General features: G+C 46.1%; 1 protein-coding gene and 1 non-coding gene across 2 annotated transcripts; both read right to left on the bottom strand.

Moving 5' to 3' along the window:
• Nucleotides 1-58,276: 58,276 nt before the first annotated feature.
• Nucleotides 58,277-58,468, bottom strand: LOC145335795 (U2 spliceosomal RNA). Its single transcript, XR_013885303.1, has one exon. It is a non-coding gene; the product is annotated as a U2 spliceosomal RNA (small nuclear RNA).
• Nucleotides 58,469-312,274: 253,806 nt separating this feature from the next.
• Nucleotides 312,275-883,213, bottom strand: epha8 (eph receptor A8). The gene is made up of 17 exons (XM_080181519.1): nt 883,138-883,213; nt 873,349-873,413; nt 740,777-741,440; nt 504,089-504,244; nt 480,863-481,198; nt 474,915-475,039; nt 454,750-454,912; nt 452,107-452,203; nt 445,029-445,096; nt 429,751-429,876; nt 429,271-429,456; nt 421,676-421,737; nt 416,084-416,293; nt 366,933-367,082; nt 343,286-343,476; nt 333,186-333,341; nt 312,275-312,389 (listed from the first exon to the last, which is right to left on the bottom strand). The coding sequence occupies exons 1-17, from the start codon at nt 883,211-883,213 to the stop codon at nt 312,275-312,277; spliced, it is 2,946 nt and encodes a 981-aa protein (XP_080037645.1).
• Between the last annotated feature and the right edge of the window lie 270,220 nt (nt 883,214-1,153,433).

The raw sequence follows: 1,153,433 nt of genomic DNA, 5'->3' as shown, positions 1-1,153,433 counted from the left end.
TACATGTATAATTACATCCCCCTGGGTCCCTTGGCCCTTCAACATTCCCTCTACCCTCTCCAACACATCCTGTACCCCAGCTCCAGGGAGGCAGACCACCATCCTGGAGTCCCACTTTTACCCACAGAACCACCTATCAATTCCTCTAACCGTCCCATCCCCCACCACTATCTCACATCCAGCCCCCTTCCTTCCCTCTAGGGCATTTTCCTCTTCCCCTCATGCCCTTTCCACCTCAGTTGGCACCTTACCCCTGCTATCTTGAGATACTATCCCTGGGGTAGCCTTTGGAACATTACTCCTCTTCTCTTTCCCCTTCCTAACTGTAACCCACCCATCCATCCCCCCTCCTTGGCTCTGGGATCCCCTCTTGAATCTGGTTCCTATTCATTAGTGCCTCATCTTCCCTAATTAAAATGAAATCCTCCAGCCTCAACTCCAGTTGCCTAACCCAGGCCCTCAAACACTGCAACTCCAGACATTTGGTGCAGATGTGGACTCTCTGGAGATGCTGTGTCTCCAGGAACTCCCACATATTGCACCTTACACATCTCCCCATGGACCCTGCCATTTATTTGGCTAGCCTCAGACCTATGGACACACTTTGAAAAATTTCCCAAGCCCCAAGCCCCAAGCCCCAAGCCCCAAGCCCCAAGCCCCAAGCCCCAAGCCCCAAGCCCCAAGCCCCAAGCCCCAAGCCCCAAGCCCCAAGCCCCAAGCCATACTCACTCAACACCCACCTCACTCCACTGCCCACTCCCAACTGTCTACTGTGGCCTTGGTTTTATACTCCCTCACTCCCTTCCCAACAGCCCTTGTGCCTAAGACCCTCTACGGAAAGCACAAAAGGAAAAAAAAAACCCACAACCCAGCAATGCAATTTAAAAAAGAAACACAGTACGCTCGCAGTTTAGACTCACCAGCCACCAATACACTGCTCCAGAGAACAATGAGTTGTTGCATTGTTAGCTGGAGTGTAGAGAAAGATCAGCTTAATGTGAAGTAGGTATATTCAAAAGTCTGATGGCAGCAGGGAGGAAGCTGTTCTTGAGTCAGTCGGTACGTGACCTCAGATTATTATATCTTTTTCCCGACAGGAGAAGGTGGAAGAGAGAATGTCCGGGGATGCGTGGGGTCCTTTGTTTTGGTGGCTGCTTTCCTGAGGCAGCGGGAAGTGTCGACAGAATCAATGGATGGGAGGCTGGTTTACGTGATGGGCTGGGCTTCATTCATAACCCTTTGTAGTGTCCTGTGGTCTTGGGCAGAGCAGGAGCCCATACCAAACTGTGATACAACCAGAAAGGATGCTTCCTATGGTGTAGCTGTAGAGATTGGTGAGAGTCATAGCAGACATGCCAAATTTCCTTAGTCTTGTGAGAAAGTAGAGGTATTGGTGACTTTCTTAACTATAGTGTCGGCATGGGGGGACCAGGACAGGTTGTTGGTGATCTGGACACCCAAAAACTTGAAGCTCTCGACCATTTCTACTTCATACTTTGTCCTTATAGCTCTTCAGTTTTGGCATCCTTATTTTAAAAAGGAAATAACTATGTTATTAGCAGTTCAGTTTATTTCTTATTTGTATCACAAGTTGGTTTATATTAACACTGCAATGAAGTTACTATGAAAATTTTCTTGTCGCCACACTCCTGTGCCTGTTTGGGTACACTGAGGAAGAATTTAGCATGGTCTATGCACCTGACCAGCACATCTTTGGACTGTGGGAGGAAGCTGGAGCACCTGAGGGAAACCCACGCAGACACGAGGAGAACATGCAAACTCCACACAGACAGTGACCCAGGCCAGGAATCGAACACTGGCACTACGAGGCTGCAGTGCTAACTAGTGTGCTGCCCCGCCATTCAGAGAATATTGACTTGACTGATTCCAGGGATGAAGGGGTTCTCCTGTGCAGAAGGGGTTGAGCGGTTTGGGCCTGGATCCAGTGGAGTTCAGAAGAACGAGAGGTGATCTTATTGAAATGTGCAAGGTCCTGAGGGGAATTTGACAGGATGGATGTTGAATGGGTGTTTCCCCTTGTGGCAGAGATTAGAACTACCAGAAAACATTTGCTGCCCACCACCCCCCACTTCCCCCCCTTAGATTGCAATGTAGAAAAACTTTCTTTCTCAGAATACTTATCACCTTTGGAATTCTCTGACCAAGAGATCAGTAGATACTGGGTCGTTGAACATTTATTAGGTTGAATTCTAACAAGGGAGGCAAAAGATATAGGGGGGTAGACAGGAACAATGAGTTCAGGCCACAATTAGATCAGTCAGGTTTGAGGGACGAAATGGCCTACTCTTGCTCCCAATTTTTATGATCATGTTTTTGAGATGTATTTCCTAAAGCTCCAAGCTCTTCCAGCTCATTTGCCCCCTATTTCCATCTCAATCTTGCCTCCATCGCAACCACATCCCATCTGTTCCTGAAGACGTTGTCTGTGCTGCCTACTCTATCACGCCCCCATTCTCTTACACTGCATCCTCTGAGACTTCTCCAGCCAGTGTCTCAACTCACACCCGTTTCCCTATCACCCCGGTGCTTACCCACCTACAGGAGTTCCCAATCCAGCGGTGCCTCGATTTTAAAATTCTTATTCTTGCTTTTCAATCCCTCCATGGCTTTGCCCATCCTTAACTCTGGAATCTCCTCTGGCGCCGCAAGATCTCCTCCATAGAACCATAGAAAATTACAGCTCGGAAACAGGCCTTTTGGCCCTTCTTGTCTGTGCCAAACCATTTTTTTGCCTAGTCCCACTGACCTGCACCGGGACCCTATCCCTCCACACCCCTCTCATCCATGAACCCATCCAAGTTTTTCTTAACTGTTAAAAGTGACCCCGCATTTATCCGGCAGCTCATTCCACACTCCCACCACTCTCTGTGTGAAGAATCCCCCCCTAATATTCCCTTTAAACTTTTCCCCTTTCACCCTTAACCCATGCCCTCTGGTTTTTTTTTCTCCCCTAGCCTCAGTGGAAAAAGCCTGCTTGCATTCACTCTATCTATACCCATCAAAATCTTATACACCTCTATCAAATCTCCCCTCATTCTCCAGGGAATAAAGTCCTAACCTATTCAATCTCTCTCTGTAACTCAGCTTCTCAAGTCCCGACAACATCCTTGTGAACCTTCTCTGCACTCTTTCTTATTTACATCCTCCCCTTAACTAGGTGACCAAAACTGTACACAATACTCTAAATTTGGCCCCACCAATGCCTCATATAACCTTACCATAACACCCCAACTTTTATACTCGATACTCCGATTTATAAAGGCCAATGTACCAAAAGCACTCTTTATGATCCTATCCACCTGTGACGTCAATTTTAGGGAATTTTCCCTCATTGAGAATCCCCAATTTTAATTGCTGCATCATTGATGGCTGTGCCTTAGCTGTCTGGGCTCTGCTATTCTCTCTCTTAATCTCTCCAACTCTCTACCTCTCTTTTAAAACGCTTCTTAAAACTTCCTTGTATGAACCCAGGCTTAGTTCATCGGTCCTAATATCTCCTTATACCATTTGGTGTAAAAGTCTTTCTGGTGATGTGCTTAGGACGTTTTACTTTGTCACAACGGCACTATACGAATAGGAGTTGTTGTTGTAAACTTGTTGGGCTGTAATTCCACCCTCCTGCCAGTGGTGACACTGTAGCACCATAGTTTTGGATCTCTCAGCCTTTCCCCTTCTGAAGTCAACTGTACATCTTAAAATGATTGTTAAATTCCTACAAATTTCTTGAAAATATAAAAGTATAGAAAGAATGTGTGACTTTAAAATGGAGAGTGAATAGCACCCATACCATTCAGGCATCTTCGAATCGCTTGCACTCAAACACTATACATTGGAGAGGAACCACATTCTTATTTATTCACTTGCAGGATGTAGATGTCACTGGCTAGGACAACATTTATTCCCCATCTCTAAATGCTCTTGAGAAGGTGTGTGTCAATTGTTTCTTGAGCCACTGAAATTCCCGAGGTGTAGGTACACCCATAGTGCTATCAGGGATTCAAGTTTAAATGTTTCTTTATTATCATCACAAGTAGGCTTGCATTAATACTACAATGACATTACTGTGAGAATCCCCTAGTCGCCACACTCTAGTGCCTGTTTAGGTGCACTGAGGGAGAATTTATAAGAACATAAGAAATAGGAGCAGGAGTAGGCCATCTAGCCCTGCAAGCCTGCCCCGCCATTCAATAAGATCATGGCTGATCTGAAGTGGATCAGTTCCACTTTCCCGCTTTCTCCCCGTAACCCTTAATTCCCCTGTCTATCAGAAACCTATCTACCCGTGACTTAAATATATTTAGCGAGGCAGCCTCCACCACTTCAACGGGCAGAGAATTCCAGAGATTCACCACCCTTTGAGTGAAGAAGTTCCTCCTCAACTCCGATCTAATCTGCCCCCCCTTATCTTGAGGCTGTGCCCTCTAGTCCTGCTATCCTTTCTAAGCGGGAAGAATCTCTCTACCTCTACCCTATCCATCCCCTTCATTATCTTATACGTCTCTATAAGATTCCCCCTCATCATTCTAAACTCCAACACGTACAGACCCAGTCTATTTAGTCTCTCTTCATAGTCCAACCCCCTCATCTCCGGTATCAGCCTAATGAACTTTCTCTGCACTCCCTCCAAGGCCAATATATCCTTGCGCAAGTGCGGCGACCAAAACTGCACACAGTACTCCAGCTGCGGCCTCACCGGTGCCCTGTACAGTTGCAGCAAGACCTCCCTGCTTTTATATTCTATCCCCCTCGCTATAAAGGCCAGCATCCCATTCGCCTTCTTGATCACCTGCTGCACCTGCAGATTGGGTTTTTGCGACTCATGCACAAGGACCCCCAGGTCCCTCTGCACCGTAGCATGCTGCAGCTTTTCACCCTTTAAATAATAATCCCTCCTACTATTATTCCTGCCAAAGTGGATAACCTCACACTCGCTAACGTTATACTTCGTCTGCCAGGTTTGATTATTGACATTTGATTATTGACTTGAAATATTAACTCTTTCTCGCTACACAGATACTGCCTGACCTGCTGAGTGCTTCCAACAGCTTGAGCCAGCCTGGTGGTAATTTTCTTCAGAGGACGTGTTCCTGTAGACGATGTGTTCCTTTAGGGAAAAGGCAATGATTCATTAATTGTGATGGTGCGCAGAACAGATTTCCAGTGGCCTGGGATATATAATCTAATTAATGCGGCAGTTTCAGAGCTAGACTGGAGCCCCCTGCAATATCATTCTTTGCCAACTCATCTTAATTCAGAAAAAAAAAAATCAGAGTGAATACTTTAACTCACTCTCTGTCGCATAGATCAAACCCAGAGATTTAGCACCACGAGTGTCATGACAAGCTCTTAAAATTCCAAAACCAAAGTGTTAATAAAAGCTGGCAGTAATAAATTCTACTTCAAAATTACAAAGTCCGAACCTTTTACAGTATATGATTGTCAGTTTCATGTGCATTGCGAAGCTCAGCACATTCCCAGTACATTGCATATGACCTGATGTTAGAGGAATCTTGCTCCTGCTCGGGAGACCACTGTCTGGTGGGATAGTGTACGATGCTGTGAACTTTTGCACTCCAGAATCCAGCTCATTTTAATTTGAATCCAGCTCATTTTAATTTGAGAAATTAAACGTGGGCCTGAACAAAAGCTGACATGTTGAAAATTAAATTTTTGGAGGAGACCATGGTGATATTATCGCTAGGCTAGTAATCCAGAGACCCAGGGTAATCCTCTGGGGACCCAGGTTGAAATCCCACTATGGCAACTGGTGACATTTGAGTTCAATCTGGAATTAAAAGTCTAGTGATGACTGTAAAACCATTGCCGATTGTCATAAAAATCCATCTGATTCACTAGGAAAGGAAATCTGCCGTCCTTACCAGGTCTGGCCTACATTTAACTCCAGCAGTATGGTTGACTCTTAAATGCCCTCTGAAATGGCCTAGCAAACCACTTTGTTCCAGCGCAATTTGATTATTCATTTGTGGAATATGGCTGGGCCAGCATTTATTGCCCATCCCTAGCTGCCCTTGAGAAGGTGATGGTGATCTGCGTTCCTGAATTGCAGGAGTCCACATGGTGTGGGTTGACCCACAATGCCGCTAGGGAGGGATTTCCAGGATTTTGACCCAGCGACTGCGACGGTAGTGGCTTGGAGGGGAACTTGCAAGTGGTGGTCTTCCCATGTATCTGCTGCCCTTGTCCTTCTAGATGGAAGTGGTCATGGCTTTGGAAGGTGCTGTCTAAGGACCTTTGGTGAATTGCTGCAGTGCATCTTGTAGATGGTACACACTGCTGAGTGCCGGTGGTGGAGGGAGTGGATGTGGTGCCAATCAAGCGGGTTGCTTTGCCCTGGATGGTATCAAGCTACTTGGGTGCCATTGGGGATGTAGCCACCCAGGCAAGTCACACTCCTGACTTGTGCCTTGTAGATGGTGGACAGTCTTTGGGGAGTGGGGAGGTGAGTTACTCGCCGCAGTATTCCTAGCTTCTGACCTGCTCTGGTATAGATGGGCACTGACGTTGGCCCAGCCAGCGATGCCCACATCCCATGGAACAAATGAAGAAAGAAGGCAGTAGGATTATTCCCCAGGTTTTAGTATTGAGCTGAGGATTCACACACCTTAAAAAAATAATGTCATCAGATTTCTATCTGCTCCCGTACATCGCAGTTATGTTGGAATATCGACAACTGCGGATTCAGATGGAGATATGAGAGTTTCACACCAGTGCCATGGTGTTGGTTGTTGCTCAGTGGGTAACTCTTTGAGGCAAGATGTTGTAGGTTCAAGTCCCACGCCAGCGAATTTGAGCTCCCAATTCCTATTGCATGACTAAGGAAGAGTTGCCTACTTTAAAATGAGATATTAGGATAAGACTTGCTGCTGCCTCGGGAAAACAGCCAGCATAATCAAGGATCCCACGTACCCCAGGTATACTCTCATCCACGTTGCTCTACTGGGAAAAAGATACAAAGTCTGAGGTCACACACCAACTGACTCAAGAACAGCTTCTTCCCTGTTGACTTTTGAATGAACTTACCTCGCATTAAGTTGATTTACACCCTAGTAATGACTGTAACACTACGTTCTGCACTCTCTCGTTTCCTTCTCCATGAATGGTATGCTTTGTCTGTAGCGCGCAAGAAACAATACTTTCCACAATCCTAATATGGGTTAGGTGCATTGGCCATGCTAAATTGCCCCTTAGTGTCCCAGGATGTGTAGGTTAGAGGGATTAGCGGAGTAAATGTGTGAGTTTGTAGGGATAGGACCTGGCATGGGATTATTGTCAGTGCGGACCTGATGGGCCAAATGGCCACCTCCTGCACTGTAGGGTTTCTGTGATTTCTATGGGACAATTATAAAGCAAATCAAATCAAATCAAATAAACCAGTTCTCCACTTTGAGGTCATGCTATTCGAAAAAGACCCAATATTTGCTCTTTGAGTAACATGTGTGGAGCCATAGGAGATGGGTGAGATCCTAAATGAATATTTCTCGTCAGTATTTATCGTGGAAAAAGCTATGGAACTTGGGGAAATAAATAGCGATGCCTTGAAAAGCATCAACATTACAGAAGAGGAAGTGCTGGAGATCTTAAAATGTATAAGGGTAGATAAATCCCTGGGATCTGATCAAGTGTATCCCAGGACATTGTGAGAAGCTAATGAAGAAATTACAAGGCCCCTAAGCGGAGATATTTGTCAGCCATGGGTGAGGTGCCAGAAGACTGGAGAAAGGCAAATATTGTGTTGGGTAAGTTGTTGGAGAGGATTCTGAGAGACAGGGTCTACATGCATTTGGAAAGGCAAGGACTCATTAGGGGTAGTCAGCATGGTTTTGTGTGTGGGAAATCATGTCTTACAAATTTGATAGAATTTTTTGAAGGGGAATGTGTTGAACAGAGAGACCTTGGGTTTCAGGCACATAGTAGACTGAGTGATGGAGAAGATGTTTAACACACTTGCCTTCATTAGTCAGAGCACTGAGTACAGGAGTTGGGACATTATGGTACAATTGTACAAGACATTGGTAAGGCCTCATCTGGAGTACAATTCTGGTCATCTTGTTATAGGAAGGATGTTATTAAACTGGGAAGGGTGCAAGAAAGATTTACAAGGATGATACCAGGACTGGAAGGTTTACATTATAGGGAGAGGCTGGATAGGCTGAGATTTGTTTTCCTAGAACGTCAGAGGATGAGGGGTGACCTTATCACGGTTTATAAAATCATCAGAGGCTTCGATAAGGTGAATAGCCAAGGCTTTTTTTCCCACTAGAGGGGAATCCAAAACTAGACAGCATCGGTTTAAGGTGAGAGAGGAAAGATTTAAAAGGAACTTGAGGGGCAACTTTTCACACAGAGGGTGGTGCGTGTATGGAATTAGCTATCAGAGGAGGTGGTTGAAGAGGGTACAATTACAACATTTAAAAGACATTTGGATGGGTACATGGATGGGAAATCTTTGGAGGGATGGGGCCCAAAGGCTGACAAATGGGCTAGTTCAGATTAGGAAACCTGGACGAGATGGGCCAAAGGGCCTATTTCTGTGCTGTCCATCTCTATGATCTACAACTCAAGGCTGACACACCAGTGCAGTACTGAAGGAGTGCTCACTGTTGGAAGTTCTGTCTTTATGAATAGTGAAACTGAGGAGCTGGGTGAATGTGAAAGATCTTATGGCATGATTCTAAAAAAGAGAAGGGGAGTTATCCCCGGTTTCCTGGCCTTGACTCTTCCTTCAATCAACATTTCAAGAAAGATTCCCTGACCATAGTCACATTCCCATTGTGGGAGCTTGCTGTGCACCAGATTTTCCTACAGTGATTACGCTTCAAAAAAGTACCTCATCGCCTGTAAAGCGCTTTGACACATGCAACGATTGTGAAAAGCACAAATGCGTGTCTTTTTGAAAATTAGATTTGATTTGATCTATTAATGTCACATGTATTAGCATATAGCAAAAGTATTGCTTCTTGCGCACTATGCAGACAAAGCATACCGTTCATAGAGAAGGAAAGGAGAGAGTGCAGAATGCAGTGTTACAGTCGTAGCTCGGGTGTAGGGAAAGATCAACTCAATGTGAGGTAGATCCATTCAAAAAATTGACCTGAAACGTGAACTGTTTTGTTTTATTCCTCTCCGTAGATGCCATTGAGAGGTTCCAACATTTTCTGTTTTTAATGCAGTAGTTTACAATATTATTGCCCAAAGAATGTCAGTTGCCTGAGTTTTCTGGGACTGCCTATTTTTCTCCCAGCTGGTGTCGGAACTATTTCTCTAACGTTGCTAAGAAAGGAGGCATGTCGAAGCTTTTTGCCTTGCACTTATCAGGTCACATAGTAAAATAGCAATGCAAAGGGAAGGCAAAAATCTATACTGTATGAGAAGAAAGTACTGATTTGTTGGCAAGTAGATTCTGATTGGTAGAGGTGTTGTTATGAAGAAAGCACCAGTTGATTAACAGTTAACTGCTGAGCATTGTTTGAAATTTGAACCCCATAGTTTCAAATTTCAGGACATAAAACTTCAACATGTATTCTTTTCATCAATCTTTACAAGTAACCCACTACTTCTGTAATTGTGGCTGGAATTGCCATTGAATTATTAAAATTTACATTAAAATCCTTACTATTTTGAACAATCTTCATTGAAGCATTCCAAACAGTGAATCAAATCCTTGGAAAATAAATAAGTTGTGTTTTCCACTCTATCTGTGTAAACAAATGTTATGGAAAAAAAGGATTTATGTTGAAATTGTGAATGGAAACATGTGTTTGCTTCAGGGTGAATTATTTTCCAACGTAAACATTTAAATTAATAGTTTTATGTGAAACCTTAGTCCAAACTTTTCTTAATTTCCCCCAATCATTTTCCAAAAATACACAAACTGTTCAACATCACAGTAACTTGCACTTCCTCAGCGTCTCTACCAAAATCAAATGTCCAAAGGTATTTCTAGAGGCTGAGGAAAATATCCGACTCCGACTGAGAGAGATTTTAGAAGGGGCAGCGAGGCCGCCGCTGAGATCCGGGTCTCATCGGACACGGTGCTGAGCCCCCGCCTCCCCCACATGCTCGCAGAGACCTCCCAACCCGAGAAACAAAATGGCCGCCGTGAAAGGACACCCCCCCCCCCCCCCCCCCCCCGGTGAGCAGCATGGAGTCATCCAATGGTCGGCACTTATCTCCTCACTAACCCTCACTGTTGGAGCGCCCCGAGTTGGACTTTGATAGAGTTTCAGGCTGATCCGGCAGTGCATTGAGATGCACGCACAAGTATTGGAATTGACGACTTCCCATTTTGGGCAGGTTCCCGATGGCGACAATTTTTTGACCTTGGTAAAGCGCGAAAACGGGCGCAGATCGCGCTAATTGCCTCACGCCCGATTTTACCACTTTGTTGTGCCTGAAAACGGTAAAATACCGTCCTTTGGATCCAAAGATGTGTAGGTTAGGGGGATTAGCAGGGCCGAGGTGGGATTCTCTGTCGGAGAGTCAGTGCAAACTCAATGGGTCGAATAGCCTCCTTCTTCATAAAGAACAAAGAACAACCCAGCACAGGAAACAGGCCCTTCGGCCCAACGAGCCCGCGCCGCCATCTTAATAAAGTATTTTCCTACACCTACCTTGCCCCGTGTGTATGCTAATGGTACCCCTATTGTAACCCCTATTCATGGTAAGAATTCTATGATTCTAAGAGATCAAAGTTTTGTTCACAACTGTTGCAAAGGGTTTTGTAAAGAACAGGGGTATTTAGATCCTATCACAGTACGTGGATGGGTAGGATATGAGTGCATTAATCTACTTAATGTTTAACTGGGAGAGTTAATTACCAATTCAAGACTTGTCTTCAGCCAAACAAACTCAGTACGGAGAGAGTGGTGGGGAAAAGAGAGGTGTGGGAGAGATCGGGTCTTGTTTTATTCCTTATGTAGGGAATCTGAGCCCTTGTCTATCTGTTGGCTTGTCAGTGCAATGGAGGAAGCGGAAGGTGACAGAAACCTGGAATAAAATGGCAGGGTGGCGTCCAGGGATGTTCACAACAGTCTTGTGTTTGGAAAGGTAAAGCCTCAGCTTCCTTAAGGGGTCCAGACGCCAGGCTCCTCTGGGCTCCAGGGAAAAAGGAAAGACAAATTTTCACACTTGCTGCCCTGATCTGAGGACCGACTGATGTTCAGGCCTCAGAAAGATGTGGGGGTTAGGTTGATTGACCATGCTAAGAAATTGCCCCTTAGTGTCCAGGGATGTGTAGGTTAGAGGGATTAGTGGGTATAATATGTAGGGATATGGGGGTAGGGCCTGGGGTGGGATTGTGACTCGATGGGCCAAAGGGCCTCTTTCTGCACTGTAGAGCTCTATGATATAACCTCCCCATTCAGGTCTAGGGTAAAGAGAAAGTGACTTTGTCCTTCAATTAATAAAGGCTTCAGAATAAATCAAGTCAAGAAAATCCCAACCTGGATAATGACCAAATAAGCAACAAAGGACAACACAGCACAGGAAACAGGCCCTTTGGACCAACAAGCCCGCGCTGCCCATTTTAACACTCAGTGAGTGCCTCATTCCAATCCTTCTTCGACTTTTGTAGACCATAGAAACCTACAGTGCAGAAAGATGCCCTTCGGCCCATCGAGTCTGCACCAAACACCATCCCACCCCAGGCCCTACCCCCATATTATACCCACTAATCCTCCTAACCTACGCATCCCTGGACACTAAGGGGCAATTTCTTAGCAGGGCCAATCAACCTAACCCGCACATCTTTGGACTGTGGGAGGAAACCGGAGCACCCGGAGGAAACCCACGCAGACACGAGGAGAATGTGCAAACTCCACACAGATCAACAAACTCAGATCAATGAATAGAAATACAGTGGTTAAAAGCAAAACACTGCAGACGCTGTGAAACAGAAAATGCTGGCAAATCTCAGCAGGTCGGACAGCATTGTGGAGAGAGAGAGAGAGAGAGAATTGAGCCAACATTTCGAGTCAGAGTTGAAGACAAGAAAGATTGGACAAGGGTTATACTGTGAGGGTGGGGCTGGGGGGTGCGGATTGAGGGGGGGGGGGTTGCAATTGATTGGAATGGCACAGACAGAAAGACAAAGGGTATAAACGATGATGGTAAAAGAATGGTGCTAAGAGTGTCCATTAAGAGATTGGAATGTGTAAATGGCAGGACTGCCACTGAGGCTGGGGGAGAAAAAAACCAGAGGGCGTGGGTTAAGGGTGAAAGGAGAAAAGATTAAAGGGAATATTAGGGGGGTAATTCTTCACGCAGAGAGTGTGTGGAATGAGCTGCCAGATAAATGCGGGGTCACTTTTAACATTTATGGAAATCTCGGAGGGGTTCATGGATGAGAGGGGGGTGTGGAGGGATAGGGTCCAAGTGCAGATCAGTGGGACTAGGCAAAAAAATGGATCGGCACAGGGGCCAAAAAGCCTGTTTCTGAGCTGTAATTTTCTACAGTTCTAAAGGCGTAGAGTGTCAGAATGTGGCAGTTGGCCTGTGGGGAAAAGGGGGGGCTGCAAACAAGATGGAAAGCGAGATTTAAACAATGGAAAAATAAGAATAAAAGAGAGAAGCGGAAATCCTGTCAGAGAGAAGAGTGGTAAAGAGTAAAGAACAATACAGCATAGGAACAGGCCCTTCGGCCCTCCAACACTGCACCAATCATGTGTTCCCAACTACACCACCCACTTGTATCTATTCCCACTTTTTCAGGGCGGGCATCGTTGGAAGAGAAATGGCAGTGAGCCGTCTTGATGAGCTATCTTAGCATCTTACTCACAGCATTTCCTGCTGAGATTTTCCAGCATTTTGCTTTTGTTTCGGATTCCAGCACCCTCTTGCTTTTTCATTCTTAGTTTTTGGAGGGGTTTGGACCCCGGGTCTCCAGATCGTGTCTTGAGTTTTTGGTCCAGTGACTATCACACTGTGCCACTGCCTCCTTTGGAGGGAGAATGGGAGGAAATTTTTCCAGACCCGTTTTTCCTAATTGGCCTGGTTTGCAATCCGGCTTTTTGCCTCTGCTGGGAGATAGCGTGGCATAAGGACTGTCCAAAGCAAGTTGAAGGGTTTTTTTTCCTCCCTGTCTGACATTTCCATATATTCAATGGTTAACCTGAAGTGATGTGAGATAAAGGCCAGAATTCTCTGACCTCATCCGTGGCTGGGATTCTCCAGACCTGCTGCAGTGTTTTGGCTAAGTGCCAAATACTCCACTGTCGCTGGCAGTGGTGATACAAGATTGGAGAATTCCACCCAAAGTGTAATACACTTTATAAACACAGGCATTCATATTTATTTCATTTTCAAGGCCATGTTTAGAAATTTTATAAAATATTGTATGGATGGCGCAGTGGTTAGCATTGCTGCCCCACAGCGCCAATGATCCAGGTTCTATTCCCAGCCTCGGGTCACCGTCTGTGTGGAGTTTGCACATTCTCTCCATATCTACGTGGGTTTCTTCCGGGTGCTCCTGTTTCCTCCCACACTGGAAAGATGTGCGGGTTAGGTGGATTGGCCAGGCTAAATTTGGTCCGCCTTGTTGTCCAACAAGGGGCATACACGCGGTGCGAGGGCTGCTCTTGGATGTTGTTTCAAGAGTTGCCTAGTGCTTCACGTCGTTAGTGTACGCTGAAACTGGACCAGATACTGGGCAACATGACAGCTCAGTGACTATCACTGTTTGCTGTGCAGATACATGGATTTGGGTCGGTGTCTGTGGGAGTTTGCACATTCTCCCTGCGATTGCGTGGGCTTCCTCCGATTTCCACCCACACCCCAAAAATGTGCTCTTAGGCTGATTGGTGTTAACAAATTGTCCCTAAATTAGTCTCCCCTCAATCTTCCCCAATAGGTGTAGACAAAGGTCATGGGTAGAGGAGGGGACTCATCATGTTAAAATGGCGGCGCGGGCTCGTTGGGCCGAAGGGCCTGTTTCCTGTTCTTTGTTTTAAATTGACCCTTAGTGTCAGGGGGACTAGCTAGGGTAAATGCTTGGTGTTATGGGGATAGGACCTGGGTAGGATTGTGGTCAGTGCAGACTCGATGGCCTCCTCCTGCACTGTAGGGATTCTATGATTTTTCTTGTGTAATGCAAATGGAGACAAGTGCCATTCATTTTAATTTAGCGCTCATGGGTTAACGTCTTTTTAAAGGCTGCCACTATATCATCTAGATACTTGTATAGTCTATTTAATGTCAGATCAATTATATATGACAATAAACCACGTGCGACTGGTTGTAGTTGTAGGTTTTGCTGCATTTTAATGGGAATATTTACGGGAAATGAAATGTACTCTTACAACTACTGCTGTAGTATAATCTTTAATAGTATTGTTAAAGTATTGTACTCTCAGGGATGTTAATTCCCTGCTGGAGGAGGCTGACATGGTGTCAGTAAAAAGCCTCCTTCAGTTGAACAGATACAGACTGGAAAAACCAGAGAGAACCATCACTTTCTGAGGGTAGGAAGATGTGAAAGGGAAACTGAACATTGACAGTGTGCACTGGATGAAAACTGACAATTATTTTTCGGCTGGCAGCGTACATCTCACTTATGAGCTCTGTAGATGCCTGCTCCACACACGGCAGCGCAGAAACAAGGCATTCACGAGCGGGGAACATTAGATGAGGATGAAAGATGTTTTTCTCTTTTAACCCACAGGTGATTCGGTCCGCCTTGTTGTCCAACGAGGGGCATACACGCGGTGGGTCGTACGAGGGCTGGTCTGGGATGTTTTGAGAGTAGCCTAGTGCTTCACGTCGTTAGTGTCCGCTTAAACTGGACCAACTGACGGGCAACGCGACAGCTCAGTGACTATCACTGTTTGCTGTGCAGATACATGGATTTAGGCCGGTGTCTGTGGGAGTTTGCGCATTCTCCCCGTGCTGGCGTGGGTTTTCTCCGGGTGCTCCGGTTTCCTCCCACACCCCAAAGATGTGCTCTTAGGCTGATTGGTGTAACAAATTGTCCCTCAATTAGTCTCCCCTCAATCTGGTTTCCAATGTGGAGTGCCATAAGCGTAGACAAGGGTCATGGGTGGAAGAGGGTGCTGTGTTGTTCTTTGTTTGTCTAGAATATCAAACTAATTTAGTTCCTTTCTTCATGAGTGTTTGTCAATGCTTCACAATGTCCAACTGTGTCAGCTTTCTCATGGTCTGCACACTGTACAGCAGTACAAAGAACAAAGAACAAAATCCGCCTGGGAAACAGGCCCTTTGGCCCAACGAGCCCACACCACCATCTCAACACCACCAGTCCACCTCTCCACCCACGGCCCCTGTCTAATGTTTTATGGCCATCCAGATTGAGGGAAACTGATTTAGGGACAATTTATTCCTGCCAATCAGCCTAACAGCACACCTTTGGGGTGTGGGAGGAAACCGGAGCACCCGGAGAAAACCCACGCAAGCACGGGGAGAATGCGCAAACTCCCACAGACACTGGCCCAAATCCATGTATCTGCACAGCAAACAGTGATAGTCACTGAGCTGTCGTCTTGCCCAGTATCTTGTCCAGTTTAGGCACACACTAACGACATGAAGCACTAGGCCAATCTCGAACAACCAAGAGCAGCCCCAGTACGACCCATCACGTGTATGCCCCTCGTTGGACACAAGGTGAAGCTCCATCTTCAAAAAGAAAGAGATTTGTGTTGTATTCTGCCTTAGAAAGACATGCCAACACTGCCCAGTCTCTGCCACAATTAGTTCTCAAAATCATTCCCATATTTATGGGCCAGACGAATAATCCAGAAACTCAGCTAATGTTCTGGGGATCTGAGATTGAATCTTGCCGTGGCAAATGGTGGAATTTGAATTCAACAAAAAATAACCTGGAATTAAGAATCTACTGATGACCATGACCAGCTGAGTACCAACACCCCATCCTGGTCCCCCAGTGCTGACACGAGTTAAGAAAGACAACCAACATCTCTAGTTTCTCAGAAGATGAAGGAAATTTGCCATGTCAGCTACGACTCTCACCAACTTTTACAGATGCATCATAGAAAGTATTCTTTCTGGTTGTATCACAGCTTGGTATGGGCTCCTGCTCTGCCCAAGACTGCAAGAAAGTACAAAAAGTTGTGAATGTAGCCCAATCCATCACGCAAACCAGCCTCCCATCCATTGACTCTGTCTATACCCCCCACTGCCTCAGCAAAGCTGCCAGCATAATCAAGGACGCCACATGCCCCAGACATTCTCTCTTCTGTCTTCTTCTGCCGTGAAAAAGATACAAAAGTCTGACGTCACGTACCAACTGACTCAAGAACAGCCTTCTCCCCATTGTCATCAGACTTTTGAATGCACCCTACCTTGCATTAAGTTGATCTTTCTCTACATCCTAGCTACAACTGTAACAGTCCATTCTGTGCTTTCTTGTTTCCTTCTCTATGAACGGTAAGCTTTGTTTGTGTAGCATGCAAGAAACAATACTTTTCACTGTGTACAAATACATGTGACGATAATAAACCAAATCAAATGAAATCAAATCAAATCACTGTTGATGTTTGGAAAACCCACATCTGGTTCCTTTCGGGAAGGAAATCTGCTGTCCTTACCCTGTCTGGCCTATATGTGACTCCAGAGCCTCAGCAATGTAGTTGATTCTTAACTGCTCTCTGGCAACTAGGGATGGGCAATAAATGCTGGCCAGCCAGCGACGCCCATGTCCAATGAATGAATAAAAAAAAACAATACCTGCTGATCCAGAATGTTGTTGAATATTTTACCACTGATTTCTGCAGTATAATTAGTTTGCTTGCTGGGGTCTGTAATATATACAACCTGTCCTGTTAATGAATACAAACAATTTTAGATTGAAATTCTTTCCTCAAGCCAATGATAAAATAACTCGGAGTGAACTTTAAAGAAAGACATTCTCTGCTTTATCTGTAACGGAGGATGCACGTCGCTGTGATTTTTCCCCAAAGGTAGGTGGCACTGTGTTACCTGAAGATGTTCCTGAGCTGTTTGTGTTTATTCTCATTCCCGTTTCCAAGATGAACCCTTGTGCGCACTGACCGGTTTATTTTATCTTTGTTAAGCATACTCTGTGTGTACGTCTGACCCTCTCCACTGACAGGAGGAACATTGAAAGGTCCGTTTAGAAAGACCTATTTGGTACGGAGCTTGTATTGGAGAATGTATTGACGTGGGGGTGACATGGTGGCACAGTGGTTAGCACTGCTGCCTCACAGTGCCAGGCACCTGGGTGCGATTCCAGGCTCGGGTCACTGGCCAAACTCCCCTTGTCTGCATGGAAACACCCTGTGTTTTCTCTGGGTGTTTCAGTTTCCTCCCACTGTCCAAACACGTGCTGGTTAGGGTGCATTGGCCACGCTAAATTCTCCCAACAGGCGCTGGAGTGTGGCGACTAGGGAATTTTCACAGTAACTTCATTGCAGTGTTAATGTAAGCCTACTTGTGACCAATAAGTAAAAAACTTAAAAGTTGAAACCATACTTCCAGCGTGCCTTAACCCATTCTCAAAAGTCAGAGCTTCTGCCCATTTTAAGTTGCAGCCTGTGGTCATTTTTTTTATTCGTGGGACATGTGTGTCACTGGCTGGCCAGCATTTATTGCCCGTCCCTAGTTGCCCTTGAGGTGGTGGTGGTGAGCTGCCCAATTGATCAAGATCCCACTGCGATCCGAGATACCCTTCCCCACTGCCTGCTATGCCACCAATCTTGGTGTCATCTGCAAACTTACTAACCATGTCTCCTATATTCTCATCCAAATCATTAATATAACAGCAAGCCCAGCACTGATCCCTGAGACCCACCGCTGGTCACAGGCCTCCGGTTTGAAGAACCAGTCGATACCAGACCATTTCAGAGGGCAGTTGAGAGTCAACCACATCGCTGTGGCTCTGGAGACACATGTAGGCCAGACCAGGTATGGATGGCAGATTTCCTTCCCTAGGGGGCATTAGTAATAGTGACCCAGATGGGTTATATTTTTAACAATATTTCATGGCCATCAGTAGCTTCTTAATTGCACTTTTTTAAAATTAAATTCAAATTCCACCACCTGCACCTGGTGTGATCCAGACCCGGGTCCCCAGGATAATAGCTGAGTTTCTGGATTAATAGCCTAGCGATAATACCTTAGGCCATCTCCTCCCCTGGTGAAGTCATTTGCTCTGCAGCTATCTGCGTCGCTCGCTGCCTGAGAAAAGTGGGACTGGTGAGACAAAGTTCCACTGTTTTAAAGGTTTTAAAATAATTGCTGCAAAAATGTACTGAAATTTGGAAAGCCGATAGCTAGCTCCAGCAAACGGCAGTCAGACATTGTGAAACTGATGTAACTATGCTCACATTTAGCTCTCAATGCAGCCGTCACTCTATTAGCAAGGCAGCAATTGAGAAAGTAAACAGGGTTATGTTAGTGTGGACTGAGGACAGTGCAGTTGACATTGTCTACACGGACTTTAGCAAGGCCTTTGACAAGGTATCGCATGGTAGGTTGCTAATCAAGGTCAAATCTCAGAGGATCCAGGGCGAGGTAGCCAACTGAATACAAATTTGGCTTGATAACAGAGAGTGGTTGTCGTGAGTTGTTTTTCAAATTGGAGGCCTGTGACCAGCGATCGGTACTGGGTCCGCTGTTACTTCTCATTTATATTAATGAGAATTTAGGAGGCATGATTAGACTATTTGCAGATGGCACCAAGATTGGTGGCATAGTGGACAACGATGAAGGTTATCTAGGATTGCAATGGGATCTTGATCAATTGGGCTAGTGGGCTGACGAATGACAGATAGAAACTAGAAACAGGAATAGGCCATTTGGCCCTTCGAGCCTGCACCACTATTCATTTTGATCATGGGTGGTCGTCAAATTCAATATCCTGATCCCTCTTCACCACCCCCTCGCTGCCCGGAGTCGGGGATAGCCAGTAGGTCAGATTTTTGATTACACTGAAAATCCAGAACCCACATCCACCCCGTCTGTACCTTTGTCAGTTCCAATGAGATCACCTCTCATTCTTCAAAATGCTAGAGAATGGTTAGTAAGTTTGCAGATGATATCAAGATTGGTGGCATAATGAAGAAGGTTATCTAGGATTGCAATGGGGTTTTGCTCAGTTGAGCCAGTGAGCTGATGATAGTAGGTGGAGTTTAGTGGGAGGCACGGTAGCACAGTGGGTTAGCACTGCTACTTCACAGCTCCAGGGTCCCTGCTTCGATTCCCGGCTTGGGTCACTGTCTGTGTGGAGTTTGCACATTCTCCTCGTGTCTGCGTGGGTTTCCTCCGGGTGCTCCGGTTTCCTCCTACAGTCCAAAGATGTGCAGGTTAGGTTGATTGGCCATGCTAAATTGCCCCTTAGTGTCCAAGGATGCATAGGTTAGAGGGATTAGTGGGTGGGATATGGAGGTAGGGCCTGGGTGGGATTGTGTTCGGTGCAGACTTGATGGGCCGAAGGGCATCTTTCTGCACTGTAGGGTTCTATGATTTATAAATATGATGTGATGCATTTTGGTTGATTGAACCAGGGCAGGACTTACTCTGTTAATGGTAGGGTGTTGGGGAGAGTTACAGAACAAAGAGATCTAGGGGTAGAGGTTCATAGCACCTTGAAAGTGGAGTCACAGAGTGGTGAAGAAAGCATTCGACGTGCTTTGTTTCATTGGTCAGAACATTGAATACAGGAGTTGGGACGTCTTGTTGAAGTTGTACAAGACATTGGTAAGGCCACACTTGGAATACTGTGTGTACAGTTCTGATCACCCTATTATAGAAAGGATATTATTAAACTAGAAAGAGCGCAGAAAAGATTTACTAAAATGCTACCGGGGTTTGATGGTTTGAGTCATAAGAGGCTGGATACACTGGGAGTTTTTTCCCTGGAGCGTAGGAGACCTAGGGGTGATCTTATAGAGGTCTATAAAATAACGAGGGATACAGATCAGCTAGATGGTCAATATCTTTTCCCAAAGGCAGGAGAATCTAAAGGGTTTAAGGTGAGAGGAGAGAGATACTAAAGGGTCCAGAATTTTTGACACCAAGGATGGTGAGTTTCTGGAACAAGCAGCCAGAGATAGTAGTAGGGGTGGGTACAATTTTGGTTTTGTAAAAAGCAGTAAGACAGTTACATGGGTAAGATGGGTATAGAGGGATATGGGCCAAACGCAGGTATTTGAAACTAGCTTAATGGTAAAAACTGGGCAGCAGGGACAAGTTGGGCTGTAGGGTCTGTTTCCATGCTGTAAACCTCTATGACTCAGTGACTGGTTGTGTTATCAAAAAGAGTTGAAATCAATTCCCTTAGAAATCAGACATGTTTAGGGTTGCCAACCCTCTGGGATTGGCCTGGAATCTCCAGGAACTGAAGCTCCGTCTCCAGGATACTGCTGTGCGCGACCCTGGAGACAAATCATTGGGACATTGAAAAAGATGGCTTCTAAGAACATAACATAAGAACATAAGAAATAGGAGCAGGAGTAGGGCCATCTAGCCCTTCGAGCCTGCCCCGCCATTCAATAAGATCATGGCTGATCTGAAGTGGATCAGTTCCACTTTCCTGCTCTCTCCCCATAACCCTTAATTCCCTTGTCTATCAAAAAGCTATCTACCCGTGACTTAAATATATTTAGCGAGGTAGCCTCCACCACTTCAATGGGCAGAGAATTCCAGAGATTCACCACCCTTTGAGTGAAGAAGTTCCCCCTCAACTCTGATCTAAACTGCCCCCCCCTTATCTTGAGGCTGTGCCCTCTAGTCCTGCTATCCTTTCTAAGCGGGAAGAATCTCTCTACCTCTACCCTATCCATCCCCTTCATTATCTTATACGTCTCTATAAGATCCCCCCTCATCCTTCTAAACTCTAACGAGTACAGACCCAGTCTATTTAGTCTCTTTTCATAGTCCAACCCCCTCATCTCCGGTATCAGCCTAGTGAACCTCCTCTGCACTCCCTCCAAGGCCAAAATATCCTTGCGCAAGTGCGGCGACCAAAACTACACACAGTACTCCAGCTGCGGCCTCACCAGTGCCCTGTACAGTTGCAGCAAGACCTCCCTACTTTTATATTCTATCCCCTTCGCTATAAAGGCCAGCATCCCATTCGCCTTCTTGATCTTGATCTTGTTTTAATTTTCCTTGAATGTTCCTCTTTAGTGGAAATTGCAATATTGAAAACACAGGGAAAGAATCTGTTTTATAGAATGATAGAATCCCCACAGTGCAGTGTAGAGAGGCCATTTGGCCCATCGAGTCAGTACCAACTCTTGGACAGAACAAGTTGCAAAACTGTGGCCACACAGCCAGGAAAGGATACCAGTCACTCATTTCTCTGTCTCCCACCCTCAGCTACCAGTTCAGATACTGACACGGCATATATATCAGAGGATATCTATTATATATAGCTCAGATACTGACATAAGAATACATTAGAAGCTAACAACAAAGTGGTAGAGTTTGCATGTTGTGAGACGTCAGACACAAGGATCTGTAGCCAGGGCAATATAAATGTTGGTGCCAGTTCATTAGAGAGTGAGGCTGTGCAGAAACCCAGCTGGAAAATTCTCCCTCCAGCAATCCAGTGTGGTGGACAGAACAAAGCAGCTGGATACACACACTGAAATTCCTGGAAAGGTTACAGTCACAGCCAGGGAGGATTCAACATTAATCTGGCAGACAACTTTGTGCCAACCCTGAAGCCCATCCTTTCCCGTGTCTCCGTTAGCAGACCTGCCAGTGATGCAATTGCCGTTTGCCTCGTTTCAGCCTCCATCAGGCTTCAAGCCGTCAAAAGTCTGGCAAACTGCAGTGAAAGTCCTTGTTAGGTTTAGCCATCACAGCTGCAGATACCAGTGCGTAAAGCAGGGTACCATGGTGGTCCAGTCATCTGCCCTCCAATAAACGTTCAGGATTGGTGGGACACCATCCCATGGGAACGGCAGTGGTTCCATGTGGATCAAACCTGTTGTCCCTGCTCGGGGACATTCACCCTCCATTACTACGCCACCAAGTGCCCACGCTGTTGCCTCTGTCGGTTAGTTGGTGCGAACTGCTGCCTTTGTCTGAAGCTGGACCCTCTCGGGCCAGAGCTGCCTGAGAACCAAGAACAACACAGCACAGGAAACAGGCCCTCCGGCCCAACAAGCCCGCGCTGCCCATTTTACCACTCAGTGAGTGCCCCATTCCAATCCTTCTTCTACCTATGACTTTTGTCTACGCCTCTTGGACTCCACAATAAAGGGATGCAAATTTATTATACATGGCATATATATCAGAGGATATCTATTATATACAGCTCAGATACTGACATAAGAATACATTAGAAGATAACAACAAAGTGGTAGGGTTTGCAGGTTGTGAGACGTCAGACACAAGGATCTGTAGCCAGGGCAATATAAATGTTGGTGCCAGTTCACTAGAGGCAAATTCGCACGGGGAGAATGTGCAAACTCCCACAGACACCAACCCAAGTCGGAGATCCGACCCAGGTCCCCGTAAGTGTACAGCAAACAGTGATAGACACTGAGCTGTCGTGTTGCCCGTCAGTCGGTCCAGTTTAAGCGTACACTAACGACGTGAAGCACTAGGTAGGTTATCCTGCAAGGCTGTGCGCAATGTACCCCCCGCACTGTGAAAACCAGTAGTCTTGCTGCAGCTTCCCTGCAGCCATGGGGATATCAACATGTTAGAGATGAGGACGTGCATATAGAAGACGGGGAATGTACAGTCAGAATGTTATACGGAATATTGGATGGTTTGATTTGGAAATTTGGGACACTGGAATACCTGTATATTTGGAGGGTTTTACATCAGCCTCATGGCCAAGAGGGTACCACATTGGTGAGAACCAGATGGACGGTAAGACTGACTGCTCTGGAATGGGGAATATGAGGTTGTGCTCACTGGCACTGAACTCCAGTGAGTTAATCATGGATAGCTGGGCCAGGAAGAGGATGTGTTAGTTGCTGCCTCCTTTAATCATTCCAGCTTCCCTTCCTCTTCCCCGGGGATTATAGGTTTACAGGAGGCTTGCTGTTCATGATGGGAGTGCAATTAAAGTAGTTAAAATCTCAATTGCTGATGATTTTCTGTTGGGAAGGCAAGTCTCCAGTATGGCAGGTGATCTGGGTGTAGCAGGAGCCCAGCAATACGTCAGGTAGCAAGAAGGCAAAAGGTGGGATTTTCTGGTCACACTCACCCCAAGGCCAGACGTTCCAGCCCCGGGGTCAACAGATCTTTGCGCGATCTGTCACATTACCTGTCCTGCCCGCTACGATTCCCACGGTGGGACTGGAAAATTCTGCCCACTGTTTCATCTTGCAGATTCACGTGTAAAGAAAGATGGCGATGAATGAATCTACAAAGAACGAAGAACCAAGAACAAAGAACAACACAGCACAGGAAACAGGCCCCTCGGCCCTACAATCCCGCGCCGCCCATTTTAACACTCAGTGAGTGCCTCATTCCAATCCTCCTTCTACCTACGACCTTTGTCTATGCCTCTTGGACTCCACAATAAAGGGGGTGCAAATTTAGAGAATTATATGTGCGCCAGATTGAGGGAGGTCTAATTTAGGGACAATTTGTCAACACCGATCAGCCTAAAAGCACATCTTTGGGGTGTGGGAGGAAACCGGAGCACCCGGAGAAAACCCACGCAAGCACGGGGAGAATGTGCAAACTCCCACAGACACCGACCCAAGTCGGAGATCCGACCCGGGTCCCTGTAGCTGCACAGCAAACAGTGATAGTCACTGAGCTGTCGTCTTGCCCAGTATCTGGTCCAGTTTAGGCACACGCTAACGACGTGAAGCACTAGGCCAATCTCGAACATTCAAGAGCAGCCCCAGTACGACCCATCGCGCGTATGCCCCTCCTTGGCCAACAAGGCAGACCGAATCACCTGTGGATGTAAAGAAAAAGAGACATCAATAAACATACACAGCTTATACAGACATTCACAGAAGATCCCCAGAAGCTCAGGTCTTTTCCCTGGCAGATAGATCACCCAGATGCCCCCGATCGCCATGTGTGTAGGGTTTGTGCATTCAGGCAAGTGCCTCCATCTTGTGCCCACCCCCCCCCCAACCCCCTGCTCTCCTGGTGTGTCTACCATCCTTCCCTTTCCCACTGGGGCTGACAGCTCAGTCTCCCTCTGGCCTCCGCAGAGAGCTACCCACTTTTCCCATTTGGACGAATTGTGCGTAAGGTGAAGCCAGCAGGAACTGCACCAACAAGCGTGGAGTCAGGAACTGGGACTGACCCTGAGGTCAGGTCCCGGGGAAAATCCAACCTCTAATGTAGAGGATGTGTAGAGTATAGGGCTAACGGTAGGACTCTGAATAGTGTGGATGAACAGAGGGATCTAGGTGTATGTGTACATAGATCCCTGAAAGTTGGGAATCAAGTAGATAGGGTTGTTAGGAAGGCATACGGTGTCTTGGCATTTATTGGTAGGGGGATTGAATTTAGGAGCCGCAGCGTCATGTTGCAACTGTACAAAACTCTGGTGCGGCCGCACATGGAGTATTGTGTGCAGTTCTGCTCCCCACATTATAGGAAGGATGTGGAGGCTTTGGAGAGGGTGCAGAGGAGGTTTACCAGGATGTTGCCTGGTATGGAGGGGAGGTCCTATGAGGAGAGACTGAGGGATTTGAGGTTGTTTTCGTTAGAAAGAAGGCGGCTATTGAAACATATAAGATGATTAGAGGCTTAGATAGGGTGAACAGTGATAGCCTTTTTCCTCGGATGGAGAAAGCTAGCACGAGGGGGCATGGCTTTAAATTAAGGGGTGGTAGTTATAGGACGGATGTCAGAGGTAGGTTCTTTACCCAGAGGGTGGTGAGGGATTGGAATGCCCTGCCTGCTGCAGTTGTAAATGCGCCTAGTTTGGGGGCATTTAAGAGATCCGTGGATAGGTTTATGGATGGTAAGGGTTTGGTTTAGGTTAGAGGGTCATTGCTTTTTAACTGGTCAGCGCAACATCGTGGGCCGAAGGGCCTGTTCTGCGCTGTAATGTTCTATGTTCTAAGAAGAGCCAATTTCTTATCAGAGGAGAGGGAATGAAAGAGTCTTCAAGCTTGTAGTTCTGTTATGACGGGGAATGGATGCATTCCAAGCAGAATTTACATTTTGCTACTGCAAATGCTTCACTCATCGCTTAAGGTCAAAAACTCCTTAAAAAATCTCTGCTTTCTGGAGTAATTTATTTCAGTCCCAGACACAGATAGAGGCTGAGCCCCGAGAGTCAGATAAGTCACATCTGTGGATGTGTCATTCCCTTGTATAAATTAATATAAAAAAAACACCCATGCACATGCAGTGTTCACAACACTTACATCTATTTATCTCTTTAATCTTCTGGGTTTCCATAGAAACTAATGAGAACAAACACTCGTGAAGTGGAACAGATTACGCACAAATCAAAAGAAGTGTAAATTCTGGAATTAACCCGTAGGTTTACCGGCGTTGGAAAATGGGAAGTGGTGGGAAAATAATTATGAAATTAAAATCTCTATCGGTGTTCCAGTGGGGCAAGACGTAACTTTTATTAACGTCATGTAAATCGCTGACAATGTGAACCATCGGGAAGTGGACATTGGGGTTCTGATTATTGCGTGGCATTTTGAAATTGTTTTGTGACGAGGATTCGTGGGTGATTTGCAAAACATTCTCGAGACGATCGAAGGTCGAGGGATAATGATCTTTAAAATTTGCGATGACATTTGACCCAGAAGCAGTACTATAAGGAGAATTTGTCATTTCTGTCAAATGCCTGTGGGATCTGTAATTAGAATTGAAGCATAGGATCCTGACAGTGCAGATGGAGGCCATTTGGCCCATCAAGTTTGCGCCGACTCTCTGACAGAGCATCTTACCCAGGTCAACCCTCTCAATACTGTTACCCTGAACATTTACCATGGCTAATCCAGCTAACCTACGCACCTTTGGACACTAAGGGGCAATTTAGCATGGCCAATCCACCTAACCTGCACATCTTTGGGCTGTGGGAGGAAACACCTGAAGGAAATCGATGCAGACACGGGGAGAATGTGCAAACTCCACACAGTGACCTGAGGCCGGATTTGTACCCAGGTCTCCGGCACTATGAGTCAGCAGTGCTAACCACTGTACCGCCTCATTGTTTTAACGAACGCTTGGAAGTGATTTTTACAAGAGTTGTGCAAGAATCAGTTGTGATTTTTCTTGAATGATAAGAAATACTGGCCCCTGTGATCTGGCAGCTATTGACCTGCAAGCACTATCTACAGGAAGGGAGTTTAGGTACAGAAGTTATGTTGGTGGAGACAAAAAAAGTTATGCAGCAGGGGGCACATAAGAGGCAGACAAAGACCCAAAGATTCTACAACAGGGGACACAGAAAATTGTCAAAGGGGAGTTGCATTCATAAAGGATAGCTAGAGGCAGAGGGCGATCAGCACACACACACTCACACACACTCGCATGCACATACATATATACAAACACACACAAACAAACATATACAAACACACACACATATACAAACACACAAACGCACATACACACACAAACACACATACAAACACACACGCACTTATACAAACGCACACACACACATACAAACACACATGCACTTATACAAACACACACAGATATACAAACACACACAGACACAAACACACATACACGCAAACACAAACACACACACACATACACGCAAACACAAACACACACACAGGCAAACACAAACACACACACACATACACGCAAACACAAACACACACAAACACAAACACACACACAGGCAAACACAAACACACACACACATACACGCAAACACAAACACACACAAACACAAACACACACACAGGCAAACACAAACACACACACACATACACGCAAACACAAACACACACACAGGCAAACACAAACACACACACACATACACGCAAACACAAACACACACAAACACAAACACACACACAGGCAAACACAAACACACACACACATACACGCAAACACAAACACACACAAACACAAACACACACACAGGCAAACACAAACACACACACACATACACGCAAACACAAACACACACATATACAAACACACACACAGGCAAACACACACATACACACAGACACAAAAACATACAAAACAGACACACAAACACACACATAAACACACACACACACAAACATACAGACACACAAATAACACACATACAGACACATAGCCCATAGCGTGTACATGCACACACAAAAAGAACTCAGACAGAAGAACTCAGAATTTATTTGAGGAAAAGTCAGAAAAGTTCTCTACGACAAAGTCAGTTTTCTATTTGGCAGCAAGAAGGAAAGTAGAATTCCAGGGGAAAGGATGTGCAATCAAGTTAAATGATTCCTAAAAGTGATATGAATAACTCGGGTCTGTGAAGGAGATCAGTTTTTGCCTCACAGAATCTGATTGTAAACCAGTAAAGGAACTCTGGAAAGTTCCACCATCAGGACTGATGCCACCCAAGCGAGAGAGGGTTCATAGACATGCAGCTTGTTGGCGTGAACCATAACTGGGGACATTGGAGGGAATACAACCACTGTTGGACACAACTCGAGTCCAAATGACTGGGTGGGGAAATGAGTGACCCCCACTCCAGGTGGTGTACAATTTGTGCAGAATGCAACGTGTGTGCCTGTCAGTGAGATGCATCTTTGTTCTTAGTAATTATTTAACATTCGATTCACCTTTTTATTTGAATTATCACTTGCTGGTTTAATTTGCTTTTGTTCTGATTGGTTTAAGATAAAAGTTATGAAAAGTGAAATCTCGGATTTAATTTCCTAGCCTGAGGGGGTTGGAGGGAGGGGGACACTCATTAAATTTTATTATTTTACTTTATGGTTCCCCCACAGGATTCATAAATTATAAAGTATTACATGTTACCAATACAAAGATTATTAACATTATTATGCTTGTATGTTACCACTTTGACACAGGGTCACCTGGACTCGAAACACCAGCTCTTTTCTCTCTCCACTGCCAGACCTGCTGAGATTTTCCACTGTTTTCTCTTGTGGTTTCAGATTCCAGCATCCGCAGTCATTTGCTTTTATTGTTCTGTTTGTAGATTGTCTTGTTAAGTTAAGGTGTAAGGAATGAAGGGGATCATGTGACATCTTACTGGGCAAAAAGGTGCAAGATGTTCAGATCTATAGACATTTTCAAGCGTAGTGGTGCTGACTGGGTAAACCATTACTCACCGAGTCTCACAGGGAGCTATTAGGATTGTCAGGTATTAAAATAACTATACTTTAAACTGTCTGTGTAACTCCAAGGTAGAATGGAGTCGGGGTTTAGACGATAGCTCATCAGCATTTCTGCCTGAATACATGGCCCATGTGATTTGCATTGCCAAATCAATGGGCTTTAGAAAAGGAAGAGTTCATAGCAATACATTGTGGTGTCAGTTTCACGGATTCTAAGATATCCCTGAAACTCACAGACATGACTTCATGAGAACATAAGAAATAGGAGCAGGAGTAGGCCATCTAGCCCTTCGAGCCTGCCCCGCCATTCAATAAGATCATGGCTGACCTGTCGTGGCTCAGTTCCACATTCCCGCCCTCTCCCCATAACCCTTAATCCCCTCGCTTATCAAAAACCTATCAACCCGCATCTTAAATATATTTAGCGAGGTAGCCTCCACCACTTCAACGGGCAGAGAATTCCAGAGATTCGCCACCCTTTGAGTGAAGAAGTTCCTCCTCAACTCCGTTCTAAACCGCCCCCCTTTATCTTGAGGCTGTGCCCCCGAGTCCTACTGTCCTTTCTGAGCGGGAAGAGCCTCTCCACCTCTATCTTGTCCATCCCATTCATCATCTTATACGTCTCAATGAGATCTCCCCTCATTCTTCTAAACTCTAACGAGTACAAGCCTAGTTTATTCAGCCTCTCCTCATAGCTCAACCCCCTCAACTCCGGAATCAGCCTAGTAAACCTCCTCTGCACTCCCTCCAAGGCCAAAATATCCTTGCGTAAGTGCGGCAACCAAAACTGCACACAGTACTCCAGCTGCGGCCTCACCAATGCCCTATACAGCTGCAGCAAGACCTCCCTACTTTTATATTCAATCCCCCTCGCTATGAAGGCCAGCATCCCATTCGCCTTCCTGACCACCTGCTGCACCTGCAAGCTGGGTTTTTGTGACTCATGCACAAGGACCCCGAGGTCCCTCTGCACCGTAGCATGCTGCAGCTTATTGCCTTTTAAATAATAATCCCTCCTACTATTATTTCTACCAAAGTGGATAACCTCACATTTGCTAACGTTATACTCCATCTGCCACGTCCTCGCGCACTTACTCAGCCTATCCAGATCTCTCTGCAGACTTTCCGCGCCCTCCACGCAATTTGCTTTTCCACCCATCTTCGTCATCTAAGAGACAGCACACAGGAGGTAGAGACAGCTAGTCCTGTAGCTAAAGCAGAGAAAACACTGACTCTATCATTTACTGTGCAGAGCACGGTAGGAGTTGTCCTCATTTTGAAGAAACCAAATTCATGAGTTAAAGGAGGTTGGAAGATTTGCCTAGCTTGAGCTCAAGAGAATGAATCTCCAGTGTAACTTGCACAGTGAACGTCCGTTCAGGGATTAGAAGTTACCGAGCTGAGAAAGGAAAGAGGAAACACATCCATAAGAACTGAGGGTAGTTTTGGAGTGGGTCCCAGGGAAAGAAATATTGACTTAAGTGATGGTGTAAAGTATTTAACAATAGCAGGGGATTTTTCCGAAAGAGAAAATGCTGGAAAATCTCAGCAGGTCTGGCAGCATCTGTAAGGAGAGAAAAGAGTTGATGTTTCGATGACCCTTTGTCAAAGCTAAAAGGCAGAGAAAATGGGAGATACTCATGCTATAGGGTGAGGGAATGAAAGATGAGTCATAGCCACAAAAAGAAGGGGAAAGGCTGCTAATGGCAGCCCATAGAGAAAATAAAATGTGTGAATGACCAAACGGCAGAGAAGCTGAAATCAGAGGGTAAACTGTGACAGATAAAGATGTGGGTGGGAAGGGGTTTTTCATTGTTCTAAAAGTGAGACAGGAAGTTCCTTTCTGTGGTTTAGAGTATAAACGACAACAATAGTGTTCAGTCAATGTTTCTTTTAGTTTGTTTGCTACAGTAAAAGTCTTGAGACTTAAATTTTGTCACGTGATCCTTTTAGTTGGTCACTGGAATACAAATGCTTTCCTTAATGGGCGGCACGGTAGCACAGTGGTTAGCACCGCTGCTTCATAGCTCCAGGGACCTGGGTTCGATTCCCGGCTCGGGTCACCATCTGTGTGGAGTTTGCACATTCTCCTTGTGTCTGCGTGGGTTTCCTCCCACAGTCCAAAGATGTGCAGGTTAGATTGATTGGCCATGCTAAAATTGCCCCTTAGTGTCCTGGGATGTGTAGGTTAGAGGGATTAGCGGGTAAATGTGTAGGGATATGGGGGTAGGGCTGGGATTGTGGTCGGTGCAGACTCGATGGGCCTCTTTCTGTACTGTAGGGTTCTATGATCTATTAAAAGTGGCAGTCTTTCTGAGGATTCTAACAGTGAGTACCCCAGATGGTGATCTTCAATCTATAAAAATCAATAGTGAGGAAATCATGCACTAAGAGTGAGCAGTTTCTGTCTGAGTGTGCAGATATTCGCCAATGCAATTCTCATCCATGTGCACCTTCAAATTGTGTTTTGTATTGCCAGTATTTCTAAATCAAGAGAACCAGAAATTAGAACCCTCTTATCATCAGTGCCTTACTCAGGTTTATTTCTTCATTTCTCGCCTGGTTTTATTTTAAATCATCCTTTGCGAGGAATGTCCTCTCGGTGCTCAGAGTGTATCACCCAGCCTTCGGGAAGTCACGCTGACAATGACGTGGTTCATTCTCTAAATTACCTTCTCTTTCCTGCGGGGAAGAACTTGGCCAGACTGTACAGTCTGCAGGTGGGAATTCTGAGCATGAAACATTTCCAATGTCTCAATGGGGAGGTTATGCTGGAGTGTCAAAGCATTCATCTTCATAATAATGCAAATACATATATATATATATTCTTAACGGTACAAGGTTAAAATAAAGATTGCTGTGCAGCTAGCAAGCTATAAGTGCAACTGGACATTTCTCACTGCGTTTTATGTAGCAGTTACTTGGGGTTACTGGCATTGAATGGAGGGCACAGTGCAAATAGATTATTAAAACACACATTGGTACGGTTACAGTGGCATTGGGGTTTATAAAACCACAAGAGTCGCCACAGGCTGACTCAACCACTGCTGTGGTGGAAGTTAGACTGAGACTTGAGGCAATTTAAAAGCAGCGCTTACTTTGTACAGAAACTATGTTCTGAGTGATTTAGTCATTATCGGAGCTGATTCATAAGAACATAAGAAATAGGAGCAGGAGTAGGCCATCTAGCCCCTCGAGCCTGCCCCGCCATTCAATAAGATCATGGCTGATCTGTCGTGTCTCAGTTCCACATTCCCGCCCTCTCCCCATAACCCTTAATCCCCTCGCTTACCAAAAACCCATCAACCCGCGTCTTAAAAATATTTAGCGAGGCAGCCTCCACCACTTCAACGGGCAGAGAATTCCAGAGATTCACCACCCTTTGAGTGAAGAAGTTCCTCCTCAACTCTGTTCTAAACCGCACCCCACTTTATCTTGAGGCTGTGCCCCCTAGTCCTACTGTCCTTTCTGAGCGGGAAGAGCCTCTCCACCTCTATCCTATCCATCCCATTCATCATCTTATATGTCTCAATGAGATCTCCCCTCATTCTTCTAAACTCTAACGAGTACAAGCCTAGTTTATTCAGCCTCTCCTCATAGCTCAACCCCCTCAACTCCGGCATCAGCCTAGTAAACCTCCTCTGCACTCCCTCCAAGGCCAATATATCCTTGCATAAGTGCGGCGACCAAAACTGCACACAGTACTCCAGCTGTGGCCTCACCAATGCCCTATACAGCTGCAGCAAGACCTCCCTACTTTTATATTCAATCCCCCTCGCTGTGAAGGCCAGCATCCCATTCGCCTTCCTGACCACCTGCTGCACCTGCAGGCTGGGTTTTTGCGACTCATGCACAAGGACCCCGAGGTCCCTCTGCACCGTCGCCTGCTGCAGTTTTTCTCCACGTAAGTAATAATCCTTCCTACCATTATTCCTACCAAAGTGGACCACCTCACACTTGCCAACATTAAATTCCATTTGCCAGTTCCTGGCCCATTCGCCTATCTAGATCCTTCTGCAGACTCTCCACACCCTTCGCAGTACAATTGAGAAATGAGCTTTGTTTTATGGAATTTCTCAGCCTGGCAATGTGGTCATCATGACTGGCATCATCCAGCCCCACTCGCTGCCATGCACATTGGCTTCTGCCGCTGTACGTCCAGGGAGCTCAATTTCTATTCGGAACGCAGGCCCAAGCAATGGCACTCTGACCAATGGCATCCCCCAAGATACAATTTTACCATCAGCCATTACTCATAGCATCTCCCGTCTCCACTTGGTGGCACGGTAGCACAGTGGGTTAGCACTTCACAGCTCCAAGGACCTGGGCTCGATTCCTGGCTCGGCTCACTGTCTGTGTGGAGCTTGCACATTCTCCCCGTGTCTGCGTGGGTTTCCTCCGGGTGCTCCGGTTTCCTCCCACAGTCCAAAGATGTGCGGGTTAGGTTGATTGGCCGTGCTAAGAAATTGCCCCTGAGTGTCCAGGGATGCGTAGGTTAGAGGGATTAGTGGGTAGAATATATAGGGTGGGTCCTGGGTGGGATTGTGGTTGGTGCAGACTCGATGGGCCAAATGGCCTCTTTCTACACCGCGGATAGCTTTGGAGTGGGTCCTAGAGAGAGAAATGTCTACTTCAGTGATGGTGTAAAGTATTTAACAAGAGTAGGGGATATTTCCAAAAGAGAAAATGCTGGAAAATCTCAGCAGGTCTGGCAGCATCTGTAAGGCGAGAAAGGAGTTGATGTTTCGAGTCCAGATGGCTCTTAGTCAAAGCTAAAGGCTCTGTAGGGTTTCTATGATGATCTAAAGCCCAGAGTGGAACTTATGGCCACAGGTCATTAACTGTCCTGGGGGGTGACTAACCTGGGGGACAGGGGGGGTCAAGTCTCTGAGAGCTGCAAGCCAATCAGATGGAAGGCGGCTTTTCCCTCCTCGCGAGGAGCGAGGGCCACTGGTGGAAATCCAGGCAATTCCCAAGGATGGAATGGGATTGGAAGGTAAATTGGGGTTGCCAGTCTGAGAGGCCCCAGTGAGGAGGCTGGGAAACCAGATTCTGGGGGAGCTAACAAAAATCAGGAGCTTCCATTGGGCACAGAGTTCGGGAACAGGAGGGACTCCCCCCACCCTCCCCGAGTCTTCAAAAATATTTCACCTGGTGCCCTTGCTGAATGGCATGGACATCTCTCCACCTGGTAAAATGCCAATCAAGGCAGCTAACCAATGGGCACTGTATTGCTGAGTGGCACCCAATTTTATTGGTCTCCCACCTGGGGGTCGGGGGATGGGCATAGAGTTCCACCCATGGGGTGGGATTTTCCAACCATTCTCGCGGGTGGTATTTTCCAGTCCTGCTGACGGTGATAGCACCGCAACCACCACCAGGTTCCACGTCAGCAGTGGGTGTGAACAACGAGAAACTCTATTGGCAGCAGCGGGCACCAAAAGATCCCATCGCCAGCCAATGGTGGGCCAACTCTGCCATCACAAAACTCTCAATTGGGGTGGGGATGCAGTGGGGGGATGGGGTTGGTAGAGGGCGGGGGGGGGGGGAATGGATTCACACCTATAGAATCATTAGGGGCTAGTAGGAGGCCAATTCTACACACTGAATCAATTAGGCCAGCACGGTAGCACAGTGGGTTAGCACTGATGCTTCACAGCTCCAGGGCCCTGGGTTCGATTCCCGGCTCGGGTCACTGTCTGTGTGGAGTTTGCACATTCTCCTCGTGTCTGCGTGGGTTTCCTCCGGGTACTCCGGTTTCCCCCCACAGTCCAAAGGTGTGCGGGTTAGGTTGATTGGCCAGGCTAAGAAATTGCCCCTTAGTGTCCAGGGATGTGTAGGTTAGAGGGATTAGTGGGTAAATGTGTAGGGATATGGGGGTAGGGCCTGGGTGGGATTGTGGTCGATGCGGACTTGATGGGCCGAAGGGCCTCTTTCTGCACTGTAGGATTCTATGAATCATAGAAAAAACTACAGCACAAACAGGCCCTTCGGCCCACACGTTGCGCCGATGATATCCCTACCTACTAGGCTTACCTATAACCCTCAATCCTATTAAGTCCCACGTACTCATCCAGAAGTCTCTGAAAAGACCCCAACGAATTTGCCTCCACCACCACTGCCGATTCCACTCACCCACCACCCTCCGAGTGAAAAACCTACCCCTGACATCTCCTCTGTACCTACCCCCCAGCACCTTAAACCTGTGTCCACTTGTGGCAGCCATTTCAGCCTTGGGAAAAAAACCTCTGAGAATCCATTCAATTCACTCTACACCGAATCAATCAGCCCCATTGTCTATCTCGATTTCCCTAGAACGACAATCTTATATCCCTCAAGTATCCATCCAATTTCCTTTTGAAGTCATTCATAGGCTCTGTCGCCATCACCCTGGTCAGTAGTGAGTTCCAGGTCATTGTGCCTTGCTTGCAAAATTGTTCCTCACATCCATCTCGGGGTCCTTGTGCATGAGTCGCAAAAACCCAGTCTGCAGGTGCAGCAGGTGATCAAGAAGGCGAATGGGATGCTGGCCTTCATAAGCGAGGGGGATTGAATATAAAAGCAGGGAGGTCTTGCTGCAACTGTACAGGGCACTGGTGAGGCCGCAGCTGGAGTACTGTGTGCAGTTTTGGTCGCCGCACTTGCGCAAGGATATATTGGCCTTGGAGGGAGTGCAGAGGAGGTTCACTAGGCTGATACTGGAGATGAGAGGGTTGGACTATGAAGAGAAGCTAAATAGACTGGGTCTGTACTAGTTGGAGTTTAGAAGGATGAGGGGGGATCTTATAGAGATGTATAAGATAATGAAGGGGATGGATAGGGTAGAGGTAGAGAGATTCTTCCCACTTAGAAAGGACAGCAGGACTAGAGGGCACAGCCTCAAGATAAGGGGGGGGACAGTTTAGAACGGAGTTGAGGGGGAACTTCTTCACTCAAAGGGTGGTGAATCTCTAAAATTCTCTGCCTGTTGAAGTGGTGGAGGCTGCCTCGCTAAATATATTTAAGTCACGGGTAGATAGGTTTCTGATAGACAGGGGAATTAAGGGAGAAAGCGGGAAAGTGGAACTGATCCACTTCAGATCAGCCATGATCTTATTGAATGGCGGGGCAGGCTCGAAGGGCTCGATGGCCGACTCCTGCTCCTATTTCTTATGTTCTTATCTGCATCTCTTGCCCAAAGCCTTAAATCTGTGTCCCCTTGTCCTTGAGCCATCAGCTGATGGAAACAATAAATTGTTTGAAAATCTGATGGCAGGCAGTGGGGAGGGGGAGTGTTGTTGAGGGGGAGGGTGTTCGGAAAATTGGTTTCCATTAGCAGGTGAAGCAAAATCTGCAGCAACTTTTAATAAATAGTTTAAAACAAATGTCTGGACGGGTATTAGGAGAGGGAGTGGGATTGATGGGAGAGAGCACAGGGTAATGGGCTGGAGGAGGAGAGAGGGGCTATTGAGGCTGGTTGTGTATGAATAAATACCACATTAGATGCGATATTTACAGCAATCTCAGTACCGCCCACGCTCACAGTTTATTTTGAGCTGGAACTTTGCCCTGGTGATGTATAAGATTGCAGGAGGTTGTGAGTAACGAGCGGGTAAGATACTTTCAATAGCGAAAGATCGCATGGAAAAAATGAGTTCCCTGCAATTTCAGCCAATTATTCTCTGTCACTGCTAAAATAACCACATTATATTGAAACTGTGTGCGATGCCTGGCTGGAACCCAGTGGTTATATTTGAGAGGGAGTTACATACCTATCGCACTGGAGGTTGCCAACGCAAAGACCCCTCAGTCGAACTGAGGGAGAAAGGAAGAGTTTGGGAAAGTGGAGGTAATTTGTGTCAAACTCAGTAACTCGGTTGCAGTCTGGTGAGAGATGTGCGTGTATCTTTGTGAGTATATGTGTAATGTCAATACCCCTGGCCACACACCCTGCCTGTGTAATCATGAACAGAACCTGCTCATCTCTCATAATAACCTGTAATGATTCTATAGGCAGAGATCCACCTGTGACCCTGGCACTGTGAAGCAGCAATGCTAACCACTGCGCCACCGTGCCACTCCAGCATAGGTGAGGGTTAGGTTGTTCAATTTGGACAGAGCCCTGTTTTTCTGTTGCTTTTGACGCAAGATGGCAGACCAAACCTGGAGTCCTCTTTCTCTTCTGACATTAAACAGTGACTGAAGATACAACCCAAAAGCTGCATCAAGTTTATTTACAAGTGGGCTTGTATTAACATTGTAAAGAAGTTACTGTGAAAATCCCCCAGTCGCCACACTCTGGCACCTGTTCGGGTACACCGAGGGAGAATTTAGCACGGCCAACGCACCTAACCAGCACGTCTTTCAGACTGTGGGAGGAAACCGGAGCATCCGGAGGAAACCCATGCAGACACGGGGAGAATGTGCAAACTCTGAACAGACAGTGACCCGAGCCGGGAATCGAACCTGGGTCCCTGGTGCTGTTAGGAAGCAGTGCTAATCACTCTGTCACCTTGCTCTTCACCTCATTAGCTATTTCAGAACCCATTGAACTGGAGGATTGGGGAAAGTACACCGCAACTGATAAAGTGGGCGAAATAAAAATCAGAAACACCATGGAGGGATAGGGAGAAGTTGTTTCAATTAAATTGGCATTGTTTCACAGTGGTTAGCACTGCTGCCTTACAGCACAGGGAGCCAGGTTCGATTCCCGGCTTAGTCACTGTGTGTGCAGAGTTTGCACACTCTCCCCGTGTTTGCGTGGGTTTCCTCTGGGTGCTCCGGTTTCCTCCAACAGTCCAAAAGACATATTAGTCGAGTGTATTGGCCGTGCTAAACTCTCCCTCGGTGTACCCAGACAGGTGCTGGAGCGTGGCGGCTGGGGGATTTTCACAGTAACTTCATCTGAGCCTGATTTTGACACTGAAAAATAAATTTAGACTTTTTAAACTCCTGGGTATAATACACAGCAGGGCCAGACGGCATGGAAGTAACAGTTTGGGACAGTATTCTCGGTGGTGGTGGGGGGGAGGGAGGGAGTGCTCCTGTCCTGCTTGCTATGGGACTCGTAGTGGTGGGGGGGGGGGTGGGAGCAGTGTACCATGCAAAGGTGCATTGACCTCGGGGGGGGTAAGCTACAGTTTTGGAGCAAGAGGCAAGTGGTATTGTGGAGTCAGGCGTGATTAATACAATGCAAAAAGAGTGATGTGTTCGTGAAGAGATGTGTCTGGAGGAGCTGTCCAGCATGGATGAGGAGAGAAAGATGGAGGATCTAATCAAGAGGAGTGGAATGCCATAGTTTGGGAATGTGGGGGAGGCCCCAGGCAGTGCCCCACATCTCACCCACCCCCTGGCACAACTTCCTGCCTAACGGCACCCGGTGTCTGAGAAAACAGCAGCACTGGTAGATAAGTTTCTGATAGACAGGGGGATTCAGGGGAGAATTATGGGGAGAAAGCGGGAAAGTGGAACTGATCCAGTGCAGATCAGCCATGATCTTATTGAATGGCGGGGCAGTTCTCGAAGGGCTAGATGGCCTACTCCTGCTGCTATTTCCAGCACTCTGTAGCTAGGCAATCACCCCAGGCTGAAGCATTGTCCCAGTATCATGGGTATTGCGAACCCTTTGTGCGGGAGAACAGTATCCACGACTACCCGGATCGAGAGCCTAGTGCGTATTAGTTACGCTGACAGTAACAACTTACTTTGCTCTCAAAAGATCAGTGCCTCAGGACCTAGGAGTGACACATGAGACACAGCAGAGCCAATGGGGACAAACTTCTCAGTTACATGCTGCTTGTACTTTTAGTTTGGAACATTAAAAGACTCATAAAGAATGAGTTAATATAATCCATCAAAGCAGCCGTGGTGGCTTGTGTGTTTTTTGCCTTGCCAATTTTAAGGTTCCAGATGTAATCGTTTCCATCAATTAAATCTCTAAGATAGCCCCTAGGTGTTGAATCTAATTGCAGTTTTTCCTTTAATTTTGATGTAGCTTGTATATTGGTGAGAGTCTTTTCCACGGTGATAATGGACAGCGCGGGTTATAAATTTATAAACACACCTGTGGATATATTCCAGTGTCCCAAAGACAGATTGTTCGTTGATGCTTTACTGCGGAGGAAAATATCCATTCAGATCCCGAGCCTTTGATGTGATTAAATTCACAGAGCTCTGGTTGCATAGCGGGCAACCCCCCCCCCCCACACTCCACCACCACCCCAGATCAAAACCAGTCGCAAATAACCACACTTCCAGCGGGAGCTCGCAAAATACAATCTGACTCATTACTGACTGAGCTGAAAATAAAAGAAAACTTGGCTGGATAATGAAAACGGCTGCAAATCCTATGGAAACGGAAAGGCAGACTGTCCGGTCCTGCTATCGACCACCACAGGTTCAATGTTCAGGTCTGTCTATTACGCTCGATGGCAATGCCATCGTATGGCACACTCCTCAACACTTGCTAGAGTGCATGCTCTGAACCAAATCGATTTGGGCGCTGTGTTTCGGAGAAATTGAAAAGGATGTCGCTTACTTCAAGATGGAAAATTCTGAATGTCAGCCCAAAATTCTCCCCCAAAAAATGGAGTGCCCAATGGGTAGGAAAATGAGAGCATATAGGAAATAGGAGCAGGAGTAGGCCATCTAGCCCTTCGAGCCTGCCCCGCCATTCAATAAGATCATGGCTGATCTGAAGTGGATCAGTTCCACTTTCCCACTTTCTCCTCATAACAAAGAACAACACAGCCTGGGAAACAGGCCCTTCGGCCCAACGAGCCCGCGCCACCATCTTAACATTATGAGTCCCCTCTCCACCCATGACCCTTATCTATGCTTATGGCCATCCACATTGAGGGAGGACTAATTTAGGGACAATTTGTTACACCAATCAGCCTAAGAGCACGTTTTTTGGGGTGTGGGAGGAAACCGGAGCACCCGGAGAAAACCCACGCAAGCACAGGGAGAATGCGCAAACTCCCACAGACACCGGCCCAAATCCATGTGTCTGCACAGCAATAGTCACTGAGCTGTCGTCTTGCCCAGCATCTGGTCCAGTTTAAGCGCACATTAACGATGTGACCCTTAATTCCCCTGTCTATCAGAAATCTATCTACCCGTGACTTAAATATATTTAGCGAGGTAGCCTCCACCACTTCAACAGGCAGAGATTCACCACCCTTTGAGTGAAGAAGTTCCTCCTCAACTCCGATCTAAACTGCACCCCCCCCACCCCCGATTTTGAGGCTGTGCCCTCTAGTTCTGGTTTCCTTTCTAAGCGGAAAGAATCTCTTTACCTCTAATTCTGCCTGTTTTCTGGGCGTGCTTACCAGAATGAATCTCTAACACTCTGAGCATTGCAGAGTATCTCAGCGTGATTCACTCTAAAGAGTAGAGGGTGGCGCCTATCCCCACAGCATAGCACTGAGGGGGCCACTGCGCATGTGCTGATCTGTCAGCTCAGAGAACAGCGCATGCACACTGCGCACCCCCCCCCATCATTGCTGCCCTCCAATCGCTGGCCAGCCCAGCAATGCACCAGACTCCTCTATCCCCCCAGTTGTTGGCCTGCTGGACCTCCCTGGGCCAGACCCGATGTCCCACCCACCGCACCGTGTCCCACCCACCCACCAGACAACCCCAACCCTACCCAGATGACCAGGCACCGATAAGGTCCCACTTCCAGTATCCTCCCCCACTGACACTGACACTGCCCCTCCCCCATCATACTGCCCAGTGCCCGGTGAGCTGTGCCAGATTGGCTAAGTTTTTCATGCAGTGGACCAGGAGAATCAAACATTGACCGATTAGGAGGATTCTGACGAGTGTTCACGTCACGCTTGTGTCTCCCAGGCCCAGATTTTGGGCACTGTCTTTGCGGCATTGGAAATCAGCTAGCATTTAAATAGAATTTTACATATTATTTAAATGCTACAAGCGGGCATGGGGCTGAATTCTCCAGGCCCACTTAGCCTCTCCTATCCTGCCAGGAGTATTTCACTTCAACGGGGTTCAAGCTAACTCCCCACTTTCAGGGGACTAACAGGGTGACAGGCTCTTCCTGGAGTGAAGGAGGGGCAATTGGGACACCCTAGGAGGTTGAGTGGTGGGTGGGTGGTGCCCTCTGGGCATGGGCACCATGGCAGTGCCAGCCGGGCACCATGACAGTGCCAGCCTGGCACTGTCCAAGAGTCAATGCTCAGGGGGCACCTTGGCACTGTCCATCAGGCATGGGGCAGTGCCAAGGAGGTAGGGCTTAGTGGGAGTGGGTCCAGGGTACGATCGCTGGGTAGGGGTCCTGCTGGCACTCTGCATGGGGACAGGAAGGAGACCAGCGATCGGGGTGGGCTGGGGTGTGGGCAGCTGGGAGGGGGGTGGAGTGGGTCTGCCCGGGGGAAGGGCAGAGTCTGGATCTCAGGACGGTGTCTGCTGGGGGAGTCGGGGTATTGTCACTGCTGGGGGCGGGGGGGCCTAAAAATCGGGACGGGCTGGGACAGCCAGGGAGGGGGGTGAGGTGGCTGGTCAGGGGACCACGATCGGGCCATGGGGTGGGGTTGGTGAAGCAGCACTGGGGTCCCGGGCTGGCCAGCAAAGAGACAAGCTGATAGTCTGGGGCCACTGCGCGTGTGCAGAGACCTGCTGGGTTCAGCTTCTCGGGTGGGAATAGGGCCTACCTACTGATTCCTAATAATATTGACATTGGTGGCCAGTACAGAGCGCAGAGTGTGAGAGATTCCAGTGTGAACTCCTGTTAGAAAAAACAGCATGAATTACTCCAGTTTTCCCACAAATTTGACACTTAGAGAATCTGGTGTAGTGGTGCGATGACAATAATCTCTCCTTCAACGTCAACAAAACAGAAGACATAGTTTTGTCAATTGGAATGAAGTGGAAATGTTCAAGAGCTTCAAGTTTCTAAGTGTCCAAATCAACAGCTTGTCTTGGTTCCTCCTTGCCGATGTGTTACTTAAGAAAGGCCACCAACGCTTCCACTTTCTCAGGAAGCTAAGGAAATTTGGCACATCAGCTACAGCTCTCACCAATTTCTACAAACGTACCACAGAAAGCATTCTTCCTGGTTGTATCACAGCTTGGTTTGGCTCCTACTCTGTCCAAGACCGCAAGGAACTACAAAGGATCATGAATGATGCCAAGTCCATCACACAAACCAGCCTCCCATCCATTGACTCTGTCTACACTCCCCACTGCCTTGGAAAAGCAGCCGGCGTAATCAAGGACCCCACACACCCCGGACATTCTGTCTTCCACTTTCTTTTGTCAGGAAAAAGGTACAAAGATCTGAGGACATGTCCCAACCAGCTCAAGAACAGCTTCTTCCCTGCTGCCATTAGACTTTTGAATGGACCTACCTTGTATTAAGTTGATCTTTCTCTCCACCCTTGCTATGACAGTAACACTACATTCTGCACTCTCTCCCTTCCTTCTCTGTGAACAGTATGCTTTATCTGTATAGTGCACAAGAAACAACACTTTTCACCGTATAGAACATAAGAACATAAGAACATAAGAAATTGGAGCAGGAGTAGGCCATCTAGCCCTTCGAGCCTGCCCCGCCATTCAATAAGATCATGGCTGATCTGTCGTGGCTCAGTTCCACTTTCCCGCCCTCTCCCCATAACCCTTAATCCCCTCACTTATCAAAAACCTATCAACCCGCGTCTTAAAAATATTTAGCGAGGCAGCTTCCACCACTTCAACGGGCAGAGAATTCCAGAGATTCACCACCCTTTGAGTGAAGAAGTTCCTCCTCAACTCCGTTCTAAACCGACCCCCCCTTTATCTTGAGGCTGTGCCCCCTAGTCCTACTGTCCTTTCTGAGCGGGAAGAGCCTCTCCACCTCTATCCTATCCATCCCATTCATCATCTTATATGTCTCAATGAGATCTCCCCTCATTCTTCTAAACTCTAACAAGTACAAGCCTAGTTTATTCAGCCTCTCCTCATAGCTCAACCCCCTCAACTCCGGGATCAGCCTAGTAAACCTCCTCTGCACTCCCTCCAAGGCCATAATATCCTTGTGTAAGTGCGGCGACCAAAACTGCACACAGTACTCCAGCTGCGGCCTCACCAATGCCCTATACAGCCACAGCAAGACCTCCCTACTTTTATATTCAATCCCCCTCGCTATGAAGGCCAGCATCCCATTCGCCTTCCTGACCACCTGCTGCACCTGCAAGCTGGGTTTTTGCGACTCATGCACAAGGACCCCGAGGTCCCTCTGCACCGTCGCCTGCTGCAGTTTTTTGCCACCTACCAAAGTGGACCACCTCGCACTTGCCAACATTAAATTCCAATTGCCAGTTCCTAGTCCATTCGCCCAGCCTATCTAGATCCTTCTGCAGACTCTCCACACCCTCCGCACAATTTGCCGTTCCACCAATCTTGGTGTCATCAGCAAATTTCGACACCCTACACTCGGTTCCCTCCTCCAGATCATCTATATAAATGGTAAATAGCTGAGGCCCCAGCACCGACCCCTGGGGCACTCCACTAGTCACCATCCGCCAATCCGAATAGCACCCATTGACCCCCACTCTCTGCCTCCTATTTGACAACCAATCCTCTATCCACGCTAACACCCTACCCCCAACTCCATGTCCCCTTACCCTCATATGACAATAATAAGTCAAATCAAAAAGATTCAGGACAGATGCGGGCGTGAGGCAGAACTCCCACAAGGTATCGAGTGTGAGATTGAGGCTATTTTAACTCCCAAGCATTGTTTAAACATTTCAATACCATCTCCTGTCAGAACCAGCAGGGTGTTGCGAGGGTCAGCTGGTGGCAGTTGGCAAGAGTTTGTCAGGGTCCAAAACATGCGGAAGAACGGTGCCCTGTATTACTGCGGCACTGGGAATGGGATTCGACAGCTGATGCCAGTGTTCAGAGAGGGGGGTGGGGGGGGGGAGGTGGTGGTGGGAGGTGAGGTAAGACTGGGGAGGGTCAGGATCTCCTTGTGGATGTTGCAGAGAGGGAGAACGATATCCCCTCCTGACCGATGAGGACGTCACAGCAAAGTCAGTGGACAAAATCTAACATGGCCGCCGGTTGGTCAGTCTGTGCCTCGGGCTGGGGCCTAGTTGTTGGGATTTAGCCCATCAATTTATGTCTCCTGCCTGATCTTAACCCTGAACACTCCTTCCTCCCCCCACACCATCACCCCACACACACACACACACACCATCCTCTCCCCTTACCCATCTCCCTACCCCATAGACACACACTGCCCTCGCTGGGCGAGTGGACAATTCAAATCGAGGTCAACGCGATTCAGAGCCAACAAGGGGAAGAGTCCAGACTATTTAGTAACACATCATAAACAGGAACAAATGAATCAGTGGCAGTAAAGGGACATTTTGCAAACTGTGACCATAACCTGATCGTTTATAACATTAGCTTCAAGGGTTAAGTGCACACACACCAGGCAAACTGACTTCAAAAGGAATGAGGCAGAAACTAAACACGTTAAACGGGGTTGAGATGAACCGAGGAACAAGCAGTGGGAGGAATTCAAAACCTAAACTGCAACACAAAACCAACACAGCCCTTTGAAGAGAAAAAAATCCACTCATATCCTCAATTTATACAATGGTCAAAGCAGGATTTAACACAGGGCATAAATCCAAAAGGAAATGGTTTATACAAATATCAGGAAAAGTGATAACTGAGAGGATCGGAGATTTGTAGAAAATAGCTAAAGGATTAAAGAAAAGGCAGGAGAAAAGTCTAACAATGAATATAAAAGGCTAACAATAAAGGCTAGACGGTGGTCTGTTGGGTGGCATTCCTGCTTCTGGATCAGGAGTTCTCGGTTCAAGACCCACGATGTGGAGATGCCGGCGTTGGACAGGGATAAACACAGTAAGAAGTCTCACAACACCAGGTTAAAGTCCAACAGGTATATTCGGCAGCTCAAGCTTTTACAGCACTGCTCCTTCAGGAAGGCGAATGGGATGCTGGCCCTCATAGCGAGGGGGATTGAATATAAAAGTAGGGAGGTCTTGCTGCAGCTGTATAGGGCACTGGTGAGGCCGCAGCTGGAGTACTGTGTGCAGTTTTGGTCGCCGTACTTACGCAAGGATATTTTGGCCTTAGAGGGAGTGCAGAGGAGGTTTACTAGGCTGATACCGGAGTTGAGGGGGTTGAGCTATGAGGAGAGGCTGAATAAACTAGGCTTGTACTCGTTAGAGTTTAGAAGAATGAGGGGAGATCTCATTGAGACGTATAAAATGATGAATGGGATGGATAGGATAGAGGTGGAGAGACTCTTCCCGCTCAGAAAGGACAGTAGGACTAGGGGGCACAGCCTCAAGATAAAGGGGGGACGGTTTAGAACGGAGTTGAGGAGGAACTTCTTCACTCAAAGGGTGGTGCATCTCTGGAATTCTCTGCCCGTTGAAGTGGTGGAGGCTACCTCGCTAAATATATTTAAGACGCGGGTTGATGGGTTTTTGATAAGAGAGGGGATTAAGGGTTATGGGGAGAGGGCAGGAATGTGGAACTGAGACACGACAGATCAGCCATGATCTTATTGAATGGTGGGGCAGACTCGAAGGGCTAGATGGCCTACTCCTGCTCCTATTTCTTATGTTCTTATGTTCATCAGGTGAGTGAGGACTTGTGTTCACAAACAGGGCATGTACAGACACAATTTACAAGATAATGGTTGAATGTGTGTCTTTACAGGTAATCAAGTCTTAAAAGGTACAGACAATGTGAGTGGAGAGAGGGTTAAGCACAGGTTAAAGAGATGTGTATTGTCTCCAGACAGGACAGTTAGTGAGATTTTGCAAACCCAGGCAAGTCATGGGGGATATGAATAGTGTGACATGAACCCAAGATCCCGGTTGAGGCTGTCTTCATGTGTGCGGAACTTGGCTATCAGTCTCTGCTCAGTGACTCTGCGCTGTCGTGTGTCGTGAAGGCCGCCTTGGAGAATGCTTACCCGAAGGTCAGAGGCTGAATGCCCGTGACCACTGAAGCGTTCGCCAACAGGAAGGGAACAGTCTTGCCTGGTGATTGTCGAGTGATGTTCATCATCTGTTGTCGTAGCGTCTGCACGGTCTCCCCAATGTACCATGCTTCGGGACATCCTTTCCTGCAGCATATTAGGTAGACAACGTTGGCCGAGTTGCAAGAGTATTTACCGTGTACCTGGTGGATGGTATTCTCATGTGTGATGATGGCATCTGTGTCGATGATCCAGCATGTCTTACAGAGGTTGCTGTGGCAGGGTTGTGTGGTATTGTGGTCACTGTTCTCCTGAAGGCTGGGTAGTTTGCTGCGAACAATGGTCTGTTTGAGGTTGTGCGATATGACAATGGCCCCTCCTTTGTCTGCTGGTTTGATGACAATGTTCCAGTTGGTCTCGAGAGCGTGGATGGCGTTGCGTTGTGCCTGGGTGATGCTCGGGGCTGTCTTGCGAGTGCAGCTGATGAATCTGGCATTGACGCACTTCCTGACGGCTTGGGCAGACATGTCAAGTCGAGGGCAGCGGCCTTCCGGAAGAGTCCAATTTGACCCTTTCCTCTTTGGTTGTTGTGCCGCTGATCTCTCAGTCGGCTGTTCCGGTTCATTGGCTGTCTCATTGTGTTTGCTGTGGGCCTCGTGGGGTTTGTGGAAGAACTCCCGCAGCCTCATTCACCTGCTGAATTCCTCTGTGTCCGCTGCCAGACTGATGGGGTACATTTTGGTGGCGGAGCAGAAATTCTGGGCTGAGAACTTCCAATTTTAAGAACGTAAGAACATAAGAAATAGGAGCAGGAGTAGGCCATCCAGCCCTTCGAGCCTGCCCCGCCATTCAATAAGATCATGGCTGATCTGTCGTGGCTCAGTTCCACTTTCCCGCCCTCTCCCCATAACCCTTAATCCCCTCTCTTATCAAAAACCCATCAACCCGCTTCTTAAAAATATTTAGCGAGGCAGCCTCCACCACTTCAACGGGCAGAGAATTCCAGAGATTCACCACCCTTTGAGTGAAGAAGTTCCTCCTCAACTCCGTTCTAAACAGCCTCCCCTTTATCTTGAGGCTGTGCTCCCTAGTCCTACTGTCTTTTTTGAGCGGGAAGAGTCTCTCCACCTCTATCCTATCCATCCCATTCATCATCTTATACGTCTCAATGAAATCTCCCCTCATTCTTCTAAACTCTAACGAGTACAAGCCTAGTTTATTCAGCCTCTCCTCATAGCTCAATCCCCTCAACTCCGGTATCAGCCTAGTAAACCTCCTCTGCACTCCCTCCAGGGCCAAAATATCCTTGCGCAGGTGCAGCGCCCAAAACTGCACACAGTACTCCAGCTGCAGCCTCACCAATGCCCTATACAGCCACAGCAAGACCTCCCTACTTTTATATTCAATCCCCCTCGCTATGAAGGCCAGCATCCCATTCGCCTTCCTGACCACCTGCTGCACCTGAAAGCTGGGTTTTTGCGACTCATGCACAAGGACCCCGAGGTCCCTCTGCACCGTCGCCTGCTGCAGTTTTTTGCCACGTAAGTAATAGTCCTTCCTACCATTCTTCCCACCAAAGTGGACCACCTCACACTTGCCAACATTAAATTCCATTTGCCATTTCCTGGCCCATTCACCCAGCCTATCTAGATCCTTCTGCAGACTCTCCACACTCTCCGCACAATTTGCCTTTCCCCCAATCTTGGTGTCATCAGCAAATTTCGACACCCTGCACTGTTTTTGTCTGGTTGAAGAATGTAGTCCGACAATGGACTCCCCTGTGGTGGTACTGTTTTCTACTGTGGTACCGGGGGGAGGCTTGGTTGCTGCTGGTGGTGATGCCAAGTTCAAGACCCACCCCAGGACTTGATGGCGAAAGAAAGTGCTTCATAACATGGTCAGACAGATTGAATATCAACCTGAAAATCCTTCCAAATGCATCACTGGCCATTGGTAAGAGCAGGAGAGATTCCTGGTCAGTCACACTTGACATGATGATATGGAGATGCCAGCGTTGGACTGGGATGAGCGCAGTAAGAAGCTTCACAACGACAAATTAAAGTCCAACAGGTTTATTTTGGAATCACGAGCTTTTGGAATACTATTCCTTCAACTCCTTCACACTCACCTGATGAAGCTCGTGATTCCAAATAAACCTTTTGGACTTTAACCTGGTGTTGTGAGGCTTCTTACTACACGATATGGAGTAGCGCTCCTTAAGCGATGAGTCTCTGGTGACAGACTAGTGACCTGTTCCAGGGATAAAAAAAAATAATATTGCCACTATCCAAGATGACCATAAAGATCTAAGGTCAGCGGTCAGCTCTCCCTGTCAAAGGTGGTGATTTTAACCTGAGGATCCCCGCACCCCAAGCAAGGTTGAGAAGGTGAGACCTTCATGAATAACCTCAGCCATTACTGGAATTGAACTATATTGTTGGTATCACTCTGTAATACTAAGCAACCATCCAGCCAACTGACACCCCTCAGGGATAACAGATGGAATTCTGCCTTAGTGCACCATTAGGCATGGGAAGAGACTGGAGTAATGGCTCACAGTAAAAGTTTTTATTAAAATATTATATAAGACAGTGTACGAAGGAGGTATGATCCCATTAAAAGTAGGCAGTGGATAATATTGTTACAGGCAATGAGGTTATGGTAGATTTGTAAGTTGTGCATATTTATTGATGTCTTTTCTTTCAATCCACAGGAGATTCAGCCCGCCTTGTTGTCCAACAAGGGGCATACACGCAGTGGGTCGTGCGAGGGCTGCTCTTGGATATTGTTTCGAGAGATGCCTAGTGCTTCACGTCGTTAGTGTACGCTTAAACTGGACCAACTGACGGGCAACACGACAGCTCAGTGACTATCACTGTTTGCTGTGCAGACACATGGATTTGGGTCGGCGTCTGTGGGAGTTTGCACATTCTCCCCGTGCTTGCGTGGGTTTTCTCCGGGTGCTCCGGTTTCCTCCCACACCCCAAAGATGTGCTGTTAGGCTGATTGGTGTAACAAATTGTCCCTAAATTAGTCTTCCCTCAATCTTCCCCAATATAAGAACATAAGAAATAGGAGCAGGAGTAGGCCATTTAGCCCAGGCGTAGACAAGGGTCATGGGTAGAGGAGGGCACTCACAATGTTAAAATGGCGGCGCGGGCTCGTTGGGCCGAAGGGCCTGTTTCCCGTGCTGTGTTGTTCTTTATTTATTACAAGATAGGCTTCGGGGATAACTTAACCCCAGAAAGAGGTGGATGTAGGCCAAGTGGAGGTAAAAATGTTAAATCCCTCAAACCTGCCCCAATCCGTCTTGAACCCACCAACCTCTAGTTTAAATGGGAGCAGGAGGAGGGGCTAAGGTTAATCCATTCGCAGACATCTGCACCTTTTCATTTTAACTAATGTTAGCCAGTGTTAAGTCCAGTTTGTGAAAGAAGATAAAAAATGCTGGATTCATAAGGAAGCATAGAGAATATGCCCCTTTCTCCATCAATGGGGACAAAGTTGAAATGGTTGAAAACTTCAGGTTTTTAGGTGACCACATCACCAATAACCTGTCCTGGTCTCCCCCTCATGCCGACACTATAGTTAAGAAAGCCCACCAATGCCTCGACTTTCTCAGGAGGCTAAGGAAATTTGGCATGTCCGCTACGACTCGCACCAACTTTTACAGATGTACCATAGAAAGCATTCTTTCTGGCTGTATCTCGGTATGGCTCCTGTTCTACCCAAGACTGCAAATAAATACAAAGGGTCATGAACAAAGTCAGCTCATCACGTAAACCAACCTCCTATCCATTGACTTTTACATTTCCTGCTGCCTTGGAAAGGCAGCCAGCATAATTAAGGACCCCATGCATTCTCTCTTCTACCTTCTTCCATTGGGAAAAAGATACAAAAGTCTGAGGGCATATACCAACCAACTCAAGAACAGCTTCTTCCCTGCTGCTGTCAGACTTTTGAATGGACCTACCTTGTATTAAGTTGATTTTTCTCTACAGCTTAGCTATGACACTACATTCTGCACCGTCTCCTTTCCTTCTCTATAAATGAGATGCTTTGTCTGTACAGCGTGCAAGAAACAATACATTTCACTGTATATTAAAACGTATGAAAATAATACATCAAATCAGTGGAAATTGCAATACAGCACTGCTTGTGAGCCAGAGAAGAAACATTTACCAAGGGCCCAAAAAATAAATCTGTAAATACTCATCCGCTGACTCCCTACTCTCTCTGTGATGCACCCCTAATCAGTGATACCCACCTCCCTCCTGTCCCCTAGATCACCAATATCTCCATCTATATGCCTTGTAATCATCTACATTGCCAACCACGCTTAACCCCGCAATTACCAACCTCATTCTCACTAACTTTACCTCCTGGTGACCCGTCGCCTGCTGCTCCATCTGTCAGGTGGTCAAATGTAGCAGTCACTCTGGCTCCTTTGCATCCATTTTCACAGTAGAAGAATAACATATGAACATTTGAACTAGGACCTCGACTCTGTGATCATGGCTGATCTCATAGAATCATCGAACCCTACAGTGCAGAAAGAGGCCCTTCGGCCCATCGAGTCTGCACCGAACACAATCCCACCCAAGCCCCACCTTCAAATCCCTACATATTATACCCACTAATCCCATCTTGGTCTCAACTACACTTCTCTGCCCATCCACCAGAGCCCTTCAAACCCAAACTAATTAACAATCTGTCCACCTCCTCTTTAAATTTACTCAAAGTCCTGACATCTCTTGGGATCGTGAACTCCACAGATTCATAACCCTTTGAGTGAAATAATTTCTCCTCATCCCTTTTAAATCCGCCACGCCTCATCCTAAATCAATGACCTCTCGTTCTAGATTGCCCCTCCTGGGGACATATTATAAGTGAAAAAAAAGAGAAAATAATGGGACTTAAGATTAATCTGTGGACTGATTGCTATCATCCTGAGATGATTGCTCTCATCTTAGGATGAGCCATGATCTTATTGAATGGCGGGGCAGGCTTGAAGGGCTAGATAGCCTACTCCTGCTCCTATTTCTTATGTAAGAACATAAGAACATAAGAAATAGGAGCAGGAGTAGGCCATCTAGCCCTTCGAGCCTGCCCCGCCATTCAATAAATCATGGCTGATCTGTCGTGGCTCAGTTCCACATTCCCGCCCTCTCCCCATAACCCTTAATCCCCTCGCTTATCAAAAACCCATCAACCCGCGTCTTAAAAATATTTAGCGAGGCAGCCTCCACCACTTCAATGGGCAGAGAATTCCAGAGATTCACCACCCTTTGAGTGAAGAAGTTCCTCCTCAACTCCGTTCTAAACCGCCCCCCCTTTATCCTGAGGCTATGCCCCCTAGTCCTACTGACCTTTCTGAGCGGGAAGAGCCTCTCCACCTCTATCCTATCCATCCCATTCATCATCTTATACGTCTCAATGAGATCTCCCTCATTCTTCTAAACTCTAACGAGTACAAGCCTAGTTTATTCAGCCTCTCCTCATAGCTCAACCCCCTCAACTCCGGTATCAGCCTAGTAAACCTCCTCTGCACTCCCTCCAAGGCCACAATATCCTTGCGTAAGATATTTTAAAAAGTAGATGAGGAAATTACTGAAACATTAGCACCGAGTAAAATATTCTTGATCCGAGGATTGGTCAATAGATTGAAAATTTGATTATGTTACTATTTTGTTCAGAGAGCTGGCAGAGGAAAATGCAGAGTATTAAGGGTATTAAGAGTACTAACGGTAGATCATATTAAGAGTATATCATGGCTGTCAACTTTTGGGGTTCTCAGATTAAGGACTGCCTGTGCATGTTGTCTTTATGGACTTGCAAAAAATAACAATAAGGGCCCAGACAACAGGGTGTCTGGTGTATTGGCTTCCTTGAGTAACTCACAGCTCGGACAGACAGTGGAGAGGCAACATCTTGACTACCACGAGGTGGGTTCCCATCGAAGGCAGCACTGCAGAGTCCCCGCAGTGTGGGGAGCTATGTTAACACCTGCCGAGCTCCCTTGATTGGGCCAAATATGGTTCTTGTCACTGTCAGTGGAGCACAGGATGTAACCTCAGCAGTCAGCCACAGAGCCTGTCCAGCAGGTGGCAGCGTAACCAGAATGATTTCAGTAGGGTTAGGAATCGACCTCGCAAGCAACCCCTCGGGGGTTGTTCAGTGGCCGGGGAGGGAATGTGCTCAACACGGGTCCCAAGCCAGCACTGACCCCTGACCAACACAAGCACAACGCCCCCCCCAACCTCTCTCAATCCCTCACACTTACGCAGTCTCTGCAGTGCTGCCTTCAATGAGAACTCACCTTGTGGTAGTCAAGAGGTTCTCCGTCTATCCGAGCTGCGAGTCATTTGAGGAAGCCAATAAACCAGATGCCCTCTTGTCAGAGTCCTTATTGTTATTTTTTTTTGGAAGTCCATATAGACAACATGCACAGGCAGCTGTATAGGGCATTGGTGAGGCCGCAGCTGGAGTACTGTGCGCAGTTTTGGGCGCCGCACCTGCGCAAGGATATTTTGGCCTTGGAGGGAGTGCAGAGGAGGTTTACTAGGCTGATACCGGAGTTGAGGGGGTTGAGCTATGAGGAGAGGCTGAATAAACTGGGCTTGTACTCGTTAGGGTTTAGAAGAATGAGGGGAGATCTCATTGAGACGTATAAGATGATGAATGGGATGGATAGGATAGAGGTGGAGAGACTCTTCCCGCTCAGGAAGGATAGTAGGACTAGGGGGCACAGCCTCAAGATAAAGGGGGGGCGGTTTAGAACGGAGTTGAGGAGGAACTAATGGCTTTAAATTAAGGGGGGGTAGTTATAGGATGGATGTCAGGGGCAGCTTCTTTACCCAGAGGGTGGTGAGGGACTGGAATGCCCTGCCTGCTGCAGTTGTAAATGCGCCTAGTTTGGGGGCGTTTAAGAGATTGGTGGATAGGTTTATGGACGAAAAGGGATTGGTTTAGATTAGTGGGTCAATGTTTTTTTTTAAAAAATAAGACTGGTCGGCGCAACATTGTGGGCCGAAGGGCCTGTTCCGCGCTGTAATGTTCTATGTTCTATGTTCTATGTTCTTCTTCACTCAAAGGGTGGTGAATCTCTGGAATTCTCTGCCCGTTGAAGTGGTGGAGGCTGCCTCGCTGAATGTATTTAAGACGCGGGTTGATGGGTTTTTGATAAGAGAGGGGATTAAGGGTTATGGGGAGAGGGCGGGAATGTGGAACTGAGCCACGACAGATCAGCCATGATCTTACTGAATGGCGGGGCAGGCTCGAAGGGCTAGATGGCCTACTCCTGCTCCTATTTCTTATGTTCTTATGTTCTTAATCTGAGAACCCCAAAAGTTGACAGCCATGATAATACTCTTAATATGATCTACCTTTAGTACTCTTAATACCCTTAACACTCTGCATTTTCCTCTCCCTCTGAACAAAATAGTAACATAATCAAATTTCCAATCTATTGGCCAATCCTCGGAGCAAGAATATTTTACGAGATGCTAATATTTCTGTAACTTCCTCATCTACTTTCTAAAATATTTTTGAGGATGGGAGCAATCAGTCCACAGATTTATCTTAAGTCCCATTATTTTCTCTGTTTTTTTTTTAAACTTATAATATGTCCCACCCCACACCAATGTAGTGGCTGAGATTCCTCCCCACTTCACCCCAGGGGTTGATACCCATCTCCTTGCTCTCCTTCACTACTGCTGTGCTTGAACCATATTATATAAAGGAGTAATACGTGAGGGTGGAGTATCACTATTGCTCTACACAAGTGCGTTGGAGTGACTTCTTGCCAGAGAAAAGTGGGAAACATCCGGGAGGGGGGAAATGGCCATGCTGAACTCCCTAATGATATTGAAACCCAGTCACGTACATACTGATAAGCTTCATTCCCATTTTGGCTGTGAAGTGCTTCACGCTGGTACCAAGGGGAGATAGAAAACCGTTTGGCACCGTGCGCTACTTTGCCAGCTCGCTGCCCAGCTGAGGCCGCGAGGTGCTAAGATCGCGTCCCTTATCCCTCAGTCAGACAGCCGCTGCAGGTTCAGGTTTGCTAAATCAGCTGCTCAGGTCGTGAAGCAGCGAGTACAGCTCTGTGGGTGATCTAATACTGATGATGTGGGTATGCCGGCGTTGGACTGGCGTAAACACAGTAAAAAGTCTGACAACACCAGGTTTTAGTCCAACCTATTTATTTGATAATATTCTCACTAGCTTTCGAGGGGACAGCCTCTTCGTCAGGTGAATGGAGAGTTCTCCATTCACCTGACGAAGAGGCTGTCCCCTCGAAAGCTAGTGAGAATATTATCAAATAAATAGGTTGGACTAAAACCTGGTGTTGTCAGACTTTTTACGGTGATCTAATACGACAGCAAAGGCTTTGAGATGAACTTCATCAATTCTCAGCCAAAGGCTCAAATTGCCTTAAATTAAGAAAAGATCAATAAGCTGTGAATTGGATTATCTGATGTGGGCTGAATTTGCAGAGCTCTGGACAAACATTTGTTTCCAATTCTGTATGTGCAAGACAGCGCAAAGAGAGCAATTATTAAATGGGTATAAATATGATGGGGGGAAACGTGATCCCAAAAGTAGAGTGAGACTTTCCATCACATTTCTCCCCTGAGGGAGTTAAATTCGAAGGGTTAACTCCGTCCCTCTCTCCGCAGACCTGCCGCGTCTACCTGGCATTTTCCGTTTTTAGTTCAGGTTTCCAGAATTTGCAGTATTTTGTTGCTATGACCAGCAGACTGACAGTTTGGTGGTCTGCACCAGTGGGGGTGCAGGTTACCATCTCTCAGCCTGAGATCTCGAACCAGTGTTGCTGTTTTCTCAGACAGCGGGTGCCGTTAGGCAGGAAGTTGTGCCAGGGGTGGGTGAGGTGTGGGGCACTGCCTGGGGCCTCCCCCACATTCCCAAACTATGGCATTCCACTCCTCTTGATTAGATCCTCCATCTTTCTCTCCTCATCCATGCTGGACAGCTCCTCCAGACACATCTCTTCACGAACACATCACTCTTTTTGCATTGTATTAATCGCGCCTGACTCCACAATACCACTTGCCTCTTCCTCTTTCCTCCATATCCATCGTGTCTCTAGACTTAATTAAAGTTATAAGAACATAAGAAATAGGAGCAGGAGTAGGCCATCTAGCCCCTCGAGCCTGCCCCGCCATTCAATAAGATCATGGCTGATCTGAAGTGGATCAGTTCCACTTTCCCGCTTTCTCCCCTTAATTCCCCTGTCTATCAGAAACCTATCTACCCGTGACTTAAATATATTCAGCGAGGCAGCCTCCACCACTTCAACGGGCAGAGAATTCCAGAGATTCACCACCCTTTGAGTGAAGAAGTTCCTCCTCAACTCCGTTCTAAATCGCCCCCCCCTTTATCTTGAGGCTGTGCCCTCTAGTCCTGCGACCCTTTCGAAGCGGGAAGAATCTCTCCACCTCTACCCTATCACCAGTTCTGATGAAGGATCCTTGGCCTCGGATGTTCCTCTGCTTCTCTCTCCACGGATACTGTCTGACCCAGTTGAGTCTTTCCAGCATTCTCTGTTTCTCCGTTGGATTTTCCGAATTTGGCATTCGTTGCTGCCCCTTCCCTCCCTCCCACAACCTGACTGCCGACACTCCATCCAACAGGCCTGACCTGACACCCAATTCTCCATCCCCACCCCCAGGCCTGACGTCCTTCCTCGCCCTCATTCACCCCCAAACATGACCCCAACTTACAACCGCCCCCCCCCAATCTCACCCACTCACTATATACAAAGAACATTAGATCTCAGGAATCAGCCCTTGGCTCACCAAGCTTGTGTCGATGTCTGGAGCCTTTCGAAACTGAAGACCATTTGCCTCTATGTGGTCCATATCCCTCTATTCCCTGACCAACACATTTCCCTTTTCCCTGCCTTGTCAAAAACTTCATCTAATTTAGTCCCATAAAAAAAAAGGATCATGTTTCATTTACCTGCAAGTGCTGGCCTCGACTGTAGAACACAGAACATAGAACATTACAGCGCAGAACAGGCCCTTCGGCCCACGATGTTGCGCCGACCAGTTAAAAAACAATGACCCACTAACCTAAACCAATCCCTTTTCGTCCATAAACCTATCCACGGATCTCTTAAACGCCCCCAAACTAGGTGCATTTACAACTGCAGCAGGCAGGGCATTCCAATCCCTCACCACCCTCTGGGTAAAGAACCTACCCCTGACATCAGTCCTATAACTACCCCCCCTTAATTTAAAGCCATGCCCCCTCGTGCTAGATTTCTCCATCCGAGGAAAAAGGCTATTACTATCCACCCTATCTAAACCTCTAATCATCTTATATGTTTCAATAGGATCCCCTCTTAGCCACCTTCTTTCCAGCGAAAACAACCCCAAATCCCTCAGTCTCTCCTCATAGGACCTCCCCTCCATACCAGGCAACATCCTGGTAAACCTCCTCTGCACCCTCTCCAAAGCCTCCACATCCTTCCTGTAATGTGGGGACCACAACTGCACACAGTACTCCAAGTGCGGCCACACCAGAGTTGTGTACAGTTGCAACATGACGCTGCGACTCCTAAACTCAATCCCCCTACCAATAAACGCCAAGGCACTGTATGCCTTCTTAACAACCTTATCTACTTGATTCCCAACTTTCAGGGATTTATGTACACATACACCTAGATCCCTCTGTTCATCCACACTATTCAAAGTCCTCCCGTTAGCCCTATACTCAACACATCTGTTACTTCTACCGAAATGAATTGCCTCACACTTCTCTGCATTAAACTCCATCCGCCACCTCGCGGCCCAGCTCTGCAACCTGTCTAAGTCTCCCTGCAAACTATGACACCCTTCCTCACAATCTACCACACCTCCGACTTTGGTGCCATCAGCAAATTTACTAATCCACCCAACTATACCCTCATCCAGATCATTAATAAAAATTACAAACAGGAGGAGAATGTAGGAGAACGTTGCCCTACACAGATCTCACCCAGCCCAAGTCAGACGTTTAGTTTATTTATGAGTGTCATAACTAGAACGTAGAACCCTACAATGCAGAAAGAGGCCCTTCGGCCCATCGAGTCTGCACCGACCACAATCCCACCCAGGCCCTACCCCCATATCCCTACATATTTACTCGCTAATCCCTCTAACCTACACATCCCAGGACACTAAGGGGCAATTTTAGCATGGCCAATCGATCTAAATAGGGTTGCATTAACAGCGCAATGAAGTTACTATGAAAATCCTCGAATCGCCGCACTCTGGCACCTGTTCGGGTCCGCTGAGTGAGAATTTAGTACGGCCAATTCACCGAACCAGCACGTCTTTCAGACTGTGGGAGGAAACCCACGCAGACATGGGGAGAACATGCAGATTCCACACAGACTGTGACCCCGATCCCTGAGACAGCAGTACCACTGTGCCACAGCGTTGTCCTAAGTATTCTCTACAGGACAAAAAGAACAAGAAACAGCGGATGAACTGTTTCATGTCCAGAATGGAGGTAATCCAAGGTTGAACTAACACCAGGATTGGCACGGGCCCAAAATCTAAAGATAAACAGGCACAATTTAACAGTCAGTTAACTCAGATATTTACAATAAACATCCTTTCACCCAACGGTGCAAGAGTACGGAATAACTGAGAAAACAAAACACAACTTTAGAAACAAAGTTCACCCTTTGAAATTCCAAATAATGTCTTTTTTTCAAAAATATTGGAATCTCTTCCCACAGAGAGAGTCTCAATTAATTTAACCCTCGCAAGACAGTCTCGCCATCAGAAGAACAAGTCTGGTGAACCTTTGTTAGAGTAAACAGTGGCAGGCTTTTTCCTAGATTGGAGACAACTATCACAAGGGGTCACAAGCTTAGGGTGAGGGGGGAGAGAGGTATAATTTGGATATTAGAGGGAGGTTTTTCACACAGAGGGTTGTGGGGGTATGGAATGCACTGCCAAGTAAGGTGGTGGAGGCAGGCACGCTGGGTTTACTTAGATAGGCACATGAGCGAAACAGGGATGGAGGGTTATAGGAGACTGTTTTAAATAAGGGTCAGAGCCTCAGGACGTTCCTGGAAATCTAATGCTACATGTGTTGATGTTTTCCTCTTTTACTCCGCAGGTGCATCGGTCCACCTTGTTGTCTAACGAGGGGCATGCACACGGTGGGTCGTGTGTGGGCTACTCTTGGATGTTTCGAGAGTGGCCTAGTACTTCATGTTGTTAGTGTACGCTTAAAACTGGATCAGCAGATGGGCACCATGACAGCTCAGTGACTATCACTGATTGCTGTGCAGACACATGGATTTGGGCCGGTGTCTGTGGGAGTTTGCGCATTCTCCCCGTGCTTGCGTGGGTTTCCTCCGGGTGCTCCGGTTTCCTCCCACACCCCAAAGATGTACTCTTAGGCTGATTGGTGTAACAAATTGTCACTAAATTATCCCTTAATCTGGTTTCCAATGGGGGTACCATAAGCATAGACATGGGTCAAGGGTGGAGGAGGAAAAACACATTGTTAAGATGGCGGTGCGGGCTCGTTGGGCCGAAGGGCCTGTTTCCCGTGCTGTGTTGTTCTTTGTTCTCTGTTGTCAATGGCAATAATATCCTTTCTGAGGTAAGGGGACCAGAACAATTCTCCAGGTGTGGTCTAACCAAGCTGCGATACGACTGAAGCAAGACCTGAACACTCCTGTCACCAGGTTCCTTTGTACATCGACATTTTCTAATTTCTTTACCATTTGGGAACTACTCTGTCCATTTGTTCCTTTTACCAAAGTGGATAACCGCACATTTTTTTTCTCCACATTATATCCCATCTGCCATGTTCTTGCCCACTCATTAGGTCTGTCTAAATCCTCCTATCGCCGCTGTATATCCTCCTCACAGCACACATTCCCACCTAGCCTTGTATCATCTGTGGATTGGAAAGTTATTTTTTTGGATATATACTTTATTCCAATTCAATCCAATCAAATCCAATTCAGAGTCCCAGCGAGTTGAGACATTCCCAATCCAAGTTGACAAGACAGGGTTCTCATCTCTGATCCTGGGCTTGATCTACATGATCCAAGCTGATTGGAGTAGGTATAGCTCCTCCTGCAAGGCTTGATCTCATTTGCATCTTAGCCAAAAGGCTGAGATGGCGCTTTAAAAAATTGATTCAAAAGAAGCTGAAATGTAACCTAGTGTCTTCAACCGAGCACAGCATGTCGATACTACATTTGATCTGAGCCAAAAGGCCAAGAAACAAAGCATGGCAACGTCCACAATCATCAGGGGAAACTAAAGTCCCACTTTTCCTTGAATACCCTGTCCAATAGCCAGGTCTAAAACAGTGCACTTTCTGCGCCAATTTCTATAGCCTGCAGGGAAGGCAGATCACCTTAGGCCTGAAGGGGGGTCTTCCAACGCCGCTAAAAGCAATGATGCTTTTCACGGCTCACCGGGGAACCTGCTGGTCGATAGCGGGCCACCTTCACCATTGGAAAATTCACTCTGGGGTTGGGGGAAGGGGACTGGAAAATCCCAGCCACGAGGTTAACAAATCTCTCAAGTCTATCTTTAGAATCACCCTCGGGCGAATAGGATACAGATGTGCAGTCAATAAAATTTGATCTTTGATCTTTGCAACTGTACAGGGCACTGGTGAGGCCGCAGCTGGAGTACTGTGTGCAGTTTTGGTCGCTGCACTTGCGCAAGGATATTTTGGCCTTGGAGGGAGTGCAGAGGAGGTTCACTAGGCTGATACCGGAGATGAGGGGGTTAGCCTATGAAGAGAGATTGAATAGACTGGGTCTGTACTCATTGGAGTTTAGAAGGATGAGGGGGGATCTTATAGAGACGTATAAGATAATGAAGGGGATGGATAGGATAGAGATAGAGAGATTCTTCCCACTTAGAAAGGATAGCAGGATTAGAGGGCACAGCCTCAAGATAAGGGGGGGGGCAGTTTAGATCAGAGTTGAGGAGGAACTTCTTCACTCAAAGGGTGGTGAATCTCTGGAATTCTCTGCCCGTTGAAGTGGTGGAGGCTACCTCGCTAAATATATTTAAGTCACGGGTAGATAGGTTTCTGATAGACAGGGGAATTAAGGGTTATGGGGAGAAAGCGGGAAAGTGGAACTGATCCACTTCAGATCAGCCATGATCTTATTGAATGGCGGGGCAGGCTCGAAGGGCTAGATGGCCTACTCCTGCTCCTATTTCTTATGTTCTTATGATCTTTCTTTATCTATCCAAGGGCGACATAACTATTTATTTTACTGGTAAATAACTAGTTCAGCACTAAGCACCCCTCATCTGAACATGAGCATTATCTGGTGGAATATAGATTGGTGCAAGATAGTCATTTAGCAGCTCTTACAGAACCAGACAATCAGGTTGTATCTTCTCTGCTGCTTGCAGCTACTTCTAAAGAGATCAGGTGTCATGACATGAATCTTTCTAAACATCCTTTAATAGCCTTTCACAGTCATTGATACATAAGAACTAGAAACAGGAGTTGGCCGTTCGGCTCCTCGATCTTGCTCAGCCATTCAATAAAATCGTGGCTAATCTCGATCGTCTCCTAGTTCCTGGCAATGGCTGAAATATGTTTGCTATTGACTGCCACAATTACACACTGTTGTTGTCCAAAGACTTCTTTCTTAAAAAGTTTAATTATTAGTATCACAAGTAGGCTGACATTAACACCGTCATGAAGTTACTGTGAAAATCTCCGAGTCACCGCACTTCTGTTTGGCTACACTGAGGGTGTATTTAGCACGGCCAGTGCACCCAGCTGGCACATCTTTCGAACTGTGGGAGGAAACCCACGCAGACACGGGGAGAATGTGCAAATTCCACAGACGGTGACCCAAGCCAGGAATCGAACCCAGGTCCCTGGCACTGTGAGGCAGCAGTGCTAACCACTGTGTCACCCTCTTATTTTGTTAAAGACTTCACATTCTTTGGGAACATCTTTGAACTTTCCTAATCTAAACATTTTCTGTTTTGACTTTTTCAGCACAAACAATTCTCCGGAACACAACCTGACAGTAAAAACCTCTCATTAACATTCCAATGAACTGACTCCCATTAACTCATTGATTCAGTCTTAGTCTGGTGGAAATGTTCACATGAATCAGATGTTCTAAACACTGAAATGGTAGCACAGTGGGTTAGCACTGTTGCCTCACAGCTCCAGGGTCCTGGGTTCGATTCCCGGCTGGGGTCACTGTCTGCGTAGAGTTTGCACATTCTCCCCGTGTCTGCGTGGGTTTCCTCCGGGCGCTCCGGTTTCCTCCCACAGTCCAAAGATGAGCAGGTTAGGTTGAGTGGGCATGCTAAATCGCCCCTTAGTGTCCAGGGTAGTGGAGATTAGTGGGTATAATATGTAGGGATATGGGGGTAGGGCCTGGGTGGGATTGTGTTCGGTGCAGACTCGATGGGCCGAAGGGCCTCTTTCTGCACTGTAGGGTTCTATGATTTCTATGAAAGAAATGTGAACTCAAGAAACAGAGATTCCAATCTCAATGGTGATCATTCTCTCCACTTGTACAACTCCCTCTTAAATGACATTTGGGGGCAAATTTTCCCGTTCCACTGGAATTGTAATGGGCAAGGGGTGGTCCATTGAGCTCAGGTGAGCCTTCCTGATTTTGGTACGGGCATAACTGGAAAAACCCACCTTTAGTGCATATCTGGCATCAAAGTGGTGGCACAGTGGGTTAGCACTGCTGCCTCACAGCACCAAGGACTTAGGTTCAATTCCCGGCTTGGGTCACTGTCTGTGCAGAGTCTGCACATTCTCGTCGTGAGTTCCCTCCGGATGCTCCGGTTTCCTCCCACAGTCGGAAAGACGAGCTGGTTAGGCGAATTGGCCATGCTAAATTCTCCCTCGGTGTACCTGAACAGGTGCCCGAGTTTGACAACTAGGGGATTTTCACAGTAACTTCACTGCAGTGTTAATGTAAGCCTACTTGTGACTAATAAATAAACTTTAAGGTAGTTAAATAGAATGATCAAATATCAATTATCTTTGCATCATCCCATTTCTAGAATACTTTAAACAGACGTATTTCAAAAACTGTGTGTAACTAGTAACAAAATAGAACTTGCTGATCACAACTGAGAAAAATCAGGCTCTGAACCCAATCACAGCACTAAGAACCACCACTTCAATACCCAGGGGAGAGAACATACTGCTGGTGTCAATTCTAACTTTTCAATTCTGCCATCACAAACATAGAAATGTAGAAAATAGGAGCAGGAGTAGGCCATTTGGCCCTTCGAGCCTGCCCCACCATTCATTCCCATCATGGCAGAGACACACAGATCAAATCCTCACTTTAAAATAAGGGGATTAGCGGAGACAGTCTTAGAAAGGCTCTCGACAGATAGCCAAGCTTGTGAAATCCCTGAACCAAGGATTACGACAGAAACAAGTTAGGATTCTACTCCACTGGAACGGCCAACATCTCCGGAAGCTGACAATGAAGGAACTGCAGAAGATAAAATATCTGATATCCGTGAAGAACAGAGGATGTCAAAAACCTGGAATGTTGTATCTTACAAAACCAAAATCGACATCCAACAAAAGGACTTGTGTTAACTGTACATATGTCAATAATAATACTTAATAACGTAACTGATGTTCATAGTGGATACTCATTAATGTTTAAAGTTTGTTGTCATCTTACTCAAGTAAAGGTGGGAGGATGTTATATATTATAAATCATAGAATTCTACAGTGCAGAAAGAGGCCCTTCGGCCCATCGAGTCTGCACCGAACACAATCCCACCCAGGCCCTGACCCCCATATCCCTACATATTATACCCACTAATCCTCTAACCTGCACATCTCAGGACACTAAGGGGCAATTTCTTAGCACGGCCAATCAACCTAACCCGTACATCGTTGGACTGTGGGAGGAAACCGGAGTACCCGGAGGAAACCCACGCAGACACGAGGAGAATGTGCAAACTCCACACAGCAAACTCCATAAAGCAATGTATCTCTCTACGTTCAGTCACATGATGTGTTGTGGCATCACTGGAGGCATTCAGGGGTATTTAATTTCTTCTATCTTGGAGCTCAATCAGGTAACAGCCTGTAAATGAAGCTGTGTTGGTTTGTTTCAGTAACTCACAACGTGGGAGCTCAGAAATCCTTTTTCCTCGATGACAAATCAGTCAGAAACAACTGCACTTACACAACACACGGAGGAGTGTTTCTGGACTGCATCCATGAGTATGACGCACAGCAGACGTATACTCACAGGGAAACAGTGTCAATCTTCTTATTTCCTAGTCAGAAGGTTATGGGTCTCTACAGGTTTGACCCAATAATCCAGATTGAATGTAGAACATAGATAAACTACAGCACAAACAGGCCCTTCGGCCCACAAGTTGTGCTGATCATATCCCTCCCTACTAGGCCTATCTATAACCCTCAATTCTATTAAGTCCCATGTACTCATCCAGAAGTCTCTGAAAAGACCCTATCAAATTTGCCTCCACCACCACCGACGGCAGCCGATTCCACTCACTCACCACCCTCTGAGTGAAAAACTTACCCCTGACATCTCCTCTGTACCTGCTCCCCAGCACCTTAAACCTGTGTCCTCTCGTAGCGACCGTTTCAGCCCTGGGAAATAGCCTCCGAGAATCCACCCTATCTATTCCTCTCAACATTTTATAAACCTCTATCAGGTCACCTCTCAACCTTCGTCTCTCCAGGGAGAAAAGACCAAGCTCCCTCAACCTACCCTCATAAGGCATGCCTCCCAATCCAGGCAACATCCTTATAAATCTCCTCTGCACCCTCTCAATAGCTTCTACATCCTTCTTGTAATGAGGTGACCAGAACTGGGCACAGTACTCCAAGTGGGGTCTGACGAGGGTCTTATAAATCTGCAGCATTGACTTGTCATCAGGGTGCCACACTGTCAGATGGTAAATATTTGATGGTAAATATTCATCATGGAGTTCGGTTTCGAGTGGTGTGCCTCAGAGATCTGTTTTGGGGCCACTGCTGTTTGTAATTTTTATTAATGATCTGGATGAGGGTATAGTTGGGTGGATTAGTAAGTTTGCTGATGACACCAAAGTCGGAGGTGTGGTAGATAGTGATGAAGGGTGTCATAGTTTGCAGGAAGACTTAGACAGGTTGCAGAGCTGGGCCGAGAGGTGGCGGATGGAGTTTAATGCGGAGAAGTGTGAGGTAATTCACTTTGGTAGGAATAACAGATGTGTCGAGTATAGGGCTAACGGGAGGACTTTGAATAGTGGGGATGAACAGAGGGATCTAGGTGTATGTGTACATAGATCCCTGAAAGTTGGGAGTCAAGTAGATAAGGTTGTTAAGAAGGCATACGGTGTCTTGGCGTTTATTGGTAGGGGGATTGAATTTAGGAGTCTCAGCGTCATGTTGCAACTGTACACAACTCTGGTGCGGCCGCACTTGGAGTACTGTGTGCAGTTCTGGTCTCCATGTTACAGGAAGGATGTGGAGGCTTTGGAGAGGGTGCAGAGGAGGTTTACCAGGATGTTGCCTGGTATGGAGGGGAGGTCCTATGAGGAGAGGCTGAGGGATTTGGGGTTGTTTCCGCTGGAAAGAAGGAGGCTAAGAGGGGATCTTATTGAAACATATAAGATGATTAGAGGTTTAGATAGGGTGGATAGTAATAGCCTTTTTCCTCTGATGGAGAAATCTAGCACGAGGGGGCATGGCTTTAAATTAAGGGGTGGTAGTTATAGGACGGATGTCAGGGGTAGGTTCTTTACCCAGAGGGTGGTGAGGGATTGGAATGCCCTGCCTGCTGCAGTTGTAAATGCGCCTAGTTTGGGGGCGTTTAAGAGATCCGTGGATAGGTTTATGGACGAAAAGGAATTGGTTTAGGTTAGTGGGTCATTGTTTTGTAACTGGTCGGCGCAACATCGTGGGCCGAAGGGCCTGTTCTGCGCTGTAATGTTCTATGTTCTATGTTCTAGAGGTGCTATTGTTTCGACCAGATGTTAAGCCCAGGCAGCAATGGACCTCTCTAGTGAGTGTAAAAGATCCCATATAGTAACTGTTCTCTCTTTAAGTCTGAGGTACCTTTGAGGAAAATCAGGTGAATGCGGTGGGGCATGGCTCATTCCTTCTCAATTAATTTAAACACAATTTCAGTGATTTAAGAAAAATTACACAGTGTTATCCTACTGAGATTCACTCGTAATGGCTGTTCTCTAGTTTTACATTAGTTCATGCATTAAAGCCATGGGTAATATTGATTTCAATACCAGCTTGCATTTCTGCTGGTGCTATCAGCCACTCCATACAGGATAATCCAGATATTGGGACTGGCAAGTCTTTACATGATGGGAATAGTATTGTAATTGAATTTAAAATCTGCAGCACTCGCAGATGTGTTTTAAATCCCACTCTCTGTATATCATTTATGCCTTTGTATTACAGCACTTGATTTTAACCCTAACTGCATTTCACTGCCGAAATTGCCAAATTAGTTCTGTAACAAGAAATTTCAGCTTCTGGCAGCAAACATACAGTCATCGAAGGGGAGGTGATGGAAGGAGGCCAGTGTGGCATCCTTACTGATCAATTATCTCTGCAGGATCAGGCAGTTACAAGCTGTGTTAACTTTTACTTTGCTTTTTCTTAATCAGTCTCATCGACAGTTACGCAACTGATCTGTCCTGTATGTGCCAATTTTATAACTTCTTTGCTTTCCTGGCTACCCTTGTCCAATATCATTTCAGCCAGTAACTGAACTTTAATCAGGAGATGCCTGTTTTCTGAGTTCCCATTCAGCTTGCCATGCACCTTGAGAACTGTAGCTCTGTGAAACAATGAAGACATTCATAGAACGTAGAACACTACAGCACAAACAGGCCCTTCGGCCCACAAGTTGAGCCGATCATATCTCTACCTACCAGACCTATCTATAACCCTCAATCCCATTAAATCCCATGTACTCATCCAGAAGTCTCTAGCGAGTTCGCCTCTACCACCACCGATGGCAGCCTCACTCACCACCCTTTGAGTGAAAAACTCTCCATTCACCTGACAAAGGGGCTAACCCGAAAGCTAGTGAATTTACTATCAAATAAAATCGGTTGGACTGAAACCTGGTGTTAGAACATAGAACATAGAACATAGAACATTACAGCGCGGAACAGGCCCTTCGGCCCATAATGTTGCGCCGACCAGTCTTATTTTTAAAAAAAAACATTGACCCACTAATCTAAACCAATCCCTTTTCGTCCATAAACCTATCCACCAATCTCTTAAACGCCCCCAAACTAGGCGCATTTACAACTGCAGCAGGCAGGGCATTCCAGTCCCTCACCACCCTCTGGGTAAAGAACCTGCCCCTGACATCCGTCCTATAACTACCCCCCCTTAATTTAAAGCCATGCCCCCTCGTGCTAGATTTCTCCATCCGAGGAAACAGGCTATCACCATCCACCCTATCTAAACCTCTAATCATCTTATATGTTTCTATAAGATCCCCTCTTAGCCGCCTTCTTTCCAGTGAAAACAACCCCAAATCCCTCAGTCTCTCCTCATAGGACCTCCCCTGCATACCAGGCAACATCCTGGTAAACCTCCTCTGCACCCTCTCCAAAGCCTCCACATCCTTCCTGTAATGTGGGGACCAGAACTGCACACAGTACTCCAAGTGCGGCCGCACCAGAGTTGTGTACATTTGCAACATGACGCTGCGACTCCTAAATTCAATCCCCCTACCAATAAACGCCAAGACACCGTACGCCTTCTTAACAACCTTATCTACTTGATTCCCAACTTTCAGGGATCTATGTACACATACACCTAGATCCCTCTGCTATCCCACTCTATTCAAAGTCCTCCCGTTAGCCCTATACTCAACACATCTGTTATTCCTACCGAAATGGATTACCTCACACTTCTCCGCATTAAACTCCATCCGCCACCTCGCGGCCCAGCTCTGCAACCTGTCCAAGTCACCCTGCAAACTTCGACACCCTTCCTCACAATCTACCACACCTCCGACTTTGGTGTCATCAGCAAACTTACTAATCCACCCAACTATACCCTCATCCAGATCATTAATAAAGATTACAAACAGCAGTGGCCCCAAAACAGATCCCTGAGGCACACCACTCGTAACCGAACTCCATGATGAATAATTACCATCAACCACCACCCTCTGTCTCCTATCTGCTAACCAATTCCTGATCCAAGTACCTAAATTACCACCAATCCCATACATCTGCATTTTCTGCAGAAGCATACCATGGTGAACCTTATCAAACGCCTTACTAAAATCCATATATACCACATCTACTGCCTTACCCCTATCCACCTCTTTGGTCACCTTCTCAAAGAACTCAATACGGTTAGTAAGGCACGACCTTCCCGCTACAAAACCATGCTGACTATCTCTAATCAATTCATTACTCTCCAAATAACTATAAATCCTATCCCTAATAATTCTTTCTAAAACCTTGCCACAGAAGTAAGACTCACTGGTCTATAATTCCCAGGGAAGTCTCTGCTCCCCTTCTTAAATAATGGGACAACATTCGCTGTCCTCCAATCTTCCGGTACTATACCAGAGACCAACGACGACCTGAAGATCAGAGCCAGTGGCTCTGCAATCACCTCTCTTGCCTCCCATAGAATCCTAGGGTAAATCCCGTCTGGACCAGGGGACTTATCTATTTTCAACCCATCTAGAATATCCAACACATCCTCTGTATCAACTACAATACTTTCTATTTTACACCCCTTCACCCCAGTGACCTCCTCAGCTACATTCATATCGTCCTGCGTGAACACCGAAGAGAAATAATGGTTCAATGCCTCTCCAATCTCTTCCGGTTCCACACACAACTTCCCCCTACTGTCTGTAACTGGCCCTAATGTTGCCCTAACCAACCTTCTGTTCTTGACATACCTATAGAACGCCTTAGGATTCTCCTTAATCCTATCAGCCAAAGTCATCTCATGCCCTCTTCTAGCCCTTCTTAACTCCCTCTTCAACTCCCTCCTAGCCAATCTAAAGCTTTCTACTGCACTACCCGAGCCCTCAAGCCTCATCCGAACATAAGCCTCCTTCTTCTTCCTAACCAACAAATCAACTTTTTTTGTGCACCACGGTTCCCTAACCCTACCAATTCCTCCTTGCCTGACAGGGACATACCTATCACAGACCCACAGTAGCTGCTCCTTGAAAAAACTCCACATTTCAGACGTTCCTAGTCCCTGTAATCTCCTAGTCCAACCAATGCTTCCTAATTCTCTCCTAATGGCCTCATAATTACCCTTCCCCCAGCTAAAACTACTGACCCGAGGTTCATGCCTATCCCTTTCCATCACTAAGGTGAACGTAACCGAATTGTGGTCACTATCACCAAAAAGCACACCAACTTCCAAGTCTAGCACCTGGTCTGGCTCATTTCCCAGCACCAAGTCCAATATAGCCTCACCTCTAGTTGGCCTATCTACATATTGAGTCAAAAAACCTTCCTGCACACTTTGAACAAAAACTGACCCCTCTAACGAGCTAGAGCTATAGCAATTCCAATCAATGTTAGTAAAGTTAAAATCCCCCATAACAATTACCCTATTACTTTCACTCCTAACCAGGATCGTCTCTGCAATCCTTTCCTCAACCTCTCTAGAACTTTTTGGAGGTCTATAAAAGACTCCCAACAGGGTGACCTCTCCTCTCCTATTTCTAATTTCTGCCCATACTACCTCAACAGACAAGTCCTCATTAAACTTCCTCTCTGACACTGTGATATAGTCCTTGACCAATAATGCTACTCCACCCCCACTTCTACCTCCTTCTCTACTCCGACTAAAGCACTTGTACCCTGGCACCTGCAACATCCATTCCTGACCCTGCTCTATCCACGTCTCTGAAATGGCCACAACATCAAAGTCCCAGGTACTGGTCCACGCTGCAAGTTCATCCACTTTATTGCGGATACTCCTCGCGTTAAAGTATAAACATTTCAAACCTCGCTCCGCCCCACCCCCACAATGCCGTGCAATGCCGATTACAAGGTTACAATGGTGTTGTCAGACTTTTTACTGAAAAACTTACCCCGGACATCTCCTCTGTACTCGCTCCCCAGCACCTTAAACCTGTGTCCTCTTGTAGCGACCATTTCAGCCCTGGGAAATAGCCTCCGAGAATCCACCCTATCTATACCTCTCGACATTTTATCAACATTATTCCATCCAAACCCGCGACTGAGTTTGATTGAAGAACTGATGCTGAGATATGTAATCAATTGCCCAGTTTGGATGGTACAGTAATGAGAAGTTTCCATGTAGGTGAGATACCTGGAGCAACCAGCCATCACCCACTCCATACACTCATGGTGACTCTCCATAAAATCAGACCATGTGGAGAGGCATCCAAGCTCTGTCCTGGACCTTTGAAAGAATGATCCATTGAGTCTCGATACTCTGCTTGTTCCTGAAATCTTGTAATATATTTGTCGCCTTCCAATTCTCTTGGGAGTTGCTATTAAATCAGTTCTGACTGCCTTTTTAGCCTTCCAGATCACAACAACTCACAGGGTAAAAATATTTGGGTGGCTCTGTGGCACGGTGCCTCAAAGCGCCAGGGACCCGAGTTCGATCCTGGCCTTGGGTCACTGTCTGTGTGGAGTGTGCACATCCTCCCCGTGTCTGCGTGGGTTTGCTTTGCTTTCCTCCAAAGATGCGCAGGATAGGTGGATTGGTTATGCTAAAAAAAATTGCCCCTTGGTGTCAGGAGAGCAGGGTAACATAAGAACATAAGAACATAAGAAATAGGAGCAGGAGTAGGCCATCTGGCCCTTCGAGCCTGCCCCACCATTCAATAAGATCATGGCTGATCTGAAGTGGATCAGTTCCACTTTCCCGCCCTCTCCCCATAACCCTTAATCCCCTCTCTTATCAAAAACCCATCAACCCGCTTCTTAAAAATATTTAGCGAGGCAGCCTCCACCACTTCAACGGGCAGAGAATTCCAGAGATTCACCACCCTTTGAGTGAAGAAGTTCCTCCGCAACTCCGTTCTAAACCTCCCCCCCTTTATCTTGAGGCTGTGCCCCCTAGTCCTACTGTCTTTTTTGAGCAGGAAGAGTCTCTCCACCTCTATCCTATCCATCCCATTCATCATCTTATACGTCTCAATGAGATCTCCCCTCATTCTTCTAAACTCTAACGAGTACAAGCCTAGTTTATTCAGCCTCTCCTCATAGCTCAACCCCCTCAACTCCGGTATCAGCCTAGTAAACCTCCTCTGCACTCCCTCCAAGGCCAAAATATCCTTGCGCAGGTGCGGCGCCCAAAACTGCACTGTATGTCGGATTACAAGGTTAGGCTCTAGGAGGGGGGATTGTTGTGGGTGCAGGTCTAATGGGCTGTAGATCTCGCCTGTGGTTTTTATGTAGGTTACACTGCTTCCCAAGCACTCAATAGTTTCTCTGTATTTACCCATTCAAAATAGTTCACTTTTATTAACTGTCCCCCTAATATTCTCCATTCAAAAGAAAACAAAACCACTTTCTTCACATAATTGAAAATCGCTCATCGCGATTTTGTTGCTGAGAACAAATTATCTGCTGAAACGCATTTGTTCTTTAATTAATTTAAATTAGTCAGGGCAATGCCTCTCTCTGCAGGGAGGGGAATAACGCACAAACTGGGCTTTTCATTAATGAGGTCTTAGAAGTGCACAAAACTATCTTTAGCTCCTGTAAACACGGCTCTGTAGCAGCGGCGAGTTGGACAGCTTGCAGAGAAGTGGCTTTGAAAAAGAAAACTGCAGTCAGGAGATTACCTTGACAGGAGACAAAGCCAGGCTCAGACAGCGAACTGCCCCATGCTGCACGCTGGGGTCCAGGGTTGGGATTTTACCAGCTTGCCCCGACCATCGATGGACAAACGAGCTGGTGAAATCGTGGCACGAAATGAAGACATTTACCAAAAATGATTAACATCTACTATAACTCAAATCAGAATCAATCTATAAGTTCACAGGCAAATCACAGCTGGTTCAAAGTATAACTCCTGCAGTGATGTCCTGGAGCTGAGATGATTGACCTCCAACCATCACAACCTTCTTAGAACCATAGAAAATTACAGCTCCGAAACAGGCCTTTTGGCCCTTCTTGTCTGTGCCAAACCATTTTTTGCCTAGTCCCACTGACCTGCACTTGGACCATATCCCTCCACACCCCTCTCATCCATGAACCTGTCCAAATTTTTCTTAAAAGTGACCCCGCATTTATCCGGCAGCTCATTCCACACTCCCACCACTCTCTGCGTGAAGAATCCCCCCCAATATTCCCTTTAAACTTTCCTCCTTTCACCCTTAACCCATGCCCTCTGGTTTTTTTCTCCCCTAGCCTCAGTGGAAAAAGCCTGCTTGCATTCACTCTATCTATACCCATCAAAATCTTATACACCTCTATCAAATCTCCCCTCAGGGAATAAAGTCCTAACCTATTCAACCTCTCTCTGTAACTCAGCTTCTCAAGTCCCGGCAACATCCTTGTGAACCTTCTCTGCACTCTTTCAACCTTATTTACATCCTTCCTGTAACTAGGTGACCAAAACTGTACACAATACTCTAAATTCAGCCTCACCAATGCCTTATATAACCTTACCATAACACCCCAACTTTTATACTCGATACTCCGATTCATAAAGGCCAATGTGCACTCTTTACAACCCTATCCACCTGTGATGCCACTTTTAGGGAATTCTGTACTTGTATTCCCAGGTCCCTCTGTTCAACTGCATTCTTCAGAGTCCTACCATATAACCTGTACGTTCTACTTTGGTTTGTCTTCCTCACACTTCTTCCTTTGTTCTTGATATGACTCCAACCAGTGGACAGTTTCCCCTGGTTCCCATTGACACCAGTGTTTCTTGGGCTCCTCATTATCACACTTGGTCAGAGGCTGCCTTACTATCAAGGCCTGTCACTCTCACCTCACCTCTGGCTGGAATTCGGGATGGGATTTAGTGGCCTGGTCCTCTGCAAGCTCCAATCCCATAATGGCTGCTAAATCTTTCCTAGGGGGTCTTAATGAGATGTGCGCCTGTGAGATCTCAGTTTGGGATCTTCCTTCTCCCACCGGCAATATAATCATAAGAACATAAGAAATAGGAGCAGGAGTAGGCCATCTAGCCCTTCGAGCCTGCCCCGCCATTCAATAAGATCATGGCTGATCTGAAGTGGATCAGTTCCACTTTCCCGCCCTCTCCCCATAACCCTTAATTCCCCTGTCTATCAAAAACCTATCAACCCGCGTCTTAAATATACTTAGCAAGGTAGCCTCCACCACTTCAACGGGCAGAGAATTCCAGAGATTCACCACCCTTTGAGTGAAGAAGTTCTTCCTCAACTCCGTTCTAAACTGCACCCCCCCTCCTTATCTTGAGGCTGTGCCCTCTAGTCCTACTGTCCTTTCTGATTGGGAAGAATCTCTCTACCTCTACCCTATCCATCCCCTTCATTATCTTATACGTCTCTATAAGATCCCCCCTCATCCTTCTAAACTCCAATGAGTACAGACCCAGTCTATTTAATCTTTCTTCATAGTCCAACCCCCTCATCTCCGGTATCAGCCTAGTGAACCTCCTCTGCACTCCCTCCAAGGCCAAACTATCCTTGCGCAAGTGCGGCAACCAAAACTGCACACAGTACTCCAGCTGCGGCCTCACCAATGCCCTGTACAGTTGCAGCAAGACCTCCCTGCTTTTATATTCTATCCCCCTCGCTATAAAGGCCAGCATCCCATTCACCTTCCTGATCACCTGTAGGCTGTGTTTTTGCGACTCATGCACAAGGACCCCCAGGTCCCTCTGCACCGTAGCATGCTGCAGCTTTTTGCCCTTTAAATAGTAATCCCTCCTACTATTATTCCTGCCAAAGTGGATAACCTCACACTTGCTAACATTGTACTCTATCTGCTAGGTCCTCGCCCACTCGCTCAGCCTATCCAGATCCCTCTGCAGACATTCCACACCCTCCGCGCAATTTGCTTTTCCACTTATCTTCGTGTCATCAGCAAATTTCAACACCCTACACTCAGCCCCCTCCTCCAAATCATCTATATAAATGGTAAATAGCTGAGGCCCCAGCACCGACCCCGGGGCACTCCACTAGTCACCAACCGCCAATCCGAATAGCACCCATTAACCCCCACTCTCTGCCTCCTATTAGACAACCAATCCCCTATCCACGTTAACACCTTATCCCCAGCCCCATAACCTTCTGAAGCAACCTTTTGTGCGGCACCTTATCAAACGCCTTCTGAAAAAATCGAGAAACACCACATCCACCGGTTCCCCTCTATCCACCGCGCTAGACACATCCTCATAGAAATCCAATAAATTCGTCAGACACGACTTCCCCTTAACGAATCCGTGCTGTGTCTGCTCTATCAAACAATTCTCCTCAAGATGCCTCGCTATTTTCTCCTTGATTACGGATTCAAGCATTTTTCCTACAACAGACGTTAAACTAACCGGCCTATAATTCCCTGCCTTTTGCCTGCTACCCTTTTTAAACAGCGGCGTAACATTAGCCGTTTTCCAATCTTCCTGCACTTCCCCGGAATCCAGTGAGGTTCATGCGCTGGCTTGAATACATAAATTTAAATAGAGTTAAATGACTAAGTGCCCGAACACATGGGATGCCCCTGCTGGAAAGGGATGGAGGTGTTTCCAGGATGTCAATAATCTCATATCCTCTGGAGATCTTTCCTCCACAGCCCCCAACCTCAGTCTCGCAATCCCGGACAGGCCATTTCTACCTTCTTCCTAAAGTCCACAATCAGGATTGTCCGGGTAGGTCCATCGTGTGAGCCTGCTCCCACCCCATTGGGCTCATTTCCTCCCATCTTGACTCCATTCTCTCTCCTCTTGTCCAGTCCCTTCCCACCTACATCCCCGATGCCTAGCATGGCGATCTCAGACAACCCTGCGTCCACATCATCGTTCCTGTCTGGCAGCTGTGAAAATGCTCAAATGGCCAGGTACGGAATGAGTTGCGAGGGGGAGTAGTTGAGGCAGGTTCAATAGTAACATTTAAAAAGCATTTGGATGGGAAAGGATTAGAGGGATATGAGCCAATTGGGACTAGCTGGGAGGGCATGTACCTGTTGGGCTGAAGGGCCTGTTCCTGTGCTATATTGCTCTCTGGCACTGTGACTCTACACAAAATGTGAAGATACTATCCCAAACCAGAACACTTTTTTTTTATAAACCAATAGATAATTCCCAAACCTAATAAACTTCACAATTGTAACAATTTAACCTACTCAATATCATTTTCTTTGTTCCTTTCAGCATTTATTCCCTTACCCTGTGGTTCCTTGCCCGTCCTCCAATGTATCATGTGACTAACACTCGGCCTTTGACCTGGAGGAGGTTCCTGTTCATGTCTTGTCCTGATCTTGGTCTTCTGCTTCATTGCTCTACAATGGTCCAATATCAGCCATTCCATCATCTCTTCCACTCCACTGACAGTTACTTACTCACGTCGCAAATAAAAGAACAAGAACTTAGAACGCTGCAAATCCAAAAACACAGAAAATCTTGGGAATCTGTAAAAAAGGACACACAGATGTCAGGAATAACCTTTGTAAGGTTCCTTTGTGTCTCACTGAGATCTGGAATCTTGTACAATTGAACATGAAATCATTTATTGGTAACGTACAACTGTATACATATCCAAGGTACGGTCTTATGTGAGTGCCATCTCCATGCTGCCACCTTAAAACCATGGGAAAAGAATCTCTACAGTGTAGAGAGAGGTCATTTGGCCCACTGAGTCTGAACCAACTCTCTGAAAGAGCATCCCGCCCAGGCCCTCCCCTCTGTCCTATCCCCACAAACCCATTCATTTGCCATGGCTAATCCACCTAATCCTACACATATTTGAACACGAAGGGGTAATTTAGCATAGCCAATCCACCTAATCTGCACATCTTTGGACCACGAGGGGAACACCCAGAGGAAACCCACACAGGAACAAGGAATACATGCAAAATCTACAATTATGGAATGGGACCCAGGATCTCTGGTGCGGTGAGGCAGCAGAGATAACCACTGTGCCACCATAATACCCTTCCAGACTCTACACACAGCATGTGAGTCTACGTCATACCATAGCCAGTACTGTTTCTGCAGCCCCACATTAACCCCTCGCTCTGCACAGCACCCTTATCCTGCACCTCCTTCCAAGTCCTTGCCCAAATATACTTTCAGTACAATCTTTGCTCTACTTGCTACTCTTTCTCCCCCACTTTATAAATTCAGATGGTCAGGAGGCTTGGCATTTCTCCTGGATCTCATTCTGTCACATTCGGAGGGATTGTAGTCTTAGATGGTTTGGATTGACCTTGTCGGTTTGGTGCTGAGAGTGTAGTACTCTATCTTTCTGCTACTTGCTTGCCTCCCTCTTAACATTTTTTTGTGCTCTTCAATTTGCACTTTTCTTCATTGACACCCCATCTGATTTTGTTTGGACACCATGGACCCTATTTTCCCATTTTAATTCTAAGTGCTGGGCGCACTTAAAACTGGGAGTGTTTCAGATCCAATTGTTAGGCTCATTCTCAGGCTCCTCCCATACGCACTCTGCCTGAAAAAATATCAGCGATTCCGAATCACACTTCAATTTCACTGTTAGCCAGGCTGGTCTCCAGGAAACTCTTAACTTGTTTCAATTCTGCAACTGTGCTGCTCATAGATTAATTCTCCGCATACAGCCTGGGAAGTCTCACAGCCTTTCCTTTCAATGCCTTATTTTTCTCCAGTTCAGCTGGTTCTTCAATCTTCAGGTTCTCTTTGTATCTCTTGGCTTTCTCCTGGAATATGGAACACTGTTGAGTCTTGTCTGCTAATTTAAGTTGGTTCACAGTGGTATTAAAATCATTTTGTATCTTTTTGTAATTTTCCAGGGGCATAATTTTCGACCTAAGGAATCCTTGAAGGATGCAAAAGTCATTCAAAATGGTTCCCTTTGTTTTGCAAAGCTCAATTACTTCATCTTTTGAAGAGTCTCCTTAAACTCCTTCTGCTGTTCTTCCATTCTGCTATTCAAAGCAGTCTTCATTTCTTCATGCTGCTGAAGGATTACCTGCTTCATTGACATTTGATCTTGAAGGACAACCTGCTATTCTTTTGATTGTATATTTTCTTGTTTATCTATTGCCAACACACACAATGCACTTCAGTGCATTGCTTTGTCACTATGAATAGTTCCAATGCAGCTTTTTCTGAAGTAGTATTCAACTTATTTTTTTAAGTCTTCATGTCCTTCAAGGGGTATGTATCAGTTTCTCAACAGATCTGTCAAGGCTTTTTTGAGTACATTCCCTGCCTGCTGTTGTGCCTGGCTGTAATTATGGTTGAGTTTCTTCAACTCAGATTTCATACAAACATTTTCCAGTGGAAGAGTTTCATTTCCTTGAACATTTTGTTCCTTCTGTGTTCCCTCTGATAGCTTTCTTTCACTTACAGCCAGCTGCTCACTCTGTATGTCCACCTGCTGTTAGCTTGGATACACTGGTGGCTGTTTCAGAAAGCTCTAATTTCAAGCCTTTTCGTTGCTTCTCAACCTTTGCCGATCTAACCCGCACATATTTGAACGATGGGAGAAAACCAGAGTATCAGGAGGAAACCCATGCAGAGACGGGGAGAATGTGCAGACTTCACACAGACAGTGACCCAAGGCTGGAATCGAACCTGGGTCCCTGGCACTGTGAGGCAGTGGTGCTAATCATTACACTGCCATGCCCCTGTTAGTCCAGCTCAACCTCATGTTGGCTGTGGGCCTGTTGCTGGGATTTCCTCATAACCGCACTCAGGATGGCAAGATCCTGATAGCTGATGATTTCAAAAAGAAATTTCATATTTTCTTTAATTGAATTTTGTCGATCCTTCTTGTAATTCCATTATGTCTTTTCATTCTGTCTTCAATCAGCTTCCTTTCATCTGCGCAGTGGGTTATTCTTTTCAGCTTTTTGTCCTTTATGGAGCATTGCTCAGCATTTTGATCTAACTCTGATCCCTTAACTCTGCATTTAATCAGATCTGGCAATTGACCTCCAGATGACCTGATGGAGTCCTTCTCCCTCCTTGTGTGTAATGGAACATTTGTCAGGCGATTTCCAACTGTGTCTTCAATTTGATTTATTTTGCTGTTTGTGATTTTTATAAATGACCTGGATGAACAAGTGGAGGGATGGGTTGGTAAGTTTGCTGGCGACACGAAGGTTGAAGATGTTGTGGATAGTCTGGAGGGATGTCAGAAGTTGCAGCGAGACGTAGATAGGATGCAAGACTGGGCAGAGAAGTGGCAGATGGACTGCAACTCAGATTGGTGTGTGGTGGTTCATTTTGGCAGGTCAAATTGGATGACGGAATATAATATTAAGGGTAAGACTCTTAGCAGTGTGGAAGATCAGAAGGATCTTGGGATCTGGGTCCATAGGACTCTCAAATCGGCCTCGCAGGGGGAGGACGTGGTCAAGAAGGCGTATGGTGTACTGGCCTTCATTAATCAAGGGATTGAGTTTAGGAGTCGGGAGATAATGCTGCAACTTTATAAGACCCTTGTCAGACCCCACTTGGAGTACTGTGCGCAGTTCTGGTCACCTTATTACAGGAAGGATGTGGAAGCTATTGAGAGGGTGCAGAGGAGATTTACAAGGATGTTGCCTGGATTGGGTGACATGCCTTATGAGGATACGTTGAGAGAGCTCGGTCTTTTCTCCCTGGAGAGACAACGGATGAGAGGTGACCTGATAGATGTGTATAAGATGTTGAGAGGTATAGATCGGGTGGATTCTCAGAGGCTATTTCCCAGGGCTGAAATGACTGCCACAAGTTTAAGGTGCTGGGGAGCAGGTACAGAGGAGATGTCAGGGGTAAGTTTTTCACTCAGAGGGTGGTGAGTGAGTGGAATCAGCTGCCGTTGGTGGTGGTGGAGGCAGATTTGATAGGGTCTTTTGGATGAGTACGTGGGAATTAGTAGGATTGAGGGTTATAGATAAGCCTAGTAGATAGAGATATGTTCGGCACAACATGTGGGCCGAAGGGCCTGTTTGTGCTGTAGTTTTTCTATGATTCTATGCTCTTATTATTGTCGATATGTATTGGGATACAGTGAAAAGTATTGTTTCTTGCATGCTATGCAGGCAAAGCATACCATTCATAGAGAATGACAGAATGTAGTGTTACAGTCATAGCTAGGGTGTAGAGAAAGATCAACTTAGTGTGAGGCAAGTCCATTCAAAAATTTGATGGCAGCAAGAAACAAGCTATTTTTTGAGTCCGTTGGTATGTCTGCTCAGACTTTTGTATCTTTTTCGTGATGGAAGAAGGTGGAAGAGAGTATGTCTGGGGTGCATACGGTCCTTGATTATGCTGGCTGCCTTTCCAAGGCAGCGGGAAGTGTAGACAGCGTCAATGCATGGGAGGCTGGTTTGCGTGATGCAGTGGGCTTGATTCACGACCCTTTGTAGTTCCTTGTAGTCTTGGACAGAGCAGGAGCTGTACCAAGCTGTGATACAACCAGAAAGAATACTTTCTATGGTGTAAGTGTAGAGGCTGGAGAGAGTTATCACAGACATGCCAAATTTCCTTAACCTCCTGAGAAAGTTGGTGGGTTTTCTTAACTGCAGTATTGGTATGGAAGGACCAGGATGGGTTGTTGGTGATCTGGACACCTAAAAACTTGAAGCTCTCAACCAATTCTACTTTGTACCCATTGATGTAGACTGGGGCATGTTCTCCAATAGGCTTCCTGAAGTTGGTGACTATCTCTTTCATTTTGTTGACGTTGAGTGAGAGGTTATTGCTGCCAGTGTCTGTGGGAGTTTGCGCATTCTCCCCGTGCTTGCGTGGGTTTTCTCCGGGTGCTCCGGTTTCCTCCCACACCCCAAAGATGTGCTATTAGGCTGATTGGAGATAATAAATTGTCCCTAAATTAGTTTTCCCTCAATGTGGATGGCCATAAGCAGAGATAAGGGTCATGGGTGGAGGGGGGGACTGGTAATGTTGAAATGGCGGCGTGGGCTCGTTGGGCCGAAGGGCCTGTTTCCCGGGCTGTTTTTGTTCTTTGACCCTGGCACTGAGGCAGTGTGCTAACCACTGTGCCACCACCAAGCTGTACTAATACCAGATTATGTCAGTGTACTGAAGTACACAAACCAAAGGGTTTAGTGCAGAAGAAAGAAGAGATTGAGAAGCAACTAAAAGGCTTGAAAATAGAGCTTTCTGAAATGGCCAACAAGATATCCAAACTGTAACAGCAGGTGGACGTACAAAGTGAGGAGCTGGCTGAGAGTAAAGGAGAAGTATCAGAGGAAACACAGAAGGAACAAAATGTTCAAAAACAAAATTAAACCTTTCCACTGGAAAATGTTTGTTTGAAATCTGATTTGAAGGAACACAACCAGAATTACAGCCAGGCACAACAGCAGGCAGGAAATGTACTCAAAGACAGGCTCCGCACAGACAGTGACCCAAGGCTGGAACTGAGGCTGGGCCCCCAGCACTGTGAGGTAACAGTGCCAACCACTGTGCCACTGTGTTGCCCCGGGATCCTGGAACTCACTCCCTAACAGAACATGGACTGCAGTGATGGCACCTTAAGGATAATTAGAGATGGGCAATGAATAATGACAGCATTGTGGCACAGTGCTCAGCACTGCTGCCTCACAGTATAGAGAGCTGAGTTCAATCCTAACCTTGGGCGACTGACTGTGTTGAGTTTGCACAGTCTCCTCGGGTCTGCATGGGTTTCCTCCGGGTGCTCCAGTTTCCTCCCACAGTCCAAAGACATGCATTGGCTATGCTAAATTCTCCTTCAGAGTACCCAAACAGGCACTGAAGTGTGATGACTGGGGAATTTTCACAGTAACTGCATTGCAGCGTTAATGTAAACCTACTTGTAACACTAGAATGAAGAACAAAGAAAATTACAGCACAGGAACAGGCCCTTCAGCTCGCCAAGCTAACAGATAAACTTAAGAACATAAGAACATAAGAAATAGGAGCAGGAGTAGGCCATCTGGCCCCTCGAGCCTGCACCGCCATTCAATAAGATCATGGCTGATCTGTCGTGGCTCAGTTCCACATTCCCGCCCTCTCCCCATAACCCTTAATCCCCTCTCTTATCAAAAACCTATCAACCCGCATCTTAAAAATATTTAGCGAGGTAGCCTCCACCACTTCAACGGGCAGAGAATTCCAGAGATTCACCACCCTTTGAGTGAAGAAGTTCCTCCTCAACTCCGTTCCAAACCGCCTCCCCTTTATCTTGAGGCTGTGCCCCCTAGTCCTGCTGTCCTTTCTGAGTGGGAAGAGCCTCTCCACTTCTATCCTATCCATCCCATTCATCATCTTATACGTCTCAATGAGATCTCCCCTCATTCTTCTAAACTCTAACAAGTACAAGCCTAGTTTATTCAGCCTCTCCTCATAGCTCAACCCCCTCAACTCCGGTATCAGCCTAGTAAACCTCCTCTGCACTCCCTCCAAGGCCAAAATATCCTTGCGTAAGTACGGCGCCCAAAACTGCACACAGTACTCCAGCTGCGGCCTCACCAATGCCCTATACAGCTGCAGCAAGACCTCCCTACTTTTATATTCAATCCCCCTCGCGATGAAGGCCAGCATCCCATTCGCCTTCCTGACCACCTGCTGCACCTGCAAGCTGGGTTTTTGTGACTCATGCACAAGGACCCCGAGGTCCCTCTGCACCGTCGCCTGCTGCAGTTTTTCGCCACGTAAGTAATAATCCTTCCTAACATTATTCCTACCAAAGTGGACCACCTCACACTTGCCAACATTAAATTCCATTTGCCAGTTCCTGGCCCATTCGCCCAGCCTATCTAGATCCTTCTGCAGACTCTCCACACCCTCCGCACAATTTGCCTTTCCACCAATCTTGGTGTCATCAGCAAATTTTGACACCATACACTCGGTTCCCTCCTCCAGATCATCTATATAAATGGTAAAAAGCTGAGGCCCCAGCACCGACCCCTGAGGCACTCCACTAGTCACCAACCGCCAATCCGAAAAGCACCCATTGACCCACACTCTCTGCCTCCTATTTGACAACCAATCCTCTATCCACGCTAACACCCTACCCCCAACTCCATGTCCCCTGACCTTCTGCAATAACCTCTTGTGAGGTACTTTGTCAAACGCCTTCCGAAAATCAAGAAAGACCACATCCACCGGTTCTCCTCTATCCACCGCCCTAGACACATCCTCAGAGAACTCAAGTAAATTTGTCAGACACGACTTCCCCTTAACGAAACCGTGCTGCGTCTGCTCTATCAAGCAATTCCTCTCACGATGCCTCGCTATTTCCTCCTTGATGACGGATTCTAACCTTTTACCTACAACAGACGTTAAACTAACCGGCCTATAATTCCCCGCCTTTTGCCTGGCACCCTTCTTAAACAACGGCGTAACATTAGCCACTTTCCAATCTTCCGGCACTTCCCCGGAATCCAGCGACGTCTGGAAAATAACCACCAAGGCATCCACTATCACCTCCGCCATTTCTTTCAGAACCCTCGGATGCATTCCATCCGGTCCTGGGGACTTGTCCACAAGTTAAGCTGGTGATGCCCACATCTCATGAATAAATAAAAATATCTTAAGATGAAAACCAACGTGTTTGGCTGATTCTTTCCAGAGTTTATTATTTCAATATCTTTTACTGTCATAAAATAGCAAGCATGTGTTAATTTGTTAAAGTCTGTATAACAGTTGAGTCCATTGCAGATTAACACCAATAACTATTTTATGATAAGCATACGATTATAAACTGGGATTAAATTTGTGCAGTAATCTAGAGACCAATACAATATCTCAAATTGATTTCAAAATCCAGATTTGTTCATTTTTAGAATGTGCCGTGCATTAATTTTAACTGAGTCCAATAAAAAAAACTTACATAGACAATTTGGTTAGCTGCTGCGTTAGTGTGGTGTGGCACTGGAATAGTTCTGTTTCAGCACTTGCGTACTAAGCTATTCCCTTGCTTCAACAATCTCCATCCGAACCAGCTTGACTTGAACCGACAATACCTTGTGAATCTGGAATCTGGAATCTGGAATCTGGAATCTGGAATCTGGAATCTGGAATCTGGAATCTGGAATCTGGAATCTGGAATCACCTCCATTCTGTGGTTTCTGGTTTTGAGTCATCCAACTGTGTTAGAATGTAACCAGTGACAAGTTTATATTGGATGTAATGTGGCCAATGGGAACAAGATGTAAGAGTCAGCTGACCCAGTAAAACATGGAACCAATCATAGAGTGATGTAATAGTCAGCTGATCAGCTGATTCACTATAAATAAGGAACTATGTAGCTTGTGAAGCGCTTGCCCAGGGCAAGGCCCCGAGTTTGGTGTAACAATGTTTCTTTATTAAACCCTTTCTTTGATTTATAAATTGGAATAAGTTTTGTTGTTGTTTCATTAGTTGCATTTTGAAGCATTCTTCTGAAGAAACAAACTGTACCTGTATCATATTCAAACGAATAAAGACTTAGGAATTGGAAGTAAACCACACAGGTTCTCGAGGCCATTCAATATGATCATGACTACTTTGACTTAACTCCAGCTTCCCACCTGCTCCTCACGTCCCTGAGATCAAAATCTGTCTATCCCAACTTTAAATACGGAGAATCCATTTCTAAAGTTTCACAACGGCTGGAATTTTCCCATCCTGCTCCCCGTAAGACCATAAGATATAGGAGCAGAATTAGGCCACTCGGCCCATCGAGTCTGCTCTGCCATTCAATCATGGCTGATTTTTTTCTCATTCCCATTCTCCTGCCCATTCCCCATAACCTCTGATCCCCTTATTAATCAAGAACCTATCTATCTCTGTCTTAAAGACACTCAGTGACCTGGCCTCCACAGCCTTCTGAGGAAAAAGTTCCACAGATAGACCATTCTCTGGCTGAAGAAATTCTTCCTGATCTCTGTTTTAAATGATCGTCCCTTTAGCTTGGGGTTGTGCCCCTCTGGTTCTAGTTTTTCCTACTAGTTTCCATCCTCTGCACATCCATTTTATGCAGGCCTCGCAGTATCCTGTAAGTTTCAATAAAATCCCCCTCCAACCTTCTATAACTCCAACAAGTACAGAGTCCTCAACCGTTCCACATATGACAAGCTCTACATTCCAGGGATCATTCTTGTGAATCTCTCCTGGATCCTTTCCAAGGCCAGCACATCCTTCCTTAGGTATGTGTCCAAAGCTGTTTACAATACTCCAAGTGGGGTCTGACGAGAGCCTCAGAAGTACATCCCCGTTCATATACTCCACGCAGTTAAGAGTCATACAATTTTGTAGTTGTGTTTTTGTTATTGGTTGAAGTTACTGCTGATTTTTTCCGATTATGGTTCGACTGTACTCTTAAACAAACATTGTTTGATCAAAGCTTCTGCGAGGGTCACTTGAATCAAAGCTGGAGTGAAAAAAATCATACACTCACCCCTGCCAAATTCAAAGTGCAGAACTTATTACCCAGGCTGACTTCATAAAATTCCTTGGGGATTCTGACCTGGGTCACAGCAACATGGAAACTAATTAATAAACAAAGGGCAAAGCTCATAGGATGGAGCCTTCAGGAGGAAATGTGTTAACAATTACAAACTTAAGACATTTAAACAATTAAGCCAATTCTTTGAATGGATGTGAAGATTGAGAATCCAAAGTGAATAACCTCACAGCAATTTTGCCACGTTGTCTGCTTAAGCCCTTTCCAGAGACCTCCTTGTTAATTTCTCCCCTACAATAAGTATCTCTTTGGCTATAAAACAACTTGCATGTGTAAATTGATGGATCCCGTGTTGCCAGCACCAAGTTTAAAGTAAGTACAAGGCTGGCATAGGGCGACACATTCTCCAACAGTGCTCCCCTTACAGCAGTGATGGGCAGTCTAGGCTAGTGAGTGGTCACGTTGAGTGGCCCATCTCCATCTCAGTAGGAGATTGAAATTGGGCTTGTTTACTAACCGTGATCCTCGAATACGATTAAGTACATTTAACACATGCCAAATATTTCATAACAAGTTATAGAAAATACTTCATCATTCACCTACTGATAAGAACATAAGAACTAGGAGCAGGAGTCGGCCATCTAGCCCTTCGAGCCTGCCCCGCCATTCAATAAGATCATGGCTGATCTGTCGTGTCTCAGTTCCACATTCCCGCCCTCTCCCCATAACCCTTAATCCCCTCGCCTATCAAAAACCTATCAACCCGCGTCTTAAATATATTTGGTGAGGCAGCCTCCACCACTTCAACGGGCAGAGAATTCCAGAGATTCACCACCCTTTGAGTGAAGAAGTTCCTCCTCATAGAACATTACATAGAACATTACAGCGCAGAACAGGCCCTTCGGCCCACGATGTTGCGCCGACCAGCTTTTAAAAAAAACAACACTAACCCACTAATCTAAACCAATCCCATTTCGTCCATAAACCTATCCACAGATCTCTTAAACGCCCCCAAACTAGGCGCATTTACAACTGCAGCAGGCAGGGCATTCCAGTCCCTCACCACCTCTGGGTAAAGAACCTACCCCTGACATCAGTCCTATAACTACCCCCCCTCAATTTAAAGCCGTGCCCCCTCGTGCTAGCTTTCTCCATCCTAGGAAAAAGGCTATCACTATCCACCCTGTCTAAACCTCTAATCATCTTATATGTTTCAATAAGGTCCCCTCTTAGCCGTCTTCTTTCCAGCGAAAACAACCCCAAATCTCTCAGTCTCTCCTCATAGGACCTCCCCTCCATACCAGGCAACATCCTGGTAAACCTCCTCTGCACCCTCTCCAAAGCCTCCACATCCTTCCTATAATGTGGGGACCAGAACTGCACACAATACTCCAAGTGCGGCCGCACCAGAGTTTTGTACAGTTGCAACATGACGCTGCGACTCCTAAATTCAATCCCCCTACCAATAAACGCCAAGACACCGTACGCCTTCTTAACAACCCTATCTACTTGATTCCCAACTTTCAGGGATCTATGTACGCATACACCTAGATCCCTCTGCTCCTCCACACTATTCAAAGTCCTCCCGTTAGCCCTATACTCAACATATCTGTTATTCCTACCAAAATGAATTACCTCACACTTCTCCACATTAAACTCCAAACTCCGTTCTAAACTGCGCGCACCCCCCCCCTATCTTGAGGCTGTGCCCCTGAGTCCTACTGTCCTTTCTGAGCGGGAAGAGCCTCTCCACCTCTATCCTATCCATCCCATTCATCATCTTATACGTTTCAATGAGATCTCCCCTCATTCTTCTGAACTCTAACGAGCACAAGTCCAGTTTATTCAGCCTCTCCTCATAGTTCAACCCCCTCAACTCCGGTATCAGCCTAGTAAATCTCCTCTGCACTCCCTCCAAGGCCAAAATATCCTTGCGCAAGTGCGACAACCAAAACCAGCTGCGGCCTCACCAATGCCCTATACAGCTGCAGCAAGACCTCCCTGCTTTTATATTCAATCCCCCTCCCTATGATTTAATTTAGTTAAAAACATTAAATTATTGATAGAACAGTCATCAACTTCAAGTCATAAAAACAAAAGAAATATTTGATGATTGATTGGGTGCATGGCTCTCACAGTCAATATTGTGTAAAATCAGCACACACCTCACTTCACTTGTCCTTGCTATACACACGAATCATATCCATTACACATGCTTGCCTTCATCAGTTGGGGCATGGAGTTTAAAAATCGGCAAGTCATGCTGCAGCTTTATAGAACGTTAGTTAGGCAGCACTTGGAATATAGTGTTCAATTCTGGGAGCCACACTACCAGAAGGATGTGGAGGCTTTGGAGAGGGTACAGAAAAAGATTTCCCAGGATGTTATGGGGAGGGCATTAGCTACGAGGAGAGTTCGGAGAAACTTGGTTTGTTCTCACTGGAATGATGGAGGTTGAGGGGTGACCTGATAGAAGTCTACAAGGTTATGATGGAATATGGACAGAGTGGATAGTCAGAATTTTCTTTGTTCCTTGTTCTTTAGTAGGAAAAAAAGATGGAACCCAGCAGAATGCGGCACCTCTGTGCATGGGAAGCATTAGACAAAATGTCTTGTAGGTCATACTCAGAATGCTTATGGACTGCGTCCTTCCCCCCACCCACCCCATCCCAGGCTTCAGGTTACCTGCCACTGCCTTGGTGCATCTCACCCTGGGAACAGAATTCATCCTCGTTGCTCTCAATCACACTACTGCCTGGGACTTTGAGGAGGCAGTGACCTAGTGGCATTGTCACTGGACTATTAATCCAGATAATGATCCTGGCATCCGGATTCGAATTTTGAATTTGAATTCAGGGTTGGGAATCTCCGATCTCGTTCACCTTGCACCGTTGTTGGCAAGGAAGGAGATTTTGGTGCTCAGGCAAAACTCCATTCACTGCAGCGAGACTGGAGAATCCCAGCCATGGGCGAGGTTCAGAGAATCCCAGCCCTGGAATTAAATATCTAAAACCTTATCTGGCCTACACATGACAATAATGTTATTTTCTGTCAAATGACTTCTGAAATGGCCTAACAAGCTACTCGTTGAAGGACAATTAGTGCATCTATATCCAATGATTAGTAAAAGATAGATTTGTATTTAAATGGATTGATTCAGGAGTATATTTTATTTTATTTATTTGTGGGACATGGGCATCGCTGGCTGGGCCAGCATTTATCACAGTAATCACAGAACCCTACAGTGCAGAAAGAGGCCCTTCGGCCCATCGAGTCTGCACCGAACACAATCCCACCCAGGCCCTACCCCCATATCCCTATACATTTACCCACTAATCCCTCTAACCTACGCATCCCAGGACACTAAGGGGCAATTTCTTAACACGGCCAATCAACCAAACCCGTACATCTTTGGACTGTGGGAGGAAACTGGAGCACCCGGAGGAAACCCACGCAGACACGAGGAGAATGTGCAAACTCCACACAGACAGTGACCTGAGCTGGGAATCGAACCCAGGTCCCTGGAACTATGAAGCAGCAGTGCTAACCCACTGTGCTACCGTGCCACCCCAATTTATTGCCCATCCCTCGTTGCCCGAGGGCAGTTGAGAACCAACCACATTGGTGAAGCTCTGGAGTCACAAGTAGGCCAGACCGGGTAAGGATGGCAGATTTCCTTCCCTAAAGGTCATTAGTGAACCAGATAGGTTTTTCCGACAACCGGCAATGGCTTCATGGTCATCAGTAGATTCTTAATCCCAAAATGTTTTCAAAATTTGAATTCAAATTCCACCATCTGCTGTGGCGGGATTCGAACCCAGATCTCCAGAGCATTTCTGGATTAATAGCCCAGCAATAACATCACTTGGCCATCACCTCAGATGTTAAAAATCTTGAGTTCAATGAGCTACTTGTTACAGAAATAATTCCTGCCAACTTCCTTTCTGTTGCAGGATTTGCAAAATGTAAATGTTCTATTTAATTTCTAGAGAAATCCGAAGGAATGGGGAAGGTGTGATCCATACCTCGCTTTGTATTAACTCCATTCATTCCACTCACTGCCTTGTGACTAACTCTTGCTTTGTGAGAGACTGGCACCTAGCAGCTGGAGTGCAGAGTGTAAACGCCCGGGTCCCGGGGATTAACTCAACACTGAAGGAATAGCAGTGGAAGGATTTCAGCAGTCGCTTATTTTGACACGGATTCTGACCCACTTGGACTTAACTTGCAGAAGTGGATTTAAAGCTTTCAGTCAAAGATTTCAGAGGATGAAAGGATCCAAACTCTGAATATTTTTCTTCAACTATGGTTCAGGAGCCAATGTCATATCTTCAGCTTCATAAGTGATTTGAGGGGAATTTCAGGGGTTGAGGGTTATGGGGAGAGGGCGGGAATGTGGAACTGAGCCACGACAGATCAGCCACGATCTTATTGAATGGCGGGGCAGGCTCGAAGGGCTAGTTGGCCTACTCCTGCTCCTATTTCTTATTATGTTCTTATTATTATTAAAATAAAGAGGACACACGCAATGGTGCCTGTCTGCTCTTCCCATATTTGAGGAGACAATTTGGAAAAGTGTCCAGTGATACAGGATGAATGAGAGATAAGGAGAGAGTTACGGCGACGTGCGGGAACAGTTGCTATCAACATTGGAAGGAATAGGGGTCATCCCCTGAAGAACCTGACTTCCTCTTGTCAAAAACTGGGACTCATCTCCGCTGGAATAGTATTAAGTATCATTGGTAGTTACTAGGCAAGTTAATGTGTGGCTACCTAGAAACTGCTTTACCAAAGAGCAAAATAAAAGAATTTGAACGACAACTTAGAAGATATGAGTCTTACTCGGTGTGTCGTCTTTCCAGTGCCAGGTAAAGGACATCATGGAGAGGGTACAGAATACTCTGGGGGAGGGGGGAGGGGAGATTGTTTTTATTCATTCAAGGGATGTAGGCTTCGCTGACTAGGCCAGCATTTATTGACCATCCTTAATTGCCCTTGAGATTGTCGTGGTGAACTGCCTTCTTGACCTGCTGCCATTCTTGAGGTATCATAGCTCATTGAACCCTACAGTGCAGAAAGAAGCCCTTTGGCCCATTGAGTCTGCACCGACCACAATCCCACCCAGGCCCTACCCCCAAATCCCTACATATTATACCCACTAATCCCTCTAACCTACGCATCCCTGGACACTAAGGGGCAATTTCTTAGCATGGCCAATCAACCTAACCCGCACATCTTTGGACTGTGGGAGGAAACCGGAGCACCCGGTGGAAACCCACGCAGACATGAGGAGAATGTGCAAACTCCACACAGACAGTGACCCGAGCCGGGAATCGAACCCAGGAGCTGTGAAGCAGCAGTGCTAACCACTGTGCTACCGTGCCGCCCATATGTTGACTTTTAAATGTCCGTTTCAGTGGACATTTAAGAGTCAACCACATTTCTGAGCATCTGGAGTTACACGTAGGTCAGACCACATAGAAAAGGCAGATTTCCTTCCCTAAGGAGCGTAAATGAACCCAGATATAATTTCTACGATAATCGATCATAGTTTCAAGAGACATTAAGCAATTGAATTTATATTTGAATTTGAACTCAAGTCCCCAGGATATGAACCTGATTCTCTGGATCGCTAGTTGCTGGACCATTATGCCATTGTTTTTCTGTAGAACACATCTGCATAATAATAAATATTAGTCATATCACGCAACATCCATTGATAAATGTTTTGAATGATAATTTGCCCAAGACATTTATTTTATAAGCTTTCGCAGTTAGAATTGGGCGTAGTGGGTACAAATAGACAGTATCAATGGGATAGGGTGATAGAATCCCTACAGTGCAGAAGGAGGCCATTCAGTCCATCAAACCTGCACCATCCATCCAAGCCCTATCCGCCTAACCCCACGAATTTACCCTGCTAATCCCCATGATTAAAGGTTAGAGCATAGAACACTACAGCAAAACAGGCCCTTCAGCCCACAAGTTGCGCCGATCATATCCCTATCTACCAGGCTTATCTATAACCCTCAATCCCATTAAATCCAATCTACTCATCTAGAAGTCTCTTAAAAGACCCCAGCGAGCTTGCCTCTGCTAGCACTGACGGCAGCCGATTCCACTCACTCACCACCCTCTGAGTGAAAAACTTACCCTGAGTTACTTACCCTAAGTTGGCTATTTCTGATAAAACCATAGAATCCCTGGAGTGCATATTTAGTCCAGCAAATCTGCACCAATTCTCAGCATCTAACCCAAGCCCACACCCTCCACCCTGTACCATGGTCAATCAACCTCGCCTGCACATCTTTGGGACATTTAGAGGCAATTTCTCATGACCAATACACCTAACCTGCATATCTTTGGAGTGTGAGAGGAAACCGGAGCACCCGCAAGTAACCCACGCAGGCATGGAGAGAATGTGCACACCATCAGCTGAGGCAGGAATCAAACCCGGGTCCCTGGCGCAGTGAGGCAGCAGTGCTAACCACTGTGCCACCGTGATGCTGGTAAATTCTGACCACTTTGGTGAGCCTGACAGCCAGGCTGACTTTGGTCTTTATTGGAGGTGGTGAATGTATTGTACTCTCTGGGAATTCGACTGAAACCGGCCTTCTGCCAGTTTTGGCTCAGATGGCTGAACTCTCACCCCTGAATCAGAACATCAGAGCTGCAACTCCCACTCCAGAGGATTTGACATCCAATCCAGCCTGCCTCAGTACAGTGTGGCAGGAATAAAAAGTAAAGTTTATTTATTAGTCACAAGTAAGGCTGACATTAACCCTTCCTTCCAAACGCATTGTTAATGAATGAGCCCACTGACTTCCCTCACTGGTGATCAACAATTACTATAACGTGTTATTTAACACAAACAGTATTTCACAGAGCTGGGGAGATCTCCTAGACGCCCATGCCAATATTAATCTCTCGACTACTAAGACAGAGTGTCTGATCATTATCTTGCTGGTGTTTGTGGAACCTGACTACATTTTGGCACAGTTAGCACTGCTGCCTCACAGAACCAGGGACCTTTGTTCGATTCCCGGCTCGGGTCACTGTCGGTGTGGAGCTTGCACATTCTCCCCGTGTCTGCGTGGGTTTCCTCCGGGTGCTCCGGTTTCCTCCCACTGGGGAGGAAACTTCTGGGGATTCCACGAATGTCTGTCTAAGTTGTTCATGTTTATTGATGCCTTTTCTTTTACTTCACAGGAGACTCGGTCAGCCTTGTTGTCCAACGAGGGACATACACGCGGTGGGTCGTACGAGGGCTGCTTTTGGATGTTGCTTCGAGAGTTCCCTAGTGCTTCACGTCGTTAGTGTACGCTTAAACTGGACCAACTGACGGGCAACATGACAGCTCAGTGACTATCACTGTTTGCTGTGCAGATACATGGATTTGGGCCGGTGTCTGTGGGAGTTTGCGCATTCTCCCCGTGCTTGCGTGGATTTTCTCCGGGTGCTCCAGTTTCCTCCCACACCTCAAAGATGTGCTCTTAGGCTGATTGGTGTAACAAATTGTCCCTAAATTAGTCTTCCCTCAATCTTCCCCAATAGGCGTAGACAAAGGTCATGGGTAGAGGAGGGCACTCACAATGTTAAAATGGCGGCGCGGGCTCGTTGGGCCGAAGGGCCTGTTTCCCGTGCTGTGTTGTTCTTTGTTCTTTGTTCACAGTCCAAAAGTTTGGGCTGAAAGCCAAATTTTCTGTTCTTGCTGGCGACGGACCCGCCATGGATGGGACTGGAGAATCTCGCCCAGTAAAACTAACGTCATCTCTGCAGAGCTCCGAGATATAAAATATACAGCTGCACATATGCTTCAAGAGTCTTTGACTTAATGTAAAGTGCTTTGGGGTGATATGAAGCTCGGAATGTCAAGGGCAAATGATTTCAGTTCCAACCTACTTGGGTTGAAAACCAGGTAGAGAGGTGAAAAGCTTGTGCTCTTACGCCTTACTCCAGAGTTTGCCTCAGATTGGGCTCTGGCCTGGAGTGAATGAAGCCAAATGTTGAGGCAGTGAAGAAACGGCTGAGATAGTAGCGAGAGGGTCAATCCTGGATGAACATAGAACATAGAACACCACAGCACAAACAGGCCCTTCGGCCCACAAGTTGCGCCGATCACATCTATACCTACCAAGCCATAGAACTATCTGTAACTCCCAATCCCATTCGATCCCATATACTCATCCAGAAGTCTTTTAAAAGACCCCAGCGAGTTCGCCTCTACCACCACCGACGGCAGCCTCACTCACCACCCTCTGAGTGAAAAACTTACCCCTAACATCTCCTCTGTACCTGCCCCCCAGCACCTTAAACCTGTGTCCTCTCGTAGCGACCATTTCAGCCCTGGGAAATAGCCTCCGAGAATCCACCCTATCTATTCCTCTCAACATTTTATAAACCTCTATCAGGTCGCCTCTCAACCTTCGTCTCTCCAGGGAGAAGAGACCGAGCTCCCTCAACCTATCCTCATAAGGCATGCCTCCCAATCCAGGCAACATCCTTGGAAATCTCCTCTGCACCCTCCACATCCTTCCTGTAGTGAGGCGACCAGAATTGGACGGTTAATTAAAAAAAAATATCAATTGGAACCACAGAGAGATTGTATGTTATCGGCTAAGGCCGTGTTACAGGGTCCGGTCACAGTCAAGTTATTAAAGGAAAGAGATGAAACAAAAAGAACAAAATGAAGCCAATGTAATTAACTCCAGGCCACAGTAACACTCGCCGACCTCCTCTTGCTTTCATATTGTTATTAAAATCCCAGATGCTGCTGACTCCCTTTTCGATTTTATGAGTCCAAGCCTAACTTCAGAAGAAAACAAGTAGATCCTCTGTGGGGCTTCAATATGTGATCTTGTGCAGATCATTTGCCCCTTCCCCTTGGGTTGTCGCATCCACAATTGCGAAGCCAGAGCCAGTCACAAACCCGCACCCCCAGCATTCCCGCTCTCCCCGCTCCACCTTATCCCATTAGCGAATGCAAATACCTCACTCAAAGAGGAGTGATCACCACCTACCAAGCCTGAATCCCTGTACCAGCTCCTGTGAATAAAGGGACAGAGAGTCATCTTTGGTATACAGCCTTTCCCTCACCTTCTCAGATCCAAGGAAAACACTCACATCTGCTACTTTCTGCTGCTATATTTGATTTCACTCCGTTAAGGATTAGCGTGTGTGTGTGGGTGATTGCACAAACTACAGCTCAAGATTAGCTCATTTATTGACTTCCGCAAGGCTTCAGAGCGACCGTGTCCCCGAGTTAACCCTTGTCCCCAAAATACACAGCTGTAAATCAGGTTACTCCAGCAATGGAAGGTATCGTTCCAAATGGGAAGGTGGATTTTCCTGGCCCACCCACTACGGGAATCGTAGCCAGCGGGACACGGACTACACAAAGCTCTGTTGACTTTGGGCAGGATTTTCCAGTCTTGGGGGCGAGCGTGGCCAGAAAATCCAGCCCAGAGATGGGGTTTTCCAGACCAAATCAGATTTGATGCAGATGTCTCACTGATGGCTCTGATATTTGATTTAATTTGATTTATTATTATGACATGTATTTGTATACAGGGAAAAGTCTTATTTCTTGTGTGCTATACTGTACATAGAGAAGGAAAGGAGAGGGTGCAGAATGTAGTATTACAGTCATAGCTAGGGTGTAGAGAAAGATCAACTCAATGTGAGTTGGTCCATTCAAAAGTCTGACAGCAGCAGGGAAGAAGCTGTTCTTGAATCGGTTGGTACGTGTCCTCAAACTTTTGTATCTTTTCCCCGATGGAAGAACATAGAACACTACAGCACAAACAGGCCCTTCAGCCCACAAGCTGCGCCGATCATATCCCTACCTACCAGGCCTATCTATAACCCCCAATCCCATTAAATCCCATGTATTCATCCAGAAGTCTCTTAGAAGAACCCAACGAGTTTGCCTCCACCACCACCGATGGCAGCCGATTCCACTCACTCACCACCCTCTGAGTGAAACACCCACCACCCTCTGAGTAAAGAAGGTAGAAGAGAGAATGACCAGGGTACGTGGGTTCCTTGATTATGCTGCTACTTTTCTAAGGCAGCGGGGAATGTAGAGTCAAATAATGGGAGGCTGGTTTGCCTGATGAGTTGATAGGTTGGAAGTGAAATAATTTCCCCTAGTTTGTGACTTTCCGAGCCTTGTGTCACCCAGAGCCCCAAAGTGTTTGGATGGGGTTTTCCAGTCCCGCCTGTGGTGGGAATTGTCACAGGCGGGATGGAAAATTTGACAGACCAGCCAAAGATCCGTTGGCTTCAAGTGTTGCCTGGTCTCGAGGATGTTGGCTCTGAGGAGAGGTTGAATAGACTAGGATTGTTTTCACTTGAAAGATGGAAGCTGAGGGGAGACCTGATAGAAGTCTACAAAATTTACAAGGATGTTGCCTGGACTGGGAGGCATGCCTTATGAGGATAGGTTGAGGGAGCTGGGACTCTTCTCCCTGGAGAGACGAAGGTTGAGAGGTGACCTGATAGAGGTTTATAAAATGTTGAGAGGAATAGATAGGGTGGATTCTCAGAGGCTATTTCCCAGGGCTGAAATGGTCGCTACGAGAGGACACAGGTTTAAGGTGCGAGGAGGCAAGTACAGAAGTGATGTTAGGGGTAAGTTTTTCACTCAGAGGGTGGTGAGTGAGGCTGCCGTCAGCGGTGGCGGAGGCAAACTCGCTGGGGTCTTTCAAAAGACTTCTGGATGAGTATATGGAATTTAGTGGGATTGGGGGTTATAGATAGATCTATAGATTGGTAGGTATTGATGTGATCAGTGCAACTCGTGGGCCGAAGGGCCTGTTTGTACTGTAGTGTTCTATGTTCTGTGTTCTAAAATTATGAGAGGCACGGACAGGATGGATAGTCAGAGGCTTTTTTCCAGGGTGAAAGTGTCAATTTCAAGGGGGCACAGGCTTAATGTGAGAGGGGGAAAGTTGAAGGGAGATGTGTGGGGGAGGTTTTTCACACTGAGGGTGGACAGTGCCTGGAACACACTGCCTGAGGAGATGGTGGAAGCAGACATATTAACAACATTTAAGAGGCATCCAGTTGGGTACATGAATAGAGAGGGAATAGAGGGGTACAGATCGGGTAAGGGCATAAGGTTTTCTCTTTAGTTTAGTTAGGACATCAGGATTGGCACAAACTGTGCTGTACTTCTCTTTGTTCTTTGAATGGGCTTCAATTTAGCTGGCAAGCTTATTATGTGGCACGTAACAATCTCTTGCAGATACCTCAGCTCAACTGCATCGCCATTAACCCCCCTCTGCCACTTTATCAAAAATCAAGTTACTTAAAAATTATTTCATAGAATTCCGACAGGGCAGAGAAGGCCGTTCGGCCTATCGAGTCTGTACCGAGCCTCTGACAGAATACCTTACCAAGGCCCTCTCCCCCATCCGTTGGTTAGGCCACATTTGGAGTACTGCGTCCAGTTCTGGTCGTCACACTACCAGAAGGACGTGGAGGCTTTGGAGAGAGTGCAGAGGAGGTTTACCAGGATGTTGCCCTGGTATGGAGGGTCTTAGCTATGAGGAGAGATTGGGTAAACTGGGGTTGTTCTCCCTGGAAAGACGGAGAATGAGGGGAGACCGAATAGAGGTGTATAAAATTACGAAGGGTATAGATAGGGTGAACAGTGGGAAGCTTTTTCCCAGGTCGGAGGTGAAGATCACGAGGGGTCACAGGCTCAAGGTGAGGGGGACGAGGTATAACTCAGATATCAGAGGGACGTATTTTACACAGAGGGTGGTGGGGGCCTGGAATGCGCTGCCAAGCAGGGTGGTGGAGGGGGACACGCTGGGATCGTTTAAGACTTATCTGGATAGTTACATGAGCAGACTGGGAATGGAGGGATACAAACGAACGGTCTAGTTGGACCAATGAGCAGTGCAGGCTTGGAGGGCCGAAGGGCCTGTTTCCTGTGCTGTACTGTTCTTTGTTCTTTGTATCCAATCCCCATAACCCCACTCATTTACCACAGCCAATCCACCTAACCTACCCATCCTGGGACACTAAAGGGGCAATTTCGCATGACCAATCCATCTAACCTGCACATCTTTGGAGTGTGGGAGGAAACTGGAGCACCCAAAGGAAACCCATGCAGATACAGGGAGAATGTGCAGTCTCCACACACAGAGAGTGAGTCGAGGCTGGAATTGAACCCAGGTCCCTGGCGCTGTGAGGTAGCAGTGCTAACAATTGTCTCACTGTACCGTCCTTAATAAATGTTCATTGTTTAATAAACCGACACATTTCTTGTGAGTTGTTAACTTTGTTCCAGATTACTGTTCGTGAAAGTTCATTCCCACAGCAGTATGGGTAACTATTTATTGTCTACTGTTGTGACCCAGTAAGCCTCTCCATTCCTACCAGGATAGCTAAAGGTGGATAATAAATGCAGACTTCTGCAGCAATGCCCCCAATCTCAGAATGGATAAGCAAAATAGCCTTATCAATGAGAAGACAGCTCCTTCTCCATAGAAATATTTCCATGCTGCTTTTCCCTTTTCCAGCTGAGATTATTCCAGCGGCATGGTAGCACAGTGGTTAGCGCTGCTGTTTCACAGCTCTAGGGTCCTGGGTTCGATTCCTGGCTTCGGGTCACTGTCTGTGTGGAGTTTGCACATTCTCCTCGTGTCTGCGTGGGTTTCCTCTGGGTGCTCTGGTTTCCTCCCACAGTCCAAAGATGTGCAGGTCAGGTTGATTGGTCATGCTAAGAAATTGCCCCTTAGCATCCAGGGATGTGTAGGTTAGAGGGATTAGTGGGTATAATATGTAGGGATATGGGGGTAGGATGGTGTTTGGTGCAGACTCGATGGGCCGAAGGGTCTCTTTCTGCACAGTAGGGGTTTCTATGATTATGTGTCTCTGGTGTGAGGATTGGTGGACAGGAACAAGTTAGAGATCCTGAGCTGGGACACTAAAGGGCAATTTAGAATGGCCAATCCACGTAACCCGCACGTCTTTGGAGTGTGGGAGGGAACTGGAGCACCTGGAAGAAACCCACGCAGACACGGGGAGAATGCGCAGACTCCACGGGGAGAGTGATTCGAGGCTGGAATTGAACCCAGGTCCCTGGCGCTGTGAGGCAGCAGTCCTGAGCTCCGGCTAATATCACATAAAATCGGTGTGATTTGGGGGTCAGTGATAGTTCAGTTGTGTAGACGGGAAAAAGTTGACCCACTAGACTTTCCGGAGGTGAATAAAACCCAGGCTAAATCAATCTCCTCTCCGAAAACCGGACGGTCTTCATTATCCCGAACAATCCGTCAGGAAGAAACAACAACGCAAGATTGTTCATCTGAGTAAAATTAGGCAGTCAGAGATGAGAGGGGTTCACCGGGTGAGGGAAGGGGCTGGGTATTAGATTACAATAACACATTGAGAGCACAGAGCATGTTGATGAATGAAGGATTTGTCAGATTAGAGCACCCCGAGTAATCTCAGGCTGAGACTAATCGAAGGAAACAGTGACTCAAACAAGGCACTAGGCCACTGGAGAAAATGGTGAGGAAGTGCAAAGAGGATAATTACTCCGATAGCCCAGAACGTAAGGCACTGAAATGACCAACAGACCCGCCCAAAGGGACTGTTTGAAAAAGATTCAATTTCTAGTCAATTGTCTGAACTTTGTTCTTCAAATTAGACAGTGATAGAGGTGGTGGGAGACACCCAGAATGGCAGGAAATGGTATAGGGTCTCTGGCACCGTTGTACCAGAACATGATTTCATCAAGGATCAACGGTGGGTTGACTGGGGACCCCCTCACTATTGGCGATCAAACAAACAAAGAACAGTACAGTACAGGAAACAGGCCCTTCGGCGCTCCAAGCCTGCACCGCTCATTGGTCCAACTAGACCGTTCGTTTGTATCCCTCCTTTCCCAGTTTGCTCATGTGACTATCCGGGTAAGTCTTAAACAATCCCAGCGTGTCCCCCTCCACCACCTTACTTGGCAGCACATTCCAGGCCCCCACCACCCTCTGTGTAAAATACGTCCCTCTGATATCGGAGTTAAACCTTGTCCCTCTCACCTTGAGCCCGTGACCCCTCGTGATCGTCACCTCCAACCTGGCAAAAAGCTTCCCACTGTTCACCCTATCTATACCCTTCATAATTCTGTACACGTCTATTAGGTCTCCTTTCATTCCTCGTCTTTCCAGGGAGAACAACCTCAGTTTACCCAATCTCTCCTCATAGCTACGACCCTCCATACTAGGCAACATCCTGGTAAACCTCCTCTGCACTCTCTCCAAAGCCTCCACGTCCTTCTGGTAGTGTGGCGACCAGAACTGGACGCAGTACTCCAAATGTGGCCTAACCAACGTTCATCAGCTGTAACATCAGACGCCAATTTTTATACTCTATACCCCATCCTATAAAGGCAAGAATGTCATATGCCTTCTTCACCACCTTCTCCACCTGTGCTGCCACCTTCAAGGATCTGTGGACTTGCACCCCCAGGTCCCTCTGTGTGTCTATACTCTTGATGGTTCTGCCATTTATTGTATAACTCCCCCTTACATTAGTTCTACCAAAACGCATCACTTCCCATTTATCTGGATTAAATTCCATCTGCCAATTAAATGCCAATTAAAATCTTCGAGGAGGCAATTGATGGCAATTTTATTGCTATCTCAAAGTTATAGAGTGGTTAGCGCTGCTACTTCATAGTGCCAAGGGCCCGAGTTCGATTCCAAACTCAGGTGGAGTTTGCACGTTCTCCCCGTCTCTGCATGGGTTTCCTCTGGGTGCTCTGGTTTCCTCCCACAGCCCAAAGATGTGCAGGTTAGATGGATTGGCCATGTTGAACTTTTTCTTAATGTCTCAAGATAGGTAGGTTAGGTGGATGAGCAGGATAAAGACATGGGGTTACAGGGGTAGGGTCTGGATAAGATGCTCTGTCAGGGAGGCAGTGCAGATCGATGGGCTGAATGGCCTCCTTCTGTAAGCATTCTATAATTCCATATGAGCAACATGGTAATCAGTGCCTCGGCTGCATTTAAACAGTGGCAACAGGGCATCGGCGACTGGTGTCGCAGCACTGGGCAAACATTCTCTGAGGCCTTTTCAGAAGGAACTGGGCAACCATTTGTCTTGATTTGATGCCCCCTTTGAGCAGTTAGTCCTCCTGGCAGGAGGATCTTGAAAGGAGCCTCAGATTGGGTTAAGATAGGGCAATGGTTCTGCAACCACAGTAAGCATGGAAGGGTGACTGTGTCCAGGTAGGATTGGCATTGTGCCTTCCGAAGGAGCTCCCTCCGGCAAGGAAGGGAACCTGTGAGAAGAGGGAGAAGGAAAAAAATGATAACACCTGCTGGGGCATCAAACATGTAGCCACAGAAATGTCGGACATTGAAGGAATCCATAGAACCCTACAGTGCAGAAAGAGGCCCTTCGGCCCATCGAGTCTGCACCGAACACAATCCCACCCAGGCCCTACCCCCATATCCCTACATATTTTACCCACTAATCCCTCTAACCTACACATCCCTGGACACTAAGGGGCAATTTCTTAGCATGACCAATCAACCTAACCCGCACATCTTTGGACTGTGGGAGGAAACTGGAGTGTCCGGAGGAAACCCACGCAGGCACGGGGAGAATATGCAATCTCCGTGCAGACACGAGGAGAATGTGCAAACTCCACACAGACAGTGACCCGAGCCAGGAATCGAACTCAGGATCCTGGAGTTGCGAAGCAGCAGTGCCGCCCAAAAGATGTCCGGTCCTGTCAAAGCCTACTGCCACTTCCCAAACACGCGCTGCCCCAGCGGGTGTTATCATTTTCTCCCTCTCTCACGGGTTGTCTTCCTTGCTGGAGGGAGTTCCTCCTGAAGGCACAATGCCCAACCTACCTGGGCACTGTCACTCCAAGCTGGTCCTCTCTACTGTAGTTGCAGAACCATCACCCAATCTGAGGCTCCTTTCAAAGACCCTCCTGCCAGGAAGGCTAACTGCTCAAGAGGGTATCAAATCAAGACAAACGGTTGTAGATCATAGAATCATAGAACCCTACAATGCAGAAAGAGGCCATTCGGCCCATCGAGTCTGCACTGAACACAATCCCACCCAGGCCCTACCCCCATATCTCTGCATATTTACCCCCTAATCCCTCTGACCTCCGCAATCCTAGACACTAAGGGGCAATTTTTAGCATGACCAATCAACCTGTCTTGCTCCTTCTGTGCTACGGATCAGACTTTTGAATGGACCTACCTCATATTAAGTTCCTCTTTCTCTACACCCTATCTATGACTGTAACATATATTTTGCACTCTCTCATTGCCATAGAAACCATAGAAATCCTACAGTACAAAAAAAGCCATTTGGCCCATCGAGTCTGCAGAAGGATTTAGCAATTGGCAACCCCCGGAATTACATATTTCAATGGTACAAAGTTTATTTTTCATTCTTCCGGGTGAAAGATTTATGCCACAAAGGTTCCTGGTGGGACTCATAATGACTGAACTGTAACAGAGTGGTTTGGAATGGGTGCAGTTGAACCAAATTATTGGGAGCTAACCACACTCGCTCCCACGGCATTCATCGGAAACAACATCAAAGTCGACAATTTGCCATCATTTAAGGGGAAAATGTCTTTAAAACTAATAAACTTTGAGAGCTGCGTTTCCAAAAGAATGAAGGCTCCCTCAAGACTTAACTTCAATTTCCTTAAGTACTTACCTTGGCCCTTATTCTCAACTGGGGAAGGAAATGATTCCTTTAACCTCACTGCACTGTGTGAGACCATTTCCTGCTAGTAATTTAATCATTTAAAAGTATTTACCATGGGAGAAACACGATGATGTGGAAATGACTTTTCAGATCTAATAGAATTCTTGGCGGATATAACAGGATTTTGGTGATTAATGTGTAAATTGAATCAACGTTTTGAGGGCAGATTTCTGTTGCTGATTATTTCGCCAGCTGGCTCTGTGCCAGACTAGTTTTGGCTGAGGTGTGTTTTTGTTGCCACAATATTGATTTTTCAATGTTCATTGCTTTTGGAATTTCGGAGACAGAGGAACAAAAGACAGCATGTCTCCTGTTTGCGAACACTTTGACCATTGTCTGTGGTCATACTGTGTGCGGTTCTGGTCGCCTCACTACAGGAAGGATGTGGAAGCTATTGAGAGGGTGCAGAGGAGATTTACAAGGATGTTGCCTGGATTGGGAGGCATGCTTTATGAAGATAGGTGGAGGGAGCTCGGTCTCTTTTCCCTGGAGAGGCGAAGGTTGAGAGGTGACCTGATAGAGGTTTATAAAACGTTGAGAGGAATAGATAGGGTGGATTCTCAGAGGCTATTTCCCAGGGCTGAAATGGTCGCTACGAGAGGACACAGGTTTAAGGTGAGGGGGGGCAAGTACAGAGGAGATGTTAGGGGTAAGTTTTTCACACAGAGGGTGGTGGGTGAGGCTGCCATCGGGGGTGGTAGAGGTGAACTCGCTGGGGTCTTTTAAGAGACTTCTGGATGAGTACATGGGAGTTAATGGGATTGAGGGTTATAGATAGGCCTGGTAGGTAGGGATATGATCGGCGCAACTTGTGGGCTGAAGGGCCTGTATATTCTATGTTCTAACACCTGTGCTGGAGGAGAAAAAGGAAGAAGAGCTGATCAGGGAAGATATGAAATATGTCGGAATTATGTGCCGTTAACACCACCTATATAATACACAGAGCACAGTACTCCTATCTCCACTGACTATAGCTTACAGTGGCTGCACTACTCTGCAGATTGACCCTCTACATGCCACTGCGTCAGATAAGATCATTATCATTTGAATTTTACACCTCAGGCTCATTCCAGATGGCCCCTGGATCATTAATTGTCACAAGTGTTCTACCAAAAGTTCATCGACCTGAAGCGTGATGCCAGATTCTCCGAACTCCCAGGATTAGTAAGTTTGCTGATGACACCAAAGTCGGAGGTGTGGTAGATTGTGAGGAAGGGTGTCGAAGTTTGCAGGGTGACTTGGACAGGTTGCAGAGCTGGGCCGCGAGGTGGCGGATGGAGTTTAATGCGGAGAAATGTGAGGTAATCCATTTTGGTAGGAATAACAGATGTGTTGAGTATAGGGCTAACGGGAGGACTTTGAATAGAGTGGAGGAGCAGAGGGATCTAGGTGTATGTGTACATAGATCCCTGAAAGTTGGGAGTCAAGTAGATAAGGTTGTTAAGAAGGCGTACGGTGTCTTGGCGTTTATTGGTAGGGGGATTGAATTTAGGAGTCGCAGCGTCATGTTGCAACTGTACACAACTCTGGTGCGGCCGCACTTGGAGTACTGTGTGCAGTTCTGGTCCCCACATTACAGGAAGGATGTGGAGGCTTTGGAGAGGGTGCAGAGGAGGTTTACCAGGATGTTGCCTGGTATGCAGGGGAGGTCCTATGAGGAGAGACTGAGGGATTTGGGGTTGTTTTCACTGGAAAGAAGGCGGCTAAGAGGGGATCTTATAGAAACATATAAGATGATTAGAGGTTTAGATAGGGTGGATGGTGATAGCCTTTTTCCTCAGATGGAGAAAGCTAGCACGAGGGGGCATGGCTTTAAATTAAGGGGGGGTAGTTATAGGACGGATGTCAGGGGCAGGTTCTTTACCCAGAGGGTGGTGAGGGACTGGAATGCCCTGCCTGCTGCAGTTGTAAATGCACCTAGTTTGGGGGCGTTTAAGAGATTGGTGGATAGGTTTATGGACGAAAAGGGATTGGTTTAGATTAGTGGGTCAATGTTTTTTTTTTAAAAATAAGACTGGTCGGCGCAACATTGTGGGCCGAAGGGCCTGTTCCGTGCTGTAATGTTCTATGTTCTATGTTCTATGTGTGTTCCCTGCTGGCGAGAGGCGACACATTGTTTGCTATCGGTGGGATCCCCTGGTCGCGTCGCTCTCAATGGAAATTCCACTGACCTCGCCTCACGTCGGCAGGGAACCCGTGGACGGGGGTGCACTGCCGGCGGGACTGGAAAATCCCACCGGCGTGAACGGCTGGAGAATGCCGGCCGTTAACGTTGGTTCCGAATGTTGCCTGAGTATTCCCAGCATTTCCAGTTTGGTTTCAGATTTTAAGGATGCGCAGGACTTCATTTTTGTCACAGATGTATAATTTGCTCGAGAAAGCCATTTTCCCCATGGACAACTAACAGCGAAACAACAGATTGCAGCAATTTGAATGATTGGCAACAAGGTGTAATAAGGCACAGATTGCACCCACGTGACCTCCCGAGATCCTTTCATGGACTGCGCCAACAGGAGACGGTCACACTCGCTCTGCGTCTCGCTTCTTTTGTGAGCCGCAGTCTCAGATCTCGCGAATGAATTCCTCCTGCTTTGTGGCAAGCTCCCAATTAAGGTGCCCCACAATACTTGTGAGAGCGATTTCGCGAGCTTTATCTGTTACCACAGCAACAGCAACTCAAAATACTTGTTGCTCCAGATATTGGAACAGTTGATGTCAAAGAATCTAAGAGCTAATCGCACTGTCGCATGGAATACACCAGCTTTCGTGCCACTGAATTTGACAAGAAAGAAAAATCTTTGCCTGAAACCTAGGGAATCGTAGAAGATAAGAGCGGGGCGAGGCCATTTGGCCCTTCGAGGCTGTTCCGACATTCATTGCGATCATAGCTGATCGTCCAACTCAATGACCTAATCTTGCTTTTTCCCCAACGCTTTTGATCCTGTTTGCCCCAAGTGCTATATCCAGACGCCCCTTAATTATATTCAGTGTTCTGGCATCAGCTACTTCCTGTGGGAATGACTTCCACAGGCTCACTGGGTGAAGAAATGTCTCACCTCCGTCCTAAGTGGTCTACCCTGAATCCTCAGACTCTGACCCCCTGGTTCTGGACTCCTCCCCACCATCAGGGACATCCTCCCTGCATCTACCCTGACTAGGCCTGTTAGAATTTTATAAGTCTCTGTGAGATCCCCCCCTCGTTCATTTGAACTCCAGTGAAAACAATCCTAACCTAGTCAATCATACATCAGTCGCACCATCCCCGGAATCAGCCTGGTAAACCTTTGCTGCACTCCCTCAAGCGCAAGAACATCCTTCCCCAGAAACGGAGACCAAAACTACACACAATACTCCAGGTGTGGCCTCACCAAGGCCCCTGTATAATTGCAACAACACATCCTTTCTCCTGTACTCGGAACCTCTCGCAATGAAGGCCAACATACCATTTGCCTTCTTTATCGCCTGCTGCACCTGCATGCTTACCTTCAGTGACTGGAGCACAAGGACACCCAGATCCCTCTGCACACTCCCCTCTCCCAGTTTACAGCCATTCAGGTAGAAATCTGCCCTCTTGTTTTTGCTTCCAAAGTGAATAACCTCACTTTTAACAATTGCTGAGTTTGTCCATCACCAAACTTTGGGTTTCATCAAGAGAAAAAAATGTTATGTTTTGGAAGAAGGCTGTGCTGAGATTGATCTGATCTGATTTATTATTGTCACATGTATTAGTATACAGTGAAAAGTATTGTTTCTTGCACGCTACACAGACAAAACATGCCATTCATAGAGAAAGAAAGGAGAGAGTGCAGAATGTAGTGTTACAGTCGTAGCGAGGGTGTAGAGAAAGATCAACTTAGTGCAAGGTAAGTCCATTCAAAAGTCTGAGAGCAACAGGGAAGAAGCTGTTCTTGAGCCGGTTGGTACGTGTCCTCAGACTTTTGTATTGTTTTCCTGACAGAAGAAGCAGGAAGAGAAAATGCCCAGGATATGTGGGGTCCACAATTATACTGGCTGCTTTGCCAAGACAGTGGGAAGTGTAGACAGAGTCAATGGATGGGAGGCTGGTTTGAGTGATGGATTGGGCTACATTCATCATCTTTTGTCGTTTCTTGAGGTCTTGGGCAGAGCAGGAGCCCATACCAAACTGGTACAACCAGAAAGAATGCTTTCAATGGGGCATCTGTAAAAGTTGGTGAAATTCATGGCTGACATTCCAAATTTCCTTAGTCTTCTGAGAAAGTAGAGGCGTCGTTGGGCTTTCTTAACTTTCGTGTCGGCAGGGAAGACCAGGATAGATCGTAACGTTCATTACATTTTGAGACTGAGCTGCAATTTTGGGTACGAAACAAGACCAACATTTTCAGTATTGTCTTCCCCACAATCCTTAAGATAGTGAAATTGGAATTTTTGGATGGTTCAGTTGTGGAGACAATTTGAGGTTAAAACCTCACCTGATAAAGGGGCAACACTCTGAAAGCTCGTGCTACCAAATAAACCTGATGGATTTAACCTGGTGTTGTGAGACGACTTACTGTGTCATTTTGATCATTGGTGATCATTGAGTCCAATATTCAGATTCCCCTCCTTCCCCCTATATCCATTAATCCCTTCAGTCCCTAGAACTTTCTCTAATTTCTTCTTGAAATCAGACAACGTTTTGATCTCCGCTGCATTCTTTGCTAGTATATTCCATACATTCATCAATTTGGGTGAAGAAATTTCTCCTCATCTCAAACTATGACTGCTAGTTTTGGACTCCCCCACCATTGGGAACATTCTTTGTGAATCTACTCTGCCCAACTCGATCTGGAATCAATGCTTCTTCAGCTTTCTGATTAGCCGAAAACACTTCGAATAATCTCATCAATATCAAATAACACGGATTTGACTGATTAATATTCAATTTGCCACTTGAAACTTTCTGTCTCTCGATCCCTCATGTCAATGAGAGCCAGGCAACAGACAACAGAGATGATGGGCAGGATTCTCCTGCCACGCTCGCCCCAAAACCGGAAGATCTGAACTCACGCGAAAGGATAATTTTTATTGTGACGGCAATCTTTGTCCTTTCTTTCCCTCATCACTATTTTATTGTGTGAATGGAGCGGAGGGGCTCTGTTGCGATACTCCCTCTCTGTGCGTTTTGATAAACTGACCCTCTCCTTTTACCCTATCTTGACTTTGCTGTGGGTTTATCAGCAGAGGAAGGGGTCACTCCAGCACGGAGGGGTTGGGGAAGATACACCACCACTAATTAGAAATGGGAAAATCATTAATCCTGTGAAATCTTTCTGTTTATGGGCAAGTGCTGACCGGGGAAATCAAGGCTGTTTTAAATTAAACCTCCTCCTGTCCTATATATAACTATATATCACATGTTCTTTTATATATACCGTGGACGGCATGGTAGCACAGTGGTTAGCACTGCTGCTTCACAGCTCCAGGGTCCTGGGTTCGATTCCCGGCTCGGGGTCACTGTCTGTGTGGAGTTTGCACATTCTCCTCGTGTCTGCATGGGTTTCCTCCGGGTGCTCCGGTTTCCTCCCACAGTCCAAAGATGTGCGGGTTAGGTTGATTGGCCATGCTAAGTGTCCAGGGGTGCACAGGTTTGAGGGATTAGTGGGTTTAATATGTAGGGATATGGGGGTAGGGGCTGGGTGGGATTGTGTTTGGTGCAGACTCGATGGGCTGAAGGGCCTCTTTCTGCACTGTAGGGTTTCTATGATGATTTCTATGATATATCTGTGTGTGTATTTGCCAGAAGAGTGCCACCAAAGAAAATGTTATTTGAGAATAGATTAAGCTGTGAAGAGAAGGAGTGTTAAGTTATTGATTTAAAGATGTGAGCCAGAGTTCTCTGGCCATTCATGCCGGCAGGATTCTCCAGTCCTGCCGGCAGTACACCCTTGCCTGTGGGTTGCCCACCAGAATGGGGTGACACCAATGGGAATTCTATTGACAGCGGCGAGACTGGAGAACCCCGCCGCTAGCAAACAACATGCCACCTCCTACTGGCGGGAAACACGCAGCTGGAAGGCCGGAGAATCTTGCCCCAAGTGTAAACAATACATACCTGCCTTCTTGGTACTCGCAAATAGTGTGTGTCAACATTGCTGACATTGGGAATTGTGTGGGATTCAAGGAATAAAACGTAGGAAGGAAGGATTCACTTGCAGGAGGTGTCAGCCTCAGCTGAATGGCCACAGTCCTATCTCTGACTGGGAATATCGTGGCCACAGTGATATACTCTCCCCCACAATGTCCCACACCCACCCAGACCAACCCTAACCCAGGTCGGTTCACAGCGGGAGGGGTGCGTCAAATTGCACAGAAGGGGTTCTGCCCAAGTTCCCACCCATGCCCAACATCAGAGTGATTTCACACTGGGGAAGACAGGTTTTTGAACTGAAAGCTACCCTTCCCCTGGTTGAAGCCCTCACATAGACAATCTACAGTCCAAAGTTGTGTGGGTTAGGTTGATTGGCCATGCTAAGAAATTGCCCTTTCGAGTCCTGAGATGTGTAGGTTAGAGGGATTAGTGGGTAAGCATGTAGGGATATGGGGGGTAGGGCTTGGGTGGGATTGTGGTCAGTGCTGAGTTGATGGGCCAAATGGCCTCTTTCTGCACTGTAGAGTTTCTATGAACCTACGGCCACATTGGGGCTCTTTCCAGACCTGCCCCAATTTTTAGGCTGATGGGTAGAGGACAATTCGAAGGGATGTGGGGAAACACAGAAATGAAGGAAGGTGGATTTTGGGGGTTGGGGGAGGAGATGGGGGGAAGGATTTGGGGGTGCAGTATGGAATTAGGGGCACTCCATCAAAAATCCCTTCCTGACTTAATTCCTGGCACCCTCCTCTTAAGAACCGGTGACCTCTCTCCATTCCCGGCCTATCGAGACTGCGATCGGCTCTCTCGTGACCTTCCCGCCCTGGGACCCCGAAAGCTGACCCATCCTCTGGGTGCCTGGAGTTAAGCTGTGGCAGCTCCATGCAGTCCCTCTTCTGGCCACTGCAGCGCTGTTGATGGAGGGAACCCCTCCCAACTGCGAGTCCTGCCTTATGCTAATGATTGCTGGATAGAAACTAACATGGCAGCGGGGCTCTTGGAGTTGGTGGGGATGTCCTCCACGGCCCTTAAGCCTTTCATTTCTCGTAGACTGTTACAGTAAAAGAAAAGCCACTGGCCCATTAACTTTGTGTTGGTTTTTTGGAAGGAGTGTCCAGCTGTCCCCATTCCCTTTCTCACCATGAAGAAAACATTTTTGAGTGTAGAGTCTAGATCCAAAGTCGATGACTAGTTCTAACTAGCACTGATTTCCATTTGCTGTTGTTTGCCCACTCAATTCTTCTGCATGTCTCATTGTCACTTCTGCCTCCTGTTTGCACCATTCCTAACTTGGTGTTATCAGTAAGCCTGGGCATAAAACTCTCAGTACCTTCACTTCAATTATTTATATATAGTGAGAAAACTGAGATCTCATTAGCAATCATCTTAGTAAGGGTAGTAAGGGTGCAGAATGCCCTGCCTGCAGCAGTTGTGGACTCGCCAACTTTAAGGGCGTTCAAATGGTCAGTGGATAGGCATATGGATAACATTGGAATGGTTTAGGTTAGAACATAAGAAATAGGAGCAGGAGTAGGCCATCTAGCCCTTCAAGCCTGCCCCGCCATTCAATAAGATCATGGCTGATCTGTTGTGGCTCAGTTCCACTTTCCTGCCCTCTCCCCATAACCCTTAATCCCCTCTCTTATCAAGAACCCATCAACCCGCTTCTTAAAAATATTTAGCGAGGCAGCCTCCACCACTTCAACGGGCAGAGAATTCCAGAGATTCACCACCCTTTGAGTGAAGAAGTTCCTCCTCAACTCCGTTCTAAACTGCCCCCCCTTTATCTTGAGGCTGTGCCCCCTAGTCCTACTGTCTTTTTTGAGCGGGAAGAGTCTCTCCACCTCTATCCTATCCATCCCATTCATCATCTTATACGTCTCAATGAGATCTCCCCTCATTCTTCTAAACTCTAACGAGTACAAGCCTAGTTTATTCAGCCTCTCCTCATAGCTCAATCCCCTCAACTCCGGTATCAGCCTAGTAAACCTCCTCTGCACTCCCTCCAGGGCCAAAATATCCTTGCGCAGATGCGGCGCCCAAAACTGCACACAGTACTCCAGCTGCGGCCTCACCAATGCCCTATACAGCTGCAGCAATACCTCCCTACTTTTATATTCAATCCCCCTCGCGATGAAGGCCAGCATCCCATTCGCCTTCCTGACCACCTGCTGCACCTGCAAGCTGGGTTTTTGCGACTCATGCACAAGGACCCCGAGGTCCCTCTGCACCGTCGCCTGCTGCAGTTTTTCGCCACGTAAGTAATAGTCCTTCCTACCATTCTTCCTACCAAAGTGGACCACCTCACACTTGCCAACATTAAATTCCATTTGCCATTTCCTGGCCCATTCGCCCAGCCTATCTAGATCCTTAGATTGGTTCCACTGGTCGGCGCAACATCGAGGGCCGAAGGGCCTGTACTACGCTGTAATGTTCTATGTTCATCTTGGCAACCACAGAATACTCTTTTTATCTCTACTCTGTGGAGGCAATCTTACCAAAAATATTTTCAGTGCCAAATGAGTGTGAAAACAAGAGAGAATCATGCCCATTTTTGGGGGGCCAGCTCTCAGACAATATCTTAAGGCACTCAGAAAGAAAAATAGCCCCAAATGTGATGCTCACCTGTAGGGGGGATATATGGAGCCAATTCATGCCAGAAAGCCAGCTGATGTCTCCTTGGGGCGCTATTGCACATGCTCCCCCAACTCCCAGTGTACTGTGTACAAACGCGACAAGCCGATAAGATTAGCCCCTTTGTCTCTGATCTTCCAACTAATCATCCACCTTCATTACAAGATTATTTCTGATTCTGTGCGCATTAACTTAAACTAAAGATCCCTCAACCTCAGATGGGTTCTGAAAGCCTGTATGGACACACTCCCCCGTCCGGTATGTGAGGGAATATGCACAGAGAAATTAAACTGCTGACTACAAGGAAAAGAAAAGGTAAATTGGAATGTACTGAGCCTTCTAATAAAACTCGAGGACATTGTTTGCTGGGTTTTCTACACAAACAAATTCAATAAATGCGCAAATTGAACCTGAACAGTAAGTTCTCAGTTAACAGAGAGAAAAAAACTGGAGAGACTTCATTACATTCAAAGGTCTTACGTGTAAAAGCAATTCACTGGCTGGATATTAAAAGCCGAAAATCTGATTTATATATAGGTCAAAGGGTGAGGAGAAAAATGGTCACCATTAAAGATGTGAGAGATACTCTGAAGATTTGCAGTATTGTAATTTGAGAGACCGGCACTCGGCTAACCAATTTGAAATTTGAAACCTGCCCCAGCCACTGCGAGTCTGTTCCAGCGGGAAAACAAAGTGACATTACGGTACAGCTTCGAATGTTTACAAGGCAAAGAGAAGGAATAAGTGCCTGGCTTTTGGAAGGGAGGTGGAGGCAATGTGGGTGCGGAGTACAACAAGATCATGTCTTGATGCGCAAGTTACTCCTGGAATCTAGAAATGTAGGCAAGTGCAATATATATTTATAGAAATATATAGAATTTATATAATTTATATAATTTATTCAATTTATAGAAATATGAATTTAAATCTTTAAAGAGAAATCCTGAATAATAATACTGTGCGAATAATAATACAACTTGCTAATGTGTCAGAAGAAACGGCATGAGTATAGACCAGTAACTGGAAAATAAAATATCAAATGGAGATATTTGACTCCTTTGTTCAACAAGTTAGATAATCAAATCTGTTTTTTTTCAATCAAATGACCAGGTTGTCGTACAATAGCCGGAACTCTCCAGCTGGTCACGCCACCGGGATTCTCCAGCCCCGCCGGCAGTGCACCCCCACCTGCAGATTTCCTCCCAGTGTGGGGTGATGCAGGGGCAGAGAATCCCGCCACTAGCAAACAATCCGCTACCTCCTGCCAGCAGGAAACTCATGGCAGGGAGGGCCAGATAATCTCGCCCAATATCAGCAGGACTAAGAGTACCTTTCAGTTCTGCCACTACCCTCTCACTGATGGGCAGGCAATGGTGAAGTGTCAATGGGTGTGGTGATTACAGTCGCAGCAGAAAAGGAGCTTGTTTGGAGCACGGGGCTTGTTCAACTCCCCTGTATAATGGTTAGGCTTTGAATTTGGGTTTGAGTAACCTAGGTTTGAACATTGTATGAAGGAGTTAACGGGGGAGTGATACAAAGAACAAAGAACAACACAGCACGGGAAACAGGCCCTTCGGCCCAACGAGCCCGTGCCGCCATTTTAACATTATGAGTGCCCTCCTCTACCCATGACCTTTGTCTGCACCTATTGGGGAAGATTGAGGGAAGACTAATTTAGGGACAGTTTGTTACACCAATCAGCCTAAGCGCACGTTTTTGGGGTGTGGGAGGAAACCGGGGCACCCGGAGAAAACCCACGCAATCACGGGGAGAATGTGCAAACTCCCACAGACACTGACCCAAATCCATGTGTCTGCACAGCAAACAGCGATAGTCACTGAGCTGTCGTGTTGCCCGTCAGATGGTCTAGTTTAAGCGTACACTAACGACGTGAAGCACTAGGCAACTCTCAAAGCAACATCCAAGAGCAGCCCTTGCACGACCCACCGCGTGTATGCCCCTCGTTGGACAACCTTTAAGGGCAACACAGCAAGAGAGGGTCACCTGGCTTGAGGGTCCAATTGGGACAAGACTGGGTAATCACCCCAGGGGATAGAGTTCTCTCTTGAACAGACGACATCTAGAAGGTCTGTAGAAGACTTTTAGAGACTGGAACAGCTGGCGGGTTGCTCCAACATGGCCATTGAGTCTGCACAGCTCTGTGCAGTTTTTCCTTATTAATAAATACCCTCTGTGTCCCTAATGAAATCTGTAGCATCATTACACTGGGTTAGTAGCTGAAAAGCCCATATTATTGCTGTGGGGACAGCAATAAAAAAAACCCACCATCAATGCTGGTGCAATGTAAATTCAATGAATAAAACCATCCGGAGTTGAGGGGGTTGAGCTATGAGGAGAGGTTGAATAAACTAGGCTTGTACTCGTTAGAGTTTAGAAGAATGAGGGGAGATCTCATTGAGACGTATAAGATGATGAATGGGATGGATAGGATAGAGGTGGAGAGGCTCTTCCCGCTCAGAAAGGACAGTAGGACTAGGGGGCACAGCCTCAAGATAAAGGGGGGGCAGTTTAGAACGGAGTTGAGGAGGAACTTCTTCACTCAAAGGGTGGTGAATCTCTGGAATTCTCTGCCCGTTGAAGTGGTAGAGGCTGCCTCGCTAAATATATTTAAGACGTGGGTTGATGGGTTTTTGATAAGCGAGGGGATTAAAGGGTATGGGGAGAGGGCGGGAATGTGGAACTGAGCCACGACAGATCAGCCATGATCTTATTGAATGGCAGGGCAGGCTCGAAGGGCTAGATGGCCTACTCCTGCTCCTATTTCTTATGTTCTTATTATCATTGATTGTTGTAAAAACCCACCTGACTCACTAATGTCCCACTAGGGAAGGAAATTTGCTGTCCTTACCTGATCTGGTCTACATGTGACTCCAGAGTGGCCGACTCTTAAATGTCTCTGAAAATATCTCGCAAGCCACTCTAGGACAATTAGGGGTAGTCAATAAACGCTGGCCTTGCCAGCAATGCCCATGAAAGAATAAAAAGAAGGTGTCTGAAAAAGAATGTAGACAGGAATATAGAGCGGACAAAAATATTCAATGGCTGGCCTCAAACATCTCAGTGGAAAAGATTTCACAAGAAGAGGTACGAGAAATTGTGCTTCACCTCGCTCCCAAATTCAGAGTGGAATACAGACTTAACCCTGGCTCAATGGTGATGAATTCCAACCCAGGGGATCTGCTGAAACAGTTGGTGTGGAGTGTGATGGGCGCAAGGCTATTGTGAACCATCAGAGTGTCACCAGTGGACGTTACAGCATAATACTGGGAGTCTTTATCACTGGTTGTCACTGTGCCATTTTCCAATCATGGAAGGTGCTACACTGCTGGAGAACACCATGAGCATCCGTTCATGTTTTGCTAAGAGCTCACACAGATTATTCAGTTTGGAAGCAAACATTACAGACACGTAGATGTAGTTTACTCCTGATCCTGTGCGAGTGAGAGAGCCAGAATTCATCTCTGGACCCACATATTTGGGGAGAAAACCAACCAATGTTCCCACTCCTGCACATCTGTGTTAAAGACTGCCAAACAAACTGTTTTTTATTCAATCATGGAAAGTGGGTGTCGCCGGCTGGGCCAGAATTTATTGCCCATCCCTAACTGCCCTCCATATCAGGCAGCATTTTTAAGAGTCAACTACATCACAGTGGTTCTGTAGCCACATCTAGGCCAGACCGGGTAAGGATGGCAGATTTCCTTCCCTAAATGACATTAGTGAACCAGATGGGTTTTTACAATTGACAACAGTTTCATGGTGGGATTTGAAGTTGGCTCTCCAGATCTTGCCCAGGGTCTCTGGATTACCAGTCCAGTGACAATATCACTGCACCACCGCTTCCCCTAGAATGTTTCACCATGCGAATGTATAAACCGAATGTTGATATGAATTTCACGATTCATCGAGCGTACACAGTGCACAAAGCGTTACAACTCTGATTGGAAAAGCTTGGAATGATCTGGAATGTCATGCAATTGTTGTCATTAGCTGAATACAAGAGTCAGAGCAGTTGTGCAAAGTACATTTTCAATGTCGCTACCATTTAATTTCATAAAATTCGACTCCAACCCCAACCACAGCACAGTCTCTGGCACTGCCAAACCATCCTCCTTTATCAACTGTGATTTACTCAATATTCCTAATCTTATTGACCATATTCATATGGTGACTGCTGCCTCTATTTTGGATTGACACATCCTTTCTAATAAAGCCGGATTTACTGAGCAGATTCTCTATCTCATTCCTGTACTCCGTTAGGGAGATCCAATCCATGATGGTGGTGCCATCAGCAAACTTGAACCTTGAGTTGGAGGGGAATTTGGCCACACAGCTGTATAAGGAGTATAGTAGGAGAGTGAGAGCACAGCCTTGTGGGGCAGTGGTGTAGAGGATGATTGTGGAGGAGGTGCTGTTGCCTATTCTTACTGTTTGCGGTCTGTGGGTTAGAAAATCTAGGATCCGGTCACAGAGTGAGAAGCCAAAGTCCAGCAATGGAGATCGGAGATGAGTTAATGGTGTTAAAGGCTGAGCTGTAGTCAACAAATAGGAATCTGACATAAGTGCCTTTGTTATCTAGCTGTACATTTTTATATTTCTAGCTGGCTTTCTTTCACAGTCTAATTTCATCCCTCTTATTTTCATATAGAACATAGACATAGAACACTACAGCACAAACAGGCCCTTCGGCCCACGAGTTGCGCCGATCACATCAACACCTACCAATCCATAGAACTATCTATAACCCCCAATCCCACTAAATCCCATATACTCATCCAGAAGTCTTTTAAAAGACCCCAGCGAGTTCGCCTCCACCACCACTGACGGCAGCCGATTCTATTCACTCACCACCCTCTGAGTGAAAAACTTACCCCTAACATCACTTCTGTACTTGCCTCCCCGCACCTTCAATCTGTGTCCTCTCGTAGCGACCCATTTCAACCCGGGGAAATAGCCTCTGAGAATCCACCCTATCTATTCCTCTCAACATTTTATAAACCTCTATCAGGTCACCTCTCAACCTTCGTCTCTCCAGGGAGAAGAGTCCCAGCTCCCTCAACCTAACTTCATAAGGCATGCCTCCCAATCCAGGCAACATCCTTGTAAACCTCCTCTGCACCCTTTCAATAGCTTCTACGTCCTTCCTATAGTGAGGCGACCAGAACTGCGCACAGTACTCCAAGTGAGGCCTGACAAGGGTCTTATAAAGGGTCCCATATGATGATCCTTTGCTGTTCTTTTACATTCTGTTCAACCCTTTGACTTGCCACTTTTCTTCACAGAATTGTACACTTTTTCATTCTGTGATACCATGTCTAACTCCCTGAGATAGACAAAGTTGGTGCATCTGTCCACTAGAGTCGTTTTCCCACACCAGAATGTATCCTTATGAAATATCTCTTTAAATGTTATCTGTAATTAGGCATAATTCACTGTCCCTGAGGGGAGTCGTGAACCAAGAGGGGCTCCAATCAAAAGGAAGGCACCGTTTTCTGCTCCTGAAATTAAATTGTTCTTTCGGTTTTAATGGTTTGATCCTGTGTTGTAAGTTAGATATGTTTTTACTGCAGTAATTGATTACAGAGCTCTGTCCTGAAAAAAGTAAGCTGATCCTGACATTGATTAGCATTGTATAAGTGTTACGAGAGTCATGAGTGAAGGAATGAGATTTTCCATCAATTTTAAATATTTGGACATTTTAATCACTTCAGATCTGACATTTAAGTAGATTGTGTGTCTGCTTTGCACAAGATTTGCTTTCCTCATTGGCAAAAGTGCTGCAATGCATTTGAAACTGAAAAGAAACCATTGCTCAGGAACTGTAGTATAATAATGCAAAGTGATTTCCTTGTTTAGACTCTTTTTCGAAATGCCAATAAAATGTATCAGCTTTCACTTGATAAAATATAACAATTCCTGGATTGCTTTCACTATCAGAACATCTGGACCCAGATTTTTGCAGAGTCAGGATGATTCTGGAGACCTTGAAAATGGGCGTGATCACATTGCTGAACACATTAAGAAGTCTCACAACACCAGGTTAAAGTCCAACAGGTTTATTTGGTAGCAAACAGTACTAGCTTTCGGAGCGCTGCTCCTTCATCAGGTGAGTCACTCACCTGACGAGACCTGAAATAAACTTGTTGGACTTTAACCTGACTGCGTTTACCCCAGTCCAACGCTGGCATCTCCACATCATGACTCACATTGCTCAAGCCAGGCTTCCATTTCCAACAGATGCCATATTTGTTTGCAAGGAATGGGGCAAGGTAAGAACCACACGTGCTAAAAATCCAAAATCAGCAAGGCCATTTGATTTTACTGTTGAGTAAAATTAGAAAGAATTTCTGTTGGCCTAAAAGCCTTAATGTGCGATAGGTACACAACTATGTTATAGAGGATGTGTAAATAATTGTGCAAGGCAGACATACAATCAATTTAAATGTCATGATTTGAAGTGATTAATATGCCCAAATCTTTAAAAATGATGGAAAAGTCTCATTCCTTCATTCATTAAGAGTAAAACAAAACAAACCTGCTGCAGATGAGTGTTCATTGACAAGACATCTGGTGTAACTTATCAAAAGAACATCTTTTTATTGGGATTTCAATAGAATTCATTCTTTAGATTTCCCAAGTTATTCATTATAGATGAACCCATGAGGAATGCTTGGCTGAGTTTCAGAACCACAACCACTTACCTCAGCAGGGATCAGTGCCAGTTTGAAAAAGATATTAAATGATTATCATCCCTGATATGGTAATTAAACATATTTGATTGGGTGTTTTGAATGAGGTTTTTGATTAGGAGGTGTATTTGAGTAAGAACGCTATTAAATTGTTAGAAGACTTTTCCACCTCCATTTCAAATACAGGGCTCCTGAGGTTTGCTCTTTGCGGATACTGTATGAGTAACTATGGAGGATACATAGGGGTGCTCGGAGGGAGTAGGGGAAATATGAGGCAGCGTGGAGAGGAATAAGAGTGGGTTTATTGAGGTGAGGTGAGGAGGCATGGGATTATGAGTGGATATTGCAAGGGAATGTGGAAGGATTGGGGTGGAGTGAGAGGGATGAGTGTTTGAAGGTCTAACATGTATCATTAAAAGTGAGCCACTGACCAGTAAATGAGGCGGACATTCTAGCCAACTGGCCTCATCATCTGTCCACCTCCGTTGACACCTCAAGTCTACCTCTGGAGGGATCGGACCTGACTCCATCACTCCCCCTACACCCTGCAATGAAAATATGACAACAGGGACCCTTTTCAATGAGACAGATTGGGAAGTTTCCTGACCTGACCTCTCCACCTCCTCTTTAAAGCTCCTTCCCTTTGCATTCCTACAATTATCGATAGTTAATCGGTGCTTTAGCAATAAAGCCTTGTGTTCTGAAGCCTTATTGAGTTGCCCTCAATTTATTACAATCAACAATAATGCTGAGCACTTCATACATTCATTATATCGAATTGTTCATGTTGTGGGTTATTCGTACTAGAACGTATGTTGCATAGTTCAACAATATCGGGCAGCACGATGGCACAATGATTGGCACTGCTGCCTCACAGCACCAAGGACCTGGGTTTAATTCCCGGCTTGGGTCACTGTCTCTGCGGAGTTTGCACATTCTCCCTGTGTCTGTGTGGGTTTCCTCCGGGTGCTCCGGTTTCCCCCCACAGTCCGAAAGATAGAACATAGCACACAAACATAGCACAAACAGACCCTTCGGCCCACAAGTTGCGCCGATCACATCCATACCTAATGTGTGGGTTAGGTTCACTGGCCATGCTAAGTTCTCCCCCACAGGTGCCGGAGTGTGGCGGCTAGGGGATTTTCACAGTAACTTCATTGCAGTGTTAATGTAAGCCTACTTGTGACACTATAAATAAACTCTCAGCACAATGTCCTGACCATACACAGTAACCAGGAATATGGGAGAGATTATTGCACCACCAACAGGACTCAGGACCCGAAGATTGTGGATCTGATGAAATGCCCAATATAATTGCCCTCTAACACAGTACAAAGGATCAAGGGGATTGGTGCACGCAAGTTTCGACTCTTCAATCGCACTCAAATCTCCCGCTGCCCAGTGGATAATTTTAAGCTGCAGCAATACTTAACTCCTCGGGGAGTTTGGGTTGTAGAGGGGAGGCCACGGAGTTAATACAACGATATCGCTTATTCTAAAGTTATGCAACAATCAAGAATATGTAACGTGCTAACTGGGGGAAGGAACAAGCTGCTGGATGGGAGAGGCTGCTTTGCAAAGATGCTGTGTTAATGAAATCTCAGTGCACCTGCACCTGAGCTGAACCTTTCCAGTAATATCAGCTTTCCCAGCAGCCAAGCCTTTGAAAGTAGCTGTCGCTAGTGAATTAATGCAAGACCTCAAGTGCCCCTCCGAGTTCAATGAGAGAGGAATGAAAGCGAATCCAATCCCTTAGCAGGAGTTGGAAGCATTTCCCACCTTTGATGTGAAAATCTTCAGGAAATCCCTGATGTAATCACGCGGAAGAGCAGCTTTTATTTTTTTGGAAAGAAACGCAGTTACACATCTGTGTCATGGCATGGAGATATGCTGATATTTGTTTATTGCCACAAGGTTTACATCAAATGAAAACGTATGGTGCTCAAAATATGTACAAGCCAGCAACAATATTTACCTACTGGAACCTTATTCTCCAAAGCCCTTCATTTTTCTGTATTTGTGAATAGGCTTAAGGCTTTGTCCGCTGTTCTGTACTTACAAGCTGGAAGGAAAATGTTAATTGCTAGCTGTATGACTCAACATAAGATAATGAAGGGGATGGATAGGGTAGAGGTAGAGAGATTCTTCCCGCTTAGAAAGGATAGCAGGGCTAGAGGGCACAGCCTCAAGATAAGGGGGGTGCAGTTTAGATCAGAGTTGAGGAGAAACTTCTTCACTCAAAGGGTGGTGAATCTCTGGAATTCTCTGCCCGTTGAAGTGGTGGAGGCTGCCTCGCTGAATATACTTAAGTCACGGGTAGATAGGTTTCTGATAGACAGGGGAATTAAGGGGAGAAAGCGGGAAAGTGGAACTGATCCACTTCAGATCAGCCATGATCTTATTGAGTGGCGGGGCAGGCTCGAAGGGCTAGATGGCCTAATCCTGCTCCTATTTCTTATGTTCTTTACATCATCTAATTATTTAATTCTCCATCGTGCAGTGAGGGAGTGTGGCCCGGATAATCAGAATGCAAAGTTATCCATCTGACCATCGGTGTCTCAAAATGGAGGAAGCCATGTTAATCATGCGTAGACAGTAACAGTCCTACCACTGCAGGAAAGGATGTCCTGAGACATGGTATATTGGGGAGACCATGCTACGAAAATGGATGAATGAACACCGCTCGACAATCATCAGGAAGAGTGTTCTCTTCCTGTTGGGGAACAGTTCAGCGGTCACGGGCACTCGGCCTCTGATCTTCAGGTAAGCGTTCTCCAAGGCGGTCTTCTCGACACACGACAGTGCAGAGTCGCTGAGCAGAAACTGATAGCCAGGTTCCGCACATATGAGGACGGCCTCAACCAGGATCTTGGGTTTATGTTGCACTATCTGTAACCCCCGTGACTTGCCTCTGCTTGCTCACTAACTGTCCTGTTTGGAGATAATACACATCTCTTTAACCTGCGCGTAACACTCTCTCCACTCACATTGTCTGTACCTTTAAGACTTGATTGCCTGTAAAGACTCGCATTCCAACCATTATTTTGTAAATTGAGTTTGTGTCTTTATATGCCCTGTTTGTGAACACAACTCCCACTCACCTGATGAAGGAGCAGCGCTCCGAAAGCTAGTGGCTTGTGCTACCAAATAAACCTGTTGGACTTTAACCTGGTGTTGTGAGACTTTTTACAACCTTTAAATCTGTCAGCTTAAAACTTGAATCAAGTTGAATGTCATGGTGGTACAGTGGTTAGCACTGCTGCCTCACAGCGCCAGGGAGTCGGGTTCGCTTCCCGCTCAGGTCACTGTCTATGTGCAGTTCGCACATTCTCCCCATGTCTGCGTGGGTTTCCTCCAGGTGTTCCAGTTTCCTCCCACAGTCTGAAAGTCGTGCTGGTTAGGTGCATTGGCTATGCTAAGTTCTTCTTCAGTGTGCCGAGTAGGCACCAGAGTGTGACGACGAGGGAATTTTCACAGTAACTTCATTGCAGTGTTAATATAAGTGTCTTCAATCTGGACCACAATGTCTTTACCTTTAACAACCAGTTTTTCATCCAGACACACAGAACAGCCATGGGTACCAAATTCGCACACCAATATGCCAACAGCTACTTGCACAGGTTCAAACACAGTAGCACAGTGGTCAGCACTGATGCTTCACAATGCCAAGGACCCAGGTTCAATTCCCAGCTTGGGTCACTGCCTGTGTGGAGTTTACACATTCTCCCTGTGTCTGTGTGGCTTTCCTCCTGGTGCTTTGGTTTCCTCCCACATTCTGAAAGACATGCTGAGCAGGTGCCGGACTGTGGCGACTAGGGGAAGTTCACAGTAACTTCATTGCTGAGTTAATGTAAGCCTTACTTGTGACTAATAAATAAACTTTACTTTGGAAGACCTCTTCACCACACAGGACCTCCAACCAATGCTACACATTGGCTGTGAGAATGGATTTTTCTTTGATATTTTTGGGGGAATATTGTGTTATTCTGTATGGAAGGGTTTAAAGTTTTCTTATTAAGTTTATTTAGTAATGTCACAAATAGGCTTCCATTAACACAGCAATGAAGTTACTGTGAAAATCCCCCAGTTGCCACACTCTGGCGTCTGTGCAGGTACACTGAGGGAGAATACAGGGTGTGTGTGTGTGTGTGTGTGTGTGTGTGTGTGTGTGTGTGTGTGTGTGTGTGTGTAGGTAAATGATTTTATTAAGTTGGGGAAAGTTATTTCTGTGTCTAGTTTCTACATTTTTATGCTTCAGTGTAATTAAGAGTATTTATTCTGGAAGAGTTGAGGGAGAAGGAGGGCTGATGGACATCTTTCTGTGCTGTAAAACTCTATGACTCTATGAATCGAGATGCTAAATGTATGCATTTGTTATGAAACTATGGTCAAGTGTTTTGTATTTTGTAAGTAGGTAAAGTGCAGCAATTTGCATTAGGAGATAGAAGGGACCTGGTTTTTCAGCTGTTAACTTGCAAAGAGGAGTAAAAGCCTGTTCTAGCCTGCGAAGTTTAATATGTAAACAAGAAAAGGTTACTCAATTTTATCTGATCCCAGAGCATCACAGAAGACAAGGAAGATTTTTATACCACGGAAAAGCTGAATTCACAGAAATGTTGGGGACAATGGGTTCGAAGATAAAAGGGAAAGAAGGTTATGTGAGGAGGGATGCTGAGTGTTGGCTTTGTGAGGAAGGTGAACTGGAAATAATTCCGAGCTGGCTGACGGTGACAACGTTCAGTCAACTGGAAAACTCTTGATGGGAAAAAGAAACTGTCCTGTTCTCATGCTCCTGGATTTCCACAGCAGAGTGGAAGTAAGTTTGAGAGCTCACACAGTATAGCTTTATTAGAGCAGCAGAATCTTTGCCATGGATAATATTACTGGATCATTATTGTTAAACATCTATAACAGGAGTGTTACCTGGAAAGTATTTACGTATAGATCTGGCCAAGTTGGGAGTCTTTTGGAAAGAATTTGGCAAGACTATGTTTAACTGTGTAACTCTAATCACATTTGCTTAAGTTTTCTTTTCTTCATAGAGTCATAGAGGTTTACAGCATGGAACCAGACCCTTCAGTCCCATTTGTCCATGCTGTCCTTATATTAACCCCCAGGCGAGTCCCAATTGCCCACATTTAGCCCATATCTCACTATAGCCATTTTACCATGTAACTGTCGAAATGCTTTTTTAAAAGACAGAATTGTTCCTGCCTCTCTGACTACCTTAGCACTTACCCCCTCTGTATGAAAACATTGATCCTCTGGACTCTTTTGTATCTCTCCTCTCTCACCTTAAACCTATGCCCTCAAGTTTTAGATTCTCTACCCTTGGGAAAAGATGTTGACTATCTAGTTGATCTATGCCGCTCTTTATTTTATAGACCTCTATAAGATCACCCCTAAGCCTCCTACGCACTAGAAAAAAAAACCAATCTATCCAGCCTCTCCTTATAACTTAAACCATCAAGTCCTGGTAGCATCCTAGTAAATCTTTTCTGCACTCTTACTAGTTTAATAATTCCTGTGAATAAATATTATTATTTAAATCCCAAAAGTGTTATTTCATTGAATCCCTACAGTGCAGAAGGGGGCCATTCAGCCCATCGAGTCAGTACTGACCTGCTGAAAGAATCTCTTACTCAGGTCCTCTAGTCTACACTATCCCAGCAAATCTATATGTTCACCATTGTAGACCCATTTGATCGACACATATTGGGACACTAAGGAGCAATTTAGCATGGCCAATCCACTTAACCTGCACATCTTTGGACTGTAGGAGAAAAACAGAGCACCCGGAGGAAACCCAGACACGGGGAGAGCATACAAACTCCACACAGACTGTCATCGGAGCCTGGAATCGAACTCAGGTCCCCGGTGCTGTGAGGCAGCAGTGCTAACCACTGTGCCACCGTGCTGCCCCCTACTTGACTTAGAATTATAGAATCTCAGCCAGATGGCCCAGCCTTGTCTGTGTGGAGTTTGCACATTCTCCCCGTGTCTCCGTGAGTTCCCTCCGGACGCTCCAATTTCCTCCAAAGATGTGCAGGTTAGGTGGGTTGGTCATGCTAAATTGGTGTCCAACGATGTGTACGTTTGGAGGATTAGTAGAGTAAATGAATGGGGCAGGAGGTGGGCCTGGGTGAGATGCTTTGTTGGGGAATCAGTACAGACTCGATGGGCCGAATTGCCTCTTTTTGCAGTATAGGGATTCTATGACTTCTTGCTGCTCAGATCAGTTTGCTTTCTTTTTGTTTTCAAAAATGGAATAGTCTCAATGAATAGTTTTCCTCCCTTGGGATACTTAGAAATGGACCTTTGCTGTGTCATACAGTGCGGGGGAGAAGGGGCCTGGGTGTATATGTGTAGAAGCCATTGAGGGCCCCTCCTACTCTGACTGGATCCTTATGCAGAGAGCAGCGGGACCCCCCACCCCCATGACCACCCTTAGGCTCTGCCCCCAATAGGCCCTGCCCCCCCGACAATGCCCCATGCCCGATGGGGAGTGCAAAGGTGCCCTCTGGGCATGGGCACTTTGCCCCTTGGGCAGTGCCAGGGGCACAGGCTGGCAATGCCAGGATGCCCATGCCCAGGGGGCACCACCCCTCCACCACCTGACCCGGGGCGGGGCCTCGATTGCTCCCCCCTTCGCCCCAGCAGGGTGTTAGTTCCCCAAAAGTTCCCCAAAAAGTTCCACTAGTTCCCCAAAAGTGGAGAGCTGGTGTATTCTGCGCTAGAGTGAAATTCTCCTGGCAGGGTGAGAGATCTCAGAGGCCCAGAGAGTTCAGTCCCGTGCCTGCTAATAGCGCTTAAATAGTATGTAAAATATTGTATGTTAAATGCGATTTAGATGCTAGCCCTGCTTCCCGGCGATGTGCAGGCAGAAATCCAGGCCTGGGGGACACAAGTGCAGTGCAAACACTCACAGGAATCCCACCTCGCGGCCAACACACAATTCTCCCAGGATGGGAGAATCACCCATTTTATTTCAAACCATGTGGAATTTTGAATCACTAGTTTTTAGCATAGCGAGAATGTCATTACGTACGAGTTTAATTATTTAATTCAACCCTATTAAAAGCATGAAGTACAGAAGTGGCACAGTGGTTCGTACTGCTGCCTCACAGCGCCAGGGATCGGAGTTCAATCCTGGCCTCGGGTTCACTGTCTGTGCGGAGTTTGCACATTCTCCCCGTGTCTGCGTGGGTTTCCTCTGGGTTTCCTCCCACAGCCCAAAGATATGAGGGTTAGGTTGATTGGTCATGCTAAATTGCCCCTTGGTGTCAGAGAGAGTAGCAGGGTAAATAATTGGGGTTAGCAGGATGGGACCTGGGTGCTGGTTCGATGGGCCAAATAGCCTCTTTCTGTACTGTAGGGATTCTATGGGAAGACGTTACTTACTTCTGAGTGTGGGATGGTATATGGAGGGATCACTGTTTCTCTTAAATTATATTTGTGTGAGGGTATATATAAGTAATGGACTTCAAGAGATTATAGACAGAATGGGTGAATGAGATTTGATGCAGAGACGTGTGAAGTGATCCAATTTGGTCAGAAGAATGAGGAGAGGTGACATAAGAACATAAGAACATAAGAAATAGGAGCGGGAGTAGGCCATCTAGCCCTTCGAGCCTGCCCCGCCATTCAATAAGGTCATGGCTGATCTGTCGCTGCTTTGTTCCACATTCCCGCCCTCTCCCCATAACCCTTAATCCCCTCTCTTATCAAAAACCCATCAACCCACGTCTTAAATATATTTAACGAGGCAGCCTCCACCACTTCAACGGGCAGAGAATTCCAGAGATTCACCACCCTTTGAGTGAAGAAGTTCCTCCTCAACTCCGTTCTTAACCGCCCCCCCCTTTATCTTGAGGCTGTGCCCCCTAGTCCCACTGTCCTTTCTGAGCAGGAAGAGTCTCTCCACCTCTATCCTATCCATCCCATTCATCATCTTATATGTCTCAATGAGATCTCCCCTCATTCTTCTAAACTCTAACGAGTACAAGCCTAGTTTATTCAGCCTCTCCTCGTAGCTCAACCCCCTCAACTCTGGAATCAGCCTAGTAAACCTCCTCTGCACTCTCTCCAAGGCCAAAATATTCTTGCGTAAGTGCGGCGACCAAAACTGCACACAGTACTCCAGCTGCGGCCTCACCAATGCCCTATACAGCTGCAGCAAGACCTAAATAGAGGATACAATTCTAATGGAAACGCAGATGCAGAGGGATCTGGGTGACAATGTGCATAAATATTGAAGGTGGCAGGGCAGGTAATGAGAGCAGTTAATAAACGATACTGAATCCTGTGTTTTATACTTTGAGGCAGAGAGTACAAAAATGCAGAAATAATGATTCCAGCCTCAACAGGAAGGATGTGAACAATGAACAAAGAAAAATACAGGCCCTCCAGCCCTCCAAGCCTGTGAATAATAGAATTATGAAATCCCTGAAGTACAGAAAGAGGCCATTGCATCTACATCGCTCACAATCCCACCCAGGCCTTATCCAGTGTAGATACATTCAAGGAATTTGCTAAACACAAGAGGAAGAAAGAAGGTGAAGGTTCCCCTGACAGTGTGATCACGAGGTCTGTGTGGAATATAAACATCAGCATAGATGGAGTGGGCCATAGTCTACAGATATGGGATATGAGGAGAAATTTCTTCACACAGAAAGAGGTGAACCTGTGGAAGTCTATACCACAGAAAGCCAAACCAATATGGGCATGACCTCATCAACTTGCCATGTTGACTGAGCAACTTAGCGAGCCATTGAGGTACGGCCAGAGGCAAGAAATTGAGTTTACACTCAGTTTCTCACCTCTCCAAAACATGACACTGTTTTGCTTGTGAAATCAGCTTGGCACTCAGGATTTGATTTTGATTTGATTTATTATTGTCACATGTATTAACATACAATGAAAAGTATTGTTTCTTGCAGCGCTATACAGACAAAACATACCATTCATTGAGAAGGAAAGGAGAGAGTGCAGAATGTAGTGTTACAGTCATAGTGAGAGTGCAGAGAAAGATCAACTTAATACAAGGGGAGTCCATTCAAAAGTCTGACAGCAGCAGGGAAGAAGCTGTTGGTACGTGACCTCAGACTTTTGTATCTTTTTTCCTGAAGGATGAAGGAGGGAGACAGAACGTTTGGGGTGCGTGGGATCCTGGCAGTGGGAAGTTTAGACAGAGTCAGTGAGTGGGAGGCTGGTTTGCGTGATGGATTGGACTGTATTCATGCCCTTTTGTAGTTCCTTGTGGTCTTGGGCAGAGCAGGAGCCCATACCAAGCTGTGATACAACCAGAAAGAATGCTTTCTATGGCGCGTCAGTAAGAGTTGGAGAGAGTTGTAGCTGATGTGCCAAATTTCCTTAGTCTTCTGAGAAAGTAGAGGCGTTGGTGGGGTTTCTTAACTATAGTGTCAGCTTGGGGGGGACCAGGACAGGTTGTTGGTGATCTGGACACCGAAAAACTTTCTACTTCATCCCCATTGATGTAGACAGGGTCATGTTCTCCTTTACACCTCCTGAATTCAATAACAATCTCCTTTGTTTTGTTGACATTGAGGGAGAGATTATTGTTGCCGCACCAGGCGCAAGACTGATTTCAATATTAACGGCATCATTTAAATGTCATTACTGAGTCCCAGACACTGGGCTCTCTTGTACTTATCTGCTCACAGAGCGAGGCCCTCGCCAGCAAGGTCTCCCTCGGTGGAGACCGGAGGTGATGGCCTCACTGGTGGGATCAGAGATCACTGCAGCCACCGGGTGGTTGGCGGCAGGGGCTGGGCAGTTCCCACCAGGGGCAGTGCCAAGGGGGCTAGGCCTGAGGGGGGAGGTGGCCTCTGAGAGGGGTGGGGCCTGAGCAGGTGGGGTCTGAGGGTGTTGGGGAGCTGGGGGGGTGGGGGGGGGGGGGGACAGGTAAGAGTTCCACAGTGTTGGGGGGTGGGGGTGGGAGAGGGAGGGGTGATACTCTCCACATGAGTGGCAATCAGGAGGGGTTGGGGGGGGAACTCTGCAAAGGGGGGTGATCAGGAAGGGTGAGGGGGAACTCTGAAAACTGGGGGAAGAGGTGTGTCCTGATGAGGAAGAGGGGGGCGTTGGGATATTGGCACAGGGTGCAATTGGTGGGGGAGAAGCAGGATATCCCTCACAGGGACATCGGGATACCAGGACAATGACGTCTCAAGAGCCTAGCAGCCGACTGGCAAGATTACAGTCCCCCCCTGCCTGACCCCACCGCTGGCCAATTGCACCCTGGCTCTTTTTTGGTACTAAAAGTCATAAGACTGTGACTCGCAGCTTACACAAAAAACAAACACAATTCTCTCTTGTTTTCTCGCTTGTTCAGCACTTAGAGTTTCTATCACAAAATTCCACCCTAAGTTAGATAGTAGTCTTGGGCAAAGGAGGTCAAGGGATATAGGGGGAAGACAGGATCAGGATATTGAGTTGGATGATTAGCCATGATCACGATGAACGATGGAGCAGGCTCGAAGGCCCGAATGGCCTTCTACTGCTCCAACTTTCTGTGTACGTTTTTGAGAGGTTGGATTTGTTGGGTTCAATTCAAATGCTGTTGAGGAACCGCCTGAGATTTTACTGACCACTGAAGTCAATGGAGAGGTGCGTTGGGTGCAAAACGATTGGGCGGCACGGCAGCACAGTGGGTTAGCACTGCTGCTTCACACCTCCAGGGTCCTGGGTTCGATTCCCGGCTCGGGTCACTGTCTGTGTGGAGTTTGCACATTCTCCTCGTGTCTGCGTGGGTTTGCTCCGGTTTCCTCCCACAGGCCCAAAATGTGTGCGTTAGGTTGATTAGCATGGGATTTAATGGGATTGAGGGTTATAGCTAGGCCTAGTAGGTAGGGATATGATCGGCGCAACTTTTGGGCCGAAGGGCTTGTTTGTGCTGTAGTGTTCTATGACTAGCCATGGCAAATTGCCCCTTAGTATCCTGAGTTGTGTAGGTTAGAGGGATTAGCGGGTAAAATATGTAGGGATATGGAGGTAGGGCTTGGATGGGATTGTGGTCAGTGCAGACTCGATGGGCCGAATGGTCTCTTTCTGCACTGTAGGGTTTCTATGATAAACAGAACCTTCCAAATGCTGGTTATTGACTAGAATTATTGAATAGTTGATGTATGGGAGAGATCACCTCATGTCTTTTCCGAGTGGGGATCATAAATGAGTGGGACTGAGACTTAGAGCAGCAGCAGAGCCTGTTGAGAAAGGGTTAAAAACGCTCTCTCTATCGACCAGTTTACAAATGTTCCAGCGCATCAGGTTAATGTTCAAGAGGCAGAACAATCCCACTGGCACTGCTTACCAGCTGGAGAAGTGCACTCATTCTCTCTCTGCCGTTGTCAATTTACTGCAGATTGACTGCCAGATATTGCATGTCAAGTGCTCCCTTGGGCCTCGCTATCATCCTGGCCCATTATCGGACCATTTCCCTCCAGGTCAATTTGTTCGACGTGAGCCCACAAAAGCCAGCTATAATGTTAACAGTTTCCTCCCTGTCAAGCCTCAGGATTGGCCGACCTGTAGAACGCGCTCCAGAAACACATTTGAGAAGTGAAGGACGCTTTAGATTGTTAAAGAGATAGCAATCTTCTTTTCAGCGTTGCGCACGCTGACGGCTACCAAGAACGAGACCAATGTTTTTTTTTCAGTAAAATATGAAACAATATTCTCACCCACATTTACCAGTGAAGAGTAAAGGGCACTCATTCAATCCAGAATGCCTCCCCTGACGAACGCAGCATAAACCAACGCCCCAGTTCACAGGGCAGAGAGAAATTGGAACTGCAAACTGAAAAGCATTAGGAGTGTGAACTTAACATTGCTCTCAAGCAGTGCAAACACACGCAGGCTCAGTTGTGGGTTCGAGGGAAATTTTATTGACCTTGGAGCAAAACTGCAGTGCCCATTCACCAGAATGATACTGAGACTTAAAGCCTGATGTCAGCTTACAGCGATTTGATTTGTAAATTTAGACGTTTGGGGGGTGGTGTGATGAGCCAAGCTGTTTGAAATGAAAGATCAGTGCTATTGTGTATGTGGGGGCATTTTAAGAGGGCGTGTCGTGTGATCTATAGGGTGTGGGGTGAACTGGTTGGGATGGGCAGTCAACTGAATAAGGACTTGTGGACCCTGATGTCTGGCTGTGGAGTAGTTCTTGAGGAGACACCTCAGTACAAAAAGATTTAACAGATACAGTTAAACCATTCTCAAACGATCTACTCTATGGCTGCCTCACAGACCACTTCAACCATTCACGTTCTATTAACGCACTAAAATTTATAGCATTTATTAACGGGGGGGGGGGGGGTTCAGCGTTTATTAACAGGGGGTTTGAGTTTAAGAGCCGTGAGGTTATGCTGCAACTATATTGGACCTTGGTGAGAACACATTGTGTGCAGTTCTGCTCACCTCATTATGAGAAGGATGTCGAAGTATTGGAGAGAGTGCAGAGGAGATTTACCAGGATGCTGCCTGGTTTGGAGGGTAGGTCTTATGAGGAAAGGTTGAGGGAGCTGGGGCTTTTCTCTTTAGAGTGGAGGAGGATGAGAGGCGACTTAATAGAGGTTTATAAGATGATGAGGGAATTGGACATGCAGAGACTATATCTTCGGGTGGTTGTTACTAGGGGGCATAACTTTGAGGTACATGCTGGAGATATAGGAGGGATGTCCAACATAGGTTCTTTACTAAGAGAGTAGTTGGGGTGTGGAATAGACTGCCTGCTGTGATAGTGGAGTCGGTCACTTCAGGAACTTTCAAGCGGTTATTGGATAGACACATGGAGCACACCAGAATGATAGGGAGTGGGATAGACTGATCTTGGGTTTGGACATAGCTCGGCACAACATCGAGGGCTGAAGGGCCTGTACTGTGCTGTACTGTTCTATAAATTTTCTATGTAAAATGCTTCTCACTGAGATCTCTGACTGGCTGCTACACTTTCTCTGATAGAGTGCAGGAAGTGTGTAGAGAAATCTGCCAGCATAGACCAAGGCCCAGTATTACAGCAGAGTTCCCCGGCACACATCATCAAGGTGCCAGGTATCTGTGCTGTTTCTCCCTGACATGGTCCTTGTACAGTTTGATTCGCTCAGAATGGGGCCACCAGGCACGCCCTCCATTTTAAATACACAAAGAACAACCCAATGTTCACATCAACGGAGTTGAGAGTTGCTTCGAGAGTAGCCTAGTGCTTCACGTCGTTAGTGTACACTTAAACTGAACCAACTGACGGGCAACACGACAGCTCAGTGACTATCACTGTTTGCTGTGCAGATACAGGGACCCGGGTCGGATCTCCGGCTTGGGTCGGTGTCTGTGGGAGTTTGCACATTCTCCCTGTGCTTGCGTGGGTTTTCTCCGGGTGCTCCGGTTTCCTCCCACACCCCAAAAATGTGCTTTTTAGGCTGATTGGTGTCAATAAATTGTCCCTGAATTGGATCTCCCTTAATCTGGCGCATGTATAATTCTCTAAATTTGCACCCCCCCTTAATTGTGGAGTTCCATTAGAGGTAGACAAAAGCGTCATCGATCGATGAAAGACTTGAATAAGGCACTCACTGAGTGTTAAAATAGAACATAGAACATTCCAGCGCAGTACAGGCCCTTCGGCCCTCGATGTTGCGCCGACCAGTGGAACCAATCTAATGACCCTCTAACCTAAACTATTCCAATGTTATCCATATGCCTATCCACTGACCATTTGAACGCCCTTAAAGTTGGCGAGTCCACAACTGCTGCAGGCAGGGCATTCCACGCCCTTACTACCCTCTGAGTAAAGAACCTACCTCTGACATCCGTCCTATAATTACCACCCCTCAATTTAAAGCTATGTCCCCTCGTGTTAGCCATCACCATCTGAGGTAAAAGGCTCTCACTGTCCACTCTCTGATCATCCTGTATGCCTCAAATGGGCGGCGCGGGCTTGTAGGGCCGGAGGGCCTGTTTCCTGTGCTGTTCTTTGTTCTTTGAGTCAAAGACATTCTGCTAGTGATGGTAGATTCATCAATGGCTGCTTCTGGGTTGTCGATGTTGTACGAGGGGTAAGGGATTCCTTTAGAGAAGGCTGACTTTAAGAGGCTCTGTTCATGCTGTTGGTGGCCTTTGCGAAAGTGTGGGTAGGTGTGCGTGTGGCTAATACGTGAATCACAGGGCGCGGTGTTCAGCGTAGCAGCTGACTCCTGTACTTAGCTCAAAGACCCCACTGCCAGATAAATTGGGAACAAAATAATATCTTCACACCTATCTTCCCCATCTCTCTCTTTGTCTTTATCCGTTCCTCTCTGCCTCATTTTCTCGTTCTTTTGTTGCTCTTTCTTGCGCACCAGATCACAGATCTGGCTCAGTCCGAGTCTCCTCTAGCACTCTGCCATGCTGGTGAATGGTCCATCCATTGCCCGGGGTGGTTTGTGGTGTGAGTCAACTCACCATATTTCATAGAATCATAGAACCCTAGAGCAGAAAGAGGCCCTTCGGCCCATCGAGTCTGCACCAAACACAATCCCACCCAGGCCCTACCCCCATATCCCTACATATTATACCCACTAATCCCTCTAACCTACGCATCCCTGGACACTAAGGGGCAATTTCTTAGCATGGCCAATCAACCCAACCCGCACATCTTTGGACTGTGGGAGGCAACTGGAGTACCCGGCGGAAACCCACGCTGACACGAGGAGAATGTGCAAACTCCACACAGACAGATTTCCCTCTCTGATGTCCTTGCACAGTTTGCTCTACCGTCGCAATGTGTTAATGATCACACTGCATCCATGCAATGGGACCGAGAGTGTACACTATTATGTTAGAGGCTGCTTTTAAATGCAAATCTTGCTCCGTCTTCAACTGTTTTGCGCTGGACTCTCTTCTCATTTGAAACCTACCCTGTAAAAGTCTATGCAAATAGGCTTAACACGTAACTCATGCTTTTCTGCGATTCATGCTTGTGAATATGTAGCAATAATTCTAAAATGGCATCCGATGCACGTTTAGATTTTGCATATTGCATTAATTGGAAGGATCATCTGTCACCAGTCTGGATATAACAATCCACAATTGTTAATTTCCAAGCAGATAAACCCACACAGACACGAGGAGAATGTGCAAACTCCACACAGACAGTGACCCGAGCCGGGAATCGAACCCAGGTCCCTGGAGCTGTGAAGTAGCAGTGCTAACCCACTGTGCTACCGTGCCGCCCACACTTTCCTCCCACACTTCAAAAATGTTCGGGTTAGGTTGATTGGCCATTCAAAAGTTGCCCCTTAGTGTCAGGGGTATTAGCAGGGTAAATACAGGGATAGGGCGTGGGTGGGATTGTTGTCAGTACAGGCTCGATGGGCCGAATGGTCTCCGAAAGAGGTCCTTCAGCCCATCGAGTCTGTACCAAACACAATCCCACCCAGGCCCTACCCCCATATCCCTACGTATTATACCCACTAATCCCTCTAACCTACACATCCCTGGACACTAAGGGGCAATTTCTTAGCATGGCCAATCAACCTAACCCGCACATCTTTGGACTGTGGGAGGAAACCGGAGCACCCGGAGGAAACCCACGCAGACACGAGGAGAATGTGCAAACTCCACACAGACAGTGACCCGAGCCGGGAATCGAACCCAGGACCCTGGAGCTGGGAAGCAGCAGTGCTAACCCACTGTGCTACCGTGCTGCCCCTAATCATAGAACCCTACAGTGCAGGCGGAGACCATTCGGCCCATCGAGCCTGTACTGACAACAATCCCACCCATGCCCTATCCCTGTATTTACTCTGCTAATACCCCTGACACTAAGGGGCAACTTTTGAATGGCCAATCAACCTAACCCGAACATTTTTGAAGTGTGGGAGGAAAGTGTGGGTGGCGCGGTAGCACAGTGGGTTAGCACTGCTACTTCACAGCTCCAGGGACCTGGGTTCGATTCCCGGCTCGGGTCACTGTCTGTGTGGAGTTTGCACATTCTCCCTGTGTCTGCGTGGGTTTCCTCTGGGTGCTCCAGTTTCCTCCCACAGTCCAAAGATGTGCGGGTTAGGTTGATTGGCCATGCTAAAATTGCCCCTTAGTGTCCTGAGATGCTTAGGTTAGAGGGATTAGTGGGTAAAATAGGTAGGGATATGGGGATAGGACCTGGGTGGGATTGTGGTCGATGGGCCGAATGGCCTCTTTCTGTACTGTAGGATTTCTATGAAACCGGAGCATCGAAAGGAAACCCATGCAGAAATGGGGAGAGCATGCACACTTGCCCCACCCATCAATGGGCAGAGTGAGCTGGTAAAACCACCCAAGAGCCGAGAAATCATGCTCGATTTCATACCTCTCATGATTGTATGAGAGGTGGATTTCCAGCGCGGCCAGCGAGAGAGTGTATAATTTATTTAAGTATATTTAAATTTGAATTTCCACGTGTTTATTGAGCCCGGCGCTCGAACCTCGGAGGCTCTCTCCAGTAAGGAAAACACCTGCTCCCCATGAAGGGGGCACCGTCTCGTTGGCCTCACTGGGGGAACTGGGGGCTATCGAGCCTCTCCTGGAGAGGCCGAGGGCAAGGGGGCACCTGGGCAATGCTCAGTGGGCACCTTGGCACTGCTCACCCGCAATGCATGGGCTGAAGCCTGTTGGACAGGGCCTGTGGGGGGTAGGGCCAATGGGGACACAGCATGGAGGCGGTCCCAACTGGGTGGTGGGGGTGGTAGGGGCCCCGCTGCGCACTGTGTAACGGGATTGGATTGGGGGTTGGGGGCTGAGGTGCCAATGTATTGTGGGGCTCATGATCAGCCACGGGTCCCCACGATTGCAATGGTAATGGGAAGCTAGTTGGGACTGCCTGCAGCAGCAGGAGCCTGACAGCTCTCTCTCTCTCTGTCTGTCAGACCCCAGTAGTTGCTATTGAGCATTTGCAGAATGAGGGGTCTGCACATGCGCAGTAGCTCTCTCTATAGGCTAGCTGGCAAATTAAGTAAGAAGTCTCGCAACACCAGGTTAAAGTATAACCTAGTGTTGTGAGACTTCTTACTGTGTTTGCCCCAGTCTAACGCTGGCATCTCCACATTGTGGCGAATTACGTGGCCCACTGCCTGCATCAGCTAGAAACAGTCTAGACCATTTTATCAATGATGAAGTGCATAAGATTGGTTGTGAAAAACTGGCCAAAAAATGGATCAGAAACTCTCCCATTTTCATACCAGGCACCCACGCAGTCACCCAAGGCCAGAATCGAACCTGCGTCCCTGGTATTGTGAGGCAGCAGTGCTAACCACTGTGCCACCCATATATACAAACTACTTTCGCAACACTTTCAACTCTAGGATCCACCCTGGCTGACAAAGCCTGTGCTCTGCAGCGAGATCCCCATGCTCATCCCTCATTGGGCGACTGGGTCACATGATCCTCCCAGTATAGGCCCCTTAAAAGGGCCAGCCACTACACCTATTCCAGTCAAAAAGAATGGAGAGAGAAGGCTGGAGCACATTTATACTTGACAACACGACAGCTCAGTGACTATCACTGTTTGCTGCGCATGGATTTGGGCCGGTGTCTGTGGGAGTTTGCACATTCTCCCCGTGATTGCGTGGGTTTTCTCCGGGTGCTCCGGTTTCCTCCCACACCCCAAAATACGTGCTCTTAGGCTGATTGGTGTAACAAATTGTCCCTGAATTAGCCTTCCCTCAATCTTCCCCAATAGGCGTAGACAAAGGTCATGGGTAGGGGAGGGGACTCATAATGTTAAAATGGCGGCGCGGGCTCGTTGGGCCGAAGGGCCTGTTTCCCGTGCTGTGTTGTTCTTTGTACACCATACTCCAGAAATCAGTAGCTTAGACAAGGGAAGTAGTTTTTAAAGATTTTACGTTCCAGAATCCGCAACAGAAAACAAGGTGCACCAAACATTTTCTTACAGCAGAACAACACAATGTCTGCAGTCGCGTCAAATGCAGATGATATAATTGTCACCGAGCCAATGAGACAGCTAGCAATCTCAGTATTGGAGGAACTGGCTGTCACTAAGTGAATAAACAGATGCCGTTCCTTCTGAGAGCCTTACGGAGATTAATATTCATCAGCATTCTTCGACTGACGTAACTCCCTCCTACACAATCCTAATTATATTGATAAAGCTCTCGAATACATACATTAAACTTGTTCCACATATGTGAAGAGGAGGTATTTCTCCCCTATTAGTGAGTTATTTGGCCTTTACTGTCTTGGAATTAATTTGATTTTCCAGTGCTCGAAGCATTCTCTACTGCAAATCACGAGTTTAGTCCCTCTCGTTCATCAGTGCTGAATCGCTAATTGTCAGGATTGTGTCTCTGTGTAACCAGCAGGAGATGCTTAAGCCACCCTAGCCAGCATCTTGACATCGATTTCCGAGGTTAAACGGGCTAAATATTGAGCGAGAGCCTCTCTGATAAAGAACAAAGAACAAAAACAGCCCAGGAAACAGGCCCTTCGGCCCAACGAGCCCACGCCGCCATCTTAGCACCACCAGTCCCCCCCCTCCACCCATGATCCTTGTCTATGCTTATGGCACTCCACATTGAGGGGAGATTAATTTAGGGACAATTTGTTACGCCAATCAGCCCAACAGCACATCTTTGGGGTGTGGGAGGAAACCGGAGCACCCGGAGAAAACCCACGCAAGCACGGGGAGAATGCGCAAACTCCCACAGACACCAAATCCATGTATCTGCACAGCAATCAGTGATAGTCACTGAGCTGTCGTGTTGCCCAGTATCTGGTCCAGTTTAAGCGTACACTAATGACGTGAAACACTAGGCTACTCTCGAAACATCCAAGAGCAGCCCTCATACGACCCATCGCATGTATACCCCTCGTTGGACAACAAGGCGGACCGAATCACCTGTGGATTAAAAGAGGAAAACAGCAGTATTATCCACATCCTTATACACACATCCAAGGGAATGTTTAGGATGTGGCGTCCAGGTCAGGATTAATAAAGAGAAAGCCGGAATGCAGGTTAGGAAGGTGTGACCACTGAGTGGGAGCAATGTTACCCTGACATTTTCAGCTTTTGTACGACCAACGTGACTCTCTCGGAGGTCACACGTGTTAGCCGCTGCTAAATGTTTGGACCCCCTGGGTTGAGTATAGTTTATGTTGTGGAGCTGGGCTGGGGTGGGGCACAGTCTCACCACACCAGCTTAGAGTCCACTCCACTCACCTGATGAAGGAGCAGCACTCCGAAACCTCGTGATACTAAATAAACCTGCTCAATTTTAACCCAAGCTTGTAAGACTTCTTACTGAGTATAACTTAGCCTTCTCTGAGGGGAATTTATGATGAAGTGCCTGGGAATAAGAACATAAGAACATAAGAAATAGGAGCAGGAGTAGGCCATCCAGCCCTTCGAGCCTGCCCCGCCATTCAATAAGATCATGGCTGATCTGTCGCTGCTCAGTTCCACTTTCCCGCCCTCTCCCCATAACCCTTAATCCCCTCTCCTATCAAAAACCCATCAACCCGCGTCTTAAAAATATTTAGCGAGGCAGCCTCCACCACTTCAACGGGCAGAGAATTCCAGAGATTCACCTATGTTTGACTGTTTATTTGAGCATATCTTTCTCTCCCTGTTCCTGTTTGAATTTGCGGGTGGAACTTAATGCTTAAGACAGGTTGCCCATCCACCATCTGCTGTCCCACCGCACCCCTCCACCCAATTCAGTGCCATTCGGGCATTTACCTGGTTGATAACAGGGTCCTCATCACCTTCAGGTGGAACATCCAACCTCCGGTGGCACCTGGCTAATCCGAGGAAGCTGTGACCACTGCCAGGGTTGAGTAGGCCCAGGCTACACAGATCAGGTTAAGGTGGGAGAGGAATGCCAGTCAGGCAGGCAATGGTGAGGAGGAAAAGCGGTGTTAGTATTTAAAATGGGGATCTTCATCCGTAGATGGCTCAAGCTTTCACGGGATATGGACATTCCCAGCAAGGCTATAGTTTGTTGTCCATCCCTAATTGCCCTCAAACTGAGTGACATTGTAACTGTCAACCATGTTGCTGTGGATCTGGAGTCACACATAGGCCAGACCAGGTAAGCCTGATTTAATTTTCTGAAGATGTGACTAAACACATTGATGAAGAAAGAGCAGTAGATGTAGTTTATATGGACTTCAGCAAGGCATTTGAAAAGGTGCCCCATGTAAGGCTTATTGAGAAAATGAGGGGGCATGGGATCCAAGGGGACAGTGCTTTGTGGATCCAGAACTGGCTTGCCCACAGAAGGCAAAGAGTGGTTATAGATGGGTCACATTCTGAATGGAGGCCGGTCACCACTGGAGTTCCCCAGGGATCTGTTCTGGGGCCCTTATTCTTTGTGATTTTATAAATGATCTGGATGAGGAAGTGGAGGGATGGGTTGGTAAGTTTGCTGATAACACAAAGGTTGGAGGTGTTGTGGATAGTCTGGAGGGATGTCAGAAGTTGCAGCGAGACATTGATAGGATGCAAGACTGGGCGGAGAAGTGGCAGATGGACTTCAACCCAGGTAAGTGTGAAGTGGTTCATTTTGGCAGGTCAAATAGGATGGCAGAATATAATATTAATGGTAGGACTCTTGGCAGTGTGGAAGATCAGAAGGATCTTGGGGTCTGAGTTCATAGGACACTCAAAGCAGCTTAGCAGGTTGAAGCTGTGGTTAAGAAGGTGTATGGTGTACTGGCCTTCATTAATCGAGGGATTGAGTTTAGGAGTCGGGAGGTAATGCTGCAACTTTATAAAACCCTTGTCAGACCCCACTTGGAGTACTGTGCTCAGTTCTGGTCGCCTCATTACAGGAAGGATGTGGAAGCTATTGAGAGGGTGCAGAGGAGATTTACAAGGATGTTGCCTGGATTGGGAGGCATGCCTTATGAAGATAGGTTGAGGGAGCTCGGTCTCTTCTCCCTGGAGAGACGAAGATTGAGAGGTGACCTGACAGAGGTTTATAAAATGTTGAGAGGTATTGATCGAGTGGATTCTCGGAGGCTATTTCCCAGGGCTGAAATGGTTGCCACAAGAGGACACAGGTTTAAGGTGCTGGGGTGTAGGTACAGAGGAGATGTCAGGGGTAAGTTTTTCACTCAGAGGGTGGTGGGTGAGTGGAATCGGCTGCCGTCAGTGTTGGTGGAGGCGGATTCGATAGGGTCTTTTAAGAGACTTTTAGATAAGTACTCTCTATCTTAGAGAGTTATAGGTAAGCCTAGTAATCGCTAAGGTAGGGACATGTTCGGCGCAACTTTGTGGGCCAAAGGGCCTATATTGTGCTGTAGTTTTTCTATGTCTCTAAGGACAGGAGATTTCCTTCCCGAATGGACATTAGAGAACCAATGGGTTTTTATGACAATGGTTTCATTGACTTTTCAGAGAATCATAGAATCCCTTCAGTGCAGAAGGCGGTCATCCAGCCCATTGAGTCTGCACCAAACACAATCCCACCCAGGCCCTATTCCTGTAACCCCATATATTTACCCTACTCGTCCTCCTGACACTCGGGTCAATTTAGCATAACCAATCTACCTAACCTGTACGTCTTTGGACTGCGGGAGGAAACCGGAGCACCCGGAGGAAACCCAAGCAAACGTGGGGAGAATGTGCAAACTCCACACAAACAGTGACCCGAGGCCAGAATTGAACCCGGGTCCCTGGCGCTGTGGGGCAACAGTGCTAACCACTGTGACACCGTGCTGCCCCAATCTGGAATCCAAATTCCAGATTTTTATTGAATTCAAATTTCACCATCTGCCGGATTTGAACCTGGGTCCCCGGAACATTACCCTGGCTCTCTGGATTAGTAGACCAATGACATTACCACCTTGCCATTGGGCAAGGACTGTTTAAGTGGGAGGAACACCCCAACTAGGGTGCAGACATACCCATCAGGGTTTACCCAATGTGTTGTCCCCTTGGCATGGCCCACTTGTTGTTGGTTGGTTACCAGGTGTAATGGGAAAAGGCCCTTCAGTCACCCTTAAGCAACTATTTACTCATCTTGAGATGAAAGCAGATGACTGTGGATAAAACAAAAGCGGAAAATGCTGGAAAATCTCAGCAGGTCTGACAGTATCTGTGGAGAGAGAATAGAGCCAATGTTCCAAGTCTGGATGACCCTTCTTTAGAGAACTTGCAAGCTGGCCTCGGGCCTTTTGACCCTGGATTAAATGGGAGGTGAGGGAGAGTCAGGAATGTGATAGAGTCTCAACCCCTTACATTCCCATCCAATTAAACAGTCCCCTCCCCTGCACTTCTCAGTCAGTCTCCAGGAGAGAATCAGATTCTATACTCTGTTTCAGTCCTAAAAAAAAGCAAAGATAATTCCTTTATGATTATTGTTTCTCAAATTTGGGTGGGTTCTCCTCCAGTTCTACGTTTTGCCTTTGAACTGGCTGACTGTTTGATTAATTATTCAGATCCAGACCCTACACTTACTCCCACCACCGCAGTTACTGCTATCCTGTTTTACACTGCTGCGTACTTCCTGTGTTCTGGCACCTCTCCAGGATCGGAGAACTCCAGCAGAAATGAGACAAGTAGCACAATTGACAGCGCAATATGTAATAAATTGACCAGTTAGCTTCATTCAGGAAGGTCTCAGTCAGAACGGCACAGCCTGAAATGTTACAGAATTGAAATCATTTCATTCAAAGCACCGAAATTCCAGGGATTCAGTGAATATTCTCTGACATCAGGGCACGTCTGGGCTTGGTCTTGAACTTGTTTTTACACGCAGCTAAATTGATTGAATTGCTTTGAGGGGTAACAGTGAGGAGTTTACACATTCTCCCCATGTCTGCATGGGTTTCCTCTGGGTGCTCCGGTTTCCTCTGAAAGACGTGCTGGTTCGATGCATTGGCTGTGCTAAATTCTCCTTCAGTGTACCCGAGCAGGCGCTGGATTGTGGCGACTAGGGGATTTTCACAGTAACTTCATTGCAGTATTAATGTAAGCCTACTTATGACGCTAATGTAAGCCTACTTGTGGGGCGGCACGGTAGCACAGTGGGTTAGCACTGCTGCTTCACAGCTCCAGGGTCCTGGGTTCGATTCCCAGCTCGGGTCACTGTCTGTGTGGAGTTTGCACATTCTCCTCGTGTCTGCGTGGGTTTCCTCCGGGTGCTCCGGTTTCCTCCCACAGTCCAAAGATGTGCGGGTTAGGTTGATTGGCCATGCTAAGAAATTGCCCCTTAATGTCCAGGGATGTGTAGGTTAGAGGGATTAGTGGGTATAATATGTAGGGATATCGGGGGTTTGGCCTTGGTTGGAATGAGTTCGGTGCAGACTCGATGGGCTGAAGGGCCTCTTTCTGCACTGTAGGGTTCTATGGTTCTAAATGAATATTCTAAAGTGTCCCAGTGACCTTGAGAGCCACTGGTATTGGGTGTCCACTGGAGGATACTTCCGGAACAATCATCGGGCAAACGGTCAAGACAGCTTCTGTGAAAGCCGGATTCTCCTGTGCCACCGGACCTCGGTCCTGTCAAGGCAGTTGGATCGCTGCCTGTACTCCCCGGTAGCTGGGCGGTGGGGTGTTCTGAGGCCCTGAGCACCCTGTGCCTGCACCTCTCCCCGAGGGTAACGCCTGCTGGCCCCTTCTCCCTCTGTCCCGTGTCCCCCTCCTCTTCCTCCTCAGAGGTACCCTTTGCTGAGTAGACCTAGACTCAACTGCAGAGATACAAGTGGGACTGACCCTTGTGTGTGGAGGGCTCCAGAGAATCTCGGATGTCAGCAATGTGCTAAAAAGCTCAAGGCAGGATGCACAAACCTCAAAAGAAAGCAGTGAAAATGTTCACAGCGTTCCAAACCAAACTCTCGGTAACTCTTACCTACACAGCCAGCCTATCTCCCTGCTCCTTTTATCCTGACCTTGAATAACAAAACAGCAAAACTAATTAGTCTGCGTGCCTGTGTTGCCAATGCAGCAAACGAAAAATCACACGGGTAATGTAATATTCTGGCCAATCACACTTTCAACCTTCCAAATAAGCTTCTTCATTGAGAGAATGCGCCTGATTCACCAACTGAAATATTGGTAATGCACTGTGATGCAGATTGGTGATTTTACACACCTCCTGTGTCAAATTCTGCCCTGAGCATTCCAATGAAGATGGGTTTCATGAGTTCCCTACAGGCCCCAAACATTGGATGAAGGTGTACAATATCAAGGGTAGGAGTCTTAGCAGTGTTGAAGAGCAGAAGGCTCTTGGGGTCCGGGTCCATAGGACTCTTAAATCGGCCTCGCAGGTGGAGGATGTGGTCAAGAAGGCGTATGGTGTACTGGCCTTCGTTAATCGAGGGATTGAGTTTAGGAGTCGGGAGGTAATGCTGCAACTTTATAAAACCCTTGTCAGACCCCACTTGGAGTACTGTGCGCAGTTCTGGTCGCCTCACTACAGGAAGGATGTGGAAGCTATTGAGAGGGTGCAGAGGAGATTTACAAGGATGTTGCCTGGATTGGGAGGCATGTCTTATGAGGATAGGTTGAGGGAGCTGGGACTCTCCTCCCTGGAGAGACGAAGGTTGAGAGGCGACCTGATAGAAGTTTATAAAATGTTGATCGGGTGGATTCTCGGAGGCTATTTCCCAGGGGTGAAATGGTCGCTACGAGAGGACACAGATTTAAGGTGCTGGGGAGCAGGTACAGAGGAGATGTTAGGGGTAAGTTTTTCACTCAGAGGGTGGTGAGTGAGGCTGCTGTCGGTGGTGGTGGAGGCGAACTCGCTGGGGTCTTTTAATAGACTTCTGGATGAGTATATGGGATTTAATGGGATTGTGAGTTCCAGATAGTTCTACGGCCTGGTAGGTATGGATATGATCGGCGCAACTTGTGGGCCGAAGGGCCTGTTTGTGCTGTAGTGTTCTACGTTCTATTACTCAGTGGACTGACTGCCCACACCCGAAATATCATCTGTCACAATCCTTCCAGGAGTTGATGCTGGGGTCGATTCTCCCGCCTCCCCCACCCTCACTAACTTTCTAGCGCGGTGTGGTGGGAGAATCTCACACCCGGCCATTCCCGGGATTCGTGCGTGCGTTCCCACTGTACGCGCCCAATTTCCGGTGCTGTCCAATTTGCGCGGGAAACCGGCGGGAACATTTTTAAGTGCTTTACATCTTATTTGAATGTGATTGGCGGACCTGGGACTGAATTCTCCAGGCCCGCTCGCCTCTCCCACTCTCCCAGGAATATTCCACTCCAGCGGGGTTCAGGCGAGCTCCTCACTTTCGGGGAACGAGTGGCCTGACCCTGCTGCAGTGAATTGGGGGGGGGTGGGGGCTGGCTATTGGGAGTCCCCTGGGATCGGCTGGTGGGGGGGGGGGGGGTGATGTCCTCTGGGCATGGGCACCCTGACTGTGCCAGTCTGTGCCCCCCCAGCGCTGCCCAAGGGGCAAAGTGCCTACACCCGGGGAGCACCTTGGCACTGCCAAGGGGTGGGGCCTGTAAGGGTCTGGTGGGGGTGGTGCTTAGGGGGCAATCATTGGGGGTACGGGGGTCCCACAGCATGGGTGCCTTCCTAACCTCCATGTGGGTGGAGGGGGGCAGGGGGGGAAGCCAGCGATTGGGGTAGGGAGGGGGTCTGGACTGCTGGAGGTGGTGGTGGGGGGGGGGGGGGGATCTTTCTTCGGGGGGGGGGGGGGGGGAAGCTGGAGTTTGGGGCGGGCTGGGGGTGCCTGCTGGGGGGGTGGTCTGCCGGGAAGGATGGGGAGGAGTGGGGGCTGGAGGTCAGGGCTGTCCAGGACAGGAGGGGGGGGGTGGGGGGTTCGAGACTAGCCTGGGAATGATCCGGGGGGGGAGGGGCATGATCGGGCAATGGTTGGGGGTTGTGGGGGGGAGGGCAGCAGCACTGCGGGATCCCTTGGCTAGTCAGCAATCGAAAGGGCCAGTAAACGGGGAGGCTGAGAGTTCGGAGCCATTACGCAAGCGCAGTGGCTTGGAACAGTCAGAGTCCATATAAATAGGCCTTGCCCCCTAATGATACCCCCGGTGGTGGCTTCTGCATTACACAGAGTGTGGGAGATTCTCGTCTGAACTCCCACTAAAAAAAAAACCAGCGTGATTTACTCCACGGAATTCGACACTTAGAATTTTTTTGGGAGAATTCCACCCGCAGTGTTACTTGGACAGGTTCCAGCAGGTTAGTAATTACGTTTGTACTTGAATCCATTTCAGAGAAGGGGGATCCAGAGCCCGGTGTGGAATAAACAGGAACTTTACAGCCGCAAGTCTTTTTCTAGATCAGCCTGTCACCTCCACTTCAAATATCGAATTCTTCTATCCTGCCTCCTCATTCTTTCGCACGATCTTACGTGAATGTTCTCTAGTTTTTTTTTTAAAGTTCACTTTCCTCTTGTCACAAATAGGCTTACGTTAACTCTGCAATGAAGTTACTGTGAAAATCCCCTAGTTGTTACACTGTTTGGGTACACTAAGGGGCAATTTAGCATGGCCAATGCACCAAAACCATTGGTACCATGGGCGACACGGTAGCAACGGTGGGTTAGTACTGCTGCTTCACAGCTCCAGGGTCCTGGGTTCGATTCCCGGCTCGGGTCACTGTCTGTGTGGAGTTTGCACATTCTCATCATGTCTGTGTGGGTTTGCTCCGGGTACTCCGGTTTCCCCCCACAGTCTAAAGATGTGCGGGTTGGGTTGATTGGCCATGCTAAGAAATTGCCCCTTAGTGTCCAGGTTAGAGGGATTAGTGGGTAAATATGTTGGGATATGGGGGTAGGGCCTGGGTGGGATTGTGTTCGGTGCAGACTCGATGGGCTGAAGGGCCTCTTTCTGCACTGTAGAGTTCTATGATTCTATAAAACCAGCATGTCTTTCGAACTGTGGGAGGAAACCCATGCAGACACAGGGAGAACATGCAGGTTTCACACAGACAGTAATCCAAGCCAGGTATCGAACCTCCCTGCACTGTGAGTCAGCAGTGCTAACCACTGTGCCACCGTGAAGCCCTTGCACTGGTTGCTCATTTTCCTACTCCAATGAGCAGAAAGAGCTTTCCTTGTAATTTATTTTATTTGGAACATTTACAAGCATGATTCCAAAGCAAACATATTTAAAAAAAACTAACAAGTTGATCTGCAAAACATTGACAATTTAGAACAAAACTCACAACTGGAAAAGTGTGTTGAATAAGTCAACACTCCTTCAAGGCCCTAGAATCAATTCAATTTGTTTTCCAGATATTAGATCTCACAATCTTTATTACATTCAAGATCAAATTTCCCTTTCTCTGTGAGATTTTCCTTTTCATTCTTAGGTGATAAAAAAGACTTGCATTTATATGGCACCTTTCCTGACCACGGGGATGTCCCAAAACATTTTATAGACATTGACGCATGTTGGAGACAAATGGGAATGACAAAACTTGGTCCCAACAGTGATTTATCTATCGTCTTTAACATATTGCTGAAAAGAGAGACAGCATGCTGAAGTTTTTCACTTTACACTCATCAGGACAAACACAAGAATGCCAAAAATGTCAAACAACTGCTACAATTTGTCCAGTGGGAGAAAAGGGTGATGATTGATTGGCTGGGGCATTGCCGTGGAGAAAATAATGGGGAACAACAGCCTCTCCCAAGTTCCTGGCTGTGACCAAGTGTTAATGTTCACAACGATTACTGAAGCACGTATCCAGCAGTAACCCAAGGCCACCAAGTCCTGGTTGTGGTATATAGAACAAAGAACAAAGACAAGTACAGCGCAGGAACAGGGCTGCCAAGCCTGCACCAACCATGATGCCCGAACTAAACAAAAAAAACCTCCTGCCCTCACCCCATATCCCTCTATTCTCTCTCTATTCATGTACCCATCCAGATTCCTCTTAACTGTTGCCAATGTGCCTGCTTCCACCACCTTCTCTGGCAGCGCATTCCAGGCACCCACCACTCTCTGCGTGAAAAACTTCCCCTGCTCATCTCTGCTTAAACTTTCTCCTTTTCATTTTGAACCTGTGCCCCCTTATACTTACGTGGGTTATTACTTACGTGGAGAAAAACTGCAGCAGGCGACGGTGCAGAGGGACCTCGGGGTCCTTGTGCATGAGTCGCAAAAACCCAGCTTGCAGGTGCAGCAGGTGGTCAGGAAGGCGAATGGGATGCTGGCCTTCATAGTGAGGGGGATTGAATATAAAAGTAGGGAGGTCTTGCTGCGGCTGTATAGGGCATTGGTGAGGCCGCAGCTGGAGTACTGTGTGCAGTTTTGGGCGCCGCACTTACGCAAGGATATTTTAGCCTTGGAGAGAGTGCAGAGGAGGTTTACTAGGCTGATTCCGAAGTTGAGGGGGTTGAGCTATGAGGAGAGGCTGAATAGATTAGGCTTGTACTCGTTAGAGTTTAGAAGAATGAGGGGAGATCTCATTGAGACGTATAAGATGATGAATGGGATGGATAGGATAGAGGTGGGGAGACTCTTCCCGCTCAGAAAGGACAGTAGGACTAGGGGGCACAGCCTCAAGATAAAGGGGGAACGGTTTAGAACGGAGTTGAGGAGGAACTTCTTCACTCAAAGGGTGGTGAATCTCTGGAATTCTCTGCCTGTTGAAGTGGTGGAGGCTGCCTCGCTAAATATTTTTAAGACGCGGCTTGATGGGTTTTTGATAAGAGAGGGGATTAAGGGTTATGGGGAGAGGGCGGGAATGTGGAACTGAGACACGACAGATCAGCCATGATCTTATTGAATGGTGGGGCAGGCTCGAAGGGCTAGATGGCCTACTCCTGCTCCTATTTCTTATGTTCTTATGTTCTAAATAAAACTTCCACCCCTGGGAAAAAGCCTCTGCCTATCCATCCTGTCTATGCCTCTCATAATTTTGTAGATCTTTATCAGGTCTCCCCTCAACCTCCATCTTTACTGTGAGTCAGCAGTGCTAACCACTGCGCCACCTACTCTATGAACAGTATGCTTTGTCTGTATGGCGTGTAGAAACAATACTTTTCACTGAATACCAATACATGTGACAATAATAAATCAAATCAAATCCGTGCCACCTGTAGAATATACCTTGCTTGTAGTGCAACTTTTATACAAATCCTGGTCTCTCTCATGATAGTAGTCACGATACGATACAAACAAAGAACTCCTTCTGCATCAAGCTTTGATTGAAGGCCGTGTATTAAGCAGTGAGGCACTTTGGAAAGATGCAACTTAATCCGGGATAGTTAGCATGGTTTTGTGAGGGGTAAATCTTGCTTCACAAACTTGATTGAATTCTTTGAGGAGGTAACTTAGTGTGTAGACGAAGGTAGAGCAGTTGATGTTGTATACATGGATTTTAATAAGGCGTTTGATAAGGTTCCCCATGGTAGGCTCATGAGGAAAGTAAGGAGGTGTGGGATAGAAGGAAATTTGGCTGATTAGATAAATAATGGGCTGTCTCTGAGGAGACAGAGGGTGGTGGTGGAAGGAAAATTTTCAGACTGGAGGCCAGTTACCAGTGGGATCAGTGCTGGGTCCTCTGCTATTTGTGATTTTTATCAATGACTTGGAAGAGGGGGTTGAAAGGTTAGTTAGTAAATTTGCTGATGACACCAAGATTGGTGGAGTAGTGGATGAGGTGGAGGGCTCTTGCAGGCTGCAAAGAGACATTGATAGGATGCAGAGCTGGGCCGAGAAGTGGCAGATGGAGTTTAACCCTGATAAGCGCGAGGTGATTCATTTTGGTAGGACAAATTTGAATGCAGATTACAGGCAGGGTTCAGAGGAATGTGGAGGAACAGAGAGATCTTGGGGTTCATATCCACAGATATCTGAAGATTGTCACTCAAGTGGATAGAGCCGTGAAGAAGGCTTATCGTGTGTTAGCATTTATTAACAGGGGGTTTGAGTTTAAGAGCCGTGAGGTTATGCTGCAACTATACCAGATGTTGGTGAGACCACATTTGGAATATTGTGTGCAGTTCTGGTCACCTCACTATAAGAAGGATGTGGAAGCATTGGAGAGAGTGCAGAGGAGATTTACCAGGATGCTGCCTGGTTTGGAGGGTAGGTCTTATGAGGAAAGGTTGAGGGAGCTGGGGCTTTTCTCTTTGGAGTGGAGGAGGATGAGAGGTGACTTAATAGAAGTTTATAAGATGATGAGGGGGATAGATAGAGTGGACGTTCAGAGACTGTTTCCTTGGGAGATGTAGCTGTTACTAGGGGGCATAACTATAAGGTTCATGGTGGGAGATATAGGAGGGATGTCCGAGGTAGATTCTTCACTCAGAGAATGGTTGGGGTGTGGAATGCGCTGCCTGCTGTGATAGTGGAGTCGGAGACATTAGGAACTTTCAAGCGGTTATTGGATAGGCACATGGAGCACACCAGAATGATAGGGAGTGGGATAGCTTGATCTTGGGTTTGGACATAGCTCAGCACAACATTGAGGGCCGAAGGGTCTGTACTGTGCTGTACTGTTCTATGAGATTTGAACTCAGGAACTCTCTTTTACTAGACAGGCACTTGAACCAACTAAGCCAAGTTGCCGACTAACATCAAACGCCATTTCACTGCAACAGTCATCAAGCAGCTTTTTTCCCAGCAAAACAAGAGAACAATAATTACCACAGAGACATCCAGATGCTGCATTGCAATATTGATGCACTTAGGGGCAACGAATAAATCTGTTGAGCAAGAAATGAAAGAATGTCATATTTTGGAGACAAATTATGCCCAAGACACCATTGCCTATCTTGAAGACGACATTAGTAACTTGAAGAATTAGTCGCTTGCAAGGATACCAGAAGCTGACTGTAAAGATAGCTCCAGATATTGAGCTTTGAAAGGTTCTGGAAGAAAGATAGATGATACCAAAAACTCTCCCAGTCAGGAGTCAGACTGGATTGCCCTCTGTCACGCAGAGAGCATCCACAGAAGCTACTGAGTTGCAGATAGGATCAATCTGAGACAGAAACGTACAAACCCTGCGTATGGCACCAACTGGGGGGGCTCAGGAGGATGCGGGGCAAGGTTAGCTCAGTCGACTGGATAGCAGGTGTGTGGTTCAGAATGAGTACCAATCGCGTGGGTTCGATTCCTGTTCCAGCTGAGACAGACTTGGGGCTTGCCTGCACACACTGCTCCTGAGAGTGGAAGGTGATACAAACCACCATTGCCATAAAATGTCTCAGATGAATTATCAGCAGGCAATAAGCCAGGGACTCATGAATGACAGTAGTTGTATATTAAATGTATTTAGTTGCATGCAGGTGAGGGCCATTAACTACAATTTCACGCGAGCTCCGATAAATAAGCTCGGACCAAAACTGTAGCTGTGGAGTTAGGAGGTAGGTACTTGAAATGTGACACTCTGGCAATAAATATGTAAAGATAAGTTCTGCTTTGTGGATTAAAACTGCAGCAGAGCACTGCTCTCTGGAAGGCCATGTACCAAATCAACCGGCACGCAGCTGAACTGTACAATGAGTATTATCTCCTGTAAACTTGTATCAAAGCCCACATTCCGGTGAGCTGTGCTTGTAAACATTTCGCCACCATGACTTATCAGTCTCCAAAAAAGCATAACCATTAGCTCACATATCCCAATCCTGGCCGACTAGACCAAACAAACACAATCCTGTCTCAAATCCAAGTCACATCGGACCATCGCCAAAGCCATTTAGCAATCTTTCCTCAGCTTTTAGGATCAACAAGTGTATTCCCTGGAAGAACGGTGACATAGCAGCTGGATAGCAGTGCCATGGTGGCACAATGGCTGGTACCACAGCCTCACTGCGCCAGGGACCCGGGTTCAATTCTGGCCTTGGGTGACTGAATGTGTGGAGTCTGCGTATTCTCCCCGTGTCTGCGTGGGTTTGCTCTGTTTTCCCCCCACAATCCAAAGATGTGCGAGTCAGCTGGACTGGCCATGCTAAATTGCCCCTAATATTACGGGATTAGCAGGATAAATATGTGGAGTTACTGGGATAGGGCCTGGAGGGGATTGTGGCCAGCACAGTCTCGATGGGCCAAATGGCCTCCTCCTGCACTGTACCAATTCTATGGTTATTACACAGAACCTGACAGTGCAGAAAGAGGCCCTTCGGCCCATCGAGTCTGCACCGAACACAATCCCACCCAGGCCCTACCCCCATATCCCTACATATTATACCCACTAATCCCTCTAACCTACACATCCCTGGACACTAAGGGGCAATTTCTTAGCATGGCCAATCAACCTAACCCGCACATCTTTGGACTGTGGGAGGAAACCGGAGCACCCAGAGGAAACCCACGCAGACACGAGGAGGATGTGCAAACCCCACACGGACAGTGACCCGAGCCGGGAATCGAACCCAGGTCCCTGGAGCTGTGAAGCAGCCGTGCTAATCACTGTGCCACCCATTGAATCAATGAATGGCGGATGACCATCAACCATCTGGGAGTTGGTCGGGATAGACACTGCCACCCTCTCCATCAATGGAAGATTACTACATTATCCAGTGTGTTACTGCCGAATTTCTAATCAGACTCAGGAACGCATCATTGAACATCACCCTTAGGTGAGATTGGCAGGCAGGCTCCACTCTCTTACACTGGAAACCTTTGCCTGGATATCTTGACTGGGATTTTGACATTTGATTTATCTTTTTCTCTGACCAGATGGAGGAAGATGAGGTTGCTGCCTCCCTCCTGCTGTGGGCCAGCCTGTGCTACAGGAAGAGTAGCAACGGGTTCACTTCTCAAGCCTGTTATAGGGTTGTGAAAATGCATGAAGCAACTTAGCACAATCAGTGTGCTGGGAGGAGGCAGTCTGAGCAAGAGAGAGAAATTGTCAGAGGAGAGCCGGTGTTCAAAGAACCTCACCGTGTAAAAACAGAATGTCTGGGCCAGCTTTGAGGGCAGGAATAGAACATAGAACATAGAACACTACAGCACAAACAGGCCCTTTGGCCCACGAGTTGCGCCGATCACATCAACACCTACCAATCTATAGACCTATCTATAACCCCCAATCCCATTAAACCCCATATACTCATCCAGAAGTCTTTTAAAAGACCCCAGCGAGTTCGCCTCTGCCACCACTGATGGCAGCCGATTCCATTCACTCACCACCCTCTGAGTGAAAAACTTACCCCTAACATCACTTCTGTACTTGCCTCCCCGCACCTTAAATCTGTGTCCTCTCGTAGCGACCATTTCAACCCGGGGAAATAGCCTCTGAGAATCCACCCTATCTAGTCCTCTCAAAATTTTATAAACCTCTATCAGGTCACCTCTCAACCTTCGTCTCTCCAGGGAGAAGAGTCCCAGCTCACTCAACCTAACTTCATAAGTCATGCCTCCCAATCCAGGCAACATCCTTGTAAATCTCCTCTGTACCCTTTCAATAGCTTCTACGTCCTTCCTATAGTGAGGCGACCAGAACTGCGCACAGTACTCCAAATGAAGCCTGACAAGGGTCTTATAAAGTTGCAGCATTACCTCCCGACTCCTAAACTCAATCCCTCGACCAATGAAGGCCAGTACACCATACGCCTTCTTGACCACATCCTCCACCTGCGAGGCCGATTTAAGAGTCCTGTGGACCCGGACCCCAAGATCCTTCTGCTCTTCAACACTACTAACACTCCTGCCCTTGATAGTGTACTTGTTCATCCCGTTGGTTCTGCCAAAATGGACCACTACACATTTATCCGCGTTGAAGTCCATCTGCCACTTCTCCACCCAGTCCTGCATCCTATTTATGTCCTTCTGCAACTTTTGACATCCTTCCAGACCATCCACAACACCACCACCATAGACGTGGGAATGTGAGTAATCAGTGTAATGAGTTGTCCCATTGTGGAGAAGTGTGGAAAGACGGGGACAGAAGGATGTGTACTGTACAGATTTGCTACCACAACTAGCCTCAACATCGAAGGGACAATTCTCCGATCAGACCTCTCAAAACTAATCTCAAAGCTGACTGTCCTAGGAATCTCCCAAAGTGCTCAGACAAAAGGATAGAAGAGAGCGCTGGTGCGATCATGGACAAGGAGAACACAGAGCTGGAGACAGAGGATGTCCCAGATCACTCAAGGGCAAAATTAACTTGGGCCAACCTTTCATGCCATGGGGATCTTCCTGCCGATGGCATGCCCCACCACGGGTTTCAGAGTGACAAGGGGTGCGTGCTGACGCTGGTGGGACCAGGAGAATCCACTGCTGGCCAATGACGGGCCGCCTTCACTAACCACGAAACATGTGGTGGGTTTTGCATTAAGTCCCGCCCTTGGTTTGAGTTAAGAAACGTTCAAGGTGCCATTACCCATCCGGGTACATTTCTAGAGGGCAGCAACTCACGGGAAAGATTTAGAAGAGTAAGTTTGCAAGAAAGCTATGAGCTATGAGGAGAGGTTGAATAAACTAGGCTTGTACTCATCAGAGTTTAGAAGAATGAGGGGAGATCTCACTGAGACGTATAAGATGATGAATGGGATGGATAGGATAGAGGTGGAAAGACTCTTCCCGCTCAAAAAAGACAATAGGACTAGGGGGCACAGCCTCAAGATAAAAGGGGGGGCGGTTTAGAACGGAGTTGAGGAGGAACTTCTTCACTCAAAGGGTGGTGAATCTCTGGAATTCTCTGCCCGTTGAAGTGGTGGAGGCTGCCTCGCTAAACGCGGGTTGATGGGTTTTTGATAAGAGAGGGGATTAAGGGTTATGGGGAGAGGGCAGGAAAGTGGAACTGAGACACGACAGATCAGCCATGATCTTATTGAATGGCGGGGCAGGCTCAAAGGGCTAGATGGCCTACTCCTGCTCCTATTTCTTATGTTCTTAAAGGTGCCAGAACCATTGGCCCTCCCTCACAGATTGTTTTCCAACCTGGAAGCAGTGCGCTATTGGCCATCAGTGACATCTTCCTATCCCGCCAACACCCACTGCAAATGTTGTACCCTCATCCAAAATAGGGTGGTTTAATCTTGGCATGGGGAAGTCTTTAGACTTTAGATAATCTGCAACAAATTAATTGATAGTGGACTCAAAGGCTCCTTTTATTGGCATAACCACTCTATGAAGTGATTTGATCTAGATGATGGAGACCTTGCCCACTTGTTGAGAGTACCTCCTTTTGTGAAGGCCTGTTGCATTAAGTGCCAACCCTTAAAGTGCCTTTAAGGGCATTCCAATGGTCATAGGCATATGGATAACATTGGAATAGTTTAGGTTAGAGGGTCGTTAGATTCGTTCCACTGGTCGGCGCAACATCGAGGGCCGAAGGGCCTGTACTGTGCTGTAATGTTCTATGTTCTAACCCGGGCAGCAATGGATCTAATCAGAGCCAGGAGTCCCACCTACGGGAAGATGGCAGCCAACAAGAGGCTGGAAGATGTTCACTAGCAGCACCACCAGGAAGGCAATGCGTTAACCCAAGGCATAGCATAACCAAGGCAGCCAGGCCACAGGCAAATGATGGCGGGAAGAGATCGCTGGTTTGGGAGGGGAGGGGGGCACAGGTTGTAGGTTGGCAACAAGGGCAGGGGGTTGTTGTTCAGTCTTGGAATGAAAGATCACCCTTGCCACCCCCACCATCCCTCTGGAGGTCCACAACAAAACCCCAGCAGAACTTCTTATCCAGGTTCCCTGGATGCCAACAGCATGTTAGCAACTGTGGCCTCACAGTGCCAGGGACCCAGGCTCCATTCCGGCCTTGGGTGACTGGGTGGAGTTGATACATTCTCCCCATGTCTGCGTGGGTTTCCTCTGGGAGCTCTGGTTTTCTCCCACGGTCCAAAGATGTGCGGGTGAGGTGCATTTGCTATGCTAAATTGCCCTGCTAGTGTCCTGGGATGTGTAGGTTAGGGGGATTAGTGGGGTAAATATGTGGGGTTACAGGGATAGGGCTTCGGTGGGATTGTTAGTACAGACTTGATGAGCCAAATGGCCTCCAACTGCATTATAGGGAGTCTATGTTTCTATGACAAATGTCCCAATCCCTACTAGTGGATATACCAGTATTGGCTGAATAAGGCCTGAACTGGGCCTGAATTTCCCACTGACCAGTCTCAATTAGTCCCCACCTTCCTGCCACAGGTTTAATTGGGGCAGAAACTCTCCTGTCCAAATATATCCCCCATGCTGCCAAAATCACCTTGGGGGAGGATATTAAACTCTGCCTTTTGGATCAGAGTTCCGATGACTTTAACGGTGAGTAAAACACTCCACGCATTCGGAAAGGAAACCGAGGCAGAGGATCTTTCAGCCGCTTCTTAACTTCCTAAAGAACGATCGGTAAATTGTTCCGGTAAACATTCCAGTTGAATGTCTCTTCATGAAGCTGCCATTGATGATACATCGTGCGGAACAGTCATAACTCTGGGCTTCATTAACTATTCCGAAACCGTGCTAACGTGCTGAATGTCAAACTTCCGTCTTCAATTCCTGCTTCCTGTGCCGTGTAAACTCTACACATTGGCTGCAGTCCCCTCAGGGTGTGGCTAAAACCCCCTCACCGTGCGGTCAAATTCATGTTAAATCGGCAAACAGAGCGAACGAGATACCACGGAACATTCCACCCCAGGAGAGAGATGTTTACGTCATTTCATCCAATTATCCAGAGGCGGGGGTAGAAATTTACCTTGCCGGGTCACACTCCCCCACTCCCTGGTGACTACAGGGTCACCCGTTGACTGTGACGGGACTGGAAAGCCCTGTCGACAAGAGGGGCTGGAAAACTCTCGCCCCCCCCTGTGACAAATGGGCAGTCATGATGTGGAGATGCCGGCGTTGGACTGGGGTAAACACATTGAGAAGTCTGACAAAACCTGGTGTTGTCAGGCTTCTTACAAACGGGCACAGCTCAGTGGGGGCGGCATGGTGGCACAGTGGTTGGCAGGGCTGCCTCACAGTGCAGGGACCCAGGGTTCAATTCCCAGCTTGGGTGACTGTCCATGTGGACTTTGCACATCCTCCCCGTGTCTGTGTGGGTTTCCTCTGGATGTTCCGGTTTCCTCCCACAGTCCAAAAACCGTGCTGGTTGGGAGCATTGGCCGTGCTAAATTCTCCCTCAATGTATCTGAACAGGGGCCGGAGTGTGGTGACTAGAGGATTTTCACGGTAACTTCATTGCTGTGTTAATGTAAGCCGACTTGTGACAAATAAATAAGATGAGCCAAACAAACAAACTAAAAACACTCATTTGGGCAGTACGGTAGCACAGTGGGTTAGCACTGCTGCTTCGCAGCTCCAGGGTCCTGGGTTCGATCCCGGGCTCGGGTCACTGTCTGTGTGGAGTTTGCACATTCTCCTTGTGTCTGCGTGGGTTTCCTCCGGGTGCTCCGGTTTCCTCCCACAGTCCAAAGATGTGCGGGTTAGGTTGATTGGCCGTGCTAAGAAATTGCCCCTTAGTATCTAGGGATGCGTAGGTTAGAGGGATTAGTGGGTATAATATGGGGGATATGGGGTAGGATTGTGTTCGGTGCAGACTTGATGGGCCAAATGGCCTCTTTCTGCACTGTAGTGTTCTATGTTTCTATTTATGTTATTCAAGAAGGAAGGTTACAGACCCCAGAGCATAAATGCTGGGCTGAATTTGGAGTAGAGGGAGTGCTGAACATTTGGAGATCTGTCCTCAGAATGAGATGTTGAAACAAGGCCCAGAATCAGAGAGTTATTACAGAGTGCATTCAGTCCATTGTGTCTGACACCTATGTTCCCCCTCAGGTGGATGCAAAAGATTTCATCGCACAACTCAAAAAGAGAGTGGGGAGAAGGGTCGCTATTCTTGATGCAAAAATAAAAAGATTGCAGGCTCTGGAAATCTGAAATGGAAACAGAAAGTTCTGGAAATACTCAGAAGATAAAGAACAAAGGACAGTACAGCACAGGAAACAGGCCCTTCGGCCCTCCAAGCCTGCGTCGCTCATTGGTCCAACTAGACCGTTCGTTTGTTTCCCTCCATTCCCAGCCTGCTCATGTGACTATCCAGGTAAGTCTTAAATGATGCCAGCATGTCCGCCTCCACCACCCTACTTGGCAGTGCAAAGAGCCCCACGACCAACTCTGATGGAGAAAGCAGTTAAGTGGCAATCTGCCATGGGGGGGGGTCCATACATGTGGGGTGTTGGGTGTGTGAGGGCAGAGCTGGAAGGGTTGTCAGTGGAACTTAACGCACCAAATTTAAAGGCTTGTATACGGGGGCATGCTGGGTAGGAGTTAGTAGGCCCATGAGCCCCGGGTGTCAACCTCGTCACGGCCATGACATATCATGAGAGACCAAAAACAGGATAATAACATTAATGGAGTGGCTATTCAGGGGTTGGAAGAGTAAATGAAACCTTGGAAAGATGCAGCCTGAGTAAGAATGGCACCTATTAGCTCGGTCTCTCCCTGAAGCAGAAAGCAATTGCACCCTCAAACATTCCTGAGGTTCATGCTCATCAAACTCGTTGGCCAACAAGTCTTAACAATGTCAGCTCCCTGGACAGGAGCAAAAACTTACGGTTCGAGGATAAACACTTGGGTGTTTGGAATCAAGAGAGACTCTGTGCACCTCAGATGAGGATCCATTAGGCCTCAGCACAGGCCTGTTCAGTAGGTCCTGCCCATGAGGGATGGGCCACCATTGAATCCTCAGTGATGTAAAGATTAAGGGAGAAGTCAATCAGAAGGGAACCCAGACGCGACTCTGAAGGGGTGAGGGCATTGACCAAAGCTCAAATCATACAATCATAGAACCCTACAGTGCAGAAAGAGGCCCTTCGGCCCATCGAGTCTGCACCAACCACAATCCCACCCAGGTCCTCCCCCTATATATTATACCCACTAATCCCTCTAACCTACGCATCTCAGGACACTAAGGGGCAATTTCTTAGCATGGCCAATCAATCTGACCCGTACATCTTTGAACTGTGGGAGGAAACCGGAGCACCCGGAGGAAACACATGCAGACATGAGGAGAATGTGCAAACTCCACACAGACGGTGACCTGAGCCAGGAATCGAACCCAGGTCCCTGGAGCTGTGAAGCAGCAGTGCTAACCCACTGTGCTACCGTGCCGCACACAGCTAGTCAAGTGATGAAGGTGGGAGGGCACCAGACATGTGAGTGAGCAGTTGCCATTGGATAAGGTTCCAGGACCATTGAGCAAGGGGAGGCTATAAATAGGCAGCTGGGACAACAACGGGACTCTTTGTCTCCCTCATCGCTCACAGCTTACTGATAAAAATTGTCCTGGAGCCAGTGGAGCTGGCAATTCTACCATTGGAGGAGCACAGACGCCAACATCAATGATCTTTGTACCCTAGGAACACCCAGTGCCAGGAAACCCAGAGGCCACAGGGCAGGTTCAAGAGCTGGAGGCAGCAGCAGCTGATGGGGGGAGCTGGAAGGTGAAGATGGAGCTTGAGGATTTACAGGATCCAGGTGTATGGAACCTGTCGGATCGTATGTGCTGCAGGAGACAGTGCAGTCACTGTGCCACATAATGTCCAACCTAGCACCATGTAGACACATCCTCCCTTTGGTCATGAGGTCTCTGCAGGCCTCAACTTCTGAGCAATGGGTTTGTTCCAGGGTTCTATGGGTGATCTGTGTGGCATCTCATAGTCATCCACCCATAACTCTGTGGCCTGGGCCTTGGTTCCTCCCTCGGTAACTGGATCCTGAACTTCCTAACTCACAGACCACAACGCCTCCTCCACGATCACCCTCAACACCGGTGCCCCGCAAGGCTGTGTTCTCAGTCCCTGACTATACTCCTTATACACCTATGACTGTGTGGCCAAATTCCCCTCCTATTCAATTATCAAGTTTGCTGACGACACCACCATAGTGGGTCAGATCTCAAACATTGAAGAGACAGAGTACAGGAATGAGATGGAGAATCTGGTCAATTGGTGCGTTAACAACAATCTGTACCGCAACGTTAACAAAACAAAGGAGATTGTCATCAGGAAGTGTAGAGAACGTGCCCCTATCTACACCAACAGGGGTGAAGTAGAAAACATTGAAAGCTTTGAGCTTTTAAGTGTCCAGATCACCTGTCCTGGTCCCCCCGTGCCAACACTATAATTACGAAAGCCCACCAACGCCATTACTTCTTCAGAGATTTGGCATGTCAACTATAACTCTCACTAACTTTCACAGGTGTACCATAGAAAGCATTCTTTCTGGTTGTATCACAGCTGGGTATGGGCTCCTGCTCTGCCCAAGACCACAAGAAACTAAAAAAAAAGTTCATGAATGTAGATCCATAAATTCATAGAATTATACAGCGCAGAAGGAGGTCATTCAGCCCATCGAGTCTATACTGACCACAATCCCACCCAGGCCCTATCCCCACAACCACATGCATTTACCCTAGCTTATCCCTCTGATACGAAGGAGCAATGGCATATACACATAACCTGCACATCTTTGGATTGTGAAAGAAAACCAGAGCACCCGGGGAAAACCCTCGCAGACATGGGGAGAATGTGCGAGCTCCACACAGATGGTGGCCCAAGCAGGGAATTGAATCCGGGTCCCTGGTGCTGTGAGGCAGCAGTGCTAACCACTGTGCTACCGTGCTGCCCAATGTAGCCCAATCCAGCACCCAAACAAGTCTCCCACCCATTGACTTAGTCTACACTTCCCGCTGCCTTTGCAAAGTGGCCAGCATAATTAAGGACCCCACAACCCCGGATATTCTGTCTTCCATCTTCTTCTGTCGGAAAGGAAATATAAAAGTCTGAGGTCATATACCAACCAACTCAAGAACAGCTTCTTCCCTGTTGCTGTCAGACTTTTGAATGGACTTACCTTGTATTAAGTTGATCTTTCTCTACATCCTAGTTATGACCGTAACACTACATTCTGGACTCTCTTGTTTCCTTCTCTATGAACGGTATGTTTTGTCTGTATAGCATGCAGGAAACTACTTTTCACTGTATACTAATATGTGTGACAATAATAAAAATCAAGTCAAATAACTGCATCAGTGAGGCCAAGATGCACAACGACATCAGAATTCATCTATTTTGATTTGGACCAGGCCCAACAGGATGAGAGAGCTGCGGGATTCAGCACCATCGCTGGTCTGTCACAGGCGCAAGGGGCAATCAACTGCACCCATGTGGCTCTATGTGCCCAGTGGCATCAGGGAGCTCTGTTCATCCACAGGAAGGTGTTCCTCTCCCTTCATGTCTAGCTAGTGTGTGAGCACCAGATGAGATTCATGCACGTGGGTGCACATTTCCCAGGGAGCGTGCATGACAGCTACATCCTGGGGCATTAGTAGGTCTCCGTAATACTCGAGGGTCACCCCAGGCTGCAGGGATGACTCAAGGGGATCCCACTGAGGTCTTGGGTGATGATGCCAGTGCAGAGGCCTGCAACGCCCAATCCAACAACGCTCACAGTGCCATCTGGTCTGCGGTTGGGTGGTGCATGGGGGTCTTTACGGTGGTCACTGCCTCGACTGGCGGGTCCTCACATTACGGTCCCAGGGGTTAGGGTTAGGGTTGGCCCAGTTTAAGCGTACACTAACGACGTGAAGCACTGGGCAACTCTCAAAGCAACGTCCAAGAGCAGCCCTCGCAAGACCCATCGCGTGTATACCCCTTGTTGGCCAAGCGGCAAGACCTCCACTGAATCAGCCTCAGCACCTCTTGAACGGCTAAAACACTTGTCCTCTGACTGGGCTGCAGTTCTGGGATTTTGGGCTACTAACTCTGAATAGATGGTAGCCAGTGAAGTGGCCTCCCACCACTCAGTCTTCACATTCAGTGTAGTCTTGGTGGGGGTTGATGTTGGCTCCCACTTTCTGACGGACAACCAGGTAAGCAGAACAGTTACTCAAATATCGCATTTCCTCTTCAAACTTTGCAAACTCTAACCAGCTGCAGTTTGTGGCACAGAAATCCATATTTTAATCATTCTTTTGCGTAAAGGCTATTTTCCTAATCTCCCCTCCACTAACTCTGGGCTATTTTAAACGTAGATCGTCTCATTACCACTTCGCTGAACAACAGAAACGATCTATCACTATTTAGCCTGTCACAACTGCTCATGCATAAAAATAAACACAGTTTCAAAAAGTTTGCAGATAATTTCTTTCCGATCATTAACCTTGTCCTAGTGTCCTCCCTGATGTTGACAGTTTTACTTTTTACACAGCTTTAACATTTCGAAAATGAGCTCAAAGCCTGCTCATCGCGTCAGACACTGACCTGCGTGATGTTTATCAGGGAATCTGGGCTGAAATTCTGGGATGGTTCTATTTCTGAATTTTTAACAAGCCAATTTGTCTCCTGGCCAATGTCACCATTGTACTATTCTTTGATTCGCGGTGCCAAGTGTATTTTAGGTTTCGTTTGGAGTAAGCTTTAACCGTCTATGTTCTGCACCCACGTTACACATTAACGTACCAGGAGTAAAGTCTCTTCACCTGCGCGTGCAGCTGAGTTCAGTATAACTCAGGCGAACACTTCACACAGCCCTCTGTCTACTTCTTGTAGGCTAAGATATAGTGCCCTCCTCTAAAATGGGTTTGGAGATGGGAGGATCAACAATGGGTACAGAAAATGCTGGAAAATCTCAGTGGGTCTGACAGCATCTGCGGAGAGAGAGAATAGAGCCAATGTTTTGGGGTGACCCTTCAATTATTGCCCGCTTAAATGCAGAATCTTGCCTCTGCTGGCATTCAATTGACAACAGGCAGAGCCATCGCCAAACGGGGAATCCAAAACGGAAAACCCTGTCATGTTTGTTTGCTGGCTTCCATGAGGGGAGTCTGGGGGGGGGGAGGGAAGGGTGACTCTCATTGTGCGACCCCCTTGCCTCACTGACACTAAGTACAGCGGACCTTCCCCAAAGGAGGTGACACGGGGGTCTCACTGGCTCTGCAGCCAGTGGGTGAGACCTTTACCGTGTGGATGGAGTTCTATCTGTTGAGTTGTGCAATCTCTACGTCGTGGGTTTTACACGCCATGAAAAGACTTGGTTTGCACGTGTCAATTCAATCTAACACACAACAGGTTTTATTAAGGAGCTGCTCTCCGCTCTGCACAGAAGACAAAACTGAAAGTAAAACATGTGGCAACACCCTAATGACATTGCCAGCCAATCATGTGATTAGCTCTTAAAGCAACCTGCAACACTTTTAAACATATGGATCTATCTATTGACTGTCGGTAGAGGAATCAGTTAGCAAGTTGCTAGAGGGAGCATGATTCAGGAGGTCCAAATTTCACCGATATAACCTGTGGGCTGGAGGACCTCCTGGAAGGTTCCCTCGAAGGTTGAGTGTATGATGTCAAAGAAACATTGGTAGCTTGCCATCAGCATTTCCTCTAGTTAGAGAGTCTGTGAAACATTTCCACAGTCTGAGGACACCATTGGCAGGAACCCTGTGTGATGCCACCAGGTTCAGCTCAATGTGGAGACTCTGCGTAATGATTATCGTGAGACAGTTCTCAAGTGCTAATCTATAGCTCCAGTACACTGGGGCCTAACTAACTTCATTACTGTGCAGTGGGCCGTTCCCACACTGAATTGTAGCCAAGTTGACAGAGTGCCCATTATCAGGGGAATGACAGGAGGTGGCAAGGATAGTGGCAGCAGGGCTTTCAAATGTCCTTCATATCCACAACGTAAGTTGATATATCTGTTTCTAAACATGCAGACCCAAACAACCTCAACCTCATTCAGCGTGATATTGGCACTCATAGAACTAACAAAGAACAAACAACACAGCACAGGAAACAGTCCCTTCGGCCCAATGAGCCCACGCCACCATTTCAACATTGTGAGTTCCCTCTTCCACCTATGACCCTTGTCTACGCCTATGGCACTCCACATTGGAAGCCAGATTGAGGGGAGACTAATTTAGGGACAATTTGTTACACTGATCAGCCTAAGAGCGCATCTTTGGGGTGTGGGAGAAAACCCACGCAGGCACGGGGAGAATGCGTAAGCTCCCACAGACACCGGCCCAAATCCATGTATCTGCACAGCAAACAGCGATAGTCACTGAGCTGTCGTGTTGCCCATCAGCTGGTCCAGTTTAAGTGTACGCTAACGATTGTTCTCTAATGTGGTACAGAGATGGGAGAGTTAGAGAAAAAAAGATTCCTTCATTGAGCACCCAAAGGCAAATACTGTGCCAATATACACCATATATTTTAAAGGATCATTAATAATATTTAGCTTAGCTAATGCTGGACTCTATCCTTGGATGCCACGATGGCAGGCACTGCTGCCTCACAGCACCAGGGGACCCGGGTTCGATTCCCGGCTTGGGTCACTGTCTGTGTCGAGTCTGCACATTCTCCCCGTGTCTGCGTGGTGCTCTGGTTTCCTCCCATATGCTAAAGATCTGTGGGTCAGGTTATCCATGCTAAATGGCCCTTAGTGTAATTACCAGCTAGGGTAATTACATGAGGTTATGGAGATAGGGCCTGGTGAGATTGTTGTTGGTGGGAGCCTGATGGACTGAATGGCCTCCTTTGTAGGGTTTCTATGAGTTCCCGAGATGATTGGATGCGAAGCTGTCCTGAGAGATATGAGTATGGTCTGTTCATGGTCACAAAGTGGGAAGTCTCACAACACCAGGTTAAAGTCCAACAGGCTGTGCCCACCCCAGTCCAACGCCAGCATCTCCTCCTCATGGCCACACAGACAGGATGTGTGGCCAGGGATGGTGACATTACCCATAAATTCACAAAGACACACACACACACACACACACATACCAGACTGCAACTGAGTTCCTGGGTGTAACACATATCCACTTCCCCCACCTCTTCCTTTCTCCCTCAGTTTGATTAAGGAGTCTTTGAGTTTGCACATTCTCCCCGTGTCTGCGTGGGCTTCCTCTGGGTGCTCCAGTTTCCTCCTACAGTCTGAAAGACGTACCGGTTCGGTGCATTGACTATGCTTAATCCTCCCTCAGTGTACCCGAACAGGCACTGTGGCAACTAGGGGATTTTCACAGTAATTTCATTGCAGTGTTAATGTAAGCCTATTTGTGACGCTAATAAATAAATTTAAACCATTCCTCATAAGTCAATCCATCTATTCCTAGTTTTGGTCTCGTAAATCTTCTCTAGATTGCTTCTAACACACTTACATCCTTCTTTAAAAATGAAATAAATACTGTACACAATACTCCAGATGTGGGCTCACCAGTGCCCCATACAACTGCAAATCAACATATGAACTTCCTCAACTCTACAAAGTGAAACAAACTACAGCTTTAACAAGCTGTCTGGAAGCGGTCCAAGAACTTTCTAAAATTTCCTCTGATTATTGTGCTCAGGCAGAATTAAAGCAAACAAAGTGACAGCAAATTTCATTGCTGTAGCAGTGCTGGACATGAGGAACTGCCAAACTCTCCTTGTATGATCTTGCATGCTGTGTTGAAGAGCAGAAGGATCTTGGGGTCCGGGTCCATAGGACTCTTAAATCGACCTCGCAGGTGGAGGATGTGGTCAAGAAGGCGTATGGTGTACTGGCCTTCATTAATCGAGGGATTGAGTTTAGGAGTCAGGAGGTAATGCTGCAACTTTATAAGACCCTTGTCAGACCCCACTTGGAGTACTGTGCGCAGTTCTGGTCACCTCACTACAGCAAGGATGTGGAAGCTATTGAGAGGGTGCAGAGGAGATTTCCAAGGATGTTGCCTGGATTGGGAGGCACGCCTTATGAAGATAGGTTGAGGGAGCTCGGTCTCTTCTCCCTGGAGAGACGAAGGTTGAGAGGCGACCTGATAGAGGTTTATAAAATGTTGAGAGGAATAGATAGAGTGGATTCTCGGAGGCTATTTCCCAGGGCTGAAATGGTCGCGACGAGAGGACACAGGTTTAAGGTGCTGGGGAGCAGGTACAGAGGAGATGTCAGGGGTAAGTTTTTCACTCAGAGGGTGGTGAGTGAGGCTGCCGTCGGTGGTGGTAGAGGCAAACTCGCTGGGGTCTTTTAAAAGACTTCTGGATGAGTACATGGGATCTAATGGGATTGGGAGTTCTATGGCTTGGTAGGTATAGATGTGATCGACACAACTTGTGGGCCGAAGGGCCTGTTTGTGCTGTAGTGTTCTATGTTCTATCTAGTGCATTCCCCCTGGAAAAAGGACTATGGCATCCTCAGCATGTATAGGAAGGCAGAGAATGGACACTACATCCTGACGTGACATTATCAACCCAGCTGGTATAACACCAAAAAACCAAATCTGGAACGTGTGTGTCAGGCAAAGGGAGTTCATTCATTATTCAACACACAGCGAGTGTGAAGCTTCAAGATGGATGCCCACAATGAGTTTCTTTTTCCACGAGTGTTGCCTCCTCACAGAGAAGGGAGGAGTTGCAACAAGGACGTCGATAGAGATCTGGTGTCTCTGTGCCTGTATCCTGGCACGGAGATGGAGCAGAGGCTGAAGAGAGTGGGCAGGATCTGCCGCAACCTCTGCCAACTTCATAGATCGTAGAATCCTACAGTGCAAGAAGGAGGCCATTTGGCCCATCACGTTTGCACAGACCACAATCCCACCCAGGCCCTATCCCCATAACCCCATGAGTTTACCTTAGCTAGTCTTCCTGACACTAAGGGGCAATTTAGCATGGCCAATCCACCTCATCAGATTCTGGGAGGAAACTGGAGCGCCAGGAAGAAACCCATGCAGACATGGGGAGAACATGCAAACTCAAAAACCCTTCTGGAGCTCACTACAGAAGCACTGCTGTCCCATGGAGTGACCCAGGGGCACACAGGAACCCCAAAGGAAGAGAAGAGGCTCGCGCCCAGGCTGGGGTTTCCAGTCAGGAGACTGTGGCTGTGGCTAGACCTTCTGAGCAACACGACCAATGAGTAGAATTGCAAAACCCATCTCGTCAATCTGAATGGCAGCTGGAGGGATAGGGGGTGGAATTTGGGGAAGCGGTGGCAGATAGAGAGGTTAAAGAACTCTCCTCCACAGATCCCTAGCACCACACACTCCCCAGGCCCACCCACAGGCCACCAGCAACACATACTCCCCATATCTCACGTCTCACAGATCCCAGAATGGCAACACAGCCCTCCCCACCATTCCCCCTTCACTTACACACACTCACACACACACACACCCCCAAAACCCATGCAGGAGTGGACACAGACAGTGCCGTTTGTAAAATCCTGAGGCTGCAGCGCTGCTACTTCAGAGGGTTTCCAGCCCATCCCCCACCTGCAACAGTGCTTGTTGCTGCCAGCACGAGGACCCAGAGTCAGCGCTAAGACTTGGGCTCAGCGCTCTGAGCCGGGTCTGTGCTGAGAGTCTGAGGTCAGACCCCAGGAACAACAACAGCCCCCCCAGCTCTCCCCCCCCAAAACACACATTCGCATTCCCCCTCCTCTCCCTCCCCCCCTACAACCGCCCCGACCCCAAATGCAACACGGTTGCCACAAAACAACCCGCTCCGAGCAGCACGGAACAGTTTGAAAGCGGGGATTTACCTCCTCACTCACCCTCACTGATCGAGGGCCTGAATGTGACTTTTATACACGAGGGGTTTTTTGCTCAGCAGTTGCAGTGAACGAGGTGGTTAAGACGGGTGAGCTGGAACGATTGGGAGTGAAGCTCACTAATTATACTGTGATGGATGCAAAATAATGCAAAATAACATTTTGCCCATTATGGGGGGGGTTCCCAATTATGCTAATGTGTTTTTTGACTCGGTAAAATGAGAATAGGTGTGAAAGCAGGCGACATCCCCACTATACACATCACACCTGATTTTATAACCCTTTCCCGCCAAAACCAGTGCGACAAAGTCATAAAATTCTGCCAAATGAAATGACCTTGAAGTTGAAGTCTATTTTTATGCCATCGAACAACCTTTGCTTGTCCTTATACAATATATTGTTAAATCCTGAAGCAGCAGTTCTTGTTTAACCCAGTTTATAATCTTTGCAGTCTTTGTTTCTGTACTACAAGCTTTATTAATAGCACAGTACATCTTATGTCAGATGTCTATCCTATTCTTTGGCCTTGTTGTTTCTATATATAGGGAAAAGATTACGTTGCTGGCCTCTCACACTCTCTGTTTCACTTTATTTTATTCATGTCGCTGGGGAAACAGCTTGGGTCCAATGTTGAGGTTGACATTCATTGGTTTCAGTTGAAGAAGTGTGAATGGTTGTATGATCACCCAAAATCCATGCCTGAGCAATGGTCTGATTTAGATGACCACAGTCAGAGTTTGAACTGTTCCTCACGTCCCACGTGTGGACCATGTAGCCACATTTTTTCCGATCTTGAGTTGCGGAGGATCGTCCAGACTTTCCGTGGATGTTGACAGTTGGGATCTCAGAGCTTGGGTCAGTTGTTGGGTTATTGTTGGTGATATTTGCAGAGTGCCAGGAGGGTGTGCCATTGGGAAGTGCTCCATCAAGTCTGTACACTGTGTTTCAATCGGGGCTATGGGGTTTCGGAGGAGCGCGTGGGATTTCTTTGAGTTTCGGCATCAATGGGGGTGTTTTGTCAGTCTCTTTGAAGAGGATACTTTCTCTGTGGAGATCAGGGGATTCAGTGTATTCTCGGACAGGAAGTATCAGGCTGTCTTGGTCCCAATATCCCAAAAATAATCTTCATGGCTTCATGGAGCTGGATTTCTGCCAGGTTTGGGTGGCAGTTCCTGTGTCACTGCAGCAATCTGCTGTTGGATAGACCAGGATGAATGAAACAGGGTGTAATGTGTTAACTCTGCTGCCCTAGATGGTACCCGTTAGCTTCCATATGAGCTTCTTCACCTTGTCCCCACCTTTTCCAGCTCCAACATCACCTCTCTCTTCAGCTACCATGCCCTAAGAGGATTTTGGTCAGCAAGGGCTTACGTGTCCATTGTAATGCTACAGTGCATTGCTACATGTCCATTGTAATGCTACAGTGCATTGCTACATGTCCATTGTAATGCTACAGTGCTTTGCCATGCCCTCCTCTGGGTTCTGTCAGACTAGGAGGCTCTCCCACCCTCACTGCCTGCTGCAAACGTATCGGGAGGATTTCTAAGTTGACCATCGATCTGTTTGGCCACATTATGAACTTCATCAAGTGCTGGAATGGGAACTGAATGCAGAGTGTCTGGCTCAGATACAGGGAAACTACCCACTGCAATACACAATCTCCTCAGCTGAATCACTGAAAATGCTAAAAGCAAGTAAGACTGGGTTGGATTGACTTTTTAAATTAGCTTGTTACTTTAGAACATAGAACACTACAGTACAAACAGGCCCTTCGGCCCACAAGTTGCACTGGTCACATCTATACCTACCAAGCCATACAACTATCTGTAACTCCCAATCCCATTAGATCCCAAATACTCATCCAGAAGTCTCTTAAAAGACCCCAGCGAGTTCGCCTCTACCACCACCGACGGCAGCCTCACTCACCACCCTCTGAATGAAAAACTTACCCCCAACATCTCCTCTGTACTTGCTTCCCAGCACCTTAAACCTGTGTCCCCTCGTAGCGACCATTTCAGCCCTGGGAAATAGCCTCCGAGAATCCACCCTGTCTATTCCTCTCAACATTTTATAAACCTCTATCAGGTCGCCTCTCAACCTTCGTCTCTCCAGGGAGAAGAGACCGAGCTCCCCCAACCTATCTTCCCTTCCTGGCATTCTCTTCTGTCCTCAAACGAGCGAGCACTCAAAGTAAATTAATTTTTTCTCTAACTTGGATTACTTTAAGGTTAAAGCTTATTTGGAATCACGAGCTTTCAGTGCACTGCTCCTTCATCAGGTGAATGGTGTTGTGAGATTTCTTACTGTGTCACCCCAGTCCAACGTTGGTATGCCCATATCTTGGAGTACTTTGGGATTCACTGTTGATCACTATTACATTTACATTAGTGCATAAAACTAGTCTATATTTTGTTTGATGAATAGTACGTATCAGGGTGCAGAAAATATCTAAAAACGTTGTACAGAATATTACAGTTTACCAGATTATGAAGAAACTCCTTGACTTATAAAAAGGATTCTCCAACTCTCCACCATGGAATTCATGCCCAAAGTCTTGCAGCAAAATCTGCTCTGCTCAGTCTCCCTCAAATGTTGACCAGGCTGCCTTGGAGTGCCGATATGACCTCTTCAGACAGAAGGCACTGAAATCCCTTCAGTCAATCTCGCAAACATCCCTTCCTGATGTTCCTGACTCTGCCTCTTGGGCTCCAGCAACTACACGCTGGCCAAGTCCAGAGGCACGTCACTTGACCGGGGTTCATTGGAATCCCGGCCTCCAGGAGTCCTCCGAGCCCTGCCTCTGCCTGCTGGGGAAAAGTGAGGGGCTCACCAGGTAGTGACTCCTGAGCCTCTCTCGTATGAAGCCCCTCCGCCCTGTACTCCGTGTCTCTGGGCTTGTGGAGGATGTGGGTGGAAACTGCGACATCTCTTCAAGGTGCAAATTGCTGAGTGCTGCTCTCCGGGCTGTTCTCTTCAGCGGGTGGTTCTGGCTGTCCCCTTGCTATGCCTGCAAAGAAAGGAAGAGGTGGCGCAGTGGTTAGCACTGCTGCCTCACAGCGCCAGGGATCCAGGTTTGATTCCCAGCTTGGGTCACTGTCTGTGCAGAGTCTGCGCTTTCTCCCCATGGCTTTGTGGGTTTCCCACAATCCGATAGATGTGCAAGTTGGGTGCATTGGCCATGTACATTCTCCCTCAGTGTACCCAAACGGGCAGAGTGTGGCGACCAGGGGATTTTCACAGTAACTTCATTGCAGTGTTAATGTAAGCTTACTTGTCACACTCATTAATAGACTTGAAACTTAAGAAGGCGTGACTCCCCACCCAAAGGTAAAGGATCTGGACTCTTGCTTCCATTGTGAATGTAGCCCAGTCCATCACGCAAACCAGCCTCCCATCCATTGACTCTGTCTACACTTCCTGCTGCCTTGGCAAAGCAGCCAGTATAATTAAGGTCCCCACACGCCCCAGACATTCTCTCTTCCACCTTCTTCCATCAGGAAAAAGATACAAAAGCCTGAGGTCATGTACCTACTGACTCAAGAACGACTTCTTCCCTGCTGCCATCAGACTTTTGAATGGACCTACCTCGCATTAAGTTGATCTTTCCCTACACGCCAGCTATGGCTGTAACACTACATTCTGCATTCTCTTGTTTCCTTCTCTATGTACGGTATGCTTTGTGTGTATAGCACGCACACGAAACAATACTTTTCACTGTATGTTAATACGTGTGACAATAATAAATCAATTCAAATTAGCACAAGTCGGTCTGAATACTTTGGTACAGCCTTCCAAGTAGCCACTCTCTGCGTTGGACTTGGAACAGGTGCTGGGGACATATGTACATGGATCTCCACAATAACTGAAGCACTTAGCCTGGAGGTGGGCCAATCGGATTTCATCTGTTTCCAAAGCAGCGTGAAACCTGAGAAAAATGTTTTCCTGCCTAAGTGACTAAAGATACCGAGGGAAATCCTGCCACTAGTACTGATCGGCAACATTTTCCCATCCGACCTGACATCTTGCCAAAACATCGGAAAATACCGCCCAATCTGTCCTTTCAATGGTGTTTGAGATTCCACCAGGATGAGAATGGAACTCTTTTGGTCATATGATATCTTTCAGAATGTGGTCAACCTTCAGAGTCATGTGACCTGCAGCAGCCATCTTTTGGTTTTGCGTAAGTCCATTTAAAAAAAGAACAAAGAAACATGGGATTCGTATGGATTTAATGGGATTGAGTGTTATCGATAGGGCTGGTCGGTAGGGATATGATTGGTGCAACTTGTGGGCCGAAGGGCCTGTTTGTGCTGTAGTGTTCTATGTTCGATGTTTTGGTGTGCAGTTTTTGATTTATTTTCATGTCTTAATGATATGGCACAAAGACTAATTTTTCCCTAGTCTTCATTTGTTCCATTCCAAATGTTAGGAAAATTATACCGCCAAATGCAAATTTCCCAACATTACAGCGTTAGTTATGAAAATGTAGCTGAAACTAATAATTTTGATTTTTACATCCTTGCCATGAACCCTAAGTAAACTGTATTTCGTAGACATGCTCCCGCCCAACACTGGGAGCACGCAGAGAGATAGAGGGTGAGATGTTCTCCAGGCATCTCCTACCCTATCCTTTAGGATGGTACTTCCAATTTCATTTCAATTCCTTTGACAGGTACCTGTGTCTTTATCTCTACCTGGATTTTCATTCATTAGCTGCTTCACAATGGAACATACGCCAGTGCCTCAGTGATTAAACAGGGTTCTTCAATCTCCTGAACAACATTAAACATTTGTGTCACCCTGACTCATAACATAACACAACATAACATAAGAAATAGGAGCAGGAGTAGGCCATCTGGCCCTTCGAGCCTGCCCCGCCATTCAATAAGATCATGGCTGATCTGTCGTGTCTCAGTTCCACATTCCTGCCCTCTCCCCATAACCCTTAATCCCCTCTCTTATCAAAAACCCATCAACCCGCGTCTTAAAAATATTTAGCGAGGCAGCCTCCACCACTTCAACGGGCAGAGAATTCCAGAGATTCACCACCCTTTGAGTGAAGAAGTTCCTCCTCAACTCCGTTCTAAACCGCCCCCCCTTTATCTTGAGGCTGTGCCCCCTAGTCCTACTGTCCTTTCTGAGCGGGAAGAGTCTCTCCACCTCTATCCTATCCATCCCATTCATCATCTTATACGTCTCAATGAGATCCCCCCTCATTCTTCTAAACTCTAACGAGTACAAGCCTAGTGTATTCAGCCTCTCCTCATAGCTCAACCCCCTCAACTCCGGTATCAACCTAGTAAACCTCCTCTGCACTCCCTCCAAGGCCAAAATATCCTTGCGTAAGTACGGCGCCCAAAACTGCACACAGTACTCCAGCTGCGGCCTCACCAATGCCCTATACAGCTGCAGCAAGACCTCCCTACTTTTATATTCAATCCCCCTCGCTATGAAGGCCAGCATCATCCGTTGCCTCACCTTACACAAACACAATGGAATTCCAGTCTCAAGCTGTAAGCTGCAGCTAATTCAAACCATCCTTGGGCAGTTACTAACCTTATCAACAGATCCTGGATACCCCCCAACCACTTGATTAGGCTCTGATATCAACCCCCAACCACCCGATTACCACCCTGATCTAACATCAATGTCCCCCCACCACCCCACTAATCTACACCACCCAAGAACTTCTCCAAGTCCAATATCCTACCCCAATTTATATATGCACTCACCCATGAACCCAATTACTCCCCAACATCTCACCCATGCATACCCCCCCACCCTACGCACATACCACATCACATAGAAACATAGAAAAACTACAGCACAATACAGGCCCTTCGGCCCACAAAGTTGTCCCTTAGAGATTACTAGGCTTACCTATAACCCTCTATCTTACTAAGTTCCATGTACTTATCTAAAAGTCTCTTAAAAGACCCTATCGAATCTGTTGTCAGCGGCCCATTCCACGTACCCACCGCTCTCAGTGAAAAACCTACCCCTGACATCTCCTCTGTACCTACACCCCAGCACCTTAAACCTGTGTCCTCTTGTGGCAACCGTTTCAGCCCTGGGAAAAAGCCTCTGAGTATCCACTCGATCAATACCTCTCAACATCTTATACGCCTCTATCAGGTCATCCCTCATCCTTTGTCTCTCCAGGGAGAAAAGATCGAGCTCTCTCAACCTATCCTCATAAGGCATGCCACCCAATCCAGGCAACATCCTTGTAAATCTCCTCTGCACCCTCTCAGTAGCTTCCACATCCTTCTTGTAATGAGGTGACCAGAACTGCGCACAAGTGGGGTCTGCCACTCTATCCACTTACCCCGTCACCCACCTGCCACCCTACCCTGTTACCCACTCACCCACTCATCGCCTTATCCACATACTCATTCCCCCATTCATTCTCATTCATGGAGGACATTTAAACAAATAGCAGTTGGTGATGTAAAGGGGGCGCACGTTCTGCTTTTCCCTGATTCCCCTCTGATCCGATGGATCTCCCTGAGGGACGCTGCGTTCTGAGTTCTTGGGAAAGGTGGATTTGGAAGAGCTGGCAAGTGCTAAGGCGAGGGAAAGGTACAGAGATTCTTCGATTTCAGAAACAAGTGGTGCTCAGGCCCAATGGTTTTAGATTATACACTAATCTTCTTGTCACGGTAACTCCTCGCTTGAACATTCTGTCTCAGATGATAACAAGTAAAATGATAAGTTATTGGAACAAAAATAGGCCATTTGGCCCATTGTGTCTGCTGTACCATTTGATCATGGCTGATACGCTTTTTAATCCCATGCCCCTGCCTTTCTCCAGTAACCTTTGATCCCTTTGCTAACCAAGAACCTATCAATCTCTGCTTTACTTACACCCAATGACCTGGCCTCCACAGCCTTCTGTGGAATGAATTCCACAGATTCACCACCCTCTGGCTGAGGGGATTCCTCCTTATCTCGGTTCAAATGGGTCAGCCCTTTACTCCGAGGCCATGCCCTCAGATTCTAGACTCTCTTACTGATGGAAACATCTTCCCAATTTTCACTCCACCTTTCGGTGTTCTGTAAGTTTCAATGAGATCTCCCCTCATCCGTCTAAACTTCAGTGAGTACCGGCACAGAACCCTCAAATACTCCTCATACGTCAAGCCTTTCATTCGCGGGATCATTCTCATGAGCTTCCTCTGGACCCTCTCCAAGGGCAGCACACCCTTCCTTAGATACAGACCCAAAATTGCTCACAATATTTGACCTGTGGTTTCACAGCAGAGCAGACTCGATGGGCTGAGTGGCCTAATTCTGCTCCCGTGTCTTATGGTCTTGTAAAGGCTCAGAAATACATCCCTGCATTTGTATTCTAGCCCTCTCGAAATGAATGCTAATATTGCATTTGCCTTCCTAACTACCAAGTCAACTGTAAGTTAGCCTTAAGAGAATCCTGAACTAAGACTCCCAAGCCCCTTTGTGCTTCCGGTTTGCTGAGTTCTCTCCCCACTTGGAAAATAATCTACACCTCTATTCTTCCTACCAAAGTGCATAACCCCACACTTTCCCATGTTGTATTCAATCTGCCACTTTCTTGTTGATTCTCCTAATCTAAGTTTATATAAAATCTAATTTAACCGTAGAAGGGAGAACTGGAAACTTTACCTGCGACGCTATTTTCATTCCAAAGTTAATTTGGTTCCAAAGGGATACAGCGCAGTAAAATTCATTCAGATAATAAGATGACTTAAACCCAGAGGCACAATGGAGGGTGATTTGATACCTACCGTTCTGAACTCTGCAGTTGAACTATCTACAAGGGAATCATCCACAAAGGCTGTCAAGCTTACGAAGAAAGGTGTATTGCTGAAGCACATCTTAAGTGCGAGCTGCGCAAGTCCAGAGCCACCAGCGCAACAACTACAGTGTCTACACAAGTCTGTCCAATATGTGCCAGGGCATTCCTTGCCCGAATTGGCCCTGATCAGTCATCTCCAGACACACCGAAACCAGCCTCAAAATGACTAATGGTGTCGAGGTCCTCATCGATGACGATGGACAAACAACTAACTAATCTAAGTACTTCTGCAGCTTCCTTGCCTCCTCAATACTACTATCTTTGTGTCATCTGCAAACTTGGCCACAATGCCCCCAGTTCCTTCCTCTAGATCATTGATGTAGGAAATGAAAATTTGTGGTCCCTGTGGAACTTCACTAGTCACTGGCTGTCATCCTGAAAAGGACCCCTTTATCCCCGTTCTCTACCTTCTGCCAGTCACTGGAAGAAGTCTGACAACACCAGGTTTAAGTCCAACCGATTTATTTGATAGTAAACTCACAAGCTTTCGGGCTTCGTCCCTTCGTCAGGTGAATGGAGAGTTCTCCATTCACCTTGCCAGTCAGCCAATCCTCCACCAATGCCAGTACCTAGTATTAAGATCATAATGTCCATGATTGTAGGAATCAGATTGTGAACTTTTTTCTCTGATTTCTTTAAGTATAGGCATATGAAGCACAGGACTATACTCTGACAACATGGGATTTTATCATAGAAAACCCTACAAGTGCCAAAAGAGGCCCTTTGGCCCATCGAGTCTGCACCAAATACAATCCCACCCAGGCCCCACCCCCATATCCCTACATATTTTACCCTTAATCCCTCTAACCTACACATCTCAGGACACTAAGGGGCAATTTTTTTTAGCATGGCCAATCAACCTAACCTGCACATCTTTGGACTCTGGGAGTACCTGGAGGAAACCCATGCAGACACGAGGAGAATGTGCAAACTCCACACAGACAGTGACCCGAGCCAGGAATCGAACCCAGGTCCCTGGAGCTGTGAAGCAGCAGTGCTAACCACTGTGCTACCATGCCACCCGCCAGCAGCCTCCTGTGCAACATCTTGTCAAAGGCCTTCTGGAAATCCAAGTAGATAACATCCACTGGCTGTCCTTTGTCTAACCTCCTCATTATTTCCTCAGAGAATTCTAACAGAGGCATGACCTCCCCTTGATGAAACTATGCTGACTTCACCCTGTTTTCGTGCACTTTCAAGTATTCCGAAATATCATCCTTAATAACAGATTCTAAAATCTTACCAAAGACTGAGGTCAGGGTAACCAGCTGTAATTTCCTGACACCATTAAAGCTTCCACTATCTCTTCAGTCATTTACTCCAGAAAGCTGGGATGTAGTCCATCTGGTCCAGGTGATTTACCCACCTTCAGATCTTTCACCTTCTCCTTAGTAGTAGCGGCCACACTCACCTCTGCCGCCGGGTCGAGAATGGGTGATGTTCAAAGCCTTTGAAAGCCCAATTTGTAACCGTGCGATGACATCCCTGCAGATAATTTCTGACGCTCTGAATACGGATGAATCTGTTGCTACGCCATCTTCAACCATGCGCTCGCTGGTAAATTGGGATTCCCTGTGGATAAGAAGGGAAAATCAAAAAACACATTGGATCTTTTCTGGAGAATCGAAGAAGTTAATTAGTGGAATCATGATTTAATTATGTCATCATGGGGATTTGCTCACTCAGATTCAGAAGCTTTAACTTTAAGAATGCCAAACATATAACTTTACATTCAATATTAGGAGTGATATTGTTTGGTGAATTAATTTTAGCTGTCAACAGAAAGAATTCATTTCTTTACAAGTCAATAAAAACGCATCCAATCACCTCTCCTTCAAATGAAAATAACACAACTCTATTTTGTTTTTATTTCAAAGTCTTTGTGAAGTGAAACCCTTCATGAGAATTAATTCTTCGATTAGTTGCTATAGTCCAATTGCAAGATGTCTCCAGATTGTTGCCCTGGAGATAACAATTCCTATTTCAAATCATTAAACATTTATGGAATTGCGAGCAGCCAAAGTTGATGCGATAGGCTCAAGATTGTGTCTTGCTACATCATCATTCACAATATCTGCTGTGCCTCTTGGGCCTGGACATTTTCTAAACAAGAGGCAACACTAAGCAACCAACTGTTATGGACTTGCTGTGGAAATCCTCTAGTCGCCACACTCCGGCGTCTGTTGGGTACACTGACGGAGAATTTTGCATGGCCAATGTACCTAACCAGCACGTCTTTCAGACTGTGGAAGGAAACCGGAGCACCTGGAGGAAACCCACGCAGACATGGGGAGAATGTGCAAACTTTGCATAAACAATAACCCAAGCTGGGAAATGAATCTGGATCGCCGGCACTGTGAGGCTGTGCTAACCACTGTGCCACCAAAGAGAAAAGAACTTTTCAAGAGGGCTTTTATAGCCTTCATCTGCAATGTATAAGCAACATTTCAGTGAATATTTGACTGAGCGTAGGTGCAGGAGAGTGGAACTTAATGATTAGTCGAGTAGTGACAATGCAGTTCATGTCAAAAAGCTTAATGTCCCAAATGTTTCATCATTTTATGGGCGGCACGGTAGCACAGTGGGTTAGCACTGCTGCTTCACAACTCCAGGGTCCTGGGTTCGATTCCCAGCTCGGGTCACTGCCTGTGTGGAGACTGCACATTCTCCTCGTGTCTGCGTGGGTTTCCTCCGGGTACTCCGGTTTCCTCCCACAGTCCAAAGATGTGCGGGTTAGGTTGATTGGCCATGCTAAGAAATTGCCCCTTAGAGTCCTGGGATGTGTAGATTAGAGGGATTAGAGGGTATAATATGTAGGGATATGGGGGCAGGGCCTGGGTGGGATTGTGTTCGGTGCAGACTCGATGGGCTGAAGGGCCTCTTTCTGCACTGTCGGGCTCTATGATCTATGATTGGGAGTCTCCCACCTCCTGTTCTATGGAGTGCTGCAGTGTTCCCAGGATTGGGACACAATTGGTGACTAGTGAAGTGCCCCAGGGGTCGGTGCTGGGGCCTCAGCTATTTACCATTTATATAGATGATCTGGAGGAGGGAACCGAGTGTATGGTGTCGAAATTTGCTGATGACACCAAGATTGGTGGAACGGTAAATTGTGCGGAGGGTGTGGAGAGTCTGCAGAAGGATCTAGATAGGCTGGGCGAATGGGCCAGGAACAGGCAAATGGAATTTAATGTTGGCGAGTGCGAGGTGGTCCACTTTGGTAGGAATAATGGTAGGAAGGATTATTACTTACATGGCGAAAAACTGCAGCAGGCAACGGTGCAGAGGGACCTCGGGGTCCTTGTGCATGAGTCGCAAAAACCCAGCCTGCAGGTGCAGCAGGTGGTCAGGAAGGCGAATGGGATGCTGGCCTTCATAGCGAGGGGGATTGAATATAAAAGTAGGGAGGTCTTGCTGCAGCTGTATAGGGCATTGGTGAGGTCGCAGCTGGAGTACTGTGTGCAGTTTTGGTCGCCGCACTTACGCAAGGATATTTTGGCCTTGCAGGGAGTGCAGAGGAGGTCTACTAGGCTGATACCGGAGTTGAGGGGGTTGAGCTATGAGGAGAGGCTGAATAAATTAGGCTTGTACTCGTTAGAGTTTAGAAGAATGAGGGGAGATCTCATTGAGACGTATAAGATGTTGAATGGGATGGATAGGATAGAGGTGGAGAGACTCTTCCCGCTCAGAAAGGACAGTAGGACTAGAGGGCACAGCCTCAAGATAAAGGGGGGGGCGGTTTAGAACAGAGTTGAGGAGGAACTTCTTCACTCAAAGGGTGGTGAATCTCTGGAATTCTCTGCCCGTTGAAGTGGTGGAGGCTGCCTCGCTAAATATTTTTAAGACGCGGGTTGATGGGTTTTTGATAAGCGAGGGGATTAAGGGTTATGGGGAGAGGGCGGTAATGTGGAACTGAGACACGACAGATCAGCCATGATCTTATTGAATGGTGGGGCAGGCTCGAAGGGCTGGATGGCCTACTCCTGCTCCTATTTCTTATGTTCTTATGTAATCTTGTCCCCTTAATATTGCTGCCTCAAAGCACTTGTGCAGGTAGCATCCCAGCGGTTGCCAGGTTGTCCTTCTCCCCTAAGGAACTTTTCTGAACTGTGACAGTATGTCAGCTCCAAGGGGCATGGTGGACCTGCTGAGAAACTGGGTCCAAACTGAAAGATCCTCCTTTTTCATTCTTTCCCTCTCCCCACCTCTGTGGTTGCTTTAAAGCCTGTTACCACTGCCAGAGGGCACTTCCAAAGGGAGATACGACTCTCATCAACTTTTACAGATGCACCATAGAAAACATTCTTTCTGGTTGTATCACAGCTTGGTATGGGCTCCTGCTCTGCCCAAGACTGCAAGGAACTACAAAAGGTTTTGACTGTAGCCCAATCCATCACGCAAGTCAGCCTCCCATCCATTGACTCTGTCTACACTTATCGCTGCCTCAGCGAAGCAGCCAGTATGATTAAGGACCCCACGCACCCCGGACATTCCCTCTTCCATCTTCTTCCGTCGGGAAAAAGATACAAAAATCTGAGGTCACATACCAGCCGACTCAAGAACAGTTTCTTCCCTGCTGCCGTCAGACTTTTGAATGGTCCTGCCTTGAATTAAGCTGATCTTTCTCTACACCCTAGCTATGACTGTAACAGTACATTTTCCCTCTCTCCTTTCCTTATTTATGAATGGTATGCTTTGTCAATATAGCACGCAAGAAACAATACTTTTCACTGTATGTTAATGCATGTGACAATAATAAATCAAACCAAATCAAACGTTTGGTGCAAGAGTGTTGGAGAATCTGGAGAGAAAGCTCGGCAGTGCAGCTGGAGAGCTACATACTAATTTCCTCCCTCTCTGAGTGCAAAATTCCACCAGGACTTTTTAAATAGTGATCCGATTCTAGAGTCTGCCACAAGAGGAAACATCATCTCCACATCCAACCTGTCAATAACCCCTCAGGATCCTGTGTGTGTGAATCAAGTTGCCTCTTACTCTCACTGCCCAAAAAACTCCATTATAAATTCAGAATAGCAAGCAGCTTTAATTATGTTTCAATCTAATGTCTCTGCAAAACACAATAAAAAGTAATATTGCGCTGATAAGATTGTAAAAATCTTGGGTGAGAATTTCCGGCCTCCAGCCAGCGGGAAGTGGTGCACTGTCTGCTACGGGCGAGGTTCTCCAGTCCCACCGCTGTCAATGGGAGTCCCACTGACGTCACCCCATGCCGGCGGGAAACCCATGGGTGGGGTCACGCAGCTGGCGGGACTGAAGAATCCCGCCAGTGTGAACAGCTGGAGAATTCCGGCCCTTATTTCTTTAAGGGGAGGGAAGGACAGTTCCACACTCCGTGAGAAAGTGCCATTGGAAGTAATACCTCCAATTATTTAAAAGCATCAAAGAAATCGATATTTAGCAGATTTTGACCTCACCCAGGTTAAGTATTATCATAGTATTTGTGATTTAAGGAGCAAAAGTACCAAGGCAAATTGAATTTCTTCATCAACACAAGAAAATAATAAGCATTGCCTCCCAGCATCTACCCTGTAAAGATTACTGAAAATTTTATACATTTCAATGAGATCGCCTTTCATTCTCCTGGTCCACAATTTCCTGCTCCTTTCTGCCTCCTTTTTAAACGAGCTACAATTCTTACTGTGGAAACAATAAGCAAAATATGGGCAACACAGAATTCTACAGTGTTAGTCTAGGATTAGGATACATGTGAGACTTAACTATATTAATTGGAGGTACAAATTAAACGGGAATTTCTCCATTAACTAAACCACAATGAATACTATTGAATGTAACCAGATAAAGAGCAGGGCAAAACAGACTCGAGGGGTTGAATAGCCTAATCTTGCTCCTAATTCTTGTGTCCAAGTGTCTTTATATGCTACAGTACTCGTAATATGCTCCCCGCACATGATATCCAGAACTTAAATGATGCATTGAAAATAATTTGCATGATACACTTAAGGATTAATAGATACATGCGAATGACCTCACTCACTGGGATCCTGTTCAAGTAAAAACAAATGCCAAAACATATCAAAGAGTAAAGAACAAAGAAAACTACAGCACAGAGACAGGCCCTATGGCCCTCTAATGCTGCCAGGCTGCAGGGGGAGGGTCTGGTGAAATGTGCGGTGACAATAATCACTTCCTCAATGTCAACAATACAAAGGAGATTGTCAACGACTTCAGGGAGCATAATGGAAGACATGCCACTCTTTACATCAAAGGGGATAAAGTGGAAGCTTCAAGGTTTTAGGTGTCCAGATCATCAACAACCTGTCCTGGTCCATCCACGCCAACACTATAGTTCTATAGAGCCACTATATGGCTCTATAGAGCCACTATATGGCTCACCAACGCCTCTACTTTCTCAGAAGACTAAGGAAATTTGGCATGTCAGCTACAACTCTCACCAACTTTTACAGATGCACCATAGAAAGCATTCTTTTTTGTTGTATCACAGCTTGATATAGCTCTGCTCTGTCCAAGACCGCAAGAAACTACAAAGGGCCATGAACGAAGCCCAGTCCATCACTCAAACCAGCCTCACACCCATTGACACTGTCTACACTTCCCTCAACTTCGGAAAAGCACTCCACACACGCCAGACATACTTTCTTCCACCTTCTCCTATCAAAAAAAAGATACAAAAATCTGAGGACACGTACCAACCAACTCAAGGACAGTTTCCTTCCTGACTTTTGAATGGACCTGCCTCACATTGTGAACTTTCTCTACACCCTAACTATGACTGTAACACCGTATTCTGCATTCTCTCCTTCTCTACGAATGGTATTCTTTGTCTGTATAGCGTGCAAGAAACAACACTTTTCACTGTATACTAATATATGTGAAAATAATAATTCAAATCAAATCGATTCCAGGTTTGGGTCACTGCCTATGCGGAGTCTGTATGTTCTCCTTGTGTCTGCGTGAGTTTCCTCCGGATGCTCCAGATTCCTCCCACAGTGCAAAAGACATGCTGATTAAGTGCACTGGCCATGCTAAATTCTCCCTCACTATACCCGAACAGGCGCTGGAGTGTGGCGACTAGGAGATTTTCACAGTAACTTCATTGCAGTGTTAATGTAAGGCTACTCATGTCGAATAAATAATCTTTAAAAGTTTAATGGTTTTTGCACAGCATGCATTGTTTGTCTTTACCTAAGTGGTTAAATGTATCTGAATTACACTCCATTGTTCCGAACCTCAATGTCTATACAGAGGATCTGAGAGCTCTTAGCTGCTTTGACATTGCCAGCAGCTCTCTTGGTTCACAGACACGATGGGGCAAAGGGCTATGGAACACTAGGACACTGTGGTCAGAATTCTCCAGCTGTTCCCACCTCACCATTGCTGCCAGCAGTGTTGGAGAATTTGGCATTCAGGCAATTTCCATACACTGCAGCAGGACTGGAGAATCCCACTGGTGTGCAAGATCGGAGAATCTCGCCCTATGACACTAAAAGTTGGGAACCTCATTTCTATGAATTAATATCTCATTAAAGGGCTTCCCTGTCGACTAGTCCTCCCACTTTAGGACCACCCCCTTCATGTGCGTGATGTCCTTATCCCTTGTCAGACCCCACTTGGAGTTCTGTGCACAGTTCTGGTCGCCTCACTACAGGAAGGATGTGGAAGCTATTGAGAGGGTGCAGAGGAGATTTACGAGGATGTTGCCTGGATTGGGAGGCATGCCTTATGAAGATAGGTTGAGGGAGCTGGGTCTCTTCTCCCTGGAGAGACGGAGGTTGAGAGGCGACCTGATAGAGGTTTATAAAATGTTGAGAGGTATTGGTCGGGTGGATTCTTGGAGGCTATTTCCCAGAGCTGAAATGGTCGCTACGAGAGGACACAGGTTTAAGGTGCTGGGGAGCAGGTACAGAGGAGATGTTAGGGGTAAGTTTTTCACTCAGAGGGTGGTGAGTGAGGCTGCCGTCGGTGGTGGTGGAGGCGAACTCGCTGGGGTCTTTTAAAAGACTTCTGGATGAGTATATGGGGTTTAATGAGATTGGGAGTTATAGATAGTTCTATGGCCTGGTAGGTAGGGATATGATCGGCGCAACTTGTGGGCTGAAGGGCCTGTTTGTGCTGTAGTGTTCTATGTTACGTCGGCGGGATTTACAACTGCTTTTGCAAAACATGAAGCGGGTGAAGAGAACCTCCTCCCCCATGGGTGTTCAGGTAAAAATAGCTGGGGGGAAGGGGGAAGGGGGGGTGGAGGGGAGACATGACCAGGCATATCGTATCGCTCTAGGGAGCACCATGGCAGGGTGGGGGAGGGTTTCCCTTATCTATGGGAGGTGGGGGATACTGTTGCGACAGTGCATGTTGGAGGGTTTTCCCTTAACCAAGGGGGAGGGATCGATTAGGACACAAACCCCCAGTCTGATGGCGTGCAACATGCCGTGAGGGCTAGATGGCCTACTCCTGCTCCTAATTCTTATGTTTTTATGTAAATGTTGAGAGAAAATTCGGTAGTGCAATTGTCGAGCCAGTTTCCCTGCCTCCCCCAGCACTCTGTGCAAATGCCCGGCATCTACAGATAGGTGCATGAAGGGTTAATTATTGCATCTTATTTCATACAACTTGCTTCTGTGATCTATATTTAATTAGAGATATTTGCCTTTCCACTTGTAACAGGGGCACATTGACTTCTCACTGATGAAGAGTGGGAGAGTCCTGTGGAGACAGCAGATTTCATTTATCTCCCTCTGACTCACACCGAGATTCAGGAACATTTCTCGCGGAGTCAGCATCATCTTATGGAATGTGGTGGAATAAGAATAGACTTTTAATATTAACGGCAAATTGGAAGGGATAAAATCTAAGAAGAACCATCCGTCCCTGTTGTGTCGGGATTATTTTAAAACACAAAAAGGCTGAGGAAAATAAGAAGTAGATCATAGAACCCTACAGGGCAGAAAGAGGCCCTTCGGCCCATCGAGTCTGTACCGAACACAATCCCACCCAGGCCCCACCCCCATATCATGCCCACTAATCCCTCTAACCTGGGCACTAAGGGGCAATTTCTTAGCACGGCCAATCAACCTAACCCGCACATCTTTGGACTATGGGAGGAAACCGGAGCACCCGGAGGAAACCCACGCAGACACGAGGAGAATGTGCACACTCCACACAGGCAGTGACCCGAGCCGGGAATCGAACTTGGGACCCTGGAGCAGCAGTGCTAACCCACTGTGCTACCCTGCCGCCTACTGAAGCTGCGTTCCACACAGCCGTAGAATGGACTCTGACGTTGCCCCAGTGGGTGAGTCGGGGAACTTACCGGCACAACGGATCGCAACGGTTAACCGGTGCCCAGTCCCGCTGGAGTGGGACCCTGCTGGGTTGGGCCACAGCGCCTGCTGTTGATGCCCAGCAAGTGATCCGCTGCTGCTTGCCAGCTCCAAGATGGCGAGACGTTGGGCAAGGCAGGAGGCTAACCCAACAGGAAGCTAGATTCAAGGGTGTGGGGATTGGGGGGAGGGGGAGATGGGTTGGGGGGGGCAGGGCGGGGGAGGGAGGAGGGGAGTCTGTAGGCACTGGTGAAGTGGGGGTGTGGTGGGGCATGTGCTGCCAGAGGCCTGTGTTATCCTTGTGGACACAGTAAGAAGTCTCACAACACCAGGTTAAAGTCCAACCAGTTTATTTGACAGTAAACCCACCTGATGAAGGAACACCATTTCCGAAAGCTTGTGGGTTCGCTATCAAATAAACCTGTTGGGCTTTAACCTGGTGTTGTGAGACTTCCTACTGTGTTTACCCCAGTCCAACACCGACATCTCCACCTCTTATCCTTGTGGAGCCAGTCACCTCGGGGCTCCACCAAAATAATTCCAAACACCTCCATGCTGCTTAGTCTAGCATTCGCAAGGTGAAAATTGGCAGTACACTTGGCACACATTGCTCCCAGCCAGCATCGGAAACTGTGACTGTCATCTCGTACATCACGAGACACATTTTCTGGTTAAGACGTTGAACTGAGTTCCAATTTGCCCTCTCAGGAGGCGGTTAAGGAGCTCGTACTCAGTGATTGAAATATTCTGCCCCAGTCAGAATTGATCCCACAACCCAAGGCAACTTAAGAGAGGTTTATACGACGATGAGGGGGATAGATAGAGTGGGCGTGCAGAGACTCGTGTGGATGTAGCTGTTACTCGGGGGCATAACTATAAGGTTCATGGTGGGAGATATAGGTAGATTCTTTACTCAGAGAGTGGTTGGGGTTGGAATAGACTGCCTGCTGTGATAGTGGAGTCGGACACTTCAGGAACTTTCAAGCGGCTATTGGATAGGCACATGGAGCACACCAGAATGATAGGGAGTGGGATAGCTTGATCTTGGGTTCGGATATAGCTCAGCACAACATCGAGGGCTGAAGGGCCTGTATTGTGCTGTACTGTTCTATGTTCAATATCACTAAAACAGATTATCTGTTCTAGATTGCTATTTATGGGAGCTTGCTGTGCAGGAAGCTGCCACCACAATTCCTACTTTACAATAGTGGTGACACTTTAGAAGTATTTCACTGCTACAAAGCTCAGTCAGAAGTCTCCCAACACCAGGTTAAAGTCCTACAGGTCTATTTCGAATCATGAGCTGCTTCTTCATCAGGTGAGTCACTGTGTTGGAAAGCGCACTGGGAAATCCCGAGCTCAAGAAAGGTTAGATTAGATTCTCCGGCCTCGCCCGCAGCTGGAATTCTCCAGTCCCGCTGCAGTGAACAGAGATTTGGTTGAGCGCCAAATTCTCCAGTTTCACTTTGGCATTGGCATTGGCATTGGCATTGGCAGGGTGCGAACAGCTGGAAAATTCCGGTTATTCTAGAATCATAGAACTCTACAGTGCAGAAAGAGGCCCCTCGGCCCATCGAGTCTGCACCGAACACAATCCCACCCAGGCCCTACCCCCATATCCTGACATATTATACCCACTAATCCCTCTAACCTACACATCCCTGGACACTAAGGGGCAATTTAGCATGGCCAATCAACCTAACCCGCACATCTTTGGACTGTGGGGGGGAAACCGGAGTATCCGGAGGAAACCCACGCAGACACGAGGAGAATGTGCAAACTCCACACAGACAGTGACCTGAGCCGGGAATCGAACCCAGGACTCTGGAGCTGTGAAGCAGCAGTGCTAACCCACTGTGCTACTGTGCCGCCCCTAATCAGAGTAAATCCTCTTCTTCTTCACTTTCTATCCTCATGTTCAAATTGGCCATCAATGAAACAGGCAGGTGCTCTGGACAGCCAGAGTAAGGACCCTTGCAAAATGGGGCCAGAATTCTGATGGAACATGACAGGGAGCTGTTTACAGGCTGTGTCGCGGACCTGGTGACGGCTGGCAACTGGAACAAAAAAACAAACAGTAAAGAAGATTACAGCATTGGAACAGGCCTTTTGGTCCTCCAGGCCTATACTGAACATGCTGAACTAAAACCCCCTACCCGTCCCGGGACCAAAATGGTTTCAAGAAGTAGATACATTTCTAATAAAGAAAGAAAGGAGAGATACAGGGAACAGGTGGGGAGGTGGATTAGAGACCAGGGAGAGATCAGCCATGATCTAACTGAATGGCAGAGCAGATTCAGAACTTGCCTACGTCTGCTCCTAATTCCTATGTTACTATGACAGTCAAGTCTGGATTTTCCCTCCATGTTTGGGTGTGCAGCTCAGTGGCTGGCACTGCTGCCTCACAGCGCCAGGGATCTGTGTTCGATTCCAGGCTCGGGACGCTGTCTGTGCAGAGTCTGCACATTCTCCCCGTCTCTGCGTGGGTTCCTTTCGGGTGCGTTGATTTCTTTCCACAGTCCAAAGATGTGCAGGTTAGGTGGGTTAGCCATGCTAAATTGACCCTTAGTGCCCAAAGTTGTGCCGGTTATGGTCGGGCAGAGGGGGTGAACGTGGGCAAGATGTTCTTTTGGAGAGTTGGTGCAGGCCTGATGGGCCAAATGGCCTCCTCCTGCACTGTAGGGATTCTATGATAATGGATGATTGTGGAATCAGTCGTGCAGCACTCATCCAGCAGTGGAAACCCCCTGACTTACGTCAACGGACAGAGCGAAATAGCAAGCACTAACTTTTGTTTGACTCTCCAGATATGCGTTTCTAAAGGGAGGACAGTATTGATAGGTCCATTACACAGGTGCCATGTTCAGGGGTTGGACTTACAATTTCCAGCCACTTCCACCATGACGGAGAGACTCGGCATTGTGGTGGAGAGTTTGGGCCATGGTGGCGCACGGCAACAAGCTAACAGTCTCCTCATGAGGAGCATGGAAAGAGTAGGTCAGTCACGAGGTTCGAGGTGAGGGACAGGAGGTTTCAGGGAGATGTTAGGGGTAAGTTTTTCACTCAGAGGGTGGTGAGTGAGGCTGCCGTCGGTGGTGGTAGAGGCAAACTCGCTGGGGTCTTTTAAAAGACTTCTGGATGAGTATATGGGGTTTAGTGGGATTGGGAGTTACAGATAGTTCTATGGCCTGGTAGATATGGATATGATTGGCGCAACTTGTGGGCCGAAGGGCCTGTTTGTGCTGTAGTGTTCTATGTTTAAAACTTTTTGACCCTAAGGGGGCCTGGAATGTCCTGCCTGGGAGTGTGGTAGAGACGGGTTGCCTCACATCCTTTACATAGAACCTGGATGAGCACTTGGCATATCAAACATTTGGGGCTATGGGCAAGGTGTTGGGAATTGGGATTAGGTGGGAAATCAGGAGTTTCTCACATGCTAGCACAGACTCGATGGGCCGAAGGCCCTCTTCTGCACTATATGATTCTAACTGAAATAGAATGAATAAAGCGAGTGATGATGTGACACAAGAAGACTCTGTGATGGGGGGACGCTGAGCATTAGACAATTTCACCTTCCATCTGCCTGCCCAATGTGATGTCTGGCATCGTTGCTCAGTGGTCCGTGACTAGCCCCTGTTGCACAGATATTCACCTATCTGTCTCTCCGCTTTCACTCTCTCTGACTCTCAGTGTGAATCTCATTCTTCCTGACCATCTCTACATTTGATTTCTCCTTCACAGAATGAGCAACGCAAGCCGTAAATAGATATCTCCGGATTTCACACAGTGAAGGTTTTTAACCAACGGCCAAAAGAGAAAACGCTGGAAAATCTCAGCAGGTCTGGCGTCATCTGTAACAAGAGAAAAGGACTGACGTTTTGAGTCCAGGTCACTCTTTGTCAAAGCTATAAGACATAGAAAATGGAAGATATTCCTGCTGCAGGGGAAAGGAATGAACGATGACTTGTAGCCATAGAAACAAGGAGAAAGGCTGCTAATGGCAGCTCATAGAGAGAATAAGAGGGGTGAATGATCAAATGGCAGAGGAGCTGAAATCAGAGGGTGACAGACGAATACATGGAGGGAGAGGGAGGATGGGTGGGAGAGAGGAAAAAGTTTGAAAAAGGGGTAAGGGGAAGCAAAGGGAGAAAAAAGGTAAGGAAAGGAGAGATAAATCAATGCTTTGAAATACAATTTTTTAACTTTTAAACCCTACAGTGCAGAAAGAGGCCCTTCGGCCCATCGAGTCTGCACCAACCACAATCCCACCCAGGCCCTACCCCCATATCCCTACATATTTACCCACTAATCCCTCTAACCTACGCATCCCTGGACACTAACGGGCAAATTTAGCATGGCCAATCAACCTAACCCGCACATCTTTGGACTCTGGGAGGAAACCGGAGCACCCGGAGGAAACCCACGCAGACACGAGGAGAATGTGCAAACTCCACACAGACAGTGACCCGAGCCGGGAATCGAATCCAGGTCCCTGGAGCTGTGAAGCAGCAGCGCTAACAACCGCTTTTAGTTTTTAAAGAGTTTAGTTTGAAACAATTGATGAGGAAACAGTCGAATCCGAATCCCGGTGCGATGGTGCCGAGGATCCCGGGATTGTTGTACCGACAGAAGGATATTCTGCTGAGACAGAGCGAAGGATGTGTCAACCAGCCCGGCCTGGGGAAGCTACAAGGCTGGAAGAACTGAACACTGTGTTGAGTGGGGCAAAATGAAGAACAAACAGAGCCTGAACATGGTCAAAATCTGCCATAGAAACCATAGAAAATTACAGCTCAGAAACAGGCCTTTTGGCCCTTCTTGTCTGTGCTGAACCATTTGTAGCCTAGTCCCACTGACCTGCACTTGGACCATATCCCTCCACACCCCATGAACCCGTCCAAGTTTTTCTTAAATGTTAAAAGTGACCCCGCATTTATCCGGCAGCTCATTCCACACTCCCACCACTCTCTGGGTGAAGAACCTCCCCCTAATATTCCCTTTAAACTTTCCTCCTTTCACCCTTAACCCATGCCCTCTGGTTTTTTTTCTCCCCTAGCCTCAGTGGAAAAAGCCTGCTTGCATTCACTCTATCTAGACCCATCAAAATCTTATACACCTCTATCAAATCTCCCCTCATTCTCCAGGGAATAAAGTCCTAACCTATTCAATCTCTCTCTGTAACTCAGCTTCTCAAGTCCCAGCAACATCCTTGTGAACCTTCTCTGCCCTCTTTCAACCTTATTTACATCCTTCCTGTAACTAGGTGACCAAATCTGTACACAATACTCTAAATTCAGCCTCGCCAATGCCTTATACAACCTTGTAAAAAGTCTGACAACACCAGGTTTTAGTCCAGCCGATTTATTTGATAGTAAACTCACAAGCTTTCGAGTTTACTATCAAATAAATCGGTTGGACTAAAACCTGGTGTTGTCAGACTTTTTACTGTGTTTACCCCAGTCCAACATAGAACATAGAACATAGAACATTACAGCGCAGAACAGGCCCTTCGGCCCACGATGTTGCGCCGACCAGCTTTTAAAAAAAAAACAACACTAACCCACTAATCTAAACCAATCCCATTTCGTCCATAAACCTATCCACAGAACCTATCCAACGCCGGCACATCCACATCATTATACAACCTTACCACAACACTCTGTGATGGTAAGCAGCAGATTTTGGAGGATAAGCCTATAAAACAGGGGGCAGTGCCGGGGTGGGCCCTGAGGGAGGCTCACGTGCTGGGATTCATTGATTTGTGTTGGTTAGGGGTGGGCGGACACTGCGAGCGATGAGGATGCCAGTGATGGTCAGGAGGAAAGGAGGTTGATGCTGAGGAAGGTCTTGCGAAGGGGAGAGAATGCTCAGATGGTTGGGTGGAAGGTGGCTGATTCCAGGATGTTCGAGAGGTGTGTGGAAGACCACAAATACATCCATGGTGGACGGGGGACGGTGGAGATTATTTCATCCCAATGATCGGGTAATCCCATTGGAGCCAGTTCTCGGCTCTAAGAGTCTCTGGGGGGAGTTTTCCTGTCCCGCCCACCACAGGAATCGTAGTGGACAGGGGGTAGACCATGCAATGGCTCCATTGACCTTGGGTGGGATTTTCCAGTTTTGGTGTGAACGCAGCCAAACCTTTTTTTTTTGCAGTTAAAGGGACAGGATCTGAATGGAAAACCAGCCAGCAGAGCTGCAGAGTTCCACACCAATTTTCTCCTCAGAACTATTAAACTCTTGCAAAATTCCTCCAGAGGTTTTTCATGTCCATTCTGTTAAGGTGTAACCTAGGCAGAACCCCGAAATGCTTCATATATCTCACAGGATGTTAGCAAACCTACAAAGGACTGTGAGTGGCTAAGAGTGTGTGTGTATCATTTTTATGGTATTATTTACAATGGTTCGGCAAATCCGTCATTAAACAGACGCATAAACCAGATAGGAACTCAGAAGCGTAAGGTGCATTGCGAAACGAGAACTCATTTGTTCAACATAATCTGAATTAAATTGTGAGATTTATCTTTGAGAAGAGTCCTCAGCATATGACATTGCTCTCTGATGTCTTCTGTGGGTGCTATTCTGGTTGGCGGTTGGTGACTGGTGGAGTGCCGCAGGGATCGGTGCTGGGGCCTCAAGTGTTTACCATTCACATAGACGATCTGGAGGAGGGGGCTGAGTGTAGGGTGACGAAATTTGCTGATGACATGAAGATGAGTGGAAAAGCAAATTGCATGGAGGGTGTGGAAAGTCTGCAGAGGGATCTGGATAGGCTGAGCGAGTGGACGAGGACCTGGCAGGTGGAGTATAATGTTAGCAAATGTGAGGTTATCCACTTTGGTAGAAATAATAGTAGGAGGGATTATTATTTGAAAGGTGAAAAGCTGCAGCATGCTACGGTGCAGAGGGACCTGGGGGTCCTTGTGCACGAATCGCAAAAACCCAGTCTGCAGGTGCAGTAGGTGATCAAGAAGGTGAATGGGATGTTGGCCTTTATAGCGAGGGGGATTGAATATAAAAGTAAGGAGGTCTTGCTGCAACTGTACAGGGCACTGGTGAGGCCGCAGCTGGAGTACTGTGAGCAGTTTTGGTCCCCGCACTTGCGCAAGGATATATTGGCCTTGGAGGGAGTGCAGAGAAGGTTCACCAGGCTGATACCGGAGATGAGGGGGTGAGCCTATGAGGAGAGATTGAATAGACTGGGTCTGTACTCGTTAGAGTTTAGAAGGATGAGGGGGAATCTGATAGAGATGTGTAAGATAATGAAGGGGATGGATAGGGTAGAGGTAGAGAGATTCTTCCCGCTCAGAAAGGACAGCAGGACTGGAGGGCACAGCCTCAAGATAAGGGGGGGCAGTTTAGATCAGAGTTGAGGGGGAACTTCTTCACTCAAAGGGTGGTGAATCTCTGGAATTCTCTGCCTGTTGAAGTGGTGGAGGCTACCTCGCTAAACATATTTAAGATGCGGGTAGATAGGTTTCTGATAGACAGGGGAATTAAGGGGAGAAAGCGGGAAAGTGGAACTGATCCACTTCAGATCAGCCATGATCTCATTGAATGGCGGGGCAGGCTCGAAGGGCTAGATGGCCGACTCCTGCTCCTATTTCTTATGTTCAATGATTGGCAACACAGTAGCATGGCATGGTGGCACAGTGGTTAGCACTGCTGCTTCACAGCTCCAGGGACTTGGGTTCGATTCCCGGCTCGGGTCACTGTCTGCGTGGAGATTGCACATTCTCCTCATGTCTGTGTGGGTTTCCTCTGGATGCTCCGGTTTCCTCCCACAGTCCAAAGATGTGCGGGTTGGGTTGATTGGCCATGCTAAAATTGCCCCTTAGTGTCCTGAGATGCTTCGATTAGTGGGTAAAACGTGGGGCTTGGGTGAGATTGTGGTCAGTGTTGACTCGATGGGCCGAATGGCCTCTTTCCACACTGTCAGATTTCTATGAATTCATAAAGTTTTGTTTAATGACTTATTTCCTGTTTCCTTTCACATCTTTGCTCGCTCTCTCCGCTCCCCCCCAAAAAAACCTTTCCCAAAGGCAGAGTGCAGATTTCTCCTCGTTTTCTGCCTTGTTTCGTGACTGAACCCTTCACCTTACACAGGGGCCCGGCGATCGTCCCTCATTAAAGAAACATCACCGATAATCAAATTACAATCAGAGCTGGCGACACAAATCGCTGGAGACACGCATCCATTTTTAATTCCACTGAGGGAGCTCTGGAGTCAGCGGGGGGGGCATGGGGGGTGGGCTGCCGCTCTTGCGCAAATATTGGAATGTCTAAACAACCCGTGGCGTCCAGAATGTGGCAGGCAGGGGCTGGGGTCCTGCCAAATGCCAATCTTTTAAACAGAGGCAATCATGAACACACACACACACACAGCCACATTACAGCACTGCTACCCTACCAATCAGCGCTGGGCACGGCATATTGTCACAGCGGCTCGTCACTGCCATTTACTGTGTGATTCAAAGTGACATTTTCATCTTCTGTTGGCCTTTGCAAGCAGCGTATAAAACAGCAGCTCCCGTCCGAACGCGTGTGAAGGGAAGTGGCAGGTTGGGGAACCTCCATGCTCCATTAACCTGCATTCGTTCACAGCCAGTGTGGTTACAGCAGCAAGAGTAAGTCTTTCTATCACTCCGGACTGCTGTGTAATACGTCCCCCCTCCCTCCGAAGGGATTTTTCCAAAAAAACTGAAGAGAAAATTTGCTCAAACACCAGACCCGATGTAAGAGAAATATGAACGTCCCAGAATCTCTTCCCAAAAAAAAGTCCCTGAATTTTAAACTTTCCACACCAGGCCTAACTGATTCCTAATCCACGGGCTTGGAGGGCCAAAGAGCTTGCTCCTACGATGCACTTTTCTTTATTCTTTGTCCTTTCCATCTGTGAGTGGAATAAGGTCATTTTTAGAAAAATTGTAGGGAGTGAGAAAGCATTTGGAATGATTTGTGCTATCGTAGATCCTTTACAATGCAGAAGGAGGCTATTCGGCCCATTGAGTCTGCACAGATTCACTGACAGAGCATTTTATCCAGTCCCCCACCCTATCTCCTTTGCGTTTACACCACTAATTCTCCTAATCTACACATCCGCCACCCTGTAAGGTGTTAACGTCGATAACACTGTAACTATTCTAAAATTGATAATCCGGGAGGTTGACTTATACCCCTAACTACATCTTAAGATACAATCATTGTGATATTATAGGGGTTGATGGTTGTAAAATGATCACTAATGGATAAGCGGCAAAATGACTCATCTTCAACTCTCCCTCTCTTAGACATTTGTAGTGGCTTTACTTGTGTTCCTTCAAGGGATGTGGGAGTCACTATTAGCCACCCCTAATTGCCCTTGAGAAGATGGTGATGAGCTCCTCCTTGAACCGTTGCAGTTCCCGAGGTGTAGGTACACCCACAGCGCTTGTTAGGGAGAGAGTTCCAGGTTCTTGGCTCAATAACAGAGAAGGAATGACGATATATTTCCAAGTCAGGATGGTGAGTGACTTGGAGGGGGACCTCCAGGTGGGGTGATGTAGCGGTACACAGTTGGAAGGCTGGATCACATGCCTATGATGTAGTCACCATTCTCCATCTCTTTTCCGGGGTGCTGGAGGCTTCTCCTCCTTTCCTTGTTTCCTACCTGCATCTCCCACCTCCCCCCAGCCACTGTTTGACACTGGTAGAGGGAGTAAATGTCTGTACATTGGGTGTTGGTCAAGCTGGTTGCTTTGTCCTGGGTGGTATTGAGCTTATTGTGTTGGAGCTGCACCCATCCAGGCAGGCGGGGAGCATTCCATCACATCCCGGACTTGTGCCTTATTGTTTTTGGACAGACTTTAGGGAATCAGGAAGTAAGTTACTCGCGACAGAATTCCGAGTATTTGACCTGCCCGTTTATTATTAAGGCTAGTCCAGGAGGGTTTCCGGTCATTAGTAACCCCTAGGATGTGGATATTGGAAAATTCTATGATAACGCCATTGAATGTCAAGGGGCGATGGTTAGGTTGCCTCTTATTGGTGATGGTCATTGCCTGGCACTTGTGTGGCATGAATATTATCTGCTACATTTCAGTCCAAACCTGCGTATTGTCCAGATTGAAACCATAGAAACCCTACAGTGCAAAAAGAGGCCATTTGGCCCATCAAGTCTGCACCGACAACAATCCCACCCAACCCTATCCCCGTACTTAGCCACTAATCCCTCTAACCTACGCACCCTAAGGGGCAATTTAGCTTGGCCAACCTACCTAACCCACAAATCTTTGGACAGTGGGAGGAAATTGGAGCACCCAGAGGAAACCCATGCAGACACGGGGAGAATGTGCAAACTCCGCACAGACAGTGACCCAAGCTGGGAATCGAACCCAGATCCCTGGAGCTGTGAAGAAACAGTGTTAACCACTGTGCTACCGTGCCGCCCCAAATAAAATGTATTTATTAGTCACAAGTCAGCCTACATTAACAGTGCAATGAAGTTATTGTGAAAATCCCCTAGTTGTTAGACTCCGACATCTGTTCAAACACACCGAGGGAGAATTTAAGAACATAAGAAATAGGAGCAGGAGTAGGCCATCCAGCCCTTCGAGCCTGCCCTGCCATTCAATAAGATCATGGCTGATCTGTCGTGTCTCAGTTCCACATTCCCGCCCTCTCCCCATAACCCTTAATCCCCTCGCTTATCAAAAACCCATCAACCCGCGTCTTAAATATATTGAGCGAAGCAGCCTCCACAACCTCAATGGGCAGAGAATTCCAGAGATTCACCACCCTTTGAGTGAAGAAGTTCCTCCTCAACTCTGTTCTAAACTGCCCCCCCTTTATCTTGAGGCTGTGCCCCCTAGTCCTACTGTCCTTTCTGAGCGGGAAGAGCCTCTCCACCTCTATCCTATTCATCCCATTCATCATCTTATACGTCTCAATGAGATCTCCCCTCATTCTTCTAAACTCTAATGAGTACAAGCCTAGTTTATTCAGCCTCTCCTCATAGCTCAACCCCCTCAACTCCAGTATCAGCCTAGTAAACCTCCACTGCACTCCCTCCAAGGCCAAAATATCCTTGTGTAAGTGTGGCGCCCAAAACTGCACATAGTACTCCAGCTACGGCCTCACCAATGCCCTATACAGCTGCAGCAAGACCTCCCTACTTTTATATTCAATCCCCCTCGCTATGAAGGCCAGCATCCCATTCGCCTTCCTGACCACCTGCTGCACCTGCAAGCTGGGTTTTTGTGACTCATGCACAAGGACCCCCAGGTCCCTCTGCACCGTCGCCTGCTGCAGTTTTTCGCCCCGTAAGTAATAGTCCTTTAGCATGGCCAATCCATCTAACCAGCATGTCTTTGGACAGTGGGAGGAAACCAACGGAGACACAGGGAGAAAGTGCAAACGCCACACAGACAGTGACCCAAAGCAGGGACCAGACCCGGGACCCTGGTGCTTTGAGGCAGCAGGGCGAACCACTGTGGATAGGGGATCTTGTCACATTTGAACATGGACTGTCTCAGCTTCTGAGGAGCTGTGAATGACACTGAACATTGTACTATCGTCAGCAAATACCCCCAGTTCTGACTTCATGTCAGAAGGAAGGTCATTGATGAAGCAGCTGAAGATGGTTGAGTGTCGGGCACTACCCTGAGGAACTCCTGCAGAGATGGTCTGAAGTTGACATGATTGACATCCAACTTCCACCACCATCTTCCTTTATGCCAGGTATGACTCCAGCCAGTGGAGAGTTTTCTCCTTGATTCTTATAGAGGCATAGAGACAGACAGCGCAAGAAAGATCCTTCAGCACATCAAGTCTGTATTAATAATAAGTACCACCAAAGGCACACTAATTCCATTTTCCTGCACTTGTCCCATATCAAAGAACCCTACAGTGCAGAAAGAGGCCCTTCGGTCCATCGAGTCTGCACCGAACACAATCCCACCCAGGCCCTACCCCCATATTCCAACATATTATACCCACTAATCCCTCTAACCTACGCATCCCTGGACACTAAGGGGCAATTTCTTAGCATGGCCAATCAACCTAACCCACACATCTTTAAACTAAGGGAGGAAACCAGAATACCTGGAGGAAACCCACGCAGACATGAGGAGAATGTGCAAACTGTACCCAAAGGAGGGTCATCGCAGTGGCAGGGATCACTCCCCATGGGAAACCCTACTCCCTGCTTTCCACAGTGGCCCTCTCTCTATCCCCCTCATTGGAGCCTTCCTGATTTCCATCATGGTTACTTCTCGCACTGGGCTTCCTGCAGTCACAGACAGTAACCCGAGCTGGGAATCGAACCCAGGACCCTGGAGCTGTGAAGCAGCAGTGCTAACCCACTGTGCTAACGTGCCACCCAGTATCTTTGATTGAGCCTAATTTTGCTTGGGCTCCTTGGTGCCATACTCAGTCAACCACTGCCTTGATGTCAAGGGCAGTCACCATCACTTTCACCTCTTTTGCCCATGTTTGAATCAAGGCAGCACGGAGATCAGGAGCTGAGCGGCCAAACTGAGAGTCAGAGAGTAGGCAATTGGGAGCTGCATTGCTGACAACACTTTCCACCACAACAATACCTTGGACCAAGACTAGTAAGTGATAAAGGAGAGAGGTGATGGACAACTGGTTGGACATCTGTTCAAAGAATAAGCTGAGAGTCCTCACACTGTCCTGGTGGGTGATAGAGGCGTGGAGAGACTGGATGCTCATGGAGAGAAACAGTGGGTTAGGGCCAGGAAATTGGAAATCATTAATACGGCGGAGTACACCATAGCAGTCATCGGAGAGTCTAAACAAGGGGAGAAAAATCTAGAGAGAAGGGTGAAAGGAGGACAATTTATGTCTTATCTGTTACCCAGCGCTCTGAGTTGAAGCGAAACTTACTCAAGTAATAACCTTTCCAGTGTCTCCTGCAGCTGAAAACTTTTACAATTCCTTCCCAATGAACCCACTTTGAGTGATAGTTACCTGTCACAGTGACAGGCTGGAGGATTATCCAGCATCCCATCAATATTCACCTGCTCTGTGTTAAAATAGAAGTCTTAATGTGATTGCCTCCAGCTTTTGCACTTTTGCCATTTCTTATCATTGCAATGACACTGCAAAATACCGATCATAATTGAGAAACTCTTTCGTGGGAGGTTTCAGTGAGAGTTTCTTGTATAACAATGAGTTGGTAAAAGGATATCTGCTGCTACGATGAATGAGGAAAGACTGCAGTTGAGTAAGACAACTCAACATGGATTTGGGCCGGTGTCTGTGGGAGTTTGCGCATTCTCCCCGTGCTTGCGTGGGTTTTCTCCGGGTGCTCTGGTTTCCTCCCACAACCCAAAGATGTGCTGTTAGGCTGATTGGCAGGAATAAATTGTCCCTAAATCAGTTTTCCCTCAATCTGGATGGCCATAAAACATTAGATAGGGGTCATACGAACATAAGAACATAAGAAATAGGAGCAGGAGTAGGCCATCTAGCCCCTTGAGCCTGCCCCGCCATTCAATAAGATCATGGCTGATCTGTCGTGGCTCAGTTCCACATTCCCGCCCTCTCCCCATAACCCTTAATCCCCTCGCTTATAAAAAACCCATCAACCCGCGTCTTAAAAATATTTAGCGAGGCAGCCTCCACCACTTCAACGGGCAGAGAATTCCAGAGGTTCACCACCCTTTGAGTGAAGAAGTTCCTCCTCAACTCCGTTCTAAACCGCCCCCCCCCTTTATCTTGAGGCTGTGCCCCCTAGTCTTACTGTCCTTTCTGAGCGGGAAGAGCCTCTCCACCTCTATCCTATCCATCCCATTCATCATCTTATACATCTCAATGAGATCTCCCCTCATTCTTCTAAACTCTAACGAGTACAAGCCTAGTTTATGTCATGGGTAGAGAGGTGGTGTTGAGATGGCAGTGTGGGCTCGTTGGGCCAAAGGGCCTGTTTCCCAGGCTGATTTTGTTCTTTGTTGTTTTGTTGACAAGCACGGGAAACTGAGAGTTACTGACCTGGATTTATACATTAGAATTAATATTATGAGTGGTGAGGAGACTGGGGAAGTCTTACATTAGCCGGAGTTCTTAAGACATTTTTCGGCTGAACAGACTCTTGACCCCACTGTGTGGTCAAGTTGACCTTTCTCTGAGCCATTCCACCCACAAACAAATCGAATCTACTCCAAGACCAATGTCAAGTGACATTGTGGGTTCAGCAGCTCCTACTGGACTATCAACACTGAATTGCCCTGTAGCTGGTTGGCAGAGATGGTGACAAGTCTCTCAAAGCCACTTCTGGGAGCCCCAGTGGAATTCAATCCTTATCAGGTACGTGGCTTCCTGTTGCCAGTATCTCCGGATCCTTTAGGGTGAGGAGTCCACCTCCCGGAGCTGCCAGTCAAGAGTTTAGCAGGAGTGGTGGCCACTGCAGGAAGCCCAGTGCAAGAAGTAACCATGGCGGCAATCAGGGGGATAGAGAGAGGGTCACTGTGGAAAGTAGGGTTTCCCGTGGGAGTGGCCCTTGACACTGCGATGACCCTGCTTTGGGTACAGGCCAATGCAATCCCACACAAAGACCACAGCTCTTACTGGGTGGGCTGCCCACATGGTGTGAGCCTTCCCCACACCCCTCCGCTGCCAGGGCGAGACCTGTAACCCAACAGGTTAGGAGAGTGGGCTAAGAAGTGGCAAATGGAATACCATGTGGAAAAGTGGGAGCTTATGTACTTTGGAAGGGGGAATGGAGGCAGAGGCTACTTTCTGAGTGGGAAAATGCTTAGGAAATCAGAAACACAAAGGGATTTGGGAGTCATTGTTGAAGATACTCTTAAGGTTAATGTGTAGATTCAGTTAGCAATGTTAGCATTCGTGTCACGAGGGCAGGGATGTACTTCTGAGGCTGTATAAGGCTCTGGGCAGACCCCATTTGGAGCATTGTGAGCAGTTTTGGGTCCCATATCTAAGGAAGAATGTGCCGGCCTTGGAAAGGATCCAGAGGAGGTTCATAAGAATGATCCTTGGAATGAAGAGCTTGTCGTATGAGGAACGGTTGAGGACTCTGGGTCTGTACTCATTGGAGTTGAGAAGGATGAGGGGGAACTTTATTGAAACTTACAGGATACTGCGAGGCCTGGATGGAGTGGATGTGGAGAGGATGTTTCCACTAGTAGGAAAAACTCGAACCAGAGGGGACAACCTCAGTCTAAAGGGATCCTTTAAAACAGAGATGAGGAGGAATTTCTTCAGCCAGAGAATAGTGAATCTTTGCCACAGAAGGTTGCGGAGGCCGGGTCACTGAGTGTCTTTAAGACGGAGATAGATAGGTTCTTGATTAATAAGGGGATCAGGGGTTATGGGGAAAAGGCAGGAGAATGGGAATGAGAAAAATATCAGCCATGATTGAATGGCAGAGCAGACTCGATGGGCCGAGTGGCCTAATTCTGCTCCTATGTCTTATGGCCTGATTGCCCTCAGGGTGGGAAAAGCAACAACCCCCTTCCTTACCCCTAGCTTAATAATGGGAGGGGAAGCTGGCAAGGTAATGGGCCTTCCATTCCATAACGTCCCACCCAATTAAATAAGCCCCTCCAATCCATACCCAGGGTGACAGGGGATTTAAATTCCTTCCAAGGAGCTGAAAGGAGAATTTGAATGTTAATTTTGGGCCATTGCTTCTTCAGGCCAGCAATCGGCAGAGGATCGCCACTCTGTACTGACACATCTGTCTTAACCTTCCTGACGCAGGCTGGCTGAGATTCATGCCATGCAGGGCACCCCCGGCTCACAAAATGATTGGCTACAATTCCCCAAAACTGGAAAAAATTCCCGAGGGAAAAAAAAATGTTGGTGTCACGCTGGTGGGACAGGCCTCAAAACCCTCCCACCTGCCCCCACCCCCCCAACACAACACACACACCTTCCCCATCCATCCATGGACACAGGGGACAACTCCGCACACATGGGGAATGCCCCCACCCCATCATGCACATGGTGAACACTCACCCTCACGGACACAGGGAACACCCCCTTCCTCCAGCATCTACTTCTCATGGACCTCTGCAGAGGAAGCTCCCCCCACCCCCGCTGTCCTAGGGTGACTGTATGGAGTTTGTACATTCTCCCCGTGTCTGCATGGGTTTCCTCCAGGTGCTCCGGTTTCCTCCCACAGTCCAAAGATGTGCTGATAAGTTGGATTAGCCTTGGGACGTTACCTCTTAGTGTCCAAAGATGTGTAGGTTAGGTGGATTGATCGTGCTAAATTGCCCCTCGGTGTCCAAAGATGTGTAGGTTAGATGTATTGGCCATGGTAAATATGCAGGGTTATGGGGATAGGATAGAGGGTAGGGATGGAGTGGGGTCCTCTTTCAGAGAGTTAGTGCAGACCCGATGGGCGCTCCTTCTGCACTGTAGGGACTTTATGGGTTCTAATGGGCTTAGGGTGAGAGGGGAGCGAGGTATAATTCAGATGTTAGAGGGAGGTTTTTCACACAGAGGGTTGTGGGGGCCTGGAATGCACTGCCAAGTAGGGTGGTGGAGGCAGGCACACTGGAGTTGTTTAAGGGATACTTAGATAGGCACATGAGCGGACTAGAGATGGAGGGATATAGGAGACTTTTCTAAATAAAGATCAAGAGCCTCAGGATGTTCCTGGGAATCAATTGATTCCTACGGACCCTCCAGCATATTTCACGGCTCACTTGTCTTACTTCTGATCTTCTGGGGATTCTGTAAATATCTAAGTTTTGCATGTTTATTAATGTCTTTTCTTTTACTTCACAGGTGGTTCGGTCCACCTTGTTGGCCAACGAGGGGCATACACGCGGTGGGTCGTGCGAGGGCTGCTCTTAGGTGTTGCTTCGAGAGTTGCCTAGCGCTTCACGTCGTTAGTGTACGCTTAAACTGGACCAACTGATGGGCAACACGACAGCTCAGTGACTATCACTGTTTGCTGTGCAGATACATGGATTTGGGCCAGGGAGTTTGCACATTCTCCCCGTGCTTGCGTGGGTTTTCTCCGGGTGTTCCGGTTTCCTCCCACACCCCAAAGATGTGCTCTTAGGCTGATTGGTGTAACAAATTGTTCCTAAATTAGTCTCCCCTCAATATTCCCCAATAGGCGTAGGCAAAGGTCATGGGTAGAGGAGGGGACTCAATGTTAAAATGGCGGCACGGGCTCGTTGGGCCGAAGGGCCTGTTTCCCGTGCTGTGTTGTTCTTTGTTCTAATCATCTGCTGCCATTTTCAGATAAGACTAATGCCTCTGCAAACTGGACAGGAAGTAGGAAAGAAAGAATCTCTATAATGGTAACTTGACATATTTCACACGCAGAAGGTGGTTCACCAGGTTGATACCAAAGATGAGGGGGTTAGCTTATGAGGAGAGATTGAGTAGATTGGGCCTGTACTCGTTGGAGTTTAGAAGGCTGAGGGGTGATCTTATGGAGAATATAAGATAATGAAGGGGCTAGATAGGGTAGAGGTAGGGAGATTCTTCCCCGCTTAGAAAGGAAACAAGAACTAGAGGACACAGCCTCAAAATAAAGGGAGGTCAGTTTAGAACGGAGTTGAGGAGGAACTTCTTCTCCCAGAGGGTAGTGAATCTCTGGAATCCTCTGCCCATTGAAGCAGTGGAGGCTACCTTGTAGAATATGTTTAAGTCACGGGTAGATAGATTTCTGATCAATAAGGGAATTAAGGGTTATGGGGAGAAAGTGGAACTGATCCACTTCAGATCAGCCATGATCTTATTGAATGGCGGGGCAGGCTCGAAGGGCTAGATGGCCTACTCCTGCTCCTATTTCTTATGTTCTTATAGGCCAGAGGAAAGTTGGCGAACCCTGGTGCGCTAACACAGTTGGTTCGATTGGCTTGCTCGATGTTTCTGAGCCTGCGCCATGTGACAGAGAGCAACGGGTGCACAAACAGAGAGCAACAGCTTAGGGCATCATCAGTGTCTGTCCTGCAGAGAGCAAGCACACCGGAGAGTCTGCAGATAAGCATGAAAATGGGCTGGTGAAGAACACTTACAGAATGCACTGCTCTCTGTTAACCAAGTCATTTCGAGACACAGTGCCTTGGCCTATTACTCACTGACATCCCCTCATGTGGCAAATTCCTAGCCTCAATGCTCTCGGATCCGAGGCTAGACCTGAAAAGGGCACGGTATTCCTGTCACTGATGAAGATTGATGTCGCCTGTCAGTGGTTACAATTTACTGACAATTTATTTATTTATTCTACTGCTGTGCTGGGACTAGGAGGGTCACCACTCTCTCCTCTCTGTCAGCCGGGAAATCATTTTAATGGACAACTTCTACAATGAAATATGACTCTGCCCAAGTGACCGCCCTCTTAAATCAACACTCTATTGTACATCTTAAGTAGCCTGTGGACAAATCCATAAAGTAACCACACTCTCATAGGTCTGCTATATGTGTTTACAGATAGTTTCGTGTTCTGTCAATAGAATAGCGAGGCCCGAGCCGTCATTCTTGGCCTTTCTAAGATCTTCTATCATTCAGTCGTGGAAGGAGCTGACTCCAAGGTTATTGAATTCTGCGTGTCTCCCAGCGATTAGTACCTCACCACATTCTCTCTATTTCATTTGATCATTTCAGATCTTGCTCCCAACAGAACAATATTGTTCTTAAATCTGAAACCTTAGACTTAACGTGAAATATTAATTAAGGTTGTCACATGCTATAACAAAACTAACCAGGTGCGGAAACTTACACGAAAAAAATTGAAAGAAAATATATAAGGCCCTTGTCAGACCCCACTTGGAGTACTGTGCGCAGTTCTGGTTGCCTCACTACAGGAAGGATGTGGAAGCTATTGAGAGGGTGCAGAGGAAATTTACAAGGATGTTGCCTGGATTGGGAGAACATAAGAACAAAAGAACATAAGGAATAGGATTCTTATTAGGATAGAACATAAGAAATAGGATTCTTAGGGAGGCATGCCTTATGAGGATAGGTTGGGCGAGCTCGGTCTCTTCTCCCTGGAGAGACGAAGGTTGAGAGGCGACCTGATAGAGGTTTATAAAATGTTGAGAGGAATAGATAGGGTGGATTCTCAGAGGCTATTTCCCAGGGCTGAAATGGTCGCTACGAGAGGACACAGGTTTAAGGTGCTGGGAAGCAAGTACAGAGGAGATGTTAGGGGAAAGTTTTTCACTCAGAGGGTGGTGAGTGAGGCTGCCGTCGGTGGTGGTAGAGGCGAACTCGCTGGGGTCTTTTAAAAGACTTCTGGATGAGTACATGGGATTTAATGGGATTGGGAGTTACAGATAGTTCGATGGCTTGGTAGGTATGGATGTGATCGGCGCAACTTGTGGGCCGAAGGGCCTGTTTGTGCTGTAGTGTTCTATGTTAAAAGTTGAAGGTTTGGAATGAGTGCCAAAAAGTTTTACCAGGATGTTACCTGGTATTAGCTACGAGGAGAGATTGAATAAACTAGGATTGTTCTCTCTGGGAAGACAGAGACCGAGGGGCGACCTGATAGAATTTTATAAAACTATGAGGGGTATCGATAGGGTGAACAGTTGGAAGCTTTTTCCCAGGGCAGAAATGACAATTGCAAGGGGCATAAGTTCAAGAGAAGGTGGGGGAAAGGTTCGGTAGAGATGCACAGGGGAAGTTTTTTTTAGTAAGAAGTCTCACAACACCAGGTTCGAGTCCAACCAGTTTATTTGATAGTAAACCCACAAGCTTTTGGAAACGGTGTTCCCTCGTCAGGTGTGTAGAGGTTCCGATCAGAGAAGGGGATATAAAGACACGCACAGTTTACAGAATACTGATTAGAATGTGAGTCTTTACAGCTAACCTGCTATTCGAGTCTGCTTTCTTGCATCTTTGTAATGACACACAACAGCGCAGAGTCGCTAAGCAGAGACTGATAGCCAAGTTCCGCACACATGAGGACGGCCTCAACCAGGATCTTGGGTTCATGTCACACTATCTGTAACCCCCGTGACTTACCTGGGCTTGTAAAATCTCACTTACTGTCCTGTCTGGAGACAATACACATCTCTTTAACCTGTACTTAATGCTATTTCCACTCACACTGTCTACATCTCTAAGACTTGAATAGCAGGTTAGCTATAAAGACTTGCATTCTAATCAGTATTCTGTAAACTGTGTATGACTTTATACACCCTTCTCTGATCAGAACCTTCCACACACCTGACAAAGGGACACCGTTTCCAAAAGCTTGTGGTTTTACTGTCAAATAAACCTGTTGGACTCTAACCTGGTGTTGTGAGACTTCTCGCTGTATTTACCCCAGTCCAACACCGGCATCTCCACATCAAGTTTTTTCTACACAGAGGGCGATGGGGGTCTGGAATGCATTGCCAAGTGAGGCGATTGAGACAAGTTGGCGACATTTAAGACTTATCTGCATTGATACATGAACAGATGGGGAGCAGAGGGATACGAGCAGATGGTCTAGATAGAACAACGTGATTGGTGCAAGCTTGGAGGGCCAAAAGGCCTGTTCCTGTTCTTTGTTCTCAAAAGAAGATTGAGCAGAATCTTGTTGAGGTATTGGAGATCATACCCACTGGCTGGAGAGGGAGTAAACAGGCCCCCTCTTCCCCTTCTCAGTAAGATCTGCCAATCGAATCAATCAGGCTGTGGCAAGCCCCCCCCCAGTGGGCCTTCCTCTGGAATCAAGATCCTGAGCAAGAAAGTCTCGCCTCTTTTATTTATTCATTCATGGGACATGGGCATGGCTGGCCAGCACTTATTACCCATTCATGGTTGCGCTTGTTCAGAGGGAGATCACTGGGGTCAGTAAGGATTTCCTTCCCTAAAAGTGAACCAGATAGGTTTTTCCAACAATTAACAATGGTTTCATGACCATCAGTAGATTCTTAATTCCAGATATTTTTTATTGAAATCAAGTTCCACCAACTGTGGCGGGATTCGAACCCAGGTCCCCAGAACATGATGAATGAATGGTCTAGCGATAATACCACTTGGCTGTCGTGCCTGTATAGGCCGTGTATGTTTACTAATGTCTTTTTTACATCCACAGGCGATCCGGTCCACCTTGTTGGCCAACAAGGGGTATACATGCGGTGGGTCGGGCGAGGGCTGCTCTTGGATGTTGTTTCGAGAGTTGCTTAGTACTTCACGTCATTAGTGTGCGCTTAAACTGGACCAACTGACGGGCAACACGACAGCTCAGTGACTATCACTGTTTGCTGTGCAGATACATGGACCTGGGTCGGATCTCCGACTTGGGTCGGTGTCTGTGGGAGTTTGCGCATTCTCCCCGTGCTTGCGTGGGTTTTCTCCGGGTGCTCCGGTTTCCTCCCACACCCCAAAAACGTGCCTTGAGGATGATTGGTGTCAACAAATTGTCCCTAAATTAGACCTCCCTTAATCTGGCGCACATATAATTCTCTAAATTTGCACCCCTTTATTGTGGAGTCCCAGAGGCATAGACAAAAGTCGGAGATAGAAGGAGGATTGGAATGAGGCACTCACTGAGTGTTAAAACGGGCGGCGCGGGCTTGTAGGGCCAAAGGGCCTGTTTCCTGTGCTGTGTTGTTCTTTGTCCTTTGTGTCCCCAATTACCTCCCCTAGTGAGAGCTACGGACGAGTGCCACTGAGGAGTCCATGGCTGCTGCCTGAAGAACAGCCGTCTCTGATTTCCACGAGGGTCGCAGACTACAGGTACGGAATGTGGTACGGGTGGGGATCATGGGAGTAGGGAGCACGGGGGTCGGAAACCAGAGCAGGGGATTGACTCTTGACGACACTCACACCTTCCGCCTCCCTTCTTCCCGATATCCAGCCCCTCAGTCAGGCACTGATCACCTTTGATCAAGGGAAACCACCAACCACCGCCAGTTGACAATTTGAGACAGTCCGCTTGGTGTATGGATTTACCTGTCACGTGTACCGGATGGTGACAGACCCTACTGCAGCTGCGTTCATCCCAGCAGTGGCAGGACAAGACCCTTAGGCCAACCTTGGCCAGGAAAATTGGCCATGGGTCTTCCAAACCAGAACCTACGTCTGGTGAAGACTGGAAGGCAGGAAGGTGGAGGGGTTCCAGGACAACGCAAACCACCCCCCCCCCAACCAAATTCCACTCCCTTCTAGCCTCCAGGCTCACTAGCCAACAGAGCAGAAGATTTGGGCCAAATAGTTTCATCATTTTACGCAACAAAATCACAACTAAAAGATACCAATGTTTGCATTACATTTTGCATACTATTGTTGACCTCAGCCTAGTTGAAGGGATAAATATCTCCTTTCCGGTATTCGCACAATAAAACTGATTATTTCTCGCTTCCACTCTGTGACCAAAGCAAGAATTCTCTCTGCAATAAGGGGCATGTGAAAGATTGGGGAAGAGGCCACAGAATAACAAGAAAGTGCGCTGGGCTTCAATGCAAATACCTCCAGCAGCCTTTTGTACACTCCTACAAATTGGCCTGTGTTTGTGCCAATCTGGAATATCATTAAAAATCCCAGAGCATTGTAAATAATTTGAGATTTAGTCTAACTATCCTTTTCACTCTGTGCTGTGGAGTGGAATGTGGCCTGTGATTAGAACTGTGTTGTGATGCTTTGTAACGTTAGGATGTTGCAGTAGGTAACTGGGACCTCCCTCTGTGATGTGCGTATGACGTATCAGTGCTTTTGATTCCATTTTGATCCGAGTGTCCACTTCCTGCAGCTCATCGGCTTGGGACAGCTTCAGGAGAATGGGAGGAATTTTACCAACACGTCTGCCCAAGATTCGTACAATCCCACCTGAGGCCAACAGAGAAAACTATTCTCCGAGCCTCACCCACCCCCAGAATCGGGGTAGGTGTGCAGGTAGAACTCTGGCCAATGTGTCTAGGAAACACTAAGTTTATTTATTAGTGTCACAAGTATCATAGAATCATAGAACCCTACAGTACAGAAAGAGGCCCTTCGGCCCATCGAGTCTGCACTGAACACAATCCCACCCAGGCCCGACCCCCATATCCCTACATATTTTACCCACTAATCCCTCTAATTTACACATCTCAGGACACAAAGGGGCAATTTTTTTATCAACCTAACCCGCACATCTTTGGACTGTGGGAGGAAACCGGAGCACCCGGAAGAAACCCACGCAGACACGAGGAGAATGTGCAAACCAAAAAAGTAGGTTTATGTTAACACTGCATTGAAGTTACTGTGGAAGTTCCCCAGTCACCACACTCCGGCGTCTGTTCAAGTACACTGAGGGGGAATTTAGCACGACTAATTGACCTAGCCAGCACATCTTACAGACTGTGGGAGGCAACCGGAGAACCCGGAGGAAACCCATGCAGAAACAGGGGGGGCATGTAGACTCCACACGGACAGTGATTTGAGCTGGGAATCGAACCCGGGTCCCTGGCGCTGTGAGGCAGCAGTGCTAGCCACTGTGCCAGGTATCTGTGGTAATTATAAAACAGAACTAATTCGGAACTATAGAAGCTAACAAGTTTATGTCAATCTGGAAAATCACTGAAAATACCAGAGCATTGTAAACAGTTTGAGATTGACTGTAACTATCCTTTTCCCTCTGTGCTGTGGAATTGAATAAATCTGAGTAACTCCCCGAGAGGCACACTGGGGCCAGCGTCAAACAACAACTTTGAACACATGTTAATCAACTGGAGCAAAAATAAAAAATGTTGCAAACTCTCAGCAGTTCTGACAGCATCTTGCAACCCGATATCAGCCATGCTCGGAACTCATGGTGGCACAGAGGTTAGCACTGCTGCTTCACAGCACCAGGGACCCAGGTTCAATTCCAGCCTCGAATGACTGTTTTTGTGGAATCTGCACGTTCTCTCCGTGTCTGCTTGGGTTTCCTCCGAGCGCTCAGGTTTCCTCCCTCCCTCCAAAGATGATTAGATTTATTGGATTGTCCATGCTAAATTGCTCCTTAGTGTCCAAAGATGTGCAGGCTAGGTGGATTGGCCATGCTAAATGCATAAGGTTATGAGTATAGTGCGGAGGGGGCGAGCCTGGGTAACATTCTCTTTCAGTCAAAGCAGATTGATGGGCCAAATGGTCTCTTTCTGCACTGTAGGAGCTCTATGATCTATGGTAGCTGCTGTGGAGAGAGAACAGAGCTAATGTTTCGGATCTGAATGATTCCACGTCAGATCGATTGGATATTGGCAGGTGGAAATTTGTTTTGAATGCTGGAAAAATGCTCTTCATTGGATAAATCGACCTTTTGAAATGCAATTGGATTGCGTTCCTCTGGCGTCCAGTGCATTGTTATTCAGGTATAAATATTTTAAGACAATGCAACAGTATCTGGAAGATACAATGATTTGAAGGGCTTCACTGTTGCCTGTGGGTCTTATCTTAAACTGAAATGAAGTAGTGCAGAGGGAGACAAAGGTGATATTACCAAGCAACTTGCCAGAAATAAGGACTTTGAGATGGGATCAATGTTTTACCTCTAAGTGGGAGCCAGGAGGAGGGTGATCAGGTTGAGGGACAATCGGAAGATGCGAGTTCAGGAGAGAGTCCATTGAGTGATTGGGAGAGCAATCAGGAAAGATGGAACTTGGGAGGAGGGAATTTGGGAAAAAAAAGGGCATGATAAGGAGGAGAGGTGGTCAGGCGGAGGGGAAAATTGGAAAGGGGGTAATCAGGAGTGGGGGTGACTAGGTAAATTTGTCTGTGGTGATTTAATGTATTTCTGGAGGGTCTCTCACATGACTTGCTGGCATCTTCCAGCCATGACTCGGCCAACACATCCATCTTTATGATGCATTGTCTTCCTACACCAAATGGCTTGGATGAGTTGATTGGGAGGGCGATTTGATTGGATGGGTTGATTGGGAGGGCGATTTGATTGGATGGGTTGATTGGGAGGGCAATTTGATTGGATGGGTTGATTGGGAGGGCAATTTGATTGGATGGGTTGATTGGGAGGGCAATTTGATTGGATGGGTTGATTGGGAGGGCAATTTGATGGGATGGGTTGATTGGGAGGGCAATTTGATTGGATGGGTTGATTGGGAGGGCAATTTGATTGGATGGGTTGATTGGGAGGGCAATTTGATTGGATGGGTTGATTGGGAGGACAATTTGATTGGATGGGTTGATTGGGAGGGCAATTTGATGGGATGGGTTGATTGGGAGGGCGATTTGATTGGATGGGTTGATTGGGAGGGCAATTTGATGGGATGGGTTGATTGGGAGGGCAATTTGATTGGATGGGTTGATTGGGAGGGCAATTTGATTGGATGGGTTGATTGGGAGGGCAATTTGATTGGATGGGTTGATTGGGAGGACAATTTGATTGGATGGGTTGATTGGGAGGGCAATTTGATGGGATGGGTTGATTGGGAGGGCGATTTGATTGGATGGGTTGATTGGGAGGGCAATTTGATGGGATGGGTTGATTGGGAGGGCAATTTGATTGGATGGGTTGATTGGGAGGGCAATTTGATTGGATGGGTTGATTGGGAGGGCAATTTGATTGGATGGGTTGATTGGGAGGGCAATTTGATTGGATGGGTTGATTGGGAGGGCAATTTGATTGGATGGGTTGATTGGGAGGACAATTTGATTGGATGGGTTGATTGGGAGGACAATTTGATTGGATGGGTTGATTGGGAGGACAATTTGATTGGTGGGGATTGACTGGGAGGACAATTTGATTGGATGGATTGATTGGGAAAAGAAAAGCATCTGGAGAAGGGAGCGACTGGGAAGATTGAGCCAACGAGGAAATGGACAATGCCAGAAATAAGGATCAGGATCTGGAGGGAGTATGGGCGGTGATTGAGGAGGGTGTGACACTTGGTGGAAAGCCGTGGATGACACTGGCCCACATGGTGTCAGCAAGGCCATTAAAGACTGTGCAGGCTCCACAGTTGGATAAGTGTAGTAGCGAGGGGTGGGTGTCTGGCAGGTCTATGATCATGAATCACAGAAAATCGATATGCAGGTGCAGCATGCAATAAAAAAGCCAACTGGAATGTTTATTGCAAAAGGACTGGAGTATAAAAGTAAAGAAGTCTTGTTGCAATTGTATAGGGTGAGACTACATCTGGAGTATGTTCAGTTTTGGTCTCTTTATTTGAGGAAAGATGTGGTGGCATTGGAGGCAGTTCAGAGAAGGTTCACCAGATTGATTCTGGGTGTGAAAGGCTTGATGTACGAGGAGAGATTTGGGCTTGTACTCGCTGGAGTTTAGAAGTATGACAGGGGGTCTGATTGAGTTTATAAAATCCTACATGGGATCGATAAGAGTAAACGTAGAGAACATAGAACATTACAGCACAGTACAGGCCCTTTGGCCCTCGATGTTGCGCCGACCAGTGGAACCAATCTAATGACCCTCTAACCGATATTATCCATTAGATAATTACACAGAGCCAATGTTTCCTCTCATGGGGAAATCTAGAACAAGAGGTCCCAGGTATAAAGTTGAGAGATGGTAAATTTTAAAGAGTGAGGTCAGGAGGAACTCGCGGAGGTTGATGAATTTGTGGAACTCGCTGCCCCATAGTGCGGTGGAGTCTGAATTATTAAATGGTCACAAGAAGGAGATAGACATATTTCTAATAAAAAAAGAGAAAGATGGCTCTGGGGAACATGTGGTTTTGAGACCAGGGAGAGATCAGCCATGATCTGACTGAATGGTGGAGCAGAGTCAAAGGGCTGAACTTGCCAACTTCTGCTCCTAATTCCTACGAGGATCATGTAATCGGATCACGCAATGATTTTGATTTGATTTATTACTGTCACATGTATTAACATACAGTGAAAAGCATGCGCGATATACAATGGGGTGGGAGGGTGTGAATTCCAGAGCTGAGTATGAGCGAGTACCAACAGAAGCAAACCTGGAGCTGAATGGAGAAGCTGCGTAATGAAACACTCTGTACATAGTTTAAGTTGGTTATTAACCTGGTGCTTGCCAATCATTACAACTACCATAGTAAGAAAATGACACAGTTGTGTCCCATTTTGTTTGTGGTCTACAATAGTCATAAGAACATAAGAAATAGGAGTAGGAGTAGGCCATCTAGCCCTTCGAGCCTGCCCCGCCATTCAATAAGATCATGGCTGATCTGAAGTGGATCAGTTCCACTTTCCCACTTTCTCCCCATAACCCTTAATTCCCTTGTCTATCAAAAACCTATCTACCCGTGACTTAAATATATTTAGCGAGGTAGCCTCCACCACTTCAACGGGCAGAGAATTCCAGAGATTCACCACCCTTTGAGTGAAGTAGTTCCTCCTCTACTCCAATCTAAACTGCCGCCCCCCCCTTATCTTGAGGCTGTGCCCTCTCGTCCTGCTATCCTTTCTAAGCGGGAAGAATCTCTCTACCTCTACCCTATCCACCCCCTTCATTATCTTATACGTCTCTATAAGATCCCCCCCCCTCATCCTTCTAAACTCCAACAAGTACAGACCTAGCCTATTCAGTCTCTCTTCATAGTCCAACCCCCTCATCTCTGGTATCAGCCTAGTGAACCTCCTCTGCAGTCCCTCCAAGGCCAATATATCCTTGCGCAAGTGCGGCGACCAAAACTGCACACAGTACTCCAGCTGCGGCCTCACCAGTGCCCTGTACAGTTGCAGCAAGACATCTCTGCTTTTATATTCTATCCTCCTCGCTATAAATGCCAGCATTCCATTCACCTTCGTAAAGTTCCTTTAAGCACCGCCTGGTCAGCTGTTTATAGACCCAGTTTCACTGAATGCAGTTTTAGCGCTTCAGCGTCTCAAACATTTAGACCCAGGACAGTCCTTAGACTCTCAGAGGTTTGATTAAACACCTTCCTCTGCTCATCATACAGAATCTCTGAAGCCTTCAGCTAAATGAGGAGCAACATTAACTGAGCAGGGGAAGGAGTTGCGAGTATTAATAAATCACACTATAACTCAAATGATCTGCTGTCAATTTCAGGTCAATTTCATTAATTTGAAATCAACCAAGCAGTTATTTAGAGCACCATCAAACTCTCAGCCTCAGCATTGGCTGAATAGATTTCGTAGTCCAATCTTACATTCCAAAGAAAGAAAAATGATGGGGATGAAATAACAATAAGAATCTACTCAAAGGTTAATAAATCCAACCTGGCTTTGAGCACATGACAGAGAAAAATGCAAAACAACCAGTCTTTCTACAAATTTCTGATGTTGCACATTACAATTCAAGGAATGGAAAAATTATAATTTGGAAGATTGCGACCAAATTCTTATTTTCTTTCTTATAATATCAAGCAATTCTTTCACTCTATTCCCCCGAATTATCAATTCGTAATTAACAGTTATGTAAGTGATTGTAAAATTAATTTAATCCATAGGCCAATATTCACATTATCGCAAATAAAGAGCGTATCATATGAAAAACAAAGAAAATTACAGCACAGGGACAGAGCCTTCGGCTCTTCAAGCCTGAACCAACTGAACTAAAGCCTCCCTACATTCTGCATCCTTTTCCCCTGTGCACCATATGTTTTGTCTGTACAGCACTCAAGGAAAAATTATTTTCACTGTATCTGAAAGAAATGGCAGAGGTGATAGTGGATGCATTGGTGGTTATTTTCCAGACGTCGCTGGATTCCGGGGAAGTGCCGGAGGATTGGAAAATGGCTAATGTTACGCCGTTGTTTAAGAAGGGTGCCAGGCAAAAGGCAGGGAATTATAGGCCGGTTAGTTTAACGTCTGTGGTAGGTAAAATGTTAGAATCCGTCATTAAGGAGGAAATTGCGAGGCATCTTGAAGGGAATTGCTTGATAGAGCAGACGCAACACGGTTTCATGAAAGGGAAGTCATGTCTGACAAATTTACTGGAGTTCTATGAGGATGTGTCTAGGGCGGTGGATAGAGGAGAGCCGGTGGATGTGGTCTTTCTGGATTTTCAGAAGGCGTTTGACAAAGTACCTCACAAGAGGTTATTGCAGAAGGTCGAGGGACATGGAGTTGGGGGTAGGGTGTTAGCGTGGATAGAGGATTGGTTGTCAAATAGGAGACAGAGAGTGGGGGTCAACGGGTGCTATTCGGATTGGCGGATGGTGACTAGTGGAGTGCCCCAGGGGTCAGTGCTGGGGCCTCAGCTTTTTACCATTTATATGGACCTCGGGGTCCTTGTGCATGAGTCGCAAAAACCCAGCTTGCAGGTGCAGCAGGTGGTCAGGAAGGCAAATGGGATGCTGGCCTTCATAGCGAGGGGGATTGAATATAAAAGTAGGGAGGTCTTGCTGCAGCTGTATAGGGCATTGGTGAGGCCGCAGCTGGAGTACTGTGTGCAGTTTTGGGTGCCGTACTTACGCAAGGATATTTTGGCCTTGGAGGGAGTGCAGAGGAGGTTTACTAGGCTGATACCGGAGTTGAGGGGGTTGAGCTATGAGGAGAGGCTGAATAAACTAGGCTTGTACTCGTTAGAGTTTAGAAGAATGAGGGGAGATCTCATTGAGACGTATAAGATGATGAATGGGATGGATAGGATAGAGGTGGAGAGACTCTTCCCGCTCAAAAAAGACAGTAGGACTAGGGGGCACAGCCTCAAGATAAAGGGGGGGCGTTTTAGAACGGAGTTGAGGAGGAACTTCTTCACTCAAAGGGTGGTGAATCTCTGGAATTCTCTGCCCGTTGAAGTGGGGGAGGCTGCCTCGCTAAATATTTTTAAGACGCGGGTTGATGGGTTTTTGATAAGCGAGGGGATTAAGGGTTATGGGGAGAGGGCGGGAAAGTGGAACTGAGCCACGACAGATCAGCCATGATCTTATTGAATGGCGGGGCAGGCTCGAAGGGCCAGATGGCCTACTCCTTCTCCTATTTCTTATGTTCTTATGTTCTTATCCCAATACAGGTCGGGTGGATTCTCAAGAGGCTATTTCCCAGGGCTGAAATGGTCGCTACGAGAGGACACAGGCTTAAGGTGCTGGGGCGCAGGTACAGAGGAGATGTTAGGGGTAAGTTTTTCACTCAGAGGGTGGTGGGTGCATAGAATTGGCTGCCATCGGTGGCAGTGGAGGCAAATTCAATCGGGTCTTTTAAGAGACTTCTGGATGAGTACATGGGACTTAATAGGATTGAGGGTTATAGGTAAGCCTAGTAGGTAGGGATATGATCGACACAACTTGTGGGCTGAAGGGCCTGTTTGTGATGTGGTTTTTCTATGTTCTATGTGACTGTAATAAATCAAATATTAATGCATAATAAACTAGTTAATTTATCACCAATAATTCCAGATGTATTTCATTGACTAAAAATAATTGCAAAATTCTTACTCCTTGCCAAATATTAAAAGTTGATACATCCATTGATGTGATATCACCAGAGCATGATTTTTAAAGAACTTGGATCTTCACATTGACGGATTTACAGGTGGAACCTGGAATCTGGGATAGCGGAGAGAATTGTTAATGTTATTCACTTTTCATTGCTGTCCAATAGATTTTCTTCCAAGCTTGCACTTTTTTTAAAAACATCAAGTTAAACATTTCCTCTTCTGCTTTCCCCTTCCCAGCACACTGGAGGTGTGCAGTTTCACACAGCTCCCAATGGCCAGCCTCTCCCATGGCAGGAGATGCTTAACTGCCTAAGCGTGTCCCAACTGGGGAGACAAATGATTTCACCTTCCCACCCTTCTCCTTCCTACTCTCCTCCCACCTTTGCAAATTTCCGGAGAGTAGGAACAGAGGTGGGACGTTCCCATTTTCCTTATCATCTGTTTCCTTCCCAATTCAGAGGTCTGGACTATGGCCAAAGATGTGGGTATGCCGGCGTTGGACTGGTGTAAACACAGTAAAAAGTCTGACAACACCAGGTTTTAGTCCAACCTATTTATTTGATAGTAAACTCACAAGCTTTCGGGGTTAGCCCCTTTGTCAGGTGAATGGAGAGTTCTGGCCTCAGACAGAGCATATAAAGCACAGACAGTTTAGAGATTACTGATTAGAATGCGAATCCTTACACCTAACCTGCTGTTCAAGACCTGAGGTCAGATAAGCTCTGAGGAAAGAGTGGGAGGAACCTGAGACTGCAATGTGAAACAGTCAGGTTAAATACGGAGTGCTATTCGGAGCAAAACCACTGCTAAAGGAGGCAGGAAAACAGACGAGAAAGGTTCAGTTCAAGACTTCACACATGGCGATTTGCACTTGTATTACATAAGAACATAAAAAATAGGAGCAGAAGTAGGCCATCTAGCCCTTCGAGCCTGCCCCGCCATTCAATAAGATCATGGCTGATCTGTCGTGGCTCAGTTCCACATTCCCACCCTCTCCCCATAAACCTTAATCCCCTCTCTTATCAAAAACCCATCAACCCGCATCTTAAAAATATTTAGCGAGGTAGCCTCCACCACTTCAACGGGCAGAGAATTCCAGAGATTCACCACCCTTTGAGTGAAGAAGTTCCCCCTCAACTCCGTTCTAAACCGCCCCCCCTTTATCTTGAGGCTGTGCCCCCTAGTCCTATTATCCTTTCTGAGCGGGAAGAGTGTCTCCACCTCTATCCTATCCAACCCATTCATCATCTTATACGTCTCAATGAGATCTCCCCTCATTCTTCTAAACTCTAACGAGTACAAGCCTAGTTTATTCAGCCTCTCCTCATAGCTCAACCCCCTCAACTCCGGCATCAGCCTAGTAAACCTCCTCTGCACTCCCTCCAAGGCCAAAATATCCTTGCGTAAGTACGGCGCCCAAAACTGCACACAGTATATCCTTGCGTAAGTACGGCACCCAAAACTAATGGGAAACTGACGTGACTGGAACCAGTACCCATTCTCCACTTTGCGTGTTTGTTTTATTCATTTAAAAGATGTGGGCATCGCTGGCACACTCAGCATTTACTACCCATCCTTAATTACCCTTGAGAAGGTGGTGGCGAGCTCCCTTCGTGAACCGCTGCCGTCCCTGAAGTGTAGGTACACCCACAGTGCTGTTAGGGATGGAATTCCAGGACCTTGACCCAGTGGCAGTGAAGGAACCGTGATGTATTTCCAAGCCAGGATGGCGAGTGACTTGGAGGAGATTATCCGGGTGGGGGTGTTCCCAGGTATCTGCTGCCCTTGTCCTTCTAGATGGTAGAGGTTGTGGGTTTGGGAAGTGCTGCCTAAGGAATGTTGGTGCGTTCTTGACTTGCAACAATAATGAGACGGAGGCTAAAGCAGGAAGTGATCTATTAGTAGCCATTTGTTGCCTGGGGAATATTCGCCACAAAGAACGATCAATGCTGGAATGCTCCTCCAAGTGGAAAAGCAAACGACAAGGTTATAAGACCATGAGAAATAGGAAGAGGAGGAGCCCATTCAGCCCCTCGAGCCTGCTCCACCATCCAGTAAGGTTATGGCTGATACAACATTCCTCATGTCCACTTTCCTTCCCTTTCCCTGTAACCTGGGATTCCCTCACTGATCAAAACTCTACCTCACCATTAAATATACACAAGGACTCTGTCCCTACAGCTCTCTGTGGCAAGGAGTTCCAAAAACTCTCAATCCTCAGAGAAGAAATTTCTCCTTATCTCAGTCTTTAACTGGTGTCCCTTTATTCTGAGACTCTGCTCTTTGATCCTGGGCTCTTCCATGTGGGGAAACATTCTCGCAGCATTTACCCTGTCAAACTCTCAATAATCTCTTATACTTCAATGAAATCACCTCTCATTCTCCTAAATTTCACTGACCTGAGTCCCAACCTGTTTAACCTTTCTGCATTAGACCTGTGGAATCATTTCAGATACAGGTCAATGCCATTTTGATATCAGGATGAGTTACATGGGCTGAATGGCCTGCTCATTTGACCTTTTTGATGTCGTTACTGTGAACAATTTAGCATTATTACCACCTAAAGTTGGCACCCAGGTTGATAAGATTGTTAAGAAGGCGTACGGTGTGTTAGCTTTTATTGGTAGAGGGTTTGAATTTCAGAGCCGTGAGGTCACGTTGCAACTGTACAAAACTCTGGTGCGGCCGCACTTGGAGTATTGCGTACAGTTCTGGTCGCCGCATTATGAGAAAGATGTGGAGGCATTGGAAAGGGTGCAGAGGAGGTTTACCAGGATGTTGCCTGGTATGGTGTGAAGGTCTTATGAGGAAAGGCTGAGGGACTTGAGGTTATTTTTGTTAAAGAGAAGAAGGTTACGAGGTGACCTAATTGAGGCATACAAGATGATTAGAGGATTGGATAGGGTGGACAGTGAGAGCCTTTTTCCTCGGATGGTGATGGCTAACATGAGGGGACATAGCTTTAAATTGAGGGGTGGTAATTATAGGACGGATGTCAGAGGTAGGTTCTTTACTCAGAGGGTAGTAAGGGCGTGGAATGCCCTGCCTGCAGCAGTTGTGGACTCGCCAACTTTAAGGGCGTTCAAACGGTCAGTGGATAGGCATATGGATAACATTGGAATAGTTTAGATTAGAGGGTCATTAGATTGGTTCCACTGGTCGGCGCAACATCGAGGGCTGAAGAGCCTGTACTGCGCTGTAATGTTCTATGTTCTAAAATATCCCTCATTTTTTTTGCTTTGACTAAGTTCCAGTTAAATAAACACTTGCCTCCCTAGTCTTTCGAGATCACAGCTTTATTTCCATCAACCACACATTTTTTTCAAGCCCTTAAGTTTAATCAGGATTCAGTTTCTTTTCTTTACTGCAGCTCCTTCCAGTGTCCTGACAATACAAGACTTCGCATCTGAGCTTTGCATATTCTATGTTTTGGCAGAAGTGGCATCTTTGACACTGGCTGATAGCGAAGTGAGGCCAAATCCCTCAGCAGTCTCCCTGGAGATGGGGTGAAAGAGCACTTGCCAGAAGCTGATGCAAGACGTCTAACACCTCTCAAATTTTCACCAAGAATTACACTTACGCCATTCTCTACAATTGGCAGAAATCTACCTGAAAAATCGGTTTGTCCTTTTCAATTCTTCACTAATTTTTTTTTTAAAAGCAGTGTTTTTAACCTTGAGGCGTCAGAGAGAAGGATACGTCCCATCAGAAAGAGAGATGTGCGCTATTAGAGAACAAGACAGGTGCCATCAGAAATAGAACAAGTCAGATCAGACAGAAGGTCAAGTGACTTCAGAAAAAGGAGGAGAAGAAAGTGTCACCAAGAAGAAGAACTAGGATCGGTGAAAGAGATAAATGGGTTGTGAAGCTAAAACAGTCTGAAAAATACACAAGGCGATGCATTAAATCAGATTCATTTCCAATCCGGCAACAAGAATCTGAGAGTCAGGATTACAATTGGCCATTAGAAATTAGTAAACTGGAGTTCTCGATCGATGGTTTGTTCTAAATTTGGATTTGTTAAATAGTGAAGCACTGGATCGTATAAAGCATTAACTCAGGTCAGTGTTGGCAGGAACAGCAGAATATTGTTGCTCATGGTTTAGTTTTAATCATTCGTGGGACATGGGCATCGCTGGCTGCCCATCCCTGGTTGCCCTTGATTGATACAACTGAGTGGCTTGCTGAGCCCTTTAAGAGGGCATAGAAACATAGAAGATAGGAGCAGGAGGTGGCCATTTGGCCCTTCGAGCCTGCTCCGCCATTCGTCAAGATCATGGCTGATCGTCCAACTCAATAGCCTCATCCTGCTTTCTCCCCATAACCTTTGATTCCATTTGCCCCAAGTGCTATATCTAGCAACTGAGAATAAACTCAATGTTTTGACATCAGCTACTTCCTGCGGTAATGAATTCCACAGGCTCACCACTCTTTGGGTGAAGAAATGTCTCCTCATCTCCGTCCTAAATGGTCTACCCCTGAACCCTCAGACTGTGAGCCCTGGTTCTGGACTTCCCTCCAGCATCAGGAACATCCTCCCTGCATCTACCCTAACTAGTCCTGTTAGAATTTTGTAAGTCTCTATGAAATCACTCTTCATTTGTCTGAATTCCAACAAAAACAATCCTAACCTGGTCAATCTCTCCTCATACATCAGTCCTGCCATCCCTGGAATCAACTTGGTAAACCTTCACTGCACTCCCTCGAGGGCAAGAACATCCTTCCTCAGAAAAGGAAACCAAAACTGCACACAATACTCTAGGTGTGGCCTCACCAAGGCCCCTGTATAATTGCAACAACACATCCCTTGTCCTGTACTCGAAACCTCTCGCAATGAAGACTCATGCCAATTGCTTTCTTTACCACCTGCTGCACCTGCATGCTTACCTTCAGTAACTGGAGCACATAGAACATAGAACATCGAACATTACAGCGCAGAACAGGCCCTTCGGCCCACGATGTAACTGGAGCACAAGGACAGTTGAGAGTCAGCCACATTGCTTGGCTCTGGAGTCACATGTAGGCCAGACTAGATAGATTTCCTTCCCTATAGGGGAGACATTAGTGAACCAGATGCGTTTTTCCAACAATCGATAGTGGTTACATGACCATCAGTAGATTCTTAATTCCAGATTTTGTTTATTGAATTCCAATTCCATCATCTGCCGTGGTGGGATTCGAACCCAGGTCCCCAGAACATTGACCGAGTTTCTGAATGAAGAGTCTAGAGAAGGCGAATGGGATGTTGGCCTTTATAGCGAGGGGGATTGAATATAAAAGTAGGGAGGTCTTGCTGCGGCTGTATAGGGCACTGGTGAGGCCGCAGCTGGAGTACTGTGTGCAGTTTTGGTCACCGCACTTGCGCAAGGATATTTTGGCCTTGGAGGGAGTGCAGAGGAGGTTTACTAGGCTGATACCGGAGATGAGGGGGTTAGACTATGAAGAGAGACTAAATAGACTGGGTCTGTACTCGTTGGAGTTTAGAAGGCTGAGGGGGGATCTTATAGAGACGTATAAGATAATGAAGGGGATGGATAGGGTAGAGGTAGAGAGATTCTTCCCACTTAGAAAGGATAGCAGAACTAGAGGGCACAGCCTCAAGACAAGGGGGGGTGCAGTTTAGATCAGAGTTGAGGAGGAACTTCTTCACTCAAAGGGTGGTGAACCTCTAGAATTCTCTGCCCGTTGAAGTGGTGGAGGCTGCCTCGCTAAATATATTTAAGTCACGGGTAGATAGGTTTCTGATAGACAGGGGATTAAGGGTTATGGGGAGAAAGCGGGAAAGTGGAACTGATCCACTTCAGATCAGCCATGATCTTATTGAATGGCGGGGCAGGCTCGAAGGGCTAGATGGCCGACTCCTGATCCTATTTCTTATGTTCTTACAATATCACTTGGCCATCATCTCCCCAGTATTTGGGTCAGAACATCAACCAATCTGAGACTCACTCACAGACGTCCCCTCTTCATCTCTCTTTCTGCTAACGTTGGCCGGAACTCCCCGGCTGTTCACGACCCACTGCTGCCGCCAGAGTGAACAGGGATTTTGGCACCCGGCCAAATTCCCATTCACTGCAGCGGGACTGGAAAATCCCAGCCGCAGGCGGGGCTGGAGAATTTGGCTCTGTGTGTTACTTGTGAGTGGAATAATGGTTGATGCTGTGAAGAAACTAAAGTCACACCTGGGGCAGAGAGAGACCCCTCTCTCCTGCCCGCCCGCGGGATCATGTGGACAGCTTGCCGTGTTTTCTCAGCGTGTCCCTTGCAACAGAGGCCGGTTTGGGGGAGGCGGAGGGCGTGGGGTGGGGGGGGGGGAGGCTAAAATTCCATTCTTGAAATGCTTTGGAATATGAACATACGCCTCGGAAACTGATGTGGAGATGCCGGCGTTGGACTGGGGTAAGCACAGTAACAGGTCTCAGTGAAACACCAGGGGTTATCTTACTCCTTGTGCCAATATCGTCATGTTAAATAAAATGGCATAGTAGCTGGGCAGAGGAGTGTACATTGACAAATTTCAATCAATGCTAATTGTTTAAACGCAGTATCAAAAGGCTTGCACTTATATAGCGCCTTTCACCACCTCGAGACTTTACTACAGAAGAAGGTTCATCTTTAAAAATGTGTCACTCTTGCAATGTCAAAAACACGGCAACCAAACTGTGCACAGCAAGCTCCCATGAATGTGACCTCTGTGCTTGAGGGATCAGTATTGGGTAGGGCAACGAGGATACTGCCCCTCCTCACCAAACAGTGCTGTGCTCACCAGACCAGGCACAGTTCAACGTCTCAATGAAAAATGACGGCGCACTGAACTGTGCAGAATTCTAGCAGCAATGCATCAGAATATCAGCTTGGATTCTTGCGTTCAGGTCCTGGGGTGGAGCTTGAACCCACGACGTTCTGACTCAGAATTAACAGTGGTACCTCTACCAACCCCCGCCCTCCTCTTCCCCACCTCCTCCGAACTACAACTGACACAAGAGACTTGGATTCAAACTACACTGAAGTCAGGCACTTTAAATGTGTTCCCAATTGAGGAGAAATTCTGTTTTATCTCCCCCCTCTTTGAGCCGTTTGTGCTGTTTCGTCGAGATGATGTAATGTCAGTTCTTACTGAACCTGTTGAATGTATTTCTGCCGAGCACCAATTAGTTGCCGTAAAGTTGAAGACATCTCGCAATCTGGTAGATGTAAATAAATCCTCCTCACATCCACCACTGGATTAATAAAACATAAATCTCGCCAAAGTCTCTTAATTAATTTGCCTGTCAGTAATTGTGGCTTTGCACTCTGCACATCTGTTGTGGGGAAGTATGTTTAAGCCTCTCAGTGGACCTTCACAGTGCCTTAACTACTAAACACACACTCACTAAATAACAATGGAGTGATTCATTAAGAGCTAATTGTACGAGGAACTTTCCAAACTGCTAACTCAGCTGCTTTTAACTTTACCCAATTAAAAAAGCACGTTCAGATTAATGTAAGCTTCAAAATTGAATCATACAGTCACTGGAACACTATAGGAAACCATTTGCCCCATTAATTCCATGCTTTCTCACTGCAGAGCAATGCAACTAACATCATTACCCTGCTCTCTCCTGCAAGCGCGTTTTGCTTAAGTCCCTATCTGATTTCTGTTTGAAGTCAGTGATTATGTCCACTTCCACAACCCCCAGAGACATTCAGCTTCTTATCACTTGCTGTACAAGAACGTTCTTCCTCTCATGTCCCCCTGCATTTACATTCGAACATACGAAATAGGAACAGACGGCCATTCTCGCCCTCAAACCTGCTCCGCCGTTCAGTAAGATCTTGCCTGATTTGTTTTTGTTTCACATTCTAAGCCTTTGATTCCCTTATCCAACAAGAATCTACTTACCTCCACCTTACAAATGTCCAATGACCCTACCACCACCTTCCGAGATGGAGAGTTCCAATGTCTCTGAGAGAAGAAACATCTCCTCATCTCTGTCCTATCAGAGTGCTCTTTCTTGACCAAAACTTAAACTCGTGTCCGTTAGCCTTTTAATCATCAGTCTACCCAAAGGGCAGATTATCTGTTCATTTCTTCATGCTTTGTGGCCCTCCACTTTCCTCTTCACTTGCTCTTAATAGCCTCCCATTTTCATGTACAATGAGTATGATCTTGGAAGGAATTTCAAGACGCGATTTCTTGGTGCTTTCTTCAGATGTGCTGAAGGAGACGCAAGTCTTCTTCCCGAAGCACCTTCCTCCATCTTAAGTAGTTATGTGTGTCCAGCCTATCACCATCGAAAATCCGTTGCTTTTGTTGTTGGTTTGGACTCAGGACCCTTACCTGGCCTGTGGGGGAGGGGGGCCTTGTTTAAGGATAGGGATGTCCCCCGTAAGGTCACAAATGATCTTGCTACACTGTTAGCCCTTGGACTAACGGGAACAGCTTTTCCTCATCTACTTCATCCAAATCTCTCTTGTGCACAGATAGCTGGTTGGAAAAGAAACCTATTGATATAATTTTTAAAATGTGAAAGATGAACTTTGTATAATTTTTGTGATGGTGAATGCATGCTTTTGTGTTTTCTGTCTGGAACATGTGCCTTCATCTCACCCCTAACACTACTCTGTCACTAAATTCATCCCACCTTCATCATCCCACCCCTAATCTCACAGACCCTAGCCTCACCCTGCCCCTCATATCTCCCTGCCTCTTGCTATGCGCTCCCTCCTCTGCCCAGCCTCTATCTTTACCAGCATCTCTCCACCCCTCTCCTATCCTCAGCCCCAATCCTTCCCAATGCCTGTCCTCCCCTCCTCTCCCCGTCCCTCTTCAGTTTTCAGTTTCCTTGATCCTCCTTTGCCTTTTGTCCATCTCCTCCCCCTATCACTCTCAAGCAAACCCTCCCTATCTCATTCCCATCCACTCTCCTCGCCTCATCCCTGTCCCTTTCCTCCCCCAAGGCCTCTCCTCTTTCTGCCCCTCTCCTCCTGCTTCCGTCTATCTTGGTCAAGGAGGTTAGTTGTAAAGAGTTGTCCTAGTTGGAGAGCTTTGAGCAGGGAATTCCAGAGCTTAGGATCCATGGAAAAGAGGAAACAGCTGCCAAAGAAGGATTGACTATCACTGTTTGCTGTGCAGATACAGGGATCCGGGTCGGATCTCCAACTTGGGTCGGTGTCTGTGGGAGTTTGCACATTCTCCCCATGTCTGCGTGGGTTTTCTCCGGGTGCTCCGGTTTCCTCCCACACCCCAAAAACGTGCTTTTAGGCTGATTGGCGTTAACAAATTGTCCCTAAATTAGACCTCCCTTAATCTGGCGCACAGATAATTCTCTAAATTTGCACCCCTTTATTGTGGAGTCCATGAAATGTAGACAAAAGTCATAGGTAGAAGGAGGTTTGGAATGAGGCACTCACTGAGTGTTAAAATGGGCTTGTGGGGCCGAGGGGCCTGTTTCCTGTGCTGTTTTGTTCTTTGTCCTTTTGTTTAAGAACATACAAGAGGCCAGAATGAGAGCAGCAAGGGTGTCTCAGCTGAATGGACATTTAAAAAGGCGTTAAACAGAGGTGGTCAAGAGTTGGCAGGAAGGTGATGAGGGGCGGCTGGTGGAATTGGAGACTTCACATCAGAAGCATACATGGTGCTGATGTAATGATGCTGCAACTTCAGAGAATCTCTACAGTGCAGAAATAGGTCAAACCATTGAGTCTGCACTGACTCTCTGAAAGAGCATCTTCCTCAGGTCCAACTCCCCGCCCTATCCCTGTAACATGGCCAACCCACTCAACTTGCACATCTTTGCAGTGTGGGAGCAAACTGGTGTACCCGGAGTAAACCCACGCAGGCACGGGGAGAATGTGCAAACTCCACACAGACAGTGACCCAAGGCTGGTATCAAACCCGGGTCTCTGCGCTGAGAGCCAGCGGTGCTCACCACCCCCATGCCAAAGAAGATAGAGAGATCTCGAAGGAAGAGACTTTCCAACCTCATGTCAAGGTCCAAATGTATAAATATTAGCCTTAAATACAGAGTAATTGTTTGAGAAACTAGAGCGTTGAGTAGTTTACTGTGGGAGAATAGGCAATCCTCAAAAATACTGTCTAGATCTTCACCGCACAACAAAACATGGCGACACTGAGTAAAACCATCAGCAGACGTTAAAAAGAAGATACAGGGCAGGCAAGAAAAGAGATCCAAGAAGCAAGGAGAGGAAAAAATTAAAATTCACCAAGGCGTTGGGAGTTTTTTTTATTCATTCGTGGGACATGGGTGCCGCTGGCCAGCCAGAATTTATTGCGCATCCCTAATTGCAATTGAGGCTCTGGAATCACATGTCAACCAGACCAGGTAAGGGTAGCAGATTTCCTTCCCTAAAGGACATTAGTGAATCAGGTGGGTTTTTCTGACAATGAACAATGGTTTCATGGTAACCAGCAGATTCTTAACTCCAGATATATTTTATTGAATTCAAATTCCACCATCTGCCGCGGTGGGATTCGAACCCGGGTCCCCAGAACATGAGCTGAGTTTCTGGGTCAATAGTCTAGCAGTAATACCATTCGGCCATCACCTCCCCAATGGCATGGGAGTTACAGATGTAAACACAAGAGGACGCAGGTTTAAGGTGCTGGGGTGTAGGTGCAGAGGAGATGTCAGGGGTAGGTTTTTCACTCAGAGAGTGGTGGGTGAGTGGAATGGGCTGTCGCCAATGGTGGTGGAGGCAGATTCAATAGGGTCTTTTAAGAAACTTTTAGACAAGTACATGGAACTTAATAAGATAGAGGGTTATAGGTAAGTCTAGCAATCTCTAAGGTAGGGACATGTTCGGCACAACTTCGTGGGCCAAAGGGCCTGTATTGTGCTGTAGTTTTTTCTACGTTTAGTCCAAAGATCATCGAAACCCTACAGTACAGAAAGAGGCCATTAGGCCCATCGAGTCTGCACTGACTGCAATCCCACCCAGGCCCTAACCCCGTATCCCCACATATTTACCCACTAATCCCTCTAACCTAGGTATGGATATGATCGGCGCAACTTGTGGGCCGAAGGGCCTGTATGTGCTGTAATGTTCTATGTTCTATCTCAGGGGCAATTTTTTTTTTGCAAGGCCAATCGACCTAACCCGCACATCTTTGGACTGTGGGAGGAAACCGGAGCGCCCGGAGGAAACCCACGCAGACACGAGGAGAATGTGCAAACGCCACATAGACAGTGACACAAGCCGGGAATCGAACTCAGGACCCTGGAGCTGTGAAGCAGCAGTGCTAACCCGCTGTGCTACCGTGCCGCTGATATGCAAGTTAGGTGGATTGGCCATGCTAAATTGCCCCTAAGTGTCAGGGGGCTAGCAGGATAAATGTGTGGGGTTATGGGGAGTGGGATTGTGATCGGCGTTGACTCAATGGGCTGAATGGCCTCCTTCTGCACTATAGGATGCTATGGATTCTATGAAACTGAGACACAAGCAAAGATCAAAGAACAGTACAGCACAAGAACAGGCCCTTCAGCCCTCGAAGCCTGCACCAAACACATTATTCTACCTAGGCTAACCACTTGTATTCCTCTATTCCTCATCTGTTCATGTGTCTGTACAGGTGAATCTTAAATGTCACCTCACTTGGCAGTGCATTCCAGCCCCCCACCACCCTCTGTGTAAAAACCTTACCCCGCACATCTCTACTGAACATTTCCCCATTTAGCTTGGACTTGTGCCCCCTTGTAACGATCTTATTATAACGTAATTTGCCAAATTTTATACTCAATGCCCCATCCGATGAAGGCAAACATGCTATATTTGATTTGATTTCACATTGTCACGTGTATTAGTATACATTGAAAAGTATTGTTTCCTGTATGCTGTACTGACAAAGCATACCATTCATAGAGAAAAAAGGAGAGAGTGCAGAATGTAGTGTTATAATCATAGCTAGGGTGCAGAGAAAGATCTACTTAATGCAAGATAGGTCCATTCAAAAGTCTGATGGTAGCAGGGAAGAAGCTGTTCTTGAGTTGGTTGGTACGTGACCTCAGAGTTTTGTACCTTTTCCCCAATGGAAGAAGGTGAAAGAAAGTATGCCTGAGGTGCATGCGTCCTCCATTATGCTGGCTGCTTTGCCAAGGCAGTGGGAAGTGTAGACAGAGTCAATAGATGGGAGGCTGGCTTGCGTGATGGATTGCACCAGCTTCTTACAGTCTTAGGCAGAGCAAGAGCTCATACTATGGTTAGTTGCACTGACCTGAATTGGCATCAGTCTATGGTGACGAGGGGAATTTCACAGGAACTTCATCTCAGTGTTAATGTAAGCCTTACTTGTGACTAATAAATTAACTTTAACCAAGCTGTGATACAACCAGAAAGAATGCTTTCTATGATGCATCTGTAAAGGTTGGTGAGAGTCATAGCGGACATGCCAAATTTCCTTAGCTTTCTGAGAAAGTAGAGGCATTGGTGGGCTTTCTGAACTATAAATGTTTTCTTCAGCGCCTTTTTTTACCTGTACTGCCATTTTTAACGGTGATCTAAAGTATAAATCGTAGTTTTCTGTTGTCTTGTCTCAGCTGTGAAAGACCCGACTAGAAACTAATAATAGTCATAGAATCATAGAATACAGTGCAGAAGGAGGCCATTTGGCCCATTGAGTCTGCACCAACCACAAAACCACCCATGCCCCACTGCCATTGCCCCACACATTTACCCTGCCAATGCCTTTGACACTAGAGTCAATTTAACACAGCAAATCAACCTACCCCGTATATCTTTGGACTGTGGGAAGAATGATGTGGAGATGCCGGCGTTGGACTGGGGTAAACACAGTAAGAAGTCTGACAACACCAGGTTTAAGTCCAACCGATTTATTTGATAGTAAACTCACAAGCTTTCGAGGTTAAACTCTTCAGCAGGTGAATGGAGAGTTCTGGCCTCAGACAGAGCGTATAAAGCACAGACAGTTTACAAATTACTGATTAGAATGCAAATCTTTACACCTAACCTGCTGTTCAAGTCTTAAAGTGGCCGACAATGTGAGTGGAAGGAGCACTGATCACAGGTTAAAGAGATGTGTATTGTCTCCAGACAGTACAGTGAGTGAGGTTTTGCAAACCCAGGCAAGTCACGGGGGTTACAGATAGTGCGACATGAACCCATTTGTAACCCCCGTGACTTGCCTGGGTTTGCAAAACCTCACTCACCGTACTGTCTGGAGACAATACACATCTCTTTAACCTGTGATCAGTGCTCCTTCCACTCACATTGTCGGCCACTTTAAGACTTGAATAGCAGGTCGGTGTAAAGATTTGCATTCTAATCAGTAATCTGGAAAATGTTTGTGCTTTATATGCTCTGTCTGAGGCCAGAACTCTCCATTCACCTGACGAAGGGGCTAACCCGAAAGCTTGTGAGTTTACTATCAAATTAATCGGTTGGACTTAAACCTGGTGTTGTCAGACTTCTTACTGTGGGGAGAAACCAGAGCACCCGGAGGAAACCCATGCAGATATGAGGAGAACATGCAAACTCCACACAGACAGGCCCAAGGCCAGTATTGAACTTGGGTCCCTGGTGCTGTGAGGCAGCGGTGCTAACCACCGTGCCACCCCTGACACTGCCACTCTGCTGTCATGGAGCTTGGCAGCTCCCTGCCAGCCTCCCGCATGACAGGCAGGGATATTAACCTCTACACTAACGAGGAAGTTGCTAACTGTGGATTTAGCATTCGGGTTCCTGCTTATCTTTACCTTAATGGGAAAATACATGCCAACTGCCATTTTGAAACGTCTCCAGGGTAGGAATAAAGTGCACAAGTAAGAAGGGTGTTCAAAGTGTCAGAACTATGGAAAAAGAGGTCATTGCAAAACTCTTTGTTGATTAAAGTTCTGACAAGGAGGACATTTTAAACCAGAGGCACATTCACACAGTGGAGGAACCAAAAGCAAAAGGAGCTGACTTGGCTGGGGAGGTAACTGATACTGAACATAAGTATTGGAGCATTAAACTCAAAGAGGATAGACACTCGACAAGAGTTTAAAACTAAACGCAGGGTCAGGGGATTCGGTTTTAACAGATGAGGTCAAATGGCTCAGACAGAATACATTGTAACCCTCATCTGTCAAGTTATAAGGTCCTGGTGGGACAACCTTAAAGTTGAAAGTTGAAATCTAAAGAGCGAGAAATCCTTGAATCCCATTCCAATTGAAGAGTGCCCCTTACAAAGCAGTGAGGAGGCCTAGAACTGACATTAATCTAGAAAGTGGATGCCCCCTGTTCTAGATTCCCTGACCAATGGAAACAATCTCTCAGCCTCACCCTATCAGACTCCTTCCGAATTTTCTAAGTTTCAGCAAGATTGCCTCTCATCGTCTTAAATTCCAGAGAATTAAAACCCAATTTACTCAACCTCTCATCATAGGATTTGGGTCGTACTGGGGCTGCTCTTGGTTGTTCGAGATTGGCCTGGTGCTTCATGTCGTTAGTGTGTGCCTAAACTGGACCAGATACTGGGCCAGACGACAGCTCAGTGACTGTCGCTGATTGCTGTGCAGACACATGGATTTGGGCCGGTGTCTGTGGGAGTTTGCGCATTCTCCCCGTGCTTGCGTGGGTTTTCTCCGGGTGCTCCGGTTTCCTCCCACACCCCAAAGATGTGCTGTTAGGCTGATTGGTGTAACAAATTGTCCCTAAATTAGTTTCCCTCAATGTGGATGGCCATGGGACAGTGGATGGGGGGGGGACTGGTGGCGTTGGGATGGCGGCGCGGGCTCGTTGGGCCCAAGGGCCTGTTTCCCGGGCTGTTTTTGTTCTTTGTATGATATTCATCCCAGGGACCAATCCAGTGAACCGTCACTTACAGCCTCCAATGCAACTATATCCTTTCCTTATCGTGGAGATTAAGGGCAGTATTTTCCTGTTTTTTAATGTTCAAGTGCTTTCAGCACCCCTCACCCCCATGCACTCTGCTTGTAAAATTTTGAGCAAGCCAGTCGCTCACTGCAGAAGCCCGGGGGCAGGGTTTAATGCACCTGAAAGCCCGCAGAGGGAGGTAGTGCGCATGTGCAGGCCCCTGATGCTGCGCATGCGCATTAGCAATAGCAGACCAAGACAGATTTGTCAGGCCCCTGCTGCTACAGGCAACCTGAAGCAGCTCCCCCACCCTGCAATCGCAGGGGCCTGCAGCCATAGATACAGCCCCCGTCTACACCCCCCTCCCCCCGCCATCCAGGCTGATTTCAGACCCCTTGCCTCCCCCACTGATCATGGACCCAACACCCTCCCGGTACCAATTGTGGATCCTCTGCCTTCCCCCCACTGATTGCTGCAGCGTGGCAGCAGGCTCTCTTCCTCATTAGCCTCTCCCACTGACCCTTCCCCCATTAGCCCTGCCCCTGGCATTACCTAGTGGGCATTGCCCAGATACCCGACTGGCATTGTCCAGGTGCCAGACAGGCACTGCCCAAAGAGCACCCACCCCCTTGACCTCAGCCTCCCCGGAGACCTCAATGGTCTTTGGTTCCAATGGCGAGGGCAAGGCAACTGCTGTTTGTCCATGGGGAGCATGTCTCTTCCTCGCCAGTGAAATCCTTTCCCAGTGAGGTCTCGAGGATTGAGCACCGGGCTCGCTAGTGACATGTAAATGCTTCTTCAAATAAACGTCAATGAACGAATCGGCCCCTCGCCCATTTCTGGCAACAAGCTGACCGTGCTGGAAATCCGACACTCGTAAAATGGTAACAGTTGCAAAAACTGGTGCCAATCGCTCTAATTGCTTTACACCCCACTTTACAACTGCGTCGCACCCGAAAACCGATGCGTTGCAATGGTAAAGTCCTGGCTTGCAGTATTCCAGGTGGGGTCTCATCAAACCCCAACAACATTGTAAGAGAATTTCTTTATTTTTGTACTCCAATCCTGCTGCAATAAAGACCTAGACGCCATTTGCCTTCCTAATTGCTTGATGCACCTCTAAGACCGTAAGAGATGCAGAAACAGAAGTAGGCCATTTGGCCCATCAAGTCTGTTCCAATTTTAATGAGATCATGGCTGATTTGATATAATTCTCAACTCCACTTTCCCACCTATCCCCATAACCCTTACTACATGTTAACTTACTAAGTTCCCTGTACAAACACAGCCAAGTCCTTCTGAACATCAACAGGTTACTGATTACTGGAGACAATACACATCTCTTTAACCTGGGCTTAATGCTCTTTCCACTCACGTTGTTGGCCTCTTTTAGACTTGAATAGCAGGTTAGTTGTAAAGATTCACATTCTAATCAGTAATCTGTAAACTGTCTGTGCTGTTATCTGCTCTGTCTGAGGCCAGAACTCTCCACTCACCTGACGAAGGGGCAAACCTCGAAAGCTTGTGAGTTTACTATCAAATAAATCGGTTGGACTGAAACCTGGTGTTGTCAGACTTCTTACTGTCCTTGAAAGCAGCGGTGAGCTAAATAAGTATTGTTCACGAAGCCTGTTGTTACTCTGCCAGCCAGAAGAAGCTATCAACGGATATGTATCCCCCCTCCCCCATTAAACAGGAGTGAATTATAGAAACCCTACAGCACAGAAAGAGGCCATTCAGCCCATTGAGTCTGCACTGACCACAATCCCACCCAGTCCCTACCCTCATATCTCTACATATTTTACCCACTAATCCCTCTAACCTACGCATCTCAGGACACTAAGGAACAATTTCTTAGCAAGGCCAATCAACCTAACCCGCACATCTCTGGACTGTGGGAGGAAACCGGAGCACCCGGAGGAAACCCACACAGACACGAGGAGAATGTGCAAACTCCACACAGACAGTGACCCGAGCCGGGAATCGAACCCAGGACCCTGGAGCTGTGAAGCAGCATTGCTAACCCACTGTGCTACCATGTCTGCCATTACTTCCATGCTGCCCAGAAGGAAAGACCAGTTCAGACTTGTCTTCTTATTTCCCTCTGAGAGAAGAAATCCCTCCTCATCTCAGCCTCAAATTGGCACTCCTTTATTCTGAGACTCTGCCCTCTGGTTCTAGACCCTCCCATGAAGGGAAACATCCTCTCAGCGTTGACCCTGTCAAGCCACTTAAGAATCTTTTATGAGATCACCTCTCATTCTTCTAAACTCCAATGAGTCCCAACTTTTCCTCGTATGACAATCCCACCATGCGGGGATCATCCTGGTGAACCTTCGCTGATCTACTTCCCGTGAAATAATATCTTCCCTTAGATATGGAAACCAGAAGTGCCCACAATGCTCCAAATGGACACAATGGACACAGATTTAAGGTGCTGGGGAGGCAAGTACAGAAGTGATGTTAGGGGTAAGTTTTTCACTCAGAGGGTGGTGAGTGAATGGAATCGGCTGCCGTCAGTGGTGGTGGAGGCGAACTCGCTGGGGTCTTTTAAAAGACTTCTGGATGAGTATATGGGATTTAATGGGATTGGGGGTTATAGATAGGTCTATGGATTGGTAGGTGTTGATGTGATCGGCGCAACTCATGGGCCGAAGGGCCTGTTTGTGCTGTAGTGTTCTATGTTGTCTCACCAGTACCTTATACCTTTGGAGTTCTCAATGTTAGAGGGCTGTGGAGGTCAGTGACTGAGTATAGCAAGATATGGATCTATAGACTTCTAGCCAGTAAAGACATCAAGCGATATGAAGATAGTACAGGAAAATAGCATTGATCTAAAGATAATCCATAATGTAGCTGAATCGTATAGTAGGATTGAATAGCATAACAGGATTGAGAGGCTTCCGATGTGCAATTTTCCTATGATAAGGTGCAACATCAAACATGACCACACAAAAGAGCTTGTGGTGCAGGGGGTAACATATTTGTGTGGATAGAGGATTGGTTACCGAACAGGAAGCAGAGATAAGTTAATTCTTTTTGAGTTGGCGAGCTGTAACAAGTGGAGTGCCACACGGATCAATGCTGGGGTGTCAGATATTTACAATTTCTATCAATAACTTGGATGAAAGGGCTAAACGTACAGTAGTTAAATTTGCTGATGACATAACTTGGCGCAACTTGTGGGCCGAAGGGCCTGTTTGTGCTGTAGTGTTCTATAACGATTGGTCGGAAAGTAAGTGGAGGGAAGAAATGAAAAGTTGAAGGAAGGATTCAGATGGGTTACGTGAGTGGGCCAAGATTAGTCAGATGAAGTATTGTATGGGAAAATGTGAACGGGTCCACTTTTGTAGGACAAATATAAAAACAGCACATTATTAAATGAAGAGAGGTACAGAGGGATCTGGGCGTCCTGGTGCATGAATCACAAAACGTTGGAGTGCAGGAACAGCAAATGATTAGGAAGGCAAATGGAATGTTGGTGTTTATAGCAAGGGGATCGGAGTATAAAAGCAGGGCAGTATTTCTATAGCTGCACAGAGACCACACCAGGTGTACAGTGGGCAGTTTTGCTCTTGTACTTAAGAAAGGCCACACTATAAAATTCCTGTTATTCTGCCCTCTACCAACTGGAATTCTCTACTAACTGGAATTCTGGGTCAGTTTTCCGATTGGACTTGTCAAACTCACCAGGAATAACCATTGGCAGCCTATCCTCGCTCCGACCTGAGTCTCCCACTCCTCATCAGCACATCTCCCCATGACATCGTTCACTCAATTCTCACACTCCTTAGACGTCAAAACTCACGTGATCATTCTCGAGCTTACTTATTGGCTGAGAATCCAGAACTCACCTTATATCTTAGCTAACCAGTGTACTAGATAAACTGGGCCCTCACTTTCCCACCATGTGCCAGATAACAGAGATTTACCTGTAACTGCAATCGAACATGGAGGTGCTGTGGGGATCTGAGGGGTTACGAGTTAGGATGGAGTTTGCAAGGTGGATTTCAGGGTGCATGGTATGCTGTGGTGAAGAATCATTGTGTTCATCTAAAGTCAAAGTTTATTGTATTAGTGTCACAAATAGGCTTACATTAACACTGCAGTGAAGTTACTGTGAAAATCCCTAGTTGCCACACTCCGGTGCCTGTTTGGGTACACTGAGGGAGAATTTAGCATGGCCAATGCACCCTAATCAAAACGTCTTTTGGAAGAAACCAGAGCACTTGGAGGAAACCCACGCAGACATGGGGAGAATGTGCTAACTACGCACAGATAGTGACCCAAGCTGGGAATCAAACCTGGGTCCCTGGCGCTGTGAGGCAGCAGTGCTAACTACTGCACCACAAAGCATCTCACTGGCTCACCTCCACGTGTACACTGCTCACGAATCCATCGCAGCTCGAGAACGTACGGTGGATATTATCCCTATCGGAAAAGACTAACTGGGCAAACTTGCACACGGATTGGTTGGGTGCTGCAACTGTACAGGGCACTGGTGAGGCCGCAGCTGGAGTACTGTGTGCAGTTTTGGTCGCCGCACTTACGCAAGGATATTTTGGCCTTGGGGGGAGTGCAGAGGAGGTTCACTAGGCTGATACCGGAGATGAGGGGGTTGGACTATGAAGAGAGACTAAATAGACTGGGTCTGTACTCGTTGGAGTTTAGAAGGATGAGGGGGGATCTTATAGAGACGTATAAGATAATGAAGGGGATGGATAGGGTAGAGGTAGAGAGATTCTTCCCACTCAGAAAGGACAGCAGGACTAGAGGGCACAGCCACAAGATAAGGGGGGGGGGGCAGTTTAGATCGGAGTTGAGGAGGAACTTCTTCACTCAAAGGGTGGTGAATCTCTGGAATTCTCTGCCCGTTGAAGTGGTGGAGGCTACCTCGCTAAATATATTTAAGTCACAGGTAGGTAGGTTTCTGATAGACAAGGGGATTAAGGGTTATGGGGAGAGAGCGGGAAAGTGGAACTGATCCACTTCAGATCAGCCATGATCTTATTGAATGGCGGGGCAGGCTCGAAGGGCTAGATGGCCTACACCTGCTCCTATTTCTTACGTTCTTTTGTTTCGGAGGCAATGCCAGTGTGTAACTCGGGTTTTCCTGAGCGCACACAGAGGAAATCCCAACCCATGCTTCGCATTCATGAAAATAAATAATGCTGCAAATTTGCTGGGCCTCTGGCGCAAATCTTTGTCTCTTCTTTGGACACAGGTGAGGTCCCAGAAGACTGGAGGGTAGCAAATGTGGTACCGCTGTTCAAAAAAGGTAGCAGGGATAACCCTGGAAATTATAGGCCGGTGAGTTTGACATCGGTGGTAGGGAAATTAACGGAAAAAGTACTTAGGGGTAGGATGTATGAGCATTTGGAGCGTTGCGGTCTGATTGGGGATACGCAACATGGCTTTGTTAGAGGGAGGTCTTGCCTTACGAATCTGGTGGAATTCTTTGAGGAGGTGACAAAAACGGTTGACGATGGGAGAGCCGTTGATGTCATCTATATGGATTTCAGTAAGGCGTTTGACAAAGTCCCTCATGGTAGGCTGGTAGAAAAGGTTAAGGCGCATGGGATACGAGGTCAGGTAGCTAGGTGGATTGAGAACTGGCTGGGTAATAGAAGACAGAGGGTAGTAGTGGAGGGGACTTTGTCCGGCTGGAGGCCAGTGACCAGTGGTGTGCCGCAGGGCTCAGTACTGGGACCTCTCCTCTTTGTAGTATACATAAATGACTTGGAAGAGAGCGTAGGTGGTGTGATCAGCAAGTTTGCTGATGACACCAAGATGGCAGGGTTGGCAGGTACCGAAGTGGATTGTGAGGTGATACAACAGGATATAGATAGGTTGGTGCAGTGGGCAGATAGGTGGCAGATGGAATTTAATCCTGACAAATGCGAGGTGATGCATTTTGGAAGGAATAATGTAGAGAGGAGCTATGTGATTAAAGGTAGACAAATTAGGAGTATAGAAACACAGAGGGACCTGGGAGTGCAGGTTCACAAATCCATAAAGGTTGCAACACAAGTGGAGAATGTTGTCAGGAAGGCTTATGGAATGCTAGCCTTTATAGGAAGGGGGATAGAGTTTAAAAGCTGCCGTCTAATGCTTCAGTTGTATAGAACGTTGGTTAGACCGCATTTGGAGTACTGCGTCCAGTTCTGGTCACCTTACTACCGGAAGGACGTGGAGGCTCTGGAAAGGGTGCAGAGGAGGTTTACCAGGATGTTGCCTGGCATGGAGGGGCTGGGTTACGAGGAAAGGTTGGAGAAACTGGGACTGTTCTCCTTGGAAAGACGGAGATTGAGGCGGGACATGATAGAGGTATATAAGATGCTGAAGGGAATAGACAGAGTCAATAGTGAGAGACTGCTCCCTAGATTGGTAACAAATACAAGAGGACATGATTTAAGGGTGAGGGGGGAGAGGTATAATTTGGATATGAGAGGAAGGTTCTTTACGCAGAGAGTTGTGGGGGTATGGAACGCGCTACCGAGTAGGGTGGTGGAGGCGGGAACGTTGGACTCGTTTAAGGTTCAGTTAGATAGGCACATGAGTGAAACAAGGATGGAGGGTTATGGTAGGGGAATTAAATAAGGGTTAGAACCTCGGGAGACACCGGAAAGGCAGGCTTGTGATTAACGTTTTTGTCTTTTATTCCGCAGGTGGAGGTCCACCTTGTTGTCAAACGAGGGGCATGCACACGGTGGGTCGTGCATGGGCTACTCTTGGAGGTTCCAGGAGTGGCCTAGTACTTTGTGTCGGTGTGTGTGCTTGATCCTGGACCGGTAGACGGGCGCCGCAACAGCTCAGTGACTAGCACTGCTAGCTGTGCAGATACATGGATTTGGGCCTGTGTCTGTGGGAGTTTGTGCATTCTCCCTGTGGTTGCGTGGGTTTCCTCCGGACGCTCCGGTTTCCTCCCACACCCCAAAGATGTGCTCTTAGGCTGATTGGTGTACCAAATTGACACTATTCTCCCCTGAATCTGGCTAAGTCAGGGATTCTATTCGTAGACACGCAGGGCAGGGTAGGTGTAGGGTGATGCGGCGGTGTGGGCTTGTTGGGCCGAAGGGCCTGTTTCCCGTGCTGGGTTGTTCTTTGAAATAAAAATAGAAAATGCTGGAAATTCTCGGCAGGTCTGACAGCATCTGCGGAGAGAGAGAGAGGGGCAGAGGGAGAGGGGCAGAGGGCTGGATTCTCCCACCTTGCTCGCAGCTGGGATTCTCCCATTCTGCTGCAGTGAACAGAGAACTGGCTGAGCGCAAAATTTGCAATCCACAGTGACAGGGTGTGAACTCCTGGAGAATTCTGGTCAGAGTTAAGCAGGGTTCAATTCCCCAATGGGGAGAACGTATCAGTTCCTCAAACTATCATTAACGTGCCTGGTCCACATTGACACTGGGCACTTTAGTCAGTGGATTCCAGCCAGATCACAGAGCATCTACTCACTAATAGAACATAGAACACTACAGCACAAACAGGCCCTTCGGCCCACAAGTTGCACCGATCATATCCATACCTATTAAGCCATAGGCCTATCTATAATCCCCAATCCCATTAGATCCCATATACTCATCCAGAAGTCTTTTAAAAGACCCCAGAGAGTTCGCCTCCACCACCACTGACGGCAGCTGATTCCACTCACTCACCACCCTCTGAGTGAAAAACTTACCCCTGACATCTCCTCTGTACCTGCTCCCCAGCACCTTAAACCTGTGTCCTCTCGTAGCGACCATTTCAGCCCTGGGAAATAGCCTCTGAGAATCCACTCTATCTATTCCTCTCAACGTCTTATAAAATACCATGTTGAGAGGAATAGGTAAGTTTGTTATCATCAGGAATGTAACGAGATTATGCGCAAGAATATTCGGTCCGCCTTGTCCAACAAGGGGCATACACGCGATGGGTCGTATGAGGGCTGCTCTTGGTTGTTTCGAGGGTTGCCTAGTGCTTCACGTCATTAGTGTACGCTTAAACTGGACCAGATGCTGGGCAACACGGCAGCTCAGCGACTATCACTGTTTGCTGTGCAGATACATGGATTTGGTGTCTGTGGGAGTTTGCGCATTCTCCCCGTGCTTGTGTGGGTTTTCTCCGGGTGCTCCGGTTTCCTCCCACACCCCAAAGATGTGCTGTTAGGCTGATTGGTGTAACAAATTGTCCCTAAATTAGTCTTCCCTCAATGTGGAATGCCATAAGCATAGATAAGGGTCACGGGTGGAGGGGGGACTGGTAATGTCAAAATGGCGGCGTGGGCTCGTTGGGCCAAAGGGCCTGTTTCCCGGGCTGTGTTGTTCTTTGTTATGTAAGGATATGGGGGTAGGACCTGGGTGGGATTGCGGCCGGTGCAGACTTGATGGGCCAAAGGGCCTCTTTCTACACTGCAGGGTTCTATAATTCTATGATTCATTCGAACTCACTCTGTGCTTGCTACCTGAGTTGGTGCACGGGTGAACAGCCAAAGCGATCTGCTTTTGTACGCCTGGCCCCAGTAACTCGCATTGTACTCGGCGCTCACACTCTGCCGGTTCCTCCAGCCTTTGACTAACAGTAATAACTGGGAGAAACGACCGCAATCAGGGAATGTTCACCATTAATTGTTGCTTGGTCAGCAGTGATGAGGAAAGTAATGCCAGGTTTGCTCATTAAAATTCATGAGAGAGATTTCTTCCCAAGTGTGAGCTCAGGAGTGTGGTCAGATGTTAACGCCTCCACAATTAATAGCAACTCACAAAATTATTATCTCTTAATTGCTCCTATTTCTTACATTCTTATGCTCTTAATGCATAATTAGCATGTGCAGCACAGAACAAATTACAACCTGGAGGGAATAACCTGCTTTCCTGGTGTTTCAATAATTTGCCTCATATTACCATCGAGTCTGATGCCCTGTGTAAGCTCAGGCAAGGCATATATCTGCAGAGGGTGAAGATGAGCCATGCGCTTGATCCCAGTTCCATTCCTAAGCCCACTCTCAATTGAATTCAACATTAACCAAACAAGCTCTTGCAGACTAATGCCTTTGCAAGGTTGATTTACTTTATGCAGCAAGTTATTTGTTAAAGTGAGATTGTTTACTTTCACAGAATCATAGAAACGCTACAGTGCAGAAAAAGGCCCTTCAGCCCATCGAGTCTGTACCGAACACAATCCCACCCAGGCCCTACCCCCCATATCCCGACATATTATACCCACTAATCCCTCTAACCTACACATCCCAGGGCACTAGGGGGCAATTTCTTAGCATGGCCAATCAACCTAACCCGCACATCTTTGGACTGTGGGAGGAAACCGGAGCACCCGGAGGAAACCCATGCAGACACGAGGAGAATGTGCAAACTCCACACAGTCGGTGACCTGAGCCGGGAATCGAACCCAGGACCCTGGAGGTGTATTCAGGCAAATTTAACATGGGTTAGAATGTTTCTTAATTCATTTTACAGGAAGTGGGTGTCGCTGGCGAGGCCAGCATTTATTGCCCATCCCTATTTGCCCTTCAGAAGAAGGTGGTGAGCTACCTTCTTGAACACTGCAGCCCATGAGGTCTAGGTACCCCCACAGTGCTGTTAGGGAGGGAATTCCAGGATTTTGACCTAGCGACAATGAAGGAATGGTGATATATTTCCAAGTCATGATGATGAGTGTCATGGAGGGGTGGTGGTCCCAGCTTCTGCTGCTTTTGTCCTTCTAGATGGTAGTGGTGGGTTTGGAAGGTGGTGCCTTTGTGAGTTCCTGCAGTGCATCTTGTCGATGGGACTCAAGGCTGCTACTGTGCGTTAGTGTGGAGGGATAGAACATAGAACGTTACAGCGCAGAACAGGCCCTTCGGCCCACGATGTTGCGCCGACCAGTTACAAAACAATGACCCACTAACCTAAACCAATCCCTTTTCGTCCATAAACCTATCCACGGATCTCTTAAACGCCCCCAAACTAGGCGCATTTACAACTGCAGCAGGCAGGGCATTCCAATCCCTCACCACCCTCTGGGTAAAGAACCTACCCCTGACATCCGTCCGATAACTACCCCCCCTTAATTTAAAGCCATGCCCCCTCGTGCTAGCTTTCTCCATCCGAGGAAAAAGGCTATCACTGTCCACCCTATCTAAACCTCTCATCATCTTATATGTTTCAATAAGATCCCCTCTTAGCCGCCTTCTTTCCAGCGAAAACAACCCCAAATCCCTCAGCCTCTCCTCATAGGACCTCCCCTCCATACCAGGCAACATCCTGGTAAACCTCCTCTGCACCCTCTCCAAAGCCTTCACATCCTTCCTGTAATGTGGGGACCAGAACTGCACACAGTACTCCAAGTGCGGCCGCACCAGAGTCGTGTACAGTTGCAACATAACGCTGCGACTCCTAAATTCAATCCCCCTACCAATAAACGCCAATTGAATGTGAATGTGAAATTGGATTGAATGTGAAATGGGCCAATCAAGTGGGCTGCTTTGTTCTAGATGGTGTCAAGCTTCTTGAGCATTGTTGGAGCTGCACCCATCCAGGCAAATGGTGGGGTATTCCACCACACTCCTAACTTGTGCCTTGTAACTGGTGGATGACATTGGGGAGTCAGGAGGTGAGTTACTCTATGCAGAATTCCTAGCCTTTGACCTGTTCTGGTAGCCACAGTATGGCGAGTCCAGTTCAGTTTCTGGTCAACGGTAGCCCAGGATGCCAATAGTGAAGAATTCAGTGATAATAGTGTCATTAAATGTCAAGAGGTGATGGTTAAGATTCTCTCTTGCTGGTGATGGTCAATGCCTGGAAAATGTGTGGCATGAATGTTAGTTGGCACCTGCCATCCCAAGCCTGGGTATTGCCCAGGTCTTGCTGCATTTGGATATGGACTGCTTCAGTACCTGAATAGAACAAAGTACAAAGAACAACACAGCACGGGAAACAGGCCCTTCGGCCCAACGAGCCTGTGCCGCCGTTTTAATATTGTGAGTTCCCTCCTCTACCCATGACCTTTGTCTACGCCTATTGGGGAAGATTGAGGGAAGACTAATTTAGGGACAATTTGTTACACCAATCAGCCTAAGAGCATGTTTTTTGGAGTGTGGGAGGGAAGCCGGAGCACCCGGAGAAAACCCACGCAAGCACGGGGAGAATGTGCAAACTCCCACAGACACCGACCCAAATCCATGCACAGCAAACAGTGATAGTCACTGAGCTGTCGTGTTCAATCATCGTGAAAGGTACTGAACATTGTGCTATCAGTGAGGATCCCCATTTCTGACCTTATAATGGAGGGAAGGTCATTGATGAAGCAGCTGAAGATGGTTGGGCCTCGAACATTTTGCCAGATTCAGTTTGAAAACTTCCTAGCTTGATTTGCTCTTGGGTGTTTGGAATGCTTGGTTGCAGAATGCAAAAATCTCAGAGGTTGCAGATTAACCTCTTCCTTAAAAGTGCATGCGTTTCCTCCGGGTACTCCAAAAACAGTGGATTGGCCATGCTAAATTGCCCCTTATTGTCGGGGGTTAGCAGGGTAGGTAAGTAGGTGGGGTAATGGGGATAGAGCTTGGGTGGGACTGTTGTTGGTGCAGGCTTGATGGGTCAAATGGCCTCCTTCCTAGAAGGTTCACTAGGCTGATACCGGAGATGAGGGGGTTAGCCTGTAAGGAGAGATTGAATAGACTGGGTCTGTACTCGTTGGAGTTTAGAAGGCTGAGGGGGGATCTTATGGAGACATATAAGATAATGAAGGGGATGGATAGGGTAGAGGTAGAGAGATTCTTCCCGCTTAGAAAGGATAGTAGTACTAGAGGGCACAGCCTCAAGATAAGGGGGGGGCAGCTTAGATTGGAGTTGAGGAGGAACTTCCTCACTCAAAGGGTGGTGACTCTCTGGAATTCTCTACCCATTGAAGTGGTGGAGGCTGCCTCGCTGAATATATTTAAGTCACAGGTAGATAGGTTTCTGGTAGACAGGGGAATTAAGGGTTATGGGGAGAGAGCGGCAAAGTGGAACTGATCCACTTCACATCAGCCATGATCTTATTGAATGGCGGGGCAGGCTCGAAGGGCTAGATGGCCTACTCCTGCTCCTATTTCTTATGTTCTTCCGCAGGTAATGAAATATACTTCAAGTAATTCTTTCAGTGTTCCGTCAACAAGTTTCCTAATGACTTGTTATTTCAAAAGGGAACCAGATGAACACTGAAGTGGAGAAACTTGTTGGGTCAATGGGGAGAGAGCAGAGAGCTGGTTTAATTAGGTATTTCTATCAAAGGCAAAGCAGAATGTGTGGAATGAGCTGTGTGGTAAGATTCTATGATTGTGGCCTAGTTTTTGTAGTATTTTGGAATACACAAATGTACCATAGACTCTTTTGTTAAATAGGATAACTGTGCACAGTGACATACTGTCCCTGCTCTGTGGATAGATAAACCACCTACCTCTCGTTGGGCCGAAGGGCCTGTTTCCCGTGCTGTGTTGTTCTTTGTTCTCTGAATATCCTGTTCTCCTATCTTCTGATAAACATCTTGAGAGGGTGCAGGCATCAATGAAAAACAACCAAAATTAACAGCTGTCCAAAATGCCCCTGGAAAGCAGGCAAGTCAAACCCTCCTCATAGCGATTACAACTGAAAATTTGAAGAAAATATTGTTGGTTTCACAATGCATCAGAATCATGGACAAATGGGGCTGATTTAATGGTGATGAGGGGGATTTCACCCAAATAGGCCCCATTAAGGCACTTAACTGGACAACAGCAGACATTCTTCAGGATCAAGGACCCCCCTCCAGGGCATAGGACCTGCCCACTGAGAGCTCTTGACCAATCAGAGACCGGCAGTGTTATTGGACGTCAGTGCCACCTGTGGCTGCTGCTGGTATAACACCCAACTGAGGCCAAGTATTGTCATTGAATTCCATATCACAGGGCAGTGATAGCAGGAGAGCAGGGCTAGGGGAGTTGGTCTGATGGGGTTTGAAGGGGAGTGCTCAGCAAAGGCAGGGGATTTGCTCTCAGCGTCACCATTGTGACCAACTCCCCCCCCCCCTCCACCCCATTCCAGATGCTGAGCGATCAGTCAGACACTGAGTGCCTTGGGCACTAACAGGCAAACACACACAATTCTGCTTGTAGTGCTCCCTGCCTGACAAGTCCGCATAAATCTGAGGCCATAATCGCACAATCAAGGACCCCACACACACCCCAGGCGTAATCTCTTCCATCTTCTTCCATCAGGAAAAAGAGGTCATGTACCAATCGATTCAAGAACAGCTCCTTCCCTGCTGCCATCAGGCTTTTGAATGGACCGACCTTATATTAAGTTGATCTTTCTCTATACCCTAATTATGACCTTAAAACTACCTTTTGCACCACTCCTTTCCTTCTCCTCTAAGAACATAACATAAGAACATCAGAAATAGGAGCAGGAGTAGGCCATCTAGCCCCTCGAGCCTGCCCCGCCATTCAATAAGATCATGGCTGATCTGTCATGGCTCAGTTCCACATTCCCGCCCTCTCCCCATAACCCTTAATCCCCTCGCTATCAAAAACCCATCAACCCGCGTCTTAAAAATATTTAGCGAGGCAGCCTCCACCACTTCAACGGGCAGAGAATTCCAGAGATTCACCACCCTTTGAGTGAAGAAGTTCCTCCTCAACTCCGTTCTAAACCGCCCCCCCTTTATCTTGAGGCTGTGCCCCCTCGTCCTACTGTCCTTTCTGAGCGGGAAGAGTCTCTCCACTTCTATCCTATCCATCCCATTCATCATCTTATACGTCTCAATAAGATCTCCCCTCATTCTTCTAAACTCTAACGAGTACAAGCCTAGTTTATTCAGCCTCTCCTCATAGCTCAACCCCCTCAACTCCGGCATCAGCCTAGTAAACCTCCTCTGCACTCCCTCCAAGGCCAAAATATCCTTGCGTAAGTGCGGCGACCAAAACTGCACACAGTACTCCAGCTGCGGCCTCACCAATGCCCTATACAGCTGCATCAAGACCTCCCTACTTTTATATTCAATCCCCCTCGCTATGAAGGCCAGCATCCCATTCGCCTTCCTGACCACCTGCTGCACCTGCAAGCTGGGTTTTTGCGACTCGTGCACAAGGACCCCGAGGTCCCTCTGCACCGTCGCCTGCTGCAGTTTTTCGCCACGTAAGTAATAATCCTTCCTACCATAATTCCTACCAGAGTGGACCACCTCACACTTGCCAACATTAAATTCCATTTGCCAGTTCCTGGCCCATTCGCCCAGCCTATCTAGATCCTTCTGCAGACTCTCCACACCCTCCGCACAATTTGCCGTTCCACCAATCTTGATGTCATCAGCAAATTTTGACACCATACACTCGGTTCCCTCCTCCAGATCATCTATATAAATGGTAAATAGCTGAGGCCCCAGCACCGACCCCTGGGGCACTCCACTAGTCACCAACCGCCAATCCGAATAGCACCCATTGACCCCCATTCTCTGCCTCCTATTTGACAGCCAACCCTCTATCCACGCTAACACCCTACCCCCAACTCCATGCCCCCTGACCTTCTGTAATAACCTCTTGTGAGGCACCTTGTCAAACGCCTTCTGAAAATCAAGAAAGACCACATCCACCGGCTCTCCTCTATCCACCGCCCTAGACACATCCTCATAGAACTACAGAAACATTTGACCATTTACTAGATTGGAGAAGGGTTCTTGAGCATTGGGTGAAATCCATTTAGAACCATAGAACCATGGAAAATTACAGCTCAGAAACAGGCCTTTTGGCCCTTCTTGTCTGTGCTGAACCATTTTTTGCCACTGACCTACAGGACCATTTCTCACACAACTGGGATCATGCTTGCATAGGCAATGAGTACAGGCACACAGTGCCAAATACACTTTGCCCCATCAATAATGTTTGTGATTAATGCCACATATTAGTCAATTAAAACTGATGAATATGATTTCCTGTAATACATGCACTACCATGAACATTACCCCTGGATGAGATCGCTCAGACTCCCTTCGTTAAGAGCTGGGTTCACCCTGTCTATTTCTGTTAACCGAGGAGACTTACTTTACCTTTTTCCTTTTTTAGATCACAGAGATTAAATTAGTGCAGTGGAAAGTAGAATTCACACCAAATGCCCTGAATCGAAAATTAAAGTCTGTGATATTGACAGAACAAAACAGAAAACAAACATCATTCATTGCAATTGTTTCATTTATTGACAAGTGTGTATTTATTGAAAATTTTAAATATATCACAATTGCCACATGATAATACATGAGTGATGTGAGTTGTTTTCGGTGGCCTTTGCAGATTCAGAGCCCGTAACAATCTGACCACACAGCATCTTCCAGCATTCCTGTCTCAAACAGATCGCCATCAACATTTGGAATTGACCACCAATCACTGGTCAGGTGTACATTTGATGTAATTTATTTTGTCACATGTATTGGTATGCAGTGAAAAGCAGCGAATGGGATGCTGGCCTTCATAGCGAGGGGGATTGAATATAGAAGTAGGGAGGTCTTGCTGCAGCTGTATAGGGCACTGGTGAGGCCGCAGCTGGAGTACTGTGTGCAGTTTTGGGCGCCGCACCTGCGCAAAGATATTTTGGCCTTGGAGGGAGTGCAGAGGAGGTTTACTAGGCTGATACCGGAGTTGAGGGGGTTGAGCTATGAGGAGAGGCTGAATAAACTAGGCTTGTACTCGTTAGAGTTTAGAAGAATGAGGGGAGATCTCATTGAGACGTATAAGATGATGAATGGGATGGATAGGATAGAGGTGGAGAGACACTTCCCGCTCAAAAAAGACAGTAGGACTAGGGGGCACAGCCTCAAGATAAAAGGGGGGCGGTTTAGAACGGAGTTGAGGAGGAACTTCTTCACTCAAAGGGTGGTGAATCTCTGGAATTCTCTGCCCGTTGAAGTGGTGGAGGCTGCCTCGCTAAATATTTTTAAGACGCGGGTTGATGGGTTCTTGATAAGAGAGGGGATTAAGGGTTATGGGGAGAGGGCGGGAAAGTGGAACTGAGCAGCGACAGATCAGCCATGATCTTATTGAATGGCGGGGCAGGCTCGAAGGGCTAGATGGCCTACTCCTGCTCCTATTTCTTATGTTCTTATGTTCTTATTGTTTTTTGCATGTTATACACAGAACATAGAACAGTACTGCACAGTACAGGCCCTTCAGCTCTCCATGTTGTGCCCAGCTATGTCCAAACCCAAGATCAAGCTATCCCACTCCCTGTCATTCTGGTGTGCTCCATGTGCCTATCCAATAACCGCTTGAAAGTTCCTAAATTGTCTGATGGGGGTAGGGCCTGGATGGGATTCTGGCCGGTGCAGACTCGATGGGCCTGTTTCTTCACTGTAGGGTTCTATGTTCTATGTTCTAATGACACCACCATCACAGCAGGCAGTGCATTTCACACCCCAACCACTCCGTAAGTAAAGAATCTACCTCAGACATCCCTCCTATATCTCCCGCCATGAACCTTATAGTTATGCCCCCTAGTAACAGCTACATCCAGCCGAGGAAATAGTCTCTGCACATCCACTCTATCTATCCCCCGCATCATCTTATAAACCTCTGTTAAGTCACCTCTCATCCTCCTCCACTCTAAAGAGAAAAGCCCCAGCTCCCTCAACCTTTCCTCATAAGACCCACCCTCCAAACCAGGCAGCATCCTGGTAAATCTCCTCTGCACTCTCTCCAATGCTTCCACATCCTTCTTATAGTGAGGTGACCAGAACTGAACACAATATTCCAAATGTGGTCTCACCAACGTCCAGTATAGTTGCAGCATGACCCCACGGCTCTTAAACTCAAACCCCCTGTTAATAAATGCTAACTCACTGTAAGCCTTCTTCACGGCTCTATCCACTTGAGTGGCAACCTTCAGAGATCTGTGGATATGAACCCCAAGATCTCTCTGTTCCTCCACATTCCTCAGAACCCTGACGTTGACCCTGTAATCCGCATTCACATTCGTCCTACCAAAATGAATACTGTTCATAGTAAGAAGCCTCAAAACATCAGGTTAAAGTCCAACAGCTTTATTTTAAAAGACGAGTTTTCAGAGCGCTGCTCCTTCATCAGGTGAGTGCAACTCTCCGAAAGCTCGTGATTCCAAATAAATATACTGGACTTTAACCTGGTGTTGTAAGACTTCTTACTGTCCCCACCCTAGTCCAACGCTGACATCTCCACATCATATTGTTCTTAGAGAGCATAGGGGAGAAGGGAAGGAGAGGGTACAGAATATAGTGTTACAGTGATAGCGAGGGCGTAGAGAAAGGTCAACTTAATGTAAGATATGTCCATTCAAAAGTATAATGGCAGAAGAGAAGGACCCATTCTTGAGTCAGTTGGGACGTGACCTCTTTTTCCCAATGGAAGGAGGTGGAAGAGAGTATGGGAAGTGTAGACAGTGTCAATGGATGGGTTGTATTTTGGAATGCATTCAATGACAGTGACATCCACATGGGCAAGCCTGGGAGGCAGGTTAAAAATCTACCCCTAAATGTCAGTGGGAACAGTGGTGAGTGTGCAGCTGTCTGGGACAATTGATCAAATCAACGGAATTAAAACTCAGAAGGGGGGTAAAATAAACTATTGAGGGGGAGGATTTTCCACTCCCCTTTTCCAAAATGGTGACGGGGATGGAGAATGTCATGGGAATCTCAAAACAGCTTTTAAAAGTTGGGTGTCCCATTTGGATAACCAGGGAAATTGTGGGTCTAATCAAAAAGGGGAAAAGAGGCATGCATAAGGTTCAGGCAGCTAAAAAACAGATGAAGCAACGGAGGAACACAGAGAGAGTAGAAAATAACTCAAACAGGGAGTTAGAAGGGCAAAAAGAGGTCATGAAATGTCCTTAGTAGACAAGATTAAAGAGAATCCCAAGGCGTTTTATACACACGTTAGGAAGAAGAGGGTTGTCAGAGTTGATATATATAAATGATTTGGAAGAAGATGTAGCTGGTGTGATTAGTAAATTTGTGGGCGACACAAAGATTGCTGGAGTTACGGAAAGTGATGAACATTGTCAGAGAATACAGCAGGATATAGATAGGCTGGAAAATTGGACAGAGAAATGGCAGATGGAACTTAATCCAGATAAATGCAAAGTGATGCATTTTGGTAGAACTAATGCAGTAATGCAGATCTATACAGTAAATGGCAGAACCATCAGGAGTATAGACACACAGAGGGATCTGGGTGTGCGAGGTGGCAGATCCTTAAAGGTGGCAGCACAGGTGGAAAAGGTGGTGAAGAAGGCATATGGCATGCTTGCCTTTATTGGACGGGGCACAGAGTATAAAAATTGGCATGTGATGTTGCAGTTATATAGAACATTGGTTAGGCCACATCTGGAATAGTGAGTCCAGTTCTGGTCGCCACACTACCGGGAGGATGTGGAGGCTTTGGAGAGAGTGCAGAAAAGATTTACCAGGATGTCTGCCTGGTATGGAGGGTATTAGCTATGAGGGTGAGATTGAGTAAACCAGGGTTGTTCTCTCTGGAAAGATGGAGATTGAGGATCGACCTAATAGAAATTTATAAAATTATGAAGGGCATAGATAGGGTGAACAGTTGGAAGCTTTTTCCCAGGTCAGAAATGACAAACACAAGGGGTCACAAGTTGAAGGTAAGGGGGGCAATGTTCAATATGGATATGCGGGGGGACGTACTTTACACAGAGGGTGGTGGGGGCCTGGAGTGCACTACTAAGCAAGGTGGTTGAGGCAGACACACTAGGATCATTTAAGACTTACCTAGATAGCCACATGAACAGACTGGGAATAGAGGGATATAAATGGATGGTCCAGTTAGGAACACATGATTGGTGCAGATCTGGAGGGCCTGTTCCTGTGCTGTATTGTTCTTTGTATCTATTTTTATATCATTATCAGGACATTACATTTGTCCGTATGCAAAGCATGAGAGGTCCCCAGTGGCTTGCACCTGGCGAGCAGAACCCGTTGGAGGTAGACAGATGAATACAGCCCCCAACGGGGAGAAGGTCATGCCCAAGAAGTATCCTGGCACCACCCAAGTACTACCCAGCAGTGCCAGGAGGCTGGGCTGTGGGGCTGTTGCAGAGGCAGGTTGTTGTGTGGGGAGGATTCTATTTCCATGGGTGGTGAGGCACAATGATGGGGGAATTCCATGGATGATGAGGTGGGAATATGGGAGGATTTAGTTGCGGAGAGGGGGGAGGGATGGGAGTTCCATGGTGGTGGGAGAATTAAATAGGGATGTGAGTTTTAATTTTTCTTCATTTACGTTGATTGTTTAAAAACCTAAGTTGTGGTTGGAGTGGACTCTGTCAGAGGACTCCCCCTTTCATTTTGTTGGCAAAGGGGTTTAAAAATACAGTAGGAATCCATAGACTCTCTACAGTGCAGAAGAAGGCCATTCGGCCCATCAAGCCTGCACCAACCACAATCCCATCCTGGCCCTATCCTTGTATCCCCATGTATTTACCCTAGCTAGTCCCCCCTGATACTAAGGGACAGTCTTAGCATGGCCAATTCACCTAACCCGCACTTCTTTTGACTGTGGGAGGAATCCGGAGGAAACCCACACAGATACAGGGAGAATGTGCAAACTCCACACACACAGTCACCCGAGCTGGGAATCGAACCCAGGTCCTCGGCGCTGTGAGGCAGCAGTGCTAACCACTGTAGCACGAGGCCTGGCAGATCAGTAGGCTGTCCTCTGCTTTACCCGTCCAAGATGGCACTTTGCTGAAAATTGGCAAAATCCCACCCAACGGCTATCACCCACGTTATACTGTCACACCAACGCACAACTACCCCAGGTAAGTCCACATAATGGAAATAAGCAATGCATTGGCTATCACATATTTAAAAATCCACATAAAATCTAATATTTTGAGAATGAGATTGAATTTTACGTGCAAATATCAGCTTATCGCGATTGCATCTCCTATCAGTCAATGGTTGTGTGTGACCTTTATTGAAGAAATACCTTAGTGTTGAGTTTCTGTGACCCTAACCCACTCTCCACTCAGCATTTCAGTCCATTTGCAAACCCGTTCATTGCGCTGAATCAAAGCATTCTGTGGAATAAAATGTCAACAGATGCTTAGCCGTTTGAAGAAACTAATAAATCGCTTCTAGAAGGACGCTAGTTTGAACTCTGGCTGCCAGTGACATCTATAAGTACAGCTTGCAAAGGCATGTTGAACTATTGTCAATTAGAAGAGATTGAAATATACTTTAAAAAGTGCTACCTGTAGCCTCTGGGTAGAATTGAGTGTTTTTGATGGAGATCACTTTGGCTGAGGTTGAAGAACTGGGGAGCCCGCATTGCCTCCATTCTGGAGACCCGCCAGCATTAGGTACACATGAAGTTGCGGCCAGTCGGAGGTCACCAGCTACCCACTGGCTGTTGGTGCATTTAGGAATAAATCCCCCCCGCTGATTAAACATCCCCTCACCTTCCAATATGCCACTTGCAAGGGGCATCAAATTCCAACCTCCGAGTTGGCATCTTGTGGGTTCAAGTCCCACTCTGAGTACCTGAATGAATAATCCAGGCCGATAGCCCAGTCCGATGCTATGCTGATACTATACTGTCAGTGGCTCCACCTCTCAGACCAAGTGAAGACTTCATCTGCCCTTCAAACGAAGGTAAAAGATCCCGCAACATTTTTAAAAAGAACAGGGGATTCCCCCCAGTGGCTTTGCCAACCTTTCTCCCTCAGTGGACACCACTGAAAACAGTTGGAGAATCATAGAAACCCAACAATATAGAAGGCGGCCATTTGGCCCATTGGGTCTGCACTGACTACAATCCCAGCTAGGCCCTATCCCCATAAACCCATGTATTTACCCTAGCTAGTCCCCTGACACTAAGGGGCAATTTAGCATGGCCAATCCACCTAACCCACACATCTTTGGACTGTGGGAGGAAACTGGAGCACCCGGAGGAAACCCACGCAGACACGGGGAGAACATACAAATTTTGCACAGACAGTGACTCAAGCCAGGAATCGAACCTGGGTCCCTGGTGCTGTGATGCAGCAGTGCTAACCACTATGCCATCGTGCTGCCATTTATCACCTGACATTTTGCGGACTCTTACTGTGCACAATTTAAGGGCGGCACAGTAGCACTGCTGCGTCACAGCTCCAGGGTCCTGGGTTCGATTCCCGGCTCGGGTCACTGTCTGTGTGGAGTTTGCACATTCTCCTTGTGTCTGCGTGGGTTTCCTCCGGGTGCTCTGGTTTCCTCCCACAGTCCAAAGATGTGTGGGTTAGGTGGATTGGCCATGCTAAATTGCCCCTTAGTGTCCAGGGATGTGTAGGTTAGAGGGATTAGTGGGTATAATATGTAGGGATATGGGGGTAGGGCCTGGGTGGGATTGTGGTTGGCGCAGACTCGATGGGCTGAAGGGCCTTTTTCTGCATTCCCATTAGTACTTCATTGATTGTTAAGTGATTGCGGCCATCCTGAGTTTGAAAAATAGGGAGCTATCTAAAGATAACAAAGAACAAAGAACAACACAGCACAGGAAATAGGCCCTTCGGCCCAACAAGCCCGCGCTGCCCATTTTAACACTCAGTGAGTGCCTCATTCCAATCCTCCTTCTACCCACGACCTTTGTCTACGCCTCTTGGACTCCACAATAAAGGGGTGCAAATTTAGAGAATTATGTGTGCGCCAGATTGAGGGAGCTCTAATTTAGGGACAATTTGTTGACACCAATCCGCCTAAAAGCACATTTTTGGGGGTGTGGGAGGAAACCGGAGCACCCGGAGAAAACCCATGCAGACACGGGGAGAATGTGCAAACTCCCACAGACGCCGACCCAAGTCGGAGATCCGACCCGGATCCCTGTATCTGCACAGCAAACAGTGATAGTCACTGAGCTGTCGTGTTGCCCGTCAGTTGGTCCAGTTTAAGCGTACACTCACGACGTGAAGCACTAGGCAACTCTCGAAACAACGTCCAAGAGCAGCCCTCGCACGACCCACCGCGTGTATACCCCTCGTTGGACAACAAGACGGACCGAATCACCTGTGGATGTAAAAAATAAGTACTATCTTTGTCGGTTCAAATTATGGTCACAATTTGGTTTAAGTTAGATCTTGGTAAATTTGAGGTCAATGGAAGATTTTGGCAGCTGCTTGCCAAACTGTTAGATTTGACAAACAGCCAGGAAGAAAGTGCTACATCAATGTGATACGCTGGGCCCCCCACTACAAGATGGAATATGTTCAGCATTGTATATTTTCAGGTCAAGTTTCAGTTCACCTCAGTCCAGGGAGGAAGTTGCTAATAAAATCGCTCACAATGGCATCAGGGATCTTGCATCCTGTAATATAAATAACCATGTCTTAAGACGTTTGATGCTGTTAGCAGATGCAAAATTCATGACATCCTCAGAAGAGCTCCGAGATCTGGAGGGGAAGCGATCAAGAACGTCTTCAGAAGATCAAAAGGAAATAAATGATTAGCAGGAGCAAAAGTCGGAGATTGTTACTGTCAGAAGTGAGCGGGCAGGGATAATAAAAACACAGCAACTCGCTCCCAGAGCAGGGGAGAAATATCTCAACTGCTTGCTCTCTGGACCTAAGCGCAGAGGGCAGGAGAGATTTGACAGACAGCTCCTCAGAGTGAAAAGCCGTGAATCAGTTCCGTACCAACAATGCCTGATGACTGTGTGATCTACATGGGAATAGACGGAGCTGTATGTGTGAGAGGGAGGACACAGGAGTGAGGAAGTGACTGGGAAGGGAGGGAAAGACTGGAAGAGAGAGAGAGAGAAAAAGAGGGAAAGGAAAAGAGAGAGACACAGACAGAGGGAGACAGAGAGAGGCAGACAGAATGAGAGAGAGAGACAGAGACAGACAGACAGACAGATAGAGCACAAGAGAGAGAGACAGAGAAAGAGACAGAGAGAGAGAGAGAGACAGAGAGTACGAGAGAGAGAGAGAAAGAGAGAGAGTGAGAGACAGAGAAAGAGAGAGACACAGAGAGAGAGAGACAGCGAGAGACAGACAGACAGAGAGAGAACGAGAGAGAGACAGAGAAAGAGAGAGAGAGACAGACAGACAGAGAAAGAGAGAGACAGAGAGAGAGACAAAGAGAGACAGACAGGCAGAGAGAGAGCGAGAGAAAGACAGAGAAAGACAGAGGCAGACAGAGAGAAAATGAGAGAGAGAGAGACAGAGAGAGAACTCAAGAGAGAAAGAGAAAGAGAGACAGAGAGAGACAGACAGACAGAGAGAGAACGAGAAAGAGACAGAGAAAGAGAGAGAGAGAGACAGAGACAGTGCAGTAGTTTGCTTTGCTGAATTCTGGGATTCAAGCGAGGTCAGTAAGTTTATTAAATCAATGAATGTGGTAAACATTCCTGGGATGGCAGGTTTGTCATATGAGGAGAGACTAAGCTGGTTAGGATTAGATTCACTGGAGTTTAGAAGAGTGAGAGGGGATCTCATAGAAACTTATAAAATTCTAACAGGGTAGATTCAGAAAGAATGTTCCCGATGGTGGGGGATTCCAGAACTAGGGGCATTGCTTGAGTATAAGGGGTAAAGCTTTTAGGACTGAGACGAGGAGAAATTTCTTCACCCAGAGGGTGGTGAATGTGTGAAAATCATTAACACAGAAAGTAGCTGGGGCCAAAACGTTGTGTGATTTCAAGAAGAAATTGGATATAGTTATTGGCGATCAAGGGGGGGGAAGAGGGGGTCAGGATATTGAATTTGATTATCAGGCATGATCAGAGTAAGTGATGGAACAGACTCGAAGGGCTGAGTGGCCTACTCCTTCTAGTTTCTACGTATCTATGTTTCCATGGAGCAGTAAGGCAGGTGTTACTCTCTGACGCTGCAGTGGTGGAACTGATGTTTTCGCACTGGCATGTCGAAATCTGGCTGTGATGTTTGACACTCACATCAAAGAGTTCCTCAGTATGACACTGCCGCAGTTTCCACAATTAGACAGCGCTGTCAAATGGACGAGCAAATACCCTCAAAATGCTGGGAGTTTTAGACGGGTGGTAGAGACAGGGGGAGGGGGAAGGTCTATTTTTACTGTTGCTCTGTTCAGAGAATGATTAAAATCGTCAAGAAAAGGGTTAGAATATCACAAAATGCAAACAATTATAAACTGCGTGTGTTCTGTTGATTTCAGGAGGCCATTAGATTAAAGTTCCAGTGTCGCTGTTGTGTCAGCAATCTACACAGCGTAAATTATTTCGAAATTAGTCGCACTGAAAGAGCGTGACAACTTCAAACACAGATATATTCCGAAATAAAACTCTTCGAGAATCTGAAGAACCGAAGGATTCAAATATTGAACTTTTGAAAGGCTGAGTTAGCTGTACTTTAACAGACTCAGCGTAATCATACTCACACAACCCTGCAAAACGGGAGGAGGCCATGTGGCCCATCATTCCCCATGCTAGATATGGGACAATCAAACCAGCACTGCAAATGCATACACAGAATCACCTGCCATCAGACTTCTGAATGGACCTACATTGCACTGTTGATCTTTCTCTACACCCTAGCTATGACTGTAACACTACATTCTGCACTCTCGTCTTCTCCCCTATATAGAACATAGCACAGTACAGGCCCTTCGGCCCTCAATGTTGTGCCGAGCTATGTCCAATCCCAAGATCAAGCTATCCCACTCCCTATCATTCTGGAGTGCTCCATGTGCCTATCCAATAACCGCTTGAAAGTTCCTAAAGTGTCCGACTCCACTATCACAGCAGGCAGTGCATTCCACACCCCAACCACTCTCTGAGTGAAGAGTCTACCTCGGACATCCCTCCTATATCTCCCACCATGAACCTTATAATTATGCCCCCTAGTAACAGCTACATCACCTGAGGAAATAGTCTCTACACAGCAACTCTATCCATCCTCCTCATCTTATAAACCTCTATTAAGTTGCCTCTCATCCTCCTCCACTCCAAAGAGAAAAGCCCCAGCTCCCTCAACCTTTCCTCATAAGACCCACCCTCCAAACCAGGCAGCATCCTGGTAAATCTCCTCTGCACTCTCTCCAATGCTTCCACATCTTTCTATATACCCTATGAACAGTATGCTTTGTCTGATAGCGCGCAAGAAACAATACTTTTCACTCTATAATCATACATGTGACAATAATAAATCAAATCAAAATGACCCTTTATATATTTACATCACGTTGGAGCTTGTTATAAAATGAACTCTTGTCAAATATCAGGGTCTATTTAATATAGAACATAGAACATAGAACATAGAACATTAGAGCGCAGAACAGGCCCTTCGGCCCACAATGTTGCGCCGACCAATTAAAAAGCAATGACCCTCTAACCTAAACCAATCCCTTTTCATCCATAAACCTATCCACGGATCTCTTAAACGCCCCCAAACTAGGCGCATTTACAACTGCAGCTGGCAGGGCATTCCAATCCCTCACCACCCTCTGGGTAAAGAACCTACCCCTGACATCCGTCCTATAACTACCTCCCCTTAATTTAAAGCCATGCCCCCTCGTGCTAGCTTTCTCCATCCGAGGAAAAAGGCTATCACTGTCCACCCTATCTAAACCTCTAATCATCTTATATGTTTCAATCAGATCCCCTCTTAGCCGCCTTCTTTCTAGCGAAAACAACCCCAAATCCCTCAGTCTCTCCTCATGGAGGACCTCCCCTCCATACCAGGCAACATCCTGGTAAACCTCCTCTGCACCCTCTCCAAAGCCTCCACATCCTTCCTGTAATGTGGGGACCAGAACTGCACACAGTACTCCCCAAGTGCGGCCGCACCAGAGTTGTGTACAGTTGCAACATGACGCTGCGACTCCTAAATTCAATCCCCCTACCAATAAACGCCAAGACACTGTATGCCTTCTTAACAACCTTATCTACTTGATTCCCAACTTTCAGGGATCTATGTACACATACACCTAGATCCCTCTGTTCATCCACACTATTCAAAGCCCTCCCGTTAGCCCTATACTCAACACATCTGTTATTCCTACCAAAGTGAATTACCTCACACTTCTCCGCGGTAGTGATATGTTTATCCTTTCTTCAAAATATACTTTCCAACTGTTAAGATAGTTAAAAGAAACTTTTAAAAATGCTATTAATAAACAATAGACTTAATTGTTTTTAAAAATTCTTCCTCAGGATGTTGGCATCGCTGGCTGGCTAGCATTTATTGCCCATTTTAGTTGCCCTTGAAGAGCTGCCTTCTTGAACCACTGCAGTCAACATGTTATAAGGAGGGGGCTTGATGTTTGTGGCTATCTATTATTTTGCTGTGTATCTCGTAGTTGTTCGATTCAGTACTAATTACAGCAGGGTCCCAGAGAGCCAAGGCTGAGTCAGAGCTGAGGGACTCAAAAGGCTTCTCGAGGGTCTGTAGCCCATTGCTGAGAGGTTGCAATGCTTGCGAGAGACGTAGCAGGACAGCGCTGAGACACAGCGGGCTATGGCAGCAGCCCATGAGAACGTGGCCCAGAGAGGTGGCCAATTCAGAGGGTTTAACCACCACGGGTAGAACTCAGGTGGTCCTCCAGGATTGGCAGGACTAGGTGACGCTGGAACTGAAACACCACCATCCCATGAAGTGACCCAGAAACCCTTGAGGTGCCGGGTCCTGCAGCAAATTATTGTCTCCTTTTGGAGCAAGAACCATCGTGTGGAACTGCCGGGGTCTCCGCTCCCTCCTTCTCCTTCCCCCCCTTCTGGGTGAATGGCAGCCACATCCTGCCTCCAGTGGCCGCCTCCCTCTACTCCTGCGAGTGTTAAGTCCTGGGCCTCCTCTGCTCACAATTCATCCTCCTGCTCCTCTTCCTCAGCTTCAGCAGCAACCAAAAGATCAATTGGTTGCATCGCAAAACATAAGAACATAAGAAATAGGAGCAGGAGTTGGCCATCTAGCCCTTCGAGCCTGCCCCGCCATTCAATAAGATCATGGCTGATCTGAAGTGGATCAGTTCCACTTTCCCGCTTTCTCCCTTAATTCCCCTGTCTATCAGAAACCTATCTACCCGTGACTTAAATATATTGAGCGAGGCAGCCTCCACCACTTCAACGGGCAGAGAATTCCAGAGATTCACCACCTTTTGAGTGAAGAAGTTCCTCCTCAACTCTGATCTAAACTGTCCCCCCCCCACCCCTTACCTTGAGGCTGTGTCCTCTAGTCCTGCTATCCTTTCTGAGCGGGAAGAATCTCTCTACCTGTACCCTATCCATCCCTTTCATTACCTTATACGTCTCTTATCTTATATTATACCTCATATTATCTTATAAGCCTCTCATAATTTTGTAGACTTCTATTAGGCCTCCCCTCAGCCTCCATCTTTCCAGTGGAAACAATCCTAGTTTATTCAACCTCTTCTCATAGTCAATGCCCTCAAGACCAGGAAACATCCTGGGGAATGTTCTTTGAACTGTCTCCTAGGCTTCCATATCCATCTGGTAATGTGGTGACCAGACCTGCAGACAGTACTCCAAATGCGGTCTAACCAAGCTTTTATGTAGCTGCAACATGATTTCCCAGCTATTTCCCAATGACCTACCCAATGAAGTAAAGCATGTTATATGCCTCCTTCATCACCTTGGCTACCTGTGCTGCCACTTGTAGGGAACTGTGGACCTACACACCCAGATCCCTCTGTATACTGTGAGTTCTATCATTTGCAGTCTAATTCACAGCCTCCAAAACACATCTTTTGTTCAGATTGAAGTCCAATGGCCATTTCTGTGCCTCTAATCTATCCATATAAAATCAAATTATTGTGGATGCTGGAATGCAAAACCAAAAGACCGAACCATTTTCCAGCATTTTCTCTTTTGGCCTCCAATCTGTTGTATCCTTTGACAATCCCCGGCACTATCTGAAACTCCACTAATCTTCAGGTCATCTGCAAACTTATTAATCAGACCCACATCTTCCTCCAGATCATTTATATATACTACAGACAGCAGCGATCCCAGTACTGATCCCTGCGGAACACCTTGAGCTACAGATCGCCATTCCGAGAAAGACCTTTCCATGTTTTATCTGACAATTTTACAATCCCATCATTCTGATAGTGTACCAAGTCACACTTTACAGTCACATTCCTCCCTAGACCAGCCTCGTATCGGTCCCAGATCAGAACAAAGAACAAAAACAGCCTGGGAAACAGGCCCTTCGGCCCAACGAGCCCACGCCGCCATCTCAACACCACCAGTCCCCCTCTCCTCCCACGACCCCTGTCTAATGTTTTATGGCCATCCAGCTTGAGGGAATCTGATTTAGGGACAATTTATTCCTGCCAATCAGCCTAACAGCACATCTTTGGGGTGTGGGAGGAAACCGGAGCACCCGGAGAAAACCCACGCAGGCACGGGGAGAATGTGCAAACTCCCACAGACACCGGCCCAAATCCATGTGTCTGCACAGCAATCAGTGATAGTCACTGAGCTGTCGTCTTGCCCAGTATCTGGTCCAGTTTAGGCACACACTAACGACATGAAGCACTAGGCCAATCTCATACAACCAAGAGCAGCCCCAGTACGACCCATCGCGTGTATGCCCCTCGTTGGACACGAGGTGGACCAACTTGAAACCTGTGAATGAAAAGAGGGAGAGAGAACCATGACCATGTTTTGCCTGAAGCTTTCATTCCAGACTATCAAATTCAACTCCTGACATATCACAAGGTGGAAGAGTCATCCCAAACTTCATTCTTTGGATAATGTTTGAAAGAAAAGACAATGCTTTGAAAAGGCAGGGTTAATTTCACCTGAGTCTCTGTTGCCTCCAGCTAAAGCCCCGAGCCTTATCACCCCATTAGCTTTTACACTACACCTCGCTGTTTTCAAAAGTGTCACAGCCATGGAGATGGTATGAGGAGGTGGAGAGATTTTCTTTTCTTCAAACCTACACACACACACGTACAACCCTGATCAAAAACAATTAGAAGTTACTTGATGTGTCCATGAGATAAAGGTGGGAGGTTCAACAACCTCCACTGATCGGATGAGGCACATCACAGGAGTGTATATCAAACAAAATTTAACACCAAACTATTCGGACAGATGACAAAATGTTTGGTTAAAGAGGTGGTTTATAATTAGCACGTGAAGGAAGAAAGAGTGTTTGTGAAACAGAGAAGGGAATTTCAGGGTTTTACCCCTCTGCAGCTGGGAAACACAGCTGCTCGTGGTTGGACAAAGGAAATTGGGATGTAAGAAATCAGGATTAGAGGATTCTAGAATGTTCTCTCTGAACTGTTCTCTGTGACTATTCCCTGACAGCAAGTATCAATGTGGGACTGGAGACTAGCACTGGTGGCACGGTAGCACAGTGGGTTAGCACTGCTGCTTCACAGCTCTAGGGTCCTGAGTTTGATTCCCGGCTCGGGTCACTGTCTGTGCTGAGTTTGCGCATTCTCCTCGTGTCTGTGTGGGTTTCCTCCGGGTACGCCGGTTTCCTCCCACAGTCCAAAGATGTGCGGGTTAGGTTGATTAGCCATATTAAGAAATTGCCCCTTAATGTCCAGGGGTGCGTAGGTTAGAGGGATTAGTGGGTATAATATGTAGGGATATGGGGGTAGGGCCTGGGTGGGATTGTGTTTGGTGCAGACTCGATGGGCTGAAGGGCCTCTTTCTACGCTGTAGGGTTCTATGATCTAAGCACCATTTCATGGTATGATGTACGGAGTCACATGGTAATAAACTGCTTATCTATCTCACTCTGTCTCTCTCTGGAGCAATATCTCACCTTTCTCGCTCTGAGACAGTATTCCAAAGGAAATTCTATCTCTGCCCCTTTCTGTCTTTGTCAACCTCTCTCTCTCCTTCTCTCCCTTTCCCTCTCTCTCTCTCTCTTGCTGTGGTTTGTGAAGCTGGCGAAAATTTAGCAGCAAACAAAAATAAACAAGCGTAAGAATCCACCAGAAGGAATTCAGTCTTTAGTCGGATCAGGTGTATCTATTCCCAATCCTACTGATTTTGACCTCAAAACCGAACTTATCAGTACAAACTGATCAGAGGGTTAGTTCAGAAGCAGAATATTGTGCGTGTTAGAATTCCGAAATAAAGACATCAAATACTGGAAATACTCAGCAGAAAAGGGAGAAACAGATTGATGACCTTTTGTTGGGATTTAGTCACAAGAAGCACTTAATAAAGATTTCATACTGCTGATCTTGGAGAGAAAGGGTTTTGATGGTGTTAAAAGGGTGGTGTGAAGTGGCTGTGATGTCGTGCAGCAGGGTATTTAGTGAGCAAGCAATCAAACACCAACTCCATTGTCCCCTATTTAACATCAATTTGATGCAGCGCTCAGGGGCACTGAGATTTATTTTCACACTGACAGTGGCACCAATGCGAAATAAACAGCTCTTAGTAACACCAGCACCAAAACTGTTCAAACATAAAACTTAATCCCAGTTCACTTCTGCCGGGGAATGATGCAGACCACTCATGATTGTAAAGGTCCTCAACACTGTCTACACTTCCTGCTGCCTCGGCAAAGCAGCCAACATCATCAAGAACCCCATGCACCCAGGACGCTCTCTCTTCCACCTTTTTTCCGTCAGGGAAAAGATACAAAAGTCTGAGATCATGTGCCAACTGACTCAAGAACAGCTTCTTCCCTGCTAGCATCAAGCTTTTGAGTGGTCCTACCTTATATTAAGCTGATCTTTTGCTACACCCGACTGTGACTGTAACACTACATTCTGCACTCTCTCCTTTCATTCTCCCCATGAATGGGATGTTTTGTCTGAGGTGAAACATCTCGTGGTCGCCCGAACCAAATTCAAGAGGCAAAAAGCACTTTGGAGTTTCTGACTTGAACCATAAGAACATAAGAAATAGGAGCAGGAGTAGGCCACCTAGCCCTTCGAGCCTGCCCCGCCATTCAATAAGATCATGGCTGATCTGAAGTGGATCAGTTCCACTTTCCCGCTTTCTCCCCATAACCCTTAATTCCCCTGTCTATCAGAAACCTATCTACTCGTGACTTAAATATATTCAGCGAGGTAGCCTCCACCACTTCAACGGGCAGAGAATTCCAGAGATTCACCACCCTTTGAGTGAAGAAGTTCCTCCTCAACTCTGATCTAAACAGCCCCCCCTTATTTTGAGGCTGTGCCCTCTAGTCCTGTTGTCCTTTCTAAGTGGGAAGAATCTCTCTACCTCTACCCTATCCATCCCTTTCATTATCTTATATGTCTCTATAAGATCCCCCCTCAGCCTTCTAAACTCCAACTAGCACAGACCCAGTCTATTCAATCTTTCTTCATAGGCTAACCCCCTCATCTCCAGTATCAGCCTGGTGAACCATAACAATTATCAAGTTGTGTCTCCTGAACGTGGCTACCTTGTCCAATAAACGTACATGATGTGACACTGATGTATGGAGGAGCTATATAATGCTAAGTGAGGGTGAGTGGTCGGGTTTATAGCTGATGTCCGTATATACTGGACCACTTGGGCCAATAGATATTTTTGAAATGTCAAGGAGTATGCATCGCTTCTTTGTGGGTGTCATGAGACATATTTCCTGGATATATATTGCAATTGGGCTTAGTGTCCACTTAGCTGTCAAGCAGTCTGAAGCATTTTGCCTCTCCTGTCCTATGTGTGGTTTCAAATATTACTGAGAGACAATCTATCCATCTCATAAAGCTCAAATTACTAAGGGAACAGGAGCGAGGACTCATCAATATCATCGGCAGGCTCGATGGATCTGAAAGTATGGCATTATGATGGAATACACACACAGCTCCGGACACTGAGTTCATCCAGAAAAGCAATTTCATTGCCTATGAAATGATGTATATTAAAGTGGAAATTCAAAATGACACAAGGCTAGAGCAAAGAAAGATGGAAAGCTTGTTAGAGCTGAGCTGTATTTGTAGGAACCAAATGTACTGGACGTATTTGGAATTTATTCTGCTGGAGTTGTATGAAGTATGATAGTAGACGAAGAAATAATTGAATAAATGAAGGATTGGACTGGTTCTGGCTGTCCATGGAAGCGTTAGCAAATGTTCTGCGTAACGGATAATAAGCAACAGTAAGCGAAGATTTGATCACTTTCCTGGTGTCAACACTTAATTCTTTTGGCAAACGGTGTCCCAATCAGAGATTCAGTACTACATGTTAATCTGCAAACTTAAAGAAGAAAACATCCATTTCGATTTGATTTATTGTTGTCACGTGCATTGGGACACAATGAAAAATATTGTTCATTGTGCACTACACAGGCAAAACATCCTATCCATAGAATATATGGGGAGAATGAAAGGAGGGAGTGCGGAATGTAGTGTTACAGTCAGAGTTTGGGTGTAGCGAAAGATCAGCTTGATATGAGGTAGGACCATCCAAAGCCTGGTGCTAGCAGGGAAGAAGTTGTTCTTGAGTCGGTTGGCACATAATTTCTGATCGATAAGGGGATTAAGGGTTATGGGGAGCAGGCGGGTAAGTGGAACTGATCCACTTCAGCTCAGCCATGATCTTATTGAATGGCGGGGCAGGCTCGAAGGGCTAGATGACCTACTTCTGCTCCTATTTCTTATGTTCTTATGATCTCAGACTTTTGTATCTTTTCCCCGATAGAAAAAGGTGGAAGAGGGAGTGTCCGAGGTGCTTGGGGTTCTTGATTCTGCTGGCTGCTTTGCCAAGGCAGCAGGAAGTATAGGCAGAGTCAATCTCAAGATATCCTGAAGCACTTTAAGAGCATTATTGAGATGCTGCTACATAGGGAATGCATCAGCCAGTTTGTGCAAAGCAAGATCTTCACAAACTGTACAAAATAATCAATTTTATTGATATTGAGGGAGGGATGAACATTGGGCAGAGTCACAGGGAGGCTTCCCCTCCTCTTCTTCCACTAGATATGGAATATTTTACCTGAAAGAGTGAGAAGCCAGCGTACTGTGCCACAATACTGAAGCATCATGATCATGAATGGCCTCTTTCTGCACTGTAGAGTTCTATGGTTCTATGAAATATTGCGAAAGCTAGCTGTATAATCCACATACCAAGAGACTAACATTGTCAAGAGGAAATATTTGAGAAAGAGAAAGATTCCTTTGATTCGATGTCTGAATGTGTGCATCCTTGGACTCAGGCTATCAAAGAGAGACACGTAAATAATCTTTCCTGGCAGGCCATCTCACAAGGGTATTCATGGAATGCGCTCTCAGCATTGCTGTGAGGCCTTTGAAACACTGACACTGTCAGCTCCTGAATCACATCCACAAAATGTTTCCCGTACTTAACTTTATTTGATTCAGGACAACACAAAGCTTGGATGGTTAGTCCCAGAGTGGAATGAGGTCTCATCTCTGATGGCAGCAAGACATATGAAGTATTGCAACAATGTGTGCTGGATGGCTAAGCAGTAGAATTAGGAAGTGAGGGAGCTTAACGTAATTCTTGGCTGAATGGTTCTGACCGAACCAGTTTATTGAGTGGGATAATTCGCCCAGTACTTGATTTGACGGAATTTGTGGACTTCCAGCAGAGATGAAAAAGGTTCTCTCGTTATCGTCCTTTCCTGGTGTGAATGTCCCCACTGTCACGAAAGGTTGAATAGGTTAGGACTTTATTCCCTGGAGCGTAGAAGAATGAGGGGAGATTTGATAGAGGTGTATAAGATTTTGATGGGTATAGATAGAGTGAATGCAAGCAGGCTTTTTCCACTGAGGCTAGGGGAGAAAAAAAACCAGAGGGCATGGGCTAAGGGTGAAAGGAGAAAAGTTTAAAGGGAATATTAGGGGGGGATTCTTCACGCAGAGAGTGGTGGGAGTGTGGAATGAGCTGCCGGATAAATGCGGGCTCACTTTTAACATTTAAGAAAAGCTTGGATAGGGTAGAGGTAGAGAGATTCTTCCTGCTTAGAAAGGATAGCAGGACTAGAGGGCACAGCCTCAAGATAAGGGGGGTTGCAGTTTAGAACGGAGTTGAGGAGGAACTTCTTGACTCAAAGGGTGTTGAATCTCTGGAATTCTCTGCCCGTTGAAGTGGTGGAGGCTGCCTCGCTGAATATATTTAAGTCACGGGTAGATAGGTTTCTGATAGACAGGGGGATTAAGGGTTATGGGGAGAAGGCGGGACAGTGGAACTGATCCACTTCAGATCAGCCATGATCTTATCGAATGGCGGGGCAGGCTCGAAGGGCTAGATGGCCTACTCCTGCTCCTATTTCTTATGTTCTTACGTACATGGGTGAGAGGGGTGTGGAGGGATATGGTCCAGGTGCAGGTCAGTGGGACTAGGCAGAAAAATGGTTTGGCACAGACAAGCAGGGCCTAAAGGCCTGTTTCTGTGCTATAATGTTCTATAGTTCTACATCATCAACAGGAGCCACAGAAGGTTTTTCTTCTCATAGATGTTCCACCAAAAGATTTTAATCAGAGAGCTCACTGTTTATAGGGTTTCACTCAATTCCTTTATATTGTCAATTATCTTTTTGTCAGTGTTATTCGGAGGAGTGTCTGTGGTCATTCCACATTGATCCCTCAAGCTTCTGGCAGAAGACAATGACACCTCGTGGCAATGTTTCCTCTCACCCACTCTTTGGAATAAGGACCAGGCACGCGGTTATAATCTTTGTTCGGTCAGCTGAGGGGAGCTGTGTTTTAGTCCTTGCAAAGCTAATACCGAACTGTAGATCTGGCGTTAATGTTAATGCCAGTCTCCGGAGCTGGGACCGCACTGGTTCGCAGACTCAACCAGTCCCGAGGAATTGAAAACCGTTCAGCTGGAGAGTAATTAATAGCTCGGATGTTCAAACTGTGAAGGAAACAGCTGTAAGACATCTGGGATCAACAGTGCACTTTACGAAACTGGCAAGGCTTCCTGGTATTTTACTCATTGAGACTGACTCTCCTGTCACCTCCAAACGGACTCACTGTCTGGTTTGAGCAGTTACGTAGCAGCGAAATACAGACAATGGGATCTACAGGAGGCCAGCAGTCCGCACACAGACAGGCATGGTGAAGGATACTGGGGCTGCTTTACTCTCAGACACAACTATGTGAAGAGAGGTTGAAAATATTCCTGTTGAGAAGGCCATTGTACACAGTGTGAGAGGAAGATCAGTCAGGCCCCCTCCTTTGTGGAATGCCATAAGAACATAAGAAATAGGAGCAGGAGTAGGCCATCTCGCCCTTCGAGCCTGCCCCGCCATTCAATAAGATCATGGCTGATCTGTCGTGGCTCAGTTCCACTTTCCCGCCCTCTCCCCATAACCCTTAATCCCCTCGCTTATCAAAAACCCATCAACCCGCGTCTTAAAAATATTTAGCGAGGCAGCCTCCACCACTTCAACGGGCAGAGAATTCCAGAGATTCGCCACCCTTTGAGTGAAGAAGTTCCTCCTCAACTCCGTTCTAAACCGCCCCCCCCTTTATCTTGAGGCTGTGCCCCCTAGTCCTACTGTCCTTTCTGAGTGGGAAGAGCCTCTCCACCTCTATCCTATCCATCCCATTCATCATCTTATACGTCTCAATGAGATCTCCCTCATTCTTCTAAACTCCAACGAGTACAAGCCTAGTTTATTCAGCCTCTCCTCATAGCCCAACCCCCTCAACTCCGGTATCAGCCTAGTAAACCTCCTCTGCACTCCCTCCAAGGCCAAAATATCCTTGCGTAAGTGCGGCGACCAAAACTGCACACAGTACTCCAGCTGCAGCCTCACCAGTGCCCTATACAGCTGCAGCAAAGCATAGATAAGGTGGAGGGTGGGGACTGGTAATGTTAAAACGGCAGCACGGGCTCGTTGGGCCAAAGGGCCTGTTTCCCGGGCTGTTTTTGTTCTTTACATTCAGCAGAAAAATGCTGGAAAACCTCAGCAGGTCTGACAGCATCTGTGGAGAGAGAACAGATGTGGAGATGCCGGCGTTGGACTGGGGTAAACACAGTAAGAAGTCTCACAACAGCAGGTTAAAGTCCAACAGGTTTATTTGGTAGTAAACTAGCTTTCAGAGCGGTGCTCCTTTATCAAGTGTTTGCGATCAGAATTCTCCACTCTCCTGATGAAGGAACAGTCCTCCGAAAGCTAGTGGTGTTTACTACCAGATAAACCTGTTGGACTTTAACCTGCTGTTGTGAGACTTCTTACTGAGAGAGAACAGAGCCAACATTTCGAGTCTAGGTGACCCTTCGGATGAAGGGGCATCTAGGTGAAACTACGTTTGTGAATAGAACTACCACTCACCTGATGAGAAGGGCAGCGAGCGCTCCAAAAGCTAGTGGCTTTTGCTACCAAATAAACCTGTTGGACTTTAACCTGGTGTTGGGAGACTTCTTACAGTCATGTGTCTGCTCATGTCGCCAGTGCGTTCCCCTGAACTCTATCGCGATCGTCCTCATGGTTTATTACGGGCAGGATTTACACAGTGTGTGTTACAGCACAGGGGGTGGCTCACTGTTGGCCGGCAGTGGGATTCTCTGATCCCACCTCTGCCAACGGGGTTTCCCATTGTATACAACGCCTCTCCCCGCAACAATCCCGCCCGCCATCAGGAAACCTGTGGTTACCGACAGGACCGGAGAATCCTGCTGCCGAGGACAGCCGGATAATTCCGGTTTACATTTCCAGGTTTCAAGTCTTCTGTAAACTTTGAAATGACGCCCCCTATCCTGAATGAATGTTTATTCAAAAGGACAGTGGTCCTAATTCCGATTGCTAAGGGACACCATTTTATACTTCCCTCCAGTCTGAGCAACGGTTAGCCATCGCGCTCTGCTCGCCCGGCACATGGCAGGGGATTCTACAGCACAGCCAATCATCCATTGACTTTCGGCGGGACTGGGTGATCCCAGCAGTGGGTGGGACTGGAAAACCCCACCCTCCATCTCTTAGCTAATTTTATATTCATGTTGCCAGCATAGGTTGGCTACAGACCAGCTCACACAAGCTGGTTTCCAATGTGGAGTACCATAAGCGCAGACAAGGGTCATGGGTAGAAGAGGGGACTCACACAATGTTAAAATGGCGGCGTGGGCTCGTTGGGCCGAAGGGCCTGTTTCCCGTGCTGTGTTGTTCTTTGTTCTTACAACTGGTATTGAATACTAAAACAAAACTTTAATTTTTTTTGGCACAGTGGCATGGTGGCTAGCACTGCTGCCTCACCACGCCAGAGACCCGGGTTCGATTCCAGCCTCGGGTCACTGTCAGTGTGAAGTTTGCACGTTCTCCACATGTCTGCCTGGGTTTCCTCTGGGTGCTTCAATTCCCACCCACGCTCCAAAGGTTGGGTGGATTGGCCACGCTAAATTGCCCTTTAGTGCCCAAAGATGAGCAGATTAGTTGAATTGGCCATGCTAAATTGCCCCTTAGTGCGCAAAGAACCGAGTGCAGGGTGTCGAAATTTGCTGATGACACCAAGATTGGGGGAAAGGCAAATTGTGCGGAGGGTGTGGAGAGTCTGCAGAAGGATCTAGATAGGCTGGGCGAATGGGCCAGGAAATGGCAAATGGAATTTAATGTTGGCAAGTGTGAGGTGGTCCACTTTGGTAGGAATAATGGTAGGAAGGATTATTACTTACGGGGCGAAAAACTGCAGCATGCGACGGTGCAGAGGGACCTCGGGGTCCTTGTGCATGAGTCGCAAAAACCCAGCTTGCAGGTGCAGCAGGTGGTCAGGAAGGCGAATGGGATGCTGGCCTTCATAGCGAGGGGGATTGAATATAAAAGTAGGGAGGTCTTGCTGCGGCTGTATAGGGCATTGGTGAGGCCGCAGCTGGAGTACTGTGTGCAATTTTGGGCGCCGCACTTACGCAAGGATATTTTGGCCCTGGAGGGAGTGCAGAGGAGGTTTACTAGGCTGATACCGGAGTTGAGGGGATTGAGCTATGAGGAGAGGCTGAATAAACTAGGCTTGTACTCGTTAGAGTTTAGAAGAATGAGGGGAGATCTCATTGAGACGTATAAGATGATGAATGGGATGGATAGGATAGAGGTGGAGAGACTCTTCCCGCTCAAAAAAGACAGTAGGACTAGGGGGCACAGCCTCAAGATAAAGGGGGGGTGGTTTAGAACGGAGTTGAGGAGGAACTTCTTCACTCAAAGGGTGGTGAATCTCTGGAATTCTCTGCCCGTTGAAGTGGTGGAGGCTGCCTCGCTAAATATTTTTAAGAAGCGGGTTGATGGGTTCTTGATAAGCGAGGGGATTAAGGGTTATGGGGAGAGGGTGGGAAAGTGGAACTGAGCCACGACAGATCAGCCATGATCTTATTGAATGGCGGGGCAGGCTCGAAGGGCTAGATGGCCTACTCCTGCTCCTATTTCTTATGTTCTTATGTTCTTAAGATATGCAGATTTGGGGGCTTAGCAGGCATGGGATGAACAAGGGGTGGGGAGAGGTGGTGGAATGGGTAAAATAATCTTTTGGAGAGTTGATGCAGAGTTGATATCAACTGCCTCCTTCTGCACTGTAGGAATTCTATGATTATTCAGTTGAAATTATAACCTTGTGGTATGTTACAGAAGTATAACTCCTTCAATGCCTCACTAACACTAAACACCAGCAGTTCCTCACACCTTCAAACCATAATATCTCAGAACAGAGATAAATATTTTAATAGGTAGGAATATCTTATTGAATATATGTGGGAAGGATTGTGGATGCAGGAGGCCTACAGTTTAATACAACAGAGAATTGGTTAAATGACTCAGGTGAGGAAGTGGGAGGATATCAGAAGGTGAGAGAAAGTTGTGTTCAGTAGCCCACAGTGTGCATTGTGCAGCGGTGCCTAATGATATCTCAGTGTGGACTCAGAGTGCATCTGTTCATTCCACCCGTAATAACCCTCCAAAGTTTAACTTGACACGACAGCTCAGTGACTATCACTGTTTGCTGTGCAGATACATGGATTTGGGCCAGTGTCTGTGGAAGTTTGCACATTCTCCCCGTGCTTGCGTGGGTTTTCTCCGGGTGCTCCGGTTTCCTCCCACACCCCAAAAAAACATGCTGTTAGGCTGATTGGTGTTAACAAATTGTCCGTAAATTAGTCTTCCCTCAATCTTCCCCAATAGGCGTAGACAAAGGTCATGGATAGAGGAGGGCACTCACAATGTTAAAATGGCGGCGCGGGCTCGTTGGGCCGAAGGGCCTGTTTCCCGTGCTGTGTTGTTCTTTGTTCTAACTCCACAGACTGAAAGCTCCCCACACACGAAGAGAAAGACAGGAATTGAGGCAGTTTGGAATTCCAATCTCACCTCCAGTGAGAGACGATTCAAGTTAAGATTTTGAATTAAGTAAGCCCTTAACTGGCAAAGTTCTCTGTCCAATCAGGGACAGTGGGCAGGCCCTTGAAGCAATCAGATGGCCAATCAGAAGGCACCAACTGGACAATCCCAATTGGTCTCCTTAACTGACCTTTCACAAGGCTCTTAGTGAATCTAAAGAGTGGGATTTTATGGCTGTGTTCATCCCAAGAGTGGAAAATCCCGCTGGAGGTCAAAGGATCTTCTTATGGTCTGTCCCCTGCCTGCTATCATTCCCTTTGGAAAAAGTCTGGCTGCCTCAAAGGTGTGGGCAGCCTTCCCAGGCCCTGACTTGCATTGGGGATGGTACATCACGATCCCTGGAGCTGTGAGGCAGCAGTGTTAATACTCAGGGCATGCCAGCCTCTGCTCCTAGTGTGGCCAAAAGTGCATTGTTTCAAAATTCTTCTTGATATTGAGGGAGAGGCGCTAATCCTTCTGGCTCTTGGGGGTTTACACTCCAAGGGCAGTCTTTGTCTAGATTATTGAATAATAAGAGTCTTATCTGAAACCTCTGAGAGTGCAACACTCTCTCAGGACTGCAGACGGAAGGTGGCACACAATGAGAGCACAAAAACAGTATTGGCATGTGGGGGTTGGACTCATAACCTTCTCATCCAGAGTTTGGACTGATATCAATGAGATAGACACACATCTTTTTCTTTGACAAATTAGAAGACACAGGAGGAGCTCACTCCACCTATCACTCTTGTATCAGCAGATAAGTCTATCCGGTCTAATCCCGCTTCCTGCTTTTGCTCTGTACGTAATGGCATTTTCAGTGAAATTTCAAGTAGTTTTTAAATGTGCAAAGAGTTTCTGTTTCTGCCGTTCTGTCAGATCGTGATTTTTCAGCCAGAATTCTCCTACCCCACGTGCTCTGTCACTGCTGCCACTGAGAAGAGAAAATTTGGCGCTCAACCAAATCTCCATTCACAGCAGCGGGACTGGAGAATCCCAGCCATGTGCGGGGTCGGGGAATCCCAGCCACAGGTGGGGTCGGGGAATCCCAGCTACGGGCGAGGTCGGGGAATCCCAGCCACGGGCGAGGTCGGGGAATCCCAGCCACAGGTGGGGTCGGGGAATCCCAGCCACAGGCGGGGTCGGGGAATCCCAGCTACGGGCGAGGTCGGGGAATCCCAGCCATGGGAAAGGTCGGGGAATCCCAGCCATGGGAAAGGTCGGGGAATCCCAGCCATGGGAAAGGTCGGGGAATCCCAGCCACAGGTGAGGTTGGGGAATCCCAGCCATGGGAAAGGTCGGGGAATCCCAGCCACAGGCGAGGTCGGGGAATCCCAGCCATGGGCAAGGTCGGGGAATCCCAGCCACGGGAAAGGTCGGGGAATCCCAGCCGTGGGCGGGGTCGGGGAATCCCAGCCACAGGCGGGGTCGGGGAATCCCAGCCGCGGGAAAGGTCGGGGAATCCCAGCCACGGGAAAGGTCGGGGAATCCCAGCCACGGGCGAGGTCGGGGAATCCCAGCCATGGGAAAGGTCGGGGAATCCCAGCCATGGGAAAGGTCGGGGAATCCCAGCCACAGGCGGGGTCGGGGAATCCCAGCCGCGGGAAAGGTCGGGGAATCCCAGCCGCGGGAAAGGTCGGGGAATCCCAGCCGCGGGAAAGGTCGGGGAATCCCAGCCGTGGGAAAGGTCGGGGAATCCCAGCCATGGGAAAGGTCGGTGGATCCCAGCCATGGGAGAGGTGGGTGGATCCCAGCCATGGGAGAGGTCGGTGGATCCCAGCCATGGGAGAGGTCGGTGGATCCCAGCCGTGGGAAAGGTCGGGGAATCCCAGCCATGGGAGAGGTGGGTGGATCCCAGCCATGGGAGAGGTCGGTGGATCCCAGCCATGGGTGAGGTCGGTGGATCCCAGCCATGGGAGAGGTCGGGGAATCCCAGCCATGGGAGAGGTGGGTGGATCCCAGCCATGGGAGAGGTCGGTGGATCCCAGCCATGGGAGAGGTGGGTGGATCCCAGCCATGGGTGAGGTCGGTGGATCCCAGCCATGGGAGAGGTCAGCGAATTCCAGCTTTCAGATCCCCACTACCCTCTGCATGAAAAATATTCTCCCCACTCACCTTTCTATCAATTCCTTTAAATCTCTGCCTCCAGGTTACTGAACTCTGCTAATGGAAACAAGTCCTTCCTATCCACTCTATCCGAGTCCCTCACTTTATCATTTTACACATACCAATTAAATCTCCCTTCAGCTTTCTCTGTTCTAAGGAAAACAAGCCCAGCTTATATCCAATCTTTCTTGGCAACATCCTTGTAAATCTGCACTGTACCCGATCAAATGTAATCACATCCTTCCTGGAGTGCACTAGCCAGAACTTGTACGCAGTACTCCAGCTGTGGGTGAAGTAATACTGTGTGCAGTTTAGTATAACTTTGCTGTACTCGGACTCTGTCTTTACAAACAGAGGAAAGTATTCCATCTGTCTCTTAACCAGCTGTCTCACACCATGGAATCCAAGGCCCTCTTGGACAATCCTCTGCATCCTATCATTTATTGTGCATTTTCCTGCCTTGTTAGCCTCTGCGGAGATCCTCTCCACTTGGAGCCAGCAGTTTGTGGTGTCGAAGGTAGCCTTTCTCATTCATTACCGTTCATCATTCCCGATTGATCTGTCTTTGTCACTTTTCTGCCCTGCTGACCCTTCTTTTGATATCTTCCTGAAGCCTACAGCTTTCCTCTTCATTGTCTATCAAACAACTGACTTTTGTACCAAATTTGTGTTCATCACATATCACATTACTTAGAATCATTGAATCCTGATAGTGCAGAAAGAGGCCATTCAGCCCATCAATTCTGCACCAATTTTCCGACAGAGCATCCCACCCAGGCCCTATCCGCATAACCCATGTATTTACCCCACCAGTCCCCTAACCTACACATTGAGACAACAAGGGGCAATTTAGCAAAGCCAATCTGCATATCTTTGTACTTACGGCAGGATAATGTCCAATATTAATGTCCAACATGGGCAGCAGGATGGCACAATGGTTAGCACCACTGCCTCACAGCTCCAGGGACCTGGGTTCGATTCCCGGCTCGGGTCACTGTCTGTGTGGAGTTTGCACATTCTCCTCGTGTCGGCATGGGTTTCCTCCGGGTACTCCGGTTTCCTCCCACAGTCCAAAGATGTGCGGGTTAGGTTGATTGGCCATGCTGAGAAATTGTCCCTTAGTGTCCAGGGATGTGTAGGTTAGAGGGATTAGTGGGTATAATATGTAGGGATATGGAGGCAGGGGGAGCAGGCTAGATGTGTGGAGTTATGGGAATAGGGCCTGGATGGGATTGTGGTCAGTGCACACTCGATGGGCCGAACGACCACCTTCTGCGCTGTAGGGTTCTATACTTCAGAATCCCTGTAGAGTAGTTTTGCCTTCTCTCGATCTTCCTTTCCAGGTTCCACCATTTGCAGCTCTTGAAGAGATTAATCTCCAAATTCCTTAAGTAAATTAATTTTATCGTATTGGATATATTAACGGGCGGAGATCTCCAGTCCATAGAGAAAATACATATCAACGGACTGAAAGAAAGATTTTGTCCCATCAATCTTTTATTCATAAACTTAAACAACTCCATTCTGAAACAAAATGTGAATATGAAGCTTGCAGTCGCTGATTTTTTTGAAAGAGCTGACCTTTGGTTATCGTTTTTGTGTGACTAAATTAAAGACATTTTAATGAAGATCATTTTTCTTAATACCTCAGGCAAAATTCTTCAATCGCAGTGTCTGATTGGCACTCTCACTTAATAGAGATGTACTAGGTAGCTTCGTTAGGTATTTTAATTAACTGGTCTGCTTGGCCAAGATTTGTACGTCCTTTTCATTATTTATTATCTAATTGCTTCCTGTGCCGAGCTTTCTCATCCCCCAAAAAAACATTCAATTTTAACTGGTCACAAGAGGCTCATTAGAGGCAGCAGCTTTTTATTTCTGTATGTGAGTTCAGTAGGTCTCCTGTTGCCTTGTTCCACTTTCGAAGGCGGTTTGTTCACACTCTGGCTCTGAATAGGGAGCGGCCATCTTACTGAGAGGGAAGGACAGTAACTATCCATTCTGATCGTTAAACTGCAAATGTTGCCTCAGAGTAGGACCATCAGACTTGTCATCATTGATAACTTTATTGCCTGCCCTCTAACCACGCAAGCCATCACTCTGGGTGGATCAATTTGCAGCTTTCCGTGTAGTTAAACACACACGGAGACTGTGTCCGTGTATTTAAACACACACAGACTGTATTCTTGTGTTTAAACACACACACACTGTATTCTTGTGTTTAAACACACACACACTGTATTCTTGTGTTTAAACACACACGCAGACTGTGTCCGTGTATTTAAACACGCACAGACTGTATTCTTGTGTTTAAACACGCACAGACTGTATTCTTGTGTTTAAACACACACACACTGTATTCTTGTGTTTAAACACACACGCAGACTGTGTCCGTGTATTTAAACACACACAGACTGTATTCTTGTGTTTAAACACGCACAGACTGTATTCTTGTGTTTAAACACGCACAGACTGTATTCTTGTGTTTAAACACGCACAGACTGTATTCTTGTGTTTAAACACACACACAGATTGTCCATGTATTAAAATAAGCACATAATGTCCATGTATTAAAACACACACAGACTGTATTCTTGTGTTTAAACACACACATCCACAGATGCTGGAGATCTGAGCTGTTTAAGTTTATGAATAAAAGATTGATGGGACAAAATCTTTCTTTTAGTACATTGATATGTTAAATACATGGACACAGGCTGTGCATGAATTTAAACACACACAGACTGTGTCTGTGTATTAAAACATACACAGACTGTCCATGAATTTAAACACACACAGTGTCTGTGTATTAAAACATACACAGACTGCCCATGTATTTAAACACACTCAGACTATGTCTGTGTATTAAAACATACACAAATTGTCCATGCGTTTAAATACGCAGAGACTGTGTCCATGTATTAAAACATACACAGACTGTCCGTATACTTAAATGCACAGACTGTGTCCATGTATTTAAACACACAGACTGTGTCCATGTATTTAAACACACAGACTGTGTCCATGTATTTAAACACACAGACTGTGTCCATGTATTTAAACACACAGACTGTGTCCATGTATTTAAACACACAGACTGTGTCCATGTATTTAAACACACAGAGTGTGTCCATGTATTAAAATGCAGGCACAGACTGCTTGTGTATTAAAACATGCAGAGACTGTCCGTGTATTAAAACACACACGGACTCTGTCCAAATTTCTAACTTGCCATCTATCTTTGTGTTTTTGCTTTCCGCACTAACGCCAGTCATTGCAGCTGCTCCAGGTACGAAGGACGTGTAAACAGATGTATTTATATCTGTATAAAAGCAAAGTACTGCAGACATGGAGATCTGAAATAAAACAGAAAATGCTGGATAATCTCAGCAGGATCAGGCAGTATCTGTGGAGAGAGAAACCTCTGTGGTTCTATTAAACTCCACCCGTCAGCCTAATTCGCTAGTGGGACCATTGTGAAAAGCTGTTTTTAGACCATTGCTACATTCCAGGGAGAGTAACCTTGTGGCCCTGGGGTTATAGTCATGTTACAAATGCGTAGAAACAGCAGGCCTGGACTTCCTTCCGTTCATTCTGACAACTGTGGATGTGGGTCAATACTTGACACTGGTAGATGAGATGTTATTGATAGACTCATAGAATCATAGAACCCTACAGTGCAGAAAGAGGCCCTTCGGCCCATCGAGTCACAATCCCACCCCAGGCCCTACCCCCATATCCCTACATATTATACCCACTAATCCCTCTAACCTACACATCCCTGGACACTAAGGGACAATTTCTTAGCACGGCCAATCAACCTAACCCGCACATCTTTGGACTGTGGGGGGAAACTGGAGCACCCAGAGGAAACCCACGCAGACACGAGGACAACATGCAAACTGCACACAGACAGTGACCCGAGCCGGGAATCGAACCCAGGATAGTGGGAGAACCATGTGACTGGAATTCACTGTATTATTATGAAGTGCTTTGAAAGGTTAGTCATGGCACGCATTAACTCATAAGAACATAAGAACATAAGAAATGGGAGCAGGAGTAGGCCATCTAGCCCTTCGAGCCTGCCCCGCCATTCAATAAGATCATGGCTGATCTGTCGTGGCTCAGTTCCACATTCCTGCCCTCTCCCCATAACCCTTAATCCCCTCTCTTATCAAAAACCCATCAACCCGCTTCTTAAAAATATTTAGCGAGGTAGCCTCCACCACTTCAACGGGCAGAGAATTCCAGAGATTCACCACCCTTTGAGTGAAGAAGTTCCTCCTCAACTCCGTTCTAAACCTCCCCCCCTTTTATCTTGAGGCTGTGCCCCCTAGTCCTACTGTCTTTTTTGAGCGGGTCGACCAGACTCCAGTCGACCAGATTGCCTGGATCCACTATGGTTCACCTATCACCACAACAGGTCCACAGCAGACTCCATCTTCCTGGTCTTGGATCACCTAGAATAGAAAGACACTTATGTCAGACTCCTATTTATTGACTATAGCCCAGTATTCAACACTATTATTCCCACAAAACTCATCTCCAAACGTTGTGGCCTGCTCCTCCCTCTTCAACTGGATCCTAAACTTCCTAACTCACAGACCACAATCAGTAAGGATAGACAACACCTCCTCCACGATCATCCTCAACACCGGTGCCCCACAAGACTGTGTTCTCAGCCCCGTACTGTACTCCTTGTACATCAACGACTGTGTGGCCAAATTCCCCTCAAACTCGATTTTCAAGTTTGTTGCTGATACCACCGTAGAGGGTCGGACCTCAAACAATGATGCGACAGAGTACAGAACAGAGACAATCTGGTGAATTAGTGCGGCAGCGATAATCTCTCCCTCAATGTTAATAAAACGGGGGAGATAGTCATTGATTCCAGGAAGCAGAGTGAGCGCGTGGCAATGTCTACATCAATGATGATGAAGTGGAAATGGTCAAGAACTTCAAGTTTCTAGTGGGGGAATTTTATGACCTCATCGCAAAAACGCAGTAACTGCAAATTACCGTTTCACCCATTTTTGGACAGGGTCCCGATTGTGTCGATTTTTTTTGGTAAGATGAGAATGGGCACAGAAACAGATGCCATTCCTGCAGCCTCCCAGCAACACACACTCCCCAGTTCCACCCCCAGCTCCCCAGAATGGCAACAGAAGCCCCCTCGTTCAATGTACCTACCCCTGACCATCAACCACACACACACACACACACACACACACACACACACACACACACACACACACACACAAGCAGTAGTGGGAACAGACAGTGCTGTTTGACAACACCTGAGGCTGTAGCACGACCACTTCAAACAGACTCCAGCCCATTCCCCAACCACGGACATTGCTTGCTGCTGCGAGGACTAGGACCCAGAGTCAGCGCTAAAACACGAGGTCAGCACTCAGAGCCAGGAGGGGAGTGGATGGTAATTGGGGTGTGTTTATTGCTGAGGGTCTGTGTGGAGTAGGGGGAGTGTGTGTCGCTGGGAGTCTGTGGGGGGTAGGGGGAGTGTGTGTTGCTGGGGGTCAGTGTGGAGTAGGGGGGAGTGTGTGTCGCTGGGGGTCTGTGTGGAGTAGGGGGAGTGTGTGTCGCTGGGGGTCTGTGTGGAGTAGGGGGAGTGTGTGTCGCTGGGGGTCTGTGTGGAGTAGGGGGAGTGTGTGTCGCTGGGGGTCAGTGTGGAGTAGGGGGAGTGTGTGTCGCTGGGGGTCTGTGTGGAGTAGGGGGAGTGTGTGTCGCTGGGGGTCTGTGTGGAGTAGGGGGAGTGTGTGTTGCTGGGGGTCTGTGTGGAGTAGGGGGGAGTGTGTGTCGCTGGGTGTCTGTGAGAGGGTAGGGGGAGTGTGTGTCGCTGGGGGTCAGTGGGGGGGTAGGGGGAGTGTGTGTTGCTGGGTGTCTGTGAGAGGGCAGGGGGAGTGTGTGTCGCTGGGGGTCAGTGGGGGACAGGGGGAGTGTGTGTTGCTGGGAGTCTGTGGGGGACAGGGGGAGTGTGTGTTGCTGGGAGTCTGTGGGGGACAGGGGGAGTGTGTGTCGCTGGGAGTCTGTGGGGGACAGGGGGAGTGTGTGTCGCTGGGAGTCTGTGGGGGACAGGGGGAGTGTGTGTCGCTGGGAGTCTGTGGGGGACAGGGGGAGTGTGTGTCGCTGGGAGTCTGTGGGGGACAGGGGGAGTGTGTGTTGCTGGGAGTCTGTGGGGGACAGGGGGAGTGTGTGTTGCTGGGAGTCTGTGGGGGACAGGGGGAGTGTGTGTCGCTGGGAGTCTGTGGGGGACAGGGGGAGTGTGTGTCGCTGGGAGTCTGTGGGGGACAGGGGGAGTGTGTGTCGCTGGGAGTCTGTGGGGGACAGGGGGAGTGTGTGTTGCTGGGAGTCTGTGGGGGACAGGGGGAGTGTGTGTTGCTGGGAGTCTGTGGGGGACAGGGGGAGTGTGTGTCGCTGGGAGTCTGTGGGGGACAGGGGGAGTGTGTGTTGCTGGGAGTCTGTGGGGGACAGGGGGAGTGTGTGTTGCTGGGAGTCTGTGGGGGACAGGGGGAGTGTGTGTCGCTGGGAGTCTGTGGGGGACAGGGGGAGTGTGTGTTGCTGGGAGTCTGTGGGGGACAGGGGGAGTGTGTGTTGCTGGGGGTCTGTGGGGGGGGTAGGGGGAGTGTGTTTTGTTGGGGGTCTGTCGGGGGTACGGGGAGTGTGTGTTGCTGGGGGTCTGTGGGGGACAGGGGGAGTGTGTGTTGCTGGGGGTCTGTGGGGGGGGTAGGGGGAGTGTGTTTTGTTGGGGGTCTGTCGGGGGTACGGGGAGTGTGTGTTGCTGGGGGTCTGTGGGGGGGTGATAATTGAGGTGTGCTTATTGCTGTGTGTGTGTGTGTGTGTGTGTGTGTGTGTGTGGGGTGTGTGTGTGTGTGTGTGTGTGTGTGTGGGGTGTGTGTGGGGTGGGGGTATGGAGAGACCATCCAGGATAAGGAAGATGTGGAGGCTGAACACCGGGACTTCGCCGGGGAGGAGCCCCCCCCGGAGGAGGACAATGAAGATGACAAACACCACCCGGGCACTGGAGCGCTGGCAGCAAGGATCAGGTTTGCGAGGGTGGCGAGGGAGACCCTGATCACCGCGTGCTTTGGAAACTAGGAGCCTGATTGCCACACGTGAGTCCGAACCACCCCCCACCCCACCCCCTCATCCCCCACCCCTGCGCACTCCTACAATCTCCCGCAGTATTGTAACTCTCTTGTTGTAGACCACATTTTTTTACATATCTCTCTCCTGTTACCCCCGCCACACACTCCCTCCTACACACAACACCCTCCCCACACACACACACAGACAAAACCCCCACCCGGACAATCCCCAACCCTACACCCCCGAAACACATGCACGCAACGCCCACTCCCCACATGCACACAAAAACCCCTCACATACACACACAGATATACCCCCCTCAAAACAACCCTCCCCCACTCATACACCGCACAACACCCCCACACAAAACCTCCACCCCACAAACAACTCCCACACACACACACACACCCCACAAACAACTCCCACACACACACACACACCCCACAAACAACTCCCACACACAAACACACCCACACAAAACATCCACCCGATGAACAACTCCCACACACACATACACACCGCACAACACCCCACAATACTCGCGATCCTCCCCCCACCCACATCCACAAACACACACACACACACACACACACAAATACCCACACAAAACCTCCACCCCACAAACAACACACACACACACACACAAAACCTCCACCCCACAAACAACACACACACACACAAATACCCACACAAAACCTCCACCCCACAAACAACACACACACACACACAAAACCTCCACCCCACAAACAACTCCCACACACACAACACACCGCACAACACCTCACAATACTCACAATGCTGTAGTGTTCTATGTTCTATGTTAACCCTCCCCCCTCCATACACACACACACACCGCACACAACTCCCACACACATAAAACCCAACCCCACACACAATCCCCACCAACACAAAGAAACTCAAAGCTCCCCACTCCACATATACACAAACCCCCCCCCCCACACACACACAGCCCCCACTGCTGCCCTTCCTCAGGAGATTTCTGCAGTGATTAGTGCTGTCATCACCCTCTGCCTAACACTGTTTTCTTGCTTGTTCTGTCAAATTTCCCAGCTCCTGTCCCACAGTTGTTTGCTCCTTGCTTGGATACAATTCCACACTTACAGGAACTCCCCCCCCCACCAAAGCGGATTGGGCATTCTTCGGGGGGGTCGCAGCCGAGAAGGCAGTAGTCAGCAGGCTAGTTGACCCTGAAGGTATCACACCAAGTCTGATCCTGTGCAGAAGGGGTCACTGAATCCAGGACAATTCCCCATCCCTAACCGAAGAGTACTTTAGAGCTGTAAAAAAAAACCACAGCTTAGATTAGCTTAGATCAGTTTATTTACTACACCCAAAGATTGAAACTGGTCAGACTGTGATCCATTTGTTAAAGTTAAAAGTTTATTTATTAATGTCACAAGTAGGCTTACATTAACACTGCAATTAAGTTACTGTGAAAATCCCCTAGTCGCCGCACTCTGGCGCCTGTTCTGGTACACTGAGGAAGAATTTAGCATGGCCAATGCATCTAACCGGCATGTCTTTCCGACTGTGGGAGGAAACCGGAGCACCGGGAGGAAACCGGAGCACCAGGAGGAAACCCACAGAGACACAGGGAAAATGTACAAACTTTGTCTAAGTTAATCACTGTTTTCACCATCAGGGAGTGTGGAAGGGATCCTGTTTCAGAATTAACACATTGCCTTTCGCAGCTTGTCTATCAGTTTGTTAACATTAACGGCATCTTGTGAAAAAAAACAAAAACAGAAAATGCTGGAAAATCTCAACAGGTCTGGTAGCATCTGTGAGGATAGAATAGAGCCAATGTTTCGAGTCTGGATGACCCTTCGGCAGAGGGGTTTATGAAAAAGATATCAAGACATAACAAGGGTGACATAGTGGTTTGCACTGTTCCTTCACAGCGCCAGGGACCCGGGTTCAAATCATGCCTTGAGTGACTGCCTGTGAGGAATTTGCACATTCTCCCCATGTCTGCATGGGTTTCCTCCGGGTTTTCTGGTTTCCTTCCACAGTCCGAAAGATGTGCAGATTAAGTTGTTGTCCATCCTCAATTGCCTATTAGTGTCAGGGTGATTAGTAAGGTACATACATGGGTTTCCAGGGAGTAGGTCTCGGTGGGACTGTTGTCGGTGCAGGCTCAGTGGGCCGAATGGCCTCTTCTTCTAGGGATATATGATTCTCTGAAAATACATCTAACTAAAGTAAAATGCACAATTATATTCTGAGGAGAAAGATAAGGAAGATAGAAAGAATATGTATTTATATACCATCTTTCACTTCCATAATTCCCAAAATTCATTACAGTCAATGAAGTATTTTTGAATAGTAGAATAAAATATATTTATTAGTCATAGAGGTTTACAGCATGGAACCATTTTGTCCTTTAAAAAGCAGTAAGACAGTAAGAGACCCATCTTACCCATGTAGCTATCTAAATGTTTTTTAAAGGATAAAATTGTACCTGCCTCTGCTACCACCTCTGGCAGCTTGTTCCAGACACTCACCCTCTGTGTGAAATAATTGCCCCTCTCAACACTTTTGTATTTCTCCCCTCTCACCTTAAACCTATACCCACTAGTTTTAGACTCCCCTACCTTTGGGAAAAGATATTGACTATCTAGCTGATCTGTGCACCTCGTTATTTTACCGACCTCTATAAGATCACCCCTCAGCCTCCTACACTCCAAGGAAAAGAGTCCCAGACTATCCAGCCTTTCTTTGTAACTCAATCCATCAAATCCCGGTAGTATCCTAGTAAATCTTTTTTGCACTCTTTCTAGTTTGATAATAGTCTTTCTATAACAGGATAATGAGAGCTGTACACAGTATTCCGAGTGTGGCCTTACCAATGTCTCGTACAACTTCAACAAGACGTCCCAACTCCTGTATTCAATGTTCTGACCAATGAAACCAAGCATGCCGAATGCCTTTTTCATCACTCTTTCCACTTGTGACTCCATTTCCAAGTAGCTATGAACCTGTACCCCTAGCTTTCTTTGTTCTGAACTCTCCCCTACCATTAACTGAGAAAGTCCTGCCCTGGTTCAATCAACCAAAATGCATCATCTCGCATTCGTCTAAATTAAACTCCATCTGCCATTTGTCAGCCCACTGGCCCAGTTGAACCAAGACTCCATTGCAATTGGAGATAACTTTCTTCACTGTCCACTATGCCACCAATCTTGGTGTCATCTGCAAACTTACTAACCATGCCCTGTATATTCTCATCCAAATTATTAATATAAATGACAAATAACATTTGGGGGAGATCAAGAATCAAGGTCACCCTGAGGTCAAATCAGAAAATTTGGAATTCTCTCCCCCAATAGGTTTTGGATATTCAAGTCAATTGGAGTTAACTCCAAGATAACTTTCTTCACTGCCCACCCTGCCACCAATCTTGGTGTCATCTGCAAACTTACTAACCATGCCTCCTATATTCTCAAACAAATCATTAATATAAATGACAAATAACAGTGGACCCAGCATTGTTTCACAAGTAGCCTTACATTAACACTGCAATGAAGTTACTGTGAAAATCCCCCAGTCACTGCACCCTATCTCCTATTCGGGTACACTGAGGGAGAATTTATCATGGCCAATACACCTAACCAGCGGTTGGACTGTGGAAGGAAACTGGAGCACCCGGTGGAAACCCATGCAGACATGAAGAGAACGTGCAAATTCCATACAGACAGTGACCCAAGCCGGGAATTGAATCCAGGTCGATGGCACTGTGAGGCAGCAGTGCTAACCACTCTGCCACTGCGGCGTCCAAGTATTTCTGAAGAGTAGACACAGCTGTAATGTAAGAAATACGACTAACTCTGCAACACTGAAGAGTTAACAAATCTTTTAAGAATAGAATCAGTATTTAATTGATATTTTAATGACTGAATCTGGAAGCTGGTTGTCTTTAAGTCTATTGGAGAGCATTGTGGAGGAAGGGTAGGCAGAATGTTGGATTATTGGTCCACGATTTAACAAAAGGCACACATTACCCATGAGAATCTCATCCTGTTCTGACATGATGTTAAATTAAGAGATCGTCTCACTGTAACTCCTTCTCCAATGGAAGAGTTAAAGGTCCCAGTCATCATTGGAAGGAGATTGTAATCTTTAAACCTCCTTCACTCTTTGTTTGCTGCAGAGTTGGCATTTATGAACAGCTATGCAGCTACCCCTAGTTATTGATGCTGTATATGTGCTTTCTAAGGGAGCCCTTAAGAAGGTGCTGTGTTCAACAGAGAGAGTTAAACTGTTAAGGTGTGCTCTTAGTTAATGTGCCTGTTCCCAATCTGAAAGCGATTTTTCCCTCTGTTCAATTATGAAACCACTCAAAGAGATATACCTCACCTCAATCTTGTCTGAGTGTGTATGAGGTAGTAGGAAATTATTGGTTTTGGTAAATTAAATTGAATTCTGGCTTTGGGTGACTGCGTGGCATTTGCACATTCTCCCCGTGTCTGCGTGGGTTTCCTCCGGGTGCTCCAGCTTCCTCCCACAGTCCAAAGATGTGTGGGTTAGGTTGATTGGCTTTGGTAAATTGCTCCTTTGTGTCAGGGGGATTAGCGTTGTAAATGTGTGGTTATGGGGATGAGACCTGGATGGAATTGTTATCAGTGCAGACGTGGTGGGCCAAATGGTCTCCTTCTGCACTGTAGATTCTATGATTCTATGAAAGCAAGATCTGACACTCTCTAGCTTGAGCAATTAATAGAACTTTATTTTTTAAACTGATGGCAAACTTATTAAAACAATGAACAAACTCAGTAAAATCCCAATGGAATGTTATTCGGATACTACAAGATTCATTCAGGAATAGCAAAATATATTATTACAGAATTTAATCACTCTCAAATAAAATGATTTTTATTCAATGATGTTTGCAATTGGAACACTTTCTGGGTTGGTATCCCTCTCTATTCTGAGGGTGGCTTTATGAAGACATACATGAAACTGCAGGACTTACATGAGACCTCACTATCATCCAAGAAGCGACAAGCATTCTCTGACAGTTATCCCCCCTTCTCCGGGTTTGTATACTTCACAGTATTCCTGCAATCTGAGTGGCTTCAGCCAGTCAATATTCTCACATTTGAACTCCATTGGTTCTGTGTCTCTGTGGGCTTGTTTTAAACTCATTGGTCCAATTCAAAAGCCTGTTTTGATTAGATTGGAAGACTGAACTTTGATACAATGCTGCAAAAACCTGCTTCTGCAAACTACTCTTTGCAATTTAAAATCCACGCTTTTTAAAGAGGCAATGCTACACATGATTTCTTCTTTTTTTTTGGTTTTAGCATTTCTTTTCACTTTTGTCAAACACCACTTTTTTATTCTGACATGCGCATATTTCACAACAACCAATTTTTCAGTATTGACTGCAAAGTGAACTATCGAAGTTGGCAGGTTTTGCAAGAGTATTGACTGTCCTGCTCAGCCTTTCAGGCAATTTCCTGCCACTGGCTAACAGACCGAACATTTCCTCAATAATCCCTCCCGTAGATAGACTGAGAGCAACAGTGCTGCCATGTGTGCCCTCTGACCCATGCTCTCCACTCGTGCTACACGAGACTGGAATTGCTGCAGTAAAGTAAAATCAATGGAGAAACTCAAACGGGAACAGACAGCAGTGAACGCTGTTACCTCAGAAGTTGCAAAAGCAATTGCAAGCACATTAATCAGCAATTCTGGTGCAGCTAATTAACAGAGGGAAAAGAAAAACAAGGCATCCTTTCAAGGAGAGTTCAACGTAAAAATAATCCTCTGATTTGAGACAAACTCCACATAAATCTGTGTGAGATGAACACCATGGGGTAATTTTAGGATATGTGGGCCTGGGTCAGGTTTTATGCATTATAAAACTTTCTCCCTGACCCCATCCTGCTTGAATCCACCAATTTGTCATAGAATCACCACAGTGTAGAAGGAGGCCATTTAGAACATAGAACATTCCAGCACAGTACAGGCCCTTCGGCCCTCGATGTTGCGCCGACCAGTGGAACCAATCTAATGACCCTCTAACCTAAACTATTCCAATGTTATCCATATGCCTATCCACTGACCATTCGAATGCCCTTAAAGTTGGCGAGTCCACAACTGCTGCAGGCAGGGCATTCCACACCCTTACTACCCTCTGAATAAAGAACCTACCTCTGACATCCGTCCTATAATTACCACCCCTTAATTTAAAGCTATGTTAAGCCATCACCATCCGAGGAAAAAGGTCTCACTGTCCACCCTATCTAACCCTAATTTGACCCATAATATTGGCACCAACCACAATCCCACCCAGGCTCTACTCCCATAAACCCAATATATTTACCTTGCTAACCCCCGGACAGTGGGATTATTTTAGCACAGCCAATCAACATAACCACACGCCTTTGGACTGTGGGAGGAAACCAGAGCACCCAGAGGAAATCCACACCAAAACAGGCAAACTCCACACAGACAGTGACCCGAGGCTGGAATCGAACCTGTGTCCCTGGCACTGTGAGGCAGTTGTGCTAACCACTGTGTCACTGTGCTGCCCCATTGTGTTCTAATGTAGGTTGGTCTTGGGGTCTCAGAAGGCAGGACAGTCAGAAACAGCTTCCAGTGAAGTTTTCGTTTTGATTTTTTTTTTCAACACTTTTAGGTCTTGTTTCCAGCCCTCCAATATCCCTCGTAATCTCAAATTCTTCCCCAATCTGTTCCAAACTGTTCCCATTGATCAACAACCAGCGGGTACGGATTTAAGATGATTGGCAAAAGCAAAAAATGGAGATGTAGGGGAAAATGTTTTTCGCCAGTGAATTATTGGATCTGGAATGCACTGCCTGTGAGTGTGATGGAGACAGATTCAATCATAGCTTCCAAGAGCAAATTGAATAATTAACTGAAAAGAAAAAAGATTGTAGAGCTACTGGGAAAGGAGTGTGAGAAGATGAGTTGTTCTGCAGAGAGCCGACACGGACATGATGGGCCAAATGGTCTCCTTCTGGGCTGTAAGCATTCTGTGCTGGGCCTCCTTTGATCTCTTCCCGTCTCCCAATCTTCCCTGCAATCTCTCCCTCCTTAACTCAAGCTCCCCCCTCCCCCTGGAGAATTTACCCTCATCCCATTATTACCTCGTAATCAAAGAACAAAGACAGCCCAGGAAACAGGCCCTTCGGCCCAACGAGCCCACGCCGCCATTTTAACATTACCAGTCCCCCCCCTCCACCCATGACCCTTATCTATTGTTTTATGGCAATCCACATTGAGGGAAACTAATTTAGGGACAATTTATTACCTCCAATCAGCCTAATAGCACATCTTTGGGGTGTGGGAGGAAACCGGAGCACCCGGAAAAAACCCACGCAAGCACGGGGAGAATGCGCAAACTCCCACAGACACCGGCCCAAATCCATGTATCTGCACAGCAATCAGTGATAGTCACTGAGCTGTCGTCTTGCCCAGTATCTGGTCCAGTTTAAGCACACACTAACGATATGAAGCACTAGGTTACTCTCGAATATCCAAGTGCAGCCCAAGTATGACCCATCGCGTGTATGCCCCTCGTTGGACAACAAGGTGGACCAACTTAAAACCTATGAATTAAAAGAGAAAAACATTAGTATCATACCACATCCTTTTACCTTACCAGGGACGTCCCAATGCTAATGAACCTTATTTAAAACAATCTCCTATATCCCTTCATCTCCAACCCACTCATGTGCCTGTGGATATGGTACGATAATAATGTTTTTTCTCTTTTCATTCACAGGTTTTAAGTCGGTCCACCTCGTGTCCAACGAGGGGCATACACGCGATGGGTCGTACTGGGGCTGCTCTTGGTTGTTCGAGATTGGCCTAGTGCTTCATGTCGTTAGTGTGTGCCTAAACTGGACCAGATACTGGGCAAGACGACAGCTCAGTGACTATCACTGATTGCTGTGCAGACACATGGATTTGGGCTGGTGTCTGTGGGAGTTTGCACATTCTCCCCGTGCTGTGTGGGTTTTCTCCGGGTGCTCCGGTTTCCTCCTACACCCCAAAGATGTGCTGTTAGGCTGATTGGCAGGAATAAATTGTCCCTAAATCAGATTCCCTCAATCTGGATGGCCATAAAACATTAGACAGGGGTCGTGGGTGGAGAGGGGGACTGGTGGTGTTGAGATGGCGGCGCGGGCTCGTTGGGCCGAAGGGCCTGTTTCCTGGGCTGTTTTTGTTCTTTGTTCTTTGTTCCCTTCCCTTCCCCGACCTCCATCTCAATTTCTCCCCTCCCCCAACATCTGCACTCACCTCTGAGTATAATCTATCCTATTTGTGATTTCAGTAAACGAGAACTAAGTATTAGTTTTGTGTATGTCGTATCAGTAATCACAGACACACAGCAATTTGCATGTAAACTTTAACTTGTATTTTTAACTGTTAGTTTGTAAGTTGCTTTGATGGGAATCAGCGTGCGTCTGAGTGTTTTGTTTTAATTTCTTTGGTTACAGAACTTGCAAAGTAAATATATACATTTTCCACTGAAGTTGACAGACAGTATCCTCACCGTGGCCAGCCAGAGATGTATTTTAGATAACACTACAAGTTCATAGCCCAAAACTACGTTCTTCAGCGAATGAAGAATCTGGGACTCGGCAAAAAGTCAGTCGGAGTTCACTGCCTGATGTCATCTCTAGAATCTACAGGTCCAATGACAGCAGTCTGCACTTACATTAATATTAGGAAAAATTAACAAAATGATTATCTCCACATCATCCCTTCAACAACTGGCTCACAATGTGCAGTTACCTTGTATAGTTTCAGGAAGAATTGTCAGACAAGGTTCAGGTGAATCTGAGGTCCATTTTGTAAATTAAAAGATTAAATAATTGGTTAGCTGAAAAATTATCATGGTGCCATATCGCGCTGTTGATACAAGTAAAGCAAAATTCTAATTCATAACATTTCCACAATCGTTATTATAAAAAATAGTGTAAAATAAGGAAATAATTCACAATAATGAACATGCTAATACGCAAATAATGTCTGTATACATGCTGGTCTCCTTAATTTGCAGAATTAAAAAAATGAAAGGTTCACTGCAGTCTCATTTTGCATTAAGGATCATAATTGTCAGGTCACAATCATTAAATCCTCAATCATTTAAATGCTATTAATGAGTTTTATAAAGTTAGAAACTGGACTTGTCTTGTATTCATTCTGGCCAGGATTCTTTGACCTCGTCCACGGCTGGGATTTTCCAGTCCCGCTGCTGTGAATGGAAATTTGGCTGAGCTCCAAATTCTCCATTCTCGCTGGGAGCGACATACGACACTGGAAAATTCTGGCCTCTATGTCTTTCTGTGGAAAGTTTCCCCTTAATTCCACCGCAGATCCATTTTCATGCGGTTGAGGCAATTAAATGGAAATTATATTAAACTAAATGGAAACTGCCTCTGGGCTATAATCTGAATTAATCCTGATTACTTAGGAGATAACAAATGAACAAATGATTCCGCCAGGGCCACTCGGTTTCTGATCTCATTACAGTCTTGGTCCAAGTGTGGACAAAATAGCTGAACCTGAGGTGAGCTGACAGTGACTGCCCTGAACCAGCATTTGACCAAATCTGGCATCAAACAGCCTTAGCAGATCTGGAGTCAATGGGAATCAAGGGAAAATTGGCTGGAGTCATATCCTGGCTCAAACATAGATGGTCGTGGCTATGATAAAACAATATCTCAGTTACAAGGCATCACTGCAGGGGTTCCTCAGGTCCTAGGCCCAACCATCTTCAGTTGCTTCATCCATGACCGTTCCTCCAACGCAGCATGGTAGCACAGTGGTTAGCACTGCTGCTTCACAGCTCCAGGGTCCTGGGTTCCATTCTCGGCTCGGGTCACTGTCTGTGTGGACTTTGCACATTCTCCTCGTGTCTGCATGGGTTTCCTCCGGGTACTCCGGTTTCCTCCCACAGTCCAAAGATGTGCAGGTTAGGTTGATTGGCCATGCTAAGAAATTGCCCCTTAGTGTCCAGGGATGTGTAGGTTAAAGGGACTAGTAGGTATAATTGCCCCTTAGTGTCGAGGGATTAGTGGGTATAATATGTAGGGATACGGGGGTAGGGCCTGGGTGGGATTGTGTTCGGTGCAGACTCGATGGGTCGAAGGGCCTCTTTCTGCACTGTAGGGTTCTACGATTCTAAGATAAGCAGGGATGTTCGCTGATGCGTGCAGCATTTACAACTCTTCAAATACCCCACAGATACTCTTTAGTCCTTGTCCAAATGTAGCAAGACCTGGACAACATTCAGTCTTGGGCCGATAAGAGGCAAATAACATTCATGCCACACAAGTTCCAGGCAAACACCATCTCCTACAACAGAGAATCTAACCATTGGTTCAATGGCAGAGAAATGAAGTGGGAGGGGTTGTAGCAGGATTCATGACAGGCATCCAGCCAATCGCAACTTTCTCAGGCAATATTTTTATGGCATAACGGCGTGATAAACAGTGCGAGGCTGATTACCATATTTAAATCACCATTTCAATGTAATTAGCAAGCCCGGGATGGTATCATCCGTGCTTGCTGATATTCTGCCTCCCGACCCGCCTCTGCCAGGAGGGGTTCCCACCAGTAGGGATTAAAGCTGGTTCCCATCAATGGGGACCCAGGCATAATGACATTGCCAGTGGGGGCATGGCCATTGAGGCTTCCCTCAGGAGTTTGGGGGCACCTTGCACAGCCCACCAGGCACCCTGGCACTGCCCATAGGCAATATCAAGTGGGCACTGCCTTCTGGAGGGGGTGGGCCAATCAGTGGTGATGGGAGGGGATCCACTGCCCACTCTACGTTTGGGATCAGTGAGTTTGGGAGGAGGGTGACTGAGCTGATCGTGGGGAGGAGGGTTTGAGTTTTGGCCCAGGCAGCAGTGCCAATTGAGATTAGCTGGGGTGGGAGGGTCTGGGCTGGCCCATGGAGGCTTGGCAATTGAGGCTGGTGAGAGGGAGGGGTGGGGTGTTGGGTAAGACATTGGGAGGCTGGGGAGGATGGGGGGGTGAGGATCGGGACTTGCCATTGTGGGGGCGGGGGCAGAGGGTGGGCAAGGTGGTTGGTGATTGGGAGGGCATTGGTGTTGGCCATCATGAGGGGGGTTGGACAGGCCAACAATTGAGCAGGGGGGTGCGTGGGGACTGGCCACGGGGAAAGGTGGGGGTGGAGAGTAGGGGAAGCTGGCAATCTGCCAGAATGGGCAAGCTCGAGACCCTCATATGGACCTGTTGTTGGGGTCCCATTGCCTGCTGGAAACTCTAGCCCAAAGTGACAACATTTGAGCAAATATATGTTGACCAGAGAGTGCCAGATTTGTAAAGGGTCATTCTTGTCTAAAGAGACCAGTTGCATTTTTTGAGCAAGTAATGAAAATAATAAATAAATACATAAAATAATTTTATTAATTTTATGGACTTCCAGGAGGCTTTCAATTAGATTTCACCTAAACGTCTTAACACAACGGAGAGAGTATGGTTTAGGAGGCAAACAAAGGTAATTGTTTAGGAGTTAGAGACACGGTTTTGGGATAATATATACTTACTGACCTTATCAGGTGTTTGACTATTGGATTCCCCAGATAGCTTAACTCGAGCCCTATCTGTTCAGTATTTTTATAACTGATTCTGTTAAAGGGATAGAAAATCCTATATTTGAATTTGCTGATTGGACTAAATTAGATTGCTCAGTAGATAGTGTAGAAGGGAGCAGAAATTTGCAATGGAATGCAAATACATTTGATGAGTAGCCAGAACTGTGACAGGTAGTGTTTAATAAGAGGAAATGTGGTCCAGAGTTCTCCGATGTTGTTACGCCTTGCTGCCAGCGAGAATGGAAAACTTGGCACTCAGCCAAATCTCCATTCACAGCAGCAAGACAGGGAATCCCAGCCACGGGTGACATTGGAGAATCCCAGCCACAGGTGACATTGGAGAATCCCAGCCACAGGTGACATTGGAGAATCCCAGCCACGGGTGACATTGGAGAATCCCAGCCACGGGTGACATTGGAGAATCCCAGCCACAGGTGACATTAGAGAATCCCAGCCACGGGTGACATTAGAGAATCCCAGCCACGGGTGACATTAGAGAATCCCAGCCACAGGCAGGGGCAGAGAATCTCAACTGCAGGCAAAGTCGGAGAATCCCAGCCTCGGGTGAGGTTAGAGACTCCCAACCATGGCTGAGGTTGGAGAATCTCAGCTGCGAGGGAAGTTCAGAGAATCCCAGCCTCAGGCAAAGTCGGAGAATCCCAGCCTCAGATGAGGTTAGACACTCCCAACCATGGCTGAGGTTGGAGAATCACAGCTACGGGACGAGGTTGGAAAATCCCAGATCAGAGTGTTTTCCATATGGTGTAGACTAATGAGTTAAGGGTTATGTTAATGAGACCCTGATGATATTAATGGTGTAAGTGTGACATCAGGAGTCAGATGATGAAGAGGTTCCATGAGCCTCAGTGCAGAATTGTCTGGGTTCTTAAAATGATGAAGTTATTCTGAGACCTTTGTATATCGTCCATCATGAATAGTTTCAGGAGAAGCTACATACCAACTGTCTTAAATCTATTATAGAATAAGCAAAGCTCCATGAAGGAATGATAAGACAATAAGATAGGATAACAGGGCTAACACAAATCAGTAAGATGCTGGGAGGAGCAGAGATTTTGGGATCCACGTATGGAAATCTCTAACAGTTAGTAGACATCACCAAACTATTTAAATGGAATGTTGGCCTTTACTCGAGGGGGGGCCGGAACCCAAAGTGTGGAAAAGCTGAGAGCTGATTCAGAGTGATGTCGGAAAGTATTTCTTCACAAAAAGAATAGTGCAAACATCTTCCGTTACAATCTGTGGAGGGCTGGGACCAGCTGAAAGTGTCTAACTGAAACGTTTGTTAGATTCGATTATGAAGGAATATCGGGTTAAAGTGTGTAAGTAGAATTAAAATACAGATCACCCATAACCCAATTGAATCTCAGAATGGGTTTAAGAGTCCGAATGACTTAATCCTGTTCCTATGTTCCTTCCTTCCCCACAAATGAAATCCTCATTTGTCCACAATGCAATTTATTTAAGATTCCTATTCTCACCTAGATAGCTTTCTGTGGTCTCAAACCCTTCCTATCTGAATGATCGCAGAACACAGGTTCACAATCTCTGACACCTTCCTACATCCATTGCTCCCACTATCAGCAAACTCCTTCAGTGATTACCCCTCCACCAACACCCCCCCCCCAATCCCCCCACACCCCATAGCCTCCTCGATTTCATAAGCTCCCTTGACGCTGTTCCCCTTTATATACACTTCCACTGTCACCGGGGCCTCTCCTTTCCTTTCCACCTCCTGCTTTTTGTCAATCGCTGCTCTGTGTCCATGAAGATTGTGAAGAGTTGGAAATAACCTGAAGCGCTCCTGAGATTTTATAGAAAGAAAAATCGAACCGGAGACAAATAAGCGAGAATAGAAGCTTCTGATGTTTATCCGTAAAATGAGGACCTGACCTTTGACTTTATTATAAAAATAATGGACTTTTGTTTGGTTCCTTCGCCTGCCTTCCGGAGGCTATTGACTTCCTCCAGGTGTACAGTTCCTTGGATGCCTGTGGAGCCATTGTTCATGAATAGATCCTGAATGTCAGAGAGTTATCCTTCCATATGGTACATCATAGTCAACTGTCCTGATACAACACACACACACACACACACACACACACACACACACACACACACACACACACACACACACACACACACACATATGCACACACACACACTCGTAAGAACATAAGAACATAAGAAATAGGAGCAGGAGTCGGCCATCTAGCCCTTCGAGCCTGCCCCGCCATTCAATAAGATCATGGCTGATCTGAAGTGGCTCAGTTCCACTTTCCCGCTTTCTCCCCATAACCCTTAATTCCCCTGTCTATCAGAAACCTATCTACCCGTGTCTTAAATATATTTAGCAAGGTAGCCTCCACCACTTCAACAGGCAGAGAATTCCAGAGATTCACCACCCTTTGAGTGAAGAAGTTCCTCCTCATGCACATATACACACACACATACACACACACACTCACGTAGACACACACACACACACACATACACACATGCACACACACACACGCACACACATGCACACACACTCACACACACAAATACTCACACACACCCACACTCACACAAACGCATACACACATTCGCACACACACACACGCACACACACACACACACAAACGCATACACACACACACACACACACGTACATGCACACTCACACACATGCAGGCAGCTCTTCTCCTTTCTCACCTTGGAGATTGAAGCTTTTGAAACGTTACTTATCCTATCACTCAGGTCATCTAAAGTCCTGGAGAGTGAACTGGGACCATCCTGAAATGTACAGATTTCCTATTCACCAAAGCTAATGAGATAAAGACGCTACACGTAAATGATTAATTTAATGTGGTCCATGTTTTTGTATTAACAGCATTGATCTGTGAAGTCACAGATTGCCAGTATTTTAGATACATCTACAGAAATCCATTCAAGATGCCAAAAGGTAGTATCGGACCAAGCTAGAGTCCCAGGCTAGCCACACGGACTCCCACTGACTATGGCAAGGTCTGCAAGACAGAATGGGGTACAAGATGAAGGAGTGTAAAAGCACCAGCGCCAATGCACCCCTCCCTGATGAGCTCAATGCATTCCACACTCGATTTGAGCAAGAGATCAGCGAGACCAGCCTTCTACCCTGGCAGCCCCAGACAAACTTATATCTGGGGTCACCATTGCCGATGTCAGAGTAGCTTCTCAGACGTCAACCCACGGAAAGTGAATGGCCCGGATGGGGGACCCGGACAAGCACTCAGATCCTGCATGGATCAGCTGGCGGGGGTACTTACAGTTTCAATCTGTCCTTAGAACAATCTGAGGTCCCCAACTGCTTCAAGGAGACAATCATCATCCCAGTACCTAAAAAAAATCTAAGCAGTGACTATCGTCTGTAGCTCCGACATCCATCATTATGAAGTGCTTTGAAAGGTTAGGCATGGCACGAATCAATTCCAGTCTCCCAGACTGCCTGGATCCACTGCAGTTCACCTAACACTACAACAGATCCATAGCAAACGCCATCTCCTTGGCCCTGCACTCAACCCTGGGACACCGAGATAACAAAGACACCAAGTCAAACTCCTATTGATTGTCAATGTTAAAATGGCGGCGTGGGCTCGTTGGGCCGAAGGGCCTGTTTCCCGTGCTGTGTTGTTCTTTGTTCTTTAAAACTCATCTCCAAACTCCGTGGTCTGGGCCTCGGCACCTCCCTCTGCGACTGGGTCCTGAACTTCCTAACTCGCAATCAGTAAGGATAGGCAGTAACACCTCCTCCATGATCATCCTCAACACCAGTGCCCCACACAGCTGTGTCCTCACCCCTCCTTATACACCTATGACTGTGTGGCCAAATTCCCCTACAACTCAATTCAGTTTGCTGACGGCACCACCGTAGTGGGTCGGACCTCAAACAATGATGAGACAGAGTACAGGAATGAGATAGAGAATCTGGTGAACTGGTGCGGCAACAATAATCTCTCCCTCAATGTCAGCAAAACAAAAGAGATTGTCATTGACTTCAGGAAGTGTAGTGGAGAACATGCCCCTGTCTACATCAACAAATGGCATGTAAAAGCACTTCTGGAATTGATTCATGCCATGGCTAACCTTTAGAAGCACTTTATAATGATCAATGTCAGACCCACTGGACAATAGTCATTAAGGCACGCTGCCTGGTTTTCCTTTGGTTCTGGGTAGCTAAGGGGAAGGGTTGGCGAGGGAAAGGATTGGCAGGAGAGACGGTCAGCAGGAGAGAGGGCCAGCAAGAGGGAGGGCCGATGACATGGAGGGTCAGTAGGAGGGAGGTTCATTTGGAGGGAGGGTCTGCAGGAGAGACGATTGACGACATGGAGGGTCAGTAGGAGGAGGGTCAGTCAGAGGGAGGGTCAGCAGGAGGAAGGGTTGATGACATGGAGGGTCAGTAGGAGGGAGGGTCAGTAGGAGGGAGGGTCAGTTGGAGGGAGGGTCGATGACATGGAGGGCCAGTAGGAGGGAGGGTCAGTCGGAGGGAGGGTCAGTCGGAGGGAGGGTCAGTCGGAGGGAGGGTCGATGACATGGAAGGTCAGCAGGAGGGAGGGTCGATGACGTGGAGGGTCAGTAGGAGGGAGGGTCAGTCGGAGGGAGGGTCGATGACATGGAGGGTCAGTAGGAGGGAGGGTCAGTCGGAGGGAGGGTCAATGACATGGAGGGTCAGTAGGAGGGAGGGTCAGTTGGAGGGAGGGTCAGTCGGACTGAGGGTTGGCAGGAGGGAGGGTCAGTCAGAGTGAGGGTCAGCAGGAGGGAGGGTCAGCAGGAGGGAGGGTCGATGACATGGAGGGTCAGTGGGAGGGAGGGTCAGTCGGAGTGAGGGTCAGCAGGAGGGAGGGTCTTTGACATGGAGGGTCAGTCAGAGGGAGGGTCAGCAGAAGGGAAGCTCACTGAGAGGGAGGGTCAGTAGGAGTGAGGGTCAGCAGGAGGGAGGGTCAGCAGGAGGGAGGGTCGATGACATGGAGGGTCAGTGGGAGGGAGGGTCAGTCGGAGTGAGGCTCAGCAGGAGGGAGGGTCGATGACATGGAGGGTCAGTGGGAGGGAGGGTCAGTCAGAGGGAGGGTCAGCAGAAGGGAAGCTCACTGAGAGGGAGGGTCAGTAGGAGTGAAGGTTGGCGACCAAGAGGCTTGGGGGAGAGGAGAGGTGGTGAACTGGAAATAAATAGGAAGAGTCAACATTTTTTAACATTGACAAATTTAATCCAACTTAAAAGCTACTTTATTTTCGAATTTAGGAATTTTGCACAGTAATGTACTTCAAATGACAGCGTGTAATGTTTTCATGTTTTTTTTTGATGAGGAAGATGCCACAGAATCTAACTGCAGCTTTTATGTTGGTTATAATTGAAATATCTGGTTCAGTGAATGTTATTTCATTTAAAATTAAACTTTTCAGGAACGCTAAGTGAGGGATTCTTGTAAAAATTAATTGCTGCTTCACTTGGAAGGAGTATTTGTGCCGTGGGGAGAGAAGGAGTAAAGTGTTACTGCTCCTGCAGTTACATGGGAAGGTGCCACGGGGACATTTGGGATGACTGAGGAATGGACCTGGATGTGGTGGAGGGAATGGTCCCTGCGGAATGTTGACAGGGAGGGGGGAAAGGGGAAGCTAAATTCCAGCAAACATAGCAGCCCAACATAATCTTACCTTCCTCCAGCTCTCAAAGAGTTTGAAATGTTGGCATCATATCTGTTGTTGGTAAGTTGTGGGAGTCTATAATTAAGAAGAGTGCGACTGTTGAATGAAAAGTTGGCATCTCATTAGAGAGTTGCCATTTGTAAAGAGTAGGTCAGAATTGATAAATGGAACTTGTTTTTTTTTTACAAAGAGCAGCAGGGAATATCTTTGGATGCAGTTTGTATGGATTGGCAGAAAGATTCCAGCCCTCATTAGAAACTGGTAGCTCATGGAATTGGAGGCAAATTGTTCATCTAGTTTGGGAACAGGCTAAACTACATGAGACAGAGAGTGTTGGGCAGGATGTAATTAGTGTGTCTCATCTATTCACCTTATTCATTAGTGTCCCAGACGATGGGATAGAAAGCCACATATCCAAATTTGCCGATGACATTCAGATATGTAAGGGGTGTAGGTATGTAACATTGCAAAGTGATATTGATGTATTAAGTGAATGGGATAAACAATAGCACGTAATATAGGCAAATGTATGCTCATCCACTTTAGCTTAAAAAATGATAGAACAAGTCGATTTCTAAATAGCAAAAAGCACAAAATAGTGAGGGCGCCAAGAATTCTGTGAATGGTCACACAGTCATTGACCTGAAACACTGAGCTAGATTTCCACCCTCGAGGCAGGTTGGTCAAGTTGAGAAATTTCCTAGCTTGGTGCACCAGCCTGGGTAAAAATATCCCAGTGACGCGATTTTCACCAAATATGGGGGCGAGCGTGAGTGAGTGTGTGAGAGTGTGTCTGTATGTGTGTGAGTGTGAATATGTGTGTGAGTGTGTGTGAGTGTGTGAATGTTTGGGTATGTGTGTGTATATATGTGTGTGAGTGTGAATGTGTGTGTGAGTATGTGTGTGTGTGTAAATGTTGGGTATGTGTGTGAGTGTGAATGTGTGTGTGAGTATGTGTGTGTGAGTGTGTGAATGTTTGGGTATGTGTGTGTGTGAGTGTGTATGAGTATGTGTGTGTGCGAGTGTGTGAATGTTTGGGTGTGAGTGTGTATGAGTATGTGTGTGTGCGAGCGTGTGAATGTTTGGGCATGTGTGTGTATGTGTGTGTGTGAGTGTGTGTGAGTACGTGTGTGTGAGTATGTGTGTGTGAGTGTGTGAATGTTTGGGTATGTGTGTATGTGAGTGTGTGTGCGTGCGAGTGTGTGAATGTTTGGGTATGTGTGTGTATGTGTGTGTGTGAGTGTGTGTGAGTATGTGTGTGTGAGTATGTGAATGTTTGGGTATGTGTGTGTGTGAGTATGTGTGTGTGTGTGAGTGTGTGAATGTTTGGGAATGTGTGTGTGTATGTGTGTGTGAGTATGTGTGTGTGTGAGTGTGTGAATGTTTGGGTATGTGTGTGTGTGAGTGTGTGTGAGTATGTGTGTGCGTGCAAGTGTGTGAATGTTTGGATATGTGTGTGTATGTGTGTGTGTGAGTGTGTGTGTGAGTGTGTGTGAGTATGTGTGTGTGAGTATGTGAATGTTTGGGTATGTGTGTGTGTGAGTGTGTGTGTGTATGTGTGTGTGAGTGTGTGAATGTTTGGGTATGTGTGTGTGTGAGTATGTGTGTGTGTGAGTGTGTGAATGTTTGGGTTTGTGTGTGTATGTATGTGTGTGCGTGTGTGTGAGTATGTGTGTGTGTGAATGTTTGGGTATGTGTGTGTATGTATGTGTGTGAGTGTGAATGTGTGTGTGAGTCTGTGTGTGTGTGTGAATGTTTGGGTATGTGTGTGAGTGCGAATGTGTGTGTGTGTGTGTGAGTGTGTGAATGTTTGGGTATGTGTGTGTATGTATGTGTGTGAGTGTGAATGTGTGTGTGTGTGTGTGTGTGTGTGAATGTTTGGGTATGTGTGTGTATGTATGTGTGTGAGTGTGAATGTGTGTGTGAGTATGTGTGTGTGTGTGGATGTTTGGGTATGTGTGTGAGTGCGAATGTGTGTGTGGGTGTGTGAGTGTGTGAATGTTTGGGTATGTGTGTGTATGTATGTGTGTGAGTGTGAATGTGTGTGTGTGTGTGTGCATGTAAGGGTGAGTGTGTGTGTAGGGGTGTGCTGCAGGGGCAGATTGAGTCTGGTTGAAAGGCCCACCTCCATTCCCTTGTCCCAGCTCTAGTCCTTGTCCATCACACATTCTCACCCACACCCGTCCATGCCAACACATGTCCACTTACCACTCCAGTGGTCTCTCATTCCTTCATGCTAATCCTATCCTGCACTCTTCCGCATGGCCTTATAACCCAAATGTCAAATTAGTGCCAACTCTCACCGATCACCCCTTACGCTCTCCACGTCAACTCACACAGTATCTACCACGGGCAGACCTCAGGATCCATGCTGAAATAAAACAAAATAACATTCTAGTAACTGTTACGGAGCTTTCCTCTCTTATAGGAAATTGTTGTATTTGAATGCACTCTCCTTAAGGAGCATCGTAAGACTAGTTAAACAGGGCATGTGTGTGCTCTGACAGAGTTTATGTTTCAAATTCTGAATGAAAATACGAGTGATTAATCCCTGCCAGAGTGTCTGAGGCAAGTGTTTCCTCTATCTGGCTACAATACATATTCCTGCAGAAAAAGAGAACCCCCCAAACACACACACACACACACACACACACACACACACACGCAAACACAAACGCACACACAAACAAACACAAACATACACACACAAACACAAACACACACACTCACATGGACACACACAAACACAAACACACACACTCACAAACACAAACACACAAACACAAACACACACACTCACATGGACACACACAAACACAAACACACACATACAAACACAAACACACACACAAACACTCACACACACAAACACAAACACACACATACAAACACAAACACACACACAAACACAAGCACAAACACACACACATACACACGCACTCTCTTTCTCACACACATACATTCTGCAAGTGTGCACATGCATACGCACGCACACACACAAACACACACACGCACAATGGATGAAAATTTGCTTTCTAAGTTTAGAAGCTACATGAGAACCTCATTCTCAGCATGGTGAACTGATCTCACTAACAGGGATGGTCTGGTATGTGTGGTTATTTTCTATGTTTTGAGGAATGTTTTGAAATAGTTTGAAATTCATTGCAAACGTTATTCTGTCCATTCAAAATAAACTATTTTGGTCTCCATCCCAGTAGGTGTCCATCACTCTGCCTGCTGGAAATCAGGGACAGATTACAGATCAAAGTCACACAGTGAGGGGTTTGGTACACAATCCCTGGTCAGGAATCACTGTACAGCGGGTAATATCCTCTGATTGGATTCAAGCTATCCCAGTCCCCATCCCCTCAACCTACCATCAGAGAGTCCGCTTTCCGAAGAGGTTCCTTCCTCAGTCAGGTATCGGAACCACTTTGCTGGGTCCATTCCCTCTGGTTAGCTCCTGTTCTAGAGTGATTCCTGTCTGTCTGGGAATCAAGGCTGTCACGTCAGACTCACATCCATTTTGGGAATATGGCAAAGGCACACCTTGATGGAGTTAAATTCCACAGCCTGTGGGGACACCTATCCAATCCCTCCCCTTCTCCCCATATAGACAACTATATCCGGCAGGGTCAGGACATAAAACTCCAGGGCAGGAGCTGGCCACAGGGAGTGCATCTGCTCATGGGCTCGTCAGGCTGAAGCAGTTTATTGAGCAGGGGATGTCTTTGGATGGGAGCCTCTCCGATGGTACGGAGGTGGATTGGATTCAATACCAGAGAAGTGGACCTGGGGGGGGAGAAGGGTGGGGGGGGGGGGGGGCGGGTAGGGGTGTGGGGGAAGTGGTTTTGTAGGGAGGAGGTATTCCTGTAGAAGAAATCACCAAGGATGAAGAGTCATTTATTGGAAAGATCGAGGGAAGAAAGGAGGGAGAGTCTCGATGTTTAGAAACAGTTACGTAGAGGAAGTGAACCCGGGAGTTTTATGAAGGGGACAGTGAGTCCAGAGGGCAGATAGCGAACGTGGAGACAGCTGCCCTGCCAGCAGAGACATGCAATAGGGTCAATGTAACATGGCCAATTAATCTAACCTGCACATCTTAGAGTGGCATGGTGGCAGAATAGTTAGCACTGCTGCCTCACAGCACCAGTGTGTGTAAAGAGATGTGTATTGTCTCCAGACAGCACAGTGAGTGAGGTTTTGCAAACCCAGGCAAGTCACGGGGGTTACAGATAGTGCGACATGAACCCAAGATCCCGGTTGAGACCGTCCTCATGTGTGCGGAACTTGGCTATCAGTCTCTGCTCAGCGACTCTGCGCATCTCTTCAACCTGTGATCGGCGCTCCTTCCACTCACATTGTCGGCCACTTTAAGACTTGAATAGCAAGTTAGGTGTAAAAGATTCGCATTCTAATCAGTAATCTGTAAACTGTCTGTGCTGTTATATGCTCTGTCTGTGAACTCTCCATTCACCTGACGAAGGGACAAACCCCGAAAGCTTGTGAGTTTCCTATTAAATAAACCTGTTGGACTTTAACCTGGTGTTTGTCAGACTTCTGACGTGGGCATCTCCACATCATGAATTTGCATCGAAACAGGGTCAGGTACAAAGAAGACTGAATTTGTTCTGATTTTGTGTGGATTGTACCAAAATAAGGAAAAACTGGAGATTTATTTTCCTTTTCCTTAGATAAATAAGTGGGGAAAAGGGAAAAGCACAGTTGTCTTAAAACAGGTCTTCATCCACTTTCGATCCTACTGGAATTTCCAAGGGTGTTTCTGATGGGAAATAGTAGGCCTGAAGCCGGGTTAGGATTTCAGTGACGCTGGAGAGGGGGTTCCTCAGTTTTTGTGCCTACGCGGATTGTCAGCTGCATTGCAAAGCTGTCTGAAGAAACAGGGCCTGTCCTGGAACCTCACTCACAAGGGGGTCTGTGCCAGCCTTAGGGAAATGGCAAAGACTTTCTTTAGAAAATTCCTGCCATGCCCCAACTGACAGTTGAGCTTTATGGGCAACATGGTGGCACAGTGGTTAGCACTGCTGCCTCACAGCCCAGATTCAATACCAGCCTCGGGTCACTGTCTGTTTACACCTTCTCCCCGTGTGTTTTTCAATCGTGGGCCATGGGCGTCGCTGCCTAGACCAGAATTTATTGCCTTATTAAGCTGTCCTTGAGAAAGTGGAGGTGTGTTGTCTTCTTGAAACACTGCAGTCCATGTGGGTTTCCCCCGAGACTCCAAAGATGTGTAGGTTAGGTTAATTGACCATGTTAAATTGTCCCTTCGTGTCAGGGGGATTAGCAGGGTAAATATGTGGGGTTATGGGGATAGGGGTTGAGTGGGATTGCTGTCAGTGCAGATTCACTGGGCTGAATGGACTAGGGGGCACAGCCTCAAGATAAAGGGGGGGGGGCGGTTTAGAATGGAGTTGAGGAGGAACTTCTTCACTCAAAGGGTGGTGAATCTCTGGAATTCTCTGCCCGTTGAAGTGGTGGAGGCTACCTCGCTCAATATTTTTAAGACGCGGGTTGATGGGTTTTTGATAAGCGAGGGGATTAAGGGTTATGGGGAGAGGGCGGGAATGTGGAACTGAACCACGACAGATCAGCCATGATCTTATTGAATGGCGGGGCAGGCTCGAAGGGCTAGATGGCCTACTCCTGCTCCTATTTCTTATGTTCTTATGAATGGCCTCCTTCTGCACTGCAGGGATTCTGTGGACCTATTACTTCTGGCTATTGGTCATTCAGACTTAATTTTTATTTATTAGTATTATAAATAAGCTTGCATTAACACTGCAATGAAATTACTGTGAAAATCTCCCCGCCACATTCCGAGGGAGATTTTAGCATGGCCAGTGTACCTAATCAGCACATCTTTCAGGCTACGGGAGGAAACTGGAGCACCCGGAGGAAACCCACGCAGACACGGGGAGAACATGCAGCCTCCGCATAGACAGTGGCCGTAGCTCGATCCAGTGGGACAGGACTTTCTCACCTTCTATTATCGGCTGGGTCAGCACAGATTAACAACAGAAAGAGGGGCAGGCAGACCGGATAAGAGGTTTCAATGACCAACCCACTTCCTGTAAGCAAATCGGCCATCTGTATCTCACTCCACCTCCTATCAAACTGAAAGTGGGTGAATTCAAGTTGAGTTCCTGTTTCAGGTTTTTAACTTCCTACCACATTCATAAAAGCAACCACCTACAGGGGCAAAATTGATCATTTATTCCAGTTCTAAACATAACATCTCAGAAAGGACGTGAAGGATATTGCCAAGATGCAGAATAAATTTTGTAGATTTATATTGGTGGCATAGTGATTAGCACAGCTGCCTCACAGCGCCTGGGACCCAGGCTCAATCCCAGCCTTGGCTGACTGTCTGTGTGGAGGTTGCATGTTCTCCCCATGTCTGCGAGGGTTTCCCTCTGGGTGCTCCAGTTTCCTTCCACAGCCCAAAAGTGTACAGGTTAGGTGGATTAGCCATGCTAAACTGTCCATTCGTGTCGAAAAATGGACAGGTTAGAGAGATTAGAACATAGAACACTACAGCACAAACAGGCCCTTTGGCCCACAAGTTGCGCTGATCATATCCCTACCTACCAGATCTATCTATAACCCTCAATCCCATTAAATCCCATTAGTATGGTTAACAGAATGGGGCAGTGGGTGGGCCTGGGTAAGGTGCTCTGTTGGAGACTTGATGAGCCGAATGGCCTCCTTTTGCACTGTTGGGACTCTTATGATTCACTAAAAAAGCCAGCACAGGCTCAATTGGTCAAATGGTCATTTGTGCGCTATCATTGTACAATCCAGTGAAATTAGCTTATTTCTTTCAAGGAGGTAAAAATATACCAGCTAAATAAATACAAGTGTTTACTTTTTGAGAGAGAGTAGATTGCACTGCATAACAACGAGCTGGAGTACATCAACGTAAGACATTTTCAGAATGAAATCAAGATAGCGTGATGTCTCTAGGTCACGACTAATTTCTCAGTCTCAGTTCTGTGAGCTTGAAAGGAACAAATGTTCACTTTAAACATGATCGAGCAGTAAAAATGAGATCGAACCCATCTCCAGAATAATGCCACATTTATTCAGAACTGAAAGTAAATAAATAAAAGCCAAAGAAAAGCAGCAAATTAATAGTTAAAATGCAAGTGTAAATACACCTCTTGTACATACCAACATAGAAAACACAAAGAAATCTTTGGTTTGAAATGTGACAGTTATTTACAGTAAATAATCCTAATTCTTAGCATTTACATTGGTATTTTTCATAAATAAAGTAGAAAAATAGATCAATGCAAGAAGTGATTACATAGTTTAAAGATTTAGGAAAAAAAGGCAGAGATTTTTTTTTAAAAGTTTTTTTTGTCCATCTGAACAAAATTTAAAAATAATAACACATCATATCTGCTTACACATCTTCCATGGGAAGAGATCAAAGGTTTGAGTATCATTTCATATTACAATAGAATTGACTAGGTTGTATCTCCATTCACATCAGACACAAGAATCTCGCCATTTGTCACCTTTATTGCTTTGATTTGAACTCCCGGCAACCCTCCAGCAAGTAGAGGCATTATTAAACAGGGCTGGAATAATCTGTCATCTTCCTGAATGCTTCTGACCTCCGCACTGGTAAACAGGTAACTCTATGTGTGAGTTTTACATCCAGAACGTACTTGTTCACTGTGTGCGTAGTAAGAGAACTCTTGACACCAGATAGCAACGTTTAAACATCCCTACAGAACCTAGTCATCTGGCTTCAGGCATTTGAGACAGAGTTCAAAATCATTCAAAGTCAACTGATGTAAAGTACCTACATTTTTAAAATTGTCAGTATGCGCACATACAAAGAATGTTCTTTTTTCAGCCGAGACATTGGACTGCAGCCAATGAATGCCATAAGTCTAGAGGTCAGAATGGACACATCATGACTAATATCTGCTGACCCTTAGATTGACTTCATTCCTGCAGTTTAAAGTAACACGAGATAATGTTGTCTCAAAGTACGCAAGGTTTAACTAAATGCTAGTTGAATAAAAAGTGCCATTGCTAACATTTTTAACCAAGTGTCTGTGTTTCATTATTACGGCTATTGATAGATAAATGTTGATATTTTCATCAATTAGTTAGGTATAAATGGAATATTACAAATACAAGGACCAGGAGTGTGGCTTGCATCTATCAGTGCTCCAGTGACACATGGACCACAATGGGAGATGGATATTGGTCTGGTTTGAGATCATTCTTACAGAAAATTAATTCCTCTGTTATTTCCCTGTTTTGAGATACATGTTGACCTCATAATCTCCAGTCTTGTCCGAGAACTATGTACTGTTTGGATTGAATTACACTGGAACATTTAATGTTCCAGTATATATACAGGTGTATTGCTGGACCGCTAGAATGACAGCCAGGATTAGACAATGGGGAAGTTACATAGACTCCAGCAGTTACTTTTACAGGGTAGAGCTTTAAGAGTCAACTTCAGCAGGAAAGATTTTCGCAGACGCTTTGTCAATTGGCAGCTTTACAGTTTGGGTGGGTGTGGAAGGTGGGTTGAGAAGACAATGCCTACCTTTGCCCTCTCTCATTGGGCTGTGAACTATCCAGGACTCACAGGTCACTGTCACATCACAGTACCTACTGTAATGTGACTTTGCAATATTGGAAATGATCTGATAGTTTTTTAAAGTTTATTTAGCGTCTCAAGTAGGCTTATATTAACACTGCAATGGAGTTGCTGTGAAAATCCCCTAGTTGCTACACTCCGGCACCTGTTTAGGTACACTGAGGGAGAATTTAGCATGACCAATGCACCTAACCCACGTGTCTTTCGGACTATGGAGGAAACCGAAACACCCGGAGGAAACCCATGCAAACATGGGGAGAATGTGCAGACTCCGCACAGACCGTGACCCGAGCTGGGAATCGAACCTGGTCCTTGGCGCCGTGAGGCAGCAAGTGTAACCACTGTGCCACCATACCACCACTGTGCCACCGTGCCGTCACAGTTAATCATTTTTATTTCTGACTCGCCAATTAAATTCACAGCTCAACTTCCTCTCCCCAGTCTGAAAGCTATTGCAGTTTGGGAATAACCCGGAAAAAGTTTTATATTTGTAAAAAAAAAATACACACTCAGCTTTCCAGCAACTCCACAGGGAGCACAGCCAACAAAGGCACTGACCAGTTACTAAAACCTCCAGGGACTGGGACCAGCGGGTTTCAATTGTAAGCAGGAGTCAGTCACAGGTAAAAGAAAAATCCTGTGGCTGCTGGAATGGGAAACAAAAATAGAGTACGCTGAGAAATCTCAGCAGGTTTGACGGCATCTGTGGAGAGAGAATGGAGCTGACGTTTGGACTCTGGATGACCCTTCGTCAGAGCACGGAGAAAGAACGTCCAGATTTGAAACGTTAGTTCTATTCTCTCTCCACAGATGCTGTCAGACCTGCTGAGGTTTTCCAGCATTTTCTGCTTCTGAATCAGCCACAGCCTCATTAGTATGCAACCTCCGTATCAAAATACAATTCTATATAACATTCCAATTTAGCTGTAATGAAATAAAGTAAGGATAGCTGAGCTAAAACTGCAACACTCTGCTTCAAACCGGACCTCTGGTTCCGCTGAATGATACTATTTGCTTTTAAAGAGAATCTCAACTCCGTATTAAAACCACCACCACCTGAGGAAGGAGCAGTGCTCCGAAAGCTCGTGATTCCAAATAAATCTGTTTGACTTTAACCTGATGTCGTGAGACTTCTTACTGTGCCACTATCATACTGATCACACGAGATAATGTTGCTCTGTGTCTCCTTTTCATTTTCAGATCAGTGCCTATTGCCCATAGGACAGCAGTGGTAGGATTTATAGATTCATTCTGAGGCACAATACAGGCAGTCTACAAAAGTCACTGTAATCCTTAATCCACACTGAGCTCTTGGTAGAGGCTGACAATGCCTCATTAGCACCACATCCCATTAAATTCCGAGGGAGAACAGTTACTCCCTGAAGCCATCAATCACCTCCTGGCGAGAAAACATGATTAGTTCGTTCAAACATCTTGCCAGTGAGAACCGTTGAGTCTGTCTTGATCCTCTTCTTAAGAGGTGGAAAAATATTTTAACTTCAAAAATGTTTGTACCCTGTAGAGAGATTCTGAATGGGCAAATCCCCTCTAATCTACCAGAATAGCATTAACATTCTGGTGCTCTGTTCCCAGAAACATCAGCTACAGCATCTCAACATCTGTAATGTCATACCGGAGACGACAATGTGGCAACAACTTTAACTGCAGTAAATCGTTCAACGCGAGTTAGAAAGATGTAAATGGAATTATCCCTGTGAGTCGTGTCTGTACATGCTGTTCACAAAGATATTCTTTATATTAGTTCAATTATTGCTCATTCCTTATTAATACTCTATACATTTCGAAAAATATGTAAATCATAATCCACTCGGAAAGCTTCACTAGAGCAACAAAAAAGGTGATTAGTGCTACTTAGTAATGAGAATAAGATACTGTCGAGCTGCACTGTAAGGTAAACTTGTAACTAGATCAAAGATTTTGGTGTCCTCGGGACTTCACAACTAATGAACTATTTTGGAAGTACTGTTTTGTCAATGTAAAAACTTATTGGGTTGAATGTAAAACTGTCACTCACTGTACTAACACAGCAAGGCAAATTTCACCCTCAGTTTGCATGCAACAAAGATTCACAAACAGCAGTGCGCTCAGTCAATAGTTAAGTATATTTTAGTGAGTTTGGCTGAGGGATGAATGTTGGCCAGGACACCAGGGAGGATGCACCTGTTCATCTTTAAAGTCAATCTGGATGGGCCGGGCTTAACATCTCTGACAAAAGACAGCACCTCTGACAAGTAGCCCTCCTTAAGGACTATATTGTGGATCTACATTTTGTGCCCAATCCCTGAAGTTGACACTGAACTGATATTATTGCTTATTTTTAAATTGGAATGATTTTTATTTGAAATCTAATGGATGTTTATTTGAATCAAGCTGCCCAAAAGTGCAATGACTTTTTAGTCAAGTAACAAGTCAGGTTAAAGTCCAAACAATCACCTCTTAGTGAAAAAAACCAGGTTAAAATCCTACAGGTTTGTTTGGAATCACGAGTTTTCGGAGTGTGGATCCTTCATCAAGTGAGTCATTTTTTTGTCAACTTGGGTCTTGTTTTTGGAATTGGAATTTGGAACAAGGACATGGATTGGGGCTTATCCTGTCCACTCTGCACACTGGCTTTGTAACTTTAAGAAAGGAATAATCTTTAAAGAAGAAAAATACTCAGATCCAAGTTCTTAATTTTAACTTAACCATTTAATGTCCTGAAATGAACAGGAGGCCACAGTGTCTCAAGAAAGAATGATGGAGCTTCCTCTCCTTAGCTACACACTGGGGTTAAATGACTTTTGGTGATGGTTGAAAGCTGAAGGGTGTGACCCAATACTTGTTACACACTGATATTCTCTCCCATTGACTTCCATCAGGTAGTTTGTTAGTATAGCAGCGCTGCTAAAAATGACCCCCACTGTCTTTTAAATATACAGATGTGATTCAGCAAACAGGTGGAAGGTCCACAATATACCAGGAGGGAAATTGGTCTTAGCGACAGCTCAAAAGGCATGCCTTATGAGGATGGGTTGAGGGAGCTAGGTCTTTTCTCCCTGGAGAGACAAAGGTTGAGAGGTGACCTGATAGAGGTTTATAAGATGTTGAGAGGAATAGATAGGGTGGATTCTCAGAGGCTATTTCCCAGGGTTGGAATGGTCGCTACGAGAGGACACAGGTTTAAGGTGCTGGGGAGCAGGTACAGAGGAGATGTCAGGGGTAAGTTTTTCACTCAGAGGGTGGTGAGTGAGGCTGCCGTCGGTGGTGGTGGAGGTGAACTTGCTGGGGTCTTTTAAGAGACTTCTGGATGCGTACATGGGATTTAATGGGATTGGGGGTTATAGATAGGCCTGGTAGGTAGGGATATGATCGGCGCAACTTGTGGGCCGAAGGGCCTGTTTGTGTTCTACGTTCTATGTAAAACAAGCGAGAGTGAACTGATCAATATCATACACCCGGCCTGATTTATCAACAGATAGATCATTGGCATTTTGAGATGTCACCAAATAACCAACTTGACCCCTGTTAACTAATTTGTTCCCAAGTACCTCAATATCTGACCAAGGGTCATCTGGACTCAAAACATTCTCTCCCCACAGACGCTGTCAGACCTGCTGAGATTTTCTGTTATCTGAATATTCGCTGCTTTTGTTCGGATTTTTTGGCACTCGCTGTATTGCTCTTTGCATTTATTTGTTCAATGGATCATCTTACTGCATATTGGTTGAGGAGATAAAACTACTTTGCCAACTTTTATCACAGTTCACGGTTGTGCCTCAAAGCTTCTGGGACGTGTGGGTCGGAGTCACACTGACTGTGAAGCGACAGTGATGGGAAAACAGGATAGCTTCACAACTTTGTTCACTGTTGCTTGCAGATGGCAGAACAAACCATGATCAAAGAATGGTTAGCTTTAGGCCACACTGATCAAAGGGCAAAAGGATCATATTATGTACTAGAGAAATTCTTCACCATTTTCCCATTTCCTGTATCAACTAACACCGGGATTAGTGTTCTGGTAGTCCGTAAATCTGACTTGAACTTATCGGGGTAGCAGAAAGTGGGCGATAGTGGATAAAAATCTGTGGAAAAGAATGTTGAGTGGGGGTGTAACAGGCAGTTAATCTGTCAATGCTTATTTTCAGTTCGAACTGCCTGAGGTGCAAAGCTTTTATTTCACAACATCCTCGCTATATTTTTTTGATATGCTGTACGTGATAAATTGTGAGAAATGAATATTAATTAAATCATGCAAATTGTAGAATGTGTGATGTTTCTGCTGACACTATTTTCCTTATTGTTAAAACACAGTCTGCGTTTATCTCTTTGGAAGTGATCGAAAAAGCGGTTGTACCAAACACTGTCATTCACTGTTTTTTACACATGCAAATCTAGGTTAAATCAGAAACAACCTCTACCTGTATAGAGTCAAAGGATTGCAAGTCAATAATCCAGGTCTCAGGCAACATCTTAAACTGAGGAAGTATCATGTTGACAGATACCATCACATCGGTGAGGTGGTGCCGCAGAACTTAAGTTAGATGGAAGGTGTTGGGATGTGCTGGGGAGTGGAGCATTTTACACCACAGGCAACCCCAGGCGAGTATCAATAAATCGCTATTGAGTTATGGTGTGATTTAGATAGTGTGAAGTTCTCTTCATACATTCACAGTGGTTAGCACTGCTGCCTCACAGCACTAGGGTTTGGTACTGGCTCCGAGTGACTGTGTGGAGTTTGCATGTTCTCTCTGTGTCTTTCCTCTGAGTGCTCCAGTTTCCTCCCACACTCCAAAGATGCATGGGTTAGGCACAGTAAGGAGTCTCACAACACCAGGTAAAAGTCCAAGCAGTTTATTTGATAGTAAACCCACAAGCTTTTGGGATTTGCCCCTTCGTCAGGTGAAAGCTTGTGGGTTTACTATCAAATAAACTGGTTGGACTTTAACCCGGTGTTGTGAGACTCCTTACTGTGTTTACCCCAGTCCAACGCCGGCATCTCCACATTAGGTGGATTGGCTATGCTAAACTTTTTTCATTCATTTGTGGAATGTGGGCATTGCTAGCTGGTCAGTATTTATTGCCCATCCCTAGTTGCCCTCGATCAGAGGGCAGTTGAGAGTCAAACACAATGCTGTGGCTCTGGAGTCACCTGTAGTCCAGACCAGGTAAGGTCTGGACCATCAGGAGATTCTTAATTTCAGATATTGTATTCGGAATCAACCACCTACCATGGTGGGATTCGAACCTGGGTCCCCAGATCATGAGCTGAGTTTCTGGATTAATAGTCTGTCCCTTAGTGTTAGGGGGATTAGCAGGGTAAATAAGTGGAGTTATAGGGATAGGGGCTAGGCGCGAGCCTTGCTGGTATAGGCTCGATGGGCTGAATAGCCTCCTCTAGGGGTTCTATGATTCTATACATTGGCCAAACATTCAAGATGTTCCTGATTGTTATTAGGCTATTGGACTTCTGTTCTGTAAAATGGGTGACATGAACTCAGCAGTAATGAAACAGATAGAATCATAGAACCCTACAGTGCAGAAAGAGGCCCTTCGGCCCATCGAGTCTGCACCGAACACAATCCCACCCAGGCCCTACCCCCATATCCCTACATATTATACCCGCTAATCCCTCTAACCTACGCATCCCTGGACACTAAGGGGCAATTTCTTAGCATGGCCAATCAACCCAACCCGCACATCTTTGGACTGTGGGAGGAAACCGGAGCACCCGGAGGAAACCCACGCAGACATGAGGAGATTGTGCAAACTCCACACAGACAGTGACCCCGAGCCGGGAATCGAACCCAGGTCTCTGGAGCTGTGAAGCAGCAGTGCTAACCACTGTGGTGCCATGCCACCCAATAATAATGCTGGATAAAGTCAGCAGGTTTGGCAGTGTGTGTGGAGAGAGAAACAGTGTTAATTTTTTGAGTGATGGGGTAAAGAAGGATTTTCTGTTTGTCAGTGACTAGGGGATCAAAATATCAGGATATTCGGTAAGAGAGTTAGGAGTGAGATGATGAGAAACTTCATTACTCAGAGAGTTGTTGGGATTTGGAAATGCGCTGCCCAGGAGAGAGGTGGAGGCAGATTCCACTGCTTAGATTTTGACACTGTGTGAAAGTTAAAAAATGGGAAATAGCGGATGAAACAGCCTATTTTCTGTCATTTCCACAGACATCAGTGGAGAGAGAAAATAAGCTGCTGATTTGATCTGTCCTACACTCCAACCTATCATCGATAGACAGATTTTTGAAATATAACAGTTTTTAACCAGACACAGGGAGAACGTGCAAACTCCACACAGACAGTTGCCCAAGGCTGGAATTGAACCCGGATCCCTGGTGTAATGAGGCAGCAGCACTCACAACTGTGCCACCGTGCCGCCCTACAGAGCAAGCCACTTCAAGGACAATCAGGAATGGGCAACAAATGAAAGAATGAAGAGAAAGTAAATTGTAATGATTGTGCAACTGCGATTGAATGAAACCGATCTACAGATTCACATCGTTATAGCACCAAACGAGGAAATGCTGGAAAATCTCAGCAGGTCTGGCAGCATCTGTAAGGAGAGAAAAGAGCTGACATTTCGAGTCCAGATGACCCTTTGTCAAAGCTAAGAGGCACAGAAAGATCATCATCATGAGCAGTGAACTCTCCATTCACCTGAAGAAGAGGTTAACCTCGAAAGCTTGTGAGTTTACTATCAAATGAATCAGTTGGACTTAAACCTGGTGTTGTCAGACTTTTTACTGCATTACCCCAATCCAACGCCAGCGTCTCCACTTCATGCTTACAGATGCTGCCAGACCTGCTGAGATTTTCCAGCTATTTCTCTTTTGGTTTCAAATTCCAGCATCCGCAGTAATTTGCTTTTATTCAACTATAGCATCTGAGTTGATGTATTAAATTGGGACACAGCGGAGTTGAATATGAATGCTTGGACACGCTTATCCCTGCTGATGACATCTATATGGCAATGGCCTTGACTTAACCCCCTATGGAAAGGTTTCCCATTCTGCGGCCTCACTGGATGAGACTGATGATTTTTGGATCAATTAATTAGCTCCTGCTAATTTCGGTGAGGTATAAATTGAGATTGTGTTTTGAGCCAACTGTGGCCACTTGCTGAGGCTGATGATCTTTATGCTTGGGGGAATCTGTGACTTATTACAGCGGATTTGTACAATAACAATCTGCAGCCAGTTACCAACCATTCCTGCGTCCTGTATATATTAAGCAAAATTCAATTTGGCCTCCAATTACATGCCTCAAACAGGCACTTTCACCATTTAGCACAGAGCAGTAATGAGGACAAGATATTGACTAAAATCATAACCTGCTAAAGGTTGTTAACGTAATCGTTCTTAGAAAAATAACAGTGATAGAAAGCCATAGAAAGTGTGCATTGAAAGGGGGATTGAATATAAAAGTAGGGAGGTCTTGCTGCAGCTGTATAGGGCACTGGTGAGGCCGCAGCTGGAGTACTGCGTGCAGTTTTGGTTGCCGCACTTACGCAAGGATATTTTGGCCTTGGAGGGAGTGCAGAGGAGGTTTACTAGGCTGATACTGGAGTTGAGGGGGTTGAACTATGAGGAGAGGCTGAATAAACTAGGCTTGTACTCGTTAGAGTTTAGAAGAATGAGGGGAGGTCTCATTGAGACATATAAGATGTTGAATGGGATGGATAGGATAGAGGTGGAGAGACTCTTCTCGCTCAGAAAGGACAGTAGGACTAGAGGGCACAGCCTCAAGATAAAGGGGGGGGCAGTTTAGAACAGAGTTGAGGAGGAACTTCTTCACTCAAAGGGTGGTGAATCTCTGGAATTCTCTGCCCGTTGAAGTGGTGGAGGCTGCCTCGCTAAATATTTTTAAGACGTGGGTTGATGGGTTTTTGATAGGCAAGGGGATTAAGGGTTATGGGGAGAGGGCGGGAATGTGGAACTGAGCCACGACAGATCAGCCATGATCTTATTGAATGGCGGGGCAGGCTCAAGGGGCTAGATGGCCTACTCCTGCTCCTATTTCTTATGTTCTTATGTGCAGAGGAGATTTACAAGGATGTTGCCTGGATTGGAGAGCGTGCCTTATGAGGATAGGTTGAGGGAGCTTGGTCTCTTCTCCCTGGAGAGACGAAGGATGGGGGAACAACCTGATAGAGGTGTATAAGATGTTGAGAGGTATAGATCGAGTGGATTCTTGGAGGCTATTTCCCAGGGCTGAAATGGTTGCCACAAGAGGACACAGGTTTAAGGTGCTGGGGAGCAGGTACAGAGGAGATGTCAGGGGTAGGTTTTTCACTCAGAGAGTGGTGGGTGTCTGGAATGGGTTGCCATCAACAGTGGTGGAGGCGGATTCAATAGGGTCTTTCAAGAGATTTTTAGACAAGTACATGGAACTTAGTAAGATAGAGGGTTATAGGTAAGCCTAGTAATCTCTAAGGTAGGGACATGTTCGGCGCAACTTTGTGGGCCGAAGGGCCTGTGTTGTGCTATAGTTTTTCTATGTTTCTATCGTCAAACAACTATGAGTGACCCTGCTGGTCAGAATAATTCAGCAATATTCCTGCCATAAATTCAAAATCATGCATCAAAACTAAAAGGTCACTTAAACTTTAATTAACTCGGTAACATTTCTGTAGGATCCAAACTGCAGATGCAGGTAGTATTTGAAGCCTCTCTTTAGACATGATGACGCCTATTAAAAAAAGACAAAATCCTGTTTCTCCTTCCCCAAAATCAGAAAGTAACAGGCCTGTAATGAAATGACCAGCACATGAACACTAACATTTCAATCTTGGTTATGTTTGTGAAGTTACTATCCCAGTTAAAACCATAAGACATAGGAGTAGCATTAGGCCATTCAGCCCATTGAATGGCACAGCAGACTCAATCACAGCGGATATTTATCTCATCCCCATTCTCCTGCCTTCTCCCTGTAACCCCCCGATCCCCTTATTGATCAAGAACCTGTCTATCTCTGTCTTAAAGACACTCAATGATCTGGCCTCCACTACCCTCTGTGGCAATGAGTTCCACAGATTCACCACCCTCTGGCGAAAGAAATTCCCCCTCATCTCTGTTTTAAAGGTGCATCCCTTCACTCTGAGCTTGTGCCCTTGAATTTCAATCTCTCCCACTAGTGGAAACATCCCTTCCATGTCCAGTCTATCTCGACCTCTCAGTATCCCGTAAGTTTCATTTAGATCCCCCCTCATCCTTCTAAACTCCATAGAGTTAACACTCTTCTTAGGCGGTGAGGTTTCCAGTCAGGAAAGTCTGGAGAGAAGTCCACTAGAGGCATCACCCAGTAACCAACAGATGGCAAAAACCTGTGCCATTCAAGAGTTTAGTGCAACAAGGGAAAGGATGAATGGCCTTTTGAGTTAGGAGGCTTTCGGTTCATTGAGCGATGAGATTTGTTAATTCAATTAGATCACAATTGATCTGTACCTCAATTCCATTCACCTCTCTTTGCTCCCTATCCCTTCATCCACTCATTAACACCTCGGTGTCAATTCAGTCAGCATCCACAACCCTCGAGGGACACAGTTTCCAATCTTCAGATCTACAGGAACAGTAGGATATAAGTTCAGCCTATTTGTCACAAGTTGGCTTACATTAACACAGCAATGAAGTAACTGTGAAAATATTCCTAATAGAGGAATTATTATTAGGATTAGGGATGGACAATAAATGCTGGCCTTCAAAACAATGTTCCATAAGATTCAGGAACAGATAGGCCATTCGGCCCATTAAGCCTACTGTACTATTCAATAAGATCATGACTGATCTGATGTGATAATCCTCAAATCCACTTTCCCGCCTTATCTCCCTAAGCCTTGGTTCCCTTACTCATTAAAAATCTCTCTATCTCAGCCTTGAACATACTCAGTGACCCAGCCTCTACAGCCCTCTGTGGGGAAGAGTTCCACAGATTCACTCCCCTCTGAGAGAAGAAATTTCTCCTCATCTGTATTAAATGGCTGAGCCCTTACTCTGAGGTCGTGGCCTTTGGTGTTGGACTCTCCCATAAGAGGGGACAACCTCTCAACATCTCCCCTGTCAAGCCCCCCTGAGAATCTGGTATTTCTCAGTAAGGTTGTCTCTCGTTCTCCAAAACTCCAGTACGTATACACCCAATCCACTCAACCTCCCCTCAAGAGAAAATCTCTCCATATCCAGGATTAAACTAATGAACATTCTCTGGACTGCCTCCAATGCCAGTATATCCTTCCTTAGATAAGGGAACCAAAACTGTTAACGGTATTCTAGATGCTCACATCCCTTGACCAAATAAGTAAAAAAAATAAAAATAACAACTCTACAATATGTCCACATAGCCTTGGACTCCACCACAGGTCCACACAGCCTGGAACTCCACCACAGATCCACAGAGCCTGGGACTCCACCACAGGCCCACAGAGCCTGGAACTCCACCACAAGCCCACAGTGCCTGGAACTCCACCACAGGCCCACAGTGCCTGGAACTCCACCACAGGCCCACAGTGCCTGGAACTCCACCACAGGCCCACAGTGCCTGGAACTCCACCACAGGCCCACAGTGCCTGGAACTCCACCACAGGCCCACAGTGCCTGGAACTCCACCACAGGCCCACAGTGCCTGGAACTCCCTCACAGATCCACAGAGCCTGGAACTCCACCACAGGCCCACAGAGCCTGGAACTCCACCACAGGCCCACAGAGCCTGGGACTCCCTCACAGGCCCACAGAGGCTGGAAGTCCCTCACAGGCCCACAGAACTTGTAACTCCCTCACAGGCTCACAGAACTTGGAATTCCATCACAGGCCCACAGAGCCTGGAACTCCACCACAGGCCCACAGAACCTGGAACTCCATCACAGGCCCACAGAGCCTGAAACTCCATCACAGGCCCACAGAGCCTGGAACTCCACCACAGGCCCGGAACTCCACCACAGGCCCACAGAACCTGGAACTCTCTCAGAGACCCACAGAGCCTAGAACTCCCTCACAGGCCTACAGAGCCTGGAACTCCACCACAGATCCACAGAACCTGGAAACTCCAGCATGGTCATCCTGAGTGTGAAACATCTGAAAATAATACCAGCAGATGGTGATAGGAAAGTCTATGGGAGCAAACACTCCAGACTAATGTCAGTCATGTAACGCAGAGGTTCTGTATATGAAAACACCGAGAAAAATGAGGTCTGGAGTAATTGTTAAGTTCTTATCGTTTTTCAATTTACTCACTTGGCAAAATGAAAGAGAAGATAGATGAAAAAGAGCAGCGAGGCACGAAAATAATAATCACCAATTAGTTGCTGACCTAATAACACCCTGACTATCACACTGAAGCCAAGATGTTAATGGACAGTTCCATTTCTTTTAGCAAGCATTCCTACCAAGTTGCATACTGTCCATATAATGTATGTATTAGCTGCTAGCATTATACCTCATATTCTACAAATGCATTAGCTTAGTGGCTGTACCTGATGAGCTGTTAAATAATGCAGGGCTCTAATATGACAGTATAAGGAATACAGTCGGAATAAACACGGGGATTAGAAATGCAATGACACCTGTCTCCATCGGTGGTACAAAAAGTATCAATGGTTTTCACATTTCACTAATGCTACTTTATAATAGTAAATGTTAAAATTTCCATTCAAACTGTTTTAGGGTGGTACTTATAAAGAATTTGATACAAACACTGCAACTTACAGTATGAACAACCTCAGAGTACAGCTTACTGTCAGCAGCCCTGAACCGCAAGCTTCACTCCACAATTGGTGACTCCAATGGATATAAAGGTCCACGGTTTAGCATTTAACTCATTTTAGGAGTCAAAAACACATAAATTACAAATCTACAATCTCTTTCTCTCAGAAGCCGATATTAACCCTGTTTTTCGCAGGAGCGCAGTCTGGATGAATGCACATCTGACTCAAAACGGAGAGGCACTGCATCAAATAGCCATGCCTCCCCCAGCAGGCGGACACTGCACATCATGCTTAGGTTTAGCATTCTGAAGGTGAGATTTCCTTTCGACTCACAATGCCAATGTTCATCTCTGCAAAATTGGATTCAAAGAATCGAAGGATATATAGAATGATACTTTGCCGAGATGTCTCTCTGGCACACTTGTCACTGAATGTACAAGGGGCAATTTTTTGACAGGACATCAGTGCTGTGTCGGTCTGTATTGCATTCGCACACAATTTACATCGACTTGTTGGCTTGGGATCAGGTTTAATCTTGGTAAGATCAGGATAATTACTCTGTTGGGGCACTGCCAGCCTCCACATAGCTCCGTTCAGCATTGGTACCAGTTACACTCAGAAATTCGACACTAGTTGGCAGCAAGGTCCAGACGTCATTTGGGGTAACAACGGGGACATTTGCTCTGGCCGATTGATTTGTTTGGACCCACGGAATGAACTCTCTCATCATTAACACCATGGGAAACATGAGCAGGAGTAAAGCAATGTGGCGCATTGAGCCTGCTCCACCAACCAACTGATTGTAGCCTCAACTCAGCCCAATAACTTCATGTCTTCTAACCTTAGGAGTTGAGAAGAGTGCAATTATTTGTCTTACCAAGGCAGTAAATAGAGCAGGGAAGGTATACATTGTGGAAATTGAATACGATTTACTGGTAGATACACAGCCTGATGCATTTCCTTGGTTTCAGCAGACGGAACGTGTCAAACCATTCCCAAGTCAGAAGTGCAAATCTTTGAAGCCCAGGCAAAAGAATAATCAGTAAAGTGTCTGCGCCCTCCAAATATCAGTTCCGCTAAGAATAAACGATTAAATATTTTGTTTTGTAAATTTTGTACATTTATAAACTGTCCGCAGAGCTCCCAACGTCGTAGAGATTCTGATCTAAATCCTTCCGGGGGTGACTGTGTCGAACTCTGCTTCCAATGACTGCGCGGCAGAGACTCAATCCTGTGGCTCCTGGAAGTCTCAACTCTGCCAGTCTACCATTCTCTTCTCTAAAGAGGGTCGTAAATTCCCTTATTGAAGTCCGTGTACGACACTGGATGAGATACTCTGCAAGTCCCTCATGCCGTGTTCTCAGTTTGGGGAACTGAGGAGTCAAATATATGGAGCATCAACACATTCTGAGCGCAGTTCAGCCTTCCGGAGAAACTAGCCTACCTGAAGGTTATCCACTATAAAACGGTAGGTAAAGGTCGAAAGATTTTCCAAGGAGTTCTGTCGGGAGAGAAGCAGTACCCATTCTCTTTGCATTTGTAAATCTTCTGTGGTTCATATTAAAGGCAAAACTGTAAAAATCTGATGTTTGGCCATTTTGCTTTCTGTAATGCCTTATTGCACGCCAGCCTCTCGGTAACGTAAGTCCTGTCTCGCTGGCTATACGTGGATACCTGGGCCATTAGAACATATTAGCTGTTCCCTCATGATCTGGATGCTGCTGAGGATTTTCTTCTGATGTCCCATCAAGGTTATTCCCAGCCTTCGGACATCCCTGTGATTGAACGGCAAAGACAGGAAGGGAAAAGACAAGGAAGAGTTTATACCCATGACAATGAACACAGAACATTACAGCGCAGTACAGGCCCTTCGGCCCTCGATGTTGCGCCGACCAGTGGAACCAATCTAATGACCCTCTAACCTAAACTATTCCAATGTTATCCATATGCCTATCCACTGACCATTTGAACGCCCTTAAAGTTGGCGAGTCCACAACTGCTGCAGGCAGGGCATTCCACGCCCTTACTACCCTCTGAGTAAAGAACCTACCTCTGACATCCGTCCTATAATTACCACCCCTCAATTTAAAGCTATGTCCCCTCGTGTTAGCCATCACCATCCGAGGAAAAAGGCTCTCACTGTCCACCCTATCTAACCGTCTGATCATCTTGTATGCCTCAATTAGGTCACCTCGTAACCTTCTTCTCTCTAATGAAAATAACCTCAAGTCCCTCAGCCTTTCCTCATAAGACCTTCCCACCATACCAGGCAACATCCTGGTAAACCTCTGAGACCAGAGGTCACAGTTCTACACAGGTTAATTCATTTGCCCCTGTTTGATATTCTTTCTTAATGCCAAATGGGAATTGGGCGAAAATCAGAACAAGAAATAGACGGGCATTGTTTCAGTACTGACATTCATTGTATTGAATGTAACAAATCGTGGCATGGTAGCACAGTGGTTAGCACTGCTGCTTCACAGCCCCAGGGACCTGGGTTCGATTCCCGGCTCAGGTCACCGTCTGTGTGGAGTTTGCACATTCTCCTCGTGTCTGCGTGGGTTTCCTCCGGGTGCTCTGGTTTCCTCCCACACTCCGAAGATGTGCGGGTTAGGTCGATTGGCCATAGTAAATTGACCATAGGTTAGAGGATTAGTGAGTAAAATATGTACGGTTATGAGGGTAGGGTCTGGGTGGGATTGCGGTTAGTGCAGACACGATGGGCTGAATGGCCTCTTTCTGTACTGTAGGGTTTCTATGATCTGAGTGCTAACTGATCTTTGTGTAGGAAACATTTTCTAAACTGCTCAGTATCAGCCTATCCAATTTTTTTTATTCGTTCATTGGACGTGGGCATTGTTAGGTGGACCAGCAGTTGTTTCCTCTCCCTCACTGCTCTGAATTGCTCACTCGGCTGTTTCAGAAGGCATTTAAGAGTCAACCACATTGCTGTAGTCACACATGTAGGCCAGACTGGGTAAGGATGGCAGATTTCCTTCCCTAAAGGAGATTAGATGGGGTTCTTTTTACAACGATCGACAATCGTTTCATGATCACCATTCAACTTTTAATTCCAGATTTTTATTCAATTCAAATTTCACTGTTTCACCGTCAAACCTAAGTCCCCAGAGCTGTACCCTGGTTCTTCTGGGTTACTAGTCCAGTGACAAAGAGTTGCCTCCCCTCTGCAGAAGGAAAGCTGAGCTTAAACCATGCAACCAAGGTTCCCATTCAGAGGTGGGGTGAGGCTGAAGGAGGGATCCGTAGCCGTTCAGTTATTCAGTGAGGGACCTCACAGCACCAGGGATCCGGGTTCAATTCCAACTCCGGATGACTGTGTGGAGCCTGCACATTCTCCCCGTGTTGCCTGGGTTTCCTCCAGGTACTCCAGTTCCCCCCCCCACTGTCCAAAGATGTGAAAGTTAGGATGATTGGCCGTGGTAAATGCGTGGGGTTACGTGGATAGAGTTCAGAGAGGGGAAGGTCTGAGTGGGATGCTGTTTCAGAGTCAGTGCGTCAGGGATTCTAACAGGTCAGAGGGTGGGAAAACATTTCTGAAATCATAGAAACCCTACAGTACAGGGAGAGGCCATTCAGCCCACTGAGTCTGCACTGACCACAATCCCTCCCAGGCCCTACCCCCATATCCCTACATATTTACCCACTAATCCCTCTAACCTACGCACCTCATGGTACTAAGAGCAATATTTTAGCATGGCCAATCAACCTAACCTGCACATCTTTGGACAGTGGGAGGAAACCGGAGTACCCGGAGGAAACCCACGCAGACACAAGGAGAATGTGCAAACTCCACAACAGACAGTGACCCGAGCCGGGAATCGAACCCAGGTCCATTTCTGAGTGATGGATTTCAGTAATTGTAACGCAACGTGAGAGGAAGTTCAGTCGCAGGCACCTGCACACTGGATTTATCAACCAAACCCGATCACTGATACAGTAAACCAGACAGTAATATGCAAGGGAACACACTGAGACACCCACTGATGAGCAGGGAGGGCAGAAAGCTGGGGGCAGTCCTCTCAGTTTCCCTGTTGGCAACATTTGGGGAGTTCAAGAGGGAGAAAAGATTGGAAAATATCTTAAAATGAAGATTCTCAAAAACAACTACAAAAAGCTTGAGTATTCAAATGTGTGATAGAACATAGAACATAGAACATTACAGCGCAGAACAGGCCCTTCGGCCCACGATGTTGTGCCGACCAGTTACAAAACAATGACCCACTAACCTAAACCAATCCCTTTTCATCCATAAACCTATCCACGGATCTCTTAAACGCCCCCAAACTAGGCGCATCTACAACTGCAGCAGGCAGGGCATTCCAATCCCTCACCACCCTCTGGGTAAAGAACCTACCCCTGACATCCGTCCTATAACTACCACCCCTTAATTTAAAGCCATGCCCCCTCATGCTAGATTTCTCCATCAGAGGAAAAAGGCTATTACTATCCACCCTATCTAAACCTCTAATCATCTTATATGTTTCAATAAGATCACCTCTTAGCCGCCTTCTTTCCAGCAAAAACAACCCCAAATCCCTCAGCCTCTCCTCATAGGACCTTCCCTCCATACCAGGCAACATCCTGGTAAACCTCCTCTGCACCCTCTCCAAAGCCTCCACATCCTTCCTGTAATGTGGGGACCAGAACTGCACACAGTACTCCAAGTGCGGCCGCACCAGAGTTGTGTACAGTTGCAACATGACGCTGCGACTCCTAAATTCAATCCCCCTACCAATAAACGCCAAGACACCGTATGCCTTCTTAACAACCTTATCTACTTGACTCCCAACTTTCAGGGATCTATGTACACATACACCTAGATCCCTCTGCTCATCCACACTATTCAAAGTCCTCCCGTTAGCCCTATACTCGACACATCTGTTATTCCTACCAAAGTGAATTACCTCACACTTCTCCGCATTAGTCAGAGCTCAAGATTGAAGTCAAGTATTCAAAGTTCCAAAACAAGCACAAATCTATTTTTGGTATGTGAGTATCATGTGATGTTTGAATTGTAGATCACCAGTCTGATTCCTCACGAAATGAGGAGGCCTTGAGCTGAAGGTTTGCATAGGGGCAGTGAATGAATAGATCAGAGAGTACAACTTGTATTTCGAATGGACTTGCCCAATGCTTTTTTTTCCATTCTATCGTGGAACATGGGTGTTGCTGGCTGGCCAGCATTTATTGATGTGGAGATGCCGGCGTTGGACTGGGGTAAACACAGTAAGAAGTCTGACAACACCAGGTTAAAGTCCAACAAGTTTATTTGATAGTAAACTCACGAGCTTTTGGGGTTTGTCCCTTCGTCGGGTGAGTGGTCTCAGACAGAGAATATAACAGCACGCACAGTTTACAGGTTATAGTTTACAGTATTCTGTAGACTGTCTGTGCTGTCATATGCTCTGTCTGAGACCAGAACTCTCCACTCACTTGACGAATGGGGCAAACCCCGAAAGCTTGTGGGTTTACTATCAAATAAACTGGTTGGACTTTAACCCAGTGTTGTGAGACTTATTACAGTATTTATTGCCCATCCCGAGTTGTCCTTGGAGGACAGTTGAGAGTCAACCACATTGCTGTGGATCTGGAGTCACTTGTCAGACAGATAAGGATGGCAGATTTCCTGCTCTAAGGGGCATTAGTGAACCAGATGGGCTTTTCTTCCCACATTGACAATGGTTTCACGATCATTAGTAGATTCTTAATTTCAGATATTTTCATTGAATTCAAATTCCATCATTTGCCATAGTGGGATTCGAACCGTGGACCCCAGAACATTAGTTGAGTTTCTGGATTAATAGTCTAGAGGTAATTCAACTCGACCATTGCCTCCCTTTAACAACATTGCTAATTTTAAAAGGACATTAATGAATAAACTCTGTACAAAACTCTGGTGTGGCCGCACTTGGAGTACTGTGTGCAGTTCTGGTCCCCACATTATAGGAAGGATGTGGAGGCTTTGGAGAGGGTGCAGAGGAGGTTTACCAGGATGTTGCCTGGTATGGAGGGGAGGTCCTATGAGGAGAGACTGAGGGATTTGAGGTTGTTTTCGTTAGAAAGAAGGCGGCTACGAGGGGACCTTATTGAAACATATAAGATGATTAGTGGTTTAGATAGGGTGGACAATGATAGCCTTTTTCCTCGGATGGAGAAAGCTAGCACGAGGGGGCATGGCTTTAAATTAAGGGGTGGTAGTTATAGGACGGATGTCAGAGGTAGGTTCTTTACCCAGAGGGTGGTGAGGGATTGGAATGCCCTGCCTGCTGCAGTTGTAAATGCGCCTAGTTTGGGGGCGTTTAAGAGATCCGTGGATAGGTTTATGGATGGTAAGGGTTTGGTTTAGGTTAGTGGGTCATTGTTTTGTAACTGGTCGGCGCAACATCGTGGGCCGAAGGGCCTGTTCTGCGCTGTAATGTTCTATGTTCTAAACCAGACCAGGAATATTGATGGGAAATGTCAGTCTTTGACTGGTCTACATGTTCCACCATTTGCAAAACCCTATGAAGGTTACCACGTTGCAATGAACCTGTCAGAGCCTTGCAAACAGATAGCATACCCCTCCCTCCTAGCTCCCCCCTCTCTGTCCAAGGAGTAATGGGTGGCACGGTAGCACAGTGGTTAGCGCTGCTGCCTTACAGGGACCTGGGTCCAATTCCCAGCTTGGGTCACTGGCGTTTCCACGTTCTCTCCGTGGGTTTCCTCCGGGTGCTCCCCCCGTCCAAAGAGGTGGATTGGCCATGCTAAATTGCCCCTTAGCGCCAGGGGGACCTTATGTACATAGAAACCCTACAGTGCAGAAACAGGCCCTTTGGCCCATCGAGTCTGCACCAACCACAATCCCACCCAGGCCCTACCCCCCTATATCCCTACACACTTACCCACTAATCCCTCTAACCTTGGGGTCAATCCATCTCATGGAGGGAGATTAGAGGGGTAAATAGGTGGGATTGTTGCCTTGGGCAGGCTCATTGGGCCAAGTGGCCTCCTTCTCCAAACTGCGGGCCACATCCGGATCGGAGCTTGGGGACCGCCGTTCTATAGGGCTTCTATGATTCTGGGAAGCAGGTTTTAAGCCTTAGGGAGAATGAGTGAAAGAGAGAACTGCTTTGTTTTTCTAATGGAACAATCCTTCCAGCTGGGAGAATCTTCACATGCACATTGATATGTGAAAACGCACTGCTCGTGTGAGAAAATGATTATCGTCAGATGTATTTTGCCTAATTAACAATAGCTGGCTGAAACAAAATGTGAGGGTTTTTGCTGCAAATTAGTTTTGGTTGAAGGATGGCATAACTAAACAACCACAACCTCACAAGCAAAAAAAAATCTCAATCGCTCCAACAATCTATACTGTTTACACAGATAAAGCAGACTACTGATTGATGTCAATTGGACAGATGGGAGGAATCTCTTTTCTTTTCCCCTCTGTGAAGGATTGATCAAAGTGAGATGGGTCTCAGCAATTTCAATCCCATTCCCCAAGGATCCAGACTCACAACATCCCGCTAGCAGCCATTTAGCACTAATTGAGTGATCTCGATCGGAGCTGCCATGAGGTTTGACAGGGCAGGGGACACGGGGAGGAACAGTGACGATCGCTGAGTCAAGGTTATGGGTGAAACAAGTGCCTGGAGATTAACACAGTTTGATTCTTTTGCAGAAAACAAAGCGAAAAGGCTTGCGTTCTCTCACCCGATAAAAGGGTTTTATCTTCAAAGTTCATTCATGTAAGAAAAAAAACACTTTCAATTGAGTCACAAAACAGCATTTAGTTTTTGCTCACTTTACCAGTCCTGTGTTTCAGAAGTTGTCATTGAATCCTACAGTAATCTGCACCGAGTCTCTAACAGAGAATCTTACTCAGACCCTATCCCGTAACCCCACATATTTGCCCCATTAATCCTCCTAATCTACACATCTTGGGATACTAGGGACAATTTAATATGGCCAATCCACCACACCTACACAGCTTTGGACAATTTAGCATTGCCAATCTCCCGAACCTACATATCTTTCGACATTAACTTAGCATGGCCAATGCACCTAACCTCCACATCTTTGGACACTAATGGGCAATTTAGCATTGCCAATCTCCCTAACCTACACATCTTTGGACACTAATGGACAATTTAGCATTGCCAATCTCCCTAACCTACATATCTTTGGACACTAATGGGCAATCTAGCATTGCCAATCTCCCTAACCTACATATCTTTTGACACTAAGGAACAACTTAGCATGGCCAATGCACCTAACCTCCACATCTTTGGACACTAATGGGCAATTTACATAAGAACATAAGAACATAAGAAATAGGAGCAGGAGTAGGCCAACTAGCCCTTCGAGCCTGCCCCGCCATTCAATAAGATCATGGCTGATCTGTCGTGGCTCAGTTCCACATTCCCGCCCTCTCCCCATAACCCTTAATCCCCTCTCTTATCAAAAACCCATCAACCCGCGTCTTAAAAATATTTAGCACTGCCAATCTCCCTAACCTACACATCTTTGGACACTAATGGGCAATCTAGCATTGCCAATCTCCCTAACCTACACATCTTTGGACACTAATGGGCAATCTAGCATTGCCAATCTCCCTAACCTACATACCTTTTGACACTAAGGAACAATTTAGCATGGCCAGTGCACCTAACCTACACATCTTTGGACACTAAGGGGCAATTTAGCATGGCAGATCCCCCTAACCTATACTCTCCTTTGGAGTGTGGGAGAAAACCCATGCAAACAGAGGGAGAATGTGCAAACTCCACACAGGTAGGTGCCCAATTTAATCCAGGTCCTTGGCACTGAGAGGCGACAGTGCTAGCCACTGTGCCACCCATTACATTGTGTTCTTGTGTGAGTCAGTGAAATGGTTACAGCACTCTGACTGCCTAAACTGTGTTTGAAAACACCAGTTGTAAGCTGTAAGCAGTCTGCTAACTGAGTCCTGAGGCTCCAGCCTCCCTGCTGTGCTGGGGAGACACACGAAAGCCGATTCCAGCTTTTGAAATCTGTACTCAGAACAAAGCAAATGTGTTTTTTTAATATAGTAAATATTTGATGAGGAAGTAAAGAAGCCAGATAAAGAAATCAAGTTATACTAGCAATGAAAGTACCATTAGGTTCAGATGTCCAGCTACATCAGAGCGTGGGCACAGTGTGCATTAACCTTTCCAGCTGAACAGGTTGCTGTGATAGATTTAGCAACAATAAGTCGGCAGCCAACTCCTTGCTGATCCTCAAAGGTTCAGTTCCAAATGAGGAAGAGTTTTTTTCTGCTGAATTTTAACCTTACACATGATGCTGGACCTAAACGAGTGTTTCCAACATTTCAAGCAGTTTCCTTCATTGCTGTTTTAACAGGACTATTCTTTAATAATCCATTCGCTGTGTGCATAACACAACAACCCAGGGCTTAAAACATATAACAGAATCCCTACAGCGCAGAAAGAGGCCATTTGGCCCAGAAAGTCTGCATCAACTGTCCAAAAAAGCATCCCACACAGGCTCTCCCCTCCACTCTATCCCCCTAACCCCACACACTTACGGTGGCTAATCTACCCAACCCTCATCTTTGGGCACCGAGGGGCAATTTAGCATGACCAATCCACCTAACCTACACATCTTTGGACACTAAGGGGCAATTTAGCATGGGCAATCCACCTAACCTACACATCTTTGGACACTAAGGGGCAATTTAGCATGGCTAATCCACCTAACCTACACATCTTTGGACACTAAGGGGCAATTTAGCATGGCCAATCCACCTAACCTACACAGCTTTGGACACTAAGGGGCAATTTAGCAAGGCCAATCCACCTAACCTACACAGCTTTGGACACTAAGGGGCAATTTAGCATGGCCAATCCACCTAACCTACACATCTTTGGACACTAAGGGGCAATTTAGCATGGCCAATCCACCTAACTGACACATCTTTGGACACTAAGGGGCAATTTAGCATGGCCAATCCACCTAACTGACACATCTTTGGACACTAAGGGGCAATTTAGCATGGGCAATCCACCTAACCTACACATCTTTGGGCACCGAGGGGCAATTTAGCATGGCCAATCCACTTAACCTACACATCTTTGAACACTAAGGGGCAATTTAGCATGGCCAATCCACCTAACCTACACATCTTCGGACACTAAGGGGCAATTTAGCACGGCCAATCCACCCTAACCTACACATCTTTGGACACTAAGGGGCAATTTAGCATGGCCAATCCACCTAACTGACACATCTTTGGACACTAAGGGGCAATTTAGCATGGCCAATCCACCTAACTGACACATCTTTGGACACTAAGGGGCAATTTAGCATGGCCAATCCACCTAACCTTCACATCTTTGGGCACCGAGGGGCAATTTAGCATGGCCAATCCACTTAACCTACACATCTTTGAACACTAAGGGGCAATTTAGCATGGCCAATCCACCTAACCTACACATCTTTGGACACTAAGGGGCAATTTAGCATGGCCAATCCACCCTAACCAACACATCTTTGGACACTAAGGGGCAATTTAGCACGGCCAATCCACCTAACCTACACATCTTTGGACACTAAGGGGCAATTTAGCACGGCCAATCCACCTAACCAATACAGCTTTGGACACTAAGGGGCAAATTCTCGTGGCCAATTCGCCTAATCTATACATCTACAAACTGTGGGAGGAAACAGGAGCACCCGGAGGAAACTCACGCACAGACTGTGTGAGAAGGATGTGCAAACTGCACACAGACATTCAGCCAAGGCCAGGATTGAACCTGAGTTCTTGGCGCTGTGAGGCAGCAGCGTTGACCACCGTGCCGCCCTTGTATAATGTGATGCTGGGAGGCCATCCTATTGAAAACTCCGTGCTTAAACAAATACATCCAAAACTGGTCCATCTGTTCAGGAGGTATTGGCGTGGCCCCATGAGAGAGTGAGCCATATGCACCAGGACTGTTCCAGCTTGCTTTATTGTTGTATTCAAATGAAGCCAGTCTGGAGCAGAGACGCTGAGTAGTGCTTCAATAGAGGAAGGGAAGACTGCTCTGAACCCTGTTTCTGATTGCTAACCACATTGAGCATGCACGTGTGGAGGAACCTACGATCAGAATCAGCCTTTTGCAGTCAAATAGCCTTTCAGCTGCCTGAGCTCATAGATGACTGACAGAGGTCGAAAGAAGGGGAGTGCGTGACCTTTGATGTGTGTTCAAAGTGGGGGGGGGCGAGAGCGTTATAAGAATACTCTTAGTCCCATCTGATTCTGGAGAGGCTCAGGAGGAAGAGTCGCACAAGGGACAAGCTGCAGTCAACTGTTTCTTCAAGAAGGAAAATGGCCTCAGACTTTGTCACGGTTCACTTGCTAGCTACAAGCCAAGGTCACCTCAACATTCTCCCTCCGTGTGCCCTGCTGTTTAAGACGTGATTTTTGTAATTGTGATCAGGTGCCCCTTTAAGAGGCGGGTCCTCAGGAGGGCCACATGCCACATTCTTCCCGCTTAGAAAGGATAGCAGGACTAGAGGGCACAGCCTCAAAATAAGGGGGGGTGCAGTTTAGATCAGAGTTGAGGAGGAACTTCTTCACTCAAAGGGTGGTGAATCTCTGGAATTCTCTGCCCGTTGAAGTGGTGGAGGCTGCCTCGCTAAATATATTTAAGTCACAGGTAGATAGGTTTCTGATAGACAAGGGAATTAAGGGTTTTGGGGAGAAAGCGGGACAGTGGAACTGATCCACTTCAGATCAGCCATGATCTTATTGAATGGCGGGGCAGGGTCAAAGGGCTAGATGGCCTACTCCTGCTCCTATTTCTTATGTTCTTGTGTTCTTACATTGGACCAATTGCTGTGAGCACACAGTTTGTGTTGGGGAGCGTGGGCTTTCTGGCAGTTGGAGCCTGGGATTTGTAGCATTTGGAAGCGTTTTTACCTCTGTCTGTATGTAGCTACCTGCCTTGTTGGTCATCAGTTCCTCACAATTATTGCTGAAATCACTTTCACATTTCTCTCTGACATTAGTTGGTTGCAAACGATCATAGAACTGTGACAGCACAGAAAGAGGCCATTCAAAGCGCTATATTTGCACCAATACACCAAGATCCATTCCCTGCCTTTTACCCCATTGTTGTTGAAGGATAGTGTCAAATTAAAAGATTAAATAAATACATTAATGATCAAATGTTGGTGCACATTTCAACATATTCCATTACACTCTCATTCTGAAATGATAATGGCAATTGCCTATGTAAACATGTCACACTGTAATGACATGTTCCTACCAGCGGTGGCAATGTGTCTTCATTTTGTGTCAGCCAGCCCTGTACCACAGTAAAACTCGAAGTCAAGCTGTATGGGGATGCTTTGGCCAGGAGACATAAGCATGCTCTCTGCTGGGCACCATGGCCTCAATGCACCTCTGGAGCTAGGATTTCTGACAACCTCAGCTCCACACCAGAAATCAGTGCGGAGGAGATTTGAATATTAAAATACAAACTTAAATCTTATTCGTAACCCCAGGATGGAGGTCTCCAGGCCTGCTAGCCTCTTCCCTGCCACCAGGGATGGTTCACTCCAGCAGGGTATATAACAGCTCCCCACTAATGGGGAGCTGGCAGCCTGACCCTGCTGGAGTGAAAGGAGGCCATGGAGACCCCACAGGAGGTCGGGGGTAAGGGGAGGATTGTCCCCTGGGCATAGCCAGCCTGGCAATGCCAGACTGGCCCCCTGGCTCTTTCCAAGGAGCATGTTGGCCGGCACTGCCCACCAGGCAATGGGCAATGCCATGGGGGGGCAGGATTAGAGGGGGTTGTGGCCTATTGGGGACGGCCTGTGGGTTGAGCTGGTGTTGTGGGGGGAGGGGGCGTGGTGCCACTGCCACCCTACATATGGATACGTGGCAGAGAGAGGGAAGGGGATCTGGAGTGCAGGAGGAGGTGGGGTCAGGGCAGCCAGTGGGGTGTAGCTGGGGAGATCGAAGCAGGCCAGAGGTGAGGGGTGGTGGGAGGCAAGGAACGGTACATTGAACGTAATAACTAGGAGCAGGAGTAGGCCATTTGGCCCCTCGAGCCTGTTCCAATTCAATAAGATCTTTTCATGGACTCAGCTCCAGTGCAGGGGGTGGGGGGGGGGGTGGAAATTCAGCCAGTACTGCAGAGCTACTTCTCATGGGCACCGACAGATTGGCACATACGCAATGGTCCACTCAGCACTGTGCTGTCAGCCTGTCCAGCGGGAATAGGCCCCGGGCCCCCAGATTTTCGTCATGATTAACACTCAGACACTCTGAAGTGCACAGAGTGTGGGAAATTCATTTTGAAAATCCCACTTCAAAAAAAAAACAAGATTTAGTCCTGTTGTTATGCAATTACGGCACGTAGAACTTTTTTGGGGGGAGAATCCTGGCCTATTTTTCTGCTTCTTGGGTTGCTGCAGGTGTTTAAAGCACATTTACATAAAAATAGGGACTGAATATAATTGCGAAACAGACGCTTTACACACTATGTCAATTAATCCCCACTCTCTAATCCCATGTCACAGAAGAGAGATTTAAATCATCGATATTAAAAAGGAACTGTTAGATCTACTTCCTGATCAAGAAAACATCAACAATTAATTTGGTCGCTTGAAAATTGTAACAGAAATAGTGGCAATAAGACTTTTTTTGATTATTGGATTGATTACATGGTCGATCATTTCCATTACTTGTAGTTTCTTAATGAAAATTTAAGAGCCTCATTATATTTTGCGCACCAGTAAACATGTCGCATTTTTATGAAAATCAAATTATTAATGATGCATTAATTATTGTCACTCATCACATGACAACCAAAGAGTTTGGTTTTCTTAATTAGTTGGCATTTGTGCGACGTCCAATTCTTTGCTAGCTCTCTGTAGGAAGTGACTCCATTGTTTTGGAACAGTGAGTAAACTAGCACAGATCTAAAACTGCTGCTCTACTTCAGGCAGGGCTGCTGACTGAGCTCCCAAACATTCACACTTAATGTGTGTAGAATAGAGACGTATAAGATAATGAAGGGGATGGATAGGGTAGAGGTAGAGAGATTCTTCCCGCTTAGAAAGGATAGCAGGACTAGAGGGCACAGCCTCAAGATAAGGGGGGGGGGCGCAGTTTAGATCAGAGTTGAGGGGGAACTTCTTCACTCAAAGGGTGGTGAATCTCTGGAATTCTCTGCCCGTTGAAGTGGTGGAGGCTGCCTCGCTAAATATATTTAAGTCACGGGTAGATAGGTTTCTGGTAGACAGGGGATTAAGGGTTATGGGGAGAAAGCGGGAAAGTGGAACTGATCCACTTCAGATCAGCCATGATCTTGTTGAATGGTGGGGCAGGCTCGAAGGGCTAGGTGGCCTACTCCTGCTCCTATTTCTTATGTTCTTATGAATGGTGCAGCACAGTGGTTAGCGCTGCTGCCTCACAGCGCCAGCAAACCAGGTTCAATTCCCGGCCTCAGATCATTGTCTGTGTGGAGTTTGCACATTCTCCCCATCTCTGCGTGGGTTACCTCCAGATGCTCCGGTTTCCTAGTTCAAAGATGAGTGGGTTAGGTTGATTGGCCATGCTAAATTGACCCGAGTGTCAGGGTATTAGCAGGGTAAATATGTGGGGTTACGGGGATAGGGCTTGGGGGGATTGTGGTCAGTGCAGACTCGATGGGCCGAGTGGCCTCCTTCTGCACTGCAGGGATTCTAGGATTGAGACATTGGGGTGGGATTTTCCTCCCTTCTGTGATGCGCTCTACGGAGACGGGAGGTGGTCTGTGGCCTGCTGGCAGGGGGATCTTATGATTCTGCTGTTGTCAGCTGAGTTTGTATTTTTTAAAGTTTTTTTATTATTGTCACATGAAGGCTTACATTAACATTACAAAGTGTGAAAATCCTCTCATCGCCACACTCCGGCGCCTGTTCGGGTACACTGAGGGGCAATTTAGTATGGCCAATGTTTAAACAGCACATTGTTCAAACTGTGGGAGGAAACTGGAGCACCTGGAGGAAGCCTACAGAGACACAGGGGGAGGAGATGCAGGCTCCGCACAGACATTACCCAAGCCAGGAATCGGACCACTGTACCGCCCATGGCAGAGATGCACCATCGACCTTCCTGCTGACATTAGATTTTAATTGGTTCTTTATAAATCAGGTAATACGTGTCCTCAGCCCATTCATTCCCAGGTTGACAGGAGTGGAATCTGAGCTACATTTTGGAAGCTAAGTGTTTTCTTTCAGAGAGTAGCAAGCTAGACTTAATATTTATACAAACCTGTACTAATCAGGAGACAGACTAATTTTAGGGGGCAGAATTTTTTTGAAGTGTCTAATTAATATTTAGTTTTTAATCTAATAACCAATAGAGGGAGAGGGATGTCAATTGATCGAGTTGTGTGCTCCTCCTGTGTGATGTGGGGGACACATCAACTGTCCCTGAGGACTATATCCAGTTGCAGATGCTCACCGAACACATGGATTGGAAGAGCAGCAGCTGGAAGGGGAGGTCGTGCCTCACAAACCTTATCGAGTATTTTGAAAAGGTGACCAAAGAGGTGGATAAGGGTAAGGCAGTTGACGTGGTGTATATGGATCTTAGCAAAGCGTTTGATAAGGTTCCCCATGGTAGGCTACTGCAGAAAATGCAGATGCATGGGATTGAGGGTGATTTAGCAGTTTGGATCAGGAATTGGCAAGCTGATAGAGGGTGGCGGTTGATGGGAAATATTCAACCTGGAGTTCAGTTACAAGTGGTGTACCTCAAGGATCTGTTCTGGGGCCACTGCTGTTTGTCATTTTTATAAGTGACCTAGATGAGGGTGTAGAAGGATGGGTTAGTAAATTTGCTGACGACACCAAAGTGGGAGGAGTCGTAGACAGTGAAGATGGATGTTACAGTTTGCAGAGGGCCAGCAGAGCTGGGCCGAGGGGTGGCAAATGGAGTTTAATATGGAGAAGTGTAAGGTGATTCACTTTGGTAAGAATAACAGGAGTACAGGATATAGGGCTAATGGAAGGACTCTTAGTAGTGTCGACAAGCAGAGAGATCTTGGGGTACATGTGCATAGCTCCCTGAAAGTTGGCACCAGGTTGATAAGGTTGTTAAGAAGGCTTACGGTGTGTTAGCTTTTATTGGTAGGGGCGCTGCAAAGCATAGCAAAGCATAAGTGGTTGGGGTTTCAATAGTCAGAAACACAGACAGGCACTTCTACGCTCACAGAAGGGACGCCAGGATGGTAATTTGCCTCTCTGGTACCAGGGTCCTGGATGTCTCTGAGTGGGCACAAAGCATCATGAAATGGGAGGGAAATCAGACAGATGTCATTGCCCACACTGGCACAAATGGCATAGATAGAAAGAGTAACGAGGTCCTGCAATGGTAATTTAGGGAGTTACACAGAAGATTGACAAGCAGGACATCTAGGCGAGTAATCTCAGGATTACTCACCATGCCACATGTTTGTGAGGTTAAGAAGTGGGAGATAAGGGTGGCACAGTGGTTAGCACTGCTGCCTCACAGAATCAGTTCGATTCCCGGCTTGGGTCACTGTCTGTGTGGAGTTTGCACATTCTACCCATGTCTGTGTGGGTTTCCTCCGGGTACTCCGGTTTCCTCCCACAATCTGAAAGATGTGCTGGTTAGGTGCATTGATCTTACCAGGCACTAGGTAACTTCATAGTAATTTCACAGTAACTTCATAGAATCATAGAACCCTACAGTGCAGAAAAAGGCCCTTCGGCCCATCGAGTCTGCACCGAACACAATCCCACCCAGGTCCTACCCCCATATCCCGACATATTATACCCACTAATCCCTCTAACCTACACATCCCTGGACACTAAGGGGCAATTTCTTAGCACGGCCAATCAACCTAACCCGCACATCTTTGGACTGTGCAGTGTTAATGTGAGCCTTGCTTGAGACTAATAAATAAACTTTAAAAACTTTATCGTGCAGCTGAATATGTGGCTAAGGAACAGGTGTAGAGGGGAGGGTTTCAGATTTGTGGATCACTGGGAAGTCTTCCAGGGAAGGGGCCTGTACAAGAAGGTACACCTGAACTGGAGGGGCACCAATATCCTGGCTGGGAGGTTTGCTAGTATGGTTCAGGTGGGTTTAAACTAATGTGGCAGAGGGGTTGGGAATCAGAACAGTAGGTCAGCATGGGTAGAGACTGGGAATGAGCATGGGACCAAGGCCAGGCTAGCTAAGGGGAAGAGCAGGCCAAGAGAGGTCAAACTCAGTGGGTCTGGAGGTCTGGAATACATCTACTTCAATGCAAGGAGTATAACAGGTAAGGCAGATAAACTTAGAGCCTTGATTAAAGTGCAGGAGTTGGTTGTGGTAAGGGAGGCTTAATTAAAAAATGGACAGGACTTATGAGGAAAGGCTGAGGGACTTGAGGTTATTTTCATTGGAGAGAAGAACATAGAACATTACAGCGCAGAACAGGCCCTTCGGCCCACGATGTTGCGCCGACCAGTTAAAAAACAATGACCCTCTAACCTAAACCAATCCCTTTTCATCCATAAACCTATCCACGGATCTCTTAAACGCCCCCAAACTAGGCGCATTTACAACTGCAGCAGGCAGGGCATTCCAATCCCTCACCACCCTTTGGGTAAAGAACCTACCCCTGACATCCGTCCTATAACTACCCCCCCTTAATTTAAAGCCATGCCCCCTCGTGCTAGCTTTCTCCACCCAAGGAAAAAGGCTATCACTGTCCACCCTATCTAAACCTCTAATCATCTTATATGTCTCAATAAGGTTACGAGGTGACCTGATTGAGGCATACAAGATGATCAGAGGGTTAGATAGGGTGGACAGTTGAGAGCCTTTTTCCTCGGATGGTGATGGCTAACACAAGGGGACATAGCTTTAAATTAAGGGGTGGTAATTATAGGACGGATGTCAGAGGTAGGTTCTTTACTCAGAGGGTAGTAAGGGCGTGGAATGCCCTGCCTGCTGCAGTTGTGGACTCGCCAACTTTAAGGGCGTTCAAATGGTCAGTGGATAGGCATATGGATAACACTGGAATAGTTTAGGTTAGAGGGTCATTAGATTGGTTCCACTGGTCGGTGCAACATCGAGGGCCGAAGGGCCTGTACTGCGCTGTAATGTTCTATGTTCTAGGACCAGCAACTAAATATACCGGGATATAAATATACCGAGACAGAGGGGAAGGTAAAAGTGGTGGGGCGGGGGTGGTTTACAATACTGGTAAGGGAACATATTGCAGTTGTACAGAGGGAGGACACCTTGGTAGAACCATGTAATGAAACACTGTGGGTAGAGCTTAGAAACAGGGTGGGGGGTAACCACTGTAATGGGGGTGTACTACAGGCCTCCCAACAGCCCATGGGAAGTTGGAGAATGGATATGTAAGCAGATTCTGGACAGGTGGAGAAATAATAGGATTGTTGAAGTGAGAGACTTTAATTTTCCTCATATTGACTGGAAATCCCTTAGGGCTAGGGGTCCAGATGGTGAAGAATTTTTTAAGTGTGTCCAGGAAGGTTTTTTGGAACAATAAGTGGATAATCCAACTCAAGAGGGGGCTACGCTGGATCTGGTACTGGGGAGTGAGCCCAGCCAGGTCATCAAAATTGCAGAGGGGGAACATGTGGAGAATAGTGATCACAATTCCATAAGCTTTCGGATACTCATGTAAAATAACAAGTGTTGTCCTAGGGTTAAGGCGCTAAACTGGGGGAAGGCTAACTACAATCGGATTAGGCAGGATTTGGACGCTGTTGTTTGGGAGAGGCTGCTTGAGAGTAAATCCACATCTGACATGCAGGAGTCTTTTAAGGAGCAGTTGATCGGAGTGCAGGACAGACATGCGCCTGTAAAAAGGAAGGACAGGAAAGGCAGGATTCGGCAACCGTGAATAACCAGGGAAATTGCGAGTCTAGTCAAAAAGAAAAAGAATGTATATACATGATGTCCAGACAATTAAAAACAGATGAAGCACTTGAAGAATGCAGGGAAAGTAGAAAATAACTCAAACAGGGAGTTAGGAGGGCATAAAATGTTGAGAGGAATAGATAGGGTGGATTCTCGGAGGCTATTTCCCAGGGCTGAAATGGTCGCTACGAGAGGACACAGGTTTCAGGTGTTAGGAAGCAAGTATAGAGGAGATGTCAGGGGTAAGTTTTTCAGTAAAAAGTCTGACAACACCAGGTTTCAGTCCAGCCGATTTTATTTGATAGTAAATTCACTAGCTTTCGGGTTAGCCTCTTCGTCAGGTGAATGGAGAGTTTTTCACTCAGAGGGTGGTGAGTGAGGCTGCCGTCGGTGGTGGTGGAGGCGAACTCGCTGGGGTCTTTTAAAAGACTTCTGGATGAGTATATGGAATTTAATGGGATTGGGAATTATAGATAGTTCTATGGCTTGGTAGGTATAGATGTGATCGGTGCAACTTGTGGGCTGAAGGGCCTGTTTGTGCTGTAGTGTTCTATGTTCTGTGTAAAAAGGATCACAAAATATCCTTGTCAGGCAGGATTAAGGGGAATCTCAAGGCATTTTGTACAAATATTAGGAACAAGTGGGCAGTTAGAGAGAGTTGGTCAGCTTGTAAGTGCATACAGTTTTAGTTTAGGCAGGCATCATGATCAGCACAGGCTAAGAGGGCCATGGGGCCTGTTCTTTTGTTCGTTGAGAGAGAAGTTAATAAATAATTTAGTGTTCCAGGTATTTTAATAGGGGTCATTGAGTCCAAAAACAATTCAACATGTATAAAACACTAGTTAGACCTCAGCTGGAATATTGTGTACAATTCTGAGCACCACATTTTAGGAAAGATGTGAAAGCGTTTGAGAGAGTGCAGAAGAGGTTTACAAGAATGGGTCCAGGAATGAGAAGCTAAAGTTACGAGAATAGATCTATGATCTATGAGATTGGAGAGGTTGGGACTGTTCGCCTCAGAGAGAGGAAGGCTGAGGGGAGATTTGATAGAGATGTTCAAAATCATGAGGGGCTTAGACAGAATAGATATAAAACTGATTCCATAAGCAGAAAGATTGAGATTGAGAGGGCGCAGACTTCAGGTCATTGGTAAAAAAAGCAAAAGCTGATATGAGAACAAATTCTTTTGCACAGTGAGTGGTTAGGGTTTGGCACTACATGGCCTTTGTGGTAGGTTCAATCAACATAATCATGAGGGATTGGATGATTATTTAGAAAGAAACAATGTGCAGAGTTATAGGGAGAAGACAGAAAAATTGCACTGGTTAACGTGCTCATTTGGAGAGACAGACTGAACAGATTGGCCAAATAGTGCTGTAACAGTTCTGAGATTAAATATCAATACATTTAAATTCTTTCAAGTACTCAATCCCTTATGAAAATAAACATAAATGGCCCCATATCAAAGACTTGGGGCATGATCTTACGTGCTGTTTATGCCATGCTCCTGCTACGGCTAAGGTGGAGAATTTGGCACCTGTGTGGAGTTTGCACATTCTCCCCGTATCTGCGTGGGTTTCCTCCAGATACTTCAGTTTCCTCCCACGATCCAAAGATGTGCGGGTTAGGTTGACTGGCCATGCTAAATTAACCCTAGTGTGGGGGGATTAAGGAGGATAGATATGTGGGGTTATGGGAATAGGGCCTGGGTGGGATTGTGGTCAGTGCAGACTCGATGGGCCAAATGGCCTCCTTTTGCACTGTAGGGATCCTATGATTCTCTGACTCTAAATCTCCATTCCCTGTGACAGGATAAGAAAATCCCACCGAAATGAATGGCTATAGCATCCCAGCCTTTATAACCATTTGGAGTTGTACATATGACTATTAATTTACTGACCCACACTGTGATAATGATAGGTTGTAGAATCAGTCATGCATTACTAATTCTACAATGATAACACTCAGGTGCAATGCAAGCATACAGCAAATAAGATTGGAAACAACCGCAGCAGGATGTTATTTTGTTCAACATTTTAAAGAGCTTTGGAATTTAAATAATTAGACAACTTGGCAGTTCTACTGCATCTATTCAGTTTTTATGTGAAATGACACATTCATGTCTACTCCTAACAGTCCCAAAGATCACCTTTCCTCTTCCAAAGGACCTCTCAAATAGGATGCCTCACTTCTCCAAATATTTCTGACAGCTTTATACCTTTCCCTTAAATATCTTAAAACCCACATGGATTCTCCATTGTCATCCATGGTGGGATCCATTGCCAGCAAGAATGGAAAACTTGGCAATCCGGCCAAAACTTCATTCACTTTCAGCAGCGTTGGAAAATCCCACCCATGAACGAGAACAGAACATTTCAGCAACATACCAGTTCCAAGAATTGCATCTGTTTCAGGTGAACTGCACTGTTACGTGCTGCATCCATGAAGCACAGACATGCAAACTACATCCTGCTCCCCCCTATTCCCCCAGACCCCAATCCTTGCCCCCGTTGCTCCCAACCAAAATGATGGGTGCCAGGTTCGGGGGGGGGGGGGGTGGGACTTCTAGCTAAGATGTAAAGCCCCTCTGTCTTTGCAAAACTCTGGGCCTAGAACTGCAAAATGTTTTCGAACTGAGGAAAGGCTGAGGGACTTGAGGTTAGAGAGAAGTAGGTTACGAGGTGACCTAATTGAGGCATACAAGATGATCAGAGGGTTAGATAGGGTGGACAGTGAGAGCCTTTTTCCTCAAATGGTGTCGGCTAACATGAGGGGACATAGCTTTAAATTAAGGGGTGGTAATTATAGGACGGATGTCAGAGGTAGGTTCTTTACTCAGAGGGTAGTAAGGGCGTGGAATGCCCTGCCTGCAGCAGTTGTGGACTTGCCAACTTTAAGGGCGTTCAAATGGTCAGTGGATAGGCATATGGATAACATTGGAATAGTTTAGGTTAGAGGGTCATTAGATTGGTTCCACTGGTCGACACAACATCGAGGGCCGAAGGGCCTGTACTGCGCTGTAATGTTCTATGTTCTAACTGTAGTCTCGCTAAGAATAGATATACAAGAAGTTGTATTACGGACAAATGGCTAAAAACAGGCACAGACTGTAACATGATTGATTCTGTTCTATTGTGGGGGAGGCATTGGTGTAGCAGTATTGTCACTGGACTTGTAATCAGGGTAATGACCTGGATTCAAACCCCACCATGGCAAATCTGATTTTCAGTAAGAATCTGGAATTAAAAGTCAACTGATGACCATAAAACCGTTGTCGACTCTCTGACTCACTAATGTCCTTTAGGGGAGGAAATCTGTTGTCCTTACCCGGTCTAGCTAACATGGGACTCCAGAGCAATGTGGTTGAGTGTTAACTGCCCCCAAAAGGGGCATGGACGAATAAAATAAAAAATTCTATTTGGAAAGTCTAGTTTGATGCAACCAAGAAATTTAATGTTTTTTTTCCAAATCGAAGAACTAGTTAAACGAAACTTAAAACCCAACCCCGGGTGGTGATTTATTGGGCGTGGGAGAAATGGAAGTTAAATAAAGTTTAATTACAATATATTTGACTGCTACGCGGGCATTTAAATCCATCATATTAATTCACCGTATTAATCATCCACATTTTCTCCGTACTTACTCCATGTTCATCCTCATTACCAGACTCAGTGATAAATAGCCCGCAGCTGCAAAGTTGTCCTTATAACGTCCCATTTTAATGACATCCAGCCATTCGTCTACAGAGGCAAAGGAGGTGTAGCTGGGAATGTTTCTGTTTAGGAGAGGGCTGTTCAGTCTGCAAAACAAAGAGTGCGTGGCAACGTGAAAATAATACTGAGAGGCCTCATCATTCACCCGACAATGCTCGGTGCTAAAGTTATAACATTGATGTATCTTCCTGGAAGGCGGCACTGGTGACACATCCATGCCTTGAAGTCTTAATTATTAACTTTTAATTCCTGTATTAGTCACCCTAGAGCTTCCACGTTCAGCTTTCTAGGGAAGGGTGTTACATTCTTCACATTTTCAGCTAATCCCATTTAAAAGGCGCCATGGAAATGAAAGCGCCCCAGTCAATCTGGAGACGTTACAAATGAAGCCACGGAACTCAATTTTTTGGCCTGGCGCAATGTTGAAGCAATTGCAGAATTGCTGCCTCCGTGCAAATGGAAACCCGCTGTCAAAGGAACTCAACTCCTCAAGCTTGTTTTCTCACTCAGTTAGCTGTTCCATACTCTAGAACTCCCTACCTGCCTTTCCCATATCCCCTAATATCCGTAATTAACCATCTACCCTCATGTCCTTTCATTCCTGGAAAACAGGGTTATCTCTCCTCGGAACTGCTTACTTTATAGTTACTGGATTGGCTGACAGGACAATCTGTGTTGCTTCTGATGTGGGAGATTTCACTTGCGTTTGGTGCTGTGGTGGGATATTTTTTAAATAGCTGAAATAAAATATCCTCTCTCGCACAGAGATGTCACGCATGGCCAATTACATTAGTGCACATTTACTGTCACAAAGCAAGATTAATAACTCTTAGTATGGTGACAGATCCTGTATGTCATGTTTTGTAATGTTGATACGTGGCTCTGTAATCTGTCACTACCGTTTTCTCGAGGAGCACTCATTTTGATTTGTGCATGAGTAAATAAATCTGCAATTTCCCCAGCTAATCAAACATTTACTGAACTGTTTAAAAAGCGCTTTATAAAGACAACAAAAGAGACTGTCAAAAGACAGCTGCTGCGAGTCACCTGATATATGATGTTGCCTGTTTGAACGAGAGGGCACAGCCTCAAAATAAGGGAGGGGGCAGTTTAGATCAGAGTTGAGGAGGAAATTCTCTCAGGGGGTAGTGAATCTCTGGAATTCTCTGCCCATTGAAGTGGTGGACGCTCCCGCAATAGAACCATAGAACCCTACAGTGCAGAAACAGGTCCTTTGGCCCATCGAGTCTGCACCGACCACAATCCCACCCAGGACCTATCCCCATATCCCTACACATTTACCCATTAATCCCTCTAACCTACACGTCCCAGGACACTAAGGGGCAACTTTAGCACGGCCAATCAACCTAACCCGCACATCTTTGGACTGTGGGAGGAAACCGGAGCACCCGGAGGAAACCCACACAGACAGTTTACAGATTACTGATTAGAATGTGAGTCTTTACAACCAACCTGCTATCCAAGTCTTAAAGATGCAGACAATGCGAGGGGAAAGAGCATTAGGCATCGGTTAAAGAGATGTGTATTGTCTCCAGTTAGTACAGTAAGTGAGGTTTTGCAAACCCTCATTGAATATGTCGATAGATTTCTGATCGATAAGGGAATTAAGGGTTATGGGGAGCAGGCGGGTAAGTGGAACTGATCCACTTCAGATCAGCCATGATCTTATTGAATGGCGGGGCAGGCTCGAAGGGCTAGGTGGCCTACTCCTGCTCCTATTTCTTATGTTTGGTCAGCTTCTGGAAAGTTGCGGTGCGGAATTACAATTCAAACATTGCAACTTGTACCGAGACAGGGCAAACTGCTTTAAAAAGCACTGCCACCTTCCAGGGTGAAGGGGAACAAATGTTCAGAGCTATCGAAACCCATCACTGTCTGAGGAAGGAATGTTAAAATGAAAAGTGCTGGATATTGAAGCGATGGCTGCCACTGACAAGCCCACCCTAAACCCCTTAGAAATAGACAACGGGTGAGCCTTAACAGGCCAGATTACAGTAACTGCAGAGAGGTGAGTGACGCAAAGAATGTCAAGAGAGTTTTCAGCAAAGGAATCAATTTGAAATGATGACCGCTCTCCCTTTCTCTCTCTGAGAAAAAGTATATGCCATCTAGTTCAAGAAATCAGCTATCAGAAAACAGCAGTAATAACTGTAATGTCATCTACATCAATTAAATTAAACATAATAAATGAGGACATCAGCGATCCTGTTAGAATGAATGGAATATGTTGTACTGGAGCGTACCTGAGTGACTACTTCAACTCCAATCCTATTAGAGTGTATTTTACTTCACAAAACTGACAACTGATTGGTGACCCGCTGGTTAGCACCGCTGCCGCACAGTGCCAGGGACTTGGGTTCAATTCTAGCCTTCGGTGACTGCATGGAGTTTGCATGTTCTCCCCATAGGTTTCCCCTCACAGTCCCAAGATGTGCAGGTTAGGTTCATTGGTGGTGCTCAGTTGACCTTTTAGTGTGAGGTGGATTAGCAGGGTAAGTATGTGGGGGTTACAGGGATAGAGCCTGGGTGGGGTTGTTGCCAGTGCAGACTCGATGATCCAAATTGCCTCCTTCTGCACTGGTGGGATTCAACGTGGCCGCACTGAGGAAACCCAGCTCAATAAAGTTGACAGCAAAGTTTATCAATCTACACTTCCAGGGCAAGAGAAGGACACTTAACTGGATAACCATCTAACTGTTTTTTATTGGACTAGAACTTGCCTTATTTCTTATACCTGTATGTGAGATGTAACATTTGTATTATTCTTTCTTGCATCTAGTGATTAATAAATTTGCACTTTCTTTAACTTAAGAAAACTCTGTTTGATTGGCTCCTTATTGCTTATAGTTTCGATACATTTGGATTTGGAAAAGGTACATCCTCGTGAAAAAGAAATGTAAATCCTTGTTGTGACCAACTGCAGTGGATAAACAGAGGGGACCCTTCCCACCCAGGCTGGGACTGTTTATTAAAGGACTGCTGCGCTTATAGAACACAAAGCCTCAGGTTTGGCTCCTATTTTGGTCAAAGTGAGTTGACCTCAGCACATCCCGTACTTGTATTGAAGGAGATGCTGAAGGTGGCTGGATCCTGCCCTGATGAGCTGCAGTGATGAAGTTCTGGGGCTGCAATAATACACCACCAACGACCCCCCCATTTGGGAACATAGGAATTAGGAGTGGAAGTAGGTAACTCAGCCTGTCGTGAAGGCCGCCTTGGTGAACCCTGACCCGACGGTCAGAGGCTGAGTGCCTGTGACCGCAAGGTAGCCTTCACGACACACGACAGCGCAGAGTCGCTGAGCAGAGACTGATAGCCAAGTTCCACACACATGAGGACGGCCTCAACCGGGATCTTGGGTTCATGTCACACTATCTGCAACCCCCGTGACTTGCCTGGGTTTGCAAAACTGTACTGTTTGGAGACAATACACATCTCTTTAACCTATGCCTAATGCTCTTTCCACTCACATTATCTGCATCTTTAAGACTTGAATAGCAGGTTAGTTGTAAAGACTCACATTCTAATCAGTAATCTGTAAACTGTGTGTGCTGTTATATGCTCTGTCTGAGGCCAGAACTCTCCATTCACCTGACGAAGGGGCAAACCCCGAAACTGGTTGAACTTTAACCTGGTATTGTGAGACTTCTTACGACATTAACGTGACCCAGATAGATTTTTAAAACAAACAATGATAGTTTCTTGGTCACCATCATCAAGAGTAGGGACAAAATTCTCTAAGCTTCTGCAAGTGAATGGAGATTTGACTGAGCGCCTAATTTCCCTGTTCTCACTGGCAATGGAAGCAGGGCTTATAAGACAGGAGAGTACGGGCTGAGATTTATATTCTAGATTTACAAATTAAATTCAAATGCCACCAGCTGATTTAAACCCATGTCCCCACAATTTTAGGACCTTGGGGTTATTAGTCCAATGGCATAAACAATATGTCACCATCTTGCCAATTATACAACCTTTTTCCTTATTGCGGTCACTATGAAGTAGTCCTTTCTTGTATGATATTGGACTATTCAATGTTTCTTTAAACCAGCTACTATATGAAATGCAGGCCACTAGCAAGGCCAGTGATGCTGTGGGATTGATTGTTGAATGTAGAAACTTTCTGGTGGTTTGCCTTCCTCACTGAATGCCGTGGGCGGCACGGTAGCACAGTGGTTAGCACTGCTGCTCCACAGCTCCAGGGTCCTGGGTTCGATTCCCGGCTCGGGTCACTGTCTGTGTGGAGTTTGCACATTCTCCTCGTGTCTGCGTGGGTTTCCTCCGGGTGCTCCAGGTTTCCTCCCACAGTCCAAAGATGTGCGGGTTAGGTTGATTGGCCATGCTAAGAAATTGCCCCTTAGTGTCCAGGGATGCGTAGGTTAGAGGGATTAGTGGGTATAATATGTAGGGATATGGGGGTTGGGTCTGGGTGGGATTGTGTTCGGTGCAGACTCGATGGGCCGAAGGGCCTCTTTCTGCACAGTAGGGTTCTATGAATAGGAAAATCAGGTTGTGGTGATGTCCAAGCAGAAATTTCCAAGCGTTATTGTATTTGAGAATGGTCTAACATAACAGGCTGGATTCTCAGACCTTGCCCATGGCTGGGATTGAACAGTCCCACTGCAGTGAATGGAGATTTGATTGTGTGCCAAACTCTCCGTTCGCGATGGTTTTGGTGGCGGGGAGCCTGTTCAACCTCAAAACCCTTCACAGCTTCACTATAACCTTTACCCGATCTTCTCCTAACTCTTGCCTAATACGCTCATTTCCTGCTGTTCACCAGTGGTCATGAATGCATTCAATCACCTTAAAGGACGGCACGGTGCTTAGCATTGCTGCCTCGCAGCGCCAGGGACCTGGGTTCGATTCCGGGCTTGGGTGACTGTCCATGTGGAGTTTGCACATTCTCCCCGTGTCTGCGTGGGTTTCCTCCGGGTGCTCCGATTTCCTCCCACAGTACAAAGATGTGCGGGTTAGGTGGGTTGGCCATGCTAAATGGCCCCTTAGTGTCAGGGGGAATAGCAAGGTAAACAGGTGGGAATCTGGGAATAGGTGGGATTGTGGTCGGTGCAAACTCGATAGACTGAATGGCGTCCTTCTGCACTATAGGGATAGTATGATTCTAAGAATTGAGCTCAACTCTCATACAGAGCAGAGGGAATCCCAGCTATAAAACAATATAAAGATACTCTCACCCTACCTCTCCTATTGAGAGAATGTTTTTTCATGAAATGGAAGCTGTATCCTCAGGTAAGTAAATGCTTACAATGCTCTAACCTCGAATGATATTTGGTGAGAGTGGAGATTTTCTCTGTTGCCTCCAGGTGAGGTAATGACATTACCTGTTTCTTATATTGAATGTCCCCCCTCTTCCCGGCTGAGATGGCAAATGTGAAATGCAAAAACAAAATATTAACACATTTCAGGATATCTCACTCTATCAAATACAACAGTGTGTAAAAATTGTCTGTATTCGCCCTCTCTCCATCAATGCTAAACCCTCGTCTATTTATAGCTGATGGAAGAAGAAGCGATTCCACAGGACAGAGAGCATGGATCATTCAGGAGAAAAAGCCTCTCTGATGCTTTCTGCTCAGTTACTCCTTGTTAATGTTTGATGCAAGTCAGCTTAGGATGAGCAGGGGACATTAATGATATCACTGTCATTACAAGTCAGGATTGTTCTGGTGGTTTTTTTTAGCGCAGGAAGGATTCAGTAGCAAAAGGACAGTGTTTTAACGCAGTGTGCGGTGGTTTAAATGCAAGAGAGCTCAGCATTGAAGGAGCTTCCCGAAAGACTGTTAGAAAGGATATAGTGGCTTGGAGGGAGTACAGAGAAGGTTCAGCAGGCTGATACCGGAGATGAGGGGGTTGGACTATGAAGAGAGATTGGATAGACTGGGTCTGTACTCGTTACTGAGTTTAGAAGGCTGAGGGGGTATGTTATAGAGACGTATAAGATAATGAAGGGGATGGATAGGGTAGAGGTAGAGAGATTCTTCCCGCTTAGAAAGGATAGCAGGACTAGAGAGCACAGCCTCAAAATAAGGGGGGGCGCAGTTTAGATTGGAGTTGAGGAGGAACTTCTTCACTCAAAGGGTGGTGAACCTCTGGAATTCTCTGCCCGTTGAAGCGGTGGAGGCTACCTCACTAAATATATTTAAGTCACGGGTAGACAGGTTTCTGACAGACAGGGGAATTAAGGGTTATGGGGAGAAAGCGGGAAAGTGGAACTGATCCACTTCAGATCAGCCATGATCTTATTGAATGGTGAGGCAGGCTCGAAGGGCTAGATGGCCTACTCCTGCTCCTATTTCTTATGTTTTTATGAAGTAATGGCTTAGTAGGATAGAGGGGCTGAATGGCTTATCCCTGTCCCGGTGTTCCAAACCAAGACTGACCATAACTCTTCATTGTAACTATGATAGGTCGACACTGGCCTTGATAAGCATTTCATATAGTAGCTGGTTTAAAGGAACAGACCAACACCACACAAGAAAGAATGACTTCATATTGATCACAATAAGGAAAAAGGTTGCATAACTGGCAAGATGGTGACATATTGTTAATGCCATTGGACTAATAATCCCAAGGTCCTCAAACGTTCGATTAAGCTGGTGGAATTTGAATTCAATTCATAAATCTAGAATATAAACCTCAGCTAGTCCTCGCCAGTCTCGTAAGCCCTGCCTCCAATGCCAGTGAGAATGGGGAATGCGGCGCTCAGCCAAATCTCCATTCGTTTGCAGCAGGACTGGAAAATCCCAGTCGTGGCCAAGTACGAAAATTCTAACCCTAGTCTCAGCGGTGGTAACCATGGAACCGGTGAAAATGATAATAATTTGTATTTGTATCAAAAGTCTTTAAAACAATCGAAGGGGCACACACAAAGTATGAGTGTGTGGCCCACAGCTCTGATGGGGCCATGATAATAAGCAGAGATTTGTTCTATGTATGTAAATAAATGAACACAGTGGATTCGTAACAACTCCACACCTCAACCTTGATTGAAGATGGGCGTTCTTTGCAACTGCACCAGCTAACGGATCGCGACATTAGATTTTCTGCAGCATGCACTGCAGTTAATCACTGTTTCCCATCCTTTTACCATTATCGTGCTAGCCTAAAATATTGCCGCACATATAGACATAATATAATGAAGAGTTCTCGAGCCTTGCCAGCCTTTACCATGACCGCGGTAAGTGAGGGCATGGTCTGTGCTGTTATACGCAACTTTAACTGAATCGGTGTCTTTCAATAATTCATAACAAATAGGATAATAGTGCAAAGAGCAAAAAAAACCATTAAAATTAATGGGTTGGATCGTGACAACATGCGCTAATGTGAAATGGAGAAAGAAGCCAACAGTTATGACTGTAACACTACATTCTGCACTCTCTCCTTTCCTTCTCTATGAACGGTATGCTTTGTCTGTACAGTATGCAAGAAACAATACTTTTCACTGTATACTAATGCACGTCAAGAAAGGATGTCCCAAAGCATGGTACACTGGGGAGACCGTGTAGACGCTACGAAAACGGATGAATGAACATTGCTCGAAAATCACCAGGCAAGATTGTTCCCTTTCAGTTGGCGAACACTTCAGTGGGCAACAAGCTACCCAGCCTTCAGGAGAACAGTGACCACAACACCACACAACCTTGCCACAGCAACCTCTGCAAGACATGCCGGATCATCGAAATGAATACCATCATCACACGTGAGAATACCATCCACCAGGTACACGGTAAATACTCTTGCAACTTGGCCAACATTGTCTACCTGATACGTTGCAAGAAAGGATGTCCCGAAGCATGGTACATTGGGGAGACCATGCAGACGCTACGACAACGGATGAATGAACATCGCTCGACAATCACCAGGCAAGACTGTTCCCTTCCTGTTGGCGAACACTTCAGCAGTCACGGACATTTGGTCTCCTATCTTCAGGTAAGCGTTCTCCAAGGCGGCCTTCACGACACACAACAGCGCAGAATCGCTGAGCAGAGACTGATAACCAAGCGAATGTTGTCCCATTGTTTAAGAAGGGGAACAGAGACTTCCCTGGGAATTATAGACCGGTGAGTCTCACTTCTGTTGTGGGCAAGGTTTTAGAAAAAATTATTAGGGATAGGATTTATAGTTATTTGGAGAGTAATGAATTGATTGGAGATAGTCAGCATGGTTTTGTAGCGGGAAGGTCGTGCCTTACTAACCTTATTGAGTTTTTTGAGAAAGTGACCAAAGAGGTGGATGGGGGTAAGGCAGTGGACGTGGTGTATATGGATTTTAGTAAGGCGTTTGATAAGGTTCACCATGGTAGGCTTCTGCAGAAAATGCAGATGTATGGGATTGGGGGTGATCTAGGGAATTGGATCAGGAATTGGCTAGCGGATAGGAGACAGAGGGTGGTGGTTGATGGTAAATATTCATCATGGAGTTCGGTTACGAGTGGTGTGCCTCAGGGATCTGTTTTGGGGCCACTGCTGTTTGTAATTTTTATTAATGATCTGGATGAGGGTATAGTTGGGTGGATTACTAAATTTGCTGATGACACCAAAGTCGGAGGTGTGATAGATAATGAGAAGGGTGTCATAGTTTGCAGGAAGACTTAGACAGGTTGCAGAGCTGGGCCGAGAGGTGGCGGATGGAGTTTAATGCGGAGAAGTGTGAGGTAATTCACTTTGGTAGGAATAACAGATGTGTCGAGTATAGGGCTAACGGGAGGACTTTGAATAGTGTGGATGAGCAGAGGGATCTAGGTGTATGTGTACATAGATCCCTGAAAGTTGGGAATCAAGTAGATAAGGTTGTTAAGAAGGCATACGGTGTCTTGGCGTTTATTGGTAGGGGGATTGAATTTAGGAGTCGCAGCGTTATGTTGCAACTGTACACAACTCTGGTGCGGCCGCACTTGGGGAGTACTGTGTGCAGTTCTGGTCCCCACATTACAGGAAGGATGTGGAGGCTTTGGAGAGGGTGCAGAGGAGGTTTACCAGGATGTTGCCTGGTATGGAGGAAAGGTCCTATGAGGAGAGGCTGAGGGATTTGGGGTTGTTTTCGCTGGAAAGAAGGCGGCTAAGAGGGGATCTTATTGAAACATATAAGATGATTAGAGGTTTAGATAGGGTGGATAGTGATAGCCTTTTTCCTCTGATGGAGAAATCTAGCACGAGGGGGCATGGCTTTAAATTAAGGGGGGGTAGTTATAGGGTGGATGTCAGGGGTAGGTTCTTTACCCAGAGGGTGGTGAGGGATTGGAATGCCCTGCCTGCTGCAGTTGTAAATGCGCCTAGTTTGGGGGCGTTTAAGAGATCCGTGGATAGGTTTATGGACGAAAAGGGATTGGTTTAGGTTAGTGGGTCATTGTTTTGTAACTGGTCGGCGCAACATCGTGGGCCGAAGGGCCTGTTCTGCGCTGTAATGTTCTATGTTCTATGTTCTAAGTTCCGCACACATGAGGACGGCCTCAACCGGGATCTTGGGTTCATGTCGCACTATCTGTAACCCCCATGACTTGCCTGAGTTTGCAAAACCTCACTAACAGTCCTGTCTGGAGACAATACATCTCTTTAACCTATGCTAATGCTATCTCCACTCACATTGTCTGCATCTTTAAGACTTGAATAGCAGGTTAGTTGTAAAAACTCGCATTCTAATCAGTATTCTGTAAACTGTGTGTGTCTTTATATGCCCTTCTCTGATCAGAACCTTTCACACACCTGAAAAAGGAACACCATTTCCGAAAGCTTGTGGGTTTACTATCAAATAAACTGTTTGGACTCTAACTTGGTGTTGAGAGACTTCTTACTGTACTAATGCACGTGACAATGATAAATCAAATCAAGGCTCATTTTACGCTGCTCCTGACTGAACTCGATGGAAATAGAAATGGCAAGTGAGGTAAAGCTGGCAGGTGGCACTCCGTCACTCCAAACTAGCATCTCCAGCAAAATCTTTAGGAAGGCTTCTCTCCTGGAGAACGACACAGTGGTGCATGAATTCTCACCTGCTTGTACTGTCAAGGATCTTGAGGGCAGTGGGGTTCCGAATGAGCTTGTCCAATACGCTGACAATCTGGAAAAACTTGGGCCTCTCATTGCGGTCTTTCTGCCAACAGTCCAACATGAGCTGGTGTAGAGCTGCTGGGCAGCCCATGGGAGCTGGGAGACGATAACCTTCCTCTACGGATTTAATCACCTGCAACATAAAATACCAACGTTACCAATCTTCAAAACAGGAGGGGAGATACCTCATGCTGTACTATATTAATTCCATACAGTAGACCCACATTACACAAGGAGAAGAAACTCAAGAGATTTACTAAATTCAAGAGGAATTAGAATTAGACCTCCAACGTTTAATAATCCTTCATGTACAGTCTGTCACCTTACCTAGCCATAAGAACATATGAAATAGGAGCAGGAGGAGGCCATCTAGCCTGCCCCGCCATTCAATAAGATCATGGCTGATCTAAAGTGGATCACTTCCACTTTCCCACTTTCTCCCCATAACCCTTAATTCCCCTGTCTATCAGAAACCTATCTACCCGTGACTTAGATATATTTAGCGAGGCAGCCTCCACCACTTCAACGGGCAGAGAATTCCAGAGATTCACCACCCTTTGAGTGAAGAAGTTCCTCCTCAACTCTGATCTAAACTGCAACCCCCCTTATCTTGAGGCTGTGCCCTCGAGTCCTTCTATCCTTTCTAAGCGGGAAGAATCTCTCTACCTCTACCCTATCCATCCCCTTCATTATCTTATATGTCTCTGTAAGATCCCCCCCCATCCTTCTAAACTCCAACAAGTACAGACCCAGTCTATTTAGTCTCTCTTCATAGTCCAACCCCCTCATCTCCAGTATCAGCCGAGTGAACCTCTTCTGCACTCCCTCCAAGGCCAATATACCCTTCCGCAAGTACGGCGACCAAAACTGCACCCAGTACTCCAGCTGCGTCCAGTTTTGTATATGATTCAAATCTGTATTACACTCTTACACCTCGATATTTACTGGGACAGGGCTTGCAAGTGGCAGGAAGGAGTTCTGGAAATACCGGAGATTTTTGATTACAAGGAGTGTTAGGTGTTTTAACGTGGGTTTCCACCCAAAAATAGCCTGATGGACAAGTGCGATAGCAGGGGCAACAGCCAATGAAGCTGGTACTTCTGGGGTACGGAAAGAAAAGGATTTGGATTTGGCTCCTTGAACCTGCTCCATCATTCATTCCGATGAAGGCTCTTCTTCTTCAGCTCTACCATCTGATATTATTCCCTTGTCCTTTAATTCTCTCCGAATCCAAAAGCATTTCAATCTCAGTCTCGGATAGACTCAATGAATGAACATTCACAATCCTCTGGAGTAGAGAATTCCAAAGATTCCTCACTCTCAGATAGAAGGGATTCCTCCTCATTTCAGTTCCAATTGGCCACCCTTTCTTCTGAGATTATGACCTCCCCAATTTCATACAATCCCTACAGTGCAGAAGGAGGCCATTGAATCCACACTGACTCTTTGATAGAGTATCTTACTCAGGCCCTTTCCCCCACTCCATCTTCGTAATCCCACCAAGGCTAATCCCTCTAACTTGGGAACTAAGGGGCAATTTAGCATGGCCAATCCACCTAACCTGAACACCTTTGGAGTGTGGGAGGAAACTGGAACGCCCGGAGGAAACCCAGATGGGCATGGGGAGAACACGCGGATTCTGTCAATCACCCAAGGCCAGAATTGAACCCGGGTCCCGGGGTGGTGTGGGGCAGCAGTGCTAACCACTGATCTAAACTTTCCTGAGAGAGGAAATATCCCCCCCACATCTACCCTAACAGGTCCCTTTACAATGTTATATGCTTCAATTAGATTGCCATTCATTTGTCTAATCTCTGGGGAATACAGGCCTCAACCTTTCCTCAGAGGACAATCTCCTCATCACAAGATCAGCCTAGTGAACCTTTGGGGCTCTCTCTCCTAAGCAAGTGTCACCTTCATTAGATAACCCAAGCAAAACTGTACACAGCATCCCAGGTATTGTCCAACGAAAGCCATCCTCGTCATTTGTACTCAATTTCTTTGCAGTAAATTCTCTCCTGATTGCTTGCTGTACCTGGATATTTAGAACATAGAACATTCCAGCGCAGTACAGGCCCTTCGGCCCTCGATGTTGCGCCGACCAGTGGAACCAATCTAATGACCCTCTAACCTAAACTATTCCAATGTTATCCATATGCCTATCCACTGACCATTTGAATGCCCTTAAAGTTGGCGAGTCCACAACTGCTGCAGGCAGGGCATTCCATGCCCTTACTACCCTCTGAGTAAAGAACCTACCTCTGACATCCGTCCTATAATTACCACCCCTTAATTTAAAGCTATGTCCCCTCGTGTTAGCCATCACCATCCGAGGTAAAAGACTCTCACTGTCCACCCTATCTAACCCTCTGATCATCTTGTATGCCTCAATCAGGTCACCTGGTCACCTTCTCAAATAGGAGGCAGAGAGTGGGGGTCAATGGGTGCTATTCGGATTGGCGGTTGGTGACTAGTGGGGTGCCCCAGGGGTCGGTGCTGGGGCCTCAGCTATTTACCATTTATATAGATGATCTGGAGGAGGGAACCGAGTGCAGGGTGTCGAAATTTGCTGATGACACCAAGATTGGGGGAAAGGCAAATTGTGCGGAGGGTGTGGAGAGTCTGCAGAAGGATCTAGATAGGCTGGGCGAATGGGCCAGGAAATGGCAAATGGAATTTAATGTTGGCAAGTGTGAGGTGGTCCACTTTGGTAGGAAGAATGGTAGGAAGGACTATTACTTACGTGGCGAAAAACTGCAGCAGGCGACGGTGCAGAGGGACCTCGGGGTCCTTGTGCATGAGTCGCAAAAACCCAGCTTGCAGGTGCAGCAGGTGGTCAGGAAGGCGAATGGATGCTGGCCTTCATAGCGAGGGGGATTGAATATAAAAGTAGGGAGGTCTTGCTGCAGCTGTATAGGGCATTGGTGAGGCCGCAGCTGGAGTACTGTGTGCAGTTTTGGGCGCCACACCTGCGCAAGGATATTTTGGCCCTGGAGGGAGTGCAGAGGAGGTTTACTAGGCTGATACCGGAGTTGAGGGGATTGAGCTATGAGGAGAGGCTGAATAAACTAGGCTTGTACTCGTTAGAGTTTAGAAGAATGAGGGGAGATCTCATTGAGACGTATAAGATGATGAATGGGATGGATAGGATAGAGGTGGAGAGACTCTTCCCGCTCAAAAAAGACAGTAGGACTAGGGGGCACAGCCTCAAGATAAAGGGGAGGCGGTTTAGAACGGAGTTGAGGAGGAACTTCTTCACTCAAAGGGTGGTGAATCTCTGGAATTCTCTGCCCGTTGAAGTGGTGGAGGCTGCCTCGCTAAATATTTTTAAGAAGCGGGTTGATGGGTTCTTGATAAGAGAGGGGATTAAGGGTTATGGGGAGAGGGCGGGAAAGTGGAACTGAGCCACAACAGATCAGCCATGATCTTATTGAATGGCGGGGCAGGCTCGAAGGGCTAGATGGCCTACTCCTGCTCCTATTTCTTATGTTCTTATGTTCTTCTTCTTTCCAATGAAAATAACCTCAAGTCCCTCGGCCTTTCCTCATAAGACCTTCCCACCATACCAGGCAACATCCTGGTAAACCTCCTCTGCACCCTTTCCAATGCCTCCACATCTTTCTTATAATGCGGCGACCAGAACTGTACGCGATACTCCAAGTGCGGCCGCACCAGAGTTTTGTACAGTTGCAACATGACTTCACAGCTCCGAAATTCAATCCCTCTACCAATAAAAGCTAACACACCGTACGCCTTCTTAACAACCTTATCAACCTGGGTGCCAACTTTCAGGGAGCTATGCACATGTACACCGAGATCTCTTTGCTCGTCAACACTTCTAAGAGTCCTTCCATTAGCCCTATATTCTGTACTCCTGTTCCTCTTACCAAAGTGAATCACCTCACACTTTTCTGTATTAAACTCCATCTGCCACCTCTCGGCCCAGCTCTGCAGCTTATCTATGTCCCTCTGCAAACTGTAACATCCATCCTCACTGTCTACAACTCCTCCGACTTTGGTGTCGTCAGCAAATTTACTAACCCATCCTTCTACACCCTCATCTAGGTCATTTAGCTACATCCAGACTCCTGAGAACACCAATCCCGGCCACTCACCATTTCAAAAACATTCTGCTTTTCTACTGATATTTCCAAATTGGATAACATCGCACGTCAGATTGTGGGGTGGGGGTGAGATCGGATGACGGGTAAATACAGAGTATTTTAACGTGTGGGATGGTGATTGTAGGATTACCCTCCCTCTCCCTCTGTGTAGGGTTGCGAGGTCCGGAGTGGATTTGATTCTGACAGAGGGAGTGAGCAGGAACGTTCCCAATCAATCAGGAGTACCTGATGATTGGAGGTGAATGGGGCCTAATCCAGAGGGAAGCAGATTAGCCGAGAATATCTGGGGTAAAGCACTCCTTCTTGTTTTTTTAATTCATGGGACATGGGTGTCAATGGATGAGCCAGCATTTATTCCCCATCTCTAGTTGCCCTTGAACCGGATGGCTTGCTAGGCCATTTTAGACGGCAGCTGAGAGTCAACCACATTACTGTGTCTCAGGAGCCACATGTGGGCCAGACCAGGTAAAGATGGCAGATTTCCTTCCCTAAAGGACATTAGTGAACCAGATGGGCTTTTCTGACAATCAACAATAGTTTCATGGTCATCAGGGGATTCTGAATTCCAGATGTTTTCCTTATTGAATTCATCTGCCTTGGCGGGATTCGAACCCGAATCCCCAGAATACTGGCTAAATTTCTGGATTAATAGTCTCGTGACAATACCACTCAGCCATCGTCTCATCCTATGTGTTTAGCAATGTTGAGAAAACAATTACCTCTTCCAGAAACAGTCCTTGCCCCTCTTTGTCAGGTTTCCTGAGGCCTGGGAGACTGGGCTTCATATTTAAAATGGAGATTAAATTATGTAAATGAGTAACCTCCGTCCTGCATTGAAACTGGAAATGGATGGGGCTGGACTCAAGTTTAAGCTTTTTAAGATGTTTACATTCCACTGTCAGATCCCAGTGGTGGGAAGAAGATTTTTCCTTGGGTATTAATTGCCCAATTAAGGGCTTCAATTGGCCCATTGGTGGATTGGTGGGGTGTGGGGTGGATTGGTGGGGTGTGGGGGGGTGGATTGGTGGGGTGTGGGGGGGTGGATTGGTGGGGTGTGGGGGGGGTGGATTGGTGGGGTGTGGGGGGTGGATTGGTGGGGTGTGGGGGGGTGGATTGGTGGGGTGTGGGGGGGTGGATTGGTGGGGTGTGGGGGGTGGATTGGTGGGGTGTGGGGGGGTGGATTGGTGGGGTGTGGGGGGGTGGATTGGTGGGGTGTGGGGGGTGGATTGGTGGGGTGTGGGGGGGGGTGGATTGGTGGGGTGTGGGGGGTGGATTGGTGGGGTGTGGGGGGGGTGGATTGGTGGGGTGTGGGGGGGTGGATTGGTGGGGTGTGGGGGGTGGATTGGTGGGGTTTGGGGGGGGTGGATTGGTGGGGTTTGGGGGGCGGATTGGTGGGGTGTGGGGGGTGGATTGGTGGAGTGGGGGGGGTGGATTGGTGGGGTGTGGGGGGGTGGATTGGTGGGGTGTGGGGGGGTGGATTGGTGGGGTGTGGGGGGGTGGATTGGTGGGGTGTGGGGGGGTGGATTGGTGGGGTGTGGGGGGGTGGATTGGTGGGGTGTGGGGGGTGGTTGTGGGGGTGGGGGGTGGCTGTGGGAGGGGGGGTAGATCACCCAATGCCACCAGCAGTGCTGATACAACTGTGATGGAGTCAGATGGATAGAATCATAGAATCCTACATTTGGCCCATCAGGTTTGCACTGACTCTCCAACAGAGCATCTTACTCAGGCTCTATCCCCCTAACCCCATACATTTTCCCCACCTACCTTTCCTTAACCTACACACCTTTGTAAGTTTATTTTTTTTTTAAGTTTATTTTGTTACTGTCACGAGTAGGCTTATATTAACACTGCGACAAAGTTACTGTATAAGTCTGCTAGTCACCACAGTCCGGGTACACGGAGGGAGAATTTAGCATGGTCAATGCATCTAACCAGCATGCCTTTTGGACTGTGGGAGGAAGCCGGAGCACCCCGGAGGAAACTCACGTAGATACGGGGAGAATGTGCACCCCTTTATTGTGGAGTCCAGGGGATGTGGACAAAAGTCGTAGGTAGAAGTAGTATTGGAATGAGGCACTCACTGAGTGTTAAAATGGGCAGCGCGGGCTTGTAGGGACTGTTTCCTGTGCTGTGTTGTTCTTTGTTCCGCACAGTCACCCAAGACCGGAACTGAACCCGGGTCCCCAGCACTGTGAGACAGCAGTGCTAACCACTGTGCCACCATGCCGTAGGTGGCTGGATTTTATATGACCCCCTCCTCCCCTGCAGTGGGGGAGCGTAGAATCCAGCTTAATATCTTCTGACGTGACCGAGCAAGCCAACACGAGGATCATACCGGTGCCACCCACTTCCTCACAAACAGATCCCAAGCCTTAGCTCAGTGGTCGCACCCTTCAGACAAGAGTTTGCAGATGGTGGGTTTCAGAATGCCCCAGAAACCTGGGCAGATAATAATCCAGGCTGTTGCTTTGTTGCCCGATGGCAAAAGGCTCTACCCAAGGTGCCATCTCTCAGTCAATGCCAGAATCATAGAACCCTACAGTGCAGAAAGAGGCCCTTCAGCCCATCAAGTCTGCACCGAACACAATCCCACCCAGTCCCTGACCCCCCATATCCCTACATATTATACCCACTAATCCCTCTAACCTATGCATCCCTGGACACTAAGGGGCAATTTCTTAGCACGGCCAATCAACCTAACCCGCACATCTTTGGACTGTGAGAGGGAACTGGAGTACCCGGAGGAAACCCACGCAGACACGGGGAGAATGTGTAAACTCCACACAGACAGTGACCCGAGCCGGGGATCGAACCCAGGACCCTGGAGCTGCGGAAGCAGCAGTGCTAACCCACTGTGCTACCGTGCCGCCCATAAACCATGCCACTGAACTGGTCATTTATCTGACTGGTGTGTGTGGGATCTTGCTGTGTGGCATTAGCAGTCACACCTCCCTGTACGAAAACAACAATTCGAAAATACTTAATTGGGATAAGTAGGTGACGCACCGTAGTATGTTAATTGTTTAAATTCCCACCTTCTCAAATAAATCTCGAAGAAAGCGTATAAATATTGTCGAATGGGATAAAAATCTGGAAAAGAGTACACAGATTGCTAAAGGAGATAAGCTACACTTCAAATGGCACTAATCATTTGCTTGGTTGATGGGTTTTCTGATAAGATATTTCTGTCATCCATTAACAGAGGGGATACTGGCTATTGGAGCAGGGGACTGACAGTAATGATTCAATCTGACAGCGAGAGAGGGTATATTTTCTAATCAGTGAAATACAGACAGAACTCTGTGTTCCAATAAATTACTTTCTGAAGTGCAGTTACTGTGATCTTGTAGTCAAACGTAGCAACCAACTTGGATGCACAAGCTAGATAAATGACGAGTTCGCTTGTTTCTCTCTGGTGGTATTAGTCGACGTGTCAATGTTGAGGCCATAAGAACATAAGAAATAGGAGCAGGAGTAGGCCATCTCGCCCTTCGAGCCTGCCCCGCCATTCAATAAGATCATGGCTGATCTGAAGTGGATCAGTTCCACTTTCCCGCTTTCTCCCCATAACCCTTAATTCCCCTGTCTATCAGAAACCTATCTACCCGTGACTTAAATATATTTAGCGAGGTAGCCTCCACCACTTCAATGGGCAGAGAATTCCAGAGATTCACCCCCCTTTGAGTGAAGAAGTTCCTCCTCAACTCCGTTCTAAACTGCCCCCCCACTTACCTTGAGACTGTGCCCTCTAGTCCTGTTGTCCTTTCTAGGCGGGAAGAATCTCTCTATCTCTACCCTATCCATCCCCTTCATTATCTTATATGTTTCTATAAGATCCCCCCTCACCCTTCTAAACTCCGAGTACAAACCCAGTCTATTCAGCCTCTCTTCATAGTCCAACCCCCTCAACTCCGATATCAGCCTGGTGAACCTCCTCTGCACTCCCTCCAAGGCCAAAATATCCTTGCGCAAGTGCGGCGACCAAAACTGCACACAGTACTCCAGCTGCGGCCTCACCAGTGCCCTGTACAGTTGCAGCAAGACCTCCCTGCTTTTATATTGGGGTACTGGGAGGCCTCCCACGTTGTTTCTCCAGTAATGGGTAGTGCACCATTCCCTTAGATACTGCAATGGCAATGCAAGTATTCAGGGCCTGGAGCTGGAGTTGAACCCTTGGCTATCTAATTCAGGGGCAAGTGTGATGCCTATCTGTGATTTATGTATGGTCGGGGTTTGATGTCCCTTTAAGAGTGTGGGTCACGTCATCCCCTGAGAGGGGTTTAGCTCCTCCCAGTGCAGAACTGTTAAGCAGTTTAGGATTTGACTGTGGGACAGTGCAAACAAAGAATGAAGATCATAGAGCACTACAGTGCAGAAAGAGGCCCTTCAGCCCATCGAGTCTGCACTGACCACAATCCCACCCAGGCCCTACCCCCACATCCCTACATATTTTACCTGCTAATCCCTCTAATCTAAGCATCCTAAGGGGCAATTTTAGCATGGCCAATCAACCTAACCCGCACATCTTTGGACTGTGGGAGAAAACCAGAGCACCCGGAGGAAACCCACACAGACACAAGGAGAATGTGCAAACTCCACACAGACAGTGACCCGAGCCGGGAATCGAACCCAGGACCCTGGAGCTGTGAAGCAGCAGCGCTAACCACTGTGCTACCGCGCTACCCAAGAGTTCCCAATGTTTAGTTCATGAGGCCTACTTCATGTTTCTTCTTGCATTTTACTTTGTTCAATACATATCTAACACTATTGCTCTTAACACAAACATATCAAATGCAATGTATGGTAATCTAAAGAGTTAAAGAATAACAGCATTCCAGGAGAGCTCTTATACATGTGTTACCTGCTGAGCAATACTGTCCCAACTGTTATATCTTGTGTTAATGTGCCTGACATACTGTGTTGACGCATGCCAAACATTTACTTGCTCAGCAGTGTGTTAATCAGTATGGTAAGCGACATACAATATCATAACTAACGAGCAGAGGCACACTGATTAACTGGTGTAACAGTGGACTTCATGTCAGATCCTAGTTCAGCCCATCAGCTTGCTGTTAATTGTATTAATGTTAGATCGGGCGGGGGGTCACTTAGATAGAACATAGAACACTACAGCACAAACAGGCCCTTCGGCCCACAAGTTGCGCTGATCATATCCTTACCTGCCAGGCCTATCTATAACTCTCAATCCCATGCACTCATCCAGAAGTCTCTTAAAAGACCCCAGCGAGTTTGCCTCTACCACCACCGACGGCAGCCGATTCCACTCACTCACCACCCTCTGAGTGAAAAACTTACCCCCGACATCTCCTCTGTACCTGCTCCCCAGCACCTTAAACCTGTGTCCTCTCATCTGCTCATCTTCAGTTCGGATGGAAGACACGTCTGACCCATTTCTCCACATTCTCTACCATGGGCAAGCAAACAGGTCCCAGAGCCACTGCAGCCGGAACAGGGATTGAACCCTGAGCTGTTGACACCAATCTGACTCCAGAGGAGTCATAGAAACTCAACAGTGCAGGAGGTGGCCATTGAATCTGCACTGACTCTCTGAGAGAGTATCTTAACCAGGCTCTATCCCTGTGCCCCCACACATTTAGAGTGGCCAGTCCACCTAATCTGCACATCTTTGGTCTGTGGGAGGAAACTGGAGTACCCGGAGGAAACCCACACAGACACCAAGAAAAAAGTGCAAACTCCAGACACCAAGGCAGGAATCGAACCCGGGTCCCCGGCGTTGTAAGGCAGCAGTGCTAACCACTGTGCCACCTTGCTGTAGGTATGTATATGTTGTCACAGTGATGGTAGAGATTCCAGTGTTATTTCTGTCACTGCCATTGATTTATAAGCTGACACACAACCTGCTTGAATGCATTATGAATGTACCTTGGTCATCAGATCCTGGAGTGAGATTTGTACCCAGAACTTTGTGGCTCAGAGGGATGGATGCTACCCACTGCGCCACAGGACCACCATCATTTAGATATCTACACGGTTTCCAGATAAATACAGTCATCCTACCTGTTCAAACAGTCCTGGGGTGAAGCAGACTGCACTAATTGTGGAAGTATATTTTTAGATCTCTATAGGAAGCAGTCCAAGGATTTTCACAACCATTTTTACTGCTTTTATTAAGTTTCTTCCCTGTTGGCACCTCATTAGTTCGGAGATTTTGTGTTTTAATACTGCCATTTGTTTGGTCGGTTCTGATGACTATGCAGTGGCTTTCGCAATGGGAAGCCCCCAGCAGCACTTCCATTATTTTAGAGAGACAAGAAAGGCAGGAAACAATTGCAGCCAGAAATAGTATCACTTGGGGACAGCACAGTGGCACACAGTGGTTAGCTCTGCTGCCTCACAAAACCAGGGAGCTGAGCTTGATTCTTGGCTTGGGTCACTGTCTGTGTGGAGTCTGCACATTCTCCCCGTGCCTGCATGGGTTTCCTCTGGGTGCTCCAGTTTCTTCTGACAATCTAAAAGGTTGTCTCTCTCTCTCTCTACTCAGCAGGTGCGTCGGTCTGCTTTGTTGTCCAACATACACACGGTGGGTCGTGCGTGGGCTGCTCTTGGATGTTTCGAGAGTAGCCTAGCACTTTGCGTACGCTTAAAACTGGACCAGCAGATGGGCACCACGACAGCTCAGTGACTATCACTGTTTGCTGGGCAGATACATGGATTTGGGCCGGTGTCTGTGGGAGTTTGCGCATTCTCCCCGTGCTTGCGTGGGTTTTCTCCGGGTGCTCTGGTTTCCTCCCACACCCCAAAGATGTGCTCTTAGGCTGATTGGTGTAACAAATTGTCCCAAAATTATTCTCCCCTGAATCTGGTTTCCAATGGGGGTACCGTAAGCATAGACGCGGGTCAAGGGTAGAGGAGGAAAAACACATAGTTAAGATGGTGGCGCGGGCTCGTTGGGCCTGTTTCCCGTGCTGTGTTGTTCTTTGTTCTTTGTGTGCGCTGATTAGGTACATTGGCCATGCTAAATTCTCCCTCAGTGCACCAGAACAAGTGCTAGAGTGTGGCGATAGGGGATTTTCACAGTAACTTCATTGCAGTGTTAATGTAAGCCTATTTGTGACACTAATAAATAAGGTTGACTGCATGGACTGCGCAGAACAGATTCCAGGTTAGGGTAAAGCTGGATTGCAGAACCACAGTGTCTGCTGTATGAATAGATGCAGCTAGCATGCCACACAGCTAGAGTGGCCAGTGGCTGTAACACTGTGTTATCTCCTCCCAGGAATGGTGCAGTGTGATTCGATGGAGAGAGAATGTCCTGGAATGGTTCAGTCAATAGCACTCTCGTCAATATGACCTCTTGAAGCAGCCAAACAGACGGCTTAGTCTTTCCACACTCCGTCACTTGGTCACAGATTCAATTTCTCACACTTGCCCAGTCACTGGGATTTTCTCAGGCACTTTAGTTCAAAATGCCTTTTCCAGAATAAAAACCAAAATGGTCATCCTTTGTAATTTTACCGACATTTCTGTCCCCCCCGTCTCTCCCCTGCCCCCTTACAGAATGATGTAATAGTCAGCTGACTCACTGTAAATAAGGAATGATGTAGAACTGTGAGGAGCTTGGAGTGGCCCAGGGCGAGGCCCCAAGTTTGGAGTAATGATGTTTCTTTACTAAACCCTTTCTTTGATGTATAAGTTGGAGTAAGTTTTGTTGTATTTTCATTAGCTGCATTTTGAAGAATTCCTTCTGAAGAAACACGGTGAACATTGAATTTCTACCTTCCTTGAACCAATCTTTTATGTTCAAAAGGATTTGGGCGAGCCGGTCCATATTTACCTTGCATTGGGCTGTCGTTGTGTTCAGTGAGGCTGTTGACCCACCCAAAGTGCTGACTACTCTCTTCCGTAAGGCAGCAACAGCAGACTCCAAAATGGTTGCTGTCTCCTTTCACTGCTTCTGCTCTGCAGGCAGTTCCCACCTCCTGCTGATACTCAATGTCTCTTATTGAGTGTCAAGATCACCTCTGGCTCTCAGAAGACTGAGGAAATTTGGCATGTCAGCTATGACTCTCGCCAACTTTTACAGATGCACCATAGAAAGCATTCTTTCTGGTTGTATCACAACTCCTGCTCTGCCCAAGACTGCGAGAAACTACAAAGGGTCGTGAATGAAGCCCATCCCATCACGCAAACCAGCCTCCCATCCATTGACTCTGTCCCTACTTCCCATGGCCTCAGAAAAACAGCCAGCATAATTACGGACCCCACGCACCCCGGACATTCTCTCTTCCACCTTCTCCTGTCGGGAAAAAGGTACAAAAGTCTGGGGTCACGTACCAATCGACTCATAACAGCTCCTTCCTTGCTGTTATAAGACTTTTGAATGGACCTACATCGCATTAAGAACATAAGAACATAAGAAATAGGAGCAGGAGTAGGCCATCTAGCCCTTCGAGCCTGCCCCGCCATTCAGTAAGATCATGGGTGATCTGAAGTGGATCAGTTCCACATTCCCGCTTTCTCCCCATAACCCTTAATCCCCTTGCCTATCAAAAACCTATCCACCCGTGACTTAAATATATTTAGCGAGGTAGCCTCCACCACTTCAACGGGCAGAGAATTCCAGAGATTCACCACCCTTTGAGTGAAGAAGTTCCTCCTCAACTCCGTTCTAAACTGCCCCCCACCCCTTATCTTGAGGATCTTTCTCTAGCTATGACTGTACACTCAAATCTGCACTCTCTCCTTTCCTTTTCTATGAATGGTATGCGTTGTCTGTAGCGCATGCAGAAACAATAATTTTCACTGTATATGCATGTGACAATAATAAATCAAATCAATGGGGCATTTTCATTCTAAAACGGCATTGTACGAGGGAGGCAGATACAACGCAGGGTTGGGATATGAAAATTATCCGGGTACTGTACACACTACCTTGGATTAAAAATGAAGCTATAGATACCTGTTATTAGACCAGATTTCAATCTTAAAGGGTACAGATTTAAAACTGCTGATGTGATTTAACTGGCTTGAATATTGATTAGTCTCCTTGTTATTTATTATGCCTTCAACAGCGCCAGAGTTTTAACTCGGATTTTGTGAGTGATTGTGTTACCGATGCGCTGCCTTAGAATAAGACATTCCTAGCTGATCTACTTCATCGCCGTGGTAACTTGATTTCGCAGCCTGAAGTAAAGACAGATCCATTTTTATCTGCACCTTAAATCGAACCATTCTATAACTTTGGAACCATCTGAAATAGAACAGAAAGCTAATTTTAGCTCCTTTTCAGAGCGCGATGAGGAATATCAACGTTCTTTGCATTCATCACCTCCCGCTTTGCGACCGTCGCTGTATAGTGTCAGCAGGAAATCAGTTCTGCAGACTTTTTTCTGTGGCTGTGTGCTGCAAATTATTTAGTTTAGTCTCGGAGGTTCTCAGCATCCAGAGGTGATTTTCTCAGCGTGTGAGACCATCTTGTACAATGATAAATATTTGGCATTCAGCTCTCTGCTTCGATGTCTAATGCGAGGTATCAATCACTCCAAGCTTCACCCAACTGCACTCTGACTGTCTGAAGCTGATAATGTGTCAAGCATCTCACACTGTGCCAGAGGAGAGATTCCCCTGAGAGAGAGAGAGGGCCCTGTCTACCATTGACTGTAGACTGGGTTAACCCATCCCATCAAATTCCAGTGGTGGTTGGGGGGGTTAGCTGGTAGGGATAGAACAGTGGCTCAATGTTTAGCATTGTTGTCTCACAGCATCGGGGAGCTGGGTTCAATACCTGCCTTGGGTCACTGTCTGTGTGGAGTTTGCACATCCTCCCCATATCTGCGTGGGTTTTCTTCGGGTGCTCCGGTTTCTTCTAACAGTCGAAAGACATTTTGGTTAGGTGTGTTGGCCACGCTAAATTCTCTCTCAGTGTACCCGAACAAGCACCAGAGTGTGGCGATAGGGGATTTTCATACTAACTTCATTGCAGTGTTAATGTAACTCTACTTGTGACACTAATAAATAAGTGGATAACTGGGAGAAAGGTGGCGTGTCTTTCAGTAGATTTGACCCACCACAGAGTCATAGAATCCCTACAGTGCAGAAGGCCATTCGGCCTATCGAGCCTGAACAATCCCATTCAGACCCCATTCCCTTAACCCCTCTTATGTACCCAGCTAATCCCCCCTAACACCAAGGGGCAACCTCGGGGCCAATCCACCCAACCCGCACATTTTTGGAGTGTGGGAGGAAACCGGAACACCCGGAGGAAACCCACGCAGACATGGGGAGAACATGCAAACCCCACTCAGTCCCCTAAGGCAGCAAATCGAACCTGGGTCCCTGGTGCTGAGAGGCAGCAGCATTAACCACTGTGCTGCCATTAGCCATACCAATAGAAATCTCTACATACATAACGTATATATTATATATAGAGCAGGAGGATTTGTTATACTCCCAGTCATTTGCAGCTGCGATGAAGTGTCTTATTTTTCACAACTTGAAGCTGATTGTAAACCATCAACTACAAGCAAGAAGACAGGGGAATATACTGACAAGCCAGCACTTAGAGGATAACAGTGCTGGTCTTGCAACCCTGATAGTCATAAACACTCAATTAATTTGCAAATATTGGAGTTGAGTGACACATTTCACAGTACCTAGTCTTGGATTACTTTTTAAACACTTTCTTGAAGTTTTAGTCTCCGTTGTAGTTACGGCCAAATTCAGTTTCACAGTGTCAGCGAAAGGTTAATAAGTATCATACCACTGACTGTATTGTGTGATCCTGCACTGACTCCAACATTCTCAAAGAGCAGATTAGCAGGAATACATTAAACACTGCATAATGCAGCTTTCTGGGTCTGTTAAAAAGCTTGCACGGAACAATCTGAACCAGAATGAATCCATTATCAGCTGGACACAAGTCCATTACTGCCAGGAAAATAGATAATAGAAGTAAATTATAATCCAATAATTCAATGACAATTAGCACTGTTTCAACAGTGTTCCTCAGAGAGACGCAGGACTGAGGAGCTGAGGAATTGCAATGTCACGCTTCGAGGTTGTTCAAGGGCTATATTACTTTGTAAAGTCAGTGCAGAGCATCTGACGTGATCCCAGCATCAGCAGGGATCAGTCACCAGAAATCGGGTGCGTGTCGGGAGTGAGGTACCACCACTGACCCAGGTCAGCCAGGGTCTTTCCTTCCTTGCGATTCTGCTGTGATCAGAGAGAGGATCCCTACGGCGCAGAAAGAAGCCATTCGGCCCATTGAGCCTACACCGGCAACAATCCCACCCAGGCCATCTTCCCGTAACCCCACATATTTACTGTGCTAATCCTCCTGACACTAAGGGGCAATTTAGCACGGCCAGTCAACCTGACCTGCACGTCTTTGGACTGTGGGAGGAAACAGCAGTGTCGAGGAGCAGAGGGACCTCAGGACTCTTAAATCGGCCTTGCAGGGGGAGGACGTGGTCAAGAAGGCATATGGTGTACTGGCCTTCATTAATCGAGGGATTGAGTTTAGGAGTCAGGAGGTAATGCTGCAACTTTATAAGACCCTTGTCAGACCCCACTTGTGTGCAGTTCTGGTCGCCTCACTACAGGAAGGATGTGGAAGCTATTGAGAGGGTGCAGAGGAGGTTTACAAGGATGTTGCCTGGATTGGGAGGCATGCCTTATGAGGATAGGTTGAGGGACCTGGGACTCTTCTCTCTGGAGAGACGAAGGTTGAGAGGCAACCTGATAGAGGTTTATAAAATGTTTGAGAGGAATAGATAGGGTGGATTCTCGGAGTCTATTTCCCAGGGCTGAAATGGTCGCTACGAGAGGACACAGGTTTAAGGTGCTGGGGAGCAAGTACAGAGGAGATGTCAGGGGTAAGTTTTTCACTCAGAGGGTGGTGGGTGAGTGGAATCGGCTGCCGTCAGTAGTGGTAGAGGCAAACTTGTTGGGGTCTTTTAAGAGACTTCTGGATGAGTATATGGGATTTAATGAGATTGCGGGTTATAGATAGGCCTGGTAGGTATGGATATGATCAGCCGAAGGGCCTGTTTGTGCTGTAGTGTTCTATGTTCTATATTCTATGTTCTCTATGTTCTATGAAACTGGAGCACTCGAAGGAAACCCACGCAAACACAGGGAGAAGGTGAAAACTTCATGCAATCACCCAATGCTGGAATTGAACCCATGTCCCTGTGCCTCCAATCATTTACACTTCTTCAAGAATCATCTAGGCTTGTCTCATTTGCCTTTAATATGTGAGGATAATGGAGATGAAGTAGAATGATCGTGTGGAATAATGGAGCAGGCTCATGGATCTGCTGGTCCACTCCTATTCTTATCTTTTGCCTTCTTATCATTGGTTTGGCTGCTCAGTCACTGTTGCCTCCACCTGAACTCAGATAGAACATAGAACATAGAACACTACAGCACAAACAGGCCCTTCGGCCCACGAGTTGCGCCGATCACATCAACACCTATCTATAACCCCCAATCCCATAAAACCCCATATACGCATCCAGAAGTCTTTTAAAAGACCCCAGCGAGTTCGCCTCCACCACCACTGACGGCAGCCGATTCCACTCACTCACCACCCTCTGAGTGAAAAACTTACCCCTAACATCACTTCTGTACTTTCCTCCCCGCACCTTAAATCTGTGTCCTATCTTCCCTATTTCTTATTTTCAGATCTTCCCTATTTCTTATTTTCAGCCATACCTTTCACCAACTCCATCTTGAATAACTTTTCATTTCAAACAGCTTCTAGTTCAAATGAGAGGTCATTGGCACCTCTTTCCACAGCTGCTGTCCGACTGTTGACGTTCCTAACATTTACTTTCTCTTTTCTCCTCTATTTGTTTGTTATGCAACTGTACAGGGCATTGGTGAGGCCGCAGCTGGAGTATTGTGTGCAGTTTTGGTCCCCGTATTTGCGCAAGGATATACTGGCCTTGGAGGGAGTGCAGAGGAGGTTCACTAGGCTGATACCGGGGATGAGGGGGTTAGCCTATGAGGAGAGATTGAATAGACTGGGTCTGTACTCGTTGGAGTTTAGAAGGCTGAGGGGGGATCTTATAGAGACTCACAAGATAATGAAGGGGATGGATAGGGTGGAGGTAGAGAGATTCTTCCCGCTTAGAAAGGAAAACAGAACTAAAGGGCACAGCCTTAGAGTAAGGGTGGGGCGGGCAGTTTAGAACAGAGTTGAGGAGGAACTTCTTCACTCAAAGGGTGGTGAATCTCTGGAATTCTCTGCCCGTTGAAGTGGTGGAGGCTACCTCGCTAAATATATTTAAGTCACGGGTAGATAGATTTCTGATAGACAAGGGAATTAAGGGGAGAAAGCGGGAAAGTGGAACTGATCCACTTCAGATCAGCCATGATCTTATTGAATGGCGGGGCAGGCTCGAAGGGCTAGATGGCCTACTCCTGCTCCTATTTCTTATGTTCTTATAAATTGACATTGAGGTGGACAGGGGCCTGAGAACACATCGCGTTGCAAAAAAAGCTGAACAAATAAAAAATAAAACCCTTAAAACTTAAAATTAAATGGTTTTAGTTTGCTTCATGCCAATCTGCCTCAGTAGAGAGAAGTATGAGACTGAGCAACATAGGTTCAAATGGGCAGAGGTTATCTCTCTCCATCTCCTCTGTGTCCAATATCATTCATCCTCTCTTTGAGCTAATGAGGGAAAAATGTCATCCAACCCTCCTGTTCCTGAACAATTTAGGGCGGCACAGTGGCACAGTGGTCAACTGTGCTGCTTCACAGCTCCAGAGACCCGGGTTCGATTCCCAGCCTGGAATACTGACTGCGTGGAGTTTACACATTGTCCCCGTGTCTGCGTGGGTTTCCTCCGGGTGCTCCGGTTTCCTTCCACAGTCCGAAGATATGCGAGTTAGATTGATTGGCCACGCTAAGTTGCCCCTCAATATCATGGGATTAGCCGGGTTAGGGTTGGGGGGATAGGGCCTGGGTGGGATTGCAGTTGGTGCAGATACGATGGGCTGAATGGCCTCTTCCTGCACTGTAGGGATTGTATTTCTTTTCTATGTCTAATTTCTAATGATTCCAATTATAAAATATCTATCCCTATTGTATGAAATCACAGCAACTACTTATTTTTATGTAGCGCCTTTGAAGTTATTGAAATTCCACAAAGTACTTCCCGCAATCTCATCAAATCAAATTTGATATGAGGTCGCGTAAGCTACATTTGGGCAGGAGACTAAAGGCTTGGTCAAAGATGCAAGTTCCAAGGAGCACCTTGAGGAAAAAGTCATCGAGAGTTTTCGGGAAGGAATTCTCGGATACGTGGACGCAACAGTTGAAAGCATATGTGCAAGGCTGCGGGAAGTAAAATCAGGGATGCTCGGGAGAGCCGAAAGGGTCGGGATTTTGGAGCGTTGTAGAGCTGGAAGAGGTGACACAGATTGGGAAAGGGGGGAGGCCTTTGAGAGATTGGAAAATAATATCGTGCCCCCTCAGGTGAAAAGCTTGCCAAGTTTAATGAGATTGAGGGTTTAATGAGATTGAGGGTTTAATGAGATTGAGGGTTATAGATAGGTCTGTAGGTTGGTAGGTGTTGATGTGATCGGCACAACTCGTGGGCCGAAGGGCCTGTTTGTGCTGTAGTGTTCTATGTTCTATGTTCTATGTACTCAGCAGCCGGGATCTTATCATCGTTCACACCGGCGGGATTTTCCCATTCCGCTGCAGAGGACGGAAATTTGGCCGGGCGCCAAATTCTCCTACCTCGCTGCGGGGGGAGTGTGCGTGAGCGACCATGTCTTTTTTTTATGTTTGTCTGGACGTCAGTCTCGGGTTGGGTATTTACTGAGGTCAACCATCTTCTGACGTGCCACTTAACTGGAGCACCGGAGCAGTGCCCACTTTAGAATAGAATAGAATCCCTACATTGCAGAAGGAGGCCATTCAGCCCATTGAGTCTGCACCAACCACAACCCCACCCAGGCCCTCTGTCCATAGTTGTCCATGGCGTGGAAATGATAAAGGATTCTTTTGAGCTGTTGCAATTGATGAGAAAGGACAGCAGGACTAGAGGGCACAACCTCAAGATAAGGGGGGGGGTGCAGTTTAGATCAGAGTCGAGGAGGAACTTCTTCACTCAAAGGGTGGTGAATCTCTGGAATTCTCTGCCCGTTGAAGTGGTGGAGGCTGCCTCGCTGAATATATTTAAGACACGGGTAGATAGGTTTCTGATCGACAGGGGAATTAAGGGGAGAAAGCGGGAAAGTGGAACTGATCCATTTCAGATCAGCCATGATCTTATTGAATGGCGGGGCAGGCTCGAAGGGCTAGATGGCCTACTCCTGCTCCTATTTCTTATGGTCTTACAGACACAGTGCCGTGAGGTAAGCATTCCCAGGACACTGATCAGACAGTGATATAGTTCCCAACTGGATAGTGTGTGTTATGGCACTGGTATCATTCCCATTTCATCTTGTGCCCTTGACCTTCTGAGTGGTGGGGAGGGTTACAGTTTTAGGATGTGTTGTTGAAGCAGCCTCACTGCCGGGTTCTTGCAGTGTAGCTTGTGGATCTTCCTCGTGCCTGCCACTGTGTATCTCTGGTGAAGAGAGTGAATGTTTGTGGATGGGGTGCCAATGAAGTGGGCTGCTTTGGCTGTGCAGTGTTGAGCTTCTTGTGTGTTGGAACTGCATTCATCCAGGGAAGCTTCGAGTATTCCATTACTTGGCACTGTGGTTTGCATTGCTGCTTCATTATGCTCGGGACCCCCAAGTTTAACTCTGGCTTTGTGTGACTGTTTCTGTTGAGTTTACATGTTCTCCCCATGTCTGTGTGGGTTTCCTTTGGATGCTCCAGTTTCTTCCGACAATCCAAAGATGTCTAGGTTAGGGTAATCAGCGGGTTAAATGTGTGTGGTTACTGAGACAGGGCAGGGATGGGGCCTGGGTAGGATACCCTGCCGGAGAGTCAGTGCAGGCTCGATGGGTCAAATGGCCTCCTTCTGCACTGTAGGAATTCAATGATTACACTCCTGACTTGGAGACAGTGGACAGACCACGTGGTGGGTCGTATGAGGGCTGCTCTTGGATGTTTTGAGAGTAGCCTAGTGCTTCATGTCGTTAGTGTACGCTTAAACTGGACCAAATGCTGGGCAACACGACAGCTCAGTGACTATCACTGTTTGCTGTGCAGATACATGGATTTGGGTCGGTGTCTGTGGGAGTTTGCACATTCTCCCCGTGCTTGCGTGGGTTTTCTCCGGGTGCTCCGGTTTCCTCCCACACCCCAAAGATGTGCTGTTAGGCTGATTGGTGTAACAAATTGTCCCTAAATTAGTCTCCCCTCAATCTGATTTCCAATGTGGAGTGCCATAAGCATAGACAAGGGTCATGAGTGGGGAGGGGACTCACAGTGTTAAAATGGCGGCACGGGCTCGTTGGGCCGAAGGGCCTGTTTCCCGGGCTGTGTTGTTCTTTGTTCAAAATCCTCAGCATCTGACCGACTCTGGTAGCCACAGTATTTATATGGCGAATCCAGTTCAGTTTCTGGTCAATGGTAACCCCCAGGATGGTGACACTGGGGGGTTCAGTGATGGTAATGCCATTGAATGTTGGGGGTAATGGGTAGATTCTCTGTTATTGAAGATGACCATTTCCTGACACTCGTGTGGTGTGAATGTTACTTGCCAGTTGTCAGTCGAAGCCTAGATATTATCCATGTCTTGTTGCATTCGGACAAACACTACTTCAGCATCTGAGGAGTCATGAATGATACAGAACATTGTGTAATCATCAGCGAACATCCCCACTTCTAACCTTGTGACAGAAGGATAGTTATTGATGAAGCAGCTGAAGATGGTTGGGCCAAGGACACTACCCTGAGGGGCTCCCGCAGTGCTGTCCTACAGCTGAGATGGTGGCCCTTCCAAAAATCATATCCATCTTCTTTAACATTGACTGTGTCTCTAACCACAAGAGTGCTATGTTAGTCCTTTGGCTGGCTAATCTGCTGTAAAGACCTCTCCCAATTTTAGAACTTCTTCCCAGATTTTAATGAGAAGAACTTTGCAGGGTTGAATGAATAGAGTGTCCCTCTATCATGCCCCAATATGATGCCGAGGGGCGGGATTTACCAGCTGCTCTTATCCCAAAACTGGAAAATCCCTGAGGTCAACAGATCCGCCCCTCGCCTACTACCATTCCCATGGTGGGTGGGAGGGGAAAATTGCCCCCTTGCTCACTAGCTCACCTGGTTTATACCTTTATTGTCACGGTTGCATGCAGACGGTGGGCTGCTTAGAGGGTAGAAGCATAGAACAGTACAGCATAGTACAGGCCCTTCAGCCCTCAATGTTGTGCCGAGCTATGTCCAATCCCAAGATCAAGCTATCCCACTCCTTATAATTCTGGTGTTCTCCATGTGCCTATCCAATAACCGCTTGGAACTTCCTAAAGTGTCCGACTCCACTATCACAGCAGGCAGTCTATTCCACACCCCAACTACTCTCTGAATAAAGACATTGGACATCCCACCTATATCTCCTACCATGAACCTTATAGTTATGCCCCCCAGTAACAGCTACATCCACCCGAGGAAACAGTCTCTGCACATCCACTCTATCAATCCCTCTCATCATCTTATAGGATAGTTAAGACGAAACTCGTTTACTGGAGTCACATGTAGAGTGGACTAGGTCAGAACAGGCATCACTTAACCAGCTGGATTTTTGCAACAACTTGACAGCTTATTGAATGTGTTATTGAAACCAGCCGGTTGTACCAGATTTATTTTGTATTTTTTTTTTAAATCACTTAAAATTCACAGAAGAAAGTGGCGGATTTGTAAAGTTGGAAGGGGTTGTGATATTATCCAGCGCCTGGTTGGCACAGCGCCGACCGTTAATCCGTGACCTCCCTTTGGAACGCTGTTAGGAAGCTGCCTGTTGAGTGGATCTCATCAACGGGGAGACAAAGCAGGAAGCAGCTGATCAGGCACAGCCGCAGCTGCTGTCACTGGATCCATGGCAGCGATCCCTGGGCTCTCCTAATGGCTTAGAACAAAGAGCAACACAGCACAGGAACAGGCCCTTCGGCCTTCCAAACCTGCACCGATCATGATGCAGGTCTAAACTAAAACCGTTTGCACTTAGAGTTCAAATCCTTCCATTCCCATCCTGTTCATGTATTCGTCTAGTTGCCCTTTAAATGCTGCCATTGTATCTACTCTCACCACCTCCCTGGGCAGCGCGTTCCAGACATTCATCACCCTCTGTGTAAAAAAACTTGCCTCGCACATCCCCTCTAAACTTTTCCCCACGCACCTTAAACCCATGTCCCCTAGTACTTGACTTTTCCACCCTAGGAAAGAGCATCTGACTATCCACTCTGTCCGTGCCTCTCATAATCTTGTAAACCTCTATTAGGTCATCCCTCAACCTCCATCGTTCCAGTGAGAACAAACCGAGTTGACCCCTCATTGTGAATATCCTCCAGACCAGGCAACATCCTGGTAAACCTCTTCTGTACCCTCTCCAAAGCAACCACATCCTTCTGGTAGTGTGGTGACCAGAATTGAACACTATATTCTTAATGAGGTCTAACTAGGGTTCTGTACTGCAGCATGATCTGCCAATTTTTATACTCAATGCCCTGACCGATGAAAGTAAGCTTGCCACACGCTTTCTTGACTACCTTATCACCTCATTGTCACTTTCAGTGATCGGTGGACACATACACCCAGATTCCTGTACCTGTCAATATTCCTAAGGGTTCTTTCATTTACTGTATAATTCCAACTTGCATTGGACCTTCCAAAATGCATTATTCTGCACACTTGTCCAGATTAAACTCCATTTGTCATTTTTGTGCCCAAGTCTCCAACCGATCTATACCTTGCTGTATCCTCTGACAATCCTCTTCACCATCCGTAAATCCACCCATTTCTGTGTCATCTGCAAACTTACTAATCAGACCAGCGGCATTTATATATACTACAAACAACAAAGGTCCCAGAACTGATCCCTCTGTGTGTGTGTGTGTGTGTGTGTGTGTGTGTACGCGCGCGCATCTGTGTCAGTGTGTGTGTGTGTGTGTGTGTGTACGCGCGCGCATCTGTGTCAGTGCGTGTGTGTGTGTGTGTGCGGGTTTATCTGTGTGACTGTGCACACATGTCTGAAGTTTCTGTGTATGAGTGTCCACCTTGCGTGCCTGTGCGAATGAATGCACAAGAATGTCAGTGTGAATACGCATGTATATGTCTGTATATATGTTTAAATTTGTCATTAAATTTCAGGGGCTGAATATTTCAGTGACAGTTACATCAACGTGAGAGATACATCACCAATTTCACTGATGATGCCACTTATGGCTGGGAGCTTGTTAGTTTATGACACACTCTAACAGTTATGTAATGCTGAATTAGACGCTCTTGTTATGTAGTTGTACACGCCATCCCTAAGCTCAACACGCGTATGAAACAGAGCTTGGTACTTACATCACGGTTTGTCATATTCCAGTATGGTCTCTCTCCGTACGACGTCACTTCCCACATGACAACCCCATAACTCCAGACATCGCTGGCTGAAGAGAACTTGCGATAAGCGATGGCTTCCGGAGCTGTCCAGCGGATCGGGATCTTTCCTCCCTAGGCATAAAATTTAACCCTTAGATAAAGGTTTCGGAGACGCAAAGCATTGGAAATAATTAAACATCAAACATTTGATTAATACCTGGAGAGGTATTTGCACTGGGGAAAGAGCATGAGATTATAGAATCCTTGTATATGCTCTAAGCCGGGGTGAGATCAGAGGCGAACTGGCAAGGAGGATACAAAACTGGCTCGGTCAAAGAAGACAGAGGGTAGCAGTGGAAAGGTGTGTTTCTGTGACAAGTGGTGCTCCTCAGGGATCAGTGCTGGGACCTTTGCTGCTTGTAATATATAGAAATAATTTGGAGGAAAATGTAACTGGATTGATTAGTAACTTTGCGGATCACACAAAGGTTGGTGGATTTGTGGATAGTGATGAGGACCATCCGAGGATACAGCAGGATATAGATCAGTTGGAGACTTGGGCGGAGAGATGGCAGATGGAATTTAACCCGGACAAATGTGAGGTAATGCATTTTGGAAGGTCTAATACAGACAGGAAATATACAGTAAATGGCAGAACCTTTAAGAGTATTGATAGGCAGAGGGATCTGGATGTGCAGGTACACAGGTCACTGAAAGTGACAATGCAGGTGGAGAAGGTAGTCAAGAAAGCATATGGCATGCTTGCCTTCATCGGCCAGGGCACTGAGTTTAAAAATCGGCAAGTCACGTTGCAGTTTTATAGAACTTTATTTAGGCCGCGCTTGGAATATAGTGTTCAATTCTGGTCGCCACACTACCAGAAGGATGTGGAGGCTTTGGGGAGGGTACAGAAAAGATCTACTGGGATGTTGCCTGGTATGGAGGGCTTTAGCTATGAGGAGAGGTTGGAGAAACTTTGTTTGTTCTCACTGGAAGAACCGAGGTTGAGGGGCGAACTGAAAAGGAGTCTACAAGGTTATGAGAGGTGTGGACAGAGTGGGTAGTCAAAAGCTTTTTCCCAGTGTGGTAGAGGACACAGGTTTAAGGTGCTAGGGGCAAGTTTTAAAGGAGGTGTACAAGGCAGATTTTTTACACAGAAGGTGGTGGGTGTCTGGAACTCGTTGCTGGGGGAGGTAGTGGAAGCGGATACAGTAGTGGCTTTTAAGGGGCGTCTTGACAAATAAATGAATAGGACGGGAATAGAGGGATATGGTCCCCAGAAGGGTAGAGGTTTTAGTTCAGTCGGGCAGCATATTCGGTGCAGGCTTGGAGGGCAGAAGGGCCTGTTCCTGTGTTGTAATTTTCTTTATTCTTACAGCATAGAAGGAGGCCATTTGACCCATCGAGTCTGCAACAATTCTCCAACAGAGCAGTTAACTTACCTGGTAACCCCATGTATTTACCCCTCTAATCCCCCTAACCTACACATCCTGGGACACTAAGGGGCAATTTAGCATGGGCAATCCACCAAACTTACAGATCTTTAGACTGTGGGAGGAAACCGGAGCACCCGGAGGAAACCCACGCAGACACGAGGAGAATGTGCAAACTCCACTCACCTAAGGCTGGAATTGAACCTTGGGTGTGAGGCAGCAGTGCTAACCACTGTGCCACCATGCTGTCTAGAGTAGAATTAATTGGATAGCTCTTTCAAAGAGCCAGCACAAACTCGATGGAGCAAGTGGCCTTGCCTGTGCTGTATGATCGAAGACTCTGTGAATATTATCCGGAATACCATGGAATAGGAATTCACACAAAGTCTACACTTACAGGTGCAGTGGATTAGCCTTTACACCCAGCTCCCAGACTGAGATTTCCTGCTACCCTCGTGCCAGCATTCCTGATTCCCACCAAGTTCCAGAGGACGGAACATTTTCAGTAGAATTCTTGCCTATCTCAGGGAGACCCAGCTGCAGGAGAGATCTATACTGCAGGGTTTAGACAGTCTGATAACACCAGGTTAAAGTCCAACCAGATTATTTGATAGTAAACCCACAAACTTTCGGGGTTTGCCCCTTGGTCAGGTGAGTCTTGTGGGTTTACTATCGAATAAACTGGTTGGGCTTTAACCTGGTGTCGTGAGACTTCTTACTGTGTTTACCCCAATCCAACGCCAGCATCTCCACATCATGACTACCATCGACACCGCAAACTGCCGGATCCAAGTGGAGAGGGTCTCCAAGAAGATCGCGCATATTGACGCAGTGTTTAGACACAGGGAACTCAGTGTAATTCGGATCATTGCTTCCAAGGCTGGTAAACGATAAACTGACAACACGGACTGCCAGTCTGTCAAAACTATAACCATCTCATGATCAGTCACATCCCCTGGGAGACAGATTTCACTGTTAAATCGAGCAATGGAGTACGTTTCTTTATCTCGGAGGCCTGTCTTGTGCTGTACTGTTCCTTGTTCTTCTCAGTGGTGGCCAACTCCAAGGTAAAGGGCAAAGTTGCCATAGTCCCCGATGATACAAGCTGCTCTTCCCCTCAAGGGGATTGGTGGTGATTTCACCTGAGGGTCACGACACCTCAGGCGAGGTGGGGGGGGGGGGGCTTCATGGATAACCTCAGCCAGTATAGGAATTGAACCCGCGCTGTTGATGTTGCTCTGCATCCAGAACTAGCCGCCCAAGCAACTGAGTGAAACTGACCCCAAATTCTATCACTCCCACAGTTACAATTAACTCAGGGCAGATCAGGGGGCCTGGAGCTTTCTGGTCTGTATTGACTACGTGGAGTCCATACAGGAGGACAGAACACAAAACGTTAGAGATGATGCCAAGACTTTGTAACACATTTGTCAGACCCGACATAGAATATTCTATTCCATTCTGAGAAAGACAGTACAATAGAAAGGAAGAGCATTTATATAGCACCTTTCATAACCTCAGTTCATCTCATAATGCATCAGGGCCAACTGGGCACTTCAGAAGTGTAAGATAAAGTCGCCAATGACCATTGGGTTTCTCCTCTCTTAGAACATCGAACCCTACAGTGCAGAAAGAGACCCTTCGGCCCATCGAGTCTGCACCGAACATAATCCCACCCAGGCCCTACCCCCATATCCCGACATATTTACCCACTAATCCCTCTAACCTACACATCCCAGGACACGAAGGGGCAATTTTAGCATGGCCAATCAACCTAGCCCACACACCCAAAGATGTGCGGGTTAGGTTGATTGGCCAGGCTAAGAAATTGCCACTTAGTGTCTGGGATGCGTAGGTTAGAGGGATTAGTGGGTATAATATGTAGGGATATGGGGGTAGGGCCTGGGTGGGATTGTGTTCGGTGCAGACTCGATGGGCCGAAGGGCCTCTTTCTGCACTGTAGGGTTCTATGATTCTATGATCTTTGGACTGTGGGAGGAAACTGGAGGAAACCCACGCAGACACGAGGAGAATGTGCCGACTCCACACAGACAGTCACCCGAGCTGGGAATCGAACCCAGGACCCTGGAGCCGTCAAGCAGCAGTGCTAACCCACTGTGCTACCGTGCTGAGGGACCTCAGCTGGTACGGGAATTGAATCCGAGGTTGATGTTGGCATCACTCTGCATCGCTAACCAGCTGTCCAGCATACTGAGCGAAACTGACCCCAAGTGTTGAAGTTAGGCTTGAACCCACAACCTGCTGCCTCGGTGCTGCCCAGTAAGTCGCAGCTAACACCTCAAAAGTAGTAGCAGAAACGTGGACACTGTTACATTCAAGATACAGCAGGGATGGGTGTAGTGAGAGAACTGGGGATGAAGATGAATGAGCGCGTCTTTTAATTACCATTTCTTTGATGTTTTCACACAATTGAGATGAAACGAAAGATGGATATCTTCCATTTGGTAATGTTTCCAAAAGCATAAATGGAAGTGTGAAAGAGTATTACATTCACAGCAAAATCAGCGGAGAGGAACAAACAGATTGAGAACACTTGTAAAGAGGTTATCGTTCACTGGGAGTCATCTTAATAAATCATTTTAAAGAAGGTGGGGAGCTTACAATACTGCGTCTCCGAGAAGAGAAATGACACAAATAAAATTCCTTAAATTCCATTGCCTCAGACTTCATCACTAAAGCTCTCATCTGCTTCTTATATGGAGCTCACACACTCTTGGCAATAAATCTAGTAGATGCTGAGATTTATTGAGCAAATCCCGAGGGATTGTTTCCCACTAATTTTTAGTCACATGTAGGATTTACTTGAGGAGTGAGGAATTTTGTGTGGCTTTTATCAAACCTGCAATCACAGAACAACTTCCATGTGTTACGAGGAAGGAAAAAATAACTTTCCATTTTTTTCTTTTTAGCTGCTGGTTGAAAAACAGTGAAATCCTCTGCAGGCAATGGAAATTGCCCAGACAGTTGCAATATCCAACTTGTAACCCACCAAGTGAAATGGGGGAAAAAAAGGCACTCAACCCACTGGACAGTGTGAAAGATCCCACATTCTTTATACACTGAAACTTCTCAAATGTTTCTGGGAGACATCAAAATGCAATTATCCTATCTAAAACAATGACTGCAGAAGGTGTGGACTAACAGAATTACTCTGGAATTACGAATCGCAAAAACCCAGTCTGCAAGTGCAGCAGGTGATCAAGAAGGCGAATGGGATGCTGGCCTTTATAGCAAGGGGGCTAGAATATAAAAGCAGGGAGGTTTTGCTGCAACTGTACAGGGCACTGGTGAGGCCGCAGCTGGAGTACTGTGTGCAGTTTTGGTTGCCGCACTTGCGGAAGGATATATTGGCCTTGGAGGGAATGCAGAGGAGGTTCACTAGGCTGATACCAGAGATGAGGGGGTTAGCCTATGAGGAGAGACTGAATAGACTGGGTCTGTACTCGTTGGAGTTTAGAAGGCTGAGGGGGGATCTTATAGAGACTTACAAGATAATGAAGGAGATGGATAGGGTAGAGGTAGAGAGATTCTTCCCGCTTAGAAAGCATAGCAGAACTAGAGGGCACAACCTCAAAATAATTGGGGGGGACAGTTTAGAACGGAGTTGAGGAGGAACTTCTTCACTCAAAGGGTGGTGAATCTCTGGAATTCTCCACCCATTGAAGTAGTGGAGGCTACCTCGCTAAATATATTTAAATCACGGGTAGATAGGTTTTTGACAGACAGGGGAATTAAGGGTTATGGGGAGAGAGCGGGAAAGTGGAACTGATCCACTTCAGATCAGCCATGATCTTATTGAATGGCGGGGCAGGCTCAAAGGGCTAGATGGCCCTACTCCTGCTCCTATTTCTTATGTTCTTATGGAATACACAGACACTTACTCAACCTGCACAACGGAGTGGAAAATATTCCACTCCAAAGCAATGCTGTACTGTAACAGACTGCTGAAGGCGCCTGCCCTCTTTATCTGTCTCTCAGAAGTATTATGTGCGGATTTTTATTTATTTGTGGGACGTAGGCATCGCTGGCTGGGCCAGCATTTATTGCCCATCCCTAGTTGCCCAAGGGCAGTTGAGAGTCAACCACATTGCTGTGGCTTTGGAGTCACACGCAATCCAGACCAGTTAAGAACGGCCGATTTCCTTTCCTAAAAGATATTAGTGAACCAGTTCGGTTTTTGACTTCGTGGTCAACAGTAAATTCCAGATTTTTTTTATATATTGAATTCAAATTCCACCATCTGCTGTGGTGGGATTCGAACCCTGGTCCCCAGCTGAGTTCCTGGATTAACAGCCTAGCGATAATACCACTGGACCCCACCTTAATATAGCCACGCCAAGCAGGGAAATCTATTGCAAACTGAGTTCTTTTGGGAATAAAATTTGGAAATTGACGCCCAAGGGAGACAATGAAAGGAAATGCGATGTGGAGTCTCTGCGGTGATCAGTCATGGGACAGTTCTGTCCGCTCCTTTGTTTCAGCCACACCACAAGTATAAAAATCCTTCGGCCTATTGTTTTACTCTGCCGTCAGCATTAGTGTGCTGCGGGCCCACGGAAAGTGCATGGATGACGGTTTTGATTGACCACATGTTTGTAAACCCAGGAAACAGTTTCAATAAACTGATCTTGTTCTTTGTTTAACCTCAGAAAACCTGTCCGTCTAATTCCTTATGAGCTGCGGGTGGGACTTTTGCAGCAATGGCAAAGCACATCCTCTCTAAATCCACACAAAGAAAACCCTGTTACAGTCAGACCTGGGGAGGGAGAATAGCAGAGCCATTCTGCTCCTCCCATGCTTGTAACACACGTCTTAAACTAAATTCATTCAGCGAATCCATTTCTTAAAGTGTCACAATTGTTGCTTTATAATTAACTAATTTCCCAATAACAGAGGCCCACACAGCAATGAGATTAATTACTTTTTAATGAGTTTTTGTGATGTTGGTTTAAAGTGGTCAGGGCACCAGGAGAACCCACTTCTCTCATGCAATCTTGAGAAGGCAGACAAGAGCTGAATTCAACATCTCAGGCACTGCTGCCTCACAGCGCCAGGGACCCGGGTTCGATTCCCAGCTTGGGTCAACTGTCTGGGTGGAGTCTCCCAGTGTCTGCGTGGGTTTCCTCCGGGTGCTCCGGTTTCCTCCCACAGATGTGGAGATGCCAGCGTTGGACTGGGGCAAAACAGAAGGAAATCCCACCACACCAGTTTAAAGTCCAAACAGGTTTATTTGTAGCCTAGTTGAGTTCTTCGATAATGTGACTGAACACATTGACGAAGGAAGTGCCGTGGACGTGGTGTACGTGGACTTCAGCAAGGCGTTTGATAAGGTCCCCCATGCAAGACTTCTTGAGAAGGTGAGAGGGCATGGGATCCAAGGGCCTTTGGCCTTGTGGATCCAGAACTGGCTTGCCTGCAGAAGGCAGAGAATGGTTGTGGATGGGTCTTTTTCTGAATGGAGGTCAGTCACCAGTGGAGTGCCCCAGGGATCTGTTCTGGGACCCTTGCTGTTTGTCATTTTCATAAATGACCTGGATGAGGAAGTGGAGGGATGGGTAAGTAAGTTCGCTGATGACACGAAGGTCGGTGGTGTTGTGGATGGTCTGGAAGGATGTCAGAAGTTGTAGCAGGACATAGATAGGATGCAGGACTGGGCGGAGAAGTGGCAGATGGACTTCAACGCGGATAAATGCGTAGTCGTCCATTTTGGCAGAACCAACGGGATGAACGAGTACACTATCAAGGGCAGGAGTCTTAGTAGTGTTGAAGAGCAGAAGGATCTTGGGGTCCGGGTCCACAGGACTCTTAAATCGGCCTCGCAGGTGGAAGAGGTGGTCAAGAAGGCGTATGGTGTACTGGCCTTCATTAATCAAGGGATTGAGTTTAGGAGTCGGGAGGTAATGCTGCAACTTTATAAGACCCTTGTCAGGCCTCACTTGGAGTACTGTGCGCAGTTCTGGTCGCCTCACTATAGGAAAGATGTAGAAGCTATTGAAAGGGTACAGAGGAGATTTACAAGGATGTTGCCTGGACTGGGAGGCATGCCTTATGAAGATAGGTTGAGGGAGCTGGGTCTCTTTTCCCTGGAGAGACGAAGGTTGAGAGGCGACCTGATAGAGGTTTATAAAATGTTGAGAGGAATAGATAGGGTGGATTCTCAGAGGCTATTTCCCCGGGTTGAAATGGTCGCTACGAGAGGACACAGATTTAAGGTGCGGGGAGGAAAGTACAGAAGTGATGTTAGGGGTAAGTTTTTCACTCAGAGGGTGGTGAGTGAATGGAATCGGCTGCCGTCAGTGGTGGTGGAGGCGAACTCGCTGGGGTCTTTTAAAAGACTTCTGGATGAGTATATGGGGTTTAATGGGATTGGGGGTTATAGATAGGTCTATAGATTGGTAGGTGTTGATGTGATCGGCGCAACTCGTGGGCCGAAGGGCCTGTTTGTGCTGTAGTGTTCTATGTTCTAAAAGCCGCAAGCTTTCGGGACAGCCTGTCCCTTCGTCAGGTGGCTGAGAGTTCTCCAAGTCTTTAAACTGGTGTTGTGGGTATTCTTTCTGTTTTGTTCCTCCCACAGTCCAAGAGACATGCGGTTAGGGTGCATTGGCTGTGCTAAATTCTCCCTCAGTGTACCTGAACAGGCGCCAAAAAAATGTTGAATGGCATGGTGCGAGACTTTGGAGACGATGAAGAATGGAGTGAGATCCTTAACACATCCAGATGATTTTCCCAATAACCTCACAGAAAACACTCCATGGCATTGACAGAATCAATGGAAACTAATGGACATTCACATAAATGGCTCAGCTCATTGAGATAAGCACTTTGCAGCCACATAGGTTCAGCACTGTAAAACGTTCGATTACTGAGAGGGAAACATTGGAGCTTAGGTGGACTTACTCAAAATGCTGAATTGAAAGCAAAGGACACAAAGTGCTCATCTCGATCAACTGAGCAATTTGGTGAAATGTCGTTGTTTTAAGCATTTCGAGCAAATGCACAATCGTTTCACGCGTTTCACTCCATGCCTTTCAAGACTTGTTTAGGCAAGCAAGGTTATATTGGCGCCAAGTGCCTATCCCGTTGAGTTGACCATTTTGATTGAATCCATATTAGTTGAAGATGCTTAACTCATCGAGAGGAGAGCTTTACCAACAACTTGGCAGAAAACTCTCGATTACATTGACAGAATGATTGGAAACTACTGGAGATTTTCGAAAACCGCTCATCTCATCGAGATAAGCACTTTGACGCAATGTCAGTTCAGCAGCAAAAAACGTTCAATTTCTACGAGACACACCTTGGAAGCAAGTGTGACTTTCTTCAAAATGCTTAACTCAATGCGATCGACACTTGGCCACAACATCACCTTGCTTGGCAAACAAACGGTGAATGGCACGGAGAGAGATTTTGGAGATGGTGGAGAATTCAGTGAATACGCTTAACACATCCAGGGGATGATTTTACCAATAACCTAGCAGAAAGATAGTGAAACAACTAGAGGGTTTTCACAGTAACTTGACTGCAGTGTTAATGTAAGCTTGTGACACTAATAAATAAAGTTTAAATCTACTTTAAACTTACTGCACTCAAGTCTCAGCCTTGATTATACGCTCAAGTTCAGGAATTGAACTTAGAACCTTTACATTCTGGAAAAAGAGCACTATTACTGAGCTAAGAGTGCCATCTAACAAAGATTTTCTTTGGATGTTCAACTCTACAGCAAATGAGTACAGGACACGGTGATAAAATATCCCGAGAAGGAATACGGAAGGATGGTCATAAATTTTGAGCAAGCACTGTTTGCATTAAAAGACTTTGACAAATCTTCCTCTCTGGAGAATCTGGTGCTGATTTCAGCACACTGATGTTGGTTATACTGGAGACACAACACAGAAACAGACTGTTCGGTTCAACCAGCCCATCTTGTCACTAACCCCACATAGCAGGAAAAAAAAGCCAACTAGAAACTAGAAACAGGAGTAAGCCCTCCGAGCCTGCTCCGTCATTCATTATGATCATGGCTGATTATCAAATTCAATATCCCAATCCCCCCCTTTCCCCCAATACCCTCATCATCCTTCCCACAACCTCCTCCTCTCCAATCTAACCCTAAAGGTTGACGTGTAGCCTCACTCAGTAACCTGGATGTGGATTTCATAACCTCATAAATCTCGGTGTTAAGCATGTTTTTCTAGCCTGATGTACTAAACTGCTTCAATTTAATCTCACTTCCCAACTCTCGACCCCTTCAGTCTACCCCACAGAAATTTGGTCCATAGCGTCTGCCTTATTCTAAGAAAGGTACCTGTTGAGGTGATTGCTGCCTTTCTCCTTATTACTGGGTCTTTGTTAACAGAATAATGGTTTCTGTGACATTTCATTTCACTTTTTTAACAAAAGGAATCCATGCCTGAGGGAATTAAGGCAAGTTTTAAAAGCAAATTGCATCATCCGAAATCCAGTTCTTTCTTACAAGTTGAACACTTTTGATTTAACCTAGACTGGGACTTGAAGTGTGCACATTTGGAAATCACTCCAAGACCAGTTTCAGATGACCCACATCTGCTCCACCTCAGGTCTGGCTGACCTTATTTTATTTCCATCCTCCAACATCCTGCTGTTAAGTTTCAAGTGTTTTTACAGCTTCTTTACACACGACTAGGCTTCAATCATAATTTATTCAATTTCCAAAAGCCCTCAGTGTGAAAACAGATATTTTAACTGCTCCTTTACACTATCCGGAATGACACTTAAACTTATTAATGATTTACTGACCATCAGGGAATAATCTTTCCTGAATTTTCTGCTCAAACCTTTCACTGCCGGAACACACTAAATACAACTCTAATTTTTAAATTTCTTGTCATAAAATCTCCCCTCATTTGTGGGTTTCTTCCTAGTTATGGATTCCCCGAGGCTCTAATATAATTTCTACACTACTACAAACTGCGCACAGTACTTCAACTATGGCCCAATCCAAATCCTCTATAGATGTCACAGTACTTCTTATCTCGCTGTCTATTTGTCCACATGGAGCTACATTTGCCACCTACCTCCCATGCCCTATCCTTATCCCAGGCTGATAAGGTTGTTAAGAAGGCGTACGGTGTGTTCGCTTTTATTGGTAGAGGGATTGAATTTCGGAGCCGTGAGGTCATGTTACAACTGTACAAAACTCTGGTGCGGCCGCACTTGGAGTATCGCGTACAGTTCCGGTCACCGCATTATAAGAAAGATGTGGAGGCATTGGAAAGGGTGCAGAGGAGGTTTACCAGGATGTTGCCTGGTATGGTGGGAAGGTCTTATGAGGAAAGGCTGAGGGACTTGAGGTTATTTTCATTAGAGAGAAGGAGGTTACAAGGTGACCTAATTGAGGCATACAATATGATCAGAGGGTTAGATAGGGTGGACAGTGAGAGCCTTTTTCCTCGGATGGTGATGGCTAACATGAGGGGACATAGCTTTAAATTAAGGGGTGGTAATTATAGCACGGATGTCAGAGGTAGGTGCTTTACTCAGAGGGGAGTAAGGGCGTGGAATGCCCTGCCTGCAGCAGTTGTGGACTCGCCAACTTTAAGGGCGTTCAAATGGTCAGTGGATAGGCATATGGATAACATTGGAATAGTTTAGGTTAGAGGGTCATTAGATTGGTTCCACTGGTCAGTGCAACATCGAGGGCCGAAGGGCCTGTACTGCGCTGGAATGTTCTATGTTCTATTTCTGTTTCCCTACATTCATCCTCACTTCGTTGCTGTGCCAATTCTGTAGCTTTCTTTGAAGGAATGGATATTATTTTCTTTGTTTCTGTGGACAATGCATTTACATTTGCAAATTTGAAACAAAAATAGGATGAAATGTAAAAGTATCTGCTACCTCACTATTAACCATTTTATTTTAATGCATAAAGTCTTCACCCAGCACAAGAAGTCAAGGCCCAGTATAGTCTTGTGTCAACAATTTTTAACAATGAACTTTCACAAAGATTCAGGCACAGATCGAATGAATGATATTGGTATAAGATTACAAAATTCTCACACTAACTTTACTGAAACACCCCCCCAAAATGGCACAAATGTGAATAGCACTCTGAAAGCTAATGAAAAGGTAAACAACATAATGCAGGACTTACAAATGTAAAATAATGTCATCTCTTTTAATCCACTTGCATCACCATTTTCTAAATATCCCACAGAAGCTAAATCCTCCTACTCAGAGAATCCGTACAGTGTAGAAGAGGCTATCATGTCTGTACTGACTCTCTGACAGAGTATCTTACCCAGCCCCTCTCCCCACTCTATTTCTCTGTGCTTCCACACATTTACCATGGCTAATCCCCGTAACCTACATATCTTGTGGCACTAAGGGGCAATTTAAGCATGGTCAATTGACTTAACCTGCACATCTTTGGAGTGTGGGAGGAAACCCATGCAGACATGGGAAGAACGTACAGACTCCACACAGTTGCCCAAGGCAGGAATTGAATGTGGGTCCCTGGCACTGTGCCATCATGCCACCCTTATTCACATGACAGCTGGCCAATCTTTAACTTATGAGATCAAAGGTTTATGCATCCATTTGCCTGATGATATTCACAAAGTCACATTGTCCACACAGTCCCCACCCTTGCCCTTCTCTTTACTTTAACCTGTAGAAGAAGAAATTGGTCTCTTTTATCCATGTATCCTGTCTTTAACTAAACAGCAGAGAACTGGCACTTACCCTCCTGCTGTTCATTTTAACTCAACCGGGAGAACAACTGATGATCAAGTCCCCCAGCTTTACTCACAAGCTTTGCCAAGAGGCTGATCCCCCTTGTCTCTGTTCACAACTGAAGTGCTAGTCAGATCGAAGTCTCATGGCACCAGGTTAAAGTCCAACCAGTTTATTTGATAGTAAACCCACAAGCTTTCGGAAACGGTGTTCCTTTACTATCAAATAAACCTGTTGGACTTTAACCTGGTGTTGTGAGACTTCTTACTGTGTTTACCCCAGTCCAACGCCGGTATCTCTACATTGTGCTAGTCAGATACCCAGGGGAAAAGAAACACATTGGCCAACCTCCTGGCTATACATTGAGAAACAAAGGGAGGTGTGACTCCTTGTACCCTTCCATTCCCCTTGGCAATCAGGAATTGGTCAGTCCCTACATGACCAGTGATCCAAGCTGGTGCTCATGGGCAGAGTCCCTATGAACTGATTCAAACTGTCCCTTTTATTTCGACTGTTACAAAATTCCCAAAGATCTCCAGTATTCCACATTGGATAAACGTTACTCAGGTGCTTTCCTTCACATTGTTTCAAGGCTCCTCACTCACTTGCCCATACTGATGGCCACGGGACCAGAAGGTGCCTCGACTGAGGTTCATCAACGTTTTGATAAGAGCCATGGGCCGGAATTTTACTGGCAAGCCCGCCCCAATTCCGGGGCCAGCTGAGGTTCGGAGAAAGGCATTCTCCATTGGCTTTGGGTGGGATTGTGTGAACCTCAGATGGACATTTCCGCCCATAGAGTCATAGAGGTTTACAACATGGAAACAGGCCCTTCGGCCCAATTTGTCCATGCTGCCCCTTTTTTAACCACTAAGCTCGTCCCAGTTGCCCGCCTATGCATCGGTATTTGCGCCACTGGAATGGTTCTGATGAGAACAGGTCCCACACCCAACTTCTGACAATTACATGCCTTTCGTCATTTTTTTCCCTATATCCCACCTAAGGAATGCGACAGATGTGACATCCCATATTAATTCCTACTTACAAAAATTTCCTTTACTGTTTTGCACCCCTTGTGTTCCTATAAAGATGAAGCTTACAAATTCAACAGTGGTCAATTTACCAAAAGATATCTCTCACTTACATCCTCAGAACACAAAGGGACAACTGTAGTCACAGTGGGAAGCTGGGAACTGACTAGGTACATTGCTGTTTCAATCCATATGTACAATTTAGACCAGGAAACACCGAGACCGTGTTTTAACGTTGTACATCCTGTGCAGATTTTTAATATAAAGCCCAGTGTCTATACTGTTAATGAAAACTGCCAGTATAAACTTGTCCGCAGTCTCTGAAATAGCATCTTTACAACTTTGGATGATTCAGCAAATGGAGATTCGCAATGACAATAAAACCAAGAGACAGGAATAATGGAGAACACGTCAGGCGCTGCAGTTATTATTAAATCTAACAACACAATTTTATTAAGAACTAAGAACGAAGTAATGTCAGATGCAATAATGTGAGATTGTGGGGTTTTTGTTGCGAATTTCCTTTGCAATGGCTGTTCAATTATAGCTCACACACCGAAAACTGCCCACATCCAACTGATAACGTCATCAGAGAGAGGTCACGCCTAGCAAATTTGAATGAATTGATTGAGATGGTGACTAGGTGCGTAGACGAGGGTAGGGCAGTCGATGTGGTTTATATGGATTTTAGCAAAGCCTTTGACAACGTCCCACGTGGGAGACTTGTAAAGAGAGTAAATTCATGGGAAATGGAGGGCGGTAACTACAACACTGCAGCGTTGCGGTGACACTTTGACAGATATTAGCCTCTAATTTGCGTATATAAATGGACATTCCAATGTGGACCCTGGGTGCTACTTTCCCACCTGTACAGCACCCATATGACTTGAAATTAACTTGTCCTTCCTGTCTGCCACATTGGAGGCAAAGTTCCCCTCCCAAAAGATGGGTACAATGCCACAGAATTCCTCAGTCTCCAGTCAATCAGTTTTTGGAAAGGAAGATGAAAAGAGACAATGGAGGAAAGTCCGGAAAGTTAGATTAGGGCAAACTACTCAAAATGAAGAACAATATCTTGCACAAGGTGTGAGGGGATGAATAACAAAGAAAACTACAGCAAAGGAACGGGCCCTTCGGCCCTCCAAGCTTGTGCTGATGATGATGCCCTGACTAAACTACAAAAACAATCCTCCTGCCCTTACTCGGTCCGTATCTCTCTATTCCCTCCCTATCCACGTACCCATCCAAATGCTTCTTAAATGTAGCTAACGTGCCTGCTTCCGCCACCTCCTCTGGCAGCAGGTTCCAAACACGCACCACTTTGCGTGAAACATTTCCCCCGCACATTTCACTTAAACGTTCCCCTCTCACCTTGAACCGGTGCCTCTTGTAATTGACACTTCCACCCTTGGACAATGCCTCTGACTATCTATCCTGTCTGTGCCTCTCATAATCTGGTCGGCCTCTATCAGGTCTCCCCTCAGCCTCCATCTTCCCAATGAAAACAATTCTAGTTTATTCAACCTCATAGCCAACGCTCTCGAGACCAGGCAACATCCTGAGGAATATATTTTGCCTCGCTGAATATATTTAAGTCACAGTTTTCTGATAGACAGGGGAATTAAGGGTTCTGGGGAGAAAGCGGGAAAGTGGAACTGATCCACTTCAGATCAGCCATGATCTTATTGAATGGCGGGGCAGGCTCGAAGGGCTAGATGGCCTACTCCTGCTCCTATTTCTTATGTTCTAACCAAGGTTTTATAAAGCTGCAACATGATTTCCCACCTCTTGTATTCAATGCCCAAGCTGATGAAGGCAAGCATTCCATACTCTTTCTTAACAACCTTGGCCATCAGTGTTGCCAGTTTAAGGGAAGTGTGGACCAGCAGGCTCTGTATGTTAATATTCCTAAGGGTTTTGCCACTTAGGGTATAATTCACACCTAATCTTGATTCTCCAAAATGCGTTACCTCACATTTATCTGGATTAAATGCCATCTGCCATTTCTGTGCCCAAGTCTTTAATCGATCTATATCCTGTTGTATCCTCTGACAATCACCAGCATTATCAACTCCACCAACCTTCGTATTGTCGACAAATTTAAGAATCATAGAATCCAATAGTGCAGGAGGAGGTCATTTGGCCCATCGAGTCTGCACCAACCACGATCCCATGCAGGCTCTATCCCCATAACCCCATGCATTTACCCTAGCTAGTCCATCTGACACTAAGGGGCAATTCAGCAAGGCCAATCCACCTAACCCGCACATCTTTGGATTGTAGGAGGAAACCAATGCATCAAGAGGAAACCCACGAGACATGAGGAGAATGCACAAACGCCACTCAGACAGTGACCCAGGCTGGGAATTGAACCCGGGTCCCTGGTGCTGTGAGGCAGCAGTGCCACCGTAGTTGCTATCAGAATGGTTGCTCCTGTGCTGTGATTCTACCGCTATTTTAGCTAAGCTAAAAAGGATAAACCAAAGTAGAACGTACAGGCTAAATGGTAGAACTCTGAAGAGTGCAGATGAACAGAGGGATCTGGGAATACAGGTACAGAATTTCCTAAAAGTGACGTCACAGGTGGATAGGGTCGTAAAGTGTGCTTTTGATGCATTGGCCTTTATAAATCGGAGTATCGAGTATAAAAGTTGGAGTGTTATGGTAAGGTTATATAAGGCATTGGTGAGGCTGAATTTAGAGTATTGTGTACAGTTTTGGTCACCTAGTTAAAGGAAGGATGTAAATAAGGTTGAAAGAGTGCAGAGAAGGTTCACAAGGATGTTGCCGGGACTTGAGAAGCTGAGTTGCAGAGAGAGATTGAATAGGTTAGGACTTTATTCCCTGGAGCGTAGAAGAATGAGGGGAGATTTGATAGAGGTGTATAAGATTTTGATGGGTATAGATAGAGTGAATGCAAGCAGGCTTTTTCCACTGAGGCTAGGGGAGAAAAAAAACCAGAGGGCATGGGTTAAAGGAGAAAAGTTTAAAGGGAATATTAGGGGGGGCTTCTTCATGCAGAGAGTGGAGAGCGTGTGAAATGAGCTGCCGGATAAAGTGGTAAATGCGGGATCACTTTTAACATTTAAGAAAAACTTGGACGGGTTCATGGATGAGGGGGGTGTGGAGGGATATGGTTCAAGTGCAGGTCAGTGGGACTTGGCAAAAAATGGTTCAGCACAGACAAGAAGGGCCAAAAGGCCTGTTTCTGAGCTGTAATTTTCTATGGTTCTAAGCTCGTGGATTGAGCCAATTGCTCAGGACAGATTTTACCCAGGAAAGCCACACTGAGCAGCTCCAATGTGTAGGCAGTAGCTGAAGAAGGTGCATAGAGCAATGTACCAGAGATGGTGGTATAGTGGCATTGTTGCTGAAGTAGTAATCTAGAGACCGACGGTAATGTTCTGTGGACCCAGGTTCATATCCCACCACGGCAGATGGTGAGACATGAATTCAATAAAGACTTGGAATTAAAAGTGTAATGATGACCACAAAACCATTGTCATAAAAAACCCATCTGGTTCACTAATGCCCTTTAGGGAAGGAAATCTGCCGTCCTTACCAGGTCTGGCCTACATGTGAATCCAGAGCAATGCGGTTGACTCTTAAATGCCCTCAGTGATGGGAAATAAATGCTCGCTTACATCCCATGAACAAATAGAGAAAAAAAAATCTTCGATTCTTCCAGAGACCAAACCAATCAGGGTGGGTTGCCAATAATATTGCGAGACGGAGAACCGTCTCCACAGCACAGCCCAGTTGGTCAGGTGTTTTGTAAGGCGATAGATCAGCAATCCTGAGAACTGCTTTGTCAGCGATAGAAGCACTTACTTTATCAGGCCCAAAGAGCAAAACAAAATCTGTGAAAATATACGTGGAGAAATCAATGGCAATTTCACCCAGACAGCAGGCAACCCGTATGAGTGATTTTTTTTTTAATGGCAGCTAGCTTAGTAATGTTTTTCAAAGGTTCCTTTGTTTCAATTTGAATTTACAAATTCTACTCCCTGGTGGTTTTGTCTGCGCTTTTCTAAATGTTCCTGACTGAAAAACTCCCACTTTGTCACCATGAAAACTTGCTGCTCTTTGTCCCTGGAGGATTGAACGCAAACATTAAATTCCACTTCATTACTCCCATTTACATGGGCAATTTGAGCGTGTGCAAATCAATTTGTATTAATGGAGAGTGTTGGCCGTATTAACAGTTTCGAGAACTGTCTGAAAGGTAGATTCAAAGCCGATTTCCTTCCGCAGCCGTAACACATTCAGAATGAAAGATTCTTTTATAAGCTTTCTCACATTTATATATCAGACAATAAATGTTACAAACTGGGAGGAATGAAATGTACAGAATCAAAGGAGCACTGGGAATTCCAGACCCAGGGAAGTGAATTCCTTTGTATTTGCCATTTATGGTGCTGTGCTGTGACTGTAGATTTCTGGTGACGCTGCCCCTGAACCAAAAACTCTGGGTTCAAGTCCCGCTCCAGGACTTTCTGCCCAAGGAAGGGGTGTTCATAACACTGGAGGCGATGGCCTCATGGTATTATCGCTAGACGGTTAATCCAGAAACTCAGCTGGGGACCCAGGTTCGAATCCCGCCACGGCACCTGGTGGAATTTGAATTCAACACAAAATATCTGGAATTAAGAATCTACAGATGGCCATGAAACCATTGTCGATTTTCGGAAAAAAACATCTAGTTCACTAATGTCCTTTAGGGAAGGAAATCTGCTGTCTTTGCCTGGTCTGGCCTAAATGTAACTCCAGAGCTACAGCAATGTGGTTCAGTCTCAAGCGCCCCAGGCAACTAGGCAATAAATGCTAGCCAGCCAGCGATGCCCAGGTCCCACGAATCAATAAAAAAAAGATTATCAATGTGTAAATCCTTCCAAACTCACCAATGACAGGTGGTAAGAGTGGGAGAGATTGCTGTTCAGCGATGTGATGGATAGATCATTGGGAGCCCTGTCATGACTGTCTAGAGCTCCAGATACAACACGCATGGAAAAGAGCACGTTACCACAGCAACTCGGACACCCTAGGGGGGGTGCTGGTTGGTCTTGTGATCCTCTATGGCAATCTTACAGACACAGAACCAAGGAGATAGAGAAGAAAGAGATTGGTTGTTGTTATGGTGGCTTTGCCTTGTTTAACTACACAGTGTTTGAACACACTGAGACTGGGAGCAAGATTAGCTGCACTGATAAGACAGATTCAGAAAAGGCATCAGCTTTGTGTGCGCAAGGTTTAAATCCTGTCTGCGAGGGTCTCAGTCTATCGCTGCAAAACTCTGTACAATAAATCCCATCACGCAGCTGCATCCAAGCTGCTAACGGCCATCAGTAAATTGATGTACGTGAGACCAACGCTTTCCTCTGCCGCCGTTTCCACTGTCAGTGTCATGTACGCAGTCTTGTTCATCGTGTTGGACTTGCTAAAGAAGCCCTTGTGGTAATCTATCTAATTCACCACTGATGGAAGCTGGTATCTTGGACAGTGTGGTACCAAATGGTGTCGTTCCGTGACAGCAAGGGTAGCGACAGCAGCAAAAAACAGAGAGGCTGAGGGGGGAGGTTTCTGTCGGGGGCAAGGCAGCAGATTGATACAGCAAGTAACTCATTCAAGAACTGCTCTTTCACTGCTTTGGAAATCAGTGTTTGATTGAATTATAGCTTTTAGTCCTGCCATGCACCCCCACCTCCCCCCCCAGTACTCTCGATATGTACACGCTATCTCTTGGGGTGGCACGGTAGCACAGTGGGTTAGCACTGCCACTTCACAGCTCCAGGGACCTGGGTTCGATTCCCGGCTCGGGTCACTGTCTGTGTAGACTTTGCACATTCTCCTCGTGTCTGCGTGGGTTTCCTCCGGGTGCTCCGGTTTCCTCCCACAGTCCAAAGATGTGCGGGTTAGGTTGATTGGCCATGCTAAGAAATTGCCCCTTAGTGTCCAGGGATGTGTAGGTTAGAGGGGATTAGTGGGTATAATATGTCGGGATATGGGGGTAGGGCCTGGGTGGGATTGTGGTCGGCACAGACTCGATGGGCTGAAGGGCCTCTTCCTGCATTGTAGGGTTCTATGTTCTATCTCTTCCAAAACGCAATATCACACAGGAACACAAGAAATAGAAGCAGAGTCGGCTGCCAGGCCCTTCAAACTATTCAATACAATCATGGCTAATCTATGCTGGCCACAGCTCCTTCTCTGTGCCATGTTCTCATAGCCCCCTATTCCTCGATCGATCAAATATTTCTCCATCTCCATTTTAAATACTTCTAATGATCCAGCCTCCAGCACCCTTTGGGGCAGAGAATTCCAGAGATTCTCCACCCTCTGCTCCTTCTACACACCTCAGTTTTAAATAACCAGCCCTTTATCTTGTAGCTATGTCCCTTTGTTCGAGGCCCTCCCACTAGAAATCATAGAAACCCTCCAGTGAAGAAAGAGGCCCTTCAGCCCATCGAGTCTGCACCGAACACAATCCCACCCAGGCCCTACCCCCAAATCCCTACATATTATACCCACTAATCCCTCTAACCTACATATCCCAGGACACTAAGGGGCAATTTCCTAGCATGGCCAATCAACCTAACCCGCACATCTTTGGACTGTGGGAGGAAACCGGAGTACCCAGAGGAAACCCACACAGACACGAGGAGAATGTGCAAACAGTGACCCGAGCCGGGAATCGAACCCAGGTCCCTGGAGCTGTGAATCAGCAGTGCTAACCACTGTGCTACTGTGCCGCCCACTGGTGAAAACATCTCACTGTCTACCCTGCCATTCCCCCTCAGGATTTTGTATGTTTGAATAAGCTCACGTCCCACTCTCCTAAACTCCAAGGATTACAGACCCAGACTATTTGGTCTCTCTTGATAGAGCAATCCTCTCGTCCCAGGAATTAGCCTTGTGACTCTCCTTTGGGTGTCTCCAATGTTACTACATCCTTTTTAAGCTCAGGGGACCAAATCTTTGATGCATACATTCTGGTGATGTCAGCCATGGCCCAGTCTATGGTGAGTTCCACTTCTCAGTCAGGAATGTCTATCTTTAAAACCACCTTCAGAGACTTGTGGGCCACATCTTGCTGACATTCAACGTATTACTGAAGGAGTGCTGCACTGTTGGAGGAGCTGTGTTTCAGATGAGTTGTGAAAACGAGGCCCTCTCTGCCTTATCAGGCAGATGTAAAAGATCCAGTGGCCCTTTTCAAGGAGCAAGGGAGTTCTCCCGTGTGTCTTAGCTACTATTTAACCCTCGACAGATACCCTCAAAAAAAAAGAGACCATCAGAAAAATGATCACGTTGCTGTTTGTGAGAGCTTGTTCTGTGTGAACTGGCTGCTGTATTTCATCATGTGACTTCAGTGCATTACGACAAGTATTTTACTGAAATTTCTTTGGAACATTCCAAGGACACGGAAAGCACTATATAAATGCATCTTCTGTCTTTCCTCTTTGTGAACACTGCAGTAGCCTCCCCCTAACCCAGTATTGGAGATCAGAGTAATGGAGTTCAACACAACATCCCCAATAAGCATGTCTTCACTGAATTTATTGCCCGTTTTCCAAATGCCAACTGTGAATTTCAGCAAGAAATCTTTGGTTCTCCTTGTATAATTTTTACAATGAAGAAGCCCGGTTGAGTGAAATTCCAAACTATTGAATGGCGGGGCTGGCTCGAAGGGCTAGATGGCCTACTCCTGCTCCTATTTCTTATGTAAGTAGGAGTCTAACACTTACATACAAATCATATGACTACTTCAGTGGGTCGACATGACAGTCTGTGCCCTCTGAGATACCCACTCTCAAACTGGCACCAATTCTTGCCCCCTCCAAAACAGTTGGATGGGTCACTCAGGAACAGATAGCTAGACCATTAACAGAAACTGCTCATAGTCTAATTGAGCTGGACTGGCCTTATAAATACTGTGGCTAGCACAGCAGGTCAAAGATAAGGAAGCCTGTGGTGAATAATGTACCTCTGGACCCCCTCAAACTCTGTCCACCATCTCCAAGACTCAAGTTGTGGAATACTCCCCACTTGCCTGAGTGGGTGCAGCTCCAATGACATTCAAGAAGCTCAACGCCATCCAGGGCAAAGCAGCCTGCTTGATTGGCACCCCATCCACAAACATTCTCTCCCTCCACCACCAATGTTCAGGGGCAGCAGTGTGCACAGCAGCAGTCCACCAAGGTCACTGTGTAGCATTTCCCAAACCCATGAACACTGGAAGTCTGCAAAGGGATATAGATCGTAGAATCATAGAACCCTACAGTGCAAAAGGAGGCCCTTTGGCCCATCAAGTCTGCACCAAACACAATCCCACCCAGGCCCTACCCCCATATTATACCCACTAATCCCTCTAACCTACGCATCCCAGGACACTAAGGGGCAATTTTAGCATGGCCAATCAACCTAACCCGTACATCTTTGGACTGTGGGAGGAAACTGGAGCACCCGGAGGAAACCCACGCAGACACGAGGAGAATGTGCACAGACAGTGACCTGAGCTGGGAATTGAATCCAGGACCCCGGAGCTGTGAAGCAGCAGTGCTAACCATTGTGCTACCGTGCTGCCCTTCAATTTTATATTGAGTTCAAATTCCATCAGGATAGTCTGAGTGAGTGCGCAAGGGTCTGGCAGATGGAGTACAATGTTGGTAAATGTGAGATCATCCATTTTGGTAGGAATAATTGCAAAAAGGACTATTATTTAAATTGTGAGAAAGGTGCAGTAGGTAATTAAGAAGGCAAATGGAATATTGTCCTTCATTGCTAGAGGGATGGAGTTTAAAAACAGCGAGGTTATGTTGCAGCTGTATAAGGTGCTGGGTGAGGCCATACCTGGAGCTACTATGTTTGGTTTTGGTCTCCTTACTTGAGAAAGGATATACTGGCACTGGAGGGGGTGCAGAGGAGATTCACTAGGGTGATTCCGGAGTTGAGAGGGCTGGCTTAAGAGGAGTGACTGAGTAGATTGGGGACTACACTCATTGGAATTCAGGAGAATGAGGGGAGACCTTATAGAAACATATAAGATTACGGAGGGAATGGATAAGATAGAAGCAGGGAAGTTGTTTCCACTGGTAGGTGAAACGATAACTAGGGGGCATGGCCTCAAAATAAGGTGGGGGGGGAGGTTTCAGATTTAGGACTGAGTTGAGGAAGAACTTCTTCACACAAAGGGTTGTGAATCTGTGGAATTCCCTGCCCAGTGAAACAGTTGAGGCTCCCTCATTGAATGTTTTTAAGGTAAGGATAGATAAATTTTTGAACAGTAAAGGAATTAAGGGTTATGGTGAGCGGGCAGGTAAGCAGAGCTGAGTCCAAGAGCAAAATAACAAACAAAGAACAGTACAGCACAGGAAACAGGCCCTTCAGCCCTCCAAGCCTGTGCCGCTCATTGGTCCAACTAGACCATTCGTTTGTATCCCTCCATTCCCAGTCTGCTCATGTGACTATCCAGGTAAGTCTTAAACGATCCCAGCATGTCTGCCTCCCACCCTCACCACCCTCTGTGTAAAAACATCCCTCTGATATCGGAGTTAAACCTCGCCCCTCTCACCTTGAGCCTGTGACCCCTCGTGATCGTCACCTCTGACCTGGGAAAAAGCTTCCCACTGTTCACCCTATCTATACCCTTCATAATTTTATACACCTCTATTAGGTCTCCCCTCATTCGCCGTCTTTCCAGGGAGAACAACCCCAGTTTACCCAATCTCTCCTCATAGCTAAGACCCTCCATACCAGGCAACATCCTGGTAGACCTCCTCTTCACTCTCTCCAAAGCCTCCACGTCCTTCTGGTAGTGTGACGACCAGAACTGGACGCAGTACTCCAAATGTGGCCTAACCAGTGTTCTATACAGCTGCAACATCAGACTCCAGTTTTTATATTCTATACCCCGCCCTATAAAGGCAAGCCTGCCATATGCCTTCTTCAACAAATACAACTTTGACCGCAACCACTTAAATAAAGGTTCAACCATGATCTTGTTGAGTGGCGGAGCAGGCTCGAGGGGCCAGATGGCCTACTCCTGCTCCTGGTTCTTATGTAACAAGAGGACTGAGTGCTTGTCTTCCAAACACAGAAACTGAGTCTACTTGTGAGACAAATAAATAAATTGAAAATAGAATAAAAGGTCTAATTATATATCGGGTAACCCAGAAAGAGGTGTATGCTTCTAAACCTATGCAGAACTTGTCTATAAAATCATTCAACACCGGTTTTTAAAAATTAGAAAAAGGTTTCTGAAGTATGAAAATTCTGAACGGGATTAACTCAGTCTAAATTGCGAAGATATACGGTCTCAGCAGTTAAGCAGGAATCCCAGAGGTGGTAATAATAGACTGCAGTCAGCTTTGCAGGAGCAAAATAAATGCAACTTTGACTGCAGCCACTTAAATAAAAACATTTCTGTATTTATTCAGTTTGCTTTCCAATAATTATTAAATTGAAAACCAGTTCTGGTAATAATAGTGCTACAACGGTGCACGTCATGTACTCCAATATGAACGTCAGCCTGACAATAGTGCCCTTGTCTCCATCAGTATTATTAATTTCCAGCTGCTGTATCGATTCCTACACGTGCAATTTGGAAATTTACAGGCAAATTAAATAATCTTTTCTGGTGCCTCGTTCTGCACACTCTCAGGAACAGTTCCTGTGAGCCTACCTCAGCTGCAGTCAGTGCCTGGGTTAGGCGGCATGTCTGCACATTCTCCCCATGACTGCGTGGGCTTCCTCCGGGTGCTCCGGCTCCCTCCCACAGTCTGAAAGACTTGCTGTTTAGGTGGATGCTAAATTCTCATTCGGCGTACCTGAACAGATGCCGGAGTGTGGCGACTCGGGGATTTTTACAGTAACTTCATTGCAGTGTTAATGCAAGCCTACTCATGATTAATAAATAAACATTAAACTAAACACTTTACCCAACACATCTATGCCCAGAGTATCATATCTGACCTGGAGGAGCTCTGCTGTCTCTGTAGGAGCGATATGTCTGGACCAATTTGACATGTTGCAGCTTCATTGAAAGCAAACGGGGAACAGGCTACATGAACCGATGCGTGAGCTAGACTGTAGCTGGGTGCAATGATGCATTGTCCTGTTATTTAAACAGATGAGTGTCCAGCAAGAGGGACTGATTATTCACTGCCTAGGTTACTGTCATCCCAAATGTGATCCCAAATCTTGAGTTGCAGATCTAGTTGTAAATATTAACGTTGAGGTCACTGACCAAAGTGTGGCATTCTATCATGTACGTTTATCCTGTAGAGACCTCTCTTCTGGAATAGAAGATCATAGAATATCCTACAGTTCAGAATGAGGCCATTCAGCCCATTGAGCCTGCACCGGCAACAATCCTGTCCAGGATTCCCATAAACCTCACGCATTTACCCCGCTAATCCCCCGACACTGAGGGGCAATTGAGAATGACCAATCCACTAAACCTGCACCTCTTTAGACTGGGAGGCAACCCACGCAGGCACTGGGAGGAAATGTAAACTCCAGACAGACGATCACCCATGGCTGGAATCGAACCTGGGTCCCTGGTGCTGTGCCAACCACCGTGCTGTGCCAACCACCATGCTTCTCCTTGTTCTCCTCAAAACTGAGACTGTTTGATGGCGGAGATTTCTCTAAATCTGAGTTTGGGATGTCCTATGGTTTGGGTCACTGATTGTTACAATCAGTCCCCTGCTGAGGGCCCCGAATTTGTTAACTTCCCAAATGGAATCCCAATTTTATTATGTCTGCTGTGTTGGCGGGGGGAAGGGTGAGTGACGGGGGAGTTAGAACATAAGAACATAAGAAATAGGAGCAGGAGTAGGCCATCTAGCCCTTTGAGCCTGCCCCGCCATTCAATAAGATCACGGCTGATCTGTCGTGTCTCAGTTCCACTTTCCCGCCCTCTCCCCATAACCCTTAATCCCCTCGCTTATCAAAAACCCATCAACCCGCTTCTTAAAAATATTTAGCGAGGCAGCCTCCACCACTTTAACGGGCAGAGAATTCCAGAGATTCACCATCCTTTGAGTGAAGAAGTTCCTCCTCAACTCCGTTCTAAACCGCCTCCCCTTTATCTTGAGGCTGTGCCCCCTAGTCCTACTGTCTTTTTTGAGCGGGAAGAGTCTCTCCACCTCTATCCTATCCATCCCATTCATCATCTTATACGTCTCAATGAGATCTCCCCTCATTCTTCTAAACTCTAACGAGTACAAGCCCAGTTTATTCAGCCTCTCCTCATAGCTCAACCCCCTCAACTCTGGCATCAGCCTAGTAAACCTCCTCTGCACTCCCTCCAAGGCCAAAATATCTTTGCGCAGGTGCAGCGCCCAAAACTGCACACAGTACTCCAGCTGCGGCCTCACCAATGCCCTATACAGCTGCAGCAAGACCTCCCTACTTTTATATTCAATCCCCCTCGCTATGAAGGCCAGCATCCCATTCGCCTTCCTGACCACCTGCTGCACCTGCAAGCTGGGTTTTTGCGACTCATGCACAAGGACCCCGAGGTCCCTCTGCACCGTCGCCTGCTGCAGTTTTTCGCCACGTAAGTAATAATCCTTCCTACCATTATTCCTACCAAAGTGGACCACCTCACACTTGCCAACATTAAATTCCATTTGCCATTTCCTGGCCCATTCGCCCAGCCTATCTAGATCCTTCTGCAGACTCTCCACACCCTCCGCACAATTTGCCGTTCCCCCAATCTTGGTGACATCAGCAAATTTCGACACCCTACACTCGGTTCCCTCCTCCAGATCATCTATATAAATGGTAAATAGCTGAGGCCCCAGCACCGACCCCTGGGGCACTCCACTAGTCACCATCCGCCAATCCGAATAGCACCCATTGACCCCCACTCTCTGCCTCCTATTTGACAGCCAATCCTCTATCCACTTTAACACCCTACCCCCAACTCCATGTCCCTCGACCTTCTGCAGTTAGCTGGCTCCCCTTCTTTATTCAACCCCCCCAACCCCATCACAGTCAGTTGGATAAAGGTTAATTTAAAAAGAACTCTCTCGATTAATGGGAACACCCTTTCTTTGTTGACCTTATCCAAACCTGCCATAATATTATAACACCTCTCTCAGACCAACCCTCAACCTCCTCTGTTCCAAGGAGAATAATTTCAGCTTCTCTTTGCAAGCTCACGATTCTGTTCCCCTGACCAGTCCATTCATAGTAAGGAGTCTCACGACACCAGGTTAAAGTCCGACAGGTTTATTTGGTAGTAAACGCCACGAGCTTTCGGAGCGCTGCTCCTTCGTCAGGCGAGTGGAGAGTTCTGTGTTTACCCCAGTCCAACACTGGCACCTCCGCATCATGACAGTTCATTCAAACCATCCTGCAGCATCCCTACTCACCGTCAACTGCACCGTTATTTAAGAGGATGCTGCATGATACATGAGGGAGACAGGAAAAGGAAATGAAGGATTTGCATTTAGGTAGCACCTGTCCTGGCCAAAATGCTTTGTGCACTTTTTGAAATGCAGTCATTGCTATAACGTAAATGCAGCAGCCAGTTTTCCCACAGACTGCAACGTGACAATGAGAAGCTAATCCGGATTTCGCTACATTTGCTCGCGAGATAATTATTGGCCAGGACACCGGGCTAGCTTTGGATCGGGAGAGGTGGAATAGGGTAACAGAGGCCCACTGCCTTGCAGTTAACTGTCTGTAAAGCCTTCGAGAGAGACTGCAGATACAACCTATAACACGCAATGTGCGTCTTTAATTTTTACCCATAACAACAGCCAAAACAAGCATCAGTTTTCCCAACTTGAAAAGATCACGAAGTGCATTTCTATAGCGCCTTAACACAATTCCAGGATGTCCCAAAGGGATTTACTGTCAATGACTTACACTTACTGCTGTATTAAACACAATATCACTGCTGCTTTGCAAGATCCCAGAGGCAGCAATGTCACATTAATCAGATATTCTAACCTTACTGTTGTTGGGTGAGTTTCACATATTGGCCCCGCTGGGGAGAACTCTTGACAAAAGCAAATTATTACAGATGCTGGAATCTGAAACCGAAAGAGAGAATGCTGGAAAAATCTCAGCAGGTCTGGCAGCATCTGTAAGGAGAGAAAAGAGCTGATGTTTCGAGTCCAGACAAAGCTTTGACAAAGGGTCATCTGGACTCGAAACGTCAGCTCTTTTCTCTCCTTACAGATTCTGCCAGACCTGCTGAGATTTTCCAGTATATTCTCCTTTGGGAAGAACTCTTACTCAAAATAATCACAGTGGATCCTTTTACCTCTGTTGGGTAGAAAGTCTCCAAAGATTTCAGCAGGCTAATAGCAAACCTTCATTAGCCACTTGTAACTCTAGATATATCTACGATAAAAGGTACAGTCAACTATCACCATGTCCTGGTCTTAATGTCTTAGCCTAACATCACATTGTTGCTAGTTCTGGGTCATATGCTTTCCTACTTATCTACAAGGATGATACTGTTCTCAGTCCCACAATAACCCTGTATGTGACAGACACTTGTTCTACAGCCTGTATCTGAGAGGACAGATCAAGCTTCAGCTTAATGTTACATCCAGAAGACAGCACCTCCAACAGTGCAACACTCCCTCAGTGCTGAACTGGAAAGCCCAAATCCATATATTTTGATGTAATAAAGAAAAATAGAAACATAAGAACATAAGAAATAGGAGCAGGAGTAGGCCATCTAGCCCTTCGAGCCTGCCCCGCCATTCAATAAGATCATGGCTGATCTGTCGTGGCTCAGTTCCACATTCCCGCCCTCTCCCCATAACCCTTAATCCCCTCGCTTATCAAAAACCCATCAACCCGCATCTTAAAAATATTTAGCGAGACAGCCTCCACCACCTCAACGGGCAGAGGTTTCCAGAGATTCATAGCACAATACAGGCCCTTCAGCCCTCAAAGTCCAATCCCAAGATCAAGCTATCCCACTCCCTATCATTCTGGAGTGCTCCTTGTGCCTATCCAATAACCGCTTGAAAGTTCCTAAACTGTTCGACTCCACTATCACAGCAGGCAGTCTATTCTACACCCCAACCACTCTCTGAGTGAAGAATCTACCTCGGACATCCCTCCTATATCTCCCACCATGAACCTTATAGTTATGCCCCCTAGTAACAGCTACATCCACCCGAGGAAGTAGTCTCTGCACGTCCACTCTATCAATCCCTCTCATCAGCTTATAAACTTCTATTAAGTCGCCTCTCATCCTCCTCCACTCTAAAGAGAAAAGCCCCAGCTCCCTCAACCTTTCCTCATAAGACCTACCCTCCAAACCAGGCAGCATCCTGGTAAACCTATACCTAGTGAGCAGAAGTTCACTATAGCTGTAATGCAGTTTTCAACATAGGATTTTAAACATTTATTTGCAGGAAGTGTCGCTGGGCCAACATTTATTACCCATCCCCAACGAGAAGGTGGGGTGAGCTGCCATCTTGAACTGCTGCAGTCCATGTAGTGTAGGTACACCTACATTGCTGTTAGTTAAAGAATTGCAGGGTTTTGACCCAGGGACAATGAAGGAACGGTGATATATTTCCAAATCAGAAAGGTGAGCAACTTGAAGGGGAACCTCTAGAAGGGATGTTCTCAGGTATTTGCTGTTCTTGTCCTTCTAGATGATACTGGTCATGGGTTTGGAAGGTGTTGTCTGAGGAGCCTTGGTGTATTTCTGTGGTGTATCTTGTAGATGGTGCACACGGCTGCCACTGTGCATTGGAGGTGGAGGGAGTGGATGTTTGTGATGCCAATCAAGTGGGGCTGCTTTGTTCTGAATGGTATTAAGCTTCTTGAGTGTTGTTGGAGCTGCACCCATCCAGACAAGGTGAAAGTACTCCATCACACAACTGACTTGTGCTTTGTAGCCGATGGACAGGCTTTGAGGAGTTAGGAGATGAGTTACTCATTGCAGTATTCTCTGACCTGGTCTTGCCACCACAGTATTTGTATGGCTGGTCTAGTTTAGTTTCTAATCAATGGTAAACATCAGGATCTTGATAGTGGGGGATTCAGTGATGGTAGCGCCACTGAATTTCAAGGAGAGATAGTTAGATCCTCTCGATATCTAGAGCTTCGACAAAGGATCATCAAAATGTTAGCTCCTTTCTCTCCTTACAGATGCTGCCAGACCTGCTGAGATTTTCCAGCATTTTTTCTTTATTTAGCTCCTTTCTTGTTGGCGATGCCGATTGCCTGGCACTTGTGTGGCACGAATGTTACTTGCCACTTGTCAACTCAAGCTTGAATATTATCCAGGCCTTGCTGCATTTGGATGGTCTCCGTGTGTGAGGAGTCATGAATGGTGCTGAACAGTGTGCAAGCCTCAGCGAACATCCCCACTTCTGACCTTATGATGGAGGGAAGATCATTGGTGAAGTAGCTGAGGAGATGTCAGGGGTAAGTTTTTCACTTAGAGGGTGGTGAGTGAGTGGAATCGGCTGCCGTCAGTGGTGGTGGAGGCAAACTCGCTGGGGTCTTTTAAGAGACTTATGTATGAGTGCGTGGGATTTAATGGGATTGAGGGGTATAGATAGGCCTGGTAGGTATGGATATGTTCGGCGCAACTTGTGGGCCGAAGGGCCTGTTTGTGCTGTAGTGTTCTATGTTCTAAAATGATTGGGCCTCGGACGCTACCCTGAGGAACTCCAGCAGAGATGTCCTGGAGCTGAGATGATTAACCTCCATCAACCACAACTTTTGTACCAGATATGACACCAACCAGCTCTCCCTCTGATACCCATTGACGCCACACTGGGTCAAATGCTGCCTTAATTAATGAGCCAATACCTGACATTATTAACCCTTTTTCTCTCTGTGAGGCAAATAAAATGTTCTGGAGTTTCAGCAGCAGAACTGCAGACTCCAAATGGTTAATAATTAATCACCAATTGCTTATCCCTGTGGGACTTTGCTCTGAATTATATTTTAATGCTTTTATCACAGGTCCACACTTGAAAGGAATTCAGATTAAAATTGGAGCACATTTGCACAATAGCAGTATTTGTCAAGTGAAATAATATTATGGATATGATGCTTTGCATTTAACAATACCTCCTCTCTAACCTTCAGTCTCCAATTCAATTCTAAACCACCTCATGGGAACAGACACAAAACCATGGAAAAGGAAATAAAATTAATGTTACTACTGGAGAAAATAGTTTTCTTGACGTTAACAGTCTGGAGTTTCATTTAAGTTTGATATGCCCTTCATAAAAAATACATACAATTGAAAGCGAAGGTAGGAGCACAGATCACAAATTGAACAGTAAGCATTCTGGAAAGTTTATTACATTTTATATTTTGTTGCTTTCACTTATCATACAGGAAAGGTTTAAAAGGAAATTGCATCCACTCTTCCAAAAAATAATTTTACATTTGTAAGGTTTGCTCAAAATAAATATCTGCTAATGAGAGCTGTAGCCCATGGAGAGTGAGTGAGATACGCACTCACAATCGTAGAGTCATAGAGGTTTACAGCATGGAAACAGGCTCTTCTGCTCAACTTGTCCACACCACCCCTTTTTTTCTAACCACTAAGCTAGTCCCAATTGTCCGCATTTGGCCCATATCCCTCTATACCCATCTTACCCATGTATCTGTCTAAATGCTTTTTAAAAGACAGAATTGTACCTGCCTCTACTACTATCTCTGGCAACTCGTTCCAGACACTTATCACCCTCTGTGTGAAAAAATTGCCCCTCTGGACCCGTTTGTATCTCTCACCTCTCATTTTAAACATATGCCCTCTAGTTTTAGACTCCCATACGTTTGGCAAAAAAATTGATCCTCTCGCTGATCTATGCCCTTCATTATTTTATAGACTTCTAAAAGATCACCCTTAAACCACCCTTAAGCCTCCTACACTCCAGAGAAAAAAGCCCCAGCCTATCCAGTCTCTCCTTATAACTCAAACCATCAAGTCCTGGTAGTACCTGAGTAAATATTTTCTGCATTCTTTCTGGCTTAATAATATTCTTTGTATAATAGGGTGACCAGAATTGTACACAGTATTCCAAGTGTGGCCTTACCAATGTCTTGAACAACTTCAACAAGACGTCCCAACTCCTGTATTCAATGTTCTGACCAATGGAACCAAACATGCCAAATGCTTTCTGTCCACCTGTGACTCCACTTTCAAGGAGCTATGAACTCGTACCCATAGATCCCTTTGTTCTATGACTCTCACCAACGCCCTACCATTAACTGAATAAGTCCTACCCTGGCTCGACTTTCTAAAATGCATCACCTCGCATTCACCTAAATTACTTAGATGACTGACATGTCAGTGGAGGTACATAGATGCTAATTTTGAGAGTCACAGAGATGCAGACAGCCCAAATGCTCAGTAACCAACAGTAACCAAGGTAAAATTGCCAGCACCTGCAGCAGCAGGCAGGCTCTTTCAACATCTCACAGCCAAGAGGCGTTGTAAAATTTAAGAGCCGACATGCTAGTTTACAGCTCAGAGTCTGAGAGGTAATTTAATTTAAGAAGTCTTAGAGCCAAAGCATTGCAGAAAGCTTTGTAAAGGTAGTTTAAATATCTCTGCTGGACCAGGAAAAGATGTTTCCTAGGCTCGATCATCCACTTTGTGTTATGTGGTGACTATAGGTTGGATTTAGAACAAAGAACATTACAGCGCAGTACAGGCCCTTCGGCCCTTGATGTTGTGCCGACCAGTGGAACCAATCTAATGACCCTCTAACCTAGACTATTCCAATGTTATCCATATGCCTATCCACTGACCATTTGAACGCCCTTAAAGTTGGCGAGTCCACAACTGCTGCAGGCAGGGCATTCCACGCCCTTACTACCCTCTGAGTAAAGAGCCTACCTCTGACATCCGTCCTATAATTACCACCCCTTAATTTAAAGTTATGACTTGTAGACTTATTTAATTTGGATGTTGTTTGGGATCAGTGAAGTCTGAAGGAGTTCAGGGATCGCAGGTATATATTCAGGAACAGGTGGTAATTTCTGTATAAATTGGGCGTGTGTTTAGGAATTTATAATATTTAATTGTCTTAGAGTGTTATACTCCAATTCATCTTTTTTTTAAATTGCATAAATAGTCTTTAGTAATTGTTATACAGCGGCTGGGCTGGTTATTCTCATTGGGGATTTCACACTTTTCCAGGAACAAAACTATACACCATCACAAAACAATGTTTCAAGTTCAGACAACCTCATAGATGTCACGGTTCGTGACACTAACAAAATGATCAAGAATGTTGTTTTAAAATTAGCCTGAACCTAATCCCAATCTAATCCCAGCACCAAGTATCATACTGAAACTCAAGACTTCAGTAGGCTTCAGCAATAGGGTGCAGAAGCCCAATATGTTTTTCTAAAGCTATAAGCAACAGTTCAATCCACTCTGACATTTGTGCCTAAGTTTTGATGCCAGTGGGTGTGGGGGAGGATTAATGGGGTTGGGGAGGGACAGAGATAAGGGGCTCAGAAACAGGGAGAAGCCAATGATTTCCCTTCCTGGCCCTGGGTCTGAGTGGAACCACTGAAGTCAGAACCAAAGCCTTCAGTACGTGCAAAGGTGCAAAGAGGGATTGAATTTCGGAGCTGTGAGATCATGTTACAACTGTACAAAACTCTGGTGCGGCCGCACTGGGAGTATTGCATACAGTTCTGGTCGCCGCATTATAAGAAAGATGTGGAGGCATTGGAAAGGGTGCAGAGGAGGTTTACCAGGATGTTGCCTGGTATGGTGGGAAGGTCTTATGAGGAAAGGCTGAGGGACTTGAGGTTATTTTCGTTAGACAGTAGGAGGTTAAACGGTAACCTAATTGAGACGTACAAGATGATCAGAGGGTTAGATAGGGTGGACAGTGAGAGCCTTTTTTCTCGGATGGTGATGGCTAACACGAGGGGACATAGCTTTAAATTGAGGGGTGGTAATTATAGGACGGATGTCAGAGGTAGGTTCTTTACTCAGAGGGTAGTAAGGGCTTGGAATGCCCTGCCTGCAGCAGTTGTGGACTCGCCAACTTTAAGGGCGTTCAAATGGTCAGTGGATAGGCATATGGATAACATTGGAATAGTTTAGGTTAGAGGGTCATTAGATTGGTTCCACTGGTCAGCACAACATCGAGGGCTGAAGGGCCTGTACTGCGCTGTAATGTTCTATGTTCTAACCTTAAACAGAAGTGGAAAAGCCACATTTTGACCAATTCAGATACAGCCTGGTGAAATCGATCACAAACTGAACATAAGAACATAAGAAATAGGAGCAGGAGTAGACCATCTAGCCCTTCGAGCCTGCCCCGCCTTTCAATAAGATCATGGCTGATCTGAAGTGGCTCAGTTCCACATTCCCGCTTTCTCCCCATAACCCTTAATCCCCTTGCTTATCAAAAACCTATCAACCCGCGTCTTAAAAATATTTAGCGAGGCAGCCTCCACTTCTTCAACGGGCAGAGAATTCCAGAGATTCACCACCCTTTGAGTGAAGAAGTTCCTCCTCAACTCCGTTCTAAACCGCCCCCCCCCCCCTTTATCTTGAGGCTGTGCCCTCTAGTCCTACTGTCCTTTCTGAGCAGGGAGAGCCTCTCCACCTCTATCCTATCCATCCCATTCATCATCTTATACGTCTCAATGAGATCTCCCCTCATTCTTCTAAACTCTAACGAGTACAAGCCTAGTTTATTCAGCCTCTCCTCATAGTTCAACCCCGTCAACTCTGGTATCAGCCTAGTAAACCTCCTCTGCACTCCCTCCAAGGCCAAAATATCCTTGCGTAAGTGCGGCGACCAAAATGGCACACAGTACTCCAGCTGCGGCCTCACCAGTGCCCTGTACAGTTGCAGCAAGACCTCCCTACTTTTATATTCAATCCCCCTCGCTATGAAGGCCAGCATCCCATTCGCCTTCCTGACCACCTGCTGCACCTGCAGGCTGGGTTTTTGCGACTCATGCACAAGGACCCCCAGGTCCCTCTGCACCGTCGCATGCTGAGCTGGAAATAGTTGACGATCTCTTTAAATGGACCAGAAGGGATCTCCCTGCTGATGAAAGACCGTGCAGTGTGATTGAAGGCAATAGTTGGGGCTTTAATGTTGAGGATGGTGCAAAATGAGCTTTACGTCCAGACTGCCAGCGTGACCTGCTGGCTCTGTATAATTCCATCACACATTCGTGATACATACTGAAGTCAGTGTGGGGCACTCTGGGATGGCAAGCCTGTGAAACAGGTACCATTTTGCCTCCAAAAATACATTTGTAGCATAGAAAATATGGGCATTATGTTGACAAGCTTTGCTGTTGTATATCCACAGTCAAAGATCCAATGGCAGTATTGAGTATAACTGGTGCAGTACGTGTAGCTGACACCACTCAGGATGGAGGGGAACTAGCTTCATGTTGCCACTTTTTCCATTACCCAGAAAGGAAAAAAAAAAGTAAAATAAGAATACTGGCCTGAACTGTTTCCTTTCTTTCTGGGTTGGTAATGATCTGTTAAAGTTTATTTATTAGCCAGAAGTAGGTTTACATTCACACTGCAAGAAAGTTGCTGTGAAAATCTCTCAGTTGCCACACTTTGGCGCCTGTTCGGGTACACTGAGGGGCAATTTAGCACGGCCAATTCACCGAACCACATCTTTGGACTGTGGGGAGAAACCCAGAAAGAAATCCCACAACGCCAGTTTAAAGTCCAAGCAGGTTTACTTGTAGCGAAAGTCACAAGCTTTCGGGACAGCCTGTCCCTTCGTCAGGTGACAACCTGTCCCGAAAGCTTGCGGCTTTTGCTACAAATAAACCTGCTTGGGCTTTAAGCTGGTGTTGTGGGATTTCTTTCTGTTTGACCCCAGTCCAACGCCGGCATCTCCACATCGGGAGAAACCCACGCAGGCATGGGGAGAATGTGCAGATTCCACACAGAGAGTGGCCCAAGCCGGGAATCGAACCCAGGTCCCTGGGCACTGTGAGGCAGCAGTGCTGGAAGAGTATGTCTGGGTGCTTGGCACAGAAGGAATGGGTCAAGTCCAGTTGTCCAATTAACATATGAGAAAATTTGCAGTGCCTGGATATCCATGGAACAGAGCCCTGCGAGGAATAATCAGATATATAGCAAGGGGTCAAATAAAAGTGGCAAAATAAGGAGATTAATGCTTGAATGCATTGTAACAGCGTTCCATGGTGGGCAAAGGAGGGGGACTATGGCCAAAGAACAAACATCCACTAAGTGAATCGTGGAAATAGCTGGTTTGCTCAAAGTACAAAGTTACAAGGATATTGTAGATTTACAAGGATGTTGCCTGGATTGGGAGGCATGCCTTATGAAGATAGGTTGAGGGAGCTCGGTCTCTTCTCCCTGGAGAGACGAAGGTCGAGCGGCGACCTGATAGAGGTTTATAAAATGTTGAGAGGAATAGATAGGGTGGATTCTCGGAGGCTATTTCCCAGGGCTGAAATGGTCGCTACGAGAGGACACAGGTTTAAGGTGCTGGGAAGCAAGTACAGAGGAGATGTCAGGGGTAAGTTTTTCACTCAGAGGGTGGTGAGTGAGTGGAATCGGCTGCCGTCAGTGGTGGTAGAGGCAAACTCGCTGGGGTCTTTTAAAAGACTTCTGAATGAGTACATGGGATTTAATGGGATTGGGAGTTACAGATAGTTCTATGGCTTGGTAGGTATGGATATGGTCGGCGCAACTTGTGGGCCGAAGGGCCTGTTTGTTCTATGTTCTGCGTACATGAGGAATTCCAGTTGGTTTCAGCTTCTCACAGAAAGCGGAGAGAGCCGCAAAACATGATCCCTTGGAAATTAAAACAGAATTTGACTGATTCAGTCACCACAAACAGTTCTCCCAATATATGACCGCTGGTTTTCATTTACATGAAAAATAGACAGAACCTCCGATTATGATGATCAGAGCCTGCAGCAACTGCTACAAGCATCCTGCAATCTGATGAAATAAAAACAGCAATTGCTCCAGTCACCACGAGGCAGTGGTGTTGGCTATGCAGTGACGGTTGTCACATGCCAAAACTAATAACTCATTCGGCAACTTAATTCTCTTGGCAAGCCATAATGGTATATCACTAACACCACACTACCTACAGGAGACCAATTAGACAATCAGTTTAAATCACTGTGGACAACTTTAGTTCAAACCTTGAGTGATCATTTGAGAATGGGTGATAATCATATTTGCCCAGGCTCGCTTTTACACGGATCCTCATGTTTTTTTAAGCTATAATACTGCAGGGCAGAAAGGGCTGATATTACAGAATGGAAGTCACACCCTGAACTGTTAACTGCAGCCTGATCACTTTGGGTAATCAGCTTCCCAGGCAGTTTTATCCTCACTCAATCAGAGTGACACTGGACGGATCTGAAACCACAAGTTTGCAGTCAATGATACAAGTTAAACAGAAGCAAAACGGGCGGTATGGTAGCATAGTGGGTTAGCACTGCTGCCTCACAGCTCCAGGGTCCTGGGTTCGATTCCCGGCTCGGGTTCACTGTCTGTGTGGAGTTTGCACATTCTCCTCGTGTCTGCGTGGGTTTCCTCTGGTTTCCTCCCACAGTCCAAAGATGTGTGGGTTAGGTTGATTGGCCATGCTAAGAAATTGCCCCTTAGTGTCCAGGGATATGGACGTTAGAGGGATTAGTGGGTATAATATGTAGGGATATGGGGGTAGGGCCTGGGTGGGATTGTGTTCGGTGCAGACTCGATGGGCTGAAGGGCCTCTTTCTGCACTGTAGGGTTCTATGATAGAAAGTGCTGTAAATTCTCAGCCAGCCTGGAAGCTTCTGCCTTCTGGACATCATTGTCCATGGCAGGTTCAGGAGGCAAAGGTCAGCTACAGAACAAGTTCTGACTTTCCTCCGTTCCCTTCTGGCTGTTTTTTTTATCTATTATTTTTATTGCCTTTTCCACCATGTCTTCCCCTTCATTTTCTGGTGTTCTCCTGATAGTGTTTATCTTCCTCACAAGGCTCCTTGGTTACACTAATTCCCAAGGGGTGCACACAGTATAGGTCCTCTGTATCTTGGTGTACTGCTCCCAGGCAACGGAGCACAGTTCTCCTTTAGCCATGTTCATTTTGCCCCAATCTGTCTCTTTCTAAACCAATAATTTATCGATCCAGAGGCGATATCCAGCGTGGTCCTGTTCTGCTTCCAGGTGTTCCACAAACAGGATCTGTTGTCTAATCTACATGATGCTGTTCATCCCAATGTGAATCACAGTGATTGGGACCTCCTCCTCCATCTCCAATATCCTTTGAAACTGGATTAAGATGTCTCTCATGTTGGCAACAATCGTGTATGGCTCTTGACCTGCCTGGGAAGATGCTTTCCGTGATCCAATACAACTTCCACTTTACATTTCCTCTCCTCCCAGCTTTGGACTGCCTCCTGCTCCATTAATCCATCTTCTGACTATCCCACCAACTACCTTTATCCTCACTCTCTCTGATGTGTAGCTGTCGGATTCAACCAGTTTTTGAGGATCCTCGTTCTGTATCGCACCCAGGTCCCCCTTGTTCCGGGCACTATCAGTCGTACCAATCCCATTCGGAAGCTGGACCTCTCTATTGGGCATGGCTCAGGTCTGCAGGAGGCTGCTGAGAGACTGAGCACAACTTTCCATTTTCTGCACAGTCGCTGAGGTGTGAAAATGGGCAGGTGGCTCTCTGGGTGCCCAGCTGACTTCTCCCGTCATATTGTGCTGCACTCTGATTAAACAAAAACCTGTAGATGTGGCCCACACCCTCACAGCGGCAGGGACAGGCCAGAAAAGCCTGAGAATCCCAAAATCGGGATGCCCTTTTCAAGTAACACTTTCAATAAATAACACTTCCTAAAAAGGAAACAATGCAAACACCTTTCTGCTTATGTGTGTACGTGTTAAGAGGAAAAATGAGTGTAGTTTGAATGGAGACCTTGTCCGTAACAATGCGTCTGCTTGATATCTTCAGGGATACTTTGAGAACTTGATACTTTGAGGGCGGCACGGTGGCACAGTGGGTTAGCACTGCTGCTTCACAGCTCCAGGGACCTGGGTTCGATTCCCGGCTCGGGTCACTGTCTGTGTAGAGTTTGCACATTCTCCTCGTGTCTGTGTGGGTTTCCTCCGGGTGCTCCGGTTTCCTTCCACAGTCCAAAGATATGCGGGTTAGGTTGATTGGCCCTGCTAAAAAATTGCCCCTTAGTGTCCAGGGATGTGTAGTTTAGAGGGATTAGTGGGTATAATATGTAGGGATATGGGGGTGGGATTGTGGCTGGTGCAGACTCGATGGGCCAAATGGTCTCTTTCTGCACTGTAGGGTTTATATATCTATTCTACTTAACATCCCTATGCTAATTCCACTCTTCCCTCAGAGATTTTTCTGCCATTGAGTTCTAAGTGGAGCAGTTGCTTCGGCGGGGTCTGGTGTCAGGCTCATGAATGACATGTCCCACCCAGCAGGACTGGTTCCCAGTCATTAGAGTCTCGAGACTGAATATCTTGGGTTGGGAGAGGACACAGTTACTGGTGGGCTTTCTCCTTTGCTACTGGATTTGGAGGATCTCACAAAAGCACCAATGAGGATACTTAGAATCTTAGAAAGGTGAGATATTGCTGCAGAGAGAGACAGAGTGAGATAGATAAGCAGTTTATTACCATGTGACTCCATACATCATACCATGAAATGGTGCTTAGATCATAGAACCCTACAGTGCAGAAAGAGGCCCTTCAGCCCATCGAGTCTGCACCAAACACATTCCCACCCAGGCCCTACCCCCATATCCCTACATATTATACCCACTGATCCCTCTAACCTACGCATCCCTGGACACTAAGGGGCAATTTCTTAGCATGGCCAATCAACCTAACCCGCACATCTTTGGGCTGTGGGAGGAAACCGGAGCACCCGGAGGAAACCCACGCAGACACGGGGAGAATGTGCAAACCCCACACAGACAGTGACCCGAGCCGGGAACCGAACCCAGGACCCTGGAGCTGTGAAGCAGCAGTGCTAACCACTGTGCTACTGTGCCGCCCACAACTTCTCCAGTGCTTTGAGATGCTTGTTGTTGGTTGCCCAAAGATGGAATTTTCCAGGTTCTCCATAGCAGGGTTAAGTGTGAGTTGGGGGAAAATAATGTTGGGGGAGCCAAAAGGTGCACAGCCATCCACCATGACAGGTCGCCATTCCCACCAGAGGACGTTGTGAAACTGTTTTGAAGATGAAGTCCTGAGCAGAAACTCCCACTGCCCAACCATCCTCACTGCCAACAGGTTTTCTAAGATCTTGCTGTTGCGATTTATCCCCAGAGATATGCAAGGATAATACACTTTCAGGTTATATGTTTGCAGGAGTTTTGCCCAGTGCTATAAAATATTACCGTCATGGTTAAAGCCACATGCTTCAGTCTTGTTACTATTACTGAGAAACAGGCTTAATTCATCATACACAGTGAGCAGTCAACTGACACAGAATAACTGAATACTACACTTGCCAGTGATCTTAATTGATGGGGGAAGGCGTTGTGAGCTGGGAGCTGGATGGAAAGAACAGTCTTTCCAGATGTTTTCTGGCTTTGGAGAAGGAATCAGCAGTGGCCCAGGGCTCCGTTTCTGAGGGAGCAGCACACACAGAAGTATCAGAGGTTGAACTTGGGGAATATGAGGTGGGGAGTGGGAATTATTGTTCATACGCACAGCAGTCAATCTAGTTAGTTGATCTGCACTTGTCCTCATCTAACTCAATCTTGAATCAATCTATCTACTGTGCCAGGGATGTGGGTTCAATTCCAGCCTTAGGTTACCGTCTGTTGGAGTTTGCACGTTCTCCCCGTGTCTGCTTGGGTTTCCAGTGGGTGCTCCTTATTCCCTCCCACTTTTTTTTAACTCATTCATGGGACATGGGCATCGCTGGCTAGGCCAGCATTTATTGCCCATCCTCTAGCTGCCCTTGAGAAGGCGGTGGTGAGCTGCCTTCTTGAATCGTTGCAGTCCATGTTCTGTGGGTTGACCCACAAATGCCGTTAGGGAGGGAATTCCAGGATTTTGACCCACTGACTGCGAAGGAGCGGCGATATATTTCCAAGTTAGACTGATGAATGGCTTGGAGGGGAACTTGCACTTGGTGGTGTTCCCATGTATCTGCTGCCCTTGTCTTTCTAGATAGAAGTGATCATGAGTTTGGAGGGTACTGTCTAAGAATCTTTGGTGAATTGCTGCCATGCGTCTTGTAGATAGTACACACTGCTTTATTGAGCGTTGGTGGTGGAGAGATTGAATCTTTGTAGATGCGGTGCCAATCAAATGGACTGCTTTATCCTGGATGGTGCCAAGTTACTTGAGTCTTGTCGGAGCTGCACCTATCCAGGAAAGTGGGGAGTATCCCATCACATTCTTGACTTGTGCCTTGTAGATGGCGGACAGGCTCTGGGGAGTCAGGAGGTGAGTTAATCGCTACAGTATTCCGAGCTTCTGATCTGTTCCTGTAGCCACAGTGTTTATGTAATGAGTCCAGTTGAGTTTCTGGTCAATGGTAACCCCAAGAGTGTTGACAGTGGGGGATTCAGTGATGGTTACACCATTGAATGTCATGGGGCAATGGTTAGAGTGTCTCTTATTGGTGATGGTCATTGCCTGGCATTTGTGTGACAGGAATGTTATTTGCCACTTGTTAGCCCAAGCCTGGATATTGTCCCGATCTTGTTGCATTTGAACATGGACTGCTTCAGTATCTGAGGAGTTGCGAATGGCGCTGAACATTGTGCAATCATCGGCGAATATCCCCACTTCCAACATTATGACGGACAGAAGGTCATTGATGAAGCAGCTGAAGATTGTTGGGCCTAGGACACTACCCTGAGAGACTCCTACAGAAATGTCCTGGACCTGGGATGACCGACTCTCCACAACCACAACCATCTTCCTATATACCAGGTATGACTCCAACCAGTGGAGAATTTGCCCCCTGATATCCACTCATTCCAGTTTTGCTGGGACTCCTTGATGCCACACTCGGTCAAATGCGGCCCTGAAGTCAAGGGCTGTCACTCTCACCTCACCCCCAGAATTTGGCTCTTTTGTCCATGTTTGAACCAAGGTTGCAATGAGGTCAGGAGCTGAGTGAGCCTGGCAAAACCCAAACAGGGCATCAAGATGAGCAGTTAGACACATAGAACATAGAACACTGCAGCACAAACAGGCCCTTCGGCCCACAAGTTGCGCCGAACACATCCATACCTACCAAGCCATAGAACTATCTGTAACTCCCAATCCCATTAAATCCCATGTACTCATCCAGAAGTCTTTTAAAAGACCCCAGCGAGTTCCCCTCTACCACCACCGACAGCGGCCGATTCCACTCACTCACCACCCTCTGAGTGAAAAACTTACCCCTGACATCTCCTCCGTACCTACTCCCCAGCACCTTAAACCTGTGTCCTCTTGTAGCGACCATTTCAGCCCTGAGAAATAGCCTCCGAGAATCCACTCTATCTATTCCTCTCAACATTTTATAAACCTCTATCAGGTCGCCTCTCAACCTTCGTCTCTCCAGGGAGAAGAGCCCAACTCCCTCAACCTATCCTCATAAGGCATGCCTCCCAATCCAGGCAACATCCTTGTAAATCTCCTCTGCACCCTCTCAGTAGCCTCCGCACCCTTCCTGTGGTGAGGCGACCAGAATTGCGCACAGTACTCCAAGTGGGACATTGGTTATGTTTAATTGTCCCTTAATGTCCAAAGATGTGTAGGTTAGGGGGATTAGTTACAGGGATAGGGTCTGGATAAAATTCTCTGTTGGGGAGTTGGTGCAGTCTCAGTGGGCAAAATGGCCTCCTTTGCACCGTAGGGATACTACAGGAGACAGAAGAGGTGCATAAGGAGCCCATGTATGAGATTAAAATATCCAATCCTTTTAACTCGGGAGTTTATTATTATGAAACTGGATCAACCTATTGTCTGACTATTGCAAAGTAACAGTGAATGCCTCATCATAATGGATGCTGAGGCCAATTATGGGGGAACCCAGTCATAATGAATCTTAGAAAATATATAGAACATACCCAATATTTCTAACAAGTGCATACAACACAGATTGATACCAAGGAGGGGGGAACTGAGCCAACAAGTCCCAGGAATGGATAATTCAATGATAGTATAATACATTTGGTTACAATTATTTCACTTTCGTCTGGGTAGATTTCTTGGTAAGGTTTAGAATAAGGTAACAGGAATGGCATTGTGGCAAACGAGTTCATGCAGAGCTGAATATTAGCAAAGGTGCAGGTGGAACACTGTTAATACATTGGCCGGATATTGCAGTTAAGTGAAAGTTACATCAGTCAGCGCCTAAAGAGTGAATCGTGTTATATCTCGTAGACTCTCCGACCTCATCTTGCCTTGCTCTTGACTTTTTTTTAACCTTGCACTTTACTCCGTAGCTATTAACCTTTCGATGGTCAACTTATGAACATTAGAACATAAGAAATAGGAGCAGGAATAGGCCATCTAGCCCTTCGAGCCTGCCCCACCATTCAATAAGATCATGGCTGGTCTGAAGTGGATCAGTTCCACTTTCCCGCTCTCTCCCTATAACCCTTAATTCCCCTGTCTATCAGAAACGTATCTACCCGTGACTTAAATATATTTAGCGAGGTAGCCTCCACCACTTCAACGGGCAGAGAATTCCAGAGATTCACCACCCTTTGAGTGAAGAAGTTCCTCCTCAACTCTGATCTAAACTGCCCCCCCCCCGCTTATATTGAGGCTGTGCCCTCTAGTCCTGCTATCCTTTCTAAGCGGGAAAAATCTCTCTACCTCTACCCTATCCATCCCCTTCATCATCTTATACGTCTCTATAAGATCCCCCCTCATCCTTCTAAACTCCAATGAGTACAGACCCAGTCTATTTAGTCTCTCTTCAAAGTCCAACCCCCTCATCTCCGGTATCAGCCTAGTGAACCTCCTCTGCACTCCCTCCAAGGCCAAAATATCCTTGCGCAAGTGCGGCGACCAAAACTGCACACAGTACTCCAGCTGCGGCCTCACCAGTGCCCTGTACAGTCGCAGCAAGACCTCCCTGCTTTTATATTCTATCCCCCTCGCTATAAAGACTAGCTGAACTAGAAGCTCTGCTGCCTCCTGAAGCACCTTGGCATCTGCAGTAACGCTTCAAGATAGTCACAGTGACTGTCGGTCTTTAGTGTTGTGCTGTTGACAGCTGGATCAATGGTCTCTTAATTCAAGGCTGAAGCAGATAATCTAGAGTTATAGGATTCATACTAATATGTTTTTCGCTGTCAAGAAAGCCTGGCGTAGTGAATGACCTTAAAGAGGGAGATTCATCACTGCTGTCTGGGAAGCGAACATTGACTCAGTGCTTGTGGTTTGATTATTACTGATACCAGATATTTATTAGTGTCACATACAGACTTACATTAACCCTGCAATGAAGTTACTGCGAAAATTCCCTGGTCGCCACACTCCGGTGCCTATTCGGGTGCACTGAGGGAGAATTTAGCACGGCCAAACCAGCACGTCTTTCAGAATGTGGGAGGAAACAGGAGCATCCGGAGGAAATCCACGCAGGCATGCGGAGAACGTACAGGCTCTGCATGGACAGTGACCCCAGCCAGGAACTGAACCGGATTCCCTGGTGCAGTGAGGCAGCAGCACTAACCGCTGTGGTGCATTATTGCCCCTTGAGAACAGAACGGGCAATACTGGATCAATCTCCTGTAATTTGCTGTACCTGATATTTAATTGGACTATCTGTGAAGGAATGGAACATTGCGCATATCAAGCGGCCTATCCAATACCGCACATTTTACCCCATGACATGAATTTCCAGTTAAAACCCCCCAGCATCTGCCTTCCAAGTCAGTTCTTAATCACTACCGCAAAAACTCTGAACAATTACCACAGAATGAAGCACTTATTTCTCTCTTGAACTCCAACTCCAGTGAAATCCCGTGATATATTATCAGGGATAGCTCAGTAAAGTTGGACTGTTTTTAATAATTTTTTTAAACTAGCTTCGCTGTAGTTTTGGTGTTCGAAATGAGCATCGCTTCATCAACGTCCGAGGGTGAAATTGTTGAATAATCCCAGGGACGTCTGCAATGTAATTGGGCTGTGAATAGGGCTATCGATGAGTAATGGTCATAAGAAAAACTATTAGCATCATAATTTGTCTCTTTATTCTCAATTATTTTAAAAATGTGATTGCTATTCTCAATTCTTGCCACTAACTCCAGCTGCTCAATGCAGTGATTTTGAGAGAGGTGGAGAATGCACAGTGGGAGAAGGTATAGAGGACAGGAGAGAAACACTTTATATACTCCATCAATTTCAGAAGGAAGGAAGTGAAAAGTTCTCAACTGGTCCATACTCTCTGCCAAGTTCCAGAAAGTTTCCCAACTCCTCCACGTTAATGTGAACAGGATAGAACTCAGTGGAGAGAATCTCCACAAGTGGCCTGGTGTACAGAGTTGAGGAGGAACTTCTTCACTCAAAGGGTGGTGAATCTCTGGAATTCTCTGCCCGTTGAAGTGGTGGAGGCTACCTCGCTGAATATATTTAAGTCACGGGTAGATAGGTTTTTGACAGACAGGGGAATTAAGGGTTATGGGGAGAAAGCGGGAAAGTGGAACTGATCCACTTCAGATCAGCCATGATCTTATTGGATGGCGGGGCAGGCTCGAAGGGCTAGATGGCTTAATCCTGCTCCTATTTCTTATGTTCTTATGTGTACAGTTAGTGCAAAGGGATCAAGAATCAACAACAACAAGGTGTGGAAGAGAGTGTGATAACTGGAAAGCTTTATCTATTAGGGAAAAAAAGAACCTCAGCTGAAGGATTGAGGCAAACAAAATGTGACGAGACTGTGAATGAAATCAAATTAAATTAGAAGTGGGGATTAGATAGCATGAAGCTTGGTTTTAAATGTGTGTGAGTGTGCATTTGTGTTTGTATGAGAGAAAGAGTGTGTGTGTGTGTGCATGTGTGTATGTGCGTGCATGTGTGAGTGGATGTGTGCATGTGCGTGTGTGTGTGTGTGTGTGCATGTGAGTGTACATGTAAGTGTGCATGGTGTGCATGTGCGTGAGTGTGCATAAGTGTGTGTGTGTGTGTGTGTGTGTGTGTGTGTGCGCGCGCGTGTGTGTGTTTGTGTGTGCGTATATGTGTGTTTGTATATATATATATAATATGCGTGTATTCATGGCATCATTCCAACTGAACGAGTGTAGTTAATTTCAATGCAATGTCCCAATCTGGAAACTGATGGAATTGTTGGAATACCTTGCTCAGTATTACTTCCCAGCAATCCCACGAACAATATCACATCTTTAACACAATAAGTTGTCCCAAGGTGGTTCACTGGAGCTTTATCAAACAAGGAGCCACATGAGGAGATATCAGGATAGGTAGAATGGAATGGGGAGAAAGAAGCAGAGGCAAAGAGACTAAGGGCATGAATTCTCGGGCTTAAGGTGTCAGCAGCTGAACGCAGTGCTACCAGTGGTGGAGTGATTAAACTGAGGATGTGAAGAGGTCAGGATCACAGCAGTGTGGATATTTTGGGGAAATCCTGGTGGCCCAAGGTGGTCCCGAAGAAAGGGTGGGACAAGACCGAGGAGGAATTTGAAAACAAGGATGAGTATCTTAAAAGTCAAAGTGTTACCCTATGTGGGGCCAGTGTAGATCAGCAAGTCAGGCTGATGGCGTTCTGGACGACACAACATCACAGGAGGAGGCTATTCATGTACCCACCGGCTCTGCAAATGACCAATTCATCCAGTGCCATTTCTCCATCTTCTCCCCGTAACCCTGTGCATTCTTCCTTTACAGATAGACATAATGGGATATAGGACACGGCTTTGGATGACCTCACGTTTCCGGTCTTCCATAACTTTACTAGAGAATAAAATGGAGTAAGTTATAACTCCAACAGATTCCCCATGAGCCAGGTAACAACACTGTCCCCAGTTTGTGTGTCACAAAAGATCAAACAAATTAGCAAATGGGCTAATTATTGCTTTCGCACTGGGCATTGGATTTTAATTTAATATTAAATCCACAGCCCAGCATCTCCGACAATGTGGCACCCCTTCAATAATGAACTGAAAGTTCAGAATAATGCAATCCCATATCTCATCAACAACTATAGAAACTGTAGAAAATTACAGCTCAGAAACAGGCCTTTTGGCCCTTCTTGTCTGTGCCGAACCATTTTTTGCCTAGTCCCACTGACCTGCACTTGAACCACATCCCTCCACACCCCTCTCATCCATGAACCCGTCCAAGCTTTTCTTAAATGTTAAAAGTGAGCCTGCATTTATCCGGCAGCTCATTCCACACTCCCACCACTCTCTGCGTGAAGAATCCCCCCACTAATATTCCCTTTAAACTTTTCTCCTTTCACCCTTAACCCATGCCCTCTGGTTTTTTTCTCCCCTAGCCTCAGTGGAAAAAGTCTGCTTGCATTCACTCTATCTATAACCATCAAAATCTTATACACCTCTATCAAATCTCCCCTCATTCTCCAGGGAATAAAGTCCTAACCTATTCAATCTCTCTCTGTAACTCAGCTTCTCAAGTCCCGGCAACATCCTTGTGAACCTTCCCTGCACTCTTTCAACCTTATTTACATCCTTCCTGTAACTGGGTGACCAAAACTGTACACAATACTCTAAATTCAGCCTCGCCAATCCCTTATATAACCTTATAAAATGAACAAACTTAAATGAGTGTTAGATTTTGTGTCCTGATGATATAAAGAACTTAACCTGATGATTGGTAGATTATGATCTTTTTTGTGTTTTGTATTTTTCCTGGAAAGATTGCTTCTAAAGTTTGCTTCAATTCACACATTGTGAGTGACGGAAATCAAATTTTAAATAAATAAACCTTTGAAGTAAAATATCAGCCTAACTTACCATCGATAAATAGGCATTAGCCATGGCTTTGTGTTTAACATTCTGCATCAGAAGGTTGAGGGCTTAAGTCTAACTCCCGAGATTTGAGTTTAATCTAGGCTGATACTCAGCAGAGAATTGCGAGAGTGTGACACCGTCAACAATGCCATCTTTCTGATGAGACAGTAAACCAAGGCTCTGTCTATCCTTCCAGGTGTTTCCATGCCACTACTTGAAGACTAGGCTACCCCGACCAATAATTATCCCTCAGTCAACATCACTGAAAGCCAGTTTTTACTGGCCATTAGTACATTTCAGTTTGTGGGATCTTGCTGTGTGAAAATTGGCCGCCTGGATTTCCTACAGGACAACAGTGATGACACTTCAAAAGCGCTTGGCTGCCTTTGAAGCATTTTGGGAGGTGTGGCGAAAGGCACTCTGTCAACGCAAGTCTTTCTTTTGCTGAAAACGTCCGGCCTCACTTTTGGCTGGGATTCCCTGGAGCTGTTGAATGTGAATGGGGTTTTGGTCGGAACGCCAAATTCTCCGTTCTCGCTTGCAGCGGAGCGGGCACAGGCAAAATCGGAGAATCCCACTCTTCATATAGAACATGGAACAGTACAGCGCAGTACAGGCCCTTCGGCCCTCGATGTTCAGCTGAGCTATGTCCAAACCCAAGATCGAGCTATCCCACTCCCTATCATTCTGGTGTGCTCCATGTGTCTATCCAATAACCGCTTGAAAGTTCCTAAAGTGTCCGACTCCACAATCACAGCAGGATATGTTCACATCTTTGAGTGGTACCTTCTATTTTAGAGAATTACACAATCGTTACAGCATAGGAGGAAGCCATTTGGCCCATCCTGTCTGGACTTGCTCTCCAAACGAGCACAATTCACCGAGTGTCGTTCTCCCACCTTCTCCATGGAACACTGCACATTCTTCCTTTTCAGATAAGTATCTAACTCCCTGTTGGATGTTTTGATTGAATCTGCCCCCGGCACACTCTCAAGCAGTACATTTTGGAATCAAGTGTGTTAACAGTCAGAGCAAAATGAGGCCATTTGGCCCATTGAGCCTGCACTGACAACAATCCTACCCAGGCCGATCACTGTGAGCCCGTGGTTTTACCCTGCCCTTTGCCCTGACACTGAGGAGTAATTTAGCATGGCCAATCCATCTAAATTGCACATCTTGGAGTGTGGGAGGAAACCGGAGCCCCTGGAGGAAATCCCACGCAGACGTGGGGAGAACATACAAACTTCACACAGACAGTGACCCAAGACTGGAATTGAACCTGGGTCCCTGGCGCTGTGAGGCAGCAGTGCTAACCACTTTTATCAGCTATGATGCTGGTGTTGGACTGGGGTGGGCACAGTAAGCAGTCTCACAACACTAGATTAAAGTCCAACAGGTTTATTTGGAATCACGAGCTTTCGGAGCGCGGATCCTTCATCAGCGCTCCGAAAGCTCGTGGTTCCAAACAAGCCTGTTGGACTTAAACCTAGTATTGTGAGACTTCTTGTTTTAACAGCTAGGGTAACGCACAGAACTGTGCTTGAATTACAACATCAACGAAACCTCGCAACTTTTGTAGATAGTTTAATTGCGGCAAACCTTCCCTTAGCGTTTCAAAGTCAACGTGTCTTTGGTAATTATCCTATTACTCACCATCAGTAACTAACATTTAGAATTTCAGTTCCGGAATATACTTCATTAAAAGGCCAGAATGAAAACAAGGGATTGATTTATGTTAATGAATTCTGAGGTCAGTCATTAGTTTTGCATTTCGATCTGAATGAGTTTCATTTTTGCAGATGTGAATTCTGATTTGATAACCTGTTTGCATTTCAATAACCGCGTTAGACCTTCTTAAAGGACCCGCCTGGCACTGCCATTGTCCATTCCTGCTAATGGCCTGGCCCACTGTATTTCCGCAACGGGTATTGCCACGGCAGGACTGGTAAACTCCGGCCGCTTATCCACGCTGGAATATCAAATCAGAGAGTGAAACTAGAGTTAAAATTCCAAACCGTACCGTGGTGGTGTAAGCAGCATCCGGATCATCTTCCAAAATTCGGGATAGGCCGAAGTCTGAGACTTTGCACACCAAGTTGCTGTTGACCAGGATATTCCGAGCTGCAAGGTCCCTGTGTATGTATCCCAAATCCGACAGGTACTTCATCCCAGCGGATATCCCCCGGAGCATTCCGACAAGCTGGATGACAGTGAACTGCCCATCGTGTCTCTACAGGGAGCAGAATAAAGAATCAGTCTTTCTCCAGAGTGACTCTAACCAGGGGACGCTATAAAACCATTTCCCAGATACGGGAGACTTATTTTGAAGAGCACACAACTGAAGTTTAATTATAAATTTTGGACGAGAGTCTCCAGCCTCCGAGCCGCATGTTTCCTGCCAGTGGGAGGTGGCACATTCACTGGTCCCACTGCTGTCTATAGGAATTCCTACTGATGTCACCCACGCTGGCGAGAACCCACATGGGATGACATTAATGAAAATTAGAATTCCAGCCAAAATCTCTGCCCGCTGGACTCTGCCAGGGAAACTGTGCAGAAATGCAGTTTGTAACACAGCCCCATGAATAGGAAACTGCAGTTTCACCATCAGTGCCAGGGTAAATGCGATAACTTAACCATCAGTTGAGTGATATTAGAGTTCGCTGATCAAATCCCCAGGTTACTGCCTAAGCAAAGTCCCCCCTGTCTCACTGTGCACCCTGAAAATATGCATTTATAGCTGGTAAAACTCAATAGGAAGTTACACAGAAACCAGGACCTTAGTCACAATAGTCTTGGCTCCATGGAAAGGCAATCTCACTTGCCCAATAAAAATATATAATTGAAGTTAAACCAACTTATTTGATTCCGGTATTTATGTTCCAAACACAATACAATTCTACACGGATAGGTAGTCCCAGGAATAGATGGATATTAAGTTTGATATTCCGCTGTGGTGGGAAAAAAACAATGAGGACAACTCTAGGGCAGCACGGTGGCACAGTGGTTAGCACTGCTGCTTCACAGCTCCAGGGTCCTGGGTTCGATTCCGGGCTCTGTCTGTGTGGAGTTTGCACATTCTCCTCGTGTCTGCGTGGGTTTCCTCCGGGTACTCCGGTTTCCTCCCACAGTCCAAAGATGTGCGGGTTAGGTTGATTGGCCATGCTAAGAAATTGCCCCTTAGTGTCCAGGGATGCGTAGGTTAGAGGGATTAGTGGGTATAATATGTAGGGATATGGGGGTAGGGCCTGGGTGGGATGGTGCTCGGTGCAGACTCGATGGGCCGAAGGGCCTCTTTCTGCACTGTAGGGTTCTATGATTCTAAAAGCAAGTGGTGCCTTGAGGTCAGGCACTTGGCAAGATGATCCCACCTTGTATTGAGGGTGCGGACTGCACCTCCTCTTAGTCATTGGCCTGAGAATTTTATTCAGTGCTTCAGGGAGGTGATGGCCTAGTGGCATTACTGCTGGACTATTAATCCAGAAATTCAGCTAATGTTCTGGGGACCCAGGTTCAAATCCTGCCACAGCAGACGGGGGAATTTGAATTCAACAAAGAATATCTGGAATTAAGAATTCACTGATGACCGTGAAACCATTGTCAATTGTCGGAAAAACTTATCTGTTTCACTAATGTCCCTTAGGGAAGGAAATCTGCTGTCCTTACTTGGTCTGGCCTACATGTGACTCCAAAGCCACAGCAATGTAGTTGACTCTCAACTGCCCTCTGAAATGGCTGAGTGAGACACTCAGTTTCAAGGGTAACTAGGAATGGGCAATCAATGCTGGCCCAGCCAACATTGCCCATGTCCCACAAGTGACCAATAAAAGAAGTTATTCAGCTTGCTACAATTTGGATTATTTGGATAGATAGTTCTATGTTCTTGAATATTATAGAATTTGTCCATAGTCCTGGGTCTACTCTTCAAGGTTAAAATTTTAAAGTTTATTTATTAATCATAGAACCCTACAGTGCAGAAAGAGGCCCTTTGGCCCATCGAGTCTGTACTGAACACAATCCCACCCAGGCCCTACCCCCATATCCCTACATATTATACCCTCTAACCTACACATCCCTGGACATTAAGGGGCAATTTCTTAGCACAGCCAATCAACCTAACCTGCACATCTTTGGACTGTGGGAGGAAACTGGAGTACCCGGAGGAAACCCACACAGACACGAGGAGAATGTGCAAACTCCACACAGGCAGTGACCCGAGCCGGGAATCGAACCCAGGACCCTGGAGCTGCGAAGCAGCAGTGCTAACCACTGTGCTACCGTGCCGCCCATAATGTCACAAGTAGGCTTACATTAACACTGTCATGAAGTTATTGTGAAAATCCCCTAGTTGCCACACTCTGTTCGGGTACACTGAGGGAGAATTTAGCACGGACAATGTACCTAACCAGCATGTGTTTTGGACTAACCAGGTATTACTAGCTGCTGGATAGAGATGTAAAGCAGACATCAATTAGAATTCTTGGTACTGACACTGATTGTAGATGTGTCGCTGGTGTGTGAGACATAATTCCTGATACACGGGGCTGAATTTTAACTTTGGGCCAACTGGCAGCAGGGAACAGCAGCGGCAAGTCAGGGCTCAGAAAGATCACGGAAGAGGTTTTGCCAGAATCCCATGAACGCAGCCACAGAATCACCATCCCACTTCCAGGTTTCCTAGAATGGGGTGGGCATCATCACAACCTGACCCTTCATGGGATTTAATCTTTAAAACTAAACTGAACTAGAATTAATTTCAATGAGTACAAAGAGTGACACTGGTCAAAATAAGTTCAACTTCCTCAAGACATTATGGTAGGCCTCTGTACAAGTTCAGCCTCAACTGGAGTAACTTTTGTTATTTTTTAAATTGAATTTTACGGCACCTGGGCAATGCTGGCTAGACCAGCATTTATTGCCCCTACTTGCCCATCAGAAGGTGCCTTCTTGAACTGCTGCTGCCCATATGATGTAGATACACCCACAATGCTGTTAGGGAGGGAGTTCCAGGATTTCGACCAAGTGGCAGGGAAGGAACGGCGATATATTTCCAGAATGTGAGAGACTTAAGAACATAAGAAATAGGAGCAGGAGTAGGCCATCTAGCCCTTCGAGCCTGCCCCGCCATTCAATAAGATCATGGCTGATCTGAAGTGGATCAGTTCCACTTTCCCGCTTTCTGCCCATAACCCTTAATTCCCTTGTCTATCAGAAACCTACCTACCCGTGATTTAAATATATTTAGTGAGGTAGCCCTCAATGGGCAGAGAATTCCAGAGATTCACCACCCTTTGAGTGAAGAAGTTCCCCCTCAACTCAGTTCTAAACTGCCCTCCCCACCTTATCTTGAGGCTGTGGCCTCGAGTCCTGCTATCCTTTCTAAGCGGGAAGAATCTCTCTACCTCTACCCTATCCATCCCTTTCATTATCTTTTACGTCTCTATAAGATCCCCCCTCATCCTTCTAAACTCCAACGAGTACAGACCCAGTCTATTCAATCTCTCTTCATAGCCTAACCCTCTCATCTCTGGAGTCTAACCCCCTCATCTCCAGCAAGTATTCCATCACACTCTTAGTAGATGATGAACAGAATGGACAAATTAGGAAAGTTAAAAAGGAATGATAAAATGGCATAATTTAGATAGAGAAGCATTTACACCTACCTCGATCTGTTCTATGATTTAACCACTGCACAGCATTTGTAAGACAGCAGGTATAGGTCTACCTGTGGAGGCAGGCTTGAAACATATTCAAGGGTCTAATAACTCTGCCATTTGTTCTCCTGGCCCCCCGGGCTAGGGTTCAGGGTTGGCTTTGCCAGTGATTCAAACCTTTACACCCCAGACAAATAATAGAAATGAGACAGTTCTGTAGAACCATACAAACTCGAAGCAGCCGCTAAAATCTTGCTGGCATATACTATGGGATCTTATAGAACCACTGATGACACATCCCGCCCATGTGTTTCCAGCTTGGGGGGTGCGTTCAACAGGAAACCCTGTTGACAATGGCGGGACCAGTTGCTAGCACGTGGCTCACCACCTCCCATCGCTATGAAACACATTGTGGAAGGGGGAGGAAAATCCCGCCTGAAGTCAGCAGAGATTTCCCCTGGGAGACTCTCTCTCGCTCCGATGCTGTAGAGTGGTAGAGTTTTGACCATTGACTCTGTTTCTCTCTCCACACACGGTGCTAGGCCTGCTAAGCAGAACTGTCCTGTTCCGCCTGCCACAGGAATAGTAGTTCCTGGGGCAGGAATATGCAAACATCCGTTGCTCTTGGCCAGGATTTTCCAGTCTTACTACTTTAGATTTCCAGCATCACCGCATTTGGCATTGATTCACAGAAGTTAAAACTCTGTCACATCCCAGCTCGCTTCAACTGAGCTCCCCTTACCCCCTGGCTGAATAGGTATTGGAAACGAGAGGCTTTTTTATTCATTCATAGGACATGGGTGTCACTGGTTGGGCCAACATTTATTGCCCATCCCCAGTTGCCTGAGGGCAGTTGAGAGTCAACCACATTGCTTTGGTTCTGGGGTCACATGTAGGCCAGACCAGGTAAGGATGGCAGATTTCCTTCCCTAAAAAACATCAGTGAACCAGATGGATTTTTCTGATAATCAACAACGTTCATCAATAGATTTTTAATTCCAGATTTTTTTGTATTGAATTCAAATTTCATCGTCTGCTGTGGTGGGATTCGAACCCGGGTCCCCAGAACGTGAGCTGAGTTTCTGGGTTAATAGTCCAGTGGTAACACATGAAGCCATCGCCTCCCCGGTGATAGTGAAGACAATGGTGGAGACCATTTTCACTGGGGGTGCAGATGTGGCAAGGGCCAATTCACAAAGAAAGGAAAATGTGGACAAAGTGAGCATCTGATACCTCACAAAGCACAAAATATTTTTCACCTAATTTAGTTCCATCTGACTGGGATGAAAATAGCACTGCAATTTCAGGGTGCGTCGCTCTTGTGTTTTCATGAGGTGTTGGTCAAACGCACAACAAAATATATAAATCATATTTTAATAACATTTTCTGATTAGCGCTTAAGAGAACAATTCTGCAGGGTGTTCAGGCTTAGTGTCTCCTTTCAATGCGAGCGAGCATGCAAATAATGTTCTTTGATGTTTCTGCACTCAGATCAGTGTCTAGTAACAGCTAGATCTGGTTTCAAAATAAAACCTGAGTCACATTTTTGAACTGGGACCTGATTGCCAATCCGATTACAAATAACCGTGGTTGTAAAATCTAATTTTGAACAAAAGATTTAAGCTTGACTGCTATGAAATATAGTCTGTCTTCACTTGAGTGCTCCACTGAGTAAACCCATTGAAGGAGTAAACATGAAGAGAAGCAACATCTGAAGAACTAATTGAATGAGTCAGAAAGTTGATTTTCTTCTCGTTTTGAATATTCTCTCTTCTCCGGATTTAACTCCAAAGGTCAGAAATAATACATTGCCTCTGAAACTATGTGGCCCATTTATTCAGCATCACAATCAATACCAGTAGTTTTTTTTAGAAAATGACGTTTACTGAGATTATATAAAGAGAAGTATGAACCCAAATTAGTTGAATGTTCTGTTTGAATAAGTGTCGTACACTTACCCTCAGGAATGCATCGAGTGAGCCATTCTCCATGTAGTCCGTAACGATCATCACTGGTTTACCTGCAAATGAGATAGAGTCATAGGGGTTTATAACATGGAAACAGACCCTTCGGCCCAACTTGTCCATGCCGTTCAGCTTTTACCATCAACTTAGTCCCATTTGCCTGCATTTGGCCCACATCCCTCTCTATCCATAGAACATTCCAGAGCAGTACAGGCCCTTTGGCCCTCGATGTTGCGCCGACCAATGCAACCAATCTAATGACCCTCTAACCTGAACTATTCCAATGTTATCCATATGCCTATCCACTGACCATTTGAACACCCTTAAAGTTGGCGAGTCCACAACTGCAGCAGGCAGGGCATTCCACGCCCTTACTACCCTCTGAGTAAAGAACCTACCTCTGACATCCGTCCTATAATTACCACCCCTCAATTTAAAGCTATGTCCCCTCGTGTTAGCCATCACCATCCGAGGAAAAAGGCTCTCACTGTCCACCCTATCCAATCCTTTGATCATCTTGTATGCCTCAATTAGGTCACCTCGTAACCTTCTTCTCGCTAATGAAAATAACCTCAAGTCCCTCAGCCTTTCCTCATAAGACCTTCCCACCATACCAGGCAACATCCTGGTAAACCTCCTCTGCACCCTTTCCAATGCCTCAACATCTTTCTTATAATGCGGCGACCAGAACTGTATGCAATACTCCATCTTACCTCTTTAACTGTCCAAATGCTTTTTAAAAGACAAAATTGTGCCCACCTCTATAATGACCTCGAGCAGCTCATTCCAGACACTCACTACCTTCTGATTGAAAAAAATTGCCTCTCTGGACACTTTCAGATCTCTCCACTCTCACCTAAACCTTTGCCCTCTTATTTTAGACTCCTCTACCTCTGGGAAAGGATTTGACTTTCTACCTTGTCTATGCCCTTCATTATTTTATAGACCTCTATAAGATCACGCCTCTACGCTCCAGGGAAAAAAAGTCCCAGTCTATTCAGCCTCTCCTTATAACTCAAGCCATCAAAGTCCCGGTAGCATCCTAGTAAATCTTTTCTGCACTCTTTTCTAGTTTAATAATATCCTTTCTATAATAGGGTGACCAGAGCTGTACACAGTATTCCAAGTGTGGCCTTACCAATGTCTTATACAACTTCAGCAAGACGTCCCAACTCCTGTATTCAATGTTCTGACCAATGAAACCAAGCATGCCAAATGCCTTCTTCACCACCCTGTTCACCTGTGAATTCACTTTCAAAAAGCTATGAACCTGTGCCCCTCAATCTCTTTGTTCTATAACTCTCCCCAACCCCCTACAACTAACTGAATAAGTCCTGCCTAAGTTCAATCTATCAAAATGCATCACCTTGCATTTATCTAAATTAAACTCCATCTGCCATTCATCAGCCCACTGGCCCAATTGATCAAGATCCCATTGCAATCCAAGATAATATTCTTCACTGTTCACTTTGCCACCAATCTTGGTGTCATCTGCAAACTTACTAATAACGCCTCCGAAATTTTCATCTAAATCATTAATATAAATGACAATAACAGTGAACCCAGCACCAATCCCTGAGGCACACTGCTGGTCACAGGCCTCCAGTTTGAAAAAACAACTCTCTATAACCATCTTATGTCATCAAGCCAATTTTGTATCCAATTGGGTACCTCACCCTGGATCCCGTGAGCTTAAACCTTATGCAACAACCTACCATGTGGTACCTTGTCAAAGACCTTGCTAAAGTCCATGTAGACAACTTTGACTGTACTGCCCTCATCTACCTTCTTGGTTAACCCTTCAAAAAACTCAATCAAATTCTGGTTGCGAAGTATTGAAATGTCTCAGATCTGTAGCCCAGGCTGGGTTGAACACAGAAGGATTCTCTGATCAATGGCGATCTATCACATAGGGTAAACAGGAAATGAGAACATGGGACACCACAGCTTCAAAATGTGTTGGCTCTGATTGTCACAACTGTTTTATTTTTCCCACACTGCGCTCCCTGAGTGTGATTATTCAGCTTGGCTGCTTCATCGCTCTATTGTTTACACTCCTTTAACATGTGTAGGAGAGCCTCAGGTCTACATCGTGTCCAGACTGATGTCCAGCACTCCCAAACTCATCAAGCCTTCCTTTCTGAAACTCCCTGATATTGTTTGGTGGGTCTTAATGAAGTCTTTGTGGTCTTAAGTAGGTTAATCTAGGTTAAGTAGGTGATCTTGGGATTGAGGGCCGAAGGGCCTGTACTGTGCTGTAATGTTCTATGTTCTATAAATGCGTGTATTTATTAACTGCAAGAACTATGTGCATATATACACTGGCACAGTAGTTAGCACTGCTGCCTCACAGCACCGAGGATCGAGGTTTGATTCCCAGCTTTGGTCCCTATCTGTGTGGAGTTTGCACGTTCTCCCCTTGTCTGTGTGGGTTTCCTCTGGACGCTCTAGTTTCCTCTCACAGTCTGAAAGACGTGCTGGTTAGGTGCATTGGCCGTGCTAAATTCTCCCTCAGTGTACCCGAATAGGCGCTGAAGTGTGGCGACTAGGGGATTTTCACAGTAACTTCATTGCAGTGTTAATGTAAGCCTACTTGTGACACTGATAATTACATTGATGTACAGCGAAGGATTCAAGCTAGGAGCTGTCTCCGTGCTTGCTTCTACACACAGCCCTGTCCAACACTACTCTAACCCGGAGATGTGGATCACATGTTCTCCTTCGTCACTGTGTGGGCAGTACTCTATGCAGTCCCATTTTAACCCTATATGTGCCAAACCCATACATTAAACTTGCCTCTTTCTGTCTCTCCCTCTGAACTTTCCTCTTTCGTTCCTTTCTCCAATCTCCAATGTGTGGGCATTGGATTCCTCTCTCCTGCTAATCATTTTAGCTCTCTTTAAACCACCTTGTAGCTCAAAGATCTGGCTCAGCTGAATAAATTAAGCAGCAGTCCACCACATCCCTCCTCACCTTCTCCACTCCCGAAGACTTATCGAACTCAAATCTATCTTTTGGGATTTCCCTTCTTGTGTAATCACCTCCCTTGGTGAACTTCTGCCAAATGATCATGGGAACCGGAGGAGGCCAGTTAGCCCCTTATAACCATTCTGTTACGAATCAGATCCTTTCTGAACTGTGAGTTCACTCGATAACTACCTCTTCCCCTACCCTTCAACATTTTTGAATGACAAATGCACAGTGGTTAGCACTGTTGGCTCACAGCACCAGGGACTCAGGTTCAATTCCGGCCTTGGGTACCCATCTGTGTGGAGTTCTGCTTTCTCCCTGTGTTTGTATGGGTTTCCTCCGGGTGCTCTGGTTTCCTCCCACAGTCCAAAAACGTGTCGGTTAGGGGGATTAATAGGGTAAATGCACGTGCTTATGGGGAAAGGGTGAGGAGCTTGGGTAAGATCTAGAGGGCACAGCCTCAAGATAAGGAGGGGGCAGTTTAGATTGGAGTTGAGGAGGAACTTCTTCACTCAAAGGGTGGTGAATCTCTGGAATTCTCTGCCCATTGAAGTGGTGGAGGCTACCTCGCTGAATATATTTAAGTCACGGGTAGATAGGTTTCTGATAGACAAGGGGATTAAGGGTTATGGGGAGAAAGCGGGAAAGTGGAACTGATCCACTTCCGATCAGCCATGACCTTATTGAATGGCGGGGCAGGCTCGAAGGGCTAGATGGCCTACTCCTGCTCCTATTTCTTATGTTAAGATGGTGAGTCAGTTCAGACCTGATGGGCTGAATGGTCTCATTCTACACTGTAGGGATTCTGCGAACAATCTCAGCTTGAAAATTAACAACGGAACTAGCTTTCTCCCACTCATCGAGGAGAATATAGGCTGCTCAGCACTGACCATTATTCGGGGATGTACAGGCTGCCTAGATTTATTATGAGCTTCAAATAACTGGAAATAAACTGCAGGGAGAGTCCACCCGCTCATGTGATTGAGAGGTACGGGATATGAGCAGAATGGTAACACGTGGAAAGGAATACATATACCCACAACCGTCAGCTTTCCTGAGTGGCGTTTGAAATGCGTTTGGAGAGAAATGCTAGAAAAATAGAGGCAGGTTGTCATATGGACAAAAATTTATTGGTATTTCGTGCAAGAAAGAGGTGTGAGTGATTAATCGGCTGCTGCCTTTGTGAGGTTGTGTTGAGGGGAGTATCGAACAGAGATTGCTTTATTTAGTCGTCCTAGTTGTAAAGGGTACTGCCAACAACAGACATTGTAATAAAATCTACTCTACATCTCACAGTGTCTGCAGGGACCAGCTCCGATTCCTGATGGGAAGCTTTGCTCACCAAGCAGGTTCTGAGCGTTCCGGATGTGTGCGCTACGCGTGGTTTCTTCATTCTTCTTTTTAAGTCTCGAAAAGCCAAAAAGCACCCAGCTAATTTATGATCTGCGTCACCACTCGGTGAGGAAGCCATTAAGATTTGGGTTTCTCTGATTTCACCCGCAGCAGGGATTCTCCAGCCTCGCCTGCGGCTGGCAATCTCCGGTCCCGCTGCTGGGATTTGACTGAGATTTTCCAGACCCGCTGCTGTGAACGGCAATTTGGCTGAGTGTCAAATTCTCCGTTCTCGCCGGCAGCAACAACGAGCGGTAAGGCATCGGAGAATTCCGGCCTAGATCACAAAAAACCAAAAACTGCCCCTTGAGGGGGGCAAAACGGAGCAAAATGAATTGGTGCTAAATTTATTTCAGAAGGCAGTGTAGAAACTTAGAAGATAGGAGCAAGAGAAGACATTCGGCCATTCGAGTCCGCTCCATCATTCAACTTCATCATGGCTGATCCTCTATCCCAACACCACACTCCCACATTCTCCCCTCACCCCTTGACAACTTTACAGTGTAGCACCTCGCTCGCCACGGAATCGGAGCAGCGAGGGGCAGACAATGGAAATGTCCATTGACCTCAGGAGGGAATTTCCGATCTCGCTCAGTCGAGGTCATGAAGTCCCAGTCTGGAAATCTATCTACTTCCTTCTTAGCGACGTTCCGTGACTTGGCCTCCACAGCCCTCTGGGGTAGAGAATTCCACAGGTTCACCACCCTCTGAGTGAAGAAATGTCTCCTCATCTCAGTCCTAAATGTCTTCCCCTATATCCTGAGACTGTGACCTCTCGTTCTAGATTCACCCAACCAGGGGAAATAACATCCCTACATCTAGCCTGTCCAGTTCTGTACATCAGAACTATATCTATTTCAATCAGATCCCCTCTCATCCTTTTTAATTCCACTGAATAGAGGCCAGGTCGACCCAATCTCTTCTTATACAACAATGTAATATTTGGATCACAGAAGAGGCCATTTGGGCTACAAAGCTTTGATAGCTCTTTGAAAGAGTTTTCCAATTAGCCTCACTCTCCCACTTTTTTTCTCCCTATCCTGTCATTTTTTGTACATCAATTGCCTTTAGAAAGTTATTCTTGAGTCTGATTCCAACACCCTTTCAGGCAGTGTGTTCCAGATTCTAACAACTCAGAGTAAAATGAAATTCCAAATTCTGGTTCTTTTGCCAATTATCTTAATAATTAATTAGGAGTCATGTTGTTTAATATTTAACCATTCCAAAACTGTTCTAAGTCAGATTATCTAATGCAAGGTTTATTCATTAATGCCATCAGTAGCAATCATGAGATTGTCAGAAGTCCAACAAAACTACTGGTTAGCACTGCTGCCTCACAGTACCGGGGTCTCAGGTTCAATTCTGGCTTCGGGTCACTGGCTGTACGGAGTTTGCACATTCTCTCCGTGTCAGTGTGGGTTTCCTCCAGGTGCTCCAGTTTCCTCCCACACTCTGAAGGTGTGCGGGTTAGGTTGATTGGGCATGCTAACTTGACCCTAGTGTCAGGGGATTAGCAGGGAAAGTATTGGGAGTTACGGGAATAGGGCCTGGATGGGATTGTGGTTGGCACAGACTCGATGGACCAAATGGCCTCCTTCTGTATTGTAGGGATTCTGTCATAAGTAGGATTGATTGAAGAAAACACATTAAGAAGATTTCCTTTGTTGATATCACCAAGCGCAGTTTATTGACCTATAGATTTGAGCTCAGGACAATAACCAAATGAGTGAAGAGTCAGTCATTGAAAGAAAGAATTCTGGGGTTTATACACTTCCAAGCCTCTATTTAAAGAGGGCCTGGGTAGGGTTGTGATTGATGTAGGCTCAATGGACTGAATGGCCTCCTTCTGCACTGCAGGAGTTCTATTCTATACTAAGAAGACTCTAAGTAATAATAATAATAAGAATGTTTCTTGAGTAAATATCAAGCTTCACGTGCATTTGGTAAGGTTCACCATGGTAGGCTTCTGCAGAAAATGCAGATGTATGGGATTGAGGGTAATCTAGGAAATTGGATCAGGAATTGACTAGCAGATAGGAGACAGAGGGTGGTGGTTGATGGTAAATATTTGTCATGGAGTTCGGTTACGAGTGGTGTGCCTCAGGGATCTGTTTTGGGGCCACTGCTGTTTGTAATTTTTATTAATGATCTGGATGAGGGTATAGTTGGGTGGATTAGTAAATTTGCTGATGACACTAAAGTCGGAGGTGTGGTAGATTGTGAGGAAGGGTGTCATAGTTTGCAGGAAGACTTGGACAGGTTGTAGAGCTGGGCCGAGAGGTGGCGGATGGAGTTTAATGCGGAGAAGTGTGAGTAATTCACTTTGGTAGGAATAACAGATGTGTTGAGTGTAGGGCTAACGGGAGGGCTTTGAATAGTGTGGATGAACAGAGGGATCTAGGTGTATGTGTACATAGATCCCTGAAAGTTGGGAATCAAGTAGATAAGGTTGTTAAGAAGGCATACAGTGTCTTGGCGTTTATTGGTAGGGGGATTGAATTTAGGAGTCGCAGCGTCATGTTGCAACTGTACACAACTCTGGTGTGGCCGCACTTGGAGTACTGTGTGCAGTTCTGGTCCCCACATTACAGGAAGGATGTGGAGGCTTTGGAGAGGGTGCAGAGGAGGTTTACCAGGATGTTGCCTGGTATGGAGGGGAGGTCCTATGAGGAGAGACTGAGGGATTTGGGGTTGTTTTCGCTGGAAAGAAGGCGGCTAAGAGGGGATCTTATTGAAACATATAAGATGATTAGAGGTTTAGATAGGGTGGACAATGATAGCCTTTTTCCTCGGATGGAGAAAGCTAGCACGAGGGGGCATGGCTTTAAATTAAGGGGTGGTAGTTATAGGATGGATGTCAGGGGTAGATTCTTTACCCAGAGGGTGGTGAGGGATTGGAATGCCCTGCCTGCTGCGGTTGTAAATGCGCCTAGTTTGGGGGCGTTTAAGAGATCCGTGGATAGGTTTATGGACGAAAAGGGATTGGTTTAGGTTAGAGGGTCATTGTTTTTTAACTGGTCGGCGCAACATCGTGGGCCGAAGGGCCTGTTCTGCGCTGTAATGTTCTATGTTCACGTTAAGGGCCAGAGTTTTCTCGGAGAACTTTGCCACTGAAGCAGATCTGAGGAAAAACATCCATCACCCGCGCCCAAAGTATTTTTCTGTAAGCTGCATGCATTCATAAATCGAGTATAGTTCACAAAACTATTGCCATTTCTAGTACTTACTTCTGGTGACAACGCCTTCAAGGCGGATAATGTTAGGATGGTCAAATTGCCCCATGATGCTGGCCTCACTCAAAAAGTCTCGCCTCTGTTTCTCGGTGTATCCCGATTTGAGTGTTTTTAAAGCCACGGGGATCTCTCGCTTTGCCGGCAGCTTCAGGCGGCCGTAGCACACCTCACCAAATTCACCTGCACAACAAACAAAGCAGTATGAACAACGGTGAGAGAACTGGGCATCCTGGGCATCAGTGTTAACTGGCTGGTATCACATTGACAGTCCACACTAAAGTTGATGGAATTGACTATTCGACGCCAAATACGATAATGCCCTCTGTCTACCATCTATTTATTTTACTCACTAATGCCCTGGGTGCAAATACGGGTGGCCAATAGACACTGCCTTTTCAATTTCGCCTGTGTCCCAATAGATTCACGCATAAAACTTCAAAGGATCTCTGTTGCTGAACCAAAATAAATCCTCACCTGAACCAATAACCTTTTCAATCTTTATTCTTGACGCCTCTATTTCTCTGGCAAACTCACGGACGGCTTGGCCTGGGTCCTCGTAGGTGTGAGGGTCAACGTAAATCTTTGGGTCAGGGAATCTGACTGCACGAACAAAGAGATAATTCAGTATTTTAAGCATTGGAATATACACATTGGAAAATGCTGGCTGGAATAATCCAGGAATGTTAGTGGGAAATTTGCTTTGAGATTCAGGCTTCAAAAACGAATGAATAAGGTATCTCTGATATTAACTCTGGAGACGACATAAGAACATAAGAAATAGGAGCAGGAGTAGGCCATCTAGCCCTTTGAGCCTTCCCCGCCATTCAATAAGATCATGGCTGATCTGAAGTGCATCAGTTCCACTTTCCCGCTCTCTCCCCATAACCCTTAATTCCCTTGTCTATCAGAAATCTATCTACCCGTGACTTAAATATATTTAGCGAGGCAGCCTCCACCACTTCAACAGGCAGAACATTCCAGAGATTCACCACCCTTTGAGTGAAGAAGTTCCTCCTCAACTCCGTTCTAAACTGCTCCCCCCTTATCTTGAGGCTGCGCCCTCTAGTCCTGCTGTCCTTTCTAAGCGGGAAGAATCTCTCTACCTCTACCCTATCCATCCCCTTCATTATCTTATACGTCTCTATAAGATCCCCCCCTCATCCTTCTAAACTCCAACGAGTACAGACCCAGTCTATTTAGTCTCTCTTCATAGTCCAATCCCCTCATCTCCGGAGTCCAATCCCCTCATCTCCAATCCCCTCATTTTCCTCATTTGTCCATTGAGACAAATCTCAATGGATTAGATGAACCATCCAACTCCAGCCAGCTCTTGCAATAAAGGCTAACATACCATTAGCCTTCTCACAGTGCTGCTACAGAGGTATTACAAAAAGAACAAAGAACACCACAACACAGGAAACAGGCCCTTTGGCCCTACAAGCCCGCGCCGCCCATTTTAACACTCAGTGAGTGCCTCATTCCAATCCTTCTTCTACCCACGACTTTTGTCTACGCCTCTTGGACACCACAATAAAGGGGAGCAAATTTAGAGAATTATATGCGCACCAGATTAAGGGAGGTCTATTTTTGGGACAATTTGTCAACACCAATCAGCCTCAAAGCACGTTTTTGGGGTGTGGGAGGAAACCGGAGCACCCGGAGAAAACCCACGCAAGCACGGGGAGAATGCGCAAACTCCCACAGACACCGACCCAAGTCGGAGATCCGACCTGGATCCCTGTAACTGCACAGCAAACAGTGATAGTCACTGAGCTGTCGTGTTGCCCGTCAGTCGGTCCAGTTTATGCCGGATAAGAGTAAATTCAACAATCTTCGCTCTGAATCCTGATCTGTTCAGAGAGACCTTACAGCACAGCTCAGCACTGCAAATGCAGGAACACAGGACATGAAGCCATTCAAACCTGCTCTGCTGATTAATTCACTTTTCCTGCATTATCCCCATATCCCTTTGTATCATTTAGAAACCTGCTAATCTTTACTTTAAACATATTCAATGACTGAGCTTCCACAGCTCTCTGGGGTCGAGAATTCCAAAGATTCACAACGTTCTGAGTAAAAAGATTCTCTGCACCTCTGCCCTAAGTGGCTTCCCCCTTGTTGTGCCCCTGAGTTGTAGACTCCCCAACCAGGGGAAACTTCTTTCCTGCGTCCACCCTGTTGATTCCTTTAAGTATTTTGTAGGCTTCAGTGAAATCATTTTTCCTTCTTTGATGCTCCAGAGAATACACACCCAATTTAGAATCATAAAACCCTACAGTGTAGAAAGAGGCCCTTCGAGTCTGCACCGAACACAATCCCACCCAGGCCCTACCCCCATATCCCTCTAACCTACACATCCCTGGGCACTAAGGGGCAATTTCTTAGCATGGCCAATCAACCTAACCCACACATCTTTGGACTGTGGGAGGAAACCGGAGTACCCGGAGGAAACCCACGCAGACACGAGGAGAATGTGCAAACTCCACACAGACAGTGACCCGAGCCGGGAATCGAACCCAGGACCCTGGAGCTGTGAAGCAGCAGTGCTAACCACTGTGCTACTGTGCTAACCACTGTGCTACTGTGCCACCCAAATTTGTCCAATCTCTCTTCATAGGACATCCCCGGAACAAGGTTGGTGAACCTGCTTTGCACTTCTTCGATGGTAAAACCATTCCTCCTGAGATAAGGGGACTGAATCTACAGTACTCCAGATGTGATTGAACCAAGGTTCTATACAATTGAAGAAAGATTTGCTATTCCTGTGAAAGCTAACATTCCATTGGGCCTCCTAATAACTTGCTCCCCCTACATGCTAGCTTCAGTGACTTATTGACAAGGACACCCAGGTCCCTTTGTACATCTACACTTTCAGATTTCTTACCATTTAAGAAATATACCACACATAGTTTGTCCTACTAAAATCAATGACCTCACATTTTTCCACATTATATTCCATTCGGCATGTTCTTACCCACTCACTAAGCCTGTCCCAATCCTCTTGAAGCCACTTTGCAACTTCATAAGAACATAAGAACATAAGAAATAGGAGCAGGAGTAGGCCATCTAGCCCCTCAAGCCTGCCCCGCCATTCAATAAGATCATGGCTGATTCCTCACAACACACAACCCCAACTAACTTTGTGTCATCCACAAACTTGGAAATATTACATTTTGTGCCCACATCCAACTCATTGATACATATTGTGAGCTGCTGAGGTGAATCTACTGATTGTACTGATCCTTGCAGTGCCTCTCCAGCCACAGTCTGCCAAAGTGAGAATGACTTATTTATTCCTAGACTCTGTTTCTTGCCTGTTAGAAGTCTGACAACACCAGGTTTAAGTCCAACCAATTTATTTGGTAATAAAGTCACAAGCTTTCGAGGTTTGCCCCTTCATCAGGAGTATGGAGAGTTCTGGCCTCAGACAGAGCATATAACAGCACAGACAGTTTATAGATTACTGATCAGAATGCACGTTTTTACAACAAACCTGCTATTCAAGTCTTAAAGATGCTGACAATGTGAGTGGAAAGAGCATTAACACAGGTTAAAGAGATGTGTATTGTCTCCAGACAAGACAGTAAGTGAGGTTTTGAAAACCCAGGCAAGTCACGGGGGTTACAGATAGTGCGACATGAACCCAAGATCCCTGTCAAGACCATCCTCGTGTGTGCGGAACTTGGCTATCAGTGTAAAGACTGATTCCTGGGGGCAAAGGATTGTTGAGATATTGACTTAAAACGATAAAGGGAGTAGCAAAGCAGAGAGAGTTAGGCAAACAAATCTTTAAAACTTAATAAATTCTGACATTTTGTCAGCACCAAATCTTGGTTAAGACTTTAAGATGAATTTTATTAGGAAGTTCTTAACCTCAAATGAGGGAATTTGTGATTTAAGCTTTGCAAAGCTTGTTAAGGGTGCTTGCTGTCTCCCGAGGCTTAAATCTGGGTCTTATTACCACAGTCAATAAAATATCCATTTGATACTGAATCTAAAAGATACATTAGGATATAAGTTTGGCTTCTGTGTCAAACGCAGGAATTTTCCTGATGAGCCCGCCACGGCAATCGTAGCAGGCGAGATACGGACCGTTGCAAAGGGCCGTTGACCTTGGGGTGGGGGATTTTCTGACCTTGGGGCGAGCGAGGCAGGAAAATCCCACCCGTCGGGTGCCAGACGGTGAGGTACCGCAACGTTAGCCCTCTTTGGCGAAGGATGAGAGGCGACCTGATAGAGGTGTGTAAGATGTTAAGAGGTCAGCGCATTGTTAAGATGTCGGCGCGGGTTCGTTGGGCCGAAGGGCCTGTTTCCCGTGCTGTGTTGTTCTTTGAGATGTCAGGGGTAAGTTTTTCACTCAGAGGATGGCGGGTGCCTGGAATGGGCTGCCATCAACAGTGGTGGAGGCGGATTCGATAGGGTCTTATAAGAGATTTTTAGATAAGTACATGGAACTTAGTAAAATAGAGGGTTGTAGGTAAGCCTAGTAATCTCTAAGTAGGGACATGTTCAGCACAACTTTGTGGGCCGAAGGGCCTGTATTGTGCTGTAGTTTGTTTCTATGTTCTTTGGGACAGTTCCAGCCTCTCAGTTAACTACTCTCAACCGCAAGTAAGGAAACTGAGATCCTAAAAATGTTATAATTGTTGTAAAAAATTGATCTCTCTCTCTCAAGGAAAAGAAAAGAGTCAACTGAGATTATTACCGACATTTTTAATAAATTAAAGCCAGATCAGAATTTTAGAAATATAGAAAATAGGCCATTTGGCCCTTCGAGCCTGCTCCGCCATTCATTCTCCACACGCCCACCATTCATCCATATCCTTTGTCATTAGAGTTAGGACGTAGAACACTACAGCACAAACAGACCCTTCGGCCCACAAGTTGCACCGATCATATCCCTACCTACCAGGCCTATCTATAACCCCCAATCCCATCAAATCCCATCTACTCATCCAGAAGTCTCTTAAAGGACCCCAGCGAATTCGCCTCTACCACCACTGACGGCAGCCGATTCCACTCACCCATCACCCTCTGAGTGAAAAATGTACCCCTGACGTCTCCTCTCTGTCTGAATATCTCTTATTCTCTGAATAAGTTTTTTATAGCTTGCATTTATATCAAGAGAATATTATTAGAATAGGGTATTATTCGAGTGTGGCTAAGAGTTCCTCAGAAGTATATGCCACCCCACCAAACTAAGTGAATAAAATAAAACGTAACTGTTGGATAATCCACGCAAATGATGGGAGGCTGGGTGAATCGAGGGTTTCCTCTTGAGGCTTTCTGGCCTTTTCCCTCTGGGTTGCTAATGCCCTGCACAGCCTGGTGAACACAGCTGGGCTGGAGAAGGTGATGCGAGCGTGCTGGACTGGAGTTTAAATAGGGCGCTGGGGCCTTCAACCTTGCCGGCTGAGGACAGGCGGATAAATCAGCTGGCGGCACACGAGAAGATTTATGGGGAGGGGCAGGGGGGTGCTGTGCATATTTTATAAGTGCAGAATCTGGAGTGGGATCCTGCCATTCTGGTCAGCGGGGTAGGTGTCACCCACCACAACACTCAACCTCAAACATGGAGAATTCCACCCATGGTGTGGAGTGTTTGATTTCTCATCATAGAATCCCTACAGTGTAGAAGGAGGCCATTCAGCCCATCGAGTCTGTATCGGCCACAATCCCACCCAGGCCCTATCCCCTTAATCCGACATATTTACCCTTCTAATCCCCCTGAAACTAAGGGGCAATCCAGCATGGATAACCCACCCAACCTGCACATCTCTGGGCCGCAGGAGGAAACCGGAGCAGCCGGAGGAAACCCACGCAGACACGGGAAGAACATGCAAACTCCATGCAGACAGTGACCCAAACCGGGAATCGAACCGGGGTCTCTGGCGCTGTGAGGCAACTTTATAGGACCCTTGTCAGACCCCACTTGGAGTGCTGTGCGCAGTTCTAGTTGCCTCACTACAGGAAGGATGTGGAAGCTATTGAGAGGGTGCAGAGGAGATTTACAAGGATGTTGCCTGGATTGGGAGGCATGCCTTATGAAGATAGGTTGAGGGAGCTGGGACTCTTCTCCCTGGAGAGACGAAGGTTGAGAGGCGACCTGACAGAGGTTTATAAAATGTTGAGAGGTATAGACAGGGTGGATTCTCGGAGGCTATTTCCCAGGGCTGAAATGGTCGCTACGAGAGGACACAGGTTTAAGGTGCTGGGGAGCAAGTACAGAGGAGATGTTAGGGGTAAGTTTTTAAGTGGTGAGTGAGTGGAATCGGCTGCTGTCGGTGGTGGTGGAGGCGAACTCGCTGGGGTCTTTTAAGAGACTTCTGGATGAGTACATGGGATTTAATGGGATTGAGAGTTATAGATAGGCCTGGTAGGTATGGATATGACTGGCGCAACTTGTGGGCTGAAGGGCCTGTTTGTGCTGTAGTGTTCTATGGGGAAATTGCAGGAAAATGGCATCAAAGGAGAAGATTAGCTATAATTTGGTTGAAATACAGAATAGGCTCAAGAGGCCAGAATGACCACCTCCTGCTCTTATTTCCCATGCCCCCTGCTTTCCGGCCCATTGTCTGGGCACCTCTGCCACCTTTGAATTCAGCTCAGATTATGGAGAGGTTCATCATTATAACTGTGGGTTCTCAGGTACAGGGGAAGCTGACACACTGGGCAAGTGCAGCAGGGCTTCCAACACTGGTGGAACTCGAGGGGCAGCTAGAGGGGAGTGGTAAATAGAAACCCATAAAATACACAACTATTTAAGAACCACCACTGGATTCCAGTCAGGTGGAGATAGAGTTAAATCCAATTCTGTCTTAATTTGTCATCAACATGTGTTTTCATTCAGGATTCATCAGACACTTAAAAAAGACAGGAAATATTGGCCGATTTTAATCCTCTGTCAAGATTACTGAACCTGATTACTGATAATTACATCATCCCCGCTGCCAAATTTCATAGAATCCATACAGTGCAAAAGGAGGCTCTTCGGTCTATCCAGACTGCACCGATAACAAATGGATACAAAATTGGCTTGATGACAAAAGCCAGAGGGTGGTTGTAGAGGGTTGTTTTTCAAACTGGAGGCCTGTGACCAGCGATGTGCCTCAGGGATCAGTGCTGGGCCCACTATTATTTGTCACTTATATTAATGACTTGTTAGAGAATAAAGGAGGCATGGTTAGTAAGTTTGACACTAAGATTGGTGGCATAGTGGACAATGAGGAAGGTTATCTTGGATTGCAATGGGATCTTGATCAATTGGGCCAGTGGGCTGACGAATGGCAGATGGAGTTTAATTTAGATAAATGCGAGGTGATGCATTTTGATAGATTGAACCAGGACAGGACTTACTCAGTCAATGGTAAGCATTGGGGATAGTTACAGAACAAAGAGATCTAGGGGTACAGGTTCATAGGTCCTTGAAAGTGGAATAACAGCTGGATAGAGTAGTGAAGAAGGCATTCAGCATGCTTGGTTTCATTGGTCAGAACATGGGATACAAGAGTTGGGACATCTTGCTGAAGTTGTACAAGACATTGGTAAGACCACACTTGGAATACTGTGTACAGTTCTGGTCACCCTATTATAGAAAGGATATTATTAAACTAGAAAGAGTGCAGAGAAAATTTACTAGGATGCTACCAGGACTTGATGGTTTGAGTTATAAGAAGAGGTTGGATAGGCTGGGACTTTTTTCTCTGGAGCGTAGGAGGCTGAGGGGTGATCTTATAGAGATCTATAAAATAATGAGGGGCACAGACCAGCTAGATAGTCAATATCTTTTCCCAAAGGTAGGGGAGTATAAAACTAGAGGACATAGGTTTAAGGTGAGAGGGGAGAAATACAAAAGGTACAGAAGGGCAATTTTTTCACACATACGATGGTGAGTGTCTGGAACAAGCTGTCAGAGGTAGTAATAGAGACAGGTAAAATTTCATCTTTTAAAAAGCATTTAGAAGTTACATAGGTACGGTGGGTATAGAGGGCTATGGGGCCAAATGCGAGCAATTGGGATTAGCTTCAGGGTTTTAAATAAAAGGGTGGCATGGACAAATTGGGCTGAAGGGCCTGTTTCCATGCTGTAAACCTCTCTGACTCTGTGATAATTATCTCACCCAAAACTCATCCCCACAATCCCAAATATTAACCCCGATAATCCCTCTAATTTACGCATCCCAGGACACTAAGGGGCAATGCAGCATGGCCAATCCACCTAACCCACACATCTTTGGACTATGGGAAGGAAACCGGAGTACCTGGAGGAAACACACAGGGGACAGCATGCAAGCTCCACACAGACAGTTACCCAAGCCGGGAATCGAACCCGTGTCCCTGGAGCTGTGAGGCAGCAGTGCTGACCACTGTGCCACCGTGTCGCCCAAGAGGTGAGACCAGCTAGCTTATCACATCAGGGGCCTTGGAACTTCCTGAGTTGCATTGTTGAGCATTGAGTTTGTCACAGTGTTTTATCTGTTTAATCTTTCTATATTTCTCAGGTTTCTGTTTCTACAGGTTGAAGAGAACCAAATCTGCCAGGATGCCTCTCTCCTGCTAAGTACAAGGGCTAACCAAGGACTTACTGATCTATCAATGATTTCAACCCTTTCGTTGATGGAACATACCATATCTGAGGGAAGACCGAAGTCGTAACGTGGTCCTTAACAGATGGTTTTAAAACAAGGACTGATGGTATCTGGAGTGCTGGCTCAGTCATCCTGCACTTTGGACGAAATATTAAACTGAATCCCTTTCTGCCAGTTAAAACAACGAAAAAATCCTACGGCCCCACATGAAGAACAGAGAGTTCTCCTGTGGTTATGGTCAGCATTTCTTCTGCAACTGACACTGCAGAAATCAGATTATTCGGTCACTGAAATATAAACTACTGCAAACACTCGGCAAGTCAGGCAACGTCTGTGGAGAGAGAGACGGAGTTAACGGCCAGGATTTTCCAGCCCTTTCTGCCAGTGGTCCTTCCCGCCTGTGGGGTCTTCCAGTCCTGCTGCACCACCGCCACGGCGGGTCACCTGGCAGCACAGCCAGAGAGCAACGCAAATACCATCGACTTCGGCGAGACTGGTGGATCCCACCAGCAACCAACGGCGCGCTGCCTCCATCACCAGGAAACCACGGAGAGGCTAGGAAAATCTGGATTCATGGGGTAAATTTGTACCCGCGTTCACCATGGGCGGAATCAGTGACCTGGATACAAAATCTCACGGGAATTCTATTCCCAGGGCTGAAATGGTTGCCACAAGAGCTCACAGGTTTAGGGTGCTGGGGAGTAGGTACAGAGGAGATGTCAGGGGTAGGTTTTTCACTCAGAGGGTGGTGGGCGAGTGGAATCGGCTGCCGGCAACAGTGGTGGAGGCGGATTCCATAGGGTCTTTTAAGAGACTTTTAGATAAGTACATGGAACTTAGTAAGATAGAGGGTAAGCCTGATAATCTACGGTAGGGGCATGTTCGGCACAACTTTGTGGGCCAAAGGGCCTGTATCGTGCTGTAGTTTTTCTATGTTTTTTTTGATCGGAAAACAAGATTCTTGCCAGAGAGGTCTCGTTTTCCCAATTTTCCCCATTCCTCTGCGAAGATGTCACAGTGGGAATATCATTTCAATAGATTATAATAAATCTCACATTTAGAATGATAATGTCACGTTGGTAAGGTTGACAACAGGTATTTAAAAACAAGAAAATAGTCAAGGAGAGCGCACTGGGGACACAAAGTAGAGCCCCTCCCAAGGTAGGGGTGGGGTAGGGAGATGTTCTGGTGCTTGTTGGAGGGGGTTCTCCCTATCCATGGGAGAGGGAGGGGAATTTTTTTAATGCTGATCGAGTTTGCTTTATAAAGGGCGCCCCCAATCTCTGGCCCTGTCAGGCCCACCCCCACCAGCGAGACAGCGAGAGAGATACCTGCAACATTTTGTTCTCTGAGTGCTGCAGTACTAAGAAAAGCTGGCTGTCCCAGGGCCAGCACTCTGAGAAAATACTGGAACTATTTGCCTACTTTTCACAACCATGGCCTTAAGTTAAGGTAGGAGTCTCTGCTGTGTTGAAGAGCAGAGGGATCTCGGGGTCCGGGTCCATAGGACTCTCAAATCGGCCTCGCAGGTGGAGGATGTGGTCAAGAAGGCGTATGGTGTACTGGCCTTCATTAATCGAGGGATTGAGTTTAGGAGTCAGGAGGTAATGCTGCAACTTTATAAGACCCTTGTCAGACCCCACTTGGAGTACTGTGCTCAGTTCTGGTCGCCTCACTACAGGAAGGATGTGGAAGCTATTGAAAAGGTGCAGAGGAGATTTACAAGGATGTTGCCTGGATTGGGAGGCATGCCTTATGAAGACAGGTTGAGGGAGCTGGGACTCTTCTCCCTGGAGAGACGAAGGTTGAGAGGCGACCTGATAGAGGTTTATAAAATGTTGAGAGGTATAGATAGGGTGGATTCTCGGAGGCTATTTCCCAGGGCTGAAATGGTCGCTACGAGAGGACACAGGTTTAAGGTGCTGGGGAGCAGGTACAGAGGAGATGTCAGGGGTAAGTTTTTCACTCAGAGGGTGGTGAGTGAGTGGAATCGGCTGCCGTCGGTGGTGGTGGAGGCGAACTCGCTGGGGTCTTTTAAAAGACTTCTGGATGAGTACATGGGATCTAATGGGATTGGGGGTTATAGATAGGTCTATGGCTTAGTAAGTATAGATGTGATCGGTGCAACTAGTGGGCCAAAGGGCCTGTTTGTGCTGTAGTGTTCTATGTTCTATTAAAGGAACAAAAATGAAGGTACAACAGGTTAGAAACAAGATGCAATTGTGGGAATGAGGGAGGAAAGGGGATGAGAGGGACAGAATCGACGCTCAGTGACAGCACGGCAGATGGGAGATATTAAAATGACAAAAGTTATTCAGGTGGAAGGCAGAATGGGGTGAGTAATGGGACTAGGATAAAACGAGGGATAGAATTTTACCCTGCCTTGCCCATCACGGGAATGGGAATAATCGGTTAATTCTGGCTTTGTTTTCAAATGCTGTTGTTTCTTTATCAAAACTGTGACTGGTCTGTGTTAAGAATTATATGGACAATGGAAAGATCCGATGACCTCGTGCAGGATTTTACAGTTTCGGGATGAGCGAGGCCATAAACCTCCCCCCCACCCCCGTCCAGGGTGTCAGGAGAAAGTGTAATGGGGAAACGTTGAATCCACACCAACAACTCCCATCCGAAAACAAACCGGGAAAAAAACCTTCACTGAGATTGTGATCTGAACTTGTTGAAATTGATGCTGAAAGGTTCCAAAATGCCTCACTGAACGATGGGATACTGCTCTCCGGGCTAACACTGAGCTTCCACTGGATCAGTGTCGCAGACTGAGGTCAGAATGGAGGATTTAAATAACAGGCTCCTGGGAGCTCCTGGTGACCCTTCCAAACTGAAGAGAGGTGTACAGTAAAGTGCTCATCCTATCCGTATTTAGTCTGACAGAAAGGAAACCATGTCATGTGTGGCATGTATGATACGCAAAAGAAATAAGTATAGGCAGATTCTAATTCACCTGTTTGGGGTCTTGGGCAGTGGAAGGAACAATTTAGAACTTGCCTCTCCTACAAGATGACGTGAGAGGTTTTTCTATTCATTCATGGGACATAGGTGTCACTGGCTGGCCAGCATTTATTGCCCATCCCTTGGGAAGGTGGGGGTGAGCTGCCTTCTTGAATCGCAGCAGTTCATGTTCTGCGAGTTGACCCTCAATGCCGCTACGGAGGAAATTCCAGGATTTTAACCCAGTGGGTTAGAGGGATGGTGATATATTTCCAAAGCAGGATGGTGAGTGATTTGGAGGAGAACCTGCAGGTCGTGGTGTTCCCATGTATCTGCTGCCCTTGTCCTTCTAGATGGAAGTGGTCGTGGGTTTGGAAGGTGCTGTCTAAGGATCTTTGGTGAATTGCTGCAGTGCATCTTGTAGATAGCACACACTGCTTGTTAGAATGTAACTGGTGACAACTTTGTATTGGATGTAACGTGCTCAATGGGAACAAGATGTAAGAGTCAGCTGACCCAGTAAACCATGGAGCCAATTACAGAGGGATGTAACAGTCAGCTGACCAACTGATTCACTATAAATAAGAAACCATGTAGAACTGTGAGGAGCTTGGAGTGGCCCAGGGTGAGGCCCCAAGCTTGGAGTAATGATGTTTCTTTATTAAACCCTTTCTTTGATTTATAAGTTGGAGTAAGTTTTGTTGTATTTTCGTTATCTGCATTTCTGAAGAACTCCTTCTGAAGAAATACTGCTGCTACTGAGCATCGGTGGTGGAGGGATTGAATGCTTGTAGATGTGATGTTAGTCAAGCAGGCTGCTTTATCCTGGGTGTTGTGAGTCGTAGAGAAGTGGGTCAGACAGTCCGGAGGGAATGATTCCTTTCCTATGCTGGAAAGGGGAGAGGGAAATGTGTTTGGTGGATGGTTTCGTATTGGAGGTGGCAGTAATGGCAGAGGATTAGATGTCAAATGTGGAGATGATTGCGATGGAAGGTGAAGACAAGGTAAAGGGCACATGTTCAGGGTTGTGAGATAGGCCAGTAAAGAGGCAGACAATAGAATGGACAGGGCCTGACAATCAAGGGGGGAGAAATTCTCAGTTAAGGAAAATGGAAACACAAATGTGAAAGGTGGCATTGTCAAAACAATTGTGATTGAGACAGAGGAGGTGGGAGGATGGAATAGAGTCCTTACAGAGTGCAGAGTTGGAGCAAGTGCAATTGTGAGAGATAGTCAGTTTATATTTGTTGATAGTCTATGCCTAGAATTTTTAATTTGATTTATTATTGTCACATGTATTAGAGTACAGTGAAAAGTGGTGTTTCTTGTCTGCTATCCAGTCAAAACATACAAAGCAGATAAAGGAAAAATGCTGTGTTACAGTCATAGCTAGGGTGTAGAGAAAGGTCAGCTTAATGCAAGGTAGGTCCATTCAAAAGTCTGATGGCAGCAGGGAAGAAGCTGATATTGAGTCAGTTGATACGTGACTTCAGACTTTTGTATCCTTTTCCCGATGAAAGAAGGTGGAAGGGAATATATCCAGGGTGCGTGGGGTCCTTGATTATGCTGGCTGCTTTTCCAAGGCAGTGGGAAGTGTGGACAGAGTCAGTGGATGGGAGGCTGGTTTGAGTGATGGACTGGGCTTCGTTGGAGAAATGAAAGGACAGTAGTGGAGGATGGGAAGGGGACAGTTGGAGATGGGACTTTGTCATTAATGATTATTTGGTCATTGATTCATTTGTTGCTTGTATCACTATGCTGTGTGAAAATTGATTTCTGTGCTTGCCTCTGCAACAAGCACTGAACACGAGTTAAAATGTTCAGTATAAAGGTCCTATGGGATGTCCCAGGGATGTTGTGGGGCACAGGTAAATGCTAGTCTTTTTCTTACTTTACAGTGAGAGATTTGTTGGCCCATCTAACCTATCATACCCACAGTAACATTTAACCACATCTTTGCTCACAGTTGCTCGACCTGCCAGTCTCAAGGGTGTTCTCGGAGATCTAGATGTATTTTCAGGAAGTCCACCTCTATTGTGGGTCAGCAATGTTGGATGCCTTTACATTATGGGACCTGGTCACTTCATGCCAAGTAAGAAGTCTCACAACACCAGGTTAAAGTCCAACAGGTTTATTTGGTAGTAAAACGCACAAGCTTTCGGAACGCTGTTCCTTCATCAGGCGAGTAGAGAGTTCTGCTCACCTGATAAAGGAACAGCATCCCAAAAACTTGTGCGTTTTACTACCAAATAAACCTGTTGGACTTTAACCTGGTGTTGTGAGACTTCTTACTGTGTTTACCCCAGTCCAACGCCGGCATCTCCACAACATCACCACATGCCATCCAGACCTGCTCCAACACAATGCAGAATAAAACATCAGGCTGCTTAATTAGTGAGGTTGGGGCTGGAAGATTTAGCTTTTCCACCCACCGGCTGTTGCAGTGGGAAACAATTCAGGTTCCCACCTTGGCCTTGGCAGTTACTCCCGGACGAGAAAGTTTTGTTTACTGTCTGGTAAAACATTACACCAAAGTCCTGTCTGCCCTCTCCAGCCACTGTTCAAAGAACAGAGTCATTTTCCTGAAATCCTGGTTAAAATCCACCCCAAACAATATTGAGTTGGTTATCCAAGATGGTGGAATCTTGCTGTGCCTGCATTTGCTGCTGTGCTTCCCTACATAATGGTTAACATTTCATTGGTTGTAAAGTGCTTTGGGATATCAGGAAAAGGAGTTTACACATTCTCCCCATGTCTGTGTGGGTTTCCTACAGGTGCTCTGGTTTTCTCCCACAGTCTGAAAGACATGCTGGTTAGGTGGATTGGCCATGCTAAATTGCCCCTTAGTGTCCGAAGATGTGTAGGTTATGGGGATTAGCAGGGTAAATATATGGGGTTACGCAAATAGGGTCCGGCTGGGATGCTTAAAGGGATATTTTTTACACAGAGGGTCGTGGGGGCCTGGAATGCACTGCCAAGTAGGGTGGTGGAGGCAGACATGCTAGGGTTATTTAAGACTTACCTAGATCAGCACATGAGCAGACTGGAGTTGGAGGGATACAAAAGAATGTTCTAGTTAAAGATCAAGAGCCTCAGGATGTTCCTGTGAATTAATAGATTCCTATCGGCCGTCCAACAAATTTTAAGACTCACTTTGTCACTTATGTTGGAGCTATTGGGGATCTTCCATCACAGTCTGTATAGCCTGTTGTATGTCTATTGATGTTTATTGATGTCTCCTTTTTACAATCAATTTGGTCTGCCTTGTTGGCCAACAAGGGGTATACACGCGATGGGTCGTGCGAGGGCTGCTCTTGGATGTTGCTTCGAGAGTTGCCTAGTGCTTCACGTCGTTAGTGTACGCTTAAACTGGACCAACTGACGGGCAACACGACAGCTCAGTGACTATCACTGTTTGCTGTGCAGTTATAGGGACCCAGGTCGGAGCTCCGCTTCGGTCAATGTCTGTAGGAGTTTGCACATTCTCCCCGTGCTTGCATGGGTTTTCTCCAGGTGCTCCGGTTTCCTCCCACATCCCAAAAACTTGCTTTTTAGGCTGATTGGTGTCAATAAATTGTGCCTGAATTGGATCTCCCTTAATCTGGCGCACATATAATTCTCTAAATTTGCACCCCCCTTTATTGTGGAGTCCACTAGAGGTAGACAAAAATGTCGACGATCAACGAAAGACTTGAATAAGGCGCTCACTGAGTGTTAAAATGGGTGGCGTGGGCTTATAGGGCCAAAGGGCCTGTTTCTTGTGCTGTGTTGTTCTTTGTTCATTGAAGGGTTGGTACAGACTCAATGGGCTGAGTAACCTGCTTCTGCACTGTAGGGATTTTATGATAAATGTGAATGAACGATTGATTCCAGAACTTTTGTCTCCAACTGACTATCTGGAGACCATTTCAGCTAATAAATAAAAGTCAGAACTTGCTTTTATAAACTGCCTTTCATGAGCTTAGGAAGTCCCATTAAGTTTTAGTCAATGAAGTATTGGTGAAGAGTTATTACTGGTGCAGTTAGGGAAGAGTGTGGATGTGAAGCTGTGTATTGGGGCATCAGTCCTGAGTTTGCTCTTTGTTATCTTATGTTTACATCTCCCTTGAACCGTAGTCATGGTTTAACAGCAGTGCAGAATCCTGTGTTCCCAATATCCCACAAGGTGATGGTCTCATTTCAGATTTATGGAATATCATTGATCCTGGTACTTACGATGGCCATTTTGATAATACATCTTTTCTTCATCGGGGTCCTGGAAAGCTTTACTGTATCCACACCTCCTGCAAGAAAAATACAATTCAGTCAAGCCTCGGTTACACCCAGAGGGAACCTGGAACACTTTCTCACAAGTGAAAGGATTCAAGATCTCCCCAGTGACTCTTCCACACTCTGTAATAATGCGAAGATGATTGAATAAGTCTTGAATTGTACTGATCATCTTCAAGGACAACACAGCACAGGAAACAGGCCCTTCAGCCCAACAAGCCTGTGCCACCAGTTTTCTGACATTGATTAATTAAAACATGAATCCGACATCAAAGATAGTGAACACACATCACAAAAAAATTGTCGTTATTGGCCTTGGGGCTGGCCTTCTCCCTCCACCCGGTTTCATGCAATGTAAATATAATCTTCATGAACTGAAATACTTCAGGCAGATCTAAGCTGAATGTGTGTCCTGTCACTGTACTGCCGGGATTTCTATCATTACTGCAGGAGCTGTAACCCAGTAAAGCACATCACAGTGGTTAGCACTGCTGCCTCACAGCCCCAGGGACCCGGGTTCAATTCCAACCTCGGGTCACTGTCTGTGTGGGGTTTGCACATTCTCCCCGTGTCTGCATGGGTTTCCTCCGGGTGCTCCGGTTTCGTCCCACAGTCCAAAAATGTGCAGGTTAGATAGATTTCCCATGCTAAATTGCAACTTAGTGCCCAAAGATGTCCAGGTTAGGTTGATTAGTCATGGTAACCATGCAAGGTTACACAGCTGATGCGAAAGTGAATGCCTGGGTAGGATGATTCGGGATGGGCCAAATGGCCTCTTTCCACACTGTAGCGATTCTATGGTCATTATTGGAACTGTCCAATTTTATTTCATCCAGTCACGTACCTGTTGTATTTTTATAGTTATATTCAGGCACCAGTCATTCATCAAGGACTGAGTAAAAACATTCTGGTTCCAGTTATTGAGATGAGATACCGGAGAATAAATACACATGGATTGAAAGCTTGCAGACAGAAGCAACAGAGCCGTCTGTACTCTGCTCACAGGTCAAAGTAAAAATGAGACTGGATTACATGACAAATTTCCCTACTTGTGCTGGCATGCTGCTCTCTTTTATAGGGATATTGTAACAATATCTATCACATAAGGCACTTCTGAAATTAAGCACAGATAGTTATTTAATCAAACTTGTGTCAGTCAACGTTTCCAAATTCCTTTCATTGTGACTTGGTTAAGGAATGTCTCACTCATAAGGGTAGGGCTGAATTCAATATTGGTACAGATTTCCACATCCACACTGGGGAGGCGGTGGTGTCATGTTAATGTCACTACACTAGTAATCCAGAGACCCAGGGTAATGGGCAGCAGTGAACTGCTCATAAGACCATAGCCATTGGAGCAGAATTAGAAAGGTTAGTCATGGCACAAATCAATTCCAGCCTCCCAGACTGCCTAAATCAACCACAGTTTGCCTACTGCCACAGCAGGCACTATCACCCTGGCCCTGCACTCAACCCTGGAACACCTAGATAACAAAGACACCAATGTCAGACTCCTATTTATCAACTCCAGCTCAGCCTTCAACACTATTATCCCTACGAAGTTCATTTCCAAACTCTGTGGCCTGGGTCTCTGCTCCTCCCTCTGCGACTGGACCCTGAACTTCCTAACCCACAAACCACAGTCAGTAAGGATAGACAACAGCACCTCCTCCACGATCATCCTCAATACTGGTGCCCCACAAGGCTGTGTTCTCAGCCCCTTACTATACACCTTATACACCTATGAGTGTGTGGCCAAATTCCCCTCCAATTCGATTTTCAAGTTTGCTGACGACACCACCATAATGGGTTGGATCTCAAACAATGACAAGACAGAGTGCAGGAATGTGATAGAGAATTGGGTGAACTGGTGCGGCAGTAATAATCTCTCCCTCAATGTAAGCAAAATGAAGGAGATTGTCATCAACTTCATGAACATAGAGGAGAACATGCCCCTGTCTACATCAATGGGGACAAAGTAGAAAGGGTCGGGAGTTTTTTGATGTCCAGATCACCAACAACCTGTCCTGTTCATGCTGACAAGATAGTTAAGAAAGCCCACCAACACTCCTGCTTTCTCAGACAACTAAGGAAATTTGGCATGTTATTTACGACTCTCACCAACTTTTACAGATGCACCATAGAAAGCATTCTTTCTGGTTGTATCACAGCTTGGTCTGGGCTCCTGCACTGCTCAAGATCGCAAAAAATTACAAAAGGTCGTGAATGTAGACCAATCCATCACGCAAACCAACCTCCCATCTAGTGACTCTGTCAACACTTCCCACTGCCTTGGCAAAGCAGCAAGTATAATTAAGAACCCCACACAGCCCAGACATTCTCTTTTCCACCTTCTTCCTTTGGGAAAAAGATACAAAAGTCTGAGGTCACATACCAACTGACTCAAGAACAGTTTCTTCCCTGCTGCTGTCAGACTTTTGAATGGACTTACCTTGCATTAAGCTGATCTTTCTCTATACCCTAGCTATGACTATAACACTACATTCTGCACTCTCTCATATCCTTCACTATGAACGGTACCTTGTCTGTATAGCATGCAAGAATAATTTTCACTGTATATTAATACATGTAACAATAATAAATCAAATCAAATCAAAACATAGAATCATAGAATACCTACAGTGCAAGACGAGGCCATTCAGCCCATTGAGTCTGTTTTGACTCTCTGACAGAGTATCTTACCCAACCTTCTTCCTGCCTCATCCCTGTAACCCCACACATTTTCCATGGCTAATTTATCTAATGTACACATCTTGGGAAACTAAGGAGCAATTTAGCATGGACAATCCGACTAACCTGCATATCTTTGGACTGTGGGAGGAAACTGGAGCACCCAGAGGAAACCCATGCGAACATGGGGAGAATGTACAAACTCTGCACAGTGACACAAGTCGGGAATTGAACCTGGGTCCCTGGCACTGTGAAGCAGCAGTGCTAACCACAGTGCTGCCAAATGGCAGATAAACAACGGCAGATTAAATTTTATGGAGGTGATTGCAAAATGCAAATTCCGTGAAACGGTTGAAAGAGAGCCAGGAGTATTTGTAAATACAAACGAGCCCAAAAAGTGTAAAGCAGCAAATCAGCAAAACCAATCTGATGTTGAACTCTGGCCAATTCAGTACAGTACAAGGAGAGGTGGGAATGGTCAAATGATGTAAGGCTCTAGTCAGACAACACTTTGACCACTCTACCCAGTTCTGGTCACAGAGAAACAAAGGGCACCATCAACTCCAGAAGAACATTGGGTTTTGAGTTATAAGGTGGGCATGTTCAACCTTGAAAGAAGGGGGTTTGATCACAAAATCATCCAGAATATTACATTAAACTAGACTGTGTGAGTAGGACAATGGACAATAGTTTTTTATGACTATCATAAGCTTTCTCTTCTGTTTAATCTTCCCCTGTATTTTTCCAGACTACCATGGGAGTCTAGATTTGGCAGTACTGTTCTTATTTTTGGAGGGAACATGTCTGCTTTATACCCTAAGGATCTCGCTTTTTAATACTTCCCACTGGTTTACAACTGAGTTATCTTTTAGCAGTCTGTCCAATTCACCTCAGCCAAATCATTTCTCAGTTTTGTAATATTTGCCTTCCCCCATTTTAAAACTTTTACTCCTGATTTATCTCTGGCCTTTTCCATAACAATACTAAATCTAAGAACACAAGAAATAGGAGCAGGAGTAGGCCATCTAGCCCTTCGAGCCTGCCCCGCCATTCAATAAGATCATGGCTGATCTGTCGTGTCTCAGTTCCACCTTCCCGCCCTCTCCCCATAATCCCTAATCCCCTCGCCTATCAAAAACCTATCAACCTGCGTCTTAAATATATTTAGCGAGGCAGCCTCCACCACTTCAACGGGCAGAGAGTTCCAGAGATTCACCACCCTTTGAGTGAAGAAGTTCCTCCTCAACTCCGTTCTAAACCACCCCCCCCTTTATCTTGAGGCTGTGCCCTCTAGTCCTACTGTCCTTTCTGAGCGGGAAGAGCCTCTCCACCTCTATCCTATCCATCCCATTCATCATCTTATATGTCTCAATGAGATCTCCCCTCATTCTTCTAAACTCTAATGAGTACAAGCCTAGTTTATTCAGCCTCTCCTCATAGCTCAACCCCCTCAACTCCGGCATCAGCCTAGTAAACCTCCTCTGCGCTCCCTCCAAGGCCAAAATATCCTTGCGTAAATCTAACCGTATTGTGATCACCATACGGTCACCCACTCTCACTTCACCCATTTGCCCATCTTCATTTCCCAAGACTTTTAGGTGGGATTCTGAATTAAAGTCCGAATCCCACAGATGGTAGCTTTGCACCATTGTGTCCTTAGCCAAGCACAGATACTCAATGTCTGAACCTGTGATTCCTCTCATACTGTGAGGATTACTATTGCAACAGGATTGCATCTCCTCTTATCGGGCTTGTCAATGTATGGTTTCAAAAAATTATCCTGGACGCAGTACATGAATTTTTCACCCTCAGTGCCCCTTAAATTGTTTGAAACCCAGTTGATATTAGGATAGTTAAACTGCCCTCTTATTCCTGCAGGGAGAAATTTATCTAAATATATATTCTTCTGACTCCCTCTCACTGTTTGGCGGTCTGTATAATCCGAGTAGTGTGACTGTCTCTTTTCTTGTTCCTAAGCCTGACCCACAAAGCCTCATTTGTTAACCCGTTTGGGATCACAGCCTTCTCACAATTGTCATTGATTCATTCGTCAATAATGCTGCCCCCACTCCGGTTTTTGTCAGCCACTCTATCCTGCTGGAAAACTCCATATCCCGGGATATTGAGCTGCGCCTCCTTTAGCCAGATTTCCATTATAGCAACATCAGCCTCTCTCTGTCCCTTTAGTTTATCTGCCTGGTTTGTAATGTTCTTTGTATTGAAGTATAAACAGCTCAACCCCATCACTTCCCTTTGCTGGATGCTTTTTAACCCTCGTTTCTCTTGTCTTTCTGAATCACTGACTCCTACAATTATAATTAGGGGTGGTAATTATAGGACGGATGTCAGAGGTAGGTTCTTTACTCAGAGGGTAGTAAGGGCGTGGAATGCCCTGCCTGCTGCAGTTGTGGACTCGTCAACTTTAAGGGCGTTCAAATGGTCAGTGGATAGGCATATGGATAACATTGGAATAGTTTAGGTTAGAGGGTCATTAGATTGGTTCCACTGATCGGTGCAACATCGAGGGCCAAAGGGCCTGTATTGCGCTGTAATGCTCTATGTTCTTTGTTCATCACCTTTTAATATTCTACCTCCCATTTCCTGATTCGAATCTGATCCATCTAAGTCTACCCTTTGGTTCCCATTCCCCCTGCCATACTAGTTTAAAACTTCCTCAATGGAACTAGCAAAATCCCCCTTGAGGATATTGGTTCCAGCTGTGCCTAGGTGTAACCTTTCCAGTTGTACAAGTCCCACATCTGCCCCAGAACCAGTCCCAAAGCCTCACGAATCTAAGCCCTACTATTTCCTCAGCTGTGCATTGACCTGGTCCATCCTCTTTTCCTGCTCTCGCTAATGTGTGGCATTGGGAATAACCGTGAGATTACTACATTGAGGTCCTGCCTTTTAGTTTATCACCCAACTTCCTGTATTCAGCTCTCTGGACCTCATTGTTTATCTATGTCGTTGGTACTAATGTGTACAATGACCACTGGCCATTCACCCTCCTCCTCCAGAATGCCATGCAGCTGCCCTGTGACATCCCTGATCCTGGCACCGATGCCAGGGAGACAGCAAACCATCCTGGATTCCGCGGCTACAGAAGTGCCTGTCTGCGCCCCTTATTATTGACTTGTGGACTGATATCAGGCTGTTCTGCTTCACAAAGAGTACAATCCGTGTTTGGGATAGACTTTAGGCTGGACATCTAGAGGCCAAACTGTGGATGCATTGAAGTAACAACTAAATGAAGCAATGGGGGAAAGTGTATGATGCTTCAGGAGGTTTGATTTCAGATGTGTTATACAGTTCTTCATCGCTAAATATCAATTCTAAGCAAGAAATAACAAGTAGTCAACTGGTACATTCTGAAAGGTCAAAAGATAAGAATACAAGCGCTGTTTCAGAATGTGCCAGAGTGCACAGAGAACAAAAACAGCCCGGGAAACAGGCCCTTCGGCCCAACGAGCCCACGCTGCCATTTTAACATTACCAGTGCTGGCCTTTATAGTGAGGGGGATTGAATATAAAAGTAGGGAGGTCTTGCTGCAGCTGTACAGGGCATTGGTGAGGCCGCAGCTGGAGTACTGTGTGCAGTTTTGGTCGCCGCACTTACGCAAGGATATTTTGGCCTTGGAGGGAGTGCAGAGGAGGTTTACTAGGCTGATACCGGAGTTGGGGGGGTTGAGCTATGAGGAGAGGCTGAATAGACTGGGCTTGTACTCGTTAGAGTTTAGAAGGATGAGGGGGGATCTTATTGAGATGTATAAGATGATGAAAGGGATGGATAGGGTAGAGGTGGAGAGGATCTTCCCACTCAGAAAGGACAGCAGGACTAGAGGGCACAGCCTCAAGATAAGGGGGGGAGGGGCAGTTTAGAATGGAGTTGAGGAGGAACTTCTTCACTCAAAGGGTGGTGAATCTCTGGAATTCTCTGCCCGTTGAAGTGGTGGAGGCTACCTCACTAAATATATTTAAGACGCGGGTAGATAGGTTTTTGGTAGGCAAGGGGATTAAGGGTTATGGGGAGAAAGCGGGAAAGTGGAACTGATCCACTTCAGATCAGCCATGATCTTATTGAATGGCGGGGCAGGCTCGAAGGGCTAGATGGTCTACTCCTGCTCCTATTTCTTATGTTCTTATGTTAAGTCCCCCCTCCACCCATGACCCTTATCTGTGCTTATGGCATTCCACATTGAGGGAAAACTAATTTAGGGACAATTTAGTTTTAGTTTAGAGGGTTCCTAAATCAGCATAAACAAAATGGTGATTGGTCCTGATGATTAATTCTCCTTCAATATGAAATTTCAGAGTGTTATTGCATGACATTTACCTTTTCCTGCAGATAAACATCGCCAGTAAGACAATGAGCCCGGTCACTAAAGCAAAACAGATCCAAATGATTGTGGTGGTATCGTATCGGAGCGATACTATGGGAAAGAAAGAGAAACACTGTTATTGTAATAAGATGTCACAACACAAACCAGATGGATTTTGTTTCTGCCTCTCAGGGTTCATCAGCATTGAGACAAATGAACAATCTGATATTTCTCTTCAAAAACCAGTGATTCAGACACGAGATACGGAGCCTATTTCCTTAAGTCATGTTATTTGATGGTTACCATGGAGACCAGTGGTATTTATCTAAAGCATACATCTCCATTTTGAAACAAGTTAAGCTGAAATACTTGTCACAGACTTTATACAGATGCTTCATTACATGTGAGTGTTGACGTTGCTGTGCCTTTTGTTAACTGTATGCCCTCGTGTGTTAATTAAGTTGAGGTGGGCATTATTCTTTCTTATTTATTCATTGGCATTGCTGGCTGGACCAGCATTCATTGCCCATCCCTAGTTTGCCCAAAGGAAGTTAAGTGTCTGCCACAGCTCTGGAATCACATGTGGGCCAGACCAAATAAGGACGGCAGATTTCCGGTCTGAAAGAACATTAGTGAATCAGATGGGTTTTTTTCCGACAATCGACAATGGTTTCATGGTCATCAGTAGATTCTTAATTCCAGATATGTTTTATTGAATTCAAATTCCACCATCTGCCATGGTGGGATTCGAACCTGGGTCCTCAGAACATTAGCTGATTTTCTAGATTAAATATCTAGTGACAATACCATGAGGCCATCGCCTCCCCATTATGGGGGATCCAGCGGTATTCATGCATAGAAGAGCAGAGTAAAAATGTGTGTGTTGGTTGGAGGGATCAGTGTGTGTCTCAGGTTTGTAAGTGTATAAACCCCACAATTCTTTCCTTCACTGTCTGACTCTCTGACTTTTGACACATTTGCCCTGACTTCAAAATGGGTGGCACTGCTGCTACTCAATGTACCCAAACTGATGCCAGAGTGTGGCAGCTAGGGGATTTTCACAGTAACTTCATTGCAGTGTTAATGTAGGCCTACATGTGACTAATAAATAAACTTTTCGTATATAGATCAATAAACTGCACTTGCAAAGGCAATGTTGTTAATGTGTTTTCTTCAATCAATCCCATTTATTGCAGTGTGTATTGTGAGCATCAACTGTTCCAGGGTTTCACTCCTGACTGGGGTGTACAGAGGGTGTACCTAAGATGAATTGAGGAAGTAGCTCAGTACGATGGCAGGCTGGGAGGGAGGGCTGCCTCAAGGCACCAACACCGTGCGCAAAAATAGAAATTTAAATATAAAAATGGCACTCAGTCCTTAGAATTCTCAGCCCCCACACACTCCCCAATCCCCAGCCACGTTATCTCCTATCTGATAGCCCTCATGGCTCCTCATACCTCCCAAAACAATCTATGTTCTTCCCTCTATCCCACGGCCCTTTATAGCCCCTATATTATCTTAATGTGTGTGAAAGGCCTGGCTTGGAGCTCATGGACTTGTAAGGAAAAGAATACACCAAAAAACAGCCTGTCAGTTCACAGCAGGATTGACATTATAAAGCCTTTGATGTGGGGTTATGAATATAAATATGTGTTTTTATATGGGATTAAATACTTGAATTAAATATTTACTTCTTTAAGAGATCAAGTAACCAAAGAAATTGAGATGTAATTAATGGGTTTTCATCAAGAGCAACTTTTGTAAATCGTGAAGGTGTCATTAAATGTTTAGAGCGTGATATTAGTGCATCTCCTGAGCTCTGCCCATGGTGGATACTGGATGAATGGCAAGAAAGATGAAGATAGGTTGAGGGAGCTCGGTCTCTTCTCCCTGGAGAGACGAAGGTTGAGAGGTGACCTGATAGAAGTTTATAAGATGTTGAGACGAATAGATAGGGTGGATTCTCGGAGGCTATTTCCCAGGGCTGAAATGGTCGCTACGAGAGGACACAAATTTAAGGTGCAGGGAAGCAAGTACAGAGGAGATGTTAGGGATAAGTTTTTCACTCAGAGGATGGTGAGTGAATGGAATTGGCTGCCATCTGTGGTGGTGGAGGCGAACTCGCTGGGGTCTTTTAAAAGACTTCTGGATGAGTACATGGGATCTAATGGGTTTGGGGGTTATAGATAGGTCTATAGAAGTGATCGGCGCAACTTGTGGGCCGAAGGGCCTGTTTGTGCTGTAGTGTTCTATGTTCTAAAGTGTAAGAGAAAAGGTTCTGGCTGGGGGGGGTGTGGATAAGGATGAGATGGCATCAAGTTGGAATAGCTCTGTCAGGGGGAGTGTGTTCCATTAGTGTTGGGCTACGTTAGGTGGTGTTAGCTCTACAAGTATACTGAATGGTGAATTAGTCTTAAGACCAGGATGACACCGTCTTGTCTCTTATCTCTCACATTCCTATATTCCACACCACCCTCTTGGTACTCCTACTCCAAAATCTCACTGAAATGCTTTTTGCTCTGGTAAATGTTCAACTTCACGTGGGAGCTGAGCAGCAGATGTTTGCCCCTCTCTGAGAGGGCGTTGGCCCACCCATCGTTCATCGATATGAAAGGTTGGAGAGATCCATGGTTTGGGGGGGCGCGCGCGGCACGTACCTGATTTGGCAGTTTCAATCTCCACGGTCTGACTGAATCGGCCACATCCAGCTGATGTACGAGCTCGGACCTGAAATACATAACGAGTTCCAGGTTTCAGGTTGGAGACTGTCACACTTGTTCCCCTGGCTTTCAGTGTGGAGTAACTCTGCTGTTCCTTACCCTGTGGGACAGTAAAAATACTCCATTTGAGGAGCAGCTTGAGGCAGACTGTTTGTCATTACTCACATTACATGTCAGTCGCTGCAAAGATATAGAATTACAAATAGGGCTGTCAATTCTGATTGGACCATATTTCACTCAGTTTCATCACATCCTGCCTCCTATTAGCCCCACCTACATGCTCCCACCAATGTCCATCCAATGCGACTCGCCACATAAGTGTGGGCGGCACGGTAGCACAGTGGGTTAGCACTGCTGCTTCACAGCTCCAGGGTCCTGCGTTCGATTCCCTGCTCAGGTCACTGTCGGTGTGGAGTTTGCACATTCTCCTCGTGTCTGCGTGGGTTTCCTCCGGGTACTCCGGTTTCCCCCCACAGTCCAAAGATGTGCGGGTTAGGTTGATTGGCCATGCTAAGAAATTGCCCCTTAGTGTCCAGGGATGCGTAGGTTAGAGGGATTAGTGGGTATAATATGTAGGGATATGGGGGTAGGGACTGGGTGGGATTGTGTTCAGTGCAGACCCGATGGGCCGAAGGGCCTCTTTCTGCACTGTAGGGTTCTATGATTCTATAAGCACAGTGGCTACCGGAGCAGGTCAGAGGTTAGGAATCCTGCGGCGAGTAACTCACCTTCTCACTTCCCAGAGTCTATCCACCATCTACAAGGTACAAGTCAGGAGTGTGATGGAATATTCCCCATTTGTCTGGATGGGTGCAGCTCCAACGACACTCAAGAAGCTCTACACCATTCAGGACAAAGCAGCCCACTCGATTGGCACCACATCCACAAACATCTATTCCCTCCACCACCGACACTCAGTGGCAGCAGCGGGTACTATCTACAAGATACACTGCAGCAATTCACCAAAGATCCTTATACAGCACCTTCCAAACCCACAACCACTTCCATCTAGAAGGACAAGGGCAGCAGACACACAGGAACACACCACCCTCTGCAGGTTCCCCTCCAAGCCACTCACCATCCTGACTTGGAAATACATTACTCTTCCTTCGCAGTCGCTGGGTCAAAATCCTGAAATTTCCTCCCTAACAGCATTGTAGATGTATCTACACCACAGGGACTGCAGCGTTTTACGAAGGCAGCTCATCACCGCCTTCTCTAGGGCAACAAATGCTGGCCAAGCAGCGACATTATGAATGAATAAAAAAAAGTCAGTCAGTCAATTATGGTGGCTACAATACCCACAATCCACTGTGCTTCAGAAACCACTCTATGCATCATGTGGTTAGACCAGAATCTGCATATGCCAAGGTCACATCACAACCTTCGAGCATTGTGACCTTGTCATTTCTGAGAATCTGGTTAGAATAAAAGTGGTCCTCTAATTTTTTGGGTAATCTTTAATTCCAGAAGGTTCCAGAACAATCCAGGAGAACTTGGAAACTTGAAGTGCATAAATCAGAGAAATAAAAGAAAACTCAAATGGAAGCGAAAGCAAGGGGATTTTCACAGTAATTTCATTGCAGCGTTAATGTAAGCCGACTTGTGATACTAATAAATAAACTTCAAAACTTCAAACTAATGTTGGAAACACGAGGCAGGAAAATGAGAATCTCAAAGGAGGAGAATTCTTTGGGTTGGACTGCAACAACTAAAGAACGCAGTCGGGGTGACACAGTGGTTAGCACCACTGCCTCGCAGTGCCAGGGACCTGGGTTCAATTCCAGCCTTTGGTGACTGTGTGGAGTTTGCACATTCTCCCCGTGTCTGTGTGGGTTTCCTCTGGTTTTTCCCCCCACTGTCCAAAAATGTGCAGGTCAGGTGGATTGGCCATGCTGAATTGCCCCCTTGTGTCCCGAAGTGTATAGGTGTGGAGCTTGCACATTCTCCGTGTGTCTGCGTTGCTTTCCTCCAGGTGCTCCAGTTCCCTTCCAAAGATGTGCGGGTGAGGTGGATTAGGGGAGTACATATGTGGGGTTATGGGGCAGGGGATGGGTCAGAGAGTTGGTGGACTGAATGCCCTCCTTCTGCACTGTAGGGATTCTATGAAATGTGTGTTTTGATATTTTGATGGGATTTGGAATAAACAGGCCAAGACTGTAGGGTCTGAGCAAGAAGATTTGAGGCTGGTTATTGTGATTTGGGCCAACTTTCGAAACTGAGCAAGGACGTTCTTTTTGGGGATCATAAAAATATTTTTAGCTACATCAGGGTGATACTGGCCTGAGGGTTTGGATTAGTGGGGTAAATATGTGGGATTACTGGAAAGTCAGTACAGACTCGATGGGCCAAATGGTCTCCTTCTGCATTGTAGGGATTTTCTAATCTTATGAACATCAGCCAAAATCTCAACCAAGGAGGAAATGAGCACAATCTGCAGGAATTTAGTCATCTCACTTCTTTAGCACGGTAAAACATCTAAGGCAATTCACAGGAGTGCTATCTTAATTATCAGCTAAATGTGACACTGAACTACATAAGGACAAAGAGTGTGATCAAAGAAACAGGTTCTACAGAGTGTCTTAAAGGAGGAAACAGGCAGAGATCTTTCAAGAGGAAATCCCAGAAATTATTATCTAATTAGCTGAATGGGAACGAGCAAGACATCAGAATTGGTGTTATATCAACATCTCACAAAAACCTGTTGTGGTAGATTTTAGTCTTTAGTTCCAGGTTCTTCTGCATTATATGAGCTGAAAAGAGATGACTCTGGAAGCCAGGAATTTGCCCTAATTATCTATCCATTCAAAGGAAAGCAACGACTTTGAGGTGGAATTTGAAAGTGGCTGTGCATGCCAGCCACTCCTCTCTGCATTGGCTCATTCATAGAACCCTACAGCGCAGAAAGAGGCCCTTTAGTCCATCAAATCTGCACCAAACACAATCCCACCCAGGCCCTACCCCCATATCCCTGTACCCTACGCATCCCTGGACACTAAGGGGCAATTTCTTAGCATGGCCAATCAACCTAGCCAGCACATCTTTGGACTGTGGGAGGAAACCCGGAGCACCCGGAGGAAACCCACGCAGGCGTGAGGAGAATGTGCAAACTCCACGCAGGCAGTGACATAAGAACATAAGAAATAGGAGCAGGAGTAGGCCATCTAGCCCTTCGAGCCTGCCCCGCCATTCAATAAGATCATGGCTGATCTGTCGCTGCTCAGTTCCACATTCCCGCCCTCTCCCCATAACCCTTAATCCCCTCTCTTATCAAAAACCCATCAACCCGCGTCTTAAAAATATTTAGCGAGGCAGCCTCCACCACTTCAACGGGCAGAGAATTCCAGAGATTCACCACCCTTTGAGTGAAGAAGTTCCTCCTCAACTCCGTTCTAAACCGCCCCCCCCTTTATCTTGAGGCTGTGCCCCTTAGTCCTACTGTCTTTTTTGAGCGGGAAGAGTCTCTCCACCTCTATCCTATCCATCCCATTCATCATCTTATACGTCTCAATGAGATCTCCCCTCATTCTTCTAAACTCCGACGAGTACAAGCCTAGTTTATTCAGACCCGAGCCGGGAATCGAACCCAGGACCCTGGAGCTGTGAAGCAGCAGTGCTAATCCACTGTGCTACCGTGCCGCCCCTCAGCACCTAACACCTGAGCAGAAAGCCCAGCACTTTAGAAACTTGCAACCTCCACCATCTACAAAGATAAGGGTAGCAGATAGTTGGGCACACCACCACGTGGAGGCTCCCCTCCAAGCCACTCACCATTATGACGTGGAAATCCATCGCCATTCCTTCACTGGCGCTGGGTCAAAATCCTGGAACTCCCTCCCTAACAGTACTGTGGGGTGCACATATGCCACATAGACCGCAGCGGTTCAAGAAGGCAGCTCACCACCGCCTCCTGCAGGGCAATTAGGGATGGGCAACAAATACTGGTCTAGCCAACAGAAAGACTTTTAAAAGTGACAATCTCAGAGGGATCAATTTAAAGTGGGGATTGAGCAGAAAAACGCTGCAGCAAAACACTCAGAAATAACCGTTTATTTTCCGAGCGTTTTTCAACACTCTCTCTCGGTTGATTTAGAAGGTCTTTGGTTCAAAGTTAATGACGGCATCAGGAACTCCCTCGAAGCGGTCACTCAGTGCGAGCAGACTGAATTAGTGTTTGCACGAGCAGGGTTTGTGTGTATGTGTGTGTGTGGGGTGGTTACACTCTCCCCATGTCGCAGGCACAGCGAGCGTTAGAGCAACATGAGGTGGGTAAGCTGTCTGCTCTGTATCAGCAGAGTCAGCGACCAGCCTCCAAAGGAGACAGATTGCGGGCAGCTGTGTTTTTGTTCTGTCTCCAATGAGTACCTGCTCTGTTCTAATGAATATTTGCCCGACATTCAAAAATAAGTGGAATAAAATAAATCTCCACAATAATCAGTTCCACCAGAATGAACGATGGAAGGGGATCTCAAACCAACAGGCAGGTACAGGTCTGGACTGCACCATGTTAAAGGGAACCTGACCACTTAATCTGAGTAAATTAATCTGAGGCGACGGTGCAGAGGGACCTCAGGGTCCTTGTGCATGAGTCGCAAAAACCCAGCCTGCAGGTGCAGCAGGTGGTCAGGAAGGCGAATGGGATGCTGGCCTTCATAGCGAGGGGGATTGAATATAAAAGTAGGGAGGTCTTGCTGCAGCTGTATAGGGCATTGGTGAGGCCGCAGCTGGAGTACTGTGTGCAGTTTTGGGCGCCGCACCTGCGCAAAGATATTTCGGCCTTGGAGGGAGTGCAGAGGAGGTTTACTAGGCTGATACCGGAGTTGAGGGGGTTGAGCTATGAGGAGAGGCTGAATAAACTGGGCTTGTACTCGTTAGAGTTTAGAAGAATGAGGGGAGATCTCATTGAGACGTATAAGATGATGAATGGGATGGATAGGATAGAGGTGGAGAGACTCTTCCCGCTCAAAAAAGACAGTAGGACTAGGGGGCACAGCCTCAAGATAAAAGGGGGGCAGTTTAGAACGGAGTTGAGGAGGAACTGTTTCACTCAAAGGGTGGTGAATCTCTGGAATTCTCTGCCCGTTGAAGTGGTGGAGGCTGCCTCGCTAAATATTTTTAAGACGCGGGTTGATGGGTTTTTGATAAGAGAGGGGATTAAGGGTTATGGGGAGAGGGCGGGAATGTGGAACTGAGCAGCGACAGATCAGCCATGATCTTACTGAATGGCGGGGCAGGCTCGAAGGGCTAGATGGCCTACTCCTGCTCCTATTTCTTACGTTCTTATGTTCTTAAATATATTTGAACAGGAATCCCCAAATTACTCTCTGGGCACAGGTATATTCTCAGTGGTAAACTCTGTAACAAAACACAATAGCTTAATATGGTGCCTCCCATGGCCAATATTACTGATGATATTTACACCTTATATTGCCATCTCCTTTAATCACCCTACTCTGCGAGGATTTGATTTAAAGAGGGCCCTGATGAGGCACTGTATCATAGATGTACAATTTTAACACCATTTAGCACAAGTTGAGATGATCGCCGTTCAGGTAAATGATTATTTCAGGTAATCCAACCACCTGTTAATGTCACTCCTGTTGGAGTAATTATAGATCGAGGCCAGGTTGGGAAGTCGGGATGTAATGCTGCAACTTTGTAAGACCCTTGTCAGACCCCACTTGGAGTACTGTGTGCAGTTCTGGTCGCCTCACTACAGGAAGGATGTGGAAGCTATTGAGAGGGTGCAGAGGAGATTTACAAGGATGTTGCCTGGATTGGGAGGCATGCGTTATGAAGATAGGTTGAGGGTGCTAGGTCTCTTCTCTTTGGAGAGACGAAGGTTGAGAGGCGACCTGATAGAAGTTTATAAAATGTTGAGAGGAATAGATAGGGTGGATTCTCGGAGGCTATTTCCCAGGGCTGAAATGGTCGCTACGAGAGGACACAGGTTTAAGGTGCTGGGAAGCAAGTACAGAGGAGATGTTAGGGCTAAGTTTTTCACTCAGAGGGTGGTGAGTGAGTGGAATCGGCTGCCATCGGTGGTGGTAGATGCAAACTCGCTGGGGTTTTTTAAGAGATTTCTGGATGAGTGCCTGGGATCTAATGGGATTGGGAGTTACAGATAGTTCTATGGCTTGTTAGGTATGGATGTGATCGGTGCAACTTGTGGGCTGAAGGGCCTGTTTGTGCTGTAGTGTTCTATGTTCTATGTCCAGCTCCTGCATCTGGTTGGTCAGTTTAGATATTGTTAAATGGCGTCTCCGTGATAAATACAAAAGCTGGGCCATGCAGAATTCGGGACAGGGTATCTACTGCACTGATTGCATCTGATAGATCTGTGAACCCAATCACCATTTATCAGGTAATTAGCGCTTTGGGTGACACTTTCAATGGCCACTGCATGGTGGTTAGCACTGCTGCCTCACAGCACCAGGGACCCGGGTTCGATTCCCAGTTTGGGTCACTGTCTGTGTGGAGTTTGCACCTTCTCCCCGTGTCTGCATGGGTTTCCTCTGGGTGCTCTGGTTTCCTCCCACAGTCCAAAGATGTGCCGGTTAAGTGCATAGAATCATAGAACCCTACAGTGCAGAAAGAGACCCTTCGGCCCATCGAGTCTGCACCGAACACAATCCCACACAGGCCCTACCCCCATATCCCTACATATTATACCCACTGATCCCTCTAACCTACGCATTCCTGGACACTCAGGATCAATTTCTTAGCATGGCCAATCAACCTAACCCGCACATCTTTGGACTGTGGGAGGAAACCAGAGCACCCGGAGGAAACCCACGCAGACACGAGGAGAATGTGCAAACTCCACACAGACAGTTACCCGAGCCGGGAATGCGAACCCAGGACCCTGGAGCTGTGAAGCCGCAGTGCTAACCCACTGTGCTACCGTTGGCCTTGCTAAATTGGCCCTCAGTATCAGGGGAACTAGCACAGGTAAATGGATGGGGTTATGGGGGTAGGGTCTGGGTGGGATTGTGGTTGGTGTAGACTCGATGGACCAAATGACTTCCTCCTGCATTATCAGATTCTATGATTCCCTCACTAACCCCAAACCAAGAGTGCATCAGGGAGACTGTACCACACTCCTTTAGCCTCTGTCAAAGAAACAGTCGGGACTGGATTTTGCAGCGAGCACTGATTTCCTGTCTGTGTTTCCCTAAGGCAAGAGATCCTGACCTCAGGTTGGATTCTCATGGTTTCATCATCCAGTTTATATCTCTTGGCTTACACTTGTAGAAGCAAGTGAAATAGATTTGGATCAGTCTGTGTAACTCCCCCTCACCGTGCGGAGGGTCAGTCTGTGTAACTCCCCCTCATAGTGCGGAGGGTCAGTCTGTGTAACCCCCCCTCACCGTGCGGAGGGTCAGTCTGTGTAACTCCCCCTCACCGTGCGGAGGGTCAGTCTGTGTAACCCCCCCTCACCGTGCGGAGGGTCAGTCTGTGTAACCCCCCCTCACCGTGCGGAGGGTCAGTCTGTGTAACTCCCCCTCACAGTGCGGAGGGTCAGTCTGTGTAACCCCCCCTCACAGTGCGGAGGGTCAGTCTGTGTAACCCCCCTTCACTGTGCGGAGGGTCAGTCTGTGTAACTCCCCCCTCACCGTGCGGAGGGTCAGTCTGTGTAACTCCCCCTCACAGTGCGGAGGGTCAGTCTGTGTAACCCCCCTTCACTGTGCGGAGGGTCAGTCTGTGTAACTCCCCCTCACCGTGTGCTGGTATCAGTCCCTCTGTCAGCCTTTTTCAAACTTGGAACTCATCCCCTGAAGAAACTGAAGATCTTTTCACACCTTTTTAATGAACAATGAGATCTGGAAACCATCTGAGCCAACCTCTTATTTGTTTACTCTTAAATTGTACAAACATTTCACATGGAGATTAAATAGTGTTTTTTATTTTCCCCACAGTATTGCTGATGAACTGTCTCCGTGTCACTCAGTGTTAGAGAGCGCATTGCCACAGACTTAATGCAATCGAAATTATAAACTTCCCTAATAAACTGCTGAAGTGTTTGGACACTCCATTACACAATGTACTGATATTGTCGTGTGGGTCAACAGAAAAGGCAAATGTTCAACTCAGAGCTGTCAACAACAATCGAGGGCAAACTGTCACAAAGTCTGTGTGAGCGACAGAATGGCACCAAGGTGAGCAGCTGACACGGGCAGTCCTGTGTCAAAGCAGGAATGAGGTGGAGATGCCGGCGTTGGACTGGGGTAAACACAGTAAGAAGTCTCACAACTCCAGGTTTAAGTCCAACCGATTTATTTGATAGTAAACTCGCAAACTTTTGAGGTTTGCCTCTTTGTCAGGTGAATGGAGAGTTCTGTCTGTGCTGTTATATGCTCTGTCTGAGGCCAGAACTCTCCATTCACCTGACAAAGGGGCAAACCCCAAAAGCTTGTGAGTTTACTATCAAATAAATCGGTTGGACTTAAACCTGGTGTTGTCAGACTTCTTACAAAGCAGGAACGCAATGCAATGTCACACTGAAAAGAGAATTTTTTTATTTTGCTTTGCAACACAAGCGTCTCTCCATTTCACCTTTAGATACAATGCAAGTTGATCCACACTTTGATGAACAGAATTCAATCTCTGTGTGGAATTTGTTGTTTGTAGTCCTGTGAAGGTGATGCAGAGTGAAATTGGCTGGATGTAAAACAGATGCCCGATCCTATCCTATCAATTTCCTGCCTGCGAGGTTTGATTGAAATTACCCGACATGTCGTCGCTCGTGTGGAAGATAAACGGCCAAATGAGCTGGTTAGGCTGATTGCCCTGTTTTGGTGTTGTAATTTCCCTGTAATTTATTCATTCCATGTTGAATAAATTAGTCTGGCCGTTGGCAGCCTCAAGCACAGTCTGCTTTTCCTGCACTCAGTTGCAACTGACAGCCAGAACTTAAGTGGCTGCAAGTGGTTTATCCAATAAGATGGAATAGTGACAAGGGGTCACAGTTCAAACCCTGGATATATCACATTGACTTAGATATTGGGCAGTTAAAGATTTACGATGGGTCTATAGACCAAGGACTCACTTTTGGCAGCGATCTGTATAGAATAAAGAAAAAATAATATGGGAGCGGACCATCAAATTGATTTGGCAGAATGCCTCATCAACAGAACGTGCACCAAGACCTAGCTGGTGATAGAAAAGGCACTTTGCGTCAGATCCTTCCCACATATTTGAAGTCTCACCCTCTCCATATGTTGCCCTCCAATGGCTGTGCCTTTGTGAGGAAGATCGGGAGAGAGATACAGTTGGTACTTGTCGAGGTTCATCCCGAGCAGGACTCTGTGCTCTACAGGCTGTTCCCAGGGACGGACACTGAGACAAGCATCGGATGTGGCTGGAGAGTCATCAACTCAGTGAAAGACACCCCTTGGTCTGCCCGAAATCTGCTGGTCCACCAGTTTTTGATGGGTTTTTGATAAGAGAGGGGATTAAGGGTTATGGGGAGAGGGCGAGAATGTGGAACTGAGCCACGACAGATCAGCCATGATCTTATTGAATGGCGGGGCAGGCTCGAGGGGCTAGATGGCCTACTCCTGCTCCTATTTCTTATGTTCTTACGTTCTTATGTACAACACAATTATGATACATGTAATATTCACTGTATACCCCCAGGGGGTCTAGACAATTTCCAGCCCCTCAGTGCATGAGGGCAAAAGGTCTCTGACTGTAACTCAGAATTCTGTGTGTAGGCCATTTAGGATTGAGATGGGAAGAAATCTCTTCACTCAGACCTGCGAACCTGTGGAACTCTCTACCACAGAAGGCTGGGGAGGCCAAATCACTGAATATATTTAAGGAGGAGATAGGTGGATTTTGAGATTCTAAAGGTATCAAGGGCTACGGGGGTTTGCATTGGCATAGAGCATCAACAATGATAATGTTGAAGGGCCTGGAAGGGCCAAATGGCCTCCTGCTCCTATTTCCTATTGTTGTAGACTGGCACATTCCAAAGTTTGGGATTATGTACTGAGAACATAAGAAATAGGAGCAGGAGTAGGCCATCTAGCCCTTCGAGCCTGCCCTGCCATTCAATAAGATCATGGCTGATCTGAAGTGGATCAGTTCCTCTTTCCTGCTTTCTCCCCATAACCCTTAATTCCCTTGTCTATCAGAAACCTATCTACCCGTGACTTAAATATATTCAGCGAGGCAGCCTCCACCACTTCAATGGGCAAAGAATTCCAGAGACTCACCACCCTTTGAGTGAAGAAGTTCCTCCTCAACTCTGATCTAAACTGCCCCCTCCCCCCCTTATCTTGAGGCTGTGCCCTCTAGTTCTGCTGTCCTTTCTAAGCGGGAAGAATCTCTCTACCTCTACCCTATCCAGCCCCTTCATTATCTTATATGTCTCTATAAGATTCCCCTCTCAGCCTTCTAAACGCTAATGAGTACAGACCCAAAGTACTGAGGGGTACACTAAAAGTTAGGGCAGGCATTGCAGAGGCATGATGGGGAACATTCGGCACTTAAGACCTTTTGCCTTCATGCACTGAGGGGCTGGAAATTGTATAGACCCCCTGGGGGTATACAGTGAATATTACATGTATCATAATTGTGTTGAAGCACTTCAGAGTGCAAAATGATCTATGTAAACAATTTAAATATCATTGCACTTTATGTAATGCTCTTCCAGGTATTTTATGAATAAACTGCACTTCTGCAAAAACACAGAGTAAGAACAGAGGAACTGAGAGGAATGGAACATTCAGCCTCTCTAACCTGCTCCGCAATTCGAATGATCAGTGTGTTCTCCTTCTCAACTCCACTTTCCCGCCCGCTTCCCACATCCCTAAACTTACCCAAGAGACGGCACGGTAGCACAGTGGGTTAGCACTGCTGCTTCACAGCTCCAGGGTCCTGGGTTCGATTCCCGGCTGGGGTCACTGTCTGTGTGGAGTTTGCACATTCTCCTCGTGTCTGCATGGGTTTCCTCCGGACGCTCCGGTTTCCTCCCACAGTCCAAAGATGTGCGGGTTAGGTTGATTGGCCATGCTAAGATTGCCCCTTAGTGTCCAGGGATGTGTAGGTTAGAGGGATTAGTGGGTATAATATGTAGGGATATGGGGGTAGGGCCTGGGTGGGATTGTTGTCGGTGCAGACTCGATGGGCCGAAGGGCCTCTTTCTGCACTGTAGGGTTCAATGATTCTATGATCCTTAGACTTACCCAAGAGACCAAAAACCTGTCAATACTCAATAATGGAGCATCCAGCACCCTCTGGAATAGATAATGCCAAAGATTCACAGCTCTCTGAATGAACAATGTTTCCCGATTCCAGATATATTTAATCTTACCCTGAGATCTGCCTTCGAGATATCCTTGCCGTGAAAACAATCTTCTGTTAAAAATTCATTTCTCGGGACATGAGTGTCGCTGGCTGGACCAGCATTCCATTTCTGTCCCTAACTTCCCTCCATTTCAGAGGCAATTGAGAGTCAACCACATCACCGGGTCCAGAATCATGTGTAGGTCATGATCCCTTACCCTAAAGAACATTAGTGAGCCAGATGAGGTTTTAGGACAATTGTTTAACGGTCACCATTTGACTCTTAATTCCAGATTTTTAGTGAATTCAAATTTCATCGTCTGCCGTGGTGGGATTAGAATCTGGGTCCCCAGATCTTGTTCTGGGTCCTTGGATTACTAGTCCAGTGACAATACCACTGCACCACTTGGCCACTGTCTTCCCTAGCATCTACCCTGCCAAGCTGCGATAGGATCTTATATATTTCAATGAGATTGCTTCTCATTCTTCCAAACCCCAGGGCATACAGGCCCAAGTTACATGAACCTTTCATCATTGGACAGCCCAGCAACCAACTGGTTGTCATAGCAGGGACCAATACTAGTGAACATTCCCTGTACCACCTCTAAGGCCAGTATATCCTTCCTTCAATATGGAGACTGAAAGTGCATACTGTATTTCTGCCACAGATCATAGAACCCTACAGTACAGAAAGAGGCCCTTCGGCCCATCGAGTCTGCACAAACACAATCCCACCCAGGCCCTACCCCCATATCCCACCCACTAATCCCTCTAACGTACGCATCCCTGGACACTGAGGGGCAATTTCTTAGCATGGCCAATCAACCTAACCCGCTCATCTTTGGACTGTGGGAGGAAACCGGAGCACCCGGAGGAAACCCACGCAGACACGAGGAGAATGTGCAAACTCCACACAGACAGTGACCCGAGCCGGGAATCGAACCCAGGACCCTGGAGCTGTGAAGCAGCAGTGCTAACCACTGTGCTACCATGCCACCCCATTTGATTTCAGATCATCAAAGTCTTAAACAATTAACAAGCCTTGTCCTTATACACCAAGCTCCTTGCAATAAAGGCAATATGGTATTTTCCTTCCATATTGTGTACACCACCTGCATGCTAACTTTCCATGCTCTTCGTGCCATATATCCCAGTCTTTCTAAACATCAACATTTAGAACATTTTCTGCTTTTCTATTCTTAAAATAAACAACCTCACCTTCCCTACCTTATATCCCACCTACCACCTTGTTGATCACTCACCTGTCCATATCTCTTTGCAAACACTTTTAAATCCTCCCTACAGCTTGCATTCCCGCCTAGCTTTATATAGTTATCAAAGTTGAACACACTTTTCTTGGTTTCTTTATCTAAATAATTAACATAGGTTTTAAATAGCTGAAGCCAGAGGACTCATCCTTAAGGCATTCTACTCGTTAAACCTGCCAAAGTCAAAATGCCCCATTTATACCCACTCTCTGCTTCCTACTAGTTAACTAATAATTCCATCTATGCTAATATATTACTCCCAACTCCATGAGCTCCTATCATTTGTATTAACCAATTCTGTGGCACTTTACCATATGCTTTTTGAACTCTAAGTATGCCGTATCTACTGACTGTCCTTTATCTACTTTCCTCATTATATCATCAAAGATTTTATTACAATTGCCAAATATTTGGTAAATCCATGTTGATTTAGTCTGATCATAATATAGTTTTCCTACTGCATTGTTAAGACTTCCTTAATAATAAATTTCAGCATTTTCCTGATAAATGTCAGATTTATTGACTTGTAGAGCCTGTTTTTTTAATGGAATAAATGTTAGCAATATATGTAAAATAAATATATTAAAAGTTTGCAATTTTTAAATGACCTGAGAGCTTAGGGAACATAATGTTTCCCATTATTATCTCAATGGCAACACCTTGGCCAATCAGAGTTGACCTGCCAACCCTTTACCCCCGTAGTAAAAGTGTTTATGATTGTTTGAAATTTGGCATTCTTGAGTTTGTCCTGATGAGTGCAAGGTGAAAAACTTCAGCAGCACGTCTTTCTTTTCATCAATATTCAAATACATATTTGTTAAACATTTTGAATTGTTTCTTTAAATATTTACCACCATACATTTAAGTCTACTTATCGAATAAACCTTAGACAGCCTTTGTCTCATGCACATGTAATTGGCTTTAAGTCTCGGGTTATTATTTGGGAATGCAATATGTTGCTCTCAAACATAACATGCAATTCAATTGTCTTATGACCACTTTGCCCAGGGGATCATTTAGAATATAATGAACCAATTAAATCTGCCTCATTACACACAATACTAGTTATAAAATAGCTTTATCCCTAGTTGGTTCCACAACATATTACTTCCACAAACTGTCACAAAAACATTCTAAAAACAAAACTTCCAGGGCAGCACAGTGGTTAGCACTGCTCCCTTGCACCTCCAGGGACCCGGGTTCGATTCCAGCCCTGGGTGACCTGATGGAATTTGCTCATTCTCCCAGTGTCTGTGTGGGTTTCCTCCAGGGGCTCCATTTTCCTCCCCTAATCCAAAGAAATGCAGGTTGGTCATGCTAAATTGCCCCTTCGTCTCCCAAGATGTGCAGGTTATGTAGATTAGCTATGGTAAATAATGGGGTAATGGAGATAGGGAAGGAGAGAAGGCTAGGGTAAGATATTCTATCAGAGTCAGTGCAGACGCGATGGACCATTGGCCTCCTCTGCACTGTAGAGATTCTACGACTACCTTTGCTAATTTTAATGGTCCAGTCTTAGAGGACGTTTAGTGCTCCACAATTATTAGATTACAAATTCTAATTATTTCTTGTTTAATGCTATGTCCAACACTATGACTTTTGTTATAGAGCGTATAAGCTGTTCCCATCATTGGTTTCCTATTCTCCAACTATATTAAAGTTTAAAGTTTATTTATTAGTGTCACAAGGAGGCTTACATTAACACTGCAAAGAAATTACTATGACAATCCCCTAGTTGCCACACTCCAGCACTGGTACACTGAGGGAGAATTTAGCATGGCCAATGCACCTCACCAGCACATCTTTCGAAATGTGGGAGGAAACCAGAGCACCCAGAGCAAACGCACACAGACATGGGGAGAATGTGAGGACTCCGCACAGACAGTGGCCCAAGCTGGGATTTGAACCCCGGTCCCTGAGGCAGCAGTGCTAACCACTATAAGAACATAAGAACATAAGAAATAGGAGCAGGGGTAGGCCATCTAGCCCTTCGAGCCTGCCCCACCATTCAATAAGATCATGGCTGATCTGTTGTGTCTCAGTTCCACATTCCCACCCTCTCCCCATAACCCTTAATCCCCTTGCCTATCAAAAACCTATCAACCCGTGTCTTAAATATATTTAGCGAGGCAGCCTCCACCACTTCAATGGGCAGAGAATTCCAGAGATCCACCACCCTTTGATGAAGAAGTTCCTCCTCAACTCCATTCTAAATCGCCCCCCCTTTATCTTGAGGCTGTGCCCTCTAGTCCTACTGTCCTTTCTGAGCGGGAAGAGCCTCTCCACCTCTATCCTATCCATCCCATTCATCATCTTATATGTCTCAATGAGATCTCCCCTCATTCTTCTAAACTCTAACGAGTACAAGCCTAGTTTATTCAGCCTCTCCTCATAGTTCAACCCCCTCAACTCCGGTATCAGCCTAGTAAACCTCCTCTGCACTCCCTCCAAGGCCAAAATATCCTTGCGTAAGTGCGGCGACCAAAACTGCACACAGTACTCCAGCTGTGGCCTCACCAATGCCCTATACAGCTGCAGCAAGACCTCCCTACTTTTATATTCAATCCCCCTCGCTATGAAGGCCAGCATCCCATTCGCCTTCCTGACCACCTACTGCACCTGTAGGCTGGGTTTTTGCGACTCATGCACAAGGACCCCAGGGTGCCTCTGCACCGTTGCATGCTGCAGTTTTTTGCCATGTAAGTAATAGTCCTTCCTACCATTATTCCTACCAAAGTGGACAACTTCACACTTGCCAACATTAAATTCCATTTGCCAGTTCCTGGCCCATTCGCCCAGCCTATCTAGATCCTTCTGCAGACTCTCCACACCCTCCGCACAATTTGCCGTTCCACCAATCTTGGTGTCATCAGCAAATTTCGACACCATACACTCGGTTCCCTCCTCCAGATCACCTATATAAATGGTAAATAGCTGAGGCCCCAGCACCGACCCCTGGGGCACTCCACTAGTCACCAACCGCCAATCCAAATAGCACCCATTGACCCTCACTCTCTGCCTCCTATTTGACAACCAGTCCTCTATCCACGCTAACACCCTACCCCCAACTCCATGCCCCCTGACCTTCTGTAATAACCTCTTGTGCGGCACCTTATCAAACGCCTTCTGAAAATCAAGAAACACCACATCCACCGGCTCTCCTCTATCCACCGCCCTAGACACATCCTCATAGAACTCCAATAAATTCGTCAGACACGACTTCCCCTTAACGAAACCGTGCTGCGTCTGCTCTATCAAGCAATTCTCCTCAAGATGCCTTGCTATTTTCTCCTTGATCACGGATTCTAACATTTTTCTATGCCACCATACCGCCCCTATTGATGGGGAGAAATAAAGTATAGATCATTTCTGCCCTGTTCATATTCCAAATATGAACAAAGAACAACACAGCCTGGGAAACAGGCCCTTCGGCCCAACGAGCCCACGCTGCCATTTTAACATTATGAGTCCCCCCTCCACCCATGACCCTTGTCTATGCTTATGGCATTCCACATTGAGGGAAGACTAACTTAGAGACAATTTGTTACACCAATCAGCCTAAGAGCACATCTTTGGGTTGTGGGAGGAAACCGGAGCACCCGGAGAAAACCCACACAAGCACGGGGAGAATGCACAAACTCCCACAGACACCGGCCCAAATCCATGTGTCTGCACAGCAAACAGTGATAGTCACTGAGCTGTCGTGTTGCCCAGTATCTGGTCCAGTTTAAGCACACACTAACGACATGAAGCACTAGGCTACTCTCGAAACATCCAAGAGCAGCCCTCGCACGACCCATCGCGTGTATGCCCCTCGTTGGACAACAAGGCGGACCGAATCACCTGTGGATTAAAAGAGAAATACCTGTGGATTAAAAGTGGATTCTCAGAGGCTATTTCCCCAGGTTGAAATGGTCGCTACGAGAGGACACAGATTTAAGGTGCGCGGAGGAAAGTACAGAAGTGATGTTAGGGGTAAGTTTTTCACTCAGAGGGTGGTGAGTGAATGGAATCGGCTGCCGTCAGTGGTGGTGGAGGCGAACTCGCTGGGGTCTTTTAAAAGACTTCTGGATGAGTATATGGGGTTTAATGGGATTGGGGGTTATAGATAGGTCTATAGATTGGTAGGTGTTGATGTGATCGGCGCAACTCGTGAGCCAAAGGGCCTGTTTGTGCTGTAGTGTTCTATGTTCTATGTTCTAAAACCAATCTCCTTCGAAGATAGAGAGGTGATGATACATAGTCTGACTTTTCAGATATTATTTGTGAATCTGGGTACTATTTAACATTGCCAAATAGGAATAGAAGATCGATGTCTATATTCCAAGTCTCTGTTACTACCATACTATCTTCCCAGTGAGATCATGGACCCAAGCATATATACATCTATTCATTTGTCATTAAGATAATGATGAGTAAAGATACTGCACAGAATGGTAATGAGTTATTCAGGCCAGAATGTCTGCGATCATAATTAAAAGTGATTTGACTCAAAGATACAGGGGGCAGTTGCACCATTGACAGATCGGCAGGAGTTGGCAGGGTCATGATTGGATATCAGAGGCAACATGGTGTCTCTGGGCTCTTGCTGTGCTCCTCACCTAACTCTCTTAAACTCAAGTGTGATGTTTCCTTCAGCATGGAAGGAACATGCCCTGTTTTGAAATACTCAGATTGGGGCTTCTGTACTGTTCTGCACAAACTGATGAGAGACAAACCCTACACCCCAACCCTTGCATTAGCTTCGTGGGGTTTGAGGAGGCCTTGCAAAGTATCCCTTATTTGCTCACAGTAAAAGCTTCCCAGTGAATGGGATCTCCAATTGTTCTCTATGACCAGAATTCTCCAGTCTTGCACGCCCCACTACGGCTGCCAGTGAGAATGGAGAATCTGGTGCTCAGCCAAATCTCCGCTCACAGCAGCGGGACTGGATAATCTCTGTCGTGGGCGGGATTGGAGAATCCCGGCCTTTATTTCAACAGAGAAACTTCAGAACTGTGTGTGTGAACCAGAAGGAGGCGACAGATCTGATTCCAAAATCTTGTGCATTTCTGGTTAGTTGCTGTAATAGATCCTACATCTGGATGATGTTATTTTTCCAGTGGTAACTGGATGTTTTGACAGTCGGAAGGAAAGAAGTTTTCATTCTGACTGACCAGATAGCTTGATGTCTGATTTCATTGTTGTGATTGCAAGTGTAGGACTGAGAGGAGCCAGGAGCTAAAGTTAAGGCTCTGTACTATGTTGGATTTGTGTACCAGGTACAGCAACTCACTTTAACATGTAGGAAGGAGCTGTCACAGTGAAATGGGTTTTGATAGCTATTTTGCATTCTGCTTTTCTCTACAAACCTTTACCACAGCTTGACAGAATCAATGAGAAACATGAAACAGCAGAACAGAGTGTAGAAACTCCTCAGTTGTTCCAGCTTTGCTAACTGTATTGATCGAGCTGCTACATAATCTCACATGTTCATCCAGCAGTAAGGATACTCCAGTTGTAAGCAATAAAAGGACTAACTTCACGAAGTAAATCAAAAAAAAAGGTTTAATAAAGAAATTTCATTATACGACACTCAGGCGCTGCCCTGGGCCACAGGAGCTCCCCACAATCCCCATCTTTTTTTTTAGATCATAGATCAAAGAAGCCCACAGTGCAGAAAGAGGCCATTCGGCCCATCGAGCCTGTGCCGAACACAATCCCACCCAGGCCCTATGCCAATATCCCTACATATTATACCCACTAATCCCTCTAACCTACACATCCCTGGGCACTAAGGGGCAATTTCTTAGCATGGCCAATCAACCTAACCCGCACATCTTTGGACTGTGGGAGGAAATAAGAACATAAGAACATGAGAAATAGGAGCAGGAGTAGGCCATCTAGCCCTTCGAGCCTGCCCCACCATTCAATAAGATCATGGCTGATCTGAAGTGGGTCAGTTCCACTTTCCCGCCCTCTCCCCAAAAATCGGAGTACCCGGTTTTATTTAAACCGCCTGGTCAGCTGACCACCCCATCATATTGGTTACACTGTCTACCGGGTCAGCTCACAGCAAGTTGCCATTGGTTCCATTATAACCAATTCCAATGTTATCGTTGGTTACATGATAACATCACAGAGTCACTGGGGAAATGCAGGGTCAAATCTTACCAGCCTGCCTTGCCACAGGATTTGAAGGGTGGGCAGGGGGAAGGGGGTGTGTGGAAAGGATGGACCATGGAAAGTTCTGTTGAGTTCAGGCGGGACTTTCCTGTTTTGGGTGTCTCAATGGATGGGGTGTGTATAATGCAAGCTCCACCCATCGCAATCACCATCCTGTGTACAATATTTGACCTCTATGTGCATGTCACAAGTGTCCTCCTGAAGCAGGTGTGTGTGACATGTCATCCCCTTCACAAAATGCTACACAGGATGGTGGTGTCTGCAGCGCAAGTGTAAATAGGCTGGAAATAATATGGCGCCATCTTGGTTGGGAGCGTCAGAGTTACCTCACGGTAAGTATCACAGTGACTATATATTAAGATATTGCTCCGCCAGTTCTTCGATGATAAACCATTAGCGAACCCATCTGGTTCACTAATGTCCTTTAGAACATAGAACATTCCAGCGCAGTACAGGCCCTTCGGCCCTCGATGTTGTGCCGACCAGTGGAACCAATCTAATGACCCTCTAACCTAAACTATTCCAATCTTATCCATATGCCTATCCACTGACCATTCGAACGCCCTTAAAGTTGGCGAGTCCACAACTGCTGCAGGCAGGGCATTCCACGCCCTTACTACCCTCTGAGTAAAGAACCTACCTCTGACAACCGTCCTATAACTACCACCCCTCAATTTAAAGCTATGTTAGCCATCACCATCGGAGGGAAAAGGCTTCAGGGAAGGAAATCTGCTGTCCTTACCCGGTCTGGCCTACATTTGATTCCAGAGCCACAGCAATGTGGTCAACTCTCAACAGCCCTCCAAGAGTAACGAGGGATCAGGTGTAAATGCTGGTTGGCCAGCGATGCCATGTCCCAGAGTGGGTACATTAGCTCCGGCGTGCCATAGCTATATAGGATGTAGCACTATATGATCATGGCTAATGACCCAGAAACCCAAGGTAATGCTCTGGGGACCCAGTTTCAAATCCCACCATGTCTGATGGTGAAATAGGAATTCAATAAAAATCGGGAATTATAAAGCTTAATGATGATCATGGAACCATTGTCAATTGTCATAAAAACCCACCTGGTTCACTAGTGTCCTTTAGGGGTGGAAATTTGCCATCCTTACTTTGTTTGCTCTACATGAGACTCCACAGCCACAGCAATGTGACTGAAATGCCCCTCTGAAATGGTTTAGTTACCCACTCAGTCCCAGCGCAAGTAGGGATGGGCAACAAATGCTGGCCCAGCCAGTGATACCCAAATCTCTTGGATGAATGAGAAAAAAGTCTTTCACCCAAAGGCCAATAAATTGAACCCGGAACCCAGTCCCCTTCTAAGACGTACGAGGTAATGATCCAAATTACACAGCACAGGAGGAAATGTTTTACCTTCTCAAAATATTTGATCTCATATTCCAGAATGATGCCATTGGGCTGGTCTGGTTCTTGCCACATCAGAGTCACGCTGTTCTGACTGGTGTTTTCCTGTTTGACAACCAGGATCTGTGACGGGGCTGGAAACACAGAGATACGACAGGCATAAAACAGCTCAAATTAGCCTGCACATTGAAGAATTAGCAAATTGGAGCTACATATAATGGAGTAATCATTAGCCAGTTAGCCCGATATCCCAGCTACAGCAGAATAGAGGTTATATTACAGCGCGGATATTCCAGAGGGCTGGATTAATGATCCAGAGACATGAGATTTAATTCCACCATCGTAGCTGGGGGCTTTAAATTCCATGAATTAAATAAACCTAGAATGAAAAGTGAGTCTCAGTAACGGTGGCCATCGTACTGCAAGTTTATATATTCAAAGCCGTTTGCTTCACTGGTGTCCTTCAGGGAGGGAAATCTGCCGTCTTTACACAATATGTGACTCGAGGCCAACAGAAATGTGATTGACTCTGAACTACCCACTGAAATAGCCCAGAAAGACATGCTGTTGTTGCAAGGACAATTAGACTTTGGCAATAAATGCTGGCTTCGTTTGTGATGTTCATGTTCCTTGTCAAAAAAAATGGAAATACAACAGCAACTGAAAAGCCGCTATAATCTTGTCAAATTAAGCTTCCCCAACATATATTTACACTCAGTAATGATAACATGCTAACTTTCTGAAAAAAAAACATAATTTAATTTCACATTAACAGGGTACTTGGTGTAACCAGACCAAATAGCATACTGGTAACAGTACACTATTTGGTAACGGTATGGGCGTCACGGTAGCACAGTGGGTTAGCACTGCTGCTTCACAGCTCCAGGGACCTGGGTTCGATTCCCGGCTCGGGTCACCGTCTGTGTGGAGTTTGCACATTCTCCTCGTGTCTGCGTGGGTTTCCTCCGGGTGCTCCGGTTTCCTCCCACAGTCCAAAGATGTGCGGGTTAGGTTGGTTGGCCATGCTAAGAAATTGCCCCCTAGTGCCCTGGGATGCGTAGGTTAGAGGGATTAGTGGGTAAAATATGTAGGGATAGGGGGGGTAAGGCCTGGGTGGGATTGTGTTCAGTGCAGACTCGATGGGCCGAAGGCCCTCTTTCTGCATTGTAGGGTTTCTATGATTCTATGAACAGTGGCCAACTCTGGAGAGTCAAATGGCTCTAACCAAATAAGGCATCGTGGCAGAATGGTTAGCGCTGCTGCCTCATGGCACCAGGGTTTGACTCCAGCGCTGGATGGCTATGTGGAGTTTGTACATTCTCCCCATATCTGCACAGGTTTCCTCTGGGTGCTCCAGTTTCATCGCACAATCCAAAGATGTGCAGGTTAGGTGAATTGGCCATGCAAAATTGCTCCTTAGTGTCCTAAAATGCATAGGTTGGATGGATTAGCCATGGTAAATGCATGGGGTGGCAGAGATAAGGTGGAGGAGAGGGCCTGGGTAAGATACTCTGTGAGTGAGTGGGTGCAGATTGATGGGTCAAATAGCCTCCTTCAGCACTGTGGGACTCTATGGTACCCTTTTGGAGGGGTAATATACCCTTTTGGATATGGTTCCGGGGCAGGCACAGGTGTGATTTTAGAGATGTGTTCTTTGTGGGAGTTATAATGCCCACTGGAAGAAGTTGGGATTGTTGAAATTAGACATGAATGTGCATAAAAAGTACACAAACTCATTGGAATTAGCAAGCAGGGGCATTTTCAACAGAGTTGTCAAGACAATTGTCAAGAGTGAGGTCAAGGGTAGGTCTCAAAGCAGGGTGTCATGCTGTCAAGGAATTTAAATCACCTACCCTTTAAATATAACAAAAAAAAACTGGTTAAAAACCGGGTGTTACTTCACTCTGTCTCTTTACATAAATGTTTATGCTTTTGTAGGATGATTGATTTCATTATCACAGTGGTGCACCTATTAGTTCACAGTTTGACAGTTCCAATTGCTGACAAAGTGTTTAAAGTGAAACAATGAATGCACATGTTTGTTTTTGTAAGAGATCAAAGAAATTTAAAATGTTGTGAATTAGTTTTTTTAAAAATCTTTGGAAATGCTTTGTTTTGAAATATTGCATTCATCAATAGACATTTAAAAACATTATTTTAATCGCAGGATGGGTCCTGAGATTAAAATATGGTGGATACTGGCTGGTCTGGCATGGAGGGGATAAGTAAAAAGGGTGCTGGGTGGGGGGCATGAGTTTGCACATTGGCTGTAGAAGACTAAGGGGATGAGTGGGGGCATGCGTTGATATGGAGGGTATGTGGGGGCCATTTTTAAAAATGTATTCATTAGTCACAAGTAACATTAACGCTGCAATGAAGTTACTGTGAAATTCCCCCAGTCGCCAAACTCCGGTGTCTGTTCGGGTCAATGGATCTAACCAGTATGTCTTTCAGATTGCGGGAGGAAACTGGAACATCCAGAGAAAACCCACACAGACACGGGGAGAATGCGCAAACCTGCAGAGGGTCGGTGGGGAAATGAGGTGGCATTGATGGGCATGGGGGGTGGGTGGTGTGGGGGGGATGGTGAGAGAGGTGAGTGTGGCGACTAGGGGATTTTCACAGTAACTTCATTACAGTGTTAATGTAAGCCTACTCGCGAAAATAATAAATAAACTTTAAACGTAAAAAATGAAAACAGTGAATGGTGAGTGTATTCATTTCCTAAATTAATATTTCTCATCAGTATTTACTGTTGAGAGAAGCAGGGAACTTGGGGAAATAAATAATGATGTCTTGAGGAGTGCACATATTACAGAGAAGGAGGTACTGGAAGTCTTAAAGTGCATTAGGTTAGATAAATCCCTGGGACCTGATGAAATGTATCCCAGGATATTGTAGGAGGCTAGAGAGGAAATTGCCGAGCCCCAAGCAGAGATATTTGAACCATCGACAGCCTCAGGTGAGGTGCATGGAAATGGGAGGGTGGCAAATGTTCTGCCTGTTTTTTAAGAAGGGATGCAGGGAAACCCTGGGAATTATAGGCCAGTGAGCCTAACGTCTGTGGTGGGTTAGTTTGTGAGAAGGTATTCTGAGACGCATAGTCTACAGGCATTCAGAGAGACAAGGATTGATTAGGGACAATCAGCATGGCTTTGTGAGTGGAAAATCATGTCTCACAAATTGGATTGAGTTTCTTGAAGTTGTAACCAAGAAGGTAGATGAGGGCAGTGCAGTTGATGATGTCTACATGTACTTTAGCAAGGCCTTTGACAAGGTACCACATGGTGTGTTGTTGCATAAGGTTAAATCGATCGGGATCCAGGCAAGCTGGCCAATTGGATACAAAATTGACTTGATGATGGAAGGCAGGGTGTTTGTAGAGGATAATTTTTCAAACTGGAGGCCTGTGACCTGCGGTATGCTTCAGGGATCAGTGCTGTTTTTTGTCATTTATATTAATGATTTGGATGAGAACTTATGGAGCATGGGCGACACGGTAGCACAGTGGTTAGCACTGCTGCTTCACAGCTCCAGGGACCCAGGTTCGATTCCCGGCTCAGGTCACTGTCTGCGTGGAGTTTGCACATTCTCCTCGTGTCTGCGTGGGTTTCCTCCGGGTGCTCCGGTTTCCTCCCACAGGTTGAGTGGCCATGCTAAAATTGCCCCTTAGTGTCCTATGTGTAGGTTAGAGGGATTAGTGGGTAAAACATGCAGGGATATGGGTGTAGGGCCTGGGTGGGATTGTGGTCGGTGCAGACTCGAGGGGCCGAATGGCCTCTTTCTGCACTGTAGGGTTTCTATGATTTCTATAATTAGTAAGTTTGCAGATGGCACCAAGATTTGTGGCATAGTGGACAGTGAAAAAGGTTATCTAGGATTGCAACGGGACCTTGATCAAATGGGCCAGCGGGAAGATGAATGGCAGATGGAGTTTAATTTAAATAAATATGAGGTGAGTCATTTTGGTAGATTGAATTGGGGCACGACATACTCAGTTAATGGCAGGGCGTTGGGGAGAGTTACAGAACAAAGAGTTCTTTGAGTACAGGTGCATAGCTCCTTGAAAGTAGAGTCGCAGGTGGACTGAGTGGTGAAGAAAGCATTTGGCATGTTTGGTTTCATTGATCAGAACATTGAATACAAGAGTTGGGACGTCTTGTTGAAGTTGTACAAGACATTGGTAAGGCCACACTTGGAATACTGTGTGTACAGTTCTGATCACCCTATTATAGAAAGGATATTATTAAACTAGAAAGAGTGCATAAAAGATTTATTAGGATGCTACTGGGACTTGACGGTTTGAGTTAAAGGAGAGGCTAAATAGACTGGGACTTTTTCCCTGGAGCGTAGGAGGCCAAGGGGGTGATCTCTTAGAGGTCTGTAGAATAATGAGCTGCATGGATAAAATAGATATTCAACACCTTTTCCTGAAGGTAGGGGAATCTGAAACTAGAACATAGAAAAAAAACTAGAGGGCGTAGGTTTAAGTTGAGAGGGGAGAGATACGAGAGGCCAGAAGGACAATTTTTTCACGCAGAGGGTGGTGAGTGTTTGGAATAAACTACCTGAGGCAGTGCTAGAGACAATTTTGCCTTAATGCATTTCGATAGTTACATGGGTAAGATGGGTATCAAAGGATATTGGCCAATTGTGGGCGTTTGGGAATAGCTTAGCAGTAAAAACTGAGTGGCGTGGACAAGTTGGTCCGAAGGGCCTGTTTCCATGCTGTAAACATAAGAACATAAGAAATAGGAGCAGGAGTAGGCCATCTAGCCCCTCGAGCCTGCCCCACCATTCAATAAGATCATGGCTGATCTGAAGTGGATCAGTTCCACTTTCCCGCTTTCTCCCCATAACCCTTAATTCCCTTGCCTCCCAAAAACCTATCTACCCGTGACTTAAATATATTTAGCGAGGCAGCCTCCACCACTTCAACGGGCAGAGAATTCCAGAGATTCACCACCCTTTGAGTGAAGAAGTTCCTTCTCAACTCTGATCTAAACTGCCCCCCCCCCTTATCTTGAGGCTGTGCCCTCTAGTCCTGCTGTCCTCTCTAAGCGGGAAGAATCTCTCTACCTCTACCCTATCCATCCCCTTCATTATCTTATACGTCTCTATAAGATCCCCCCTCATCCTTCTAAACTCCAATGAGTACAAACCCAGTCTATTCAGCCTATCTTCATAGTTCAACCCCCTCATCTCCGGTATCAGCCTAGTGAACCTCCTCTGCACTCCCTCCAAGGCCAAACTATCCTTGCGCAAGTGCGGCGACCAAAACTGCACACAGTACTCCAGCTGCGGCCTCACCAGTGCTCTGTACAGTTGCAGCAATACCTCCCTGCTTTTATACTCAATCCCCCTCGCTATAAAGGCCAACATCCCATTCGCCTTCCTGACCACCTGCAGCACCTGCAGACTGGGTTTTTGCGACTCGTGCACAAGGACCCCCAGGTCCCTCTGCACCATAGCATGCTGCAGCTTTTCGCCCTTGAAATAGTAATCCCTCCTACTATTATTTCTGCCAAAGTGGATAACCTCACACTTGCTAATATTGTATTCCATCTGCCAGGTCCTCGCCCACTCGCTCAGCCTATCTAGATCCCTCTGCAGACTTTCCACACCCTCCTCACAATTTGCTTTTCCACTTATCTTTGTGTCATCAACAAATTTCGACACCCTACACTCAGCCCCTCCTCCAAATCATCTATATAAATGGTAAATAGCTGAGGCCCCAGCACCGACCCCTGGGGCACTCCACTAGTCACCAACCGCCAATCCGAATAGCACCCATTGATACCTACTCTCTGCCTCAACCCCTGAGACTTTGCCTAAATGAGGGCATTGAAATGTCTATAATCTTCCTTTTTAAAATAGGAAGCCCAGGCTTGTTACTATTGGGCCCCAGTGTGTTTCTCTGGCTCCCTGATAGGCTGATTGAGATTTGACTTTCCTACCTGCCTGGTTAGTGGTGACATTAAGTGAAATGAACTGCCGGGGCTCCAGGCTGAGATCAGAGACCCCATTCACCGCCTCGACCTTCAGGGTGTAGTTGGTGTGCGCCAGTAGGTTTACCACGCTGATCGCTGGCTCGGTCAGTCCCATCTGCTTTGGGCTGAATCGAATCCCATTGCCACAAGCTTCGCACTGGCTTGATGCCCATGCACACTTCCTGCAGATGACGTTGTATCGGACGTCACTCCTTCCTCCGTTACTGGAGGGCGGGCTCCACTCCATGGTCACCGAGGTTCCATTCACACTGGACAGGGCGTTTAGTGGAGCAGAGGGAGGTCCTGGGAAAGATCAAGGAGAGTTAGGTTACAACTGAAATGTCACCTAGTACTTAAAAAATAAAACATTTTGTCTTTTGGAAAATTGATGAGAATGAAACCTCATTAAGTTCCTTTGCTTATTTCAAATCATTTTTCCTCCAGTACAATGCGAAATATATCTCAGTGCAAACAGGTAAATTCAACAACTTGCCACTCTCTGCACTATTCCTCGGATTGCATTAATGTTCCTCACATCGCATCCAAGTTGCGACATTCAGAAATCACCTGAAATGTAATTAATCCTCAGAGAGGTGGATGATGATGTGTAAGAGCAGCAGGAAGACAAAGCCCTGGCCATTCACCCCAGCCCCCCCGGCAACTCATAGATTTATTATTGTCACACGTATTAATATACAGTGAAAAATATTGCTTCTTGCATGCTGTACAAAGCATACCATACATAAGGGAAGGAAAGAAGAGAGTGCAGAATGTAGTGTTACAGTCATAGCGAGGGTGTAGAGAAAGATCCGCTTAATGCAAGGTAGGTCTATTCAAAAATCTGACATGATGTGGAGATGGCGGTACTCTCCATTCACCTGATGAAGAGGGAAACCTCGAAAGCTTGTGAGTTTACTGTCAAATAAACCGGTTGGACTTAAACCTGGTGTTGTCAGACTTCTTACAAAAGTCTGACAACAGCAGGGAAGAAGCTGTTCTTGAGTTGGTCGGTACATGACCTCAGACTTTGTATCTTTTTCCCGACGGAAGAAGGTGGAAGAGAGTGTGTCCGGGGCACGTGGGGTCCTTAAATATGCTGGCTGCTTTCCGAGGCAGTGGAAATTGTAGACAGTGTCAACAGATGGTTTGCGTGACGGACTGGGCTTTTTTCATAACTGCCCATGTAGTTTCTTGCAGTCTAGGGCAGGGCAAAGCTGTGATACAACCAGAAAGAATGCTTTCTATGATGTACCTGTAAAAGTTGGCGAGAGTCATAGCGGACATGCCAAATTTCCTTAGTCTCCTGAGAAAGTCGAGGCGTTGGTGGGCTTTCTTAACTACAGGGTATGTCTGGAGGGACCAGATTAAATCCCCCCAGCAATCCTCTCAAATCCAACAGGATTGTGACTACTTCAATGGTCTGGAGAGACAGTGCACGTGATTTCCCCTATGCTCAGTTATCAATGAATGGCTGGGAATTATGAGAGTAAAAAAGAGGCTGAGGATATCATAGAATCCATACAGTGCAGGTTAATAGGTTGTTGCACACACTTAAATCTCACGGGATCCAGGATGAGGTAGCCAATTGGAAAAAACACTGTCTTAAATAGAATAGAACATTGAACATTATAGCGCAGTACAGGCCCTTCAGCCCCCGATGTTGCACTGACCTGAGAAACCAGTCTATAGCTCATTTAACCTACAGTATTCCAATATCATCCATATGTTTATCCAATGACCCATTAAATGCCCTTAAAGTTGGCGAATCCACTACTGTTGCAGGCAAGGCATTCCACGCCCTTACTACTCTCTGAGTAAAGAACCTACCTCTGATATTTGACTTATGTCTATCACCCCTCACTCAATTTAAAGCTATGTCCCCTTGTGTTAGCCATCACCATCCGAGGGAAAAGGCTCTCACTGTCCACCCTATCTAATAACCTTGACGACAAAAGTCAGAGGGTTCTTTTTCAAACTGGAGGCCTGTGACCAGCGGTGTGCCTCAGGGATCAGTGCTGGGTCCACGGTTATTTGTTATTTATATTAAAGACTTGATGAGAATTTTGGAGGCATGGTTAGTAAGTTTGCAGGTGACACCAAGATTGGTGGCATAGTGGACAGTGAAGAAAGTTATCTAGTATTGCAATGGGATCTTGATCAATTGGGCCAGTGGGCTGATGAATGGCAGATGGAGTTTAATTTAGATAAATTTTGGTCGATTGAACCAGGGCAGGACTTACTCAGTTAACGGTAGGGCACTGGGGACAGTTATAAGAACATAAGAACAAAAGAAATAGGAGCAGGAGTAGGCCATCTAGCCCCTCGAGCCTGCCCCGCCATTCAATAAGACCATGGCTGATCTGTCGTGTCTCAGTTCCACATTCCCGCCCTCTCCCCATAACCCTTAATCCCCTTGCCTATCAAAAACCTATCAACCCGCGTCTCAAAAATATTGAGGCAGCCTCCACCACTTCAACGGGCAGAGAATTCCAGAGATTCACCACCCTTTGAGTGAAGAAGTTCCTCCTCAACTCCGTTCTAAACCGCCCCCCCCTTTATCTTGAGGCTGTGCCCCCTAGTCCTACTGTCCTTTCTGAGCGGGAAGAGCCTCTCCACCTCTATCCTATCCATCCCATTCAACATCTTATACGTCTCAATGAGATCTCCCCTCATTCTTCTAAACTCTAACGAGTACAAGCCTAGTTTATTCAGCCTCTCCTCATAGTTCAACCCCCTCAACTTCGGAATCAGCCGAGTAAACCTCCTCTGCACTCCCTCCAAGGCCAAAATATCCTTGCGTAAGTGCGGCGACCAAAACTGCACACAGTACTCCAGCTGCAGCCTCACCAGTGCCCTATACAGCTGCAGCAAGACCTCCCTACTTTTATATTCAATCCCCCTCGCTATGAAGGCCAGCATCCCATTCGCCTTCCTGACCACCTGCTGCACCTGCAGGCTGGGTTTTTGCGACTCATGCACAAGGACCCCGAGGTCCCTCTGCACCGTCGCCTGCTGCAGTTTTTCGCCACGTAAGTAATAGTCCTTCCTACCATTATTCCTACCAAAGTGGACAACCTCACACTTGCCAACATTAAATTCCATTTGCCAGTTCCTGGCCCATTCGCCCAGCCTATCTAGATCCTTCTGCAGACTCTCCACATCCTCCGCACAATTTGCCGTTCCACCAATCTTGGTGTCATCAGCAAATTTCGACACCATACACTCGGTTCCCTCCTCCAGATCATCTATATAAATGGTAAATAGCTGAGGCCCCAGCACCGTCCCCTGGGGCACTCCACTAGTCACCAACCGCCAATCCGAATAGCACCCATTGACCCCCACTCAATGGGTGCTATTAGGATTATAGAACAAAGAGATCTAAGGGTACATGAGCTCTTTGAAAGTGGAGTCACAGGTGGACAGAGTGGTGAAGAAGGCATTTGGCATGCTGAATTTAATTGGTCAGAACATTGAATACAGGAGTTGGGACGTCCTGTTGAAGTTGTACAAGACATTGGTAAGGCCACACTTGGAATACTGTATACCGTTCTGGTCACCCTATTATAGAAAGAATAATATTAAACTAGAAAGAGTGCTATTAAGATTTACTAGGATCCTCCCAAGACTTGATGGTTTGAGTTTTATGGAGAGATTGGATAGACTGGGACTTTTTTCCCTGGAGCATAGGAGGCTGGGGGGGTGATCTTATGGAGGTTGATAAAATAACGAGGAGCATAGATGAGGCAGATAGTCAACATCTTTTCCCAAAGGTAGGGGAGTGTGAAACTAGATGGCACTAGAAGGTGAGAGGGGAGATACACAAAAGGGTTCAGAGGGGCAATGTCTTCACACAGGGTGAGGGTCTGGAACAAGCTGCTAGGAGTGGGTAAAATTATGTCTTTTAAAAAGCATTTAGGTGATTACATGGGTAAGATTGGTATCGAGGAATATGGGCCAAACACAGGCAATTGGGACTAGCTTAATGGTAAAAACTTGGTGGCATGGACAATTTGGGTTGAAAAGCCTGTTTCCATGCTGTAAACCTCTATGAGTGCAGAAGAAGGCCATTCAGCCCATTGAGTCTGCATTGATAACAATCCCACCCAGGCCTTGTCCCAGTTACCCTACGTATTTACACCATTAATCCCCCTGACACCAAGGGTCAATTTTAGCATGGCCAATCCACCTAACCTGCACATCTTTGGACTGTGAAAGGAAACCGGGGTACCCAGAAGAAACTCACACAGACAGGAGGGAGAATGTGCAAACTCCACACAGACAGTAACCCGGGTGACACGGTAGCACAGTGGGTTAGCACTGCCGCTTCGCAGCTCCAGGGTCCTGGGATCGATTCCCGGCTCGGGTCACTGTCTGTGCGGAGTTTGCACATTCTCCTCGTGTCTGCGTGGGTTTCCTCCGGGTGCTCCAGTTTCCTCCCACAGTCCAAAGATGTGCGGGTTAGGTCGATTGGCCGTGCTAAGAAATTGCCCCTTAGTGTCCAGGGATGCGTAGGTTAGAGGGATTAGTGGGTATAATATGTAGGGATATGGGGGTAGGGCTTGGGTGGGATTGTGTTCGGTGCAGACTCGATGGGCCAAAGGGCCTCTTTCTGCACTGTAGGGTTCTATGAGTCAACCCGAGGCTGGAATTGAACCCGGGTCCCTCGCAGCGTGAGACAGCAGTGCTAACCATTGTGACACTGTACCAGCCCATATGAGGCTGTGATCGAGCAAAAGACATTGTTACAGTGTTGTCCGATCAAACTCACTGACTGGGCAATGGTATGAAGACAGTGACGGCTGGAGTTGTATGCATTAATTTTGGTTTCAAACACATTCCACACTCGTACAAGTCATGGTATTTCAGAAATGAATTAATATCAATATTTACCATCATTCTGAGTGGAACTTTGTAATCAAAGAACCATAAATTTCTTCAGTAAGCTGTGAGGTCAATCAAAGCATTGTGCCTACATCGGTTCCTTGATCCTTGCCTCAAGGCTGCAATCTTCCACTTTCATCGCAGTTTTGAACTCTGCCATGAATTTATCAGACACTCCACAATCTAAAGGAGCTTCTGGAATTGTGTTCCTGCAGTTGTGAATATCGCAGTTTCTCTCACAGGTCAAAAGACTGTGCTGGGTAGGTGCATTGGCCATGCTAAATTCTCCCTCAGTGTACCCGAACAGGCGCCGGAGTGTGGCGACTAGGGGATTTTCGCAATAACATCATTGCAGTGTTAATGTAAGCCAATTTGTGAAAACAAATAAAATAGTAATATTCCAGAATATCTCCATTCATTGAAAGAGATGTAAAGCTGGAAACAATCGACCAGTTAGAGTAACATCTGTCATTAGAAAAATGCTGCAAATCATTATTGAGGAGCAGCAGAACATTTACGTATTAAGAGTCAACATAGTTATATAAAAACAGAAGCAAGTTTTGAAAAATTTATGTAAATTCTTTGTGGGCATAATGTGTAGGCTAGATAAAAGGAAAGCAGTAGATGTGGTATATTTAGATTTCCAAATCTTTTGATGAAAAAGAATTAAACTAAATCAAACAAACTGGGGACAAATTAAAGGGACAGCCCCTTAAAGGGATACTACCTTAAACAAAAACAAAGTACCAATGAAACTTAAAGCATCAAATCAAAATGGGATTAAAGGCATCAATTACGCACTCCAGTCTCTGCCATGCATGAGAGATTTCGATAGTGCCCTCAGACACTCCATGCTCCCTCTCCAGCGGCACCCAGCCACAAATATAGCCGTAGAGGAGAAATCATAGAACCATAGAACCCTACAGTGCAGAAAGAGGCCCTTCGGCCCATCGAGTCTGCACCAAACACAATCCCACCCAGGCCCTACCCCCATATCATACCCACTAATCCCTCTAACCTACGCATCCCTGGATGCTAAGGGGCAATTTCTTAGCATGGCCAATCGACCTAACCCGCACATCTTTGGACTGTGGGAGGAAACCCACGCAGACACGAGGAGAATGTGCAGACTCCACACAGACAGTGACCCGAGCCGGGAATCGAACCCGGGACCCTGGAGCTGGGAAGCAGCAGTGCTAACCCACTGTGCTACCGTGCTGCCCAGGGACAGACAGTCGGGTCGGATGACCCCTCGGTCGCCCGCTGCCTGGCCCTGTTAATGGCAAGTTTGGCCAAGCCAAAGGCATTCGATTATTCGATCTAATTATTCAATTATTCCAGCGGGTCAGTCTGTGCAAGGTGACGCTCCCCTCTCCATACCCTGCTGCTGGAGTTCCTTTGCGCTGAAAGTCAGCATTTCAACTGTGACCGGTTATCCTGGGAGTAAAACATATACAACAATCACCCGCTCACCTTACCATTCCTACACCAACTGCACAAAGCGCGCCTGTTATTCATTTTCATTTCCAAATCTGAAATGCCATTCACCACATCTGGCATGGGACTAACATATTGGACAATGCAACATTCGGACAATCACTTATCAAAGTTGAGGCACAGATCCTTTCCACGTGGCTTAATTTTCATAGCTGGTATGCAACAGCACCCATTAAATACTGGTCTGATTAGGATCTATGAGTTACTTTTGAGTTTATTTATTACTAACACAAGTAGGCTTACATTAACACTGTAATGAAGTTACTGTGAAAATCCCCCAGTTGCCACACTCCGGTGCCTGTTCGGGTACACCAAGGGACAATTTAGCACAGCCAATGCATCTAACCGGCACAGCTTCCAAACTGTGGGAGGAAACTGGAGCACCCAGAGGAAACCCACGCAGGCACGGGGAGAACATGCAAAATCCACACAGACAGTCACCCAAACCAGGAATCGAATGTGGGTCCTTGGCGTTGTGAGTTGGATAAATGGACTCAACAAATAGAGTGATTTGCATGCGATCTTTATGAGTCTGATTTTACATTTAGTAGGTCAAAGGGGTTACCATGTGTCGCTCTGCAATAATTATTAATCAGAGATGATCCAAAGAATGATGTGGTTCAATAAAGTATTCAGTGGCAGTCCAGCATGCAGTGGAGTAACGGCTCGGTTGTAATACAGCAATTTAAAACGATGTCACCATTAGACCCTCCCTCTCGGACAGTTCATGAGATTGACTAACTGCATGTAGCAGTGTCAGCATTGGTCAGATTTCAGAGAACATGAGACACTAATGGCAGGAAAGTGGGCCATTTATCGAAACGGAAAATATTGTAGATGCTGGAGGTCTGAAAGGAAAATAGAAAATGCTGGAAGTACTCAGTTGGTCAACATTGTGGAGAGAGCAGTGGAGTTAATAGGCTGGATTTTACATTCCTTCTGTGGCACAAAGGTTGGAAGGGCGCTCATATAATACAGCGTGCTATTTTATGAGTTGGTGGTAAATCTCTCCGCTTGCTTGGATGAGTGCATTTCTAATAACGCTAAGGATGCTCGATACCATCCAAGAGAATGTCTAATCCACCACCTTAAACATTCACTCCATCCACTATTAATGCACATGCAGCAGTGTGTTTAGTCTACAAGCTGCACTGCACAGGTCCAACAAACCTGTTGGACTTTAACCTCATGTTGTGAGACTTCTTACTGTGCTTACCTCTCCCCACCAAGCCTCTGAAAACCAACCTCCTCATGCCATGACATGCCATCCCACTGGTTCTGCCAGCCCGGCATATCCAAACACCCTCCCCAACACCTCCCGGTTAACTTCAATGCCGAGCTCCATCATTACTTCTTAGCAACGGCCTGCAGTCCCAGCAGTGGCCACAGACCGACGGTGGCGCTGATGAGCCGTGGGGGCTGCCGGCCAATCAGATTGGTTATCAGCATTCGGCATGGCTATTAGTGGTCATGTAAGTGCCTCATCTTACATCCCACTCCTGTTTACGCCATGGCAGGGGGGTAGGCCATGCCAAACAGTAGCCTCACAGCTTTAACTGGCAGGGGTGGCATGATGGCACTTGTTAGCTGCCTCAGAGTGCCAGGGACCCAGGTTCGATTCCCAGCTTGGGTAACTGTGCGGAGTTTGCACATTCTCCCCGTGTCTGTGTGGGTTTCCTCCGGGTGCTCTGGTTTCAAAGAACAAAAAACAATACAGCACAGGAACAGGCCCTTCGGCCCTCCAAGCCTGCACTGATCATGTGTTCCTAACTAGACCATCCCTTTGTATCCCTTTATTCTCAGTCTGTTCATCTGGCTATCTAAATAAGTCTTAAATGATCCTAGTGTGTCTGCCTTAGCCACCTTGCTTGGTAGTGCATTCCAGGCCCCCACCACCCTCTGTGTAAAATACATCCCCCACACATCATATTGAACTTTGCCCCCCTTACCTTGAACTTGTGACCCCTTGTGTTTGTCATTTCTGACCTGGGAAAAAGCTTCCAACCGTTCACCCTATCTATGCCCTTCATAATTTTACAAATTTCTATTAGGTCGATCCTCAACCTCCGTCTTTCCAGGGAGAACAACCCTGGTTTACTCAATCTCACCTCGTAGCTAATACCCTCCAAACCAGGCAACATCCTGGTAAACCTTTTCTGCACTCTCTCCAAAGCCTCCACGTCCTTCCGGTAGTGTGGTGACCAGAACTGGACTCACTATTCCAGATGTGGCCTAATCAACGTTCTATACAACTGCAACATCATATGCCAACTTTTATACTCTGTGCCCCATCCAATAAAGGCAAGCATGCCATATGCCTTCTTCACCACCTTTTCCACCTGTGCTGCCACCTTTAAGGATCTGTGAACTTGGACACCCAGATCCCTCTGTATGTCTATACTCCTAATGGTTCTCCCGTTTATTGTACAGCTCCCCCCCTGCATTAGATCTACCAAAACGCATCACTTCACATTTATCTGGATTAAATTCCATCTGCCATTTCTCTGCCCAATTTTCCAGCCTATATCCTGCTGTAATCTCTGACAATGTTCATCACTATCCGCAACTCCAGCAATCGTTGTGTCGTCCACAAACTTACTGATCACACCAGCTATATCTTCTTCCAAATCATTTATATATATCACAAACAGCAGAGATCCCAGTACACAGCCCTGCGGAACACCACTAGTCACAGACCTCCAGCCGGAAAAAGACCCCTCCACTATTACCCTCTGTCTTCAATGGCTAAGCTAGTTCTGTATCCATCTCGCTCGTTCATCTTTGATCCCATGAGATTTAACCTTTCGCACCAGCCTGCCATGAGGGACCTTGTCAAATGCTTTACTAAAATCCATATAGACGACATCCACGGCCCTCTCCTCATCAATAATTTTTGTCACCTCCTCAAAAAACGCAACCAAATTTGTGAGGCATGATCTCCCTCATACAAAACCATGCTGTCTATCGCTGACGAGAATATTTAGTTCTAAATGTGTATAGATCCTATCTCTAAGAATCTTCTCCAACAATTTCCCTACCACGGACGTCAAGCTCACCGGCCTATAATTACCCGGGTTATCCTTGCTACCTTTCTTAAATAACAGGACCACATTTGCTATCCTCCAATCCTCTGGGACCTCACCTGTGTCCAGTGAAGAAACAAAGATTTCTGTTAGAGGCCCAGCAATTTCATCTCTTGTCTCCCTCAGTAATCTAGGACAGATGCCATCTGGCTCTGGGGATTTGTCTACCTTAATGCTTTCTAACACCTCCTCCCTTGTAACTGCGATTTGTCCTAACAGGTCTACACATCCCTCCGAGACACCACCAATCAACGTGTCCCTCTCCTTTGTGAATACTGATACAAAGTATTCATTTAGGATCTCACCTACTTCCTTGGGTTTGAAGCATAATTCCCTTCCTTTGTCCCTGAGAGGTCCGACTCTTTCTCTGACAGCCCTCTTGTATAAAACGTATGTATAAAACGCCTTGGGATTCTCCTTAATCCTGTCTGCCAAGGACATTTCATGACCCCTTTTTGTCCTTCTAACTCCCTGTTTGAGTTCTTTTCTACTCTCTCTGTATTCCTCCATTGCTTCATCTGTTTTTAGCTGCCTGGACCTTATGTATGCCTCTTTTCTCTTTTCGATTAGACCCACAATTTCCCTGGTTGTGCTCGGCTCTCAAATCCTACCTTTCCTGTCCTTCCTTTTTACAGGCACATGCCTGTCCTGCAGCCCTATCAACTGCTCCTTAAAAGACTCTCACATGCCAGATGTGGATTTACCCTTGAACAGCCTCCAAATCCTGCCAAATCCGGCTGTAGTTAGTTAATTCAGCACCTTACTCATAGGACAACACTCATCCTTTTCCATGACTAAAGTTTACAGAGTTGTTCTCTGTTCGCCACATGTTCCCCCACTGAAAGTTTGATGACCTGACTGGGCTCATTCCCAGTCTAGATCCAGTATAGCTCCCCCTCGAGTTTCCTCCCACAGTCCATAAGATGTGCAGGTTAGGTTGATTTGGCCAAGCTAAATTGCCCCTTAGTATTAAGGGGTAAATATGTGGGGCTACAGGGATAGGACCTGAATGGGATTGTGGTCAGTGCAGACTTGATGGGCCAAAGGGCCTCCTTCTGCACTGTAGGAATTCTAGGATTCTATGATTTACTGCAGGGGTTGGTGTCAGGCAATGGGGTGGGACCTCATTTTTAAGATCCCATTGTTGGCACCTCCCCAAAGTCATACCCTCTCTTTAACACTCCCCCTAGCCTCTCAAACCCCAACACTCACTCACCCAAAGGAGGCTGCCAGTCAGGCTTTGCCAACCCTCGACTTACTAATGGTCTTTGTTCGAACGTGCCGCTCTTGGGGCAACAGGGCTAGCAGCCAAGACAGGAAATGCTCTGCAGATGTTAATGTAGGTTTCACACTCAATCAATTAACACCTCGCTCATGGTAAACTGGCTGTGGTGGGCCGGTTTGCTGGTGGGCAGACTCCCAACCAGCTTCTCAACCAGGAGAGGAAAATTCAGTTACAGATTCTAATGGAAGGGCACAGTCTGAAACACTGGACTGGGTTATAGATTGCTGAGGGGATGGGCGAGGAGGGGGGGCATTTTCGGGTCAACCAGAGGGCTGACTATACTAGACCTGGCATTCTGCAGCGAGATAGGGTTCATTGATAACCTCGCAGTAAAGGCACCCCTAGGGCGATGATCCTAATATGTTGCATTTTACATTCAGATGGAGAGACAAAACAGCAAGAACTTTAAAGTTAAATAAGGGGCAATCATGAGGATGAGCGTTTGCACGTGTTAGTGTGTGTGTGCGTGTACTCAGTCCAGCACTAACCCTATAGCACAGAAACAGCTCAACTTAAGCAAAGTGGGAGCCAAGTTCTGGAACCATGTAGTAAGCATTTCTCTTCAGATCTATAACATGATCTTTAATCAAAACTGCCTTTTTCTTCTCCAGTATTCCTGAATACTTAATGCGCAAGGATATGAAGGAGCTATTTCTGACCTTGTTAGAGTAATGTTTCTGTTAATGCAACCTCATCATAATCCTATGTGACAACTTGTTATGCATTAATTCCACTATGGCTATCAATGTCTGTACAATTAAATATCTCCTTCAACTGTGCTGATATTTTCCTCATTCTGATCCCTGCAATTTTTAGAATATTTCCAATTTGACTGATGCTTAAATTTTCTATCCTCTGATCTCATTGCCGTTCCTACCAGTTATTTTCTGATTGCCTGAACTGGTCAAATCAGATTACATTCTCCCCGACAGTGCTGGTTAACATCTCCATGCGAACATTAGTCCTGGTTCCCAATTCTTTACCCCAGAGCCCCAGGAACTGAAAACCTTCCATTCTATGAACAAAGAGCAAAGGAAATTACAGCACAATAACAGGTCCTTCGGCCCTCCAAGCCTGCACTGACCATGCTGCCTGACTTAACTAAAACCTTTCCGGGACCCTCTATTCCCATCTCATTCGTGTAATTGTCAAGACGCCCTTTAAAAGTCACTACCGTATCCGCTTCCACTACCTCCCCTGGCAACGCGTTCCAGGCACCCACCACTCTCTGTGTAAAAAATCTGCCTCGTACATCTCTTTTAAATCTTGCCCTTGGCACCATAAACCTATGCCCCCTAGTAATTGACTCTTCCACCCTGGGAAAACGCTGTGTTACCTCTCCAGCCACACATTTACCCACACTATCTCCCTGATTCACTATGTACCAGTACATGGCACTAGAGTAATCCTGAGGTCATTTTCTTTGAAGCTTAAAAGTTTTATTTTACTGGTAGGTTTACATTAACACTGCAATGAAGTTACTGTGAAAATCCCCAAGTCGCCACACTCTGGCGCCTGTTTGGGTACACCAATGGAACTTTAGCACGTCCAATGCACCTTAGCCTTTATAAGAGGTTAATATATATAAGAGGTTATCGAGAGGTATAGGTAGGGTGGATTCTCGGAGGCTATTTCCCAGGCCTGAAATGGTCGCTACGAGAGGACACAGGTTTAAGGTGCTGGGGGGCAGGTACAGAGGAGATGTCAGGGGTAAGTTTTTCACTCAGAGGGTGGTGAGTGAATGGAATCGGCTGCTGTTGGTGGTGGTGGAGGCGAACTCGTTGGGGTCGTTTAAGAGACTTCTGGATGAGTACTTGGGATTTAATGGGATTGGGAGTTATAGATAGGCCTGCTAGGTAGCTAATTTGTCCCTAAGTTAGTCTCCCCTCAATCTGGTTTCCAATGTGGAGTGCCATAACCGTAGACAAGGGTCATGGGTGGAAGAGGGGACTCACAATGTTAAAATGGCGGTGTGGGCTCGTTGGGCTGAAGGGCCTGTTTCCCGTGCTGTGTTGTTCTTTGTAGGGATATGATTGGCGCAACTTGTGGGCCAAAGGGCCTGTTTGTGCTGTAGTGCTCTATATTCTATGTTAACCAGCACATCTTTTGGACTGTGGGAAGGAACTGGAGCACCTGGACGAAACCCACACAGGCACAGGGAGAAGGTGCAGACCCCACATAGACAGTCGAATCAAAGCCAGGAATCGAACCTGAGTCCCTGGTGCCGTGAGCAACGCTAACCACTGTGCCACCGTGCTGTGAGACCCCATTTAATCTTTTTTCCTTATTTCTGTCTTGAGATTTACCTCGAGTACCTCAATTCTTATTCTATCTGTGTCATGAGTTCCAACAGGGCTAACGTAATGACTTCTGGCTGACATAACATATATCATTATCAATGTTAATAATAACATATTTATCAGGCACCTTAATGCATGAAACTTTTCAATATAATTCATCAAACAAATGACATTTTTATGTAATGGTATTTTTTGATCTATAGGGAATTAATCTTGCTTAATGTGGATGAAAGTCTTAATTCTGGAATTATTTTGGGCAGCTTTCTCTCTACATTCGTAAAGTGATGGTAGTAACTGAAGCACTATCGAGGTGTGATATTACTGTGTTCCTGACGGTCTAAATACATTCCTGGCAGTCCACCCGCGTTCCTGACAGTCCGATTGGATTCCTGACAATTTCTGTGTCTTACAGACAGCCAGATTGCACTCCTGTCAGTTGTGTTGAGTTCTTGCCTCAGAGACTGCGTTTCGAGCAGTTGGACTGTGTCCCTGTCAGGGTGATCCTTGCTCTGAATGGGGATGGTTTACAGGCCGATGTTTTTTGAAAATACCTGACGTACTATCTCCAACACAAAAGCTTCATCAAGATCCTCAAAAATTTGCGGGAAAAGGTTTCAATTATTCGTGGTTCTAGTTGGCTTTTGAAAAGCTGATTGGAAGATCCAGCTTTTAAAACTTATTGTGCACCCCATTTTGAATGTTCCCTCTATTTATTTAATATTCTAGCAGAGTGCAAAGATTGGCCATTTACTCACAGGCCTCTGCTAAGCCGTACCATAGAATCAGCTTAACCCTACAGGAGGTCATTGAGCCAGTCAAACCCGCACCAACAACAATCCCACCCAGGCCCTATCCCCATAACCCCACACATTTAGAACATAGACTACAGCACAAACAGGCCCTTCGGCCCACAAGTTGCGCTGATCATATCCATACCTATCAGGCCTATCTATAACTCTCAATCCCATTAAATCCCATGTACTCATCCAGAAGTCTTTTAAAAGACCCCAGCAAGATCGCCTCCACCACCGCTGACGGAAGCTGATTCCACTCACTCACCACCCTCTGAGTGAAAAACTTACCCCTAGCATCTCCTCTGTACCTGCTCCCCAGCACCTTAAACCTGTGTCCTCTCGTAGCGACCATTTCAGCCCTGGGAAATAGCCTCTGAGAATCCACCCTATCTATTCCTCTCAACATCTTATAAACCTCTATCAGGTCGCCCCTCAACCTTCGTCTCTCCAGGGAGAAGAGACCGAGCTCCCTCAACCTATCCTCATAAGGCATGCCTCCCAATCCAGGCAACATCCTTGTAAATCTCCTCTGCACCCTCTCAATAGCTTCCACATCCTTCTTGTAGTGAGGCGATAACCCTACTAATCCCCCTGACACTAAGGGGCAATTTAGCACAGCTAATCAACCTAACCCGCACATCTTTGGACTGCGGGAGGAAACCCATGCAGACACGGGGAGAATGTGCAAATGCCACACAGACTGTGCTGAGGCAGCTATCGGTCAGGATCCAAATTCTGCGGCCTCACCCGTGGCTGGAAGTCTCCACCGCGAATGGCTGAGTGCCAAATTTTCCGTTCTCGCTGGCAGCGGTCGCGGGATTCACAGAATTTGAACCTGAGCGATGCCACCATCCCATCTGCCTTTTACACCGCTAGGATTTTTCCCAGCGGACCAGCTGGCATTGGGGGGGCTGAACGGGCTGGTGTGATCAAAGGCAGCTGTCTGTACGGTGGCGTATTAACTCCTGTCAGACGTCTCACTAACACCAGAGTGTCTCACTCTCCTCCTCTTGTTCTGTCATGTCACTATCGCATTGCTGCTTCTGTCTGAATGAAGACGCAGTCTGTGACTGATCAGATAATAAATGGTTATTATATTGCAATTTGATTAGTTATGAATGCAAAGGGTGGGCGAGAATAGAACGGACAGGTCCATTCCAAATTGGGCTGTAATATGCATGAAATAGTTGGAGAAATGCCAATGAGTTTATGGTAAGTAGATGCTAGTCTGACACTCAAGAAAAGCAACTTGAATGGACTTATGTTAATAAGAGGAAAAATCCTGTCAGTTCGAGTTGACTGATTTCTCATTATTCTCCAGCCAGCCCAGGCCTGACTCAATTCGGAAGCTCAGGTAACCCTCTTCACAAGAAGAACTCTTTGAAAGCTGTGCATAATCGCATTTCCTTCAAGTGAGAAAGTACTGTTCGAAAGTTACGCAAGGAATTAAAGAAGGCTTTGGCGGTGAACTTGCTGATGAGTGGGCCGTGGAGAATGGGCACTGGTGAAACAGTTTGGTTACTCTGAATTCAATCGAGGTGGAAATTGGCTGGATCACAAGGTTGGTACAGTGAAGAAGGTAGCCAATTGGGCCATCACGTCTGGTCCAGATGGAAGGGAGAGAGCAATTTACCATTGGCTATTTTTTAACAGTCGTACACCGAACTTTAATGATAGAATAGCATTGCAATGAAATGTGTACACAGTGTTTACATCTATAATATATTCAATATATTTATTAGCAGTATACATTGTTAAGCTTTGTCTCAGGTACCCTGGGCTTCCTGGACCATATATTGGTGCTTGATAGGACTGGACTGCAGAGAAATCTGTCTCTTCGGAACAACAATTTGACTTTAGTCCCATATCCTATCTGGTTTACATTTAACTACCTCCCTGAAGTGGCCTAGCAAACGTTTCAGTTGTACAAGAATGCTACAAAGAATTGCAACACCAACATTTAAGGGAAGTGGCATAGCACTATTGTCACTGGCCTAGTAATCGGAGACGCAGAGAAAGATCCGGGGACCCAGGTTCAAATCCCACCATGGCAGACGGTGAAATTTGAATTCAAAGAAAGTCTGGAATTAAAATTCTAATGATGACCATGAAACAGTTACTGTAAAACCCATTTGACTCACTAATGTCCTTTAGGGAAGGAAATCTGCTGTCCTTGCCTACATGTGACTTTCAAAGGCCCACTGAAATGGATGGGCAGTTAAGGATGGGCACCACATTCTGTTGTAAGAAAATATAATTGAGCGGGACAGAGTAATGGAGTTTGGAAGTTCGACAGATACCCTGATGTCATCTAGAATACAAAATCCTAAAGATGTGCAGGTTAGGTGGATTGGCCATGTTAAATTGACCCTAGTGTCGGGGGATTAGCAGGGTAAGTGTGTGGGGTTACGGGAATAGGGCCTGGGTGGGATGTGGTCAGGACAGACTCATTGGGCCAAATGGCCTTCTTCTGTACTGTAGGGATTCTCCAATTCTATGAAAAACAGGGATGTACTGCTAAGGCTTTATCAGGCTCTGGTCAGACCAAATTTGGAATATTGTGAGCAATTTTGGATCCTGTATCCGAGGAAGGATACGGTGGCCTTGGAGAGGGTCCAGAGGAGGGTTGCAAGAATGGTCCCAGGACTGAAAGGCTTGATGTACGGGGAGCGTCTGAGGACTCTGGGTCTGTACTTGATGGAGTTTAGAAGGATGAAGGGGGATCTCATTGAAACTTACAGAATAATAAAAGGCCTGGATAGAATAGATGTGGGGAAGATGTTTCCATTACCAGGAAAGACTAGGGTGCGAGGGCACAGCCTCAGAATAAAGAAATTCTTCCTCAATTAGAATCCAAATGAGGAAATTTTTTTTCCAGCCAGGGTGGTGAGCCTCTGGAATTAATTGCTACAGAAGGCTGTGGAAGCCAGGTCATAGTTAAGACAGAGGTTCTTGATTGGTAAGGGGATCAAAGGTTACAGGGAAAAAGCGGGAGGATGGGGTTGAGAAATTTATCAGCCATGATTGACAGGGTACTCCAGTTTCCTCCCACAGTCCGAAAGTTGTGCTGGTTAGGTTCATTGGCCTTGCTAAATTCTCCCTTAGTGTACCCAAACAGGCACCAGAGTGTGGCAACTAGGGGATTTTCATAGTAACTTTATTGCAGTGTTAATGTAAGCCTACTCGTGATACTAATAAAATAAGCTATAAACAGAATGGTGCAGCAAACTCGATGGGCCCAATGGTCAAATTCTGCTGCTATATCTTATGGCAATTTAATTCCATGGCATTGGAGTGCGTTTTATGCTTTGATGGAACAGTGGACTTGTTCGGCTAAATGGTGCTTTGATATTTAAGATATTTAGGGCGGCACGGTAGCACAGTGGGTTATCACTGCTGCTTCACAGCTCCAGGGACCTGGGTTCGATTCCCGGCTCGGGTCACTGTCTGTGTATGGAGTTTGCACATTCTCCTCGTGTCTGCGTGGGTTTCCTCCAGGTGCTCCGGTTTCCTCCCACAGTCCAAAGATGTGCGGGTTAGGTTGATTGGCCGTGCTAAGAAATTGCCCCTTAGAGTCCTGAGATGCGTAGGTTAGAGGGATTAGTGGGTAAATATGTAGGGATATGGAGGTAGGGCCTGGGGTGGGATTGTGGTTGGTGCAGACTCGATGGGCTGAATGGCCTCTTTCTCTACTCTCGGGTTTCTATGATTTCTATAAACATAAGAACTCGGAGCAGGAGTAGGCCACCTGGTCCTTGAGCGTGTTCCGCCATTCCATAAAATCATGGCTGATCTTTTTGTGGACTCAGCTCCACTTACCTGCCTGCTCACCATAACCCTTACTGTTCAAAAACCTATCCATCCTTGCCTTAAAAATATTTAATGAGGTAGCCTCCACTGCTTCACTGGGCAGGGAAATCCACAGATTAACAATCTTTTGTGTGGAGAAGTTCCTCCTCAACTCTGTCCTAAATCTGCTCCCCCTTATTTTGAGGCCATGCCCCCTAGTTCCAGTTTCATCCGCCAGTGGAAATAACTTCTCTGCTTCAATCTTATTTATTCCCTTCATAATCTTATATGTTTCCGTAAGATCTCCCCTCATTCTTCTGAATTCCAATGAGTATAGCCCCAGTCTACTCAGTCTCTCCTCATAAGCCAACTCTCTCAACTCTGGAATCAACCTAGTGAATCTCCTCTGCACCCCCTCCAGTGCCAGTATATCCTTTCTCAAGTAAGGAGACCAAAACTGTACATAGTACTCCAGGTGTGACTTCACCAGCACCTTATACAGCTGCAACATAACCTCGCTGTTTTTAAACTCCATCCCTCTCGCAATGAAGGACAAAATTCCATTTGCTGCCTTAATTACCTTGTGCACCTACAAACCAACTCCTTGAGATTCTTGCACAAGGACACCCAGATCCCTCTGCACAGCAGCATGTTACAATTTTTTACCCTTTAAATAATAGTCCCTTTTGCTGTTGGTCCTACCAAAATGGATGATCACATTTACCAATATTGTACTCCATCTGCCAGACCCTTGCCCACTCACTTAGACTATCTGTATCCCTTTGCAAACTTTCAGCGTCCTCTGCACACTTTGCTCTTCCATCCATCTTAGTGTCACCTACGAATTTTGACACACACTTGGTCCCCAACTCCAAATCATCTATGTAAATCGTAGACAATTGCAGTCCCGACACTGATTTTGTGGCGAATAATTCAACTCAGGCACTGATTGGGATTCTCTGACCTCGCCTGCAGCTGGGATTCTCCAGTCCCGCTGCTGCGATTCTCCAGTCCTGCTGCTGCGAATAGCGTTTTGGCCGAGCAGCAAATTCTTTGTCCTCTCTGGCAGCAGGATGTGAACAGCCAGAGAATTCCAGCCCTTGAATCTTACACTCCAACAGCTTAGAAAAGACTCTGACAGATGTTGTTCCTCTGTCTGAGCTGAATATTAAATCCCATTCCTGTTACACACACTGTTCTTTCTAATCATCAGGTTTATTAGATCAGGAAAAGAGTGGATAATATTCAATGCAGCATAACAGAAGAGGGCTGGAGAACGAAATGGTTATATATTGTTGTATTAGCTATAATATGTCATGTGTAAGAGTTTCTGAGGGCCACATTTCACAACTGCAGCAGAGTCTATAGCAGGCAGCATTGCAACATTAAACAGTGAAACCATTGTCGATTGTCGGAAAAAGCCACCCGATTCACTAATATCCTTTACGAAAGGAAACTGCCATTCTTACCTGTTATGGCCTTCATGTGACTCCAGACCCAATGTGATTAACTCTTAAATATAAGAATATAGTAAGAATACAAGAACTTGGAGTGGGTCATCTGGCCCCTCGAGCCTACTCTGCCATTCAATAAGATCATGGCTGATTTTTTCCTGGTCTCAGCTCCACTTACCCACCCGCTCACCATAACCCTTGGTTTCTTCAAAAATTTATCTTTCTTTGCCTTAAAAACATTCAATGAGGGAGCCTCAACTGCTTCACTAGGCAGGGAATTCCACGGATACACAACCCTTTGTGTGAAGAAGTTCCTCCTCAACTCAATCCTAAATCTGCTCCCCCTTATTTTGAGGCCATGCCCCTTAGTTTTAGTTTCACCCGCCAGTGGAACCAACTTCCCTGCTTCTATCTTAACTATTTTCATCATAATCTTGCATGTTTCTATGAGATATCCCCTTATTCTTCTGAATTCCAATGAGTATAGCCCCAGTCTATTCAGTCTCTCCTCATAAGCCAACTCTCTCAACTCCAGAATCACCCTAGTGAATCTCCTCTGCACCCCCTCCAGTGCCAGTATATCCTTTCTCAAGTAAGGAGACCAAAACTGTACACAGTAACTCCAGGTGTGGCCTCACCAGCACCTTATACAGCTGCAACATAACCTCACTGTTTTTAAACTCCATCCCTCTAGCAATGAAGGACAAAATTTCATTTGCCTTTTTAATTACCTGCTGCAGTTGCAAACCAACTTTTTGTGCACAAGGTCACCCAGGTCCCTCTGCACAGCAGCATGTTGCAATTTTTGTACCATTTAAATAATACTCCCTTTTGCTGTTATTCCTATCAAAATGAATGACCTCACATTTATCAACATTGTACTCCATCTGCCAGGCCCTTGCCCACTCACTTAGACTATCCCTTTGCAGATTTTCAACATTCTCTGTACACTTTGCTCTGCCATTCATCTTAGTGTTACCTGCGAACTTTGACACACTACACTTGGTCCCCAACTCCAAATCATTAATGTAAAATCGTAAACAATTGCAGTCCCAACACTGATCCCTGGGGCACACCACTAATTACTGATCGCCGAGCTGGAAAACACCCGTTTACCTCCATCTTTTGCTTTTTGTTAGTTAACCAATCCTCTATCCATTACCCGTAACACTGTGCACCTTTACTTTATGCAGCAGCCTTTGGTGAGGCACCTTGTCAAATGCCTTCTGAAAGTTCATTCTAACCCTAGCCCTCTGAAATGGCCTAAGCAAGTCACTTAATTCAGAGGCAATTAGAGATTGGCAGCAAATGCTGGCCCAGTCAGTAATACTCACATCACGGAAAAGAGTACAGAAAAAAACACCAGCACCAACTGATTTGTATTCCTTTATGAAAGTGGCAGTGGACAGCTTTAACTTCTAATGATGGGAAGAGACACTCCGGATATGAGGGCTCATATTGGCAACTGTGTACAACTTGACCCCAACTTCCAGTTTAACCTGATGGATTTGGGCATATTTGAGTAGTCATTCTGAAGAGGTGGTGGCGAGTCACTGGTTTTATGTTCAAAGTGCCATTCCTCCCGTTTTGACAACCATTTACATTTAGCAGCTGTGGGCGGTGTTTGAGGTCAAAACTGCTGGGATCGGGAGCAGGAAGTCTCCCTCTGGAATTCTCCAGCAGTAACCATCAGCGGCAGCGCCAGGACCTCATAGAAACTTATAAAATTCTAACAGGACTAGGCAGCGTACATAGAGGAAGGATGTCCTCGATGGCATGGGTGTCCAGAACTGGGGATAAGGGTCTGAGGATACAGGGCAAACATTTTAGCTCAGAAATGAGGATAAATGTCTTCACCCAGGAAGTGGGCAGACTGTGAAATTCACTACCATAAAAAGCAGTTGAGGCCTAAACGTTGTGTGTTCTCAGGAAGTAGTTAGATATAGCTCTTGAGGTGAAGGGCTCAAAGGATATGGAGGGAAGGCAAGATTAGGCTATTGAATTGGATGATCAGCCATGATTATAATGAATGGTGGAGCAGGCTCAAAGGGCCAAATAGCCTCTCCTCTTGCTCTTTTTTTTTAATCTTTCTATAACCAAACGCACCACCTCTCTCAGTCCCCCCACCCCCATCCCCACCTCCCTGTCCATCCCGATTGCTGGTCCAATATCCAACGATCCTTGTCTGTGACCTTACGGTGTGGTGGCACAGTGGTGAGCACTGCTGTCTCACAGGGACCCAGGTTCGATTCCCAGCTTGGGTGACGGTGTGGAGTCTGCACATCCTCCCCGTGTCTACGTGGATTTCCTCCGGGTGTTCCAGTTTCCTCTCACAGCACAAAAGACGTGCTGGGTAGGGTGCATCGGCTGTGCTAAATTTTCCCTCAGTGTATCCGAATAGGCGCCGGAGTGTGGCGACGAGGGGATTTTTACAGTGTTAATGTAAGCCTACTTGTGACACTGACAAATACACTTTAAGTTTGACCACTGAGTGTATTGTGCGGTTGCCATCTGATTGAGAATGTTAATGATGAAATAATACTGGTGAATTGAAATGGATCTCTGTATTCCTGCCCATTGTGGATCTTGATCCTGCCCATTCCTTATTTATTGGGGTTGGGATGTCAGTACTGGAGAGTGTAATGCTGAATGTAGACTCCCCGAGGTTGGACTCAGCTGGTGTCTGTCATCATTAATATTCCCAACTTCTGTGCGCAAATGAAAAAGGATCCAAAGAAAACTGGTTAAAACAGGACAACATCCAAATCATAAATCCAAACAGTCTTGTCACATCTGGAACTGGGATCTTGGCCAAAATGTGACAAGTATCCTTGCAGTAAATTATAAATGAAACACAAATGTTCATCCTCAATGGGTAAAGGATATTTAAATCTCCCAGAGATATTCCTTATTCATACAAAACTCCGATATCCTTGAGAGAACCTGGATGGGTATTAGTTCAGATTGAGCATTACAGAGATACCTTACTGGAGATTTGCCCAAAGCAGGTCGGGAAAAGGTTTAACACACGGAAAGTTAGGGAAAATGGGGAGAAGAGGGCCGAATGGGACCGAGTGTCGAATGGGGGTGAGGTTTGAATGGGGATAAGGACTGAATTGGTGTGAGGGTTGAATGGTGGGGGGGGGGTGAAAGTTGAATGGGGGGAGAGAGGGTCGAATGGGGGGAGTGAGGGTTAAATAGGGGGAGTGAGGGTCAAATGGGGGGAGTGAGGGTTGAATGGGGGGGAGTGAGGGTTGAATGGAGGGAGTGAGGGTCAAATGGAGGGAGTGAGGGCTGAATGGGGGAGTGAGGGTCGAATGGGGGGAGTGAGGGTCGAATGGGGGGGAGTGAGGGTTGAATGGGGGAGTGAGGGTTGAATGGAGGGAGTGAGGGTTGAATGGAGGGAGTGAGAGTCAAATGGAGGGAGTGAGGGTCGAATGGGGGGAGAGAGGGCTGAATGGAGGGAGTGAGGGTCGAATGGGGGGAGTGAGGGTCGAATGGAGGGAGTGAGGGTCGAATGGGGGGAGTGAGGGTTGAATGGGGGGGAGTGAGGGTCGAATGGGGGGAGTGAGGGTCGAATGGGGGGAGTGAGGGTCGAATGGAGGGAGTGAGGGTTGAATGGGGGGAGAGAGGGCTAAATGGAGGGAGTGAGGGTTGAATGGAGGGAGTGAGGGTCGAATGGGGGGAGAGAGGGCTGAATGGAGGGAGTGAGGGTTGAATGGGGGGGAGTGAGGGTCGAATGGGGGGAGTGAGGGTCGAATGAGGGGATGGAGGTTGGTGGGGGGGAGCGAGGGCTGGATGAGATAAGGGCTGAACGGTGGGATGAGGGTTTGCTTGGTTACCCCATTCTTGCTGAGCGGAATTTGAATAGAGAATAGTTAGAGGGATAGTGACGCAGCAGGAAATAAATCTGGAACGATCTGTTTGGGGTTTAGGAATTTGTTAAGTGTTTGTTCAGAGAGAGTCCGGTCAGTGTGACGCAGAATAAACTGAAAAGCTAAAACTAATGTAACAATATAAACCAAACGTCAGCAATTTCACAACATTGATCGGATGGAAAGGACAGGGAGCGGGTTGGGAGTGTTAGCCAGACCTGGTTATGTTACTCACTGGTGCAGGGCGCAGAGGGAAGGTCAGAAGCCGATCTGTAATAGTTGGCATCACACTGACAGAAGAGAGCAGCCATCATGTCGGAGTGGCTGTGGAGAGGACATTTAGCACAGAGCTGGTCTCCGGAGCTTGACTTGAAGAATCCAGGCTCACAGGCTGAAATCAAATTAAACAGATATCTCAGTATCGTCTTTTGACAAAACCACCAATCACTTCAATTACCCTTTTCAATCAATCTCAAAACACTTCCTGCTGCAAAAGGCTTTCATTGATGAATTAATGTTTTATTCGAGTCGCGGAGACTGGTGAATAACGTGTGTTTCCATTATGTATTTAAAACAAGCTGATTCCATGGGTGATGGTTTAGATCTGCACAGGGCTCAGCACACACTCCTTCGAGCCAGCTACACACTGAAAGTTCCTGGAGGCCAAAGGTGGAGGTCAAAAATAGCAGTGGATCAAATGATGGATCACTTCAACAGCAAATGGCTCAGAGGAAATAGAATTAAACATTAACTCAGCCAGATAGCCCATGTCAGAATCATAGTATAGAAAGGGGCCTTCAGCCCATCGAGTCTGCACTGACCACAGTCCCACCCAGGTCCTACCCCCATATCCCGACATATTTTACCCACTAATCCCTCTAACCTAAGCATCCCTGGACACTAAGGACCAATTTTAGCATGGCCAATCAACCTAACCCACACATCTCTGGACTGTGGGAGGAAACCCACGCAGACACGTGGAGAATGTGCAAACTCCGCACAGACAGTGACCTGAGCCGGGAATCGAACCCAGGGCCCTGGAGCTGTGAAGCAGCCATGCTAACCACTGTGCCACCGTGCCGCTTGGTAAGAAAGCAAAACAGTTTCTTCTCTCAGTCTCAGGCAAGTTCCTGTGAGATTAAGGAGTTTCTAGATGGTGGACCTATTGCTGTAGAAGAACCTAAAGGGAGGCCTTCCTTCCTTTCCAATGTGGAAGGCGAGGAAAGTCTGCAGAGGGATCTGGATAGGCTGAGCGAGCGGGCGAGGACCTGGTAGATAGAGTACAATGTTAGCAAGTGTGAGGTTATCCACTTTGGCAGGAATAATAGTAGGAGGGATTATTATTTAAAGGGCGAAAAGCTGCAGCATGCGACGGTGCAGAGGGACCTGGGGGTCCTTGTGCATGAGTCGCAAAAACCCAGTCTGCAGGTGCAGCAGGTGCTCAAGAAGGCGAATGGGATACTGGCCTTTATAGCGAGGGGGATAGAATATAAAAGCATGGAGGTTTTGCTGCAACTGTACAGGGCACTGGTGAGGCCGCAGCTGGAGTACTGTGTGCAGTTTTGGTCACCGCACTTGTGCAAGGATATTTTGGCCTTGGAGGGAGTGCAGAGGAGGTTCACTCAGCTGATACCGGAGATGAGGGGGTTGGACTATGAAGAGAGACTGAATAGACTGGGTCCGTACTCGTTGGAGTTTAGAAGGATGAGGGGGGATCTTATAGAGACGTATAAGATAATGAAAGGGATGGATAGGGTCGAGGTCGAGAGATTCTTCCCACTTAGAAAGGACAGCAGGACTAGAGGGCACAGCCTCAATATAAGGGGGGGGTGGGGTTTAGAACGGAGTTGAGGAGGAACTTCTTCACTCAAAGGGTGGTGAATCTCTGGAATTCTCTGCCCGTTGAAGTGGTGGAGGCTACCTCGCTAAATATTTTTAAGACGCGGGTTGATGGGTTTTTGATAAGAGAGGGGATTAAGGGTTATGGGGAGAGGGCGGGAATGTGGAACTGAGCCACGACAGATCAGCCATGATCTTATTGAATGGCGGGGCAGGCTCAAAGGGCTAGATGGCCTATTCCTGCACCTATTTCTTATGTTCTTATGTTCAATACTTGTGTTTCAATAATCCAACAACACAGGAGGGAAATCTACACAAAGGCACAATCTTATTCATAGAATAGAATCATAGAATCATAGAATCATAGAACCCTACAGTGCAGAAAGAGGCCCTTCGGCCCATCGAGTCTGCACCGACCACAATCCCACCCAGACCCTACCCCCCATATCCCTACACATTTACCCGCTAATCCCTCTAACCTACACATCCCTGGACACTAAGGGGCAATTTCTTAGCATGGCCAATCAACCTAACCCGCACATCTTTGGACTCTGGGAGGAAACCGGAGCACCCGGAGGAAACCCATGCAGACACGAGGAGAATGTGCAAACTCCACACAGACAGTGACCCGAGCCGGGAATCGAACCCAGGACCCTGGAGCTGTGAAGCAGCAGTGCTAACCCACTGTGCTGCCCTTCAGTAAATGTAGATGCTTCAGTAAATATACACATGAAATACATTTACCTGTACTGAGTGAGTGTGGGTGTGTGAGAGAGAGAGAGAGAGAGATTTCTACTCAACACTGGATTAAAACAGTGCGTATCTATTTCTTGACATGCAAATGTGTTAAAGCAGATCATGGGGTCATTTTGGAAGAACTTTTACGAATTGAACTTATCTTAAAGCTTGTAATAAATTAATTGTTCACCATTAAATTTCATACTGAAATGTGTTTATTAAATCATTCCTGACGTACTGCCAATCGTTATGACAGAGTGAAAAAAGTGAATCGGAATCAGGACTTTGCAAAGCATTATCCAGCCAACGAAGTCTTGTTGAATTGTAGTTATTTAAGTTTGGGGGAACAACAGGGACAAGGGTGTGAACTCGGAACATGTGACGATGTTTTTTTTTCCTCTGCTGTGTGTTAAGGAATTTGGTGTGAGGAACCATTACCATGGATTTGCCTGGGAGCAAAACCTAGATATACTCCACTTAGCAACAAGAGAGAATCTACCTGACAACAGCAATAGCCTACGTTGGGGCTGCTGCCTTTTCCCAGTAATGAGATTAGCAGGCATCTAGGCAAGACCACATCTGGAGTATTATGTACAGTTTTGGTCTCTCTATCTAAGAAAGGATATACTTCCCATAGAGAGGGTTCAGTGAAGGTTTACTAGACTGATTCCTGGGATGGGATGGTTGTTATAACTGGAATTTACTGGAATTTAGAAGAATGAGAGGATTGTATTGATACTCAAATTCTGACAGGGCTGGACAGATTGGATGCAAGATGTTTCCTTTGGTTGGGGTCTAAAACAAGGGATCACAGTCTTAGGATGCATTTAGGTTTGAGATGAGTAGAAACCGCTTTCACTCATGGTAAACCTGTCGAATTCTCTACCACAGAAGGCTGTGGTGGCTAAGTCATTGAATATATTTAAAAAGGGATAGCTATATTTCTAGAATTTAAAGGCACAAAGAGTTATGGGGAAGTAGTGCCAGTATGGTACTGAGATTGATGATCAGCCATGATCAGTGGGATTTTCTGAACCATTGACGTTAATGTCTTTGCAATGGCTCGCCACATTTTCCAGTCTCGCCCTTGCTGAACTGGGGTCATCAACTCCCACCAATAAAAATTCTCTGCTGATTTTAACCAGCTATCATGATGCTTCTCGGTTTCTTTTTTGGCTTAAGTAGAAAAAAGAGTGAAGGACAGAATAGAAAATAAAAACAAAGGAATGAAACCCAGACAGAGAAGCTGCTCAGATACATCAGTGATCACCAGCAAACATGAACACTCACAGCATTACCCCCCACGCAGCACCGGGTAACACACTGCTGAGTTATTAACTTATATAAATTCTCTGCTCTCTGCTGGGAATGAATGGGATGTCAGTGGGATATGCTGGGAATCGATGCAACTCTGATGCTATGTGGACAGATAGTGAGGTTAGTGGGATTGCCCCTGGGCTATTTCAGGGGGATTTCAAATTTGAGAGGGAGATAGGGAAATCTCAGGGATGTAAAATAAACATAACTCCTGGGGACTTTTATGGTCTTGGCTCCTCTTCCCGCTGTGTTAGCCTGGCTTAAATGCCACATTTTAATGGGGCAGCACGATGGCACAGTGGTTAGCACTGCCACCTCACAGTGCCAGGGACCCAGGTTCAATTCTGGCCTCAGGTCACCGTCAATGTGGGGTTTGCACATTCTCCCTCTGTCAAGCTAGGTTTTCTCCGGGTTCCTCCCACAGATGTGCAGGTTAGGTAAATTGATCATGTCAAATTGCCCCTTAGAGTCAGGGGGACTAGCAGGGTAAATATGTGGGGATTACAAGCATAGGTGTTGGTGCAGGCTGGAGCCTCCTTCTGCACTGTACAAACTCTATACTTTTCCCACTCAGGTCGCCAGTTAAAATTGATGGCAGGACCCAAGGACAAAATCAAAACTGGATATATGTGAGTAATAGAAACAGAAAATGTTGGATAAACTCAGCAGGTCTGGCCGCATCCGTGGAAACAGAAACAGAGTTAACGTCTCCAGCCTGTATGACCCTGCTATGGCCTTGAAACGTTAACTCTGTTTCTCTCTCCACAGATGCTGCCAGGGCGGTTGAGTTTATCCAGCATTTTCTGTTTTTATTTCTGATTTCCGGCATCTGTAGTATTTAGTTTCACGCATGCGTAATGCCTGAGGTCGGAGACTGTCTTTTCTGCCCGAACAGATTAAAATTGGGAGCACTCTTAGGAGAGATCAACAGTTTAGACTAGTATCCTCGTTTCTCCATTTTACTGGCATTCCATTTTAAAGTACAAATTTAAGTTTATTTATTCATGTCACAAGTAGGCATACATTAACACTGCAATGAAGTGACTGTGAAATTCCCCTAGTCGTCACACACTGGCACCTGTTCCGGTCAATGCACCTAACCAGCATGTCTTCCAGACTGTGGGAGGAAACCGGAACACCCGGAGGAAACCCAGGCAGACACGGGGAGAACATGCAGACTCTGCACAGACAGTGACCCAAGCTGGGTCCCTGGTGCTGTGAGGCAGCAGTGCCAACCAGTCTAGACCATTCAAGACGAGCTGAGACGGTATTTTTCTTTCGCTGTTTTACCGATTCCTCTCTGGGCGGCCAGCTTTCTACAGTGTACCTGGGTGATGATAAGTCTGCATTGAGCAGTTAGGGTTATAATCACCCTCCTATGTGAAGCACTACACCCGCCTCCCTAACCAGTGGGATGAAGGTAATGGAGATTTCAGGAAATTTCTTCCAAGTTCCACAAGACAATTGGTCAAACAGTTTTTATCCACCAGCACTGCTCACACTGAACTTGGACAGACACTGGAAGAGGGATAAGCTGCTCCCTAGGGTTAAACCAGTAATCAGAGCAATGAGGCAAAGCTTTGTCCCTGATTCATGCCAGTTTTGGTCTGAAAACAGCTGAAGAAGTCGGGCAGGTTTGATTTTGCTTTGAAAGATTGCAAGCTGCCTGGATGGACGGCGAGTCATCAGTGCCTGGATTCCCTTTTCACAACCTGCACATCAATTGTTCACGAAAAGAGTCCAAATATTTAAACATCAGAAAACAACTCAAAATGACGGGGGAGGAAATGGCTGGCGGTTCGATTAGTGTTGTGTGAGATTGACGGACGTACAAAGCTTCTGCCTGCTATTTCCACGTGGCTATGAGGACACATCAGACATAACCAGGCCTCCACTTTCACCGCGTTCCCACTAACCAAACAAGGTTCAGACACAGCTTTGGAGAACATAGAACATAGAACACTACAGCACAAACAGGCCCTTCGGCCCACGAGTTGCGCCAATCACATCAACACCTATCTATAACCCCCAATCCCATAAAACCCCATATACTCATCCAGAAGTCTTTTAAAAGACCCCAGCGAGTTCACCTCCACCACCACTGACGGCAGCCGATTCCATTCAGTCACCACCCTCTGAGTGAAAAACTTACCCCTAACATCACTTCTGTACTTGCCTCCCCGCACCTTAAACCTGTGTCCCTCTCGTAGCGACCATTTCAGCCCTGGGAAATAGCCTCTGAGAATCCACCCTATCCATTCCTCTCAACATTTTATAAACCTCTATCAGGTCGCCTCTCAACCTTCGTCTCTCCAGGGAAAAGAGACCCAGCTCCCTCAACCTAACTTCATAAGGCATGCCTCCCAATCCAGGCAACATCCTTGTAAATCTCCTCTGTACCCTTTCAATAGCTTCTACGTCTTTCCTATAGTGAGGCGACCAGAACTGCGCACAGTACTCCAAATGAGGCCTGACAAGGGTCTTATAAAGAATGTCATAGAATCTCTTCTTTCTCATTGACCAGGATGATTAGAATCGGAAAACTTGATGGGGCACATCCCTCCGCACCCCCCCCCCCCCCCAATCCCCAGCTGCGCATTCACATTCCACTGAGGATCTGGTTGTTGTTTTCCTCCCTCGTGAGGAAGTTCCGCCTCGGAGTTCCGTCGACCAACTTTTTTGTCCAACATCTCACCACCAGTGTCAGCGACAGAGCCAAAATCCCAGGAGTCCAGGCACTGCGTAGTGTGGGGGCTCAGGGGGGAGGGGAGGTGAGGCCCAGAGGAGTGGGGTGTTGGGGCGGGATGGGAGGAGGGAGTGCCCCACCTCCACCCCACCTCCAGGAGTCAGAACTTTAGAGGGTTGCCCAGTGTTAAAAAGTGGATGCTAATTCCCAAACCTCCTCCTGACAGCCTGGAAACTGAGGCTGGGTGGGAAATGGTTCTTAAGTGGACCGTAATCGGCTCAGTTCATGCAATGGTCAGCCTGAAACTCACCTATCCAAGCGTAAAATGTCCATCCTCAAAAATAAACGGGACGCTAGCAAAAAAACTGGGATTCCTGCCCAGAACTGGCAATATCCCAATTAATACACAAGCAATTAACGAGTTTGATGACCCATTCACGGACCCCCCACCATTCATCCATCTCTCCAATGTGGGATGCGCTGAGCAGGCTTTGGTGCTGGTAATTACCAGCGTGGGCCTGGTAAGCTGGACACCGAGGGTTGAAGGACCTCGGTTCACTGGCCATTTGTCCCTGTGTGCTGCTGCACTTCAAATCTGATGGGTAGGAATGAAGATATTAATCACAGCGCTGCCTGAAATCACCTTGCCGCTCCTAGCCTTGACCAATCTGAAGATCATTCCTGGTCAGTTGGCAGGGTTTTAAATCACTGCAGCACTCCATTCTGCAGCAGAGATTTCCCTTTCTCCCTGTCAGAAGCTGCAGGTGAGAGCAGACCCTTTGATGTCCTGACAGAGAGGAGATGTCAATTTCACTGGGGGAGGGTTCCCTTCTCCACAGCTGTTCACTCAGCCTCAATATATTCACATGGATATGAATCTGAGCCTTCATAGAAAACTGAAACCTTTGAAACCCTCTCTATTCCATTGAAAACATTTTTTCTCTTCCAGTTCCATAGTGCAATGCTTTGAAATAGGCTTTGATTGACAGGTGAATGGCTTCCTACTAAGCCTCCAATCAGCTGCATTTACTTATCTTTCGCTGATGCTCCATGCATTCCAATTATCTCTATTTTTTTCTAACGCCAGTGTTTACAAGGAATCAAAGCCTGATTGACAGCTGTGGTTTCTTCAAAGGGTTTTACTTCCTCTTTTAGAAACATAGAAAAACTACAGCACAATACAGGCCCTTCGGCCCACAAAGCTGTGCCAAACATGTCCCTTAGAAATTACTAGGCTTACCTATAACCCTCTATCTTACTAAGTTCCATGTACTTATCTAAAAGTCTCTTAAAAGACCCTATTGAATCCGCCTCCACCACTGTTGCCAGCAGCGCATTCCACTCACCCACCACTCTCTGAATAAAAAACCTACCCCTGACATCTCCTCTGTACCTACTCCCCAGCACCTTAAACCTGTGTCCTCTTGTGGCAACTATTTCAGCCCTGGGAAAATGCCTCTGTCTATCCACTCGATCAATACCTCTCAACATCTTATACACCTCTATACACCTCTCCAAGGAGAAAAGGCCAAGCTCCCTCAACCTATCCTCATTAGGCATGCCACCCAATCCAGACAACATCATTTTGTAGACCACTTGTTCAAATAAAAGCTGTGTGTATATATTGGGGTTGAATGAAGAGCTGAGGAGAAGGGAACTTCCATCCCAAGGGAGAATGGTGAGTCAATCCCGAGCTCCCAGCCCAAGCCCACCCAACAGCCTGACCCTTGGGGGGGGGATGTGTTTCGGTCCGCCTTGTCCAACGAGGGGCATACACGCGATGGGTCGTGCGAGGGCTGCTCTTGGATGTTTCGAGAGTAGCCTAGTACTTCACGTCATTAGTGTCCGCTTAAACTGGACCAGATGCTGGGCAACACGACAGCTCAGTGACTATCACTGATTGCTGTGCAGACACATGGATTTGGGCCGGTGTCTGTGGGAGTTTGTGCATTCTCCCCGTGCTTGCGTGGGTTTTCTCCAGGTGCTCCGGTTTCCTCCCACACCCCAAAGATGTGCTCTTAGGCTGATTGGCAGGAATAAATTGTCCCTAAATTAGTTTCTCTCAATGTGGATGGCCATAAAACATTAGATAGGGGTCATGGGTAGAGAGGGGGACTGGTGATGTTGAGATGGCGGCGCGGGCTCGTTGGGCCGAAGGGCCTGTTTCCCAGGCTGATTTTGTTCTTTAACAGGATATGTGGGTTAGGGGGATTAATGGGGTAAGTACATAGGGTTATGTAGCTTGTCCTCGGGTGGATGTAGCTGTTACTGGGAGGATTGCTCTAAGGTTCATGGTGAGACATAGAGGAAGGATGCCCAAAGTAGATTTTTTACTCAGATAGAGGGGGAGGCAGGATAGCACAGTGGTTAGCACTGCAGCTTCACAGCTCCAGGGTCCTGGGTTCGATTCCCGGCTCGGGTCACTGTCTGTGTGGAGTTTGCACATTCTCCTCATGTCTGCGTGGGTTTCCTCCGGATGCTCCGGTTTCCTCCCACAGTCCAAAGATGTGCGGGTTAGGTTAATTGGCCATGCTAAAATTGTCCCTTAGTGTCCAGGGATGCATAGGTTAGAGGGATTAGTGGGTAAAATATGCAGGGATATGGGGGTAGGGCCTGGGTGGGATTGTGTTCGGTGCAGACTCGATGGGCTGAAGGGCCTCTTTCTGCACTGTAGGGTTCTATGATTCTAAGCTTGGTTGGGGCGTGGAATACACTGCTTGCTGTGATAGTGGAGTCGGACACTTGAGGATCTTCCAAGCAGTTATTGGATAGGCACATGGAGCACTCCAGAATGATAGGGAGTGGGATAGCTTGATCTTGGGATTGGACATAGCTCGGCACAACATTGAGGGCCGATGTTGTACTGTTCTATGATCTATGTTGCGGGGATAGGGCCTGGATGAGATGCTCTGTCAGGGTTTGAGGCAGACTAGATACGCCGAATGACCTTCTTTGCGCTGAACATAGAACATAGAACATTCCAGCGCAGTACAGGCCCTTCGGCCCTCGATGTTCCGCCGACCAGTGGAACCAATCTAATGACCCTCTAACCTAAACTATTCCAATGTTATCCATATGCCTATCCACTGACCATTTGAACACCCTTAAAGTTGGCGAGTCCACAACTGCTGCAGGCAGGGCATTCCACACCCTTACTACCCTCTGAGTAAAGAACCTACCTCTGACATCCATCCTATATTCATCACCCCTTAATTTAAAGCTATGTCCCCTTGTGTTAGCCATCACCATCCAAGGAAAAAGGCTCTCACTGTCCATCCTATCTAACCCTCTGATCATCTTGTATGACTCAATCAGGTCACCTCGTAACCTTCTTCTCTCCAATGAAAATAACCTCAAGTCCCTCAGCCTTTCCTCATAAGACCTTCCCACCATACCAGGCAACATCCTGGTAAACCTCCTCTGCACCCTTTCCAATGCCTCCACATCTTTCTTATAATGCGGCGACCAGAACTGTACGCAATACTCCCAGTGCGGCCGCACCAGAGTTTTGTACAGTTGTAACTTGACCTCACGGCTCCGAAATTCAATCCCTCTACCAATAAAAGCTAACACACCGTACGCCTTCTTAACAACCTTATCAACCTGGGTGCCAACTTTCAGGGAGCTATGCACATGTACACCGAGATCTCGCTGCTCGTCAACACTACCAAGAGTCCTTCCATTAGCCCGATGTTCTGTACAGGGATAGGAGGAGGGATAGGAATATTTAACTGCAAATGTACAGGCAACACCTGGAATATTGTGTGCAGTTTTGGTGTCCTTATCTGAGGACAGATGTCCTTGCTGGAGAGGGAGTACAGCGAAGGTTTACCAGGCTGGTTGCTGGAATGGCAGGTCTGTTATATGTGGAGTGACTAAGTCAGTTTGGATTGTATTCATTAGAGTTCAGAAGAGAAAGGATCTTACAGAAGATTCTAACAGGGTTAAAATAGGATTCAGAATGTTCCCGATGATAGGGGTATCCAGAACTATGGGTCATAGTTTGAGGATAGGGGGTAAACCTTTTAGGACTGAGACGAGGAGAAATTTCTTCATCCAGAGAGTGGTGAATCAAAATGAATGACAGAGCAGGTTCAAACAGCCAAATGGCCTCCTCTTGTTTCTGTTTTCCAGGTTTCATAGAATCGATAAAATCCTTACAGAGCAGAAGGAGAATTTTTAGCCCGCTTAGTCTGCACCAATCACAATCCCACCCAGGCCCTATTCCCATAACCCTTCCTGTTTACCCTGCTAATCCCCCTGACATTAGGGTTAATTTATCATGGTCAATCAACCTAACCTACACATCTTTGGAATGTGAGAGGAAACCGGAGCACCCAGAGGAAACCCACGCAGAAATGGAGTGAATGTGCAAACTCCATACAGACAGTGACCCGAGGCCGGAATTGAACCTCGGTCCCTGGCGCTGTAAGGCAGCAGTGCTAACCACTGTGCCATCCCAAAGTTTCTATGTAGGGATTCTACGATTTAAGGTAATAGATTGAGAACATCGGCTTGCAAAGAGATCCAATGTGATCCAATGTTTGGTGATATATTAGCACAGCATGTGAGATGTTTTGTTCATGGCTGGCTATGTGCAAGATTGCATAGAAACATGAATGCATGAGGTAATCCAGGGCAGAGGAATATCAAAAGGAGAAACTGAAACCCTGGAAGTGGATCCTTGATGAAGACATCCAAGAGTAAGCATTGTTTGGGAGACAATTCCAAGGTGTGTTCTTCAAGAGCGGAGTTTGGAAGTTCTCATAGTTCCAAGTGTGACAAGTTTCTAGGAAGGAATTGGCTTCAGGGTGTGGGGTGTCTGACCATATTGCATCTAATGGTTTACACGGACAGTGAATTTAATGAGAACATTAGAGTATAAGACAGAATTTTTGAAATTTGTGTTATCCTTTTATATCAACGTAGCTGGGGTGATGTTCAACTTTTCCTGTTTAATGAGTGTTTTTGTTAACAGTTCACCGCAGCCTCCTGTGACTCTGTTCAATAACTGCCCTCCACATACGTAAACAAAAAATAAGTTAGAATCTGTCAGTCTGGTTCCACTCTGGTCTTTGACTAACCCAGCAATTACAAGCCCGGATTGTAACATGACTGAGTTTAAGCTCACTTGAGAAGCCTTTGATAATGGCCTCAGTCGGAGAATCCCTGCAGTGCAGAAGGAAGTAATTTGGCCCACTGAACCTACACCAACAACAATCCCACCCAGGCTCTATCCCCGTAACTCTACATATTAACCGTGCTCGTCCCTCTGACACTAAGGGGCAATTTAACATCCACCCAACCTGCACAGCTTTAGTCTGTGGGAGGAAACTGGAGCACCCAGAGGAAACCCACGCAGACACAGGGAGAATGTGCAGATTCCACACAGTCAGTGACCTGAATTGAACCCGGATCCCTGGCGCTGTGAGGCAGCAGTGCTAACCACGGTGCCACTCCAAAGCAATGTTTAAACATTTCAGAAGTGTGGTTGGATGACAGACTCCGAGAGGCTGCTATTTATCTCACCCTGTCTGGCATGATTCTCAATTTAGTAACACCTTAAGTTGTCTAAAGCGGTTGCCAAATGGGAGATGAAGGAATGTTCCTTGAACCACTTAAATTAAAAAAAACTGCTAAATGCCGGAAATAAAAACAGGAAATTAAGGAAAATCTCAACAGATATGGCAGCATCAACGGAACGAGAAACAGAGTTAATGGTTGGAGAGACGGGGCATGGGGAGGTCCGTTGACCTCGGGAGGGATTTGACAGTTTTGGGGTGAGTGAGGCTGTAAAATCCCAGCCAATGCTACAGGTTTGTGAGGCTGGAGCTGAATCAACTGGAGATATCAAAAAACATGTTTCAATTAACGCCACTTAGCGAATGCAAGAGGTAGAACGGAGGCATTAAAAACTCATCAGGATACTTTGCATGAAAAAAGACAGCTTTGCATTATTAAGTGTCAATTATATGTGATTGAAGATAGAAAAAGTATTTTCACAATCATTATCTGTGTTGTGCGACCTACGATCATTGCATTTTCCAAGGAATCCCATTACCTCTGATCTCTGTGTATCTCTTGCATAATTTAGAAAATAATGACTGCATTATCTTTAAAAAGCTGCAGTGGGAGAGAGGCAGTGCAAATGCGTGTTTGCTTTGATAACTTCATCAAGACAATTTAGTCACTTTGTATTTTGCTTGAAGGATTTGCTTATTAAATACTCTGTACGGCAGTAACTTTTCTCACATAAACTCTGGCCCCCAGGCAAGACTTTAAAATGCTGACACAAGATTAGAATCAGTATTGCAACAATGGATTATAATATTGAGGCAAATATTTGGACAACATATCTGAACAGTCTCTGATTTTAACAGCTTGTTTGGCAGTTTTTGGGGGAACCAGCTGAGAGATGATTCTTCTATGATTCCATGTGCACAGGTTTGGTTTGCATTTCTCTGTGTCAGGATTAAGGGCTTATTTACAAGTAGGCTCACATTAACACTGCAATGGAGTTCTGTGAAAATCCCCTAGTCACAACACTCCAGCGCCTGTTGGGGTACACTGAGGGAGAATTTAGCACGGCCAATGCACCTAACCAGCACGTCTTTCAGACTGTTGGAGGAAAGCAGAACACTCGGAGGAAACCCGTGCAGATACGGAGAGAACATGCAGACTTCATTCAGTCACCCACTCCTGTAATCGAACCCTGGCACTGTGAGGCAGTAGTTCTAACCACTGTGCCGACCAGTAAGGTCACAGACAAGGATCATTGGCAACCAGGAAACTTGTGCCAATGATCCTTGTCAGGCGGGTACTGACGATAGATCAGTTACTCCACTCAGACTGGTTTGGAACGTGGGATTGTGGGTTTACCTAACCACAACAGAAGCAATTATCAACCAACGTTCTACACTGAACCAAATAAATGGAAGACCAAACGTTTTGTGAGCGACACAGGTTTTAAACAATGTTTTATCGATGGGGATACACGGGCAGAGAGGTTAATGGAACATAGAACACTACAACACAAACAGGCCCTTCGGCCCACAAGTTGCACCGATCATAGCCCTACCTACCAGGCCCATCTATAACCCTCAATCCCATTAAATCCCATATACTCATCCAGAAGTCTTTTAAAAGATCCCAGCGAGTTCGCCTCCACCACCACCGACAGCAGCCGATTCCACTCACTCACCACCCTCTGAGTGAAAAACTTACCCCTGACATAAGGACATAAGAAATAGGAGCAGGAGTCGGCCATCTAGCCCCTCGAGCCTGCCCCGCCATTCAATAAGATCATGGCTGATCTGAAGTGGCTCAGTTCCACTTTCCCGCTTTCTCCCCATAACCCTTAATCCCCTTGCCTACCAAAATCCTATCTACCCGCGTATTAAATATATTTAGTGAGGTAGCCTCCACCACTTCAACAGGCAGAGAATTCCAGAGATTCACCACCCTTTGAGTGAAGAAGTTCCTCCTCAACTCCGTTCTAAACTGCCCCCCCACTTATCTTGAGGCTGTGCCCTCTAGTCCTGCTGTCCTTTCTGAGTAGGAAGAATCTCTCTACCTCTACCCAATCCATCCCCTTCATTATCTTATACGTCTCTATAAGATCCCCCCTCATCCTTCTAAACTCCAACGAGTACAGACCCAGTCTATTCAGCCTATCTTCATAGTTCAACCCCCTCAACTCCGGTATCAGCCTAGTGAACCTCCTCTGCACTCCCTCCAAGGCCAAAATATCCTTGCGTAAGTGCGGCGACCAAAACTACACACAGTACTCCAGCTGTGGCCTCACCAGTGCCCTGTACAGTTGCAGCAAGACCTCCCTGCTTTTATATTCAATTCCCCTCGCTATAAAGGCCAGCATCCCATTCGCCTTCCTGACCACCTGCTGCACCTGCAGACTGGGTTTTTGCGACTCATGCACAAGGACCCCCAGGTCCCTCTGCACCGTAGCATGCTGCAGCTTTTCGCCCTTGAAATAGTAGTCTTTCCGACTATTATTCCTGCCAAAGTGGATAACCTCACACTTGCCAACATTGTATTCCATCTTCCAGGTCCTCGCCCACTTGCTCAGCCTATCCAGATCCCTCTGCAGACTTTCCACACCCTCCGTACAATTTGCTTTTCCACTTATCTTTGTGTCATCAGCAAATTTCGACACCTTACACACAGCTCCCTCCTCCAGATCATCTATATAAATAGTGAATAGCTGAGGCCCCAGCACCGATCCCTGCGGCACTCCACTAGTCACCATCCGCCAATCCGAATAGCACCCACTGACACCCACTCTCTGCCTCCTATTTGACAGCCAATCCTCTATCCACGCTAACACCCTACCTCCAACTCCATGCCCCCTAACCTTCTGCAACAACCTTTTGTGCGGCACCTTATCAAACGCCTTCTGAAAATCGAGAAACACCATATCCACCGGTTCCCCTCCATCCACTGACATCTCCTCTGTACCTGCTCCCCAGCACCTTAAACCTGTGTCCTCTCGTAGCGACCATTTCAGCCCTGGGAAATAGCCTCCGAGAATCCACCCTATCTATTCCTCTCAACATCTTATAAACCTCTATCAGGTCGCCTCTCAACCTTCGTCTCTAATAAGAACATAAGAAATAGGAGCAGGAGTTGGCCATCTAGCCCTTCGAGCCTGCCCTGCCATTCAATAAGATCATGGCTGATCTGTCGTGTCTCAGTTCCACATTCCCGCCCTCTCCCCATAACCCTTAATCCCCTCGCTTATCAAAAACCCATCAACCCGCATCTTAAAAATATTTAGCGAGGCAGCCTCCACCACTTCAACGGGCAGAGAATTCCAGAGATTCACCACCCTTTGAGTGAAGAAGTTCCTCCTCAACTCCGTTCTAAACTGCCCCCATTCTTTATCTTGAGGCTGTGCCCCCTAGTCCTACTGTCCTTTCTGAGCGGGAAGAGTCTCTCCACCTCTATCCTATCCATCCCATTCATCATCTTATATGTCTTAATGAGATCTCCCCTCATTCTTCTAAACTCTAACGAGTACAAGCCTAGTTTATTCAGCCTCTCCTCATAGTTCAACCCCCTCAACTCCGGTATTAGCCTAGTAAACCTCCTCTGCACTCCCTCCAAGGCCAAAATATCCTTGCGTAAGTGCCCCGACCAAAACTGCACACAGTACTCCAGCTGCGGCCTCACCAGTGCCCTGTACAGCTGCAGCAAGACCTCCCTACTTTTATATTCAATCCCCCTCGCTATGAAGGCCAGCATCCCATTCGTCTTCCTGACCACCTGCTGCATCTGCAGGCTGGGTTTTTGTGACTCATGCACAAGGACCCCGAGGTCCCTCTGCACCGTCACATGCTGCAGTTTTTCGCCATGTAAGTAATAGTCCTTCCCACCATTATTCCTACCAAAGTGGACCACCTCACACTTGCCAACATTAAATTCCATTTGCCATTTCCTGGCCCATTCGCCCAGCCCATCTAGATCCTTCTGCAGACTCTCCACACCCTCCGCACAATTTGCCGTTCCACCAATCTTGGTGTCATCAGCAAATTTCGACACCCTACACTCGGTTCCCTCCTCCAGATCATCTATATAAATGGTAAATAGCTGAGGCCCCAGCACCGACCCCTGGGGCACTCCACTAGTCACCAACCGCCAATCCGAATAGCACCCATTGACCCCCACTCTCTGCCTCCTATTTGACAGCCAATCCTCTATCCACGCTAACACCCTACCCCCAACTCCATGCCCTCTCCAGGGAGAAAAGACAGAGCTCCCTCAACCTCGCGTCACAAGGCATGCCACCCAATCCAGGCAACATCCTTGTAAATCTCCTCACGGTTCAAGGGGAAACTTCCAGCTTGGGACATAGATAGTTGAAAGCACTGTCACCAACTGTGGGCCAAAGAATACCAGAGATACACAAGAGGCCTGAAGGTAGTCATTATGAGTGCCGATAGGACTGGGGGAGTTTACAGAGATAAAGGGGTGAGAAGCCATGGAAGCTTTTGGAGACAATGGGTGGAATTTTACAACGGGGAGGGAGAGGCAAAGGCCTGGTGGTATCATCGCTAAACTGCTCATACAGAAAATCAGACAGTATTCTGGTGTTCGAATCCCATCAAGGCAGGTGGTGGAATTTCAGGATAGGGGTAGCAGAATCTTTGGATGAGCTTCAGTCTGTGGAAGGTGTGAAATGGGAAGTTAGTCTGCAATATGTGGGAATCGTGGAGTTAACAATGGCAGGAATGAGGAGTGTTTGAATTGAGACAGCTGATGTTATAGAGGTCAGTGGTCTTGGTGGTGGCTGTATGTATTCTAAATCCCCGCTGAATGGGGCATTAGCCAAAAATCGGGATTCCCACCGAGAAGGCAATTGGGATTTGCCCCAACCACCCCGCTGATCTCAATTGGGTTCCCACCCAAATTGGGTGGATACCCCAAAATGTAAAACAGTTCGTGGGTTGGGTGACCTATTCACCAGCCTCCCTCCACTCACCCATCTCCCCAGCAGAAAATGCACCAGCTGGGCTTTAGTTGACCAGCGTGGAGCCAGTGTGTTGACCATCGATGGAGATCAAGGAGTCATTATGCACTCTCTGCTGCAGATGAAGGAACTGCCAAAGTTCCTCAGAGTGGGGGAGGCTTGTGTTGGGGCAGTGGGTTGATCTCTGCACTATTCCCTGGGACGGGAGTCCTGTGGCTGGACTGTCCCTTCTATCCTTGGCAGAGCTGAAGATTCCCCCTGGCATGGTGAATTCAGGCAGCCCTGTGGCCCACATCTGTACTCCCTCCACACACACACACCCCCTCCCTCCTCTTCCTCCACCTCTCTTCTTTCTCTCCCCACCCCTCATCCCAGTCATCTGCCAGCATTTTGAATCATTGCACCATTCCATTCTGCATCAGGAATTTCCCACCAGAAGCTGCAGCTGTCAAAAAGCTATAAAGAATGATAAGGTGGATTATGAGATTAAACCAGCTCAGAATATAAAAACGGATAGCAAAAGTTTCTACAAATATATAACACAAAAAAGAGTTGCGAAAGTAAGCATTGGTCCTTTAGATATCGAGAAGGGTGATGTAATAGCACCACAACAGCTCAGTGACTATCACTGTTTGCTGTGCAGATACATGGATTTGGGTCAGTGTCTGTGGGAGTTTGCACATTCTCCCCGTCCCTGCGTGGGTTTTCTCCGGGTGCTCCGGTTTCCTCCCACACCCCAAAGATGTGCTGTTAGGCTGATTGGTGTAACAAATTGTCCCTAGATTATTCTCCCCTGAATCTGGTTTCCAATGGGGTTACCATAAGCATAGACACAGGTCAAGGGCGGAGGAGGAAAAACACATTGTTAAGATGGCGGCGTGGGCTCGTTGGGCCGAAGGGCCTGTTTCCCGTGCTGTGTTGTTCTTTGAAATGAGGAAATGGCTGAGACATTGAACAGGTATTTTGTGTCGGTCTTCACAGTGGAAAACACAAATAACATGCCAAAAATTGACAGGAAGGTTATGGCAGGTAAGGACCTAGAAACGATCACTGTCATGAAAGAGGAAGTGTTGGGCAAGTTAATGGGGCTAAAGGTAGACAAGTCTCCTGGTCCTGGTGGCATACATCCCAGGATACAAAAAGAAATGGTGGGAGAAATAACAAATGCACTAGTGGTAATTTACCAAAATTCGCTGGACTTTGGGGTGGTTCCCGCAGGTTGGAAAACTACAACTGTGATGCTACTGTTTAAAAAAGGAGGTAGACAAAAGGCAGGCAACTATAGGCCAGTTAGCTTAACTTCTGCAGAGGGGAAAATGCTTGAATCTCTCATCAAAGAAAAAATAGTGAGACACCTGGATATAAATTGTCCCATTGGGATGACGCAGCATGGGTTCATGAAGAGCGGGTCACGTTTGAGTAACTTGGTTGAATTATTTGAGAACATTACATGTGCAGTGGACAGTGGGGAACCTGTGGATGTGGTGTATCTGGATTTCCAGAAGGCATTTGACAAGATACCGCACCAAAGACTGCTACAATAGATAAAGGTGCACAGTGTTACGGGCAATGTATTAGCATGGACAGAGGATTGGTTAACTAACAGAAAGCAAAGAGTGGGGGTAAATGGGTGTTTTTCTGGTTGGCGATCAGTGACTAGTGGTGTGCCTCAGGGGTCAGTATTGGGATGGCAATTGTTTACGATTTTACATTGATGATTTGGAGTTGGGAACCAAGTGCAGTGTGTCAAAATTCATAGATGACATTCAGATGGATGGAAGAGCAAAGTGTGCAGAGGACGCTGAAAGTGTGCAAAGGGATATAGATAGTTTCAGTGAGAGGGTGAGGGTCTGGCAGATGGAGTACAATATTGGTAAATGTGAGGTCATCCATTTTGGTCAGAATAACAGCAAAATGGACTATTATTTAAATGGTAAAAAATTGCAGCATGCTGCTGTGCAGAGGGACCTGGGTGTCCTTGTACAGGAATCTCAAGGAGTTGGTTTGCAGGTGCACTAGGTAATTAAGGCGGCAAATGGAATTTTGTCCTTCATTGCCAGAGGGATGGAGTTGAAAAACAGTGAGGTTACGTTGCAGCTGTATAAGGTGATGGTGAGGCCACACCTGGAGTACTGTGTACAGTTTTGATCTCCTTACTTGGGAAAGGATATACTGGCACTGGAGGGGGTGCAGAGGAGATTCATTAGGTTGATTCCGGAGTTGAGAAAGTGAGCTTATGAAGAGAGACTGAATAGACTGGGGCTATACTCATTGGAATTCAGAAGAATGAGGAGAGATCTTATAGAAACATATAAGATTATGAAGAGAATAGACAAGATCGAAGCAGAGAAGTTATTTCCACTGGTGGATAAAACTAGAACTAGGGGGCATGGCCTCAAAATAAGGGGGAGCAGATTTAGGACGGAGTTGAGGAGGAACTTCTTCAGCGAAGGGTTATGAATCTGTGGAATTCCCTACCCAGTGAAGCAGTTGAGGCTCCCTCATTAAATGTTTTTAAGCAAAGATAGATACATTTTTGAACAGTAAAGGAATTAAGGGTTTTGGTGAGCGGGAGGGTGAGTGGAGCTGAGTCCACAAAAAGATCAGTCATGATCTTATTGAATGGTGAAACAGACTCGAGGGCCAGATGGCCCACTCCTGCTTCTAGTTCTTATGTGAGCAGACCATTCTGAAGTCCTCTGACAGAGAGGAAACGTCACTTTCACTCGGGGGTATTACAGCTGTATACTCAGTCCCATTCTATTCACACTGCTTTTATCTGAACTCCCTTCCAACCCTTGAAAACGTTTTTTTTCCCCATTCAATTTCAGTCCAGTCCTTTCATAATCATAAAATCTGGTAAAAATGGTAAAAGCAAAGTAAATAATTACGCTTTGGACAGAGGGAGCACACGGCTCTCCCAGTCAATGTTGTGAGCAACCACACACACTTTACTCACTCTTGCTTGACAGGAACTAGCATTTCAGTCATTACATTAATAAAAATTCTACTGGGATGGAAATCGGTGGAATGTGGCAAACCCAATGGTTAACAACATGCCTTGTGGGCCTGAGAGACTGAGTAGACTGGGACTATACTCATTGGAATTTAGAAGAATGATGGGGGATCTCATAGAAACATACAAGATTCTGAAAGGAATAGATGAGATCAAAGCAGGGAGGTTGTTTCCATTGGCAGGTGAAACTAGAACGAGGGAGAATTGTCTCAAAATTAGGGGGAAGCAGATTTAGGACTGAGTTGAGGAGGAACTTCTTCCACTTGAATCAAAGAATCCCTGCAGAGTAGTAGGAGGCCATATGGCCTTCGAGTCTGCACCGCCAACAAACCCACACAGGCCCTATTCCCATAATCTCGCATATATACCCTGCTGATCCCCTGACACGAAGGGGCAATTTGGTACGAACAATCAACCTCATCTGCTCATCTTTGGACTGTGGGAGCACCTGGAGGAAACCCACGCAGACACGGGGAGAATGTGAAAATTCCACACAGACAGTGACCCTAGGTCAGAATTGAATGTGGGTTTCTGGTGCCGTGAGGCATTGGGTGGTACTGTGCCACCCAATGCAAAAGGTAAAATCGATCGTTGATTTAAAATTAACCTCGCCCAAAAGATGGCACCAAAGACTTTTCATCAGGGCTGTGCTCAAGTGCCAGTCTAAATTAAAACCTCAGCTCACAACCTCTTGATTCTGAGGTGAACGTTTTAAATAAGTCAGGGTCTCCACTGTTGTATATTGATTGGATTGTCTGAAGAATGATCACTGAGACACTGACATGTCTAAACAATAACAATGGGGGGGCGGCACGGTGGCACAGTGGGTTAGCACTGCTGCTTCACAGCTCCAGGGTCCTGGGTTCGATTCCCGGATCGGGTCACTGTCTGTGTGGAGTTTTTGCACATTCTCCTCGTGTCTGCATGGGTTTCCTCCGGGTGCTCCGGTTTCCTCCCAGAGTCCAAAGATGTGCGGGTTAGGTTGATTGGCCATGCTAAGAAATTGCCCCTTAGTGTCCAGGGATGTGTAGGTTAGAGGGATTAGTGGGTATGATATGTAGGGATATGGGGGTAGGGCCTGGGTGGAATTGTGTTTGGTGCAGACTCGATGGGCCGAAGGGCCTCTTTCTGCGCTGTAGGGTTCTATAACTGGATAAGACAGAACTATATACAGATATACATAACTTGGTGTGACTCTGCCTAGGCCAGAAGCATTCTCCCTCTCGATGCTTTGATACGTGTCTCACTCACATTGTTTCTTTGGGCGGTGCTGTTTATATGGCAACCTTAACCCACTCAATCCTAACACTACATAACAGTCACAACAAAATGTTCACTTTCTCACCAATTACTAACTCCCCATCCCCTATTCCTTTTCTTGGCTATCCTGTATATTTTGAACCAGCAATACATCCAGATTTTATCAGGATACCTAGAATTTCAGTATCAATGCTGACTGTGACATTCCAATCTGAGCTCTGGACCCAAGTGCTGGAACCTCCCAACCTGAACCCATCATCCACTGATTCTTTTTCTGCCAACCTTCGTGTAATTATTTCATACAAGCAGTCATGCAAATGGAGTTTAATGCGGAAAAGCGTGAGTTGATTCACTTTGGTAAGAGTAACAGGAGTACAGAACGTAGGGCTAATGGAAGGACTCTTAGTAGTGTTGATGAGCAGAGAGATCTTGGGGTACATGTGCGTGGATCCCTGAAATTTGGCACCCAGGTTGATAATGTTGTTAAGAAGGCGTATGGTGTGTTCGCTTTTATTGGTAGAGGGATTGAATTTCGGAGCCGTGAGGTCACGTTACAACTGTACAAAACTCTGGTGCGGCCGCACTTGGAGTATTGCGTACAGTTCTGGTCGCCGCATTATAAGAAAGATGTGGAGGCATTGGAAAGGGTGCAGAGGAGGTTTACCAGGATGTTGCCTGGTATGGTAGGAAGGTCTTATGAGGAAAGGCTGAGGGACTTGAGGTTATTTTCATTAGAGAGAAGAAGGTTAAGAGGTGACCTAATTGAGACATACAAGATGATCAGAGGGTTAGATAGGGTGGACAGTGAGAGCCTTTTTCCTCGGATGGTGATGGCTAACACGAGGGGGACATAGCTTTAAATTGAGGGGTGGTAATTATAGGATGGATGTCAGAGGTAGGTTCTTTACTCAGAGGGTAGTAAGGGCGTGGAATGCCCTGCCTGCAGCAGTTGTGGACTCGCCAACTTTAAGGGCGTTCAAATGGTCAGTGGATGGGCGTATGAATAATATTGGAATAGTTTAGGTTAGAGGGTCATTAGATTGGTTCCACTGGTCGGCGCAACATCGAGGGCCGAAGGGCCTGTACTGCGCTGTAATGTTCTATGCAATTTGTTAAATGATGAAGTATTTATTATAAACTCAATTCTTTTCTGACAAGTGTTAAGTTCCTTGGCATGAAGGAGATCATAAAGATTTTAAATCAAGCCTTATTTAAAATGTAGACTTTGCTGGACAAACAAATAGCTGCTACAGGTCACATGATTCACAAGTTGAGTTCACTTTCGGGAAACGTTCCGACAGAAAAGTTCAACCCTCAGCCTTTAAACTGTGAATGCACATTGCAATCAACAAAACCAGGGATCAGCAAGCAAACTCTCTGGATTATAACAAAGGGAAAGCTTTCAAAATGTTTTGTATCTTCAGGGCACTAAAAACCACCATCTATCTCCTCAGGTGAACAGTAGATATTGATCAAATGCACAGTAACTGTCCCTTCGCCTAATAGGAAATAGCACTAGTCCATTTCCAGACACACAACTTTGCCAACTGTCCGAACTCCAGCCTGCAAACATCAAAGCAGGACTCCGAGCTGACCAAGGGCCTGAATCAAGTCTAAGCCTCCTCACAGTCTATTCCTCTGCAAGATTCCTGTCATTACTTGCTGAGCACGACCACTTGCGGAAGATTCCCAGTCTGCATGGAAATCACAGCAGGCACGACACGGAGCATTGAAAGATTTGTTGACTTTGGGCGGGATTTCCTGGTCTTGGGACGAGCGTGGCCTGAAAATCCCACCCCACGTCTCTTGTTTGCCGATCACATCTCACCGCGTCACCATCAACTTCAAGAAATCCTACAAAATCCTGCTTCCTCCAGCTGAGCCTACCTGAAGTATAACTCTTCCATGAAGGGACACACACTTAACTCTGAATTTCTGTGTTGTGGAAATCAAGTTAACTGATATTTATATCTGTGATACTTTTCTTTATAGCTATCAGTTGTAAAAACTCTTCCTTCCTATCAGATTGGGTAAACTGGGGTTGTTCTCCCTGGAAAGACAGAGAATGAGGGGAGACCTAATAGAGGTGTATAAAATTATGAAGGGTATAGACAGGGTGAACAGTGGGAAGCTTTTTCCCCAGGTCGGAGGGGACAATCACGAGGGGTCACAGGCTCAAGGTGAGGGGGGTGAGGTTTAACTCAGATATCACAGGGACATATTTTACACAGAGGGTGGTGGGGGCCTGGAATGCGCTGCCAAGCAGGGTGGTGGAGGGGGACACACTGGGATCATTTAAGACTTATCTGGATAGTTACATGAGCAGGCTGGGAATGGAGGGATACAAACGAACGGTCTAGTTGGACCAATGAGCGACGCAGGCTTGGAGGGCCGAAGGGCCTGTTTCCTGTGCTGTACTGTTCTTTGTCCCTTATTGTGTGTGTGTGTGTGTGTGTGTGGCTGTCTGCGTATATGAAGTTGCGACCACCCCGGGTTTGAATACGTGAGTATATTATGGCTGGAATTCTCCCGTCGTTCCAGACCCTGCTGCCGTTGCCAGCGAGGGTGGAGATTTTGGCACTCAGCCAGATCTGCGCTCGCTCCAGCGGAACCAGAGAATCCCGCTGGCCTGAATGGCCGGAAAGTTCCAGCCTGTACTTCCGATTTAGCCCCAAAGAAAATTTGCTGCTTTAAAAGCTGACCTCACAAAGAGAGGGTTTAAGGGAAGGCACCACACAACCAGTTTCAAAAATGAGACACCCCTGTTCACAGACGGACAGTGAGAAAATGGAGGAATTCAGTTTTGCCTCCCCAGTCTGTGACACAAGTTCCTTTTTGACTGGGAGAAAGCGCAGTGAGATTTTAGCCAGTGTGCAGTAGCTGGATGTCTTGCTGTCTGCTCTGGCAGCTTAATACACTGTAATGCCTGATGGGTTAAGTTGATTGGCCATGCTAAAATTGCCCTGTAGTGTCCTGAGATGCGTAGGGGATTAGTGGGTAAAATATGTAGGGATATGGGGTTAGGATCTGGGTGGGATTGTAGTCGGTGCAGACTCGATGGGCCAAATGGTCTCTTTCTGTACTGTAGGGTTTACATAGAACACAGAACACTACAGCACAAACAGGCCCTTCGGCCCACAAGTTGCACCAATCACATTGATACCTACCAAGCCATAGAACTATCTGTAACTTCCAATGCCATTAAATCCCATATACTCATCCAGAAGTCTCTTAAAAGCGAGTTCGCCTCCACCACCACTAACGGCAGCCAATTCCACTCACTCACCACCCTCTGAGTGAAAAACTTTCCCCTGACATCTCCTCTGTACTTGCTTCCCAGCACCTTAAATCTGTGTCCTCTCATAGCGACCATTTCAGCCCTGGGAAATAGCCTCCGAGAATCCACCCTATCTATTCCTCTCAACATTTTATAAACCTCTATCAGGTCGCCTCTCAACCTTCGTCTCTCCAGGGAGAAGAGACCGAGCTCCCTCAACCTATCTTCATAAGGCATGCCTCCCAATCCAGGCAACATCCTTGTAAATCTCCTCTGCACCCTCTCAATAGCTTCCACATCCTTCCTGTAGTGAGGTGACCAGAACTGCGCACAGTACTCCAAGTGGGGTCTGACAAGGGTCCTATAAAGTTTCTATGATTCTAGGTTCCTGTGTTAGGGAATCCGTTATTATTGGTGTTTTGACAGCAGATACCCAGGCCCTGAGTATAACATTGTAATCTATCAGTCACATGTCCACAAATTACAAGATTGCCCAGAGACTCTTGTACATCTTCTCCAGGTTATCACAATTATCTACTTGATATGGTTTGATCCAAGTTTCAAGTAATTGATGTTTGAAATGAACTGGGTAAATAAAAGTGACAGGTTGCCTTCAAGTTTCCTATAAACAGTCTGCAAATGCAGTGTGAACATTCCAGTTTCAATTGATTAGCAAATATATGCATTAAACACATTAACCACATCATCAATCAACAGAATGTTGATTAATTAACAGAATGTTAATGTCCAATTAATGTTTACAAGGATGTTGCCTGGATTGGGAGGCATGCCTTATGAAGATAGGTTGAGGGAGCTGGGACTCTTCTCCCTGGAGAGACAAAGGTTGAGAGGCGACCTGATAGAGGTTTATAAAATGTTGAGAGGAATAGGTAGGGTGGATTCTCTGAGGCTATTTCCCAGGGCTGAAATGGTCGCTACGAGAGGACACAGGTTTAAGGTGCTGGGGAGCAGGTACAGAGGAGATGTTAGGGGTAAGTTTTTCACTCAGAGGGTGGTGAGTGAGGCTACCGTCCATGGTGGTGGAGGCGAACTCGCTGGGGTCTTTTAAAAGACTTCTGGATGAGTACATGGGATTTAATGGGATTGGGAGTTACAGATAGTTCTATGGCCTGGTAGGTATGGATATGATCGGCGCAACTTGTGGGCCGAAGGGCCTGTTTGTGCTGTAGTGTTCTATGTTCTAGAATAGGGAGAATCTGCTGCCTGTCTGTGTGAGTGACCACTGGGCAGCGCGGTGGTTAGCACTGCTGCCTCACAACACCAGGGACCCGGATTCGATTCCCAGCTTGCGTCGTGGTCTGTGCGGAGTTTACACATCCTCCCCGTGTCTACATGGGTTTCATCTGGGTGCTCCAGTTTCCTCCGAAGATGTGCAGGTCTGGTGGGTTTGCCATGGTAAAATTCCTCTTAGTGTCCAAAGATGTGTAGGTTAGGTAGATAGGATAGGATACGATCAATTGTGACTCCCCAGAATGGTAGGGGGTTTTAAGTTCAGTTGGGCAGCACCGTCGGTGCAGGCTTGGAGAGTCCTGTGCTGTAATTTTCTTTGTATTTTTTGTTCTCTTTGTTCTTTGGGAGGTTGGGGGAATAGGTGGACCTGGATGAAGTGCCCTTTCAGAACATTGATGGGCCGAATGGCTCCCTTCTGCACTGTAGGGATTGTATGCATTGGCAAGCGTAAATGTTTAATCCACCGAAACCTCTTAGGCCACAACACTGCTAACTTCTAACAGCATATAAGACGTGGGTGGAATATTCTGCCAAGACATCAGGGAGTTTTCCTGCTCCATTGATTGGATAGTCCAACACACGACCTGTGGAGTATCCTGTCTCTGGTGAAGCTCTGATGGGACGTTGTATTTTGATGTATAAGGAGGGTTCAAGTTTCATAGAACATAGAACATAGAACATTACAGCGCAGAACAGGCCCTTCGGCCCACGATGTTGCACCGACCAGTTAAAAAACAATGACCCACTAACCTAAACCAATCCCTTCTCGTCCATAAACCTATCCACGGATCTCTTAAACGCCCCCAAACTAGGCGCATTTACAACTGCAGCTGGCAGGGCATTCCAATCCCTCACCACCCTCTGGGTAAAGAACCTACCCCTGACATCTGTCCTATAACTACCCCCCCTTAATTTAAAGCCATGCCCCCTCGTGCTAGATTTCTCCATCAGAGGAAAAAGGCTATTACTATCCACCCTATCTAAACCTCTAATCATCTTATATGTTTCAATAAGATCCCCTCTTAGCCGCCTTCTTTCCAGCGAAAACAACCCCAAATCCCTCAGCCTCTCCTCATAGGACCTCCCCTCCATACCAGGCAACATCCTGGTAAACCTCCTCTGCACCCTCTCCAAAGCCTCCACATCCTTCCTGTAATGTGGGGACCAGAACTGCACACAGTACTCCAAGTGCGGCCGCACCAGAGTTGTGTACAGTTGCAACATGACGCTGCGACTCCTAAATTCAATCCCCCTACCAATAAACGCCAAGACACTGTATGCCTTCTTAACAACCTTATCTACTTGACTCCCAACTTTCAGGGATCTATGTACACATACACCTAGATCCCTCTGCTCATCCACACTATTCAAAGTCCTCCCGTTAGCCCTATACTCGACACATCTGTTATTCCTACCAAAGTGAATTACCTCACACTTCTCCGCATTAAACTCCATCCGCCACCTCTCGGCCCAGCTCTGCAACCTGTCTAAGTCTTCCTGCAAACTATGACACCCTTCATCACTATCTACCACACCTCCGACTTTGGTGTCATCAGCAAACTTACTAATCCACCCAACTATACCCTCATCCAGATCATTAATAAAAATTACAAACAGCAGTGGCCCCAAAACAGATCCCTGAGGCACACCACTCGAAACCGAACTCCATGATGAATATTTACCATCAACCACCACCCTCTGTCTCCTATCCGCTAGCCAATTCCTGATCCAATTCCCTAGATCACCCCCAATCCCATACATCTGCATTTTCTGCAGAAGCCTACCAGGACAACGTTAAACATTGATGTACAACACCGTGCTGACTTCCCCTTATCATTCACAAATAATAAGTAGAATATGACAAGCACAGGTCAAAGATTCGACTCTTGCCCCAATCTCAGATGAATCACGCCAGCTGGTGGCTTATGAGAGAACAGAAAGTCATCATTTGTGTTTTTAGCTGAAATACTTCGCACTCTTTTTTAAAGGTAAAATTAAAGACATACCAGGTAAAATCCAACAATTCATTCAGACAAATATTGTGCGTTTAGAACATAGAACATTACAGTGCAGTACAGGCCCTTCAACCCTCGATGTTGCGCCAGTGGAACCAATCTAATGACCCTCTAACCTAACCTATTCCAATGTTATCCATATGCCTATCCACTGACCATTTGGACGCCCTTAAAGTTGGCGAGTCCACAATTGCTGCAGGCAGGGCATTCCACGCCCTTACTACCCTCTGAGTAAAGAACCTACCTCTGACATCCGTCTTTTAATTACCACACCTTAATTTAAAGCCATGTCCCCTCGTGTTAGCCATCACCATCCGAGGGAAAAGGCTCTCACTGTCCACCCTATCTAACCCTCTGATCATTTTGTGTGCCTCAATCAGGTCACCTCTCAACTTTCTTCTTTCTAACGAAAAGAAAATAATTTTAAACAGCACCTTTCACAACAGCCCGAAGCACTTAGTAGTTAAATAAGTACTTTTTATTTAAGAGTAGTCATGGTCATGTTGGAACATTCATTCATCAACTGAGATGGTGGGAATCAACAGGAGGTTTCTGTATCCATGTTTGACCTGATGCTTTGGAGAGGGCACAGGTGAGGTTTAGCAGGATGTTTCCTGGTCTGTAGGGTATTAGTTATGAGGAGAGGTTGGTTTGTTTCCACTGGGACGACTGAGTTTGAGGGGTGACCTGATAGAGATTTACAAGATTACGAGTGACCTGGACAGAATGGATAGTCAGATGCTCTTTCCTAAGGTAGAAAAGTCAAGTACTAGGGGACATAGGTTTAAGGTGTGTGGGGAAAAGTTTAGAGGAGATGTACGAGGCAAGTTTTTTATACAAAGGGTGGTGTCTGGAACACACTGCCCGGGGAGGTGGTGGGAGCAGATACGATAGCAGCATTTAAGGGGCAACCAGACAAATATATGAATCGGATGGGAATGTAAGGGTACGGACTCTGTAAGTGCACATGGTTTTAGTTTAGGCAGGCATCATGATTGATGCAAGCTTGGAGGACCAGAGGGCCTGTAGCTGAGCTGAGCTGTTCTATGCCCTTTGATGCCATGAGACTTCACTGGAACTGGAGTTGACGTTGAGGGCTCCCATGGCAACTCCCTCCCAATTCTGTAACCACCTTTGATGGATCTTGTCTAGCCCTTTGGGCAAGACATATCCAGGGACTGGTTGTTAGTATTTAATATGTTCTGTTGCTCAATGTTAAATACTCAGTAGCTCCGGGTAATGAGGTAAACAGGGGTTGGGCGTTGATAAGTTCAATCTACTTAGGCGTGCATATAAAATAGAACCAGCCAGTTCTGGGGTTGAGATATAAGCTCTGAGGCACGCAATAAAGAGTGTCCCCCAAGCATTGCAATCTTGGTATCTTCTTCATCATCAGTCTTGGGAAATACGTGGGATTATGGGGAAATACGTGGGATTGTTGTCAGTGCAGACTCAGTGGGCTGAATGGCCTCTTTCTGTACTGTAGGGTGCTATGATTTTATGGCTACCTATAGCTAAGGATGGGTCCAGAATGAGAAATTGGAACTAAGATTCACTTCCAGACAGAAGGGTAATATTGGAGTTTATCATTTTTTTGAGAGAGAGGATTATGTTTGGAAACTCGTTGAAGAAAGGTGACTGACACCAGGTGTAGAGTGGTAGGATATGATTGTCCATCACTGTTTGGTGACTGGAGCGAGATTAGTTGGTAACTCCTGATGTTTGGGCAATTTGGTGTCCATTCTATTAGGTAGCCATAAAATCATAGCATCCTACAGTACAGAAGGAGGCCATTCGGCCCACTGAGTCTACACCAACAACAATCCCACCCAGGCCTTTTCCCCATAACCTCGTGTATTTACCCTAGCTAGTCCCCCTGATTCTAAGGAGCAATTTAGTATCGCCAATCCACCTAACCCACACATGTTTGGAGTGTGGGAGGAAACCGGAGCACCCAAAAGAAACCCATGCAGTCATGGGGAGAACATACAGATCCGCAGAGGCAGTGACCCAAGCTGGGAATCGAACCCCGATCCCTGGTGCTAACCACTATGCCACCCCTCAACCTGTGTCCTCACTGACAAGTGTGAAGACTGTAAGACTGGACTGTTCTCAGACACACACACAACCATGGCACAACAATTTGTAACATGGCAACCATGTAGAACATAGAAAAGTACAGCACAGTACAGGCCCTTCGGCCCTCGATGTTGTGGCGAGCTATGTCCAAACCCAAGATCAAGCTATCCCACTCCCTATCATTCTGGAGTGCTCCATGTGCCTGTCCAATAACCACTTGAAAGTTCCTAAAATGTCCAACTCCACTATCACAGCAGGCAGTCTATTCCACACCCCAACCACTCTCTGAGTGAAGAATCTACCTTGGACATCCCTCCTATATCTCCCACCATGAACCTTATAGTTATAGCTCCCAGTAACAGCTACATTCACCCGAGGAAATAGTCTCTACACATCCACTCTATCTATCCCCCCTCATCATCTTATAAACCTCTATTAAGTCACCTCTCATCCTCCTCCGCTCTAAAGAGAAAAGCCCCAGCTCCCTCAACCTTTCCTCATAAGACCTACCCTCCAAACCAGGCAGCATCCTGGTAAATCTCCTCTGCACTCTCTCCAATGCTTCCACATCCTTCTTATAGTGAGGTGACCAGAACTGAACACAATATTCCAAATGTGGTCTCACCATGGTCTGGTATAACACCACGGCTCTTAAACTCAAACTCTCTATTAATAAACGCTAACACACAATAAGTCTTCTTCACGGTTCTATCCACTCGAGTGGCAACCTTCAGAGATCTGTGGATATGAGCCCCAAGATCTCTCTGTTCCTCCACATTCCGCAGAACCCTGCCGTTGACCCTGTAATCCACATTCAATATGTACTGTATTGCTTTCTCCTTGTAAAGCATAAAGAGTTTGAAAGCCCTTTAGTTTTAGCGGTCTTGCGTGAAGAATAAGCATATTAGTGGAAGGCCAGCTGGTTGGGAGTGTGAAGTATGGGCTCGCCAAGGTATGAAAAGTTGGAGGAAGTGGGCAACTATTAAAGGGGAAGGTGAGCTTCTCCGATAACTGCTGTTAAGGGGAATGCACAGTCACATTTGAAGTTAGCAAGAGAGCAGTGAGTTTGCTATTTAAATGTTCTTTTAAAGTGAAATGTTTCCAGTTGGATGAGCAAGAGCATTTTGCATCCTAGTATGAGTGTGGTTGTTGCTGTTGTTTATCTTGGCTTAATACTTTTCCATTGATGAACTGTGTGAATAAGTGGAAGGATTCACAGGCTGATTAATTATCCCACAGGCAATGGCAGAAACACTCCTTCTTGTAGTGAGGTGGATTCGATAGGGTCTTTTAAGAGACTTCTGGATGAGTACGTGGGACTTAGTTCGATTGAGGGTTATAGGTGAGCCTAGTAGGTAGAGATATGTTCGGAACAACTTGTGGGCAGAAGGGGCACTTGTTTCTCTATGTTCTTAAGCCATACTGCCCATTTTTGGTAACTCTATGCATCGGGAGAGCTTTATATGCTTTTACCAGCCGAACAATGAATTGGGAGAGGGGATTGGGAGGGAGGTGGAGAGGGGATTGGGAGGGAGGTGGAGAGGGGATTGGGAGGGAGGTGGAGAGGGGATTGGGAGGGAGGTGGAGAGGGGATTGGGAGGGAGGTGGAGAGGGGATTGGGAGGGAGGTGGAGAGGGGATTGGGAGGGAGGTGGAGAGGGGATTGGGAGGGAGGTGGAGAGGGGATTGGGAGGGAATCTGCCTCGCCTCTGTATCCAGGTTGTCTTATCACCTCGTTTGCCTTGTTGCAAGCTGACTTGGGAAAATATTACAGGAAGATTGATGAGGCAGTGAAGTTATCTAGTCAAGTAATTGAGCCCAGCACTGTTCCTTTCTCAGCTGGCTGTCTCTCAGTCTCCCACTGAAATCTGCAGTCTGGTTTAGGGCTGTGTGTCAACTAATTACATCTGCTTTACACAGGATTTATGCCAATCATTACTGCAGTAGCAACCCAGAAAAACTCTTGTAAACATCTCGCATGAGCACTGATCTTTTTTTAATGGTGTAACCATGGCACAAAGAGGGCTTGGGGTTCAGAGTCCTTTTCCCAGGGTTGAAATGCCAGTTACTCAGGGGCATAGGTTGAAGGTGAAAGGGAGTGGTGAATGCCCGGAACACGCTGCCGGAGGAGGTGGTGGAAACAGCTGGAGTACCGTGTGCAGTTTTGGTCGCCGCACTTGCGCAAGGATATATTGGCCTTGGAGGGAGTGCAGAGGAGGTTCACTCGGCTGATACCGGAGATGAGGGGGTTGGACTATGAAGAGAGACTAAATAGACTGGGTCTGTACTCGTTGGAGTTTAGAAGGATGAGGGGGGATCTTATAGAGACGTATGAAGGGGATGAATAGGGTAGAGGTAGAGAGATTCTTCCCGCTTAGAAAGGATAGCAGGACTAGAGGGCACAGCCTCAAAATAAGGGGGGGTGGGGTTTAGATCAGAGTTGAGGAGGAACTTCTTCACTCAAAGGGTGGTGAATCTCTGGAATTCTCTGCCCGTTGAAGTGGTGGAGGCTACCTCGCTAAATATATTTAAGTCACGGGTAGATAGGTTTCTGATAGACAAGGGAATTAAGGGTTATGGGGAGAAAGCGAGAAAGTGGAACTGATCCACTTCAGATCAGCCATGATCTTATTGAATGGCGGGGCAGGCTCGAAGGGCTAGATGGCCGACTCCTGCTCCTATTTCTTATGTTCTAAACAGATTCTACAACAACCTTCAAGAGGCATCTGGATAGATACATGAATAGAGAGATATAAGAACATAAGAAATAGGAGCAGGAGTAGGCCATCTAGCCCTTCGAGCCTGCCCCGCCATTCAATAAGATCATGGCTGATCTGTCGTGGTTCAGTTCCACATTCCCGCCCTCTCCCCATAACCCTTAATCCCCTCGCTTATCAAAAACCCATCAACCCGCGTCTTAAAAATATTTAGAGAGGCAGCCTCCACCACTTCAACAGGCAGAGAATTCCAGAGATTCACCACCCTTTGAGTGAAGAAGTTCCTCCTCAACTCCGTTCTAAACCGCCCCCCCCTTTATCTTGAGGCTGTGCCCCCTAATCCTACTGTCCTTTCTGAGCTGGAAGAATCTCTCCACCTCTATCTTATCCATCCCATTCATCATCTTATACGTCTCAATGAGATCTCCCCTCATTCTTCTAAACTCTAACGAGTACAAGCCTAGTTTATTCAGCCTCTCCTCATAACTCAACCCCCTCAACTCCGGTATCAGCCTAGTAAACCTCCTCTGCACTCCCTCCAAGGCCAAAATATTCTTGCGTAAGTGCGGCGACCAAAACTGCACACAGTACTCCAGCTGCGGCCTCACCAATGCCCTATACAGCTGCAGCAAGACCTCCCTACTTTTATATTCAATCCCCCTCGCTATGAAGGCCAGCATCCCATTCGCCTTCCTGACCACCTGCTGCACCTGCAAGCTGGGTTTTTGCGACTCATGCACAAGGACCCCGAGGTCCCTCTGCACCGTTGCCTGCTGCAGTTTTTCGCCACGTAAGTAATAGTATGGACCATGTCGCAATAGTAAGTAATAATATGGACCATGTAGAGGCAAGAAAATATTAGATTAGGGAGGTATCTGTGTCAGCATAGACTTAGAGGGCTGAAGGGCCTGTTCCTGTGCTGTACTGTTCTTTGTTCCTTGGTTCGGTGAGTAGCGCCCCCTTCTCTGAGCCAGGGGTTTCAGTCCCACTTTGTGACTTTATGACCACGGAACCTGAGTTCATGATGTGGTCAAACAGGCTGAGTATCAGTCTGTGAATCCTTCTGATATGCCAGCTGGTGGGCAGTAAGAGTGGGAGAGTTTCGTGGTCAGCCACACTGCAGAAGGCGGTAGCAAACCACAGCAATACTTTGCCAAGATTAATTATGGGCCAACCCAATGGAGGGCTGGGGTCACCAACGCCCTCTTAGGGCATGGCACCTGAAGGGGGAGGAGGAACATAGAGGGACACAATGGCCTAGCGGTAACCCAGAAATGGAGCCAATGTTCTGGGGACCCGGGTTCGAATCCCAGCGCAGCTGATGGTGGAATTTGAAATCAATATTAAAAAAAATCTGGAATTAAGAATCTACTGATGACTGTGAAACCATTGCTTATTGTGGAAAAAAAACCACTATTGTCCTTTAGGAAGGAAATTTGCCATCCTTTGGCCTACACATGACCGCAGATCCACAATGTGGTTGACTCTCAATTGCCCCCTGAAATGGGCAAGTAGGGATGGACAATAAGTGCTGGCCAGCCCATGATGCCCGTGTCCCATGAATGAATAATAAAAAATTATTTGCCACGCAGAAATCCTCTCTGTGCGTGTATATGGAAAATATATATCTCTGAATACAGTTCCGTATCATATTACCAAAAACTGTTTTAAATCTTGCATTAAAGCTTCACTACGTTGCAAATGTTTGCCTGTGTTTTTATGCGGCTGCTTTGCAAATTATCATATCTGTGGCACCATCGAAATTAATCGACAATGAATGCCAAGCGATCCTGTGCCACGATATGTTAGATCAATGCACTAACAAGTTATTATTTCCAGACTAAACTGCTAATGTTGCAGAGTGTGTCACATTCTCTTTTGATGCGATGCTGAAACAGCCTGGATTCGAGGATGATCTCAATCACTCAACGTAGGTGTCACATCAGAGTAAGAGGGTTCTTTCATGAAACAGCCACTCTGGAATGTAAGCGAGCGTCAAGACAAGTTCAAAGCTTGCAGACTGCCTTTTGTAAGGTGTTCCCATTCCTACATTCACACACAGGCACATCCTCCCACTGAAGGCACAGAGGAGAGTTTGCAGTTCTTTGGATTAGAAGCAGCCGATAAGGAGATACGCAGCCCTGTGTCTGCCGCTCCAGGTAAACAACTCAATAAGGATTGCTTTGTCTCCCCAGGCAAGCAGCTAATACCACACATAAAATTCCTCAATTCACAGCGTGTGCTCACACACGTAGACACACCTGATTACACACATGCAAAACATGCATGCATACACATATTCATATACACACATATAAACACACACTTGCATACACATGCACATCCACATATACACACATGTATACATATATAAAAACACACGTGCATACACAAAAGCACATCCACATATACATGCATGCATACACACATGCGAAAGGATATATTGGCCTTGGAGGGAGTACAGAGAAGGTTCACCAGGCTGATGCCGGAGATGAGGGGGTTAGCTTATCATAGATCATAGATCCCTACAGTGCAGAAAGAGGCCCTTCAGCCCATCGAGTCTGCACCGAACACAATCCCACCCAGGCCCTACCCCCATATCCCTACATATTATACCCACTAATCCCTCTAACCTACACATCCCTGGACACTAAGGGGCAATTTCTTAGCATGGCCAATCAACCAAACCCGCACATCTTTGGACTGTGGGAGGAAACTGGAGCACCCGGAGGAAACCCACGCAGACACGGGGAGAATGTGCAAACTCCACACAGACAGTGACCCGAGCCAGGAATTGAACCCAGGACCCTGGAGCTGTGAAGCAGCAGTGCTCACCACTGTGCTACCGTGCAGCTTGGTAAGAATGCAAAACAATTTCTTCTCTCATGAATTTGCTGATGACACGAAGATGAGTGGAAAAGCAAATTACGTGGAGGGTGTGGAAAGTCTGCAGAGAGATCTGGATAGGCTGAGCGAGTGGGAGAGGACCTGGCAGATGGACCATAATGTTAGCAAGTGTGAGGTTATCCACTTTGGTAGAAATAAGAGTAGGAGGGATTATTATTTAAAGGGCGAAAAGCTGCAGCATGCTACAGTGCAGAGGGACCTGGGGGTCCTTGTGCACAAATCGCAAAAACCCAGTCTGCAGGTGCAGCAAGTGATCAGGAAGGCGAATGGGATGTTGGCCTTTATAGCGAGGGGGATAGAATATAAAAGCAGGGAGGTCTTGCTGCAACTGTACAGGGCACTGGTGAGGCTGCAGCTGGAGTACTGTGTGCAGTTTTGGTCGCTGCACTTGCGGAAGGATATATTGGCCTTGGAGGGAGTGCAGAGAAGGTTCACCAGGCTGATACCGGAGATGAGGGGGTTAGCTTATGAAGAGAGATTGAATAGACTGGGTCTGTACTCGTTAGACTTTAGAAGGCTGAGGGGGGGATTTTATAGAGACTTACAAGATAATGAAGGGGATGGATAGGGTAGAGGTAGAGAGATTCTTCCCGCTTAGAAAGGATAGCAGGACTAGAGGGCACAGCATCAAAATAAGGTGGGGGGGGGGGTGCAGTTTAGATCAGAGTTGAGGAGGAACTTCTTCACTCAAAGGGTGGTGAATCTCTGGAATTCTCTGCCCATTGAAGTGGTGGAGGCTGCCTCGCTAAATATATTTAAGTCACGGGTAGATAGATTTCTGATAGACAGGGGAATTAAGGGTTATGGAGAGAGGGCGGGAATGTGGAACTGATCCACTTCAGATCAGCCATGATCTTATTGAATGGCGGGGCAGACTCGAAGGGCTAGATGGCCTACTCCTGCTCCTATTTCTTATGTACATATTAACACAATTGCATAGACATACACGTGCATAGATATACAAGCACACATATATTTACATATGGCATCATGTGCAGACATATTTACCAGCTTTGGCGATTTGATATAGACAAGGAGGGTTGGCGATTTAGTGAGTGAAGTATCAGGAGGAGGGAACCCCTGTCTTCTAGTCACCAAGGCATGTTAGTGGTGGAAACGTCAATGATTTAACTACCCACTGGATGGCCAATTGGGCCATTTAAGTGCCGAACCAAGTGTCATGTTTTGCCCCTGTCAACATTTTACCACGGCCAGGAGAGGACCACCAGCTCCCTTTAATGACCGCCCCATGCCAAGCAAAGGAACCACCCGGTGGTAGTACCTGCCCCCACACACAGCGATGTTGTGGCTGTCAAGCTACCGGCCCTCTGATTGGGCAACTGCTCGACCTGGTGGGCCAACACAGCATGCTGATTGGTTGGCATGGGCAAAATGTCACCCCAGAGTCCTGATGGCCACCAGCACAGGGTTAGGTTCGATTTTTGGTCATGTGGGGACAGGACGTGGAATTCTTTGACATCAATAACATTCAACCCTGTTTATCTGGTCAGCTCCGTCGCTGTGGATTTTTTGGGATCTTGCTGGGTGCAAATTAGTTGTTTAATTTGGTACACAGTAAGATCCCAGAAACAGCAGTGAGGTCATTGCTGCTTTTTTTGGTTGAAGCATAACTACCAATCAAACTCCCCTGCCTGTCTTCAAATTCAATCATGGAATCTTCAATATCCACCTCCAAGGAATAATTAATTTGAATAAAGACGTATCTCCAACAGTGCGGCACTCCCTCAGCACTGACCCTCTGACAGTGCGGCGCTCCTTCAGCACTGACTCTCTGACAGTGCGGCGCTCCGTCAGCACTGACCCTCTGACAGTGCGGCGCTCCCTCAGCACTGACCCTCTGACAGTGCGGCGCTCCCTCAGCACTGACCCTCTGACAGTGCGGCGCTCCCTCAGCACTGACCCTCTGACAGTGCGGCACTCCCCCAGCGCTGACCCTCTGACAGTGCGGCACTCCCTCAGCACTGACCCTCTGACAGTGCAGCGCTCCCTCAGCACTGACCCTCTGACAGTGCGGCGCTCCCTCAGCGCAGACCCTCTGACAGTGCGGCACTCCCTCAGCGCTGACCCTCTGACAGTGCAGCACTCCCTCAGCACTGACCCTCGGACAGCGCAACGCTGTCTCAGTACTGACCCTCTGACAGTGCAGTACTCCCTCAGTACTGACCCTCTGACAGTGCGGCACTCCCTCAGTACTGACCCTCTGACAGTGCGGCACTCCCTCAGTACTGACCCTCTGACAGTGCGGCACTCCCTCTGTACTCCCTAGATTTTCTGCAAGAATCTTCGGTCTAAGGAATATCAAACATAAATTTAATTTACCATTGTCTGGTTTTTGCTTAATAATCAGTGCATTTGTAAGCTTCTTTCTAAAAGTGTAAATTATTTCATATCATCAAACATTTGTCGGAAGTGCATGTTATTAAACACTTGTTCAAATATTTAACAGAAAAATAGTGATTGGCGCAAACTTCATTAGGTTACGAAGGAGAGGGTAATCTTCTCTCTGAGAACTAACACTCAACCACTCAAAGATAAGTACCTCCCTTTTATAATCTTCTAAAGTATGTGAGAAATGATGCAATCTGCCAACAGCAATTGTTATTGTTTAAATCAAAAATAACTACCTAAGACTCTCTTTAAAAACAAGTAATATTTTACTCTTCTCACAGTCAACATGTTACCTAAACTATTAACAAACTAAATCAAATACTATTCTAATGGAATGCTGTTTATATACTTACAATTCCCACTTAGTAACAAATAAAAATGTTGAATTGTTATAGTCAGTCACAATCAGATTTGTAGTCTTTCTTTCCTCTGTGCTTCTGCTGATGAAATGAAGCTCTCTCTCGGTGGCACAGTGGTTAGCACTGCTGCCTCACAGCACCAGGGATCTGGGTTCGATTCCCAGCTTGGGTGATTGTCTTTGTGAAGTTTGCACATTCTCTCTGTGTCTGTGTGGGTTTCCTTCCACACTCCAAAGACGTGCATTTTAGGTGGATTGGTCATGCTAAATTGCCCTTTAGTGTCAGGGGGACTAGCAGGGTAAGTGCATCGGGTTGTGGGTATAGGGCCTGAGTGGGATTGTGGTTGGTGCAGACTTGATGGGCCGAATGGTCTCCTTCTGCTCTCTATGATTCTATAAAATGTGGCTTTTACACTGTTAGAGAGCAGTTACTGCGTGTCTCTCTCTAGCTATGGCTGGCTATTGGCAAGCAGTCTTCTTGTGGCTTCTGGCCCTTTGGAGTTGGGAACGTTGGCATTTATATCCTCGATAAAAAAGCAAAATTCATACAATCGGATTGGTTTATAGGTTATCAAAGCACCAAATTCAAATCCGATAGGCTGATATGATTCAAATGCTTCTATTAAATTGATTGGTTAACATTCAAAAACATGTTTTGATCCAAATGCTAAAGCCTGTTACCACAGCAACCCTGTTGTTTGCCTCCCAATACACTGCTTCAATCTATATTGGATTCTTGCACCTGCAGTTTCCCAGCACGCAGACAAAACTAAACCACCTTTTAAACAGATAATTTTTACAACTCTTAGCAGTCTACCAGTACTTCTAATGTTTATACTTTAACAGGCACTAATTTTGCAACAATTAAATTTTCCTGATAGACTGAAGTTAGATTGTTTTGACCAGAATTCCATTATATCATAATCAAGGAAAACAAACCTTCCCTAAAATATTAATCCTCAGGGATGAGTTGAGTTGAATTCAGAAAGAAATTGCTGCTGTGGCGGATGCATTTCCTTGGAGTAATGGTTTCATAGATGTTGCTAAATGATGTTTGCATATTTGATATTCACTGTAATGGGTACTGCTCTCACCCAACCCTTGCTTATTTCAGGAAAACCCTCTCTTCCAAAGAGGAGATGTCTTCACTTGATCGGGAGACCAGAACTAGGAGTCATAAATGCAAGGCCGTCGTTAATAAATCCAATGAAGAACACGGGAGAAATATCTTTAGTACAGATTGGCGAGAATGTGGAACTTGCTGACACAAGGAGGTGAATGGCATAGAAGCATTTGAGGAGGGGTAGATAATAAAAGGGTATGTTGAGAGGATAGATGAAAACTAGGTGAGAAAGTTTAAGTGGAACGTAAACAGCTTTTCTCCCACAATGTCAGCTAATGAACAGGTCAATAAAAGTGAGTGTGAATGTGAAAGGTGCTAATCCTGTTGTTGTACATACGTGTGCATATTTCCACTCATGACTCCCTACACACTGAACCATGAGGAGGCAGCTGAAAACTGGAACTCCCCATCAAGTGGGGTAAGTGTGAGGAAACTGGGAGGGGGGGGGAGGGGGAGGGGAGGGGGGGAGGGGGGGGGGATGCACAATTGCGCCTCCCTGTGGATCAGTAAAGAACAGCCCCATCGGCAGCGAGTCAGACTCGCGGGGGGACTCGGGGCTGGCAAATTGTCTCATCATCCCATTAATCTCGTGTGCCTTGATTTTCTCATCCCTCATTTAAAAAAAAAATGATTTTGTGTGCAAAAGAATCTATTGGATAGGGGCGCAGGTAGAAGCATTCATTATGTATCATTCTTGATGCAATCAAAGTCATTTCTTAAGAGTGAAATGTGCACTATGATCACTTACTTTCTTCCAGTGCAGGTAAATCATAATTCTGTTCCTATCCATTTGGGAATAAATTCTCTTCAGAATTTTAGAATCCCTACATGCAGAAGGAGGCCATTTGACCTATTGGGTCTGCACCAACTCTGTGACAGAGCATCTCATCCAGCGCCCCCCGCACCATCCTCTCCACATAACCCTATGCATTTCCCACCACAAATCCCCCTAACATATATATTAGGTTAGAGTGTCATTAGATTGGAGAAAGCTAGCACGAGGGGGCATAGCTTTAAATTAAGGGGTGGTAGTTATAGGGCGGATGTCAGGGGTAGGTTCTTTACCCAGAGGGTGGTGAGGTCTGAGGGATTGGAATGCCCTGCCTGCTGCAGTTGTGGATGCGCCTAGTTTGGGGGCGTTTAAGAGATCCGTGGATAGGTTTATGGACGAAAAGGGATTGGTTTAGGTTTGAGGGTCATTGCTTTTTAACTGGTCGGCGCAACATCGAGGGCTGAAGGGCCTGTACTGCGCTGTAATGTTCTATGTTCTATATATATATATCTTTGGTCATTAATGGGCAATTTGGCATGACCAATCCAGCTAACCTGCACATCTTTGGAGTGTGGAGGAGACCCACACAGACATGGGGAGAATGTACAAACTCCACACAGAGAGTGACCCAGGTCAGTATTGAATTGAACCCAGGTCCGTGGTGCTGTGAGGCAGCCGCACTAACCACTGACCCCTGGTAAGTTTACACTTCTGTTCACATCCTCAAGCCCACCCCAGCCTCACCCCATTCCTTTGGGTCAGGCTTGTTTGATGTCCAGCGTGGGAGTGGAATGCCGAGAGTATTGCTCCAGTTCAAAGGAACAATGAAGGAGCTTGAGACCACGGGAGGGTGCCCAGGGTTGAGTCAACCGTTCCATGGAAAGGTGTTCAGTGAGTGATTAGTGCTGAGCTGAAGGAAAGGGAGTTCAGGGCCCTCGGATTCCACTGGAACAATTTATCATTGCATCCACAGAGCTAATACCAGCTGCCAGTGGGCAACCTGGTATAGAGAGAGGGTTGAAAAGAGATTGAAGAACAAAGAAAATTACAGCACAGAAACAGGCCCTTCGGCCCACCAAGCCTGCCACTATCAATCCACCCGACTGAACTATAACCCCCTATTCTTCCAGGGACCTCGTCCTTCGATTCCCATCCTATTCATGTATTTGTCAAGACTCCCCTTAAAGGTCACTATCAAATCTGCTCCACTACTTCCTCCAGCAATGGGTTCCACGTACGCACCATCCTCTGCATAAACCTTGCCTTGTACATCACCTTGTCCCTCACGCTAAAGCCCCTTGCTTGTGTTTGGTAGGCAGTAATTGCAGCCAGAGAAGGAGCTTGAGGACTCTTCATCAAGATAATGAGGCACTGCAGGCCATCTTGTACACATTTGCCATCATTCTCCAAGCACTCCAGCCAAAGGAAGTGATTGTTAGTCGAATGGGATGGTTCTGTGGGCAAAAATGGGTGAATTAGTCAACATTTAAGGGTGGCACGGTGGCACAGTGGTCAGCACTGCTGCCTCATAGCGCCAGGGAACACACATAAGAACATAAGAAATAGGAGCAGGAGTAGGCCATCTAGCCCTTCGAGCCTGCCCCGCCATTCAATAAGATCATGGCTGATCTGAAGTGGATCAGTTCCACTTTCCCGCTTTCTCCCCATAACCCTTAATTCCTTTGTTTATCAGAAACTGGGATCAAATCTAGCCTTGGATGACTGTGTGGAGTTTGCACATTCTCCCCGTGTCCGCATGGGCTTCCTCCGGGTGCTCCAGCTTCTTCTTGCAATCCAGAGATGCACATTTTCCCTGTGTCTGCGTGGGTTTCCTCCAGTTTCTGCCCACAGTCCAAAGATGTGCGGGTTAGGTGGATTGGCCATGCTAAGATGCCCCTTTGTGTCGGGGGGACTGGCAGGGTAAATACGCAGGGTAACGGGGAAAGAGCCTGGGTGGGATTGTTATCAGTGCGGGTTTGGTGGGCTAAGTGGCTTCCTTCTGCACTGTAGGGATTCTATGATTTAAACCACACGTCATTCCCTTTTCCATTGGAGTGATGGTTGCCGGAATGCTGCGCTTTCACAAATTTCATTAATAAATACAAAGCATTCAGCACACTGAGATTCCAGCATAAAACCTGCATGAAAATGATCATATGAGACCGAGTGATGGTTTACCACAATCTCAAGACAAAGCGATATTCCTCTAATCACCCTTAGGTATATCTAGCTGTCTGCAGTATGATTAAGACGTACTTTTATATAAAGTTATGCGGTAAGTATTTCAGTGATGGTAAATCCGGACCGGAATCTCTCTAGCTGCAGAATTGAATGATGCAAACCAGACCATGTCAGGGCTGAGGCGCAGTCAGTGCTAATCCAGCTGCTCAGAGCCCCTGCATTGACCTCACTGCAGGGCTGGTTGGTGGAGGAAGTGGGAATGAGCCAGATCCCAACACAACCGGTTCTATCCAGTGAGTTCAGCTGGAAACTGCACATCCGGTGAGGCCAGGCTTAAAGAGCTCATTTATTCACAGTCGGTCAACATTAACACCGCAATGAAGTTACTGTGAAAATCCCAGAGTCGCGACACTCCAGCACCTGTTTGGGTACAAAGAGCAACACAGCACGGGAAACAGGCCCTTTGGCCCAACGAGCCCGCGCCGCCCATTTTAACATTGCGAGTCCCCTCTTCCACCTTTGTCTACGCTTTCGGCACTCCGCGTTGGAAACCAGATTGAGGGGAGACTAATTTAGGGACAATTTGTTACACCAATCAGCCTAAGAGCGCATCTTCGGGGTGTGGGACGAAACACTGAGGGAAAATTTAGCACGGCCAATGCACCTAAAAATTGGCACGATTTTCAGACTGTGGGAGGAAACCAGGGCACCCGTAGGAAACCCACGCAGACACGGGGAGAACGTGCAGACTCCACACAGACAGCGACCCGAGCTGGGAATCGAACCCAGGTTCCTAGGGCTGTGAAGCAGGAGTGCCAACCACTGTACCGATCCAGGTTCAGTTCTTGCCTCTTCTGTGGTTGAACTTCCAATTGGAAGTCGCTGCCGTGACTCACGCATAGAATTCACTCTGCAAGCTATTGGAAACGAGTCATCCCCTAGGCTGTAACCTAGCACCATTCAATCCATCAGGACAAGGACAGAATGTGAACAATATAATTAGCAGAGAAATGAGTCAGGACTCACTGTGGTGTCTTTGCCAATGCGGTTTATATGAGACATAACAAGGATGACTAAGTTCGAGTGAGCTGGTAGGCTAAACCCCAGGAATTTACCATAACTCTATCATTCATTACGTTGCACACAAAACAAATTGCTATCCACTAAATGTGGTTGTTTTTGTCCCAGTTTGTGGTTGGGTTCATAGTTTTACCATCACTCCAATCCTGGATGATCAGACAATGGCGCTTATCTGAGTATCACTGTTCCCTGTGGGTCTGACCCAGTGAATATCAAATTAAACGGCTTAAACAAGTGAGGCTATTTTCTGGGATTGATTAGGATTTTGTCATTTACTCACACCCTCCCGTCAACCCTTCTCTCCTGAGTCCCTGTTCAACGTGATTAGAAAGGGAACTCAGATATAAATGGATAAATTACGAATCCCAGCTCTGTCTTCCTCAGGATTCGTAAAATCATAGAATCCCCACAGTGCAGAAAAACCATTTAGTTCATTAAATCTAAACCTACTGACAAATCATCTCATGTAGGCTTTCCCCTCACTCTAGTTGGTGACTAGCGGAGTGCCCCAGGGGTCGGTGCTGGGGCCTCAGCTATTCACCATTTATATAGATGATCTGGAGGAGGGAACCGAGTGTATGGTGTCGAAATTTGCTGATGACACCAAGATTGATGGAACGGCAAATTGTGCAGAGGGTGTGGAGAGTCTGCAGAAGGATCTAGATAGGCTGGGCGAATGGGCCAGGAACTGGCAAATGGAATTTAATGTTGGCAAATGTGAGGTTGTCCACTTTGGTAGGAATAATGGTAGGGAGGACTATTACTTACATGGCGAAAAACTGCAGCATGCGACGGTGCAGAGGGACCTCGGGGTCCTTGTGCATGAGTCGCAAAACCCAGCCTGCAGGTGCAGCAGGTGGTCAGGAAGGCGAATGGGATGCTGGCCTTCATAGCGAGGGGGATTGAATGTAAAAGTAGGGAGGTCTTGCTGCAGCTGTATAGGGCACTGATGAGGCTGCAGCTGGAGTACTGTGTGCAGTTTTGGTCGCCGCACTTACGCAAGGATATTTTGGCCTTGGAGGGAGTGCAGAGGAGGTTTACTAGGCTGATACCGGAGTTGAACATAGAACATAGAACATAGAACATTACAGCGCAGAACAGGCCCTTCGGCCCACGATGTTGCGCCGACCAGTTACAAAAACAATGACCCACTAGCCTATACCAATCCCTTTTCGTCCATAAACCTATCCAGAGATCTCTTAAACGCCCCCAAACTAGACGCATTTACAACTGCAGCAGGCAGGGCATTCCAATCCCTCACCACCCGCTGGGTAAAGAACCTACCCCTGACATCCGTCCTGTAGCTACCCCCCCTTAATTTAAAGCCATGCCCCCTCGTGCTAGCTTTCTCCATCCGAGGAAAAAGGCTATCACTATCCACCCTATCTAAACCTCTAATCATCTTATATGTTTCAATAAGATCCCCTCTTAGCCGCCTTCTTTCCAACGAAAACAACCCTAGATCCCTCAGTCTCTCCTCATAGGACCTCCCCACCATACCAGGCAACATCCTAGTAAACCTCCTCTGCACCCTCTCCAACGCCTCCACATCCTTCTTGTAATGCGGGGACCAGAACTGCACACAGTACTCCAAGTGCGGCCGCACTAGAGTAGTGTACAGTTGCAACATTACACTGCGACTCCTAAATTCAATCCCCCTACCAATAAACGCCAAGACACCGTACGCCTTATTGACAACCTTATCTACTTGATTCCCAACTTTCAGGGATCTATGTACACACACACCTAGATCCCTCTGTTCATCCACACTATTCAAAGTCCTCCCGTTAGCCCTATACTCGACACATCTGTTGCTCCTACCAAAGTGAATTACCTCACACTTCTCCGCATTAAATTCCATCCGCCACCTCTCGGCCCAGCTCTGCAACCTATCTAAGTCTCCCTGCAGACTATGACACCCTTCCTCACAATCTACCACACCTCCAACTTTGGTGTCATCAGCAAATTTACTAATCCACCCAACTATACCCTCATCCAGATCATTAATAAAAATTACAAACAACAGTGGCCCCAAAACAGATCCCTGAGGCACACCACTCGTAACTGCACTCCATGATGAATATTTACCATCCACCACCACCCTCTGTCTCCTATCTGATAGCCAATTCCTGATCCAACTTCCTAGATTACCCACAATCCCATACATCTGCATTTTCTGCAGAAGCCTACCATGGTGAACCTTATCGAACGCCTTACTAAAATCCATGTATACCACGTCAACTGCCTTACCCCCATCCACCTCTTTGGTCACCTTCTCAAAAAACTCAATAAGGTTAGTAAGGCACGACCTACCCGCTACAAAACCATGCTGACTATTTCTAATCAATTCATTACACTCCAAATAACTATAAATCCTATCCCTAATAATTTTTTCTAAAACCTTGCCCACAACAGAAGTAAGACTCACCGGTCTATAATTCCCGGCAAAGTCTCTGTTCCCCTTCTTAAACAATGGGACAACATTCGCTATCCTCCAATCCTCCGGGACTACACCAGAGACCAATGACGACCTGAAGATCTGAGCCAGAGGCTCTGCAATCACCTCTCTAGCCTCCCAGAGAATCCTAGGGTAGATCCCATCCGGACCAGGGGACTTATCTATTTTCAGCCCCTCAAGAATTTCCAGCACATCCTCTTTATCAACCGTAATACTGTCTATTTTACACCCCTGCAACCCAATGTCCTCCTCAGCTATATTCATGTCCCCCTGCGTGAACACCGAAGAGAAATATTGGTTCAATACTTCTCCAATCTCCTCCGGTTCCACACACAACTTCCCCCTGCTGTCTGTAACTGGCCCTAATCTTGCCCTGACCAACCTTCTGTTCTTGACATACTTATAGAACGCCTTAGGATTCTCCTTAATCCTATCAGCCAAAGTCTTCTCATGTCCTCTTTTAGCCCTTCTCAACTCACTCTTCAACTCCCTCCTAGCCAATCTAAAGCTTTCTAGTGCACTATCTGAGCCCTCCAATCTCATCCGAACATAAGCCTCCTTTTTCTTTTTAAGGGGTTTGAGGGGGTTGAACTATGAGGAGAGGCTGAATAAACTGGGCTTGTACTCGTTAGAGTTTAGAAGAATGAGGGGAGATCTCATTGAGACATATAAGATGATGAATGGGATGGATAGGATAGAGGTGGAGAGGCTCTTCCTGCTCAGAAAGGACAGTAGGACTAGAGGGCACAGCCTCAAGATAAAGGGGGGGGCGGTTTAGAACGGAGTTGAGGAGGAACTTCTTCACTCAAAGGGTGGCAAATCTCTGGAATTCTCTGCCCGTTGAAGTGGTGGAGGCTGCCTTGCTAAATAAATTTAAGACGCGGGTTGATAGGTTTTTGATAAGCGAGGGGATTAAGGGTTATGGGGAGAGGGCGGGAATGTGGAACTGAGACACGACAGATCAGCCATGATCTTATTGAATGGCGGGGCAGGCTCGAAAGGCTAGATGGCCTACTCCTGCTCCTATTTCTTATGTTCTTATGTTAAGTAACACGACAGCTCAGTGACTATCACTGTTTGTTGTGCAGATACATGGATTTGGGCTGGTGTCTGTGGGAGTTTGCACATTCTCCCCGTGCTTGCATGGGTTTCCTCCGGGTGCTCCGTTTCCCTCCCACAGTCTGAAAGACGCGCTGATTAGGTAATTGATCATACTAAATTCTCCCTCAGTGTGCCCCAAACAGGCACCGAACTGTGGAACTCAGGGGTTTTTTCTGCAGTGTTAGTGTAAACCTGCATGTGACACTAATAAGTAAACTAAAACCCACAGATTCACCATGGCCAATCCCCCCCTTAACCTACACATCTTTGAATAGTCTTCAGCTTTTGTTTCCTCCCAGAACAATCTCACCTTTTCATCCTGCCTTTATTGTCTGGAATTATATGGGGAAAACCAGAATCACGACTCTGGCAGCTGTTGAAGTATAATTATTTAGTAACATGAGTTTATTTCACAGATCAGTGGAACATATCAAACCTACGCCGTTAAACCTTAAGATGCTTGTTATGGTCTGGGGAAGCTGTGGGGCACTACTATTCTCTTTGATTTGATTTGATTTATTATTGTCACATGTATTAGTATGCAGCGAAAGAAGTCTCACATCTCCAGGTAAAAGCCTAACAGGTTTATTTGGAATCACGAGCTTTCGGAGTGCTATTCCTTCATCAGACCTGATATTGGAGGGTGAGGGGGGCAGTGGGATGTTTACGGACCTGATCAAGGAGAAGCGCTCAGAAAGCTCGTGATTCCAAATAAACTTGTTGGACTTTAACCTGGTGTTGTGAAACTTCTGAGTGTGCCCAATCCAACATTGGCACCTCCATGTCGTGTATACAGTGAAAAGTATTGTTTCTTATGCACTATACAGGCACATTGTTCGTACAGAAGGAGAGAGTGCAAAATGTGATGTTAAAAATCATAGCTGGGATGTCGAAAAAGATCAACTTAATGTGAGGTAGGTCCATTCAAAAGTCTGGCGACTGCAGGGAAGAAGCTGTTTTTGATTTGGTCGGTACATGTCTTCAGACTTTTGTACCTTTTCCCTGATGGAAGGCAGCAGAAGAGAGTATGTCTGGGGTGCATTGGGTCCTTAATTATGCTTTTCCAAGGCAGCGAGAAGTGTAGACAGAGTCAATGGGTGGGAGGCTGGTTTACATAGAACATTACAGCGCAGAACAGGCCCTTCGGCCCATGATGTTGCGCCGACCAGTTAAAAAAAAACAACAACAATGACCCACTAACCTAAACCAATCCCTTTTCGTCCATAAACCTGTCCACAGACCTCTTAAACGCCCCCAAACTAGGCGCATTTACAACTGCAGCAGGCAGGGCATTCCAATCCCTCACCACCCTCTGGGTAAAGAACCTACCCCTGACATCTGTCCTATAACTACCCCCCCTTAGTTTAAAGCCATGCCCCCTCGTGCTAGATTTTTCCATCAGAGGAAAAAGGCTATCACTATCCACCCTATCTAAACTTCTAATCATCTTATATGTTTCAATAAGATCCCCTCTTAGCCGCCTTCTTTCCAGCGAAAACAACCCCAAATCCCTCAGCCTCTCCTCATAGGATCTCCCCTCCATACCAGGCAACATCCTGGTAAACCTCCTCTGCACCCTCTCCAAAGCCTCCACATCCTTCCTGTAATGTGGGGACCATAACTGCACACAATACTCCAAGTGCGGCCGCACCAGAGTTGTGTACAGTTGCAACATAACGCTACGACTCCTAAATTCAATCCCCCTACCAATAAACGCCAAGACACTGTATGCCTTCTTAACAACCTTATCTACTTGATTCCCAACTTTCAGGGATCTATGTACACATACACCTAGATCCCTCTGCTCCTCCACACTATTCAAAGTCTTCCCGTTAGCCCTATACTCAACACATCTGTTATTCCTACCAAAGTGAATTACCTCACATTTCTCTGCATTAAACTCCATCCGCCACCTCTCGGCCCAGCTCTGCAACCTGTCTAAGTCTTCCTGCAAACTATGGCACCCTTCCTCACTATCTACCACACCTCCGACTTTGGTGTCATCAGCAAATTTACTGATCCACCCAACTATACCCTCATCCAGATCATTAATAAAAATCACAAACAGCAGTGGCCCCAACACAGATCCCTGAGGCACACCACTCGTAGCCGAACTCCATGATGAATATTTACCGTCAACCACTACCCTCTGTCTCCTATCCGCTAGCCAATTCCTAATCCAGTTCCCTAGATCACCCCCAATCCCATACATCTGCATTTTGTGCAGAAGCCTACCATGGTGAACCTTATCAAACGCCTTACTAAAATCCATATACACCACGTCAACTGCCTTACCCCCATCCACCTCTTTGGTCACTTTCTCAAAAAACTCAATAAGGTTCGTAAGGCACGACCTACCCGCCACAAAACCATGCTGACTATCTCCAATCAACTCATTACTCTCCAAATAACTATAAATCCTATCCCTAATAATTTTTTCCAAAACCTTGCCCACAACAGAAGTGAGACTCACCGGTCTATAATTCCCGGGGAAGTCTCTGTTCCCCTTCTTAAACAATGGGACAACATTCGCTAACCTCCAATCATCTGGTACTATACCAGAGGCCAACGACGACCTGAAGATCAGAGCCAGAGGCTCTGCAATCACTTCTCTTGCCTCCCAGAGAATCCTGGGGTAAATCCCATCCGGACCAGGGGACTTATCTATTTTCAGACCCTCCAGAATATCCAGCACATCCTCCTTATCAACTGTAACACTGTCAATTCTACTCCCCTGCAACCCAGTGTCCTCCTCAGCTATATCCATGTCCCCCTGCGTGAACACCGAAGAGAAATATTGGTTCAATGCTTCACCAATCTCCTCCGGTTCCACACATAACTTCCCTCTGCCGTCTATAACTGGCCCTAACCTTGCCCTAACCAACCTTCTGTTCTTGACATACCTATAGAACGCCTTAGGATTCTCCTTAACCCTATCAGCCAAAGTCTTCTCGTGTCCTCTTTTAGCCCTCCTTAGCTCGCTCTTCAACTCCCTCCTAGCCAATCTAAAGCTCTCTAGTGCACTATCCGAGTGCTCACGTCTCATCCGAACATAAGCCTCCTTTTTCTTTTTAACCAACGAATCAACTTTTTTGGTGCACCACGGTTCCCTAGCCTTACCAATTTGAGTGATAGACGAGGTTTTGTTCTTTCTTGCAGTCTTGGACACAGCAGGAACCATACCAAGTTATGATACAACTAGAAAGAATGCTTTCTATGGTGCATCTGTAGAAGTTATTGTAAAAATAAAAGGGTTATTTGGGAATACTGCAACAACTCCACAATCTGTCAATGTGGGGTATGTATAGGACAGACTGCCAATTTATTAACATTCTTGACTAAGTGTTGGAAAGGCTTTGGGAAATTTTGAGGTCATTAAAAAGAGTTACAGGAATCCAGTTACTTTCTTTGTCAATATTTACAAGTGAGATGACAAGTGGTTGTAGGTGTAGTAGCAGTTGGCCCCTTTAAGGGTTTTTTTTTAAGATTTATTTATTAGTGTCACAGGGAGGCTTACATTAACTCGGCAATGAAGTTACTGTGAAAATCCCCTCGTCACCATACTCCGGCACCTGTTCAGTTACACTGAGGGGGACTTTAGCATGGCCAATGCACCTAACCAGCACGTCTTTCAGACTGTGGGAGTCAAATCTCATGAAGTATCAGCTCCGAATCCTTATTATGAAAGGCTCTTGTTAACCACAATTCTTACTGAGGACAATAAAGCATTGAATTCCTAGTTGTATGGCGATTACAATTGTGCTATCGCTATCGAGTTGTTGTTTTACTCTTACTGCAGAGCACCCGGTGGAAACCCACGCAGAGAACGTCCACATAAACAGCGTGACCCGAGCCGGGAATCGAACACGGGTCCCTGGCGCTGTGAGGCAGCGGTGCTAACCACTGTGACACTGGTGTGCATCAGAAGTGTCCCGATCACCATTGAGAAGGAACTGTGGGGATCTTGGGGCAGAGCGTGGGTTTTTGCAGCTAGGTTGATCCTGGAGCTGCGTGTGGGAACATCGATTGTAACACCCTATGTATACAAGCGTAAATAGTAATAAACGCATCGTTGTTTGCTAGCTAACTGCTGGTTGCCAATTACTGCATTCACCACGGTAAGAATAAGAAGACAATTTGATAGCAATAGCACAATTTCAGTCACCGATACACCTAAGAATTCATTGTTTCATTGTCCTCAGAAAGAACTGTGGTTAGACTAACAAGAAGCCTTCCTAATAAAGATTCAGCGCTGATATTCCATGTAATTGTGTTCTCGAGATTTGACTTCCAGCATAACCTTATTGTGCAAAGCCTTACACCAGCCTTTATTGTGCTCACTCCCAGAGCTGGATAGAACAATCCCTGCACTCTCTGTCACCCCTGAGACCTGGATGGTGATATTATAATGGCAGAGGAAATGGAGATCATTGCTAATGTGTCAGTCCGGGTAAATGAAACTGTTGCCAATGTTTCTCCTTTGCTTCAGTCTCTAATTATAATCCTGACATTTTCTCCTTCCCACGAGACAGTACCACTCTCTCCGGTAAACCTGATATGCTGCAAGTCCTAACTCCAACTCAAACGACGTGTGACTGGCCAGCTCATATTTTATCAAACCTTTTCATTCCCGTCTACCATTTCCGAATGTGATTTCACAACTCACGTGCGAATGAAACCGACCTAAAATGCTTCATCAACCGACACAAAGCAATTTGTTCCCTGAGAAATGGAATCCGTTCCCGCCAGGATATTGCGGATCGTTCAGCAGCTCTTTGGAAATGAAAGGATGGGAGAGGCTGGAGAATGGGCAATGGTCGTAGGGTTGAGACTGAAGGGTCAGGGATACAAGGTTAAAAAGTCGGAGGGCAGCCAGCAAGGAGGACCCTCACACAAGGGAAGATGATTCTGGAATTTGCCTCCAGGCTTGATGGATGAGGAAGAAACAGTCAAAATTGGATTGGATAGGTGGATCATGGAAAAATGTAGAACGGATACTTAGGGCAGCACAGTGGTTAGCACTGCTGCCTCACAGTCTCAGGGACCTGGGTTCAATTCTGGCTTGGGTCACCGTCTGTATGGAGTTTGCACATTCTCCCCATGTCTGCGTGGGTTTCCTCCAGGTGCTTCGGTTTCCTCCCACATTCCAAAGATGTGCAGATGAGGTGATCTATGGGACTGTAAGATTCTGGATGGATTGGCCAGGGTGAATTGCCCCATAGTCTCAGGGGAATTGGCAAGGGTAAATATGTGGGGTTATAGGGATGGGGTTTGTATGGGATTGGTGTTGGTGCAGGCTTGATGGGCCAACTGGCCTCCTTCAGCACTGGAGGAATTTTATGTAGGAATAGGAGATCTAAATATAATTGGAACTATTTGCCCCAGGTTGGGGGATGAGAGGGTGAATGCTGAAACAGGTTAGTCGCTGTGTTGCAATGATATAATTGCATTACCTGTTGATTGTGTTAAGGAATTCATCTCTTTAATTTGTTTCTGTACTTTTGTGGAGAGGCTAGGACTTGTTGAAAGAGTTGGGCCTCTATCATCAGTGTGGAGCACAAGAAGTACAGCGGCCCCACATGCCCTGGTTCCAAGTTCACGGACGGCTGCTAAAAGATGCTGAAGTGTCCGGAGTTGATGGCAGCAGCTCCAGTGGAGAGCAGGGACAATGTGAAAATCCTCTAGTTGCCATACGCCTGTTCGGGTACACTGAGGGAGCATTTAACATGGCCAATGCACCTAACTGGTACGTCTTTCGGACTGTGGGAGGAAACTGGAGCACCCGGAGGAAACCCACGCACACACTGGGAGAACGTACAAACTCTACATAGACAGTTACCCAAGCTGGGAATCGAACCCAGGCCCTTGGCGCTGTGAGGCAGTAGTGCTAACCACTGTGCCGTTACCATTTACTTTGTGAAAAGAAAGCAAATGGGGGCAGGAAGAAAAGAAAAATCATCCAGACTATTTCCTCTTAAAAACTGTCTTTTGGTCTCCAGTTTGAGTTTCTATGAGGAGTCTTCAATCACAGGATTCCAACTGCTTGTGGGGAACATCAACCTCTGGAAGCTTACAGGAGCTCCCAGCTGGATGGCGATTGACTACAATTCGAATAAATCAAACCTCCCCATTCAGAAAAACCTTAACCAGCTCACTGCTTTGAAAGGATAGGCCAGCCTCAGGCTCTTATTAGCGGCTGCAGTGACCTGTAACTTCCTGGTCACATAAACACTCACAGCCACTCGTGTTCATAACCCTCTGTTGGACACTAACATTGCTGTGGATAAGAAATTATTATACTGTCAGGTACTCTGCAATGGGAGAGCGTTTGACTGTGTCTCAGGGGAATGTGAATCACAGTTACATCATAGCAACTTTATCTCTGTTAGACAGAGTGAGAGTTTTTGGTAGTGTCCCTCACTTTGAAAATTTTGAACACCATGATTTCTGTCCCTCCCTGCTACGAATTTGAATCCGTTTTCAGAAACAGTTTCAGTTCCTGATGTGACAACAGACTGCTGGTATTGGCCTTAACTATTAATCCAAAAACCCAAGCTAACGTTCCGGGGACTCCCAAGTTCAAATCCCACCACGGCAGATCTTGGAATTGGAATTCAATAGAAATATTGGGAATTAAGAATCGACTGATGACCGTGAAACCATGGTCGGAAAAACCTATCTGGTTCCCTAATATCTTTTAAAGGAAGGAAATCTGCCGTCCTTATCAGGTCTGGTCTACTTGGGTGGCACGGTAGCACTGCTGCCTCACAGCGCCAGGGACCTGGGTTCAATCATGCCCTTGAGTCACTGCCTGTGTGGAGTTTGCACGTTCTCCCTCTGTCTGTGTGAGTTTCCTCCAAGTGCTCCAGTTTCCTCCTACAGTCCAAAGACCAGCAGGTTAGGTGGACTGGCCATGTTAAATTGTCCCATAGTGTCAGGGGGACTAGCAGACTGGTTATGGGGATAGGGCCTGGGTGGGATTGTTGTTAGTGCAGGCTCGATGGGCCAAATGGCCTCTTTCTGCACGGTATTCTATGACTCTACACGCGACTTCAGAGCCACAGCAATGTGGTAGATTCTCAACTGCTCTTGGGCATCGGGGATGGGCAATAAAGGCTGGCGAGCAGGTGACGCCCATGTCTCTCAACTGAATTAAAGAAATGGCTGTCTGTGAATCAAGTGTAACCAGTTTTTTTTAAAATCCATTTATAGAACATAGAACATAGAACATTACAGCGCAGAACAGGCCCTTCGGCCCACGATGTTGCGCCGACCAGCTTTTAAAAAAACAACACTAACCCACTAATCTAAACCAATCCCATTTCGTCCATAAACCTATCCACAGATCTCTTAAACGCCCCCAAACTAGGCGTATTTACAACTGCAGCTGGCAGGGCATTCCAATCCCTCACCACCCTCTGGGTAAAGAACATACCCCTGACATCAGTCCTATAACTACCCCCCCTTAATTTAAAGCCGTGCCCCCTCGTGCTAGCTTTCTCCATCCTAGGAAAAAGGCTATCACTATCCACCCTGTCTAAACCTCTAATCATCTTATATGTTTCAATAAGATCCCCTCTTAGCCGCCTTCTTTCCAGCGAAAACAACCCCAAATCTCTCAGTCTCTCCTCATAGGATCTCCCCTCCATACCAGGCAACATCCTGGTAAACCTCCTCTGCACCCTCTCCAAAGCCTCTACATCCTTCCTGTAATGTGGGGACCAGAACTGCACACAATACTCCAAGTGCGGCCGCACCAGAGTTGTTTATTTCAAAGGTTCCCAAGAATCATTTCAGGGGATTTCTGAATGATCAGTATCAATACAGTCTGACTCTTTCTCAGAGGATTACCCAGTTTTCACATATCCTGCCATGTTCCTCGGGCTAATACATTTGATAAATCTGGGACACTACTTCACCACATGCTGTACAAATGCAAAACACTGCGGATGCTGGAAATCCAAACTAAGCAACAGAAAATGCTAGACAAACTCAGCAGCTCTGGCAGCATCAGTGAAGCGAGACATACGGACTCAGAACGTTAACTCTGCCACTGACATTGCCAGTCCTGCTGAGCTTATCCAGCTTCTTCAATTCCTATTTTGCCACGTGCTGTCTGGATAATCCCTCCATGGAGTTAATCAAAAGTTAAGCAGCGTTGGGCTAATGGCCCTGGGCTAATGTGTCTCAGGAGACTGCCATCTTTTACATTCATTCCTGGGGCATGGGCGTTGCTGGCTGGGTCAGCATTTATTGTCCACCCCTAGTTGCCCTTGAGAAGGTGGTGGCGAGCTGCCTTCTTGAATGGCAGCAGTCCGTGTGCTGTGGGTTGACCCACAGGAAGGAATTCCAGGATTATGACCCAGAGACAGTGAAGGAACAATGATATATTTCCAAGTCAGGATAGTGAGTGCCTTGGGGGGGAACTTGCACATAAAGGTGTTCCCATGTATCTGTTGCCATTGTCCTTTTAGATGGAAGTGGTCATGGGTTTGGAAGGTGCCTGTCTAAGGATCTTTGTTGAATTGCTGCAGTGCATCTTGTAGATGCCACTAAGCATCGGTGTTTGTAGATGTGATGCCAATCAAGAGGGCTGCTTTGGCCTGGGTGGTGTCAAGATTCTTGAGTATTGTTGGAGCTACACCCATCGAGAAAAGTTGGGGTGTGGAATGCACTGCCTGCTGTGATAGTGGAGTCGGACACTTTAGGAACTTTCAAGTTATTGGATAGGCACATGGAGCACAGCAGAATGATAGGGAGTGGGATAGCTTGATCTTGGGTTTGGACACAGCTGGGCACAACATTGAGAGCTGAAGGGCCTGTATTGTGCTGTACTGCGGAGTAGGGAGTCCCTGCCCTCGCAATCCCTCATAAGGTTAGATACATTAGAAAGGAGCCCGGGATAGAAAATCCCAGAAATTGTGGATACTGCGTGAACACTACCATTTTCCAACAGCTTATCAGAGTCATAGCCACGAACTGCTAGAACGCTTGAGGATCTTTTAGACAACTTGAATGTAGTGGTACGGGCCTTGAAAGGGGGCGAGGACCCTATGGATCATTGCAATGGGAAGCTGAGCCAATCAGGAGGACGATGCGGACCAAGGATCGAGAAGGGACTGGCAGTTGAAGTCCAGAAAGCAGTGACATTGTAATCTAGTCTCACCTTGTTGTACATCTATATAAATACTCTGTTGGTGATAAAGCCTTGATGGATAGAGCTTCATTGAGCATCTGGCTGACTGATGCCCTTTAGGGAGGGAAATCTCCATCCTTACCTGGTTCGGCCTACATGTGACTCCGGAGCCTCAGCAATGTGGTTGACTCTCAACTGCCCTCCGAAATGGCCTAGCAACCCATTCAGTTCAAAGATAACCAGGGATGGGCAATAAATGCTGGCCAGCCAGCAATGCTCGTGTCCCATGAATAATTTTTTAAAAAACCCTTGATCTATTACACTTAGATTGTGTATGAGACCAAGTGCTCAAATGCTAATAGTAGGGAGGATTTCTCTGGCCACAGTGTATTCCCCAGAGGTTGTCAGTGAGATTTCCCACTGGCTCCATCCCATGTTGCTGGGCAATCTCTGGTGGGGGTACGCCATCGGCAGGACAGGAAAATCTTACCAGCACAAACAGCTGGGAGATCTCACCCTAAGTATTTTGCTTGTTCCAAATTCGGAAAGCACTTTGGTTAAAAGTTACCTTGGATAGAACACAGAACATAGAACATTACAGCACAAACAGGCCCTTCGGCCCACAAGTTGCGCCGATCATATCCATACCTACCAGGCTATAGAACTATCTGTAACTCCCAGTCCCATTAGATCCTATGTACTCCTCCAGAAGTCTTTTAAAAGACCCCAGTGAGTTCGCCTCTACGCCTCCGACGGCAGCCGATTCCACTCACTCACCACCCTCTGAGTGAAAAACTTACCCCTGACATCTCCTCTGTACCTGCTCCTCAGCACCTTAAACCTGTGTCCTATCGTAGCGACCATTTCAGCCCTGGGAAATAGCCTCCAAGAATCCACCCTAGCTATTCCTCTCAACATTTTGTAAGCCTCTATCAGGTCGCCTCTCAACCTTCGTCTCTCCAGGGAGAAGAGACTGAGCTCCCTCAACCTATCTTCATAAGGCATGCCTCCCAATCCAGGCAACATGCTTGTAAATCTCCTCTGCACCCTCTCAATAGCTTCCACATCCTTCCTGTAGTGAGGCGACCAGAACTGCGCACAGTACTCCAAGTGGGGTCTGACAAGGGTCTTATAAAGATAATGAGTGGTCTTTGCGTAGTGATATACGGTACTCCGGGAGTGATAGCACCCCAAGCTCCTTGATCAATGCAGCGAGGGGGACCATCCTGGTGTCATCTCCCTCACTGCAAAAGAAAGTCAAAGAGAGGTAGAAAGGAGGGAGGAGGGATTCTTCAAAAGACCATCTGTAGCTGCCTACATTCATCATATTGGTCCTTAGAGATTAAACAACATCTGCTAACAAACTGTGAGAATTGAGTGGATGATGAATGAGTCAGCTCAGAGTTATGGTTGGAAACTCTCTTCCCTAACACTGCCAGTATTACTTCAATAGTATTTAAAGCAGTCTTCACTTCCATATAATTTAATGAGACCATGTCAATCAGACTGAACGATTGATAGAGTTTGCATTTAATCTGAAAACACAAGATTTTTTTTGCATAATATTTGCTAAAATCTTAATAACAACATTTCTGGTGCCTGTCTGTCAGGGTTCTTTTTCCTCATTATTTAAATCCTTCTGCCTTTAACCAAAAAAAAAATCCCCCCCCTCCGATCGCACCGCAGTAGGAAAGCTTTGCTGAGAATGTGGTTTCCATGACAGCTCCTCACTCCCAAGTAAATATTTCTAAAAATAAAGTTTATCACACAGAAACTCTCCTCTCTCTGCTGATGGCCAAGCACTGGGTCCCCGATCATCCAAAAATCTGGCTACAAGGTCCTCTCTATATCTGATACACTGACCAGGCTGCTAAACGTGGGGATGTTAGATAAGGAAAAACTTTACACACGCAGGGGTTAGGTTGATGAGCTATTTAAATTGCTCTTCAATGTCAGGGGGATTAACAGGGAAAATGCATGGGGTTATGGGGATAGGGCCCGAGTGGGTTTGTTGGCCAGTGCAGACTCGATGGACTAAATGGCCTCCTTCCACACTGTAAGGTGCTCTGATTCTAATTCATTGTACAAAGGTGGATATTATTGAACCCAGTGGAGAGAAAAGTCAGAGGCACCTTCATCACAAGACCAAAAATCCAGATGGCAAATGTTCAGGAGCCGTAGGTTCAAATTCCATTGTGGCAACTGGTGGAACTCAAATTCAATCATAAATCTCAGATTTTAAATAAACTTAGATCTGGTCATTTTTTATTCCATTATGGGATGTGAGCTGCGCTGGCTAGACTGGCATTTATTGCCCTTGAGAAGGTGAATGTGAGCTGCCTTTTTCAACTGTTGCAGTCCATGTGATGTAGGTACCCCCATAATGCTACTTGAGGGAGGGAGTTCCAGGATTTTGACCCAGCGACGGTGAAGGCACGATATTATATTTGCAAGTCAGGATGGTGAGTGACTTGGAGGTGGTGGTGTTCCCAGATATCTGTCACTTTTGTCCTTCTAGGTGGCATTGATCACAGGTTTGGAAGGTGCTGCCTTAGGAGCCTCACCCAGGCAAGTAGAGAGTATACCATCACATTCTTGACTTGTGGACCAGTTTTGGTGAGTCAAGAGATGAAGTACTTGCTACCTGATTCCTATTCTTTGAACTGCTCTTTTAGCGACAGTATTTATATGGCTAGTCCAGTTCAGGTTCTGGTCAATGGTAAACCCCAAGATGTTGATAGTGGGGGAGGGAGTATGATGACTATGAAACTACCACCACTTGTTGTTGACACCCATTTGGTTCACTAATGTCCTTTAGGGAAGGAAAACTGCCATCCTTACCTGGTCTGGCCTACATGTGACTCCAGGACCAAGGCAATGTGGTTAGAACATAAGAAATAGGAGCAGGAGTAGGCCATCTAGCCCCTCGAGCCTGCCCCGCCATTCAATAAGATCATGGCTGATCTGATAGTGGGTTCAGTTCCACTTACCCGCCCGCTCCCCATAACTCTTAATTCCTTTATTGGTTAAAAATCTATCTGTGACTTAAACACATTTAACGAGGTAGCCTCCACTGCTTCATTGGGCAGAGAATTCCAAAGATTCACTACCCTCTGGGAGAAGAAGTTCCTCCTCAACTCTGTTCTAAATTGACTCCCCCTTATTTTGAGGCTATGCCCCCTAGTTCTTGTTTCCATTCTAAGTGGAAATAACCTCGCTGCTTCTACCCCCTTCATTATCTTATCTGTTGACTCTTAACTGCCCTAAAAAAAATGGCCAAGCAAACCAATCAGTTCAAGGGCAGTTAGGGATGGGCAGCAACGCTGGCCTTGCCAATGATGCCCGCAGCTCAGGAAAGAATTATGAAAATCTCCGTACGTGTACGTGATGGGGAATGTCTGGAGCCACTGCAAATGAATGCCCTTTTAGTTGTAGTGCCAAATTCTCACTTACAGTGGGGTGGTCACGAATGAGATCGGAGAATCCCACCTAATAGTCTTTTTAAACGGAGATGTCCAGTCCACTAACCTGTTTTCTACCAACTGCCTTGAATGTAAGGACCAGGAAATCATCTATCAACCTCTGAAAGGTAACAGTAACAGTGGGAGGATAAACAGAATGAAATGAATTGTGTGTCTCTACATAGGGCAGGTCGCATGTGATGACAAGAGTCTGTTGCCAACTGGATGCAAACCAAATATGTACAAGGGTCTATAAGTGTGTAAATGCCTATATATGGGACTGAGTCAAGTGGGCTGTCTTCCTTAAGATACTCTTTCAGTGAAAGCACACACTGTCCAGTGAAGACAAATGTGTCACGAAGACTTGAAGTGTTTAATCATAGAACCCTACAGTGCAGAAAGAGGCCCTTCAGCCCATCGAGTCTGCACCGAACACAATCCCACCCAGGCCCTACCCTTATATCCCTACATATTATACCCACTAATCCCTCTAACCTACACATCCCTGGACACTAAGGGGTAATTTCTTAGCATGGCCAATCAACCTAACCCGCATATCTTTGGACTGTGGGAGATAACTGGAGCACCCGGAGGAAACCCACGCAGACACGAGGAGAATGTGCAAACTCCACACAGACAGTGGCCCGGGCCGGGAATCGAACCCAGGACCCTGGGTCTGTGAAGAGCAGTGCTAACCCACTGTGCTACCGTGCCACTCTAAAGGCAAGATTTGCTTCATCACTGGCTATGTTCCACATTTTAGATTCATCAACTCTATTATGCAAAACCTTTCTGTCCAATTTAAATTCAACTAGAAGAATTAATAATCGGGTTTTACCTAAAAAAAATACCCGATTCACTTGCAATAGCAGTTCCAACAGTAAACCCTGACCGTGATAAACATCTAGATACAACAAAACAGGGGTGGCACGGTAGCACAGTGGGTTAGCACTGCTACATCACAGCTCCAGGGTCCTGGGTTCGATTCCTGGCTCGGGTCACTGTCTGTGTGGAGTTTGCACATTCTCCTCGTGTCTACGTGGGTTTCCTCTGGATGCTTCGGTTTCCTCCCACAATCCAAAGATGTGCGGGTTAGGTTGATTGGCCATGCTAAGAAATTGCCCCTTAGTGTCCAGGGATGTGTAGGTTAGAGGGATTAGTGGGTATAATATGTAGGGATATGGGGGTAGGGCCTGGTGGGATTGTGGTTGCTGCAGACTCGATGGGCAGAATGGCCTCTTTCTGCACCATAGGGTTTCGATGATTTCTATGAAAACGAGAAAATAAATCATAATTATATCCATCCAGCTTCTTCCCTGCTGCTGTCAGATTCTTGAATGGACCTACCTCACATTAAGTTGATCTTTCTCTACACCCCAACTATGACTGTAACACTACATTCTATACTCTCTCCTTTCCTTCTCTATGAATGGTATGCTTTGTCTGTATAGCACAAAAGAAACAATACTTTTCACTGTAAGTTAATACCTGTGACAATAATAAATCAAATCCCAACAATCCCACCCTACCCCCCACCCCTTCCCCTCCCAGGTTCATAAGCATATGCAACATCAGGTAAATCTTACCTAGAATCATAAAACCCCAGGAGGAGGCCATTCGGCCCACTGAGCCTGTACCAACAACAATCCCACCCAAGCCCTATTTCCATAACTCTACGTATTTACACTGTTAATCCCCCTGACATTAATGGGCAATTTGCCACGGCCAATCCACCTAAACACATCTTTGAACTGTGGGCGGAAACGAGCACACCCAGAGGAAACCCACACGGACATGGGGAGAATGTGCAAACTCCACACAAACAGTCACCTGAGGCCGGAATTGAACTTGGTTCCCTGGTGCTGTGAGGCAGCACTAATAACCTCTGTGCCACCCTTCATATTTATCTCTGGATCAATGTATTGCTTGTGTAAATAGATTGAGGATACAAAGCATTCTATCCACCCCCATTCGGAGATCCTCATTGAGATAGGACCTCACGTTCTGAGTCAAACAAATGCATTACAGCTTGCTCCCACTCCTCAATGTCCAGCCCCTAACACAATACAAGCACAACTGTCCTGTGAGCCACGCAATTCAAACAGGCAACCAACTCGCAGGAGCTATTGCATTCCACCTTGCACTCTACAGATACCCTGAGCTCCATACAGAAGGGAGAGTAATCTAGAGGGATGGAGTGGGGGAGGGAGAGAGGGGAGGTAAGGGAAAATGATCCGTTATTGTGGGTGTGAGTGTGTATAATGAGTGGGACAGGGAGCAGACCTTTCGAACAGGAGGTGAGAAATGGGCAGATGCCTTATTATGGCTGGTAAAGTGACACCCCAGTCAGCGTGGTGATGGTGCCCCATGGTCAACTGGCACTGGGAGCGATGGTTGTTCTTGTGGTCTGTCAAGGCCAGATTAGAACATAGAACATTACAGTGCAGAGCAGGCCCTTCGGCCCACGATGTTACGCCGCTGACCAATTAAGGAAAAAGCAATGACCCTCCAACCTAAACCAATCCCTTTCCATCCATAAACCTATCCATGGACCGCTTAAACGCCCCCAAACTAGGCGCATCTACAACTGCAGCAGGCAGGACATTCCATTCCCCCACCACCCTCTGGGTAAAGAACCCACCTCTGACATCCGTCCTATAACTACCACCCCTTAATTTAAAGCTATGTCCCCTTGTGCTAGCTTTCTCCATCCGAGGAAAAAGGCTATCACTGTCCACCCTATCTAAACCTCTAATCATCTTATATGTTTCAATAAGGTCTCCTCTTAGCCGCCTTCTTTCCAACAAAAACAACCCCAAATCCCTCAGTCTCTCCTCATAGGACCTTCCCTCCATACCAGGCAACATCCTGGTAAACCTCCTCTGCCCCCTCTCCAAAGCCTCCACATCCTTCCTATAATGTGGGGACCAGAACTGTACGCAATACTCCAAGTGCGGCCGCACCAGAGTTTTGTACAGTTGCAACATGACGTTGCGGCTCCTAAATTCAATCCCCCTACCAATAAACGCCAAGACACCGTATGCCTTCCTAACAACCTTATCGACTTGATGTCCAACTTTCAGGGATCTATGCACATATACACCTAGATCCCTCTGTTCGTCAACACTATTCAGAGTCCTACCGTTAGCCCTATACTCTACACATCTGTTATTCCTGCCAAAGTGAATTACCTCACACTTTTCCGCATTAAACTCCATCCGCCACCTCTCGGCCCAGCTCTGCAACTTGTCCAAGTCTCTCTGTAAACTATGATACCCCTCTTCACTATCTACCACACCTCCGACTTTGGTGTCATGATTGTTAAAGGGCACCCAAACCAACTCACAGTAGGCCCACGGATAATCACCTGATTAAATAAGTAATAATGAAGTGATTGAATTAAGTCAGGATTTGATTAGTATTGCTAAGTATTCCAATGCCAGTCATACCATTGAAATGTTCTTGTTAACAATTTGTGAAGATGCTGCAATCCTCAAGGCTCAATGATTGTGTTGGGGGGAAACGCCAGGGATGAGACCAGCTTCAGTTCACATTGACACAATGTGGAGAGATACAACTCAATCTGAATGTATATAATTCTCTCCTGCAGCCATGTGTATTAATAAGCACACTAATTGCTTTACATTGCTGGGTGTAAAATATGGAATTGGGTTTTCAGCAAAAGGATCTATGAAATATCATTGCTGTATCTGATTCCAACGTCCTGACTTTTGGTCATTCAAATGGAAATCGTTTTCCTGATCCTTGAGGGAGAAATTAATTTTCACCTTTCAAGGACACTCAGCCAATTAATCAGCTTCAGCCTAAAACAGTGGATGGGGAAGGGGGATGAAAATGGAGTTAAAAGTTATAGAGTTTGCGATGAGAGCCAGCACTTTAAACATAGAACATAGAGCCCTATAGTGCAGAAAGAGGCCCTTCGGCCCATCGAGTCTGCACTGACCACAATCCCACCCAGGCCCTATCCCCATATCCCCACTTGTTTATCCACCAATCCCTCTAACCTACACATCTCAGGACACTAAGGGTCAATTTTAGCATGATCAATCAACCTAACCGCACATCTTTGGACGGTGGGAGGAAATCGGAGGAAACCCACGCAGACACGAGGAGAATGTGCAAACTCCTTTCCCACACAGACAGTGACCCGAGCCGGGAATCGAACCCAGGTCCCTGGAGCTGTGAGGCAGCAGTACTAACCACTGTGCTACCGTGCCACCCTTGGGGCTTCAGTCTTTTCCATATTTAGCCTTGGGGATAGGGAGGTGGAGGGGAAATTGTATCTTGTCCAAGATTCCTTATTGGTAAAACAGCCAGGATAGCAGAGAAGGGTTTCACACAACCCACCTTTCCCACAACCACATGCTTGCATCTTTCCAGTCAGATTTCTGCATCGAAACAACAAGGCAATGGCATTATCGCTGGACTGTTAATCTAGAAACTCAAATAATGTTCTGGGGACCCGGGTTCGAATCCCACCACAGCAGATGCTGGAATTTGAATTCAATAAAGAAATCTGGAATTAAGAACCTACTGATGGCCGTGAAATCATTGTCGATTGTCGGAAAACCCCATTTGGTTCACTAATGTCCGTTAGTCCGTTATGGGCAGCACGGTAGCACAGTGGGTAGCACAGCTCCAGGGACCTGGGTTCGATTCCCGGCTCGGGTCACTGTCTGTGTGGAGTTTGCACATTCTCCTCGTGTCTGCGTGGGTTTCCTCCGGGTTCTCCGGTTTCCTCCGCAGTCCAAAGATGTGCGGGTTAGGTCGATTGGCCATGCTAAAATTGCCCCTTAGTGTCCTGGTATGTGTAGGTTAGAGGGATTAGCGAGTAAATGTGTAGGGATATGGGGATAGGGACTGGGTGGGATTATGGTCAGTGCAGACTCGATGGGCCGAAGGGCCTGTTTCTGCACTGTAGGGTTCTATGTTCTAAATTTGCTGACCTTACCTGGTCTGGCGTATATGTGATGCCAGACTTACAGCAAAGTGGTTGGCTCTCAACTACCTTCTGAATAAGGGTAACAAATGCCTTTGGGCAATTAATGTTGGCCAGGGACACTCATGTCCCACGAATGAATAAAAAAACTCACCAAAACTATCGTCAATACTAGTTTTACACGAGGATAGCAAGTTGAAAAGTTATCCCTAAGGCTGACAATGGAAAAGAGAAGCTGAGGTGATAGGTTCACCAGGTAAATCACTGAGTCCATTAGTGACAATATGGGGTCTATGATTTTGAGTGATGCAAAAAGCCAGGAATGGGATAATAGCATGTTGTGTATTCCCTACGGTCACAGTAGTGGACAGCTGTCCTTATATTTGCAAATGACAGAGATCCTTTCAATATTCTGCCTAGAAATCTTAAGAAAGGAGAAAGTGGGGCTGTAGGAGTAATTCCAAAAAGATGAGGATAATATTCCAAAGGAAATGTATTAGAAAAGTCACCAAGACTGAAGGTAGAAATGAACAGGCCCAGGTTGCCTCCAGAAGTTGGGAATCGTGATAGCAAAGATGCCGGCTTTGTATCTTTATAATGGAAATTACACTAAACACTGGGGGATATCAAGGTAGATCTATCATTTAAAGTTTATTTATTATGGTCACAAGTAGGCTTACGTTAACACTGCAATTAAGTTACTGTGAAATTCCCCTCGTCGCCACATTTTGGCACCTGTTGGAGTACACTGAGGGAGAATTTAGCATGGCCAATGCGTCTGACAAGCATGATTGGGAGGAAAACTGGTCTGGACGTTTCCCAGACGAAACCCATGCAGACATGTGGAGAACATGCAGACTCCGCATAGACAGTCACCCAAGCCAGGAAACAAACTTGGGTCCCTGGCACTGTGAGGCAGTGGTACTAACCATCATGCCACCCACTAGAAGATGTAGAGGAATAAGCCGAGAAATTCTTAGAAGGTTAGTCTTCCTTCAGTTAAGGATAAACTACTGGGAGGTGAAATTGGCCTTGGAAAGTAGAGAAGAACAGGCACGTGATTCAGTAGCTCAGCTTACATCCCATCCAATGTTCCAGTCCATAGACTTGAGTGAGAAGGGGAACAGGGTGTGAACCAGGGTAAATGCGTTCGCGATCGTCTATTTCTCACTCCTGTCCAGTATAATTTCACCCCCGAGAGTCTGGAAGACAGGATGAGAATGGTAAACACATGAGCTAATCAGAAATAGTCAGCATGGATTTGTAAAGGGCTTAACCAGTTCAGTTTAATGGCATGAAGGGATCAGTGCATAAATCAGGGAAATGCGATGAATGTTGTACAAGGGTTTTGACAGTTTAGACAGGGTAAGACTGTTTCCAATCACAGGAGAGCCAGTTACTAGAGGACTAAGATGTAAAATAATTGGCAAAAGAATAGAAAGGATATTTTTTAAGATAGGCCAATAAATTGTTTCTGAGAAACATTTCCCAAAACTGAACTTGGAATGTGATTTAACAGAGGCTGTGTGTGGCTGAAACTTCACATCCCTAGTTAGAAATTCCAATTTCCTTGTGATAAAAGCCAATATTCTGGTAGCCTCTCTGTTTAGTGTTTGAATTTTGATTTGATTTATTATTATAACATGTATTAACATACAGTGAAAAGTATTGTTTCATGCTATATGGATAGAACATACCATTCATAGAGAAGGAAAGGAGTTTTTTTTGAAAACTAATAAAAAGTGCAGAATGTAGTGTTACAGTCATAGCTAGGGTGTAGAGAAAGATCAACTTAATGCAAGGTAAGTCCATTCAAAAGTCTGACAACAGCAGGGAAGAAGCTGTTCTTGAGTTGGTTGGTATGTGCCATCAGACTTTTGTATCTTTTTCCTGATGGAAGAAGGTGGAAGAGAGAACATCCAGGGTGCGTGGGGTCCTTAATTATGCTGGCTACTTTGCCAAGACAGTGGGAAGTGTAGACAGAGTCAATGGATGGGAGGTTGATTTGCGTGATGGATTGGGCTACATTCATAACCTGTTCCTTGCGGCCTTGGGCAGAGCAGGAACCCATACCAAACTGTGATACAGCCAGAAAGAATGTTTGTACTTGTGCACTCACTTTCAGTGATTGGTGTACAAGGTCATCTAAATGATTGCTTTTCCACAGTGTGTAACTAAATATCCCAATTTGTCTTTCTTAGATCCAAATTTCGTGACTTTCCCACACCCAATGTCAGAATTTAACTCACTTATTTCATCTATGTCCCCTTGTACCAGGCACACAATTTACTGCACGTAGTATCATTTGGATGTGCAGCTCACTATTTCTTTATCAAACTCATTCATACATATGGGGAAAAAGTTGGGGTCCGAGTACAGTTGCCCCTTAGCAGCACCATTTGTCTTGGCCCATCAGTCTTTACCCCCTACATTCTTCTCCTACCTCTCAACCAATTACAAAACCACATCACAAAGTCTAATTCTATAGGCCTTCAAATTTCTTGTATGGAATGACAATAGGAATGAGATATTACAAGTTATGAAGAAGCCCAATGAGATTATTTTTGATCAAAGAAGGGAAAGAGATGATCTGACTGAAGTTACACAGCACTTTGAGACATCTGCAGTCATGAAAGGTGCTACATAAATGTAAGTTTCATAGAATAATAAAATCCCTACAGTGCAGAAAGAAGCCATTTGGCCCATCAAGCCTGCACCAACAACAATTCCACCCAGGCCCTATCCCCGTAACCCCACGTATTTATCCCACTGGCACTAAGGGGCAATTTGGTATGGCCAACCAACCAAACTTGCCCATCTTTGGACTTGTGGGAGGAAATCAGGGTAACCAGAGGAAACCCAAGCAAACGTGGGGAGAACATGCAAACTCCACACAGACAATGACCCAAGGCCAGAACTGAACCTGGCGCTGTGAGGCAGCAGTACTAACAACTTTTCCTTTTCCATCCTTACCAAAATTACAGAACTTTTGGGTTTGTGAACCTACTGAATCAATGTGAAAGTTTATTGTCAGGAACCTATTTGAACTGCAGGAAATATGCCAAGAATTTTTGGAGGGCTGTGTCATTCTTACCCTTCACTTGGCAGCGTTGGCCCATATCGTTCAGTTGCACAGTGCCTTTTCCAAAGTCACCCAACAGGGACCGTAACTGAGATGCTGAAAATAGGTCAGTTGCCATGTCGAAATGCTGCTCCGATTGCTGCAGATACCAGTGCCTCAGTGTGTCAGAACAGCCCAGCAATCTGTCATCCAACACGTTTCTACGATACCAAAAGTGCCACCTGCAAGTGCCAAGGCTTCGCTGTGAATCATAAACCTGCCCAATGTGACGGCATTTGTCTTTCCACCACTCTGCCCTTGCTGATGTCCCCACCTCTCCCCATCCCCCCACCCCCATCATCCCCAGCTGAAATCTTAACATTAGCCTTCTAAGGCCAGAGCGAGGCCTGCAAGGCCATCTTCAGCCTTCCCCAGTTAAAGTCAAGAGATTTCCACCAGCTATGCTGCAAACACTAGGAGTATATTAAAGATATCTAAACACTTTTTTCTTTCCTTCTCATTCACAGGTTTTAAGTCGGTCCGCCTTGTTGTCCAACGAGGGGCATACACGCGATGGGTCGTACTGGGGCTGCTCTTGGTTGTTCGAGATTGGCCTAGTGCTTCATGTCGTTAGTGTGTGCCTAAACTGGACCAGATACTGGGCAAGACGACAGCTCAGTGACTATCGCTGATTGCTGTGCAGACACATGGATTTGGGCCGGTGTCTGTGGGAGTTTGCGCATTCTCCCCGTGCTTGCGTGGGTTTTCTCCGGGTGCTCCCGGTTTCCTCCCACACCCCAAAGATGTGCTGTTAGGCTGATTGGCAGTAACAAATTGTCCCTAAATCAGTTTCCCTCAATCTGGATGGCCATAAAACATTAGACAAGTGTCGTGGGTGGAGAGGGGGACTGGCGGTGTTGAGATGGCGATGCGGGCTCGTTGGGCCGAAGGGCCTGTTTCCCGGGCTGTTTTTGTTCGTTGTTTATTAAAGATGTTTTAAGAGCTGATCACATGATTTGATGGTGATTGAGGTGTTGCCATAGGCTGCTGTTTTGCTTTCAGTTTGTACTCTGAGCAGAGCGCATCTCTTTCAAGAAACTTTGTTCTTGTTAGTTCGAATCCAAGTGTGCGAACTACGTTCTTTTCTTTTTGTTAAAACCCATTGCCCCCCCAACATTACACCACTGGAGTAATACAGTATGAGAGCATTAGGAGAGGCAGAGACAGAATGATACACACACAGTAAGGGAATGCACAAGAGTGATTACAAACATTTGTATGCCGTATGACATGGTTCAATTTCTAAACTGGATTTGGAATGTATCTTCTGTGGTAGCTCTTACTTTTGTACTCTGAACAAGCGGACACTGCGATGATGAATAATAGAGAGAGATGTGAGGGGGTTGTTGGTGGACAGTGAGTTAGGATTTACCAGCTATGCAGCAAACCAGTTGGTCATGGACGGTCTGGCCATTTTGGTGTTGCCCATGGCTGTCTTCTCCCTTTCTCACCCATCATATCGCTGGTGATAAGGGCTATATCATAATGAGGCTGTACAACTAGGCACTATGAGGACATTTACCAGGATGTTGCCTGGTATGGTGGGAAGATCTTATGAGGAAAGGCTGAGGGACTTGAGGTTGTTTTCGTTAGAGAGAAGAAGGTTAAGGGGTGACCTAATTGAGGCATACAAGAAGATCAGAGGATTAGATAGGGTGGATAGTGAGAGCCTTTTTCCTCAGATGGTGATGGCTAACATGAGGGGACATAGCTTTAAATTGAGGGGTGATAATTATAGGATGGATATCAGAGGTAGGTTCTTTACTCAGAGGGTAGTAAGGGCGTGGAATGCCCTGCCTGCAGCAGTTGTGGACTCGCCGACTTTAAGGGCGTTCAAATGGTCAGTGGATAGGCATATGGATAACATTGGAATAGTTTAGGTTAGAGGGTCATTACATTGGTTCCGCTGGTCGGCGCAACATCGAGGGCCGAAGGGCCTGTACTGTGCTGGAATGTTCTATATGAGTCTTATCACCCACTCACTCCGGTACTCAGAACTTCTCCAGAACAGCAGGCATCAGCATGCCATAGTCAGCTTTATCATAGTTTGTGTGGCAACATGACTCCCATTGTCAGCATGCTGCGCTATTATGGGTTGGATTTTACAGAACAGCCATATGCCGTTTTGACAGTGGATATCCCTTGTTGCCAGGAAACCACCCTTTGATTTCCCACAGAAACTCAAACCCAAATGTTTCAGTGAACTGTGCAACATAAAAGGGTGATGACTTGATCATAAAATCTTGAAATGGTTATAGCACATGGGGCCATTTGGCCTCCAACTAGTTCTCTGCAAAAGCAGCACACCTCGTCCCAATGCCCTTGAATTTTTTCTTATTTTCAGATAATTATCCAATTCTCTTTTGAAACCCACTGACATAGCCTCATCACGTTGTCAGCAGCACATTCTCAGATTGGAACCACTTGCAACTTATTTTTTCCCCCTTGCGTCACTTTTGGCTCTTTTGCTATTCACTCTGAATCAATGTTCCCTGTTTCTCACCTCTTTGATGACAGTGAACTGTTTTCATTATCTGCTCCATCCAGCTCTCTCTAACTATCACAACCTTCTCCAATCTCTCCAGACACCTTTTCAAACCTTTTACTCTTTCGCACTGCTGCCTCACGGCGCCAGGGACCCAGGTTCAATTCCAGCCTTGGGTGATTACCTGGATGAAGTTTGTACGTTCTCCCCATGTCTGCGTGGGTTTCCTCTGGGGGCTCTGGTTATCTCCCACAGTCCCAAGATGTAGAGATTATGGCCATACTAAATTGTCCCTAAGTGTCCTAAAATGTGTGGGTTAGGGGCTATTAGTGGCGTTGGGGCAATAGGGCAAGGATCTCAGTTAGAGAGACAGTACAGGCTTAGTGGGCTGAGTGGCCTCATTCTACACTGTAGAGGTTCCAGGATAAAGCCTTCTTATCTGCGCCCTTTCAAAAGCCTTCATTTTCTTCCTTAAGTGATGCTTAGAATTGGGCATAATGTTCAAATTGAGGCTAAACCAGTGTTTCTTAAAAGTTCATCATAACCTCCTTACTATTGTGTCTCAAATAGGGCTAGGATAATATTAGTCTTATTAACCAATTTCTCAACCTGTCCTGCACATTCAGTGATTAATGCAGATGTATCCTGCTTCTGCACCCCCCATGGATCCCTTTCTTTCCAGTTGTCTCTCTGTATGAATCACTTCACACTTGTCTGCACTGAATTTGATCTGTCATGTGTTGGCTCATTCCACCAGCCTGACTATATCCTCTTGCAATGTATCACTTTCCTCCTCACAGTTCACAATGTTTCCAAGTTTTGTATCATCTGCAAAGTTTAAAATTCCCAAATCTAGGTCATAAACATCTACATCCAGAAAAACAGTGGTCCCAATACCACCCGATTGGAAACTCCACTACATAACTCAGCCATTCTGAAAATAACTTCATCGTTACTCTGACTATTTCCTATCATTCAACCAGCTTCATATCCATGGTGCCACTGCCCCTTTTATACCAGGCACTGCTACCAGGATACCATGATGTGGAGATGCCAGCATTGGACTTGAGTAAAACACAAGTTCTGAATTCCCAGCCACCTGACAAAGGGTCAGGTTGTCTCGAAAGCTTGAGGCTTTTGCTACAAATAAACCTGTTTGGACTTTGAACTGGTGTTGTGGGATTTCTTTGTGTTTTACCAGGGTACCAGGCGTTGACATGTGTCACGCACTGCCCACAGTCACACATCAGGTGAACAAATGGAATCCCTTTGCTTGCGTTACATCTCAGATTTTGCCTGTGTTTCCTCGCAGGGCCAGGCACATTTACTCAATGGTACCCAGCACCCCAGGGAATATCGGAAATCCTGGCAAAGTCTGCTGTTCCTCTCCGGCAACAGAGAATAAAATGCCCTCCCTAACAGAACTGTAAATGGTGAACTGAGGGAGGCTCCGATGTGTAAGGAGACAGATGTATACAAGTTCACGGTCACGGTCATCTTCATGGACATTGGCAACGTGCGTCATGCCCTGCCTTGGGCTATACCTGAGGCTGCAGCAGGTGACAGATCGATGAAACCTTTCTGAAGCAGCGGTGGCTACAACACATTGGAGGGGGCAGTAATGCGTGGGAAAGAAGTATAGCTTCCCTGCACGTTTTTGAGCTGTAAGTGTGCGACAATTGGCTCTTACAGATTCCCCACCCAGGAGTCAGCCTGATTTACCTGGCAGATTTGGCCTCAGGACCAAGTAATGTGATCCCTAACTATGTGAGGGGTTGAGAATGGGGGTCTCATTCCTGATGCCAGGAAGTTGGGTGTCCAACCTGAGATGGGTGGGGGGGGTGCCAGGGGAGAAGGTGATTCTGTATGTTTAGGGGTATGACCCAGAGGGGGACATCCAATCTCCCTACAGATCTCCACATGAGGATGGAGATCTGACTTTGGGAGATTAGGAGAGTCTGAGGGCCCAGTGGGGAAGTATCCTTGTTCTTTTCACGCCCCAAGCTGTGTTGTAAAGGCATGTACCTCCTACGCAGCTGTCTTTGCCTTGCAAGGTCTCCCAAGCAGGTTGGACCTGAAGTTCCTGTCCTCATTAACAAAGCTTAAATTCAAATCCGCCTTCTGTCTGCCTCCATTAACCCCACATGTTACAGCCAGCTTTCCAACACCCTTGGAATATTTGTCCCAACTTTGTATCCAATTCCACCCACTCTCTCCAATGTTCCCTACTGAGACTCGGGTAGGAGAGGTGCTCTGTGAATATCTTGTGAAAATGTGGCTGCCCTCTTCCACCTCCCTCTTCCTGCAGCTTGCCCTGCTCTGTGCTGGATCAGCTCCTTCTCCACCTTATTCCGAGAAAGAAGTACACTCCTGTGTCCATGTCTAGGCGCAATGGGGAGGCAGTGGCCTGGTGGTTAGACGATTAATCCAGAAACTCAGCTAATGTCCTGGGGATCGAATCCCGCCATAGCAGACTTAAAAAAAATCTGGAATTAAGAATCTGGAATGATGACCACAAAATCATTGTCGATTGTGGGAAAAATCCATTCGATTCACTAATGTCCTTGAGGGAAGGAAACCCATCATCCTTAATCAGTCTGGCCAAATGTAACACCAGATCTACAGCAATGTGGTTGACTCTCAACTGCCCTCTGAACAAGGGCAACTAGGGATGGGCAATAAATGCTTACCAGCCAGCAATACCCATGTCCCATGCGTGATAAAAAAGTGGTTTGTGCAGGATCCCTAGATTACACATTGCTCCATTCTGTGTGAACATCAACAACCTTGGAAACCATCAAACACTTTTACAATCACAGCACGGGCTAATAGAAATCAATCAATGACTAACCTGAAATACCGAGTATTTTCTTCATTTGTGAATGACGGGGAAATGCTGAATTTCAAAGGGACTTGCATGCCTTTGATCACAGCCAGGATTTTCGGGCCTCCCCTGCCAGGTGGGATATTACTGCCCCACCAAAATAAACGAGGATTTCAATGCTCGACAGATCTACTGGGGAGAGACATCACAGCGAGACCACAAAATCCTGGCATGAGTCACTGAAAGTTAACACTCTATAACAAGCAATTAAGGAGGCAAATGGTAAGTTGGCCTTTATTGCGAGAGCGCAGTGGCACAGTGGTTAGCGCTGCTGTCTCATAGCGCCAGGGACCCGGGTTCAATTCTGGCCTTGGCTGACTGTTTACATGGAGTTTGCGTGCTCCCCTGTGTCTGCGTGCATTTCCTCTGGGTGCCCTGGTTTCATCCCACACTCTAAAGATGCGCAGGTTAGATGGATTGGCCATGCTAACTTGTTCCTTAATGTCGCAAGATGGGCAGGTTAGATGGATCGGCTGTGCTAAATTGCTCCACTGTGTTCCAAGATGTGTCGGTTAGATTGGTAACCATAGTAAATGTGTGGGATAGGGCAGAGGAGATAAGATGCCCATTCAGGGTAGGTGCAGACTTAATGGGCCAAATGGCCTCCTCTGCATTGCAGGGATTCTATAATTCATTTGAGCATTGGCGTGATGTGGTGGGATTTTCCGGCAGGAATTGGAGAATCCCACATTCGGTCAACGGACTTCTGCATGGTCTGTCGCCCAGCTCCACCCCCTCGCTCTGATTCTTGTGGTCTCAAGACCTCAAGAAAGACATAACTTGCCATAGAGGCAGTCCAGTGGAGATTCATTATATTAATTCCTGGGATGGAGGGATTGTCCTATGGGGAAGGGATAAATAAACTGTGACTTTATTCCCCGTAGTTTGGAAGAACGACCTTATAAAAACATTAACAATTCTTTCAGGGCTGATTCAGGGAGGATATTTCCCCTGGCTGGGTGTCTAGAACCAGGGGACACAGTCTCAGAAAAAGGCGTAGGCCATTTAGGAGTGAGGTGAGGAGACATTTCTTCTCTCGGAGGCTGGCAAATCTTTGGTATTCTCTGCTCCAGAGAGCTGTGGAAGGCTCAGATGCTCATGACTGAGATGGATAGAATCATAGAATCCCTACAGTACAGAAAGAGGCCATTCAGCCCATTGAGTCTGCACTGACAACAATCCCACCCAGGCCCTATCCTCATAATCCTATATATTTAGCCCACTAATCCCTCTAACCTACACATCCTGGGACACTAAGGGGCAACTTAGCATGGCCAATCCACCTAACCCGCACATCTTTGGAGGAAACTGGAGCAATGGGAGGAAACCCACACAGGCACGGGGAGAATGTGCAAACTCCACACAGACAGTGACCCGAGCCAGGAATCGAACCCTGGCCCCTGGAGTTGTGAGGCAGCAGTGCTAACCACTGTGCCGCCCCAGAGGTGGCGTAGATATCTCTGCATATTAAAAACATCAATGGATACAGGGGTAGAGCAAGAAAATGGTGTTGAAGCAGAAGATCTCACTGAATAGTAGAGCCAAGGCTAAATGGCTTACTCCTTTGCCTATTCCTCATGGCTTTAGACTCATCTGTTGAAGGAATAATGCTCCAAAAGCTCGTGATTCCAAACAAACCTGTTGAACTTTAACCTGGTTTGGTAAGACTTCTTAACGGGCCCACCCCAGTCCAACACCGGCATCTCCACATCCTATTTATTTTAAATGCATCTGGCGAGGTTGTCCTTCCTCCTTGATGGACACAGTTTCAACCATGGAAGGTAAAGGGAGGAGTTAACTGGGGTTCTCAATTCAAAAATGGCCCTAATAGTATCAGCTCAATATCATCACAGCCTATCTCGTGTGCCTGTTTCTGTTAGACTGTGACCGATATGGTGTCCACTGTGGTTAAGATTAGATGCGCGTGACTGTGCCGAGGATACCAAATAGTACGTGTACCGTAAATCCAAATGCCGTGGAGTTGAATTTTGCGTTCTCTGTGTCTCAGTCCCGCAGCGGTGGTTCCATCACCGCTTACAATGAAACAAAGTGGAAGTCGCAAAGTGTTTTTACAATCCCCTGAAGGGGTGTGATCTTCAAAGCACAAGAACTGAACAAAGAACAAAAACAGCACGGGAAACAGGCCCTTCGGCCCAACGAGCCTGCGCCGCCATTTTAACATTACCAGTCTCCCCCCTCCACCCATGACCCTTATCTATTGTTTTATGGCCATCCACATTGAGGGAAACTAACTTAGGGACAATCTATTACCTCCAGTCAGCCTAGTAGCACATCTTTGGGGTGCGGGAGGAAACCGGAGCACCCGGAGAAAACCCACGCAAGCACGGGGAGAATGCGCAAACTCCCACAGACACCGGCCCAAATCCATGTGTCTGCACAGCAAACAGTGATAGTCACTGAGCTGTCGTCTTGCCCAGCATCTGGTCCAGTTTAAGCGTACACTAACGACATGAAGCACTAGGCCACTCTCGAACAACCAAGAGCAGCCCAAGTACGACCCATCGCGTGTATGCCCCTTGTCGGACAACAAGGCGGACCCACTTAAAACCTGCAAATTAAAAGAGAAAAAATTGGACAATGCAAAATAAATGGGGAAAGTACACTGGCCTTGCTCCGAGAATGTCAATCAGAGATCAATGTGCTGTCGTTCTGTGCTGTAAAGAGAATAATTCACTGGCTGTGTGATGGCTGCATTGTTGACTTTACTCAGCGCTAATTCTGCCTTGGGCAAGCAGACTATTTTCACAGCTTGTCCCATTACTCACATGTGAATTTACTGCCATACTCCCAGAAGACCATCGAGAAACTGTTTGTTTTCACTCAGTAAATACAGTTACAAATGACTAAAGAGTTCATTTGCACGCTCATTGGTCACCAAACAATTATTATTATTAACGGGAGCTTTGAACTCAGGAAGTTTAATTGTTGGAATTGAACTGGCACAACGTAAATTAAGAACCTTGGACGCCTCAACCTCAGGATATCCTAATGTACGTCACGGACAAATCAAGTGTCTGCTGTTGGTAACATTCCCTGACGGTGGGAGAGCCAATCCATTACATCTCCCCGTGATCCCTGCACAGTGGCGAGCACTGCTCCGTCACAGCGCCAGGGATCCGGGTTCGATTGTGGTCTGGGGTGATTTTCTGTGCTAGTCTGCATGTTCTCCCCGTGTCTGCGTGGGTCTCCTCCGGGTGCTCCAGTTTCCTCCCAAAAGGCATGCTGGTTCGGTTGATTGGTCATGCTAAACTGCCTCGTAGTATCAGGTTCAATATGTGTATTTACAGGGATAGGGCCAGGGTAGATCTGTTGCCGTGGTGCAGGCTCGATGGGCCAAATGGCCTCCTTCTGCATTGTAGAATTCCGTGATTCTTACTGCCTCCTCCCCTCGCCCCTAGCCCCCCGATTCCCGAACAAATTTCTCCCCACATTTTTCCTTCTGGAGAAGACTCTGTAATCAACTATAAATTAGAGCTGAGAAAAGGAACATCTGTAATCAAGAATTCAATTGAGGAACAAGGAAACAGAATTATATCGCAACTATTTAATTACAAAATATGATATCTTCTTTTTATTGTAGGCTAGACCAGAACTGCGCAAAAATATACACCAGACAAAATTTATATCCAATCAGAAGACACTTACAGATGACGAGAGCTATTCAGACCATCTCAATTAACGTATCCTGAAGCATTGTACATTTCCTTAGTGTTGGATCTATCTTTCTTAAATGATTCCAAATTATTTTTCTCCATATTTCAAAATCCACCGTACGTGGAAACACCTCCTGATATCACTCTGTAATTCATTATTTCCCCCGACTGAATCTACGTGCCCTTACCCTGCACCCAGTATTTCACTGAAATATTATTTAAAATTAACCTGCTCCACCTTATTTCACATTCATCCAGAAAAATCACCACTTAGATCTTACCTTTCTACAGTGAAAAACTTCAATCTCTCCACTCTTTCCCTGAAGGGGTTCTGCAGAATCCTCTCGGGATTAGCAAAATGTGTCTCTTCTCTGCAATGACTCCAGTCAGAACCATAGACCCCCACAATGCAGAAGGAGGCCATCCAGCCCATCGAGTCTGTACTGACACTCCGAAAGAGCATTTTACCCAGGCCTACCCCCAACCCCTTTCCTATCCCAGTAACTCCACACTTTTAAAGGTGGCTAATCAGTCTAACCTATGTAATTTTGGGGTAATTTAGTTAATAATAATTCATTAGTTAATAATTCATTTAGTTAATGCCTAAGGGGCAATTTAGCATAGCCAATCCACCTGACCCACACATCTTTGTGTTGTTTATTGACGATTTGGACATAAAAGTTGGGAGCATGATTGGGAAATTGCGGAAGACACTAGGATTGGCTGAATAATGGATCCTGTAGAGGAGAGCTATACTCTACAAAATGATATCGATTGGTTGGTGGATTGGATGGTAAAGTGGCAGACGGATTTTAACACAGAGATGTGTGAGGAATGCATTTAGGGAGGTCAGACAGTTATAGGGAACACACAATAAATGGGAATATACTAAGGAGGGTAGATGAAGTGAGAGATCTCGGTGTCCAAGTACGCAGGACCCTAAAATTCATGTAGACAAGGTAATAATGTAGGCATTTGGAATGCTGTCATTCATTGGCAGACGTATAAAATATAAAAGTCAGGATATAATGTTGAATCGTATAAGAGACTGGTGAGTATTGAGGGAAAGATTGGATTATTGGACGGCCAATCAATCTAACCCGCACATCTTTGGACTGTGGGAGGAAACCGGAGCACCCGGAGGAAACCCACGCAGACACGAGGAGAATGTGCAAACTCCACATAGACAGTGACCCGAGCCGGGAATCGAACCCAGGTCCCTGGGGCTGTGAAGCAGCAGTGCCAACCACTGTGCTACTGTGCCGCCGTTCATGTTTCGTTTAAATAATAAACTAAAACCTAATGGGAAATGCAGCTGGTCTGGGGCCCCCACTTTTCTGATTTGCCAGAATGACCCTCATTTTAAATATATGCAGCAGTTTGCTTTCTGGATTCAGTGTATCCTGCTAGGCATTGTCACATCCATTCTGGTTTGAAAAGATTTTGCCCAAAAAGTTGCAGAGAATGGGAGCTAATAAAGATGCAGTGAGGATGACAGGACATTCCCGGCTTGGGTCACTGTGTGGAGTTTGCACATTCTCCTCGTGTCTGCGTGGGTTTCCTCCGGGTGCTCCGGTTTCCTCCCACAGTCCAAAGACGTGCGGGTTAGGTTGATTGGCCATGCTAAAAAATTGCCCCTTAGTGTCCAGGGCTGTGTAGGTTAGAGGGATTAGTGGGTATAATATGTAGGGATATGGGGGTAGGGCCTGGGTGGGATTGTGTTCGGTGCAGACTCGATGGGCCGAAGGGCCTCTTTCTGCACTGTAGGATTCTATGATTCTATGATCTGAGTGTACAACTAGACAACATTGCCCACAACGGTGTTTCTCCTTTACCAAGAGTTGAGAAATAAACAGGACCAAGGAAGAGAATGAATTTGAGTTGGTGAATTCTATGTCAGATCAAGTACAGAAAGAGAAATAAAAAGAAAGAGTGGAATAAATGGGAGAAAAGCAAGAAGATAAATCAAAGTAGGCATGTTCATATCTCCTGAAATAATCCACGTCATGAAGAAATGTGTCTCCAGATTCTGCTTTCTGGGTGAGAGAGGTTAATTTGGATCATTCCTAATCCTTGCTGGTGAAAGGTGTACTGAGACCAGAAATTACGAGACTTAACTTTCCATGGAGAGTTTTAAAGTCTATTTATTTGTGTCACGAATAGGCTCACATTAACAGTGCAATGAAGTTACTGTAAAAATTCCCTAGTCGCCACGCTCTGGCGCCTGTTCGGGTACACTGAGGGAGAATTTAGCATGGCCAACTGGCACATCATTTGGACTGTGGGAGGAACCCGGAGGAACCCATGCAGATACGGGGAGAGCGTGCAGACTCCACACAGACAGTGACCCAAGCTGTGAATTAAACCCAGATCCCTGGCACTGTGAGGCAGCAGTGCTAACCACTGTGCCCCAGTGACAAAATGCAGTAGCTTCATGATAATGATGTTAAGTGTAAGACACTAGTCTCCTGGAGCTAGAACATAGAACATTCCAGCGCAGTACAGTCCCTTCGGCCCTCGATGTTGCGCCGACCAGTGGAACCAATCTAATGACCCTCTAACCTAAACTATTCCAATGTTATCCATATGCTTATCCACTGACCATTTGAATGCCCTTAAAGTTGGCGAGTCCACAACTGCTGCAGGCAGGGCATTCCACGCCCTTACTACCCTCTGAGTAAAGAACCTACCCCTGACATCCGTCCTATAATTACCACCCCTTAATTTAAAGCTATGTCCCCTGGTGTTAGCCATCACCATCCGAGGAAAAAGGCTCTCACTGTCCACCCTATCTAACCCTCTGATCATCTTGTATGCCTCAATTAGGTCACTTCGTAACCTTCTTCTCTCTAACGAAAATAACATCAAGTCCCTCAGCCTTTCCTCATAAAACCTTCCCACCATACCAGGCAACATCCTGGTAAACCTCCTCTGCACCCTTTCCAATGCCTCCACATCCTTCTTATAATGCGGCGACCAGAACTGTACGCAATACTCCAAGTGCGGCCGCACCAGAGTTTTGTACAGTTGCAACATGACCTCACGGCTCCGAAATTCAATCCCTCTACCAATTAAATCTCCCATTCTCCCACCCGTTTGGGCGTTTAGTATTTTTTTTGGGAGAATTGCCCCTGATAGACAGGAAACTCATTATGAATAGAATTAAAACAGCAAATTCTGGAAATACACGACAGCTCTGGCAGTATCGGAAGAGAGAGAAAAACAGAGTTGATATTTCATCAGAGCCATTGTGAATAAGCTTGCTGTTTAGGGAGCACAGTTTGCTGGAAGGGGAAATGAGTTTGTCTCCTGAACCTTCCGCTGTGTTTGAGGGAGCAGATATTAATCACTCTCTGTATTGATCGCCGTTTTGCGTTTGACAAAGCATGAATCTTTTGGCTCTGTTTGAGTGGTAGTTCACTCCTGGGCGACTGTTTGCTAATCTGCATACTAATAGCATCCTGCATTGACAGTCTAAAAGCCTGGGATCTTCCCCTGCTATAAATCAACGCTGACAAACAGAAGTTTGTTGTCTTCCGTTTTCCCTGTTCCTTTTGTGGGAGAGTGTTTGACTGCAGAGGGGAGAATAACCCCTCCTTTCCTTTGTGACTGTGGGAATTGGGATGTAAGACTGGGCGGAGAAGTGGCAGATGGGCTTCAACGCGGATAAGTGTGTAGTGGTCCATTTTGGCAGGTCCAACGGGATGCAGGAGTACAATATCAAAGCTAGGAGTCTTAGCAGTGTTAAGGAGAAGAAGGATCTTGGGGTCCGGGTCCATAGGACTCTTAAATCGGCCTCGCAGGTGGAGGATGTGGTCAAGAAGGCGTATGGTGTACTGGCCTTCATTAATCGAGGGATTGAGTTTAGGAGTCGGGAGGTAATGCTGCAACTTTATAAGACCCTTGTCAGACCCCACTTGGAGTACTGTGCGCAGTTCTGGTCGCCTCACTACAGGAAGGATGTGGAAGCTATTGAGAGGGTGCACAGGAGATTTACATGGATGTTGCCTGGATTGGGAGGCATGCCTTATGGGAATAGGTTGAGGGAGTTAGGTCTCTTCTCCCTGGAGAGACGAAGGGTGAGAGGCGACCTGATAGAGGTTTATAAAATGTTGAAAGGAATAGATAGGATGGATTCTCGGAGGCTATTTCCCAGGGCTGAAATGGTCGTGACGAGAGGACACAGGTTTAAGGTGCTGGAGGGCAGGTACAGAGGAGATGTCAGGGGTAAGTTTTTCACTCAGAGGGTGGTGAGTGAGTGGAATCGGCTGCCGTCGGTGGTGGTGGAGGCGAACTCACTGGGGTCTTTTAAAAGACTTCTGGATGAGTATATGGGATTTAATGGGATTGGGAGTCATAGATAGTTCTATGGCTTGGTAGGTATGGATGTGATCAATGCAACTTGTGGGCTGAAGGGCCTGTTTGTGCTGTAGTGTTCTATGTTCTATGAAAGCAAGAGGGGCTGTGGACTAATTTCCTTGCTAAAATACTGTGGATTGGAATGATTGTGTGATTAGCCACGGCGAGCAAAACAAAGAACAAAGAACAACACAGCGCGGGAAACAGGCCCTTTGGCCCAACGAGCCCGCGCCGCCATCTTAACAATGTGTTTTTCCTCCTCCACCCTTGACCCATGTCTATGCTTATGGTACCCCCATTGGAAACCAGATTAAGGGGAGACTAATTTGGGGACAATTTGTTACACCAATCAGCCTAAGAGTACCTCTTTGGGGTGTGGGAGGAAACCGGAGCACCCGGAGGAAACCCATGCAAACCATTTCTGTACAGTCCTTCTCCACACACTCTTTACACCCATGCATAAACTCAGAAAAGAATCCAATTTATTATCAAGAGACTTGATTGCTCCAGAATTGGAAAAACTGCAGCTTAACCACTTTCACCAACATCGCTGCAGCGAGTGACATTCCATTGACCCAGCGTTCTCTGGTATTTAAATCCCATTATGTACACCCACAGTCAGCAGTGTATGCCGTATCTGTCTTACAGCACACTTCTAACAGAGGAACAAGAGGAGATAAAACAGCATCGGATGCCCCGAGCCTGCGACTGGTTACTAAAACGAACATCTAGCTCCAACAGTGACAGCTAGCGACATCACCACCTCTGATTCCATCAGTTGACAGAACCATTTATTATCCAGCTCAGACACACACACACACACACACACCAAACAGAGCAGCTTCTTTTCACAGCTTTCAATAGTTTTCCAAAGGCAAGATGATCATTGCCTGTAATGACCAGAGTGTGTACCCTCACTCGAAGCCACAGGGAAACTCCCAGCAGCAACCAGCTCCGGGGATATTTGAAATGCATGAGCCAGAGTCATATATTGGAAACATCTGGCTGCTTTAAATGCTAATCCCTGCTTTGCTCTGTGCCCGGTTTTCAGAAACAGATCAGGTGTTGAATTATTCTGACGTTACACAGGCATCCTACATGAATATATCAAAGACCAAATCCACGGGATAAACGAGAGTTACCAACAGCAAGCCACAACAGATCTGGCAGGGCTGGAGGCAGAGATGTGGGCTGGAGAGGGTTCTTGTGCTGTGGAAGGTTATTGATACTAGACTTATCTATAGATATTACATATCATAGAATGCCTACAGTGCAGAAGGAGGCTATTCAGCCCATCTATTCCGCACTGCCAACAATGCTAGCCCAGGCCTTATCTCCAAAACCCCACACATTTACCTGCTAATCCCTCTAACCTACACATCCCAGGACATTAAGAGACAATTTACATGGCCAATCAACCTATCCCTTATATCTTTGGACTGTGGAAGGAAATTGGAACATCTGAAGAAAACCCACGCACACACAAGGAGAATGTGCAAACTCCACCCAGATAGTGACCCAAGCTGGGAATCAAACCCAGGTCCCTGGCACTGTGACTCAACAGTGCTAACCACTATGCTCCCCCATCTACCCCACTACAGCCACCTTGGCTGTTGGCCTAAGTCATATTCTTTGGGTACATTTTTTCAGATTGTTGTCAATCACATTTCACCCTTTGGAAGAAGCCATTCTCAGGATATGGGCAGTGCTGGCAAGGCTTGGCATCCATGGTCCATTGTTGAGGTGCCGTGAGGAGGTGGTTGGTCTTCCTCAAGGACCATCACGTAACGGTTTGACATAACTGGGTGACTTACGAGATTAACGCATCGACCAGCTTTGATGCATTGTCGGAAATGCAATTATGTGATATTTGATCACATCAGCCTCTCGGGTGACGCCTGTCTGTGATACTTTATCAGATGACATTTGAATAGGGTGACATTTGCCCAGAACACATGGTGGGTTATAAAAGTAACAACATGGAATCCAAACCGATTTGGTTCCATTGACTCCCACAGCCCGGTATTAGGGAGAAGTACCGAACTCCTGTAATGAAATCTAACGAAACCAGTGCATATCACAGGCCAACGTGAACCATCCCTCCAGAGAGCTTGTGTTTTGCTCCCTCCCCACCTCAGGTTGGCGCTAAGATTTGGCTAAGATCAAGTGTAGAATCGACATGCTGCTCTTGGTTGAAGTCATTGGGTTACATTTTAGCTTCATTTGAAGCAATTTTCTAAAGCACCATCTCGGCCTTTTGGCTAAGATAAGATCAAGCCTTGGAGGAGGAGCTACACCTACTCCAATCAGCTTGGATCATGTAGGTCAAGCCCAAAACGGGAGGTGAGAGCCCTGTCTTGTCAACTTGGATTGGGAATGTCCCAACTTGTTGGGACTCTGAATTGGATTTAATTTGTTTGGATTGGAACAAAGTTTATAAAAAAATTTCCTGAACTGAAACAGTCAAATGACTAATTCTCCTGAGTCACCAACAGAGTTGAGATCAGTCACCAACTCCAGTAGACTCCACCCAATAAAGGGGCCTAGGAACCCTGTCGGGGAGTTATGACACATGTGCATTGCTGTGGGCCTGGAGTCACATATTTGCCAAAAACGCAAGACGTCACATCCGGTACGCTTCCCAAACCAGCTCTAGTGAAGTGGAATCTAAATTCTGAAACTGCCATGGTGAGATTTGACATCCTACTCTCTGGGTTGTTAGTTCAGGTTTGGATTATTAGTTTGATTACGCTATCCACACTGAGTTACCCATCAGTATTAAAAGCAGAGAAGTGTCATTATAAAATCAGCAAAATACTCTGGATGCTGAAAATTGGATTTGTACCAGTAAAGAACAGGCCTAAAGAAAGGCTTATCAAGCTGTAAAGCTAACACTGCTCTCCACTCCAATGGGCATTTCCACTGTGTTGTGCTGTGATCAGTTAGAGTGTGACTTACTGCCTTGTGGAAACTGAAACACTAAAGAGCAAGAATCATTCATCGATCATAGAATCCTACAGTGCAGAAGAAGGCCATTCAACCCATCGAGTCTGCACTGAGCACAGAACCGCCCAGGCCCTATTCCCATAACCCCACATATTTATATAGAACATAGAACACTACAGCACAAACAGGCCCTTCGGCCCATAAGCTGCACCGATCATATCCATACCTACCAGGCCTATCAATAACGCTCAATCCCATTAAATCCCATGTACTCATCCTGTTAATCCCCTGAAATTAGGGTCAATTTATCATGGCCAATCCACCTAACCCTAAAGATAAGAACATAAGAAATAGGAGCAGGAGTAGGCCATCTAGCCTTTCGAGCCTGCCCCGCCATTCAATAAGATCATGGCTGATCTGAAGTGGATCAGTTCCACTTTCCCGTCTTCTCCCCATAACCCTTAATTCCCCTGTCTATCAGAAACCTATCTACCCGTGACTTAAATATATTTAGCGAGGCAGCCTCCACCACTTCAACGGGCAGAGAATTCCAGAGATTCACCACCCTTTGAGTGAAGATGGTGACAACCATAAAATGAATAAACCTGCAACTTCTTTCAATACTTTACCCTGTTCTCCAAGGGAAGATATAGACCTGATTTTTAGGTTGGCAGAAGCTCAGTTTCCAACATTTGACAAGCTGGGGGAAACCTCGCCTCCAACTTCTTCAGCAGATAAAGTTTCATTAATGGAGGTTGTTCCAATTTTTTACATTTTAGGAGCTATCGTGAAGATATTTGGGCCTCTTCTGGTGCAGAGAGTCATAGAACATAGAACATTACAGCGCAGTACAGGCCCTTCGGCCCTCGATGTTGCGCCGACCAGTGGAACCAATCTAATGACCCTCTAACCTAAACTATTCCAATGTTATCCATATGCCTATCCACTGACTATTTGAATGCCCTTAAAGTTGGCGAGTCCACAACTGCTGCAGGCAGGGCATTCCACGCCCTTACTACCCTCTGAGTAAAGAACCTACCTCTGACATCTGTCCTATAATTACCACCCCTCAATTTAAAGTTATGTCCCCTCGTGTTAGCCATCACCATCTGAGGAAAAAGGCTCTCACTGTCCATCCTATCTAACCCTCTGATCATCTTGTATGCCTCAATCAGGTCACCTCTTAACCTTCTTCTCTCTAACGAAAATAACCTCAAGTCCCTCAGCCTTTCCACATAAGACCTTCCCACCATACCAGGCAACATCCTGGTAAACCTCCTCTGCACCCTTTCCAATGCCTCCACATCTTTCTTATAAAGAACAAAGAACAAAATCAGCCCAGGAAACAGGCCCTTCGGCCCAACGAGCCTGTGCCACCATTTTAACATTACCAGTCCCCCCTCCACCCATGACCCTTATCTATGCTTATGGCATAATGCGGCAACCAGAACTGTACGCAATACTGCAAGTGTGGCCACACCAGAGTTTTGTACAGTTGTAACATGAACCTATCTCTGGGTCGGGGGCTCCAAGTTCGAGACCCACTTCAGGACGATGGCCATGGAAGGTGTGTCCATAATATGGTCAATTAACAGCCTGTAAGTCCTTCCAATGGCAGGTGGTAAGATTGGGAGAGTTTTTGACTTAGCTATGATGCAGAAAGCAATGGAAAATCACAACAGTATATTGCCGAACATTAGCATGGAGTGACCCATGGAAATCCACGTTGTCCATACTCTCTTAGACCATCGTAATTGAAGTTGGAACAAAGGTGTTTGTGAATATATGAACACAATGATAGTTTTCAGACCAGGAATGGTTTTGATTTGGAACTCCACTTGCTGAACACATGTAAACATTATACCCCACTGCCCAACACTTATAAGGGGCATCAGTACTTAGGGAAGTCTTACATTCATATCAAACCTTGTCATATTTCCAGGCAATCTCACAAAATGCTTAACATACAATTAATTACTTCAAAATCCATCACCTGCTGTTCGACAGACATGCAAAATTAATTGTATTTAATTTCACAAGAGTACAAAGGGGACTCGAGGGAGAGAGAGGTTAACAGAATATTTAAAGCTTCGTGAACACAGAAATGATCAATCTTCATAATTATTTTTCTGTGTGACTGGGGCTAAACAAATGAGTGCTTTTAGTCTGGTGACAATTACAGATGACCCCAGCACCACTCAGGGATGCAGTGCATTAGCAGGTGAATATGAAGCACGCCTTCAGCTTATTGTTAGCATTCACACCTCGGACTCGGGGTTCAAACCTGCTCCAGATAGCTCTAGATTCTGGGTTGCCTCTGAGTGACACTCTCAGCTTGGTGAGTGCCCTCCTCACTGCAGGAGACCCTCAAATCCTCCTACCATGTGGGTTGGACTTCTCCATCGACCGGTAGAAAGATCGTTACAAGCAAAGAACAAAAGAACATAAGAAATAGGAGCAGGAGTCGGCCATCTAGCCCTTCGAGACTGCCCCGCCATTCAATAAGATCATGGCTGATCTGAAGTGGATCAGTTCCACTTTCCCGCCTTCTCCCCTTAATTCCCTTGTCTATCAGAAACCTATCTACCCGTGACTTAAATATATTTAGCGAGGTAGAAGGAGTGTTCCTGTCATAAAATGGATAATCCTGCAACTTCTTCCAAACCTTCACCCTGGTCTCCAAGGGAAAATGCAGGCCTGAATTTTTAGGATGGTTTCCAGCACCTCAATAGCCAGGGGAATCTCTGCCTCAACTCCAGCAGCCTGGATGCCACAACATGCGTTAACTGGCACAGGCAGGACTTCCAACCTCACTTGGAAGGGAGTCCCATCTTGGAGAAATATTGGCTAATCAGATTGGCCAGCGGATCTCCAGTCCCTCCGGTTACAGCGCTGCAGTGGCCGGAGGAAGCACTGCAGGGAGCTCCCTGGAATGGGGTTCCCAGTGATGGAGAACAGGTAAGTACCAGGTGTCCCATGGATGAGGAGGGTAAGGAATGTTTGGAGCTACTGGGATTAAAGGTGATAGGGCAAGGGGTGGAGGGAGGTCACCGGGCTTTAAGCAGCAGATGCCCCCAATCAGAAGGGCCCTCCCAACATCCCCCCTCCCCGCCACCTCCCCAGTTGCCCCCTCGCCGCTTTCCCATCCAAGATTGAATTGTTCTTGCCCTCCCCCCATACTCCCATCCACTCACCAGATGAAAAACTGGCCATCGAGTGGCCACATAATCCGGCTTCCTGTCTGAGTCTCTGCTAACCCCAGTGTAAAATTCTGACCCAGGTCAGGGTGGCTGGGCTCTGGAGGGAATCCCAACCACATAATTTCACGTTCGACTCCAGCCTCCCCTTCCCCACCTCACAACCCTCCAAATCAGCACTCTACATGGGTCCAGCCCTCTGCCCTATCCACCCTATTCCAGTAACCCCTATACATCATGACTAATCCACCTAACCTGTACATCTTTGGATTGGGAGGAAACTGGAGCACCCAGAGGAAACCCACGCAGACAGTCACCCGAGGCAGGAGTTGAACCGGGGAGCCTGACACTGTGAGACAGCAGGGCGGCACAGTAGCACAGTGGTTAGCACTGCTGCTTCACAGCTCCAGGGACTCGGGTTCGATTCCCGACTCGGGTCACTGTCTGTGTGGAGTTTGCACATTCTCCTCGTGTCTGCGTGGGTTTCCTCCGGGTACTCCGGTTTCCTCCCACAGTCCAAAGATGTGTGGGTTAGGTTGATTGGCCATGCTAAGAAATTGCCCCTTAGTGTCCTGAGATGGGTAGGTTAAAGAGATTAGTGGGTAAATATGTCGGGATATGGGGTTGGAGCCTGGGTGGGATTGTGGTCGGTGCAGACTCGATGGACCGAATGGCCTCTTTCTGTACTGTAGGGTTTCTATGATGACTAACCACTGTGCCGTCATGCTGCCTCATGTGGCAGGTTAGGCTGCTAGGGTTTTTTTTTAAATTAAAGTGCATGGGATCCTTAGTTTGCTCGTAAATTATGGTGAATAAAGGCAAGAAACTTATACAATTATAAAACTTATACAATTCTAGGTTTAGTCCTCAGCTGGAGTAGAGTGTGCAAGTTTCTTTAGGATGAATGGCAAGGTACGAGAGAAGGTGCAGCAAAGATTTAGTGGAATGGTGCTCAGGAGGTAGAACATCAGTAACTTTGAGAACTGGGAATGTTTAAGAGAAATATCATAAAGGTGTATCTAATTATAAGGGGTTGATACGGTGACCAAGAACCTGTTTTGACTGATACGAGGATTGATATTCAGCTAACACGACGAGACAAAAGTCTTCCTTCCAGGTTATCCACTTTGGCAGAAATAATAGTAGGAGGGGTTATTATTTAAAAGGCAAAAAGCTGCAGCGTGCTACGGTGCAGAGGGACCTGGGGGTCCTTGTGCACGACTCGCAAAAACCCAGTCTGCAGGTGCAGCAGGTCATCAAGAAGGCGAATGGGATGTTGGCCTTTATAGCGAGGGGGATAGAATATAAAAGTAGGGAGGTCTTGCTGCAACTGTACAGGGCACTAGTGAGGCCGCAGTTGGAGTACTGTGTGCAGTTTTGGTCGCCGCACTTACGCAAGGATATTTTGGCCTTGGAGGGAGTGCAGAGGAGGTTTACTAGGCTGATTCCGGAGTTGAGGGGGTTGAACTATGAGGAGAGGCTGAATAAACTAGGCTTGTACTCGTTAGAGTTTAGAAGAATGAGGGGAGATCTCATTGAGACGTATAAGATGATGAATGGGATGGATAGGATAGAGGTGGAGAGACTCTTCCCGCTCAGAAAGGACAGTAGGACTAGGGGGCACAGCCTCAAGATAAAGGGGGGACAGTTTAGAACGGAGTTGAGGAGGAACTTCTTCACTCAAAGGGTGGTGAATCTCTGGAATTCTCTGCCCGCTGAAGTGGTGGAGGCTACCTCGCTGAATATATTTAAGTCACGGGTAGATAGGTTTCTGACAGACAAGGGAATTAAGGGTTATGGGGAGAAAGCGGGAAAGTGGAACTGATCCACTTCAGATCAGCCATGATCTTATTGAATGGCGGGGCAGGCTTGAAGGGCTAGATGGCCTACTCCTGCTCCTATTTCTTATGTTCTTATGTTATAATTCTACGATGCCAGAATTAAGGTAATTGGCAATAAAAATAAATTAGATGGGAAGAAATTGATGTGTGGGCTGTGCTGATCTGGAATGCACTGTCAAACAGGAGCAGAGGAAACCGGTTTGGGAGTAGCTTTCAAAAAAAAAATTGCCTAAATACTTGATTGTTAAAACAAAGGAAAGAGCATATCGGTACAACAAACTGGATTACTCTTTCAAAGAACTGACACAAGCAATGTGAACCGAATGGTTCCCTTCTGTCTGCATGATTAGAACAGAGAAGAGATATATCTTTATGCATTGTAGATAAACCCAAGGAATCAGTTCATGATAATCTGAAACAGAAATGTCGTTCTCGATACTGATGAAAGCTCCGATGTAACTGATGCTGTAATCCACATCACATGCCTGTGCGGCCGATTTCTCAGAATGGGCAGTGTTGAAGTTTACAGGCCACTTTCCACTTACATCCAGCAATAGACTAAACAGAATGTAATCCAGTAATCAGTCTGTACGTCAACAGCAGTTAATACTGCTTAGAAACAAGATTAGTACATAATAGCTTTCAAATATACAATTCCAGTCATGTGCCAAAAACTTTGAGAAAGTTTACTCCACCACTTCTCATTATAATCAGAACTTGTAAGGGATTAGGAGAATACAGCTCCTCTGTAATGATCTGATCCTTTGAGCTATGCAGCTCGTGTGTAGCCACAACGGACTGGAAATGAACTGATGGTTGGAGTCAGATGTTAGCGTTGGAAACTCATTGTTTAAATTCAGAACGACTGATTGGGTATCAGCACAAATAAACTTAAAAAAAAAATCCACGAATCAGCAAAACCATGTCACAGTCCTCATTCTGTGTCAATTCCACACAGCCACCAGAACAAACCACAAGACTGCGCAGAAATAGTGTCTCACAAAGAACAAAGGAAATTCCAACACAGGAACAGGCCCTTTGGCCCTCGAACTGACCATGCTACCCCCTACACTTCCGGGGACCATATCCCTCAAGAATGAGGGGAGATCTCATTGAGACGTATAAGATGATGAATGGGATGGATAGGATAGAGGTGGAGAGACTCTTCCCGCTCAGAAAGGACAGTAGGACTAGGGGGCACAGCCTCAAATAAAAGGGGGGCGGTTTAGAACGGAGTTGAGGAGGAACTTCTTCACTCAAAGGGTGGTGAATCTCTGGAATTCTCTGCCCGTTGAAGTGGTGGAGGCTACCTCGCTGAATATATTTAAGTCACGGGTAGATAGATTTCTGATAGATAAGGGAATTAAGGGTTATGGGGAGAAAGCGGGAAAGTGGAACTGAGCCATTTCAGATCAGCCATGATCTTATTGAATGGCGGGGCAGGCTCGAAGGGCTAGATGGCCTACTCCTACTCCTATTTCTTATGTTCTTATGTTCTTCCTATTCATGTACTTGTCAAGACACCCCTTAAAAGTCCCTACTGTATCCACTTCTACTACCTCCCCCAGCAACGAGTTCCACTCACCCACCACTCTCTGTGGAAAAAATCTGCCTCGTACCTCTCTTTTAAACCTTACCCCTCGCACCTTAAATTTATGCCCCCTTGTAACTCACTCTTCCACCCTGGGAAAAAGCTTCTGATTATCCACTCTGTCCATGCCTCTCATAGTCTTGTAGACTTCTATCAGGTCACCCCCTCAACCTCCATCGCTCCAGTGAGGACAAACCAAGTTTCTCCAACTCTCCTCATAGCTAATGCCTTCCAACCAGGCAACATCCTGGTAAATCTTTTCTGTTCCCTCTCCAAAGCCTCCACATCTTTCTGGTCCTGTGGCAACTAGAATTGAACACTATATTCGAAGTGCAACCTAACTAAGGTTCTATAAAGCTGCAACATGACTTGCCAATGTTTAAACTCAATGCCCCAGCCGACCTTCTCCACCTGCAGTGCCACTTTCAGTGACCTGTGTACCTGTACCCCCAGATCCCTCTGTCTATCAATACTCTTAAGGGTTCTGCCATTTACTGTATATTTCCTATCCGTATTGGACCTTCCAAAATCCATTACCTCACATTTGTCTGGATTAAACTCCATCTGCTATCTCTCCGTCCAAGTCTCCAACTGATCTATATCCTGCTGTATCCTCTGATGGTCCTCATCGCTATCCGCAAATCCACCAACCTTTGTGTCGTCCGCAAACTTACTAATCAAACCAGCTACATTTTCCTTCAAATCATTTATATATATTACAAACAGCAATGGTCCCAGCACTGATCTTTGAGGAATGCCACTTGTCACAGCCCTCCATTCAGAAACATACCCTTCCACTGCTACCCTCTGTCTTCTTTGACCGAGTCAGTTTTGTATCCACCTTGCCAGCTCACCTCTGATCCCCATGCAACTTCACCATCTGCACCAGTCTGCCATCAGGGACCTTGTCAAAGGCCTTACTGAAGTCCATGTAGACAACATCCACTGCCCTACCCTCATCAATCATCTTTATCATTTCCTCAACAAACTCGACCAAGTTCATGAGACACGACCTCCCCTTCACAAAACCATGTTGCCCCTCACTAACACGTCCACTTATTTCCAAGTGGGAATAAATCCTGTCTCGAAGAATCCTCTGCAATAATTTCCCAACCACTGATGTAAGGCCTGTAATTACCTGGATTATTCTTGCTACCCTTCTTAAACAAGGGAACAACATTAGCTATTCTCCAATCCTCTGGGACCTCCCCTACAGCTAGTGAGGATACAAAGATTTCTCTCAAGGCTCCAGCAATTTTCTCCCTTGCCTCTCTCAGTATTCTGGGATATATCCCATCAGGCCCTGGGGACTTGACTACCTTAATGTTTCTCAAGAACCCCAATACCTCCTCCTTTTTGATCTCAAAATGACTCAAACTATCTACACATCCTTTCCCAGACTCATCATTTACCAAGTCCTTCTCTTTGGTGAATACTGACACAAAGTACTCATGTAATACCTTCCCCATTTCCTCTGGCTCCAAGCATAGGTTCTCTCCCTTGTCCTTGAGTGGGCCAGCCCTCTCCCGGGCTACTCTCTTGCTCTTTATGTGTGGGGTTTTCCTTAATCCTGCTGGCCAATGCTTTTTCATAACCCCTTTTAGCCCTTATTACTCCTTGCTTAAGTTTCTTTCTACTTTCCTTGTATTCCACACTTGCTTCGTGTGTTCCCAGCCTCCTAGCTTTTTCTCTTTGACTAGGCTCACAATATCTTTCGTTATCCAAGGTTCCCAAAACTTGCCATATTTATCCTTTAGATTTGGAGGTAGGTGAGCACTTTTGTGAGAGTGACCACAATTTGGTTACATTTATTTTAGCGATGGAAAGTGATAGGTATATACCACAGGGCAAGGGTTATAGCTGGGGGAAAGGAAATTATGATGCAATTAGGTAAGATTTAGATGCATAGGATGTAGATGGTTAGTACGAGGGGACATAGCTTTAAATTGAAGGGTGATAGATATAGGACAGATGTCAGAGGTAGGTTCTTTACTCAGAGAGTAGTAAGGGTGTGGAATGCCCTTCCTGCAACAGTAGTGGATTCGCCAACATTAAGGGCATTTAAATGGTCATTGGATAAATATATGGATGATATTGGAATAGTGTAGGTTAGATGGGCTTGAGATTCATTTCACAGGTTGGCGCAACATCGAGGGCTGAAGGGCCTGTACTGCGCTGTAATGTTCTATGTTCATCCTTACAGGAATATGCCGGTCCTGAATCCCTATCAACTTACACTTAAAAGCCTCAAAAACCTCACTTAGAGTTAACAAGAATACTTGCATTGACATAGCACCTTTCTTGACCTGATGTTGTTCTAAAGTGTTATGTGGCAAAAGAAATTACAAGTGCGGTCACTGAGGTAAAGCACAAAACCCAAATTGCATCAAGCAAGCTCCAAGAGTGAGAAATGAGTGGAGAATCCATTTTAGTCGTGTTAGTTGAAGGATACATATTGTCCAGGTTGTTTGGAACATGTAATAATTCCAGCAAGGCTGGTCTTCTATCACCAAAAACCTCAATAATAATACGGGAAAGAGCCATTGGCTTACAGCATGCAAGTCAATACCTGGGAACCTATGGAATAGGGCAGCACAGCAGCACAGTGGGTTAGCACTGCTGCTTCACAGCTCCAGGGTCCTGGGTTCGATTCCTGGCTCGGGTCACTGTCTGTGTGGAGTTTGCACGTTCTCCTCGTGTCTGCGTGGGTTTCCTCCGGTTTCCTCCCACAGTCCAAAGATGTGAGGGTTCAGTTGATTGGCCTTGCTAAAAAGTTGCGCTTTAGTGTCCTGGGATGCTTAGGTTAGAGGCATTAACGGGTAAAATATGTAGGGATATGGGGATAGGGCCCGGGTGGGATTGTGGTCGGTCCAGACTCGATGGGCCAAAGGGCCTCTTTCTGCACAGTAGGGTTCTAAGAAATCTATGAAATAAGAATACTGGCTTTAACTTCCCACTGTTCAAATCCCATTGGGCAAGTATTCACTCACTCAGTGAGGAAGTTCATACTCCACAAATCGCACAGGGAGATCCAATGACAATCATCTTGGTGGCTGTAACAACAGAATAACTTCCCTGTTCTACTTTCAATCGTGCTATGGGATCATTTAACTCGAGCCAAAAGGCAGACGGGGTTAATGTCTCAGCTGAAAGACAGTTCTACACTTCAATATTCCGCAGGGAGTAACAGCCTGGGTGCGCTGGGATATCTTCCATTCTGTCACATTCCCCTCTTTGACTTTTGAGGTGTGGGAGATGTTGGCGATTCTGCATTTACCGAGTTGCCTGGAATTGAACGGATCGAGAATTCCGGGTAGTTGTGGACCAGAGGAGATTGCAGAGATGAGAATTGTGTAGGGCTTTGAAAATGAGGGTGAGAATTTTAAAATTGCACTGGACCAGGAACCAATACAAATAAGAGAACGCCAAGGGGTTGGCTGAACATTACTTAGCGTCAGATAGGATATGAAGTTTATGGAGGATTAGGGGTGGCCTGTTAGTAAGTAAAATGAGTCCTAACAGCGAGAGTGTGCCATTGATTTAAAGAGACTCCACTAATATTCTCATACCCGCACTTGTTTTCTGCATGTATCACACTTGGAACGATTGTCTCCTCTGAGTTCCCATTTCCTACTGCTCACACTCACCATTATTCAACTTAATAATGATGGGTTTGGTTTGGTTTGTTTTGCTGTGAACTTATATTTAAACAGAGCGAAACAGAAATGGCCTGGGGATAAGTTTTAATCTGTGGCTCTCCAAGGCTGAGGTCTAGAGGAACAGAGTGTTCGCTACAACAGTCTATCAGCAAATGTCCAGATATGCATCTTGTCTGATAGATAGTCTATCCTGGGTAAAAGGCAACAATTTATTTCCGTCTGGGACAGTATGGTTAGTGTAACTGTGTGTGTCAACTGTTGTATCTTCGGTTGTCAAATGAATAAGTTATAAGCCCCACAGCAGCAGGAGGAGTTGGTAAATCAAAGGATTGCAAGGTGTCCTAGTAAATGGGAAACTTGAAATTGGTGATGCAGGGTGCGTTTCTGTAATATGTAGAAATGGTTTATGTTCCCTGTCACAAGGCCAGTGAGACACTCATACAATTTAGGTCATTTTCAACAGTCCACCTGCAAAGAAATTTGTTCAAACATGCCAACTGTGGTACCAATCATCCGGCCTCCACCCTGCCCATTGTAGACCCTGCTCAACTTCAACCTCTGCCTAGTCTAGACCCTGCTCAGCTTTGATCTCTGCCTAGCACAGACCCTGCCAGCTTTGACCCTCCCAGTGTCCCAGCACCCAGAGGTTTTGAGAGAGAGATTGTGTGCTTCTTACATTTCCTATAAACACTCTGTTGATTAGTCATTAAGATATTGGTTATGATAAGAAACCCTTTTTGAATGGGACAATGAGTTCACTGACAAGAATAATCCAATTGTATAATAAAATGTCTTACTGGTTTCTGCTTGGTTTGGGAAAGTGGTGCTCCATGATGATAGAATCCTACAGTGCAGAGGGGGGGCCATTCAGCCCATTGAGTCTGCACTAATCAGAATCCCACCCAGGCCCTATCCCCATTACCCCATTTACCCGACCCAATCCCCCTGACACTGAGGGGCAATTTTAACATGGCCAATCCACCTAACCGACACATTTTTGGATTGTGGGAGGAAACTGGAGCACCCAGAGGAAACCCATGCAGACATGGGAAGAATGTGCAAATTCCAGACAGGCAGTGACCCAAGCCGGGAATCGAACCCGGGTCTCTGGCGCTATGAGACAGCAGTGCTAACCACTGTGCCACCCCATGATGATGGAGTGGATTAGAAGATGAATAACAAGAGTATGGGGGTGGGGCACTTAGAATCATAGAGCATGGAAACAAACCCTTCGGCCCAACTTGTCCATGCCACCTTTTTGTTTTAAACCCCCAAGCTAATCCCAGTTGCCCACATTTGGCCCATATCCCTCTATACCCATCATACCCATGTAACTGTCGAAATGCTTTTTAAAAATCAAAATTGTACCCGCCTCTACTACTACCTCTGACAGCTTGTTCCAAACACTTAGCACCCTCTGTGTGAAAAAATTGCCCCTCTGGACACTTTTGTACCTTTCCCCTCTCACCTTAGGCACTTGGAGGCAGGAGTTCATGTAATAAAATCTCCACAGATAAATCTAACCTGAATCAGCACTGGATTGTGGTCTTAGGGTTCTCGGGCCTCTCACTCCTTCCAGCAGGTGTCACAACATTCACCGCAGGATGGCTTATCTTCTATTTCAACCCCATTTCCCCGCACTATTCACCAAATTAATTCCCTGAGCATCCAAATATCTATGAACCTCTGCATTGAAGCTGAGCGCCCTGGGATCTCTGGCACAGGGAATTCAAATATTCACAACTCTGAGCGAAAAACATTTTCTGCATCTCAGTCCTAAATGGCCAACCTCTCATTCTTAGATTATGACCCTCTTATTCTAGGCTTTTCAGCCACAGAAAACTTCCTCCCAGCAATAACCCTGTCAAGCTCTTTAACAATTGTATAGGGAAGACACCTCTGATTTAGTTCTGAATTCTAGGGAACATAGGCCTAGTCTACTTTATCTCTCCTTACGGGACAATCACTCATCCCAGTTATTGGTTTGGTGAATCTTAATTGCACTCCCTCTAAAACAAGATGTGGAGATGCCGGCGTTAGATTGGGGTAAACACAGTAAGAAGTCTCACAACACCAGGTTAAAGTCCAACAGGCTTATTTGGAATCACAAGCTTTCAGAGTGCTGCTCCTAAACCTGTTGGACTTAAACTGGTGACGTGAGTTCGCTAAAACAAATATAACCTGGATCACAAGATCAAAACTCTTCGCAATATTCCAGATGTGATCTCACCAAGGCCACAGAATTATTGCAACAAAACCTCTTCACTCTTACACTTCAACCCCTTTGCAATAAGGGCCATCAGGATCTTACTAATTGTTTGATGTATCTAGGCTGTATGTTAACTATTTGCAATTCATACACAAGGACACCCAGGTCTCTTTAAATTCCAGCATATTAGCAACCATCATACCCCAGGCCACCACTAATAAAATAAACACTCTGCATTTCTATTTCTCCTTAAAGTGGATGACTCCACACTTCCTCATGTTACGTTCCATTGGTCAAATTCTTTGCTCACTCACTGATCTTGCCAACATCTCTTTGCAAAGTCTCCTCACTCAAAGCCAATTTCCCAATCTAATTTAGTATCATGTGCAAACTTAGATACATTAGATCGGTGCAGACTCGATGGGCCGAAGGGCCTCTTTCTGCGCTGTAGGATTTCTATTATAAACATGCTACTACTCAAAGTCATTGATATAGATTGTAAATAACTGATGCCCAAGTAATGTTACAGCCTATCAACCTCAAAGTGCCCTGTTTCCCTGTTTATCTACTGTTACCTGTCCATTAACCAATCTGCAATCCATTCAAGTATATCTCCAATCCCTTTGGCATTAATCTGTCATCATTGTATCTTGTTTGGCACCATATTGAATGATTTTTGAAAATGCAAATGATCTACATGTACCCATTCCCCTTTATCCATCTTACTCGATAAATCCTCAATTAATTCTAACAGAATTGGCAAACACCAGTTTCGTTTACAACCCTTTGTAGTTTATTGCCGTTTTGGACAGAGCAGGAGCTATTCCAAGCTGTGATACAACCAGAAAGAATGCTTTCTATGGTGTATCTGTAGAAGTTGGTGAGAATTGTAGTGGACAAGCCAAATTTCCTCAGTCTCCTGAGAAAGTAGAAGCGTTGTATCCCTCAATGTCAATAAAATGAAGGAGATAGTCATTAACTTTAGGAAGCATAGTGGAGGGCATGCCCCTGTCTATATCAATGGGGATGAAGTAGAAATGGTTAACAGCTTCAAGTTTTTAGGTGTCCAGATCACCAACAACCTGTTCTGATTCTTCCATGTGGATGCCATAGTTAACAAGTCCCACCAATGCCTCTACTTTCTCAGGAGACTAAGGAAATTTGGCATGTCAGCTATGACTCTCACCAACTTCTACAGGTGCACCATAGAAAGCACATTTTCTGGTTATACCACAACTTGGTACGGCTTCTATATGTAGGGATATAGGGGTAGGGCCTTGATGGGATTGTATTCGGTGCAGACTCGATGGGCTGAAGAGCCTCTTTCTGCATTGTAGGGTTCTATGATTCTGTTCTGCCCAAGACTTCAAGAAACTACAAAGGGGCATGAACAAAGCCCAGTCCATCACTCAAACCAGCCTCCCATCCATTGACATCATCTCCACTTCCCGCTGCCTCAGAAAAGCAGCCAGCATAATCAAGGACCCCACACACCCTGGACATTCTCTCTTCCACCTTCTTCCATTGGGGAAAAGATACAAAAGTCTGAGGATGTGTATCAACCGACTCAAAAACAGCTTCTTCCCTGCTGCCGTCAGACTTTCCAATGGACCTACGTTAAGTTGATCTTTCTCTACGTCCTAGCTATGACTGTAACACTACGTTCTGCACTCTCTCCTTCTCTGTGAATGGTATGCTTTGTCTGTATAGTGCGCAAGAAACAATATTTTTCACGTTATATTTGTACATGTGACAATAATAAATCAAATCAAATAAAATATAAATCACTTCATCTGATGAAGGAGCAGCACTCCAAAAGCTTGTGATTTCAAATAAACCTGTTAGACTATAACTTGATGTTGTGAGACCTCTCATTTCATAAATCAGTGTGGACTCTAATAATTTAACAATTTTTGAAATGATCTTTATCATATCCTTAACAACAGATTGGAGGAATTTCCCTACAACTGATTTCAGGTCTACAATTCCTATTTTACTTTCTCTCCTTTCTTGAACCATGGGTTGCATCTGGTAAGTTCCAAATTCACGGAGACTGTTCATTGGAATGAACTGAAGCAATCATTTTAAAAGCCGTTACATTGTCAGAATGGGAAAATAAGGAGCTCCATGGTTCTGAGATCATGGAAAAGAATGAATTAGTTGTCAATGCCGCATATCATTAATGTATTCATTAGCTATAGAATTTAACGAGTCTGTTAGGTCAGGGATGTACTTTGTCAGCGTCTACAGGCTTGTAAAGTTACGCAGAATATTATTATTTTATCATATAAAATGTTACTGGATAAATGATAGACTTTTATGAAATACAAATGTCATCAGTTGAAAGTGTAGCGGGCATATCAAAAGTGAAGATATCAAATAAGATTTGATTTTGTGAATCAAGTGCATCATTAAAGGGAAACAGTGCAATGCTGCATAGAACTGTACCACCTTATATCTACGACACGGGTGTGTTCTCTGTGTCCGTGCCCACATCAGTGTTCTACAACACGGGTGTGTTCTCTGTGTCCGTGCCCACATCAGTGTTCTACAACACGGGTGTGTTCTCTGTGTCCGTGCCCACTTCAGTGTAATACAACACGGGTGTGTTCCCTGTGACCGCGCCCACATCAGCGTTCTACAACACGGGTGTGTTCCCTGCGGTTGTGCTCACTCTCAGATACGGCAGCACCAGATAATGTCAAGAGGAGGACAACATTATCAATGATTTTTGAATGAAGCAAAATAAACACAAAGATGTTTCGCTAACGTACACTCAAACATCATCTGATACTGAGCCACATGTTAGGGTAATAAGCAAAAGCATGATGAAGGGAATAGACTATATGGAGGCCGTGGGCGGCACGGTAGCACAGTGGTTAGCACTGCTGCTTCACAACTCCAGGGACCTGGGTTCGATTCCTGGCTCGGGTCACTGTCTGTGTGGAGTTTGCACATTCTCCTCATGTCTGCGTGGGTTTCCTCCGGGTGCTCCGGTTTCCTCCCACAGTCCAAAGATGCGCGGGTTAGGTTGATTAGTCCATGCTAAGAAATTGCCCCTTAGTGTCCTGAGATGTGTAGGTTTGAAAGATTAGTGGATAAATATGTAGTGATATGGGTGTAGGGCCTGGGTGGGACTGTGGTTGGTGCAGACTCGATGGGCCAAATGGCCTCCTTCTGCACTGTAGGGTTTCTATGATTTCTTTAAAGTGGAGACACTTAGGGAGGGTGAATGGATTTGGTGAAATGTGGGATACAGGAAGAATAATTCTGAATTGAGATCGAGGAAGGTGGGAGGCTGACCAGGAGAACATTTGAATAGTCAAGTGTACAGTTAACAAGTTGTGGATATGGGTTTCAGCATCAGTTGAGTTGAGACCGGGTGACGTTGCTGCACAGGGTGGGGGTCAGTGGGGTGGCGATGAAGTGGCCACGCGGTTGAAAGCTCATTTTGGGGGCAAATGTGACACTAAGGTCATGGGCATTGTGGTTTAGTCTCAGAGGATCACCAGGGAGAGGGAGTGGCAGGGATTGAAGATCATTCTTTTGGTCTTGTCAATAGTTAGCTGGGTGAAATATTCTGTTCATGCAGAACTGGATGTCGAACAAATTACGTAATGAATCAGAGCACCACATTGTAGGAAGGATGTGATTGCATTGGATGGGGTGCAGAGGAGATTCATAAGAACATAAGAAATAGGAGCAGGAGTAGGCCATCTAGCCCCTCGAGCCTGCCCCGCCATTCAATAAGATCATGGCTGATCTGTCGTGTCTCAGTTCCACTTTCCCGCCCTCTCCCCATAACCCTTAATCCCCTCGCTTATCAAAAACCCATCAACCCGCGTCTTAAAAATATTGAGCGAGGCAGCCTCCACCACTTCAACGGGCAGAGAATTCCAGAGATTCACCACCCTTTGAGTGAAGAAGTTCCTCCTCAACTCCGTTCTAAACCGCCCCCCCTTTATCTTGAGGCTGTGCCCCCTAGTCCGACTGTCCTTTCTGAGCGGGAAGAGTCTCTCCACCTCTATCCTACCCATCCCATTCATCATCTTATACGGCTCAATGAGATCTCCCCTCATTCTTCTAAACTCTAACGAGTACAAGCCTAGTTTATTCAGCCTCTCCTCATAGTTCAACCCCCTCAACTCCGGAATCAGCCTAGTAAACCTCCTCTGCACTCCCTCCAAGGCCAAAATATCCTTGCGTAAGTGCGGCGCCCAAAACTGCACACAGTACTCCAGCTGCGGCCTCACCAATGCCCTATACAGCACCAGGGTGCCGCCTGTGATGGAACATTTAAATTACGGAGAGAGCTTGAAGAGGCTTAGATTGTTTTCACCGGAGCAGAGAAGACTGAAAGGCAACCTGATCGAGGTGTTCAAGATTATGAGGGGCGCGAACAGAGTGGAGAGGGAGCAGCTGTTCCCCTTAGTTATAAGGTCAGTCACGAGGGGACATAGGTTCAAGGTGAGGGGTAGGCGGTGCGGGAGGGAGGTGAGAAAAATCTTTTCTACCCAGAGGATGGTGATGGTCTGGGATGTGCTGCCTGGGAGTGCGGTGGAGGCAGGATGCTTCACAGCCTTCAAAAAGTATCTGGATGAGCACTTGGCACATCATAACATACCAGGCTATGGAGCAAGTAATGGTAAATGGGATTAGGTGGGAGGTCAGGTATTTTGCACGTATCGGTGCAGAGTTGATGGGCCAAAGGGCCTCTTCTGCACTGCATGATGCTGTGATTCTATCTGCAACACTTAGCTGTTTGATTCCATTCTAATTGAACGAGTTATAGAATAATACCATCTCACTGTTACAGGGCCCATGACGAAAATGAAATCAGTGTTTACTGGATAGACAGTAAGCAACTAGTGTTGAGTGTACATCACTGTGTCTAATCCCTTTAACTTGATCAAAACACATTCCTCATTCCCGATCACTTGCCATAGAATATCCTTTGCTTTGGGTAAAACAGTCTCCTCTCATATACAATGGTGCTTCAGTGAGACAAAATCCTTGACCCCTCTTCCCAGACACAAGTTGTCTACAGTCGAGCTGCAACCTGAACAGAATCAAGGGCCATCTCTATTCCTGCAAGTGATTTCACCTTGGGAAGATCTCAAAAGTTTTGTATTGATTTATAATCATTGCCTTTCCTGTTGCCAGGCACCCTTTGTGAGAATGTACTTCTTAAACCTGCGACAATGTTGAGGCGTGATGTTGAAGGGGTTGTGAAGCAGAGCAGTGAAACCAAGTCCTCCCTTCATAACACTCACCCTTTACCCATATAGTCATAATCATTTTTCCTGGCTATTTATTTTTATTTTTCCTGCGGTTAGTTGACTCTCTTTCACGTAACTTTGTGTCATTCACAAACTTACTAATCCCCGACATAGTCAATATCGTTTATATAAATGATGAATAATAGGGGATCCGGCACAGATCCCTGTGGTACGTCGCTGGACACTTGCTTCCAGTCCCTCAAACAGCCTTCTGTCATCACCCTCTGTCTCCTACGACTGAGCCGATTTTGAATCCATCTCATCATGTATCCGATGTGAATTTCCTCCTTTATGAGTCTCCCATGTGGGACCATGTTAAAGGCTTTGCTGAAATCCATATCAACTGCATGACCTGTGGGGTTTACAGGAATAGAGCCTGGGTGCGATTGTGGACAGTGCAGAGTCAATGGGCCGAGTGGCCTCCTTCTGCACTGTATCGATTCTAGGGAAAGAGATAGTTGTGCTTCTGATGAAAAGGAGGATAAAGAGCAATGGGGAGCAGGCAGGAAAGTAGAGCTGAGACCAGGGTAAGGTCAGCCATGACAGAGCAGGTTCGAAGGACTGAATTGTCCACTCCCGCTCCTATTCCTTATATTCCTAGGAAAGGAGTAAAGAAATAACGAAAATAGATACAACAGCCTATAGATGTAATGAACTTTGGTTTAGATCTCTTTGGACAACTTGTTTCAAGGAACTCGCTCAGCGTAAATGATTAATGTTTGGCTGCCACACATTATTCCAATGCAAATCTACCGCACGTGTAAAAACAGAGAAACTAATAATTTCATCCTGAGCTCTCCTGATCTGTAAATTCTCAAACCATTCCCTGGATTTACTTACCAATGAGTATCAGCATTAAAAGCGCACAATAGGTTAGCTACATCTTAATATCTCTGCTCACCGGAATATCCACGCGAAAGCAAAGGGAGATCACATTGATATAACAACTTGCTCAACCACAGGATGTCCCATTGTAATTCACAGTTGGACGAAATTCAGACAGCCAATTTGTGCACAGCAAGCTCTCACAAACAGCAACATAATGACCAGATAGTCTGCTTTTGGGGTGCTGATACCCAATGATATGGGCCATGAAACAGCTACGCACATGAACAAAACACTACTGAATGCTATTAAATAATTCTCAGTAAATACGCCGTATTTATCTCCAAACTAACCTGCAGTAAATTCGAAACCCAAGCTCAAATGTTTGCCCTTCATATCACACTCTGGTACACCTAAATATTTAGGTGCGTCAGTCACATTAAAACTTTCACATCAACGTGACACTTTTGGAATGTAGGACTATAAAAATCCATCTGGTTCATTAATGTCCTTTAGGGAAGGAAATCTGCTGTCCTTACCTGGTCTGGCCTACATGTGACCCCAGAGCCACAGCAATGAGGTTGACTCTTAGATGCCCTCTGAAATGGCCTAACAAGACTCTCAGTTCAGTAGTAATTAAAGATGGCAAACAATTGCTGGCCTTACCTATGGCACCCACTTCCCATGAGAAAATAAAAAGGATAGTTTTATTATAGGGTGTTTGGTAAATACAAAAGAGTTTCTTTGGGATTATAGCTGGCAGAGAGATAAAGGGAAACTAGTGAATGTGATATATTCAGAATTTCACAGGTGACGCATGAAAGGCTGTTAGGCTAGATAAGATTACAAGGATGTTGCCTGGATTGGGAGGCATGCCTTATGAGAATAGGTTGAGGGAGCTCAGTCTTTTCTCCCTGGAGAGATGAAGGATGAGAGGTGACCTGATAGAGGTTTTTAAGATGTTGAGAGGAATAGGTAGGGTGGATTCTCGGAGGCTATTTCCCAGGTCTGAAATGGTCGCTACGAGAGGACACAGGTTTAAGGTGCTGGGGAGCAGGTACAGAGGAGATGTCAGGGGTAAGTTTTTCACTCAGAGGGTGGTGAGTGAGACTGCTGTCGGTGGTGCTGGTGGAGAACACGTTGGGGTCTTTTAAGAGGCTTCTGGATGAGTACATGGGATTTAATGGGATTGCGGGTTATAGATAGGCCTGGTAGGTAGGGATATGATCGGTGCAACTTGTGGGCCGAAGGGCCTGTTTGTGCTGTAGTTTTTCTATGTTCTAAGAGCTCACTCATGGGGTTGGGGTAATGTCTAAGTATGGATAAAGGATTGGTTAATGGAGATGATGGAGGACTGGATTTTTGTTTCCCAGTGGAGGTGGGAATCAGGTCGGAAAACCTAATATTTTTGCTGCCGTCAATAACAAGATGTCAATGAGGTTCATTAAAGAGCCAGATTGCAACCATTATCCCATCCATCATGCAATTCAATGCTAACTCAGGCATTAAATGGGTGCTGCATGAGGGATGAGGCTTATGGAGCATCAGAATGATGTTGGTAATTAGTGTGTTGTCCCTGGGAACCAAGATGCTTCTTCTAAACAGCCTGCCTTGGTAACAATACACCTCTTGGGGACGGAACTGGAGTCAGGTTGAGGTTACAGTGGCAGCTGGTCATTTAAATCACCAGCCGCCCCCATCAAAGTGGAATTATAATCGAGCAGACATGTGAAGTCCAGAGTGTGCAGATTAGACCGGATAAGAGTGAGTCAGGGTATTACTTTGGGTATGGTCCCAGGACACCATTGGGAGGAAGAAGGCATCCTTTGGGATTGTTAGAATTAAACATGATTGTGAATAAAAAGCGAAAAGTGCATTGGAACTGTCAAAACTGTGAAAGAACTCTCAAAGAACTACAGGGCAACACGGTGGCACAGTGGTTATCACTGCTCCCTCACAGCGCCAGGGACCCACGTTCGCTACGTATTGTCCGTGTAGAGTTCGCAATTCTCCCTGTTATCTGCGTGGATTTCCTCCACACGCTTTAGTTTCCTCCCACACTCCAAATTAGGTGCACTGGCCGTGCTAAATTGCCCCTTAAGTGTCCCACGATGTGTAGGTTAGGGGGATTAGCGGGGTAAATACTTGGAGTTATAGGGAATAGATCTGGTGGGATTGACTCTTAGTGTCAGGGGGATTTACATGGGGTTGCAAGGCCTGGGTGGGATTGTTGTCAGTGCAGTCACGATGGGCTGAATAGCCTCCTTCTGCACTGTAGGGATTCTATGAAAACTGTTCAAGAACTATCCAAGCAACTAACCCTGCCAAAAAAAAGTCAAAACTGCCAAAGATTATCAGGTGAATTGGCATGGAAGGTGTAAGGGCAAAGGATGGTGGGTGTAGGGAATGGGTTGGTATGAGTTGGCATGTTGGCATTGGTGGCAATAAAGGGCCATGGGGGTTATGAGGATGTGGAAGCTATTGAGAGGGTGCAGAGGAGATTTACAAGGATGTTGCCTGGATTGGGAGGCATGCCTTATGAAGATAGGTTGAGGGAGCTCGGTCTCTTCTCCCTGGAGAGACGAAGGTTGAGAGGCGACCTGATAGAGGTTTATAAAACGTTGAGAGGAATAGATAGGGTGGATTCTCGGAGGCTATTTCCCCGGGCTGAAATGGTCTCTACGAGAGGACACAGGTTTAAGGTGCTGGGGAGCAGGTACAGAGGAGATGTCAGGGGTAAGTTTTTCACTCAGAGGGTGGTGAGTGAGTGGAATCGGCTGCCGTCGGTGGTGGTGGAGGTGAACTCATTGGGGTCTTTTAAGAGACTTCTGGATGAGTGCATGGGATCTAATGGGATTGAGGGTTATAGATAGGCCTGGTAGGTATGGATATGATTGGTGCAACTTGTGGGCCGAAGGGCCTGTTTGTGCTGCAGTGTTCTATGTTCTACGAGGGGTCACGAAGGTTATGTGGGGCCATGGGGGTGGGTAGGGAGCATGAGTTGGCATGGGGGTATGAGGGGCCAGGGCAGAGGGTAAGAAACATGTGAAACGTTGGCATGGACGGAGCATGCAGAGTTTGCAGGGGGTGAGGGCTGGAGGGATATTTCTGTTCCAATCTTTTCCATATTTAATTCACTGAAGTTCTGGAACAATGCTTATTCAAATATGTTAAGATACGTCTCGGAGCAGCGGCTGGGGTTCAAATGGAGCTTCGCACAAGGGCCAGAGTCCTCCGCTGCGAGTTTCCCACCCTGTTCTGCTGGAACGCAACCTGCGGTGAGAAACCGCAGCTTCTATTTCCCACCCTGGTCCGGCAAGAGAATGCACTCCCAGCTTCCTCCCACTTTTCGGAGTGATATCCCAACGGAGGATCCCGCACCTTGGGGAGAGCAGAATGGAGAATCCGCGCAAAAGTTACTCCTCCTCTTCACAGCGCTCACTGCCGAGCTCCGACAGTGTTTTAAAAACTACGGGGGCAATTGCGCAAGGTAAGGAGATGAGGCAGGATGGATGGGGGGGAGAAGGTGGTCTAAGGGTAAGATGGAAGGTGGCAGATAGGTCAGATGGTGAGTGGTTGAGGTTGCGAGGTGGGTGACTGGTTAGGCAGGACAGAGGGTTAGTCGGGGGGGGGGATAGGGAGATAGGCAACTGGTCAGCCACTAGTTAGGTCGGGTCAGGAGGAGAACGGGTCAGGGGCAGTCAGATGGGCATGGTGGGTATGTCTGTCAAGTGGGGAGTCAGTTATGTAGTTACCCAGGTGTTGTTTTCTTGTCTAACATTTACCGAATAACTTGCCAGGTTGGTAAGTCAGAACTGTCTAACTCATGAGTTGAAGATTTTTCCAGAGAACCTCACGCTGGAGTTGTTTAAGAGATACTTAGATGAGTGGGATGGAGATGGAGGGATAGAGGAGACTGTTTTAAATAAGGTTCAGGAGCCTTGGGACATCACTGGAAATCAATTGATTCCTATGGACCTTCCAACATATTTTCTGGCTCACTTGTTTTACTTTTGAGCTTCTGGGGATTCCCTTGAATGTTTGTATAAGGATGTGCATGGTATTGATGTTTTTCTCTTTTAATCCACAGGTGATTCAGTCCGCCTTGTTGTCCAACAAGGGGCATACACATGATGGGTCATACGAGGGCTGCTCTTGGATATTTGGAGAGAAGCCTAGTGCTTCATGTCGTTAGTGTACGCTTAAACTGGACCAGATGCTGGGCAACACGACAGCTCAGTGACTATCACTGTTTGCTGTGCAGATTTGGGCCAGTGTCTGTGGGAGTTTGCGCATTCTCCCCATGCTTGCGTGGGTTTTCTCCGGGTGCTCCGGTTTCCTCCCACACCCCAAAGATGCGCTCTTAGGCTGATTGGTGTAACAAATTGTCCCTAAATTAGTCTCCCCTCAATCTGGTTTCCAATGTGGAGTGCCTTAAGCGTAGGCAAGGGTCATAGGTGGAAGAGGGGACTCACAATGTTGAAATGGCGGAGCGGGATTGTTGGGCCAAAGGGCCTGTATCCCGAGCTGTGTTGTTCTCACTGAGCAGGGGAACTGTTCATCGGAAGTTCAAACTTGCAGAACACCTGAAGTGTTCTCGTAGCAGGACTTCCAAGGGATCTGTGGTGCATTTTCCAGGCTATATCTGATCTCTTGTGCCTGTAAACAGTGCAAAGTAGATAGTGTACAGCATGCTGTGTGTGTCAAACACTGTGTACAGCATGTGCTGTACGACAAACACTCTGTGTACAGCACGCGTTACGCATATTGCATGAAAGGAGCTGTACAGAATTTCAGCAGGTGTTGGATTCATCGAACATGCGAGACAAATAAATTGCAGTTTCAAACAGCAGCACAGCATGCCTGGATCCGAGCTATCAGCTCCCTCACTGTGATCTGTATCTAACTAATCCAGTCTGCAGTAACTAAGCAGAAGATACACAGGCAGCGCGCACACACACACTAAGGGCATCAGACAGAAGTGAACTGCTGGCATTGATCCAGCCTCTGTGCCAGTAAAATGGTGCAATCACTTTTTATCATCTTCCACTGAACGCAATAATCGAAACGTTACAGCACGCAAGTGTTTCATACGGAAAAATGTGTGTAGAGGATTGAATTATTCCCAGATTATTTGTGATCAAATCTTCAAGGAAGAACACTAATGACAATTAGTCAGGCACTAGTTAAATCACACACTCAACCACAGAACAGGTTTCAGGAGTTGGTCCTTGCAACGTGCCACACAATCTCCCTCCAGGGAAAGGATTAGCTCAGAATAAATACATTGAGGAAGTTTACGCTTTTCAGGGACCCATATTTCAGACCACCCAAAATAAGTCTAAACGGTTGATGTACAAAGTTAAAAAACCCAGTTATCAGTATAAACTACACAAAAGCGGTCAAATTTGGCTTCCTGGCATTTGCAGTGCTCTGAGAGGCGATATTACCCAGATGATCTCACTGAAGTTTTCATGTCTCCTGTGAAACTGACCCAGGGACTGTAGTTCTTTGGTTTGGCGAGACATGCACGCGGATCAGGAAGTCCTGGGTCAGTTAAAGACATTCTGCTACATATTCTGTATCCTTCATGGGTCATGTGCACATTCTAAGACCTGCAGAGGTCCTCCTGGGATCTTCCTCTACATTTATTGTTAGCATTGGTCATATCTTTTTATCCTGACTATTTACCTGCAAAGCTACAGTGTAGAAGGAGGCCATTCTGCCCATCAAGTCTGCACTGACCACAATCCCACCCAAGCTCTATCTCCATAACCCCGTGCATTTATCCCAGCTAGTTCCCTAAGGGGCAATTTAGCTGATCCAGTCCACCTAACCTGCACATTTTTGGACTGTGGGAGGAAACCAGAGAAAACCCACGCAGACACGAGGAGAATGTACAAACTCCACACAGGCAGTGACCCGAGCCGGGAATCGAACCCTGGCGCAATGAGGTAGCCCCAGTTTTTCTCCCACAGTCCAAGGACGTGCGGGTTAGGTTGATTGGCCATTGCTAAGTGAGGCAGCAGTGCTAACCACTGTGCCACCCCACTGATGACTTGTGGGGGTAATTTCAATGCTTTTTTTTGTGTGGCAATGTCTTTGGGGAGGAAAAGTGACCCCAAGGAGTCACAGCAGAGCTTATTCCTCGTTGCTGAGTAACACTGAGCAACGCTGGATAACAGAGTGATGCTGGCAGAACCGCAAGCTGATGGGATAAATTACCACTGCCATCCAGGGTACAGTTACCTCTGACTGTACAGGAATTCTCGCTTGCAAGGAACATTATGAGAAGCCTGCCATGGCATAATCTGCTGTGCGGTTCAAACACTTCAGTTTTAACCCACTCCCTATTTCACAGCATTTATAATATCGCGGGCTTACTGAAGGATTTTGACAGACAAATCAAATGGATCAGTTAGAGACAGCACAATGGTTTTCTCATCAATTAATTGTATTCTTTAAAGAAAAGATGAATGAAGGTGGCACAGTGGTTAGCACTGCTGCCTCACAGTGTCGGGGGGATTAGAAAGGTAAATACGTGGGGTTGCGGGGATAAGCCCTGGGTGGGATTGTTGTCAGTGCAGACTTGATGGGCCAAATGGCCTCCTTCTGCATTGGGGATACTATGAAATTCTATGAGTAGGAAAAAAAATATCTACTTTAAAATCTAGCGCAACGTTTGTTAATTTTAAACCCTTTCTTCCAATTGTAGTTCCCAGAACATGTAAACAACTTGTTAGTAGAACCTATATTTCTGAGCCTGAAGATTGTAGATTCAAGTTTCATTATAAACATTAAATATATCCTCCAACTCTAACCGGTCGACGCTGCTCTGAGGGAATGCTGCACTGTCAGAGGTCCCGTTTTTCAAATGAGACATTAAACCAAGGTCCAACCTACCTGTTCAGTTCCAGTCTCGGGTCACCGTCTTGCTGAAGCTTGCACATTCTCCTCGTGTCTGCATGGGTTTTCTCCGGGTGCTCCAGTTTCCTCCCACAGTCCAAAGATGTGCGGGTTAGGTTGATTGGCCATTGCTAAGTTGCCACTTCGGGGATTGGCAGGGTGAAAATGTGAGGTTGCGGGAACAGGGCCTGGGTGGGATTGTGGTCGGTACAGACTCGATGGGCTGAATGGCCTCTTTCTCCACTGTAGGGATTCGATATGATAGAATGCAGGAGGGCATGCCAGCAGCAACGTCCTGCAACCCTAAAAATAAGGTGTCAGCCAGCTGAAGCTACAACACAGGATGACTTGTGTGCCAAACAGCATCAGCAGCAAGTGAGGGACAGAGCTCAGCGATCCCACAACCAACAGATCAGATCTGAGCTCTGCAATCCTGCCACATCCAGCTGTGAATAGTGGTGAACAATTAAACAACTCCCTGGGGGAGAAGGCTCCACAAATATCCCCAACCCCAATGATGGAGGAGCCCAGCACATCTGTGCAAAACACAAGGCATTCGCTACAAAAGGTTTTTCCTCAAATCCCCCCCCGAACTTCCTGCCCCCTCACTTTTAACTTGTGTTCCCTTGTAACTGACCCTTCATTTAAGGGGAACAGTCGCTCCCTATCCACCCTGTTCATGCCCCTCATAACCAGATGGTGTTCAAGGTTACGAAGGGCAGGGGCAGTGTGGATGGGAAGGTGATTCTGTTCACCTTAGTTGAAGGGTCAGTTACGAGGGGGACACAAGTGAGGGGGTGGGAGGTTTCGGGGGGATTTGAGGAAACTTGTTTTTTTTTTTACCCAGAGGGTGGTGAGGGTCTGGAACGCGCTGCCTGGGAGGGTGGTGGGGGTGGGATGCCTCACATCCTTTAAAAAGTACCTGGATGAGTAGTTGGCACACTATAACATTCAAGGCTATGGGCCAAGTGCTAGCAAGTGGGATTAGGTGGGTGGGTCAGGGTCGTTCATGTGTCGGCGCAGACCCAATGGGCTAATCCTGTGATTCTGTGAACAATCTTCAGCCAGAGGTACCCAATGGATGATCCATCTCGACCTCCTCGAGAGGTCCTCATCATCACAGATGCCAGTCGCCAGGCTTTCTTCATGTGATATCAAGAATTGGCTGAAGACTCAGGATCCGGCAAAGGCTCTGGGCCCCGACAATATTCCGGCAACATAGAGGTTTACAGCATGGAAACAGGCCCTTTGGCCCAACTTGTCCATGCTGCCCTTTTTTTAAAACCCCTAAGCTAATCCCAATTGCCCGCATTTGGCCTATATCCCTCTACGCCCATCATACCCATGCAACTATCTAAATGCTTTTTAAAAGACAAAATTGTAACCACCTCTACTACTACCTCTGGCAGCTTGTTCCAAACACTCAGCACCCTCTGTGTGAAAAAATTGCCCCTCTGGACACTTTTGTATCTCTCCCCTCTCACCTTAAACCTATGCCCTCTAGTTTTAGATCCCCCTACCTTTGGGAAAAGTTTTGACTATCTAGCTGCCCCTCATTATTTTACAGACCTCTATAAGATCATCCCTCAGCCTCCTACGCGCCAGAGAAAAAAGTCCCAGTCTATCCAGCCTCTCCTTGTAACTCAATCCTTGAAGTCCCAGTAGCAACCCAGTAAATTTTTCTGCATTCTTTCTAGTTTAATAATGTCCTTTCTATAATAGGGTGACCAGGATTGCACACAGTATTCCAAGTGTGGCCTTACTAGTGTCTTATACAACTTCAACAAGCCATTCCAACTCCTGTACTCAATGCTCTGACCAATGAAACCAAGCATGCCAAATGCCCTCTTCACCATTCTGTCTGCCTGTGACTCCACTTTCAAGGAGCTATGAACCTGTACCCCTAGATCTCTTTGTTCTATAACGCTCCCCAGTGCCCTACCATTAACTGAGTAAGACCTGCCCTGGTTCAATTGACCAAAATGCATCACTCCAGGGCATTTCTGCGGGAGTTCCTCAGGGTACTTTCCTCTGCCCAATCACCTTCAGCTGCTTCATCAATGACCTTCTTTTCGTTATAAGAAAATAATTAATAATTGCTAAATCCTCCACTATCAACATCCTGGGAGTTACCATTGACCAGAGACTGAGCCAGACCAGCAATATATACCAAAGGACAAAGGCTAGGAATACTGAGGTGAGTAACTCACCTCCTGACTCCCCAAAACCTGTCCACAAGGTTGTGTGCGCAGTATACAAGTGAGGAGTGTGATGGAATACTCACCACTTGTACTGGATGCGTCCAGCTCCAACAACACTCAAGAAACATTCAATCCCTCCACCACTAATGAACATAAGTGTGCCATCTACAATGTGCACTCAAGAACTTATCAACGTTCCTTAGGCAGCTCCTTCTAAACCCACAACCGGACAAAAGCAGCAGATAACTGGTAACATCAACAAACGGAAGTTCCCCTCCAAGTCACTCACCATTCCTGACTTGGAAATACATTGCTGTTCCTTCACTTGGCAGGGTCAAAATCCTGGAATTCTCTTGCTAACTGCACTTTGGGTGGACCTATACCTCAAGGACTTCATCGGTTCAAGACAACCACCACCTTGAAATGCAACTAGGAATAGGCAATAAATGTTGGCCTAACCACTGACACCCACATTCTGTAAATGATTTGAAATAAGTTATTCAGCATAGTACTGAGGGTTGTAATGAATCATATGGGGATCAAGCACTTTACATTGCTTTATCCTATTCACCAAAACGGTCCCTTTTCAAACCAGTATGGCAGCATGGTGGGACAGTGGGTAGCAATGCTGCTTCACAGTCCCAGGGACCCAGGTTCAATTCCCGTCTTGGCTCACTGTCTGTATGGAGTTTGCATGTTCCCCCCATGTCTGCATGGGTTTCCTCCCAGTGCTCCGGTTCCCTCCCATCGTCCAAATTTGGTGGATTGGCCATGCTCGATTGCCCGTTAGTGTCAGGGGGATTAGAAAGGTAAATACGTGGGGTTGCGGGGATAAGCCCTGGGTGGGATTGTTGTCAGTGCAGACTTGATGGGCCAAATGGCCTCCTTCTGCATTGGGGATACTATGAAATTCTATGAGTAGGAAAAAAAGCCTATTTTAAAATCTAGCGCAACGTTTGTTAATTTTAAACCCTTTCTTCCAATTGTAGTTCCCAGAACATGTAAACAACTTGTTAGTAGAACCTATATTTCTGAGCCTGAAGATTGTAGATTCAAGTTTCATTATAAACATTAAACACATCCTCCAACTCGAACCGGTCGACGCTGCTCTGAGGGAATGCTGCACTGTCAGAGGTCCCGTTTTTCAAATGAGACATTAAACCAAGGTCCAACCTACCTGTTCAGGTAGATGTAAAATAAAGTCAGCAATATTTAAAGAAGAATAGCAAGTTGCCTGGTTTCAGTTTTCTCTCCGTGCAGAGAACATTTCTTTGAATAAACGTGCTGTGTGTGACTTTGAATTACACATGCAAACCACATCTTTTCTTTTGTCTAAAACCCACAACCCCCAACATAGCTAGAACACTGTGTTGCCTCAATGTCCTGGCAAAATACTCCAATCTCAACCAACAGTCCAAAACCCACTCTTTGGACATTCATTCATTTTCTGTTTGAATGAGTTTGCGGTGCATAACGTTGGCTACTGCATCTATCTGGAATACCCTGGCAATGGGATGTTATATAGAGGCAAGTTTATCCCTTCATGATAGAACAACTCCCAGGAGGTGGTGAATGCATCTGTACAAAACATCGGTACAACCGAGCATGGAATATCAAGGAAATCTATGCATTGGAAGGAGTGCAGAACTAGATAACAACATATTCAGTCCGCCTTGTTGTCCAACGAGGAGCATACACGCGATGGGTCGTACGAGGGCTGCTCTTGGTTGTTTCGAGAATAGCCTAGTACTTCACGTCGTTACTGTACGCTTAAACTGGACCAGATGCTGGGCAAGACGACAGCTCAGTGACTATCACTGTTTGCTGTGCAGACACCTGGATTTGGGTCGGTGTCTGTGGGAGTTTGCGCATTCTCCCCGTGCTTGCGTGGGTTTTCTCTGGGTGCTCCGGTTTCCTCCCACACCCCAAAGATGTGCTATTAGGCTGATTGGTGTAACAAATTGTCCCTAAATTAGTTTTCCCTCAATGTGGAATGCCATAAGCATAGACAAGGGTCATGGGTGGAGGGGGGACTGGTAATGTTAAAATGGCGGTGCGGGCTCGTTGGGCCGAAGGGCCTGTTTCCCAGGCTGTGTTGTTCTTTGTATGTTCGCCAAAGACCACCCTGAGCTAAGCGAAGGGCTTGAACAGCCAGATGTTGTTAGAGCAGAGAAGGCTCAGGAAAAATATTATTAAAGCATTCAATTTCTTAAGGAAATAATAATTGAATCTTGATAATATGATTGAGATTGTCACAAGTGTTAAAACTGGGGCCAAGTGATTTGGATAAACTTACACAGAGGGTGGCGAACATGTGGAATGGGCTGTCCAGGGAGAGGGTAGAGAATTTAAAGGCAGAATTAGAGAAAATAGAATGTTTTCAGGAAATTACAGATGGATTGCAGCGTCTTTTCTGATTCTGAAATTTCTCCTAAAGAACAAACTCTAACCTCTGGAACTTATTAGATAAAATATCCAGCTTGTTTATCCCTGCGTTCTAAACTATTTCTAATCAGTTGCTTTCCAAAGGTATCTCCCCCACAACCATTATCTGAACAACAAAGGAATAAAAGGATATCACACCAATTTATATCATCCAACTTTCAGTTTTATCTTAAGAACATAAGAAATAGGAGCAGGAGTAGGCCATCTATTATCTTCAATAATTCCTTATTTGCGTTATTTAACTGAACAGAGTAATGTATTCTTTGATTGTCCATAACTCTGTCAGAAAAGACATTTGTTAAATCTAGAAAATGCTGAAAGATCTCAGAAGGTATGACAGCATTGGGTGGCACGGTAGCACAGTGGTTAGCACTGCTGCTTCACAGCTCCAGGGTCCTGGGTTCGATTCTCGTATCACTGTCTGTGTGGAGTTTGTACATTCTCCTCGTGTCTGCGTGGGTTTCCTCCGGGTGCTCCGGTTTCCTCCCACAGTCCAAAAGTGTGCGGGTTAGGTTGACTGGTCCATGCTAAGAAATTGCCCTTAGTGTCCTGAGATTTGTAGGTTAGAGGGATTAGTGGGTATAATATGTTGGGATATGAGGGTAGGGCCTAGCTGGGATTGTGCAGACTCGATGGGCCGAATGGCTTCTTTCTGTACAGTAGGGTTTCTATGATTCTAGCATCTGTGGACAGAGAATAGAGCCAACGTTTTGAGTCAAAACATTAGCTCTATTCTCTCCCCACAGATGCTGTCAGACCTGTTGAGATTTTCCAGCATTTAGAATCATAGAACCCTACAGTGCAGAAAGAGGCCCTTCAGCCCATCGAGTCTGCACCGAACACAATCCCACCCAGGCCCTACCCCCATATCCCTACATATTATACCCACTAATCCCTCTAACCTATGCATCCCTGGACCCTAAGGGGCAATTTCTTAGCATGGCCAATCAACCTAACCCGCATATCTTTGGACTGTGGGAGGAAACCGGAGCACCCGAAGGAAACCCACGCAGACACGAGGAGAACGTGCAAACTCCACACAGACAGTGACCCGAGCCGGGAATCGAACCCAGGTCCCTGGAGCTGTGAAGCGGCAGTGCTAACTACTGTGCTACCATGCCGCCACATTTTTTGTTATTGTTTCAGATTCCAGCATCTGCAGAATTTTGCCTGTATTTTTTAAAGTCTAACTTGAAGCTTGTTAACTTTAAACTCTTTCCTCCAATTGTGGGCTCCCAGATTACATAAAAACAGACCTCTTTAATGTTCCTATCACCTATATCCCTCAGTTTAAACTAACCTTCACTTCCAGCCTTATTTGCCACAGGGAAAGTAAGATTTGCCCTGTAAATTTTCCTTTGATCCCAACATCCGAGAATCATTCTTTGTTTCTAGAATCTTCTCCGCCTGGTTCTCTGATTCCCAGTGCAGACTCGTGCTCAAAGAAAAACTGGGCTGTGTTGACCGTGTTGTAATATTAGAGCTTGACCCTTTAAGGGGGGTCCCTACACAAAGCATGTGGTCAGTGAAGTTAACTCAATCCACCGGAACTGTCCTCACCCATAATCCGTACAAAGTAAACATAGAACATAGAACATTACAGCGCAGAACAGGCCCTTCGGCCCACGATGTTGCGCCGACCAGTTAAAAAACAATGACCCTCTAACCTAAACCAATCCCTTTTCGTCCATAAACCTATCCAAGGATCTCTTAAACGCCCCCAAACTAGGCGCATTTACAACTGCAGCAGGCAGGGCATTCCAATCCCTCACCACCCTCTGGGTAAAGAACCTACCCCTGACATCCGTCCTATAACTACCCCCCCTTAATTTAAAGCCATGCCCCCTCGTGCTAGCTTTCTCCATCCGAGGAAAAAGGCTATCACTGTCCACCCTATCTAAACCTCTAATCATCTTATATGTTTCAATAAGATCCCCTCTTAGCCGCCTTCTTCCTCAGTCCTTAAGTCCTGGGGTTCATGACATATGCAGTTTGCCATATCTTATTTTCCAATGTGACAAATTCCGCTCCTTTTGAGTTGGTCACAGACTTTTTGACATCGATGTTTGTTAAAGTTAGCAGCGTGGCATCACGCACACTGCTTCAGTGGAAATATCCGGCTAAGATATTTATGTGGCAGGATATTAAAAGATTCATTTTCTCCTGCTTATTCTACAGGTTAAGAGATCAACGAGTGGGTGTTGTGATTGCTGTAAATCATATAAATAACGTCACAAATCAGCAAGACAGATCTTGACAGCTGATGGGTTGCCTTGATCCTCTGAAAAATGTCACAGGCTGCAACATACATCACTTCTTTAAATCTTGTTTTAAGTTTGGTGTGAAGGAAGTATGTTTCCTCGGGTGGATGTAGCTGTTACTAGGGGGCATAACTATAAGGTTGATGGTGGGAGATATAGGAGGGATGTCCGAGGTAGATTCTTTACTCAGAGAGTGGTTGGGGTGTGGAATGCACTGCCTGCTGTGATAGTGGAGTCGGACACTTTAGGAACTTTCAAGCGGTTATTGGATAGGCACATGGAGCACTCCAGAATGATAGGGAGTGGGATAGCTCGATCTTGGGTTTGGACATAGCTCGGCACAACATCGAGGGCCGAAGGGCCTGTACTGTGCTGTACTGTTCTATGTGTATCTATTATTGTCACAAGTAGGCTTACATTAACACGGCAATGAAGTTACTGCGGAGGTACCCTACCTGCCGCACTCCAGCGCCTGTTCGGGTACACTGAGGGAGAATTTAGCATTGGGCCAATGCACCAAATCAATCTTTTGGACTGTGGGAGGAAACCGGAGCACCCGGAGGAAACCCACGTGGACACATGGAGAATGTTGAAACAACGCACAGACAGTGACCCAAGCCGGGAATCAAATCCAGGTCCCTGGCGCTGTGAGCCAGCAGTGCTAACCACTGTACCACCACTTCCACCTCTTCCATTGGTCAGTTTTGTGAAATGAATGGTGAATACTGCACCAACTGGATAGCTCCCTGGTTACCATGCTGCTTCACAACATGTTTGCACATTCTCCTCGTGTCTGCGTGGGTTTCCTCCGGGTACTCCGATTTCCTACTACAGTCCAAAGATGTGCGGGTTAGGTCGATTGGCCATGCTAAAATTGCCCTTAGTGTCGTAAAATGCTTAGATTAGAGGGGTCAGTGGGTAATAATATGTAGGGGTAGGGGGGGTAGGGCTTGGGTGGGGTTGTGGTTGGTGCAGACTCGATGGGCCGAAAGGCCTCTTTCTGCACTGTAGAGTTCTATGATTCTATGATGTGATAGAAAGGCAAAGTGAAATGAACATGCACAACCTCTAGGTTAACAGAGGGGAGACAATGTGACTGAATAATGTCCATGTGATAAAATGACAAAGGACGGTGAATCAAATTTTTATTTTTAAGTGCGTGTGTAAATGTTTACGGGGGTTGTGTGTATTGTAAAACGTCCGGTTTTTTTTGTAGAATAGAGAGCAGTGGGGTTCAATGTATTTTGCTCCGTGTTACCCCAGAAGGTGTGGGAACCATACTCCAGGGATTGTCGAATGAGGAACACAGATGTCAACACAGTCTGTCGAGGTTTCAAATAATATTTGATTCAATTACGTATCTAGATTTGCGAGTGAACATGTCACTCTGCCATGGCGTGACCTAACAAACAGAATGCAGATACCACCGGATTGTTGTCTTGATATGCGGAGCTAAAAATGACACGCAATTATATCTAGACATTATTTTGTTCTTGCCAATTTAATCTGGCACTGCTATAGATCAGACTCTCAGACGTGTCAGCAATTTCTCTGGGGTCATAACTCAAGATTGTAGTTATTAGCAGCGATTATATTTTTCCCTATGACCTTATCCTGGAAATTGGTCCTTAATTTTCCTTGCTTCAAAAGTTTGCTGCCGGATTCCCTGTGTGGCTTTGGTTAGGGAGGGGGCTGCTGACAGCAGCTTCACATGCACTCAGAAGGAACTTCCCTCATTTTAAGCTCCACTTTAATTCCATTTTCTCCAGGCCAGAGGATTTAACAAACAGGCAACCCGCTGCTTATCCTTTGCAACATCACTGATAAACTGATGCAAGTACTCGTTAGAGTTTAGAAGAATGAGGGGAGATCTCATTGAGACGTATAAGATGATGAATGGGATGGATAGGATAGAGGTGGAGAGGCTCTTCCCGCTCAGAAAGGACAGTAGGACTAGAGGGCACAGCCTCAAGATAAAGGGGGGGGGGGTGGTTTAGAACGGAGTTGAGGAGGAACTTCTTCACTCAAAGGGTGGTGAATCTCTGGAATTCTCTGCCCGTTGAAGTGGTGGAGGCTGCCTCGCTAAATATTTTTAAGACGCGGGTTGATGGGTTTTTGATAAGAGAGGGGATTAAGGGTTATGGGGAGAGGGCGGGAATGTGGAACTGAGACACGACAGATCAGCCATGATCTTATTGAATGGCGGGGCAGGCTCGAAGGGCCAGATGGCCTACTCCTGCTCCTATTTCTTATGTTCTTATGCAAGGTAATGTGTTTGATTACCGTTTCCTGGACATCCTTAGAGCAAAAAATCATAGAACCCTACAGTGCAGAAAGAGGCCCTTCGGCCCATCGAGTCTGCACTGAACACAATCCCACCCAGGCCCTACCCCCATATCCCGACATATTATACCTACTAATCCCTCTAACCTACACATCCCTGGGAACTGAGGGGCAATTTCTTAGCATGGCCAATCAACCTAACCCGCACATCTTTGTACTGTGGGAGGAAACCGGAGCACCCGGAGGAAACCCACGCAGACACGGGGAGAATGTACAAATTCCACACAGGCAGTGACCCGAGCCGGGAATCGAACCCAGGACCCTGGAGCTGTGAAGCAGTAATGCTAACCCACTGTGCTACCATGCCGCCCAGAGAAGGCTGAAGCAGGACATGATTGAGGTGTATAGGATTAATGAAGGATATGGACAGGGTGAGTAGGGAGCAGCCGTTCCTCTTGGCTGAGGGGTCAATCACAAAAGGGCAGGAGATTCAGAGGGAATTTTCTTTTCCGTTCAGAGGCTGGTGGGAATCTGGAATGCGCTGCCTCGGAAGGCTGGAAACCTTAAAAACTATTTGGATGGGCACTTGAAATATCATAATATTCAAGGGTATCATAGCATCATAGAACCCTACAGGGCAGAAAGAGGCCCTTCGGCCCATCGAGTCTGCACTGGATACAATCCCACCCAGGCCCTACCCCCATATCCCTACATATTACACCCACTAATCCCTCTAACCTACGCATCCCTGGACACTAAGGGGCAATTTCTTAGCATGGCCAATCAACCTAACCCACACATCTTTGGACTGTGGGAGGAAACCCATGCAGACACGAGGAGAATGTGCAAACTCCACACAGACAGTGAACCCGAGCCGGGAATCGAACCCAGAACCCTGGAGCTGTGAAGCAGCAGTGCTAACCGCTGTGCTACCGTACCGTGCTAGTATGAAACAAGTGCTGGAAAATGGGATTAGCGTGACTTTAATGATAGTTATTTTCGGTGCAGAATTGACGGGCCAAAGGGCCTTTCCTGCACTGTATGGCTATGGCTATAGTAAGGATCAGAGGCTTGGCACACAGGGAGTGTTAAGCTGCTGGTACACGTCCCAACATTCTGTGACCGTGCACCTATTCACTCTACTATTTAACAAACGTGTCTCCCTGGGATATATATTTCATTCTATAGACACTAAAGCTTTCATATCAAGATTGGATCGACTGATAAGGAGAGAAACCATGAAATATTTAGGAGCATAGAAAAGGGCTAACTAAAGAGAAATAAGCAAGTTGGTATTATTTTCTCACAAACTCTCCCTCTCACATCTACTCGAAGAAGCTGTGGGCAACTTTTATTATAAGTAGTTTCAAAATGAAGTGAGCGCCAAAATTTTGTGTCATAGAATCCCTACAGTGCAAAAGGAGATCATTTGGCTCATGAAGTCTGCATTGACTCTCTGACAGAGCACCTTATCCAGGCTCTACTACCCCATCTTGCTAATCCCCCTAAGTTATACATCTTGGGACGCTGAGGGGCAATTTATCATGGCCACTCAGACTAATCTGCATGTCTTTGGACCGCACAAGGAAACTCACGCAGACACGGAGAGAAATGTGCAAACTCCACACAGTCACCCAAGGCTGGAGTTGAACTGGGGTCCCTGGAGGTGTGAGGCAGCAGTGCTAACCCACCGTGCCGCCCCACACACACACAGATCTCCAGGTACTCTGAAAATAGTTGAGGTTACGCAACGCATTTCACAACCTCACGATTTTCCAAAGTGCTTTGTAGGCAAATCGATAGCTTTTGAAGTGTGGTCACTTTTGGAATCACAGGGGCCAATTTCACGCAGTGAAGTCTTATAAATAGAGAGGTTTGTAGCTGGGATTATTAGTGCAGAAGGTACAATCTTGATGAATGAATAAAACTTTGCGGGCCAATGAAATCATGACACTATTCCCAGAATTGTTTGATCTTGACAGCATAATAAAGTCTGGAATCAGGCAAGGTAATTTCTCATGCTCATTCCTTCTGAAGACAAGATACAATCTGTTTCATCAATTCAATCTCCCAAAGGAAAGTTCGAAATAAATATTCCGAGGCCAGCACTGTGAAGTTCCAGAATGTATTTCTGCTATTACTGTCTATGTAACCCTGCCCTCTTGTCATCTATAACTGAACCCTTGCCCCATCTTATCAGCTGCACAGCAACAGCACTACCCAGAATTTTTGGTTACCTAAATATGGATCTATTTCCCTTTCAATGCCACTCCTAATTAACCTGATTGTGTAATAACAGTGACTTCTACAGTATGTCATTGGCTACGACCTGCTTTGGCTCTTGGTGAAGTCAAGTTTATATAAATGTAAGATCTTTATTCCTTTTAAAACAAGTATCAATTGTTAACCATCACTCTGATATTCAACGTGGGCAAGTGGAGAGAATTCTAAAACTGATCTTAAAATTAATTTTTTTTTAACTCTAACAATTTGAACGGTGCGGCTGTCTCAGTCTGAGATCAGTTACGGAGCGATCTATTTTAGCGATTAAAATGTTCTTCGAATTCTCAATGGGATTATAGTCATGTCACCATCCCCAACACCAGATACGTTGCTTAAACCATACAGACATGATTCAATACATCATCTAATTAATGTTAATTTAAAGATATTGGTCTGGGTTTTCATGCTTGACGAAGGAGATTTGTAATCGTGAATAGAGCCACTTTCCAACTTTGCAATCCTGCCCTGTGCCCAGCATTACATTGTGGAGTGGTGGGGGATGGACTGCAGTCAGGGCTGCTTCCTCCACGAGGAAGTCAAAGGAAGGAAGAGTGGTAGAATATGAGTGGTGAGCAGGTTACAATGCCTGTCTCCTTTCACTGGAGCATTGGGGGTGGTTTGTAAGAGCCTCCTAGCCCTCGACCCTCACCACCTGATTGCATTCAAAGCAGTCAGCCATCTGTTGACCCAGGTGGCCATGTGTTCATGTTACTTCAAAGATTGCAGTGTATTCCTCTCTAGAGCCTTTAACTCTACAGCTGTGGGATGGAATTCGGTTATGAATGATAGGCTGAGCTAATGGATTCAGCTACAACTACAATATGGATGCACTTTGAAGTTGTTTTGAATGCCTGTTTAGTTATTTTAGGAGTTTTTTGAAGACTTAAAATGTTTAAAATCTTTTTTCAAGGGAAGAGTGAAGGAATGTTTTTGTTTTAACAGTTTTATGAGCTTTTCAAAGACTTCCAATCATTATTATAGGCCACATGAGTTCTTCCCATAGTGAATACTGGAAGAGTATTTCTAAGGCTCAAACAATCTTTGGATTCAAAATCAATGAAGATATGAAAGCACATGTCCAGATAACACATTGAAGTCAGATTCTCAATACTGTTGAATGCAGAAGAAGATTTATCCACTGAATAAAGTACTTTAATACTAATGAACACTTACAGAATACTGATAAATGCAATGAACACTATGTTCAGTCATTGCATTAAAGTATATTTCATTTATCACTTGTCATCAAATTATACTGTTAAAGTTGGTAAGACTTTTGAAGTTTAGCTGTTACAGTTCCAGACTCAACATCCCCCACAACATCTCAGACGAACCCTGAACAACATGGGCTAACAAAATGGGCCCCGACTCCGTGAAAGTAGTGTGTGGGACTTAAAATGCACTTACCTTGCATTAAGCTGATCTTTCTCTGCACCCTAGCTACGACTGTAGCAGTACATTGTGCACTCCCTCGTTTCCTTCTCTATGAACGGTATGTTTTATCTGTATAGCATGCAAGAAACAATGCTTTTCACTGTATACTAATACATGTGACAATAATAAATCAAATCAAATGGAGTAGGCAAGGGCACTATTGCTTTTGTGTGGAGTCACTAGCTGGACCTTTATCCCAGGTCCATAAAATTCCCACACTGGGAATGGGAGGGGGAACCTGAGACAGGTGGAGGCAAATCCAGGACACTGGGCTTTTTTCTTGTGTGTTTGTAAAGGGAAAGTGTGCAGGGGTAAGGAGAAAGAGCTGGAGGAGTGGGATTATTTCAATGGCCCTCTCCATGACCCAGTTCAGGCACAATGGGCTAACTGGTCTCCAATGCTATAATATTTTATCTTTCTACACTCTAATAAGAACATAAGAAATAGGAGCAGGAGTAGGCCATCTAGCCCTTCGAGCCTGCCCTGCCATTCAATAAGATCATGGCTGATCTGAAGTGGATCAGTTCCACTTTCCCGCTTTCTCCCATAACCCTTAATTCCCCTGTCTATCAGAAACCTATCTACCTGTGACTTAAATATATTCAGCGAGGCAGCCTCCACCACTTCAACGGGCAGAGAATTCCAGAGATTCACCACCCTTTGAGTGAAGAAGTTCCTCCTCAACTCTGATCTAAACTGCCCCCTCCCCTTTTCTTGATGCTGTGCCCTCTAGTCCTGCTGTCCTTTCTAAGCGGGAAGAATCTCTCTACCTCTACCCTATCCATCCCTTTCATTATCTTATACGTCTCTATGAGATCCCCCGTCATCCTTCTAAACTCCAACGAGTACAGACCCAGTCTCTTCACAGTCCAACCCTCTCATCTCCGGTATCAGCCTAGTGAACCTCCTCTGCACTCCCTCCAAGGCCAAAATATCCTTGCGCAAGTGCGGCGACCAAAACTGCACACAGTACTCCAGCTGCGGCTTCACCAGTGCCCTGTACAGTTGCAGCAAGACCTCCCTACTTTTATAGGAAGCAGGAAAGTAATCTACACTACGGGTCGGAATTCTCCGGGTGTTTATGCTCTGTTGCTGCCAGAAGTGAGGATGGAGAATCTGCGGTGGGACCAGAGGGTTCTGCTGGCAGGAACAACCAGAGAATTCAGTCCATGGTGGTCTATACCGAAAATCTCTGACCTCGTTGGTGGCTGGGATTCTCCAACGCTGAATGCGAAGGGAGTTTTGGCTCGATCAAAAATTCCTCCGTTCTCACTTGAAGGGGGTGCAGCCACAGAGGAGATCAGAGAACCCCGGTCCCAGACGAACGTTGGTCACGCAATTAACTCTTCAAACAGTTTGAAAATCACGAAACACTCAATGAATGTTACCACAAACGACGGAGAGTTTAAACTGTGCGCGCTGTTCTGGATTTGAGCTGTCATGTACACTTATCTCCATGTTAAGTCAAACAGACTGACAAACTCATCAAAAAGATTTGCAACCTTACAGGTGACACAAATAAAAAAAAAATCAAATGAATATGTAATTTCTACAAAGTGTAACATCAATCACCAAGGCTACACAAGATTGAAGACACAAAGCTAGCTTATCCTCCTTTCCCACCTCCAAAAACAAATCTGCAAAATTAGACAATTTCCCTGATGTCAAACTTGTCAGAGAGGTTACACCACAGAATCTTACAGTGCAGAAGGAGACCATCCAGTCTGCATCCACCACAATTCCACCCAGACCCCATCCCCATAACCCCATGCATCCACCCTGCTAGACCCCCTAACACACTAAGGGGCAATTTAACACGGCCAATTCACCTAACTTTGGACCGTGGGAGGAAACGGGAGCCCCCGGAGGAAACCCACGCAGACATGGGGAGGATGTGCAAACTCCACACAGACAGTGACCCAAGCTGGGAGTTGAACCCGGGTTCCTGGAGCTGTGAGGCAGCAGTGCTAACCACTGTGCCACCATGCTGCCCCTCCCTCCCTAACAGCACTGTGGGTGTGCCTTAGGTTAGGAACCAACAAACATGCAAGCAGAGAGCATTGTGACAAACTCATCAAAAATTTTGTTCAATAAGTTCAAATTTTGAAATTGTCCTTCCAATGACTGAGTCTAAATCATTTGTGGTCATGGTAAACAAGAGTGGTCCCAGCACTCCTGCCTTCTGCCATTTTGACTACCTTACTCCGATAGAATTCGAACTTGATGAGTATTTCCAGCAAGCACATTTGCCTCTCTTTGTGATCTATGTGGTTACAATCGAGTGAGGAGTGAACTTGACTCCTCCCATTGACCAGGACCAGATCTATGTTTCTTTGTCATGAGGACATGCCTTTCCAAATCCAAATGTATCGAAACTGTTGAAGCTGTGACCAATAAGGATCCAACCAAATCTGCTTATCTTGGTTGAAGGAAAGGCAACTCTGTTAACCACTCAACCCAAAAACGAAAATAACATGTGTACACAGTCCAAAACAGGACAAAGAACAGTACAGCACAGGAAACAGGCCCTTCGGCCCTCCAAGCCTGCTCATTGGTCCAACTAGACCATTCGTTTGTATCCCTCCATTCCCAGTCTGCTCATGTGACTATCCAGATAAATCTTAAACGATCCCAGCGTGTCCGCCTCCACCACCCTACTTGGCAGCGCATTCCAGGCCCCCACCACCCTCTGTGTAAAATACGTCCCTCTGATATCGGAGTTATACCTTGCCCCTCTCACCTTGAACCCGTGACCCCTCGTCATCGTCACCTCCGACCTGGGAAAAAGTTTCCCACTGTTCACCCTATCTATACCCTTCATAATTTTATACACCTCTATTAGGTCTCCCCTCATTCTCCGTCTTTCCAGGGAGAACAACCCCAGTTTACCCAATCTCTCCTCATAGCTAAGACCAGGCAACATCCTGGTAGACCTCCTCTTCACTCTCTCCAAAGCCTCCACGTACTTCTACATAAGAACATAAGAACATAAGAAATATGAGCAGGAGTAGGCCATCTAGCCCTTCGAGCCTGCCCCGCCATTCAATAAGATCATGGCTGATCTGTCGTGTCTCAGTTCCACATTCCCGCCCTCTCAACCCTTAATCCCCTCTCTTATCAAAAACCCATCAACCCGCGTCTTAAAAATATTTAGCAAGGCAGCCTCCACCACTTCAACGGGCAGAGAATTCCAGAGATTCACCACCCTTTGAGTGAAGAAGTTCCTCCTCAACTCCGTTCTAAACCGCACCCCCTTTATCTTGAGGCTGTGCCCCCTAGTCCTGGCGACCAGAACTGGATGCAGTACTCCAAATGTGGCCTAACCAGCGTTCTATGCAGCTGCAACATCAGACTCCAGTTTTTATACTCTATACCCCCTCCTAGAAAGGCAAACATGCCATATGCCTTCTTCACCACCTTCTCCACCTGTGCTGCCACCTTCAAGGATTTGTGGACTTGCACACCCAAGGTCCCTCTGTGTCTCTATACTCTTGATGGTTCTGCTATTTATTGTATAACTCCACCCTACCATCCAACAGGTACATGGTACCTGCAACAGCAGGGCAGTGGGTGAATGGGAAGGAGGGTGAACGACTTTTAGCCTGTCTTCTGGTGAAATCTTCCTTGCAATGTTTTGCATGGAATACAGCTTGTCCTTTATTCTTCACCCATTGTGTATTCCCAAGGTGTCAGTTTGGGTGAAGGTGTCCTTGCATTTTTAAGTAGTTTGTTCGAGCTTCAAATTGCAAAATTTCCAATCAGTTGAAAGTTTGAAGAATCATATTTTCAAATATAAAGGGGCATAGCCTTGTGTCAATGTTGCCTACTCTTTTGTTAAATTTTCACCCCTAGGTGTTTTCCTATTACATCTCGGCACAAAGATCCCATTATCCTGTTGCTGATATTAACACAGTAAGCAGTCTCGCAACACTAGGTTAAAGTCCAACAGGTTTATTTGGTCGCAAACAGCACTAGCTTTCGGAGCGCCGCTCCTTCCTCAGGTGAGTGGGAGTTCTATTCACAAACAGGCGTATAAAGACACAAACTCAATTTACAAAATAATGGCTGGAATATGAATCTTTACAGCTAATCAAGTCTTAAAGATACAGACAATGTAACTGGAGAGAGGGTTAAGCACAGGTTAAAGAGATGTGTATTGTCTCCAGACAGGACTGTTAGTGAGATTTTGCAAGTCCAGGCAAGTCACGGGGGTTACAGATAGTGTGACATGAACCCAAGATCCCGGTTGAGGCTGTCCTCATATGTATGGAACTTGGCTATCAGTTTCTGCTCAGCGACTCTGCGTTGTGTGTCGTGAAGGCCACTTTGGAGAATGCTTACCCGAAGGTTGGAGGCCGAATGCCCGTGACCACTGAAGTGTTCCCCAACAGGAAGAGAACAGTCTTGCCTGGTGATTGTCGAGCGGTGTTCATTCATCCATTGTCGTAGCGTCTGCATGGTCTCCCCAGTGTACCATGCTTCGGGACATCCTTTCCTGCAGCGTAACAAGTAGACAACATTGGCCGAGTTGTAAGAGTACGTACTGTATACCTGGTGGATGGTGTTCTCATGTGAGAATGATGGCCAACATTGTCTACCTGATGTGCTGCAGGAAAGGATGTCCCAAGGCATGGTACACTGGGGAGATCATGCAGACGCTACAACACCAGATGAATGAACCCTGCTTGACAATCACCAGACAAGGCTGTTCTCTTCCAGTTGGGGAAACACTTAAGCGGTCATGAGCATTTGGCTTCTGACCTTCGGGTAAGCGTTCTCCAAGGTGGCCTTCACGACACTCGACAGCGCAGAGTCACTGAGCAGACACTGATAACCAAGTTCCGCACACATGAGGACGGTCTCAACAGGGATCTTGGGTTCATGTCACACTATCTGTAACCCCCGTGACTTGCCTGGGCTTGCAAAATCTCACTAACTGTCCTGTCTGGAGACAATATACATCTCTTTAACCTGTGCTTAATGCTCTCTCCACTCACATTGTTTGTACTTGTAAAGACTCGTATTCCAACCATTATTTTGTAAATTGAGTTTGTGTCTTTATGTGCCCTGTTTGTGAACCGAACTCCCACTCATCTGACAAAGGGGCAGCGCTCCGAAAGCTGGTGGCTTGTGCTACCAAAAAAACCTGTTGGACTTTAACCTGGTGTTGTGAGACTTCTTACCGTGATTACCCCAGTCCAACACCAGCTTCTAAACACGCTGCTGTTAAGCCACAGTGGAGACAATGCACATCTCTTTAACCTATGCCTAATGCTATCTCTACTCACACTGTCTGCATCTTGAAGACTTGAATAGCAGGTTAGCTGCAAAGTATTGCATTCTAATCAGTATTCTGTAAACTATGTGTGTCTTTATACACCCTTCTCTGATCAGAACTTTCCACAAACCTGATAAAGGAACACCATTTCTGAAAGATTGTGGGATTACATAAGAACATAAGAACATAAGAAATAGGAGCAGGAGTAGGCCATCTAGCCCTTCGAGCCTGCCCCGCCATTCAGTAAGATCATGGCTGATCTGTCTTGTCTCAGTTCTACATTCCCGCCCTCTCCCCATAACCCTTAATCCCCTCGCCTATCAAAAACCCATCAACCCGCGTCTTAAAAATATTGAGCGAGGCAGCCTCCACCACTTCAACGGGCAGAGAATTCCAGAGATTCACCACCCTTTGAGTGAAGAAGTTCCTCCTCAACTCCGTTCTAAACCACCCCCCCTTTATCTTGAGGCTGTGCCCCCTAGTCCTACTGTCCTTTCTGAGCGGGAAGAGCCTCTCCACCTCTATCCTATCCATCCCATTCATCATCTTATATGTCTCAATGAGATCTCCCCTCATTCTTCTAAACTCTAACGAGTACAAGCCTAGTTTATTCAGCCTCTCCTCATAGCTCAACCCCCTCAACTCCGGAATCAGCCTAGTAAACCTCCTCTGCACTCCCTCCAAGGCCGAAATATCCTTGCGTAAGTGCGGTGACCAAAACTGCACACAGTACTCCAGCTGCGGCCTCACCAGTGCCCTGTACAGTTGCAGCAAGACCTCCCTACTTTTATATTCAATCCCCCTCGCTATGAAGGCCAGCATCCCATTCGCCTTCCTGACCACCTGCTGCACCTGCAGGCTGGGTTTTTGCGACTCATGCACAAGGACCCCGAGGTCCCTCTGCACCGTCGCATGCTGCAGTTTTTCATCACGTAAGTAATAGTCTTACTATCAAATAAACTGGTTAGACTTAAACCTGGTGTTTTGAGATTTCTTAAGCCACAGCCCCAGAGTTTGCTGGACTTGTTCAATCTCCTTTTTCAAATACAGGAATCACACCATCTCTCTGCCAATTTTCTAGCCCAATGTCTTCTTTCCATTCAAGATCCTCCTTGAAGATCATGGGTAAGATTTAACGACTGTTTCCATTCTCTCCTTCATTCACTCAGTGTCTGTCTTCCTTCACTTCAGTGAAATTTCCTGATGTTGAAGATACTACCTACACATGGGCTGCTGCTGTTTGTTTCTTGCTGTTGGAGCAGGAAGTCACTCGTGTCCCTACTGGAGGGGAGGTCGCGATACACAACATAGGCCATGAGCTCTGGGAATTAACACTAGAGGAACTGATTATTGCTGTATCTAACTGGAGAGCCAATTGCAAATCATTGAACCTTACAGTGCAGGAAGAGTCTGCACCAGACACAATCCCACCCAGGCCCTACCCCCATATCCTTACATATTATACCCACTAATCCCTCTAACCTACGCATCCCTGGACACTGAGGGGCAATTTCTTAGCATGGCCAATCAACCTGACCTGCACATCTTTGGACTGTGGAAGGAAACCGGAGCACCCGGAGGAAACCCATGCAGACACGAGGAGAATGTGCAAACTCCACACAGACAGTGACCCGAGCTGGGAATCGAACCCAGGGCCCTGGAGCTGTGAAGCAGCGGTGCTAACCCACTGTGCTACCGTGCCGCCCCCAAATACTAACAAGTAGATCAAAAGAAACTTTGAAGACATTCTATGACTAAGTTGTTGCTGTAATGGTGACTGCAGTGAAACATCCATTTTGATTTTTTCTGCTTTCCTTTCTCTGTGTCACTTGTGTGTAAGAGAAATCCAGTTAGTGAAGATCGTATGGAATCCCATCCACAAATACACAGGGAATAAAGACACAGGACAAAAACTTTCCAATCTTGCTTCTCTCCTCTAGGTTTCTGTGCATGATTACCCTATGTTCAAAAAGATTTCTTTTTATATCAGCATTGTGTAACTCCAGTGTCAAAGAGTAAGATATTGTAAGACTAGAATGGAAAACGTAAAGATTGGCTTCAAGGAATAATCATGGGTAGGCAACTGGAGCCAAAGTGTGGGATTTTCTGGATCTGCTCCACTGTCCGGATTGTCCTGTCCACCTAAAGTCAACGGCTTACCATTGACTTGGCCACTGAATGTCCCGTGGAGTGTCCTTGAACAACAGGGCCAACACTTCCAAAGAAACGTTCAATGGAAAAGGCTTTGAGTTTGTCTCACGCTGTAAGGATGAACATCTCTTGACTCGAGGTAAGACAGAACAGCTAGGGAAGCTGGGATTGTAGACTTTAGAACAGAGATGGTCATGGGGAGATTTCCTCAATGTGCTGAAGAATTTTGATCGAGTAGATATATCTTTCCATTGGCTCACAACCCAAGGAAACATCCCAAGAAGATAAATGACAAAAGAGCTGGGGAAGGGATGCTTTTTTGACTAAACTGTAAAGGAACACTCTGCTCGAATGACCAGTAAAAGTTGATTCAAAGGCATCTTTCCAAAAGAAATAGAATTAATCCTTCAAAGGAAAATATGATGGGTGGCATTCCCTCCCTCCATTCGATTCTATGGGCGGAATATCCCGGGGGGGATCTTCCAATCCGGCTGAAGGAAACTCCCCGTGATGGGATCAGTGAGCCATGAGGAACGTCACAGGCCAAAAGAACCCGCGGACAGCCAATGATGAACTGCCAGCGGGAGACACTCTGGGGATGGTGGGTCCATTAAACATTCAGTGTATGAAAGCCAAATGAACATACAAAACAATGACAATCATACCTAATATTCCTCCCGTTCACACTGCATTTCTTTAACTTTAAGCTCACTGCCTTCTCCAAAGCAAAAAGGAAAATTACACCCACGTAAAACATGGTCCACTCTGTTCACCTGCATCCTGCCCCTCAGTGGCATCATCTGAAAATATAAAGTTAGGTTCCACGTGTAGGACAGCCAGACTTACGCTCACCGCCACCTCTGTCCACTCCTCTCTCTGGCAATTATCAAACCGCTGTCCGCCATCCCCGATTGGGTGAGCAGAGATTTCCTCCAGTTAAAGTTATTGGCCGCAACTTCCCAGCTGTTCACAATGGCAAGATCTTTTTATCCATTTGTGGGACATGGGTGTAGCTGGCTGGCTCATGAATGGCCAATTGCCCATCCCTAGTTGCCCGAGGGCAGATGAGAGTCAAAGAACAACGAACAAAAACAGCCCGGGAAACAGGCCCTTCGGCCCAACGCACCGCCATCTCAACACCACCAGCCCCCCTCTCCACCCACGATCCTTGTCTAATGTTTTATGGCCATCCAGATTGAGGGAAACTGATTTAGGGACAATTTATTACTGCCAATCAGCCTAACAGCACATCTTTGGGGTGTGGGAGGAAACCGGAGCACCCGGAGAAAACCCACGCAAGCACGGGGAGAATGCGCAAACTCCCACAGACACCGACCCAAATCCATGTGTCTGCACAGCAAACAGTGATAGTCACTGAGTTGTCGTCTTGCCCACGTTGCTGTGGCTTTGTAGCCACAGGTAGGCCATGCAAGGGTAAGGATGGCAACGTTCCTTCCCTTAAGGGCAATAGTGAACCAGATGGGTTTTTCCGACAATCGGCAATGGTTTCATGGTCATCCACTGGCACTTCTCTGCCACGGGTTTCCCAATGACATTGGGTGAATTCAATGAGAAATACCATTGACTGAGATAGGACCAGAAGATCCTGTCACCAGCCACTGGCCCTCCATCTCCCACCGTGAGAAACACACTGCAGAGATGCCAGAAAATCCCTTGCATTGTGTTGGATTCCCCAGCAGAATCTGTTCTTTAACTATCGACTCGATTCACTCCTTGGAAAGTGAACCAGACCATTTGCAATCTTGGTATTGAGCACAATCCTGGGATGAGCTTCTGGCTATTGATCTGTGGCATCACTAAGGCTTCTTACTTCCATCTCTTCAACGTTGCCTGAAGTTGTCCCCGCCTCAGTTCATCTGCTCCTGTGCTCACTGACCTAACTCGGTAAAAGCTGGTTAAGGACATGGTGATTTGAAAGCTCACATCCTTGTATTCAAATCCCTCCACAGTCTCACCACTCTATAACTCTGTAATCTCTTCCAGCCCCTATATCCTCTGCGCTCATCAAATATTGGCCTGATGCATTCCCAATTTTAATCATTCCCCTTGCTTTGCTCCTGAGCTCTGGAAACCTAACCTTCTTCAACCTCGCTGAGTCTCGACATCAAATTCCTCCTCGAAGACCCAAATTAAAACCTTCCTCTTTGACCAAACTTCTGGTCTTCTGATCTAATATCTCTATGTGACTCAGGGTCAAACGCGTTTGCCTGTTGGACGTTTGACTACATTGAAGACGCTAGAATGTTCTTGATGGTGGGGGAGTGCAGAACCAGGGGTTTGAGGATAAGGGCTAAACCTTTTAGAACTGAGGCGAGGAGAAATATCTTCACCCAGAGGGGGGTGAGTGTGTGGAATTCACTCCCACAGAAAGGCCAAAATGTTGTCAGGTTTCCAGAAGAAAGTGGATACCGCTCTTGAGGATATGGAGGGAAGGCGGGATCAGAATATCAAATTAGATGATCAGACTTGATGAAGATGAAGGACGATGGAAGTTGGCGTTGCTCTTGGGGCTGGCCAGCACAATGGGGTCAGAACATGTCCTTTCTCTTCATGGAGTTGGGGCAAGCCCTTGCAAATGTGATTGAACGGGAAAGTGAGATGAACGGGCAGATCCAAGTCCATTTGTACAAGAGTTTTTCAGTGTATAAAAATTGCACACAAATGAGATCAGAGGGTTGATGCACAAAACTAAGATCATCCCTCGCTACGCTGTTAGGTGTCGGAATTGAGCCTAATAGTTTCTCATAACAATCCTCAATCTCCGTAACTGGCTGTGGGAGATCATAGAAGCATGTGTGCAGTTTTGGTCGCCGCATTTACGCAAGGATATTTTGGCCTTGGAGGGAGTGCAGAGGAGGTTTACTAGGCTGATTCCGAAGTTGAGGGGGTTGAACTATGAGGAGAGGCTGAATAAACTAGGCTTGTACTCGTTAGAGTTTAGAAGAATGAGGGGAGATCTCATTGAGACGTATAAGATGATGAATGGGATGGATAGGATAGAGGTGGAGAGACTCTTCCCGCTCAGAAAGGATAGTAGGACTAGGGGGCACAGCCTCAAGATAAAGGGGGGGCGGTTTAGAACGGAGTTGAGGAGGAACTTCTTCACTCAAAGGGTGGTGAATCTCTGGAATTCTCTGCCCGTTGAAGTGGTGGAGGCTGCCTCGCTAAGTATTTTTAAGACGCGGGTTGATGGGTTTTTGATAAGCGAGGGGATTAAGGGTTATGGGGAGAGGGTGGGAAAGTGGAACTGAGCCACGACAGATCAGCCATGATCTTATTGAATGGCGGGGCAGGCTCGAAGGGCTAGATGGCCTACTCCTGCTCCTATTTCTTATGTTCTTATGTTCTTATGCTTGGTGTGCAGTCCATGTCTAACGAATTGTGTCTCTGTCATGGAGAGAGATACTGGAGGAGAATTATATGGACTCGAAACATTAACTCTGTTTCTCCAGAGGTGCATGATGTGGAGATGCCTGTGTTGGACTGGGGTAAACACAGTAAGAAGTCTCACAACACCAGGTTAAAGTCCAACAGGTTTATTTGATAGTAAACCTCAAGATAAGGGGGGGCAGTTTAGATCAGAGTTGAGGAGGAACTTCTTCACTCAAAGGGTGGTGAATCTCTGGAATTCTCTGCCCATTGAAGTGGTGGAGGCTACCTCGCTAAATATATTTAAGTCACGGGTAGATAGGTTTCTGATAGACAGGGGAATTAAGGGTTATGGGGAGAAAACAGGAAAGTGGAACTGATCCACTTCAGATCAGCCATGATCTTATTGAATGGCGGGGCAAGCTCGAAGGGCTAGATGGCCTACTCCTGCTCCTATTTCTTATGTTCTTAAACACCACTAGCTTTCGGAACGCTGTTCCTTCGTCAAGTGAATGGGGGGTTCTGATCACAGACAGGGCATATGAAGGCACATACAGTGAGTGTGCGCCTTTATGTGCCCTGAATGTGATCAGAACTGCCCACTCACCTGATGAAGGAGCAGCGTTCTGGAAGCTAGTGGCATTTACTACCAAATAAACCTGTTGGACTTTAACCTGGTGTTGTGAGACTTCTTACTGTCTCCATAGATGCAACCATTCCTGCTGAGTTTTTCTAATACTTTCTGCTTTTATTTCAGATTTCCAACATCCGCGTTACTCCCTGCCTATAATCCATCGCCTACCTACTTGCGTTAAATTACTGATGGAGCTGACTTGTAAATAAATGTGTGCTATTGATGCAGAGTTCCAATCATTGAGATATGATGTATTTTTTGCCTCTGACATCCCTCATTTTAATCCACACAAGAAAGCGAAATGATTGATCCCGTCATACTCTCCATATTACTCGTTTCTCCGGCACTGGCAAATGGAAACTTTTAATGAAGTGTGGCGTAAACTTTCAGTGGGAAATTCTAGAATAGCCTGGGCTCCGTACTTAAAAAAAAAGTGCAGACACGCATCAAAACACTATGGGGTAATGAACCAATTTAAAGTTTATGTCAAACCAAATAGCTTTTTTTTGGGCAAGAACAAAATGAAAGTCAAATCATTCAATGACGCTTAGTGTCACATTGGGAACACAGGATTAAACTTGCTCTTGGATTTCGCTGAGCAATATCTGTCACGCTCTGACATTTCGCAGGCACTTTTTAACACTGAACATTTTAATAAGTTTCTATTATACTTGGAGAAGTAAATATTACATTGATTTGCTTGGAACATTCGCTGACTTTTGAATGTTTTCTCTTCAATCGCTGCCACACGTAATCTTCCAGTAGAGAAGGACATTCACCCCATCATGCCTGTGCTAGCTCTTTGCGTGAGGTAGGGAGATTCTTCCCACTTAGAAAGGATTGCAGGACTAGAGGGCACAGCCTCAAGATAAGGGGCGGGCAGTTTAGATCGGAGTTGAGGAGGAACTTCTTCACTCAAAGGGTGGTGAATCTCTGGAATTCTCTGCCCGTTGAAGTGGTGGAGGCTGCCTCGCTAAATATATTTAAGTCACGGGTAGATAGCTTTCTGATAGACAGGGGAATTAAGGGGAGAAAGCGGGAAAGTGGAACTGATCCACTTCAGATCAGCCATGATCTTATTGAATGGCGGGGCAGGCTCGAAGGGCTAGATGGCCTACTCCTGCTCCTATTTCTTATGTCACATTAGTTCCCCTCTCCTGTTGCTTCTGCAGCTTTTTCTTTTCAACCATGTATCCAATTTAGTTTGGAAATTGCAAATGAATTTAAAATAAAGTTCATTGATCAGTCACAAGTAAGGCTTACATTAACTCTGCAATGACATTACTGTGAAATTCCTCTAGTCGCCACACCCTGGCGCCTGTTCGGGTCACTGTGGGAGAAAACCGGAGCACGCAGAGGGAACTTACGCGGACATGGGGAGAACGTGCAAACTCCACACAGACAGTGACCCAAGTCGGGATTGAATCGGTAGCATTATTCGTCAAGGACTGTATCACAGTGTCAGAGAGGAAGTTTGATGAGGACTTGTCTGTTGAGGTAGTATGGGGGGAGATTAGAAATAGGAGAGGAGAGGTCACCCTGTTGGGAGTCTTTTATAGACCTCCTAAAAGTTCTAGAGAGGTTGAGGAAAGGATTGCGGAGACGATCCTGGTTAGGAGTGAAAGTAATAGGGTAATTGTTATGGGGGACTTTAACTTTACTAATATTGATTGGAATTGCTGTAGCTCTAGCTCGTTAGAGGGGTCAGTTTTTGTACAAAGCGTGCAGGAAGGCTTTTTGACTCAGTATGTAGATAGGCCAACTAGAGGTGAGGCTATATTGGATTTGGTGCTGGGAAATGAGCCAGACCAGGTGCTAGACTTGGAAGTTGGTGTGCATTTTGGTGATAGTGACCACAATTCGGTTACGTTCACCTTAGTGATGGAAAGGGATAGGCATGAACCTCGGGTCAGTAGTTTTAGCTGGGGGAAGGGTAATTATGAGGCTATTAGGAGAGAATTAGGTCGTCGTTGGTCTCAGGTATAGTACCGGAAGATTGGAGGATAGCGAATGTTGTCCCATTGTTTAAGAAGGGGAACAGAGACTTCCCCGGGAATTATAGACCGGTGAGTCTTACTTCTGTTGTGGGCAAGGTTTTAGAAAAAATTATTAGGGATAGGATTTATAGTTATTTGGAGAGTAATGAATTGATTGGAGGTATTCAGCATGGTTTTGTAGCGGGTAGGTCATGCCTTACTAACCTTATTGAGTTTTTTGAGAAAGTGACCAAAGAGGTGGATGGGGGTAAGGCAGTTGACGTGGTATGTATGGATTTTAGTAAGGCGTTTGATAAGGTTCACCATGGTATGCTTCTGCAGAAAATGCAGATGTATGGGATTGAGGGTAATCTAGGAAAATTGGATCAGGAATTGGCTAGCAGATAGGAGACAGAGGGTGGTGGTTGATGGTAAATATTCGTCATGGAGTTCGGTTACGAGTGGTGTGCCTCAGGGATCTGTTTTGGGGCCACTGCTGTTTGTAATTTTTATTAATGATCTGGATGAGGGTATAGTTGGGTGGATTAGTAAATTTGCTGATGACACCAAAGTCGGAGGTGTGGTAGATTGTGAGGAAGGGTGTCATAGTTTGCAGGGAGACTTAGACAGGTTGCAGAGCTGGGCCGCGAGGTGGCGGATGGAGTTTAATGCGGAGAAGTGTGAGGTAATTCACTTTGGTAGGAATAACAGATGTGTCGAGTATAGGGCTAACGGGAGGACTCTGAATAGTGTGGATGAACAGAGGGATCTAGGTGTATGTGTACATAAATCCCTGAAAGTTGGGAATCAAGTAGATAAGGTTGTTAAGAAGGCATACGGTGTCTTGGCGTTTATTGGTAGGGGGATTGAATTTAGGAGTCGCAGCGTTATGTTGCAACTGTACACAACTCTGGTGCGACCGCACTTGGAGTATTGTGTGCAGTTCTGGTCCCCACATTATAGGAAGGATGTGGAGGCTTTGGAGAGGGTGCAGAGGAGGTTTACCAGGATGTTGCCTGGTGTGGAGGGGAGGTCCTATGAGGAGAGACTGAGGGATTTGGGGTTTTCGCTAGAAAGAAGGCGGCTAAGAGGGGATCTTATTCAAACATATAAGATGATTAGAGGTTTAGACAGGGTGGACAGTGATAGCCTTTTTCCTCGGATGGAGAAAGCTAGCACGAGGGGGCATGGCTTTAAATTAAGGGGGGGTAGTTATAGGACGGATGTCAGGGGTAGGTTCTTTACCCAGAGGGTGGTGAGGGATTGGAATGCCCTGCCTGCTGCAGTTGTAAATGCGCCTAGTTTGGGGGCGTTTAAGAGATCCGTGGATAGGTTTATGGATGAAAAGGGATTGGTTTAGGTTAGAGGGTCATTGTTTTTTAACTGGTCGGCGCAACATCGTGGGCCGAAGGGCCTGTTCTGCGCTGTAATGTTCTATGAACCTGGATCCCCGGCGCTATGGGGCAGCAGTGCTAACCACTATGCCACCAATCCTTGTTTCCCTTTGAGTTCTTTCAAAAGGCGAATTCTGGGTTCCATCAATTCATTGTGTTAAAAGAAACTTCTATTTTCCTCTCTGGTTCTTTCGCTAATTATCTTAAATCTATGTTCTTTGGTTATCAACTCTCTTGTATGGGAAAGCATTTCTCAATCCTTACTCCATTAAATCCTTCACAGAAACTGTGCACCAAAGGTTTATCAGGATGGCAAGTTTGTCATTATGAGGAGAGACGAAGTCGGTTAGGATTATATTCACTGGAGTTTAGAAGCGTGAGAAAGGATCTCATAGAAACTTATAAAATTCTAACAGGGTTAGACAGGGTAGATTCAGGAAAGGTGTTCCCAATGGTGGGGGGAGTCCAGAACTAAGGATCATAGTTTGTGGATAAGGGGTAAACCTTTTGGAACTGAGGTGAGGAGAAATTTCTTCACTCAAAGGGCAGCAAGTCTGTGGAATTCGCTACCACAGGAAATAGTTGAGGCCAAAATGCTGTGTGATTTCAGGAAGGAATCAGATTTAGCTCTTGAGGCTAAAGGGATCAAGGATAAGGGGAGGGAAAGTGGGATCAGAATATTGAATTTGATGATCAGCCATGATCAAAATGAATGGTGGAGGAGACTCAAATCTCATTTTCTATGTTTCGAATTTGAACGTTGCTGTGAAACTGCCCCTTAAGCTCTCTGGTCCGAGCAGAATAGTTTCAGCTCTGTGGTCAAGCACAAGTTCATGATCTAGTGTAGGGAAGCTATCAGTTTTAATCATACTTGTTTTCATAATTTTCTATTTTCCCTTAAGAAATACAGATAACATCACTAAGGAATGAGAAGTTACTGATGCTGAACATGTGACAAAGCCAAATGAACAGAAACCCAACCATTTTGAGATTCTCATAGAACTCTACAGTGCAGAAAGAGGCCCTTCGGCCCATCGTGTCTACACCGAACACAATCCCACCCAGGCCCCACCCCCATATCCCTACACATTTACCCACTAATCCCTCTAACCTACACATCCCTGGAGACTATGAGGCAAATTAAGATAATGAAAGGGATGCATAGGGTAGAGGTAGAGAGATTCTTCCCGCTTAGAAAGGATAACAGGACTAGAGGGCACAGCCTCAAGATAAGGGGGGGGCAGTTTAGATCAGAGTTCAGGAGGAACTTCTTCACTCAAAGGGTGGTGAATCTCTGCCCGTTGAAGTGGTGGAGGCTACCTCGCTGAATATATTTAAGTCACGGGTAGATAGGTTTCTGATAGACAGGGGAATTAAGGGTTATGGGGAGAAAGCGGGAAAGTGGAACTGATCCACTTCAGATCAGCCATGATCTTATCGAATGGCGGGGCAGGCTCGAAGGGCTAGATGGCCTACTCCTGCTCCTATTTCTGATGTTCTTAGCATGGCCAATCAACCTAACCTGCGCATCTTTGGACTGTGGGAGGAAACCGGAGCACCCGGAGGAAACCCACACAGACACGAGGAGAATGTGCAAACTCCACACAGACAGTGACCCGAGCCCAGGGAATCGAACCCAGGACCCTGGAGCTGTGAAGCAGCAGTGCTAACCCACTGTGCTACCGCGCCGCCTGAACAGTTGTTCAGTTGAACATTTTGAACAACTGTTAAATCTCCCTTTAGCTTACTCAACCCTAAGTGGAAAAAATCCCAGCTTCTCAGGTATCTCCACACGGGTTTGCACACCAACTCTTATTCCCCTCTCTGTAGCCTTTCCAAAGCTTCGACTTTCAATAGCAACCCCACCCGCAGCTGGGATTCTCCAGTCCCGTTGCTGTGAATGGAGATTTGGCTGAGCTTGAAATTCTCCATTCTCGCTGGGAGCAGTACCTGATTATGGCCGGAATTGTCTGGTCTCGTAATCCCCACCACTGTCCACTCAGCCGAAGCCCTATTCACTGCAGCGGGACTGGAGAATCCCAGATATGGGCGAGGTTGGAGAATTCAGGCCTGGAACTTTTTCCTTCCACGTTCTGTCAATGGAATACCCAGAGCTTGCTTTCCAGTTTTTATGCCACTGTAATTTTTCTCCTGCGTTTATTTGTAGCAAAGTTGGAAATGTCTCTTCTTCATCACTAAAGACTCCAAGACAATCTGGCCAGTTTAGCACTCGAGAAACCAAATTCCTCTGAGGTCGTGGCGTGTGTAACAGCTCTCACCCAAAGTACAATAATCAGTGACGCAGTTTACAGATCGCTGTTTTCATTAACCAACACAAAAGGGGGGCACGGTGGTTAGCACTGCTGCCTCACAGCGCCAGGGACCCGGGTTCAATTCTGGCCTCGGGTCTGTGTGGAGTTTGCACATTCTCCCTGTGTCAGCGTGGGTTTCCTTTGGGTGCTCTGGTTTCCTCCCGCACTCCAAAGATGTGCAGGTTAGGTGGATTGGCTGTGCTAAATTCAACCCTCAGTGTTGGGTAAATACGTGGGGATGGGGCCTGGGTGTGGTTGTTGTTGGTGCAGGTTCAATGGGCTGAATGGCCTCTTCCTGCCCTGTGGGGATTCTATCGAACACAAGAAGTGAAAAGCACAGGAGAAAACAAAAACAAATGAAAACATCTTGCAGACATATGAAATATTAAGCTTGCTGAAGGCCTTGTACAAGCTGATTCACCATCCACTTTCATAGGCCAGTGTTCAATGTTTTTGAATTTACGTTGATCTATGCATGAGATTTATAGCATTAACCAGATCTGGCTGTGCCACTTTACGCTACTGGGTTCCGCTCTCTGCTCAATACTCGAGGATCACCCTGGAATGCAAAGATAGCCTCCAGTTTCTTTTCTCCACTGCAAACCATCTCCTCAGCCACCTCTCTCCTGTCCCTTCCACTCTCACCTCCAACAAAAGTACAAGGAACTCATGCACTTTCCTGTCATGAAGACCAATTGCCTCGGCTTTTCCTTGCACTAATCCTCAGGTCAAACTTCCTCTCATGCCCTAGTCCTGAACTCATATCTTTCTCCCGTTTCTCTCCCTCTTTGAGCCAATCAGGTTAGCCAATCGTCTAAATGTGTTTTCTCTTCATGTGTTTTCTTTCTCTCCTTTCAATCTGCCGTCACCACCTCGTCTCTCAAACAACCAATCCTTCACCACAACGAGCTCGCAATCTAATATCCCATTTCTAGTCTCCTATCTCTCTCCAAATCTTGAGCGTGATCGCATCTTCAAAATCCATTCTTATTTCCTGAAACTTCCATTCTCAATCCTCCCTGGAGTGTGGTCAATGGTGTTATTGATCTGTGTCTGATTACGTTACTTGTTTTACTGTACTTGATTGCTTAAACCTGTGGGTGGAGCTAGAGAGCTAATTAAATGGAGACATTTTGGGAGACAGAGACACCATGGCTGGAATTTTATTGTCCCGCCCACCACAGGAATCAGAGCAGGCAAGGGGCAGAGCATCCGTAGGTCCACTGACCTCGGGCAGGATTTTATAGTTCAGGATGAGCGAGGCTATAAAATCCCGCTCCATGTGTGTAAAAATCCTGTGAGTTCTGAGATGTTTAAAAGTATTGCAAATAAACCTGTTGCCGATTTGGAACTAGTGTCATCTCTGAGATATGTTAGACATCTAAGATACACAACAATCCAACTAAATACATTTTAAAAGCTTAGCAACAAGGATAGTTGAGAAAAGTTCAACTTCATCAACTCCAGCAGGAGATCCTCTCATTTTATGGGAGCGATAGATTTTTGAGTTCAAGGTCTATTTGCTCAACACTCGGAAAAGTACAGTCTGGACATAGCAGCAATCTGGAAAGTGATACTCGCACCTTGTCTCAGAACAGAAGATCAGTGAAGATTCCAGCTGCTCACAGATGTAGGGCAGAATTCTCCAGACTCCCAGCCACATGTCTGTCATTGGTGGGAGGCGGCGTATCATTTGTGGGTGGTGGGATTCTCAGATCCCGCTGCTGTCAATGGGACTTCCCATTGAGGCCACCCCACACTGCCAGGAAACATGTGGGCAGGGGTACTGTGCTGGCGGCACCAGAGAATCGCGCCCGATACATTTACATTTGATATAGCAGTAACTGCTCTTGAAAAATACTTTGGAGTGAAGATCCATGTGATAATTGAATGATCTACATTCTGCCAGAGATCCCAGGGTGAACCCATCAAGCAATAGGTGGCAGCATTAAGACAGTTAGCTGCTACCTGCATAAATGATACATATTATCTCAATGAATGATAATCAGAAGGCAGTCCCAAATCATTCGGTTTATAGGCTATACAGCAATGCACTCACAGTAACTCACAGCTCTCCACTCACCAGACGAAGGGGCAAACCCCAAAAGCTTTCGGATTTACTATCAAATAAACCCCTGTTGGACTTTAACCTGGTGTTGTGAGACTTCTTACTGTGTTTACCCCAGTCCAACGCCGGCATCTCCACATCATGACTCTCAGACTCGCCTCAGAATCAGCTTGCCCACCTGACTCAAGGGAAAGGTCTTACAAAGAACAACACAGCACGGGAAACAGGCCCTACGAGCCCGCGCCGCCATCTTAACAACGTGTCCACCCTTGACCCATGTCTATGCTTATGGTACCCCCATTGGAAACCGGATTAAGGGGAGAATAATTTAGGGACAATTTGTTACACCAATCAGTCTTGGACAAAGAGGTCTCAGTGATCTCATCTACAATTGCCCCATCATGATCAGATGATTCAAAGCTGTGCTGCAATTGTTGAAGATTGTGGGTACCTCAGTGTCAATACTACATAGAACATTCCAGCGCAGTACAGGCCCTTTGGCCCTCGATGTTGTGCCGACCAGTGGAACCAATCTAATGACCCTCTAACCTAAACTATTCCAATGTTATCCATATGCCTATCCACTGGCCATTTGAACACCCTTAAAGTTGGCGAGTCCACAACTGCTGCAGGCAGGGCATTCCACACCCTTACTACCCTCTGAGTAAAATACTGGTGCACAAGTGTCTATTTTGAGTGAAATACTCTATTATCGATATGTTTTGCAATTCTCTCTCACTCCTGTGGAAGACACCCTTCAAGGTTATGACAATTCCAGTTTTGGGAATGATCCAGTCTGTTGCAATCATAATGTCACAGTTATCCATGAGCCTTCTCAACCTCGCCCCTCTCGTAGGCTTCATAGAATCATACAGCGTAGAAGGTGGCCATTTGGCCCACCAACCACAATCCCAGCATCCCATTCCCCCAACCCTACACATCCACCCTAACTGACACAAAGGGGCAATTTAGAATGGTCAATCTGCCTAACCCGCACATCTTTGGAGTGTGGGAGGAAACTGGGGCACCCACAAGAAACTCACGCAGACATGGGGAGAACATGCAAACTCCACACAGACAGTGACCTGAGCTGGGAATCGAACTCAGGTCCCTGATGCTGTGAGGCAGCAGTGCTAACCACCCTGCCATCATGCCAGAGTATGGCACCCAGCCACAGGAGCGGGTAGCGGGTAGGTCGTGCCTTACTAACCTTATTGAGTTTTTTTGAGAAGGTGACCAAAGAGGTGGATGGGGGTAAGGCAGTTGACGTGGTATACATGGATTTTAGTAAGGCGTTCGATAAGGTTCACCATGGTAGGCTTCTGCAGAAAATGCAGATGTATGGGATTGTGGGTAATCTAGGAAGTTGGATCAGGAATTGGCTGTCAGATAGGAGACAGAGGGTGGTGGTGGATGGTAAATATTCATCATGGAGTGCAGTTACGAGTGGTGTGCCTCAGGGATCTGTTTTGGGGCCACTGTTGTTTGTAATTTTTATTAATGATCTGGATGAGGGTATAGTTGGGTGGATTAGTAAATTTGCTGATGACACCAAAGTTGGAGGTGTGGTAGATTGTGAGGAAGGGTGTCATAGTCTGCAGGGAGACTTAGATAGGTTGCAGAGCTGGGCCGAGAGGTGGCGGATGGAATTTAATGCGGAGAAGTGTGAGGTAATTCACTTTGGTAGGAGCAACAGATGTGTCGAGTATAGGGCTAACGGGAGGACTTTGAATAGTGTGGATGAACAGAGGGATCTAGGTGTGTGTGTACATAGATCCCTGAAAGTTGGGAATCAAGTAGATAAGGTTGTCAAGAAGGCGTACGGTGTCTTGGCGTTTATTGGTAGGGGGATTGAATTTAGGAGTCGCAGTGTAATGTTGCAACTGTACACTACTCTAGTGCGGCCGCACTTGGAGTACTGTGTGCAGTTCTGGTCCCCGCATTACAAGAAGGATGTGGAGGCGTTGGAGAGGGTGCAGAGGAGGTTTACTAGGATGTTGCCTGGTATGGTGGGGAGGTCCTATGAGGAGAGACTGAGGGATCTAGGGTTGTTTTCGTTGGAAAGAAGGCGGCTAAGAGGGGATCTTATTGAAACATATAAGATGATTAGAGGTTTAGATAGGGTGGATAGTGATAGCCTTTTTCCTCGGATGGAGAAAGCTAGCACGAGGGGGCATGGCTTTAAATTAAGGGGGGGTAGCTACAGGACGGATGTCAGGGGTAGGTTCTTTACCCAGCGGGTGGTGAGGGATTGGAATGCCCTGCCTGCTGCAGTTGTAAATGCGTCTAGTTTGGGGGCGTTTAAGAGATCTCTGGATAGGTTTATGGACGAAAAGGGATTGGTATAGGCTAGTGGGTCATTGTTTTTGTAACTGGTCGGCGCAACATCGTGGGCCGAAGGGCCTGTTCTGCGCTGTAATGTTCTATGTTCTATGTTCTATGTTCTATGAGGTCAGATGAACTGAAGTTTGAAACCATAGAACCCATCGAGTCTGCACCAACCACAATCCCACCCAGGCCCTACCCCAATATCCCTACATATTATTACCCACTAATCCCTCTAATCTAAGCATCCTAGTACACTAAGGGGCAATTTTAACACAGCCAATCAACCTAACCCGCACATCTTTGGACTGTGGGAGGAAACCGGAGTACCTGGAGGAAACCCATGCAGACACGAGGAGAATGTGCAAACTCCACACAGGCAGTGACCTGAGCCGGGAATCAAACCCAAGTCCCTGGAGCTGTGAAGCAGTAGTGCTGACCACTGTGCTATCATAGTCAGAGGTAGGTATCATGGAACATATTGAAGGAAGAGTGTGAAGTAAAGAGGTAGAGATGTGTAATGGATAAATTCCACAACTTCTGTTGCCTAGGCAACAAAAGACATGGCCACCAACTGTAGAGCGATTCGAATCGGGGGTCTCAGGAGGCCAGGATTAGGGCAGCCCGGATACATCAGAGGCTGGAGGGGACTGCAGAGATAGGGGTGGGCTTTGAAAACACAGATAAGAATTTTAAAATTAAGACATTGTTGGAATGGGGGCCAGTGTAGAACAGCAAGCACAGGGTGATAGGGGAATTAATCGCACGTTAAGAAATAAGCAAAGTTTTGGATGACCTCAAGTTTATGGAGGCATGCGGAAAACCAACCAGGAATTCTTTGGAATTGTCAATCTGGAAGGCACGGATGTAGTTTTCAGTTGCAAATGAGCTGAGACAGGATCAGTGCTGAGGAGTGGCAAAAATTAGTGATGGTAGAAATAGGGAGTCAGGAGCTCATCATGGGGTCACAGTCTCGGGGGATCTTAGGCTGCCCCCCTTCTTTGAGACAGCGATGAGTTAACCGGAGGATCACCACACCTCAGGCGAGAGTACCCGGAGGGAACTCTCCACGCAGACTCTGAACAGACAGTCACCCATGCCGGGATTCGAACCCGGGTCCCTGGCACCGTGAGGCAGCAATGCTAACCACTAAGCTGCCCTCTCTCAAACGAAAAGCAGAAATATTTCGAAATACTAAGAGCAATTAGGTTGAAGTTATCTGCATCCGCACATCTTTGCGGCTAACATGGGGGGGACATAGCTTTAAATTGAGGGGTGGTAATTATAGGACGGATGTCAGAGGTAGGTTCTTTACTCAGAGGGTAGTAAGGGCGTGGAATGCCCTGCCTGCAGCAGTTGTGGACTCGCCAACTTTAAGGGCGTTCAAATGGTCAGTGGATAGGCATATGGATAACATTGGAATAGTTTAGGTTAGAGGGTCATTAGATTGGTTCCACTGGTCGGCACAACATCAAGGGCCGAAGGGCCTGTACTGCGCTGGAATGTTCTATCCCTTCAATAGATGGAGGGAGAAGATTAGGACGATTAGACTAGCCTCATGAACTGGACAGTGGAGTTGGAGAAGTAGTTTTCCTTTCCAGGAACGGTGAGGAACAGCTGTGCCACCGGCACTGGATATCCTTATTTGGATCAGACTGCAATTCTTTTTATCAGTGTGTGACAAGGGCAAAAAAATAACCATGTAAGTCCTGTGTTTATTAGTCATAATTAAACACAATTATAGACCGAGGGTTATGTGCCAAAGACAGCGCAGAGGTTTCAAGAGGATACATTAGCATAACACAGCCTCTGACTCCTTAACCCCCTCACTGACTTCCATCAACGCTCATTTGGATCCTATTGAAGCAGAAAATAAAGTAAGTGCATGCAGAGGACCATACGGACAGCACTCAGCGATGTGTCCAAACTTTCAGACATGTCTCATGCACAATTTGCCTCCATTGCAAAGAAGCTCAAAAAGTCACCCGTGAACATTTGACATTAGTGAGGGGTGACTCCGACACAGCGACAGGAGTCTCAATCCCAGGGGACAGGAGGCCTTGCTTTTAGAGGCTAGCTGGAAGGTCAGGCCCATTATAACGGCCTAGGCCTCAGGATCCTGCCCAGCTAAGGGGGGGGGCGGAATAGAGATAGGTGTTCTGCAAAATCTTGCAAATCAGAGGGGCTGAAACTCGGAGCACCAGAGATCCAGAAATGCCTCCTTCTTTGAGAGATTGAATAGGTTAGGACTTTATTCCCTGGAGAATGAGGGGAGATTTGATCGAGGTGTGTAAGATTTTGACGGGTATCGATAGAGTGAGTGCAAGTAGGCTTTTTCCACTGAGGCTAGGAGAGAAAAAAAACCAGAGGGCATGGGTTAAAGGAGAAAAGTTTAAAGGGAATATTAGGGGGGGATTCTTCACACAGAGAGTGGTGGGAGTGTGGAATGAGCTGCCGGAAAAATGCGGGGTCACTTTTAACATTTAAGAAAAACTTGGACGGGTTCATGGGGTATGGAGGGATATGGTCCAAGTGCAGGTCAGTGGGACTAGGCAAAAAATGGATCGGCACAGACAAGAAGGGCCAAAAGGCCTGTTTCTGAGCTGTAATTTTCTATGGTTCTATGGTTTCTGATCCTACATATGTAAGAATCAAAACGCTTTTCCAGACTTCCACGTCATCCTTGAGAAAGGAGGGAAATTGAACTAAACCTGTATTGAAACAGGGTTACATTACAGGTAGTCCTGGTCACCATATTCTATAGAAGCATGGCATGGTGGCACAGTGATTGGCACTGCACCCTCTCAGTACCTGGGTTCATTTCCAGCTTTGGGTCACTGTCTGTGTGGAGTCTGCGCATTCTCCCCGTGTCTGCATGGGTTTCCTCCAGGTGCTCCGGTTTCCTCCCACAGTCCAAAGATGTGCAGGCTAGGGGGATTAGTCATGGGAAATGTGTGGGGTTATAGGGATCTAGCAGAAAAGAGAGCCTGGACAAGATACTCAGTCAGAGTCATCGCAGACTCGATGAATCGAATGGCCTCATCTGCGCTGTAGGGATTCTATGATTCTATAAGGTACAGGGAAGATTTGTGAGGATGATACTAAAAACGTGTGGGTTAACAAATCAGGAAAAGATTGAGAGCCTGGGTCTATTTTTTCTTGAAAGGGAAGGCTAACAGATGAGCTAATAGAGGTCTTTAAAATTCTGGAAGGTTCTGTTAGAGTGCGTACAGAGCAAAAGTTTCAGTTTGAGAGGAAGAGCTTAACAGAAAGAAATCCCACAAGACCAGCTTAAAGTCCAACAAGTTTATTTGTAGCAAAAGCTACCCGACCCAGCATGTTCTGGAACTCCTAGCCACCTGACGAAGGGACAGCCTGTTCCGAAAGCTTGCGGCATTTGCGACAAATAAACTTGTTGGACTTTAAGCTGGCGTTGTGGGATTTCTTTCTGTTTTACCCCAGTCCGACGCCGGCATCTCCACATCATGACTACCATCGACACGGGGAAGAGCTTACCCAGAGGCCAGCAATACAAGATAGTCACCAAAAAATCCAGGCAAACATTTAGAGGAAATTTATTTACCCAAAGAACGTTAAGAATGTGGGACTCATCACCACATGAGCAGCATATCTGCATTTAAGAGGAAATTGGGCTAATGTCTATTGGAGAAGGGAATTGAGGGTAACGGTAATAGATTTACATGAGAAAAGACAGGAAGTGGGGGGTTCAGTGGAATATAAATACCAACACAGCCTTGTTGGGCTGAACAGTCTATTCCTGTGTTGTGTATTCTTTGTAATCCTATGTAAGCATTGTTCTCGTAGAATTATTCAATCCCTGCAATGCAGGAGGCCATTCAGCCCATCGCATCCATACCATCTCTCTCCCTCCACTATCCCTGTAACCCCACGTATTTTCCTCCTTGGAAAAGTAAGAGACAATTTGGCAAGGCCAATCCACAATGATGGATCTTTGGACTGTGGGAGGAAACCAGAGCACCTGGAGGAAACCCACGCAGACACGGGGAGGACGTACAAACTCCACACAGGCAGTTACCCAAGGCTGGGTTAACTCAGGTCCTTGGCGGCTGTGAGCAGCAGTGTTAACCACTGTGCCACCATGCTGCCCCCATTCTGGCTTCTGTGTGAATAGTACCAGTGAGGTCCAGGTCAGATCAGCAGCCTAGATCTCTGAATAATAGATCATTTTTCACATGGATCTTTCCAGATCTGTTCACTTATTTAGGGAGCTGAAGAGAATGTTGATTGGTGAGCAGGGAAGACACTTTGCCAGAAGTTAATGTTGGGTTTGGAAACAGGGATCTGTAAACCACTTGGCCATAACTATTGAGGTATCTCCCTGCTAACCTTGCAAAAGCCAATAGGATCAGGTGGTTACATGGATATTATCTCCTGGATCTTTGGTCCCAGCACAGAGATCATTTACCTCAATCACAAACAATCGAGGAGAAACTTCAACTGTATTGTCAACTCTCACTAAACACTTTTCCATTGTGTATGGAAACCTGGTCAGCTGGGAGGACATTCTTGACCAAGATCCCAACACCTCTTTGTGTGTGTCCCAAGTTCTGTGCAAGAGGCTGACCCGGGATGTGGGTGGTCGGATACACAGCTGTAGACCACACAGACACACAGACAGACACAGGCACACAGACAGACACACACACACACACACACACACACACACACACACACACAAAATAGCTATCATTCCGAGGCAGTATGGGATTCTTCACTTCAAAATCAGCTCTGTTATCTTTTACTTAAAGGATAAAATGATACTTTGGCAGGATTTACACGTTCACAGAGTTAGCAAACTTGACTGTAAGCAAATGGCTCACACAAAATTACAGCTTCTTCAGGCCATTTGTGTAATTGTAAGTATGAAAATGAACTGTGGGTGCAGTTTTAAAAATAGAGTAAGTAATATTAAAGTCAAGGAATAATATTGAAGTTATAAATCCTGTATGGTCAGGGTGATTAAATTGCATCATTTGTGTAGCTGGAGGGGTGTTTAGGGTGGAATATATAGATGGTTTGGAGGCACTGCTGCCTCTCAGAGCCAGGGACCCAGATTCAATTCCGGCCTCGAGCGCCTGTCAGTGTGGAGTTTGCAAGTTCTCCCCGTGTCGGCGTGGGTTTCCTCTGGGGGCTCAGGTTTCCTCCCACACTCCACAGTTGTGCAGATTCAGTGGATCGGCCAAGCTAAATAGCTAACGTGTCCAAAGATGTGGAGGTTAAGTGGATAGGCCATGGTAAATGCACAGGGTTACAGGGATAGGGCAGAGGGTGAGGCTTGGATGAGATGCTCTTTTGGAGGATGGGTGCAGATTTGATGAGTCAAATGCACTGTAGGGACTCTGTAGATCTATAACATAGTTAAACCAGATTTCTGCCTCTTTGTTAGTTAATTTGGAATCACAGAGGATGTTGGGAGGGGAAGGGAAAAAGGTAGAGAGAACCAATAGGTGTAGGCATAGGTCATGTATAGAGGAGGGCACTCAATGTTAAAATGGCGGCGTGGGCTTGTTGGGCCGAAGGGCCTGTTTCCCGCGCTGTGTTGTTCTTTAAGCACTTCTTGCTGAATGGCGTTTACCCAGAACTCCCACGATTTTCTCTTTTCTTGCTCTGAACACAAGATTCCAGGTTTTCAGTACGAGCCTTCCCATCTCAGCAGCAGTGACCGAAAGTTGCAAGTCCCACATGTGAACCTGGCCAATTCCCATTTCAGGTGGGATCGGGGACACGGCATGTTACATACGTGACATTTTACAAAGGCAGTTAGCCATGTAAATCATCAGCTGCCTCCACGCAAGTGAGATTCTGGTAGAAGTGAGAAAGCCAATGTGTGCAGATTGGGCCAGGGAAGAGGAGATCTGAACTTTGTGGCTTCGTAGCCAGGGTACCCACTTGCAGAAAGAATTAGTTTCCAACTGCTAACTCATTGACATTGTGGGAAAATGCCCAACACAATTCCTTCCCCATCTCCAAATCACCTGAGGTTGGAATCCCAGCACTCACGACTCAATGAGATTGGCTGTGGCTTGGGGGAAACTGGAGACAGGAACCCAGTCTGAGAGTTTTAATTAAGCGAACAAATTCTAAATGTTTTACTGTTTCGAGTTATAAGAACATAAGAAATAGGAGCAGGAGTAGGCCATCTAGCCCTTCGAGTCTGCCCCGCCATTCAATAAGATCATGGCTGATCTGTCGTGGCTCAGTTCCACATTCCCACCCTCTCCCCATAACCCTTAATCCCCTCGCTCATCAAAAACCCATCAGCCCGCGTCTTAAATCTATTAGCGAGGCAGCCTCCACCACTTCAACAGGCAGAGAATTCCCGAGATTCACCACCCTTTGAGTGAAGAAGTTCCTCCTCAACTCCGTTCTAAACCGCACCCCCCCTTTATCTTGAGGCTGTGCCCCCTAGTCCTACTGTCCTTTCTGAGCGGGAAGAGTCTCTCCACCTCTATCCTATCCATCCCATTCATCATCTTATATGTCTCAATGAGATCTCCCCTCATTCTTCGAAACTCTAACGAGTACAAGCCCAGTTTATTCAGCCTCTCCTCATAGCTCAACCCCCTCAACTCCGGTATCAGCCTAGTAAACCTCCTCTGCACTCCCTCCAAGGCCAAAATATCCTTGCGTAAGTACGGCGACCAAAACTGCACACAGTACTCCAGCTGCGGCCTCACCAATGCCCTATACAGCTGCAGCAAGACCTCCCTACTTTTATATTCAATCCCAAATTTAAACCACTATTATGTTTTGATTTTTAATGTTCTGATTTAGAAATTGAATCCTGCTATTTATTACAAATAATATATCTGAAACTAAACCGTGATCTTTAGTAAATCCACCCTCGTACAGTTTATTTATTTCCTCGATTGTAATATTCATATTTCAGAAATTTCTGCTTGATAGCATTTCGATCCAAGATGTGGGTTGAGGCATTTCCAATGGATCTGATTGAATGATCACCAACAGCACAGGACTGGGATATAGGTGAGGGTTGGGCCACGTACAGCATCGCCGAGAGTGCCTCACCCCTGGTGACCAGCTTCCTATTCACATCGGAGAAGGGAGCATTGCTGGATTTTCCAGATGCCTGTGCCCCAAGACCAGAAATCCCCACCCGAGATCAGCGAGCCTTTAAATTGTCCACCAAATTTTCTATCCCGCCTGCTACGTTTCTCATAGCTGGCGGGATCCGAAAATTTTAACTTTATGTTTATTTATTAGCGTCACAAGTGGGCTTACATTAACACTGCAATGAAATTACTGTGAAAATCCTCTAGTCGCCACAGTCTGGCACCTGTTCGGGTACACTGAGAGAAAATTTAGCATGATCAATGCACCTAGCCAGAACATAAGAACATAAGAAATAGGAGCAGGAGTAGGCCATCTAGCCCTTCGAGCCTGCCCCGCCATTCAATAAGATCATGGCTGATCTGAAGTGGATCAGTTCCACTTTCCCGCCTTCTCCCCATAACCCTTAATTCCCCTGTCTATCAGAAATCTATCTACCCGTGACTTAAATGTATTCAGCGAGGTAGCCTCCACCACTTCAACGGGCAGAGAGTTCCAGAGATTCACCACCCTTTGAGTGAAGAAGTTCCTCCTCAACTCTGTTCTAAACTGTCCCCCCCTTATCTTGAGGCTGTGCCCTCTAGTCCTGCTGTCCTTTCTAAGCAGGAAGAATCTCTCTACCGCTACCCAATCCATCCCCTTCATTATCTTATACGTCTCTAAAAGATCCCCCTCCCCTAACCAGCACGTCTTTGGATTGTGGGAGGCAACCCGGGCACCCAGAGGAAACCCATGAAGACACGGGGAGAATGTGCAGACTCCACACACACAGTGACCCAAGCCGGGAATCAAACTCGGGTCCCGTGCACTATGAGGCAGCAGTGCTAACCGCTGTGCCACCATGCCACCCTAGTTTCTGTTTCAACTTGGCTGCACACACCTTCCAGTTTTTGGCACATGTAGCAATCTTTCCAAACCATATCTCCAGCACCTTCATTCAGGTAGCCTGTCCTGATGGTGAACGGGAAAAGGAGTTGGCTGCCCGGTTCCCGAAGAACATGGCTAAGGATCATCAATTCAATGAACGACGTTCTTTCCTCTGCCCGAAAGTTGCTGACCTTCCATTGCGAAGAATTGTCAATGACTGAGTGTTGCTGGCATGCTCCAAGATCCAGATTGATGTACTCAGGTCTTCCAGAAAGCTTGGGACAACCACTACACAGGCTCAATGAGGAAAGTCCACAGTGTAAGGCCCTCTAGCCCTTGTGTACTGAGGTGCAGGACATGGTTAAAAAGAACCCTTAGGCAGTAAACATTAGCGTGAAATGTAAATGAACTGGAACAAGTGGATAAATCTGTTTATTTGGGGCAAATGAGAGCAGACGATGGTAGATATGATATCAAAATTAGAATATGGATAGAGAAAGCCAGTACTAATTTTGTGAAGGTGAAGATGTGTTCACAGCAAGAACACTCAGGCTGGTAACTCAGAAGATAATACACGCTATCCAATTTCCTGTCTGCCTCAGGAACCCGAACAATAAATAAAAATCTGTCGAAGAATATCGAGGCCTTTGAAATGTCGACGCAGAGACATTGGCTAAAATTCCATAACACAGACCACAAGACAATTGCAAAAGCAACAAGAGCTCAGAAAAGCAGCAAGCAAAGTGACAAGGGTTGAAAAATACAGAAATCTCTTTGAGCAGATAAAGTGGGGGAGCAGAAAGAGTTGTCGACAAAGGCACAGTTGGGTGAAGAATTGTCACAGAGTAGCTGCAGATGAGGCACAGTGGATGTGAGAGGCTGGCACAAGACAAAGAAGCATAGCAGACCATGTCAATCAAATCTCCTGGTGTCAGTAGCTACAAGCAGCAGCAGTATTATAAATATACCCTGTAAGTGTAGTGAGGCACCCCATGTACTGTACTGAAATAACTGATCTCTATCGCACACCACGCAATGGCAAATTTGAACTGTTATGTAATATGCCTTCACCAGTTTTATGAATAAAGGATATTTGAGGTTGGGGGGTGGTGGGGAGCACACTCTTCTAATTTCTCGATCATTGCCCTGACAGAGTGGGGCCTCGCTTGACTGTTTCATCACCAGGATCTGCCTCCATCTGTTGGATATATTTGTAATGACAAGGAGCTGTCAGCCTTATCAGAGTTCTCAGCTGTAGTTGTGCGGCAATGTGAACCGCCAGTCCAGTGCGATACGCAGGGGAGTGCTGCATTGTGGAAGGGATTGTCCCGCAGCCGATCCATATTTCTGTTCAGCTGGATATTAAAGAGGCCACGGGCAAGGTTGAAGAAAAACACATCCTACTCAATATGCATTCCTCAACCGACAGCAACAGAAGGGACTCTCCGGCTCCTTGCACTGAAATGAGCTTCAGTCAGTTCTGTACGCTTTATGGAACAATCCAAGGTGCACTATTACTGTAACTTAAATTTTTGATTTCACTCTGAATGATTCAGCCTTTCAAATTTGTTCTGAGAATGAGAAGGTGCTGCTACATATTTTAGCTTCATTTACCTGCCTCAGTGCAGTACCCCACAATATCCTTAAATGAGAAATTGATTCAGTTTGTAAATGCTCACTTGATCTCAACAGTTTATTAAGTGTGTGTGCTCCAGTTGTCCACACATCTCTATATGAATATCTGGACATCAATCTATATAGCTCTAATTTTAAACTCTCGCCGCATTGTTCTGGACTCCAGGACACCGGGAATAGTTTCTCTCTGTTTATGCTCCTAAATCCTCCAATCTTAGCAAACACCTTTGTTAGTTACCCTTAACCTTCTTTACGCAGGGGAATACATGCCTGGTCTGTGCTGCCTGACCTCGACCAGTGGGCAGTTAATGCAAGTGAACCCAAACGATAATCTCCAGGTCTCACTGATTATATTTAAGGTATGAATATTTCAATATTCATACAAGGGTGCAAAGCTGATTTCAGTGGCAGAATGGGCCCAGTAACTTCAGGAGAGGGGAAAAACCCGTCATGAACCCAATACTTTATCCCTTGGCCAACCTTACTAGCTCGCAACCAGTGGGATAAGCTGGTAAGATCACCTCCTGTTTTCAAGTAGAAGTTAGATACAGCTCTCAGGGCTAAAGAGATCAAGAGGTATAGGTTGCAAGGCAGGATCAGGGTATTGAGTTGGATGATCAGCCATGATCATGATGAATGGAGCAGGCTCGAACAGCCAAACGGCCTACTCCTGCTCCTACTTCCTATGTCTCTATTTGTATTAAGGTGGTGATTGGGAGGGGGATGGGGAAGTGACAGGAGATCTCACAGTGTATGCAGCATGGTGGCACAGTGGTTAGCACTGCTACCTCACAGCACCAGGGACCCGGGTTCGATTCCAGGCTTGGGTCACTGATGGTGTGGAGCTTGCATGTTCTCCCCGTGTCTGCTTGGGTTTCCTCCAGTTTCCTTCCACACTCTCAAGATATGCAGGTTAGGTTGATTGGCCATAGAAAATTGCCCCTTAGTGTCAGGGAGACTAGGCTCCGTGGGCCATATGGCCTTCTTCTACACTGTAGGGATTCTATGATTAGGATTGAGCTGTTATAGCTCACCAGCTGGCTTCCCAGCAAGAATTGGCTCTGCCCACTCCAACTCCTGGTGAGAATCACATGTGGGCTCTTTTTATTCTAAGCAGCGTATGATTGAGTCTGGGAGGTTGCCCAAAAAATCAGCACATCTTGACACTCATTTGGCACTTCAAATGTTTTTGGTAAGATGCCCAACCCCCCAAATATTTTGGCCTCAATTGCTTTCTGCAGTAGAAAATGCCACAGGTTTACCACTCTCTGGGTAAAGAAATTTCTCCTCATCTCTATCCATATCATTTGATGATGACCCATCATTCTGGACACCCCCATCATTGAGAACACCCTTCCTGTATTTTCCCTGCCTAGTTCTGTTAGCATTTTATAGGTTTCTATGAGATCCTCCCTCATTCTACTAAACCACAGCAAATATGATCCCAACCAACACAATCTCTCCTCGTACATCAGTCCTGCCATCCCAGGAATCAATCTGGTAATCCTTCTCCGTACTTTATAGCAAGGACATTCTTCATCAGATAAGGAGACCAAAATAAAAGACAATATTCCAGGTGTGGTCTCACCAGGGCTCTGATTAATTCCAGCAAGACGTCACTGCTCCTGTACTCAAATCCTCTATGAAGGCCAACATACCATTTGTCTTCTTTACCACCTATTCCACTTGCTTTGTTTTATTTATTAGTATCATAAATAGACTTACATTAACACTGCAATTAAGTTACTGTGAGAATCTCCTAGTTGCCTGTTTGGGTACACTGAGGGAGAATTTAGCATGGCCAATGCACCCAACCAGCATGTCTTTCAGACTGTGGGAGGATTCCAGAGCACCCAGAGGAAACTCATGCAACCACATGGAAAATGTACAGATTCTGCACAGCCAGTGACCCAAGCTGAGATTCGATCCTGCGTCTCCGGCGCTGCGAGGTAACAGTGCTAACCACTGTGCCACCATGCCACCCTTGCATGCTTAACCTCAGTGACTGGTGTACAAGGATGCCTACATATTGTTGCACATTCCCCTCTTTTAATTTATAGCCATCAGATAATAATCTATCTTCCTGTTTTTGCTATCGAAGTAGATAAGCTCACACTTGCCGCATTATACTGCATCTGCCATGCATTTGCCCACTCACTCAGCTTGTCTGAAGCACACTGAAGTACCTCTGCGTCCTCCTCACAGCTCACCATCCCACCCAGCTTTGCGTTCATTGCAAATTTGTAGATATTACATTTAGTCCCTCATCTAAATCATTAATATATTTCGTGAATAGCTCGGGTCCTAGCACCGATCCCTGCAGTACCCCACCAATCACTGCCTGCCGTTTGGAAAATTACCCATTTATTCATACTCTTTGTCTGCCAATCAGTTTTCTATCTATTTTAATACACTACCCCCAATCCCAAGTGCTTTAATTTTACACATTAACCTCTCTATGTAGGACTTTGTCAAAGGCCTTCTGAAAGTCCAAATAAATGACATCCACTAGCTTCCCCTCATCAAGGAACATCCTCAAAGAATTCCAACAGATTTGTCAAGCCTGATTTTTCTTTTGTGAATCCATGCTGACTCTGCCCAATCCTGTCAGTGTTTTCCAAATGTTTTGCTGTAAAATGCTTGATAATGAGTTCTGGAATTTCCCCCACTACCAGCATCAAGCTGACTGGTCTACAATTCTGCTTTCTCTCTACTTCCTTTTCTTAATAGTGAGGTTATGTTAGTTACCCCTCAATCTGTAGGAATTGTCCCAGAGTTGATAAAATATTGGAAGTGATTACCAATGCATCTATTATTTCCAGACCAGTTCCTTAAGTTCACTGGGATTCCTGTCTTAAACACCACTTGCTACTTCTTAGCTTGTTCATTTCATCAAGAAGGGCCCTGTTGCAATGTCTGTTCACATTATTCACCTTGCTCTAAAATTTAGGACTGGATTTTTGCAAAGTTGCCTTTAAGAAAAGTGACTGGGATCCGGCAGACCTCCCCCGTCCCCCACCCCCATTTCTGACAGCTCCAATCTTTGGCGACAAGGTAAAGGAGGTAGGGTGTGACTCACACAGGAGGAAACCCAAACTCAGCAGAGATACAGGAACTTTGTGCTGAGTTCAAATAGGTGCCATTTTGGCTCTTCCAAGGTGTACATGTTATAGATGTCGGTATAATCATAGATCATAGAACCCTACAGTGCAGAAAGAGACCCTTCGGCCCATCGAGTCTGCACCGAACACAATCCCACCCAGGCCCTACCCCCATATCCCTACATATTATACCCACTAATCCCTCTAACCTACACATCCCTGGACACTAAGGGGCAATTTCTTAGCACGGCCAATCAACCTAACCCGCACATCTTTGGACTGAACTATTAGAATAGTTGGGTGGTTTGACTTTGACTAGCACAGACTCAATGGGCCAAATGGCCTTTTTCTGTGCTGCAGACTCTATGATATAAGTTGCTCCACATTCCTGGAATGTATTCTCTGTCTCCAAGGATTCCTGAGCTATCTATGTAGCCATTGGTTTTCACGTGTTCCAGTATCTCAGGGTCACCCAGGATATTTTAAGTGGTGAAGTTCAGTACGTTTCGTCAATCTTATTGACAAGTTACTAGAAGAAATATTTACAGTAGGAAAAGATGAATCCAGTGAGACAAAAGAGAAAATCAATTGTTTCTTCCAAACCCTATTAAGGGAGCATTCAAAAAAGTAAATTACATTGCATATAAAATAGCCTTTGATTAACTACAGGATGTGCTCTGATCAACGGCACGACGCAGATACTGAGTCTGATCAACTACAATACACAAACATATAGTTAATAATCCGATTTCTGCAATTTACAGTCTGAGTAACCAGTCCATAGAATTGTAGAATCCCTTTAGTGCAAAAGGATGGGTTGATCCATCAAGTCTGAACTGACTCTCCAAAAGAGCATTTTACTCAGGCCCACTCCCTCCACCCTATCCCTGTAACCCCACGCATTTAGCATGGCTAATTCACCTAATCTGTACATCTTTGGACACTAAGGGGCAATTTGGCATGGCTAATCCACCTAACCTGCATGTCTTTGGACACTAAGGGGCAATTTAGCATGGCCAATCCACCTAAAACGCACATCTTTTGGACTGTGGGAGGAATCCGGAGCATCCAGAGGAAACCTACGCAGACACGGGGAGAATGTGCAAACTCCGCAGAGACAGTGACCCGAGGCTGGAATCAGTCACGGGTCCCTGGTGCTGTGAGGCAGCAGTGCTAACCACACTGCCTGATCGTGATACCCAGCGTGAGCGACCATGAGACACAATCTGGTTTATGATGATTTTCTGTGTCTTATCGGCTGCTCCATCACGTTTGAATTTTGTGTTGCTGGAGCTTGTTTAGCAGTGTTGTTTTATTGGCCAATCTTAAATCAGGACACCACATCGAACCATAGAAAATTACAGCTCAGAAACAGGCCTTTTGGCCCTTCTTGTCTGTGCCGATCCAATTTTTTGCCTAGTCCCACTGACCTGCACTTGGACCCTATCCCTCCACACCCCATGAACCCGTCCAAGCTTTTCTTAAATGTTAAAAGTGACCCCGCATTTATCCAGCAGCTCATTCCACACTCCCACCACTCTCTGCGTGAAGAAGCCCCCCCCTAATATTCCCTTTAAACTTTCCTCCTTTCACCCTTAACCCATGCCCTCTGGTTTTTTTTCTCCCCTAGCCTCAGTGGAAAAAGCCTGCTTGCATTCACTCTATCGATACCCATCAAAATCTTATACACCTCTATCAAATCTCCCCTCATTCTCCAGGGAATAAAGTCCTAACCTATTCAATCTCTCTCTGTAACTCAGCTTCTCAAGTCCCGGCAACATCCTTGTGAACCTTCTCTGCGCTCTTTCAACCTTATTTACATCCTTCCTGTAACTAGGTGATCAAAACTGTACACAATACTCTAAATTCAGCCTCACCAATGCCTTATATAACCTTACCATAACACCCCAACTTTTATACTCGATACTCCGGTTTATAAAGGCCAACGTACCAAAAGCACTCTACGACCCTATCCACCTGTGGCACTCTATTATAGCCATGTAAGTTAGAGAGAATAGCAATTTGAACTTCCTGAGAGACATCCAATATTCTGTAGGGCACAGAAATGGAGAAATGGATATGTTCCACAACAGCACTTACTGTAAGCTATACATTTCCTCGCCTCAGCTCACTTAGCTGATGGTCAACATTCAGATTGGAACGGTTTTGCAAAGATTTTTGTGATAAAGTCAGACAGTTACTGAAGAAGCAATAATATCCTTCTGAGGATTATTCCTTGCAACAATTTGAGAAAAGGCTAAATAAAGATGTTGTTTCGCCTAACAAACCCTGCCAGAAATCTCCACAATCCACTTCCTTTATCAGTCCTGTGCAAGCGGCAGGTGCGAAGTGTCGAGTCTCATTTTTACTTCATTTTCACTTGGGTCCAAATTTCTCACGCGGACATCTGAAATTAAAATGCCAAGCTTATCACCTCAGGACACGCAACGTGATTCAAATGCTGTCTGTTGCTTTGAAGATAATAAACGACTGGTTCTCAATCCTACTCCCTCTTTCAAGCATTTTTTTTTTAAACGTAATATTAAGACCGTTTTGTGTAAGGTCCACTTAGGTCAAAGATGAAGCCAATGGGAGCAGTAAAACTTCTGGGTCCACATTTATCACCTCTTATTAAAGCACTAGGATCATTTATTTGAACCTTGACGGATCCATGTTTCAGAAACTAGATATCCTCAACTGAAATGTACCTAACATTCTGCAGGATCCTTTCAGTATATTGAGGTTACGCACTGTGCCAGCTGAAGATTGGTTCAAGAGCTCTGCAGAGTGCTGAATGGTGTATACGATCATATAACCAGATATAGAAAGAATTAGAGTTTGAGGCATCTTCTTCACTTTTCAGCTAAGTTGAAGCCATACTTGGAACACTGACCCTTTATACAGTGTTAGGGCTCGACTGTTTCCTCTTGGAGATGTTCAATTCATATATTTAAACAAGGGCTCTACAACTCAAAACAATTCAATGTACTGAAACTTCAGTTGTTTCCCAGGAGCAGAAAACTTGAGATTTAAAGGCAGTTGGGAGGGTATAGCAGCTCACATGAAGTACATCCCAGTCACCATCACCGACACACAGTGATAGCACTGTGCACCATCTACAAGATGCACCGCATCAACTCATCAAGGCACCTTCAAAAGCACCTTCCAAAACTTGCAAACCTCTACCACCTAGAGGGACAAGGGCAGCTTGGTGCATGGGAACACCCATTACATGTAAGCTCTCCTCTAAACCCCTCACCATCCTGACTTTGAACTATAATTGCTGTTCCTTCACTGTTACTGGGTCAAAATCCTGGAGACCTTTGTAACAGCAGTGTGGGATTACCCACGCCATACCGACAGCAGGTTCAAAGGTGGCGGCTCAGCTTCACTTTCTCAAGGGCAATTCGAGATGAATTGCTGGCCTAGCCAGTGATGGTCATATCCCAGGAATAAATAATGGGAAAAGTTACTGATGACACAAAGTGAGAATCTTTCCCAATTCTCCTGTAGAGCCAATGAGTGGGGAAAGGTACCCTCTGTCTCTTTGACCTGAACTGCAGGTCTCTGCTCCTGGCATGCTGGAAAGCTTCCTATTGGGTCAAAGAATCATAGAAACCCTACAGTGCAGAATGAGGCCATTTGGCCCATTGAGTCTGCACCGACCACATTCCCACCTAGGCCCTACCCCATATCCACCCAGGTTGATAAGGTTGTTAAGAAGGCGTACGGTGTGTTAGCTTTTATTGGTAGAGGGGTTGATTTCGGAGCCGTGAGGTCATGTCACAACTGTACAAAACTCTGGTGCGGCCGCACTTGGAGTATTGCGTACAGTTCTGGTCGCCGCATTATAAGAAGGATGTGGAGGCATTGGAAAGGGTGCAGAGGAGGTTTACCAGGATGTTGCCTGGTATGGTGGGAAGGTCTTATGAGGAAAGGCTGAGGGACTTGAGGTTATTTTCATTGGAGAGAAGAAGGTTACGAAGTGACCTAATCGAGGCATACAAGTTGATCAAAGGATTGGATAGGGTGGACAGTGAGAGGCATTTTCCTCGGATGGTGATGGCTAACACAAGGGGACATCGCTTTAAATTAAGGGGTGATAATTATAGGACGGATGTCAGAGGTAGGTTCTTTACTCAGAGGGTAGTAAGGGCGTGGAATGCCCTGCCTGCAGCAGTTGTGGACTCGCCAACTTTAAGGGCGTTCAAATGGTCAGTGGATAGACATATGGATAACATTGGAATAGTTTAGGTTAGAGGGTCTTTAGATTGGTTCCACTGGTCGGCGCAACATCGAGGGCCGAAGGGCCTGTACTGCGCTGTAATGTTCTATGTTCTAATCCCTTTAACCTACGCATCTCAGGACACTAAAGGGCAATTTTAGCATGACCAATCAACCTAACCTGCACATCTTTGGACTGTGGGAGGAAACCGGAGCACCTGGAGGAAACCCACGTAGACACGGGGAGAATGTGCAAACTCCACACAGACAGTGACCCGAGCCGGGAATCGAACCCAGGTCCCTGGAGCTGTGAAGCAGCAGCGCTAACCACTGTGCCACCGTGCCAGTCCTGCTGCTTCCAGAGCCAGTCAACCACCCAAGTGGCTAGTACGCCTGCCTTCTGGCCAGTCATCAACCAATGAATCACCAGCTGGCCTGTAACACAGTAACCCTCATTTGCCGCTAATATTGGAATCCTGATCTGAAACCCCAAATCCTGTTTCCCCTTGCTGGGAAAACCGGAAAATCTGTCGCAATCTGGGGATAAAGGTCCCAGCAGGCCCCGCAGACCATTTAGGTTAACGACCAGCATCTCCTCGCTCTGATTGCCAACCACTCCCTCCACCCTTCCCCTCCCCGGCCTCCCTCCAACTTCCCTCCATAGTGGAATTCCGGGCCCCCACGAGCCTCCTGATTGCTGGCTTTCACTACCGCAGCCAATCCCCCCCCACAAAAAAATCCCAAGCTGCAGTCTCCAGCGTTCTCTCCCACCCATCGACCAGTTTGGTCACCCCAGAAGCTGCACTCTGAGAGATGAACTTTCAAAATGTTCATAAAGTCCAGTCATCAAGTTTAACAGGGCACCTATGAGTTTGACTTTGCCAGCTTGTTGGGTCGTTTTTGATCTCTGTGGCATTTTACCTTGCCACGATGCTTTAAGAATAACAGTCTTACAATGTCGGTTCTATAGAACATAGAACACTACAGCACAAACAGGCCCTTCGGCCCACAAGTTGCACCGATCACATCTATACCTACTAAGCCATAGATCTATCTATAACCCCCAATCTCATTAGATCCCACATACTCGTCCAGAAGTCTTTTAAAAGACCCCAGCGAGTTCGCCTCCACCACCGCCAACGGCAGCCGATTCCATTCACTCACCACCCTCTGAGTGAAAAACTTACCCCTAACATCTCCTCTGTACTTGCTCCCCAGCACCTTAAACCTGTGTCCTCTTGTAGCGACCATTTCAGCCCTGGGAAATAGCCTCTGAGAATCCACCCTATCTATTCCTCTCAACATCTTATAAACCTCTATCAGGTCACCTCTCAACCTTCGTCTCTCCAGGGAGAAGAGTCCCAGCTCCCTCAACCTATCCTCATAAGGCATGCTTCCCAATCCAGGCAACATCCTTGTAAATCTCCTCTGTACCCTCTCAATAGCTTCCACATCCTTCCTGTAGTGAGGCGACCAGAACTGCGCACAGTACTCCAAGTGGGGTCTGACAAGGGTCTTATAAAGTTGCAGCATTACCTCCCGACTCCTAAACTCAATCCCTCGATTAATGAAGGCCAGTACACCATACACCTTCTTGACCACATCCTCCACCTGCGAGGCCGATTTAAGAGTCCTGTGGACCCGGACCCCAAGATCCTTCTGCTCTTCAACACTACTAAGACTCCTACCCTTGATATTGTACTCCTGCATCCCATTGGTCCTGCCAAAATGGACCACTACACATTTATCAGAGTTGAAGTCCATCTGCCACTTCTCCGCCCAGTCCTGCATCCTATCTATGTCCTGCTGGCTGGAGGGGTCTCAGTCTGGCCGGGGGGTTGGGGAGTTACGAAGTAACGCCGCAGAGACACAACCAATCAACATAAATCTTCCATTGAGCCATCTCCGACACAAAAAACATGGAGAAAAACGTGATAGCGGCTGCGTAAATGTTTATTTACGTTGTGCGAGCGGGAATTTTTTAAGTTTGAGAAGAAAATAATATCTCTGCTGCAGCTCTTCCCCCCCTCGCACTGATAATTATGTTGAGAGCTCGCTGTTATATGGTAGTGTCTACTTATCCTGATATAAATGAGACAATTCCCTGTCTAATTGACAATTGGACAGAAACTAAGACAATGTAGTGTGCTGGAGTGGAACTAGTCCTGTGTATCTCACAAGAAAGAATCAAACAAGACAAACTGCTTGGCGCTGACAACCATTAAATCACTCCTAATTATTCTACAGAACAGCTGCCTGAGTTTAATCATGCATAATTGATTCCTCTTTTATATAACTTCATTAACTTGCCACAAAACACAAAAATAATAGATTTGTTTACCTCTCATGCCAAAGTTTCTAATGTGCTGTACTGTGTCTAGTCAATTCTTCATTGTACACCAATGAATGTCTTGAAGAGAAAATTAATTTACCAGGAGTTGTTTGGTGATGAGGTAACAAAACGAGCTTTTGTTCTTCGTGGCATCTTATTTATGTCATCTTCCAAAGACTTTAAAGCTATTGTCAAATTAGTCCTGATTGTACTATTTGATCTGAGCGTAATAACAGCAGAAATAGAAGTCCATTCAGCCCATCGAGCCTGCTGCAACTCCACCTGATGAAGGAACAGTGTTTCCCAAAGCTTGTGAGATTACTATCAAATAATCTGGTTGGACTCTAACCTGGTGTTGTGAGACTTATTCCTGTGTTTACCCCAGTCCAACGCCGGCATCTTGACTCCACAATTTAGCCAGAAGAATGTACAATTTAGGAGCAAGTTTTTTTAAGTTTGAGAAGAAAATAATATCTCTGCTGCAGCTTCTCCCCACCCCCTCGCAGGTAGCACAGTGGTTAGCACTGCTGCTTCACAGCTCCAGGGTCCTGGGTTCGATTCCCGGCTCGGGTCACTGTCTGTGTGGAGTTTGCACATTCTCCTCGTGTCTGCGTGGATTTCCTCCCACAGTCCAAAGATGCACGGTCGACTGGCCATGCTAAAATTGCCCCTTGCTGTCCTGGGATGCGTAGGTTAGAGGGATTAGTGGGTAAACATGTAGAGATATGGGGGTAGAGCCTGGGTGGGATTGTGGTCGGTGCAGACTCGATGGGCCGAAGGGCCTCTTTCTGCACTGTAGGGTTCTATGATCTATAAGTTAGGAGCAGGCGTTGGACATTCCACTCTCCCCAAGTCTGATCCGGCATGAGGTCATAAGAACATAAGAAATAGGAGCAGGAGTAGGCCATCTAGCCCTTCGAGCCTGCCCCGCCATTCAATAAGATCATGGCTGATCTGTCGTGGCTCAGTTCCACATTCCTGCCCTCTCCCCATAACCCTTAATCCCCTCGCCTATCAAAAACCTATCAACCTGCGTCTTAAAAATATTGAGCAAGGCAGCCTCCACCACTTCAACGGGCGGAGAATTCCAGAGATTCACCACCCTTTGAGTGAAGAAGTTCCTCCTCAACTCCGTTCTAAACCGCCCCCCCCCTTTATCTTTAGGCTGTGCCCCCTAGTCCTACTGTCCTTTCTGAGCGGGAAGAGTCTCTCCACCTCTATCCTATCCATCCCATTCATCATCTTATACGTCTCAATGAGATCTCCCCTCATTCTTCTAAACTCTAACGAGTACAAGCCTAGTTTATTCAGCCTCTCCTCATAGCTCAACCCCCTCATGGCGAGTAAGAATGCAATCTCAACTGAATACTCCCACCCAGCCACCTTATCCCCATTCCACGCGCCACCCCAATAACTTGCTTCACTTTCCCCCCCCACTGCTGCATTCTTTGAGAGTCAAAAATCGACCCCGGGTTCAGACATGCGGTCATTTCATTCTGCATCCCCCTGTGGTAGACACTTCCACGGACTCTCAAATCTCCAAGTGAAGACGTTCTATCTTATCTCAGTCTGAAACGATTGGACTTTTATCCCAGGATTGCGATATACATTCCAGTTTTCCCAGCAGACAGGGTTTGGGGTTCCAGATCAACTCCCAGAGTCAGCATCAAATGGGGGTCACTGTTTGGGAGACCACTGCTATCTCACAGTGCCAGGGACCCAGGTTCAATTCCAGTCTTGGGTGACTGTCGGTGCAGAGCCTGCACATTCTCCCCATGTCTGCATGGGTTTCCTCCAGGTGCTCCCTTTTCCTCCCACAATCCAAAGATTACTCAATTAGTCATGCTAACTTCCCCTTTAGTATCCAAAGATATGTAGGTTAAATGGATTAGCCATGGTGACTCTGAGGGGTTACGGGGCAGGGGGGGAGGACTGGGTAAGACACTCCGTCAGAGAGTTGGTGCAGTCTTGAAGGGCCAAATGGCCTCCTTCTGCATTGCAGGAATTCTGTGACAGTCAGCAGGATTGCCAACTTGCGGCACAGTCCCAGTGATCGCCCTCGAGCACACTTTCCAAAAGGAGCGACGACGTAATCTGCTTCACCCCTCCCCGATCTCTGAGGTGCAAAGGTCAACGGCAGCACACACATCCTCTCCCTCCACGTGGACCAACCATCAAGCCAACGTGTCCAGTTCAACGCCACTCTAGACAAAGTATTTGAGGTGAGGACTTGACACCACGGTCAGCCCATCATCTTAGCCCTGTTCCAGCACACGATCCGTGACCTGAACAGAAGATGTTTCGCTTCTGGTGAGAGTTTAAATAGAGAATTTTTCTACCTCCTCTGCTGGATATGTATAAAATCTCCACATTTGCTTGTCAAAAATTGAAAATAATTTTTCAATTTTCTGTGAAACTGTTTGTGAGATAGAAATTTGTTTTTTTTTTCCAACATGACTGATTGTTTAAGCGACAGCTTAGATCAATAATATGAAAATCCTATTCGCAGCACCTAGAGTGATCTAGATTTAAATAAGGTCCAAGTAGAGGCTGATAAACAGGATTTTTAAATTAGATTGAATTTTTTTTTTTAAATGCATTGTAATTTTCCTGCCCGGAAAACATCTGAAAATACAATTTAGATCACAAACTTTGGTAGTTCCAACTGTTTTAGACCAGTAGTTACCCAGGAAAGGTTAAAAGAGTTAAAAATATTTCTACCTTCTGGGTAGCTATTGTGCCCCTCCACAGGGCATTCCACACCCCCCCCCCTCCGACTGTCCAAGGGACTCATCCACCCCTGTGCTACCACCTCATTGAACCCCACTTCCCCCCCCCCAGCTCGACAAACAAGGTTCCGCCCACCCCACTACCCCACATCTCGCCACAGGACGTCTCATACCCGACCTCAATCGCCTATGGGATTCCCCCAATAACCCCACTATTAACCCCCCTACTCCCTCAATAGGACTCAACCCAAGCCCCCATGCGATTTCACCCCCCCCATACTCCACAAACCGCCCTGCCCCTCCCCGATTACCTTCCTGCTGTCCCCCGAATCAGGCCGAACCAACCCAACTGAATGGACCTGACCCTCCCACCCCTCTTCACAAGCACCTGGGGGTCCTTGTGCACGAATCGCAAAATCCCAGCCTGCAGGTGCAGCAGGTGATCAAGAAGGCGAATGGGATGCTGGCCTTTATAGCGAGGGGGATAGAATATAAAAGCAGGGAGGTCTTGCTGCAGCTGTATAGGGCACTGGTGAGGCCGCAGCTGGAGTACTGTGTGCAGTTTTGGTCGCCGCACTTGCGCAAGGATATTTTGGCCTTGGAGGGAGTGCAGAGGAGGTTAGCTAGGCTGATACCGGAGATGAGGGGGTTGGACTATGAAGAGAGATTGAATAGACTGGGTCTGTACTCGTTGGAGTTTAGAAGGCTGAGGGGGGATCTTATAGAGGTGTATAAGATAATGAAGGGGCTAGATAGGGTAGAGGTAGAGAGATTCTTCCCGCTTAGAAAGGATAGCAAGACTAGAGGGCACAGCCTCAAGATAAGGGATGGTGCAGTTTAGATTGGAGTTGAGGAGGAACTTCTTCACTCAAAGGGTGGTGAATCTCTGGAATTTTTTGCCCGTTGAAGTGATGGAGGCTGCCTCGCTGAATATATTTAAGTCACGGGTAGATAGGTTTCTGATAGACAGGGGAATTAAGGGTTATGGGGACAAAGCGGGAAAGTGGAACTGATCCACTTCAGATCAGCCATGATCTTATTGAATGGCGGGGCAGGCTCGAAGGGCTAGATGGCCGACTCCTGCTCCTATTTCTTACGTTCTTATGTTCTTCCTCCTAGTACAACCCGAACCAAACTTACCCAGGTCTAACCCGACCCAACCCGAACCAAACTCACCCAGGCCTAACCTGACCCAACCCGAACCACAGTCCATGCTGACTACTGTGCCATCCCATAGTCCCAATTGCCCACGTTTGGCCTCTATCCCCCTAATCCTTTCCCATCCACGTACTTATCCAAATGCTTTTTTAAATGTTGCTATTGAACCTGCCTCAACCATTTCCTCTGGCAGCTCCTGGCATATCCATGTAGCCATCAATATTTACATCCATAGGAACCCACATAACAAATCAAAGAGGGTGCAATATCAAAATCAGGCCACACCCATAGTTAGGTCCCTTTAAGAATGGAGTCCCTGTTAACAGGGGAGGAAGCTATCAACACCATTGAGTAACCTTTACCGTCCTTCTCCACAATGAGCAGCAGCAGAAAATAACCTTGTTGTCCTCCTCCCAGGTTGTGTGAATGGTTTGGTTTCCACAATGTTCCTGTATTTATACCATCATTAAAGAAGAAAGACTAGATTATGGATTTTCTTAGTCTCACTCAGTCTCATTCGTCACCATTTTATTTCTTCATCGAAATGAAGAATTCGGAGAGATACACGTAACGCGGCTGAAATTTGGGGGTGGGGAAGTGAACTTTGAATGTAATTAATCAAAATCTTATGAGGGGGCAGAATAAATGGCTTCCTTTAAATTTCCCTGAACTGTGATTCCTGCAGCATGATTAGAGAACAAATCAGCACTAATTAAAACTTAGTCACGATACAGTTTTAAAAAGTGCCTTTGTCTCAGTGAAGGTTAAAGGAATGCCGATTTTGAGAGAATGGAGAAGCAATGTCACAGAATCTACCGGGGCTCAGCAACTTTGCACAAAACCTTATCTTTAAAGCCTGAGGTACAGTCTGTCTTCGATCCACACACACTCTCACATACACACAGACACAGACACACACACACACACTCTCACATACACACAGACACACACACACACTCTCTCTCTCTCACTCACACACACTCTCTCTCTCACTCACACACACACACTCACACACACACTCTCTCTCTCACTCACACACACACACATTCTCTCTCACTCACACACACACACTCACACACACTCATTCTCTCTCACTCACACACACACTCACTCTCACATACACACACACTCACTCTCACATACACACACACTCACTCTCACATACACACACACTCACTCTCACAAACACACACACACACTCACACATACAAACACACACACACACTCACACATACAAACACACACACACACTCACACATACAAACACACACACACACTCACACATACAAACACACACACACACTCACACATACAAACACACACACACACTCACACATACAAACACACACACACACTCACACATACAAACACACACACACACTCACACATACAAACACACACACACACTCACACATACAAACACACACACACACTCACACATACAAACACACACACACACTCACACATACAAACACACACACACACTCACACATACAAACACACACACACACTCACACATACAAACACACACACACACTCACACATACAAACACACACACACACACTCACACATACAAACACACACACACACACTCACACATACAAACACACACACACACACATACATACAAACACACACACACACACACACATACAAACACACACACACACTCACACATACAAACACACACACACACTCACACATACAAACACACACACACACTCACACATACAAACACACACACACACTCACACATTCTCACATACATACTCTCACGTACACACATATACACACACACACACACACACGTCAGTCAGCTAATCTTCCTATTCAATTGTACCAACTGTTTTAGGGTCTCTGGGTGAGCCAGAGAGCAGTGCTGTGGCTCTTGATTATTGGGAACTTTCTCTCGGAGCAGGCATTGCCCAGATGGGCAACGCATGGGGAATCTACTTCACCGTGGTCCAATCAGATTTGGAGGATCAATTGGCTTGCTTGGATCATCTTTAACAGGAATTGTCTGTGTTCTTTCTGCCTGTCATCAGCAGAATTGGGGGTGCAGTGGGGCGGTTGGCGGGGTGGGGGTGGGGGGAGGTGGATGCGGTTTGCAATGCTGACCTCCATGGCACAGCAACATTTGAAAAAAGGCTGGAAGTCTCTGGATTGAGCGAGAGCAGCAGATTTCAGCACCATGGACCTAGAGCAACATTCAAAGCCGCGCAGAGCTAGAAGCTAAAAGCTCACAACTGAGAACAGTTTAAAAAAAAAATCAGTGCCTGTCTTGTGCCAACTTCCCCGACTGAAACCTCCAAACGGCCCTGGAATCGGCCAGGTCCTGGCTAGTGCCAACTGTGCTCCGAGGAAATGGCAGCTGCAATTTGAGCAAAGTTGCAATGTGGGCTGGATACTGTTGCGCCATCTTTTCTCCACTATCACTGTATACATCTGTTCCATTCTCCTGAAACCCCTTGTCCAATTTCCCCTTCAATGTATTGACACTATTCACTGTAACCACTCCCTGGGGTAGCAAGTTCCACACCGTCCCCACTCTCCGAGTGAAGGCATTTCTTCTGAATGCCCGATTGGATTTCTTGGTGACTGTTTTGTATCAATGGTCTCTGGTTCTGCTCTCCTCCACAAGAGGAAACATTCTCTCTGTATTCATTCCAGCAAAACCTTTCAAAATTTAGAGATGTAGGAATGGCGATTAGCACTGTTGCCTCACAGAGCCAGGGACCCAGGTCCAATTCCAGCCTTGGGTCACTGTCTGTGTGGAGTCTGCACATTCTCCCCATGTCTGTGTGGGATTCTTCTGGGTGCTCCAGTTTCCTTCCGCAGTCCAATGATGTGCGGGTTAAGTGGATTAGCTATGTTAAATGTGTAGGATTACGGGGGATAGGGTGGAGGGAAAGGTCTGGGTAGGATGCTCTTTTGAACAGTTGATGCAGACTCAATGGGCCAAATAGTCTATCGTTCTATGATTCTGTGTCTGTGAGGTCATTCCCTCAGCCTGACAGCCCTCTGCTGATATTCATTCCCACACACATCTGGCGTCATTCTTTTCCTCTACCCTCTTCAGTCTCTCCTTTTTTTTAAACACGGCATCTAGAACATAGTAATCTCTGAATGTTCTCCAAGCAGCAGCTTAAAGTAGAAGCTCTGGCTGCCTAAATGGAGGTTGTCTTATAAATATGAAGTGGAAAGTGTGGACTAGGTTTGTTTTAAGATGTTGCTTTTGTTGCCATCCTGCATAATGTAGGCGTCCGTGAGGCCAAAGTTTCCCCCCATCGGTTTAAAAACAAGATAAATAAGAAAGAATTCCATTTATGTAGCTTGATGGCCAGCATTGCGATGGGCCGAAGGGCATCTTTCTGTGCTGTATGGGCGGGATTTTGCTCATCCTGAAACCATCAAGTCCCACCCATGGTCAACGGACCTCTCCACGCTCCATCCCTTGCCCATTCCGATTCCTGTAGCAAGGTGGACAGTAAAATTCCGGCCTCTGATTCTAATGAATTTGATTGCTTCACAATGTGAAAAGCACCATATAGTCAACAAGATAAGGGTTTGAAGGATAAATACTGCTGTACCTAGGAAATTCCTGTAAACCTTTAATTGAGTCATACACAAACCCTAACGGAGTTCCTCCTTCTAGTCTGAATTTCCAACTGTTAGAAAAATACTGATCCTGAAACAGCAAAAACCCAGCAAAGCATAAAAAGAAGTCACTCAGACCCACAAAGCAAAACCACTGAATGGATTTCCACAAGATTGAACTGGACCCAGCAACACAAATACTGTGGCTACCAGAGCAGATCATTCTGCAGTGAGTACCTCACCTCCTGATGCCCCGAAACCTGTCTATCATCTACAATGCACAAGTCAGGGATGTGATGGAATACTTCCCTGGATGAGTGCAATTCTGATGTGGGTATGCCGGCGTTGGACTGGCGTAAACACAGTAAAAAGTCTGACAACACCAGGTTTTAGTCCAACCTATTCACCTGACGAAGAGGGTAACTCCTCGAAAGCTTTTGAGAATATTATCAAATAAATAGGTTGGACTAAAACCTGGTGTTGTCAGACTTTTTACTGAGTGCAATTCCAACAACGCTCAAGAAGCTCAACACCATCCAGGACAAAGCAGCCCATTTAATTGCTACTCAAGTCACAAACATTCAATCTCTCCACCACTAATGCACAGAGGCAGCCGTGTGTACCATCTATAAGATGCACTGCAGCAACTCACCAAGGTTCCTTAGCATCTTCCAAACCCACAACTGCCACCATCTAGAAGGACAAAGGCAGCAGATACCTGGGAACACCACCTCCTCTCCAAGTCAATCGGTCAAAATTCTGAAACTTCCTCCCTCAACCGACATGACATTGCAGTGATTCAAGAAGGCTGCGCACCACCACCTTCTCAAGGGGCAATTAGGGGTGGACAATAAATGCTGGCCTAGCCATCGATGTTAAAAAAAAAACTGAGTTCTTGGTCACCTCTCTGATGTAGCTGAACCAGGAACACCGTGAGACATGATCCTGCCTCTGAGTTGAAAGCACACAGTGTGTAGGTGACTAATAAAATGTCTGCTTCTGCCCCAGACTACTGGCCCAATACAAATAGGCTACTTCATATCTCATCAGGCATCATCAGTGAGAACGCAGTAATTAGGCAAAATAGAATTAAACTCTATTTAAACAGTGTGTGATGATGTATTTATAACAAATCAATTGATGCGAGCAGAATTTATACTGAGTCAGTGTTGATTCACAGGAAGCATTACTGAGGCTGCCTGGATAGCAATGAGTGTTTGATCAGGTCATCGCAGATAATTTGCTCTCTTCAGCTTCTCACAGAGTTTAAACAAAGTCAATATTGATCATTTATCAAAGGAATAAACTGGGATAAGGAAGGAATAGCAACAACAACAGTAAGGTGAGCATGTGTGTATGAATGAATGTTCCTCACACTCACACCTCCACAGTGTTGAGGGCAGGATTAGGGTTGGTGATCAGTTTGTAATCTGGCACCACTGACTTCCTGAGGCATGGATGACATGTTCTTCTGATTCAAACATTCATGTGTGAAGATATTCGTTTACTACCCAACATAATATATCACTAGCGATATGTCTCCTCCAGCCCAGTGTGTACACTGCACAGGTATCTCCAGCCCAGTGTGTACACAGCACAGGTATCTCCAGCTCAGTATGTACACAGCACAGGTATCTCCAGCTCAGTGTGTACACAGCACAGGTATCTCCAGCTCAGTGTGTACACAGCACAGGTATCTCCAGCCCAGTGTGTACACAGCACAGGTATCTCCAGCCCAGTGTGTACACAGCACAGGTATCTCCAGCCCAGTGTGTACACTGAACAGGTATCTCCAGCTCAGTGTGTACACAGCAGAGGTATCTCCAGCCCAGTGTGTACACAGCACAGGTATCTCCAGCTCAGTGTGTACACAGCACAGGTACTTCCAGCTCAGTGTGTACACAGCACAGTATCTCCAGCTCAGTGTGTACACAGCACAGGTATCTCCAGCCCAGTGTGTACACAGCACAGGTATCTCCAGCTCAGTGTGTACACAGCACAGGTATCTCCAGCCCAGTGTGTACACAGCACAGGTATCTCCAGCCCAGTGTGTACACAGCACAGGTATCTCCAGCCCAGTGTGTACACAGCACAGGTATCTCCAGCCCAGTGTGTACACAGCACAGGTATCTCCAGCTCAGTGTGTACACAGCACAGGTACCTCTAGCCCAGTGTGTACACTGAACCGGTATCTCCAGCCCAGTGTGTACACTGAACAGTTATCTCCAGCCCAGTGTGTACACTGCACAGGTATCTCCAGCCCAGTGTGTACACTGCACAGGTATCTCCAGCCCAGTGTGTACACTGCACAGGTATCTCCAGCCCAGTGTGTACACTGAACAGGTATCTCCAGCTCAGTGTGTACACAGCACAGGTACTTCCAGCTCAGTGTGTACACAGCACAGTATCTCCAGCTCAGTGTGTACACAGCACAGGTATCTCCAGCCCAGTGTGTACACAGCACAGGTACCTGTAGCCCAGTGTGTACACAGCACAGGTACCTCTAGCCCAGTGTGTACACTGAACAGGTACCTCTAGCCCAGTGTGTACACTGAACAGGTACCTCAGCCCAGTGTGTACATAGCATAGCTATCTCCAACCCAGTGTATACACCGCACAGGTATCTATAGCCCAGAGTGTAAACTCCATGAATTGAAACAATTTCTCCCACACCAGTCTCTGAGCCACTCATTTAACTCTCTAATCTTATTTACCCAACTTCAATTTGCTTGTGACTCAGGTAATAACACAGAGATTATTCCCTTTTAGGTTCTACTTTTTAATATAACCCCAAGCTGCTCATACTCCCCAAGTACAACCTCCTGCCTAGTCCAATCTGTGCTGTTGGCACCACCATGGATTCTCCTCATATTCCTAGTTGAAGTTAATCTCCAGTTTAGAGTAGAGATCCTGAGTTCAGGCATCAAGCAGGAAGCACAATGTTCAAGACTCACGCTCCTGGTCACCCTGTAGCCTCTGTTCCCATCCATACAAGCTGCAAAAACCTCAAATCTATTGGACAATTGTCAAGGGTTAAGTCTCCTCCACTTCTCCCACCTCCTGCTTCATTCACAGGAATAATTCCTTATCCATGAACAGATCAGATAACCCTGCTCTAAAGGGTGTGACTGCCTCCTGGAACCAAATGTCTGGGCAACCTTCATCCTCCCTGGTGTGTCGCAGCTTATGTAGCTGGATCTCCAGCTCGATAACTCAGAGCTGAAACTCACTGCAGACACGCTTGCCATGGATTACACAGGCATCCACAAGCTCACACGTTCTGCAGTGTGCCCACTCGCTGAACTTGTCTAAATCACCTTGAAGCCTCCTTGCATCCTCCTCACGCAATGCCACTCAGTTTTGTTTTGTCAGCAAACTTGGAAATGTTACATTTGATTCCCTCATCCAAGTCCTTTACATTTATCGTGAACAGCTGGGCCCCAAGCACTGATCCCTGTGGCACCCCACTGGCCACTGCACAGGTATCTCAACCCAATGTGTACACAGCACAGGTAAAAAAAGACCCATATATTCCCACTCTTGTTCCAACTGTCAACCAATTCTATATCCATGTCAATATATTACCCATAACCCATGTACTTCAATTTTGTCCACTAACCTCATGAGGGCCCATGTCAAAAGCCTTCTGAAAATCCAAATACACCATTTCCACTAGAAATATAAATCATTAAAGCCCTACAGAGCAGAAGGGGGCCATTTGGCCCATCAAGCCTGCACCAACTCTCCGGCAGAGCATCTTACCCCAGCACTAATCCTGTAGCCCCATGTACTTATCCCACTAATCTAAAGTTTTTGAAAGGCAAGGGGATTAAGGGTTATGGGGGGAAGGCGGGAAAGTGGAACTGAGCCACGTCAGATCAGCCATGATCTTATTGAATGGCGGGACAGGCTCGAAGGGCTAGATGGCCTACTCCTGCTCCTATTTCTTATGTTCTTACGTCCTCCCTATCCTACACATCTTGGGACACTAAGGAGCAATTTCAATCCATCTTTGAAGTATGGAGGAAACCAGAGCATCTGGAGGAAACCCATGCAGATATGGGGAGAATGTGCAAACTCTGTATAGGTTGTGACCCAAGGCCAGTATTGAACTCAGGTCCCTGGTGTTGTGAGGCAGCAGTGCTAACCACTATGCCACCGTGCCGCAATGAGTACTCGCTTATGTATTCTACTGGATTTCCTTGTGCAGGATCACTTCTAGCCTGACTAACAAGTCTTCTATTACACCGACCTGAGAGTTTGCTTCACTGGTATCCTGACAGGAGGACGCTTAGTGTCTGTGTCAGAGTCCTTTGTCCATTGCTGAGCTCCTGTCAGGTACCTTATCAGCTGCTGAGACAAGCAGCTAGAAATGTAGCAACATGTGGGGGTGCAGGTAGAAATAGAACCACTTCATCTGATTTGTCTACCCCCTCCGTTCCCATCTAACTTTGTCAGATAGCCTTCTGTGAAGCAACCTGGAACATGTTGGGTGGCACAGTGGTTAGCACTGCTGCCTCACAGCGCTAGGGACTCGGGTTCAACTCCAGTCTTGGGTGACTGTCTGTGTGGAGTTTGCACATTCTCCCCGTGTCTGCGTGGGTCTCCTTCAGGTGCTCCGGCTTCCCCCCCGCAGTTCAAAAGTTAGGTGGGTTGGCCATGTTAAAAAGTGCCCTTTAGTGTCAGGGGGACTAGCAGGGTGGCCACGGGGAGAGGTGGGAGTGTTGTTACTGCAGGCAAGGTGGCCCGAATGGCCTCCTTCTACTCTGTGGGAATTCTATGGATTCCATGTTCGACTAAAATAACGAATGCATTCAGGAGGCAGCTGGATATAGCACTCGGGGCGAATGGGATCAAAGGTTATGGGGAGAAAGCAGGGTCAGGCTATTGGGTTGAACAAACAGACATGATCGTGATGAACAGATAGGAAAGGTTCAAAGGGCCAAATGGCCTCCTCCTATCTTCTACGTTTCTACATTAAAAGCACTATCTAAATTGTTGTTGAGTGTGGAAGGTTAAAATTCTCCCATATTTTGTCCAAAAAAAGGATCTACATTTACATTCCATCCTCATTATTTCGCCACATTTCCGATCTTGCCAACTGATTGCCGTTTCCCGTTACTGCACAGCCTTGTTTCTGGCAGTTTATTTTCCACTGCCTCGAGTCTTTGCGTCGACATATCTCAGCACACACATTTCCAGTCTCTGAATCCTCCAGGGTGTGCCCATTCCTGATCTCCGGTTCAGGTACGAGGCCAGCGGCCGTTCTGAGCGCTCGATCAAAGTGGCTGTTCATCGTGTCGATTCTCCAGGGCACTCAGTGATGGGAAATCCCAGCTAAGCAAGCGACTGTCCTTGTGTGAGCTGCGAGCATTTCTCCACACAAGGCCAGGGAATGGACATCTTTATTTTTATCCCTCAAGGGCAGTGAGTCTGATTATAGCAACACATCCCCTGCCATCAAATTGAAAGCAGCACAGGCTCCGTATCGCCCTGGCAAATGCATGGTTGCGGGAATTGTACTTAACCACAAAACCATCAGGAGAGCTCACCACGGGGGTCTTAAAGACACCAACATCACTGCAAGCCAAATACATTCCGATTACCTTCTTATTATTACTGATTAACACAGACGGATTCTACACAATACTGTACTAAACTGGGTGGCACGGTAGCACAGTGGTTAGCACTGCTGCTTCACACCTCCAGGGTCCTGGGTTCGATTGCCGGTTCGGGTCACTGTCTGTGTGGAGTTTGCACATTCTCCCCATGTCTGCGTGGGTTTTCTCTGGGTGCTCCAGTTTCCTCCCACAGTCCAAAGATGTGCGGGTTAGGTTGATTGGCCGTGCTAAAAATTGCCCCTTGGTGTCCTGGGATGCGTAGGTTAGAGGGTGGATGTGTCGGGATGTGAGGGTAGGGCTTGGGTGGGATTGTGGTCAGTGCAGGCTCGATGGGCCGAAGGGCCTCTTTCTGCACTGTAGGGTTCTATGGTTCTATGAAACTGCCACGACTGTACATAGCATCATAGAAACCATACAGTACACAAAGAGGCCATTCGGCCCATCGAGTCTGCACCAACCACAGTCCCACCCAGACCCTACTCCCATATCCCTACATATTTACCCACTAATCCCTCTAACCTACGCATCTCAGGGCACGAAGAGGCAATTTCTTAGCATGGCCAATCAACCTAACCCACACATCTTTGGACTGTGGGAGGAAACCTGAGCACCCGGAGGAAACCACGCAGACACGAGGAGAATGTGCAAACTCCACACAGACAGTGACCCGAGCCGGGAATCGAACCCAGGTCCCTGGAGTTGTGAAGCAGCAGTGCTAACCCACTGTGCTACCGTGCCATTTCAAGCCAATTGGATATCTTAAAGAAAGCAAGAGAGAGCTCATTGATCTACAGGGATCCCAGACAGCCACTGCAAAATGAACGGGAGCAGAGAGCCACAGAGCTCAAAATCAGGAGTCTAGCCCCAAGAGCCGAGATAAAGGGCTGGAAATGTCCTAAATCTGACCCTGGGTTCACAATTACATTCCTCCCTGTGGTCAAACAAATCGACCAGTCATCACTACACTCTACATCGTGTCCCTTAGCCAATTTTATTTCTGTGCTGCCGTTGTACTCTTTAATTTCTCTACAGGTCTATTATGTGACACTTTATCAAGTGTAATCACTACATGTAGCGCGAGTAAACATCGCAATGCTCTGGAAACAGCCACAAGGGAAGTGATGAGATAATGCAGTTTTGATAGCAGGAGTCTGTTCTTGGGACTTTGAATTTGGGATGCACCTGACCAGGTACACAGAATCTCAATGGCACACCTCATCTAACAGTCAGCATCCCCAAAATGCAGGGGGGCCCTCCCAACTGTAGAACAGAGAACATTACAGGCCCTTCGGCCCTCGATGTTGAGCCGACCTTTGGAACCAATCTAATGACCCTCTAACCTAAACTATTCCAATGTTATCCATATGCCTATCCACTGACCATTTGAACGCCCTTAAAGTTGGCGAGTCCGCAACTGCTGCAGGCAGGGCATTCCACGCCCTTACTACCCTCTGAGTAAAGAACCTACCTCTGACATCCGTCCTATAATTACCACCCCTCAATTTAAAGCTATGTCCCTTCGTGTTAGCCGTCACCATCCGAGGAAAAAGGCTCTCACTGTCCACCCTATCTAACCCTCTGATCGTCTTGTATGCCTCAGTTAGGTAAATTGTGGTGAGGTCTCAGTCTGGATTATGTTTGCAAGTTTTGGAGAAGAACATGAACTCTGAGCCTCTATTAAGAATGCACAAACCCACTCACGTCCCTAATTAAAGCACCATTCTCTTCATTTGTTTGTTACTTTTAGGCGGCTTAGGAGTCTAAAAGGATGCTCCTGATCTGAACTAGTCATCAAGAGAATCATCGAGAACAAACAAACTGTTACTTTGAAGGATGGAGGGAATGTTCGGGAGGGATAGGACAAAGAGCTTTCTGTCAACTCCACGCCTACAATTTGCTTTGCTCCTCCTCGGTTTAAACTGCAGAAAAACAAAGAGGGGCAAAAGTCTTTTACGGTCAACATTTTATCGAGCACGAATCCCAAATGGCCAGTGAATAAAAAGAAAAGTTTTCCTCACTCCCACTTAAGTATTTCACCCGCTGTTGCGCTGCCTAGACCAGTTGCCAAGGTTACAGATTCAGTTCCTTGGTGCACCAGAATTTGGTTCGTGTTTGACATTTCATTGTTGTCAAGGTTACCGATGTGCGCGTTCTGTCAACAGACGCAGATTGTGTTACCTCAGCCTTAGAATCATCTAAGCAATGGATGCTCCTGGCCTGTGGTCAATGGTGAACAAATAACACTCATGATTCGTAACACTTACAGCCACTCGCACACCCTTCCTTGGCTTCTGAATGGGTCAATTTCAATAATTAGAGACCCAGGCGCCACAGAGTGGCAACCAGAGGAATTTCACAATACCTTCATTGCAGTGTTAATGTAAGCCTTACTTGTGACTAACTTGACTTTGCCATTTCCACACAGCCAGGGATCTTGAACAAGTGTTGCACATGGTAGACAGCTACGTGTTTCTTGAATCGATCAGCCTGATTACACAGAAATCATAGAAGCCCTACACTACAGAAAGAGGCCATTCGGCCCATCGAGTCTGCACCGAACACAATTCCGCCCAGGCCCCACCCCCATATCCCTACATATTTTACCCACTAATTCTCTAACCTATGCATCGACGGTCAATTTAGCACGGCCAATCAACCTAACCCGCACATCTTTGGACTGTGGGAGGAAACCGGAGTACCTGGAGGAAACCCACGCAGACACGAGGAGAATGTGCAAACTCTACACAGTGACCCGAACCGGGAATCGAACTCGGGTCCACTTTGGGGCTGCACTCGCCCCAAAGCCGGAAAATCCTGCCCGAGGTCAAAGGATGGTCCGTGTCCAGCCCGCTACGATTCTCGCGGCAGGTGGGATGGGAAAATTCCACCCAAGGAGTCTAAGCTAGGGAATGCAAATTAGAATCTTTAATTCAACGTTAAATTCTAGGATGTGATTAGACTGGAGAGCGTGCAGAGGAGATTCACCCAGGGTGTTGCCTGGCCTGGAGGTTCTGAGATATGAGGAAAGGTTGGACAGACTTGGGGCTCTTTTCCTTGGAGCAGCAGAGGTTGAGAGGGGACCTGACAGAGGCGTATAAGATTATGAGGGCATCAGATAGGGTGGATGGGGAGGCACTTTTCCATCAGTAGAGGGTCAATACACAAGGAGCACAGACTTAAGATAAGAATTAGAAGGCGAAGGAGCAAGTTGAAGAGAAACTTTTTCACCCAGAGGATGCTGGGGTTCTGGAACTCACTCTTGTAGCATTTGAGAAGTACTTATAAGACCATAAGATATGGGAGCAGAATTAAGCCACTCGGCCCATCAAGTCTGCTCTCCCATTCAATCAGGGCTGATACTTTTCTCATCTCCATTCTCTTGTCTTTTTCCCATTACCCTTGATCCCCTTATAAATCAAGAACTTATCTAACTCTGTCTTAAACACACTCAATGACCTGGCCTCCACAGCCTTTTGTGGCAAAGAGTTCCACAGATTCCCCACTCTCCGGCTGAAGAAATTCCTCCTCATCTCTGTTTTAAATGATCATCCCTTTCGCCTGAGGTTGTGCCCCTCTGGTTCTAGTTTTTCCTATGAGCGGAAACATCCTCTCCACGTCCACTCTATCCAGGGCCTCACAGTATCCTGTAAGTTTCAATAAAATGCCCCCTCAAACTCCTAAACTCCATCGAGTACAGACCCAGAGTCCTCAACCGTTCCTCATACGCCAAGCTCTTCATTCCAAGGATCATTCTTATGAACCTCCTCTGGACCCTTTGCAAAGACCAGCACATCCTGCCTTAGATACGGGGCTTAATTAAATGTCTGCTCTATCATTCTCCCAGCTGCTCCTTCCAGTTTAGTTTGTCTTTCACTCTGTAGCCACATCCAGGCTGGATTAACAGCACACAAGAAAGAATTTGCAGACGCATGTAATCAAACACCAAACAATTGATCACTTGAATACAACAAATTTTCTTTAGCATTGGACATTTTATTTTCCTTCTTTAAACGAAGTTAATCATTTCACCCTTCTTTTTGATGTGTTTTATTTATACCGTACCCATTTCACCAACCTGCCTATGTCCTTTTGAAAGTCTGACCTATCCTCCTCACAGTTCACAATGCGTTCAAGTTTTGTGTTATCTGCAAATTTGGAAATGGTGCGCGATACATCCAGGTCCCTGTCATTAATATATATCAGGAAAAAAATAGAACACCAATCTCTAGGGAGCTTTATTATAAATCTTCCTTCAGTCAGAAGATCATTCGCCACTACTCTGTTTCCTATCACTCAGCCCTTTCTTTTTATCCAAGGTCCTTTTGTCCTTTTTATTCCAGGAGTTGTAACTTAGTCATAAACATTATCATGTCTTTTGGAAGACCATGTACATCACAAGAACGACACCACCCCTCCATCCACCCTCACAATATAACTCCACCAAGTTGGTTGAACAGAATTTGTCCTCAGCAAATCCATACTCCTTTCCCTTTGTCTGAGTTTGCCCAAGTGACTGTTATTTTTCTCAAATTATTATTTCTAAAAACCTCTGTGCCAACACGTGCAAACTGATGGGCTTTGGTTTATCCTTGCATCGTTTTTTGCACATTTGCAAATCTCCAGACTTCTGCACCCCCTTTGTATCCAACAAGATACGGGCAGCACGGTAGCACAGTGGGTTAGCACTGCTGCTTCACAGCTCCAGCATCCTGGGTTCGATTCCCGGCTCAGGTCACTGTCTGTATGGAGTTTGCACATTCTCCTCGTGTCTGCGTGGGTTTCTTCCAGGTACTCCGGTTTCCTTCCACAGTCCAAAGATGTGCGGGTTAGGTTGATTGGCCATACTAAGAAATTGCCCCTTAGTGTCCAGGGATGAGTAGGTCAGAGGGATTAGTGGGTATAATATGTAGGGATATGGGGGTAGGGCCTGGGTGGGATTGTGTTCAGTGCAGACTGTAGGGTTCTATTCCATTCTATTCTAAGATTTGGAAGATTATACCTAGGTGTTGGCATTTTCTAACCTTATTTCCCTCAGTGGCCCTGGATACACCTCATCCAGCCTGATACTTGCCAACTCTAATCACAGCCAACCCATCAAATACTCCCTCTTCCATCCATTTTTTTTAACCATACAGTATCTTCAGCCGCCCACTCTTTCACTATGACTTGGGCAGCATCTTCTTCCTTGGTGAAGGGTGGCATGGTGGCACAGTGGTTAGCACTGCTGCCTTGCCAGGTCAGGGACCCAGGGTTCAATTCCCAGCTCGGGTCACTGCCCGTGTGGAGTTTGCACATTCTCCCCGTATCTGCGTGGGTTTCCTCCGGTTTCCTCCCACAGTCCAAAGATATGTGGATTAGGTTGCTTGGCCATGCTAAATTGCCCCTTCGTGTCAGGGGGGAGCTAGTAGGGTAAATGGGGATATGGGGATAGGACCTGGGTGGAATTGTGGTTGGTGGGCCAAATGGCCTTGTGCTCTGCAGTGATTCTATGACTGTATGCTAAAAGACAGATGCAATGTGCTCCTTTGCACCTCAGCTGTGCATCCTGCCTCCAGGGTAAATCCACATGCAGATCCATAACTAGTCCCCATTCCTGCTTTTACCACACTATTAATAGGCCAGCAGTGGTTAGCACTGCTGCCTCACAGTGCCAGGGACCCTTGTTTGATTCCTGGCTTAGAACTTAGAATGTAGAACTTAGAATCCCTACAGTACAGAAAGAAGCCATTCAGCCCATCAAATCTGCACCAGCCACAATCCCACCCAAGCCCTACCCCCATATCCCTACATATTTACCCCCTAATCCCTCTAACCTATGCATCTGAGGACACTAAGGGGCAATTTTAGCATGGTCAATCAAACTAACCCGCACATCTTTGGACTGTGGGAGGAAACCGGAGGAAACCCACGCAGACACAAGGAGAATGTGCAAACTGACACAGACAGTGACCCCAGCCGGGAATCGAACCCGGGTCCCTGAAGCAGCGGTGCTAACCACTGTGCCACACCGGCTTGTGTGGAGGTTGCACGTTCTCCCTGTGTCTGCATGGGTTTTCCTCCGGGTGCTCCAGTTTCCTCCCACAGTCTGAAAGGCGCATCGGATGTACTAAATTCTCCCTCAGTGTACCTGAACTGGCACAGGAGTGTGGCAACTAGAGGCTTTCCACAGTAACTTCACTGCAGTGTTAATGTAAGCTTACGAGTGACACTAATAAATAAACTAAAAAATAACTGAAGACACCTTCTGATCTAAAAAAAAAGACACCTTATCTAAACTGTCATTCTCTTATCATACTCTCTCTTTGCTTCTCCTATTTACTTTTCACTTCCTTTTTTGGAAATTCTGAGTCCTATTCTTAACTGAATTATCCACCTGATATCTATAACCTCTTCCTGCTTCATGTTGCTCTGTGTATCTTTTGCCATCCATGGAGTTTTGGACTTATTGACATTACCTTTTGTCTGAGTTGAAATGTACCTTAACCAGACTCAAAGTATCTCCTTTTCAAAGGCCATTATTCCATTATAGTTTCACCAACCAATCTTTCATCCCAATTTATCCAGATTATCCTCTCTCCACTGATGTTGGCTTTCTCCAGACTAATGACTCTTAGTCTGATTACTCCTTGTTTCTGTTTGATACTGTGATCACTGCTCGATTCATTGAATCCCCTACAGTGCAGGAGGCCATTTGGCTGATCGAGCCTGTACTAATAATTCTACCCAGGGCATATCCCCGTAACCCCATGTATTCACCCTGCTAGTCTCTCTGACACTAAGGAGCAATTTAGCATGGCCAATCCACCTGACCTGCACGTCTTTGGAGTGTGGGAGGAAACTGGAGCACCCGAAGGAAACCCATGCGGATATGGGGAGAATGTGCAAACTCCGCACTGTCACCCAAGACCGGAATTGAACCTGGGTCCCTGGCGCTGTGAGACAGGAGTGCTAACCACTGTGCTGTTTCTTGATCCAGTGGAACTGCCTCAATCACTGGAAGAGATCCATCAATGCTTCCTATCTTAGAACACAGAACATCTTGTTGGTCTGGACCGCAGGATCTTTGGTTATGAGTGAATGTGGATATTCTGGAAGGAAATATGTAGAGAGGGGTAGTGAGAGCTGATCTGCAGAATCCACAGGGTCAACAGTGGGGAAGGTGAGTTGGGTAGGGAGGAGATTAGAAAGATTAGCCCCCAGCAGGCACACTGGGCAGGAAGGTCAGCGAGAAATTTGATGGGACACTCATCAGTTCTGTTTGTGAATGGACAGTGATGCCTGCCTCAATGGAGGAAACATCTCTTAGAGGACATCAAGAGAGGTGTGAGGAGAAGCTGTAGGATTATTGGAAAAGGAGTTAAGACTGGGGCAAAGGCAGATGAAAAGCATGTTCAAAGACTACTGAAAGGTTGGGGTAGGGATTTGGGAAAACAAGGTACTCGAGAGATAATGTTGGGAAAGAAGTGATAAGAAAGAATAGCGAGGAACATAAGAACATAAGAAATAGGAGCAGGAGTAGGCCATCTAGCCCTTCGAGCCTGCCCCGCCATTCAATAAGATCATGGCTGATCTGTCGTGTCTCAGTTCCACATTCCCGCCCTCTCCCCATAACCCTTAATCCCCTCTCTTATCAAAAACCCATCAACCCGCGTCTTAAAAATATTTAGCGAGGCAGCCTCCACCACTTCAACGGGCAGAGAATTCCAGAGATTCCCCACCCTTTGAGTGAAGAAGTTCCTCCTCAACTCCGTTCTAAACTGCACCCCCCTTTATCTTGAGGCTGTGCCCCCTAGTCCTATTATCCTTTTTGAGTGGGAAGAGTCTCTCCACCTCTATCCTATCCATCCCATTCATCATCTTATACGTCTCAATGAGATCTCCCCTCATTCTTCTAAACTCTAATGAGTACAAGCCTAGTTTATTCAACCTCTCCTCATAGCTCAACCCCCTCAACTCCGGCATCAGCCTAGTAAACCTCCTCTGCACTCCCTCCAAGGCCAAAATATCCTTGCGTAAGTACGGCGCCCAAAACTGCACACAGTACTCCAGCTGCGGCCTCACCAATGCCCTATACAGCCGCAGCAAGACCTCCCTACTTTTATATTTAATCCCCCTCGCTATGAAGGGAGGTAAGAGAGGGATGAAATGCATAAAGTTGAAATGAAAGTGATGGGCTCAGTTTAAGGGTGGCAGCCAAAGTACACACTCTCATTTCAATCCTTCAAAGTCTACCAAGGAGACGTTAAGAACATAAGAAATAGGAGCAGGAGTAGGCCATCTAGCCCTTCGAGCCTGCCCCGCCATTCAATAAGATCATGGCTGATCTGAAGTGGATCAGTTCCACTTTCCCGCTTTCTCCCCATAACCCTTAATCCCCTTGTCTATCAGAAACTATGTATAAATTATGTAGCATTTATTAGAATGCAAATATCCTAGTTGTGAATGGGGGAGTGGATGAGGTAGGGACGGGGAGGGGGAGGGATGTGGAGAGGAGTAGAGAAAAGACAATAAAGGAGAGAGACCAAAGTTTTAAAGTTATAATCCCTGTCGTGGGTCAAGGATCACGTGGATCTGTAGAGTCAGTCTGGAGAATCGATAAACTGTTCTTCAAGTTTAGGAGTGAAGTGTGGTGGGCAAGTGGAGTCCAGAAACTGTTTGAAAGGCAGAGTCACAGAAGCCACTGACAGAGATTCAGTTAGGATGAAGATCTGGGGTACACGGGTTTGACCCAATGCTTGCTTAGCAAAGATAGATTAGTAGACACAATATTGCAGACAGCCAATTTCTGGAACATCACAAACTGTGTGGTTTTAGCAACAAAGGTAAAACTAAAATGATGGAGTTTGGAAATTGTTCCATATTTAGCAAGTCCAATTAACCGCTATGGGGGTCCCCAGCCCAAAAAAGTGAGATTTTCCAGGCTCATCCGCTGCCAGCATCATCCAGTCCCGGTGAAAAGTAACGGACCTTCGGTTAGGCCACCCAATGTCTCATGACGGGGCTGGAAAATCCCAGCCAAAATTCATGGACACCATCCAAGAGGTGCCGAGGCAAGGCGATTCTTGCAAGCTATCCAAAGCATCCCCTCTAATTCTAGCTTTCACTCTTGTTCAATTCTCCAACTCTCTTAAACTCTGTAATAATGTCCACTATATTAGAACATAGAACATTACAGCGCAGTACAGGCCCTTCGGCCCTCGATGTTGCGCCGACCAGTGGAACCAATCTAATGACCCTCTAACCTAAACTATTCCAATGTTATCCATATGCCTATCCACTGACCATTTGAACGCCCTTAAAGTTGGCGAGCCCACAACTGCTGCAGGCAGGGCATTCCACGCCCTTACTACCCTCTGAGTAAAGAACCTACCTCTGACATCCGTCCTATAATTAACACCCCTCAATTTAAAGCCATGTCCCCTCGTGTTAGCCATCACCATCCGAGGAAAAAGGCTCTCGCTGTCCACCCTATCTAACCCTCTGATCATCTTGTATGCCTCAATTAAGTCACCTCTTAACCTTCTTCTCTCTAACAAAAATAACCTCAAGCCCCTCAGCCTTTCCTCATAAGACCTTCCCGCCATACCAGGGTACATTCTGCACCCTCTCTCTTCCTTTTCTATGAACAGCATGTTCTGTCCGTAGTCGGGAGAGGTATAACACAGATATTACAGGGAGGTTTTTCACACAGAGGGTAGTGGGGGTATGGAATGCTCTGCCAAGTAAGGTGGTGGAGGCAGGCACGCTAGAGTTGTTTAAGACTAACTTAGACAGGCACATGAGTGGGTCGGAGATGGGTGGATATAGGAGATTGTTTTAAATAAGGTTCATTAGCATTGGGGCGTCCCTGGTAAGGTAAATGGATATGGTATGATAATAATGTTTCTTCCCTTTTCATTCACAGGTTTTAAGTCGGTCCGCCTTGTTGTCCAACAAGGGGCATACACGCGACAGGTCGTACTGGGGATGCTCGTGATTGTTCAAGATTGGCCTAGTGCTTCACGTCGTTAGTGTGTGCCGAAACTGGACCAGATACTGGGCAAGACGACAGCTCAGTGACTATCACTGATTGCTGTGCAGACACATGGATTTGGGCCAGTGTCTGCGGGAGTTTGCGCATTCTCCCCGTGCTTGCGTGGGTTTTCTCCGGGCGCTCCGGTTTCCTCCCACACCCCAAAGATGTGCTATTAGGCTGATTGGAGGTAATAAATTGTCCCTAAATTAGTTTCCTTCAATGTGGATGGCCATAAAACATTAGACAAGGGTCATGGGTGGAGGGGGGTACTGGTAGTGTTAAAATGGAGGCGCGGGCTCATTGGGCCGGAGGGCCTGTTTCCCGAGCTGTTTTTTGTTCTTTGTATAGCTCACAAGAAACAATACTTTTCATTGTATGCTAATATTTGTGACAATAATAAGTCAAATCAAAAAATGGATATATGGCCCTGCTGCCTAAAATGACTGAGTTTATTGCACATGTTTTCAATTTAATTACATCAAGCGTAATCTGATAAATATCCTCTGGAATCAAATACCAAACTTATCTTCAGTAGAGGAGTTTCCAAAGTAACTTCCTGATTGATGGCAATCAGAGAAAGGAACAGAAGAATGTGGATAGGATTCGATGGAGTCAAGGTGGAAGAGGCTTGTGTTGAGCATAAATGCAAGCGAATAGGATGATTGATGGATTTCTGTGCTGCGCTGGTGTATCACATTTCACTCAGAGCACGGGTTATTGAGGCAATGTACACTTGGAGTCATGGATTGTGATAGAAATAATTTTAGAACCTACCATTTGGCTAACCAAGAATCTCTCCTACTCTTACTACTCGCCATTGGTGTTGGAAGGATTTACAAATGGATACTCACCCTTGTTTGGCCTTGTTACGAACAGTAATCATGATGTGGTGTTGCCGGCGTTGGACTGGGGTAAACACAGTAAGAAGTCTCACAACACCAGGTTTAATCCAACCAGTTTATTTGATAGTAATCCCACAAACCTTTGGAAATGCTGTTCCTTTGTCAGGTGTGTGGAAAGTTTTGCAGAACTGAGCAGAGACTGATAGCCAAGTTTCGCACACATGAGGACAAAGAACAAAGAACAACCCAGCACGGGAAACAGGCCCTTCGGCCCAACGAGCCCGCGCCGCCATCTTAATGTGTTTTTCCTCCTCCACCCTTGACCCATGTCTATGCTTATGGTACCCCCATTGGAAACCAGATTATGGGGAGAATAATTTAGGGGACAATTTGTTACACCAATTAGCCTAAGAGCACATCTTTGTTGTGGCCTCAACCGGGATCTTGGGTTCATGTCACACTATCTGTAACCCCCATGACTTGTCTGAACTTGCAACATCTCACTTACTGTCCTGTCTGGAGACAATACACATCTCTTTAACCTGTGCTTAATGCTCTCTCCACTCCCATTGTCTGCATCTTTAAGACTTGAATAGCAGGTTAGCAATAAAGACTCGCATTCTAATCAGTATTCTGTAAACTGTGTGCGACTTTAGACACCCGTCTCTGATCAGAACCTTCCACACACCTGACGAAGGAACAGTGTTTTCGAAAGCTTGTGGGATTACTATCAAATAAACTGGTCGGACTTTAACCTGGTGTTGTGAGACTTTTTACTGTGGGACTTGAGCTCAGGGCTTCTAGCTCAGAGGCGGAGATGCTACCCACTGCATCACAAGACCGCCACCCCTCCTCCTTGCCGTGTGGCAAATTTACGCAGTTCTGTGTTTCTAGGTTGAATTCACAATTTGGACAAACTGCAAACACAACAAAAAGTGAGGCCAATGTCCTGTCTGAAATGAAGAAGAAAATACCTGAAGGTCAATTGCGCAGACATTGAAAGTACACGGGCTATTTGTGAATGGTTCATTAGAAGCACTCGTGTGATTTATATTCTCAGCGTGAAGGCAGGAAATTAAAAGTTACACCAGAAACCCTGTTCTCTCCACACCAGGCAGCAATTAAAAACACTACTTTTCAATTCTGACATGTATCCATGTTCTGAATTTTATGGGGGACCCATTATCATTTCATTAAAAACACATGTATTTACTCTAATCATGAAGAATCGTATCAGAGCTGCTTGTTGGATTTTAGAACATAGAACATAGAAAAACTACAGCACAAACAGACCCTTTGGCCCACAAGTTGTGCCGATCATATTCCTACCTTCTAGGCTTACCTATAACCCTCAATCCTATTGAATCCCATGTACTCATCCAGAAGTCTTTTAAAAGACCCCAGCGAGTTTGCCTCTACCACCACCGACGGCAGCCTCACTCACCACCCTCTGAGTGAAAAACATACCCCTGACATCTCCTCTGTACCTACTCCCCAGCACCTTAAACCTGTGTCCTCTCCTAAGCTTGTGGGTTTTGAAGGATTTTCTGTCGATACCAAGTTAACATTTAAAGTTTATTTATTAATGTTGCAAGTAGGCTTACATTAACACTGCAATGAAGTTACTGTGAAAAGCCCCTATTCGCCACACTCCAGCACTTGTTCGGGTACACTGAAGGAGAATTTAGCACGGCCAATCCACCAAACCAGCACGTCTTTCAGACTGTGGGAGGAAAACAGTGCACCCGGAGAAACCCACGCAGACACGGGGAGAACATGCAGACTCTGCACAAACAGTGACCCAAGCCAGGAATTGAACCTGGATCCCTGGCACCGAGAGACAGCTGTGCTCACGACTTTGCTACCATGCTTAATACTTAACAATGGGCTATTGGCATTACTTAGTGAATTTTATTCCGATTATTGCTGATGTTGTTACAGTTCACTTATTCTGCATTCGCTCCCTTCCTTCTCCATGTACACTATGCAGCACGGTAGCACAGTGCTTAGCACTGCTGCTTCACAGCTCCAGGGTCCTGGGTTCGATTCCTGGCTCGGGTCACTGTCTGTGTGGAGTTTGCACATCCTCCTCGTGCCTGCGTGGGTTTCCTCTGGGTGCTCCGGTTTCCTCCCATGGTCCAAAGATGTTCAGGTTAGGTTGATTGGCCATGCTAAAAAATTGCCCCTTAGTGTCCAGGGATGTGTAAGTTAGTGGGCATAATATGTAAGGATATGGGGGTAGGGCCTGGGTGGGATAAGAACATAAGAACATAAGAAATAGGAGCAGGAGTAGGCCATCTAGCCCTTCGAACCTGCCCCGCCATTCAATAAGATCATGGCTGATCTGTCGTGTCTCAGTTCCACATTCCCGCTTTCTCTCCATAACCCTTAATCCCCTCGCTTATCAAAAACCCATCAACCCGCGTCTTAAAAATATTGAGCGAGGCAGCCTCCAACACTTCAACGGGCAGAGAATTCCAGAGATTCACCACCCTTTGAGTGAAGAAGTTCCTCCTCAATTCCATTCTAAACCGCCCCCCCTTTATCTTGAGGCTGTGCCCTCTAGTCCTACTGTCCTTTCTGAGCGGGAAGAGCCTCTCCACCTCTATCCTATCCATCCCATTCATCATCTTAAACGTCTCAATGAGATCTCCCCTCATTCTTCTAAACTCTAACGAGTACAAGCCTAGTTTATTCAGCCTCTCCTCATAGCTCAACCCCCTCAACTCCGGTATCAGCCTAGTAAACCTCCTCTGCACTCCCTCCAAGGCCAAAATATCATTGCGTAAGTGCGGTGACCAAAACTGCACACAGTACTCCAGCTGCGGCCTCACCAATGCCCTATACAGCTGCAGCAAGACCTCCCTACTTTTATATTCAATCCCCCTCGCTGTGAAGGCCAGCATCCCATTTGCCTTCCTGACCACCTGCTGCACCTGCAGGCTGGGTTTTTGCGACTCATGCACCAGGACCCCGAGGTCCCTCTACATCGTCGCATGCTGCAGTTTTTCGCCACGTAAGTAATAGTCCTTCCTACCATTATTGTGTTTGGGATTGTGTTTGGTGCAGACTCGATGGGCCAAATGGTCTCTTTCTGCACTGTAGTGTTCTATGAGTCTATGGTGTTTTGATTGTATAGTGCAAAAAAACAATACTTCTCACTGCATCCCAATACATGTGACAATAGATAAGGATCATGGGTGGAGGGGGGGACTGGTAATGTTAAAATGGCGGCATGGGCTCGTTGGGCCGAAGGGCCTGTTTCCTGGGCTGTTTTTGTTCTTTAATAATAAATCAAATCAAATATTTGGAGTATCTGTTAGTTTTGGTGAGAGTGTGTAAACACAGCAAACGTTAGAGTTCCGCAGTAAACTGTATTTATAATTCATTCCAGAGTTATAGGCCAGGTAAGAGATAAATGGAAGCAAAACGCGAGGGAATCAGACAGATAGGAAATGTGATCAGACACGCAAGGAAAGGCAAGATTACCAGAGAAGAGGACATAGTGATATTGTCACTGGACTAGTAATCCAGAGTCCCAGGGTAATGCCCTGGGGCTACAGGTTCAAATCCCACCCTGATGAATCTGGAATTTAAAACCACTGTCGATTTTTGTAAAGATCTTTTAATGCTCTTTAGGGATGGAAATCTGCCACTCTTGTTTGGTCTACATTTGATTCCACACCTGCAGATTGACTGCTCCCTGAAATGGCTAAGCGAGCCACTCAGCTCTATGGCGATTAGGATAACAAATGCTCGACGAGTGTCTGTGATAACCACATCCCGTGGAGAAGACCTGTGGTGGGAATTAGAGATAAATGCATGAGACAAACTCGCACCGAGATTGAGAAAATAAACGTAAAACATGGAGAGCAATGAGAGAAGGAAGGAGGAAAGTGGGACAAGATTATACCTAATCGTACCCCATCACCTGTCTGGACAGTGCGTTCCAGACGTTCACCAGCCTCCGTGTAAAAATCTTGCCTCTCACATCTCCTCTAAATTTTTCCCCAAGTACCTTAAACCAATGTCCCACAATACTTGACTTTTCTACCCTAGGAAAGAATCTGACTCTCCACTCTGTCCATGTCACTCATAATCCTCTATCAGTTCACCCCTCAACCTTCGCTGTTCCACTGAGAACAAACTATGTGGATGTGGAAGCTATTGAGAGGGTGCAGAGGAGATTTACAAGGATGTTGCCTGGATTGGGAGGCATGCCTTATGAGGATAGGTTGAGGGAGCTCGGTCTCTTCTCCCTGGAGAGGCGAAGGTTAAGAGGCAACCTGATAGAGGTTTATAAAATGTTGAGAGGAATAGATAGGATGGATTCTCGGAGGCTATTTCCCAGGGCTGAAATGGTCACTACGAGAGGACACAGGTTTAAGGTGCTGGAGAGCAGGTACAGAGGAGATGTTAGGGGTAAGTTTTTCACTCAGAGGGTGGTGAGTGAATGGAATCGGCTGCCGTCGGTGGCGGTGGAGGCGAACTCGCTGGGGTCTTTTAAAAGACTTCTGGATGAGTATATGGGATTTAATAGGATTGGGAATTAGAGATAGTTCTATGGCTTGGTAGGTATGGATGTGATCGGCGCAACTTGTGGGTCGAAGGGCCTGTTTGTGCTGTAGTGTTCTACGTTCTATGTTCTAAACCGAGTTTGTCCAACCTCTCTTCATAGCTAATACCCTCCAGACCAGACAACACCCTAGTAAATCTTTTCTGTACCCTCTCCAAAGTATCCACATCCTTCTGGTAGTGTGGCGACCAGTGTTGACAAAATGTCACATTACTGGAGGAGACGGGTACCTGGAGACCCCAGGTATGAATCCAGGTCAGTGCTACATCTGTTCACCCATTCGCATTTTTTTTTACATTCCAACTGTCTTGATCACACACCGCTGAGTTGCAACTGCTACACACTCAACAGGATCATCATCAACTTTAATATTTGGCTCATTTTCCGTAACATGTCAAGACAAACATGTTGCCTTGTTGTCAACTGCTGGGAATTATTTTTGGTAGTGGGTGTATCCAGCACATCACCAGAATTGATACAGTAGCAGGGGACAGCATAGAACATTCCAGCGCAGTACAGGCCCTTTGGCCCTCGATGTTGCGCCGACCAGTGGAACAAATCTAACGACCCTCTAACCTAAACTATTCCAATGTTATCCATATGCCTATCCACTGACCATCTGAATGCCCTTAAAGTTGGCGAGTCCACAACTGCTGCAGGCAGGGCATTCCACGCCCTTGCTACCCTCTGAGTAAAGAACCTACCTCTGACATCCGTCCTATAATTACCACCCCTCAATTTCAAGCTATGTCCCTTCGTGTTAGCCGCCACCATCCCAGGAAAAAGGCTCTCACTGTCCATCCTATCTAACCCTCTGATCATCTTCTATGCCTCAATTAGGTCACCTCGCAACTTTCTTCTCTCTAACGAAAATAACCTCAAGTCCCTCAGCCTTTCCTCATAAGACCTTCCCACCATACCAGGCAACATCCTGGTAAACCATCTCTGCACCCTTTCCAATGCCTCCACATCTTTCTTATAATGCAGCGACCAGAACTGTACGCAATACTCCAGGTGCGGCTGCAATAATATCAGGGTTGATGCTAGAGCAGAAATGAAATAAATAACATTAATATAATTAATGTATTTATTCAAAGTAGTAACCTTTCTATAAGTCTTCTCAAATGGAGAACAATGATGTGTTTTGTTGCCAGCTTATGTGTCCATTTTTGTTGTATTTTGAACACCACAGGAGCTGTGCTAAAATGTGAATTGTCTCTTGGAGGTTCCAGATTAATTCAAATAACTCCAAATAATGCTCACTGTGAACAGTAGAAAGCCCAGCTATTTTCCCTTGAGTTTCAGCAAAAGCACCACCATTTGCTCCCCCCCACTCAGGCTCATCATTGACCTGAAGCTTAACCAGACCAACAACAATACAATGGATTGGATTTTCCAGCCACGTTCGCCCAAAACTGGAAAATCCTGTCCGAGGTCAACGGATCTCGCCTGGTCTGCACCCCCCCCCCGCCCCTGCCCGCTACGATTGCCGTACAGGCGAGAGGGGAAAGTTCTAGTCAATGGCTACAAAGTATGTACTGTGGGCTGAGGGTCTCTCATTTCAATCCCTCAAAGCCTATCCAAGGCGAAGGTAAGTGTGTGATAGACAACTAAGTATTTGCCTGGACAGGGGCAGCAGCAACAACACTCAACAAATAACGAACAAAGAGTAAAGAAAATTACTTTGGCCCTCCAAACCTGCACCGACCATGCTGCCAACTGAACTAAAACTTCCTACCTTTCTGGGGACCGTATTCCTCTATTCCCATCCTAATCACATATTTGTCCAGATGCCCCTTAAAAGTCACTATCGTATCTGCTTCCCCTGGCAGAGTGTTCCAGGCACCCTCTGTGGAAACACTTTCCTTGTACATCTCCTTTCAACCTTGCCCCTCACATCTTAAACTTATGCCTCCTAGTAACTGATTCTTCCATCCTGGGGAAAAGCTTCTGACTATCCAGTCTGTCCATGTCCCTCATAATCATGTAGACTTCTTGTGGGGTCATTCAACATATAGAACCATAGAAAATTACAGCTCAGAAACAGGCCTTTTGGCCCTTCTTGTCTGTGCTGAACCATTTTTCTGCCTAGTCCCACTGACCTGCACTTGGACCATATCCCTCCACACCCCTCTCATCCATGTATCTGTCCAAGTTTTTCTTAAATGTTAAAAGTGACCCCGCATTTACCACTTTATCCGGCAGCTCATTCCACACTCCCACCACTCTCTGTGTGATACAGACCCCCCCCTAATATTCCCTTTAAACTTTTCTCCTTTCACCCTTAACCCATGCCCTCTGGTTTTTTTCCTCCACTAGCCTCAGTGGAAAAAGCCTGCTTGCGTTCACTCTATCGATACCCATCAAAATCTTATACACCTCTATCAAATCTCCCCTCTTTCTTCGACACTTTAGGGAATAAAGTCCTAACCTATTCAATCTCTCTCTGTAACTCAGCTTCTCAAGTCCCGGCAACATCCTTGTAAACCCGCTGTATACTCCTTCAACCTTATTAATATCCTTCCTGTAATTAGGTGACCAAAACTGCACACAATACTCTAAATTCAGCCTCATCAATGTCTCATCTAGACACACGGAACAGCCATGGGGACCAAATTTGCACCTCAATATGCCAACATCTTCATGCACAGGTTCAAACAAGACTTCTTCACTGCACAGAATCTTCAACTGATGCTATACACTAGATACATCGATGACATCTTCTTCCTTTGGCCTCATGGTGAACACTCACTGAAACAACTATATGATGATATCAACAAGTTCCACCCCACCATCAGACTCACCATGGACTATTCCCCAGAATCAGTTGCATTCTTGGACACACGCATCTCCATCAAGGACGGTCACCTCAGCACCTCACTGTACCACAAGCCCACAGACAATCTCCCAACGCTCCACTTCTCCAGTTTCCACCCTAAACATGTTAAAGAAGCCATCCCCTATGGACAAGCCCTCCGTATACAAAGGGTTTGCTCAGATGAGGAGGATCGTGACAGACACCTCCAGACGCTGAAAGAACATAGAACATAGAACATAGAACATTACAGCGCGGAACAGGCCCTTCGGCCCACAATGTTGCGCCGACCAGTCTTATTTTTAAAAAAAACATTGACCCACTAATCTAAACCAATCCCTTTTCGTCCATAAACCTATCCACCAATCTCTTAAACGCCCCCAAACTAGGTGCATTTACAACTGCAGCAGGCAGGGCATTCCAGTCCCTCACCACCCTCTGGGTAAAGAACCTGCCCCTGACATCCGTCCTATAACTACCCCCCCTTAATTTAAAGCCATGCCCCCTCGTGCTAGATTTCTCCATCCGAGGAAACAGGCTATCACCATCCACCCTATCTAAACCTCTAATCATCTTATATGTTTCTATAAGATCCCCTCTTAGCTGCCTTCTTTCCAGTGAAAACAACCCCAAATCCCTCAGTCTCTCCTCATAGGACCTCCCCTGCATACCAGGCAACATCCTGGTAAACCTCCTCTGCACCCTCTCCAAAGCCTCCACATCCTTCCTGTAATGTGGGGACCAGAACTGCACACAGTACTCCAAGTGCGGCCGCACCAGAGTTGTGTACAGTTGCAACATGACGCTGCGACTCCTAAATTCAATCCCCCTACCAATAAACGCCAAGACACCGTACGCCTTCTTAACAACCTTATCTACTTGATTCCCAACTTTCAGGGATCTATGTACACATACACCTAGATCCCTCTGCTCCTCCACTCTATTCAAAGTTCTCCCGTTAGCCCTATACTCAACACATCTGTTATTCCTACCGAAATGGATTACCTCACACTTCTCCGCATTAAACTCCATCCGCCACCTCGCGGCCCAGCTCTGCAACCTGTCCAAGTCACCCTGCAAACTTCGACACCCTTCCTCACAATCTACCACACCTCCGACTTTGGTGTCATCAGCAAACTTACTAATCCACCCAACTATACCCTCATCCAGATCATTAATAAAGATTACAAACAGCAGTGGCCCCAAAACAGATCCCTGAGGCACACCACTCGTAACCGAACTCCATGATGAATAATTACCATCAACCACCACCCTCTGTCTCCTATCTGCTAACCAATTCCTGATCCAAGTACCTAAATTACCACCAATCCCATACATCTGCATCTTCTGCAGAAGCATACCATGGTGAACCTTATCAAACGCCTTACTAAAATCCATATATACCACATCTACTGCCTTACCCCTATCCACCTCTTTGGTCACCTTCTCAAAGAACTCAATAAGGTTAGTAAGGCACGACCTTCCCGCTACAAAACCATGCTGACTATCTCTAATCAATTCATTACTCTCCAAATAACTATAAATCCTATCCCTAATAATTCTTTCTAAAACCTTGCCCACTACAGAAGTAAGACTCACTGGTCTGTAATTCCCAGGGAAGTCTCTGCTCCCCTTCTTAAACAATGGGACAACATTCGCTGTCCTCCAATCTTCCGGTACTATACCAGAGACCAACGACGATGCCCTCATATGGGCGCTCGACTCATAGATCGACAGCTCCGATGCGCCACAGCGAAAAACCGCACCGATCTCCTCAGAAGACAAACACGGGACACGGTGGACAGAGTACCCTTCATCGTCCAGTACTTCCCCGGAGCGGAGAAGCTACATCTTCTCCAATGTCTTCAACATATCATTGATGAAGACGAACATCTCGCCAGGGCTATCCCCACACCCCCACTTCTTGCCTTCAGACAACCACACAACCTCAAACAGACCATTGTTCGCAGCAAACTACCCAGTCTTCAGGAGAACAGTGACAACAATTCCACACAACCCTGCCACAGCAACCTCTGCAAGACATGCCGGATCATCGACACAGATGCCATCATCACACGTGAGAATACCATCCACCAGGTACATGGTAAATACTCTTGCAACTCGGCCAACATTGTCTACCTGATACGTTGCAAGAAAGGATGTCCCGAAGCATGGTACAGTGGGGAGACCGTGCAGACGCTACGACAACAGATGAATGAACATCGCTCGACAATCACCAGGCAAGAATGTTCCCTTCCTGTTCGCGAACGCTTCAGTGGTCATGGGCATTCAGCCTCTGACCTTTGGGTAAGCATTCTCCAAGGCGGCCTTCACGACACACGACAGCGCAGAGTCACTGAGCAGAGACTGATAGCCAAGTTCCGCACACATGAGGACGGTCTCAACAGGGATCTTGGGCTCGTGTCACACTATCTGTAACCCTCACGATTTGCCTGGGTTTGCAAAACCTCACTTACTGTACTGTCTGGAGACAATACACATCTCTTTAACCTGTGATCAATGCTCCTTCCACACACATTGTCAGCCACTTTAAGACTTGAATAGCAGGTTAGGTGTAAAGATTCGCATTCTAATCAGTAATCTGTAAACTGTCTGTGCTTTATATGCTCTGTCTGAGGCCAGAACTCTCCATTCACCTGATGAAGGGGCTAACCCGAAAGCTTGTGAGTTTACTATCAAATAAATCGGTTGGACTGAAACCTGGTGTTGTCAGACTTTTTACTGTGTTATACAACCTCACCATAACATTCCAACTCAATACTTTGAGTTATAAAGGCTAACGTTCCAAAAACATTCTTTACGACCCTATCTACCTGTGACGCCACTTTTAGGGAATTATGTATCTGTATTCCCAAATCCCTCTGTTCTACTACACTCTTCAGTGTCCTACCATTTACCATATATGTTCTACCTTGGTTTAGTAGATATAGTAGATTCTGGGGGGGGATTGACAAGTAAATTCTGACAGGATGTTCCCCCTGGTGGGAGTATCAAGAACTAAGGGAACACAGCTTCCAAATAAGGGCTGTCCATTAAGATTCGGATGAGGAGAAATTTCTCCTCTCAGAGCAAGGTCTTGCCCAGGGAGCAGTGGAAGCTGGGTTATTGGATATATTCAAAACTGTTAGATTTTTGATCAAGAAATGGAGGCAGACAGGAAAATGGAGTTAAAGCCACAATTACATCATCCATGATCTTATTTATTGAAAGGCGCAGCAAACTTGAGGGGCTAAATGGCCTACTCCTGCTCCTATTCCATATGAGGTACGTCAATATGAAAATCATTGGACGATTAAAGACTGAAAAAAATTGGCTAATGCTTCTTCAAGAGTACCATGGCTCCAAACTTCAATATAATGAAAAATAAATTGCAACATTTAATTTAACCTGGAACAGAATCAGCTGTCGACATTTAATTTCAACTCCCTTCTGACTGGCATCTGAATTTGAGGACCGTGCAGAAAGTTCCAACATGCCAAACTGTCTCATTTGCCTGGCCTTGCACACAATCTTTGAGAAAGACGAAGCAATTCTCCCACCGCTGACGGATATTCAGGAACTTTTTATTTATCCTATTGGTGTTTGTGGGATTGCGCCGTGCTCAGAAAAGCTGCTATGATGGTCCAAATAATGACACAACACCTCATCGGCTGCCATAGGGTGGCACAGTGGTTAGCACTGCTGCCTCACTGCGCCAGCAATCCGGATTCAATGCCAGCATTGTGGATTTTGCACGTTCTCCCCATGTCTGCGTGGATTTCCTCTGGGTGCTCCAGTTTCCTCCCCCACTTCAAAGATTTGCGGGTTAGGCTGATTGGCCATGCTAACTTAACTCTAGTGTCAGGGGATTTGCAGGGTACATAAGAACATAAGAAATGGGAGCAGGAGTAGGCCATCTAGCCCTTCGAGCCTGCCCCGCCATTCAATAAGATCATGGCTGATCTGTCGTGGCTCAGTTCCACATTCCTGCCCTCTCCCCATAACCCTTAATCCCCTCGCTTATCAAAAAACCCATCAACCCGCGTCTTAAAAATATTTAGCGAGGCAGCCTCCACCACTTCAACGGGCAGAGAATTCCAGAGATTCACCACCCTTTGAGTGAAGAAGTTCCTCCTCAACTCCGTTCTAAACCGCCCCCCCCTTTATCTTGAGGCTGTGCCCCCTAGTCCTACTGTCCTTTCTGAGCGGGAAGAGTCTCTCCACCTCTATCCTATCCATCCCATTCATCATCTTATATGTCTCAATAAGATCGCCCCTCATTCTTCTAAACTCTAACGAGTACAAGCCTAGTTTATTCAGCCTCTCCTCATAGCTCAACCCCCTCAACTCCGGTATCAGCCTAGTAAACCTCCTCTGCACTCCCTCCAAGGCCAAAATATCCTTGCGTAAGTACGGCGACCAAAACTGCACACAGTACTCCAGCTGCGGCCTCACCAGTGCCCTATACAGCTGCAGCAAGACCTCCCTACTTTTATATTCAATCCCATCGCTATGAAGGCCAGCATCCCATTCGCCTTCCTGACCACCTGCTGCACCTGCAGGCTGGGTTTTTGCGACTCATGCACAAGGACCATATGGCTTGGGTGGGATAGTATTCAGTATAGATGGGCTGAATGACCTCCTTCTGCACTGTCAGGATTCTATGATTCAATTTGAGATGCCTCTCAGGAAAGTAAGTAACCTTTCTTCTTGAGAGCTGTTCTGTCTGTTGTAAAACGCTGAGTTTAGGACCTTGCTGAATAATAGTGGTTGAATAATTTAATAGTAATAAAGTATAGCTTTCAGTTGAACTAATAGTGAAGCGATCAGTGCTGACCATTATTAAAGAGTTAATGGGGCAGCAACTTCCAGCGTCCACACAGTAACTGGGGAATTTCTGTTGGAGTCCTCTTTGCAAAACAGAGACCTCGCCAAGAGATTTGACAGTCAAATGAATGACTGGTGTAAAGTCACAAATATTACGTATTAGATACCCTCTAACCATGCCAGATGTATCACTTCAAGTGTAAATAAATTGTTAATGTTTTGATATGTCTCAAATTGTGGGATCTAGGGAGCCAATGGTGGTGGTGGGGGTGGGGGTGGGGTGGTGGGGGTGGTGGAGGAATGATTTAACCAAGTGTGAGAGGGCCAGATTGGTTGAGGAACCCATCTCCATTTCGATTAAAGTCGTTTGAAAATGAAGTGTCTCATTCCTTCAAATTTTAATTATTGTTGGAGATTTTAAGAGAAGTTGCAAAAGAAAAAGTGCTTTACGTCTCCTTTTCTCTCATTCATCCTTCCATTTCTTTACTTTCTGCACATCAGCAAGTGATGTCGCCACTTACACCTTCTCTAGTGTCACCGATTGTTTCTAATCCCATTAACGAACAAAGGACAATACAGCAGAGGAACAGGCCCTTTGGCCCTCCAAGCCTGTGCTGGTCATGCGCCCAACTAGACCATTCGTTTGTATCCCTCTATTCCCAGTCTGTTCATGTGGCTATCTAGATTAGTCTTAAAGGATCCCAGCATGTCCGCCTCAACCACCTTGCTTGGCAGTGCATTCCAGGCCCCCACCACGCACTGTTTAAAAACATCCCCCTGACATCTGTGTTGAACCTTGCCCCCTTAACCTTGAGCCTGTGACCCCTTGTGTTCGTCACCTCTGACCTGGGAGAAAGCTTCCCACTGTTCACCCTATCTATACCCTTCATAATTTTATACACCTCTATTAGGTCTCCCCTCATTCTCTGTCTTTCCAGGGAGAACAACCCCAGTTTACCCAATCTCTCCTCATAGCTAAGACCCTCCATACCAGGCAATATCCTGGTAAACCTCCTCTGTACTCTCTCCAAAGCCTCCACGTCCTTCTGGTAGTGTGACGACCAGAACTGGACGCAGTAACACTATTCCAATCGCACCAAGTTCCATTGTTATTTAATTATTTTTGCCTTCCATTGTATCACAGATTTTCCACTTACTGATCTTTCCAACTCCCCGCTCCTTTCTCTGTCTCTGCATTTACTTGAAATCCTTTACAAATCTGCCTTCTTCCCCAGTTCTGATAAGGCCATTGACCTAAACCATTAACTCATTTCTCTCTCTTCACAGACCTGCTGAGTATCAGAGAATCATAGAACCCTACAGTGCAGAAAGAGGCCCTTCAGCCCATTGAGTCTGCACCAAACACAATCCCACCCAGGCCCTACCCCCATATCCCTACATATTATACCCACTAATCCCTCTAACCTATACATCCTGGACACTAAGGGGCAATTCCTTAGCATGGCTAATCAACCTAACCCGCACATCTTTGGACTGTGGGACGAAACCGGAGTACCTGGAGGAAACCCACGCAGACACAAGGAGAATGTGCAAACTCCACACAGACAGTGACCCGAGCCGGGAATCGAACCCAGAACCCTGGAGCTGTGAAGCAGCAGTGCTAACCACTGTGCTACCGTGCCGCCCCAATCCCCAGCCTTTTTTTTGTTTTGATCAAAGAACAAAAACAGCCCGGGAAACAGGCCCTTCGGCCCAACGAGCCCGCGCCGCCATCTCAACACCACCAGTTTCCCTTCCACCCATGACCCTTATCTATGCTTGTGGCATTCCACATTGAGGGAAACTAATTTAGGGACAATTTATTACCTCCAATCAGCCTAAGAGCACATCTTTGGGGTGTGGGAGGAAACCGGAGCACCCGGAGAAAACCCACGCAGGCACGGGGAGAATGTGCAAACTCCCACAGACACTGGCCCAAATCCATGTGTCTGCACAGCAAACAGTGATAGTCACTGAGCTGTCGTGTTGCCCAGCATCTGGTCACTGAGCTTTCTGGCTTAGACTAGGGTGGAATTTTCCCTTTTTCTCATCCAAGTTTCGGATCAGGTGAAGGGAGCAACATGATCAGCTGTGTAGCCAGCTTTTCTTGCTATATTGTGCAGAATTTTGAATGAAAGAAAATCAGGGGGTGTGGCTCACGGCATCGTGCTGGTGGAGTGGGGCCAGAAACAAACAAAATTAAAATCAGGTACCCTTTTTAAATAGATGTCCTCTATGGATATGGGACCGCCACACAGACACAGAACCCCCGCTCCCACCACCATCTCTCCCACCAAAAGTACTCCCCTGGCCCAGCATCTGGCACACTGGAACTGCTCCCTGGCACACAGCCCCTGGCATACTGGAAGTGCCCCCATGCACTGCCCTTTGGCACTGTCCTCTGGCATGGGGCAGCACCAGGTCAAGGCCGTCACCCCCTGTAGATTATACTTACCTGTGTACCTCTGGCAAGTGCTCTCTGCCCATTTCCCATTTTAAAAGCCCGTTGTAAACCTATTCTTACCATATTAGCACCGTTCCAATTTGCACAAAATTAATAAATGAAATATGAGGCACACAAGAAATAGAAACAGGAGTCGGCTACCAGGCTCTTCAAACCTGCCCCACCATTCAGTACGATCATGGCTGAACTATGCCAACCTCAGCTCCTTCTCTGTGTCATTTCCCCAAAACCCTCTATTCCTCGATCTATCAAATATTTCTCCACCGCCATTTTAAACACTCCTAATGATCCAGCCTCCACCATTCTTTGAGCAGAGAATTCCAGAGATTCACCACCCTCTGTGCGAAGAAACTTCTACACATCTCAGTTCTAATTGACCGACCTTTTATCCTGTAGCAATGTCCCCTTGTTCAAGATGTTTCCCACTAGTGAAGATATCTCACCCGCTACCCTGTCAAACCTCCCTCAGGATCTGGCAAGCACTGCTCAGAACAAAATACAGGCCAGTGTTCATAACCATTCCTATTATTTCCTCTGAGAATGTGGCTTCTGATATTGTTAGATTATTTCTGTTCTCCAGATACTTCACATCATTTCACTGAGCTTTTCTCTTTTGTTTAAGTACGCAAAAGCCAGCAGCCGTAAAACTCTGCAAACATTTTCTGCCCCCCTCAAAACCTGGTGTATTTTTGAGAATAAAAAATATTGGCCTAGATTAGCTAGTGTAAACTGGACCAATGGAAAGCTCAAATGATTTTGAATCTACTCTTCTGTCTGTCACCATCACACAGGCCAGAGGTTTCGAACATAGAACACTACAGCACAAACAGGCCCTTCGGCCCACAAGTTGCGCCGATCACATCCATACCTACCAGGCCATAGAACTATCTGTAACTCCCAATCCCATTAAATCCCATGTACTCATCCAGAAGTCTTTTAAAAGACCCCAGTGAGTTCGCCTCTACCACCACTGACGGCAGCCGATTCCACTCACTCACCACCCTTTATTTATGCTTTTTAAAATTTTTTGCTATGTTATTAGCGTGGGCTGGAGGGTTAGGAGTGCTACTTTGTATTGTGAGCTTATTTTTAAGGGCAGCACGGTGGCACAGTGGTTAGCGACGCTGCCTCACAGTGCCAGGCACCCAGGTTTGATTCCGGCCTTGGGTGATTGTGTGGTGTCTGCACATTCTCCCCGTGTCTGTGTGGGTCTCCTCTGGGTGCTCCGGTTTCCTCCCACAGTCCAAAGATGTGCGGGTTAGTTTGATAGAACATAGAACCCTACAGTGCAGAAACAGGCCCTTTGGCCCATTGAGTCTGCACAATCCCACCCAGGCCCTATCCCCATATCCCTACACATTTACCTGCTAATCCCTCTAACCTACACATCCCAGGACACTACGGGGCAATTTTAGCCTGGCCAATCAACCTAACCCGCACATTTTCGGACATGCTAAATTGGTCATGCTGAATTGTCCCTTCGTGTCAGAGGGAGCAGCAGGGAAAATATATGGGAGGGTTGTGGGGATAGGGCCTGTGTGTGATTATTACTGGTTCGGTTCAATGGGCCAAATGGCCACCTTCTCCACTGTAAGGATTCTACGATTCTAACACAGGTAGTAATGAAGCTGCCTTCAGTTGTTCCCAAGCTACCCTGCGATGGAGTCAACAAAAAGAGAGAGCTGGGTGATTGCAGATGGTTCTCTAGGTCCGTATAGAACTGAGGATGAAGCAAAGAGAGTGATTGAGACTATAATCCCCGAGGAGGACAATCACTCTATGCATTTGTACAATGGTCCCAAATACCAATGCACCAACGGTAACAGATTATTATTGTACTTTAGGCAATGAATAGATCGCTTGCCGAGATCCAAATAAAGAGATAATTTCCATCGTCAGCCCCGCTTCCCCGAGTACAGTTCAATATAAAAGATCTATTACTCCAGACAGTCCTTAATCAACACTCTGTGCCTTTCACCACCCTCTTCAGAATGAACACTTTGGCCCCTTCAAGCCAAAGCCTCTTTAACACCATATAGCTCGCACTGAATCGCGTTGGAAAATAACTGCCGTTTTATTTCAGAGCTTGAAACTCAAAAGACGTGGCGAAGTTAATGAAAGATTATTATCGGTGCCCCGAATGAGCTTTACAATGCAGCATTGAATTCAGCCTGAACCTAATCGAATGCAATGTTTCCGCTTCTATACAAACACACACACACAGAACCAACCTGATCCAGGGCTGAATGACACACAGCAGAGATACCTCCAATTCCAAGGATTTGAAAGCAATTGGAGAACTCAAATCTGGTTTGCTCAAATTCTGATCGATGGGGATTTTGAATTCAGCTCAGCTGTCCTCTCATTGACACTTTTCTGCAACATCGCATTTCTCTATCGAGCTAACTACACAGGATCTGCTGACTGGAGTTTTTATATCTCTAAAACTAACTTGAAATCTGACAAGCTGATGATCGGGAAACTGGAAGGCACTGGAAGATATCTCACAGAATTTTGATTTTGCTGCATATTTCCTTCTTGGCTGCAGTGACATAACTGCTCTGCATTAATAACTTTGTATATTGAATATAAGGTGCATACAATGATGATGCAGCTTGTGTTAATTCATTTCACTTAATAATTCAAGGAAACCACCCCCCGCCACCCCACAGAAACTGAGAATGGAAGGGCTTAAAGTTGCAATGGTTTGACCATACATGGAACGTAGAACATTCCAGCGCAGTACAGACCCTTCGGCCCTCGATGTTGTGCCGACCAGTGGAACCAATCTAATGATCCTCTAACCTAAACTATTCCAATGTTATCCATATGCCTATCCACTGACCATTTGAACGCCCTTAAAGTTGGTGAGTCCACAACTGCAGGCAGGGCATTCCACGCCCTTACTACCCTCTGAGTAAAGAACCTACCTCTGATATCCGTCCTATAATTACCACCCCTCAATTTAAAGCTATGTCCCCTCGTGTTAGCCATCACCATCCAAGGAAAAAGGCTCTCACTGTCCACCCTATCTAACCCTCTGATCATCTTGTGTGCCTCAATCAGGTCACCTCTTAACCTTCTTCTCTCTCATGAAAATAACCTCAAGTCCCTCAGCCTTTCCTCATCAGGCCTTCTCACCATACCAGGCAACATCCTGGTAAACCTTCAGCTCATAGGACACAAAGTAGGATACTTTCAGCTCATTTTCATTCCATTTGGAATTTAATGTTTGATCGCTGTGTGGACAATCCTATCTCTGCAAATTCTAGGCTATGGCAGACAAATAAAGATGTACTTATTGCTAGTTCTCTCCCCCATCCCATGATCAGTATGTGCCATGCACTCTTGGTGGCAAATACAGGTAATCAGAGCACAGTTAGACCATCGTACCGTGAAGTTTGTCACTTCCCACCAATTCAGGCACCTCCCACCCATTCAGAGAGATGATTATTTTTTATATAACTAGAGGCAGCACAGAGGTTCACACTGCTACCTCACAGCACCAGGAACCCGGATTCAATTTCGGCCTCAGGTAATTGTCTGTGCGGAGTTTGCGTGTTCTCCCTGTGTCTGTGATGGTTTCCTCTGAGTGCTCTGGTTTCCTCCCACTATCTAAACATTTGTGGTTAAGTGGGCATGTTAAATTCTCCCTCAGGTGTATCCGAGCAGGCGCCGAAGTGTGGCAACTCAGAGGTTTTCACAGTAACTTCATTGCAGTGTTAACGTAAGCCTAGTTGTGACACTAAAAAATAAACAAAATTTCAATTTCTAAGCCTTTCCATTCTCAAATTCTGTGGAGTTTCCTCGAATTCTTAAGTGAAATGCATTAACACAAACTGCGGTATCATTGCAGTATCTATACGCACCTTATATTCAGTGTCAGGTAGCAGGGTAAATATGTGTTGTTACGGGGATAGGGGCTGGATGAGATTATTGCCAGTGTGGATTTGATGGGCTGAATGGCCTCTTTCTGCCCTGCAAGGATTCTCTGTTACTATTCTAAAAGCATGGGACAAAGCGAGGATGCGAGCCATCAGTACAAAGCATCAAACCCATGCCATTGACGTCTTTCTGCACCACAATTTGGCCATCTAGCCAAGCTGGGCTACCCCACAACACACATAAATAAAGACTTTTTTTAGACAAAACACCACACGGACCAGTGATGGAATTCAAAAGCCAGCCAACTGCCTCCAGGAGAGATGAAGAGTGATTTAGAAAAATACTAAATTACAGATTGGCAGGTTGGTTCCCCCAGAGGATCACAGTGACCCAGTTCACTTCTGACTAAAACTCGACAGCTTTCATTCTTTTCCTGATCGCAGCCAAACAAATTACTGGAATATTGAATACAATTTCACACCCTGTCCGGGTGGGATTTCAACTCAAGATCTCAGGCTTCTCGATACTAGTAAGTGTAATAATGCAGGGCAGTTGGAGGCAGCTGCAATGTAATTCAGACTGCGGTCAGAACAGAAAGGCTTCAGTCAATCAGACAGAGCACGAAGCGGATTTCTCACAGCCTTGAGCGAGCTCTGCCAAACCCTCCTCTTCAGGAGTCGATTAGTTCCGTTATTATTCCAGATGCAAAAAAACCAGAGGTGACAGCCCTCACTGATAAAGAGTTCTCCACCTGGGAGCGACAACATTTTGCAGTTGCTGTTTTGTGAGCTGCACCCTCCCCCCCCCGGGTTAAATTTCTAAGTGTGTGTGCTCACAGCAGTAACAGCAGCGGGGGGGGCCTGACTCACACCAACAGTGACTTTCTCATCGCACTCGAGTGACACAATGAGTCATCCTCACTGGGGCCTCTACTCTGAGCAACACGAGCTGTTTTGAATGCAGCAGCAAGAAGATGGTTCTCCCTGTGAACTGCACAAAGCAGAACAGTATTGTATCTTCACCAGGCAAGGTAGCTCCACTTTGGTAAGAGACCAAGGATGAGGTTAGCCTGGCCAGGGGACAGGATCATCCGTGAAATCATTTTATGTCTCAACTCAAACCATTGTCAGTGCAGGACTCCCTCAATGCCGCACTGAATTGCCAACCTAGATTTTGTGTTTTAAAGTTTTTTTTCTAAGTTTATTTAATAGTGTCGCAAGTAGGCTTCCATTAACACCGCAATGAAGTTACTGTGAAAATCCCCTAGTCGCCACACTGTTCGGGTACACTGAGGGAGAACTTAGCACGGCCAATGCTAGATTTTTGGGGCTGTGGGAGGAAACCGGAGCACCCGGAGGAAACCCATGCAGACACGGAGAGAACGTGCAGACTCCGCACAGACGGTGACCCAAGGCCGGAATTGAACCCGGGTCCCTGGTGCTCTGAGGCAGCAGTGCTAACCCACTGTGTCACTGTGCTGGCTGAAATCCAGAGTTCCATTCAAACCTCCCACTTCTCCGAATTGTTCCTTTTGGGTAGTTATTAAACTCCTTTCTGAATTTACTGGTAGAATCAGCTCTCATTGGGTTATCCCTATTCCTCTGTAGATTGGATAAATCTAGATTATCTGTCTGATGCTAGGCTCGGTTATACAATCAATGACTATGGTCAACATTTATGGCATTCACAATCTCCGTAACCTTTAGGATCTTGAGTACAATTGTACAACAAGTACCGAGTGAGTGATATACTCTGACAGGACCTTTATCCATCACTAGAATCATTGTATATTTTATACATTTGTCCACTTACGGGGCGATAGAACATAGAACACTACAGCACAAACAGGCCCTTCGGCCCACAAGTTGCGCCAATCATATCCATACCTACCAGGCCGTAGAACTATCTGTAACTCCCAAATACATTAAATCCCATATACTCATCCAGAAGTCTTTTAAAAGAGCCCAGCGAGTTCGCCTCTCCCACCACCCACGGCAGCTGATTCCACTCACTCACCGCCAATATCTGTTTCTATTTTCCAGAATAGTTTTAAGATACTGATTTATTTTGTTAATGTACACGATACCAGGAGAGGATCTAATCAAGGACTGCAAACCTTGGAGAATCATGGACACAGAGGCCCTTCAGCCCATCATGTCTGTACTGGCTACAGTCTTGTGTGCTATGGCATTTTGAGTGCTCATCTAAATACTTCTTAAATGATGTGAGGGGTCACACCTCAACCACCCTTTCAGGCAATGAATTCCCACCACCTCCTGGTGAAAAAGGTTTTCATCAAATCCCCTCTAAATCTCCTGCTCCTAACCTTAAATCAATGCCCCCGATTATTGACCACTCTCCAAAGGGGAAATGTTTATATCTATCCTATCAATGTCCCTCTTAATTTAGTACACCTCAATCAGGTTGCTCCTCAGTCTTCTCTGCTCCAAGGAAAAGAGCCACAGCCTACCCAATCTCTCGTCATCGCTGAAACACTCCAGCCCAGGCCATATCCTGGTGAATCTCCTCTGCGTCCTTTCTAGCGCAATCTCTTCCTTGCTATAGCGTGGTGACCAGAACTGCACACAGTACTCTTGCTGTGGCCTAACGAGTGTTTAATAAAGCTCCATTTACCCTCCCTGCTTTTATGTTCTATACTTTGGTTAATAAAGACCAATTCCATATGCTTTCTTAACCACCTCATCTATTGTCCTGCTGTCCTTCAGGAACATGCACCCCAAGGTCCTGCTGATCCTCTGTACTTTCCAGTGTCCTACCATTTGTTATATATTCCCTTGCCTTCTTAGTTCTCCTATAGCCTCACACTTTTCATGGCTATATTCCATTTGCCAATGTTCTGTCCATCTGACCAGCCCACCTATATCATTCTGTAATCTAAGGCTTTCCTCCTCACTATTTGCCACACCACCAATTTTTGTGTCATCTGCGAACTTACTGATCATATCTCTTATTTTTGTGTCTAGATCATTAACGTACACTACAAACAGGAAGGGACCAGCATGGATCCCTGTGGGATCCCTGCTGCAGGTGCAGCAGGTGGTCAGGAAGGCGAATGGGATGCTGGCCTTCATAGCGAGGGGGATTGAATATAAAAGTAGGGAGGTCTTGCTGCAGCTGTATAGGGCATTGGTGAGGCCGCAGCTGGAGTACTGTGTGCAGTTTTGGGCGCCGCACCTGCGCAAGGATATTTTGGCCTTGGAGGGAGTGCAGAGGAGGTTTACTAGGCTGATACCGGAGTTGAGGGGGTTGAGCTATGAGGAGAGGCTGAATAAACTAGGCTTGTGCTCGTTAGAGTTTAGAAGAATGAGGGGAGATCTCATTGAGACGTATAAGATGATGAATGGGATGGATAGGATAGAGGTGGAAAGACTCTTCCCGCTCAAAAAAGACAGTAGGACTAGGGGGCACAGCCTCAAGATAAAGGGGGGGCGGTTCAGAACGGAGTTGAGGAGGAACTTCTTCACTCAAAGGGTGGTGAATCTCTGGAATTCTCTGCCCGTTGAAGTGGTGGAGGCTGCCTCGCTAAATATTTTTAAGAAGCGGGTTGATGGGTTTTTGATAAGAGAGGGGATTAAGGGTTATGGGGAGAGGGCGGGAAAGTGGAACTGAGCCACGACAGATCAGCCATGATCTTATTGAATGGCGGGGCAGGCTCGAAGGGCCAGATGGCCTACTCCTGCTCCTATTTCTTATGTTCTTATGTTCTTACACCACTGGATACAGGCTTCCAGTCACAAAAGCAACCTTTGATTATCATCCTGCCACTAAGCCAATCTTGATCCAATTTTCCAAATTATCCTGGACCCCTTGGTCTCTTATCTTCTTGATTAGTCTCTCATGCCAGATCTTCTCAAGAGCCTTATTGAAGTCTACGTAGATAACATCAACTGCCCTACCCTCATCGACACACCTCGTCACCTCCTCAAAAAATTTGTTAGCCGCGATCTCCCACTGATAAAGCCATGCTGACTAGCCTTGATTAATCTTTGCCTCTTTGAGATTTTGCCTCAGAATCTTTTTTGTGAAACTGAAAGCACTTGCTTTCCAGTACGTCTCGAGCCAACGTTTCCAGAACCCATTAGACGGCTGGAGGGAGGGGGTCCTCGCAGATTGTGCCAACGGGCTGTAATCAAAACTCCATTCAAGAGCCTGAAGATAATTCGTCATTTTGAATTGTTAGCTCGCTTTTTTCATTGTGGTCTTATTAAGGTTCCAGCGACGGTCCAAATATAGACTTACAGTCACTATTTGAAGACTATTTCAATCTGCGTTTTGAATAGAACAAATCTGTTCACTGATAGAACCACATAACCCCTACAGTGCAGAAAGACCTCCAGCCTATCAACTCGAATTTACAAAGCAGCATCCCACCCTTCTGCCTAATCCCCGTAAACCCATGCATTTCAGAGAGTTGGTGCCGACTCGATGGGCCAAATGGATTTGATCGTTCTAAGAACATAAGAACACAAGAAATAGGAGCAGGAGTAGGCCATCTAGCCCCTCGAGCCTGCCCCGCCATTCAATATGATCATGGCTGATCTGTCGTGGCTCAGTTCCACATTCCCGCCCTCTCCCTATAACCCTTAATCCTCTTGCCTATCAAAAACCTATCAACCCGCGTCTTAAATATATTCAGTGAGGCAGCCTCCACTACTTCAACGGGCAGAGAATTCCAGAGATTCACCACCCTTTGAGTGAAGAAGTTCCTCCTCAACTCTGATCTAAACTGCACCCCCTTTATCTTGAGGCTGTGCCCTCTAGTCCTACTGTCCTTTCTGAGCAGGAAGAGCCTCTCCACCTCTATCCTATCCATCCCATTCTTTGTCCGCATCAGTCAGAATTAAGCAACCACCGTGCTAACGCCATCTTGTGTTCGGAGGGCAAAGGGATAACCAGCTTGTTTCTTCCTCTTATACTGCACGTGATGATGATAGCGATAATAAAAAAAAGCTTATCAGTCACAAGTAGGCTTATATTAACACTGCAATGAAGTTACTGTGAAAATCCCCTAGTCACCGCACTCCGGCATCTGTTCTGAGGGAGAATTTAACACGGCCAATTCATGGCCAAGCACGGTAGCCACAGTGGGTTAGCACTGCTGCTTCACAGCTCCAGGGATCTGGGTTCGATTCCCGGCTCGGGTCACTGTCTGTTTGCACATTCTCCTCGTGTCTGCGTGGGTTTCCTCCGGGTGCTCCGGTTTCCTCCCACAGCCCAAAGATGTGCGGGTTAGGTTGATTGGCCAGGCTAAGAAATTGCCCCTTCGTGTCCATTTCAAACATGGATAAATGAACACAAACAGCAAATCTATTCTGATCATCCTCCATTCATTGTGTAAATAGGATCACTGATTTGGAATCTGACAAGAAAAATAAAATAATTAGCTTGTAAGATAATCATGTAAAGAACTCGCTCTTTAAACAGCTGGGTATTTAAGTAACACCGACATATTATGAGTTATTGTCCAACCTTCTGCTTCTCTAACTCTGATGTTAATTCATTTTAATATTTAATGTGGTTTGCTTAATATATCGTTTGCAGGATTATGTTGAGAAATATATTTATTTTAATTATTTACTAATTTATGATGCTCCCTCATTTGTACCAGCAATTTAGCATTCCATTTATCAGCAGTTCATGATACGTCTCCAAGACTTTTCAATCTCAACCAACTCCAGCTCACAGAATAGAATAGAGTCATACAGAGCAGAAAAGGCCCTTTGGTCCGTCAAATCTACATCGATATACACCTGAATTCCCACCTAACCCCATTTACCAGCACTCGGCCCATAGCCCTGATGTACCAAATGCTCATCCAGATACTTTTTAAAGGGTATGAGGCAACTCGCCTTCACCAGCCTCCCAGGCAGTGCATTCCAGACTGCCACCACCCTCTGGGTAAAAAAAAAAGGTTTTCCTCATTTACCCACCCCCCCATCCCTCCTGCCCCTCACCTTGAACCTATGTGACTGACCCTTCAACTAAGGGTTGATGCTCCTCATCCACTCTGTCTACGCACTTCATAATCTTGTACAACTTGATCAGTTCACCCTTCACTCTTCTCTGTTCCAATGAAAGCAAGCCAAGCCTATACAACCTCTCTCCAGGACTAGAGGGCTCAAGATAAGTGGGGGGCAGTTTAGATCGGAGTTGAGGAGGAACTTCTTCACTCAAAGGGTGGTGAGTCTCTGGAATTCTCTGCCCGTTGAAGTGGTGGAGGCTACCTCGCTAAATATATTTAAGTCACGAGTAGATAGGTTTCTGATAGACAGGGGAATTAAGGGTTATGGGGAGAAAGTGGGAAAGTGGAACTGATCCACTTCAGATCAGCCATGGTCTTATTGAATGGCGGGGCAGGCTTGAGGGGCTAGATGGCCTACTCCTGCTCCTATTTCTTATGTTCTTATGTACCTCGTTGAATATATTTAAGTCACGGGTAGATAGATTTCTGATAGGCAAGGGGATTAAGGGTTGTGGGGAGAAAGCGGGAAAGTGGAACTGATCCACTTCAGATCAGCCATGATCTTATTGAATGGTGGGGCAGGCTCGAAGGGCTAGATGGCCTACTCCTGCTCCTATTTCTTATGATCTTATTACTTAAATGTTCCTTCCCAGGCAGCATCCTGGTGAATCTCCTCTGCAGCAATATCCCTTTCAGGACATACTTCCTTAATTCTGCTCTTGCACAGCCTCTGCGTCAACCACACTATAACTGCTAACTTGTCAACCAACGCCACACTGTAGTCACCTTAATTGCTGCTTTTACACAGCTAAACCCTGAAGAAAATCAGAATGCTATTTATTAGAAAATGGAACTATTTCTTCAACAATGAACGTAATGAGCTTTTGAGATATGAATCATTTAGAGCCAATCCCAGCCTCAGTTGCTTGGAGCATATTAGTCATCGAAATTTGAGGGAGCTTTCTGTACTCTACTCACTAATCAGCAAATACAGTTAATACAAATGCAAATATAAACTCTGATTCCATCGCTGGAAAATCAATCAGGACCACCACTTTATTCCTGAGCCCATATCAGCTTTACATCAGCTCTGGGGCCCTCAGAGGAGGATTAGACAGCGGTCAGGATCTGACTTTCAAACTTCCTCAACAAAAATCTGAATCAAGGAGGACTTTTTTTCCTATTTTCAGTTTAGCAACCATACCGGAAGCAACTGAGAAAACTAGCACCAAACTAAGTTAAGTCGTGAAATTGAAGGGCTTTAACAAGTTCAATCTGGGGAGGCAATGGCTAGTGGTATTATTAAGAACATAAGAAATAGGAGCAGGAGTAGGCCATCTAGCCCTTCGAGCCTGCCCCGCCATTCAATAAGATCATGGCTGATCTGAAGTTGAAAGTTGGCACCCAGGTTGATAAGGTTGTTAAGAAGGCGTACGGTGTGTTAGCTTTTATTGGTAGAGGGATTGAATTTTGGAGCCGTGAGGTCATGTTACAACTGTACAAAACTCTGGTGCGGCCGCACTTGGAGTATTGCGTACAGTTCTGGTCGCCGCATTATAAGAAAGATGTGGAGGCATTGGAAAGGGTGCAGAGGAGGTTTACCAGGATGTTGCCTGGTATGGCGGGAAGGTCTTATGAGGAAAAGCTGAGGGACTTGAGGTTATTTTCATTGGAGAGAAGAAGGTTACGAGGTGACCTAATTGAGGCATACAAGATGATCAAAGGATTGGATAGGGTGGACAGTGAGAGCCTTTTTCCTCGGATGGTGATGGCTAACATGAGGGGACATAGCTTTAAATTGAGGGGTGGTAATTATAGGACGGATGTCAGAGGTAGGTTCTTTACTCAGAGGGTAGTAAGGGCGTGGAATGCCCTGCCTGCAGCAGTTGTGGACTCGCCAACTTTAAGGGTGTTCAAATGGTCATTGGATAGGCATATGGATAACATTGGAATAGTTTAGGTTAGAGGGTCATTAGATTGGTTCCACTGGTCGGCACAACATCGAGGGCCGAAGGGCCTGTACTGCGCTGTAATGTTCTATGAAGTGGATCAGTTCCACTTTCCCACTTTCTCCCCGTAACCCTTAATTCCCCTGTCGATCAGAAACCTATCTACCCGTGACTTAAATATATTTAGCGAGGTAGCCTCCACCACTTCAACGGGCAGAGAATTCCAGAGACTCACCACCCTTTGAGTGAAGAAGTTCCTCCGCAACTCCGTTCTAAACTGTCCCCCCCCCCTTATTTTGAGGCTGTGCCCTCTAGTCCTGCTGTTGCCAAGCTATTAATCCAGAAGCTCAGCTAATGGAGGCTGGAGTTCGAATCCCCCCATGGCAGAGTTTGAATTCAATGAATGAAAAATATCCAGAAATTAGGAATCTCCTGATGACCACTGTCGAAAAAACCCCTCTGGTTCATTAACGTCCTTTAGAGAAGGAAATCTGCCATCCTTACCTGGTCTGGCCTACATGTGCCTCCAGAGCCACAGCAGTGTGGTTGGCTCTCAACTGCCTCTCTGAACAAGGGCAACTAGGGATGGGCAATAAGTGCTGGCCAGCCAGCGATGCTTATCTCCCATGAATGAATAAAAGTAAGTTCAAACCGAACACTTTCAAAAATTTAAGTCTCACTAAAGAAAGCACAAAGTTCCACAGTTAACAGTGGAATTTATTATCAGTCACCTGCATTATTACCAAATACAAAACACTGCAGTTTCCCTTTCATCCATTACTCTTTCATCTTTGATGTGCAATTTCTGCATGAGGTGGTAATCCATCAGTTTTGTTAATGAGAATATGCGAGTGATGTTTATACAACGTGTAGCCACCTTCAATCGCACCATTGAAGATGTAATTAGACCAAACATTAACTCGAGGAGTTGCACTCACTTGAAAACAAATGCTTGAAATTTCTAGAAGATCTCATAAGCTATTTCTGCGACTTATAGAGAATTGGCAGGACCTCCTCAGGGCTAGAGTTACAGTGGGAAACCCGTCTCTTAGCAGAACTGAAGCTTTTTTGAGCAGGTCAATGGTTTTCAGATAAGAAACATTGAAAGTTCAGGATTACCCACTTGCTGTTGGCTGTATCTCTTTTTAATGGCGGGTGGGAGGAAATTCAATCTGGAGGCAAGCTTGATCGATAAAACACTCTGAAGATGGGGACAATTCTAGAGCAGGATACAGCTTCAGCTGTGACTGAGGTACAGTGAGAAGGGGAGGCACGGTAGCACAATGGTTAGCATTGCTGTTTCACAGCTCCAGCGTCCTGGGTTCGATTCCCGGCTCGGGTCACTGTCTGTGTGGAGTTTGCACATTCTCCTCGTGTCTGCATGGGTTTCCTCCGGGTACTCGGGTTTCCTCCCACAGTCCAAAGATGTACGGGTTAGGTTGATTGGCCATGCTAAGAAATTGCCCCTTAGTGTCCAGGGATGCGTAGGTTAGAGGGATTAGTGGGTATAATGTGTAGGGATATGGGGGTAGGGCCTGGGTGGGATTGTGTTCGGTGTGGACTCGATGGGCCGAAGGGCCTCTTTTTGCACTGTAGGGTTCTATGATTCTAGACTGGAGGAGGGAAACCAGGCCAGCTTGGGGAGCCTTGAGGAAATACTCCTGTTTCTTCTGCTCCATTAACAGTGCTGCAAATGCAGTTCCTTTCCCCAAGATCTCCCTTTGCCTCCACTGAGTTACTGGGTTTTCAAGGGCTTAGGAAATCCAGCTTGCCATAGTTAAAACTGTTTAAGGCTTTCAGTCTGATGTTTAAATAGCTAACCTGCCCACCTTCAGATTTAACAAAGATAGTTTTTTTTAGTTTAAGTTTATATATTAATCACAAGTAGGCTTACTGCAATGAAGTCATGTGAAAATCCCCGAGTCACCTGTTCAGGTACACCGAGCGACAATTTAGAATAATCTACGCACCTAACCAGCACGTCTTTCGGGACTGTGGGAGGAAACCGGAGCACTCAGAAGAAACCCACGCAGACACAGGGAGAACATGCAGAATCTGCACAGACAGTGGCTGAAACCAGGAATTGAACCCGGGTCCCTGGTGTTGTGAGGCAGCCGTGCTAACCACTGTGCCACTACAGAAGGGGGGTCAAGTTGGAGGATCTTTCAAAATAAATATCTCTCACCTAACCCCTAAGCATGTTTTTTTTCCTAGTACAATACTGCCTGTAACGCTGAGACCTTGTTTCCCCTTTTGAAAGAGAGGATTTATATGGTGACTGGGATTCTCCGATCTTGCCTGTGGCTGGATTTCCTCTGGGTGCTCCAGTTTCCTCCCACAGTCCCGAAAGACGTGCTGGTTAGGTGCATAGACTATACTAAATTCTCCCTCAGTGATTCTCCGGTCTGACTGCAGCGAGTAGAGATTTGGCTGAAGGTTAATTCTCCATTCTCGGCTGGGGTGTGAATGGCTGGAGAATTCTGGCCAGTATCTTTCACATCCTAAATCTCTTTACTGCTGAAGTATTACACATAAAGCTTCATCGCTGATGTAGTGTACAGAAACACAGCGGCCAATTTACACATGGAAAGATTGTTCAATAACAACGAGGTGAAGGATAAATATACAGTGGTTTTTTTAGTAGTGGTGATATTTGGTTGAAGTATAAATATTGGTCAGGAACTCCCCCGCTCTTCAAATTATGCCATGCAATTCTCTGAATCCACTTGAAAGGAAGGATAAGATCTCAGTTTAACATCTCATTTAAAAGAGAACTAAACTTCCATAAGAACATAAGAAATAGGAGCAGGAGTAGGCCATCTAGCCCTTCGAGCCTGCCCCGCCATTCAATAAGATCATGGCTGATCTGAAGTGGATCAGTTCCACTTTCCCGCTTTCTCCCCATAACCCTTAATTCCCCTGTCTATCAGAAACCTATCTACCCGTGACTTAAATATATTTAGCAAGGTAGCCTCCACCACTTCAACGGGCAGAGAATTCCAGAGATTCACCACCCTTTGAGTGAAGAAGTTCCTCCTCAACTCTGTTCTAAACTGACCCCCCCCCCCTTATATTGAGGCTGTGCCCTCTAGTCCTGCTGTCCTTTCTGAGCGGGAAGAACCTCTCCACCTCTATCCTATCCATCCCTTTCATCATCTTATACGTCTCAATGAGATCTCCCCTCATCCTTCTAAACTCTAACGAGTACAAGCCTAGTTTATTCAGCCTCTCCTCATAGCTCAACCCCCTCAACTCCGGTATCAGCCTAGTGAACCTCCTCTGCACTCCCTCCAAGGCCAAAATATCCTTTCGCAAGTGCAGCGACCAAAACTGCACACAGTACTCCAGCTGCGGCCTCACCAGTGCCCTGTACAGTTGCAGCAAGACCTCCCTACTTTTATATTCAATCCCCCTCGCTATGAAGGCCAGCATCCCATTCGCCTTCCTGACCACCTGCTGCACCTGTCGGCTGGATTTTTGCGACTCATGCACAAGGACCCCCAGGTCCCTCTGCACCGTAGCATGCTGCAGCTTTTTGCCCTGTAAGTAATAGTCCTTCCTACCATTATTCCTACCAAAGTGGATAACCTCACACTTGCCAACATTGTATTCCATCTGCCAGGTCCTCGCCCACTCGCTCGGCCTATTTAGATCCTTCTGCAGACTTTCCACACCCTCCTCACAATTTGCTGTTCCACTTATCTTTGTGTTTCCACTTATCCTTGAAGGATGGACTTGGATGATTTACCACATTGGATGGGAGGGATTGAACTCGGAATCAGATTTAAGAGTTGGCCTCATTGGTGAGGCCGCAGCTGGAGAACTGTGTGCAGTTTTGGGCGCCGCACCTGCGCAAAGATATTTTGGCCTTGGAGGGAGTGCAGAGGAGGTTTACTAGGCTGATACCGGAGTTGAGGGGGTTGAGCTATGAGGAGAGGCTGAATAAACTGGGCTTGTACTCGTTAGAGTTTAGAAGAATGAGGGGAGATCTCATTGAGACATATATGATGATGAATGGGATGGATAGGATAGAGGTGGAGAGACTCTTCCAGCTCAAAAAAGACAGTAGGACTAGGGGGCACAGCCTCAAGATAAAGGGGGGGCGGTTTAGAACGGAGTTGAGGAGGAACTTCTTCACTCAAAGGGTGGTGAATCTCTGGAATTCTCTGCCCGTTGAAGTGGTGGAGGCTGCCTCGCTAAATATTTTTAAGACGCAGGTTGATGGGTTTTTGATAAGAGAGGGGATTAAGGGTTATGGGGAGAGGGCGGGAATGTGGAACTGAGACACGACAGATCAGCCATGATCTTATTGAATGGTGGGGCAGGCTCGAGGGGCTAGATGGCCTACTCCTGCTCCTATTTCTTATGTTCTTATGTTCTCCCCCTGCGCTGTAGAGATTCTATGATACTGCTGACCAAGGCAGGCGCCACTTTGAACAAGAAACAGGGAAAATGCTCACATTGTTGTTATTAGGACTAGGCCATTTAGCCCTGATTCAGTCATTCACTCAGATCATGGCCGATCGGTGACCTAGTTCCACTTCTTATAACCTGTTGACAACGTCATAAGGAGTGACCATGGTAACCCAAAGGCCCAATGCTGTGGGGACATTGGTTCAAATCCGACCACAGCCAGTCAGCTCAAAGGAAATTAGGCACAGCAACGTCCACATCCCATCAGTAAATTTTTAAAAAACAATAGGCATCAAAATATATAATCCTAAACATGTGGTGTTATTATCAACAATAAAAATAGTTCTAAGCAAGCATGAAGTATCTGAAGTATGGAACAGAAAGACGCCATTGAGTCCCTCAATCATATTTCACAGTTAGACCATGGCTGTTCTATGTCGAAACCATTGAATCATAGAAAAGTTATAGCACAGAAGGAGGCCATTGGGCCCACCTTGTTAATGGCAGCTTGAGGACACGCAAAGAACAAAGAACAACACAGCACGGGAAACAGGCCCTTCGGCCCAACAAGCCCACGCCACCCAGGTGCCCTTTCTAACCCCACCATCCTGCACCCGTCCCAGAGCCCTGTAACTTACAGCACTCAAGGTGTAGATCCAGGTACTTCTTAAAAGAGTTTAGGGTCTCTGCAGCTCGGGCAGCAAATTCCAGACATCCAACACCTTTTGCGTAAAAACATTTTTCCTCACGTTCCTATTACACCTATCTTGAGCCCACCTGCTCACCTTGGTTCTATAAACCATTAAATAACCTTCCCCAATAAAAACAAACTGATCGCGCCTTAGAAAGCTGTAACTGACTTAGCCTTAATAGCTCTTTGAGACTTCCACATTCCCACTATCCTTTGTGTGAAGATATGCTCCCTTACATCCATTGCCCAATCATAATGCAATAATCTTAGACCTTTTGCAAAAGCGTGGATGTGGAAAGGGTGTTTCCTCTTGTGGGAGAATCTAGAACTAGGGGTCATTGTTTAGAAATAAGGGGTCACCTCTATAAGGTAGAGATTAGGATGATAGTGAGAGCCTTTTCCCGCAGATGGTGATGGCTAACACGAGGGAACATAGCTTTAAATTAAGGGGTGGTAATTATAGGACGGGTGTCAGAGGTAGGTTCTTTACTCAGAGGGTAGTAAGGGCGTGGAATGCCCTGCCTGCAGCAGTTGTGGACTCGCCAACTTTAAGGGCGTTCAAATGGTCAGTGGATAGGCATATGGATAACATTGGAATAGTTTAGGTTAGAGGGTCATTAGATTGGTTCCACTGGTCGGCGCAACATCGAGGGCCGAAGGGCCTGTACTGCGCTGGAATGTTCTATGTGTTTTCTCTCAATGTCGGAAATCTCAGGAACTCTCTTCCTCAAAAGTGGAAGCACAGCCTTTGAATATTGTTAAGGCAGAGGTAGCTAAACTCTTGATTTACAAGGAGGTGAAAGGTTATTGGGGTTAGGCTGTGTTGTGGGATGGAGGTTACAATCAGATCAACCATGATTTTATTGAATGGGGGAGCAGGCTCGAGGGGCTGGGTGACCTGCTCCTATGTTGGTACACATCCGTGTATATTTATTGCAGATTTGGTTGTTGCTGTAATGATTTATTCATGAGCAGTGCTAATGTGCGGTAAAACACTTGACCTTTGATTTGCGAAACTCCAAGTTCTTGTCCTCAATCAGTCATCTTGAAAAGATGGAAATGCTGAGGTCACGTGATCACAGTCTAAAGGTAAATCATCTTACATTGCGATGCCATGTCTTGTAGTTGTGTGCAATGCATCAATGTTGGCAAAGAGGCTTGGGAGAGAGTCACCTTCTGCATTTTGCATCAGTCACAGAATTGATGAGTGGAGCAGAGAGAGACTCGTGGGAGAAAAAAATAATAATAGTTGGTGAATAACTGGAACAGTTATTAAAATTATTTTGTGCAGATACACAATCAGGCATCCTCATCGCATATATTAAGTAAGAAATTTGGTTTTAATGAACTGGTAGAGTGTGCCTGACATTAAGTTTTGTTTTAAGTTTATTTATTAGAGTCACAAGTAGACTTACTTTAACACTGCAATGAAGTTACTTAGAAAATCCTTCAGTTGCCACACTCCAGCATCTGTTTGGGTACACTGATGGAGAATTTAGCATGGCCAATACACCTAACCAGCACATCTTTCAGACTGTGGGAGGAAACCCGAGCACCTTATATGAGACATATAAGATAATGAAGGGGATGGATAGAGTAGAGGGAGAGAGATTCTTCCTGCTTAGGATAGCAGGACTAGAGGGCACAACCTCAAAATAAGGGGGGGGGGTGCAGTTTAGAACGGAGTTGAGAAGGAACTTCTTCACTCAAAGGGTGATGAATCTCTGGAATTCTCTGCCCGTTGAAGTGGTGGAGGCTACCTCGCTTAAGTCACGGGTAGATAGATTTCTGATAGACAGGGGAATTAAGTGTTAAGGGGAGAAAGCGGGAAAGTGGAACTGATCCAGTTCAGATCAGCCATGATCTTATTGAATGGCGGGGCAGGCTCAAAGGGCTAGATGGCCTACTCCTGTTCCTATTTCTTATGTTCTTACAGTCACCTGGATGAAACCCGTGCAGACATGGGGAGAACATGCAGACTCCACACAGACAATGACCCAAGCCGGGAATCAAACCCTTGTCCCCGGCGCTGTGAGTCGGCAGTGTAATCACTGGTGTTCTTGGGCAGAGCAACAGACCTTCATCAGTAAATGCAATCTGAAACCAAATTCAAAAAAGCAACACTATGTTGGGTCTACTATTGATTTTATGCTAATTCAGGTCATACACTGAGCTTCCTTTATTCAATAATATTTCCACAATTAAACTATATTCCTCATGACTCATTTCCAAGAGTAAAGATTTAAAGAGTGAATACAAGATAGTGTACAGTCCATACCAGCACAAGGATCTCATATTCTGACAGCCTGAACATTAACCAATCTTTCTGTCCAAGATTTTCACTGGCGTTGTACATCCTTTCACCAACTCATACCCTCTGAGGTGATGAATATATGAAGTAATTCTTACAACCCACAATTTCTGTACTATCAGCTTCTTTAGTTACATCCTTATATTTTCCTTTTCAATATAAATGCTTTGGCTACGCACCTTCAACAGCAACCACTTTCCTTCACAATCATAGAATCCCTACAGTGCAGGAGGAGGTCATTCAGCCCATCGAAAACAATCTCACCCAAGCCCCATCTCCATAACCACCTGTATTTACTCTGCCAATCCTCCTGGCACTAAGGGACAATTTACCATAGCCAATCAACCTAACCAGCACAGCTCTAGAGTGTGGGAGGACACCGGAGCACCCGGAGGAATCCCACGTAGACACGGGGAGAATGCGCAAACTCCACACAGATAGTGACCCGAGCCAGGAATTGAACCCGGGTCCCTGGCGCTGTGAGGCAGCAGTGCTAACCACTGTGCTACTTTGCCACCCCCGCCCTGTATATGACTCACTCGGTTTCCAACAATATTCCATGATAAAGCTTTGAACTAAATGGTCGGGTTAAAGGACAATTTATCCTTGTGTGGTAGGTTAAACATAGAACATAGAACCCTACAGTGCAGAAAGAGGCTCTTCGGCCCATCGAGTCTGCACTGATCACAATCCCACCCAGGCCCTACCCCCATATCCCTACATATTATACCCACTAATCCCTCTAACCTACGCATCCCTGGACACTATGGGGCAATTTTCTAGCTTGGCCAATCAACCAAACCCGCACATCTTTGGACTGTGGGAGGAAACCGGAGTACCCGGAGGAAACCCAGGTTGTTGGAAATTGTAAAGGGAAAATTGCATTGTAATCCCTTATGATTGGGTAGATGGGTGTTGGAAAGCATTTCCACAACTGAGGGATACAGAAATCTGTAAATCTCTCCGCCAAAAAGCATCAGAGGATATGAATTTGTCCCATTGCCAAACTTCCTCTGCAAACGCAAGGAAACATCTGAATATTGAAGGGTGTGAATTTAAATGATGAGTAAAGCATCTGATGGGGCAACAATCGGAAAAGGCAGGGAGAGGATATTAGTGACCCTGTGACTGAGAGATAACATTCTTCAGATGAACGTAACTCAAGAAGCAATGCGCTGTTTGGTTTTACTCTCAGGGTGTGTTTGACGAGGCTGAATTTATTGGCCATCGCCTCTTGCTATTATCTGAGTCAGGTTAGAGTGTGACTGTGCTTCCGAGATAGAATCTGAGCTGATATTGACTCACCCAAAATCTGGACTGATTACTCAGACCAGCCACTAGAGAACAGCTCAAAAATGGTCACAAATCGTTGATTATCAGCCCAGTTTGTTCCATGTTTCCTTCTGGACTTTGTCAAAAACAGCTGACATTTGAAACAACATTGATCGTTGTCAACTTGAAGTTGGAGAAATGGGAGATGTGTTGCACCAAGATTCAGCAACTGGAATCTTACGTAGAACCCTACAGTGCAGAAACAGGCCCATCGAGTCTGCACCGACCACAATCCCACCCAGGCCCTATCCCCAAATCCCTACACACTTACTCGCTAAACCCTCTAACCTACACATCCCTGGACACTAAGGGGCAATTTCTTAGCATGGCCAATCAACCTAACCCGCACATCTTTGGACTGTGGGAGGAAACCGGAGCACCCGGAGGAAACTCACGCAGACACGAGGAGAATGTGCAAACTCCACACAGACAGTGACCCGAGCCGGGAATTGAACCCAGGTCCCTGGAGCTGTGAAGCAGCAGTGCTAACCACTGCGCTACCGTGCCGCCCATCTTTGTCCGCTTATCTCTCCCACTGCACCAAAAGAGGTGAAAGCAGATTCACAACCGTGACTCTGTGGGTGACGTTCTATGGTCAGAGAGGGGAAGTTGTGAGTTTAATTCAAAAAGGACAAATTCTAGGCTAATCCTCCAGTACGGTACTGACCGAGTGTTCTGGATGCTTACCTTATCTCACATCAGCATCACTAATGTGGTAAAACCCTCCAGTGCAGATGGAATGAAATGAAGGAAGGTTCAGTGTCCAATCAGCAAGACAGATGGGGGAAGGTTCAGTATCCAATCAGCAGGGCAGATGGGGGGGGGAGGTTCAGTATCCAATCAGCAGGACAGATGGGGGGAGGGGGGGGGGGGGAGGTTCAGTATCCAATCAGCAGGGCAGATGGGGGAAGGTTCAGTATCCAATCAGCAGGGCAGATGGGGGAAGGTTCAGTATCCAATCAGCAAGACAGATGGGGGAAGGTTCAATATCCAATCAGCAGGACAGATGGGGGAAGGTTCAGTGTCCAATCAGCAGGACAGATGGGGGAAGGTTCAGTATCCAATCAGCAGGACAGATGGGGGAAGGTTCAATATCCAATCAGCAGGACAGATGGGGGAAGGTTCAGTATCCAATCAGCAGGACAGATGGGGGAAGGTTCAGTATCCTGTCAGCAGGACAGATGGGGGAAGGTTCAATATCCAATCAGCAGGACAGATGGGGGATGGTTCAATATCCAATCAGCAGGACAGATGGGGGAAGGTTCAATATCCAATCAGCAGGACAGATGGGGGATGGTTCAATATCCAATCAGCAGGACAGATGGGGGAAGGTTCAATATCCAATCAGTGGACTGGACCAGCTGCTGGGCAACACGACAGCTCAGTGACTATCACTGTTTGCTGTGCAGACACATGGATTTGGGCCGGTGTCTGTGGGAGTTTGCGCATTCTCCCCGTGCTTGCGTGGGTTTTCTCCGGGTGCTCTGGTTTCCTCCCACATGCCAAAGATGTGCTCTTAGGCTGATTGGTGTAACAAATTGTCCCTAAATTAGTCTTCCCTCCATCTGGTGTCCAAGGTGGAGTGCCATAAGCGTAGACAGGGGTCATGGATGGAAGAGGGAACTCACATTGTTAAAATGGCGGCGCGGGCTCGTTGGGCCGAAGGGCCTGTTTCCCGTGCTGTGTTGTTCTTTGTTCAGTGGTAGAAACAGCCTGGAGGAGGGACGTGGAAGTGAAGGGAATTCTATAAATGCAAATGGCAGCCATGACTGGACTTGCCACTCACTGTGGAAAGGCCTGCACAGGGAACAGATCGGGATTGGAGGAGGCAGACAGGCATCAACCAACCCCAAGGTTTCACTGATGTCTCCCTGGAGATCTTCACTGAGGCTGTGACCTGAGAGGTGGGAGATTTTGTCTCTGGCACCTGGCTGAAATGTCCCTCCCGAGGAGACTGAGAGGGCATGACTGGGAAAGGTGGAGGGGGTCAACGGTCAGTGTGAATTGGAGAATGTGGGTCTAATGCTGCAAACTATTGAGTGACCTTATATATATCTGGGAAGGTGAATAGCAAACCATGTCCATGGTGATCTTCTCTAACTCTGCACAGCAGCATGTGCACAAGCTCAGGAGACTGCATGTGTATAGTGTTTCCTATCATTGCTCAGTAACATTACTGAGATGCAGTCAAACTCACATAGAACATAGAACACTACAGCACAAACAGGCCCTTCGGCCCACAAGTTGCGCCGATCACATCAACACCTACCAAGCCATAGACCTATCCATAACCCCCAATCCCATTAAATCCCATATACTCATCCAGAAGTCTTTTAAAAGACCCCAGCGAGTTCGCCTCCACCACCACTGACAGCAGCCGATTCCATTCACTCACCACCCTCTGAGTGAAAAACTTACCCCTAACATCACTTCTGTACTTTCCTCCCCAGCACCTTAAATCTGTGTCCTCTCGTAGCGACCATTTCAACCCGGGGAAATAGCCTCTGAGAATCCACCCTATCTATTCCTCTCAACATTTTATAAACTTCTATCAGGTCGCCTCTCAACCTTCGTCTCTCCAGGGAAAAGAGTCCCAGCTCCCTCAACCTAACTTCATAAGGCATGCCTCCCAGTCCAGGCAACATCCTTGTAAATCTCCTCTGTACCCTTTCAATAGCTTCCACATCCTTCCTATAGTGAGGCGACCAGAACTATGCACAGTACTCCAAGTGAGGCCTGACTAGGGTCTTATAAAGTTGCAGCATTACCTCCCGACTCCTAAACTCAATCCCTCGATTAATGAAGGCCAGTACACCATACACCTTCTTGACCACATCCTCCACCTGCGAGGCCGATTTAAGAGTCCTGTGGACCTGGACCCCAAGATCCTTCTGCTCTTCAACACTGCTAAGACTCCTGCCCTTGATAGTGTACTCGTTCATCCCATTGGTTCTGCCAAAATGGACGACTACACATTTATCCGCGTTGAAGTCCATCTGCCACTTCTCCGCCCAGTCCTGCATCCTATTTATGTCCTACTACAACTTCTGACATCCTTCCAGAGCATCCACAACACCACCGACCTTCGTATCATCAGCGAACTTACTAACCCATCCCTCCACTTCCTCATCTAGGTCATTTATGAAAATGACAAACAGCAAGGGTCCTAGAACAGATCCCTGGGGCACTCCACTGGTGACCGACCTCCATGCAGAAAAAGCCCCATCCACAACCATTCTCTGCCTTCTGCAGGCAAGCCAGTTCTGGATCCACAAGGCCAAAGCCCCTTGGATCCCATGGCCTGTCACCTTCTCAAGAAGTCTTGTATGGGGGACCTTATCAAACGCCTTGCTGAAGTCCATGTACCCCACATCCACTGCACTTCCTTCGTCAATGTGTTCAGTCACATTATCGAAGAACTCAACTAGGCTCGTAAGGCACGACCTGCCCTTGACAAAACCATGTTGACTATTTCTGATCATGTCAAACCTCTCCAAATGCTCATAAATCTTGTCCCTCAGAAGCCTCTCCATCAGCTTACCAACCACTGAGGTCAGACTCACCGGTCGGTAATTTCCCGGGCTATCTCTGTTCCCTTTCTTGAAAATAGGAACCACATCCGCAATCCTCCAAGCTTCCGGAACCTCTCCCGTCTCCATTGATGACACAAAGATCATAGCCAGGGGCTCTGCAATCACCTCCCTCGCCTCCCACAGTATCCTGGGGTACATCCCATCTGGTCCCGGCGACTTATTTATCTTGATAGAATTCAAAAGTTCTAACACATCCTCCTCCTTAATATCCACATACTCAATCTTTTCCATCTGCTGCAAATCCATAGCAAAATCTCCCAGATCAGTTTCCACTGTGAATACTGAGGCAAAGTACTCATTAAGCACCTCTGCCATTTCTTCTGGTTCCACACAGACCTTTCCCCCTTCACCTTTTATAGGTCCTATCCCTTCTCTTCTCATCCTTTTACTTTTCACATATTTATAGAAGGCCTTGGGATTCTCCTTAATCTTACCTGCCAAGGTCTTCTCATGACCCCTTCTGGCTCTCCTAATTTCCCTTTTAAGCTCCTTTCTACAGTCCTTATACTCCTCAAGATCCTTAATCTCTCCTAGTTCCCTGAACCTTTTGTACACCTTCCTTTTCCTCCTGACTAGGTTCACCACAGCCTTCGTGCACCACGGTTCCTGCGACCTACCAAAACCTCCTTGTCTCATCGGAACGTTGTCGTGCAGAGCTCCAGACAAACATTCCTTGAATATCCGCCACCTTCCTTCGGTACTTTTCCCTAAGAACGCCTCCTTCCAGTTTATTTGTCCAAGTAACTTCCTGACTTCTTCGTATTACCCCTTACTCCAGACAAACACCTTCCTAGCCTGCCTGATCCTATCTCGTTCCAATGCAATTGTGAAGGAGATAGAATTATGGTCACCATTCCCAAGATGCTCTCCTACCGAGAGATCCATCACCTGTCCTGGTTCATTCGCCAGTACCAGGTCAAGTACACCCTCTCCCCTCGTAGGCTTATCCACGTACTGTGTCAGGAAACCTTCCTGAACACACCTAACAAACTCCTCCCCATCCAAACCCCTTACCCTTGGGATATTCCAATCAATGTTTGGGAAATTGAAGTCTCCCATCACGACAACTCTGTTATTACTACACCTCTCTAGAATCTGTTTCCGTATCTGCACCTCAACATCCCTGTCACTATTGGGCGGCCTATAGAATACACCCAGCAAAGTTTTCGACCCTTTGCTGTTCCTAACTTCCGTGTGAGACATAACATGTGAGACATAACATGTGAGACATAAGAACTAGGAGCAGGAGTGGGCCATCTGGCCCCTCGAGCCTGCTCCGCCATTCAATAAGATCATGGCTGATCTTTTTGTGGACTCAGCTCCACTTACCCACCCGCTCACCATCACCCTTAATTCCTTTACTGTTCGAAAATTTATCTATTCTTGCCTTAAAAACATTCAATGAGGGACCCTCAACTGGGCAGGGAATTCCACAGATTCACAACCTTTTGATAAAGAATTCCTCCTCAACTCAATCCTAAATCTTCTCCCCTTTATTTCGAGGTTATGCCCCATAGTTCTGGTTTCACTCGCCAGTGGAAACAACTTCCCTGCTTTTCTTATCTATTCCCTTCATAACCTCATATTCTTCTATAAGATCTGCCCTCATTCTTCTGGATTCTAATGAGTATAGCATAGGTGAGGAGAGAGGATCTCTGAGGAACTCAACATCTCATGATGAAGAGTCATCCAGACTCTCAACGTTGACTCTATTCTCTCTCCACAGTTGTTGTCAGACTTGCTGAGAATTTCCAGCAGTTTCTGTTTTAGCTCATATCAGTGTTATGCTGTGAAAGTTGAGGGAAGACAACCTACTTATATTTCATCCTCCCCTCCCACCACTGTCCTGCAGGAGATGGGAACTCGCAAGGCCCCAGGAGGAGTGCAGAAGGCAGAGTGACTGACCTGCATCACCTCAGTCATGGAGAAGGCATTGTGACAGACTGTCAGGGTGGCACGGTAGCACAGTGGTCAGCACTGCTGCTTCACAGCTCCAAGGTCCTGGGTTCGATTCCCAGCTCGGGTCACTGTCTGTGAGGAGTTTGCACATTCCCCTCATGTCTGCGTGGGTTTCCTCCGAGTACTCCAGTTTCCTCTCACAGTCCAAAGATGTGCGGGTTAGGTTGATTAGCCATGCTAAGAAATTGCCCCTTAGTGTCCAGGGATGTGTAGGTTAGAGGGATTAGTGGGTATAATATGTAGGGATATGGGGGTAGGACCTGGGTGGGATTGTGTTTGGTGCAGACTCGATGGGCCGAAGGGCCTCTTTCTGCGCTGTAGGGTTCTATGATTCTATAATTCAGTGATGGCGAGACTGGGAGCCAGGAATCAGAGAATCCCTACAGTGCAGAAGGAGGCATTTCAGCCTGTCAATCTTGCACCACCCAGGCCCATTCCAACCCTTGGCCCATCCAGGCAAACCAGCACAACTACCATAGCTAATCCACTTAACCTACACATTAGGATCAAAGAACAAAGAACAATCCAGCACGGGAAACAGGCCCTTCGGCCCAACGAGCCCGTGCCGCCATCTCAACAAAGCATTTTCCTACACCTACCTTGCCCCGTGTGTATGCGAATGGTACCCCTAATGTAACCAGATTCAGGGGAGAATAATTTAGGGACAATTTGTTAACACCAATCAGCCTAAGAGCACATCTTTGGGGTGTGGGAGGAAACCGGAGCACCCAGAGGAAACCCACGCAAGTACGGGGAGAATGCGCAAACTCCCACAGGCACCAGCCCAAATCCATGTGTCTGCACAGCAAACAGTGATAGTCACTGAGCTGTTGCGGTGCCCATCCGCTGGTCCAGGTTTAAGCACACACAACGACGCGAAGTACTAGGCCACTCTAGTGGCCTCGAGGATCAATTTAGCAGAGCCAATTCGCCTAACCTGCACATCTCTGGACTGTGGGAGGAAACCGGAGCACTCAGAGGAAACCCACGCAATCGTAAACCCATGGGGAGAACGTGCAAACTCCACACTGACAGTCACCCAAGGCCGAAACTGAACCCAGGCCCCTGGTATTGTGAGGCAGCAGTGTTAACTGCTGAGACGGCAATGCTAACCGCTATGCCACCCTGCTACCCTTGGAAGAGCAGGATCTGCTGTCATTAGGTGAAGGGAAGTAACTTTTGTTCAATATATGCATTGTTTTGTCAATCGCTATCATTAATGGGTTGGTTATATTGGTGAACTGACTGAACTGTCTAAGTTCATAGAACGCTACAGTGCAGAAAGAGGCCCTTCGGCCCATTGAGTCAGCACAATCCCACCCAGGCCCTACCCCCATATCCCTACATATTATACCCACTAATCCCTCTAACCTACGCATCCCTGGACACTAAGGAGCAATTTCTTATCAAGGCCAATCAACCCGCACATCTTTGGACTGTGGGAGGAAACCGGAGTTCCCTGAGGAAACCCACGCAGACACGAGGAGAATGTGCAAACTCCACACAGACAGTGACCCGAGCCAGGAATCGAACCCAAGACCCTGGAGCTGTGAAGGAGCAGCGCTAACCACTGTGCTACCGTGCTGCCCGATAATAAATCAAATCAACTATGTTTTTATTGAATTCAAATTTCGCCATTAGGCATGGTGAAGATTCGAACCCAGTCCCCAGATCATTACCCTAGGTCTCTGAATTACTAGTCTAGTGACAATATCATTACGCCACAATCTCCTCAACACCTTCTCCCTCCTGTCTCTCCCACAGGGGCCTGCAGCCCATGGTGCTTGGAGCGGATATCGCCAACCTTCTCGACCTGGGGAGACTCCACCAAGCCAGAGGTCGTACCTCTGCACCAACCACTGCCGAGATATGCACCTCACGGGGGCCATAACCAGAATTAGGATGGGAGGAGAGGGTGAGCATTAGGTGGAGAGTGAGGTAGAGTCAGCTGTGGGCAGACCTCCCTCAGAGAAGCGACACATGCTCCCCTGGGTGAGGTTGGACCTCAGCTGTCACAGACAAGGAGGGTGTCCCAGGAATGATAGAGGCAGGTGGGTTTCCAGTTGTCAGAGTCTTGGGTAGAAAATGGAAGAGTCCATCAGGGATTTGAATGCCCAAACCCCCATTTAAAGAGTTCCCACCCTCGTGGACAGCGTCACATGGCACAGGAGGAGGCTGTTGCCATGCACTGAAAGAATGAGTCGCTCTGTCAAAAGTTGTCGCCGATGACACAGAGAGCAATGGGCGGATGTCAGTTACGCCCAACGCGCAAACACACCATGAAAGTGCTGAGGCAGCCAAAGGTCAATAAGGGACATCCCTGGCCTCCTCACCACCTCCGACGCAGGACTCTTCCTTGCCACAACTCCCTGTGACAGAGGCTTCCCTGCAATGAGGCAGGGGCAGCAGCCTGTGGAGGCGTCCCACGGACCCCCCCTGTGATGAGGACAGAAGGGAGAGGCATCCCAGCCTGATGCAGGTACAATGGAGCTGTCTTACTCCATCTCATCCCCAACTGCAGGGGGAGCTCTCGGAGGAGAGTGCAAGCGAGCAAGGCACCGCGCCATTAGCTTACACTTGATGGATCACCTGGGTGAAGTTATGTCTACTTATTTTCTCAGTTGATGATTATTTTTACAATCATGTTGATCTCTGACACACTGAGCCTGGATGCTGGGCCTGAAAATGGGGCAAATCTTGAGACTTTTGCAAGATAAAGTACAGTTTTGGTCACCACACCCCCTGAAGGATGTGGGGGCTTTGGAGAGGATACAGAAAAAGTTTACCAGGATGTTGCCTGGTTTGAAGGGTATTAGCCATGAGGAGAGATTGGACAAACTTGGTTTGTTTTCACTTGAGCCTTGGACATCGAGGGGGCGACTTGATAGAAGTTTGCAAAATGATGAGACGCCTGAATAGAGACATGGATAGTCAGTGTCTTTTTCCCTGGGTACAAATGTCAATTACTAGAGGATATAGGATTAAGGTGAATAGGGGAATGTTTAAAGGAGATGTAAGAGGCAAGATTTCTCATACAGAGGGTGGGTAAGGGTCTAGAATGCGCTGCCAGGAGGTGGTAGAAGCAGATACAAAACGTTTCAGAGGCATATTGACAGATACATGAATAGGCAGGAAATAGAGGGATACAGACCACATAGAGGCAAAAGGTCTTTAGTTTAGAAAGGCACCATGTGTCAGCACAGGCTTGGTGGGCCGAAGGGCCTGTTCGTCATTCTTTTAAAATGAACATAAAAGCTTCTTTGGCACTATTTGAAGAGCAGGTGAGGTTCTCCAAATGTTCTGGCAAATACTCAAACAACAAAATTCAAAGATTAGCTGATATTAGTCTTAATACTATTTGTGTGTTCTCGTGGTGTCCACATTAGCTGTATCATTGCAACTCTGCCGGTGAGGACAGCTGGGATTTTGCCACACCACCTGCCACGGAATCGGAGCTGGCTAGGGGCAGACCATGGAAAGTTCCATTGGCCTCGGGCGGGATTTTACGGTTTTGGGACGAGCGAGGCCCTAAAATCCCAGCCCACATTTCAAACGTACTTTATTGTCTGTGCGGTTCTTCGGAATGTGCTTTAGAAAACGCATGTTTCTTTTTCCGAATTGCGGGAAACAAATATCTGACAGCCACGAAATGCATTCAGAGAAAGACTATTCCATCAGAATATATAGATTTCTATTAAAAATATCGCTGTTTCCACTTGGAGCATATTTTAAATAAATCAATTGAATAAGATGTGTTCCTTGCAGTCTCAGCTTTTACTCCAGAGAACCTGAACCACTGAAGCCATATATAAAAAAACAGCAAGAACATTCAGTTCTGTTGTATTAATGAATTTAACACCAGCACCATGTCTATGATAAAATGAAGGTCACATTCTTCATGCTAAAGTTTTCTCATTCTATAGAGTTTGCCCTATTTATCAGTTTCGCCGTGTTCCAGCTTACCCTGGAGTTTACCAGCACCCTAGTGACTGTAGTCACAGAGATTTACAGCATGGAAACAGACCCTTTGGCCCAACTTGTCCATGCTACCCTTTTTTTTAAACCAACTAAGCTAGTCCCAATTGCCCGCGTGTGGCCCATACCCCTCATAACCATCTTACCCATGTAATTGTCTAAACACTTTTTAAAAGACAAAATTGTACCCGCCTCTACGACTGCCTCTGGCAGCTCGTTCCAGACACTCACCACCCTCTGTTTGGAAAAAATTGCCTCTCTGGACTCTTCTGTATCTCTCCCCTCTCACCTTAAACCTATGCCTTCTAGTTTTAGACTCCTCTACCTTTGGGAAAAGATATTGACCTTGTCTATGACCCTCATTATTTTATAGGCCTCCTTAGCTCCACAGGAAAATGTCCCAGTCTATCCAGCCTCTCCTTATAACTCAAACCATCAAGTCCAGGTAGCATCCTAGTAAATTTGTCTGCACTCTTTCCAGTTTAATAATATCCTTTCTATAATAGGGTGACAGTGTTCCAAATGCATCCTTACCAATGCCTTGTACAACTTCAACAAGACATCCCAACTCCTGTGTTCAATATTCACTGTGCTTTGTGTGCTTAATATTGTTTGCATAGGCACTAAATAACTTTTACTCACTCATGGAATGGGGGTGTCACTGGCTGCTGATCCCAATTGCCTTTGAACTGACTGGCTTCTTGTGCCATTTAAGACCACTTAGAAGTCATATGTAGGCCAGACCAGGTAAGGACAGCAGATTTCCTTCCCTAAAGAGCGTGGGTGAACTTGATGGGTTTTGATCACAGCTGCTTCTTTTATTCCAGGTTTTTCCAGTCAAATTTCACCTCTGCTGCAGTGGAATTTGGAGGCAGGATTACTAGCCCAGTGCGGATAATACTCTGCCACCACCTCCCTGGTGTCCTTTATGTTACAGTTTTCTAGTGTCCTATATGCTGCAGTACAACAGTCCCGTATAAGATATTTTTTAATGAGTGAACAAACGCCGTAGTTTACCAAACCTCTATACACTTCAGTTTACCCATGCACTAATGACTGCAGAACATAAGAACATAAGAAATAGGAGCAGGAGTAGGCCATCTAGCCCTTCGAGCCTGCCCCGCCATTCAATAAGATCATGGCTGATCTGTCGTGGCTCAGTTCCACATTCCCGCCCTCTCCCCATAACCCTTAATCCCCTCTCTTATCAAAAACCCATCAACCCACGTCTTAAAAATATTTAGCGAGGCAGCCTCCACCACCTCAACGGGCAGAGAATTCCAGAGATTCACCACCCTTTGGGTGAAGAAGTTCCTCCTCAACTCCGTTCTAAACCGCCCCCCCTTTATCTTGAGGCTATGCCCCCTAGTCCTACTGTCCTTCCTGAGCGGGAAGAGTCTCTCCACCTCTATCCTATCCATCCCATTCATCATCTTATACGTCTCAATGAGATCTCCCCTCATTCTTCTAAACTCTAATGAGTACAAGCCTAGTTTATTCAGCCTCTCCTCATAGCTCAACCCCCTCAACTCCGGAATCAGCCTAGTAAACCTCCTCTGCACTCCCTCCAAGGCTAAAATATCCTTGCGTAAGTGCGGCGCCCAAAACTGCACACAGCTGCAGCCTCACCAATGCCCTATACAGCCGCAGCAAGACCTCCCTACTTTTATATTCAATCCCCCTCGCTATGAAGGCCAGCATCCCATTCGCCTTCCTGACCACCTGCTGCACCTGCAAGCTGGGTTTTTGCGACTCATGCACAAGGACCCCGAGGTCCCTCTGCACCGTCGCCTGCAGGCCACTTGTCTTCTATATGCTGCAATTTACAAGTATTTTCTACAGTGTATGTTTTTTATAAGCCACAGTAACTAGTGTTCCACATGGCGTTTTATATTCTGTAACTTACTACGTTCGATATGTAGCAGTTTATAATGTTCTATATGTTGACACTGCCAAATTGACGAGTGCTCTATATGCTGTTAGTCTTCTGTCTGCTGCGTAGATGTTCTCAGTGTTGCAGTTTGCTAGTGTTCCATAGGATATAATTTACTAGTACTCTACATGCAACATAGAACACTACAGCACAAACAGGCCCTTTGGCCCACAAGTTGTGCTGATCATATCCATATCCATACAGTTTGCAGATATTCTATATGCTGAAGCTTGTTTTCAATAAACTGAAGACCACAGATCTATATGCTGCACATTATTAGTGTTCGATTTGCCAGCAAGCTAAATAATGAGAATATTATCCCGGATTTCTCAGGAGTTGTGCTCCTGATCACTACATTCTGCACCCTCTCCTTCTCTACACTTTGTCTGCACAGTGCGCAAGAAACAATATTTTTCACTGCATACTAACGTGTAACAATAATCAATCAAAATCATTTGAAATGGGCAATCACTCTCCCACGATCGGTGGAGCTGCTAAATCTATCCGGGGTTTTGTTTCTAAGTCACCCCCTTGCAGCCGATTGAAGAGAGTCAATTAAATACTGATTGGAGAGTGTGCACTTTTTCAGCAGTCAATAAAAACCACAGGTCACCATCTGGGTCAAAGATAGACAAGGGGAGGAAATAAACCACATTTCAAAATCCATCAAACTGGGTTAAATTCCAACTAATTGATCAAGGGAATAAAAGCCAATTTAGGTTGGAGGCATCTCACTAATCAATGTATTACTCCATCAAAAAACATCAAAATACCAAATTCGATCTGAAGCACACAGCACAACAAAAACCACAGTTACAATAGATACCAGGATAGTGAAATCTTAGATCATTTCCTCAACCTCAGTCAACATTCGTCTTAATAATTTAAAGTACACAATGAGATTACCAGAGCTTTTTTTTTTGAGCTGTTATAACAATTACATATGGTCAGATCTTCATATCCCTCACTTCCTTTCAGACTGTAATGTTCAAACGCTCGGTGTTGGATTAAGCAGGTCTGTTGCCTACTCATTGTATGTGATTAGTTAGCCTGGGTCTGGTCGCTAATTAGAAAAAAATAAATTAATTAAGGTGAGCTGCTGTAAACATGAGAGAGCAGCAATTTTAAAGCATTGAATGAAACATCTGACACTCAGAGAATTTGTGTCTCATCTCTGCATATCTCCGAGGCATAAAACACAAGAAAGATACATTGGAAAACCCAGATAAATGACCACACCTTTATTCATATATCCCAATGTGCCCTTCTATAACTCAATGCCAATATGCACTCATGAAGTTCCTGAGCTATCCTGAAAAGCGCTATATAAATGTAAGCTGTTGTTGTGAAATAGTAAACTCCACTTGATCCTGAATGGCTTTGTGTTGTTCTGGTCTTGTGGAGGTTCTGGTCATCCTCTAATCATCAGCCTTGTCCACTCTGACACCGTGCTGCCTCGGTTTCCATGGCAACATTTAGCGGGACAAGGACGAGAAGATATTGGTGAGCTGCTGGTTGTAATGTCTTCATTTACTCTGCCCTCCTTACTGTAACTGATGGAGTGCTGGCGTTCTGTCCCACTGCACTCTCAGTCGAATCATTTCTTGTTACTTTGTAGTTCTGACCTCTGGCCATCGTGTTCAAAAATAAACTGGATAATAACATGTGATCCCAAAAGGCATTCGGAAACTCATCAGAAAAGGAAGTGATGTATACAGACACATGGACGTAGTGGTTTTAATCTTTATGTGTAGCTTATTTTTAGTTGCACATTATTCACCAGTCTGTCTTCATGCTGGAGGCTGACATGGTTGTATCTGACTAATTGTATACACGAGTTAGTCAGTGTTTGCACGCGTGTGCATCTTTCCATCCACACATACAAGTGTATATCTATTCAAGTGCACATATACTGTGCGTACACAGTATGGGTTGAGAAGCGTGTTTCTTGTATGTGCATTTGTATCTGAGTGTGTCTCTGCATGTGTGTGCAACTGTTGAACGTGCTCTTGATTGTACATGTGTATTAGTATCTGTGCAAGTTTTGGTATGAGTTTGTACACGTGTGAGTGTGGACATGCACCACATTAGATGCAGTGTAATTCTGATGCTGTCACAATGAAATACATACCCTAGTTGGAAGTGAGAGCAACTGTTCTAGTTGGGGAAAGGTGAGAGCGCTATTTTTAAGTGTGTGTAAAGAACCAGTTTCCACCTGGTTGGGCAGGGAGGGAGTTTGTATCTGAATCTCTGGCGTTTGTGAATAAACCTACATTTCAGAAATTCTAGCTCCTGATTCCCCTTTGTTCAGTGAATGAGTTGTGAATTATGATAGTAACATAAGACATGGATAACAGCTTGTCCCCCTCTGAAAGATTGGGCATTTTACATGGAGTTCTTTGCATCTCCAACTTGTAACTTCCAAGAAGCCATCATATCAGGTCCCCAGCGGGAGTAAGTGCATTACAACCTTGACAGTATCACAACATTAATACTAATGTAGGACATGTACATACATACATATGTGTACAAATACTTACAAGAGTTTGCACACATACAGATACAGACCTACAAACGCACACATATGTACAAAGACAAACACATATGCCCAACAATCTCTCACACACTCTAAAAACAAACTGTGTGAAATGTTAATCTTATTTATATATCGGGTGTCAATGTTTAAGGAGAACCGATTGGATAATCCTGTGCAGTGACTGATATAGAAACATAGGGATTACCCGATCAGAATTATTCAAGATCCGTTGAGTTCATCCTTCTCCATTTTGGCAATCACATTACAACTTCCAATGGAGTTATTGGCAATCAAACCCAATCAATCAATCTAAAGCAAACCCAAGCGTGAACGAGGTATTGTTTGAAACCATAAATCCAAAGCCACCATTCATTTCCACTTATTGAAAAAAATTCAAAAGGTGTCTTACCTCGACAGCTATCTCTTTGCTCCTCATAACCAGCACTACAGACGCACTTGCCAATGGGAACGAGCCATTCCCCTTCCGCGCTGCAATACATCTTAGGCGTATCTCTCTCTTCACTGTGGTCCACACACTGGCCTTGCACCTCTACCAGAGAGGAGGAGTCAGCTCCAGTCACTGCATCAGGAAAGACGGCCAAATTCTGGACCATGGCCGGACATTTCTTGTAATACACCCTCACCGACACTATCGCAATGCAAGCTCCTATATCCTGAAAAGCCAGGTAAATCCCTTTTTTATTGAGTGGGCCCACTCCACGAACTTCAGTGTTTAGTTTCAGTCTCCGAATTCCCAGGTCGACGCTGGTGAAGCTTTCGTCAGCTGCCACCGTGTCAATCTTCACAAACTGGTTCTCCCAGATGTTGTTGCCAATGTCCCTGTCCGACTCGAAGTAATAGAGGTTAAAGGTCTCCTTGCATGTCCCCGCCACTCCTGGCATACTGTTGCAGTCTCGCAGGGTGAATTTTATCTCAATGTATATTCGATGGGCCCCGTGCCGCTGTAACCAATTAGTCCTTAGCCAGTTATTCTGATTTGGAGACATGACATTGCAGACCTGATAAGTGTGGATCGGAGTGAAGAACTCATCCATCTCACTGATAGCATCCCACTGCAAAGCAAAATCACTGGATATAAGAATGCATTTAATCCTTCAGGGAAAGAAAAAAGCATTGTTTATAACTGGGATAAAATAGGAAATGCTGGATAAACACAACCATTCTGGCAGCAGTTCTGGAGAGAGTTAACTTTGAGTCCCGTATGACTCTTCTTCAAAACTGAAGAGCGGTAGAAATGTAATGAATTATATAGATGGGAGTGGCCAGGGGTGTGTGTGTGTGTGTGTGTGTGTGTATGTGTGTGTGTGTGGTGGAGGGGTGAGAAGGGGGTTTCAAGGGATGGAGAAGAATAGAATGTCAGGGATAGGTTGGAGCTCAGGAAGATGGGCATGCACATAAGACAAAGGGAGTGTTAATGGTAGTATTAAAGACTAAAGAGGGTGTTAATAGTGGCATACACTGAAAGCAAAACTAAAGAACAAAGTGATAGATGGCCCTGTGGGGGAGGGGAGATTTCCAGCATCCGCAGCATTTTCCTTTTGTTTGATTGCTTACGACTGGATTTTGGTTTAACATTTTATTCATTCTTTATAGAGATATATTCTGGCAATGCAGTGAGGGATTGAGCCTGGCTATTTAATGACTGCCACGTTGTGATATGGATTCAGCTACCCTAGGACCACACACACACAGTTACACGTATAATATTCTCTTTATCCTCATTGTATCCCCATTCTCCTGAGATCGTGGCGAATCGTGGAAAGATATCATGCAGAGAGTAGCAATTTATCCAAATCTTGTCAGTGCTGGCTCTGTGAAATTATTCCCATCCCTCTGCCTTTTCCCACAGCTCTGCAACTTTCTCTCCAATTCCTTTTTGAATCTGCCCCTTTGAATTCCAGATCATTACAATTTTTTAAATTGTTCTAATTTCTTCCTTATTTTTTCCTGCAGTGAGTTTCATCAGCCACGTGTCCATTTTACCAGCTTGTCCATGTCCGCCTGAAGTCTATTCCTATCATAGAACTATCAAATCTTTATCATAGAACCCTACAGTGCAGAAAGAGGCCCTTCGGCCCATCGAGTCTACACCGAACACAGTCCCACCCAGGTCCTACCCCCCATATCCCTACATATTATACCCACTAATCCCTCTAACCTACACATCCCTGGACACTAAGGGGCAATTTCTTAGCATGGCCAATCAACCTAACCCGCACATCTTTGGACTGTGGGGGGAAACTGGAGTACCCGGAGGAAACCCACGCAGACACGAGGAGAATATGCAAACTCCACACAGACAGTGACCCGAGCTGGGAATCGAACCCAGGACCCTGGAGCTGTGAAGCAGCAGTGCTAACCACTGTGCTACCGTGCTGTCCCTATAGTGCAGGAGGAGGCCACTTCATCAGAGAGTCGGAGCAGACACAATGGGCTGAGCACCCCCATAAACCCACATATTTACCCCACTAATTCCCCTAACCTGCACACCTTGGCACAGTAAGGGACAATTTAGCATGGCCAATCCACCTAACCTGTACACCTTTGGACCGTGGAGGAAAACTGGAGCACTCGGAGGAAACCCACACAGACAGGGAGAAGGTGCAAACTCTACACAGTCACCCAAGATTGGAATCGAACCCAGGTCCCTGGCGCTGTGAGGCTGGCAGTACTAATGCATTGTGCCACCGTGCTGCCCTATCATCCTCACTGTTTACTACACTTGAGAGTTTCATGCCATTTACAAATTTTGAAAACACTGCCGACTCTAAGTCATGAACTTATACCAAAAGCAACAGTGGTCCAAGTACTGAAACCATGCAGAATATCATCGTATACCTGCCTCCAATCTGAAAAACAATTGAGCGTAAACTTCAACTGTATAGTAAACTCTCACTAAACACTTTTCCATTGTGTATGTAATCCTGGTCAGCTGGGAGGACATTCTTGACCGAGATCCCAACACCTCTTTGTGTGTGTCCCAAGTTCTGTGCAAGAGGCTGACCCGGGATGTGGGAGGTTGGATGCACAGCTGTAGACCACACACACACACAGACAAAATGGCTATCGCTTTGAGGCAGTATGGGAGTCTTCCTTTCAAGATGGGCTCTGTTATCTTTTGTTTAAATGATGAATTCTTATTTTGGCAGGATTTAAATACTGACAGCATGAGTGACATAACCTCTACATGATAATGGATAGACACAAACAGCTTGTGTGAAATTATAGTCTCTGATAAGCTATTCAGGAGTGCTGATTTCCATTCTTCTCGTTTGTGTATCTGACGCCCCCACACCCCAGATTTCTCTGTTCCCACAGCCAGCTTAAAAACTGCCCTGCTATTTTGCATCATCTCCTTTCACTGTTCCTTCCAAATTCCAACAATTATCACTTCTTAAATGTTATCTGTCACGTGTCTGCACATTTCACTGGTCTGCTTATATTCTTCTAAACATTAGTATTACAGAGAACAAATAATAAAGAAAAGTACAGCACAGGTACAGGCCCTTCAGCCCTCCAGTACTGCGCCGATCATGATACCTTTCTAAACTAAAACTGCATGCACTTAGAGTCCATATCCTTCCATTCTCATCCTGTTCATGTATGTCTAATGCCCCGTAAATGCAGTTATCGTGCCTGCTCCCACCACCTTGACAGCACGTTTCAGTCATTCATCACTTGCTTCGCACATCTCCTGTAAATTTTTCCCCATGTCCCTTAAACCTATGTCCCCTAATACTTGACTTTTCTACCCTAGGAAAGAATATCTGACTATCCGTTTTATCCATGCCACTCATAATCTTATAAATCTCTATCAGTTCACCCCTCAACCTACGTCACTCCAGTGAGATCTTATTATCTTTGAGAGTTTCTTATTATCTTTGAGAGTTCAATGTTCCCTTTTATGTTGACTGTAAATTGATTCACTTTGTTTCTCTAATCTTCTCCTCGTCTTCCTCTCCAATTGTTCTAATCTGGAGATAGGTTGGTCTTGGGATTGGACATAGCTCTGCACAACTTTGAGGGCCGAAGGGACTGTACTGTGCTGTAATGTTCTATGTTCATTCTCTATTGTTTTACAAACTTAATCCTCTTTTCTCAAATTCATTTTAAGTACAATAGGTTGAGTTATTCGTGAATTTCTGACTTTTGACCTCCTTCCTTTCCTCCCCTTCTAAGGAATGGATTTAGCCTAAACTTGAACGAGGTTCTGGTTGAAGATAGTCTATTATTCACTCCCTGTTGTCTCTCCAGGAAACATTCCTCACATCTACACTCACACTGTTCAGGAAACATTCATAGAAAGAAATCATAAAAACCCTACAGTGCAGAGAGAGGGCACCCAGCCCATCAAATCTGCACCGACAACAATCCCACCCAGGCCCCATCCCTACATCCCTCTAACCTGCACATCTTAGGACATTAAGGGTCAATTTTAGCATGACAAATCAACCTAACCCACACATCTTTGGACTGTGGGAGGAAACCAGAGTACCCGGAGGAAACCCACGCAGATACGAGGAGAATGTGCAAACTCCACATAGACGTTTCCTGTCTCGGGTCACTGTCTGTGTGGAGTTTGCACATTCTCCTCGTGTCTGCATGGGTTTCCTCCGGGTACTCCAGTTTCCTCCCGCAGTCCAACGATGTGCGGGTTAGGTTACATAAGAACATAAGAAATAGGAGCAGGAGTAGGCCATCTAGCTCTTCGAGCCTGCCCCGCCATTCAATAAGATCATGGCTGATCTGTCGCTGCTCAGTTCCACATTCCCGCCCTCTCCCCATAACTTTTAATCCCCTCTCTTATCAAAAACCCATCAACCCGCGTCTTAAAAATATTTAGCGAGGTGGCCTCCACCACTTCAACAGGCAGAGAATTCCAGAGATTCACCACCCTTTGAGTGAAGAAGTTCTTCCTCAACTCCGTTCTAAACCACCCCCCCTTTATCTTGAGGCTGTGCCCCCTAGTCCTACTGTCCTTTCTGAGCGGGAAGAGTCTCTCCACCTCTATCCTATCCATCCCATTCATCATCTTATACGTCTCAATGAGATCTCCCCTCATTCTTCTAAACTCTAACGAGTACAAGCAATTGCCCCTTAGTGTCCAGGGATGTGTAGTTTAGTGGGATTAGTGGGTATAATATGTAGGGACATGGGGGTGGGGCCTGGGTGGGATTGTGTTCGGTGCAGACTCGATGGGCCGAAGGGCCTCCTTCTGCACTGTAGGGTTCTATGATTCTATGACAGTGACCCAAGCTGGGAATCGAACCCAGGACCCTGGAGCTGTGAAGCAGCAGTGCTAACCACAGTGCTACTGTGCCACCCATCTGCTCATTTGCCATCTGCCTGGTTTGATCACTTCTTAAGTCGCAGAAACTGCAGCACTGCTCTGGCTGAGTATCTGGAGATTATTGGTAAAATTAAGAGAGGGTAAATCTACACGTACTAAAAGAAGTGAGTGAAGCAACAGTAGGAGCACTGTTACATATTTACAAACAATCATTCGAAGAAAGAATAGTGCCAGAAGACTGGCAAATGATTCTTGTATTGAAAAAGGGGAGATTCAATCAACCGGATGCTAGGCATGTCGGAGTGACTGAAATTAGAGCTGAGGGTTACCATAAATTTACATTTCCCAGCGGTTGCTGCCGGTCACCATTTTGACTGGCACAAGAAACCCAACACGCACTTCAAACTTTTTAGATGTCCACCTCAGTTTTGAATTTCCCCGGGTTTGCGATCTTCAGCGAGGTGTGTGGGTTCCTGAAGCCAGTGTGAAACACAGCAGGTCAGTGAGTTCATGAAGCTTGGAGGAAGCCTGTCGAGGAGTTACCATAGAAACCATAGAAAATTACAGCTCAGAAACAGGCCTTTTGGCCCTTCTTGTCTGTGCCGAACCATTTTTTGCCTCGTCCCACTGACCTGCACTTGGACCATATCCCTCCACACCCCCCTCATCCATGAACCCCTCCAAGTTTTTCTTAAATGTTAAAAGTGACCCCGCATTTATCCGGCAGCTCATTCCACACTCCCACCACTCTCTGTGTGAAGAATCCCCCCCTAATATTCCCTTTAAACTTTTCTCCTTTCACCCTTAACCCACGCCCTCTGGTTTTTTTTCTCCCCTAGCCTCAGTGGAAAAAGCCTGCTTGCATTCACTCTATCTATACCCATCAAAATCTTATACACCTCTATCAAATCTCCCCTCATTCTCCAGGGAATAAAGTCCTAACCTATTCAATCTCTCTCTGTAACTCAGTTTCTCAAGTCCCAGCAACATCCTTGTGAACCTTCTCTGCACTCTTTCAACCTTATTTACATCCTTCCTGTAACTATGTGACCAAAACTGTACACAGTACAGTTGGAACATTTTGACAGGAAAATCTAAAAGGTGTTGCCAACTTTATGTGTCATAATGAGATGCTGTATAATAATTTAAGTACATTTTTAATGCAATGATTGATAATAGTACATTGTTCTTAAAAGGTAAGTAACCATTAAATTGACCAGCAATATGAATGTGTTCAAAAGTATTAAAGTAAATTGTCCAGTGGATAAAGTGTTCTTCTGCATTCATTAAGTCTGCAGATGTATCATTTGGACCTTATGATTTAACTTTTATATTAATTCAAAGTCCAACCACCTGATTGGCTTTTTGATGCAGTGGCGTGCTTTGGTCTTTAAAACATTACTTTAAAGACATTCAGCCTTAAAGGCTTTGTTGACATAGCTGTGATTCGGAATCCCATTATGAATGTTTGGCCTGAGCTCCAAGCTGCACTAATGTATTCAGCTCTGTAGGCTTAGTTTATTCAATCATATAATGGAGTCTTATTATGAATATTTGGATGAGTTGCAACAGGGCTAATTCACACCACAATCAATAGAACTGTGAACTTTGTTTTGATTGACAGTTTTATGATCAGTTAATAGAATTAAAGTTTTTTGAAGATGTTTCTGAATGCATTATTTATTTTGATAATTTCATGAGCATCTCAAAGACTTTGCAACACTAATAAAGGGCACGTGAGTTGTGTCCATAGTGGACACTGGATGATTTGGCATGGTTGTAATGAAGGGAAAAGTGGGGCGATAGAAAGAGGGAATGGATGAATAGAGTGGGCATAGGGCTGAGGGGGTGAGAGGTAAGGGCTAAGATGGCTATCATATGTACAGAAATAGGCCAACATCCTAAAGAACTGAGACAAGGTTTCTAACTTGTCTGCTTTGGCATCTGCCCACCACGGACTTAAATCCAGAGGCGGAAATCCCAAATCCAAACCATCTCTGACTCCATGGTATGAAAACATGGTAGGTGTATGGCAGTTAAATAAGAAGCAGAAATACCTGAGTCCTGATTACTGACTGTAAGATAAAAATCCACACCACTGAGTCCAAAGAATTAGAGAGTAGTTATCTTTTTGTTGATGGCAAAAAGGATAATTGGGCAGATTTTGCTGTGCGAATGATGCAGAGTCTGGCCAGAGAGTTTTCGCAAAGAAGGGATACCTCATAAATTGTAAGTGACCATTCTACAGCAATCTAACACCCAGATGGACTGGTAAGAATGTTGGGATAAGAATTGTATCTGTACAATCACTGGCTGAACATCTGGTGGTGTTACTCACACAGCTAACAGCAGTGTGTCAGCAATGAGTTGGAAGCACTGGTTAGCACTGTTGCTTCACAGCTCCGGGGTCCTGGGTTCGATTCCCGGCTCGGGTCACTGTCTGTGTGGACGTTCTCCTCGTGTCTGCGTGGGTTTGCTCCGGTTTCCTCCCACAGTCCAAAGATGTGCGGGTTAGGTTGATTGGCCATGCTAAGAAATTGCCCCTTAGTGTCCAGGGATGCGTAGGTTAGAGGGATTAGTGGGTATAATATGTAGGGATATGGGGGTAGGGCCTGGGTGGGATTGTGTTCGGTGCAGGCTCGATGGGCCTCTTTCTGCACTGTAGGGTTCTATGGTAAGCTCATGACAAGATTTGCATCAAGAATACATTTTACAACAAAGAGCCTATTTGTGTAGAGACTCAAAATACAACAACTTCTCCTGCTAAAAGCAGGCCAATTTCTCCATTGGAGGATAGTCACGGAACAAAAATGATGTATATAAAATCAATCCCACTTGCATCAGCGGTGTCCAGCTGATGGGGAAATAATTAATCATCTCCATTCTGACCTAGAATTGTATTGTCACTACATGCAGCTAAGTAATTTGGTTATCTCCACAGGGTTCTCCCTGATCTCCAGTTGTCAGTGGGCGATTGCAGAACACTTGGAGAAAGGGCCACATTTGAAACGTTTCTCTCACTGTCAATTTCCCACCAAAGTTAAGGCAGTAGATATTGGCGACTAACTTCTACCTGTTAATTCCCTCTGATTAATTCATTTGCCATTTGCTCTTCTCACTCGGTGTTCTCTCTCTCTCACTTGCTCCTTCCTGAGTTTTCTATGGTTTCCATACACATTCTGTCCATAGAACATAGAACATAGAACATAGAACATTACAGCGCAGAACAGGCCCTTCGGCCCACGATGTTGCGCCGACCAGTTAAAAAACAATGACCCTCTAACCTAAACCAAACCCTTACCATCCATAAACCTATCCACGGATCTCTTAAACACCCCCACCCTCTGGGTAAAGAACCTACCCCTGACATCCGTCCTATAACTACCCCCCCCTTAATTTAAAGCCATGCCCCCTCGTGCTAGCTTTCTCCATCCGAGGAAAAAGGCTATCACTGTCCACCCTATCCAAACCTCTAATCATCTTATATGTTTCAATAAGATCCCCTCTTAGTCGCCTTCTTTCTAACGAAAACAACCTCAAACCCCTCAGTCTCTCCTCGTAGGACCTCCCCTCCATACCAGGCAACATCCTGGTAAACCTCCTCTGCATCCTCTCCAAAGCCTCCACATCATTCCTATAATGTGGGGACCAGAACTGCACACAATACTCCAAGTAATCCAGGGGCTAGATTTACTCTGCCCACCCCCACTGATTGACAGGAAATCTGCTTTGATGTGCAAACGTAGCAACATTCTTTTAAAATTTCAGGGTCTGACAGTTTATAGTGCTTTGTTTGATTACGGCTGTGTGAATGCTCGACTGAACAAAACCTGCCAGTGGCCTGAGATCGGCAGATACTCGGGGACATAAATGATTGACAGCCTAAAGAGGCTCTAACAACATATTCTGCCTTTGATAGGATTTCTGAGTTCTTGGTTATTTTTTTCACTGGCCACTTAAGTACAAAGATGTGCGGGTTAGGTTGATTGGCCATGCTAAGAAATAGCCCCTTAGTGTCCAGGGATGTGTAGGTTAGAGGGATTAGTGGGTATAATATGTAGGGATATGGGGGTAGGGCCTGGGTGGGATTGTGTTGGGTGCAGACTCGATGGGTTGAAGGGCCTCTTTCTGCCCTGTAGGGTTCTATGATCTTAATGTATTTTTTTTCTCTACCAAAGTGTAATTTTTTGCACTATCAGTGAGAGATTAATAAATGAGAGTTTAAACATGCATTTAAAAGAATTCCCATTGCTGTTGCATGGCTCATGGGGGCTGTATATAAAGTTAAGTTAAAGTTTATTTATTCGTCACAAGTAAGGTTTACATAACACCGCAATGAAGTTACTGTGAAATTCCCCCAGTCGCCACAGTTCGGGTCAATGCACAGAGCCAGCACTTCTTTCAGAATGTGGGAGGAAACTGGAGCACCGGGAGGAAACTGGAGCACCGGGAGGAAACTGAAGCGCCGGGAGGAAACCCACGCAGACACGGGGAGAATGTGCAAACTCCACACAAACACTGACCCAAGCCGGGAATCGAAGCCAGGCCCCAGGCATTGTGAAGCAGCAATGATGAGCACTGTGCTACTTGTATATAGTGAACACTGGGTGAGTGGTTGTGGGGAATATACAGGGAGGGTATGGAGGGGACATTGTGTTGGGCAAGCGTGAGAGGTGAGTGTGAGGTGAGACTTATGTGGTCTTCACATGGGGAGCTTGACAGCTGAGAACAAAGGGCAATCCTTCTAACAAACCCATCTACACACTTGCAACGTTCTGACATTCAATTGCGGCTTGCAAACTTCACTGCCTGCAGAAACAAAATTTCTGGGAAAATTCACTCACGAGTCAGCTGTGCACCTTGGAAGTCAGGAAAGAGCCTAACTTGAATTCTGCGCACAGATCGTGAAGATTCATCTTTGTTCATCAGCAATATATTTTTATGTCTCACTCATTGCTTGATACAAATGTTTCTGCTACATTTGTGCGTTCCTTTCTTCTCCCTCTTTCTTTTGATAGTCATCCAAATTTCCATTCTTCTGTTCCTCACTAGATATCTTCAAAAAGAGAGATAATCCACCTAACATTATTCATTGGGTGAATCAGGTGGAGTCTTGAGGCAAAGTAATGTTTAGAAGGCAGGGAGAATTGGAGCAGAGTGTCCAGATTGAATTGAATCTCCTTTTTAAAAGTTGTTTCTATGAACATAGAACATTCCAGCACAGTACAGGCCCTTCAGCCCTCGATGTTGTGCCGACCAGTGGAACCAATCTAGTGACCCTCTAACCTAAACTATTCCAATGTTATCCATATGCCTATCCACTGACCATTTGAACGCCCTTAAAGTTGGCAAGTCCACAACTGCTGCAGGCAGGGCATTCCACTCCCTTACTACCCTCTGAGTAAAGAACCTACCTCTGACATCTGTCCTATAATTACCACCCCTTAATTTAAAGCTATGTCCCCTCGTGTTAGCTATCACTATCTGAGGAAAAAGGCTCTCACTGTCCACCCTATCTAACCTTCTGATCATCTTGTATGTCTCAATTAGGTCACCTCATAACCTTCTTCTCTCAAATGAAAATAACCTCAAGTCCCTCAGCCTTTCCTCATAAGACCTTCCCACCATACCAGCCAACATCCTGGTAAACCTCCTCTGCACCCTTTCCAATGCCTCCACATCTTTCTTATAATGCGGCGACCAGAACTGTACGCAATACTCCAAGTGCAGCCGCACCAGAGTTTTGTACAGTTGTAACATGACCTCACGGCTCCGAAATTCAATCCCTCTACCAATAAAAGCTAACACACCGTACGCCTTCTTAACAACCATATCAACCTGGGTGCCAACTTTCAGGGAGCTATGCACATGTACCCTGAGATCTCTCTGCTCGTCAACACTACTAAGAGTCCTTCCATTAGCCCTATATTCTGTACTCCTGTTACTCTTACCAAAGTGAATCACCTCACACTTTTCTGCATTAAACTCCATTTGCCAGCTCTCGGCCCAGCTCTGCAGTCCCTCTGCAAACTGTAACATCCATCCTGTCTACAACAATCCGTATTTTTATTAAATTATTTAGAGTTATATAATAAAACCTATAGTCATTTGAGAAACAGAGTTTATCTGAGGTTGCAAGTTACTCTGTAGTACTGAACGGTTACTGAATGCTAACGGCAGTGTTCTAACACCACCAATGATGGAAGTTGGTGGGGATGTTGCATTTTTTCATGGAGGCTTTGAGGGTGTCCTTGAAGTGCTTCCTTTGCCCTCCAGGTGCCCGCTTGCTGTGTCGAAGCATTGAGTAGAGAACTTGCTTTTGGGGGGGGGGGGTCACATGTCAGGTGTGTGGACCACGTAGCCCCACCCAGTGTAGCGGATCGAGCGTGGTCAATATTGGTCTGAGTGACAGCACTGATGTTGGTCTGCCTCTCCTGCCAATGGATTGGGGGGACCTTGGGGCAGTCGTACTTCTCCAGGGTTTTGAGGTGGTCTGCTGTACATGGTTCACATCTCTGAGGCAGATAGGAGGCGCGCATCCCCGCTGCTTTGTAGACTATAAGTTTGTTGCTGGGTCTGAGGTCCTGATAGTTCAACTCATCATCACTGCCTGCCCCTGTTTGCTTCTGCGGTATGAAAAACTGTCCTTATCGTGGATTTTGATAACAGGTTGGGCAGTGCTGTGTAGCAGGGGTAGGTTGGGCAGTGCTGTGTAGCAGGGGCAGGTTGGGCAGTGCTGTGTAGCAGGGGCAGGTTGGGCAGTGCTGTGTAGCAGGGGCAGGTTGGGCAGTGCTGTGTAGCAGGGGCAGGTTGGGCAGTGCTGTGTGGCAGGGGAGGTTGGGCAGTGCTGTGTAGCAGGGGTAGGTTGGGCAGTGCTGTGTGGCAGGGGAGGTTGGGCAGTGCTGTGTGGCAGGGGCAGATTGGGCAGTGCTGTGTAGCAGGGGCAGGTTGGGCAGTGCTGTGTGGCAGGGGCAGGTTGGGCAGTGCTGTGTAGCAGGGGCAGGTTGGGCAGTGCTGTGTAGCAGGGGCAGGTTGGGCAGTGCTGTGTAGCAGGGGCAGGTTGGGCAGTGCTGTGTGGCAGGGGAGGTTGGGCAGTGCTGTGTAGCAGGGGTAGGTTGGGCAGTGCTGTGTGGCAGGGGAGGTTGGGCAGTGCTGTGTGGCAGGGGCAGATTGGGCAGTGCTGTGTAGCAGGGGCAGGTTGGGCAGTGCTGTGTAGCAGGGGCAGGTTGGGCAGTGCTGTGTGGCAGGGGAGGTTGGGCAGTGCTGTGTGGCAGGGGCAGGTTGGACAGTGCTGTGTGGCAGGGGCAGGTTGGGCAGTGCAGTGTGGCAGGGGCAGGTTGGGCAGTGCTGCGTGGCAGGGGCAGGTTGGACAGTGCTGCGTAGCAGGGGTAGGTAGGGGTAGTAGGGGTAGGGGTAGGTTCGATTCCTGTTGGCTTTGTAGTTTAGCTCGACTCCAGTGGGGGGCATCCTCTCTCGAGCTGCCTGTGTGCAGCAGACTGTGGTAGGTGGGTCATTAAGTATGTTCAAGGTGGAGTTAAACAGATTTTTAATCAACAAGGCAATCAAGTGATATGGGAATAATGCATGAAAGTGGAGTTGAGAATTATAGCAGATCTCTTGGAGTGGCTAGGTAGACTCGATGGGCCGAATGGCACACTTCTACTCCTACATCTTGTGATCATAGAATTCTACACTGCAAATGGGGGCCATTCGGCCCACTGAGCCTGCACTGACCACAACCCCATCCAGATCCTATCCCATACCCTAATGCATTTACTCTAGCTAGCCTTGACACTAAGGGACAATTTAGCATGACCGTCCACCTAACCCACACATCTTTGGACTGTGGGAGGAAACTGGAGCACCTGGAAGAAACCCAGACGGACATGGGGAGAATGTGCAAACTCCGCACGGACAGTGGCCCGGGAATCAAACCCTGGAGATCTTGTGGTCTCTTGCTGGGATTCATAAAAGAGTGTTGGCCTCATCGCTGTTAATGGTCATAGTTATCCTCTCCTGCTGTTCTTTTCATCCACTGTACATTCTATAGAATTATTTGTGCGCACAACAGGCTTTAGTTACACAATATCTCAGCCACAGCTTCCTGGCATCATTCTCAGAATGGAGAATAGCTTGAAACAGAGATGGGATAAAATGCAACCTCACAATGACGAGAGTGCAGAGTGTGGAAAGTGTAAGAAAATGAATTATTTAGTGCGGAATTGAGAAGATAGCTGGTAATGATGAATTCTCTTTATCAAAGCACTGTGTTTGAAGTTTAATGTCGTGAGCTGGACTCTTTCAACAATGTTGTTCTGGGGGTCGAGGGGATGGGGAACTAGAGTTTTGATCAGAGATAATAGATTTAGGCAGTGGTTCACATTACAATGGTGTTGGCAAGTGTAAAACAAACCTATCACCTGTTACTCAATAGTATCTGCTCATTCAGAAAACTGCGTCCAGATTTCAATTTCTGATTCTCAGCTGCTATTCCAATCATTCAGAAATTCTGTGGTCTCGCACGCCCCGTGGTCAGCGAGAATGGAGAATTTCGCGCTCAGCCAAATCTCCGTTGACAGCAGCGGGACTGGAGAATCTCAGCTGCGGGACATGGTGTGAGAATCCGACTGTTTTTAGCTGGTGGTCATGTTTCCCACTCAAATAATTTGAGAGAATTGATGGTAAATTATAATCGTAAATGCAGCAAGTCCACAGTGCAAAGCACGAAAAACATCCGCAGAGATATCACCAGCTCCTTTCCTGTCTCCCGAGTGAATGAGGATGTCACTTATCCTCGGGTCTTATGTCCGAATGTGTACCAATGTTTGGCTGTATCTGGTGGGGAGGAGGGGGGAGGAGAACGTAATGAACAGATTTCTGGACTGGCGAGGTGATAGCTCAGAAAAAAAAATCCAATTAAAGGCATCAAGGTGACTTGCTTCTCCTTTGCTTCTGAGAATCAAGTGTTCCTCAAAACCAGTCAATGGATTTACTTTCCATGGTCTATTCCATCAGAAATTCTTGAAATGTTCATTCTCTTTGAAGAGGCTGAGAAAGTACTCGATGTGGATTAATACAGAGGGGAAATATAACTTATAAGGAGATCTGGCCTAAGCAACTTGGAACCTTTCGTCTCTATTTGACTTGCTCCTTACATTTCACTCTCTCTCTCTACCCATCTCTCACTATTGGATACTCTGTGCTGGATATCTGGTATGGATTCTCAGGGAGGCATCAGGCACTAGATTCCCATTGACTCTCTGCATTTACCCCACCCCTCTGCCCATTTTCCTTGTTGGCCGTTTATTTATCACTGCCTTGAGGATGTTCTGGTCAATATGGAGAGTGGCAGCAGGCAGAGCTAAATCCTGGTCATGCTGCAGTAGGAATCAAATGAGGAACCTGGACTGGGTGAAAATTGGAATGGGGCGAAGCAGAAAACTCTTGTTTGATTTAAACCCAGAACCCTATTCACGCCCCAGGCCTCCGTTCATACCCCAGGCTGAATCACATCCAATTCTGATTTACAGGCAGCCGCAGTACACTCTCTTCAGTACAGATCATAGAACCCTACAGTTCAGAAAGAGGCCCTTCAGCCCATCGAGTCTGTACCGAACACAATCCCACCCAGGCCCTACCCCCATATCCCTACATATTATACCCACTAATCCCTCTAACCTACACATCCCAGGACACTAAGGGGAAATTTCTTAGCATGGCCAATCAACCTAACCCGCACATCTTTGGACTGTGGGAGGAAACCGGAGCACCCGGAGGAAACCCACGCAGACACGAGGAGAATGTGCAAACTCCAGACAGACAGTGACCCGAGCCGGGAATCGAACCCAGGACCTTGGAGCTGTGAAGCAGCAGTGCTAACCCACTGTGCTACCGTGCCGCCCACGTTTCATTGCGATCAATTTGACTTCTCAACCGCCCCCCCCCCATATCTCTCTCACTCCACCTCCTGAAGTGACTTGGTGAGATTTGGGATTGTACCCTGGATAGTTGGGATTGGGGCACTCACTCCTGATTCTACCTAAACCCCATCCAGTGTTGCCCCATTTCTGGGTTTAATTGGGAGTCTACAACTTCTTCAACATGTAAATTTTTAACACCCCCCCCCAACCTCCCTCACCAAAAGGAGCATTAAAATTCATTTTAAACAGTTAATGATCTTACTTTTTAGAAAAAGGGGAGTATGAATGATGTTGGGTTCAGCCGTATTCAATAAATACGTCAGGAGGTCTGAACCCCTCGTCCCAGGCGCTGATGCAGTTCAAAGCTTAGCAGAATGCGCTGACTCTAATTCCCAAATAAATTCAGTTTCCAGACACTGGATCGGATTTTGGCCACCAAGTGGAGTGGGGAGGGGAGGGGAGGGGTGGAGGGTGTAGCTCAAGCTGGTTAAGTTCATGAGTTGCTGGACCCACCTTAAAATCAACTCCCAATCACAGGATTTTCATTTGATGGGACTGTGCATACCAGACAGTAGGAGGCCACAGGAGAAGCAAGTGCCAAGGAGGCTGGGTTAGAGTCATAGAGACCCGACAGTGCACAAATAGGCCATTCGGCCCATCAAGCCTGCACTCACAACAATCCCACCCAGACCCTATCCCTGTAACACCCCCACCTATTTACCCCTCTGATCCCCTGACACTAAGGGGCAATTTAGCATGGCCAATCAACCTAACCCGAACATCTTTAGTAAGTGGAAGGGAACCAGAGCACTTGAGGAAACCCACGCAGACATGGGGAGAATGTGCAGGTTCCGCACAGTCAGTGACCCAAGCTAGGAATCGAATCTGAGTCCATGGCGCTATGAGGCAGCAATACTAACCACTGTGCCACCATGTCCTCCATGGCAGAAGCCAGTGGTGGAACGGATGGCGTTTCCCACTTGAGTTGACTTGTATCAAAAAATTAGAAATTTCTGCTCCCTGTCCCAGTGCTGGGAGAGGTGGAAAGGCTCATAACACAAGAAATTGCCCCTTAGTGTTTAGGGATGCGTAGGTTAGAGGGATTAGTGGGTATAATATGTAGGGATATGGGGGTAGGGCTTGGGTGGGACTCGGGCCGAAGGGCCTCTTTCTGCACTGTAGGGTTTCTATGATTCCATGATTCAACATTTATAAAGTACTCGGATGTTCAATAGAAGCTCCAGAGGGTCAATGTCTGGAGGGTGGGATTAGGCTGGTGCGAGCTCCTTGGCAAGGATGATGGGCCGAATGGGCTCTTTCTAATGCTGTAAACGTTTATGCTTCCTCTGCTCCCACCATTTGTGGGGTCACGCAGCTCAGGACAGATCAAGGACAAAACCTCACGAGTGTCCTGGCATGTCTAATTCAACGCCACACCACATGACTCATTCACCAATAAACCATATTGGGATATTTGCCAGTCTTGCACACCCCGCTGCCAGCAAGAATGGAGAATTTGGTGCACGGCCAAATCTCCGTTCACCGCAGCGGGACTGGAGAATCACAGCAGCAGGGAAGGTCAGGAAATCCCGGCCAATATGTGTGCTTGACCTTTGACAGGGAGCAAATGATTTGATGCTGCTGTGAGCTGGATTTATTCACGGGAATCTTTAACAATTTTTAAAATAAATTGAAAATAATGACCTAGTTAGATTAGATCCACAAATTTCTCCATTCTGTTGATGCCCAGTTACACATTCTCTGTAAATCCCATGGGAATATCTGCAAATGTAAATGGACATAAATCTGCGTTCGCAAATGGAACTCTAGGAAGGCATCAAGCCCTCACAACCATGTCTGCTTTCGTTCAATAGAATCGTTAAAATTTCAGCTCATTTTGCCATCATCCAGGCACCTCAGTTACAGTGGCGCTATGGTTAGCACTGCTGCCTCATTGTTCCAGAGACCTGGGTTCGATTCCCAGCTTGGGTGACTGTCTGTGTAGAGTTTGCACATTCTCCCCGTGTTTGCATGTGTTTCCTCCAGGTGATCTGGTTTCCTCCCACACTCCAAAGATGTGCAGGTTAGGTACATTGGCCATGCTAAATTGTGCCTTTGTGTCCTGGGATATGTAGGTTAGCAGAATTAGTGGGGTAAACATGTGGGGTTATGGGAATGGGGCTTGGGTAGGATTGTTGCTAGTGCAGACTTGATGGGCTGAATGGCCTCCTTCTGCACTGAAGGGTTTCTATGATTCTGTGAGAACCTGTGATGTTATTGTTGAATCTCACACCAATGTCATTCAGAGAAACAGAACGTGTAGAAGAGATCCCAATGGTGGATACATCTTTCGAAAAGAACTCAGAAAACTTCAATAAGTCAGTTAAAAAAAACTTTTTTTTTAGGGTGACTGGGGCAGCACAGTGATTAGCACTGCTGCTTCACAGCTCCAGAGTCCTGGGTTCGATTCCTGGCTCGGGTCACTGTCTGTGTGGAGTTTGCACATTGTCCTCGTGTCTGCGTGGGTTTCCTCCAGGTGCTCCAGTTTCCTCCCACAATCCAAAGATGTGCAGATAGCCATGCTAAGAAATTGCCCCTTAGTGTCCAGGATGTATAGGTTAGAGGGATTAGTGGGTATAATATGTAGGGATATGGGGGTAGGGCCTGGGTGGGATTGTGTTCGGTGCAGACTCGATGGGCCGAAGGGCCTCTTTCTACACTGTAGGGCTCTATTCTATGACTTTGGAGAAGGATTTGACCAGTCTTTCGGAGATGGGTTTGAAAGCAGATGGCAACAAAGGTCAGAATTCTCCCAAAAAATTCCAAGTGTTGTCCCCGACAGGAAAACTGGTAAAATTCCCATTGGATGGATCATTGCGATTGAGTTCGCAATTCACCCACACTTACAAATTCTTTTGGAGTGGCGACGGAGAGATGGTGGCAAGACCGGCACCTCTGAGATGGGGGTGCCATTGTTAAAGGGGGCACCGATTTCCAGCAACACTACACACCAGCGAGCTCCCCACTCCCCAGCTAAGACAACCCACCCCACTTGCTGATGTTAGCCCCCATCTCTTCCCCAAGTGAGCAACATGCTGTCATGTTTGCCCTTGATGGGAATGAACCAGATTACGTTGGGGTGCAGGGGCTGGGAGGATTTCAAAAGGGGCGTTCATCAGTCCTACCCATGCTGATTCCCAAAGTTTCTCCAACACTTAGCATGATTTGCACAAGGTTGTGCGAACCAGAGAATCGCGCCCACGGAGTGGAAAGATGTTGAAAGGGGAACTTGATGCCTCGATATATTGGCTGGCATTCTCTGACTTCACCTGGGATTCTCCTGCCCTGCTGCGGTAAACAGAGTCTTAGCTGAGCGCTCTTGTCAACAAGAGTAGCGAGGCACGTGAGACCAGAGAATCTCAGCAGCAGGCACCTTTGTGCTTATTAGTCAACAAATTGAGCTATTTGTCATGTGTAATTGGAGGTCATCTCAAACCCTGCTGGCCTCAGAAGGGGTCACAGCCCCACGTGAAGAAGCCCAGGTAGACTCCTACTAGGGTCCAAGGGCAGTGACCTACGAGGATCCAAGGGCAGAAGGCTGAGGGGGGATCTTATAGAGACGTATAAGATAATGAAGGGGATAGATAGGGTAGAGGTAGAGAGATTCTTCCCGCTTAGAAAGGATAGCAGGACTAGAGGGCACAGCCTCAAGATAAGGGCGGGGGGTGCAGTTTAGATCAGAGTTGAGGAGGAACTTCTTCACTCAAAGGGTGAATCTCTGGAATTCTCTGCCCGTTGAAGTGGTGGAGGCTACCTCGCTGAATATATTTAAGTCACGGGTAGATAGGTTTCTGATAGACAGGGGAATTAAGGGTTATGGAGGGAAAGTGGAACTGATCCACTTCAGATCAGCCATGATCTTATTGAATGGCGGGGCAGGCTCGAAGGGCTAGATGGCCTACTCCTGCTCTTATTTCTTATGATCTCTTGTATAGCTGCTCCACTCCCAGTGACAGCAGCACAGACCGGGATGATACTTTCAGTCCTGACAAAGTGACTTCATAGCTGCTGATAAAATCCAACCCTTTCTCTCCTGCCATGCCTGCGATCACTTGCCAGTTTGAAGTGGATGGGGGCTTGTTTAGGGACCATAAGGCGATCATTAGAGATTGCGGAGACTTGGAACGTAACTCATCCCAAATTTCATGATCTTTTAGATCGTAATCTTAATGAAACAAACCTCCTTATGCAATTAGACAGGAAATTCCAGCCAGAGGCAAACTCTCAACTCTACAGGAATCCTCAGATTTCACCCTCACACATACTGATCAATGAGAGATGTGAAACCCATTCGAAGGATTTGGCAGTGACATCGCAAGCTCGGAGCTCTGAATAGAAAGCAAATATTTTTCACTTCGCTCTCATCTATAATGCAGGCGTTATGTTGCTCTGTGCCAATCTCAGAGATGAATAGAATAAGGTTGAGATTGCAGGAGGAGCAGTTAAAAACAAAGCATTCAAAACAATCTTATTTTTAATTTGGTACTTAACACCACGCAGCCAATTAATAAATGTCATTGTCTGGTTCAAACCTGCGTCTCTCCATCTGAAATATGTTTGGGCCACTACACAAGTCTAAGTCTGATTAAAATTCTCCATTTAAAGTAAAGATATTTTTTTTATTCATTCGTGGGACATGGGTATCACTGGCTGGCCAGCATTTATTGCCCATCCTTAGTTGCCCTTGGAGAATCAACTACATTGCTGGAGTCACATGTAGGCCAGACCTTGTAAGGGTGGCAGATTCCTTCCCTAAAGGATATTAGTGAACAGATGGGTTTTTCCAACAATCAATGGTTTAATGGTCATCAGCAGATCCTTAATTCCAGATTTTTTTTATTGAATTCAAATTCCGCCATCTTCACCTAGTGGGATTTGAACCCTGGGTCCCCAGAACAAGTGCTAAGTTAGCGATAATACCACTAGGCCATCACCTCCCCCCTGAGTTGAGTTGAATGATATTGGATCAGTCAGTAGCTCTGACACCATCATTGCTTCATAATTGTGATAGCTCCCTCCCATTTACCAACATTGCTTCCTTTAACTTTCCTGTGTGTTCAAATACAAATAATACCAGTACAGTATTCAACATGCACATAGGAATCCAAAATATAAGGGGAGGTGGTGGTGCAATGGTATTGTTGCTGGACTAGTAATCCAGAGACCCAGGGCATGATCTGAGGCCCAGGTTCAAATCCCACCGTGACAAATGGTGAAATATGAATTCAATTTTAAAAAATCTGGAATTTAAAATTGTCATTGTCTTTAAAAAAATGCTATCCGGTTTCACTAATACCCTTTAGGGACAGCAATCTACCATCCTTACCTGGTCTGGTCTATATGTGACTCCACACCAATGAAAAGGTGGTTGACTTTATAATTTCCTCTGAAATGGAGGACAGTTAGAGATGGGCAACAAATGCCACCACCCACTAAATGAATAAAAACATAGAACACAACAGCACAAACAGGCCCTTCGGCCCACAAGTTGCGCCGATCACATCCATACCTACCAAGCTATAGAACTATCTGCAACTCCCAATGCCATTAGATCCCATATGCTCATCCAGAAGTCTTTTAAAAGACCCCAGCAAGTTCGCTGGGGTCTTTTAAAAGACTGCCATTGGTCGGGTAGAACCACCACCGACGGCAGCCACCACTCAGTCACCACCCTCTGAGTGAAACTTACCCCTAACTTCTCCTCTGTACTTGCTCCCCAGCACCTTAAACCTGTGTCCTCTCATAGCGACCATTCCAGCCTCCGAGAATCCACCCTATCTATTCCTCTCAACATTTTATAAACCTCTATCAGGTCGCCTCTCAACCTTCGTCTCTCCAGGGAGAAGAGACCGAGCTCCCTCAACCTATCCTCATAAGGCATGCCTCCCAATCCAGGCAACATCCTTGTAAATCTCCTCTGCACCCTCTCAATAGCTTCCACATCCTTTCTGTAGTGAGGCAACCAGAACTGCGCACAGTACTCCAAGTGGGGTCTGACATACATAAACATATATAAGTTATTAAAAAAGTGATAAAAGGGATTTACCAATGGGGGCTGGAGGCATGGCTGAGGTTTTAGTTGCTATACAGTTTAATTGTTCTGCGTCTGATGTAGGCGGTGGAAACAGATTGGCAGAGGGCATGGATAAATGGACAATGAAATGTAGGATGGTGGAACGAGGGTGGGTTAGATCTCTGTTGATAGAGAGAGAGAGACCATCATCAACCTTGAGACACTATCGGGGTTTGATCATCTGCCATTATTATAGAAGCAATCTAATCTAAACTCACAGCAACATCCAACCCACCTCAATTACTGGAATAATCAGAATCATAGATCCGTAGATTCCCTACAGTGCAGAGCCCACCGAGTCTACATCAACTCTCTGAAAGAGCATTGAACCTGGCTCAGCCTCTCCCTCTTATCCCCATAACCCCACACATTACAACCTGCGCATCTACGGACACTATGGGTTAATTTAGCATAGTCAATCCATCGAACCTGTACATCTTTTGAGGAAACAAGCGTACCTGGAAAAATCCCAAGCAGATCCAGCAAGAATATAGAAACATAGAAACTAGAAGCAGGAGTAGGCCATTTGGTTCTTCGAGCCCATTCCGCCATTCATTATAAACATGTCAGCTCATCAAATTCAACATCCTGCTCCCTCCTTTCCCTTGTTCCCTTTAGCCCCAAGAACATAAGAACATAAGAAATAGGAGCAGGAGTAGGCCATCTGGCCCTTTGAGCCTGCCCCGCCATTCAATAAGATCATGGCTGATCTGTCGTGTCTCAGTTCCACATTCCCGCCCTCTCCCCATAACCTTTAATCCCCTCTCTTATCAAAAACCCATCAACCCACGTCTTAAAAATATTTAGCGAGGCAGCCTCCACCACCTCAACGGGCAGAGAATTCCAGAGATTCACCACCCTTTGAGTGAAGAAGTTCCTCCTCAACTCTGTTCTAAACCGCCCCCCCCTTTATCTTGAGGCTGTGCCCTCTAGTCCTACTGTCCTTTCTGAGCGGGAAGAGTCTCTCCACCTCTATCCTATCCATCCCATTCATCATCTTATATGTCTCAATGAGATCTCCCCTCATTCTTCTAAACTCTAACGAGTACAAATTTCTTCTTGAAATCAGACAACATTTTGAGAATATGCAAACTCCACACAGACCAAAACCAAAACCACGTCTCGAAACCTGTGCTGCGGGGAAAAAAAATTGAACCAGGAGGAAAAAGAATTCGATGTTTTGGATGGGAGAACATTTCATCAAGTGGAAAGAATTTGCATCTATCTATTTGTGACATATGAATAATCAAACAAAACCTATTGTTACTTTACTGGTACGCTCTTGCATCACTGTGACAAACCCCTGTGTTCACCTCTATAATGGAAATAGCCTGTGTAAATATGTCAGACTGCAGTTACACTTTGTAGTCAATGGTTGCACTGGAACATTTCAGTTTTACATTTTCCAGAACTTTAACTTATATTACAAAAAAATTCCCCTATTCCAACCAATATTTGAAAGTTTAGGGGTTTGTAGCTTCCCTGTCTGGGTCACGTTTTAACTCCAGGTTTCTGCAAATCTGTAAAATCAAATAATTTGCTCTGAATAACATCACTGCAAAGTCTTGTGACACAGTGGTAGTACTCCCAGACTTAGAGCTCTGGGTTTGAGTCCAACATCAGGACTGGTTGGCCATGGAAAGGGTTGGCGTCATACCTGGCGCTCCCCTGATTGGGGTCATACCTGGCACTCCCCTGGCTGGGGTCATACCTGGCGCTCCCCTGGTTGGCGTCATACCTGGCACTCCCCTGGCTGGGGACATACCTGGCACAAGGGAAGATGATTGAGATTGTGGAGGGTCAATCATCTCATTTCCAGGACATCATTATGGAGTTCCTCAGGGTTGTGTCCGAAATCCAACCATCTTGAGCTGCTTCACCAATGACCTTCCTCCATCATAAGGTCAGAAGTAGAGAAGTTTATGAATCATAGAACCCTGCAGAGCAGAAAGAGGCCCTTCGGCCCATCGAGTCTGCACTGAACACAATCCCACCCAGGCCCTACCCCCATATCCCCACATATTATACCCACTAATCCCTCTAACCTACACATCCCTGGACACTAAGGGGCAATTTCTTAGCATGGCCAATCAACCTAACCCGCACATCTTTGGACTGTGGGAGGAAACCGGAGCACCCGGAGGAAACCCACACAGACATGAGGAGAATGTGCAAACTCCACACAGACAGTGACCCGAGCCAAGAATCGAACCCAGGTCCCTGGAGCTGTGAAGCAGCAGTGCTAACCCACTGTGTTACAGTGCCACCCAAATTACTGATGACTGCATAATGTTCAGCAGGATTCATCTCTCCTCTGAGACTGAAACAGTCCACATCCATATACAGCAAGACCTGCACAACATTCAGGTTTGGCTAAGTGACAAATAAAATTAATGCCAAACAAGTGCCAGGCAATGACCATCTCCAACAAGAGAGGATCTAACCATCACCCTTGACATTCAATGGCATAACCATCACTGAGTAACCCACTATCAACATCCTGGAGGATTACCAATAACCAGAAACTGAACTGGACTGGCCATATAAATACTGTGACTACCAGAGCAGGTCAATGGCTGGGAATTCTGTAGCAACTAATTCACCTCCCGACTTCCCAAAGCCTGTCCACCATCAACAAGGCACAAGTCAGGAGTGTGATGGAATACTCTCCATTTGCCTGGATGAATATAGTTCCAACAACACTCAAGAAGCTTGTCACCATCCGTTAACCCATTTGATCTGCACCTTATCCAATGCCTTCAACATTCAATCCCTCCACTACTGATGCACAGTGGCAGGGATGTATACCATCTTCAAGGTGTGGGAACTCAACACGGCTCCTTCTAAACCCACACCCACTACCATCTAGAAGAACTAGGGGGCAACGGATACCTGGGAATACCACTGCCTGCATGTACATCTCCAAATCACACACCATCCTGACTTGGAAATATATTGCTGTTCCTTCACTGTCACTGGGAACTCCCTCCATTGCTGTATGTGTACCTACACCACATGGACTGTGATGGTTAGAGACAGCAGCTCACCACCACCTTCTCAAGGGCAATTAGGAATGGGCAATAAATGCTGATTTCGTCAGTGACTCCAAAGCCTGCAAAAGAATTAAAAAATGCTAAGAAACAAAGTATCTACTTGCTGTTTTGGGAGTTGAGGGGGTTGAGCTATGAGGAGTGGCTGAATAAACTGGGCTTGTACTCGTTAGAGTTTAGAAGAATGAGGGGACATCTCATTGAGACGTATAAGATGATGAATGGGATGGATAGGATAGAGGTGGAGAGGCTCTTCCCGCTCAGAAAGGACAGTAGGACTAGGGGGCACAGCCTCAAGATAAAGGGGGGGGGCGGTTTAGAACGGAGTTGAGGAGGAACTTCTTCACTCAAAGGGTGGTGAATCTCTGGAATTCTCTGCCCGTTGAAGTGGTGGAGGCTGCCTCGCTAAATATTTTTAAGACGCGGGTTGATGGGTTTTTGATAAGAGAGGGGATTAAGGGTTATGGGGAGAAAGCGGGAAAGTGGAACTGAGCCACGACAGATCAGCCATGATCTTATTGAATGGCGGGGCAGGCTCGAAGGGCTAGATGGCCTACTCCTGCTCCTATTTCTTATGTTCTTATGTTGATGTGTGCTATTGGCTGCTATGTTTCCTCCAGCACAACATTCTCCACACTTCAGCAATCCCACGGTGATTTTAAACACGAGAGGCAGCATTTTCCAGCCCTTCCCATCAGTGGGACCTTCCGGTCTTGCCAAAGACGATCGTCAGTGGCACAGCTGGTTAGCAACATAAATGGCCATTGACTTTGGCTTGACTCCATCACTGATACCCGTTATGGAGGGAGGGGGGGAGGGTGGGGAGTGCGGGAATGGCGGGGGGAGTAATGGCAATGGAAATCCTGACCCATATAAATGGATATTTTTCTTTCTGTTTACGCCTATTTATGTCCAAACTATTTACTAGAATCAATCAACTGAATAAAGTGTGGCCCACCGCAAATTTACCAAAATGTAGTATACGACAGGTATCAAACATATACTTGGAAGAGTTTGCTTTTGTACAGCGTATTTCAAAGATTCAATGAAATACTTCCATTTTTGAACTGGGTGGCGAGCGAGTGGAATCGGCTGCTGTTGGTGGTGGTGGAGGTGAACTCGTTGGGGTCTTTTAAGAGACTTCTGGATGAGTACATGGGATTTAATGGGATTGGAGAGTTATAGATAGGCCTGGTAGGTATGGATATGATCGGCGCACTTGTGGGCCAAAGGGTCTGTTTGTGCTGTAGTGTTCTATGTTCCATGAAGTCATTGGCAAAATAGAGGGAACGTAACAGGCATTTTGCAAGCAGCCATGGGATAAATAACCAACTAATTGCAGTGACACTACTGCCCATTCCTAATTGCCCTTGAGAAGGTGGTGGTGAGCTGCTGTCTTTAACCATCACAGTCCATGTGGTGTAGGTACACGCACAGTGCTGCCTCACCGCGTCAGGGACTCGGGTTCAATTCCGGCCTTGGGTCACTGTCTATGTGGAATCTGCACGTTCTCCTCGTGTCTGCGTGGGTTTCCTCCAGGTGCTCCGGTTTCCTTCCACTGTCCAAAGATGAGTGGGTTAGGTGGAGTGGCCATGCTAAATTGCTCCTTAGTGTCAGGGAGATTAGCGGGGCAACGGGGTTACGGGAATAGGGCCTGGGTGGGATTGTTGTCAGTGCAGGTTTGGTGGACCAAATGACTGTAGGAACTCTATGATTTGCTTGAGAACCGCTTGCTCATCTTCACATACAGTAAGAAGTCTCACAACACCAGGCTAAAGTCCAACAGGTTTATTTGGTAGGAGAATTCACTAGCTTTCGCAGGGCTGCTCCTTCGTCAGGCCTTTTCACTGTGATGTGTTGATGAGACTTCTTATTATGTTTATCCCAGTCCAACGCCGGTCAAAATCACATCTTCAAATATGCACTATGTTTGAAAGGGCTGACAGTTCAGTGCAATACTGAGAGGGTGCTGTACAGTCAGAGGCGCTGTCTTTTGATCAAACTCTGGAGTAAACCCATAGCTTTCTGACTCCGATAGAAGAGGTGTCACATATTGAGCCAAGCTCGATGTTAACTCTAACATTCATTCACAGTAATGATGTGACCTTCCTGGTGCAATGTATGAAAATGACTGGTTGCTACAGGAAAGCAATATGATTCTCGTGTACTTAATTGGCTTCTTTCAGTTGTAAGGTAGCACACTGGTCAGCACTGCTGCTTCACAGCTCCAGGGCCCTGGGTTCGATTCCCGGCTCGGGTCACTGTCTGTGTGGTGGAGTTTGCACATTCTCCTCGTGTCTGAGTGGGTTTCCTCCGGTTTCCTCCTACAGCCCAAAGATGTGCGGGTTAGGTTGATTGGCCATGCTAAAATTGCCCCTTAGCGTCCAGGGATGTGTAGGTTAGAGGGATTAGTGGGTATAATATGCAGGGATATGGGGATAGGGCCTGGGTGGGATTGTGGTCGGTGCAGACTCGATGGGCCGAAGGGACAGTTTCTGCACTGTAGGGTTCTACGTAAGTGTAGCATCTATTTTAAGACTTTTGTGAAATATTTCCAATAACTGTATGCAGTTAATAATGGTCCTGTCACATTTAAGTGGTTTCAGGTATTTCTTTGTGATGTGAATGTCTCGCGTGTTGCAATGCCAATCCACTGTCATTACCGTAACCCCACAGGCAAACTATCAACCTCTGCATTGTCTTCAAAACCCGATTAATGGTTACATTTCAGTGGGTTGAGCAATAACAGCCTATTGGGGTTTCACTGGCAGAATAATCTCCAGACAAAAAAAATTCAATTTCACTGACAATTTCATTTTATTTTAGTACACTTTGTCTAAGTAGATTTGAAGGCATTTTCCTTTTTTCTTGTAATAAAAGCATCTTGGCTCCTGATAACAGGGCCGTTGGTTTTTAACAAGACCTTTTTCACCAAAACATTACACATTATCGTGTCGTTCTGTTAGTCACAGAGGTAAATGTTAATGGGAAGCTTGGTCTACGCAAAAAGTGATGAAGTGAGAAGCTATTTCATTCCTCCTTGCGTTAATAATGCACCAGTCCTACTGTCGAGCTTTACAAACGTAAATTGATGCAACTAATTGCCATTGTCCAGAGGATTCCTGCAGATGGGATTCTATTCGACAGTCATGAATGGATACGCCTAACATTCTGACTGCTTTTATTCATGGGGCATGGGTGTCGCTAGCTGGCCAGCATTTATTGCCCATCCCTAGTTGGCCAAGGGCAGTTGAAACTCAACCACATTGCTGTGGTTCTGGAGTCACATACAGACCACACCAGGCCAGAGATTTCCTTCCCTAAAGGACATTAATGAACCAGATGGTTTTTTCTGACAATTGACAATGATTTCATAAGAACATAAGAACATAAGAAATAGGAGCAGGAGTAGGCCATCTAGCCCTTCGAGCCTGCCCCGCCATTCAATAAGATCATGGCTGATCTGTTGTGGCTCAGTTCCACTTTCCCGCCCTCTCCCCATAACCCTTAATCCCCTCTCTTATCAAGAACCCATCAACCCGCTTCTTAAAAATATTTAGCGAGGCAGCCTCCACCACTTCAACGGGCAGAGAATTCCAGAGATTCACCACCCTTTGAGTGAAGAAGTTCCTCCTCAACTCCGTTCTAAACCGCCTCCCCTTTATCTTGAGGCTGTGCCCCCTAGTCCTACTGTCCTTTTTGAGCGGGAAGAGTCTCTCCACCTCTATCCTATCCATCCCATTCATCATCTTATACGTCTCAATGAGATCTCCCCTCATTCTTCTAAACTCTAACGAGTACAAGCCTAGTTTATTCAGCCTCTCCTCATAGCTCAATCCCCTCAACTCCGGTATCAGCCTAGTAAACCTCCTCTGCACTCCCTCCAGGGCCAAAATATCCTTGCACAGGTGCGGCGCCCAAAACTGCACACAGTACTCCAGCTGCGGCCTCACCAATGCCCTATACAGCTGCAGCAAGACCTCCCTACTTTTATATTCAATCCCCCTCGCTATGAAGGCCAGCATCCCATTCGCCTTCCTGACCACCTGCTGCACCTGCAGGCTGGGTTTTTGCGACTCATGCACAAGGACCCCGAGGTCCCTCTGCACCGTCGCCTGCTGCAGTTTTTCGCCATGTAAGTAATAGTCCTTCCTACCATTCTTCCTACCAAAGTGGACCACCTCACACTTGCCAACATTAAATTCCATTTGCCATTTCCTGGCCATCATTAGAGTTCATAGAATCCTACAGTGCTGAAGGAGGCCATTTGGCCCATCAAGTCTGCATTGACCACAATCCCAGCCAGGTCCTACCCCCATAACCTCATACATTTACCCTAGCTACTCCCCCTGACAATCAGGGGTAATTTAGCATGGCCAATCCACATAACCCATACTGTGGGAGGAAACAATGAGATCAATACAATAAAATAGAATCATAGAGAGCTCGGTCTCTTCTCCCTGGAGAGACGAAGGTTGAGAGGCAACCTGATAGAGGTTTATAAGATGTTGAGAGGAATAGATAGGGTGGATTCTCGGAGGCTATTTCCCAGGGCTGGAATGGTTGCTACGAGAGGACACAGGTTTAAGGTGCTGGGGAGCAGGTGCAGAGGAGATGTCAAGGGAAAGTTTTTCACTCAGAGGGTGGTGAGTGAGGCTGCCTTCGGTGGTGCTGGAGGCAAACTCGCTGGGGTCTTTTAAGAGACTTCTGGATGAGTGCATGGGATTTAATGGGATTGAGGGTTATAGATAGGCCTGGTAGGTATGGATATGACTGGCACAACTTGTGGGCCGAAGGGCCTGTTTGTGCTGTAGTGTTCTATGTTCTATGTAATCCCTACAGTTCAGAGGAAACCCACATAGACACAGGAGGAATATACAAACTCAACACAGATAATTAGATTCCAGATATATTTTATTGATTTCAAATTCCCCCCTCTACTATGGTAGAATTCGAGCTTGGGTCCCCAGATGTTTCAAACAATTTAGGTCAAAGCTCTCTACAAACAGAAGTTTTGGCTAACTTACCTAGGAAACCATTTCACACCGAGGGAAAAAGTGCCAGAGAATCAGGTCAGCCCTGATCTTATTGAATGACAGGACAGGCTTGAGGGGTTGAATGGTCCACTCCTCCTCCTGTTTTCTATGCCCTTTTGTCCCTGCACCGTCTCCACGACTGTGCACCAGACTGACATTTCTGCTGTGTTAGCAGCTCAGCAGAAGTCTTACTTGACTTTGCACTCACACATCTCATTTCCCTGCCTGATAATTAATGTCTCTCATGATCTTCTCCAGTTCTCAGTCAAGACATTAATTGGGGTGATTCAGTACAGGCGGGAGATCAAAACAGTACTGCTACCATTAAATAGGATCATAGAATCCTTACAGGTCAGGAGCAGGCGGCTTGTCCCATTGGGCAGAACGTTATGGCCTCGTTCATCCCAAAACTGTAAAATCCCACCCGAGATCAACAGATTTTCCCACTATCCAAACCTTTGCCCGCCCCAATTCCCAAGGCAATCGAATCTGCACTGACTCTCCAACAGTGCATCTCACTCAAGCCCACCCTATGCATTTACCCCACCAACCCCCCTAAACCTTAGCACGTTAGGACACTAGGGGGCAATTCTGCATGACCAATCCATCTAACCAGCACTGAGAGAGGAAACCGGAGCACTTGAAGGAAACACACGCAGATACAGAGAGACTCGCCTCAACAGTCACCCAAGGCCAGAATCGAACTCGGGTCCCTGGAGTTGAGAGGCAGCAGTGCTAACCACTGTGTCATCCACAAATGCCACAAACCAGGGAGCAAAATTGTGGTCTCTATTTATGTCAAATTGTTAGATGAACTCCAATAATCGCATCAGAATACTGATAATGAAGTTTGAATTGCCAGAATAAAGCTTGTTTAGAAAGCCAACAAAAGATTAATCGCATCATCAGCTTTGCTGCATTTATAATTATGGCCTTTGGGATCAAACATTTCTCTAACTATAGGATTGTCCTCTGAACACAGCTTCCCTTGGGTATCATTGTCCAGCTCAAACCTCAATCCAATTACTGAAAATATTACTCTATTTCTCACACTGAGCACAGCCCATTCAGGCTTCAACTGTCCGCTTTTAAAATTCACGTCCTTGTTTTCGAAAGCTTCCCTTGTCTAGCTCCTCCCTATCTCTCTGATCATCTCCAGCCCCAACGCCCTTCAAAATCTCTGTGTTTCCCCTATTCAAACACTCCAGGATTGGCGGCTGTGCATTCAGTCATTGAGGTCTAAGCACTGAAATTCAGAGAATTGTGGAATTATACAGAGGCCTCTCGCCCCATCACATCTGACCTCTCACCCAATACTCGAGTATTGAGAATTCCTTCCCTATACCTCTCTGACTCTCCATCCCCCTAATTGTTCCTTAAAATCTACCTTTTTGACCGAGCTTTGGTCACCTGTCCTTGTAGCTCCTATTGGCTCAGTATCCTTTCTTTTCTCACACTCTGATGGGGCAGCTTGTGATCATTTCACTACAATATAAATGCTATTTGTTATTCAGAAAATGACCTACAATTTTTTTTCCCCTATTATTGAGGAGCAGAAGGATCTTGGGGTCCGGGTCCATAGGACTCTTAAATCGGCCTCGCAGGTGGAGGATGTGGTCAAGAAGGCGTATGGTGTACTGGCCTTCATTAATCGAGGGATTGAGTTTAGGAGTCGGGAGATAATGCTGCAACTTTATAAGACCCTTGTCAGACCCCACTTGGAGTACTGTGCGCAGTTCTGGTCGCCTCACTACAGGAAGGATGTGGAAGCTATTGAGAGGGTACAGAGGAGATTTACAAGGATGTTGCCTGGATTGGGAGGCATGCCTTATGAGGATAGGTTGAGGGAGCTGGGACTCTTCTCCCTGGAGAGACAGAGGTTGAGAGGCGACCTGATAGAGGTTTATAAAACGTTGAGAGGTATAGATCTGGTGGATTCTTGGAGGCTATTTCCCAGGGCTGAAATGGTCGCTATGAGAGGACACAGATTTAAGGTGCTGGGGAGCAGGTATAGAGGAGATGTTAGGGGTAAGTTTTTCACTCAGAGGGTGGTGAGTGAGGCTGCTGTCGGTGGTGGTGGAGGCGAACTCGCTGGGGTCTTTTAAAAGACTTCTGGATGAGTACATGGGATTTAATGGAATTGAGGGTTATAGATAGGCCTGGTAGGTAGGGATATGTTCAGCGCAACTTGTGGGCCAAAGGGCCTGTTTGTGCTGTAGTATTCTATCTTTTATTATAGCTTATTCCCCTTCATCAAGGTCCTCCTCCAGGTGGAGTTGATTCATGCTAAGATATGATAAGTGAAAAGAAGCTCTCCTACAAATAAGTAAATAACCATTGTTTTTGTATAGAACTTCTTCATGTTAACACATCTTAAATAGCAACTGATTGGTTTTCTGGAGTGCACTGCTTATGTAGGCAAACATCGCACCAACACTGAGCGGATCCCACACTGGGGTAAGAAATCAATCACTGACCCTTGTCCAGTTTGAAAAAGGTATTCAGGATAAAACACCAGAGTTCCTCCACTTCCTTAAATATTGTCACCGGAATCACCAACAAGCACCTTAGATGAAAGAATGGCACTGTGGCACAGTACTGCCTCCCAGTGCCAGGGACCTGGGTTTGATTCCTGGCTTGGGTGACTGTGTGTGGAGTTTGCACATTCTCCTCGTGTCTGCGTGGGTTTCCTCCGGGTACTCCGGTTTCCTCCCACAATCCAAAGATATGCAGGTTTGGTGGATTGGCCATGCTAAATTATCCCTTAGTGTCCAAAGATGTGTAGGTTAGGGGGATTAGGAGGGTAAATACCTGGGGATACAGGGATAGGGAGTGGGTGATATGCTCTGTTGCAGACTCAATGGGCCGAATGGCCACTTCTGCACTGTAGGGACTTTATGATTTGCACCTTAGTCAATGCAGCACATTATTGGTAGTGCAACAGTAAGTTAATTTGAGCAAGGAACTGAGACGCTTCCTCTGATATTTTTCCAACTAAAGGATAAGGGTGTTTCCTAGACCAGCAGCTCAAATTGACTCATGGCCTAGTCTGTGAGTGCTAGAGGCCCCATCATCAGTACTGAGGAGGTAAGGTCCATTCCTTACATCATTTTCAACTGTGTGCTTTCCAGGTTAACTTTCCCTCTTCTAGCCTGGAGACTCAGAGATCAGCTGGAGTTGCAGTTAGCCTGGCTGAATTTAGCTAACTCAATGCCTGCCAATGTACAATCCTTAACTTAAAGTTCACCTCTTCAAGCTAATTGCGGCACAGTGGTGGAGTGGTTAGCACTAGTACCTCACAGTGCCAGGGACCCAGGTTCGATTCCCAGGTTGGGTCACTGCCTGTGTGGAGTTTGCACATTCTCCCAGTGTCTTCATGGGTTTTCTCCGGTTTCCGCGTTGGGCGCATTAGCCGTGCTAAATTCTCCCTCAGTGTCCCTGAACAGGTGACTAAATGTGGCAACTGAGGGATTTTCACAATAACTTCATTGCACTGTAACTCTGGCAGTGTAACGTACACCTACTTTTGATACTAATAAAATAAACTTCTCTTCATCTTGAGGCGCAATTAGGCCCATATTCTTAGGCCCTCCATTAGGTTAGAATCATAGAATCCCTACAGCGCAGAAGGAGACCATTCGGCCCATTGACCCTGCACCAACAACTATCCCACTCAGGCCCTATCCCCATAACCTCACGTATTTATCCTGCTAGTCCCCCTGACACTAGGATGCAATTTAGAATGGCCTAATTCACTGTGCTACTGGAGCGGCACGGTAGCACAGTGGTTAGCACTGCTGCTTCACAGCTCTAGGGTCCTGGGTTCGATTCCCGGCTCGGGTCACTGTCTGTGTGGAGTTTGCACATTCTCCTCGTGTCTGCGTGGATTTCCTCCCACAGTCCAAAGATGTGCGGGTTAGGTTGATTGGCCGTGCTAAAACATTGCCCCTTAGTGCCCAGGGATGTGTAGGTTAGAGGGATTAGTGGGTATAATATGTATGGATATGGGGGTAGGGCCTGGGTGGGATTGTGTTTGGTGCAGACTCGATGGGCCGAAGGGCCTCTTTCTGCACTGTAGGGTTCTATGATTCTAATCAACCTAATCGCACATCTTTGGACTGTGGGAGGAAACCAGAGCATCCGGAGGAAACCCACGCAGACACGGGGTGAACATGCAAACTCCACACAGACCTGAGGCTGGAATTGAACCCGGGTCCCTGGCGCTGTAAGACAACAGTGCTAACCCACTGTGCCAGCCCCGAACAAGTCAATCTTAATAAAGAAAACTACACCGTCAACCATCATTGCATGGCTATTCTCCTGGCGTACACACAAACATTGTTAGATTTCCTATCGCTATTATGTTGAATAAGTCTCATGGCTCAGTTTCTCTGTACTCAGTATAATCTGTTGATCAGTAGCTTGTGTGTTGGGGGAGAATTCAATCTTGCTCTAATAATATTCTGTCAGAAATATTTAGTTGTTTGAAACAAATATATTCTGGAATGAAATTTGAATGCAATGCTTGAAACCGTTATCACAGAATCTGATGCATTATCATGTTTCTATATGTATTTAATATACGGAGAACTAACAGAGAGGGCTTTATCATTCGTGGAAGAGGAATTTACATGCAATTATGATCGCAGTCCAGTTGTACAGTAACCAAGCGACAAAAGCTTTTCCTTCCTTGCTTTTCCCCATACTTCACCATTTACACAGCATTGCTCTAACTGGGACACAGATGGCAGTTCTTACTTTTCTTCACAGATACTGTCAATATAGTTCCACTGTCAATCTCGCAGCAGGGCTTTCTCGAGCAGACGGTTTCCCTTTACCCTTCTACCACCCCTGTCACCCAGCTGAGCTTCCCCAAGGTGCCAGCTTTAGTTCAGTGGTAGCACGCCCACCTCGGAATGAGGAGGAAAATCGTTCAAACACGCTTCAGAGGCCTGATCGCGCAGTGTAGGCTATGACATCCGAGCTACCTTTTGAATGAGTGTTAAACCAAATCCCCAGCTGCTCTCCCGGGTAGCTTTAAAATATTCCAAAATGTTAATTGTCAGAGAGCTGTGCTCCCCAATGTCCTGGTCAGTATTTATCCACAGTCAGAGTTTACTTCTGACTGTGTTTACCCCAGTCCAACGCCGGCACCTCCACATCATGACAGTATTTATCCTTCACTGAACATGGTGGCACAGTGGTTAGCACTGCTGCCTCAGGGACCCGGCTTCAATTCCAGCCTCGGGTCACCGTCTGTGCGGAGTCTGTACATTCTCCCAGTGTCTGCTTGGGTTTCCTCCCACAGTGTGAAAGATGTGCTGGTTAGGGTGGATTGGCCATGATGAATTCTCCCTCAGTGAACCAGAACAGTGGAGGATTTTCGCAGTAACTTCATTGCAGTGTTAATGTAAGCCTACTTGTGACACTAATAAATAAACTTTAACCTTCCACACTGTAGGGATTCTATGATTCTGTGGAACACTGCCAAAAACAGTATATGATCATTGTTTGTGGAAACTTGACAATGCAGAGATTTGGCTACAACAATATCTATACTTCTGGGATACTTTACTGGATGTATTGGACGGTGGTTGAGAAAGATGCTTTATAAATGCAGATCATTATTTTCCTTAAATGCGTCCTATCAGAAAAGGTTCAGAATGAGCATTAATAGAAGCCAGGATTTACATTTCTGAGTTGGCATCTCATCGCTTGAAACCCAATCTAGTGTGAAGATCCTTAGGCCACCATTGGCAATGCCATCGTGTGACGGTTTCTAAGAATGTTCCAAATGTCCAAGAGCCTGCATCCCATCATTTACCCCAAGATGTGGGTGACACAGTAGTTAGCACTGCTGCCTCGCAGTGCCAGGCACCAGGGTTCGATTCCCAGCTTGGTTCACTGTCTATTTAGAGTCGGCATGTTCTCCCTGTGTCTGCGTGGGTTTCCTTTGGTTTCCTCTCTCAGTCTGAAAGCCGTGCTGGTTAGGTGCACTGGCCATGCTAAATTCTCTCTGAGTGTACCCCAACAGGCACCAGAATGTGGCGACTAGGGCATTTTTACAGTAACTTCATTGCAGTGTTAATGCAAGCCTACTTGTGACACTAATGGATAAACTTTAAACTTAAACAGATATACACACCAAGAACCTGAGCATTGACCCTGGAGGAGTTTTCACTCTCAGGAGGTGAATCTTCCTGCAATGAGAGGCCCAACTAAAAGCATATGTGGAGTTCTGCTGTGCCATGCTGGAATACCAGCAGAAGTTACAGGGATTAGGGCATTGTCTAGAAGCTTGTGTGCTCATCCACTTTGCCCTGGAGACAACAGATTGCACCCGGCAATATCCTTTGTAAGGAAGCATCACATAGACCTCATTGAAAGTAATACTAGTATTCAGTCATGGAATCATAGAATCCTAGTACTGAAGGAGATCATTCAGCCCATCAAATCTGCACAGACTCTCTGACAGAGTGTCTTACCTTGGCCCTCTCCGCAGCCCTATCCCCATAACTAGTTACATTCACCAAGGCTAATCCATCTAAGCGATTCATGAAAGAGTTAGCCAGTTCATTCCAATTCCCATCACTCCTTACTCAAACCCTTACTTACGACTTTTTTTTCCACACACAAGAGAAACAGAAAATGCTGGAAAATGTCAGCAGGTCTGACAGCATCTGAGGGGAGAGAAAAGAGCCAACCTTTCGAGTCTAGATGAGCCCTTCGTCAGAACTATATTGGCTTTAATGAAGGGTCATCTAGGCTTGAACTTTGGCTCTTTTTTCACCCAGTAAGAAGTCTGACAACACCAGGTTTAAGTCCAACCGATTTATTTGATAGTAAACTCACAAGCTTAGTCCCTTCGTCAGGTGAATGGAGAGTTCTGGCCTCAGACAGAGCATATAAAGCACAGACAGTTTACAGATTACTGATTAGAATGCAAATCTTTACACCTAACCTGCTGTTCAAGTCTTAAAGAGGCCAACAATGTGAGTGGAAGGAGCACTGATCAGAGGTTAAAGAGATGTGTATTGTCTCCAGACAGTACAGTAAGTGAGGTTTTGCAAACCCAGGCAAGTCACGGGGGTTACAGATAGTGTGACATGAACCCAAGATCCCGGTTGAGGCTGTCCTCATGTGTGCAGAACTTGGCTATCAGTCTCTGCTCAGTGACTCTGCGCTGTCGTGTGTTGTAAAGGCCGCCTTGGAGAATGCTTACCCGAAGGTCAGAGGCTGAATGCCCGTGACCGCTGAAGTGTTCGCCAACAGGAAGGGAACAGTCTTGCCTGGTGACTGTCGAGTGATGTTCATTCACCCGTTGTCGTAGCGTCTGCATGGTCTCCCCAATGTACCATGCTTCGGGACATCCTTTCCTGCAACGTATCAGGTAGACAACATTGGCCGAGTTGCAAGAGTATTTACCGTGTACCTGGAGGATGGTGTTCTCACATGTGATGATGTCATTTTTCTCCCTACAGATGCTATCAAACCTGCGGAGATTTTCCACTGTTTTCTGTTTTTGTTTCAGATTCCAGCATCCGCAGTATTTTGCTTTTACATTGTTTTTCCCTTTGTTAGTAATATTCTCAATCTCCTTTTGGAAGTTAATATTGAATATATTTCCACCACCTTTTCATGTGATGCATTTCACATCATAACTCGCTTCATACAAGAAAATCTTCCTCAACTTCCCTCTGGTGTCTTAAGGCTCTGTTCTCTCTGGTTACCAACCCTCCCACCAGTGAAAACATCTTCCAACTATCCTATTCTGACACATCTGCAGACATTTCCAGTCACTGCTTTCTAACTGTTGGTTATATTCTCACTGAGTTCCAGGCAAAGGTTCTACAAAGACAGGACTTGATTAGGTTGGAATTATTCAGGCTTTAGTCAGCTGAAGTACATTCATTAAACCTTCAGATGCATTCTGCTCTTTCTCATCATCATCTGCTTCCCTCCACTTTCTACAAGACATTCAGATGTGTGAGCAGAAGTAGGCCATTCATCCCACACATGTGCTCTGGCATTCAATGAGATCGCAACTAACATGATAATCCTCAACTTCACTTGCCCACCTTATCCTTTGCCACAGAACCAGAGGATAGGACATAGAACACTACAGCACAAACAGGCCCTTTCGCCCACAAGTTGTGCCGATCATATCCATACCTACTAGGCCTATCTATAACCCTCAATCCCATTAAATCCCATGTACAGGCTTTGGAGAGGGTACAGAAAATGTTTACCAGGATGTTGTCTGGTCTGGAGGGTATTAGCTATGAGGGGAGGTTGGTTTGTTTCCACTGGGAATGACAGAGTTTGAGGGGTGACCTGATAGACATTTACAAGATTATGAGTGGCCTGGACAGAGTGGATGCTCTTTCCTAGGGTAGAAAAGTCAAGTACTAGGGGACGTAGGTTTAAGGTGCACGGGAAAAGTTTAGAGGAGATGTACGAGGCAAGTCTTTTTATACAGAGGGTTGTTTGCCTGGAATGCATTGCCCAGGGAAGTGGTGGGAGTAGATACAATAGCAGCATATAAGGGGCAACTGGATGAATACATGAATAGGATGGGAATCAAAGGATACGGACTCTATAAGTGCGTATCATAGAATCATAGAACCCTGCAGTGCAGACAGAGGCCCTTCGGCCCATCGAGTCTGCACCCAGGTCCTACCCCCATATCCCTACATATTATACCCACTAATCCCTCTAACCTACGCATCCCTGGACACTAAGGGGCAATTTCTTAGCATGACCAATCGACCTAACCCGCACATCTTTGGACTGTGGGAGGAAACCGGAGTACCCGGAGGAAACCCACGCAGACGCGAGGAGAATGTGCAAACTCCACACGGACAGTGACCTGAGCCGGGAATCGAACCCAGGTCCCTGGTGCTGTCAAGCAGCAGTGCTAACCACTGTGCTACTGAGCCGCCCATATGGTTTTAGTTTAGGCAGACATCATGATAGGAGCTGGCTTGGAGGGCTGAAGTGCCTGTTTCTGTGCTGTACGGTTTTGTCCTATCCCTGTAACCTTTAATTTCCTTACTGATTAAAACCTGTCTATTTCCTCCACTTTCCCATACTTACCACCCAGCTTCTATAGTCTCTGCAGTAAAGATTTCCACAGATTCACTACACTGAGTGAAGAAATTCCTCCTCATCTGTCTTAAATGGGTGACCCCTTACCCTGAGATTATACCCTCTTGCACCAAACTCTCCTACAAGGGAAAACAATCTCAGCATCTAACCTGTCAAGCTTCCCAAGAATCTTATAGTCTCAATAAAGTTGCCTCTCATTCTTCTAAATCCCGTGAGTACAGATCCAACCTACTCAACCCCTCTTCATAAGAAAATTCCAATATCATCTGAATTTTATAGAAATCATAGTGTGCCACTGGCTGGATGCCTTATGATTTTTGAGGTGCATATTCTGAGATCACAAATTTATTACGGAAAATATGTCTGTAATTTTTAACCTTTGTCAGCTGCAACTTAGAACATAAGAAATAGGAGCAGGAGTGGGCCATCTAGCCCTTCGAGCCTGCCCCGCCATTCAATAAGATCATGGCTGATCTGTCGTGGCTCGGTTCCACATTCCTGCCCTCTCCCCATAACCCTTAATCCCCTCGCTTATCAAAAACCCGTCAACCCGCGTCTTAAAAATATTTAGCGAGGCAGCCTCCACCACTTCAACGGGCAGAGAACTCCAGAGATTCACCACCCTTTGAGTGAAGAAGTTCCTCCCCAACTCCGTTCTAGAGCAAGGCGGTGTCAGGAGACTGTGGTTCGAACGTATAAACTCTCTGAATGCAAACCCAGTATTTTATTCAGGATCCCAATTTTTCGCATTCATTTTATTTGAGAGAAAATAGATCACGTTCGGCTTCCGCCTCTGAGCTGACAGCAAATCAGCCACTTTGCAAATAAAAGAAAGGTCTCATTAGTGACCGGATCACAAATTTAAATTAGTCAATATGTTCCCTCTGTCCTTAACCACTCTAGTGTCAGCCGCCCTTTGAAACTGGAATCGCGCCATTCAAACATAATATCCCAAAGGAATCTGCAAAGCCCATTTTCAAATAATGATTGCCACAGAGAGGTCTGAGCCAACAATTGTACATCGCAGTCTTTATCCAATAAATTAAATGTGTCCTTGAGCATGAAGACTGAATTAACAAGACACCACTGGGGTTCCAAATAAAACAGCGTGAATGTTCCGAATTTAGCTTTGCTGCAGACTGCCATGTTACACAGAGGTGAGAGCCAGGCTGGAACAGCCCTTACATCTGTACAATATACCAGAAGGTGAATGAGATGGAACGTTTAACTCTCTATTTATAGGTCAAGCAGCCAATTTTCCTTTCACCCCTCTCCCAGATTGAGCTGTTGACCCTACTCCCTGCGTGGTGCATAGAGGACAAACATGGAGCATGCAGGTTTCAGGTTCGTTCATGACTATTGACCCTTGGGGGCCTTTTGGCTGGTAGGAAGATCAGTCATGCAGCAGGTCCACCTACCGAATGGTCATAACTTGTCCTCTCGGCTCCTTTGCATCTGAAGATGGCCCCAGCACAAGGACCCTACACCTTTGCCCATCACAGCTTCTTAACTGGCCCTATGAATGTGCAGTCCTGGATTGATTTCGATTTGATTTATTATTGGCACAAGTATTGGGGTACAGTGGAGGATATTGCCTCTTGCATGCTACACAGACTGTTCATAGAGAAGGAAAGGAGAGGGTGCAGAATGTAGCGTTGCATTCATAACCAGGATGTAGAGAAAAATCAACTTATTATATGGTAGGTCCGTTCAAAAGTCTGATGGCAGCAGGGAAGAAGTTGTTTTTGAGTTGGTTGGTATGTGATCTCAGACTTTTCTATCTTTTTCCTGGCAGAAGAAGATGGAAGCGAGCATGTCCGGGGTGCGTGGGATCCTTGATTATGCTGGCTGTTTTTCCGAGGCAGCAGGAAGTGTAGACAGAGGTGTGATGCTAAGCTACAGGGGCTCATCCGCCCAACTCATTAACATGTTGGGTGTGTGTCTATGATGGACTCCACCCTCTGAGAAGCCCCAGAATACTTGGGGGCAACAGAGAGGGTGGATTTCAGCAGTACTGAAAGCAGGGAGTCCTGGACAATGGAAGCCTTTGTGCTGGAGGGACGTAAACACTGGCATCCTCCAGGGGTCAGTGTTGTCCTTGGTATATAAGTGATCTGGGGTCTGGGGGACACAAGATGAAAACCAAAATAGACAAGCTGCTTCTCCGTAAAGAAGATCGAGTAGGTTTAGGAGGATGCAGATTGGTAGATTTGGTTGTGTCAACATTTATCATGCCAATTGCTGTCAATATTTTCCATTCAGTTTTGTTATGCTGTCAACACCACCGACTTAGCACCGTTCTCATTAACTGTAAGATGATTTCTCACACCTCTGTGACAAAGTGCTGCTTTTCCAAATAAACGTGAGGCAGAAACACATGTGGGTTTTATCCCAAAAGGAACTGAGTAATGACTTTCCTCAGCCAGGAACTGGGAGATGACAGTGCAGGCAAGGGTTTGTTTCTGAACACTCACTCATCACAAATTACCTCAGTGGCTGCTGCATGTCTACTGCGTGTCTGTTGCATGTCTACTGCGTGTCTATTGCGTGTCTGTTGCGTGGCTGCTGCACGTCTACTGTGTGTCTGTTGTGTGGCTGCTGTGTGTCTGTTGCGTGGCTGCTGCATGTCTACTGCGTGTCTGTTGCGTGTCTGTTGCGTGGCTGCTGCATGTCTACTGCGTGTCTGTTGCGTGTCTGTTGCGTGGCTGCTGCATGTCTACTGCGTGTCTGTTGCGTGGCTGCTGCATGGCTACTGCGTGTCTGTTGCGTGGCTGCTGCATGTCTACTGCGTGTCTGTTGCGTGGCTGCTGCATGTCTACTGCGTGTCTGTTGCATGTCTACTGCGTGTCTATTGCGTGTCTGTTGCGTGGCTGCTGCACGTCTACTGTGTGTCTGTTGTGTGGCTGCTGTGTGTCTGTTGCGTGGCTGCTGCATGTCTACTGCGTGTCTGTTGCGTGTCTGTTGCGTGGCTGCTGCATGTCTACTGCGTGTCTGTTGTGTGTCTGTTGCGTGGCTGCTGCATGTCTACTGCGTGTCTGTTGCGTGGCTGCTGCATGTCTACTGCGTGTCTGTTGCGTGTCTGTTGCGTGTCTGTTGCGTGGCTGCTGCATGTCTACTGCGTGTCTGTTGCGTGTCTGTTGCGTGTCTGTTGCGTGGCTGCTGCATGTCTACTGCGTGTCTGTTGCATGTCTACTGCGTGTCTATTGCGTGTCTGTTGCGTGGCTGCTGCACGTCTACTGTGTGTCTGTTGTGTGGCTGCTGTGTGTCTGTTGCGTGGCTGCTGCATGTCTACTGCGTGTCTGTTGCGTGGCTGCTGCATGTCTACTGCGTGTCTGTTGCGTGTCTGTTGCGTGGCTGCTGCATGTCTACTGCGTGTCTGTTGCGTGGCTGCTGCATGTCTACTGCGTGTCTGTTGCGTGGCTGCTGCATGTCTACTGCGTGTCTGTTGCATGTCTACTGCGTGTCTATTGCGTGTCTGTTGCGTGGCTGCTGCACGTCTACTGTGTGTCTGTTGTGTGGCTGCTGTGTGTCTGTTGCGTGGCTGCTGCATGTCTACTGCGTGTCTGTTGCGTGTCTGTTGCGTGGCTGCTGCATGTCTACTGCGTGTCTGTTGCGTGTCTGTTGCGTGGCTGCTGCATGTCTACTGCGTGTCTGTTGCGTGGCTGCTGCATGTCTACTGCGTGTCTGTTGCGTGTCTGTTGCGTGGCTGCTGCATGTCTACTGCGTGTCTGTTGCGTGGCTGCTGCATGTCTACTGCGTGTCTGTTGCGTGGCTGCTGCATGTCTACTGCGTGTCTGTTGTGTGTCTGTTGTGTGGCTGCTGCATGTCTACTGCGTGTCTGTTGTGTGGCTGCTGCATGTCTACTGCGTGTCTTGTGTGGCTGCTGCGTGTCTGTTGCGTGGCTGCTGCATGTCTACTGCGTGTCTGTTGCGTGGCTGCTGCATGTCTACTGCGTGTCTGTTGCGTGGCTGCTGCATGTCTACTGCGTGTCTGTTGCGTGGCTGCTGCATGTCTACTGCGTGTCTGTTGCGTGTCTGTTGTGTGGCTGCTGCATGTCTACTGCGTGTCTTGTGTGGCTGCTGCGTGTCTGTTGCGTGGCTGCTGCGTGGCTAGGCCCTGTCTTTCCTTTGTCAAAGTCATTTTTACACCAGAAACCTCTGACCGTATCCACGGCTGGGACTTTTCATTCCCACTGCGGTGCTTTTCCTGAGGCAGCGGGAAGTGTAGACGGAGTCAATGGATGGGAGGCTGTCTGCCGTGATGCTGAGATGCAGAGGCTCATCCGCCCAGCTCACTAACGTGTCGGGTGCGTGTCTGTGACCTCTGGGAAGCCCCAGAATTCTTGTGGGCAACGTGGAAATTCTCCATTCTCGCTGGCAGCCAGGGTGGATCGGAGTGTCTCAGCCTTAGAAAGACTTCCAGCACCTCCCCAAGTCAAAACATCGCTGTCTCCCCTCAGCGCTGAGGTTACAATCAACCGTGCAGGCTAGCTGGTACTGCCCGCTCACAGCTTTATGCCACTTGTTCAGGCGAGCAGCCACCCTATGTGCATCAGAGAAATGGGAGGGAGCTAACTGCACACTACGATCCCCATGTCTATTTTCAGGTCAGAATGAACTTTGTGGCTTCTCTGAGGTTTTGCTGGAAACATTTCCAAGTGTTCCCAATTGGGAAAACCAGTGAGATTCCTGCTGGGAGCGTCAGCGTGTTTCAGTTCACAGTTTACCCACGCTTGGAAATGTTTTCGGAGCCTGGGGAGATCCTCACCGAATCCTCCCACACGGAGAGTCTTTTGGAACAGGGTCTAAAGGTGCCAGCAAGGTCTCAGAGGTTGGGGTTGTCCTCTTTAAAGGGCGCCCCGATCTCAAGTCAACCCGACACACAACCCCGCCCCACTACCTGCTGGCTAAGACCATCCTCTCCCTCCACTCCTTGGCATCCTGCCCTCTCCTCATTGCACAGCACCACTCCATCTTAGTGAGTGACACCTCTCTTCTGGAGTCCTTCCATGGGACAGCTCCCTTCAGGATCCCTCTTGTACCCTCCCTCGCCCCCATCTTTTGGAAGCGCTAACCTGGCACAGTGGCACTATCCCAAGTACGGCAGTGCCACAGTGCTACCCAACCATTCCCCTGACCACCCAGGGGCTTCAATAGCCTCTGAGCACCCCCCACTGCCCACTACTGCAAATTGGCTAAGTATATTTAAATAGAGATTTCGATATCAGGCCCCCACCGGGTGTGACAGGTGAGTGGGGGGCAGAATCGAAGAGAATCCCAAAGGTGGTTCTCGCTGGCTCTTAATGCCTTAGGCCCATCCGCCATCATTCTCCACCCCCTGCACAGATCAGGCAAGGAATCCAGCCCAAACCCTGGGGTAATGGGTCAACTGGGCTTGGGGTGCAACTTACAATAAGAGCTTCAGAGGGGAGTTGACAGAGATAAGGAGAGAAAAGGACACGGGAGAGATTGAAAAAACAAGGCTGGGGATTTTTAAGGTGTGGCGTTGCTTAGCCAGGAGCCAACGTAAGGGGGACAGTGGGCGAATGGGGCTCGATGTGAGCTCAGACATGGGCTGTAGGACGAGCTCCGGTTGGCGGAGTGAGAAAAGGGAGGTGAGCCAGAACGACGCTGGAATAATCGATACTGGAGGTAAAAAGAAAAACCTGAGCTGTAAGACCTGGCCACCGCAGCACTGGGAAAGCGTTTAAAAGAAAAGGTCCACAGCTTTCCTCAGTGACTGATCACTGACACAGATCACAACGAATAGAGAGAAAATGAAGCACAGTCGTGGAAAACCTCAACCTCGCTTTCTGGAAATGTCAGCAAGGCTTTTTTTTTTCCCCCAACAAGGAATCTCTGTAACATGTCTGACATCCTCAGCAGGTTGCAAAATACTTCACAGAGAAGGACAGGCTTCTTAAGGGAAGTCACTGCTGTTTTGCTTTAGGCTAAACACAGCAGCCGGTACATGCTCTGCACCATTCCCACAAACAACGCAACCTAAATTCTAATTCATCCGGTTTTACACGATCGTAGAATCCCTTCAGCGCAGAAGAGTCCATCTCGTCTGCACCCAGGCCCTATCCCCCATACCCCCCGTCACCCCACATATTCATTCTGTTAATCACCCTGTTACTAAGGTGCAATTTAGCCGATCAATCTGTGCCGCCCATCCTTGGAGAAAATCGGGGCACCCGGAGGAAACCCACGCAGACACGGGGAGAATGTGCAAACTCCACAGAGTTACCCGAGTCTCTGAGAACCTGGGTCTCTAGTGCTGTGAGGCTGCAGTGCTAACCACCGTGCCACCCCCAATCAAATGGTGTTTTTTTTGGAATACATGTTAGCCAAGGTTGTGTGAGAATTCCCCGCTTTCTCTTCTGAATATCGCCACCATCCATCCATCGGTTTAAGATCTCATCCGAAAGAGGGTCTCTCTGACTGTGCAGCACTCCTTCAGCACCGCACTGCAGAGTGAGTTTAGGTTTTTGCGCTCAAGTCACGGAGTAAGGCTCAAAGCTTAGCCGCTCAGCAGTTACCCCCTCCTCAGGGGGTCAAACATTTGGGATGATAACATAAACAAGTGTAAAAATACTCAACATTTTTTGAGAAGATGGCAAAAATGTCAACCATTCTGGGTGGCACAGTGATTAAGCACTGCTTCATCGCAGTGCCAGGGACCCGGGTTCAATTCCCGCCTTGGGTGGAGTTTGCACATTCTCCCCATATCTGCATGGGTTTCCTCCACACTCCAAAGATGTGCAGGTTAGGTTGATTAGCCATGATAAATTGCCCTGTAGTGTCAAGGGGAGTAACACAGAAGGAAGGAGCAAGAGGGGGCCATTTGGCCCTTCAAGCCTGCTCCATCATTCGTCACAATCATGACAGATTGTCCAACTCAATGGCCTAATCCTGTTTTCTCCCCATAACCTTTGATCCCATTCATCCCAAGTGCCAGCAGGGTAAATACATAGAGTTACAGGGATCGAGCCTGAGTGGGATAGGTGTCAGTACAGACTCGATGGGCCAAGTGGCCTCCTTCTGCACTGTAGGGATTCTATGAAAGCAGGCAAGAGGAGCTGAACCGTCTGAGTTCTGAAAATGTTCCTTTTAATAGAGTCTATTAAAAATTATGTGATATCGAGACACTTGGAAAAATGATGATTGGGCAGAGTCAGCATGGATTTATGAAAGGGAAATTATGGGGGGAGTTTTTCGCTCCTGTTGTCGGAGTGGGTTTGGCGATGGAAACGGAGAGGGCCAAATCGCATTGCACAGTGATAATAAAAACGTATCCCTGTTCCCCACCTTCTCCCCTCCCTCCGCCAAAAGCTGGAGGTGTGGAGGGAAGGAAAGTTGCATGGTGGGCGGGAGGGGGAGGTGTGAGTCGCATTGGGGGAGGGGTAGGTGGGGGATGTGTTGGGGGGGGGGGTGGAACTTCTTGGTGAATTCTGTGCATTGGGGTGGCCTTTAAAAACCGAGCCCTGGGGCGGGCTAATCAGTTCTCGCTTTGAAGTCTTTTATCTGTGTTCCCAACGATTGGTGCTAACAGCAATCCCACCTCTCCTGCCCGCTGTCGCACTCTGCCAAATACGGGTAAAATACTGCCCTAACAGATCTGTTACAGGTCTTCGAGGATGTCACTTACAGCATAAGTAAAGGAGAACCAGTAGATGTGGTGTATGTGGATTTTCAGAAGACTTTCAGAGGTTCTACACAAATGGGATTGCAGGTGGATTACTGAGATGGATTGAGAATTGGTAAACAGACAAAACACTGAATAGGACCAAATGGGTCATTCTCAGGGTGGCAGGCTTAGACTAGTGGGGTATCACAAAGATCATTGCTGGGATCACGACTCTTCACAAGCTATATAAATGAATTGGATGTGGCGACAAACTATAATACCTCCAAATGTGCTGATGACACTAAACTAGGGGACCAACGTAAGTTGTGAAGAGGATTCAAGGAGGCTTCAAAAGGAATTGGACAGGCTACATGAATAAACAAGAACATGGCAATTGGAAAATGCTGTCAATAAGTGTGAAGTGATCCACTTTGGTAGAAAAAAACAGCAAGGCAGATTATTTATTAAATTGTGAGGGATTGATAAATGTTGATGTTCAGAGGCCCCTGGATATCCTTGTTTACGAGTCATTAAATGCAAGTGCAAAGAACCAACTAGAAAGGCAAATGGTATGTTGGCCCTCATCACAAGGGGATTTCAGTACAGGAGTAATCTTACTGAAGTTGCGTACAGCCTTGGTGAGTATTATGTATAGTTTTGATCTCCTTATCTAAGGATGGGTATATTTGTCATTGAGGGAGTGCAATGAGTGAGTGAATTGGGTTATGAGGAAAGATTGAGCAAATTGGAGCTGTTGGGTTATGAGGAAAGAAAGATTCAGCAAATTGGGGCTCTTTTCCCTTGAAAGACGGCAACTGAGGGGGGATCTAATAGAGGTATATAAGATTATGAAGGGTATAGATAGAGTAAACAGAGGCAAGCTATTTCCTATGTTAGAGAAACACAGTACGAGGGGTCATGGGCTTAAGGTGAGGGGGGACAGGTATAACACGGATATTAGAGGGAGGTTTTTCACACAGAGGGTAGTGGGGGTATGGAATGCTCTGCCAAGTAAGGTGGTGGAGGCAGGCACGCTAGATTTGTTTAAGAGTAACTTAGACAGGCACATGAGTGGGTTGGAGATGGGAGGATATAGGAGATTGTTTTAAATAAAGTTCATAAACAGTGGGGTGACCCTGGTAATGGAAAAGGATATGGGATGATAATAATGTTTTTTCTCTTTTAATTCACAGGTTTTAAGTCGGTCCGCCTTGTTGTCCAACGAGGGGCATACACGCGATGGGTCATAATTGGGCTGCTCTTGAATGTTCGAGATTGGCCTAGTGCTTCATGTTGTTAGTGTGTGCCTAAACTGGACAAGATACTGGGCAAGACGACAGCTCAGTGACTATCGCTGATTGCTGTGCAGACGCATGGATTTGGGCCAGTGTCTGTGGGAGTTTGCACATTCTCCCCGTGCTTGCGTGGGTTTTCTCCGGGTGCTCCGGTTTCCTCCCACACCCCAAAGATGTGCTATTAGGCTGATTGGAGGTAGTAAATTGTCCTTAAATTAGTTTCCCTCAATGTGGATGGCCATAAAAACAATAGATAGGGGTCATGGGTGGAGGGGGACTGGTAATATTAAAATGGCGGCGTGGGCTCATTGGGCCTGTTTCCCGAGCTGTTTTTTTTTTGTTCTTTGAATGTTCACCAAACTAATCCTTTAGACAGTAGGATTGTCTTCTGAGGAGTGATTGAGGAAACTCAACTTGTATTCTCCTGAGTTTCAAAGAATGAGAGGGGATCTGACTACAAAATTCTTAGTGTGTGGCAGGATAGATACGGATAGGATATTTCCCTGAGCTGGAAGTACAGAACCAGGTGTCAACAGTCTCAGAATAAGACGAAGAGGAATTTCTTCATTCAGAGGATGGTGAGTCTTTGGAATTCTCTACCCCAGAGTACTGAAGCTCGGTCATTGAGCGTGTTCATTAATGACATCAAGAACGGTACAGTGGGTTAGCACTGCTGCCTCACAGCGCAGGGGCCCTGGTTCAGTTCCGGCCTTGGGTCACTGTCTGCGTGGAGTTTGCACATTCTCCCCATGTCTGCGTGGGTTTCCTCTTACACTCCAAAGATGTGCGGGTTCAGTCGATTAGCCACGCTGAATTGACCCGAGTGCCGAGGGTTGAGCAGGCTAATTATGCAGGGTTATGGGAATAGGGCCTGTGAAGGATTGTGGTCAGTACGTATGTGATGGGCTGAATGCACTGTAGGGATTCTATTCTGTGATTCAAGGCAATAGCCCAGGAAAGTGGTGTTGAGGAAGATGATCCGCCATGATTTGATTGAATGCCAGGTGGGCCAAATGGCCTACTCCTGTTCCTATATTCCTCTCTGCTCCCTCCTCGTGACAACAATCCTTTTGCTGATCGATCAGCCAGCTTTGACTAACTGGCTGGTGACCTGCTCAAAAAGGTTTGCTTCCACACTCAGGCTTTACTACTCACTCTTGTGGACAGCGCAGGAGGTTTGTATTTCAAGGCTGTTGCTATTTATATCTTTTAAAGCAAAGCTATAGCTGGAGATTTACTGTAATTGTTTGATCAATTGTGGACAGAATCAATTAGGTTTCCACACCCAGAATTCTGCTGACTGGAGTTTTACATAATCCACTGTTAGCTCAACACAACCTATTATTTTAACCATTTCATTATCTAACATCATTAGGTATAACAGATTTGGGTTGGAGCAGGGCCTGGCACGGAAGGAATATTGGAAGAATGCCTGTGGAAATTTCAAACCCTGGCATCTATCCAAGGTTATTGCTGATAGATCCAAGTACTCTTTAGTTTGAATGACTGTCATTGCTCCTCTCAAACTTTCCACGTGCTTTTCAGTTACCAAGCTGCAGAACAGCCCACACTGCTGACCTTTCAGTTCAGAGATTGAATGTTCTTCAAGCATGTCATGCAGCCTAACTCTGAAGGACACACTTTGCCCCCAGATCACAGACCAGTGTACAACCTGTGATGTGATACGAGAAGAACGTGTACTCTCGAGGTGCATATCGAAATTACAGATTGCAGATGAATAACCTTCGTATAACAGTGTGTTTCCCTCCCCCAATAATTCCACAAGTGAAATGTGTAATCAGTTGTAGTGCTTGAATAGTAACCATCTATAAACAATGCCCGAATCCCACTTCATCACATCACACCATAACTAATTTGAACTTATGATTGAATCATAGAATCCCTACCATTAAAGAGAGGCCATTTAGCCCATTGCGTCTGCACTGATTCCCTAAAAGATTATCTTACCTAGGCCCTCTCCCCGCCTTATCTCCATAATCCCACACATTTTTCATGGCTAATCCCCCTAACATAGAACATTACAGAGCCATTCGGCCCTCGATGTTGTGCCAACCTGTGAAACCAATCTAAAGCCCATCTAACCCACACTATTCCAATATCATACATATGTTTATCCAATGACCATTTAAATGCCCTTAATGTTGGTGAATCCACTACTGTTGCAGGCAGGGCATTCCACCTTCTTAATAACCCTATCAACCTGGGTGCCAACTTTCAGGGATCATCGATCATAGAGCCCTACAGTGCAGAAAGAGGCCCTTTGGCCCATCGAGTCTGCACCGAACACAATCCCACCCAGGCCCTACCCCCATATCCCGACATATTATACCCACTAATCCCTCTAACCTACATATCCCTGGACACTAAGGGGCAATTTCTTAGCATGGCCAATCAACCTAACCCGTACATCTTTGGACTGTGGGAGGAAACCGGAGCACCCGGAGGAAACCCATGCAGACACGAGGAGAATGTGCAAACTCCACACAGACAGTGACCCGAGCCGGGAATCAAACCAGGTCCCTGGAGCTGTGAAGCAGCAGTGCTAACCACTGTGCTACCGTGCCGCCCCTACGCACATGGATCTATGCACATGGACACTGATATCTCTCTGCTCAACCACACTATCAAGTAACTTACCATTATCCCAGTAATCTGTATTCCTGCTACTCCTTCCAAAGTGAATCACTTCTTTTCTGCATTAAACTCCATCTGCCACCTCTCAGCCCAGCTCTGCAGCTTATCTACATCCCTCGGTAACCTGCAACATCCTTCTGTACTATCCACAACTCCACCAACTTTAGTGACATCCGCAAATTTGCTAACCCATCCTTCTACACCCTCATCCAGGTCATTTATAAAAATGACAAAACAGCAGTGACCCTAAAACAGATCCTTGTGGTACACCATTTGTAACTGAACTCCAGGATGAACATTTCCCATCAACCTCCACCCTACATATCTTTGGACACTAAGGGGCAATTTAGTATGGCAACTTCACCTAACCTGCACATCTTTGGGAGGAAACCGGAGCACCCAGAGGAAACCCATGCAGACACGGGGAAGCCATGCAGCCTCCAGACCAAGGCCAGAATTGAACCCCTGTCTCTGGGGCTGTGAGGCAGCAGAAAAGTGTTGAAGAGCAGAGGTATCTTGGGGTCCGGGTCCACAGGACTCTTAAACCGGCCTCACAGGTGGAGGATGTGGTCAAGAAGGCGTATGGTGTACTGGCCTTCATTAATCGGGGGATTGAGTTTAGGAGTCGGGAGGTAATGCTGCAACTTTATAGGACCCTTGTCAGACCCCACTTGGAGTACTGTGCGCAGTTCTGGTCGCCTCACTACAGGAAGGATGTGGAAGCTATTGAGAGGGTGCAGAGGAGATTTACAAGGATGTTGCCTGGATTGGGAGGCATGCCTTATGAAGATAGGTTGAGGGAGCTGGGACTCTTCTCCCTGGAGAGACGAAGGTTGAGAGGCGACCTGATAGAGGTTTATAAAATGTTGAGAGGAATAGATAGGGTGGATTCTCGGAGGCTATTTCCCAGGGCTGAAATGGTCGCTACGAGAGGACACAGGTTTAAGGTGCTGGGGAGCAAGTACAGAGGAGATGTTAGGGGTAAGTTTTTCACTCAGAGGGTGGTGAGTGAATGGAATCGGCTGCCGTCAGTGGTGGTGGAGGCAAACTCGCTGGGGTCTTTTAAAAGACTTCTGGATGAGTATATGGGATCTAATGGGATTGGGAGTTACAGATAGGTCTATGGTTTAGTAGGTATAGAAGCGATCGGCACAACTTGTGGGCCGAAGGGCCTGGTTGTGCTGTAGTGTTCTATGTTAAAAGTAAAGCTTTAAATTTAATGCTCACAGCAATAACTTCTGGTTGGAAATGACTTTCAATTATTAGAAACAGGCATTCCTTCCTTTTTAGGTAATATCAACTCTGAACCCTTAACGATAGACAGGGGAGTTAAGGGTTATGGGGAGAAAGCAGGAAAGTGGAACTGATCCACTTCAGATCAGTCATGATCTTATTGAATGGCAGGGCAAGTTCGAAGGGCTAGATGGCCTACTCCTGCTCCTATTTCTTACGTTTTTTTCTTACTTATGTTAACGAAAAGCCACGGGACTCCTCAGGGTTGAATTTTAGGCAGGGGTGGGCTCCTACCTCCCGGTGTAACAGCCTTTCACCGCTTGAGGTGGACTTCCTACACTGATAGGAATGGACACCTGACCCCAGTGGACCGCTGTCCCAATCCAATGGTTGGCATCTGTCTCGTCCCAGCAGCGCTGCTGACTGTAAAGCCAAACAGGAGATTCCCATGGAGGCCGGAGTGTTAGGTGAGGCTGTGGTCTTGGCAGCTCCTGGCTGACAGGTCACCGTGAAGCCAATGGGGTTGGCAGGGTCAACAGGACGGGGTGGGGTGGGGGAGGGTTGAATGGGAACCATTTAAAGAGAGGACTACCTCAGTTTTGTGGAATGGAAGGACTCTGATAGACACCCAGGTATTGAGGGTGAGGAGGGAACAGCTGTTCCCCTTGGTTGAAGGGTTAATCATGAAGGGGCAGAGTTTTATAAGGGGCAGGAGATTTAGAGGGAATTTGAGGAAAAAGATTTTTTACTCAGACAGTGGTGGGAATCTGGAATGCGCTGCCTGGGAGGGTAGTGAAGGCCGGAAACCTTACTACCATTAAAAAGTATTTGGACGAGCACTTGAAACATCAAAACACTCGAGGATGTGGGACAAATGGGATTAGTGCGACTTTAGTGGTAGTTATTGTTGGTGCAGGCTCAATGGGCCGAAGGGCCTTTTTAGTGCTATGTGACTCCATGACGCTCCATCCTGACCCTTCCCACAAGGTCACCAGGTGTAACCAGGCAGCCTGGACACTTGGCGTAGGCCTCCTCCACTGCGGCTACTGTCCAAGTGGCAACAGAAGTCCCTCAACTGGCCATTCATTGGAAGGTGACAGTCAAGTTGTTGTTGTAATGCCATCTAATTGAATACAAAAGTAGGGAGGCCTTGCTGCAACTGTACAGGGCACTGGTGAGGCCACAGCTGGAGTACTGTGTGCAGTTTTGGTCGCCGCACTTACGCAAGGATATTTTGGCCTTGGAGGGAGTGCAGAGGAGGTTTACTAGGCTGATACCGGAGTTGAGGGGGTTGAGCTATGAGGAGAGGCTGAATAAACTAGGCTTGTACTCGTTAGAGCTTAGAAGAATGAGGGGAGATCTCATTGAGATATATAAGATGATGAATGGGATGGATAGGATAGAGGTAGAGAGGCTCTTCCCGCTCAGAAAGGACAGTAGGACTAGAGGGCACAGCCTCAAGATAAAGGGGGGGAGCGGTTTAGAACGGAGTTGAGGAGGAACTTCTTCACTCAAAGGGTGGTGAATCTCTGGAATTCTCTGCCCGTTGAAGTGGTGGAGGCTGCCTCGCTAAATATTTTTAAGACGCGGGTTGATGGGTTTTTGATAAGAGAGGGGATTAAGGGTTATGAGGAGAGGGCGGGAAAGTGGAACTGAGCCACAACAGATCAGCCATGATCTTATTGAATGGCGGGGCAGGCTCGAGGGGCTAGATGGCCTACTCCTGCTCCTATTTCTTATGTTCTTATGTTTAATTACACCCTTACCTGTCACTCCACACCTTGGTGGGGCAGGTGCAGGGGTAATATTTAGCTTTTTTGGGTTCAAACCACTGAATCCGCACTCAGGGCCTCAGTGACGGACAGATCATCGTGATTAACAGGAGATAAGAAACCATTTGAACTTTGGATACGAACGTAACAAAAACGAGGGGCTTGTGGATACCCACCTGAGATGGCTCTTCTGAGAGAACAGAAGAAAGTTGGGCAGTAGACAACGGGGAACTGAAAACAACCATGATAAATATCTCCGCATTATGGGAATTTACCACTTACTGGACTTACTTCAAAGATATATCTCAAAAAATCTGGAATCTGGTTAACCTGTTAGAACTCCAGCCACAAAGACAGCAAGATGGATTGATCCACACTCTACAGGGATGGACAGAAATGTTTCTTTACATTTATTTCAATTAAAGAACAGGCTGTGAAAAAGGAGGCAGAGAGTGGGGGTCAATGGGTGCTATTCGGATTGGCGGTTGGTGACTAGTGGAGGTGCCCCTGGGGTCAGTGCTGGGGCCTCAGCTATTTACCATTTATAAAGATGATCTGGAGGAGGGAACCGAGTGTATGGTGTCGAAATTTGCTGATGACACCAAGATTGGTGGAACGGCAAATTGTGCGGAGGGTGTGGAGAGTCTGCAGAAGGATCTAGATAGGCTGGGCGAATGGGCCAGGAACTGGCAAATGGAATTTAATGTTGGCAAGTGCGAGGTGGTCCACTTTGGTAGAAATAATGGTAGGAAGGATTATTACTTACGTGGAGAAAAACTGCAGCATGCGACGGTGCAGAGGGACCTGGGGGTCCTTGTGCATCAGTCGCAAAAACCCAGCTTGCAGGTGCAGCAGGTGGTCAGGAAGGCGAATGGGATGCTGGCCTTCATAGCGAGGGGGATTGAATATAAAAGTAGGGAGGTCTTGCTGCAGCTGTACAGGGCACTGGTGAGGCTGCAGCTGGAGTACTGTGTGCAGTTTTGGTCGCCGTACTTACGCAAGGATATTTTGGCCTTGGAGGGAGTGCAGAGGAGGTTTACTAGGCTGATACCGGAGTTGAGGGGGTTGAACTATGAGGAGAGGCTGAATAAATTAGGCTTGTACTCGTTAGAGTTGAGAAGAATGAGGGGAGATCTCATTGAGACCTATAAGATGATGAAGAGGATGGATAGGATAGAGGCAGAGAGACTCTTCCCGCTCAGAAAGGACAGTAGGACTAGAGGGCACAGCCTCAAGATAAAGGGGGGGGCAGTTTAGAACAGAGTTGAGGAGGAACTTCTTCACTCAAAGGGTGGTGAATCTCTGGAATTCTCTGCCCGTTGAAGTGGTGGAGGCTGCCTCGCTAAATATTTTTAAGACGCGGGTTGATGGGTTTTTGATAAGAGAGGGGATTAAGGGTTATGGGGAGAGGGCGGGGAGGTGGAACTGAGCCACGACAGATCAGCCATGATCTTATTGAATGGCGGGGCAGGCTCGAGGGGCTAGATGGCCTCCTCCTGCTCCTATTTCTTATGTTCTTATAAAACTGTTCCTAAACCACCTGCGCAAATATTATTCCAAGAATGATGTTGATATCACTCTGGTGATACAGAATGTGTTTTAAGGCAGGAACATAAAGTTGAGAGATTGACTCATTCTCGACTCCACCCAGCCCCAGAAAACTCACAACTCAGTCCCACTGAAAATAGTTGACAAAAAAGAAAAGCATTTAACTTTAGTTCCAGATTCTGGGCTATTTTGAACCTCCCAAACACTTCTTGACCGAAGCGACACTTTAAAGTTTTTTTTAGCCTTTTTCCTGAGTTACTCCGTTTTGAGGGAGGTGACATTTATCTGTAAAAATAAACAGAGCGGTCTCCATGAAAGTGGCAGCAGTTCATGAGGATCACGAGGCATTGGGAGAGAGGAAAATGATGAACACACTCACTCTGTCCCCCCAGAGTGAGAACCCGACTGCGCCGCGGAAACATGGCTCCCCAGTTTCAACCTTCCCAATAGTTTTGCATTTGTCGAAAATTGGCATCGAAATAGCCGGTTGCCACGTAGGTGCGCCAAAACAGGACAAACAGTGTCAGCGAAGGAGGAATTTGAAAATAACAAACGATAAAGCAATTGCAGCAAGTGAAAGGATGACATTACCATAACAAAACAGGGCCCTTGTGAAAGGAACATGGGACAGAGATGATTAATGGACACATTGTCATGCTGGCTTTAATTGAGGTTTTGTCATTTTAATTCTCTCTTTTCTGACAGAACGTTGCAGCGTTGAAATTAAAGAGGCAACAAGATTTCTCCCCAGGCTTCACTTCCCAACTGCCAAATCTGAGTGCACCCCAGCCACTTTAAGTGACCATAGAAGCTTGAGATTTCCTTGAGGTGTATCGGCTAATCAAGTACCTGTCTCAATCAGTCTCTGTCTCCATCTCAGAAGAAAGGTCAGTTTGAAAGGTTGGGCATTACCCTGGGCGTCTGGATTACTAACCTAGTTACAATACCACTACGTCACTGCCTCTCCCCCCTCCCCCTTTGGTAATCGTAACAGATAAACCCCATGTATTTGTGTGACAAACAGTTCTTTGTCATTAAGCCAGAAACGCTAAACCATTCAAATTAAAGAGGTTAGCATTAGCATGAACGTGCAGCTAGGGAACATAAGAAGTAAGAACACATGTAAGCCATTCAGCTCCTCAAACCTGGTCTACCTAAAAGATCATGACTGGTTAGATTGTAGTCTTGACTCCCCCTCCTTGCCTACCCCCATAACCCATACCTCATACGGGGCAGCACAGTGGTTAGCACTGCTGCTTCACAATGCCAGGGACCCAGGTTCGATTCCCGGCTTGGGTCACTGTCTGTGTGGAGTTTGCATGTTCTCCCCGTGTCCACGTGGGTTTCCTCCAGGGCATTCCAGTTCTCTCCCACAGTCTGAAAGACATGCTGATTAGACGCATTGATCCGAACAGGCGCCAGGCTGTGGCAACTAGGGGAATTTCACAGTAACTTCATTGCATTGTTAATGTAAAGCTTTGTTTGTGACTAATAAATCAACTTTATGCATTACTTTATTAACCCATAACTCCCTCACAATCAAACTCTGTCTAATTCATCATTAGACCCAACCTCCATTGCTCTCTGTAGACAAGAATCCCAAACAGTAACAACTCTCTGAAAGATAAAGTTCCTCCTCATCTCCATCTTCAATGGGAGACCTTTGAAATGGTGTCCCCCCCATAACCCGGATCAAGATTCTCCCATGAGGGGAACCATCTTCTCAACATCACCCTGGTCAAACCCTCTCAGAATTTTGTATGTTTCATTAAGGGCTGGAATTCTCCAACTCCAGCTGCAGTTGGGATTATCTGATCCCACTGCAGTGAATGGAGATTTGGCTGAGTGTCAAATTCTCACTGCTCACAGGACATGTGGACCAGAGAATTCGCTTCTCAGTTTTCTAAACTCCAATGAGTATTGGCTCAACCTTTCCTCAGAAGACAAACTCCTCATTCTGGGAACCAGTTGAGTGGACGTTCTCCGAACTGACATCAGTGCTGGCATTTCTCTGCTTAATTAAGGAGTACAAAACTACACCCAGCATTCTGAGTGCAATCTCACCAGTGTCCTGTATAGTTGGAACAAAACTTGCCGACTTTTAATTTCCTTTCCCTTTGCAATCAAGGCTAGCATTCCATTTGCCTTTCTAATTACTTGTTGTAGTTCCATATTCTCAATTTGTCAACCAAAATGAACTTGTAAAGTTGAAATCACCAAAAGTAAGTTTTAGACTTATAATTATAGACACAAGCGTTTTACTTTTAAGACTGTCTGGAAGTATATTTTGGACTGTGACATGACTTCTAGATTGTTGATCTTTGCTCCAGGTTTTAACAGATGGAGTCCACCAGAAAGGTAAAGTCATCACATTCTCAGCCGACCACAGACTGCTCTCCCCTTGCAGGGAGAGAGCTGGCTGGTGGTGATTTAACCTGAGGATCACCACATCTCAGGCAAGGTTGAGAAGGTGGGGTCTTCATGGATAACCTCAGCCGGTACGGGAATCGAACCCACGCTGTTTGCTTCACTAACCAACCGTTCCAGCCAACTGAGCTAATCTGAGTGGCAAGTGGGACATTGTAAAGTTTCAATGTAGTCAGAGAGGCAAAAGGTTGTGAGACTCTCCCAGGTGGAATTGGAGGGTCAACTCGGAGGAAAATTAGGAAGATTGGATCAGTGGGCCAACATGTTCCCATCACCAGGCAATTTTACCCGAGGTAGGTTCTGACTGCCAACAGCTACCACCTTGGGCCACTAATTAAGTTTAGACTTGTGGTTAGAACCAGGATGTGCTGGAACCTTCCAGATGGTCTTCTTGCTGTTCACTGAGGCTGGAGCCCCGACGTCACCCAAAGACAGAGGTGGGCAATCAGAGATCACCATAGCAATCGGTACCAGAAAGCCAGCACTACAGCTCCTAGTCATCCTGCACAGGCCTCCCACTCCACACTAATGGATCTGACAACTGTGGGTTTAAATCCCACCGCCATCTTGACTGCCCTCACATTTTTCAAGCTATATCTGAAGTGTCACACTACCAGAAGGACGTGGAGGCTTTGGAGAGAGTGCAGAGAAGGTTTACCAGGATGTTGCCCTGGTATGGAGGGTCTTAGCTATGAGGAGAGATTGGGTGAACTGGGGTTGTTCTCCCTGGAAAGACAGAGAATGAGGGGAGACCTAATAGAGGTGTGTAAAATTATGAAGGGTATAGATAGGGTGAACAGTGGGAAGCTTTTTCCCAGGTCGGAGGTGACGATCACGAGGGGTCACAGGCTCAAGGTGAGGGGGGTGAGGTTTAACTCAGATATCAGAGGGACGTATTTTACACAGAGGGTGGTGGGGGCCTGGAATGCACTGCCAAGTAGGGTGGTGGAGGGGGACACACTGGGATCGTTTCAGACTTACCCGGATAGTCACATGAGCAGACTGGGAATGGAGGGATACAAACGAATGGTCTAGTTGGACCAATGAGCGGTGCAGGCTTGGGGGGCCGAAGGGCCTGTTTCCTGTGCTGTACTGTTCTTCGTTTGTTCTCTGATGTGGCTGTTGTTCCAATGTTACTGCATGCCTCCTGTTTTTCATGATGTGGATGTGCCAGCGTTGGATTCGTTGTCTAACGTTGCCAACATTGTCTACCTGATACGTTGCAGGAAAGGATGTCCCGAGACATGGTACACTGGGGAGACCATGCAGACGCTACGACAACGGATGAATGAACATCGCTCGACAATCACCAGGCAAGACTGTTCCCTTCCTGTTGGCGAACACTTCAGTGGTCACGGGCATTCAGCCTCTGACCTTCGGGTAAGCGTTCTCCAAGGCGGCCTTCACGACACACGACAGCGCAGAGTCGCTGAGCAGAGACTGATAGCCAAGTTCCGCACACATGAGGACGGCCTCAACCGGGATCTTGGGTTCATGTCACACTATCTGTAACCCCCGTGACTTGCCTGGGTTTGCAAAACCTCACTTACTGTACTGTCTGGAGACAATACACATCTCTTTAACCTGTGATCAATGCTCCTTCCACACACATTGTCGGCCACTTTAAGACTTGAACAGCAGGTTAGGTGGAAAGATTCGCATTCTGATCAGTAATCTATAAACTGTCTGTGCTTTATATGCTCTGTCTGAGGCCAGAACTCTCCATTCACCTGACGAAGGGACTAACCCCGAAAGCTTGTGAGTTTACTATCAAATAAATCGGTTGGACTTAAACCTGGTGTTGTCAGACTTTTTACTGTTTTTCAGCCAGCCTTGCCTGCTGATCCTAATTGGAGAGAACTCCCTGTGGCAGCTTCTTAATTGTTCAAGAAAATCATGACCACCATCTTGTCATAGTCCCCTTCCGAGTCTTCAATCTAAAATGGACCCCTAAGTGGGGGACCCAGCAATCTTGGCAAAATCCAGCCTGGTATAGACATGGATATGATGCAAAAGCACTTCTGCCATTTTATAATCGTAACTATTTCAGAAGATTAATCATACCCAACATTCCCCATGAAGGCTTCACAGGGGAATGGAGTGACGTATTGCTTACGTCACTGAACCAGAACCTAGAGAATGAGAGTTCCAAACCCCACATGACAGATTGAGGATTTCAATTCGGTTTAAAAATAAATCTGCAAAAACTAGAAACCTGAAAGCTGGTGTGATCATTATGGTGTTGTGGTATCAAACCTAATCAGTTCATTCATGTCCTTGTCCGATGTGTATGTGACTCCAGTCTGATATCAATATGATTGACCCTGTGACTTGGCCTGACAATCTACCCCGTAGTAAACCATTACCGCACTGGGGCAGCACACCACTCAGTTTCTCAGGTCAATTATGGATGGTCAGTAATTGTCTCAAACACGGAAGGATCTGGAATGGTAAGAATGTCACTCCTGGAGAGTTCAAATTTGTCAACATCAAGGGTTTTCACATCAATAATGTAAAAGTCCATTTCATCCCAAGAATAAGCCCCAGCCCCCAGTCACTCAGTAATACCCCCTCCTACAATAGGTTCAACATTTGCTGCTTTCTTAGAATCCAGTACAGGAGGCCATTCGGCCCGTCGAGTCTGCACCAACCATCCTGGCCCCCTGACCTGCTCATTCCCCTGACACTAGGGTCAATTTAGAATGGCCAATCAACCGAACCCGCACATATTTGGACTGTGGGTGAAAACCCACGCAGACACGGAGAGAACGTGCAAACTCTACACAGATAGTGACCCAAGGCCAGAATTGACCCTGGGTCTCTGACACTGTGAGGCAGCAGTGCTAATCACTGTGCTACCTTTTGTTACCATTCATCCTGTGGTTTGCTTGTGGCTAATATTAAGACTCAATCAATACTGAATTCAAAACACTTCTTTCTCTGAAATCTGAGCCTGGGCTGAGCTTGTCCAGCCTCACGTAGAATCTTAATTAAAAACAGAATGTGCTGGATAAACTTGTAGAGAGAGAGAGACAGAGTTAATGCATCGAGTCCAACAGGACTCTTCTTCGGAACTCAGAACGCACTGCGTCTCCCTAGCTAAAAGACTGAGCAGAGATGCCACTCCATCAAAGATTTTGGCTGGAATTTTCCACCACCCTGTTCCCCCACCATACATTGGAACAGTGAGCTACTAACACGATCTCCCAGTCCCACCAAAGCCAACAGCAGTTTGCATCACTCCTGACCTCAGCAGCACCATGAGATCCCACTGGTGAGAAGTGCCAGAAATTCTGGCCTGCGTGCTAATCCCAAATCTCGACTGTACTTAGTTCCATTTAGAACACATACTCTTGTACCTCTGTCAGTCATGGTTCAGCGGTGGCATTCCTGTCTGTGAGCGGAGAGATTGAGAGCTTAAGACCCACCCCCGAGACGTACACAATCATGTCGGATTCTCCTGTGCAGTCCTAAGAGAGTGCTTCACCCGTGAAGGAGCTGTCTTTCAGGTGAGGTGTTAAATCATCAGGGCCCTGGCTTCTCAGGTGAATGTAAAAGATTCTATTTCAAAGCCCAGGGAGTTCACCTGAATGTCGTTGTCCATATTTCTCCAGCAATAAACATCACAAAGAAACAGATGACCTTTCCCCGCCTCCCTCACACACACTTGCCCAGCACCACAGTAGTCAAAATGTAACCAATGGTAACATATATGAGGGTCAGCTGTAGACCATGTAACCAATGTGATGGTCAGCTGATCCAGTACAAATAAAAAGCAGATGGGGACCATTACCCTGTTGCGGTTTATGGAAGATTGCTGTGTGTAAATTGGAAGCTGAGTTGCCTACATTCCAACAGCGAGCACATGCTTTCATTGCCTGTGTAGGTCTTTGGGGTGTTGTGCTAAATAAAGACCATTCTCGGTACAGCCAGTATGGGATATTTTCCGGCAATACCTGGTGGCAAACTCGTGGTGGAGCAAAGAGGCAGCGAGGCACTGATTGTGACAGGCCTGGATATTGATGGGGCCATGGTGCCAGGAGAGACATCATTGGAGTGAGTCAATCATTGGAGTGAGACTGCAGGAAGAGGAATCCTCTTCAGGGTCCCCTTGCACTATTGAGGGATATCTGAGGCCTACTGTCCAACTTGTACACCATTGTTCATCCGGCAATGAAAGAACTAACTTCACAAAGTAAATCAAAACAAAAGGTTTAATAAGGAAACTTCATTACGTCAACACATGGGCCACACAAGCTTCCCACAATCCCCGTCTGGTCTTCATTTGTACTGGATCAGCTGACCATCACATTATTTTGCCATTGGTTACATAAGAACATAAGAAATAGGAGCAGGAGTAGGCCATCTAGCCCCTCGAGCCTGCCCCGCCATTCAATAAGATCATGGCCGATCTGTCGTGTCTCAGTTCCACATTCCCGCCTTCTCCCCATAACCCTTAATCCCCTCGCTTATCAAAAACCCATCAACCCGCGTCTTAAAAATATTTAGCGAGGCAGCCTCCACCACTTCAACGGGCAGAGAATTCCAGAGATTCACCACCCTTTGAGTGAAGAAGTTCCTCCTCAACTCCGTTCTAAACTGCCCCCCCTTTATCTTGAGGCTGTGCCCCCTAGTCCTACTGTCCTTTTTGAGCGGGAAGAGTCTCTCCACCTCTATCCTATCCATCCCATTCATCATCTTATACATCTCAATGAGATCTCCCCTCATTCTTCTAAACTCTAACGAGTACAAGCCTAGTTTATTCAGCCTCTCCTCATAGTTCAACCCTCTCAACTCCGGTATCAGCCTAGTAAACCTCCTCTGCACTCCCTCCAAGGCCAAACATGGTCATTACATGGTCTACTGGGTCAGCTGACCTTCATACATGTTACCATTGGTTACGTTTGAACAACTGTGGTGCTGGGCAAGTGTGTGAGGGAGGGGGGAAAAGGGAATGTGACTCAGGCCCCCTTCCACCACAACCCACAGTCATTTGGCAGAGGGGATAGTAACAACTGCGTTGGGAGGAAAAGCCTCAATTTTTCTGTTCCCCTCTGTTGCTGGCCTTCCGATTTCAGCAGAATTCAGCTGCAGAGACCCACGAGTCATTCCAAACTCATACTGCGAGAATTGCTGGCTCCTGCTGGGGTAGCCAGAGACTGGGGACTGTCTGAAGGGGCGGAGTGTATGAAACTTGAGGAACAGGAAAGAAAAATGAAAAGGTCATACATATATTTTCAGAGGAACTTTATGAGGGACGGAGTTCCCCGGAGGTGCAGGACACAGTTTGTAACGGGAATTAGGTGCAGATGTTTTTGGTCTCAGTCAATGCTTTTCCCAGAATAAGTTCCTTCGCCCCATCTTTTCTTGGAAAAGGGTGAGGAATAGACTGGCTGCTTCCTCACAACCAAGAGTAGAGAGAGAGAGAGACTCATGATAAAAAGACAGGGACGGAGCGGGGAGAGAAAGGAATCGAGACTTAATCCATCACTGTGCTGTGTCACTTGTACCATATTTCCGATTGGTGCAATCATTCTGTGTGATAAATGTGCAGAGCCCCAGACAAGTGATTTCTGTAGATTTTGCACAATACAATTTCAAATTGGCCTACCTGCAAGCAGGACAAACATGGATTTGTACGCTTTGAAATATTAATGGAAATGTTTAAGTAACCCTTCTGGGGTCAATGGTGATTGATTGAAACAGAATAATATGAATTCTTCCTGCAGTTATTACACTGAGATGTATATGTGTGTGTGCGCGCAAGTGTGTATATATATACACACACACACAAACACCACTTTATATACTCAAAATATTATGTGCACAGGGGCGTTCAACTCATTTATGTAAATACATCGATGTTAGATAATTGTTAAACAAACATTTGTTTGATGTCTTTTCAGAGAGAGGGGAGCCCAAAGAAATTAATCATTTTCTGTCGTGTTACGAGCACATGTCAAAGTCGCCTCAGCACACGCGATGAATCTTATCTCAATGGGGCGACAGTAAAATGCCTCTGCAGCAAGCCTGAGTCCCCAACTCCTGCCTACTTTTACTGTTTGAAACCTCTCATCAGTTCTTTTTGGCTGCAGCTAATTGACATTCTAACTGACATCAAAAAGCCTATTTCCTGCCACTGGTAATAACCTCATGTAAAGTGAACAAAAAACTTATTTTTAAAAAAAAAATTGACGTATTTTTCTCTGTCTAGACAAATTTGCCCTTGTTTGGCTTTAAGAGGCAATTTCCTGATGTTGGTGACAGCAAAACCTTTTAAGACAACGATTTAGCAATTAAATATCTTTACACTGCAAATTTCCAATAAAGAACCACCTCAAGACCCACAATAACTTACCCGATATTAAACCACAATTATTGCAATTAAAATAAGGTTCCCTGGCACAAATGTACGCATGCACAAACTTGTCTTTTACACTCACATCAGAGACTCCACTATCACTGAGGTTGTGGATATCCTGCCAGCCTCCTCGTCCTGCTGGTCTTTTCCAATAGGTATTGATGCTTTGAACTTAAGCGTAGAGGACACAACTTCCAATTCTGCAGCTGACGCGTAGATTAAAAGTGTGTGAAAATGTGGAGGGGGGTAGTGACAGAATTCCAGAGCACTTCTGGGGAATGATACTTACTGCAGGGAATTGTGAGGTAGGAAGGACAGGGAAAGATAATGCAAGCTAAACGGTGCAATTCTGAAAAAACAAGTGCAAGGAGACAGAGACCTGGAAGCGTTTGTACACAAATATTTGACTGGGAAAGGAGAGATGAGCACAGCAAGTCAGATCCTGCTCTATATATAGGAGTACAATATACAAGTGTACAGAAGACTGGTAGCTTTGGCAAACATATAGAAAACGCTAACCTTAGATAAAACAAACACCTTTCTTAAATAAACTATTGCAGGAATTTTTTGACCTCACCCATGGCTGGGATTTTCCAATCCTGCTGCAGTGAATAAAGATTTGGCTGAGTGCCAAATTTTCCATTCTCGCTGGCAAACGAGACTGGAGAATTCTGGCTTAACCTGTATAAGCTGATTTAAAACATGTAGAAACTCCGAAAGCAGCTTGTATAAAACTGGGCATGATTCGCCTGAATCAGCTTCACACCAGCGGGAAAATTATTTCCCATTGGTATCTGCAGTGTCCGTCAGGTGGGATTCACCCACCTAATCGACGCAAGTTTATGCATCTCGAGAAAGCTGCCAGCCTGGCATTTGTGAGATTGGGTGCTCTAACTTCAGAGTTCAGACACAAGTCACCTCCCCGCACACATAACGTAAACACCCCTTCCCCTGCCACCCCCACCTCATTGACCAGGGGTGCACCCCCAACCATTCATCGCACAGGAGAACCCTGCAGCCCTCCACAAAGAATGGGCCAGCACTGGCTCTTCCCCCCCTCACAACATGGAGGCAAGAGGATGTTCCCAACACCCCACCCATCAGACAAAGACTCCCAACACAGAGTCCCATCCCCCAAAGCCGCCTTGTTGATGCCAATCTTGCACTGCCCCAGCACGCTGGCACTGACACCCTGACATGGTCTGGGGCGTTGGGCAATGTGTCAAGGATCTAAGTGCAGAGTCCATCTGCCCCTCTGCTGATGACCTCGGGGCTCTCCCCTGGAATGGTGATCTTGTGATGGGACTGCCCCTTTTAGTCCTGGGAAACCTGAAGATCACTCACAGCATGGTGCTTTCCAGAAGCTCTTTGGTCAAAGTCTTCATTCTACTCTGTGAAAAGTAGTGTCCTGGTCACTTTAATCTCCATGCCCCTTGGGCATCTGGAAGGCTTCTGAATCACAGCAGCACTCCATTCTGGATTCCCCTTTCTCTCGCTCAGAATTTGCAGGAGTCAGGAGATCACTTTGTAGTCCTCTAATTCATAGGAGAAGTTAATTTACTGCAGTTGGGGAGCAGGGGGAGGGTGGGGGAGGGAATATTCCCCTCCCCACAGTGCTCACTCAGACCCATTCTTGTGACACTGCATTTAGTTTCAGGTCATTGAGCCTTCCTAGAAAGGTCAAATCCATTGCCAGCCTTTGATATCTTTTGAAATCCATTTGCTAGTCTCCGAAGACCATTGTTCTCATTCAATTTCATAGCCTACTACCCTGAACAAGCCTTTGATTGTCAGCTTAACAGTTTTATCACAGCTGTCTCGAGGTTTGTTTATGCAGCTTTCCCTTCACGGTTGAATGCATTTGAAGTAGTCCTCATCATCATTCTTCCTAACCGCAATGTTTATAAATAACCTAGTTCTGCTGGACAGCTGCAGGCAACCTCAAAGCAGGGCGGCACGGTGACACAGTGGTTAGCACTGATACCTCATAGTGCCAGGGACCTGGGTTTAATTCTCGGCTTGGGTCACTGTCTGTGTGGAGCTTGCATTTTCTCCCCATCCATGTTTGTGAGGGTTGTCTCCAGGTGCTCCGGTTTCTTCCTACATTTCAAAGATTTACAGGTTAGGTGGATTGGCCATGACAAATTGTCCATTAGTGTCAGAGGCATTACTGGGGTAAATATGTGGGATTGCAGAGGTAGGGCCTGCGTGGGATTGTTGTCGGTGCAGGGTCAATGGGCCAAATGGCCTCCTTCTGCACTGTAGGGATTCTATGATTCTAAGCACTTTTAGCTCCTCTTTTCTATAAACACTGCGATTAGAAAAATCAACATTGCCGCCTCTATCAGGCCTCACCCTGCCAACTGAAAACCACACCCCATGATTCTCCACGTACAGAGACCTGGAGAACCTGGAGAGAAAACTCTGCCGGGCAGTTGGGGAGCTACGCGCCAGATATGTCACCTTAGCCAACACTCCACACAAACTGCAAGATTCAGCTTCATATAGAAACCTAGTTACACAAATTCAGCCCAAACTGGAGTATTGTGTCCAGTTCTGAGCACCAGACTTTAACAAGACTGCAAAGATTTTGCAGAGATTATAGAAGTCATTTACTTGAATGTTTTCATTTTGATCTTGACTTGATTTGATTTATTATTGTCAAATGTATTAGTACACAGTGAAAAGTATTGTTTCTTGCATGCTTTATAGACAAAAGCATACTGTACATAGAGAAGGAAAGGAGAGAGTACAGAATGTAGAGTTACTGTCTTGGCTAATGGAGTCAGTGGGTGGTTTGAGTGATGGACTGGGCTTTGTTCATGACCCTTTGTGCAGTCTTGGACAGAGCAGGAACCACACCAAGATGTGATACAGCCAGAAAGAATGCTTTTAGTGGTGCATCTGTCAAAAGTTGGTGCGAGTCTTAGTGGACATGCCAAATTTCCTTTGTCTTCTGAAAAAGTAGATGCTTTGGTGAGCTTTCTTAGCTATGGTGTCAGCTTTGGTGCTGGTGATTTTCCACGCCTTCACCTTGTAGCCTGTTATGTCTTCCAAGCCTTGCCATAGTTGGTGGGGGTCCATGTGGCTAACCTGGGACTCCAGTTTGGTCTGGTACTGTCTTTTGGCATCTTTGATGGATCTCCTTAGATCATGGAACAAGGGATTAAAATTACTTGAACAAACTGGAGAATCATTCTCCATCGAGCAAAGAAGGCTGAGCATTGTTTAAAATCGTGAGGAGTTAAAGAGAATTCTATCGCCGCTCCCGCCACGAGAATTGGAGCAAGAGACGGACAGACAATGGGAAGGTTCATTGACCATGGGCAGGATTTTACGGTTTTGGGGCAAGCGAGGACATAAATTTTGGCCCATTGTTTCTAATCTTTAAAGCGTCAATAAACAGAGGACACAAGTTCATGGTTGATTTACTACAAGCTTTGCGGTGACATGGGAAAAAACCTCTTTAGGATTTGGAATGTACTGCCTGAAGGGGTGGTGGAGGCAGTGTCAATGCCAGTCTTCAAAAGGAAATTGGAAAGATATTCAAAAGAGAAAACAAAAATGCAGAAATTGGAGAAAGAAAGAGAGGGGGACTGGGACAAACTGAAATCCCTTCAAAAGAATCAGTGTAGATCTCATAAGCTGGAGGACCTCTGATCTGTGTTATTCTATGAATTATCCCACAAATTTTTTATAGAATCCTACAGTGCAGAAAGAGGCCAATTGGCCCATCGAGTCTACAGCAACAATAATCCCACCCAGGCACTATTCCCGTAACCCCTTGTATTTACCCCACTAATCCCCCTGACACTCAGGGGCAATTTAGCATGGCCAATCCACCTAACCCGCACATCTTTGAACTGTGGGAGGAAACCGGAGCACCCGGAGGAAACCCACGCAGACACGGGGAGAATGTGCAAACTCCACAGAGACAGTCACCCAAGGTCGGAATTGAACTCTGGCGCTGTGAAGGCAGCTCTGTGTCACCGTGCCACCCACATCTACGACCACGCATCGCTGAATATTGCAGCACAGCAGAGCTGTAATCTGTAGGTTGTGATCATCGCAAGTATGCAAAGTTAAGTACTGAGCAATGGTGAAGATAAAAACACCCCTTTTACAAGATTTCTGTTTCTCAGACATATTTCTGTCATAATTGTCGGGACTGGCAACCACCAGCTAGCATAAACTCTAACAGTTTATTTACAAGCAGATAAATCCAGACAGTACATTCACCATGTTAACAAATCCAACCCCACTCTGACTGCAAATGCCCGCTCTCTAAACTAAGACCCCCACACTCATTTCCCATTGGGCCATCGGATCACATGACCCTCCTGCTTTCCACCTATTAAAGGGGCCATCTACTACATTTTCTAACTTTCCAATAATATCCATCTCAGCTAAGAGCATACTCAACAACTGTGTCCCAACTCAATAGACTCCCTCTACTAGATACATTTGTGGATATATAATGAATATATTTATGAATTAAGTATGAGAATTAGCTGGATGGCTTACAATACCTTATTTCATATTTAAAACTATGTTTATAATGTTTCATTTTGTAATTTAAGATGAATAATTACATTAATGAAATTACTGATGGTAGGATACCGATTTATTACCATAATATTAGGATTTATAGAACATAGAACATAGAACATTACAGCGCAGAACAGGCCCTTCGGCCCACGATGTTGCGCCGACCAGTTACAAAAACAATGACCCACTAGCCTATACCAATCCCTTTTCGTCCATAAACCTATCCAGAGATCTCTTAAACGCCCCCAAACTAGACGCATTTACAACTGCAGCAGGCAGGGCATTCCAATCCCTCACCACCCGCTGGGTAAAGAACCTACCCCTCACATCCGTCCTGTAGCTACCCCCCCTTAATTTAAAGCCATGCCCCCTCGTGCTAGCTTTCTCCATCCAAGGAAAAAGGCTATCACTATCCACCCTATCTAAACCTCTAATCATCTTATATGTTTCAATAAGATCCCCTCTTAGCCACCTTCTTTCCAACGAAAACAACCCTAAATCCCTCAGTCTCTCCTCATAGGACCTCCCCACCATACCAGGCAACATCCTAGTAAACCTCCTCTGCACCCTCTCCAACGCCTCCACATCCTTCTTGTAATGCGGGGACCAGAACTGCACACAGTACTCCAAGTGCGGCCGCACTAGAGTAGTGTACAGTTGCAACATGACGCTGCGACTCCTAAATTCAATCCCCCTACCAATAAACGCCAAGACACCGTATGCCTTCTTAACAACCTTATCTACTTGATTCCCAACTTTCAGGGATCTATGTACACATACACCTAGATCCCTCTGTTCATCCACACTATTCAAAGTCCTCCCGTTAGCCCTATACTCGACACATCTGTTGCTCCTACCAAAGTGAATTACCTCACACTTCTCCGCATTAAATTCCATCCGCCACCTCTCGGCCCAGCTCTGCAACCTATCTAAGTCTCCCTGCAAACTATGACACCCTTCCTCACAATCTACCACACCTCCGACTTTGGTGTCATCAGCAAATTTACTAATCCACCCAACTATACCCTCATCCAGATCATTAATAAAAATTACAAACAACAGTGGCCCCAAAACAGATCCCTGAGGCACACCTCTCGTAACCGAACTCCATGATGAATATTTACCATCAACCACCACCCTCTGTCTCCTATCTGATAGCCAATTCCTGATCCAACTTCCTAGATTACCCACAATCCCATACATCTGCATTTTCTGCAGAAGCTTACCATGGTGAACCTTATCGAACGCCTTACTAAAATCCATGTATACCACGTCAACTGCCTTACCCCCATCCACCTCTTTGGTCACCTTCTCAAAAAACTCAATAAGGTTAGTAAGGCACGACCTACCCGCTACAAAACCATGCTGACTATTTCTAATCAATTCATTACACTCCAAATAACTATAAATCCTATCCCTAATAATTTTTTCTAAAACCTTGCCCACAACAGAAGTAAGACTCACCCGTCTATAACTCCCGGCAAAGTCTCTGTTCCCCTTCTTAAACAATGGGACAACATTCGCTATCCTCCAATCCTCCGGGACTACACCAGAGACCAATGACGACCTGAAGATCAGAGCCAGAGGCTCTGCAATCACCTCTCTAGCCTCCCAGAGAATCCTAGGGTAGATCCCATCCAGACCAGGGGACTTATCTATTTTCAGCCCCTCAAGAATTTCCAGCACATCCCCCTTATCAACCGTAATACTGTCTATTTTACACCCCTGCAACCCAATGTCCTCCTCAGCTATATTCATGTCCCCCTGTGTGAACACCGAAGAGAAATATTGGTTCAATACTTCTCCAATCTCCTCCGGTTCCACACACACGTTGGTTCCACACACACGTTCCACACACACATTGTACGTTGGAGCTTCTGGGGATCTTCTGTGAATGTCTGTATAAGCTGTGTATGTTTATTGATGTCTCTTTTTTTTTTTACAAACACAGGTGCTTCGGTCCGCCTTGTTGTCCAACGAGGGGCATACACGCGGTGGGTCGTGCGAGGGCTGCTCTAGGATGTTGCTTCGAGAGTTGCCTAGCGCTTCACGTCGTTAGTGTACGCTTAAACTGGACGGGCAACACGACAGCTCAGTGACTCTCACTGTTTGCTGTGCAGATATAGGGGCCCGGGTCAGATCTCCGACTCGGGTCAGTGTCTGTGGGAGTTTGCACATTCTCCCCGTGATTGCGTGGGTTTTCTCCGGGTGCTCCGGTTTCCTCCCACACCCCAAAAATGTGCTTTTAGACTGATTGGTGTTAACAAATTGTCCCTAAATTAGACCTCCCTCAATCTGGCGCACATATAATTCTCTAAATTTGCTCCCCTTTATTGTGGAGTCCTAGAGGTGTAGACAAAAGTCGTAGGAGGAGGATTGGAATGAGGCACTCAGTGTTAAAACGGCGGCACGGGCTTGTTGGGCCAAAGGACCTGTTTCCTGTGCTGTGTTGTTCTTTGTTCTCTGTTGTTTTTTGAAGCACATTCACTTAAATATCAACAACAATGGCCAGTCCAGGGAGACTAGAATTCACAATTGGCCAGTTAATGTGTTAAACAAAAGATTCCATCATAGAACCTAAGGAAACAACTGTTGGAAAAATTCTGATAATATGAGGAGGTGATGGTGGAGTGGTACTGTCGCTGGGCTAGTAATCCAGAGATCCAGGGTAATGCTCCGGGGACCCAGGTTTGTATCCCACCACAGCAGATTTAATGATCATCATGAAGCCATGGTCCATTACCAGGTAGCACAGTGGTTAGCACTGCTGCTTCACAGCTCCAGGGTCCTGGGTTCGATTCCCAGCTCAGGTCACAGTCTGTGTGTAGTTTGCACATTCTCCTCGTGTCTGCGTGGGTTTCCTCCGGATGCTCCAGTTTCCTCCCACAGTCCGAAAGGTGTGCTGGTTAGGTGTGTTGGCTATATTAAATGCTTCCTCAGTGTACCCGAACAGGCGCTGGGGTGTGGCAACTCGGGGATTTTCATGGTAACTTCATTGCAGTGTTAATGTAAGCCTATTTGTGACACTAATAAACCCATCTGGTTCATTAATGCCCTTTAGGGAAGAAAATCTGCCATCCTTACCTGGTCTGGCCTACATGTGATTCCAGATCCACAGCAATGTAGATGACTCTCAAACATTCTCTGAAATAGCTCAGCAAGCACTCGGTTCAAGGGCAATAAGGGATGGACTATAATGCAGGCCCAGTTAGGGACATCCACATCCCAATGATAGCAATAGGATTTAAATGAAGCTTATACTTATCCCACAGAACAACTGCAGCAAGATTGAGAAAATGAACCTGCCTTGGAATGGGATTGCACTGGGCTGGACATCGAGTTCCAAGTGGAGTAAAATCGAACAAGGTGTGAACCTGTGAAATCTCACAGCGGGGTTAAAATCAGGATCATGGCTGTAGTGACACACTCCAACCTTCAAATCCCCAACTTTAACCCAGTTCCAGCTGCAGAAACATACTTTCTATTGACTTCGATAATGTTCAAACCAATGGAAATTAGTTTCTTTTTAAACTCGCTTGGCTGAGCGAGTGGGCGAGGACCTGGCAGATGTGAGGTTATCCGCTTTAGAAGAAATAATAGTAGGATGGAATATTATTGAAATGATGAAAAGTTGCAGCATGCTACAGTGCAGAGGGACCTGGGGGTCCTTGTGCATGAATCGCAAAAACCCAGTCTGCAGGTGCAGCAGGTGATCCAAGAAGGTGAATGGGATGCTGGCCTTCATAGCGAGGGGGATAGAATATAAAAGCAAGGAGGTCTTGCTGCAACTGTACAGGGTACTGGTGAGGCCGCAGCTGGAGTACTGTGTGCAGTTTTGGTCGCCGCACCTGCGCAAGGATATATCAGCCTTGGAGGGAGTGCAGAGAAGGTTCACCAGGCTGATACTGGAGATGAGGGGGTTAGCTGATGAGGAGAGATTGAATAGACCGGTTATGTACTTGTTAGAGTTTAGAAGGCTGAGGGGGGATCTTATAGAGACTTCCAAGATAATGAAGGGGCTAGATGGGGTAGAGGTAGAGAGATCCTTTCCACTTAGAAACAAAACCAGAACTAGAGGGCATAGCCTCAAAATAAGGGGGAGTCTATTTAGGACAGAGTTGAGGAGGAACTTCTTCACTCAAAGGGTGGCGAATCTCTGGAATTCTCTGCCAGTTGAAGTGGTGGAGGCTACCTCGCTAAATATATTTAAGGGTAGATAGGTTTCTAATAGACAGGGGAATTAAGGGTTATGGGGAGAAAGCAGGAAAGTGGAACTGATCCACTTCAGATCAGCCATGATCTTATTGAATGGCAGGGAAGGCTCAAAGGGCTAGATGGCCTACTCCTGCTCCTATTTCTTATGTTCTTATGTTTATGACCTGACCATGATTCAGAAAGCACTGTCTAAACTGAGTGATTGAAGCAGGCTTTCAACAGAAAATTGGTTAAAGATTTCCAGGGGAATAACTTTCAGGCTTTTGGAGAAAGGCAGGGCAATTGAATTGTTCTTTCAAATTGGTGAGATGGTCCAGGTTCAATCCTGCTGTGCTATATAAGATGCAGAATTTATATTTTCCTCCTTTACTCTTTCATGGATTATGAGCATCACTGACAATACTGACATCTGTTGCCCATCCTAAATTTTCTTTCAACTGAGTATCTTACTGTTGACCTTTCAGAGAGTTCAGTTAGGAGTTAACCACATTGCTGTGTGTCTGGAGTCAAGTGTAGACCAGGCCAGTAAGGATAGAGGGTGGATTTCCTCCCCAGGAGGACATTATTGCACCAGTTAGGATTTAATGAGAGTTTCATGATCACCAATACTGAAGCTAGCTTTTCAATTTTAGATTTATTAACTGATTTTAGATTCCACCAGTGGCTATGGTGGGATTTGAACCCCTGTCCCCATAATATTAGCATGAACATCTGGATATCACCTTCTTCTAACACAGGGTACGTCACTGGAGCAATATTCCAGAAAAAGTGTGTTAATTTCCACTACAACGGCCGATAAACTTAACTAAATGAAGTAGCTAATGGAACAAAAAGCTAGTAACAATAATGGTGACAATGAGTTGATTGGATTTTTGTTAAAAAGCCTTTTGGTTTACCATTGTCTTTGAGGGAAGGAAATTTGCTCTCCTTTCCCAGTCTGGGCTATACCTGACTCCAAACACACAAACGTAATCGGTGCTTAATTTTTGTTTGAAATGGGCCAACTAGCTCCTCGATTAATCCAAGATTCATCACCACCATCGCACAGCAGATAGGTTTATGGACGAAAAAGGAGTGGTTTAGATTAGTGGGTCAATGTTTTTTTTTTAAAAATAAGACTGGTCGGCGCAACATTGTGGGCCGAAGGGCCTGTTCCGCGCTGTAATGTTCTATGTTCTATGTTCTATGAATGCTGGCCTAGCCTGAGAGGCCCACATCCTGTGAATGAATAAATGAATAATTCAATGACCATAAGACATTCAAAATTAGGCCCCTCAGCCCATTAATTCTTCTCCACCATTCAATCATGGCTGATAATTTTCTCATCCCCATTCTCCTGCCTTTTCCCCATAACCCCGATCCACTTATTAATCAAGAACCTATCTATTTCTATCTTAAAGACACTCAGTGTCCTGGTCTCTATAGCCTTCTGTAGCAAAGAGTTCCATAAATTCACCACTGTCTGGCTGAAGAAATTCCTCCTCATCTCTGTTTTAAAGGATTGTGCCTTCAACCTGAGGACATGCCCTCTGGTTCTACTTTTTCCTACTCGTGGAAACATCTTCTCCATGTCCACTCTATCCACGCCTCAGTGTTCTCTAAGTTTCAATAAGATCCCCCCCTCATTCTTCTAAATTCCAATGAGTACAGACCCAGCATCCTCAACCATTCTTCATAAGACAAGCTCTTCATTCCAAAGATCATTCTTGTGAACCTCCTCTGGATCCTTTACAAGACCAGCACATCCTTCCTTAGATATGGGGACCCAAAGCCGCTCACAATACTCCAAATTGGTTCTAACCAGAGCTTTATACAGCCTCAGAAGTACATCCCTGCTCTTGTATTCTACAGTAGGAAGTCTCACAACACCAAGTTAAAGTCCAACAGGTTTATTTGATAGTAAACCCACAAGCTTTCAGGGTTTGCCCCTTTGTCAGGTGAGCGGAGAGTTCTGGTCTCTTGTATTCTAGCCCTCTCGATGTCAATGCTAACATCGTATTTGCCTTCCTAACTGCTGACTGAATCTACACGTTAACTTTAAGAGAATCTTGAACAATGACTCCCAAGTCCCTTTGTGTTTCTGACGTCCTAAGCATTTCCCCATTTAGAAAATAGTCTCTGCTTCCATTCCTCCTTCCAAAGTGCATCACCTCACACTTTTCCATTGGATTCCATCTGCCACTTCTTCCCCACTCTCAATGGTTCTACAAACGCTATGTAAATGGCTGCCTAATCCAAACATACAGGCATACAAACCAGGAGCAGAAATAGGCCATTTGGCCTCTCGACTCTGCTCCGTCATTCGATAAGATCATGGCTCATCTGTTTGTGTTTCAAATTCCACCATTCTACGCTCGATAACCTTTGAATCCTTTGCCTAATGAGAGTTTATCAAATTCTGCCTTAAAAACATTCGACAACCCAGGGTGGCATGATGGCACAGTGGTTAGCACAGTTGCCTCAGAGCGCCAGGAGCGTGGGTTCAATTCCGGCCTTGGGTCACTGTCTATGTAGAGTTTGCACATTCCCTGCATGGGTTTCCTCTGGGTGCTCCAGTTTCCACCCACAGTCCAAAGATGTGTGGGTTAGGTGGGTTGGCCATGATAAATTGCCCCTTAGTGTGTAGGTTAGATGAAGTAGCTATGGTAGGAACATAAGAACATAAGAAATAGGAGCAGGAGTAGGCCATCTAGCCCTTCGAGCCTGCCCCGCCATTCAATAAGATCATGGCTGATCTGAAGTGGATCAGTTCCACTTTCCCGCTTTCTCCCCATAACCCTTAATTCCCTTGTCTGTCAAAAACCTATCTACCCGTGACTTAAATATATTTAGCGAGGCAGCCTCCACCACTTCAATGGGCAGAGAATTCCAGAGATTCACCACCCTTTGAGTGAAGAAGTTCCTCCTCAACTCCGATCTAAACTGCCCACCCCCCCCCCCCCACTTATCTTGAGGCTGTGTCCCCTAGTCCTGCTATCCTTTCTAAGCGGGAAGAATCTCTCTACCTCTACCCTATCCATCCCTTTCATTATCTTATACATCTCTATAAGATCCCCCCTCAGCCTTCTAAACTCCAACGAGTACAGACCCAGTCTATTTAGTCTCTCTTCATAGTCCAACCCCCTCATCTCCAGTATCAGCCTAGTAAACCTCCTCTGCACTCCCTCCAAGGCCAAAATATCCTTGCGTAAGTGCGGCGACCAAAACTGCACACAGTACTCCAGCTGTGGCCTCACCAGTGCCCTGTACAGTTGTGGTGAGTATGTGGTGTTACAGGGATAGGACAGGAAGAGGGTTGGGTAGAATACTCTGTCACACAGAGTCGATGGGCTGAAATGACCTCCTCCTGTACTGTAAGGATTCTATGACCCCATTTCCACTGCTTCTGACAGTCCCGAAGTTCCACAACCCTCTGAGAGAAAATACTTCTCCTCTACACTAGGCAATCCCCAATTTTAAAACAGTGCCCCCTCCCACCCCCCCCAAACACTGGACTCACCCACAAGAGGAAACATCGTTTCCGCGTGCACCTTGTTGAGACCATTCAAGCTTTTATGGGCGGGATTTTCCAGCCACGCTCGCCCCAAGACTGGAAAATCCCTCTTGAGGTCAACCAAACCTTGTATGGTCGTGTACGGGAATCGTAGCGGGCGGGATGGGACCCTATATGTTCCAATCAAGTCACTCCTTACTCTTCTAAATTCCAGTAGAAACAAGCCCAGTCAGTCCAAGCTATCCCTCTGCTGTTGAACTGGTCAGATTACAATCAGGGTTCATGGTAAACTGAAGTCCACACCCAACACATTCCACATCAGTGATCCTAAAGTGATACAGGACTACGACGTGTTATATAGTTGAGTTACAGCATAACCCAGGAGTGCTGAGGACGTACAAAACCATTCAAGCTTTGCCCTGGTGGTTTTGTTTTATTTTTGGAGGGCGTTTTAGTCCTGTCCCCTGAAGGAGAGGCATGTCAGAACAGGAGGACAGTACGTTTCTTCATTCTTATCTCCAGTATTGGTAGGAAGCGTTCTCAGGTCAGGCATTTAGTTACAATTCGGACTTTTTAAAGGACTGTTTTCTTTTTCCAACCGTTTTGCATACCCCCGACCAATCACAAATATGTTTCTAATAAATTCTATCCCTCCAGGAGTAATGAGGCCTGTGACCAGAACTTTATAACAGCAGTTTTGATTTACAAATTAAACATTGCAATGAAGCATGAGAAAAAAGAATTATGTTAGTCAGATACCTGCTGAGCTCATAATCAATTGCAAATTGCATGGGGGTAAATCGCTCTCTCCAAGGATTCCGTTACCAGAGATCTTGGCACATTCTTTTGTTTAACCATTAACGTTGTAAAAAGTCAAATGAACACTGCGGTGGAAATATCAGTTAGGTTCTTGTGGTGTGTGTTATGCTAATTCCACTCATTCTCTGTCTGAACGGATTCAGAAGCAACTGCGAGGCAGGGACAATCCTCCACTTTTAGTTTCAATTTCTACTTGATGTTGTCCATGTTCAAAATAACCATCACATTCACTAATCCTTCCAGCCACTCCACACAATACAGCACACACACAACAGCAGGAATTGCACTGATGGGGATCAGAAAATTATTTGAATGATCTTGAAGCATAATTATTGCCAACTTGAGTCACGGACTTTATGAAATTGGTGCGCGTTACATAGTGCAGCAAATGCCCCTGTTCTACATCAACAAGGATAACATGGAAATGGTTGAGAGCTTCAAGTTTCTTGATGTCCAGATCACCAAACGTCTGTTCTGGTCCCTCCACCATGACACTGCAATTAAGAGAGTCACCAACGCCTCTACTTTCTAAGTAGGCCAAGGAAATTTAGCATGTCCACTCTGACTCTCACCAACTTTTACAGATGCACCATAGAAACAATCAGGAAGAATGCTATCAGTTTGGTATGGCTCCTGCTCTGCCCAAGATCACAAGAAACTACAAAGTGTCATGATTATAGCCCAGTCCATCACACAAACCAGCCTCTCATCCATTGACACTGTCTACACTTCCCGCTGCTTCGGAAAAGTGGCCAGCATAATCAAGGACCCCATGTACCCAAGCATACTCTCTTAGACTCATAGAGGAAACAGGCCTTTTGGCCCAACTTGTCCATGCTTCCCTTTTATTTTAAAACCCCTCAGCTAATCCCAATTGCCCGCATTTGGCCCACATCCCTTTATACCCATGTAACTATCTGAATGCTTTTTCAAAGATAAAATTGTACCTGCCTCTACTACTAACTTTGGCAACTTGTTCCAGATACTCACCACCCTCTATGTAAAAAAATTGCCCTTCTGGACACTTTTGTATCTCTCCCCTCTCACTTTAAACCTATGCCCTCTAGTTGTAGACTTCCCTACCTAGGGAAAAGATATTGACTATCTACCTTGTCTGTGCCCCTCATTACTTTATAGATTTCTATAAGGCCACCCCGCAGCCTTCTACGCTCCAGAGAAAAAAGTCCCAGTCTATTCAGCCTCTCTTTATCATTCAAACCATCAAGTCCCGGTAGCATCCTAGTAAATCTTATCTGCACTCTTTCTAGTTTAATAATATCCTTTCTACAATAGGATGGCCAGAACTGTATACAGTATTCCAAGTGTGGCCTTACCAATGTCTTGTACAACTTTAACAGACATCCCAACTCCTGTATTCAATGTTCTGACCAATGAAACAAAGCATGTCGAATGCTTTCTTCACCACTCTGTGACTCCACTTTCAAGTAGCTATGCACCTGTACCCCTAGATCTCTTTGTTCTGTAACTCTCCCCAACGCCCTACCATTAACTGATTAAGTCCTGTCCTGGTTCAATCTACCAAAATGCATCACTTCGCATTTATCTAAATTAAACTCCATCTGCCATTCGTCAGCCCACTGGCCCAATTGATCAAGATCCCGTTGCAATTGGAGATAACTTTCTTCACTGTCCGCTATGCCACCAATCTTGGTGTCATCTGCAAACTTACTAACCATGCCTCCTATATTCTCATCCAAATCATTAATATAAATGATAAATAACAGTGGGCCCAGCACTGATCCCTGAGGCATACCACTGGTCACAGGCCTCCAGTTTGAAAAACAATTCTCTACAACCACCCTCTGGCCTCTGTCAAGAAGTGGGTATGCCGGCGTTGGACTGACGTAAACACAGTAAAAAGTCTGACAGCACCAGGTTTTAGTCCAACCGATTTATTTGATAATAGACTCACAATGCTCTGTCTGAGGCCAGAACTCTCCATTCACCCGACGAAGAGGGAAACCTCGAAAGCTTGTGAGTCTATTATCAAATAAATCGGTTGGACTAAAATCTGGTGTTGTCAGACTTTTTACTCTGTCAAGAAGCCAATTCTGTATCCGTTTAGATACCTCACCCTGGATCCCGTGAGATTTAACTTTGTGCACCAACCTACCATGCGGTACCTTGTCAAAGGCCTTACGAAAGTCCTTGCAGACAACATCAACTGCACTGCCCTCATCTATCTTCTTGTTTCCCCCTTCAAAAACCTCTATTAAATTTGTGTGACATGATTTTCCACTCACAAAGCCATGCTGACTGTCCCTAATCAGTCCTGGCATCTCTAAATACCTGTAGATCTTGTCTCTCAAAATACCTTCCAACAACTTACCCACCACAATGTGAGGCTCACTGGCCTGTAGGTCCCAGGCTTTTCCCTTTTTAAACAAAGACACAACATTTGTCACTCTCCAATCTTCAGGCACCTCATCTGTGACTATCGATGATTCAAATATCTTGGCTAGGGGACCCGCAATTTCTTCCCTAGCCTCCCACAATGTCCTGGGATACACTTCATCAGGTCCCGGGGACTTAGAAACCTTGATGTGCTTTAAGACTTTCAGCAACTCCTTCTCAGTAATATGTACATTCTTCTAGACATCACTATTTATTTCCCCAAATTCCCTAACGTCCATGCTTTTCTCAACGGTAAATACTGATGAGAAATATTCATTTGGGATCCCACCCATCTCTTGTAGATCTACACATAGATGACCTTGTTGATCCTTAACAGGCCCTACTCTCTCCCTTGTTCCCCTTTTGCCCTTTATGTATTTGTAGAAGCTCTTTGGATTCTCCTTTGCCTTATCTGCCAAAACAATTCCGTGTCCCCTTTTTGCCCTCCTGATTTCTCTCTTAACCCTACTCCTACACCCTCTATACTCTTCAAACGATTCACTTGATCCCAGCTGCCTATGCACATCATGTGCCTCTTTCTTCTTCTTGACCAGGGCCTCAATATCCTGACTCATCTAGGGTTCCCAGCTTCTGCCAGCCTTGTCTTTCACTCTCTCTTCTACCTTCTTCCTTTGGGAAAAAGATACAAAATTCTGAGGCCATGTACCTACTGACTCAAGAACAGCTTCTTCCCTGCTGTCAACAGGCTTTTGAATGGATCTGCCATATATTAAGCTGATCTTTCTCTACACCCTGGATATCACTGTAATACTGTGTTCTGTATTACCAAATGTATTAAATTAAATTAAATGTATTACAAAATGGGAGGAAACCGGAGCAAACCCATGCAGACATGAGGAGAATGTGCAAACTCCACACAGACAGTAACCTGAGCCAGGAATCGAACCCGGGTCCCTGGAGCTGTGAAGTAGCAGTGTTAACCACTGTGCCACCACGCCGCTCAATTGGTCAAAATTACAAAATTACCAAAGAGGTGGATGGGGGTAAGGCAGTTGACGTGGTATATATGGATTTTAGTAAGGCGTTTGATAAGGTTCACCATGGAAGGCTTCTGCAGAAAATGCAGATGTATGGGATTGAGGGTGATTTAGTTAATTGGATCAGGAATTGGCTAGCAGATAGGAGACAGAGGGTGGTGATTGATGGAAAGTATTCGTCATGGAGTTCGGTTACAAGTGGTGTGCCTCAGGGATCTGTTTTGGGGCCACTGCTGTTTGTAATTTTTTATTAATGATCTGGATGAGGGTATAGTTGGGTGGATCAGTAAATTTGCTGATGACACCAAAGTCGGAGGAGTGGTAGATAGTGAAGCGGGGTATCATAGTTTACAGAGAGACTTGGACAAGTTGCAGAGCTGGGCCGAGAGGTGGCGGATGGAGTTTAATGCGGAAAAGTGTGAGGTAATTCACTTTGGCAGGAATAACAGATGTGTAGAGTATAGGGCTAACGGTAGGACTCTGAATAGTGTTGATGAACAGAGGGATCTAGGTGTTATGTTCTATGTACCCTCTATTTCCCTTCTCCCTTTGTACTCTATGAACGGTATGTTCTGTCTGTATAGTGCACAAGAAACAATACTTTTCACTGTTTTCCAATACATGTGGCAGTAATAAATCAACTCAAATCAAATCACATTTTTTCCTAATGGTGGTGATTGGATTTGAAACAAACAACTTTGTTTCAATACTTGAGTAAAGGTAACTGACAATCAGGATCATATAAACCCTATAGTACAGAAAGAGGCCATTCGGCCCATTGCATCTGCACCGACCACAATCCCATTCAGGCCCTACCCCCATATCCCTACATATTTGCCCACTAATCCCTCTAACCTACACTTCTCAGGTCACAAAGGGACAATTTTAGCATGGCCAATCAACCTAACCCACACATCTTTGGAGCGTGGGAGGAAATCGAAGCAAACCCATGCAGACATGAGGAGAATGTGCAAACTCCACACAGATAGTAACCCGAGCCGGGAATCGAACCCGGGTCCCTGGAGCTGTGAAGCAGCAGTGTTAACCACTGTGCCACCCAATTGGTCAAATGGATTGGTCAAGTGGGTAAGCATTAAAGAGCCTCTTAAAGAAGGAGGGAGGTGTAGAAAGTTTTCAGGAGAGATTATGAGCGCTTAAGGTCTTAGCAGTTGGAAATATGGTTGGCAATGGGTGGAGCAAATAAAATAGGATATCCAAATTAGTGGAGTGCAGAAATCTCAGACGATCGGGGGGCTGTAGAGAATACAGAGAAAGAAAGTGGGGTGAAGTCACAGAGGGATTTAAAAATAATGAGAATTTTAAAATTGATGCTACTTAACAGGGGGCCAATGTAATACAGGAACACAGGAATGATGTAGGAACAGGACTTGGTGGAAGGTAAGATATTAGGATTTCAGATGAATTCAGATTTACAAAATGGGAGGCTGGCCACGACACCATTTGAGTATTGAAGTTAGGGTTCTATATTTTACCCCGCCGCTGGCAAGGTAAATTTATTCATTCAAACTTACTATCAGCCTTAATCCTCAACTGAGAGGAAATTCAAATCATTATAATAGCTTAGTCAGCAATGCTGGCTATATGCTAGCTCTTAAAATAATTTGTCATCCCTCCCAGGAGTATTTAGACAAAACAAAGATATCTCAAAATAAAATATAGTAGGTATACTATAGCTGAAGAAAGTGGAGAAACTAGAGACCTGAGTTACACAAATTAAGTCTACAAGTTTTCATAATAACTACCCCGTAATATTTTATCACAAAGTTAAATCTTATTACAATAGTTGAAATATTACAAAATGTAGGTGCAAGTTAATCTAATCCATCTAAAATTTAAATGCAAAGTACAAATCTACTTAAAAATAAATGAGGTACAAATCCACCTTCAAATACATGTGGGATACTCAAATAAAGAATAAGCTGGTTTATACTCGCAATCAAAAGCATAAAGTATAGCTTCTGCCTTGTCTCAGCTATGAGGAGATCTAATAAAGATCTCAACCTTTCTTTAGCCTTGGAGGTCTGAACCTTGCGTAAATCTTCCTTCAAGTTTCATTTGAAGGAAATCTGTTACTTCTAGAATAACACACTATTGTCTGTCATATTTTGAGCAATCTCTGTTTGAGAGATTTCTGGATGGATCAAAGCCACGTTCCACTAAAAAAAATGTTGCAATTTTCTGGTTCTAAAAAGGTTCAAGTCCAACAACGATTTCCAAGGTTGAAGTTTCCACTCTCCCTCTGTCTTTCTGCCCTTTGTAAAGGTTTTTTTAATTCAGCTGAGTTAAACCTTTCCATCAAATCCTCAATGCTCAAAACATTGACAATAACTTCCGCAGCAGGTGAGAAGTGGAGTCAGATAATTTTCTGAAGATCTTATTTCTGAACACAGTTTTATTGATGGAAGCGTTACGGACTCAGAGATTCAGATCAGGATTAGATAAGTAATTGTTTTGGTCTTTCGAATGTTTGGGGCAGTTGGGGGGAGAAATATGTCTAATTCTGTGAGGGGTATGGGAGATGGTAGGGCAGTACGCTCATTGGCAAACACGTACAAACTAACACTATTTTCAGAAGACTGATCAATAAGGGAATTAAGGGTTATGGGGAGAAAGCAGGAAAGTGGAACTGATCCACTATCAGATCAGCCATGATCTTACTGAATGGCGGGGCAGGCTCCAGGGGCTAGATGGCCAACTCCTGCTCCTAGTTCTTATGTTCCTATTCCACCAAGATCCACATCAAATAGGAGGGGACCGAGGAGAGAATAGTAGGGAGCTCTGGAGGTAATGGTCCAGGAGTGGGAAGATAAGTCATTTCAGGAAATGCTTTGGCTATGATTATGGTGTTGGAATGGAAGCAGTCGAGAGTAGTCACGGGGGACTGGATAAAAGCAGCAAGACAATGGAGGAAAGAGTGGTCAGCTACGTCAAAGGCTGTGGACAGGTTAACCAGGACGAGAAAGAATAATTTACCACGATCACAGTCATTGATTGCGCTAACCAGCTGCACAGTTCCAAACACCCTATTATAGAAATATTATTAAACTAAAAAGAGTGCAGAAAAGATTTGCTATGATGCTATTGGGACTTGATGGTTTGAGTTACAAGGAGAGTCTGGATAGCCTGGGACTTTTAAAGTTTATTTATTAGTCACAAGTAGATTAACACCTCAATGAAGTTACTGTGAAATTCCCCTAGTTGTACAGTCCGGCACCCATTCGGGTCAATGCATCTAACCAGCATGTCTTTCGGACTGTGGGAGGAAACCGGAGCACCCGGAGGAAACCCATGCAGACACGGGGAGAATGTGCAAACTCCACACAGACAGTGACCCAAGCCGAGATTCGAAACCAGGTCCCTGGCACTGTGAAGCAGCAGTGCTAGCTACTGTGCCGTCCCTGGAGTGTAGGAGTCTTCGGGATCATCTTATAGAGGTCTATAAAATAATGAGAGGTTGTATATAAGGTAGAAAGACAACATCTTTTCCCAAAGGTAGGGGAGTTTAAAACTAGAGAGCATAGGTTTAAGGTGAGAGGTGAGAAATACAAAAGTGTCCAGAGGGGCAATTTTTTTCACTCAGAGGGTGGTGAGTGTCTGGAACAAGCTGCCAGAGGTAGTAGTAGAAGAAGGTACAATTTTGTCTTATAAAAAAATTTAGGCAGTTACATGGGTAAGATTGATATCAAGGGGTATGGGCCAAATGCAGGCAATTGGGACTAGCTTAATGGTGGGAAAAAAAAGGGGCAGCATGGATTTATAGTTATTTGGAGTGTAATGAATTGATTAGAAATAGTCAGCATGGTTTTGTAGCGGGTAGGTCGTGCCTTACTAACCTTATTGAGTTTTTTGAGAAGGTGACCAAAGAGGTGGATGGGGGTAAGGCAGTTGACGTGGTATACATGGATTTTAGTAAGGCGTTCGATAAGGTTCACCATGGTAGGCTTCTGCAGAAAATGCAGATGTATGGGATTGTGGGTAATCTAGGAAGTTGGATCAGGAATTGGCTATCAGATAGGAGACAGAGGGTGGTGGTGGATGGTAAATATTCATCATGGAGTGCAGTTACGAGTGGTGTGCCTCAGGGATCTGTTTTGGGGCCACTGTTGTTTGTAATTTTTATTAATGATCTGGATGAGGGTATAGTTGGGTGGATTAGTAAATTTGCTGATGACACCAAAATTGGAGGTGTGGTAGATTGTGAGGAAGGGTGTCATAGTCTGCAGGGAGACTTAGATAGGTTGCAGAGCTGGGCCGAGAGGTGGCGGATGGAATTTAATGCGGAGAAGTGTGAGGTAATTCACTTTGGTAGGAGCAACAGATGTGTCGAGTATAGGGCTAACGGGAGGACTTTGAATAGTGTGGATGAACAGAGGGATCTAGGTGTGTGTGTACATAGATCCCTGAAAGTTGGGAATCAAGTAGATAAGGTTGTCAAGAAGGCGTACGGTGTCTTGGCGTTTATTGGTAGGGGGATTGAATTTAGGAGTCGCAGTGTAATGTTGCAACTGTACACTACTCTAGTGCGGCCGCACTTGGAGTACTGTGTGCAGTTCTGGTCCCCGCATTACAAGAAGGATGTGGAGGCGTTGGAGAGGGTGCAGAGGAGGTTTACTAGGATGTTGCCTGGTATGGAGGGGGGGTCCTATGAGGAGAGACTGAGGGATCTAGGGTTGTTTTCGTTGGAAAGAAGGCGGCTAAGAGGGGATCTTATTGAAACATATAAGATGATTAGAGGTTTAGATAGGGTGGATAGTGATAGCCTTTTTCCTCGGATGGAGAAAGCTAGCACGAGGGGGCATGGCTTTAAATTAAGGGGGGGTAGCTACAGGACGGATGTCAGGGGTAGGTTCTTTACCCAGAGGGTGGTGAGGGATTGGAATGCCCTGCCTGCTGCAGTTGTAAATGCGTCTAGTTTGGGGGCGTTTAAGAGATCTCTGGATAGGTTTATGGACGAAATGGGATTGGTTTAGGCTAGTGGGTCATTGTTTTTGTAACTGGTCGGCGCAACATCGTGGGCCGAAGGGCCTGTTCTGCGCTGTAATGTTCTATGTTCTATGTTCTATGTTCTAAGTTGGGCTGAAGGGCCTGTTTCCCTGTTGTAAACCTCGATGACCACAGCTGACTTTCCCGAAAGCAATGAGGGATGATTTCCACTCCCATTTTCTGTGGGTGGGAGTGGGAGTAGGGGTGTGAGGATTTAGGATGGGTTTCAAAGCAGCTTGCATTCCGCAATGTGGGCTTTCCATGTACATGGGGGAGGGGGTCTTGGGTGGGCGTGTGGTGGAGGCTGCGGAGAGGGGTGGGGAGGATGTGATTTCCATGTCTGTGGGGTGTTTCCTTTACCTTGTCCTTTAAGATCTTTAACAAAAGCTGCCAAGGAACTGAGGTTGCTGGTGGGTGAACGCATTCAGAGCGAGCATGATATCGTGGGGACGATCTCTTCAACTCGGTTTTTTCAAAGTATGTCGGGGAAACCTGACAAAGCAGCTGGCGGACTGACCTCCGTGTTTCCCGTTGAAGATAACACTGAAAAAAAATTAGAAATTTCTACCTTGTGTAACAGCGGAGATTCCTCAGAATCCCCTCTATCATTGCAAGTGAGGAGGAGGAGAGCTTATCTTTGCCCAAACTGTTATAGAACATTACAGCGCAGAACAGGCCCTTCGGCCCACGATGTTGCGCCGACCAGTTAAAAAACAATGACCCACTAGCCTATACCAATCCCTTTCCATCCATAAACCTATCCACGGATCTCTTAAACGCCCCCAAACTAGGCGCATTTACAACTGCAGCAGGCAGGGCATTCCAATCCCTCACCACCCTCTGGGTAAAGAACCTACCCCTGACATCCGTCCTATAACTACCCCCCCTTAATTTAAAGCCATGCCCCCTCGTGCTAGCTTTCTCCATCCGAGGAAAAAGGCTATCACTGTCCACCCTATCTAAACCTCTAATCATCTTATATGTTTCAATAAGATCCCCTCTTAGCCACCTTCTTTCTAATGAAAACAACCCCAAATCCCTCAGTCTCTCCTCATAGGACCTCCCCTCCGTACCAGGCAACATCCTGGTAAACCTCCTCTGCACCCTCTCCAAAGCTGTTGGCTGACATTTCCACCTTACAAAGTCACCAGTACACTTGGGGTAGGCAGAGGCTTGTGGGAAGCTTCTGGTCCAATCCCCTGCTGGAATTCAGAACGGTTAGCCCAAAATCAAAGCAAACATTTTCCCCATGTCTGCCTGGGTTTCCTCTGGGCGCTCCGGTTTCCTCCCACACTCCAAAGATGTGCAGGTTAGGTGGATCGGCCATGCTAAGTTGACCCTAGTGGCAGGGGGATTAGCAGGTGTGAGATTGCGAGAATAGAGCCTGGGTGGGATTGTGGTTGGTGCAGACTCGATGGGCTGAATGGCCTTCTTGTGCACTGTAGGGATTCTAAGATTGATTCAACGTACTTGAGAACATTCATACACATTCGAAACATTGGGCAGGATTTTGTTCCCCTACCACAGTGTATTTTGCAGCAAGGGGAGGCAGTGAGCCACTCACCATTATCATCATCCCTGGATATGTGCTGTTCCACTGGCAGGACAGACCCAGTAGAGGTGATATACAGGAGGGAGGGAGTTGCCCTGGGGATCCTTAAATCAACTCTGGCTTCAGGTTAAACATGGACAAGGAACCCTATTGCTGGTTACCACGTACCACCTTCTTCAGCTGACGAATCAGTATTTCTCCATGGCGAACAACACTGAGTGTGGCAATGGTGCTCTTGTCAATGGGGCTTTCCGTTAAAGCACTCTTTGCCACTGGGAAACTCCCCTTGGGTGGGTGCTGTCAGCGTAAGATCCCACCAGAGTAAACAGCAGCGAGATTTTAACGGTTAACTCGGTTTCTCTCTCTCTACAGAAGCTGCCAGTCCTGCTGAGGTTCCCCAGCACTTTCTGCTCTGTTTTACAGTTCACCCAACATCCTTCCCGGATCAAAGGCTCTGCCCATAAGAAATCTGCCACAGTGGAATAAATACACGTTGATTATGACTGCAACACAGGTGGTAGTCCATTAAACACTCCATTCAACTTCCTATTTCATTGGAATAGGGTTGTCCTCCCTTGTCAAAAGTCAAATTTTGCCCCCATAGTTCTGCAGAACTTGGTCATCCATGGCCCTACTTCTGGCAATGCCTGGGTGTTCAGTGAGACTCACGTTTAACACTCAGCTGGCCTCTGCTCTACTGTGAACCCATCCAGGGAGGGTTCACAGTCCCCTTCTAGACACACCTCGTTGAGGTTGGGTAGAACAACCTTCTCCTGCTCTGCTTTCCAATTCCCAATCAGCTGACCCACACCAGACCCATCGGGGCCAAGGGAAACGTGGCCTATTTACATCTGTGAGGCTGCATTATTTAATAAACCTGTGATGTTGGCTTTGGAATGGGATGGCATGGGTCAAACATGTCTTTTAAAGAATTTGGAAGAGAAGTGTTCGGAGACAGCGAAGAAGTTTTCTGGGGTCAACCCCTGGTGAAAGGAAAAGCGGATAAAGGAAAATATTTCTTCCGCTGACGTATCACTATTCCAAAACAAGGTATCAGTAGAGAAACGGTGTTGGGGGAATTGATGGATTGAAGGTTGATAAATCTCCAGGGCATGGTAATTTACATCCCAGAGTACTTACAGAAAGACCCAAGAAATAATGGATGCATTGGTGATCATCTTCCAAGATCCTGCAAACTCTGGAATAGATTAGACTGTAACTAACGTAACCCCACTATTTAAAAAGAGAGATAGAGAGAAAACAGGGAATTATAGATCAGTCGGCTTGACATCAGTAGTAGAGCAAATTCTAGTGTTCATTATCAAGCATTTTATAACAGAGCACTTGGTAAATGGTGGGAGAATCGGGCAGAGTTAGCGCGGATTTATGAAAGGGAAATTATGCTTGACAAATCTACTAGAAGTATTTGATGATGTAACTAATAGAGTTGATAAGAGGGAGCTAGTGGACGTGGTTTATTTCACAGAACACTACAGCGCAGAAGAGGCCCATCGAGTCTACACCGATGCATGAAAGGCCCTGACCTGCCCATCTAATCCCACTTACAAAGAACAAAACAGCCCGGGATACAGGCCCTTCGGCCCAACGAGCCCGCGCCGCCGTTTTAACATTACCAGTCCCCCCCACCCATGACCCTTGTCTATGCTTATGGCATTCCACATTGAGGGAAGACTAATTTAGGGACAATTTGTTACACCAAGAGCACATCTTTGGGGTGTGGGAGGAAACCGGAGCACCCGGAGAAAACCCACGCAAGCACGGGGAGAATGCGCAAACTCCCACAGACACCAAATCCATGTATCTGCCCAGCAAACAGTGATAGTCACTGAGCTGTCGTGTTGCCCAGCATCTGGTCCAATTTAAGCGTACACTAATGATTAAACACTTGCCGGCACTTGACCCATACTTTACATGTTATTACGTGCCAAGTACTTATCCAGGTACTTCTTAAAGGATGTGAGGAATCCCGTCTCCACCACCCTCCCAGGCAGCACATTCCAGGCCATCACCACCCAGAGTAAAAAGGTTTTTCCTCAAATCCCCCCAGACCTCCCACCCCTCACTTCTAATTTGTGTCCCCTCGTAACTGACCCTTCAAGAAAGGGGAACAGCTGCTCCCTATCCGTGTCCCTGTCTATGTCCCTCATCACCTTGTACAACTTGATCAGGTCACCCCTCAGTCTTCTCTGCTCCAATGAAAATAACCCAAGTCTATCCAACCTCTCTTTATAACTTAAATGTTCCATCCCAGGCAGCATCCAGGTGAATCTCCTCTGCACCCCCTCCAGTGCATTCACTGATTGCCACATTATAGCCCTTCCTGTAATGTGACAACCAGAACTGCACCCAGTACTCCAGCTGTGGTCTTACCAAAGTTCTACACAACTCCATCATAACCTCTCTGCTTTTGTAATCTATATCCCGATTGATAAAGGCGCGTGTCCTGTATACCTTTTTTACCACACTATTTACCTGCCTTCAATGATCTATAGATAAACATGCCAAGGTCCCTTTGTTCTTCGGGACTTCCCAGTGTCAGATGTTTCATAGTATACTTCTTGTCAAATTACTCCTTCCAAAGTGCATCACTTCACATTTTTCAGGGTTAAATTCCATCTGCCACATATCCGCCCATTTGACCATGTCTTCCTGTATCCCAAGACACTCAATCTTACTGTTAATCAACTGGCCAATCGCTGTGTCATCAGCAAACTCACTGATCCTACCCCCCGCATTGTCATCTATGTCATTTATATAAATTATGAACAAAAGGGGGCCCAGCATTAATCCCTGCGGTACACCACTGGTCATTAGTCACTAATGATGTGGAGATGCCGGCATTGAACCGGGGTAAACACAGTAAGAAGTCTCACAACACCAGGTTAAAGTCCAACAAGTTTATTTGGTAGTAAACGCCACTAGTTTTCGGAACACTGGACGGCACGGTAGCACAGTGGGTTAGCATTGCTGCTTCGCGGGTCCTGGGTTCGATTCCTTGGGCTCGGGTCACTGTCTGTGTGGAGTTTGCACATTCTCCTCGAGTCTGCGTGGGTTTCCTCCCACAGTCCAAAGATGTGCGGGTTAGGTTGATTGGCCATGCTAAGAAATTGCCTCTAGTGTCCAGGGATGCGTAGGTTAGAGGGATTAGTGGGTATAATATGTAGGGATATAGGGGTAGGGCCTGGGTGGGATTGTGTTCGGTGCAGACTCGATGGGCTGAAGGGCCTCTTTCTGCACTGTAGGGTTCTATGGTTCCTTTGTCAGGAACTCACGTTATGAAGGAACAGAGTTCTGAAAGCTTGTGGCATTTATTATCAAATAAACCTGTTGGACTTTAACCTGGTGTTGTGAGACTTCTTACTCCAGTCACTAAAGCAGCCGTCTGTCACCTACCACTAAGCTAATCATGTATCCACCTTATCAGGTCACCCTGTATCCCATGTCCATTATTTGGAAGCTTTCAACAAAATCCCATGAGAGATTAGCGTGTAAAATTAACGCACATGGGATTGGGGGTAGTACATTGAGATGGATTTAAAAAACCTGTTGGTACATTGGAAACAAAGAGTAAGAATAAATGGGAATTTTTTCCAAATGGGAGGCAGTGATTAGTGGGGTACTTCAGGGACTAGTACCAGGACACTAGTTATTCACAATATATGAGTAATTTAGATGAGGGAACTAGATGTAAGATCTCCAAATTTGCAGATGATACAAAACTGGGCAGGAGGATGAGCTTTGAGGAGGAGGCAGAGGTACTTCATGTGATTTGGACAGGCTAAGTGAGTGAGCAAATGCATGGCTGGTGCAATATAATGTGGAAAAATGTGAGGTTATCCATTTTGATAGCAAAAAAAGGCAGATTAGTATCTGAATAGCTGAAAAGAGAAAGGAATGTGCAACGGGACCTTGGTGTCCCCGTACACCAGTCCGCTGAAGGTAAGCAAGTGGGTGCAGAAGGCAGTAAAGGAGACAAATGGTATGTTGGCCTTCATAGCGAGAAGATTGGAGTACAGGAGCGGGGGTGTCTTGTTCAATTATACAGGACCTCGGTGAGGCCACGCCTGTGTACATTTTTGACCTTCTTATCAGAGGAAGGATGTTTTTGTTGTAAAGGGAGTGCAGAGAAGGTTTACCAGGCTGATTCCTGGGGATGACGAGACTGATATATGAGGAGTGATTGAGCTGGCTAAGATAGAGTTCAGAAGAATGAGGAGGGATCTCATAGAAATCATTAAAAATTCCAACAGGGCCATGCAGAGTAGATGCAGTAAGGATGTTCCTGATGATGGGAGGGGTGTCCAAAATCAAGGATCACAGTCTAAGGAGTTGGGGTAACTGAGGAGAAATTTCTTTACCCGGTGAGTACCCAGTGAGCCTGTGGAATTCAGAAAGGTGCTGAGGCCAAAACATTGTGTGTTTTCAAAACAGAGTTGGGTGTAGCTCTTGCTCGCGTGGGTTTCCTGCGGGTGCTCCGGTTTCCTCCCACACCCCAAAGATGTGCTCTTAGGCTGATTGGTGTAACAAATTGTCCCTAAATTAGTCTTCCCTCAATGTGGATGGCCATAAGCATAGATAAGGGTCATGGGTGGAGGGGGGCTGGTAATGTTAAAATGGCGGCGCGGGCTCGTTGGGCCGAAGGGCCTGTTTCCCAGGCTGTGTTGTTCTTTGTTCTTGAGACGAAAGGGTTCAAAGGATATGGGGGGTGGGGGGTAGTGAGATCTAAGTGTGATGGTTAGTCATTATTGTCATGAATGGTGGAACGGCTGAATGGCCTTTTTCTGTTCCTATTTTCTATGTCAAACAGATTTCCACATTGACAACTGAGAAGGGTATGGTTTAAGGGGAATAATGGATTTTGGGAATATGAAGGGGGAATTGGGAGAAGAGGATTGCCCAGAATTAAGCTTGAAAACTACGCTTGGCCTTCACAAGGGCCAAGACAACCAACTGGAGGCGACACTTTGACCTTACATCAAAAGAGGATCCTTAATGGATCATTTTGACACCTTCCTTAATACCTCAGGCACATTCATAAATCATCTCGGCAAGGCTGGAGACTAACACTGTGGTTATCCGTTGAAAATTGGGTTAGTGTGTCCCTCTGTCAGGGGACTGGCATCACTTGCTGGCTTTCTACAGCCGGCCACTTCTCAGCCCACGAAACACGAGCACGGCGTCTCACATCGAAGCAAGATAAACGACCAGCTAATCTATGTTGGTGGTTTAGGGACAAGCGTTGCCCAAGGCCAGCGTGAAACTCCCCTGTTCCTCTTCAAACTCTGTCACAGCATCTTTTACACTGATTTGAAAGATGACACTTACTCAGGCTGCCCTGGAGTGTCAACGTAGATTATATACTTACGCGCAGCTCAATCTCACAACCTGACTCAGGCGCAGTAACACTGGCAGAGTAAACAGCACCTTCTCGTAACCTCAGGATAGCTGAAATGAATGGAGAGCTGTTGAAGATCAGTCACTGTCATTGTGTAGGTCTGTCAACCTATCATCAGGTTCGATTGTGTAGGGACGCTGTCTAATATCTCTCAGTTTCATAATCATTCTCACATCTGCGATGACCCGGAGTGCTGGAGCTTTCAACAACAGCTGTTAGATAGATAAACTTATCCCAGGATCAGTAAACATATCAACACAATCCGTACAAGCCCTGATACCTTCCAGGGAATTCCATGAAATAACAATTTCATTTGTCAAAGGAAATCCTTGAACAAAGAAAATTACAACAGAGGAATGGGCTCTCTAGCCCTCTAAGCCTGCATCAAACATGTTGTCCGTCTGAACTAAAACCCCCTACCTTTCCAGGGACCATATCCCTCTAAACCTCTGCAGTCTGTATTTTTGCCGTTACCGGTAGTAGTGGGTTTGTGTTTTTGTTGCTGACAGGGTGGAGTCTGCGTTTCTGGTGTTACTGACAGTGTGTGGTCTGCGTTTTCGTTGGTACTGACAGTTTCGGGTCTGTGTTTGTGGTCTTAGTTACGTTGTGGGGTCGGCGTTTTCACTGTTACTGATAGTTTTGGGTCTGTGTTTTTGCCGTTACTGACCAAGTGGGGTCTGTGTTTTTGCTGTTCCTGACTACGTGTGGTCTGTGTTTTCAGTGTTACCCTCAGTGTGGTGTCTGTGTTTTCACTGTTACGGACAGAGTTAGATCTGTATTTTTGCTGTTACTGATAGTAGGGGGTCTGTGTTTTCATTTTTACAGCCAGTTTGGGGTCTGCATTTTCAATGTTACTGACAGTGTGTAGTCTGTATTTTTTCTGCTACTTACAGTATGTGGTCTGTATTTCCCATGTTACTGACAGTGTGGGGCTTGTGTTTTTGCTGTCACTGACAGTCTGGGGTCCGCGTTTTTACTGTTAATTACAGTGTGGAGTCTGTGTTTTCATGATTACTGACACTGTGTGGTCTGTGTTTTCTTTGTTACTGATAGCATGGGGCCTGTGTTTTCGCTGATACTGATGGGGTGGGATGTGTGCTTTTGCTGTTACTTACAGTGTGGGGCCTGCATTTTTGCTGTTAGTGGGGTCTGTGTTTTCATGTTATTGACAGTTTTGGGTCTGTGTTTTTGCTGTTGCTGACTGAGTGGGGTCCGTGTTTTCACTGTGGCTCAGTGTGTTCACTGTTCTGGATAGTGTGGGCTCTATGATTGTCAGTGTAGGGTCTGTGTTTTCACTATTACTGAAAGTCTGGGGTCTGTGGCTTTGCTGTTACCGACAGTCTGGGGTCTGTGTTTATTCTGTTACTAACAGTGGGGGCTCTGTGTTTTAGTTGCTGACAGTGTGGGATCTGCATTTTCGCTGTTACTTATAGTGTGGGGTCTGTCCTTTCACTGTTACTGAAAGCCCATCATCCATGACATTGCTGTTTCCAACAGTAGGGGACCTGTGTTTTTGTTGCTGACCGTGTTGGGTCTGTTTTCGCTGTACTGACAGCGTGAAGCCTGTGTTTTCTGAGTTATTGAAAGTGTGTGGTCTGTGTTTTCACTGTAATTGACAGTTTGGGGTCTGTGTTTTTGCTGTTATTTACAGAGTGGGGTCTGTGTTTTTGCTGTTACTGGCTCTGTGTGGTCTGTGTTTTCACTGTTACTCTCAGTGCGGTATCTGTTTTTTCACTGTTACTGACAGTGTGAGGTCCTGTTTTTTTTCTTTATTGTCACTGTGTGGTCTGTGTTTTCTTTGTTACTGATAGCATGGGGCCTGTGTTTTCGCTGATACTGATGGGGTGGGATCTGTGCTTTTGCTGTTACTTACAGTGTGGGGTTTGTGTTTCTGATGTTACTGACAACCTGGGGTCTGCGTTTTCACTGCTACTGAGAGTGTGGGATTTGGGTTTTTGTTGTCACTGACAGCATGGCGTCTGTATCTTCACTGTTACTGACTGCATGAAGTCTCTATTTTCTGAGTTACTGAAAGTTTATGGTCTGTGTTTTTGCTGTTACTGACAGTTTGGGGTTTGTGTTTCTGCTGTTACCGACAGTATGGTGTCTGTGCTTTTGCTGTTAGTGTCGCTGTGTGGTCTGTGTTTTCTTTATTACCGATAGTGTTGGATGTGTGCTTTTGCTGTTACAGACAGTGTGGGGTCCTTGTTTTCAATGTTACAATGTGGAAGCTGTGTTTTTGCTGTTGCTGACAGTATCTGGTCTGTGTTTTCACTATTACTGTCAGTGTGAGGCCTGTGTTTTTACTGTTACTGAAAGTCTGTGGTCTGTGTTTTTGTTGTTACCAACTGTAGGGGGTCTGTGTTTTTGTTGCTGACAGTGTGGGTCTGTGTTTTCGATGTTACTGACTGTGTGGGGTCTGTGTTTTCACTGTTAATAACAATGTGATGTCTGTGTTTTGGTGCTACTAACAGAATGGGGTCTGTACTTTCACTATTACTGACACTGTTGGGTCTGTGTTTCTGATGCTAACAGTATGGTGTCTGTATTTTCGCTGTTACTGACAGCGTGAAGTCTGTGTTTTCTGAGTTACTGAAAGTGTGTGGTCTGTGTTTCACTGTTACTGACAGTTTTGAGTCTGTGTTTTTGTTGCTGCTGATAGTCTTGGGTCCGTGTTTTTGCTGTTACTTACATTGTGGGGTCTGTGTTTTCACTGTAACTGACAGAGTGGGGTCTGTGTTTTTGCCTTTACGGACATTGTGCGGTCTGTGTTTTTGATGTTACTGACACTCTGTACCTGTTTTTTAGTTAGTGTCACTGTGTGGTCTGTGTTTACTTTGTTACTGATAGTGTGCGGCCTGTCTTTTTGCTGTTACGAACAGTGTTTATGTTTTTGCTGTTACTGACAATTAGGGGTCTACATTTTTGCTGTTACTGACAGGGTAGGGTTTGTGTTTTTGCAGTTACACACAGTATGGTGCCTGTGTTTTCACTGTTACTGACAGTGGGGTCTGTACTTTCACTGTAACTGACAGTGTTTTTGCTTTTACAGACATTCTGGGGTCTGTCTTTTTGATGTTACTGACAGTGTAGCGTTTGCATTTTCACTGTTACTGACAATCTGGGGTCTATGTTTTCACTGCTACTGACAGTGTGTGGTCTGTATTTTTGCTATCACTGACAATTTGGGGTTTGTGCTATTACTTACAGTATAGTGTCTGTGTTTTTGCTGTTACTGTCATTGTGTGGTCTTGTTTTCTTTGTTACTGATAGCATGGGGCCTATGCTTTCACAATTACTGACAACGTGGGATCTGTGCTTTTGCTGTTACTTACAAGTGTAGGGTTTGCATTTTCACTGTCACTGACAATCTGGAGTCTGCGTTTTCACTGTTAATGTCAGAGTGGGGTCTGTGTTTTCACCGATATTGACAGTTTTGGGTCTGTGTTTTTACTGCTACTTACAGCATGGAGTCTGTATTTTCCCTGTTACTGATAGTGTGGGGTCTGTGTTTTTGCTGCTACTGACAGTTTTGGGTCTGTATTTCCCTGCTACTGACACTGTGGAGTCGATTTTTTTCTGTTACTGACAGTTTGGGGTCTTTGTCTTCGCTTTTACTGACAATGTGAGTCTGTATCTTCACTGTTACTGACATTGTGGGGTCTGTGTTTTCGCTGTTACTGACAGTTTTGGGTCCGTGTTTCCCTGTTGCTGACAGTGTGACAGTCTTTGTTTTGCTGTTCGTTACATTGTGGGGTCTGTGTTTTCACTGCTACTGACACTGTTTGGGGTTCAGTGATTACACTGTTACTGACAGCACGGGTTTTCTTTTGCTGTCACTAACAGTGTGAAGTCTGTGTTTTCTGACTTACTGAAAGTATGTGGTCTGTGTTTTCACTGTTACTGACAGTTTGGGTTTGTGTTTTTGATGCTACTTACAGTGTGGAGTCTGTATTTTCCCTGTTACTAACAGTGTGGGGTCTGTGATTTCACTATTACTGACACTGTGTAGTCTGTTTTTTTTTAATTCTCACTGTGTGGTCTGTGTTTTCTTTGTTACTGATAGCATGTGCCCTGTGTTTCTGTTGTTATGGACTGTGTGAGGTTTGTGCTTTTGCTATTACTGACAGTGTGGGCTTCATGGTTTTCCTGTTACTGACAGTGTGGGGTCTGTGTTTTCAATGTTACTGACTATGTGGGTCTGTGTTTTCAATGTTACTGACTATGTGGGTCTGTGTTTTCACTGTTAGCGACAGTGGCTTGCAAAGAGGAGTCAGAGAGTAGTTGTGGAGGGGTCTTTTTCTAGCTGGAGGTCTGTCACTAGTGGTGTGCCGCAGGGCTCGGTACTGGGACCTCTTCCCTTTGTAGTGTATATAAATGATTTGGAAGAGGGAGTAGGTGGTGTGATCAGCAAATTTGCTGATGACACTGAGATGGCTGGATTGGCGGGCAGTGAGGAGCAGTGTCTGGCAATACAACAGGATATTGGTAGGCTGGTTGATTGGGCAGATACATGGCAAATGGAGTTTAATCCAGATAAATGTGAGGCAATGCATTTTGGCCGGAATAGTGTAGGGGGAAGTTATATGGTAAAGGGTAAGCCTGTAAGGAGTATAGAGTCGCAGCGAGACCTGGGGGTGCAAGTGCACAAGTCTTTGAAGGTGGCAGTGCAAGTGGAGAGTGTGGTGAAGAAAGCCTATGGTATGTTAGCCTTTATAGGAAGGGGTATAGAATATAAGAGCTGGAGTCTAATGTTGCAGTTGTACAGAACGTTGGTTAGGCCGCATTTGGAGTACTGCGTCCAGTTCTGGTCACCTTCCTACCAGAAGGACGTGGAGACTCTGGAGAGAGTGCAGAGGAGGTTTACCAGGATGTTGCCTGGTATGGAAGGACTGGGGTATGAGGAAAGATTGAAGAAATTGGGGCTCTTTTCCCTTGAAAGACGCCGACTGAGGGGGGATCTAATAGAGGTATATAAAATTATGAAGGGTATAGATAGAGTAAACAGAGGTAAGCTATTTCCTATAATAGAGACACGTAGGACAAGGGGCCATGGGCTTAAGGTGAGGGAGGAGCGGTACAACACAGATATTAGAGGGAGGTTTTTCACACAGAGGGTAGTGGGGGTATGGAATGCTCTGCCAAGTAAGGTGGTGGAGGCAAACACGCTAGAGTCCTTTACGAGTAACTTAGACAGGCACATGACTGAGTTGGAGATGGGTGGATATTGGAGAACCTTTAATTAAGGGTCATTAGCATTGGGGCATCCCTAGAAATGTAAATGGGTATAGTATGATAATAATGTTTTTCTCTTTCATTCACAGGTTTTAAGTCGGTCCACCTCGTGTCCAACGAGGGGCATACAGGCGATGGGTCGTACTGGGGCTGCTCTTGGTTGTTCGAGATCGGCCTAGTGCTTCATGTCGTTAGTGTGTGCCTAAACTGGACCAGATACTGGGCCAGACGACAGCTCAGTGACTATCACTGATTGCTGTGCAGACACATGGATTTGGGCCGGTGTCTGTGGGAGTTTGCGCATTCTCCCCGTGCTTGCGTGGGTTTTCTCCAGGTGCTCCGGTTTCCTCCCACACCCCAAAGATGTGCTGTTAGGCTGATTGGCAGGAATAAATTGTCCCTAAATCAGTTTTCCCTCAATCTGGATGGTCATAAAACATTAGACAGGGGTCGTGGGTGGAGAGGGGGACTGGTGGTGTTGAGATGGCGGCGCGGGCTCGTTGGGCCGAAGGGCCTGTTTCCTGGGCTGATTTTGTTCTTTGTTCTTGACAGTGTTGGGTCTGTGTTGCTGATACTGACTGTGTGGAGTCTGTGTTTTCTCTGTTTGGGGTTTGTGTTTTTGCTCTTACTGACCGTGTGGGTCTGTGTTTTCACTGTTGCTGATAATCTGGGTGTCTGTGTTTTTTCTGTTACTGACAGTGGGGGGGTCAGTGTTTTTGTTGCTGATTGTGTGGGGTCTGCCATTTGCGATTTCACTATTGCTGACAGTGTGTGGCCTGTGTTTTCGTTGTTACTGACAATGTGGGGTTTGTGTTTTCAATGTTACAACAATCAAGGGTCTGTGTTTTTGCTGTTACTGACAGTGGGGGTCTATGTTTTTATTGCTGACAGTGTGTGGTCTATGTTTTCACTGTTAATGACAGTGTGTAGTCTGTGTTTTTCATGTTACTAGCAGCGTGGTTTCAATGTATTCACTGTTACTCGCAGTGTGGGGTCTGTGCTTTGACTGTTACTGACAATGTGGGGGACTGTTTCTCTTTGTTACTGACAGTGCAGGATTTGTGTTTTTGCTGTTACTTACAGCATGGAATTTGCATTTTTGCTGTTAGTGACGGTGTGGGGTCTGTGTTTTCACCATAACTGACAGCGTGAGGTCTACGTTTTCTCTGTTACTGGCAGTGTGGGGTCTTTTTTTTTTGCTCTGACTGACAGTGTGAAGTCTGCGTTTTTCCTGTTACTGCCATTGTGAGGGTTCTGTGTTTTCACTGTTACTGACAGTGTGGGGTTTGTGTTTTTGCTTTTACTGACAATGTGGAGTCTGTGTTTTCACTGTTACTGGTAATGTGGGGTCTGTGTTTTTTGTTACTGACAGTGTTGGGTCAATGTTTTCGCTGTTCCTGTGGGATCTGTGTTTTTGCTGTTGTTGTCAGTGAGGGTCCTGTGTTTTTTTTTGTTGCTTACAGCATGGGGTCTGTGTTTTCACTGTTACTGGCAATGGGGGTCTGTGTTTTCGCTGTTAATGACAGTGTGGGCCCTGTGTTTTCTTTGTTACTGATTGTGCGAGGTCTGTGTTTTTGCTATTGCTGTCAGTGTGAAGCATGTGTTTTCTTTGTTACTGACAGTGTGGGGGTCTGTGTTTTTGTTGTTACTGGCAGTGGGCAGACTGTGTTTTCTTTGTTACTTACAGAGTGGGGTCCGTGCTTTGACCATTACTGACACTGTGTGGTCTGTGTTTTCTTTGTTACTAATAGTGTGAGATTTGTGTTTTTGCTGTTACTTAAAGTATGGGATCTGCATTTTTGCTGTTCGTGACTGTGTGCTGTCGGTGTTTTCCCTTTTACTGAGATTGTGGGATCTGTGTTTTCACTGTTACTGATGATGTGGAGTTTGTGTTTTTGCTATAACTGATAGTGTGGGGCCTGCGTATTCACCATTACTGGCAGTGTGGGGTTTGCGTTTTCTTTGCTGTAGGCACTGTGTTGTCTGGGTTTTCTTTATTACTGACAGCGTTGGGTCAGTGCTTTTGCTGTAACTCACAATTTGGGATCTGTGTTTTTGTCGTTAATGACAATTTGGGGTCGGTTTTTGCTTTTACCGACAGTGTGGGGCTTGTGTTTTCACTGTTACTGACAGTGCGAGGTAGGTGTTGTCACTGTTATTGAAACTGTAGTGTCTGTGTTTTCATTGTCACTGACAGTTTGGATCTGTGTTTTTTGTTACTGACATTGAGGAGTCTGCATTTTCTCTGTTACTGACAATTTGGGGTCTGTGTTTTTGCTGTTAATTACAATGTGGAATCTGTGTTTTTCCTGTAACCGACAGTGCGCAGTTGTGTTTTTGCTGTTACTGACAGTGTGGGGTCTATGTTTATACTTTTATTTACATTGTGGGGTCAGTGTTTTTGCTATTACTGACACTGTGTGGCCTGTTCTTACGCTGTTAGTATCAGTATGGGGTCTATGTTTTCCCTGTTACTGAGAGTCTGTGTTTTTGCTGTTACCGACAATGTGGGGTTTGTGTTTTCTTTTACTTACAGTGTGGGGTTTGTGTTTTCACTGTTAATGACTGTGTGTGGCCTGTGTTTCGCTGTTACTGAGAGTTTGAGATCGGTGGTTTTGTTGTTGACAATTTTTTGCCTGTGTTTGTGTTGTTATTGACAGTGTGGTGTCTGTGTTTTCTTTGCTACTGACATTGTGTGGTCTGCGTTTTATCTTTATGACTGAGAGTGTGGTGTCTGCATTTTCACTGTTACTAACAGAGTGAGGTCTGTGTTTTTGCTGTTACTGGCTGTGTGGTGTTTGTGTTTTCCCTGTTACTGACAGTGGGGTGTGTGTGTGTGTAGGTGTTTTCTTTGTTACTGACAATGAGGGGTGTGTGATTTTGCTGTTACTGTCAGTGTGAGGCTTGTGTTTCTTTGTTACTGACTGTATGAGATTTTGCTGTTACTTACAGTATGAGGTCTGCATTTTTGCTGTTCATGACTGTGTGGGGTCTGTGTTTTTGCTGTTACTGATAATGTGGGGTCTATGTTTTCAATGTTACTGACAATCAAGGGGTCTGTGTTTTTGCTGTTATTGACACTGTATGATTTGTGTTTTCACTGTTAATGTCAATGTGGGGTCTGTTTTCTCTGTAACTGACAGTTTGGGGTCTGTGTTTTTCCTGTTACTGACAGTGTGGGATCAGTATGGGGTCCATGTTTTCTCTGTTACAGTCTGTGGTTTTGCTGTTACCTACAGTTTGGAGTCGATGTTTTTGCTGTTACTGTCAGTGTAGGGTCTGTGTTTTCTTTGTTACTTATCATGTGGGGTCTGTGTTTTCTTTGTTACTTATCATGTGGGGTCTGTGTTTTCACTGTTACTGGCAGTGTGGGGTCTGTGTTTTCTTTGCTGCTGATACCGTGTGGTCTGAGTTTTCTTTGTTACCGACAGTGTTGGTTCGGTGTTTTCGCTGTAACTGACAGTGTAGGGTTTGTGTTTTTGCTGTTCCTCACAGTGCAGGGTCTGTGTTTTGGCAGTTACTGGCAACGTGGAGCCTGCGTTCTATTTATTACTGACAGTGGGGGGTTCTGTGTTTTATTTGTTTCTGACAGTATGGAGTTTGGGTTTCTGCTTCTGGTCTGAATTAAATATTTAATCTCAGCGACAGTGAGAGAGTAATATTTTACTTGCAGCAGAGAGTGCCCGCAGTCCTGCATACTCAAGCACAAAGTGCTTCTGAGCACAGGGGAGGGTCCACAACGCAGTTAATGCAGGCAGGAACCCCTTTTGGGATTCTCCAGTCCCCACCTCAACATAATCCAGTAAACAACCTGCAAAGCCGTGAACCGGATTAGTTTATTTAAGTATGGTTTGGGTCCTGGCTCCGACAATCGGGGACAGCTAGAACCCAGTGTGATGGTTCTCCGCTGATGGGTGCCATTCATAATTGCCACGTTGGGGGGGTCTCACAAACAACTTAACTCCCCTGGTGGTCGGGGTGGGGGGAACGGCTTGGGATTGCCCTGGCATAACCCCCTGGCAGTTCCAAATTTGGCGAGCGGGATAGGGGCCCCATAAGTGGGGTGACATTCACTTGTGGGGTGGTGGGTTTTGGGGGGGCATGTGCCCCAATCTCTAAGGAGTCACCCTTGCCAGAGCCTCTGGGTCCTCGTTCCAAATAAAAATTACAGGGGGAGCCAGGAACCAGGATTCCCACCAGGCGTGTGGGCTGTTGGGATTTACCCAGCCCACCTCCCACCCCCCGTTCTGATTGGGTACCCACCCATAGTGGGCAGCAACCCAATTAACACGCTACCCCTCTCATTGCAATGAAATTGTTGGGTTTGAAGGCCCGTTCACCCCTTCCAACAGCGGGAAATGCAGTGGATGGGCTTTGGCACTACTAATGACCAACATGGACCTGGCATGCTCGATCCTGAGGGTCCTGGGTAGAACCACCAACCCCCCAGCAAAGAGGGACAGCCACCACTCAAAGAATAGCTCACCCACCTCCCCCCTTCCCCAGCACACCAGTATATGATGGATATGATCCAGCCTCCGTTCAGCCCCACTCCCCCCTCAAACCCTCCATACGGCCATGCAGTTTGGCAGCAACAATGGTGCACTGCCCTCGGCACCCTAGCATTGATATCCTGGCCCTGAGCGGGGGGGGGTCCATTCTCTCCCGGGGTGGGGATCTTGGGGCGGAGCTATCCCTTCTAGTCCTGATGGGCCTGAAGATCACCTTTGGCATGGTGAATTGACAGTAAGAAGTCTCACAACACCAGGTTAAAGTCCAACAGGTTTATTTGGTAGCACAAGCTTTCGGAGCATCGCTCCTTCTTCAGGCGAGTCACAGCAACACTCTGAAAGCTTGTGCTACCAAATAAACCTGTTGGACTCTAACCTGGTGTTGTGAGACTTATTACTGTGTTTACCCCAGTCCAACGCTGGCAGCTCCACATCACGGTGAATTCACACAGCTACGTGAATAACTTCTTCATTCCTGCCTATCACCAGTGTAAATTTTGGTATGGACAGGTCACATTAATCTCCATGCCCAGTGGTCACTTGGCAGGGTTTTTAATCACTGCAGGACTTTATTCTGCAGCAGAGATTTTCCTTTCTCACTCTCAGAGGCTGCAGGTGAGAGCAGACCCGTTTGAATTCCTCAGACACAGAAGGATTTCAATTTCACCACGGGGGACATTTGATTCTCCACAGCTGAGCGCTCAGTGTGAGTGTATTAGCACAGCTTTTAGTTGAAGTTTCTGAGCCTTCCTAGAAAGCTGAAACCTTTGAAACCCTCTCTATTGCATTTCCTCTTTGGCCACTTATTCCCTTTGGAAAACTATAGCTTGTCAATGAGGCTTAGAGTGTTTGTAAACATTAGCATGAATGGGGGGAGGGGGGGCAGTGCTTGAAATGTATTCAAACATGAAGGGAAAGGTCAATAAACACAGCTGACCGGAGCCTGAATAGAAATCCAATAAGCTGTGAACGGACGCCTATTTCAAAGCACTGCACTTTAAAATTGAAAGAGATCAAAAGTTTTCAATGCAATAAAGAAGTGGTTTGCAAAAGAACTTGTTAAATCACTTATTTCTTTTGAAGAAACCACAGAATGTCAATCATGCTTAGAATCTTAGTAAACATTACAGTTCGGATTAATGGAGGTACTTGAGATGCACTTAAGTGAGAAGGGAAAGATCAATACACATCTATGAAGGTCTCTCTCAAAGGGCTGAACTTTAAAATTGACACAGAACAAAGCTTTGTAGTAACAGAGAACATAGAACATTACAGCGCAGTACAGGCCCTTCGGCCGTCGATGTTGCGCCGACCAACGGAACCAATCTAATGACCCTCTAACCTAAACTATTCCAATGTTATCCATATGCCTATCCACTGACCATCTGAAAGCCCTTAAAGTTGGCAAGTCCACAGCTGCTGCAAGCAGGGCATTCCACGACCTTACTACCCTCTGAGTAAAGGACCTACCCCTGACATCCGTCCTATAATTACCACCCCTCAATTTAAAGCTATGTCCCCTCGTGTTAGCCATCACCATCCGAGGTAAAAGGCTCTCACTGTCCACCCTATCTAACCCTCTGATCATCTTGTATGCCTCAATCAGGTCACCTCGTAACCTTCTTCTCAGAGGGTTTCAAAGGTTTCAGTTTGCTAGGAAGTCTCAGGAAATTCAAATCAAAACTGTGTGAATACATCAGGGCTGAGCTCCCAGGCGTGCCGAGTGAATTGCCCCAGCCCCTACCTTCAAGTTAAACTGACATCTCCTGTCTGTCAGGGGACTTCAAAGGGGTATGTTCACCCCTGCTGTTTCTAACAGGGAGAAAGGGAAACCTCTGCTGCAGAATGGAGTGTTGCTGTGATTGAAAATCCTGCCGGGTGATGGGGACGGGGGGACGGGGGGACGGGGGGACGGGGACGGGGGGGGGGGGGGGGGTGTAGGGTAGGGGGCGCCATGGAGGTTAAAGTGACCTGACCACTTCAGAACTTCAACAGCTAACAGGCAGGAATGAAGATGTTAAATCAGAGAGCTACCTGAAATCTTGGCGTTTATTGGTAGGGGGATTGAATTTAGGAGCCGCAGCGTCATGTTGCAACTGTACACAACTCTGGTGCGGCCGCACTTGGAGTATTGTGTGCAGTTCTGGTCCCCACATTATAGGAAGGATCTGGAGGCTTTGGAGAGGGTGCAGAGGAGGTTTACCAGGATGTTGCCTGGTATGGAGGGGAGGTCCTATGAGGAGAGACTGAGGGATTTGGGGCTGTTTTCGCTAGAAAGAAGGCGGCTAAGCGGGGATCTTATTGAAACATATAAGATGATTAGAGGTTTAGATAGGGTGGATAGTGATAGCCTTTTTCCTCGGATGGAGAAAGCTAGCACGAGGGGGCATGGCTTTAAATTAAGGGGTGGTAGTTATAGGACGGATGTCAGGGGTAGGTTCTTTACCCAGAGGGTGGTGAGGGATTGGAATGCCCTGCCTGCTGCAGTTGTAAATGCGCCTAGTTTGGGGGCGTTTAAGAGATCCGTGGATAGGTTTATGGACGAAAAGGGATTGGTTTAGGTTAGAGGGTCATTGTTTTTTAACTGGTCGGCGCAACATCGTGGGCCGAAGGGCCTGTTCTGCGCTGTAATGTTCTATGTTCTATAATGCCAAGAGTGATCACCAGGGCTAGAAAGGGCAATCCAGTCTCGAGACCCCCATCTCAGGGGGAAAATGATGAGGTCAAGAGCCCCCCCACCCAACCTCCAGGATCCTTGAGACACCCTCCCTTTGCAGCCAAGGCAGGTGGCCTGAATGGGGGTGAGTGGAGTGTCTCGGGGGGGGGGGGAAGGAGCTGGTACAGGTCACCTTCATTCCTGCCAAGTTTGGGGAGGGGTGGTTACACATTATTTGTGGGTGTGAATGGGGAGGGGGAAGATGCCTCACTTTGTTGAGGAGATGGTGGTGCTCTCCTGGTCAGTGTTGGTGGATACAGGTTGGGGGGGCGGGGAGAGAAAGCACTCTCTCATATTGTAAGGGGACTGGGACCTATCTCCAAGCATGAAGATTTCCCTTTAAAAATCATATCCCCGATATCAAAACATGGTTTCTGACAGTGTTTGTGGACTGTGTTTTCTTTGTTACTGACAGTGAGAGTTCTGTATTTTCCCTGTTACTCACAGTGGGAGGTCTGTGTTGTCTCCGTTACTGATAGTTTGTTAGGTGTGTTTCCATTATTAGTGTCGTTATAAGGAGAGTCTTTCTTTTTTACTGAGATGTGTGTTTTCTCCGTTACTGACAGCGTGGGGTCTGAGTTTGCTGTGTTAACGATGGTGTGAGGTTTGTGTTTCCTGTGTTGCTGAGAGTCTGTATGTTCTCTTTTACTGACACTGTGAACCCTGTGTTATTATTGATGATGTGATGGTTGTTTGTTCTGTACCTGGCAGTGCGAGGTCTGCGTTTTCTTTGTTATTGACATTGTAAGGTCTGTGTTTTCATTATTAATGACAGCGTAAAGTCTGTGTTTTCTTTGTTACTGAGGTATGTGTTTTCTGTGTTCCTGGCAGTGTGAGATCTGTGTTTTTTGTCTGTTACTGGCAGTGTGTGGTTTGTGGTTCTGGAGTTCATGCTAAATCTCTAATTTTGCTGGTAATGATAGTGCGATGTCTCTTTCTCCCACATTAGTGACAGCATGAGCTCATGTTAGAACTCCAGGAGAATCAGAGGCACAGGTAAGTGTAGTGGCCATCACTAAAGAGAAGGTTCTGGGGAACCTGAAAGGTCTGAAGGTGGATAAATCACCTGGACCGGATGGACTACGCCCCAGGGTTCGAAAAGAGATAGCTGAGGAAATTGTGGAGGCATTGGTGGTGATCTTTCAGGAACCACTCAAGGCAGGGAGAGCTCAGAGGACTGGAAAGTAGCTAATCTAACACCACTGTTTAATAAAGTAGGGAGGCAGCAGATAAGTTATAGGCCAGTTAGCCTGACTTCAGTCATTGGCAATATTTTAGAGTTCATTATTAAAGATGAGATGGCAGAGTACTTGGAGATGCATGATAAAATAGAACTGAGTCAGCACGGCTTTGTCAAGGGGAGGTCATGTCTGACAAATCTATTAGTTCTCTGAGGAGGTAACAAGGAGGTTAGATAAAGGAGAGCCAGTGGACATGATTTATTTACATTTCCAGAAGGCCTTTGACAAGGTGCTGCATAGGAGTCTGTTAAATAAGTTAAGTGCCCATGGTGTTTAGGGTAAGACCCTGGCATGGATAGAGGATTGGCTGGCTGGCAGAAGGCAGAGAGTGGGGGTAATCTTTTTCAGGATGGCAGCCGGTGACAAATAGTGTCTTCAGGGTTCAGTGCTGGGTCCACAGCTTTTCACAGTATACATTTGGAGGAAGAAGCTGAAGGCATTGTTGCTAATATTGAGGAAGCAGAGGGGCTGCAGAAGGACTTGGACAGGTTAGGAGAGTGGGCAAAGAAGTGGCAGGTGGAATATAATGTGGAAAGTGAGAGGTTATGCACTTTGGAAGGAGGAATCGAGGCAGGGACTATTTGCTAAATGGGGAAACGCTTAGAAAATCAGAAGCACAAAGGGACTTGGGAGTCCTTGTTCAAGATTTTCCTCAGGTTAATGTGCAAATTCAGTCTGCAGTTAGGAAGGCAAATGCAATGTTAGCATTCATGTTGAAAGCTAGAATACAAGAGCAGGGATGGACTTCTGAGGCTATATAGGGCTCTGGTCAGACCAGATTTGGAGTATTATGAGTAGTTTTGGGCCCCATATCTAAGGAAGGATGTGCTGGCCTTGGATGGGTCCAGAGGAGGTTCACAAGAATGATGAGCTTGTCATATGAGGAACGGTTGAGGACTCTGGGTCCATGCTCGCTGGAGTTTAGAAGGATGGGGGGGGTGCGGGAATCCTATTGAAACTTCCAGGATAATGCAAGGCCTGGATAGAGTGGATGTGGAGAGGATGTTTCCACTAGTAGGAAAAACTCGAACCAAAGGGCACAAACTCAGGCTAAAGGGACGATCCTTTAAAACAGAGAGGAGGAGGAATTTCTTCAGTTAGAGAGTGGGGAATCTGTGGAACTCTTTGCCGCAGAAGGCTGTGGAGGCCAGGTCATCGAGTGTCTTTAAGACAGAGACAGATAGATTCTTGATTAATAAGGGGATCAGGGGTTATGGGGAAAAGGCAGGAGAATGGGGATGAGAAAAATATCAGCCATGATCGAATGGTGAAGCATACACGATGGGCGAGTGGTCTCGTTCTGCTCCTATGTTGGTTAGACCGCATTTGGAGTACTGCGTCCAGTTCTGGTCACCTTACTACCGGAAGGACGTGGAGACCCTGGAGAGAGTGCAGAGGGGGTTTACCAGGATGCTGCCTGGTATGGAAGGACTGGGTTGTGAGGAAAGATTGGGAAAACTGGGGCTCTTTTCCCTAGAAAGACGGAGATTAAGGGGGGATCCGATAGGGATGTATAAAATAATGAAGGGTATAGATAGAGTCAACAGTGGCAGGCTTTTTCCTAGATTGGAGACAAATATCACGAGGGGTCACGAGCTTAGGGTGAGAGGTATAATTTGGATACTAGAGGGAGGTTTTTCACACAGAGGGTCGTGGGGATATGGAATGCGCTACCAAGTAAGGTGGTGGAGGCAGGCACACTGGACTTGTTTAAGGTTTACTTAGATAGGCACATGAGCGAAACAGGGATGGAGGGTTATAGGAGACTGTTTTAAAAAGAGTCAGAGCCTTGGGACGACACTGGAAATGGAATACTACATGTCAATGTTTTGTCTCTTTTAATCCACAGGTGTATCGGTCCACCTTGTTGTCAAATGAGGGGCATACACACGGTGGGTCGTGCGTGGGCTGCTCTTGGATGTTGAGAGTGGCCTAATACTTCACGTCGTTGTGTGTGCTTAAACCTGGACCAGCAGATGGGCACCACAACAGCTCAGTGACTATCGCTGTTTGCTGTGCAGATACATGGATTTGGGCCGGTTTCTGTAGGAGTTTGCGCATTCTCCCCGTGCTTGCGTGGGTTTTCTCCGGGTGCTCCGGTTTCCTCCCACACCCCAAAGATGTGCTCTTAGGCTGATTGGTGTAACAAATTGACCCTACACCATTCTCCCCTGAATCTGGTTACAATGGGGGTACCATTCGCATACACACGGGGCAAGGTAGGTGTAGGAAAATGCTTTGTTTAAATGGCGGCGCGGGCTCGTTGGGCCGAAGGGCCTGTTTCCCGTGCTGGGTTGTTCTTTGTTCTATGTCTTATGGTCATATGTGTTTTATCTGTGACTGCCAGCGTATGAAGTGCGTTTTTTCCCCTGTTACTTACAGTGTGGTGTCTGTGTTTTCAATATTAGTGATATTGAGAGAAATGCTTCATTTTTATTAAAACTGGTGAGAGTTCTGGGTTCTATCGGTCACCGGCAGTGTGAAGTCTGTAATTTTTATATTACTGTGACCGTGTGGTGTGTGTTTGCCCTCTTACTGACAGTTCAAGGTTTCTTGTTTTCTGTTGCTGACTGTTTGAAGTATTTCTTTTCACCATTCGTGACTTTGAGGACAGATTTTTCCGGTAGGTTCTGTGTATATTTCCTTACTGGCAGTGAGACGCTGTATTTTCTGTTAGTGACAGTTTTGCTATGTTGTTACCGACACCGTGAAGCCAGTTCTCTCGGTTACGGGCAATGCAGGCTGTGTTTCTTTTTATTTCACCAACAATGCAACGTCTATTTTTTCATTGACATTGCGAAGTTTACTCAGTTACTGTGGGCAGGTTTGAACCCGTGTTCGCCAAGAGCCCAAACAGCAGTGTGGGTGCAAAATCTCAAGAGAATCAGAACATAAGAACATAAGAAATAGGAGCAGGAGTAGGCCATCTAGCCCTTCGAGCCTGCCCCACCATTCAATAAGATCATGGCTGATCTGAAGTGGATCAGTTCCACTTTCCCGCTTTCTCCCCTTAATTCCCCTGTCTATCAGAAACCTATCTACCCGTGACTTAAATATATTTAGCGAGGTAGCTTCCACCACTTCAACGGGCAGAGAATTCCAGAGATTCACCACCCTTTGAGTGAAGGAGTTCCTCCTCAACTCCGTTCTAAACTGCCCCCCCCCCGCCCCGCTTTAATCTTGAGGCTGTGCCCTCTAGTCCTGCTGTCCTTTCTAAGCGGGAAGAATCTCTCTACCTCTACCCTATCCATCCCTTTCATTATCTTATACGTCTCTATAAGATCCCCCCTCATCCTTCTAAACTCCAACGAGTACAGACCCAGCCTATTTAGTCTCTCTTCATAGTCCAACACCCTCATCTCCGGTATCAGCCTAGTGAACCTCCTCTGCACTCCCTCCAAGGCCAAAATATCCTTGCGTAAGTGCGGCGACCAAAACTGCACACAGTACTCCAGCTGCGGCCTCACCAGTGCCCTATACAGCTGCAGCAAGACCTCCCTGCTTTTATATTCTAGAACACGAGATCCCTGCTGGCCTGAGTTTTGTTTCTGGTTTTCCCCATCTCTCACCTTTGACATAATGCATTGAAATAAATTAAATATATTTTAAGGGCTTCTGCACCATATTTTCCCCTGATTAAGGAAACCCCCCTCTCGCTGGCTTAATGTCTCTGAGGTTTACAACTAATATTCAAAAATGGGTATTAATCTGGGTTGGGGGAGAGGGCGGATTCTGTCAGGGAGGCAAAGCCAAGTATAGACCTCAGGAGGAGAGGGATATGCCCGGGCAGTGCCCCCAGCTCCCAGGCAGTGTTACTGACACTGTGTGTGATCTTTGTTTGGTACTGTGTCACAGTGCTGCCTCACAGCGACAGGGGCCCAGGTTCAACTCTGGCCTCGGGTCACCTTCTATACGGAGTTTGCACATTCTCCTCGTGTCTGCGTGGGTTTCCTACGGGTACTCCAGTTTCCTCCCACAGTCCAAAGATGTGCGGGTTAGGTTGATTGGCTATGCTAAGAAATTGCCCCTTAGTGTCCAGGGATGTGTAGGTTAGAGGGATTAGTGGGTATAATATGTAGGGATATGGGGGGGTAGGGCCTGGGTGGGATTGTGTTCGGTGCAGACTCGATGGGCTGAATGGCCTCTTTCTGCACTGTAGGGTTCTGCTCTGCTCTATGTGTGGGTTAGGTTGATTGGCTATTCTAAATTGACTCTAATATTAAGGGATTAGCAAAATAAATGTGGAGTTATGGAATTGGGCCAGGGTAAGACTGTGGTCCGAGCAGATTTGTTGGGGTGAATGGCCTCTTTCTGCACTGTAGGCATTCTAGGTCCTTGTGTTTCAGTTAATGAAAGTGAGACGCCTGTGTTTTCTCTGTATCAGACTGAGAGAGGACTGTTTTCTGTTACTGAAAGTGTGTAGTTACGTTCTCTGTTACAGTATCAGATCCGAATTTGCCCTGTTGCCGTTGGTGTGAATTCTATGTCACCGTTCATTGAGCCCTACAGGGCAGAAAGAGGCCCATCAAGTCTGCACCAAACACAATCCCACCCAGGCCCTGCCCCCATATCCCCACGTATTATACTCACTAATCCCTCTAAACTACGCTACCCTGGACACTAAGGGGCAATTTCTTAGCATGGCCAATCAACCTAACCCACACATCTTTGGACTGTGGGAGGAAACCGGAGCACCCGGAGGAAACCCACGCAGACACGAGGAGAATGTGCAAACTCCACACAGACAGTGACCCGAGCCGGAAATCGAACCCAGGACCCTGGAGCTGTGATGCAGCAGTGCTAACCCACTGTGGTACCGTGCAGCCCGTTATTGCTGACGGTGTCAGGTTCTGTTTGCCTGTCACTGACAAAGCGAAGTCTATGTTTTCACTGTTACTGAGCTGTTTCCTGCGAGTGAAAGTGAGAGGCTTGTGTTTTCCCGGTTATCGATAGTTTGATGTTTGTGTTTTCACCGTTGCTGACAGTCTGAGCTCTCTGTGTTTACCCTGTTACCGATATTGTGTGAAGTCTACATTTTCTCTGTTGATGACCATGTGAAGTTTGTGCTTATCTTGTGGGTACCAACGGTGTCACGACTGGTTTTATCTATTACTGTCAGAGCTGTGTGTTTTCCATGTTTTGACAGAGTGAGGCAACATTTTGTCTGTTTCTAACAGCATGTAAGATGTGTGTTTTCTCTGTGACTGACATGGTGATAACTGCGATTTCTCAGAGAGCGTTCACAAGGTGTGTGTTTTCCTTGAGAAAATGCTGGAAAATCTCAGCAGGTCTGGCACTTATTTGTAGAGAGAGAGAAGAGCTGATGTTTTGAGTCCAGCTGACCCTGTGTCAAAGCTTTGACAAAAGGTCATCTGGATTCAAAATGTCAGTTCTTTTCTCTCCCTACAGATTAGTGCCAGGCCTGCTGAGATTTTCCAGCATTTTATCTTCTGATTTCAGATTCCAGCAACCGCAGTAATTTGCTTTTATTCATGTTTTCTCTCTTTCATTGGTGGTAACAGTGGACAGTGAAGAAGTTTATCTAGGATTAGAACGGGATCTTGATCAACTGGGCCAGTGGCGAATGGCAGATGGAGTTTAATTTAGATAATTGTGAAGTGATGCATTTTGATAGTAAGTCCCGTTCTGGTTCAACCTATGTTAATGGTGGGACACTGGGGAGAGTTACAGAACAACAAGATCTAGGGATACAGGTTCATAGTTCCTTGGAAGTGGAGTCACAGGCGGACAGAGTGGTGAAGGCGGCATTTGGCATGTTTGGTTTTATTGGTCAGCAAATTGAATACAGGATTTGGGACGTCTTGTTGAGATTGTACAAGACATTGGTAAGGCCACACTTGGAACACTGTGTACAGTTCTGGTCATCCTATTATAGAAAGGATATTATTAAAGATTGCAGAAATGATTTACTAGGATGCTACTGGTACTTCATGGTTTGAGTTATAAGGATAGACTGGGACTTTTTTCTCTATCTTCTAGAACATAGAACATTCCAGCGCAGTACAGGCCCTTTGGCCCTCGATGTTGCGCCGACCAGTGGAACCAGTCTAATGACCCTCTAACCTAAACTATTCCAATGTTATCCATATGCCTATCCACTGACCATTTGAACGCCCTTAAAGTTGGCGAATCCACAACTGCTGCAGGCAGGGCATTCCACGCCCTTACTACCCTCTGAGTAAAGAACCTACCTCTGACATCCATCCTATAATTACCACCCCTTAATTTAAAGCTATGTCCCCTCGTGTTAGCCATCACCATCTGAGGAAAAAGGCTCTCACTGTCCACCCTATCTGATCATCTTGTATGCCTCAATTAGGTCACATCTCAACCTTCTTCTCTCTAATGAAAATAACCTCAAATCCCTCAGCCTTTCCTCATTAGACCTTCCCACCATACCAGGCAACATCCTGGTAAACCTCCTCTGCACCCGAGGGGTGATCTTATAGAAGTCTATAAGATAATGAGAGGCGCAGATCAGCTAGATAGTCAATATCTTTTCCCAAAGGTAGGGGAAATCTAAAACCAGAGGGCATAGGTTTAAGGTGAGAGGGGAGAGATACAGAAGTATCCAGAGGGGCAATTTTTCACACAGAGGATGGTGAGTATCTAGAACAAGCATCAGAGATAGTAGTAGAGGCGGGTACAAACGCTTTTAAAAAGCATTTAGATAGTTACATGGGTAAGATGGGTATAGAGGGATATGGGACAAACATGGACAATTAGGACAAGCTTAGACATTTAAAAAAAAAAGGTGGCATGGACAATTTGGGCTGAAACGCCTGTTTCCATGCTGTAAACTTCTATAACTCTGCAACTGTGTGAGATCTGTGTTTTCTTTGTTAATAACAGTGGAAAGTCGATGGGTGCAAATTTCCCTCCTCGCCAGACACCTTAGCAATAGGTAACGGACACTCTGGAAGTGCTGGAGCAGTGCATAAGAACAAAGAAAATTATAGCCCAGGAACAGGCCCTTCGGCCCTCCAAGCCTGTACTGACCACGTTGCCCGATTTAACCAAAGCCCCCTATCCTTCTGGGGACCCTAATCCCTCTACTCCTGTCCTTTTCATGTATTGTCAAGACCTCTTAAATGCCACTAAACGTATCTGCTTTCACTTCCTCCCCTAGCACAAGTTCCAGGCACCCACCACCCTCTAAAAATAAAATCTGCCTCGTACATCTCCTTCAAACCTTGCCCCTCACACCTTTAACCTGCTCCCCCTCGTAATTGACTTTTCCACCCTGGGAAAAAGCTTCTGACTATCCTGAGTGGCATCCAGGATTTTGAGGGGAGGATGGGTGCTGAGGTCCTGCAGGCTGGATCATGAAGGTGGTCATGATGGAAGCATGTTTGAGGTCATGATCAGGCAGGGAAGGGAAACATAAGAACGTAAGAAATAGGAGCAGGAGTAGGCCATCTAGCCCTTCGAGCCTGCCCCGCCATTCAATAAGATCATGGCTGATCTGTCGTGGCTCAGTTCCACGTTCCCGCCCTCTCCCCATAACCCTTAATCCCCTCACTTATCAAAAACCTATCAACCCGCGTCTTAAAAATATTTAGCGAGGCAGCCTCCACCACTTCAACGGGCAGAGAATTCCAGAGATTCACCACCCTTTGAGTGAAGAAGTTCCTCCTCAACTCCGTTCTAAACCGCCCCCCTTTATCTTGAGGCTGTGCCCCCTAGTCCTACTGTCTTTTCTGAGCGGGAAGAGTCTCTCCACCTCTATCCTATCCATCCCATTCATCATCTTATACATCTCAATGAGATCTCCCCTCATTCTTCTAAACTCTAACGAGTACAAGCCTAGTTTATTCAGCCTCTCCTCATAGCTCAACCCCCTCAACTCCGGCATCAGCCTAGTAAACCTCCTCTGCACTCCCTCCAAGGCCAAAATATCCTTGCGTAAGTGCGGCGACCAAAACTGCACACAGTACTCCAGCTGCGGCCGCACCAATGCCCTATACAGCTGCAGCAAGACCTCCCTACTTTTATATTCAATCCCCCTCGCTATGAAGGCCAGCATCCCATTCGCCTTCCTGACCACCTGCTGCACCTGCAGGCTGGGTTTTTGCGACTCATGCACAAGGACCCCCAGGTCCCTCTGCACCGTCGCCTACTGTAGTTTTTCGCCACATGTTGGAGGGTCAGGTGTGGGGACACATTGGGAGGGTCCCAATGCAGCAATCCAGCAACCCATGTCAGGGACGGGGTGGGGGGGAAATGCTACAAATTGGAGGGCGTTCCAATATCCACGGTGGGGTGGGAATGAGCTGGGGGGTCTCCCAGTGCACTGAGAGATTGGGGTGCCCTCGACAAATGGTATTTCAGCACAGCACCTCAGTAGGGATGAGAACCTCCCAACTTTCCAGAAAAGTACATATGGGAGGATTGCGATGCAGAATGTGCCTGAGAGATTGGCGCAGAAAACTCCATTATGATACTTTTGCAGGATAATTTCACCCACGTTTCAGCTGTTACCGACAGCGTAAGGGTTGTATTGCTTTGTTACCGACAGTGTCATGTCTGTGTTTTTTTCAATTGCTGACAGTCTTTAAAATCTATATTTTCTCTATTACTGATAATATGCAGTCTGTGTTTTGACTGTAACTGATATTGTGAGGTCAGTGCCTTCACTTCTTGAGTGGCACGTAGTACCTTTATTGATGACAGTGTGAGATCTCCTCAGTTCCTAAGGATATGAGCTCTGTTTTTCTGTTATTATGTCATCTATATCTTATCTTTGGGTGACAGTGCATTACCTGGGTTTTTTTGATTAATAATAGTGTTGTTTTTCCTGTTACTGACCGTCTGAGGTCTGTATTTTCTTTGTTCCTCAGTGTGCTGTTTCATAATGACAGCATTTTTCTGTTAGTGACTGTGTGAGATCTGTGCTGTTATTTTCGCTGCGAGCTCTGCTTCTAACAGAGTGGACTGTTTTCTTGTACAATATATGGTCTTTTTTCTCTGTCAGTCCCAACGCCAATGCCTAATTACGCACACAGACTAGGGCTCAAAAACAGGTGAAGCTTTATTCATCCACTGAACCTTTTTCTTCATGGCAAAGGTGAAACACACTCTCAAATTTGATTCCAACCTAAACTTTCTCATTCTTACCTCTCCTCCTCGTACTAGCAGTATGACATCCACAATTTCTCTTAAATGGGAGGGTGTTTGTATAAAACATTGATACCCCACTACTGTTGCTCGTGAGTAGAGAATTTGGCACTCCACCACAGGCAAGGTCAGAGAACGCTGGCCTTTATCTCAAATTATAATTCATTTCTCCATTTATACCCAAGCTCATTTTGATCTGCACCTGTTGAGTGGTTCACTTCATATACTCACTGGACAATTCACACGCCATAGAATTATACAATCCCTAGTGTAGTAGGAGGGCATTCAGCCCATTTCGTCTGCACTGACCACAATCCCACCAAAGCTCTATTCCATAACCCCACATATTTACCCTGCTAATTGCCCTGACACTAGGGTAAGAAGTCTCACAACACCAGGTTAACCATAGAACCCTACCATGCAGAAACAGACCCTTCGGCCCAGAGTCTGCACTGACCACAATCCCAACCAGGCCCTACCCCATATCCCTACACATTTTACCCGCTAATCCCTCTAACATCCACATCCCAAGAGACTAAGGGGCAATTTCTTAGCATGGCCAATCAACCTAACCCGCACATCTTTGGACTGTGGGAGGAAACCAGGGCACCCAGAGGAAACCCACGCAGATACGAGGAAAATGTGCAAACTCCACACCAGTGACCTGAGTCGGGAATCGAACCCAGGTCGCTGGAGCTGTGAAGCAGCAGTGCTAACCACTGTGCTGCCCAATTAAAGTCCAACCAATCTAACCCACACATCTTTGGACAATTGCCCTGTTGTATTTTGCACTGGAAATTACACAGCTCACTGTGTATATTTGTTCTAAACCACTGCCTTTCCAACGAAAGAACGAGGGATAGATGTTTATACGCTTGTGAAATCCAACTTATTATCTTGTCACTAATGGAAAAAAAAAATTCTTAAGTGGCCACAAATGCTATTGTTTTTATTCACAGTAAATCTTTCTGCAGTAAGCCAGACTTTTACAGTGACAGGACTGTGAGAAGTGGACAATAAAACAGGGACTATTTACATCTGATGGCACTTTTCCAATTGTATGTGAAGGAACTACATGGCCTTCTGTTCTGGTAGAGTTTTTTTTAAACTTCAGCTGGGTCCACAAGAACTATTGTTGTGATTCAAAGTGTTGTATGCAGCCAGCCTGGATAGTGAGTTTTGCTCTTTTTTTCCCCCCCATTAACAACAAGATAATAAGCTGGATTTCACAAGCGTATAAAAATCTCATTGGAAAGGTAGTGGTTTACAATGAAAGATCAGGGAAGGTAGAAAAGAAACTTAAGATAAGGAGGGCTAAAAGCGGTCATGAAAAGTCATCGGCCAACAGGATTAAGGAAAATCCCAAGGCTTCTTATACATATACAAAAGAGGGTAGCCAGGGAAAGGGTTGGCCCACTCAAGGACAGAGGAGGACCTGTCCATGCTGTAATTTTCTTTGTTCTTTGAATTTGGCTAGGATAAGCATGAAATGTTTCAAGTATGATTCAATGCACCTACTGGGAACTTTTATCAAACAAAAAAGAATATATTTAAAAATATGGAAAGAAAAAAAATTAGCAATCATTTTGATCAATTACAAAACGATGTATAACCCTTAACAAATATACCTAAGATATGGAGATGTCGGCATTGGGCGAGATATTAAATGAGTACTTTGTGTCAGTATTCACTAAGGAGAAGGGCTTGGTTGATGGAGTTTGGGAAAGGGTGTGTAGATAGTTTGAGTCATGTTGAGATCAAAGAAGTGGTATTGGGGTTCTTGAGAAACATTAAGGGTAGACACGTCCCCAGGGCCTGATGGGACATGCTTCAGCATTCTGGGGTAAGAGAGGAAATTGCTGGGGCCTGGAGAGAAATCTTTGTATCCTCACTGGCTACAGGAGAGGTCATGATGTGGAGATGCCAGCATTGGGCTGGGGTAAACACAGTCAGAAGTCTCACAACACCAGGTTAAAGTCCAACAGATTTATTTGGTAGCAAAACCACTAGCTTTCAGAGGCCTGCTCTTGTCAAGAAAGAGTTCTGTTCACAAACAGGGCACATAAAAACACAAACTCAATTGTTAACAGCACTCCCACTTACTTGACGAAGAGGCAGAAAGTTAGTGGCCCTCGTTACCAAATAAACCTTTTGGACTTTAACCTGATGTTAAGATTTCTTACGGGTGAGGTCCCAGAGGATTGGAGAATAGTCAATGTTGTTCCTTTAAGAAGGGTAGCAAAAATAATTCAGGAATTACAGGCTGGTGAGCCTTATGTCAGTGGTAGGGAAATTGGAGAGGATTCTTCGAGACAGAACTTAGTCCCATTTGGAAATAAGTGGCTATATTAAATGATAGGCAACATTGTTTTGTTAAGGGGAGATCATGTCTCAATAACTTGTTCGATCGAGGAAGTGATGAAGATGGTTGACGAGGGTAGGTAGTGAATGTTGTCTACATGGGCTTCAATAAAAACCTTTGACAAGGTCATTCATGGCAGACTGGTGCAGAAAAAGTTGCATGGGATCAGGGAAGAGCTAACAAAGTGGAAGCAGAACTGGCTCAAAGTAGTAAGAAGTCTCACAACACCAGGTTAAAGTCCAACCAGTTTATTTAATAGTAAACCCACAAGCTTTTGGAAACGCTGTTCCTTCGTCAGGTGTTTGGAAGGTTCTGACCAGAGGGGGGCGTATAATGTCTCACAGAGTTTACAGAATACCGATTAGAATGCAAGTCTTTACAGCTAACCTGCTATTCAAGTCTTGGGTGCAGAAAAGATTTACCAGGACATTGCCTGGTGTGGAGGGCATTAGCTGTGATGAGAGGCTGGAGGCTGGTTTGTTTCCACTGGGACAGAGGTCTAGGGGTGACCTGAAAAGAACTCTACAAGGTTGAGGGGCATGGACAGAGTGGATAGTCAAAAGCATTTTCCCCAGGGTGGAGGAGTCAATTATTAGCGGGTACAGGTTTAAAGGCGCAAGAGTTAAGGTTTAAAAAGATGTACGAGGCAAGTTTTTTTTTTCCCCAAAACAGAAATTGTGGGTGCCTGGAACTGGCGAGGGCATGATCGTGACTTGTAAGGGGCATCTTGACAAATACACGAATTGGATGGGAATGAAAGGATTATAGTGCCTGGAACAATAGGGGGTTTAGTTCAGTCAAGCAGTATGGTCAGTGCAGGCTTGAAGGGTGGAAGGGCCTGTTCGTGCTGTAAATTTTCTTTGTTCTTTGAATTTGGTTAGGATAAGCATGTAAATGTTTCAGGTATGATTCAATCCACTGACTGGAAACTTTTATTGAACAAAACATTTATTTAATATAGTTAACAAAAGAAAGTTAGCAGTAACTTTGATCAATTACAAAACTACGTATAACCCTTAAATATATCTAAGATATGGAGACGTTGGCATTGGGCTGGGGAGGGCACAGGAAGAAATCTTGCAACATAGTTAAAGTCCAACAGATTTGTTTGGAATCAAGGGCTTTCAAACATCTGATGAAGGAGCAGCCCTCCAAAAGCTCATGGTTCCAAATAAACCATTGGACTTTAATCTGGTGTTGTGAAACTTCTAAATATATCTAAGATGTTCCAATCAAACCAATCCCATGAAAAACTCTAAATAAGTTCAACACAGCAAAGTCTAATGCTGACGTGATACTGGATTGGTTTCCTTTGATTGGAGAATTGAAAACTCAGTCTTGTAAATCCTAGTGATCTAGAGAGATACTTCTCAGCTTGATGACCCTTCTAAAACTAAAACCTTCAGCTCAGAACTGAAAATGATAAGGTTTCTGTCATCTGACCTGCCAAATCAGGTTTCCTCCTAACAATGCAGGGTCATAATTAATAATCTCAAAAAAGTACCTGAGGCCCCATTTAATTCACTTAAGGAGTGATGAAAGGACATCTGGTGGGTAGTTTGGCTGATATGAGAAACACTGAAGCTCCAGAGATCATATTTTTAAAAAAATAAACTTTTCTTAAAGGTACACTAACATTACACAAGGCCATTCAGCTCATCAATCCTGCTGTACCATTCAATTAGATCATGGCTGATCTGCACCTCACCTTCTTCATTCCACTGCGATGTTGTAGCACTATGGTATCATGGAGATTTCAGATGGTCAGGAACCAGGTATTTATTGATAAGAGAAAGTAGATCTGGGAATTGTGCTCCAGTCTTTATAATGTTAACTCCACATCTGCTATATGGTTCTGCCCGAGAGACAATTCCACCCTCTGGTTTCCATTGATCTTTTAAGTCAGGTGACTCTTCTGTACTGTCTTGGAGTGTAAGTAGTCTCACAACACCAGGTTACATAAGAAATAGGATCAGGAGTAGGCCATTTAGCCCTTCGAGCCTGCTCCGCCATTCAATAAGATCATGGCTGATCTGTCGTGGCTCAGTTCCACATTCCTGCCCTCTCCCCATAACCCTTAATCCCCTCTCTTATCAGAAACCCATCAACCCGCGTCTTAAAAATATTTAGCGAGGTAGCCTCCACCACTTCAACGGGCAGAGAATTCCAGAGATTCACCACCCTTTATTTGGACTTTAACCTGGTGTTGAGAGACTTCTTACTGTGTTTACCCCAGTCCAACACCGGCATCTCTACATCATGACCATTTTGGAGAGACAGATAGCACCTCCTTTAACTCACCATCCTCAAAATCGATTTACACAACTCAGATTCTAAATAAACATTATTACACACAAATTAGACATTCTGTAAGTTGATGTAGTGATTGTTCAGTGGAGGGATCTTGAGGCTTGCCTTTAACCTAAAAACCTGTTCTATACTCCAACAATGCACTGTTCCAAATATAGCCTTGTATTGAATTCTTCCACACAGGCTTGCTGCTTTCCAAGTAGTGCCCTGCATTGTGCACTGACCGAGGACTACATACTTCACCCTGCGATTGTTGTCACTCTCCAATCCACTGTTGATCCTGTTCTGTGTCATGCACTTTACTCTCTAATGCACACAAGGTACCATCACCACAGTATTTGTTATCTACTGTCTTGACAAATGTTGCGTAATCTCAGTTTGTCACTGAAGAGAATGGTTGTGGCACTCCATTTCAGGTACTTAGATCATCTGATCAAGCTTCTTCCCTGCCAGTGTTTTTTGCATGTTTGCCATCTACCGTGTTATCATAGTTCTTGTGTATTTCTATTAGTGAGACCAACTCAGCAACCTTGTTCTGGCATGTAATCTCAAGTTCCTTCTCTGCTGGAATTGCTGCTTTGTCTAGCTCTCTTAGGTTTGTTCATTGCTATGTCCTCCTCAGCACACAAAATCATAGAATCCTACCAGTGCAGGAGACAACCATTTGGCCCATTGACTCTGCACTGACCCACAATCCCACCAAGCCCTATCCCCGTAACCCCATGCATTTACCCTAGCTATTCCCCCTGATGCCAAGGGGGAATTTAGCATGACCAATCCACCTAACCCACACATCTTTGGACTGTGGAAGGAAACCCACACAGAGAATATGCAAACTCCACACAGACAGCGACCCAAGATGGGAATCAAACCTGGGTCCCTGGCACTGTAGCAAGTCTAGTGGGTTTATTTCATAGGACAAGTTTTTGGAGTGTCGCTCCTTCTTCAGGTGTGCGAGGAGTTGAGGCAGCAGTGCTAACCACTGTGCTGAAACAGACACTCTGTTGTCATGGAACTTGGTAACTCCCCATTAGGGAACTGAACCCGTCTCCCACACGACAGGCAGGGATACTAACCTCGACACTAACAGAGAAGTTGCTTACTCAACAGTTTCTGCCACTCTGCAGAATGCCAATTTCTCCACTTGGTGTATTCCCATGACTGGTAGGCGTTGTACAGTACAGGAACGGCCTATTGAGTCTGTACCAACACTGTTACTAGAGTCGCTAGTCACATCATCCAGCATTTATCCCATATCCTTGAATGTAATGATACTATCCATTCAATTGGATCTTTAACAAATTCAGGTTTATAAGATGTTGAGAGGTTTATAAGATGTTGAGAGGTATAGACAGGGTGGATTCTCGGAGGCTATTTCCCAGGGCTGAAATGGTCGTTACGAGAGGACACAGGTTTAAGGTGCTGGGGAGCAGGTACAGAGGAGATGTCAGGGGTAAGTTTTTCCACTCACTCACCACCCTCTGAGTGAATCGGCTGCCGTCGGTGGTGGTGGAGGTGAACTCGCTGGGGTCTTTTAAAAGACTTCTGGATGAGTACATGGGATCTAATGGGATTGGGGGTTATAGATAGGTCTATGGATTAGTAGGTATAGATGTGATCGGTGCAACTTGTGGGTCGAAGGGCCTGTTTGTGCTGTAGTGTTCTATGTTCAAATTCCCAATAATGACTTGGGTAAATGAAAGCCCTGCTCTAGTTTCTGCTTCAGTAGTATGGTGTCCCTTGTAGGAGATGATATGGAATATCCCATGACAGCTTCACAGCTCCATATGTTTCACTCAGACTAGTAGCTCTCACCCATCCCAAAACTGATAGTATCATTACAGGGGACTTCTTTGGCCCTCCTCACATGCCATGACCTCTGTTGCAAAGTTCCACCTGCTTTTTCTCCCACCCTCTTTGCCTTTTATTCACATCTTCTTGCTGATTCCAGTTCCTTGACTGCTTGTTGATGAATGTTGTACTGTTCCTCACTGACCCTAATAGCTGAGAAAAAGAAATAGAATTTCATAGAACCCTACAGTGCAGAAAGAGGCACTTCGGCCCATCGAGTCTGCACCGAACACAATCCCACCCAGGCCCTACCCCCATATACTATACCCACTAATCCCTCTAACCTACACATCCCTGGACACTAAGGGGCAATTTCTTAGCCTAGCCAATCAACCTAACCCACACATCTTTGGACTGTGGGAGGAAACTGGAGTACCTAGAGAAAACCCATGCAGACATGAGGAGAATGCGCAAACTCCACACAGACAGTGACCCGAGCCAGGAATCGAACCCAGGACCCTGGAGCTGTGAAGCAGCAGTGCCAACCCACTGTGCTACTGCGCCGCCCAATCTCTGAAAAAGGGCAGAAATAGCTAAGAAATCTATGTAGCTGGACTGCTTCTCATTCAGACTAGGCTCACAACTTTCCCCCTCATTTTCTATTTGCTGGACGTCTTGGTGAAGTTTATTCAATTCTTTTCTTCTCTTGTGCTTGGTTTGACTTTGACTGATTACAGCTTCAGCTTGCTTGCAGTTTATTGCTACAACATCAAGGAACTTCTCATTACAGTAATAAAAGGAATGGGACCCCACTCAGTTTTGCTTTCAACTCTTCACTGACTTTTAGGGTCTTTCGGTGCCCTCTTCTGGGGTCTTTCAGTAACCTCTTCTCAGGGGAGTTTTACTGCCTCTTGCTGGGAGGTCTCGCTTTGCTTACGGACCCTCCTTTTGAAGAATTATCCTCTTTTAGACTTGCCCTCCACATGGGGTCTTCTGATATTTTTCTTGTTCCTTGCAGTTGTGGTATCAAATGTTGTACAACTTTAAATGCAATGCTCCTTTAAGCCTGTCAGCTTTTTTCCCCCCCCCCCCCACTGTCACAGCTGCTGTTTCTCTCAGTTGGTGCAAGATATCAACAACAATTTCTTGAGCCACATTTTCTAGCAGCTGGAGAATCTTTATTTTTCCCTCTCTAAATGTGCTGCTCTTTGTTAAATTTCACTCAGTGATGGACCATTATCTTCCTTTAACACAAATTCTTTTTTTAGTTGTGACTTCGCTTCAAGAAATTTAGAACTTTTCTACTGGAAGTCCCTTAGTCACACCCTCACTTCTGTTTAGACTGGGAGACCTGCAGTATCTCAAGGCTTTTCTTCCCCTTCTTATGAATTTATTGAACTGCAGCAATTCTCTGCCTCCAATTTCTCCATTTTAAACCAGCTCACTTCTAGCTGGAGATATCTCCCTTTAATTTCAAAAAAAACAGTCCCCTAGTTTTTCTTTTATTCAAGTTTCACTTTCCTTGCTCCTGACGGTAATCTCTGTTTTAACTTTTCATACAGTCTCTACACAGTGCAGAAGGCCATTCGGCCCATCGAGTCTGCACTGGCAACAATCCCACCGAGGCCCCGTCCCCAAAACCCCACAAATTTACCCCACTAATCTATACATCCCAGGACACTAAGGATCAATTTAGCATAGCCTTTGCACGTCTTTGGATTGTGGGAGGAAAATCAGAGCACCCAGAGGAAACCCACACAGACATGGGGAGTGTATGCAAACTCCACACAGACAATAACCCAAGCCAGGAATCGAACCCAGATCCCTGGAGCCGAGAGGCAGCAGTGCTGTGCCACCCCTACCTTTCCAAACCTCTTAGCTTGCTGGCCACACTGGGGTCTGTTATTTTGACTGTCCCTCGGGATCTGGCACTAAATTATAACTAAGTCTATTCACCCAGAATAGGTATCCCTCTATTCCAAACTTCAATTAAACTGGGTACTCAAGGCTGTGCCATTCAATCGATCCACCCGATTGCCAATATTGTGTTATAGCACTCTAGCGGTGATTTCAGAACGTCAGAAACTAAAGGGCTTTATTGATAAGAGAACGTAGAAATGAGAGTTGCAGTTCTCACTGCCCGGAAGCAGAGCTCCAGTCCTTATGGTAACAGCTACATGGTCTGCAGGAATACTCACAGCTGGTGACTGGAGGGGATTCTAACATTGGAAGAAAGAAAATCTCCAATTGGAGAATTGAAAGAGCAACAAATTAAAAAGGTCTGGTTGGAGGAGCAGTGAGCCCGAGACAGAGGGAAGGGGAACTCTGAAATGTGCAATGCATGAGGAGAAGTACATGAGGCAAAGAGTCAGATACCAAGCCTCAGATTGAGCTGCAGAAGGCAAGAGAATATTAGATACAATTGGTCAGAGATTGCAGGAGGAGGAACGACTCAGGAAAGCTCCTTGGTAACCAGTTAGCCTGAGGGGGGAGTGAACTGAGTGAGTGAGGGGGCCTGTTGTGATACCACTTTGAAGAGAAAAGATGCCAATGAATAAGAAGTCAGGATGTAAAAGCATGTGACCAGCAGACACTGTTCAGAGGAGCTTTCCGTTCAGCTCACAGCATGCAGGTGCAGCAGGTGGTCAGGAAGGCGAATGGGATGCTGGCCTTCATAGCGAGGGGGATTGAATATAAAAGTAGGGAGGTCTTGCTGCAGCTGTATAGGGCACTGGTGAGGCCGCAGCTGGAGTACTGTGTGCAGTTTTGGTCGCCGCACTTACGCAAGGATATTTTGGCCTTGGAGGGAGTGCAGAGGAGGTTTACTAGGCTGATGCCGGAGTTGAGGGGGTTGAGCTACGAGGAGAGGCTGAATAAACTAGGCTTGTACTCGTTAGAGTTTAGAAGAATGAGGGGAGATCTCATTGAGACGTATTAGATGATGAATGGGATGGATAGGATAGAGGTGGAGAGACTCTTCCCGCTCAGAAAGGACAGTAGGACTAGGGGGCACAGCCTCAAGATAAAGGGGGGAGCGGTTTAGAACGGAGTTGAGGAGGAACTTCTTCACTCAAAGGGTGGTGAATCTCTGGAATTCTCTGCCCGTTGAAGTGGTGGAGGCTGCCTCACTAAATATTTTTAAGACGCGGGTTGATGGGTTTTTGACAAGCGAGGGGATTAAGGGTTATGGGGAGAGGGCGGGAACGTGGAACTGAGACACGACAGATCAGCCATGATCTTATTGAATGGCAGGGCAGGCTCGAAGGGCTAGATGGCCTACTCCTATTTCTTATGTTCTTATATGGTGTGAAGGAATTACAGCAGTATGTTAACGATAGCTGTTAAATCTTTATAGTAGGCCTGTTTCCCATGCAATCCTGTACTACACTGCCAATGGAACTGGACAAACACTTAAATCCTGTGTGAGATTGTTAAGTTTGTTTTGAGGAAACTTTTAGAAATCTAACAGGCCCTGTGGGTTACCAGTGCTGAATTAGGGCAAAATTGAAGACTGCCTGCACTTAAAAGCAAAGGACCCAACCTGGAGCCTAGAAAGGTCTACAATAATGAAGGGAAACAAATCTAATAAAATCCCCCAGTGGTCAGATAAACATGTACAGTCTGGGATGACGGTCAGATAAAGCAGTCTGGGATGGCGGTGATCCATTGATTTAGCCTCAACGAGCATCAAATGCTTTCTTAAAGACAATACTTTCTGATATAGTTTTGTTTATTGATCCTTGTCAACGAGCATTAACCTTTAATATTGATTCACCGGATATACCACCCTAGAAACTGCAGGTTAAATCACAGCTATCTAGGTTAATGGATGGAATGGCAAATTGAGAGTTATATTTCATTGTCTGATACGGTAAGCAGATCTAAGATTCTTTATCGTCTAAGTCTGAAAACTTTCAAGCCATATTCATCTGCCCTATTCCTCCCAATGTGTCTTTGCTCTTCTGCAAACAAGCATTCTTATGAAGGGAAAGACATATAAACAAACCCACTGCGGGATTTGAAGTTAGATCAGACAAGACAGGTATCAGGAGACATAGGAGAAGGAGACTGGGACATCATAGAATCCCTACAGGGCAGGAAGAGGCCATTCAGCCTGCACCAACACCAATGCACCCCCCCGCCCCCCCCAGGCCCCATCCCCACTTAGTTACCCTGCTAATTTGTTTAACCTATCACATCCTGGGACACTAGGGGTTAATTTGTCCCATCAACTTAACCCACACATCTTTGGACTGTGGGAGGAAACCCATGCAGAACATGCAAACTCCACACAGACTAAAATTGGGAATTGAACCTAGGTCTCTAGCACTGTGAGGCAGCAGTGCTAAACATTGTGCCATCTTGTGAGGGGAGAGTTAAGTCTATAGAATTCCTACAGTGCAGAAGGAGCCATTCAGCCTGCATTGACAACAATCCCACCCAGGCCCTATTCCTGTAATCCTACATATTTACCCTGCTCGTCCCTCTGACACCAAGGGGCAATTTAGCATGGCCAATCAACCTGACCCACACATTTTGGTGTGTGAGGAAACCCATGCAGGCACAGGGAGGATGTGCAAACATCACGCAGGCAGTCACCCAAGGCTGGAATTGAACCCGGGTCCCTGGTGCTCTGAGACAGCAGTGCTAACTACGCGACTCATTAGAACAGGAGAGACTAGAAGCATAATGTGACCTTTTGTGGCAGAGCTGTGTTAAGGACTAGAGGTAAAATGGGATGTTTTGAGGAGAGGTTGAATGGAGCCAGTGGGAGGAGAGCAATGTGCAACAATCTTTTAGAATAATCTTAAATGATGCAATAACAGGCTACTAAAAACCTTATGTAATTCAGCAACTTTTAATTGTCAGCTGCCCATGGAAAAGATAGTGAAGTTCAGATGAGTTTGTAGCCTGTCTAGTATAGAGCAAAATGAGGGATTACTGCTAGATACTCCTATCTGATAATGGTCTATCTGCCTTGGTCTTAATCTACAATTGCTGCTCTTTTGCATGCCAAGTAAACAAACTCAAATAAACTTGGGGTAAATTAGAAGAACAGCCCCCCCAAAAAAGGAAGGGCCTTTATAAAAACTATCATTTCAAAGCAACAAAATCTACTTTTTCTCCTCCTAGTCAATGGTCCCATTCCAAGGTTAATTTACTGCTAAACAACGAGGCTATCCAGATGAGAATAAGCAACAGGAAATTTTTTTTATCCAGTTTGTTTAAAAACGTTACACAGTCAGCACGGTGGTTAACACCGTTACCCCACAGTGCCAGGGACCTGGGTTCGAGTCCCAGCTTGGATCAGTGTGTGGAGTTTGCACATTCTCCCCGTGTCTGCATGGGTTTCTTCCCCCAAATATATGGGGGTTAGGTTGATTGACCATGCTAAATTTCCCTTTGTTAGGGTGACTAAGATGATACATGGGGTTATGGAGGCTACAGCTTGGGTGGTCAACAGAGACTTGATGGGCCAGATGGCCTCCTTCTGTACTGTAGGGATCCTATGATTTGTTGGTGTGTGTTTTTTTTTGTTATCAATGCAACTCTTCTGCCTATGCCAACATTGCATATGCCCAGTCTTGTACGTTCAACATAACAGGATTATTTCAGCATTATAGTGTTATGAGTGCACAAAAGGAGGCCACACAGTGCAATGGGGCTGTGTATAATGATATAATACCCCATGTACAGACCCACGTACTACAGGTTTTTTTGAGTAGGGGGAAGAAAACTTGAACCCCACTGTGCATTCTTTTCAAGTGCAGAAGGAGTGCAAGAGACACCAATTTCTAGTGCTATCTCCTTTATCCTTGAAACAACATCCATATGGGATCAGGCCACATCGCTGCCGACTATCTGGAACAGGCATATGATAATGAGGGCCTTCTTTTATGATTGGCACTGAAAATTGTTTGAAGTAAGAGCACTGCTAGGTGTATGTACAGAAGACAGACAGTAAGCTAATCTTGTGTGTTCAGAGACAAGAAGATAGTCGTGGAAACCTTAATCAAGGAAGGAGCCATCTAAGAAAGTAAATGATGGGGAAAAAGGTAAATCTCAAAACATTACTTTAAATTATGAGGACGGAACAAGGGGAAAAACAGCTTTAAGCCAATAAATTGCTGAAATGAGCACTAGATAGTTCAGTGAAAAGCATTCCTGCAGCTGGTTCTGAGATAAGCAGCGCCTCTTTTGTAACCAGAATAGAATAATTCCGACTGAGGAGATGACAAGTGCTCTTTGTGACTCCAGTAAACTGAACATTTCTTAAAAATAAGCCATTACAAAACCAAAGCTCTGCAGCCAATGAAGTACTTCCGAAACGTAATCAATTTTGCAACGCAGGAAACACAGCGACCGATTTGTGCACAGTAGACTCCAGCGCTGGGTATTAACTAGATCATTTGTTTCCATAATGTTGGTTGGAGGACAGACCAGGGAGAATTCCGTTTTTCTTTGGAGTTACAGGTATTTACAAGAACAGCATGACCATGGCCCAAATTTGGATAACTCCATGCTCTCAGTGAGAGACTACAGAGATACAGTTGCGAGAGAAACAATTGTTTTGAAATGAGAAATCTTATTTTCTCCTGATATTTTGTCACAGGATGGAAGCATTTTATGGTATGCCTGTTGCTGCTCCTGGCATGCCTTCCTGCACTCTTCTTTGATTCAATATCTTGATGCTAATGAATAGTGGAGTATAGGCCAAGCAATGAGATTACAGATTGTAGCTGCCTACAATTTGTATGTTGCTGGTGGCACCCACGAGGTGCTGTGCGCTCAGTTTTGAGCTGCAAAATCTGGTCCGAATTAGTTACGTTTTCGCATCCAATATTTCTTGGAAACATTTTGGAAGTTTTCAAAGCATTTTCATTTGCTCTGAGTTCAGCAGTGTAAACTTGCACTCAATGGACAAAAAAAAACACCTGAAGTTATTGGGTTGCAATTAATGCATTTATACAAATATTCCTAGAATGACGCTGTGAGATCTGGAGAAACCAGACTGAATTCTACAGCAGAGTTGAGATACACCTTGGCCAGCTGCACAGGTATGACATTCCATTTACAGCAATATTACCACCTGTAAATCAGGAGTGTGATGGAATATTCCCCACTTGCCTGGATGAGTGCAGCTCTAACACTCAAGAAGCTCGACACTATCCAGGACAAAGCAACCCACCCACCACATTATACATTCATTTTGACTACCACTGATGAAGAGGCAGACATGATTCTCCACTCTGCAGGATAGAACATTCCAGCGCAGTACAGGCCCTTCGGCCCTCGATGTTGCGCCGACCAGTGGATCCAATCTAATGACCCTCTAACCTAAACTATTCCAATGTTATCCATATGCCTATCCACTGACCATTTGAACGCCCTTAAAGTTGGCGAGTCCACAACTGCTGCAGGCAGGGCATTCCACGACCTTACTACCCTCTGAGTAAAGAACCTACTTCTGACATCTGCCCTATAATTACCACCCCTCAATTTAAAGCTATGTTCCCTCGTGTTAGCCATCACCATCCGAGGAAAAAGGCTCTCACTCTCCACCCTATCTAACCCTCTGATCACCTCGCATGCCTCAATTAGGTCACCTCTTAACCTTCTTCTCTCTAACGAAAATAACCTCAAGTCCCTCAGCCTTTCCTCATAAGACCTTCCCACCATACCAGGCAACATCCTGGTAAACCTCCTCTGCACCCTTTCCAATGCCTCCACATCTTTCTTATAAAGCGGCGACCAGAACTGTACGCGATACTCCAAGTGCGGCCGCACCAGAGTTTTGTACAGTTGCAACATGACCTCATGGCTCCGAAATTCTACCAATAAAAGCTAACATACCGTACACCTTAACAACCTTATCAACCTGGGTGCCAACTTTCAGGGAGCAATGCACATGTACACCAAGATCTCTCTGCTCGTCGACACTACCAAGAGTCCTTTCATTAGCCCAATATTCTGTACTCCTGTTACTCTTACCAGAGTGAATCACCTCACACTTTTCCGCATTCAACTCCATTTACCACCGATCAGCCCAGCTCTGCAGCTCATCTATGTCCTATTTATTATCTATTAACGCTCAAGAAGCTCGACACCATCCAGGACAAAGCAACCCATCCACCACAATAAACATTCATTTTGACTACCACTGATGAGCAGAAGCAGACGTGATCCTCCACTCTGCAAGATGCATTGCAGCAACTCACCAAGGCTCCTTGGAGGGCACCTTCCAAATTCATGACCCCTACCATCTAGGAAGACAAGAGCAACAGATACATGGGAACACCATCTGCTGGAAACTCTCCTCTGAGCCACTCACCATCCTGATTTTGGATTGGTGTCACTAAAAATCCTGGAATTCTCTCCCTTGCAGCCCTGTGCGTGCACCTACACCTGAACAACTGCAGCAGTTAAGGGATGAACAATGCATACAGGCCTAAGCAGTGAAGCAAACATCCCTTAGATGAACGAAAAAACCCACCAGCTAACTCATCACAGGCTGGGAATTCTGTGGAGTGTAACTGCAGCTTGACAGCCTTTGGTTCAGAGACATTGAGCTACAGACTGCGCTGAAAACACTGCAAAACATTATGGTGGGGGAAAGAGGTAACCAGGATATAGAAATGGTTTGGGTTGTCATGAGAAATGATCAGGTCTGGTAAGTTAGAGTATAAAAGAGATATTATCCAAAAATGTGCAGGCTAGGTTGACTGGCCATGCTAAAATTGCCCTTAGTGTCCTGAGATGTGTAGGTTAGAGGGATTAGTGGGTAAATATGGAGGGATATGAGGGTAGAGCCTGGGTAGGATTGTGGTCAGTGCAGACTTGATGGGCCAAATGGCCTCTTTCTGTACTGCAGAGATCCTAACTTGTCCCAGGGCTGAAATGGTCACTACGAGAGGACACGCAGGTTTAAGGTGCTGGGGAGCAGGTACAGAGGAGATGTCAGGGGTAAGTTTTTCACTCAGAGGGTGGTGAGTGAGTGGAATCGGCTGCTGTCGGTGGTGCTGGAGGCGGTGAACTCGCTGGGGTCTTTTAAGAGACTTCTGGATGAGTACATGGGAATTAATGGGATTGAGGGTTATAGATAGACCTGGTAGGTATGGATACGATCGGTGCAACTTGTGGGCTGAAGGGCCTGTTTGTGCTGTAGTGTTCTATGTTCTAAGATATTGACAGCTTGCCAGAAAGGTGCGATTATAATAATGAGTATTTTAATCCTGTATATAGGCTAGAGGAAAAAAAAAATCAGATGGGCAAAAGGTAGCAAAGATGAAGAGCTCATACCACATTTTCAAGGTAATTTCTTAGAACAGTACACTCTGGAACCAGAGGGCAGGCTATACTAGACAGGCAATGAAATAGGATTAATTGATGGCATATGTGCTTCAGGGATAGATCAATAGAGGTTCAGCGAGACTCATAACAGGACATGCACACACGTCAGAAGATTGGAAAGGATAAAAACACAAACATTGATTAGAATATGAGAGAAAGCTAGCCAGAAAGAAGAGTACCTGTGTATATTTAAATAAAAATAAACAAATTGAGTATTGCCAGATGCATTTTCTATTGGACCAATGATAATGGAAAGTGGGCCAATGAATTAAACAGATATTTTACATCAGTCATCACTATAGAGAACAGAAATAACATCCCAGAAATAGCAGGAAGGGAGAAACTGTTTTAAAGTAAGAGGTCGTGCATTAAAGAGGAGGAGAATTATTTTCCCTGGAGTGTTTCTGGAACCCTGTTCTTTGCATGGCAGTCTTTGAATATTTTTAAGGCAGGGCTAGATGGATTCTTAGTAATCAAGGGGTGAAAAGATTATTGGGGGCAGGCAGGAATGTGGGGTTGAAGGTTACAATCCGATCAGTCATGGTCTAATTGAAAAGGTGGAACAGGCTGAGTGGCCTGCTCCTAATTCATGGGCTTGGATGTTCAGCTCCTGACTCCCCCAAAACCTGTCCATCTACAGGGCACAAGTCAAGGGTGTAATGGAATAGTCTCCACTTGCCTGGGTGAGTGTAATAAGCTTAAATCATCCAGGACAAAGCAGCTTGCTCGACTAGCACCCCATCCACAGATATTCAATCCCTTCACCACCAACGCACTGTGGCAGTCATGTGTACCATGTCAAGGATGCACAGCAGGATCTCGCCAGCACCTTCCAAACCCCCCATCTCTACCATTTGGAAAGACAAAAGACAGCAGACACATGGGACCACCACCACCACTGGGAAGTTCCCCCTCCAAGTCACTCGCCATCCTGAATGTATCACTGTGGCTGGGATACATTCCTGGAACTCCATTCCTAACAGCACTGTGGGTGTACCTACACCACAATAACCACAGCCATTCAAGAAGACAGATCACCACCACATTCTCAAGGACAATTCAAGATGGACATAAATGCTGGCAAAGCCAACAACACCCACATCCTATGAATGAATAAAATAAAGACTTGATGCATATTTCATAGTCTTAGGAGGCCACTGTAGCAGTTGTATTTGATTAAATCTTTTGGAAAAATCACAAGTAATATTTTCTTATTCTGAACAGTTTTGAATAATTGAACTGACTTTGTACTGATAGTGTTTGAGACTCAATAAATGCTGTGGGTGAGAATTATAAAGTCCTTTCCTAGCCTCAGTGCTGATTCTCCAAGCTTGACTCCCACCCTTTACTTCTTACCCACCCAAATTGCCCTTCTCTAGAATTGGGCCAAATGGCAGATAATGCTCAACTGCTTCGGATTTCCGAGTGATGTGATAACGGCATTATTCATTAAAATATGGTGCAGCTCTGATTAGATCAGTAGCTCCAGCAGATGGAATGTGGGATGCCAAAGAGTGGTGGGCGTGTGTCTCTGCAATTAGACTCGAGCTTGAATCAAGTGAATTCTCACTTAGGTAGATGAAGACTTACATTGAGGTGAGAATAAGCTTGAGGGTGGGAGAAGAGAAGAATGGAAAAAAAAAATCAGAATGAATTGTACAAACGTTAACCACATAGGTATCAGACACTCCGAACGCTGTTTCACATATCAGCTACAGCAGAATTCTGATGTACACTCATCTAAGCACAGGCAGCTAGCAGACTAATTGAATTATGAGAAGTTAATGAAACCAGTTACATTTCAATGTAGTGTAAAATGAAGTCGTTAAAAACCAGTGCTACAAATTAAACCCAGTTAAGATGATTCACTTTGGACCATAATTCTTTTCTGTGTTTATAACTCCCTGGGGTATAATTGTGTTCACCTAATGCCACTTCTACCAGCACTTCACAGATTTACACCGAGTCCCTGGGGGCAGGCAGTGCCCTGGGAAATTACCTGCTGCACACAATGTGGCATCCCTCATTGATATCACGAAAGAATGTCGCAAACTAAATTTCTTCCCCATAATCTATCAAACACAACAATCAGCCGATGGTGTTTTAACAGCAATAACCCAAGAGCGAGAACAGGAATTCAGAAAAAAAAAAATCACCACAAAGTTCAACAAAAGCATCCCACAAGTGAAACTAACTGTATGGCTTCTAACTTCAGACCGATTAACAGATCAAAAAGGTAAGTATTTAATCACTTAAAGCAAGGTTGGACTGAAAAGAGAAGCATACAATCAGTCGATACAGATTTATAACTACTTGAACTTCTGACAGTTTGCATATTATAAATAAAAATCCTTCTATTAAATCAATGCTTGCAGTAAAGTCACTTACCCCATTGTGAGGATAAGTCAGCCATCCCCAATCTCCTTGTATTGATGCTGTATCTAGCAGATTAACTGAAATATAGAAGAATTTTTTCTCATGTACAGTTTATAGCATGAAAAAATCTTTTGCCCTTTTTTTAAAATATACTGATACAACGTGTAGACCATTTTTATACAAGGTCTATTAGTGTACATAAGGGCTTACTTTAAAAAAATTAAGAACTCACTTGACATAGCATCTGAGCCAATCTACAGTAATAGTTGAAAATTTTTACCACCAAGTTAAACTAAAATTACCTCGCTGTAAGGCAAACATATTTCCATCAACTTTAAAATTCACTGGGCCCTTCCGAAAGAATGATCCGTCTCCAGATCATTAGTTCACACCCGAGAGATGTCTCTCTGCTTTGTAAGATTAGCTCCAGCGTAAGGTAACATAACTGCAGAGCATTTTCTGCAGGTACTCAGATAACATAAGCAGACTGGGTGAATTGTTCGATTCGGAGGCCAGGTTAGGAGAGAGTTACACACTCCACTTGATTAACAGTAAAATTCCCCACGTTAACCTGGAAATATCTGAAGCTGGAGAATAGCAGATATTGATGCAAATATCTGGTCAGGTTTAATCCAAGTACTCAGCTCCATTTGCCAGGGCATTTTTAGATTGATAAAAAGACTAATCAACCCCCATGTGCCCCTCAGGGTTTGAGGGGGTCACTGATGCAAGGAATATATTAGCGTAGAGGGAAAGGGGAGGACTTGCATTGATATTGCACCCTTGACAACCACAGAAAATCCAAATAAAACTAAAGCAAAATACTGCAGATGCTAAAAAAAATTCTGGAATGAAATCTGAAAATATCACCTGTGAGGAACTGAAAATAGCCAGTCTCTCCCTGCATGGATGCTGCCAGATCTGTTGTTCATTGCTGGGATGTGGGTGTCACTGGCTGGGCCAACATTTATTGCCCAGTCCTAATTGCCCTTGCAGGGGGAATTAAGAGTTAACCAGATGCAGGCCAGCCCAGATCAGGACAGCATATTTCTGTCTCCAAAAGGATATTAGTGAACCAAATTGGTTTATATGACAATCAACATTTTTGATCACTAGACTTCATAGAAATCATAGAAACACTACTGTACAGAGGGGCCATTTGGCCCATCGAGCCTGCACCAACCACAATCCCACCCAGGCCCTATCCCCACATCTTTACATATTATACCCACTAATCCCTCTAACCTACACATCTCAGGACACTGAGGGCAATTTTAATCATGGCCAATCAACCAAACCCGCACATCTTTGGACTGTGGGAGGAAACCTGAGCACCCGGAGGAAACCCACGCAGACACGAGGAGAATGTGCAAACTCCACACAGACTTTTAAATATAGGACTTCTATTGAATTCAAATTTCACCATCTGCCATGGTGGGATTCAAACCCGGGTCTCTAGCCTGGTGACACCACTTCTAGTTCAAAACAACAAGTAATTTAGCCAGTGCTGTTATAAAATAATAGACTCCTAATTGGGCTGAAAGAGGCCATTCAGCCTATTGAGTCTCCAAGGACTGAGTATCTTATCCAGGTCCAATCCCCGCACCGTCCCATCCTTGTAATTCCCTGCATTTACCCCGATAACCCATCTAACTAGAGCACCAGGAGGAAACCCATGCAGACATGGGTAGAACATGCATAATCCATACATCACTCAAGGCCAGAATCAAACCTGGGTCCCTGGCAGTAGTACTAACCACTTTGTCACTGTGCCACTCATGTAAGAAACATAGCTGCCAGTTTATGAACAGAAATGGTCAAATAATTTGATTTAGTGATGTTCAGTGAGGAATGACTTCCCTGATCTTCGAAATATTTGAAAAGTCCAATCACATTTATCCAGGCAAGTTCTAGTATGGAGTTAGGCTCGATACAAAGTGATTTTGCGTTGTGTTTCAGTGACTGTTTCAGCTTATGGCTGCCCGTTAACCTTTAGAATATCACATTAAACAGTAGTTTAAAGTTTAGTTTATTAGTGTCACAAGTAGGCTTACATTAACACTGCAATGAAGTTACTGTGAGAATCCCCCAGTCACCACACTCCGGCGCCTGTTCGGGTTCACTGAGGGAGAATTTCGCATGGTCAATGCACCTAACCAGCACGGCTCTTTGGACTGTGGGAGGAAATCAGAGTACCCTGGGGAAACCCACGCAGACATGGGGAGAAGTGTGCAGATTCCGCACAGACAGCAATCCAAGGTAGGGGTGGAAGCTAGGCCCTCGGTGTTGAGAGGCAGCGGTCTCACACTGACTCCTGGCAACAGAAGAAACAGATTCAAAAGATCCCCAGCACCCCCGATTTAATCTATTGCATTAAATCCAGTTGCTTCCTGTTGCTGTCAGGGTATTGGAAGGAGAAATACAAGATCAGTGATGGGGATTTGACTGTTCGATTTATGAAAAACCTGCCTGATTTACATCCCATCTGATTTTCATTGACTTCAATAGAAAATGGAGCCGGCTAGAGTGTACAATGAGGGATTGATTCACTATCGTCACTTTTGTACTATTTGGCAAGGTACGTTGGGCTTCTGAGTGTTGCTAACTCCCAGACTGAATTTAAGATTTTCACAAGAGAAATTCTCTCCAATATACAATATAAATGGGAAATCAAAAAACATTAGCAAGTAAATGAAAATTCAATCCTCAAAAATATTCCACTGTAGTTGTATTAATCTAACAAACAACATTCAAATGGATGGTTCAAAGGAACATTTTGTTTGATGGGAATAGAGCTAGAATGGATGTAAAGTGGGTGATATCTTTGAAAATGATGCATTGGTCTCTTGAAGCAATGAATAAAATGGATCAGTGTAAGGCGTTATCAGCTGAATATCACCAGTTTACACTGTTACCTTGTTACCTCCACCCAGAGAGCAGAGAGAAAGTGAATTTCACTGACAGCTGTAGTGGTTGGAGCCGTATTAATGTGAGATTTGAATCAGGGAAACATTCAGCTTAGAATAAGGCCATTCAGCCCGTCATGTATGTGCCGATTCTAACTAATTTTCCACCTCTTGACCGTTGCAGCACTTGTAGAGCATATTCAAGAGATTTTAAAATATGGTCAGGGTTTCTATCTCCCTCTCTCCTCCCTTTGTTCAGGCAGTGAGTGTCAGACCCCAATCGCCCTGAGTGAAAATATTCCCCCACAAAACCCCTCTCACCTTTTATACCAAATCCATTGTGCCTGGTTACAGACCCCTCAAAAGGGGAGAGGTGGGTAGCACCTTCTCTCCAAACCCCTCATTATTTTATACAATTCCCTCCTCAGACAATCTAATCCTTGCCTTAATGTGGACAACAGGGTACAGTGAACGGGAGAGGGATGAGGTGGTATCAAGAATCTACAGTGGGAGGAAGTTAATGTAGACTTTAAACTCCAGCATTTATCTGTTGGGCCAAATTTGTTTTGTTCTTTACATTCTACATACGTAAAGAGATGTGAAAAAAATATAGTTTATCACAAAATTAAGCACAAAGAGGCCATTTGGCCCATATCTGCGCTAGCTCTCCAAATGACCATCACGACTCAATGCCACTCCCCTACACATTAAATTTTAAATGTATGAATTAGTGTCACAAGTAAGTTTACCTTAACACTGCAATGAAGTTACTGTGAAAATCTTAGTTGCCACACTCCGGTGCCTGTTCAGGTACACTGAGGGATAATTTAGCATGGCCAATGCACCTAACCCACACAGACATGGGAAGAGTGTGCGGACTCTGCACAAACAGTCACCCAAGTCGGGAATCGAACCCGCGTCCCTGGTGTTGTGAAGCAGCAGTGCTAACCACTGCGCCACCTTGAATGTTTCAATTGAACCTGCCTCTGCTACACTTCCAGACAGATCCCAACCACTCACTGGGTGAAAAATGTTTTTTTTCCCCTCACCACATTTGCTTTTTTTTTCCCCCTCAAATCACATTAAATCGGTGTCCCCTCATTCTTGATCCTGTTACAAGGCAGAACAATAAGTTATAACCAAAAGAGAATGCTGGAAAATCTCCACAGTAATTTGCATTTAAACAATAATTGATACATGCGACAAGGAACAGGCTCCATTTACAAGTCCAGGCAGCAGGCGATTGACTGGGTGGTCCATCCTGACTGTCTGCCCCTTACCCTGGCTACATTCGTGGCCAGGTGCCCCTGGAGAGGGAGCATGCGGTGTCCACAGGCGCAGTTATGCCCACTGGGCACCGCAAGGACTGGGATGTGTTATAGACCCTGACAATCACATTTTGATTTGATGTGTCTTAAGTTTCCTTTGTACCTTTGTTTTTGTTCAGGCCATTCCCCTTCCTTTTGTGGAGCTGCCCCTTTTACTTTGTCCTAATTTGAGTTTGTCTATTTGGTTTGACCTTAAAAGAGGACAAGGAACAGGCTCACAAGTGGTCAAGTTGAAACAGCAAGAACAGGTACGGTGGCACAGTGGTTAACAATCCTACCTGACCAGGGGCCCAGGTTCGATTCCCAGCTTGAGTCACTATCAGTGGGGAGTCTACATGTTCTCCCTGTGCAGGTTTCCGCTGGATGCTCCTGGTTTCTCCCACAATCTAAAGATGCGCAGGTTAGGTGCATTAACTGTGCTAGGTTCTCCCTTAGCGTATCTGAACAGGAGTGTGGCGACTAGGGGATTTTCACAATAACCTCTGCAATGTTAAGCCGGCTTGTGACACTAATAAAAAAAGTCACATCGTGCGAATAAGCCCCCCACACCATCTCAAATAACCAACAGATTTACCATAGGGAGAGGTAACTGAGTGGGTGAATTGACACCAGGAACAGTCGAACTTCCATACCCCACTCCCCCTCCCTAATCCACCCACTTTGTATTAGCACAAATGGGGGGGGGGGGGGGGTGCACGGACCCTGCCCAGGTCCATGTGAATTGCACCCGCTCTAGCTCCCAAACATCGCTCCAGCCCAACGAGCGGTTGTTTTTGGCTACCTGTCCCGCACAGGACTGGGAAACGCAAAACCTTTTTTGCTAAGCTTGTATTAAAGGCGGGGGGGCGGGGGAATAAAGATTTAGAAGATATAGCCAGGGGGTAAAGATTTCCGGATTCCAGCCCCCACAGGGATGTGTGTCCTTGGTTCCAAGCTGAAGGTGCCTTCATTTTAGATGTGTGTGACCTTTAGTACTGGAGTCGGATTTGCACGCAGAGCCTGCTCTCAGCCCAGCCTGCGAAACTTTTAAATCCGTTCCCTGTACTATTTTGGATAGGGAGGCTTTACTTTTCAGCATTCGGCAAATACTAAAAGTGGAGGGAAAGGGTTATCCGCTGTTTGGTGCGAATCAAAACTAAAGGAAGGGAAAAAGTTTATTTATTGTCACAAGTAGGCTTACATTAACACTGCAAATTAAATTTAGTGAAAAATCTCCTAGGAAATTGGATAAACAGAAGGGGAGAAAGGATCTCTTGCAGAGGATAGAGATTCCTGAAATTATTCCCCTGTATATATTTTAAGCATTTCTATGTCATTCTTTAATTTTAGTGTTTTGAGACAAAATAAACTGGAGCCTGACTTTAAAGTCCCTCTCAATTTTTAACTAATTAAATTGTTTATTTGGCGTTAATGATAAACTAGGGCAGCCCACGAACAGAGCAGTGTGTGTGTGTCAGTAAGTTAACAATCTCTTCAGGAGGGGGATAATATCAGCCAGTGTTAATTCAGAGAGGAAAAAGAAAGACTCACTTCTAATTCAATCGACTAATTGTTTCACTGTCCCGATAGACCAGCTCAGACAACCGAGCCTGGGCTGCTACAACCCCGAGTGTGGAGGTGGGAGGATTGTGCTTTAAACCAGCGGCTGTTGGTAACTAACCCGTTTGACTCCAGCCCAGCCCAGCCTGGGCGCGGTGTATTCGGGGCAGCGGCTTATGGGACAGTTTAATTAGAGCGATTAAGGACATGAAACAATCAAAAAGATCAGATTGGGAACACTGAACTGCGATTCTAATTCCCAGAAAAGGGAGGGACAGGAGAAAATGAATCCACTTTGGATAGTGAATTATTTAAACCCAGCCACAGCAGGTTTTTGTAACGGGGAAAATACAGTGAACTTCCTGCTATTGGAGCGAGTGAGGCCTCGCTGCGTCTAAGTGAACAGCACCGTGCGTCTGCTAGTCCATAAAATAATAAAAAAATTATTACGAATGCTGAAACCGAAAGAGAAAATGCTGGAAAATCTCAGCAGGTCTGGCAGTATCTGTAAAGGAGAGAAAAGAGTTGACGTTTCAAGTCCAGGTGACCCTTTGTCAAAGCTAAAAGGAACACCAGTGTGAGTCTTTACAACTAACCAGCTATTCAAGTCTTAAAGATGTCGACAATGTGAGTGGAAAGAGCGTTAAGCACAGGTTAAAGAGATGTGTATGGCCTCCAGACAGTACAGTAGTGAGGTTTTGCAAACCCAGGCAAGTCATGGGGGGCCACAGATAGTGTGACATGAACCCAAGATCCCTGTTGAGACCGTCCTCATGTGTGCGGAACTTTGGCTATCAGTTTTTGCTCAGGTTAGTTGTAAAGACTCGCATTCTAATCAGTAATCTGTAAACTGTGTGCGCTGTTATATGTTCTGTCTGAGGCCAGAACTCTCCATTCACCCGACGAAGGGGCAAACCCCGAAAGCTTGTGAGTTTACTATCAAATAAAGCAGTTAGACTTAAACCTGGTGTTGTCAGACTTCTTACTGTGGCACCCACTCGCTCAGGCGTTGACTTGTGTAGGGATTACTGTCCTTGGAGCGGGACAAGTTTAGATGCGACTCGGGTTCAAAAAAATCCGCAAAATTTGGATTGAGGGCGAACAGGCGGCGGATATAAAACCGCAATCGGATGTTGGAATATTTTATATTCTGGCACTTGTGGTCTGAAGGGCAAATTCAACAGGAACTTTCCAAATGGAATTGGAGAAAAAAAATAACGTTGGCGGGAAAGGAGCTGGGATAAATCCGATGGCCATCCCACCCTGAAACTGCACTGGGGCGAACAGTCTCATTCTGTAACAAACCACCATTCTGTATTTTTCAGCCCCCATTTTATATATTCGATATTGAGTCTTTAATACCTTGTCACAAGGTTTAGACTTGTTAATACACAAATACTGCAGTTTAAACATGATTTATCTGGTGGTTTATTGGTTACAATTGAGTTTGTGAATTGTGTTGCATGTTAGTGTAATTTAAAAAGGTCATTTGCAGTAATTCCACTAGGATAATTACAGGATATATAATGACTAAGTAATGTGATCTTCCGTCTCATTGAAGAGGAGAGGAGCGGGCAGTGTGTTAATTAGTGTTTCTGATACACCTTTTGTGATGAATATTCTGTGTCCGTTCTCGTTCAGTAGCCCTCATCGTTCTGGCCACTTAAAATCCCACTCCTGACATCTCTAAACGGGATTAGATAGACCCAGGGACAAAACAGTCAGGGGAGCGGGTAAATCATCTAGGGTGAGAGAAACGGGGGGGGGGGGGGGGGCGAAGAGACACTTCTAGAATTCACGCCAGATTAATTTCATTATAGCCTCAACATTTTAGCAGGGATCTTGCCTGGAAGATGCTGGTGTGAAAGAAAGTTGGGAGATATTAACAGTGCAGGTTAAATCCCGCATTTAGCCCACAGCCTAACCCGCATCCCACTTCAGTTCTTCGACGGTGGGTCAACTTCGAAGGGAGGTCGGTTCAAGCGCTCGAAGTATAACTCTTGTCCCTTTGGAAACGCTTGATCACACGGGGCAGATTGGATTATTACAAATAGAGTTCTGCAAATGTAACTAAATTATTGGGGTTGAAATTGAGTCAAAGCATTTGTTCATAGAAAAAAAATCAGAGGAAGGAGAATCTCAAATTAGAAAACTTTAACCGGCGCTAACTATTGTCCCTTGCACTGGTGGGAATGTTATAAACCTATTTTAACTGTAACTTAAGGGGAAAAAAAAACAAATCTCTTTAGTTTGAAGTGGATACAGGGGACGATTTGAAACTTACATTAATTAAATTGCACGTCGGTCATTCACTCGGAGTGTGCCAGCACTAAATAAAATGTTTTCAGCACTTAGCCACTCAATTAATTTCGGAGTTTAATATTAATTTGATGGCGTTGCCCGTTTTATTTCAATAAATGTAATAAAGGTGCAACCGTTTCGACTATAAAACCATCCCCGCTTTTTAACAATGATATTTATGGAAATATGAATAACGTGTGTGTCCATTGAACGGCACTGCCTTCCTGGGAGAAGGATTGTGGATATCTCATCGAAAGGCACTGGCCTCTACATTTGAGATATCCACAATCTGAAGTGGAGAGAGAAAATGCTGGAAATGCTCAGCAGGTCAGGCAGCATCTGTGGAGAGAGAAAGAGAGTTAACCTGCTGGGTGTTTGCAGTTTGTATTAAATAAGACTCGGAGTTACTGACTGAAACTGATAGCGAGGGGAGGGTAACAGAGCGCAAGATAAACTGCGAAATAAAACTGTTTGGGGCGGGGATAAATACCATCAGTAAAAATAATTTTACTAAAAAAAAGTAGACTTTTTTTGTTTGTGTCTGGCTTTGGGAAACAGTATAACATCTACACAAAGGATACGCAAAAAATTATGTCCAAGTGTCTATTTGTACAAGTCTGGGTGGTTAATTGATTTCTATTCAATTTCACAAGCTAAAACAGCCCCCACACCAACTCCACATCGCCTGAAAAAGGGGTTCGTATTTTAGTAGAATAAAGAAAAGTGAAGCATTTCTCGCCCTGTGTGGAGTTGTCAATGAACAGATCTTACCTGGTCCTTTACACTGGAGTCAGAGACGGTAAAAGAATTCGAGTTTGCTGTTTCTCTGCATGTTAACATTATACATGGAGCAGAATGAGCTAGACGTTATTAATGCTAATTCTAAACATTATTACTTTAAAAGTTTGGCTTTTAAAAAGGCGAGAAGTTTAATTTCCTCAGACATTTTGAATTTAGAGAGTCGGACAAGTGTTTAATCCAACTCCCTGGCGCTTCATTAGTTGGGAATCGGTCAAATTCCACAACAATCCCAACTCTCAAAGTTTGGAAATAATTCCAGTGTTTCAAAATAAAACATCCACCTCTAGATTAACTTGTAAATTCGCATTGTTTAGAAGCCAGGTGTCGAAGCTTTTATTGAATGTCAACACTCCCTTCCCCCCAGACCATGATAGTGTGTCAGGGTTGGAGATATATTTACAAATAGGCACATCACCTAAACTGGTGTCTACAGTTAATCCCAACGAGACGTGGACTTTTATTTCTGTGTATAAATGTTTATGCCTAGGTAGAATTATTTGAAGTGCTGATATTGATGGAGTGTTAGCGTGCTCCGGGGAGCTGCTGTTTTGTACGGGTGAATCCCGGTTATAAACCTACCCCAGTCTGTAACCCCCATTGCCTCTCCCTGTATAAAAGTAACCCCAACAGTAACACACACTCCGCATCACTGTAACCCTGTTTTAATAGCAGATGATTTGCACCAGCGAAGATGTATTCTTAACAACCCTGCCTAGTTAACACCATACTGATAGGTTGCAGTGCTCGGTTTGGGAGCACTTTGTGTTCCCGATTTTATGCGGAAACATTTTTTTTTTGAGAAGAAAGATCCCTTTAAATCCTGAAAACAGGATCTGACCATCCTTCTCTCTCTCTGCGTTACATTGCGATCAGTTTGACATTCCAGTTCTAATTGTGGTGAGGCGCCGGGCGATATGATCTCTTACCTTCGTTTGGTGGAAAGTAGATGCAGTGTGATGTACAGAACATGTCCCACAGTAATAGCCAGAGCCACCGTCCCATCGCTGCTGCTGCTGCTGTTACCGCTGCGGCCAGTCTGTGTACACAAACACACCAGCTGGAGTGGATGTGACTCGCTCTCTGTACACTTAAAACTGCAGCAGCGAGCAACCGAGAGGAGGGACATCAGCCCCCTTCCACCTGTCAGTCACAGCCACCGGCCCAATCATACCCTCAACAGGCATCACAACACCCAATGACAGACCGGGAAATCGAAGCTCATAGTCCAATCACAGCAGCCAGGCCAAACCCGGTTGAATTTCAGACAGGAAATGGGACGGAATATTCCAGCATTTTAACTACTGCACAGAACATCCGAAATGTCCCCCCCTCCCCTGTTTGTCCAGATTGCAATCAGCATCCCTCACTCTGGGGTGCTGCCTCCCCTTTAACCCACTCCCTGATCTTCAAAGCTGAACTTTTAATTCGTGTCAGTTGCTGAAAACTCAGTCTGCAACACCACCCCCCCCCCCCAAACACCCATCCCCCAAAATATACACAGTCCAGTTAAACAATTAGATCCCAATTCTGCCTTGCTCACCCTTACCCTGTAACCCCTGACTGCGGGACAATGATCCTTCCCATCCAGTGCTAACGCTAACTCGCCTCCAGTTTTCTGTGGAGGAGTTTTCCCTTCTTTCAATGTATTAAAAACCTCCCCAATTCCTGTGAGAATTATAGAGGCAATTACTTTTACAAAACCCAACTGGTTCTTTAATGATTTCACCCTCCCATTTTAAATGGACTTAAACTTATCAAACTGCGGGAGTAACACTCACTCAGTCTAAATGGTTTCCATCATCCATCCTTTCTATCAGGAAACTCGGGCTGATGTGTGTCCCCCATCCACAGCTGGGCACAACAGAAAATTTGCCCCTTTGTTTTTGTTCTGCAGCTTGGGGCTGGACAGCCGACAGATAATATTTTAGCTACACGAGAAGACGAAACAGTGAGAATCCTTTTAACTCCAGCGCCTTCTTCCAGCTGAGTTTAGCTGACAATTCCAGTTGACAAAAAAAAAAATCTGGTTTGAATATTCCCACTTCAGGAGCTGCCTGTCAGACACGCGATGGTTATTTTGGGGGCCAGTTCTCCTGTCTCCATGCCCTGTGCATCAGCAATCTTTATTTTATACCTAGAGAGAGAGAGACAGTAGGCACGCTATCAGCATCCAGAAATCGCCAGGCAAGCAAGCCAACCCGCTAGCCTTGATCGCTTTATAATATTCTCAAGATAAACCACTCGCTGGCAAATTGTCCAGAAATGATCTATTTAAACAATGTCCACAGTCAGTAGCGTGGCCCCTGTACGAAGCATACGGCTGGGCGCTGCTACATGGTTAAGCCTCATTAATGTCATTTAAAGGGCTGTGAATCAATTTAAAGAGAGATTTAATTATAGTGATCTCTCTGAACTGGCTACTACTCGGGAATAATTGCGGTTCGATTAACGAATGTGGAATCAACCACAAATAAACGGCCAAACTCCACCTTCCCGCAATTGAAATCTTATCCCCGTCGGTTGTTAGCCCAGGAACTGCACTCACAGAAATTGGAATATTTTAAACACCCAACAATTATTATAGAGCAGGGATTTTTTCTGCACATTTTCATACACATAGTGGATAGAAGTTTGGGAGCGGACTGTCCAGGGTTTCAGCTTGACAATATATTAAACTCTGCCTCACTGGGGGGGTGATTTTTCAGCAGTTTGAGTTGTGTATAATTCTGGTCTAGATTTTCATGTCGACTGGCCTATGATGTTTTGTTTTTACTTTTTGCCCTTCACCATGAACCTTCAGAACTGAACACAAGCTCCAGAACGTAAAAAAAACCTCAGAACGCTTTCATCAAATTTATTTTGTCAAAGGAACAGGGATTTGTTTCAAAGGAAACATAAAACCTGATTTCCTTGCCATTCAGTCAAAAGATTTGACCAAGAGCTGGTGATTTTTGACTGCGTTCTTCTGATAAAATTAAATTATATTCTAGTTGGGGGGGACAAAACATCTGAGCTCCTGAGAATGTCCAACTCTGTTCCCGCTGAATAATTCATGCCTTCGTTTCGTTAACAGTTACAGTGCCAACTAAACATAGGTGCCATCAACGTTCAGACAATTATTTCTCGCATGTATTAGACGGGGGGAGAAAAAGCTAAATTGTGACCACCTAGAGCAAAAGCTGGGCGATAACACCGCCAGCGAACATATTGATAGAGAGAGGATTTGTGCTTCGGATAGAGTTCACCCACCTCACAATCCTGATCAGGTTTTTTTTTAGCACTCTTTCTGGACATGACTGGCATCCCTAACTGCCCTGGTGTGATACAACTCTTTCTCTCTCCCTTGCTACCTCCTGCTATACTTCCAGAGGGCAGTGAACCAACAACCACGAGGGACTGGAGTCACCCAGAATAGGCCTAGACCGGCTGAGGAACATTTCAGACTACCTCCCAAAAAGGGCAGAAGTTATCCCTTCAAACCACCAAGACCTGTGGCCGCAGCTCCCCACCCCCAGCACTTAAAATTAGAAATAAGAACTGACTTCAAATTCGAAAGTTGGTGGAGAATTATACAAACGGGTGCTGCCAATGCCACTGCGGATCTTTTTAAAAATATAAGTCTTAATTCTGAGAAATGGCTTGTTAAAACGATTGCTGTGGGACCCTCTGCAACTTAACAGAGGGTGAAGGGGGTGATTACAGACATGTTCTGGGTTTAACATTCACGCGACCCAGACCACAGCTTCTTCAAAGCAGGAATTGTTTGCAACATCTCCTCCAGCCCAGCGAGCTGGAATAAACCCTCTCAAGATTGGCATTTGACCATTTGGAAGGGAAACTGCTTCATTCTTTAATCTTGCTGAGGTTTACTGGCCCGAATGAAGATACCCAGCGCCCCCTTTGGGAAGTGAATTAGACTGCAGCGACAGACAAATCTCTCCCAAAACTCAGAGCCGAGTCAGGGTAAGCTGATTCACAGTCCTTGCACGAGGTTCAGTGGCAAATTAAGCCCTCCTCCCAGATCACCAATACCAGTGACTCTACATAACAGGTGTCCATAACTTGGCATTGCATTGAAAGTAACTACATGTCAGTTTCTTTGACACAGTAAGAAGTCTCATAACCCCAGGTTAAAGCCCAACAGGTTTATTTGGTGGCAAAATTCACTACCTCCTGCTACACTTGCAGAGGGCAGTTAACCAACAATCAGGCTGGCGTGGGACTGGAGTCACCTAGAATAGGGCGAGAGAGACATCTCAGGCCCGTGCTCTTAAAATATGCAATCCCTTAAATTACTATCACTTCATTTAAGGAGTGGCACAATGGTTAGCACTGCTGCTTCACAGCTCCAGGGTCCTGGGTTCGATCCCTGGCTCAGGTCACCGTCTGTGTGGAGTTTGCACATTCTCCTTGTGTCTGCGTGGGTTTCCTCCGGGTGCTCCAGTTTCCTCCCACAGTCCAAAGATGTGTGGGTTAGGTTGATTGGCTGTGCTAAATTGCCCCAAGTGTCCTGAGATGTGTAGGTTAGTGAGTAAAGATGTGGGGGTAGGGCCTGGGTGGGATTGTGGTCAGTGCAGACTCGATGGGCCGAAGGGCCTCTTTCTGCACTGTAGGGTTCTATGCTTGTAAAAGATGCAAGAAAGCAGATTTTTTTCCCCTCCAAGAAGATAACGCATTTCAACACAGACATCAAGTTTCTACAAAGATGCAAGAAAGCAGATTTCTCCGTATCAGTTTCTTTTACACACAGGTTTTTTATTTCTAAATTAAGTGTTTGTTTGGAGGGGCAAAGAGTGCCTTATATCTGGATTACCCAGCTCCCTCCCACATGCAAACTCCCAGTGAGGTTGAGAAATGAGCATTACTCAAGTTTTATGGGATCTTGCTGTGCGCTTCCTCTCTTCTTGCACCCCCCCCCCCCCCCCCCCAACCTCCTTCACCCCCCTGCCCCACTGTGGAAGGTTGAACATCTCATCCTGGTGGCTATGTCTGTGTATGGTTGCATAAAGCTGTGCTATACAAACACCGAGGCTGGAATCTTTCCATCCCGCCTGTCACGGGAATTGTAGTGGAGAGGGGCAGATCATGCAAAGGTCCATTGACCTCAGGAGGTAACTTCCGGTCTTGGGTGTGGGTGAGCGCGGCTGGAAAAAATACCCCACTCCAAGTGTCAACGTGTGCTGATGTTGTACCCATCCCCAGCGTCACAAAGGACAAGTCTGGCCATCTTGTTGCAGAGCACTCCATTCACGCTGTACCACCTGTAAAGACTGTGAAAAAGCATATTTGACCCCAAGATCCCTGGGAAAAGGATCTTCCCTGGGAAAACTCCTGTTGGATGGCTTCCTGAACAGAACGTCAAAGTTACCTGGCAGAACACCTCATCGCTAGAACTTCCAAACAAGCACCAAGATGTAACTTGGCTGGCTATCAGCAGAGGCCTCCCCATGGAACTTCTCCTGCAGAATCTCACTCCCTCCAGAGAGGAAGATACCATCAGCCAGCTCCTTCCGGAATGCGCCCATGCAAAGTGGGTCTGGAAAGATACACAATAGTGTTTTTATTGAGGTTCATCACAAACAGCTCCACGGGCAGGATTTTACAGTCTCGCTTACCGGAAATTCCTGCTCCAAGTCAATGGAGATTTCTGGTGTTGGATCCTTACCTCCGCTGATTCCATGGCGGACGAGATGGTAGACTTGCTATGACTCTGTGTCCTATCTGCTGTAAAAAGTCTGACAACACCAGGTTTTAATCCAACCGATTTATTTGATAGTAAACGCACAAGCTTTCGGGGTTAGTCCCTTCGTCAGGAGGGACTAACCCCGAAAGGTTGTGCGTTTACTATCAAATAAATCGGTTGGATTAAAACCTGGTGTTGTCAGACTTTTTACTGTGTTTACGCCAGTCCAACGCCGGCATACCCACATCATGACTTCTATCTGCTGTCCATAGCGACACACAAGACAAATACCAAAGGCAGCCAGACGACCATCAACTCATTGGAAGACGCTCTTTAGTCTCCCAAAACTCTTTCTGTGCAAAGCGCTGCTGATGATGAGTGTTGCATGCTAATACATCCCAAGGTCCAGGACTATGAGCTGAGAGACATATTAAAGCCTCTGCAATGCTGCAATGGCCACACTCTATATCCTTCAGCCGTAGCAAACTGTAGAAAACTCTATACTCAGGCTGCATATCTGGACATTGTAAGTATTTATTGTAGGTGTAAATGAAAGTGATTAACAATGTGGCACAGTGGTTAGCACTGCTGCCTTACAGTGCCAGGGACCCTGATTCAATTCTTGGACTGAGTCACTGTCTGTGCAGAGTCTGCATGTTCTCCTTGTGGGTTTCCTCGGGGTGCTCCAGTTTCCTCCCACAGTCCAAAAGACATGCTGGTTAAATGTGTTGGCCTTGTTAAATTCTCCCTCAGTGTACCCGAACAGGCGCCAGAATGTGGCGACTAGGGGATTTTGACAGTAACTTTGTTGCAGTGTTAATGTAAGCCTACCCATGATACTAATAAATAAATTTTAGCATGCAGTATTGCCACTATGTTAACACTGGATAGTCATGTACCACAGAAAGTAATTGCATGATTTCAAAAGAAATTAGATGTAGCTCTTGGGATTTAAGGGATGTGGGAGGGGGGAGGGGGTAGGGGAAGTTCAGGATGTTGAATTTGATGATTGGCCATACATAATAAAGGTGGAGTAGGCTCGAAGAGTCGAGTGGCTCACTCCTGTTTCTAGTTTCTATGTAATGTACTGTAATAAATTTTACACCTATACTCTGAATTCTCACTCTTATTTTAGAATATTTGTAAAATTTATAAAAGTACATTTGTAAATATACTTTTACAAATGTATAAGTATTTTTTGGGGGGGGAAATGCATTAAAATGTAATAAAATGCTGAAAAATCACACACATCTATGAATAGTTTGTACATTGAGACAGACAGCCTGGCTCCAGTATCTCTCTATAATGTTCAGGTACAGCTTGAGCACAGGCTTTTCTCGGATATGTTCTTGCAGAAAAGTCTTAATACTACAGTAATGCATATTTAAACTTGATTTATCTTTGTTCATTTGTATTTTATGAGAATTCTGTTTCAATGTTCTTATTCCTATATCTGATACCCTGTTCCCTGTGTCTGGATAATCCACCTCGTTGCTATTATGTGCGCTCTGATCATTGGGACTGACTGTCAACTTCACGGAGAACATCAGGGAGTTGAATATCCGCAGGAACAAGGAATCTGATCGCAGTGATGAGAGAGGCCATATTAAGTTGCCAAACATCACACATGGACACAGCAGCTCCATGAATAGGCTCTCTCTGGTATCAGGTATATGTGCCTTATCCTGCAGAAATTGTGTGTCTCTCATCTGATGAGTGGGGTTGGTGCCTGTTTCCTTTGACTGTTTATTGTGTTTGTGGCATCCAGTTATCGCACGCTATCCTGTAGAAGGCGTGGCACTTGTCACAAAGACAATTGCAGCAAATTTTTAATAAAATGTTGTAAGCAGAAAATTCAACAACCTATTCAAATTACCCAACAGCATAGGACTGGAAAAACATCAAAGAACAGATCAGTTTCATCTATGTACGCTAACACAGCAGATTAAAATGATAGAAACAAAGAAATGAAATCATTTAAGACAGATACTTCAAGAAGCTTACTCTTCAAATGTCACACAAGGGAATGTCTGACAAATCACAGATAAGGATAAACACCAACCTACACAAGTTGAGGCATTATTTTCTGACAGGGAATGGCCCAATTATAATGTTTCTAAAATAAGATATTGATCATTATGTGACCAATAATGATCACATTATTTTTATGTGCTTTATGGACTCACTGTTGAAATTATCCACGTATTTATGTACACTGGGGCTTATCTATCAAACAGCATTTTTAAATCTACCTTCAGTATTTAAACTAAAAAAAATCCATAATCTCCAGTTAAATTAAAGTACTAATTATTTTCCTAATTTTAGCACCATCTCCCCTCAACATTCAGTGGCATTAACCGAATCGGGCTGCATGGTAGCACTACGGTTAGCACAGCTCTCTCACCCGGGTTCAATTCTGGCCTTGGGTGCCTGTCTGTGTGGAGTCTGCACTTTCTTCCTGCGTCTGCGTAGGTTTCCTCCGGGTGCTCCGGTTTCCCCCCACAGTGCAAAGGCGTGCAGGTTAGGTGGATTAGTAAATGCAAGGGGTTATAGGGATAAGATGGGGTTGGGCCTGGGTAAAATGCTCCTTTGGAGAGTCAGTGCAGACTCGATGGGTTGAATGGCCTCCTGCACTGTAGGGATTCAATGAATTACCCACTGTCACCATCCTGGGGGGGGTTACCATTGACCAGAAACTGAACTGAACCAGCTATGTAAATATTTTGGCTACAACAGCAGGTCACAGGCTCAAAATTTCTGATCGATAAGGGAATTAAGGGTTATGGGGAGAAAGCGGGAAAGTGGAATTGATCCATTTCAGATCAGCCATGATCTTATTGAATGGCGGGGTAGGCTCGAAGAGCTAGATGGCTTACTCCTGCTCCTATTACTTATGTTCTTATGAAATCCAGCAGCAAATAGCTCACCTACTAACTCCTCAAAGCTTCTCCACTTAAGTCACAAGTCAGAAGTACAGTGATAAGCTCCCCACTTGTTTGGATAGGTGCAGCTCCAACACTCAAGAAGCTCAATACCGTCCACGACAAAGTAACCCACATGTCTACCGCCACACCCACCACATTCAACATTAACTCCCTCGATCACCACTGCACAGTGGCAGCAGTGTGTGCACCATCTACAAGATGCACCACGGCAACTCACAAAGATTCCTTCAACTGCACCTTCCAAACCACCTCTACCACCTAGAATGGCAGCACATCACCAGCATGGGAAGACCACCACCTGCAAGTAGCCCTCCACGGCAGAAAGGGGATGGGTGACCACCAGGCAGAATAGGAGGACTAGGCAGGCAGTGCCGGAATGGGCCTGTGTCCATTCCCCTGCAAGACAGATATAACGCTTTGTTGATAATGTTGGGATCGTGTTGAGAGGAATGGCCTCCCAGGGGAAAACAGCAATGGCCCAAGTCATTGTACCACAGTTGGCTCTGCTGCATGGACAGGAGGAGAAAGTGTGGGAATGCAATAGTTACAGGTCATTCAATTATAAGGGGAATAGAACATAGAGCACTACAGCACAAACAGGCCCTTCGGCCCACAAGTTGCGCCAATCATATCCATACCTACCAGGCCTATCTATACCTCCCAATCCCATTATATCCCATGTACTCATCCAGAAGTCTTTTAAAAAACTCCAGTGAGTTTGCCTCCACCACCACCGACAGCAGCCTCACTCTCCACCCTCTGAGTGAAAAACTTACCCCTGACGCCTCCTCTGTACCTGCTCCCCAGCACCTTAAACCTGTGTCCTCTCATAGGGACCATTCCAGCCCTGGGAAATAGCCTCCGAGAATCCACCCTATCTATTCCTCTCAACATTTTATAAACCTCTATCAGGTCGTCTCTCAACCTTCGTCTCTCCAGGGAGAAGACACCGAGCTCCCTCAACCTATCATAGATAGGTGTTTCTACGATTGCAAATGAGACTCCAAGATTGTATGTCGCATTCTTGCTGCTCGTGTCAAGCATGCCTCAGAGTAGCTACAGGACATACTGGAGGGGAAGGCTCGACAGCCTGTGGTCATGGTACACATTAGTACGCAGGCTATCGGTCAAAAAAATAGGGATCAGGTCTTAGAAACAGAATGTAGCAAATTAGGAAATAATTTGAAAAATAGAGTCTTAATGATCTCAGGATTGCTACCAGTGCCTCATGCTAGTCGGAGTAGAAGTTACACCATATAGCTTATAAAATATTGAGAGGTATAGATAGGGTGGATTCTCGGAGGCTATTTCCCAGGGCTGAAATGGTCGCTACAAGAGGACACAGGTTTAAGATGCTGGGGAGCAAATACAGAGGAGATGTTAGGGGTAAGCTTTGCACTCAGAGGGTGGTGAGTGAGGCTGCCATTGGTGGCGAACTCGCTGGGGTCTTTTAAGAGACTTCTGGATGAGTACATGGGAGTTAATGGGATTGAGGGTTATAGATAGGCCTGGTAGGTATGGATATGATTGGCGCAACTTGTGGGCCGAAGGGCCTGTTTGTGCTGTAGTGTTCTATATAGCAAATGAATATTTGGCTGAAGTAATGGTGTTGGGGGAGGGATTCAAATTCTTTGGACACTGGGACTGGTTCAGGGGGAGGTGGGACCAGTACAAACAAGATGGGTTACACCCAGGCAGGACCAGGACTGAGGTCCCAGGTGAAATATTAGAGACATTAGGGAAGATTTAAAATAACAGGGGGATGGGAACATATGCAAGGAGGCAGACAAGGGAGAGCCAAGGACAAGAACAAGAGACAGTAAGGGAAATAGGAAAATTGAGTCAAATAGGAAAAGCCAGTGAAATCAAGGGCCAGAATCAAACAAAACCTCCGTAAAATATAGTGTGAACAGGACAAGGAATATTAAAAAGACAAGTCTTAAGATTGTGTGCCTTAACACGCAGAGAATTTGCAATAAAGTAGATGAATTAATTGTGCAACTAGATGGGTGACACGCTCGCACAGTGGTTAGCACTGCTGCTTCACAGATCCAGGGTGCTTGGTTCGATTCCCAGCTCGGGTCACTGTCTGTGTGGAGTTTGCACATTCTCCTCGTGTCTGCGTGGGTTTCCTCCGGGTGCTCCGGTTTCCTCCCACAATCCAAAGATGTGCGGGTTAGGTTGATTGGCCATGCTAAGAAATTGCCCCTTAGTATCCAGGGATGCGTAGGTTAGAGGGATTAGTGGGTATAATATGTAGGGATATGGGGGTAGGGCCTGGGTGGGATTGTGTTCGGTGAAGACTCGATGGGCCGAAGGGCCTCTTTCTGCACTGTAGGGTTCTATGATTCTATGATCTATGTTATGGATATGATGCATTTGGGATTACAAAGATTACAAAGTGTGACCAGGGATAGGCACCGAACTTCTAGGGGTATGCAGCATTTAGGAAGGACAGACAAAAAGGAGAAGACGGTGGAATTGCACTGCTGGTTAAAGAGGGAATTAATACAATAGCGAAGAAGGATATTAGCTCCAACTATGTGGAATCTGTATAGGTAGAGCTGAGAAACACCAAGAATAAAACACGTGAGTGGGGGTTGTATATTGACCCCCAAACTATAGTGGTGATGTTGGGGATGGATTAAACAGGAAATTGGAAACGCATGCAATAAAGGAACATTTGCAGTTATGGGTGAGTATGATCTAATATAGACTGGGCAAATCAAATTAGTAACAATATTGTAGAGGAGGAATTCCTGGAGTGTACAAAGGGAATGGTTTTCTAGCCCATCACATTGAGAAACCAGTTAGAGAACAGGCCATTCCAGATTGAGTATTGCGTAATGAGAAAGGAATAATTGGCTGTCTAGTTGTGTGAGGCCCCTCGGGGATGAGCGACCATAACATGATAGAATTATCAGAAACATTGGGAAACACGAGGTTTAGTGAGAGGGAGGGAACTGAAGGGAATCAGTATGAGTGGAGAAATGATGTACGAGAAATTGATGGGGTTAAATTTTGACAAATCCCGAGGAGGTGAGAGCCCTGTCTTGTCAGCTTATTTCCGGAATGTCCCAACTTGTTGGGACTCTGAATTGGATTTGATTTGACTTGATTGGATTGGAATAAAGTTTAAAACAAAAACTGCCCACGGGAGATAGAGGAACAGATATGTAAGCAGATTTTGGCAAAGTGTAAAAGTAATAGGGTTGTTGTGGTGGGAGATTTTAATTTCCCCGATATTGACTGGGACTGACTTAGTGCTAGAGGCATGGATGAGGGGAGTTTGTAAGGAACATCCAGGAGGGCTTCTTGAAACAGTGTGTAGATATTCCAATGAGGGAAGGGGCCATACTGGACCTGGTATTGGGGAGTGAGCCCAACCAGGTGGTCGTTGTTTCAGTCGGGGAGCAGTTCGGGAACAGTGACCATAATTCATAAGGTGCTGACGGATAAAAATAAGTGTAGTCCTCAAGTGAAGGTGCTAAATCGGGGAAAAGCTAATTACAACAATATTAGGCAGGAACTGAAGAATGTAGATTGGGGGCAGATGTTTGTGGGCACATCAACATCTGGCATGTGGGAGGCTTTCAAATGTAAGTTGGTAGGGATTCAGGACCAGCACATTCCTGTAAGGATTAAGGATAAATATGGCAAGTTTTGGGAACCTTGGATAACGAGAGATATTGTGAGCCTCGTCAATGAGAAAAAGGAGGCATTTGTCAAAGCTAGGAGGCTGGGAACACGCAAAACAAGTGTGGAATACAAGGAAAGTAGAAAGAAACTTAAGCAAGGAGTAAGGAGGGCTAACAGGGGTCACAAAAAGCATTGGCTAGTGGGATTAAGGAAAAGAGGAAGAGGGTAGCCAGAACATAGAACATTACAGCGCAGTACAGGCCCTTCGGCCCTCGATGTTGCGCCGACCAGTGGAACCAATCTAATGACCCTCTAACCTAAACTATTCCAATGTTATCCATATGTCTATCCACTGACCATTTGAATGCCCTTAAAGTTGGCGAGTCCACAACTGCTGCAGGCAGGGCATTCCACGCCCAGGTCGGCCCACTCAAGGACAAGGGAGGAAATCTACGCATGGAGCCAGAGGAAATGGGCTAGGTATTAAATGAGTACTTCACATCAGTATTCACCAAAGAGAAGGACTTGTTGGATGATGAATCTGGGGAAGAGTATGTAGATTGTTTGAGTCATGTTGAGATCAAAAAGGAGGAGGTTTTGGGGAACATTAAGGTAGACAAGTCTCCAGCACTGATATATTCTGGGATATATCCCAGAATATTGAGAGAGGCAAGGGAGGAAATTGCTAGGGCCTTAAGAGAAATCTTTGTATCCTCACTGACTACAGGGGAGGTCATGATGTGGCAATGCCAGCATGGACTAACATACAGGGGAGGTCCTATAAGATTGGAGAATAGCTAATGTTATTCCTTTGTTTAAGAAGGATAGCAAGAATAGTCCAGATAATTACAGGCCAATGAGCCTTACATCAGTGGTTATGGGAAAATTATTGGAGAGAATTCTTCAAGACAGGATTTATTCCCACTTGGAAATAAGTGGACGTATTAGCGAGAAGCAACATGATTGTGAAGGGGAGGTCGTGTCTCATTAACTTGATCGAGTTTTTCCAGGAAGTGACAAAGATGATCGATGAGGGTAGGGCAATAGAGGTTGTCTACATGAATTTCAGTAAGGCCTTTGACAAGGTCCCTCAAGTGCAGAAAGTGAAGTCGCATGGGGTCAGATGTGAGCTAGCAAGGTGGATACAAAACTGGCTCGGTCAAAGAAGACAGAGGGTAGCAGTGGAAGGGTACATTTCTGAATGGAGGGCTGTGACAAGTGATGTTCCTCAGGGATCAGTGCTGGGACCTTTGCTGTTTGTAATATATATAAATGATTTAGAGGAAAATGTAGCTGGTTTGATTAGTAAGTTTGCAGACGACACAAAGGTTGGTGAATTTGCAGATAGCGATGAGGACCATCAGAGGATAAAGCAAGATATAGATCAGTTGGAGACTTGGGCGGAGAGATGGCAGATGGAGTTTAATCCAGACAAATGTGAGGTAATGTATTTTGGAAGGCCTAATACAGATGGGAAATATACAGTAAATGGCAGAAACCGTCAGAGTATTGATAGGCAGAGGGATTTGGGTGTACAGGTACACAGGTCACTGAAAGTGGCAATGCAGGTAGAGAAGGTAGTCAAGAAGGCATACGGCATGCTTGCCTTCATAGGCTGGGGCATTGAGTTTAAAAATTGGCAAGTCACGTTGCAGCTTTATAGAACCTTCATTAGGTTGCACTTGGAATATAGTGTTCAATTCCAGTCGCCACACTACCAGAAGGATGTGGAGGCTTTGGAGAGGGTGCAGAAAAGATTTACCAGGGTGTTGCCTGGTATGGAGGACATTAGCTATGAGGAGAAGTTGGAGAAACTTGGTTTGTTCTCACTGGAACGACAGAGGTTGAGGGGCGACCTGATAGAAGTCTACAAGATTATGAGAGGCATGGACAGAGTGGATAGTCAGAAGTTTTTTCCCAGGGTGGAAAAGTCAATTACTAGGGGGCGCAGGTTTAAGGTGCGAGGGGCAAGGTTGAAGGAGATCTACCAGACAGATTTTTTACACAGAGGGTGGTGGGTGCCTGGAGCTCGTTGCCGGGGGAGGGAGTGGAAGCAGACACGGTCGTGACTTTTAAGGGGCATCTTGACAAATACATGAATTGTGTGGGAATAGAGGGATATGTTCCCCGGAAGGGTAGAGGGTTTTAGTGAAGTTGGGCAGCGTTGTCGGTGCAGGCTTGGAGGGCCGAAGGGCCTGTTCATGTGCTGTAATTTTCTTTGTTCTTTGTTTTATATATAATGTGGGTATCACCAGGGGGTCACAGTCTGAAGATATAGGGTAGACCACTTAAGGACTGAGATGAGTGGAAATTTCTTCACCCAGAGAGTGGTAAGCCAATGAAATTTCCACAGAACGCAGTTGAGGCCAAAACATTGTGGCTGGAGTCTTACCACTGTTCATGCCGACTGGATTTTCCCATCCCACTGCAATGAATGGAGATTTGGCTGGCCACTACATTCTCCTAACTCGCTGCAGCTGGAGTGTGATGTGAATGGAAGGTAATCAAATGTTTTCAAGATGGAATTAGATATAGTTCTTTGGCTAAAGGGGACAAAGGATATGGGGTGAAGGCGAAATCAGGTTATTGTGTTGGATGATCAGCCATGATCATAATGAATGGCAAAGGAGGGCTGAATGGTCTGTTTCTGCTCCTATTTTCTATGTTTCCAGGTTTATATACCATTCTGACTTGGGAATATATTGCTGCCATTCTTTCACTGGGTTAGATTCCTGGAGCTCTCTCTGTAACAGCACAGTGGACATACCCACACCACATGAACTGCAGCGGTTCAAGCAGGCAGCTCATCACCACCTTCTCACTGGCAATTCAGGATGGACAATAAGTGCTGACCAAGCCAGTGATACCCATGACCCGTGGATCCTCAATCATAACATACCCCAGGCATTACAGTTAATTTTTGCAGAGCTAATGCAAATGCAATTTTCTCATGTAGATTTAAGCGGTTCACAAATGTACGAACGAACAAAATTAAACTCATTATTACGGGTCACTTCAGGAAGTTTGCTATGTTTAATAATTCTTAAACCTGCCAACGATTCAAATTTATTCGTGTTGTGAGGCTGCGGTTTGTAGCAAGCTGAACGTGGATAATTGTGACAGGGTAAAGGACAATGTAGCAGTAGTGTTGGGAAGTCTCTGGCCCGCGACATTCAACACTGGTGTTGTTGGCAGGTATAAACAGAGCAAGGTAAAAGTTATTGAGGCAGAGACAGAAGTATACTGGCTCAACCAAGGCTCAGAAGATAGTTGGATTTTGTCAAGCAGAAAATAGCAAGAGAGAATGAGTGAGATTCTCCAGCCTCCCTCGCCGGTGGGTGATGGTACGTTGGTTGCTAGCGCTGGAACTCCCTGGTCCCGTCACTGACAGTGAGAATTCCCACTAACGTCACCCCATGCTGGCAGGAAACCCACTAGCAGGGGGTGGCTGTCAGCGGGAAATCTTGCCAGCGTGAACGGCCAGAGAATTCAACACCAGGAGTCAGGGTGACGCAGTGGTTAGCACTGCTGCCTCATAACACCATGTACCTGAGTTCGATTCCAGCCTTGGGTGACTGTGTGGAGTTTGCATGTTCTCCCCATGCCTGTGTGGATTTCGTCCACGCGCTCCAGTTTCCTCCCACAGATGTGTGGGGCTGGTAGGTGGGCCATGCTAAATTGCCCCTTAATGTCCCAAGGTGTATCGGTTAGGGGGATTAGCAGGGTAAGTACATGGGGTTATGGGGGTAGGGTGGGCCTGTGTAAGATGCTCTGTTACAGAACATAGAACATTCCAGCGCAGTACAGGCCCTTCGGCCCTCGATGTTGCGCCGACCAGTGGAACCAATCTAATGACCCTGTAATCTAAACTATTCCAATGTTATCCATATGCCTATCCACTGACCATTTGAACGCCCTTAAAGTTGGCGAGTCCACAACTGCTGCAGGCAGGGCATTCCACGCCCTTACTACCCTCTGAGTAAAGAACCTACCTCTGACATCCGTCCTATAATTACCACCCCTCAATTTTAAGCTATGTCCCCTCGTGTTAGCCATCACCATCCGAGGAAAAAGGCTCGAGAGTCTGTTGGAGAGTCAATGCAGATTCGATGGGTTGAATGGCACTGTAGGGATTCTATAATTAATACCTATATGGGGAAGTCTAACACATTCGTTATTTTGTGCTTTTACACTCAGAAAAGTCATACTGATTGAGCTGGGTCAAGAGATCGCAACCGTTTTACTGCATGTTCACTTTATAATGAAATAAAGTGCTTTCTTGATTCAAATCCAGCCTCATCTCAAAAGAAGATTTAATTTGTAACACTCAGTAAAGAGATTGTGATTGTTTTTTGCCAACTCATTACAATTGATTAGGAAACATCCTTATTGGTAAATGATGGTTTAGGTTATTATCGTCATCAGTTTTTCCGTCACTGGAAGGTAGCAGAAGAAGTTTAAGATATACGATGAGGAGCTGAGGTGTGTAACTTGATGGTATTAGTAAGGTAAATACATGGGGTTCGGGGAAAGAGTGGGCCTGGGTAAGGTTCTCTGTTGGGCAATCGGTAGAGACTCAATGGGTTAACTGCTCTCCTATTAATCAGGTAGATATTAATCATAGAATCCCTACAGAGGGGCACACCTATACCAAGATTTCTAAATTGACAGTGAGGATTTTGAAATTGTTGAAATGAGGTTAAGAGTCAGTCGAGGTTACTGAGGACTGGAATCATAGAACCCTACAGTGCAGAAAGAGGCCCTTCGGCCCATCGAGTCTGCACCGAACACAATCCCACCCAGGCCCTACCCCCATATCCCTACATATTATACCCACTAATCCCTCTAACCTACGCATCCCTGGACACTAAGGGGCAATTTCTTAGCATGGCCAATCAACCTAACCCGCACATCTTTGGACTGTGGGAGGAAACCGGAGCACCCGGAGGAAACCCACGCAGACACGAGGAGAATGTGCAAAACCTCCACGCAGACGGTGACCCGAGCCGGGAATCGAACCCAGGTCCCTGGAGCTGTGAAGTAGCAGTGCTAACCCACTGTGCTACCATGGAGTGATAAGTGAGTGGGACTTAATTTAAAAAAAAACTGCAGCCAACGTTAGACAGAAATGTTATCTGGAGTTTAGCAGTCAGGATCACTGAGGTGGGAACAGACTAGCTGAGTGATGTATAGAACCTAGACTTTGAAAAATAACTTGTGTCATCAAATTGATCTGGTATTGATTGGCAATATCTAATTTTTTTTACCACATTACGTGGATGCCGATGGGTCTACTGTTTGCCAGATTATTTTCTAATGTTGGATTGAATTAACTGACGTCTGTTCCTTCTATACTTACATCCCTTATTTTTGACCTGTTTTGATTTGTCCCTATTAAATTTCATCTGCCATGTTTCTACCCAATTACCCAACCAATTATTTTTTTACAGTTTCTCTGCTATCTCCTGTCTATAGTTTTTGTCTTGCCAGCAAACCTGATTATATTACTTTAACTATGCAGGTTGTTCATGTCAATTGTCAACACTAGGGGTGAGACCCATGTGAGCCGAGACTCAACACTTACCCCCGGAATAACAGTGCACTTCTCAAAATGACTTGCTATTTATTATCTTTAACCAGTTCTCTCCTTAAAAATTAGCTTGTTTTGGTTTAGCTTTTAATTGGATGTCAATCAATAATGAACTTTGCCAAAGGCTATCCGTAAGCCTGTAACTTATAATCACATTATTAACTTTATTTGTGGCACTCTCAAAGAGTTTAAGCAGGATCTTCTTTCGAAATGGAGGCTGCCTCGCTGAATATATTTAAGTCTCGGGTAGATAGGTTTCTGATAGACAAGGGAATTAAGGGTTATGGGGAGAGAGCGGGAAAGTGGAAATGATCCAGTTCAGATCAGCCATGATCTTATTGAATGGTGGGGCAGGTTCGAAGGGCTAGATGGCCTACTCCTGCTCCTATTTCTTATGTTCTTATGTTTATGTTCTTTATCCTTCACATCACTATCAAGTCCATGGGCGGAATTTTACCCTCCCGCCTGCCATTTATTAAATGGCGGGACTCGGACCATACAAAGATCTGTTGACCTTGGCCAGGATTTTCCCACCTTGGCTGAGAGCGACCAGAAAATCCTGCCCCATGCCCTTTAAATTCCCGGATAGCCTATTCGCACCTTAATAATATTGATCCCTGAACTGTACTGGCTACATCTTTTGAGCTTTGGTAATCAAAGTTAGGTCAAGGCATAAGGTGGCATTAGAGTGTGTTAAGATATAGGTTGATGTTATAACTGGACAGAATGGAACCCTGGCTCAAAAGATCGTAACTTCATTATTTTTTTAATTAAATGTGACGGAACAGAGAGAAGGATCATTAATTAAAGTTTAAAGTTTATTTATTAGTCACAAGTTGGCTTACATTGGCACTGCAATGAAGTTACTGTGAAAATCCCCTACTCGCCACATTTTTGCACCTCTTCAAATACACTGAGGGAGAATTTAGCACGGCCAATGCACTTAACCAGCACGTCTTTCAGACTGTGGGAGGAAACCGGAGCACCTGGAGGAAACCCACGTGGACAGAGGGAGAATGTGCACAGCCTGTACAGACAGTGACACAAGATGGGAATCGATAAGTTTTAACAAGATAAAACATTTATTAAACGTGGAACAATTGGATTATAATGCAATACTTCTTTCTCCCCCCCTTATCTTAACAATTACACACTGGTTTTAAGATTAACATGGATTACAAAGTATATCTTACTCTATCCTTGTCACATTAACACACATAGGCTGGAATTTTACCAGTACGCCCACCCTGATTCCGGGGACAGGCTCAGGTTGGAGGACGGCATTCTCCATTGGCCTCGGGCAGGATCGTATGAAGCTTGGGAGGACATTCCAATAAAATTTCGCCCAAAGTCTCTTTGATGCAAACAAAATGACAGTGGTCAAATTTATATTCCTCGCTGAATCCAAGTAAAGTAAAGTTTATCTATTAGTCACAAGTAAGGCTTACATTAGCATTGCAATGTGGATTTCTCCATTCCCCACTCCCTGATGATTGTCAAATGAAAGTTTCCAAACTTCACTCCCAAAAACACACTTTAAAATATTCTCTCATAATTATGCTTTTGAAATCCAGTCCAGGACTTTCCATTGACACTTCTAAACAAAGTTTCTGCTCCACTTTTAACAGCAAATCCAGTCCAGGATTTTGCACCAATCCCTTTAGGATCTCTTGACTGCTGAGCAAAATGTTCATGACTGTTTCAACTGGCAGTTCCCAGATTCTTATTAAAATTACATCAAACATTTTAGCTACCTCTGAGGTCTGTTCCACACTTTAATTCCTGTAATTGTCTCTTTAACTCAGAACACTGTTTACTCTTCCTTGAATTCTTCTGAACATTACCTTGGTCTCTGTTCAATCGTCTCGGACAGTATTCCTGGTCATCTGGTCAGTATTTGGTTCCTTAGGAAGTCTGCATCACTTGGTCTGTCCAGCTTCTCCTGGCAGACTTGAGAGCTGTTCACTTCTCGGTGACCTGTCTCCAACTGCTCTGGCTTACAGTTAAAATGAAGAACAAAAGAATGCCCACTCTGTCTCTCCCTCTCTCTGGGATGTGGGCTCCCTGTTGTTTAGCAATGCCCTGCTGTTTTATTTATTCTTCATGCTATAGCCTTCTCTAAGCACAATAGAATCACAGCTGGAACGTATCCACCCCTCACACATACAATCACCTTTGTCCAGCATGAAACTAACGATAGATTTTACCTCTCCAGGCCCAGAAACATTTAATGAAACCCACTTCAAACTATACCTTATGTTTATGAATATAAATATAAATCCATTAAAACTAGCTATGGATTCCTAACAAGTGGGGAGGGTGACAGATCGGTGGGTGAAGGTGTCGAGTGGTAGATAAGTAAGTAAGGGGCAAGGTGCCAGTTATGTGAGGGGGTAGATTGACAAGATGGTGGGAGAGGGGGTAGTGTGTTGGGTAAGTAAGTGAGGGGGCTGAATGAGTTGGGGGGGGGGTGTTGTGAGATTAGTCACTGGTTGGGGGAGTGTATAAAGAACAAATACAATTACAGCACAGGAACAGGCCCTTTGGCCCTCCAAGCCTGTGCCAACCATACTGCCCAACTTAATTAGTTGGGGTTTGAGGGGATAGCTGGTAGTCCAGTGGGGAGCCAGGAGGTGGCAGGGTAGTGGGGAAGGGGGGATTAGTCTAGGAGTCCAGTAAAGATGGGGACATTGTGGGGGTACTGTAGTCTAGTTACCCAGGATTAGAATGGGTTTAAATCCTTCTGAATTTTTCTGTGTAATTATTCTGTTACGTGAGTTAGAATCATGCAAAATCTCTGATTTAAATTGGAGTCTTGGAAGATCCCAGACACAATATTAGAAACATAGAAAAACTACAGCACAAACAGGCCCTTCGGCCCACAAGTTATGCTGATCGTATCTCTACCTGCTAGGCTTACCTATAACCCTCAATCCCATTAAATCCCACGTACTCATCCGGAAGTCTCTCAAAAGACCCTATCAAATTTGCCTCCGCCACCACCGATGGCACCCTAGCTATGACTGTAACACTACATTCTGCACCCTTTCCTTTCCTCCTTTATGAATGGTATGCTTTCTCTGTATAGTGTGCAAGAAACAATTCTTTTCACTGTATCCCAATGCATGTGACAATAATACATCAAATTGCATCAAATCATTGGAATTTGATTATTTAAACAAGAGTGACAAAGACCAAATCGCTCCACTGACACAGGAGAAATACATCTTTTCGTTGCACTGAAGCTGTCATTAAAAATCTGGAGAGATTGAGTTTCATTATCTGAGGCACTCCAGTATATAATATTCCCCAGTGGGATGACATATTAACCCAGTGGGCTTTAAATCAAGAGGAAGATAAATATTATAAACCATCAAAGTAGTTGTGGTGTCAATCACCTTGTGGCAATGGGGTTGGTGAGCACCGTCCTTTCATTGCACGCTGATACTGATACAACAGGTCAACAGAGTGTGCATTTGGACACTGCCGATTTGGCAAGGCTCTGGCGCACTTTGAAAAGCTTTCTCATTACAAAGTGATCAACAAAGTCCCTCTTCTAGGATACCAACTGCTGAAGCAGAATCCTCTCAGACATCAGGCAATTTCAATTTAAGTGAGGGTTTGTTTCCTCCCTGTTTGAAAATCACTGAGGTGTTAAAAGCAGCGGAGAAGTTACAGTGGCCCCCAATTCCATTAGCATCTAAGTTTGAACATGTCCTCGTAATTGTCAAATTACTCTCATGTAAATCACTTGATTAGAAACTGTATCCGCTGGGTCCACAATCGGGTATATTCTAATCATTGCTTTGGAAAAGGTTATATGGAGGCTATCCAGGTATAATTGAAAAGTATGGACAATTTCAGACTTACATCTAGAGATCAACATATTGTATCTTTCAGGAAATAAACTTAAGACAGTTTAAGCCTTCTCAAATGCACCCTTGATAGGATTTTAGCTGCTCCTGTTTCTCAAAACATGGACACGATGAATCAATTTGATACGCTCTCTGTGTATTTCAATGTGTAATTGTATTGAAGAGGGGCAGTACAGTGGCACACTGCTATCTCACTGTGCCAGGGACCTGGGTTCGATTCCCGGCTCGGGTGACTGTCTGTGTGGAGTTTGCACATTCTCCCTGTGTCTGATTGGGTTTCCTCCGGGTGCTCCAGTTCTCTCCCACAGTCCAAAGATGTGCGGGTTAGGTTGGTTGGCCATGATAAATTGCCCCTCAGTGTCAGGGGGACGAGCAGGGTAAGTACATGAGATTACGGGGATAGAGCCTGGGTGGAGTTATTGCTGATACAGTCTTGATGGGTCGAATGGCTTCCACTGTAAGGATTCTATGATTTTATGATAAAACTCTCCCCAAAATCAAAATACTGAATTTGAAATTAAAAACAGAAAATGTCGAGTTAGACTCAGAGAATGAAACAGAATTAACACTTCTGGTCTAGGATCCTTTGTCAGAAGTATTCGGATGAAATGTTATTGACTTGAAATAGTGGGGGGGGGGGGGGGGGGTTTCCCAAACTGCCTGTCACGGGAACCATAGCGGGACCATGCAAATGACCTCAGGTGGGATTTTCCTGCTTTGAGATGAAAGTCCCATCCATTAACTCTGTTCCTCGCTATAATTGAATGTTTTCTGGCCAACTAGACTTTCACTGGGTGCTTTTGGCTGGTGTAGAGTCAGCTATTGTCCATGCAGTGTTTACCACTGTGCCGTGCAGAGGATATAAATCTGTAGTGCCCAGCAGAAACAGCGAATGGGACCATGAACTTCCCCCTCTAACCAGCACCGAGGCCCAGCTGGCATCCAGATATACCCTTACTCTGCTTGTCATTATTTCTCAACCATGGACACCTGCCTTGAAGCCTGGTCCAACCAGCACCGTGATGGCCAACACTGGTGCTTCAAGTGTCACTTAATAAGGTCCTTTATTACTTTATAAGGTGGACACTTTATAAGGTCCTCAAAGTCGCTGAAGAACAATGTATTTGTGTATCAGTGTGAATATTTTGCCTTTAGAGCAAATTGTAGAATTGTTTACCATTACATAGATGATCTTGAGGAGGGGGCTGAGTGTAGGGTAACAAAATTTGCTGATGACACGAAGATGAGTGGAAAAGCGAATTGTGTGGAAGGCGAGGAAAGTCTGCAGAGGGATCTGGATAGGCTGAGCGAGTGGGCGAGGACCTGGCAGATGGAGTATAACGTTAGCAATTGTGAGGTTATCCACTTTGGCAGGAATAATAGTAGGAGGGATTACTATTTAAAGGGTGAAAAGCTGCAGCATGCTACGGTGCAGAGGGACCTGGGGGTCCTTGTGCATGAGTCGCAAAAACCTAGTCTGCAGGTGCAGCAGGTGATCAAGAAGGTGAATGGGATGTTGGCCTTTATAGCGAGGGGGATAGAATATAAAAGCAGGGAGGTCTTGCTGCAACTGTACAGGGCACTGGTGAGGCCGCAACTGGAGTACTGTGTGCAGTTTTGGTCCCCTTATTTGCGAAAGGATATATTGGCCTTGGAGGGAGTGCAGAGGAGGTTCACCAGACTGATACCGGAGATGAGGGGGTTAGCTTATGAGGAGAGATTGAATAGACTGGGTCTGTACTGGTTAGAGTTTAGAATGTTGAGGGGGGATCTTATAGAGACTTACAAGATAATGAAGGGGATGGATAGGGCAGAGGTAGAGAGATTCTTCCTGCTTAGAAAGGATAGCAGGACTAGAGGGCACAGCCTCAAAATAAGGAAGGGGGGTGCAGTTTAGAACGGAGTTGAGGAGGAACTTCTTCACTCAAAGGGTGGTGAATCTCTGGAATTCTCTGCCTGTTGAAGTGGTGGAGGCTACCTTGCTGAATATATTTAAGTCACAGGTAGATAGGTTTCTGATAGACAGGGGGAATTAAGGGGAGAAAGCAGGAAAGTGGAACTGATCCACTTCAGATCAGCCATGATCTTATTGAATGGCAGGGCAGGCTCGAAGGGCTAGATGGCCTACTCCTGCTCCTATTTCTTATGTTCTTATGTTTCCACAGCTGTGGCATCTCCTACAGTTGATCTGCCCGGGCAGGTTTGAAGACAGAACCAGGTTGGGAGGTGGGATGCAGTGTTGGAGATGTTTCTTTAGTTCTGTTTCAAGAAACTGCGATGGGGTCCTTTTTCTTAGCTTGGTTGATCAGAGCAGTTGCTGTTGGCTTCTTGTTCCCTGTATGAAGCTGTTTCATGATGGTTCTGTTTGTAGCCAGCTTGATCTGTCTTTTCAATGCTTTTGGCAAGTAAACCAGGATGACCTCTGTCTCAAAACTGCTGAATCATATTCCAAAAAAGGGAGACGTGTTATCCCAGGCCTGGGGCTTGTCTTAGTCAATTTCTGTTTGAGAATCCTTGAATTCCAACAGTCTTTTATGAATCCTCTAATCTGGTCCACAATTTGGAGCTCGCGGTCAAATGTAACGGAAAGGTCATGTGATCATCGTAATCCATTTCGATTCAGTCATCTTTTTCATTAAAATCAGTTCAATATTTTAAGGTGGCGCAGTGGTTAGCACTGCTGCCCCACAGCGCCAGGGACGCAGGTTCGATTCCCGGCTTGGGTCACTGTCTGTGTGGCGTTTGCACATTCTCCCCGTATCTGCGTGGGTTTCCTCCGGGTGTTCCACTTTACTCCCATGGAGGAAAGACACGCTGATTAGGTGCATTGGCCATGATAAATTTTCCCTCAGTGTACCCAAACAGGCGCCGGAGTGTGGCAACTAACGGATTGTCACAGTAACTTCATTGCTGTATCAATGTAAGCCTACATGTGACGCTAATAAAAAAGCTTTAAAGATTTTCAAAGCTGGCCCAAAAATATATGTCCTTTGGAAATTCATAACACTGCCATGAAAACACTGTTGTGCCTGTTCACTGGGAGTTTTGCTCTCTGATTATTGAGTATGGCTTGGTGTTGTGCAGACTGCCTCTGGATGGAGGTATAATGTAGGAACAAAGGCAGGTGGATGGTTTGGCTGGGGAGGGTTAGAGGGCTAACCTCCATTTGCTAGGATTTTGGCCAAATTCTTCAAATGGTTTTTGGGCCCTCTAGCCCTCTCCTAGCCCCTCCATACTCCATATCTCCCATATTGTCTACATGCCCTTATGTGTCCTCCATGCCCCCCTGATGTATCCCATGCCCCTTCATATTTCCTTTGTTCCAACATGACCCCAGCATTCTCCATACCCACTTATCCACCCACAGTCTGAACAATGTGTTGGTTGGGTGCATTGGCCATGATAGATTCTCCCTCTGTGTACCCGAACAGGTGCCAGAGCATAGCAACTAGGGGACTTTCACAATAACTTCATTGCAGTGTTAATGTAAGACAACTTGTGGCACTAAAACAATAAACCGTTTTAAACTAATATCCATTATGTACAGTTCCCATCAGCTATGTGATAATACTGGGAAGCTCTTAAGTTCATAAGATGTAGGAGCAGAATTGAGTCTGCTCTACCATTCGATTATGGCTGATATGCTCCTCATCCCCACTTTCCTGCCTTCTCCCCATAACCCTTTAACCCATTGCCAATTAAAAATCTGTCTAACTCCTCCTTAAATTTACTCACTGTCCCAGCTTCCTTGGGGTAGCAAATTTGACATATTCACAACCCTTTAGGAGAAGTAGTTTCTCCTCTACTTTGTTTTACATTTGCTGCCCCTTCTCCAAGGACTATGATCTCTCATCCTACAATGCCCCGCAAGAGGAAGCATCCACTCCACGTCTACTTTATCCATAACTTTTGATCACCTTGTACACCTCAATTTGATCTCCCCTCATTCTTCTAAATTGCAGACGGTATAGGCCTGAACTGTTCGATCTCTCTTCATACAACAAGCCCCTCATCTCTGGAATCAATCTAGTGAACCTCCTCTGAACTGCCTCCAATGCCTCTACATCTTTCCTCAAATAAGGGGAAAAAAACTGTGCACAATACTCCAGGCGCGGATTTACCAATGCCTTGTATATTTGCAACAATATTTCCTTACCTTTATATTCTTTGGAACAGAACTCTTTGGAATATTCAGGAAAACAATTATCCATTTAAATTCCTCTTCAAAATATGTCCCTCTTAGCAATTCATAAGCCATTCAAACTCCTCTTAAAACACTCTTATCTCAGGTACTCATTAATCTGTCAATTAAACAAAAAGCTATTCGAAAACCTCTTCAAGACATTTAATCCCTTTATCTGTCCACAAAACTGTCAATCAAACACAGCATATGGCCCTCTCACAGCAGTGTCAACAAATCCTGCTGAGCTAAATCCATTATTAGTGGTTGGAGTTCAGGCACGCTTTCATAATCAGACTAATTTACACAGCTAAATAAGAGACACCACAGAGCTCAACACAATAAATGCTTTGAAATTGTCTGACCAGATGCCCAACCATCTGCTCCATTTTTCTTCAAAGGCTGAATGGAGTTTCAATCAGAGAAAGTTGGCATCTTTCCAGAATTTTTTTTGAAAAGATTGCTGGACTTTAAATCACTATAATACTCAAACCACAGAAATTGCTAAAATAGTCAAACCAGTATCCAGTTGACCGTTTAGATTTTCAAATGACATACTTAGTTGGCACGTCAAGTTGACACGTCAAAAGGTGCCCGACACCCCAGCAGGATTCCCTCAAGGTTCAAGAGGTGACAATAGTCCCCTCTCGCCTTGAGTAAGATACTAACCACGGGGAAGGTTATATTTGGAGCACTTAAATGGGCATCCCAAAGTAGATTTAAATATTTGATGGGTCGCAAGTTCCCACCCCATGAACAATGGCGTCTGGCGGGAACGAGCTGGGAATTTAGAAGGTGCACACGTCTAGATTTGGCTGAGTGTTGGGACGGATGGAATTTCTCCCCGAACGCCTATGACAATGCCATCCTGTTACTTGTCGCACAGGTGATTTTGTTCTTTGTTCTTTGCATAACGTGAAACGGTTTGGCCAACCAATAAAGAACAAAGATCAAAAAACAGCCCGGGAAACAGACCCTTCGGCCCAACGAGCCCGCGCCGCCATTTTAACACTACCAGTCCCCCCCTCCACCCATGACCCTTATCTATTGTTTTATGGCCATCCACATTGAGGGAAACTAATTTAGGGACAATCTATTACCTCCAATCAGCCTAAGAGCACATCTTTGGGGTGTGGGAGGAAACCGGAGCACCCGGAGAAAACCCATGCAAGCACGGGGAGAATGCGCAAACTCCCACAGACACCGGCCCAAATCCATGTGTCTGCACAGCAATCAGTGATAGTTATATTGCTGGTCCTGTTAGCCCATGATGGAGCAGAGTTGGCCAGAATGATCCTTAATGCATCTGCTCATCCACTTTCTGGAGTCTGCTGACAGTGAGGTCCTCACGAGCACACTTGCCAATGCAATGGCCTCTTCACCTTCATCCTCCGCTTCTATAACCTCATCACCATTACCCCCTTCGAGGTCCTCCTCAGCGAAGGAGACATACAGCTTCTCCATCTTGTCATCTGCCCAAGTGGGGCGGCAGGGTAGCACAGTGGTTAGCACTGCTGTTTCACAGCATCAGGGACCTGGGTTCGATTCCCGGCTCGGGTCACTGTCTGTGTGGAGTTTGCACATTCTCCCCGTGTCTGCATGTATTTCCTCCGGGTGCTCTGGTTTCCTCCCACATTCTCAAATGAGGGATTAATTAGGTGCATTGACCTGAACAGGTGCCAGATCGTGGCGGCTCGGGGAATTTCACAGTAACTTCATTGCAGTGTTAATGTACTTGTGACTAATAAATAAAGTCCCCCCCCACCATTATAGTGCCAGTTTGTGTGTGCACAACAATGATAAGTAAGATTCTTTAAGAAGTGTCTTGCAGCACTCCACTAGATCTGTCCAAGCATCAGAATTGCATTCAGGGTCCCTATTGTGTATTCCAGCAATGTCTAGGTTACAGAATGAGCCTTATTATACATTCTCTCAACAGGAGTCAGAGGACATCACAAGGGTGTCATCAGCCACATTATTTGCGGGCGACCCTTGTACCCGAGGGATAAGTCCAGCATCCTGCGTGGTTCTTTGAAAGGACATAGAACATTACAGCACAGTACAGGCCATTTGGCCCTCGATGTTGTGCCGAGCTGTGTCCAATCCCACGATCAAGCTATCCCACTCCCTATCATTCTGGTGTGCTCCATGTGCCTATCCAATAGCTTGAAAGTGTCCGACTGCACTATCACAGCAGGCAGTCTATTCCACAGATCCCAGTCTAGATCCCTGAATATGTCAGGGATCTATAATCTACTCAGGGTGTACAAGTTATGGATGTTTCCTGGATATTTGGTGCAAACCTGCATGATAAGTTTGTTATGGTTGCACACTGGATGCACATTGAGTGAGTGGTAGTCTTTCTGGGGTTAACATACTGGACTGCCTGACACCATGGAGCTTTACCAGCCACACAAATGCAATCGCTGGTACCCTGTATCTGTGGCAAACAGTAACCTCTGCCAACCCCAGTGCTCTTGCACACTAGCTTCCTTCATTTCTGTTCACATTGACAAAATTGTGGACCTTTACAGAAATAGTCTTGTGACTTTTTGGGTGAATTTGTAGGTGGATTCTTGGAGGATATCACAAAGGAGCCCCGGAAGGAGCCATTGGTATAAAAGTTAGAATATGACAGTTACTTCCAGTGTGAGTGGGATTGCTTTAACATCTAAGGAATGAAAAGTTGAACTGGAGACTGAGCAGTCATTGGCAAACATGTCATTCCTCTCCTTACCATGAAGGTAAAACCACTAATGAAACCATTGGAGATGGTTGGGCCCAGAACATTATCTTGAAAAGCTCCTGCAGTAATATCCTGGATCTCAAATGACTGACCTCCAGTTATCACAACCATCTTCCTTTGTGCCAGGTATGACACCAGCCAGTCATGAGTTTTCAATTAATTTCAGGTTTTCCAGGATTTCTTGGCTAAATGCTGCCTTGAAGTCATAAGAACATAAGAAATAGGAGCAGGAGTAGGCCATCCAGCCCTTCGAGTCTGCCCCGCCATTCAATAAGATCATGGCTGATCTGAAGTGGATCAGTTCCACTTTCCCGCTTTCTCTCCATAACCCTTAATTCCCCTGTCTATCAAAAACCTATCTACCCATGACTTAAATGTATTCAGCGAGGCAGCCTCCACCACTTCAACGGGCAGAGAATTCCAGAGATTCACCACCCTTTGAGTGAAGAAGTTCGTCCTCAACTCTGATCTAAACTGCAACCCCCCTTATCTTGGGGCTGTGCCCTCTAGTTCTGCTATCCTTTCTAAGCGGGAAGAATCTCTCTACCTCTACCCTATCCATCCCCTTCATTATCTTATACGTCTCTATAAGATCCCCCCTCATCCTTCTAAACTCCAACAAGTACAGACCCAGTCTATTTAGTCTCTCTTCATAGTCCAACCCCCTCATCTCTGGTATCAGCCTAGTGAACCTCCTCTGCACTCCATCCAAGGCCAATATATCCTTGCGCAAGTGCGGCGACCAAAACTGCACACAGTACTCCAGCTGCGGCCTCACCAGTGCCCTGTACAGTTGCAGCAAGACCTCCCTACTTTTATATTCTATCCCCTTTGCTATAAAGGCCAGAGTCAAGGGCAGTCACTCTCACCTCTGGAATTAAGCTATTTTATCCATGTGTGAATCAAGGTTGTAATAGCACCTGAATCTGTTTGGTTCTGGGAGAACCTGAACTGTGGATCAGTGAGCAGATTGTTGCTACGTGCCATTTGTTGATGACCTATTCCATCACTCTGCAGATGATGAAGGGCAGACTGATGGGGTGGTAATGGGCCAGGTTGTATATGTGTTGCTTTTTGCGGATAGGACATACCTGGGCAATTTTCCACATTGCCGGATAGATGTTTTAGCTAAAACAGCTTGGCTAAGGGCGCAGCAAGTTCCGAAGCACAAGTCTTCATTATTATCACCAGGGAATTAAGAACATAAGAAATAGGAGCAGGAGTAGGCCATCTAGCCCTTCGAGCCTGCCCCGCCATTCAATAAGATCATGGCTGATCTGTCGTGTCTCAGTTCCACATTCCCGCCCTCTCCCCATAACCCTTAATCCCCTCGCTTATCAAAAACCCATCAACCCGCGTCTTAAAAATATTTAGCAAGGCAGCCTCCACCACTTCAATGGGCAGAGAATTCCAGAGATTCACCACCCTTTGAGTGAAGAAGTTCCTCCTCAACTCCGTTCTAAACCGCCCCCCTTTTATCTTGAGGCTGTGCCCCCTAGTCCTACTGTCCTTTCTGAGCGGGAAGAGTCTCTCCACCTCTATCCTATCCATCCCATTCATCATCTTATACGTCTCAATGAGATCTCCCCTCATTCTTCTAAACTCTAACGAGTACAAGCCCAGTTTATTCAGCCTCTCCTCATAGCTCAACCCCCTCAACTCCGGTATCAGCCTAGTAAACCTCCTCTGCGCTCCCTCCAAGGCCAAAATATCTTTGCGCAGGTGCGGCGCCCAAAAATGCACACAGTACTCCAGCTGTGGCCTCACCAATGCCCTATACAGCCGCAGCAAGACCTCCCTACTTTTATATTCAATCCCCCTTGCTATGAAGGCCAGCATCCCATTCGCCTTCCTGACCACCTGCTGCACCTGCAAGCTGGGTTTTTGCGACTCGTGCACAAGGACCCCGAGGTCCCTCTGCACCGTCGCCTGCTGCAGTTTTTCGCCCCATACGTAATAGTCCTTCCTACCATTCTTCCTACCAAAGTGGACCACCTCACACTTGCCAACATTAAATTCCATTTGCCATTTCCTGGCCCATTCGCCCAGCCTATCTAGATCCTTCTGTAGACTCTCCACACTCTCCGCACAATTTGCCGTTCCCCCAATCTTGGTGTCATCAGCAAATTTCGACACTCTACACTCGGTTCCCTCCTCCAGATCATCTATATAAATGGTAAAAAGCTGAAGCTTTGTAATCTCCAGTGCCTTCAGCTGTTTCTTGATACCATGTGGATTGAATGGAATTGGCTAATACCATTTGAAGATGAGATCACTGGGCTTTGATAATTTGTGTGAGATTGTTTTTGCGCGCTCCTGTCCTGTCAGTGACCTCTACTTCCTGACAATATGCCCAGAAAACTTCCTGCCTGCAGATACTAGCACGTCCCTCCTATTTTCCACCTCATCCATCACCTCTCCTGTGGTGCCCGTACACCTTGGTTCACATTCTCGTGTGTGTCCAGCCATTCCTCAAAGTATCCAGAGGGAAGAATCAGCCGTCAAGGTGAATCCGTGACGCCTTTCCAACCACAGTGCGCCTTCCCTTTAAGAGGCTGCCTTTGAGTAGCACCAGCCACTTGCAACTTTGAAACCCTTGCTACCGTTTGCAGCAATGAGCAGTGTGGGTAACGCAGGTTGCAGGCAGCGATCATGTCAAGCAGTGACTGCACGCATGTACTGTGCTGCCCGCAACACAATGAATGGGGGTGAGTCCGTCACACAGCGCGACCCCCATGTCTGGTTTTGGGTTTGATAATTCAACCCCGAGAGCATCAGTTGGATTGAAGTTTAATTTAATAAGAAAAATAAATCTCCTGCATCAGCCACCTCATGGTTAATGCCATTTGAAAAGGTCCAAATTGGTTTCAGGAGCTGGTCAAATTGCCTTCTCCTTATACCTAGCAGCTGGTAATTTCACTATCATTTGTATAATTCGCTCAAAAACTATCCTGGATGATAACATGAAGACTTCTGGGGCGGCACAGTGGTTAGCGCTGCTGCCTCACGGTGCCAGGGACCCGGGTTCAATTCTGGCCTCGGGTCTGTGTGGAGTTTGCATGTTCTCCCCGTTTCTGCATGGGTTTCCTCTGGGTGCTCCGGTTTCCTCCCATTCTCCAAAGACGTGTTGGTTAGGTGCATTAGTCATGCTCAGTTGACCCTAATGTCAGGGGGATTAGCAGGGTAAATGTGTGGACTGACTGCAATAGGGCCTGGGTAGGATGGTGGTTGGTAGGAGCAGGAGTAGGCCATCTAGCCCTTCGAGCCTGCCCCGCCATTCAATAAGATCATGGCTGATCTGTTTCCTTCTGCACTGTAGGGTTTCTATTCTACAATTGTCCAGTTCAATAGAATAAAATGTTTGATGATTTTTGTGAATTAAAGATTGAAGAATTAATGATTGTATGGATAATGCTTGAGTTTAAGGCATTCTCTGGACAGTGAACAGATCAAAAAAAAACCTGCCAGATTAGGCATGGTCTCAGAAGCAGAGAGAAATCACTTAGGGTGTGTTATCAATGGGCTAGGAAAACTCACCTCATTCACATCAGTCCAGGTAACAATCAAGTAATTTTTAAAAATTATTCATTTGTGAGCATGGGTGTCGCTGGTTGGCCCATCCCTAGTTGTCCGAGAGCAGTTGAGGGTCAACCGCATTGCTGTGTCTCTGGAGCCACTTGTAGGCCAGACCTTCTGAGGATGACAGATTTCCTTCCCTACGGGACATTGGTGCATCAGATGGGTTTTTACGACCATCGGCAATGGTTTCATGGTCATCACCCAATACTTAATTGCAGATATTTTTTATTGAGTTCCAATTCCACCATGTGGCATGGCAGGATCCAAACCCGGGTTCCCAGAACATTAGCTGAGTTGCTGAATAGTCTGGCAATAACACCATGAGACCACTGCCTCTACCCCCAGGTTATGCAGAGAAAAAAAATCTACCCCAGATTCTCCTATTGTAATACATTCCCTGTTGCTCTCTCAAAGTTCAGGTGTACAGGGCCTGGTACTATGGGTTTGAGAGACCCTTGCCCAACAGCCAATCTTCGTAGTTTACACTCAGAAGGGAGTGACGAATTGTTACCCTTATCTGAAATCTACAGTTTCACTTCCCTAGCAGTGTTATTTTTATCTCACTAGCCCAAGTACACTGAGACTTCTGTAACGCCCCAGCGCACTGTTCAGCTGAGATCACCCAGCAGTGTAAACTGCACAAGGAAGACCTACATCACGGTGTGCACTTACATATTGAGACATCAGTCATCCCCCAGCTACCGTTCCAGACATTTATTTTTCATAGCATTGCACTCTCCCCTTGGAGATTAGTGTAAGTTAGTGGAAGGATTTGTTGGCTGATTAACAGTTTGACAGGTTGCAATGGGATTCTCCCAGTGCTGAAGCCAGCTTTATACAGACAGCTGATAAGGTAGCTAATCCTATTTGGTTGTATGGGCTTCCCAACCCATATCATTATAGATGTGGCATTCATACCCACCAGACACAAATGTCCTGATGAATGTCAAACTAGCACTTAGAGTCTCTGCTTGCTGCAGTTTACTGCTGTGAGGTTTGAACCCACCCCTTCTCAACCTTCTGACATAGAAAGTAGTCTCACAACACCAGGTTAAAGTCCAACAGGTTTATTTGGCATCACAAGCTTTCAGAGCGCTGTTCCTTCATCAGGTGAGTGGATTGGTGTATGAGGTGGCTGAGGACTGTGAGAGAGGTGTGATGGCAAACTCTCTCGGTGTAATCTGTGTTATAGTTACAACATTATAATTCTAACATCAGGTGTCACTCACCCAGTGAAGGAGCTGAGCTCCGAAAGCTCGTGATCCCAAATAAACCTGTTGGACTTTAACCTGGTATTGTGAGACTCCTTACTGTGTCCACTCCAGTCGGCATCTCCACATTCTAACATAAAGGCAGGGATACCATCATTACATCGAAAGCTTGCTTTATGGCTCCCCGTATGAATGAAGTTAATATATTTATCAACGTTTTACACCTCTTTTGATAGATATTCTACAAACAGAAATAATGCATTAGACCCCAAACTTTTCCATTTTCAGCGATCCCAGCTACCCACTCTTTGATTCACTGACACAGAATCAAAGAAGGGTTACAGTGCAGGAGGAGACCATTAGGCCCATCAAGTTTGAGCAAGCTCTCAGAATGAGCAATGTTACTAGTGCCATTACCCCAGCTCGTTCCTTCACGTTCCCCCTTATCAGATAGTAATCCAGTTCCCTATGAAGGCCTTGATTTGAACCGTGCTCTGAGCTGGTGTATTTTGAATCTTAACCATTCGATGTGTGAATAAGTTTATCCTCATATCGCCCACCATTGCTTCTTCTGCTGATGACTTCTATCTCTGTCATCTCATTCTCAATCCTTCCACCAGTGAGAAAGCTTTCTCTCTGTCCACTCTGTCCAGGACTATTCATGATTTTGAACACCGCTATCAAATCTCCTCTCAACCTTCTCTACTCCAAAAAAAAGTCCCAATTTCTCCAATCTAACCTCATAACTCAAATTCCTCATCTCTGGGCCCATTCCTGTGACTGTTTCCTCCGCTCATTCCAATGCATGTCTTTCCAGAAGAACTAGATGTAATATTCCAGCCGAGGCCAATATACTTCTTACACAAGTTCAGCATAACATTCTTACTACTCTATGTCCCCAGTGGTAAAGCTTCAGATACTGTACCCTTCATTAAATGCTCCTCAGTGATTTATGCACACACACAACCAGCTCCCTCTGCTCCGGAACTACGATTAGATTGTGCCTTTTATTCTATATTGTCTTTCCATAAACTTCTGGCCAAAATGAATTATTTCACGCTTCTCTGGATTGAAATTCATCTGCCACTTCTCCACCTATTCCGCCAACTTGTCTGTGTCCTTTTGAAGTTCGACACTACAGTTTACAATGCCTCCAAGTTTTGCATCATTTACAAATAGTGAAATTGTGCCATAGAAGCATAGAAAACTACAGATCAGAAACAGGCCTTTTGGCCCTTCTTGTCTGTGCCAAACCATTTTTTGCCTAGTCCCACTGACCTGCACTTGAACAACCCTGTACATCAAGGTCATTATCAAATATCAGGAAGAGCAAGCATCCCAGTACTGACCCCTAACCCCTGAGGAACTCCACTACAAACCCTTTGCCAGTCTAAAAAAAATCCATTAACAAATAGTTTCCTGTCACCCAACCAATTATGTATCTATAAGGATGGCATGGTGGTTAAGGACTGCTGCCTCACAGTGCTAGGGAACCAAGTTCAATTCCATGCTTGGATGACTATCTGTGTGGAGTTTGTACATTTTCCCTATGTGGGCTTTCTCTGGATGCTCTGTTTCCCTCGCACAGTCCAAAGAAGGTTAGGTGGATTGGCCATGCTAAATTGCTCCTTAGTATCTCAAGATTTGCAGGTTGGGTGGATTAGTCATGTTAACTGCACTGTGTTATGGAGATAGTGTTGGGCCTGGGTAAGATGCTCTTTTGGAGTGCAGGCTTGATGACCTGAATGGCCTCCTTCTGTGCTGTAGGAATTCTATGGATGCTTCTATGGATTTTGCTACTTCTCTTTATACTCCATTAGCTATGGAAATCCCTTGTGTATCAAATGCCTTTTGGAAGTGCATTTACATCACAATCTCTTGTCTCGCTGGAGTATACCTCTGCGTTCCTGGAGCTGTGAACACTGCTTCTTTCAATGGTCTGAACATAAGAACATAAGAACATAAGAAATAGGAGCAGGAGTAGGCCATCTGGCCCTTCGAGCCTGCCCCGCCATTCAATAAGATCATGGCTGATCTGTCGTGGCTCAGTTCCACTTTCCCGCCCTCTCCCCATAACCCTTAATCCCCTCTCTTATCAAAAACCCATCAACCCGCTTCTTAAAAATATTTAGCGAGGCAGCCTCCACCACTTCAACGGGCAGAGAATTCCAGAGATTCACCACCCTTTGAGTGAAGAAGTTCCTCCTCAACTCCGTTCTAAACCGCCCCCCCTTTATCTTGAGGCTGTGCCCCCTAGTCCTACTGTCTTTTTTGAGCGGGAAGAGTCTCTCCACCTCTATCCTATCCATCCCATTCATCATCTTATACGTCTCAATGAGATCTCCCCTCATTCTTCTAAACTCTAACGAGTACAAGCCTAGTTTATTCAGCCTCTCCTCATAGCTCAACCCCCTCAACTCCGGTATCAGCCTAGTAAACCTCCTCTGCACTCCCTCCAAGGCCAAAATATCCTTGCGTAAGTGCGGCGCCCAAAACTGCACACAGTACTCCAGCTACGGCCTCACCAATGCCCTATACAGCTGCAGCAAGACCTCCCTACTTTTATATTCAATCCCCCTCGCTATGAAGGCCAGCATCCCATTCGCCTTCCTGACCACCTGCTGCACCTGCAAGCTGGGTTTTTGCGACTCATGCACAAGGACCTGCTGCAATGGGAACTAATTCCACAAATTGGTTGCAGCCTCTCTGAAATCAAACAGCTTCCAAAAAGAACTCAAATTGAATTGAACTCTCTGCCAACAACACAAGACAGCAACGACCTGGGAATAACTCAAAATATAAAATATCTTTATCTCTCCAATTTAAAACAGTATCATTCGCCTAGATTTCACACTGAGTGGGTACTCAGTAGACATGAACTGTCATGAAACATTATGTTGCCTCTCGATATCGCAGTGCATGTGGAAGTTGGAAGTGTCCACTCATAGTTAAAGAGCCAAATAAGCCAATGTAGAGTGCAATTGCCAACTGTGGCCTGTGTGTTTTTACACTCTGTACTTTGGCCAATTAACCAGGCGGCCTTCTGTTTTGCAGTCATTCCATACCCAGGGTAACACAGTGACGCAGTAGTTAGCACTGCTGCCTTACAGCACCAGAGTCCCAGGTTCAATTCCAGCTTTGGGTCACTGTTTGCGTGGAGTCTGCACATTCTCCCCAAGACTGCCTGGGTCTCCTCCTAAGATGTGCGGGCTAGGTTATTGGCCGTGCTGAATTGACCCTAGTGTCAGGGGGATTAGCAGGGTAAATGTGTGGGGTTGTGGGAATAGGCCCTGGGTGAGATTGTGGCTGATACAGAATCAATGGACCAATTGGCCTCCTTCTGTACTGTAGGGATTCTAAGCCCACAGGATGTTGGTAATGTTAGGAATAGTTTGGAGTTGGTTTAAAGATAGAACATAGAACACTACAGCACAAACAGGCCCTTTGGCCCACAAGTTGCGCTGATCATATCCATACCTACCAGGCCATAGAACTATCTGTAACTCCCAATCCCATATACTCATCCAGAAGTCTTTTAAAAGACCACAGCGAGTTTGTCTCTACCACCACCGACGGCAGCCTCACTCACCATCCTCTGAGTGAAAAACTTACCCCTAACATCTCTTTTGTACCTGCTCCCCAGCACCTTAAACCTGTGTCCTCTCGTAGCAACCATTTCGGCCCTGGGAAATAGCCTCCGAGAATCCACCCTATCTATTCCTCTCAATACCTTATACACCTCTATCAGGTCGCCTCTCAACCTCATAGCTTCTGGCATTTTTGTTTGGTGAAGTGTCTGATTTTGAAGAATTTGCAGAGGCTTTCTGCAGAAAGGTCCCTTCTTTACAGAAACCCTATGCAACTATCTCGACAGCTGGGGATTGCATAGACTACTGGAGACACCTCCTCACAAGAGGAGGAGCAGACCAATTGTCCACAGGCACAGTTCCAGAGTTGGCCATGTGCCTCTGTTCAAGGAAAGGCCCAGTCTATTAAATGTCCAGGTGGTGTATGACCACGAGTCAGATACTCCAGGTTGGTGCCATGATGGCTGCATCGCTCTCAGGTTCCATGGCTGTTCATTTCTCCAGCACACTGGATGACTGGCTCCTGGGGACAAAGGCTATTGGTTGGAAAGATGACTGATGATGCTTCTGAGACACCCATACATTGCAGCCAAAGAGAGCTACAACCACAGTCACACCTCCACAAGGGGAACACCAGCACTAAGCACTCACAAGCGGAAATTGAAATCGTAATGATAACATAAGGGGCCTGATGGGTGATTAGTTTCTCCTTGGTATGTGTGTATATGAGGACAACTGTGAGGATGGCAAACCAAATCGAAATGAGGCTCTGCTGCCTTGACTGCTCAGGGGGATAATTGCAATCTCCTCCTTAATATATTTCCATTCTTGACATGTGTGCTGTTCCCTGTACAACCTGGCTGTGTCAAGGTGGAACTATTAGAAGTTGAAGACAGTGACAGCTTGGTATGGGCTTCTGCTCTGCCCAAGACTGCAAGAAACTGCAGAAGGCCATGAAATTAGCCCAATCCAATCACACAAACCAGCCTCCCATCCATTGACTCTGTCTACACTTCCCGCTGCCTCGGCAAAGCAACCAGCATAATTAAGGACCCCACGCACCCCGGACATTCTCTCTTCCACCTTCTTCCCTCGGGGAAAAGATACAAAAGTCTGACGTCACCTACCAACCGACTCAAGAACAGTTTCTTTCCTGCTGTCATCAGACTTTTGAATGGACCCAACCTCACATTAAGTTGATCCTTCTCTACACCCTAGCTATGACTCTAACACTACATTCTGCACTCTCCTGTTTCCTTCTCTACGAATGGTATGCTTTATCTGTGTAGCGCACAAGCAACAATGCTTTTCACTGTATACTAATAGATGCGACAATAATAAATCAAATCAAGTCAAATCAACAGCTATTGCAAAAGTCGCGGAGGTGATTCGAGTGCTGAAACTGGAAAAGTCCCAGAGGAGCAAGATCCCGATGTGAGGATGTGTATGGGAGGCAGGGAAAGCTGGGAGGTCTTGATTCAGAGTCCATTCAGTTAGAGTCCAAAGGAAAGAGTCAAGGGGCTGGCTAGAGAAACACTACCTAAATGATTGGAGTTGCTGAGAGTCCTGTTATCCTTCACTTGAGTCCTGAACTCTGAAATAAACTTTGCAAGCCTTTAAATGTCTGACACACAGTTGACCCTCTTCCTTTGTAACTGCGTGAAGCACACTCTGCCCACTGCGTCAATCATTATAGTGTTAGCTAGTGTGCAAAGATATACATGCACCATTACACACACACACATACCAAGGACACATATCACCCGTCAGGCTCCTTATGTTATCATAATGACTTCAATTTCCGCTTGTGAGTGCTTGGTGCTGGTGTTCCCCTTGCACTGGCAGAAATCTCTGGAATTCTCTGCCCGTTGAAGTGGCGGAGGCTGCCTCGCTAAATATTTTTAAGACACGGGTTGATAGGTTTTTGATAAGCGAGGGGATTAAGGGTTATGGGGAGAGGGCGGGAATGTGGAACTGAGCAGCGACAGATCAGCCATGATCTTATTGAATGGCGGGGCAGGCTCGAGGGGCTAGATGGCCTACTCCTGCTCCTATTTCTTATGTTATGTCCTGGAGGCAGGCTGCTGACTCTGAATCAGTGGTGGGAATTCTACTCTAGTATCAATAGTCACTCCATCTCAATCTGAGCACCTCAAACTGTGTTCAACCTTGGTATTGCCAAGAAACAACATAGAACGTTACAGCACAGTACAGGCCCTTCATCCCTCAATGTTGTGCCGAGCTATGTCCAATCCCAAGATCAGTCTATCCCACTCCCTATCATTCTGGTGTGCTCCATGTGCCTATCCAATAACCGCTTGAAAGTTCCTAAAGTGTCCGACTCCACTGTCACAGCAGGCAGACTATTCCACACCCCAACCACTCTCCGAGTAAAGAATCTACCCCGGACATCCCTCCTATATCTCCCGCCATGAGCCTTATAGTTATGCCCCCCAGTAACAGCTACATCCACCCGAGGAAATAGTCTCTGCGCGTCCACTCTATCAATCCCCCTCATCATCTTATAAACCTCTAAACCACTAACTAAACAGAGAAAATCTAAATGAATGATTAATAAAGAAATGGGACAAGTATCAAGTACAGAAGAAGGGTAAATCAAAGAGACTCTGTGATAATGTGACCCTTGAAGGGTGTTCCGAGTGCTCTGAGGGCCTCGTGACCAACGAGGAACCTATAGATTGCTCCGAGAGGAAGCTGAGCCAATCGTGAGGAGGGTGCAAACCAGGGGTGAAGGGGGAACTGGCAGCTGGAGCCCGGGAGACCAGAAGAACAGTCACACTTGTATTCCAGTCTCTACCTTGTGGTACACATACATATATACTGTGTTCGCAATAAAATCTTTATAGTTAAAGCTTGACTGACTTGCCCTCGATCTCTGGGTGGCACAGTGGTTAGCACTGCTGCCTCACAGTGCCAGGTACCCGGGTTCAATTCTGACCTTAGGTTACTGTCTGTGCAGAGTCTGCATGTTCTCCCCATTCCTGCATGGGTTTCCTCCGGGTGCTCCGGTTTCTTCCCACAGTCCAAAGATGTGCCGGTTAAGTGGACTGGCCATGATAAATTGCCCCGTAGTGTCCCAAGATGTGTAGCCGTGGATTAGCCATGGGAAATGTGTGGGGTTGCAGGGAAAGGGTGAGAGAAAGGACCTGGGTAAGAAACTCTGTCAGGGGGAGTTGGTGCAGACTTGCTGGGCCAAATGGCCTCCTTCTGCACTGTAGGAATTCTAAGATTCTATAATTTTATTACAGAATCCAGGTGCAAAAATAAACTAACTTAGAGAGAAAGAAAACACTTGTCCTGCGGGCTGTGTCTGTCTTTCCTCAACACTTCCACTGTGTAGAATCACTCTGGATCACATTATTGTGGCGTGCTGCATCTAGAGGTTTTTTTCTCTTTTACTCCGCGGGTGTGTTGGTCCACCTTGTTGTCTAACGAGGGGCATGCACACGGTGGGTCGTGCGTGGACTGCTCTTGGATGTTTCGAGAGTAGCCTAGTACTTTGTGTCATTTGTGTATGCTTAAAATTGGACCACTGGATGGGCACCACAACAGCTCAGCGACTATCACTGTTTGCTGTGCAGATACATGTATTTGGGCCGGTGTCCGTGGGAGTTTGCGCATTCTCCCCGTGCTTGCGTGGGTCTCTTCCGAGTGCTCCGGTTTCCTCCCACACCCCAAAGATGTGCTCTTAGGCTGACTGGTGTAACAAATTGTCCCTAAGTTATTCTCCCCTGAATCTGGTTTCAAATGGGGGTATCATAAGCATAGACGTGGGTCAAGGGTGGAGGAGGAAAAACACATTGTTAAGATGGTGGCGCGGGCTCGTTGGGCTGTTTCCCGTGCTGTGTTATTCTTTGTTCTCTGTAGATCAGAGTAGAGAAGAGACAGAGCAGGGAAAGAATTACATTGTGTTCTGGAGACGTTGGATTATTAATGTCGGGGCTTCAAATTCTTTCTCATATTGATGCTTTTTTATGCTGTGCAGTGCAGGAACACAGGATCTCATCAACCAACAGTCAAAAGCAGAAAATATTACCTTCGAGCGTTAGAACAGTTTGAAGTTCAAAAAAGGAAGTGAATGTTGGGCACAGGACAAATAAGGTGCAGTGTTCTGTGACACACTATTAGATACTGCACAGGGGCATGTCAAAATGGTTTTCTACGTTTGGCTCTGTTGGAACAAGACTAATAAAGCTCAGTTCTCTATTCTTGGGGATGGATCACTGACTCGGGTTACTGAAGCACAGTGCTGCACTTGTCTTCTGAATGCTCTGTGTTTCATATAACCTTTCTCGCACATGTCTGTCACCATTGGTTTTAGGATCAAAAGTAAAGTGATTAGAAGGAACACAGGCTAGTGATATCAGAAGTATCACAATTGTCTTCTCTAATCAGCCGCAGCTCCCTGACAGATGTCTATTCCACTTTCTGTAAGCCATCTATTTGTATCTGTCAGTCAGTCCTAATCGGTTTGAAATACACAGGCAGAGTCGAGTGTTTCATCTCGGATCCAATTCAAACAAATCAGCAGCTTGAACTCTTATTTCAGCTTCAGATGAGAGTTCTGCGAGCTCTCTTTGTTAACCACCGGACTGACTGAAAGAAAATCTGTTCCTCCGGTTCCAAGGGCTCGACAGTTAGATTCTGGACAAGCGACTGTGTGTAGGAAGTGGGTCAGAGATTCAGGGAGTTACCGTTTACTCACAGTTCTTCAAATGTTGTAGCACAGATTAGCTATCACTTCACAGGACTGATAGATAGATAAAAGACAAAGGGATGAAACAGGTCTAGGTGGGGTGGGGGAGGCGTGTACTAAATATACAGAATCGCTTTTGCTGTCTCTCGTCGTGACCCGTAGCTCTGAAATTCACGAAACTGAATATTGGGTGGAGTGTATCGCAAGATCAATGCCGTTTTTCTTGGCCCTGGCATTTTTGAATTTCAGGGGAGGTGATCGCCCAGTGGTATCATCGCTACATTATTAATCCAGGAGCTCAGCTAATGCTCCAGGAACCCGGGTTCGAATCCCGCCACGGCAAATGCTGGAATTTGAATTCAATAAAAAATATTTGGAATTAAGGATTTACTGGTGATAGAATAGGGAATAAATAGGGTGTGGGTGGGATTGTGGTTGGCGCAGACTTGATGGGCCGAGTGGCCTCCTTCAGCACTGTAGGGATTCTATGATGATCACGAAATCATTGTCGATTATTGGAAAAATCTGTCTGGTTCACTCATATCCTTTAGGGAAGGAAATCTGCCATCCTTACCTGGTCTGGCCTACATGTGATTCCAGAGCCACAGCAATGTGGTTGACTCTCAGCTGCCCTCTAAGGGCAACTAGGGGTAGACTGGCCAGCCAGCGACCGTCATATCCTATGAATGAATAACAAATTTGTCCACTACGAGTCTCACCAACTTTTACAGATGCACAATAGAAAGCATTCTTCCTGCCTGTATCACAGCTTGGTATGGGCTCCTGCTCTGCCCAAGATCGCAAGGAACTACAAAAGGTCATGAATGTAGCCTAATCCATCACGCAAGCCAACCTCCCATCCATTGACTCTGTCTACACTTCCCGCTGCCTCAGTAAAGCAGCCAGCATAATTAAGGACCCCACGCACTCCGGACATTCTCTCTTCCACCTTTCTCTCTGGGAAAAATACATGAAAGTCTGAGATTACGTACCGACTGACTCAAGAACAGCTTTTTCTCTGCTGCTGTCAGTCTTTTGAATGGACTTACCTTGCCTTAAGTTGATCCTTCTCCACATCTTAGCTATGACTGTAACACTACATTCTGCACCCTCTCCTTTCCTTCTCTATGAACGGTATGTTTTAGCTTTACAGTGTGCAAAAAAGATACTTTTCACTGTCTGTTAATACATGTGACATAATAAATCAAATCAAATCAAAAGAATCTAATCCTTCATTTGCAGTGCTCCTTTTAGCTGGATTATATTTTATTTTTGATAAATTAACTTAAGGTTTGTTCTGATGACACCCTCAAATCCCCACCTTACCCCTCTACCCCAGACTCAAGGGCAAACCTTCAAAATAAATTAACAATCATCTGCGGAATTATATCAACGCTTTCTGCCTGTACATAAAGAAGCAAGTCACCTTCTGTCCTCCTCCAGCCGAATAACGTCCAACTGTGGGTGATATCTACTTTGACACAGGTACTGATTAAAAGTGATCAGCAAGGCCAGTGTTAGAGTTTCAGCCATTGACGTACATCTTGCTGGTCACCAAGCACAAGGTTTGGTCAACCATAACAACTGGCATTTATATAGTGCCTTTAATCTAGAAATGTATCCTTAAGCATTTCATGGGAGTGGGAGGTGGGGGGGGGGGGCGTGGGGAGTGGTTGACAAATAGAAGTTGATGCTAATTAAGGAAATATGAGGACTGATGATCAAAATTTTCATCAATGAGGTAAGTTTTAATGAGGGTCTAAAAAGGGGAGAGATGCAGAGAGATTCAGAGAGGGAATTCCAAAGATTAGGGACACAGTTGATGAGGTATAGCCAAAGAACAAAGAACAGTACAGCACAGAAAACAGGCCCTTCGGCCCTCCTAGCCTGCACCGCTCATTGGTCAAACTAGACCATTCGTTTGTATCCCTCCATTCCCAGTCTGTTCATGTAACTATCCAGGTAAGTCTTAAATGATCCCAGTGTGTCAGCCTCCACCACCCTACTTGGCAGCGCATTCCAGGCCCCCATCACCCTCTGGGTAAAATACGTCCCTCTGATATCTGAGTTAAACCTCGCCCCCTTTACCTTGAACCTGTGACCCCTCGTAATCGCCACCTCCAACCTGGGAAAACGCTTCCCACTGTTCACCCTATCTATGCCCTTCATTAGAATGAATTAGCCGTCAACAGTAGAATGAAGATGCCAGTGACACAGGGAGACCAGAGTTGGAGAAGCTCAGTGAGCTTAAAGGTCGTAGGGCTGGGGGAGGTTACAGAGAGAGGCAGGGCCATGGTAGGGTTTGAAACAAGGATGAGAGGCATTGCCAGATTGGGAGCCAGTGTAAATCAGTGAGCACATGAGTAATGGGTGAAGGGCACTTGGTGTCATCAAACCAATGGAATGCATCAATACAAAAAAGAATCCTGCCTGTCTGGTTTGGCATTCTATCTAAGAGTCAACCATCTGACCCATTCGCAGTTTGTGATACAGGAAACTAACATCTTTATATTATCAGACACAGTTCATTGCCTTAGTTTAGTGAACGATATGCTTCAGGATCAGTTCAATGATGGACAGACAGTTATAGATAGGATCTAGCTCCACACAGAATCCCACTGTAAAGAATTCCTATCCGTTTACCCACAAATAAGACCAACCCTCCCAATTTCTTGAAGGAAAGATTTACTGGAGTTCTATGAGGATGTGTCTAGGGCGGTGGATAGAGGAGAGCCGGTGGATGTGGTCTTTCTCGATTTTCAGAAGGCGTTTGACAAGGTACCTTACAAGAGGTTATTACAGAAGGGGGCATGGAGTTGGGGGTAGGGTGTTAGCGTGGATAGAGGATTGGTTGTCAAATAGGAGGATGGGTGCTATTCGGACTGGCGGATGGTGACTAGTGGAGTGCCTCAGGGGTCGGTGCTGGGGCCTCAGCTATTTACCATTTATATAGATGATCTGGAGGAGGGAACCGAGTGTATGGTGTCGAAATTTGCTGATGACACCAAGATTGGTGGAACGGCAAATTGCACGGAGGGTGTGGAGAGTCTGCAGAAGGATCTAGATAGGCTGGGCGAATGGGCCAGGAACTGGCAAATAGAATTTAATGTTGGCAAGTGTGAGGTGGTCCACTTTGGTAGGAATAATGGTAGGAAGGATTATTACTTACGTGGAGAAAAGCTGCAGCAGGCGATGGTGCAGAGGGACCTCGGGGTCCTTGTGCATGAGTCGCAAAAACCCAGCTTGCAGGTGCAGCGGGTGGTCAGGAAGGCAAATGGGATGCTGGCCTTCATAGCGAGGGGGATTGAATATAAAAGTAGGGAGGTCTTGCTGCGGCTGTATAGGGCATTGGTGAGGCTGCAGCTGGAGTACTGTGTGCAGTTTTGGTCGCTGTACTTACGCAAGGATATTATGGCCTTGGAGGGAGTGCAGAGGAGGTTTACTAGGCTGATGCCGGAGTTGAGGGGGTTGAGCTATGAGGAGAGGCTGAATAAACTAGGCTTGTACTCGTTAGAGTTTAGAAGAATGAGGGGAGATCTCATTGAGACGTATAAGATGATGAATGGGATGGATAGGATAGAGGTGGAGAGACTCTTCTCGCTCAGAAAGGACAGTAGGACTAGGGGGCACAGCCTCAAGATAAAGGGGGGGCGGTTTAGAACAGAGGTGAGGAAGAACTTCTTCACTCAAAGGGTGGTGAATCTCTGGAATTCTCTGCCCATTGAAGTGGTGGAGGCTGCCTCGCTAAATATTTTTAAGACGCGGGTTGATGGGTTTTTGATAAGAGAGGGGATTAAGGGTTATGGGGAGAGGGCGGGAATGTGGAACTGAGACACGACAGATCAGCCGTGATCTTATTGAATGGCGGGGCAGGCTCGAAGGGCTAGATGGCCTACTCCTGCTCCTATTTCTTATGTTCTTAAAGATGGAGATGGTCAAATCTGCCCCCATTGGTGGGTCCTGTTCTGATGGGATAAGTTCACATATTCCTCACTAAATTGCAACTGTTGAGCATCATAATTTGAAGATGAAACTGAGTGATGAATGGTTACCCTCATTAGAGACCCTCTCTGCTATCTTAACAGATGTGAGGTGGTGATGAGTTTCACTATGTGAATGGGAGCAAGATCCCCAACGAGAATCTCCCTTTTGTGAGCTGATACAAAATGAAATAAAACTATAGAATAATAGAGATTTACAGCATGGAAACAGGCCCTTCGGCCCAACTTGTCCATGTTGTCATGTGGAACTTAACTCCAAGTTCCTAGCATCAGTCTCAGGGATATTTGCTTCAATAATACTTTGTGATATTCAACATTACTAATTTAGCTCATCACCGCTACAACATTGTTAACACAGTGGTTAGCACTACTGCCTCACGGCACCAGAGACCTGGGTTCGATTCCTAGCTTGGGTCACTGCCTGTGCGGAGTCTGCACATTCTCCCCATGTCTGTGTGGGTTTCCTCCGGGTGCTCTGGTTACCTCCCACAGTCCAGAGGCATCTGGGTTAGGTGGATTGGCCATGCTAAATTAACTCTTAGTGTCCCGAAATGCATAGGTTGGAGGGATTAAGTGGGGTAAAAGTAAAAGTTTATTTATTAGTCACAAGTAGGCGGACATTAACACTGCATGAAGTTTACTGTGAAAATCCCCTGGTTGCCACACTCCGGCACCTGTTCGGGGACACTGAGGGAGAATTTAGCACGGCCAATGCACCGAACCAGCACGTCTTTGGACTGTGGGAGGAAACTGGAGCACCCGGGGGAAACCCATGCAGGCATGGGGAGAACATGCAAACCACATAGACAACAACCCAAACGAGAAATTGAACCCAGGTGCTGTGAGGCAGCAGTGCTAACATCGTGCCAACTTGCTGCATTTGTGGGGTTAGGATATAGGCTTTGGGTGGGATTGTGGTTGGTGCAGACTCAATGGGCCAAATGGCCTCCTTCTGCACGGTGGGGTTTCTATGATCTTGTGATTTCTACCGGCAGTTCTCAGAGATGCAAATTTGAATTGTCTGATATTTTACCTCTTAAATCTTTTGCAGTTGGAATTTCAACCCAAAATACTTTGATATCTCCTCCCCTCTTCCCTTATTATTTATCTGCAGGCAAAAATCTTTAGAAAAAGATAAAGGGTGTTAGGAGTGTGAAGAAATTATGTTTCCTGAACCATCGCAATCGTAAGTGAGTTATGATGTTCTTCAAAGAGTACTTTATACTTATAAAACGCATCTTGAGGAATCTTGGGTGAGTTCAGAAAGTTCACAGCAGAATCATGGTTTGATTGTAAAATGGTAAACTGCTCTTCACTCTGCAACATTAACCTGGGAACTCTCACAGTCTGTTTCTGTCACAGTTTCACCAGAAGCATTGATCTACTGAACTTCAGTTCCCTGGTGGAGTCCTGGGATAATTCCAGGGGAAATCTGTTCTGAAGGCAGGAAAAAAACCATAAAGATGGGTACCTAGCATAAAAATAGCTGTCCGGCACATAAGGGGTTAAAAGGCATTAAACCTGCACTGACTTTCAAGCACAGACAATTAAAATTTAAACCACAGGACAGACAGTTAATTGAATTAAAACAGATGCTTCAGAAAGCCAGGCACCTTAAAAGAGATAAAGATAGTCCTGGGACGATGGGGGTCTGATAGGGAGATTAAGAACAGGAATGCATAAATACAAAGGAACCACTTACTACAAGAATAGAATAAAATTAAGTCATTGATAAAGAGGAAATGTACCCATTCATGGAACAATGTGATATTGAAACGATCATGGCTGTATCTGTCGATAATAATAGAACATAGAACACTACAGCACAAACAGGGCCTTTGGCCCACAAGTTGCGCCGATCACATCTATACCTACCAATCCATAGAACTATCTGTAACTTCCAATGCCATTAGATCCCATATACTCACCCAGAAGTCTTTTAAAAGACCCCAGCGAATTCGCCTCCGCCACCACTGACGGCAGCCGATTCCATTCACTCACCACCCTCTGAGTGAAAAACTTACCCCTGACATCACCTCTGTACTTGCTTCCCAGCACCTTAAACCTGTGTCCTCTCGTAGCGACCATTTCAGCCCTGGGAAATAGCCTCTGAGAATCCACCCTATCTATTCCTCTCAACATCTTATAAACCTCTATCAGGTCGCCTCTCAACCTTCGTCTCTCCAGGGAGAAGAGTCCCAGCTCCCTCAACCTATCTTCATTAGGCATGCCACCCAATCCAGGCAACATCCTTGTAAATCTCCTCTGTACCCTTTCAATAGCTTCTACGTCCTTCCTATAGTGAGGCGACCAGAACTGCGCACAGTACTCCAAGTGGGGTCTGACAAGGGTCTTATAAAGTTGCAGCATTACCTCCCGACTCCTAAACTCAATCCCTCGATTAATGAAGTCCAGTACACCATACACCTTCTTGACCACATCCTCATGGAACAATGTGATATTGAAACGATCATGGCTGTACCTGACCATAATAATGAGCTAAAAAAATGTTGTACCCATTTGACTATAACGATGTGATAATCGTGTCGGGTCTACCTATTGTGTAAAGGGTATAAAGATGGATCGCTTCTATTGTTTCATCGAGAGAAGGTAGCTGTCCAGTACTGTGGGCCTTTTCTCCACGAGGCTTCGTTAAATAAAACTGTGTTGTTGTTCGTCCAGTCTGACTCCGAAGTGGTAGTTTTCCCACAATAGTTCTTTTGTTAGCAAATTTCTAATGCGCACTTGTGGAGATACTCTTGAAAACACTTATTCTGATCAACATTACTTCCAGCTTCCAGTTTGAGGGGGCAGAATTCTCCAGTTTTGAGACTCAGTACAGTGGTGGACTGCTCCCGTTCCCACCGGACAGCAAGGGGAGATCCCGCACCCAGAATCTGCGCTTGGAATCTCATTAATTATGGACAGGTAGGTTTACCTCTGAGTCACCTGAGTCATCTGACTGCCGTGGGTTCGAAGATCCTGGCGCAACATTTAAATTCCAGTCCACACGTTCCTATCACTCTCTCCGACCCAGCTATGTTCACCAGATCATCCAGGATATCAGCAATCCAGAGGGAAAAGGCTAGCAGCCTCAAGATGAAGCCTGTTCCTCGGATCAATAACCCACTCCCTCCAACCCGTCACCTACGAGGCGCCCATGCCACACTCGAATCTCTACCTACTGCCCCTGGAGTCTTTGTGCATCGCTTCCAGTGAATGATATGACTTCCCTTTGAACCCAACCCCCCCCCGCTTGCTGTGACATTTTCATCCAGCCTTGTTGAGTTCCAGTTTCCCTCCCCCTCGGTTTTCCGTCTGTCTTCCCTCGTTCATCTTCATCCACTTCCTTGCACAGGCCTCCCTCCACCCCGCTCCCATTGAACCCTACAGTGCAGAAAGAGGCCCTTCGGCCCATCGAGTCTGCACCGAACACAATCCCACCCAGGCCCCATATCCCTACATATTATACCCACTAATCCCTCTAACCTACACATCCCTGGACACTAAGGAACAATTTCTTAGCATGGCCAATCAACCTAACCCGCACATCTTTGGACTGTGGGGGGAAACCGGAGTACCCGGAGGAAACCCACGCAGACACGAGGAGAATGTGCAAACTCCACACAGACAGTGACCCGAGCCGGGAATCGAACCCACAACCCTGGAGCTGTGAAGCAGCAGTGCTAACCCACTGTGCTACCGTGTCACCCCAAGATCGTCCTCTTGATAACAAACCCCCCCCACCCCCTGCTTGACCTCACCTTGCACTCAAGCCCCAATCGAACTTCTTGTGGTGGCTACATGGGTCCCCCAGTGCTGTCCAGAGAGGCACTGCTGTGTGACATGGGGAGAAAGGAGAGCCCTGTAACTCCCCAACCCTAGGCACTGTATTGATCTGTCTCAGTGACACAGGAGAGTCTGTGGTGTCCATGAAGACCAGCTAGGCATGGAGATGGAGGGCAGGAACCTCTCTGCCCCAGCAGATTGGTGTACAGTGCATCAGGAGTAGTACAGCACCATGGAATTAAGGCTTTTTATGCACTGACCTTGAAGTCTCGAGTGAACAGAAATGGAAATGATGTAGGTCGACAAATATTTTCTCATTTCTGGTGAGGCCAGCGTTTATTGCGCATCCCGAATTGCCCATGAGAAGGTGGTAGTGAGCTGCCTTCCTCAACAGTTGCCACCCCTGAGATGCTGATATAGCCACAGTGCTGTTACAGAGGGAGTTCCGGGATTTTGATCAACGACTGTGACGGAATGCCAATATATTCCCAAGCCAGGGTGGTGAGTGACTTAAAGGGGAACATCCAGGTGGTGGCCTTCCCCGGTATCTGCTGCTTTTGTCCTTCTAGCTGGTTGTAGTTGTGGGTTTGGAAAGTGCTGCTTGGGAGGCTTTGGTGAGTTGCCGCTGTGTAACTTGTCAATGGTACCACTGTGTGTTGATGGTGGCGGGCTATGCTTGAGACAATTTTACTCTCGACACTTTGTATAGGTACAATGGCACAGTGGTTAGCATTGCTGTCTCACGGCACCAAGGTCCTGGGTTCGATTCCTAGCTTGGGACACTTTCTGTGTGGAATCTGCATGTTCTCCCTGTGTCTGTGTGAATTTCCTCCAGATGCTCCAATTTCCCCCTACAGTCTGAAAGACGTGCTGGTGAGATACACTGACCATGCTAAATTCTCCTTTAGTGTACCTGAACAGACACTGGAATTTGGCAACTAGGGGATTTTCACTGTAACTTCATTGCAGTGTTAATGTAAATCTACTTGTAACAAAAGTTAATCAGAACATAAACAGTCTCAGAACCCGTTCTTTGATTATGGTATTTCTAAGTCCAGATTCCCATATTTGGCTGATTCACATCAACCTTCTCTGTTCCTTATGTTTTGCTGGTTGGGTATTAAGCATCTCATATACTTAAGTAGCATCAAAACCCTGGAACTCCCTCCCTCCCTCCCAGTGGGTGTACCTCCAGATCAGGGACTGCAGTGGTTCAAGAAGGCAGCTCACTGCCACCTTCTCAATTGCAACTGGAGGTGGGCAATAAAATATATTGAATGGCTTTCATCAGCGAGCAATGCCAAGATTTTCTTTTTAGTGCAGCGGGTTGGGACAATCTGGCACTCCACTGTTTGAAGGACTGTAACAGTGGGACTACGGGGAAAGGGAAGGAAATTGGGATTATTTGAAGCAATTTGAAAGAGTTTGTATGATGGCATAAATGGTTTTGTTCCATGCTTTGTCATTCCCTGATTCTAGAAATATTGCGGAACATTCCTCCAATTCACATGGATACATTGGAGAAATAGGGTCAACTGAAAAAGTTCCATGAAAGTTCGAGGCAATTGTGTTTAAAACTCCCCTAAGTAGCCCAGCCGAAAGTGAATAATGTATCTGAATGTCTTTATCATTGAGGGATGGAGGTGAAAGGCCATTCAGGAATACACCAATGTTGGAAGAAGAAGAAAAATTCAATTTAATCAGGAATAAGCCAACATTCTAAAGGAAGGGAAGAAAAAAAAAGATTTCTATAGCTCTTTTTACAACCGCTGGGTATCTCTAACTGCTTTATAGCTGTGTATAGTAATGCAGAAAGGCTGCAAGGGACTGAGGAACTCACAGTGTTGAGAAAGATGGCCAACTCCTGCTCCTAGTTCCTATGTCTTTTTTGATTCATTCACGGGACATGGGCAACGCTAGCTGGGCCAGCATTTATTGTCCATCCCTAGTTGCCCTTGGAAGGCAGTTGAGAGTCAACCACATTGCTGTGGGTCTGGAGTCACATGTAGGCCAGACCGGGTAAGGATGGTACATTTCCTTCCCTAAAGGACATTAGTGAACCAGATGGGTTTTTCCGACAATCGACAATGATTTCATGGTCATCGGTAGATTCTTAATTTTTTTGATTGAATTCAAATTCCACCATCTGCCCATGGCGGGATTTGAACCTGGAACGTTAGCAGTCTGTTGACTATTCACTGTGTATCAGCCTAAGAGAGGGAGAGATTGAACTGTTGCAGAAATTTTAAACCGGTGTAAATAAATCCCTCCTGCAGATATAAATCACAGCTCCAGGTCAAAATTTGCTGGCCTGGTAGCGGAAAGTTTAAGGGAGATATGTGTGGGAGAAGTTTCTCACGCAGAGAGTGTTGGGTGTCTGGAATGCACTGCCAGAGGAGGTGGTGGTAGCAACATTTAACAGGCATCTGGATGGGTGCATGAATAGGGAGGGAATAGAGGAATAAACCGTGTTAAGGGCAGAAGGATTTTTTTATTTAGATAGGGCATCATGATTAGCACAGATTTGGAGGTCCGAAGGGTCTGTTCCATAAGAACATAAGAAATAGGAGCAGGAGTAGGCCATCTAGCCCTTCGAGCCTGCCCCGCCATTCAATAAGATCATGGCTGATCTGAAGTGGATCAGTTCCACTTTCCCGCTTTCTCCCCTTAATTCCCCTGTCTATCAGAAACCTATCTACCCGTGACTTAAATATATTCAGCGAGGTAGCTTCCACCACTTCAACGGGCAGAGACTTCTAAAGATTCACCACCCTTTCAGTGAAGAAGTTCCTCCTCAACTCCGATCTAAACTGTACCCCCCTTATTTTGAGGCTATGCTCTCTAGTTCTGCTATCCTTTCTAAGCGGGAAGAATCTCTCTACCTCTACCCTATCCATCCCCTTCATTATCTTGTAAGCCTCTATAAGATTCCCCCTCAGCTTTCTAAACTCCGTGCTGTACTCTTCTTTGTTTTTTGGTCTATTCGCGTTGGCAGGATCTTCCAGTCTTGCCGATGGCAACAGGTTCCCCGGCAGCAGAGGGTGTAAGCAATGGAAAAATCAGCCACTCGTGAATGGTGGGACACCCCTATCACTGCAAAACATGCAGTCAAAGGGGCAGAAAATCTAGCCCTCCATAGCGCATTGTCCTGCCTCTGAGGAATGAAATACCAACTGGCGATGAGGATGATAAGGTTTGATAAGGTTCACCATGGTAGGCTTCTGCAGAAAATGCAGATGTATGGGATTGAGGGTAGTCTAGGAAATTGGATCAGGAATTGGCTAGCAGATAGGAGACAGAGGGTGCTGGTTGATGGTAAATATTCGTCATGGAGTTCGGTTACGAGTGGTGTGCCTCAGGGATCTGTTTTGGGGCCACTGCTGTTTGTAATTTTTATTAATGATCTGGATGAGGGTATAGTTGGGTGGATTAGTAAATTTGCTGATGACACCAAAGTCGGAGGTGTGGTAGATTGTGAGGAAGGGTGTCATAGTTTGCAGGGAGACTTAGACAGGTTGCAGAGCTGGGCCGAGAGGTGGCGGATGGAGTTTAATGCGGAGAAGTGTGAGGTAATTCACTTTGGTAGGAATAACAGATGTGTCGAGTATAGGGCTAACGGGAGGACTTTGAATAGTGTGGATGAACAGAGGGATCTAGGTGTATGTGTACATAGATCCCTGAAAGTTGGGAATCAAGTAGATAAGGTTGTTAAGAAGGCGTACGGTGTCTTGGCGTTTATTAGTAGGGGGATTGAATTTAGGAGTCGCAGCGTCATGTTGCAACTGTACACTACTCTGGTGTGGCCGCACTTGGAGTACTGTGTGCAGTTCTGGTCTCCACATTACAGGAAGGATGTGGAGGCTTTGGAGAGGGTGCAGAGGAGGTTTACCAGGATGTTGCCTGGTATGGAGGGGAGGTCCTATGAGGAGAGACTGAGGGATTTGGGGTTGTTTTCGCTGGAAAGAAGGCGGCTAAGAGGGGATCTTATTGAAACATATAAGATGATTAGCGGTTTAGATAGGGTGGATAGTGATAGCCTTTTTCCTCGGATGGAGAAAGCTAGCACGAGGGGGCATGGCTTTAAATTAAGGGGGGGGGTAGTTATAGGACGGATGTGAGGGGTAGGTTCTTTACCCAGAGGGTGGTGAGGGATTGGAATGCCCTGCCTGCTGCAGTTGTAAATGCACCTAGTTTGGGGGCGTTTAAGAGATCCGTGGATAGGTTTATGGACGAAAAGGGATTGGTTTAGGTTAGAGGGTCATTGTTTTTTAACTGGTCGGCGCAACATCGTGGGCCGAAGGGCCTGTTCTGCGCTGTAATGTTCTATGTTCTATGATGGAGGAAAATTTAAGTTTACCTTTTGAAAAATGGAAGGGGGTTGCAGCAGGAGACTGATTGTTGCAGTCGGGACTGATGGATTTCCGGGTTCAATATCTACTTTCCTGCTCCAAGAAAGGATACTCCAGATGGAATGGCGAGAAGCAATCTGATCAGAAAGCCATTGAGCATTCACATAGCTACAAAAAGTACAAAAGATGCATGAATGTTTGAGATAAGTGGTAAGTGCTCTTGAAAAATACTCTTGGACAAAATGAAATATGATGTTCGAACGATATAAATTTCAACAGGGGTGCTGGGGAATGGTGACCTGAACAAACACCAGGTTTACAGCAATTGGCTCCTACATGTCAACTTGGCACATTGTTCATCACGAGGTAGTTCGTTGGTTAATCTTCAATCTCATGAATTAGAGAACGGTTCCTCACGGAGAATGATGATTTCACCTTGGAGAAAAACCACATCCTTGTCAAGTGAAAATCTTTGCTTGGCGTTCAATTTGATGGAGATGTGCGAGGCAAGTGTTTTTACGCAGAGGGTGGTGAATGTCTTGAACACGCTGCCCAGGGAGGTGGTGGGAGCAGGTATGGCAGCAGCATTTAAGGGCCAACGAGATGAATACATGAATAGGATGGGAATGGACTCCGTAAGTGCACACGGTTTCCATAGAATCATAGAAACCCTACAGTGCGGAAAGAGGCCCTTCAGCCCATCGAGTCTGCGCCAAACACAATCCCACCCAGGCCCTACCCCCCATATCCCTACACATTTACCTGCTAACCTACACATCTCAGGACACAAAGGGGCAATTTTAGCATGGCCAATCAACCTAACCCACACATCTTTGGACTGTGGGAGAAAACTGGAGCAAACCCACGCAGACACGAGGAGAATGTGCAAACTCCACACAGACACAGTGTCCCGAGCCGGGAATCGAACCCAGGACCCTGGAGCTGTGAAGCACCAGTGCTAACCCACTGTGCTACCGTGCCGCCCCTTATATTGTTTTAGTTTAGGCAGGCATCATGATCGGCACAGGCTGGGTAGGCCCATGGGCCTGTAGCTGTGCTATACTTTTATTTGTTCTTTGCTCTTGAAGAGGCTACACAGAAATATGCTCTCAGGCGTAAGTTTGTGGACAGAGTTTGACAATTGGTTCGCACGCAAGGATTACAGACAGAAACTCAACAGCAATACTTCCCCCCTTCACAAGATAGTTTCAGACATGTGCTCAAATTGTGCAGTTCCTCATCGATTCAAAACACCATGTCCAACTTGAGGGGAAAATTGTCACTCATTCTTAAAGTGGAACCACTTTGCAAAGGTATGGATGTTGAAGAAGAGGAGTTTACTGATTTAACGCGATGGTGAGTTTCTCCCGGAGAGTGAGGTACGATATGTGTACACTATCATGTAGGGCAAAGTAGCGGGTTATTTCAAGCAGCTCTCAGGCAAGATGACAAGCATTTCAATGTCACATCTTACTGACGTTGGTGTGAAAGTATCTATTTTGAATGACACAGCTCGACTATCGGTATTTTCCACAACTTTTACTCCTGCGACACTCTGATTTTGGAAACAATCACAGTTTACCATTCGCGACAAAGATTTTACCCCAGGCAAGGTTCATGTTCTACACATCCCAAAGCAGACAGGTTATAGGGGTAAACATTTAGATAGATATGGATTCCAAGCTGAAGATCCCACTGCAACACACATTAACGAGATTGACGACACAGTCTATATATAGCAATATCTTTCCTTATTTAACAGATTTGGGGAGATTCAGGAGTATAATTATGCTCTGCATATTAAACATGTTAATTTAGGATATCAAAGGGGTTTTGGTGTGAAAGACATACACTTGAAGTAAATATAACCAAGTTCAATTCTCTACAAGTAAATAGGCTATGGGTAGAAATTTGCATCAGGAGATAAGTAATGTTTGTTGTGTTCCATTATAAAATTTCAAAGAGAAGTAAAAAGGGGCTTACAATTTGGAAAAGGTTATAAATAAATAAGGCAAGGTTTTGAATTTATTTTATCCTGAAATGGGGCCAACAGGGAAAACATGGAAGATTTTACTATTCTTGGAAAGTTGAGTTTCAAAGAATGATAAGTACAGTGGAATCAAGATGAAAGGACAAAAAAAAACTATTTAAGGAGAGATGTGAGTATCGTGTGGGGGCGGGCCATGTGCTGGGGAAAAGTGCTTTGAAGAAACAAAGCAAAGAAATTTCCAACCAACTCAGAAAAGAAAGCAGGGTTTTGTCTTAAAGTTTCTTTCTTTTCCACAGCAGAATGGGTGTGAGCGTGAGGTGCTGCGATATACCTTCTCCGCAGAAATAGTGGGGTTTGCCTTGTGGTAATATTACTAGACATAAGGGATTGTTGCCTAACTTGGTGTTTATTTGTGAGTTGACACAGGGACAAAGAGTACAAGAAGTAAGGAAGTGGATTTATACAAAACATTACTTAGAGCTCAGCTAGAATCTTGTGTGCAGTTCTGGGCGCCACACTATGCAAACACATTGCAGAGAGTGCAGAAGAGATTTACAAAGGATGATTCCAGCAATTAGAAATGTCAGTTATGAGGATAGATTGGAGAGATTAGGACTATTCTCCTTGAAGAGAAGGCTGAGAGGAGATTTGAGAACATAAGAACATAAGAAATAGGAGTAGGAGTAGGCCATCTAGCCCCTCGAGCCTGCCCCACCATTCAAAAAGATCATGGCTGATCTGTCGTGGCTCAGTTCCACATTCCCGCCCTCTCCCCATAACCCTTAATCCCCTCGCTTATCAAAAACCCATCAACCCACGTCTTAAAAATATTTAGTGAGGCAGCCTCCACCACTTCAACGGGCAGAGAATTCCAGAGATTCACCACCCTTTGAGTGAAGAAGTACCTCCTCAACTCCGTTCTAAACCGCCCCCCCTTTATCTTGAGGCTGTGCCCTCTAGCCCTACTGTCCTTTCTGAGCGGGAAGAGCCTCTCCACCTCTATCCTACCCATCCCATTCATCATCTTATACGTCTCAATGAGATCTCCCCTCATTCTTCTAAACTCTAACGAGTACAAGCCTAGTTTATTCAGCCTCTCCTCATAGCTCAACCCCCTCAACTCCGGCATCAGCCTAGTAAACCTCCTCTGCACTCCCTCCAAGGCCAAAATATCCTTGCGTAAGTGCGGCGACCAAAGCTGCACACAGTACTCCAGCTGCGGCCTCATCGATGCCCTATAAGCCCTATTTGGGACAGACATTCAAAATTATGTGGGAGCCAGAGTAGATAGGGAGAAAGTGTGCCTGTTTGTAAAAAAGATCAAGAACAAGAGGGAGACAGATTTATAGTGATTTTCAAGATAAGCAAATGTGATCTGATAAAAAGCTTTTACACACAGTGAGTGGTTTGGATCTGGAATGCATTGCCTGGAAGTGAGGTGGAGGCAGATCCAATCGAGGTATTCAGATGATTTTTTTTTGAAGAGAAATGATGGCATGGGGAAAAGACAGGGGAATGGCACTCAGTCATGGTGCTTGTTTGGAGTGGTGGTGCAGACACGATGGGCCAAATGGCCTCATCTGCACCATAACAATTCTGTGATTATTTACATCTGTTGACTCTGCACTGTATAACGAGTGAAGCTTGGGTGTGGTCACTGAGACAGAGAAAGACTGGTACTGAAGCTAGGTGTGAGCAAAAAAATTAAAGCTTTATAAATAAAACTCCTCCTGCAAATGTAAAACATGGAGGGTATCATCTCTGCATATCTCGAAGGCATAAAGACAACTGCTGATTCTGTTTTGTGTTCCATCCTCAAATATGTAGACCCAAACTGTGCTCCAGCTGCGTAGTTTCATCAAACCCTTAGATTATTAGAACAAGACTTCCTTATTCTCTTACTCCGATCTCCTTGCAATAAAGCCCAGCATGCCATTTGCCTTTCAAATGGTTTGTTATGCCTGGATGGTGATCTCAGGCAGGACTTTACTGTGTTGGGACAAGCGTGACCATAAAATATCGCAAATTGTCTCTGCTGATACTAATTACAAACAACAAAGAACAACACAGCACGGGAAACAGGCCCTTCGGCCCAACGAGCCTGCGCTGCCATCTTAACATTGTGAGTTCCCTCTTCTACCTATGGCCTTTGTCTACGCCTACTGGGGAGGATTGAGGGAAGACTAATTTAGGGACAATTTGTTAACACCAATCAGCCTAAGAGCACATCTTTGGGGTGTGGGAGGAAACCAGAGCACCCGGAGAAAACCCACGCAAGCACGGGGAGAATGCGCAAACTACCGCAGACACCGGCCCAAATCCATGTATCTGCACAGCAAACAGTGATAGTCACTGAGCTGTCGTGCTGCCCGTCCAGTTTAAGCGTACACTAACGACGTGAAGCACTAGGCAACTCTCGAAGCAACATCCAAGAGCAGCCCTCGCACGACCCACCGCGTGTATGCTCCTTGTTGGACAACAAGGCGGACCATTTGGCCTTCACTCTTACATTGGTTACCTTTATCTCAATATGCAATATGTCTCTTCCACTGTGGAGACAGGCAGACAGAAAGGGTCAAATTTCTGTGGAGTTGGGGGAAGAGTCTGCAAATCTTTAAAAATACTGGGGAACAAATGCACAAGTCCACATGACTTTCCAACAGATTCAATTTTTGTCCACGGGAAGTGAGTGTGGTGAGATTAGCACCAATAGGAAACCTAAGCTTTCTCCCTATTTCTCCTCACAACTAATATCCTCGATACCAGTCAACATCTTGGTAAAACTTTTCTGCACTCTCTCCAAAGCCTCTGCATCCTTCTGGTAGTGTGGTGACTAGAATTGGACACAATATTCCAAATGTGGCCTAATCAACGTTTTATGCAATGTTTTGCCAATTTTTATACTCAATGTCCATCCGATGAAGGCAAGCATGCCATATACTTTCTTCACCACCTTTTTCACCTGTGCCGTCACTTTGTGGGCGGCACGGTAGCACAGTGGGTTAGCACTGCTGCTTCACAGCTCCAGGGTCCTGGGTTCGATTCCCGGCTCGGGTCACTGTCTGTGTGGAGTTTGCACATTCTCCTCGTGTCTGCGTGGGTTTGCTCCGGTTTCCTCCCACAGTCCAAAGATGTGCGGGTTAGGTTGATTGACCATGCTAAAATTGCCCCTCAGTGTATAGGGGTGCGTAGGTTAGGGGGATTAGTGAGTATGATATGGGGGTAGGGCCTGGGTGGGATTGTGTTCGGTGCAGACTCAATGGGCTGAAGGGCCTCTTTCTGCACTGTAGGGTTCTATGATTCAATGATTTTAAGGATCTGTGGACCTGTATTCCCAGATCTCTCTGTGTGTCTATACCCCTGATGGTTCTGTCATTTATTTTATAGCTCCCATTGGAATTGGATCTACCAAAATGCAACACCTCATATTTGTCCGGATTAACTTCCATCTGCCATTTCTCCACTCAATTTTCCAGCCTATCTATATCGTGCTATATCCTCCGACAATCTTCATTACTATTTACCTTGCTAATTCCACTGACACTAAGGGGCAATTTCAGCACGGCCAATCAACCTAACCCGCACACCTTTGGACTGTGGGAGGAAACCGGAGTACCCGGAGGAAACCCACACGGACACGGGGAGAATGTGCAAACTCCACACAGACAGAGACCCGAGCCAGGAATCGAACAGGCTAACTTCTCAATGGTCTCTGCATTTCACAATCTGGTTGAATGTTTAAAGATGTTATTAAAGGATTTGATGTGGAGTCTGAATAAAAGTCTGCTTATTTTAGAAGTGATTAAGCATTCGAGATTTAAAAGCTTTGTATGGGTTACTTGGACGGGCCATTTCTTCACTATCAAGTATGCATAAAGACCGCATTAAATTATTTTATTTTCTTTCATCTGCACGTTTCCTGAGGTTTGCCCATGGTGGACTCTAGGTGAATAGCTACAGAGGTGGCATGGAAGGTATGAGGGGACAAGGGGATGGATGGGGAATGGATGCTTGTGAGAGGAGACAGAGCATTTAATAGCTTCTAAAACAACAGGACAAAGTCCCAGAGACTACAGCACATCTCATCACTCGCCTGCCCCACCTTCCTCCCACTTCCTAGGAACTGTTTCCAGGATTTCTGGGCTTGACTCAATCCCATCCCTGTCTCCCCAGCGCAAAAACGGGGTCTGACTTTTTAAAATGAGCTGGGTCTGCCAATTCAGGAAATTTCCTGACTTGGATGGTCAACTTCGGTGGTATAAAATTTGACCCAAAATGTCCCTGCCATTTCCTCATTCCCTAGAATTTATCTAGTCTTCCCTTTTCAGGAACCAGCTAGTCTCCTTCCTTTTATATACTTGTAAAAACTCTTACAATCTATATTTCCATTTGTGGTTTGTTCACTCTCATATTCTCCTACTTTCCTTTTTTAATCAACATTTTGGTCACCCAATCCTCAAACTCGTTATTATTTTTTACAATCTTTATAAGTCTTTTAACTTATTATCCTTGACTTCCCCTGTACGTCATAGATGGATCTTTCTCACTGAAGTTATATTTTTGTTGAATATTTTGAGTCGTTTCTTTAAGTGTCTCCCACTTAAAGTGTGAAAAAATACCTTTTTAAAATGAAAAATATCTTTTAATCTACTTACACAAAGAGAACAAAGAAACTTACAGCACAGGTACAGGCCCTTCAGCCCTCCAAGCCTGCACCGACCGTGCTACCCGACTGAACTAAAACCCCCTACCCTTCTGGGGACCGTATCCCTCTATTCCCATCCTATTCATGTACTTGTCAAGACACCCCTTTAAAGTCACGACCATATCTACTTCCACAACCTCCCCCAGCAACGAGTTCCAGGCACCCACTACTTTCTGTGTAAAAAAATCTGCCTCGTACATCTCCTTTAAAACTTGCCGCTCGCACCTTAAATCTGTGCCCCTGAGTAATTGACTCTTCCTCCCTGGGAAAAAGCTTCTGACTATCCACTCTGTCCATGCCTCTCATAATCTTGTAGACTTCCCCCCTCAACCTCCTTCATTCCAGTGAGAACAAACCAAGTATCTCCAGCCTCTCCTCATAGCTAATGCCCTCCATACCAGGCAACATCCTGGTAAATCTTTTCTGTACCCTCTCCAAAGCCTTCTGGTAGTGTGACGAGCAGAATGGAACATTATATTCCAAGTGCAGCCTTATTAATGTTCTATAAAGTTGCAATATGACTTGCTAATTTTTAAACTCAATGCCCCGGTCGATGAAGGCAAGCATGCCGTATGCCTTCTTGACTGCCTTCTCCACCTGCATTGCCACTTTCAGTGACCTGTGTACCTGTACACCCAGATCCCTTTGTGTATCAATACTCTTAAGGGTTCTGCTATTTACTGTATATTTCCTATCTGTATTAGACCTTCCAAAATACATTACCTCACATTTGTCTGGATTAAACTCCATCTGCCATCTCTCCGCCTAAGTCTCCAACTGATCTATATCTTGCTGTATCCTCTGATGGTCCTCATCGCTATCCGCAAATTCACCAACCTTTGTGTCATCTGCAAACTTACTAATCAAACCAGCTACATTTTCCTCCAAATCATTTATATATATTACAAACAGCAAAGGTCCCAGCACTGACCCCTGAGGAACACCACTTATCACAGCCCTCCATTCAGAAACGCACCCTTCCATTCAACCGTAGCCAGCTCTCCCCTCATACAATTTAAACCGCTTTGATTAATTTTAATATTCTTGTTTTGGACTGAATAATGTCACTCTTAAATTTAGTATGAAGTTCAATTTTATTATGATTACTCATTCCCTCTTTTCTTGATGGGGGAGTGGGGTGTGGATCAGATGGGTGCCAACAGAACAAGGTTCCAGCTGAGGTGGGTTTGGGATTTCCTTGACCTATTTGTTGTGGAGGCCATGGCACTGTGGGTTGGATCTGTCATTGGGCACAAACTGAAGAAAGTATGAAGATTAAAGACCCCTATTGTATTGCCCTTGTTATAAGCTCAATTATTTCTTGCTTAATGTTCTGTCCAATGATCGAAGCACATTTAGATATAGGCTGTATAAACTGCTCACACTAATGTTTACTGGTCCTTTTTATTTGTAATCACCACCCATACAGGTCCTGATCTTCTGAGTCAAAATCCTTTCTTGTAGAAATATCCTCATATCATTCTTATCAACAAATCCTCTTCCTTTTCCAATCTATTTGTAGTTTTGAAATCTTGAAAGATTTAAATTGCAATCTGGACCACCTTGTTACTGTGTCTCTGTCTTGGAGATTAGATCGAAACCATTTAAAGCCCATTTGTCTTGCTAGTTCTTCTATCTGATTATGAGTGCTTCAAACATTCAAACAAAATGTCTTTTTTACTATTATCCTTTGTACAGACCTAATTCACTGACACATGATTACTGTAAAACTTCACAAATTGTTGCGCTTCAGATTTCTCAATGTCCCTTCATCTGAACCCATCCCCATCTTTTAGTTTGAAGCTCTATTCACATTCCTCATGATGTGATTCATCAGGATACTGATCCTTGGATGTAATCAGAAAAGAACAACTCCCTCTGAAAACTAATGGTGGTTAGTACTGCTGCCTCACAGTGGGTTCAATTCCCAGCTTGTGGAGTTTGTATGTTCTCCCCGTGTCTGCATGGGTTTCTTCTGGTTGTTCTGGTTTCCTCCCACAGTCCAAAAGATGTGCTGATTGGCCATGCTAAATTCTCCCTCAGTGTACCCAAACAGGTGCCGGAGTGTGGCAACTAGAGGATTTTCACGGTAACCTCACTGTTGTGTTAATGTAAGCCTACTTGCGATAATTTAGTATCAGTATCTCATGAACCAAAACTCTTTTTTCTTGTTCCACTCTTTGAAAAACACATTTACTTCTCTAATCTGCTTGGCCCTATGTCAGTTGGATTGTTACCTGAGCCACAGGTCACTTAAACCTGGACCCTAATTCCTCAAACACTCTCAGTAGAACATCATTCCAAGCTCCATCTATGTTGTTCGTTCCTACACGGAACCCTATTTCCCTTCGCAAGCTCATCTCCAACCACAAAGAGATATCCTTAGTACTGACAGCAGGCAGGTAACTTCCAGTCATGGCTGCAGAGAACAGTATATATATTCCCCTGGTTATATTGTTTGCTATCATCACTCTCCTTTCACCCCTCCTCGCCCATTTGAATGGTTTCCTGCACCCTGGGTTAGTCTGCCCATCCACTCTTGCACACACCATGGATAGCAAGTGCCCGGTATCTTTTGGTCAAAGTCTGTGGCTCCTTCATCACTCTTGGATCACCATCCCCGCTTGACTCATAGTCACACCCTCACATCACTGACCATTAACCAAGTCTAACGCGCTTCTTAACCTAAGGGGTGTTGCTACCTCCTGAACAAAATATCTAGGTAACTCTCCAAAAATGTCTGCAGTTCAGACTTTGGCTGTAGGGAAGGAAATCCACCAACCTTATCTGGTCTGGCCTGCATGTGATACCAGATCCACAGCGATAACTGTTAATTGCCTGAGGGATGCGCAATAAATGTTGGCTCAGTCAGCGATATCCATGTCCCGTGAATGAATAAAAATGGAGTGGGATATCATCCCTTGGTTAAAAACTGTGTAGGATGGTCTCCTAAAGCTACTAAATAAGAAGAACATAAGAACATAAGAAGTCTAGGCATTTGACCCTCATACCATAGCAACAATAACCATCAGCTCTTGATATACCAAAGAGTACAAATGATCTCATTCACTATCTACACAGCACAGTTAGCCACTGCATAAAGTTACTGGGAAAATAACCACAAGCCTGATTACCAGGCCAAACATAGCTAAGGGGGAGAAAGCCGAGCATTTCAAAAAGCAGATATATCTGACTGATTGTGTTATAGAACATAGAACATTACAACGCAGTACAGGCCCTTCAGCCCTCGATGTTGTGCCGACCAGTGGAACCAATCTAATGACCCTCTAACCTAAACTATTCCAATGTTATCCATATGCCTATCCACTGACCATTTGAACGCCCTTAAAGTTGGCGAGTCCACAACTGCAGCAGGCAGGGCATTCCACGCCCTTACTACCCTCTGAGTAAAGAACCTACCTCTGACATCCGTCCTATAATTACCACCCCTCAATTTAAAGCTATGTCCCCTCGTGTTAGCCATCACCATCCGAGGAAAAAGGCTCTCACTGTCCACCCTATCTAACCCTCTGATCACCTTGTATGCCTCAATTAGGTCACCTCTTAACCTTCTTCTCTCTAATGAAAATAACCTCAAGTCCCTCAGCCTTTCCTCATAAGACCTTCGAGGGAAGGTCTTATCGTGGCCCCACATCTTAATAAACATTGTGGGCAGCATGGTAGCACAGTGGTTAGCACAGCTGTTTCACAGCTCCAGGGACCTGGGTTCGATTCCCGGTTTGGGTCACTGTCGGTGTGGAGTTTGCACATTCTCCTCGTGTTTGCGTGGGTTTCCTCCGGGTGCTCCGGTTTCCTCCCACAGTCCAAAGATGTGTGGGTTAGGTTGATTGGCCATGCTGAAATTGTCCCTTAGTGTCCTGAGATGCGTAGGTTAGAGGGATTAGTTGGTAAAGTATGTAGAGATACGAAATGGGGGTAAGGCCTGGGTGGGATTGTGGTCAGTGCAGACTCGATGGGCCGAATGGCCTCTTTCTGCACTGTAAGGTTCTATGATTGTGGCCACTTCCTCATTTACTTCTGTATCTCAGAACTTCATGTCTAATCTCAGCGCAAGTAAGAGGAGAACTATAACTGTTCCAAATCAAAAATACAAACAGAAAATGTACAACAGGTCAATCAACATCTTAAGGGGAGGGTTAATCTGTGCCTCTTAATGTAAATGGTTTTGCACTGCATGGCTGAAATATCTAAAATGAGGAGTAGGGATTTTGTTAATGAGTTTCTCAATAATGGCCCAGTTGTCTCAAACAGAAGGGAGAGACTTTGCCCTTCCAACATTGATGCTTTATTTACTGTTGTGTTACCAATATTACAAATACTGAGGGATCCACATCCCCTCAGTAAAGGAGTAAATGGAGACAAGGCTCCAATGTTAACACCCAGACCCCACGATGGGAAGGGTTTGGAGAAGAAAGCTAAGGAGCGCATTCCTTTGTATTTATATATTGGTGTATACAAGATCCTGAATGGTCTTAATAAGGCGGATGTGGAAAAAATGTTTCTTCTTGTGGGTGGGTCCAGACTAGGGGAGCACTGTTTTAAAATTAAGGGTGCCCTTATTGGACAGAGAGGAGGAGAAATATTTTCTCTCACGGGGTTGTGTATCTTTGGAACTCCATGACCGGAATCTTCCTGTCCTGCCCGCCATGGAAATCGGAGCGGACGGTGGGCCGCAAAAGTCTGTTGACCTCGGACGGAATTTTCCAGGAAAACCCTGCCCTCTGTCTCCAAAGGCAGTGTAGAGAGGGTCATTGGATACTTTTAACGTGGAGGAAGATAGATTCTTGTTAGGCAAGAGATCAAATGTTATCAGGAGGGAGATGGGGAGTGCGGAAGTCAACACAGAAACAGATCAGCCACCATCTTATTGAATGGCTGTTCAAGGGGCCAAATGGGATCCTCCTATTCCATATATTTGTCTATTTGTGTGATTGCATCCCCAACAAACGAAAGTGCCATTTTTACAATGTAGGATACTGGAGTGTCCCATTGTGATGAGGCGGGATTACATTAACATCCTTAACTATGGTTGCCTCTGGGATTCTAATTTAAAATTCACTGCCAACTCTCCCATTTAAATGCCTCTTTCAACAGTCTTTGTGGGCTAGGAGGCGCAGGAATGGTCTCCCGACCTCTTGAGGAAGCATCCATTCCCTCACACAATCTCTCCCCTCTCACCTTAACGAACCAGAACTAGCTGATGTCGCCACCCCGATCACCATTCTTCACTTCTCCCAGGTGCCAGGGTACATTCCCAAGGGTCTTGGCTGGAGCCACCTGCCATGAGTTGTCCCTCCAGGGCGGCGTAGTGGCACAGTGGTTCACGTTGCTGCCTCGCGCCGCCAGGGACCCAGGTTCAATTCCTGGATTGGGTTGTCCCGTGTCTGTTTGGGTTTCCTCCGGGTGTTCTGGTTTCCTCCCACAGTCTGAAAGACGTGCTGGTTAGGTGCATTGGCCATGCTGAATTCTCCAACAGTGTATCCAAACAGGTGCCGGAGTCTGGCGACTAGGGGATGTTCATTGCGGTGTTAATGTAAGCTTACTTGTGACACTAATAAACAAACGTTAAACAGTTTAGAATCTCTCTGGTACAACCAGTGTGGTAACTTCATTGCGGTGTTAATGTAAGCTTACTTGTGACACTAATAAACAAACGTTAAACAGTTTAGAATCTCTCTGGTACAACCAGTGTGGTAACTTCATTGCGGTGTTAATGTAAGCTTACTTGTGACACTAATAAACAAACGTTAAACAGTTTAGAATCTCTCTGGTACAACCAGTGTGGTAACTTCATTACGGTGTTAATGTAAGCTTACTTGTGACACTAATAAATAAACATTAAACAGTTTAGAATTTCTCTGGTACAACTATAATCAGGTCAAGGGGAATGTTGGTATTTGCTCCCTCCACTACCCCTCACCCCACCCTATCATTCTGAAATCTGCCAGTGCTGTGGGTCAGGCATCGACTCAACCGGTCAAAATTAATTTATTCGATTGACATTTGAGTTGCTGGTTGTGTTGGTGTTGCTGGTAGAGCCCCAGGCTCCTCTATTCAATCCTTCACTTTGCATCTTGAGCATTGTAGGTATCCAGAAACTTCAGAACATAAGAAATAGGAGCAGGAGTCGGCCATCTAGCCCTTCGAGCCTGCCCCGCCATTCAATAAGATCATGGCTGATCTGAAGTGGATCAGTTCCACTTTCCCGCTTTCTCCCCATTCCCCTTAATCCCCTTGTCTATCAGAAACCTATCGACCCGTGACTTAAATATATTCAGCGAGGCAGCCTCCACCACTTCAATGGGCAGAGAATTCCAGAGATTCACCACCCTTTGAGTAAAGAAGTTCCTCCTCAACTCCGTTCTAAACTGCACCCCCCCATCTTGAGGCTGTGCCCTCTAGTCCTGCTATCCTTTCTAAGCGGGAAGAATCTCTCTACCTCTACCCTATCCACCCCTTTCATTATCTTATACGTCTCTATAAGATCCCCCCTCATCCTTCTAAACTCCAACAAGTACAGACCCAGTCTATTTAGTCTCTCTTCATAGTCCAACCCCTTCATCCCCAGTATCAGCCTAGTGAACCTCCTCTGCACTCCATCCAAGGCCAAAATATCCTTGCGCAAGTGCGGCAACCAAAACTGCACACAGTACTTCAGCTGCGGCCTCACCAGTGCCCTGTACAGTTGCAGCAAGACCTCCCTGCTTTTATATTTTAACTTGTAACAATTATCCATGAGTATGCACTCTTCTTGAATTGCAGGCGTAGATTTGTAATGATTTAATTTGCTATTAGCAAAGCTAAGCTCCTCATCAAATATTGAAGCCAGATTCTTCACAAAAGGTGTCCATTTTTCATGGTAAACATTTAGCACATTGAGAGACTGTAATTGGCCTGTGATTGTGTTAACAGCAGAATGGAGAATTATAAATGTAATTCTCTCTGTCAACCCTCAAAAATCTCTCCAAAAACGTGATCCTTTACTTTACCACCAGCACAGATAAAGATAAAATCAATTCAAATGAATAGAAGAGATTCTTGTCTTATGAATAATTAACTGATTGTTCTGATACTTCATACAGGGAACTGAACAGCCAGTCTATGCAATGGGGCCAGATGTGCTGGGTACAGCTCCAGTCTTCCCTGTGAAGACAGCACGAGTGACACTCCTTTCATGAGAATTTTACAATCCAGGATGGAAAGTGTGGCGGTTAAAAATCTTAGCAAAACGCAATGTTAAGGGGTGATGGCTTCCTATCGCTTTGTGGAGTAGTCATTTTCAGCATATCTTCACATACACACATTTTTTCTTCCCCTTTAGTGGGTCAGTGACCTGGTAGATATAAAGAAGGCCCCAGGTGGGATTGGTGTTCTATGCCGAGTAAAGCAATCTCAGCAATAAGATTATTGCAGTAAGCCTCACTGCTTCTGGGCACGGAAGGAGAGCATCAGTCAGTATTTCCCCTGCTTTATCATTGTGACTCTCTCCTCGAAGTCAAAAGGTCACCAGTTCAAGCTGCACTCCAGCGCTTTGAGCACACAATGTGGACTCATGCTTTGGTAAAGTTTGAAGGGTGTGGTGCGCTGTTGGAGGTGCCATATCTGACACAGAGTCAGATAAGGAGATATTGGAACAGATGATCAAAGGGTTGGTCAATGGGATAAGTTTTATAGAGTAGCTAAAAAGAGGGGAGAGAGGTGAAGAGACAGAAGAGTTTTGGAAGGAAATTACAGAGCTTTGGGTCAAGATAGCTGAATATACAGAAGTCAGCGATGGGGCAGATAAGAGGCCAATGCAAAAAGCAATAACCTGATCACCAACGCTCACCAGGGTCACAACTTCTGGTATCAAAACAGCTTTGATAGAAACATAGATAAAAAATAAAGTTCGGAGAGAGTAACTGCCCTTAACATCACGGTAACATTTGCCCCAGTGCGGCATCAAGGAGCCCGAGCAAACTTGAAGTCAACGGGAACCGGAGGAAAACTCTCCGTTGGTTGGAGTCATACTTGGTATAAAGGAAGACGGTTGTGGTGGTTGGAGGTCAATCATCTCAGCTCAACTGCAGAAGTCCCTCAGAGGTGGTGTCCAAGGCCCAACCATCCTCAGCTGCTTCATCAATGACATTCCTTCCGTCATAAGGTCAGAAGTGGGGATGTTCACCGGTGACTGCACAATGTTCAGCACCATTCACAACTCCTCAAGGTACCAGAGCAATCCATGTCCAAATGCAGCAAGAGCTGGGTGGTATCCAGGCTTGAACTGGCAAGTAACATTTTGCCACAGAGGTGCCAAGAGAGAATCTAACCCCTTCTCTTTGACATTATTACAATACTGAAATCCCCACTATCAACATCCGGAGGATTACCATTGACCAGAAACTGAACTGGACTAGCCTTATAAATACTGTGGGGTACAAGAAATGGCAAGAGGCTGGGAGTTCTGTTCCAAGTCAATCAATTCCTGATTCCCAAATCTTGACCACAGTTTACAAAGCACAAGTCATAGAATCCCAAAATCCCTAGTGCAGAAGGAGGCCATAAGGTCCATCAAGTCTGCACTGACAACAATCCCGCCCTGCTCCAATCCTTGTAACTCCATGTAATTCCCCTAACAATAAGGGGCAATCCCACCCAGACCTGTTCCCCATAACCCAGGTAATTGCCCCACTAACGCCCCCTGATCTTCACATCTTGGGGCAATTTGGCATGTCCAATCCACCTAACCTGTACATCTTTGAAGTGTGGGAGGAAGCCGGAGCATTTGGAGGAAACCCCTGCAGACACAGGGAAGGCGTGCAAACTCCACAAAGACAGTCTAGGCTGGAATTGAACCTGGGTCCCTGGCGCTGCGAGGCAGCAGTGCTAATCACTCACCGTGCCACTGTCTCACCCACAGGAGTGTGATTTAATTCTGTCTACGTGCTTGGATGTGTGCAGCTCCAAGACTCAAGAAAGTCAACACCATCCAGGAGGAAGCAGCCGGATTGATTGACACTATTGAAGCTAGGAATCCACATCCTGACATGGAACTATATCGCCATTCCTTCACCGGGTCAGACTCCTAGAACTCCCTTCCTAACAACACTGTGGGTGTACCTATACCACATGGACTGTAGGGGTTCACCGTCCATGTGGAGTTTGCACATTCTCCCCGTGTCTGTGTGGGTTTCCTCCGGGTACTCCGGTTTCCTCCCACAGTCCAAAGATGTGCGGGTTAGGCTGATTGGCTGTGCTAAGAAATTGCCCCTTAGTGTCCAGGGTAGAGGGATTAGTGTGTATAATATGTAGGGATATGGGGGGTAGGGTCTGGGCGGGATTGTGTTCGGTGCAGACTCGATGGGCCGAAGGGCCTCTTTCTGCACTGTAGGGTTCTGTGGTCCTATGAACTTCTCAAGGGTGATTAGGGATGGGAAACAAATGCGGGACTTGTCGGCAATGTTTACATCTACGAAAGATAAGAGAAATTGGAGATCTTGGAGGGCTGTAATTCTGGAAGAGGTCACAGAAATAGGGATGAGAGAGGCAGTCAAGGGATTTGAAACAAGAACCAGAATTTCTGTATCAAAGTGTTACTGGAAGTTAGTGTAGATCAGCAAGCACAGGGCTGATGGAGTTTGCTCCTTCAGGCTACTTGGACTAGAGCTATATTTGAAAGAGAGTTCCCCCCAGTAGCCAGACTCACACAACAGCATTTAAAAACGTCATAGGATCTTACAGTGCAGAAGGAGACCATTTGGCCCATCGAGTCTGCACCGACTACAATCCCACCCAGGCCCTCTCGCCATGACCCCATGCATTTACCTTAGCTAGTTCCCCTGACACTAAGGGGCAATTTAGCACGGCCAATCCACCTAACCCACACATCTTTGGACTGGACACGTTATCTGCTTATTGCTCTATGTAAGATCTTACTGTATACACTTGTCTTTCTTCTTTTCTTTTCCATTTTCTGTTCTTTTTCCTCGCTATCAACTTCGATATCTGTTGACTGCCAGCCCCTGCCCCCCCGCAACCGTGCCCAGAAAATCCACTTGGATTTTGATTTAGAAATTCTCATTCTTGTTTCAAATCCCTTGACCATCTCTCTCACCCCTATTTCTGTAACCTCTTCCAGAAATACAGCCCTCCAAGATCTCTGCCCTCTTCCAATTTCTCTTATCTTTCATAGATATAAACATTGCTGGCAAATCCCACATTTTTGTTTCCATCCCTAATCACCCTTGGGAAGTTTGTGGTGACCCCCCTACGGTCCATGTGGTGTAGGTACATCCACAGTGTGGTTAGGAAGGGAGTTCCAGGAGCCTGACCCAGAGACGGTGAAGGAACAGCAACATTCCAAGTCATTAGGAAATGACGGAGTTGGACTTTGGTGTAAAATTCCATTCAGTTTCCATTCGCAGAAACGCAACCCCTACTTAAGCAGGCTGGTATGCAACAAGTTAACAGAGAAGTCCCAATGAACATTAAAACAGTGTCCGAAGAGAAGGGTTAATTAGGAATAGAATAGAGGCATCCCATTCTTAACCTTCTTTCAATATGAAACTCTCCTGAATCTGCGGAAAGAACTTCCTTGACATTTTGTGATTTGTTGAAGACAACATAATGGCAGAGTGAAGGTCTATTGTTCACAGATCTTCTCAGCTTTTTCACCTGAGTTAATCTCCAGTCCCTGAGCTGTTGGAATAGTAAAGCTCATGGGCGGATCTTCACCTGAAATAGTCAATCAATAAGTCTAAGGTCAGAATCATTAATCCAGATGGTAAGGAAATGATTGGGTAGAACCCTGTAAAACATGCAGCTGTGGCTTGAGTTTTAAATACAACTAAAAGCAAATAGACAACTGTGGTTAGGAAAATATTTAACAAAAGTACAATCCTGGAGTCATACAACACAGAAACAGGTCCTTCAGTCCACCAAGTCTCTGTTGAGTATCAACTACCAATTTATACCCATCCCATTTACCAACATTTGAGGCATAGCCTGCTGTGCCTTGGTGATTTAAGTGCTTGTTCAGATGCTTCTTAAATGTGAGAGTTCCTGCTTCCACCACCTTCAAGTAGCACGTTCAATATTCTCACTACCTACTGGGTGAAAAAATGTTTCTTCAGATCCTCTCTAAACCATTTATTCCTCACCTTAAACCTGTGCCCTCAGGTCTTAGACACTGCAATGGGAAAACAATTCTTAACTTCTACCCTTATAATTTTGTATACTTCGATCAGATCTTAACTCAGCCTCCTCTGCGACAGAGAAAACAAACCCAGTCTATCCACCCTCTCCTCAGCTGAAACTTTCCATCACAGGGAACATCTGGGTGAATCACCACTGCATCCTTTCCAGCGCAATCACATCCTTCCAGGAGTGTGACAACCAGAACCCTGGAGGTGGCAGCACAGGTAGCTAAAGTGGTGAAAAAGGCATACGGAATGCTTTCCTTCATTAGCCTGGACATAGAATATAGGAAGACGTCTCACAAGACCAGGCATCGCCACATCACAGAATATAGGAACAGGAAGATCTTAATACAACTTTATAAAATATTGGTTAGCCAACAGGTGGGTGTCAAAAGTTGCAGCGAGACATAAATAGGATGCAAGACTGGGCGGAGAAGTGGAAGATGGACTTCAACACGGATAAATGTGTAGTGGTCCATTTTGGCAGGTCCAATGGGATGAAGGAGTACAATATCAAGGGTAGGAGTCTTAGCTGTGTTGAAGAGCAGAAGGATCTTGGGGTCCAGGACCACAGGACTCTTAAATCGGCCTCGCAGGTGGAGGATGTGGTCAACAAGGCGTATGGTGTACTGGCCTTCATTAATCGAGGGATTGAGTTTAGGAGTTGGGTGGAGAGGGGGACTGGTGGTGTTGGGATGGCGGCGTGGGCTCGCAGGGCTGAAGGGCCTGTTTCCCAGGCTGTTTTTGTTCTTTGTTCTTTAATGCTGCAACTTTAAAAGACCCTGGTCAGACCCCACTTGGAGTACTGTGTGCAGTTCTGGTCGCCTCACTACAGGAAGGATGTGGAAGCTTTTGAAAAGGTGCAGAGGAGATTTACAAGGATGTTGCCTGGATTGGGAGGCATGCCTTATGAGGATAGGTTGAGGGAGCTGGGACTCTTCTCCCTGGAGAGACGAAGGTTGAGAGGCGACCTGATAGAGGTTTATAAGATGTTGAGAGGAATAGATAGGGTGGCTTCTCAGAGGCTATTTCCCAGGGCTAAAATGGTCGCTACGAGAGGACACAGGTTTAAGGTGCTGGGGAGCAAGTACAGAGGAGATGTTAGGGGTAACTTTTTCACTCAGAGGGTGGTGAGTGAATGGAATCGGCTGCCGTCGGTAGTTGTGGAGGCGAACTTGCTGGGGTCTTTTAAGAGACTTCTGGATGAGTACATGGGATTTAATGGGATTGAGGGTTATAGATAGGCCTGGTAGGTATGAATATGATCAGCGCAACTTGTGGGCCAAAGGGCCTGTTTGTGCTGTAGTGTTTTATGTTCTAGGGCCGTGCACAATATTCCATCTGTTGCCTAACCAATATTTTATAAAGTTATACTAACACCTCCCTGCTCCTATATTCTATGGTGTGGAGATGCCTGGTCATATGAGACTTTTTCCTATGTTCTATGTCCAGGCTAATGAAGGAAAGCATTCTGTATGCCTTCTTCACCACACTAGCGACCTGTGCTGCCACCTCCAAGGATCTATGGACTTGTACACCAAGGTCCCTTTTTCCCTCAATGCTCCTTAGAGACCTCCCGTTCATTGCCTATATCCTACCCTTATGCAACCTCCTAAAATGTATCACTTCATAATTATCAGAATTAAATTCCATCTACCATTGCTCTGCCCAATTTTACCTGTAGCCTCAGACTATCCTCCTCGCTATCAACAACACCACCAATTTTCATTTCATTTGCAAATACATTCTCCATTAGGCTGATACCGGAGATGAGGGGGTTGGACTATGAAGAGAGACTAAATAGACTGGGTCTGTACTCGTTGGAGTTTAGAAGGATGAGGGGGGATCTTATAGAGACGTATAAGATAATGAAGGGGATGGATAGGGTAGAGGTAGAGAGATTCTTCCTGCTTAGAAAGGATAGCAGGACTAGAGGGCACAGCCTCAAAATAAGGGAGGGTGCAGTTTAGAACGGAGTTGAGGAGGAACTTCTTCACTCAAAGGGTGGTGAATCTCTGGAATTCTCTGCCCGTTGAAGTGGTGGAGGCTACCTCGCTGAATATATTTAAGTCACGGGTTGTTAGGTTTTTGATAGACAGGGGAATTAAGGGTTATGAAGAGAAAGCGGGAAAGTGGAACTGATCCACTTCAGATCAGCCATGATCTTATTGAATGGCGGGGCAGGCTCGAAGGGCTAGATAGCCGACTCCTACTCCTATTTCTTATTTACATCCAAATTGTTAATGTTTATAACAAACAGAGAGAAATCTCACAACACCAGCTTAAAGTCCAACTGGTTTATTTGTAGCAAATGCCCCAAGCTTTCGGAACACGTTGTTCCTTCGTCATATAACAAACAGCCAGGTTCCCAGCACCGATCACAGTGGTACATCACTGACCACAGGCTTCCACAAAAACAGCCCTCCGATTAGCAAGCCAATTTTGGATCCAATTTGCCAAGTTGCCTTGAATCCTATGGGCTTCAGCCATCCATGTGGGACCTTGTCAAAGGCCTTGCTGATGTCCAAGTAAACCACATCAGCTCAGCTACCCTCATCAATATTTTACAGTTATCTTTTCAAAAAAACTCAATTAAATTTGTTAGGATCTCCCACCAACAAATCCATGCTGACTATCCCTAATCAATCCCTGCCTTTCCAAGTGTTGATTAATCCTGTCCCTCAGAATTTTTCCCAATAATTTCCCCACTGACCTGTAATTACCTGGGTTATCCTGGCTGCCCTTCTTGAATAAAATTACCACATTAACTATTCTCCAGTCATCTGACACTCCACGCCGGCATACCCACATCATGACTCCACTGGTGGCCAGTGAAGATTTAAATATCTCTGTCAGGGCTCCTGCAATCTCCTCCCTTGCCTCCCATAGCAGCCTGGAGTACATCTCATCAGGCCCTGGGGGATTTATGCACATCTATGACTACTAAAATGTCCAATACACCCTCCTTATTACTCTCAATGTGCTCTAGAACTTCACTGTCCCAAATAAAATCTCCAGCTACAATGTCTTTCTCAGTGAATACAGATGAAATCCGCATTCAGATTTCTGTATTCAGGTTAGCACAGTGGGTTAGCACTGCTGCTTCACAGCTCCAGGGTCCTGGGTTCGATTCCCGGTTTGGGTCACTGTCTGTGTGGGTTTCCTCCGGGTGCTCCGGTTTCCTCCCGCAGTCCAAAGATGTGCGGGTTAGGTTGATTGGTCATGCTAAGAAATTGCCCCTTAGTGTCCAGGGATGCGTAGGTTAGAGGGATTAGTGGGTATAATATGTAGGGATATGGGGGTAGGGCCTGGGTGGGATTGTGTTCGGTGAAGACTCGATGGGCTGAAGGGTCTCTTTCTGCACTGTAGGGATCTATGATTCTATGAAATCTATTCATTTAAGACATCTGGCTGCATGCAAAGATTGCCGCTTTGGTCTCCAATGGGCCCCAAATCTTTCCCTGCTCAACCTCTTACTCTTAATATACTTAGAAAATCTCAATCTTATCTGCGAATGATATTTCATAGCACCTCTTTGTCCTCCTAATTATTTTTCATAGAATCTTTAGAGTGCAGGAGGAGGCCATTCGGTCCATCGAGTCTGCACCAACCACGTAGGCCCCATCCCCACAACCCTACTTATTTCCCATAGTAACCCCCTGACACTAAGGAGCAATTTTATCATGGCCAATCTACACAATCCATACATCTTTGGACTGTGGGAGAAAATCGGAGCATCCAAAGGAAACCCATGCAGACATGAGGAAAATGTGCGAACTCCACACAGGCAGTGACCCAAACCAGGAATCGAACCCGGGTTCCTGGTGCTGTGAGGCAGCAATGCTAACTACTGTGCCACCAGTCATCATCTTGGATATGGTCTAACCTCCTCCAAATGCATGGCTAAAGTCTAATTGGTGTTAAAATAGAACATTCAATTGATGTTGAGGTGGTCTATTATGTAGACTGTTATGAGGTGGTCTATTATGTAGATTATGTAGACTGAGTGGTCACGGGAGAATGTGATGATGTGGCTGCATAGGAGGTCACGCTACAAGAACATGGGAGTTATCGCCGGTATCTGGGTCAGAACACAACAGAACATATTGGGTGGCATGATGGCACAGCAGTTAGCACTGCTGCCTCACAGTGCCTCGTATTGGGCAATGGGACCCTGTGAGAGAATCTCTTCGGCTACGTCGAGGGCATCCTGAAACCCATCGTACAAAGAACCCCCAGCTTCTTTTGCGACACTACGGACTTCCTACAGAAACTCAGCACACATGGAGCAGTTGAACCAGGAGCACTCTGTCACACTGGATGTCTCGGCGCTCTACACCAGCATCCCCCATGACAATGGCATTGCTGCTACTGCCTCAGTACCCAACGCCGACAACTGCCAATCTCCAGATGCAATTTTACAACTCATCCGCTTCATCCTGGACCACAATGTCTTCACCTTCAAACAACCAGTTCTTCAACCAGACACACGGAACAGCCATGGGGACCAAATTCACACCTCAATATGCCAACCTCAATATGCACAGGTTTGAACAAGACTTCTTCATCACACAGGGCCTTCAACCAATGCTATGCACTAGATAAATTAATGACATTTTCTTCCTTTGGACTCACAGCCAACAATCAGTGCAACGACTACATAATGACGTTAACAGGTTCCATCGTACTATCAGACTCACCATGGACAACTCTCCAGAATCAGTTGCATTCTTGGATACACATGTCTCCATCAAGGACGGTCACCTCAACACTTCATGTACCGCAAGCCCACAGATAACCTCACAATGGTCCACTTCTCCAGCTTCCACCCTAAACACGTTAAAGAAGCCATTCCCTACGGACAAGCCCTCTGTATATAGAGGATTTGCTCAGATGAGGAGGAATGCAATAGAGACCTCCAGACGCTGAAAGATGCCCTCATAAGAACAGGATATAGTGCTCGACTCATCGATCGACAGTTCCGACGCGCCACAGCAAAAAAATCTCATTGACCTCCTCGGAAGACAAACATGGGACACGGTGGACAGAGTACCCTTCGTCGCCCAGTAATTCCCCGGAGTGGAGAAGCTACGACATCTTCTCCGGAGCCTTCAACATATCATTGATGAAGACGAACATCTCCCCAGGGCCATCCCCACACCCCCACTTCTTGCCTTCAAACAACTGCACAACCTCAAACAGACCATTGTCCGCAGCAAACTACCCAGCCTTTAGGAGAACAGTGACCACAACACCACACAACCCTGCCACAGCGACCTCTGTAAGACATGCCAGATCATCAACACGGATGCCATCATCTCACGTGAGAACACCATCCACCAGGTACACGGTACATACTCCTGCAACTCGGCCAATGTTGTCTTACCTGATACACTGCAGGAAGGGATGTCCCGAGGCATGGTACATTGGGGAGTCCATGCAGACGCTACAACAACAGATGAACCACTCAACAATCACCAGGCAGGAGTGATCTCTTCCTGTTGAGGAACATTTCAGTGGTCACGGCCATTCAGCCTCTGATCTTCTGGTAAGCATTCTCCAAGGTGGTAGAGGCCCTGACCATTAGATAAAAGGTAGTGATTATGAGAGGCATGGACAGAGCGGATAGCCAAAAGCATTTTTCTTAGGGTGGAAGAGTCAATTACTAGGGGGCATAGGTTTAAGGTGCGAGGGGCAAGGTTTAAAGGATATGTACGAGGCAAGATTTTTACACAGAGGGTGGTGGATGCCTGGAACTTGTTGCCGGGGAGGTAATGGAAGCAGATACGGAAGTGGCTTTTAAGGGGCATCTTGACAAATACGAGAATAGGATGGGAATAGGGGGATATGGTCCTGGAAGGGTAGGTGCAGACTTGGAGGGCTGAAGGGCCTGTTCTTGTGCTGTATTTTCCTTGTACATGGGACTCCAGAGCCACAGCAATGTGGTTGACTTTGAACTGCCCCTCTCAGGGCAACCAGGGATGGGCAATAAATGCTGGCCAGCCAGTAATGGCCATGAATTAAAAAAAATAACAACTGCAAAAACAATCTCACAATATCAAATCTGTACTTCAGGCAGCGCAATGTTTCGGTGACAGAATACCGGTCCCCTGGCATTGAATAATACAGACTGAACTTGATTCAAGATTATAAGCTCTGTTTTGACTTCACCTGTAATTAACCTTAGTGTGCATATGTGTTAGTGAGTATCTTTTCTTAAATAACCTTTAGAACAATATCGTGAAATAAACTAACCTTTTATTTTTCAGTAAAAAGACTTTGCTGCTGGATTATTTGAAATTGAATTACATACACCAAGGGTAAAAGACACACACACATACACACACAAACACATGCACACCCCCACACACACACACATACAAGCACACACACACCCTGACACACACACATCCCGACAGTCATACACACATGCCGACACATATACGCACATCCTGACACACACACGCACACACACACACAGGGACACATACACACATATACAGACAAGCACACATACACCTGACATCCTCGCACACATGCACACGGACATACCCACACAAACACATGCACACACAGCCCGACACACACACACACACACACACACACACACACACACACACACACACACACACACACACACACACACACACACACACACACACACACAGTTCGCGGGTGACTGGTGCACTAGCTGAAAAGTACCGGTGACAGGGATAATTGTGTACGTTTAAGCACTGGCCGATTAATAAACTGATCAGTAGCAATGATGTCTGTCCCCACAGACTGCCCATTAATCATTTGATGTTGAGTGATCAATAAGCCGCAGAATTTCCCTCTGCTCCTGTGAATCAGGCACTTCCTCGGGGATCATCTCAAACATTTATGCCCCAGACTCTTTCATATTTGGAATCTGTGTTCGGTTCCACTGTTTCAAAGCAAACTTGCATTAGATAAAAGGTAATGTCTGACTGTCAGATTTGGAATGGTCATGCTATTACACCTGAATGGTGGTGATGCTATTACACCTGAATGGTGTTGAAGGAAACTGTTTATGAACAAGAAATTTGAAAGAATATCCTGGATGGGGAGGGATTTGATTGGATGGTGTGTTTATGAGATTGAACTCAGAGGTGGAACTTTGTGTTGAAAGTGAAGTGAGTGGTATTGGATCAATCATTCCTCATACTCTCCACCAGATCCTTCTCCTCATAATACCCTCTGTCCATTTCTGGGGGGGAATTTTCCACTCTGTGCCAGCAGGCAGCTCTCCAGCTACATAGCCAAGTTTCCTCTCCAGATATTCCAGGGCTCTGCGTGCAAACAATCTAAAGGCGCGGTTCATGCATTCATGGTGGCGGCAAGACTCTCATTCTAATTAGTAATCTGTAAATTGTCTGTGCTTTATATGCCCTGCCTGAGGCCAGAACTCTCCATTCACCTGACGAAGGGGCAAACCCCGAAAGCTTGTGAGTTTACTATCAAATAAATCAGTTGGACTTAAACCTGGTGTTGTCAGACTTCTTACTGTGTTTACCCCAGTCCAACGCCGGCATCTCCACATCGTGACAGGACAGGGCAGAGTGTGGCCTGATAGAGCGGGCAATGCCAGCTTCACAGAGTTTGGGCTTGCCATTTAGAAAGGGCATCCTGATAAGAACATAAGAAATAGGAGCAGGAGTAGGCCATCTCGCCCTTCGAGCCTGCCCCGCCATTCAATAAGATCATGGCTGATCTGAAGTGGATCAGTTCCACTTTCCCGCTTTCTCCCCATAACCCTTAATTCCCTTATCTATCAGAAACAAAAACCTGATCTATGCTTCAAAGTTTGCGCTCCCTCCCCCAATAGATAATGGGGACCTTGCCCCTACCGCATACACTGGGGCGATCACAAGCCCCACAGATATGGGGAACCTCCCCACACATAAGGGGAGCCTTACCCAAATGGAGCTCCTCAGAGGGCTAGCTCCTGGCACTTGCCAGGATGCAGTGCCAGGGCACTATCTGAACTTGTCCTTCTCCCCTTCCCCCCCAGTTGCTCCCTTCAAATACTTCCATTTTTTAAAAAAGCAGTTGGACGTGATGTGACGGCATGCTGGTGAGTAGGGGTTTCTAGCAGGGGACCATATATCGGGGAAGTCTGTTAATTACATTCATTACTGGGTTACCGGTGAGGGAGGCAATCGGAAAATGAGGTTACGCTGGTGAGGATCTCCAACAATGATGAGACAGAATACAGGAATGGCATAGAAAATCTGGTGAACTGGTGCGGCAACAATAATCTCTCCCTCAATGTCAACAAAACGAAGTAGATCGTCATTGACTTCAGGAAGCGTAAAGGAGAACATGCCCCTGTCTACATCAACAGGGATGAATTGGAAAGGGTTGAGAGCTTCAAGATTTTAGGTGTCCAGATCCCGTGCCGACACTACAGTTAAGAAAGCCCCACCAATGCCTCTACTTTCTCAGAAGACTAAGGAAATTTGGCAGCTATGATTCTCACCAGCCTTCACAGATGCATCATAGAAAGCATTCTTTCTGGTTGTATCACAGCTTGGTCTGGGCTCCTGCTCTGCCCAAGACCGCAAGGAACTACAAAAGGTCGTGAATGTAGCCCAATCCATCACGCAAACCAGCCTCCCATCCATTGACTCTGTCTACACTTCCCGCTGCCTCGGGGAAAGCAGCCAGTATAATTAAGGACCCCATGCACCCCGGACATTCTCTCTTCCATCATCTTCCATCAGGAAAAAGATACAAAAGCCTGAGGTTATGTACCAACTGACTCAAGAACAGCTTCTTCCCTGCTGCTGTCGGACTTTTGAATGGACTTACCTTGCATTAAGTTGATCTTTCTTTACACCCTAGCTATGACTGTAACACTACATTCTGCACTCTCGTTTCCTTCTCTATGAACTGTATGTTTTGCCTGTATAGTGCATAAGAAACAATACTTTGCACTGTAAACTAATACATGTGACAATAATAAATCAAATCAAATCATTTTCTGATTCTTGAGATATTTTGTGCCCACGTTACCATTTGTGCTCGTGGCAAATAGGGGTTCAAAATCACCCCCATTGAATCGGGGTCCTAGAATTGACCCAGGAGACAGGTTAGATATCTAAGTCAAATAATTGTCTGTGTTCCTTGAACATTCACATTGTGTCAGGAGGATGTCAATGAGGAGTCCAAATTAGAGCATAAAACATAGAAAAACTACAGCACAGACAGGCCCTTCAGCCCACAAGTTGCACTGAACATATCCCTACCTACTAGGCTTACCTATAACCCTCTATCTTACTAAGCCCCATGTACTCAGCCAAAGGTCTCTTAAAAGACCCTATCGAATCCGCCCCATTCCTTTCAGCACTGAGACATCTGTTGGGCACCTTGTGTAATGAATGTGTTTGAGATTATTTGTGATGAGTCAATGATTATACAAAATGGCTTGGAATTTCCTCAATTTCATCTGACAGACTGTTGACCCTTTTTAAAAGATATTGTATACACCCCGGCTTGTAGCGGAAGAGACATTTGAGTTTCCTGGGTCTGTTCCCAGGAAACTCAATGCTGGTATAATTGGCTGAAATACCACCCAGAGGAAACCCACGCAGACACAAGGAGAATGTGCAAACTCCACACAGACAGTGACCCGAGCCAGGAATCGAAACCAGGGCCCTGGAGCTGTGAAGCAGCAGTGCTAACCACTGCGCTAAACAAAACACAGGAACTTATTCCATGTCAGTTTCGTCATTGGAAAAATTCCTTTCCCATATATGATGATGAATGGGATGGATAGGATGGAGGTGGAGAGACTCTTCCCGCTTAGAAAGGACAGTAGGACTAGGGGGCACAGCCTCAAGATAAAGGGGGGGGGGTGCGGTTTAGAACGGAGTTGAGGAGGAACTTCTTCACTCAAAGGGTGGTGAATCTCTGGAATTCTCTGCCCGTTGAGGTGGTGGAGGCTGCCTCGCTAAATATTTTTAAGACGCGGGTTGATGGGTTTTTGATAAGCGAGGGGATTAAGGGTTATGGGGAGAGGGCGGGAATGTGGAACTGAGCCACGACAGATCAGCCATGATCTTATTGAATGGCGGGGCAGGCTCGAGGGGCTAGATGGCCTACTCCTGCTCCTATTTCTTATGTTCTTACGTTAAATGTGCCGAACCAGAGAAAATTCACTCACCCCCCCCGCATTGCCTCTAGCTGACCATTTGTGGTTCTACATTTGTACAGAACGGCGTGTACAATATTGACAGAAATGTGTCCCAATTAAAGCTGCAATTTAGTAACCTTGCACAAGTTGTGAACTATTTGTTTCTAATGTAGAGAAGTTCTGGTAAATGGTTTAAGTTAAGTCAGAAAGTTTACTTAAAAATGCCACGCTGTACTGAGTTTTCTGTGGATACAATGGGAGAATCACAGAAGCACATGGGGGACAAAGCAAGAGCGAGAATCACTGATAAACATAGTGAGAGATGCAATCAAAGAGACTGAACATGACATGGTACAGGGATTAGAGGGAGGGAAAGATTGCTTAGGGCACGCAAGGAACTGGGTGAGAGCGTGAGTGAATATTATAATCCGCACTGAAGGTGAGGAAAGGTAATTTCCAGAGCTAGACAAGCGTGGTTACAAAATTTAAAAAATAAAATCGAGATTCAGATCTTCAGGAATTTAATTTGGACGAAACCAGGAACGTTGATCTGTGGCTGGGTTTGGAACCCTTTGACCGCTGGACCAGGGGTTTCAGGAGCAATAAAATTTCTCTGCAATGACACAGTCTGCTGTTGCAAATAGAGCCAAAATTCTAATCCCATTCCTCCAGGGAAATGTTCAAACTCATAAGCCTTCGCTAGCAGTCATTTCGAAACCAGCTGGTGTCCCATCTAGCTGCTTTCAATCACATATCCTCAGCTTTCTGCTCACACTGGTCTCTGAAGAATAAAGACATTCAAGATAATTGACACTAGCCACGGAACACTGACCCAGCTGCCCAATTCCTCTAGCCAAAGGAGGACACTAATGGCCAAAAGGTAATAGTAATTACTATTAGAATCTCCGAGGAAACTCTTGTGGTAAATTAGTTTGAAGATTGGTGAGACTGGTAGGTAAAATAGACCAGAATGACATTTTAAAGCTTGCTGTATATTAGAATGGTTCTACCTCCTGCTGAAATCCAAAAGGTTTTAGTAATTTGAAATGTAACCCACTTTGCTCTGTGACGTGTGATCTGCTCGCTGAGAAATCCTCTGCCATCTGGAAATGAACCCTAAAAGCTGCCAGGGTGACATTCCACAAAATTGCAGGAAAATGGAGTCCCAGTTTAATACAATCCTGATCTCACTGTCCTCGTAAACTGTCAGCCCATCACAATACCATCCCCTGGTATGGCCAAGGTTGGTATTTTCAGAGTGGAATGGCCAGTGTGTCAGGGGAACTACTCAGTCATGTCCCTTTTCTACCCCACCACCCCCAAGGGGACTATACTTGCCTGTATGCCCCTGGTGGGCTTCCCTTGACTGGTTCACCTTTTTAAATCTGTGACACCACGCCGATGAGCTTCATGTGGGGGCAGCAATTCCTTCTTTTCCTTTCCAAAGTCCTGGAATATGTTGTTGCCTCTGTTCTCCTCATGTCTGCGTGGGTTTCCTCCGGGTGCTCCGGTTTCCTCCCACAGTCCAAAGATGTGCGGGTTAGGTTGATTGGCCGTGCTAAGAAATTGCCCCTTAGTGTCCAGGGATGCGTAGATTAGAGGGATTAGTGGGTATAATATGTAGGGACATGGGGATAGGGCCTGGGTGGGATTGTGTTTGGTGCAGACTCGATGGGCCGAAGGGCCTCTTTCTGCACTGTAGGGTTCTACGATCTGTCTTGCAGGTCCTTGTTTGATTCCCTCATCAGGAGTTAATCACAGCCATGGTATTAAAAGATGATTCTGGTGAGGTACATTGGCCGTGATAAATTCTCCCTCAGTGTAACTGAACAGGTGCTGCAACTAAAGGATTTTCACAGTAACTTCATTGCAGTATTAATGTGAGTCTACTTGTTACTAATAAATAAAGAATAATAATTATTATAAAACGACCTCCTCAAATTCCGTCAATGGTGAGTGTGTTTTCAGGCAATTGGGATTTAAGCTTTGGAATTCTCTGTAAACTTCACCACGTTCTCTCTCTCTCTCTTTTCCTTTAAAAGCAGTCCTTATAACACCCCAGCTTTTCATCACCCATGCCATCCAACCTGCACATCTTTGGACGCTAAGGGGCAATTTAGCATGGCCAATTCACCCAAACCGCACATCTTTGGACACTAAGGGGCAATTTAGCATTGCTAATCCACTGAACCTGCAGATCTTTGGACACTATGGACTAAGTTTTGTTCAGGAACACTTCGATGAAGTGCATTCACACTTTTTTGTTTAAAAGGTGCTATGTAAATGCAAGCTGATGGGTGGAATTTTGCACTATGTGCACAGAGTGCTGGCAGTGGTGTGAACATTAGTGCACAGCCCCCCCGCAGCTGCACAGTCAAGTTTTCTCTCCAAATTTTCTGTACACAGAAAATTTGGGGCATGGTTTTTTTTTGCCCTCACTTTGGCAGCTCTACAGAGATCAGGGTGCCATTTAAACAAGCAGAACACCATGGCAGCACAGTGGCAAGCACTGCTGCCACAGAGCATCAGGCTCTCAGGTTTAACTCCTGGCTTCAGTCACTGTCTGTGTGGAGTTTGTACTCTCTCCCTATGCCCGCGTGGGTTTCCTCTGGATGCTCCGGTTTCCCTCCCACAATCCAAAGACGTATGGGTTAGGTTGATTAGCTATGCTAAATTGATCCTAGTGTCAGGGGAATTAGCAGGATAAGTGTGTGCGGTTGCGGGAATAGGGCCTGGATAGGATTGTGGTTGGTACAGACTCAATGGGCTGAATGGCCTCCTTTTGTACTATAGGGATTCTATGATACTTTTCCCCTACAGATACAACTAATAACCCTCCCTCATCCAAAAGCACTGAGGCAACACCCCACTTGTACACACATAAGGGGAAAAACCACACCAACAATGGATCTCCCCATGGGGCCCTCCCCTGCTATGGCCAAGGTTGGCATTTTCAGAGTGGAATGGCCAGGGTGTTAGCGGCACTACTCAGGTCATGTCCCTTTTCCCCCCCAGGGGACTATACTCGCCTGTGTGCCCCTGGTGGGCTCCCCTTGACTGGTTCACCTTTATAAATATCTGTAACATCATGCCGGTGAGCTTCATGTGGGGGGAAAGCAATTGTCAGGAATCCCTCTAATCGTATATTAATTCATTAAAATGGACTTAGATGAAACCTCATTACATCACCCAGGAGAGGAAAGGAAAAACAGAATGAGATCTCACCACCGTGATTCCCACTCCTGCAGTCCGATGAGAATTTCCGCTGGTGTCACCATTTTTGAACACCTCCAGTAACCATCCCCCGCTGTCTGGGAAAGTAATGACTAAGAAGGAAGCTAGATAGCAATTTTTAAGTTTATAAGGGTTTTGATAGTGTCATTCATTCATTCCTTGGGTGATGGGAGTTCTCTAATGTTGAGAGGTTACATAGAATGGGATCCTAACTGCTGAGACTTTAGAAGAGTGAAAGGGAATCTTATTGAAAAAGATAAGATTGCGAAGAGATTTATCTTTCCACGGAGACTTGTGGGAATGTAGAACTTGCCATGGTATAAATAGCGCTGAGGCACTGAAGGAGAGAATTGATGTACACATATCAGGAGGAAAGAACCTGGAGGCTTGGGGCCAAGGTGAGTCACTGAAATTAGGCTGGGAGCAGGCGTATGTGGAATATTAATGCTGACTAGACCAGTTAGTCTAAATGGCCTATTCCACTGCTATAGATTTTACATAATACGCTGCAAGCTCAGAGAAAACATTCTGGCAAATGCAAAAGATCAAAAGAAGAAAGATTTCTGGTTAGTCACTCAGTTCAAGGGAAATTAGAGATAGGAAGAACATTGATGTGCCAGCGATGCCCACAGCCCACGGAAGAATAAAATGAAACTCTTATCTTTCTCCAGTTTCTCTCATATCTCTCCAATCATACACGTGCCATCAAACCTACCTCCTGCTCTACCACCATCCAACGTTCCTTCCTGAATCCTGTGTTAGCTGATATTATTATGGTTGATATTAATATTATCATTGTTAATAGCATCTTCCATGGCTTTGGGGTGTTCCAACGTTTTTACAGCTTGTTAAGTACATTTGAAGAGCAGTCACCATTGGAAAGTAGGAAGTTTGCACACAGCAAGATCCCACAACACAGCACCAAGGAAACACCTGGATAACCTGTTTTTGTGATATTGGTTGAGGATACAGTATGATTGATGTTGCGCTGGAGTGCCAACCTGGATTTTGTGCTCGAGCCTCTTAGGTGACACTCAAACCCACAACCTTCTGACCAAGAGGTGAAACTTAGATATCGTAATCTCAATGAATATATTGTTTGCTTTATCCTAGATCTTAAGGTCCATGGCCACAATGTTGTTAAAATCTCTGGCCAAAGGTAGCGTTACGATCAGTCCTGATGCTGTCCTTCTGTACTTCCTACAAATCTCACAGCGATGTAATGATATCAGCTTTGTATAGTCGCCACCTCTTACCCCTGCATCTTTTAATACATTTTGCAGCCTCTGAGGAGACGGATGTGTAAATTGTTGATGCAACTTTAACACAATGAGCTTTTTATCAGCTAAAGTCCATTTCTGGATGCTAATAACATTCCTTCACCTCTTTACCCGAAAAATTATTTTTCATCAATGGAGTGCAGTAGTAGCCTGACTGTGTGAATTGTCAGTCTGCCCACTTTTCCAAAAATCATTTTTCCATATCCAGTTTTATGCATGCTTTCATTATCGATGTTCTACTCAGACACAAAGATATCTCACTTGCCACAACATCTGTGCTAATGAAATGATTCATTCCGACAATATTGCAAGGTTTTTCAGTGACTTCAGGGTATTATCATCCCCAAACCTGAAACTTGTGGAACTTCCAAATATTTTAACCTTGTTCCAATTTTCAGCATTTAAATAGTGCAGGCAATATTTTAACCAGTCAATTCCACACACAGGGTAGATGTGCAGCCACAGTCCAATACAACCAAAACTCTCATTACAGGAGTAAAGTTTCTCATCAATAAGACAATGCCTTTTTTCTGGTCACCATCTCTTTCCTCTTCTGATTCTTCATGTCATGTGTAGCTTCAAACACGCTATTAGATCATTTCGGACAGTTGAAAGCATAACGAAATTTAGAGTCATAAGAACATAAGAAATAGGAGCAGGAGTAGGCCATCTAGCCCTTTGAGCCTGCCCCACCATTCAATAAGATCATGGCTGGTCTGTCGTGTCTCAGTTCCACCTTCCCACCCTCTCCCCATAACCCTTAATCCCCTCGCTTATCAAAAACCCATCAACCCGCGTCTTAAAAATATTGAGCAAGGCAGCGTCCACCACTTCAACGGGCAGAGAATTCCAGAGATTCACCACCCTTTGAGTGAAGAAGTTCCTCCTCAACTCCATTCTAAACCACCCCCCCCCCCCCTTTATCTTGAGGCTGTGCCCCCTAGTCCTACTGTCCTTTGAGCAGGGAGAGCCTCTCCACCTCTATCCTATCCATCCCATTCATCATCTTATACGTCTCAATGAGATCTCCTCATTCTTCTAAACTCTAACGAGTACAAGCCTAGTTTATTCAGCCTCTCCTCATAGTTCAACCCCCTCAACTCTGGCATCAGCCTAGTGAACCTCCTCTGCACTCCCTCCAAGGCCAAAATATCCTTGCGTAAATACGGCGACCAAAATTGCACGCAGTACTCCAGCTGCGGCCTCACCAATGCCCTATACAGCCGCACCAAAAACACTGATTAATCATACCCAGGGCATTTCTGAGGTTCACTTTTCTGCTACCATTCCCTATATCCTTCCTCCTGTTGCAGAATTAAAGGGGTTTCTGTCCTCAATTTCTGGGTCCCAACCTTCTGCCATATTCCCATAGCCGGCATGTGCCTGTATGATTTCTCCATCCTATTAACAGAGTATCCGCCACAGTCTGTTTCCTATTTGTGTCATAATAGCCATGGGGAATAGAACGTTTCCCTAAAAATTTTTTAAGGCCTCCGACCTTTGCTTGTATGAGGTATGTTTGTCTGCATATTTAACTCCTGTCAAAGCCAGGAGCCTATCCATATTTATGACTTTAGCACAGTCCAGTAACTTAAATGCAAACACAGACTGTGGAAATTCTGAGCGAAGATTTTGCAGCCTTATTTATAGACCATTAAGTTTCATCACATACTCTTCAATAGAAATATCCTCGTATTTCTGAAATCTATCAAAACCTGACTAGGTTTCATATGCACTTAAGTCATCCTTTTGTTAAATCTGATCCATAAAGTTTAATAAATTATCCAGATCTTCCTTCAAGTTCAAATGTTCCAAGTCCAATTCAAAAAATTCTGTCTAATTTGATCACAGGGCCTCTTTTTGCACTGTAGAGTTCTTCAGCCCATCGAGTCTGCACCAAACACAATCCCACCCAAGCCCTACCCCCATATCCCAACATATTATACCCACTAATCCCTCTAACCTACACATCCCTGGACACTAAGGGACAATCTTAGCACAGCCAATCAATCTAACCCGCTCATCTTTGGACTGTGGGAGGAAACTGGAGCACCCGGAGGAAACCCACACAGACACGAGGAGAATGTACAAACTCCACAGACAGTGACCCGAGCCAGGAATTGAACCCAGGACCCTGGAGCTGTGAAGCAGCAGTGCTAACCACTGTGCTACTGTGCCACCCATTTCTATACAGCAAAGAAAAAGCCAAGGCCATTCCTTCTTTTCTTTCTCCTTAACCAGTTACATAGCCCACATGCTATGGGTGGCACGGTAGCAGTGGGTTAGCACTGCTGCTTCACAGCTCCAGGGACCTGGGTTCGATTCCCAGCTCGGGTCAGTGTGTGGAGTTTGCACATTCTCCTCGTGTCTGTGTGGGTTTCTTCCAGTTGCTCTGGTTTCCTCCCACAGTCCAAAGATGTGCAGGTTAGGTTGATTGGGCATGCTAAATTGCCCTTTAGTGTCCAGGGATGTGTAGGTTAGAGGGATTAGTGGGTATAATATGTAGGGATATGGGGGTAGGGCCTGGGTGGGATTGTTTTCGGTGCAGACTTGATGGGCTGAAGGGCCTCTTTCTGCACTGTAGGGTTCTATGATGACTTCACTTCTCCACTGGTCATAAGACTCAATGTCTGAGAATAATGCTGGATAGTTATATCCTCAGTTTTACTCTGGATTCAGCCATTTTGTTGTTTTCCATTCACTTCTTTGATCTGATGGAATGCTGAGTGAAGTCTTCTCTTTTTTTCCTTCCAAAAGGTCATAACATGCAGTCCTTTATCTGGAAAGAGTAACCATCCTCTGTTACCAATGCTCAGACTCTCAGTTGCAGTCCAGTAATAACAGATGATGCAAGTCCAGCTTCTTCACAAACTCAATTTATACCCTTTTATAATGTAACACACTCCAACACCAGTAACAGTGACTTCTATTAAATGATTAACATTCAGTTTAGGAATTAAATAGAAGGTGATTGTTAATCCATTCCTAACACTATCTTCAGTGCAGGATTGAGGGAGTGATACATTGTTGAACATGTCAAAGACACAGTGACAGTGGTTAGCACTGCTGTCTCACAGCACTAGGGACCCGGGTTCAATTTCAGGCTTGGGTCACTGTCTATGTGGAGTTTGCACATTCTCCCTGTGTCAGTGTGGGTTTCCTCCGGGTGCTCCAGTTTCCTCCCACAGTCTGAAAGATGTGCAGATTAGGTAGTTGGCCATGCTAAATTGGCCCTTAGTATCAGGGGGACTAGCCAGTGTAAATACATGGGGATAGAGCCTGGGTGAGCTTGTGGTCAGTACAGACTCAATGGGTCAAATGGCCTCATTCTGCACAGGATAGATTCTATCTTTCTAGTGGAAATTTAAACTGCATCCCAGGCTGTATCTTACCACTGTTCACACCAACAGGAGTTTCCCATCCCAATCCAGTGAACAGAGATTTGGCTGGCTACCAAATTGCTTCAGCATGAGCAAGTAGTGAACAGCAGGTAAGACCATGCCTCCTGTCTCACCATTAAAGAGGAAGTGAAAGATCCCATACTACTACTTTGAAAGAGAGCAGAGGAGTTACCTGTAGTGTCCTGATCAACATTTATCCCACAATGATGAGACAAGGGGGTGTGATCTTACCTGCTGTTCACACCACACACCCACTGCAGCAAAGTCCTCTTTTGAAATGTCGATCCTACAATCAGCAATAACAAATGGTCAGGAAGTAAAAGATCCCATACTATTACTTTGAAAAAAAGAATAGGGGAGTTACCTGTGGTGTCCCGATTGATATTTACCTGTATTAAGTAACAATCCCTCTGGGAATGATTCTCGTCACTTTCCCTCTTGAGGTCTCATTGGCCCACAAAGGCACCTGTATAAACTCTCAACACAGGTCCTACTGAGCTTATCAGGAGTTTTCTAGACAGAATTCCTGGAGTGGCACAGGACAATCCCAAAGAAATCTCCAAATTTCCTCTGCGATGTAAATTGGATGATCTGTCACAGCTTCAGCTGAGCGCAAAATTTAACTTTGTATTCGATTGGATAGAAACCTATAAGACCAAAAGTTCACGTTGTTGAAGAATATCAGCTTGCAGAGATTACAGGGAAGCTGGTATTTCCTTGGTTCATGCACAAGGCCACACCTCCCAGATACCTTGCTAGGTTTGGGTGTTCTAGTGAGTGAGTCAACAATTGGGGTTGTACTCAAGACCTGTAGGTTTCATCAATCTGTGGGGATCACTTCATACTCCTTTTGAGTAGGTGTCAGATGTAATACACTGTCTGCTTGTCTAGCAGATCTTTCTGGAGTAACTTCCATGAGGGCAGATACTCTGTCTGCCAGCTCTACGTCTGAAAAAATCTCAGGATGTATCCCTATCTCAGCATCTGCTGATGATATTTAAGGAATCTGAAGTCTGTTGTCAAAATAACATTAACTCTAGTCAATGAATATGGAAATATACATTATCCAGAAATATAACATGGACTCATGATCTTATTGAATGGCAGGGCAGGCTCGAAGGGCTAGATGGCCTACTCCTGCTCCTATTTCTTATGTTCTTATTCAGAACTGGCTTTCCTGAAGAAAAGGAGACTGGTTGTGGATGGGTCTTTTTCTGCATGGAAGTCAGTCACCAGTGGATCTGTTCTAGGACCCTTGCTGTTTGTCATTTTCATAAATGACCTGGATGAGGAAGTGGAGGGTTGGGTTGGTAAGTTTGCCGACGATACAAAGGTCGGTGGTGTTGTGGATAGTCTGGAGGGATGTCAGAAGTTGCAGCGTGACATAGATAGGATACAAGACTGGGCAGAGAAGTGGCAGATGGACTTCAACACAGATAAACGTGTAGTGGTCCATTTTGGCAGGACCAATGGGATGAAGGAGTACAATATCAAGGGCAAGAGTCTTTGCTGTGTTGAAGATCAGAAGGATCTTGGGGTCCAGGTCCACAGGACTCTTAAATCAGCCTTGCAGGTGAAGGATGTGGTCAAGAAGGTGTATAGTGTACTGGCCTTCATTAATCGAGGGATTGAGTTTGAGAGGTAGTGCTGCAACTTTATAAGACCCTTGTCAGACCCCACTTGGAGTACTGTGCACAGTTCTGGTCACCTCACTACAGGAAGGATGTGGAAGCTATGAAAGGGTGCAGAGGAGATTTACAAGGAAGTTGCCTGGATTGGGAGGCATGCCTTATGAGGCTAGAACAAAGTCAGCCCGGGAAACAGGCCCTTCGGCCCAACGAGCCTGCACTGCCATCTCAACACCACCAGTCCCCCTCTCCACCCATGACCCTTGTCTAATGTTTTATGGCCATCCAGATTGAGGGAAAACTGATTTAGGGACAATTTATTCCTGCCAATCAACCTAACAGCACATCTTTGGGGTGTGGGAGGAAACCAGAGCACCTGGAGAAAACCCACGCAAGCACAGGGAGAATGTGCAAACTCCCACAGACACCAGCCCAAATCCATGTGTCTGCACAGCAATCAGTGATAGTCACTGAGCCGTCATCTTGTCCAGTTTAGGCACACAATAATGACATGAAGCACTAGGCCAATCTCAAACAACCAAGAGCAGCCCCAGTATGACCCATCATGTGTATGCCCCTCATTGGACACAAGGCAGACCAACTTAAAACCTGTGAATGAAAAGAGAAAAACATCATACCAAACACATTTACATTACCAGGGACACCCCAATGCTAATGACTCTTATTTAAAAGGATCTCCTATATCCACCCATCTCCAACCCAGTCATGTGCCTGTCTAAGTTACTCTTAAATGACTCCAGTGTGCCTGCCTCCACCACCTTACTTGGCAGAGCATTCCATACCCCCACTACCCTGTGTGGAAAAACCTCCCTCTAATATCTGTGTTATACCTCTCCCCCCTCACCTTAAGTCCATGGCCCCTTGTCCTACGTGTCTCTATTATAGGAAATAGCTTACTTCTGTTTACTCTATCTATACCCTTCATAATCTTATATACCTCTATTAGATCCCCCCTCAGTCAGCATCTTTCAAGGGAAAAGAGCCCCAATTTCTTCAATCTTTCCTCATACCCCAGTCCTTCCATACTAGGCAACATCCTGGTGAACCTCCTCTGCACTCTCTCCAGAGTCTCCACGTCCTTCTGGTAGGAAGGTGACCAGAACTGGACACAGTACTCCAAATGCGGCCTAACCAACATTCTGTACAACTGCAACATTAGACTCCAGCTCTTATATTCTATACCCCTTCCTATAAAGGCTAACATACCATAGGCTTTCTTCACCACACTCGCCACTTGCACTGCCACCTTCAGAGACTTGTGCACTTGCACCCCCAGGTCTTGCTGCGACTCTATACTCCTTACGGGCTTACCTTTTACCATATAACTCCCCCCTACATTATTCTGGCCAAAATGCATCACCTCACATTTATCCACATTAAACTCCATTTGCCATGTATCTGCCCAATCAACCAGCCTACCAATATCCTGTATTGCCAGACACTGCTCCTCACTGCCCACCAATCCAGCCATCTCAGTGTCATCAGCAAATTTGCTGATCACACCACCTACTCCCTCTTCCAAATCATTTATATACACTACAAAGAGAAGAGGTCCCAGTACCGAGCCCTGCAGCACACCACTAGTGACAGACCTCCAGCTAGAAAAAGACCCCTCCACAACTTCTGACTCCTCTTTGCAAGCCAGTTCTCTACCCATCTAGATACTGACCACATATCCCATGAGCTTTAATCTTCTGTACCAACCTACCATGAGGGACTTTGTCAAACGCCTTACTGAAATCCATATGGACGACATCAACGGCTCGTCCTTCATCGACCGTTTTTGTCACCTCCTCAAAGAATTCTACCAGATTTGTAAGGCAAGACTTCCCCTTGACAAAGCCATGCTGCGTATCCTTAATCAGATCGCAACGCTCTAAGTGCACATACATGATGGAGAATCCTCTCCATCAACTTACCTACCACTGACGTTAAGCTCACTGGCCTATAGTTACCCAGGCTATCCCTCCTACCCTTTTTAAACAACAGTACCACATTCGCTATCCTCCAGTCCTCTGGGACCTCACCTGTGTCCAAAGAAGAGACAAAGATTCACATCAGAGGCCCAGCAATCTCATCCCTTGCCTCTCTAAGCAGCCTAGGATAAATGCAATCGGGCCCCAGAGATTTATCAGTTTTAACGCTATCTAAAAGCCCTCACACTTCTTCCCTCGTAATCGATAGATCTTTCAATTGGTCTACCGCTCCCTCAATGACCATACCAGACATCAAGCCCCTCTCCTTTGTGAATACTGATGCAAAGTCTTCATTCAGGATCTCCCCCATTCCCTCTGCCTCTAAGCACAATTCCCCATGTCTGTCCCTGAGGATCAGTTTTACCCCTAGCCACCCTTTTGTTCTTAAGATGAGTAAAACGCTTTTGGATTCTCCTTAGCCCTACCTGCCAAAGCCATCTCATGCCCCCTCTTTGCTCTCCTAACTCCCCATTTGAGATCCCTCCTCTCTCTGTATTCCTCCAACGCTCTTTCCGTTCCCAGCTGCTTAGACCTGACATACGCCTCTTGTTTCTTCCTAACCAGGTCGTCTATATCTCTAGTAATCCACAGTTCCCTAATCCTACCTTTCCCATCCTTTCTCCTAACCGGCACATGCCTTTCCTGCACCCTTTGCAGTTTTCCCTTGAAAGACTCCCACATGCCTAACGTGGTCTTGCCCTCCAACAGCCTATCCCAGTCTGTATCCCTGAGCTCCTGCCTAATACGGCTGTATCTAGCCTTCCCCCAGTTTAGCACCCTCCCCTTAGGGCAGCTCATCTTTTTCCATTCATATCCTAAAGTAGACAGAGTTGTGGTCATTATTAGCCACACGTTCGTCTACCGCAACCTCAACCACCTGACCCGGCTCATTGCCCAGAACTAAATCCAGTATCGCCCCCTCTCTAGTCGGGCTATCTACATACTGTTGCAAGGATCCTTCCAATACACATCTTATGAATTCCTCCCCATCAGACCCCCCAGCTCTAGGCACCTTCCAATCCACCCCAGGGAGATTAAAATCTCCCACTACAACAACCCTGTTCTTCCTACACTTATCCAAAATGTCCCTACATATACCCTCTTCCACTGCCCGTGGGCTATTGGGCAGCCTATAGTTCACTCCTAGCATAGTAATGGCCCCCTTCCTATTCCTCAACTCCACCCACAGACTCAATTTCCAACCCCTCCATGTTATCCTCCCTCTGCACCGCTGTGATCTGCTCCCTAACTAAGAGGGCCACTCCCCCTCCTCTTTTCAACCCTCCCCTATCACACCTAAAACACTTATACCCAGGAACATTTAGCTGCCAGTCCTGCCCCTCCTTTAACCACATCTGTCACTGCCACCACATCCAAATTTCTCACGAACATCAAGGCCCTAAGTTCATCCGACTTTCCCGTCACACTCCTCACATTAAAACAGATGCACCCAAGACCCTCAGATCCTCCTTCTCCTGGGGGATTTTCCTATCATCTAGACTTACCCTGACCTCCAACTCACTCCCAGTGCCTGAGCTGTCTCTCTCCTCCCCACCCCCCCTCCATTCTAGTTTAAACCCTGCCTAAACACTCCAGCCAACCTCCCAGCTAAAATATGTGTCCCCTTCCCATTTAAGTGTTCCCTATCCCTCTTATACAAGTGCCCTTCCTTTGCAAAGACTTCCCAATGGTCAACAAAACTAAAACCCTCAGTCCTGCACCAATCCCTCAGCCACACATTCAGCTGCAGGATCTCATTATTCTTATCCCTGCTATTGCTGGGCACTGGCAGCAGCCCAGAGATCACCACCCTGGAGGCCCTGCACTTCAGCCTGGCTCCCAACTCCCTGAACTGCATACATATTCCCCCCCCTACTCTTCCTTCCCATGTCCCTCTCTCCTACATGTATAATTACATCCCCCTGGGCCCCTTGGCCCTTCAAGATTCCCTCTACCCTCTCCAACACATCCTGTACCCCAGCTCCAGGGAGGCAGACCACCATCCTGGAGTCCCACTTTTACCCACAGAACCACCTATCAATTCCTCCATCCCTCACCACTCACATCCAGCCCCCTTCCTTCCCTCAGAGGCATTTTCCTCTTCCCCTCATGCCCTTTCCACCCAAGTTGGCACCTTACCCCTGCTATCTTGAAAGGCTACCACTGGGGTAGCCTTTGGAACATTACTCCTCTTCTTTTTCACCCTAACTGTAACCCACCCATTCATCCCCCCTCCTTGGCTCTGAGATCCCCTCTTGAATCTGGTTCCTATTCATTAATGCCTCATTCTCCCTCACTAAAAATAAATCCTCCAGCCTCAACTCCAGTTACCTAACCCAGGCCCTCAAACACTGCAACTCCAGACATTTGGTGCAGATGTGGACTCTCCAGAGATGCTGTGTCTCTAGGAACTCCCACATATTGCACCTTACACATCTCCCCATAGACCCTGCCATTTATTTGGCTAGCCTCAGACCTATGGACACACTTTGAAAAATTTGACCAGTAACTCACCTTGCCTAAGCCTTTGCAGTACTCACTCAGCACCCATCTCACTCCACTGCCTACTCCCAACACTACCCACTCACTACTGTGGCCTTGGTTTTATACTCCCTCACTCCCTTCCCAACAGCCCTTGTGCCTAAGACCCACTACGGAAAGCACAAAAGGAAAAAAAAACACAACCCAGCAATGCAATTTAAAAAAAAAACACAGTACACTCACAGTTTACACTCACCAGCCACCAATACACTGCTCCAGAGGTTGAGGGAGCTCGGTCACTTCTCCCTGGAGAGACGAAGGTTGAGAGGCGACCTGATAGAGGTTTATAAAACGTTGAGAGGAATAGATAGGGTGGATTCTCAGAGGCTATTTCCCAGCGCTGGAATGGTCGCTACGATAGGACACAGGTTTAAGGTGCTGGGGAGCAGGTACAGAGGAGATGTTAGGGGTAAGTTTTTCACTCAGAGGGTGGTGAGTGAGGCTGCCGTCGGTGGTGGTAGAGGCGAACTCGCTGGGGTCTTTTAAAAGACTTCTGGATGAGTATATGGGATTTAATAGGATTGGGGGTTATAGATAGTTCTATGGCTTGGCAGGTATGGATGTGATCGGCGCAACTTGTGGGCTGAAGGGCCTGTTTGTGCTGTAGTGTTCTGAACCAACCTTCCAATGTAATGCATTGGGGATCATTTAACTCTTTTGCTGTTAATCCTGACTCATTCTATGTGATGATGTGGGTATGCTGGCGTTGGACTGGCGTAAACACAGTAAAAAGTCTGACAACTCCATTCACCTGACGAAGGGGCTAACCCCGAAAGCTTGTGAGTATATTATCAAATAAATAGGTTGGACTAAAACCTGGTGTTGTTACACTCATTCTATGTGTACAGACCTTCATTGCTAGGTGAATTTTTTGGCTTGTTTATCTGGTTCAGACACACCTGAAATAAGAAACCATAGTTCTGTACGCTGTTTAAACATATTGAAATCAGAAAGTAGGTCATCTGCATCCCATTTCAAACTGGGGAGTTTTGTGGACATTTGTTAAGATCCCTTTGACCTTCCTTCTCCTATAATACTGGGGCTGAGTGTCACTGTAGCTCTTTACACATGTTTTTCTGAAGCTCCACCCATTATAATCACAACCCTCTCTGACCTAATATTGTTTGCAAAGATTTTTGCGTTTATATTTTACTTTCCCTCTCTCACTATCAATCCAAACTACATCCTGGTCACTGGCTGATCCTGAATGAACTAACTCGGTGCTAGTCCTCTTGACATGCCATTCCACTTACTCATCTGACAGACCAGGAGCCGCAATAGAGTCATACAGCACAGAGAAGGCCCATGGGGCCTATACTGACAATAGCTACCATTAAAATTGCGCTAATCCCATTTTCCTGCACTTGGCCCGTAGTCTTGAATGTTGTGATATTATGTTATGACAATCTCACCATAAGGGATCTGTGTCCTTACCAGTTTTTAATTTGTGAGCTGTGTTTACAGAGCTTGGCTGTGCAGTCAGGACAAAGAACCAAGAACAGCACGGGAAACAGGCCCTCCGGCCCAACGAGCCCGCGCCGCCATCTTAACAATGTGTTTTTCCTCCTCCACTCGCTGTGTTCACAATGTTCTCCAATGCGTTGACTTTGTTGCCGTCTGACTAAAATGGCAAGCAGAATCATAGAATCCTACAGTTCAGAAGGAGGCCATTTGGCCCATCGAGCCTGCACTGAGAACAATCCCACCTAGGCCCTATCCCCATAAGCCCATGTATTTCCCTGCTAGTAGGAATAATGGTAGGAAGGGCTATTACTTGCGTGGCGAAAAACTGCAGCAGGCGACGGTGCAGAGGGACCTCGGGGTCCTTGTGCATGAGTCGCAAAAACCCAGCCTGCAGGTGCAGCAGGTGGTCAGGAAGGCGAATGGGATGCTGGCCTTCATAGCGAGGGGGATTGAATATAAAAGTAGGGAGGTCTTGCTGCAGCTGTACAGGGCACTGGTGAGGCCGCAGCTGGAGTACTGTGTGCAGTTTTGGTTGCCGCACTTACGCAAGGATATTTTGGCCTTGGAGGGAGTGCAGAGGAGGTTTACTGGGCTGATACCGGAGTTGAGGGGGTTGAACTATGAGGAGAGGCTGAATAAACTAGGCTTGTACTCGTTAGAGTTTAGAAGAATGAGGGGAGATCTCATTGAGACGTATAAGATGATGAATGGGATGGATAGGATAGAGGTGGAGAGGCTCTTCCCGCTCAGAAAGGACAGTAGGACTAGAGGGCACAGCCTCAAGATAAAGTGGGGGTAGTTTAGAACGGAGTTGAGGAGGAACTTCTTCACTCAAAGGGTGGTGAATCTCTGGAATTCTCTGCCCGTTGAAGTGGTGGAGGCTGCCTCGCTAAATATTTTTAAGACGCGGGTTGATAGGTTTTTGATAGGCGAGGGGATTAAGGGTTATGGGGAGAGGACGGGAATGTGGAACTGAGACATGACAGATCAGCCACGATCTTATTGAATGGTGGGGCAGGCTCGAGGAGCTAGATGGCCGACTCCTGCTCCTATTTCTTATGTTCTTATGTTATGTTCTTATGTTCTTAGTCCTCCTGACACTAAGGGGCAATTTAGCATGGCCAATCCACCTCACCTTCACATCCTTGGAAAGAAACCGGAGCATCTGGAGGAAACCCACATAGACACGGGGAGAACATGCAGATCCACACAGACAGTGACCCAAGCTGGGAATCGAAGCTGGGTCTCTGGCACTGTGCTAACCATTGTGCCACTGTGCCACTCTTCCGACTAGGTCTTGTTATTTAGGAGGACTGATACCTGTACACCATGTCATGGAGTAATAATGATAGAGGTGCAGCAATCACTCATAAGGGATTTGGTAATTGTATGGTGAGTTAATTTATTTAAATTAGGCACATAAGAGCCTGGGTATGCGCATGGGTATAAAGCTTGAAGGCATCAGAGCTGCAGAGCTGTGCACCTGTGCTCTGCTAAAATCAAAAGTGAAACTAAAGCATGATCACGTGACAATTTCTTCCACGTGAATGGCATGCTGTGATTCTTTAGAGGCACACTACACCACTCATTAAATTAATCTGGGAGCGGGGTCTGTTCTGGTACATCTTTATGTGGGTGACAAATGAAACAGGACAAATTAGGGAATTCTCAAATCCTGTGTAACAAGATCTAAAGCAAATTCCAAAGGAAAACAAACATGATACTCCCACAGAGCACTGTAAACAAATTCAACAATCTCAAGCTAACATTACGTTTAGTAAGTTGAACATATAAGTGTACCATCACTGTGCTTCAGGGTGTTTATGGGTTTTTTAGTTCATAACTGGTACTTAAGCATTTCCATACACTGATTATTTATAAGGGGGTTACCGTGTTCTGTATCCATTACTAGAGAAATGATGCAATGCATCATTGTGTTTCAGCCTTAGGTTTTTATTAATTTATTTGTCAGATATGGGTGTCGCTAGCTGGCCAACATTTAGTGCCCATCCCTAATTGACCTTGGAGCGCACTTGTCAATTACATTAATGTGGCTCTGGACACATGTAGGTCAGACCATGTAAAGATGGCAGTTTTCCTTCCCTAAGAGACATTATTGAACAAGACAGGTTTTTTCGACAATGGTTTCATGGTCCAGAATAAATTCTTAATTCCAGATATTTTTACTGAATTCAGATTCCACCATCTGCCACAGTGGGATTTGAACCCAGAACATTAGCTGAATTTCTGGATGAATTAGTCTAGCAATAATACCACTAGGCCATCACCTAGTTTCAGTTTGTTCTGAAGAAGCAACTAACTTCGATGTTCTCCAACTGTGGTCAAATTGCTGCCAACTTCTCAAATCCTTCATAAACCAACATGTTCTCATGTTAATCACTGATGTATGGTTGGTTCCTTGATGTTTATCAAGCTTGCAAAGCACGTCAAGGTCAGTGTAGTGATTGGGGCTAGTTTAGGTGAGATGTTTTTAAACCTACACAACGACACAAGACTTTGTTTCCACTTGATGTAAATCATGAAAAAGGGAGGTTTTTCACACAGAGGGTTGTGGAGGTACGGAATGCACTGCCAAGTAAGGTGGTGGAGGCAGGCACGCTGGAGTTGTTAAAGGGATACTTAGATAGGCACATGAGTGGGATGGAGATGGAGGGATATAGGAGACTGATTTAAATAAGGATCAAGAGCCTTGGGACATCCCTGGGAATCAGTTGAGACTCTGAGACACCGAGACACTGAAACTCAGAGACTCTGAGACACTGAGACACCGAGACACCGAAACTCAGACTCAGAGACTCTGAGACACCGAGACACCGAAACTCAGAGACTCAGAGACTCTGAGACACTGAGACACAGAGACACAGAGACTCTGAGACACAGAGACACAGAGGCACAGAGACACAGAGGCACAGAGACTCTGAGACACCAACATATTTTCCAGCTCACTTGTTTTACTTTTGAGCTTCTGGGGATTCCCTTGAATGTTTGTATAAGGATGTGCATGTTATTGATGTTTTTCTCTTTTAATCCACAGGCGATTCGGGCCGCCTTGTTGTCCAACGAGGGGCATACACGCGGTGGGTCGTACGAGGGCTGCTCTTGGATGTTTCGAGAGTAGCCTAGTGCTTCACGTCGTTAGTGTACGCTTTAACTGGACCAGCTGACGGGCAACGCGACAGCTCAGTGACTATCACTGTTTGCTGTGCAGATACATGGATTTGGGCCGGTGTCTGTGGGAGTTTGCACATTCTCCCCGTGCTTGCGTGGGTTTTCTCCAGGTGCTCCGGTTTCCTCCCACCCCCCAAAGATGTGCTCTTAGGCTGATTGGTGTAACAAATTGTCCCTAAATTAGTCTCCCCTCAATCTGGTTTCCAACGTGGAGTGCCATTAGCATAGAAAAGGGTCATGGGTGGAAGAGGGGACTCACAATATTGAAATGGCGGCACAGACTCGTTGGGCCGAAGGGCCTGTTTCCCGTGCTGTGTTGTTCTTTGTTCTTTGTTCTATGTCTAACATTCCCCAATCTCCTTCTGCCGATTCAGCTGATCTCACCTCACTTTCCACTGATCAATACTCGAAGAAATTAGCTGTAAGCTCCTGGGTTAGTGGTGACAGGAAATAGAAGTTTGGAAATGAAAAGTAAGCAGTGGATTAGTTCTGGCAGGAGTCATTGGAAAACAAGCGACAGAGTGTTATGTGAAAAGTATAGCTGAAACTGAAAGGAAGATTCTACAAGGTTATGGTGGAACTGTATAAAATGTTGGTTAGGCCACAGCTAGAGAATTGTTTGCAGTTCTGGAATCCACATCATCGTAGGTATGTGATAGCACGGGAAAGGGAGCAGAGGAAACTTTGTGTAGGGCGGGGCTCATGATTGAGATGTATAAATTATGAGGGGCAGAGGTAGAATAGAGAGGAAGGTATGATTCTCCTTGGTGGAGGGATAAATGGCTAGAGGGAAGAGATTTAAGGTAAGAGGTTTAGAGGGGATGTGAGGAGAAACATTTCAACCAAAGGGTGCTGGGAGCCTGGAACTCACTGTCTAAAAGAATGATGGAGGCAGAGATCTTCATAATATTTAAGAAGTATTTAGATGTACACTTGTGATGCCAAGGCAGACAAGGCTATGGGCCGAGTGCTGGGTAATGGGATTACAATAGTTAGGTGGTTTGTTTTGACAGGCACAGACACAATGGGCCAAAGGGCCTTTCTCTGTGCTGTGAACCTCTATCAAAGTTGTGAGACTGGCCTTGTTGTCTAACGTTGAAATCTGGGCAATATCATGATGAGAGAGGAATAATGACTGGATACCAGTTGGTTGCAGATGCTGAGATGGATGTGTGGAGTGACAAGAAATAAAAAAACACTCAGTAACTAGCACATCTGGGATTGGTGAAGATTGTGGGAATATTGGAAAAAAATCAGCACGGACGAGGTTGAAATGGATGGTCGCTGCAGAGAGAGAGGGTATGTGGTGAGGTGATTGTTGGGGATGGGACTGACAGAAAGATGGTGAAGATGAAAGGTCTCAGACCAGATAGAAAGATACGGTGGTGAGAAACTTAAATGCAGTTGGATTAGAAGAGGAATGGGTGACCGATAGGAGGAGATGGACTTGGGTGACCAATTGGCATTGCTGTGATCCCAAATAGAATGAGAAACCAAATTAGAAAGAATATCAGGAGAAAACTTTATCCCCTGTCTATGATGTGGAGACGCCAGTGTTGGATTGGAGTGGGCACAGTAAGAAGTCTCACAAGACCAGGTTAAGGTCCAGCAGGTTTATTTGGCAACACAAGCTTTCGGAGCGCTGCTCCTTCGTCTGGTGAAGGATTGTAGAGACTGGGGCCAGACCGTGACCTCGGCTGGGACTTTCCAGTCTTGGGGCGAGCGGGGCTGGAAAATCCCATCCAGAAAGTGGCAAACTACAGGCCAGTTAACCAAACATCTGTCACATGATGCTCTTTCGGAGATGACAGTGAAGACTCGATGGGCTGAATGGCTTCCTCCAACATTGTAGGGATTCTATGGTTCTATATGGCAGGTGATTTTTAGGGGCTGTGATGGATCTGGGGGGAAGGTCTCCCTCTCTCTCAGTTCAAAGTGGACATAGATGCTTCCTCTTCTGGGGCGATCTAGAACAAGAGGTCATTGTCCGAGGATAAGGTTTAAAACAAAAATGAGGAGAAACTACGGCCAGGGGCGAGGGGAGATTTGGGGTGACCAAGGGAAGAAAGGGAGGGGGGGAGATCAGGGCTGGCTCGGGGAGGTCCGGTAGGCCAGCAATCAGGGGATGGAGGGGGTCTGAAAGGCTGGCGATCAGAGGGGCTACGGGGCTGACCAGTGATCGGAGGCCAACGATCGGGAGGCTGGCAATGAAGTGCCAATGCACTCTGACAGATCGACACGTGCGCAATGGCCCACTCAGTGCTATAGCGCCGGCATCTCGGCTGGGAAAAGGCCCCGCCCACCACTTAACAGAGTGAATCACCCTGAGACATTCTGCAATGCTCAGAGTGTCAGAGATTCACTTTGGTAGGGTAGAAAATACTCCCGTTTTCCCACCCATTGGGCACTTTTTGTTTTGGGAGAATCCTGGCCTCAAAAGTTCATGAATCTGCAAAATTCTTTGCCGCAGAGTGTAATAGATGTCACAACTTTGAGTAAATTTAAGGAGGAGATTTAGTTAGTGATGGGTTGAAGAGTTATGGAAAATAGGGTTGAGATTGAGATGAGATCAGCTATTATTATATTGAATGACGAAGCAGACCAGTGGGGCTAACTGCCCCTTACTGTCCAAAGGTGTGTGGGGTAGGTGGATTGACCATGCTAAATTGTCCTTTATGTTCCAAAGATGTTTAGGATTGTATAGGTGGTTTAGCCATGGTAAATGTGTGGGGTTAAAAGGATAGGGTGAGGGGCTGGGCGTGAGTAAGATGCTGTTTCGGGGAGTCAGTACAGACTCAATGAGTTCCTAGTTCATACGTTCTGCATTGGGAGAAAGGCTGTGACAATGGACTAAACATAAGCCAATTCAACAGATCCAGAGACTTCAGAATACTGGAGCTAAATAAATAAACATTAAAGTATAATCTGGAAGAAATTAAGGAAGGAGCTCATTCTATTTCAGCAGATTTATAGTTGGGAGAAGACTTTCAGAGGCAACTGGAAATTTTAAAGTAGTTCTATTAAAATTTGAGAGTTAAAGCAATCGACAGTGAAGAGAACGTGTCGGCCAATCGGGTCGGAGCAATCCGAACGGGAATGGTTTGAAATCCCGACAGGAATTACTGCGAAAAGTTAAGTGAAAACTTGCCTCTGAAAATGATCTGGGAAAATTCTCAGAAAGAGTCAACGGATCAAATGGCCTATTATTGCACTGTCGGGATTCTAGCGTGATCCATAAACGACAAATTTGTGTGATGATGAGGCCACTGTAGCTTCAAATATACTTTGTTTTCCATGTTAAACTTAAAATCTGTGTTCATTTGTACAGCCAAGCAGAGGGTAAAGTGTTGTATTATATTCCATTTCTTTTATAGAACATAGAACACTACAGCACAAACAGGCCCTGCGGCCCACAAGTTGCACCGATCACATCCATACCTACCAAGCCATAGAACTATCTATAACCCCCAATCCCATTAAATCCCATGTACTTATCCAGAAGTCTTTTAAAAGACCCCAGCGAGTTCGCCTCCACCACCACCGACGGCAGCCGATTCCACTCACTCTGAGTGAAAAACTTACCCCTAACATCTCCTCTGTACCTGCTCCCCAGCACCTTAAACCTGTGTCCTCTCGTAGCGACCATTTCAGCCCAGGGAAATAGCCTCTGAGAATCCACCCTATCTATTCCTCTCAACATTTTACAAACCTCTATCAGGTCGCCTCTCAACCTTCATCTCTCCAGGGAGGAGACCTAGCTCCCTCAACCTATCTTCATAAGGCATGCCTCCCAATCCAGGCAACATCCATGTAAATCTCCTCTGCACCCTCTCAATAGCTTCCACATCCTTCCTGTAATGAGGCGACCAGAACTGCGCACAGTACTCCAAGTGGGGTCTGACAAGGGTCTTATAAAGTTGCAGCATTACCTCCTGACTCCTAAACTCAATCCCTCGATTAATGAAGGCCAGTACACCATACGCCTTCTTGACCACATCCTCCACCTGCGAGGCTGATTTAAGAGTCCTGTGGACCCAGATCCCAAGATCCTTCTGATCTTCAACACTGCTAAGACTCCTACCCTTGATATTGTACTCCTTCATCCCATTGGTCCTGCCAAAATGGACCACTACACACTTATCCGCGTTGAAGTCCATCTGCCACTTCTCCGCCCAGTCTTGCATCCTATTTATGTCTCGCTGCAACTTCTGACATCCCTCCAGACTATCCACAACACCACCAACCTTCGTATCATCGGCGAACTTACTAACCCATCCCTCCACTTCCTCATCCAGGTCATTTATGAAAATGACAAACAGCAAGGGTCCTAGAACAGATCCCTGGGGCACTCCACTGGTGACTGACCTCCATGCAGAAAAAGACCCATCCACAACCACTCTCTGCCTTCTGCAGGCAAGCCAGTTCTGGATCCACAAGGCCAAAGCCCCTTGGATCCCATGCCCTCTCACCTTCTCAAGAAGTGTAGAACCATAGAACCCCTACAGTGCAGAAAAAGGCCATTCGGCCCATCAAGTCTGCACCAACCACAATCCCACCCAGGCCCTTCCCGTATCCTTACATATTTATCCATTAATCCCTCTAACCTATGCATCCCAGGACACTAAGGGGCAATTTAGAATGGCCAATCAACCTAGTCTTTAGACTGTTTGGACTGTTTTATGTTTCATAAATTTTTCTTTGTTGGTAAAAAAGAACTGGTCCAGTGACTTCATTTCCTTAATAAGAACATAAGAAATAGGAGCAGGAGTAGGCCATCTAGCCCTTCGAGCCTGTCCCGCCATTCAATAAGATCATGGCTGATCTGAAGTGGATCAGTTCCACTTTCCCGCTTTCTCCCCTTAATTCCCCTGTCTATCAGAAACCTATCTACCCGTGACTTAAATATATTCAGCGAGGTAGCCTCCACCACTTCAATGGGCAGAGAATTCCAGAGATTCACCACACTCTGAGAGAAGAAGTTCCTCCTCAACTTTGTGCTAAACTGCCCTATGAAGGAGCGGCGCTCCGAAAGCCCATGATATCAAATAAAGCTGCTGGACTTAAACCTGGTGTTGTGAGACTTCTTACTGAGCCCACCCCAATCCAACGCCAGCATCTCCACATCATGACCAACAATCACCCAATCTATGACCAGTGTAGAGGAATCTCAGTTTTTGGGATTGTCTGCCTACCTCAGACGAGCCAACATCACACATTCCTGTGGCAGGTTGGATGGGAAAGTTCGGCTCCATGTTTGTTTTACATTTTTGGTTGCTGCCACGGAGCTGGTTCTCATTGCCTGGCCCACCATACACAAAGTATGAGCTCAGCCCGACTGCTATAGTTGGTGCCATTATTATTTTTAGTGTTTCTTAATGCAATTGATATTCTGAGCGGAATCAGTGTGTGATTTAACCATCCTTTCTTGCCTTGTTAACCTTGATATTTGTGTGATATTTGATGGTGTCTGAGCTCCCTAATTAATACCATTGTAGCATTCTGCTGAGAATTGTTTCAAGTCTGGCTGGCCCTAATTTCCTTCTCCCTCTGGCAGTTAGTCCGATAAACCACATTCTATATCTCTACACAGATCAACCAGGGGCAGTAGAGAGGGTGTCACACTTGGCAGCATTTAGACTATTATAGATTCAGTGTCAATGCCCCATACATGATAGAAAGAGAACATTTGTATTTATGTTGTGACTTTTCCTGTTGTTGTGTTTCTCTGGAAGAACTGCAACCAATTTATGCACAGCAAGCTCCCACAAGTAACCAAGCAAATACAAAGAATAGAATTATGGAATCTCTACAGCGCAGAAGGAGGCCATTCAGCCCATCGAGTCTGCACCGACTCTCTGTCAGAGCATGTCACCCAGGTCCTATCTCCTTAGAATCATGGAATCTCTACAGTGCAGAAGGAGGCCATCGGCTCATCTAATCTGCAGTGACAACAATCACACCAAGGCGCTATCCCTGTAACCCCACATATTTACAACTGATAGTCCCTCTGACACTAAGAGGCAGCTTAGCACAGCCAAACCAACCTTCCTGTACATCTTTGGACGCTAAAGGGCAATTTAGCATGGCTAATACACCTAACCTCCGAGTGCTCTGGTTTCCTCTCATACTCCAAAAATATGCAGGTTAAGTGGATTGACCATACTAAATTGCCCCTTATTGTCCAACGATGTGCAGGTTAGTTCGATTGACCATACTAAATTGCCCCTTATTGTCCAACGATGTGCAGGTTAGTTCGATTGGCCATACTAAATTGCCCCTTATTGTCCAACGATATGCAGGTTAGTTCGATTGGCCATACTAAATTGCCCCTTATTGTCCAACGATGTGCAGGTTAGTTCGATTGGCCATACTAAATTGCCCCTTATTGTCCAACGATGCGCAGGTTAGTTCAATTGGCCATACTAAATTGCCCTTTTGTGTCAGGGGGATAAGTAGTGTTAAATATATGGGGTTACAGGGATAGGGCCTGGGTGGGATTGTTGTTGGTGCAAGCTCGATGGGCTGAATGGCCTCCTTCTGCACTGTAGGGATTTTAGGATTCTGTGATCGTTAGACTGTGGGAGGAAACCCGGAGGAAACCCACGCAGGCACAGGAAGAACATGCAAACTCCACATGGACAGTGACCCAAGGTTGGAATCGAACCCGGGACCCGTGAGGCAGCAGTGCTAACCACTGTGTCGCCGTGCCGCTATCATGAACAACATGAAGAACACTTTTTTCTTTTTCACAGGATGTGGGCCTCACTGGTTAGATCAGCATTCATTGTCCTTCCCTCATTGCCCTTGAGCAAGTCGTGGTGAGCAGCCTTCTTGAACCATTGCAGTCAATGATGTATAGGTACACCCAGAGTGCTGTTAGGAAGGGAGTTTTGATCCAGTGACAGTGAAGGAAATGTGATATTTTCCAAGGCAGGATGGTGTGTGTCTTTGAAGGGAACGTGCCTCTGATGCCCCCGTCCTTTCAGTGGCAGTGATCCTCAAGAAGAGTTGTACAGACTCAGAACGTTAACTCTTGTTTCTCTCTCCACAGATTCTTCCAGACCTGCTGAGCTTACCCAGCATTTTCTGTCTTTACCTATAGAGGTCATGGGTTACTGTGATGCATTTTGCAGATGGTACACACTGCCATCCCTACGTACCGGTGGTGGGAAGGGAGAGAATGTTTGTGGGAGGAGCGCCAATCCAGGCTTTGTCCTGGATGGTGTCGAGCTTCTTGAGCTGCGCCCATCCAGGCAAGTATTCCATCTTAGTCCTGACTTGCGACATCCAAATGTTGGGGGAGTCAGGAGGTGAGTTAATGTCGATAGGATTCCGAGTTATATCCACCGTATTTGTATGGCTGGTCTAGTTCAGTTCCTGGTCACTGGTATACCCACATTAATAGCTATGTACTTTTAAAAAATATATAATTGCTGAGGGTGGCACACTGGTTAGCACTGCTACCTGACAGCACCCAGGGACCCAAGTTGCATTCCCAGCTCGGGTCACTGTCTGTTTGCACATTCTCCCCGTATCTGCGTGGGTTTCCTCCGGGTGCTCCGCTTTCCTCCCACAGTCCAAAGATGTGCGGGTTAGGTTGATTGGCCATGCTAAAATTGCCCCTTAGGGTACTAGGATGCTTAGGTTAGAGGGATTAGTGGGTATGATATGTAGGGATATGGGGGTAGGGCCTGGATGGGATTGTGGTCGGTGCAGACTCGATGGGCTGAATGGCCTCTTTCTGCACTGTAGGGTTTCTATGATTCTATGATATGTGCAGGTTAGCTGCATTGGCCATGCTAAATCGCCTCTTCGTGTCCCGGGAATGTGTAGGTAAGAGGGATTTGTAGGGCAAATGTGCGGGGTTAATGGGGACAGGGCCTAGGTGGGATTGTTGTTGGTGCAGGCTCAATGGGCCAAATGGCCTCCTTCTGCATTGTAGGGTTTCTACGGAATAATGATTGGGCAGAGGGGAGAATTCTCTGCCTTTCAAAATCTTGCCTTGTGTTCGAAACCAGAGATTGGTGGCAAGGTGTTAAGTTTATGCCAAGCTATCTTATTTGGATGGAACTGTCAGCAGGGACTGGCATGCTGAACCCTGTAGGTATTCACACTGCCAGCCTGTCCTGGCAAGTAAATTGGCTTTGCACAAATTAGCTGAAAACATCGGGCTGAATTATTTATCTCACTTCCCTTTGAAGTCAGGGCTGTTCTCTTCAGTTTATTACCAGTGTGAGAAATGAGGTGGAGGGAAGTGTAAATGAGAAAAAAAGAACTTTATCAAACACGCAGGGGAATAAAACAAAACATTTGAAATGTGGGAATTTAAACTCGTGCCTGTTTTTTCAGAGGGAAAGCAGATAATCTAGTCTCCTGTATACAATAAAACAGGCGAGAACAAACTGTCCGCTGGTTGTACACGCTCCGATCACGCTAATTCACACAGTGGAACCACAGATCATCTTAAAGTCATTGGACAGAGGCAGTGAACGGGTTAACAGGCTGCACTCGAGGGGAAAGGGCAGCTACAAAACAGCCTGAAATTTCACTAAAGTCGCTCATTATCAAACCACATTCCCCCCAGACAACGAGAGCAAAATGAGAATCTAATTGAGTGCTGGTTAAATGTTTAAATTTACAGAATCCTGCGATTCTGAATGCAGTAACGGATTGTTAGCTTTTTTCATCGGTTGATGAGAACATTGTGGGAATACCAAGCGAAATAAGAAATGAGGCTGGTGTAAACCACTCAAAATTTCAGCTCGGATGCGAACCTGCCGAAGATGCTCTCTGATCAATTCAGGGGGCGTCCTTCTCCCAGACATCATCCAGAAGGTAATAGAGATTGTGTCAATTATTGTCTTTTCTAGATTGACTAACCTTTTGCATCAGCAAGATGGAAAAGTTCCGCGAGGTATGATTACTGTGCACCAAACCTCTCTGCCTCTCACCAGCACTGACCTTTTGATAATCTCTTTGTTCCTCCCATTCTTTCCTGGTCTGAGGTCTTTGCCATTTGCATAATAAGAAAAAGTAACCTTTAAAGGTTTCATGTAATGTGTGCGCTAGATGGAAATCAGCTGGAGCAGATTTCTTAGCGTGAGCAAAATGGCTGCAGACGGTATTGTGTAGCCACTTTACCAAAAATAATTTATACTTATGAAATATTTAGGGGATAATCTTAACTCAATCTCCCTGGCAGATTGTGTTTGGGTCATCCTCCCATTTTGGACGCTGCCTAATTTTATGATGGGATGGGTGAGAAACAAGCATTCAGCCAAAATTCCCAGCACATTACCCCCTTAAATTCTATTATCCTGGCAGCTCTTTGCAACCCCCGGGCTTCTCCCCGTTACAATGCTCACAAAGAGGTTTGGATAATGCTCTTCACACAGTTGAAAGATAGGATAAAATAATGGGAGACACAGGAAGGGAGCAGGGCAGTGACATTAACTTTGAGTTGTTCCAGTCCAGAGAGATGGTGACGTCTTTTGTGAGCAATAGAATATTTTAACTCAAATGAATTTTGAATGTACATCATCCAGAGTCAACTTGGATATGTTCGATTACCACATTTGCTCTAATGTAGTCTGGGCTTATTTTAAAAATTCATCTAACAGATGTGGGCAGTCCAGCATTTATTGCCCATCCAATGGGACCAACGGGATGAACGAGTACACTATCAAGGGCAGGAGTCTTAGTAGTGTTGAAGAGCAGAAGGATCTTGGGGTCCGGGTCCACAGGACTCTTAAATCAGCCTCGCAGGTGGAGGATGTGGTCAAGAAGGCGTATGGTGTACTGGCCTTCATTAATCGAGGGATTGAGTTTAGGAGTCGGGAGGTAATGCTGCAACTTTATAAGACCCTTGTCAGACCCCACTTGGAGGACTGTGCGCAGTTCTGGTCGCCTCACTATAGGAAGGACGTAGAAGCTATTGAAAGGGTACAGAGGAGATTTACAAGGATGTTGCCTGGATTGGGAGGCATGCCTTATGAAGTTAGGTTGAGGGAGCTGGACTCTTCTCCCTGGAGAGACGAAGGTTGAGAGGCGACCTGATAGAAGTTTATAAAATGTTGAGAGGAATAGATAGGGTGGATTCTCAGAGGCTATTTCCCCGGGTTGAAATGGTCGCTACGAGAGGACACAGATTTAAAGTGCGGGGAGGCAAGTACAGAAGTGATGTTAGGGGTAAGTTTTTCACTCAGAGGGTGGTGAGTGAATGGAATCGGCTGCCGTCATTCGTGGTGGAGGCAAACTCGCTGGGGTCTTTTAAAAGACTTCTGGATGAGTATATGGGATTTAATGGGATTGGGGGTTACAGATAGGTCTATGGATTGGTAGGTGTTGATGTGATCGGCGCAACTCGTGGGCCGAAGGGCCTGTTTGTGCTGTAGTGTTCTATGTTCTATCCCTAATTGCCCCTTGAGAAGGTAGTGGTGAGCTGCCTTCTTGAACTATTGCAGTCCATGTGGTGGTACACCAAATTGTACATCCATTATAACAAGGTAATTATAGCATCTCCATTACTTGAGCAGGTCACTATGAACCCTTCTAATGAGGGGTCATTCCAGACTCCAAACGTTGGCTCCATTCTCCCCCAACACATACTGCTGAGTTTTCCCTGCCTTTTCTGTTCCTTTTCAGATTTCAGCATCCAGGGTATTTTGCTTTTATCGTTCTGGATGGGGACGGCCATCCGACACATCTTGAGTTATCTGTTCAGAAGTGTTTATTTCTCTGCACCCCCTCCCCCTGCCCTCCCCACCTCCCCATTCCGTTATCACGGTTAATTGTCCATAATTGATTGTAGGAGTTTTGCCTCAACTATTCCAGCAGGAAGCTGATGAGACTTGGGATTCACTTTGTCTTTGGACAACTGTTCAATATTGGGTCAACTGAAATGGACTAATTTGATATCACCCGCTTGGTCCACTTTGGTAGGAATAATGGTAGGAAGGATTATTACTTACGTGGCGAAAAACTGCAGCAGGCGACGGTGCAGAGGGACCTCGGGGTCCTTGTGCATGAGTCGCAAAAACCCAGCTTGCAGGTGCAGCAGGTGGTCAGGAAGGCTAATGGGATGCTGGCCTTCATAGCGAGGGGGATTGAATATAAAAGTAGGGAGGTCTTGCTGTGGCTGTATAGGGCATTGGTGAGGCCGCAGCTGGAGTACAAAGAACAAAGAACAAAGAACAACCCAGCACGGGAAACAGGCCCTTCGGCCCAACGAGCCCGTGCCGCCGCATCACCCTACACCTATTGTACCCTGCATGTCTACGAATGGGACCCTACTCAGTCAGATTCAGGGAAGAAATAGTGTCAATTTGGTGGAAACCGATTAGCCTAAGAGCACATCTTTGGGGTGTGGGAGGAAACCGGAGCGCCCGGAGGAAACCCACGCAACCACAGGGAGAATGCGCAAACTCCCACAGACACAGGCCCAAATCCATGTATCTGCACAGCTAGCAGTGCTAGTCACTGAGCTGTTGCGGCGCCCGTCTATCGGTCCAGGATCAAGCACACACACCGACATGAAGTACTAGGCCACTCCTGGACTTCCAAGAGCAGCCCACGCACGACCCGCCGTGTGCATGCCCCTCGCTTGACACGAGGTGGACCTCCACCTGTGGAATAAAGACAAAAAATATTAATCATACAGCCTGCCCTTCCGGTGTCTCCCGAGGTTTAACCCTATTTAATGGCCCCTACCATATCCCTCCATTCTCGTTTCACTCATGTGCCTATCTAACTGCATCTTAAACAAGTCCAACGTTCCTGCCTCCACCACCCTACTCGGTAGCGCATTCCAGACCCCCACAACTCTCTGCGTAAAGAACCTTCCTCTTACCTCCAAATTATACCTCCCCCCCCTCACCCTTAAGTGATGACCTCTCGTGTTCGTACCCAGTCTAGGGAGCAGTCTCTCACTATTAACTCTATCTATTCCCTTCAGTATCTTATATACCTCTATCATGTCCCCTCTCAATCTCAATCTACTGTGTGCAGTTTTGGTCGCCGCACTTACACAAGGATATTTTGGCCTTGGAGGGAGTGCAGAGGAGGTTTACTAGGCTGATACCGGAGATGAGGGGGTTGAGCTATGAGGAGAGGCTGAATAAATTAGGCTTGTACTCGTTAGAGTTTAGAAGAATGAGGGGAGATCTCATTGAGACGTATAAGATGATGAATGGGATGGATAGGATAGAGGTGGAGAGACTCTTCCCGCTCAGAAAGGACAGTAGAACTAGGGGGCACAGCCTCAAGATAAAGGGGGGGCGGTTTAGAACGGAGTTGAGGAGGAACTTCTTCACTCAAAGGGTGGTGAATCTCTGGAATTCTCTGCCCGTTGAAGTGGTGGAGGCTGCCTCGCTAAATATTTTTAAGACGCGGGTTGATGGGTTTTTGATAAGCGAGGGGATTAAGGGTTATGGGGAGAGGGCGGGAAAGTGGAACTGATCCACTTCAGATCAGCCATGATCTTAGTGAATGGCGGGGCAGGCTCGAGGGGCTAGATGACCTACTCCTGCTCCTATTTCTTATGTTCTTATGTTGATACAAATGGGCTGAAAGCATAGCGATACCCTGTGTGAGCACAGAACATTACGTTTCTCTGGTCTGTTCTAAAATGACCTTTTACTCGTTTGATCCTATGGGTGGAATTTTCCAAAATAAAAATGGCAAAGTGGACCTGGCTGAAAACTGGCGTTGCTTCTCTCCAGAAACACAACCAAGTTTTGTGATCAGATGTTTGCCATTGCCACAAAAAGAAATTGGGTGGTACAGGTCACATTGTCACTCCGTCAGGGTGACACCTTGATAGAGCCATCAAGCCTGGCTCTACAGGGATCGGGCACCATCTCTAAAGGTCACTCTGATCTCTGAAAAAAAACCTCCCTCCCCTCATCCCCCAAGGCCATGGACTCTCACCCCCTCCCCCACAAACATCAGGATGACTGTTCCACCACGGAAGTACCGGAGGAGGGGGGGGGAACTCTTCTCCCTTCCACTGGCATCGGTGCACACCCATCTACCCCCCGCAGCTACACATAAGGAGAACCACACCACCTAAAGGGGAATGGTAACCCCCCCCCTCCCCCACAGCTGCACTCAACAGCACGGTAGCACAGTGGGTTAGCACTGCTGCTTCACAGCTCCAGGGTCCTGGGTTCAATTCCCGGCTCGGGTCACTGTCTGTGTGGAGTTTGCACATTCTCCTCGTGTCTGCGTGGGTTTCCTCCGGGTGCTCTGGTTTCCTCCCACAATCCAAAGATGTGCGGGTTTAGGTTGATTGGCCATGCTAAGAAATTGCCCTTAGTGTTCAGGGATGCGTAGGTTAAAGGGGATTAGTGGGTATAATATGGGGGTAGGGCCTGGGTGGGATTGTGTTCGGTGCAGACTCGATGGGCCGAAGGGCCTCTTTCTGCACTGTAGGGTTCTATGACCTATGATCTATGAACTCCATGCCAACCTCATTGCATTGCCAGAGTGCATAGGGAGGCAATGCCCAGCCTTGGATCTCAACCCGCCCCCCCCCCCCCCACCACCGGGGGGCCTCCAGATACCTCCGCAACCCCCAGTTCTCTTTGTTGAAAATTGCACCGACATGTCACACCATCCAGGGGAGAGGGGTGGGTGGCGGTGGAGAGCATTCTATTCCTTGGGGTTACGGCATAAGTGCGCACGCGCACACACCCACACCAGAAGCAAAAGTGGAAGAGACCTGGCCCATGACTGCAGGAGCAAATCAGGAAGAACCTTCCATCAAAATGTACCTATTTAATCAGGGTTTTAAGACTGGTGCCAGGGGTCACACAGACCCTACTTCAGACAAGCCTGTTCTAAACCCTCAAGTGTCCAAAATGTCTTCACTCCTTTCAAAAGCTGGAAAGAGCAAGTTTCTCCACCCTCTCAACAGAGCTTAGACCATGATGGTTTGCTTTGAATCTTTTCTTTGCACAGAAATCTGTGTTACTCTGGGATCAGAAATGGATAAAGTGGTCAAGCTATGAGTCAACTGCAGGCCAGTACAGAACATAGAACATTACAGCGCAGTACAGGCCCTTTGGCCCTCAATGTTGCACCGACCTGTGAAACCAAACTAAAGCCCATCTAATCTACACTATTTCAATATGATCCATATCTTTACCCACTGACCATTTGAATGCCCTTAATATTGGTGAATCCACTACTGCTGTAGACAGGGCATTCCATGCCCTTACTACCCTCTGAGTAAAGAACCTACCTCTGATGCCTGTCCTATATCTATCACCCCTCAATTTAAAGCTATGTCCCCTCGTGCTAGCCATCACCATCCGAGGAAAAAGGCTCTCACTGTCCACACTATCTAATCCTCTGATCATCTAATAGGTCTCTATTAAGTCACCTCTTAACCTTCTTCTCGCCAAGAAAAACAGCCTCAAGTCCCTCAGCCTTTCCTCGTAAGACTTTCCCACCATACCAGGCAACATCCTGGTAAACCTCCTCTGCACCCTTTCCAATGCCTCCACATCTTTCTCATAATGCGGCGACCAGAACTGTACGCAATACTCCAAGTGCGGCCGCACCAGAGTTTTGTACAGCTGCAACATGACCTCACGTCTCCGAAACTCAATCCCTCTACCAATAAAAGCTAACACACTATATGCTTTCTTAACAATCCTATCAACCTGGGTGCCAACTTTCAGGGATCTATGCACATGGACACTGAGATCTTTCTGCTCAATCACACTACCAAGTTTCTTACCATTAGCCCAGTACTCTGTATTCCTGTTACTCCTTCCAAAGTGAACCACTTCACACTTTTCCGCATTAAAGTCCATTTGCCACCTCTCAGCCCAGCTCTGCAACTTATCTGTGTCCCTCTGTAACTTGCAACATCCTTCCACAGTGTCCACAACTCCACCAACTTTAGTGTCATCAGCAAATTTACTAACCCATCCTTCTACGCTCTCATCTAGGTCATTTATAAAAATGACAAACAGCAGTGGCCCCAAAACAGATCCTTGCGATACACCACTAGCAACTGAACTCCAGGTTGAATATTTCCCATCAACCACCACCCTCTGTCTTCTATCAGCTAGCCAATTTCTGATCCAAACTGCTAAATCACCCTCAATCCCATGCATCTGTATCTTCTGCAATAGCCTACCATGGGGAACCTTATCAAACGCTTTACTAAAATCCATATACCCCACGTCAACTGCTTTATCCTCATCCACCTCTTTGGTCACCTTCTCAAAGACCTCAGTAACGTTTGTGAGGCACTACCTACCCTTCACAAAACCGTGTTGACTATCCCTAATCAAATTATTCCTTTCTAGATTACAAATCCTATCTCTTATAATTCTTTCCAAAACTTTGCCCACAACAGAAGTAAGGCTCACTGGTCTATAATTCCCAGAGTTCTCTCTACTCCCCTTCTTGAACAGGGGGACAACATTTGCTATCCTCCAGCCTTCTGGCACTATTCCAGTGCCTATCACTGTTTGCTGTGCAGACACATGGATTTGGGCCGGTGTCTGTGGGAGTTTGCACATTCTCCCCGTGCTTGCATGGGTTTTCTCCGGGTGCTCCGGTTTCCTCCCACACCCCAAAGATGTGCTATTAGGCTGATTGGAGGTAATAAGTTGTCCCTAAATTAGTTTTCCCTCAATGTGGAATGCCATAAGCATAGATAAGGGTCATGGGTGGAGGGGGGACTGGTAATGTTAAAATGACGGCGCGGGCTCGTTGGGCCGAAGGGCCTGTTTCCCGGGCTGTTTTTGTTCTTTGTTCTTTGTTCCTGTAGATAGTGAGCACCTAAATATCAAAGCTAAAGACTCTGTAATCTCCCCCTTAGCCTCCCAGAGAATCCTAGGATAAATCCCATCTGGCCCAGGGGACTTAACTATTTTCATACTTTCCAGAGTCGCTAACACCTCCTCCTTATCAACCTCAATCCCGTCATTGTCTTTCTCCTGTGTGAATACTGAGGAAAAATATTCATTTAGCGCCTAAACATTCATTTAGTACAGTCCCATTGACGTATAATATTGGCTGCAATTCAGAATGCTGCTGGATTGAAAGATACTGAAAATGTTCAGCGCGATTGATAGAATCTGTGGAGAGAAAAATAAAGTTAGTATTTCAGGTCAATGGCCTGAAATGTTGGACTGAATTCTCCCCCAGGGGAGAAACAGACAAGTTGAGTCTGTAATGTTTCATCCTTCACCATCTCAGCTGATGTCTATTTCTCCCTGCCTGTGTGCAGATTTCTACACTTGTATAAATATAATTTTATTGATTATTATTCTGCTCAACCTATTTTGTCTATTTGTTAATATTCATAGAACGCCAACAGTGCAAAAAGAGGCCAATTGGGCCATCAAACTCTGACAGACCAGCCCCCTCACCCTATTCCTAACCTCAGACATTTATCATGGTTATTCTAAAAGTTTTAAAGTTAGTCACAAGTAACACTGCAATGAAGTTACTGTGAAATTTCCCTGGTCGCCACATTCTGGCACCTGTTCAGGTCAATGCACCCCTTACCTGTGGGAGAATCCATCTAATTAGGTGTAAATCCACCTACTTTACACATTTAGGATGTCTAATCCATTTTACCTGCACATCTTTAGATTGGGGGAGGAAACCGGAGCGTCCAAAGGAAACACATGCAGACATGGGGAGAATGTGGGTGGCACAGTAGCACAGTGGTTAGCCCAGCTCCAGGGACCTGAGTTCGATTGCCGGCTTGGGTCACTGGAGTTTGCACATTCTCCTCGTGTCTGCGTGGGTTTCCTCCCACAGTCCAAAGATATGCGGGTTAGGCTGATTGGCCATGCTAAAATTGCCCCTTAGTGTCCTGAGATATGTAGAATAGAGGGATTAGAGGGTAAATATGTAGGGATATGGGGGTAGGGCCTGGGTGGAATTGTAGTTGGTGCAGATTTGATGGGCCAAATGGCGTCTTTCTGTACTGTAGGGATTCCATGTTTCCAACATGCAAACTCCACACTGTCACCAAAGGCTGGAATCGAACCCGAGTCCCTGTTGCTTTTGATTTGACTTATTATTGTCACGTATATTAACATATTGTTATTACACTGTTATTATTTTGTAATAACAATACTTGCTTCTTGCGCACTATACAGATAAAGCATGCCGTTCATAGAGAAGGAAACGAGAAAGTGCAGAATATAGAGCTGTGAGCTTGCAGCGCTAACCGCTGAGACACCGTGCCACCCTTGTCATGGCACCTTTTCCATTCCACTGCGTCTCCTCGCTTTGGATCAGCTTCCAGTGTGATCACTCAAATTTGTGAATCTATTGTAAATGGAATGAAGTTCTAACCCCAAACCCTGATGTAGCTTGCTTTCTACTCCCCGCGTACTGATACTACTCCTCTAACAAGTAGCCACTTCCTAGCAATCAACCGGGTTCTTAGTCTCGTATCTTTAGCTGAATGGGTGGCCTTTCGAGTGGAACTTTGTCAGAAATCTCTCCCACGCATCAGAGTTTTCTTTGCCAGTTTGAAAATTCCATTAGACAGGACTAAGATTTGAATGCTCAGGCCCAGCCATTCTACATTGTGTTAATGTTGGATGGAGTTGTGAATTATTGTGCAATTTGGCAAGTGAAGCATCTCAATCTGCTGCTATAACTCTCCCCTTGACCGTCCCTCCTCTGTGACAGCAACAATAGAGGCCGAGAGACCAACGGCCTGGAGCGTGCCAAAGAGAAAAATAAGAAATGTTACATTTAAGTAAAGAAATATATTTAAAAACTTAGAAAGGCTCCACAAAGTGTTGAAAGGGAGAAGGGAGGGTTTAGCACAAACCTTGCCAATTCTCCAGGATTTGAGGATTAATTTTCAGAGTTGCAAGCAACTGGAGTTAGAAACTTATGCTTTCCTCTCCCTTCATTTTCTTCTGGAGCTCTTTAGTTTATTAATTATACAACGTTTGGGAAAGGCAGAAGGCTATTTGAGTGGAATGATGTTAAGTCATTGTTCAACTGGCCCTTTGAACCTGATCCTCCATTCAATAAGACCATGACTGATGGGATAGTGTTCCCAGTTCCGTTCTCCTGCCTGCCTGCCCCCGCAACCCCCACAGGGAATGTGGGGAATTCTCAGGGAGTCAGTCCAACCAGTCGTCAGTCGCAGGCAGATGGTGAAGGATGATACTTTACAGACTCAACTTGTCTGTTTCTCCCCTGGGGGAGAATTCAGTCCAACGTTTTACACCAGTGAAGCTGGCCGATGCACAGGGCTTAATGAAAGCCCATTGACCTGAAATACTAACTTTGTTTTTCCTCTCCACAGGTTCTATCAATCGCGCTGAGCATTTTCAGCATCTTTCAATCCAGCGGCATTCTGAATTGCAGCCAATATTACAGGTCAATAGGACTGTACTGGGCCCCAGTCGACTCACAGCTTGACCTCATTCCTGATCCCAGAGTAACACAGAGACTTCAATCGGTGCAGAGGAAAGACTCAAAGCAAACTGTCATGGTCTAAGGTCTGCTGAGAGGGTGGATAAACTTGCCTGCTAGAGCCTTTGGAATTAGTGAAATCACTTTGGATATTTAAGAGTTTAGAACAGGCTTGTCCGAGGATCGATGGATATTACCTATTATGACGGGATGACAAATGCGTCGAAATTGTTGAAAATTTGCTGCAGTTTAATATTATCAGATGTTTTGATAAAAGTATTAAAGCTATGCATGAATGGGATGGAGTAGGGTTAGATACGATGGATAGTGAGAGCCTTTTTCCTCGGATGGTGATGGCTAACACGAGGGGACATAACTTTAAATTGAGGGGTGGTAATTATAGGACGGATGTCAGAGGTAGGTTCTTTACTCAGAGGGTAGTAAGGGCGTGGAATGCCCTGCCTGCAGCAGTTGTGGACTCGCCAACTTTAAGGGTGTTCAAATGGTCAGTGGATAGGCATATGGATAACATTGGAATAGTTTAGGTTAGAGGGTCGTTAGATTGGTTCCACTGGTCGGCGCAACATCGAGGGCTGAAGGGCCTGTACTGTGCTGTAATGTTCTATGTTCTAGACCATTTATTGTGATTGAGGAGCGAGAATGAGAGGGGGGGTCATAGAGCACTGCATGAGGGAGACCAAGTCAACTCTTAAGAATCGGTCGGAAAGGTGATTGAAGAAATGAAAAATAGAAAAGATATGAGAACAGAGAGGGCACCTGGGATTAGGACTCCTGTTTATGAGAAGGGTAAGTAGTAACAGGACTGAGAGAATCATAATATGGTCTTCTTCCACTGTTCACAGAATTACACATAAAGTATGAACAAGACCATGGGAGCAAAATTGAGCATTGTAAACCAAATAACTGTGTTTCTTCAATGGTCCTTCTTCTTCAGAAGGACAGATTTTCCTATTTCCTCACTGGATATCCATGCACCTTGGCCTTTATAACGAAGGGGATAGAATATAAAAGTAGGGAGGTCTCGCTGCAACTGCACAGGGCACTGGTGAGGCCGCAGCTGGAGTACTGTGTGCAGTTTTGGTCGCCGCACTTGCATAAGGATATGTTAGCCTTGAAGGGAGTGCAGAGGAGGTTCACCAGGCTGATACCGGAGATGAGGGGGTTAGCTTATGAAGAGAGATTGAATAGACTGGGTCTGTACTCGTTGGAGTTTAGAAGGCTGAGGGGGGATCTTATAGAGACTTACAAGATAATGAAAGGGATGGGTAGGGTAGAGGTAGAGAGATTCTTCCTGCTTAGAAAGGATAGCAGGACTAGAGGGCACAGCCTCAAAATAAGGGGTGGGGAGGTGCAGTTTAGATCGGAGTTGAGGAGGAACTTCTTCACTCAAAGGGTGGTGAATCTCTGGAATTCTCTGCCCGTTGAAGTGGTGGAGGCTACCTCGCTGAATATATTTAAGTCACGGGTAGATAGGTTTCTGATAGACAGGGGAATTAAGGGGAGAAAGCGGGAAAGTGGAACTGATCCACTTCAGATCAGCCATGATCTTATTGAATGGCGGGGCAGGCTCGAAGGGCTAGATGGCCTACTCCTGCTCCTATTTCTTATGTTCTTATGTTATGTTCAAGATAGGATTTCCATTCTACGCTTCTCCCATATCTTGGTTACAATGCGGTGGTGTGGGCATCTGTACTTTTTTTAAAAATTAAGTTTAAAGGTTATTCATTAGTGTCACAAGTATGCATGCATTAACTCTGTAATGAAGTTACTGTGAAAATCCCCTAGTCGCCACACTCCAGCGCCTCTTTGGGTACACTGAGGGAGAATTTAGCATGGCCAACACACCTAACCAGTGTGTCCTTTGGACTGTGAGGAAACCGGGGCACCCAGAGGAAACTCACACAGACAGTGATCCAAGCCGGGGACCGAACCCAGGCCCTTGGTGCTTTGAGACAGCAGTGCTGTACCACCATGCACTGAAATGGAATGTTAATGCCACAGGGAGAAGGTGATCATCTTGCAATGGCCTTTCCTGTGGTGGAGAGCATGGAAATTCCTCCTTGGTTCCTGCAGTCAGACATGCTAACCTTTCTTGAAGCTGGTCACGATATCATCTTACAACTGAGACATTAAGGAACAAAGAACAAAGAACAACACAGCACGGGAAACAGGCCCTTCGGCCCAACGAGCCCGCGCCGCCGTCCTACTATCTCAGTGACCTATTCATGATTTTAGTCTACGCCTAACGTGCGAGGATTAATTCAAGCTACTACCCAACCCTCTTCATCATAAAATCCAGACAGTGCAGAAAGAGGCCATTTGGCCCATCAAGTCTGCACCGATCACAATCCCTCCCAGATCCTATATCTATAACCGCACTTATTTACCCTACCAACCCCCTGACTCTAAGGGACAATTTAGTATGGCCAATCAGCCTAACACACACATCCTTGGATTGTGGGAGAAACAGGAGCACCCAGAGGAAACCCACACAGACACGGGGAGAATGTGCAAACTCCATGGGCTTAACACCATGGTGTTAACTCCTTAACACCATGGGCTCTTAACTTATTTAACAGTCTCCTCTGAGGCACCTTATCAAAGGCCTTCTGGAAATCTAAATAAATCACATCCACTGGCTCTCCTTTATCTAACCTCCTCAAAGAACCCTAATAGATTTGTCAGACCTCCCCTTGACAAAACCGTGCTGACTCAGTCCTACTTCTATCACGTGCTCCCAAGTACTCTGTGATTTCATCTTTAATAATGGACTCTAAAATCTTACCAATGACTGAAGTCCGGCTAACCTGCCTATAATTTCCCGCCTGCTGCCTCCCTCCCTTCATAAACAGCGATGTTACATTAGCTACTTTCCAGTCCTCAGGTACCCTCCCTGCCTCGAGTGGTTCCTGAAAGATCACCACCAATGCCTCCACAATTTCCTCAGCTATCTCTTTTCGAACCCTGGGGTGTAGTCCATCCGGTCCAGGTGATTTATCCAGCTTCAGAACTTTTGGGTTCCCCAGAACCTTCTCTTTAGTGATGGCCACTACATTCACCTGTGCCCCCGACTCTCCTGGAGCTCTGGCATCCACCGTGAAGTCTAACGCAATGTAACTATTCAGTTCCTCTGTCGTTGCTTTGTTTCCTATTATTATTTCTCCAGCCTCATTTTCCAGTGGTCCAATGGCTATTTTTTGCCTCTCTCTTGCCTTTTATACATTGAAGAAAATTCTTGCTATCTTCTTTTATATTAGTAACTAGCTTATATTTTTCACTCAGAGGGTGGTGAGTGAGGCTGCCGTCGGTGGTGGTGGAGGCGAACTCGCTGGGGTCTTTTAAGAGACTTCTGGATGAGTACATGGGATTTAATGGGATTGAGGGTTATAGATAGGCTGGGTAGGTAGGGATATGATTGGTGCAACTTGTGGGCTGAAGGGCCTGTTTGTGCTGTAGTGTTCTATGCTCTATATTCATGTTTCATCTTCTCCCCCTTATTGGTCTTTTAGTTGTCCTCTGCTCGCTTTTAAAGTCTTTCCAATCTTCTGGCTTCCCACTAGCCGTTGCCACTTTGGAGTCTTTCTCTTTTGTTTTTATGCTCTCCTTGACTTCCTTCGTCAGCCATGGATGCTCCCCCTTAACATGTTTCCTCCTGCTTGGGATGAGTTTCTGTTACGCCTCCCAAATAGCTCTGAAACTCCTGCCATTGCTGTTCCACTGTCTTTCCTGCTGGGCTCCCTTTCCAATCAACTCTGGTCAGCTCCTCTCTCATGTCTTTGTAGTTATAGAACATAGAACACTACAGCACAAACAGGCCATTCGGCCCACAAGTTGAGCCGATCACATCCATACCTACCAGGCCATAGAACTGTCTGTAACTCCCAATCCCATATACTCATCCAGAAGTCTCTTAAAAGACCCCAGCGAGTTCGCCTCCACCACCACCGACGGCAGCCGATTCCACTCACTCACCACCCTCTGAGTGAAAAACTTACCCCTAACATCTCCTCTGTACCTGCTCCCCAGCACCTTAAACCTGTGTCCTCTCGTAGAGTTCTTTATTTCATTGTAAAACCATTACAATGGCATTTGAGTGTACTGAAGCCAGCCTCACCCACGTGTTTAGGCCCCTCTGAAACTCCCAACTCTCCAAGAGAGTGACTGAGGGGGGATTGTGGTGGGGAGCGTACCTGAGAGACCCAGCGCTGATCACTCCATTGTTCGCACCGTTACGACACTTGAATTTTTTTGGGAGAACTCCGGCTGGTATCTCACCTTTCACACTGATTCACTAAAGTGTCCGTTCCTTTACTCGTCATTGCCAAACACATCCTCGCTGAGACTTGGAACAAAACCTTTACTGAATGCATTCATCATTCTGACACTATCATTGTTGTTTTCTCAATGACTTGTTAATTAGGAACAGCTTTGGTTTTGGACTCAAGGTTGTTTAAGGGAATGTAAGGTTGTATTATTTGTCAAAGATACATAGGTTCTCTCCTCACTTCAGCAAACAGACACAGCCAGACAATGTTATCAGACATAATTCATTTAATTATACCTGAACAAAACCCTTGTCAATTAATTGTCCGAGGCTAATCTCCAGTAAGTGCTTTATTTTAGCTGAAATATTTCTGAAGGCACTCTTGTTTCATTGATTGCAGAATATGGGTTAAAAAATGAGTGACCTTTTAACTTCAGAACTCAAATTTCAAAGCTGTTACTGAGAATACTCATTGCTGGGATTTTCATTTTCCACTCCAGGTCTGAAAGCTGAGTTCCGCACCCATGAGGACAGCCTCAACTGGGATCTTGGGTTCATGTCACACTATCTGTAACCCCCACCACACTGCCTGGGTTTGCAAAATCCTGCTAACTGGCTTGAGACCTCTGTATTTGTGAATGCCCTCTCCATGCACACAGTTTGTACCTATAAAGACTCACATCCCAATCATTCTTCACATTACAATCTGTAATTATCTTGCAATTGTGTCTTTGCCTATATATGCTGTGTTTGTGAACTTCCATTCACCTGATAAAGGAGCAATGCTCCGGAAACTCATGATTCCAAATAAACCTGCTGGACTTTAACCTGGTATTGTGAGACTCTTACTGTGCCCACTCAGGACCAGGCAGTGATACTTTGAATGGATCTACCTCACATTAAGTTGATCTTTCTCTACACCTTAGCTATTGACTGTAACACTACATTCTGCACAGTCTCCTTTCCTTCTCTATGAATGTGATGCTTTGTCTGTATAGTGCACAAGAAGCAATATTTTTCACTGTATACTAATACATGTAACAATAATAAATCAAACCAAATCAAACTATTAGCTCAAATTTTCAAATCAGGATGGAGGCAGTTGTGAACATTTGAACACAGGTCAGGACCCAGGCTCCGGTTCTGGGATTCAGACTCCTTTGAAGTGTTGTAAAAATCAGTCTGTTTTAACCCTTATACGGTGGACAAATAACTTTGAGTAAACGTCTTATTAGTACAAACAATATTTATTTAAACCCACACAATCAATAATCACCCACCCGACCAACAATAAGTTATCTTACAGAAAATACTAGAATTCAAGTACAATACAAGACCTTGACTTAACTGTGCGTGACTGACAAATACCCAAACAGATACTGGCCTTTATCTGTATGCTGGTCTTGGTAGTTGTCTGTGTAGTTTGGTCCTTTGCTCTGGTCTGGCATTCTGGCTGTAGTCTCTCTTTCTTCCTTCTTGGGTGTGGTAGCTCTCCTCTTGCTGGCGATGTTCACCATTGTTGTAGCTCGTTCGTGGGATCAGAGAGAGAGAGAGATTCCTGGTTGTGCAGCACCCTTTATACCCCGTTTGGTTTCACGCCCTTTTTTTGGCCATTGCCAATCAATCGATCAGGACTTGATCACCCTGATTGATAAGAGTCCAATCAGGTGCTACCACACCGATCTCTGGGTGTGTCCCCGGTGGCCATGCCTGTATGTGTTGTAGGCACAGAGGTCACATACCTTCCTCCTAAATAAGGATTCACGGTGCCTTTACGTCTGGCACACAACCCAGTGTGATCAGAAAGTCTCTTCCATCCTGGAGATGGCCCATATCCTGTGTATTCAGTCATCAGGGTTGCAGCCTGTTTGTCTATCTTTAAACTGCAGCCTGTCGGTTTAGTTTCTTGCCCAGTTATCCCAGAGTGCTTTACAAAACGCCATTTTAGTTGGCCTGTTTGGCTACAGAAGATTCCAGGTTATAGCCTGCCCACACCACCACCTCACACTGAAAATAAGAACATAAGAAATAGGAGCAGGAGTAGGCCATCTAGCCCCTCGAGCCTGCCCCGCCATTCAATAAGATCATGGCTGATCTGAAGTGGATCAGTTCCACTTTCCCGCTTTCTCCCCTTAATTCCCCTGTCTATCAGAAACCTATCTACCCGTGACTTAAATATATTCAGCGAGGCAGCCTCCACCACTTCAACGGGCAGAGAATTCCAGAGATTCACCACCCTTTGAGTGAAGAAGTTCCTCCTCAATACATAAAATACATAAGAACATAAGAAATAGGAGCAGGAGTAGGCCATCTAGCCCCTCGAGCCTGCCCCGCCATTCAATAAGATCATGGCTGATCTGAAATGGCTCAGTTCCACTTTCCCGCTTTCTCCCCATAACCCTTAATTCCCTTATCTATCAGAAATCTATCTACCCGTGACTTAAATATATTCAGCGAGGTAGCCTCCACCACTTCAACGGGCAGAGAATTCCAGAGATTCACCACCCTTTGAGTGAAGAAGTTCCTCCTCAACTCTGCTCTAAACTGCGGCCCCCTCCTCCTTATTTTGAGGCTGTGCCTTCTAGTTCTGGTTTCCTGCCCTCTAGTTCTGCTATCCATACAATATCACGTATTGCCAGATGGAGAAGGGATTGTATCATCAGGAAATGGCCGATGGCACTGGGATTGTAATTCCTTCTCAAGAATGAACTTAGACGCCTTCCTGTTCAAAATTATTTTGGCCAAAAGTGGCACTCTCAGTGCCTGCTCTTAGACCCCAAGTATGTCCCAAAAGATGGTCATGGGAGGAGAACAAATGGCAATCATGAAGGAAAAGGAGGCTATATAGGAGGGAGGGAGCATCACAATTTGGAAGATCTCAAGTAGAAACCAGAAATGGTCATTGGATATAGAGTCACCTTTTGGAAATAGAATGGAGTAATAAAAAGAACAATACTACAACTCCAAGCTTCACATTCAGATAAGTATTTACTAGGCAATTCCAGAATTGCTAGACAAGTAGACGCTAGGGAAACTGAAATGTCTGAAGGTGGATAAATCACCTGGACCAGATGGACCACACCCCAGAACTCTGAAGGAGGTAGTGGAGGCATTGGTGGTGATCTTTCAGGAATCACTGGATGCTGGGAGTGTCCCAGAGGACAGGAAAATTGCTCATATAACACCCCTGTTTAAGAAGAGAGGGAGGCAAAAAACAAACCAGTTCGCCTAACCTCGGTCGTTAAGACTTTAGAGTCCATTATTAAGGATGACATTTCGGAATACTTGGAAGTGCGTGGTAAAACAGGGCGAAGTCGGCATGGTTTTATCAAGGGGAGGTCATGCCTCTGTTAGAATTCTTTGAGGAAATAATGAGCAGGTTAGACAAAAGACAGCCAGTGGATGTTATCTACTTGGATTTCCAGAAGGCCTTTGACAAGGTGCCGCATAGGAGGCTACTGAGTGAGATAAGATCCCATGTTGTTAGGGGCCAGGTACTGGCATGGATTGGCTGACTGGCAGGAGGCAAAGAGTTGGGGTAAAGCTATCCTTTCCAGGGTGGTAGCCAGTGACGAGTAAGTGACAAGTAACTCATCTAAATCTTTATTAAAATATAATTAGCAGGTCTGAGACTGAATTCTCTGGGCCTGCTCGCCTCTCCCACCCCACCAGAGTATTTCATACCAGCAATGTATAGAATAGCTCATCACTTTGGGGAAGCTCTCGGTCAGACCCCCCTGGAGTGAAGGGAGGGCAATCGGGACTCCTAGGGGGTCAGGTGGCTGGGGGTGGTGTTCCTTGGGCACGTTGGCAGTTCCAGCCTGTGCACCCTGGCACTGCCCAAGGCACAAGGTACCTCAGGGGTGTCCCAGAGGTCAGTGCTGGGACCATAGCTTTTCACTTTACACATCAATGATCTGGATGAAGGAACTGAGGGCATTGTGGCTAAGTTTGAAATTGATACAAAGATAGATGGAGGGACAGGCAGTATTAAGGAGACGGGGAGGCTGTAGAAAGACTCGGATAGATGAGGACAATGGGCAAGGATGTGGCAGATGGATACAAAGTGGGAAAGTGTGAAGTTATGCACTTTCATAGGAAGAATAGAGGCGAAGACTATTTTCTAAATTTGGAAAAAAATTCAGAATAGGCCCTGCCCTCTGAAATCTAATGATATTCATCCTGGCAGCCTCTGCAGTGTGGGAGATTCCTGTCTGAACTCCCTGTGAGACAACCAATGTGAATTACTTCAGTTTTCCTGCGAATTCAACACTTGGAATTTTTTGGAAGAATTGCACCTTAAGAACATAAGAACATAAGAAATAGGAGCAGGAGTCGGCCATCTAGCCCTTCGAGCCTGCCCCGCCATTCAATAAGATCATGGCTGATCTGTCGTGGCTCAGTTCCACATTCCCGCCCTCTCCCCATAACCCTTAATCCCCTCGCTTATCAAAAACCCATCAACCTGCTTCTTAAAAATATTTAGCGAGGCAGCCTCCACCACTTCAACGGGCAGAGAATTCCAGAGATTCACCACCCTTTGAGTGAAGAAGTTCCTCCTCAACTCTGTTCTAAACTGCCCCCCCTTTATCTTGAGGCTGTGCCCCCTAGTTCTACTGTCCTTTCTGAGCGGGAAGAGTCTCTCCACCTCTATCCTTTCCATCCCATTCATTATCTTATACGTCTCAATGAGATCTCCCCTCATTCTTCTAAACTCTAACGAGTACAAGCCTAGTTTATTCAGCCTCTCCTCATAGCTCAACCCCCTCAACTCCGGAATCAGCCTAGTAAACCTCCTCTGCACTCCCTCCAAGGCCAAAATATCCTTGCGTAAGTGCGGCGCCCAAAACTGCACACAGTACTCCAGCTGCGGCCTCACCAATGCCCTATACAGCTGCAGCAAGACCTCCCTACTTTTATATTCAATCCCCCTCGCTATGAAGGCCAGCATACCTTAAGCGTTGAATTCGTGGAAAACCCAGAGTAATTCACACTTTTTTTCAGAAGGAGTACACACTAGAATCTCAATCTAGAAGCTCGATCGTTGGCCAGCCTGGAACCTCCGCAGTGCTGGTCCCCCATTCTCTCTGTGGCCTGATACAGCCTTTCCCCAGCATTCCTGGGCCAGCCCTCTCTGCCCCACCACCCCTGCTGCCATCCTGGGCAATCCCCATCTCCAGTTCCCCCACTGATCGCTCCCAGGCCCACCCAACCAGGCCCCATCCCCTAGGTCCCACCCTCTTGGCACTGCCCCATGCCCAGTGGGTGGTGCCAAGGTGACCCCTGGGCATTGGTACCTTGCATCTTGGGGCAGTGGCAGGTTGCACAGGCTGGAACTGTCAAGGTGCCAATGCCCAGGGACCACCACCCCGAGCCATTGGACCCCACAGGGGGCCCCAATTGCCCTCTCTTCACTCCAGGGGGGCATTAGCTCCCCAAAAGTAATGAGCTGTTCTAAACATTGCTAGTATGGAATACTCTGGTGGGGTGGGAGAGGGGAGCAGGCCTGGAGAATTCAGTCCTGGGCCTGCTAATTATATTTTAATAAAGATTTAAATGACTTACCCGTCCTCCCACCAATTTCCAGCAGGGATCTGATGGCACTGGGAAATCTGACTCTGGGAGATGTACATGTGGCGGGAACAGATATGTACGAATCTCGCAGATACTCAGCCGTGAGTATCTCCCACTCAGCTGGAAAATTAGCGCAGTGGGGACAGGGTAGAAGATTGCCTGTATCTATATCCTTGTTGCTTTACGTCGAAGGACTTTTCTTTCCTTCTGAGATTGTTGTGATCTCCTGATAGCAATGACATTGAACGTGCAAAATGAGCAATCTTGTCCCTCTTTGTCCTGACGTGGCGATGGAACATTGACAGCAGAATTGAGAGGAAAGTAGGCTGGTGGAGAAAGGGTGTAGGGTGAGGAGGAGGTATGGGAGGTGGTGCAGCAAGGTAGAGGGGAGAGAAACAGCTAAGTTACAGTGCATACCTGACCTCTGGTCTGATCCTGCTGATTTTGTTTAAATCTCAGGCACTTAGGGCACAAACCTCAGGCGAGCAGGTCACAGATCCAGATTCGATTCAGGATATGATATCCGGATCCAAACCCTTGTGTGAGAGAACTTCCCCATATGGTGATGCAATGCAGGCAACTACCAATGGTTTGGTTAGTTCCCAAAGTACATGCGGTGCCAACGACAACTGCAAGGTTTGCTTTACTTTTGCAAACATCTCTTTTCATCCTTTTCTCCATTTCCAGCGCTAATGTTTTTTCAAAAGCTGGAGAACTGGGGCTAAAATTGTAAGATCTACCACAATAATTCACCATTCCTAGGAATGGTTTTAATTCCAATACATAATGAGGCCTTAATGGCTTTAATCAAACCTTCAAAGAAGATCAACTTTAGCATCTATCCTGAGACCCAGGTATGCAACTTTATCCATCTGGAAAGTGCTTTCCTCTCATTTCAAATGGACACTTTAAATCTTCTCAAAGCTTCCTCTAAGTTTAACCTTCAGGTGAGGTTCCTGTGATTGGAACATTGTCTATATAAACGTTATGTTAGGAATGCCCTGTAATAAACTTCCCATCATACGCTGGAAAATGGCAGCAGCCGATGAGACTCCAAAAGGTGTTTCCTCTGGTTCCTGATAGTAACCAACTTCTGGGAAACTTCATCTCACTCCAGCTGTTGGCAGGAGTGACTGAAATCTAACTTGGTGTGCCTTAGGTCCCGGCTAAGTTGGCACAGAGTTCCTCAATTCTCGGAATGGGGCTTCTATCTATCTGACCTCCTCAATTTACAGTCAATTTAGAATCCACACATTCTTACAGTGCGATCTGTTCTTGGAATAGTTATTATGGATGTAGCCTATTCAGAGAACTGTACAAGTTTTTATAGCAGCCAAATCTTCCAACCTTCCTAGTTCCATTTTACCTTACGATGGAGTACATCGGGCACTGGGCGGTACTGAAATGATTTTGATGCTGCCTTGGGTTTCAAATAAATTTTGACTTTAGCCTCTTCTATTCATCCCTTTTGGAAACTCTCAGAGAAACTCTCGAAAATCTCCATCCAGACGTTTAATACCTCCAACCAGTTTGATTTTATCCACTTCAACCAATCTCAACCCAAGAGATAAGGTGTGTGACCCTCAGTTACTAGGCAGGTATTTGTGCAGTTTGGTTTGTGTAGGATAGTGTAACTGTAGCTGGCCCAATGTCTTCACCAGCTCTCTTGTAAAAGTAGGCTCCTGAATCACCCACTCTCTCGGGTTTTTTGAAGATACCGGAATGTTTGTCCCCTATGACTGTAGCCACGGCTCCTGCATCAACTTCTAAGAGATCTGTCATTGACCATCAAGACTATCTCTATACGAGTTGGCACATGGTTTAAAGGTACACGGCTTGGGCTCGTCTCCAGATTTTTTAATAGAATTAAACTAACTTTTTTTGTGTATCCTGTCCTAACTGCTTCATTCTGCTCCACGCTTATAAATTAATGTCCCTTCACAACAGAAACATAGAACATAGAACATAGAACACTACAGCACAAACAGGCCCTTCGGCCCACGAGTTGCGCCGATCACATCAACACCTACCAACCTACAGACCTATCTATAACCCTCAATCTCATTAAACCCCATATACTCATCCAGAAGTCTTTTAAAAGACCCCAGCGAGTTCGCCTCCACCACCACTGACGGCAGCCGATTCCATTCACTCACCACCCTCTGAGTGAAAAACTTACCCCTAACATCACTTCTGAACTTCCCTCCTTGCACCTTAAATCTGTGTCCTCTCGTAGCAACCATTTCAACCCGGGGAAATAGCCTCTGAGAGTCCACCCTATCCATTCCTCTCAACATTTTGTAAACTTCTATCAGGTCGCATCTCAACCTTCGTCTCTCCAGGGAAAAGAGACCCAGCTCCCTCAACCTAAGGCACGCCTCCCAGTCCAGGCAACATCCTTGTAAATCTCCTCTGCACCCTCTCAATAGCTTCTACATCTTTCCTATAGTGAGGCGACCAGAACTGCGCACAGTACTCTAAATGAGGCCTGACAAGGGTCTTATAAAGTTGCAGCATTACCTCCCGACTCCTAAACTCAATCCCTCGATTAATGAAGGCCAGTACACCATACGCCTTCTTGACCACCTCCTCCACCTGCGAGGCCGATTTAAGAGTCCTGTGGACCCGGACCCCTAGATCCTTCTGCTCTTCAACACTACTCAGACTCCTGCCCTTGATAGTGTACTCGTTCATCCCGTTGGTTCTGCCAAAATGGACGACTACATATTTATCCGCGTTGAAGTCCATCTGCCACTTCTCTGCCCAGTCCTGCATCCTATCTATGTCCTGCTGCAACTTTTGCCATCCTTCCAGACCATCCACAACACCACCGACCTTAGTGTCATCAGCAAACTTACTTACCCATCCCTTCACTTCCTCATCCAGGTCATTTATGAAAATGACAAACAGCAAGGGTCCCAGAACAGATCCTTGAGGCACTCCGCTGGTGACTGACCTCCATTCAGAAAAAGCCCCATCCACAACCACTCTCTGCCTATGCGTAATATGCGTAAACATATGCGTAATTTCAGCACAGGCAAGTTTTCTGAGGAGTTCTCTCCCCCACATTGGAAACAAGTTTCCACACTTGGTTCTCTGTTACCCTTCTAGGGCTCTGACTCGGGCTGTTCCTCTCAGCAGCCGTTTCCTGCCTCAAATGGTCCATCTCGTTGGGCACACCTTGTAACCCACTCACACCCTGCTCAGTGCATTCAGTTACCCCCTCAGCTTCTCTGAAGGGATTTTAGTCTCAGCCGGCAGCTTTTTCTGTATTGTGCGACTATTGATCTCGCAGACCAAACAGTCTCTTAGCAGCTCCCCTAGATCTTGGGTTTGGAAGGTGCTGTCTAAGGATATTTGATGAATTGCTGCGGTGCATCTTGTAGATAGTACACACAGCTCTACTGAGCATCGGTGGCAGAGGGATTGAATGCTTGTGGATGTGGTGCCAATCACAGCGGGCTGCTTTGTCCTGGATGGTGTCAAACTTCTTGAGAGTTGTTGGAGCTGCACCCATCCAAGCAAGTGGGGAGTATTCCATCACATTCCTGACTTGTGCCTTGTAGATGGTGGATAAGCTATGGGGAGTCAGGAGGTGAGTTATTCCTCACAGGATTCCTAACTGCTAACCTTCTCCTGTAGCCACTATGTTTATGTGGTGAGTCCAGTTGAGTTTCTGGTCAATGGTAACCCCAAGGATGTTGACAGTGGGGGATTCAGTGATGGTTACACCATTGAATGTTAAGGGGTGGTGGTTAGAGTGTCTCTTATTGGTGATGGTCATTGCCTGGCATTTGTGTGACCGGAATGTTATTTATCATTTGTCAGCCCAAGCCTGGATATTGTCCAAATATTGTTCTATATATATAGATGAAATTTCTTCACGGTATCGATAGCCACCAGTCTCTCCCTGTCAATTTGAGGGTATTTCTTCTGATCCTCAGATAGGTTCTTGATGTGAATGTAATTGGCCTCTCTATTCTATCTGACATCCTATGGGAAAAGACTGCCACACTCTGTATGGTGATGCATTACAGGTAACTACCAACAGTTTGGTTGGATCAAAATGTAGTGTTGATGACTGCAAGGCTTGCTTTACTTAAGCAAACATCTCTTTTTGTGCCTCTCTCCATTCCCATTGTTGATAATTCTTCAGAAACTGATGTAGCGGGGCCAGAGTCCTGGATACATTCTGTAGGAATTGCCCAAGATAATTATAGAACATAGAACTCTACAGCACAAACAGGCCCTTCGGCCCACAAGTTGTGCCGATCACATCCATACCTACCAGGCCTATCTATAACTCTCAATCCCATTAAATCCCATGTACTCATCCAGAAGTCTCTTAAAAGACCCCAGCGAGTTCACCTCTACCACCACCGACGGCAGCCGATTCCACTCACTCACCACCCTCTGAATGAAAAACTTACCCCTGACATCTCCTCTGTACCTGCTCCCCAGCTCCTTAAACCTGTGTCCTCTCGTAGCGACCATTTCAGCCCTGGGAAATTTACCAACCCCAGGAGCGATTTTAACTCTGTCACATTCCCAGGCAGTGGCGCTCCTTTGATAGCTTTTACCTTGTCCTCTACATGATTTTAGCCCCTGGCATCTACCTTGAAACCGAGGTACATAACCTCATCTGTATTTACCTGGATTCAAATGGATGTTTGCTTCTTTAAATCTTTTCAGGGCCTCCTCTAGGTTTGCTTTGTATTCCTTAGGGGACGCTGCAGTGATCATCTCCTTCTGTGTTTTTCTCTTTTTCAAAAATTTCAAGATTTATATTGAATTATTTTCTTATTTCTACCTGCCTTTCCTCCATGTTGTCGTGAGCTGATGATTTTAGTAAATTTTCTGCCAAAATGTCAAGGATATTTTCTTTGTTTCAACATCACAAGATTATTCCCATGGAATGTATAATCAACTTCACCAATCTTTCTGCTGAAACTGGGGACCTGACACTTTCCAGACTAAAATAAGTAAGAATCCCAGTGGGGAAACGCAACCAAGAAAACCAAACCTCCACAATTTCTAGCTTCAGCAGCTACTCTTGATTTGATTTGATTGAATTTATTATTATCACATGTACTGGGATACAGTGAAAAGTGTTGTTTCTTGCACACTATACAGGCAAAACATACCATCCATAGAGAAGGAAAAGAGAGAATACAAAAAGTAGTGTTACAGACATAGCTAGAGAAAGATCTACTTAATGCGAGGTAGAACCATTCAAAAATCTGAATTCAAGAGATGTGCGAATCCACAAGGGATGGATGAGATCCTAAACTAATATTTTCATCAGTATTCATTGTTAGGGATGTTAGGGAACTTGGGGAAATAAACAGTGACGTCTTGAGGAGTATACAACAGAGAAGGAGGTGCTGGAACTCTTAAAGTGAATCAAGGTAGATAAATCCCTGGGGCCTGATAAATTGTATCCTAGGATGTTCTGGGAGGCTTAGGAGGGAATTACGGGTCCCCTAGCAGAGACATTTGTATTATTGATAATTGCAGGTGAGGTGCCTGAAGATTGGAGGGTGCTAAATGTTGTGCCTTTGTTTATAAAGGGCTGCAGGGAAAAGCCTGGGAACTACAGACCAGTGAGCCTTACATCTGTGGTGGATAAGTTGTCAGAAGGTATTTTGAGAGACAGGATCTACAGGCATTTAGAGTTGCAAGGACTGATTAGGAGCAGTCAGCATGGCTTTGTGAGTGGAAAAACCATGTCTCGCAAATGTGATTGAGTTTTTTGAAGGGGTAACCAAGAAGATAACTGAGGACAGTATAGTTGATGTCATCCACATGGACTTTAGCAAGGCCTTTGACAAGGTACTGCATGGTAGGTTGTTGCATAAGATTAAATCTCACGGAACCCAGGGTAGCTAAATGGATACAAAATTCGCTTGATGACAGAAGCCAAAGGATGGTTGTAGAGAGTTGTTTTTCAAACTGGAGACCTGTGACCAGTGGTGTGCCTCAGGGATCAGTGCTGGACCCACTGTTATTTGTCATTTATATTAATGATTTGGATGAGAATATAGGGGCATGGTTAGTAAGTTTGCAGATGACACCAGGATTGGTGGCATAGTGGACAGTGAAGAATGTTATCTAGGATTGCAATAGGATCTTGATCAATTGGGCCAGTGGGCTGATGAATGGCAGATGGAGTTTAATTTCGATAAATGTGATGTGATACATTTTGGTAGATTGAACCAGGACTTATTCAATTAATGGTAGGGTGATGGGGAAAGTTACAGAACAAAGAGATCTAGGGGTACAGGTTCATAGCTCCTTGAAAGTGGAGTCACAGGTGGACAGAGTGATGAAGAAGGCATTTAGATCATAGAAACCCTACAATGCAGAAAGAGGCCCTTCGGCCCATCGAGTCTGCACCGAACATATTAATGGATAAAGATGAAGCCTGTCCTAAGGGGAGGGTGTTAAACTGGGGGAGGGCTAGATACAACCGGATTAGGCAGGATCTTAAAGATACGGACTGGGGTAAGCTGTTTGATGGCAGGTCGACGCTGGGTATGTGGGAGCCTCTCAAGGGAAAACTAAAATCTTTGCAGGAAAGACATGTGCCGGTCAAGAGGAAGGATGGGAAGGGTAGGATTAGAGAGCCGTGGGTAACTAGGGATATTGAGGACCTGGTCAGGAGGAAGAGGGAGGCGTACATTAGATCTAGGCATTTGAGGACAGAGATAGCGTTAGAAGAATACAGAGAATGTAGGAGAGAACTTAAAAGGGGCATCAGAAAGGCAAAAAGGGGACACGAAATGGCTTTGGCAGGTAGGATTAAGGAAAATCCTAAGGCATTTTACTCCTATGTTAGAAACAAAAGGATGGTTAGAGGGAAGATTGGTCCTCTCAGGGACAGAGGAGGGGAACTATGCTTGGAGCCTGGGGGAATGGGGGAGATCCTGAATGAATACTTTGCGTCGGTATTCACGCAGGAGAGGGGCCTGATGTCTGGTGCTGTGCTTGAGGAGTTTGAGGATCCGTTGAGGGAAATAGTCATCACGAGGGAAGAGGTGTTGGGACTTTTAGACAGTATAAAGACGGATAAATCTCCGGGGCCTGATGGCATCTATCCCAGGCTGCTAAGGGAGGTGAGGGATGAAATTGCTGGGCCTCTGACGCAAATCTTTGTCTCTTCTTTGGACACAGGTGAGGTCCCAGAGGATTGGCGGATTGCAAATGTAGTACCGTTGTTTAAAAAGGGTCAGAGGGATAACCCAGGGAATTATAGGCCGGTGAGCTTGACTTCAGTTATAGGCAAGCTAATGGAGAGGATCCTCAAGGATAGGATGTATGAACATCTGGAGCGCTGCAATCTGATCAGGGATACGCAGCATGGCTTTGTTACAGGGAGGTCGTGCCTTACGAATCTAGTGGAATTTTTTGAAGAGGTGACAAAAACGGTTGACGAAGGACAAGCCGTTGATGTCGTCTATATGGATTTCAGTAAGGCGTTTGACAAGGTCCCTCATGGTAGGCTGATAGAAAAGGTGAAGGCTCATGGGATACAAGGCCAGGTATGTAGATGGGTGGAGAACTGGCTTGGGAGGAGGAGACAGCGGGTAGTAGTGGAAGGCTCCTTTTCCAATTGGAGGTCTGTCACCAGTGGTGTGCCGCAGGGCTCGGTACTAGAACCTCTTCTATTTGTAGTATATATTAATGACTTGGAAGAGGGGGTAGGTGGTGTGATCAGCAAATTTGCTGATGACACTAAGATGGTTGGATTGGCGGGTACTGAGGAGCAGTGCCTGGCAATGCAACAGGACATAGACAGGCTGGTAGATTGGGCAGATAGATGGCAAATGGAATTTAATCCGGAGAAATGCGAGGTGATGCACTTTGGCCGGAATAATGTGGAGGGGAGTTATACGATAAAAGGTAGAACTATCCGGAGTATAGATACGCAGAGAGACCTGGGGGTGCAAGTGCACAAGTCCCTGAAGGTGTCGGTGCAGGTGCAGAATGTGATGAGGAAAGCGTATGGTATGTTAGCCTTCATAGGAAGGGGTATAGAATATAAGAGTAGGAGTCTGATGTTGCAGTTGTATAGAACGTTGGTTAGGCCTCACTTGGAGTACTGCGTCCAGTTCTGGTCGCCGTACTACCGGAAGGATGTAGAGATCCTGGAGAGAGTGCAGAGGAGATTTACCAGGATGCTGCCTGGTATGGAAGGGCTGTCTTATGAGGAAAGATTGAACGAACTTGGGCTGTTTTCCCTTGAGAGACGTCGGCTGAGGGGGGATCTAATAGAGGTTTATAAGATTATGAAGGGGATAGATAGAGTAAATGGTGGTAAGCTTTTTCCGCTATTAGAAATGGATAGAACGAGGGGTCACGGGCTTAGGGTGAGGGGGGCTAGGTATAAGACAAATATTAGAGGGCAGTTTTTCACGCAAAGGGTAGTGGGGGTGTGGAATGCACTGCCGAGTAAGGTGGTGGAAGCAGGCATGCTAGGGTTGTTTAAGAGTCACTTAGACAGCCACATGAGCGGTCTACATATAGGGGGACATAGCAGGCCTTACTAAACATTGTAGGCTTGGGATTCCGTTTTTGCCTCAGGGATGTTACAGTCTTTGCCTGTTTAATAATGAATTTTTTGTCTCCACAGGCATTTAAGTCCACCTTGTTGACCAGCAAGGGGCATGCATGCGGCAGGTTGTAGTGGGCTGCTCTTGGATGTTGCTTTGGGAGTTGCCTATTGCTTCATGTCGTTAGTGTGCTTAAACTGGACCATCTCAAGGGCAACATGACAGCTCAGAGACTATCTCTGTTGCTGTGCGGACACATGGATTTGGGCCTGTGTCTGTGGGAGTTTGCACGTTCTCCCCGTGGTTGCGTGGGTTTCCTCCGGGTGCTCCGGTTTGCTCCCACATCCCAAAGATGCGCTTTTAGGCTGATTGATTGGGTAACAAATTGTCCCTATATTGGACCTCCCTGATCCTCGCACATTAGGCGTAGACTAAAATCATGAATAGGTCACTGAGACAATGGGACGGCGGCGCGGGCTCGTTGGGCCGAAGGGCCTGTTTCCCGTGCTGTGTTGTTCTTTGTTTGTTCTTTAACACAATCCCACCCAGGCCCCACCCCCATATCCCTGCATATTATATCCACTAATCCGTCTAACCAACACATCCCTGGACACTAAGGGGCAATTTCTTAGTATGGTCAATCAACCTAACCCGCACATCTTTGGACTGTGGGAGGAAACCGGAGTACCTGGAGGAAACCCATGCAGACACAAGGAGAATGTGCAAACTCCACACAGACAGTGACCCAAGCCAAGAATCGAACCCAGGGCCCTGGAGCTGTGAAGCTCTGTGAAGCAGATGGAGTACAATGTTAGCAAGTGTGAGGTTATCCACTTTGGCAGGAATAATAGTAGGAGGGATTACTATTTAAAGGGCAAAAAGCTGCAGCATGCTACGGTGCCGAGGGACCTGGGGGTCCTTGTGCACGAATCGCAAAAACCCAGTCTGCAGGTGCAGCAGGTGATCAAGAAGGCGAATGGGATGCTGGCCTTTATAGCGAGGGGGATAGAATATAAAAGCAGGGAGGTCTTGCTGCAACTGTACAGGGCACTGGTGAGGCTGCAGCTGGAGTACTGTGTGCAGTTTTGGTCGCCGCACTTGCGCAAAGATATTTTGGCCTTGGAGGGAGTGCAGAGAAGGTTCACTAGGCTGACACCAGAGATGAGGGGGTTGAACTATGAAGACAGACTAAATAGACTGGGTCTGTACTCGTTGGAGTTTAGAAGGATGAGGGGAGATCTTATAGAGACGTATAAGATAATGAAAGGGATGGATAGGGTAGAGGTAGAGAGATTCTTCCTGCTCAGAAAGGACAGCAGGACTAGAGGGCACAGCTTCAAGATAAGGCGGGGGTACAGTTTAGAATGGAGTTGAAGAGGAACTTCTTCACTCAAAGGGTGGTGAATCTCTGGAATTCTCTGCCCGTTGAAGTGGTGGAGGCTGCCTCGCTAAATATATTTAAGTCACGGGTAGATAGGTTTCTGATAGACAAGGGAATTAAGGGTTATGGGGAGAAAGCGGGAAAGTGGAACTGATCCACGACAGATCAGCCATGATCTTATTGAATGGCGGGGCAGGCTCGAAGGGCTAGATGGCCGACTCCTGCTCCTATTTCTTATGTCCTTATGTTCTCTGTTGCACTCTCTTTTTGGCCAGTAAGACCTTCCTGAGACAAGAAGACCTTCAATTTCTTCAAATACTTGCTTAAAAAGTGATTGCAACCCTGCTGGTTAAAATTATGGTAACAATTGGAAACCGAATTTTAACTTCAAATTTAGGGCTAAATTGTTGGTGCTTTTATTTATGATATGATTTGAAATTTAAACAACATTTCACATGGATAATATCAAGTCTGGTTTAGTACAACCCAATCCTAGTTTGCTGAAGGGAAAGGAATTGAATATTAAAATTGTCCACTGCGCATCATTTTCCAAATACCTTGGAAGCCAGTCTAATCACGTTAGACTAAAAGATAAACCGTATCCTGTTTCACAGGAGCTGGTGGGGGTAACACAATGATTCAATCCGCGTGGAGAATATTTTTACTTATTTAAATAAGAAGCTTTAACATTCTGAGATATGGCACTTCCTTGATCTAATGCTGCACTCCTCACTGCTAAACTGGCAATATTCATCGTCAGACATTCACAATCTGTAGTCTCATTGTGAGGATTTGTAATCTTAATTCTTTAGCATTGACTAGTGTTTACAGACGGGTACCATAGAAAATTACAGCTCAGAAACAGGCCTTTTGGCCCTTCTTGTCTGTGCTGAACCATTTTTTGCCTAGTCCCACTGACCTGCACTTGAACCATATCCCTCCACACCCCGTGAACCCGTCCAAGTTTTTCTTAAATGTTAAAAGTGACCCCGCATTTATCCGGCAGCTCATTCCACACTCCCACCACTCTCTGTGTGAAGAATCCCCCCCTAATATTCCCTTTAAACTTTTCTCCTTTCACCCTTAACCCACGCCCTCTGGTTTTTTTTCTCCCCTAGCCTCAGTGGAAAAAGCCTGCTTGCATTCACTCTATCTATACCCATCAAAATCTTATACACCTCTATCAAATCTCCCCTCGTTCTCCAGGGAATAAAGTCCTAACCTATTCAATCTCTCTCTGTAACTCAGCTTCTCAAGTCCCGGCAACATCCTTGTGAACCTTCTCTGCACTCTTTCAACCTTATTTACATCCTTCCTGTAACTAGGTGACCAAAACTGTACACAATACTCTCAATTCGGCCTCACCAATACCTTATACAACCTTACCATAACACTCCAACTTTTATCCTCTATACTCCGGTTTATACTCCAATTTATAAAGGCCATTTTACAGATGGACCTGTGCAGCTAGTACAGGTTCAGTGCTGATGACCATGGATGTTAAAAGGAGGAAGGGGCTAGTACAGCTTGCTGACTTGGCAGAACGATCACCAAATACTTTGCTGCAAAGTTCTTGCACAACCAGCCTTGACTTCAATCCTCCTTCGTTCTGTAACGCCTTAGAACCATAGACTCCTACAGTGCAGAAAGAGGCCATCCAGCCCATCAAATCTGCACTGACACCCCGGAAAAGCATCCTCCCACCGTATCCCCCTGACCCCCTGGATTGATCACGGCCAATTCGCCCAATCGTCACATCTTTAGACTGTGGGAGGAAACCGGAGCACCCAGAGGAAACCCACGCAGACACGGGGAGAATGTGCAAACTCCACACAGACAAGTCACCCGAGGTTGGAATCGAACCTGGGTCCCTGCGCTGTGAGGCAGCAGTGCTGACCACTGTGTCAGCCATCTTGTGTGACTCTGGATTTCTCAAAATAGGAGCTGCTGAGGTGATATCGGACAGAAGTTTTAAATGACCAAGTATACACGACAGAATGAGGGATTGGGGAGGAGAGTCGTAAGAAAAAAGAACAAAGAAAATTACAGCACAGGAACAGGCCCTTCGGCCCTCCAAGCCTGCACCAACCATGATGCCCGACTGAACTAAAACTCCCTTCCAGGGACCAAATCCCTCTACTCCCATCCTAATCATGTATTTGTCAAGACACCCCTTAAAAGTTATTATTGTACTGCTTCCACTGCCTTCCCCAGCAGCGAGTTCCAGGCACCGACCAAACTCTGTGGAAAAAATCTCCCTCATACATCTCCTTTAAACATTGCCCCTCACTCTTTAAACTTATGCTCCCTAGTCATTGACCCTTCCACCTTTGCAAAAGCTTCTGCCTATCATAATCTTGTAGACTTCTAACCCACACATCTTTGGACTGTGGGAGGAAACCGGAGCACCCGGAGGAAACCCACGCAGACATGGGGAGAATGTGCAAACTCCATACAGGCAGTGACCTAAGCCTGGAATCAAACCCGGGTCCCTGGCGCTGTGAGGCAGCAGTGCTAACCACTGTGCCAACCGTGCCACATGTGACGAGACTCAAAGTGACTGCGCAACAAGATAGCGACTGCAAATGTGTAACAAGAATGGCCAATCATGCTACTCACTTCAATGGTAATTAAAAGGATGGGATTCGGATGCTGGCCTTTCCGACCATGTCCACATTCCATGAAAGAAGTGGTAAAAGAAGAAGTAATGGAATCATTTCTTATGGATTGCTGTGTGATGCTCAGTGAGTGACCTTGTTTACCCAAGGAAGTGACTCTTGTTGTTTAAATGATAACCATGCCTCCCTGGGAGGGGCTCACCCTGCTCCCTGAGCACTCAGACTCTCTGTTAGTTCGCATCAGCAAAGAAAGTCGGGCTGGACGGTGGATTGATGCAAGATAGAAACATCACAGCGGCTGCCAGGAAGGGGAGGCACGGAGAAGTGAGATGCGTTGCTCTTGCTTCGAGAGTTGCCTAGCGCTTCACGTCGTTAGTGTACGCTTAAACTGGACCAACTGACGGGCAACACGACAGCTCAGTGACTATCACTGTTTGCTGTGCAGATACATGGACCTGGGTCGGATCTCCGACTTGGGTCGGTGTCTGTGGGGGTTTGTGCATTCTCCCCGTGCTTGCGTGGGTTTTCTCCGGGTGCTCTGGTTTCCTCCCACACCCCAAAAATGTGCTTTGAGGCTGATTGATGTAACAAATTGTCCCTAAATTAGACCTCCCTCAATCTGGCGCACATATAATTCTCTAAATTTGCACCCCTGTATTGTGGAGTCCAAGAGGCATTAGACAAAGGTCACAGGTAGAAGAAGGGGAATGAGGCACTCACTGAGTGTTAAAATGACACCGTGGGCTTGTTGGGCTGAAGGGCCTGTTTCCTGTGCTGTGTTGTTCTTTGTATACCAGTTGCACATTTCTGGGTGATCTGTTTTGCAATTGATGAAGGATTAGGTGAAGGAGCCTGCAGGGTGAGGTTGGACAGTCAACGAGTTCGAGAATCCAGCTACACGATCAAATCCCATAGTTCTATTTTCTGCGTGTCCACAGGGAAAGTGGTGAACGTACTTGCAATAAGCAAATGTGCCCCAGTCACCTGCTTAATGTTAGCATGGACCAGACACTAACTGTGTTAGTGATTCCCTGGTGGCAGCCTGGATCTTGAGGGCTGCAAATGACCTTGACCGTAACATGCTTTGCAGCTTCAGCTGTGTGAGACGCCTGCACATCTGCAGGAGGTGACACCAGTCTTTGATATAGTCTCCCTGGTAAATCACAGCCTCCTGACCCACTGCTCCTCGGAGACTGTAATGTTTGTCAAAGGAAACCTGCGAGTTAATCTCTATCTCCCTATTTCCTTCCTCGTGGTGAATCTTGCCCTCACCTTGCCAAGGTGGAATGGTTAGAAGGGTGCACATGAAGAAGAAATGTCTTTTCAGAAGCTGTTTCAGAATTCAGGACGGTCTCAGCCACAATGTAGTCCAGACATCGAAACGCAGTGTATCAGATATATGACTTCCCCTTGCTTCCCAGTATTCCACCCGAGAACAGTTGAGAACCTCTTTAGATATCGCAGATACTGGTCATCTCCAGGGGGTGGCATGGTGGCACAATGGTTAGCACTGCTGCTTCACAGCGCCAGGGACCTGGGTTCAATTCCCAGTTTGGGTAACTGTCTATTTGCAGCAATACACGTTCTCGCTGTGTCTGTGTGGGTTTCCTCCAGGTTCTCTGGCTTCCTCTCACGGTACGAAAGACGTGCTGGTTAGGTGCATTGGCCATGCTAAATTCTCCCTCACTGTACCCGAACAGGTGCTGGAGTGTGGCGACTAGGGGATTTTCACAGTAACTTGATTGCAGTGTTAATATAAGCCTACTTATGGCACTAATAACTAAACTTTAAACTTGTACCACCCACGATTGGTGGGCAGGTTGGGGAGTTAGCAATGGTAATCGGAATGGAATAATGGTAGGAATAGTGGTAGGAAGGACTATTACTTACGTGGCGAAAAACTGCAGCAGGCGACGGTGCAGAGGGACCTCGGGGTCCTTATGCATGAGTCACAAAAACCCAGCTTGCAGCTGCAGCAGGTGGTCAGGAAGGCGAATGGGATGCTGGCCTTCATAGCGAGGGGGATTGAATATAAAAGTAGGGCGGTCTTGCTGCAGCTGTATAGGGCATTGGTGAGGCCGCAGCTGGAGTACTGTGTGCAGTTTTGGTCGCCGCACTTACGCAAGGATATTTTGGCCTTGGAGGGAGTGCAGAGGAGGTTTACTAGGCTGATACCGGAGTTGAGGGGGTTGAACTATGAGGAGAGGTTGAATAAACTAGGCTTGTACTTGTTAGAGTTTAGAAGAATGAGGGGAGATCTCATTGAGACGTATAAGATGTTGAATGGGATGGATAGGATAGAGGTGGAGAGGCTCTTCCCGCTCAGAAAGGACAGTAGGACTAGAGGCCACAGCCTCAAGATAAAGGGGAGGCGGTTTAGAACGGAGTTGAGGAGGAACTTCTTCACTCAAAGGGTGGTGAATCTCTGGAATTCTCTGGCCGTTGAAGTGGTGGAGGCTGCCTCGTTCAATATTTTTAAGACGCGGGTTGTTAGGTTTTTGATAGGCAAGGGGATTAAGGGTTATGGGGAGAGGGCGGGAATGTGGAACTGAGCCACGACAGATCAGCCATGATCTTATTGAATGGCGGGGCAGGCTCGAAGGGCTAGATGGCCTACTCCTGCTCCTATTTCTTATGTTCTTATGGAACCATAAGGCCTTTGACTTCCAAAGATCTCCTGTAGCCACCTTAATCAAGGCTTGCTTGAACATTACGCCAGCCTCAAGCATAACATCAGAGAGACATTTTTATCATTGCCATTCAGCTGCTGCCATGATCTTAATGAAAAGTGTGATTTACTCACAGAAATCCCCCTTGATGTGTACAGTTTAATATGGAAGGTTTACAAACTAGTCCCATATCAGAGGATTCTGTCACTCATAGTTACCATTCCTGTTTAGAATATTGGTGTTAAAACATAATTTGTCAACTGGACATGAAATCCTGATTTTAACTCAACTGGGGGCTGAAATTCTCCCAAAAGACTTCCAAGTCTTTAAACCTATGGATAGGTTTATGGACGAAAAGGGATTGGTATAGGCTAGTGGGTCATTGTTTTTGTAACTGGTCGGCGCAACATCGTGGGCCGAAGGGCCTGTTCTGTGCTGTAATGTTCTATGTTCTATGTTCTAAGTGTTAAATTTCCAGGAAAACTGGAGTGATTTTTTCAGTGGAAGTTCACACCAGAATTTCCCCCACTCTCTGCAATGCAGAGGCCATCATTGGATTTCAGGGAGCGGGGCCTATTCATGCTGGAGAGGCTGAAATCAGCAGACCTCAGCTCAATCAGGCCTCCTTGTGTTGGCCAGCTCGATCGCTGGCCAGGCCCCATGACCCCTGCAGTGCTGCATCCCCAATCTCTCACAGCCCGATCGAAGATTCCCCGACCATTCCCGGGTCAACACCGACACCCCATCGACCCAGACTGCCCTCATCTCCACCCCCGTGACCACTACAGTGTGCACCCCCAACCCCCCATGGCCCGATCGTGGTTCGCCCGACCATTCCTGGGCCAACTCCGACAGCCCATTGGCCCAGAGCGCCCCGATCTCCACCCCCATGACCCCCACGGTGTGCACCCCCCACCCCCCCATGGTCCAATCGTGGTTTGCCCAACCATTCCCGGATCAAACCCAACACCCCATTGGCCCAGACCGCCCCGATCTCCACCCCCATGACCCCTACAGTGTGCACCCCCCACCCCCCCATGGTCCAATCGTGGTTTGCCCAAACATTCCCGGACCAAACCCAACAGCCCATTGGCCCAGACCGCCCCAATCTCCAGCCCCACCCCTACAGTGTTGACGCACTCCACCCCCCACATTGCCTGATGGGCAATGCCAAGGTGCTCCCTGGGAATTGGCACCTTGCCCCTTGGGCAGTGCCAGGAGGTACAGGCTGGCTTTGCCAGGATGCCTATGCTGAGGGGGCACAAGGCCCCCCCCCCCCCACCCCCCCCCCCCCAACCATCCGATCCCTAGTGGGGCCCCCAATTCCTCCCTTCACTTCAACAGAGCTGGACTGCAACTCCCCACTTTCGAGGAGTTACTCTAAACCCCAGTAGAGTGAAACACTCTGAAGGGGTGGGAGAAGATAGCGGGCCGAGAGAAATCAGCCCCGGACCCGCTAATTACATTAAAATTAAACTGAAATAAAGATTAAAATAATTTATCTGACTTCCTACGGATTCCAGTGTGGATATGATGGCGCGGGAAGTCCGGCCCTGGGAGATTCCTGGCTCGGGTCACTGTCTGTGTGGAGTTTGCACATTCTCCTCGTGTCTGCGTGGGTTTCCTCCAGGTACTCCAGTTTCCTCCCACAGTCCAAAGATGTGCGGGTTAGGTTGATTGGCCATGCTAAGAAATTGCCCCTTAGTGTCCAGGGATGTGTAGGTTAGAGGGATTAGTGGGTATAATATGTAGGGATATGGGGGTAGGGCCTGGGTGAGATTGTGTTCGATGCAGACTCGATGGGCCGAAGGGCCTCTTTCTGCACTGTAGGGTTCTATGATTCTATGATTCAGATGCACATGCAGTTGGGACACATGCGCGAATCCTGTGAATGCCTCGGATGTGAGATTCTCCCACCTTGCTGCGCTAGAGAATTAACACGGGGGGGGTGGGAGAATCCCCTTCTCAGTAAGTGTTGAACCATTCTGTCCAAGAGATCTTAACTCCAAAGCCAGTTCCAATATTGATTCTTGGTGCTAGTTGGCGGGATGATATAAAATTGAAGAATGTAAGGTTACAAGTTAGTAGAAGCCAGGAAGTTAAACTTCAGGTGAAACCAAATTATTGTGGAAATTGGAATCTGAAACAAAAACGGAAAGTGGTGGAAAGTCTCAGCAAGTCATCCAGACTCATAGAACGGCCCTCGATGTTGTGCCGACCAGTGGAACCAATCTAATGACCCTCTAACCTAAACTATTCCAATGTTATCCATATGCCTATCCACTGACCATTTGCCCGGTATGGTGGGAAGGTCTTATGAGGAAAGGCTGAGGGACTTGAGGTTGTTTTCGTTAGAGAGAAGAAGGTTACGAGGTGACCTAATTGAGGCATACAAGATGATCAGAGGGTTAGGTAGGGTGGACAGTGAGAGGCATTTTCCTCGGATGGTGACGGCTAACACGGGGGACATAGCTTTAAATTGAGGGGTGGTAATTATAGGACGGATGTCAGAGGTAGGTTCTTTACTCAGAGGGTAGTAAGGGTGTGGAATGCCCTGCCTGCAGCAGTTGTGGACTCGCCAACTTTAAGGGTGTTCAAATGGTCAGTGGATAGGCATATGGATAACATTGGAATAGTTTAAGTTAGAGGGTCATTAGATTGGTTCCACTGATGGGTGCAACATTGAGGGCCAAAGGGCCTGTACTGCGCTGTAATGTTTTATGTTCTGTCCTCACTGTCCTGAAACATTGGCTCGATTCTCTCTCCACAGGAACTGAAATTTTCCAGCATTTTCTGTTTCTATTTGAGTTTAACAATTGCTGGCAAAACACCAATCCAGGACAAATTAAATAATAATGATAATGACTTTAACAAATGTGGGTCAATTAAGGAAAGGCATCATGGATTTGTTAACATAAGAACATAAGAAATAGGAGCAGGAGGAGGCCATCTGGCCCTTCGAGCCTGCCCCACCATTCAATAAGATCATGGCTGATCTGTCATGCCTCAGTTCCATATTCCCGCCGTCTCCCCATAACCCTTAATCCCCTTGCCTATCAAAAACCTATCAACCCGCGTCTTAAATATATTTAGCGAGGCAGCCTCCACCACTTCAACGGGCAGAGAATTCCAGAGATTCACCACCCTTTGAGTGAAGAAGTTCCTCCTCAACTCCGTTCTAAACCGCGCCCCCCCCTTTATCTTGAGGCTGTGCCCTCTAGTCCTACTGTCTTTTCTGAGCGGGAAGAGTCTCTCCACCTCTATCCTATCCATCCCATTCATCATCTTATACGTCTCAATGAGATCTCCCCTCATTCTTCTAAACTCTAACGAGTACAAGCCTAGTTTATTCAGCCTCTCCTCATAGTTCAACCCCCTCAACTCCGGTATCAGCCTAGTAAACTTCCTCTGCACTCCCTCCAAGGCCAAAATATCGTTGCATAAGTGCGGAAATGTAAAATTACTTCGCAGGGGTTCACAATGAGTGATGTGTTTGTAATTGAGATCGTTCTGATCCATGTGAACTTTTTGTATCTCCCTGCAATTATCATCAGAAGTAGCATTCTTCATTCAATCTAGATGTGTCCAGTGTATTGCACTGGTGTCAGTCTAACTACTGCCTGATCTAAAACATTCAGGGTCTCTGGCTGCATGGGATGGAAGTGGCCCCTTGTAATGGATGAGTGTCGTGTGTCTGGGATGATGGCAGTGCCCTCTGGCACTGCTGGAAAGAAAGGCGTGCCAGTCGATACGGAGAAATGCTGAATGAGCACATCCCTGCTGTCCCTGCACCCCCGGAGGCTCCACATTGCATCCTCATTGTACTCTCATCAATATCCTCCTGGCATCAACGTCACAGCCCTCATCAGTGTCCACCTCCTGGACTCAAGTTACCATCATCCTCCTGCTCAAGAGTCTGCCCCAGAAGGGACTAAGGTTGTGGAAAGGGACTATCACAGTGGGCCACACTCACTCGGGCAGGTACTCCAATCTGAACCTTATCTTCAGTGGCCCAATGATCCCTTCCACCATCGCCCTTGTGGAAACAGGACAGTAGTTCTGAGGCTCCCCTGTGTCTGTCCTGGGTCACACAGAAAGGTGTCATCAGCGGGTAAGCCTTGTTGCTGACCAATCGCCTGGCTAAACAAGCTGGCACAGTGAGGATCCTGGGCACTCGCGAGTGAAGCAGACTGTCTGATCCATGGAAACTGCCCAGCTACCGAGCACACACCTGCAGGACCTGGATTCTCTGATCACATACAATCTGAACATTCATCGAGTGAAACCCCCTTCCTGTTCACAAAGGCTCCCGGTTGGCCAACTGGAGCTTTGAGAGTCACACGGATACAATCGAACTCTCCCCAGATGTGGGGGACCCCAGAATGGTGGCAAAACCTCTCAACCTGGCTGATCTGGTGTGTCCCGAAACCTGCTCACCCGCCTGAACAGTGCGCCAGCGACCACCTCAACACTGCTGTGAGCAGCTCACTCAGACTCCACTCAGATCACCCACAGCACCCTGGAATGAGCCAAAGGCAGAAGAACACAGTGGCAAGGTGATCTTAAAACCATGGGCAGTGGATGTCTCACTAATTGGAGGCTACCCCAGACTCTGGCTGAGGTCTGCGACTGCTTCCCTGGAGAGCTGGACACTTGTGGCAATGGAACCCAGGCAGATGAATCCGCTGCCTATACACTGGGCTTACCTCTGATCAACTGAATGCAGTGTTCTACTGAAAGAATGGAAAACAGAACAAGACCAAAAGCTTTTTGGATCTGCTGACAATATTGGAAATAGAAGGGGATGGCAATACTCTGACAGTGAATGTCTTTCATCGTACCGTTAACTGGTACCATTGTTTAAAAAGGGTAGCAGGGATAACTCGGGTAATTATAGAAATCATAGAATCCCTACAGTGCAGAAAGAGGCCCTTCGGCCCATCGAGTCTGCACCGAACACAATCCCACCCAGGCCCTACCCCCCATATGTTGTACCCACTACTCCTTCTAACCTACACATCCCTGGACACTAAGGGGTAATTTCTTAGCATGGCCAATCAACCTAACCTGCACATCTTTGGACTGTGGGAGGAAACCAGAGCACCCAGAGGAAACCCACACAGACACGAGGAGAATGTGCAAACTCCACACAGACAGTGACCCGAGCCGGGAACCGAACCCAGGACCCTGGAGCTGTGAAGTCGCATTGCTAACCACTGTGCTACCGTGCCGATCTAGGCCAGTGAGCTTGACGTCAGTGGTAGGGAAGTTGTTAGAGAGGATTCTTAGAGATAGGATGTATGCGCATTTAGAACATTAAAAAAACTGTGTGGAGTTTGCACATTCTCCTCGTGTCTGCATGGGTTTCCTCTGGGTACTCCAGTTTCCTCCCACAGTCCAAAGATGTGCAGGTTAGGTTGATTGGCCATGATAAGAAACTGCCCCTTAGTGTCCAGGGATGTGTAGGTTAGAGGGATTAGTGGGTATAATATGTAGGGATATGGGGGTAGGGCCTGGGTGGGATTGTGGTCGGTGCAGACTCGATGGGCCAAAAGGCTTCTTTCTGCACAGTAGGGTTCTATGATTCTATGCTGATTCTATGATCTCCCTCTCGTATTAATGTGACCACATCCAAGGCTGAGTAGAGACTGCAGAGAAAGCGAGTCACACCAGAAACATCTCACTGAAACACTTTGGCTGCAATATATAATATGATTTAGAATGCCATTACTTGGGAGAAACACAAACAGCCTTTGCAGCCAGAATATTTAAACAATAAATTAGCACATGGAAGCGACATTCTACCATGTGTGGAAATATTTGAAAAGCAGCCTAAAAGATTTTGGACCTCCTGCCAAAAATGTATTTCTCCGCCTCCCCCCACCCCGTGGCCAATCCATCACATTTTTACAAGGCAAATACGCCGATCAGAAGGGTACTGCTCTGTAGATTGTCAAAGATTCACTGGGTGAGAAATATATACTCAGGGCTCTGCCACAGACGGCAAACTCAGTATAAGTGAATACGTTATGCTTAATTAAGTAAATGTTGTGCACAAGATATATTTAGGATGCTTGCACATTATTCATGCCCTATTAATTAACCACCCTGTGAAGCCAATTGATATCTGCCTGTGACTTCCATTACTATTTATGAGAAGCCAGAAAATGTATTTGCTTGCTCGATGTCTAAGCGTCACAAAGAGATGCTGATAAAATCTTTTATTTCAGTGTCTTGCACTACGCTGGGTTTTGTTTTATTAATTGGTGGGACTTGGGCATCGCTGGCTGGGCCAGCATTTATTGCCCATCCCCAGTTGCCCCTGGAGGGCAGTTGAGAGTCAACCATATTGCTGTGATTCTAGAGTCGTACGTAGGCCACACCAGGTAAGAATGGCAGATTTCCTTCCCTAAAGAACATTCATGAATCAGACAGGCTTTTCCAACAATCAACAATGGTTATGAGTAACTTCTTAATTCCAGATTTGTTTTATTGAATTGAAATTGCTCCAGCTACCGTGGTGGGATTTGAACTCGGGTTCCCAGAACGTTAGGTGAGTTTTCGGATTAATAGTCCAGCAATAATGCCACTAGGCCACCACCTCCCCTTATGTCCTTTGACGCATCATTTTCCACTGAGCAGAATCACAATCAGGTACACAATTGTACCAAAACTCTGGAACATGGATCTACCGTGTGTGGAAGTATTTGGAACTTGGATCACACAACATTTGGTCCAAGTGCAGGTCAGTGGCAAAAAATGGTTCGGCACAGACAAGAAGGGCCAAAAGGCCTGTTTCCGAGCTGTAATTTTCTATGGTTCTACTTCTGCTCTTGCCTGTAAGCATCTTGGCAGGACTAGAAAGCACCCGATAGAAGCCTGAGTGTGGCGACTAGGGGATTTTTACAGCAACTCCATTGCAGTGTTAATGTAAGCCTACTCCTGACACTTAGGGGGTTGAGGTAGTGCCGTCCCTAGAGTCAGTATCCCAGAAGGCTGCTTGAACCCGGAAGTGATGCCACACCAAGGCAGGAAGTGGTCATCATTCCAATCGAGAGTGCAAAGAAGATTTATGAGGATGTGGCCAGGACGAGTGAGCCTGAGGCATAGAGATAGCGCCCCCCCCCGACCCCAGGCACGACTTTATTCCTCAGAATGTAGGAGAAGGAGGAGCGACTGTGGTGTATAAAATCATGAGGGGCATGGATAGGATCAACACACATAGTCTTTTTCCCAGGGAAGGGGAATCCAAAGCTAGGAGGAATAGGTTTAAGGTGAGAGGGAAAGATTAAAGGGGGCATCTTCTTCACGCAGAGGGTGATGCGTGTATGGAATGAGCCAGAGGAAATGGTTGAGGCGGGGACAATAGCAACATTTCAAAAGCATTTGGATAAGTACATGGACGGGGAAGGATTAGAGGGATATGGGGCAAATGCGGGCAATTGGGACTAGCCGGCCTGTATGGACTGATTGAGCTGAAGGACCAGTTACCATGTTGTAATGTTCTATGACTCTTTCTATTCCTGCTCCTCTCCAATTAAGGAGAAGAATTACGGAAAGCAGGCCCAGGGCGTGGGGTGGTTGCAGGTGGACTTGTCAGAACTATGGATTGTGAAGGCGGAGGCGACGTTATTTCCATCGCATTGCTCAGGGAAATCAGCCTCCCCAGAGGATCTGGGTCAGCCCCTTGGCTGAGGGATAGGGTCATTGTTCCATTGAGGACAACACGGCAAAGTTAGGGTCACCTGGTCTAGTCTCCAATTGGGATTCGGGGCCTATTTTACCGTTTTGATTCCGAGCGCTGGGCGGACTTGGAACTGGGAGTGTTTCAGATCCGACTTTAAGACCCGTTCTCGGGCGCCCCCATAACCTGCAGAAATATCAGCGATTCCGAATTGTGCTTCAAAAGTCTGTGGGTGGAGCTTAATGAGCCCGAAATCCTGCATCTCTGATTGGCTGCGCATGTGCAGAAGATGATAGAATGCGGCTCCCCGTCACCCCCGGGGTAGATAATGCCCCCCCCCTCCCCGTACCCCACAGACATTGCCCCACCCCCACAGCATTACTGACCCCCTTATCCCCCCACCCTCCCGTCACCCAGACTAATGGTGGTGCCCTCCCCCACTTCCCGCCAATGATCTCAGGCAGAGTGGCAACAGATCCCCCTTCCCCTCCCCATTGATCTTAAGCAAAATGGCAGCAGGCACTCCCCCCCCCGCCCCTCACTGATCTCAGGCAGAGTGGCAGCAGGCCCCTACATCCCCGCCTCACCACCCCCCCCATGCTCCCCCCGATATCAAACAGAGAGCCGGACGCTCGGCACCTACCTCCTCACTAACTGGAGCACTCCAATCGGACTTTTGTGGAGCATGTCTCCTTTGTACCGATTCTAGATGGGCAAACGCAGTGGTAAAGTGGGAAGTGCCGGTAAGGTTGGGCATGTAGCCCATTAAGTCAATTTTGCGGGCAAATGCATTTAAATGGCCATTGTGTCTGTTTCAGGAGCGGCCCCGATCATGACCATTTACAGACTTTGGTGAAGGGCTTTGGTAACTGGCATGGAGATGGGCACAGATCGCGCTACTCGCCTCACGCCCGATTTTACCAAGTTTTCGCACCCAAAAATAAGCGTAACACAATGGTAAGACTGGGCCCTCAGTGTGGGGAATCACGCCAGGAGGAGGAACTCTTGTGATGTAGAGGTGCTTTGGAATTCACTGCAAACATGAAACTCCTGTAGCTGCCTTGTAAATAAATCCCTATTTGTTCACTGACAAAGTTTCTGAAAGTGTATCATTACACCTGGCGATGAGGATAAATTATTGCCTCTAGTCTGAACATAAGAACGTAAGAAATAGGAGCAGGAGTAGGCCATCTAGCCCTTCGAGCCTGCCCCGCCATTCAATAAGATCATGGCTGATCTGTCGTGTCTCAGTTCCACATTCCCGCCCTCTCCCCATAACCCTTAATCCCCTCGCTTATCAAAAACCCATCAACCCGCGTCTTAAAAATATTTAGCGAGGCAGCCTCCACCACTTCAACGGGCAGAGAATTCCAGAGATTCACCACCCTTTGAGTGAAGAAGTTCCTCCTCAACTCCGTTCTAAACCGCCCCCCTTTATCTTGAGGCTGTGCCCCCTAGTCCTACTGTCCTTTCTGAGCGGGAAGAGTCTCTCCACCTCTATCCTATCCATCATCTCTATCCTATTCATCATCTTATACATCTCAATGAGATCTCCCCTCATTCTTCTAAACTCAAACGAGTACAAGCTGTTTTAATCAAAGTCTGAGAAAATTTTTGGTACATTGGCCTTTATAAATCGGAGTATCGAGTATAAAAGTTGGAGTGTTATGGTCAGGTTATATAATAAAAAGTCTGACAACACCAGGTTTTAGTCCAACCTATTTATTTGATAATATACTCGCAAGCTTTCGGGGTTAGCTAACCCCGAAAGCTTGCGAGTATATTATCAAATAAATAGGTTGGACTAAAACCTGGTGTTGTCAGACTTTTTACTGTGTTTACGCCAGTCCAACGCCGGCATACCCACATCAGGTTATATAAGGCATTGGTGAGGCTGAATTTACAGTATTGTGTACAGTTTTGGTCACCTAGTTACAGGAAAGATGTAAATAAGGTTGAAAGAGTGCAGAGAAGGTTCACAAGGATGTTGCCGGGACTTGAGAAGCTGAGTTACAGAGAGAGATTGAATAGGTTAGGACTTTATTCCCTGGAGAATGAGGGGAGATTTGATAGAGGTGTATAAGATTTTGATGGGTATAGATAGAGTGAATGCAAGCAGGCTTTTTCCACTGAGGCTAGGGGAGAAAAAAAACCAGAGGGCATGGGTTAAGGGTGAAAGGAGAAAAGTTTAAAGGGAATATTAGGGGGGGCTTCTTCACACAGAGAGTGGTGGGAGTGTGGAATGAGCTGCCGGATAAATGCGGGGTCACTTTTAACATTGAAGAAAAACTTGGACAGGTTCATGGGGTGTGGAGGGATACGGTCCAAGTGCAGGTCAGTGGGACTAGGCAAAAAATGGTTCAGCACAGACAAGAAGGGCCAAAAGGCCTGTTTTTGAGCTGTAATTTTCTTTGGTTCTAAAATGGAAATAATGTACTCACCAGAAGGCCTCTCTTTGGGCAAAGAGACCCATTTGACTCTTCCCGAGAAGATTGGGTGCAATATGCCAAACATCTTGGATATTATTTCCAAGCAAACAAAATAATGGGGTGGGGGAGGTGGGGAATGCAAAGCACTTCTTCTCAGTGTTTGAGGAGCTCAGGCCTTATTCAGCCACAGTGTGCTCAACTCCATACCATTTGCATTTAGTGAAGGCTCAGTTGTAACCTCAGCCAGAGATTCAACTTTAATTTGAGGGTGGTGATTTACATTGCTAAACTGAAGCAATTATCAGAGTGGTGTGATTATGGTGCCACTCTAAATGACCATTAACGGGACATGTTAGTCTGCGGCATGAATAACGATGCTATTAAACACAGATTGGGGGCAGCATGGTGGCACAGTGGTTAGCACCGCTACCTGGGACTTGGGTTCGATTCCCAGCTTGGGTCACTATTTGTGCAGAGTTTGCACATTCTTCCAGTGTCTGCATGTGTTTCCTCCGGGTGCTCCCATTTCCTCCCACACTCCAAAGATGTGTTGGATAGGTTGATTGGCCATGCTAAATTGACCCTTAGTGCCCCAGGATGTAGAGGTAAGAGGGATTAGTGGGGTAAATATGTGGGGTTATAGAGATAGGACCTGGGTGGGGCATATATGCGATGGGTCGTACTAGGGCTGCTCTTGGATGAACGAGAATAGCCTAGTGCTTCATGTCGTTAGTGTACGCTTAAACTGGACCAGATGCTGGGCAACACGACAGCTCAGTGACTATCGCTGTTTGCTGTGCAGACACATGGATTTGGGCCAGTGTCTGTGGGAGTTTGCACATTCTCCCCGTGCTCGCGTGGGTTTTCTCCGGGCGCTCCGGTTTCCTCCCACATCCCAAAGATGTGCTCTTAGGCCGATTGGAGGTAATAAATTGTCCCTAAATTAGTTTCCCTCAATGTGAAATGCCATAAGCATAGATAAGGGTCATGGGTGCAGGGGGGACTGGTAATGTTAAAATGGCAGCGTGGGCTCGTTGGGCCAAAGGGCCTGTTTCCCAGGCTGTTTTTGTTCTTTGTTCTTTGTTATTGGTGCAGACTCGATGGGCCAGATGGCCTCGCTCTGCACTGTGGGGTGTCTGTGATTCTGTGATCTGTAAGATAGAACATAGAACACTACAGCACAAACAGGCCCTTCAGCCCACAAGTTGTACCAATCACATCAACACCTACCAATCTATAGACCTATCTATAACCCCCAATCCTATTAAATCCCATGTACTCATCCAGAAGTCTTTTAAAAGACCCCAGCGAGTTCGCCTCCACCACCACTGATGGCAGCCGATTCCACTCACTCACCACCCTCTGAGTGAAAACCTTACCCCAAACATCACTTCTGTACTTGCTCCCCAGCACCTTAAACCTGTGTCCTCTCGTAGCGACCATTTCAGCTCTGGGAAATAGCCTCCGAGAATCCACCCTATCTATTCCTCTCAACATCTTATAAACCTCTATCAGGTCGCCTCTCAACCTTCGTCTCTCCAGGGAGAAGAGTCCCAGCTCCCTCAACCTATCCTCATAAGGCATGCCTCCCAATCCAGGCAACATCCTTGTAAATCTCCTCTGTACCCTCTCAATAGCTTCTACGTCCTTCCCATAGTGAGGCGACCAGAACTGTGCACAGTACTCCAAGTGGGGTCTGACAAGGGACTTATAAAGTTGCAGAGGTCAACATAAATTTTAAACAAGCGATAGAGATCATGCTGGCCATGGAAAGTGCTGAAAAAGGTGCACCAGGGGTGCAGGGCACACAAAATGGTATCATTCACCTGTTAGGGCAGCAACCTGCAGCCAGCTGTGGCACCAAAAACACCAAAGCTGCTTCAAAGCAGGAAACAGTTTCAGCCAACCACAAAACAGAAAGTTTCGGAATAGGCAGTCAGTCAGTAATGCTTAGAGTGTGGCCAGTGTGAAGGTAACTAAACTCCAGAATCACGTCGGTTTAAGGAGACTGAGTGTATTTATTGCCACTAAATAGGACATTTGATAAATCAGTGCAGAGCTATGTCAAGATCACCCAGTAATCAATCAATGAAGATGTTACAAGTATACAGTGTGGAAGTACAAATATTCCTGGTATTCACTCTGAGATGAATCTATAAACAGGCAAGTCAGACCCTATTACTGTAACACTTTGGGTAAATGGGAAGTCTTTTATATGGAAGTGGACACAGGGGCTAGTACACATTTCAGTGCCTGAGAGAGGGAGTCCAACCACTGAACTTAAAAAGCCGTCTGACAAATTGAAGGAATAATAAATTTACTATCACTGTTTGCTGTGCAGATACATGGATTTGGGCCAATGTCTGTGGGAGTTTGCACATTCTCCCCGTGCTTGCGTGGGTTTTCTCCAGGTGCTCCGGTTTCCTCCCACACCCCAAAGATGTGCTCTTAGGCTGATTGGTGTAACAAATTGTCCCTAAATTAGTCTTCCCTCAATCTGGTTTCCAATGTGGAGTGCCATTAGCATAGTCAAGGGTCATGGGTGGAAGAGGGAACTGACAATGTTAAAATGGCGGCGTGGGCTCGTTGGGCCGAAGGGCCTTTTTCCCGTGCTGTGTTGTTCTTTGTTCTTTCTTTGTTCTAAAAGGCAGCACGCTAGTACCTGTATACATTGGACAGCTGTCTACCCAACTCCCAGTAAGAATAGTCACAGGTGAAAAGCCAAGTCTTCTGGGCCATGATTGGCTTAAAGCAGGGGTTCCCAAACTGGGTTCAAGACAATCCTGGTCTTCCCTGGGAGCCCCCCCAAGGGGGTATGCAACAGGCCAGGCAGATCGACACAATTTGAGTTGTGTGCTGTTTTGAGCTTGTCCGATGAGAGACTGGTTTCTCCAGAATCCAGCCCTGATTTCCAGCATAGAATCACAAAAAAGATTGCACAATTAAGATCATTCAGCATACAAATAATTAGAATACATTACAACATTTACAGAATAGAAATAAAGCCTTAGTCACTGGAATAGATGAAGTTATTCATCAAAGAACAAGATGCGAAGGTTTAAAAGCAGCACTGGATGTGTTAGAATATTCACAGCTCCTGAATTATTCTATATTCTGTAAAAGAGAGATGGCTAATTTTCTTCCTGTGAACCTTTGGGTTGAAGGCAGACAAAACCAACTGACCTACATGGGTGTTCACAGCTCAGACCTTCCTCAAACAAGCTGTCAGCTTGAGAGAGCCAAGGTAAATGATGCGGATCCTGCTAACATACCGATCAGATCCTGACCCAGTGAGTGCCCTGCATGCAAAGAAGGAATAGTTAAAGGAGTTTTGCTGTTCTCCCACTCCACTTATCCAGACTCTGTCCTTCGCTCAACAATCACCTTGTCGAGTTCAGGTCAGTTTCACAAAGTGAAAACCAACCCATCCACATCTCGAGATAACAACGGAGTTAATTTAGCGCTGGAGTCCTTTAGTAGACAGATGACCGCAACCGCACGGGTAACTTTCCAAACAATAAAGCTCAGGAAAGAACGGCAGCCAAGTGTGGTGGAAAGGTCACTTCCAGAGATGAGCTAACTGATTGCAGACCTTCACTCCTCATTCTGGGGGAATCTGTTTGCTCTCCCTACCGGTTTGAATTAGATCCTCGAAGCACTGCACTTTGAGATTAATTTCTAATCGACTTCTTTCATTTATTCATGGAATATGGGTGTCGCTGGCTGAGCCAGCAATTTATCGCCCATTCCTAGTCGCCCTTGAAATGAGTGGATAGATTCTGGATAAGTGGAGTGGGAGAACAGCAATTTAAAGGGTAGTTGAGAGTCAACCACATTGCTGTAGCTCTGGACTCACATAGGCCAGACCGGGTAAGGGTGGCAGATTTCCTTCCCTGAAGGACATTAGTGAACCAGACGGATTTTTCCGACAATCGTCATCAGTAGATCCTTAATTCCAGATTTTTTTTTATTGAATTCAAACTCCATCATCTGCCGTGGGTGGGATTCGAACCCAGGTCTCCAGAACATTAGCTGAGTTTCTGGATTAATACTCTAGCGATAATACCACTGGGCCATCACTTGATAGAACATAGAACATAGAACATAGAACATTACAGCGCAGAACAGGCCCTTCGGCCCACGATGTTGCGCCGACCAGTTACAAATGGCTTGATCCCATTATTTCCAAACTGTTCACCTGTCCCTTCTCTTTATGAACACAGCATAAAGAATGCCATTCAAGGACATAAGAAATAGGAGCAGGAGTAGGCCATCTAGCCCTTCGAGCCTGCCCCGCCATTCAATAAGATCATGGCTGATCTGAAGTGGATCAGTTCCACTTTCCCGCTTTCTCCCCATCACCCTTAATTCCCTTGTCTATCAGAAACCTATCTACCCGTGACTTAAATATATTTAACGAGGCAGCCTCCACCACTTCAACGGGCAGAGAATTCCAGAGATTCACCACCCTTTGAGTGAAGAAGTTCCTCCTCAACTCCAAACATAAGTACTAGGAGGTCGTCCAGCTCTTCAAGCCTGCTCCATCATTCAAAATGATCATGGCTGATGTCATCTTGATCTCAACTCCTGACCATTTTCCATAACCTTTCAGCGCATTACTCATTAAAAATCTGCCCACCTCTTCCTGAAATTTACTCAATGTTCCATCATCCACTGTACTCTGGGGTAGTGAATGCCACAGATTCACTGCCGTTTGAGAGAAGAAGCTTCTCCTCAGCTCTATTTTAAATCTGCTATCCTTTACGCTAAAATTGTGACCTTTCCATTCCAGTTATATTCTAGTTCATTACTCCTCAAGCAATATGCTTCACTGCCAATAAAATGTTTTCTGTCACTATGGTTATATGAGTAAAAATAAAAGGCAAACTGTATGCAACACCACTAACATCAATATATCCTATTCAATTCATTCACCTTTAGTTTGGTATGATAATAATGCTTTTTGGTATGATAATAATGTTTTTTCTCTTTTCATTCACAGGTTTTAAGTCGGTCCGCCTTGTTGTCCAACGAGGGGCATACACGCGACGGGTCGTACTTGGGCTGCTCTTGGTTGTTCGAGATTGGCCTAGTGCTTCATGTCGTTAGTGTGTGCTTAAACTGGACCAGATACTGGGCAAGACAACAGCTCAGTGACTATCACTGATTGCTGTGCAGACACATGGATTTGGGCCGGTGTCTGCAGGAGTTTGCGCATTCTCCCCGTGCTTGCGTGAGTTTTCTCCGGGTGCTCCGGTTTCCTCCCACACCCCAAAGATGTGCTATTGGGCTGATTGGCAGGAATAAATTGTCCCTAAATTAGTTTCCCTCAATGTGGATGGCCGTAAAACATTAGACAAGGGTCGTGGGTGGAGGGGGGGACTGGTAGTGTTAAAATGGCGGCGCGGGCTCGTTGGGCCAAAGGGCCTGTTTCCTGGGCTGTTTTTGTTCTTTGTTCTTTATCTCTGCATACGCCAGTTGCCCACCTAACATATTACACTGGAGTCACCTTGATCTTTTACATCTGTCTGAATGAATCTCTGCCCACAAAACTGGCCACATAACATTGTGTATTTCCCAGGAAGGATCTCACAGTGTGGTAACCAACTACATCAGGGTGGCATAGTGCCTCCCTGGTATCAGGGTGAAGGGTGCTGGCTCAGTGGCAGGAACCACAGGGTAATTGTTGATGTGTGGCTCTGTGACTAGAAGGTTATTTCCAGTGGGGTTCCACAGGGCTGAGTGCTTGGTCCCCTGCATCTTGTGGTGTATATTCATGATTTGGATTTAAATATTGAGAAGGTTAAAGCACATGGAATTCAGGCAATATGGTGAAATGGATCTAAAACTGGCTCAGTAATTGGTCACAATAGGGACTGGAGAAGGTGCAGAGTGTAGTGTTACAGTCACAGCTAGGGTGTGGAGAAAGATCAACTTAATGCGAGGTAGGTCCATTCAAAAGTCTGATGTTCTTGTGTCGGTTGGCACATGATCTCAGACTTTTGTATCTTTTTCCCGCCGGAAGAAGATGGAAGAGAGAATGTCTGGAATGTGTGGGGTCCTTGATTATACTGGCTGCTTTTCCAAGGCAGCGGGAAGTGTAGACAGAGTCAATGGATGGGAGGCTGGTGTGTGTGATGAACATCCGGACTTCTGACCTCATGTTGGAAGGAAGATCATAGGTGAAGCAGCTGAAGATGCCTGGGTGTAGGATATTCCTACAGTGATGTCCCACAACTGAGATGATTTATCGCCGACAATCACAATGATCTTCCAACATGCCAGGGATGACTCCAACCAGCGGAGTGTTTTCCCCTAATTTCCGTTGACTTGCTAAGGCTCCGTCATTCCATACTCAGTCAAACGCTGCCTCGGTGTCACCACTGGCGCTCAGCTCTTTTGTCTATGTTTGGATAATGAGGTCAGGAGCTGAGCTGCCTTGGCAGAACCCAAACTGGGTGTCACTGCGTAGATTATTGTTGAGTCAGTGTCACTTGATGGCGCCGTCAATGATCTTTTCATCACTTTACTGATGAGAGTAGACTGATGGGGTGGTGATTGGCCAAGTTGGATTTGTCCTATTTCTTATGTACAGGCCACACCAGGGCAGGTTTGCACAATGTCATAGAACATTCCAGCGCAGTACAGGCTCTCGATGTTGTGCCGACCAGTGGAACCAATCTAATGACCCTCTAACCTAAACTATTCCAATGTTATCCATATGCCTATCCACTGACCATTTGAACGCCCTTAAAGTTGGCGAGTCCACAACTGCTGCAGGCAGGGCATTCCACGCCCTTACTACCCTCTGAGTAAAGAACCTACCTCTGACACCCATCCTATAATTACCACCCCTCAATTTAAAGCTATGTCCCCTCGTGTTAGCCATCACCATCCGAGGAAAAAGGCTCTCACTGTCCACCCTATCTAACCCTCTGATCATCTTGTACGTCTCAATTAGGTCACCTCTTAACCTTCTTGTCTCTAATGAAAATAAATGTCAGGTGGATGCCAAGTGCTGTAACTGTAAAGGACAACTTGGCTTGTGGTGTGGCAGGTTCTGGGGGATAAATCTTCAGTCTTATTGTCAGAATATTGTCAGGACTCGTAACCTTTGCAATATCCAATGCTTTCAGCTGTTTCTTGATATCACACGGAGTGAATCAAATTGACTGAAGATGGAGACCGGTGATGCTGAGAGGCTCCAGAAGTGGCCAAGATGGATCATCCACTCAGTAATACAGGATGAAAATGATTGCAAATTCTTCAACGTTACCTTTTGCACTGTGCTGGGCTCCTCCATCATTGAGGATGGGGTTATTTGTAAAGCCTCCGCCTCCATCGTTCACCACCATTCACAGCTGGGTGTGGCAGGACTCCGGAGGTCAGAACAGATCCATTGGTTGTGGAATCGTCTATTACTTGACTGCTTAGCCTTGCGTTGTAGCCAGGCTCTCCTTCCATTTATTAGCTAAGGGATATTTTATGGCTCACCTGTCTTACGTTTGAGCTTCTGGGGATTCTGCAAATGTCTGTTTAAGTTGTGCATGTTGATTGATGTCTTTTTTTTTAACCCACAGGAGATTCGGTTCGCCTTGTTGGCCAACAAGGGGCATAAACGCGGTGGGTCGTGCGAGGGCTGCTCTTGGATATTGCTTCGAGAGTTGCCCAGTGCTTCACGTCGTTAGTGTACGCTTAAACTGGACGGGCAACATGACAGCTCAGTGACTATCACTGTTTGCTGTGCAGACACATGGATTTGGGCCGGTGTCTGCAGGAGTTTGTACATTCTCCCCGTGCTTGCGTGGGTTTTCTCCGGGTGCTCCGGTTTCCTCCCACAGCCCAAAAATGCGCTCTTAGGCTGATTGGTGTTAACAAATTGTCCCTAAATTAGGCGTCCCTCAATCTGATTATAATTCCTTTATTGTGGAGTCCAATAGGCGTAGACAAAGGTCATAGGTGGAAGAGGGGACTCACAATGTTAAAATGGCGGCGCGGGCTCGTTGGGCCGAATGGCCTGTTTCCCGTGCTGTGTTGTTCTTTGTTCTTTGTATATCAGTAGGGAGGCCGCGCAGAAACCACGTAAAGCACTGGTTAGGCCACAACTTGAGTATTGGGTGCAGTTCTGGTCACGTCGTTGCTGAATGGAGTTAATTCCTCTACAGAAGAGATTTGCGAGAATGTTGCCAGGACTAAAACATTGTAGGTAAGAGGGAAGTCTGGAGAGGCTGGGGTCGTTTTCCCTCGAACAGAGCAGCCTGAGGGGAGATTTGATTGCGATGTACAAAATTGTGAGGAGCCTGGATTGAGTGGATGGAAAGAAGTTATAGAGTCATAGAACCCTACAGTGCAGAAAGAGGCCCTTCAGCCCATCGAGTCTGCACTGAACACAATCCCACCCAGGCCCCATCCCCATATCCCTACATATTATACCCACTAATCCCTCTAACCTACACATCCCTGGACACTAAGGGGCAATTTCTTAGCATGGCCAATCAACCTAACCCGCACATCTTTGGACTGTGGGAGGAAACCCACGCAGACACGAGGAGAACGTGCAAACTCCACACACAGACAGTGACCCGAGCCGGGAATCGAGCCCAGGACCCTGGAGCTGTGATCTCCCTTAGCACGAGGTCGGAGACTAGGGGACATAGATTTAAACTGATTGGGAAAGGTTTAGAGGGTGGAATGAGGAAAAGATTTTCCAGGCAGGGGGTGGTAGAGGCAGAAACTCTCAATTCTTGGGAAAGAATATAGACCTGAAACCCAACCTGTAGGGCTCATTTCTTCGGCTGGTTCAGACGCGGTATGCAGAGTGGTCCTTTGTGTCATAAACTTTCTATGATTAAGCTTTCAATCAAAACAGGAACAGAAGTAATCTTTTGCTCTGGGATTTTAATTGCGGTTTACTCTCTGTCATGCATTTTACAGCAGCAGACACATGGAATATTTTACAGCCTCTCCACTCACAGGTGGGAAGAGACTCTGCTGCTCCTGAGTGCTGATTAAATAAACTGAAACTTTTATTACAAGACTCAAAAGGGAATTTATAGCCTCATGGCTTCTGCTTTCTACTGGGCTTCAATTGCTTTCCAGCGATTTCTGCTCCATTTTGAATCTTGCGTGGATCTCATTGAGACGTATAAGATGATGAATGGGATGGATAGGATAGAGGTGGAGAGACTCTTCCCACTCAAAAAAGACAGTAGGACTAGGGGGCACAGCCTCAAGATAAAGGGGAGGCGGTTTAGAACGGAGTTGAGGAGGAACTTCTTCACTCAAAGGGTGGTGAATCTCTGGAATTCTCTGCCCGTTGAAGTGGTGGAGGCTGCCTCGCTAAATATTTTTAAGAAGCAGGTTGATGGGTTCTTGATAAGAGAGGGGATTAAGGGTTATGGGGAGAGGGCGGGAAAGTGGAACTGAGACACGACAGATCAGCCATGATCTTATTGAATGGCGGGGCAGGCTCGAAGGGCTAGATGGCCTACTCCTGCTCCTATTTCTTATGTTCTTATGTAACGGTTAGCACTGCTGCCTCACAGCGCCAGGGACCCGGGTTCGATTCCTGGCTCGGGTCACTGTCTGTGCAGAGTCTGCACATTCTCCCCGTGTCTGCGCAGGTTCCTTCCGAGTGCTCCGGATTCCTCCCACAGTCGGAAAGACGAGCTGGTTTGGTGCATTGGCCGTGTTAAGTTCTCCCTCGGTGTACCCGAACAGGCGCTGGAGTGTGGTGAAGAAGGGATTTTCACATTGACTTCACTGCAGTGTGAATGTAAACCTACTTGTGACGCTAATAAATAAGTCATGAATAAATCTTGAGTCAATTCTAAAGAACAAAGAACAACACAGCATGGGAAACAGGCCCTTCGGCCCAACGAGCCCACGCCACCATTTTAACATTATGAGTCTCCCCTCCACCCATGACCCTTGTCTATGCTTATGACATTCCACATTGAGGGAAGACTAACTTAGGGACAATTTGTTACACCAATCAGCCTAAGAGCACATCTTTGGGGTGTGGGAGGAAACCGGAGCACCCGGAGAAAACCCACGCAAGCACGGGGAGAATGCGCAAACTCCCACAGACACCGACCCAAATCCATGTATCTGCACAGCAAACAGTGATAGTCACTGAGCTGTCGCGTTGCCCAGCATCTGATCCAGTTTTAAGCGCACACTAATGACGTGAAGCACTAGGCAACTCTTGGAATGTCCAAGAGCAGCCCTCGTATGACCCATCACGTGTATGTCCCTTACTGGACAAGGAGAGCGGAGAGGTATCTGTAGCGGAACTCTCTTTTCTCTGGAGCAGAGAAGATTGAGGTGCGACCTGATTGAGGTATTCAAGATTATGACTGTCATGGACAGTCATAATCCCTGAGTTGAAGGATCAGTTACAAGGGAAGTTGAAAGCGAGGGGTGGGAGGTTTAGGGGGCGATGTGAAGAAAACCATTTTTTACTCAGAGGATGGTGACAGATTGGAACACACTGCCTGGGAGGGTGGTGGAGACGGGATCATAGAAATCATAGAACCCTACAGTCCAGAAGGAGACCCTTCGGCTCATCGAGTCTGCACCGAACACAATCCCACCCAGGCCCTACCCCCATATCCCTACATATTATACCCACTAATCCCTCTAACCTACACATCCCTGGACACTAAGGGGCAATTTCTTAGCATAGCCAATCAACCTAACCCCTCTTTGGACGTCACGTCTGTTAAAAAAGTACCTGGATGAGTACTTGGCACATGATGGCATTCAAGGCAGTGGGCTCAGTGGCTGGGAAATGGGATTAGGTGGGCAGATCAGGGCATTTCATGCGTCAGTATAGACTCGATGGGCCGAATGGACTTGACATCAACAAAATGACAGCAACACTGACTGCATTTTCAAATCTTGCTACCAGAGAGAAATCACCAGGTGAAAATTGTTCCAGTGCTTGGCAATCAGATCCCATACTGTATGATGCAAATTTCTGAAGCCTGTGTCAGAATAAAGAAACAAAACCTTTGAAATGTACCGAGACAGGAACATCATATAAAGGAACCAATCTTCCCACAATCATTGCTGAACTCCAACTTGAGCAGCAATTAACCTTTGTATGAACTTAAGCCGATGTTTATTAAGATTGTGATGGTATTTAATTAGAGAGTTTGTAATTTTAAGCAGTTGTACACCTGCTCCATAACAAAATGAGGATGTTGCTAAGTAAGTGGCACAAAGTTCTCTCTCTTTATAATAAAAACAACATATCTTCCAACTCACCAATAAAGATAGACATTAAAGATTCACCAGCATAGTAACAAAGATTATGAGATTATGAGAATGGGTGGCACGGTGGTTAGCACTGTAGCTTCACGGCTCCAGGGTCCTGGGTTCGATTCCTGGCTCGGGTCACTGTCTGTGTGGAGTTTGCACATTCTCCTCGTGTCTGTGTGGGTTTCCTCCGGGTACTCCGGTTTCTTCCCATAGTCCAAAGATGTGTGGGTTAGGTTGATTGGCCATGCTAAGAAATTGCCCCTTAGTGTCCAGGGATGTGTAGGTTAGAGGGATTAGTGGGGATGATATGGGGGTAGGGCCAGCCACTGAGCCCACTGCCTTGAATGCTATCATGTGCTGAGTACTCATCCAGGTACTTTTTAAAGGATGTGAGGTCCAAAGATGTGTTTGGTGCAGACTCGATGGGCCGAAGGGCCTCTTTCTGCACTGTAGGGTTCTATGATTCTATTATCCAATATTTGTGGGGGCCAATTTTGAGTTTGCACAAGAGCAACATGGGTGAAAAATCTCAAGAATTGGAAAACAAGATACTCGCTGGTGAGATCTCATTTTCCGGTTTTCCCCACCCCTCGCTGTTAATGTAACAAAGTTCCTGTCCGGAAAGGGCAGGGATCTCGTTTCGATAAATCACCACACTGGCCCCCCACATTTAGAATTTCCCCAGTGAGATTGTCATCTGCTCTTTAAAAACATGAAACAGTTGAGGGGGACCTGTTAGGGATTGACAGGTAAACAGAGTCCTGGGGGTGTGTGGGTTTGGGGGGGGGGGGGAAGTGGAAAGTGGGGAGGGAGAGGGATATTTACAGACAGTGCTTGGCACTGCTAGGGTATCAGTGCCAGGGCGAGCCATCTATGTAGCTCCATTGGGGTATGTTCCCCTTATGTGTGGTTGTGGGATGGGAGCTTCCTAGACCTGTGAGGGGAGTTGCCCTGATGCAAATGCAGTAATGGTTCCCCATATCCATACATCCGTGGGAGGGAATGCATTTTTTTAAACACAGATCAAAGCGTCCTTTAGAAGTTCTGCGATGATGCCATTGCTGGATCTAACAGGCACTGCCACTGAGACGACCCTGATATGAAGCAATGCATTGCATTTGTTTTCTCAATAACAAATACCAACTGATTGGGAATACAGGTACAGAATTCCCTAAAAGTGACCTCACAGGTGGATAGGGTCATAAAGAGTACATTTGGTACATTGGCCTTTATAAATCGGAGTATCGAGTTGGAGTGTTATGGTAAGGTTATATAAGGCATTGGTGAGGCCGAATTTACAGTATTGCGTACAGTTTTGGTCACCTAGTTACAGGAAGGATGTAAATAAGGTTGAAAGAGTGCAGAGAAGGTTCACAAGGATGTTGCCAGGACTTGAGAAGCTGAGTTACAGAGAGAGATTGAATAGGTTAGGACTTTATTCCCTGGAGAATGAGGGGAGATTTGATAGAGGTGTATAAGATTTTGATGGGTATAGATAGAATGAATGCAAGCAGGCTTTTTCCACTGAGGCTAGGGGAGAAAAAAACCAGAGGGCATGGGTTAAGGGTGAAAGGAGAAAAGGTTAAAGGGAATATTAGGGGGGTCTCTATCACACAGAGAGTGGTGGGAGTGTGGAATGAGCTGCTGGATAAATGCGGGGTCACTTTTAACATTCAAGAAAAACTTGGACGGGTTCATGGGGTGTGGAGGGATATGGTTCAAGTGCAGGTCAGTGGGACTAGGCAAAAAATGGTTTGGCACAGACAAGAAGGGCCTGTATCTGAGCTGTAATTTTCTATGCTTCTATGGTTCGTGATGTACAGTTCTCCATTCAAGGTTCAAAAGTCTAAGTTTCTTTAGTCCTTCAATCCTAACTCAATCCTCTGATGTGGTTTCCTCCACTTCTACTAAGCCCAGGGTCTGAATATCTCTCAGGTGACAATAGTGGGCACATATTTAGGATGGCACCAGACCAGGACACTTTTGAATGAAGGATGGACTCCCTCCAGCTTGTGTTTTTCAAACTTCCCAAGTTTAAAAATCTCTGCTGGGACTGGAATAGTAAGCATGAACAAATGGTTGTATAAAGAATAGGAGCCTCCTAACATTGTTGGAAAATCAAAGTGATTTGGGCTTGACTTTTGATTTTTCACTGAAATTATTCAACACAAGTAACAAAATATATCTTACAGACTTAAATATCAGTCAAAATCGCTTATTTTAATTCTGTGTAACTCGCTGATAAAATCGTACCTGGAATATTTTCTGTAATATTAGGTTTCCAAGTCTCAATCATATTTGTGCCCGTTACAGACAAGTGCTCACAGTTGCATTAAACCAACGTCAGAAAACCTCTAAAATGATCCCCTCTGCAATGTTAATGCAAATCTCTCTGGATCGTGCTGAGAAATATCAAGGAGTCCTTCACATTACTGGGAATACATTAAAAATCACTGAACAGTGGGAAGGCGTTAGAGAGGAGGGTATTCGCAATAGAATTGTAAAAGTGGGAAGTTTCAATTATCCGATAATTGGATGGGACTAGGGAAGGTAGTTATGGTGAGGAAGTGTTTTCCTTTCAATATATGTTGCTCCACCAGTCAAACCAAGAGCACCACGTGACCTGTTTCTGGCAGAACAAGTGAGCAACCTAAAAATAGGCAAACTGCTGGTGAACCGTGGATACAATATAATTAGCCCTCGCATCGGAGTGGAAAAGGAAATAAGGACAAGGGTATTTGGCATTAAAAAAGAGCCAATTTAGCAAGGTAGGAACTTCACCCAGATGAAACAAAATGTAGGTCAGTAGCGGGAAATATTGAAACAGGAGATAGCGTGTAAGGGTCAAGTTTTTACTATTTGAAGATCATAAAATCCCTCCATTGCAGCATGAGGCCATTCAGCCCATCAAGTCTGCACCTGACAAGAGTATCTTACCCAAGCCCTTTCCCCCACCCTAACCCTGGAAAAAAGGATTGTGTTATTAGTTTAAATCATTCACAGAGAAAGATTAGACTAAATCTGACCCTACATTTAAAACGTATTTATGGGTAGATAGAAGGAGACATGCACTTCCCACATCCCAGAACACTCCACAGCCAATGAAGTACTTTTGAAGGATAGTCACTGTGCGGAGTTTTATAGTCCAGTAGGGGTGAGGCCGTAAGAATCCATTGGCTTTGCAGGACAGGAAGATCCCACTAGTGGGAAGGGTCATAAAATTCGACCCACTGTTTTAATATCGAAAACACTGCAACCAACGTGTGCCCAGCAACTCCCCATATTAACCAGATAAATTTAGAATGTGGGGCTGGATTGCCGGGAGGGACCTGAACTCCGAACTCTCACACTGGAGTTTTACTGCCACAGGAGTTGGAGCGGGCGAGGGGAGGGCAGGAGAAAGGCCTGTTTGCCTCTGGTGGGATGAGCAAGATGCGGATACGCCGGCGTTGGACTGGGGTAAACATTCACCTGAAGAAGAGCTTAACCTCGAAAGCTAGTGAGTTTACTATCAAATAAAATCGGTTGGACTTAAACCTGGTGTTGTCAGACTTTTTATTGGGATGAGCAAGGCCATAAAATCCCTCTCTGGGTTTTAGACACAAAACACTATCACCGAATCCTGGCTCTTCACGTTGCTAATTTTATTGTCCATGTTCTTTTTAGCCTTTTTCCTCGGATGGAGAAAGCTAGCACGAGGGGGCATGGCTTTAAATTAAGGGGAGGTAGTTATAGGACGGATGTGAGGGGTAGGTTCTTTACCCAGAGGATGGTGAGGGATTGGAATGCCCTGCCTGCTGCAGTTGTAAATGCGCCTAGTTTGGGGGCGTTTAAGAGATCCGTGGATAGGTTTATGGACGAAAAGGGATCGGTTTAGGTTAGTGGGTCATTGTTTTTTAACTGGTCGGCGCAACATCGTGGGCCGAAGGGCCTGTTCTGCGCTGTAATGTTCTAAGGGATAAGAGCTTCACTGACTAGGACAGATTTCATTGCCCATCCCAATTGCCCTGTTGATGTTGTCTCTGACGTTTCTTGGCCCCTCAGTTTTATTCCACTGACATTGAAGGTAGCCACTCAAGCAGGACACGTATACACAGAGTCTGGCATTTCACCCAACTGGTCTTTATCCATGACCCCCATCAGTGAAAGCTAGAACATCTTCAACATGGAGCCAGCAGTCCAGTTCACCCCGTCTTCATCTGATGATCACACAGTTTTCATTTTCCAATAAGGGTTCCTCTGACTATATCATTAGTAAGAAGCCTCACAACACCAGATTAAAGTCCAACAGGTTTATTTGGCAACACAAGCCATAAGCTTTCAAAGCACTGCCCCTTCATGACTCAACTGATGAAGGAGCAGTGCTCCGAAAGCTTGTGGTTGTGCTACCAAATAAACCTGTTGGACTTTAACCTGGTGTTGTGAGACTTCTTACTGTGCCCACCCCCGTCCAACATCTCCACATCATAGAACCCTACAGTGCAGAAAGAGACCCTTCGGCCCATCGAGTCTGCACCGAACACAATCCCACCCAGGCCCTACCCCCATATCCCTACACATTATACCCACTAATCCTTCTAATCTACACATCCCTGGACACTAAGGGGCAATTTCTTAGCATGGCCAATCAACCTAACCCGCGCATCTTTGGACTGTGGGAGGAAACCGGAGCACCCGGAGGAAACCCATGCAGACACGAGGAGAATGTGCAAACTCCACACAGACAGTGACCCGAGCCAGGAATCGAACCCAGGACCCTGGAGCTGTGAAGCAGCAGTGCTAACCACTGTGCTACCGTGCCATCATGTACATCATCAGTGACATAAGACCAAATGAAAATAGGGCATGGAGGGAGATGGTATTTGTAGAGCCTCGTGTATATGTATATTGTACATATTTAGCCCATTCTTCAATAAAAGGTAGAGTTCACCAACAGCCTTTCCAGTAGGCCAGACCTACAACTCACACTTAAGACCCACAACAATAATAACAGAATTCCCATCACCTCAGATACAATCAGCTAATGCAACACACACTAGGAATTGAACTTTGGTTTCGATGATTCAAGAATACCCCACATAATACATTTAATCTTCAACCATTGAGGGAGCTACAGTTTGCTCCAGATTTCAACAGTTGCCCAAAATAACATTTTACAACAGAGAATGAGAGTGAGCTAAATCAATGTTCAGTTGTTCAATTTCAGCTGAAAGCCTTCAGTGCTGCTCCTTTCATATATCAGAGACGAAAGTTGAGAGGTGACCTGTTTATAAAATGTTGAGAGGAATAGATAGGGTGGATTCTCGGAGGCTATTTCCCAGGGCTGAAATGGTCGCTACGAGAGGACGCAGGTTTAAGGTGCAGGGAAGCAGGTACAGAGGAGATGTTAGGGGTAAGTTTTTCACTCAGAGGGTGGTGAGTGAATGGAATCGGCTGCCGTCGGTGGTGGTGGAGGCGAACTCGCTGGGGTCTTTTAAAAGACTTCTGGATGAGTATATGGGATCTAATGGCATTGAGAATTGCAGATAGTTCTATGGAATGGTAGGTATAGGTGTGATTGGCGCAACGTGTGGGCTGAAGGGCCTGTTTGTGCTGTAGTGTTCTATGTTCTATGCTCTATGTTCTAAACCTTACCACCCCCAGTGTTTGAGCAAATATAGGGGTAGGAATTGGGCTAACTGGCAATATGGGAGGAAAATCCCTCAAGATTCCTGTACAAACTGTTATTTTCAATGTCTACAGGAAACACTGCATCATGGTTAGTTCCAATATTGAATGTTGTGGACACAGTAACATGACTAGTGTTGGGGACAATATCACAATAATAGCATCTGTATCGTATATTGTGACTTTCTTCAAAAATGTAAAATGAAAATAGCAAATTGCTTTCCATCTCTCCCCAGTTTTACTTGCACTGAATTTAAATGGGAGAGTTGGAATACAAGCTTCAGGTTTCCCTTTCGCCTTCATTACACGAGCAGTATTGGTCAAGATCGAGTCCATGGTGTCAATGATGAAGAAGGCATTTAAACTGATCACTTGCCACCCCAGCTGCCAATGCGGGATATAGCAAAAAGCAGCTCAGCCAATCTCTTGTGTTAAACAGAAAACCATTTCGTAGTTAGTTAACCAAATTAGCTGCCACGTTGCATCAGTGACTTTATAAATTAATGAACAGTTAGCATTAAAAATGCAAACTGAAGCCTCGAAAATGAAGCCCAAGAAAACTATGGACTTGGCAGATGGACTTCAACACGGATAAATGTGTAGTGGTCCATTTTGGCAGGTCCAATGGGATGAAGGAGTACAATATCAAGGGTAGGAGTCTTAGCAGTGCTGAGGAGCAGAAGGACCTTGGGGTTCGGGTCCATAGAACTCTTAAATCGGCCTCGCAGGTGGAGGATGTGGTCAAGAGGGTGTATGGCCTTCATTAATTGAGGGATTGAGTTTAGGAGTCGGGAGGTAATGCTGCAACTTTATAAGACCCTTGTCAGACCCCACTTGGAGTACTGTGCGCAGTTCTGGTTGCCTCACTACAGGAAGGGTGTGGAAGCTATTGAGAGGGTGCAAAGGAGATTTACAAGGATGTTGCCTGGAGTGGGAGGCATGCCTTATGAGGATAGGTTGAGGGAGCTAGGTCTCTTCTCCCTGGAGAGGCGAAGGTTGAGAGGCGACCTGATAGAGGTTTATAAAATGTTGAGAGGAATAGATAGGGTGGATTCTTGGAGGCTATTTCCCAGGGCTGAAATAGTCGCTACGAGAGGACACAGGTTTAAGGTGCTGGGAAGCAAGTACAGAGGAGATGTTAGGGGTAAGTTTTTCATTCAGAGGGTGGTGAGTGAGTGGAATCGGCTGCCGTCGGTGGTGGAGGCAAACTCGCTGGGGTCTTTTAAAAGACTTCTGGATGAGTACATGGGATCTAATGGGATTGGGAGTTACAGATAGTTCTATGGCTTGGTAGGTATGGATATGACCGGTGCAACTTGTGGGCCGAAGGGCCTGTTTGTGCTGTAGTGTTCTATGTTCTATAGCTGCCTCCCTTGTCCCCATACCTCTATAACCCTTTCAATGTCCTCCTACACAGAGCACCCATCCACCACCAGCATTCACTCACTCCATCACACAGTGGCAGCAGTGTGTACCGTCTACAAGATGTACTGCAGTAACTCGCGAAGTCTCCTTTGACAGCACCTTCCAAACCCAGGACAACTACCATCTAGAAGGGCAAGGGTGCCTGGGAACACCACAACCTGCAATTTCCCATCCAAGTCACTCACCAACCTGACTTGGAAATATATCACCGTTCCTTGTTCAAAATCCTGGAACTCCCTCCATAACAGCAGTGTGGGTGTATGTACACCTCAGGGAGTCCATGGTTGAAGAAGACAACTCACCACTATCTTCTTAAGGGCAATTAGGAGTAGGCAATAAATGCTGGCCTGGTCAGCGAAGCCTATAACCCTTGAATGAATAAATCTGGTTGCTGATTTATATTAAATCAAACAAGTCTGATAACTCAAAGAGACATCCTCACCGAAATCCAAGCAATTTCATTCATTCTACAGAATGAAACTGTGAACTAACAATGGTGTTGTTGAAAGTAAATCAGATTTTGCAGATCTGTCATACCTTAAATAACAACAACTTTATAAGGGACATTTAAGATGTTTGAAAAGAGTGCACAAAGATTCAAAGCAAACTTTGGGATGGCCCACAGGACATGACATTAACATCTCCAAGTTAATTCAAGACGGAGAAAAATATTTCCCTTCTCTGTCATTTCCTTGCACCATGAAAATAGTCGAATGTGGTGATCGTGTTGTTGCATAGACAGCATGCCAATATAATGGGGCTCAGCTGTTTGTTTCAGCAACTAGTGCCAGTGAAAGTGTTATCCAGTGAAATATAGAAAATTCTGTCTTCAGAAAGAGAAATACCTCCTTCTAGCTCTGCTAATTATCCCTCTAAAAAACCCATGAGGACAGTTGGAAGGAATTGTGTGTAGTCAGTTCAGGAATTGGAACAATCACTCAGCTGCCAAACAGATGGAATTTCAACCAACCTACTGGGAGATGGACCAGCCATTCCCTTCAACACAGATGCAGAGAGAGTCCTCACTGACTTGTGAGGCAGAAACTGAAATAACTCTTCAGATGCTAGTGTCCCTTCACCAGATTCCCTTTATTCACAAACTCAATTCCATCAAGGGTGCTTCAGATCCAAGGTCAGAATGCAGAGCATAAGTAGCCCTGACACTCCACAAAAAAAGCAAATATATATACGCATATAGAGATGAGACTCGCTAATTGGACAAGCAATCATTACCTCAAACAGGGAGCTCACACTCCACGAAGCTGATCTCATGGCCCTCGTACTGTTTATATTATAGTTTGGTGGGTTTATAGTTGTTGTCAATTGTTTTCATTTGTGGATAAGTCGCAATGCATACTAGCTATTTGTTACTGTGATATGTTGTTTGTGCTATTGTATTAAAAATGTCATGCTTATTGTTAATACTGTGTTGTATCGGGCGTTATCTTTATAATTTATTATTTGAAAGTGTAACTTGTTTGATGAATAAACGAAGTGGGTTTCTTTGGGCTCACCAGAGATACACACCTTTACTTTCACTTTGCCCCCTCAAAATATACTTCATTACAAACAAATTGTAAAGGTCAGTTTCAGCACAGATGAAATTTGACATTGACCGAAACTTTACCAGCCCTGATTCCGGGTGAGGCTTGGAGAACGGCAATCTCCTCAGGTGGGATCGTACAAATTTCAGGGAGATGTGCCAGTAACATTCCAACCATTATGTGTGATACAGATCTTTTTTTTAATGCAGTACTTGACACCACACTTAACATAACCATGGGCATTTACATTTTCTATTAAACATTGTCTGTTTCTCATCAACCAAGGGATTTTATATGGGTTCCGGCACCTTGGTGTACTGTGGAGGGAGGGTCTTAGATAGTGTCCTTTCCTCATTGACCCTTTGTGATAACCACCCCAAGCTTTGGCGATGTCTCAGCAACTAGTCCCAGAGCTTGAAATGAATGTGTCTGCAATATTCACAGAACATAGAACATTACAGCGCAGTACAGGCCCTTCGGCCCTCGATGTTGCACCGACCAGTGGAACCAATCTAATGACCCTCTAACCTAAACTATTCCAATGTTATCCTTATGCCTATCCACTGACCATTTGAATGCTCTTAAAGTCCACAACTGCTGCAGTCAGGGCATTCCACACCCTTACTACCCTCTGAGTAAAGAACCTACCTCTGACATCCATCAGTCATACTCAGTCATTAACAACACTTAGCACTGGCAGGCCCAGAGGTATAAGACAAACCAAAGAGCATCTTTCACCGAGTTAATGTTCCTCCAGCAGCAGTTGATGTTTATCTTGGGATATATCTCTGGGAACAGCTCATAAAGGACAGCATCCTGCATTCCAGAGCTATCTAAGTTGGACCTCAATTAAAACAAAACACTGCATCTGTCTCCAGACCTTCTTTGCACAGGTACATTGCAGATGCTCTTTTCCCCATCACTGACCCTCTGTGGGAAGCGAGTGGAGGGGGTGTGTAACTCCAAGCATGCAGGAGGGACCTGATGTGGAGGACTTTTCTCACCACGAACCAAGTTATATCTTGGTGCTTGTTTGAAAGTTCTGGTGATGGAGCATTCTGCCAAATGACTTTGACTATTTGCTCAGGGAACCATCCGACAGGGTCCACAATCTTCTCTTCTGAACATCCCCGGGATGTTATAAGCAGATTACTGCCGAATTTATGGTCAACGGTGTTATTCTGTATAAAGCTTTCAGGGGCAGTTCTATGGGATGGTCCAACAGACATTCGTGGTGAAACAGCTTTTAGCATCACTGGCAACAGCTCAAAACATAGTCACCCTTGGAGTTGGTTCTATGCACAATCTGGAGGTCTTTAAAAATGATGAGTGGAATCCAATTCTGCGATCCTCAGCCCTGTTCCGAGCATGGGATAAGGATGCAGTTAGAAAGCCCACATCTTATATCCAACCTGGCCTCCTCCATTGTGGGATTAAACATCTTCTAAAGCCCCACAATTTTATTGGAGTTGGTTCAGCTTCTGAGGACATGTGCTCCCTTGCTTCTCTGAGGAGGTGTGAACCATAGCCTGGATTTGGGGGTCTTTTGAAAGGTTTTTTTAAAAGGTCTTACCCTTATTGCCTCACTTGCATCTGCCTTGCCCATTCACCCAGCATGCACTATTGAACCAAAAGGACTTTGAATAACAATGGCTAATTTAGAAATGCGCTTTTAAAAAGTCTTTCATTCAGACAAATGCTTTAAAAAACTGCTGCTTTTATAACCCTATAAAAACAGCAGTCAGATGGAGCCGTTACAGCAAAGATACCAGATGCTTTACCTTACATCACACCTCTTAATCCTGTCCAAATACACTTACAGAAATTGGAAGAAAAGTTCACGAAAAAAATAACTTGTTGCAACCTCATGAAGATGTCACTTAATCAAAGCAGGCACTCCACTTCAGCCCCTGCTGAGTTCATACACCCGTCATCCTTGGAGCTCAGCCAAGCATTTATAATGTTGTCATATGGGTAAACAGATGCCTGGCCATTTGTTCTGTTGATACAGTTCACAGATGGCCTCATTTAAATGGAAATAGAAGCACAAAACTGTGGATGTTTGGAAACCTAAAATGAAAAGCTAAAAGGTTGGAAAACAATCAGTAGGTCTGGCAGCACCTGTGGTGTGAGAGAATAGAAGGCGAATGATAGGTGAGAGCGAGGAGAGATTCCACTCAGGTGTTTAGAGCACAAGAGAAAGGAAGTGTCATTAATGGTCTCTTTGTCGTATGACCATAACAAGACTGCCAAGTATTTCCTGAGCTTCTACTTTTTATTTTGTTCCACCTACTCGACTCTCTCCCTTATTGTATAAAATCCATCACATTTCTCCCTCTCTTTAGTTCTAAAGAAGAGTCATATGGATTCATAAGAACATAAGAACATAAGAAATAGGAGCAGGAGTAGGCCATCTAGCCCTTCGAGCGTGCCCCGCCATTCAATAAGATCATGGCTGATCTGTCATGGCTCAGTTCCACTTTCCCACCCTCTCCCCATAACCCTTAATCCCCTCGCTTATCAAGAACCCATCAACCCGCTTCTTAAAAATATTTAGCGAGGCAGCCTCCACCACTTCAACGGGCAGAGAATTCCAGAGATTCACCACCCTTTGAGTGAAGAAGTTCCTCCTCAACTCCGTTCTAAACCGCCTCCCCTTTATCTTGAGGCTGTGCCCCCTAGTCCTACTGTCTTTTTTGAGCGGGAAGAGTCTCTCCACCTCTATCCTATCCATCCCATTCATCATCTTATACGTCTCAATGAGATCTCCCCTCATTCTTCTAAACTCTAACGAGTACAAGCCTAGTTTATTCAGCCTCTCCTCATAGCTCAACCCCCTCAACTCCGGTATCAGCCTAGTAAACCTCCTCTGCACTCCCTCCAGGGCCAAAATATCCTTGCGCAGGTACGGCGCCCAAAACTGCACACAGTACTCCTGCTGCGGCCTCACCAATGCCCTATACAGCTGCAGCAAGACCTCCCTACTTTTATATTCAATCCCCCTCGCTATGAAGGGGGATTCAAAACATTAACTCTGTTTTTTCTCTCCACACATGCTGCCAGATCTGCTGAGTTTTTCCAGCATTTTCTGTTTTTATTTCTCAATTACATGGAGACTGATCTGTTGAGTAGGGAAATCTCCTGACTTGAGTTCCCACCTCAATGGTGAAAATCCAGCCCTTTGTGTTTATATACCAAGGGATATGGAATAGCTTAAAGCAGCCACATGTAAAAGTGGTCATCAAGATGCATGCGATATTGGATATGTTTCCTCCTACATTATACATTGTATCCCTGCTGATACGGTCCATCTTGGGATTTCAGATACTGTGGAAGACGGCTTGTGTTACAACCATGGTGTGGGAGCGTAGCATTGGCCAGACCTGCACCATGTCAAGAAACAACAAGTGCACTTCATGCCTGATGAACCACATAACCAAACAGTCCCTACAGTGTAGAAGGAGGCCATTCGGCCCATTGAGTTTTCACTGACTCTGTAAAGAGCACCTTACCCAAGTTCAAATCCTGCCATAACCCTGTGCATTTACCATGGCCAATCCACAGAACCTACCGATCCTTGGACACTAAGGGGAGATTTAGCATGGCCAATCCACCTAACCTTTGGAATGTGGGAGGAAACCAGAGTACCCGGACAAAACTCTCGAAGACTTGGGGAGAAAGTACAAACTCCACGTGGTCACCCAAGGCCAGAATTGAACCCAGGTCCCTAGCGCTGTGAGGCAGCAGTGCTAACCACTGTGCCACCATGCCACCCTTTGGCATGGTGACTGGATATTTATCTGCAATGCCCAATTCTGATCTGATCTTGGCTGTGTGCTCCTCTCATTTTTTTGTTTCACACCCAGCTGTCTGAACCATATACCCAGTACCTTCCAGTCGACAATTATTACCATTTAATTAGTTTCCTGAGCCCAATTGGAACTGGCCACAGACACTCATCCAACTTCTAATCCATTATGCATTCACTGAACATCTCCAAGTATTTACTTGATTAATTCATGGGACTTGAGTGTCGCTGTCTGGCCATCCCCAGTCACCTTTGAATTGTGTCGCTCACTGGGCTATTTCAGAGGGTAGCTAAGAGTCAACCACATTGCCATGATCCGGAGTCAAATGTAGGCCAGACCAGGTAAGGACGGCAGATTTCCATCCTTAAAGAACTTAGTGAACCAGATAGCTTTTTTCCGACATTGAGCAATAATTTCATGGTCATCAGTCGATTCTTAATCCCAGATTTTTTTATTGAATTCATACAAAGTGGCAAAGATGAGTGGGAAACTAAAGGATTGGGCAGTCTTTAAGAGTCAATAGAAAGCCATGAAAAAAGCTATAAGGAAAAGTGAGATGGATTATGAGCGCAAACTAGCTCAGAATATATTCAGGGTATACATTTGAAGACATTCGCTGTTATGTTATGTCCTTTCCTATTCTATACTTCCTACGCCAGTGCCTCTCCCACACCCAACATATGTACTGTAATCAGCCTCGTTCCCCCATTTGTTGTCACACTGTCAGTATCTGGGATTCAGAGTTTCCAGGCCAGGATAAAGGAGCCTTTAGGACAGGAAGGAATGAGCAGAAACACACCAAAGTTTACCCAAACTGTCACCCGTTTTTACAGCTCTGCTATTTGACCTCCCAGCTTTAATATACACAACACCTACAGGACTTCAGTTGAGGTGTCCAGATCACCTGTCCTGGTCCTCCAATGCTGATGCAATTGTTAAGAAATCCCACTAACCTTTCTACTTTCTCAGGGGCTAAGGAAATGCAGCATGTCTGCCATGACTCTCACTACTTTTTACAGATGCACCATGGAAAGCATCCTTTCCAGATACATCACACTTTGGTATGGCTCCTGCTCTGACCAAGACTGTAAGAAACTACAAAGTGTTCTGAACGAAGCCCAGTGCACCAGTCAAACTAGCCTCCCATCCATTGAAAGGGTACAGAGGAGATTTACAAGGATGTTGCCTGGACTGGGAGGCATGCCTTATGAAGTTAGGTTGAGGGAACCGGGTCTCTTTTCCCTGGAGAGACGTAGGTTGAGAGGCGACCTGATAGAGGTTTATAAAATGTTGAGAGGAATAGATAGGGTGGATTCTCAGAGGCTATTTCCTCAGGTTGAAATGGTCGCTACGAGAGGACACAGGCTTAAGGTGCGGGGAGGAAAGTACAGAAGTGATGTTAGGGGTAAGTTTTTCACTCAGAGGGTGGTGAGTGAATGGAATCGGCTGCCGTCAGTGGCGGTGGAGGCAAACTCGCTGGGGTCTTTTAAAAGACTTCTGGATGAGTATATGGGGTTTTATGGGATTGGGGGTTATAGATAGGTGTTGATGTGATCGGCGCAACTTGTGGGCCGAAGGGCCTGTTTGTGCTGTAGTGTTCTATGTTCTATGACTCTCTCTATACTTCCTGCTGCCTCAGAACAGCAGCCGACATAATCAAGGACCCCACAAAATTTGTACATACTCTCTTCCACCATCTTCTGTTGGGAAAAAAGTCTGAGATCAAGTACCTACTGACTCAAGAACAGCTTCTTCCCTGCTGACATCAGACTTTTGAACGAACTTACCAAACACGGTGGCACAGTGGGTTAGCACTGCTGCTTCACAGCTCCAGGATCCTGGGTTCGATTCCTGGCTCGGGTCACTGTCTATGTAGAGTTTGCACATTCTCCCCATGTCTGCGTGGGTTTCCTCCGGGCACTCCGGTTTCCTCCCACAGTCCAAAGACGTGCGGGTTAGGTTGATTGGCTATGCTAAGAAATTGCCCCTTAGTGTCCAGGGATGCGTAGGTTAGAGGGATTAGTGGGTATAATATGTAGGGATATGGGGATAGGGCCTGGGTGGGATTGTGTTCGGTGCAGACTCGATGGGCTGAAGGGCCTCTTTCTGCACTGTAGGGTTCAATGATTCAATGATATATTAAACTGACCCTAGCTACGACTGTAACATCATATTATTCACTTTCTTCTTTGTATGTTTTGTCTCTATAGTGCACTAGAAGCAATATTTTCACTGTATCCCAATACATGTGACAATAAGAACTTATATCACATCATACAAATTGAGAGTCCCTCAAACCTGCTCTATCATTCAGTAAGATCAAATCTGATTGAATTGTGGCTTCAACTCCACATTTCAACTACTCCTGATAACCTTTGATTGCCTTATTAGTCAAGAATCCACCTACCTCTGCCCCCCACCCACTCCACGATCCCTATCCCACCTTTACTCACACTTACACTCGAGTTCCAGGGCAATCTTGGGCTTCTCTGGTGGGTTCATTGCTGCCGACTAAAACTACTCCAACTGGCATGTCCAGCTCCTGATTGGCTGGCTACTCTCAGTGGGTGGGACCTCCCCTGGCAGGACCCTATTAGAGAAGGTTGGAGGGTGGCCACTTAAGTGCCTGATTCCACTGGACATCCCACATGGAACTGACAGGCATTAACCACCTTACAAGTGGGCGAGACCCCCTCTGGCTCGATAGAATTGTAGCTGTTGGGTGGGATTTTCCAGCTCGCTCCAATACTGGGAAATCCTGCTTGAGGTGAATGGACCTTTGCATGATCTGTGTCCCACTGCTCCAATCCCTGTGGCAGGACGGAGGGGAAAATTTCAGCCATTATCTCCGTTCCTCTCTCCAAGCAGAGCTGCTGAGTGTCTGCGTTTTCTCCTTTTGTTTTTGTCTTCCATTGTCTTTGCTTCACGGTTTAATCCTCGAACCATTGACTGTTTCAGAGAAGCTCCCTGGGCTCTGTGGCTTTGTACATTTTTAATTCTCAAAGTGACATTGAAAAGAACATGAATATTAGACATATAAAGCTAATCAAACATCAGCTAAGATTTATGCATGTCATTTTAACACTGAACTAATAAAAGAAATGGTAGGATTGAAAATGTGATTACAAAGTGAAATTTGGTCAACTGCTTTCACTTGGTTTGCCGAAATCATTTCCCTCTTATTCCCTGATGCTCTTACTAACTTTAATCTTAACTCTTCCATGCTCTATTAAATCTTCAATCTATCCCCTCCTGCCTGCGTCCCTAGTCTCACAAGCACTTTGCGGAGAGTACCCACAATCTTCAAAAGAATTGAGCTGAGTTGGTCAAACCCACTAATAAACCAATGTTAATATTATATTTGCTTTATCTGAGTTAAGGGCGTCATGGCGGCACAGTGGTTAGCACTGCTGCCTCACATCGCCAGGGACCTGGGTTCAATTCTGGTCTTGGGTGACCATGTGGAGTTTGCATGTTCGCCCCGTGTCTGCGTGGGTTTCCTCCGGGTGCTCCAGTTTCCTCCCACAATCCAAAGGTGTGCACACCAGATGGGTTGGCCATGATAGATGGACAGGGTTACAGGAATAGGGCGGGGTGGAGACGTGCCAGAGGGCCTGGTTGAGATACTTTTTCAGAAAGTCAGAGCAGATTTCACAGAATCATAGAAACCCTACAGTGCAGAAGGAGGCCATTCGACCCATCAAGCCTGCACCGACAACAATCCCACCCGGGCCCCGTCCCTGTAACCCTACATATTTACCCTACTAATCTCCGTGACATCCCCCTAACACTAAGGGGCAACTTGTCATGGCCAATCAACCTAATCTGCACATTTTTAGACTGTGGCAGAAAACCAGAGCACCCGGAGGAAACCCACGCAAACACGGGGAGAAATGTACTAACTCCACATAGTCAACCAAGCCGGGAATCAAACCTGGGCCCCTGGTGTGGTGAGACAGCAGTGATTTGATGGGCCAAATGGCCTCCTTTTGCACTGTAGGGATTCTATGGTTCTGTGCAGATAAAGGGTGGATGTCAGTGTTTAAGAGAGTAAACTCATAACGTTGTGATTAGTTTTAAGGGACTGAGATGCCTGCATGTGAATTTGTAGAATGGATAGCAGTTGAATTTGAGGGGAGGGGTATGCCTTTGAGACAGGGGTGTGTGTCTGTGAGCAAGAGAGAATTCAGGCTGATATCAGTTAAATATTCCAGCACTGTCTCCTGCCTCAATATAGCCACAGCTGATGACAAGGTTAGCGAGAGGGATCGGGTATCTCAGTAAGACAGTGGTGTAATGCCACTCGACTGGTAGCCCCCAGACTCAGAATAATGAACTCAGGGGACCTGGGCTTGAATACTTACTTACTTGATGAAGGATGTAGTTGCATTTGAGGTAGTTTAGAGGAGGTGCGTTAGATTGATTCCAGAGCTGAGAGATTCGTCTTTGTGACGCTACTGTGCCTTTAAGAAATACATTTTTAATAATGTAAGCAAGCCTTTTTTTTATTTATGTTATTGGCACTGTGAGTCTGTAATGGCATCATTTATTACTGCTAACACGGTGTTAGCGCGAGTGGGCAAAACGACCACTATGGACTCAGGGTGAAGTTCAATAACGGCACAGTTTTATTTTATTTACGTCGACGGAGGAGCACAGTCAGGACATACAATCGGACTGTCCCAAAAGTGTTCTAAAGACTCCCCCACAACGGGCTACGGTTATACCTGAACTTCGCATTTCAAATGCTAATCCTTTATTTACAGTATTTGACTTCAGCCATCGTGTTTCGATGTTTTCGAGTGTTGGAGCAATTGTTTTGAGTGCGTGTTAATCGTTTTTGTCTGATTAGTTATTAATGGTCTAGAATCTCTGGGGTTTGAACCCATAAGTGTGTTATTGATCTCAAAGAGGTTTGAGGGGCCAGAGACGTTTCCTTAACGATGCTAATTTTAGGTGTCTCCATGGGTTGTTTGACTGGTTTAGAAGTGCTGATTTTGATGGGGTGGGGATGTGTTCTGTAGGTGCCATCCTGTCCAATTTCCCTTATGTGCTAGCCTTCATTTGCATTCTAAAAGCAAGCTCTCGCCTACTGATCAGTGTCTGTTACTTTGTGATTTTTAGTGGAGAGGCTCTGAGGATAACTTTAGTTTCCTTCCATTTTGTGTGCCCAATTTCATAAAATTTGTCGTCCGATAACACACGGTTTAAATGGGGTTTGGTTTATTTTTAATCTGGGCTTAATGCACTCTTTGGGAGGTTATAACCCTTTATGAATTGTTGTTGGAAGATTGTTAGGTGGGATAATATTTTTTTCCTCTCCAAAGCGTTCTTTCACTTTCAGTTTTGGCTGCTGGATCATTAGAAGCTCCAGGCTGGATACAGTGTGTTTGCCTCTCTCCCTGGTACTCGGAATTTTGCTGGCTAGCTGGAAGCAGGTTTCCTTGCCTTCCTGGAGTTAAAGTTTTGCAGGTAATGGTTTGCTAGCCAGCAGTGGCATTATCTCTACATCGAGCTGCTGGGATTTTCAGAACAAAGAAATCAGAGTTTCAATTTTCCAACGAAAGGACTTGTTGCAGAGTTAGAAAATCCAGAATCATGTGAACATCCATATTTTCTGTGCTAAACCCGGAATGGGTGTACATTTGTAAGGAAGCTTGTTTGGTTGTAACAGTGTATTTAGTTGTTAAGGTTTATACAATATCATGGTTGTTTTTTCTTGTTTGTAATTGATGAAAGCTATTGCTAATTTTCTTTCGATATGTTAACTGTACAAAGAACAAAGAACAGCACAGCACAGGAAACAGGCCCTTTGGCCCTACAAGCCCGCGCCGCCCACTTTAACACTCAGTGAGTGCCTTATTCAAGTCTTTCGTCGATCGTCGACGTTTTTGTCTACCTCTAGTGGACTCCGCTAAAAAGGGGATGCAAATTTAGGGAATTATATGTGCGCCAAATTAAGGGAGATCCCATTCAGGGACAATTTATTGACACCAATCAGCCTAAAAAGCACGTTTTTGGGGTGTGGGAGGAAACCGGAGCATCCGGAGAAAATCCACGCAAGCACGGGGAGAATGTGCAAACTCCCACAGACATTGATCCAAGCCAGAGATCCGACCCGGGTCCCTGTAACTGCACTGTATTCTTAAATGAAGTCTGTTTGATAAAAGCTCCCCAGTGGGTCATTTGAATCGTGCCTGCAGTGAAACGTCTTGATGGAATTCTCCCAAAGAAATTCTAATTGTTGATTTTGTGGGAAAACTGGGGTAAATCATGTTGATTTTTTTCAGTGGGAGTTAAGACTAGAACCTCTGTGCGCTGCAGTGGCCACCAGCATGAATATCATTATAAGTCAGTGAGCAGGGCCTATTCTGACCCAGGAGGCTGAAACCAGCAGGCCTCTGCGCATGTGCAGTGGTGCTGCACTGTCAGCCTCCCGATCGTTGGTAAGCTCAATCACTGGCCAGCCCCGCAACCCCCACAGTGCTGCCCCTGATCTCCTCTTGGTCCATTCATGGACCTTCCCGACCATTCCCAGGACAGCCCCGATGCCCACCCCATCCCAAACTACCCCGATTTCCAGCCCTCCCCACCCAACAGATACCCTCAGCAGTGCCAATCCCCACCCAACAGGCAGAGCCTGCCCCCCCCCCCTCCATCCAGTTGACGCCCCCACCCCCACCAATCCACTCCAATCAACTAAATCCTTAGTTGACTGATCCCAATGGTGTAGCTCCAGCGAGACCCCTACCTCCACAGTTTGCCCCTGGGCCATGCCCACATCAGGCCCCATATCCTTGGCACTGCCCATGCCCAATGGGCAGTTGCTAGGTAACCCCTGGGCATTGGGATTTGCACCTTGGACAGTGCCAAGAGGCACAGAGTGGCACTGCCAAGTTACCCATGCCCAGGGTACACCACCCGCCCAAACGCTGGACCCCCACAGGCCCACGATTGGCCCCCTTCTTTTCAGCAGGGTTGAACCACTAGCTCTCTGAAAGTGGGGAGCTAGTGTAATCGCTGCTGGAGTGAGACACTCTGGCAAGGTGGGAGAGGCTAATGGGCCAGGAGAATTCATCCCGGGCTCTCTAATAGCATTTAAATAATAATTACAATATAATTGAAATATTAGCCCTATTCCACAGCTGATTTCTGGCAGGGAGCAGACGGGGCTGGAAATCCGGCACAGGGAGATGTTAGCAAGGTGCAGACTCTCTGGTGAATCTCGCACATCACCCTCTGCATGATTCTCTTTTCTTAGCACAGTGGGCGGCACGGTAGCACAGTGGGTTAGCACTGTTGCTTCACAACTCCAGGGTCCTGGGTTCGATTCCCGGCTCGGGTCACTGTCTGTGTGGAGTTTGCACATTCTCCTCGTGTCTGCGTGGTTTTCCTCCGGGAGCTCCGGTTTCCTCCCACAGTGCAAAGATGTGCGGGTTAGGTTGATTGGCCATGCTAAATTGTCCATTAGTGTCCTGAGATGCGTAGATTAGAGGGATTAGTGGGTAAATATATGGGGTAGGGCCTGGGTGGGATTGTGGTCAGTGCAGACTTGATGGGCTGAATGGCCTCTTTCTGTGCTGTAGGGATTCTTTGATTCAGTCTTGGCCCTTATGCTGATCAGTGCCAAATCTAAATAGCAAAACTTATGGTCTAGGTTGACTACATAAAATGTCTTGGAATTTCTGATCTGGATTATAACAGCATTATGAAGGGGGATTGTGAAGTTTATGGTCTATGTTCCCTGGAGTTTAGAAGAATGAGGGGAGATCCAATTGAAGTATATAAGATGCTAAAGGGGATTGACAGGGTAGACGTAGAGAGTATACTTCCTCTTGTGAGGCAATCTAAAATAAGACATCATTGTCTTACCCAGTCTGCAGTTACAGCAGGAGATCAAGAAGGTGAATGGGATGTTGGCCTTTATAGCGAGGGGGATTGAATAGAAAAGTAGGGAGGTCTTGCTGCAACTGTACAGGGCACTGGTGAGGCCGCAGCTGGAGTACTATGTGCAGTTTTGGTCACCGCACTTGCGCAAGGATATTTTGGCCTTGGAGGGAGTGCAGAGGAGGTTCACTAGGCTGATACCAGAGATGAGGGGGTTGGACTATGAAGAGAGACTAAATAGACTGGGTCTGTACTCGTTGGAGTTTAGAAGGATGAGGGGGGATCTTATAGAGACGTATAAGATAATGAAGGGGGTGGATAGGATAGAGGTAGAGAGATTCTTCCCGCTTAGAAAGGACAGCAGGACTAGAGGGCACAGCCTCAAGATAAGTGGGGGGGGGTACAGTTTAGATCGGAGTTGAGGAGGAACTTCTTCACTCAAAGGGAGGCGAATCTCTGGAATTCTCTGCCCGTTGAAGTGGTGGAGGCTACCTCGCTAAATATATTTAAGTCACGGGTAGATAGGTTTCTGATAGACAGGGGAATTAAGGGTTATGGGGAGAAAGCAGGAAAGTGGAACTGATCCACTTCAGATCAGCCATGATCTTATTGAATGACGGGGCAGGCTCGAAGGGCTAGATGGCCTACTCCTGCTCCTATTTCTTATGTTCTTATTGTTTTAGGATAAGGGATGGCAAAACTAAAACAGAGGTGAGGAGAAATTACTTCCTCTCTGTCATCGCAAAATACACCATGGGAGGAAGGGTGGTCATTAACTCTGGAATGGATCTTGTTTTGCATAAGAAGGTCCATTCATCAGACTTTGGTTTGCATAGCCTTAGCAATGGAAAAGAGCTTCGACTGCTGATACCAGTGTTGACAGAGAGAGAGAAGGCATGAGGGAGAGTATGAGACAGAGAGAGAGAGCATGAGAGAGAGAACGTGAGAGAGTGGGACAGAGAAAGAAAACAAGAAAGAGAGAGAAAGCATGTGAGAGAAAAAGGCTGAGCGAGCAAGAGACCGAGAGAGAGCGTGAAAGAAAGAGTGGTTGGCTGGGAAGGATAAAAGTCTCCTTGTCTACACTCGGAAGAGGGGAGGGTTGGTTTTAACATTTAAGAAAAACTTGGACGGGTTCATGGGGTGTGGAGGGATATGGTTCAAATGCCGGTCAGTGGGATTAGGCAAAAAATGGTTCAGCACAGACAAGAAGGGCCTGTTTCTGAGCTGTAATTTTCTATGGTTCTCCACTTGAATAGTAGTTTTGTAAACGGATATGGCTTTTCCAGTCAATCAATGCCTCGAGCCCCGGTCCAGCTCCTGGGCGTTCTGCTCATCCTGTCTCCACATTCACACCATATCACAGTGCTGGTCACATCATCCTGACACACTTTTTAAACCGAAAGTGGAACCTTGCTACCTGAAAGGAAAGCCCTCAAATTCAAAATCAGTGAAGATACGAGGCGATGAGGTGGGCATGGAGGGACATCAAGTCAGTCAACATTCATTCAAATGTTAACACCTCCCCCTGTTTCACCCATGTAACATCCTCACTCGTGAGAGCACGGTGAGGGGGGGGGTTAAAATTTACACCTGTGAATCTGACCCCAAATCACTGGCTACTGCTACAGATAGGCGACTCTGTCACTTTAAACACTCAGATAAAAATGCAAACCAGGGCGATTTTTCTGCCCAGGCAGAGGGGGGAAAAAAACAATAAAAATACTGGTCCAAACCGGTCATGTATACTTTTAAAATGGACCACCAGTAAAATGGGGAAATAAGAACACTGATCCGAACTGTTTTACTGAGCGAGTGAAGGTTTGCGCGTGATGGAAAATGTAACACCAGGCGGAAGCTGAATGCTCCAGAATATTTAACATAAGAACATAAGAAATAGGAGCAGGAGTAGGCCATCTGGCCCTTCGAGCCTGCCCCGCCATTCAATAAGATCATGGCTGATCTGTCGTGTCTCAGTTCCACATTCCCGCCCTCTCCCCATAACCCTTAATCCCCTCGCTTATCAAAAACCCATCAACCCCCGTCTTAAAAATATTTAGCGAGGCAGCCTCCACCACTTCAACAGGCAGAGAATTCCAGAGATTCACCACCCTTTGAGTGAAGAAGTTCCTCCTCAACTCCGTTCTAAACTGCCCCCCCTTTATCTTGAGGCTGTGCCCCCTAGTCCTACTGTCCTTTCTGAGTGGGAAGAGTCTCTCCACCTCTATCCTATCCATCCCATTCATCATCTTATACGTCTCAATGAGATCTCCCCTCATTCTTCTAAACTCTAACGAGTACAAGCCTAGTTTATTCAGCCTCTCCTCATAGTTCAACCCCTGAACTCTGGTATCAGCCTAGTAAACCTCCTCTGCACTCCCTCCAAGGCCAAAATATCCTTGTGTAAGTGCGACGACCAAAACTGCACACAGTATTCCAGCTGCGGCCTCACCAATGCCCTATACAGCCGCAGCAAGACCTCCCTACTTTTATATTCTATTCCCCTCGCTATGAAGGCCAGCATCCCATTCGCCTTCCTGACCACCTGCTGCACCTGCAGGCTGGGATTTTGCGACTCATGCACAAGGACCCCGAGGTCCCTCTGCACCGTCGCCTGCTGCAGCTTTTCGCGATCTCTGACCAGTGGCAAAGCTCGGAGTGAAATGTGTTGAACAGTTGAAAGAAGCTGTCTTCAGGTCAGGAGTGAATAATGAGTGGCAAAAGAACTGTTTCAGTTCTCGCTTCCTCCAAAGTAGGAAGCTTCTGATAGTGGAAAAAAAATCATTAAAATCAAAATCTAGTTGTGGCGGACTTCCTTTCTAACCAATGGGAAAGGCTTCGTGTTTCACGTCGCCTTCATATTTCGTATATTATATGGTGCATCTTTGAACAATGATAATGGAAGGGAAAGTCAGATCAGACACTGTTCTCTTACAGAAGTTCATGAATTATTCAGATGAGATTTGAAGGGAGATGAATACTAGTGGATGTAATTTGCAAAAACTTTGCATAATGACATCCATTTTTATCACAGGCCTTATCATAATGCCTGCCCACTTAAACATATCCCGCAAATCATTAGAAATAAATGTAAAAAGGAGCCAAGGCTGGAGGAAATAGAGAAATAGTTCAGACAGCCTTTTTGGACAATATTACTTATTTCAGAAAATGATGCATATGATACTAAAAGTATTGAAATGCTAAACAGCTAATAAATTCATGGCTGCATTTTTCATTAAATGAGTTTAAAATGGTCAGATGACTGGGATAATTCTCCATTTTGACTTCTGAACAGTTGGTGGACCTCCTATAATGTGCATTGTAATGCTTTCAACGCTGCTGAATAAAACGCAAATAAATTCTATTCCTGTACAACGTCCTGTCACTTCTACTTTGCAGGAGGAGAATGGAATTTTTTTATTTTCCTCTCCCCAGGCACAGCACTTGGGCAAACGTTTTTCAAAGTGTTCCTTAGCTTCAAGGATTGAAAATGTGCCTGGAAGTACAGCAGATATGGATCCAACACTGTAAATGGAAACTCAATGGGCAGCATTGTGGTACAGTAGTGGTGGTACAATAGTTATCACTGCTGCCTCACAGTACGTGGGTCCCGGGTTCAATCCCGGCTTTGGATCACTGTCTGCGCGGAGTCTACATGTTCTCCCCCCCTGTCTAAGTGGATTTCCTCCGGGTGCTCTGGTTTCCTCCCACAGTAAGAAGCCTCACCACACCAGGTTAAAGTCCAACAGGTTTATTTGGTAGCAAACGCCACCAGCTTTCTGGGCTCTCTGCCCCTTCATCAGGTGAGTGGCAGAACCCCGAAAGCTACTGACGTTTGCTAACAAGTAAACCTGTTGGGCTTTAACCTGGTGTTGTGAGATTTCTTACTGTGTTTACCCCAGTCCAACGCCGACATCTCCACATCATTCCTCCCACAGTCCAAAGATGTGCAGATTAGGTGGATTGGCCATGTTACAAATTGCCCTTTTGTGTCCCAAAGTGTGTAGGTTAAATGGATTAGCCACGGGAAATGGTGGGGATAGGGTGAGAGGGACATGCTTAGGATGCTTTGCCGTTGAGTTGGTGAAGACTCGATGGGCTGAATGGCTACCTTCTGCACTGTAGGGATTCTAAGAAATATTTGACAAGGGACATCTTAAACCTGGGGGGGGGTGATTCTCCCAAAAAAACTCTTAAGTGTTGAATTTGTGGAAAAACTGGAATAATTCACGCTTTTTCTCGTGCAAGAAACAGGGAAAGCTAGCACACAGGGGTAGCAGATAATCAGGAAGTCTAATGGAATGTCCACCCTTATTTCAAGTGGATTTGAGTCGGGAAGTCTTGTTGCAACTTACAAGGTACCGGTGACACCACATCTGGAGGACTGTGGGCAGCTCTGGTTCCTTTATTTGGGGATATTATTTCATTGGAGGCAGTTCAGAGAAGGATGATCCCAGTATGAAGGAATTATCTTATAAGGAAAGATTAAACAGGTTGGGACCCTACTCATTGGAATTTAGAGGAATGAAAGGTGATCTCAAAGAACAAAGAACAACACAGCACGGGAAACAGGCCCTTCAGCCCAACGAGCCCGTGCCGCCATTTTAACATTATGAGTGCCCTCCTCTACCCATGACCTTTGTCTACGCCTATTGGGGAAGATTGAGGGAAGACTAATTTACGGACAATTTGTTACACCAATCAGCCCAAGAGCATGTTTTTTGGGGGTGTGGGAGGAAACCGGAGCACCCGGAGAAAACCCACGCAAGCACGGGGAGAATGTGCAAACTCCCACAGACACTGGCCCAAATCCATGTGTCTGCACAGCAATCAGTGATAGCTACTGAGCTGTCGTGTTGCCCGTCAGATGGTCCAGTTTAAGCGTACACTAATGACGTGGAGTACTAGGCAACTCTCGAATCTCGCTGAAACAGAAGATTCTTGACAGGGTAAACGCTCAGAGGATGTTTCCCTTCATGAGTCTGGGGCCAGAGGGTGCAGTCTCAGAATAAAGAGGCACCAATTTAACACTGAGGAGGTATTTCTTCCCTCAGTGGGTTGAGAGTCTTTGGAACTCTGGCACAGAGAGCTCTTGAGTGGAGTCCTGTGTATATTTAAGACTGAGATATGTAGATTTTTGATCAGTAAGAAAATCAAAGGTTATGGGGGAAGGGCAGGAAAGTGGATGTGAGGAATGTTCTAATCCTATTGAATGGTGCAGCAGGCTTGAGGGACTGAACAGCCTCCTCCTCTTCCCATTTCTTATGGTCTTATAGCACCCGACACCAACATGATTCTCCTTTCAAGCTGAATGGGGCAGGTCACACTTGCCGGGACTCACTCCCTAACAGCAGGGGGTGGTGTACTTACACCATGGGGACTGCAGTCCGCTATCACCTTCACAAGGGCGATTAGGGATGGGTAATTAACGGGGGCTTAGCCAGCGATGCCACATCCTATAAAAGAATAATAATAAAAGAGGGGGGGAAAAGACAGACTAGAGAAACACTAACTTCTTCCTTAGTGTAATCATTCCATCCCCTGAGTATTTAGCTCCCCAGCCAACATTTCTTAGCATCCCCAAGCTACAACTGCCAAGGGTACTGGTCATTCAAAAGTGGCCGATGCAATCATACTTCAGCACAGTTTAATGAATGGCACCGACTTTCGATTACCGGAACATTTTCTTTCATAATACTTCTTTGCCACAATTTCTCCACCATGCTTTTCTTATTATAGAACATCGAACACCACAGCACAAACAGGCCCTTCGGCCCACAAGTTGCGCCAATCCTATCCCAGCCTACTAGCCCTATCTATAACTCTCAATCCTATTAAGTCCCATGTACTCACCCAGAAGTTATGTTTTCCATTATGGTGCTAGACCTACTTATTCCACATGCGCCTGGGTTCCTATTGTCAAACCTCCATCTCTCAGGGTGGGATATTTTAGTCCCTGCCCCCGCATGGCCTGTTTCCTGCCAGTCAATGTTGCTCTCCTGCCCACTGGGGAGGTAGGGGTTGGGCGAGGGGGGAGGGACGGGGTGTGTTCACCTTCGGTGGGACTGGAAAATTCTGCCAGTGGAAACAGCTGGATAATCCTGTCCTCTGTTACAAACAAATCCCCGTTAATTCTTACCGTTCCTTCGTCTTTAATGGGGGCATTGGCATCCCCGTGCATTATTTGCACAGATGTCAGCAAAAATGCCGAAACTCAAGTCAAATTCGGCACTTAGAGTCGCTGGGATGAATTTTACCATCCTGCCCATCACGGGAAGTGTAGCAGGCAGGGGAGGCGGGGGGGTGGGGAGCGGGGCAGGAGGGGGGTGCAGACAACGCAAAGATCCAATGCCCTCTGGGGTGGCACGGTGGCACGGTGCTTAGCACTGCTGCCTCACAGCGCCAGTGAACTGGGTTCGATTCCCGCCTCGGGTCGCTGTCTGTGCGGTCAGTGTTTGTACAGTTTGCACATCCTCCCCGTGTCCGCATGGGTTTCCTCCGAGTGCTCCAGTTTCCTCCCGCATTTCAGAAATGTGTGGGTTAGATTGATTGGCCGTGCTAAATTGTCACTTAGTGTCAGTGGGCTTCGCTGAGGGGTTACAGGAATGAGGCCTGGGGGGAGGGGGGATTGTGGTCGGGGCAGACTTGATGGGGCTAATGGCCTCCTTCTGCACTGTAGGGATTCTATGATTCTGTAACAACAGCCAAGCCCCAAGAATAATATTTCCACAGGTCAGTCGGGGAGACACAACGGGAAGATAGGTCGCCTGAACTCCGATAATTCCTTACTGTTCCTTAGTCTTTAATGGGGGTATTGGCATTCCCATGCATTAGTTACACAGATTTCAGCAAAATGCAGAAACACAGTCAAATTCAACACTTAGAGTCACTGCGATGAATTTTACCATCCTGCGTGGGAATTTTACATGGGAATTGTAGTCGGCATGAGGGTGGTGGCGGGAAACAATGCAAAGATCCGTGCGATTTTCCAGCTTTGGGGCCAGCATGGCTGGAAAATTACACCCTTAGAATCGGGCAGCACAGAAAAGGCCTTTCGGTCCATCGAGTCTGCACTGACCACGAACCTCTCCGTAAACCTGGTGTTGTCAGACTTTTTACTGACCACGAACAGCAGGAATCGCTGGGCCACCCCTCCTGACTTTAGCAAGATTGTGCATCAGAGCTGGGCACGGTGTCTCAGAACGCTAAGGTATATTCCGATTACTTTGTGAAACCTTAAAAATGACAGTTCCAATTTCTAATATTTACATTGCGTGATAAGCTGATCAGTCTTTGTTGTGTGGAGTGGGTTCAAAATGTGAATGTCTATCGTCGCACAGGAATGTTTTGTGGAAGTTACGATGTGTGAATTGGACATTCCCAAGCTTTACGCCCTCCCCGTTTTTGTTTGATGTGGCCATTCATCAACTCATTAACCGATAAACTCATTAAAATTAAGTGCTAAGGAAAATCTTCAAAGGAATTGCTTTTAAAATTAATTGGCAAGGACAGTCTTCAAAGCGCGTGCTTTTACAACAAAGGAATCAAAGAAACTCTCAGTGGTCAAGACTTCTGGGCAGTGCTGATAAATATTCTTAATTCTGCAAAATTTATCACGGCTGATGCGGGGATGAGGAATATCAGCGGCATGGTAGGTGGGAGAGGTTGGGACTGTGTTGCTAGGAGAAGAGGAGGTTCAGATGAAATTTGATAAAGGTTAGGATCTGGAATGCACTGTCTGAGAGCGTGGTGGAGACAGATTCACACAGTGAGTGGTTAGGATCTGGAATGTACTGTCTGAGAGTATGGTGGAGACAGATTCACACAGTGAGTGGTTAGGATCTGGAATGTACTGTCTGAGAGTATGGTGGAGACAGATTCACACAGTGAGTGGTTAGGATCTAGAATGTACTGTCTGAGAGTATGGTGGAGATGGATTCATACAATGAGCAGTTAGGATCTGGAATGCACTGTCTGAGAGTGTGGTGGAGACAGATTCACACAGTGAGTGGTTAGGATCTGGAATGTACTGTCTGAGAGTGTGGTGGAGATGGATTCATACAATGAGCAGTTAGGATCTAAAATGTACTGTCTGTGAGTGTGCTGGAGAGATTCACACAGCAAGCGGTTAGGATCTAGAATGCACTGTCTGAGAGTGTGGTGGAGACAGATTCACACAGCAAGTGGTTAGGATCTAGAATGTACTGTCTGAGAGTATGATGGAGACAGATTCACACAGCAAGCTGTTAGGATCTAGAATGCACTGTCTGAGAGTGTGGTGGAGACAGATTCACACAGCGAGTGGTTAGGATCTAGAATGTACTGTCTGAGATTGTAGCAGACAGATTCAAACAGCGAGTGGGTGGATCTGGAGGGTACTGTCTGAGAGTATGGCAGAAACAGATTCACACAGCAAGTGGTAAGAGTCTAGAATGCGTTGTCTGAGAATGTGGTGGAGACAGATTCACAGAGTGAGTGGTGAGTATCTCAAATGTACTGTCTGAGAGTGTGGTAGGGACAAATTCACACAACAAGTGATAAGGATCTCTAACAGTGAGAGCTAAGGATGGTAAGGGTGGCACGGTGGATCGCACTGCTGCCTCACAGTGCCAAGGACCCGGTTCGATTCCTGGGTCACTGTCTGTGTGGAGTTAGCACATTCTCCCCGTGTCTGCTTGGGTTTCCTCTGGGTGCTCCGGTTTCCTCCCACAATCCAAAGATGTGTGGGTTAGGTTGATTGGCCATGCTAAAATTGATTGTAGTTTTGAGGAGGGATTATCAGGGTAAATATGTGGGGTTATGGGGATAGCACGGGATTGTTGTCAGTGCAGTCCCAATGGGCTGAATGACCTCCTTCTGTACTGTAGGGGTTCTATGATTCTATGATCTGGAATATAGTGTCTGTGAGTGTTGCAGCAAAAGATTCACATAATGAATGGTTAGGATCTGGAATGCACTGTCTGAAAGTGCGACAGAGACAGATTCACACCGTGAGTGGTTGGATCTGAGAGTTGGTACTGTCTGTGAGTGTGATGGAGACAAATTCACACAGATAGTGGTTCAGATCTGGAAGGCACTGTCTGAGGGTATGGTGGAGACGGATTCGCACAGTGAGTGGTTAGGATCTGGAATGCACTTTCTAGGACTGTGGTGGAGACAGATTCAATTAATGTGTTATAGCAGGAGTTGGATTGGTATTTGATCGGCAAGAACATGGAGGGAAATGTTGAGTTAGTGTAGACATGATGGGCTGAATGGCCTCCTTTGTTCTCTAACAACTCTGTAATTCTGTTATTATACATATCTACGGGAGCGACCTTATCATTGTGTCTCGCAGCTGATGGCGGGGCAATCCAATAAGACCATGTGAAGGCCAAGAAATCAGTTTCATTCCCAATTTCTCTCCACTCACCATCTTACCGGCATCAGGTATCCAGCGCATACAGTCTCCTGCCCATTTCTGCCTGAATAATTTATTCAAATACATTTAAAACTATGTTTTACATTGAATTAATGAGTCTGGAATGGGATTGTCTGGGTTCACTTGCCTCTGCGACCTCGTTGGGAGGGGTTCTCTCTAGTGACAATTACATATGGTGTTCAGCAACATGAACTAGTCATGGTGGCCTCATCAGTAGAACGGAGGCCATGAAGCCCCCCAGGGAGGTCAAGGGCAAGGGGGGCGCGGGGTGGGGGGGAGGTACTTGAGCAATGCCAGGCCGAAGGACCTGAGAGATGGAGTCAAACTGGTGGTGTAGCCTACGGCCAGACCAGGGATGGGGTCTACGGGTGTGGGGCCAGATTGGGGCGTGTCGATTGGGTAGGGAGGGGGGCCCCTGCTGCTACTCTGCAGACAGGGGGTGATGTGGAGATCAATGATGAGCCTCCACAATAGGGGAAGCTGGGTTGAGACCGGTTACAGTGGTAGGTGCCCTTAAAGCAGGGCAGGACTTACTCAGTTAACGGTAGGGCACTGGGGAGAGTTTTAGAACAAAGGGATCTAGGGGTACAGGTTCATAGCCCCTTGAAAATGGAGTCATAGGTGGAGAGGGTGGTGAAGAAGGCATTTGGCATGCTTGGTTTCATTGGTCACAGGAATTTCAGGAGTTTACATTGAATTCAGGAGTCGGGACATTTTGTTGAAGTTGTAGAAGACATTGGTAAGGCCACACTTGGAATACTGTTTACAGTTCTGATCACCCTATCATAGAAAGCATATTATTAAACTAGAAAGAGTGCAGAAAAGATTTAAGAACATAAGAAATAGGAGCAGGAGTAGGCCATCTAGCCCTTTGAGCCTGCCCCGCCATTCAATAAGATCATGGCTGATCTGAAGTGGATCAGTTCTACTTTCCCGCTTTCTCCCCATAACCATTAATCCCCCTGTCTATCAGAAATCTATTTAACCTATTTACTAGGATGCTACCAGGAGTTGATGGATTGGGCTATAAGGAGGGGCTGAATAAACTGGGACTTTTTTCCCTGGGGTGTATGAGGTTTAGGGTGATCTTATAGAGGCCTATAAAATAATGAGGGGCGCAGATAAGATAGATAGTCAACATCTTTCCCCAAAGTTAGGGGCATCTAAGGCTAGAGAGCGTAGGTAAGGTTAGTGGGGAGAGATACAAAAGAGCCCAAAGGGGCAACGTTTTCACACACAGGGTAGCGAGTCTGGAACAAGCTGCCAGAAGCAGTAGTCGAGACGGATACAATTTTGTCTTTTAAAAAGCTTTTGGACAGTTACATGGGTAAGATTGGTATAGAGCAATTGGGACTAGCTTAATGGTTAACAACTAGGCAGCATGGACAAGTTGGGCTGAAGGGCCTGATTCCATGCTATAAACCTCTGTAACTCTGCTGGTTGCTATTGCGCGTGTGCAGCTACAGAGATCTGCACATGCGCAACGGCACTCTGCAGCTGCAGCAGGCTTACTGGCGATTCACCCCTTCCCCTACAAGCAAGGAACGGTTTCGCCCTTTTCTTTTCCTGCAGTGTGTGGATAAGATGCTGGATTTAAAAAAAAATAGATCAAAGACTCTCCTGTTTTCATACCTGTCATGGACTCAGATTATTTTTGGTAAGATTGATCCTGAGATGTTAATTTATGTGAAACATCTCATTGTAAATAAATGCAATTATTACACTCGTTCCACAGGAAGTCAACAACAATATGACATGCTCTAATCTTTCAAGATTGTTGGAAGGTGAGCTTGAATTCTAACGTAACTACCAGTGTGCACAGGGCATCTTCAATCATTTCCCCTCGCAGGCATGGTTGAGGTCTAAGGCTTCCTGTTGGCCCATAACTTCACATACATTCCAGCCAGTGAGGAGTAACTCAAGAAAATAAAATCTCTGTCAAGACCCATCAGAACCTTTTTCTCCCCATAGCTGCTGTTGGACCTGCTGAGGCATTTTCTGTTATTGAGTGATTTTACTCAATGGTCGAAATCCTTCAGTACTTTTCGACGTGGCAATTTACTCCCCAGTAGTTTATTTGTGGCTGAGGGTTAAATGTGGGTTCCATACCGTGAGGGATTGGAACAGTGGCAGTGTGCGGGAGAACTGTTTCGAGAAGCGACAATATAACAGCGCCGGGAACAACCTGTGCAGGAGAAGGGATAATATTGTGTGAAACAATTATTTTTTTAAAAAACTCATTAACAGATATTGTTTGTAATTGCATTCTGACACTTCTGGAATTGCAATCTGTGAGATAAGCAAAGCACGGAGCTTTCCATTTTAATCTTCCTTTCAGGTTTGCTCTTGCTACACTTTATAACCCATTTTGATGTCTCTCTGAGTACCTTGCTGAACCGTAACACTCCTGAACAATGTGCACAGAATATTAAAGGTATCTCCGCACACACACACACATCGCCTCGCCTGCCTGTTAACTCCCAGACATGACCGTCACCTGCAGCTTTCTCCTCCTGCTTTCAGGAATAGAATTGCTGAGTTAAGCAGCATTTACTGAGTCAAGTTACTGCAGTATATGCTAGACTAGATTTTTCTTTGCCTGAAGCTTTTCCTCCAAGGTTTGCTGTGCTTTGTTCTTCCCTTTATCCCACTTGCAACCCCTGGCAAGTTGTTAAGCAACCTAAATTCGTTTTTAAGTCAGTGGATGCCTTGTGAAGCTTATTCTTATTGTTTAAGGAAAGGTCAAGATTGAACACATTTTGACCTGAAGGAGTTCTCAGAATCTCCAACCTGTCGGCTCAAGCAAATTCAAAGTTGCATCCTTAATTTGGAAAACTCTCGGGGAGTATCCAGAGTAACACTGGGTGATTTTTTGCGGCTGGATTTTAATATTCCTTCTCGCGAGAAGCAAGTTAAATATCTGCTTCCCGTTGTGATCTATGACTCTCTCACAAAGAATATTCGGGTTTGTGATGTGTGACTTTTTGAGGTGAGACCTCATTGATTCTGTAGAAAAATTACTGAGAAAACATGATGTTTTGTGACCTCTCAGCTAAGTAGCATGTCAAAATGTTTGCTCACTCAGGTTGAGGAATGCACAATCTTTTTGTGAAGTTGACCTAATTTAGCCTGACCTATACTGACCAGATACATACAGCACAGCAATACCCTGACATTATTAAATCAAGCACAGTTAAGGGCAGTGAATACACTCAGTGGAATCTGTTTATTCCTTTTACCATTTTATCTCATTATTTTCTCATCTTTCTAGCACTCCTGTTACAGCGCCTCTTCATTAGCCTGGAAATGGGTACTGCAGTCCACCAACATCACCTCGCTGGCCTGGGAGGGAAATAAATACGGCACAGACCCAGAACAGAAACGCCTAGCAGTGCAGGAAGTGGATGAATGATCGAACAGCCTAGGTCAACTTCCTGCTCACCCCAAGCAAACAATCTCACATTGAATCAGGCAGTCAAAGGGTTACACGCCTCAGGGATCTCACACATGGGCAGGAGGCACGGTGGCACGATGGTCAGCACTGCTGCCTCACAGCACCAGGGACCTGGGTTCGATTCCAGCCTCGGAGTTTACACGTGCTCTCTCGTGCCTCTGTGTTTTTACTTCGGGGGTTCCAGATCCTTCCCACATTCCAAAGGTATGCGTGTCAGGTTGATTTGCCATGATAAATCGCCCCTCAGTGTCAGGGGGATTAGCAGGTGTAGGGCCTGGGTGGGGTTGTTGTAGGTGCAGGTTTGATGGGTCGAATGGCCTCATTCTTCACTATAGGGATTCTGTGACTCCGTGATTAGTGGAGGAGATATCAGCATTGTAGGTCTCAAATATACTTCAATATCTTTGGCTCTTAAAATCATAGAACCCCTTCAGTGCAGAAGGAGGTCATTTGGCCCATTGAGCCTGCGCCAATAACAATCCCATCCAGGTCCTATCCTTGTAACCCCACACGTTTACTTTGCTAATCTCCCTGACACTAAGGAATGATTTAGCATGGCCAATCAACCTAACCTACACATCTTTGGGGTCTGGGAGGAAACCCACGCAGACACAGGCAGAACGTGCAAACTCCACACCGTCATCCAAGACCGGAATTGAACTTGGATCCCTGGCGCTGTAAGGCAGCAGTGCTAACCACTGTGCCGCCGTGCTGTCCTATGCTGGGGAGGGCTCGTTGTACACAACATCCCCACCTCTCCTCAATCCTTTGCCCTTACATTTCCATCCACTTGCCTGCATCCAAGTCACGGTAACCAATAAACAAGAGGGAGAGACCCAGATGGGAAGCAGGGTGGTGGGCATCCAGGATCTTCCCTGGAAAAGGAGGCAGCCGAGTCGTCCAGGGAAGGACAGGAATTGCTCTTTTGGGAAAAGCTCGATTAGCCTTCCCCAGCAACACAGTACGGATGAGCCCTCGTCCTGACATTCACAGTGAGTGATACGCAATTGTGCATCCTGCCTACTCATGGACTAAATGGATCTTCTGTCTCTGACAGACACCAACAGGGCCAGGCACAGGACCAGCCAGACCACAATACAGGCCCTTCGGCCCACAAAGTTGTGCCGAACATGTCCCTACCTTAGAGATTACTAGGCTTACCTATAACCCTCTATCTTATTAAGTTCCATGTACTTATCTAAAAATGTCTTATAAGACCCTATCAAATCCACCTCCACCACCATTGCTGGCAGCCCATTCCACTCACCCACCACTCTCTGAGTGAAAAACTTACCCCTGACATCTCCTCTGTACCTGCTCCCCAGCACCTTAAACCTGTGTCCTCTTGTGGCAGCCATTTCAGCCCTGGGAAATAGCCTCTAACTATCCACTTGATCAATACCTCTCAACATCTTATACACCTCGATCAGGTCACCTCTCTTCCTTCGTCTCTCCAAGGAGAAAAGGCCGAGCTCCCTCAACCTATCCTCATAAGGCATGTCACCCAATCCAGGCAACATCCTTGTAAATCTCCTCTGCACCCTCTCAATAGCTTCCACATTCTTCCTGTAATGAGGCAACCAAAACTGAGCACAGTACTCCAAGTGGGGTCTGACCCCAGTGATGCAGTGATTGGACAAAAATTGGCAGGCGGTAAAATATAAGATTGCCCACTTTGAAAGGAAGAATGAAAGTAGTATTATTTAGATTGAGAGAGGGTGCAGAATGTTACAGTACAGAGGGATCCAAGTTCCTTGTATATGAATCATTAAAACACAGCATGTAGGCATGCTAAGTAATTAAGGAGGCAAATGGAATGTTGGCTGGAATCTTACCACCGTTCACACCGATGGGATTTTCCCATCCCGCTGCACTGAATGGAGATTTGGCTGGTCGGCAAATTCTCTGACCTCGCTGCAGCGCGAGTGTGGTGTGAACAGCCAGTCAGATTGTGCCCCTGGCCATTATTGCAAGGGAGTAGGGTATAAAAGTAGGGAAGCCTCGCGACAACTGTTCAGGACATTGGTGAGATCACACCTGGAGTGTCGTGTGCAGGTTTTGTCTCCATACTTAAGGGGAGATTTACTGAAGCAGATCACGGTGTTGATTGCTCGGATGAATACTGAGGAAATGCTGAGCAAGTTGGACCTGCACTCATTGTAATTTAGAAAAATGATTTTATTGAACAAATACAGATCCTGAGGGAGTTTGATAGGGTGAAAGGATCTAGAACTAAGAGGCAAAGATGAAAAGTAAGAGCATAAAGAGAATATATTTTTCTTCCAGAGGATTATGAGTCCTTCAGGGAGTAGTGGAAGCTGGGATATATTCATGGCTGAGTTAGACAAAAAACGGTCAAAGGTCATGGAGGACAGACAGGAAAGTCAAGTCAAGGCCACAATCTGATCCATCACCAATGTAATGAATGCTGCTCTAATCCTGCTCCGAATTCTCATCTCCTGATGCCACAACAGACTGGTCTCACTGAATTTAACTGACACTCCTTGATAGCCGTTCAGCAAAATACATTCCCACAAATGAATTGGGATAAGCGGAGAGCTGGAAGAAGATCCCAGAATGTCATGAAGAAATTTTGTCTGTAAAACGATGACTGAAAAGGGAGGAAGAGAGAATGAACGATTGAACATGAAGGTGTAAATGCTCTGATTGTACCTGCATGTTGTGATCTTTGATTCTCTGAGCTGCCACTTTGCTTAAACGAAAGAATTCCTGCCTTGCCTGCCACACATTCCTGATAGAGCATTTTTAAACTCAACTCTCAGTTCACAGGCAATTGAAATTCAGTTCTTATTTCCCTCAAACACAATCAGTTCCTCAGATCATCGTCCCAACTGTTGTTGGACAGCCTACCTTGGAGAAACAAGCTGCCACCGGTTCAATGGTTCCCCTTTCCCTCGATCTCCCTTCCGCTCCAGAAAATAAATCAGAGAATTTTGGGTATGGCGTGACCAGCCTCTCGAGGGTTCTTTCCTCTTATTCATATTCGCCTTCAAGATAGCCTCCTTCTCTCAAGTTTTTAAAGGAGGACTTCAGATGAACCTAAGAATTTTGCCAACATCAAGGGAGGGGGAAGAAAAGATAATAGAGAAAAAGAAAAACCACAATCGTTCATCCCAGTTTGAAATCTATTATTCCCTGTATCCCCCAGGAAAAAGAATGATGATTTCATCATTTATCAAAGCAAGCTCATGAAATCCCCTGATATCCAATCAGCAACACAACTGGCCATCTTACCAGAACTGTCTTCTGTTCTTTAAATGTGTGTCACATTGAAACGCTAGCTACATTCTTGTTTCAGAGTTTATGCTTCATCGTAAGTGTTGTACAGTCTTTGGAAGCACCACTGGCAACATAATTAACGTAAAACTTTGTACTTAAATGTTTTAATTGTTTTTCTCACCCTTTTCGATGAGAGTTACATAGAACATAGAACACTACAGCACAAACAGGCCCTTCGGCCCACAAGTTGCGCCGATCACATCTATACCTACCAGGCCATAGAACTATCTGTAACTCCCAATCCCATTAAATCCCATATACTCATCCAGAAGTCTTTTAAAAGACCCCAGTGAGTTTGTCTCTACCACCACCGACGGCAGCCGATTCCACTCACTCACCACCCTCTGAGTGAAAAACTTACCCCTGACATCTCCCCTGGTCCGGATGGGATTTACCCCAGGATTCTCTGGGAGGCAAGAGAAGTGATTGCAGAGCCTCTGGCTCTGATCTTCAGATCGTCGTTGGCCTCTGGTATAGTGCCGGAAGATTGGAGGATAGCGAATGTTGTCCCATTGTTTAAGAAGGGGAACAGAGACTTCCCCGGGAATTATAGACCGGTGAGTCTCACTTCTGTTGTGGGCAAGGTTTTAGAAAAAATTATTCGGGATAGGATTTATAGTTATTTGGAGAGTAAAGAATTGATTGGAAATAGTCAGCATGGTTTTGTGGCGGGTAGGTCGTGCCTTACTAACCTTATTGAGTTTTTTGAGAAAGTGACGAAAGAGGTGGATGGGGGTAAGGCAGTGGACGTGGTGTATATAGATTTTAGTAAGGCGTTTGATAAGGTTCACCATGGTAGGCTTCTGCACAAAATGCAGATGTATGGGATTGAGGGTGATCTAGGGAATTGGATCAGGAATTGGCTAGCGGATAGGAGACAGAGGGTGGTGGTTGATGGTAAGTATTCATCATGGAGTTCGGTTTCGAGTGGTGTGCCTCAGGGATCTGTTTTGGGGCCACTGCTGTTTGTAATTTTTATTAATGATCTGGATGAGGGTATAGTTGGGTGGATTAGTAAGTTTGCTGATGACACCAAAGTCGGAGGTGTGGTAGATAGTGATGAAGGGTGTCATAGTTTGCAGGAAGACTTAGACAGGTTGCAGAGCTGGGCCGAGAGGTGGCGGATGGAGTTTAATGCGGAGAAGTGTGAGGTAATTCACTTTGGTAGGAATAACAGATGTGTCGAGTATAGGGCTAACGGGAGGACTTTGAATAGTGTGGATGAGCAGAGGGATCTAGGTGTATGTGTACATAGATCCCTGAAAGTTGGGAGTCAAGTAGATAAGGTTGTTAAGAAGGCATACGGTGTCTTGGCGTTTATTGGTAGGGGGATTGAATTTAGGAGTCGCAGCGTCATGTTGCAACTGTACACAACTCTGGTGCGGCCGCACTTGGAGTACTGTGTGCAGTTCTGGTCCCCACATTATAGGAAGGATGTGGAGGCTTTGGAGAGGGTGCAGAGGAGGTTTACCAGGATGTTGCCTGGTATGGAGGGGAGGTCCTATGAGGAGAGGCTGAGGGATTTGGGGTTGTTTTCGCTGGAAAGAAGGCAGCTAAGAGGGGATCTTATTGAAACATATAAGATGATTAGAGGTTTAGATAGGGTGGATAGTGATAGCCTTTTTCCTCTGATGGAGAAATCTAGCACGAGGGGGCATGGCTTTAAATTAAGGGGTGGTAGTTCTCGGACAGATGTCAGGGGTAGGTTCTTTACCCAGAGGGTGGTGAGGGATTGGAATGCCCTGCCTGCTGCAGTTGTAAATGCGCCTAGTTTGGGGGCGTTTAAGAGATCCGTGGATAGGTTTATGGACGAGAAGGGATTGGTTTAGGTTAGTGGGTCATTGTTTTGTAACTGGTCGGCGCAACATCGTGGGCCGAAGGGCCTGTTCTGTGCTGTAATGTTCTATGTTCTATCTCCTCTGTACTTGCTCCCCAGAGAGTTGTTGTGCATTGTAACAATTAGCGTAAAGACCCGCATTATTGAAGCTGGGCCTTGGTGAATTGCATAGAACATAGAACATTACAGCACAGTACAGGCCCTTCGGCCCTCGATGTTGCGCCGACGTGGAACCAATCTAATGACCCTCTAACCTAAACTATTCCAATGTTATCCATATGCCTATCCACTGACCATTTGAACGCTCTTAAAGTTGGCGAGTCCACAACTGCTGCAGGCAGGGCATTCCACGCCCTTACTACCCTCTGAGTAAAGAACCTACCTCTGACACCCATCCTATAATTACCACCCCTTAATTTAAAGCTATGTCCCCTCATGTTAGCCATCACCATCCGAGGAAAAAGGCTCTCACTGTCCACCCTATCCAATCCTTTGATCATCTTGTATGCCTCGATTAGGTCACTTCGTAACCTTCTTCTTTCTAATGAAAACAACCTCAAGTCCCTCAGCCTTTCCTCATAAGACCTTCCCACCATATCAGGCAACATCCTGGTAAACCTCCTCTGCACCCTTTCCAATGCCTCCACATCTTTCTTATAATGCAGCGACCAGAACTGTACGCAATACTCCAAGTGCGGCCGCACCAGAGTTTTGTACAATTGCAACATGATCTCACGGCTCCGAAATTCAATCCCTGTACCAATAAAAGCTAACACACCGTACGCCTTCTTAACAACCTTATCAACCTGGGTGCCAACTTTCAGGGAGCTATGCACATGTACCCCAAGATCTATCTGCTCGTCGACACTACCAAGAGTCCTTCCATGAGCCCTATATTCTGTACTCCTGTTACTCTTACCAAAGTAAGAAAAAAAAGAAAAAAAAGCAGAGAAGTGTAAAAATGGGACGGGAGGCCCAGAATTGATTTGATAATCTCAGTTCCTGAATGCTCTGCGGGGGACACTTGTAATCATTATGGACTGTAAAATACTCAGCACAATTTTCAGTGAAATTCCATGCTGAAGAACTGTAACCCCAATGAAAAAATGAAGAAAATATTTAACAGTATCTAGAATGACACTAGCCGTTGGGACCCAGGAAATAGGAGTTGCATCTATGCTCATCTTCAGACATTATTACATAAACTCATCAAGGAAAGACGGAGATTGAGAGGGGACATGATAGAGGTATATAAGATACTGAAGGGAATAGATAGAGTTAATAGTGAGAGACTGCTCCCTAGACTGGGTACGAACACGAGAGGTCATCACTTAAGGGTGAGGGGGGGGAGGTATAATTTGGAGGTAAGAGGAAGGTTCTTTACGCAGAGAGTTGTGGGGGTCTGGAATGCGCTACCGAGTAGGGTGGTGGAGGCAGGAACGTTGGACTCGTTTAAGATGCAGTTAGATAGGCACATGAGTGAAACGAGAATGGAGGGATATGGTAGGGGCTATTAAATAGGGTTAAACCTCGGGAGACACCGGAAGGGCAGGCTGTATGATTAATATTTTTTGTCTTTATTCCACAGGTGGAGGTCCACCTCGTGTCAAGCGAGGGGCATGCACACGGCGGGTCGTGCGTGGGCTGCTCTTGGAAGTCCAGGAGTGGCCTAGTACTTCATGTCGGTGTGTGTGCTTGATCCTGGACCAATAGACGGGCTCCACAACAGCTCAGTGACTAGCACTGCTAGCTGTGCAGACACATGGATTTGGGCCTGTGTCTGTGGGAGTTTGCGCATTCTCCCTGTGGTTGCGTGGGTTTCCTCCGGGCGCTCCGGTTTCCTCCCACACCCCAAAGATGTACTCTTAGGCTAATCGGTTTCCACCAAATTGACACTATTTCTTCCCTGAATCTGACTGAGTAGGGTCCCATTCGTAGACATGCAGGGTAGAATAGGTGTAGGGTGATGCGGCGGCGCGGGCTCGTTGGGCCGAAGGGCCTGTTTCCCGTGCTGGGTTGTTCTTTGTTCTAAGTTGGACCTGTCACTGGTAAAATAATGGAAAATTTGCCAAATTGCCAATCATGATAACTTGGAAGGCCCAAAATAATATCAACAGCTTAATTGCATTAGAAAGAACCACAGTTTGGCCAATTTTGGGCAACACAGAATAGAAAATACAGATCAGCTATATGTGGAATTTGATTTATAGTAAGGTTTGTTTATTAGCCACAAGTAAGGCTTACATTAACACTGCAGTGAAGTTACTGTGAAATTCCCCTAGTCGCCACACTCCAGCGCTTGTTCGGGTCAATGCACTTAACCAACACGTCTTTAAGATTATGGGAGGAAATTGGAGCACCCGGAGGAAACCCTTGCAGACGTGGGGAGAATGTGCAAACTCCACACAGACAGTGACCCATCAAATCCCTGATGCTGTGAGGCAGCAGCGCTAACCACTGTGCCAGCATGTAATCCCATGATGACAATGATGGTAGTTTTAACCTCTGGTCACAGTTTTTATTCATTCTCTATATGCGCTAGCCAGGATGACATATTTCATCTATCCCTGGATTACCTACTTAGGTGCATTGGCCATGCTAAATTCTCTCTCAGTGTACCCAAACAGGTGCAGGAGTGTGGTGACTAGGAGATTTTCACTGTAACTTCATTGCAGTGTTAACGTAAGCCTACTTGTAACACTAATAAATAAGCTAAACAAAACTTCAGAGAAAGAGGTGTCAGGTCTGGAATCGCTGAATCTTTTGTAACAGTTTGATACACCAAACTACTCCAGGCCACTTCCTAGGGCACTTCAGAGTCAACCAGCTTTGTGTGGGACTGGAGTCACATAAAATCCAGACTGGGGTAAGGATGGCGATTTTCCTTTCTATGTTAGCAGCTTCATGATCACCTTCACTGGGACTAGCTTATTATTCTTTAATTTATTTTTTCAGCTGAATTCAAACTGTCTATGGGCAGGATGTGACTCCACATTCTCTGGACTATTCATCCAGTAACACAACCACATAGCGTACTGTAAGTCCTGTGACAAATAAACCTCTTCAAAATTTACTCCCGCCATATATATTCCTGAGTCAACGGTGTCCCCGCAAATGCATCAAATTATCCGTTCAACTCAGTAATATATTGTATCTCCAGTGTACAGGAGGTTGAGAGTGGTGAGGTCATGAATAAGGTTTCAAGGTCGCAGGAGTGTATCAGCAGGCGGGAGGGTGGTTTGAAGTGTGTATACTTTAATGCGAGGAGCATACGCAATAAAGTGGACGAACTTGCAGCCTGGATTGGTACCTGGGACTTCGATGGTGTGGCCATTTCAGAGACATGGATGGAGCAGAGACAGGAATAGTTGTTGCAGGTTCCAGGGTTCAGATGTTTCAGTCAGAGCAGGGAAGGTGGTAAAAGAGGTGGGGGGAGCGGGGGTGGCGTTGTTAATCAGGGAGAGTATTACGGTGTCAGAAAGGATGTTTGATGAGGGCTTGTCTACTGAGGTAGTATGGGCTGAGATTAGGAACAGGAAAGGAGAGGTCACCCTGCTGGGAGTTTTTTATAGGCCTCCAAAAAGTTCCAGAGATGTAGAGGAAAGGATTGCAAAGATGATTCTGGATAGGAGTGAAAGTAACAGGGTCATTGTTATGGGGGAATTTTAACTTTACAAATATTGGCTGGAAAAGCTATAGTTGGAGTACTTTAGACGGGTCAGTTTTTGTCCAATGTGTGCAGGAGGGTTTCCTGACACAGTATGTAGATAGGCCAACAAGAGGTTAGGTCACATTAGATTTGGTACCGGGTAAAGAACCAGGCCGGGTGTTAGATTTGGAGGTAGGGGAGCACTTTGGTGATAGTGACCACAATTCGGTTATATTTACATTAGCAATGGAAAGGGAGAGGTATATACCACAGGGTAAGAGTTATAGCTGGGGGAAAGGAAATTATGATGCAATTAGGCAAGATTTAGGATGCATGGGAAGGAAACTGCAGGGGATGGGCACAATTGAAATGTGGAGCTTAATCAAGGAACAGCTACTGCGTGTCCTTGAAAAATATGTACCTGCCAGGCAGGGAGGAAGTGGTCAAGCGAGGGAACTGCGGTTTACTAGAGAAGTTGAATCTCTTGTGAAGAGGAAGAAGGAGACTTATGTAAAGCTGAGACGTGAAGGCTCAGTTAGGGAGCTTGAGAGTTACAAGTTAGCCAGGAAAGACCTAAAGAGAGAGCTAAGAAGAGCCAGGAGGGGACATGAGAAGTCTTTGGCAGATAGGGTCAAGGAAAACCCTAAAGCTTTCTATAGGTATGTCAGGAATAAAAGAATGACTAGGGTAAGATTAGGGCCAGTCAAGGACAGTCGTGGGAAGTTGTGCGTGGAATCCGAAGGGATAGGAGAGGCGCTAAATGAATATTTTTCATCAGTATTCACACAGGAAAAAGACCTTGATGTCGAGGAGAATACTGAGATACAGGCTATTAGATTAGGCAGGACTGAGGTTCATAAGGAGGAGGTGTTAGCAATCCTGGAAAGTATGAAAATAGATAAGTCCCCTGGACCGGATGGGATTTATCCTAGGATTCTCTGGGCGGCTAGGGAGGAGATTGCAGAGCCTTTGGCTTTGATCTTTATGTCGTCATTGTCTACAGGAATAGTGCCAGAAGACTGGAGGACAGCAAATGTTGTCCCCTTGTTCAAGAAGGGGAGTAGAGACAACCCTGGTAATTATAGACTAGTGAGCCTTACTTCTGTTGTGGGCAAAGTTTTGGAAAGGATTATAAGGGATAGGATTTATAATCATCTAGAAAGGAATAATTTGATTAGGGATAGTCAACACGGTTTTGTGAAGGGTAGGTAGTGCCTCACAAACCTTATTGAGTTCTTTGAGAAGGTGACCAAAGAGGTGGATGAGGGTAAAGCAGTTGATGTGGTGTACATGGATTTCAGTAAAGTGTTTGATAAGGTTCCCCATGGTAGACTATTCCAAAAGATACAGAGGCATGGGATTGAGGGTGATTTAGCGGTTTGGATCAGAAATTGGCTAGCTGCAAGAAGACAGAGGGTGGTGGTTGATGGCAAATGTTCATCCTGGAGTTCAGTTACTAGTGGTGTACCGCAAGGATCTGTTTTAGGGCTACTGCTGTTTGTCATTTTTATAAATGATCTAGATGAGGGTTGTGGATAGTGCAGGAGGATGTTGCAAGTTACAGAGGGATAAGCTGCAGAGCTGGGCTGAGAGGTGACAAATGGAGTTTAATGTGGAAAAGTGTAAAGTGATTCACTTTGGAAGGAGTAACAGGAGTACAGAGTACTGGGCTAATGGTAAGTTACTTGGTAGTGTGGATGAGCAGAGAGATCTCAGGGTACATGTGCATAGATCCCTGAAAGTTGGCACCCAGGTTGATAGGGTTGTTAAGAAGGTGTACAATGTGTTAGTTTTTATTGGTAGAAGGATTGAGTTTCAGAGCCATGATGTCATGTTGCAGCTGTACAAAACTCTGGTGTGGCCACACTTGGAGTATTGTGTATAGTTCTGGTCGCTGCATTATCGGAAGGATGTGGAAGGAGAGGATAGGGTGAAGAGGAGGTTTACCAGGATGGTGCCTGGTATGGTGGGAAGGTCTTATGAGGAAAGACTGAGAGACTTGAGGTTGTTTACATTAGAGAGAAGAAGGTTAAGAGGTGACTTAATAGAGGCATACAAGATGATCAGAGGGTTAGATAGGGTGGACAGTGAGAGCCTATTTCCTCGGATGGTGATGGCTAACACGAGGGGACATAGCTTTAAATTAAGGGGTGGTAATTATAGGACGGATGTCAGAGGTAGGTTCTTTACTCAGAGGATAGTAAGGGCGTGGAATGCAACAGTAGTGGATTCGCCAACATTAAGGGCGTTTAAATGGTCAGTGGATAAACATATGGATGATATTGGAATAGTTTAGGTTAGAGGTTTATTAGATTGGTTCCACTGGTCGGTGCAACATCGAGGGCTGAAGGGCCTGTACCGCGCTGTAATGTTCTATGTAATGGATTCTGATTCACTGCATGTCATTTTGATACTTTATTCGACAACTAATTCTGCAAGTGGAAAATATTCTACCTAATTTCACTTCTCAGTCTGATCGTTATTGTAAATGTAACTCATTGCTGCTTTGAAATGTCTCTGAGATGTGTGACTGTTGTTTTATCTCATTTATCATTTTAAACATTCAGGATGGATGGAAAGGGTATCAGTCCAGCGCTGGCACTCCTCATACAGTTGATTTGAGAGAGACCATCTTTTAGTGAACCGGGATAGGTTTAAAGCAGGAATGAGCATCGTTAAGGACCTCTTATCCATTGGAGGAGCCTGAGCTGTGTAAAATTACATCCCAACGAAAGCTTCACACAGGCTGACAACAAAATCCACGTTTACTTTTAAATTTTGTTAACGTGTTTAGACTGTGGTTTTCCCGAATTGGGATTAAGTGCCCACACCGGCAGGAAATCTGGAGTGTTTCCCCACTGTCATTGGCAGCGTCTTTCAGTTGGGATTAACTCACCTAAGCGATGTTAATGAGGTCATTGGGCTAATCCCCTGGCCAGCCCCACCGTACAGAGACCAAGCCGCCATTTTTAAAGGGCAGCTCAATCTCCGTGCTCTCCCCCAACCCCCCCCCCCCACAAAATGAAATGGTGCCACCCTCTCCCCCATCCACTGATGAGGAAGTACCACCAGCCCCTTAGCAAAAAGGGGGATACCCTCCCCTCCACCCACAAATAATGGCTCACATCCCACCCCACAAAGGCAGGAGGGTGATCTAACTCAACACCTCCCCCCAACTCAGAGCCCTCCCAGTTCTCCTTCTCTTCAAGAGTCCCCTCCCTAAGACAGCCCTCGCTCATTCTCTCTCTCCCCCCTCTGAATCCTACTCAGCCACCAACCCCCCCCCCCAACCCCAACTTCAGACCACGTACCTTGGCACTGCCAACACTGCGCTGCAACCTGGCACCCTGGAACTGACAACCCGGTCTGGCACTTGGAACCGGGTGGGGGAGGCGGGCGGCCAAGCAGGTAGGTCTGGTGGCGATTTACCCCTCTGCTGCCACACAGGCTGAGGAGAAATGACCCCTCAAGGATCCTGGGAGTCGCGTAGGCCGAGGCTGGGGACAAGGGCTTGACCTTGCCACCGAGAAGGGGATGTCATGGCTGGGCTGGCCCTCCTAGGCCTTCCAGGCCCCTGTGAAGTCCTCTGACAGAGAGGGGATGTCAATTTCACCTGGGGGTGCAGGAGGGTGCGGGGACGGGGAGTTCTAGTCTGCACAGCTCTCCACTCAGCCCAATGTTTGCACACAGCTTTGATTTGAAGTTGCTGAGGCTTCTGGCGAACTGAAATCTTTGAAACCACTCCATTGCACTTTGAGCTTTTCATCTGTAACAATTCAACCTACAGCGTCTAGTAAAAGAATCACCTTCCAGCTCAATACATTTCTATCATCCTTCAGCCACCTGTGTTTATTTTTATTCCCTTTCACGATTGAATACAGGGCATGTAGCCATTGATCCTGGCTGCAATGTTGACAGAGCCTAAGCCTGATCGACAGCTTGTGGTTGCACTTCCTCTTTAAAATGGTTTGCAGGACTTCAAAGGGGTCTACTCACACCTGCAGCTTCTGACAGCGAGAATGGGAAATCCCTGCCGCAAAATGGAATACCGCAGTGATTGAAAATCCTGCTGGGTGACCAGGGAGTACGGAGATTAAAGTAACCCAGACACTTCAGATTTTTCACAGCTGACAGGCAGGAGTGCAGATATCGATCATGCCAGGGTGATCTTCAGGTCAGCCAGGTTTTTTTTATTTATTCATGTGGTGTGTGCCTCGCTGGCAGGACCAGCATTTATTGAGGGCAATTGAGAGTCAGCCACATTTCTGTTGATCTAGAGTCCCATGTAGGCCAGACCCGGTAAGGACAGCAGATTTCCTTCCCTAAAGGACATTAGTGAACAAGGTGGGTTTTACGACAACCAACATTTGTTTCATGGTCATCAGTAGATTCCAGATAGAAGGGCAGTCAAACCCTTGTCCCTGAGTCCACACAACCCCCAGGGTCCATAGAACCCTACAGTGCAGAAAGAGGCCATTCGGCCCATCGAGTCTGCACCGAACACAACCCCACCCAGGCCCTACCCCCATATCCCGACATATTATACCCACTAATCCCTCGAACCTACACATCCCTGGACACTAAGGGGCAATTTCTTAGCATGGCCAATCAACCTAACCCGCACATCTTTGGACTGTGGGAGGAAACCGGAGCAAACCCAGGCAGACACAAGGAGAATGTGCAAACTCCACACAGACAGCGATTTGAGCCGGGAATCGAACCCAGGACCCTGGAGCTGTGAAGCAGCAGTGCTAACCCACTGTGCTACCATGCCACATTCATTAAAGGGTTCAATTTGTATCCCAACGGATATTAAATCATATCTTATGTCACAAGATAGTTGCAGTGAAACTGGACAATTTTCTACAGGAGTGGAACTTGCCTTTTTTAATTTGTTCACTTTGCTGACGAGGTCAGCATTTACCATCCATCCCTAATTGCCCTTGAGAAGAAGGTGATGAGTTTCATCCTTGAACTGCTGCAGTCGATGTGTTGTCAATAAATACGCACGGTGCTGTTCGGGAGGGATCTCCAGGATTTTGACAGTGAAGAAATGGTGAAACAATGTTCCAACAGCTTAACATCGCTATTAAAACAACGGCAGAAAAATATCCTTGTAAGTCTATTAAGAGATTGTTGGATAAAGGGGCTTGTACAACAATGTACAGTGTTCCTGGATGTATAAATATTTGATAACAATACAGATATCTCTCTGGTAACATCTGGATTTATCCAAAATGCACTGTGCTTTCACTGTGTCTATACAAAGCATCTGAAGGAGAAAATGGCAGCTTCCGTTTTCTTATGTTCAATCATAGCCAGAGAATCTCTTGCACTGGCTTCCCTTCCTCTGCCCATACCATTAGCCTTGAATCCTCAAGGATCCATCCTTACCCCCTCCTAATCGTGTTGTCCCTTGGTGACACATTCGTATCCAGAAACACATTAGGTCCCACACATACATCGGTAAGATCCATGCCTACCTCACCAATACTTGTCTCAATCTCTCCATCACTTCTGCTTTGAGCCTTTCCCTCATCGCCTCGATTCTCATGGAGTTTGCCAATTTTATTCCCTATTCCATGACTTGCTTCAACCTGGTAACCTCCCACGAGCTCTGCACTCCTGCAATTCTAGCCCTAGAAATCCTTACAGAGCAGAAGAAGGCCATTTGGCCCATCGAGTCCCCACCAACTCCCCGAAAGAGCACTTTACTCCGGCCCAACCCCCCTGCCCAATCCCTGTAACCCCACCAAGTTTATCATGGTTAATTCACCTAACCCACAACTTTGGACACAAAGGGGCTATTTTAGTATGGCCAATCCAGCTAACCTGCACATTTTTGGACTGTGGGAGGGTATCAGAGCACCTGGAGGAAACCCACACAGACATGAGGAGAATGTACAAACTCTGCAGAGTGACCCAAGGCCAGAATCGAACCCAGGTCTCTGGTGCTGTGAGGCAGCAGTGCTAACCACTGTGCCACCGTGTTGCCCACACGTTTCAATCTCTATAACCCCTTGCATCTGTTTCAACTTGAATCAGTCTGTTGTTGGTGACCCTACCTTCAGTAGTCATGATATGGAGACGCCGGCGTTGGACTGGGGTAAAATTTCCTTCTTAATTCTCTTCTTTAAAAAAAAATCCTTAAACCTAACCCCTTGACCAAGCTCTTGGTCACCTGTCCTGATCTCTACTCGTTGTCAGAGTTTGTCTGATGTGTAGCACCCTCCTCCACCTCACCCCAGGACATTTTACCACGATGAAGGTGCTATATAAATGTAAATACTTGTTGTTAAGCCATAAGTGGACATTGGTGGTGCCCAGATGATAATTTCTCCTTGGACTCACTGAGGGTAATCACTCGGACATGTTCCCCACCCCAGTCCCCAGAAGATCAGTAGCAACGACAGCCCTATTCGCCAGTAAAAAAGTTGGTTAATGACAGGAGGGGAGATAACGATACAAAAAAAAAACAAATAATCTTATCAAGTGTCAACTTCCAGTTTTACTGCTTTGTAAGAGCTGCAAGCCCAGAAACAGAGTAAAGTGAGCAGAAACGTGACTGTACTCCAGTATCGGGCAAGCGGAGCTTCTAATGAAGATATATTCACACATCGACGCTGGAATCATGACAGGCTTCATGTATAATTTAAATTTGCTGGTTTTAATCTCTTACCTTCTGTTAAGCTGTCATTTTGCCTTCTGGAAAAAAAAATATCGAAAATCCATGAAAGTGGGAAGATCATTATACTATCCAGGGTCTTGTTAAAAAAGAGTCATGCATATTTTACAAATACCAGCTCATGGAATGAATTTGAAATATATGAATTAATTGGAAAGACCCCTAGATACATTTCCTAATGAAATAATTATAGTGTGAATTAACCCTATGAGAGCCACCTTCCTACAGTGTGGTTAGAAATATTGTGAAAAGGCACCACTAAAACCCTCAATGTTTAAAATATAAATTTGGGGTTATGCGTGATTGTGAAGCAATAATCGATTCGACAGACGGTTCTAAATCAGTTAGGCTTCTCTCCTTAATTAGATACAAGCTAAACTTCTTAATCCAATTACCAGATTTGAAAGACTTCATTTTATTCCCCCCGAAAATACTGCAATTCCAGAAATAAAGCTAATCCATTAAAATTAAGTATCTGCCCCAGTTGCCTCCTGAGTATATACATAGGTTGTCTTTCCTACCTTAAGGAAACACACCAGCCATGGGAAGAGGATTGGTAACTCACTGAGGTGTATCCTTTAATTTGAATCAGAATCATAGAAACCTTACAGTGCAGAAAGAGGCCCTTCAGCCCATCGAGTCTGCATTGAACCACAATCCCACCCAGGCCCATATCCCTACATATTATACCCACTAATCCCTCTAACCTACACATCCCTGGACACTAAGGGGCAATTTCTTAGCATGGCCAATCAACCTAACCCGCACATCTTTGGATTGTGGGAGGAAACCGGAGTACCCGGAGGAAACCCACGCAGACACGAGGAGAATGTGCAAACTCCACACAGGCAGTGACCTGAGCCGGGAATCGAACCCGGGACCCTTGGAGCTGTGAAGCAGCAGTGCTAACCACTGTGCTACCGTGCCGAGTTGAAATGATATACAACGGGAGGAGTTTTCCTGTCCCGCCTGCCACGGGAATCAGTGGACGGGACATGGACCATCCAAAGGTCCGTTGACCTTGGGCAGGATTTTCTAGTCTTGGATCGAGCGTGGTCAGAATATTCCTGCCCAATGTCCGGGTGGTTAGTTCACATGTCTAGGGGACCATTTTGAGCCTGCGTTAGTCGCGAGTGTTAGCAGCAACACGGGCTGTAAATACCAGGAGAGTCGATAACCAATGTAAGAGTTAACTTGTCTTCAAAGGACAGATATCTTTGATGATTTATTCCATTGAAGAGACATCTACATTACAATTCAGTGGTTAATAGTGACATTTGAAAGTATGACAACATTTTATACTTCCAGAATGTTCCAGATTCTTCAGAGGGTTTCCATTTTCTTTCCCACAACCTGCTATGGGTTTCTAAAACTCGGGGTGGGAGGAAATCTGCTTCTTGGCGCTGTATAAAATGGGGAACTCGGCCTCAGTGGGGAGGGGCCGTTGTGTGTTTTACACATTGGGCATTCTCGACCCCCCCGAGAGATTCAGGGGAAAATGATGTGGGGGTTAGGTTGATTGGCCATGCTAAGAAATTGCCTCTTAGTGTCTAGGGATGCTTAGGTTAGAGGGATTAGTGGGTATAATATTTGGGGGTAGGGCCTGGGTAGGATTGTGTTCAATGCAGGCTCAATGGGCCAAAGAGCCTCTTTCTACACTGCAGGGTTTGGTTAAGGAGAAAAATCAGACTTTCTCCAAAATAAAATCCTAGTGTGGCTATCCGCTCCCTGTGATGCACCTCCGACAATGAGGCGCTCCCTCAGAATTGCACACTCAAGTGTCTCGAGTGAGGCTTCAACACCCTGAATTTGTTGGATGGTGGTGGCTCTAATCCCACCATTTGGAGAGTTGGTAAGGAACATCCCCGCTAACCCCAACAGGCCCAGCATCATCTCATACCAAAGAGCGTTGATAGGCAGCAAGTGGGACCTCCATCCTCGTTGGGCAGAAGTCCCGCCTAGGAGAGGCGCCAACCAATCAGATTGCCTGACCATTCTGCAGCCAATCCAGACACAGCGCCGCGGTGACTGGAAGAGTCACGGTAACAATGTGCATGTAACTAAGTGTAAGAGGCCAGAGACATGGTAGGAGTCACAGAGACACATGGCGAAGGTTGCAAGGGGGCATTCTTGGGGTGTCAGGGACAAATTGGAAGGGAAGCGAGGTCTGGAGAAACCCAGATCTTGAGGTGAGGGTGATCCCAGTCAGAAGGAAGCAATAAATCCCATTAAGTACGTATAAAGCGGCCACTTAAGGTCCTCAACTGGGAAAAGGATGGATTTCCCCTCCAATGGCACTCACCACCCCACCACAAAATTAACTCCAGATCAAGGTGGGTGGGATCCCAGGGGGAATCCAGCAGGACTAGAGGGCACAGCCTCAAAATAAGGGGGGGGGGGTGCAGTTGAGATCAGAGTTGAGGAGGAACTTCTTCACTCAAAGGGTGGTGAATCTCTGGAATTCTCTGCCCGTTGAAGTGGTGGAGGCTACCTCGCTAAATATATTTAAGTCACGGGTAGACAGGTTTCTGATAGACAGGGGAATTAAGGGTTATGGGGAGAGAGTGAGAAAGTGGAACTGATCCAGTTCAGATCAGCCATGATCTTATTGAATGGCGGGGCAGGCTCGAAGGGCTAGATGGCCTACTCCTGCTCCTATTTCTTATGTTCTTATCCTATGTGTGTAAATTCCCACCCCCCCCCCCTCTCTGCCACATCAATACCCCCCTGGGGGGGGGGAGGATAAAATTTAAGCTGTGATGTTGACTCTGAGGCCTCTGTTCAGTTTCCAGAGGAAAGCAGCATTCTTAGTGTTGTATATCATGGCACTTAATATAAAATAGAGAATGTAAACAAGCTGTAATTGGACACAGAGGGGCTGTTTAGCTTCGATGGCTAGCGTGTGGTTCAGATATAAGCCAACAGGATCAGGTCGATTCCCCTTCTGTCTGGGGTGGACTTTTGGCACCCTCCTCTGTTTGCCCTAGCCTTGGGGGCGCAGGGCAATGTCAAATCAGCATTGACAGAAACTGCCAGGGGGAAGGGCTTTGGCATCACCGACCAAGGAGCTGCCTTTGGGCAGAGCACAAACAAACATGAATGAATGAGTTTGGACACTGGGAGAAGTGTGATCTTCTTTGGGGATGCTGTTTGATGTGTATGTGATGCGCGCAACAGACAGACTCAAACCTGCCTCTTTGTTTGCGGTTATCTTATTACGTGACTTGTTCCAGCCTCAGATTAAAATATTAAGGCTCAGTTCAACAAAAGGAACACAGATAAACTGAATCGTAATATTGGCGATGTGGAGTAATTTTTCACAGAAGAATAGATTCCTTCCTCCGTGGTATTTTCTACAGCAGCTTTGCAAGGTCAAGTGGCAAAGTAAAATGTTAAAAGAGACTGATAAACAGCTATAATTACAGTCTGTGTACAATCCTGCTGCAATATATTGCTCATTACAACCCACTTCCCTCCTAAAATGTAATTGTTGCTAATTCTTCAATCATTTGCCTTTTAAATAACATAACATTAGCAGCAATGAACATTAACCATTCCTCGTCTGCGATGTTACATCTTTTTTAAACATGTCAGGAAGTCCATTCCTTCCTCTCGGAGATGATTGAGGTCGGGTTACGTACTTTACCAGCCTCTGGCAGCTCCTGGTTTTAGATGGGCACAAATGTGTACGACACGTCATTTAAATCCTAACGTTCTGCCACAGTGTTTTTGTGCTTGTTCTACTCAGCTTTAGCCCAGCTGAGGAATGGACATTTATCCCCTCAGCATTCCCATTTCACTCCTTTATTTCTTCTTGTTAATTGAAATATTAACCCTGTCCAATTTCATAGTTTCTCCAGCTATCCTGATGTCAGTCATGGTGCATTCTGAGTTAGACAGTTGTAGGGTTGTGTCCTGAGAGAAAGAGAGAGAGAGAGAGAGAGAGAAAGAAAGAGAGAGAAAGAGAGAAAGAGGCAGAGAGAGAGAGGCAGGGAGAGAGAGAGACGCAGAGAGAGAGAAAGGCAGGGAGAGAGACAAAGGCAGAGAGAGAGAGAAAAGGGCAGAGAGACAGAGTGAGAGAGACGCAGAGAGAGAGAGAAAAAAAGAGAGAGAGAGAGAGGCAGAGAGAGAGAGGCAGAGAGAGAGAGAGAGGCAGAGAGAGAGAGGCAGAGAGAGAGAAAGGCAGAGAGAAAGGCAGAGAGAGAGAGAAAAAGGCAGAGAGACAGAGTGAGAGAGAGAAAAAAAGAGAGACAGAGAGATGCAGAGAGAGAGAGGCAGGGAGAGAGAGAGAAGCACAGAGAGAGAGGCAGAGAGAGAGAAAGGCAGAGAGAGAGAAAGGCAGAGAGACAGAGTGAGAGAGAGGCAAACCGAGAGAGAAAAAAAGAGAGACAGAGAGGGAGAGTGAGAGAGAGGCTAAGAGAGAGCGAGAGGCAGAGAGTGGCAGGGAGAGAGAGGCAGGGAGAGAGAGAGAGAAGCACAGAGAGAGAGAAAGAGGCAAAGAGAGAGAAAGGCAGAGAGACAGAGACAGGCAGAGAGACAGAGACAGGCAGAGAGAGGCAGAGTGAGAGAGAGGCAGAGAGAGAGAGAGAGGCACAAAGAGGGAGAGAGATAGAGAGAGAGGGGCAGAGAGAAAGAGAGAGGCAGAGAGAGAGAGAGAGGCAGAGAGAGAGAGAGAGGCAGAGAGAGAGCGAGTGGCACAGAGAGGGAGGGAGAGAGAGATAGAGAGAGAAGGACAGAGAGAGAGTGAGAGAGAAAGAAAGATAGAGATCGAGATGAATATGCTCCAGTGCAATATTGAGGGAGCTTGCACTGCCATTGGTGCCATTTTTCAAATGAAACCCAAGTCCTATCTGCTATCTGAGGTGGACAGAGACAATCCTATGGCACTATTTTGAAAAAGAGCAGGGAGGTTCCCCCAGTGTCCTGGCTAACAGTTATCCTTCAACCAATATGACTGTTATATATTTAAAAGGGTTTCGGGTTTCTTTAAGAGCTGATCACATGATTTGATGGTGATATCATTAGGGTGTTGCTGTGGGCTGTTTTGCCTTCTGCGCAGTGCAGAGAACAGCTCTTTCAATAAATCCTGCTGTGTGTTAGTTTGAATCTACGTGTGCGAACCATGTCTTTTCTTTCTGTTAGAACCCACAACCTCTAACATAGCTCAGACATTACAACCACAAAAACATCTGAGTCGTCAGCACATTATTGTAGGATCTTGCTGTGGGCAAATTGGCTGCTGCCTTTCCTGCATTGCCACAGTGACTACATTTCAAAAAGTACTCAGTAAAGGGCTTTGGGGCAAGGTTGTAACAGGTGCTGTAGAAACAGTAAGACTTTTAACACTGTATTTTAACACTGCTCCTCTTCTAGATCTCCTTTCACTAGGCTTTCTATTACTCCAGCCTTGCTCAGCATCTTGTCACTTGTTACTGGAAACAAAAGAGTGAAAAAAGAACTTGTATCAATGTAGCACATCTCACATTTTAAGGTTGTCCCAAAGACACCTCACAATCAATGAAATACTTCTGAAGTTTTGTTACTGTTACAATGTTGGGAAATGTTGGCAGCTAAATAGTGTGGAGTGGAGTTCCACAAAATATCACCATTGTGTTTTTGGAGGTGGTAGGTGGAGAATAAATGTTGAGAAAATAATTTTCCTGCTTATCTTGCTATTGTGATGTGGTAGAGTGGCACGGTGGTTAGCACTGCTGCCTCAGAGTGCCAGGGACCCCAGTTCAATTCCCAGCTTGGGTCACTGTCTGTGCAGAGTCTGCATGTTCTCCCCGTGTCTGCGTGGGTTTCCTCTGGGTGCTCTGGTTTCCTCCCACAGTCTAAGTGACGTGCTGATTAGGTGCATTGGCCGTGTTAAATCCTCCCCCAGTGTATCCAAACAAGTGTAGCAACTAGGGCGATTTTCACAGCAACTTCATTGCAGTGTTAATGTAAGCCTACTAATAAATAAAACTTTAACTCTGTCTTTGACCTTGGGTGACAGACGTGCCCCAAGAGCGGAAATTCCCACTGAGCTCAACGGATCTTTAAACGATTCCGCTGAAGTTTCTGTCTCTCCCATGACGATTCCCGCAGCACGGAATGGGAAATTCTTATCCTTGTCTTACACTGAGGATATGACATCCCATCCGAAAGACAGAACCGCGAGCGGTGTAACACCAAACTGGCTGTATTGAGGCTGGAATTTCTGTCTCAGAGCCCAATGTTTTGTCACTGGGTTGCCACTGCAGGGCTAATTTTCACTTGGTTCTGAAACTGATGATGTGACGTTGCTGGAATTAATGTGAAGGAAAAATGGGTGATTCTTTGGAACTGAACTGATTGGCTTCAACCCTGACCTGTCAACAAAGGGGTAAGAAACGGACTTAAACACACTTGTTACAGATGTGTACAAAAAAAGCCAAATTTTGAAGACCAGTGTCCTTCTGCTTCAAGGATTCTTGAAAAATGTTTGACCGAAAACTGGATAGGGTTAGTTGCAGACATAGAACATAGAACACTACAGCACAAACAGGCCCTTCGGCCCACAAGTTGCGCTGATCATATCCCTACCTGCCAGGCCTATCTATAACCCTCAATCCCGTTAAATCCCATGTACTCATCCAGAAGTCTCTTAAAAGACCCCAGCGAGTTCGCCTCCACCACCACCGACGGCAGCCTCACTCACCACCCTCTGAGTGAAAAACTTACCCCTGAAATCTCCTCTGTACCTGCTCCCCAGCACCTTAAACCTGTGTCCTCTCATAGCGACCATTTCAGCCCTGGGAAACAGCCTCTGAGAATCCACCCTATCTATTCCTCTCAAACATTTTATAAACCTCTATCAGGTCACCTCTCAACCTTCGTCTTTCCAGGGAGAAGAGACCCAGCTCCCTCAACCTATCCTCATAAGGCATGCCCCCCAATCCAGGCAACATCCTTGTAAATCTCCTCTGCACCCTCTCAATAGCTTCCACATCCTTCTTGTAGTGAGACATCAGGAGTGTCTACCTAGAACAAGGTTAAGGTTCCTTGCATTTGCTGATATGAGTCCTAAAGCCTGTATCAGACTCCTCCAGGAGATCAGGACTGCCTGTCTTCCTAGATGTGGACATGATCTAACCAGTGCCCTCCCACGGAAGTGGCAAAGGTAGTCATGGGTGAGGAGCAGATACGCTTTTGGGGCTTTCTTGAAGGCCACTTCAGGAGAAGTAGGTGGCCCAGAGGTCCTGTCAGCCAACGGAGTTGCCAACCATCCCATACATCTGCCGATAAGGGCTATGCTTGATAATTGGGCATTGTCAGGCCTGAGGAGAGCGTACAAAACCTGACATTGCCCAGAATCCTGCACTGGAGGAGAAGAGGCTGCTTAATTGTCCAACTTATAATTGGCTGTTGTCGATCAGTATACTGCCCACTTACAGATCATTACCACAGGAATACATTTGCAAAAATAGTTTAAGACAGGCAAAGGTTATGAAGCGTTCTGTAAGTTGTTTTTCTTCAGGATATCATGAATTAATCACCATTCTCTAATTGCACCTTCTCGCTTTTAGTATGAGAAAATTGCAGAAAGAAATGTTTGAAGAGGTCATGCAATATATAATTGGGAATATTGTGAAAGGCACGAGTCTTTCGGAATCGGGAGGAAAGGAGAGGTTTCCCTTGAAGCATCCGATTTGCAGTTCTGCACAGCTGATTAGAGATTAAATCCCGCCAGTCCTGTTCCAGATCCAACCTGCAATTTTCCTTGACCAAAAGCAAAAACAAATATTTGCAAACACTGACAGTGATTTTCCACAGAGCGCCAATCTCTGCACCACATACGCTGAAGAATTTCCATAGCAACAGACTGCAAGATGCGCTGGAGGCCCAGGTGCACCGCTCGCCACATGGGGAATGCAGATACACAAGGATGTCTTTTGGGAATTTTGAGATGAGAACAAGATGGGCTGAGTCAGGTATTTATTTCATATTATAAATCTCTGTCACCTAAATTGTGGCTTGTCTCGCAGATTAAGAGTGTGCTGTCACCACAGGCTCATGTGTAAAGTCAATGCAGACTGCAGGTGGGGCGATTAAAATGGCACTCAGAATTGCACTCATTTCAGACAGATCTTTTTCACCTTTTTCTCCCTTCTCCACTATCCCTCTCCAGATGCTGGAGGCCCACCTGCTCCTGGTGGCACGATGGTACAGTGGGTAGCACTGCTACCTCACTTGGACCCAGGTTCAATTCCGGCTTTGGGTGACTGTCTGTGCAGAATCTGCATGTTCTCCCCATGTCTGCATGGGTTTCGTCTGATTGCTCCTCTTTTCTAACCAGAGATGTGTAGTTTAGAACATAGAACATAGAACATTACAGCACAGAACAGGCCCTTCGGCCCACGATGTTGCGCCAACCAGTTAAAAAACAATGGCCCTCTAACCTAAACCAAACCCCTTCCATCCATAAACCTATCCACGGATCTCTTAAACGCCCCCAAACTAGGTGCATTTACAACTGCAGCAGGCAGGGCATTCCAATCCCTCACCACCCTCTGGGTAAAGAACCTACCCCTGACATCCATCCTATAACTACCACCCCTTAATTTAAAGCCATGCCCCCTCGTGCTAGCTTTCTCCATCCGAGGAAAAAGGCTATCACTGTCCACCCTATCTAAACCTCTAATCATCTTATATGTTTCAATAAGGTCCCCTCGTAGCCGCCTTCTTTCCAACGAAAACAACATCAAATCCCTCAGTCTCTCCTCATGGGACCTCCCCTCCATACCAGGCAACATCCTGGTAAACCTCCTCTGCACCCTCTCCAAAGCCTCCACATCCTTCCTGTAATGTGGGGACCAGAACTGCACACAATGCTCCAAGTGCGGACGCACCAGAGTTTTATACAGTTGCAACATGACGCTGTGGCTCCTAAATTCAATCCCCCTACCAATAAACGCCAAGACACCGTATGCCTTCCTAACAACCCTATCTACTTGATTCCCAACTTTCAGGGATCTATGTACACATACACCTAGATCCCTCTGTTCATCCACACTATTCAGAGTCCTACCGTTAGCCCTATACTCTACACATCCATTATTCCTGCCAAAGTGAATTACCTCACACTTTTCTGCATTAAACTCCATCCTCCACCTCTCAGCCCAGCTCTGCAACTTGTCCAAGTCTCCCTGTAGATTAAGACATCTTTAGCATGGATTAACCCATGCCAAATTGCCCCTGAGTACCCAAAGATGTGTAGGCTAGGAAGATGAATTAGGGTAACATCAGGACACAAGAAATAGGAGCAGGAGTAGGCCACCTAGCCCTTCGAGCCTGCCCCGCCATTCAGTAAGATCATGGCTGATCTGTCGTGGCTCAGTTCCACTTTCCTGCCCTCTCCCCATAACCCTTAATCCCCTCTCTTATCAAAAACCTATCTACCCGTGTCTTAAACATATTTAGCGAGGCAGCCTCCACCACTTCAACGGGCAGAGAGTTCCAGAGATTTACCACCCTTTGAGTGAAGAAGTTCCTCCTCAACTCTGTTCTAAACTGCCCCCCCGCTTATCTTGAGGCTGTGCCCTCTAGTCCTACTGTCCTTTCTGAGCGGGAAGAGCCTCTCCACCTCTACTCTATCCATCCCATTCATCATCTTATATGTCTCAATGAGATCTCCCTTCATTGAGTAAATGAGTGAGGTTACGATGATGGGGTGGTTTTGGGTAAGATGGCCTATCAGAGAGTCAGTGTAGACTTGATGTCCCAAATAGACTCCTTCTGCACTGTAGGATTCTGTGATGCTATGATTCATCTGATATCCCAGTCATTAGCAGCCTGTTGATAATAGAGACTATTTCAGTATGCTACAAATAGTGATACTAGTTATATGGTTACTACCTGTATATTGCTGTTGCGTTCCTGAAGAATGAAAGGAGGCTTTATTTTCCCAGCATGGCACAGTGGGGGCGAGAGATGTGGGTAAGGGAAAAAGGGTGGGGGCAATTGATGAGGGAGGTTGGCGTTGAACCTCATACTGACCCCTAGTACAGAGCAGGGACAGGCAATCTTCAGCTTGAAGTGGAGTGTAATTAAGCCGCTGATTCACTGAAGTTGAATCTCAGCCCCACTGGCTGTTTATCCAGCCTCAATATAACTCAGCTGTTATCCCTGTTTTCAATTCCCCCAATGCCTGACCTCTCCCTGCTTCTGTAATCTCCTCCATGCCCACAGCCACCCGGATAGCTACACCCTAATTCTGGTGCTCCTGTGGATCCCCAGTTATAATTTCTCCACCTTTGATTATTGTGCCTTCACTTGTCGAGGCCCCACACCTCCACCTTCCTCCCCTCAAAACCTACTTGTCTTGACTGCATTTTTGGTCATCGACCTAATCTCTCCGTTTGTGGCTCAGGCCCATTCTTTATTTCTTACTGCTCCAGTGAAGAGTTTTAGGTTGTTTCATTGTGTTAAAGGCACTATGTAAATATAATTTATTGTTTTTATTGTTATCTAATTGAAGATACCTGACTGGGGTAGGAGGTAACATTCCTGGGTCTTGTGGTTTGTACAGCAGATTTTTCTGATATTCTGCGATCCTGTGCACTCAAAATAAATATAGAATGAGCTTGTAGTAAGTAACTTCTGCTTTGAAGTGGTGCTATAATATCCTATGTATTTATTTGGACAAGATTACAAGTTTTTTTTCAACGGCAGTATGATTGGTTGTGTGTTGGACATTTTTATGAGCTTGTGAAAAGGGTAATTATTTTTCAAGGGGATTTTGGATGTCTGTTTGCTTATGTTGACAATTAGATGATCAGGTTAAGGAGTTCCCAGTGTTATTATATGGTCTGTAGTTAGTGGATATTGAAAGACTGCCCCAAAGGCTTGCCAGATGTCATCACATTAGATCAATTTGAAAATCAAACCATAGGTTCCCCTACACACATTAATATCATACTGTCGAAGGCAGATGGGCACTTTCTCCAGTGGAGAAAGTACTGTAATGTAGCCAGGCACTTACACAGTATGGGATAATGCAATAGTTGCTGACCTCTTCATAGGCTAGAATCCTCACAGTGCAAGACGAGGCCATTTAGCCCATCAGTTCAACTCAACTTCCTGGCAGAGTACCTTATCCAGTCCCTCTTCCCTCACCCTATCTCTATAACCCCACACATTTACCATCAAACTTTCACATATTCATAGAACCATAGAACCCTACAGTGTGGAAACAGGCCCTTTGGCCCATCGAGTCTGCACCGACCACAACCCCACCCAGGCCCTACCCCCATATCCCTACACATTTATCTGCTAATCCCTCTAACCTACACATCTCAGGATACTAAGGGGCAATTTCTTAGCATGGCCAATCAACCTAACCCGCACATCTTTGGACTGTGGGAGGAAACCGGAGCACCCGGAGGAAACCCACGCAGACACAGGGAGAACGTGCAGACTCTGCACAGACAGTGACCCAAAGTCGGAATCGAACCCAATCCCTGATGCTGTGAGGCAACAGCGCCAACCACTGTGCCACCGTGCCACCCTAAAGACTGAGTCCCACTATCAGTCACTGCATTAATAGTTTTATCATTTCAAACAGCACAGTTGGAGTTGACAAGAACTTTTAAACCCACGTCTCGGAATTTCCCAACTCCACAACAGGCTGCCCCCATGTGTCAAAAAATGGCATGATTCACAGGAAGGCAGCTATCTCAAAGAAAGTAACAATCTTCAGGAAAACTGTATCTGAAGCGGGTATTTAAATAGCAAAACCTGATGTCACTTTAAATGCATGTCAAAGAATAAAGAGCACAGAAAATTACAGCACAGGAACAGGCCCTTCGGCCCTCCAAGCCTGCACCAACCATGTCGCCCGATTGAAATAAAACCCCCTACCTTTCCGGGGACCATATCCCTCTATTCCCATCCTATTCACGTACTTGTCCAGATGCAGGTGCAGCAGGTGGTCAGGAAGGCGAATGGGATGCTGGCCTTCATAGCGAGGGGGTTGAATATAAAAGTAGGGAGGTCTTGCTGCAGCCGTATAGGGCACTGGTGAGGCCGCAGCTGGAGTACTGTGTGCAGTTTTGGTCGCCGCACTTACGCAAGGATATTTTGGCCTTGGAGGGAGTGCAGAGGAGGTTTACTAGGCTGATGCCGGAGCTGAGGGGGTTGAGCTATGAGGAGAGGCTGAATAAACTAGGCTTGTACTCGTTAGAGTTTAGAAGAATGAGGGGAGATCTCATTGAGACGTATAAGATGATGAATGGGATGGATAGGATAGAGGTGGAGAGACTCTTCCTGCTCAGAAAGGACAGTAGGACTAGAGGGCACAGCCTCAAGATAAAGGGGGGGCGGTTTAGAACGGAGTTGAGGAGGAACTTCTTCACTCAAAGGGTGGTGAATCTCTGGAATTCTCTGCCCGTTGAAGTGGTGGAGGCTGCCTCGCTAAATATTTTTAAGACGCGGGTTGATGGGTTTTTGATAAGCGAGGGGATTAAGGGTTATGGGGAGAGGGTAGGAATGTGGAACTGAGCCACAACAGATCAGCCATGGTCTTATTGAATGGCGGGGGAGGCTCGAGGGGCTAGATGGCCTACTCCTGCTCCTATTTCTTACGTTCTTATGTTCTTATGCCCCTTAACACTCACTATTATATTTGCTTCCACTCCCTCCCCCGGCAACGAGTTCCAGGCACCCACCACCCTCTGTGTAAAAAATCTGCCTTGTACATCTCCTTTAAACCTTGCCTCTTGCACCTTAGTAACTGACTGTTCCACCCCGGAAAAAAGCTTCTGACTATCCACTCTGTCCATGCCTCTCATAATCTTGTAGACTTCTATCAGTTCGCTCCTTAACCTCCATCACTCCAGTGAGAACAAACCAAGTTTCTCCAACCTCTCCTCATAGCTAATGCCCTCCATACCAGGCAACATCCTGGTAAATCTTTTCTGTAACCCTCTCAAAAGTTTCCACATCCTTCTGGTAGTGTGGCGAGCAGAATTGAACGCTATATTCCAAGTGCGGCCTAACTAAAGTTCTATAAAGCTTGACTTGCCAATTTTTAAACTCAATGCCCCAGCTGATGTTGGGTAGCAACATGCCATGTTTCCTTACTTGGGAAAAATAGTGGGCAGTGGGAATGGCCTGGTAAATATAACATTTTGCCCCCATTCACCTCCTGGTGCTGAGCATGTTGAGAGGAGAAAATCCAGCCCATATAATGTACTTATGTTGAGAGTTTTCTTTTTATTCATTCGTGGGGCATGGATATTGCTGGCTGTCCAGCATTTATCGACCATCCCTAATTGCCACTGGAAGGCAGTTGAGAGTCAACAATATTCCTGTGGCTCTGGAGTTATATGTAGGCCAGGCCAGGTAAGGAGCCCAATTTCCTTCCCTAAAAGATTAGTGAACGAGAAGTGTTTTTTTTCCAACAGGGAGTTGAGGGGATTGAGCTATGAGGAGAGGCTGAATAAACTAGGCTTGTACTCGTTAGAGTTTAGAAGAATGAGGGGAGATCTCATTGAGACGTATAAGATGATGAATGGGATGGATAGGATAGAGGTGGAGAGACTCTTCCCGCTCAGAAAGGACAGTAGGACTAGGGGGGCACAGCCTCAAGATAAGGGGGAGGCGGTTTAGAATGGAGTTGAGGAGGAACTTCTTCACTCAAAGGGTGGTGAATCTCTGGAATTCTCTGCCCGTTGAAGTGGTGGAGGCTGCCTCGCTAAATATTTTTAAGAAGCGGGTTGATGGGTTCTTGATAAGAGAGGGGATTAAGGGTTATGGGGAGAGGGCGGGAATGTGGAACTGAGCCACGACAGATCAGCCATGACCTTATTGAATGGCAGGGCAGGCTCGAAGGGCTAGATGGCCTACTCCTGCCCCTATTTCTTATTTTCTTATGTTCATCAGTAGATTCCTTACTTCAGATTTTTTGATTGAATTCAAATTCCATCCTCTGCCATTGTGAGATTTGAACCCAGGTCCCACAACATTAGCTGAGTTTCTGGATTAATAATCTAGTAATAATATCACTAGGCCATTGCTTCCCCTAGAACTGAGCAGAAATAACTGGCTCTTAAAGTCATAAAGCCTTCATTAAGTGAGGTCTGGTAACAAACTATAGGATTCTTCCAAAAGATTCTCCTGCAACACTTCTAGGGGTTTTCAGTTGACTTTCTGAATAAATTCTGCTCAAATTGTGGGCCAGACTCTCTGAGCTCACCTGGAATTTTCCAGTCCCACTGCAGTGACTGGAGGTCTGGCTGAGTATCAAATTCTCACTCTCACTGGTGTTGGTGGCAAGGCATGAACAATGCGTGACAAAATCAGTCCTCTGTTCCTGAGAAAAATTAAGCTCTTGCAATGATTTTCCTCTCATCAAACCAGAATAAACAGCAGAGTGGATCAGTCTGTCACCCACATGGGGCAAACTGGCAGAGAAATTGCTTCCTACTCACTGAAGGTGGTAAAAGGCAGGAATACCATACTCAGAGCTCGAGTACGAGCAACAATCTTCCTTTTTCAGTAACTTCACTATTATCTTAAGACTCTTAGCAGTGAAGAGGATCAGAAGGACATTGGGGTCCTGATCCATAGGACTCTTAAATCGACCTCGCAGGTGGAGGATGTGGTCAAGAAGGCGTATGGTGTACTGGCCTTCATTAATCGAGGGATTGAGTTTAGGAGTCGGGAGGTAATGCTGCAACTTTATAAGACCCTTGTCAGACCCCACTTGGAGAACTGTGCACAGTTCTGGTTGCCTCATTACAGGAAGGATGTGGAAGCTATTGAGAGGGTGCAGAGGAGATTTCCAAGGATGTTGCCTGGATTGGGAGGCATGCCTTATGAAGATAGGTTGAGGGAGTTCGATCTTTTCTCCCTGGAGAGACGAAGGATGAGAGGTGACCTGATAGAAGTGTGTAAGATTTTGAGAGGTATAGATAGGGTGGATTCTCGGAGGCTATTTCCCAGGGCTGAAATGGTCGCTACGAGAGGACACAGGTTTAAGGTGCTGGGGAGTAGGTACAGAGGAGATGTCAGGGGTAAGTTTTTCACTCAGAGGGTGGTAAGTGAGTGGAATCGGCTGTGGTGGTGGAGGCAAATTCGATAGAGTCTTTTAAGAGACTTCTGGATGAGTACATGGGACTTAATGGGATTGAGGGTTATAGGTAAGCCTAGTAGGTAGGGATATCATCGGCGCAACCTGTGGGCCGAAGGGCCTGTTTGTGCTGTAGTTTTTCCTATGTTCTATCTTGGTCTTCTTTTCACATATCAGCTTGCTGCATTCCAGAGATGTTTAGCTGCTGCATTAATGTCACAGTGACTACAATGCTAATGGCAAGAGTAACAGGTTGCTTGGGGGCACAGCCCATGGCCAATGCAGCAGGGGGTTGCAAACAAAGGAAGTAAAGAATTGAAGTAGAGTCTCCCTGTGCATAAATAAAACTCAACAGAGATAACAAATTGATTAATTGTTGAACAATATTAAGAGGCACGGAGCCAGGAACTGGCCTCTGAAACCTCAGTCCCTCAGAGGAGAATAGGTTCCCACATGTTTCAAACGCTGAACAGTCTGTCTTCAATTTAACACTTAGCTTGAATCAGCAAATCTTACACCACAGAAGGAGAGCACTTAGCCCATTGTGCCTGTGCAAGACAGCCAACGTTAACCAAGCAGTTTGCTTCGATTATCTGTTAACACTGGTCAACAAAAGCCCACTTTGTGTAGCTCAAAGCAATCACAGGAAAAGTCCTTAGGAGGCTCCTAATATCAAGATCAAATTGCTGGGCAGTTGCTGGGCAAGTGTCATTGTGCCTTCTCACACAGACCTGCATCCCTGCAGAGGATGGACCCGGTGAAACCTGCCCCAGAGATGAGCGAGCTACCCACTGAACCAAGGCTGACAACAACCTCAATCTGCCTGAGATAATTCTGGCCAATTAAACCCTCCGCATAAACTATCAGTGTGAAAGATTGTCGGTTTTTGCAAGTAACAGAAAATGTCAAGTAGTGTCACGCAGAGAAAAGTGCTGGTGCAAACTGGTGCTCTCAATAGGCAGGACTGACGTAGGGATTGGAACATGAATCACATCTGAATTGGCGCAGGCCCCTGAAACAGTTCACTGGCCTCATGTGTTTATTACTGGCAAACTGCAGGCGCCCATCACAAAGCCATCAGTTGTTGCGCACATTAGCAGATGTTCTTAGAAGACCCCAAGAGGAAGAGGAACAGAGATCAGAAGAGGAGCATTCCGTGACAGCCTGCAACAGCCCCCAATTTTAACATGAAGTTGAGATGAGGCCTCCCTCTCCGCATATTTCTTCGAAACAAAACAGAGTAAATGAGCAAAGAGATGGGGAATATAGAGCCATAGGGACAGAATTAGACCATTCAGCCCATTGAGCCAGCTCAGCCATTCAATCAGATCATGGCAGCACGGTGGCACAGTGATTAGCATTGCTGCCAGGGACCTGGGTTCAATTCCAGCCTTGGGTGACTATGTGGAGTTTGCACATTCTCCCCGTGCCTGTATGGGTTTCCTCCGGGTGCTCCAGTTTCCTCCCACAGTCCAAAGATAAGTAGGTTAGGTAGAATGGCCAAAGTAAATTGTCCCTTGGAGTCCCAGGATGTGAAGGTTAGATGGATTAGTCATGGGAAATATGTGGGATCACAGGATTGGGCCTGACTAACATACTCTGTCAGAGAGTCAGTTCAGACTTGATGAGCTGAATTGCCTCCTTCTGCACTTAGGGATTCTATGATCATCTACCTCAATGCTCTGGCTCATGCTATCCTCATATCCCTTTATACCATTATATCTAGAAATTTAAAAATCTCTTCTTCAACATGCTTAGGGATCGAACCTCCACAGCCCTCTGGGGTAGAGAATTCCAAAGGTCCACCGCCCTCTCAAGGAAGAAATTCCTCCTCATCTTATTCCTAAATGGCCTTCCCCTTATTCTGAGACTGTGCCCACTGGTTCGAGACCACCCCAACAGGGGAAACATCCAACCTATCCTGTAACAATTTTATAAGTTTCAATGAGTTCACCTCTTATTGTTCAAAACTTATAAACAATAACATAGCAAATCATCCCAAGGCACATTAAAAGAAAATCCTTGCATTAACATGGGAACTTCCATAGCCTCAAGATGTCCCAAAGCATCTTGCATCTAATGAAGTCCTTATTGTCATGTAGTCACTGTTGTAATGTAGCAAATAATTTGCTTAATGTAGCAATATAAGTAACGGTCAGAAAGTGCAAGAGCAAAGTTTTTCACTGAGAGGATTTTGAATCATGGATCTCTCTCCCCGGAGAGTTATCAATGTCTGATCATTGAGTATATTGGGCGGCACGGTAGCACAGTGGGTTAGCACTGCTGCTTCACAGCTCCAGGGTCCTGGGTTCGATTCCCGGCTCGGGTTATGTCTGTGTGGAGTTTGCACATTCTCCTCGTGTCTGCATGGGTTTCCTCCGGGTACTCCGGTTTCCTCCCACAGTCCAAAGATGTGCGGGTTAGGTTGATTGGCCATGCTAAGAAATTGCCCCTTAGTGTCCAGGGATATGTAGGTTGGAGGGATTAGTGGGTATAATATGTAGGGATATGGGGGTAGGGCCTGGGTGGGATTGTGTTCGGTGCAGACTCGATGGGCTGAAGGGCCTCTTTCTGTACTGTAGGGTTCTACGATTCTATATTCAGGGTTGGAATGGACAGATTCTTGATCTTTGCGTTGAAGATACATAGTATACCTAGAGTACAGAAGGAGCCACTCAGCTCATTGAATCTGCACCAACAACACTCCCACCCAGGCCCTATCCCTGTAACCCCATGCACTGATTATGCTGGTGCCAATAACATAGAGGAGCAATTTAGCATGGCCTATCTAGCTAACCTGCACACCTTTCCGACTGTGGAAGGAAACTGAAGCACCAAAGGAAACCCATGCAGACTTGGAGAGAACATGCAAACTCCACACATCCATCATTATGAAGTGCTTCTAAAGATTAGTCATGGCACGAATCAATCCCAGCTTCCCAGACTACTTGGATCCACTACAGTTTGCCTACCGCCACAACAGGTCCACAGCAGACACCATCTCCCTGGCCCTGCACTCAACTCTGGAACACCTAGATAACAAGGACACCCATGGCAGATTCCTATTTATTGACTACAAGCTCAGTCTTCAACACTATTATTCCCACAAAACTCATCTCCAAACTCCATGGCCTGGGCCTCGGCTCCTCCCTCTGTGACTGGATCCTGAAGTTCCTAACTCAGCCTATAATCAGTAAGGATAAGTAACAACACCTCCTCCACGATCATCCTCAACACCAGTGCCCCACAAGGCTGTGTTCTCAGCCCCCTACTTATACACCTATGACTGTGTGGCCAAATTCCCCTCCAATTCAATTTCCAAGTTTGCTGATGGGACCACCGTAGTGGGTCGGATCTCAAACAATGATGAGACAGAGTACAGGAATGAGATAGAGAATCTGGTGAACTGGTGCGGCAACAATAATCTCTCCCTCAATGTCAACAAAATGAGGGAGATTGATATCGACTTCAGGAAGCATAACGGAGAACATGCCCCTGTGTGTATATCAATAGGGACAAAATAGAAAGGGTTGAGAGCTGTTTTTAGGTGTCCAAATTACCAACAACCTGTCCTGGTCCCCTATTGCTGACACTATAGTTAAGAAAACCCACCAATGCCTCTACTTTCTCAGAAGACTAAGGAAATTTCAGCTCCAACTCTCACCAACTTTTACAAATGCACCATGGAAAGCATCCTTTCTGGTTGTATCACAGCTTGGTATGGGCTCCTGCTCTGCACAAGACCACAAGGAACTATAAAAGGTCGTGAATGTAGCCCAACCCATCACGCAAACCAGCCTCCCGTCCATTGACTCTGTCTACACTTCCCACTGCCTCGGCAAAGCAGCCAGCATAATTAAAGAACCCATGCATCCCAGAAATTCTCTCTTCCTCCTTCTCCTATCAGGAAAAAGATATAAAAATCTGAGGTCACGTACCAAGCGGCTCAAGAACAGCTTCTTCCCTGCTGCTGTCAGACTTTTGAATGGACCTACCTCGCGCTAAGTTGATCTTTCTTGACTCCCTAGGTATGACTGTAACACTACATTCTGCACTCTCTCTTTTCCTTCTCTATGTACAGTATGCTTCATCTGTGTAGAGCAAGAAACAATACTGTATACTAATACACATGACAATAATAAATCAAATCAAATCAAATCAAACAACCACCCAAGGCTAGAATTGAACCCATGCCCCTGGCACTGTGAGGCAGCAGTGCTAACCACTGTGCCACCATGGTGCGATTTTTAATTTTTGGGAAAGAAGTAATGAAACAAAGGATTAATCATAATGGTTTTGATTGGCCAAGTAAGTTTGAGGAGGCATATTGTCTACTCCTGCTCCTACATCTTAAGTTCTCAATTCCGGAGGAATACAATGCTGGTAAGGAGATAACCTTGATTAGACAATAGTTGGTGGAAGTGGACATGAAATTATCCTTTAAACATAGAACATAGAACCCAACAGTGCAGAAAGAGGCCCTTCGGCCCATTGAGTCTGCACTGAACACAATCCCACCCAGACCCTACCCCCATATCCCTACATATTATACCCACTAATCCCTCTAACCTACGCATCTCAGGACACTAAGAGGCAATTTCTCAGCATGGCCAATCAACCTAACCCACACATCTTTGGACTGCGGGAGGAAACCGGAGTACCCGGAGGAAACCCACGCAGACACGAGGAGAATGCGCAAACTCCACACGGACAGCCAGGAATTGAACCTAAGACCCAGGGCTTTGGATGAGTTAATTCAACAGGAGTGGATTTGAGTGGATTTGGGCGCCGCACCTGCGCAAGGATATTTTGGCCCTGGAGGGAGTGCAGAGGAGGTTTACTAGGCTGATACCGGAGTTGAGGGGATTGAGCTATGAGGAGAGGCTGAATAAACTGGGCTTGTACTCGTTAGAGTTTAGAAGAATGAGGGGAGATCTCATTGAGACGTATAAGATGATGAATGGGATGGATAGGATAGAGGTGGAGAGACTCTTCCTGCTCAAAAAAGACAGTAGGACTAGGGGGCACAGCCTCAAGATAAAGGGGGCGCGGTTTAGAACGGAGTTGAGGAGGAACTTCTTCACTCAAAGGGTGGTGAATCTCTGGAATTCTCTGCCCGTTGAGGTGGTGGAGGCTGCCTCGCTAAATATTTTTAAGAAGCGGGTTGATGGGTTCTTGATAAGAGAGGGGATTAAGGGTTATGGGGAGAGGGCGGGAAAGTGGAACTGAGCCACAACAGATCAGCCATGATCTTATTGAATGGCGGGGCAGGCTCGAAGGGCTAGATGGCCTACTCCTGCTCCTATTTCTTATGTTCTTATGTTCTTATGGAAGGACATCAGGCTGGGGTGAGGGGGCTGATGAGTAATTATCACCCACTTTACCCTCCAATCCTGAATATCAGCGTGCGCAGTTCCAGTTTCCGAACTACAAACAGAATATTGAAGCACTAAAGAAATGCAAGATTAGAAGATTTACAAGAGTGATACCAGGATTGGAGGGACAAAACTGCTCAGAAAGAGGAAACAGACGGAGCTCTCTCCTCTGGACAAGGAAAAACTAAGAGGAGAGTAAGTCAAGGCCTTTAACATTACGAAGGGAGGTTTTACAAGATGGATTGGAGAAAGTGTCCCTATTTGTGGCTGAGTCCAGAACGAAGTGGAATAAATATAAGACAGCGACTAACAACTCAAATAAAGAATTAAGGAATAATTCCTTGACAGAGGAATACTGCGAATATAAAATTCACTGCCACATTTGAGCTAATATTAAGCTGGCACATGTACAGAAGTATAAGGTCTCCCTTGTGTAATTGTGTTACATTTTATTTTCTCTCTTATCCTGAGTCTTTTAGGCATAAAACCTAACAGATGGTGAAGCAGCTGGCCAGATGGCAGGGACCATCGCAATAAACACTGTACCGTAATATATATTATTCAATATTCACTTGTTGTCATTAGCAGATAATTCTTTGAAACACACTGGCTTCTTGTAACGTCTGATATGTGATCCTGTCAGTTGATTTCCCAGCACAGTCTAATATAAGAGGACTAGGTCAGAGAGAGAGAGAGAATGCCATCTCTCAGAGAGACATATGTCAGTTACCCTTTGATGGATTTTCTCCCTCAGTAATCCCACAAGTGTCTGAATTTAGCAACCCCTGTCAAAGGTTTGGGGTGCTAGGCGGCGTGGAGTGACACACGCCCCTGCTTTTAATGTCAATGACATTCTGACCGGAATGAATCATGGGATATCATTCTCCAATTACCCAAATCTTGGGCTTCCAAAGCTGATTCACAACCAGATCAGGAAACAGGAGCCTCCAACCTGTTAGCAAAAGTACAACTTATTCTCTTAGCAATGATCCACTGCAATGACAGGGTATCATAGAACTCTACAGTGCAGAAAGAGACCCTTTGGCCCATCGAGTCTGCACTGACCACAATCCCACCCAGGCCCTACCCCCATATCCCTGCACATTTACCCACTAATCCCTCTAACCTACACATCCCTGGACACTAAGGGGCAATTTCTTAGCATAGCCAATCAACCTAACCTGCACATCTTTGGACTGTGGGAGGAAACCCACACAGACACGAGGAGAATGTGCAGACTCCACACAGACAGTGACCCGAGCCGGGAATCGAACCCAGGACCCTGGAGCTGTGAAGTAGCAGTGCTAACCACTGTGCTACCGTGCCAACCTGAGTAGCTTCTCATGTAAAGTCCACTTGTTAACAGACGTTGAAATCCAATGCCATATGTTATTCATTGACTCTCGTTAGCTCTTTAAAAGAGGAACCAATAAAAAGCGAATCTGTTTTCTCTCATTTCTCCGGCATGGTAACTACATCATTAGCTCAGTTTCCTTTAGGTCAAAATTTCACTTTTTTCTCGGCAGTCTGATGTATTCTTCAAATCTGAACTACAATGAAACTTCAGGAAAAAAAAACTTTCAGCTCAGAGTTAGAACCATAGGAAATTAATGAGACCATTCAGCCCAACATGCCTGTACTCGTCCAGAAGAAGAAAAAGAAACTGGGTGCTCATTTTAATCCCACTTTCCAGCTTTGGTCCTTGCAGGTTACAGCAGTGAATTCCAGATACCTCCTACTTTCTGAGTGCAAACAGTTTTCCGAATATCCTTTCTAATTCTTTTACCAATAACCTTAAGTCTAGGCTCCCTCGTAATTGGCTTCTCAGCTAGGGAAAGCGAGTCTTTCCTGTCTACCCTCTCCCATTGAACACTATATTCCAAGTGCAGCCTAACTAAGATTCTAGACTTGCCAATTAAACTCACCAGCCGATGAAGACAAGCATGCCATATGCCTTCTTAACTACCTTCTCCACCTGCATTGCCACTTTCAGTGACCCGTGTGCCTGTACACCCAGATCCGTCTGCCTATCAATATTCTTAAAGGTTCTGCCATTTACTGTATATTTCCTATCTGTATTAGATCTTCCAAAATGCATTACTTCACATTTGTCTGGATTAAACTCCATCTGCCATCTCTCCGCCCAAGTCTCCAACTGATCTATATCCTGCTGTATCCTCTGATGGTCCTCATCGCTATCCGCAAATTCACCAACCTTTGTGTCATCCGCAAATTTACTAATCAATCCAGCTACATTTTCCTTCAAATCATTTATATGTATTACAAACAGCAAAGGTTCCAGCACTGATCCCTGAGGAATACCACTTGCCATAGCTCTCCATTCAGAAATGTACCTCCCACTGCCACCCTCTATCCTCTATGATTAAACTAGTTTTGTATCCACCTTGTCAGCTCACTTCTGATCCCATGCGATTCACCTTCTGCACCAGCCTGCCACGAGGGACCTTGTCAAAGGCCACACTATTCAACTAGATCATGCTGATTGTCTGCCTCAATGCCATTCTCCTGCACCATCCCTGTATCCCTTGATGTCTTTGCTTTCTAGCAAACTTTAAATCTTTGTCTTGAACATAATCACGGAGGGTGAGTTTCTCCCAGCTTGCTGCGTTGCTCAAGTAGCAAGGGCTTCCCAATGTTTAGTGCTCTATACCTAGTATATGCTGCCTTCTTTTCTTTATTGCTTGATGTCCAGGTTTCATTGGACTTGCTGCCCCTGCTCTTCCCTTTTAGAGGAACACGTTGGCCCTGAACTCTCACTATTTCATTTTTAAAAGATTTCCACTTTCTGAGTGTAGATTTAACTGCAAAGAGGCTGCTCCCAGTCTGGATCCTGTCTAACTATAATGAAATTGGCCCTGCCCCCAATTCTAGACTATCCTTATCCCTTTCCATAATTACTTTGAATTTTTTAAATATTAGATGCAAATCTGGAGACAAAAGGGAGAGAGGAACTTCAAACAATCACTATCGCTGGAGCAAAAATAGCAAGAAAATGAATGGGGTGGAGTCTAACAAGTCCCCTTGACCTGATTGTCGATATCCTAGGGTGTTAAAGGAATAAAAAAAAACTGCAAAGAAAGAGATTGCATTGGTCTTAATCTCCAGGATTCCCTAGATTCTGGGATGGTCCCAGTGAATTGGAAAAACGCACTCGCCATATCGTTATTCAAGAAGGGAAGGAGACAGAAAGCAGGAAATTACAGGCCAGTTAGTCTAACGTCTGTCTTTAGGGAAATGCGGAAATCTATCACTAAGGATGGCATTTAGAAGATCATAACATAGTCAGGTAGATTCAACATGGTTTTATGAAAAGGAAATTGCATTTGAGACATGTATTAGAGCTCTGTGAGGATAAACAGGGTGAATAAAGGGGAAACAGTAGATGTAGTGTATTTGAATTTCCAAAATTTGATAAGGTGCCACATTAAAGTTTATGATACAGAATGATAGTTCATAGTATTGCAGATCGTACATTGCCATGGAGAGAGGGTTGACCAACTAATGGGAAACAGAGTGTAAAGATAAATGAGTTATTTTTAAATTGGCTAACTGTAACTATTGGGCCACAGTAGTTGGTGACTCAACACTTCATGACCTACATTGATGAAGCTACTGATCCCCTTTCTTCCCATGTCCCTCGAATCCTTTAGGCCCAAGAGTTATATCTAAAATCACACAATATTTTGGCCTTAACTACTTTCTGTGGTAGTGAATTTCACACATTCATCACCCTCTGGTGAAGAATTAAAATTTCTCCTCAGCTCAGTTCTAAAAGGTTTACCCTTTATCCTCAAACCATGGCTCCTAATCTGGACTCCCCAATCATTGTGAACGTTCTTTCTGAATCTACCCTGTCTAGCCCTGTTAGAATTTTAAAGGTTCTATGAGATCCACTCTCACTCCAGTGAATCTAATCCCAACCGATTTAGTCTTTCTTCATATGACAGATCTATCATCCCAGGAATCAGCCTGGTAAACCTTTGCTGTACTCCCTCTACAGCAAGGACATCCTTTCTCAAATAAGGACACTAAAACTGCACACAATATTCCAGATGTGGCCTCTATACAATTACAGCAAAGCATCCCTATCCTTATACGCAAATCCTTTTGCTATGAATGCCAACATACCACTTGCCTTCTTTGCTGCCTGCTGTACCTGCGTCAATTTTAGTGACTGATGCGTGAGGACTCCAAGGTCTCGTTGAGCGAGCGCACACCTCTCTCAATTTACACCCATTCAAGTAATAACCTGTCTTCCTATTATTGCTACCAAAATGGATAACCTCACATCTATCCACATTATACTGCATCTGCAATGCACAAGCCCACTCACTCAGCTTGTCCAAACCCCATTGAAGTATCTCTGCATCCTCCTCACAGCTCACCCTCCCACCCAACTTTGTATCATCTGCAAATTTGAAGATAATACATCCATTTCCCTCTTCCAAATCATTAACATACAATGTGGACAGTTGGGATCTATCCCATATCATTGCGGAACCTGGCTAGTCACTGACTGCCAATCAGAAGAAGACATACTTATGCCAAACACTTTGCTCCATATCTGCTGACCAGCTTTCTATCCAGCTCAAGACATTACCTGCAATCCCATGTGCTTGTAGGCTGTTATGTCCGACCTTGTTGAAAGTCCTTGAAAGTCTAAATAAAACTGGTTCCCGTTGCTCAACTCTAGTATTTACATAGAACCATAGAACACTACAGCACAGAAACAGGCCTTTTGGCCTTTCTTGTCTGTGCCGAACCATTTTTCTGCCTAGTCCCACTGACCTGCACCTGGACCATATCCCTCCATACCCCTCTCATCCATGAACCCGTCCAAGTTTTTCTTAAATGTTAAAAGTGAGCCCGCATTTATCCGGCAGCTCATTCCACACTCCTACCACTCTCTGTGTGAAGAACCCTTCCCTAATATTCCCTTTAAACTTTTCCCCCTTCACCCTTAAGGACGAAGGGGATCAGGATATTGAATTTGATGATCGTCCACGATCAAAGTGAATGGAAGAACATCCTCAAAGAATTCCAATAGATTTGTAAAGCATGATTTCCCTTTTGTAAATCCATGCTAACTTTGTCACTGCCTTTCAAGGGCCAAGTTCTGAAATCCTTTTAAACAGGCTCTGAGCAACTTTCCGATGTTGGGCTCACAGGTCTATTTTTGAATAGTGGGTTTACATTAGCAACCCTCAAATCTAGAAGAAGAAAAGACAACTCCTATGCAGAACCCCAGGTACGGCAATCTGTGATCAAAAACCTGGGTGTGAGAAGTCAATTAATCCTTTAACCCTTTTCTCAAACACCAAAATGATTTGAACTGATAATCCCCTTTGGTGACAATGGCTATTCAGTTTCAGTACGACCCGGCACAGGAAGGAGTCTAAGCAGTGTCAACGCACAAAAGCAGGAACACACACTCTGGGAGAAAGAACAATCTCCAATTAAATACTTGCTGATCTGCCCCAGTTACCATGGAACATTCCGGAAAACCTTCTGTAAACGTCTACGCTCAGGGAATCCATTCCCACATTTCCTTTGCGTAGCAAGGTTCACAGACAGTGAGTGCATCCTATTGTTGCCCAGCTATCATTTAAACGAATTACAAAAGCTGCCATTAAACTATCTTTGCTCGCCCACCAAATTTTCTCGATCTATGCTTCGAATATGAAGCAGTGAGCACGCGATAGCCATGACCCCCCCCCCCCCCTCCAGCTGTCTACTTTATGATTCAAGATGCTATTATTTCCTCTGCCTTCTGGGAGTTGTTTATCTCACTGTCTCCACACAGTAATTTGTCTCTTCTCACACTTTACTGAGCCACTGCTGAAGTTTGCTTATATCTTGAAGAAAAACCTCTTCATCACGTTTCGCACTAATGACACATTTGCTCAATGGAGGCCTGAATCACAATTTTCCACCAACTGCAAGTGTGCTAACGAACAGCAGTGATGATGTGGTCTGATACAACATTGATTTGAAAGAAACACACAGTCAGCTATGGCATTTGGGTTCGTTCCAGCTCATTAACAAGGGGTTTTCCAGGTTTCTTACACCGACATATAAGAACATAAGAACATAAGAAATAGGAGTAGGAGTAGGCCATCTAGCCCTTCGAGCCTGCCCCGCCATTCAATAAGATCATGGCTGATCTGTCGTGGCTCAGTTCCACATTCCTGCCCTTTCCCCATAACCCTTAATCCTCTCGCTTATCAAAAACCCATCAACCCGCGTCTTAAATATATTTAGCGAGGCAGCCTCCACCACTTCAACAGGCAGAGAATTCCAGAGATTCACCACCCTTTGAGTGAAGAAGTTCCTCCTCAACTCCGTTCTAAACTGCCCCCCCTTTATCCTGAGGCTGTGTCCTCTAGTCCTACTGTCCTTTCTGAGCGGGAAGGATCTCTCCACCTCTATCCTATCCATCCCATTCATCATCTTATATGTCTCAATGAGATCTCCCCTCATTCTTCTAAACTCTAACGAGTACAAGCCTAGTTTATTCAGCCTCTCCTCATAGTCCAACCCCTCAACTCTGGTATCAGCCTAGTAAACCTCCTCTGCACTCCCTCCAAGGCCAAAATATCCTTGCGTAAGTGCGGTGCCCAAAACTGCACACAGTACTCCAGCTGTGGCCTCACCAGTGCCCTATACAGCTGCAGCAAGACCTCCCTACTTTTATATTCAATCCCCCTCGCTATGAAGGCCAGCATCCCATTCGCCTTCCTGACCACCTGCTGCACCTGCAAGCTGGGTTTTTGTTACTCATGCACAAGGACCCCGAGGTCCCTCTGCACCCAGGAAAGTCCACTTTAAACTGGCAATTGGTCATGTTGGCCAAAATGGGGTGGCACAGTGCTTAGCACTGCTGCCTCACAGCGCCAGGGAACCAGGTTCGATTCCAGCTTTGGGTGGAGTGTCTGTGTGGAGTTTGCACATTCCCTCCATGTCTGCGTGGATTTCCTTCGGGTGCTCTGGCTTCCTCACTTGCTCCAAAGGTGTGCAGTTAGGTGGATTGGCCTTGCTAAATTGTCCCAAGATGGGTAGTTTAGCCATGGGAAATATGTAAGGTTACAGTAATAGGGTGGCGGAGGGGGCCTGAGCAAGATGCTGTGTGAGAGACTCAATGCAGATCGATGGGCTGAATGGCCTCTTCTGCAGTGAAAGGATTCTATGATTTCTCTTGGGTTCAGAGAATCAGCGGAGTTTGTCTTTCATCCTAAAAATGCTATCATAGTCCATTATTCATAAAGGCCATTGCCAAAGCTTGTACAATGTGGCCTAACAATGTTACCATAGATATTACAAATTCACATTAGTTGTTTAATGTCCAACCTGTTTCTTGTAGAAATTTGAGAACTGTTCTCACTCAACAGTCCTGTTGGTTCCTCACTGAACCATGTTTGAGAATATCGATTATTACTCCCTCCATGTTTTCCAGGGTCTGAGACCAGATTTAACATAGAACATAGAACACTACAGCACAAACAGGCCCTTCGGCCCACAAGTTGCACCAATCTCATCTATACCTACCAAGCCATAGACCTATCTATAACCCCAATCCCATTAAATCCCATGTACTCATCCAGAAGTCTTTTAAAAGACCCCAGCGAGTTCGCCTCTACCACCACTGACGGCAGCCGATTCCACTCACTCACCACCCTCTGAGTGAGAAACTTACCCCTAACATCTCCTCTGTACCAGCTCCCCAGCACCTTAAACCTGTGTCCTCTCGTAGTGACCATTTCAGCCCTGGGAAATAGCCTCCGAGAATCCACCCTATCTATTCCGCTCAACATTTTATAAACCTCTATCAGGTCGCCTCTCAACCTTCGTCTCTCCAGGAAGAAGAGCCCTAAGGGATTTCTTGAAATATCTCAGATACAGAAGCAATTCTGAATGGTGACTTGTTAAAACAAAAATAACCAAATGTAGTTACAAATCTGAGTTCTTTGTCTCGAGGCAATACCCAAAGGCATCCAATTTTGAGAAGAGGGTGCTTTTCGCTAATTTGGCATGACTGTCATCCACTGATGTTATCAGGTGATTACGGACTCTGCTGACATGTTTAATTCAGTCAGGTCCACACAGATTCCAAATGAATATCAGAATGTGACCATTCTAGAACATCACTTTGTTAATATATTTACAGCAGTGATAACCCCTTGTTGTAACGAGTGTTCAATCTCACCCTTGACTTGATCCAAGAGCAAGTGGTGGACATTCCTTGCTGTGAAGAGAAATACAGGCTTAATGTCCACATGCTAAATTTCCTTAGTCTTCTGAGAAAGACTTCTAAGAGGCACTGGTGGACTTTCTTAACAATAGTGTCAGCATGAGGGGACCCAGGATAGGTTGTTGGTGACCTGGAAGTCTAAAAACTTGAAGCTCTCAACTTTTTCTGCTTCATCTCCATTGATGTAGACAGGGGTATGTTCTCCTTGATGCTTCCTGAAGTCAATGACAATCTCATTCGTTTTGTTGATATTGAGGGAGAGATTATTGTTGCCGCACCAATTCACCAGATTCTCTCATTCCTGTACTCTGTCTCATCATTATTTGAGATCCGACCCACTATGAGGGTATTGTTGGCAAACTTGAAAATCGAATTGGAGGGGAATTTAGCCACTCTGTCATAGGTGTATAAGGAGTATAGTAGGGGGCTGAGAGCACAGCCTTGTGGGACACCGGTGTTGAGGATGATCGTGGAGGAGGTGTTTGTTGCCTATCCTTACTGATTGTGGTCTGTGAGTTAGGAAGTTCAGGATCCAGTTGCAGAGGGAGGTGCCAAGGCCCAGGCCACAGAGTTTGGAGATGAGTTTTGCGGGAATAATGAGTGACATCGGTGTCCTTGTTATCTCGGTGTTCCAGGGTTGAGTGCAGGGCCAGGGAAATGGTGTCTGCTGTTGCGGCGGTAGGCAAACTGTAGTGGATCCAGGTAGTCCGGGTGCCATGACTAACCTTTTAAAGCATTTCATAATGATTGATGTCAGAGCCACTGGCCGATAGTCATTAAGACACACTGCTTGGCTTCTCTTAGGTACCAGGATGATGGTTGTCTTCTTGAAGCAGATAGGGACTTTAGGTTGAGGATGTCTGTGACTACCTCCACCAGCTGATCCGCACAGGATCTGAGCACACGTCCGAGTAACCCATCTGGGCCAGTCACCTTCTGTGGGTTGACCTTCAAGAAAGCTGCTCTGACATCTGCAATGGTGACTCCAGATACAGGTTCATCCAGGGTGGAGGGCACGCTCTCGCTGACCTCTTGCTCAAAACTAGTGTAGCATATATTGAGTTCATCAGGGAGGGCTGTGTTGAAGCCGGCGATTTTACATGCTTTCATTGCGTAGCTTGTTATGTCTTGCCATGGTCAGCAGGGGTCAGTGTCTCTAGCCTGGGAGTCTAGCTTGGTCCGGTATTGTCTTTTGGCATCTGTGATGGATCTCCTTTGAACATATCTGGCTTTCTTATATCGGTCAGGGTCACCTGACTTGAACACCTCAGACCTGGGCTTCAGCAAACAGCAGATAGTCCTGCTCCAGTTGGGAGCACACAGTAAAAAGCCTGACAACACCAGGTTTTAGTCCAACCGATTTATTTGATAGTAAACACACAAGCTTTCGGGTTAGTCCCTTCGTCAGGTGAATGGAGAGTTCTGGCCTCAGACAGAGCATATAAAGCACAGACAGTTTACAGATTACTGATTAGAATGCAAATCTTTACAATTAACCTGCTGTTCAAGTCTTAAAGTGGCCGACAATGTGAGTGGAAGGAGCACTGATCACAGGTTAAAGAGATGTGTATTATCTCCAGACAGGACAGTTAGTGAGGTTTTGCAAACCCAGGCAAGTCACGGGGGTTACAGATAGTGTGACACGAACCCAAGATCCTTGTTGAGACCGTCCTCATGTGTGTGGAACTTCCACACACATTTTCCAGTTGGGAAACACACAGATTTGCTTGTTTGCCTCACAGTCTTCTACATACATACTGATGAAGTTAGTTTGTGTAGTGGTGTACTGGTTCTGGCTGGTTGCAGAGTTTTTAAATAGATCATAGAACCCTACAGTGCAGAAAGAGGCCCTTCAGCCCATCAAGTCAGCACCAAACACAATCCCACCCAGGCCCTACCCCCATATATTATACCCACTAATCCCTCTAACTTGACACTAAGCAGCAATTTCTTAGCACGGCCAATCAACCTAACCTGCACATCTTTGGACTGTGAGAGGAAACTGGAGCACCTGGAGGAAACCCACACAGACCCAGGGAGAACGTGCAAACGCCACACAGACAGTGACCCGAGCCAGGAATCGAACCCAGGACCCTGGAGCTGTGAAGCAGCAGTGCTAACCACTGTGCTACCGTGCCGCCCCTGACTAATACTGACCAGTCCACTGACTCCAAGCAGCTCTGTAAGAGATCATCTGATCCCTCAGACCAACATTGTATGACTTTCTTTGACGGATTCTCCCACTTCAGTTTTTATTTGTGAGCTGGGAGCTGGAGCACAGCCTGATCTGCTGAAGTGTGGGTGGAATAGAGCGGTAGGCATGTTTGATATTTGTGTATTTGAATCCGCACATGTCCTCTATAAATGAGACCGTACACTCAACTGGATTTTGCCTCCTCTTATTAAATTTTGCTGGTTCAATGGTCAGATTTTGTGAACATTGAAATACGCATTGAATAGCTGGAAGATTTCCTCATCTGAGTTTGAAGCCTCATTGACTCTCTGGTATTTTACCATTTAGTGTCTAAACACCGAGCGGATTTGACACTGGGAGAATTTCAGATCCATTTTTTTGGGGTGTGTTTTTTAGGAGCACCCATATACACTCTGGTTGCAAAATTTTGAGTGATTCCTATTCGCGCTGGACAAGCCTGTGGGTGGGGTTTAACACGCCCAAAACCCTACAGCTCCGATCGAGGCCTCCAACTGTGCACGCACAGAAAAAAATAAAATAATGCAGCTCCCCTGACAGATCCCCCATGGGCCCTGATCATGCCTATCCCTGGCCCTCACAGACACTGGAACCTACCCCAACATTACTGACCTCCATATCTACACACTCCTACCACCCAGACCAATTGCAGCCCCCCCACCCCTGCTGATTGCAGGCAGAGTGGAAGGCCCCCTCTCCCCCCCCACCCCACCCTCCCCCATTCCCCAAAGCCCCCTCCCCCCACCATCAGATGGAATACAATGTTGGCAAGTGTGAGGTTATCCACTTTGGCAGGAATAATAGTAGGAAGGACTACTACTTAAAGGACGAAAAGCTGCAGCATGCGACGGTGCAGAGGGACCTGGGGGTCCTTGTGCATGAGTCGCAAAAACCCAGCCTACAGGTGCAGCAGGTGATCAAGAAGGCGAATGGGATGCTGGCCTTTATAGCGAGGGGGATAGAATATAAAAGCAGGGAGGCCTTGCTGCAACTGTACAGGGCACTGGTGAGGCCGCAGCTGGAGTACTGTGTGCAGTTTTGGTCGCCGCACTTACGCAAGGATATTTTGGCCTTGGAGGGAGTGCAGAGGAGGTTTACTAGGCTGATACCGGAGATGAGGAGATTGAGCTATGAAGAGAGGCTGAATAAACTGGGCTTGTACTCGTTGGAGTTTAGAAGGATGAGGGGGGATCTTATTGAGACATATAAGATCATGAAGAGGATGGATAGGGTAGAGGTGGCGAGGTTGTTCCCACTCAGAAGGGACAGCAGGAATAGAGGGCACAGCCTCAAGATAAGGGGGGGGGGGCAGTTTAGAATGGAGTTGAGGGGGAACTTCATCATTCAAAGGGTGGTGAATCTCTGGAATTCTCTGCCCGTTGAAGTGGTGGAGGCTGCCTCGCTGAATATATTTAAGTCACGGGTAGATAGGTTTTTGGATTAAGGGTTATGGGGAGAGGGCGGGAAAGTGGAACTGATCCACTTCAGATCAGCCATGATCCTATTGAATGGCGGGGCAGGCTCGAAGGGCTAGATGGCCTACTCCTGCTCATATTTCTTATGTTCTTATGTTCTTATCCCCCTCCCCATTTCCCCAACACCCCCCTCCCCCCCCCCACCTCCCCGGACCCAACTTCCCCAACCACCGACCCACCCTGGACTCACTTGCACATGGCCCCCATCTCACAGCACGGTAGCACAGTGGGTTAGCGCTGCTGCTTCACAGCTCCAGGGACCCGGGTTCGATTCCCGGCTCGGGTCACTGTCTGTGCAGAGTCTGCACATTCTCCCTGTGTCTGCGTGGGTTGCCTTCGGGTGCTCTGGTTTCCTCCCAGTCCAGAGATGTGTGGATTAGGTAGATTGGCCATGCTAAATTTCTAGTTATGTCAGGGGGAGTATCTAGGGTTTATGGGGATAGGGATTGTGATCTGTGCAGATTTGATGGCCTCCTTCTCTGATCTAAGTCAGGAGTGTAAAGGAATACTCTCTACTTGGCTGGATGAGTGTAGCTCCATCACTGAAGAAGTTTGACACCATCCAGAACAAAGTAGCTGTACGGTTGTTTCCCCTTCCAAAATCATTCACCCGTTGAAGTGGTGGAGGCTACCTCGCTCAATATTTTTAAGACGCGGGTTGATGGGTTTTTGATAAGCGAGGGGATTAAGGGTTATGGGGAGAGGGCGGGAATGTGGAACTGATCCACTTCAGATCAGCCATGATCTTATTGAATGGCGGGGCAGGCTCGAAGGGCTAGTTGGCCTACTCCTGCTCCTATTTCTTATGTTCTTATTATGTTCTCCACTGCCAACACACAGCAGCAGCACTGTGTACCATCTACAAGATACACTGCGGGGACTCACCAAGGCACCTTACACAGCACCATCAAACCCACAACAAGAATAAGGGCAGCAGATACCTGGGAACACCAATACCTGGAGGTTCCCCTCCGAGACATTCATCCTGACATGGAAATGGACCATCATTCCTACCCTGTCAACAGGTCAAAATCCTGCAGCTCCCTCCCTAGCAGCACTGTGGATGTACCTACACCATAGGGACTACAGAGGTTCAAGAAGGCAGCTCACCATACCCTTCACTGGGACATTAGGGATGGCAAATAAATACTGGTCTTGCCAGCAAAGCATACATGCCAAAAATGAATTTTTAAAATGTGCCGCTGTGTCTGAAGCAGAAACTGGAGCGATACATGGATTTGGGTCGGTGTCTGTGGGAGTTTGCACATTCTCCCTGTGCTCGCGTGGGTTTTCTCCGGGTGCTCCGGTTTCCTCCCACACCCCAAAGCTGTGCTCTTAGGCTGATTGGTGTAACGAATTGTCCCTAAATTAGTCTCCCCTCAATCTGGTTTCCACTGTGGCGTGCCATAAGCGTAGACAAGGGTCATGGGTGGAAGAGGGGACTCACAATGTTGAAATGGCGGCGCGGGCTCGTTGGGCCGAAGGGCCTGTTTCCCGTGCTGTGTTGTTCTTTGTTCTTTGTTGTTCTTTGTACCCCCTGTGGGAGATAGGCTTCTAAGGACATAGACCAAATCAGGATAAAACCAACCCAGAAATTTATGAAAGAAGGAAAGTAATAGAAGGAATATTAAAAGAATCTAGTGAAAAAGACAGGAGGCTTGCAAATGAACTTGGAGAGGGGTTGGCGAAGGTGGAGAAAAGGCAAGGATCAGGCAGAGGTGGAAGGGGAGATTGCCACGGACACAAGACTAAGGGAGTTTTAATGATGGGATTAAAAACTAATGAAGGGGGACTTTCTCCTCCATCATGGCCCTCTTTTTTGGTTGTCCCAATGCAAATCTCCACCCCCGACCGGCCCCTCCTCACAGGGGGCACGGTGACACAATTGCTGCCTCACGGCGCCAGGGACCCAGGTTTGATTCCCGGCTTGGGTCACTGTCTGTGCAGAGTTTGCACGTTCTCTTGGTGTCTGCAAGGGTTTCCTCCGGGTGCTCCGATTTCCTCCTACAGTCCGAAAGACATGCTGGTTAGGTGCGTTGGCTAAATTCTCCTTCAGTGTACCCAGACAGGTGCCAGACAGTGTGGAGACTAGGGCATTTTCACAGTAATTTGATTGCAGTATTAATGTAAGCCTACTTGTAACACTAATAAATAAGCTTAAACTATCACTTTAGCTTTGCCTTCACTGAGTACTGACCTGTTTGCCTATTAACACAATTGACTATCCAAGCTTATGCCTCTATCAGGAGCTTAATCAGTAGTGGGCACCACAACAGCTCAGTGACTATCACTGTTTGCTGTGCAGATACATGGATTTGGGCCGGTGTCTGTGGGAGTTGGCGCATTCTCCCCGTGCTTGCGTGGGTTTCCTCCGGGTGCTCCGGTTTCCTCCCACACCCCAAAGATGTGCTATTAGGCTGATTGGTGTAACAAATTGTCCCTAAATTAGTCTCCCCTCAATGTGGAATGCCATAAGCATAGACAAGGGTCATGGGTGGAGGGGGGACTCATAATGTTAAAATGGCGGCACAGGCTCGCTGGCCCGAGGGGCCTGTTTCCCGGGCTGTGTTGTTCTTTGTTCTTTGTTAATGTTACCTTTAACACTCTCTTCCTCGTGTGTCTATGACATATTTGTCAATCTCTCCCCAGCCTATCCTTGACCTTCTATTCCTTGTAAGAAGTCTCACAACACTAGGTTAAAGTCCAACAAGATTAGTTGGTAGCACAAGCCACTAGCTTTCAGAGCGCTGCTCCTTCATCAGGTGAGTGGGATTTCAGTTCACAAACAGGGTATATAAAGACACAAACTCCCCATCCCCTCCATCCACCCTCTCCAAATATATCACCCATCACGGTTCTACTGCTCTTCAGGTCTAAAGAAATATCATAGGGTTCAAAATGTTCATTCTTTTTGCTTTTCACTGATCTGCTGAGTTCATCTTTTATTTTTATTTCGACCATAGGTTGTGCAGGCAGCAGTCAATAGTTTAAAGCCTTGTCAGCTGGACTGCAAACTGCAGAAGTAGCAATGAGCTGCAGGAAGCAGTATTTGCATAGTTAGAATGAGAGGCAGGAGACGTTCTTCCCACAAAGCTGTATATCTTTCTGTATAAGATCAGCAACATGTACTCACACAAAGATTTGGTCCCCTTTAACGACACATTTAACAACTCTCTCCAACTTTTACAGACGCACTATAGAAAGTATTCTTTCTGGTTGTATCACAGCTTAGTATGGGCTCCTGCTCTGCCCCAGACCGCAAGGAATTACAAAGGGTCATGAATGTAGCCCAATCCATCACGCAAACAAGGCTCCATCTCTGACTCTGTCTACACTTCCTGCTGCCTCGACAAAGCAGCCAGCATAATCAAGCACCCCATGCACCCCAGACATTCTCTCTTCCACTTTCTTCTGTCGGGAAAAAAAATACAAAAGTCTGAGATTACGTACCAACCGATTCAAGAACAGTTCCTTCCTTGCTGCTATCAGACTTTTCAATGGGCCTAACTCGCACTAAGTTGATCTTTCGCTACACCCCAGCTATGACAATAACATTACGTTCTGCACTCTCTCTTTTCCTTCTCAATATGCTTTGTCTGCATAGCGCACATGAAACAATACATTTCACTACACTAATACATGTGACAATTATAAATCAAATCAAACCATAAAGATACTTAAAGGAAAAAGGTGTCAATTTTATTCTCATTTCTTTCTGATCTACTAAACCCTACAGCTAAAGAAAGAAACTTTGCAGCATTTTGCTTTGCCTAAGTGTAAGAAACAAAATATTATGATTGGTTTGTATGACGTTAATGCTCCAGGAGTGTATGGAAATGAAAGTGTGTGCGTTATTGTGCTGTGTTTTACCTTGCTTTTCACTCTCTATAATGTGACAAAAGGAAACAAAATAAAATTGGATTTCATTCTTTTCCCCTCTTTCAGGGAGAGATGTGACAGTCACGTTACACCTGCAAGGATATCATATTCCTAACTTTCAGCTTATGGACTTTGATCAAAGCAAAATATGAAAATTGACTTGTAAAAGTGGTTATAAGGTGAACCAAGGTGGCCACCAAATGTCAGGTGACCTTCTGTGACTTCTGCATAAAGGGTTAACTCACGTCTGAATATTCTTGTGAAAAGTTCCAAAAATGTCACTGACTGTGAGTGGGATGTGTTATCCCTTGCTTAGACATTCACAATATAAAACCACTTGTGGTTTCACATTGGATATTTACTGAAATTCACAATTAATATTCCTCACCTGCGCAAGGGTATTTTGGCCCTGGAGGGAGTGCAGAGGAGGTTTACTAGGCTGATACCGGAGTTGAGGGGATTGAGCTATGAGGAGAGGCTGAATAAACTAGGCTTGTACTCGTTAGAGTTTAGAAGAATGAGGGGAGATCTCATTGAGACGTATAAGATGATGAATGGGATGGATAGGATAGAGGTGGAGAGACTCTTCCCGCTCAAAAAAGACAGTAGGACTAGGGGGCACAGCCTCAAGATAAAGGGGAGGCGGTTTAGAACGGAGTTGAGGAGGAACTTCTTCACTCAAAGGGTGGTGAATCTCTGGAATTCTCTGCCCGTTGAAGTGGTGGAGGCTGCCTCGCTAAATATATTTAAGACGCAGGTTGATGGGTTTTTGATAAGAGAGGGGATTAAGGGTTATGGGGAGAGGGCGGGAATGTGGAACTGAGCCACGACAGATCAGCCATGATCTTATTGAATGGCGGGGCAGGCTCGAAGGGCTAGATGGCCTACTCCTGCTCCTATTTCTTATGTTCTTATGTTCTTATGTTCATAGACTCAGGGTCCACAATCTTGACAAAGGAAGTTGCAGAGAACCCAATTTATCACAGTAGGTGTGAATACCTGTCATTAAAACACCATTCAGTAGCAATGGCTCCCAATCTCAAAACAATTATGTGATTCAGTCGCGATATTGATCTTGGGAATCAGATGAGGGAAACCATCTTCAGATCACAAATTAATTCTCTCCGAGAATCATCTGGATTTACCAACAGGAAAGTGGACCTTCATTCAGCAAGAAGAACAGAACCTTGTCGACCCAGGCAGCGAGAGAGAACAGCCAACTCATTTTCACATCTACAAAACTGGGCCATGTCTACATCTGGAGACCCAAAGGCTTCTAACTTCCATTCAAAAACCAAGAACACATCCAGGCACAATACACACATTTTAAAGGACTGAAATTTGAACACAAGATTTACTGCTTCTGTTAATAAATTAAAGGCATGCTTCATCTCTAGAAATCATCTTTATCGGTGTTATTTCTGTGAGCTTCAGGGGAAAAAGTGTGCTTTTTGTCGTGTTTGCATTCCGGGCTGTTATATTTTCTTCTGATTTAAACTTACCTGCATGCTTCACGTTTATGACTGAAGAAACACAACACTCAAAGATTTTAAACGCTCCTTCTAAAACACAGACACCTGAGAGATGAAGAGAAAGGGGGAGAAAAGTTATCTCATAGAACATTCCAGCGCAGTACAGGCCCTTCAGCCCTCGATGTTGCGCCGACCAGTGGAACCAATCTAATGACCCTCTAACCTAAACTATTCCATTGTTATCCATATGCCTATCCACTGACCATTTGAACGCCCTTAAAGTTGGCGAGTCCACAACTGCTGCAGGCAGGGCATTCCACGCCCTCTGAGTAAAGAACCTACCGCTGACACCCGTCCTATAATTACCACCCCTTAATTTAAAGCTACGTCCATCACCTCTCCCCATCCATAACAATCTGAAGAGATCTTGCCCTCAGTCAAATATAAATTCAAGAATTGTCTCTCTATTCCTATGACCAGCAGTGGAAGGTTGTATATTAAAAGGCAATGAAAATATTGTTCCATTTCCCATTTGTTCTGAGCTGCCTTGTGGCTGCAGTCGTTTGGCCAGACAAGCTTGAAATCCTCTCTTGACTTGTAATCTTGAATTATTTGTCATATTTGTTTGAGATCGACAGAAGCTGCGCTGTGCTACATCCGCTGACATGTTCTGGGACACTAACAGACAAACTGCAAGGGGCCGGAGACCTTTCACTGAAATGCCCCGCTGGTTGCTTCGAGAGATCACTTATGTCTTTAGTTCACAAACAATGGCACCTCCCCCTCTGCAAACCCAGACACTTCAAAGTGTCGTTCCTGTCGCGAGCTCGCAATGCCGGACGTGCCAAACGGACAGGTAATTCCCCAGGATACGTGTCAGCGGGTCTGCGCGAGGATTGAGGGCAAAGCCTCTGCTACTCAAACTGGCAGGTCGCCGCTGAAGATGTGATAGGAGTTCGAGAGCACTGCGAGTGATTCGCGGACCTGAAGACCCCTGACATAAATCATGGTGAGCTCGGGAGGCATCCGGTTCCCCGGTGCACTCAACTGTATCGGAGGCAGTCGTCACAATGATGGGAGTTCTTCACCAGAGTCGTTGAGGAAGAAGCAGTTCAGTTGAAGACTTGTCAAGCAGTTTTATACACAGATTATATGATGCATCCTTTAAGTCAAGTGTTCATTGTAGTCAGTGAGGGTGAACTTAGTCTCCATCTATTTTGTGCCATTTCTGAAGGTCTATTTCATCTTTTTTTCTTCATGTACGGGGTGTCTGCAGATGTAAATGTGCGTGTGTCTGTCAATTCATTTCTAATTATCACAGGGCTCTCCCTACCTTCAGTAAGTTAAGACGGACTGCAAGGGCTGGAATTTTAGTCACCATTACAGTCAAGAGCAGAAGCAGACAGGAAAGCGTCGCGGTTAAAAAAGTTTTTTAGCTTATTATCAAGAGAGATTGAATAGACTGGGTCTGTACTCGTTAGAGTTTAGGAGGCTGAGGGGGGATCGTATAGAGACTTACAAGATAATGAAGGGGATGGATAGGGTAGAGGTAGAGAGATTCTTCCCGCTTAGAAAGGACAGCAGGCTCGTTGGGCCGAAGGGCCTGTTTCCCGTGCTGGGTTGTTCTTTGTTCGAAAGGATAGCAAGACTAGAGGGCACAGCCTCAAAATAAGGAGGGGGGGACGCAGTTTAGAACAGAGTTGAGAAGGAACTTCTTCACTCAAAGGGTGGTGAATCTCTGGAATTCTCTGCCCGTTGAAGTGGTGGAGGCTGCCTCGCTAAATATTTTTAAGACGCGGGTTGATGGGTTTTTGATAAGAGAGGGGATTAAGGGTTATGGGAAGAGGGCGGGAATGTGGAACTGAGCCACGACAGATCAGCCATGATCTTATTGAATGGTGGGGCAGGCTCGAAGGGCCAGATGGCCTACTCCTGCTCCTATTTCTTATGTTCTTATGTACCTCGCTAAATATATTTAAGTCACGGGTAGATAGGTTTCTGATAGACAGGGGAATTAAGGGGAGAAAGCGGGAAAATGGAACTGATCCACTTCAGATCAGCCATGATCTTATTGAATGGTGGGGCAGGCTCGAAGGGCTAGATGGCCTACTCCTGCTCCTATTTCTTATGTTCTTAGGAGTGGAGTTCTGTGCTGCCTTGATTCTATCCAACGCCAACACATTTTCCCTGAGGTGAGATGGGGGTCCCTCCAGCTTCACGAGCCAAATGGCAAGTCTGATTTCTTGTCATAAGTGACCAATTCAGGGAAAATTACAGAAGGGTAACAGTGTGGGCCTCTGGTCCCCATTTCAGCCCCACTGTTCCAGGAAAATCCTGCCCTTTATACAGTTAGATTTGCAGGTGTTGATATTACTAAGGTGATGCAAAAGAGGCCAGAGGAAGAAAGAAATTCCAATTATAATTTTGACGTACAGTGTATTGAATCACAGAATTCCCTACAGTGCAGAGGGAAACCATTCGACCCATCAAGCCTGCTATCCCACCCAAGCCCTATCCCACCTACATCCCTTCCTCTAAGGAGCAATGGTTAGTCAACCAAACCCACACACCTTTAGACTGTGGGAGGATAAGTCGCCTGGGCCAGATGGGATACGTCCTAGGATACTTTGGGCGGCAAGGGATGAGATTGTGGAGCCTTTAGCTTTGATCTTTGGGTCCTCGCTGTCCACAGGGATTGTGCCAGAGGATTGGAGAGTGGCAAATGTTGTTCCTCTCTTCAAGAAAGGAAATAGGAATGACCCTGGTAATTATAGGCCAGTTAGTCTTACTTCAGAGGTCGGGAAGTTAATGGAAAGGGTCCTGAGGGATAGGATTTATGACCATTTGGAAAGGTACAGTTTAATCCGGGATAGTCAGCACGGTTTCCTGAGGGGTAACTCCTGCCTCATGAATATGATTGAATTCTTTGAGGAGGTAACTACGTGTGTGGATGAAAGTAGAGCAGTTGATGTCGTATATGTGGATTTTAGTAAGGCGTTTGATAAAGTTCCCCATGGTAGGCTCATGAAGAAAGTAAGGAGGTGTGGGATAGAAGGAAATTTGGCCGATTGGAAAAGTAACTGGCTGTCTCATAGAAGACAAAGGGTGGTGCTGGAAGGAAAATTTTCAGACTGGAGACCAGTTACCAGCGGTGTACCACAGGGATCAGTGCTGGATCCTCTGCTATTTGTGATTTTTATCAATGACTTGGAAGAGGGGGCTGAAGGGTGGGTTAGTAAATTTGCTGATGATACCAAGACTGGTGGAGTAGTGGATGAGGTGGAGGGCTCTTGCAGGTTGCAAAGAGACATTGATAGGATGCAGAGCTGGGCCAAAAAGTGGCAGATGGAGTTTAACCCTGATAAGTGTGAGGTGATTTATTTTGGTCGGACAAACTTGAATGCGGATTACAGGGTCAACGGCAGGGTTCTGAGGAATGTGGAGGAACAGAGAGATCTTGGGGCTCATATCCACAGATCTCTGAAGGTTGCCACTCAAGTGGATAGAGCCGTGAAGAAGGCTTATCATGTGTTAGCATTTATTAACAGGGGGTTTGAGTTTAAGAGCCGTGGGGTTACGCTGCAACTATACCGGACATTGGTGAGACTATGTTTGGAATATTGTGTACAGTTCTGGTCACCTCACTATAAGAAAGGTGTGGAAGCTTTGGAGAGAGTGCAGAGGAGATTTACCAGGATGCTGCCTGGTTTGGAGGGTAGGCCTTATAAGGAAAGGTTGAGGGAGCTGGGGCTTTTCTCTTTGGAACAGAAGAGGATGAGAGGCGACTTAATAGAGGTTTATAAGATGATGAGAGGGATTGATAGAGTGGACGTGTAGAGACTATTTCCTCGGGTGGATGTAGCTGTTACTAGGGGGCATAACTATAAGGTTCATGGTGGGAGATATAGGAGGGATGTCCGAGGTAGACTCTTCACTCAGAGTGTGGTTGGGGTGTGGAATGCACTGCCTGCTGTGATAGTGGAGTCGGACACTTTAGGAACTTTCAAGCGGTTATTGGATAGGCACATGGAGCACACCAGAATGATAGGGAGTGGGATAGCTTGATCTTGGGATTGGACATAGCTCGGCACAACATTGAGGGCCGAAGAGCCTGTACTGTGCTGTGGTGTTCTATGAAACCGGGGCACCCGTAGGAAACACATGCACACAGACGGCAAAAGTGCAAACTCCACGCAGACAGTGACCCGAGGCCAGAATTGAACCCAGGTTCCTGGCTGTGGGACAGCAGCGCTAACCACTGTGCTACTCTGTCACCCAAACAGTTCCTGTTGTAATGTAGGAAGCTCATCTGGAGAAGATAGTGGTGGGGTGGTAATATCACTGACTAACAATCCAGGAGCCCGGGTTAAAACTCTTGGAAAGACAGGCCATAAAATTATCTTCGACTGTCACGACCCCGCTGGTTCACTCGTGTCCTTGAGTGAAGGAAACCTGCCATCCTCCACTGGTTGTCTGTTAAGTATCTCTGAAATGGTTGAACAAGTCACTCAGTTCACAGCCAATTCATGATGAGCAACCAATGCCAGCCTTACCAGCGATGCCCACATCCCGTGAACAAGTAAAAAGAAAATTGAACACAAGGTCTAACTAATTGTACAGAGAAAAATGACAAAATAATCTGGTTCACAAATGCTGGTCCAAGGATTAATATTCAGCAGAATTCCAGGGAGAATTCTCCTGCCCTTCAAAGAACCCACCTGACAAAGGGACAGCCTATCCTGAAAGCTTGCGGCTTTTGCTACAAATAAACCTGTTTGGACTTTAAGCTGGTGTTGTGGGATTTCTTCCTGTTTTACAAAGAGTGCCATGTTTTTGGTTGCATCCACCGGAGAGGACATCAGTTCTCCATTGAAGCATCGTTCAGCGTGGTGTTTAAGTGCTGGAGTCTGGCTTGTCGCAGCAGTGACCGAGGTGACCATGAGCCCCGACTGAAACCCAATAGGTGGGGTGACAGCCGAGCGATATTATCGCTAGACTATTAATCCAGAAACTCAGCTCACCTTCTGGGGACCCAGGTCCACGGCAGATGGTGGAATTTGAATTCAATAAAAATTATCTGGAATTAAGAATATACTGATGACCGTGAAAACATTGTCAATGGTCAGAAAAACCCATCTGGTTCACTAACGTCCTTCAGCGAAGGAAATCTGCTGTCCTTATATGGTCTGGCCTACATGTGATTCCAGAACCACAACAATGTGGTTGACTCTTACTTGCTCTCAGGCAGTTAAGGATGAGTAATAGATGCTAGCCAGCTAGCAACACCCATGTCCCACAAATGAATAAAAAGAACAGAATCCCCGAAGTTTTATGTAGAGGCATAGAATACAAAAGTAAGAGAATATTTCTGAACATGTACAAAACGCGGATAAATGTGTAGTGGTCTATTTTGGCAGGACCAATGGGATGCAGGAGTACAATATCAAGGGTAGGAGTCTTAGCTAGGTTGAGGATCAGAAGGATCTTGGGGTCCGGGTCCATAGGACTCTTAAATCGGCCTCGTAGGTGGAGGGTGTGGTCAAGAAGGTGTATGGTGTACTGGCCTTCATTAATAGAGGGATTGAGTTTAGGAGTCGGGAGGTAATGCTGCAACTTTATAAGACCCTTGTCAGACCCCACTTGGAGTACCGTGCGCAGTTCTGGTCACCTCACTACAGGAAGGATGTGGAAGCTATTGAGAGGGTGCAGAGGAGATTTACAAGGATGTTGCCTGGATTGGGAGGCATGCCTTATGAGGATAGGTTGAGGGAGCTGGGACTCTCCTCCCTGGAGAGACGAAGGTTGAGAAGCGACCTGATAGAGGTTTATAAAGTGTTGAGAGGAATAGATAGGGTGGATTTTCGGAGGCTATTTCCCAGGGCTGAAATGGTCGCTACGAGAGGACACAGGTTTAAGGTGCTGGGGAGCAAGTACAGAGGAGATGTTAGGGGTAAGTCTTTCACTCAGAGGGTGGTGAGCGAGTGGAATCAGCTGCCGTCAGTGGTGGTAGAGGCGAATTCGCTGGAGTCTTTTAAGAGACTTCTGGATGAGTACATGGGATTTAATGGGATTGGGAGTTACAGATAGTTCTATGGCCTGGTAGGTATGGATATGATTGGTGCAACTTGTGGGCCGAAGGGCCTGTTTGTGCTGTAGTTTGTGCTATGTTCTATGTTCTAAGGCCATCGCTGTAGGGTAACTTGATGGAGGTCGTTAAAATTGTGATAACTATAATGAGGTAAATTGAGATGGATTATAGAACATAGAACATTACAGCGCAGAACAGGCCCTTCGGCCCACGATGTTGCGCCGACCAGTTAAAAAACAATGACCCACTAACCTAAACCAATCCCTTTTCGTCCATTGGTCCAGTGAGGAAGACACAATTTTATGAAAGTCACAAACAGAATGAAAAACCGTTCTGCCACAAAGTGCTCTGGAATTATAGACAACAGTATTTTTCACGTCATTAATCAATAGTTTTGTGTTAAAGCGCTGACCATTAAAAGGGTGGATAATGAGTAGGGTTAGATTACATGCTCATGTGATGAAGAATCCTCATTTGAAGGGCTGAGTGGCCTGAATTGATGATTTTATTGCATGGGTGGATAGTTTGATCTCAGAGAGAAATTCTCCTCTGACTTCCACGGGTCTGCATTTTACAATGAGGGTTAGTTAATGATTAAGGTTGGGGAGGTGGGGGGGGGGGGGTGGTGGTAGGGGGCGCGGGGGTGGGGGTTGGAGTGGATGGGTGGGGGGGTGACGGGGGTGGTGGGGTTGGTGGTTGAGGGCTGGGCTCAGTTGCTTAGTGTGGAGTTTGAGCTGAGGTATGTACAGAGTGTGCCTCCTCACCCTATCCCAGAGTGAATTCGCAGGATAAGCTGTGATTCGGCAACCCCCTGAGTAACTGAGGATGTTACCTGGAGGAGAAGAATAATTAAGAAGAGGATTTAAGAGCATTGTGGCCAATTGTAAGATAGCTGTAGGTGCTCAGAGTGAGTTTGTGACTCAGAATGTGCAGTCTTATTCAAGGTCATTATAAGATAATTGCTCAGATAGGTTTTATTTCCCTGGTGGCAATCTTTTACTGTTGTGTTAAACCTATAATAGAATTACACAGATGACCCAAAACTCAGCAAGTGTAGTAAACATTCAGGAGAATAGTAAGGGACCTCAGGAGGACGCAAACAGATTGGCGCAATGGGAAGAGATTTATTCAACACAGAGCATGCTGATGCAATTTGTTAGAGAAAGTGAGTTAGAAGCAATGTTATCCTGACAATTTTCAACGGGGTACATATAAAACTCTTTGAAGGTTGTAGCGCAAGTTGAGTAGTATGGGATCGTTGGTATTATAGACGGTTATATTAAACTTTTCTTGTTTGTCTTGATTAGAGTATTGTGCTCAATTTTGGGCACATTAGGAAGGACATTGAGGCATTGCGTGGGGGTCAGAGATTTATTAGAATGATACTATGGATGAGGATAGATTAGGGAACTGAGATTTTTTATGTCCTGACAGCAATGTAGGTTAGGGGAAGACTAGTGTTGAAAATTACCAAGAGTTTGGTTCGAGTGAATAGGAAAAGATTGTTAAGAGCCGGAGTCATCGGGCACACAAACTGGCCCTTCAGCCTAACCAGTCCACACCGAGCACGGTGCCCTCCCAGCTGGTCCCAATTGCTCACGTTTGGCCCATATCTCTCTAATCCTTTTCCATCCATCTACTTATCCAAATGCTTTTTAAATATTGCTATTATACTGCCTTAACCATGTCCTCTGGCAGCTCATTCCATATACACACCCCACTTTGTGTGAAGCAGGTTCCCCTCAGGTCCCTTTCAAATCTTTCCCTTCTCACCTAAAAGCTATGCCCTTAGTTTTCAATTCCCCTTCCCTGGGAAAAGTAATATTTATCCTCTCTGCACCCATCATGATTTTATACACAGCAGTAAGGTGTTTCTCCCAGAATGACCGCGAAATGTCTGTTTCTATTGGTATTGGAATCAATAACCAGAGTATGTGTATTGAAGATAATTGAAGATAGAACAGGTTTTAAGTTGGTCCACCTTCTTGTCCAACGAGGGGCGTACACGCGATGGGTCGTACTGGGGCTGCTCTTGGTTGTTCGAGATTGGCCTAGTGCTTCATGTCAATAGTGTGTGCTTAAACTGGGCCAGATGCTGGGCACATGGCAGCTCAGTGACTATCACTGTTTGCATGGATTTGGGCCGGTGTCTGTGGGAGTTTGCACATTCTCCCCGTGCTTGCGTGGGTTTTCTCCGGGTGCTCCGGTTTCCTCCCACACCCCAAAGATGTGCTATTAGGCTGATTGGAGGTAATAAGTTGTCCCTAAATTAGTTTTCCCTCAATGTGGAATGCCATAAGCATAGATAAGGGTCATGGGTGGAGAGGGGGACTGGTGGTGTTAAAATGGCGGCGCGGGCTCGTTGGGCCGAAGGGCCTGTTTCCTGGACTGTTTTTGTTCTTTGCTCTTTGTTCTTATTAGTAAAAGAACCAAAAGAGATAAAGAGAGTCTTCTTTGCACAATGAGTTGTTACATTTTGGAATACACCTAAAAGGATCTTGGAAGCAGATTCAATAGTAACGTTTAAAGGGAGTTGGATAAATAATTGAAATGGAAAATGTAAAGAGTTATGAGGAAATAGCAGAGGAGTCAAAATAATTGGAAAGCTCTTTCAAGGAGGCTTGGTGGAAATTCTGTGTTGGAGGAGAATAGACAAGATAAGATTGAGAACAGTTTGGAAGAGGACATGAATATGGGAAATGAGAGTCAGAGAATGGCAGGGAAGAACAGAGAGAAAAAAAACCTGAGAGTGCACAAAGAATCAAGGCTAGGGACAGGATTTTCCAGCTGCACTCGCCCCAAGACTGGAAAATTCTGCCCGAGGTCAACGGACATTTACATAAAAACATAAGAAGATAAGAAATAGGGGCAGGAGTAGGCCATCTAGCCCTTCGAGCCTGCCCCCCCACCATTCAATAAGATCATGGCTGATCTGATAGTGGTGCAGTTCCACTTGCCTGCCTTCTCCCCACAACCCTGAATTCCCTTGGTCCTGTCTCACCCGCTATGATTCCTGCGGTGGACAGGATGGGAAAATTCCGCTCTAGATGTTACAAAGGTGGAAAGCATAGTGGTGGAAGTGTGTTTCTCTGGTTGAAGGTCCGTGACTAGTGGTTTTCCGCAGGGATTCACACTGAGGTCTCTGCTGTTTGTGATATGTATAAATGACTTGGATAAAAATGTAGATGGGTGGGTTAGTAAGTTGGCAAACGACACAAAGATAGGTGGATTTGCGGGTAGTGTAGAAGGTTGTCAAAGGATACGGCTGGATATCAATCAGCTGCAGGCATGGGCGGAGAAATGACAGATGGAGTTTAATCCGGGGGTGTGTGAGGTGCTGCACTTTGGGAGATTAAATGTTTAGGGTAAGTATACAGTTAATAGGACCCTGAACACCACTGATGTGTAGAGAGATCTTGGAGTTCAAGCCCACAGCTCCCTGAAGGTGGCCACGTAAGCAGGTAGGATGGTAAAGAAAGCATACGGCATGCTTGCACTTATTGGTTGAGGCATTGAGTACAAGAGTCAGGATGTCATGTTGCAGGTTTATAAAACTTTGGTTCGGCTGCACTTAGAGTATTGTGTTCAATTCTGATCACCACGTTACAGGAAGGATGTGGAGGTACTGGTGAGGGTGCAGAAAAGGTTTACCAGGATGATCAAAGAGCAAAGAACAACACAGCACAGGAAACAGGCCCCTCGGCCCTACAAGCCCGCGCCGCCCATTTTAACACTCAGTGAGTGTCTCATTCCAATCCTCCTTCTACCCACAACTTTTGTCTATATCTAGTGGACTCCACAATAAAGGGGTGCAAATTTAGAGAATTATATGTGCGCCAGATTAAGGAGTTCCAATTTAGGGACAATTTATTAACACCAATCAGCCTAAAAGCACGTTTTTGGGGTGTGGGAGGAAACCGGAGCACCCGGAGAAAACCCACGCAAGCACGGGGAGAATGTGCAAACTCCCACAGACACTGACCCGAGTCGGAGATCCGACCCGGGCCCCTGTATCTGCACAGCAAACAGTGATAGTCACTGAGCTGTCGTGTTGCCCGTCAGTCGGTCCAGTTTAAGCGTACACTAACGACGTGAAGCACTAGGCAACTCTCGAAGCAACATCCAAGAGCAGCCCTCGCACGACCCACCGCGTGTATGCCCCTCGTTGGCCAACAAGGCAGACCGAATCAGCTGTGGATGTAAAAAAGAGACATCAATAGACATACAAACACGCTGCCTGGATTAGAGGGCATGAGATACCGTGCCTTTCCTCCCCTCACTTATAGGGAACAAAAAAGCAACATATCTATTCATTTCATCCAGCATTTCCTTATTAGGAGAGGCCGGACAAACTAGGATTGTTTTCTCTGGAGCAGTGGAGGCTGAGGGGAGATCTGATAGAAGTTTATAAGATTATGAGAGACATAGATGGGGTTGACAGTCATTTTCCCAGAGTTGAAATGTCTAATGCCAGGGGGCACGCACTTAAGGTGAGAGAGAGAAGGTTGAAAGGAAATATGAGGGGCAAGTTTTTTTACACAGAGGATGGTAGGTGTCTGGAATGTGCTGCCAGGGGGTGCTGGAGGCAGATACGATAGGGGTGTTTAAGGGGCTTTTAGATAAACACATGAATATACAAGGAATAGAGGGATATGGACCAAAGACAGGCAAAAGGGATTAGGTTAATTTGGAATCTTGTTCAGCACAGTATCAAAGTAAATATATATGGGGAGGGACTCCCCGATCTTGCTTGTGGCTGCCCACTGCAAATGAGAATGGAAAATTTAGTGAGACCTGACGAGGGAACAGTGTTCCGAAAGCTAGTAGTGTTTACTATCAAATAAACCTGTTGGACTTTAACCTGATGTTGTGAGAATTCTTACTGAGTTTACCCCGTCCAATGCCGGTACCTCCACATCATTTTTTTTAATCTACACAGAAACTGGCAAACTCAGATTGGCAATAATAACTTGGATGAGGCGTTCATAGAATGCTTTTGAGATGGTTTCTTAGAACAGTATGTCTTGGAACCAACTAGAGTTACATCAAAAATAGTGTAATACAACAAGATTAGCTAATGACCTTAGAGTAAAAGTATTCCTAAGTAGCAGTGACCACAAATTGATCGAACATTTTGTTCAGTTTGAAAGGAGGAAGAGTGGGTCTAAGACAAAAATTTTAAACTTAAATAAACACAACTACCTGGGCATGGAAGCTGGCTGAAGTGAGCTGGGACACAAGGTAGGGGACAGATCAATAGGGAAGCGATGGTGGACATTTAGCAACATATTCAAGAAAACTCGGAATAGGATAATCCTGCTATCAAGAAAAATTCTAAAGGAAGGAGTTAACTAAAGTTAAGGAAAGCATCAAACTTAAGGAAAAAACATATAATTGCGCAAACGACAGGTCAGTTAGTTTGTCAGAATATAAAGAACAGCAGAGAAAGAGTAAAAAGTTAATCACTAGAAAGAAATCAGAGTAGGATGGGAGGCAATATCGGAATGTAAAAACAAGTGTTTCTATGGGTATTTAAACAATAATACTGCATTGTTATTGAGATTGAGAAAAAACGAGAGTGAAAATGTGGAGTTAATATTAAATAATAAGGAAATGGTGGGTGAAATGAACAGATATTTTGCTCCTTTGTTCACTATTAGGTGAGGGGAGCAAAGGCACAGTAGCTAGATTTGCCGATGACACAAAAATAGGTAAGAAAGAATGCTGCAACGGAGACATATGGGAGGAATTTTCCCATCCTGCGCACCCCTGGAATCATTCCGGGAGATAGGGCGGACTCTGCAGAGATCCAATGACTTCAAGCTGGATTTCCCAGTCTTGGAACGAATACAGCCAGGAAATCCAGCCTGTGGAGTTTGAAGATGGATATAGATAGATAGGTTCAGTGAGTGGGCATCGGGGTTAGAGTGTGGAACTCAGCACAGAGTAGCCATGATCTTATTGAGTGATGGAGCAAGCTTGAGGGGTTGAATGGCCTGCTTCTGCTCCTATTTTGTATGTTTTTATGATACGGAAACACGTGCTGATTCGAGCACAGCAGATCACTTCCCCATTGTATCTCTGCCCGTTGCTGCTACAGCAACATATCTGTCCTCCCGCCCATCCTTATCCTGTAGCTCCGCAATTATATTTCCCTTGGGAAGTAACAAATGAATCTGCATCTATTGCTGTGCATTCCAGGTTATTAAAACATTTCCCTTGTGTTATCTTCGGTTATTTTACCCAAAGAGATGTTTGGGGACAGTTAGGAGCAGAATGGGGACAGTGTGGAAATGTTTTGGACATTCCGATTAATATTATCACATTGATTTGGATCCAAGATCCTCAGTTTGTGATAACTAGACTGAGTCCCTCATATTTACCCTGCTATGTAAAGTTTACTAATTAGTCACAAGTCAGGCTTGCATTAACACTGCAATGAAGTTACTGTGAAATTGGTGAAACTTCAGACAACTCTAAAATGTACCTCCTGTAGTTGGGTGCAATCTGGTGGCCTCACAGTGCCAGGGACCTGGGTTCAGTACTGGCCTCGGGTGACTGTCTATGTGGAGTTTTCACATTCTACTTGTGACTGTGTGTGTTTCATTCAGGTGCTCAGGTTTCCTCCCACAGTCCAGGTTAGGTGGATTCTTCACTCAAAGGGTGGTGAATCTCTGGAATTCTCTGCCTGTTGAAGTGGTGGAGGCTACCTTGCTAAATATATTTAAGTCACGGGTAGATAGGTTTCTGATAGACAGGGGAATTAAGGGTTATGGGGAGAAAACAGGAAAGTGGAACTGATCCACTTCAGATCAGCCATGATCTTATTGAATGGCGGGGCAGGCTCGAAGGGCTAGATGGCCTACTCCTGCTCCTATTTCTTATGTTCTTATGATTGACCGTGCCTCAAGGTGTGTCGGTTAGAGGGAATTAGTTTGGTGGCACAGTAGTTAGCACTGCTGCCTCGCAGCGCCAGGGACTTGGGTTGGATTCCCGGCTTGGGTCGCTGTCTGTGTGGAGTTGCATGTTCTCCTCGTGTCTGCGTGGGTTTCCTCCGGTTTCCTCCCACAATTCGAAAGAAGCGCTGGTTAGGTGCATTGACCCGAACAGGAGCCAGAATGTGGTGAATAGGGAAATTTCACAGTGATTTCACCGCAGTGTTAACGCAAGTGTGACTAATTAGTAAACTTTACATAGCAGGGTAAATATGAGGGGTAAATATCTGGGGTTACATAGTTAGGGCTGGAGAGTTGGTGCATATTCAATGGGCTGAATGGCACCGTAGGGATTCTATGATTGGGAAAAAAATGGAGGTGTTTTAACACCTTTTAGGGAACTGGAAGAGATAATTACCGACCATCGAATTGGAGTACAGTTAGGCTGACTGTTTTCTGTGGCTCAAGTTAAAAAAATGCGCGTAGTGTACAAAACGGTGCTAACTTCAGTTTAAAGAAACAGGAGCAATAAAGCTTTGCCATCGACTGCTGCAGAATGGCAAGGAAACTCGCTCATAACATTGTTGCTCACTCATGGCTTACATCAATGGGAATATATCTGGGGTGCCGCTGCCCCTCGCCTTCCCCCTCCCTCAGTTTATGCGAGAAAGATGCTTCAGATGACAGAGAAAGAAAAGATTTTGACATTGTGGCCCTTCAAGAACATGAAAGATAATATTTGAAGTCAAAATAGCGACTATCTTGGGATCTTTCATCTGACAGATCTGACAGTTTAATAGAAATACACTGTGTAATAAATAATCAAAAAAAAAATCGGATTTTTCAAGATTTTCCCAGTGTGACAGGGTGACTGTGGGGAAATAAATGTGGGGGTCAAATGCTACCCTGGTGGTCAAAGTTTGTTCTTAAGCATTGACCCCAATGTTTGACTGTGGAGATGATAGGCAGTTATCAGTGATCTCTCCCAGTCAGGAGGGGGCTGCAGTTGCAGGGTGTACACTTTAGAGTTGTCAGAAGTTTCGCAATACTGTGGGGACCAAGTCTAGTCATCACAGACTGAGGATCTTGGATCAGAGTCAATGTGACATGGCCCCCATCTGCGCTGTAATATTCTATCATTTTCACACTCGCGCGCCATCTAATTGAGGGTTGACGCTGATGGTCCATCACACCTTGTCAAGGAAGCCCGGGAAGGGTAATAACGCTGTCCTTGCAGGTATCACCCGCATCATAAATCCCCACAGTGTAGATGGAGGCAATTTGGCCCATCGCGCCTTCACTGACTCTCTGACGGAGCATCTCACTCAGGTTCACTCCTTTCCCAGAACCTGAATCCTCTAACCCATGGCCAATTCACCTAAGCTGCAAACATCTCTGGAGTGTGGGAGGAATCCGAAGATTCTGCAGGCGACCCACGGAGACATGGGGGAAAAGTGCAAACTCCACACAGACAGTGACCCAAGCCGGGAATTGAACCCAGGTCCCTGTGGGGCAGCGGTGCTAATGACTGTGCCACCCTGCCACATCCCAAATATAAAAGCATGAAGTTAAGCTCATTACGGTGGTCCCGCATTCTAACCTTCAGATAGGCCACCAGCCCTTATACACGTACAGTTCAAGGCAGTGGGCACCAATTTAGCAATGCATGGAAACAATGATCAAAGGTTTCACAGATCATTTTTATTACTTGTACATATAGTTAAAGTTGCTACTTGTTTTAAAGCTGCTTCAATCCAATCACCCAACAGACGCAGCGTTGAAGTCATTCAGAGGTTATACACGAGATAACACCTTTCAAGGTTCAACTCAGCTCCGTTTATTTGGTTTCGCTTCTGCTAGCTCACAGAACCCCTACAGAGCAAAAAGAGGGCATACGGCTCATTGAGTCTGCACCAACTTTTCAAAAAAGCATCCTATCTATCCACACACCTCACCCACTAATCCCCCTAACCTATGCCTCTTGGAACATTAAGGAGCAACTTAATCATAGAATCATAGAACCCTACAGTGCAGAAAGAGGCCCTTCAGCCCATCGAGTCTGCACTGAACACAATCCCACCCAGGCCCTACCCCCATATCCCTACATATTATACCCACTAATCCCTCTAACCTTCACATCCCTGGACACTAAGGGGCAATTTCTTAGCATGGCCAATCAATCTAACCCGCACATCTTTGGACTGGGGGGGAAACCAGAGCACCCGGAGGAAACCCACGCAGACACGAGGAGAATGTGCAAACTCCACACAGACAGTGACCCGAGCCGGGAATCGAACCCAGGACCCTGGAGCTGCTAACCACTGTGCTACCATGCCGCCCATGGCCAAATCCAATGTAGCATGGCCAGTCCACCTAACCTGCACATCTTTAGGCTGTGGATGGAAACCAGAGGAAACACATGCAGACACGGGGAGAACGTGCAAACTCCACACAGACAGTCACCCGGGGCCAGAACTGAACCCGGGTCTCTAACGCTGCAAGGCAGCAGTGTTAGGTGATACGTGTGGTAGGTATGTCTCCATCTCTGCTAGTGTGTACCACCTCTGATTTGATTTATTATTGCCACTTGTTTTAGTATACATTGGAAAGTATTGTTTCTTGTGTGCTATACAAAGCATACTGTACATAGAGAAAGAAAGGAGAGAGTGCAGAATGTAGTGTTACAGTCATAGCTAGGGTGTAGAGAAATATTAACTTAATGGCCCATTCATAAGTCTGATGGCAGCTGTCCTTGAGTCAGTTGTTATGTGTCCTCATACTTTTGTATCTTTTACCCGATGGAAGAAGGTGGAAGAGAGAATGTCCGGGGTGCATGGGGTCCTTAATTATCCTGGTTGCTTTTCCATTCAGCTGATTTGTAGACGGTGTAAATGGATGGGAGGCTGGTTTGGGTGGTGGATTGGGCTACATTCACAACCCTTTGCAGTTCCTTGAGGTCTTGGGCAGAGCAGGAGCCCATACCAAGCTGTGATACAACCAGAAGGAATGCTTTCTACGGTACATGTTTAAAGCTGGTGAGAATCATAGCTGACATGCCAAATTTCCTTAGTCTTCTGAAAAGGTTGGTCGGCTTTCTTAACTATAGCATTGGCGTAGAGGGGTCAGGACAGGTTGTTGGTGATCTGGACACCTAAAAACCTGAAGTTCTTGACCATTTCTACTTCATCACCTTTGATGTAGACAGGGGCATGTTCTCCACTATGCTTCCTGTCAATGACTATCTCCTTTGTTTTGTAGACTTTGTGGGAGAGATTGTCATTGCACCAGTTCACCAGATTCTCTATATCTTTCCCTCTCGTCATTGTTTGAGATCCGACCCACTACGATGGTGTCATCAGCAAACTTAAAAATCAATTTGGAAGGGAACTTGGCCACGAGTCATAGGTATAGAAGGAGTATAGTAAGGGGATGAGGACACAGCCTTATGGGGCACCGGTGTTGAGAATGATTGTGGAGATGGTGTTGTTGCCTATCCTTACTGATTGCGGTCTGTGGGTTAGGAAGTTCAGGACCAGAGAGGAGCCAGGCCCCAATCCATAAAGACTGAAGATGAGTGTCAGAGGAACAATGATGTTGAAGACTGAGCTGGGGTCGATAAATAAGAGTCTGACATTGGTGTCTTTGCATTCTAGGTGTTCCAGGGTTGAGCCCAGGGCCAGGGAAATGGTGTCTGCTGTGGACCTGTAACAGAATGGAGCCCCCTCTCAGGTTAGAAGATCTTTTCAAAGTACAGGAAAGTAAAATGAACTTTTGCCATGGTGGTTAATTCAGGTTCCAACTCCAACAATGCCCGACATGAAATTCCTGAGCCAGCAGAGTAAAAGATCAAAAATTCTACTCTGGTGCAATCTGTTCGAAGCCAGATCAGAGTCTATGTAATAAGAACATAAGAACATAAGAAATAGTAGCAGGAGTAGGCCATCTAGCCCTTCGAGCCTGCCCCGCCATTCAATAAGATCATGGCTGATCTGTCGTGGCTCAGTTCCACTTTCCCGCTCTCTCCCCATAACCCTTAATTCCCTTGTCTATCAGAAGCCTATCTACCCGTGACTTAAATAGGTTTTTGGTCTAGACTTCAATTTTGTTTTACACGCTGTAACATTGTCATCTTTGGAACCAACTTGAAGCTAAATATACAAAATATTCAAATAGCAAAGTACAAAATAAAATAACTTGTATAGTGATTGACAGAAAATCCTTGGTCATCTAACGAGGGGCATGCACACGGTGGGTCGTGCGAGGGCTGCTCTTGGATGTTTCGAGAGGAGCCTAGTACTTTGCGTCGTTTGTGTATGCTTAAAACTGGACCAGCAGACAGGCACCGCAACAGCTCAGTGGCTTTCACTGCTAGCTGTGCAGATACATGGATTTGGGTCGGTGTCTGTGGGAGTTTGCGCATTCTCCCTGTGGTTGCGTGGGTTTCCTCCAGGTGCTCCGGTTTCCTCCCACACCCCAAAGATGTGCTCTTAGGCTGATTGGTGTAACAAATTGTCCCTAAATTATTCTCCCCTGAATCTGGTTTCCAATGGGGGTACCATAAGCATAGACATGGGTCAAGGGTGGAGGAGGAAAAACACATTGTTCAGATGGCGGCGTGGGCTCGTTCGGCCGAAGGGCCTGTTTCCTGTGCTGTGTTGTTCTTTGTTCTTTTATCTAGGATGTTGATCATTTTGGTCATCTGTTGCGATGATAGGTGAACTGTAGTGGATCCAGGCAGTCTGGGACGTCAGAATTGATTTGTGCCGTGACTAACCTTTCAAAGCACTTCATAATGATGGATGTCAGAGCCACCGGACGCTAGTTATTAAGGCACACTGCTTGGCTTTTCTTTAGTACCGAGTTGATGGTCATGTTAGTGTGTAAATATGTGTACCACCAGTGAGTTTTGCAGCATTTATGGCTTTCACATTGGTTTATATTTTAGCAGATCTGAGTTAAGTAGATACATCTGGGTGTTAAATTGATAGGTTTGTTTGTTAAATGGATTAATCTAGATATTAAATGGATTAATCCAGGGGTTAATTGGATGAATCCACATTTTGAATGGATGGACCCACAGTTTATCTCCTCCTTTGTAATAAAGAAATCACACATCAAACAGGTTCTCACTGCGAAAGGCAGCTTTACAGACAGGGTGTAATCTAGCATTGAAAATAAGAGCATTTTCTCTGTGAACACACTCCACCACAAGTACTTCTCACTGTGACCCTGTAGCTGCTGTCAGCGAGATTGGTAATTCCTCAGCGCTTAGATAATAAATGAAGCAATTATAATATCCATTTTGTTTCATGAATGAGTACTTTACATATTTACCATCATCAGCCGTTCAATGTATGACACACGTGATGCTCTCGAATCGAACCGAAAGGTGCTGAAATGAAAAGAAGGTTTGTGTTTCCAACTTACCAGCCACTGGACTCGTATTTTTGGTTAAACATTAAAGGTCGGATCCTCGCAAAGACAATCTCATCTGTCCTAATTTCATGTTATATTATCATAACTATTAAAACTCACAATCCAATGTTTTAAATTTGAAAACACAACTTGTCTTATAGAACATAGAACATAGAATTAACAGCGATTATTGCGTGCTTTAGCCAACGCAACCTCAGTAGAAATGGGTTGGAGGGAATAGAAGCCATGAGCAGAATATCGAAAGCCGGTAGGAAAGAATTGAAAATGGTCAAGTGAACACATGACGAAAAAAATTGTGGTGGAATATTAAAGTGTGTTATACAATGATTAAAGGATACTCAAAGAAAAGTGTAGCTGATTAGCACCTAAAGGGCAAAATGTTACCAAAAAAAATGGCAGAGTGTTGATTCCATTGAGAAAACAGGTTGCGGGAAGTGGGGGGGGTGGGGGATCTTATGAAAAAAATTCTAAGTCCAGAATGAGTGTAAAAATGGGGGAGCTTCAGGTCCATTTTTTTTGGAGCGAGTCCAAAATGTGTGCACTTAGACTGGAAAAGAATCACAAAATCGGATTTCCGATAGTAGGGAGAGTGGGCGGGGGTTAAATTGCCGGATGAGAGTAGCAGAGGGCGCAATTGCGCATGTGCAAGTCTCTCTGTTCTAAAAAGCAGCGAGTCCGTCACATAACCCCCGCTGCTTTCAGCTGACCTCTGTGGCCTAAACCCAGCATGCCGCCTACCCCTCCACGTACCCTCCCCACCAGAGAGC

This window comes from Carcharhinus amblyrhynchos, unplaced genomic scaffold, assembly GCF_965287045.1.
Source record: "Carcharhinus amblyrhynchos unplaced genomic scaffold, sCarAmb.v2.hapA scaffold_41, whole genome shotgun sequence".
NCBI lineage: Eukaryota > Metazoa > Chordata > Chondrichthyes > Carcharhiniformes > Carcharhinidae > Carcharhinus > Carcharhinus amblyrhynchos.
This window is presented reverse-complemented; position numbering and strand designations above follow the sequence as displayed.

What these genes read in the sequence shown, in the direction of transcription:
- epha8 (XM_080181519.1), bottom strand. Translation starts at nt 883,213, where the DNA reads ATGGGACGGTGGCTCTGGCTATTACTGTGGGACATGTTCTGTACATCA. An exon ending in GATTGAAACTGCCAAATCAG is followed by an intron (nt 452,204 to 454,749) that starts GTACGTGCCGCG and finishes TCTTTCCCATAG; the next exon opens with TATCGCTCCGATACGATACC. An exon ending in GTATTATCAAAATGGCCATC is followed by an intron (nt 429,877 to 445,028) that starts GTAAGTACCAGG and finishes TTGTTCGTGCAG; the next exon opens with TCAGATTCCCTGACCCAAAG.